Here is a 1,153,433-nt window from a genome sequence, read left to right on the forward strand (position 1 = left end):
GAAGCCCCACAAGGGTCACCAGACCATATTCAAGACGTGAGATCAAAAGGGATTGTACTGCAAGTTGTAAGTCTTCGGTCTGTAGGAAAGGTTTGATTTTCTTGAGGGTGTTGAGATGAAAGTTGGCACCCCTAATAATGGCACTGATGTGCACTTGCATGTTAAGTAGTTTGTCTAAGATAATGCCTAATGATTTAGTGGAATTAACCACGAGAGGGGTGCAGTTAAGGGCTGTGAGTTGTTTTAGCCAGTCCAGGGTAGGTGTAGAGTGCTTGTGGGGGGCAATAAGCAGGAATTCAGTTTTGAGTGTGTTCAACAACAGATTTTATTTATTTATAAAGTTTTATATAGCGCAAACAAGATCCCGAAGGATATCGGAGCGCTTTACAATAGGATGGAGGGGAGGACAAAATGCAATATCGAAACATCAAATGGGAAAAGGAAAGAAATACAATAAACAGATGTAAGCAGGTAATGAAGGGGGGTAATAATAAGCAGTAAAACAGTGCCGTATCAAATGGAGTTTCTATGAAAGCAGGAGCAATGATACCGAGCAAGTGTGCCGATCTCTCTTAAGGTAAGAATTTGCTCCTTAGGAATCTTTTAGCTTCCAATTTGAACGCCGTCGTCAAGGAGAGACTGCGTACATCCGGTGGAAGGGAGTTCCATATCTTTGGAGCAGCACCAGAGAAGGCTCGGTGACAAGATCTCTTTTTGCAGTGGATAAGTGGTTTCTGGAGGAAAGTAGTGGCACTTCTTGATGCTCTCTCCCCACAAGATAGTTCAAGTTTTTGCGCCAGGTACCTGGGAGTATTGAAATGAAGGGCTTTGTGCATCAGAATGGCAATCTTTAACTGAATTTGTGCTTCGTAAGGTAGCCATTTGAGAGATTTTAGGACTGGGGATATGTGCTTGTTTCGTTTGGTGCCTGTAACCAGTTTAGCTGTGGTGTTCAGTGAGTCCCTTAGTGGAGCCAGGGCGTATTTGGGAAGGCCACAGAGGGTAGCACTGCCATAATCTAGCCTCGGCAAGACAGGCGCTTGGACCACCTGCTTGAAATCATTTTGTGGCAGTAAGGTTTTAATATTTCTGAGTGGTTTGCTCCCTTACATACGTTGCTGATATTATTTTTCATATTCAAGTGCTTGTCCATGGTGACGCCGAGAGATTTGGCTGAGTCTATGATGTTCGGAGTGCAGTTGAAAGCAGTGAGGTGTGTCAACCAGAGGTCTAACTTAGGGATGTGTGGTGGGGGGGGAGATGAGCAGGAATTCCGTTTTGGAGGTGTTGAGCAGGAGATGGTTCTCAGTTAACCAGTTTTGAGTAGACGTTAGGATATTGTTGAGTGAGATGATGTTTTCCGGGAATGAGATTTTCAAATAGTTGTGTGTCGTCAGCATACATGTGGAAGATAATGTTCGTGGAGTTCAGTGAGTTAGCTAGAGGTTCCAAGAAGAGGTTGGAGAAAGGGCAGACCCTTGGGGGATCCCCATGAGTACTGGTGAGGGCTGGGAGAGAGAATGGTTTGCCATGACTATTTGTGATCTGTGGTGAAGGAAGGATGAGAACCATTGTAGCACTTGACCAGAAAAACCCATTGTGTTTTGCAGGATGGATAGGAGGTTGTCATGAATAATCGTGTCGAATGCTGAGGAAAGGTCAAGGAGGATCAGGAGGCAGGATTCATTTTGGTAAACCATTTTTAAAATGTCATCCATAACGTGTGTGAAGGCCGATTCCGTGCTGTGCCCCTTCCGAAAACCGGAATGATGCTGGTCTAGGAGTTGGTACTTCTCAATGTGCGCTCAAAGTTGGTATTGTACACATTTATCTTTATTTTATGAGTTTCGCTAGTGTGGGGATGTTGGAGATGGGGCGGAAGTTGTTGAGATCAGATTTGTCAACGTTGGTTTTTTTTTTGTATAGGTGAAACCTGAGCTGCTTTTAGGCAGTCGGGGATCATGCCTTGAGATAGGGAAGCGTTTACAATCCTTGTCCAAGTGGGGATGAGTGCATTCTTGATTTCTTTGAAGATGACTAGAGGCAACGGGTCACCAAAGTGGTTGGAAGGGTTGATATTCTGAAGAATCTTGTGGCTGTCTATTTCACTAAGTGAGGTAAGGGTGCCCCATGACGCATTCTTCTTGGTGTTCGTGATGGTCGAGTTGCGCTTATCAAAGATGTCCAGGGGTGAAGCGGCACAAGAGGAAGGCAATAGTGCCTTCCTATAGGCGAGGTCGGTAGAGATGAGTCTTGATTTCTCGGTGAAGAAAGCATCACATTTTTCGCAGGAAGGTGTGTTGCCACCAGGGTCAGGGAGGTTTGGACCTATAACTGATTGCTGTTTGACCAATTCGAAAAGCTTCTTGGGGCGGTTTGCTGCTTGGTCTAGTTGGAGTCTGAAATAGTCAGCCTTAGCGATCTTTATCTGTTTGTTGTAGAGGCTCCTGACATCTCTAAGGAGTTTTAGTTGGTTGGAGAAGGGATTGGATCGCCATGAGCCTTCAGCTGCCCTAAGGTCTTCCGTATTTAAGTTGTCATTATACCATGGTTTGGATATTTTTGTTGAGAAATTTTTACGTTGGAGTGGAGTAATGTCATCCATGATGTTGGCGATGGTCAAATTGTAGGCGTCAGTGAGTGATTGCACCTCGACCAAGTTGGCTTGGGAGGAGAGGGCAGATTTACAGTGGGCAGCGAGATTGACAGGGTTATTGATCTGAGGTCCCTTTTCCATATCTTTGTTTTCGAAGGTTGAGCCTTCCTCATAACCACCTACCTGTTAATATAAAAAAGGATGCTTTGGAGGTCAGACCAGTCACACAGGGTTATGGAGTCTAAGGTGATGCCCTTTCGAGATGATGAGGTCTAGAGTTTCTCCTTTAATATGAGTTGGTTGGTCACAGTGCTGAGACAAATCTTGATCAATTAGAAATGATTTAAGGCAAGATACCGCGGGGTCATTGGGGTTAGACCAATGCAGGTTGAAATCACCTAGGAAGATTTGGGACACGGCTGAGTCGACATTGCTAGTGACGATTTCCATTGGTTGCTCAATGAAGGGGAGATTGTCTCCCGGGGGGTGGGTAAAAGGTGTGTAGTTTGCAAATCAGTAGGTTCTTACTTGAGATGCTGAGGCAAAGGTATTCACAGGAGGAAGGGGAAGAGGACTCCAAGTGAGAGATCAATAGTGTGTTCCTGTGAAACAGGCTAGACCCCCCAACTTCAGAGCTCTGTCTAGTCTGATTATATCATGAGTGGGAGGTACTAGGAGGTCTAAGATAGGAGTGGAAGCAGGATTTAGCCATGTTTCGGTAAGGATGATGATGTCTAAATCATTGTGTTGGATGAGGTTGAAGATATCTGAGGCGTGTTTACTGGCTGATCTGCAGTTTAGTGGAACACATTTGAGACATAGTGGGTTGGGGGGAAGGAGCCTGGGTGACGTTCACCCTGGTGAGATTGTCAGTATTGCTACTTCTCAGATTGCGGGGAGGTTCTCTGTTCGGATTGGAAAAGAATGGATTGTATTTGCCTCGGCGGGGTCAAGTTAGGTTCAGACCAGGTGGAGCAGGAGTTGTGATGGTCAAAGGGGTCAGTGGACACTGGGAGGGTCTCACTTCTTCTAGGGTTGAGGGGGGAGTTTGGACAGGCAATAGGTTTTGAAATGAGGGATGCTGACGACTGACCCATATGCTCACTTTCCCAAGGGGAGGCCCTGGGCCATTTTGCAGAGGTGAGGAAAGAGCAGATGACGGGGAAAAGATCATTTGAGAGGGCTTTCAGGTCATGTAACTCAGAAGTGAGAAGGTACAGCTGTAGAGATATAACATCTAGGCGCGCATCCAGTGTTGGGCAATGGGTAGAGGGTGTGGCTGAGAGGCTAGCGGCGACGGGGGGCCTCAGTGTAAGCCTGTGGCATTCGCATTGGTAATGGGCAATTCCTGGGTGGGGAGTTGGACATTTGGTACAAGAGGACCATTTAAAAGTGAAGTTGGGGCCTTAGCAAGGGGGTTGAGTTGAAAGAGATGAGGGTTGGGTGTATTCAAAACCGAGCTACAAGTGATTGAGCGTTCCTGCTCAGAGGAGGACAGATTTTTATTTGAAAATAGCGAACCATTTGATAATGCGGTGGTTAGGTGGATGTGGGTGTCATTGGGATTCAGGGAAACCACGCTTTTGTGTAGCGGGAGGATGGTGGATATCATAGGACGATCAGGGGCCAGGGAGGATTGTCGTATTAGACTGGCGCTCGGCGAGGAGATTAAGCCCAACTATCCGTCAACCAGCTGAGAGGGTGTTCTAGAGGGTTGGCATAAATCGACCGGTGACAAGGCGGCTCTGGGATCACCTATCTGAGTGTGGTTTTGGGGGAGTGGGGAGCTCCCAACTGTTAAGGGGGAATATTAGTTAAACCCAGTGAAGATGAAGTGGTTGAGTGTGAGTCAGTGGAATTGCCATATACGGCTTTTCTGAGAGTGGGGTAAATATTGGCCATCTTAGCTAGGTTGTCATTAGAGGCTTGTATTAGGATGGTACTATTATTGTAGAGGGTGATAGTGGTGGTGGCTTTGAGGGAGGGCGTGTGAGACGTTGATAGTTTACGACCATGTGGGGTTTTCTTAGATACTGTTAGTCACAGCATGGAGTAGAAAACAGTTTGCCAGCATGCCCATTTTCTGGTATAGAAGATGAGGTCATTAACCAGTGTACCTTTGTTTGTGCAGAAGTAGGGGTCTGAGATTAGAGTTTCTGGTCTAGCTTTGAGTATGCGATGTTTATGGTTTTTTGCCACATTTTTGGAGAGGTTAGCTGGGTAATTGATTATGAAGGCATTGAGACCATTGGGGTCTGGACTTATCTCCATTGTGAACTGGGATCCTAAAGAGGAGGGGTGCTCCGAGAGGAGAGAGGACACACTATCAATCCAAGGTCTCTTAGTGGAAAGATGAAGGGGCATAATGGCAATGCGTTTGGAGGCGCAGAGATCTTGCTGAGTAGTGCCGGTAACAGGGGCCACTGATTCAGATGTCCATTAACAGGCTCCACTTATTTAAGACATTATAGTGTTGGAATGCTCCTCAAGAAACACAGGCAACAGCAACAAGACCAGTGATTAAACCAAAACATAAGGCGAAAGAACCCGGAAGGAACTAATATTCAAGGTCCGGCAGTCGGTTTAGGGGCTTCAGCAACCATTTCGGCCATGACATGGTAAACCAATAATGAGGGAATCCGTTGTGTAATGTAGCGAATCCACATGAGCCAACACTGATATTTACAGGCCTGGATTTGAATACTCGAGAGAAAAAAAAGAAAAAAAAACTAGAGAGGAGAAGGAGAATCATGATGTCTTTAAAACGCCATTTTAAAGTCAGGCACTGCCAGGAGATCACAATGTCTTCGTACCACCTCCATTTTAGGGTTAGGCAGTGATCAGCATGCGAGTCAGATGGCAACTGAAGATGTCCCAGGTTATATAGCTCATTCTCAAGGCTGAAGATAAACACTGACTCCCAAAAATCCTTGCATATCGCCTGGTTTGATGTATGCTGCACTGTAAGAGCAGGAGAGAACACTGTGCCCCGCATTACTTAAGGCGCTGCCATTTTGGGTCCAGGCCAACCTTCAGCCCACGCTCATATCAAAGATAATTGTCTAAATGCGGAAAAGAGAAAGAAAACAAAAGGAAAATGCCTGGCGCGCATAGAAATTTCATAGGCGGAGGTGCAGGACTCTTCGTTCCGCGCACTTATAACCTAGCCGTGAGTCGTGGGATCCCAGGCAACGCTGATCAGACGGGAGTCACCGCCGAGCAACGCTGGTCTCATGGGAGGTCGCTGTGAGCGGTGCTGGTATACGGGGGTCACCAACTGGCCCCCACAAGGTCTCGCTCCAACAGATTCAGGCCTTCTCGTGGGCATCCAAGACGGAGGAGATCTTCACTGACTCATGTGGGCATCGGGAGAAGCACAGCAAAATGGCGCCAGCCTCGGGGGTCACACCCGGCACCAGGAAATCCAGAAATTGTGAACCACCAGGTTGCAGGTGAACGGAGGAGCCAGCTGTGGCAGAAACCAAGGGCTTGTATCAGTGTAAATCGGCAGCGGACTGACCCAAGACTGTCCCTAGAGTAGAAGGTACGTCGGTCAGCAATGGAGACCGTGCAGTGATCTGCCTCGGCAGACAATCCAGCAGGTAAATGTATCTTCTACTGTGCTTCGGTAGGGGATGGTTCTGGGCTAACCATTGTTGAGTTTGCGAAAGAGCTTCATTTAGAATTTTAATGTCAACTAGAGAGGAGATCTTCAAGTAATGTGGTAAAGAATGTTCGACTGGTTCAGAATGACCGTGAGAGGTTCCATAAATAGGTTGAAGAGTGTTGGCGAGAGTGCGAATCCTTGCGGCACTCCAATCCTGACCTGGGTACTGGAAGCAAGGGACTGGTTGATTTTAATCCTTTGCGTGCGGTTGTTTTTTGAGAAGGAGGTAAACCACTTTAGGACCGGTTCCGCTAGACCCATCCTCTGTTATAGAAGATTCATCAAGGTTTTGTGTTTTATGGTGTCGATAGCAGAAGATAGGTCTAGAAGGATCAGAAGACTAGGGACATTCTGATCAAGGGATTTCAGTGCATCATCCACAATTTGCGTTAGTGCCGTTTCTGTAATATGTAATGCTGTGAAACCGGATTGATATAGATCAAACTGTTGAAATTTCTCAATATGGTTGCAGAGCTGATTGTGGACACATTTCTCGAAGTTTGGCTAACGTCATGATGTTAGTTATAGGTCTGAAGTTGTTGGGATCAGATAAATCAGAGTTGGGCTTCTTGGGGATGGGAGTGACTTGTCCAATTTTGAGGCAATCCGGGATGCTCCCCTGCAGAAGGGATTCATGAATAATCCTCGACCAAAGAGGTAGAATGGTCAAGTGGAGATCTTTAAAGAGTATAGCAGGAAGTGGATCGTTGAAGTGGTTGGCCGGTTTTAGAGTTGCCATCTTGTGGAGTAAATCTGTGTGATCTGGCAGGATAAAGGAATTCCAGGAGGCTCCTTTTTTTTGGGAGAACATCGACTTTTCCAGTATGTGGAAGGCAATTTGGTGATGATCCGACCAGTCGCATGGTTGAATGTCCTTCAGTTGAATGAGATTGTCTCTAGCAATAATGAGGTCAAAGGTGGCACCTTTGATGTGGGTGGGTCATTTACATATCTGAGAGAAGTTGAGATCAGAGAGGAAAGTCTTAAAGGAGCTGACTGAAAGATCATTGGTGTCATTCCAGTGGATGTTAAAGTCTCCAAGGAAGATATGGTATGGTTGATGATGGTTCCCTGTCAGGGTCAGGAGAAATGGCGGGGATTTTACTGACGTAGTTAGAGGAGGCGACAGACCTCGAACTACTATATGAGACTACAAGAGCGTGGATGTCTTCCTACAACAGCTGAGGATGAAACCTGCAAGGTCTGTAGTGATGTTTGGGAAGCGGCCTAGAGATCCATCTGTCACTAATTGGGGATCGGGAAAAGGATTCTTCTTCCCCAGCCCCGTATAGTCCAGTTGTGTTGCAATGTACATTCGCAAGCAGTGGGTGTAGCTTCTCCATCTTCATGGAAAACTGTAGAACGGACGGCATGATCTCTTTAAAGCTTAGAAGATCCTGCTTGAGGTCTGCGAATTTCTCCTCTATGTACGGCCTTTTAAGTACTCCTCTGCCGCCTCAGTAGAAGACGAAGGGTGGTGATCTGGAGTTTATAGGGAACTGGACGGTGGAGTAGGGCCCTTACCACATTTACAATGGGGGCTAGAGATCAGCTCAAGCGAGGATTTGTCAGCAACCAGGGATAGACTGTCCGCCAGCGATGATGCCAGAGGGAGCTGTGCTAAACCAGGGTAGGGCTTTGTATCCAGCATTTTGGTTTCAGGATATGCCATGGGGGAAGCACCGGGGACCGACAGAGGTGTCAAAGGGTCACTTGGAGATGGACCAGCATCTAAGTCCAACACCCTGTAGGTGGGAGTTTCTGTATCAAGGGGAAAAGAGATAGAGTTATCAAGGTTGGACGTGTAGGGGGCAGGCTGCGCAACCTTTATCATGTTGGAGCTAACGGGTCACCCAGAGTGTTGAAGGACTGGGTTATTCTAAGACCCAGCGGTGCCAGGGGACAACACCTGAAACCTTCGTGGGTTACCTGTTCTGGCGTACGAAACACAGAGACACGGGACACTTCCAGCGACGTCAAAGATCAGCGTTTATTACTGCAGGGATACAGAAATCACAAGAAGTACACAACGTGTAGGTTCTCGGAGACTGCTTCGAATTGCAAAAGTGAATCGTTCCTTTTATACACATTTTGGTCATTGCACAATATGACAAACAAAGGTTACAACTCAGTTCCCACAATAAACCTCAAAAGAGTCGCGTTCATGTTTCAGGAGGCCGGAACATAATTACAGCAGCATTGCCGGTTGCCAACTGTAAAAGCACATTAAGCACATTCCATTCTGACCATAACGAATTAGAGGAGGGGACAGAAACAGATGCAAAGGAAAAGACAAGAATGTATAACAGTTTAGAAAACAGTGTAGAGGGTGATACCGGGAACTTGATTGCAGGATCAAAGACCTCGTGCCCAATGCATGCACGACGGAAACAATAGACCAGCGCGGTAAGATGAGCCTCGAGCGGGGCCATCTGCCTTCGCCGTGTCATTCCCCTATCATAAAAGTCACCCTCAAAGAAACACGTGTCCTTCGTGTAAGCTTGGGAATCCCAGGGTCACAGAGCGGACAAGGTCCGTTCGCTGGCTACTTGAGGGCAAGAAACAAAATGGATGCCGTATCTAAAATGGAACCCGAGGGTTCGGATGGACATACCTAAAAATGAGACGAACCATACGTGGTTGCGTAGCGAAAACGCGTACACCCACTAGACTCGTCATTTGCGGTTCGTAGACACCAAACTCATCCATATTTGACAACACCCAAAAAGTGTTGTTCTGTCTCGCACGGAACCTCAGACGCTCCTTTTGCCCTCATGTAGGCAAGCATTAGTCAATGTCAGAATCGATTTCGATATTCATCAGATCGTTCAGCTGTTGCTGGAACATCATTCTATCCATCAATGTCTCCTTGGTAACAGATGGCCATCTTATACACGTTGTAGCACAGAGGCCACATAAGGCAGGACCACACTGTACACAAAGACAACATGTGAACAGAAACGTCACAACAACCCCTACAACCATCAGAATTTTCCAACCCCAAGTGGATATCAAGCCCCAAAACCATCCTAAAAGTGTCTAATTACCTTCGTCCACGTGTATGGACTCGGAAATCTTGTGCAACTTCGAGATGGCTTGGTAGACAGTTGGAGCGTTGTCAGGGATGAAAATGCAACAACTCGAATGGATAACTTTGCACACTCCACCTCTATCTGCAAGAACAACGTCTAGAACCATACGGTTCTGCAACGTCATGAGTCTATCCGCCTGAAGTTCAGCTGTTAAATTACCAAGAGCACTCGCAGTTATGTTAGCAGTCAATTCTACCACACGGGTCAACTGTCTCAGGTTTCTACTATTGACCATAGGTCCCCAAAACGGTAAGAAACCCTTAAAGAAGTCTCCCGCTTCTTGACCCGCAGTGTCCTCTTTGCTAATAAAGCCTCTCACAATTCTAGTCTTGTGATAGTCTGAGGCAACTGTAAAAGTCGGTGGTAAAAGATTCGCAATATAACAGGTACCCGAAAAATCACGGGGTAACCATGTATATGCGCGTTCATAACATATGAAATAAGTGCCCTTAGCAGTCAGAAAAACAGGGGAAGAGAGCATCGGTAGAACATACGTGTCAGTACAAGCACTGTTCCCAAGTTGTGCTCTCGGATTTCGACCCAACCCTTTCAAGCAGAAATTACCAAGGTGTGGTACAATCCATATTGGGGACGAACTCTTGAGCTGTCTATCACCCACTGACGTACTATACTCAGCCTCACTCAGATCCTTATAGGCTTGCACCTCTTCATCTGGAATAAGCGCTGCATCAAAAACATCCCTATCTAAATCCGCAATCGCTATCGCCAAAGGCTTGTGGTACGGACCAGGACCAAAGTTTACAGAGCGTGGCTCTCGACCGGGGTAGGAATCTAGTGCACTACGAAACATAGTTTGGAATGCTCGAGCTGACCCTTGGGAGCTATAGGGAAGAACCAGATACGGTATACCTCTATCCATGGTAATGTGGCATTAACCCACACACCCAACAGTTGGTAGTATTCATCACCAACTGATGTTGATGTAGGAGTTGAACGAAGGAGTTATTCATAAATTCCGCACGTCTAACCTGTTCGTGTTGAGGCAGGGGATGAAAAGAATGTGGGGAAACAGTGGTGACGGAGCTTAGTTTAGGAGAAAGAGTAGGTGAAACAGGAGGCAATAACGACTGTATTCCAAAATACTCTCCGCCCACCAATAACATAGACACAGTCAGAAACAGTAGGAATACCTGAAACAGAAAACATTTTGTGCGCACAATCTTACGCAACTTTGATCTTTGCGTCGACATCCTTTCTACTTCCAACAGCTTAGAGAATGCCATCCTCTACAAACCGTCCGTACGTTCTTGACGCACTTCGTTCTGAGTAGCGATTATCAATTCCCAGGAGTTCCCAGGAATCGACAAAAGTAACCGACCTAGTGTCAGAAACTTGCTAAACAGAAAGGAGTACCCGCACGGCCCTACGGTAACCCGGATGATAGGTTTTCTCAAAACGTTCAGTTTTAATACAAATCTCTCAGCAGTGAAAAGCACATAAAAAACTAAAAAAAAAAGGATGTAATTGTCCATAATGTTCATAGCACCAGTAAAGAAAAAATATAAAACTAAATTTTATTAGTCCTTGCTACGTGGACGAAGAAAGTATCGATTTCTTCCAGGTCGAGTCTGCTCTACAAACAATTGTTCAGCCGGTGTATCAGTGTTCGGTGGAGTGGATGATGATTCGGACCTTGAGTTCTCTACGACTGATGACTCCACAAGTGTGTCTGGCAGCGACAAATTGTCTCCTACAGGTTGAGCATCACTAAACGGCACAAAGCTTAAAGGGGTCTCAGTTTCCGTTGCCGCAATCCCAGTTCTCACCCAACCATCCGTTGGTGAGGGGATCGGTACTTTTTTCGTGTGGCCGGCGTGAACCCAGTTCTTCCTGCCTTCCAATCGAACTGCAGTCCTCGTTGTTAATAAGACTTGAAAGGGTCCCACGAATCTTGGCTCCAAGTTACGTTTTCGACCAAATATTCGGGTAACGACCCAATCGCCTGGCCGGAGCTGATGTCCAGGACCCTCTGTCTGCGCCGGTAGAGCTTCAAAGACCTGTTGGTGAATTAACCTTAGTTTAGTGGTCAAATCATGAAGATAATCAATTAGCATTGGATACTCAAGACTATCAAAGGCCTTAGGTCTCTGTACTCCCCAAATGTTCGCAGGGCGGCCGAACACAATCTCATATGGGCTGAGCCCTACTCGAGAGTGTACAGTCGCTCTGGTTGATAGGAGAGCCAGAGGCAAGGCATCAGGCCATGATAGGCCAGTCGTAGCTTGTATCTTTGCAAGTTTCAGCTTCAGGGTACCATTGTACCCTTCAACTAAACCCGCTGCCTGAGGATGATTAGCACTATGGAATTTCTGCCGAATTCCAAGGCCCTTACATACACTCTGCATCACACTTCCCACAAACTCACTTCCATTATCTGACCACACAATCCGTGGCATTCCATACCGAGGAAAGTATTCCTTCAGTAGGATTTTCGCTGTGGACAGAGCAGTGTTATCCTTAAGAGGATAGGCCTCTATACATCTGGAGAACGCACAAACCACAACTAAAACATACTTCAGATTATTGCATCTCTCCATATGGATAAAGTCCAATTGGATAACCTCAAAGGGACAAACAGGGGGAGCAAAATGACCAGGTGGAGTGGGGGTGCCCTTGCCAGGATTATGCATCAAACACACCATGCAATTTTTAACCACTCTCTCAGCACATTTAGTAATACCATCATTTTTCCATACGGGGGACAAGAACTTGCATATCCCTTTCGCACTAATATGTGACAACCCATGCGCCATCGTCACGACAGCTAATACATACGCATCCGGTAACATCCACCTCTGACGTTCCGTCAAATCAACCCAACATCCATGCATATCCAACTTTCCCGTGCTTTCTTTCCATTTGGTCTTTTCAGCTTCAGTGGCCATGTTCTGAATTGCTTTCACACTCTCGACGGTGTCCTCACACATGCCAGTTTCCGTCGACCATCTCGTTGAACTTGTCACATACATTCGAGTTGCAAGATTCTTAGCCGTTTCCTTAGCAATCTCATCCGCAAATGCATTACCACGACCAACATCATCCGTCACTTTCCGATGTGCACTACATTTAACAATAGCCACCTGTTTAGGCAATGTAAGTGCATCCAAAAGATCATTCACGAGCTGTCCGTGCTGGATCTTCTTACCATGCGATGTCATAAATCCTTTTTCTCTCCACAATCGTCCAAAACTGTGCACAACACCGAATGCATACTGACTGTCGGTAAACACATTCACTCGCTTTCCCTTAGACAAAACACATGCTCTTGTCAATGCAATCAACTCTGCCGCTTGCGCCGAATTCTGATTCAATCTCGCAGTTTCCACAACCGTGCTCAACGTCACTACAGCATACGCAGTCGTCACATCGCCATTCGGCAATTTGAAGCAAGAACCATCAACATACAAAGTGCCATCGGGATCTGTCAATGGGGTGTTTTTCAGGTCCACACGACCCTTTGTTTCTTCCTCAGTTCGTAAATAACAATCATGTGGTGGTGCATCATCTGATTCCATATTAGTCGGCAACAATGTCGCCGGATTCAGTACATTACAACGCTTGATCTGTATATGACTTGCCAAAAGGGTCAGCTCATACCCAGACAATCTTGCACTCGTCAGATGTTGAGTCTTTGTCCGATTCAGGAGAGTGTCAACTGCATGCGGAACCATCACTATGAGCATATTATCCATGACCAAACCTGCGGATTGTCGAATAGACGCCGCAGCTGCCGCCGTCGCCCTCAAGCAACTCGGCAACGCTCTAGCTACCGGGTCTAAGGTCGAGGAAAAATATGCACATGGACGCTGCTTACCACCAAATTGTTGCGTCAAAACACTCAACGCACAACCTTCCCTCTCATGGACGTATAGTGTAAATGGCTTACTGTAATCAGGAGTACCTAACACAGGAGCCGAACACAACGCATCACGAAGTTCAGAAAAACTTTTCTGACATTCTTCCGTCCATGGCAAGGGAGTCGAAACGTCCTTGCATGTGAGAGCTATCAATGGCTTCGCTAACAGTGAAAAGTTCGGGATCCACTGTCTGCAGTATGACGTGATACCTAGAAAGGCACGCACGTCTCTCTGAGTTGTTGGCACAGTCATTCGAGCAATTGCTGCCATTCTTTCAGGGGTCAACCTTCTTCCCGCCTTTGACAATAAGTGACCGAGATAGGTTACTTCTTGACAACAATATTGCAGTTTAGAAGGTGACACTTTGTGATGTAAGTCACAACGATGTTGTAACAGTGACACTGTAGCAGTCTTGCAAGTCTGTTCAGTGTCTGCAGCTACCAACAGATCGTCAACGTACTGAATCAAGGCCGCACCAGTTGGCAGCACGAACGCATCGAGTTGACTCTTAAGAGCTTGGCTGTAAATTGATGGACTCTCACAGTAGCCCTAAGGTGCGCGTTTGAACCGGAAGCTACGACCACCTAATGAAAAACCGAACAAATCTCTGCTTTCCTCAGCAATCAGAATGCTAAAGAACGCATTCTTCAGATCGATTACCGAGAACCATGATGCAGAGGCTGGAATCAGAGTCAGTAAAGCTGTAATGTCTGGTACCACGGGAAACTGTGGGACAACAATTTTATTTACCTCCCTTAAGTCAATAACGAGACGATACACAGGAGGTTTAGAGGGATCGGTTCGCTTCAAAATAGGCAACACAGGACTATTACACACGTTACCTCGTGTTTCCTCAATGACATCTTTAGCAATCAAATCATAAACGATCGCTAATGGTGCTCGTTCACCATCAAGGGAGATACGATACTGAGGAATGCGCGGTAATCGCGCGTTGAATTTCAATTGAACAACATAAGGTGGTATATCCAGCAAGCCCACATCATTGGGACCTGTCGCCCACAAAGAAGCCGGAAGAGAACTCAATTCCGGTGGGAGCTTATCGATCGACAAATACATAGGAGAGATCACTCGCTGACCCAAAGTAAGCTCCACTCCCGCAGGAGAGCAATACAAAGTCGCATGTAACCGTTTCAACAAATCCAGGCCCAAAAGATTCTCACCACAACCAGTAGTCAAAATCAAAGGAGCTTCTAGCTCATGAGACCCAATTGTAAGGGGCAAAGGGCTAGAAACTGGATTGCTGACGGGGGGGCCAGAGAATCCAACGGAAACATTCGTTAAGCCAGACAAAGGCGCGCCAGGGAGTTTCGAATGCATGATGGAACTTTTCGCTGCACCAGTGTCCAACAGAAAAGGCTCAACTACGCCCAATGTGGCAACTGCGACATAAGGCCCTCTCTGATCAACCGGAACTGATACTTCTCCCTTCCTCTGTCTACGGCTGTCCTAGTAGATACCGTCCGCATCAACATCACGCTCGACATAATAGTCATCCACATGATACTGTGCAGATCTACCAGACGAGAGATTGCGTCGATCGAAACAATTCTGCGAGTCTGACGAAGTAGCAAAACGCTCGGCCTGATTCTGAGTAACACCGGGACCTCTACCACGTGAAGCCTGTTGAGGACCACCACGACCTCCTCGAGCCGAAACACCATTATTCCTGTCACGTAAAACTGGACAATTAAACTTCAAATGGCCCTCTCCTCGACAATATGCGCATTGATTATACCCCAACACAAAGCGAGGTGCAGAAGATTCATTACGCACCTGTGATCTAGAAAACTGCGACTGTGATCGATTTGGCTGTTGTGAGTCATTTTGATTCGAGCGCGGAGGATACGCTTGCTGCAATAAGACCTTAGTTTTAAGATCCTTCGTTTTCTTATCCGCGCGTTCGCTTTCTTCTTTCTCTCTGTTTTCGTAGTATTGGGCCGTGGCTAAGAACTGAGCAGAGGTAGAAACAGCCCACGAACTCTCAGAATTCTTCAGCTTGTTGCTGAGTTCAGGCAACAAGTTCGATACGAATTTATCAACAAACAACCGCTGACCTCCTTCAGAGCTCATGTCCTGACCGCTATGATCAATAAATGCCTCCTCAAATCTCGTAAAGAAATCGGAGACACTCTCATCCTTCTTTTGTTTACACGCAGACAACTTGTCCCAATTAACGCGTATTGCTGGCATAAGTGTTTTCATAAGGAGAATTATCCTCTGGGGCAAATTCGCGATAAGCTGTTCGGGTTTAGCCCCACCAACTTGCTGGGCGTCTGCCGCCACAAGAGCAGCCCAGTCACCGCCTAACTCAGCCGCGTGATTCTCATGACGGATTTTCGCCCAAATCGGCTGAGGCACTACATTACCAAACAACATGTCAACATCGGCAAGGTTCATAACGGTAGCATCCACTAGTTGGGACAACTCCTTATAATAACCTGCAGGATTTTTACGGGGATCGGGCAAAGTTTGCTTCACCTGCAAAACTTCCGATCGCTTCCAAGGGAGATGTATCCAAACTCTCTGAAAACGTCCTGGAACAGCAGGATTAGCATTAGGATCACCTGGCATCCATACTGGGGGAACTTCCCGCATAGGATACTGACCAGGGTTTGACATCCACTCTGCAGTCTCATCCTTAAATAATGCTCGAGGTTGCACTGTACATCGAAAAGATAACAGATGCTCTAGAGCACATCGAACATTATCACCTACAATCACACCAGTCGTAAATTGATTCTGGAGCTCAGAGACCTCGGGCGGTACATTATCAACCGCATAATTATCCCACTCTTCTCTCAAAGATTTACACATTTCTTCGAACACGAATCTTTGTGTGGGCGCATTAAACTGAGAAAATGTCTCAAACACTATACGCGAGGTGTACTTTACAGGATGGCGAATCCATCTACGCGCCAGTTTTACCAACGACTCACGTTCCCTACCATCAGGAATCTGACTGCGCCTCTGAGCAACATCAGAAAGAGTCGATTCGAGTATTGGCCCAAAAAGCGGAGAATAAAGAGTAGCAACAGCATTAAGGAGACGGCTACAAACAGAAGGAGAAGAAGAAGGAGGTACAGGAGCAACAACAGTAGGAGTAGAGACAGTAGAAGTGGACGGGGTAGCAGGAGTAGCGGGAACGACAGGCTGGGGAGGGACTGGCAGAGGAGCAGTAGGAAGAAAAGCCGGTAAAGGAGGATGAACAATTTGCGGCACAAGAGGATTCGGGAGAGCAGGAGGAATGACGGGCTGACCTGCAGCCGCCAGAACAGCAGGTTGAGAAATAGGAGGAATCATAGGACCCACGGTATCTGGAGCATAGGGAGGTGGTGATTTCAATAGATAGGACAATAACGAATCTTCTATCACTTCCTCTCCCGTCTTATCAGAATTAGACGGTAACACCGGATAACATTTGTCCACCGCCATATGTTGAAGCCTAGCACTGACTTCCTGCTCCTTCTCATCTTTGTCTCGCTGATACTGTTCTGCATTTCGCATCACCGTAATAACACCTTCTCTCTTATTTTTCTTAGTCTGTTTGATTTCTTTCTGCTTGGCCTCTTTGCGCCTTAACCGGAAGGAATCAAACATGGCTGGCCTAGCCTTCTTTTTAAACAGTTTAGCTTCAAGATTATCTAAGACGGCAGTTTCGAAACTACCGTGTGATGGCCAACTAAGGACGCCATCATTTTTAGTGTAACGAACCCAATATTCATTATATACGATAGGACCTACGCCGTGGCGACTATAGAGCTCATAAATTGGAGTTCCAACCGGAGGTATCGGGCATGAATCCTCCAGCCGGGAATCCGTTCTGCAACATTTAAGGAAACCAAACAAAGTACTACGGCCAGGCATCGTGCACACTAACCGAGTTTACAAACTTCAAGGGCTATCGAATTATGATGTCCTCGCACAAAAATGCAAGACCCTCGGTTTTTGGCAATTGCAATCGTCAAATAAAACCCAACAACTAAGAACCAACAACTAAGAACCACAAATGCAATGGAACCATGCAAACCACAAAGGACCTCTGGGAGCGACCCACAAATACTTAACTGAAAGATCAATGGCGTCACCAGGAAGGCCCGTCTATCGTCTCGCCGTACAAAGGACTACGCCAGGCGCCAAAACAGGTCGACAGTCAGGGCATCAGTCCGTCGCAGCCGTCAGGAGGCGGGAATCTTCGCGGGAAAAGTCTTTGGGCCACTTATTTCGACAACTGGATCGATGAAGCGGGGTGCACCTTCCCTCGGAGATTTCACACGAAGTTCCTCACGATCGTCGGGCTTTGGACCGGTACCGCTGATGTCGCCCCACGTTGGGCGCCAACTGAAGGACTGGGTTATTCTAAGACCCAGCGGTGTCAGGGGACAACACCTGAAACCTTCGTGGGTTACCTGTTCTGGCGTACGAAACACAGAGACACGGGACACTTCCAGCGACGTCAAAGATCAGCGTTTATTACTGCAGGGATACAGAAATCACAAGAAGTACACAACGTGTAGGTTCTCGGAGACTGCTTCGAATTGCAAAAGTGAATCGCTCCTTTTATACACATTTTGGTCATTGCACAATATGACAAACAAAGGTTACAACTCAGTTCCCACAATAAACCTCAAAAGAGTCGCGTTCATGTTTCAGGAGGCCGGAACATAATTACAGCAGCATTGCCGGTTCCCAACTGTAAAAGCACATTAAGCACATTCCATTCTGACCATAACGAATTAGAGGAGGGGACAGAAACAGATGCAAAGGAAAAGACAAGAATGTATAACAGTTTAGAAAACAGTGTAGAGGGTGATACCGGGAACTTGATTGCAGGATCAAAGACCTCGTGCCCAATGCATGCACGACGGAAACAATAGACCAGCGCGGTAAGATGAGCCTCGAGCGGGGCCATCTGCCTTCGCCGTGTCATTCCCCTATCATAAAAGTCACCCTCAAAGAAACACGTGTCCTTCGTGTAAGCTTGGGAATCCCAGGGTCACAGAGCGGGCAAGGTCCGTTCGCTGGCTACTTGAGGGCAAGAAACAAAATGGATGCCGTATCTAAAATGGAACCCGAGGGTTCGGATGGACATACCTAAAAATGAGACGAACCATACGTGGTTGCGTAGCGAAAACGCGTACACCCACTAGACTCGTCATTTGCGGTTCGTAGACACCAAACTCATCCATATTCGACAACACCCAAAAAGTGTCGTTCTGTCTCGCACGGAACCTCAGTGTAGGGCCTGTGATGCCAATAATCGGCGTGTCAGTGCTAGTGCAGTGCGTACTATGTGTTGTTATTGGAGGTATACAAAGCAGAAAGTGAAGGTATAGCGGTGCGGTTATTGTGCTGCATAGAGGTAGCAGTCAAGTTGTTAGGAGTGTTTTTAATCCTTATGAAGATAATGTTAAGGCATTTGAGATTTCTGTCCGTGGCTTGAATAAGGATGTTCCCATCATTATTATATAATGAGATGGTTAACTCAACCTTAAGGGCAGGGGAGGGTGCCGTGGTTAGATGGAAACCGTGCAGAGTTTTGGCCTGTAGCTTAGTTTCCAGCATAGAAGTTAGAGCCTTTCTCCACTGGGCTCTTCTCTTAGGGTAGAAAATAAGATCAGTCACCACAGTGCCCTTAGAAGTAGTAAAAGTGTCTGATATAAGAGTTTCCGGCCAGCGTTTGCGTAGATAATGTTTGTAGGTCTTTTTTTAACTTCAATGATAAGTTGGGGGGTTGATGATCTTACAAGCATTCAAGCGAAGCTGAGACCGCAGGTCAGAGGCGATAGCGGTGTGTTGCGACTTGCTGAGATTAGGTCATAGATAGTGTAGTGGAGATGGTACAAGTAGAAGTGTGCACTCTACATCGAAGGGGTAAAGTAGTAGTATACCGGAAATAAGTAACCGGCATTAGGTACCCTGAAAAACCATAAAAGTCAGGAGTAAGATTGACTACTTCCCGCATAGAGAGGGGCTTTACGAGGGGCACTCCTTAGCTTTAACAGCGTTGCACGATGTCCCTCCCTATAGTCATGGTAGTGTTAGAAGGCCTAGAGACATTCCTATTTTAGTTTCAAAGACAGGATAGCTCTCTTTGAAAAATAGCTTAATTTAGTTCAAATAAGCAGATGCCATGCACGTGAGTCATCAAGACTCCATTTTAGTATCTTCTGCTCATGCGCCAGAATTTCCTTCCAAGCATTCGTTCGTCATCCTACGTAGATGTAGTTGACACATGTGCACAACAGTTTCCCTGTTGAAACCGGTATTAGTTCTTCTTCATTGTTATCTGCGTTAGTACACACATACGCAAGCTTCACTAACCCACGTGTTCATGTAGCGCTTATTAGTTTTCACAAAACTGATTAATAACTTTGTTAGTGAGTTAAACAAGTGGATTGCTTCCGAGCAAGTCTCCTTTTCTACGAGAACTTGCTCCATCAATACCCCTCTCTGATAGCATTTTTGAGCCATCACAAAATTACCCATCCCTTCCCAGATGCCAACTTTAGCAATCTTCAGTTTTCTCCTTATTTCATCAGTTACTTCTTTTCCTTCTAAATCTGTCATCTTTTTGTATAGCTTGCCTTTCATCCCTTCTAACTGAATTTCTTTATATTCCCTCTTTCGTTTCTTTCCTTTCTCTTCCCCCTTCTGCATGTATCCTTCTTTTTCCTTTGCTTCTGCAACACTTGCTTGTGATCATTACTATCAATACTATTGTCATTATCACAACTACTGACAATATTATTTGTCCTAAGAAACTCTTTCCAAAATTAGTAAACCATTTCCCTGTTGATGTGATGCTTCTTGTTAGTCTTTCCCATACACCGTCAACCTCCAGATGGGCCAAATCTTTATGAATTCTTGTAATATTTTCAATATACCCTTTAATTTCCTGATTTTTGTCAGGAATGTAAGTGCAGCAATGTTGGATTTTCAACATACCACAGACTCCACCCTCTTTTGCCAACAAAATGTCAAGCGCAAGACGATTTTGTAAAACCATAGACCTTATTGCAACCATTTCTGTATTAATCATTAAGAATCCTCCAGTAGTATCAGTTGAAAGATGATCAACTACTGTTGACAATTTGCAAATTTTCTGTGAATTGAGAATGACTCCTACTGAGGGTATCAATGCACCAAATATATCTCCCACTATTTCTAAAAAACTAGTTCTTCTTCGTGTTAGTCCATTAATAATTTCATTGATTCCATTGATTCTGTCCACATGGTACATTTTCGGAAACACTATTCCAAAATACCAGCTCCCGTACCACTGTGCAGGCAACCTAAAATAGGCATTATTCCTGCATACATAGTATACTCCTGGAAATACTGGATCGTTTCCCCCTTTTAGTCCCCATCCCCCTAGAATTAGGAAGTTGTGTTCACATTCACTGGAACCAATGAAAATGTTATTATAATCAGTCTTCAACCTATGGAGGCAGAATTTTCCCTTCTTCACAAAGTCTAGGGACATTGCGGCATGACGCTCGCCCTTTTCATAACTTCCCTCTTTCTCGGCCCTTGGAGGTACATGGGATTTCTGTTCAGCAGCTTTCTTTGTTAAATCCAGTCTCCTTTCCGCTACTAAATCTAAAAATGTTTTCTTCTTCACGCAATATACATGTTAAATTATCTCTATGTGCCTGTACTATATCAATTGGGCTTATTGCTAAGTAAAATCTGCCCATAAACTGTGCATCTTTACTACTAAGTACTGGATTCATATTCTTTCAAGTAGGTAGTTCTGAAAGCACTCCATCTAAGTTTGAATAAAAATACTAAAGTTTCCCGGTTACATAAAATAAACTACATGATACACCATATGTTAAAGGTATATGGTGATAAGTTACCCCTTCTGACACTAATAAGGGTAATTTCATACAGACATAACAATCACTAATCTCTATTATATTAACGTACTGAAATAACAATTTGGAAAACACAATTAAAGACAAATCATTATCTGATTCATTATGATTTTAGATTGTCTTATCTACTTTCCATAATTCTGTCTTAGTTCCTTTCACTGCATCTACTCTCTCATTAGTAACTGTATTATTCTTATTACTTGTTACCATTAATAAAGGCACCACCATTGTTAGAAATAACCATACTAATTTTAATAATAAAATACTACATAAACAAACTCTGAGACATCTTTGTCTTAGATTTCGTTTTGGTTGTTTAGTCACTTTTAACTTCTGCCATTTTCAATCTGAGAACATTTCTTTTCTTTTCTCTTTTTCTTTCTTTGTCTAAATTTTCTTAAAAATTGTCTTTTTGTTTTAAGGTGGTCCTAATTTGTTTTCATCAATCTGTGCAACGTGAACTCTCTCTGATTCTTCACGTAAATCTAAGTTTTCACATTCTTTTATTATAACATAGGTCCACTCAGGGGCCTTGTATTTTCTGTTCAGAATTCTCAATCTCAGGCTTTTTCGTGTGAGTTTTACTAAGGTTTGTTTAGATTGCGTCTGACTCGTAACTTCATATACTTGCTCTGGTTTCTTTTCTGACTTTCTTAAGTAATATCTTAGTCTCTTCACTCCACTTGGCCGACTATCTCCTTTTCTAACTCTTTTGACCTGAACTGCACTTTCACCTTCTCCGTCTTCTTCTAAGGTTCTTTTATTTTCACTTTGTATTGGCACAAGCTGTTCTTGTTCTTTTCCACTCTCCAATTGTCTTTGCTCTGTATTTTTTTTATTTTACCTGTACCTATTCAGGTCTTATTATTGTTATATCTTCTTCCGCCTGAACCGGTTCTTCTTCTTTCTGGTCCTGTTCAGGTCTTATTACAATTTGTCCTTTTTCTGCCTAAACCTGTTCTTCTACCTCTATATGATCCTGTTCAGGTCTTATTACGATTTTTTCTTCTTCTGCCTGGACTTGTTCTTCTTCTCCTACCTGGCCCTGCTCAGGTTTCTGAATGGCTTGGTTCACTTCTACCTGAGTGTGTTCTTCTTTCCCCGTCTACCTTCCTGTTCCCCTAATTTGATTCTTCTTCTTATTTTACTAACCACTTCAGGTATTTCAACCACTGGTATCCACTCCTCTTGACTTGTACTTGGATGTTCGTCATATAGTTGTCTTTCAGAATCTATCCCTCTAGACTCTTCGACTTTACAACTTTCAATTTCTGACGTTTCAGCTTGTTCAGTCAGTGGCTCCTCTGGTGGTTCAGATGGGTTCGGAACTCTTCTGGTATGGCTAGCGTGAATCCAATTGGGTAAACCCACACACTTCACTGCTGTGGTAGTGACTAGTATGACATGAAGTGGTTTATCCCACCTGGGTGCTAGACACGATTTCCTCAGGTGTTCCTTCCCAAACACCCAGTCTCCAGGATTCAAATCATGTGCCTGGTTTGGCTGCCTTGGCACTGTGTCTTCTCCAACCTGATGAGAGACAGAACGCACCAGATTAGCCAATCCTTTGCAATAGTTCAATACCGGATCATCAGTTATATTCATCAATTTATTTCCAGGAATATATGCTTGTCTCATTGCCCTTCCTATGAGAATCTCATGAGGACTCAATCCTGTTTTTCTGTCAGGAATGCTTCTGAGACCCATCAGTAACAGAGGCAACGCATCTGGCCATTTTAGCATTGTGGATGCACACACCTTCCTTAACCTTGAATTGGTTGTGCCATTAAGCTGTCCAACTACTCCAGAAGCCTCTAAACGATAAGTACAGTGCAGTTTTTGTTCAATGTTAAATGCAGCACAGATTAATCAAATTATCTCATTATTAAAATGAGGTCCTCTATCCGACTCCAAAGTGACTGGAAAACTGAATCGAGGTATCGGCTCTCTCAACAGTAATTTAGCAACTGTGGGACTGTCATTTCTTCTAGTGGGGTATGCCTCCACCCATCTCAAATTCAAAATCACTGGATTCAAGCAAGCCTGGCTGAAGACGGCTGAAATGCCAGAAACCGGTCCTAGGAAGCTTGTTTCCGGTCCAGGGAAGGCATGGCTTGGCAGTTCGGGCTGGACTGTTCCCATGAGGCACAGGGTCAGACTGATTTGCATATGGCCATGTCTGAACTGGGGTGGCAGAGTGGGCTAAAGAATGGTGATGGATCAAACCCAGATCTGTTGACTGGGTGTGAGTGTTTGATTGGTTCTGATGCTCCGTCCATCACCACCCCCTTTTGTACCACTTTGTTCGCCATAAGTTGGCAGGGTATGCTCAGACGTGAGTCCCTTGCTCACTTTGCCACTGGATTCAAGCAAGCCTGGCTGAAGACGGCTGAAATGCCAGAAACCGGTCCTAGGAAGCTTGTTTCCGGTCCAGGGAAGGCATGGCTTGGAAGTTCGGGCTGGACTGTTCCCATGAGGCACAGGGTCAGACTGATTTGCATATGGCCATGTCTGAACTGGGGTGGCAGAGTGGGCTAAAGAATGGTGATGGACACACCCACGGACCCTTCGCCTGCAGATCCTGCAAATTCTCCTGCCTCCGCACCGGCACCGCACCCACCAAGACGGACAACAGCAACCACCTGAAGTGCATCCTGCTCAACACCCGCTCCGTCCACAGACACGCCGTGGAACTCTGGGACCTCCTCGACACCGCATCTCCTGACGTTGCCTTCCTCACAGAAACCTGGATGAACGCCTCCTCAGCCCCCGACATCGCCATCGCCATCCCTGACGGCTACAAGATCATCAGGAAAGATCGCGTCAACCAGACCGGAGGAGGCATCGCCATCGTCCACAAAAGCACCATTCGCATCTCGACTGACTCCACCGACACTCTCAACGCCGCCGAACACCTGCATTTCCAGATCCACCTCAACCCCAAGACCACCCTCAGAGGCACCCTCATCTACAGACCCCCGGGACCACGCACACAATTCAGCGAAGACATCGCCGACTTCATCAGCCCGCACGCCCTCCCCTCCGCCGACTACATCCTCCTCGGGGACCTCAACTTCCACCTGGAGAACAACAACGACCGCAACACCACCACCCTGATGGACAACCTGGCCAACCTCGGGCTGAAGCAACTGGTCAACACCCCCACCCACTACGCCGGCCACACGCTCGACCCCGTCTTCTCATCCAGCAAGCACGTCACCTTCAGCCACTCCACCGGACTTCACTGGACTGACCACAGCTGCGTCCACTTCAGCTTCAAAAAGAACACGGTCCACCACCACCCGAAGCGGGTTCCCCACAGGAACTGGAGCAAGATCACCGTCGACCAGCTCGCCACCTCCCTCAGTCAGAACCCACCTGTCAGGACATCGGACCCTAACACAGCAGCCCTCAACCTCACTCAGTGGCTGCCCTCCTGCGCCGACGACCTCGCCCCACTGAAGAACCCACTCACCAGGCACAGAAGCAAGAAGGCCCCCTGGTTCACCGACGAACTCAAGAACTCCAAGGAGGCCTGCCGCACCCTCGAGAAGGCCTGGCTCCTCGACAAGACCGCCGACAACATGACCGCCCTCAAACTCGCTACCCGCAGACACCACCAGCTCATCCGCACCACAAAGAAGAAATCTCTGAAGGAACGACTGGACAAGAATGCCCATGATAGCAAGGAGCTCTTCAACATCGTCAAGGAGTTCTCTAACCCCAGCACCGGCAACAACGACATCACTCCCTCACAGGAGCTCTGTGACTCCCTCGCCTCGTACTTCCACTGCAAGATCGCCAACATCCACAACAGCTTCGGCGTTTCACCCCCGCACCCATCGGTCGAACCTACGCTCCCCGCCGCCATCCTCCAGACATGGACCAAGGTGACCCCCGAAGACACAACACGCATAATGAACACCATCCACTCCGGATCGCCGACAGACCCGTGCCCCCACCATGTCTTCAACAAGGCCGCCTTTACCATCGCACCCCACCTCCGAGACATCATCAACACCTTCTTCGACACAGCCACCTTCCCGGAAAGCTGGAAGCACGCCGAGCTCAGCGCTCTGCTGAAGAAACCAACAGCGGACCCGACCGACCTCAAGAACTTCCGCCCCATCTCGCTCCTTCCCTTCCCCGCCAAAGTCATCGAGAAGGTCGTCAACAAGCAACTGGCCGCCTTCCTCGAGTCGAACGGATCCCTCGACCCATCACAGTCCGGATTCAGAGCCAACCACAGCACCGAGACCGCCCTCATCGCAGCCACCGACGACATCCGAGCCCTGCTTGACAACGGTGAAACAGCGGCACTCATCCTCCTAGACCTCTCCGCAGCATTTGACACTGTCTGCCACGGCACCCTAGTCCAACGCCTCAACGACACCGGCATCCAAGGGACGGCCCTGGAATGGATCACCTCATACCTCTCCGGCAGAACACAGAGAGTACGCCTCCCTCCTTTCCTCTCTGAGGCCACCGGAGTCATCTGCGGCGTCCCGCAAGGATCATCGCTCAGCCCCACTCTCTTCAACATCTACATGAAACCCCTCGCTGCCATCGCACGCCAACACAACCTCAACATCATCTCCTACGCCGATGACACCCAGCTGATTCTCTCCCTCACCAGAGACCCCGACACCGCCAAAACCAGCCTACACGAAGGGATGAAAGACGTCGCCAAATGGATGGACATCAGCCGCCTGAAACTGAACACGGACAAGACAGAAGTCCTCATCCTGGGACCATCGCCCTCCGCATGGGACGACTCCTGGTGGCCCCCGGCCCTAGGCACCGCACCCAAGCCTACGGACCACGCACGCAACTTGGGCGTCATCCTGGACTCCTCCCTATCTATGACCAGACAAGTCAACGCCGTATCCTCAGCCTGCTTCCACAACCTTCGCATGCTCCGTAAGATCTTCCGCTGGATCCCGACCGAGACCAGGAAGACGGTCACCCAGGCCCTCGTCACCAGCAGACTAGACTACGGAAACACCCTCTACGCCGGTACAACAGCCAAGCTTCAGAAAAGATTTCAACGTATCCAGAACGCCTCCGCCCGACTCATCCTGGACGTCCCCCGACGCAGCCACATCTCGAGCCATCTGAGGGACCTGCACTGGCTCCCCGTCAACAAGAGGATCACGTTCAGACTCCTCACCCACGCACACAAATCCCTCCACGACCTTGGCCCAAGATACCTCAACGACCGCCTGACCTTCTACACACCCACCCACCAGCTACGATCCGCAAACCTCGCCCTCGCCGTCGTCCCTCGCATCCAGAGAACCACCGCCGGAGGAAGATCCTTCTCCTACCTGGCGGCTAAGACATGGAACTCCCTGCCCGTCCACCTGCGACTGACCCCGGACCACCTCGCCTTCAGGAGACAGCTCAAGACCTGGCTGTTCGAGCAGTAGCAGACCCCCTCCCTCATGCGCCTTGAGACCCTTCCGGGTGAGTAGTGCGCAATACAAATTTCTTGATTGATTGATTGAGATCTGTTGACTGGGTGTGAGTGTTTGATTGGTTCTGATGCTACGTCCATCACCACCCCCTTTTGTACCGCTTTGTTCGCCATAAGTTGGCAGGGTATGCTCAGACGTGAGTCCCTTGCTCCCTTTGCCACTGGATTCAAGCAAGCCTGGCTGAAGACGGCTGAAATGCCAGAAAACCAGTCCTAGGAAGCTTGTTTCCGGTCCAGGGAAGGCATGGCTTGGCAGTTCGGGCTGGACTGTTCCCATGAGGCACAGGGTCAGACTGATTTGCATATGGCCATGTCTGATCTGGGGTGGCAGAGTGGGCTAAAGAATGGTGATGGATCAAACCCAGATCTGTTGACTGGGTGTGAGTGTTTGATAGGTTCTGATGCTCCGTCCATCACCACCCCCTTTTGTACCGCTTTGTTCGCCATAAGTTGGCAGGGTATGCTCAGACGTGAGTCCCTTGCTCACTTTGCCACTGGATTCCAGGGAAGGCATGGCTTGGCAGTTCGGGCTGGACTGTTCCCATGAGGCACAGGGTCAGACTGATTTGCATATGGCCATGTCTGAACTGGGGTGGCAGAGTGGGCTAAAGAATGGTGATGGATCAAACCCAGATCTGTTGACTGGGTGTGAGTGTTTGATTGGTTCTGATGCTCCGTCCATCACCACCCCCTTTTGCTCCACCCATCTCAAGCACAAGCCCACTATAACAAGAACATATTTCAATCCATTGCACGGAGGCAACTCAATGAAGTCTAACTGCAGCCTGGTGAATGGTCCTTCTGCCTTTCCAATTTTCCCCCAACTGACCACTGTCTACCTGCCTGGATTTTGCTGCTGACAGATTAAGCATTGTTGGCAAAGGGTTTATGCAACTACCCTAAACTTTGGGTTGTACCAATTTTGTCTGAATAGTCTAATCATTGCATCCTTGCCAATATGGGTTGTCCGATGATATACTCTTGCCATTTGAGAAAGCAAACAGTCTGGCATGACGGTCTGCCATCTGAGTATTCCCACACTTCGTCTTCTGTCCTCTTTGTGCAACCTGACCTTATCCAGAGTTCCTTTTCCTTCTCCTCAACTTCTTCCTGCAACTGTCTGACCTTATCCCATTTTTCAAGAGCTGAGAAAAACATAAGTTGGCAGCTGGTTTCACCTGTTTCCAATTTTCTGTTTAATGCAATTGTATTTCTTGCACAGTATTGAGCAATTTGGTCTGCATACCTAGTACCCGCCGTCACAGTCATTTCCTGACCTATGTGCAGCACATTTTACCACAGCTATTTCTTTTGGCAATTGTAATGCTTCCAACAAATCCTTTACATTTTTGCAGTTTCTGATCGGAGATCCTGAAGAAGTCAAAAATACCCTTTGCATCCAGAGCTGGCCAAAGTCGTGCACAACCCCGAAACCATATTGACTATCCGTAAATATGGTTACTCTCCAATTCTTTCCAATTTTGCATGCCTTTGTTAAGGCCACCAATTCAGCTACTTGTGCAGACTTGACTTTCGGTAAACAGGATGCTTCAATGACTCCTGATATTTTACATACAGCAGATGCAGCACTTAGCCCTCCTTCTTCCGTGCTCAGACATGACCCATCTACGAATAATAAATGATCTGATTCCGTCAAGAGTACTTCCTTTATGTCTGAGCGGGGCTTAGTACACAATTCAGTCACATCCAAACAATCATGATCAACTTCTTTTTTCACTTCTTTACAACATGGGTCTAGTAACAATGTGGCAGGATTCATTATGGTACACCTTATTACTATCACATTTTCTGCTCCCAAGATCCCTCTTTCATACTTAGTCATCCGACTAGGAGTGAGGTACTGCGTTTGAGTCCTTGTTAAAAGAATCTCGACTGAGTGTGGCACATAAACCTTTACAGAATGTCCCATCACAATTGATTCACTTTGCTCCAGACTCATACAAGTAGCAGCTACTGCTTTTAAGCAGCCAGATAAAGCTGAAGCCACTGGATCCAAAGTAGCAGAAAAATATGCCAATGGACTTCAGCTTAATCTAAGTCTCTGAGTTATAACTGAGAGTGCACAACCTTCTCTTTCACAGCAAAATAGTGCAAATTCTTTTGAATAATCAGGCATGCCCAAGGCAGGGGCCTCACACAGACAGTTTTGCAGTTTTACAAAGGCTTCCAAACATTAATCATTCCAATCAATTGGATCTTTCGCTCTTTTCCGGGTCAATTGTATCAATGGTTTTGGCAGCAGGGCGAAACTATTTATCCACTACCTACAATACCCAACCACTCCCAGAAACATTCTCATCTCCTTCTGTGTCTGAGGTAGTTGCATTTGTTTGATTATTTTTATTCTTTCTGGGGTCACTTTTCTAACTCCTCTTTCTATTTTATGCCCTAAATATTTAACTTCTTGTTGACAAAACTGCAATTTCTCTGGAGACACTTTGTGTCCTCCTTCGGCCAAATGGTTCAGTAATGCAATTGTGTCAGTGACACAATCTTCTTGCGTCTTTGATGCCACCAAGAGGTCATCAATGTAATGAACTAAAACTGATTTTCCAGGCATAATCAATGACTCTAAACACTTTTGCAGAATTTGATTGAAAATTGAGGGACTCTCTGTGTACCCTTGAGGAACTCGGCACCATGCCAAAACACGATCTTCAAACCGGAAGATGAAAATGTACTGGCTATCTGAGTGTAAGGGTGTGAAAAAGAATGCTTGGCACAAATCCATTGCTGTATACCAACTTGCATTCCAGGGTATTTGATAAAGGATCACTGCTGGATTTGGCACCACTGGGCAACAAGGGACTACAATTTTATTAATCTTTCGCAAATCCTGCACTACCCTGTACATACGACTAGGCTTTTTGAGTCCCATAATTGGCGAATTACAAGGACTACCCATTATTTCTTTCAGAATGCCTTGCTCAATCATTTGGTTGATTACTGGTGCAACACCTGCTTTCACTTCTGGACTCATTTTATACCGCCATGTGTTTCGATAAACTGCACCTTCTTTTACCACTATTTTCATGGGGTCTACATTCGACATTAGCCCTATATCTTTTCCTGAAAAGTCCCACACCTCTGGATTTACTGTGGTTCTTAACCCCTTCGACGCTCATGACGGAACGGTTCCGTCATGAGCGTCGGTTGAGCTGTGCTCATGACGGAACCGTTCCGTCATGACCACGCCCGCGCAAGCAACGGTCAGCACCGCGGGGGAATCCGCCCCGCATGGAAGGGGTTAATTCTTCTGGTAAACTTTCAGTTCATAATGAAAACATTTCATCCACTTCTGTACCTTGCTTAGCTAACATCATCTTATAAACAACATCCTCATCAGGTGTTTGAAAAGCAACACCATCAGGTGTACAATAGATTGTGCAATTCATTTTACACAATAGGTCTCTCCCTAACAGATTTACTGGGCTTGAATCACAAACCACAAACCGATGCATATCTTTAAAGGTTCCAATATGCACATCCATTGGTATTGTAACTGGGGTTCTAATCTGTTTGTTTGACACTCCTACAACTTGGATAGTTTCTCCCTAGAGTGGTAGGTTTGGGATGTCTGTTGTTCTCACAGTAGACCAGGTAGCACCAGTGTCCAATAGAAAAGTGAAGTCACTACCTTCCACTTTCCCATCCATAAATGGACCTGTCTGATCTACCGACAAGGATGTGCCAAGCATGCACTCCTCTTCCTCCCCCCTCATGCACCGTCAGTGCATAAAGTCCGAATCATCTTCATCATTCTGTAAAACATATTGTGAAACCACAGAGGTATTCTTACCACTTTCACAGTGAAATCCTGTGTTTGCACTGTATTTTTGAATCTTCACATTGTTTGGCATAGGAGCTTGTAGCAACTGATACTGCTGGACCTGCTGATGCTGATTCACAACCACTTCATTCTGCATCTGTGGATTTAAATTTTGATTTGGTCCATTATTATTCTGAACATTTTTACACTCGTTCTCCCAATGTCTAAGCTTTCCGCACGCATGACAATGAGATTTCTTCCTTGCTTCCTCTCTACTCATTCGTCCTCTCCCTTTATCACCACTCGACACTTGTTCACCCTGAGTCTGTCCTTTTGTCTGATTATCAGTTTGTAAATGAAATTTCCTTCCCGCTGCTCTGCCTATTTTACCTGTGCTCACATCATTTTCTCTTTTAGCTTTCTATGTTTTGCCTCAATGTCGTCGCTACAATACTTTACATATTTCAATATTTTGTCTATTGTCTTGCTCTGCCAGCACAACATGTGCTGTTGAATCATCTGACTAATCTCCGGTTTCAGACCATACACAAACCCATACACAAAGTGTTCCATATCTTTATCACCAATGTTCTCAAATCCACTATACTGCTTGAACACCTACAACAATCTCTCATAATACGCATGTACAGACTCCTTTGGCTCCTGATCTATCTTTACCCAGTCTGTTTCTTTAGGAGGGATTTTCCCCTTTCAGGAAAGTAATCACCTGGTGATATTTCTAAATCACCTCTTCTGATGGCGCTCCTGTTTTAGTCTCTTGGATATTCCTCACTTGGCCAATCAACTGTGATTTTACACTCTGTCCACAAATCAGTAGGTTGAGAACAACAAAAGAGTGAGGGAAGAAAACAAGTAGCTGGCCACTCTCAATCCCCCAGGTAAATGCAATCAAATCAACGAAAGAGTGTGCCTTCAATCTATCAAAAGAGCACTACTGTAGAATCCAAATAGGTTTCTTTAGAAAGCCCTCACTCATCAACCTGGTTGGTGACATGCTTCATCATCGGGCCCCACCGGGAGAGGCCAAATGCCACCCCGGTGTGCTTCGATGCCAGAATTACTGCGGAGCTGGTGATGTGAGTGTGGTGAGTGGTGAGAGTGATAGTTAAAAATGTCTTGTTTGTGTCAAAAAAATAAACTTTAATGGGAGCCAAACAGACATATATAAAAATAAGGTGTAGGACGTATGGACTGAATAAATTGTTCAGCCAAGTCACTTACAGTGTGGTCAACATGTTTCAGCCTATGTGTTATGTTTTAACAGGCATTCGTCAGGACCTTAAATAGACGTGAAACCCCGGCGGTATGGGCGCGCTAAGGCCCACCCTAACCAGAGGTTAGAAGTGTGATAAAATTAGATCTAAAAATTGGGGACTCCCGCATTTTAGAGGAACCGAGTTTATTCTGGGTAAAGGACAAACAAACATAGACAAACGAAAAGGAAAGACAAACATGTAGAGATTAGACATGGTCTTGTAGGTTTGTCAATGGTGGACGTACAGTAGCAGGTGCTCTGCGTGGTGCACTTAATCGGTAACGCTGAACATCTGTGCTACTATGAGGTCAGAAAGTGCATACACGCTGTAGAAAGAAGATTACTTAGACATGAGGAGATAACCGTCTAACATTAATGAATATGAAGGGCCCAGGACACTCAATAGCATTAAGACAAAGTCATTGTGGTAGGCCACTATGCGCAAAGCAGTAAACACACAGTGTGGTTGGGCACTGAATACACAGAAATTAAATGGTATCTCACTTGGGGTGTAGAGAATTTCTACACCATGGGTCTCGGGAGGGGGGTGGAAGCTACAATGGCACACCCTAGGGAGAGAGAAAAGAAAGGGAAAGAGGGACGAGGGTAAATAAACCTTACAAAAAAGGGAGACGCCCATTACTTAGCTGAGATCCTTTGTCGATGAAACTCACGCCCGCTATGCTTGGCACCCGCTTGGCATCTAAGCAAACCCTCTGAAACCGGACCCCGGTGGTGTCTGAAGGCGGGGGTCGGTGTGCTTATAAGGAAGGGGTACGATCCTCGTGCTCGAGAGGTGAGGCAGGGAGGCGTGGCCACGGCAGGGGGCGGGTATGTGGAGGGCGTAATGACATGGTGGGGCAACATCCAATAGGGTTACAGAGGACAAGACTATCTCGTCGGTAACCAATCGTTGGTGCGGGTACTGTACGAGTCTTTGCTGTCAAGGAGACAGGAGACTCGGGGGGAGGGCCCGTGTAAGGAGTTCCTTCAGCCTGTGTTAATCGCTGTGTTGCACTGAAAACAACACGCGAACGAAGGAGACGGAGAAATGCCGCTCAAAGCAATAAAAGGTTACAAGATGGTTTTAAGGCATAACAGTAAAAATTAATGGGACCCAGAAGCAAAATAAAGACAAAGGGGGGGGGGGGTGAGCTATGTGCAAAGATCAAACTCAGTTGCGGTGCGAGGTATGCAAATGGGCATTGAGGGAAGGAGGGGGAACTGTAGAATATACGGTGCAGGATGAGAAGTGGGGGGGTGAAAATGTTGGGGGGAGAAGGATTGGAGGAAAAGAAAATGGGAGCCTAGAGGGAGTAGAGGATAAGGATAGACATTACATATCTGAAAGCTGGTCAGTAGGTTATATGTGCCTCCAGTGCCAAAAGGCACCAAAGTACGGTCATGGGAGGCACAGAGTCTCGAAAGGGAGAGCTCCCTATCATAAGTAAAGGCTAGCACTAGATTGATCAAAACTAGTGGTGCAGCACAGTTGACCAGCTGGTACACCCACCTTTGTTCCTTCTCAAAAAGGATTTTCTGGATGTTACGTTCTGAGTGTACTTGCTCGATTATGGTCCACTTGAGGTCGTTAGCGGTGTGATTGTGTTGTATGAAGTGGTCGCTTAGTTTGGTTGTAATTCTGCCACAACGGATATTACTCCGGTGCTCGCCTATGCGTAGCTTGACTTTGCGTGTCGTCATGCCCACATAGCGTAGTCCACACGGGCAGGTGATCAAATAAACTACATTAGTAGAATTACAATTGGTGTGGGCACGCTGAGTCCTGGTCTTTCCTTGTTCGAGATTAAGAGTTTTTGTCTGACTGGTGAGATGACAGATACTGCAGGAGGCGCAGGGATAATGACCCGTGTCCTTAGGCAGGCCCCAGGCTTCGGTGATAGTAATATCCCTCGCCTGGTTGTTTCTTGGGCATGTGTGGACTAAGGTGTCTTTGATACTACGTCCTTTTTTGAAGGAGAAGAGAGGTTTATCCCACTGACGGTTGTTGCTTGTAAGTATACTCCAGTGTTTTTTGACCACTTTCTTGACAGCGTTGGAAGCACTACTGTAAGTTGTTATGCATGTCAGGGGTAGTTCCTTTTTGTCTTTAGGGTTGTCTTCCAGTAGTGCCTCCCTGGGTTGGTTACATGCTCTTTTGTAACCTTTGTTAAGAATATTGTCTGGATAGCCCCTATGTATGAGTTTGGTGGTCAGATCCGATGCCTGTTGGCGGAAATCGTCAAGATTGCTGCAGTTTCTTCTCACCCGGAGGTATTGGCCATAGGGTAAATTTTCCCTTGGAAGCTTGAGAAATCTAGGAGGTTGTTCCTGGCCGTGGGTTTGTAGTGGGTCTTGATCCATTCCAGGAAAGCCAGGAGATCGCTCTCAGTGCCTTGCCAGATTAGGAGAACAGCCTATATATCTCTTCCAAAAACGTATAAAAGAGGAGAAAGGGTTGCCAATACTCAGAATGTGTCTACGCTCAAAATCATGAACGTAGAGGTCCGCCACACTAGGGGCAAAGGTGCTGCCCATCGAAGTGCCCGTTACTTATAGGAAGATGTCCCCTTTGTATTCGAAAAAATTTCGTTTCAATGCTAGGGTGGCACAGTCCAGAATGAATGATTTGGGAGTTTGATGGTCCCAAGTGGTGTAATCCAAAGCTTCACCCAGGACTCTGATAGTATCGTCCTGGGATATGCTGGTGTACAAGCTCTCGATATCGAGAGACACCAGTATAGTTGATTCTGTGTCTAGAGGTAATTCACGTAATAGACCTAGAAGGTCTTTTGTATCCTTAAGATAAGCGAGGTGGGGCCCGATGATGAAGCATGTCACCAACCAGGTTGGTGAGTGAGGGCTTTCTAAAGAAACCTATTTGGATTCTACAGTAGTGCTCTTTTGATAGATTGAAGGCACACTCTTTTGTTGATTTGATTGCATAAATCAGTAGGTACTACAATATCAAATAAACCATCCAGATCCTTCAACAAGATCTTTCCACCTGTTTATACCATTCCACAGGTTTTTCTGTCAACCTAGGAAAATCATTCGTAAATGACAAAATATCCTGTCTGTTCCAAGGAACATGTACATATCCACCACCAGTAACTTCTCTCATTGGACATATTCTCTCCTTTCATCTCTGATTCCCTCACCGGAAATGCAGACAACGCTTCCCTCACTTGTACTTCCTCTTTCTTTCTTGTCCACTTAATTCTCCTCTTGTCAATGTTTCTCCACTTTCGCAAAATGTTCAACAACTCTTTTATCTGTAGTCTTTTAACAGATGTATTGACATTTTCTAAATCTTTTTCAGTAAACTCCACTCGATATGGTTTCTGCAATAATTTTGATCTCCCTATATCTATTCCAATCTCTGATGCAACCTCTGTTAACTTCTCATGAAATACTTTCGCTCTTCTGGTTATGCTCTTGCATAAAAATAACAATTCCTCATCATAGATATTCAATCTTTCTGTGCTCACATTTCCAGCTATCATTTCTTCCAAATCTACTTTCAATCTGCTAATATCTAGAACCTTTGGTTGTAAAGTTTGTTTTTCTATTCCCAGTGCCCATCTCTCTAAGTCCTCGGGAGTAACCGTTGTTGAAATTTCAGTTCCTATAGGGACCATAGACCATTTTTCTTTAAATATTTCGGGTGAAACTCTCTTTGGAGTTTCGGCTAACTGTTCCGTTATTGGGAGATCCATTAATGAAATGACTGAATCACTCTTACTGACCTGATCATCGGACATCATTACTTCTTTTCTAGGATTACTTAACGGAATTGTCACAGCTTGAGGTTTCGGACAAACCTTTTTATCTCCATATAATGGGATAACAGGGCCAATATTAACTGGAACTGTCAAAGCTTCAGCATTTAAATTTAATTTACTTACTTTCTGAACTAATTCTAACCTAGTTTTATTTAAGGCTTCTCTCTCATTATCTTACAACACCCTATTAACTGACACATCATGTAAAATTTGTGGGGTTAAAGGCGTTCCTATCACTGGTGCACTTGAAGTGACTCTACTAGGTTCTTCTTGGTATGGAGGAGGGTTTTAAATTAAAATCTCTTCCAATAATTCATCATCTGATTCACCATATCCTGACGTATTAGTATTTTTCATTTTCTCCTTATACTTTCTTCCTGTCTGTTCTTCAGCCATTAATACTGGATATAAACCCTCTGTCACTACAGCTCTTCTCCAACGCTTCATTTGATCTCCATGTGATTCATACAGATATCTAGGCAAAAATCCTCTAAATCTTCGACCACTTCTAAATTTTTCTCGTTCAAATGCCTCAACCGCCCATTCTTCTAATGCTTAATACTGTGTCAATCTAGGATTTGGTTCTAACATAGTCATCCGATTTCTCAAACTCTGCAGTATCTTTACATTAAAAGTACCATGATCTGGAAAAGCCAAAACACCATCACCTTTTGTATACTCTTCCCAATTTTCCAACCATACACAAGTATGATCTCCTCTTTCCATCATCATAAATGAAGCAGGCGTTTTAGGTGGTGGAGTAGGAATTTCCTCTCTAGTTATCACAGGCTTGTCTTTCTTAAAGAAATGTTTCATTTTCTTTATTAACGTCATTTTCTTTCGTTCTCCAAACATTTCAGACCGATGATATAGAAAAGAGTCTTCCGTATACCTTCGAACTATATTACCTACGTCCCGTCCTATGTCAGCACGGCTCACTCCCGCAGTCAAATCAGGACTCAACATACAATTCCTTTTCGACCAACCTTAGCGCGCCTTCTATCTATCAACCAATCAGACTCAGACTCACGCTTGTGGTCTGACCAATGCCAGCGTGGCCTTTTGTGACGTCTGTATTGCTCCTCACTACTGACCCTCCCTTTACAACTTGCTTCTTTCTCACACCCGCTGTTTCAACCAATCCCAGCGCGGCTCTTTGTGACGTCAGTATAACTCCTGCGACTGACCCTCCCTACACAAGGTAATACAAAAACGTATTTCTTTAACTTTTCTCGAAAATTTTTTTTTGTTAGTAACAACATAAAAACAACGCTACTCTGTCTGTTCCACTAAACCATGATAGATTACAACTTATTCCAGAATTCTTTTCACTTCGAGTAAAACCCCTGTTTACCCTTCATTCAAGCTCAGGAGAACCTGTTACTTCTTCAGTGTCACCCCTTTTGGGAAATAAGACCAAAGTTTCACCAGCGAACTCTTCTGCTATCTTTCGCACTCTAATTTTACATGATATAGTCCCTAATATAACACTGCCAGCCCTCCGTAGCTTCTCTGTGTTATGACAACAGACGAGTAACCTTCTGCCGTATGGCTTCTATCATCACCCGCTATTCAAATTTCATTCCCGGGATGCCCAGGCAACATCTGTACATGTGCTTCTAGACAACATAAAACAAGACACTAATTCTTTTGTTAAACATAAATCAATAACATTATTTATCACCAAACTAGTCATTAATAACCATAGCTCTGCTACCAGAAAACTGATCCAGCGGTCCACCAACAACAGATACTCCATTACCATATACTCACGTGGGCCCATAAACTCACGGTGGTTAAAACCGCTGGTCGGTTAAGGGGGTTTTCTGTATAAATTTCACAACCTGTTTAGGATTACTTTATTCAATACCTTTTGTTCATCTCTAACTAACCCTTCAAAGATCAACAAGTTCTTTCCTGTGGTCGATAGACCATTAGTTGAACTAGTTGATGGTGATAATTAACATAACTTAACTTTATTTATTTGAAGTGAATAACCACAGCCTCAGGAAAGTTTAAATCTTTATCTAAATTAAATGCATGTGAACAACTCAATACAGTGCAGTAACCTTCATTCATAGGAGAGAAAATTCAATTCATAAACACTATACGTATGCCTCGGACTCATGCAATAATCAATATCCAGAGAGAGAGAACAGAGAGAAAAAACATTTAGCAGCTACGGGAAATTATAGTTACCAAGGATGGTCTGGAAGACCAACCCCCTGGCCAAAGGGTCCCCTGGGATAGGTCAGGAGGCAAAGACTTCAGGACAGGAATCAGTACAGGATAGTTGACCTCTCTAGAATACCGATGGTTACGCCACACCCCTCTCTGACACTCTCTTCCTCTCAAGATTCTTCCGCAATCTTCAGATCTAACCCAATTAAATGAGAATAGAAAGTTCTGCTTCAGGTTCTGCAGTCAGCTCTTCATCAGCAACTCCAGCATCTCTCCCAGCAACTCTCAGCATCTCCAGCAGCAACAACGACTCCCTAACTAACTAAAGCTATCTTAATTGTACCTTTCATTTCTCCATGTTCCACCCACTAATGTTTAATATCGTAAAATACGAAATTTGCTGGTCAGGCAAGGGGGGGGGGGGTTCTTCATCACACCGTGCTTACATGTCACTTAAATCAGTTTAACTATTGTTCGCAAACCCATCCCCTCATTCTTTATTCATAAATTGTATTCCCCTACACTAAGTGTATCCACATAGAACCATTTTAAAACAGTCATGAATATGTCTCTTCATTGTTGAATTCTTCACCATCCTGTTCCCAGGATGTAGCATTTGTCCTTTGGCTCCCAATTAACTGCACAGTCATTGTTCATGGTTCACTAAAGTAGGAATGCGCAGACTTCGCGTCACTCCATTCAATCTGACTATGCAAGAGAGGCCCAAATACGTACTAATGATAAAAGTCAGAAGACAAATGTTACTTTCTAAAATAAAGTGTTTGCACTGTATACCACCCACCTCTACTCTATCCCAGTTTATTTATTAATATATTTTCCCCGCATTAGCATTAGTAAAATAGCTCGATTCAGTTCAAATAAGCAGATGCCATGCATGCAAGTCTTCAAGACTCCATTTTAGTATCTTCTGCTCATACGCCAGAATTTCCCTCCAAGCATTAGTTTGTCATCCTACGTAGATGTAGTTGACACATGCACACAACCGTTTCCCCCGTTTAAAGCGGTATTAGTCATTCTTCATAGTTATCTGCATTAGTACACACATACGCAAGCTTCACTAACCCGCGTTTTCATGTAGTGCGTATTAATAACTTTGTTAGTGAGTTAAATGAGTGGATTGCTTCCGAGCAAGTCTCCTTTTCTACTAGACCTAATAATGCAGACATGTAATTGCAGAATGATGTTCCAGTAACTGAGTGGCCAGTGGAATTACATTCAAGGAGACTCGGTTAACCAGGTTGGATCAAGTGACAAGCAGCAATGTGCAGTGACAACATAACATACGTATAAAATGATAATTAATGCCATTCTGCCTATTTACAAACTGAGAAGGAAAACATATGTGCAGTGACTGGGTGCGTGGGTCTGATGAAGCCTCATGTGACCCAACCATTGCTCAGTGTAGCAGCCTGTCTAGCTATCTCCTCATATTCGTTCAACCCCCTCAGTGCAGTATCAAGTGTATGAATCCATTTACACTCCCTGTAATTAAGGGTGTGCGAGAAATTACCACCCCTTAGATTCTTGTGGACTTTTTTGACCACCCACCATTTCAGGCTCTCAGCTGAGTACCCAAAAGTGGTAAAATGTTCCACCAATGGGGCACCTTCTACCCCACAGCGTATTCTACTACAATGTTGTAGAACGCGGGTTTTTACTTTTTGCGTAGTCTGTCCAATGTATAGGAAATCACATGGACACGTAATGGCATAAATAACCCCTGTAGAATTACAATTGGTGTGGTTCCTGATGGTGTGTGTAAAGTTCTTGATCTCTTTGGTCATCCAGGTCCTCCACCATGAGTATGGCTCACCGATCCAGTTGGTATGCTGGTGGGCGGGCCCAGCACTCCGCACGCCCCCCACCGTTTCCGGCGGCCACAAGCACAACTCCCCTGCTCCACCGCCGGTAATCAGGCATCCACAACAAAACACCAGGACATGGCCTCAGGGGGAAGCCAGCTCTCCAGCCAGTGCGTAAGGAATCGTTCCACGTTGCCCTCTACGCAGCCCTCCGGAAACCCAACAAAACGGAGGTTGTTGCATCTAGCCCTCCTTCCGCATCTTCAACTCAAAGCGAAAGGCCCTTTTGGACAGTCTCCATCTTAGCAACCTTCTGCTTTAACACGATGACATCGTCCTCCACCCCTGAAATCCGGGACTCAGCCTCCATGATACGGGACACCGCGGTGCACAAATCCTGCCGCAACAGCATGACGTCCGCACCAACTGCCCCAATTTTTCCGTCCAACATGTCCCTGGATTGGGTGATAGCAGCCAGGAGGGCTGCATTGTCTGGTATAGCTCCCGACGGGCCCCCAGAGGCCCCAGCCGCCATCCCCGGACCAGTGAACTTGTCGATGGGGCCCTGCTTGTTCGATCCGCCACCTCCTTTGTCCCTTGTCATGTCCGCCCCTGAAGACCCCACACAATCCCAGGAAGAGCCGGGCAGGGCGCAGGCGCGGGTACCGCCAAGTCCCACGGTCCGAGCAGACCGCCGAATGGGCACCAACCAGAAGACGCTGCAAATCCACCGGGCCAACAAGACTTTTCCGGGGCCCCACCGCACAAGGTGCTCCCGGGCCCGTATATGCGATCAAATCAACTGCTGGGATGAGGTCTCTGTAGTTGAATCAGTGAGACTCGCATTCACCCCTGCTGTGCAGTCCCACAAGGTGTAGTAACAGCTACTAGTCCCAGGGGCCCAATGCAAGCCCACGCGGCCCGACCGACCACCGGTGTTGGCACCCCAACGATCCTGATTCAACTCTAGGGGGGGAAGAGCTGTAGGAAGCCGGACAGCCGATTTCACAGCCCCCCCTCGCGGCTCGACTTCGCTACTGGTCCCCCACTACTGCATCACACGCAGGGGGAAGATACTCCTGGGGATGCGAGTTAGTCGTCCACAGTCCAGGCTGGCTCCCCTGACGGCCCGGTACGGGGGAGGGACAGAGGGCGATCCCAAATCACCGGGATTCTGCCCCCACGGCCCGATTCCACCGCCTATCCCCCACCGAGCCACCGGATAGATGAGGGAGCCCCCCAGGCAGCAGGCCAACCCCACGCGGCCCGCCCGACCACCGATGTGGGAGTCTCACAGGCCCCTGCAGAGCTCAGAGGGGGGAAAGAAAAGAATAGATGGCAGATCCCCCAGTCACCTCCCCCGCGGGCCGGTTGCACCGCCGGTCCCCCACACAATGCCAATAGAACCAATAGGGGGGGCCGCACCGCAGATCGCAAGCCTGCGATCCTTTTCAGCGACCTCCAGTGCCACCGGCCACCCTCACCGCCAGGGGGGCCCAATCACGGATCGCAGCTCCCGCCTCACCTGCGCGGCCCGATCCGGCCGCCGAGTCTCCTCTGCAAATTGTTGGCCGGGCCAGGCTGCAAGACAGCGGAGCAGCGCTCAGCACCCCCGCCGGTCATCCAGGTCCTCCACCATGAGTATGGCTCACCGATCCAGTTGGTATGCTGGTGGGCGGGCCCAGCACGCTGCACGCCCCCCACCGTTTCCAGCGGCCCCAAGCACAACTCCCCTGCTCCACCGCCGGTAATCAGGTATCACTCCAGGCGTAGTCCGATCACGCCGCCAAGAATCACCGTAGGCTCCCAAAAACCACTCCGGGCGAGGATCGGGGCAGTGTAGTGCTGATGAACCGTCGTGATGGCACCTCAAGAGTTAGGATAAATGACGGATATTCCCTGGGCTGGACGGAGCTCACTTAGCACTCGTCCGCCATGTTGGCTTGCCAAGCCACGCCACCCGGTCTGTGTTTTTAAATCAATCACGCGGGCAATTTGAAATTCAGAGAGCTTTCCCGTGATCAAGGCTCTGGCGAGCAGAAACGTTGGGAGCATGAGCCTCATTGATTCTGTGATGTTCCATGAATTAAATGATTTTAAAAGCGACACAACCAGCGCTGGTGCACTTCTTTTGATGTGAAAGGAGGATTCGTTGGTATATATATATATATATGTGACAGAGATAAAGGTTTGCTGGAAATTGAGAATATGGAGGCGGAAATCGATAGAGAGGTATAAGAATAAAATTGAGGAACTTCAGAAGCAGATGAAAAAACGACTTGTGAAATATGAGGCAAAAATAAAACAAAGAAAGCAAGAGAAATTTGAACGAGACGAGCGCGATTCTGCCCAGGGGAGAGTGCTCACGTTTGCGAAGAAGTTTGAAGGACTACGTAAAGAACTTAACGCAAAAGAAAACGTGCTTGAGACAGTTAGAATTGAGACCTTAGAGTCTGAAATCACTGGTGGCGAATCCTCGGATGATGGGGCGAGTAGTTCAGTATTGAGGAAGACCCCTTTTCAGGAGGAATTTTGCATTATGAGAAAAACGTGGCTCAGAGAAGGCAAGAGCAGACCACCCGAGGCAGAAAAAGGAAAACAAGGAGGGGCGGTTGGAGCAGAAGAATCAAAGCGCCAACAAGAGTTACTCGCAGCAGGAAGGTAAAGAAATGGAATTAGACAATCTAACCATTATAAATTTAACACCTAAAATTCTCATGACTACAGAACAGGAAGTCTTGAGACTGGGACTTACCTTCTGTCCATCGAATAAACTGGAGTATGCTCAAACACGCATTGACCTGTTCAAATTGACTCGTAAACTCCAGCTCCATAAGTACTTCAAAACCAAACCCAACTTTTTGAAACAGAGGACACAACCGAATATGACTAGGGTGACTGATGCCTTGACAGGAGAAGACTTAGCAGCCCTGGAAGTGATGGAATGACTTAGATTGGATAACCAGGAAGAGAATAGTCAAACGATGGATCAAATGCAAAGATCAGTAAAATTGGGATTTGATCAAGTAAAAGAAGAGAGTCCGTTCAAACCGACCTCCCAGTTTCTACCTCAGTTACCTCCTGATGCAATCAACGTATTCTCTAAGACAGTTAATAAAGATCTTCTAACGTTAAGAAGAAAGCAATCGGGACACAAGAAAATCCAAAATATAACGAAGGAACAACGAGAGGCCATGCATAGTTTGCGCAATGACTGTATGATCATCTGTAAACCTTCTGATAAAGGAGGCAATATAGTTCTTCAGACCAAGGAGGAATATAGTGCTGAAGCACTAAGACAACTATCTGATACCAATAGTTACCAGAGGATCTCAAAGGATGTCTATTTGGATAGTGTGCAAAGATATCATGAACTAATTAAGTTGTGGTTTGACACATCTATGCTTGATATGGATGAATATCTATTCCTCCGTTGTTTGAATCCTGTGGTGCCTACATTCTACCCTATCCCGAAGATACATAAGAACAGTGAAAACTGCTGGGGAGACCTATTGTCTCCTCGCAAGGGGGACTCACGGAGCATCTGCCTATTTTTGTTGATTTCTTTCTTTTTCCCTTTGAAAAGCAGTGTTGTTCAATGTGTGTGGCTCGCCCCCCAGGGGGGGCGCGCCACCATCCCAGGGGGGGCGCGCACTCCACCTGAGAATCTTACCTTTTTTGTCTTGCTTTACTTCCTTCCAACGTCGCAAGTTATCAGTCATTTCGAATTGGGATTTTTCATTGGCCTGCTGCTCCCGCTTTCTCCAATCATCACGCAGGAACGTCACCAGTGACGTTCCACCAATGAGGGGGGCAGCAGCTGAGATTGCAGGAAGTGCAGCGAAATTTGCGGCCATAAAGCCCCTGCATGCCACTTTTGCTGCCTTTTCTTCCTGGTTTCATCTGAAGGCTTTCTCGTCGCCGCGCTGTGAAGGACTGCTGAAATCTGCGTTTTCCCGTCGTCATGAAGGACTGCTGAAATCTGCGTTTTCCCATCGTCGTGAAGGACTGCTGAAATCTATGTTTGCCCGTCGCCTCTCTGTAAAGGACTAGTGAAATCTGCACAGGTAAGAGGGCTTTCTCGAAGTCGGGGGTGGGGGGGGTGTTGGGCTGATGTTCGGCCGTATTGGAGGGTTTGATCACAGTGCGCACCTAAAAGCACGGCAGAATTCATGTTTGATTGTGGGATTGCGTGTGACACATTCACGGTACTTCATATCACAGCATTTGTCCGTTTTTCATGTGATTTAGTGTCTGTTTGTTTCTTAAACAGAATATGTTTTTGGCTAATCTACCAGTATTAAGGACATCCGCTTTTGCGAGCGGTAATTAAGATTTATTTAATACAGAACATATTTAGGATCAGTATCCTAGTAACTCACCTGAGTATGAGTTCACAAGTGACACCTTCTTTATTTCTAAATTATTTTTGGGAAGGTTGGTTACTCAGCCAAACGTTTTATCATTGTGGTTCCATTCTAATCATGAAGAAATTGGGGGGTAGCAGTTCAACTCCTAGGTAGTTGGTATGTTCTTGTAACCAAAGTTCTGGAATGGAATTAAGTCAGTCATTGAAGAAATTATGTCCAAGTGTGATGGCTTTTGTTAAAGTTGTATACAGTTGCGGTAAAGTAAAGTCATACTTTGGAAGAACGAGTGCTAAATCAATGTCCAAATATGATGATTTTTTTGTAATGTCGAGAACAATCCTAATTTCAAAAGGAAAAATGAGGTTTAACAGATGTGGGGCGTCTGAGCACTTCAGTGTATCAATAACATCCAAATTACAGATGATGAGGGTCTTGAATACACTAATAATCTTTGATCAGATGCCGGATTAGAATGTCTGTTTCCAAGTAATAATGTGTATAGTCAGCATCTTTAGTCTCCATGAGGGTGATCCATTAATTCTTCCTTTTCTGTAATCATGGCTGTCCTGACTACATTTGTCAACAGTAGTGGGATGACATAGAAAAGTGACACTTCTGTTCAGATCTAGTAAAATGGCTAGTCTTGTCTGCTAGGTCCACGGGTGTTCCATTGGTTATTTGTATGCACATAACTTTTTCTGCATAATTATGCATTTTCAGCATTTCTAGTGTGACAAGAGTGCCAGCATGTTTTCAAGCACTTTTACCCGTGTATCTGTCGCAAAATTGGAATGTTTTGCACTCATTCTTCTTTCTTTGAGTACTCTGTCCTGACATTGAGTTTGGACCTGTCTTTTCCCCACCAGCCAATGAGCATTCATGCAGCCGCACAGGGTCTTTGGGTTGACTCAATTAAAACTTTGGTTTATTACTCTCTCTTTTTTTGCACAGCCTCACAGCCGGTTTAAACGCCTGTTACACATGTTTCACTGCTTTTTACACTGGGTTTCAACCCTGATTGTTCAAGATTTTGGTTCTTCATTAGGCCAGGTACCCAAACGGGTCTATGGGAAAAATAACGTACTTTTTGCAGCATATGCTTCACAAAGGAGCTTGTAAACATATATGTGAAACTCATTAAGTGCAGGCTGTTCAAAAATAAAACAAAAAATTGAAGTGTTTTTTGTTTTTATTTGGTAAGATTTTAGGACCACATCTAAGTCTAAATGAAACATGTACCAAGTGCTTTACCTAGTCATGAAATATTGAGTCCTGTCACACACTTTAGGTCAGTGACTTCTTAAGAGTTTCTCATTGCTCAACTGGGTGTGATTTCTGATATTTATGTTTCCCTCACCTTCTTTGCTTGATTTTGCTTGCGAGAAAGTGTTGCTCATATAATCATTGAATTGTCACTCATAAGACACTAACATTATGAAAATGTCATACATAGCAATCTGAAACCTTGGCGGCTCTGCACTTCTCAGGAGACCCGTTGACTTTAAGAGTCCCACACATGGAAATCCCAAAAGATTTGGGGGCAATGGTGTGACGTTTACAATGTGGAATGAGGTGTTAGGGTACACTTAAGTCAGAGTTCTTCAATCAAGGTGGGGGGGGGCACCATCCCAGGGTCATGCCTTCAGAGGAGGTACCTTTAGGGCAGCAGCCCCTGTGTCTGCACAGAGAAGCTAAATTACACCATTTCAAACCTGTTTGTAAATATTTGGGGAATGTTTAACTTTCTCTAAAATATTCCCGTCCTGGAGTTCAACAATTACATAGGCCTCCCAGGCAATTGTGTGAATGTTGCACTTGGGCTGCATTTAGAAGAGCACAGCAGCCAAGCTGGAAACACATAGTTTCTTTTAGAATTATACAGGCAGGCAGCCACACCCACAGGACTAGAAGGGCTTCAAGTTGCCAAAGGAAAAATGACAGCCATGTGTTGTATAAGCACCTTGAAAATTGCTTGTCTTGGAACTAAATACGGGTTATAATTAAAGAAGTATGTATTCATTTGTAATGTGACTTTTCTGTCTTTGTTCCCTTTCAGTCATGGATCTTTCAGGCAGCCCTAGAACACAATTTAACGTGCTTTCTATTTATATTTGCTGTTTGAAGTATGCACAGATGAGTGCTGAGAATACAGCTTTAGGTGACTGCTTATTTTTGTACCCCATGGGACATTAAGATAAGGAGCTGGCAACCCTAATCATAAAACTGGAAGTTTGTTGCAGGATCAGCACATTATTTATTTCCTCCAACCTCGATCCCTGGTTAATTCCATAATAGCAATAGGTTACCTTATATGTGAAATCCTACGCCGCCGGCAATAACATGCTGACATACTTCAAGTGTCTGGGAATGCACCCTACACTCAGACAACAAACTCCTCATTTTTGCCCTTCACTTTTACGCTCACCCTGCACTCACAGCGATCACAATGCCCTCACACTATTCACCATGCACTCACACCATTCACCCGCGCACCCTGGATGTCTGTAAAATCGAAGTGGAGAGAATGTGGTTTTATACTCAGAGCTGCTGACGTTGTAATTGGGGAGTCTGGTTTGAATCCTGGCCTTGGCGCTACATCCTGTGATCTAAGAAAAAATAATGTAATTTATCCGTGCGTAATGTAATAAATCTGACCCTGTGTAATATAACTGGTGCTCATTTAAAGTGTTCCAGTGCCCGGGAACGGAGTTTGCACAATGTAAAACTGTGAAAAGATATTATTTATAAAGAAATTGGCACAAATGTTTCCCAATATATCAAGGTGGTGTCTTAACTAATGGAGTCATAGCTTTGGCATAGAAAAGCTTTATATTTTTAATACAAGAAAATGTAGCTGTGTCCCACAATCCACACTGTAAGCATCTTGTAAGGAGGTCTTGATGCACTCAGATGGTCTCTGAAAATGAAATGGCAGTTTGTAAAGTAAGATGTTTCTAAAATGGTGGCTAACATGCAATTTTTAAAAAAGACAAGAAATTATTGGTTGTTCAACAACCTTCTACACTGAAAGATAGGGTGCAGGTTTCTGTTTTTTAAACGCATGATTCTTATTGGTTAACAAAAAGTGCATGAAAGGAACATTATATATGATAAGCTGATATGTTGAGAAGTCAAGCACACTTGCTGTTTTGATTAGCAACATTGTGTGTGCTGAACTTGTGACCTGTGTGCTCAGTACAGTGTTCCATGACCTGCTCTATGGTAACGGGCAGAAGGCAGATTGGGGGAAGGGTTGAAGTTTATGTCATTTGGAAAGGGTTGAAATGTTTAACCAATAGAAATGTGTGTTTGCTTTTGAATTTATGTGGGAAGGAATGTGATTTGATGTTTACATGTATATGTGTGGAAATGAGAGGGAAACCTTGCCATTCTTTGGTTCTGCTGACAGGTGCACAGTGCAGAGATTCTGTATAGGAAAATCTGGTGTGTGACTGATATACTTCTTAATCTACAAAACATCTTGAAAGGTGAGGTATTTAATTGTGAGGGGATGTATGTAGACTATTTTTATTTTAATCAGACTAATGTATTTCTTCTGCTAAAGTGTAGGGAGTACTTTTTTTTCTCTACAATCTTATTGACCGTGTGTGTGCATTTAGAAACCATTTTGTGATAAGGATTTGTTTTTTTCATGTGTTTGTAGACAGATAACTATGCAATTTTTATATTTTGGTAGAATTAGAAACCAGTCATTGTTTATGAATTTGTGAAATGAGTTATGTTTCTGCAGTAAAATGTAGTTCTCTTTGTAGATGAAGAAATGTGTTTTGGTATAGTGCAAGGGATAGTGTTGTTTGTCTAGAATCACACAGAGAGCCTGTGTGCATTTGGGAACCACTGTGAGAGAAGCATTTAGTAATATCTTGTATTTGCTGACAGATAACTCTTTTAAAACCTGTTATGTTGTCAAGTTTTAGTAGCATGAGAAGCCAGTGTTTGCTTATGCGTTGATTAAATGAGTCAGGCAATGATACAAAAGTGCACTTTTGAAATATGCATATTGTGTGCAGTTCTCTTACCACTTCCATAGTAGTAAAAAGGTTTGGTAAACTCGTAGGGATAATGGTTGTTGACTAGAATCACAATGTGAGTCTGTGTGCATTTGGGAACCAATGTGAGAGAAGTGTTTGGTAACATTGTGTATTTGCTGACAGATAACTGTTTTAAAATCTGTCATGTTGTCAAGTTTTAGTAGCATTAGAAGCCAGTCTTTGCTTATGCCTTGATTAAAAGAGTCAGGCATTGACACTAAAGTGCAGTCGTTAAATATGTAGATTGTGTGCAGTTCCCTTACCTCTTCCACTGTAGTGAATGAGTTTTGGTAAACTCCTAGGGATAGTGGTGCTTGTCTAGAATCACACTGTGAGTCTGTGTACATTTGGGAACCACTGTGAGAGAAGCGTTTGGTAACATCGTGTATTTGCTGATAGATAACTGTTTTAAAGCATGTCATGTTGTGAAGTTTTTGTAGCATTAGAAGACAGTTATGGCTTATGTGCTTTCATTAAATGAGTAAGATATTGACAGTAAAGTGTAGTCGTGAAATATGTAGATTGTCTGCAGTTCCCTTATCACTTCCAGTGTAGTGAATGAGTTTTGGTAAACTCCTAGGGATAGTGGTGCTTGTATAGAATCACACTGTGAGTCTGTGTGCATTTGGGAACCACTCTGAGAGAAGCGTTTGGTATCATTGTGTATTTGCTGACAGATAACTGTTTTAAAACCTGTTATGTTGTCAAGTTTTAGTAGCATGAGAAGCCAGTGTTTGCTTATGCGTTGATTAAATGAGTCAGGCAATGATACAAAAGTGCACTTTTGAAATATGCATATTGTGTGCAGTTCTCTTACCACTTCCATAGTAGTAAAAAGGTTTGGTAAACTCGTAGGGATAATGGTTGTTGACTAGAATCCCAATGTGAGTCTGTGTGCATTTGGGAACCAATGTGAGAGAAGTGTTTGGTAGCATTGTGTATTTGCTGACAGATAACTGTTTTAAAATCTGTCATGTTGTCAAGTTTTAGTAGCATTAGAAGCCAGTCTTTGCTTATGCCTTGATTAAAAGAGTCAGGCATTGACACTAAAGTGCAGTCGTTAAATATGTAGATTGTGTGCAGTTCCCTTACCTCTTCCACTGTAGTGAATGAGTTTTGGTAAACTCCTAGGGATAGTGGTGCTTGTCTAGAATCACACTGTGAGTCTGTGTACATTTGGGAACCACTGTGAGAGAAGCGTTTGGTAACATCGTGTATTTGCTGATAGATAACTGTTTTAAAGCATGTCATGTTGTGAAGTTTTTGTAGCATTAGAAGACAGTTATGGCTTATGTGCTTTCATTAAATGAGTAAGATATTGACAGTAAAGTGTAGTCGTGAAATATGTAGATTGTGTGCAGTTCCCTTATCACTTCCAGTGTAGTGAATGAGTTTTGGTAAACTCCTAGGGATAGTGGTGCTTGTCTAGAATCACACTGTGAGTCTGTGTGCATTTGGGAACCACTGTGAGAGAAGCGTTTGGTATCATTGTGTATTTGCTGACAGATAACTGTTTTAAAACATGTCATGTTGTCAAGTTTTAGTAGCATTAGAAGCCAGTCTTTGCTTATGCGTTGATTAAATTAGTCAGGCATTGACATTAAAGTGCAGTCGTGAAATATGTAGATTGTGTGCAGTTCCTTTACCACTTCCACTGTAGTGAATGAGTTTTGGTAAAGTCCTAGGGATAGTGGTGCTTGTCTAGAATCACACTGTGAGTCTGTTTGCATTTGGGAACCACTGTGAGAGAAGCGTTTGGTAACATCGTTTATTTGCTGACAGATAACTGTTTTAAAACCTGTCATGTTGTCAAATTTTAGTAGCATTAGAAGCCAGTCTTTGCTTATGTGTTGATTAAATGAGTCAGGCATTGACACTAAAGTGCAGTCGTGAAATATGTAGATTGTGTGCAGTTCCATTACCTCTTCCACTGTAGTGAATGAGTTTTGGTAAACTCCTAGGGATAGTGGTGCTTGTCTAGAATCACACTGTGAGTCTGTGTGCATTTGGGAACCACTGTGAGAGAAGCGTTTGGTAACATCGTGTATTTGCTGACAGATAACTGTTTTAAAACATGTCATGTTCTCAAGTTTTAGTAGCATTAGAAGACAGTTATGGCTTATGCTTCCATTAAATGAGTTAGGTATTGACAGTAAAGTGTAGTCGTGAAATATGTAGATTGTGTGCAGTTCCCTTACCACTTCTTGTGTAGTGAATGAGTTTTGGTAAACTCCTAGGGATAGTGGTGCTTGTCTAGAATCACACTGTGAGTCTGTGTACATTTGGGAACCACTGTGAGAGAAGCGTTTGGTAACATCGTGTATTTGCTGACAGATAACTGTTTTAAAACATGTCATGCTCTCAAGTTTTAGTAGCATTAGAAGCCAGTCTTTGCTTATGTGTTGATTAAATGAGTCAGGCATTGACACTAAAGTGCAGTCGTGAAATATGTAGATTGTGTGCAGTACCCTTATCTCTTCCACTGTAGTGAATGAGTTTTGGTAAACTCCTAGGGATAGTGGTGCTTGTCTAGAATCACACTGTGAGTCTGTGTGCATTTGGGAACCACTGTGAGAGAAGCGTTTGGTCACATCGTGTATTTGCTGATAGATAACTGTTTTAAAACATGTCATGTTGTGAAGTTTTAGTAGCATCAGAAGACAGTTATGGCTTATGCTTTCATTAAATGAGTTAGGTATTGACAGTAAAGTGTAGTCGTGAAATATGTAGATTGTGTGCAGTTCCCTTACCACTTCCAGTGTAGTGAATGAGTTTTGGTAAACTCCTAGGGATAGTGCTGCTTGTCTAGAATCACACTGTGAGTCTGTGTGCATTTGGGAACCACTGTGAGAGAAGCGTTTGGTAACATTGTGTATTTGCTGACAGATAACTGTTATAAAACCTGTCATGTTGTCAAGTTTTAGTAGCATTAGAAGCCAGTGTTTGCTTATGCATTGATAACATGAGTCATGATTTGACACTAAAGTGCAGTACCATGTAGTATTGTCTTCACTGCACCAGAGCTGAAAATTTAAAAATGTTACCCAGGCACTGGCCTAGAAGTAGTCTGATGATTTAGTCAGTTTCTAAGTACTTATGTTGTGAACCATTCATTACCAAATAGACTGCTTCAAATGTCTATGCAGGATGCATGTAGTTCTCTAACCACCTACACAGTTGTTTTCACACCTTCAATTCCCTAGTCAGTATCCATACACTTCTAGGAAACACCCTGTCAGTCCCTTTGCAGTCTTCTAGTGACCAATTCAGCACCATGTAGTAATCCATTCACTGTGCCAAAACCCAAACAGTTATAAATTCACTAAGACACTCTATTTACAGTACTCTAATGATTCAGTCACTGTCTAAGTATTCATGCACTGAGCCAGGCCTTAGCACATGGACTGCTTCAAACCCCTATGCACTATGAATGCAGTTTTCTAACCACCTACAGACTTGTCTTTTATACTTTCAATTCCCTAGTCAGTATCCATATAGTCCAGCAAACATCCTGTCACTCCCTTTGCACTCTTCTAGTGACCCATTCAGTACCAAGTACTAATCCATGCCCTGTACGAAAAGCCCACCACTTATAAATTCATCCAGGCAGTCTCCTTGCTGTAGTCTAATCATTCAGTCAGTACCCAAGAACTCATGCAGTGAGCCGGGCCGTAGCACATGGACTGCTTTAAATGCCTATCCAGTATGCATTCAGTTCTCTAACCATCTACACACTTTTCTTTCGCACCTTCAATTCCCCAGTTAGTATTCATATACTTCTAGCAAACACCCTGGTACTCACCCAGTGTGTCTCCTTTTAGTAGTGTAATCATTCAGTCACTTAGCATGTAGTCTTTTAGTGAGGTAGGCTTTAGGGCATGAACTGCTTCAAAGTAGTATGCACTATGTATGTAGTGTTTTAATCATCGTCACACTTGTGGTTCAGGGCTATAGTTTCTTAGTCTGTTTTTATATAAAATGTGTTTGTACCGTAATGGAATACTGTAAATTTGAAAGTTATTGATATACATTTCTTTGTGATTCTTTTTTTCAGATACGGTTTTTCAACGTTAAAATTGAGAAATTATGCCAGAAAAAAAAAAGGAAAAGAACAGAGACAGGAGCATTATTTGAAGAAACATCAACCACAAGTGTTGAATGAACAAGATAATGTGGCTAAAAGTAAAAGAAATTATGGTAAGATCACGAAGCAATTTATTAAAAATGTTTGTAGGAGCAAACAGAATGTAGAGAATGCTGCAACTTCAGAAACATTTTTAAGTAAGAAAAAAATCAAAATAAGAGGAAAAGTAAAAAAGCAAATGTTCAGTCAAAGGAGATAAAGTATGGTAAAAGAAGACAAAATCAGTCTAAGGAATTACGCAAAAAAATATTTTACAAGAGAGTAGTGCATATTTGCTGAAAGATGTGAAGAATTATAAAAAGCGAGCTTTATTTTATAAAAAGAAGAAGCATATTGAAAACATTGTGGAAAAGGCTTTTGAAGTGAAAAGGAAACTGTTTATTTTACTGTTAAACAGAATTTGATCACTATATAAACCAATATATGTAATGAAGGCCAAAAGTAGGAGGGAAAGAGTTATTAATAAAAAAAAATGTGATTTTTTTGGGAGAATGGAAACACAGTTCTAGTTCAGAGCCTTTTTTTAATGAAGAGAGTTATTCACTAAGTGAAAAATTATTGTATGCAGTTGACACCAGTGGTAGAGGTTATGAGGTTAGTGATGGTTGTCCAATGGAGAAAGAGAAAATGGTTGAAAGAAATGCAGAAGAAGTGATAGCTGATGAAGTTTTAGGGAGACGTGCTAAAAACCTGTGTACACTTGGGATTGCAGTAGTGTTTGTAGTGTACGACAGGAATCTATTGAAAAATTATGTAGTTTTTTACGAGTCTATACTAAAAAAAGTGTAAAACAAAAGATTAAGCTGTTGCAAGGACTAGACCCTTGCAGAGTGAGAAAACATACTGGTTTGCAAGGTCATTCTCTGGCTTGTCTTTCTAGGAAAGTTTGTGAAAGTGTTTTACACCATTTCAGAATGCTGGCAGTACATCATACTCAAATGCGGAAGTTAGTGAGAAGGTTGCATTATGCAAAAAGTCCAGCATTAAAGTTAAGTGAGTTGAACAGTGCTCTTTTACGTGGGTCAGTTTCCGATGTGAAGCAGGTCTGTGAGGATATTGAGTTTTGTTACTTTGGGCCTCAGCAAGAGAGTGAAGAAACTGACACATTAGTAGAACAAAATGTTGAAGACAATATAGAACTTGTAATTACAATAAAAATTTGAGGATGAAATCACAAAGTTTAAGGTAATTTCAGGTGAAAGACCAAATGTTTCTTTTATTTGTTGTCGGCGAAATCACTATAAAAATCAGACTAGGGGTGTCAATCTGTATTTAAAAAGTGAAATAGAAGATAATGATAAGTGGATGGAATTTGCAACTTATTTGTTGGTAGAGGATTGTTTTGATTTGGGATGTGAGCAGCGTATTTGCAAATGTTGTTATAATAAATTAGATGAGAATAAAATGCCTGCTAGAGCTGTTCATAATAATCTAGAATTGGTTGCTATTCCTCCAGAGCTGATTGATTTAAATACGTATGAGTCTACTCTGATACAATGTGTTCACCCGTTTCAGGCTATTGTTCGTATGGAGCCCAAAACAAGTAAATTACCTCCATCAGAGTTGCAAAGAGGATTGAAAGGAAGAGTTGTGTATTTACCATTAGATTTAAGGAAAATTTTTGAAACTATTGGTGTAGATCATGCAGAAAATGAGCCACTAGTCATTCTAGTTAATGGTGTTCCTACTAAGAATAAGAAAATCTGGCAAGAGTTAGTGGATGTTAGAAAAGTGCAAAAGGCATCATTGTATCTGTTAAAAAATAATGAGTACTATAGAAATGTGTTTGTTGGAGAAGAAGAAATAGATTTAGCAGAAGATAGTGAAACATTAAGTGGACAAATTGAAAAAGTGGACATGTCCAGATGTAAAGAGATCTATGAACATTACAGTGTACATCCACTTCATTCCAAAGAGGTGATGGGGAATACAATTGAGTTGTTTCAAATGAAAAAAGCAACAGGAAGTCCCATGAGTGTATGGGAAGAGAGCTTCGAAGCTCGTTGTTTCCCGCAGTTGTTTCCAACAGGAAAAGGTGGACGATATGATGAACGTCCTGTGCAGATTCCTGCATCTGAAAATCAGACAACAAAGATTATATGCAGAAGATCCAAGATTTCGACAATGTATCCCTTATATGTTTCATCTTCTGTTTGAAAGTGACTTGTATGGACTTTCATATGCAGTAAATCACATTTTAAAAACTGGAATGCATCTTCAAAATGTAACTGCAAAGGATTTTATGGATAAAGTGCATCAGAGAGATGATCATTTAGAATCTCAGTTGATTAATCTGATGGCATGTCAGCGTGGGACTAATGAATATTGGTACCGTCGACATGGAGAACTGAAATGCATGCTACGGAACTTGGGAACTCCTACATGGTTTGTTGCACTAAGCTGTGCTGAGTATGCTTGGGATGATTTACTTGAATTTCTTCGAGAGGCAAATTCCAATATAAAAAATATTGAATACAAGACACGTAGAGAATTGTGCTCTTTGGATCCTGTCAATGTATGCAGATATTTCAATCATAGATTTGAAGCTATGATGTCTTTCATCTTTAATAAAAAGAATCCTCCTCTTGGAGAAGTTGTGGATTTCTTTTGGAGAAAGGAGTATCAAGCAAGAAGTGCTCCTCACATACATATGTTGTTATGGGTCAAGGACGCCCCTAAATTTGGAACAGATTCAGATGAAACTGTTTTGTCTTTCATTGAAGATTATGCTACATGTGCTCTTCCAAATAGCAGAGAAAAGAAAAAACTAAAACAACAAGTCTTAGGATTTCAAAGCCATAGGTGTGGAAAATACTGTCGACGAAAGTACAAGTCAAAGGCTATACCAAATGTCTTTTTGGATTTCCAAGCCCTGTATTAGCCAAAGGAAGAGTGAACAGTTTTATGTCAGCTGTATGACATACCATCACAAGAAAGTCTCCGAAAAACACCTACAACTTAAGAAGAAGCGAAGAATCAAAATACATAAATGCCTACAATCCAGTTATTTTATCATTGTGGAACGCTAACATGGATATTCAGTATGTTGCGGACAATTCCATTGCTGTTGCTCGATATGTAACGTCTTACATTACTAAATCAGAAAAGACTGAATTGAAAGAAATGTGGGAAGAGATTTCTCACGAGAAGAGTCTAAGTAAGAAATTATACAGTTTCAGTTTGAAGATGTTATCGCATTGTGAAATTGGAGCATATGAATGTTCAGATCGGTTATCATCTGCAAGTCTATATTCCAAAAGTAGAAGAATCATTTGGGTGAGTCTAGGTCTTGCAGGAATGCGAAATCGGGTACTGAAATCTGTTCAAGAAATTGAATATTTAGCAGAAAATGACCCTGAAAGTACAGATATTTTGAAAACCAATATGTTGGACACATACTATCCAAAGAGAAGTCATCATCTTGAGAACATGTGTCTCTATGAGGTGCTGAAAAACTACACTTTTAAACGGAATATTACAGAGAACATCAACGATGGAAAATATGGAGTGATTTATTCTGAAGGATGTCTGGTGAAACAAAGGAAAGGAAATTTAATTAATCACAGAAAACTGAGTTGCGACACTGCTACTACTATTTAGCCCTTTTGCAAATGTTCAAACCATGGTGCTCTGAACTGGAATTACTTTGAGATTTTCCCAGCTATGAAGATTCATTTAATGCTTGTAAAGATAGCATACAATGCAGTGCTTTCGCAAATTATGTGAAAATGTTGAATGATGAAATTGATCAAGAAGCTACAATTGCAGCTGAGATTACTAGAGACAGTTCTCAAGACAGTCAAAGTTCTGCTGCACTGAGTCAAGATCCACTAGGACAACCAATTGTTGAAAATGAAGCAGCGATTGCAATGAATGAGGTGGAAACAGCAATGTATCAAGCACAAGAAGATGCAATACAGTTAGGAAGCTTGGAAGAGCAACTAAATGTTGAACAGAAACAAATATATCAGCAAGTGAAAGAGCAGATTGACCATGGATTACTTCATGAAAAGAGAGTGTGCTCATGTACATCATTTCAACCTATCCGAATGTATGTGAGTGGTCAAGCTGGAACAGGAAACAGTTTCTTAATTAAAGTAATTACAAGTTATCTGCAAAAAACAACTGAGTCGCATTTGTCTTGTGTTGTCACTGCTCCAACTGGGTTGGCAGCACATAACATTAAAGGAATTACTTTACATTGTTTACTAATGCTGCCAGTAGAGCATGAGAACAAATAGGAATACCACAAGCTATCTGGAGAAGCTTGTTGTGAAGTTTCAAGAGTGCTGAAGAAAATGAAACTTTTCATTATTGAGGAGGTGAGCATGGTTTCAAACTTGATGCTTGCCTTTGTGCATTTAAGAATGCAGCAAATTCTTAAAGTATGACGTGTTATTTGGAGGGAAACAAGTCATAGTTTTTGGAGATCTACTGCAACTGACACCGGTAAAAGGACAACCGGAATTTAAAACACTTGCCCATGAAGATACCAGAAAGTCTCTTGGCAGTGTTGGTAATGTGAACATTTGGAGTAATTTTGAATACAAAGAACTGACAACAAATATGCGACAGGCAAATGATGCTGAATATGGAAGTATTCTTCAAGATATAAGAATTGGAATTCTTTCAAAAAAAGGGAAAGAAGCTTTGGAGAGTCGATTACTTTGCAATGTCTTTCCAAATGAAAATGCAGTTGCTGCAAAAGTGTACGTGGAAATTGCTAAAAATAAGTCAGTGATTTGCTTAATGCCGACACTGCGTGAGTGTTCAATATTCAACGAAGAATTATTAAAATTGAAAAATGAAGAAATTGTTAAAATGGAAGCCATCGATAAAGTACTACATGAAGGAATCACTATTATTTTGACGGGTAAGTTGAGATCAAAACTAGATTGTTTAGAAAAAAAAATATCTAAAACTGCTGGTTTGGAAAAGACACGGTATGTGTGTGTAAACTGTCGGGTAATTTTAAGGCGTAATTTGGATGTAGAGAAAGGTTTAGTTAATGGTGCAATGGGTAAAGTGGTGGATTTTGTGAATTATCAGAAAAAAGAAGGAATTGAATTTTTAAAAATTAAATTTGATCAGATTGATGAAGTTAAAGAAATTGGTCGTTGTTGAGTTCGTTTTTTGCTTGTTAAAGATTTATATGTCCGTAGGAAACCATTTCCATTTTCTCTGGCATATGCAGTGACTATTCATAAATCTCAAGGATTAAGTGTAGACAGTGCATTGGTGAACATTGGATCTACTGTATTTAAAGAGGGTATGGCATATGTTGCTTTGTCGCGAGTCAGAACATTATCTGGTTTGTTTTTGAGTGATTTTGATGAGACAAAGGTTACTGCAGATGCAAACTGTGTAAAAGAGTATAATAGGTTAAGAAGGGTGTATGCTCCAAATTTAGGTCAATATCCTGTATTTGAAAAGCGTGTGGTTGGTTGAAAAAGAAGGTTAGATAATATCTGTACTGAAGATGTCAAGAAGGGAAAAGAACAAGATAATGTTGCGATTGCAGGTAAAAAGAAATTGGACACTGTTGAAGAGATTTTTGGTTATCAGTTTGAAAATAGTTCTGGTGTCAACTGCTATGCCAATGTAGTGGTCAATGTTGTTTTATATCTGGAAGGTTTGCAAGCACAAATTATGCAGAATCGGGAAAAAAGATTTTGTTCTCTGTTGCATTCTGTTTATGAAATTTGATAACAGATAGAAGTAAAATACAATCTGTTTCAGATGTTCGTAATCTTTTGGATGTGTGTTCTGGTTCTACACAATTTACACAAAATATCCAGCAAGATGCTCAGGAATTTTTAATGTATATGCTTACAATGTTTGAAAATGAAGGTGTAGAAATAGAAAATATTTTTGGCCTTTCTTACAAATGGGAACATTATTGTGAAAATTGCATGTATACATGTAGCACCAATGTAGACACTGAGAGATTTCTGTATTTAACATTACCAGACTGTAAATCAGAGTCTTTCAATAAATTAGTGAAAGGTGCAATTCAAAACATGGAGTGTAGCCAATGTAAATCAGAAATGTTATCCACATTATTCTTATCAAAATATGGAAAATACATAATTTTAATGATGCAACGCTGTACAGCTGATGGAAGAAAAATGGATACTTTAATAAAGCAGTTTGTAGCAACACAAGTATCAATATCAGGAAGGACTTTTGTAGCAATTGCAATCATTTTCCATGATGGTCCTTCCACCACATCTGGACATTACACTGCCTATCTAAAATGTGACAAAGGCTGGACACTTTGTAATGATGCCCAGTTGGTTTTCAAACAACGTTTGCCTAGGGAATTACAAAATTCCTACCTAATATTTTTAAAGCCAAAGTTTTAGGAAGATAATTCACTCTCTGAGGAATTTATTATTATAATTTAATAGGACTACCATTGGATAATTTACATAAAGAAGAAGTGCAAAAATACTATTTGGCTTCAAGGAAAGGTATATTTTTGAATTATGGACTTTTTGGTGGTCATTTATTCGGTGATTATTTTAATGCGGCAACATTTACAGTTTTTATAAGTTAAAGTTATAAAATGTTGTAATCTGTAAGCCTTTCATATATGTATGATTTGTATTTTCTAGTATTTTACTGAGAATAGTATGTTGGTTTTTTTTGTTAACAATCTTTCTGATTGTTTTTTTTTTGCCCGCTGTTAAGTGATGAGTACCATTGAAATCACTATTTCTAGTAAAATTCAATATATTCTGAGAACAGCAAAAAAGCAAACAAATTACTTTGTGGAAATTATGTTGTGTTGTAAAAAATGTATTATTATATGTTATAATTTTTTTTTCTTTCACAGATCCAAATTTTCAAATAAACAATTTTTAACAATTTATATTTGAATGAAAAACAGCAAAAAGTGAATACCATTTTTTATTCTTATTACTGTGAATGTAAGTTTAACTAAGTCTCAATATGCAGAATGAAGAGGCCTGCAAGAAGCTACAAAGTTGAAACATGTTTCTAAAAACACTCTGTTTATGTAGTTTTGAAATCTGACCATAATCAGACATCATGTGACCTGCAAAAAAAGAGATTTGAGGGGTTCATAATATTTCACGTTTTTAGCTGTTGAAGGACCGCAATCATTTCAATCATTCTTCTTTGAACATCTTTGCAGACAACACTCTGTGCTTACTTTTATCATTCGCAAGGAAATTTAAAAACGGAAATATGTCACTTTTTGTAACATAGTTATTGTACAAGATACTCTTTTCTATTTACAAAGAGAGGAAAAGGCACTCTGTGCACTTTTTATACTCCATGTAAATACAACCTCATTATTTAGACCACTTTGTGTTGAAAGGGTGTTCTATAAGTGTTGTTGTGCATGATTGCACTTAATACTCATAGAACAAGACACATGTCTAGATTTATCAGAAATCATAAATCTCGATATGTGTGAATGGTGCACAATTCTACAATTAGTGTAGGAAAGCACAACAAAGAGAATTGTTTTAATTTCTCCACATTTTTATATCTTCAATGCATGCTGAAATGTTCAGCATACATTGAAGGAGAAAAATGCATTTTCTCATTGTTTTTCTGCAGGAAGGTGTGTCTTCCTGTAGAAACCCAAACAGCACATGACACAGATATCCTTGCACTATGGTGCAAGGGTGCCTGTGTCACCACATGGCTGCAGTTTAAGCAGCCGTGCAGACAGAAGCATAGATTTGCAACATATTTATGTACATATGTTGCATCCCTGTGCTTCGGAAGTACTACAGCACACTGCAGTTAAAGAGGTTACTGTGTGATGCTGCAGCACTTCCTTGTAGTTCTGCACTTATACATTCACCATATGTTACTAATGCATTCATTCAGTCAATTACGTACTACACATACATTCATCTAAACTTTCACACACTAACAAAGAAATTTAGCTCTTTTTTTAAACCAGGAAAGTTAGTTCTTACAAGAACTTTTTTTTTCTTCTTTCTTCTTTTTTTTTTTTTTTTTTTTGGTTTTTCTAACAATTTTGTTATTTTTTTGGTTTTTCTGAAAAAAAAAAGAAAAACAAAACAGGAGAAACCAGAGGATGAACTTCAGGGAACAATATTTTTTTTTTTTTTAAAACTAGGAAATATGACTTTCTTGGCGGCGGCAGATCGGATCGATCGACTGCTCGCCATAGCACAAAGTCTTATTGCACTTAGTGCAGAGCACCTTTAAAAATTGAAATTGAGGACGGATGTCCAAGGTTTGGTCTGATGGATGCACTTTGATGTGCTCGGCTGCGATGAGGTGGATGGCGCAGGAGCAGGAGCGTTTCTCATCCGTCGGCACACTTCTTTTGCAAGATTGTTTGGATGAAGGGTCCTCATGTGCTTCATCATACTTGCCGTGCCGCAAGAGTATTTCTTGTTAGGATCCACTCTCGATAGGACTCTTTTGCAAATCTTGCATGTGACCAAGGTGGCATTGGTTTTATTCTACCCCTCGGGAAAGTAAAAAATTTCCATACCACTGAAGAGAAACGTTTTTTGCGTGGTAACTCCGGCAAAAATTCATCCTCAGAAGTATGAGGTGATGCAGGTGATGCCTGCTACCCTGAAGCCATTTTTGGTTGAAAAAAGTTAGAGCTAAGTGTAAACTTAGTCTAAAAAATCTTCTTCTCTCCAAAGAGGTGGTTCTCCAAAGAAGCTCAAAGAAGAATGATTGAAATGGGTGGGGTCTTTCAGTAGTTAGAACAGGAAGTGTAATGAACCAATCAAATCTCTTTTTTTACAGGTCACATGGGATCCGCGCACCGTGCGCTTACGCAGCACGCACCCAGCGCGCATCCGCGAAATTGAATTAAAAAGAAATATAGGATTAGATGTCAAAATATATTAGTTTTAAGACTAGTTTAGAGCTTGTCTTCAATTAATATTCACATAAAATACATAAATATGTTTTTTTAAATGTTAAATACTTTGCGGGATCCGCGCACCCACCGCGTCATAGACGCAGATGACGCATCGCGGAAGCGCGTAAACGTTGCGTTACGTACGTCGAACGTGTAGCGTATAGGCTGGGAGTCGCGTACCGGTCGCTTTGAAATCACGCACTAACCACGTACCCGACGCATGCTATGCGCGGATGCTATCGCGTAGGGATCGAGAACGGTGCGCTTAGGGTGTGCGGATCCAAAAACATGGAAAAAAAATATATAAAATAAAGTTTTGCATATATAGTTAAAAAAATATTTTGAAAAATATAAAAAAATATGTTTGAAAAACCCATTAAGTTCAAATAATATTTTTTAATTTTTAAAAGAATTAATTGAAAAAATACATTTAAAAATGGTGATAAAGTATTTTAAAAAAATTTAATCAATGAAATGACACACTGAATTTGAAAAATATAGAAATCCAATCAAAATCATTAAACATGATATCTTCAGAGATAAGTTATAGATTGGAATTAGCATTTAAAAAACCTTTGGAATTCACTGAAAAAAACATAGGTTTCAGGCACGTTATAGTTAGGAATTGGCATTTAAAAAACCTTAGAAATTCACTGAAAAAACCATAGGTTTCAGGGGTGTTATAGTTAGCTGGACATTTCCCTCGTACAAAACCCTAGAAATTCCCCTGTTATAGTTAGTTCAGCTAACTATAACTCGCGCCCCTGCAATGCACTGCTGATGACGTCACATATTACATCACTCATGACATGGTCAGTGACATCACTGATGACATCACTGATGACATCTCAAATGACATCACTGATGACATCACTGATGACGTCATCCATGTGATAAATTAGTGCATCTTCTCACACCCTAATATAACCTTTGATACACCGACTAAAAATTTCAGGCGGCCATTTTGACAACCATAGATACTCCAATACCGATAGCTACTCACCCACTCATTGACTCTTAGGTCTACATACATCTCCACTCACTCACCTGTACAGTCACTAATACTTACAGTCACTCTGTGCATTTATACACCTATATAGACACTCACACACCGCCAATCATCCATTGAGGTACTGACACATCTAGTCAGTCATGCAAATAATTAATCACAGTAAAAGTTACTCACCTATACAGTTCAAAACACTCAAGTTCACTTACTCATAAAAATACTAACAAATTCTGTGTCTTCCTGCAGAAAAACAAACAGCACATGACACAGATATCCTTGCACTATGGCACATACAGCCACTCCCAAAATCACACACTCTCACATATAGATAGTTATATACTCTTACACACATATACACTGTGTTTCACATATGTAGTTACTGACACATGTACAACTGAGATATACATTCAATCACTAACACACCCATACATACACTCACCCAACCATACAGTCCTTCACAGATGCGCTCTTAAAACCATGCACCCACTCAATCACCCACTCACACATCTAGTCACAGAGTAACACACACCCTACCCACACAAACACTCAGGCACTCATACAGATACTCAGACAACCAATCAATAACCCATATAGACACTCATATAGCTATTCACAAAACCATGAAGCTACTTATACACCAACACACAGACACATACAGACATTCACACAGTTTAGTCACTAGTCTGCAGTAAGATACATTTAATGACTCACTTATAGACTCCGTTACGCACCTAGAAAATCATCCATTCACACACTTGTACACCCACTTACTTTTCAAAAGGCCTTTCCCTATATATATTAAACATATTAAAACTGTTCAGAAACACATACTCAATGGATGATGTAATCAGTGATGTCATCAGTGATGTCATTTGAGATGTCATCAGTGATGTCATCAGTGATGTCACTGACCATGTCATGAGTGATGTAATATGTGACGTCATCAGCAGTGCATTGTGGGGGCGCGAGTTATAGTTAGCTGAACTAACTATAACAGGGGAATTTCTAGGGTTTTGTACGAGGTAAATGTCCAGCTAACTATAACACCCCTGAAACCACTTGCTCTACCACAGTAGTAAGTGTGCTTTCAAATTGCAAATCAAATTTTGTTTTCTGCCTAGAATCACACCATGAGTCTGTGCGCACACAGGAATTGTTGTCAGAGATTCAATTTGTGTTACTCTGGTACTTTTAGAATTGCATTCGTAGGAAAGGGGCAGCTTGTTTTCTTGAACTGTGATGGCCCAACTTAATATTTCACAAATGAGAGGGAAATGCTAACACATTTGAAATCAAGATGGTAGATTTTCCTTCCACTCCTGACAGTAGACAGTCTCCAGAAGCACACTCTTAGCAGAGAGCAAGCTGTTTCTCATGTACAGTCATGCTTACTAGTCAGCGCTGTGTGGTGTTTCAGATAGCAGTGAGTAACGGTAATACATTGAACATCACCAAGGCTCATTTCCTTTGCTAGAGTGTAGTACGTCATTCAGGTTGCACATGTTCATGGTCTCAAAAAGCTGTTTGGGCATGTGCTCTTTTCTATTTCTGAAAAATATAATGAAAATGTGTCACTGTTAGAGTAATTATCACTTGCTCTACCACAGTAGTAAGTGTGCTTTCAAATTGCAAATCAAATTTCGTTTTCTGCCTAGAATCACACCATGAGTCTGTGCGCACACAGGAATTGTTGTCAGAGATTCAATTCGTGTTACTCTGCTTCTTTTAGAATTGCATTCGTAGGAAAGGGGCAGCTTGTTTTCTTGAACTGTGATGGCTAGCATTCAGCCCAAATTAATATGTCACAAATGAGAGGGCAATGCTAACACATTTGAAATCAACATGGTAGATTTTCCTTCCACTCCTGCAATGGGTCATGTAGTTTGTACATGTTCAAAAGTCCTATTAACCCTTACCACACATGTAGTGTTACATACATGTCTCCAGTGTTTATGCAGTTGCGCAAGCATCCATGCAGATCTCTTTTGCACCTGACAGTAGACAGTCTCCAGAAGCACACTCTTAGCAGAGAGCAAGCTGTTTCTCATTTACAGTCATGCTTACTATTCAGCGCTGTGTGGTGTTTCAGATAGCAGTGAGTAACGCTAATACATTGAACATCACCAAGGCTCATTTCCTTTGCTAGAGTGTAGTACGTCATTCAGGTTGCACATGTTCATGGTCTCAAAAAGCTGTTTGGGCATGTGCTCTTTTCTATTTCTGAAAAATATAATGAAAATGTGTCAGACTGTTAGAGTAATTATCACTTGCTCTACCACAGTAGTAAGTGTGCTTTCAAATTGCAAATCAAATGTCGTTTTCTGCCTAGAATCACACCATGAGTCTGTGCGCACACAGGAATTGTTGTCAGAGATTTAATTCGTGTTACTCTGGTTCTTTTAGAATTGCATTCGTAGGAAAGGGTAAGCTTTAATTTGTGTTGGTTTTATTGTGTTTTTCACTTGTAGGAAAGGGGTAGATAGTATTATAAGATTTGAAAAGCACAAAAAAATAGAGTAATAAATTTAAATTACATAAAGGTATTTTTTTTTTAGTTTCTTTCAGGTATTGCTGACCAACAGTGAAATAAGTTAAAGATGCCTATAAAATCAAGAAATAGAAAAGAACAGAAAAAACATTTAGATTTGAAGACAACTGGAGGACCCAAATTAGTTGAAGATCCTCATGTTGGAAAAAAGAAAAAGTCTTCTGGTAAGCAAACTAAGGATTTTTAAAAAAATATCTTCAAAAAAAGAACAAATTTGAAAAATGTCCCTACTGCAAATAGTGTTTCAAGTAGAAAACAACAGGACAAAAGTGAGAAATTACAAAATGCTAATGTACAATCAGAAGCAATAAAGATTGACTTAAAAAGAAAAACAGCATTTAAAGACATTCGTAGAAAAATGTTTCAGAGAAGAGTGATGTCCAATTTGCTAAAGGATGTGAAAAAATATAAGAAGAAAGCGAAATTTTATAAGCGAAAGAAAGATACTGAATCAATGGTAGCTAAGGCTTTAGATTTGAAAAGAAAACTATTCATTTTAATTTTGAACAGGATCCGTACATTAGATAAAATGGTCAATGTAATGAAGTCACAAAGCAAAACGAAAAGAGTAGTGAAAAGAAATAACTTTTGTAAAGTGTTTTTAGGAGAATGGATGCATAGTTCAAGTACTGAACCATTTTTTAATGAAGAGAGTTATCTTCAAAGTAATAGTTTGCTGCATGCAGTTGACACCAGAGGTCGTGCTTATGAAGTGAAAGATGGTTGTGTAATGGAAAAGGAGAAAATGGTTCCAAGAAATGAGGAAGAAGTGATAGCTGATGAGGTTATGGGGAGACGTCCTAAAGCCCCAGTGTACACTTGGAATTGTAGTAGTATTTGTACTGTACGACAAGAATCTATTGATAAATTACGTAAGTTTTTAAGAGAATATAGTAAAAAAAGTGTTAAACAGAAGATTAAGGCGCTTCAAAGACTAGATCCATGTAGAGTGAGAGAGAATACTGGTTTGCAAGGACATTCTCTGGCTTGTCTTTCTAGGAAAGTTTGCCAAAGTGTTTTTCACCATTTTAGGATGCTGGCAGTTCATCATACTGAAATGAGAAAGTTTGTGAGAAGATTGTATTTTGCTAAAAGTCCAGCACAAAAGTTAAATTAGTTGAATAGGGCTCTGTTCCGTGGATCTGTATCAGATGTACAGAAGGTTACTGATGAAATTCAGTTTTGTTACTTTGGTCCGGAACAAGAAAGTGCAGGTAATGACACAGTTATTGAAGAAAATGAAGAAGAGAATGTAGAACCCACTGTTAGTAAAAATTTTGAAGATCAAATGACAAAATTTACTATCATCTCTAATGAAAGACCAAATATTACTTGCATTTATTGCCGGAGAAGCCATTACGAAATTCAAACAAGAAATGTTGATCTGTATAAAAAAAGTGAAAATGAAGATAATTATAAGTGGAAGGATTTTGCAACATATATATTTCTGGAAAATAGTTTTGATTTGGGTGATGATCAGCGTATTTGTAAATACTGTTATAACAAGTTAGAAGAAAATAGAATGCCAGCCAGAGCTGTACATAATAATTTAGAATTGGTTGATATTCCTGCAGAACTTTCTGATTTAAATACGTATGAGTCTATACTCATTCAATGTGTCCATCCGTTTCAGACCATAGTGCGTATGGAGCCAAAAACAGGTAAATTACCCCCTTCGGATTTACAAAGAGGTTTAAAAGGTAGAGTTGTCTATTTGCCATTGGATTTGAAAAAAATATTGAAACAATTGATGCAGATAGATTGGAAACTGAACCATTAGTTATTCTGGTTAATGGAGTACCAACAAAGAATAAGAAAATTTGGCAGGAGCTGGTAGATGTACGAAAAGTACAAAGAGCAAATTTATATTTGAAAAGAAATAATAAATGGTATGAAACAATTTATATGGATGAAGATGAAGAAGTTTTACGACCAGACTCAGGAATACCAGCTGGGCAAATTGAAAAAGTGGATAAGTCAAAAGAAGAAGAAATTTATGAACATTTCAGCATACATCCTCTTCATTAAAAAGAAGTTATGGCAAACACTATTGATCTGTTTCAGATGAAAAAAGCAAAAGGAACTCCCGTTAGTGTATGGGAGGAGAGCTTGGAAGCTCGAGGTTTTCCCCAGCTGTTTCCTACAGGAAAAGGTGGACGATATGATGAACGCCCAGTACAGATTCCTGCTTCTGAGTATCGGACTACAAGGTTATATGCAGAAGATCCAAGATTTCGTCAAAGTATTCCTTATTTGTTCCATCTTTTATTTGAAAGTGACTTGTCAGCACTATCTTATGCAGTAAATCACATTTTGAAAACTGGAGTACATCTACATAATGTGTCTGCACAGGTTTTTATGAACAAAGTGCAGCACCGAGATGATCATTTGGAATCTCAATTGATTAATCTAATGGCTTGTCAGCGTGGGACAAATGAATATTGGTACCGACGCCATGGAGAATTAAAATGTATGTTATGGAATTTAGGAACTCCTACATGGTTTCTCACCCTAAGCTGTGCTGAGTACGCTTGGGATGATCTTCTGGATTTTCTTCGAGAGGCAAATTCAAATATTGAAAACATCCAATACAAGACAGCAGGAGAATTGTGCTCATTGGATCCGGTTAATGTTTGCAGATATTTCAATCATAGATTTGAGGCTATGATGTCCTTCATCTGCAATAAAAAAAATCCACCTCTTGGAGAAGTTGTGGATTTCTTTTGGAGAAAAGAGTACCAAGCAAGAGGTGCTCCTCATATTCATATGCTGTTGTGGATCAAGGATGCCCCAAAATTTGGAACAGATTCTGATGATGCAGTTTTAAGTTTCATCGAAGAATATGCAACATGTGCTATACCTAAAAGCACAGAAGAGAAAAACTTAAAAGAGCAAGTTTTACGTTTCCAAAGTCATCGGTGTGGAAAATACTGTCGACGCAAGTATAAGAGTAAAGAAAAATTCTACACAAAATGTCGATTTGGATTTCCACGACCTGTTCTTTCAAAAGGAAGAGTCAACAGTTTTATGTCAGCTGTGCGACATACTATTACAAGAAAATCTCCCAAAAATACATACAGCCTAAGAAGAAAAGAAGAGTCAAAATATATAAATGACTACAACCCAGTCATTTTATCCATGTGGAATGCTAACATGGATATACAGTATGTTGCTGACAATTCTATTGCTCGGTATGTCACATCTTACATCACTAAATCTGAGAAAACGGAATTGAAGGAAATGTGGGAAGAGATTTCTCACGAGAAGACTGTCGGTAAGAAGCTATACAGTTTCAGTTTAAGGATGTTATCGCATCTAGAAATTGGATCCTATGAATGCTCAGATAGGTTATCATCTGCAAGTCTTTACTCCAAATCCAGAAGAATAATTTGGGTAAGTTTAGGCCTTGCAGGAATGCGAAATCGGGTACTGAAATCTGTTGGAGAAATTGAATATTTGGCAGAGAATGACCCGGAAAGTACAGATATATTGAAATCAAACATGTTGGACACATATTACCCAAAAAGAAGTCGTCATCTTGAGAACATGTGTCTCTATGAAGTGCTGCAGAACTACATTTTTACACGGAAAGCCACAGAAGACATCAACAATGAAAAATATAAAGTCATTGGTGAGGAAGGATGTTTGGTGAAGCAAACAAAAGGAAGTTTGATTAATCACAGGAAGCTGAGTTGCGACACTCCTGACAAAAAGGAATTTTACTACTTAGCACTTTTACAGCTGTTTAAACCATGGCGTTCAGAGGATGAATTACTTGGAGATTTTCACAGCTATGAAGATTCCTTTAATGCATGTAAAGATACGATTGAATGCAGTACTTTCACAAATTATGTACAAATGTTAAATGAAGAAATTGAACAGGAAGCTACAATGGCAGCTGAAGTAGCTAGAGACAGTTCTGCAATAGCAATGACTGAAGTGGAAACAGCTATGAATCAAGCTCAGGAAGATTTAATAGACTTACCAAATTTGGAACAGCAACTGAATGAAGAACAAAAACAAATTTATGAAGAAGTTACAAAAAAAATTGATCATGGATTACTACATGAAAAGAAAGAGTGCTCATGCACATCATTTGAACCAATCAGGATGTATGTGAGTGGACAAGCTGGAACTGGAAAAAGTTTCTTAATTAAAGTCATCCGAAGCTACCTACAGCAAAAAACAGATTCAACTTTGTCTTGTGTTGTTACTGCTCCAACTGGGTTAGCAGCATATAACATAAACGGAATTACCTTACATCACTTGCTAATATTACCAGTGAAGCATGGGAACAAAATAGAATATCACAAGCTAACAGGAGAAGCATGCTTCGAAGTTTCAAGAGTGTTGAAGAAGATGCAAGTTCTCATTATTGATGAGGTAAGCATGGTATCAAACTTAATGCTTGCCTTTGTGCATTTAAGAATGCAGCAAATTCTAAAGAGAGACTATGACGTGCTATTTGGAGGAAAACATGTTATAGTTTTTGGGGATCTTCTGCAGCTCACTCCAGTTAAAGGACAACCAGTGTTTAATACTGTGACACATGAAGACACGAAGAAGTCATTAGGAAGTATTGGTAATGCGAATATTTGGTCATCCTTTGAGTACAAAGAACTCACTACCAATATGAGGCAAGCAAACGATGAAGATTATGCAAGTATTCTGAAAGATATCAGAATTGGACTACTCACAGAAGTTGGCAGAGAAGCATTACAGAGTCGGTTGCTACATAATTTATTTCCAAGTGAAGAAATAGTTGCAGAGAAAATATACCAGAACATTGCAGAAAAAAATACTGTAATCTGCTTAATGCCAACACTACGTGAATGCTCGATATTCAATGAGGAACTTTTGAAATTGGAAAAGGAAGAGATTAAGAAAATGGAAGCAGTGGACAAAATTCAGCATGAAGGAATTACTATTACATTAACAGGCAAATTGAAAAATAAATTGGATTCTCTAGAGAAGAACATTTTGAAAACAGCTGGATTAGAAAAAAATGTTTATGTTTGTATGAACTGTCGAGTATTTTTAAGAAGAAATTTGGATGTAGAAAAAGGTTTAGTGAATGGAGCTATGCGTAAAGTTGTGGGTTTTGTGAAATACCAGAAAAAAGATGGGATTTAATTTTTAAAAATAAAATTTGATCAGATTGAAGAGGTTAAAGACATTAGTCGTTGTTCAGTCCGTTTTTTGCTTGTAAAAGACGTATATGTACGTAGGAAGCAGTTTCCGTTTTCTCTAGCATATGCTGTAACTATTCACAAATCTCAAGGATTAACTGTAGATAGTGCTTTTGTAAACATTGGTTCTACTGTGTTCAAAGAAGGTATGGCATATGTTGCTTTGTCACGAGTGAAAACATTATCTGGTTTATTCATGATATACTTTGATGACTCAAAAGTTAGTGCTGATGCAAATTGTGTAAAGGAGTATAATAGATTAAGAAGAACCTATGCTCCTCATTTAGGTCAGTATCCTGTGTTTGAAAAACGTGTTGTTTCTCGGAAAAGGAGAATTGAGAATATCTGTAATGAGGATGTACAGAAGAGAAAACAAAAGGAGAGTGATGTGATTGCAAGCAAAAAGAAAAAGGACAGTGTTCAAGAGGTTGTTGGTTTTCATTTTGAAAATAGCTCTGGTGTCAACTGCTATGCTAATTTAGTGCTGAATGTTGTATTTTATCTTGAAAGTTTGCAAGAGCAGATAATAATTAATCATGTAAAAAGATTTTGTTCTCTGCTGAGTTTTCTTTTTGAGAAGCTGAGTATTGATAAAACTAAAATAGAAAGTGCTTCTGATGTTAGAAAACTTTTAGATGTATGTTCAGGATGTACACAGTTTACTCAAAATGTCCAGCAAGATGCACAGGAATTCTTGATATATATCCTTATGGTACTGGAAGAAGAAGGGGTAGAAATAGAAAATATGTTTGGTCTCTCTTATTATTGGGAACATAGTTGTGAAAACTGTTTGAACACATGCAGCTCTAATGTTGATTCTGAAAGGTTCATATATTTAACATTACCAGAGAGTAAATCAGTGACTTTTAGTAAATTAGTTAAAGATGCCAATCACAACATGGAATGTTCTCAATGTAAATCAGACATGTTTTCAATGTTATTTTTAAAGAAATATGGACAGTATGTAATTTTAATGATGTAACGATGTAGAGCTGATGGTTCAAAATTGGACACTTTAATAAAGAAGTTTACAGGACATGAATTATCAATATCTGGAAAAACTTTTGTTGCAGTTGCAATAATTTTTCATGATGTACATTCTATAACTTCTGGTCATTACACAGTTTATCTTAAATGTGAAAAAGGCTGGACACTGTGTAATGATTCCCAATTGATGTTCAAGCAACGTTTGCCTGCAGAATTACCAAATTCCTATTTAATCTTTCTAAAACCAAAATTTTAGATACAAATTGCAACATCTGAACAAATCATTTTTGCGACTTTATTGGATTACCATTGGATATTTCATCAAAAAAGAATTTAAAAATTACCATTTGGCCTCATGGGAAGGTACAAATTTCTCTTGTGGACTTCTTTGACAGATGTTATTTTGGTGTATATGCTTAAACAACAAGATTTACAGACGATATTTATTGCAAATATTTATTGTTTTTAGATAATGTTTTTATTAAATATGTTACATTTCTATAAAGGTATGTTTTACTGAGAAGAGATTCAGGGCTTTTTTTAAACAATCTTTCAGATTGTTAATTTTTTTGCCCGCTGTTAAGTGATGAATGCAATTGGTTTCACGATTTACAGTGAAAGTCAATATATTCTGGAAACAGCAAAAAAAGGGCAAAAATTGTTTTTTTAAATAAGAAAATATGTGTACTGTATTCTAAAATGTATTGTTAAATATTAATACTTTTTTTCTTTTTTTACAGATTGAGAAAGAAAATTTAGGAAAATTAATACTTTTTTCTAGCAATTAAAAAAATACCATTTATTGATAATTAAGTTATTTTGTTGGTCAGGTAAGTTTGAAATATCTGTATTTATCACACATTTACTTTCATACTCCCTTTTTTCACTTCTCCTCACTCTGCTTTTCTCATTTCCCTTGTGGTCCCTCAAGTACATTGAAGGGTGAAATAAATATATAGTTTTAAAAAAATGGGTGCGCACGGTAAAATGTTTCTTTGAAAAAAGTGAATAAATTTTTTTAAAAAAATTGTGAAGTAGGGTGGCTCTTAAAAGAGCCGTTGTGTTAATACAGGGACAGAGGAAGGAAAGAATGCCAATATTATAAGGCACCGCATTTGTGCTGCTCAATCTTATTGTCTATTAGAGGAATACTAGACTCCCCAAAAGCAATAAGAAAGTAACAAGTATTGCACCTTATATGTACTCTCTGAAACCGAGGGTAAATGTCCAGAGGAGCAGAAGAGGGTGACGCTCCCACCGCAGAGGAAGTGCTCGGCTGAGCTGCCGAAGATGTATTCGGCTGAGCAGCTGCGGATGTGCTCGGCTGAGCTGCTGAAGGGGTTGCTGCAGTAGCTCGAGCAAAAGTCTTGGGATGTACATCTCTAATGTGTCTAAACATAGTGAAAATTCCAAAAGAATACTTCTTCTTTGGATTTCCTCTAGACAAGACACGCCCACAAAGTCTATAGATGACTAATGGAGCATTGACTTTTTTCTGCCCCTCTGGAAATGTAAAATATTGCCAGACAAAAGAATCCTTCTGTTTCCTCTTTCTCTGTCTGATAATGGTGTCCTGCTCACTCCCAGAAGAGGACTGCTGCTCTGCCATTGTATCCCAAAGACACTTCAGCTCCTTCTCCTAGGGAATCACAAGCAGTAATGAGGGGAATGGGTGTGGTGTTGGAAGTTTCTGGAAATGAAAGTAGTTTAAACCAATGAAAAGTGTTGTTTCTGGATCACATGACCTACCGTGCGCGCTCAGTACGCTTACCGTACGAGCACGGTAAAAGTACGCATGCGCGTACGTAAGACGCGCGCGCGCATGCGCATTATAGGCACGCCCGCACGCGCGTAGAGCGGTTCCACGTAAGGTGCACGCGCGCATGCGCGTAGGAAGCAAGCGTATAAGCGTCGCATACGGAGTACGGATGCGTACGTAAATCGCGTACGCATGCGCACACGGAGCATAGATATTACGTACGCGCACCGTACTTATAGCGTACCGTGCGCGTACTGTAAGCTTACCGTACGCGCACGGTAAAAAAGCCTAAAAAAAAAGTATAAAGGTTTGTAGAAGATATTAACTATGTTTTTCAACTATATCTAAACATTTATTTAAAAAAGGTGAACCATTCCATATTGCAGGATACAGTAAATCAATGATTATATACATAGGTAGCATATTGTTTAAAAAAATAATTTCAAAAGAAAAAAAAAATGGATTTCAAAAACCTTGTAAATTCACTTAAAAAAACATAGGTTTCACACACGTTATAGTTAGGAATTAGCATTTAAAAAACCTTGCAAATTCACTGAAAAAACCATAGGTTTCACACACGTTATAGTTAGGAATTAGCATTTAAAAAACCTTGCAAATTCACTGAAAAAACCATAGGTTTCACACACGTTATAGTTAGGAATTAGCATTTAAAAAACCTTGCAAATTCACTGATAAAACCAGAGGTTTCACACATGTTATAGTTAGCTGGACATTTCACTCGTACAAAACCATTGAAATTCCCCCGTTATAGTTAGTTCAGCTAACTATAACTCGCGTGCCCGCAATCCACTGCTGATGACGTCACATATTACATCACTCATGACATGATCAGTGACATCACTCATGACATCATTGATGACATATCAAATGACATCACTGATGACATCACTGATGACGTCATCCTTGTGATAAATTACCACATCTTCTCACACCCTAATATAACCTTTGATACACCGACTCAAAATTTAAGAGTTCCATTCTCAAAACCATACATACTGCAATACCAATAACTACATACCCACTTATTAACTCTTAGGTCTACATACACCTCCACTCACTCACCTGTACAGTCACTCATACTTACAGTCACTCCATACAAAACTATCATATGCATTTATACACTTATATAGATACTCACACACTAACAAGCATCCATAGAGCTACTCTCACACCTACTCAGTCATGCAAATAATCACACTCCCATTTACTCACCTATGCGGTTATACACACTCAAGTTCACTTACTCATAAAAATAGTATCACATTCTTACACTCTTATAGAATCATTGATACAAGCACACACTCATCCATACAGTCACTCTCACAATCACACTCTATCACATTTACCCACTTATATAGTCTTACACGCATATATACTGCCTTTCACATATGTAGTTAGTCACAAATGTACCACTGTGATATGCATTCAATCCCTAACACACCCATACATACACTCACTCAACCATACAGTCCATCACAGATGCACTCTTAAAACCATGCACCCATAGAATCACCCACTCACACATCTATGCATAGAGTCACACACACCCTACCCACACAAACACTCAGCAACCCATACAGATACTGAGACAAACAATCAATAACTCATATACACACTTATATAGGTATTTACAAAACCATGCCGCCACTTATACACCAACATACAGGCACATACAAACATTTACACAGTTTAGTCACTAGTGTGCAGTAAGATACATTTAATAACTTACTTATAGAGTCAGTTATGCACCACAGAAAATCATCCATTTACACACTTGTACACCCACTCATTCTTCCACTGGCCTTTCACTATAAATATTAAACATATTAAAATTGTTCAGAAACACCTACTCGATGGATGATGTCATCAGTGATGTCATCAGTGATGTCATTTGAGATGTCATCAGTGATGTCATGAGTGATGTCACTGACCATGTCATGAGTGATGTAATATGTGACGTCATCAGCAGTGGATTGCGGGCGCGCGAGTTATAGTTAGCTGAACTAACTATAACGGGGGAATTTCATTGGTTTTTTATGAGTGAAATGTCCACCTAACTATAACATGTGTGAAACCTATGGTTTTTAAGTGAATTTGCAAGGTTTTTTAAATGCTAATTCCTAACTATAACGTGCGTGAAACCTATGTTTTTTTAAGTGAATATATATATATGTGTCTATATACTCATATGTGTATATATACACATATATACATATATTATCTACAGAGAGAAAGAGTCTCTCTCTCTCTCTCTCTCTCTCTCTATATATATATATATATATATATATATATATATATATATATATCTTTATCTATTTTTCTTTTTATAGCTATGGCTTCCCTGTGGGCCGATTGTGGCCACCACGGAAAGCACATGGTATAAAAAAAGAAATTGCCCCCACAGGGGGTCAACCACTGAGCAGAAGGACTGACCCCCTGTCAATTTTGGTGCCATTTAAAAAAAAAAAGGGATACGTTTTAATACAATTTGGGGGGGGCGATTGCGCCCCCCAAGGAAAGTGAACAGTGTTAAATAAATATGCCCCCGGGGGGGCCGACCCATCACCATGAGGGCTGACCCCCCAAAAAGACATCCCTGGTGTCTACTGAGGGTTCCTGGCCATGGATCGCAGCACTGCTGAGTTCCACGGCCAGGAAACCCTTACAGGAAGGCCTTGTTTGAAAGGGGAGACTCTCCCCTTTCAAACGAGGCCTCCCAGAAAAGCTGGGAAAGGCTGTTTTCGGCCTGATTTCCCCATCGATGCGAGTGCTACCTTACCTGTGGCTGTCCTCAGCTCCGGTGGGGAAATCAGTGACATCAGAGCGCCTCGTGGCCTTAGACTGGACACAATGCCAGTGCAGACAGACATAGTGTGTGTGCATGTGTATACAGGTAATACACAGCTTCTAAAAGCGGACTCTGGGACAGCACAGCAGCTAAGCCGTGCCCTCACCATTTCTCCATCCCACGCGAGCCTTAATCAGGACCTCGTGCCAGATAGATAGATAGATAGATAGATAGCAGATATAGATAGAAAGTAGATAGTGCTCCCAACACGGTTCCACAGTTTCGTGCTCGACCGCTCCGGCCGTTAGGCCACATCCTCTCCCCATACTGATTGATAGTGAATGTTCTACTTCTGCATAGCTTTTTACTTTAAAAGCATGGCGAGGTTGCCTGCGCATTTGGAATGGGGTGTGGCTGAGACACTGGGGGCATATTGTGAAGATCTGCACTCGCCCAGCGCACAGGCTGTACCATTTCAAATGTCTCTTTCTGACTCTCCCGTGTCTCTCTGCACTCTGTTTTAATTTAATTCCCTCTGCCCTCCTGTTCGTTTCTTTCTGACTCATTCTCATATATATTTGTCGTCCCGCATCTCCTATTCCTTCCTCTTTTTATCTCCTTTCTTCCGTGCCTGCCCGTTTTCCTATTCCTTTATCTCAATCACGGCTTTCCTCTTTTTTTCCCTCCCTTCAATGTCCACCCACTCTCTCACCTCCCTCTCTCATCCAATCTCTGACCCTGGCTTTCCTCCCCTCTCCCTCTCCAACAGCCTCTCCATCCTTTTATATTTTTCCCCCTACTCACTTCTTCTCGCCATCTGCTTTTTCTTTGTTTCACTCTCTCTCATCCCTTTGCTTCTCCCTCCCTCCCCCCAACTCTTATGCTGCCCTCTTCTTCCCCCATCACACTTTCCTGGTTTCCTTTTTCATATCCCTTTATGTTAAATTGCATCTCCTACCAAACTTCCAAACACCTCTGGCAAAACACTTACAAGGTCCCAGAGGCAAGACCTATTGGCTATGTCATCTTTTCTGCCCTCCCGCCCCTGTCATGGCCCGAGCTGGGACATTCCAGGCTCTCACTGCCATTGTGCTTTGCACGCCATGCACTGTGTAAAAGTGAACTTTGTTGCAGTGTTAGCTGCACAACACCGTCTCCATCTCTCTCTGCAGCCTGCATGTTCATACAGCCTGTAGGCGCCCAACTCAGTAATTTACCTTTATGCCCCCTCATTACTTAATTAAATACTAATAGTTTTGTGTTTTTCCCCACATTGCAGCACATAATAATAAACATCTGGCTACAATGTAAAAGCATAGCATTATAAAGAGATAGCCCCAAGTGGTTGATTTTGTGACACAGAGATTCTCATTATTATATCATAAACTACTTCGGGTGCGGTGGGACCGGCTGACTCAGTCCAGTCGAGACAGCCACATTCCCGGACAGCTGGAAGCAGGCCGAAATCAACGCCCTCCTCAAGAAGCCCAAGGCGGACCCCAAGGACCTCAAGAACTTCCGACTCATCTCCCTCCTCCTGTTCCCGACGAAGGTCATCGAGAAAATCGTCAACACGCAACTAACCCGCCACCTCGAGGACAACAACATCCTGGACCCGTCCCAGTCCGGGTTCAGACGAAACCACAGCACGGAAACAGCCCTCATCGCTGCCACAGATGACATCAGGCGACAACTCGACAACGACAAAACTTCAGCCCTCATCCTCCTGGACCTTTCGGCCGCCTTCGACATGGTCTGCCATCGCACCCTAAAAACAAGCCTTCAAGAAGCCGGGATCCATGAGAAAGCCCTCAGCTGGCCCACATCCTTCCTCTCCAACAGAACCCAGAGAGTCTGACTCCCACCCTTCCTATCCGAAGCCACCAACATCATCTGCGGCGTACCCCAGGGATTATCACTCAGCCCGACGCTGTTTAACATCTACATGGCCCCCCTCGCACAAGTAACCCGCCAGCACAACCTCCACATCATCTCCTACGCCGACGACACCCAGCTCATCCTCTCCCTCACCAAGGACCCGCACACCGCCAAAACGAACCTCCACGAGGGAATGAAGGCCGTCGCCGAATGGATGCAGAGCAGCCGTCTGAAACTAAACTCAGACAAGACGGAGGGCCTCATCCTCGGTTCCACCCCCTCGGCCTGGGACCACTCGTGGTGGCCTACAATGCTGGGAACGGCACCCACACCTACCGACCACGCACGCAACCTCGGATTCGTCCTCAACTCCTCCCTCTCCATGTCGAAGCAGATCAACGCCGTCTCCTCCTCCTGCTACAACACCCTCCGCATGCTCCGCAGGATCTACAAGTGGATCCCGCCCGAAACAAGGAGAACTGTTACACAGGCCCTCGTCAGCAGCAGGCTGGACTATGGCAACACACTCTACACAGGAATCCCAGCCAAACACCTGCATCGACTACAACGCATCCAAAATGGCTCTGCATTTCTGATCCTCGACGTACCCTGACGCAGCCACATCACCCCCCCCTGAAAGACCTGCACTGGCTCCCCGTCGACAAGAGGATCACCTTCAAACTCCTCACCCATGCACACAAAGCACTCCACAACACCGGACCAGCCTACCTGAACGACAGACTCAACTTCTACACCCCCACCCGCCAGCTCCGCTCAGCAAACCTCGCCCTCGCTGCTGTCCTCCGCATCCAACGAAAGACCACCGGTGGCAGATAATTCTCCTACCTCGCCGCCAAGACATGTAACACCCTCCCATCCACCTACGGCAGACCCAGGATCTGCTAACCTTCAGAAGACATCTCTAGACCTGGCTCTTCGAGCAGTAGCGGTTCCCCCCTCCCTTCAGCGCCTTGAGACCCTCGCGGGTAAGTAGTGCGCTGTACAAATTCCCTGATTGATTAATTGATAAATTGATTGCTGTCTCTGAAAACGAGCGTCCAGACACCCTGTGCATAGAAAAGCCTCTATTTGCTTTCACTACACCCTGTCACCTGCTAGCTTTATCTCTGTCCCCCCAACTCCCTCTATGTCCCTTTAGTCATTATCACATTCCTTCAACTCGCTCTTAGCGCCTCCACGTTCCAAAAGGATGGTGGGGCGCTTACATAGACACAAAAGGCATATAATATTTATAGTTTATACCTACAAAGTTACTAATAATACAGTATGCATAAAATATACAGTTAAGTGCTCGCCCGTGTGTGCCCTAGGTCTCATGAAGTGGTGTAATTGCAGCGCCAGAGGGGCACTTTACATGTGCACAAATTCCGTATTTCCTCTTTCTTTTAAAGCACTACTCGTACCAAACCTGATTTTCACTTTTTCCTCTCCATCTCATCCCCTTTCCTTTCTATCTCTTTAGATAGATCAAATGATTACTCCACTGCAAACAAAAAACATTACTAAAGAGCAGTGTCATTTGCAACGCCAATAGCTCTAACTTTCACTAATGCGAGACTGATTGCATAGCAAATGCTTGTTTTGTATGCAAAAGGAACAAGCATTGACAAAGATAACAGGTCTGAGCTTTTTGACTTTGTCAATGCTTGCATTATTTTGTCGTGATATTTGCAAAATTTTATGTTGGGGATTCTGCCCACCTCTCATCAACAAAAAAAACATTGGCTAAAATCAAAAGTATTCTTGGGTCTCAAAAAGCATAACATTTCCATAGTAGTCCTTGTCACATAACTGCACTACTTTGTGTGTGTGTGTATGGTTTATTTTTGTCGGGGAGTTTTAAATAGCGCGAACTCGACCGGAAGGTATCTGAGTGCTTTACATGAGCACCAGTTGCGTTACAGATGGACACATTCATTTTGTTAGGCACAGGGATATTAAGTGATTTGCCCAGAATCACAGGATGTTGAGCGTCCCTGCCAAGACTCAAGCCTGGTTCCCAAGCTTTAAGGTGGACCGCTCGAGTAGTTAGGCCACATCCCTATGAAGGAAAGATTGCTGTCACTCACAGCAAAGTTAACCAATGCATTAAGATGACACATTGCCCCATGCTGTATGCTGTATTGGGCAGAGGAAAAATGTGAATGACTTAATAACAGACCAGTGGATGGCTGAAGAGAGCTGGCTGAAAACCCATATAAGTAAATATTATAAACATGATTTTTGTATAATCAAAAGGTCTTTGCCAATGCCAAACCTAAAAATATGACTGATTTCTTCATTGTGATGTAGCAGAAACCACATTTGAATTCTAGGGATGCATTATAACCACACGTGTAGAGCGCACCCGCATATAATACTTTGTCATATTAACTGAAGAGGTAGAATCTTGAAATGAAATAACGTGAAATGTGATGCATTTAGGCCATTGAACAATAAGATTGGGGTTCTTCAAGTAATTGGTGCACAATTCAAGATAAATGTATTTTAATACATTTGGGACAGTATACCTAGCAGAATGTGATATATGTTTCTAGTTTGATAGAAACGACAAAGGATGCATTGTAAAACACGCTTGAGTCAGTTGCACGTTGTGTCTCTTCCGAATAGGTCTTCAAGATACTTTTGCAAGATATTTCAGCATCCTCCCCTTTTCATTCCCCTGGTTTTTTTTTGGGTAAATTGCAGCAAATTGTGCAGTTTAAGCACATTTCTCTAGCTATTTTTCTACTGAGTGAGATCAATAAAAATAATTTACAAATTTTATAGAACGCTCTATTACCCTGCGTTCCTGGTGCTAAGGGCAGCTGCGGTCCGTGCAACTAACGACTGTGGGGCCGTGTAAGGGGGGATTTCAAGGGATGATGCCAGGGAACATTATTTATTTAATTTCTCCTTGGCATCGTCACTCGAAATCCCCCCTTACACGGCTCCACTGCCCCACCGCTGTTACCTGCACGGACCGCGGCTGGCTAAGGGATAACCAAAGAAGAGGTGCACAGGTTTTTCCAGAAATACATTAGATGGGAGTAACAATGACCTTAGGAGGGGGAAAGTAACATGAAGAATTAATGTAGAAAGTGAATGTAACTAGCAGAAAACATTAAGGTGAATAATTCGTGTGGTGCAACTGACAATCATTTATTTATTAAATGTGTTTATTCATTTGTGATTTTACGTGTAGGGAGAAATATAAACTGAATGTGCCTTAGTTCTTATGCAATTTCAGAAAGCTCACATGCCAATTCCTTATGTTAGCTGAATTTTGTAGGCCTGAAATTAATTTTTCGCTGGTAGCTCTTGCTTTAGAACTAGTAGCTGAATTTCATGTGTACTGTGGAATGCGTTCTTTTTCACGTTTTGCGTTGCAGGTGAAAGAACCACTTATGTCTTTGCTTTACTAGTCAGGCAAGGAGAGAAAAAGTTACATTGTTAGATCTGAATCGATAGGAGAAGGCCATTGTCCTTTGCACAGGAGAAGGCTTGGGAACCAAGGACAGATATGGTGACAAGAAAAACATCGCAGTCCCATGGAAAATTACCTTTAGGATGATATTCGGAGCGGATGGCGTGACCCGCAAGGACTCTTGGGAAGGATACCTGTAATAAAGGGACGTTGAAAGTAGGGAAAGTGCTCACTTCTCTTTCTGCCTTCGGAGAGACAGCATCTTAGAACAAGCTCTGTCTTGATACCTTTATGCTATTGGACCCATGTTAGAAATGGGGTTCTCTAGTTGGCAAGGGTTTGCACCTTTGTCCAAGTAGGGACCCTACCTTCTAGTCCGGATAAGGGAGTTACACTTCTAAAATAACCCCTGCTCACCCCCTTGGTAGCTTGGCACAAGCAGTCAGGCTTATCTTAGAGGCAGTGTGTAAAGCATTTGCACATAACCAACAGTAACACAGTGAAACCACTACAAAAGGACACCACACCAGTTTAGAAAAATATCCAATATTTTTATATTCTCAAAACAAGACCAAAAACGATAAAGAATCGACAATACAGTACTTGAAAAATAGATATTTTGCAAGATGTCTTCTAAACTGAAAAAATACCTCAAAAACACAGTTCGTACGAGTCAGTAGCTCCATCCAGGGCGACCGCGATGCTGAAAACAGTCTAACAGTTCCAGCCGACCACATCGATACGGGCCAGCAAAAGCGTGAACAGGCTCGGTAACAGTACCTTTCTTGTTGTGGCCTACACGGAGGTGCGGGCTCGGTCGTGGCAACCGTCGCGTTTGTGTTGCAAAGTGGAGGCAGTGCAGGGCACGGCGTCCTCTTGATGTGGTGCAGGCAGCCGCTCGGTGATAATCGTCCAGACGGCATCGGTGAGACCAAGGCTTAGGGTGCAGGGGGAGACGGTGCTCAAAGCGGTGCTGGCAGGTTGCAGTGCATGCAACAGAGCCGCTTTGCGGGATCTGGCGTCGGTCGGCACAGATGGCTGTGTGGGATGAGGCGGTGCATCGTGAAACTTTATGAGCGGTGTCCCCAACCACAATGCGGTCACGGGTGCTGAGTCGGCAGCAGCGACCGCGTCAGTGAGACCAGGATGGCGAAGTGAAGAAAGTCGATGCGTACTGCGGTGCCTACAGGTCACGGTGCAAGCAGCGGCTCGGTGGCAGAGGTGGCGGTCGTCGTCATTGGTGAGACCGGGGTTGCGGTGCGAGATGCAGACTGTGCGATCTGCGGTGCCCTCAGGACACAGAGCCTGCGACGGAGTCAGTTGCGGTTCCCTTCTCTGTGGCAACTGAAACAGCGGTTCCAGAAGCGGTACCCAGAGGCTGATGACGTCTTTGCTGTCCCTGAGACTTCAGAACAGGAGGCCAGCTCGATTTCAGGCCCTTGGAGATACTCAGCACAAGTAAAGAAAGTTCATTCTAGTCTTTTCACTGCCCAAGGCAGAGGCAGCAACTGCAGGCCAACCCAACCAAGCAAAAGCACAGTAAAGGGGCAGTACTCCTCCTGGCACCTCTTCCAGCTCTTCTTCTTGGCAGGTTCCTTGATTACAGCGAGTTCTAAAAGGCCCTCTTTTTATACCCAGTTCTCTGAAGGCAGAGTGTGTCTGTATCCAGCCAAAACCAGTTCTATTGGGCACTTTGCAAGTGTACAACAACCTCCATTGTCAGTTTGAGCCCTGGCTCCAGACACACCACAGCGGGGCAGAGCCATCATTGTGGAAGGCAGACACAGCCCTAGTCAGGTGCAGGTGCTTCTCCTCCCGCCACTCCAAATGCATACCAGGCCTATTCAGCCCATCCCTGACTCATCAGACTCTCTGGAGCCACTGCCCCCTCCAGCCCCTGTCATCCAAAGCCAGACATGCAATACACAAACCTAGCAGAGGCATACTGGGCTAAGCAATAAATACCTACTTTCTAATAGTGATATTTTCAAACACAGAATGTAAAACTCACCCTCACTAACAGATACATTGTAACATTCTGAGTTCAGGCATATCAAACTTTATTTTCCTACCTTGTTCCCAGGGGTAGTTATGTTTATAAGATGTTATAAACAAACTCCTCATTCTTTCCTTTGGGAGCAGATAGCCTTGCAATAGTGAAAAATGAAATTGGCAGTATTTCACTATCAGGACATACCACACACATCAGGACATGTCCTACCTTTCACATACAATGGACCCTGCCCACAGGGGTACCTTGGACCTACCATAGGGGTGACTAACATGTAAGAAAAGGGAAGGTTAGGGACTGGCCAGTGTGTGCGCTTTCCAAGTCGACATGGCAGTCCCAGACCATACACAGGCTCTGCAATGGCGGGCCAGAGTCACATTTACAGGATGCTTGTGTGGGTGGCACAATCCAGTGCTGCAGCCCACTAGCAGGATTTGACTTACAGGCCCTGGCACACTCAGTGGACTTTACTAGGGACTCACAAGTAAATCAAATATCCAAATCATGGAAACACCAATCCATAACACAATTTACAACAGGAGCACTTGCACTTTCACACTGATCAGCAGTGAGAAACTGCGCAGAGACACTAAGCCAGCAAAAACAGTCAAACCAGGAGGTTAGAAAGCAAAAAGTCAGAGGAAACACGTCAAAAGATGCCAAGTCTAACAACCCATCAATGGTGGAGAGACTTCTTAGGAAGACTCCACATGCTGATACCTTTTATCTTTTGTCCCTGAAGATGCTTAAGTAGGGATGTCATTTTAGTGCTAAAGTAGGGATAGATTGATGCTTTATTTTCATCAGGGGAATTTGGACTCATGCTTTTTGATCCGCTGCATCCTATTTCTTGAATTAATTGTTTTGTGTATGCTACATCACTTACACTGGATCCGTCGATTTCGCTTTATGCTGATTTCAATGTATTTTTACACTCTTGTTTTGAGGTGTCTGTATGTCCTGTTAATTTTGTATTTGTAATAAATTAAATACCCATACATAGTTGTCTGTGGTTACTATGTGTCCAGAGATGTTGCTGTGGAATTGATTGCCATTAATAACGACTTTCTCCCCTCTACGCTTACATGCTGCTAAAAAGAACCATCGGTTTATGATTCTAGAATAGTTCCAAAACCTATGGGCCCAGCCCTTTCAGTTGACAGCAGAGTAGAATGGTTAGCACATGAAGTGAGAATCTAAAAATCTAGAAAAGCGGAACCTAGAACCCCAGCGCCTGAAAATAGAGCCCAATGACTGAGAACAGAGAGCAACAGAGTTCAGTGGAGACTGACGGAGTCTGATGTGCGGTGATATCAGCAGCGAATGAGTGAGCATCAATAGGGTGTATGGTATGTGATAGATTGCGGGAATTCATTAATTGCGTGATGTCTGGTGGAGTTGTTGTGAGAGTCGAGTAAATGTGGTTTGAGCCAGACCTGGTCCTAGGATTGAGATTTGAGTTTCAGTTCCCAAAGTAACCTAAGATCCTGGTATATATTAAATGGTGTAGAAGACACCAAGATTTATTGTGATTGTCTGACCGAAGAACTAAGGAGTTATCGTGAGACGTCATTGGCAGTTCCACCTAAGACGGGGAACTTTGTGTGAATGGGACGCATGGGAATCGTTTAGTGGACCAGCGCAGGTTGAGAGTCACTGGGTGTATGTTCTTGGATGATTCAATTCTACTGATCTTTATAAATGACAGACAAATACAGAATCTAAGACGATTATGTGAGTGAATATGTACAGATGTTTTTTTTACAGAGTGTTATATAGCGCGAACTTGACCGAATCAGGTATCAGAGCACTTTACATAGCACCAGTTGCATTACATGAGGACACATTCATTTTTTTTTTGTTAGGCACGGGGAGATTAAGTGATTTGCCCAGAATCAAAGGATGTTCAGCGTCATTGTCAAGACACAAACCCAGCACCCCAGATTCGAGGTCGAATGCCCTAGTCGTTAGGCCAACTCCTCTCCCCATAAATTGTAAAGGAGGGTGAGCCGCTGTGAGTAGTGAAGTTGACGTTGGAGTGTGCCGTGCTGCAATAGGTCAGTTGGTATGACGCTGTGCTGGGATTGGTTGGTAGTGATCGGGAGGTTGTGGTTGGAAAATATTGTTTTGTCGTCAAAATTTGAACAACTTGCAATTCAATCATGCTTTGTTTTAGGGTGTTGTGGGATCTTTTCAGGGGTGATCAAGGGGTTGTTACTCGAGTGGCGCCGCCCAAGGATTCTCCAGCTCATTACATGGTGACAAAAGTTGGACTTTTCACTATAATTTAAAATTGGCATAAAATCACTGAAAAAGATGGTTAGTTGTCATTTCCACGTTTTGGTTCATTTCGTTTGGATGTGCTGCACCGGCTGAGAGGAGTAATATTTGTGCTGCAAACTTTGCCTAGACCAACACAGTTTTAAGCTTTAGATGCATTGACACGTGCTGCACATTGCAAATAAAAGGGAGATATACCAAGGGAAGATAAGGAAAGCTTTAAGGGAATGTCAAGAAGTGCAATGGGACGCACAGCTCAAGAGATGGAGAATGGATACTATTGAGGGAGAAAGGTTCTACCCAATGCTGGTAGGAGAGGGAGATTCTCATAACAGGAATAGAAAGGAAAATGGAAATGACAGGAGTGATACTGACGACAGCTTGTTGCATGGATTGTTATCTGAGTGTCTACCACCTTATAATTCCCAATCAGAGGAGGGAAGGAGAGATTTGGCGAATGCAGTGAACATGGAAAGTGTATCAGCACCTCAACCAGGTCCTAGTACGGGAGTCGTGGGAAGGATATCAGCAGGATTAGGGGGGGCACGAGTGTCAGCCTTGAGAGGTATGGAACTGAAAGGAGTTATTGCTGCTACACGGTTACCGTAAGCTTTTACAGTACCAGTCACCGTTGGCTCTGTTGTACCTGTGTATGTCCCGAGCACAGTAGGAAACCTTAGGCAGCTACAGTCTGTTCAAGTGGAAGGAACCGGATTGAGAATGGTCCGTCTCTAATGCCTGTAGATTCTAGTACACCTTTACAAGTTACTGCCGATCCTTTGGGAGTATGCTTTTGTTCCAGTACTACCCGATCTATACCTATGGCAAGCAATAGCTCAGACCTTATAATGTGGGAAACTTCAGTGAGAGGACCTATGGGTGCAGCTTTAGAAGCAGGTACAAGTCAGGGAGTCATGGGGAATCAACATATTTTAGATGATGCAAACTTAGAGACTTGGTTGAGAGATCACAATAACCCCAAGGAAGGTCAAGGCTGCAGTGAAGGCAAAACTATTGGATGTGGTGAGGTTGAAGGCTGAGGTAGATGAGATCGTCAGTGGGAACTTATCTTTGGAGAGAATAGAGACCTATGAGCCAGATGACCTGTTGTTTGTAGCAAAGGATGTCACCCACAAAGCGAGATGAGCGCTTGAGAAGTTGTCAAAACTAGCTCAGAAGTAGGAAGTAGGACTGTCTCGAACAAAAATGTTACAGGGAAATTATAGGCTTGACTACAGTGACCAGGAGCTGGAGGAAAAGAGAGTGACTAGATTAAAAACACACATCCGAGAATTGGTTATTGGATTAAAGACTTGGAGTATGCTGGATAAGTGGGAGGAAAGGTAGTCCAAGAAGAAAAGTACAAGAAGGGGGAAACATCACTTACAGGAGGGACGTCAGAAGTTGAGGCATATCCATTATGAGAGGTGCCTCGCGTAGGATATGTGCATGTTCCATGGAGTAGAGATGATCTTGCTGCATTCACAAATGATTTTCCCAGGTTGAGAGAGAAACCTGCTGAATGGTACAAGCAAGTTGATTACTTTGTTAACATTTCGAACGTGTTGTGGATTGATTTAAATACTCTGTTTAAAATTGTGGTTCCTAGTGATCTATTATCAGGAAGGCCAGACCGAAGTCTTCACGGAGGCAGAATGAAGCTAAATTCCCAACGCCCACCTCCCGGAGCTAGCTGCGTAGATTCAGCTGCTCCAGGCAGGGGGAAAGGGGAAGTGGACAGAAAAGAGACACTCGTGCTGAACTGGCTCCCTCTTCGTCTTTTCAGTTATTGCCCGGGAAGACCTAATGCACAGAAGAAGATAAAATTCCATTCAACATTCTTACTAAAAATATGTAACAATTTTCTTACTCCCTTGACCTTTTCCCTACCAGTTCTTCTGCAGGAGCAATGCCTCTCTTTATTTTCCAGTTTGATTGTGCACTGGTCTAAGTTCTATTTGGAAGACCTAATACACACAAAGACAACTAGTTAAGACTTTTTCTTTTCCTCTAATTATTCTTTACGATTCTTCTTTACCTTTGCGCCCTCTTACCGTTTCTCCTTGCCTTCCTAGTTGTTAAATTAAGTCTGCAGCGGAAGTTCATGGATTCTACTTCTTTTGTAACTTGCAAGTTTTTGGCTGCTTGAATAAGGTGAGTGCTCTCAGTGTTCTCCTTGCTCTAATAGGTTACGCGCAAAAGGGGACTGGGTAAGGGAAGACAGGAGGAAGGAATGAGGAGGAAAGTCGCAAGGAAGGAAGGGTAGAAGCAAGAGCAGGCGAAGCAGAAGTTCCGCTGACTGAGGATAAGGCGCACCAAAATTCCTCCGTGAGCTGCTTACTTGTCATGGAGTATCACTCTCGTCTCACCATTAATTCTGCAGCCGGTCTCCTTCACTCAACGGTAAGCCTACCGGAGTAAGGAGACCCTGTGGTTACCTCAAGAACCTTCTGAAACACTGGTGTGGAGTTGCTCCGTTTCTTCTCCAACGCTAAGTACAACTTTAACCTTCGACGAGAAATATTATTTTGACTCTGACTAAATCAAGACTCGACTCTCTCTCTCAAGAATGCCTCCTAGCGCGGTCGGTAGACCGGCAGAGACCAACGAAATGGCAAAGCTGAGGAAACTGGTCTAGTCGTGGAGCATGAACTTAAGCTTCCTCACTCGACTGTGACTAAATTGAAGTGCGCGGCAAGACGCGCCTCGTGAGCACACAAAGTCTCGTCTCCTGTGAGACTTCCTACCCATAATTGGTAGTCAGGGAAATTCGGCGGCCATCTTAGAAGGGAGTCCATAGCCTTTAAATGCTAGTCCAGCAATTGCAGAGGGAGGGTTTTACCAACACCCGATGCCGTCCCACTGATTTGTGCTGCGTGATAATGACATTCAGATCCTTCCTGACAGTACCCCCTCTCAAAGACCGAGCCCTCGGTCTTGGTTTCAAAGGATGCTGTGCATGAAATCGTTTTATCAGTCTAGGGGCATGTACATTATCTGCTGGTTCCCACGATCTCTCCTCGGGTCCAAACCCCTTCCAATCAACTAGATAGAATAGGTTTCCTTTTATCTTCTTTGAATCTAAAACCCCTTTCACTTCATACTCTAAATGTTTGTCTATCATCAAAGGAGGGGGTGGTTTGTCTAATCTGAGATTTGGAGCTGTCTTCTTTAGGAGTGATACATGAAACACTGGATGGATACCTAACTGAGTAGGTAATTTTAACTTGACAGTGACCGGACCCAGAATTTGTTCAATGGCAAAGGGGCCTATGTAACGAGGCTGAAACTTCCTATTACCCTTTAACCTAAGATGCCGTGAAGACAACCATACAGAATCCCCCACCTGATACTGTTGTGCCTTCCTCTTTTGTTTGTCTGCCTGTTCCTTGTAGCCTGCCTTAGCCTTGTGTAGATTGGACTCTGCAGATTTGCGAGCCTGACTTAAGTTAGTTAACAAATTGCTAACTGTTGGAACCCCAAAATCACCCTGATTACTGAAAGGATTGGGGTACAGCCCAAAGTTTAAAAAGAATGGAGAATAGGCCGTGGAGACACTCTTGGCGTTATTGTGTGCAAATTCGGCCATCCAAAGCAAATCCGACCAGTCACCTCCCTGATCTAAAAGAAACAGACGTAAATACTGTTCTAGCTCTTGATTTACCCTCTCGGTCTGACCATCTGTCTCTGGGTGATAACTGGTGGAATGCCTGACCTCCACTCCCATTCCCTTCATGAATGCCTTCCAAAAGTGTGACACAAATTGGGGGCCTCGGTCTGAAATCACAATCTTGGGTACCCCATGGACCTTTACAATGTTCTCTCTGAATAGCCTGGCTAACTCTGGAGCTGAAGGGATCCCCTTGACTGGAATAAAATGGCTCATCTTTGTGAAGGTGTCTACAATTACTAATATGGTGTTATAACCCTTACTCAGTGGAAGATCAACAATCAAATCTAATGTGACTGTATGCCAAGGATGTTGTGGGGTGGGAAAGGCTGTAAAAACCCCTGTGGAGCTTGCCTACTAGATTTTCCTCGGGCACAAAGCTCACAAGACTCCACATATTTCTTAATCTGAGTAGTCATATTGGGCCACCAAAAGTACCGCCGAACAAGATCGATGGTTTTCAAGGTACCTTTGTGGCCAGCTAAAGGCTGATCATGACAGTTTTTTAGAACTTGCTCTTGAATTTCCTTGGTAGGTAGGTAAAGAGCTCCATCTTGATATGGCATGGAATTCACTACTTCTCGACCTTCCTCTTGGCGAGCCCACTCAGCCATTTCAGCTACTGACATAATTTTCCTGATTTCTTCTTTATAGTTGGCTTCAGACATTGCACACACAATCTTTGATTCGGGAATAATTGGTTGCGGAGCCACAGAATGTTCAGTGCCTTCGGTTTGGATCCGGGACAAGGCATCTGCCTTACCATTCTTATTTCCTGGGCGATAAGTAATCACAAAATCAAAATCCGCAAAATAAAGAGACCATCGCAGTTGACGCGGAGTTAAGGTTCTTGCTGATTTAAGGAATTGAAGATTTTTATGATCTGTGAACACAGTAACTGTGTGCCGGGCCCCAAGCAAATGATGCCTCCATTCAACAAAGGCGTCCTTGACCGCCAGCAGCTCCTTTTCGGCGATGGTGTAGTTTACTTCTGCTGCATTCAATTTCCGTGAATGGTAAGCCACAGGATGTAATTGCCCGGTTGACTTATGCCGTTGAGACAGAATTCCTCCAATCGCTTGGTCTGAAGCATCAGCTTCTAAAAAGAAGGGCTCCGTAGGGTCTGCATGAAGCAAGATGGGTGCCGATGTGAAACTCGTCTTGAGAAACTCAAATGATTGCTCTGCCTCCACCGACCAATGGAACTTAACTCCCTTCTTGAGCAGTCTAGTAATTGGGATGATCTTCTGCGAGAATCCCTGGATAAATCGCCAATAGAAATTAGCGAATTCTAAGAATCTCTGAATCTCTTTTACATCCTTTGGTGACGGCCAATCTACTACCGCTTGTACCTTTTTTGCCTCCATTGTGATCCCTCCTGGAGATAACATGAATCCCAGGAATTCCACTGTATGCAAACTGAAGGCACATTTCTCTAGCTTTATGTAAAGTTGATGTTTGCGTAACCTTTCCAAAACTGACTTAACATGATCTGAGTGGTCTCTTGGATCTGTGGAATAAATCAAGATGTCATCCAAATAAATCACTGCTATCCGATCCACCAAATCTCCCATAATGTCATTGATGAAATGCTGGAAGGCTGCCGGAGCATTACACAGGCCAAAGGGCATGACCTGATATTCAAATAGCCCGTATTTTGTTCTAAAAGCAGTCTTCCACTCGTGACCTTCCTTCATGCGAATGAGATGATACGCCCCTCGGAGGTCCAATTTTTTAAATATTTGAGCGTCCTTAATCTGATCTAAAAGGACCGAAATCAGAGGCAGGGGGTATTGGTTCTTTACCGTCACCCGGTTAATAGCACGATAGTCAATGCAAGTCCTCAGAGACCCCTCCTTCTTCGGAATGAAAAAAAGCGGCGAAGAAACTGGGGACTGAGACGGTCTGATAAATCCGTTAGCCAAGTAACGATCGAGGTATTCCTTCTAGTAACTGTTCTCCGCTTCCGTTAGAGCGTAAACCCTACTGCAAGGTAGAGCTGCCCCAGGTTCGAGATCGATGGTACAATCGTAGGAACGATGTGGAGGGAGTTACTCGGACTCTTGTTCACTAAAGACGTCTTGAAATTCTTGATACTCTGTAGGAATTTCTAAAGTGTTTATGACCCCAATTGATTCTCCACTAAATGACAACAAGGTGGCCACAGATGGTTCAGGGGTGTCATTAACCAAAGAGAAACAATGTTCCGCACAAAATGAGGAGTCCATATTGATGGTTCGATCCTCCCAATTGATGGTAGGATTATGCTGGGTTAGCCAAGGAAGCCCCAAAATTATTTGAAATTGAGGAGCATCAATCAAGTTGAACTGAATGACCTCATGATGCCCATTAGACTGAATTAATTCCACCATTTCTGTATGATGTGTGATCGGACCCGAAGAGAGGTTAGTACCAACTACAGCCCGGACTGATTCCTTCTGCTTCTTACGCATAGCCTGTATTCCCATCTTCTTGGCAAACTTAATATCGCAAAAATTGCCAGTGGCACCTGAATCGATCATTATTGCCACTCCAACAATCTCTTGCTTTCGAAATTTCAATTTCATTTGTAAGGTTAAGTGTGGCGTCCGAGTCTGAAGGGTATTCAATATTTGATGAACCCTCGGAGTCTGGTCTTCCACCTTCACCATCTAAGCGACTCCGCCTACAGATGGTTTTGGGAGTTTCCCGAACTTGAAATCTTCGACTTCTTCAGACACTCTCTCACAAAATGTCCCGATCCCCCACAGTACATACATAACTTCTTCAGCCTCCTCTGCTCCTTCTCCTCCTTACTTAGGGGACCCCGAACAGATCCAATCTGCATTGGTTCACTTTCAACTGTTCCACCCGAAGACTTGCCTGCTTTTGTCTTTATTCGATCAAAACGTGGAATATTCCAGCGGAGATCCTTCGCCTTCCTTTCACCTCTTCTTTCTGAGCTTCGGAAATCGATTTCCAGAACCAAATTCACCAACTCAGAAAATTCCATAGGTCGTTTTGGAATCTGCGCTAAGGTATCTTTGATGTCATCACGTAGTCCTCGATCAAATAAGGCAGATCTCTTCTCTTCTGGCCAATTTGTTTCTACCAGCAGTTTATTGAACTGAGTCAAGTAGGAGATAAGATCCCTGTTACCTTGGCGCAATTCTAAGAGCTCATTATCTGTAGCCTGAGAAACTCTGCGTCTGTCAAAAATCCTGAGGAATTCTGTCTTGAACTGTTCCAAATTATATAAAAAGGGTTCATTACGGGAAACTAAAGGCATGGCCCAATTGGCAGCGTCCCCCCCCCCCCCCAAGTAAGACAAAATGAAGGCCACCCGTGATTGAGCATCTGGGAATAAATTTGCTCGACACATAAAATGCAAAGAACATTGGGTGAGAAAGACCTGAGCTTTTTGTGGATCACCACAATATCTTTCGGGGGGGGCTAGCGGAATGATGGGGGACACTGAGTGTGCAACCTGAGCTACTGTGCGTGTGTCTTGTTTAGCCTGTGTTCGACTTGGAAAGGTTTGAGCGGGTGTAGCCCCTGAGGAGATCTCATTAACTCTCTGAGATAATAATATTGTCTCTTGTCTAGAAGCCATTACCTCTTGCCTTAAACTCTTATTTTCTTCGCTTAAGGTTCCTATTTCTCTCTGAATACCCTCCAACATTTCTCCTAAAGCCTTTAAGCTGAAACCCTCCGCCATTCTGCCCAGGTGAAGGTAACCTCGTGGGCACTTCAATCTATCAGGAAGGCCAGACGGAAGTCTTCACGGAGGCAGAATGAAGCTAAATTCCCAACGCCCACCTCCCGGAGCTAGCTGCGTAGATTCAGCTGCTCCAGGCAGGGGGAAAGGGGAAGTGGACAGAAAAGAGACACTCGTGCTGAACTGGCTCCCTCTTCGTCTTTTCAGTTATTGCCCGGGAAGACCTAATGCACAGAAGGAGATAAAATTCCATTCAACATTCTTACTAAAAATATGTAACAATTTTCTTACTCCCTTGACCTTTTCCCTACCAGTTCTTCTGCAGGAGCAATGCCTCTCTTTATTTTCCAGTTTGATTGTGCACTGGTCTAAGTTCTATTTGGAAGACCTAATACACACAAAGACAACTAGTTAAGACTTTTTCTTTTCCTCTAATTATTCTTTACGATTCTTCTTTACCTTTGCGCCCTCTTACCGTTTCTCCTTGCCTTCCTAGTTGTTAAATTAAGTCTGCAGCGGAAGTTCATGGATTCTACCTCTTTTGTAACTTGCAAGTCTTTGGCTGCTTGAATAAGGTGAGTGCTCTCAGTGTTCTCTTTGCTCTAATAGGTTACGCGCAAAAAGGGACAGGGTAAGGGAAGACAGGAGGAAGGAATGAGGAGGAAAGTCGCAAGTAAGGAAGGGTAGAAGCAAGAGCAGGCACAGCAGAAGTTCCGCTGACTGAGGATAAGGCGCACCAAAATTCCTCCGTGAGCTGCTTACTTATCATGGAGTATCACTCTCGTCTCACCATTAATTCTGCAGCCGGTCTCCTTCACTCGACGGTAAGCCTACCGGAGTAAGGAGTCCCTGTGGTTACCTCAAGAACCTTCTGAAACACTGGTGTCGAGTTGCTCCGTTTCTTCTCCAACGCTAAGTACAACTTTAACCTTCGACGAGAAATATTATTTTGACTCTGACTAAATCAAGACTCGACTCTCTCTCTCAAGAATGCCTCCTAGCGCGGTCGGTAGACTGGCAGAGACCAACGAAATGGCAAAGCTGAGGAAACTGGTCTAGTCGCGGAGCATGAACTTAAGCTTCCTCACTCGACTGTGACTAAATTGAAGTGCGCGGCAAACGCGCCTCGTGAGCACACAAAGTCTCGTCTCCCGCGAGACTTCCTACCCATAATTGGTAGTCAGGGAAATTCGGCGGCCATCTTGGAAGGGAGTCCATAGCCTTTAAATGCTAGTCCAGCAATTGCAGAGGGAGGTTTTTACCAACACCCGATGCAGTCCCACTGATTTGTGCTGCATGATAATGACATTCAGATCCTTCCTGACATCTATGGTCTGCATGTAAAAGAGCTATTGAGTTACCTACTGCTGAGCCCGAGAGGGATCCTGTAACTCATGGTCATGAAAAAGTATGAGCAGGTGTTCACATGGTTGCAGTCCAAAATAGCCCCTCAAGTCATTAAATGGGTTAAAATAGATCGAACAACACAGGAACCTAAAGAGTCAGTACATGCCAATGATGAAAGGCTCTTGCAAGCCATTACGCAGTGCAGTGGGTTGGACACACTCGACCCTAAAGACATGGGGCAATTCATCTCAAAATTTGTGACAGAACTGAGCCCGGAAATCAGCCTCATGATCCAGCAACATCTGATCTGCTGGCAAAACAAATTTATGGACGAAATTCTACGGTATGCCAGGTATTGCAGTGATGAGGTGGATTCCAAACATATGATAAAGGAAAAGTTAATGTCGGTTCAAATGCGAAATGCGCAGAAGGGAGAACCGGTATAGGCAACGGGACGAACAGTAGTTCATAATCAAGGGAATGTCTCAGGAGGTGTTTAGGTTACATCAGTTGCAGGTCTGGTGAGACAGGGAAGAGGAAGAGGTGTTCCAATAGATCCTAAAACTGGGATGGATGTTCCTATGCTGAAAAAGACAACTGCCTGTCGTTTTTGTCACAAGATCGGGCATTGGAAGAGCGAGTGCTGCTTATATCCGGCGAATCGGGTGCAGGTGGGAGAACGCGTGCAAGTGACCGATGTGATGAATAAGTTACAGACGGTGACAAGGCCAAGATCACTAAATGCGGGAGGGATTGTGAACCAATCAGTGCAAGTGCCCTAACCTGCGAGAATCGCGCAGGGCAATAACACCCTACCATCGAATGCCCATAATAGAAGCGCTGGACGAATTTGATCAAGACCCGTACTTATGACTGTGCTTGATTGGAGAGGAAGACTGTACACTTGGCACAGTCTTAGATATAGACCAGAGTGAACTATATGTAGAAGCTGACATAGATGGTCATCCCATTGCATTTTCTTTTCTTTTTTTATAAATTAAGACTTTCAATGCTTGGTACAATGTCAACAGTGAAATCTTGAACATAGATCAGTTTAGCATCACTGATTTCAATCCCTCCGGAGGTATGCTAGTTCCATAGTTCATTGATTTCTAGTTGTCTGCAATTCTAATCAAACGTTTATTTTTGCATAGAGGCAGAGTCGAGTATAATACTTAACCCTCTGATTTACTGGCCTTCAGAAGAGAAACAATATTACCTCTTTTAGCAATATCAAACAAGCTGTAGAGCAGGATGTGTTTTGCCTTTAATACTATTCTAACAAGGAAGAAGAAAAAATGTGTGGTGAGATGTGGAATGCTTGAGTTAATAATGAAGCACTGTATGATCTCTGGGCCACTCTGCAGTCATCGACATATAGTGAATCATACAATACAATCAAAATTGCTGTAGGCAAAACGGACCAGTACATGCATCATCTACAATACACATCATTGGGATAAATCACGGGGAAGGTAAGTCATCCAGGTCACAATTTTGAGGGGGAGGGCAGATATCACCACGATGAGTGTTCCACGCACTCCAAATTCGTGACGACTTTTTAGGGCAGCCGCGGGCCACATAGACTGTCTTTTCTCGGATCATGCACCAGTCCCGGTTTATTTCCCAAGTTCTCAATGTAGGTGGTGCTACTGCTCCCCAGGCCTGCGCAATCTGTTTTTGCTATCGTCAACCCCAGAGTAACCCATTGTTTCTGATGTGCATTTAAATCAGTAGGCTCCCAAATGTTCAGGAGACATCTGCTTGCCTCCGAGTGGATAACCATTTCAAGCACAGCGCTAATAACCCTGTGTATTTCCCTCCAATATGCCTGAATGTGCTCACAATCCCATATAATGTGCATATAGGTACCCGGGAGTCCACGCCCTCTCAGGAAATCCCCCCGCCTGCTTTGCCCATCTTTACTAAGCGGGTTCCAATAATATACGTCCTGTGCAGGATTTTGAGCTGCACTAGCCTGAGCCGCGCTGGGATCTCTACAACCCTGGGGGAAGACACTGCTTCTTGCCACTCCTCATCGTCCATCTCTAGACCCTCCGCCAACCACCTATTCCGGAGGCCTACGAGGGGGTCTTCCATATTGTAAACTAATTTTTTATATATGAGAGAGATGGTTTTCTCAGGGAGGTGGCTGTCTAGGAGTCTATCCTCTAGCGGGGAGGACACCGGTGGGGAGGAACCTTTTGGGAGAAGAGAGTGCAGTGCATGGTAAACCTGGGTATATCGAAAATACTCAGTAGCAGCCAGCTCGTGTTGACTCTGGAGAGCCTCGAATGTTTTGACATCTCCCTTTTCCCACAGATCTGCAATCCGTGTAATTCCAATCAGGTCCCATTTACTAAATCCCTTTGACTTCCACAGGTTACCCAGACGTTCAGAGTCCCACAGGGGGGTTGCCAGCGTCAGCTTAGTCCCCCAGCATAGGGATTTGTTGGCTGTATGCCACACATTTACGGAATGGCCAGTGGGACACCTAAGACGAAATCTACACAGTTTCAAATAAAGTGCCCTATTATAATTACCCCCTGGGAGAAGCCACCTATCCATACAAAATCCAGGGTCATCCGGGTTACCGTATGTTTCATGATTAATAGCCGCCAAGTGAGCGGCCCAGTAATATTTCTTTATATCAGGTAGACTGATGCCACCGCCATGCCAATTTCTTTAAAGTATTTTGTTGGGACTGGGTTGAGCGTGTTTTTCAAGACATAGAGGATACGGGGAAGGGACATCATTTTAAAAAGGGCCGCTTTACCCAGTATAGAGAGGGGAAGTGTTTTCCAGCTGGCTACATCTTGTTTGAGTCTCAACAGCGGGGTAGCAGGTTGTTGTATTGAAGCATTGGATCTAAAGAGAGGAATATACCCAAGTATTTGATTCCCATAGCACTGATTTGAATCTGACAATTTTGAGGTAAAGTAGGTTTCTCTCCCTGGAGGACATATAGATGAGACTTCGTCCAGTTAATCGTGAATCCAGAGTATCTTCCGGATATAGCTAGGATATCTAGGACTGCGATTAGGGATTGTTGAGGGGAGGCCAGGTAAAGTAAAACGTCGTCAGCATAAAGTGAAATGCGGTCCTCCCAGTCGGGGGCCCAACGCCAACCCCGTTTAACAGGGTCTCCGAATCCACACTGCAAGCGGCTCTAGTGCAAGGGCAAAAAGGAGAAGGGAGAGAGGGCATCCCTGACGGGTTCCACGACTAAAGTCAACAGTGTCAGACATTTTATTGTTAACCACCACCTGAGCTAATGGCATCGTGTACAGGAGGCGCACCCATTGAATATAATTTGGACCAAATTTCCCTTTCTGGAGCACAGCCATCAGATACGACCATTCAATAGTATTGAATGCCATAGTAGCGCCCAGGGACACCAGAACAGCTGGCTCCATTATCGTTGACGCTCTGCCCAACACACCGTGAACTCTACGTAGGTTCAATGCCGTGTTACGGTGAGGTATAAAACCGGATTGATCCGGATGTACAAGGTTAGATATGATTTTAATTAGTTGATTGCCCAACACTTTAGCGAGGATCTTGGGTTCAGCGTTGAGGAGTGAAATCGGTCTATAGGAGGAGCAGTCCATTCTGCATTTACCTTCCTTATGGATGCTTACGATAGTAAAAACAACAATTGATGGACAGAATGCAGAACAATGTCATACATTCACCCCAGTACAGAGATATGGGCCTAAATCCATCGTTTTTTAGCTCACCATGCCATTCCAGTTTGAACCCAGCCATATGCAAATCAGTCTTGACCCTGTGCCTCATGGCAAGAGCCCAGCCCGAACTGCCAAGCCAGGTCCTCCCTGGACTGGAAACAAGCATCCTAGGACCGGTTTCGTGGTTTCACCCCTCTTCAGCCAGGATAGCTTGATTCCAGTGGCATGGAGAGCACGGGACTCACGTCTGAGCATACCCGTCCCACTCGGGGTGACAAATGCAAAAACAACAGTTGATGGACAGAATGCAGAACAATGTTATACATTCACCCCAGTTCAGAGATCTGGACCTAAATCCATCGTTTTTTTGCACACCATGCCATTCCAGCTTGTTTCCGGTCCAGGGAAGACATGGCTAGACAGGTCGGGCTGGACTGTTCCCATGAGGCACAGGGTCAGACTGATTTGCATATGGCCATGTCTGAACTGGGGTGGTGGAGTGACCTAAAGAATGATGGATTAAACCCAGATCAGTTGACTGGGGGTGAGTGTTTGATTAGCTCAAACGCTCCGTCCATCATCCCCTTTGGTATCACTTGGTTATGATAGTAGCCACCCGTTGGTCGACTGGAAGTATCCCCCGCTTCATGCTTTCTTCAAACATGGCTTTCAAATAGGTGGCAAGTTTGTCCGGCTTGAGTTTATACAATTCAATCGGGATACCGTTGGGGCCTAGGGCTTTCCCTGAGTTCAGCGACCGGATTGCTTGCGCTATTTCATCCACTGTTAAAACGCTGTCTAGGAGTTGCTGATCTACGGAGGAGACGGCGGGAAGCGCTTTATCACTTAGCATTTCAGAGGAGTCTTCCTCTGTGTAGGGCGCTACCGCAGTGTACACTTCAGCAAAGTGTTGTGCAAAGCGATCTTCAATCTCCTGAGGGTCAGTGATACACTCGCTATCGTCGTCCCTTAACATCGGGGCCAATCTATTTGCCATTTCTTTTTTATCGAGCCAAGCTATTAATTTACCCGCCTTACCTCTCAGGTCGTACAATTTGCCAAGTTTCTCCTTCCCCAGGGACTTAGCTCCTTCGGTCACCAGCGCTCTATATTCATCTTGTTTGAGCTGCAGCAAATGTAGCGTGTCCTGGTTAGCCATATTTTCCAGTTCCCTTTCCAGGCGATAGATCTCGTTCTCAACATCCGAGACCTCCTGTTGGTGGGCTTTCTTTTGTCCTGATATTAATGATAAAGCCTCCCCCCTAATTATCGACTTAAAGGCCTCCCAAAGTGTCTGTGAGGAGTTGACTGTGCCCTCATTTTTAGCAAAATAGTCGTCTATGGCTTTGGTGAGGGCTTTCCGGATTTTGGGATTACGAAGATGCCAGGGGTTAAATGGGACTATCCTATCCACCCTTGTCGATCCAGGCAGATGTGGACCCACAGCGGCGAGTGATCGGAGATGCCCCTAGCTAGGTGTTTGATTTCGCGGATTTGTGGAATTTGCATACAGGGTACTAAAATATAGTCTAACCTCGACAGACTGTGGTGGGCACCAGAGTGAAAGGAATACTGTAGTGTGTCAGGGTGATAGGTACGCCAGGCATCCACCAATCTCAAGGCCTCAAAGAAGTCTGGCAGCTGTCTCATGGAGGGCCCTATGTGTCGCGGGGGATATCGATCAAGGATACCCGAGACCACCGAATTGAAGTCTCCCCCCAGTAGCAATAAATCATCCGGCACTGACAACAAAACAGTGCGAAGGTCTTGGAATGTAGCAGATTGGAGACCAGGGGTTACATAAATAGAAAACAAGGTTACAATACGTCCCTCCCACATTCCTGTAACACCCACATAGCGTTCCCTATCGTCGGTCCAATTGGAATTCACACTAAAGGGAAACGTATTCCTTACTATAATACCCACCCCTCTCGAGCCCGTGGTAAACCCGGCATGTGCTATTAATTTGTATCCCCACCTGCACAAAGCTTTGCATGAGTGTCCTATCAGATGTGTCTCCTGGAGGAGGACCACGTCAGGGACCTGTTTCTTAATATATTGAAGCACTAAACTACGTTTAATTTAATCGCCAAGTCCGTTGACGTTCCAACTCAAAATTCTGGCACTCTTATCCCACTGTGTATGCATTAAAACTAAGGAAAAGCTCCATGGTCCTAGTCACGCTACCTGCATTGATTGTCGATGAAGAAACTACTACAAAAAACAACAAAAGCAACTCCCTGATCCAACAACCCCCTTCCCTGCTTCCCTGCCCACCGGGCCTTAAACTGCCCATGAGTAACTAGCAGAGTGCCTGTCGCCCTAACTGTTACTAAAAGAACATCATTAGGTGGTAGCCTGCCCCGCCTCCCCAACCCCGATTGGCCGCAGCAATACAGTCCCCCACACAGCGACTCGCCCCATAATGCATATTTAAAAGCAGGCCGCATGTTCCCTCCAGATACTTGCAGTAGGAGTGGTCAAGACAGCGGTCGTAACTTTACCAAAGCCATCCGGGTGCATTTAAGCTGTTAGAATAGTCACGTCCCAATCCGAGGGGAAGAGTCTCCGCCACTGTCCCGGTTGTCAACATGGTGGCCCATCCAGCCCTCCAGCCAGTCCGACGCCATTTCAGGTTGTTCGAAGAACCAGGCCCTTCCCTCCACTTCCACTCGAAGCTTTGCCGGAAACAGCATGGCGTATTTGTATCCGCCTTCTCGCAGTTTCCTTTTGACTTCCAGAAATATCCGTCTCTGCCTCTGTACTCCTTGTGTGAAATCTGGAAAAAAGGGTATTTCAGCGTTGTCGTATCGAAGTGGAGGGCCTCTTCGTGCGTTCTGGAGGATCACGTCTCTATCCCGAAAGTTAAGGACTCTCGTCCACATCGGTCGCGGGGGGCCCCTGGCTTCGGGCGGCCACCCAGTACTCGATGTGCCCACTCCACTACAAAGAATTTAGTAAGACCTCTAGGCTGTAGGTGTTTCAATATGATATCCTCCACAAAAAGGTCAGGAGTCATCCCCTCCGCTTTCTCCGGCACTCCAAGGATGCGGAAGTTGTTATGTCGAAGACGCCATTCATAATCATCCAGCTTTTGTTCCAGAGTTTTACGGGAGGAGTGTAGTTCACCCATGTCACGTTGCAATTGAGTAACATCACCCAGGAGACTTGAGGTAACGATTTCCACCTGCTTGACCTTCTCATTGATCTTGGCAAGATCCACACAGATGAGATTCATATCAATGGAGAGAGAATCCATTTTGTGCTCCATCGTTGTTTTGATACCTGATATGGAGGCCATGACGTCTTTTAAGGTCAGCCCTGGATTCTCCTCGTCAGGATCAGTCCTGGTTGTTGAGTGAAGGTCCTGCATGGACCGGAGAGATCCTATTCGATTGGATTGTCTTGGACCCCCTAGCCCCCGCGGATTTGGGTTTATCCATAATGACTCTGGGTAGCTGCTGGTCGTCGCAACTGAGTTCAGATGTGTGTTATTCAGCGGGCTGCTGCACTGCACCCTCACGGGGCCGAAGAGAGACAGTCCAAAAGATTGACACCGGCCAGGGTCACCCACTCTTCAATCACAGCAGATGCTGTCCAGCATGAGAGGAGCAGCAGGGCAGTACTCACAGCGTCCCTTAAGTGCCTAGGCAGCCAGGTCCCCAGCACGCACAATCGCAGTACAAGGATAAAGTTCAGCACTCCATGCAGGGCCAGGTCACCATCTCCGCTCTTATTGTCAGTCTGCCATTGAGTGCAGCGCTGTCATGATAGGCCTAAGCTGCACATGAGCAAAGTTTCCTCGCCAGGGTGTCGCCCCTTCGTGAGAACGGCGGCTGAGAACGGCGGCTGGAGCAGTCCTGGAAGCAGTCCTGGAAGCCCGACTGTGGGCTCATTCAAGGGTGATATTAATTGGTGCCGCACCACAAGGTTCACTGCCCCCTGATTGCAGACGCACCGTCTCGGCCTCCAATTATCTCCACACTTCAACGCCGCCTGCAGCATCGCCGGTGCACAGCCGCCTCCCGTCCTCACTTGGCTGCGCACTCAGCACCGCTGTCGTGTGCAAGGATGTCTGCAGCGCCCCGGCAGGCAAGGCACAGGATGTGGGCTGGCCGCGGCTGTATCTCTCAGGCATCTCCGCGGGTCGGGCCGCCACTCTAGTCCCCGGCTGCAAGGCAGTAGTGGGCCGCGAGCGAACGGAGCTTATAACTCCCGTTTTGCGTGGTCCGGAGCTTCAAGGATCACCGGAGCAGGCACCGCTTTCGGTCTTGAGCCTAGTCCATTGTTAGGGGCAGGATCTATGTAGCGGATAGACGACGTTAGGGGAAGGATTCGGCGGAGCTGCGGAGTCCAGCAGACATCTCGCTCTGCAGCTTAGCCACTCCCCGATCCCATTGCATTCTTGATTGATACTGGTGTTACCCATTCTACTGTGAGATCTGCAGTAGTCCAAACCTATCCCTCTCTAGAAAGTCAACCCATGTTGTAGGAGTAGCTAACAAAAGAGACCAGTTTGTTTGTTAGGGTGTGATCTCTTCTGTAAATTGAACTGTAGCATTTATTGCACGCCTAAGGGAATTGAATTGCAAACTAATGATGAAGATATTGCCTCAAAACTGGCAAATCGGAATCATTGCACATCTATGTTTGCTTTACTGACAGTGGCAGCCATGCCACTGGACTTGCGAGACACCGTCTCTCCGGTGGTATGGGAATTCACAGGAGAGAAAATTGGTCTGATTTGAGGAGTCGAGCCAGTTTGTATACAGATCAAGCCTAATGTAGAATTCCCGAGAACTCCGCAGTACAACCTGACCCCGGAAACTGTGGCAGGGATTACACCTGGAGTTGAGTCCATGCTCGCTCAGGGCATACTGAAAGAGATCATAGGAAGGCCGTGCAATTCGTCCAGCATGGGATTGCAGAAACTGAGTGAAAAGTACAGCATGCTTCAGGACCTTAGAAAGATAAATAACATTGTGATTCCATGTTGTCCTGTGGTACTGAATCCATCTGTGATCCTATTTCAATTCCTTGTAAAGCTGTCTGGTTCACAGTGATTGACCTCTGTCAAGCATTTATCTCCATTCTATTGCACAAGGAAGGCCAATTTTTATTTGCTTTCAGTCTAGAAAATGTTGTCTTAACATATGGTTGTATCCCTCAAGGGTATCCTGAAAGTCCATCTATCTTCAATCAGGTTTTCAATTAGAACCTTGAAAGCGTGGTTATGTGGTGAAACTCAGTGCTAGTTCAGTACATTGATGACCTTCTCATTGCATCTGAAACACAGGAAGCTTGTAGGGACGATACTATCCCTCAACTGAACCATCTGGCTGACAATGTGCATAAAGTGTCCTCGAGCAAACATCAGTACTGGTTGACTGAAATTCATTATTTGGGTCTTCGAAATGAGAGAGTTAAGAGGAAGGTGTCACCAGAACGAATGGAGGCGATCATGAAAATGAATCCGCCAACTACCCAGAAAGAGGTCAGGATGTTTTTGGGAATAGTTGGCTACTGCCGACAATGGATTCCGAATTTCTCCTTGATGGTAAAACCTTTGCAGATGCTGACCCACAAGGATGTGAGTGATCTGGTACTTTGGGATAACAACTGTTTACTTGCCTTAGTGGAGCTGAGAGAGTGCCTGTGTTGCGCTACAGCTTTAGGAATGCCTGATTTTCTGTCATGAAAGGGAGGGTTGTGCTCTTTCTGTACTCACCCAGACACAAGGAGGTGCCAAAAGATCCGTGGCCTATTTTTCAGCTGCATTAGGTCCTGCAGCTTCAGCGTTGCTCGAATGTCTCAAATCTGTTGCTGCAACAGGTGTCAGTATTGAACGATGTGAAAGCATTGTGATGGGTCATCCACTTACTGTATATGTACTGCACTCAATTGAACTTCTCATGACGACGATCAAAACACAGCATTTGACTAATAACAGGCTGACAAGATACGAACAAGTGCTGCTTGCAGCAGAAAATTTAACTGGAACGCGCTGTGCTCTGTTAAATCCTGCTACCTTGTTACCAGTTCCAAATGCTGATGGAGAAGATTGTGAAGACCATGACTGTCTGGACGTTACTCAGCTTTGTACCAAGTCGAGACCTGACATTGTTGATGAACCATTGTCTGAGACCTTTTTGTTGATGTTTCATGTCTAAGAGACCATGAAGGTGATCAGAGAGCAGCATTTGCTGTTTGCACCACCTCTGGAGTTGTGGAAGCTGCTTGTTTACAAGGAGTCCACTCTGCATAAGTGGCCAAAATTGTTGCCTTGACCCACGCATGCCTTGTCTCTGAACAGATGCGAGTCACCATCTATACTGATAGCCAGTACAGTTTCGGTGTGGTTAATGACTTCGGACAGCTATGTTCGCAGTGTAAGTTCCTAACATCTATCAGGAAAGGGAAATATGTGAGACAACTGTTGGAAGCGCTGCACATGGGAGTGGAGATGATTGTCACCACGGGAAACCACTATGCGGAAGAAGTTGCTCGTTTTTGTGCTACACATGCTTGCATTTTTAATGGGTAATATGTTGGTGAGAGTCCAGAGATGATCAAACTCAGCATGATGCTAACTGTTGCAGACACATGGGATGAAGTTAGGCCTTTTCAAGTGGAAGCAACAGATCCGGAACATGTGGGTTGGATCATAGCATGTTGTGAGACGAGGGAAAGTGACATATGGGTTTCAACTGATGGTAGAGCGGTGTTGCCAGATTGTCTGTTAAACCCAATGGCAAGGAAGATTCATGGAGCAGCTCATATAGGAAGGGATGCAGTGGTAAAATTGTTCAGGCAGACTTAGTTCAGTCCAAGGTTTTGTGCGACTGCTGAAGCAGTGTGTCATTGGTGTGTTACATACCAACAGCTGAATGATGGAAAGAAAACTGTTGTTGATTTGTGCCACAATGACAGATCAGGAGGTCCTTTTAATAGGATTCAATTGGATTTTGTTGAGATGCTTGTGTGTAATGGACTGAGGTACATTTTGGTTGTTGTGTGCATCTTTTCTCGGTGGGTGGAAGCTAATCTAACAAGGTGTGACAGTCTCACAGTAGCAAAGTTATTTCTGAGGGAGCTTATACCTCGTTTTGGATTTCCAACTACAATGGAGTCGGATAGAGGAATGCACTTCTACAGCAAGATCATGAATCTGTTGTGTACTGCCTTGAGAGTGGATCAGAAACTGCATTGTAGTTACAGGCCAAAGGCATTAGGCATTGTGCAGCAGATCAATGGGACTTTAAACGCTGGCTAAAACCTGTGCTTCAACATCTTTGAAATGGCCTGATGTATTGCCCTTGGTTCTAATGAGCTTGCGCAGTATTTCTAATAGAAGAACTGGGTTGCCGCCCCATGAGATCCTGATGGGAAAGGGATGTGCTTAGCCACAGTGCCAGTGAATGTTTTAATCAGGGTCACAGATGACTTGATCCTTGGCTACTGTAAAGGATTGGCTGATGTGGGTTGTTCTGTCACTCATCAGGTTGAAGCAGCGACTGCGCCAATTTTGAAAGACCTTTGCCACGATCTGAGCCCAGGAGATTGGGTGCTCACCTGAAAGGATGTAAGGAAGAACTGTCTTGACTATTGGTGGCACGGACCATATCAGGTGATATTGGTGATGAATGCTGCTTTGAAGTGTGGAGTAGTGCCGAACTGGATTCATGCTTCCCATATCAGACAAGTCACCAGTCCCTCTGATTAAACAGCTCCTATCCCAGAAGTAGTCAAATTTAGGGAGGGAATGAGTGAGGCCCACTGTAGGAAACTGGAATCTGACTAATGGTTGCCCCCAACGTTTTGCCTGATATTTGAGTGGTTTTTGACTAGTCTGGCTGGGATCCTGCTATCCAGGACCCCAGACTATCTGCTTTCTCCCTAAAACTGATGTGAGTACTCTAGGTACAAACCTAATTGGATGCTGTGCATGCCCTACCAGTCCCTTGTAGATGGTACCCTAGGTACCCAGGGCATGGGTCCCTCAGTAGGCCTACCAGGGCTGCAGCACTTATTGTGCCACCCTGGGACAGCCATACAAACTGACACCACCAGACCACTACTGTAGTCTGGGTAAGGTGGTGCTAGCACCCCTTACAGGGATATAGGTACCCTATATCCCACCCCATTACAACACATATACTCTCATAGGTCACCCCTATAGCAGGCCTTGATAATCCTACAAGGCAGGGTGCTGAGGTATGTGTGAGGGGGGACCCCTACATGAGTAGGGCCTCTCTGCAACCTTTGTAAAATCGTTACTGGGTTGTTTGTAGTGTAGCCATACCATATACTCTTAACCGTATTATAAGTCTATTGCGATATCGCGATAACTTGAGAATGGCTACACAGAACCATATCGTGTTTGGTGTCAAACATGTAGGAATCATACCCCCAGTCCAGCCATGGGCATGAGGGTACGATTCCCCCTTGCTAGAAGGGCGATATGGGAAATGCGGTAGAATTTAAACACCAATTTAAAAGTGCACAAGTTTCACAAAATGGCTACTGCCCGCCACCTACACGACCCTGGCTGGCTGTTGCTGGGGAAAACCCCAGCCTCACCAGCTGGACAATAGGGCTCCTGTGGCAGGGAGGTGCTAGCATCTCCCCAGACAGGATAATGTGGATTGGAACAGGGTGGGTGCACCAAATGTCCTTTCAGAGTTGCACGTAGGCAGCTACAGAGACCTAATTCTGCATACACCACTTGGAACCGGTTCAGGGGCATCCTGCCCCTTGCCCAGGTGGGAAACACACAATGTGGAGAGGGTGTAGCCACCCTTTCCCGCCTCACCACTCATTGGTGGACACTACTCTGGACACTCCCCTAATCTTGGGGATAAAGGTGAATAACGTGGCCCCAGAGACTCAGATTAATCTTGAACTTTACAGTTGTGACCTTCGACTTGCTGCTGCCCAGCTGACAGAAGAAATCTCCCTTGGGATAAAGGAGTTATCCCCCTGCTTGGCAGGCACCTGAAACACTGCAAGTGACCCAGTTGGAACTTCGCTGCTCTCACGAACTTTGACGACTTCCAGAAACCTTGAGGTGGGTTTCCAGCGCATACCAGAGGCCAGTGAGTGTGCTCAACAAGTTTGGGCACCGTGGACCACGTAGGTGCCGAGATCCCCAATACCCCGAGACCCCGGCCACCTCTTGCATAGCACACGACCCTGACCAGTGGGGAAGTTGTGCTTTGGCCCGTTTACGAGCCAACCACTCTACAGCAATTGTGTCAAAGATTAGCACCCTAGTCCCCTCCGGTGGCCCGTGGGTGCCCTTTTAAGCACGCCAAATTGCCGCCTCCCGCGGTCCCTTGTATCTCAACTTGTGGGCCCTAGCGGAGGTCTATCTTTGAAAACAAGAGTTCCCCTGGTTGCTCCAGGCCTGCTCTACAGTCTCCTCAAAGGAGACCTCTCCCAAACCTCGTGGGTCTGCACTGTAGCAGATTTGTTAATTCTTTGTGGGTTGCGGTTGCCAAGGCTTAGTGGATCCATTCCAGACACTAACACCGCAGCGACCCTCATCCGACGTGGCACAGTTGCCGTCCTGAAGCTGGCCTTCCTTGAAGCCTCCCGGAGCCCGTGGCTGCAGATCCAAGCTACAACACTTTCCACCTGAAGCACCCGACATCGAAGGGCTCCTTGCTTTGAGCCTCCTGGTCACTTTGCCGTGACCCAGACTCTGTCCCCTCTGCTTTCAGGTTCTTCTCTACATTCTTCACATCTTTGATCTTCACGGCATCATCGACGCTTTTGGCTAGCAGAACTTTTGACTATTTTCCCATTGAAAATCAGCCAGCGACCCGACAGCAGAAACGACCTATGCACCCGGCTTCCCTGGGGCAGATAACAGTGGTACCTCAGTACTCTCGTGGATGTGGGCATCTCAAAAGCTTAAGTCTAAAGTTTTAACTTTGTACTCCTGCTAGAAGTATTTTTAAACTGTTTATTTCCAACCGCGACATTCTCCATAGGCAGTAATGGAGATCCCGATAGCAGCTACTTGCACTGCACACGCCTCCCGTGGGTCCCCTTCCTCATAACCTGGGGTGGATTCTTAAGGGGCCAGCGATCCTGAATGCCCTAGGCATTGCCTGTAGAATTGTCGTGGTTCTTATACCACTTTTTTAGTATATGGTTTGGTCCCCCCCCTGGGGCCCAATGTTAATAGTGCTATTTATTGTGTCTATCAATGCTTGTTTGATATTGTAACGTTGCCACAGCTTCATAAAGAGTCTGTGGGATTCTGTCTAGAATAAATACATATATTTTATATATATACCTGTGTGGGCTACTCTTTCATTTGGTTATTCAAGAGGTTATTATGGTAAAACAATAAGCTTAACACTCCTTCAAGACTTAGCCTGAAGGCTGCTCTCCACAGCTACCACTAGGATAGCTTTCTTTAAAGGTTGTCTTAAACCTATCATCAATAAGAGTCGAATTGGACTGGTGCAAGGTGTCCCTATAACTAGGAACAGCATATGCCAGGCCAACTTCTCACATTGGTGTGCAGCGGTTGGATTCAAGCTTGCCATTGTTTTACCAGATAACAAATTGAATTTCTAAAGTGAAAGCCACTAGGTACCAAAGGTACATATAAATTCAAGCTTAGAATACAATAAGTTCTACTGAACTTAGGAGTTGTATGTAGAGGGTTTAGCACACCTTGACTACAACTCAAGAAAGGGTTCAGTAGGCCACACTTAGTGTAGGTAGATACACCACTATCACTACACTAGAAATGTCTTTAGGTTCAGGTGCCCATAAGGCTCTGGAAGGACCCCAAAGGGTCCCAGTCGACAAGTATGATCATCTCTCCTTTGCTGATCTCAGGGAGATGTGCACCCTTAGGAAACTTAAGACAAACAAAGGTGCCAATACCCAACGTCTCAGGGAAATCCTGCTCATAGCCGACTTTATGCAGACTTTAGGGTCTGGTGGGGTAGACAGGTTGGGTGGGCATCCATCAGAAGAGGACCCTCCAAGAGAGGACTCTGATGAGGACCAGGAAGAGGATGAAGATCCTGATCTGGAAGAAACAAACCACTCACAACATGGAGGTGATGGCCCAGGAGGCACTCCCTCCATCCCTAAAGGGAGAGTGGTGAATCCAAGAAGGAACAGATCCCCCTCAGTGGGATCCAACCATTCTGGGAGATCCAAAGGGACCTCTGCCTCTTCTCAGAGAAGAGAATCCTACCCTGAGAGGAAATCCAGACTGATCAAATTTGAGCATTCTAAGCTACAGCTTAAGAGAGAACAGTTAGCATTGGACAGGGAAGCCCTGGAGCTTCAGAAAGCTTCAAGAAAGTGGGGTCTAGAGACCCCTGGTGGCAGTAATGAAACCCCTAGAGTTAGAGAGAAAGTCCCTGACAATAGGAACCTCCACAAGATTGTGCCCCCCTATAAGACAGGGGATGATAGCCACAAATTGTGGTACTTTAAATTTTGGGACCACGTAGGAGGCATGGCCCTACCCTGCCTATTTCGGTATCAGCGAACCGCGAATAGCCAATGCGGTATGTACAAGTGTTTTGCATAACGTTTCATCGATAAATTCACTTTGTATACGATATTACACATTGACTTCGTGGGTTCCATTTTAGAGCGGTAGCCATCTTATGGTTGCCCTCACATAGGCTGCACATTAAGGACATGCACAGGCCTTCAGAACACATGTACCTTCTATTGACTTCTCTGTGACCTGTGCGAACTGGCTCCACTGCCCGAGGTCAGTCCGGTCTCACGAGCTCCCCTTCCTACGGCCACCTGTGATTAGCATCAGGGTTTGACACACCATAAAGCCTTTCATCCCACACAAGCCCCCGACTAATCTCTTTCACACCTGACTCTGCTTCCTGCTTTATGGCCTGTTTTACGAGGAGGAGGTGCCCGTGTTTATTGGGGTCTGCTGATATCTGATGAGGGATCTGAGCCTTGCTGGGTAAATAATTGTGGGCTGGCTGAACTGAAATGTGGGATGGTCATCATGACTCTGCCTTTTCGTTTGTAATGAATACATATGAATGACCATGTTGTAAAACGAGGAATGTGTGCCTGAAGCATGATATTTTGTATATAAGGAGAAGACTGGCTTTGTAACTTCGAGCAGTCTCCTTAGAACATACCCGTGTGTACTTCTAGGATTGCTGTTACTGGCTGCAGTCAATAATAAAACGATCTTTGACGCCACCACAAGACTCTGTGTTTCTGTGGTCCAAGACAGGAAGAACTCGAAGTCATAGGGTGCTACCCCTGGCACCGCTGGGGTCCTAAATACCCCAGTACTTCAGTTGGCGCCCAACTCGGGGCGATTTCAGCGGTACTGGTCCAAGCCAGAGGTTCGTGAGGAGCTTCGTGTGGAAATTCTGGAGGAAGGCCGCCACTTCATCGACCCCTGCATGTCGACGTGGTCCGAAAGTCTTTGCTGCGAGGTTCCCCGCTTGCTGACGGCTACGAAGGACTGCTGCCCTGACTATCGCCCTGTTTTGGACCCTTGATAATTTGGTAGAGCGAAACGATTAACCAAGTCTTCTGGTGACGTCATCGATACCTCAGTTAAGTATAAGTGGAGCGTCTCCCAATTCTTAGTTTGGTTCTTAGTTTTGGTATCCCTTCGGGATCGCTTTGATTTGGAGCTTGCAAGCGCCAAAGCCGAAGGACTCGTGTATTCACGAGACTATCGCGTTTTGATAATCCTTTGAAGTTTGAAACTAGACTAGTGAGCAAAGATGCCTGGTTCTAGTATATTTGGAAACTTGTTTTGTTTGGGTTGTAAAAGGGATTCCCAATTAGAGGATTCGTGTCGGGTTCCTCCAATTGGAACTCCAACTTATGAGCTTTATGTAAAACATGGCGTGGGCCCCATTGCATATAATGAAGTATGGATCCGATACACCAGAAAGGACGGTGTTTTAAAATGGCCCCAAAATGGTAGTTTCGATACAGATGTCTTAGACAATTTGGAAGTTAAATTATTTAAAAAGAAAGCCCGGCCGGCGATGTTTGATTCTTTCCGCCTATGGCGAAAGGAAGCCAAACAGAAAGAAATTAAATTAGTAAAAAGAAATAAGAGAGAAAAAGGTATGTCGATAATGCAAGCAGCTGTACAATTTAAAGATAATGAGGAGGAACAAATGAATGAGCAGTTACATAGACAGCGTAAACTGGGGATCGATAAATGTTACCCAGTTTTACCGCACCTTCAACAAAATGTGTTAAAAGAAAAGGAGAAAGATCCCCTAATGTCACATTTGCTGAGTTCGCCACCTCCGTATGCGCAGAGTGCTACAGCACCTCCGCAACCCTTGAATGCACAGCCTCCAGTTAATGTGCCGCAAGCTTTCCTGCAGCCGCCAGCTCCTCCTCAGCCGGTGCCTGCTCTTGTGGTGCAGCCCCCTCAAGGGCCGCCGACTTTGCTGCCTGCATCCCCTTCGCCTTCTGCGACTTTGCCTGCCCCACCAACTGCCTCCCTTGGCGCTCTTCCCGATACTGTCCTTGCATCTGCATCTACACCTACTGTGCTTCCCTCTGTTTTCTCCCCTGTTCTTATGTCAGATTCTCCTTCTGCACGACAACGCATAACTAGTGCGGTTACTAGTTTTGTGTCGCCTCTCCTTGGGTTATCTAGTGTGATCCCTGGCTCACAACGAAAGCAGTTGCGTAGTCAGTTGCCTGGTTCTGAAGAGAGAGAAGTATTAGACAGCATGGCACGTAGATGGATTGTTTATCCTTCTAGATATGATGTAGAATCTGTTGTTAATGTTTTTCATCAGTGGAAAGCGCCACAACAGCGGTACGTTTTTGAGAAAATTTGTGAAATCCTATGTGAAGAATTGGAAGAGAATGATTTAGACTCCAGTCCGCAGGAGTTGTGTCAAGTGCGATTTGAATTTGGAAAAGGTACGATTGTGGGTTCTGATGTTGAGAAAGCAGTTGCGACACTGCTGTCTTTCAGGAATGGGGATTGTCAGCAATCATTGTTTGGACAGGAATTCCCTGAAGGGAAACAGGTAAAAGTGCGACAATATCCAATGCGTGAGGTTCCACCAGTTTGGAGACCTGGTGATGCGAATGCTGTTCCACCTGTTCTACCACATTTTCAGCGTGTTTGGGTGCATGTCCCTTGGAAACGATCTGAAGTAATAGCGCTTAAACAGACATTGCCTGACCCCCGTAAGAACCCTGCAGGATATTATAAGGAGTTATCGCAGACTGCAGAATTGTGTGTCATGAACCTGGCAGACATAGATATGTTGTTCGGAAATGTTGTTCCACAGCCTTTGTGGGGATTGATTCGTAATGCAGATCATGCTGCAGAATTAGGTGACACATGGGCTAATATCCTTAATGCGGACAATAGACAGGTCGGTGGTGCCAAGCCTGAGCCCGTGGTAGCAGAACTCCCTGGTAGAATAATTAATTATATGAAAACTTTAATGCCCGCAATACGTGTAAATTGGGATAAATTATCCGTGTGCAAACAGAAGAAAGATGAAACAGTGTCTGATTTCTTCACCAAGTTTGAGGAAACGTTTATTGACCACAGTGGTCAAGATATGAGTACGGAAGGTGGTCAATGATTATTTGTTGATAAATTTGTGCATAATTTGCTTCCCGAGCTGTGTAAGAAGTTAAAAGATTCAGAGAGTTCTTGGGCTGTTTCCTCATCAGCGCAAATACTGGCTACTGCACAGTATTACGAAAATAGAGATAAGGATGAGAAAGATAAAGCAGACAAGAAAACGAAAGAATTAAAAACGAAGGTTCTTTTACAGCAAGCTTACCCGCCACGTGGTGGCCAGAGTAATTATCAGCAACAGCCACAGTTTCAGAGAAACGTGCAAAGGTACGAGTATTCTCAACCACGTGTTCCTGTAGGCCCTAATCAATGTTCATATTGCAAGGAAGAGGGTCATTTCAAGTATAGTTGTCCTATTCTGTTACAGCGCGCTAATGGCGCTTTTAGCACCAGAGGTAGAGGTGGTCAACAAGCTCCTAGAGGTAGGGGACGCGGGAATGTTCCCCAGAACGCGCGTCCTCTTCCATCTCAAAATACGATTAATAGTTTTGATCAGCAAGGCAATGCAACTGGTAGGACAGCTCAGTACTATAACAATGACTATTATGCAGAGGATGAAAATGTAGAAAGTAATGATCACTAGGATAGCCGTAGACAAAGAGAGGGAGTTGTTTCAGTACCAGTGGATCAGAGTGGACCGTATGTCAAGGTGACTACAGCGGGTGTGTCAGAACCTTTTCTGTTGGCTACTGGTGCTGCAAAAAGTTCAATTATGCATTCAAAACTCCCTGGCGCACCTTTGTCTGGCGACATGAATGTTTCAGTAGGTTTTTCTGGCGCCCCGGTTAGGAACCCGATCTCTAGTCCTATGCCCCTTTCTGTTGGACCTTGTGAGCTGAAAGCACCCCTTATCCTAACGACAGGTTGTGGTGAAAACCTGTTAGGATTAGATTTGTTGAAGAGATTACATGCGACATTATATTGTTCCCCCTCGGGAGTACAACTTACACTTGGTAGGGAAGTGATTTCTCCAATGTATTTGTCAAGGAATGAACTGCCAGCTGAATTGCTGTCTCTTCCGGATGCTCTTTGGGCTTCTGGTCTTAATGATGTGGGCCTTTTGGAAATACCGCCATACGTGGTAACTTTGAAAGCCAATGTTAAATTGCCACGCATTCCCCAGTACAAGATCTCTAATGAAGGTGAAAAAGCGTTGCTAGCGATTATCTATGATCTGATTGAAAAGGATGTAATTGAAGAGACAAGAGGTAACGTTTGCAATAGCCCTGTCTTGCCTGTTTTAAAACGTACTGACCCTTCACAGCCACCTGTTTACAGATTTGTGATCGATCTTAGAGAGGTAAATAAGATTGTTGTGCCACAGTTTCCAGTTGTCCCTGATATAACTGCTTTGTTAATTATGATTCCAGCTTCCGCTGCTTGGTTCTCAGTGATTGATTTAAAGAATGCTTTCTTTAGCATCCCGATTGCAGAGGAAAGTAGGGATATTTTTGGTTTTAGCCTAGGAGGTCGTAGCTTCCATTTTAAACACGCTCCTCAAGGCTACTGTGAAAGCCCATCAATATACAGCCAAGCTTTAAAAGCACAGCTTGATGCAATTGTTTTACCTAGTGGTGCCACCCTTATCCAGTATGTTGACGATGTACTAATCGCCGCAGATACTGAGGAGATTTGTAAAGAAGCTACGGTGTCATTGTTGCGTCATTTGTCTGCCTTCCATCACAAAGTGTCTCTCTCAAAACTGCAATATTGTCGACAAGAAGTGACCTACTTAGGTCATCTCTTTTCGAAGGAGGGAAGGAAACTGACCCCAGAAAGAATTCAGGCCATTGCAAAATTGAGCGTGCCAAGAACACAGAGAGAAGTGCGTGCTTTCTTGGGTATTACTTCCTACTGAAGGCAGTGGATCCCGAGTTTTTCTTTGCTGGCAAAACCTTTAATAGCATTGACATGTAAAGATACACCGAATCTCGTCCCATGGTCTGAAGAGTGTCAGAAAAGTTTTTCTGAATTGCGTGAGGCATTATGTTCAGCTCCTGTGTTGGGCACTCCCGACTACAGCAAGCCTTTTACATTGTATGTTCACGAGAAAGAAGGTTGTGCATTGTCAGTGTTGACACAGTCTTTTGGAGACAAACAGCGCCCATGTGCGTATTTTTCATCGACCTTGGATCCGGTAGCTAAGGCCTTGCCAAGTTGTTTGAGAGCCACAGCGGCAGCAGCTGTCTCCATTCGACAGTCTGCTGGGTTAGTAATGAATAACACGTTAATTGTGATGGTTCCGCACGCAGTGGACACGTTGTTGAACAGGACCAAGACACAGCACTTAACTAGTGCTCGATTGTCAGGCTATGAGTTGACACTATTAGCGAGTCATGAACACATAAAAAGATGCAACACATTGAATCCAGCTACCTTATTGCCAATTGCAGCAGACACAGATGAGATTGAACAGCATGATTGTCTGTTTAAAACAGAAGAAGAAACAAAAGGGAGAATGGATCTTAAAGATACTGCCTTGACTGAGTGTGATGGTACCTTATGGGTGGATGGTTCATGTTTCAAGCTACCGAATGGTGATACGACTGCTGCATATGCTGTCACGACTTTGCACACGGTTGTTGAAACCACACGTATACCACATAACTCGGCTCAAGCAGCAGAGCTAATTGCACTTACGAGAGCATGTGTGTTGTCGAAAGGTATGAAGGTGAACATATACACCGATAGTCAGTATGCGTTTGGCGTGGCCCATAGTTTTGGGCGCTTGTGGAAAGAACGTGGATTCCTCACTTCGCATGGAGCCAAAATTCAGAATGGTCAGTTGGTGAATGATCTCCTTGAGTCACGGACCTTGCCGCTACAAGTTGCGATTGTAAAATGCAGTGCACACAAGAAAGTTACAGATGATGTCGGTCGTGGTAATGCATTTGCTGTTAAAGTTGCGAAAGAAACAGCAAAGAATGTAAATAATCGAATGTATGTTGCAGGCCCTGCAAGATGGGTTGGTGATGTTGGAATTTGTGAAGACACGATAGAGAGCGTGAAGTCCCTTCAAGCTAAAGCCACAGAGAAAGAATTGAGCAAGTGGAGAGAAAGTACGGGTAGATTGGATGAAAAAGGTTGTTGGGTCGATTTGTCAGAACATCAGCGTTGGTTGTTACCCGATGCGTATGTGCTTGCAGTGGTGGCGATGGCTCATGGAATGGCCCATATTAGTGTAAAAGGGATTTGCAAGTTGTTGGCTCCAGTATGGCAAAATGCTGGAATTCCCAAATGTGCAGAGAACGTGGTCAAGAATTGCATGGTGTGTCTGAAATACAATCCTGGTATGGGAACCCCAACTCCAGCTGGTCATTTTGCACCTCCAACGTATCCGTTCGAGGTTTTGCAGCTCGATTTCATCCACATGGAAAGGTGCAACAATTTAAAATATGTACTCGTTGTTGTCTGTGCCTTCTCAAAGTGGATAGAAGCATACCCCTTAAAAGACAACACTGCCTTATCCATAGCTAAAGCCCTTGTCAAAGAATGTTTCCCTAGATTTGGAATGCCAAGAATGGTCTGGAGTGATAATGGGAGTGAATTTGTGGGTCGAGTGATGAAAGAAGTATGTGAGGGGCTAGGGAGTCAGCAGAAATTTCACGCTGCAAATCACCCCCAATCAGCTGGATTAGTAGAGTGCTATAATGGCACCTTAAAACTTAAATTGGCCAATATTCAAGCAAGCTCTGGTCTTAAATGGCCTGACGCGCTGCCTTTAGCACTCCTGTCAACAAGAATGACTGTGCACTCACGAGTGGGACTTAGTCCGTTTGAGATAGTGTTTGGCCGCCCGGCCAATATATGGGGAGTGCCAAGGCCTACAAAATTCAGTGAAATCGAACATCCAATACTGCTTGACTATCTGTATGAATTGATGGCTAAATTGCGTGTTTTACACCAACAGGTGCACGATACTCTGCCTCAGGCCTCTGAAGCTCCAGGACATCCCATCAATCCTGGAACGTGGGTGCTGGTGAAGAATTTTCAACGGGCAAAGAATGATGAGCCCCGTTGGACTGGCCCCCATCTCGTCCTTCTTTCTACAAGATCGGCTGTTCGAGTGAAAGGAAAGAAGAACTGGATCCATGGCGTCCACTGTAAAAGGGTCCCTTTGCCTTTGCCATATGACCGGTGGGTCCAGGAGGGGATCCCTGATTCTGAAACTGAGACCGTGCCTCGTTTTCTGCCTTTTAGCGATGCGCGTGTGAAAGGAACAAGCTCTGAGCAAGAAAGTGACAATATTCTGCAAGAAGCTGTGCCACCGTCAATCCGATTGGATACTACAGAGCCTGAACTTTTGTTTCAAGATCAGACAATACCCGGACGAGAACGCTATAACTTGAGGCCTAGAACTATGGACAAATAAAAAAAAAACTCTTTTGATATTTTTGACAGTACAGCTCTCCCTCATCTGAGAAACTTTCTTATTTTTGGTTTTTCTTTTTCGAACCACCATCCGGGTTCAGCTGTAGGGTCGCGGTGCCAAGACTTTGGGGTACAAGCCGGAGACGTTGGGTCAACTGTTCTGGTTAGTCTCGGGCGTTCCCTGGACTGACAGGTGTACTCCTAAGCAGAAGAAACTCACCCGCCGCGAACAGCATGATTAGAGGATGGAGTTTTTCAAGATGGAGAGACCCGCTGAGAATATGAACTTTAAGAAAAAAATATGTAAAATAATGAAAAGCAAACGTTTTGTGTTATTATGTCTGTTTGCACTAGTTAGTATGATGATGTTTACTGTGGGATATGTATTATTGTCCTCTCAAGCGCCATTTGCACCCACTGTACAGCCTATACCTCCTCCTACTGTCTCCTTACACTCTTTCCACCCTCTGCCTGAACACGAACAAGCTAGACGGTCTGAGTTCGTAAACAACTCATTTATTCAACTCCTGCACCAGCACCAACTAGTTATGAATACAACCAATTGCTGGGTGTGTGGTTTAATACCACATACCATTAATAAGGGTATCCCATATCTAGTGCTGCTGTTTAGCTATAATGGATCGTCATGGGCATTTCAGACCATGTTTCTTTTTGCATTAGATGCCTATTCCCCGCGACAACTGCGTTCCATCAGACCTAGCACGAACAATAAGGCCTTAATGAAAGGAGTTGCTGATATGAGCAGAGATATCGACGCATACTCATCTATTCCTAAGGATGAATTACGAGCTTATGTAGGTTGGAACGCGACGGGGTATAGCATTAGTCTGGGTGAAAAGCAGCGAAAAATTTCATCCCCAATTTGGGTCGTACCCCACATAGGTCGGTTCTGTTTAGAAGGTAATGGTCAGAATCCAAGAGCTCAACTGGGGAAAAGTGACTGTACTGAAACGTACACTTTTCCATCACAGTTTTCCCCTGCGTTTTTGGCTGCCAAGGGTACATATTTTGTTTGCAATGACCGAGCATATACATGGTTGCCCCCTGATTTCTCGGGCACATGTTATATTGCAAATTTGCTACCGCCAACATTTACTGCTGCCTCTGATTATCACAAGACCAGAGTTGTAAGAGGCTTTGTTAGTCAGGAAGATACTGCCGGTCAGGAAGCGGGAGACTTCTTTTTGGGTTTCCTGCCGTTTTGGGGACCGATGGTCAATAGTAGGAACCTGAGACAACTGACTCGTGTGGTTGAATCCACTGTTAATGTAACGGCTGGTGCCCTTGGTAATTTGACAGTTGAGCTCCAAGCGGATCGCCTCATGACTTTGCAGAACCGTATGGTTCTAGACGTCATACTTGCAGACCGTGGTGGGGTATGTAAGGTCATCCAATCTAGCTGTTGCATTTTCATACCAGATAACGCTCCGACAGTTTATCAAGCCATCTCCAAACTGCATAAAATATCTGAATCTATTCACGTGGATAAAGGAGATTGGTCACTGATGGGGTGGTTCTGGGAACTGATATCTGCCTGGGGCTGGAAGATTCTGATGGTCATTGGAATGATCTTAGCCATTCTTTTCCTGTTCTGACTGTGTGTACAGTGTGCTCCTACAGTATGTGGCCTCTGTGCTACATCATGTATAAGGAAACCTGTATCGAGGGACGAGCTAAGCAATAGGATGATGCTACAGCAACATCTCCGTGACCTCATGAATATAGACCTAGACTCGGATTAATATGAGTATAGTTATTGCCTATGTAAGGGCAAAAGGAGGGTCTGTGGTACTTTAAATTTTGGGACCACGTAGGAGGCATGGCCCTACCCTGCCTATTTCGGTATCAGCGAACCGCGAATAGCCAATGCGGTATGTACAGGTGTTTTGCATAACGTTTCATCGATAAATTCACTTTGTATACGATATTACACATTGACTTTGTGGGTTCCATTTTAGATCGGTAGCCATCTTATGGTTGCCCTCACATAGGCTGCACATTAAGGACATGCACAGGCCTTCAGAACACATGTACCTCCCCTTCCTACGGCCACCTGTGATTAGCATCAGGGTTTGACACACCATAAAGCCTTTCATCCCACACAAGCCCCCGACTAATCTCTTTCACACCTGACTCTGCTTCCTGCTTTATGGCCTGTTTTACGAGGAGGAGGTGCCCGTGTTTATTGGGGTCTGCTGATATCTGATGAGGGATCTGAGCCTCGCTGGGTAAATAATTGTGGGCTGGCTGAACTGAAATGTGGGATGGTCATCATGGCTCTGCCTTTTCGTTTGTAATGACTACATATGAATGACCACGTCGTAAAACGAGGAATGTGTGCCTGAAGCATGATATTTTGCATAGAAGGAGAAGACTGGTTTTGTAACTTCGAGCAGTCTCCTTAGAACATACCCGTGTGTACTTCTAGGATTGCTGTTACTGGCTGCAGTCAATAATAAAACGATCTTTGACGCCACCACAAGACTCTGTGTTTCTGTGGTCCAAGACAGGAAGAACTCGAAGTCATAGGGTGCTACCCCTGGCACCGCTGGGGTCCTAAATACCCCAGTACTTCAAAATGGATCTCTGCTCTTGAGAGGGCCTGTAAAGTACAAAGGGTCCCAGTAGAGCAGTGGGCAGCAATCCTGTGGCTCTCCTTTGCAGACAAAGGTAGAGACAAGCTCCTCTCTGTAAGAGAAGAGGATGCTGATGATTACTATATCTTGAGAGATGCTTTAATAGATGGGTTTGGCTTAACCACTGATCAATACAGACTTAAGTTCAGAGATACCCAAAAAGCACAGGATCAAGATTGGGTAGACTTTGTTGATTGTGCTACCAAGGCATTGGAAGGTTGGTTAAATGGCAGTAAAGTTAATGATTATAAAGGATTGGACAATCTCATAATGAGGGAGCAGATTCTTAATAATTGTCATAACCAACTCTTACACCAGCACCTGGTGGACTCTGATCTGACCTCTCCCCAAGAATTGGGAAAGAAGGCAGACAAATGGGTCAGAACCAGGATCAGGCCCAAGAACCAAGGTGGTGACCAGAAGAAAGATTCTACCAAACCCAAAGAGAAAGGTGGGGATAATAAAACAGAAAAGTCCCCTGAAGAGCCACAAAAACCCAGTGCTGGGGGTGGGTCCCACAATCCTTCCTCTTCAAAAAAGAAACCATATTGCCATGTGTGTCAGAAGCCTGGCCACTGGAAAACTGACTCCAGTTGTCCAAAGAATGGCAATAAAGAAAATGTTCCTCCAGTTGCAGCTCCAACACATCCTGTTGCTACTAGTAGTAATCCCCCAGGTGGTGGGAGTGCACCCAAAAACTTAGTTGGGTTTTCTTGGGGAACTCAGGTGGACTCTGGCCTAACCAGGTCCCCTGCACAAGCAACTCTAGTCTGTGATGGTGGCAAGGGGTTTGCCAACTTTACCATGAGCCCCAGTATCCTGGGCAGGTACAGACAAGAGCCCATGATCAATGGTCAGAAGGCTGTGGCCTATAAGGACACAGGGGCCAGTGTCACCATGGTGACCAAGAGGCTAGTGCCCCTAGAACAGCTTTTACCTGGGTTTAGCTACCAGGTGACCAATATAGATGGAATTAGGACAGACCATCCCATGGCAGTGGTAAATCTCAGCTGGGGAGAGGTCACTGGCCCAAAGAGAGTGGCAGTGTCCCCAAACGTACCTGTATATTGTCTACTGGGGAATGATCTGGAAATCTCAGCCTGGGCTGAGATTGACCACAAGGCCCATCTAAAAATGGTAGGAATCCCTGAGAGAGTGGATGAGACCCTGAGGGCCTCACCTCCACCCCAGGAGAAAGTAAAAAGAGTGAAGCCTGAAACTATGGATCACTCTACCCAAACAGAGAGCATAGGGGAAGAGGAACAGTCCTCCCCCCACCAGACTAAAGGTAAGGGTCAAGTTTCTCAGGGAACTGATCCTGCCCCTTGTGAAGTAACTGCCCCAGAAGTGGACAGGCCTGGCCTGGCCACCTCTCGGATGGCAGGGGACCCTTCCAAGGTGGTACCCATTCTGGAGCAGGTATCCTGCCCCTCTCTACCCTGCCTCAGTCAGCCCAGGGCTGCAGAGGTCAGGGAGGTCAGTGGACCCTTAATGGGCCCCTGTCCAGAGGAACCCCCTCATCAGCAGATTAGGGACACCCAGCAGAGTAGTTTCAGCCAGGTGAATATTCCTCTGCAACCTGAGGGATCCCCCTTACCCCTAGGTATAGGTACCCCTCAGATGGATGATGTTGAGCACAGGGAAACCTGGGGCATAGTTGCCCCAAACCTTCCAGTGCCCTCCACTATTCCAACCAAAGGGATCCAACCCCCATCTGTAGGCAGCCAGAGGTTGACCCTTAGGGCCAGATATGACACAGTCATGGGCAGAAAGACTTCCATAGTGTCCAGTGATCTGAGGAGGTTGAGACCAACCCAAATAGGGCCTCACTTCCAGACTCAGACACCCCACCAGCCCACCTCTGACCCAAAAACCAATACAGGTAGTTTCCCTAGACTTTGGAGAACATCTAGAACCCCTTGGGGTAGAATTTCCCCAGTGGACGATGAGACAGGGAGCAATCATGCTAGTGCAGGTTCTTCCTTATATGGCCACTCAGGAAATAAAGGCTTATCTGGACAAGGGTAGCCTTATCTCCTTTCGTTTGGGGGGGGGGGTTATGTAGGAGAGTGGAATCTGACTAATGGTTGCCCCCAACTTTTTGCCTGGTATTTGAGTGGTTTTTTACTTGTCTGGCTGGGATCCTGCTATCCAGGACCCCAGCCTATCTGCTTTCTCCCTAAAACTGATGTGAGTACTCTGGGTACAAACCTAATTGGATGCTGGGCATGCCCTACCAGTCCCTTGTAGATGGTACCCTAGGTAACCAGGGCATGGGTCCCTCAGTAGGCCTACCAGGGCTGCAGCACTTATTGTGCCACCCTGGGACAGCCATACAAACTGACACCACCAGACCACTACTGTAGTCTGGGTAAGGTGGTGCTAGCACCCCTTACAGGGATATAGGTACCCTATATCCCACCCCATTACAACACATATACTCTCATAGGTCACCCCTATAGCAGGCCTTGGTAATCCTACAAGGCAGGGTGCTGAGGTATGTGTGAGGGGGGACCCCTACATGAGTAGGGCCTCTCTGCAACCTTCGTAAAATCGTTACTGGGTTGTTTGTAGTGTAGCCATACCATATACTCTTAACCGCATTATAAGTCTATTGCGATATCGCGATAACTTGAGAATGGCTACACAGAACCATATCGTGTTTGGTGTCAAACATGTAGGAATCATACCCCCAGTCCAGCCATGGGCATGAGGGTATGATTCCCCCTTGCTAGAAGGGCGATATGGGAAAAGCGGTAGAATTTAGACACCAATTTAAAAGTGCACAAGTTTCACAAAATGGCTACTGCCCGCCACCTACATGACCCTGGCTGGCTGTTGCTGGGGAAAAACCCCAGCCTCGCCAGCTGGACAATAGGGCTCCTGTGGCAGGGAGGTGCTACCATCTCCCCAGACAGGATAATGTGGATTGGAACAGGGTGGGTGCACCAAATGTCCTTTCAGAGTTGCACGTAGGCAGCTACAGAGACCTAATTCTGCATACACCGCTTGGAACCGGTTCAGGGGCATCCTGCCCCTCGCCCAGGTGGGAAACACACAAAGGGGAGAGGGTGTAGCCATCCTTTCCCGCCTCACCACTCATTGGTGGACACTACTCCGGACACTCCCCTAATCTTGGGGATAAAGGTGAATAACGTGGCCCCAGAGCCTCAGATTAATCTTAAACTTTACAGTCTTGACCTTCGACTTGCTGCTGCCCAGCTGACAGAAGAAATCTCCCTTGGGATAAAGGAGTTATCCCCCTGCTTGGCAGGCACCTTAAACACTGCAAGTGACCCAGTTGGAACTTCGCTGCTCTCACGAACTTCGACGACTTCCAGAAACCTTGAGGTGGGTTTCCAGCGCATCTCAGAGGCCAGTGAGTGTGCTCAACGAGTTTGGGCACCGTGGACCGCATGGGTGCCGAGATCCCCAATACCCCAAGACCCCGGCTACCTCTTGTATAGCACATGACCCTGACCAGTGGGGAAGTTGTGCTTTGGCCCGTTTACGAGCCAATCACTCTACAGCAATTGTGCCAAAGATCAGCGCCCTAGTCCCCTCCGGTGGCCCGTGGGTGCCCTTTTACGCATGCCAAATTTCCGCCTCCCACGGTCCCTTGTCTCTCGACTTGTGGGCCCTAGCGGAGATCTATCTTTGAAAACAAGAGTTCCCCTGGTTGCTCAAGGCCTGCTCTACAGTCTCCTTGAAGGAGACCTCTCCCAGACCTCGTGGGTCTGCACTGTAGCAGATTTGTTTATTCTTCGTGGGTTGCGGTTGCCAAGGCTTAGTGGATCCATTCCGGACACTAACACCGCAGCGACCCTCATCCAACGTGGGACAGTTGCCCTCCTGAAGCTGGCCTTCCTTGAAGCCTCCCGGAGCCCGTAGCTGCAGATCCAAGCTACACCACTTTCCACCTGAAGCACCCGACATCGAAGGGCTCCTTGCTTTGAGCCTCCTGGTCACTTTGCCGTGACCCAGACTCTGTCCCGTCTGCTTTCAGGTTCTTCTCTACATTCTTCACATCTTTGATCTTCACGGCATCATCGACGCTTTTGGCTAGCAGAACTTTTGACTATTTTCCCATTGAAAATCAGCCCGCGACCCGACAGCAGAAACGACCTATGCACCCGGCTTCCCTGGGGCAGGTAACAGTGGTACCTCAGTACTCTCGTGGTTGTGGGCATCTCAAAAGCTTAAGTCTAAAGTTTTAACTTTGTACTCCTGCTAGAAGTATTTTTATTTATTTCCAACCGCGACATTCTCCATAGGCTGTAATAGAGATCCCGATAGCAGCTACTTGCACTGCACGCGCCTCCCGTGGGTCCCCTTCCTCATAACCTGGGGTGGATTCTTAAGGGGCCAGCGATCCTGAATGCCCTAGGCATTGCCTGTAGAATTGTTGTGGTTCTTATACCACTTTTTTAGTATATGGTTTGGTCCCCCCCTGGGGCCCAATGTTAATAGTGCTATTTATTGTGTCTATCAATGCTTGTTTGATATTGTAACTTTGCCACAGCTTCATAAAGAGACTGTGGGATTCTGTCTAGAATAAATACATATATTTTATATATATACCTGTGTGGGCTACTCTTTCATTTGGTTATTCAAGAGGTTATTATGATAAAACAATAAGCTTAACACTCCTTCAAGACTTAGCCTGAAGGCTGCTCTCCACAGCTACCACTAGGATAGCTTTCTTTAAAGGTTGTCTTAAACCTATCATCAATAAGAGTCGAATTGGACTGGTGCAAGGTGTCCCTATAACTAGGAACAGCATATGTCAGGCCAACTTCTCACACCCACTGTAATCTTTTCCATCCCCAGCAATTCCTATATCTTATATAGCCAATCGAGTGAGAATTTCCGCCGTGCCCCATCTATCCTGAAGTGCCTGTTTGGCCATCCCCAACACCAATGTAATTGCTCTACCCCGGATAGATCTAAGAGGGTACATCAGGGCATTCGCGAGTCCCAAAAGTATATATGAGGGGAATTTAGGTAAATCAGTGTGATATATATCCTCTATATCACGGAGAATCACCTCCCAGTAGCTCTGAATCTTTGGGCAAGACCACAAGATATGAGTAAGCGCACCCTACAGACCGCACTGGCTCCAGCATTGTCCATTCCCACCCGGTTTCCACTTGAGAATTCTCGCTGGTGTGTAATGCCAATAATGTGCAATTTTCAAAAACATCTCCTTGCCTGCCGTGCTGCATGAGGTAGCCCTGGCCCTATGTATGATCTCATGCCATTAATTGGGGGAGAACTCTCGTTCCAGTTCAGATTCCCACCTGCGCTGCACCGGGGATTTATTAGTCTGTGTGTTTGAGACAGCATAAATGACGGACAGCAACCGTTTATCTGACGTTCTAGTAACATGCCACTTCTCAAATTTTGTTAAAAAGTGGCCTGCATAGGGTCTTATCTGTGGTTGGGTGACCCAGTGGCGAAGAGCCAGATATTGCCAATATGCCTTTCAAGGATCCCAAAACCTTCAATGAGGCCTGTGAAGTCTATTACCCCGTGCTCGTGAAAGAGGTCCCCAATGCGTTTACAGTTGGCATCTTGCCAATGGAGATACCCCTCCACTGTGTGGGCCGGTGGGAAGTTGGGGTTGCCTATACATGGGGTCAGAGGGGACACAGGGGGGTAGAGGCCATATGGTACCTGTACCCAATCCCACACACCCAAGGTGGCCCTTAAGACCGGTGACACATATACCCCACTGGGCTGGTGTTTCCTGGGAAGCCATGGGGCCTTCCAAATGTGCATGCCCCCTATTGAGCGGTCTATAAAACACCAGGGCTTCTCTGACTCTAACTTATACCACTCTAGCATGTATCTGAGTTGCGCTGCCTGAAAGTAACATTCCAAATATGGAACATCCAAACCCCTGTTCTCCTGCTTCAGATATGTCAAGTTGCGGGCTAGCCTCGCTTTCTTACCTCCCGAAATGAAATTATTGATAAGGCTTTGCATCTGTGAATATTGGGCGGTGGTCTGAGCGGCAACGTCTGCATCACATAGAGGATCCGCGGGAGAGTAGTCATTTTAACTGCCACCAGTCTCCCCAGCCAGGACAGGAGGTGTCTCTTCCAATTGGAGAGCTCATTCCTAACACCAGCCAGGAGAGTGGCATAGTTTACTTTGACCGTCTTGACCAGGGTAGGCAGTAGTTGCAAACCCAGGTACTGGAAGCCGTCTGTAGCTCACTTAAATGGGAACTGTGCCCTTAGGGCCTGTTGTTCTACTTGTTAGAGGGTCAGGCTCATAGCTTGAGTTTTATGGATGTTAACCTTAAAGCCCCATGCTCACCTGAAAAGATCCAGTGTCTCCATTAAAGGGGGTATTGAGGTTGCTGGTTGGGTCAAAAATAATATTACATCGTCTGCATACAATGAAATTTTATGGTCCCTATCTCCTATTCGGATCCCAGATATTCTCGTGTTCTGTCAAATTTTCTCTGCAAACTGCTCCATATACAAAGCAAAGAGCTGGGGCGACAGAGGGCAACCCTATTGCATACCCGTCCGAATTCCAAACGGCTAAGATGTTACCCCGTTAACCCTAAAACGTGCCTGAGGGTCCCTATAGATGCAGTCCACCCATTGCATGAAGCGGTCTTGAGGAACTTCGATTTTCGATCACGATCGAATCAACCCGCCATTTTGTGACTCGCCGCCATTTTGTGTTGCCATCACTCCGGCAGCACGGCGAACAAAGTCTATTCTGCTTTTTCTGTAGCCTGGTGTCAAAAATACGCTCTCGGCCTCTATTTGCGAAGCTGGTGTTAGAACTAGCCGAATACACTAATCCCTGTCTGGCTTTCCTAATCCCTGTTTCAACTATCAGTTGGCTCACACTATTCTTTCCTGACTTTATCTTATCGACTGGCCTTCACTGTCTCCTGCTAGCATTCTCTTGTTTCACGACTGTCCTCCAATACACACAAACGTATCCCTCCACCTGCAAGTTAGTTATGAATCTGTTAATCTATCAGCTTGAGGGTGGGGTGACAAACACCGTTGTTTAATGTACAACCCGGGAAAGGGAACCCCAACTCCAGCAGGTCACTTTGCTCCTCCGACATATCCATTTGAGGTGTTGCAAATTGATTATATTCATATGGAGCGATGCAACAACCTCAAATATGTTCTGGTGGTAGTATGCACTTTTTCAAGATGGATAGAAGCATATCCTTTAAAGGATAACACCGCTTTATCCATGGCTAAAATCCTTCTAAAAGAGTTCTTCCCCAGGTTTGGTTTACCCCGCATTGTCTGGAGTGACAATGGGAGCGAATTTATTGGCCAAGTCATGCAGAAAGTATGTGCAGGTCTTGGCATCAAGCAAAAGTTTCACGTGGCAAATCACCCACAGTCAGCGGGTTTAGTAGAGTGTTACAATGGAACCTTGAAGTTAAAATTAGCAAAGGTTCAAGCAAGTACAGGACTCAACTGGCCTGATGCTTTGCTGTTAGCTCTGCTATCCACTAGAACTGCAGTACACTCTTGTTTGGGACTTAGCCCTTATGAAGTGGTATTTGGCCGTCCGGCCAATGTATGGGGAATACCTCGTCCTAAGAAATTCTCAGATTTGCCATATCCAATATTGATTGATTATCTACATGACCTTACGACTAAATTGCGTGTTCTTCATCAACAGGTTCAGAGTGCTCTGCCGGAGGCCTCCGCAGACCCAGGTCATTCCATCCGACCAGGTGACTGGGTCTGCGTGAAGAACTTTCAGAGGTCCAATAATCTGCAGCCCAGGTGGCGGGAGCCTCGAATGGTTTTGTTGACTACAAGGACAGCAGTTAAAGTCGAAGGAAAGAAAAATTGGATTCACGGTGTGCATTGTAAGAAAGTGCCTTTGCCTTTTGATCAGTGGGTTCGCAGAGGTGTTGGTGACTGCGAAATCGAAAAGACTCCACGATTCGTGCCTTTTAGCGATGCACACCTGAATGGGACATTGTCTGAGAAAGAGGACGACGACATTTTACAGGGAGCAATTCCATCGCATCGTCGCTTGGATACGACTGAACCACAAACATTGTTTCAAAATCAGAGTGTTCCGGGGAAAGAACATTACAATCTCAGGCCCAAACCCAAGAACATTTAAGACTTTCTTCTCCCTTGTGTAGTATTCTGTTTCGGTTGCAGGGTCACGGTAGGAGTCTAGGTCACGACCTGAGTAGTGACAATAGGTTTGCAGGATCTTCAGTGTCATAGGACGGTAGAGCATCGTGACTTCAGTGATTGAGGAAGATTGCCGTGAGCATCCACTAGTAAGATGGAAACTACACTAAGTAATAAAGAAAGAAGAGATGAAATGAAGAAAGCATCCTGTAAAATAATGTACAGTCGTTTTATTATAACTTTATGTGTTCCTATATATTATGTATTGCTTTGGCGATTATTGGTTGGATAATTTATGCTTTGCAGCCAAAAGATGCCTCCCCTTCTTCTTCTTCTTCTTTGTCTTCTTCTACTATCTCTCCACACCTCTTCCATACTCTTCCTTCACATGAACTCGTTAGAAGAACTGAATATTATAACAATTCCTTTATCCAACTATTACATCAACACCAATTAGTGGTTAATACAACTGATTGTTGGGTGTGTGGTCTTATGCCACACACCACAGAGAAAGGAATGCCCTACCTAGTTCTTCCTTTCTCTTACGAAGGCTCTGCTTGGGCTTACTTCGTCATCTTCTCCAACGCTTATCAAAGCAAATTCAGACGATCAGTTAATACACAAATTAATTATCCGGATTTTAGCCATAGTTCTTTGATTAAGGGTATGGTAGTTATGGCTAAAATCATGGAAAACAGCAAAATCTCCATTGACGAAAGAAAGGCATACACTAATTGGAACGTCACACAATACATGTCTAGTCTCAGTACGAAGGTTGGAAAGGGGCAGTCTTCACCAATTTGGACTATACCACATCAGGGCAACTTCTGCTTACAGATAAACGATCGCACTTCTGACACTACACAAAAGAATAACTGCTCCTACACGTACGTTTATTCCTCTCAGAACTCGCCTCCTTTAGTGCCTTCTCAAGGCACCTATTTCATCTGATACAACAGAGCTTATACTTGGTTACCAACGGGTTTCTCTGGCACTTGTTATATAGCCTTCCTTCTTCCCCCTACTTACACTGCTTCCGCAAATCATCACCGAACCCGATACGGCAGAGGGATTATTGATTCAAAGGACACAGCAGGACAAGAGGGAGGAGATTTCCTTAAAGGTTTTCTTCCCTTCTGGGGTCCAATGGCTAACAGCAGAAATATAAGGCAATTGGTCCGTGTCGTAGAGACTACAATAGACATCACTGTAGGAGCCTTAAGTAACATAACGGCAGAACTACAGGCTGATCGTCTTATGACCTTGTTAAATCGAATTGCCTTAGACTTTGTTCTTGCCGATCGTGGTGGAGTATGTAAATTGATCGGGTCAAGTTGCTGTATTTTCATTCCTAATGACGCTCCAACAGTATACCAAGCTATCTCCAAGTTGCACATAATCTCCGAGTCTATTCATCAAGACGAAGGAGATTGGTCTTTAATGGAATGGTTTTGGGGACTACTGTCCAAATGGGGTTGGAAAGCATTGACGTTCCTTGGTATAATCCTGACCATTATATTGTCCTGTTGCCTTTGCATGCACTGTGGTCCTGCTATCTGTGATCTTTGTGCCACCATATGCATCCCAAAACCCAAGCCGCAAGTAACAGAAAATATAAGAATGATGTTACAGCAACAGCTCGATGAACTCATGGCTATTGATGTGGACTCAGATTAACGTGAGTCTATCTTGCCTGAGTTCTGGCAAAAGGAGGGTCTGAGGAACTTCGATTTTCGATCACGATCGAATCGAACCGCCATTTTGTGACTCGCCGCCATTTTGTGTTGCCATCACTCAGGCAGCACGGCGAACAAAGTCTATTCTGCTTTTTCTGTAGCCTGGTGTCAAAAATACGCCCTCGGCCTCTATTTGCGAAGCTGGTGTTAGAACTAGCCGAATACACTAATCACTGTCTGGCTTTCGTAATCCCTGTTTCAACTATCTGTTGGCTCACACTATTCTTTCCTGACTTTATCTTATCGACTGACCTTCACTGTCTCCTGCTAGCATTTTCTTGTTTCATTACTGTCCTCCAATACACACAAACAAATCTCTCCACCTGCAAGTTAGTTATGAATCTGTTAATCTATCAGCTTGAGGGTGGGGTGACAAACACCGTTGGAGGAGAGGTCTCTTCGAGTCATCTGATATTTCTGTTTTCGAACCTTTCCTATTGGTTCCGCTTTGTTTTCCAACTTTCCTTATTGGCTCTTTCTTATATGCTTTGGGAGTGTATCTCGTTAATAATTGTGTATTGTATAGTATTTAATCTGATGCGCCACAGAGTGAAGTGGCAGTCTCCTGAGAACCTACTTTGTGTACTTCTAGGATAACTGTACTAGCTGCAGCTAAATAAATCTGATCTTCTAACGCCGACAGAGTGTCCCGTGTCTCTGTGTAGCGAAGCAGTTGAACTCCGAACACATAGGGCGTACCCTGCGCCGCCAGGTCCAAAGGTTCTGGTTCTTCAGTCTCCCGCATCGAATTTACGGAGTGTCTGTTGCATATACGGCCAGTGAACCCGATCGAATGCCTTCTTGGCATCGATCGAAAGAAGCACCGTGGGCGTCTGGGTACATTGGGTCTTATCCAGCAATTGGCACATTCGATGGGTTCCGTCACTACAGCTGCGTTCGGGATGAATCCCGACTGGTCGGGGTCAATCAACCCCTGCATATGAGGCGCTAAACAGGCAGCCAGGATGCTTGTAAAAATCTTGAGGTCTACATTCAGTAGTGAAATGGGACGATAGGAGGCACAATCCCTCAGATCCTTACCGGGCTTAGGGATCACTGCTACTTCAGCCATGGTCATGGTTGGGGTCACTCTACCAGAGTCGCTAAAGGAGTTAAATAAACGAACCAGGACGGGGGCCAAGTCGTGGGCAAGGGATTTGTAAAAATTGGTCGAGAACCATCCTCCCCTGGGGCCTTCACTGTGGTAAGTCCCTCTATGGCTTTGAGAACCTTCTCCGTCCGAATATCTGCATCTAGATTTGTTGCCGCCAGGTGAGGAAGGGGCGTCACCGGGACTTCTTTCAACATATTATTTGGCCGCTTCCAAATCTAGATTGTCCGCCCTGTATAATTCTGTATAAATAGTCAAACCTGGCTGCTATGTCCCTGTCTGAACATAAGATCTCTCCCTGAGTACTTCTAATCTCCTCAATGCATCTAGCAGTTATCTGAGCTCGAAAAAGAGATGCCAGGAGTTTCCCTGCCTTGTTGCCACCAGCACAGTAACACTGCTTGGTTAGCAGGAGAGAATATTTTGCCAGGTCATAGTCAAGGGCCTTCAGCTGCTGTCTAGCTGCATAAAATTGCTGCCGAATCTGAACGGTGCCCGTCCTCTGATGAACCCCCTCCAATTTCTTTACTTGCGATTCAAGGTGCTCACTCTTTTCTTTCCTATCCCTATTGAATCCTGCTGTTATTGCTATGCAGCACCCTCGGATGACCGCTTTTAGGGCGTCCCATAGAATGGCGAGTGAGGTCCCTCCCACATCGTTAATTTCAAGTTATGACTTAATGGTGTCCCTTATTTCTTTAATGTTGGTGTCGTATTCGAGCAGTTTATGATTAAGCCTCCACTGTTTGTGACCCTCGGGGTCCCCTTGGAGACTCAATTCAAGCCTAATTGGGGAATGGTCTGATATTGCCACAGTCCCTATCGCGGCCACCCTCGTGGCTCTAGTGATTCTCGGGAATGTGAAGAACCAGTCAATGCAGGAATGAGTCTGATGTGCCGCTGCGAAGCATGTGTATTCCGTACCAGTAGGGTTTCTTGCCCTCCACACGTCAGAGTCCCAATTGTAAAAATTTCAGTTTCATGGAGTCTGAAAGTGCTCCCGAAGAGAAGTATTGTCTGTCAAACCATCGGGAGCGGAGGCACTTCCAGTCTGATCGCGGTAAGTGAGTCTCCTGTATAAGGCAAATGTCACTACCGGATTCTCGCATAAGTGCAAGTAGTGCCTTCCTCTTCACTGGGGAATTGAGGCCGCTGACATTGAGGCTCAGAATGCCTACTTTAAGCATCGACATAGGATCTAAAGGGGCGAGCCTAGGCCCAGTCTGCTTTTGGGAGCCCATCTCAACCATCAGCTCTCCCCATGCCTCCCCAACCTCAACGGCCCACCTCTCCCCCCCCTCTGACCCCTGTTATAACCCTCTACCCCACACACAGGCCATTCTGTGCAGACGTGCTGTTCCGTGATCGACTCACCTTTAACCCCATTAGGAAAAACTGCAAAGAAGCCAGAAAGAGACCAGAAAGAAAGAAAGGATATAGCAAGATAGTGAACAAACAAGGCAGGAGTGCAAGTAGTACTCGCTAACAGAATTGAAGATCTTCAACGTGCAAGGGTTCATTCTGCCGGCAGTCAGTTCTCATAGTAAGGGTGTTGGAATCCCGGCCGTGGACGAATATCGTGAGGATGAGGCCCTCTCGGAGGCATACCTAGCCATTGACGTGAGGCCTACTGTAGAGTCCTCCACAGGCAGGTTGGCTCCCAGTATCTCCTTAACGTCTCCCATTCATCATACCATTCGTAGTTCGTTCTCCCATGTGAAGGACAAGCTGAATGGGAGGCTTCACCTGTATCTTATTCCTTTGCCCCTCAGGAGAGAGGTGAGTGGCTTCAGCTCTCTTCAGCATTGGAGGGTGAGGGGTGAGATGTCCTGGTACACTCCTACCTGGAAACCCTCAAAGGTAATGGTGGCCTTATGTTTGGTTGCTTTCATAATAAGGTCCTTTCGCCTATATGAGTGGAGGCAGTTGAGGATGTCCTGGAGCTGGCCTGGGTTCTAGGCTGGTCGCCCAGCGCGGTGTGTGCGGTGGAGGACGATTTCTCCTTCTCCAAGGTCTGGGTCTACATGCCTGAAGAAGCTCAGCACTCATTCTTCCAGTTTACCCCAAACGGCCTGCAGAGGTACACCCTTAAGGCGTATGTTTGATCTCTGGGAGCGGTTCTCCAGATCCTCCAGGCGTAAAGGCAATTCCTAGTTATTGTCTCTGAGCTCCAGAAGTTCCCTGGTCTGTTCCGTGGTCTCCTCATCCCTACAATCTCTTGCTCGCTCAAGAGAGTCGACCCGATCTCATGAATGTCTGCCTTCAGCTGCTTGACATCGGAGGCCATCTCCTGAAGTAGTGCTGCGAAATCATCCCTAAGGGCACCAAAAAGTTGTTCCATGAAGCCCTTGTAATGGGTTCAATCGTTCGATCCTGTGCAGGTTCCATTTCTTTCTCCGCCGTCATCCTGTCTGCCACGTGCGAGTTGGCCTTTTTTGAGCTAGACTTTTGCAGATCTTTAATGGTTGAGTCTTTCTTGGAACGGTGAGATGACATTTCGGAGACCAAGTCAAGCAGGGGGCGAAATGTGAAGTCGGGGGATACACCATCCCCTCCTCAAAGTAGATGCCGACAGCGTCCCGGACCACCTGATTCTTCTGCTCCCTTTCCCAACTAGCCCTTATCCCTGGGACACCCTACCGGTCCAGTGGGGAATGCCTTCTAGGGTGCTTGTGGACTTAGAGGTGCAGGCACGACAGATCCAATAAGACCCCGGATCCCAGGCCTGGAAAGCCTTCTACAACTGGGCCCTAGGCCGAACTTCACCACCAACAAGCAGTCTCTCTGCCGCCCCGGGGATACGTACTGGCCTCAAGTCTCTGTCTGCCTCAGGGTGGCCTCTCCACTGCTCCTCCTGGATCACCGCGTAGTAGGCCTGCCTTCCTGGCACAGGTGCGCTGATCCACGCACAGGGCCCGCGCCAAACGATCCCGGCTGGGCCCACACCTGGGCGTCTCCGCAGGTCTCCCAGCACCAGTCCAACCCCTCGATCCACAGGGGGAAGCCCCAACAAGACAGGCGTCCTCTCCAGGTAATACGCGCTGTTGTCTGCGTCTGTGTGCTCAACTCCTGCAGGAATTTGCAGAGGCTGCTCCTCTGCAGATGTCGACTCGGGACCCCTTGGGCCAGGCGCCCGCTCAGCTGCGCATTCCCGGTCCAGGTTCGGGGAGGCTCAGTCACCTCCTCTACTTCTAGGAGTCAGCCGGTCCGGCGGTATTGCAGCGACGGCGAAGTCTCACATGAGCGTCGCCTCACTGGCTCTGTCACGGCCACGCCTGCTGCAGCCCCTCAAATCATCAGCCCCGCCGTTGCTAAGTCTCAGGAGGCTGCACCTCGATTGTGCTTTTCTCCGCTTGGCCGATTCAGGTCACAGCATTGCTTGCAGCCCCCCTTTGCCTCCGACGGTCTCTGTGAAGGGCCCAGTCCTCTCAGGCCTCAACACTGATGCGTCGATGTTGCGGCTGCCGTTGGCCGCCGAAGCTCCTGACGTGAGCAGGATGAGCACTGGGGTCACTGTGCTGGAGCATGACGATGGTTTTATTGTCTTGGTTTGGTGATTATTGCTTGTAAATAGCTTATTGATTATTGGTTATTGATACTGGTTATGTACTAACACTCTATGTTGAGTTGCGTCGAGTTTTATGTTGTTAGCACGACTTCTGGGATGTAGGAAGTCGGAAGTTTGTAACAGTTCCGTAGTAGAGCAGAGGTAAGCGCTGCTCTCGGAAAAGACGGAATTATTGTTATCCTGTAGGTACACAGGAGAAAACGTGTGACGATTGAAGTTGCACGACGCATTGTCTGGGTTCGATTCGGTGACATCGCCGTGTGTTGCCATTAGAGACATTTCTGTTTGGGAGAAGTGTGTATGATAGCGAAGGTCACCTGTGAAATTCTGGTCTTAGGTACCAGGGATCCAACTGGCATTCCGATAACGCTTATCACTGGAAAGGTAATAGGTACTCTCTGAGCCTGTTAGAAGGACAAAGGAGAGGTAAGTGCTGATTTGTTAACATATGTTATAATTCTGTAGTAGAACAGACTGTTCGCTGTTCTCGGGAAAGACAGGATTCTGTGTGAATGTACTACATTTTCTAGTGTGAAAGTGCGTGAACGAAATAGAATTTGGGTTAATTGCGAAACTCTGGGTTTATTTCTCAGGAGCATTGGGTCTCCAACTATATGTTTTAAATACTAGAGAAACAGTTAGCTAATGCTTGTTAGAAGGGTGAAGTAGAGGGATGTGCTACTTTATCAACTGAAATAACGATTCCGTAGTAGGGCAGAGGTAAGCGCTGCTCTCGAGAAAGACGGAATTCTCGTGGGAAAGGTCTATTGCTATTCTTTGGTTAGCGAAGCGGACAATGGAGACGTTTTCATGTTGTTACTAACAGAATTGTAAAAATTTAAAACATAACTTACTGAGCAGATTTGTAAAGGAGGGGTAGACGTCAGAACGACCGCGCTGGGATTGGACAGTCGGTCAGAAACGTAAAACGCTCTGGTTGGGTGCGTTAAGTGTGCACCGTGCTGCGATTGGAAAAATACAGGGTGACGTAGACGCTCCATATTGGTGCGTTAATGTGAGTCGCGCTGGGATTGGAGGATTGTGACAGTGACATGGACGTTCCGGATTGGTGCGTTAGTGTGAGCCGTGCTGTGATTGGATAGAATAGCGGTACAGTTGCAAGGAGAAACTAGTGAGATACGAAAAGAAGGGAAAATGTATTACGATCCACCAGAAAAAGAGAAAAAGTCATGGTTCGGGAAAATTAAGAAGTGGTTTAAGAAAGACAAACAGGTCAAAACTAGGGAAGGACAGTTACTTCCTCCGCCGAAAACCCCTGCATCTTTAATGATTGCGAAATATGGATATCACGCCTGTATTTGGTTAGACAACTGGGTCAAGTATACAAAAGAGGACGGAGTGTTAGCTTTTCCAGAACATGGTTCATTTAATTTGGCCGTTTTGAGAAATTTGAGAGAGAAAATGATGAATTTAGAACCGAGACCTAGACAGACTCACTTTGAAGCTTTGACGGAATGGGAAGACGAAATGCATGACGAGAAAGACAGAGAAACGGTAGAGGATATAGGTATTTGTTTGGCAGATCGTACGGACATGAGACACATGAGGATCGAATGAGAAGGTGGCGGAATGCAAGTATGACTGAGGGTTTGTTTCCCGTAAGAACTGCAGGAGAGCATGAAGGACTAAAGTGTGTCGAAAAGAGGCATAATGTGGAATCGAGAGGGTATGGAGTGAGTACCTATTACCTTTCAGAGAGTACCTATTACCTTTCCAGTGATAAGCGTTATCGGAATGCCAGTTGGATCCCTGGTACCTAAGACCAGAATTTCACTGGTGACCTTCGCTATCATACACACTTCTCCCAAACAGAAATGTCTCTAATGGCAACACACGGCGATGTCACCGAATCGAACCCAGACAATGCGTTGTGCAACTTCAATCGTCACACGTTTTCTCCTGTGTACCTACAGGATAACAACAATTCCGTCTTTCCCGAGAGCAGCGCTTACCTCTGCTCTACTACGGAACCGTTACAAACTTCCGACTTCCTACATCCCAGAAGTCGTGCTAACAACATAAAACTCGACGCAACTCAACATAGAGTGTTAGTACATAACCAGTATCAATAACCAATAATCAATAAGCTATTTACAAGCAATAATCACCAAACCAAGACAATAAAACTATCCTCTGCTACCAGAAAACTGATCCAGGGCAGAACGTCAAATTCCCCCTTCGGCACAGACCAACTACCTCGGCATTCAATTCACTCACATACATTCATTGGTGGGGCCCATAACACCAATATACTTACACTCGGTTGACCTGTTTTTCTCGGGGAAAATACGTTTCACAATGCTGACATGAGAGGAATACCTTCGCTATACCCTAAATACACTGACAAGATATCCCTCCCATAAGGGGATGAATCATTTAGTTGTTTTACTTGATTTTAATGATTAATGCTCGTCTATCTATACATTACTTCCTTACCACATTTCTTTTATTCAAATAAACTGACACAACACATTTGTCAATTAATCAAATACTCTTTATCTAAATTATTTTGCAAGGAAAATATAAATCATCATCATCAGCATTTCAGAGCATTATATTTACCTATTCTTGCTAAAGTCGTCCTCTAAGTCAATCAGTCAAAGAAGTATTTATTCAAAGTTTAGGCCGCAATTCAGTCTCTCATAGATTCTGGATAACAGCTGTCCAGCAGTGTCACCATGCTCTCCGTCAGCATAACGTCAGGAAATCGAGTTCGTCAAAGAAGAGCGAGCCGGTCGTAGCGAAGCGTAGCGTAACTACCCTAATTCCCTACCTACTTTTATAATGAAAATACTAACAAATATGTATCTAGATTGGATTTAGAGAGTTCTCATTGGTCAATTTCGACTGGAGATGAGCGTTTCCCAGGGTGTCGAAGCCGAAGTCATCGAACTTGCTTGTTCCGGTTTTTAAATTGGGCATAGTCTCTTAGTCTTGGATGAGTTCCCGGAATGACCTTGGAGGGTACATGTTCACCCGGGGTCAGGTCCAGGCCACTGTTGCTGGCGGTATCGCATGCGCACTTAACCAGAACCTCGTGTTGTCAAGGCAGTCACATTTACCGTCCTGTTCAGCCATCTTGTATAGGCCGAAATGGTCAAAAGAAACACAAAAACGTAATTAAAAGATGGAAATGACTAATAAAATATTATCCCCTTACTAATCCCATATGTGTGTGTATTTATCTAGCAGAAGCAACACTCAGAGCGGTTTATACTCACTGAATAAAGCACAAATCACAAATACATCACTTAAAGCAACATATAACATATAGGTGCCGATTCCGATCCGGTAAGAATATTTCCTGTACGACTCGTATCCGTATTTTTTTACGTACGAGTCGTACAAGTCCCGTACAAACGGACAAGTACGATTCGTACTGTCATGTTACATACGAATTGCCTCGGGGAAATTCTACGAGACGTCCCCGGACAGATTTACGTATGAGTCGTAAAACAGAAGTCCGAGCGCACAAGTCCGATCCGTACCGGCATTCCGAATCCCCAAGCGTATGGACAACGTCCCGTACGGAGCGAACTTTGTATGACCACTACCCGGTACACTTGGGCACGGGGTACGAGTCGTACGGACCCCCCACCCCACCCGCGCATGTATGCACCGAACCCCAGCACCCGTGTATGTACGTGCCGGACCCCGACCTCCGCACACGCGCCTGTACATGCCGTACCCCAGCACCCGCGTATGTACGGGTCGTACCCCCCATCCTAGCACCCGCATATGTACGCGCCGTACCCCCCCACCCCAGCACCCGCGCATGTACGTGCCGTACCCCAGCACCTGCGTATGGTCGCGCCGTACCGCCCCACCCCAGCACACGCGTATGTAAGCGCCATACCCCCCACCCCAGTCCCGTACTCGGCCGCACCGTACCCCAACACCGTACCCCAGCATCCCCCCATGTACGCGCCGTACCCCAGGACACGCGTATGTAAGCGCCGTACCCCCCACCCCAGCCCCGTACTCGGACGCACCGTACCCCAACACCGTAACCTAGCATCCCCCATGTATGCGCCGTACCCCAGCACACGTGTATGTAAGCGCCGTACCCCCCACCACAGCACCTGCGTATGTACACCCCGTACACCCCACCCCAGCCCCGTACTTGGACGCACCATACTCCAACACCGTACCCCAGCATCGCGTATGTAGGAGTCATACAACACCATTGCACATGTGAACACTGAACAACAACATAGCCATGGACGCACCTTACCTACGCGAAAAAGACTCGTACTGAACCAGGACACTGTAAAACAGCACAAGGACCGTCAATTCGACTCGCACAACACCACAAAACACGTCTACAGGACAAAAAACAACTAAAAGACTGACCTGGCACATCCAAACAGTCAAACAGAGGCCCAAAATCACAACCACCTCTTATAACACACCCACCAAAATTTCAAACATAGCCACACCCACAAATGGACCAATAAAAAGGGCCCACAAACACAAACCATGAGCCTTTGCAACAGACTCACTGCTGACAGACATCACATATAAACAACTGCACCCATACACCTTAACTCGCATACCTTCACACAACCTCCTTCACACAGACCCCATCTACACATACACACACACCTACACATTCACACCCACAACCATCCACACCCACACCCCACACCAGGCCCACAGACAAGAATCCAAAGTTCACAACGGAGGAGCTGGACATCCTTGTCAACGAAATCATCAGAATCGAGCCACAGCTGTTTGGAACATTGGTCAGACAGACCAGCATATCCCAAAAAACTAGCCTGTGGCAGAGGATCGTGGATCGGGTGAATGTTGTTGCGCCCATCAGAAGGACCATGAATGAATGTCAAGCCAGGTGGTACGACCTGCGCAGGGCAGTCAAGCGCAAAATGAACGAGGAATACGCCCAGAGTAACATCACAGGAGGTGGGCTGCCCCGCAGACCGGTACATTACCATCCCTGGGAGGAGAAGGTGATGGCCCTGCTTCCGCCGGTGGGAGTACACAGAGTCGAAGGAGTCCGAGAGCCTGGTGAGTACACAAACAACTCACGTAACATGGGGGGAATGGCATCCACACCCCAACTACAACAAATGCACTCACCTACCCCCAAGCTCTCACCTGACACAACCACACTCTAAACAACACTCAGGCCACTAACATGAGTATGCCCCATTTACAAAGCAAGGCCATGCCATGTCCCAGCCTACACAAAGCCAAGACAGGATGTCCGGGATGCTGGGAGGGTGGGGATCACTAAACATATAGTACAACTCAGAAACAGACACCAATGCCCTCAGCCCATATGGCCCAGGTACATACTCATGCACCATGCGCAATGCACAGGGACTGCCAAAGTACTGACAAGGTAGCTGACACTTGGCCCTGCTGTAGGCAGCACAAGGCCCTCCTGTGACACCTGCAAAATCTAACACAAACACAACCAGCTCAGATAACTAGGAAAGGAACTCACACTCACTGACATGGCAGCATGCGCCATGGGGGGACAGATACATCATCTGGGAGACCAACAGCAAAATCACACTACACCCACCAGCAGGCACCGTCAATCAATCAACAATCGATCTGGGTACTTGTAAGGCGCGCTACTTACCTGTGAGGGTCTCAATGTGCTGAGGGGGGGTTACAATACTGCTCGAAGAGACAGGTCTTGAGGAGACATCAGAAGGCAAGTAGGTCTTGGGTCAGTCGTAGGTGGGTTGGGAGGGTGTTCAAGCTCCTGGCGGCGAGGTAGGAGAAGGATCTGCTGCAGGCGGGTGTACGTTGGATGCGGGGGACAGCTGCGAGGGCGAGGATGCCGGAGCGGAGCTTGCGGTTGGGGGTGTAGAAGCTGAGTCTGATGTGCAGGTAGGCATGTCCATGGGTGTGGAGTGCCTTGTGTGCGTGGCTGAGGAGCCTACAGGTGATCCTCTTGTCAATGTGGACCCAGTGCAGGTTTCTCAGGAGGGGGGTGATGTGGCTGTGGTGGGGGGCGTTGACGATCACTTGTGCCGAGGCGTTACAGAAGCGTAGTAGCCACCAGTAGATCCGGCGGAGCGTGCGTAGGGTGTCGTAGCAGGAGGAGGAGACGCCGTTGACCTGCTTGGACATGGAGAGGGAGGATACGAGGGTCAATCCTAGGTTGCGTGCGTGTTTGGTGGGTGTCGGTGATGTCCCCAGAGCGATTGGCCATCAGGAGTCGTCCCAGGCTGAGTGTGTGGTTCCCAGGATGAGGACCTCCGTCTTGTCCGAGTTCAGTGTCAGATGGCCACTCCGCATCCAGTCGTCTATGGCCCTCAGACCCTCGTGGATGTGTGTCTTGGCAGTGTGAGGGTCCTTGTTGAGGGAGAGGATGCGCTGGGTGTCGTCAGCGTAGGAGATGTCTTAGAGGTTGTGCTGGCGGGCCACTTGTGTGAGGGGGGCCATGTGGATGTTGAACTGCGTCGGGCTGAGTGATGATCACTCACCCCTCACACAAGCACACACCCCCGGGGCAGCCAATGGAGTCACACACTCTCACAATGGACATGTGACACAACAAGATCAAGCCTCAGCCAAAAAAGCATCCAAGGCCAAATGCGACATGTCAAAGACCCTGGATAACCTTTCAATCTGTCCCCTGCAACATACCCATCCACAAGTGAACATTGATGTGAATGCTAGGCACATACAACTACCTGGAGGAACTGTGCCAACCTGAACATGTATGAAACATGGATGTCGCATGAAAATGCATTAACATTGTCTCCCTCTCACACACAGGGCAACGTCATGGATCTCCCCCCAACACTGGGGGGGGAACAATCACAGGCCCAGGCTCGGCAGGAAGATGATCCCACTGGCAGCGACGACTCTCAGCACTCTGTGGATGACCCCAATCAACCTGGACCCTCTGGTGCCCCAGCCCCTGTAGCACCTGCGTCAGTTACATCTGTGCCAACCACCACCCCCATTCTTGCCACATCCCAGGAGACACCCAGGAGCCCTGCCCGCACAGAACAACTGAGCCAGTCTGACCTGGAGGGACAATGTTCTCCGGCCACCCAGGAGGAGGCAGACAACCCTGCAAATGCCATCCCTCAGGGGTCCGGTAGACCTGATGTGCCCACAACGGCAGGCCAGGCTCATGTGGGCAGGCGTGGTGGGAGTGGAGGCAGGTGGAGGCGCGAACCTGACCAGCCAGCTGAGGGAACCGGTATGTCACACATATGCCACATCTTGGAGACATACCGGCGTGACACCAGGGGCATCAGCCAGGTAGTGGGGACCCTCAACGAGATTAAGAACCAGCAGGCCGAGCAACACACCAGTCAACAACAGCACCAAGGGCGTAACTCCTGAGGCTTGAGCCGGGAGTCTATCGCTTTTGCGCTAGCTGAATAACTTGAGCATTGGAGGGGGTGTAAAGTGTTTGTTACTGTATTTTATGTGTTCTTAACTATTTTTATCATTGTGTTGTGCGATCTCATTGTGCTCCTTAGAAATACCTGTTCTGATCGCTCACCAAGCGGCTACATTGCTCTGAGCTTACTTGCATTTCTCAGTGGCTGGCTCTTCCCCCGCTCCCGCTCCCCGGTGCCTTCTCCTTCCACCCGACCGCCATCTTGGGGGTAGCGCAGGGAGCAGTCTAGTGTCTGCTTCCCTGACGCTACTAAAGTGGGGCATGGTGCGAACGCGCGCAGCGGGCGCGCCGGCGGCGCGCCGAAGGCGCGCCAAAGGCAAGCCCGTCTGCGCCCGTCCGCGCCCTGACGGGACCCAGGGCCACCCCTCTTTCCTCTGGTTCTTTGACCCCTAAACTCACGTACTCACGTTCTGCTTTGTATAGCCTTCAAGTGCCTCTAGGGCCTCATTGCTCTCGTTTTTGCTGTAACGATGTCCCTCTGGTCTGCTCCGCCTGCACCCTAGCTCTCACATCCCTCCCCTCGGAGTGGTGCATCGCTTCTGCCTCCTTTCAGAAAGCTACTCCCTCCGATCCTGCTTCCGATCTTAGTTTTCTTAACTTAAATTGTAGATCCTTGCCCAAACACAAAAGGGACATATTTGATCTTCTTACATTATCCAGTCCGTCAGCTCTGTTTTTAACTGAGACCTGGCTTAATGACAGCTCCGGCCCTGATATCGCTACTGCTCTCCCCGATGAATACACGTTTGTGGGACGTAATCGAACATCTGGGGTAGGTGGCGGCATCGCTATCATTTACAAGAGGTGCTATTCCTGTAAATGGGAAGATCTGGACATCCCCAATTGTGAAGCTGGCAGTTTTAAACTGTCACTATCCCCTAATTTCACTCTGTCTGGCGTCCTCGTGTATCGTCCACCTGGTGCGGCCGCCACTTGGGCAGCTTCCCTTCCTGAGCTTATTGCTCCCTTTCTGTTGGAAGCTACCAATTTCATGTTGTTAGGTGACCTTAATATCCATCTTAATGATACCCTATGTTCTATTAGCACACACCTGATACAGAACCTTGCGGCTATTAACTTAAGTCTGCTTAACACTGGCCCAACTCACAAAGGTGGTAATCTCCTTGATCCAATTTTCACTAACTTGGACACTGTAAACTGTTTACCCTCGAGGCCTATTATTTGGTCTGAACATTTTATTGTAGAGTTCTGTATTAAAATAGCAGGTGCTACTTTCCTTCCCAACAATACTCATCCTTCTAGAATCCGTAGGAATTGGCAAAAACTTAATTTGGAGCACCTTAATAACTCCCTTCTAAAGACCATGCCTCAACTTCTTAACATCCCCTCAGATGATGTTATGACAATTAACACCTGGCTTACGTCTGCGCTCGACCTCTGCCTCCCAGCACGCAAATGTAAGCAAAATTTTTTGCGACCCCCCGCCCCCTGGTTTAACGACCAATTAAAAATGGAAAAGTCCCGCTGCAAAAGACTGGAGCGCATTTGGAGATCTAACTACTCTCCTGCAGATAAAGAAACTTATAAAACTGCACTCCACAAATATCACGCCCTTTGTAAATCTACTAGGGCCGATCATGTCAACAACACTATATTGAAAGCCCAGAATCGCCCCAAAGCTCTTTTTAAGGCAGTCCAGGAACTATCAGGTATGGCCTGTGCTCCTAAAGCTCCCTGTTTGGATAGCACTCAATGCAATTCCTTGGCCGATTTTTTTATGCAGAAAATTGATAACATCTACGCGGGTTTTGGAGCCCCACGATCTGCCCCACCTGCATCCAGCCAACCCTCACAGAATTATGACCAACCTCTTCTTCTGGATGATCTGGTTCAGTCATCAATCCCCCTCCTAGATAAGTGGGACCCCATTTCTATGCCCGTTTTCCAGAATTTGTTGGCGGAGATCAAATCTGGTTCTCCTCTAGATCCCATGCCCCCACAGATCTTCTGTTCTCTAGCCTCTGCTTCACTTGACTGCATTTTGTCTCTTCTGAATGCTTCTCTCACCGAAGCTATTGTTCCTAACGTCTGGAAACATGCGATGGTCGCTCCACTTTTGAAAAAAGCTAACGCAGACCCTAATAATCCTACCAACTTCCGACCGATCTCCTTACTTCCCGGCCTCTCGAAGGTGTTAGAGAAGCACTTTAATCGTCAGCTAACTACCCATATTGAGTCGGCGAACGTTCTCCACTTCTCCCAATCTGGTTTTCGGACGGGCTTTTCCACTGAGTCCACCCTTCTGGGAGTTACGGAAACAATCAGACGTCAGGTGGATGGAGGAGAGACGGTGGCACTCATCCTCTTGGATTTGAGTGCCGCTTTTGACACCGTCTCTCATACCATCCTCCTTTCTGCCCTGAGGTCTGTTGGAATTTCTGGGTCCGCACTTGCGTGGATCTCCAATTTTCTCTCGGACCGCACTTTTCAGGTTTTTTCTCCTTCCTCGGTGTCCTCTGTTCATAATATTCCGCACGGTGTCCCCCAGGGCTCTATTCTTAGTCCTCTGTTTTTCAATCTTTACATTAGACCTCTTGCTTTTCTTGCTGTACAGTCTGGATTATCTATTTTTTCTTATGCAAACTGAAGTACTGGGTATTTTAGACCCAGCGGTGCAGGGGCACACACCCTATGACTTCGGGGTTTCACCCTGTTCCGGACCTACAGAAACACAGAGTCTTCTGGGTGAAGTCAAAGAATCGTTTATTGGCTGCAGACCAATGACAGGTATCCTAGAAGTACAACAGCGTGTATGTTCTCAGGAGACTGCTGAAAATCATAGAAACGGACTTCACTTTAAATAGGCCTTTTTCGGCCTCAAGCATACATTCCTAGGTTTTATGAAACGGCAATATAACAGTGTACATTACAAAGAAAAGGCAGAGTCATGATGACCATCCCACATTCCAGTTCGGCCAGCTCACAATGATTTACACAATAAGGTTGCGATCCCACGTTAGATGTCAGTGGACCCCCCAATAAACATGAGCATCTCCTGTTTTGGGAAACAAGTCATAAAGCAGGAACAAGCAGGTGTGGAAGAGATTAGCCGGGGGTTTGTGTAGGATGAGAAGGGTTTTATGATGGGTCGAGCCCTGATGCTAATCACAGGTGGACGGAGGAAGGGGAGCTCGTGAGACCAGTTTGACCCGGGGCAGCAGAGCCAGCTGCCCAGGTCACAGAGAAGTCACGGGAAAGCACATGTACTGAGAGGCCCGTATTTGCTCCATTATAGCCTATGTGAGGGCAATGACAAGATGGCCACTGCTTCCAAAATGGAACCCGCGTAGTACAGCAGAATAACGTGTACGCAGTGCATTCAGGGCTAGAACGACGAGTAAAGCACTCGTACATGCCGCATTTACCATTTGCGGTTCGCCAATACCAAGATAGACAGGGGTAGGGCCTTGTCCCCTACGCGGTCCCGAAGAGCAAAGTACGACAAGATGATACTCAAATCATCTTCTCTCTCTCTGCTAATCAACACTCCCCTTGTTCCTCTCTTAGTTCAGGGCTCACGAACATTGCCAATTGGATGACGACCAACAAATTAAAGCTGAATGGAGATAAAACAGAGCTGCTCCTGTTTGGGCCTGACTCCGCTCTCTGGGGCCCTCAACATTGGCCTCAGCAAATGGGTCCTTTGCCAGTCCCGGCAACCACAGCTCGCAACCTCGGGGTCCTCTTTGATAATCAGCTATCCATGAGACAACATGTGATTAAAGTCGCAGCCACCTGTACTACTATTATCAGGTGGCTGAGGAAGATCACGTGGATGCTTCCTCAAGACACCCAGAAGCTTGTGGTCCAGGCCTTAGTTACATCTCGGCTGGACTACGGTAATGTCTTACTTCTGGGTGCCTGCAAAGAGGTCTCCCGGAAACTCCAATTGGTACAAAACATGGCTGCCCGACTACTGTGCAATTTACCCAGATCTGCATCTGTTTCCTCTGCTCTGCGCAGCCTGCATTGGCTACGCATAGAATCTAGATCTAAATTTAAAGCTCTATGCTTTATGCATCGCATTAAAGCAGGTAAATCTCCTCATTACCTATCCACTTTAGTTCACCAATACTGTCCCTCGCGTACTCTCAGATCTTCCTCTCAGTGCAGATTCGCTGTTCCTCGTTTTAAACGCACCAGAATTGGTGGGCGCTCTTTTTCGTATCTGGCGCCCTCACTCTGGAATTCGCTTCCTATTCCTTTGCGTTCTGAAATGTGCTATCTTAAGTTCCGCAAAGGAGTGAAAACTTGGTTGTTCTCCTTATAACTCTCTCTTTGTACCCTTGCCTGCTCTTCATTGCTATGCTCCAGCGCCGGGAAACCTACGGGTAGCTGTGCGCTTAATAAATCTATATATAATAATAATAATAATGGAGGCAAGACTGGCTGAGCTCCTGGCGGTGCAAACAGACATAAGCTGTGCACTCTGTCGGATTGCCGACAACATGGGCAACTCTCCCTGTGCCACCAGGCGAAGACCAGCACCAGCCACAGGGAGGGAGGAGGAGGAGGAGGATTTGTCCGACGGAGCGTCCCAAGCATCGTCAAGGCCTGCATCTGAGGGTCCTCCGGAGAAGGTGGGTCATCCACGGAAAAGACCGTGAGAGGCAGTGGACCATCCACATCTCCCAGGTCACCTGGCCTGGCACCTGGCCCTCTGGTGCAACAGCAGCACCTCATCCAATGACATTCTCTGCCACATGGACTTGCTGGTCACAGCCTGACCAATGATGACCAACACTGTGGTCTGGACTCTGATGACTCCAACTTGCAAGGATGCCATCTCCCCCTGTGAACTTTGGATTCCATGCACACTGTATAGCACCTATTTGTCCACACTAAACAGGCCCCCCACCGAGAATAAATCTCTTTTCCTACAATTACATGTTGCATTCATTTTGCATGAGTACACAACCTACGTGTGGGGAAATGTCAAACTAGGCATGAGTGTTGAACTAACTCCAGCCATCCATACCCTGGAATCTGAGTCTGGGACAGGACACACATGGGTCACAATGTATCATACTATACAGACATGGTGCACAATACTCACCCGTGATGGCCTCAAGCTGCTGAGGGGGCCATGCATTACTGTGCGGACAGACCAATTTGGAAGAGTATCCTGAAGGCGTAGAGGTCATGGCTCATGTGGATGTTGCCGGGGAGGGAGTAGCAGGTATGTCTTGCCAGGTGGGAGAACTATGTCCAGCATGCTGGAGTACGGTGGATGTGATGAATGGTGGCCAGGGCAAGGTTGGATGCACGGAGTTGGCAGAACGGGGTCTCGGATGACAGACGTCCAAAGTTGGTGTGGGGTCTGTGGTTGAGTCCTGCCTCCTGAGTGTGGGTGAGGAGTCTGAAGGTCATCCTGCAGCACACTGTGATACATTGCAGCTATCTCTGGTGGACGGTGATGTGGCTGGGGCGCATGATGTTGAAGCTGAGGTGTGCACATGCAGCCTGGATGTGGACTGGTTTCCCGGGTGTTAGGATGTACTTGCTCCGTAGAGGGCGGGGCAGTAGTTGACACGGCTGGTGTTGTGCTCCTGGGGCATGGTCTGTCTTTCCCTGGAGTGGATCTATCTGTGGATCATGTGCATCATGCAGAGGGTGTTGCACCCTGAGGTACAGATGCTGGTGATTAGCATGGTAAATGTCAGTGACAATTCCATGATGCACACCATCTTGTGTGCGTGGCCACTGGGTGCATGTGCAGGGCTCTTGTGGGTGGGACACAAGCAGTTGAGCCACCTGTAAGGGGACAATCCTCAGATGATTACCTCAGGCCTGTACAAGTTCAGCCTCAGGTGGCTGATGTTCAGCCATCCATCACTGGATCTCATGCCTTCTTTAATGTTGGAACTGCCAATGGCTGCGTCTTTGGTGAGGGTGAGGAGCACCTGGTTGTCAATGGCATACGAGCTGATGAAGAGGTGCTGTGTGCATGTGATGCCGGTGAGGGGGACCTGGACACATTGAGGATTGACACGCTGAGAGATGATACCTGGGCCATGTGCCAGATTATGCCACTATACTACATGCTGAAGGCATGAGTCCCACTCCCATGGCCTTGCTGGTGTACGGAGCCGGTGGGGAGTAGGAGGGACATTACCTGGTTGCTGTGACAGGGCCTGGAAGGCGGGGCAGCGCTGTGTAGGCAGTTGGAGTTGCACAACTATCATGCAAAGGTGTCGTGTGTGCGTCTAGGATATGGCTGAGAGCAGGAGGTAGCTCCTTGGAAGGACAATGCTTGGAGGGTGGCTGCAACATCAGACTGTAGTGTGATGTGGGTCATGTAAGGACATGAGGTTCGTGCAATGTGCACGTTGCATGTGCTGACGGTCCAGCCTTTGGCACCACGTGGGCGCAACAGTGGCACAGACAAGCTGATGCCAGACAAATGAATGTGTGGAGGGAGGCAGGGAGGAGCATCTTTGAGGTGTGTGTGTTGCCGAATCTGTAAACTCTCTGTGCCCTCGCTGCAGGGGCTGCAGTAGCAGGCGGCATGACATGGAAAGTATGCCACTAGTTGCACACAAAGACAAGGATGTCAGAAAGGACTACTGCAACAGGCGTATGTAAAGGAGGAGGGTCCGGTTTCCCATGGAACACCCAGAGACAATGGATGCACAATACCCAAAGATGACTGACACCGGATCATTAAACTGAAGGATGAGCTGCGCACATGATACACATCCTCAGCAGGTGTTGACGGTCTGTTGTGGCAACCAACATGCCCAAATACATACACAACCATGGACATCATGCACAATGGATATTCTAATCCCTGAAGAACTGCATGCATTTTACTAAACTACACATAGACTCATATGCCCAATCTTTGACAACTATGCCAGAGATGCCGCATGCAAAGTTGCAAGAGACCAGCATTGACAGAGATGAGGCACCTTGGAGGGTGAGGTACACTTTTATTACTCAGGTTCACACCTAGGGAAATGCATCAATAGGAACAGACTCACAGGTCATTTGGCAGAACATTTGGGACCTACACTGGACACCCCCTTCACAACACAGATGCTGTAAATCCATTGAACTGGCACACAAGTGAAGTGTGTGAGCCAAACACCCCCTGCTGCACACGGAGGAGCTTCAATTCCCCATTTATCCTCTAATGGGGATGTCCCACACTATGTCCACCCGTAGCATCCTGTATGTTTCAGAGGGAAGTTGTACACACATTGATGCTGTGAGAAGTTGGCCTGACATATGATGTCACTAATTCTAGTGTACACCTTGTATCAGTCCAAACAACCCTTATGGTAATTGGTTGTAAAATCAACCTTATAGACCAGCTATCCTAGTGGTAGCATGGACAAGAGCAGTCTTAGGCTAAACTCTGTATGGCATGTGAAGCCAGCTGTTATACCATTTGTAATCCCTTGAATACCAAATGAAAGGACACCACAACAGATGTATATAAAAAATAGAATATATTTATTCTAGTCAAAATACCCTCAGCACTCTTTATGAGATTCGAGGTAAGTACAACACAGTCTTATTTAAGCATACATTAAGTCACACAGGTAAGTAATACAGTTAGGTCCTAGGGGCCACGCAAACCATATACTAAGTAAGTGGTATAAGAACCACTGTCACGAACACAGTATAGGCCTAGGCCTAGGGAATCGCTGGGGCTACACTATTGCCGTACTTTAAAACTTGGGACCGCGTAGGAGGCAGGGCCCTACCCCTGTCTATCCCGGTATTAGCGAACCGCAAATGGTCAATGCGGTATGTACAATGCTTTGTGTAAGGTTTTAGCTATGAATGCACTATGTATACGTTATTATACATTGACTCCGTGGGTTCCATCTTAGAGTGGTGGCCATCTTATGGTTGCCCTCACATAGGCTACATATCATGAAGCAAATACGGGCCTTTTAGAGCACATGTGCCTTCCTTTGACTTCTCTGTGACCTGGGCAGCTTGGCTCCGCTGCCCCAGGTCAGTCCGGTCCCACGAGTTCCCCGTCCTACGGCCACCTGTGATTAGCATCAGGGTTTGACACACCATAAAGCCTTTTCATCCCACACGAGCCTCCAGTTAATCTCTTTCACACCTGACTGTTCCTGCTTTATGGCTTGTTTCCCAAACAGGAGATGCTCGTGTTTATTGGGGCCTGTTGATATCTGATGTGGGATCTGAGCCTTGCTGGGTAAATAATTGTGGGCTGGTTTAACTGGAATGTGGGATGGTCATCATGACTCTGCCTTTTCGTTTGTAATGTATACATTTATATGGCCATATCATAAAACAAGGAATGTATGCCTGAAGCAAGATATTTTGTATTTAAGAAGAAGCCCGTTTCTGTAACTTTTAGCAGTCTCCTGAGAACATACATGCTGTTGTACTTCTCGGATACCTGTAATTGGTCTGCAGCCAATAAACTGATCTTTGACTTCACCCAGAAGACTCTGTGTTTCTGTAGGTCTGAAACAGGAAGAACCCGAAGTCATAGGGTGTGTTCCCCTGCACCGATGGGCTTAAAATTCCCAGTACTTCAGTTGGCGCCCAACTCGGGACGATTTCAGCGGTACCGGTCCAAGCCAGAGGTTCGTGAGGAGTTTCGTGTGGAAATTCTGGAGGAAGGCCGCCACTTCATCGACCCCTGCATGTCGACGTGGTCCAAAAGTCTTTTCTGCGAGGTTCTCCGCGTCCCGACGGCTACGAAGGACTGCTGCCCTGATTAATCGCCCTGTTTTGGACCATTGACGATTTTGGGAGAGCGAAACAATCGAGAGAGTCTTCTGGTGACGCCATTGATCATCGATATTCAGTTAAGTATAAGTGGAGCGTCTCCCAGTTTGTTTGGTATCCTTCGGGATAATTTTGGTTTATTTGGAGTTTGCAAACCCCAAAGCCAGAGGACTTGTGTATTCACGAGACTATCGTAATCGATAATCCTTTGAAGTTTGGAACTAGACTAGTGAGCGAAGATGCCTGGTGCTAGTGTATTTGGAAGATTATTTTGTTTGGGTTGTGGAAGGGATTTCCAGTTAGAGGATTCATGTCCGGTTCCTCCAATTGGAACTCCAACTTATGAGCTTTATGTAAAACATGGCTTGGGCCCCATTGCATATAATGAAGTATGGATCCGATACACCAGAAAGGACGGTGTTTTATAATGGCCCCAAAATGGTGGTTTCGATGCCGATATCTTAGATAATTTGGAAGTGAAATTGTTTAAAAAGAAAGCCCGGCCGGCGATGTTTCATTCTTTCCGCCTAGGGCGAAAGGAAGCCAAACAGAAGGAAATTAGACAGCGCAAACTAGGGATCGATAAATGTTACCCTGTTTTGTCACCCCTTGTGCAAGATGAGACAAAAGAGAAAGAGAAAGATTCCCTAATGTCCCATTTGCTAAGTTCGCCACCCCCATATGCGCAAAATGCCACAGCACCTCCACAGCTTGTAAATGTGCAGCCTCCAGTAAATATGCCGCAAGCCTTCCCGCAGCCGCCAGCTCCTCTTCAGCTGGCTCCTATCCCTGCAGTGCAGCCCTCTCCTGCGACTTTGCCTAGCACGCCAGCGGCTTCCCCTGGCGCTCCTTCTTACACTACCCAGGTACCTGTATCTGAATCCGTTTTTCTTCCCTCTGTCTATCCCCCTGTTTTCGCCTCAACTTCTCCTTCAGCACGACAACGACTAGCTAATGTAGTTACTAGTTTAATGTCGCCTCTCTTTGGGTCATCTAGTGCGACTCCTGGCTTACAGCGTAAGCAATTGTGCAGTCAGCTGCCTGGTCCCGACGAGAAAGAGGTGTTAGATCATCTGGCGCGTAGGTGGATTGGTTTCCCTTCACTCTATGATGTGGAATCAGTTGTTAACGTTTTTCACCAATGGGATGCCCCAAAACAGAGGTATGTCTTTGATAAGATGTGTGAATTCCTCTGTGAGGAATTGGAGGATAATGGTGCAAACCCAAACCCACAGGAATTGTGTCGAGTGCGATTTGATTTTGAAACAGGTATAATTGTGGGCCCCAATGTAGATAAAGCAGTTGCGACTTTACTGTCCCTCAGAAATGGGGATTGTCAGCAATCATTGTTCGAACAGGAACTCCCTGTGGGGAAAAAGGTAAAAGCGCGCCAATATCCGCTGCGTGAGGTTCCCCCAGTTTGGAGACCTGCTGATCCAAATGCTAATCCACCTGTCCTAGCACATTTTCAGCGTGTTTGGGTGCATGTCCTATGGAAGCGATCTGAGCTGTTAGCACTTAAGCAGACATTGCCTGACCCCCGTAAAAACCCTACAGGATATTATAAGGAGTTATCCCAAACTGCAGAATTGTGTGTCATGAATCTGGCTGACATAGATATGTTATTCGGGAATGTTGTTCCACAGCCTTTATGGGGATCCATCTGTAATACGGATCATGCTGCAGAGCTAGGGGGTACATGGGCTAATATCGTTGCTGCAGACGCTAGACAAGTTGGTGGCGCAAAGCCTGACCCTTTGGTAGCAGAACTCCCTGGTAGAATTATCACATACATGAAGACTATAATGCCTGCGATGCGCGTAAACTGGGATAAACTATCCGCATGTAAGCAGAAGAAAGATGAGACAGTGTCCGATTTTTTTACCAGGTTTGAAGAAACGTTTATCGACCACAGTGGTCAAGACATGAGCACTGAAGGTGGCCAACGGTTATTTGTTGATAAATTTGTGCAGAATCTACTTCCCGAGTTGTGTAAAAAATTAAAAGACTCAGAAAGTTCCTGGGCTGTTTCCTCTTCAGCGCAAATACTGGCTACTGCACAGTATTATGAAAATAGAGATAAAGATGAGAAGGATAGAACAGATAAGAAAACGAAAGAACTGAAAACAAAGGTCCTCTTGCAGCAGGCTTATCCACCACGTGGAGGACAGAATAATTATAGGCAAACACAAGGTATCTATCAGCAGCCCCAACAATTTCAGAATAATCAGCAAATGAATGGGTATTATCAACCACGAATCCCTGTAGGTCCCAACCAATGTTCATATTGCAAAGAGGAAGGTCATTTTAAATATAGTTGCCCTAAATTAATGCAGCGTAACAGTAATGCGTATGGCGCAAGAGGTAGAGGTGGTCAGCAAGCTCCTAGAGGCAGAGGGCGTGGAAATGCTCCCCAGAACGTGCGTCCTCTTCCGCCTCAAAATACCATAAATAGCTTTGATCAGCAAGCCAACGCGACTGGTAATACAGCTCAGTACTACAATAATGATTATTATGCAGAAGACGACAATGTGGAAGGTAATGATTACTAGGACAGCCGTAGACAGAGAGAGGGAGTTGTTTCAGTGCCAGTGGATCAGAACGGACCTTATGTTAAAGTAACTACAGCAAATGTAACGGAGCCCTTTCTGCTGGATACTGGTGCTGCAAAGAGTTCAATCATGCATTCAAAACTCCCTGGCGCGCCTTTGTCTGGCGAAATGAATGTTTCAGTAGGTTTTTCTGGCGCCCCAGTTAGGAACCCGATTTCTAGTCCTATGTCACTTTCTGTTGGACCTTGCGAGTTAAAAGCACCCCTCATCCTAACGACAGGTTGTGGTGAAAATTTGCTAGGCTTAGATTTGCTAAAAAGATTGCATGCAACACTATATTGTTCTCCCTCAGGAGTACAACTTACATTAGGTAAGAAAGTGATTTCCCCAATGGATTTGTCTAAAAATGCAATGCCACCTGAATTATCATCCCTTCCGGATGTCCTTTGGGCTACTGGTCCCAATGATGTGGGTCTTTTGGAAATACCGCCATACGTGGTCACTTTAAAAGACAATGTCAGATTGCCACGTATTCCCCAGTACAAGATCTCCAATGAAGGTCAGAAAGCATTGTTAGCAATTGTCAGTGATTTGATTAAAAAGGGTGTAATTGAAGAGACAAGAGGCAACGTTTGCAATAGTCCTGTTTTACCTGTCTTAAAACGAACGGACCCTTCACAGCCACCTGTTTACAGATTTGTGATTGATCTTAGAGAGGTTAATAAGATTGTTGTGCCACAGTTTCCAGTTGTTCCTGATATAACTGCTTTGTTAACTATGATTCCAGCCTCCGCTGCATGGTTCTCAGTGATCGATCTAAAGAATGCTTTCTTTAGCATCCCAATTGCAGAGGAGATTAGAGACATTTTTGGCTTTAGTTTAGGAGGGCGCAGCTTCCGCTTTAAACGCGCTCCACAGGGCTACTGTGAAAGTCCATCAATATACAGTCAGGCTTTAAAAGCGCAGCTTGATGCACTTGTTTTACCAAGTGGCGCTATCCTTATTCAGTACGTTGACGATTTACTAATCGCCGCGGATACTGAAAAGATTTGCAAAAACGCTACCTTGTCATTGTTGCGTCATTTGTCTGCCTTTCATCACAAAGTGTCTCTCTCAAAGATGCAATATTGTCGACAAGAAGTGACCTACTTAGGTCATCTCTTATCGAAGGAGGGAAGGAAACTGACCCCAGAAAGAATTCAAGCCATTGCACAATTGAGTGTGCCTAGAACACAGAGAGAAGTGCGTGCTTTCTTGGGCATTACTTCATACTGTAGGCACTGGATACCAAATTTCTCCTTGCTGGCAAAACCTTTGTTAGCATTAACATGTAAAGACACACCGAATCCTATCCCATGGTCTGAAGAGTGTCAGAAAAGTTTTTTGGAATTGCGTAATGCATTATGTTCAGCTCCTGTGTTGGGTACCCCTGACTACAGCAAGCCTTTTACATTGTATGTTCATGAGAAAGATGGTTGCGCATTATCAGTGTTAACACAGCCTTTTGGCGACAGACCGCGTCCATGCGCATATTTTTCGTCAACCTTGGACCCGGTAGCGAGGGCATTGCCAAGTTGTTTGAGAGCTACAGCCGCCGCAGCTGTGTTTATTCGACAGTCTGCTGGCCTAGTAATGGATAATACATTGATTGTTATGGTTCCACATGCTGTGGACACATTGTTAAACAGGACCAAGACACAACACTTAACTAGTGCGCGATTATCTGGATATGAGCTGACACTGTGAGCAAATCATATACACATAAAGAGATGCAACACGTTGAATCCAGCTACACTATTACCAATTCCAGCAGACCTAGATGAGATTGAGCAACATGATTGTCTGTTCAGAACAGAAGAAGAGACGAAGGGAAGAGTAGATCTTAAAGATACTCCCCTGACTGAGTGTGATGGTACCTTATGTGTGGATGGTTCGTGTTTCAAGCTTCTGAATGGTGATACGACTGCTGCATATGCTATCACGACTTTGCACACGATTGTTGAAACTGCACGTGTGCCACAAAATTCGGCTCAAGCAGCAGAATTGATTGCCCTTACGAGAGCATGCGTGTTGTCTGAAGGAATGAAAGTGAACATATATACGGATAGCCAGTACGCCTTTGGCGTGGCTCATAGTTCTGGGCGATTGTGGAAAGAACGTGGGTTCCTGATTTCGCATGGAGCTAAGATTCAGAATGGCAAGTTGGTGAAGATCTCCTTGAGTCGCTGACCCTACCGTGACAAGTTGCGATTATGAAATGCAGTGCGCACAAGAAAATCACTGATGATGTTGGTCGTGGTAATGCGTTTGCTGATGAAGTCGCGAAAGAAACAGCAAAAGATGTAAAGACTCGAATGTATGTTGCAGGCCCTGCCAGATGGGTTGGTGATGTTGAAATGTGTGAAAACACAATAGAAAGTGTAAAGTCCCTTCAAGCTGAAGCCACAGAGAAAGAGTTGAGCAAGTGGAGAGAAAGTATGGGTAAATTGGATGAGAATGGTTGTTGGATTGATCTGTCAGAACATAGGCGATGGTTGTTACCTGATGCATATGTGCTTCCAGTGGTTACTATGGCACATGGAATGGCACATATCAGTATGAAAGGAATCTGTAAGTTGTTGGCTCCAGTATGGCAGAATGCTGGAATTCCCAAGTGTGCAGAGAATGTGGTCAAGAATTGTATGGTATGCTTGAAATACAACCCTGGTAGGGGAACCCCAACTCCAGCTGGTCATTTTGCGCCTCCATCATATCCATTTGAAGTTTTGCAGCTAGATTTTATCCACATGGAAAGGTGCAACAACCTGAAATATGTATTGGTGGTTGCGCTTTTTCAAAATGGATAGAGGCCTATCCCCTAAAAGACAACACTGCTGTATCCACAGCCAAAGCCCTTGTGAAGGAATTTTTCCCTAGGTTTGGAATGCCAAGAATGGTGTGGAGTGATAATGGGAGTGAATTTGTTGGTCAAGTGATGAAGAATGTGTGTGAGGGATTAGGGATTAAGCAGAAGTTCCACGCTGCAACTCACCCCCAATCAGCTGGATTAGTAGAGCGCTACAATGGCGCTCTAAAACTCAAGCTGGCCAAAATCCAGGCGAGCTCCGGTCTTAAATGGCCTGACGCTCTGCCTCTAGCACTCCTTTCCACCAGAATGACCGTACACTCACGAGTGGGACTTAGCCCATACGAGGTTATTTTTGGCCGCCCGGCCAATGTATGGGGTGTGCCAAGACCGACGAAATTCAGCGAAATCGAACATCCAGTACTGCTTGATTATTTGTACGAATTGACGGCTAAATTGCGTATTTTACACCAACAGGTGCACGATACTCTTCCCCAGGCCTCTTAAGCTCCAGGACACCCTATCGACCCTGGCACATGGGTGCTCGTCAAGAATTTCCAGCGCAAAAGCAACGATGAGCCCCGTTGGATTGGCCCTCATCTCGTACTTCTGTCTACAAGATCAGCTGTTCGAGTAAAGGGGAAAAAGAACTGGATCCACGGCGCCCACATCAAAAGCATCCCTTTGCCTCTGCCGTATGACCAGTGGGTCCAGGAGGGTATCGCTGACTCTGAAACAGACACTGTACCTCGTTTCGTTACGTTCAGTGATGCACGCGTAAGAGGCACAGCTTCAGCACAGGAAAGTGACGATATTTTGCAAGAAGCTGTGCCACCGTCAATTCGATTGGACACTACAGAGCCTGAACTCTTGTTTCAAGATCAGACAGTACCTGCCCGTTTTCACTATAACTTAAGACCAAGGCCTATGGACAAATAAATATTCTTTCCCTTACCTTTTTGTTTTTTGATATCATAGCTCTCCCATCTGAAGGACTTTCTTGATTTTTGTTTTTCGAACCACCATCCGGGTTCAGCCGCAGGGTCGCGGTGCCAAGACTTTGGGGTACGGGCCGAAGACGTTAGGTCAACGGTTCTGGTTGGTCTAGGGCGTTCCCTGGACTGACAGGCGTACTCCTTAGCAGAAGATAGTCACCCGCCGCGAGCGGCACGATTAGAGGATGGAGTTTTTCAAGATGGAGAGACCCGCTGAAGAAATGAACTTTAAAGCAAGAATATGTAAAATAATGAAGAGCAAACGTTTTGTATTATTATGTCTGTTTATATTATGTAGTATGGTAGTGTTTACTGTAGGATTTGTATTCTTCTCTTCTCAAGAGCCCATTGCACCCACTGTACAGCCTATACCTCCTCCTACTGTCTCCTCACACTCTTTCCACCCTCTGCCTGAACACGAACAAGCTAGACGGTCTGAGTTTGTAAACAACTCGTTTATTCAGCTCCTGCACCAGCACCAACTAGTCATGAATACAACCAATTGCTGGGTGTGTGGTTTAATGCCACATACCATTAATAAGGGTATTCCTTATCTAGTGCTGCCGTTTAGTTACAATGGATCATCATGGGCATTCCAGACCATGTTTCTCTTTGCATTAGACGCCTACTCCCCGCGACAACCGCGTTCCATCAGACCTAGCACAAATAATAAAGCTTTAATGAAAGGAGTTGCCGATATGAGCAGAGATATCGTCGCATACTCATCTATTCCTAAGGAGGAATTGCGAGCTTATGTAGGGTGGAACGCGACGGGGTATAGTATTAGTCTGGGTGAAAGGCAGCGAAAAATCTCATCCCCAATTTGGGTCGTACCCCACATGGGTCGGTTCTGTTTACAGGGTAATGGTCAGAATCCAAGAGCTCAACTGGGAAGAAGTAACTGTACTGAAATGTACACTTTTCCGTCACAGTTTTCCCCTGCGTTTTTGGCTGCCAAGGGTACATATTTTGTCTGCAATGACCGAGCATATACATGGTTGCCCCCTGATTTCTCGGGCACATGTTATATTGCAAACCTGCTACCGCCAACATTTACTGCCGCCTCCGACTATCACAAGACCAGAGTTGTGAGAGGCGTGATTAGTAAGGAGGATACTGCCGGTCAGGAAGCGGGAGACTTCTTTTTGGGTTTCCTGCCGTTTTGGGGACCTATGGTCAATAGTTGGAACCTGAGACAGCTGACTCGTGTGGTTGAATCCACTGTTAATGTTACGGCTGGTGCCCTTGGTAATTTGACAGCTGAGCTCCAAGCGGATCGCCTCATGACTTTGCAGAACCGCATGGTTCTAGACGTCATACTTGCAGACCGCGGTGGGGTATGTAAGGTTATCCAATCTAGCTGTTGCATTTTCATACCAGATAACGCTCCAACAGTTTATCAAGCCATCTCCAAACTGCATAAAATATCTGATTCCATACACGTGGATAAAGGAGATTGGTCATTGGTGGGATGGTTCTGGGAACTGATATCTGCCTGGAGTTGGAAGATTCTGATGGTCATTGGAATGATCTTAGCCATCCTTTTCCTGTTCTGTCTGTGCATCCAGTGTGCTCCTGCGATATGTGGCCTCTGTGCTACATTATGTGTAAGGAAACCTGTATCGAGGGACGAGGTAAGTAATAGGATGATGCTACAGCAACATCTCCATGACTTCGTGAATATTGACCTAGACTCGGATTGAAATGAGTATAGTTATTGTCTATGTAAGGGCAAAAGGAGGGTCTGTCGTACTTTAAAATTTGGGACCGCGTAGGAGGCAGGGCCCTACCCCTGTCTATCCCGGTATTAGCGAAACGCGAATGGTCAATGCGGTATGTACAAGTGCTTTGTGTAACGTTTTAGCTATGAATGCACTATGTATACGTTATTATACATTGACTCCGTGGGTTCCATCTTAGAGTGGTGGCCATCTTATGGTTGCCCTCACATAGGCTACATATCATGAAGCAAATACGGGCCTTTCAGAGCACATGTGCCTTCCTTTGACTTCTCTGTGACCTGGGCAGCTTGGCTCCGCTGCCCCAGGTCAGTCCGGTCCCACGAGCTCCCCGTCCTACGGCCACCTGTGATTAGCATCAGGGTATGACACACCATAAAGCCTTTTCATCCCACACGAGCCTCCAGCTAATCTTTTTCACACCTGACTGTTCCTGATTTATGGCTTGTTTCCCAAACAGGAGATGCTCGTGTTTATTGGGGCCTGTTGATATCTGATGTGGGATCTGAGCCTTGCTGGGTAAATAATTGTGGGCTGGTTTAACTGGAATGTGGGATGGTCATCATGACTCTGCCTTTTCGTTTGTAATGTATACATTTATATGGCCATATCATAAAACAAGGAATGTACGCCTGAAGCAGGATATTTTGTATTTAAGAAGAAGCCCGTTTCTGTAACTTTTAGCAGTCTCCTGAGAACATACATGCTGTTGTACTTCTCGGATACCTGTAATTGGTCTGCAGCCAATAAACTGATCTTTGACTTCACCCAGAAGACTCTGTGTTTCTGTAGGTCTGAAACAGGAAGAACCCGAAGTCATAGGGTGTGTTCCCCTGCACCGCTGGGCTTAAAATTCCCAGTACTTCACTATACTACCAAAGGTTAGGAAGTGGGAGCGGAGGCCCACGGGATTCAGGTGCAGAGTGGAAACACTCACGCGTAATGCGTAAAAGTCGATAGAAATAGTAGTTATTAGAAATTAAGAGTTTTAGGACACTTCTGGAGTAACTAGGAAGTCGAGACTCTGAAACTAGACCCTAGGATAGTCAATACCCTTGTGAGCACTGGAGTACTCAAGTTACCCAGCCCACGGGCTGCGGGTGCATAGGTGTGAACTTGCGTCTGGTTTCGTCGTTGACTCCTATGGATGCCTGAGGAAAGTTGCTGACAGGCAGTCAGTGAAGAGTGTCCGGTGGATCCCAAGGATGGAATCAAGAGGGAAGGATACCTGCAAGCAGAAGGGACAGAGTCTAGGTCACCAGCCAGGAGCCAGGAAGGAACCAGGAAGGAACCAGGCGATGTCGTGAAGATGCAGGTGAAGAGGTGAAGCTTGTCGCAGCAGCCACGGGTACCAGGAGGCGTCGAGGATGACCAGGACCAGGAGATGAGCTGTCCCACAAAGGCTCTTCCTGTCGGCGGCGGCGATGTCGAGCTAGGACCCAACAAGCCTTGGCAAGCGGAACCCATGCAGAATGGAGGACTTGCTTCTGGTGCAGACCAGGAAGGTCTGGGGTGCTTCTCTTTCACAGAGAAGCGAGTGCCAGTCTGGAGGAGCCGGACCAGCAAGATAAAATCAAAGGTTCGTCGTCGCAGAGGTCACTAGCCAACGGGCCAGCAACCGGACAACACGTCGAACAACTCAAGTGCAGCAGGGCCCCACGCACAACACGTGAAGTGTGGGGAGCTGATCTTCTTTGCAGATGGTGCTCGGGATTGGGGCTTCTCAACTCCCCAAGCACAGCCTCGAGGAAGCCTCAGATTTGCGCTAGTCAGTTACTAGCCACTTTTCCCAAGTTGCCGGTCCCACGTCCCTCGTCGCCTCCACGGGTCTCAGCTTTGCTGTCGATGTGGATCTGGTTCAGAGGTGTCTGGAAGTCTCGCCGCTGGTCAGTCTCTGCAGTCGTCCCTCGTAGGATCAGTCGCAAAGCAAGCAGCGGTCGCTGGATGGTGCCTTGTTGCCCAGGGTGGTCACTCCTTGGCCACAAGGGAGATTCTTCAGTCTTCTTCCTGAGGTCGAATGTCGAAGGTCCAGAGTTTCTGTTCAAGTTGCAGATTCAGGATAATCTAAACCTGCAGGGCTCAGCTACCTACTGATATACTGGGCTAGTGGGCTGGGCTACCTGCAAGGTCCCTCCTGTGGGTGGGACCAGGAAGGGGAGTGGCTACACCCCCTTTCCTTTGTCCAGTTTCGCGCCAGAGCTGGGGCTGGAGTGCCCCAGCGCAGGTTTGAACTGGACTATGCATGGGACACCTTGTGTGCCCCAAGTCATTTGGGTGTCCATGTTAGTTGGCACTGATGCTGAGTCTCAACATAGGAGTGTGAGTTTTCAAATGAACAGACTTGCAGCATGCATTAACAATATTGTTGCCTCAGACATGATGTGCATGAGTGGGAGATATGCATAGTGCAGGAACGGTAGCTCAGGTTACAGTCAGATAATTCCAGGACAATGGAGCAGTGTTCCCACTACAGTCCCCTAAGACACCCTTGCCTCGGAATCATGTGTGTCATCCAACACTGTGCCCATTCTCTGTGTGTTCAGCATAGTTTGGCCTCTGTGGCATAGTTCCCTGCCCTCATTTGTATTTATCTGAAGTGTGCTACATGTGCCCATTGTACAGGCTGACCCTATTTAGCGTGTGCATCCTCACACTGGGCAGTGCCTGTGTGTCTATGTACAACTATCTGTTGATGGTTGTTGGTCACAAATATGTGTTGGCAAGCCCCACGAGGTGATGTGGAGTACATTTAGGAATTCTTGATGCACATTGGAGTAAACCCAGATTAAGAGGTGTCACTTCTTGATCTGTCTCAATCACATTGTCTCCGGTATGGGGTGTTTGTGCGGGCAAGGCCTACATGTCCAAACCTTATGTCTCCTTGCTGGGTCTGACCTGTGTGTGATAATTGTCTGGACAGACACTCAACATGCAGTGACCCAGTCATGTTGTGCAGGGTTTAATGTTTGTGCTTTGCAGCATGTGTCAAAAATGGAAATACATGGCTCATGCTCATCCATTTTTGCCACCAGTGTGTGGGCGAGATGCTACGTAGTTTGGTCTGTGTGTGCTGACATCTGTGTGGACATTCTTTCTTGCCATGAGGGTGTCTCCTCAGTGCAAGTGCTCCTTATCCCGACACATTGCAGGCCCATTAGCTAATGCATTGTCCTGTGTTTGGACATGTGTGCCACTCCACATGACAGGCAGTGGGTCAGATGTGTTGGCAACTGTGTCATTATGGTACGGATGGCCATGTGACAGGTGGCATGATTCAAGTTTTCAGTCAATAAGTATTGTACCTTGGCACTCACTACACTTGTCAACATGTCTTCATTTTTCCTATGCTTCTTTTTGCTAGTTGGTTGTGAAGGACAATAATGTGCCTGAATGACAGATGTCTCCCAGGGAAGTGCAAAAGAAAGTACTTTTACACTTTCCGTGGACACGCAGGCACATTTCACTGGAAGGCACAGTTTGATTACCACTTGTTTTCTGAATATACATATCCATGTTCACACAGTGTGTTTGCATGTGTGTAAGTCTTTGGTTGTTGCTGATACGAACTTACGAGTGTCAAGTCATCCAGACCACCGTGGTGCCATGTATATGTACTTACTGATACCCCATTTCTTATTTACAGTGGCTTTTTAGAATTCGGCTGCCAGCTCATACAATGACTTTATACTTTCTTTTTATACTTGTTTTATGGACAGGCTTGGGCTAAAATTGAACGCAAAAAAAAGCTTTGTTATGGCTTGCGGTGGGAAGATAAATAACCCCAGAAGCTATCAGGCGGGTGGTAGGCGGGTGGAAACTACCAATCTGGTTAGCTATCTGGGTGTTCTTTTTAATAGAACCAGTTCATGGACTGCGGCAGTTAAGGCTAGGAACCTACTTTTTATGAAGTCCATTGCGGCCCTCATAAACTTTTTAAAAAAACTGGGGAAAAGGCCGCCCGAAATGCTATTAAAAATCTACCAAGCAAAATGTGTAAGTACAGCTACTTACGGGGCAGCCATCTGGGGTTTTCATGAGTGTACGTCCATTCAAAGTACTGAAAATGGCTTTTTAAGGTTTATCTTGGGCGTCCCAGCTAGTGCCCCAGTTTTTAATTGCCACGGCGAGCTAGGCATAGCCTATATTTCTGATTTAATAAAGACTCAACCGATTTTGCTGTGGCATAAAATTTGGACTTCGGACAGCACTGGCCTCAACAGAGAAATAATAATGGATGCCATGAGGTTGGACAATGTGGGAAAAATATCTTGGCTTAGATATGTAAAAAAATTCCTACATGATATTGGATGCCCAGAGTTTTTTACCCTACCGGAAAATATGACTTCCATCAATCGAAAGGATCTTAAAATGATCTGTATGACACATCTAGAAGAGATCAGACTAGGCCTTGAATTGAACAAAATTATGGTGGTTAACCACCAAATAATCACCGTTACCAGCAAAATTCAACCATACCTATTATGTGTCGCAGGGGGTTTTGATAGATACCTGCTCACAAGATTCAGATTTGGGACTTTTCATCGTCTTATTACTCACCCTGACATCAACGACTGGTCAAGGGAACTTTGCTGCTGTCCGTGTGATAACATTTCATCACAAACCACAATACATGCAATTCTATTTTGTAAGTTTTACAATAATGAAAGGTGCAGATGGATAATTCCTGTATTAAAAGAAGGAAGATGGAGGCAATGCCGTCCTGCCCTGGTATACCTCCAGATGTTGGAAAATTTTTACTGCATTGGTTCAGTGGTAGGCTTTTTAAAGAGTGTGTTGCGGGTTAGTTAATGTCTAACCACTTAATTCACAAAATGAGTAAATAGTTGAAATCAATTTTAGTATTATGGCCTGTCCAAGACATCTTAGATGGTTGATATGTATGTCATGATTCGTCTTTTGTCATTTAAAAACACATTTTTCATTTTTCTATATTACTGATGTAGTATATTTGTTATTTGTGCTGGAACTTTTATTGCTCTTTTTAATATGTTTGCTTTTATGATTTTTAATTTTAAATCGAATAAAGCCTGTATTGAATTGAATTGAATTGACTGTGTAAAAGTATTTTTGTGTGCACATCATTGTGTGACTTCTGTCATACAGGCAGATGTGTCTTCTGTTCACAAAGTGGCATATTCACACATTCTAAACATGTACATTGTGTAAAGTGTTGTGAGTCCCAAGGGATTGCAATGTTTTTGGCTATGGTTTCCTCAGTACTCACAGGTCTCAGAGTGTGGGGACACCTTCAGTATTGAGGTGTGTTATTTGGCCTTGGGTGCACCAATACTGTTTCGTTCACAGTGAACAAGAGGTGGCATGGATTCATATTCTTGCTGTGCTCAACTGTCCCCAGACACTAGCTTCTCAGTATAATTCGATATCAAGTTATTTGCTGTTGTGTCATGATCTCCATTGTTTCCAAGTGTCATGGTGGGTCAACCAACTGGGGAGTGTAGGGTTACATATGTGCGGACTATTCTAGATGTTACTCATGATGCATTTCCTGATATGCACTGTGACTTTTTATTGGGACTCATGTGTCTGTTGTATACAGGTGACTGACAGAAGTCCTCATCCTGGGACCATCACCCTCCGCATGGGATGACTCCTGGTGGCCCCCGGCACTAGGCACCGCACCTGAACCGACGGACCACGCACGCAACTTGGGCGTCATACTGGACTCCTCCCTATCGATGACCAGACAAGTCAATGCCGTCTCCTCAGCTTGCTTCCACAACCTCCGCATGCTCCGAAAGATCTTCCGATGGATCCCGACCGAGACCAGGAAGACGGTCACCCACGCTCTCGTCACCAGCAGACTAGACTACGGAAACACCCTCTACGCCGGTACTACAGCCAAGCTTCAGAAAAGACTTCAGCGTATCCAGAACGCCTCCGCCCGACTCATCCTGGACGTCCCCCGACGCAGCCACATCTCGTGCCACCTGAGAGACCTGCACTGGCTCCCTGTCAACAAGAGGATCACGTTCAGACTCCTCACCCACGCACACAAGTCCCTCCACGACCTAGGCCCAGGGTACCTCAACAGCCGCCTCACCTTCTACACGCCCACCCACCGGCTACGTTCCGCTAACCTCGCCGTCGTCCCTCGCATCCAGAGAGCCACCGCTGGAGGAAGGTCATTCTCCTACCTGGCAGCTAAGACTTGGAACCCCCTACCCGTCCACCTGCGGATGACCCAGGACCACCTGGCCTTCAGGAAACAGCTCAAGACCTGGCTGTTCGAGCAGTAGCAGACCCCCTTCCCCAAGTGCCTTGAGACCCTTACGGGTGAGTAGTGCGCGATATAAGTTCCATGATTGATTGATTGATTGATTGATTATTTTCTGTCTCTTCACCTTGCCCACAGCATCATTGGAGGACACCGAGGGAGACACCTGCACGGACGTGGAGGAGGGATCCAGCACCGCTGCCACCACTGTGCGGAGTCTGCGGGAGCAAGTGGCACGGAGGGCGAGGGGAGTCAGGCGGAGGACCTGTCTAGTGACAACACTGACTACGACGCAGACGGGTCCGATGCTGAACTCCAGTGGGCGGAGGCTGCTACGACACCTGGCAGCAGCACTACATCTGTCACCGCCCCCTCCATTCCCATCACCGCCCTCCCAGTTGCTCCGGTCCCTTCTGTCCGAGCTAGGCAACACCGTGTCTCCTTCGTGCCAGGCACCGCACCCCCTGCCCCTGTCCCCCCTGCTGCCCTCACTGCAGAGTCTGTGGACATTCTGCGTCAGTTGCAGGTTGGACAGACAACGCTGCTGAATGTCCTCCATGGCCAGACCCGAATGATGACACAGATGGTGTTTTACATGGAGGGCATGTCATCAGCGATGTCTGACCAACGGATGTTGCTGAGGTCCATGGACTCTTCACTGACGGCAGCAGTGAGTCTCCTGCAGCGCTTCGTCCCCCCCCTACCCCTGCACCATCCACACTTCCCACTCCCATACCTGTCCCAAGCACACACAGACATTCACAAGCACGCACCCCACCAGACACAGGCAGCACACCACCACGTAAGGGCAAGTGCACTCCTCCTGGCACGCACACTCTGGGGGATGAGGGCACACCCACTGGGTCTGGGGCACACAGGCATATACGCAGCCACAAATACTAAATAGGTCGCACATGGCTCGTCATACCGGCAAATAGCCCCATAGAACTCTGGATAATGTAGTGGCAGCGGTGAGTACGCCTATGCCATAGGCGTACTCACCGCTGCCACTACATTATCCAGAGTTCTATGGGGCTATTTGCCGGTATGACGAGCAGTGTGCGACCTATTTCGTATTTGCATTTAAGCTCTCTCGAGCGACTTGGGCTGACGAGCCTTGGTTCCGCACCTGCGCGCCGTGAGAGGTACTATACCTTTGATATTTTGGCAGTCTATTCGGCACCCCACATACTTACCTGCTCCCTGCTGACGAGAGGCAATTACCTCGAAACACGTGTCCAGGGATGGCATAATAGTGACATACTCGTGGCATAGGCGTACTCACCGCTGCCACTACATTATCCAGAGTTCTATGGGGCTATTTGCCGGTATGTTGAGCAGTGTGCGACCTATTTCGTATTTGCATTTAAGCTCTCTCGAGCGACTTGGGCTGACGAGCCTTGGTTCCGCACCTGCGCGCCGTGAGAGGTACTATACCTTTGATATTTTGGCAGTCTATTCGGCACCCCACATACTTACCTGCTCCCTGCTGGCGAGAGGCAATTACCTCGAAACACGTGTCCAGGGATGGCATAATAGTGACATACTCGTGGCATAGGCGTACTCACCGCTGCCACTACATTATCCAGAGTTCTATGGGGCTATTTGCCGGTATGACGAGCAGTGTGCGACCTATTTCGTATTTGCATTTAAGCTCTCTCGAGCGACTTGGGCTGACGAGCCTTGGTTCCGCACCTGCGCGCCGTGAGAGGTACTATACCTTTGATATTTTGGCAGTCTATTCGGCACCCCACATACTTACCTGCTCCCTGCTGGCGAGAGGCAATTACCTCGAAACACGTGTCCAGGGATGGCATAATAGTGACATACTCGTGGCATAGGCGTACTCACCGCTGCCACTACATTATCCAGAGTTCTATGGGGCTATTTGCCGGTATGACGAGCAGTGTGCGACCTATTTCGTATTTGCATTTAAGCTCTCTCGAGCGACTTGGGCTGACGAGCCTTGGTTCCGCACCTGCGCGCCGTGAGAGGTACTATACCTTTGATATTTTGGCAGTCTATTCGGCACCCCACATACTTACCTGCTCCCTGCTGGCGAGAGGCAATTACCTCGAAACACGTGTCCAGGGATGGCATAATAGTGACATACTCGTGGCATAGGCGTACTCACCGCTGCCACTACATTATCCAGAGTTCTATGGGGCTATTTGCCGGTATGACGAGCAGTGTGCGACCTATTTCGTATTTGCATTTAAGCTCTCTCTAGCGACTTGGGCTGACGAGCCTTGGTTCCGCACCTGCGTGCCGTGAGAGGTACTATACCTTTGATATTTTGGCAGTCTATTCGGCACCCCACATACTTACCTGCTCCCTGCTGACGAGAGGCAATTACCTCGAAACACGTGTCCAGGGATGGCATAATAGTGACATACTCGTGGCATAGGCGTACTCACCGCTGCCACTACATTATCCAGAGTTCTATGGGGCTATTTGCCGGTATGACGAGCAGTGTGCGACCTATTTCGTATATACGCAGCCACAGTCCAAGCCTCATGGCGCACTAACCAGTCCCTCCAAAGGCACTCCCCTGGGCTCCCCTACCACACATCCAGAGAAAGAGGCCTACTTGGCTGTGCTGGGCCTCAGCCCCTCTGTCTCTCCAGCCCGCAAACGGGAACGGCACTCCACGGGTAGGGGAGTTGAGCCCCCACCTGTCCCCCCCCCCCAGTAGCGCTGCACCCCATCACTCCGAACCCCCCCTCCTTTGAGGCTGTGTTGTCTTCGGGTGAAGGGGAGACGCTTGACGACCTGGCAGCAGTGTGCAGCGCCGAGCTGACCTCCACCTTTGGCGCTGCCCCACCCCCTGTGGTGGAGGCGTCCGTCCCTGCACCCACCACACCTACCCTTCCACCTCCTGTCCCTGCGGTGCCTGGTCCTTCCCCACATGATGCCCCCCCCAGTCGAGGAACCCGAGGGTTCTAATGTGCAGGCAAGCTAGGGGAGACGTGTGGCCATGTGTCCCCCCCCCCAAGGACTTCAGATCTGGACTGGCCATGTGCCTTTGTTAATAGTGTTGTTAACTACTTTTTCATTTAATGCTGAATAAAGCATTTTCTTTTCAGTTTGAACACATTTGCATTTCTGGTATTGATGTGGGTGCTGATGGTCCCGGAGTTGGGTTGGTGGTAATGTGTTATGTGTCAGGAAAAAGTTGTCGTCTGATGCTAATGGGGTGGACCATGGTAGTCACTGTACTTGTGTATTGAGTATGTTGTCATGCCTTAATGGTGACAATCAGCATTTTCCACACTATGCATGTGTGTTATCCCAGCCTAGCACACATTTGGTACTTGTTCTGCAGGGTATTTGGGCACCTGACTGACAATTGTGGGCATTGTATCTGTGGGAAGTCCACCCTATTCCTTCCATGAGAGGCAACATCTTGGTGGCTGTCCCGGCACCTGTACATTCCTATCAGTCCTGGGATGTGCGTGACAGTGTGTGTTCCCTTTGGCTCTCTTAGTGTAGTGGCCATTGGCATGAGTATACAGTCTTGTGGCATGATCTCTGTGTGTGTATTGTGCTGCATCCGCCAGGGGTGGGTATGCATGTGTCATTTGTCCTCACACCCACATGTGTTGTGTCATGCAGTGGGGGAAGGACATCCATCCTCATGGGAGTGCTGTCAGTGATGTGTTGTTATGCCACTATCAACATAGTCGAACATTAGGGTGCGTAAATACACCCATGGAGTTGTGCTCATCTGATCATGATGTACACACACCCATGACTCTGTCCACTGCTGGGATTCCTCTGCACCCACCCCTCACATGTCTCTGTCCACTGCTGGTAGTGATGGGCACCCACCCCTCACATGTCTGTCCACTGCTGGGAGTCCTCTGCACCCACCCCTCACATGTCTCTGTCCACTGCTGGGAGTGATAGGCACCCACTCCTCACATGTCTCTGTCTACTTCTGGTATTCCTCTGCACCCACAACTCACATGTCTCTGTCCAGGGGAACAACCTTTACAACGCAACTGTTACAACGCACTACACTTACAACGCATTTTTTACAACGCATAATCCATTACAACGCACTACACTTACAACGCATGACACTACAACGCATTTTTAAAAACTACCTTTACAACGCATTCCATTACAACGCCTACCATTACAACGCATAATATTACACTACACCATCCAACACTTACCCTACTGTTGCACCCCCTGGAGTTAGAATAGTAATTTTTACCCCTATACTATCCAACACTTACCCTACTGTTGCACCCCCTGGAGTTAGAATAGTAATTTTTACCCCTATACTATCCAACACTTACCCTACTGTTGCACCCCCTGGAGTTAGAATAGTAATTTTTACCCCTATACTATCCAACACTTACCCTACTGTTGCACCCCCTGGAGTTAGAATAGTAATTTGTACCCCTATACTATCCAACACTTACCCTACTGTTGCACCCCCTGGAGTTAGAATAGTAATTTTTACCCCTATACTATCCAACACTTACCCTACTGTTGCACCCCCTGGAGTTAGAATAGTAATTTTTACCCCTATACTATCCAACACTTACCCTACTGTTGCACCCCCTGGAGTTGGAATAGTAATTTTTACCCCTATACTATCCAACACTTACCCTACTGTTGCACCCCCTGGAGTTAGAATAGTAATTTTTACCCCTATACTATCCAACACTTACCCTACTGTTGCACCCCCTGGAGTTAGAATAGTAATTTTTACCCCTATACTATCCAACACTTACTCTACTGTTGCACCCCCTGGAGTTAGAATAGTAATTTTTACCCCTATACTATCCAACACTTACCCTACTTTTGCACCCCCTGGAGTTAGAATAGTAATTTTTACCCCTATACTATCCAACATTTACCCTACTGTTGCACCCCCTGGAGTTAGAAAAGTAATGTTTACCCCTATACTATCTAATACTTACCTGAAATGCAATGTAATATTATGCGTTGTAATGGTATGCGTTGTAAAGGTAGTTTTTAAAAATGCGTTGTAGTGTCATGCGTTGTAAGTGTAGTGCGTTGTAATGGATTATGCGTTGTAAAAAATGCGTTGTAAATGCATGCGTTGTAAAAGTGTGCGTTGTAACGTCATACATCCCTCTGTCCACTGCTGGGAGTCCTCTGCACCCACCCCCATGTCTCTATCCACTGCTGGGAGTGATAGGCACCCACCCCTCATATTGCAGGCCACTGCTGGGAGGCCTCTGCACCCACCCCTCACATGTCTGTCCACTGCTGTGAGTCCTCTGCACCCACCACTCACATGTCTCGGTCCACTGCTGGGATTCCTCTGCACCCACCCCTCACATGTCTCTGTCCACTGCTGGTAGTGATGGGCACCCACCCTTCACATGTCTCTGTCCACTGATAGGAGTACTCTGCATCCACCCCCATATCTCTGTCCACTGCTGGGAGTCCTCTGCACCCACCCCCATGTCTCTGTCCACTGCTGGGAGTCCTCTGCATCCACCCCCATGTCTCTGTCCACTGCTGGTATTCCTCTGCACCCACCCCTCACATGTTTCTGTCCACTGCTGGTATTCCTCTGCTCCCACACCTCACATGTCTTTGTCCACTGCTGGGAATCCTGGGCAGCCACCCTCCCACCCATCCGCACCCTTGGTGCAGTACACTGCTGCCCTGGCCATACACCCCCCCCCAATGTACTGGCTATATGCTGCACCAGGCCCTAAACAAACATTCGTGGCGTGTGTACGCCTTGTCTCACAAATGTACTGGTGCCCTAGGGGTACGGGTGATGCGATCCGTACTCCTGCATTCATCGGTTGGGTACGGTCCGTACCACGCGTACCCCTCCATCACTACTGCAATGGTGGTACGAATCGTACCCACGCTCTGAGGGCGTGGGTATGGTCCATACCACGCGTACCCCTACATCACCACTACATTGGTGGTATGGACCGTACCCATGCTCTGTGGGTGGGTACGGTCCGTACCACCATTGTAGTGGTGATGTAGGGGTACCCGTGGTACAGATCGTACCCACGTTCTGAGGCCGTGGGTACGGTCCGTACCACCATTGTAGAGGTGATGTAGGGTTACGCGTGGTACAGACCGTACCCACGCTATGAGGGTGGGTACAGCCCGTACCACCATTGGAGTGGTGATGTAGGGGTACGCGCCGTACTCACGCCCTCAGAGCGTGGGTACGGCCCGTACCACTCGTACCCCTACATCACCACTCCAATGGTGCTACGGGCCATACCCACACTCGGAGGGCGTGGTTACGGCGCGTACCCCTACATCACCACTCCAATGGTGGTACGGGCCGTACCCACGCCCTCAGAGCGTGGGTACGGCTCATACCACGCGTACTCCTACATCACCACTCCAATGGCGGTACGGGCCGTACCCACGCCCTCAGAGCGTGGGTACGGCCTGTATCACCATTGGAGTGGTGATGTAGGGGTACGCGTGGTATGGGCCGTACCCACGCTCTGAGGGCATGGTTACGGCCAGTACCACCATTGTAGTGGTGACGGGTACGCTTACGCGGGGATTGGTGGACACGCCCCCCGAAGTGACCAGACCCTGGAGATAATCTAAGGACAGTATATGGTATTTTACAAAATTGGTGGTGGTTATGTTTCCTGCCCCTCGCCCCCCCTTTGCCCCTGGGTGTTGTGCTGACCTTCTGCGGCGTGCGCGGCGGTTTCGGTGCACCAGGTCGTAGGCTAGGAGGGCCGGGATGACACGTAGGATGGGGTCCATGGCTGTCCGTCGCGTCCCGCAGCTCCTTCTTCGCTTCGTCCTCAATTTCCCGGGAGTTTTTGGCTGCCGTAAAAAATGCTCCGTGCGGAGTGACGTAGGCACGAATCGTACTTGCTGGTCCGTAGAACGCTGCCTGATTCCATCCGGACGTCACGTACGCGATGTCCCGGGTTGGAATTGTGGGTATTTTTTCGTCGCACGTAGTTTTTTACGATTCGTACGGAAATAGTATTTCTGTACGAATCGTACTTTCTGGTTTGTAAGGTGCATTTCCCGGGGACGAGTCATACGGAGAATACGCTCCGTACGACCATTCGTACCCGGGTTTTACAGGATCGGAATCGGCACCATAATGTTCTAATTTTCTACTATTAATATGCGTACACAAGTTAATTTGCAATTAATATTGCCATGCAAAGTGCAATTCCCACGTATATTTCTCTTGTTAATATAGTTGGTGAGTTAATCACTTCAAACAGATTAATAATATTACAATTAATTGATTATTCGGATTAATATAAACATGCGGAATGGGGTATACAAAATGTTGTACTACCCGCTCCAGCAATTGCACCTTGCTGACAGCCTCCGGGGGTCTCATTGCGATATATGATGCATTTCTTCAACCATGGCAAGCGGAGCTCCCCAAGCTCGATGTTGCTCCACCGATATCTTGGCCATGCCCCTCCACTGTTGCTTTTAGATGTAGAGAAATGGTTTTGATAAGTGTGATGGTGATGCAGAACCGTCTTGCTTTAGATGTGTTATTAGCAAAATAATGCGGAGTCTGTCGGATACTGAAGGTCTAACAGTGTTGCACCTGGATTCCTGACAAAAGTCTGAGGAGATAGATAAGTAACATCACGGAGATACATCATGAGATACATGATTTGGCAACTTAGGGAGTTTGGGATAAAATTGGAAAAGGATTTGGGGCAGTTGGAATGTGGTTTGCTAACCTAGGAAATGGAATTCTTAGATATATCTTGAAGCCAATAATAATTGTTGTGGTCTGTGTTATCATCTTGCTAGGTATGATAAGAGCATACAAATGGCACAAGGCAAGGCAATTGGAGGATTCCTTAACGAGAATCTGAAGCGATTGGATGAGTTCAGACAGAGAAGACTAGCTACGACATCTGTTTAGATCGGTCTTCTCTACAGGGATTTAAGGTGTTTTGTGATGACTTAATGTCATTAGAGGGGGAGATTGAAGTGGAAACTGCATTTTAATTGTAGGAGTGCATTATAACCACACATGTAGCATACACCCGCATATAATCCTTTTTCTGATGAATACAGTATCTGCTTGTATATTCCTCACCTTATGAATTACCCCCATTTGCAGCATTGCATGGAAACTTCTCTTCTCAGCTCTCCCACGAGGACGTCACAATGGAACAGCTCCTCACCTGACTCCCCGTGACGTCATCGGAGCCATAAGAAGACGTCGTGAGCATGCTGATATTAGTTCCATTTTTCTGTGCCGTCGGCGCTTAACGTTTTGTTTTCCAGGGCATTTCTGGCAATTTCTTTGGATTTTTGTAGCAGCGACCATGGCTACGCAGAGGAAATCCGGATTCAAGTCATGCAGAGAATGTGGGCGTCAGATGTCTATTGCTGACCCTCATGATGACTGTTTGTGGTGTCTCTCATCGGACCACAACATCCGGGAGTGTTCATCATGCAGGCGCATGAACCCTAAGGCTTTAAACAAGAGGGAGGCCAAATTGTTCATGAACAAAGCCAAAAAGCAAAAAAGGGGTCGGAGAAGGTAGAGGCCCCAATCCAAGTCACCGTCTCCGCATACCTCGAAGTTATCAAGGAAGCATAAGAAGAACCGGAGCCATGCGTCCCAGCGTTAAAAGAAGCGTTCGGTGAAAGATGAGACACCAAAGTTGGTGTCTCTGGCTCCCTGGAGTGATCGGAAGGATGAAGTCTCTCTGTCTCCTTCTCCTGAGGTGTCTACGGCCCATCTCTGGCTCCAAGAGCGGTGACTCCACCAATGCCATGAGTAGAAACCCCTCCACTGTTGCCGCTCACTCCACCTCTGACTCCAGGGTCTCCGGCGCCACAACCGAAGCCAAATGTGCCACCTCCTCGAGTGGTCTCAGAGCCTGCTCTACCAGATCCAGGGTACCCTGCCTTCCCGACTTCGGATATGGATCAGTCTAGTTTCCTGAATGTGATGTTCAGTTTGTTCGCCAGAGCGGCAAACCTTACTGGTGCACCGGAAGCTAGTTGCCCGTATACATCCCCTGAATGGGACTTCTTGTCTCCAAGAGGTCTTCAATTCAAGAAGTGACTTCTTATCACTCTGTAATCAGGAAGACAGCGGATCTGCTGGAGTTGAAGTCTAATATTTTGCCAGAAGTGCTCCATTCCCCTTCTTCTGTCTCGGAGCCTTTGCTCCATTTCAACAAGGCTTTGACTGAGCCCACCCTTGATGTGTGGCAGAAGCCGATGACTGCTCCTGTGGTGTCCAGGTCTGCGGAAAGGAAGTATAAGGTGGCTCCGGGGGATCCTGCTTTCCTGTCCACTCATCCTTCTCCGGAAAGTTTAGTAGTCCAGGCTTTGTGCTCCTCGAAGCAGTTGGCAGGGTCATTCAGTTCTACTCCGGCAGACAGAGAATTCAAATGCATGGAGCAATTAGCGAAGAAGGTGCTCTTTTCTGGCAGTATGGCTATCAAGTCACCTAAAGCTACTTTCCTTCCGGGTCGCTATATCCATGCACTTATGGACTTGGTCGCTATATCCATGCACTTATGGACAGGCTTCTGAAACTACCGGAGGATGTTCCGGGCAATTTTTTGAAAGTTCTTTAGGATGCTTGTGAGACCGGCCTCACGGCGTTGCCCTCTCCATCATCCAGCCAACCTGCAACCACCCTCAAGACCCGACATCTCCGACTCCGGCCGCCCCAGCCACCCAGATCCGAGGGCCGGCCAGAGGCCTGACAGACTCGATACCCTACCACGCATGTCCAACCGAGGGAGCGGGAACCCTCGAGCCAGACCCAGAGGCGCCAGCCCAGTTACACCTCGGGTCGCCTTCCCCGGGAGGACTCGATCGGCCACCAGGCCCCTGGGGAGCAGGCGCCTCCCCTGCCGAGCGTCTGGGGTCCCTCCCAGACCCACCTGAAAAGACCAAAGAAGTGAGCGGCAGGAAATCCCGCCGAACCCCCTCCGTCACCCCAGTCCCCCCTCTGCGAGGACTCCGGACTTCAAAGAGCCAGCGGAGTATAACAAGGGGTGCCGGAGAAACGAGTGCAGAGAAAACCTGGAACCATCTGAGCCTGCTGACGCTGTCGCGGCTCCTGAACGCTGAAGTCACCTGGGCCTGCTGAGTGACTCGCGGCCTCTCGCTATTGAACCATCTGAGCCCTGCGGACGAGGTCGCGGCTCCTGAACACTGAACCACCTAGGCCTGCTGAGTGACTCGCGGCCCCCAGCTATTGAACCATCTGAGCCCTGCTGACGGAATCGCGGCTCCCGAACCCCGACCACCTGTGCCTGCTGAGAGACTCGCGGCGCTCCCCTTGAGGACGACTCGGTAAGAGATCGCCCAGAGACACGACACCCTCCAGCTCGAGGATTGTGAGCTATCCGCAGGGTATTTCGCAGAGACACTATCTTGAAAGACTGTCCCGCTACCCCCATTCCCCACGACCGATTTGTGGTACGTTGTGCCACGGCTGTACTGCTTGCATCTTGGATCATAAAGATCCCTTGAAATCATCGATAAAAGAACCTATCGTCCTACGAAGAATACGTGTGGTGTCCCTCTGTTCGTAGTGTATCTCAGGGTGTGCGCGCCTGGTTCGGCCTACGTGGGAGAGGTGGGTCAAAGGGGTGGGCAAGACGGGCATCGAACCCCCCTCCAGCGAACGCCTTTCCAACAATGCTCAAGCTGCGGTATTCCCGGTCAATCTGGACACGCATGCTTATGGGTGTCGGGGTTCTCACTGGATGTCCAAGCTACCCTGTTTGACCTCCCTTTCGACGGATCTTGTCTATTTGGGGCCAAAGTGGACTCAGCGTTGCAGCGCTTTAAAGACGGAAGAGCAACTGCAAGATCTTTGGGTCTCCAGTGTCAGTCCATGGGCTTTGGATATCTCCGGTTTTGTGGTTTCAGCAGGACCCTATGCTTTCATGCTTGACAGCAGCCGCAACAGCGGGCAAATCCCCTGTACAGATTTTACAGGGTAAAGGGCACTGGTCGTCTAGAGCAGTGATACTCAAAGTACGGCCAGGGGCCGCATGCAGCTCTCGTGATCTTTACCTGCAGCCCCTTGATCAACAGCAGCACTGGGCTGCTGTTCAATCGATTCAGAACTAACATTAAAAAGATGCTAAATATTCAGGCAATCCTTTATTTAAAGGTTAATTGAAGTTAAAGAAAGGAAATTACTGTTTTCCAGCACCACTTAACTTTAAGAACACTATTACTTCCACAGCCATCTTGCACCATACCCCGCACCCTACCCCCAATTGTCACCCTGCTGGCACCGTTGCGGCCCTCGGTCACTTAACAGACCAAACTTTGTGGCCTGTGGGCAAATGTTTGCGAGTACCCATGGCCTAGAGGGTGCAGCAGGGCAACAAGTCTCCTCCTCCTCCTCTTCAGCCCCTCCAACTGATACGGCAGGGAAGCAGCTCTAGCTCCTCCATCCTGGAGTATGCTTGTCCAGTGGGAGAATGGATGTCCCATTTTTTACAATATTGGAGGTCTGTTACTACATATCTCTGGGTGTTGAACATCGTAGAGAATGGGTACGACTTACCCTTCCGGGAGTTTCCCTCTCCCTGCCCTCCCCGTCAGGGTTTATGCTCGGAAGAACATCTTCTGTTTCTACAACAGGAGGTTCTGTCTTCATTGCAAAAAGGTGCTATGTGGTGGTTTCAGGACAGGAAATGGGTCAGGGATGCTATTCCAGTTACTTCCTGATCTCCCAAAAAAATGGTTGCTTGAGGCCAATCCTAGACCTCAGGATCTTGAATTTTTACCTCAAACAGGAGAAATTCATGATTTTGACCTTGGCTCAGGTTCTTCTTGAGCTACAGAAGGAAGACTAGATGATGTTGATTGATTTTCAGGATGTGTATTCCACATCCCATCCTGAAGTTGCATCAGAAGTATCTTCATTTCACGGTGGGGGTCTCAACACTACTAGTTTGCAGTCCTTCCGTTCGGTCTTACTTCCGCACCTTGGGTCTTCACAAAGCTGAGGCGGTGGTAGCAGCACATCACAGAAGATCGGGGTCCCTGTTTTTCCATATCTGGACAAATAGCTGCTCAAAGCGAAGTCGCTAGAGATCGTGTTGCATCATTTACAAATAAGAAAACAACTGTTGTTCAACTTGGGTTTTTTGATAAATGTACCCAAATCTCGCCTAGTGCCCACTCAGCACAACCTGTTCATAGGGGCAGTACTGGTCACTACTGTGAGTTGAGCCTTACCGCCTCCACAGAGGATTTAAGACATCCAGGCTATGATTCCACTTTTTCAGAATGTAGCGGATGTTCCAGTACTGAACGTCTTGCGCCTGCTTGGTCTGTTCGCTTCTTACATATTGTTGGTCAACCATGCATGCTGGCATACGAGGGCTCTCCAGTGGTGCCTCTTCAGGCAGTGATTTCAACACAACGGAAATCTCAAAGAGGTAGTCAGGATCTCCAGAGACACTGCAGCACATCTATTGTGGTGGAGTGCTCCAGGCAACCTGTCTCAACGGAAGCCATTTCAGCCTCCTTCTCCAGTGGCTACAGTGATAAGGGATGCCTCCACTCTAAGGTGGAGAGGTCATCTAGGGGATCTGGAGGTCAAAGGTCTTTGAAAGCTTGATGTGAAATAATCTTCTGAAATTGCGGGTGATACGTTTGGCTCTCAAGGCCTTCCTTCCCTTCCTTCATGGTCAGTCGGTTCAGGTCCTGACGGACAACGCTACCCGATGTGGTACATCAACAAACAGGGAGGAGTAGGGTTGTATCTTTGCAGAGAAGCACTGCGACTCTAGGCTCCAGATCATTAGGTTTTTGTGATCGCCAATCATCTGGCCAGGGAACTGAATGTGCGTGCGAACAGTCTCAGTCGGCAGTCTTTGGCCAATCACGAGTGGCATCTCCATCCAGAGGTAGTCCTTCATATATATTTAGGGCATAGGGGTTTCCGCGGTTCCACGGTTGGACCTGTTTCCACTCACGAGAAGGCGCACAGAAGGTCGTTCTGCAATCTCCAGTATCAGATGCGGGGAGCATTGGGGGACGCGTTCCAGTTAGATTGGGGCTCACAGCTTCTGTACGAGTTCCCACCCATACCCTTGATTCCTCGAGTTCTGAGGAAGATTCGCCAAGATCGGACCCAAGTCATATTGATCGCCCCGAATTGGCCGTAAAGGGTGTGGTGAACAGATCTCCTTTACCTCTCATCGCACCCTCCGCTCCGTCTCCCTCTCAGGGTAGACCTCCTCTTGCAGTCACAGGGACAGGTTCTTCACCTTCACATCCAGAGCCTGCACCTTCATGCCTGGAGATTTAACGGGGCAACCTAAGTTCTTTCGCTCTCCCACCGGTTGTGGTGGATGCTATTTTATCATCCAGGAGACACCCCACCAAGTCTGTCTATTCTGGTAGATGGGTTTAGTTTGTTAAATGGTGTGGAGCGAGATCAATTGATCCTTTGCAGGCCCAGTTGTCCAATATTCTGAGTTACTCTTGTTCCCTAGCACAGCAGGGTTGTACATTAGCTACTGTTCAGGGCTACTTGTCTGCCTTGTCGGCTTTTCTCTGTTTGCCTAATCAACACGTGTTGTTTAAATCTCCCATAGTAATGAGCTTCATTAAGGATCTCACCAATAAGTTTCCTCCCACTCCCTTTATCACGCCTCAGTGGGATTTGAATTTGGTTCTCACTTTCTATATGGGTTCTCCCATTGAGCCTTCACATAGCTGTCCCTTAAGGTTCCTAGCATTTGACAATTGTTCTGGTTGTGATCACTTCCACTAGGAGGGTGAGTGAGTTGCAAGCTCTTAGCTACAAACCTCCATTCATACCATTCCATTCAGATAAGGTGGTTCTTAGGACCAGAGCTACTCCTGCCTAAGGTGGTCACTCCTTTCCACCTGGGGCAATCCTTTTCTTTATCAACTTTCTACCCTCCCTTCATCATTCTAAGGAGGAGGAGAGACTTATTCGCCTGGACCCTAAAAGGGCAGTCAGCTTCTACCTGGACAGAACCAAGGACTTCAGGTTGGACGACCAACTCTTCATTGGATATGTGGGCAAGATGAAGGGCAAGGCTGTCCACAAGAGAACACTGTCCAGGTGGATCATCCTCTGTATCAAGATCTGCTGTGCCTTGGCAAAGAAGGAGCCGCCTGAAGGTATTCAAGCCCATTCTTCCAGAGCTAAGTCTTTTTCGGCTTCAGCTAGAGGTGTCCCTATCGTAGACATCTGCAAGGCGGCAACTTGGGCCTCCCTCCACACTTTTGCTAAGTACTATTGCTTTGATTCGGAGGTGAGGAGGCACCATTTTGCACGTTTTGCGCTACAGGATTATTTGGTAGAGGTAGGCAGGCACCCTCTGCCAGAAGCAGGACTGCTTGGATATTCAATTCAAAAGGTAAGGAATCCACAGGCAGATACTGTATCCACCAGAAAAAGAGTTACCGAGGGTAAGTAACTTGTTCATTGTGTTAACATGAAGTGTTAGAATCTTGAAATGAAATAACGTGAAATGTGATGTATTTAGGCCATTGAATAGTATAATGAAGAATTAAAGTAGAAAGGGAATGTAACTAGCGGAAAACATTAACGTGAAGAATTTGTGTGGTGCAGTCCGCTCCCATCACTGGGGTTAGTTTTACTTCTGTCTTACTCTTTTAAGGCTCATAATTGTCAATTTTTCTTCTCTATTAGTGCCCTGCTGGGTCCCATGAGAGTAATTTTCCTTTTTCTCATATACACTCCCCTGTGGTGTGCACTCCACGCTGGGACAGTTCCATTACTTTTGCTCAGGTATGACCAGCGGATGTATGTCGTTACAACGCACACTTTTACAACGCATGCACTTACAACGCATTTTTTACAACGCAACATCCACTACAACGCATTCCATTACATAGCATGACACTACAACGCATTTTTAAAAACTACCTTTACAACGCATTCCATTACATCGCATACTACCTTTACAACGCATACCATTACAACGCATAATATTAAATTGCATTTAAGGTAAGTATTATATAGTATAAGGGTAAAAATTACTATTCTAACTCCAGGGGGTGCAACAGTAGGGTAAGTGTTGGATAGTATAGGGGTAAAAATTACTATTCTAACTCCAGGGGGTGCAACAGTAGGGTAAGTGTTGGATAGTATAGGGGTAAAAATTACTATTCTAACTCCAGGGGGTGCAACAGTAGGGTAAGTGTTGGATAGTATAGGGGTAAAAATTGCTATTCTAACTCCAGGGGGTGCAACAGTAGGGTAAGTGTTGGATAGTATAGGGGTAAAAATTACTATTCTAACTCCAGGGGGTGCAACAGTAGGGAAAGTGTTGGATAGTATAGGGGTAAAAATTACTATTCTAACTCCAGTGGGTGCAACAGTAGGGTAAGTGTTGGATAGTATAGGGGTAAAAATTACTATTCTAACTCCAGGGGGTGCAACAGTAGGGAAAGTGTTGGATAGTATAGGGGTAAAAATTACTATTCTAACTCCAGGGGGTGCAACAGTAGGGTAAGTGTTGGATAGTATAGGGGTAAAAATTACTATTCTAACTCCAGGGGGTGCAACAGTAGGGTAAGTGTTGGATAGTATAGGGGTAAAAATTACTATTCTAACTCCAGGGGGTGCAACAGTAGGGTAAGTGTTGGATAGTGTAGTGTAATATTATGCATTGTAATGGTATGCGTTGTAAAGGTAGTATGCGATGTAATGGAATGCGTTGTAAAGGTAGTTTCTAAAAATGCGTTGTAGTGTCATGCTATGTAATGGAATGCGTTGTAGTGGATGTTGCGTTGTAAAAAATGCGTTGTAAGTGTAGTGCGTTGTAAAAGTTGCGTTGTAAAGGTTGTTCCCCATGACCAGCAGTCGGTTGACCATTGCTCTTGCCTATGTTTACTTCTTAAGGGATTTCTCATTTTCGGGCCAATTTATTGACTCCCTGGTTATCATTTTTTCAGGTGTCCCTCATTGTTAGGTCCTGAAGAGAGCCCTTACTGATGGTGGGGTCGAAACGCTGTCGACAAAACTGTGAAAATTAACCATTCACTAGCCCCTACAAATGTACTAGAAGGCTGTGAATAACCATTGTACATCTGTTATGGTAATTTTCTGTATTCTAGAAACCTAATTCTATGTCACTAAATTGATATGTAGCTTCTATGTTCACTTGGGACGTCATGTACTTTTATGATTAATTTGACTAAATATCCATATAAACAGCTAAGATTCATGAATCGTCTTGTTGAATATGGTTTCTTTTCTCTCTCACATCTCTATGCCCTTGTTAAATGCCATAGATCTTATTATTATACTTTATTTTTGCAGAGTTTTATATAGCGCAAACTTGACCCGAATCCAATCAGGTATCAGAGCACTTTGCATAGCACCAGTTACGTTACATGAGGACACACATTCATTTTTAGTTAGGCACGGGGAGATGAAGTGATTTGCCCAGAATCACAGGATGTTTAGAGTCATTACCAGACTCGAACTCAGTTCCCGCAGGTCTGAGGTCGAGCGCTCTAACCGTTAGGCCAACTCCTCTCCCCATCTTTACATACATTGTCCACAAGAACTATTGTTCGTGGTTATATAACTGATACCCTGGTTCCATGTGAGTAGAGTACCTCTTGTCCTTCTAAACACAACACAAGGTTTGCGGACACTATCCTTTTTGCATCCACAGAAATGCTGCACACATGTGTAAAGACAATCTGACAGTTATGACTACGTGGTCAGAATACTGTTGGTCACTAGCTAATATGACTCCCCTCTAACCACTGTGAAGCACATCCACATACAGTAACAACAAACCACTTCCAGAATCCAAGAACTAAACAATAATTTGCAAAGTAAATCGGTCTGTCAATGTCTGCCAGACTTTTGGCTTTGTCAATTGTTGTTTTGTCATGTTTTTTTGCTTCTTTTCATGTTGGGGATTCTACTGGGCTCTCATTTATCTAAAAAACATTTTTTTGTCTCAAAAAAGCCTATATTGTCATAGCACTCCCTCGCCCTTAAATCAACTACTCTTTGTGGATGTGCTCCTTGTCACAAAGCAGAATGCCATCATCATCACTCACAGTGATAGTATCTCATGGCTGACGTGGGCTGACCAATTGCCCTATGATCTATGCTGTAGGGGGCAGACAAATTGTGAATGACACAATAACACACCAAAGAATTAAGAGGGCTGCCTAAAAGCAATTATACGTCTAGTATGCACATAATTGTAGTAAATGTAAAACCTCTTGCTTAACACCAGACCTACCAGTAACAAGAACTGGATATGCCAATGGGCCTGGTGTTGGCTACCAGGCCTTTGGCTTTGCCAGTGCATGTTTTATTTCATCATTGCTTTTGTAACATGTTATTGTTGGGGGAGCCACTAGATACCTGCCAATATAAAAACAAAAGCCTAAAAACACAAATATTTGTTTGGTTTCAAAAACCACACATTGAAATAGTAGCGTTTGGCATTAAGGGAACTACTTTGTGTGTGATGTGCCCCTTGTGAATGGGTGGAATGCCTTTGCTCACAGTAGAAGTTGGTCAAGGGCTGAAGTGGGCTGACCAACTGCCTCATGCTGTATGCTTTAGTGAGTGGAAGAAAAATGCGAATGACTCAACAACAGATCCATGGGTGAAGAGGACTGTCTGAAAACTTCGCCAAGCATTTATATATATAATTTTAGTCAAATCAAAAGGTCTTGGCTAATGCCAGATGTAGAAAACTGCTAAATAGAGAATTCCTGCATACCCAGAATGGGTTAACAAAAACGTTATTTCAATTGAACAGACTGGACATCGACCCAGTTCTTTAGTGATAATGCTCATGCTTTACAAGCATGAATACAGCTTTTTTTGAAGGCAGGAAGCACAAGTTCCTGCTTTCATAGATTTCTCCATGGCTTTTGCTATATTCAAGGGCACCTGGGTGCAGGTTCTGAGATCCGGAGCTGATGATGGGTTGAAACGATTTTAGGACTCTACCTGCCACTCTTTTGGAAATTATGTTGAGCAGGTTTACATGGTCTAATGTGTCAAATGCTGTTGGGAAATAGAACATCGCTCGAAGGCAGGTTTCTTCTACCTCCACAGCTATTGTTCCAGATGAGAAATGGAAGTTGAATAGTGGCTGATTTTTTTAGTAGTCTTTCAAGGTGGGAGAGTGGACAGATTGGCCTCAGATTTTGGACTCTTTGTTGTTCATGTTTGGCTTTTTCATGTGTGATCTGACCAAAGTTGAGAGGTGGGGAATGTATGCCTGACGGTGTGATTGATATTGAGGATTGGTGGCAATGTTTTGAGCACAGTTTTTTTATCAGGTTTGCTGTGATGATTCATCTACATATTTGGAGGGTTTTGCGGAGGATAACATTTGTAGACTATTCTCCAGTCAAGTTGTTCGAATGTTGAGCATTATGGAGTGTTTCTTTCAGGAATGTAGGAGAAAGCCAGTGTCAGGGGGTCTTTTTTGAGATCACTGGGAATTTTTAATATCATTTCTGAAATGTCAGTGATGGTATTTGTAGCTGTTATTGAGCTCGGTATTTATTCTTATTTTGTACGGTGTATGCAGTGGTTGACAGTTTGTAAGAGTTCTTGTGAAGTTCAAGTCCGTATTTAACTGATTTGGATTTTCTGTAAAGGACTCCTTTGTTCTGGGTTTTTGAACTCATGGGGCTATTTACAATAAAATGTCAGAGCGCAGTGTTATGCCAAAATTGGTAACGCCATGCTCTGACATTTTTTTATATGCGGGTATACGCCTTATTTACAAAAATACACTGCACCCCTATGTTTCCCCAGTGCTACAAAAGCTGCCCAGCACCAGCGCAGGCACCCTTTTGCCATCTTGCAAGGCTGCCTGTGCTGCAGGGGCGATTCTTAATGTGCAGTAAGGGACACCTTCCTGCACATAAACTATCTTTAAAGGTGATTTGCTGTTTCTAAATGAATAATTTCTCCTCGTATCGCCATCCTAAAACCAGGTTTTACCTGGCCTTAGTTTTTGGCGCTACCTCATCCATGTAAATATGGGGTGGCATCAAAATGCAATGGGTATTGCAGCGGAACGGCCACTGCAACACTTATTGCACTCCCCTTTGACGCTAAGTGAAACGTGGAAAGGGGCCTTATTTACAAGGCTGCATTTAGCATTAAAAGTGACGTTTTGCTGGCGATATGAGCTTGTAAATATACTCCTCAGTTTTTAAGCACTTGAAGATCATCAGTAGCAAAATGTTTTCCCGATTTTTTCCTGTTTTGCTGTAATCTTCTTAAATGTAGTTCATATTTTTGTGGAACCAAGACATGGAGGGTTTTTTCCTGATGGACCTTTTTCTTGTGGACACGAGTTTATTGCTAGTGTTTAGAGTGGCTTTTGTGCTGTAATATTTAAGTTCTTTCGTAAAAGCTGAGTAGCTAAGTACGATTTCATTTTGATTTCTTCAGAGAGAGTTGGTGGGGAAAATGGTTTTTAATCGTCATTCTATGATTTTTGCTGGTTTAAATTGCCCTGTGTTGGGAAGCCATGTTTTAGTAATGTGGAACAGGTGTATATATATTAGTAAAAACCAACCACGTTTAAGTGGACGTTCCAACTTGATGGCATTCGGGGGAGAAGAATCATAATGCCTAGTGTGTTCCCTTTATTGTGGGTCGGTATTGACAGCCATTTGTGAGAGATCTTGGAGCAAGCACATTTCTTTTATTTACGACATAATGGCTTTTTGTGTTAATACTTAGAGGAAAGTTGGGGTCACAGAGAATAACATTATTGAGGAGTAATGTACTAGCATGTAGGTGATAAGGCCACTGAAGTGCTCGGGAAAAGTGGCATTAGAAAGGGGTTAATGGGAGTGAAAGCAAATAGATTTGGTTTGAAGGGGACTGATAGAGTTTGACAGAGGTTAAAAGGATGTACAAGTCTAGTATGGTGCGGGACATGATGTTTTTGTGATTAATGGCTATGCCACCTCAGTTTGTATGAGGTCTACCTTCATGGACGATGATACTGCCCTCTGGATTTAGGAAATATAATAATGTTGAACTTGTAGATGGGAACCATATTTGGTGATTAACAGAAGGTCTATGCAATAAAACTAAATAAGGTCTTCAGCCTCACATGTGTTAGACTGGATCTGTCACTGATTAGCATAAATTTAGGGAGGTAATTAGTTGTGAGGACAGTAAGGGTTTCTGATTTGCATAAGGTTTTCATGATGTAGGACCTGGTTTGGATTTAATAAAAAGCATGAATGTTTCCTTTGAGCGGCGGGGATGAGACATTCTATGTGTTTTGAAATGCACATCGTGAAGAGGAATGAGAAGGGAATTAAATGAGGGTGGCTGTGAATGGGCAATTTCTCTTTGTATTTATTCAAATAATTCAATTCAAGCATTAGATGTGAAGGTGGTCATCAAAAACCGCATTCTTACTTCTTCTGGAATAGCTTTCAGTAAAGAATTTGTTGCAGCGCAGACCAGTATTTATTGGTGCGATTAACATTGAGGGTGGGTGCCTGTGGGTTCTGGATAATAGCAGCTGTTGGGTGTCTGTCATATAAGATTGGGTGACCATATTTTCTCGCTGGCTAATGAGGCTGCTCAATTTAGGGCTCAGTATGCGACTGCTATCTAGTACGTCATAGAGGGTATGTAACTAACTTCTAGATGGCAGCTGAATGAAAACATGTTCAAAACCCAAGGTACATTGCGAGAGAGTTGATCTTTGCACGTCAGCGCCAACTTGTTAAGAATGTCATGATATCTCACCATCACTTATTTAATAGAAACTTCTACCTTTTTTTAATTGCCTTTCATGGGACGAGATTAAACTAAAAAACAAAAAAGTTTCTACTACCCCCAATATAGCCATTACTTAGTTTTGGTACTGTGTGTACATAGCAGGCGAGTGATGAGAGGACTAGTGGTGGAGAACTATTTCAAAGCCGTTTCAGGGCATTTTAAGTAATACACAGGTTGCATTAGTAAGTAGATTCAATACGATGACGTGTGCAACCCCTCAATATGACCACAAGTTGGCTTTGTATGAGGTACTGTGTGAGAGTGGCAGGTAATAGCAGAGGTGTCTGTTGAAAGCAGGCGCAAGCAGATCGACCTCAAAGGAGATTAGACAGTGCTGCTTAAGGTTACCCCAATATGGCACCACTCAGTTTTGCAGAGTCTTTTGTGTGTGAATGGCAGGTGATTCGTAAGCGGTCTAGCGGTGGTGCATTACATTGAGGCCATTACAGAAGATTTTCAAATAATGCAGAGGCTCTTGGCTCATCCAAATTACAGGAAGCTTCAAAGAGGGTTCATATAGATCTTCAATATCGGAATCAAGAGGAGAATGATTCCAGACTGCATACTGCGGGGGATGTTCCACATCTTCAGCCTCTAGGAACTTCTTATACCAGATCGAAACTTCCTGCTTTTAAAATGTACTTCTTGCAAAGTTTGCTCCGTCTCCCACTTTCCTCGTATGTCCCCCTTTTCCGCTATAAACCAGGAGGCTAGTTGCAAGTATTTAAACCTGGAAAGACTACTTCCAACTTTCGCTCTTAAGCCATCCCAGAGGTGGACTCCTTCTGAGGATAGAAGTTCTGACCAAATAGTAATACCCGCCCTTTTTATTGGGATCGCAAGGCTATCCTTCAGACATAGCGGGGTCCCCGGGGAGTCCCAAATCGGGGCAACATCCGAATAGTACCCAATCCCCCATCTACATCTGACCTTATACCATAGACTAAGGGCGGCCCTAAGAACTTTCAGACGCATCTTTTTAAAGAACCTTGGTGCCCCAAATTTATATAGAAAGCCTCCTCCTCCACCCTCCACCTTAGTCATTTCACCCAATAGCTTCCCCCAGGATGTCTCTTCTGGTTTTACAAGTAACATCCGGATGTTTTTAAATTGGAAAGCAACAGAGTACCAGCCAATATCTGGGGGAGCTAGTCCCCCTTTGGTTCTCCCAGTGCATAGCTACCTTGCGCTTAGCGAGTAGCAACTACATGGCATGCAGTTTCTGAGTCTCTGCAGCCGTGTCTTTTACATATCCCAGTAAACCGATAATCGGCTCGGGGACAGTTGGTGTGCCTATTATGTGATGTATCTTGCTGAAGATGTCGGTCCAGTAGGTGGCCAAGGGGGGGAAGTTCCATGCCATGTGCATGAAGGTAGCTGGTGTGTAGCCGCATCTCCAGCAGCTGTCGTCTGCTCTGATCCCCATACGGTGGAGTTGGACGGGGGTTCTATAAAAGCGATGAATGTATTTAAAATGGATTAACCTCAATTTGTAATTGGGAGATAGCACCTTAAGTTGGTTACAGCAGAAGGCCCACTGGTCCTCCGTTATCTCACTGTGCGGCTCCGAGTTCCAACCCTAAAGGGCCTTCGGCCTGATTAGAGGGACAGTGTTGTGCATATTGCTATATAAGCGTGTTATGAGCCTATGAGAGGAAGTTGTCTGAATAATATTTTCGAGTGCCATTAGAGTTGGTGGGGGGGCAGGGAAAGTAGTGTGTATCTGCCTGCATGTTTCCCGAAGTTTATAATATATAAAGAGGGCTGAGAATGTCCCGGCCACCCTATCAGGCGTTTCGGGTGTAGGTCTAAAATTGTCCTCGGGGTAAAGATCCGCAAATGTGCTTAATCCCAGAGTCCTAGCTGCTGACCTGCTTGCTCCCTCTGCCATCGCGTGAATCATGGGATTGTGTGCTAGAGGGACTGAAGGGGCGTTTAATAGTTTTAGATGGGCTCTGTTGCTGAGTCTGTCACATGCCCAGCGCAGGGTCTCGACCGTATCCATACCATTTCGCGGCCGCCGATAGGGCTAATAGATTGCTACCTGAAGGGGGACCGACGCCGCCACATCCAGCTGGACCGCTGTGTGTGGCTGAAATGGGTATGGTGCACCCAGTAGTGCAGGAACTGTGCCTGTGCACAGTAGGCGTAAAGCGGCATGTCTGGGGCTCCCAGCCTGCCCTGAGTCAATGGAAGTGTCAGAGGTTCCCATGAGATCCGCGCCAGTCGCCCCGCCCACATCATGGATATTAAGAAAGTGCGCATTATTTTGAAGAACGCCTGGGTGAGGAGGATTGAGACGTTTACAAATAAGTATAGGAAATTGGGCAAGACCACCATCTTGGCAATCACAATCCTCCCAGCCAGGGAGAGAGGCAACTTATCCCAAGCGTTCACTTTTCCCTCCAACCATGCAATGGCCCGCCCAAATTTCTTGTTCCAGATCTCTTGCTCGTCCCTGCTAAACCAAATCCCCAGATATTTCAACGGGCCATCTGATAATTGGAGGGGGTACTCTACCTGGAATGGAGTTGTTGTGGCCGTGAGTGGGAAGAGAGTGGATTTGGCCCAATTTATGGATATGCCGGATAAGCCTCCAAATGTGAACAGTTCTCGGAGGATAGGGGCAGTGTTCACGGCCGGATCGATGATGTAAAGTGTAATATCGTCCGCATATAGAGAGATCAGGAGACTTCTGGTGCTAAAACCCAGCCCCCAGGCAGCATAATGCTGTCTCAACCTTGCCCCCAGTGGTTCTATCGTGATGGCGAAGAGGAGGGAAAATAGATGATACCCCTGCCTCATTCCTCGCGTGATGCGAAATGGCTGCAAAATCATGCCATTCATACGAATCCTTGCGGACGGCTCTGTGTATAGCAGTCATCTGAGACCCAGAAACAGGACTAAACCCATTGTCTCCAGCATGGCAAATAAATATGTCCACTCCAGCATGATAAAACGCTTTTGTGGCGTCAAGGAGTGCCACGACCGCCTGTGAGTGAGGATGTAAATAGTGTAGTACTGCAAAAAAAGGTGTGGAGATTGTGGGAGATCGATCACCCAGGGATGAATCATGACTGATCTGGCCGGGCTATCAGTGGAAGTAATAGCTGCAGTCTGCTCGCGAGCAGTTTTGCTAAGATTTTAACATCTACATTGATTAATGATAGTGGTCTGTAAAAAGTCTACTTCATTGCTGGGTTTCCTGGGCTTCAGCAGCGTTATTATCATGGCATCATGCATTGAAGGCGGTAGAATGCCGGAGATCTACGCCTCTTCATAAATTGCTTTCAAGTGTGGGGCCAGTTCTGATGCATAGGTCTTGTAAAACAGGGTGGTTAGCCCATTAGAATCCTGGACCTTATCTAGGGGTAGGCTACGTATGACTTGGACTATATCTTCAGTGGAGAATGGTTCATCAAGGTACTCCCTGTGCCCCCTCCCCAGCCAAAGTAGCTCTAAGGATTCCATAAATGGCTGCAGGCCCTCAGGGACTGTTTGATGCGTGGACGTGTATAACTTAGCGTAAAACTGTGTGAAGCGATCTGTAATGCCTTGCGGGCCTCTGATCAGAGTCTGGTCTTCTCCCTAGGATCTCAGTGACGTAAGTAGGCCTGGGCAGTGAACTTCGCTCCGTTTGCAGAGTTTTCTGCACTCCGCACTCTGCGGAGCTCGCGGAGAGCAGAAAACTCCTCTTCGCGATGTGCAGCAGAGATTTTTCCCCGCTCACGATCGCGAAGGGTAAGTTTGCAATCGCGATCGATAAGTTTGCGAGCTCGAGTTGTCGCTCGGGTAGAATTTCTACCCGAGCAGCAGGAATACAAGCACAGACTGCAGTTTTCACTGCACTCCGCCACTTGTGGAACTTCACAGAGTTTTCTTTTGTAACTTCGCAGAGTTCCGTGTTGCAAAACTCCGCAAACTACATCCAGGCCTGGACGTAAGCATCAGAGCGTGGTGTCCTAAGCATGTTCATAAGCGTTATGCCTGGCCTATTTCCCTCGCCATACCTTTCAGCTTGTGTTTATTTGTCCATGAATTTTACCTTGCGCTGTGCTTCCTCCTCAAATTTTGTGAGTTTCTCTTTTAGTGAAGCTAGGAGAGCAGGATCACCCTTGGTGTAATATTGTGACTCGAGCTCCCTTATGCGTGCCTCAAGGGAGCCCAGCGCACCTCAAATTGCCTTCAGTACCACAGCCTGGCGCGCTATGCGTTTCCCTTTGATGACAACTTTGAAGGCTTCCCATAGGGATGCTTGAGATATAACTGAGCCAGTGTTGAGAGTGAAGAATTCTCAATGTCCCCCCGTATTTCCTCCTTGAAAGCCTCGTCAAGCAGGGTGTTTGGGGGATGTCTCCAACTAAACATTATGTTTGGCGTATTGGGCAAGAGCAACCGTAGGAGGCTGGGAGCATGATCTGAGAGCGTTCTGAAAAGGTGAGCAACTTCTAGTGCCCACATCTCGCGACACTAACCAAAAGTCTAACCTCGACCAAGCACTATGATGTACTGAAATACAGGTGCCTTCTGTCGTGTTTGGGTTGCGTCGTCTCCAGATGTCAGCTAGATTGCTATCCGAGATTATTGCATTTAAATTGGTGCTGGAGTTGGGATGCAGTGTGCGAGCAATCCCCTTTCTGTCAATAGCATCGTTTAGCACAGTGTTTAAATCACCCCCCCATATTATAGTGTCACACCCCGTGGATTTAATATTTGCCCACGTTGTTTGGAAGAAATCTGGGCTATCTATATTAGGCCCATATATCCCTGCTAGCTTAACCTTCACCCCGACAAGCGCCCCAAACAATATCACATATCGCCCCTCTGGGTCAGCATGAGACTCAAACATCTTCTAATCTAGCCCGTGCCGTACCAATATAGCCACCCCCACACATAGTTCGAGTATATGAAGGAGTAGATGTGCCTCCAGTGTTTGTGCTGTAGCTTGGATAGGGAAGTGCTGTTTAAGTGTGTCTCTTTTAAGAAACATATATCTAAATGGTGTCCAAGTAGACATGAATGGACCAGTCTGGTTTTTCTATAGTCGTTCAGGCCTCAAATGTTCAAGGTTAATAGGTTCAAAGGTGTCATAATAGGCCTGGTTGTGTCTGAGTAGATGCCATGTAGTGAGTGCCTAGAATCTCGCCGCCCACAGCCCTCTTCACTGTATATTCAGTGGTGCTTCCAGCCCTCCGAGGAACCTGCGTGTAAACCTTGTGTATTCCATAACGTCGCCTCACATGTCTGTAGCTATGCAATGCTGCTCTGACTAAAACTACAACATTAAACATTCCCACCCCCCCTCCCACACCAATCCCCCAATCAGATTGTGTACTATTACCCTCCCCAGGAATCAAACTCAACATTTTGCTCCTGATGTGGAGCAGAAGCTTAATCTGGGCGCTCTCCCTGGGGGTGTGGGGTCACCGGCATACTACCCTGCCTTAGGGCAGGGTGGCCGAGCAATTACAGGAGAGCCATTAATTAGTGATCTCGAATTAAAAGTCATCTGTGAACTGATTGCATATAGTGCATGCGGTATCTGTTCCCCATTAATTGCCAGTGGATATCATCTCACAGCCTAAGTGCAGTGGTGGACATAGCAAAAACAAACCAACAGATCAACCTGCCCCTCAAGAGGTCATTCATTGTCACTCAGCCCAGCCTCTGAGTTACGTCCATTTGCAGGTTTTCCGTTATTCTTCTTCCCTACCACATGCTTCATGAACTTCATGGTGGACTTGACGTCTGTAAAGTGGTGCACTGTGCTATCATAGGTCACTTTCAACTTGGTCGGATATAATAGACATATGGGATCCTGAAGTAGGATACGTTTTGTGGGTAGAAACTCTCTGCGGGCTGCCTGCACCGCCGGGGTGAAGTCACGATAGAACGATATAGTGTTCCCTTTGTGATTGATGGTTCCCCGCTCTCTGGCAAGTCTCAGTATGACATCCTGTTCCTGATAATTCAATATCCAAGCTAGTATAGGCCTGGGTGTGGCTCCTATCGGTGGCTTGGGGCCCAACGTACGGTGGGTTCTTTCGACCGCATAGACCGCAGATAGATCAGGGCCAAACAGTTCACGCAGCAACTCGTCTATATAGGTCTCCATTTTGAAAATGGAGGTCGTCTCAGGAATTCCCGTAATCCCAAGGTTATTGCGACGAAATCTCGCCTCTAAATCTTTATTCTTGACCCTGATTAGGCTGAGCACCTTGTCAGTTTGAAACAGCTGTTCTTTAGTCTCGACCTGGAATTAGTCATTGTCAGTGTTGCGATTTTCTAACTGACCAAGTTGTATCTCATGCGTATCAACCTGTTTTTCCTCTTGATCAAGTTGTGAGCTAAGTATGTCTAGTTTGGTGTCTATAGTTTTCAGGCTTGATCTCATTTCCAACAGTAATGAACGGAGGTTCTTGCCTTGCTCATCTGATTGCTCTCCCACGGCCGGTCTGCTCCCCCTTCCAGTTCAGACTCCATCAATCTGGTCAGTCTTTTGTTTTCGAAGGTTAGTTTTGGCTGTTTCGTGTCGTGTTTTTGCCCATGTTGGCGTTCAAAATGTATGAGCCTCTTTTGGGGTAATGCCGGGAAGAGCAGGTATGAGCGGTGTATCCCCGCAGCGTTGTGTGAAGGTGCTTGAAAACAGGGCCTAACTCCGTACAGGCCCACTCCTCTCACTCCAGAGACCGGTAACCATTCTTTCACACTGCAAGTGTTTTTAACCCTAACACTAAGAGTGAGCTAATAAAGTTTTTTTCATTCTCAGTAGTTATTTTTAGCATCACGTTACTCACACTTTGAGATCCCTTTCTCTGCACTGCGCCCCTTTACCAAACGCTTTTGTTTCACATCTTGAGGATTTTAAGATATCCTTCACTGAGTAGGAACCTTTTAAAAAACATCCCTAAGCTCCTCCTTCACAGTGACGGGGTTGTAGCCCTTGGCGGGGCTAGGAGACTCCACCAAGAGGAAAATCCCAGATGATGAAGCATGCCACCTTGGTGGGTGATGGGATTTCGTCCTATTTAAAGGACTCCCCCTCTAGCAACAAGATCTCTCTTTTGCAGTCTCTTTTTGGTGTTTCACTGGCACTCCAGACCCTAGGATTTATTGTGTTTTGCAGGGGAATTGAACACCGGTCTTTAAAATCTCCCTTGGAACCAACCCCTTCTTTTTCTCCCTTATTGTTCCTGCCACTCTATGTGAGGCCTAGTGGTCGTCTTGCCGAACCCAGCCGAACCGCCCGAAGTGAGTAGATGCCCTTCAGGCACAAGCGTCTACATGTGGCTCCTTACCCCTCACTCACGTGCTGTAGCACCCATGGCAGGCCCTGAGCTCAACTCAGGATCTCACGCGGTAGGACAACGGCCCCACCGGCATGCATCCCACAAGAATCGGGTGCTCGTCGGCCCCGCACGTGGGTGCCCCGTTCGCAACTGTCCCAGAGTGCACCAGATACCCACAGTGCCAGGATATCCTCCGCTCACCCCACAGTCCCGTGAGGCAAGGGGCCGCCGCAGCCTCTCTGCAGGCCCAGACGGGGCCTCGCTAATGGAGATATCCTCACCCAAGATGGCAGAGCATCCCTCTCACTTCTGAGGGGCTGACCGAGCATTGCGGGATTTGACAGGTCTCCATCAGGGCAGGTCCACTGCCCGATGCCGCTTCTCCCCCATTTCGGATGCTGGGACACCGCAGCGAGTCCTCCGTCCGGTCTCCAACAGTGGGCCCCGCTTGCGCCGCCACCCAGGACCGGGGCCCACAGCATGGCAGGTAGGCGATCTCCTTCAGGGGCTCCTCTACGATTTCAGCTCAAATTCAGCAGCGGGCAACAGCGCATCCGCTGCACATTCCCGCAGTCAATGCCCAGGAGTAGCTTTTCGGTTTGCTGTGGCTCTCCTATATCATGGATTTTGAAAGGATTGTGGCTCGGCTGGCAGAGTTTGCTTAGCAAGCGGCCATCTTGCAGCGCGGTTAGACCACGCCCCTCGTAGTGGCCCCAGTTAATTAGCAAAGCCTAAAAGTGCTGACTCACTATTGCTGGTATGAAACTTATTCTGTTACCGTGATGTGTTTGTACATCCCTCCTTCGTGCTGTTGAGACTCTTAGCTGGTACTAACTCTGTGTGCCCTCCTCCCTTCAGGGTCTTTGTACTTCGAATATAGTTGTTTCAGTTGACGGCATTCTCCTGGTCAGAGGCGTCTCTTACTCTGATCGCTTTAGTCGGGTTGATACCAAGTCACCCATGAAACCTACAACTTGACCCACAGTTCGTGACTTTCACTTTAATTTTGTGTAGCAGCCAGTCTCATGGTTAATTTTTCTGTGTCGATAGGGTTAGCAGGACAGCTCAACGTTCATATCTATTAGGGATTTTGTGGACTTACAGGTTCTGTAAGGTACAGGTAGTGGTACTGGGTGAGGATACCTAGTTTACCCCCTAATTATGTTTCCAATGTTAGTGCTGATTTGTGGGACTGAAGTTAAGCGTGTTATGGTAGTACATTTAAGAATGATTTTAACACTAATGTTAGATTTGGGTTGCAGTTTTCATATGGGTTGAGCTACAAAAGACAGGCTTGGCAATAGAGTTTAGGCCATATTTTGAACTGAATTTACGTTAGGTTGATCTTATATATAAAATGCTGTAACCAGAAACCAGTACCTGGACCTGGATTTGGTTTGTGAGGTTTGGCCAGTGATAAGGAACTACAATTTGATTTGGGCTGCTGCAACGAGGTTTGTCGTGTGGTACAGACTTAACTTCGTAGGATGTGATAACAAGGATAGAACTGAGTTGTGGTACTGTATTTACGTTCAAGTTCTGTTTTTTAGATTGGTCCTGTGCTGCAGACTCTACTTTGGGTCTGGGCTTTGAGTTGGCCTTGGATGTTTTAATATTCAGGCCTTGTGGTTACTGTAGAAAGCTGGCACTGTATATACTTCATGTAAGTAAAACTTTGTAGGTTTTAGAAAAAAACTGAAGGTGAAGGGCTGGTGGTGACTACCCTAAACCAAGAAAGGAAGGGAGTTCAAAATACCGAAAGATATTGGCATTTGGACCGCAGCTTATTTTGTCACTTACTGGTGATACCTTCATAGACCCAGTCTATTGTGTATGATTATTGATTGAGAGGAGGGCGACTTGTGGTCTTTTTCCCTCTGCAGCTCCTTGTTGTTGGTATATTTAGGACGGCGGAACAGCCGTGAGAGCTTTTTTTAAAAAAACAATTGTAACTACATTGGTTTTTGAGACACACACACGTTTTCAAGTTTTTTCTAAATACCTGTTGGGGGTGAATACATATCAGATTCTTACCCATAGACAAATGGATAGAAACTGTCTAGCCTTTTCAGACGAGCAGATAGCAGTGATTTTGTCGGGCCCTTCGCTGTTCCCTGACTCCCCTCTATTGAATGTGACATCAGCAAGGGAAGAGTGGGAAAGACTCAGTACGACTAAGAAAAAACAAGTGAGGATAGCTCTCCATGGGGCGTTAATGACCGAATATTTAAGAGCGGGAGCACCCCCGGCAAGTCTTCTGGTGAGGATAGAACCCAAGATCTTCCTAGAAGACAAAACTTTTAGATTGGATTGGAGCTATATAGCCAACAAATGCACACGTGATTGGCAAATCCTTATAATTAATACTGCTAAACGATTAAGTGAAGAATTACTAAAGGAGCTTTTGGATTTAGAAGAAAGCATTAGGCGAGATACTACTCTTGTTGACACCAAGGCGCAGCTTTTAAGAATCCAAGAGGATCTGAGTGATTATAAGAACTATATGATCAACCCAAAAATTAAAGGTTTGAAACGGAATCTTGATCGTTTTTCCCATGAGTGGGCGTTCCCCTAAGTAGATGACAAACATTACAATTCAGTACCTGAGCAATCATATATGGGGGGAAGAGGAAGAGGCGGGAGACAACAAAATAAGCGTACACCTAACAACTGGACTTTCGATAACACTTCCAGTGAAGAGGAAGAGTCAGGCCCACAGACTAATCCTGCTAGAGTGCGATTTAACCAACAGGAGAAGAGTAACAAATATTTAGGCGCCCTCCTAAGGTCTTTTTTAGGACAGAACCAGAGGGGCAACAGAGGGGGAGGTCTGGGGGGCAGAGGCCGCGGGAGGGGCAATCAAAGCCAGCAATGGCAAACTCACTCCCCGAGGATAACACGAAGACGTGGACGGAATCAGATATGAAGGAAAATAATATCGTGGTGAACCTATCAGATCATGTACCCACCACGAATGAGGAAAGGGTTTTAAACAAAGGGCTAGGGTTTGTTCCCACTCCTACGCATGACCCTTTTAAATGTAGGGTCGAGTTCCATGAAACTGCGAAGAGTGAAATTGAAGAAATTCTTTACTAACAACCCACAAGACCCAGTACTAACGTTTAACACGACCTTAAGGAAACCTTCAAACTTTTGTCCACTTAACACGATGGTTGGGCCAGAAGTTATGGTGTTTGAAAATAAGGTCCTACAAGACATTTTGTTGTTTGAACAAGAAGGCGCAGTGCATAAATATAACAACTTGAGCCGTGATGATTGGGAAGCAGTAAAAAGTCTGCAGAACAATCCGCTTCTCACTATTAAAAATGCTGATAAGGGTGGAGCGGTTGTTGTTATGAACACTACCGATTACGACACTGAAGTGATGAGACTGCTAGGCGTTCGTAACAACTACCGTCCACTCAAACAGGACCCCCTAAATGAACTTCAAGAGACCATCAAGAAGATGGTAGGTTGTGCGAAAGAAAGAAAATGGATCATGACCAAGGAGGCGGAGTTCTTGGTTAATGAAAAACCAAGAACTCCGGCCTTCTACATTTTACCTAAGATCCACAAGCCACAACGTCCCCCGCCGGGTTGACCGATTGTGTCGGGGATCCAATCGGTGTTGGAGCCCCTTTCACAGTTCGCCGACTTTTTTCTGAGGGAGTCAGTTATCAACCAACAATCCTTTGTAAAGGATACAACTGAGATTCTTAACATCTTAGAGGACTTTCACTTTGACCCAGGTTGTGAGTTGTTGGTCACAATTGATACAGAGTCACTCTATACGTGTATACCTCAGGATGCTGCGCTAGTGGCAGCAGCGCATGCTCTTAATGGACAAGAGTGGTTCTACGATGCTCCATAATCTTTTGTGTTACAGTGCATAGAACTTGCTCTTACACGGAATTATTTCAGCTATAAAAACAATATGTACTTACAAACAACAGGTACTTCAATGGGCGCTACGATGGCGCCCAGTCTGTCCTGTATTTATGTGGGCCAGTTTGAGGAACACGTCATATACCATCAGTCTAACCCCTTCCAGAGGAACATCCGCCTCTGGAAGAGGTATATAGACGACGTGTTCTGCATCTGGTCGGGGCAAGAAGATACATTACTGGAGTTTCTTAACTGGCTTAACCATCAGGATGCTAGTTTGAGATTCACATGGAATTACAGCAGTCAGATGGCGGTATATCTAGATTTAGACATACATGCTGAAGGGAATACACTATGTTCCCGAATCCATCAAAAACCTACGGATAAAAATTAACTTCTGTCCTACAACTCTTACCATCCCAGAGCCCTGAAAGATAACTTGCCGGTGGGGCAATTCCTCCGGTACCGAAGGAACTGTTCCTCCACCGCAACATTCCTTGAACAATCAGAAGGATAATGTACTAAACTTGAGATGAGGCAATATCCTCGCAAGATTGTCAGACAAGCGAGAAAAAGAGCGATTAACACTCTGCGGAGTGTGTTGCTCCAAAAAATTGAAAGGACTAAAGACGAATGTTTGCCCATGGTTATGACGTTTGATCCTTTAGCAACACGGATCCGTCAGTCTATACGTAAGCACTGGTCATTACTGTCAACTAAAGATTTTACTATGCCTCCCCCTAGATTTGCCTTTAAAAGATCTAGTAACTTAAGGGATAAACTTGTGCACACACGGGTGGAAGTTTTGCAGAAGCCGACAGAGTCAACGGTCCCCTCAGGGCATTATCCATGTGGATCATGCTCTGTATGTGGACTCACCAAGAAGACATTGAGTATTGTTTTGAATTCAGGAAAGACCTGGCACTTGAGGCGTTTCAGTAATTGTAACACCGCGAATGTGGTATATAGACTGACTTGCCAATGTGACCTTCAATATGTAGGTCTGACGACGAGGAAGGTGAAAATTAGAATGCAGGAACACCTGAGCACGATCAGAGTGGGAAAGCTAACCACTAAACTGGAGCAACATTGTCATGAAACTAAACACACCTTCACGTGGGTTGTACTTGAGAGAATAGTAGGGAATCCTCAAAATGTTGAGGACCTTCTTGCCTCAAACGAAGCACGATGGATTTTCCAGGAGAAATGTGACCAAGTTGGGTTAAACGACCAAATCGAATGGAACAAGGCTAAACATTGAGCCTAGTTGAACGAAACCCCCTCTTTTGGTAAGGCGCTGCTGGTGTACGCGAGAGACAGTATGAGCCATTTCTACTTTGTATAAGGAAGACAACACTGGTATTACACTAGAGAACATCTGGATGTTACTTATATGCCCGAGGGTAACAATCAAGTAGCCTCTAAAAATATTAGATATCAATATATAGTGCCCAACAAAACATAGAAACAAAAAAGAAAACGGGAGACGGGGTACCTTGTTTGAGTGGTAGAGTATTGAGCATATACATGAGAGCACAGTAATAACATCAGTATGGTGATTTACTCCCAGAGCAACAATGGAATGTTGTTATAGGGACAGGCCCACAATATAATGTAAAAAACTAGTGTCGAATAAAAACATCTTCCTAGCATGAAGGGTCCCATTTGTAAAATAAATAGAGCCCCCTGATACAACAAGGCGAAAAATGATATTGAGAATATGAAGTGGATTAAGAGGAGAAAAACACTGGCCCCTTTAGAACGGGTTGATTCAAGTATTGGTATCAGAAAATGAGTTGTTTTTAGCATCCCGTTCCAAGATGGCGCCCGCAGTTACAATATCGTGACGCTGCCATCTTCCCGCGAGAGTTTAAAAACAGAGGCGGATGCCGGACAAGCTCAAGCGGTGGAGACAAGGAGCTCCGTGAGGCCTGGGGTGGTAAGGAGGAATGACTATTAAGAATGATTGTAAAGGAGGTTGTTGCGTGTCAACATCGTCAGGATTGCCTATGAGCCCGTTTTTGAGTATGGTCATTATGTGAGCAAAGTCCGTCATGGGTGAAGGGGAAGCGAGCTCTTTCCTTTACGCGGTGATTACGACCCTGATACATAGTGTGGTGAGTGGAAGGAAGTGTGTTTTAGCTCCCCGATACTGAATATCTAAGATCTAGGATATTGAGCGATGCATGGAGGACTATGTGTTTGCATTAGAAAAAAATACATCGGGTCATGGAGAATGCCTGGGAGAAGCTCCTATAAGAAAGGAGGGGAACATATATAAGCATGTGAATAAATGGCAGAGAGCAATGGTCAATTCACGCTAAATAATCAAGGCTGTGTGCCAAGTTCACAGTTAGCTCAGTCAGAACTTTGTTCGGTGAGCACTAGATGGAAGATTGATGTGGGGTGCAGGGTCTAATGAGATACTCCGTTATTTCTAGATTTGCATTACAGCTGAATGTGAAGCCACTGCGAGGACTCACATATGGAGCCCGTGTTGTGACCTGTAGAAACGAGCTGGTACGAGGAATTATGGCTCAATAAGGGTAAAGAATATATCTAAGTTAGAGATTCAGAGAGAATGCCCATTTGTCTTAAATTGGTCATTTAGTAAGAATTGTGTGTGTTGTGTCTTTTACTTTTGGCAGTCCCCGAATTAAAGGTTAAGAGGTGTCCCCGACTGGTGCCAAGCGACTGTGTTTGCCCTGATGAAATCGCCAAGAAACTTTTAATGGCGATGAAACATGTCGGCATAATACAATGGTATGCATATTAAGCAACCTTTTTAAACTTTGAATCAGGTGCACATATAAGGAGGAATAAAATTGGTTCTATAAAAAGTGCATCTTTTTCATTTTTACTTTCGCATTTCAGTTGCATCTTGGTATGTGATTATTTCACCACTCATTCTCACAATTTGGGTTTAATTACGTGGACACTTTATTTATATTTTCAAAGCAAGATGACAACCGATGATGATAAAAGTGGGCACAGCTGGTGAGTATCAATCAGCAAGCTGAATTGGTGTTGCGCACGTGAGGTGTCATCTTGTCTTTTCACATTTTTTTCAAAACCACTTTTTTCAAAATATTTTGTTTCAAGAATCCAAGAACACTTGGTGTAATTGATTTGGGACTTGATATTCTCTTTTTGCATCTTTACTGAGAGAATTATTAGTGGGGATTGCCATAAGTAAAACTTCTTGTAAGTAAAACTCTTTGTAGGTTTTAGAAAAAAACTGAAGGTGAAGGGCTGGTGGTGACTACCCTAAACCAAGAAAGGAAGGGAGTTCAAAATACCGAAAGATATAGGCATTTGGACCGCAGCTTATTTTGTCACTTAGTGGTGATACCTTCATAGACCCAGTCTATTGTGTATGATTATTGATTGAGAGGAGGGCGACTTGTAGTCTTTTTCCCTCTGCAGCTCCTTGTTGTTGGTATACTGTATATACTATACCAAAGTGAGGTATAGTGTGCACAGAGTCCAGTGGAACTGCAAAGGTAGGCAGAGGTAAAAGTAGATAGCCCCTTACTCTCTATTTGTGGTAGTGTGGTCAAACAGTAAGGCTGTATCAGAGGGTAGTGCTAAGCATTTGCTGTACACACTCAATTAGCAAATTATATCACACATTCAAAGACTGAACTTCAGACTAAATGGTTGTGTATAAAAATATTATTTTAGCTATTTTATTTTCTAGAACCAAGCAAGCCTGGCACAGGTAAGCAATAAATACTTTACAGTAGTAATGCAGTTTGAATTGCAATTGTATATGCACTTTGATTTAATTACAGTAGAGCTACTAGTATTGCAATGCTTTTGATGTACTGTACATATCCTTGTATTGGCTTTTTAGTAGAATGTCAAGTAGATTACTCTACAGATTACTTTTCTTACACAGTGCAAGTATACCTGGATACTGCACTGGGACATTTCCTGTAAACAAGTAAGTAAAAGCGTTTTTGTTATTTCGTTACAGTTTTAAATGGTTTCTGAGATATTCCAACTCCACACTTAGAAACTTTTCACAGAAAAACAGTCAATGTTATCCTATGGAGGCAAATTGGGTTATCGGTTCAAAGGTAAGTGTTCAGTTGTGGGAGTTGGTATTCTGGGTCAATGGTGCACCCTTGTTACACCCTGAGCCGCTCTAGGGTGGCCCGTGCAGAGTGCTGAGGCCCAATGTTATCCAATGGGGGATAGGGGGCCTCTGGTTGGTGGCTGCTGACTAGCAGGCCACTGGGTTGTGGGAGCAAAGCTCCTGGACTTAAGCTCAGGGCAAATGGGGGTTCAAGCCAGTAAAAAAGGTGCACCCTCAGCGGCACTGGGGTGGCCAGGTAGAGAGTGCTGTTTTGGTGTTGGGCGCCCTGTAGCTTTCAATGGGGAGTCTCCGGTTTGCAAACACACTGCAGGCTCGGGGACGTAGGTCTTCTGGGTGCGACCACCACTTGGAGAGGTATGTTAGGATGCTGGGGGTTGGTTAGGCACTGTCAGTTGGGCCACCCAAAGCCAGGGGGCGTTGGGTGCCTTTTAGGGTCGGATCTTCTTACCAGCTCCGGGTCGCGGTTAGGGGGATCTTCTGGTTTGAGGCTGCAGGTGTCGGCTGGAGGCTTGAGGCGGGTCAGGGGTCACTGGATCTTGGGTCACGATCGCCAGGGAGACCTCCTCCTGGTGTTGGGCCACTCAAATTCTGGTCGTGGGAATTGGGTGTAGAGTGGTGCAGTCTTGCGGACTTTGCCGGACCTGGAGTCTGTTGGTGCACAAATCCGGTGTTCACGGGAGACAGAGCTTTTTTTTTAAGGCAGGGCAGATCCTCGGGGTTCTTGGGGCTGCCGTATGCAGGACACACTGGAGTTTTGCCTCTGTAGGTTCAAGGTTGGGACAGGCCGGTAGGGCTGGGGCCAAGTTAGTGGGCGTCCTCTTGTTCGCTTCGACACGGCTGTTCGGTCCTTCTTCTTTTCTTCTGGTTTCTTCTCTAAGGAAGCAAGGTTCAGGGGTGCCCCTAAATACTAGATTTAGGGTTGTTACAGGTAGGGAAAAGGTTGGGAACAATGGGTCCCTTCCATGGGGTGGGTACACCCCCTATTATGCCACTCTCCAGTGGGAGGGAGGCATATGCCTCACCCTGGTTGGCTGGGTCGCCCCATCTGCAAGATGGCAGGGACTGAGAGTTGTGCTTCACCTCGCCTCCCCCACCTGAGGGGTGGAGTTGGCAGAGGTGGGCATACCTCCCTTCCTCACTTGGTTTTCACGCCAGTTCTCCTGCCCAAAGCGAGGGTCAGAACCTGTGGGGACCAGTTGCTAAAGGCAGCAAAAGGACTGGGGAAGCTCACAAAGGTGGAAAACCTTTGAAGCTTCCCCTTCGTGGACCCTGCCCATCCTGGGGGAGGAGGCTTGGCACATCAACCCAGGATGTGCATTGTTTCAGGCTGGTGAAGGGTGTTCGGGGGCTCCCGGCCCCCGAACACCCTTCGCCACCACCATCACTGACTTCATTGCACCCCACGCCATCGCCTCAACAAACTACATACTCATTGGAGACCAGAACTTTCACCTCGACAACCCCAGCGACCCCCAACTCCACTATCCTTCGTGACAACATCGCCAGCATCGGACTTGAACAACTCGTCAACACACCGACCCACAGAGCAGGCCCCCCCCTGCGACCCCATCTTCGCAGCAGGAAACAGCGTCCAATTCAGCCACACAACGCAGCCGCCATGGACCGACCACCACTGCGTACACTTCGCCATCAACAAACCCAAGGCACCCAAACTAGCCCCATACCCACCACGAAGGAACTGGAGCAAGGTTACCGTCGAGCAACTTAACTCCACCCTCACTCGAGACAAACCCACCTGGGCACCCGACGCAAATGACACAGCCAGAGAACTCCACACCTGGATCTCCAACTGCGCAGACGAGCTCGCCCCGCTACGCAACCCGGACAGACAACGCCCCAGGAAAGCCGCCTGGTTCACTACCACTCTCCAAGAAGCCAGATGAACCTGCAGATGCCTGGAAAAGAACTGGAGAAACACCAAGACAACCAAAACCACACCACCTACAAGGACTCCATGACGGACTACCACAACCAGATCAGAGCCACCAAGAGGAACTTCATCCACAACAAAATCCTGGCCAACTCCACCAACTCCAAGTAACTTTTCAGTGTCATTCAAGAATTCACCAACCCACGCAGCGAAGCCACAGACTTCACCCCATCCCAAGACCTCTGCAACAAGCTTGGAACCTATTTCCACCTCAAGATCAAAAACCTCTACGACAACTTCATTGACCATCCACCAGGCACCACAGATGGCCCCCCGCCCTTCAGAAACACCAGCCAGCCCACCATCTCCAACTGGACACCAATCACAGCCGAAGACACCGCCTCGACCATGAAAAGCATCCACTCGGGGGCCCCCACCGACCCCTGCCCTCCTCACATCTATCACAGAGCCGCAGCAGCCATTGCACCCAAACTACAATGCACCATCAATACCACCTTCAAATCAGGCACCTTCCCAGACGACTGGAAGCGTGCAGAAGTCAGACCCCTGCTCAAGAAGCCCACAGCTGGACCGTCTGACCTCAAGAACTATTGGCCCATCTCACTCCTCCCCTTCGCAGCCAAAGTTGCAGAGAAAACAGTCAACGGGAAACTAACACGATTCATTGAAGAGAACGCCGTCCTCAACCCGTCCCAATCTGGAGACCGCCCTACTTGCCGCCACAGACAACATCCACACCCTCCTGGACCAAGGCCACTCCGCAACACTCATCCTACCCGACCTATCAGCTGCCTTCGACATCGTCTCCCAACGCACACTAGTCGCCAGACTACATGACACAGGCATACAAGGAACAGCCCTGTACTGGATACGATCATTCCTCATCCGAAGAAGCCAAAGGATCAGACTCCCAACCTTCCACTCCGACCCCACAAAATCACCTGCGGAGTCCCACAGGGTTCATCACTGAGCCCCACCCTCTTTAACATCTATATGGCCCCCCTCTCAGCCATTGTCCGACAACACAGCCTCAACATCGTATCCTACACCGACGACACCCATCTCATCTTCTTCCTCACCAAAGACCCCACCACTGCCAAACTCAACTTCCAGAAAGGAATGCAAGACGCTGCAGTCTGGATGACCAACAGCTGCCTGAAGCTCAATGCCGAGAAGACAGAAGTCCTCGGTACCACCCCTTCTGCATGGGACAGCACCTGGTGGCTGACCGCCCTCGGAAGCCCACCTGCCCCCTCAGACCATGCCAAGAACCTTGGCATCATACTCTACTCATTACTCACCATGAACCGACAGGTAAACGCCGTCACCTCCAGCTGCTTCAACACCCTCCGCATCTGCTGCAAGACCTTCAAGTGGATCCCCCTGAGTCAAGGAAGACAGTCACCCACGCACTCATCACCAGCAAACTGGACTATGGAAACGCACTCTACACCGGCATCAACAAGTCCCTACTCCGCAAACTCCAGACAATACAGAACACCACCGCCAGATTCGTCCTTGGAATCCCCTGACACGAACACATCAGCCAACACCTACAAAGTCTCCACTGGCTCCCTGTGGAGAAAAGACTCACTTTCAAAATCCTCACTCATGCTTACAAATGCCTACACAACAACGGACCCAAATACCTCAACGACAGAATCAACTTCCACGTACCCAAAAGAAACCTCCGATCTTCCAACCTCGCACTGGCCAAAACCCCACGCATCCACAGAGCCAGAGCAGGTGGAAGATCCTTCTCTCACATTGCAGCCAAGACCTGGAACGAGCAACCGGCAGACATCAGACGCGCCCCCTCCCTGAACACCTTCAGGAAGACCCTCAAGACCTGGCTCTTTGACCCCCCCCTCCCCCTCAGTGCCTTAAGACCCTCATGGGTGAGTAGCACGCTTGCAATTCCCTGATTGATTAATTGATTGATTCAGGCCCCCAAGAACAGCAAGCTCACGACCCAGGGGTCTAGAAACATATCTGGCGGCTGGTGGTGGCAGCTGAAAGCAGCCACTCAGCCTGGACACTAGTGGTAGGTCATTTTTCAGGGGGCATCTATAAGATGCCCTCTGTGTGCATTTTTCACTTAATCCCACACTGGCATCAGTGTGGGTTTAATGTGTTGAGAAGTTTGATACCAAATTTCTCAGTTTTCAGTGCAGCCATTATGGTGCTGTGGATTTTGTAATGACAAACTCCCAGCATCATATACTCTTAATGCCAGCACTGCACTTTAATGTCTAAGAATGGACTTACACTGTAGGGGTACAGGGTGCATGCACCTGTACCCCCACCACTGGTATAGTGCACCCAGCTAGAGGGGTGGCTGATCTACGCCAGGGCAGTGGCTTGTAGGCATGGCACACTGGGTTGTGTGCCATGTCGACTCTTCACTTTGTTCTGCAAGACACGCAGCCTGCAAAGGCAGTGTGTGAGTGTAAAGGTACAGGACCTCTAAAGGTGGCACAATGAGTGCTGCAGCCCTTAGAGGTCTTCCCTGGTCACAGTGCCCTGGGTACATGTGGTACAATTTACTAGGGGCTGACCTGTGGCCAGAGATGCCAATTGGGTTTTGTTTTCAATGCAGTTTTAGGGAAGGACCATAGGCCCTTGGTACCTGATTGGCAGGAGCCCAAGGCACACCAGCACTTCAGCAAAATGTGGGGCAACCATGCAGAAAGAGGGCACTTTCCTGTAGGGAGATGGGCCACCTCAACAGTTCAGGATTTTCACCTTTCATCTGCATTAGCAACTTCAGAGGTCTGTGATCAGTTTGAACTAGGAAGTGAGTACCAAACAAGTATGGTCTCAGCTTCTTCAGGGACCAAACCACAGTAAAGGCCTCCCTCTCAATGGGACTCCAACGCTGCTCCCTGGGGAGAAGCCTTCTACTTATAAAAGCAACAGGTTGGTCTTGGCCTTCATCATTGGTCTGGGATAGGACCGCTCCCATCCCTAACTCTGAGGCATCAGTCTGCACAATGAACTGCTTGGCATAGTCTGGAGCTTTGAGAATTGGTGCTGAGTCCATTGCCTCTTTCAGGGTGTCTAAAGCCTTTTGACAGCTAACTGTCTAGTTTGCCTTTTTGGGCATCTTCTTGGAGGTGAGTTATGTGAGGGGAGTCACAATGGACCCATATCCCTTCACAAACCTCCTGTAGTACCCAGTCAAGCCAAGGAATGACCTGACTTGGGTCTGGGTTGTTGGAGCTGCCCAGTCCAGGATGGCCTTGATCTTGGGCTGTGAGGGTTGCACTTGGCCTCCACCAACAACGTGGCCCAAGTATACCACAGTTTCCTGTACTATCTGGCATTTGGATTCCTTGATAGTTAGGCCTTCAGTTTGCAGGGCATTAAAAACTTTCCCAAGGTGGATCAGGTTATCCTGCCAGGTAGAACTAAAGACAGTAATATCATCCAGATAAGCTACACTAAAGGATTCCAATCCAGCAAGGACTTGATTCACCAATCTTTGGAAGGTGGCAGAGGCATTCTTCAAACCAAAGGGCATGACAGTGAACTGATAATGCCCATCAGGTATGGAGAATGCTGTCTTTTCTTTTGCTCTTGGTGCCATGCCAATCTGCCAGTACGCTGCAGTTAAGTCAAAGGTACTTAGGAATTTGGCTGCACCCAATTTGTCTATCAACTCATCTGCTCTTGGGAAAGGGTGAGCATCAGTCTTGGTGACATAGTTGAGCCGTCTATAGTCCACACAGAACCTCATTTCTCTCTGTCCACCCTGGGGATGAGGTTTGGGGGCCAGAACCACTGGGCTGGCCCAGGGGCTCTCAGAGGGTTCGATAACCCCTAACTCCAGCAACTTGCTGACTTAAGCTCTGATGATTTCCTTGACTTGATCAGACTGTTGATAGATTTTATTTTTGACAGGTGAACTGTCACCAGTGTCTACATCATGGGTACACCAGGGTGTCTGACAAGGGGTCAAGGAAAAGAGCTTTGCATACTGCTGCAAGACTTGCTTGCAATCAGTCTGCTGTTTGGCATTGAGGGTGTCTGAAAAGACAACTCCTTCCACTGACCCATATTTAGGGCTGCATGAGAGGAGGTCAGGGAGAGATTCAGTCTCTGTCTCCTGATCCTCATCAGTAACCATCAGCATGGTGATGTCAGCCCTATCATGGAAAAGCTTGAGGCGGTTTACATGGATCACCCTTTTGGGTGTCCTGCTTGTGCCCAGGTCAACCAAGTAGGTGACCTCACTTTTCTTCTCTAAGATGGGGTAAGGGCGACTCCATCTGCCTAGGAGCCCTTGGTGCCACTGGCTCCAAAACCTAAACCTTTTGCTCTTGTTGAAATTCTACCAGTGCATCTTTTTGGTCATAGCAGTGCTTCTGAAGCTCCTGGCTTGCCTCAAGATTCATGGATGCCTTTTCCATGTACTCAGCCATTCTGGACCTTAGGCCTAGTACATAGTCCACAATGTCTTGTTTTGGTTCTTGGAGAGGCTTCTCCCAACCCTCTTTTTCAAGACAGAGTGGTCCCCTCACATGATGGCCAAACAGAAGTTCAAAGGGGGAAGTCCCTACTCCCTTCTGAGGCACCTCTCTGTAAGTGAAAAGCAAGCAAGTTAAGAGGACATCCCATACATCTTCTCTTGAGTTTTTCAGGGAGCCCCATAATCATGCCTTTCAATGTCTTGTTGAACCTCGCAACAAGACCATTGGTTTGTGGGTGATAGGGTGTAGTAAACTTGTACTGCAGTCCACACTCTTTCCACATGTGTTTTAGGTAAGCAGACATGAAATTGGAGCCTCTGTCTGAAAATCTCCTTAGGAAACCCTACCCTGGTGAAGACACCAATGAGGGCCTTGGCTACTGCAGGAGCTGTAGTAGTCCTAAGGGGAACGTCTCAGGATACCTAGTGGCATGATCCACTACCACTAGAATGAATTTGTTTTCTTATGCTGTGGGAGGCTCAAGTGGACCCACTATGTCCACACCTACCCTTTCAAAGGGAACCCCAACCACTGGTTGTGGTTTCAAGGGGGCCTTTGGGTGTCCACTTGTCTTGCCACTGGCTTGACAGGTGACACAGGAGCTGGCAAACTCCTTTACTTTCTGAGACATCTGGGGCCAGTAAAAGTGGCTAATTAGCCTTTCCCAGGTTTTGGTTTAGCCCAGATGTCCAGCTAGGGGAATGTCATGAGCTGAAGTTCGGAGGAACTCCCTGTACTTCTGAGGCACTATCACTCACCCTCCTAGTGGCTCCAGGGTTGGGGCACTGGCCTCAGTGTACAGTAGTCCCTCTTCCCAATACACTTTGTGGGTACCACTGACATCTCCATTTTCCTATGCAGCAGCTTGCTGCCTCAGGCTTTCAAGAGTGGGACAGTCCTGCTGTCCAAGGCACAGCTCTACCCTAGAGGGTCCCCCCTGGGCCTAAGAGTTTAACCTGGTATGGGTCAAGCTCCATGGGCTTAGTTCCCTCTGGGGTGCCAAGTCCTTTCCCTGAGGAGAGGGGTCCTGGTCATCTTGCTGTACAGAAGCTGGTATCCCAGTCTTCGTACCTTTTCTCTTGGAAGGTTGGGCCATACTTTCAGGCTCCGACACTTCTTTATCACCCTGTTTTCTGCTCTGTGCTCTTGTTTTTACACACATCATCTCAGGGATATTCAGCATTGATGCATGGGTTTTCAATTCTACCTCATTCCATGCTGAGGTTTTTAGGTCATTGCCAAGCAGACATGCAGCTGGAAGCTTTGGAGAGACCAATACCTGGTTCAGGCCTGTAACCTCCCCCAGTCTAATGTCACCATAGCCATTGCATGGTAAGTGGTAACACTGTCACCATTGGTGACTGGGAAAGTTCTCCCAATCAAGTATTGCTCTGGGGAGGTATAACACCATTACTTCGCGGCCACTACTACGACTTACCATTACTACGCATTTTTTACTTAGCAGAATATTTTACTTCGCATGCTTTAAGTTTGCATGCTTCTACTTCGCATATACCATTACTTAGCATTATACTGTTACTTAGCAATGTCAATTACTTTGCTGACTATTCACATTGTTGTTTGGAAAAAGAGGCGCTTCCGTTTCCAAACAACGACGTGCAGCTCTGACGACGCCTGAAGCAGGAGAAGAGAGGAAGCACGGTGAAGCGAGGGACCACAAGGAGAGAGAGGTAAGTGGGGCAGTGTAGGGTCGTGCAGGGGGTTGTCTTTTAGGTTTTAGGGTTGTGTTTATGTAGTGTAGAGTAGTGTATTTGGGTTTAGGGTAGTGTTGTGGTGCAGGGGGTTGTCTTTTAGGTTTTAGGGTTGTGTTTATGTTGTGTAGAGTAGTGTATTTGGGTTTAGGGTAGTGGTCGTGCAGGGGGTTGTCTTTTAGGTTGTAGGGTTGTGGTTATGTAGTGTAGAGTAGTGTATTTGGGTTTAGGGTAGTGTTGTGGTACGGGGGTTGTCTTTTAGGTTTTGAGGTTCTGTTTATGTAGTGTAGAGTAGTGTATTTGGGTTTAGGGTAGTGGTTGTGCTGGGGTTGTCTTTTAGGTTGTAGGGTTGTGTTTATGTAGTGTATTTGGGTTAGGGTAGTGTTGTGGTGCAGGGGATTGTCTTTTAGGTTTTAGGGTTGTGTTTATGTAGTGTAAAGTAGTGTATTTTGGTTTAGGATAGTGTAGTGGTGTTTGGGTAGTGTAGGGTAATGTAGTGTATGAGGGTAAAGGTAAAAGAGTAAAAAATGCATAGAAGTTATATACTTAGTAATATACTGCGAAGGTAATGCATATTTAGTACTTTTAAATGTATTTGCGAACTAAAAGCATGCGCAGTTAAATCTTGCATAGTAATGGTATTTGCGATGTAAAACATAGTAGTAAAAACTTGCGAAGTAATGGTCTGCTAAGTAACATCATATATTCCTCTAGGGAAACCATTGTATCTCTCACCATAGTTACACTGGCACATGTATCCCTCAGGGCTTCTATCCTAGTCCCATTGATCCAAGGGTATTTGTAAGTATTTTTTTAAGTTGAGTGGCCACACAGTTAAAGTGGCACACTGAACTTCCCCTTCTGTGACTAGAACTGCTTCAGTGTGCAACCCAATTTGCTCTTGGCACACTGTTGAGCCTATCTGGAGACTGGCTATACCAGAAGTAGCTGTAGTAGGACTAGGGGGCTTTTTGTTGAGACAAGTTGCATCTCAAGTTAAGTGCCCCAACTTTCTACAGTTGTTACACCAGGTCTTTGCAGGTTCAAAGTTCTTACCCCTGTACTTAGTAGTAGATCGGGAAGAGTTTTGGGACCCACCCCCCTGTGCAGGTTTTTGGGGCCCTTTGGAAGACTCAGAATTTTTATCTTGGGGATTCTCACCACCTTTCCCCATGGGGAGGTTTTGTAACCCCTTTTCGTCTCGTTACCCCAGTGGTTGTTTTTGTCACCCTTATCTTGACTCAATGGTCTGCCGTCTTTCCCAATTCTTGGGGAAAAATTAGACCTAGGTCTACCAAATTGCGATGTAACTTTTCATTTGTGCAATTAGTTAAAATATGTTCTTTCATAAACAAATTGTAAAGTCCATTGAAATAATGCATATTGTGTCCAGTTAACCAACCATCTAGTGTTTTAACTGAGTAGTCAAAGAAGTCAATCCAGGATTGGTTTGGGGTTTTGTGAGCCCCCCTGAATCTACTTCTGTATTCCTTAGTTGCGAGTCCGAATCCCTCGATCAGAGTTCTCTTCATGAGGTCCTAAGACCCAGCATCTGCCCCCGAAAGGGTAAGGAGTCTGTCTCTGCAGTTAGCAGAGAACAGTTCCCAAAGGAGTGCCCCCATTGTGACTTCTTGACTTTTCTCATTTCACAGGCCCTCTTAAAGGCTGAAAACCATTTTGTGATATCATCACTATCTTCATATTTAGGGGCAAACCCATTGGAGATTTTAGGATCATAAGATTGCTCTTTATTCTTATTAATTAAATTGCTTCCACCATTGATTGGTGCTAGGCCCATCTCTGCTCTCTTTTTCTCTAGAGCCAGTAGTCTCGTCTCTAGGTCCAATCTTTTGGTCAACCTTGCTAGCAGGTTGTCCTCCTCCTTGAAGCTGTCCTCAATGTCCTCAATAGTACCTGATCCACCTGTGTGGGATCTAGGTACTGAGAGGTTGATTCTTGGAGTCAGGGCCACTGGGGCCCTTTACTCCCTAAGAAAGGGGGGGTCGATATACCTCCTCATCCCTTCCATCTTCTTCCTCATCTGAGAGGTTTTACCATTCTCAGAGAGATGGTCCTTAGCATACCCAGCCAACAGCTCCTGGAGCTTTTGTTTGGTGGGATGGGACCCCATGGTTGAGGGGCGTTGCTTGGCGCTGATGTAAGCAGTAGCGGACCTCGGAGCTCCTCCGTGGCTGCCCTCCGCCCATCCTGACAAGCTACAGAGGCCCCTGATACCGCAGACTGACGCAGAATACCGGTTGCCCTCCTGGACGAACTTTTAGAGCATAAGAGCGCTGGAAAAGAGAGAAAATTGGGATTTCCCTGCTTGTTGCAGCCCGTCAGATCGAGACACAAAATGGCGGCTGTGACCGGAGGAGGAGACGCCAGCCGATAGTCTGCAAGTGTCCCTGGAGCATCTACTGGCCGCCATATCCCAAACTGTTTGGAGGTCGGGACTCGCCTGGGAACCCTCTGACCGATGAGACTGAGGGGCGGAGGGGGCGGACTCGCCTCATTGGGCAGACCGACCAATGTTGCCTGACCCTAAGATGGAAGGAGGGACCCTGCCTGCGCCGCGGTGAAACCATTCGACTCAGGGCCGCCTATCCTTCACAAGACGAATACTGGAATAGTTTGGTGCCCTACCCTGCCTAGGTGGTAGGCTGAGACGACATCCAGCTGCACTGGCGCTGGGGCGGGCTGAGAGGTACCCGTAACCGGAGCTGCTGAGGTTCACGCTAATGGGGGTTATGCAGCCTGAAGAGGTGCACAGCGCGTGAAAGCTCAGGTGATTCCCACAACTGTCCTGGGCTCACGGAGGAATCGCGGTGAGATCAAGCGGGAGGAGGACGGGCAAAGGTGCGAGCGACCTGCGCTCAGAAGCACCCAGCGTGGCCAGATATTCCAGGGCTCGGCGATTCACGCACACGGACTACCCCCGGTGAGTGCTCGCGGACACCTTGCACGCACACGCTGAGTCGCACCTCGGCATAGAGACATACCAAGAGAGCGGAGCTGAGAGAGAGCGCGGGGGCTAGCTTGGACGAAAGCGCTGCTCAAAGCACGATTGCACTGACCTTGGAGGTACGTGAGACGGGCCTCCTTACTGTGGGGGATGTGAGGTTTAACATCCTTGGAAGTGCATGAACATTTCAACACCTGAGCCGATCATAGCGCGCACCATCGCAGCACTTAAGGAATACTGGGCCCGGACCCTGCTGAACTGGAGCGCCACAGTGATAACGCTACAGGTCTTCCTACTTCCTGAACCACTGCGGGGGCGAGTCTTTTGTTCCTGGATGGGCCATCCCCCACATTCCTGAGGCAGCTGGGGCAACTGTCAGGGGCTCCTACGGATTGGAATCACCTGGTCCGCATACTTCCAGGCAAGACACACAAGGGCTGAGGGGCTGGTGCCATTGCACCCACTGGAGGACGGCGGCACCACACTTGACCAGTGAAGGCGGGGCCCAAGGACCTTATTCACGCAGCGACTTACTTCTGACAATAGCTCGCAAAATGGGAAGAGTGTCCAGGAGCAAGAGATACGAGGTCCTGCGGACGGACGAACCGGAACAACACACAGACGGTGATGAGAGTACAGCCGGGAGGCGCGGAGTGGGGCAACCCGGAGACCCCACCTTGGGTGACATCAAGCAGGCCATTATATCCTCACGGGAGGCGTTGGAGGCGAGGATGGACACCATTGGGTTGGATCTCACCCTCTTGAAAGATGACCACCGAAAACTTAGAGAGGGTAGTGACCAATGAGACTACCATGAAGGACATACCGGATGCGGTCGCCATCCTACAAAGCTCACTGAAAGAAGTGGTGAACAGGGTCAAGGTGCTAGAGATGAGGGCTGAGGACAGCGCCAGCTCCGACTTCCCTACGCAATGCTGTTCTCGGCCCGCCTTAGGGTAACTTCAGGGGCGGAGACGCACTTCTTTCTCACCCCGCAGGCCGCTTGGGACTGGTTGGAAACCCGAGGCGGCAATGGATCACGCTTGCCACATCCGAATCCACCCCGACAGTGGTTGTCCCCCATTTCGCCCCCAAGGAGGTCCATCTCTCCTGCTGGTCGCTGACGGGAACAAGATAGAGCGGTCCTGGCAGTAGCAGCCCTTAGCCATGGGGATGTCGGTCCGACTAGCAACGACACGGACCACGAGAGGGACAGAACTGAGAGCTCAAGATCGAGTAGTGCCCAGGGGCTCTCCGATGCTGAACTTCCGGACGTCACTCCGCAGACGGCAGATGAGGTGTTTGGATGATCGGTCTGCCGGTTGTCTGGGAAGAAGACGGTGGGATGCCCACTGTGGCCCCTGGCCCTAAAGACCCAACTGATGCATGATGGATGGGCATGGATGTATCGTGGGGACCTGCTGGGAGAATTAGCTATAGCGGGGGGGCCGGGGGGAGTTCTGAGACCAACGGAAGCGAGACACGCACCTCCACCTTTTTATAGTTTTGTGTATGAATGCTTTAGTTTGGATGGGGACCTGTTCTTGTGTGCCTGTCCTGGGGTGTGGGAGTTGGGTAGAGTTTACAGTTTGGGGTAAGCAGGCTGGGGTCAGACATGTCGCTAAGGGAGATTGCTGTTGTCAGAGAATAGAGTCAGAATTATGGGTACCTCCGTAGGTATCAAAATTATGACCTGGAATGTTAGGGGGATGCTATGGGAAATATATACGCTACTAATGTTGATCAGCCGGCTTTCTTTGCACAGCTATCTCAGAAACTAGCGCCAGTCCTGACTGGACCTGTGCTTTTGGGGGGAGATTTTAATTGCATTACCGAAGTGGCCCTGGACCGTTCTCATCCACCCGTCCCTGACGCTCCCACGCATAGAATAGCAGAAGCCCGACGCGACTGGCAACGGCACTGGGGACTGACAGACACTTGAAGGGCCCATCACCCGGGGGAACGGGACTACTCTTATTTCTTGGCTTTACATGAGCTACATGTTAGACTGGACTCTATTCTTTGTTCCCCAGATGTGCATGGGGGGATCACACTCAGTGAGTACTTAGCCAGGACAATATCAGATCATAATCCCCTGTTAGTGTCCATGAATTGGCTGCGAGTTAGGTCCACTATTCCCAGTTGCATACACAATGAGTGGGATGCTTTCAAAGTAGTGATAAGAGGTCGCTGTAGAGGAGAAGTGGTTGGGGTGTGAAGAACCTTGCTGAATGAGGTACAGATGGCAGAAGAACAGCTCAGAGACGTGGAAAGAGATAGATCCAAACGTGAGGATAGACAGGAGGGTCTTATGACGGCCGGAGAAGAATTGGCGACCCAAGTGGAACTCCTGAGATGTTTTGATTATAGGGCATACGTGGCGCGGGCACACGCTGCGAGGGACAAATCTGGGGCGCTGCTGGCTTAGCTGGCAAATCCGGCACGAAGAGGGACACCAATCTTAGAACTGCGAGGTGGAGATGGAACAGCGTATTATGGGCAGCAAGCTATTAATGCGCAGTTTCTGGAACATTATACTACCCTGTATCAAAGTCAACTAGATCCCCGGGTATTGGAGGAGGATTTCCTGGATATAGAACTCCCTCAGGTTGAGGCGGAAGATGCAGAGATATTGGGTCAAGATGTGGAACTGGAGGAGATCAGGGGAGCAATAAAACATATGGCCAGGAATAAAACTCCTGGCACAGATGGGCTCCCAATAGAGTTTTATGCCACATATGTGGATCTGTTGGCTCCCCACCTGTTAGCCCTCTACAACAGGTACGGCGGGATGGCTGCTTACCTCACTCGACTAGAGAAGCAGTAATCGTACCACTCCTCAAGCCGGATAAACTGGCGTGGGATCGTGCCGCCTATCGCCCCCTCGCAATGCTTAATCTTGATTACAAGATATTGGGCAGCAGTCTAGCCGGCCGTTTACTGACCCATACGATAGCACTTGTGCATGTAGATCAGGCCGGGTTTATTCCTTCCCGGAATACGGCCATGAATGTACGCCGACTGTGTCAACTGCTTCACAATTCAGCGCATGTAGGGGAAGAGGAGTGCATCTTATCAATTGACATTGAGAAGACATTCAATAGTCTGGAGTGGCTGTTTTTGTTTAGAGTCCTACGAGCTTTCGGGCTGGGCGAGGGATTTGTGGCTTGGACGAGGATATTGTACAACCTCTCGACTGCCAGGGTCCGCATGGGGGGAGTGATTTCGGAGGCCTGCAGCATGGGCAGGGGGACGAGGCAGGGATGCCCGCTGTCTCCCCTCCTCTTTGCACTGGCAATAGAGCCGCTGGCGGTGCATGCAATATCGGGACGATATTACAGGGGTCTAGACGGGGTGGGTCAGTTCCACTACATTGCTCTGTACGCGGACGATCTCCTAATGTTCCTTGCCAATGCTGCTGAGGAGTTACGGGGGGCTCGGGAATTGCCAGCTAGATTGGGACGTGTGGCGGGTCTCAGAGTCAACTGGAATAAGACGTGCCTTTTCCCTGTTCAGGTGGCAGAGGTGTACCACCAGATTTGATGGACGTGAGGTGGGAAAGCAGCTGCCTGACTTATCTTGGAGCCCGGATCTATCACAAACCCTCTGACCTGCTAGAAGGTAATATCGGAAGGGCGTTACGAACCACCAGGAGCAATTTTGAATTCTGGGGGACCCTTCCACTTTCAGTAGCGGGGAGCGTGGCGTTGCTAAAGATGGTGACCTTGCCACGCCTACTATACTACTTTGGCCCACTTCCTCTATGGATACCGCGAAAATACTTCACCCAACTCAACACCATGACTACGGGGTTTTTATGGGGTTCTGGGAGACGCAGAGTGGCGCTCACTACCATGCTGCGACCTAGGAGGGAGGCAGGATTCGCAGTCCCTGATTTTGAGGCCTATTACCACGCAGCCCAATTTCAATGGTTCACACAGTGGATGGCCAGGGGATTACGTCTGGGGGAAGACCAAGGGGGCATGGGCCCGGACCTGCGCCAGCTTTCTCAGACACTCCTCCGACTCCCTTTAAGCCAACGAGAGATCCCGAGGGAGCTGTGGGTGGTGCGGCAGTTCTGGAATCAGGCCAACAGAAGAGCCAAGGTGGGACCCCCGTATGCCCCTGAGATCCCGCTGAGGGTCTGCGAGGTACTGCCACATGGGGAAGATTGGCAGCGATTGCGAGATTGGGAAGAAGTGGGGGTCTCCACTATTGGGGACCTCTATGAGGACGGCGTCCTCTTACCCTTCCCGGACCTTTTAGAAAGGTATGAACTGCCCCGTCATGACTTTCTCTTACCTGCTGCATTGACGGCAGCCATCTGTAAGCACTGGAAGAAGGGGATGGCAGAACCGCCGACCTCTCTCCCCTGTCAATATGTAGTATATGCGGCAGGGACGATCAAAGTGGTAACCTGCCTACATAGGCGAATTACTCAGGGGCTCAGTTCCCCTTTGGAGAGGCTACGCATTAAGTGGGAAGTGGACCTTGGGATCCCTATAGAGGAGAAGCCGCGGGAGGCGCTGATGGAACGGGCGTGGAAATGCTCTAGAAATGCGAGATTTCAGCTAATACAGTTTTATGTCTTTTACAGGGCGTATCTCACCCCACACAAAATCAACAAATTTTTCAAGTCCCGAACTCCCTGCCCGCGTTGTAAACTAGAGAATGCTACATTTTTACACATGTTCTGGGAGTGTCCATTGTTGAACGAGTTTTGGGGGAAGGTAACGACTAAACTAGGTGAAATAACGGATAGAGACATTGATCAGATCCCGGGATTTTGTCTAATACACTGGTTCCCCCACACTGCCTGTAACAAAGTTACCAGTAAATTCATAGACTTGGGGCTAGTCCTTTCTAACAGAGAAATTACCAGCCATTGGAAGGCGGTCACGGCACCTAACGCTACACGATGGCTGCGAGAGTTCATAAAGTGGGCTGACGGTGAGGGGATTTTTAGAATGCAAATGGCCCAGAGAGCCAATAATGACAAAATGTTGACCGCAGCTAGGGCATGGGTGGCGATGGTAGACTTACTCAAGAACCCGACAGACAACAATGATTGATTCCCTGTGCGAGGAGACTTACGCATACGAACTGCAGCATTGCCCTTCTGGAGCGGGTGGCTCGGTCGAAGGGCAGCGGGCACTACGTGGTGGCTCCCCCCTTTTTGTTCCCTGGCACTGAGATACCAGTTGTCCAACAAGTGTGACTCACTTTTAACACTGAGAGATGACGGATGGAGCGACATGTCTGACGGTGGGAGGGGGGTGGGTGAAGTTGGAGGGGAGAAGTGAGGGTAGGGGGGGGTTTGTTAACCCGTTAACTACTGAGATAGACCAGAGCGAGGCCTAGCAGAGATGCTCATGGAATTGATCCTCCAGGTAGGGATATAGATCATGACTATCCTAGAACTGCTATCCAAGTGGATGGTCGCAGGTACGTTGTGGGAGGTGGAGACATCAACAGTGAAGTTGCTCCCAAGAATATATAATACTACATGTAAAAGATACGAAGTCACTCATTGATGTATGGGCAATAATTCTGTCTAATGATAATACTGCTGGATGTATTATAAATTAATAAAATCTGTTTACAAAAAAAATGGGACCCCATGGTTGTTTTTAATTTTGCATAGGGACCTTATCGCCTTGAAAAACAAGTGAAGTTAAGGGGCGAGGTCAAGCTCCTCAACCTGGTCCTCTGTAGTTATTTTCACTAACAGCTGGGTTCTTGTTAAGAGACATAGTTAAAACAACTTTTAACCCCTCTTATCCCTAACTAAAGTGACTTTTTATTTTTCTAAAATGCTAAAAGGACTTTACCAAGGACCTAACAAGACTTTTAGTAATTTTGCAAACAAATTGTCAATTTGAAAAAAATCAGAATTCTAAAGACAATTTAAGAGTTCTGTCATGTGATCAGGTGGTAACCAAGTTAGTCCAACAAATGCAAAGTTGTATATACCACCGCTGATCCACCAATGTAGGAAGCTGGCTCTGTATATACTATACCAAAGTAAGGTACAGAGTGCACAGAGTCCAGTGGAACCTCAAAGGTAGGCAGATGTAAAAGTAGATGGCACCCTACTCTCTATTTGCGGTGGTGTGGTCAAGCAGTAAGGCTGTATCAAAGGGTAGTGTTAAGCATTTGTTGTACACACTCAAACAGCAAATGATATCACACACTCAAAGACTGAACTTCAGACCAATTGGTTTTGTATAAAAATATTCTTTTAGTTATTTTATTTTCTAGAACCGAGCAAGCCTGGCGCAGGTAAGCAATAAATACTTTACAGTAGTAATGCAGTTTGTAAACAGTTTTAATTGCAATTGTATATGCACTTTGATTTGATTACAGTAGAGCTACTAGTAATGAGGATGTGGTCCGTCGGCTGCGCTGCCGCCTCTGGTGCAGGATGAATGAAATTATATTTGTATAGCGCGTAGCTACCCGGAGGCCTCCTAGCGCTTGCGGACACGGGGAGCACCAAAAAGAAGGAGTATCACTGAAGTACTGAGAGGAACAGGTGGGTCTTGAGGAGTTTACGGAAGATCGATATGTTTGGTTCACTACGGAGCGTGTGCGGGAGGGTGTTCCAGAGGTTGGAGGCATTCAGAGTGAAGGAGCGTCCGCTCCACCTAGATCTTCGGACTTTCAGAGGCGTGGCAAGGAAAGCGGCACTGGAACGAAGAGTCCTGGTGGGTTGATAGGGCACAACTAAGGATTGAATAATGTGGGAGCCGTACTTCCATATGGCCTTGTGAGTTAGACACATGGCTTTAAACTGGATCCTGGCTCGGATGGGCAACCAGTGAAGATTTATTAAGGCAGGCTTAGCTGACTGTCTGCGGGGAATCTGTAACAGGTGACGCGCTGCGCAGTTTTGGATCACCTGAAGTCTATTTAGGGTGGACTGAGGGGCGCCCAGGTAGAGTGCGTTCCCGTAGTCCAGGCGGGATAGAATCATGGCTTGTGCCATGATTCTCCTGGCTTGAAAAGGGAGTAGGGGGAGGATTTTCCTGAGCATTCGCAACAGTCCAAAACAGGTGGCCGAGAGCTTAGTGGTCTGATGATTAAAAAAGAGGGAGCTATCAAGCCATACGCCTAGACTTTTGATCTGTTGCTTGGGAGTGGGCATAGGTCCAAGACAGGGTGGCCAGACAAAAGAGGAGGAGAGCGAGGGGTCTTCCCTAGGAACATAAGTTCGGTCTTCTCCCCATTTAATTTGAGGTGAGAATCTCTCATCCATTGGGCAACTGCCTCAAGACATAGGCCTAGGACGCCAGATGAACCCACAGGGTTGTTAAGTGCCACCACCAGTTGGGTGTCGTCTGCGTAGGTGATAATTTTGATGCCGAAAGGAAGCACTATCTCGGCTAGTGGGGCCATGTAGGCATTAAAAAGGGTGGGGCTCAACGAGGATCCCTGCGGGACCCCGCAGTTAAGAGGCCACTGATTGGACACAGATGTCCCCTCAAAGACTTGATAGAAGCGGTCCTTTAGGAAGGACGGAATCCAAGTGAGTGCCATCTTTCCTATCCCCATGTTAGTCAGCCGTTCAAGTAGAATGTTGTGGTTGACAGTGTCGAAGGTGGCACTGAGGTCAAGTAGCATGATAGCTGCCGAACCGCCCTGATCTAGAAGTCTTCTGGCTACTTCCGTAACAGCGAGCAGGGTCGTCTCAGTGCCTAACTGGGGACAGAAACCTGTTTGAGAGACGTGGAGCAAATTGTTGGATTCGAGGTGATTGACTAAAGTAGAGTTGATATGACTTTCAATCAATTTACTCAGCCATGGGAGGAGAGAGATGGGGTGATAGTTTGCCAAGTTGGAACAGTCCAGGTTAGGTTTTTTTTAAAGAGCTCTGACCTGGGCGCACTTCCAGGCCTGGGGTACACTGCCAGAGGTGATGGAGGAGTTGAGTATGTCAATGATGACTGGGCCTACAGTATGAAAGACCAGGGAAAGATGTTGAGGGGGCAGGGTCTGTAGGAGAGCCAGACGTTACCCTGGTGAGGAGATTATCCAGACCTTTTTCGTCTAGCAAGGGGAATTCTTCTAGAGAGTTTGTCGTATTGGTTCTAGAACTAGAGATGGAGGGATCAGGCGCGTAAGGAGAAAAAGACTGACATATTAGTTGAATTTTCTGGTGGAAGTATTCAGCTAACTCATTGCAGTGCTGAGAGGCATCCTCCATCTTGGGAGGTTCCTGGGGGAGGGAGGACAGGGATTTGTCTGTTCGAAATATTTCTTTAGGGGTAGAAGCGTCGGCAATGATCTTATCCTCATAGAAGTGTATTTGCACTGATTTAATCTCAGCTTTGTAGGACCTTAAAGCTTCTTTGTACTCAGATTTCCTACATTCCTCGTAGTTCAGTCTCCATCTTCTTTCTAGTTGTCTACAGGATTGTTTAATTTTCCTTAAATTAGGGGTATACCAAGGGGCCGATTTCTCTCTACATTTCTTGTGGGCCGGTACTTTAGGCAGGAGCGTGTCCAGTGAGTTACGGATCCAAGCGTTGAAGTTGTTATTTGCCAGTTCAGGATTAGGGTCATGGGGGGGGTCTGTTGGTGGCAAGAGTAGCAGACCAAATACTGGCAGAGAGGTTCGACCATTTTCTCTCCAGCGTGACTGAAGACTGCAGAGCGGGATTAGGGGAACGGATCTCCCAGGTCATGGGAACTAATAAGTGATCAGTCCAAGGGAGTGGGACAGGTTCAGTCACTGATAAGTCCTGTGAATTACTGAAAACTGGATCAAGTAAGTGGCCTTTGTCGTGAGTGGGAGAGAAGCACTTTTGTGTGATTTGGAGGGCAGAGAGGCAGGTAAACAGCTCCTTGGCGGATAGATTAGAGGGGTCATCTAAGTGGATGTTGAGGTCTCCGAGCATCGTGAAATTTGCTAGATTTACAGCTTGCTCGGCCACAAATAAAGGAAGGGAGTTGAGGAATTGGCCTATGGGTCCAGGAGGGCGATATATTAAAAGACCAGAGAAGGTGCAAGTGGGTGAGGTTTCCAAAGCGAACTGCATACTTTCACAGTCGTGGGGGCCCTCTGAAGATGAGCGGGCGCTAATAAACATTTTGTATATTATGGCTAGACCGCCGCCTCTAGAGGTCTTACGGTCAGCTCTATGTATGAGATAACCGGGGGGTAAAGTCTGGACAATATCTGGATCGGAGTTGTCATGTAGCCAGGTTTCTGTTAAAAATAGGACGTCAGCTGACGATCTTCTAGTAGGAGGCGGAGTTCAGCTGAGTGTCTGGGGAGGGAGCGACAGTTTAGTAGGAAGAACTTCAAGGGTGGGGCAGATGTGTTGGGGTCCTTGAGGCTTGGTAGTAGTTTAAAGTGACAAGAAGGGCAGCCAGAGAGCTCTGTAATGGGATTTACAGAGTGAGCGCAATGTGCGGCAATGGTACCACGTAGGGATTTAAGAGCATGGGCGCTGTAGCGGATAGAGGTACAGAAACCGCCCGGGGTCGTGGCCCTAGGTCCCGGCCGGACGCGGACGGGCGCAGACGGGCTTGCCTTCGGCGCGCCCGCTGCGCGCGTCCGCTGCACGATTGAAAGTGCATCTAATTATATACTGAGTCAGCGTGAGAAACTAGAGCGCTGACTAACCCGGAAATGCACTGCCCAGGAAGTGACTCCAACCAGCCCTCCGCTCAACGGCACTTGCCGAGTCGGAACGGGGCTTAAGGAGCACTCCAGAGGGAACGACAGGTAGGTGTGCAAACAAGCAATTTGATTTTTGAAAATAGCAGCGTGATGGGGGCAAAGTTAAAAACAGTAGCAGCACAAGTTGAGATTTTTTTTTAAAAAGATAAAAGATAAAATGGTATGAGCACTCTATCACCCAGCTAGCGGCAATACCTCTTGATTCAGGTTCTGCGCGCGTCCGCTGCGTGATTGAAAGTACATCTAATTATATACTGAGTCAGCGTGAGAAACTAGAGCGCTGACTGACCCGGAAATGCACTGCCCAGGAAGTGACTCCAACCAGCCCTCCGCTCAACGGCACTTGCCGAGTCGGACCGGGGCTTAAGGAGTATTCCAGAGGGAACGACAGGTAGGTGTGCAAACAAGCAATTTGATTTTTGAAAATAGCAGCGTGATGGGGGCAAAGTTAAAAACAGTAGCAGCACAAGTTGAGATTTTTTTTTAAAAAGATAAAATGGTATGAGCACTCTATCACCCAGCAAGCGGCAATACCTCTTGATTCAGGTTCTGCGCGCGTTGGAAACCAGGGTTCGAGCCTCGAGGTCGCGTCCACATCCTGTGATTCTGGGCAAATCACTTAATCTCCCTGTGCCTAAATGTGTAATATAAATACGGTGCTATGTAAAGTGCTCCAACACCTTCGGGTCGAGTTCGCGCTATATAAATATGCAAAAAAAAAAAAAATGCGATGCTTTTGATATACTGTACATATACTTTTAATTTGCTTTTTAGTAGAATGTCTGGTAGATTACTCTACAGATTATTTTTCTTACATGGTGCAGTATACCTGGATACTGTACTGGGACATTTCCTGTTAACAGGTAAGTAAAAGCATTTTTGATATTTCATTACAGTTATAAAGGTTTTTTTTAGATTTTCCAACTCCACACTTAGAAACTTTTCACAGAAAAACAGTCAATGTTATCCTATGGAGGAAAATAGGGTTATCGGTTCAAAGGTAAGTATTCGTTTGTGGGAGTTGGTGTTTTGCGGTAGATTCAGGGGTCCTCCAGGGTCAAGGATGCATTCTTCTTACACCCTCAGTTGCACTAGGGCAGTTGGGTGCAGAGTTCTGAGGCTCAATGTTATCGAACAGGGGATGGGGGCCTCTGGTTGATGGCTGCTGACTAGCAGGCCACCGGGTTATGGGAGCAAAGCTCCTGGACTTTAGCTCAGGGCAAATGGGGGTTCAATCCTGCACAAAAAGTGCACCCTCAGCGGCACTGGGGTGGCCAGGTTCAGAGTGCTGTTTTGGCGTTGGGCGTCCTGTAGCTTTCAATGGGGAGTCTCTGGTTTCCAAACACACTGCAGGCTCGGGGACAAAGAACTTCTGGGTGTGACCACCACTTGGAGAGGTAAGTTAGGATGCTGGGGGTTTGTTAGGCACCATCGTTGGGTCACCCAAGGCTGTGGGGCATCAGGTGTAGGGGTGCCTTTTAGGGTCGGATCGTCTTACTAGCTTTGGGTCGCGTTGGGGGGACCTTCCGATTTGGGGCTGCAAGCGTCGGCTGGAGGCAGGTCAGGGGTCACTGGATTTTGGATCAGGATCACTGGGGAGACCGCCTCCTGGTGTTGGGCTACTCGAACTCGGACTGTGGGCATCGGCTGCAGAGTGGTGCAGACTCGTGGACTTTGCCAGACCTGATGTTTGTTGATGAACAAATCCGGTGTTCACAGGAGACAGTATTTTCTTTTGAAGGCAGGGCAGGTCCTAAGGGTTCTTGAGGCTGCTGGCTGCAAGACACACTGGAGTTTCGCTTATGCAGGTTGGAGGTGGGGACAGGCCGGTAGGGTTAGGGCCAAGTCAGTGGGCGTCTTCCTCTTGTTAGCTTCGGCACAACTGTTCAGTCCTTCTTCTGCTTTCGTGTCTAGGGAAGCAAGGTTCAGTGGCACCCCTAAATACTAGATTTAGGGGCATTACAGGTAGGTAAAAGTTTGGGACCATTGGGTCCCTTCCCTGAGGTGGGTACACGCCCTATTATGCCACCCTCCAGGGGGAGGGAGGCATATGCCTCACCCTGGTTGGCTGGGTCCCCCCATCTGCAAGATGGTGGGGACTGAGAGTTGTGCTTAACCTTGCCTCCCCCACCTGAGGGGTGGAGTTGGCAGAGGTGGACACAACTCCCTTCCTCACTTGGTTTTCCTGCCAATTCTCCCACCTAAAGTGGGGGTCAGAACCGGTGGGGACCAGTTGCTGAAGCAGCAAAAGGCCTGGGGAAGCTCACAAAGGTGGCAAGCCTTTCAGGCTTCCCCTTTTTGGATCCTACCCATCCTGGGGGAGGTGGCTTGGCACCTCGTTTCAGGATGTGTATTGTTTCAGGCCCCCGAGAGCAGCAGGCTCTCGACCCAGGGGTCCATAAACATGTCTGGTGGTGGCAGCTGAAAGCAGCCACTCAGCCTGGACACTAGTGGTAGGTCGTTTTTAAGGGGGCATCTTTCTCTGTGTGGATTTTTTATTAAATCCCACACTGGCATCCGTAATGACAGCCCCATATACTCTTAACACCAGCACTGCACTTACAATGTCCAAGAATGGACTTAGACACAGGGCTCATGCACCTGTACCCTCCCCACTAGTATAGTGCACCCAGCTAGAAAGGTGGCTGATCTATGTCAGGGCAGTGGGTTGTAGGCATGTGTGCCTTGTCGACTCTTCACTTTGTTCTGCACCAAGACACGCAGTTTGCAAAGGCCTTGTGTGAGTGTAAAGGTACCGCGCCTCAAAAGGTGGCACAAAAAGTGCTGCTGCCCTTAGAGGTCTTTCCTTATCAAAGTGCCCTGGGTACCTTTGGTACCATTTACCAGGGGCTGCCCTGTGGCCAGAGATGCCAATTGGGTTTTGTATTCAATGCAGTTTTAGGGAAAGAACATAGGCCCTGGGTGCCTGATTGGCAGGAGCACAGGGCACACTCAGTCAAAGCACATCAGCAGTTCAGCAAAAAGTGGAGGCAACCATGCAGAAAGAGGGTACTTTCTCACAGTTACTGAGGAGAGTGCTCTGCTGTTTAGAGGTTACTTTAAGGATAAGTCTGGATTAAACTTTTGACACTGGGCCGGGGTTCTGGGTTAAGCTTTAAATATGGTTTTGCAATTAGACCTATGTTGGTGTTTGATTATACCTATGAGTTTTGGTTTTGGATTTATCTGCGTAATATGGTAATGAGGGTTGGGCTGATTTCTGATGCTGAGATAACCCTTCGAATGTGGTACTCAGTAAAGGCCTTGTGTATGGTTCTGAGGGTATTAGGAACTTAAGAGTGATTTTGTCCCCTTAGATGTAGAGAAGGTTTTCCTGTCTTCTTTCACTCTGCCCATGCTTTGGAGCTAATTTAACCTGCTGGTCTTAAATGTGAACCAGCACATCCAGTTCCCAGGCTCTCGGTACACGCGTGTCCTAGTATGTCACTCAAATTGGGCAAGCAATGAGGATAAACATCCCCAGCCAATAGAGTCAATATTCACATCCATCCAGACATCTGTTTGTACTATAGGCGTCTCTCGTGCTGCTTGAATGTTTGGAACGTCACTTGTGAAGTTCAGACTTCCTGCAGTTTGATTTTCTCACCACGTCGGTGTGGAATATGTATGTATGTATGCATGCATGTTGGCAGGGGTTTCTACCTTTTGTCTTTTCTCTACCCCTTGGCTACGGAAGGGTTAAGTAGACCTTGGCCAATTCGCGTGTTGCCATCTGGCTGGTTCCCTCATTTCTGAACTTGAAAAGTGCCTACACGGCCCCCTTTCCTCCGCCCCCAAATGATAGTGCTGTCCGCCAACACGAGTCACAAACACGACAGCAAGTTAATAAGTTGTGGATATTAACTTCTTTGGGTCACCAGCGGCCAGGCTCAGTATTCGGGTCTCTGCGTTTTTAAAGTCCACTTCGTCCTGCGTTGGAACAGGTGTCCTAGGGAAGAGAAAGGCCATTCGGGTGCATGCTTTCCCTTGCTTCTTTCCCTGCCCCACATTTTACTGCTTCTTTGCATCTTTTCCGTGTCATTTCCCAACTGTCTTTTTCAGTCGCGCAAAAGTAGAAAACTTTTCTAAGCCACTTTCTCTCACAAGGTGCAATTCCCTCTGTCAGTCCAACTCTTGCTTATGGTTCCTGCACCTGTCCAAGAACAGCTTCACTAATTCTCTTCACGCTTTGCACACGTACGCTGCCTTCCTATAAACTCTCACGTGTTGCTCCACACTTCACCTCTCACTCTGTCACTGCTCTACGGCTGGGCCTGGTCCGGCGGTACAGCCTTCTACTCTGGGTCTGTGTTGGTGACATTTTACACACGCTTGCTCTCAGCCTGCCTACACTGTCGGACCTGGCACTACTTTTCACACACCTCACCTAAATTCACTAACACCACTTGCAAATCTCATTACTGAACTAGGGCCCTGAGTGGTCACTTCTGCGGGAGCGAAGGGGGACAAGCGCAAACCTTAGTCGAGTTGTGTTTGACCTCTTCTTCTGTCATGCCGCTGTCGGGGTTTACTGCTGCGAGAGCATTTCTTCGCTTCTCTGCCCATGTGCGTGCACGCCTGTTCCTCAGAGCGGCCTCTTCCCAACATCCTGTGGACGCCGCATCTCCCACAGTACAGGACCCTGGACCGGTACCGCGACACATCTCGTTCGACGACGGGGAGGTGTTCAGGCTGAAGAGTTTCTGGGAGATCGCCAGAGGTCTCCTCATCTTCCGCTTGTGCTCCTTTCCCATCCTAGTGAACAACTGCCAGAAGGTGAGACTGACTACTGACCGATCTCCGATGGTGGAAGCTGCTTAATTGTAGCTTGTACTCACAGCTTTAAAAGGACGTCTACATTTTACAAATGAGCTCTGCGCTTGAGTAGAAATATACCACAAGTAGGAAAACGAACGTGAACTTCCAAGAAATCCTCATACTTCCCGTCAAAAAATGCTTTACTAAATCATTTGGTGGGTCTTCGTTTTATATTGTCTACACGAATTTCAGGGGTTACCATGACACAGCCTGCTTGCCTTTCATTCGAGGTATAACATCATTGAATCGATGATGCTTTTATTTATTTAATGTCCTGGCAAAGTCAGGGCCACCAGCAATATGCAATTCTGCGACTGCCGAGTTTTCTGTGTAATGATGAATTTAAAATTTTTGCTTCATTATTCAACGTGTGCTTGTAATTTGCAGATTATAACTAAAAAAATTGTTTCTAGCTCTAACAGTTCAAGACTTGCAGTGACGTGTTGCCGCACAGAGGAAGGCCCTCTTTAAAGCTTTATTGGTCACCTTTCTGTTGCTTATTGCTATATTTGAGTGGGAAACTGAAACTATTGAGGTGTAATCAATGCCCAGACAGTGTTAACCAGTGTGTAAATGACAAAATAATGACAATACTATTATAAAATGTGCTGCATTACGCCACATAATTTACCTATTCTTGCAGTATAATTTATGCAACCCTGCCCATAATTTGGCCCTCCTCTTCCGCATAATTTCAGTGGCCCTGCTTATTGCTGTATTTGGGTGCTATACTGGTAGTTAAGGGGTGAAACATTGCCCATGCAGTCTTTTTTTGTGTTGCAGTTGTTTGTTAAAGAAGGCATAAGGGTAGATAACATGGATAATCATCATCTGACATTCAGGTACGGCAATGTCATACAATGGTAATTAGGATGAACAAAAGTTACTTACCTGTAAACTGTGGTTCTCCAGTATTGGTGTCTTTCATAGATTCACATTCTTGATTCACATGCTTGAATATTCCCCGTCGTCGAAGTGGGTGTCCCACGGTACATAACATAGCAATGTAGTAATAACATAAGCCTAATAGGCATAAAAGAAAGTAAAACCATAGAGTTTTTATGGATAGACAACTTATCACATCTATAACATATTACTGTCATTATGTTTTAGTCCAAAAAACAGCCAATCAGGTGTCCGCACCCTCTAGAACCCTCTCCCCAGAGGCTCAGGCCCTCAGATTTTCGTAGCACAAGTGTGACATAAAAGCCAAATACATGATGGGAGCCTCTGAGGGGAGGTGGGTGGGTCGCATGTGAATCTATGAAAGACAATAAATGTAAACAACAAGAGGGAGAGGGTTGAGACACACTCTTAATCCCCCTATATAATGAGTTAAACAACAGAAGAGTGTGTATGAAGAAACAAGTATTCCAATACAAAAAGCTCTTAGTGTATTAATGTGCCCTAGAAAAATCAATCTGATATGTATATAGAAACCCTCACTCACCAACCTAGTTGGTGACATGCTTCATCATAGGGTTCCACCAGGGGTGCCTACTGCACCTCTGGTGTGCTTCGACGCTTCCTTAAAGCGGAGCGCAAATATCAGACCGAGAGGATTTTAATATGTGATGAGTGCACAAAATAATAGAGTTAATTAAAAAGTACACAGGATTCGTCCACAAACAATTTTAATGGCGATGAGCCTGGCACTGTCTAAAAACAAGTGTGAGAAAGGATAATTAACACTGACATAAATTGGTCAGGTATATCCTATTTAATGAATAATAGATTGGTCGACATGTTTCAGCTTCTAGACGTCATTACACAAAGCTTTCTTCAGGACCTATAAAAAATGGAAAAATCACCTTGGCGGTATAAGCTTGCTAAGGCTTACCCTCACCTCAGGTGCAGAAAAAAACCGAATAAACTCACGGTTTTTCAGAGGCCTTCGAAAACTTCACAAAAGCCTTAGGGTATCTGTAAAAAAGCATATATGTATAGTACATGTATATGTTAATTTCAGATCATTGCTTAGTATATTCACCTCAAAAAATGCAAGAGATGTCATAGGCACAAATTCAAGTTATAATGAAATTATTAAGCTGGCATAAACAGTGACATTATTCCATGTCTCACTGTCTTTAGACGAAATCAAAAAAGAAAAACAAAATTTGTATGCTGATCTTTTGAATCCGTCACTAGAGATGAGTAAATCACTCAATTCTACCGTTTATCAAATATCAAGTGACAAAAAAGATTACTAGAAACTGTATGCAATCATGCTTAAGTCTGGCAAACCAACTGTGTAGAGAAAGCGCCATCAACAAAGTGGCACGTACTACCACATAGGAGAACAACAAATATGGAATAAAAATAAGAACAAACAGGGCTTACGTGTTCTGAAAATGAACACGCTCCTTAGGCATACAGGTGGGTGGCGGGACTACAGAACAACTGTAATATGAAGAGAAACGGGGAAATTACACTAAGTTAGTAACCCCGCTACTTCATAACCAATAATGTACCGCTATAAAAAGATCAAAATATCGAGCGGTACTTACTTCGTCCAAGTCCCCTGCCAGGTAAATCAACCTACAAAATCCCACCGCGCCCGGAGTCAGTACGACCTGAAGCGTCCATGTTTAAATAAAGAGAGTCATCCAAATGGCGGGAACTCTCAATCGACCTCGGCAAGCAGCTCCACGGGTCATGTGACCGGCGTCGAGACGTCAAAACAGAGAAAGGACTTGCCTCCCAGTATCGGAAAGGGGCTAGAATGTCAACCTTTACTCTCTCTTCCGGCTGTATAACAAACTTTATTCAGAGCCTTGCGCACACATATACAGGTGGAAAAATATTTTCAGAACAAACGCAACCATGTGATGAATCCACATGGGAAATCCAAATAAACCGCTATCTGAAATAAACATGAACCATAAGCTAATAAGTATCTCAATAGCGTAATTACGGAGCAGGAAATCTCAGCAGCAGTCTTTTTTTACACTGCTGAGATTTCCTGCTCCGTAATTACGCTATTGTCGAGGCCATCGGGGGGCTATAAGAATAATGTGACAGGGTTCTTTCCTCATTTTCTGCAGAACCTTGGGGACTAGAGGTATTGGTGGAAAAGCGTAAGCATATATTTTTGACCAGTTCATCAAAAAGGCATTCCTGCATTACCTTGGTTGGGGAAGCCAACTTGCTTAGAACAGGCATTTGCGGTTCAGATATGTTGCGAACAGATCCAGATTTGGGGGACCCCATAGTTGAAAAATGTGATCCAGAATGGGTTGGTGTAATTCCCATTCGTGATTGGTCGTGGACGATCTGCTTAGGGAATCCGCAAGATTGTTCGACGCTCCCGGAACATGAACTGCTGTGAGGGCGATGTGATGTTGAATCGCCCAATTCCAAATTTGTTGAGCCTGAAGGGACAACAAGACGGACCTTGTGCCTCCCATTTTGTTGATGTAGTGCATGCACATTGTGTTGTCCGTACGGATCAACACCGTGCTTCCTTGAATGATGGTTCGGAAAGCTTTCAGAGCCAGAAAAATGGCCAGTAACTCTAAAAGGTTGATGTGTCTTGTCTTTTGTTGAACGGACCACTTGCCTTTCACAGTCAGTCCTTGTAAGTGGGCGCCCCAACCCTCGAGAGATGCATCGGTCGTGAGGGTGAATAGTGGAGTGTCTGCCACAAACGGACGTCCTGAGGAGATATTTTCTTCGTGAGTCCACCGTAAAAGAGCTCTTTTTAGTCGATGTGTGACTCTGACTAAGTCGTTGAAAGTTCCTGAGACTTGAGCCCATTGTTTGTCCAATTCCTTCTGGATAGGTCTCATTTTCAGGCGGTAGTGAAGGACTAGAGGAATGCACGAGGACAACATCCCTAGGAAAGATATCAACGGTCGGACAGAAACAAACTCTTTTATATGTATAGAAGTCGCTAGATTGCGAAGACGTTGACGTCTTTCGTGCGACACAAAAGCTTTCCCTTGCCTGGTATCTAGAATGGCTCCCAAGAACAGTCTGTTTTGAGCTGGGAGAAACTGAGATTTTCGCATGTTTAATGTGAGGCCCAGAGATTGGAAGAGGGACCTATATAAAAGAGTTTGTTTGGATGCCATTTCGAACGACTTTGCCTTCAGTAGGCAGTCGTCTAAGTATGGAAAGATTTGCACTCCTTCTAGACGAAGGTAAGCTGCCACCGGTGCAAGGACCTTTGTAAACACTCTGGGAGCGGAACGAAGGCCGAATGGCAGAAGCTTGAATTGGAAATCCTTTCTGGCCACTCTGAATCTGAGAAATTTTCTGTGTCTCAGCAGTATGGGAAGATGAAAATAAGCATCTTGAAGATCTAAAGTTGTCATAAACTCTCCTTGAGATAGAAAAGGGAGTACTTCTTGAAGGGACAACATGCGAAAAGTTTGTGTCTTGATGTATTTGTTCAGAGCACGTAGATCCAAAATGGGACGCCATTCTCTCGACTATTTCTGTATGAGGAAGAACCTTGAATAGAACCCCCTGCCCTTCTGTAGTTTTGGCACCACTTCGATCACGCCCTTTCTTAATAAAACTTTCAGCTGATTCAAGAGTTCTTTTAGGTGAGCAGGAGGGGGACCTCTTGGTGGAGTATTGGGAGGAATCTTTACGAATTCCAATGCATGTCCCCTGCGCACAATATCTAGAACCCATTGATCGGTCGTAATTTGTGACCATTTGGAGTAGAAGTGGGAGATTCGACCTCCAAGTTTTGAAAAAGCGGGAGGATTTTGCGACAGTGTGTGGTGAGAGCCATTGTTTCTTGGAGGAATCCTTTCCTCTATAAGAGGATTTTCCTCTGTATTGCCTGTAGGTGACAGTATGCTGTTGCCTATATGACTGTTGATTCTGAGAGGAGTAGCGGTCTTGACTTTGTCTGTACTGATTTGAATTTCCTCGAAAGGAAGAAGAGAAACCACGACCTCTTGCGCCTCGAAAAGGCTGCCTTTTGAATTGCAAAGACCCAAGAGCACAAGCAGTGTCAGTGTCCTTTTTAATTGTTTGAAGGGCATCGTCTATATGCTGGCCAAACAATGATTCACCGTCGTAAGGCATGTCCAGTATTTTTGTCTGAACCTCCTGACGGAAAGACGTGGCCCGTAATCAGCCCTGACGCCTGAGGACTGCTGCACCAGCCAAAAAATGGAAGCCAGTAGAGGATACATCAATAGCGCAATCGATAATTTCTGAGGAAATTCTTTCCCCCTCTTGGAGAATTTTTAATGCCTCTGGCCTAGATGCTTCAGGGATAAGGTCTATAAGAGATGAAATGTCTGATCACATTTGGTGGTCGTAACGGCCCAGGATCGCTAAAGAATTAGCTGCACGTACTGTAGTTGCAGCCATAGTGGAAAATGTCTTTCCTATACCATCCAGGCGTCGACTTTCTCGATCTGGTGGTGCAGACAAAGGAGACGATGGGTTTCTGGATCTATGCTGAGCTGCCTGAGTAATGATGGAATCAGGCTTTGTTTGCGAAATTAGACAAGCAGGAGAATTTGGAGGGGCTTTGTATTTTTTATCTCTCCTAGGAAGGATAGCTGGAATGGAGTTAGGAGTTTGCATCAGCTTGAGGCCTTCTTGCCAGATAAAATCGATAATTGGAATGCAACAGACCTGTTTTTGAGGTTGATCCTTAAAATCATATAGGAAACAATCCTCCTCCCTGGTGGTCATAGGAAGGTGGAATCTTTTAGCTGCTCTTTCCATGAGCAAATGACAACCACCAATGTCGACCGGTGGAGAATCCAAAGGAGCTGGATCAGCAGGAGATGGCGTTTGTATTTGATAGTTGTCCCATTCAGAAAGAAGGGAACCATCATCCAGCTCACCTTCTTCTTTGTTACCGTCATCATCCTGCTCGTCGACAACGTCTTCCTCTATTATTTGAGGAACTGCAAGATGTTGAACTCTTGTCGCCGACGTAGATGTGACCACTGTTTCCTTATTTGAAAAAGGTTACGGAGGTATCTGCGGCGTTGGAGAAGTCTGCACAGAACGTGGAAAACGGCGGTTGTAATCATCCAACATATATTGAAGGTTGGAAAAAAGACTTAACGGCAGTTGTTCCATAGGAAGTTCTGGAGCCGGGTGTGTGTCACAAGTAGAGAAATCGTCCTCTTGTAAGTCGTCATCATCATCATCAGATTCCTGACACTTTATTAGAAGTTCAGAGGGACTGCGAGCAGCCCGAAATCTATCATCCTCGGATTCCTCATCGTCAGATGAAAATAGTACCTCTGAAGGCTGAGAAGGAGCCTTAATTGGCATTAGGGTATCCAAAGAGGAATGTCGGCATTGAAGCAAAGAGCTTGAAGCCCTTAGTGGTATCAGATCTTGAGATGGAGTCGTAGCCGTTGTTGCTGACGATGAAAATCGTCGTTGAGCCACCGTCGACGACGAAGCCACCGTCGACGACGAAGCCACTGTCGTCGACGAGGCCACCGTCGTCAACGAGGCCACCATGGACGACGAGGCCACCGTGGACGACGAGGCCACCGTGGACGACGAGGCCACCGTGGACGACGAGGCCACCCTCGACGACGAGGCCACCCTCGACGACGAAGCTACCGGCGACGACGCATGCTTTTTTCTATGTTTGCTCGCTGTCGTCGACGAAGTTAAAGGCACTGTAGACTAAATGGGTCTCACCTTAACAGATACCAACGTCGACGGTGAAGACGCCGACGACAGGATCATAGCCAGCTTCATGGACATAGAGGTCGAAGACGTAGATGCGACGACGGCAGCTCTCGTCGACGGAGGAAGCGTTGATGAGCTCGTCGACGAGAGAGGCAGTTTCTGAGGTAAAAACTGCGCAGATGGAGTCTTTGACGCCTGAGAATCAGATCTCGGGGGCGTAAAGGATTCAGATAGACTCCTGGGGGGGGAAATCACCCCTTTTGAAGTTGAAGGTTGGGTAGTGGGGTTATCAACATGATGTTTCTTCACCACGTTAGGTCTTGGAGAAACCTTCTGAGAAGCACTTGTTCTCTTCAAGGAGGGAGCAGTTTTGATTGAAGACACACTCTCCACATCTGAAAGAGGATTTTCTGAAGTCTTCAACTTCTGTAGCCACAGAAGGAGACGCCCTTCTCTGTCCTTTAAAGTTTTCTGAGAAAAGATTCTACAAATTTTACAATCCTTTACCTGATGTTCAGGATATAAGCAATAAATACATTTCCTGTGAGGGTCTTCAGAATGAAGCCTCAGTTTACCAAAACTTCCACAAGGTCTGAAGAGGGATTTCTTGGATGTAGACATCATAGAGGTAATCTTCTGAGGAGATATGAGAAGAAAAACTGAGCAAGCTCAGGGAGACTCCCTTCACACGACGTGCGGTAGAAAATCTGAGGGCCTGAGCCTCTGGGGTTCTAGAGGGTGCGGACGCCTGATTGGCTGGTTTTTGGACTAAAACATAATGACAGTAATATGTTATAGATGTGACAAGTTGTTTATCCATAAAAACGCTATGGTTTTACTTTCTTTTATGACAATTAGGCTTATGTTATTACTACATTGCTATGTTATGTACCGTGAGACTCCCACTTCGACGACAGGGAATATTCAAGCATGTGAATCAAGCATGTGAATCTATGAAAGACACCGCAATACTGGAGAAGAGATGGTACATACTATATAACAGGGAGAGTAGAGAGGGAGGGAAGGTTGAGAGGATAATCATGGGGGGCACGGTAAGGAATAAAGGCTAGGGACCTCTGGGAAGTGCCCACGTAAAGTTCTAAAGAGTTTCAGGGATCGAGAAAGCTGGATGTTGACCTGTAGGTGATGGGGTAGTATGCGCCCATGTCATTGATGAGGAGCCGGTTCCCTTGTGAGCCCTATCTATGGTGTCTGCTGCGTCGTATGATAGCGTGTGGGGGATATGCGCACCCTGGATGAGAAAAAAACGTCATGGTAGGTAGCGATGGGGCTGATGAACAGGTAGGCCGACTGGGGCCGGGTGTCTTAGGGTATGAACAGGGCGCAGGATGCGGTTGGGTTGTGAAACAGGCAGAAAACAAGGGTTGGGGAGTTTTTTGCGATCCTGCTATCGGTGGTATTTCCATAGGTCATTGTATAAGCAAAAGGGATTGTGATGAAAAGCAAGGGAGGAGGGAAGTAATGACAGGACCAAGTTGATGGTGTGGGCGGTCTTAGCCGCTGTCCTCAGGGTGCAGGCAATGGGAGTCCATATTATTCGGTGTGTCTGCATGGCTGGGGGAGGGAAGGAGGGAATTGTGGGAGGTATTGGCGGGTTGTGGGATAAGGTGTGGGGAGGAGAGGGGGCTAGGATAAGGGGGTGCAGGAGGGGGGACAGAGAAGGATGGAGAAGGGGTCCATGGGAAGTGAGGGGGAGAGGATGGGAGCGTGAGAATGGGGAAGGGGGTATAGGCTTGAAGAGGGGGGATGGGAAGGGTGGGATGTAGTAAAGCAGAGCAGGGTAGAACAGTGGTTGAGAAGTGAGAAGGGGTATGAGAGGATGTTAGTACAGGTGTGGCAATGGAAAAATGAGGGGGGAGAAAGTGAAGAAACGCTCTGTGCTGTAGGGATGGGCAGTTGAACAGAGTAATGCAGCTTGGTTTAATCCATAACGTTGGAGGTGGGCTGGTGGGTGGGGGATCTTTTGCGCTTTTTGTAAGACGTCTCTCATCGTTCTCGTCTTGCAGAAAAGGTGCGCACGTTTTGGAGGAACAGATCAGACTGGTTTTGCAGGTTGTAGATAACGTACTTGTGCGAGGCTGCATGGACCATGGCCACCAACCAAGACCCCTGCGACTGCCCATGCAGTCTTAACATATAAATATGACAGAATAATGAAGTAATACTTTCAGAAAATGTGCTGAAAATGTTGTCAATCCTGCCGCATAATTTGGTCCTCCCCTGTAGCATAATTCCCATGCCCATGGGCAAGGTGTATAGTCACACTGCCTAAATCATAATTGAATAGCATTCTTTGAATTTGTTAAGTCACCGTGGGCAACACGTACGAAGCATTTTTGCGGTAAGAAAAAGCTGATTGGGCTATTTCTGACCGCAAAAATGCTTTTACTTATGTACAAACCACAAATTGCGACTCAGTAACACGTTACTGAATCGCAATTTGTGTTTGTGATTCAGTATTTGGAAGGGGCGTGTTTAGGGTGCAAAATATTCATATTTTACCAACTCCTTGAAGGAGGGGGTAACCCATTCGCAAATGGAAATGGGTCCACAGGAGACCCCATCCCCTTTGAGAACAGAAAACAAATACTTTTTAAGAGCAGACTTGTCCCACAGACCACTATCTACACTTAAAAAAGGAAACTGCAAATTTAATTTTTTTCTTTTTAAACGCATCCTGTTTCCCATTAAGGAAAATGGGCTGCATTTATAGAAAAACAATTGTTCTATTAAAAAACAGTTACAGACATGGTGGTCAGCTGACTTCAGCAGGCCACCATCCCTGTGATGGCTGTGATTCCTAATGGGCCACACATTGTGACCCATTAATATGTATGTGGTAGGTCTATTTGCGAACCACTAGGAATTGCTAATGAAACTCAAAAGAGTTTCATACATTAGAAATAATGATTTCCTGATTACGATTCAGAGAGAATCGTAATTAGGAAATCATTATTCCTAATGTTAGTACATCTGGCCCAGTGTTTCTATGCTGCCATGTGCTTTGGTTTATAGTAGGGTATAAAGTCATGACACATGTTTTTTTCACAGCCTGCTTAGCATTCTGCTTGCATACAGTAATGGCAAGGTCGCCATGGTTTGCATTGCAATTTGCTTAGCATTATAGCATGGTGGAAAGTCACTACCCTCAGACATCACAGTTTACAGAGCAGTCAATGAAAATCTAAACTCACAGTACCTGCTATTGTATTCTATTGTACCGTAGACTTTAATTAGCGCTTCATTCTCCTGATGAGGCTGCAGAGCACTACAAATTACCATTGGGTTGGTGAGGGACCCTATCGAAATGCATGATTAAAAGTGTGTAGCATTGTAGTGTGGCCTTCAAGAGAAGTACTGGTTAGAGGTGAGTATAATTCTGTGTAATGTAATGATGCGGAATTTCATTAGAATGCTGTGAGAAATTACACGAGAAGAGAAATTCAGTGCTTAGTGCTGTTTTTTTTTTTTTAAACAGATTTTATTGGTCAATTTGCATATAGGTCGCAGAGCTCTGCCCTCCAGAGATTCCCAGCAAATCAAACAGAAGACATACCTTACAGCAACCAACTTTTCCCCCCCTCCCCATAAACAACCCAGCACAACACAGTGACGTTTAACGACATTGCCCTACCCCCCACCACTCCCCCCCCCCCCCAAAGGTCGCACTAGTCCATTTCCCTTGGAATGCAACAGACCTGTTTTTGAGGTTGATCCTTAAAATCATATAGGAAACAATCCTCCTCCCTGGTGGTCATAGGAAGGTGGAATCTTTTAGCTGCTCTTTCCATGAGCAAATGACAACCACCAATGTCGACCGGTGGAGAATCCAAAGGAGCTGGATCAGCAGGAGATGGCGTTTGTATTTGATAGTTGTCCCATTCAGAAAGAAGGGAACCATCATCCAGGTCACCTTCTTCTTTGTTACCGTCATCATCCTGCTCGTCGACAACGTCTTCCTCTATGATTTGAGGAACTGCAAGATGTTGAACTCTTGTCGCCGACGTAGGTGTGACCACTGTTTCCTTATTTGAAAAAGGTTACGGAGGTATCTGCGGCGTTGGAGAAGTCTGCACAGAACGTGGAAAACGGCGGTTGTAATCATCCAACATATATTGAAGGTTGGAAAAAAGACTTAACGGCAGTTGTTCCATAGGAAGTTCTGGAGCCGGGTGTGTGTCACAAGTAGGGAAATCGTCCTCTTGTAAGTCGTCATCATCATCATCAGATTCCTGACACTTTATTAGAAGTTCAGAGGGACTGCGAGCAGCCCGAAATCTATCATCCTCGGATTCCTCATCGTCAGATGAAAATAGTACCTCTGAAGGCTGAGAAGGAGCCTTAATTGGCATTAGGGTATCCAAAGAGGAATGTCGGCATTGAAGCAAAGAGCTTGAAGCCCTTAGTGGTATCAGATCTGGAGATGGAGTCGTAGCCGTTGTTGCTGACGATGAAAATCGTCGTTGAGCCACCGTCGACGACGAAGCCACCGTCGACGACGAAGCCACTGTCGTCGACGAAGCCACCGTCGTCGACGAGGCCACCGTCGTCGACGAGGCCACCGTGGACGACGAGGCCACCGTGGACGACGAGGCCACCGTGGACGACGAGGCCACCGTCGACGACGAGGCCACCGTCGACGACGAAGCTACCGGCGACGACGCATGCTTTTTTCTATGTTTGCTCGCCGTCGTCGACGAAGTTAAAGGCACTGTAGACTAAATGGGTCTCACCTTAACAGATACCAACGTCGACGGTGAAGACGCCGACGACAGGATCATAGCCAGTTTCATGGACATAGAGGTCGAAGACGTAGATGCGACGACGGCAGCTCTCGTCGACGGAGGAAGCGTTGATGAGCTTGTCGACGAGAGAGGCAGTTTATGAGGTAAAAACTGCGCAGATGGAGTCTTTGACGCCTGAGAATCAGATCTCGGGGGCGTAAAGGATTCAGATAGACTCCTGGGGGGGGAAATCACCCCTTTTGAAGTTGAAGGTTGGGTAGTGGGGTTATCAACATGATGTTTCTTCACCACGTTAGGTCTTGGAGAAACCTTCTGAGAATCACTTGTTCTCTTCAAGGAGGGAGCAGTTTTGATTGAAGACACACTCTCCACATCTGAAAGAGGATTTTCTGAAGTCTTCTACTTCTGTAGCCACAGAAGGAGACGCCCTTCTCTGTCCTTTAAAGTTTTCTGAGAAAAGATTCTACAAATTTTAAAATCCTTTACCTGATGTTCAGGATATAAGCAATAAATACATTTCTTGTGAGGGTCTTCAGAATGAAGCCTCAGTTTACCAAAACTTCCACAAGGTCTGAAGAGGGATTTCTTGGATGTAGACATCATAGAGGTAATCTTCTGAGGAGATATGAGAAGAAAAACTGAGCAAGCTCAGGGAGACTCCCTTCACACGACGTGCGGTAGAAAATCTGAGGGCCTGAGCCTCTGGGGTTCTAGAGGGTGCGGACGCCTGATTGGCTGGTTTTTGGACTAAAACATAATGACAGTAATATGTTATAGATGTGACAAGTTGTTTATCCATAAAAACGCTATGGTTTTACTTTCTTTTATGCCAATTAGGCTTATGTTATTACTACATTGCTATGTTATGTACCGTGAGACTCCCACTTCGACGACAGGGAATATTCAAGCATGTGAATCAAGCATGTGAATCTATGAAAGACACCCCAATACTGGAGAAGAGATGGTACATACTATATAACAGGGAGAGTAGAGAGGGAGGGAAGGTTGAGAGGATAATCATGGGGGGCACGGTAAGGAATAAAGGCTAGGGACCTCTGGGAAGTGCCCACGTAAAGTTCTAAAGAGTTTCAGGGATCGAGAAAGCTGGATGTTGACCTGTAGGTGATGGGGTAGTATGCGCCCATGTCATTGATGAGGATCCGGTTCCCTTGTGAGCCCTATCTATGGTGTCTGCTGCGTCGTATGATAGCGTGTGGGGGATATGCGCACCCTGGATGAGAAAAAAACGTCATGGTAGGTAGCGATGGGGCTGATGAACAGGTAGGCCGACTGGGGCCGGGTGTCTTAGGGTATGAACAGGGCGCAGGATGCGGTTGGGTTGTGAAACAGGCAGAAAACAAGGGTTGGGGAGTTTTTTGCGATCCTGCTATCGGTGGTATTTCCATAGGTCATTGTATAAGCGGAAGGGATTGTGATGAAAAGCAAGGGAGGAGGGAAGTAATGACAGGACCAAGTTGATGGTGTGGGCGGTCTTAGCCGCTGTCCTCAGGGTGCAGGCAATGGGAGTCCATATTATTCGGTGTGTCTGCATGGCTGGGGGAGGGAAGGAGGGAATTGTGGGAGGTATTGGCGGGTTGTGGGATAAGGTGTGGGGAGGAGAGGGGGCTAGGATAAGGGGATGCAGGAGGGGGGACAGAGAAGGATGGAGAAGGGGTCCATGGGAAGTGAGGGGGAGAGGATGGGAGCATGAGAATGGGGGAGAGGGTAGGGGAAGGGGGTATAGGCTTGAAGAGGGGGGATGGGAAGGGTGGGATGTAGTAAAGCAGAGCAGGGTAGAACAGTGGTTGAGAAGTGAGAAGGGGTATGAGAGGATGTTAGTACAGGTGTGGCAATGGAAAAATGAGGGGGGAGAAAGTGAAGAAACGCTCTGTGCTGTAGGGATGGGCAGTTGAACAGAGTAATGCAGCTTGGTTTAATCCATAACGTTGGAGGTGGGCTGGTGGGTGGGGGATCTTTTGCGCTTTTTGTAAGACGTCTCTCATCGTTCTCGTCTTGCAGAAAAGGTGCGCACGTTTTGGAGGAACAGATCAGACTGGTTTTGCAGGTTGTAGATAACGTACTTGTGCGAGGCTGCATGGACCATGGCCACCAACCAAGACCCCTGCGACTGCCCATGCAGTCTTAACATATAAATATGACAGAATAATGAAGTAATACTTTCAGAAAATGTGCTGAAAATGTTGTCAATCCTGCCGCATAATTTGGTCCTCCCCTGTAGCATAATTCCCATGCCCATGGGCAAGGTGTATAGTCACACTGCCTAAATCATAATTGAATAGCATTCTTTGAATTTGTTAAGTCACCGTGGGCAACACGTACGAAGCATTTTTGCGGTAAGAAAAAGCTGATTGGGCTATTTCTGACCGCAAAAATGCTTTTACTTATGTACAAACCACAAATTGCGACTCAGTAACATGTTACTGAATCGCAATTTGTGTTTGTGATTCAGTATTTGGAAGGGGCGTGTTTAGGGTGCAAAATATTCATATTTTACCAACTCCTTGAAGGAGGGGGTAACCCAATCGCAAATGGAAATGGGTCCACAGGAGACCCCATCCCCTTTGAGAACAGAAAACAAATACTTTTTAAGAGCAGACTTGTCCCACAGACCACTATCTACACTTAAAAAAGGAAACTGCAAATTTAATTTTTTTCTTTTTAAACGCATCCTGTTTCCCATTAAGGAAAATGGGCTGCATTTATAGAAAAACAATTGTTCTATTAAAAAACAGTTACAGACATGGTGGTCAGCTGACTTCAGCAGGCCACCATCCCTGTGATGGCTGTGATTCCTAATGGGCCACACATTGTGACCCATTAATATGTATGTGGTAGGTCTATTTGCGAACCACTAGGAATTGCTAATGAAACTCAAAAGAGTTTCATACATTAGGAATAATGATTTCCTGATTACGATTCAGAGAGAATCGTAATTAGGAAATCATTATTCCTAATGTTAGTACATCTGGCCCAGTGTTTCTATGCTGCCATGTGCTTTGGTTTATAGTAGGGTATAAAGTCATGACACATGTTTTTTTCACAGCCTGCTTAGCATTCTGCTTGCATACAGTAATGGCAAGGTCGCCATGGTTTGCATTGCAATTTGCTTAGCATTATAGCATGGTGGAAAGTCACTACCCTCAGACATCACAGTTTACAGAGCAGTCAATGAAAATCTAAACTCACAGTACCTGCTATTGTATTCTATTGTACCGTAGACTTTAATTAGCGCTTCATTCTCCTGATGAGGCTGCAGAGCACTACAAATTACCATTGGGTTGGTGAGGGACCCTATCGAAATGCATGATTAAAAGTGTGTAGCTTTGTAGTGTGGCCTTCAAGAGAGGTACTGGTTAGAGGTGAGTATAATTCTGTGTAATGTAATGATGCGGAATTTCATTAGAATTCTGTGAGAAATTACACGAGAAGAGAAATTCAGTGCTTAGTGGTGTTTTTTTTTTTTAAACAGATTTTATTGGTCAATATGCATATAGGTCGCAGAGCTCTGCCCTCCAGAGATTCCCAGCAAATCAAACAGAAGACATACCTTACAGCAACCAACTTTTCCCCCCTCCCCATAAACAACCCAGCACAACACAGTGACGTTTAACGACATTGCCCTACCCCCCACCACTTCCCCCCCCCAAAGGTCGCACTAGTCCATTTCCCTCCCACTGCAGCACCAAAGGAGCACTCCGCTTGTCTCACCCCAAGCCCACCACCCCCCTTGCTCCTGCCCATTCCTCCCCATAGGCCAACCTCCGGTCTTAATTCAACTGCGTAGGCTCCTCCACCACCGGAGCATCTAGCCAGAGGCCCCTGTACTCCGCCCATCTCTTCCATATTCGATAGTGTTTACGTGGGCACCCCCTGGCCACGAAGATATGCTGTTCCAGTCCCATGCAGAAGTCTAGACCATTTTTCCAGGCCGCCACAGAGGGAGCCGTCGCCGCCTTCCATGCCCTAGCAATATCTCGTTTTGCCAAAGTTAGGAGCAGGAGATGACGCTTGTATATATTCTCCCCCACTCCCTCCATAACATGCAGCAGCGCCAGTTTCGGTGCCCGGATAAGTTCCCACCCCAGTACCTCTGAAAGACAGACAAATACTCCCGTCCAGAAGCGGTCCAATGCCGCGCATTGCCATACAGTGTGTATAAATGTGACTTCCGCCCGTCCACAACGAAGACAGTCCGGAGAGGCAATCATTCCTGCCCGCCACAACCATGTCCTAGTGTAGTACACTCTGTGTAGGTATTTGAACTGGGCAAGGCGTAAACGGATGGCTATCGCCGCCCCCCGCGGTGACGCCAGGGCCTCCGTCCAATCCTCCTCCTCCAGTCCATCAACATCCGCCTCCCAGTCCCCCCGTAGTTTCCGTAATGTAGGGGAGCAGTGTATATCCAGGGACCTATAGATGCGCGAAATCTTTTTGTCATGCAGGTCCCCCATAAAAACTTTCGCCTCAACCGGACTGAACTTGGGTATGGACTTCAAGCCCTGCAGGCTAGGAGACAGCGCATGACGCAGCTGTAGGTAAAGATAGAATTGCGCCTGTGGCATATGGAACTCCTCCTGAAGATCCCTAAAAGATTTCAGGGTCGTGCCCCTCAGGACATCGCCCAGGGTGGAGATGCCTATGCCGTCCCACCCCCGAAACCCCCAAAGGGCCGCCATCTGGGGCAACCGCCCATTATCCCACAGAGTAGTTTCCTGGGTCAGGACACTCCACCATCCCATGCGCCGCAGCGCCTGCCTCCAAACCGTGAACACCACTCGAGTGACTGGTGGCAGCTGACTCCGCAGCCTCACCGAGTATAATATTGTGTGCAGCGTGTGATTCCCCATGAGATAGCGTTCGAGGGCGTACGCTGGGTCCCCCCTTTCCCCATACCACCACTCGTTGAGGATCAACAGGTGCGAGGCCTGATAATACGAGAGCAAATCTGGAGACGCCAGACGACGCTATAAGTAGATAGGAAGTACGTACGTATGGCCACTCGCACCATCCCCCCTCCCCACAGAAACTGACCCAATACAGAATTCACCACCCGGAACCATTTGGGCGGGATCGGATAGGGATGGTTCTGTAACTGGTACAGGAGTCGGGGGAGTGCCACCATCTTAAAGATGGCCGATTGACCAAACAGCGTCAGTGGCATACGAGACCAGATCTGAATGTCCGCCCGAACACGATCCCATACCGGCGTCACATTATGCTCCCAGGCCACTGCCAGTACATCCGAGAGCACCACCCCCAAGTATTTCAAGCCGCCTGCCGCCGACTGGTCCTCGGTCGCCCACGAGCCCACCTTCGACTAACCTCCAAACACCCACAGCGTGGATTTGCGGGGATTCATATATAGACCCGACGATTCTCCAAAGATACGCATTATCTGCAGAAGTCGTGGCCCGTCCTGTCAATTGCCATCAGAAAAAAGAGAACATCGTCTGCGTATAACGCTATTCTATCCGAGAGACCCATGGCCCACTCAAATCCCCTCACCTGGGCGTCTACCCGCACCCAGGCAGCCAGAGGCTCCATGGCGAGAGCAAATAAATAGGGCAAAAGAGGGCACCCCTGCCACGTTCCCCTCTGTATAGCAAAGGTAGAGGAGGTGGCCCTCGCCACCCGCACCGTCGCCATCAACCCCGTATACAGAAGTTTCACATAGGAAAGAAAGTGTGGCCCCAAATTTAGTCTAGGAAGCAGAGCAAATAGATAGACCCAGCTCAGGGAATCAAACGCCCAGTCCATGTCTGCCAATAGTATTGCCGCCGGCTCCCCAGCCTCTGGATCGCCGCAATCGCCACCTGCGCCCTTCTAATAGTATGCCAGGTGGCCCACTTAGGCATGAATCCCACCTGATCCGGGTGCACGAGTGATGTGATATGAGGCAGTAGTCGATTGGCCAAGGCCTTCGCCAGAACTTTAGCCTCCACATTCAAGAGAGATATGGGACGGTATGAGGCGTGGTGCTCCGGGGGACGGCCAGGCTTGTGGAATACCACCACCTCTGCATGCCTCCAATCCGGAGGGAGGCGATCGCTATCCCGAGCCTCCTCCACCACCGCGCGGTAGTGTTGGACCAACTGCGCCTGGTACCGATGGAAAAATTAACTCGGGAACCCATTAGGGCCGGGAGCCTTCCCAGGGTTAAGCTCCCCCAGGGCAGCCCCCAATTCCTCCACTGTCAACGGGGCCTCCAACCCGTCTCGCAGCTCATCTGATAGCGCCCTGGGTGGCAGATCCACAATAAACTTCTCCACCATAGTCCGCCGACAGGCATTCCCTGGGAGCATAAAGATCCGCAAAGTATGTGGCAAAACTTTCAGCAATTAACGCAGGGTCAGTAATCGTGTTACCCTCCGCGTCTAGTACGCCCGGTAAGGGTTGCGCGTGAAAAGTGCCCTGACACAAGTGATGCAACATCTTACTGGATTTATCACCCCCTTGGTACACTCTATTGCGCGTCGCCAGCCACACCTGCCGTGCCTCATCAATCTGTAAGGCTGCTCAATCCTGTTGTGCCCCCAAAAGCCTACGCACCTCCAGGGCATCTCCCGACTCTCAGCTTTGTCGCTCGAGAATTTCTATGTTCGCCTCAGCCCGGATCAGCTTTTCCTTATGCTGCCTGCGAGCTGCTGCACACCACGAGATATCCACCCCTCTCAGCGTGGGCTTCATCGCCTCCCACAGAGAAGCTGCACTCGACACTGAGCCCACGTTTGCCAGCAAATACTGTGTGATGGCCTCTCCCATGTGCGCTGCATATTCCGCCTTCTGAAGATTCCACACTGCCAGACGCCAACGAAACGGCTGCCGTCCCCTGCCTACCTCCAAATGTACGAGCACTGGGGAGTGATCTGAGAGCCCCCGTGGCAGAATCACCGCCTCCACCACCCTCCCAGCCATGCCCCGGGGAACAAAGATGTAATCCAATCTAGAGAAGGAGTGGTGAACTGCCGACACATACGTATATTCCCGAACCGCGCCATGAGCCCGCCGCCAGGTGTCCACACAGTCCAGGCCTGTCACAAGAGAATGTAATTTGGTAGGGAATTCTCTCCCACGACCCTCCACCCCCCCTGACCTGTCCACCCTGGTGCTCATGACATCGTTCCAGTCCCCACCCACCACCGACATTACATCCGGCATATCGGCCCACAACAATTGTAGCAGCTCGATGAGATTCCACTGCAACGGGGGAGGGGCATACGCGCTACCTAGGATCATAGATTCCCCACCTACCCTACCCCGGAGAAATAAGTAACGACCCTGCCCATCAACCACTGCTGTTCGTGCGTGTATGGGACCCTGTGATGTATCAGGATAGCCACACCACAAGACCCTCTCACAAAGCCTGTGTGGAATACTTGTTGGTACCCATACCGCTGCAAACAGAGGGCCTTTGTGCCCTGGAGATGAGTCTCCTGCAGCAGTAGAATATCTGCCTTCACCCGCTTCGCATGGTAAAGTATGGCCCCCCGCTTTACCTTATCCAAGACCCCTCGCACATTCCAGCTCAGGATTCAGAGACCTCCCTGCATCATCATCCCTCCCAACAGACACGTCAGCCATGAGGGATTGTATCACTGTCCTTCGTTCCCATGAAGCCTCGGGGGCATGCATACAGCTTGCAGTGGACCTGTGGTGGACGTGCGACCTGACCCCAACAACAACAACCCTTCCCCAACAACCCCCCCACCCCATACCTCAAAAAAAACCTTTGAAGTATCTATCGCGGCGGGGCTGACCCCCACCCCCAACGGGGGGGTGCAGGCTTCCCCGACCAATGGATCCCCAAGTCCCAGCCCATAACCTCCAGACAGAACTCCCGCCAGTTCACATCTGACGGTAGATTAAGCCTAGTTCAAGACATCCTGGAAACCACCAATCGAAATGTCACTACGCAGCATCCGTGTTCTCCGTTAGGAATCCAATGACTGTCCCCCAGGGGCCGAGCCCCCGCCACCGACAGCTCCTCCGGACTTCGAGCACCGCCTGGACCTTGATCGCCTGTCCCCTTTCTGCCTCTGGCCACGAGGGCCCCCCCGCGCCGCCCACCCCCCGAAGACGAATCTGATTCTCCGCCCAGCGGCGTATGGGGCCGCACCCGCACCGTCTCATCCGTCCATCTGAAGACCTCCTCCGGGGTATCAAAGAAGTGCGTGCGGGACCGAAAGACCACTCGGAGTCGGGCCGGAAAGAGCAACGCATATGGGAGTTTAAGCTCTCTCAGCCGGGCCTTGGCGGCCATAAAAGACTGACGCTGCTGCTGCACCTGCCGCGTATAGTCTGGGAAGATCAGGATGCGTGAATTATTGAACAGGAGGCGTTCTTTGGCCCTGGCCTGCTTCAGGATGGCATCTCTGTCCAAATAATTCAAGAATTTGGTGATGACCGGCCGCGGGCGGGCCCCCACCTGGGGCTTCTGCAGGAGAGCCCGATGTGCCCGCTCCACCACAAAGCAACTGGCCATCGCGTCAGGGGGAAGCCAGCCCTCTAGCCTGAGGAAATATGAATTTTTATGATCAATTGTGTCCCCTATCTTAGACCCCAACGGCTCCATGTACATGCTACAAGTACATGTATGTTCCCTCCACTTCAAGCTATGAAGACGCAAATACAATTGTGTCCAACGTTAACATGTCCTCTTTCAGATCCACCATGAATGGGTCGGATATTCCGTTCCTAAGTATGCCTTGCCACCGTCTTTATATGGTGTACTTTTCACGTTTTTCAGCTCTGGCAAGTTAGGCCCTGAATTCTGCCATCGAGCTTTTCCTGCTTTCTGCCTCTGTATGCTCCAGCCTGGACCTGCATCTGTATCCATGACCTTTGTCTTACTTCCTGCGCGGCTAACGGTGCCTGGCCCGGCCTGTTGCCTGCCAAGACTGTATTCAGCCTTCAAGTTATCTGCTCCGCTCCTCGAGAAATGCATTCCTGTCTAGTAGTTTAGGTAAACATCCTTCCAGCTACAGAGCAAAGGGCCCGGCCTTACTGTCTCCGTGCAAGTAATTCATGGCTTCTGTTACCATGGTAGGCCCATGCCCCCTCGCATCTCATGTAGACACGTAGACGCTTATACACGCACTAGTAGTCAGTATAGGATAGCCTCTGCCTGAGAGACCTTTCCTTCCAGATAATACAGTTCCTTAAACACAAGATATTAGATACGATTTGGGATTAGGTTGTTCTGACATCCCAGACTTCTGTCTCCTCATGTAGGGCTAAATGTCAAGTCCCCTTCACCCTCCAGTTACACGTCAATCACACGTCATGCTGCCGTGCGCGCATCTCTGCCATGTATTTCTGCTGACTTTGCAGGATTCTCTTATGGATCCACCCACCTGTGTCATCCTCAGAATGACGTTTCTAGTACACGCCCTCATGCACGCCTATTGTAACGCCTTTTTTCATTACGTATGTGTATTCTTATCTCTCTTCTCAACTGTTACGCCTTCTGCATATGCCTTTACTGTAATGCATTGACTATATATATGACAACCTGTCAATAAAGTAGCGCTCTATCCCTTCCCGAACCTTCGTGGTGACGGAATCCGATTGCCTGGTTCGAACCAATTCCTTTGTAAGGAATAAACCCATTTTAAAACCTCAAATACCACGGATTCTGCCTCTTATTTTTACTGAGTTATTCTTATTGAATTTTACCGCATAAATTAAGTCTAGGTAATTAAAATTTACCACAAGCCAAGTGGTGAGAAAGCGCTCCATGTTTCCCTCCTCGCAGCCCTCCAGAAAGCCAATGAATCTGAGGTTGTTACCTCGGGCCCGTCCTTCCGCATCCTCTGCTCGGTGCATGAGGCCCCTTTGGACGGTCTCCCTCGCCGCCACCTTGCGTTTCAACTCTGCAACGTCGTCCTCCACCCCAGAGATACGTGTCTCGGCCTCCGTGATCCGACCCACCGCATTTCGTAAATCCTGCCGCAGCAAGGTAACTTCCGCACCAACTGCCCCTATCTTGGCATCCAACATGTCCCTGGACTGGGTGATTGCGTTCATCAGGGCCGCATTGTCCGGTACCGCTCCCGGTTGACCTCCGGTGGCCCCCGCCCCCGGACCGGTAAACTTGTTGATGGGCCCCTGCTTGGCCGCGCCACCGCCACCCTTGTCTCTGGTCATGCCAGTGCCGCGTGCACCCAGGGCCAGCCCGCCCCGCTCAAACAGTACACAGTCCCAGCGGAGACTGGTCCCACGGCCCAATCCGACCGCCGACCGTGCCCCGGGGCCGGGCGACTTGCACCCTCTCACGCCGGCTAGGATGGTATGCAGTCCGCGTCATCCCCAATAGTCCCTCCCGTGTGTCCGCAACTCAAACCCGCAGAACTCCTTAAGCAGGCCTCAATGGGGGCCACGGGGCACCAGCCAGCGACCCAATCCCCCGCATCCACACCTCAACTCAGACGTGCCACCAAGTCCCACTACTGAGTACCCTCCGGAGAGTATCGTCGCGAGGCTCGGGCCACCCTCAGGCTTCCACCCCGGCAACACCTGGCTCCTGCGTCTGTCTGCGAGCGCAATTCAGTGGGGCCCCGACACCCCAATGCGAACAAAGCGTCTCTCCTGTTGCCCAGCGTGACCCACCTTGCAGCAGAATTAAGGGTGCGCCACCACCACACAGGCAGACCCCCACGCAGGTCCTCCGCCGCGGCCCGATCCAGCCACCGATCACCATCCACTCCACAGGCGCTGAGGGAGGGGGAAAACCAGGGCCCATTCTCCGCTGCCCCCCCGGAACCAGAGGTGAGGCAGCCAACCAGATCCCCGCAACCCCCCGCGGTCCGACCACACCGCCAATGCCCCCGCCACTCCAACAGACCAGGATACTGCCACGCAGAGACCCACCGCCCCTGTCGCTGGTCACCTCCGCCCTCGTGTGCCTCCGGTGCTGCGCTGGTCCAGAATCAGCAGCCTCTCCCGCTTTGCACACTCCTCCTTACCACCGCGGCCCGATCCGGCTGCCGGATCCCTCCACCTCGCTGGTCTCCACTACACGAATGGAGGACAAGCCTCCCACCACAGGGCCGGCCGCTCACCGCCGCTGGGTACGATCTCTGGCCCAGCCAAGCTCCCTCGGCCGCTCCTCTCCCGCCGCGGGGACACGGCACGCAACCCCCGAGGCCTCCGGCGCACCACCAGGCCTCTCCCGTGTTGCTGCCGGATCGTGGCGCTGCCTCGGCCCCCGGCGCTCAATCCTCGCGGAGGAGGGGGGAGAACCGGGCACTGCACCTCCGCCACACCTTACGGCGCCACCAGAAGGTTCGGGATGCCAGGATATGAGTCGGATAATCATCAGGCTGGCTGAGCCGGCCTAAAACGCAGCCGCCATACTGGCTCTCCAAGCCATGCCCCCTTAGTGCTGATTTCTAGTGCAAAAATGCCCCCTTGCATCCACATTGGACCTGAGGATTAATTTTTGTAAGAAAAAAGGTCTCTTTGCTTATGCCTCCCACTTTTTTGCACCCATTTGGACTGCTAGGAGCTCGTTTTCGACTCTGACAGTGCACATGAGCCTGCTAACTGGCCATTAGACCCTCCGTGGGACTGCCCAAATCCAGGTGATCCAGTGCATTGTGGGAGTTGTAGTCTCCCCGGCCCCGGATTTCAGGCCTCTACGTCACTCCCCAGACCCAGTGAAGTTCCAGTACATTTTCGCTGTGCTTACTGCTGCCAAGGCTTGTTAGTTGCCAATCTTGTACTCGACCCCCACACTTGACGCTGCATCTACAGGGAGCACCGTGCAACCATCATCTGATGTCAGCAGCTGTGTATCTGTTGTGCTTTTTCATTCTATTTCTTGCAGCATTGGGTAAGCAGTAAAATCAGCACCAGTGCGGCTCCCATTGAGTACCAAGTACAGCCAGGACATTTCTGCACCCAGACTCCATGGTCTAGGGAAAATTGATCTGTATGTTGTGGCCTGGTCCTGGGGCCTGCTTGACCATAACGATATAAGGGTTCCACGTAACTCGACCTGCAAGTGACTAATTGTCACTAGTGTTTTTTTGTCATTGACTGCAATGTTATATTTTCCATGTTTTTTACTGCACTGATTTAATGTTGCTTAAAAAATCTATAACTTTTGTTATATGTATTCTCTTCCATTTGTTTTGGTGTCTAAATTAAGATAAAATGAAAACTATTTTTATAAATGGACATGACTCGAGAGAAATCCACCACCAATTACTTATCGTCCATGTTGGTACTCTGAAATGCTTAACACTTGTCTCTAGTAAAACCTGACTGCTCTTTACCACTCTACCAGGACTGAATTCAGGAGTTATTATTTTGAATCCAAGAATATCTTTGGCATATTGTGATAATATTACATGGTAAGCCTACCCAGCCATACTGCATAATATTTCTCTTTACAACAATTTTGTCCTAAGAAATAGAGCTCAATACAATAGAACGTGAATAGCGAGCACGAGCAGCTGCTCACGCTTGCTAAATGTGCTCCTACGTTAGTGTTTTCCCCCATGTACTACCCGCACTTAGCACTATTTTCTTGCATTTTGGGCTAAGAAACAGCACTAAATCAGAAGAACACGAATATCAATGTGAGCTGCCACTTACACTCGCTGAATGAGCTCTGGTGGTAGGTTTTCACCCCCAAATTATTCTTAATTACGCAAACAGGAGTAATCACAGAATTATCAGTAATTCCACACCAAAGATTAATCTGAGAAATTTTAGTAATTGCACATTACTCTAGAATAATTGATAATCTACCCAGGCCTAGTTTTGGTTTGGTGCAGGAAGTTTGTAGACATGCACCGATCCTGGTGTGGCCAACATTTAGCAATCATATGCAAGAGGTGTTGCTGAAAAGTGCAAGTATGTACATAGTAACACATGCAAGTACTTACCATTTTCTTAAGCTGTGGTAGTTATCATAAAATTGTTTGAGCCAAATAGCCAGGTTTTTAAAGATCTTCGATGTTTCAGTTGATAATCTATTATTCCTATTCTTGTAGGAATCAAGTTAGACAGCTTGGCCTTCTAAGTGGAAAAAGTGATTCCACTTGTCACTTTTTGAAGAATGAGTTATCTAAAGTGCATGCCTCAAATGTAGAGGTATAGTTTGGCAGTGGTGCAGACCTGATGTTGAAGAAAGAGTGATCAGTATTATGAGTGGCTCAATGTTTGAGGCACATTGCTTTGAATTAGGTAGGTCAAGCCTTAGGATGTGAGTGTAAAAAATGGATGGATATGGTTCTGAGTTGTATATTATTGGGTAACCTGGCAGCTGCATTCCGGATTCTTTGTAGCATGAGAAACAGTTATACTGGAGCTCCAATGTGTGGAGGTCATCTCAGTACAGCACAAACACAAACCTGAGGCTGAACCAAAGCTATGTTTTGTCCATACCCTTGTATGGATCAGAATGTTGGCAGATGACGAAAAGTGACATCACCAAACCATCACGTCACCTTCCACACGAGTAAACTGAGATAAATCTTGGACATTTTCTGGCCACGAACCATCTCCATCTAGGAAGTGCTCCCCGGATGAAAGCCAGAGAGCATGGACACCATGATTGTGAGAAAAAGATGGAGATGGATAGGACACACCATCAGAAGAGAACAATACTCCATCACAAGAATAGCTGTCCACTGGACCCCAGATGGCAAACGGAAGAGAGGCAGCCCAAAGAGCTCCTGTAGGTGAAGTTTAGAAACAGAAATGACGACCCTGAGCTACAGCTGGGGTACCATGCAGAATCTTGCCCAAGACAGACAGAATTGTAGGTCCTTTATTTCTGCCTTGCATGCCAGTTTGCATAACTGGCAGCAAATCCGTAATAAGTAAGCTCGAGAATGGGCCAAAAGGATCAGTTGGGTTGCAGCCTAGCCTTTTGGTTTGGTGTAGGTTTGGAGATAATTTGGAAATAATTCTGATACCTGAGAGTGATTGATGATAGGACTGGTTATGATGACAGCTGAGCTATTAAAGAGGAGATATTTGAACATAGGTGCTAGACAGAGGACAGATGGACCTCCTCTTCAGCCACATTCTTTAATGAGGTTGGTGCAATCATTGGAGGCAAGGAGGTTGAAGGAGAGTAACCTGGGTGTTGGTTGAGCTGAAAGGTCTTAACTAAGGTTGGTTTGATTGGTATATTCTCTTGGTTTTCATGTCAAGGTATTTTTCCAGTTCTTTGCCTTTTGAGATGAAGGTGCATGCTAGAGAGGTTTTTGGTTCTTGACAACGAGTGACTCTTCAGGTTTTCCTTCTGAGATTTGGTAGAATTAAAGGAGGATTTGTTGCCTTTTTGCTTGTGGCTTTGCAGCATGTCATAGGTTACTTTGTTGGACTTAGCCCTTTCTGTTGGGTTATCCATGGACTTTTTGCCATTCACTCCTCCATTTTTTGTTCAATTCATTTTTTTGGCCTTGGGAATCTGTGCACTTTACGACAACTAACCAGTGCTTGTACTCTCTTCTTAAAACATGGTAACATTGGCTTATAACCAATTGGCCTATTTGGTGTACTTATAAGTCCCTAGTCAGGTGGCATCACGTGCCCACTGCTTGTAAAATAAATGCTACCATTGGGTCTGCAGCACTAGTTGTTCCACCCACTTAAGTAGCACTCTAAACATGTCTCAGGCCTGCCATTGCAGCCTGTGTGTGAGGTTTTTAAACTGCCATTTCGACCTGGCAAAATAAACTTTTTGCCGGGCCCAGACCTTATTTTTTAATACATTTAAGGCACCCTATGGTAGGGCTTGAACAGGCCAGAGGGCAGGGTGCAATGTACTTAAAAAGCAGCCATGTCTTGGAATTGAAACTCTTAAATGTGTTTTCACCACCGCATGGCCTACCTATCCCGTAGGATAACATTGAAATTACCTTATTATATTTTATAAGTGTAATTTCTAAATAGAAATAGGTAAACCCTTCATGTTTTGTGTCTCTGGAATTTGAATATAAAATCCTAACATATGGTAAAGTCAAATTCTGATTAATACATCTGCCTGTGGATTTCTCACCTGTTGAATTACCCCAATGCGCAGCATTCCACGGAAACTTTTCACCTCAGTTCTCCCACGTCGACGTGTAAGTCACAATGGAACGGCTCTGCACACAACTCTGCGTGACGTCATTGGAGCCAAAGAAGTCCTTGTTGGTGTGCTGACCTCAGTTCCCTTTTTTCCATGCCGTCGACGTGAATGGAGGTTCTCGATTATTCAGCTTGCATGTCAGAACCATTGTTGCCCTTCAATGAGGCTTTGACAGAAGCCAATGTCATCTCCTGCAGTTTCCAGGACAGTGGCTAGAAGATACAAGGTAGCTCCTGAGGATCTGGCTTTTCTATCTTCCCATCCCTCACTGGAAAGCTTAGTTGTCTAAGGGGCATATGTATCAACATCACCATTTGCGATTCTCAAATAGCGATTTTTAAAGAATCGCTATTTGAGAATTGCAAAACGGGATGTATTAAAAAAATTGCAAACTTTTTGCGATTTCTTAAAATTCCTTAATTGCGATTAGCAAATTGCGAAATCACAATTAAGGAATACCTGCCCATTCATTTCTATGGGCCAGGAGACCCATAGGAATGAATGGGAAGTAATTCTCAAATAGCGAATCGCAATTTGCTAATCGCAATTTGAGAATAATTTCAAAGGTGCCATGATGACACCCTGATGCACCCCTGAAATGAGCATGTGTGTGCATATGGCGCACATACATGCCCTAAGGGCATGTATGAGCGCCACGTGGCACTTTGTAAAATTCAAAAAAGTGCTTTTTGAAAGGAAATCGTATATTACCACCAACTGGATGGGATGTGGCTCATACATCCCGATTACCGATTTTTTAATCGCAAACGCTGTTATTTTGCGAATCGCAGCGTTTGCGATTAAAAAATCGTTTGATACATATGCCCCTAAGCCTCTTGCTCTTCTAAGTTACCAGAAGGGTCTTTTCCAACCATGCCTGCTCATAGGGAATCAAAACGAATGGAGCAGTCGGCCAGAAAGTTTTTTTTGTCAGGGAGTATGGCCTTGAAATCTACAAATGCCATGTTTCTTTTGGGATGTTACATTCACACTCTCATGGATTCAACTAAGAAGGCCGTCCTAAATTGCCCACGGGGGTCCAAGGACATTTTTCTGAGCGGCTGATGAATGCTCAAGCTGCTGCCCGTCAAGTAATTCAATCTGGGCTGGACACAGCGGACTCTGTGGTCAGAGCAATTGGGTCTTCTGTGGCGAAGAGAAGGCATGCCGGGTTAAGGGGTTAAGGTTTGTTACCCGATGTTCAGGCTACATAGCTGGACTTGCCCTGTGATGGGTTCCGCTTGTTCGGAGCTAAGGCAGATTCTGCACTGCAATGATTTAAGTACAGCAAGGCAACAGCAAGGTCCTAAGGACATCAGGCCCAGCCCAGGGACTATAGACAGTTCTGCAGGTTTCGGGGCTTTGCTAAGAGCTTATCTGCTGCTGTGGTTGTTGTCTGCCACAAAATGACAAATGCTCTGTACACATCTTACAGGGGAAGGGGCAGAGGTCGCCTGCTGGGTTCTGCCCAGCAACAAGTCTCCTCCTCCTTCTCCTCCTCCTCCTCTTCTGCCTCTCCAACTGTTTTTTTCAGGGAAGCAGCTCTAGCTCCACCATCTTAGAGCATGCTTGTTCCTTGGGAGGATGGGTGGCCTACTTTCTACCTCATAGGAGGTCTCTCACTACAGATGTCTGGGTTTTAAACATCATAGAAAATGGGACAGCCCTACCCTTCCAGGAGTTTCACCCCTCCTTTCCTTCCCCGTCAAGGCCTTTGCTCGAAGAGCATCTTCTGCTTGTACAGCAGGAAGTGCTATCATTGCTTGAAAAGCGGGCAATCAAGATAATTCCAGAGCAGGAAAGGTGTCAGGGGTGCTACTACCAGTACTTCCTGATTCCGATTCTCCACCTCAGGATTTAGAATTTTTACTTCAAACAGGATCATTTCAAAATGTTGACCCAGGCACAGGTTATTCTCGTGCTGGAGAAGAAAGACTGAATGGTGTTGATCGATTTACAGGATGCATATCTTCCCATTCCCATTCTGAAGTCGCATCGGAAGTATCTCAGTCTTATGGTGGGGTCTCAACGTAACCAGTTTGCGGTCCTTCCATTTGGTCTTACTTCCTCGGGTCTTCACAAAGGTGATGGCAGCGCATCTCAGAAGGTCAGGGATTCTTTTGTTTCCCTATCTGGATGACTGGCTAATCAAAGCTAAGTGTTGCATCATTTGTAGGTTACATAACAGCTGATGTTCAGCTTGGAATTTTCAATAAATGTACCCAAATCTCACCTGTTGCCCTCTCAGCGCAACTTGTTCATAGGGGCAGTACTGGACACTACAGTGAGTCGTGCCTTCCCGCCTCCACAGAGGATTTAGGACATCCAAGCTATGATTCCACTGTTTCAGAATGGAGCGTCTGTTCCAGTCCTGAAGGTGGTGCGCCTGCTTGGTTTGTTTGCTTCCTGCATTCTGTTGGTCAACAATGCACGCTGGCATATGAGGGCCCTCCAGTGTTGCCTCCGCAGGCAGTGGTTTCAACTCAATGGAGATCTCAAGAAATTGATCAGAATCTCCAGAGAGACTGCAGCGGATCTGCAGTGGTCTTAAAGGAAGCAGTATCCCTCTCCTTGTCACAGTAATAACACATGCTTCCACTTTAGGGTGGGAAGCTCATCTGGGGGATCTGGAGGTCAAAGTTCTTTGGTCTCCAGAGGAAAGGTTGTTTCACATCAATCTTTTGGAGTTGCAGGTGATACGTTTGGCTCTCAAGGACTTCCTTCCTTCCCTTCACGGTCAGTCAGTTCAGGTCTTAATGGGCAACACTACCACAATGTGGTACATCAACAAACAGGGAGGAGTAGGGTTGTGTTTTCTCTGCAGAGAGGTTATGTGACTCTGGTACTGGGCTCAGGACCATCAGATTTGCGTATTCGCAAATCACCTGGCTGGAGTGCTGAATGTGCATTCAAAGAGTCTCAGTCAGCAGTATTCAGCGGATCACAAGTGGCCTCTCTATCGGCAGGTGGTACTTCACATTTATAAGATGTGGGCATTTCCTCAAGTGGACCTATTTGCCACTCATGGGAACCCGCACTGCCTGTCATTCTGCAGTCTCCAGTATCCGACGCAGGGAGCGTTGGGGACGCGTTTCAGTTAGATTAGGGCTCACAGCTTCTTTATACGTTTCTTCCTATGCCCTTGATACTTCGAGTTCTGAGGAAGATTCACCAAGACCGGGCCCAAGTCCTATTGATCGCCCCGGATTGGCCACGAAGGGTCTGGTACACAGACCTCCTTTTCCCTCTCATTGCACCCTCCACTCCATCTCCCTCTCATGGCATACCTCCTCTTACAATCACAGGGGCAGGTTCTACTCCCCCAGTGCTTAATTTATAAAAAGTTAAGTCCAGGTGCTCACATTTTTATAGGAGGCCACACCCACTTCCCCAAGCTCCCCCGCATCCTCCACTGGCTCCACCCACTTACTCCAGTGGTGAGATATGAAAGGAGGGTGGGTGGAAGAAGAGGAAGCAGAGTGTAGTGGATGCTGTAATTGTTTGCTTGGGGGAGTTCATAATTTAGTGTCGCTTAAGGGTGGGGGCATAGTTTGTCGAGAGTATTAGTGAGGAGGAGATTGTTTTTATTGTATTTCTGAAAGCTAGCTGCATGTCTCTCCTAATAAATCATTTGTTTACTCTCTAATGGTTCTTTCTGCACCATCTTGCTGTCAGAGTCGGTATTTGCATTATGTGGGCAGTATGGCTATGGTGATATTTTTAGTTTGACTCCACTATTTTCCACCACATCCCAGAACTAACAGTACGAAATTTTAAAGCATAATGCCGAGTATGATTGCTCAGCCTGCTCTGTGAAGAGAATCTGAGCTCTCTCTGCTGGGGCTAGCACTAAATGATTACTGTTTTTCCTCTCAGACGATAGTGGTTTGCCACAAAGGCATCACCACCACAACATGTGACATTCAGGCACAAAGCACAATGCATCTATGATGATGTGTGATATGAGAGTCTGCACAGTGCGGGCCTCTGGGGTCTTGGGACATCCAGCAAACAAACACAGACAAACGTGTCCAGCAGCAGGAAAGGTTAGCTAAATTCTGCCACCTGAATGGCCCTTCCTGATCTCATGGGCGTTCAGAGTGTTCACATTTCGGAATAACGTGCTCAAAAAAGAAGAGTGTGGCAGGGGTTAAAGCAATGGCTGCTCTGCATGTCCAGAAAGTATGCTTCCAATACATTCTCTGATCTTTGAGCAGAATACAGTGTGTCTACAGGAAGCCCAAGAAAGAGCAGCAAAAGTTATGCTGGTACAAGTGTATACTTTAATTAAATGTATCCGTGATTGTTTTTGCAGATCGTGTTCATAAACGTTAGTTAAGATAGCTCAGCCTTTCATCTGTCTGAACTACCCCTTACATTTTTTATGCGCTATGAAATAATTCTACATAGTCCGTTAATAGTTACATATATCACAGCAGTTGACAACTTACCAGAAATGGCACTTAAAATAAATTGATAGTACATGGGCCCCAACTTCTACTTAGACAATGGAATGACATAATGCGGCCTCCGTTGGGGGTTCACTTTAAACCATACCTTGTAAAACATAGGAGGCAGAAGTAGGAGCAGCAATGTTTGAGTGATCTGTATCATAGAGCTGAAGCAGGGCCGGCGTTAGCAGTGGTGGTGCCCAGTGCGACAATGTTTGTTGGCGCCCCCCCAATGACCACCGCTGCCACAGATTCCCTCACTACCACCATTTAACAGTGCCCCTTAAGTCTCCGTAACCAATCTCTCAGATTCATTTAGTTTTATAGCACCACTCATACCAGTATGAGGCGTCAGAGTGCTTTACATCATAGACACATTTAACAATCACATGTATAAATCAGTGTATAAGAAATGTTACAGAAGACAGAGGATTGATTACAAGATGTAGGAGTCACATGTCATCCATATTGGTAGGCAGTATAGTTTGATTCGTTGGTCTGGAAAAGTACACATTAAGATTTTAAAACATAACACTAATTGTCAGGGGTTTACGTTAATATTAATAATTAATTTCTACCCTAATGAACTCTTTTTGCAAGATTAGGTTAAGGAAAGACCGTGCAAAAAACATCTAGGTTTATATAATATACACCTTTCAGTTTGCATGCAGCTCTTTGATAACAGTTAATAGCTCATAGTTCTATATTATTATTATTATTATTAAATTTTATAGAGCGCGCAGTCACCCGTGAGTATCCCAGCGCTAAGATCAGTACACCTGGGGGTAGTGGGGGCAAGGGGGGGAGGTTAGGAGTTAAGGGAAGAGGTGGGTTTTCAGTCGCTTTCTGAAACGCAGATAGTTAGGTTCTGTTCTCAGGTCGCGGGGTAAGGCGTTCCAGAGGCATGCGGTATGAACCGAGAAGCGTCTTCCACCAGTGCGTGCCTTCTTGACTCTGGGAGTGATGATGAGGTGTTCCTGATCGGATCGAAGGGATCTTGGGGCTTTATAAGGATTGATAAATTTTCCTAGGATCGGGGGACCTTTGTTTTGCAACAGTCTGTGAGCCAGGCAGAGGGCTTTGAACTTCACTCGTTCTCTAACCGGGAGCCAATGGAGGAGCTTCAGAGCTGGTTTGGCCGAGGCTCTGGCAGGAGTGTTGGTGAGGATCCGGGCAGCCGCATTTTGGATCCTCTGTAGCCTGTTCAGGGTTGCCTCAGGAGCGCCCAGATAGATGGAATTACTGTAGTCGATCCTGGATAATATTAGGCCTTGGATCAGCAGTTTTTTTGCGGTAGGAGGAAGTAAGGGCAAGATCTTTCGGATTGATTTGAGGAGCCCGAAGCAAGTCCCGGCTACTTTTTTTGCCTGTGTTGCAATCGATAGATCTTTTTCGAGCCAAACGCCCAGGCTCTTAACCTCGGGTTTCGGGTCAGGAGGCAGGCCTAAACAGGGTGGCCAGATGTTCTGTGACAGGGAGAGTCCCTTCTGACCCAGGAGGAGAATGTCAGTCTTTGAACCGTTGAGTGTCAGATAGGACCGGTTCATCCATCCTTGTATCTGCGTAAGACAGTTGTAAAGGTCCGCAGGTTGTTGGCTTGGGTGAGATAGGGATACCACTAGTTGAGTATCGTCGGCGTAGCTGACGATACTCACTCCGAACGGGATGACAACCTCCTCCAATGGGGACATGTAGATATTAAACAATGTGGGACTCAGGGAGGAGCCCTGAGGTACACCACATTGGAGGGGAATTTCGGAGGAGCGGGTGTTGTTCTCCCAGATCTGAAAGGAACGATGACCCAGAAAGGACGATAGCCAGTGTAGTGCTTTTCCTTCTACACCGACACTCCTGAGTCGGTGGATAAGGAGTTGGTGATTGACGGTGTCGAAGGCCGCACTGAGGTCGAGGAGGATCACTGCCACTGATCCTCCAGCGTCAAGAAGTGCTCTGGCCTCCTCCACCGCCGCAAGGAGGGCGATGTCGGTGCCCAGCCCTGGGCGGAATCCCGTCTGCGAGCTTTTCAGCCGATCATTAGTTTCCAGAAATTGTGAAAGTTTTCTGTTCACCAGCTTTTCGGCAACCTTACTAGTTCCTGGGAGGAGGGAAATAGGTCTGTAATTGGCCAAATCCGCAGGGTCAAGGGAAGGTTTTTTCAATAACGCCTTGACAACTGCCGCCTTCCAGCTAGAGGGGACGACTCCCTGTTGCAGCGAAGCGTTGATAAGCTGGGTAAGGGGGGGGATGATCGTGGGTGCTACTCTCTTGAGGATACGTAACGGTGCGGGGTCCATGGGGGAACCGCTTTTGATGTTATTAAGCGTGCTTTCGACCTCCTCGGCAGTCACTTGTCCCCAAGAGGTGAGACAGGGTGAAATAGGAGTGTTGTTGATCTCTTTTTCCTCGCTCGAGTTAGTGGTTGGAATTGAGTCGAGGATTTTCTGGATCTTATCCTTGAAGAAGTTAGCTAGTTTATGGCATTTTTCCTCGTCTGCCTTGGGGTCTGGTGGATTTCTGGGTCCGGGGTCAGGGACTTTAAGGAGTTCTTTTAGAATAGTAAAAGATTCCTTGCTTGAGCATGCGGAATTTTCTATTCTTTCTTGGAAGAATAGACTTTTGGTCTTTCGAAGGGTAATTTTATAAGTTTGTAGTGCGGTGTGGTACGCGTCCTTTTTTTCCTTAGACTTATCCTTCCTCCAGGAACGTTCCGTTTTCTTACATTCCTGTCGTAGGGACTTAAGCTCCGTAGTATACCAGGGAGCGGGGGTCACCCGTTTGGTATGTTTAAGAGTAGTAGTTTTGGGGAGAAGTTGATCCAATGAAGATGTGACCCAGAAATTAAACTGTTCAACGGCAATGACAGGATCGGCGGAGAGAGTGGGTCTGGAATTTAAAAGGGTAGTGGCCCATTCCTCTGGAACAAGCTTGTGCCAGCGACGATCGGTGACCTGAGTTTTGGAGGGTTGGGAGGGGGCTATGAATAGATGACAGGAGATAGGGATTAGGAAATGATCTGTCCATGGAAGAGGAAGGGGGGAACCAGTAGTAATGTCCGCGATATTAGTCAGGACGGGGTCCAGGAGATGTCCCTTGTCGTGGGTGGGTCCATTATTGACCAGCCGAATGTTAAATGACCTCAGGTCATGCAAGAGGTCAAGTGCTATGGAATCTGTGGGGTCTGTGAGGTGGAGATTGAGGTCGCCCACTAAGAGGAAGTTAGAGGCGGAAGAAGCTAGTTGTGCCACCGTTTCGGTGAAGGCGTTAATGAATTTCCCTGGTTTACCCGGAGGTCGATAGATCAACAGTCCTGTTATGGAGTGTGCCGGGGAGGTTTGGAGAGCGAAATGGCAACTTTCGCAGTCTTCAATGTTAGCATTGCTGGTTCTGCAAACTAGGTGTTCTTTGTGGATTATTGCCAGTCCCCCTCCTCTCCCTTTAGGTCTATGCAGGGTTTGGATAAGATAACCTGGGGGAAGGGTATTGACAATATCAAAATCTGAGCTGGCAGAAAGCCAGGTTTCTGTGAGAAACAATACATCCAGTCCATGATCTTGTATCAGCAAGTTGGTTTCGTGCGCATGCTTGGGGAGGGAACGGCAGTTAAGAAGGCCCATCTGTAGTCCAGGCTTTACCGGAGTCTGGGCGACTGGGTTACAGCGTGCACAGTTGATATACGGTTTGCCTTCATCATGGATGTAGCGACATTCCTGCTTTTTTTCCAGGTGGAGAGCCCGAAGCATGTCACTTGTGTACACCAGACGCCCAGGCGCCAAATCCGGCAGAGTTCCTGGGCCTGGGTCCGGCTGGGCCCGGACGGGCCCAGACGGGCTTGCCTTAGGCGCGCCCGCTGCGCGTACGTGAGGTGCACATGTTTTTGTAGGCGGAGTGGGCGTGGCCACAGGACCGGCTCACTCGCTGCTGGTGACAATTACTTGGGCGTTTCCCGCTGCAGCGATTAGCTCTGCTGCTAGGCGGTGAGCGTGTGAAATGAAGCCCCCAGTCTACGTGCAATTGGGTGAAAAAGGTAGGTTTCCCAGTGAAAGTTTTACACACAAGATAAAATTACAGCGCTAGCTTTTTAAAAACAATGCTCCCGGCTGTGCCTCAGGAGTACAATCCAACCAGAGCTCTCAATCGGCTCGGTTTTGTAGGCGGAGTGAACGTGGCCTCGAGCGAGTGGGCGTGGCCACAGGACCGGCTCACTCGCTGCTGGCGACAATTACTTGGGCGTTTCCCGCTGCAGCGATTAGCTCTGCTGCTAGGCGGTGAGGGTGTGAAATGAAGCCCCCAGTCTACGTGCAATTGGGTGAAAAAGGTAGGTTTCCCAGTGAAAGTTTTTACACACAAGATAAAATTACAGCGCTAACTTTTTAAAAACAATGCTCCCGGCTGTGCCTCAGGAGTACATCAATATTCAATATTCAATATAATCAATATTAGGTTTATAACTTATAAACTGCAAGTAACAAAAAGATCTCTTTGACAAAAGCAGTAACCCATTGACCTATTAACATTATATGCACTTTGTGATCTGCATGACACACATTCTTAGCAGCAGGCATATTAACCCTCTGAGCTACCTTACCAGGAGTCAAACTTCCACTAGACAAAACTCCATCACTCTTCACCAGGAAGTACATTAATCACCAGAGTTATCTCGCCAGTTTTATTGATCTATAAAAGTTGCTGGAGGCAATGAACGTGGCAGCAGGTAGTTTTCCAGCCATAATATATTTGCAAACAGGGCGCCCCCACCCCAAGTCAACGCCCGTTCCCACCGCCCTAGACCCGGCCCTGAGCTGAAGGATCGTATTTGATAAACTTGAGCAAGGCGGCACCATTTTGGACTTGAGCTAAGGGAATGCCTCAGCACAGAACCACCTGCATGCACAACCACGAGGGATGATGACCTGGAATAGAAATGAACTTAAAACTGGGGCATTCCGACATACTGCACACCGGGAAGAAGTTGAACAAGTATTATAAATACCTAAATATATCCGGATTCCAAAAGAGATTATGAAAGTGAAACGCACGGAAAAACAGCACATTTTCATTTCGTGTGAATGATCAACGTTTTTAGAACAATAGGGGTTAAGTTAAGGGCAAGGCCCTGCTCTTCCAGTCACCTCCTGGCCCGGGTCATTGCACTTCCACTTGCACACGTTGCCTGACGCTGGAGGCATGATTGCTCGAGCCTCAATACACATTTCATTCATACCACGGACAAGAAAAAGCAGCGTTGGTTTAGCTACTTACTCGTAAGTGGTGGGCGGCACCGGCACTCACTGCCTTTATTCACATGCCTGCTGCCATCTTGACGTCATGCTATACTGCTGATCACGGAGGGTAACTTGTGAGGTGCGTGTGTGCTGGGGCATGGCGTTTTGGACAAAACCTACACACGCACGCTGCCGTAGCTTCTACCCCTGCAGAACCAAACCACACCCACCAGCAACACTAAGCTAAGGGCCGCCACCTAACGCAAATCCACATGGAGAATGGCTTGATTTATATTAGCTCTCAACACTTTACTGAGGACTCGGGAGGCGAACAATAGTGTCTGCGCCAGGTGCTCCTGCAGTCAATGAGGTGATTATATTTAGTTTGTCATAGACGTGCAGAAGTGTGGTGTAGACCCGGCCCTAATAAATATGTGCCGGTGCTAAGCACCGGAAAGCAACGGCACAAATTAAGCATTGTACATCCCCCACCTCCAGAGCTTACACCTTTATGCCTGGAGATTGAACGGGGCAACCTTCTCTCTCCCACCAGATGTGGTGGATGCTATTTCATCGCCCGGAAGACACGCCCCCAAATCTGTCTATGTTGTTAGGTGGGCTAAATTTGTGAAATGGTGTGGAGAGAAATCAATTAATGCAGTAAACGCACATTTATCTGGAGTTCTGAGTTTTCCTCTTTCCCTGGCGCAACAGGGTTGAGCAGTGGCAACTGTTAAAGGCTACTCATCTACCTTGCCTTTCCTTTGTTTGCCAGATCAACTCTCTTTGTTTAACCCCTTCAGTGCCCATGACGAGCTGGACTCGTCATGGGCTGCGGTGGCGCTGTGCCCATGACGAGTCCAGCTCGTCATGAACTCCGCCCGCTAATACAAAGCGCGGCACTGGGCGGGGAAAGGGGCGGGCATGCAAGGGGTTAAATCTCCTATTGTTATGTGATTCATTAAGGGTTTCACTAATAGGTTTTCTCCCACTCTTTTTATAATGCCTCAGTGGTAACTTGAATTTTGTACTCATGTTTTTCATGGTTTCGCCTGTTGAACCTTTGCATAGTTGCCCTTTAAGGTTCCTCACATTTAAAACTATATTTTTAGTGGCAATCATATCGTCTAGGAGGGTGAGTGAATTGCACGCTCTTAGTTCCAAGCCTCCTTTTACTTCTTTCCATGCTGATAAGATGGTTCCTAGAGCCAGAGCTGTTTTCCTGCTTAAGGTTGTCACTCCATTCCACTTGGGGCAGTCCATCAGTTTACCTTCTTTCTACCCTCCCCCTCATCCTTCTAAGGAGGAGGAGGGACTTAATCGCCTGGACCCCAAGAGGGAGGATGAGCTTCTACTCAAACAGAACCAAGAACTTCAGACTGGATGATCAACTTTTAATAGGATATGTGGGCAAGATAAAGGACAAGGCTGTCCGCAAAAGAATGCTGTCCAGGTGGATAATCTTTTGCATTAAGATCTGCTACGCCTTGGCCAAGAAGGAGCATCCTTAAGGTATTTGTGCTCATTCTACCAGAGCTAAGACTTCTTCTGCTTTGGCTAGAGGTGCCCCTGTGGTTGACATCTGCAAAGCGGCAACTTGGGTCTCCCTCCACACTTTTGCAAAGCACTATTGCTTGGATTCTGAAGTGAGGAGGGTCGGCTATTTTGCTCGTTCTGTGTTACAGGATTTTTGGGTATAGGCTGGTAGATAGGCCGGCACCCTCTTCTGAGAGTGGGACTTCTTGGGGATTCAATTCAAAAGGTGAGGAATCTACAGGCAGATGTATCCATCAGAATAACAAGTTGTGTACCTTCGGTAATGCTTGTTTTGGTGGATACAGTATCTGCTTGTGGATTCCTCACTGACCCACCTGGATCCCCGTCGCCGGTCTGCTTATACTGAAAATTAATTCACTGATGTTTTTTATGTGATTGATGGCTTGAATCATGAGGTTAATTGGATTTGGGAAATATCTATGATGTAGTATTTCCGTATATGGTTGTGCTTTGTATATAATGTATACTTTTGAGAAAGTTGTTAGTTCCACCCATTTTTTCTGTACCTTCGGGGCGAAACGGGTGAACCGACGTCAGCACACCGACGAGATCTTCTTATGGCTCCAATGACGTACCACGGAGTTGCGTGCCTAGCCTTTCCCTTGTGACATCCTCGTTGACATAGGAGAGCTGAGGAGGAAAGTTTTCTGTTGAATACTCTGCATTGGGATAATTCAAAAGGTGAGGAATCCACAGGCAGATATTGTATCCACCAGAAAAAGCTTTACCAAAGGTAAGTAACTTGTTCTTTTAAGTTACAAATTTGAAAATTGCACTTTTAGAATGTTGGTATTTTTCTTGCCTTAGCCATTTGGTGCCTACAGACTGTCTTTGGGTTACATGACTGGGTGTTGCTGACAACTGGGCTTTGTGTATGCTCCTAGCCTGCCACACACAATGGGGAGCTTAGGTGTGACAGCATGGGCCAGCACTAGCAGGATGAATGGGAGGAGCTGGGCCCGCCCCACTTACACTTGAATAGGCTGTGTCCTGTCTCCACACACAGGGCTGCATACCCCCTGTAGTTAGTCTGGAGCCAGTGGCAGGAAGGCAGGACAGCCTTCCTGCCTCTGAAGGAGACGCAGAAAGCGTCTCCCCACTTCAAAGGCACAACTGCTTATAAATAATGGACCTCAGGCACCAACCCTTCAGTAAATATCTGGACCGGTGGATACTCTGCCAGGAAGAAAGACTGTTGTGCTTCTACAAGGACTGCCACTCTACTGGACTTCTGTTCTAAAGGAACTGCCGGCCTGCTGTGCTGGCCTGCTGCCCTGTTGCATGGGGAATAATAATTGGACCAGCAACTTCCTCTTGAACACAGGACCCCAGAATGCCTCCAGGGGCTAGTCTTCAGGCCTCCTGATCTGAGCCTCTGGGATTTAAAAGACTCCAGAAGGAGTTCCTGGACCCAGCTGTAGTGAGTTCCTGGCCCCCAACTGGTGCCTCTCAGGTCCTGGACCCTTGTTGTGGCTCACAGGCTCTTTAATCTATCTTTAGGGCTCTTTGGGAATGGGCCCATTTGCAAGATTGCGCCGCTCGCATTGAAATCCAGCGAAAGCTGCCACCAGCCTGTCTCTTTGCACAGCTGCATTGACAGCCCACGGGGGACTGCAAATGGGAAGCGCCCGCCCACCTGCAATGCCCGGCCTTCTCTTCGCGCAACACTGACCACTGCCTGTGACACTCTCCATGCATCCCCACGACCCTCTTCAATGCTAACGGGACCCTTGGCACAAAACTTGCGAAGGCAAACCTTGAGTGGGACTGTAACCAACCCATGCTCGATCACGTTCAGCCTGAACATTTGACCTTGACCATGTCCAGCAGGAACAGATAGCCAAGGTTTGTGCTTTATGCATTGGGGTTGCTATTTTAAGGTTTATTCTTTAAAAATTCATAAATCCAGTTCTACTAATTGTATTTTTGTCCTTTTGCTCTTGTGTTATTTATTAGATTTTGCACTATCTTTTGTAGCTTGGTGTGGCATCTTTTAAATTTGTAAGGGTACTCTCCTGTTACATTACATTATAAATGGAAGTAAACGTAAGATGTAAATTCTAGTTGTACCTCAAATCAAATTGAATAACATCTTTATTCTGCTAAAGTAGCTATAAAAGTACAAACAAAAAATATACATTACATTGGGTTAAAAAAATGTACAGAATAAAATCCCTAGATAATCCTAAAAGTAATGCCTAATCAAAGTGCAGCGTTATGATACAGAAACACACCTTACCCAAGTAGAAGCCTACCATCTCCGCAAACGCTGGAGAGGAAAAGTATTCAGCACCAATTCCTCCTTTCAGGCGCGCGGAGAGTTGATCTAGATAAAGGCGGGGGTCCCCTTCGTAAAGGAGGAGGTAGACACAGACCCAGACGGCCGGTATGTACTAGTTAAAGGTAGGCTGAATAGACAAACAATTCTTATGGGCTCTATATATGCACCAAACAAAGATCTGACCCCTATCTGGGGTACTGGTTAGATGCAGCGGACTCCCTTGGTTCATAGGGAGGGATTTTAATTTTGTGCTTGACACGGAACTAGACAGATCATACCCACCACTCACGAACTACGGCGACATCCATTGTGCACATCAGAATGGCCGGCACACTGTTCACTCACAGACATATGGCGTGCCTTAAACCCAAACGCGCTAGTGTACTTGTTTTACTCCCCAGTACATGGTCTGCATGTTCGCCTAGACCGTATAGTTGGCTCACAGGTCCTATCCCCTCTCATCAAACACATTGAGTACCTAGGGCGCATTGAGTACCTAGGGTGCTATTTCACAGTTTATTCTTTAAAAAAACATAAATCCAGTTCTACTAATTGTATTTTTGTCCTTTTGCTCTTGTGTTATTTATTACATTTTGCACCATCTTTTGTAGCTTGGTGTGGCATCTTTTAAATTTGTAAGGGCACTCTCCTGTTACATTACTTTATAAATGGAAATAATATAAGATGTAAATTCTAGTTGTACCTCTAATCAAATCGAATAAAATCTTTATTCTGCTAAAGTAGCTATAATAGTACAAACAAAAAAATTACATTACATTGGGTTAAAAATATTTTAAACATCTTACAGCCAAGCACAGCACTGGCAAGAAGGAGGCAGTCGCCGAAACGCGTCCCAGGTGCAAGACTTATTGAATATATGCTTAATTATTGTGTTTTTATGGTGGAATTAAAGCCCTGGTTAATCACGATCCCAGCTGTGTCAGGCCTGTTTCTTGGTAAGGAAGCGGGAGTGGTGCCTGGGTTAAAAATGTGCAGAATAAAATTCCTAGACAATTCTAAAAGTAATGCCTAATTAATGTGCAGCATTACCATAAAAGTCAATGGCGAGTAACATTTAAGGCATATTTAAAATAACTATCACAATTGGGAAGTGATTGTGACACCATATCTTTTCCTAACTGCTAAGGCACACCTAATTTAATTGAGCACTGCAAAACAGATTTACGGAAAACTGAGCTGTTGTAAATAGGCTAATGCCTTCTAGTAATGTCCAACATTCACTTCTCATAGGATTGCCAGCAACAATCTAAAACATAAGACTTTGTATAATGGATAAAATGGACTGTACTTTGACAAGAAAAGTTGTTACAAGGGCATATGGGAAGAGACCTGAACCAAGTGCCCTGTACAGGAAATGCTACCAAACACTGCACAGTATTTAATCGTAAAATGTGAGGTATAGTATATCGTGTGGGCAGCGTATTAGTACAAGATAAGACTCCATTCCCAAGGTGGTATTTAGGTTTCATGTGCAGGGCTGTACCTTCATCACCTGTGCATTAAATTGATACTCATAAAACAAAGCTTTAACCAGTAATTAATAGGTTGCAGTAATCAGATCTGGGTTAGAAAAAAAATCAATAGCTCCTAGTTCTCTAAAGGTCTCCTTGACATGATTCAGCCTAGCAATCTCATCCATTTTCTACAGGGTTCAGCAGTGTTTAAGAACTAGCTTGAGAAACCTGCTTCAGGCATGCACCAGATCTTCAACCATAACATTTGTGGTGCGATGCAAACCGGATCATCTAAATAGGACAGACCCAGTTCAGCATGGCCAATAAATGAAATTACAAACTAGGGAATGGATAATAATGAATACATTTGTTTTCTATAACTTGGAGACATTCTATCTTGGAGAAGGCCCAAACGCCAGAACCATAAAGCCCCACCAGGATACTATTGCACATGTATATTTGGGTTAACTCCTTTACTGGCTTAGAGCTCAGCCTGAAGAGGAGCCAAAAACTGCTTCTTTGGCTCTCGGATTATTTGGGGCTACCCTTTGATTTTAGTTATAACTGAGGCCATTTACATAAAAATAGATACCAACAAATTCAAAGTGAGGAACTCCCATGAGTTGTGCATCACCGATGAGGTAACATTTGATTTTAGTATTTTTTTGGGCCATAATAGAATATTTAGAGTAATTAACTCTTAAATCTAAACTGTGTGCAAAATAAATAAATGCTTGTACCACTAATTACAGGCCATTAAGCATCCTAGCCATCATGACGGCATCGTCCGCATATAGGTGCCAGGGGATGAACATCTCACAATCTGCGACATGCCTTTCCCTTTGATTGACAAATATTTATCCAGTCTGTTAATAAAAATTAGAAACAAAAAGGGGGCCAAGATGCAATCCTGGCACACCCCTCTATTAGAACTGATTTGCAGTGTACACTCTCTTTTAGGGCTATAGTGTACCTTAACAGAAGTGTCACAATGAAATCGTCTGAGCAGTGCTATAAGACCTCCTTCCACCCCCATCAACTCCATCACTGACCATTGGATTGATTTACATTGTCAAATGCGGAAGTGTTGGACTTGGCCCTTTTTGCAGGGTCATCCCTAAACTTTTTGCCTTTCTCCTAGCCTTTTTTTCTGACATAGTGTTGGTGGTTTTAGGCCTCTGGGCACTTTAGCACTGCTGTACAGTGTAAAGTGTGTGTGCTCTCTGTGTTACGTTTGATATGATTGGTCTACACCTGTTTGGTATATTTAATTTACCTGTCAGCCCCTTGTAAGTGGTATCGAATATACCCAGGGCTGGTAAATTAAATGCTACTGGTGGGCTTGCAGCGCTGATTGCGCCACCCACCAAAGTAGCCTTGCAAACCTATCTCAGGCCTCTGCCATCGCAGGGCCTGTGCGCGCAGTGTCACTGCCACTGTGTCTTGCCACCTTAAGTGTGTGCCATGTCTATGACCACCCCTTTTCCTGAATGTCAGTCACCCCTAAGGTAGACCCTCGCTAGCCCTATGGGCAGGGTGCATTATAGGTAAAAGATAGGACATGTACCTTAAGTGTGTGACATGTCCTGGTAGTGACAAACAGCCATTTTGGTTTCTCACTACTGTGGCGCTGCTCTCCCATAGGAATGCATTGGGGATTCCCTGATAAGTGTTTCAGTGGTAATTCCTGATATGAGAGGAGCAGCGTGGTCAAGTATAGTATATTTGGAATGGTCATAATAAATGCTGCCCAATGGTGTGCGCAGATTTATTATAACTATTTTAGAAATGCCACTTTTAGAAGTTGGCATTTCTGTGTGCTATTTGTCTGCCTGCCTGATGTGAATGGCATGTCTGGCTTTTGAGTGACAGGGACTGGGAGGTGTGTGTGGCTCCAGGAGTGGCAGGTTGAGTCAGGACTAGGCTGAATGGGACTTCTGCATTGGGAGTAGTGGGAGGAGTAATCCCCTGACCCTGAATAGGTCTGTGCTTAGCCTGTACAATGCTGGCTCTGCACCCTATGGTGTGTCTGATCACCTAGCCCCCACCTGACAAAGGGGAAGAGGAGCCTCATAAACAAAGTGCTCCAATTCCCCACTGAACCAGTTGCATCTGGTTCCCCCAAGCCCTGCACTACAGACAAAGGAGAAACTGAGTATAAGTATAGGGGCTGTGACCCCATGTTTTGGTGCTTGTTCCTGAACTTGCTGGGGCGTGCTGCTGCTGGGGCCCATGAGGTACCGCCATGAGGGCTTGCCTCCCTGGGCCCAGCCTGGCCCCCTTAATCTCTAAGGACTCTTTTTGTTGCTTCTAGCGCCTTGTGAGCGCTATGCTTGATGTGCCCAGAAGAGGAGAGCCTGGGGTACGCAGAGCGGAGCTGCAGCCCTGTTGGAGGGAATTCCGACGTAGGTATTCCACTGCATTTGGTGCATTTTCGGCAGGAGCCCATCCGGCATTGTAGTGCCTAGCGGGAGCCTAGCCCGCTTTAAGGATATTCTAAACGGCAGGTGCCCACCCCGCCTTGTGATGCCTTTTTGCGAGTGCCCACCCCACTTATGATATTGACCGCGGGTGCCCACCCCGCTTTTCGTGGATGTTCGCGGGTGCCCACCCCGCCTTGATGAATGGTTTGGTGAAGTGGGTGCCCACCCTGCAATCGTCCTGGTTTAAAACGGGAGCCTACCCTGTATTGCCGCTGTGAGAAGTTGGCCTGGTATATGGTGTCCACTATTTATAGTGGGCACCCTTTACAAGTCCAAACAACCCCTTATGGATGACAGGTTAAAGACAACCTTTATTGAAAGCTATCCTAGTGGTAGCTATGGAGAGCAGCCTTCAGGCTAAGTCTTGAAGGAATGTAACGCAGCTTGTTTTACCAGTCTATAATCTCTTGAATGGCTAAATGAAAGACAATCACACCAGGTATATATATAAAATATATGTATTTATTTCTAAGCACACCCTCCTAGTCTCTTTATGAGGCTAGAGGTCAAAACACATAAGTTCCACTTCAAATATGACAGTAAAATAGCTCAAATACACGTCAGGCCCTAGGGGCGAGCCGAAACATATACTAAAATAGTGCTTTAAGAACCACGACTTAACTAGACACAAGTCCAAGAGCCTGTAGAATCGCTGGGAACCCAAGGAACCACCCAAGGTAGTGACACAGGGGACCCACGGGGGCTGTGTGCAGTGTGAGAACACAGCCGCAAGCTCCCATTAGCTTCTATGGGGAAAGTCGCGTTAGATTTTTAAAGATTAGGGACACTTAGAAAGGAGTAAGGACCAAACCCTTTGGGACTTAGGAAGTTCTAGAGTCAACACCCACGGGAGCACTGGAGTACTCATGCTACCTCACCCAGGGAAGCCGGGTGCATAGGTGTCAAATGGTGTCGGGTCGCGTAGTCTATTTCAATGGGAGCTGGCAAGGAAGTGCTGCTGCCGGGAAGATGCGAAGTGTCCGAAGAGATCCAAGCCTGAATCGAAGTTGAGAAGAACCTGAAAGCAGAGGGGACAGAGTCTGGGTCACTTGCCAGTGACCAGGAGGACGATAGGCGGATGCCCACCGTTGTCGGGTGATTTCAGGTGAGACCAGGAGGTGTCGATGACAACTAGGAGCTGGATTCAAACTGTCCCACAAATGATGTAGAATGCTGCAGCGTCGGTGCCCGGATTGGACACAACAAGCCTTGGCAACAGCAACCCATGCAGAAAGGAGAAAGATGCTTCAGTGCAGACCAGCAAGGTCGGGGGGGACTCACCACTTGGTTGGGAGTCAGGGCACGTCTGGAGCAACCAGGGAAGGCCAAGGAAAATCAAAGTTGCCTTCAAAGGGACCCACCAGTCGGTGGACCAGGGATCGCAAAGGAGCCTCAAGAGAAAACACAAAATGGTGGCCCACGGATCACTCGGCCAACAATCTTTGGTGGATTCTCTGCTCGAGGTGGGGGCTACAAGTAACCCCAAGCGTGACTTCAAGAGATGTCGAGAAGGCAATGCACTTGCAAAAGTGCACGGTGACCAGAAGTTTCGGTTCCATGCTACTCACGAGGGCTGCAGGTCTCAGCTTTGCTGGGGACTCAGGTCGGCCTGTGAGATGTCTGGAAATCCTCTTCCTGGGCTGCAAATAATTCAGAGTCCGACGGGATCTTCAGAGATGCAGACTGGCAAAATGCTTTGTTGGTGCCTGCCAATCAGGGGAGTCACTTCTTGACCCCAAGGGAGATTTCTTCAGTCCTCTGGTCTTTAGTAGAGCGTCGAAGTTCCAGGATTCAGCTTCAGAGTTTCGTCCAGGGATATCTAAAGTTCTGGTTACAGAGGTTCCTTACTTATACCTAAGGAAGGGGTTGGACTTACTCTAGGGACCCACCTATGGGAGGGTTTGGAAAGAGGGGTGGCTACACCCATTTCCTTTGTCCAGTTACCTGCCAGAGCAGGGGCTGGAAGCCCCTGAACTGGTTTGAGCTGGACTATGCACAGGGACACCAAATGTGCCCCCAGTGCAAGACTTCAAAGCACTCTGAGAGTGCTCCCACCCAGCCCCAATACACATAAGCCTGTCTGGGAGGTGGTTACACCTCACTGTGACAGGAAACCTATTGTCCAGGCCTCCCCTGCCAGAGTTTCGGTTAGCAGCAGGAGGCCAGACCCATGTCTGTGGCTGCAGCATCCATTTTGTGATGCCAGGGCTCTATTAGATTTCTACCAGGTATACCAGTACTGCCATGTCTCTCCCTGTAGAAGGGTGGGATCATATCCTCACATCAAGAACTGATGTGGGGTGTATGATTCCAAGGTGTTTGACACCAAACACGACATGTTTCCGTGCAGCCAGTCCAAAGTTAGCATTGACCGTATAAGATATAATGCACTTAAGAGTATATGGTCAGGCAGCACCACTGACAACCCCGGAGAAGAGATTCCACAGGCTGCAGAGGGGCTCAGTTCATGCCTGGCCACCCTCTCACATATAACCAAGCAACCTGCCTTCGGGATTGATTAGGCCTGCCATAGGGGTGACTGATAGGTTACTATATGCAGTGATAGGTGAGGTATAGTGAACCTATACCTCAGTAAGGGGTGCATGCACAACCTTACCCAGGCTGCAGTAGCAGACATGTGGTGTCATTTTGGAGGGCTTTCCAGGGGTGGCAAAATACATGCTTCAGCCCCTGGTAGGCCTCTGGGGTACCTATGCCCTGGGTACATAGTATACCATATACTAGGGACTCACAAGGGTACCCCGGAATCCAATATGGAGTGTACCTAAAGTACATGCAATCAATTTAGAGAGGAAGCAGCTAGCCTGGGCCCTGAAAAGCAGGGTCCCAGCCAGACTAAAGTCGAAAAACAGTGAAACACCCGCAAAAAGTGGGGGTAAACATGTGAAGCAGACCCTACTCTCCTACACCCCCCCCCCCCCACCAACGCAGGGACATTAAACTAACCTTGACCAGTTGAGTCTTCATGTTCTAAGTTGAAATATCTGGAGAGTCCATCGGCATTGGCATGGTTACTCCCAGGTCTATGTTCCACTGCATAGTCCATTCCCTGTAGGGAAATGGACCACCTGAGACGTTTGGGGTTTTCACCCTTCATCTGTTTTAGCCATAATAGGGGCTTATGGTCTGTCTGAACAATGAAGTGAGTACCAAACAAGTATGGCCTCAACTTTTTCAGAGCCCAAACCACAGCAAAGGCCTCCCTCTCAATGGCTGACCAACGTTTCTCTCTGGGGGTCAACCTTCTGCTTATGAAAGCTACTGGTTGATCCTGACCTTCATAATTCAACTGTGATAGCACAGCCCCTACCCCCAACTCAGATACATCTGTTTGAACAATGAACTTTTTGGAGTAGTCAGGACTTTGCAGAATGGGAGCAGTGCACATGGCTGGCTACAGGTCATCAAATGCCTTTTGACAGCTAACTGTCCACTGAACCTTTTTGGGCATTTTCTTAGAGGTTAAGTCATTCAGGGGTGTCACTATTGATCCATACCCCTTGAAAAATCTACTATAGTACCCAGTCAGGCCTAAGAAGGCTCTCACCTGAGTCTGGGTAGTTGGAGCAACCCAGTCCATTATGGTCTGGCTTTTGCTCTGCAATGGTTGAACCTGGCCTCTACCTACAAGGTGGCCCAGGTACACAACCTGACCCTGCCGTATCTGGCACTTAGTAGCCTTGATTGTTAGGCCTGCTTTTTGCAGAGCCTCCAAAACATTCCTTAGGTGGACCAGGTGATTCTCCCAGGTGGAGCTAAAGACAGCAATATCATCTAGATATGCTGCACTATAGTCTTCCAGGCCTGTAAGGACTTGATTCACCAACCTTTGGAAAGTGGCAAGTGCATTCTTCAAACCAAAGGGCATTACCACAACTTGATAGTGCCCACTAGGTGTAGAAAATGCTGTTTTTGGCTTTGCATCATCAGCTAGTCTGATCTGCCAGTAGCCAACTATCAAGTCAAATGTGCTTAGAAACTTGGCTGATGCCAAAGTATCTATTAGCTCATCTGCCCTTGGGATGGGATGGGCATCAGTCCTAGTTACTGCATTGAGACCCCTGTAGTCCACACAAAACCTCATCTCTCTCTTGCCATCTTTGGTGTGAGGTTTAGGTACCAGGACTACTGGATTAGCCCATGGGCTACCTGAGGGTCCAATGACTCCCAAATCCAACATATTTTGGACTTCTGTCCTTGTACAGTCCCTGACATGGTCAGGTTGGCTGTAGATCTTATTCTTCACAGGCAGACTGTCCCCAGTGTCCACTTCATGAGTGCACTAGGTGGTCTGACTTGGAGTCAGAGAAAACATATGTCTGTACAGGCTGAGGAGTTTTCTGCAGTTAGTTTGCCGCTGGACAGTGAGGCTGCCTGCCAAGGCTACACCATCTACTGATCCATCATCAGGGTTCTGAGAAAGCAGGTCAGGGAGTGGGTCACTCTCTTCCTCCTGTCCTTCATCAGTAGCCATGAGCAAGCCCATGTCTGCCCTGCCAACATATGGTTTAAGTCTGTTGACATGAAGTACCCTATGGAGACTCCTAGGGGTTCCAAGGTCTACCAAGTAGGTGACCTCCCCTTTCTGTTTAACAATTGTATGGGGGCCACTCCATTTGTCTTTGAGGGCTGCTGGGGCCACAGGCTCCAACACCCACACGTTCTGTCCTGGCTGGTAAACAGTCAGTACAGCCTTTTAGTCATGCCAGGCCTTTTGAAATTCCTGGCTAGCCTCAAGGTTTTTAGTTGCCTTTTTCATGTATTCAGCCATCCTGAAGCAGAGACCAAGTACATAGTCCACTATGTCCTGTTTAGGGGGTTTGAGAGGTAACTCTCATCCCTCCTCCACCAGACACAAAGGACCCCTAGCAGGATGGCCAAACAAAAGTTCAAAAGGGCTGTAACCAACCCCCTTTTGTGGCACCTCCCTGTAGGCAAACAAAAGGCAGGGCAAAAGGATGTCCCATCTCCTCCTAAGCTTCTCTGGGAGACCTTTGATCATGCCCTTTAAGGTTTTGTTGAATCTTTCAACTAAACCATTACATTGTGGGTGATAGGGTGTGGTGAACTTGTAGTTCACTCCACACTCCTTCCACATTGCAGTTACGTAACTTGACAAAGTTTGCATCCCTGTCAGATACTACCTCCTTAGGAAAGCCTACTCTTGAGAATACACCCAAGAGAGCTCTTGCCTCCACAGGTGCTGTAGTGGTCCTAAGTGGGATTGCCTCTGGGTACCTGGTGGCATGGTCCACCACCACCAGGATAAATCTGTGCCCAGATGCAGTTTGAGGATCCATGGGACCAACAATGTCAATCCCCACCCTCTCAAAGGGAACCCCCACCACAGGTAGTGATATCAAGGGGGCCTTGATGGTTCCACCTGCCATGCCACTGGCTTGGCAGGTCACACAGGAGCGACAAAACTCCTTAGTGTCTTCAGACATGTGGGGCCAGTGAAAGTGAGGGGCAATTCTGTTCCAAGTCTTGTTCTGGCCCAGGTGTCCTGCTAGGGGAATATCATGGGCTAGTGTCAATAGGAAGCCCATAAACTTCAGAGGGTATAACCAACCTCCTGGAAGCACCAGGTTGGAGTCTCTACTCTCTGAGTAAAGGAGCCCATCATCCCAATATATCTTATGGGTGCCACTAGCATTCCCAGCAGCCTCATCAGCAGCTTGCGTTCTGAGGGGTTCAAGAGAGGGGCAGGTTTTCTGCTCCTGGCTCAGATCTTCCCTGGAAGGGCCCCCTGTCCCCAAGAACTCAACCTGGTCAGGTTCAAGCTCCTCTGGGACAGTTCCTTCTTCAGGCTCAAGATCATCTCCTCAGGAGGCTGATCTGTATTCTGAGTCAGGTGGGAAGGCACTGCCTTAACCCTACTAGTCCTCCTCCTCTTGGGAGTCACCTGGTCCATTATTCCAGAGTCCAGGGCCTGTCCAGTGTTAGACATTTTGGCCTGTGACCTAGTCACAGCAAAGACATGATCAGGGATCCCTAACATTTCTGCATGTGTCCTGAGCTCCACTTCAGCCCAAGCAGAAGTCTCTAGATCATTGCCAAGCAAGCCTTCAACTGGTAGGTCTGCACTTACCACAACCTTCTTAAGGCCAGAGAATGGTCTGTTTTGACATTGCTAGCATTGGTCACTTGGTATATTTCCCCAAGTATAATCTGCCCAGGTTTCACAAGGTCTTTTGTCATCATTGTGACACTTGCTCCTGTGTCCCTGAATGCCAAAGCCTCTTTTCCACTTATCAAAGGCTGCTGTCTGTATTTGCCCAAATTACTGGGACTCACAAAGGAGGACATATCCATGCCTCCATCACAGATCAGGACAGACTGAGTTGGAACTCTGACTAGGCCAGAGTCCATCTCAGAACCCAGCGTCAACCCTACTAAACCCTTATTCTGAACATTACCACCACCAATTGTAGCTGTACTAGGGGGAACAGTTGCCTTAGGGGCAATGGTGGCTTGAGTTAAGTCTTTGGACTTGGTGCAATCACTTGTCCAGTGAGTCTTCTGTTTACAGATTTTGCACCATGGTTTCTTTTGGCCTTTTCCCTTGTTAGACTGTGAATCCCCACCTGAAGAAGGGTTTTGGGGACCTTGTGAAGACTTCTGGTCTTTACCTTTCTCCCCCCTCCTTGTCAGAGTTTTTAGGATCTTGCTTCTTGGGTTCACCACCTTAGTTCTGTACCTTCTGCCTCACCCTGGCTTTGACCCACTTGTCCGCCTTCTTTCCCAATTTTTGGTGAGAGGTCAGATCTGAGTCCACCAGGTACTGGTGCAACAGCTGATTTTGACAGTTATTAAGGATCTGCTCCCTCATAATCAAATTGTACAATCCTTGGAAGTCATGAACTTTGCTGCCAAGTAACCAGCCTTCCAGAGCCTTAGTAGCACAATCTACAAAGTCTACCCAGTCTTGATTATGTGCCTTTTGGGTATCCCTGAACATTAATCTGTATTATTCAGTGGTTAGGCCACACCCTTCAATCGATGCACTTTTCAGACTGCTATAATCATCTGCCTCCTCCTCTCTAACAGTGAGGAGCTTATCTCTACCTTTATCTGCAAAGGAGAGCCATAAGATTGCTGCCCACTGCTCCTGGGGGACCCTTAGAACTTTACAGGCCCTTTTCAGTGCACTTATCCACTTATGGATGTCATCCCCACTCTGGTAGGGAGGGACAATCTTATTCAGGTTTCTATGGTCATGTGACCTCTCCCTATCTCTAGTGATGTTGCTGCCACCATGGGACTCTAGTCCCAATTTTTTTCTAGCTCTGTTGAGCTCTAGGGCTTCCTTGTCTAGGGCTACCTGCTTTCTTCTGATTTCAAGCTGAGCTTCCTCATACTTCAGCAGTCTCTCCCTCCTCTCCTGTGAGGTTTCCCTCCTATGAGAAGAAATAGAGGTCCCTATAGATGAACCAGAATGGTTAGACTCCACTGAGGGAGATCTAGACCTTCTAGGCCCACCACCAACTGGAGGGACAAAGAGGGGGTCATTGTGGCAATGGGAGCTGGCAAGAAAGTGCTGCTGCCAGGAAGATGCGAAGTGTCCAAAGAGATCCAAGCCTGAATCAAAGTCGAGAAGAACCTGAAAGCAGAGGGGACAGAGTCTGGGTCACTTGCCAGTGATCAGGAGGACGATAGGCGGATGCCCACCAATGTCGAGTGATTTCAGGTGAAGAAGGTGACGCTTGACTCTTCAGCCACGAGGACCAGGAGGCATCGAGAACAACCATGAGCTGGATTCGAGCTGTCCCACAAAGGATGTCGAGTGTTGGTGCCCGGATTGGATACAACAAACCTTGGCAACAGCAACCCATGCAGAAAGGAGAAAGATGCTTCGGTGCAGACCATCAAGGTCTGGGGGACTCACCACTTAGTTGGGAGTCAGAGATCATCTGGAGCAACCAAGGAAGCCCAAAGAAAATCAAAGTTACCTTCACAGGGACCCACCAGTCGACAGACCAGGGATCGCGAAGGAGGTGAAGGCCCTCGGGGTGACTAGGCCAACAATCTTCAGTGAATTCTTTGCTCGAGGTGGGGGCTACAAGTAACCCCAAGCACGACTTCAAGAGACATCAAGAAGTCAATGCACTGTGACCAGGATTTCCGGTTCCACGCTACTCACGAGGGCTGCGGGTCTCAGCTTTGCTGGGGACTCGGGTCGGCCTGTGAGATGTCTGGAAATCCTCTTCCTGGGCTGCAAATACTTAGGAGTCCAATGCTTCGTTGCCAAGCAGGGGAGTCACTCCTTGACCCCAAGGTTGATTTCTTCAGTCCTCTGGTCTTTAGTAGAGCATCGAAGTTCCAGAATTCAGCTTCAGAGTTTTGTCCAGGGATATCTAAAGTTCTGGTTACAGAGGCTCCTTACTTATACCTAAGGAAGGGGTTGGACTTACTCTAGGGACCCACCTATGGGAGGGTTTGGAAAGAGGGGTGGCTACACCCATTTCCTTTGTCCAGTTTCACGCCAGAGTAGGGGCTGGAAGCCCCTGAACCGGTTTGAGCTGGACTATGCACATGGACACCAAATGTGCCCCCAGTGCAGGACTTCAAAGCACTCTGAGAGTGCTCCCACCCAGCCCCAATACACATAAGCCTGTCTGGGAGGTGGTTACACCTCCCTGTGACAGGAAACCTATTGTCCAGACCTCCCCTGCCAGAGTTTCGGTCAGCAGCAGGAGGCTGACCCGTGTCTATGGCTGCAGCGTCCATTTTGTGATGCCAGGGCTCTATTAGATTTTTACCGGGTACACCTGTACTGCCATGTCTCACCCTCTAGAAGGGTGGGATCATATCCTCACATCAAGAACTGATGTGGGGGTGTGATTCCAAGGTGTTTGACCACAAACACGACATGTTTCCATGCAGCCAGTCCAAAGTTAGCATTGACCGTTTAAGATATAATGCACTTAAGAGTATATGGTCAGGCTGCACCACTGACAACCCCGGAGAAGAGATTCTGAAGGCTGCAGAGGGGCTCAGGTCATGCCTGGGCACCCTCTCACATGTAACCAAGCACCCTGCCTTCAGGATTGATAAGGCCTGCCATAGGGGTGACTGATCGGTGCGACCCTTGACCTTGTAAGGTAGGTCACTCCCCCTCCGCACAGCACCACCTGTGCGTCCTGTTCCTGCCCCATCTGCCGCTGCTGAGGTAAGTTGAGGCCCCCCTGCGGCCAGTGGTAGGCCTTAGGTCTGTTCTATTGTTCATTGTACTGCCCGTATCGTTTTCTCTTTTGCTGTCTGTGACTGCTGTGGTCTGTCTTCCCCATTTGCCTGTATTCTCTCCTGTACCCTTCTTTCCTTCTGTTCCCATCATCACCCCCGTGATCTGTGCCCTCATCTTCCTTCTGTGACCCCGTGACCTGTGCCCTCGTTTTCCTTCCGTGACCCTGTGATCTGTGCCCTCTTTTTCCTTCTGTGATCTGTGCCCTCATTTTCCTTCTGTGCCCCCGTAATCTGTGCCCTCTTTTTCCTTCTGTGACACCGTGATCTGTGCTCTCTTTTTCTTCTGTGCCCCCGTAATCTGTGCCCTTGCCCTCCGTGCTGTCCACCGCTTCCATTCCCACCACTGCATCCCCTGTGGCCCCGCCCCTTTGACTGTCCCTTCGCTGACCCTACCTCTCGCCGACCAGCTGCTCCTCCCTCCCACCTCCCCATATATGGCAGCCGCTGTGCGGTGAGGTTGGCGACCCTTGCCCTTGTTAAATAGGTCTCTCCCCCTCCGCACAACACCGCCTGCGCATCCTGTTCCTGCCCCAGCTGCCGCTGCTAAGGTAAGTTGAGGCCCCCCTGCGGCCAGTGGTAGCCCTTAGGTCTGTTCTATTGTTCATTGTACTGCCCGTATCGTTTTCTCTTTTGCTGTCTGTGACTGCTGTTGTCTGTCTTCCCCCTGTGCCTGTATTCTCTCCTGTACCCTTCTTTCCTTCTGTTCCCGTGGTCACCCCTGTGACCTGTGCCCTCTTTTTCCTTCTGGGCCCCTGTGATCTGTGCCCTCGTTTTCCTTCTGTGCCCCGTGATCCGTGCCCTAGTTTTCCTTCTGTGCCCCCGTGATCTGTGCCCTCATCTTCCTTCTGTGACCCCGTGATCTGTGCCCTCGTTTTCCTTCTGTGACCCCGTGATCTGTGCCCTCGTTTTCCTTTCGTGACCCTGTGATCTGTGCCCTCGTTTTCCTTCTGTGATCTGTGCCCTCATTTTCCTTCTGTGCCCCCGTAATCTGTGCCCTCTTTTTCCTTCTGTGACACCGTAATCTGTGCCCTCTTTTTCCTTCTGTGACACCGTGATCTGTGCTCTCTTTTCCTTCTGTGCCCCCGTAATCTGTGCCCTTGCCCTCCATGCTGTCCACCGCTCCCGTTCCCGCCACTGAGTCCCCTGTGGCCCCGCCCCTTTGACTGTCCATTCGCTGACCCTACCTCCCGCCTCCCAGCTGCTCCTCCCTCCCACCTCCCCATATATGGCGGCCGCTGCGCGGTGAGGTGAGTGACCCTTGACCTTGTTAGGTAGGTCGCTCCCCCTCTGCACAGCACCGCCTGTGTGTCCTGTTTCTGCCCCAGCTGCCGCTGCTGAGGTAAGTTGAGGCCCCCCTACGGCCCGTGGTAGGCCTTATGTCTGTTCTATTGTTCATTGTACTGCCCGTATAGTTTTCTCTTTTTCTGTCTGTGACTGCTGTTGTCTGTCTTCTCCCTGTGCCTGTATTCTCTCCTGTACTCTTCTTTCCTTCTGTTCCCATTGTCACCCCCGTGATCTGTGCCCTAGTCTTCCTTCTGTGACCCCGTGATCTGTGCCCTCGTTTTCCTTCTGTAACCCCGTGATCTGTGCCCTCGTTTTCCTTCTGTGACCCCGTGATCTGTGTCCTCGTTTTCCTTCTGTGACCCTGTGATCTGTGCCCTCGTTTTCCTTCTGTGACCCCGTAATCTGTGCCCTCTTTTTCCTTCTGTGACCCCGTGATATGTGCCCTCTTTTCCTTCTGTGCCCCCGTAATCTGTGCCCTTGCCCTTCGTGCCGTCCACCGCCCCCGTTCCCGCCGCTGCATCCCATGTGGCCCCGCCCCCTTGACTGTCCATTCGCTGCCCCTACCTCCCGCCTCCCAGCTGCTCCTCCCTCCCACCTCCGCATATATGGCGGCTGCTGCACGGCCACGCCTAAGGCAAGCCCGTCTGCGCCCGTCCGCGCCTGGCCCACGCCCAGTGCCAGGACCCCTGGACCCCGCCAACGCCACGACGCCCGCCTCTGCGATGACTCCAGCACCCTCCATGCAATCAATGCCGGCCGATCATGCACCTGCTGCCTGGCCGCCCCGAAGAGCACCCAAGGACCCTTCTCCTGCTGGAACTGCAGCTTCACCAGCATCCGGCCCGCCAACCCACCTACCAAAGAACCCAACCACCTCAGATGCTTCCTTCTCAACACCCGCTCCGCACGCAAACACACCGTGGAACTCTGGGACCTACTGGACTCCAACACCCCAGACGTCGCCTTCCTGACGGAGACCTGGCTGAACCCCTCCTCAGCACCAGACATCACCATAGCCATCCCGGAAGGCTATAAGATCACCCGCAGGGACTGCACCAATGGAGTAGGAGGAGGAATCGCCATCATCCACAGGAACTCTCTCAAAGTCTGAACCAACACCGACGACACCCTCAGCACCGCCGAACACCTACACTTCCAGATCCACACCGATCCCAACACCACCCTCAGAGATACCTTCATCTACAGACCCCCCAGACCACGAGCACAGTTCAGCAACTCCATCACCGACCTCGTCAGCACACACGCCCTTGCCTCCATGGACTACATCTTCCTCGTGGACCTGAACCTCCACCTTGAGAACAACGACACCAACTCCTACACCCTAATCGACAACCTCGCCGACCTCGTACTCAGACAACTCGTCACTACACCCACACACTCCACCAGCCACACGCTTGACCCCATCTTCTCCGCAAGCTCCCACGTCTCCTTCAACCACACCACCGAGCTCCACTGGACCGATCACCGCTGCATCCACTTCACCTTCCGGAAATCCACCACGCACCACCGCACACAACAGATGCCGCTGCTGGAGCAAAGTCACCGAAGACCAGCTTCCCACCACCCTCGCCCGGAGCCCACTGGCAGATCCGACCGACCACGACACCGCTGCTCGCAACCTCAAACAGTGGATCAACGACTGCGCCAACACCCTAGCCCCCCTCAAGAAGCCCTCCAACACCCACACTAGCAAGAAGGCCAGCTGGTTCACCGAAGACCTCCAGGCCTCCAAGCGAACCTGCAGAAAACTCGAAAAAAACTGGATCCGTGAACAAACACAGGAAAGCTACACAGCCCACAAGAACGCCACCCTCAGAAACCACCACCTCATCAGATACACCAAAAGGACCTCCTTCAAAGACCGCCTAGACAACAACGCACACAATAGCAAAGAGCTCTTCAACATCATGAAGGAACTCTCCAACCCCAGCTCCAACACCAACGACATCCCACCTTCACAAGACCTGTGCGACTCGCTGGCCACCTTCTTCCATCGCAAGATCGCAGACATCCACGACAGCTTCAATGCCGTCACCACCCCGGCAACCACTGAGACCCCCGCTCCCACGACCACCACAAGCACCAACCGCCTGGACCAACATTAAAGACGATGACACCATCAAGATCATGAACACCGTCCACTCCGGTTCCCCAGAAGACCCCTGCCCACACCACATCTTCAACAAAGCCAGCAGCACGATCGCACCCCATCTCCGGAAAACCATCAACATCTCCTTCGAGACAGCGACCTTTCCGGAGAGCTGGAAGCACGCAGAGATCAACGCCTTACTCAAGAAACCCAAGGCGGACCCCAAGGACCTCAAGAACTTCCGACCCATCTCCCTGCTCCCGTTCCCGGCGAAGATCATCGAAAAGACCGTCAACAAACAACTGACCAGCTTCCTCAAGGAGAACAGCATCCTGGACCCATCCCAGTCCGGGTTCCGCAGCAACCACAGCACCGAAACTGCCCTCATCGCCGCCACCGATGACATCAGGACCCTGCTAGACAACGGAGAAACCGCGACCTTCATCCTCCTGGACCTGTCAGCCGCCTTTGACACGGTCTGCCACCGCACACTACGAACACGCCTCTACGATGCCGGAATCTAAGAGAAGGCCCTGGACTGGACCGCCTCCTTCCTCTCTGGCAGAACACAGAGCGTACGCCTCCCGCCACGTCTACATGGCACCACTTGCCCACATTGCACGACGGCACTACCTCAACATTATCTCCTATGCCGACAACCCCCCAGCTGATCCTCTCCCTCACCAAGGACCCCCACACCGCCAAAACCAACCTCCGCGAAGGAATGAAGGCCGTCGCCGATTGGATGAGGAACAGCCGACTGAAGCTGAACTCGGACAACACGGAGGTCCTCATCCTCGGATCCACCCCCTCGGCCTGGGATGACTCCTAGTGGCCAACTGCACTAGGAACACCCCCAACACCCACCGACCACGCACGCAACCTAGGGGTCATCGTTGACTCTACCCTCTCCATGACGAAGCAGGTCAACGCTGTCACCTCCTCCTGCTTCAACACCTTCTGCATGCTTCGCAGGATCTTCAAGTGGATCCCCATTGAAACAAGGACGGTCACCCAGGCCCTCGTCAGCAGTAGAAAGGACTACGGAAACGCACTCTACGCAGGAGCCCCGGCCAAACTCCTGAAATGGCTTCAACGCATCCAGAACGCCTCCGCACTCCTGATCCTCGACATCCCTCGCCGCAGCCACATCACACCCCACCTTAGAGACCTACACTGGCTCCCGGTCAACAAGAGGATAACCTTCAAACTCCTCACCCACACACACAAGGCACTTCACAACACTGGACCAACGTACCTCAACAGCCGACTCAGCCTCTACACCCCCACCCGCCAGTTCGCTCCGCAGACCGCGCCCTCACCACTGTCCCTGGCTCCGAAGAGCGACCGCCGGCAGCAGATCATCCTCCCACCAAGACATGGAACACCCTCCCCATCCGCCTGCGGCAGACCGAAGATCTTCAGAAGACTTCTCAAGACCTGGCTCCTCGAACAGTAGCAGCTTCCCCCCTTCCCCCGCAGCGCCTTGAGACCCTCGCCGGTATGTAGTGTGCTTTACAAATGCCATGATTGATTGATTGATTGATTGATAGGTTACTATGTGCAGTGATAGGTGAGGTATAGTGAACCTATACCTCAGTAAGGGGTGCATGAACCACCTTACCCAGGCTGCAGTAGCAGACCTGTGGTGTCATTTTGGAGGGCTTTTTAGGGGTGGCACAATACATGCTTCAGCCCCTGGTAGGCCTCTGGGGTACCTATGCCCTGGGTACATAGTATACCATATACTAGGGACTCACAAGGGTACCCCAGAATCCAATCTGAAGTGTACCTAAAGTACATGCAATCAATTTAGAGAGGAAGCAGCTAGGCTGGGGCCCTGAATAGCAGGGTCCCAGCCAGACTAAAGTCGAAAAACAGTGAAACACCAGCAAAACGTGGGGGTAAACATGTGAAGCAGATCCTACTCTCCTACAGCCTCCGCAGAGGAGAAGTGCTGCCGGCCGCTGCAGTGCAACCAGGCAGCCAGGTGAGTTGCCTGACTCTAGGCGGAGTGGAGGAAGTCCCGCCTGCCGAGGAAAGCCTTTCGGGGCCTGGTGGGCTCCACGCTTGAGTCCCGTGTCCCTGGAGAGGGACCGGGTGAAGGAGAGCGGTTCCGTGGACGGGGCCGGCCTGGGGTGAGTGCCGGCCCGCCTTCCGCTAACACCAGAAGAGAAGAGTACCGAGAGAGGAGACCTCACCCCAGCAGAGAGCCCAGGTGAGTGGGGCTCCATGATGGTCATGTGGGTGCCTATTGAGGCACATTGCCGGTGCTTACCTGTCCTGAGCGGACTCGCAGGAGAGCGGGCCACACCGACATGGGCTACATTGTTGCTAGGGCCCTCGTGGGGGTCCAAAGGGTCCAGGGGGGCCCATGCCGCTTCCATTTTTGCCATTCTTACAGCTGCCCCGCCTGCTAGAGGGCAGCTGCACGAAGAGGACAGTTGAGATTTAGAGAGCCCCAGTGGAGGCCCCGAGGGCACAGACGTGCCAGGGCCCCTTGTCTTTTGTTATTTGCCAGTTGCGCCACCGTAGCTGGCAACTGCAACGTTTGGCATTATTTCTTTTTGAGAGAAGTCCCTGAGTGGGACATGAGAGGCACAGCGCCGGCAGTTGCAACATCTTGCAACATTTGTGTTACAGAGTCCCAGTGGGGACCCACCCAGATGGCACAGTGAGTGCCCATGCCTGCAGTTCATTACAGCTGAACAGCAATTAGTGGCAGCTGCCCTGACATTTTGGACATAGGGCATTTGAGCCCTCTGCGAAGGCCAGTTGGCCAGGGGGACTGTGTTAGGTAAATAGGGCGCCAGGCCCTAATGTGATTTATGTGGTGCACAGGGAATGTGATTGATGCACCGTGATTTATGCCTCTTATGAGGTTTATGATTGAGGTTTTGCATACTATGTTTATGTTTGAGGTTATTCTCTACTGTGATTTATGCCTCTAATGTGGTTTATGTTATGAGGTTATTTGCATACTGTGGTTTATGCTTGTGAGGTTATTCTCTACTGTGATTTATGCCTCTAATGTGATTTATGATTAGGGGGTTATGGTCTAATATGTTTAGGCTTATGAGTTTGGCGCATAATGTATTCTACGCCTGATTGCATACTATGATTTATGTTGCAGGATATAATGCTGAGTACAGTGTTTTGCCAGTAGTTACTGGTTGTGTTCTATATCTACTATTTTCACTTTGTGATGGTTCTGACAGTGGCCCAATTGGCCCTGTCATGTGTCTATAATCCCCTGTTAATATTGCCTATTGCCACTTGGCACAGTGTATATTGTGTGATTACTATTCTAATGTGTTTATGATAATACAAAGGCTATTTTTATATATAACCTTGTGTGGTGTTCCTTTTGTGGTGTGCCTATTATGTTGCAGCTGTGTGTGTGTTCTGCAAACGCTTTACACATTGCCTCTGGGATAAGCCCTACCCAAACTACCAAGGGGTGAGCAGGGGTTATCTTCAGCATGTAACTCCCTTGCCCTGACTAGAATGGTGGTTTTTGCCTGGCTTTGGCGCAAGCCTTAGACCACCAGAAATCCCATTTCTAACAGCAAGAATGATACATAAATGGCAAATGTAACATCTCTCCTGTCTCTGACATACTTCCCAGTAAGGAGCAATACATTAAAACATTGATCGACAAAGCCAATACCAGCACGAAACCTAAATTGGAAAGGTGATAGAACATTGTTAGATTCTGCCAAGAAAATAGGACACTATGCAGAATCTTAGTAGAGGGGGCCAATCTGGAAATGAGTCGATAACAACTCAGTTGAGTCCTTTCCCCTTTCTTAAAAATCGGTACTATTATTGCTTCCTTCCAAGACCCTGTAATAGGACCAATTATTTCTGCTTGCAAAACATTGATAATTAAAGGCCTGCCTAGTGGAATGTTTTGATTGCCATTTTAAGTTTGTTAACATCTATTGTGAGGCTCAGGGTTAGGGCTGCTGCCAAATTGTTGGTGTATAATTTCCCTCTTCCCTAGGTTTCATATAAACTGTATCTGATTCAACTGATGACATTGACTGTTTGCAGCTGAAAGACATCACGCCACAGACGTCGGACGATATAATCTGAACAATCAGTAATGTATAGCCTGAGTTAAGTTTGATTAGGCGCTGCCCTGTTGCTTTGTCGAGATACTAATGCAAGCCCGCTTTGACGCCCCCACGCTAGCGTGCAGACATAGACTGACAAGTACAGGGTGGGAGTCAATAGATTAACGTGGAATGCCCCTCCGATTCAGATAATCCTAGGGCGCGGTGGCACCCTAAACCCAAAAGAAATGGGGTTATCTTTCACTTGGAAGCACCATCGAGGGAGGGTCCAAAGTGTGCAAATCTGAAAAAAAAAAACAGCAGCTAACCACACCTAGCAACCTAGTTGCCATTGTTGGGCACTGCGGTTTGGACAAACAACAACTTTGTGTTAACCCTCATAAAGTTATGAAGCACGCAGTTGTGCACCCATGTTCAGATTTTCAGTTTCCCCAAGCCCCGCGCTCCCTTGCGGCTCCTAGTGGCAGAATGACACACAACAACGCTCCAACTCCGCCCAGGACAGGAGGGCACACAACTAGGCCATGGCACAAACTAATATCCTTACCTGAAATGTGAGGGCGTGCACACACCTAACCGCAGATACGGTGTACTCATACGTACAACGCAGACAGGCCACTATAGCCCTCTTACAGGAAACACACCTTACCCAAGTAGAAGCCTGCCGTCTCCACAAATGCTGGAGAGGAAAGGTATTCAGCACCAATTACTCCTCCCAGGCACGCGGACCGTTGATCTGGATAAAGGTGGGGGTCCCCATTGTAGAGGAGGAGGTAGACCCAGACGGCCGGTATATACAGTTAAAGGCAGGCTGAATGGACAAACAATTCTTATGGGCTCCATATATGCACCAAACATAAATCAGACCGCGTTCCTTGCTAGACTGTCTGGGGTACTGGTTAGATGGAGCGGACTCCCTTGGCTCATAGGGGGGGGGATTTTTATTCTGTGCTTGACATGGAACTAGACAGATCATACCCACCACTCACGAACTACAACGGCATCCAATGCACACATCAGAACGGCTTGCACACTATTCACTCACAGACATATGGCGTGCCTTCAACCCAAACGCGCGAGTGTACTTGTTTTACTCCCCAGTACATGATCTGCATGTTTGCCTAGACAGTATAGTTGGCTCACAGGTACCATCCCGTCTTGTCAAACACATTGAGTACCTAGGGCGCACACATTTAGAGCACAATCCACAACTTCTAAGCCTCACCTGGGAAGCAGACCCACCCCCCATTCGCACATGGCACGTGCAGCCAGCAGCACTCGAGAACCAGGCGCACCGCTCCTCACTAGGGGTTGCGATCCTAGACTACTTTGAGTCCAATAACCAGTCAATGAGAGACACACTTAGAAAATGGGACACCTTCAAAGTGACCTTGAGAGGACATTACTTGGGAGCGAGTTGGAACATACGTAAGCAACTGGATGCAGCGTTGAGTAAAGTGGAGCGTCAACTCCTTGGGCAGGAAACAAGGGTAGCTGCGGGCAGCGCGGACATGAGGCATCTGGACAGAATGCGGACAGAGCATGCAGACCTGATAGAGAGGCTCCGCTGCCACAATTATGCAGCGCATTCGGCACGCATGCATGCCATCGCAGACCGGGCGGGCAAAACGTTGGCGTGGCTTCTGCTGCGGGAACAGGCCCATCAGCCCACAGCTGCCCTCGGGACAGACACTGGGCAAGTCATGTATACGCAGCGCGAAATACATGCAGCAATGGTGAGTCACTATGCTGTGGTATACAAGAGTACGGGCACCAAGAGGAAAGGCACATAAACAGGTTCTTAAACACCATAAGCCTCCTGGAAATAACACTGGAGCAGAGGGAATTGTTAAACCACCTGATAACACCAGAGGAGATCCGTGGTGCGGTGGTAGCGATGGCATCCGGGAAACACCCAGCCCTGATGGATTCCCAGCGAAATTCTATAAGACGTATGACACGACACTGGTCCCCCAGCTGCATGCATTGTACACAACGGCATTGAGGGAGCAGAGACTCCACCGATCCATGAGCGAGGCTAACCTTGTGTCACTTCTAAACCCGATAAAGACCCAATGGACCTGGGATCCTACAGACGGTAGGCTAGCTAGCTCTCCTCAATGCTGACTATAAGGTACTGGCAAAACTCCTGGCTGACAGGCTGGCGCAGGTGGTCCCAGTCTTGATACACGCAAACCAAAATGGCTTTGTTCCCGCCAGGAGCACCTCTCTGAACCTAAGGCGCTTCTTTAGGGTTGCAACGTACTCAGTACCCCACTAGCCAAATTCCGGTTGCCTAATATTAGACCTGGAAAAAGTATTCAACTCCCTGGAGTGGGGATACCTATTCGCAACACTGGCAAGATACAAACTGGGGGCGGAGTTTACTATATGCCACGCCATCAGTCCGAGTAAAAACAGGCCGGTATATTTCTGGCCCGATACAAGTAAAAAAGGGGACCAGACAGGGATGCTCGCTATCCCCATTACTCTTCTCGCTGGCCATAGAGCCCCTGGCAGTAGCGATCAGCAAGACGCTGGGTGAGGGCATCCCGCTGAGAGATGGAGTACACATGATATCACTGTACACGGATGACCTCCTTCTGTACATAAGGGACATCCACCAAATGCCCCAACAGCAGGCGCAGGTACTGGGCGACTTTGCTTTGGTCTCAGGGCTGCGGGTCAATGCATACAAGTCCTGCCTTTATCTCGGAATCAGAGTGTATAGGACCCAGGCGGATCTGCTGGAGGGCAACCTCGGAATGCTAGACACCGCTTGTCGATAACTAAGCTATATCTGCTGGTAGATCAGGGCGGCCTAGCAGCCCCAAACCTGGAGCAATACTACCTAGCCGCGCAGCTCCAATGGATAGCCAGATAGATGGCGGACCGTCACAGAGAGAACACTGCGTCTAACAGTGAGCCACTCCCTCTTTCGGAGCTGAAGGAGCTGTTCCATTCATGTGCATCAAGCAAAAGACCGGTTCAACTGCTGCTCAGCGCTTCATACAAATGCTACAGGAAATTGCTATATGTAACACGCAGGGTCACCCCATATGCACAGATGTAGCAGACACTCTGACCCAATGTACAGACTGTACACTCTAATCAGAGTGGCACATATATATGTTGCACCTATTTCGTAGAAACTGCAGGAAAACAGTGACCTCCAGGTTCTTGGACCTGGGAATAGCAGTAGCCAACAGCCTGATCATTAAGAGGTGGAAGTCTCCGGAACACCCCCACACAACAGCATGGAGACGCCCAATGTTAATGTGGGCAAAAGCAGAGAGTGTAGCGCTGCACCGAGAAGACACCCTAGGTATACGCAAGATCCTCCTCGCCGCCAGCTGGGACGTGGTGCTGGTAGAATTACAAAACAACCACAACACTAACATACCTCCTCTGAACCCAGCTCATGCCCCGCCCGAACAATAGAAATAGCATATGACTCAGTGGAGGCAAGAAGAGTAGGATGAAGTAAGTAACATGAATCACCTGCAAATCGCCCCTCACCATGCAACACATACACAAGCCAAGAGGATAGCCAACTGAGACATGTACACTAGAGACAACACAGGAGCACGCCGGGGGAGCACGGGGATCGATACACCAAACCACCTATTATGTTTTATGTTGTCCCAGTTCAGTTATTACTCGCACCCACAGTTAGCATATCGGGAAGGATGCACAGCGCGTGCAGACAACGCATAGCTGGCGCCGTGAAACCAAACAGACTACAAAGATGCTGGATTCAAGAATGGGCATTGTGAAATGTCAATACCGATGCACAAACTATAACCATTGTAACAAAACTGCAGTGCATTTTACTGTAATATGAATAATGCTCATAAGCTGCAATATGTAACAGTGATGTATATGGTTAAAAGAATTGTAGCTACGAGAATGCAAAAAACAAACAAATCTGTATCATTTACGTAAATGCAAAAACCCAATAAAGAAATGTTGTCAAAAAAATAAAAAACAGTATCTGATTCAACGGCTTTGGAAAAGTGGATTAGCCATGTCTCAACCGAATCTAATCAATCTATCTTGGGGACAGTATAATTGGTAAGAAAAGGGCATTTCATCACTTCCCAGAATATTCTAGAATCATTTAATCTACCAGCCACTTCTAAATCATCCCATGCATCCTGCCTGATTTGATTTTTCCTGAGATCAAGGGCTTGTTTAGATGCCCTTCTAGCAAGTTTAACGTGTTCCTTATCTCCAGCAGTGGCTTTACGTGCTGCTTTAAGGTGGTTGTGGGCAGCAGAACATCTACAAACTAGGACACCTTTCTTGGGATTTCTAGCTAGTAACATTTGAGGCATTTTAGAACATAAAGGCAGCACATCCATTCATGACTAATCTTTGGTCAGCTTCAGGTGATACACAGACCCTGAAAACATCCTCATTATTATTAATTAATTCTCACATGAATAGTCGGAGTTATTAGTAGTAATTTACTTTATTTGGTTATTACAACCACCAAAGTATTCAACAAAACAATCAAGATTTAAAAAATATCAATACACAGACATGAATCACATTGTTGCCACGTGCACCATTGTCATTCAGGGCTAAAACTGTAAGCACCTTCAACACAGGCAGAATATAAAACGTTTCAAGTGCCACTTCCAATACAAAGAGTACAATATTGTTAAAATCTAGGCAATAAGACTAAAACATAAATAAAACAAATAAATATACACAGTGATTACAACAACATATAGTATCCACCCTCATCTGGGACATACTAAACGATAAAATAGAGCATAAGGAAAAGAAATATATCTATGCAGTGATAGCAGTAATATATAATATCTACCCTCATCAAGACCATACCCAAGAATTTAAGTGCTGAATGCTTCAGAATCAGTATATAAAACTAGGCTCCAATAAAAATACCATAATGTCAATACCAAAGAAAAACGGTTCATTATTACAAATAAGTGATAACAAAGAGCTCATAATCATTACATTGGCTTAGTTTTAAAAATTGCATTTAGTTTGTACCACACTGCCTCTAGAAATTTACTAACAGCTATGACCGTTCGGGGAGAGAGATCAGTCTTTAAGATCTTTAGGGCTATTTGATAACGTGTAATCCCCAGTTCTCGACAAATTGGGATAATCCACCTACTGCGAGGGGAGGAATACTCTGGGCAGAAAAATAATACATGAGATTCATTTTCAACACACTGATTACACATTGGACAAGATAGTGTTGACTGTGCTATATTCCATTTGTGGGTAAATGATTTTACAGGGAGTGTCCCCAGACAAAACCGTATAAAAAGACTTTTAGGAAAAGCCGAGGGTATAAAATCCAGGTATTCCTCTAGTAATAGGATAGATTTAAAATCAAGAAATGTATTGGTCAAAGATGCTACAGAACATCTACTTAATATACCTTCGTTGATAAAATCCCAGTATGTTATTTTAAGTAGGTATATATCACTTTTCTTTAATTTGGTAGGATCAGCGCAAAATCTATGAAGACATAGCTTTCCCATTCACGAAAAAACATGCTTGATCCACGGGAGTGATCTAGCACCTGGCAGATTAAGAATTTCACTCACGGAATCCCTGTAGTCAGCAAGTTCTGGTGTACACCAGAGACAGACCCAGTAAACCAACACTTTCAAGGCCACCAAATCAGTTACTCTTTTAAGTCCCAGTTCTATAAACAGTGGTATAAGGGGTGTACTATGAGGAAGACATAATACTTTCCTAGCAAAGCTATTTTCTGACAGTGCCAAAGACTGAGCATCAACATAGCCCCAAACTTCAGCTCCATAAAGAGCAGCCTCTTGCGCCTTGGCATGGTAAATATTCAAAACTGGGGACACGACGCGAGACGCCGTTCTCTTTTGTATCCTCAGAATGGCATTTGACCTATGCTCAATTAGGAGTTTACTTTTCGTAATCTGGTCAAGCCACTTTAAACTGTCCATAAATAGTACACCTAAGTAATCAAAACTGTCAACCCTCTCGAGGACCTCATTGCCTACCCGAATAGTTGTTTTGCGTTTCTTGCCGCTCTTGCCCAATATCATAAATGTAGTTTTGTTAACGTTGAGCTCAAGTCCCCTCTAATTGCAAAATCCCAAAGATGTGTTTACCAGGGTCTGCAGACCCATGGGTGACTTTGAGATGAGTTTTGAGTCGTCGATGAATAATAAGATCGGTACCTTCTTATTATTGAGCATTGGGAAGTCATTAACACACTTTCCAGAACCTTGACCACATCATTTAGATCGAGAGAAAACAATGTAGGGGTGAGTACACAGCCCTGTCTAACTCCCCGCTCAATTGGAATGCGTTCGGTCAGTTCACCATTTGGTCCCCAGCATACCTGTGCATAATTATTCTCGTGTAACTTACTCAATAGATAAACAAGATCGCTGGGGGCACCTATGTTGAGTAAGACCTGCCTCAAGTTAGAACGGGAGATGAGGTCAAAGGCAGCTCTAAGATTTATAAATGCAACATACAACATACCTTGACGTAGGAGCACGGTTTTCTAGTGTAGTAGTGTAAATCTATAAATCTGGTCTACAGTACTAATTTTTGTTCTGAAACCGGCTTGGAAGAGAGAGAGACTTTGTTCTTCATCCATCCAGTCTTTAGTTTATTCAGGACTTGCCGACTGAAGATTTTTTGGGTGTTATCTAACAGGCTTATTGGCCTATAGTTGGCTGGATTATTAGCATCTCCCTTTTTAAATATAGTTATCTTGGCCCCCCTCCATAAATCAGGGACAGCTCCCCTGGCCGAGATAGCATTTGATAAAAGGTTGAAATTAATTGACCAGATAAGTGGCTCTGTCTTAAAAAGGTCACCCGGAATTCTATCAGGCCCAGGTGCCTTAGCTTGTTTAAGATAATGTATAGCACTATTAGTCTCTTTAAGGCTAAACAAAATGGGAATGTTGTACGATTGTTGCTCTGTGGGGGTTGTTGTAGTTGTGTCTGCAGCTAGATTAATCACACTGACTAATTCAACTGACTTTTTTAGCGAGTAGAGTGATGAAAAATGGGCCACCCAGTTTTCTGGTGATCTATTATAACTCGGGTACTTCGCACTTTCATGGTGGTTTTGCGCTACTAATTTCCAAAAGGATCTACTGTTCTTGGTTTTAGGTGCTACAAGTAGGTCATGCCAGTACTTATCTTCCCAATCTCTTTTAGCCTGCCTAAGTTGGGATGTATAAACTCCTCTCGCAGTACGAATTTTGGCTCTATTACCCTTGATGACTGCAGATTTTAATTAATCATTTGCTGTTTTATATACATAATCGAACCAAACATTATAGCTAGCATGTGACAAATTCGTAACCGTCACCTTTTTGTAAAAGATCTTTTGAAGTTCACCAAACAACTGGTTATGAAGTAATAAAATAGGTATTCCAGCTTGGTCTATCCCCTCATTTTGGTCAAAGGAGGCAACAAACTGTTTGTATAGTTCTGACAAGATTTCTGGATTAGCCATAACTTTGGGCCATTTAGTACCATGGTAGTTAGTTACTAAAGGTGCGGGGTTATCCATCTGCAGCTCAAGTGATTTATGATCACTATCAGACCTTATATTAATTTTCATATCAATTAGTAAGGGCCACATTCTCACATCAGTTAATACATAATCAATTACACTGTCACATTTACCTCTCTTAAATGTTGAAGCCAAAAGATTGGAACATAGAACAATATGGATGTGATCATAATGTGAAGATGGGGTTAGGCGCCTTTTTGAAATACAATGACAGATCTTATTACAGATAAACAGTTCCGCTCATGTCTTAACCAATAGATCACCTTGTTGATCAGTGCCTCAGTATCTTCCCTAGCACCTGTATTTAATTTGGGAACCCGTACCATATATATGTATAGACCTTTTGGTTTTCTATTTTTCTCTAGATGGTTGGGGAATAGACTTCGGAGGAAAGTTCCTTGTAAAAGGACAGGGAGCAGCACCAGTAGGCATGATATAGGGGAAGGGAACCCCATGGGAGGCACAATGATATGATGGTCTTCTGGTGGAAAGCTTACTCATTGTAATCTGGTTGGTGACCCACTTGGGCAGGAGTGTAGGGGGATTCGCAGATACAGGTTCAGAAATCGCACCTATGGGAAGTGGTTCCCTATGCCCATAATGTTTTACAGACATTAAGTAAGCGTTCTTATTAAGGGTGCTGGAACCAATAGGGCCCTCAGTGCAATATTTCTCCTTGTCTCTTGTGATAGAAACAGGAGCCAACTCTGTATCCCTGGCTACCCCAATCAGATGAGTCCCCCCAACATGCAACTTCCCAGAGCTCCTACAACTGCAACAAAAACTACACAAAAGCTTAGATTTAAGAGTCAGTGCATTTGCTGATAGTAACCCAAGTTGGGTGCAAAGCTCATTCGTTTTACTATACAACAGTTCATTGTGCACTTGATTACTTGCCGTAGCTGTATGTGCATTTTGCAGCCTTATTGACGAAGCAGCGGAGGAAATGTGCTGTGTAAGTTGGCTTCTGATGTTTCAGCTCCCACTGTTTCATCCGTAGGTTCAATAGGAGCAAATCGATTGGAACAGGGCACATTTTGAATCACTGTAATTGTTGGATATAGAGAGCATGTGGTCTTGTTGATGTAATCAACAGTGGCTGTATCACCAGGCTGGAGTACCGTGAAGGCTGTGTCTAAAACAGGAACAGGCCCAATTGCTTGATTATCTAATTGTGGAGCATGCAATGTACAAGGGCTCTCAACCAAGGTCCCCAAGCAGAACAGAAAAGTGCTAAGTGCAGGGAAGGGCTCCCGCGCTGTGGGAGCCCTCAGCAGCCTTTATGCGCATCCAGGCGAGAGTCCAGGGCGTAGGTGGGTCCTGCCACGAGGTCTAATGGGGATTAGAGTCCCCAAGCAGAGCGTAAAAGTGCTAAGTGCAGAAAAAGGGTTAATATTAATCCATTTAATTCTCAGACCTCCTTAGCTGAATCATTTAGATCCCCTAAATCATTGGATTTGTGGGTCTCCTGTACATTCATGTCGAGAACCAAGATAAGGGGATTATGCTCTCTCACGCAGTTAACATTAACTGAAAAATATGAACTCCAGACACAGAAGTCTTCTGAGATCAGAATAAAAACAATAGTGCTACCTTTACCATTTCCATTATAGGTTGGAAATAGTGAACTAAAAGGGAACCCCATGTCTCCTGCAGATGTATTTTAACGAAACCCTGTTAAAGGCTTCTCTGTAATGAGAGACGCTTTCCTCTTTCACATTCACTAGACCACAAACCGATTGTTCACTGAATTTACAAACATTAATATTAAAATCTCCAGCCCACAAAATTGTTACCTGCCGGCAGAATTTCAAAATAAAAGCCATAATAGAGTTATCAAAAACATTAATGACCTCATTGACACTGTGGTCGAAAATGTTATAATAATAATTAACAAGTTTACAGTCCGAAGAACCTGGCAGGGGTAAATGTAAGATTTGTAACCATGTACTGCAACAAATGTCTGTAACCTTCAGGGTTGTCAAATCTAATGACACCAAAACAGCCATCCCCCCTCATGGCTGTCCAGCTGATGAGGGACAAGCTAAGTTCCAGTAAGTTTGGAAGCCATCAATAAAGAGATAATCTGTCATCCAGGTTTCTTGTAAGCATATTAAATCATCATTGCTAATACATTCCAACCAATTTGAATGAGAGGGTTTAGAGTTCAGAACAGCTATATTCCAGGTGTGAAAACGGAGAACCCCGGCCCTTATAACAATGGGGACCTCTGATGGACTGGGGTTAGTAGTTAGACCAACTTTTTGTAAATGACCATCAATATCATGGGAGCCACCAAGTTTATTATATCGTACAGTAGGGTACCTTTCCTCGCTTGGACCTGCCACAGTAGTGACATAAGACTGAGAATTCTGCGTTTTTGGCCTGTAGATGTATCCCAAGGGGTCGACCTTAATGCTGCCATCTTGATTAATCAAGTGATAATGATAATGATGGTGGGTGGGAATTATATAGGGCGCAGCTACTCCGAGGAATGTCCTGGCGCTGAAGCATGGGTAGAGGTGATTAACTTTGAGAAAGAGCCAAGTTTTCAACTTCTTTTTGAACCGTAGTTAAGATTCAATTACATGAAGATCAGTGGGAAGTTTGTTCCAGGCTGAGGGGACCAAGTAGGAAAAGGATAGTCCGCCTGCTCTGGAACGTCAGATCCTAGGTTCTATAGCAAGAGCCCTGTTAGAAGAACACAACTTCCTATTTGGAAGATATGTATGTAGCCTGGATGAAAGGCAGTTGGAGCCGGTGAGGTGCAAAGCTCTGTGGGTAAGCACAAGAGATTTAAACAGGATGCGTTTTCTCACCAGTAGCCAAAGTAAGGATTGGAGATGCGAAGAAATCTGAGCTCTAAGAGTAAGCTTTAGAAGCACGCGAGCAGCTGCATTTTGTACCACGTGTAGCTTGTTTACTAGGTACTAGGGAGGGTCAAGATATAATGCATTTACATAGTCTGATCTGCACATGATGAGTGCTATAATAACTGTTTTCCTATCTGGAAGGGAGAGAGGTGCAAGAAATGTTTTGCAGTGTGTAGCAGGCCAAAGCAGGTCCCAGCCACAGCGTTAACTTGATGTTGAAATGAAAACTGGGAATCAAACTTCACTCCTAGGTTTTTGACCACCTGAGAGTGCATGTCTAGCAGAGAAGCACCATCCGGCCAGAGAATTTGACAGTCCACCTACGAATCGCAGCCGAAGCTAAGAACCTTTGTCTTATTTGCATTGCACTTAAATTGCTTAATGCGCATTCAGTGTATGACAGCAGCTAGATAAGGTTTTATTGAATCCAATGTAATAACTTCTCCTTTTTCAAAGGAGAAGAACAACTGCGTGTCGTCAATGTAAAAAATTATTTTGGCATCAAAGGACTCCAAAAGAGATGCCAACGGAGTAAGGTAGATGTTAACCCCTTCCATGCTGCGCAAATTCCGCCGCTGTGCTGACGGTTTCTTGCGCGGGCGTGGTCATGACGGAACGGTTCCGTCATGAGCACAGCTCAACCGTGGCTCATGACGGAACCGTTCCGTCATGAGCACCGAAGGGGTTAAACAGCATAGGACCCAGAGCTGAGCCCTGAGGGACCCAGACTGTAAGCTCTTTAGAGCCAGAAGAAAGGGGGGGGGGGGTCCACACCTCCTATCCTCCAAGAAAGAAAGACTACAGCCGTTCCAGTGCAAGACCATAAATTCCAATACTCTTAAGGTGGCAGAGGAGCCTAGCATGTTGAACCGTATCAATGGCTGCTGACAGAAATAATCATATCATCATAGCCTTACCCCCTGCATCTAGTGTGTCTCTAATAAGCTCCGTAACCTCACTCAGGGCAGTCTTAGTGCTAAAATTGGGCCAGAGGCTCGACTGGCTGGGATGTAGGAGGTTGTTAATCTTTGGATAGCATGAAAGTTATTGGTTGACAAATTTCTGCTTCACAAATTCCTAGGACCACAAGGGTCTAAGGCGGGTAGAGAGGTCCTCGACTACGAGGATAGAAAGGACATGTCCTCCCTCTTTTATACACTTTTACCAAACAAAATGTCCTTCCTGTGGTCTCTTATGTGTACCCTTCCCATAATGGGGTGCATCAGAAAGAGAAGACGACAATCAAACTGGGTGGGGGATTCCTATATGTATAATGGTGAATCTCTCAAGTGCAATGTTGCCGAGAGAATCAAGAAATTACGCCAACCTGCTAATGCGGGTGGTAAGGGAAAGAAACCCTTTTGTTTTAATTGCCCTCTCTCACTCTAATAGTGACATGCTTCTTTGGGCCATCCCGACTCCTACAGGTCAGGGTGGGCTCGACCGTTTTTCAGGGAGCACTTAGAGATATTTTGTAAGGTGGTGTACCATTAAAGAAAAAATTCCTCACCCACTCCTAAAGGAATCTTTAATAATGGAGTGGGAGGGAAGGTTAAAATATATACAAATGGGTGTTAAGGATATGATGGTCCCATGACCCTAAAAACAGAACCATCATGTTTCAGCCCTACTTAACTGGCCTCGCTAGGTCCTGGGCTTTCGTCAGGGTGGGACGTAATGTGGTTACTTCCCCTAGAGACGTGAGTGTGTGTGAGCTCTTTGCCAAGTGCACTACAAGTGTTAAACAATCTTTGGCATAGCCTATAGGTCTCGCTCTTGAGACCTTATAAGTATTTCGTTATGCATCACAATATCCTTGGTGTAACAACATCAACTGTTGCTTGGCTATACACTAATAATGTCCCAAAGGCGAGACCTATTGGCTATGGCAATGCTTGTTGGCTATACTGTGTTTTTGTCTGAGTTTTCAGTCAGTGATTATTGCCATTAATAGAGGTTTGACTGCATTTCCTCCTTGCAGTGGTTGGTATAGAAATATAGCTTTTATGGATTGATTTTGCTGTGATGGGATTGATCTAGGTGTTTATTGTACCGCTGCCTTTGTTAAATATTGTGTAGACATACTGAGTCAGACAGACGTTGACAGACAGACAGATGGACTCAGACAGACTTAGACAGATAGACAGAGTCAGACAGAGACAGAGTTAGTCAGACAGACAGAGACTGACAGTCAGATATAGTTAGACAGATAGGCAACTACACAAGCATGCATACACACACTCATGCACACATGCATGCAGCGACCAGCACAAACCGACACATGCACATAGATGTACACATAAGAAAGCATGCACATACATATACAGCACTACCAAGAGGATATACATTTACACACACATATATAAAAGCACACATATGCAGGCACTCCTACATACCCACACATGTGCACACTCAGACACACATGCATGGAGGCGTGCACCCGCACATATACACGCACACGCTCTTATCTCACCCCTGTGAGGCAACTTCAATTACATATTTATTTTCTGCCTTTGGAAAATGAACCCCTTTGAAGTGCTCTGACGGGGGCAGCGGGTGGGAATGGCCTCTGTGTGGGAGGACGCAGACTAAATGTGGGCAGTGGGCGGGTGGAAGCGTCTTCTGTCTGGAAGGCGGGTGCAAGTAAGGACAGGGGAGGAAGGGAGATTGATTGTTAGAACATGCATTCTTATGGATTTCGGCAAAAATAAAAAGGTACATTAGTTATGGACATTGCGCCATGTATTTTGTATGAGCACCAAACGCGCATAAGACAGTAGACGCTACACAATTGTGTGGTTATTGAAAGCCGGGTCAGGGGGAGGAGGGCGAAGATGGCGTCCAGGCTGAGGGGGGAGAACAGTGACCGGTATTTTTAGAAGGAGGCTGAGGATGTCACAAAGCAAATGCAAGCCTTTGAAGTGCTCTGACAGGGGCAGCGGGTGGGAATGGCCTCTGTGTGGGAGGACGCAAACTAAACGTGGGCAGTGGGCTGGTGGAAGAGCCTCTGTGTGGGAGGCGGGTGCAAGTAAGGACAGGGGAGGAAGGGAGATTGATTGTTAGAACATGCATTCTCATTGATTTCGGCAAAAATAAAAATTTACATTAGTTATGGACATTGCGCCATGTATTTTGTATGAGCACCAAACTCGCATAAGACAGTAGACGCTACACAATTGTGTGGTTATTGAAAGCTGGGTCAGGGGGAGGAGGGCGAAGATGGCGTCCAGGCTGAGGGGGGAGAGCAGTGACCAGTATTTTTAGGAGGAGGCTGAGGGTGTCACAAAGCCCTCTTTACACAAACTATGTCGAGGTGTTTCCTAAATCACAGCTATGATGGTTCGGAAGACCCTGCATTGACACATAAGGTTCCAGATGGAACTTCTGCCCTTAATTTGACTTGACATTATAAGTAATGTAATAAAAACTGGCACAGAGGGATCTTACCTAATAATCATTAAAAAAAAACGTTACTTGTGGATGAGGATAACTTTGTACACGAAAGTCAGCCTTGTCTCCAGCTTAGACATGGTTTCGTTTGTAGCCAAACATTACGAGCTTGTTATTTCAAAATATATAGAGCGCGTGCATTTTGAAATTTACCTTGCATATCGTAAACAAAATTGCCAAACGCACACGCTCTATATATTTTGAAACAAGCATAATAGATCCTGTCGAATTTTCAAACCACGTGGAATATAAATTTGCATGTATGCAATGGAACTGTGCAATGGAAGTGCGAAATTATGCCGGTTCGTAACATGAAAAACGATATGTGCAGGTTCTAGGTTGCATTACTTCAATATTGTTCGTTAGCTCACGTTCCAATGGAAATGTTTAAAGTTTGCATGTAGGAAGGGATAAATGTAATATTTGTAGCAGAATACCTAGAAAAGTAAAGATTTTCTTTATTAAAGCTATTGTAAAGTTTTAAAACTTGTGTTTCTTTCTATGTCTTTAGTTTTGTAGATGATGAAAGTTAAACTGCTGAAAGTGATCGCGCAGCATGCAGAGGCATGAAGCTGACGAGGAGGGAGTGGGAGAAGGGAGGGGGTAGGGGAGGGGAGGGGATTCACGTGCGTGCCGAAAGCAAGATGGCAGCTGTGCACGTCGCGCGCGCTTGTGTGCGTATTAGCAAGCTGGTGGCCGGCAAGGTAGCACTTTTAAAAGCAGCTACTAAATGTCTCGCCAGGGCAGCGCATGCGCTGGCTCAGGCGAGACCTAAAAATGGAACAAGCCTAATACTTGCCACCGGTATCGAGGAGGAATTACCTATGCAGAAAATGAAGAGAAAGACACATAAATTGCACGTGTTATTATGTTTAATGTTGTCAACTGTGGATCAACATCTATACACGGTTACCCCTGAATCCATAGTCGTGATGGTGTCGGGGTTCCACCCATACTGCAACAGTTCATATCAACAGCATGCTGCCGTGGTTACATTACACAGATTTCACATTTCTACCGCACCATATGCACTTCAGTGACTTTCACAAGTGCTATGGGTAGTGCATGCATGCATTATTTCATCCACGATATACTTGCACACTTCCCTTCAGTGTAACTCACCACATTCAACCACATCGTCAAAAAATGATTACATTGTTCTTAAATTCACCCTAACAACTCGGGGTTAGTGGTTCTCAAGGGAGCGCAGGAGGGAGGCCTTGTAGTCACACACTGTGGGTGACAAAGTAATGGAGGTAATGTTGGTTAGGGTGGTTTGGCTGGTAATATTGCATATTTGGAGGTATATTTTGTGGTATCGGAGGTCCTTGGTATGGTGGGAGGATGTAGCCTCCTGGCCAGTACATCATCTGGTGGTTCTGGAATGGGGGGTTTGCAAAATTTCCCCTTTGGAAACGTCTACGGCCTCTTCTGTTTTTGCTGGAGGCTGAATTATCGCTGGACCATTCATCAGTATCCGAATGTGTCGATCCACTGTCACTCTTCTCCGATAGGTCAGTATCCGACTCAGCTTTCTAATTATACCCATCGTTAGTGTATGGATATATGCGTTCATGGGAGAATTTCTTCAGATCTTTTTGTAACTTTGTTATTTTGCTCTGGAGTAAGAAGTCCTCGTGTTCTGCAATCTCTTTATTTACTTCCTCAAGTTTTTTCTTGAATATCGAGATCTTGATCTGAGTGTTGAGGTTATCTTCACTGACTTTTATTTTTACCAGCATTACCTCTGAGATGCGTTTCACAGTATTTATGATGAGTATTAACCAATCTCGTGTGCATCGCCACATGATTAGTGACCATTCCTTTCTAAACAAGGGATCCTGTAGAAAGATACATGGCTCATTGGTTACAATGTGACGTACAAGGTCGCATGGCACACAAGTGAGAACTATGCCTCCGCGTCATTTTGCTGACATTACATTGGAGAAATGGACATGCTGCGACCACTCCCTCCTGGTTACAATTTCGTAACCAAGGCAGGAAGGAGTCCATGGCAACTACCAATCAGCTTACAGCATGGGACACAGCGGGCGTGGCTAACCATACCACGTGTATTCGCGGGGCACACGCATCAGATTTTTTCTCCTGAGTCACAGCGCAGTTGCTCCGGGGCAGGCTGAGTCCATAGCAACAGCCAACCAACAATGCATATTGCGCAGAGTAGGCGTGCCAGACCGGAGAGTGAGAGATCACAGAAGCGCGAAACATAGAGCATTTAAACTCCGACATGACACAGAACAAACCACACAAGCAGGGGAGCACGAGTACACATAGGTTCCAGCAGGGAGGACATTTGAGGAAGTAAATGCCTGTGTTCTAATAAATTGAGCGTTTGCTTGAGTGGTGTGATAAGTCTAGATGCCAGAATGCATCTCGTTTTCACCTCCAGTTTTGCTGGTGTCTCACTAAACTTACTTTTTCTAACAGTATTACCACCATTACTTTGTCATCCACAGTTTGTGACTACCAGGCCTCCCTCCTGCTCTCCCTTGAGAATCACTAACCCCGAGTTGTTGGGGTGAGTCTAAGAATAATGTAATCATTTTTTGATGATGTGGTTGAATGTGGTGAGATACACTGAAGGGAAGTGTGGAAGTATATTGTTGATGAAATAATGCATGCATGCACTACCCATAGCACTTGTGAAAGTCACTGAAGTACATATGGTGTGGTAGAAATACAAAATCTTTGTGATGTAACCACGGCAGCATGCTGTTGATATGAACTGTTCATCCTTCTCGACCTATCGGCAGCCTTCGACACCGTCTCCCACTTCACACTAGTCACCAGACTACACGACGCCGGCATACAAGGAACAGCCCTGGACTGGATCAGTTTATTCTTCATCGTAAGAAGCCAAAGAATCAGACTACCACCCTTCCTCTCCGCTCCCACGAAAATCACCTGCAGACTCCCACAGGGGTCATCACTGAGCCCGACCCTCTTCAACATCTACATGGCCCCCCTCACAGCCATCGTCTGACAACACAGCCGCAACATTGTGTCCTACGCCGACGACACCCAGCTCATCCTCTCCCTCACTAAAGACCCCACCACCGCCTGTGAGAAAGTGCCATCTTTCTTGCATGGTATGCCCCCACTTTTTGCTGAATTGCTGAATGTACTTTGACTGAGTGTGCTCTGGACTCCTGCCAATCAGGTGCCCAGGGCCTATGTTCCTTCCCTAAAAACCTCAAACCCAAATTGGCAAACCATGGCCACATGTCAGCCCCTGGTAAATGGTACCCTAGGTACCCAGGGCCCTGTGACCAGGGAAGGCCTCTAAGGGCTGCAGCACTCATTGCGCCACCCTTAGAGGCCCTGTACCCTGAAACACACACACACTGCCCTTGCAGGCTGAGTGTCTGGGTACAAGACAAAACAAAGAGTCGACATGGCACACATCCCTGGGTGCCATGCCCACCACCTACACTGCCCTGGCATACATCAGCCACCACTCTAGCTGGGTGCCCTATGCCAGTGGTGTGGGCACAGGAGCATGAGCCCTGTGCCCCTACAGTACCCAGGTCCATTCCTGGGCACTGTAAGTGCAGTGCTGCCATTTAAGAGTACATGCTGCTGAGAGCCCGTCAAACACGAACTCTACAGCACCATAATGGCAACACTGAAGACTGAGAAGTTTGGTATCAAACTTCTCAGCACATTAAACCTGCACTGATGCCAGTGTGGGATTTAATGTACAAAGCACCACAGAGGGCATCTTAGAGATGCCCCCTGAAACCTAACCTACAATCCACGTCTAGTCTGGGAGGTTGCCTAGGCTGCCACACAGCAGACATGTTGCTGGACCCCTGGGTAGGAGAGCCCCCGCTCTCCTGGGCCTGCAACAATGCACATCCTGGGCGAGGTGCTAGGTCTCCTCCCCCAGGATGGACAGGGGGAAGCTTCAAAGGCATGCCGCCTCTGTGAGCTTCCCCAGGCCACTTGCTGCCCCCACTCTGGCGGGAAGCCTGGCCGGAAACCCCAAATAAGGACAGGGGATGTGCCAGCCTGCCAACCCCACCCCTCAGGTGGGGGAGGCGAGGTGAAGCACATCTCTGGGCGCTCGCCATCTTGAAGATGGGAGGCCCTGCCCAATCAGGACTAGGCTACTTCCCCCCTCCCACAGGAGAGTGGCAAGATAGGGGGTGGACCCACCCCAGGACAGGGAACCATTGGTCCCTGCCCTTTACCTACCTGTAACGCCCCTAAATCTGGTATTTAGGGGCACCCTGAACCTTCCTTCCTTAGATTCTGAAAAACAAAGAAGAGCAAGAAGAAAGAAGATCTGCCATGCAGCTGCTAAGAAGAGGAAGACACCAACTGCTTTGGCCCCAGCCCTACCGGCCTGTCGACCCTCGAAGCTGCTCCTGCTACATCCCGGCACCTCTTGTGGCCTGCAACCTCACAAACCCCAGAGGACCTGGCTACCTTTTGGCTCTAAGCACCTGGGACTCCCATGAGCAGAGGCTCGGCTCAAAACCAGCATCTAACCCCTGGCATCAGCCCAGAACCGCGAACCCTGCACACTCTGCACCCGCCAAGCCTGACCTGTGCCAGAGTGAACAAAGACCCCAAGGACGTCCCCCCGGTGACTGTGACCCCGAATTCGGCACCCAAGGACTCACCTCGACGCTCCTGACGACGCCTGCAGCCTCAGAACCAGGTACCCCCAACTGCGATCAACAGAGGGTAAGATTTCCCAACACCAAAAGGCACCCCTGCACCCAGCGCCCTGCGGCCCCCTGTGCCCAACTCCTGGGTACCTACCTATCCTCCAACTACCCAACTTACCTCTCGAAGTGGTGGTGGCACCTGAAGAATCTTCGTCCCTGAGCTTGCAGCCTTTGTTCAACCAGGAGCTTCCCCATTGAAATCCATTGAGCGCCCGAAGGCTCAAAAGCACCCTGCACCCAGCCGTCCGAGTGGCCCTGGCAGTGTAACCTCTACACCTATCTACTTCCCCATTTGCCCTGAGCAAGTGACCAGGAGCCCAGCTCCCACAGCCGCGTGGCCTGCTAGTCAGCAGCCACCAACCAAGGCCCCCCTGCCTCCCATAGGATAACATTGGGCCTAACTCATTCTGCAACCGGCTGCCCCTGTGCAGCTGAGGGTGTAACAAATGTACTTACCTGACCCTGGGAGACCCCTGAGTCTGTGCCCAGAACCATAACTCTGCCAGTCGAGTACTTACTCAAAAGCCAATAACCCAATTTTCCTCCCTAGGGTAACATTGACTGGTTTCTTCTGAAATTTCTTCTAAGTGTGGAGTTTCTAAAACTTAAAATATTCACCAAAAATCAACCGAGTAACGAAAAGGAAAATACTCATGTGCTATTAGGAGAGATCCCAGTGCTGGATCTTGGTGCCCAGCACTGACCCTGAAAAGTACTCACAACCGTACTTACCATTAAACCAATTTTCTTCCGTAGGAAATCATTGACTGTTTTTCTGTGAAATTTCTTCTGTGTCGATTTTTGCAAACTACAAATATTCTTTAAAAATCGTACCAACTCTGAAAATGTAATTGCTTACCTGTTTTAGATTGAGGTCCCAGTACTGAGCCTAGGAGCCCAGTACTGGATTACAAAAGTAACGAGAACATACCATACCCGTAACTTGAATTTTCTCCAATAGGGAATCATTGACTGTTTTTCTGTGAAGTCAACTTTTAAAATAGCAAAATATTGCCTAAAAATCACAACAGTAACTAAGTCGACTTTACTCACTTGTTTCCAAGAACTGTCCCAGGACTGAATCTAGGATCCAGTCCTGGAGTTAGAAAAGTAATCCTGAAAGTGATCTATTGCAAATATCTTAAAACTTCCATTGAGCTCAATGTATTATTGTGTTTGAAATTGTGTTGCCTATTGCAACAATCTGTAACTATCTACAAAAGTCAATTGCATATTGCAAAAGTATTCAACTAAAGCATCTCATTCTGATAAAGTATATTTTAATACCTATTGTTGGTTCTAAAATAAAACAAACATATATTTTTTATATAAACCATTTGCCTAGAGTTCAGTTATTGAGTGTGTGAGACCATTTGCTGACTGAGTGTGTACAACCAATGCTTTACACTGTCCTCTGATACTGCCTTACTGCTCGACCAAGCTACCACTTTAGAGAGTAAGGTTATATCTAACTTTAGCCTCTGCCAAACCTCTGGGGACTGTGGACTCTGTACACACTGTACCTATTTGGGAACAGTATATACAGAGCCACTTTCTCACACCGCCAAGCTCAACTTCCAGAAGGGAAGACAAGAAGTCGCGGTCTGGATGACCAACAGCTGCCTGAAGCTCAACGTCGAGAAGACAGAAGTCATCCTCTGAACCACCCCTTCAGCATGGGACAGCACCTGGTGGCCGACCGCCCTCGGAAGCCCACCTCTCCCTCAGACTATGCCAAAAACCTCTGCATCGTACTCGACTCATCACTCAACATGAACCAACAGGTCAACGCCGTCACATCCAGCTGTTTCAACACCCTCCACAAGACCTTCAAATAGATCCACCCGAAGTCAAGGAAGACAGTCACCCACTCACTCATCACCAGCAGATTGGACTATGGAAACGCACTCTAAGCCGGCATCAACAAGTCCCAACTCCGCAAACTCCAGACACTACAGAACACCGCCGCCAGACTCATCCTCGGCATCCCCCGGTACGATCACATCAGCCAACACCTACGTAGACTCCACTGGCTCCCCGTGGACAAAAGAGTCACTTTCATAATCCTCACTCGTGCCTACAAATGCCTACACAACAACGGACACAAATACCTCAACGACAGAATCAATTTCCACGTACCCAAAAGAAACCTTCGATCTTCCAACCTCGCACTGGCCGAAACCCTTGTATCCAAAGAGCCAGTAAAGGTGGAAGATCCTTCTCTCACATTGCAGCGAAGACATGGAACGAGCTACCGGCAGACATCAGATGCGCCCCCTCCCTGAACACTTTCAGGAAGACCCTCAAGACCTGGCTCTTTGGCTAAACAGCACTACGGACCCCCCCCCCCCCCCCATCAGCGCCTTGAGACCCTAATGGGTGAGTAGCGCGCTTACAATTCCCTGATTGTTTGATTGATTGAACTGTTGTAATATGGGTGGAACCCCAACACCATCACGACAATGGATTCAGTGGTGATCCAATGTTATATTATGTTACGGAAATGTATGGCTCGCATGGCTACTCATGGCTAAACAGCACTACAGACCCCCCCCCCATCAGCGCCTTGAGACCCTAATGGGTGAGTAGCGCGCTTACAATTCCCTGATTGTTTGATTGATTGAACTGTTGTAATATGGGTGGAACCCCAACACCATCACGACAATGGATTCAGTGGTGATCCAATGTTATATTATGTTACGGAAATGTATAGCTCGCATGGCTACTCATGAGTGTCCCGGTGTGGGAGCCAAATAGAAGACTGTGGGGAACTATGAGTCACTGCAAATTAGATAAACAATAGAGTTTTTAGTCTCTTCCTGAACTGACGAGGGTCATGACTGCTACACAACTCAAAAGGAAGGGAGTTCCAAGCTTCAGCCGCTTTAAAAGATAGAGCGCTCCCTCCAACTCTAACAAACCGAAAGCGAGGGATCGATGCCAGACACTGTGAGGCAGAACGCAGATGTCTTCGGGGGGAATAGAAACTAAAGCGTTTCCTCAGGTAGAGCAGCCCAGATCTATAAAGGGCTGAATGGGCCAAAGTGAGAGCCTTGAATTTTACTCTTTGAGCCACTGGAAGCCAGTGCAGATCATGCAGATGTTGTTTTATGCTAGACCTGCCCGGGGTGCCCATCAAAGCTCTGGCCGCAGCATTTGTAGTACTTGGAGTTTCTTGAGCTGGTATCCTGGTAGGTCAATATAAAGTGCGTTGGCATAGTCAAGGCGACTGAGAATCAGAGCACGAGTGACCATCTCCTTAGCAGTCCTGGGTAGTAAGGGCAGGAACTTCCTAAGGGATTTCAGTGTGCCAAAACACTGACCTGCCAGTTTCTTTATTTGCGTAGAGAACTGAAGATTCTCCTCAAACCAGACTCCCACGTTCTTGACTGCCTGTCCCGTAGAACTGGTTAGGGGGTAATTTGGCGGCCAGAGAGTTTCCCTGAACTGTGGAGGAAAGGATCCATATAAGAGAATCTCTGACTTATCCTTGTTACACTCTAACTGAGCTGATACAAGCCATTTAAATACGGCTGTTAGACAGTCAGATGTATCAGTATCCTTCCAAGTGAAGAGGAGCTGGGTATCATTCGTGTAAGTGATGATCTTAGCTCCCAGCTTCTCAGCAAGATAGATCAAGGGGGTGACATATAGGTTAAAAAGGAGGGGGCTCAGGGTGGAGCCCTGCGGTACTCCAGAAGTCACCTTTTGAGGGGCAGATGAGAAAGGGAGTAGCCACAATTGCTGCAATCTATCTTCCAGAAATTACTTAATCCAGTTCCACGCTAGGCCAGCACCTCCAATGTTTGCGAGGCGGGCTAGTAGCAGAGAGTGTGGCACTGTATCGAAGGCAGCAGAGAGGTCTAATAAAATCAGAGCCGCTCTCCTGCCCCCATCCAAACATTCTCTGATAGCTACAGATATTTCCACAAGTGCCATCTCTGTACTATATATAGCTCTGAACCCTGATTGAGGCAGGATGGAGTGATCCAGGAGTTTCTACAAAATTAGCAAGCTGATTAAAAAACGCTTTGTCACACACCTTAGCCACGGATGGAAGAAGGGAAATAGGGTGAAAGTTGGCAGGATTAGCGGGGTCTAGAGAAGGTTTTTTAAGCAGGGGGAGGAGTTTGGCTTGCTTCCACTCAAGTGAGACAGTGGTGGATAGGAGGGACATATTAATAAGGGAATTAACCTCTGGGTTACCCACTTCTGCAACAGCGGCCAACAGCCGAGCCAGACAGGGATCGGCTGGGGAGCCCGATTTCAATGATTTCAAAATAATCAATGTGTCTTGAAAAGCGACAGCAGAGAATTCAGTCAGGGAGAAGGATGAGCTGGGGGCCACTGGGCTAAAACTAGAAATGTTCTGTGGGAATACCTGTTCCTGGTCAGAATTAGGTGACCCAAAACTAGCTTGTATCAGCTCAATTTTATCGATGAATATAGCCGAAGAGGGTAGGGAAATATCCTCTGCGCAAGGGGTCACAAAACTTTGAACGATTGAGAAAATCTCCTTGGCATTATTTCTGGACTGGGCTACGTGCTCTGTATTGTGCCGACTTTTAGCTAAACTTATGGAGGTGTAGTATGCTTTCTGGGCCTTCCTAAGTGCTATTGTAGCAAGGGGGCAATAGGCCAATCTCCAGCTTTATTCCAATTTTTTTAAAGTATATTATTTTGCTCTTTGAGCTCACTTGAAAACCAAGGCATGGAGGGACAGATTCTAACCCGCTTCGAGGAGCTGAGCGGGGCTAGGTGTTCCACCGCCTGCGAAATCCAACTCTGGAAGTTCTCCCCTGCTCCTCCCAAATTGGTGGAAGATGGAGTACGAGAATCTAACAGAGCTAAGCTTAGGGCCGAAGGGTCAATTCTATGTGAGGGCCTCCCTTGCACATGCCTACTTGGTACATGGGGCGTCTGAATGGTCCATGAGAATTTGATCAGGAAATGATCTGACCAAGTTACTTGGAGGGGCTCTTTAACGCATAGGGGATAATTGCAACAAACCAGATCTAAGGTATGGCGTCCCTGATGTGTGGGGGAGTTAATCCATTGAGTTAATTGGGCAAGGGTCAGTAAGTCACATAGCTTCCTAGTGTCACTCGCCTCTACACAATCCATATGGATGTTAAAATCCCCAAGAAGTATAAATTTAGAAAATTGTAGCACCCGAGGGACAATAATTTTATCAAGGGCCTTCAAGAAAGCTACTGTGGGGCCTGGGGGCCTGTATACCACAGTGCCACCCAAAGTGAAATGAGGCGAGAAAATAATAGAGAAGTTGAGAGCCTCTCCTTCTCAAATTCCGGTGGTCTCGCTGCGGCGCAAGGTCCACTTGTCTCTTAACACCACTGCTATACCTCCACCTCTTCCCACTTTCCGATCAGCCCTGGAGATCTTATACCCCCTTGGAATGGAGAGTTTAATGGCAGGATTTGAGAACTCATTAAGCCACGTTTCTGTTATAAAAAAAAATCAAATTATTCATCAGAAAGAAGAGCGTAAATTTCCTGGGCATGTTTGACCAATAAACGGGCATTGATCAATGCAGCCTGAATGATGAGTCCCCTAGTGGTGCTAGGTGTTTGGCAGCCCGGTAGTGCAAAATGAATCCCTTTAGTACAAAGACTAGATCGCAATTCTCGCAGGTCATATTAGAATTATCTTCAATTGGCAACCCGCTGACACTTACCGCCTTTGTGGCGGAGCGCACACAGCTCAGCACGGCTATAGGAAAGACGAGGGCCATGCACATCCACAGAAAACAGGTAGCATGGCTGGCGCTGACCGCTTCCGGGTCGCAGATGGGCGCAGACTGGTGCAGACAGGCTTGCCTTAGGCGCGCCTTCAGTGCATCCACGCAGCACGCCTTTTTGTCAGCATGCCCCAGGAACAACTAGAGCGCTACCTGCCTAAGATGGTGGCCTATGTTGTCTACCCCAGGCCCACCCAGAAGAGCAGCAGAATACTGGCTCCTCTAAAGTGACAAGTGCTCGAAACAAATCAGTCACCTACTATTTTCAATTCGGTTTTTGTTTTAAAAAAAATGCAGGATCAAATGTCAGTTCAGTTTTTACATGTAGTTAAAAACAAATATTTAAAAATGCGCAAGATGAGGTAAACAACATGCACAGATGTTGTACGAGTGTTTAGACACGGTACACTCTTTCGTTCCAAACAGCTCCTAATGGCACTGGCGTCAATGTTGATAACGTTAAACATAATAACAAATGCAATTTGTTTCTTCTTCTTTTTCTGCATAGGTAATTCCTCATCCAGACTGGTGGCAAGTATTAGGCTTGTTCCATTTTTTAACACTTATAGTGCACTTGGCAAATAACACACACACACTGACGTCTCTGGGGGAAGTAACCTCATTACGTTCCACCCTGGACCTAGCGAGGCCAGTTAAGTAGGGCTGAAATGTGTTGGTGCTGTTTTTAGGGTCATAGGCCCATCACATCCTTAACACCCGTTTGTATATATTTTAACCATCCCTCCCACTTCATTATTAAAAATTCCTTTAGGAGTGGGTGAGGAATTTTATCTTTAATGGTACGCCCCCTTACAAAAAAAATTCTAAGTGCTCCCTGAAAAACGGTCGAGCCCACCCCGACCTGTAGGAGTTGGAATGGACCAATGATGAAGCATGTCGCTATTAGAGTGAGTGAGGGCAATTAAAAGAAAAGGGTTTCTTCCCCTTCCCACCCGCATTAGCGGGTTGCCTTCATTTCTTGATCCTTTCAGCAACATTGCACTTGAGAGATTCACCATTATACATATAGGAATCCCCTACCCAGTTTGATTGTCTTCTTCTCTTTATGATGCCCCCCATTACGGGAAGGGTACACAAAAGAGACCACGGGAAGGACATTTTGTTTGGTAAAAAGTTTAACAAATTTCTCCAGGAACTTAGACAGTGCGGACAGCAGAGAAATGGGTCTATAGTTAATCGGCAAGTTTGGATCTGCTGACGGCTTTTTTAATAAAGGGAGGATCTTTGTCTTCTTCCAGGCTGATGGAACAACCACTGTGGACTTAAACCTAGGGGGGAAGTTTGATAACCAGTGATCCAGCGCCAATGAGGGATCGATAATCAATAATAACACAACACAACACGGGTTCATACACTTTTACTCTACATAATCCACTGAAGTGACGCCAGGTTGAGTTTCAAGACTAAATGAACACTCTAAGTCAGTTATCCATTATACAGGCTCGTATCTAATACTCTAAATACCTAACTGAGCCTGCATATCAACTTCTTTCCTCAGGTCGATGGAACTAAAGTTGAGAAGTTGATGGTAATAATTCTATCTATCTATCTATCTATCTATCTATCTATCTATCCATCTATCCATCCATCCATCCATCCATCCATCCATCCATCCATCCATCCATCCATCCATCCATCCATCCATCCATCCATCCATCCATCCATCCATCCATCCATCCATCCATCCAAATAACCACAAACTCATTGTAAAGTTAATAATTTTTATCACCAAATAATGTAAAAATAAGAGCTTAAACATGTACAGTATCACATGGCAAACAATGCATTAATCACAGAGAGAGAACATATATCAATGCAAACGGTGTTAAACTCATTTCAAAATTAATAATGCACATTGAAGGAGTGGATAGGTGAAGAGACAAAAGTTTCAGAGACAAAATACATTTGCAAATTATTATGCAAAGTGCGGATCATTTAGCTAATACTAACCTATGGAAAATAGAGAAATACCACCCCCTGGCCACGTAGATAGTTGTGGGTTCCCTGAGACAGATTCAGGGAACAAAAATGATCAGGATACTGATAGCAGAACAGGAATAGGAAACAGGTAGGCCTCAGCAAACCGACGAACAGAGACGATCTTCCTCTAAGCTTTTTCGCAGTCGCGCCTCAGCTACCTAAACCACACTCCCTAGGGCACCCCAGTTATACCCAAAAATCTACATATCCAACCCACAGTAATTGAAACATTTACTGAAATTCAGTCTCTCATTGGCTGATTTGGGGGTTGTTCTATTACACCACCATAGTCATGATCATGTTTTCTTGGTGTTCTTTGTCTAATACACTTTCTCATTACACTATCCACTAATTTCCTCTAGAAGGCAACATGTTACAAATTTCTACATTTTTATTATTCAGCACTGCCACTTTCGACTGAATACGTTTGTATGCTTCCTTTCATTCTCATAGCCGTCTTTCCGTTACTTGGCAGACACGCAATGTTCTTTCGAAGGTCAACAGCCACTGCCTTCTCTCCACTCTGTCAGAGCTTGATTTTCAGCATATTATTTCATATTTGTTCGCTTAACTCTTAACATTAATGCAGAAATATAGGCCTGTACCTTTTCTCTAAAATGAAGGAAACACAGACATTATTATTTTCACGAAGTGTATTTCTCACTGTTTACCTCCCACCGTTGCACTAACCCAATGTTATGTTTTCTAGCAGGAGTATAAATGTGCACAGACAGCATTATTTTATTAAAGTTAGAAACAGAACGAGAATGCGGCCTTGTCTTTCATGCATTAATCTTAGCATTAGTGCACGCATACGCGAAGCATTTCCCAATGTGTTTGTGTTGGTGCATAGTATTTTCTCAGCACACTATTAGTAAATGTTACTGGGGAGTTAATCCAAGCAGGTTTCTATTTTCCCAAAACCCTGCTCCATCAATTCCCCCCTCTGATGCCATTTTTGAGCCATTACAAAATACCCATCATACCAATTGCCACCTTTATTTTATCTAAAGTTCTGTACTCTTTTCTCTCTTCATCATTCTTTCATCTAAATCTTTCATTGTTTGATGATATTTTCCTCTCATGTCTTCTAATTCTATCTAATCTCTTTCATTTTCTGGCTTTCCGTTTGATGTCTGATTCTATCATCTTCTTCTTTCCACATCTACACTTACAATATTTATATGCCATTATTATTAATAACATCACTGCAGCTATTGCAATAATTGGTGTTAGTATTTTCCCTAATAAGCTACTTCCAAATGTAGAAAAACATTTACCTATAGAGAAAAAGCTTTTACTAAGTTTCTCCCAGACACCATCAACCTCTAGTTGGGTCAAATCTTCATGAAATTTTGTAATATTTTTAATATGCCCCTCTAGACTCGTTTGTCAGGGATATAAGTACAGCAATGTTGGATTTTCAACGTGCCACAGACCCCACCCTCTTTTGCTAATAGAATATCAAGGGCAAGTGGATTTTGCAAAACCATTGATCTAATTGCAACCTATTCAGTAGCAATCATTAAGAACCCGCCAGCGGTATCTGTTGATAAACGATCAACCATTGTAGACAATTTTTGAATTTTATGCAAATTTAGAACAACCCCAGCTGAAGGTATCAGTGCAAAAAATATCACCTATTATCTCTGAAATACTTGCTCTCCTTTTGCGTATTAGTCCATGCTTTATTTAATTTTGTTTATTATTCCTATCTACGTGATAGACCTTGGGGGATACAATCCCAAAATAACTACCATACCAATGTGCAGACAACCTATAATAGGCACTCTTCCCACACACATAATAAACTCCTGAGAAAACAGGATCAGTTCCTCCCTTCAATCCCCATCCGCCAATTATGTTCACATTCACTAGTACCAATGAAATAGTTATTATAGTCAGTTTTTAGTCTAAGCAAGAAAAGTTTCCCTTTATGATACCAATCCAGATACATTGCAGCGTAATTCTCACATTTTTTGTAATTTCCCTCTCTAAAAGCCCACAGTGGTACTTGTGACTTCTGTTCAGCAGCTTTTCTTTGAAAATTCTGTCTCCTATCTTCTACCATATTAATAAAATCTTTTTCTACAGTCTACAAACTACAAGTAAGATTATGTCTATGAGCAGATACTATATCCAGAGTTTGAGTAATATGGAAACATTCTCCCATGTATTCTGCTTTTCTACCACTATACACCTTGTTCATATCTTGTCTAATAGGAATTTCTGAAAATACTAAATCCATGGTAGAATATTAGAACTGTAACCTCCCCGTCACATAGAACAGGCTAGTTAGTACACTACACGGCACACCATACGTTAAGGGTAAGTAATGGTAAGTAGCTCCCTCCGAGACAGACTAAGGTAATTGCATGCAGACGTAACAATCACTCACATCCATCGTGTCTACATATTGATAAAGTAGTTTTTTATGGTGTAAATCTTTTATTAATTTTCAAAATAAGAGACAGAAAGACCCCAGCTCCTGAGGACAGTGCAATGGGGACACCCAGTGTCTCAAGAGGTAACATTACAAAAGTAAGATGCAAGGAATGGGTCTATGGGGAACAACAATAAGTAGGGGTAGGGAAAAGAACAAACATTAGAACCTACTTCAACCTCACACCCCCGCCCCCCCTCGTCCACAAGCGGGTAAAAAGAGAAAAGGGAAAGAAAGATGAGTGCTCAGGCAATCAGCGTGTCTGCCTGGGTTTGCGCGAGGAGCTTGCTTGTGGAATTTGTGTGTCAGCGAGGCGAAGGAGTCTGAGGTATCAGGGGCAAGTCAGTTCTCGGAATTCAGCTGTGAGCAGTGTCAAGAAAGGTCGCCACAGCTCCGGGAATTCAGCTCCTCTGCCAGCCAATGTGAGGGTGAGCTTTTCCATACCCAGTACCTGCCAGAGCCGCTGTAGCCATCCAGAGTGTGTCGGTGGCTGGATAGAACGCCAGTGCGCAAGAATATTCTGGGTGGTTGCCCCCAGTGCGATAGCTATCAACTGACTCCACCTAGATTTTAGGGGATGTGTAAAAGGATTGGGTAGTCCCAGGAGGACGTATGCAGGGAATAGCAGTGGCTGTCTACCTCATCCAATATGTGAGACCAATATGATTGGATGCGTTCGCAGCTCCATAGAAGGTGCGTGAGGGTGCCTACTTCCCCACAACCTCTCCAGCACAAGGCACTCTGTTGTGCATCGAAGCAGTGGAGGCGTTCCGGTGTGTAGTACCAATAGGTGGCTACCTTAGTCAGTGTCTCTGTGAGCCCCATATGGTATGCTGAGTGCCGTGCCCTGTGGTAGATGCCATCCCACTCTTTATGGCTGAGAGTGCGTCCCAGTTCCCGCTCCGAACGCATGCGACCGGCGTTGTAGGTGAGAGTAGAAGTCAGTTACAACTGTTTGTATAGATCGGAAATACGTTTTTTATCAGAGGTGCGGGTGATTTTTCATAGGTGGTTAGTAGGCGTGGAGCACCTGGTTTGATATGCGTGTGAAGTGCCCAGTGCCGAAGTTGGAGGTAGGGAAGGTGTTCTGACTCAGGGATGCCATAATGTGTCTTCAGTTGTAGAAATGAAATAACCCCCTCTAAGTCAAAAAGATGACCGAGGGATCGACACTCGGTGGGGCGCCATGCTGTGAAGGCCTTCGGGTCAGTGCCAGGGTGAAATTCTGGATCTTTAAGGAGGGGTGTCAGGGGGGAGGGAAAGGAGGTCAGGTCATGGGCAACGCTAGTCCAATCCCAAGCCTCCATGATTGTGCCCGTGATATAGGACGCATAGAGGTTGGGTGGCCTATCTGGTTTGTGAATAAAGGGGATGCTCTGTAGAGGCATAGCAGCCACCGCCTGGTCTTGGAACAGCCAGTGTTTCTCCGACTCGAGGCGGTGTCATTCTACCAGGTAACGGAGTAGTGAAGCATGAAAGTAAAGTTGTAGGTCCGGGACCCCGACTCCCTTCTCCGGTGGGAGAACCACGACCGCGTGCTTGATCCGGGGTTTACAACCCTGCCAAGTGAAGTTCGCCATGTCAGCTTGTGTTTGTTGGATCCAGCCCAGGGGGGCCGGAGGGGGAGGGTCTGGAAGAGATACAGGATCTGAGGAAGGATGGTCATTTTAGTGGCTGCGATTCTGCCTAACCACGATAGTGTATGGTGCTTCCATTGCCCCAGCTCCTTGTGAATGTGCGTGCGGAGGTTAGAGTAGTTAATGGTGGTGGTAGGTGGTATGGTGGGGCCCAGCTGAATTCCCAGATAAGGGATCGAAGAGGTTGACCACTGGAGAGGGTGTTCCTCCTGCAAATGAGCTAACGTAGCAGTGGAGAAAGAGATGTCCAGATGTCCAGGGCGATGGATTTATCGATGTTGACCTTCAAGCCGGAGGCCTGCGCAAAGCAATACAGTTCTATGAAAAGAGCACGTATCGCGGGGATAGAGCTAGAGAGGGAGAGCAGAATATCATCCGCGTAGAGGCTAATGGTGTGGATGTCCCCTCCAAATGTAATGCCTGTGATGAGAAGGTGGCTGCGAACCCGTAGAGTGAGTGGCTCCATATAGAGCGCGAATAAGAGGGGTGAAAGAGGACACCCCTGCCTAGTGCCCCGGCCTATAGAGAAGCGCGAGGACGTCTGGCCATTCACCCGCACAATCGCTTTATGTGAGCGATAACAGTAAAGGCTCCGGGCGCGCAGTTTTTCACCAAAGCCAAACCGAAGCAGAACTTGCTCCAGATAGGGCCAGTGTACCCTATCGAAGGCTTTTTCAGTGTCGATCGCCAGCAATATGTACTCGCCCGTTGTGCGGGACGCCTTCTCTATTAGGTGGAGTATTCTCTTGGTATTATCGCTCGTCTGGCGTTGTGGGATAAAGCCTGCCTGATCAGGCTCTATCAGTTGGGTCATGTATGGCGCTAGACGAGTGGCTAGGATGCTAGTATAGAGTATGATATCTAGGTTCAAGAGGGAGATCGGCCTATACGCGCTGCATTGTGTTCTGTCCTTCCCGGGTTTCAGAATAACCACTAACGATGCTTCTAGCATCTCCTCTGGTATGGCCCCGACTTGTGCGAAGGTGTTGAAGAGGTCGCGCAGAATGGGAGCTACTTGGGTGCAGAAGGTTTTATAAAAGGCCGCTGTATAGCCGTCTGGCCCAGGTGATTTGCCCACCTTAAGGTGAGAAATCGCTGCGATAACCTCCTCCATGCCTATATCCCTGTCCAAGTGTTCGGCCTGTGCTTTGTTGAGAGCTGGTATTGCTGCCTTCTCTAAGTAGTCACTGCAGTGTTGTGCCTCTAAAGTGTCGCCGGCATACAGTGTCGCATAGAAGTCCCTGAAGGTTTCCACAACTGCCTTATCATCTGTGGTGAGGGCCCCCCGGGCAGTGTGGATAGCCTGCACTCCCTGACGTTGCCTGGTTTCACGTAGCTTGTGAGCTAAAAGACGACTGCACCTATCCCCCCCCCCGGTGTAGTAGGAATGACGAAGTCGGAGAGCCGCATATTCGGCCTGGTCCTGATCAAGTACCGCGAGCTGTTTCTGCTACATGCCAAAGTTGGCGCCAAGCCCTGGCTGCGCACGTGCGCTGGTGCATCTGCTCGAGCTCAGCTACCCGCTGAGTGAGCTCAGCTCGTTTGCGACTATGATCTAAGTTTTCAGCTGTGGATTTGGTATAAAATCCCCCCGCAAAACCGCCTTAAGGGCATTCCATTGTGTCCCCAAAGAAGTGTCTGGGGTGCTATTAAGGGCAAGGTAATTTGTGATAGCGGTCTTAACTTGGTCAACGGTGGAGGCCCGGTGCAGCAATGTGTTGCGAAGTCGCTGGTGTCGCAGCGGTTGTCGTGCAAGGGGGAACTGGAAGGAGGCAATGATTGGGGAGTGGTCTGAAAGAGATGCCGTCAGAATCTCGGAATGAGTTGCAAGTGCCTGTAGTGGGGCGGAACTAAGGAGATAGTCTAGCCTAGCGTACGTTTTATGTGCTCCCGAGTAGAAAGTGTAGGCTCGGCAATGGGGGTGGAAGTGGCGCCAGAGGTCAACAATACCCAATTCTTAGAGACGAGATGGCCCCGCCGGAGAAAGAGCGCCGACTTGGCTCGTTCGCTGGCACGAGCGGTCGTGAGTGTTATCAAATACCATATTCAGATCCCCCCCAGCAGTAGGCACCTCTCCGAGTTAGCCGTTGCCTCAGTGAGTGCATTGTGAAAAAATGTGTCCTGACCTTCATTAGGAGCATAGTAGGATCCCACTATGAAAGAAACTCCAGCTACCTGAAACTGATATGTGAGTAGGCGACCTCTAATCTCTGCCTCTTTCTGAAGCACTTTACCTTGGAAGGAGCGGGAGACAAAAATAGCTGTGTGGGAAAGGCACGTGATTTCATTCTGTGGTGGTCTTTGGGATAAGATGTGTCTCCTGTAGGAGGTATATGTCAGCTTTGGATTGCTCCAAATAGTGGAGGATTGCCCTGCGTTTAATGGGGTTGTTCAAACCGCGTACGTTCAGTGTCAAAATTCTAATAGGTGTATGTGGCATCGAGGTTAACTTGAAACGTAAGCTGAATAATATCCTGGGTAGTCGCGCAAGCTAAGGAATGGAGGGCTATGAAAGGACAGCCTATACCCTTTAACTGCCAATCCGCATAGCGCAGTGGGAAAAGGTGGACGAGGGCACCCAACCCAAAAAGAAACCCCCAAAACCCCTGAAAACAAGCCCCAAAGCAACATCCAATTGGGGACAGTTCGAACAGTTTTAGTCACGTAACATTGTCCGTCATCTCGAGACGACTGGTCAGAAAAAGGAGGGGGCTCCGTGTCGTGACCAAGGGGAAGAGTACCACTCCACCCGCCGCCCGCCTGGGCCTAAAGGGGGAATATGCAAAGGGTCCAAAAAAGCCCCCAGAGTGTCATTTAGTGCTGCCCCCCCGTGAGGGCCTCCGAAACTGCTGTGAGAACTGCCTGCTGGCTCTTGACTATTTCGGATTTGGGCCGTTTCCGGGAGCGTCTTCGCCTGCCCTGTCGCTGCCATCCCGACGGGATAATCTCAGACCCCGTCCCAGTTCTGTGGTCATCCTCTTCCTTACTCGGTGGGGTGAGGCCCAGCAGCCAGCATGAGTCTATTAATGAGCGAAGTTGATGGATTTTGCCATTGTAGCGGAAGATTAAACGGAAGGGATGTCCCTAGGAGTACGGGATCCCCTGCTGTCTCAGATGCTCTGTCACAGGGCGAAACTGTTGGCGACGTTGTAAAGTAATCAGGGCTAAGTCCTGGTATAACACCGGGGAGTGGCCATGGAAGGAGATAGGGTGCAAAGATCTCGCCTTAGCTAGATTGGCTTCCTTGATCCTGAAGTCCTACACACACACCAGGATGTCTGCTAGAGGGGCATTGGGTTCCCAGGGCGGCCCGACTAAGTGCGCTCTGTTGAGGATGATGTCTGAGTCATGGGAGTCGTCGAGTATATGTCGGAAGAGACTGGCAAATAGATCTTTGGTATCCTCTGCAGTTTTCACCCCCCGAATCCTGATGTTATGTCTGCGAGACCTGTTTTCCAAGTCCTCTAGGTGTGATTGAATGGAAAAGAAACCCCAAAAACCCCTGAAAACAAGCCCCAAAGCAACATCCAATTGGGGACAGTTCGAACAGTTTTAGTCACGTAACATTGTCCGTCATCTCGAGACGACTGGTCAGAAAAAGGAGGGGGCTCCGTGTCGTGACCAAGGGGAAGAGTACCACTCCACCCGCCGCCCGCCTGGGCCTAAAGGGGGAATATGCAAAGGGTCCAAAAAAGCCCCCAGAGTGTCATTTAGTGCTGCCCCCCCGTGAGGGCCTCCGAAACTGCTGTGAGAACTGCCTGCTGGCTCTTGACTATTTCGGATTTGGGCCGTTTCCGGGAGCGTCTTCGCCTGCCCTGTCGCTGCCATCCCGACGGGATAATCTCAGACCCCGTCCCAGTTCTGTGGTCATCCTCTTCCTTACTCGGTGGGGTGAGGCCCAGCAGCCAGCATGAGTCTATTAATGAGCGAAGTTGATGGATTTTGCCATTGTAGCGGAAGATTAAACGGAAGGGATGTCCCTAGGAGTACGGGATCCCCTGCTGTCTCAGATGCTCTGTCACAGGGCGAAACTGTTGGCGACGTTGTAAAGTAATCAGGGCTAAGTCCTGGTATAACACCGGGGAGTGGCCATGGAAGGAGATAGGGTGCAAAGATCTCGCCTTAGCTAGATTGGCTTCCTTGATCCTGAAGTCCTACACACACACCAGGATGTCTGCTAGAGGGGCATTGGGTTCCCAGGGCGGCCCGACTAAGTGCGCTCTGTTGAGGATGATGTCTGAGTCATGGGAGTCGTCGAGTATATGTCGGAAGAGACTGGCAAATAGATCTTTGGTATCCTCTGCAGTTTTCACCCCCCGAATCCTGATGTTATGTCTGCGAGACCTGTTTTCCAAGTCCTCTAGGTGTGATTGAATGTTTACGTGCTGATCCTGCACCCTGATGACTTCCTGCTGGAGCATCGCCAACTCGGTCACCACAGTGTCGTTCTTCTCCTCCAAAGCGGCCACTCGCTCCCCCACAGCATCCACATCCCTTCGTATCTCCTTGATCTCCGCCGCAAATTCAGTTTTGACTGACTGTATGTCCTCCTGGAGGGTGAGGAACAGCGACTCCAGAAAGGCTTTTGGTATTGGTTCGTCTCCAGCTGACGCAGAGGGTTTAGGTGCCTCCTTCCCAGGGTCAGCGGTCGCCATGGTCGGGTTAGACAGTGAGCGACCAAAGATATCCATTAGAGGTTTCCCCTTTCTTGTCCTAGAAGTGGACATGCCCTGCCGACGCCCCACAGCCCAGGGCAGAGAGAGGCGGAAGCTGGGGGAGCCCCAACGTGGTCAACAAAGCGTCCAGCTTTTTGGTGACCTTGTTCTATACTTTCAGAAACTTTTTCCTTTTCTTGCTCAACAGAAGTCTTTCGAGACCCAGTAGCTGGTGCCCACTTTACATGGCTAGTGCTTGGTTGTTCATCATTCACAGGCTCATCAGAATCTGCCAATCTAGATTCTTTGGCTTCACAACCCCTAGCTTCTGGTTTCTTCTTTGCTTTGACCAGTTGCTGTTCACTTTCTTCAAGTGGACTTGGGATTCTTCTTGTATGACTTGCATGATGAATCCAGTTTGGCAAGCCACCATACTTCACTGCTGTTGTCACCAAAATAATCTGATATAGTCCGTGCCACCTGGTTCGAAACACAACTTCCTCACGTGTTTCTTGATAAGAACCCACTCTCCTGGACTCAAATCATGTGCTTGATCCAGCTCTGTTATGTTTGTAATTTCTCCTACCTGATGAGACACAGAAAGCACCAAATTAGCTAATCCTTTGCAGTAATCTAGCACTAGATCATCAGAAATATTTATCAGTTTGTTTGCTAGTACAATCGCTTGTCTCATTGCTCTTCCCATTAGGACTTCATGAGGACTCAATCCAGTCTTTTTATCAGGGATACTTCTAGACTCATCAATTTCCCAATCTATCCAAATCCAATCCAAATCTATAGTGCCATTAATTTACTCCACTATTCCAGAAGCCTCTGGTCGATGGGTAGAAGGCAGCTTTTGCTCAATTTGTAATGCTGCACAAATCATCGGAATTATCGAATTATTGAAGTGGGGTCCAGCTTTTTGGTGACCTTGTTCTTTACTTTCAGAAACTTTTTCCTTTTCTTGCTCAACAGCAGTCTTTCGAGACCCAGTAGCTGGTGCCCACTTTACATGGCTTGTGCTTGGTTGTTCATCATTCACAGGCTCATCAGAATCTGCCAATCTAGATTCTTTGGCTTCACAACCGCTAGCTTCTGGTTTCTTCTTTACTTTGACCAGTTGCTGTTCACTTTCTTCAAGTGGACTTGGGATTCTTCTTGTATGACTTGCATGATGAATCCAGTTTGGCAAGCCACCATACTTCACTGCTGTTGTCACCAAAATAATCTGATATAGTCCGTGCCACTTGGTTCGAAACACAACTTCCTCACGTGTTTCTTGATAAGAACCCACTCTCCTGGACTCAAATCATGTGCTTGATCCAGCTCTGTTATGTTTGTAATTTCTCCTACCTGATGAGACACAGAAAGCACCAAATTAGCTAATCCTTTGCAGTAATCTAGCACTAGATCATCAGAAATATTTATCAGTTTGTTTGCTAGTACAATCGCTTGTCTCATTGCTCTTCCCATTAGGACTTCATGAGGACTCAATCCAGTCTTTTTGTCAGGGATACTTCTAGACTCATCAATTTCCCAATCTATCCAAATCCAATCCAAATCTATAGTGCCATTAATTTACTCCACTATTCCAGAAGCCTCTGGTCGATGGGCACAAGGCAGCTTTTGCTCAATTTGTAATGCTGCACAAATCATCGGAATTATCGAATTGTTGAAGTGGGATCCCCTATCTGTTTCTAAAGTGACTGGAAATCCACACCTAGGAATCAATTCTCTCAGGAGCAATTTAGCCTTATTTAGGTAAGGCTATCATTCCTTCTTGTGGGATAAGCCTCTAACCAACGAGAAAACAAACAGACAACAACCAACACATATTTTAGTCCGTTATGTGGGGGTAATTCTTTAAAATCCAATTGGAGCCTCGTAAATGGTCCTGCTGCTTTACCAATTAGTCCCCAGCTAACAACCGTCTTTCTACCTGGATTTTGCTGCTGACAGGTAAAACACCTCTGGCACAGACTCTCTGCAATGACTCTGAATTTAGGGTTATACCATGACTGCTTGAAGAGCCTAATCATTGCATATCTTCCGAAAATGTGCAATTCCATGATATACCCTTGCCATTTGGGAAAGTAAACAATCTGGCATGACTGGCCTCTTATCTGTGTACACCCATACCTCGTCTTCTGCTCTCCTTGTGCAACCTGATTTTATCCAAAGCTCTTTCTCTTTGTCACTTGCCTCATCCTGCAACTGCCTAATTTTATCCCAAGTTTCTAAAAATGAAAACATCAAGTGGCAATTGGTATTTTTCTTTTCCACCCGTCTGTTGATGGCAATTGAATTTTGTGCACAGAAATGTGCTACTTGATCATTTGGAGACAAGATGGCGTCTGAGTGACAACCCTTCCGCGAGGCTCCGCCCATCAGATCCCTGAAAATCATGTTTCTACTCCCCATTTATCCCTGACTTATAAACCAGACCGCATGCGAAGAGATCAGCTAATGAAGCCACCCCAGCATACACGAGACAGAACAAGCCGGACAAGCGTGGAATCGCCACTCATTTCGGACCAGCCTCGATGCAGCCTGCCCGGATTGGACGTCCTTGATGCTTCCTGCCCTGCGATTTCTCTGCCATGCTGTCACGATGCAGAATACCATTGGTGATCCACAGTGCCCTGCTGGCCTCGAGGGAAGCTTTCCTTGGACGTCAACTACACGGGCGGTATGCTGATTTACTGGCAGTCTGCTACATCATCGGGATACTTTGTAGCAGCAAGGGACTGTGCCACATACAAGTAAGGATGGCTGGTAGGGGGGCGAAAACATTGAAAGTAAAAAATATGCAGCCGCTCAGCTCTATAACGCAAGTAACACCGCAGCCCGTCTCCGCGATGGCCGAGAATCAGCAAAAACGCATTGACACCTGCGGGTCCAAAAGCAAGGTGGGTGAAAGGAGTGAGAAAGGGGAGAAAAATTAGGGTGCAAGCCATACAGAAAAAGCAGAAACCTCAGAAGAAGCACTGGATAAGGTGTACAAAGACCCCGCTAATTGCAAACTATTAATCACCAGCAGCTTCGGTCTAACAGGGGGACTGGGACTCAAGGCTCAGGGGGAAGCTCTGGATGTGGATGTGGCAAAAAAAGGAAATGACACTGATCAAACAAACTGACCACACTGCGCTAAATGAAAAACGGACTATCCAATCGTTCCCTCTTCTACGGCGCAGGAGGTCATAGTATGTTCGAGATGCATTCTACCCCACTATCCAGCCTGGAAACTGACCATGAACTCATCACCTGTCTAACCCCCAGTCAGGGGGCCTCTGATAATTTACAAAACCTCAGATGGGATTACTCAGCTTCACAATTTACAGTCATGTCAGACATAATTGACGCTTCAGAAGGCAATCGTACAATCACAGGCAACAATGGAGAAGGCGAACAAGGGGCGAAGAATGAGCCAGCACTGACAGTAGTGTTACAGACTATTAAGAGCTTCCAGGAGGAGGTCAAATCAGATAACCGCAGATCGCGCCTAGCCGCCAAAAAATTACAAGGGGCTGTCAGGAAGGTCGGCAGAACTTGTCTAATGGCCTCCGTAGAGGTATAAACGGAAAATCTGGAGAAAGACCTAGCCACTCTGAAGGCCCAAGGAGACGAACACGAGTGGATAGTCAAGGACCTCATATGGAAGATGGAGGAACAGGAGAATAGGCAGCGGCGCAACAACCTCCGCTTTTTAGGCATTCCGGAATGTCCCAGGAGCTTTATGATCAAGCTCCTCAAGGGGGCCTTCCCAGAATTACACACTTGGGACTGGGATAAAGATCCGGCAAGCACACAGATTCCCACTAACTCCCTCAAAACATTCCTCATCTACGCCTCAGCACCCTCGTGCTATGATTCTATACTTTGGGAACTTTCTCCTGCGCCATGCACTGTATGATATGGCCAGACCTACAAAGAAGAGGGATTTTAATGGAATCACTTTCTTCACCAGGCCTGACTTCACTCACGACACAGTCGAGTGCTGATGGAGGCTGAGACAGCTTTTTTCCCCCTTTCAACAACTTGCAGCCGATGTGTATCTGCTTGGCTAAAAATTGTATACAAGGGGACTACACGCAGCTTTGTGTCCGAAGTACATGCCAAAGCATACTTACAAGAGATTACTGATTGGATTGGGAATAAGCAGTAGCAGTCAAATGTCTTCAATCCAGGCAGCTTGAAAGCTGTGCTTTCATAATGCCATTTCTTCCCCCTCTGCTATTTACTTACTATTCTGTTTCTTCTGATATTTTTCCTTTCTCTTGCTCCTTATATCTTCCTCCCCTTATTTCCTTAATGTCGCTAAGTCGGTCTCCAGCATATAGAACAATAGGGGAAGGGGGTAAGAAAAAAATAGACATTACAGCATGGACTGATTAATTCTGGACTCTATAATTGGTGGACACAAGGTCTTGAGTTAAAATATGTTGAATCTCTTCACTGTTTCTTGTTTTATGCATGCTCCTTTATAGTCACTTAGGGTATCACAATGGTGAGGAGAAGATCGGGGAAGCGCGGGGATCTGATCTCTCAGATGCCATTTTCCTGGCCTTGGCAAAGCCAGGTAACCTCAGTTGTAGGTGGTGGGAAGGGGAGGGGGAAGGGCGGTGGGGGGCTATGGGGGGGGGGAGGGTTGGCCCAGCAAAAAAGATTTGTTCTCAATAAGGTACGATTATCCATTTATTATAGATGAGTAAGCTACGTATAGCTACAATTAATATCTGTGGTCTCAATGACCCCAAAAAAAAATCGAGCACGGCAGCAGGATTGCGGTTATTAAAGGCCAATGTAATTTGTATGCAAGAAACGCACATTGAAAATGCACAGAGACACCTATTAGGAACACTTAGGTATACATTGGTGGGGGCCACGATGCAAAATTCTCCTACACGCAGGGTCGCAATTCTGACGTCTAATCGCACTTTACAATTCAGTCGCACTTTAGTGGATCAGTTTGGGAGGTGGGCACTGAATGCCGCAGTAGTAATGGAGACCCAATTACTATATGCTCCATCTATTGGAGCAACTTAGACAATCCAACGGTGTTTCATCACATTAATAATGAACTAGCTACCTGGCCACTCCCGTTAGTAATCTGCGGGGACTTCATTATAAACCTGCCTGCTGATAAGAATTTAAGACCTGATCCAGGCTGGATATACAATGGTCGTAAACCAAAGGTGTTTCGTGCACAAGGGCACTTTGTCTGGAACGTGCGCTCACGGATCTCTGTAATTGGCAGAACCCCACAAACCCTGGCTTTTCCTATTTTTTGCACCCTCACAATAAACATGCAAGAATAGACTTTATCTTAGTGTCTCACTCCCTACTGCATGACTGCACAATCGGAAAAAAACCTCACATATTGGCGAACCATAATCCTTTAATAGTAGAGATTAAGGGGGGAGGGTTCAAAGGGGGTGCCGCTTTCACATGGAGTTTTGAGCAGGCCCTTTTATTCAATGAAGAATACTGTGATTTTATGAAGGGGTGGAGACCTCAATTTCTTACGGAGAACTTAGGAAACACCAGAATCGATGTCGTGTGGGATACCCTCAAAGCAAGAATACGGGGGGAAACACTTAGATTTTCACTCTCTCTGAATAAAAAAAAGTGTGCTGCGATGCATGACCGTCTAGGTAGATTAGCTGCCGCATAAGAAGAACTGATCACAGCAGTGCAAAATGGAAGCAACCACATTATAGCACAAGCGAAATTCATGTCTGCTAATTCGGCAATTATGGAGATAATAGCCACAGGCGCGACTGATAAACTCACCGCTTGGCGAGATGAAGCTTATGAGTGCAGCAAGCAAGTGGGTCATTATCTTGCCAACAGAGCCAGACAAAAAACAACCCGTAACTTAATTACAGAAATTAAAGACCCTGAGAAGGGACTGATTTCAGACCCAACTATAATTCGAACGGTGTTCTACTCTTATCATCAAGAGCTTTATTGTGAGGATTCACCAGGAAATTCGGTTGATGTGACAGCATATCTTAATCAGATTCCCATAGAGCAATTCCCACAGGAGGACCAGCTACAGATGGAGGAGCTACCTCAATGGCTATTCACACATGTATTTAGGGGTGGCAGACCACCAGGATCCTGATCACAGGACAAAATCATAGTTTTCCCTAAAAAAAAATAAAACACCGACAGATCCTGGGTCGTACCGTCCCATAACATTAATTAACACCGACAGTAAGATTTACTCAAAAATCCTAGCAACATGCTTGGCCTCTGTAATCCATATGGATATCTCTAAGCGACAGCATGGGTTTATACCTGGATAGGGGACGACAGATCATATCAGAAGGGCTATTACTCTTCTTGATGCAAAAAATACTAAGGACCCAATCGCACTAATATTGTTGGATGCAGAGAATGCCTTCGACAGGGTCTCCTGGCCTTTTTTATGGGAGGCTCTGTCAAGAGTGGGAATTGGAAAGGGATTTCTACAAGCTTTCAAAATGCTTTACTTTCACCCCACTGCCAGGCGCTTACAGACACTTTCAAAATAACAAGGGGTACCCGGCAAGGCTGCCCAAGCTCCCCGCTGCTACTTGCAATATACATTGAGCCGTTTCAACGCCAATTGGAACGCAACAGTGTTATTAGGCCCATTATAACCAACGGTTGGGAAACCAAAGTTCTGGCATACGCTGATGATATTGCTTTGGTGACCCCAGATCCTGATGTAGTTATAGGCAATATTGAAGTAGAGGCGACGAGAATTGATTCGCTCTCAGGGTACTCCCTCAATCGTAATAAAACACATTGTTTGTAATGAGAATGTTATGACTAATGATGATCAAGTAGTTAAAAATGATACATATCTGGGGTAGATATCACTGCAAACATTGATTGTATTGTTAAAGATAATGTTGAGCCACTAATTGCCAAAACAAAACCAGAATTGGTGAGATTGCATAACTTCCACTTATCCATTATCGGCAGATGCAACATCGTTAAAATTTTGTTTTTTCCAAAGTTTTTGTATCTGTTGCGTGCAATCCCTCTTGAATTTGATACCAAATGTCTTAAAGAAATTGATGACCTATTCTCCAGATTCATCTGGGGATATGCGAAGCCTAGAAGAGCATTTACATTTCTCTCTTTACCCAAGGAAAGGGGAGGTCTAGCCCTACCAAATATTAGACTCTACTACTGGGCCACTACAATACTTTATAATCTAGTACTTATTCAGGAAAAACTGAGAGATAACAGGACAGATGAAATACCGTCCCGCGCTCGAACTTGTTATGGGGACAGAAGCATGGGGGTGGGTCTGGCGTCACTTAAATGACAACCATTTCAAAAAAGTTTTTTTTTAAATGCTACAAGGCGGATGCAGAATTATTAAATCTATCCGGAAACGAATTGGTTTGGGCCGCTTGAATTTCTACACGCCACTCTGTAACAATCCCATCTTGCCTGAGATCTTTAAAGGCTCAATAATAGAAAGATGGAGCGAAGTGAGATTGACTAAGCTTGGAGCCTTTTTCTCCTCAACAGGGCTAGTATCATTCGAGAACCTTAGAGAATGGTATGTGCTCAATAAGAGAGATTTTTACAAGTTTCTACAAATCCGAGTTTTCTTTTTTTTTTTTTTTTTTTTTTTTTTGAAAAAGTTTTTATTGAACAGTAATTCGGTTACAAGTATGGGCCTACAACCACCCGGGCCGGCCGCTAGGTACATAAGGAAATATACACATATCAAGGCTACAGTCAGTTCCCAGGGCACTGCCCCGCAGTGGCTCAAGATAGTTCTCGAAGAACAGCAAGCGTCAGTCCAACAATAACAGAAACAAAATGAAAAACAATAAAAACAAAAGGCGAGTTATGAGGGATACCAGTGCGGCTCAGGCTCCCCCCGGGAAACTCCAGTCAGAACATTTGAGCAATCCGCTAAAGAGAGGAGTACCGGGAGGCCGGGGACGGAGGGGGGGGGGGGGAAGGGGGTCAAGGGAGATGAACGTCCATATGTAGTTGTTACAAAAAGTGCCAGGAGCCGCCAAGGGTCAGGGGGACATGGTGATATCAGTGTCTACCAGGGGGGGCGTACAGATGCCTCCGCGATACGCATTCCATTGACCCCAAATTCTACCCCATGCCCCCGGCTTGCCACGGGCCACATACACTGTCTTCTCCCGAAACATACACCAGTCCATATTCTCCTTCCATACTGACACGGTGGGCGGCCGTTGAGCGCCCCAAAGTTGCGCTATATCCCTCTTGGCAATCATGTTCCCTAGGGCCGCCCACCGAGTCTGAGCCGCATTGTAGTCATTGGGCTCCCACACATTCAGGACACAGCGACGCACCTCCGGCAGCAGCACAACCCCGGTGACCTGTCCCATAACCGTGTGGACCCGGCGCCAGTAGTCCGCCACCTCGCGGCACTCCCAAAGGATATGAAGAAAGGTGGCGCTGAGCCCACAGCCTCGCTTACAGAGCCCGTCGTCGGAAAATCCCATCGTGACCAAGCGCGGACCCGTCACATACACCCGGTGGAGAATCTTGAGCTGTACCAACCGGAGACGAGCCGGAATGGCAACCTCCTTGGGGGACGACAGTGCAGACTGCCAGTCTTCGTCGTCCAATTCGACCCCATCCCCAGTCCAAGCCTCCCGAAGGCGCACCAGGAGATCCGCCCGGTGATTAATCAATTTTTTATAAATTAAAGAAATAGTACTATCAGGGACATGTCCGTCAAGTATGCGGTCCTCGAGGGGCGAGGAGACAGGGATCTTGGTCCCCTCCCCGAAGACCGAGAGCAGGGCGTGTCGAACCTGGGCGTAGCGGAAGAACTCCCTGTCGGTCAGCTCGTATTCGGCCTGGAGCACCGCGAAAGTCTTGACCGCGCCCTTGTGCCACAGGTCTCCCACTTTGCTGATACCAATCGTGTCCCACTGGTCAAACCCCTTGGTGGTCCACAAGCTGCCCAGGCGGTCGGAGGCAAACAAGGGAGTAGCACATGTCATTCGCTCACTCCAGCCCATGGCCGCAGTGGCAGCCCTCCAGGTCCGCACAGCAATCTTAGTAGGACCCGTAAGGGTCCGGTCAGCCAGGTGGGAATAAAGTGCCCTGTTGTAGTTCCCGCCGGGAAGCAGGAACTTGTCCATCTCATACGCCGGATTCAAGCCGGGCGCATACGTGGCGTGGTTAATGGCAGATAGCTGCGAGGCCCAATAGTACCTGCGAATGTCAGGAAGCGCGATGCCCCCGTCATACCAGGGGAGAGTGAGCTTGGCAAGAGCAATACGCGCCCGGCCGTTCCACACCAGTCTCCTCTGCAGGCTCTCCACCTCCCGAAAGTAGGCCACTGGGATAACGTCGAAGGAGTTCTGGAGTGCATAGAGGAACCTGGGAAGGGACATCATTTTAAACAGCGCGGCCCGACCCAGCGGGGACAGGGGCAGCCTGCACCACCGGGCCGTGTCCTCACGCAGTCGCCGAAGTGGGCGCAGGAGATTCTGCTCATAGCGAGCCACCGGGTCCAGCGAAACGTATATCCCCAGGTACTTAAAGCCGCTCAGAGATATTTGAATCGGGAGCCGAGGCGGCAGGAGAGGAGGACCACCAGAGATGGGATAAACGCAGGATTTAGACCAATTGATCGTGAGACCCGAATTGTTCCCAAAGGAGGTCAGAACGTCAAAGAGGACGTTGAGTGACTGCCGCGGTGAGGTGAGATACAGGAGAATGTCGTCCGCATACAGCGAGACCCGATCTTCGAAGCCCGGGCCCCACCGGATCCCTCTAAGCGAGGGCTCCCAACGGAGCCAGGCAGCGAGTGGCTCCAGGGCGAGAGCAAAAAGCAACGGGGACAACGGGCACCCCTGCCTCGTGCCCCTGCCGAGGGCAAAGGGCCGAGAGACCCGCCCATTCACCACCACTTGAGCCATGGGTCCCGTGTAAAGGAGCCTTACCCAGCCAATAAATCCCTCTCCAAAGCCGAATTTATCCAAGACGGCCCAGAGGAATGGCCACTCAATAGTGTCAAATGCCATCGTGGCATCCAAAGAAACCAGCACGGCCGGTTCGGTGAGGGACTCCGCCCTGGCGAGGACCCCGTGCAGACGACGCAAGTTAAGAGCGGTGTTGCGGTGCGGGATAAAGCCGCATTGGTCCGGATGAATAAGGTCGCACACGACACTCAACAATCGATTGGCCAGGACTTTCGCCAGGATTTTAGGCTCCGCATTGAGCAGTGAAATAGGCCGGTAAGAGGTACAGCGGTCACGCGGCTTGCCCTCCTTGGGGATAACGACTATAGTGGCCAAGCGCTGGTCGGCCGGAAGGGAACCCGCCGCAAGAGAGTCGCGGAACATGCGGCTGAGGAAGGGCGCAAGCTTATCAGGACGCAATTTGTATAGTTCAATGGGCAGACCGTTAGGACCCATAGCCTTGCCCGAGCGAAGGGAACGAATCGCGGTCGCTATTTCATCCGACGATAAGGGGGCGTCCAGCCGCTCCCGGTCCTCAACGGACAGGCCGGGCAGAGCAATATCTCTCAGTAGGAGGCGAGAGTCATCCTCGTCCCTGTCAGTCACCGGGGAGTACACCGCCCGGAGGTGGTCAGCGAAGCATTCCACAATCTCATCCGGCTCAGTCACACACACACCATCCGCAGCACGCAACTCGGGGACCACACGATTCACTCTCTCCTTTTTGTCCAGCCACGCAATCAACTTTCCCGCTTTGTCCCCCGCGTCATACAATCGGCCCTGCTGCTCCCTATACATAGTTTTGGCCGCGTCAGTGACCAGGGACCTATATTCGAACTGTTTCAGGCTAAGGGCATGTAGCCCGTCCGGAGTAACATTCGCCTCCAAGGCCGACTCCAGCCCCGAGATGTCAGTCTCCAGCTTCACCACCGCCTCGCTCCTAACCTTCTTGGCCACCACTATCTGGGCGAGGGCGTGTCCGCGTATAACAGTTTTAAAGGCTTCCCAAAGGGACAGCGCAGACGACACCGACCCCTCGTTGTCACTGAAGTATTGGTCCATGGCCTTAACCAGGCTGTCACGAGTCACAGGGTCCCGCAGGTACCAGGGGTTAATGGGAGCTATCCGCCCTGCGGACCGCGACCCGGTGTCAAAGAGAAGCCACAGCGGAGAATGGTCGGAGATACCACGCGCCAGGTGTCTGACCTCTCGAATCCGACCAGTCTGCGCCGCGGGCATAAGGAAGTAGTCTAACCTGGAGAGACTCCCATGCGCCCCCGAATGAAAGGTGAACTGGCACTGGGTCGGATGCATCAGTCTCCAACTATCCACCAAGCCGAAGGTCTCCAACATCCCACCCAGCCATGACTGGGCAGCGGGGAGGGTCCTCGGTGGGTGACGATCCAGTTCACCCGAGACCACAGAATTAAAGTCCCCGCCCATGAGCAGGAGGCCGTCCGGGAGGTCAAGCAGCATTCGACCCAAATCAGTAAAGGTGGAGTTCTGGAGGCCCGGGGGGACGTAGACTGAAACCAGGGTAAGGGGCTGCCCCTCCCACCTCCCAATCAAACACACATAGCGCCCTCTGTCATCCGAGACTATCCTCGTGATCTCCACCGGAAGGGAGGTTCGCAGGAGAATGCCCACCCCCCTGGAGCCAGTTGTGAAACCAGAATGGGCTACGAGGCGGTATCCCCCCCTGTTCATCGCATGGCAGACATTGCCGACCAAATGCGTCTCCTGGAGAAACACCACATCAGGAGTCAAACGACGCAAATATTGCAGTACAACACCCCGCTTAATACGGTCCCCCAACCCATTGACGTTCCATGACATAAGCCTCAACCCGTCTCCCCCCATCCCCTCCAATAGATCAAGAGGCCCCCAGCCCGCAGCACCGCTCCCAAATATGGATAAAAATCAATACCTCGCCCTGTAAACAAAAAACACACAACTAAACAACCCCTCTTCCCCCCCAACCCCACCCCAAGTCCAACGCCCCCCACCCTGCACCCCTGCGGGCCGAAGACCCCCCCCAACTTGCAGTGTGCCTGTCGCCCCACTAACCCCATTCTACAAAAAGACCCCGGAGGAGGAAAGGGACCCGAACCCGCCCGCACCCCTCACGGGTCCTGGTAAAACACAGTATGCAAAAGAAGTAAGACCCAACTGTACAGTGCAAAACCGCAAAAGCAAGGACCAAAGGTCAGTCTAAGGGGACCCGTCACCTGCGGTGCCCCCAGAGGGCCCGGGCCGGCCACCCACGTCCGGCAACGAGTCCAGCCAGTCACTTGCGGCCACAGGAGAGTCAAAAAAGACTGTCCGCTCTCCATGCTCCACTCGAAGTTTCGCCGGGTAGATCATCGAATACTTCAGGCCTAGCTCGCGGAGACGGCGCTTCACTCCTTGGAATCCCATCCGCTGTTTCTGGACCAGTTGCGTGAAGTCCGGGTAAAAGTTGATGGTCGAGTTCTCGTAGCGGACCGGGCCACGGGTCCGTGAAGCCTGCAGAATAGCATCGCGGTCCCTGTAGTGGAACAGTTTAGCCACGATAGGCCTCGGGGGGGCCCCCGGCCGCGGCCGGCCGCCCGGAACTCGATGGGCCCGCTCCACAGCGAAGAATTTGCTTAGGCCAACCGGGGACAGCTGTTGCAGGATAAGTTCCTCGACCACGAGGTCCACCGGGCGGCTGTCGGAGGACTCCGGTACCCCAATGATGCGGATATTGTTGCGTCGGGCCCGTCCCTCGAAGTCCTCAAGCCGCCGGGCCATATGGTCGTTGACCAATCTAATGTCCCCAAGCGCGGCCCGCAGATCCGACACCTCCGCACCCAGGGTGGAGGTCCGTGTATCAAGGGCCTGGACCTTCTCGTTGGTTTTAGAGAGGTCGGCCCGGATCAGGGTGACGTCGATCGCGACAGTGTCGATCTTACGGGCCAGGGCCTCATATTGCGTCGCGATAGTTTCCCTGATGCCCTCGATGGCGCCCATAATGTCCTGTAGGGAAGGTTCCGCAGAGACGGTCGTGCCTCCCCCTGCAGCATCCGGGGAGAGGCCAGCAGCGCCAGGGGACCCCCTGCCCTGGGTATAGCGGTCCATGTTGTTGCTCTGGACCGCTCCCCCGCGCAGTGAAGCCTTGGTCTTGCGCCCCTCCGGACCCCCTTTGCCCGCCATGTGAGCGCAGTCTCTCAATGGGACCTCCGATCAAGGGGAAAGGACCACAAACTGTCGGTGTAGGAGGCGTTAGGCCCGCCAGTAGCAGATGGAAGCAAGCCTCGGGCAGAGGCCCAGGAGGCACCTCGCCACCTTGAGCACGCACGCCAGATGATCTCCTGAAGGCCAAAACCGAAACCGAAAGTGCTGAATCGGTAACTGGCACCGCGCTGAGGCCGCTGTTGTTCAATTGCAGCCCGGCCCCACGGGTCGCCTTCACCCCGGCCACCTCCGTCGGGTGGGTCCCAAAAGTTCCGACGACGACAACTCAGGATTCCCAGGTCCGATTAGAGTTTTGAAAAGAGATATATGATCAGCTGGTCTTCATCTCCCAGATTCCATACACCAAATCAGGATAGTCTCAGGATATATTCCGAGGAGCAGAAAGGGTCCGGGGAGCCCTGTGCTCACGCGACCATCTTGGATGCGCGCTAGGCTCCTCCCACCAATCCGAGTTTTCTTGATTAAGAAAGGGGGAGCCCGTTAGGGTTCACTAATAATGAAATTATAGATAAATTAAGAAAGAATAGAGATTTATCTATAGGGGTTGTCTATAATTTTTTTAACTCACTAATGCCAGATGACATGGAAAACCGAGCACTAAAATGGAAGGTAGAGATTGGAATCTCGGAAAGCCTATTTTTTCACTCAGCAAATTTAGTGCAGATTATTTTAGTTCCGGCCTGACTTCAGGCTCAATACTATAAATCATGCTTCTCGCTCTATTATAACCCCCATGCTGATCTTAGTCACATCTTTGCCTCCTGTGATGCTCTGAGCAAATTAAAACAAGAAATTACCTGTTTTTTTCAAGGAGGCTCTGGGGGTGGTCTGTTCCCTCTCTCTGACGCTAATTGGACTTGGGGTAGATCAGGATTTGCAGGGGAAGCCCGGAAAAGGACTAGTGTTCATTGGCATGGCGATCTTGCGCTTATGTTTAACATCTGCCTAGCTGGATCCTAATCCACCAGGGTTTCAGCAATGGCTCTCCCGGCTACTTGCAAATTATAATTTGGAAAAAGCTATTTATGCAAGGAGGGGACCACGCTCTCGAATTAAAGGTCGAGAAATCTGGGCGCCATTGACTAGATGGATTGAGAAGAATGGATGAATAAGTAAATGCAACTTGAAATTACACGCGAACCTAAGAAGCTATCAGAGGGCGGCCAACTCCTAGGGGGGGTCAGGAGGTTAGGGGTGGGGGGAAAATTATTAATGCATTACTTTATTGTTTTTATTCTTTTTTCGTCTGTCTTTATGGTCTCCTGGTCTTTTGTAAGATACTTTTCACGCATAACGTACTGTACTGTTGAATATATTGGTATCATTTCTGCATTCATAAAAAAAAATAATTTAAAAAAAGAAACGCGCTACTTGATCAACGTATCTGTTGCTGTTCGTTACCTAATCATTTCCTGACTTATGTGCAGAACATTTAACTACTGCAATCTTTTTGTGCAATTGTATAGCATCCAATAAATCTTTCACATTTTTGCCATTTCTAATCAGAGAACCTTAAGAAGTCAGAAATCACCTTTGCATCCATAGCTGCCCAAAATCATGACCCACCCCAACACCATATTGACTGTCCGTAAATATGGTTACTCTCAAATTTTTGTCAATTTTGCAAGCTCTAATCAGAGCAATTAGTTCAGCACTTTGTGCAGATTTTACCCCATTTAGACAGGATGCTTCTAGAACTGCAGCCACTGTACATACTGCATAGGCAGAACTCAATACACCACTTTCATTTCTTTGACATGATCCATCAACAAACATCACACTATCTGATTCTTCTAGTGGCGAATCCTTGATGTCCGGCCTTGGTTTCGTACACAACTCTGTCACATCCAAACAATCATGATCTGCTTCCTCTTTTACCTCCTCATAAACTGGACTAGGCAACAAAGTTGCCGGGTTTATTGTCGTTCATCTCACCACTGTCACATTTTCAGCACCCAAAATTACTCTCTCATACTTAGTCAGCTGACTATTAGTCATGTGCTGAGTTCGCGTACTTGTCAATCAATCAATCAGTCTTTATTCGATTTAAAAAACAATCATAAAAGACACAAACATAGTACATAAAAACATACATTTCAATAAATACATTAAAATACCATTTAAAAAAACATTAAACACTTCAATGGACTGACGTGTAGTAATAAAAGCATTTTGGAATTAAAATTGTCCCTGACACAGCTGTTGAAAGGGAAAACCCAAACACAAAATTCATTAAAGGCCATCAAGGGTACGCTTAATTGATTTTCTCCGCAATGCCCATGCCCAGCCCAAATATTTTGCCAATGCGACAGAAACTATTGTCAATGAGCTAGTGCGCAAAATGCGTAATGCTACAGCGCAGCTCCTTGTGCCGAGAGATTTACACATTGGGGAAAGCCAAACGCGCCTTGGAATGGTAAATGCCGGGCAGGCAAACAGAAAGTGGGGAACTGTTTCAATCGCAGCCCCGCATGCAGGGCACTGCAATTCCGAATTCCTGGCCCACCTTCCAGTCAAAAATCTAAGAGGCAAGGAGCCAGCTCTAAACTGGAAGTAGAGTTTCCTGTCGCCCACATTAGTCACCACATCCCAATATTGTTCAAGGCTGGGGGAGTCTTTAAACTCCAGAAAATTCCCGGACATCCCTGATGCTCTGCTCAATACCTGGGAATCAATTCTTTCCCAGTATGCTATTTTGAGAGAACTTTTTGATGGAAACTGGGCAGTAGCTGGGTCAGTCCACATCCCTTCCATACCCATGTCTTTTAAAGACGCATGTAAGCTCTTCAGCCACTCGATTTTATGAAAAACATCAGATTTTATAATGTCCATGAGGCCATTGGCATAATGGGAAAGTTCAGGAGTAGTCCAAAGCCTCCGCCAGTATAAAACCGGACGGAGCCTTGCGATATCCTTAATGGACCTCCTGCCCAGATCATACCTAAGTGGGATCAGAGGGGAGCTCTGAGGGAGACCAGTTATACTACGAAGGAATTTGTGCTCCACACTTGTCAACGTCGCTAGCTGGTCAAAACCCCAGAGCTCCGCCCCATAGAGGGCAGAATTTAGGGCCTTCGCTTCATAAACTTGCAAAACCGGGCTTATTGGTTTCGTGAATGACCTGCTAAATTCCCTGCTCAGGGCCCCAGTTAACTGTTTAAATCGCAGGGAGGCCATTTCAAGATGCCGGCGCCAATTGATACTACTTGAAATTTGCAATCCAAGATACGTAAAATTGGTTACTAATTCTAAAGGTTGCCCATTCATGAACACTCTTTTCCCTTGGAAACTGCTATGAGGGTTAAAGGCCATAAATTTCGTTTTTGCCACATTAACCTCTAAACCATGGTCAAGGCAAAACTCATCAAACAGGCGAAGGGCTTTTTGCAGACCATTAGATGTTCTGGATACGATAAGCGTATCATCTGCGAACAATAATATGGGGATGGAAACACCAGCCAACCTTGGAGCGTCGGTATTCACAGAGAGCATAAGATCAACTATCCCATTGATATAAAGAGAGAAGAGCGTGGGTGCCATAGTACAACCTTGTCGCACACCACGCTCAACCGGGAACTCAGATGTGTCCTCTCCCGCCCCACCCCACTGGATCCTAGCATAGTTAGACTCATGCAAACGCATCACCATTGTCAAAGTTTCTTTGGGGAGACCTAGCCTCTCAAGGACTGCCCACAACCGGTGGCGGGGAACAAGATCGAAGGCAGCTCTTAAGTCAACAAAAGCTACGTAAAGACTGCCCTTCCCCAGTGTCACCACCTTCCAAAGGAGCTGGACAAAGTAAAAGACTTGGTCCACTGTGCTGGTTAGTTTCCGAAAACCAGCTTGGAAGGGTGACAGAATGTTATTATCATCGATCCATTCTTGTATTTGGTTCAGGACCATCCTCCCGACCACCTTCTGGATGGAATCGATGAGGCTAATTGGCCTGTAGTTTCCCGGAAGCGTCCTATCGCCCTTCTTAAATACAGGTATGATAACTGCCCCCCTCCATGATTTTGGGACTGGCGCGCCTACAGCCACAGCATTAGCCAATAGGGTTATATACTTGCTCCAGTTATCCTTGTTGTGGAGAAAAACGTCCGAAGGAACCCTATCCTGGCCAGGGGCACGTCCACTAGTAACTGAACGTAGGGCCCTATTAGCATCTTGGATGCAAAAGGGACCTTGAGAGAAAAAAACATAATTTGGCACCCATGCAAAATTAAACGAGATATTGCAAGCATATTGAGGTTTGAAATATTGAACCCACTCTACCTGTGAGACATAATTAGAGGGACTATCAGGCCGCCCATCACTGCCCCACTTAAGAATGTTCCAAAATAACCGGGAATCTCGAGTATGACAAGCGCTTTTTAAATCAAGCCAACGTTGTTCGTCCCAGTTTTTTTTGGCCATTCTCACAGCTTTTTTTTTTTTTTTTTTTTGAAAACAACTTTTTGTTTTATTAAATGGAATGGAACACTCCGGCTTCAATACACAGCTTATTCGCCTACAACCACAGGGGCCGGCAGCAACCTTCTTCAAGCAACCAAGGGCGAAGGCCCGGGAGATCAAGATTACATGCCATGACTTGAGCACAAGCACACATGCAGTTCCATCATCTAAAGGGACCCCCGCTCCCGCAATTCAATACCCCACAGCAGTGGCAACCCTTACAGCGGGGATAGGTTCCTGCAGAGCGTTGGAATCTGGAAATCCCTCTAGGCTGCTAAGTTTCATATGTAATGGCATTGAATGCGCCGGGGCCCCGGCCTTGGAAGCCAAGTTGTGTCTAAACTGTCCAACCCCGGGTGAGTGCCCCACCATTCCCGCCTCGCATCGAGCAACCCATGCTCACACAGCCGGTATGCTAAGACCGGGGTGATGATCCCTGAATACCCAACATCGAACCCTAGGGACCGAAAAGGTACGGGGAAGCAGAGCCGCTATCAGGCCAGCCACGTCCACGTAAAGCCATCCCCCAGGCATTTCAGGTGCGGCAGTAATGAGGTGATCATGCACGGGGCCCCGGGGGCAGTCCCTGATGCCAGGAGTGTCCATAAGGCGGTCAACTAACTGAGGGGAAAGTGAGACAACAGTGGGAGGGTAGGGAGGGCACCGACCAGGCGGAGGGGGGGAGGGCGAGGGGGGACGGAAGGCGAAAAAGTCAGTAACGCTACCACTAGGCTAATCTGCCGAGGCCGCCAGATCCCGAGTTTGCAGGTTCGGGGCTCCCTCTCCATGGGGGCGGGGGGCGGCATCAGGCCCCCCCATTCCGTCCTCAGACAGCCCCCAAAGGCGTCCTGGATCCACCGGGCAGACAGCGTCCTCAAAAAGCCTCAAGGCTCGCAGCCGCGGCGGTTGCATCCGAGCATGCTCCAACCGCCCTAAATGATCTACCAGGGGCTTCCAGAGTTTCCCATATTGAGTCTCACGGGATTGAAGACGGGCTGTGAGCAGCTCCATTGCCACCACCTGCCACAAGCGGGTAAACCAAACGTTTACAGGGGGCGTCTCAGCCTTTTTCCAGTAGAGCGCCACCGTCTGTCTGGCGGCACCCAACATGTGGAGGCTAAGGTGCCGATCCCGCCCCGTCATAGCTCTCACAGCCACTGGCCTGAGGCCCAGAACAACCACCAGCGGATCCGCAGGCAGAGGGTACCCCAACACCCGTTTGATATGACTGAGTACCTCCTTCCAAAAGATCGCTAGGAGGGGACAGGTCCACCAAATGTGTATGAAATCTCCTGGCGCTTGCGTACATCGCCAGCAGAGAGGAGACGTCTTAGGGAACATCTTCTGGAGCCGAACCGGGGTATAATACCATTGAGTCATCACCTTATAGGCTGACTCCTGCTGAGGGATGCTGCGTAGAATTTTAGGGATGTCCCTCCACAGCCTGACCCATTGAGAGGGGGTGACACCCGATCCAGAGGCGGGCTGCCACTTCAACTGATATAGATGGGGAGCCGGCCGCTGCGCGTGTTGCAACACCTGGTAGATACGCGAGATCAGCCCCTTATACGTGCCGAAAGTCCGTGCTAGTTGTTCGAACGGTGTGTAGGATCGTGTAGCCGCCTGCGTCAGGGATGAGCCCTGGACCCAGTGTTGGAGCTGGATGTACTGGAACTTGTCGTTCTCCGACAGCCCAAATTCGTGCTGGCATTGCGCGAAAGACTTAAAGCCCCCCCCTGTGAAGAGGTCCCCAATCGTCCTACAGCCAGTCTCCGTCCAATTGGCAAAGAAGGGCGGACGACACGCAGGGGGGAACTGCGGGTTGTGCGCAATTGGGGTGTGCGGAGATGGGAAGGAGGTGAGACCCCTGCGAACCGCCACCTTGTCCCATATCTCCAGGACCGTTCGAGTGGGGACAGCCAAATAAGCGCTGCGATGGCGCACCTCCCGAGGCAGCCAGGCATGATCCCACAAAGGGCGGCATGTGACTGCCCGATCCATGTGGAACCACACCTTTTCGCTCTCCCACGCCCCCCATTCTAAGACGTAACGAAGATGCGATGCCCAATAGTATTCAAGAAGATTCGGACACGCGAGGCCACCCCTGTCACGGGGGAGCATCAGGAGCGTGTTAGAGAAACGCGGTTTCTTCCCACCCCATATAAACGCTACCAGCTCGCGTTGGAGCCCTTGAATCTGGTGTTCTGGGATCGGCGTCGGTAGTGTTTGGAAGAGGTACAAAATCTTTGGGAGGATGGACATCTTCACCGTATTGAGTCTACCCAGCCAAGATAGCGGCAGGGCTTTCCACGCACGCAGGTCCGTCTGGACCGAACATTTATACTCCTGCCAATTGGCCTGCGTCCAAGTGGCCAGGTCCGGGGTCAGATTCAGGCCAAGGTAGCGCACCGACTCGGTCGCCCATTGATAGGGAACACAGGACCGGAGTGCCACGAGGTCCCCATCTGGGATCGTTAAATTGAGGGCCCAAGATTTCGCATGGTTGATTTTGAGCCCGGACGCCCGTTCAAACTCTTGAAGCAGCAAGTGGACCGCCGGCAGGGAGTGCAGCGGGTCCGATAGGGTGAGAAGGAGGTCGTCTGCGAAGAGGGCAATCTTATGCTCCATCCCCCGAAGGGAGATACCATGGATGTCGGGGGACCGGTGTATCATGATGGCCAGGGGTTCCACCACCAGGGCGAACAGCAAGGGGGACAGGGGGCATCCCTGCCGGGTACCCCTACAGATGGGGAAGGCCTGCGTAAGCTGACCGTTCACTCGTACCCTAGCCACTGGCGAGATGTAGGGGGCCATAATGCGCGCCACCATCTTCGGGCCCAGACCCACTCGCCGCAGAACCTCCCGGAGGAACAGCCAGTCAACCCGATCGAACGCCTTCTCCGCGTCAAGCGAAAGAAGGCACGCCGGTATCCCCCAGTGTTTGGCTTTCCCTACGATGTGCGCCACGCGGCGCACATTGTCGGCCCCCTGGCGGTGTTGGATGAACCCCACCTGGTCCGGCTCGATGAGATTGGGCATGTGGACACTGAGCCGTTTTGCCAATAGTTTAGTGTACAACTTGAGGTCGGTGTTTAATAGCGCAATAGGCCGGTAGGAAGAGCAGAGAGCATGATCCTTCCCGGGTTTCGGGATAAGAGCGATTTCGGCCATAGCCATATCTGTCGACGGGCCCGTTGCCTCATCAAACGAGTTGAAAAGGCGAAGAAGATACGGTTGGAGTTGCGGCCAGTAGGCACGGTAGAAGGACACCGGCAACCCATCCGGGCCTGGCGCTTTACCCAGTGGAAGATCTCGCAAGGCTCCAGCCATTTCCTCCGACGTGATGGGAGCCTCGAGGAGGCCCGACTGATGCTCACTTAACGAGTCCCAGACACAGTCCCCCATGGCAGAGGCTATCAAATCCGGCGCTGGGGTGTCAGCGGTGTAGAGCGCCGCGTAGAAGTCGTGGAACATTTGGAGCTTGGCCGACTCCGTGGTGGCCCAGGAGCTGTCCACCCGTTGCAACTTAGCGATGTGAGCCTTGGCCGCCCGCGTACGCAGGCGTCGTGCCAGCACGGCTCCCACCTTGTCCCCGCCCGCATAGTAACGCTGCTTGAGCGCCAGTAAGGCGCGCTCCGCCTTGTTCGTCCTGTGTGCGCGAAGCTGGCCGCGCAGGATAGCCAGGCGGCGTTTGCGTGCCATCGTCGGACTTTCTTGATCCATCTTCTCCAACAGTTTGACCTCCCTCTCGAGCTTGTGCTCGTACAAGCGAGCCTCCCGTGTTCTCGCGGCCGCAATGGCGGTGAGGGTGCCCCTAATGGTGGCTTTAAAAGCATCCCACAAGAGGGGAAGGGGAGTCCCTGGTAGGTCGTTGTCTGCAAAGTACGCGAGGATAGCGGCCTGCACTTCCTCCCTGTCTACCGGATCCCGGAGTACGTGGTCTGGAAACCTCCACCGACTTGGTCGCGGGGGACCAGTGCAGCGCTCGCGGAGACTCAGTTCCACGTGGGCGTGGTCAGAGATAGAGATGCTAGAGTGTGTTGCCGTAATGGTGTCTTTAAGCAGGGAGTGCGAGACCAACAGCAGGTCTATACGAGAGTAGGAGCGGTGCGCATGCGAATAATACGTGTAGTCTCGCAAGCCTGGGGAATGGTAGCGCCAAACATCCACTAAATTGAGGGCGCTGAGGGAATTCTTCACTGCCGCGGACATGGCCCCCACCCCATGAAAGGCGCCCCCGCAGCGATCCAGCCCCGCATCCCACACCAAGTTGAAGTCCCCCCCAACTATGAGATCCGTGTCAATCTGCTCTAAATGATCCTTGATCAGCCTGCGTAGAAAAGAATCTTGGCCCTGATTGGGAGCATAGAGGTTACATAGGGTGAGAGTGCGATGTCCCCTCGTGACCTGGACCCTCAAGAATCTACCTTCGCTGTCCCGTAGTACCTTAGAACCCCCCGGGGTAATTCCCGCCCTGCAGAGGATGGCCACCCCCGCCGTCTTGGTAGTCGCCGAGGCCCAGAACTGTTGGGGGTATCGAGGGTGAGCCATACGGGCCACATCAGCCTTAAGAAGGTGGGTCTCCTGTAAGAAAATGAGGTCAGGGTTCTGGAGTAAGAGGTAACGCCACACTTGGCGACGCTTATTGGGCGAGTTAAGCCCCTTTACATTAAGGGAGAGGACCTTCCAGCACGGCTCAGTAGTCATAGTCCCAGAACCCCTCGGCATACCTCATCCCCCTCATACCCCCGTCCGCCCGTCCAACCCCCCCCGCCACAGGGGTACCAAGGAAGGAGAGAAAGAAGGGAAGGGGAAAACCAAAGAAAACCACATCCAGTCTTAACCGGCCAACCGGGCCAACATGTCCTAATCCAGTCTAAGGAGTAGCCAGGCCTCGCGGCACAAGCTGTCCCAGAGATGTCACTCTCCCATGGATAGGCGTGGGGGTTTGTCATCGCCCGGCCAACAGATCACAGAACCAAAAGCCCGCTCCGGGCCACCGCCTCTCTTGTAGAGTCGTCGTGTCGTGCCGAAGAGCAGGCAAAATCAGGAGTTGAGCACCCCAGGGAGACTCATTTGAGGGGCGATACCTGTGAGCCCATAAGCGGCGAGCCGCCTTCCAAGGATTTGATATGCTTGATAATGTCCTGCTTGTCCCTTGATGATCTGCTGCCAGCCGGAGATGAGGGGCGCCGGGATCGACGCACCGTGGACCACTGCGGTCCCCGGGGAGCCCCACGATCTGCAGCACTGCGCCACGCCGGACTGGCCGAAGGGGAGTCTGGGATCTGGAGCAGCTGGGCCGCCTCCCGGTAGGAGCGGAGCACTCGGCGCTTGGACTCCCACTGGAAGATGAGGGCGAAGGGGTGGCCCCACTGGTAGCGTATATTTAATTCTCGCAGCTTATCCGTAATGGGCCGAAAGTCCCTGCGACGTCTGAGGGTCGTAGAGGCCAGGTCCTGGAACAATTGAACCGGCACGCCTTTATAGCGAATTTCAGGCTTGTCCCTGGCTGCTTTGAGAATCGCTTCTTTCTCCACAAAGAAGTGGACCCTCGTCAGAATGTCAGGGATGAGTCCAGGTCTCCCAGGTGGTCCTGCTACCCTATGCGCTCGGTCTAGAGCTGGCGGCGATGCATCGTCGTCCCCGCGGATCTCCTGAAGCAAGTCCGCCACAAATGTCATTATATCCTCCCCTTCGGCCCCAATCGGAACACCCCTGATGCGAATGTTGTTTCGGCGCCCCCTATTTTCCAAATCTTCCTGCTTGATCTGGAGCTCAACATGTTGCTCCTCCAGGGTCGCCAAGCGTTGCCAAAGGTGTTCCTGATCCTCTGTGCGGGCGTCCAGAGTTTTTTCCATATCATCTACGCGGTCTCCCAGATCTCCTACCTCCTTCGGAAGGTCCTTGACGCAGGCCTGGACTTCCGTGCGAAGGGACCCAATTTCAGTCTTGAGTTCCTGCATGAATGTTGCCATGAAGGACTGCGTGACCGGTTCCGCCGGGGTTCCCCCTCCTGACGAGTTAGCGCCCGACTTCCCCCATAGGTCAGCGACTGAGGCGTCCTTGGTCGCCGGGGGTTCTTTCCCAGGCTTCGTGCGAGTCATGCTGGACACCGGCCTGCGTCAGACCGCGCCAGGCAGGTCAGTTCCCCCGGCCGGCAGGCCACCTCCAGGCAAGCACCGCCAAGCGCGCCGCAGCGGGCAGTAGGTCACAAACCCCGGATCGGCAACCTCTCGCTTCCAGGGGCCCCTCCACAGGCCCCGTCTACACACTTCCCAGGCGGTGGGGTCCCCGCAGTGAGCCGCGCGCAGGCAGTCCCCAAGCCCCGAGGTCAACACCAGTGTCTCTGCTCCCGTTTAAATCCAAGCAGGGGACCCACAGAAGCTTCCGGCCGTCCAGGCCCCTCCCCAGCGAGTGCGAAGTCCCCCCGCCGGACACCCCGGTACCGGCAAGGCGGGCAACAGTCCTGGGGCCAGCAGGTCACCCCCCTGGAACAACTCACTGTGCGTAGCCGTCGCTGCAGGGCTCCGTCGTCGGGCGTCCACAGGCTCCTGCCCCCTTCAAGCCAGCCACGAGGCCCAGCGCGGGAAGTGCAGCAGCTGCCGGTCACTCCTCAGGCCTCCAGCGCCGACCCAGGGCTCCGGCGGTAGCGCAGCAGGCCCCCAGCGATCACAGGGGCACAGGCAGGAGCTCCAGGACACTGCTCCCAGCCAGCTCGGGGCAGATGCAGGCTTCCAGCGAGATTCAAGGCCGCAGCTCACGCCCCCGAGGACTCTCCCAGGGCCCAGCTCCGGCGCATGCCTCAAGCCAGCAATCCAGTCGGGGAGGAAGGCCAGTCCGGAGAAAGATGGCGACCGCTACTCCGCGGTTCCGCCCCCGGAGGCCCCGAGACCTGTATTCCAGGCGGTCTGGAGCCCGCTGCACCACCAGGTAATTCCGAGGCTAGGATAGGGCAGCCCACAGCAGTTCGCCCGGATCGCCGGGTCTCCGACCTCTCCCCCTCCTCAGGTGTCGGGCGCCATAGGCCGTTGACTTTCGGCGGGCAAAATGGCGGGCAGGACAGCGATCTCCGGGCCTTCTCCACCTCTGAGTCCCGCGTCCTCCGGTGCCGCCAGCACCTCTGGGCCCCTCACTGGGTGCCCCTCGCCGTCGGCCCCCCCCGGGTGTCGATCAGAACTCCGGCGCTGCCGCGGAGCCGCTTTGAGAAGGCAGATTATCGCGGCGGCGGCCCGGAGACGAAGCGATGCACATCTCACTCCATTCCTGGCGAGACCACGCCCCCTCACAGCTTTTTTATATGCTAGTCTGGCGAAGCGGATACACTCCTGTCCTCCATTAGACAGAGCTTTCACCAGGTTGGTCCTAGATTCTCTGCAAGCCCCGTCATACCATCTATTTTTCTTAGTTGGAGCCTTATTCTTGTTCCTCGAGGGCTTCATAAAATAGGAACCTATTTCAGCAAACAACTTGTCATGACATGCAGCGACTTCAATATTGCCGGGGTCATGGATTAGCATACCCTCAAGCTCAACAATAGAATCAACTAATTTGTTATCTATATCGGCAATGGCCAGGATGTTATGCTCGAGCTCCCCCCACTTAAGTCTACGCATATTATTTGTTAAAGTTACCTCAGACAGGCACGGAACCATTTCACCAGCTATTAGGCGATTACTAGACCACCATCGGTGAGTTACACAGATGGGGTTATGGTCACTCTCAACTCTAACCTCAACAACCATATCTAGAACTGATTGCCATAATTGCAAGCTACATAAAACGTAATCAATCCTGCTAGAATGCCGACCATTGTCAAATGTCTTCGCCCCTTGTTTGTCACCTGGCGTCCTCCCATTCAAGGCCCTCAGACCATACTCAAAGCAGAGAGCATTAGCCTGGACAATGGTCTCAGTCCACCTTTTAATTGGACTGAGATCAAGCACAGGTACCCCCCACAATTGGTCTTCCACAGCTTCATCGCCCCACCCAGAGTCAGGGTCTAAGAGTGGTTCGAAGGTAATATTAAAATCCCCAGCTACAACTATTCGCCTCCCACCTGAGTGCTGGTCAATAAGGGAAACTAATTGAGCCAAAACCTGGGAGCCCGTCCTATTGGGGTCTCTCAGATACAAATTGTAAATATCCAGGTCACCCAGGATCCCAATTGACACCCTGACTAGTTGAATATCCTCGGACCCAGTAGGTATTGCACAAGCCTCAGGAAATACATCCTGTCGAACCCAGATTGCCAGGCCTCCCTTAGGGCGTCCCCTTAGACTCAGGATTGCGTGGATATAAAAATTCAAAAATCCCTGTAAGAACTGAGGCTCACAGGACCAGGTTTCCTGGAAGAGGCAGACATCAAAGTTGCCTATATAGGCTAACCATTCCGGGGAGTCCATTTTTGACTTTAAGCCTGCAATATTCCAAGAGACCATTGACCCCCCCTCCCTTCCTTGGCCTTGGACGTGAGCAGGGTCCGCACACGACTGCTCATGTCCACGTCGTGTTTCCGTAGATGGTTCAGGGGATATTACAACTACATCTGCTATCTCAGCCGCCCCGTTAACAGGGGAGTAACATAGAAATTCATTAAGCTTAGGCCCTCCGGCTGGGATACTTGGATTAAGAGATGTAATAAATAACTGCGGCCCAGATACCGGTCAGGCAAAAGCTACTGAGGAGCACAGGTCATTTGCTTCCCAATTTTCCAGAGCTGGGCTAAATCCTACAGGAATATTGGAATTAGAATTGTAAAAATACCCTAAGTCATGTACCCCAATTTTTGACTGGTCACAAGCCAGTGGGGAGTCACAAATATAGTGCACTGTACGACTATCTCCAAAGTTGACAATAATGGAGTCCCCAGGGACGTCTTTGGGTCTTGGACCTACCCAACTAACCCTTCTAGCAAAGAGGATCTTTCCATCCAAATGATTTGGAAGCGGTCTGTTCCTATTTAGCCAGAACGTGACTTTGTTTTTTAGTTGCTGATATGATTCCAAAACACCTTCCTTTAATTCCGGGACTCCTGTCAGTACAGCTACATAAGGAGTACAGGCGGGGGGCAAATGAATATGAGCCCTAGATGATATACTGTTTTTAGCCCCAGATTCCAAAGTCCTTCCTTTATTCACAGACTTTTTTCCAGCATTGGTACTGGACACACTCGGAAGGTTATCTCCCACATGGCCAACACATTGATTAATAGAATTGTTAGTAACCTGTGCCTTGGGGAGAGCAGCCTCAGGTGTAACCCCGGGCGCTACTTCATTAACAGAGGATACCAGCGGGAGAATAGGGAGGGTAGAGGACGCCCCTAGAAGATTATCCCTTTCCTTGGTAGCTAGTTTAATAAAATTTTTAAGTGAGCAAAAATTGTCCAAGACAGTTTGTTCTAATCGATCTACCTTCTCACTAACTAGCTTGACCCTTTCCAGCACAGGAAGTATCAGAGAACGGACCATTTTCTCTATCTCGAGAAACATATTACTCAATTGGGGCTGGTCTATATGTCTAGTAAGATTCCCACTAGGAGATAGGAGATCTTCGCCCTGAGTTGCCCCCATTGGAGATTTTCCCATAACATTGGGGTGTTTGGCCTTTCTCCCTCCCTGGGACGCCCCTACTCGTTTCCTCTTAGGATTGGGAGGATTTACAATTCTTTTACTAGCCCTTGTCTGCGGGTGGGTTAAAGCAATTTTAGTAGAAACGGGGGGGGCTGCGTGTTGTTATAGCTATGCCGCCAGAGTCACCAGGAAAATCACACACAACACTACAGGACTGCGATATAGAAGGACTGGCCCCAACATTCTCCCGTAAAACTAAATCACCCCCATCCTGACCCGCTAGCTTCAAAGGAGATTTGGCCAATGCCAAAATTCCCAAGGATGAGCGTCTGGCTTGCGCTAGTTCTACAGACAGGCGTCGCTCAGTTATAGCAAGTTCATGCTCTAGAACTGATACAGCTCTAGTAATGAAATGGTCAAGAGTACCGGTCACAGACCCACACCCACCGGTGCGTTTACCTTTGGATGCCATTTACACTAAGCACACAATACTAGAGCCAATATAGTCGATAACCTAGATGAGGTCAGTTAGAAGATAATATATTACTCCACCAGAACAAGATACTAGCGGTGTAAGATAATCGACTATAAAGCAAAGCAAGGAGATGCAACAAACACTTTCAAGTCCAAACAAAGTAAGTGCACCCTTCTACCTTGGGTATAGTGCCACAACAGCAGCGTTAGAGATGTGGCCCAGTCCAGTCAAGATCGGTCAAAGACGGGCAAGGACGGGCCCGCCCTTGGCCCGGGCTTCGCCCGGGCGCTGCCCGCGCGCGTCCCGCGCTGCGTGGAGCCTGGGGGGTTTATGAGCAGCCCGGGCGCTGCCTGATGACGTCAGCGGCAGGCGCCCGGAGCTGGGGATGCTGGGGCTTGTAGTCTCGAAGCCGTTTACCTCACGGCGGCGTCCCAGTTCGCATAGGATTGAAAGAGCGTCTCTCCCCTCAAGAAGCCGTTCCCCTCACGGCGAGCCTTCGTGAAGCAGGTACAATTTAGTTTTCAAAAGCGTGTCCCGCGCTGCGTGGAGCCTGGGGGGTTTATGAGCAGCCCGGGCGCTGCCTGATGACGTCAGCGGCAGGCGCCCGGAGCTGGGGATGCTGGGGCTTGTAGTCTCGAAGCCGTTTACCTCACGGCGGCGTCCCAGTTCGCATAGGATTGAAAGAGCGTCTCTCCCCTCAAGAAGCCGTTCCCCTCACGGCGAGCCTTCGTGAAGCAGGTACAATTTAGTTTTCAAAAGCGCGTCCCGCGCTGCGTGGAGCCTGGGGGGTTTATGAGCAGCCCGGGCGCTGCCTGATGACGTCAGCGGCAGGCGCCCGGAGCTGGGGATGCTGGGGCTTGTAGTCTCGAAGCCGTTTACCTCACGGCGGCGTCCCAGTTCGCATAGGATTGAAAGAGCGTCTCTCCCCTCAAGAAGCCGTTCCCCTCACGGCGAGCCTTCGTGAAGCAGGTACAATTTAGTTTTCAAAAGCGTGTCCCGCGCTGCGTGGAGCCTGGGGGGTTTATGAGCAGCCCGGGCGCTGCCTGATGACGTCAGCGGCAGGCGCCCGGAGCTGGGGATGCTGGGGCTTGTAGTCTCGAAGCCGTTTACCTCACGGCGGCGTCCCAGTTCGCATAGGATTGAAAGAGCGTCTCTCCCCTCAAGAAGCCGTTCCCCTCACGGCGAGCCTTCGTGAAGCAGGTACAATTTAGTTTTCAAAAGCGTGTCCCGCGCTGCGTGGAGCCTGGGGGGTTTATGAGCAGCCCGGGCGCTGCCTGATGACGTCAGCGGCAGGCGCCCGGAGCTGGGGATGCTGGGGCTTGTAGTCTCGAAGCCGTTTACCTCACGGCGGCGTCCCAGTTCGCATAGGATTGAAAGAGCGTCTCTCCCCTCAAGAAGCCGTTCCCCTCACGGCGAGCCTTCGTGAAGCAGGTACAATTTAGTTTTCAAAAGCGCGTCCCGCGCTGCGTGGAGCCTGGGGGGTTTATGAGCAGCCCGGGCGCTGCCTGATGACGTCAGCGGCAGGCGCCCGGAGCTGGGGATGCTGGGGCTTGTAGTCTCGAAGCCGTTTACCTCACGGCGGCGTCCCAGTTCGCATAGGATTGAAAGAGCGTCTCTCCCCTCAAGAAGCCGTTCCCCTCACGGCGAGCCTTCGTGAAGCAGGTACAATTTAGTTTTCAAAAGCGTGTCCCGCGCTGCGTGGAGCCTGGGGGGTTTATGAGCAGCCCGGGCGCTGCCTGATGACGTCAGCGGCAGGCGCCCGGAGCTGGGGATGCTGGGGCTTGTAGTCTCGAAGCCGTTTACCTCACGGCGGCGTCCCAGTTCGCATAGGATTGAAAGAGCGTCTCTCCCCTCAAGAAGCCGTTCCCCTCACGGCGAGCCTTCGTGAAGCAGGTACAATTTAGTTTTCAAAAGCGCGTCCCGCGCTGCGTGGAGCCTGGGGGGTTTATGAGCAGCCCGGGCGCTGCCTGATGACGTCAGCGGCAGGCGCCCGGAGCTGGGGATGCTGGGGCTAGTAGTCTCAAAGCCGTTTACCTCACAGCGGCGTCCCAGTTCGCATAGGATTGAAAGAGCGTCTCTCCCCTCAAAAAGCCGTTCCCCTCACGGCGAGCCTTCGTGAAGCAGGTACAATTTAGTTTTCAAAAGCGCGTCCCGCGCTGCGTGGAGCCTGGGGGGTTTATGAGCAGCCCGGGCGCTGCCTGATGACGTCAGCGGCAGGCGCCCGGAGCTGGGGATGCTGGGGCTTGTAGTCTCGAAGCCGTTTACCTCACGGCGGCGTCCCAGTTCGCATAGGATTGAAAGAGCGTCTCTCCCCTCAAGAAGCCGTTCCCCTCACGGCGAGCCTTCGTGAAGCAGGTACAATTTAGTTTTCAAAAGCGCGTCCCGCGCTGCGTGGAGCCTGGGGGGTTTATGAGCAGCCCGGGCGCTGCCTGATGACGTCAGCGGCAGGCGCCCGGAGCTGGGGATGCTGGGGCTAGTAGTCTCGAAGCCGTTTACCTCACGGCGGCGTCCCAGTTCGCATAGGATTGAAAGAGCGTCTCTCCCCTCAAAAAGCCGTTCCCCTCACGGCGAGCCTTCGTGAAGCAGGTACAATTTAGTTTGTCAAAAGAATCTCAACTGAGTGTGGCACATATACTTTAACTGGATGTCCCATCACAATCACTTCACTCTGTTCCAGACTCACACAAGTTGCAGCAACTGCTTTCAAACATCCTGGTAACGCTGCAGCCACTGAATCCAAAGTAGCAGAAAACTTTTGCCACTGGACGTCATGCCATTCCATGTCTTTGGGTCAAAACTGATAATGCACACCCATCTCTTTCACAACAGTATAATGCAAAATACTTTGCATAATCTGGCATTCCCAGTGCAGGTGCTCGACAAAGACTGTCTCGCAACTCAATAAAAGCTTTCATACTCTCATCATCCAACTCAATCGGATCAGTCACATCTTTGTGTGTCAACCTCTGTAGAGGTTTTGCAATCAGTGAAAAACAACTGATCTACTGTCCGCAGTATCCAACCATTCACAAAAACATTCGCACCTCCTTCTGAATCTTAGGAGGACTCATCTGTCGTATCACACTGATTCGTTCCGGTCTCACTTTTCTGACTCCTTTCTGTATTTTATGTCCCAAATATTGGACATCCTATTTACAAAATTGTAATTTTGCTGGTGATACTTTATGTCCACCTTCAGCCAAATGGTTCAGTAAGGCAATTGTATCTGTCACACATGCCTATCATGTTTTTGATACCACCAGTAGGTCATCAATGTACTTAACCAAAGCTGAATTTCCTGGCACGATCAAAGTATCCAAACACTTTTTCAAAATTTGATTAAAAATTGAAGGACTCTCGGCACCATGCCAAAACACGGACTCCGAACCGGAAAGCGAATAAATAGTGGCTATCCCGATGTAAAGGAATTGAGAAAAATGCTTGACACAGATCAATCACTGTTTGCCATTCTGCATCACAGGGAATTTGATACAGGATCACTGGATTTGGCACTATTGAACAACATGGTACCACAATTTTATCAATCTTTCGTAAATCCTGTACTATTCTATATTTTTCATTTGGCTTTTTAATTCCCATAATAGGCGAATTACAAAGATTGCTCAGTATTTCTCTCAGAATACCCTGCTCAATCATTTGGTCAATCACAGGAGAAACTTCTGCTATTATCTTGGGACTCATTTTATACTGTGGTGTGTTCACATATGTGCCACCAGGTTTCACTGTAACCTGAATAGGATCCACACCTTTCATCAGACCAATTTCTTTTCCTGTAAAGTCCCATACATCAGACCTTACTGAATCTCTCAGCTCTGCAGGTAAATCTTGTTCAGTGAGAAGTGAAAACAACTCATCCACTCTGTCCCTTGTTTTGCTAGCATCATCTTAAAAGCAACATCCTCATCTGGTGTTTGGAAAGCAATACCATCTGGTGTACAATAGATGGTGCAATTCATCTTGCAAAGCAAATCTCTCTCTGAAAGATTCACCAGACTCGTACCACAAACCGATGAATGTCTCAGAATCTTCCAATATGAACCTCTATTGGCTTTGTGATTGGAGTTTTAATATGCTTATTAGAAACTCCTACAACTTGGATAGTTTCTCTAGAGAGGGGTAGGTTAGGAATTTCTGCTGCTCTTACAGTAGAACAGGTAGCACCAGTATCCACTAGGAATCTAATATCATTACCTTCCACTTTTCCATCAATAAATGGACCTGACTGATCTACCTCTAGAGTTGCGCCAAGCACGCACTCTTCCTCCCCCCTCAGGCACCATCATTGAGATGAGTCTGAATCACTTTCATTGCATTGTAACAAGTATTGTGAAACCATTTGCACATTTTGTTTCTTACCAACTTGTTCACCTGCATGAACTCCAGTGTGTGCACTGTACCTTTGTACTTGAGAATTCACAATATTTGGCATAGGAGCTTGTGACACCTGAAATTGTGGAGTAACTACCTGCTGCTTCTGTTGCTGTTGGTGAGTCACAACCACCTCATTCTGCATCTGTGGATTTAAATTTTGATTTACCCTATTATTCTTCTGAACAAATCTACACTCGTATTTCCAATGTCCAAACTTTCTGCACGCATGACTAGGATGTTTCTTTTTCAAATCATCTTTATTCATTTTTCCTCTACCTCTGACACCACCAGATACTTGACCATTCTGGTTCTGCCCCTTCATCTGATAATCTGTTTGAGAACCACTGTTTGCTTCTTGTTGTTCTGCTACCTTCACTTGTGCCCACATTAGTTTCTCTTTTAACTTTGTATGTTAGTTAGGTTGCATTTGTAAAGCGCTAATCAAAAAAGGTCTCTAAGCGCGACAGGATGGATCAGACAGTACAAAGTTCTTCACGTAACTGAACTCAACATGGAGCAGCGTAAGCATGACCAAACGCCTCAGTGAACAGCATCGTCTTGAGTCTCCTCCAGAATGTAAGTAGTCCGGCTTCTTGATGCATGCCACCCGGTAGCTTGTTCCAGATCTGGGGGATGATAACTGAAAAATCCCGGCCTCCTAGAGTGGCTCTATTGAAACGTGGGCATACGAGGAGGCTAGCCTTTGACGAACGGAGGCGACGTCCAGGCTTATAGGGTTTCAAGCGGTTTTTAATGTATTTGGGTGCTTCACAGTACCTGGATTTATGTGCAATGCACAGACCCTTGAAGTTTACCCTTTGCTTAATGGGTAACCAGTGCAGCTGTTGCAGCAGGGGAGTAGCATGCACTCTTCGAGGCAATTTGTAAAATAGCCTTGCTGCATCATTCATGACCACTTGGAGTTTCCCCAGGAGTATACCAGGGAGGCCAATGCAGACTGCATTGCCGTAATCAAGGCGGGATAAGATTAATGCAGTCACCGCCGTCTGCATAGTTGCAGGTGACAACAAGATCAACTCAATATCATCACTACAATATTTAGCATAGCTCAGGATCTCATCAATCGTCTTACTCTGCCAACAAATCAAATGTTGCTAAATCATGTTACTAATCTCTCGTCTCAATCCAAAAACAAAACGATATACAAAATGTCCCATATCTTTATCTCCGATATTGTCAAAACCATTGTACTGTTTGAACAGCAGTAACAACCTTTCATGATATGCATGTACTGACTCTTTTGGTTCTTGTGTCGTCCTGTCTATTTTAACCCAATCCGTTTCCTTTGGGGAAATTTTACTCCTCAGGTAAGTATTACCTGATTGTACTTTTTCATCACCTCATCTGAAGGTGCACCTGTTTTTGGATCTCTTGGGTATTCTTCTTTAGGCCAATCAACAGTAATCAGCTGGAACAACAATCTCAAACAAACCATCTAGATCCTTCAACAAAACATTTGAAACTTACACAAACCTCTCTACCTGTTTGTACCATTCTACCAGTTTTCCCCTCAGTCTAGGAAAGTCATTTGTAAAGGACAATATATCCTGTCTATTCCAAGGAACATGAACATAACCACCACCTAGAACTTCTCTCAACAGAACCACCCTTTCAGATTGTCCTGTCTCCCTCAACGGAAACAAAAACGCATTTTTGTCAGTGTTCATTTCCTCTTTCTTTTTCGCCCATCTACCTTTCCAATGTTCTACATCTCCCCATTTCTTCAAGATGTTCATCAACTCTTTATTTGCAACCTTTTACCAGACGCATTCAAACTCTCTAAGTCCTTTTCAGTAAAATCCAATCTATACATTTTCTGTAACACCTTTGATTTCTCTGTATCTATTCCATATTCACAAGCAGCCTCTGTCAATTTCTCATGAAGATTTCCTGCTCTCCAAGTAATATTTTTACACAAAAATAAAAAAACTCTTCCTCTCGATAAGTACTTAATCTATCAGGACTTATTGTACCAATAATCATTTCTTCCAAATCCACTCTGTTTACTCACATCTATACTCTGTGGTTGAGGTTTTTGCTTTTCCATTCCCCTTATCCAGTCATCTAACTCATCTGGCGAAGGATCCATTGAACTTCCCGACGCTGGAGTGATATTCTGTACTATTCTCCTTGGCTCTATTTGTGCACCTCTCTTTGGAGTTTCTGTTATCAACTCACAAACCGGAAGATCAATCAATGAAGTATTTGTCTCAGCTTGATCAGCTACCGTCACTACCTCATTCCTAACAATATTCATTGGAACTGTTAGTGCATGTACTCTCGATATATTCTGTTTATCTCCATACAATGGAACTATAGGACCAATTGTTACCAGTACTGTCAATGCTTCCGAATTCAGACTCAATTGATTCATTTTCTGAGTGAACTTCTCTCTTGCTTTAGTCAACACATCTATTTCATTCTCTTGTAACTACCAGAACTTATGGAACCTGCGGAATTAGTGGGGTTCTCATTAATGGTGCATTCGGAACTGTCTCACTCGAGCCTTCTTGATATGGTGGAGGTCTTTTGGTAAAAAATAAATCCAACAATTCATCATTAGATTCATCAATATTTAATCCTGATGTCTCTACATTTTTCTTTTTCTCTTTACATTTGCCTCCAGTCGACTCCTCAGCAACTGAAACTAGATATAAACCCTCCGTTACTATAGCTCTCCTCCATCTTTTCATTCTTTCTACCCGACTTTTAAAAGGATATCTAGACATTATATTCCTGTATCTTCTCCCACCCCAATACTTCTCTTGCTCAAACGCCTCATATTCCCATTCCTCAAGCGCTTCATTTTGAGTAGGTCTAGGTTTTGGTTCTAAAGAATTCATTCGATCTCGCAGATTTTGTAGAATCCTTACATTGAATGTACCATGCTCTGGGAAAGCTAAAACACCATCATGTTCTGTATATTTCATCCAATTCTCCAACCAAGTACATGTATGATAACCACATTCTACCATCATAAAAGAAGCAGGTGTTCCTGGAGGTGGAATAAGAATTCCCTCTCTAGTCACTATTTGTTTGTCTTTTTTAAAGAAACCTTTTAACTTATTAATCAGTTTCATTTTTCTGACTCTCTACGCTAAACACAATTTAATAAACCAACAACAAACTCTTCTTACTTCTGCAATTTCTATTTTTTACCTATCGTCCAATACTAGCGCGATTCACACCAACCAACCAATCAGAGCACCACTACGTAAGCAATATACAAAGGCAGCTTATGACAGTCAACCAATCACTACCCTCTATCTGAGAAATGCCAGGACGGCTTTTTCTGATATCAGTATTACTCCTTCTACTGCCCTCCCTTTACAAAACAATACGGCAATGTATTTAATGACATAAAACAATGCTACCTTGTCTGTTCCACTAAATACAGAGATAGTCTTCACTTCAAAAAGAAATTCTTTTGCTTCGAGTAAAATAATGACCAGCGCTATTCTACACTCAAACAAGCTATAGAAGGACTTGGTACTTCTATAGGGATACTAGCCAAAGTTTCGGAAAAGGACTTTCATGTGGAAAGAGGTTTTGGTACTCCTTTGGGGATGTAAGGCCAGAGTTTCTGAAGTGGACCCTTCACTATTACACACAAAAATCTACTCTCAAACAAATAGTCCCTGTTAGAAATGGGGGTCTCCGGTTGGCAATAGCGGGCGCCAATGTCCAAGTAGGGACCCTTCTTCCTAAGTCAGGGCAAGTGTGCTACCCCCTTTGATAACCCCTGCTCAACCCTGTGGTAACATAGCACGAGCAGTTAGGCCTATCTCAGAGGCAGTGTGTGAAGCATTTATGACCATGTACAATAAGGCAGCAATGACACCACAAAAGGACACAACTCAGGTAGATATAGAAAAATAATATCTTTATTGAACAGTTGAACTCAAAATTCTCAAAGCGTTTCAACAACTACAATTCATGTCAACCCGTAGGGACTCCAAAAGGCAATTACGTATTCACCAGAACGTGACACTGACAAGTTCAAGGCCGGGGCCTACGCGACCCCTGGCACACCAGATACCTGTTGGTGAAAAGGGACACAGCACGCAGCTTCTCAAAGAAGCGGAGACGATGACAGGCAGACTCCCAACGACCACAAGTCTGGGCTGCAGAGGTCCGTAGCGTGCATGCATAATGATTTGGGCACTCGGGGACAGGCGGGCTCTCAGTGGCAGCAGCACGTGGCTGCGGCGGCCCGGGCTGGTGGTGGCGATGACTCTCGTCGTGCAGCTCCATGGTGGGCTCACAGCGGCAGCAGCTCTCTCTCAGCTGCGGCGGCCCACGAGACAATAGCAACAATCCTCGACAAGGATGAATAAGGTGCGGGCACACAGCGGCAGCAGCTCTCTCTTAGCTGCAGCGGCCCACAGGACAAATCCCAATGATGCAAAAGTTGGCAAGGGTTGGGGCACTCAGCGGCAGCAACTCTCTTAGCTGTGGCGGCCCACGGAATGAATCATGATGATGCAAAGTGGCAAAGGGTGCAGGCACTCAGCGGCAGCAGCTCTCTCTTAGCTACGGCGGCCCACAGAACGAATCACGATGATGCAAAGTGGCAAAGGGTGCGGGCACTCGGTGGCAGCAGCTCTCTCTTAGCTGCGGCGGCCCACAGAACGAATCACGATGATGCAAAGTGGCAAAGGGTGCGGGCACTAAGCGGCAGCAGCTCTCTCTTAGCTGCGGCGGCCCACATGGATCCAACAAAAGGTTCAAGGGTTCAGATTCAGGCGGGCTCTCAGCGGCGGCAGCTCTCTCTTAGCTGCAGCGGCCCACACGGATCCAGTGAAGGGTTTAAGGGTCCAGATTCAGGTGGGCTCTCAGCGGCATCAGCTCTCTCTTAGCTGCAGCGGCCCACAAGGATCCAGCGAAAGGTTCAAGGGTTCAGACTCAGGCGGGTTCTCAGCGGCGGCAGCTCTCTCTTAGCTGCAGCGGCCCACACGGATCCAGCGAAAGGTTCAAAGGTGCCCAGTCCACGGTCCTCACAGTAGAACTAGAGGCTCCGGATTACTCGACGGAGGCCTCACCTGCAAGCAGAATTCCTCGCACAGGAATTCCAACGGCTGACAGGATGAAGTCTAATGTCTCTGAGACTTCTGCAGGAGGCGCTCTCGATTCACGTCCTCGGGTAGTTTCTTCGGCAAGCTTGGTGAAAGTTTCAAAGTCCTTTCCTCTGTTCACTCGGACAGAGTTTCGTCTTGACATCCAGAAGGAACACACTCGGACAAAGTTCCAGTGCAGAATTTTGTACCCAAACTCTCTAAGGTCACAAATCACCGGCTCCAATCGGAAACCAGTTAGGTGGGGTTGGGGAGCACTTGGTTTACGAGGTGATATCCTGCCCTTTCAGAATGAGCGGGTCTGCTATCAGACGCCCAGTGGGAGATTGAGCCATCATTCAACTTCCCAGGCATGGCCCTGCTCGGATCAAAGAGTCACCCCTCCCCAGACTCTGAATACCAATCTTTCTCTCCAGCCAGGTGTGACCCAGCTGGCCCTGCTGCTCCAAAACCAGACGGCCAATACACATACTCTCAAAGCCTACAGTAAAGCTTAGGCAAGAAAATACCGCGTTTTCAGAAGAGGCATTGCTAACCATGGGATATATAAACTGTCCTTACTAAAAGGTGTCTCTCGATGTCCTGAGCACAAACATATCAAACTCGAAGTTCCTATCAGGTTCCTGGGGCCAGATAGTATGACAGAAAGTAATCCTCAACCGGCCCAGTCTGCCCTATGAGAACGGATCGTGTCCCAGTAGCGACAGTGAAATGGAGGGTAACTCACTATTGGACATGCTACACAGATCTAGGCATTATGGTTATTCTAAGTCACACAGTCATTTATATACAGGGAGCATTCGTGCTGTGGCACTGATTCAGCGGCGTCACTAGGGTTGGTGTCACCCAGTGCGGTAACTCATGGTGAAGTGCGGTCCGTACCCCCCTAGTGATGCCACTGGCTCTATGCTTATGTGTGCGGAGTTCTCCGCACCCAGTGACTTCGTATTCGGGGGGAGAACTCCGCCCACGTAAGTATAGGGAGTGTAGAATAGTTAAACACTGCACATAGTTTGAGAATACCACAAAGTAGTAAACTTACACAAAAGTGTAAGTTTACATTTGTGACTCGGGCCCTCATCTTTATAAACCATTAGTTGTCCTGACTCCATAATGCCGAATTTTACAGTGATGAAGCCACATGCCCATCTCAACCGCATAACTGTGGGATATCCCCACCTAATCCTAGAGCATGTAGAAACAATAGCTGGACTCCAGTGCTTCAGTCCAAAGTAATACGAGCCTCGCCACATGAAGGGGAAAGATGCGAGTCTGCGCTCTGTCCCAAGGAGTCTTTCATTCCTTCACAGGCCTTCGCTCGAGTTGGTGTGTTGTTCATAGGGTCTCTCTGCCCGTTTTCAGTGGTTACATTTCACCTTCCACTGGCAATGTTATTTTACAAAACCTGACTTGTAGTGTCACTCACAAATACCTTGTTAGTACATTAATTGTTTTTGAAAAGTGGTGTAACACTGATTTGGTACTGAGTTTTTACATTACTCCCCAGTCTTCAGCAGTGAGGTTACCATTTTATTTTACGTAAATCACACGCGTTTCAGAGCATGCTACAGAAGCAGTTTTCTGACCCCTCTTAATTGCCAGTGGCTGGGATTAATTCGACAATTCCACTAAACACGTTTTTGTTTTCCTCGCAGCGTTCCACATTGGCCTGAGTCTACAGGAGATGAAAGTCAATAGCACATGCTAACTCTTTGCATTAAACAAAGGCACACTTCTCTACTGAACATGAAATATGAAGGTGTAATAAATTGGCCATGGTCATTGCATAAAATTGTTTCTGGAACGGTTAACGGCATCAAACTTCAGAAATATGTCCAGAATGAAATGAAAACATTTGAGTTTTATTTGTGGTAGATTAGCTTTTTGCAATGGATCCAACGCAACCTGCGCGTGTTATTTTATTTGCAATTCCTGGCCAATATGACATTTCCACGTTTGCTGGATTAATCTTTCTGCCGCCCCTGCTCAGTTTGAAGTTTGAAACGCCCAAGGACAACCGTACAGTGTCCAAAATTCAAAAGTTGCTCCGTGCCCCGTACCTCCACATGGTGTCACCCCATGTGATGGTGTCACCCGGTGCGGTCCACACCCCCCACACCCCCCTAGTGACGCCACTGCACTGATTAGCAGTGGCACAGTGCCCAGAGCATCTAAATCCCGCCAACATAAAAAATAGGAAGAGGAGAGGGGAAGGGAGACCCACACCAATGAATCCAGGTCTAACAGTCCCTAATATAACACCTACAGCCTTTCGCTGTTCAGTATTAGGACAACAGACAAAGTACTTCTACAGTGTGATACGTTATCCACACTCTTCTTCTGCCTACTTCAGGCTAAAACATTATCATCCAGGGATCTCAGGTAACTCCTTACCCGCATTTCCAGACAACATAGAACAAAACGCTAACTCTTCTTGTTAGAAAACAAATAATAAATAATCAATAATTATTACCAAACTAATCAATAATAAACCGTCCTCTGCTACCAAAAACTGATCCAGCACCAATCAGGGATCGATAATCAAGAATAACACAACAAAACACGGGCCCATACACTTTTTCCTCACATAATCCACTGAAGTGACACCGGGTTGAGTTTCAAGACTAAATGAACACTCTAAATCAGTTGTTTATTATACAGGCTCGTATCTAATACTCTAAATACCTAACTGAGCCTGCATATCAACTTCTTTTCTCTGGTCGATGGACCGAATGTTGAGAACTTGCTGGTAATAATAGTACTATCTATCTAGCTCACTATGGGCCAGATGTAGGTAATCCTGAAATACCGAGTCCTTAATAGCGATTTTTACCGAATCGCTATTAAGAACTCGGTATTACAGATGTACGTAAAAAGTCGGTAAAAATTACCGAATTGGTAATAAGGGGTAAAAATAAGCGATTCGAAAAGAATGGTTAAAAATAAATACTGATTCCCCATTACCGAATCGTTATCACAGATTCGGTAATTAGCAATTCGGTAATTTAAAAAACGGTAATTGTTGAATCAACCAATCCTGTGCATCCTCATTACCTCCCAAATAGGAAGTGGCCACACCCATGCAGCTGCACTGATCCTGAAGCTGTTTGTGAGGCAGGGAGCACAGCAAACAAGCCAGGACCAACTCTACAAACTATTTGCTGACAACACTGAGTAACTATGGACAACCAGGAGCGGGAGAAGGATGCAGCTGAAAGAAAGAGGAAGCACAAATTCAGCGAGAGGGAGCTGGAGGTCCTTATTGAGGATGTCACTAAGGACCACGACAAACTTTTTGGGAAACAGTCTCTGCACATGCCTGAATCCCAGAAAAGGCAGAGTTGGCTGGTCATACAAGAAAAAATCAATGCCATTGGAGTAACCCAGCGCTCCATTGAGGAACTAAAAAAAACGCTGGTATGACCTGAGGAAGCGTGCTAAGGAGAGGCTGGCAGAGAGGAAGAAGCAAGCCAACCGTACAGTTGGAGGGAGAAACACAGCACCTACACCAACTGCCCTGGATCTCCTAGTCGAGTCCACCCTCCAGCTGGAGAGTGTGAGTGGGATTGGGGATGCAGACAGCTCAGCCAGAGCTGGCAACAAACAAGGTAAGATGCATGCACTGCTTGCTGTGCCCCCCACTCCCTAACCCCAATCTGGCATTGTGAATCCCACTCCAGTACATGTTTTACTAAAAACCAGCAATGCATTATGGGAGATGTAGTCAGAAGTAACATGTCAGAACATTCAGTCCACTGAAGCCAAAGGCATGTGACACACATCAGCAGTTAGCAAGCAGAGGACAGCCAGTTTGATTGGCAGGCATGAAATTTATTATTGCACAAATGCTGCCAGATAAGTGAGCAAATGTACATTCTGTCTTCACAGGCGAGCCATCGCGCCGGGCTGCAGAGGGGAGCAAAGGAAAGGCACCCAGGACAGAGAGGACACAAGAGGAGGCCTGCAGGGCACACCACCCCACCACCACCACCACCACCATCACCATCACCACCATCACCATCACCACCGCCACCATCAACGCCACCAGCACCAAGAGCCAGGAGGCATGCAGTGGCCAGCCTCCAGCAGATGGAGGTGTCCGAGGAGGACAGCATAGGAGGAAAACAGTCCACGGTGGCTGAGGATGCCAACGGTGCAGGCTCACAGTCCCCCACAGAGCGTGCCCACACACGTGCCAGGCGCCGGAGGGCAAGGGCAGCCAGTCCAGCTTCACAGTGCGATGATGAGAGTGTGTTCGCCGGCCTTGAGGGGAACATGCTAAAGGTGCAGCGCATGGAAGGCAAAGCCATAAGGTCAGTCCAGCGGCAGATGGTACAGATGAATGGGCACATGCGAAGACAGAAGGGCATCTGTTCCATGAACAATACTGTGGCTGAGGGCATGAGGGACAGCACATTAAATGAGGACCGTTTGGCAAGGCGCAGGGAGAGGCAGAAACTTGACAACTACACCAAGGCGGTGAACCGCCTCTCCACTGCCACCTCTCTGCTCTGCAGGCGCTCTGTGGCCATGCAGGAGGAGATGGCCCACTGCAGCCTTGATGTGGCAAGGGGGCTGGTCACAGTGACCAGTGCAATAGAAGTGCTACAGACCAACCAGGTAGCCACTACAAGTGATGGGGGGGATAGTGAAGAGGCTACTAGCCGCAGTAGCATCACGCCACCTATCACAGAGTTCAGGGGGCGCAGCGAACGGCACAGCGCTGCCACAGGACAGACTGGCAGTGAGGACAGTGTGCCCAAGGAACGCAGCAGTGCAGTGCGTGGGCGCAGGAAGTAATGCCAGCCATCACATGGTTTACTGAAATGGGTGGGGTAACCCGTTTCAGTTTTGGAAACTGCATTTATATTAGGCCTGGCATATGATGCCCTTCATGTTGTGGTGGTGTGCTATGATAATTAAACACCGTCACTCACTTACAGTAACTGGCTGTGTCTCCTTACTTACTAAGAAATAGTTGCGTGTTATCTCAGCCCGTCTGTGTCTCCCATCTGGTGCTACTGCCACACCTGCTGCACTGTGCTCTGGCTGTGGACAGTCCTCACCCTCGTCCTCAGAGTCAGTTAGTTCCACTGCTGTTCCTTTCTTTGTGGCAAGATTATGCAGCATGGCACATGTTGCTATTATTTTGTAGCAGATGATGGGGCGGTACTGACGTGCACCTCCACTTTTGTGGAGGCAACGGAACCTGCTTTTTAGAAGTCGAAAGGTGCGCTCTACAACGTTGCGCATGCTTTTATGTGCCACATTGTATCTTCTCTCACTTGGGGTGGAAGGGTTGAGGTATGGAGTTAGGATAAATGCCCGCACGCCATATGCGCTGTCACCTAAATTGGAAAGGAAGTGCCATTAATAAGAGTCACCAACACATTCATCCAAGGTATACATCAGGGTGTGTCACATTGATTTACCTAGCAGGTATCCTTCTCCATATTCACCCCCAGCCAGACGTGTGTAGATCCCACTCTTCCTGAATATGTAGGAGTCATGGGTAATCCCTGGAAATTTGGCCACGATGTCAGTGATGATGTTGTCCGCATCACATATCACCTGCACGTTGATGGAATGCGTAGATTTGCGGTTCCGGTATATGTATTCTGTAGCTGCAGGTGGGCAGATTAGTATGTGGGTCCCATCAATGCACCCTATTACATGTGGGAGCTGTGCCTTTTGGTAGAAATCAAGCTTTGTCTTCTGCAGTTCCGCCTGTATGCTGGGGAACAAATGTAGTGATGCATTCTCTGCATCATGGCATCCAAGAAGGAGTTGAAGAAACGGGAAAGGCAACTCTGTGACACACCACCTGCCACAGCTATCACCCCCTGGTAACTTCCTGATGCAAGTAGGTGCAGGTTACAGAGCACCTGGACATGTGTCGGTATGGCGTGCGCCCTTGGTGTCTGATGCTCCAGGAGTGGGTGCGTGTCCCGTATCAGGTCTAGGATGGTTTGGGGGTGTAGCCTGTACCTCTCATGTATTTCAGCCTCAGTCATTTGGAACAGTGTAACACGCAGTCTGTACACGCGCTCCTCCCGTCTCCAGATCCTCAGTCCTGCTGCTCGCAAACGTAGCCGACTTGCTATCACGTAGAGGGCCGCCATTGTGTTCACACTGTTGTATTTTGGGGCTGTTTATATGCAGTGCACCTGATTATCACCTGCTTTGAGTCAGTGGTAATTAGTGACTCTTAAATACCGAAAATTCGAAAATTCAGTATTACCGATTTTTGGTACATCGCATTTGCGATTATTTAAGGATTTCTTATTTACCGATTCGGTATTTAGGGGTTTCGGTGTCTGCTAATCACTAAATAAGGAATCGGTAACTGGTTTCCCTTATTTTTACCGATTCCTTATTTGCGATGGCGTTTGGTGTTCCCTACATCGCACATGGCTAAATACCGGTCGGTAACGCAGATATTTAACACATTTCTGTGTTACCGACCGGTATTTAGCCATCTACATCTGACCCTATATAACCACAAACTCAGTGTAAAGTTAATAATGTTTATCACCAAATAATGTAAAAATAAGAGCTCAAATATGTACACTATCACAATGCATTAATCACAGAGAGAGAGAGAACATGTATGAATGCAAACTGTGACAAACTCATATCAAAAGGAATGATGCACATTGAAGGAGTGGATAGGCGAAGACAAAATACATTGGCAAATTATTATGCAAGGTACGGATCATTTAGCTAAAACTAACCTAAGGAAAATAGAGAAATATCACCCTTTGGCCACAGAGATAGTAGGGGGTTCCCTGAGACAGATTCAGGGAATAAAGATTATCAGGATACTGATAGCAGGACAGGAAACAGGTAGGCTTCAGCAAACTGACAAACAGCGACGATCTCCCTCTAAGCTTCTTCCTAAACGCGCCTCGGCTACCTAAACCACACCCCCTAGTGCACCCCAGTTATACCCTAAAACCTACATGTCCAACCCACAGTAGTTGAAACATTTACTGAAATTCAGTCTCCTATTGGCTTATTCGCGTGGTCTTCTATCACACCACCATAGTCATGATCATGTTTTCTTAGTGTTCTTTGTCTAATACACTTTCTCATTACACTATCCACCCATTTCCTCGAGAAGGCAACATGTTACGAACTTCTACATTTTTATTATTCAGCACTGCCGCTTTCGACGGAAGAAGTTTGTACGCTTCCTTTCATTCTCATAGCCGTCTTTCCGTTATTTGGCAGACACGCAACGTTCTTTCGCAGGTCAACAGCCACTGCCTTCTCTCCACTCTCTGGCAGAGCTTGATTTTCAGCATATTATTTCATATTTGTTTGTTTAACTCTTAACATTCATGCAGAAATATAGGCCCGTACTTTTTCTCTAAAATGAATGAAACACATACATTATTATTTTCACGAAGTGTATTTCTCACTGTTTACCTCCCACCATTGCATTAACCCAATGTTATATTTTCTAGCAGGAGCATTAACCCCTTCCCCGCTCATGACGGAGCCGCTCCGCCATGAGCCACGGTTGCCGTGTGCTCATGACGGAACGGTTCCTTCATGTTACGGCCGTTGGCGGCCGCTCCGCCTACGCGGCGCTGTTTCCCCGCCTGTGCGGGGGGACAAAGCAAATGGGCGGAGTCATGACGGAACCGTTCCGTCATGAGCACAGCTCAACCGTGGCTCATGACGGAGCGGCTCCGTCATGAGCACAGCGCCACCGCGCTGCCCCCCCGCCCCCCCAGCACCGCGGCGCAATTCCCGCCGCGGCGAAAGGGTTAATGTGCAAAGACAGTATTATTATATTAAAGTTAGAAACAGAATGAGAACGTGGCCTTGTCTTTCATGCATTAATCTTAGCATTAGTGCACGGATGTGCAAAGCATTTCCCAATGTGTTTGTGTTGGTGCATATTATTTTCACAGCAGACTATTAGTAAATGTTACTGGGGAGTTAATCCGAGCAGGTTCCTATTTTCTCAAAACACTGCTCCATCACCAGTTGTCAGATTACCTAAACAATACAGCAAACTTCCCACTAACTTGGGATTTCTAAAGTATATTAAAACACTGTTGGACTTGGCCCTTTTTGCAGGGTCATCCCTGAACTTTTTTCCTTCCTCCTGTATTTTTCTGACATATTGTTGGTGGTTTTATGACTCTGGGCACTTTACCACTGCTGATCAGTGCTAAGGTGCATATGCTCTCTCTGTAAATTATTGTAATGGAATAGTGACTCCATGATTGGCTATTTGATTTACTTGTCATGCCCTAGTTCAGTGCACTATGTGTGCCCAGGGCCTGTAAATCAAATGCTGCTGGTGGGCTTGCAGCACTGATTGTGACACACACTGAAGCAACTTGTAAAGTGTGGCTCAGGCCTGCCATTGTAGAGCCTGTGTGCAGTCTGGGACTGCCATGTCGACTTGGCAAGTGTACCCACTTGCCAGTCCCTAAACCTTCCCTTTTCTACATGTTAGTTACCCCTAAGGAACGCCCAAGGTACTCCTGTGGGCAGGGTGCATTGTATGTAAAAGGTAGGACATGCCCTGATGTGTGTGGCATGTCCTGATAGTGAATTACAGCCAATTTCGTTTTTCACTATTGCAAGGCTATCTGTTCCCATAGGCCAGAATGGCCAGTTTGATTATAACATCTTATAATCATAACTGACCCAGGGAACAAGATAGGAAAATAAAGTTTATATGCCTGAACTCAGAATGTTAAAATACATCTTTTAGTGTGGGTGATTTTTACATTCTGTGTTTGAAAATACCACTTTTAGAAAGTAGGTATTTTCTTGCCTAACCATCCAGTATGCCTCTGCTAGGTTTGTGTATTCCATGTCTGGTTTGTGAGTGACAGGGGGCTGGAGAGGGCTCTGGCTCCAGCAGTCTGATGGGTCAGGGCTGGGTTGAATAGGACCTGCATTGAAAAAGAGTAGGGGAGGAGATTTCCTTTCACTTGCCTGAGCCTTCATAGAATAGAGAGTAGGAGGAGGAGGAGATTTCCTTTCAGCTACGTGGGCCAGGTCTGCTTTCAACAATGCTGTCTCCACCTCCTGCCAGGAAGCTGCACCAGGGAGGACTGAACTGGTTTTGGCTGGGCAAAGACACCCTCTGCCTTCAGAGGACAAAGGATTTTGCAGTATAAATATTGGGGCCCAGACACCAGAACTTTAGATCACTTCTGGGAATCAAGAGAAACCCTTTGCCAAGAAGAGAAACCAAGGAAGCTGAAGGAGGAGACTGCCCCTGTGCTGTTTGCTGTTTGGGATTGCCCTGCAGTGGTTATGTATTGCCAAGGAAAGGAGAAAAGGAACTTTTGTGTGTACTTTTACTATCTTGAGGAAGATCTCCAAGGGCTTAAAGCTGAGCCTGCCTCCTGTTCTGAAGTCTAAGGGGCACAAAGACTTCACCACCAGCTTCCCCTGAATTATCTTGCTGGGAATTCCACCTGCATTGAGGTGCCTGCTGTTGTTTTGGACCCTCTGGAGACTCTGTGTCGCTGGGAGATGGAAGCGCGACGCAACGAGGCAGAAGCACGTCGCCGCCGCAGCAGTTGCTGTCGCATCGCCGAAGAAGCGTGTCGCCGCCGCATCGCCAAGGAAGCGTGTTGCATCACCGGGGAAGCATGCCGCTACCGCAGAGGTTGCCACGCATCACCAAAGAAGTGTGTCGCACAGCCTGTTGCGGCTCCAAAGTTAATCGATTTTGCTGCACGGCCGTCGAGCGTGCACGCATCGCATCCACGTTGTCGCATCGCATCAAAGACGCCATTTTGTTGCATCGCACCGGATCATCGCATCGCTTCGAGGCGCCATCTTGTCCCATCGTAACCGGAACTCAGTTAGAAACCGACGCATCACCTCCTTTCCGCTAAAGAACCGATGCATCACCTCCCCTGCGCTGCAGTAAGGAACCAACGCATCACCTCCCTGAAGCAAGGAACCGACGCATCACCTTCCCTGCGACCCTACATGTCATACTTTTATTACTGAATTGTGGATTTTTGTCGTTTGGTCTTGTGTTAAGTCTAGATAAAGATTAATTATTTTTCTAAACTGGTGTGGTGTCAATTTGTAGTGTTTTTCACTGTATTACTGTATGTGTTCACCAATGCTTTACACACTGCCTCCGACATAAGCCTGCCTGCTCGTGCCAAGCTACCTAGGGGGTGAGCAGGGGTTATTTTAGGAGTGTAGCCCACTTTCCCTGACTAGAAGCAAGGTTCCCTACTTGGTCAAAGGTACCTACCTCTGCCAAGTAGAGACCCCCATTTCTAACATACACAATCACCATTCTCAGACTCCAGGTAATGTGCAACCCGTATAACTCTCCTGACTAAAATAATTTAATCAAACAAGTCATTGGGCCATCCTCCATTCTTTCTCTACCAGTAGACTACCTTTGCCTTCAGATCAAACTCCTGTTCTTTCTTGTTAACAGTCGAGAGGAACTTTAAAAAAAAAAACCAGAACATAAGGGGTGCAATCTGGTGGCAAAAGAAGATATACAGTGTTGCTTATGGCATTTTTACTTCTCCAATTCTGCTTGGAAAGAAGATGTTGGGATGTGGCACAAATGTTCCTTTTAGCAGATATAAGGGGGCGCCTGCTGCAGTTAGTCAACTTCGGGGGCTCAGCTGTTGGAAGTTGTATGTCCTTGGAGTTTCTAACATTAAAACTAATTTTGTCATTATTCGTTACAGGAATGTCTATGATAATAATGGGGTAATTGCCACAATGGCATCGCTTGTTCTGAATATGGTTTGCATTGTATCCTCTATTATATTAAAGTAATTTCTGTATTTCCAAGGGGAAACCCTGTAATATATCCTCCAGGCTCCTGAAAATGATGTATAGTGCTCTAATAAGTTATTTTGTAGCTCTGCTATGGCAGAATCTGTAGGAGCGCCAGCACTGCCAGTTTCTATAGATAGGGCACACTCATTAACTAGGTTAATGGATATAGCCTCTCCCCTTTTATTGGCCGCCTGAATTTCCCAGTAGTTTTAGAAGGCTCCTTCTTCTTTATCCTTTTAGGTGGTTGGGAGTTGGTGATGACTGTGTTGGACTCTATAATGTCCACCTTAGAATCATTTCTAGCATAGGGTTTTTTCAAAGAACTAGCTGCACACTGAGGTATCATGCTGTCAATTTTTATCAATAAAAGCAGTATCTTCATTATGTGAGGAAATAGACACTCTACAGGTCACATGAGACCCTGAAGCCGAGCACAAGTCCTTAGATTGACGCTGCATCAAATCAATCCTTTCCTTCACCAAACCAAGTTCAACGTTGATTGCCCCTCATTACTGACGAAAGGTAATTGATGATAGGAGGAGTAGCAAGAGTCTTTGAGCTACTTTCACCTATGGGGTAACTAGCTTTTCTCTTGTCGATTATGACTATAAAAGGAAAGACAAGCCTGCCTTCATTAAAAACCTCTTGTTATTCTTACCAATCTGCCTTGAGCCAAGCTGGGTGGCCCAGCCGAGTCTCATCTGGGCTCTGACTGGCAGAGACGGCAGCCTCCTTTTGGACTGTTTTCACCCATGCAGCAGAATAACTGTCGGTGCTAAATAGCACTCTGAGGCTGTGCCCCGCCTTCTCCCAGGTCACAGCTTCAGGGCAAAGACAGGAGAAAGTACTCAGAAAACAAGCATTAAAAATGCAATAGGTCTCACCTTTTATTAAGTTAAAGCCATTTGCTTTGCTATACAATACCATTAGCAAAGCAAATGGCTTTAACTTAATCAAAGGCGAGACCTATTGAATTTCCAATGCTTGTTGTTGCTTAGCTGACAACGCTGGGCGTGTGGAAGAGACATGTTTGTGATCATAAAAATGAAACTACAAGCCCCAGGGTGCTTTGTGCTGGTGGGTAAAAACCGAGATAGAAAGTCTAATCCGTCCCCTAACTTGAAAGTTCCCACCAATGCACAACTGCTACAGGTTACTATGAAATAATGCGCTAAAACAGCAGCAGAAGTATAAATAAAACCAATCCGCTGTACAACTTCAGCAAAGTCTGTGTTTTGTGTCACGTCACGACTCCAAGAGTGATGATTGCGCATGTGCACAACTGTTGAAGGTTTTTATGAAATAATGCACTAAAACAGCAGCAGAAGTATAAATAAAACCAATCCGCTGTACAACTTCAGTAAAGTCTGTGTTTTGTGTCACGTCATGACTCCAAGAGTGATGATCGCGCGCGTGCACAACTGTTAAAGGTTACTATGAAATAATGCGCTAAAACTGCAGCAGAAGTATAAATAAAACCAATCCGCTGTACAACTTCAGCAAAGTCTGTGTTTTGTGTCACGTCACGACTCCAAGTAATTCGAAGAGTAAACTGACGTGGCTGTGGCTGATGATCGCACGCGTGCACATCTCCTGTCCGTCCGTACACGTGCACGTGCTTCATCGCAGTACGAGAAGCAGAAACATAAAATTGTAATTACTTTGTTATTGACCATTTTATGTTTGGTTGCGGGCGTGTGGGTGGGCGTCACTGCTCTGCGAGCAGGGGAGGAGTGGTGTGCCCACTCCTGCCCTGAGTGCATAAAGACTGTTTGGTCGGACCTCTGGGGCCACTCAAACCAGTCATGTGCACTCTGCCCTTCTCTATGCAGGCTGCAATGCAGCCCATGGAGAACATGGCCTCCCCATAAGCGCCTGGCTGGGTATTGTCCCGACCAATCCTGACCAATCACATAATTTTTTTAATGTATTAAATTAACCCCCCGCGTGACCTCCCCAACGACAACCAACCCACCGCCCTCCACACCACCACCACCAGCAAGCAATGCCGGCCGCGACTGTGTAATATGGAGCAGGAATGAAACCATATATAGCGCTGCCTTTTTTTTCCAGTGTAGCCTTGAGCACCTAGGGCCCTATCTATGAGCTGGTTTGCGTCGCTCTTGCACCTCACAACGTGGTTCTAGAGCAACGCAAAGCTTAGATGTGATTTATGAAGCCACGCAAGGAAACTTTGCTTGGCCCTGAGTGGCTCTATAAATCTGGAGTAAGGCAAGGCAGTGCAAATCGCTGTGTTGTCTTACTCTGCCCTGAGAGGGTGTTCCATGGGCATTGCATGGATGTTCCCATGCAACTTTCATGTTTTTTTCGCATTCTCAGATTTAGCAGAACTTGTAGACGGGAGAATGTGCCAAAAAGAGACTCCTTCCAAGGTGAGGCGTAACAGGCAGAAATATGCATTTTGTTCTCCTCGTCATTTCCTCTTTCTATGTGTGCTGCATTCTGCAGGACTTAGAGGAATATGCCTCTCAGGGTTGTTTTTGTGCAGGAAAGTGTCTGTTCCTGCACACAAATAATCCTGCATACAAAGTGCAAGGGTGCCTGCATTGGTGCTAGGCTGCCAAAAGGGCGCCAGCACAGGGAAAAAGGCAGGAATGCGCCATATTGACTTAAATATGGCACATTCCTGCCCGCGCCATATTGACTTAAATATGGCACATTCCTGCCCTTTTTTATTCAGAGAGGGACAAGGAGCCTAGTTTTTGATTTAGGTCCTGCTCAGAAGGCACCAATGGAATATTGAGAACAGGAAGAGCAGTTCCTATGGGTAGCTAGTTAGGGAGGGGGAGGAAGTGGGGAAGCACAGGTCTTTCTTCGTAATGCCCTCACACACCCCAAGGGATGTCATGCTTCATCATTTGGGCATTTGCCCCTCGTCAGGCCGGCGCTGCAATGCCTGACGGGCTCCCGAAACCGGGGCTCTTTGTCGGGGATCTTTTGAAGAAGCCGTATGGGTGCGTGTGGGTGTGAGGGCAGGGTAGTGCACGAGGAGTGAGATGTTTTTAAAAAAGGTATAGGGCCGTCCTACTTATTTAAGTATTTTATTAATGAGGTAGCTCTAGCCTTGGTAAAAAGAGGTGTAGAAGCCCTAATTAGGAGTGATGGTCCGTAAGGGCTAGTCATGTGAGGGTGTGGTCAACATGTTTCGTGCCCCAGCTGCCCCAAAAAGGGTCAATGGCACTTCGTCACTTCACCAAAAATAGAACGTTTAAAGGTGAGTGCACTACCGTTTTAGCACTAGTTGCTTGGAACGGTAGGGGGTGATTAATAAGGAACTGGTACTGAGATGAGGATAGACCTGTGGTAGAAGGGAGAAACAACAAAAAAGGGGGGGGGGGGAAACAAGGTAACAATAACCAGCATTATCAACAATGCACAAAAACGAGCACGCAATACCAATAGGTCAACCCTTCTCGAATCACAGATAAAACCAGAATCAGACCTCATCACATGTGTGACCACTTTCACTTCAGAGTCTAACTTGTTAAAAAGTGTCATCAATAAACACTGGCGAATACTAGACTCGGGTGATCTGTCTCTAAGAAAACCGAGATTTGCATTCAAACGCACAGCCAACATCAAGGATGCCCAAATGATGAAGCATGACATCCCTTGGGGTGTGTGAGGGCATTACGAAGAAAGACCTGTGCTTCCCCACTTCCTCCCCCTCCCTAACTAGCTACCCATAGGAACTGCTCTTCCTGTTCTCAACATTCCTGCCCTTTCCCTGCCACACAGAGCAGCACAGCATGATAAATTGCTGCACTACACTGCACGACAAACTCCTAAATAGGCCCCCCAAGTCTTTTTTAATTTTCTGCAGCAGTCATTCACCTGTGTCGTCCCCTGCAACATTTTCCCACACATGCACAAGTAGATTACCCCTTTTTCATTGTTACTCTGCACTGAGAAAAATTGCTACCAAACCAATGGTCAGCCACTTCCTTAAAACTGCGCAACAGACCCCCACTCATCACTTGCCTGAGCTCCACCTGTTGGTTCTCTGTTGCCACCAAATCTTCACCACAGAAACCAGGATACAACACAACAGTGGGCAGGAGGGTATTTTTGTGTGTGATGGGTGCCACTTTTCTATGTTTCCAGGCCCATGATCACTTTATTTATTAGCCCACATCCCCAGCAATTTGCACTGAAAAATCCTTCCGATTATCTCTCTAATAACCTTCAGCACCACCTCCAAAGCATCTCCCCGACTCACTGTGGCTTTCTGCTATAACCACCCTCCTCAACCTCCTATCGATGATAAAAAAAAATAAGCAGAATGTCCAACTTCTCCAATTGCTGATCATTGCTACCTGCCCTAAGTTGACCAAAGTAATGCAAAGTTAAGCTAAGCGCTACTTTACTCTACTTTGTGTCAAGGGAGCATGCCATGCAACTACTTACATTTGTACACATGGATTTGTGCCAAAACCCTACACCTCCTCGAGGCAGGTGTAACTAGGAGAAATGTTTTTTATTTCTCCTTATTTTTCAACCCTTTGTACGTTTTGATAAATAAGGCACACGCAAAGTGGGGAAAGTCTTAGAGAATGCACTATGGTTCCAGGGTGTGTGTGCTGGCACATTGCAGGCAAAAGCACACCCGCGCAGAGGGAGAAAAAAAAATTGCCAATCAATGGCACATTTTGGGGCATATTTACAAGGAATTGGCGGAGCGCAGCACTGCAGCAAAGTTTGCTGCACCCCGGTCCGCCATTTCCAAAATACAGGGACGTGCCGTATTTACAACAATACGGCGCACCCCTGTGTTTTCCCTAGCACTGGCACTAAAAAAAGCTGCCTAGCACCAACACAGACACCTTTATGCCATAGTGTAAGGGTGTCTGCATTTCGGGAATGATTGTTTATGTGCAGGAAGGTGTTCCTTCCTGCACATAAACAATCAATAATGATGATTTGTTATTTCTACTTGTGCTGCATTCTGCACATACATAGAAATAGCAAAAATGAAGAGAAATAAAGGTATTTCTCATTGTTGCGCCATTCTGATGCGTTAGTTTTTGGCGCTGCCTCATATTTACAGATCCGTGTAAATATGGGGCAGCATCAAAAAGCAATGAGTGTTGCGTAGGAATGCCAACAGCAACACCCATTGCACGACACCTTCACGCAGATTCCTGCCTGAAAGGATACCATATTTCCAAAGCGGTGTTAAGCCACAAAAAGTGGCTGAACTGCACTTTTATAATGTGGTGCAGGGCATTGCGCCACCGGAACGTCGGTAAAAGTGATGTTCCGGTGGCGCAATCCCCTTGCAAACATGCCCCTGTGTCTCTCTTTTTCACATATGGCATCACAGCAACTTTGGTTACTGTGCTGATTTGTGTCATTTATTAGTAAATCCGGGCCCTAATGTTTGCACAATAATACCCTTGTGGCTGACATTATCATTCTCTTGTCTCAAAGCTTGCTGCCAATTTTAGTAGTAATGCCAAGGTTGGTAGAGGAAAGCTACCACAGTTTAGATCAAAGTGATAGGTTTTCTGAAAAATACTTGTGTTTAAGAAGATGATGATCATAATGCCTTTGGGAATAACTTAAAATTGTTTATTGTGGTGTATTCCACAATCTTGTGCCTTGCTCAGCTATTTACTATGAGTCATATGAGAAATTATCTTGGCTCACAGACAGAATACTCCTCCTCTCTAAATGTAAGGAACTGGATGTGAGCAGACTGAATTAATGAAGCCGAGGTTGGCTGTGACCAAAAATTGCAGAGCACAGACTGAGTGGGTGTTGAGCTGTCACCTGGATGACCATTGCCTCAATTCGGAGCTAACATTTCTCTTCTCTGTCTTGGCTGCAGTGTATGTCCTTTGGCCGCAGAGTACTGGGCCGGCGTCTATTTGAAATGGCTGTGCGGACCTCAATTTACCAACAGTTTGTCGCTGGAGAGTCATTGCCAGAGATCCAGGATTGTATGGACAAGCTGAGGGCACTGGGAATCCGGCCCATGCTAGCAGTTCCCATTGAAGAAGACATTGGAGCTGAAAACACTGGGTGAGATTCAGCTACCATCTGCTCTCGAAGTTCTGAGCCAAAGTGACTCCTCCTCATCTTTTTAACCTTCTATAACCTTTGCTCTGTTTACATTCTGTGAGGTTGTTTGAGGTTCCTTGTGTTCTGATTGCACCCCATGGTCTTTGGAATCCCATGATTTCCATGGTGTGTTTCAGGTATTTGGTACTGCCCACCATTGAATAACTTTTCAGGATATCACATCAGGTGTCGGTCCATCATGTTCGAGAGTTTGTATAGATATTAATCTTAGTTGTGTTAAAGGAAGGTTGGACTTGTGTTGAGTTGTCTGGTTTTGGTGATTGGGTATATCGGATTACATTGTTTAGGCATCCACGGAGTTTGCTTTGGAGTTGTCACTGAGGATAGTAGTTTTGGGGCAGGATTGAGGAAGCTCACTTTCTAAAATTTGCAGCTTTCCTGTTCCTGAAATCAAATGGTAATGTGACTCCTCAGAGAGGCATGTATGAGGACTCTCATGTTTATGCTCGGTTGTCTGTGGCACTTGGTTTGGGCGCCTGTTTGTGGTAGTATTTAGGGATTCTGGTTTAATCGTGGGTGTTTCATGAATTTGAGTTAGAGCTTACTTTTGTTTGTTTTGGGTTGTGTATAGTTTATTTTATGTTTGCCTCTGGGCTTTGTTTTGTAGAAGCCGCTCTGCTTTGTTTTAGCACTGGGTTTTGCAGATGCCTCTGGGGTTTGTTTTTGGGGGCCCGTGGTTCAGATGTGTCATTATGTCGTGGTCATAATAGGGGTTTACTGCGGTTTTTTGGGGGGAGTCTCAGTTTTGCCTGCTGCAGTCTGTGGATGGTCTGTTTTGCGGACATTAAGTTGGCATTGGGATCTCTCAGAAAGGAACTCATGTCTTGTTTCTCTTTCACAGGGAGGTGTGGTACACAAAGAACTTGGAGACAATGTTACGATGCGTGGAACTGTCTGCCATCGGGGGGTCACGCTCCATGATGCAACTAAAGATTACTGCTCTGATGAAAGCAGATTTGTGTGTGAGTTCATAATGCACATCGGGAGTCTTTGCATGAGACACAGTCACTGTAGAGTATGTAGTCATTAAAACATAGCAAATAAAATGAGCAGCCAAGATTTATGTTTTTGACATTTAAATGACAATCTATTCACCGTGTATCAACCACAGAAACGTGTTACACAAGTACCATGCTTTTTTATACGGCCATAATACATTCAGGAAATTGTCACCTTAGTGATATCATCACAAGGTCACGATTCATTAGCAAATATAATTTTACTTGCAGAAATGGTCTACACCAATTGATCAACGCAGAAATGGTCTACACCAATTGATCAACGTCCCAAAATGTAAGTTTCCTAATGGTTCAAATTAGGGCACACACATAGCATATGCAATAAGAACTCCTCTTTCTGGTGCACATTCATCATTTCCTTTTCTGCTTACTCAGTCTGACCTAGGATTCAATTAGGTCTAGTGCCAGCATTTGCAGGGTGGAAGCACTTAATCATATGCCATTTCTCAAAATCTGTGAGCTTACCAAGACAAAGTCACATCTTCCCCAACAAAGAATCCTAACCATTAACCATGACCACAGATATTTTTTTCAGTTGTAATTTTAATTTTTGTAGTGTGCAATTCTCGCAGTAGTTTCTTGGAAGTACTGATAAAGCAACACAACTCTACAAGCGTATAGATTGGGTGCAAATGTGAGCTGTCAGGGCCCATTTGTGAATGTGTAAAAGAATTACAAAGGGGGAGTACTCACATTCAAATGCTAGAGCTTCCCCAGTGAAAGTTAAAGGTTCAGATATCGATCCAAATCCTTATTGTATAGTACCACCAAGCCTCCTCTGGCTCTATCCAATATGTCCTGCTGTAGGGCTCTGTTGTACAACAAGCGGTTGAGGTTACCCTCTTCGCAAAGATATGTGATTTCATGGGAATGTTTCACTGCAGGTCTGACTACACGTGGTTTAATAAAATAGTACCTGTACCTGCTTCTTCCACATTTCTTTAATATGGGTTTTGAGACTCTTACTGCAGATAAGACATTTGAAACTTGGATACTCAGCTCATAATCACCACCATTCATCCATATCCTCCCTACTAAGTGCCATAGATACCTGAATTTCCTTTGCAACCAATTGTAATAGATACACTTTAGTGGCATGCTTGACGTCTCAGTATACCAGCCCACCCCTCACTGTCTAAATTCACGCCTAGCTCCCTTTTAGTGGTGACCATGGGTGTAGATTGTCTTAGGGTTAGAGGGCTTTTCTACAAAGCAATCTATGTTTCTTCAAGATTCTGTTAATCCAATGGCAACCTTATTGCAACTGTGTGGGTTAACGCTTGCATAATCTTGGCTAGATATGTCCTTGTTAAAGGGACTAGAGATAAATTGCATGTTATTCCTTGGTTTTCGTGCCAGGAATCAAAACTTCTAATCTTCCCCTTCAAAACAAGACCATGTTCTGTTCAGTCTATCAATTATTCCTATTCCCAACTTGGCATACAATCTAACCACCACTAATTGACTGCTTTCTGCTTACCGAATTACAGTAGCAAATAGCACAAAAGCATAAAATCGCAGCAAGTTTGCTTCCCCCAAAGCATTGCTTTATTACCACCAAAGGTACTGCACTATGCATTGTGGAAAGTCGCTGTTGAAAGTCAGTCGGGGTATTCGGTCTTCTCTTGATTCTGATAAATGGCCCAACACCCCTATGGAGAACTTTCAATATGGCACTAGGAAGTGCTGCCTGCCAGCCAATAATTGATTGGTTCATGTGAGAAGGGGGCTTGGTATATGCTGTACACTAGTTAAAATGGGCACCCTGTACCAATCCACATGACCCTTATGATGATTGAGATTGAAGATAACCTTTATAAAAGCTATCCTAGTGGTAGCTATGGAGAGCAGCCTTCAGGCTTAATCTTGAAGGAATGTAAAGCAGCTTGTTTCACCAGGATATCACCTCCTGAATGACTAAATGAAGGAGAACCACACAGTAGTTATATACAAAGATGTATTTATTAATATAACTCTCTACTATCCTCTACATGAGGTTAGAACACAAAGCACACAATACTGAATCAATAGAACAGTTGTAAGTAGCACAATACACAGTAGGCTCCAGGGGAGACTGAACCATATACTAAAATAGTGGTATCACAATCACGACTTGACTAGACACAGTGGGCCCGATTCACAGAACTAACTTAAGACAAAATCCTAAACTTACTACTTTTGGTATTCACAGAAGTTAGGATTTTGTCTTAAGTTTGTCTTAAGACAAACTTAAGACAGACTTAAGACAGTCTTAAGACAGACTTAAGACAGTCTTAAGACAGACTTAAGACAGTCTTAAGACAGACTTAAGACAGACTTAAGACAGACTTAAGTTAGGATTTTGTCTTAAGTTTGTCTTAAGTCTGTCTTAAGTCTGTCTTAAGTCTGTCTTAAGTCTGGCTTAAGTTTGTCTTAAGTCTGTCTTAAGACTGTCTTAAATCTGTCTTAAGTTTGTCTTAAGACAAACTTAAGACAAAATCCTAACTTCTGTGAATACCAAAAGTAGTAAGTTTAGGATTTTGTCTTAAGTTCGTTCTGTGAATCGGCCCCCAGTGCCTAGAGCACGTAAAATTGCTGGGACCCCAAGGAAGCACCCAAGGTGATGACACAGAAGACCCACGGAGGACGGGTGCAGTGAGGAATCACGACCGCGTGCTCCGTACAACTCTATGGGAAAGTTGCGATTACAAAGTTAAAGTTTAAGGACCCTTCTAGGAGGACTTCGAGCAAACCCTTCAGAACTTAAGAGTTGAAAGAGCCACTCCACCCGTTGATACCATAGTATAGGAGTTACCTAACCCACGGAAGCCGAGTGCATAAGTCTGAAGTGGCGTCAGAAACTCTCGTAGTTCTCTATGGAAGGAAATAAAGAAGTGCTGCTGCCGTGAAGGTGAAAAGGGTCCGGTGGAATCCAAGCCTGGATTCTGGATGGGAGGAGCCTGAAAGCAGAGGGGACAGAGTCTGGGTCACTTCAGAGTGACCAGGGGCTCGGTGGACAAATGCCCACTGATGTCGAGTGCTTCAGGTGCGAAGAAGGGATGCTTGACTCTGCAGCCATGAAGACCAGGAGATGTCGAGGATGACCAGGATCTGGAGGTGAGCTGCCCACGAAGGATGTTGAGTGCTGAGTCGTCAGTGTCTGGCGGGAGCACCAACAAGACTTGGCAACAGCAACCCATGCAGGAAGGACACACAGGTTATGGTGTGGACCAACAAGGTACAGGGGACTCTCAAAGCAATGCAGAGTCAGGGCACATCTGGAGCAATCAGGGAAGCCCAAGAATAATCAAGATGACCTTCCCACAGGCCAAAGGACCAGGAGTCACGAGGGGACCTCGAGCAAGATTGCAAAGCACCAGCCGACGTAGCACACGGTGTGAGGAGGCTGGAGTTCTTTGCTGCAAATAATGCTCAGGGTCAGTACCACACGGGGTCCAATGCACAAGCTCAGGAATCGCCAACAAGCATACGGACTTGCAAATGGACTTTGCACAGGGGTTTGGGTTACGCAGCCCCCACAAGACATACTGGCCTAAAACTTGGTGAGAGGGCAGATCGATCTCAAGGACCTTCAAGAACCCACCACCGGTGTGGCTGAAATCTTTGGAGTTCGCAGGAGCTCAGGCGCAGCTACCGGTCAGTTGCGCTTTAGGTGCCTGCGAAGCAGGGGAGAGACTCCTTCACTCCAAGGAAGATTCTTCTGTTGTCTTAAGTGCCCTCTGGTCCTGCATGGAGCCTGTATCAAGTCACAGCACAAACCAAGCTTCGGATGGAAAGGGTGACGAAGTCGAGCCCAGTCGAGGTCCAGCAAAGTCCAAGTGTCCAGACGGTCCAAGATCAGTGTTTTTTTTTTTGTAGAATCTTGTCCACGTAAAATCCAATGTCCTGACACCAGGTAACCCATTTTATACCGACAGGAAAGGGTTGGACAGATTCAGGGTACCCTCCTAGGGGAGGGGCAGGACAGAGGGGTGGGTACACCCATGTCCTTTGTCCAGTTTCACACCATAGCAGGAGCCAATGGCTCCCAGAACTGGTTTGAGTTGGACTATGCACAGGGGCACTAAATGTGTCCCAAGTGCAGACTTTCAGGCACTCTCAGAGTGCACCCACCCATCCCCAATACACAAAATCCTGTCTGGGAGGTGGTCACAAATCCCTGTGACAGGATGCCTTCCTCTGCTCGAGCTTGGCTCAGCAGCAGGAGGGCAGAAAAGAGTCTCTGGTCGACAGCATCCATTTTGTGCTGTCCGGGTCGAGAAGGCTGGCACCGGTAAGACCAGTGACCCCACGAATCTCGCTTCAGAAGGGTGAAATCATACCTCCCACACCAGTTACTGGAGTGGAGGTATGATTCCAAGTTGTTTGACACCAAACTGGATATGTTTCTATGCAGCTGTTTTCAAGATAGCATTTACCGCGAGGTTATAATGCACCTCTACCTATATGTCCGGCTGAGTCACAGACAACCTGGGAGAATGGTCTCCGAAGTCTGCAGAGAGGCTCAGCTCATGCAGGGGCACCCTCTCACCTAAAAACCAGCACCCTGTCTTCAGTATTGTTAAGGCCTGCTATAGGGGTGACATACGTTTTAAGTGTAGTGCCTATAGATATAGTGAACCTATATCTAATGTAAGTGGAGCAAGCACCATCTTACACAGGCTGCAGTAGCAGACCTAGAGTTCCATTTTGCATGGCCTCTTATGGGTGGCATAATACATGCTTCAGCGCATGGGAGGCCTCTGGGGTACCTTTGCCCTGGGTACATGATGTACCATATAGCAGGGACTGATAAGGGTACCCCAGTATCCAATCTGGAGTGTACTAAAGTACATGTATGTCAATTTAAGGGAGAAAGCAGATAGGCTGTGGTCCTGATTAGCAGGATCCTAGCCAGACTAGTCAAAAACCGTGAGACACCAAGCAAAAAAGTGGGGGTAACCATAAGAAGCAGATCCTACTTTCCTACACAACCCCCACCCCCCAATGAAAGGACATTAAACTAACCTTAACCAGTTGAGTCTTCATGTTCTAAGTGTAAATATCTGAAGAGTCCATCTGCATTGGCAAGGTTACTCCCAGGCCTATGTTCCACTGTATAGTCCATCCCCTGTAGGGAAATGGACCACCTCAAAAGTTTGGGGGTTTCGCCCTTCATCTGTTTAAGCCATAAGAGGGGCTTATGGTCTGTCTGAACATTGAAGTGGGTGCCAAACAAGTATGGCCTCAGCTTCTTCAGAGCCCAAACCACAGCAAAGGTTTCCCTCTCAATAGCTGACCAACGTTTCTCTTTGGGGGTCAGCCTTCTGCTTATGAAAGCAACTGGCTGATCCTGACCCTCTTCATTCAGTTGTGATAACACATCCCCTACCCCCAACTCAGATGCATCAGTTTGAACAATGAATTGTTTGGAATAGTCAGGACTTTGCAGAATGGGAGCAGTGCACATGGCCTGCTTCAGGTCATCAAATGCCTTTTGACAGCTAAGTGTCCACTGAACTCTCTGTGGCATTCTTTTGGAAGTTAAATCATTCAAAGGGGCCACTATGGATCCATATCCTTTGACAAACCTCCTGTAGTACCCAGTCAGGCCCAAGAAAGCTCTGACCTGAGTCTGGGTGGTGGAGCAACCCAGTCCATTATGGTCTGGATTTTGCTCTGCAATGGTTGAACCTGTCCTCCACCTACAAGTAACCTAGGTACACAACTTTACTCTGCCCTATCTGGCACTTAGTGGCCTTGATAGTGAGGCCTGCCTTTTGAAGGGCCTCCAAAACATTTCTCAGGTGTACAAGGTGATCCTCCCAGGTGGAGCGAAAGACAGCAATATCATCAAGACAAGCTGCACTATAGCCTTCCAGGCCTGTGAGAACTTTATTCACCAACCTTTGAAAAGTGGCAGGTGCATTCTTGAAACAAAAGGGCATCACAATAAATTGATAATGCCCACTAGGGGTTGAGAATCCTGTTTTGGGCTTAGCATCCCCGGCTAGTCTGATTTGCCAGTATCCAGCTGTGAGGTCACATTTATTCAGAAACGTGGCTGAGGCCAGAGTATCAATCAGTTCATCTGCCCTAGGAATAGGATTAGCATCAGTCCTAGTGACTGCATTAAGCCCCTTGTAGTCTACACAAAACCTCTTTTCTCTTTTACCACCCTGAGTGTGAGGTTTGGGTACTAGGACTACTGGACTAGCCCAAGGGCCAACTGAGGGTTCAATTACTCCCAATTCCAACATCTTCTGTACCTCTGTCCTGATGCAGTCCCTGACATGGTCAGGTTGTCTGTCAATTTTGTTCTTCACAGGTAAACACTCCCCTGTGCCCACTTCATAGGTACACCAAGTGGTCTAACTGGGAGTCAGTGAGAACATGTGTCTGTACTGATTGAGGACTTTCCAGCAATCAGTCTGTTGCTGTTCAGTAAGGCTGCCTGCCAAGACTACACCATCTACTGAACCATCATCAGGGTTCTGTGAGAGGAGGTCAGGGAGTGTTTCACTCTCTTCCTCCTGTTCCTCATCAGTAGCCATGAGCAAGCCCATGTCAGCCATGTCAACATATGGCTTGAGCCTGTTCACATGGAAAACCCTGTGGGGGCTCATGGGAGTTCCAAGGTCCACCAGGTAGGTAACCTCTCCCTTCTGCTCAAGTATGGCATGTGGTCCACTCCATTTGTCCTGGAGTGCTGCTGGGGCCACTGGCTCCAACACCCATACCTTCTGTCCTAGCTGGTACACAGTCAAAACAGCCTTTTTGTCATGCCAAGCTTTCTGTAATTCTTGGCTAGCCTCAAGGTCTTTGGATACCTTCTTCGTGTACTCAGCAATCCTGGAGCGGAGACCATGTATATAGTCCACTATGTCCTGTTTAGGTGGTTAGAGAGGTAACTCCCATCCCTCCTTCACTAGACACAAGGGATGTCCAAACAGAAGTTGAAAAGGGCTGTAACCAACCCCCTTCCGAGGAACCTCTCTGTGGGCAAATAGAAGGCAGAGCAACAGGACATCCCATCTTTGCCTAAGCTTTTCTGGGAGGCCCATGATCATGCCCTTCAGGATTTTGTTGAACCTTTCAACCAACCCATTGCATTGGGGGTGATAGGGTGTGGTGAATTTGTAATTCACTCCACACTCTTTCCACATAGCAGTTATGTAATTTGACATGAATTTGCACTAAGGGGAACAGTTGCCTTAGGAGCAGTGGTGTTGGTAGGAGGATCATTGGCTCTGGCACAATTGGCATCCCTAGGTCAATGTGTCTTTTCCTTACACAGGTAACACCAAGGCTTCTTTCTGCCTTTCCCATTGTTAGATAGTGAACCACCCTCAGATGCAGTTTTTTGGGGCCCTGAAGAAGACTTCTGGTCTTTACCATTCTTCCCCCCTTATCTGCTGGTTTAGAATCAGACTTCTTTTGGTCACCACCTTGGTTCTGAGTTTTCTACTTCACCCTGGTTCTGACCTATCTATCTGCCTTATTTCCCAGTTCTTGGGGAGAAGTCAGATCAGAGTCAACCAGGTATGGATGCAACAACTGATTTTGGCAATTATTAAGGATCTGCTCCCTCATAATTAAATTGTACAATTCCTTGAAATCATTCACTTTACTGCCAAGTAACCAGCCTTCCAGAGCCTTAGTAGCACAATCTACAAAGTCAACCCAGTCCTGCGTCTGTGCTTTCTGGGTGTCTCTGAACTTAATCCTGTATTGCTCAGTGGTTAAGCCAAACCCATCAATGAGAGCACTCTTCAGAACTGAATAATTAGCAGCATTCTCTTCTCTAACAGTGAGGAGCTTATCTCTACCTTTGTCAGCAAAGGAGACCCACAAGATAGCTGCCAACTGTTCTTGGGGGACCTTCTGTACTTTACAGGCCCTTTCCAAGGCAGTTATCTATTTGTGGATGTCATTCCCACTATGGTAGGGAGGGACTATCTTGCTCAGGTTCCTATGGTCATAAGTATTCTCCTTAACCCTAGGGACACTGTTGCTGCCACCATGGTATTCTAGTCCCAATCTCTTTGTAGCCCTCTGGAGCTCTAGGGATTCCTTGTCTAGGGCCAACTGCTCCTTCTTGAGCCTAAGCCTGATTTTCTCAAGCTCCAGAAGATGGCACTGTCTATCATAAGAGGATTCCCTCTTATTGGATATAAAAGTCCCTACAGAAGGTCCTGAGTGTCGAGATTCTACACAGGGAGATCCGGATCTCCTAGGTAAACTCTGTACTCTTCCTGGTGGTGTAAAGAGAGGTTCACTGGGGCCTTCTCCCCACCTAACGGAATATCTAAGTTGTCCAGGTTGGAATCATCTTGATCCCCCTGGTCAGGGTTTGAGTTCAGGTCAAAGAAGGTTTCACTTCCTGGCCTTTCCTCATTTCATGTCCCACCCATTTTTTTTTAACTCATCAGACCCTGGGGTCTTTCTAAGATCATCCAAGAGTAACAACTTAATGAGACGTTGGGTGTTTTCATTCCTCCCTGTCCTCAACTTCCTACACACACACATGGCTTTCAATTATTGGAATGAGAGGCCATTGTACCGAGTTGGTAGAGAGCCACTGGCTTCTCCTCTAGAAGACATAATAGTGTTATGTGGTGTAGGCACCTGCCTAACCTAGTAGAGACTAAACTCTCTTGAGTTGGAGAAAGTGTGTGCTAGACTCTTGACTTACCCAACTCCAAGTTCAGTAGAACTTACTTATTCAAATCTTGAAGTATTATATGTGCCTAATACTTTTAGTGGTTTTCAGTTAATCATTCAATGAGATTTATCTAGTAAAACAATAGCAAGATTGAGTCCCAACTGCTGCACACCAATGTGAGAAGGTGGCTTGGTATATGCTGTCCTCTAGTTAAAGTGGGCACCCTGTACCAATCCACACGACCCTTATGATGTAAGAGGTCAAAGATAACCTTTATGAAAGCTATCCTAGTGGTAGCTATGAAAAGCAGGCTTAATCTTGAAGGAATGTAAAGCAGCTTGTTTTACCAGGATATCACCTTCTGAATGACTAAATGAAGGAGAACCACACAGTAGTTATATAAAAAATATGTATTTATTAATATAACACTCTCTATTATCCTCTACACATGGTTAGAAAACAAAGCACACAATACTGGATCAATAGAGCAGTTGTAAGTAGCACAATACACAGCGGGCTCCAGGGGGAGACCAAACATATACTAAATGTGAGAAGGTGGCCTGATATATGCTGTCCACTAGTTCTAGTGGGCACCTTGTATCAGTCCAACCAACCCCTTATGGTGATAGGTTAAAGACAACCTTATGTGAAAGCTATCCTAGTGGTAGCTATGGAGAGCAGCTTTCAGGCTAAGTCTTGAAGGAATGTAAAGCAGCTTGTTTTACCAGTCTATAATCTCTTGAATGATCAAATGAAAAGACAACCACACCAGGTATATATTTAAAATATATGTATTTAAGATAATACACACCCCTCTAGTCTCTTTATGAGACTGGAGTTCGAAGTACTTCAGTTACAAGTGTTTAAGCATCAGTAAAAGCACAATTACACGTTTGGGCCCTAGGGGCGTACCAAACCATATATTAAAAAAGTGGTATAAGAACCACAACTGAAATAGGCAGTGTGCCTATTCGCTCTAGAATCGCTGGGACCACAAGGAACCACCCAAGGTAGTGACACAGGGGACCCACGGGAGCCGTATGCAGTGTGGAAACACAACTGTGGGTTCCTGTTACTTTCTATGGGGAATGCCGCGGTTGGAATTTTAAAGATTAGGGACACTTCAAATCGAACTAGTACCAAACCCTTTTAGACTTAGACAGTTCTAGGGCTTGCACCCTCGAGAATACCGGAGTACTCAAGTTACCTCACCCAGGAAAGCCGGGTGCATAGGTGTCTTTTGGTCGCGTCGTCTATTCCAATGGAAGCCTGCAAAGAATTGCTGCTGCAGTGAAGAGGAGAAGTGTCCAAGCCTGGATCTAGGATGTAAGAAACCTGAAAGCAGAGGGGACAGAGTCTGAGTCACTTGCCAGTGACCAAGGGCAGGATGGACCAATGCCCACAGATGTCGGGTGCTTCAGGTGAGTTGACGGGTGTCTTGACTCTTCAGCCACGAGGTCCAGGAGGCGTCGACGAAGTCCACGAGACGGATTCAAGCTGTCCCACGAAGTGTGTCGAGTGCTGCGGTGTCGGCGACCAGGAAGGACCCAACAAGCCTTGGCAATGGCAATTCTCAGGAAATCAGAGAAAGGACTGCGGTGCAGACCAGCATGGTCTGATGGACTCACCCAGTGAGGGTAAGTAAGAGCAAGACTGGAGCAACCAGAAAAGCCCAAACAAAAGTGGAGTTGCCTTCATGGGGACCTGCTAGCCAACGGGCTAGTGATCGCAAAGGAGCCTCGAGCGGTCGCACTTGGAGCTGGCCCACGGGTCACTCGTGGAGTGGAGGCCAACAATCTTCGGTGCAGGAGGTGCTCAAGACTGGGGCTACTCGGAGCCAAAAGCACAACTTTGAGGATGACCAGGAAGGTGTTGCTGCTGCAAAAGTCCACAGTGTCCAGGGGTCACGGTTCCACGTTACCCACGATAGCCACGGGCCTCAGCTTTGCTGTGGACTCAGGGTAGCCTTGAGGAAGTCTGGAAATCCACCTCTGGTGATGCAGAGACTTCGGTGTCCAGAGGGAGCTTCAGTAATGCAGACCGGTCAGTTGCTTCTTTGGTGCCTGCCAAGCAGGGGAGTCACTCCTTGACCCCAAGGGAGATTTCTTCTGTCTTCTAGTCGAGATAGAAAGTCGAAGGTTCAGGATATATGTTTCAGAGGTTCGTCCAGGGTAATCCAAAGTCCTAGGTACTGGGTTCCTATACTTATACTAAGTTTAGGGGATGGACTAACTCTAAGGCGCCACCTATTGGTGGGCCTGGGGTGGGGGTGGTTACACCCCTTCCCCTTTATCCAGTTTCACGCCAGAGCAGGGGCTGAGTGTCCCTGCAACCGGTTTGAACTGGGCTATGCACAGGGACACCTTGTGTGTCCCCAGTGCAGGACTTCAAAGCACCAGAGAGTGCTCCCACCCAGCCCCAATACACATCAGCCTGTCTGGACAGGAAACCAATTGTCCAGGCCTCCCTTGCTGGAGTTTCGGTCAGCAGCAGGAGGCCAGACCCGTGTCTGTGGCAGAAGCATCCATTTTATGATGCCAGGGCTCAGGAAAGTCCTACCGGGTTTAGCCAGTGTGAACATGTCTCTCCCTCTAGAAGGGTGGAATGCTACCCCCGCCACCAGAACTGGCGGGGGGTAGTATTCCAAAGCGTTTGACACCAGACACGACATGTTTTGATGCAGCCATTCCAAAGTTAGCATTTACCGCACAGGCATAAGGAAGTATTTCTGAATGCTGCAGAGGGGCTCAGCTCATGCTTGGGCACCCTTTCACATAAGACCAAGCACTCTGCCTTCAGGATTGTGAAGGCCTGCCATAGGAGTGGCTTATAGGTTTATATGTGTCTGTATAAGGTAGTGATATAGGTAGCCTATACCACAGTAAGGGGTGCAAGCACACTCTTACCCAGGTTGCAGTAGCAGACCTGTGGTGTCATTTTGGAGTGCTTCCCAGGGGTGGCATAATACCTGCTGCAGCCCCTAGTAGGCCTCTGAGGTACCTATGCCCTAGGTATATAGTATACCATATACTAGGGCTTATAAGGCACTCCAGAATCCAATTAGATATGTACCTAATGTACATGGAAACCATTTTACAGAGGAAGCAGCTAGGCTGTGGTCCTGATTAGCAGGGCCACAGCCAGACTAAGGTCGAAAAACAGTGAAACACCAGCAAAAAGTGGGGGTACCCATGTGAAGCAGATCCTACTCTCCTACACTAAAATAGTGGTATAAGAATCACAACTTGACTAGACACAGTGCCTAGAGCAGGTAGAATCGCTGGGATCCCAAGGAACCACCCAAGGTGATGACACAGGAGACCCACGGAGGACGGGTGCAGTGAGGAAACACGACTACGTGCTCCGTACAACTCTATGGGAAAGTCGCAGTTACAAAGTTAAAGTTTAAGGACCCTTCTAGGAGGACTTCGAGCAAACCCTTTGGAACTTAAGAGTTTAAAGAGCCACCCCACCCGTGGATACTGTAGTATCGGAGTTACCTAACCCAGGGAAGCCGGGTGCGTAGGTCTGAAGTGGCATCGGAAACTCTCGTTGTTCACTAAGGAAGTGAAGAAGTGCTGCTGCAGTGAAGGTGAAAAGGGTCCGGGGGAATCCAAGCCTGAATTCTGGATGAGAGGAACCTGAAAGCAGAGGGGACAGAGTCTGGGTCACATCAGGGGCTCGGTGGACGAATGCCCACCGATGTTGAGTGCGTCAGGTGCGAAGAAGGGATGCTTGACTCTGCAGCCACAAGGACCTGGAGATGTTGAGGATGACCAGGAGCTGGAGTTGAGCTGACCCACAAAGGATATCGAGTGCTGAGGGGTCAGTGTTCGGCGGGAGAACCAACAAGCCTTGGTAACAGCAACCCACACAGGAAAACAGGTTACGGTGTGGACCAGCAAGGTCCAGGGGACTACCCAAGCAATGGAGAGTCAGGGCATGTCTGGAGCACCAAGGAAAGCCCAAGAATAATCAAGATGACCCTCAGGGGGACCCACAGGCCAAAGGACCATGAGTCGCAAGGGGACCTCGAGCAAGATTGCAAAGCACCAGCTCACGGAGCACACTGTACAAGGAGGCTGGAGTTCTTTGGTGCAAATACTGCTCAGGATCTGGAAAACACAGGGTCCAATGCACAAGCTCAGGAATTGCCAACAAGCATATGCACTTGCAAATGGACGCGGTGCTCAGGGGTTCGGATTACGCAGCCCCCACAAGGAATACTCGCTTCTAACAAGGTGAGAGGGCAGATCAACTTCAGGGAACTTCAGGAACCCACCTCCTGTGTGGCTTAAATCTTCAGAGTCCGCAGGAGCTCAGGAACAGCTACTGGTCAGTTGCACTTTAGTTGCCTGTGATGCAGGGGAGTGACTCCTTCACTACAAGGGAGATTCTTCTGTTGTCTTAAGTGCCCCACAGGAGCCTCTATGGAGTTACGGCACAAACTAAGCTTCGGATGGAAAGGGGGACGAAGTAGAGGTCCAACGAAGTCCAGAGTGTCCAGACTGTCAAAGGTCAGTAGTTTCTTCTTTGTAGAATCTTGTCCATGTAAAATCCAATGTCCTGTAGCCAGATAACCCATTTTATACCCACGGGAGAGAGTTGAACAGATTCAGGGGACCCTCCTAGGGGAGGGGCAGGACAGAGGGGTGGCTACACCCATGTCCTTTCTCCAGTTTCGCGCCAGAGCAGGAGCCAATGCCTCCCAGAACTGGTTTTAGCTGGACTATGCACAGGGACACCAAATGTGGCCCAAGTGCAGACTTTCAGGCACTCTCAGGGTGCACCCACCCAGCCCCAATACGCTAAATCCTGTCTGGTACAGGATGCCTATTGTGCTTCCTTCCTCTGCTCGAGCTTGGCTCAGCAGCAGGAGGGCAGAAAAGTGTCTCTGGTCGGCAGCATCCATTTTGTGCTGTCCGGGTCGAGAAGGCTGGCACCAGTAAGACCAGTGACCCCACGAAGCTCGCTTCAGAAGGGTGGAATCATACTTCCCACACCAGTTACTGGTGTGGTATGATTCCAAGGTGTTTGACACCAAACTCGATATGTTTCTATGCACCTATTTTCGAGATAGCATTTACCGCAAGGTTATAATGCACCTCTACCTATATGTCCGGCTGAGTCACAGACAACCCGGGAGAATGGTCTCCGAAGGCTGCAGAGATGCTCGGCTCATGCAGGGGCACCCTCTCACCAAAAAACCCAGCATCCTGCTTTCAGGATAGTTAAGGCCTGCTATAGGGATGACTTATAAGTTTTAAGTGTAGTGACCTATAGATATAGTGAACCTATATCTACTGTAAGTGTTGCAAGCACCAGCTTACAGAGGTTGCAGTAGCAGACCTGTAGTTCCATTTTGCATGGTCTCTCATGGGTGGCATAATACATGCTGTAGCCCATTGGAGGCCTCTGGGGTACCTATGCCCCGGGTACATGGTATACCATATACTAGGGACTGATAAGGGTACCCCAGTATCCAATCAGGAGTGTACTAAAGTACATGTATGTCAATTTAATGGAGAAAGCAGATAGGCTAGGGTCCTGATTAGCAGGATCCCAGCCAGACTAGTCAAAAACAGAGAGACACCAAGCAAAAAAGCGGGGGTAACCATAAGAACCAGATCCTACTTTCCTACAGTTCATATCTACTGCCTTTATTTTGATCAGGTATTGGTATTGAATCAATGCAATTAACAGGCATGATCCCTGTTTACAACACGTAATAACGGAAGTAGAAGAGCTGAATACCATCACAAGTGCTTTTTCAGAGAGAAATTTAAATATGGCTTTGAGGCTTTCATGATTCCACCTTCTCCATCCCTGAGATATACTGCCATTCCAATATTCCCATTTCATATTTTCCCTACTCAAAAGAAAGAGACTCCTATATAATAGATGGTCTTCATACAAGCAGCCGTAATTTATTTGCTGATCTCCACTTGTACTGCCTGTCTGTTACCCTCAGTGATTTTTTAGACCAATATTAAGTAGGGAAAATCATATCAGTCTCAAATGGTGTTAAAATAATCTCACAATGTTTCTCTGGAAACATGTTTATGATTTTTTTCCACATATCTTTATTGGCATTTTACAAAACACATTTCAATATGTTCTTAGCACTTTACAATATTAGGTTAAACCAGTTTTGGCTCTGTTACAAGTATATGGAGCTACCCCTCGTGCACCACCAACAAATATGTAGAGGAGAAACTCTACATTTCCCCGAACCACTAGCGGCCTGTATATGGTGTCTAAATAAATATCCAGTACAAAATGGGTCTGAATATTCCCACTGATCACTATTCATGTCTGTCTGTCTTATGTAATCGGATGCCTTATTTTCTCTCGTTTATATCACTTGTATATGAATTACATCTGTGAGATTTTTTAGTGTACCAGGATACTGTGTAAGGCCATCCACCAATTTGCTGTGCTCCATAGTTGCCTGTAATGGGAACTATTGTAGTGACCCTTCAAAACATTAAACATGTGACAACAACTATACCCAATTGTCTTCGGGTGAGTCTTCATCACTCCGTAGTAGGGGCTCGTGCAGGGATGTTGTGCTCCCACAACCATCTTCCACCACAGGATGAGAGGGATGGCCAGGGCAGGGGGGCCTGAGTGGGGAGTGTAAGCGAGGTATTCTATCCCATTACGGTACACCACTCATGTCTTTTGGATGTGGGCTCCAGAACAGGGATGAATGTGGTGCAAACCATGTATGTTCAAGCGCGGAGACAAGGGATTGCAACTCAGAATATCCACAAGCGTATTGTCCCCGTGCTCGCCGTGTGCAGTAAATGGTTACCCCCCCAATCCCATCCCCCTCATCATCAATGGCACTCTGTCTCTTCAGTTGGTCTTTCCCAGTTCCCAAGTATCTCCAACCACAACTCTGCAATGGGGCGTCTACGCACTCCCTTGATATCCTCTCAAAGGAGGACTCTCTCCTCTGCCCTGGCCCAAGCCTCCAACTGTGGGCCCATTTCCGATTTGCATACTAGCGCTATGTGTCTTTTTGCCAGAGCAAGGGCCAAATCCAAACATCTGGAGGCTACTTTGTCCCTCGATGTGGGCCTCAGGAAGAGTCCCATTAGGCCTACACCTAAAGAAAATAGAAACTGAATGGCCCAGTGTACAGCAGCCTGGAACAGCTCCAAGTCATATGTTCAAAGTCTGCATCCAATTCTGCACATCTAGGGCACGGTCGTGGTCCTCCCCCGTATTTGGCCTGTAGTCTGTGATGTGTAAAATGGGTCATATGTAAAAAATTGAATTGGGAAAATTTCAGCTGCATATTCCTAGATATCCTCTTGCGATATACCAGAACCCTCGTCCACTCGCGATCTGGCAGGTCATCCCCCAACAAAGCTCCCTATCTGGCCCTCAGTGCCATAAGGGGCCTTATGGCCATTTCCAACATCACTCTATAGAGCCACTTCAGTAGGTGTCGTGCATCACCTATGGTTGATGCAAAAACAACAGTTGATGGACAGAATGCAGAACAATGTCATACATTCACCTCAGTACAGAGATCTGGGCATAAATCCATTGTTTATTTGCTCACCATGCCATTCCAGTTTGAACCCAGCCATATGCAAATCAGTCTAGACCCTGTGCCTCATGGGAACAGTCCAGCCCGAACTGCCAAGCCAGTTCCTCCCTGGACTGGAAACAAGCATCCTAGGACCGGTTTCGGGGTTTCACCCCTCTTCAGCCAGGATAGCTTGATTCCAGTGGCATGGAGAGCACGGGACCCACGTCTGGGCATACCCGTCCCACTCGGGGTGACAAATGCAAAAACAACAGTTGAGGGACAGAATGCAGAACAATGTCATAAATTCACCCCAGTACAGAGATCTGGGCCTAAATCCATCGGTTTTTTTATTTGACAAATGCAAAAACAACAGTTGATGAACAGAATGCAGAACAATGTCATACATTCACCCCAGTGCAGAGATCTGGGCCTAAATCCATCGTTTATTTGCTTCTTCACCCATGGTTGAAGCACCATATGGGTTTTGGGTTACTCTCTCTACCTGGACCATAGGTCACTGAAAGATCTCATTAGAGCCTCATAGGTCAAGAATTGGCCTGAGGAAAACTCCTAGTGCACCAGTAAATCTTCTAGTGGAGTTAATGTTCCCAACTGAAAACCATCGGTCACTGTAAGTAGTCCAGCATCTGACTACGCCGTCAGCAAATGGACTCTATAAAATGTGGTCAGGTCTCCATGTGGGAACCCCACCAATGGTAACGCCGGGTACATAGCAGACATTGTTTCCTGTCAAGAATTCCTGTCATGCGAGGGGAAGAAAACGGTAACCAGCGAACACGGACTACATCTCCCAGGATGCTTAGCGGTTGAGAGCTTAGCGGTTTTATGTAAACAGGAGAGCTGTTACATAACTCAAGGAAAACACGCCCTTATGTAAACAGGAGAGCTGTTACATAACTCAAGGAAAACACGCCCTTATGTAAACAGGAGAGCTGTTACATAACTCAAGGAAAACACACCCTTATGTAAACAGGAGAGCTGTTACATAACTCAAGGAAAACACGCCCTATAAAGGGAGGAACCGGGAGGTACAACGCTGTCGGATATTGTGTTTACACCGACGTACCTGCTTCGTGAAGAGCAGTGTTCCGGAGTGGTGCTCCAGTAAGGCAAGAACGGAGGTAGGTCGAGTCGTTACTCCCTGGGCCGTGTCTTGCCCCATCGTCACCTGTGAAGGACCCGGAAGCTCTACCGGTCAACCATTGAGCTTCGCTTTTTGACTCGGCTGAGTCAAAGCGCAGTGGCGCTTTTGCTGGTTGGAGTCGTAACTCCCAGCCCGACCAGAGATACAGGGACTGCCAGCTGTAACGCACACCAGGAGGTGTTTGCCGCGTTACAGACTCGGAAGTCCACAGGATCGATCGAGCGGCTGCTCTCGGTTCAGTCTTCTTGCTTTGGATTGGGGTATCGGTGACGCATCACCAGGAGGTGACTCCGCGTCCCGGTGCAGTCTGAGGAAGAGGTTGAGCGGCTGCTCCCTTCAGGTAGAGACCCCGGCTGGGTGTTTCCCTGACTCCTCGATTTCCCCCAACACTCTTCGTGCCCCTCACAGCCTACCGATTGGCATTGTCGGCCATTTCATTTCTGCCCTCTGTTGGCATACGCCGGGATCGGCGTATATGCAGAGGACGGTTAGGACCATCCGTGCGGTGGGCTGGTAACGTACTTAGCCTGGAGGATTCCAGTGACTATAACTTTTGCTTATTCTTTGTATTATTTTTGCCTTCATTAAAATAACTAACCCTTCACAAGTGGTTGCGTCCTCATTATCGTGTCTGTTAAACGATCCTGAGACGTTCAGGGCGTTACAAAATATCCGACCATAATAACACTAACTGTCTCCCGGTCGATAACAGACATGGCAACACTTGACGATGTGCTGGCTGCTTTAGCGACCGTGCAAGCTGAAGTGGCTGCCTCTAGGCAAGAAACAGCCGATGTAAAAGCCAGACTGGATGCTATCCAATTGGACCCGCTCTCGCCCAGCACCTCCCTCACGAACCAGACCCCTGCTGTAGTAGTGGAAATGCCGGTAGCCATCCCCTTGGCAACACCAGAGAGGTACAGTGGGGATCCTAACACAGTGCAGGTATTCCTCACACAAGTGGCGCTACATTTATCGTGCAAACCAAAGGCGTTCCCCACGAGTCAGGCTCGTGTGGCTTTCCTTATTTCCTATTTGGCTGGAAACGCGGCACAATGGGCCGTACCTCTGGTGAGCAGGGACGACCCCATCTTATGTGATTGGGGTGCTTTTCGCGAGGAATTCCTGAAGGTATTCGACAGAAGGGCTGACTTGTACACGGCGGACCGTGAAATGCTTGAGTTGAGACAGGGATCCAACGACCTGGTGCAGTATCTCAACGCTTTCCGACGGCTGGTTGCGGAAACCAAGTGGCCTGTTGCTAAACAGACGGCGCTCTTCCATCAAGGGCTGTGCGATGAGCTCAAGGACGCCGTGGCTCATATTGACCCTCAACCCAAGACATGTGAGGGCCTTATCAACCTGGTATTACGGCTGGAACATAGGCTAAGTGAAAGAAAGGGGGATCATGGGAGAAAAGGAAAATCCCTTCCATCCTATGTGACGGTGGGAAGTCCTGAAACTTCCACCGCATCCAAGGGAGAACCCATGGACATCGGCGCAATACGAGCGAGCCTCACAGCCACGGAGAAAGAGTCACGCCGTAAACAAGGATTGTGCCTATATTGTGGCAAAAAAGGCCACTACGTACGTGAATGCCCTGCCAAACCGAAGACGTCACGTTATCGGGCCAACCGGTCGGTAACAGCCGTGGTGGACATACCGGCGGAAAACTAGAGGACTCCCAGACCAAAGAAGGGGCATCTCGGAGTCACTCATCCATCCCTTCACTTTCCAACTCGGTCACTAAGGGACACCGACACCTGTTTCTCACGGTGCACGTGGGAGTGCATGACCAGTGGATACCCGTTGTGGCCATGGTGGATTCAGGGGCCACTGGCATGTTTATGGACCACAACGAGGCATGCAGGCTAGGGCTAGTGCTTCTTCCCAAAGCTGTACCCGAAGACGTCTATACTGTAGACGGAAGGCGATTGGTGACGGGGCCCATCGGGCAGCACACGGGGGTCCTTCCGATGAGATATGGGAGGAACCATTTGGAACAAATCGATTTTAACATCATCCGAGCGCCCCAATATGGCGTCATATTGGGATTGCCGTGGCTACAGAAACACAACCCCTCTGTGGATTGGCCAACACATCGCGTCGAAATGACGTCACCGTATTGCATCCTGCATTGTGGAAAAAGAACGGAATCCCTTGACGCAGATGAGAGCGGGAGTCAGACGGTGGCTACAGCGGCAGAAAAAGATGTGGCTCTCCCCCAGGCTTATCACAGTTTTGAGGATGTATTTGATGAGGTGAAGGCGGAAGTGCTACCACCACATAGACAGTTTGACTGCCAGATCGACCTGGTGCCAGGGGCCAGCGTTCCCAGCGGCAGGCTGTATGCCCTGACGGAGCCTGAAAACGTGCATCTCCGGGGGTACCTGGATAAACTCCTCAAGCTAGGATTCATCCGCCCGTCCAAGTCTCCGGCCGCCTCGCCACTCTTCTTCATCCCGAAAGCTAATGGGGAGCTGAGAGCCTGTGTGGACTTTAGGGCATTGAATGCGATAACCATAAAAAATCGGTACCCCTTGCCTCTCATCAGTGTACTTCTGGAACAGGTCAAGAAAGCTCGTATCTACACCAAGTTGGATTTGAAAGGGGCATACCATCTGGTGCGCATGAGGGACGGAGACGAGTGGAAGACCGCCTTCAAGACCAGGTTCGGCCTTTTTGAGTACCTCGTCATGCCGTTCGGTCTGTGCAACGCCCCGGCAGCCTTTCAGTACTTTTTGAATGAGGTATTCAGAGAGGAGTTGGATATCTACGTGGTCGTATATATCGACGACATCCTCATCTACTCGTCCAGTGGGGAGGAGCACGTACACCACGTCAAAGCTGTGCTCCAAAAGCTGAGGGAAAACATGCTGTTTTGTAAACTCAGCAAGTGTGACTTCCACGTCACGTCCGTGGAATTCCTCGGAGTGATGCTGAGTCCAGAGGGGCAGGAGATGGCAGAACGAAAGATCAAGGCGGTGAAAGAATGGCCGGTGCCCCAAAGCGTGAAGGACGTCCAAAGTTTCATTGGCTTCGCCAACTTTTACAGGCGGTTTATAGATGGATTTTCAGGAGTGGTGGCCCCAATCACACAGCTACTGAGGAAGTCCAAGGAGTTTGTCTGGTCCCCTGAAGCGAACACAGCCTTTGAGGCCCTGAAAAGCGCCTTTGGTAAGGCGCCGGTGTTGGCTCACCCCGATCCGGATCTCCCCTACGTGGTGGAAGCGGACGCTTCGGATGTGGCGCTGGGGGCTATCTTGTCCCAACGCAACCACGACACAGGGGTGCTTCATCCCGTTGCGTACATGTCCCGCAAACTCAATGACGCCGAACGCAACTACCATATTGCGGAGAAGGAGCTTCTCGCAATCAAGGACGCCTTCACCGAATGGAGGCATTGGTTGATGGGGGCAAGACATGTGGTATCGGTGTACACGGACCATCGGAATCTACAGTTCATGACGGCCACAAGACACCTTTCTCCCAGGCAGCTGCGGTGGATGATCTTCTTTGCGGGGTTCAACTTCCGCATCACATATCGGCCGGGGACGGAAAACCGGAAGGCGGACGCCCTGTCCCGTCAAACTGCAGTTAAGGAACCATTGCCTGCGACCGAGCGTTCCATCATTTCTCCGAGGATGGTATTGGGGGTTATCCAACCGGATACTTTCCTGAGGGGAATAAAGAGAGGGATCAGGTCGTTCGCATGGCGGAGGTGGCTCCTCAGTCACAGGGAATGGCAGCTGAAGGACGGGATACCCCTGAAGGGCAGGTGCCTACTGATACCCACGCCTAGGCTAAGGAAACAAGCATTCATCTGGTGCCATGACTCTCCATGCGCAGGTCATTTGGGCTTTGAAAAGACGGTGGCTAGCATGGGACGGCATTTCTGGTGGCCAACCATGAGAGTGGATGTCAGGAGGGGGGGGACAGGAGTGTCCTACGTGTGCTACCATGAAGGCCGACCATGGCCGAACCCAAGGGCTCTTACATCCACTTCCGACCCCAGATAGACCATGGGATAGCATATCACTGGACTTCGTGGTGGGCCTACCGGTAGACCAGGGGATGACGGCAATACTGGTGGTGGTGGATTACTTGACGAAAATGGGGCACTTCATCCCCTGCAAGAGAGTCCCTACGGCCGGGGAATTGGCGTCACTACTTCTAAAGAATGTGGTACGACTGCATGGATTACCTGGGGTGATCGTGTCGGACCGGGGGTCGCAGTTTACTGCGCAATTCTGGAAGACTTGGTGCACTGCGCTGCATGTTAAGACCGCCCTGTCCACCAGCTACCACCCTCAAACGGACGGCCAAACCGAGCGCCTGAACCAAACGCTCAAACAGTATCTGCAATGTTTTGTGGACCAGGGCAGGGAAGAATGGGTCGACTTGCTATGGGTTGCAGAGATAGCCTATAACAACGCCACTCACAGCTCCACACAGTCATCTCCGTTCTATAGCAACTATGGCCAACATCCCAGGTTCTTGCCGTTTCTACATCTGTTCAGAGAGGACAGGATTCCCGCCACAGCGGACAGGGTGGCACACATAAAAGACACGTTGATGCGCTCAAGGGCTGTCCTAATAGAGGCCAAGAGAAGATACAAGGCTGCGGCAGACAGGAAGAGAAGGCCCGGGCCACTGTACCGCACTGGAGACTACGTCTGGATATCCACAAGAAACATGAGGTTTCGAAAGAACAGTGTGTTCCATCCCAAGTACATGGGCCCCTATCGAATTACCAAGTGTATGGGTCCCGTGAACGTGAAGGTGTGCTTGCCCCAGTCATTGCGGATACACCCTGTCTTTCATGTATCATTGCTCAAACCTGCACCCTCCAAGCCGTCTGGGACACCTAGGCCGGTATGTGTGGAGTCGGAGGTGGAGTATGAAGTGTCGGGCATACGGGCGTCCACATGGCGCAGGGGGAAGCTGTGGTACCTGGTTGCGTGGAAAGGCTATGGCCCGGAGGAGCACTCATGGGAACCGGCTGAAGGGGTTCATGCTCCGTGCTTGGTCTCCTTGTTCCATCGGCGTTTTCCTGCCAGCGCTGGACCCGTGGGGAGCCGCTGAGAGGGAGGATGTACTGTCAAGAATTCCTGTCATGCGAGGGGAAGAAAACGGTAACCAGCGAACACGGACTACATCTCCCAGGATGCTTAGCGGTTGAGAGTTTATATAAACAGGAGAGCTGTTACATAACTCAAGGAAAACACGCCCTTATGTAAACAGGAGAGCTGTTACATAACTCAAGGAAAACACGCCCTTATGTAAACAGGAGAGCTGTTACATAACTCAAGGAAAACACGCCCTTATGTAAACAGGAGAGCTGTTACATAACTCAAGGAAAACACGCCCTATAAAGGGAGGAACCGGGAGGTACAACGCTGTCGGATATTGTGTTTACACCGACGTACCTGCTTCGTGAAGAGCAGTGTTCCGGAGTGGTGCTCCAGTAAGGCAAGAACGGAGGTAGGTCGAGTCGTTACTCCCTGGGCCGTGTCTTGCCCCATCGTCACCTGTGAAGGACCCGGAAGCTCTACCGGTCAACCATTGAGCTTCGCTTTTTGACTCGGCTGAGTCAAAGCGCAGTGGCGCTTTTGCTGGTTGGAGTCGTAACTCCCAGCCCGACCAGAGATACAGGGACTGCCAGCTGTAACGCACACCAGGAGGTGTTTGCCGCGTTACAGACTCGGAAGTCCACAGGATCGATCGAGCGGCTGCTCTCGGTTCAGTCTTCTTGCTTTGGATTGGGGTATCGGTGACGCATCACCAGGAGGTGACTCCGCGTCCCGGTGCAGTCTGAGGAAGAGGTTGAGTGGCTGCTCCCTTCAGGTAGAGACCCCGGCTGGGTGTTTCCCTGACTCCTCGATTTCCCCCAACACTCTTCGTGCCCCTCACAGCCTACCGATTGGCATTGTCGGCCATTTCATTTCTGCCCTCTGTTGGCATACGCCGGGATCGGCGTATATGCAGAGGACGGTTAGGACCATCCGTGCGGTGGGCTGGTAACGTACTTAGCCTGGAGGATTCCAGTGACTATAACTTTTGTTTATTCTTTGTATTATTTTTGCCTTCATTAAAATAACTAACCCTTCACAAGTGGTTGCGTCCTCATTATCGTGTCTGTTAAACGATCCTGAGACGTTCAGGGCGTTACATTTCCAACCCTCTGGTGCCACAGACAACAGAACCCCTGGCTATGGGAGGTGAACCTTCCGAACCATAAGCTTTGCTAGTAAAGCCTCCTGAGAGGGTAAGTCTTCCTGTCTGGCCCATCTCTTCATGGCCAGTACCAGCCAGCCATTGTGCCACACACTGCAGGGGGGCAGACAAATAATAAAGTCAGGGACTCCCAAACCACGGTCGCTAGGGGGTTGTCTAAGAGTCTCCAGTGACAGCCTGTGTCGGCCACCATCCCACACCAACTGTCTAAAGTGTTTAACTGTTTAAACCAGGACCCAGAGATTTTCACTGGGAGGTTGATGAAGAAATACAACAGTCTTGGTAACATAACTGTAGGAGAGTAGGGTCTGCTATCCTATGGTCACCCCAAATTTTTGCTTTTTGCTTCACTGGTTTTTGACATATTGAGGCTGTGGGCCTGCCAATCAGACCCCCAGCCTGCTGTTCTCTCTACTAAATTCACACTATGCACCCTAGGTGCATAACCAATTGGAAGTGGATCACCCTGTGAGCCCCTGTACCAGTGTACACTAGGTACCCAGGGCATTGGTGTATCTAAGGCCTACCAGGGGCTGAAGCATGTATTGTGCCACCCCTGGCCTGGCCTAACAAATTTGACACAACTGGCTGATCACTCAGCTGGGGTAAGTTGGTGTAACCACCTCTTACTTAGGTGTAGTATACCTATACCTAACCTTAAAGGGGACACATGTTAACCTATAAGTCACTCCTATGGCAGGCCTTAACAATCCTGAAGGCAGAGTGCTTGGTTCCATGTGAGATGGTGCTCTGGCATGAGCTGAGCCTGTCTGCAGTGGTCGGAACAACTTCCTTCTACTGTTTCCAGATATCGTCATACCATATACTCTTAAGTGCATTATGAACCTCGCGGTTAAATGCTAACTTTGGTTTGGCTTTATCAAAACATGTCGAGTAAGGTGTCATACGAATTGGAATACTAACCCCTCACCAATTCTGGCGACGGGGTTAGCATTCCACCCTTCTAGAGGGACACGACATGTACAGTACCTGAAACCCGGGTAAAATCAGACATAGCCTCAGCTCCACAAAATGGATGCTGCCACCACAGACACAAGTCTGCCCTCCTGCTGCTGGGAGTCCTTCCAGCTTGGGAGGTGTGGACAAAGGGTTTCCTGCCAGGGGAGGTGCATGCACCACCCCAGACAGGATTTTGTGTATTGGTCAGGTAGGGCTTGAAAGAAACCAGACATGCCTGAGGCTCACAAGGAACCTCGGTGCATATGCCAGTTCAATCCGGTCCGGGGGCACACCAGTCCCGGGCCTGGGGCGAGCTGGACAAAGGATTGGGGGTGTAACCACCCCCCTTCCTGCTCCCACCCTTAGGGAGGGACCTAGCAGGTAGTCCGGCCCCTAGAATCCGCTTAAAGGTAGGAACTGTGTCCTAAGACTTCAGACATCCTGGAATCAACTTGAAACTAAGAAGAAGACGGGAACTTCGACGCTCTGCCGCACAGAGGACTGAAGCCAATCTCCCCTGTGGTCAGGGAGTGACCACCTTGCTAAAGCAAGCACCATCCAGCGAATCAACGTCTGCTTTGCCGCCGCCTCCCGCCGGAGCCCGAGCCCAGAGACTGACAAGACCTGGACCTCCAGACCTCTCACCGCCCGATCCACAGTCCCTGAAAAGAGGAGACCCGTGGAGGCACCGAGACACGTGGAGCCAGCCATCTTGAAAAGACCACGACAAGCTGCAAGCGCAACAACCGAGGCTCCCTCCAAGTTGTGCTTTGGGATCTGAGAAGCCCAACACCCGAGCAGCATCTGCACCAAAGGTGAGCCCTCCAGCATCTCCACGATCTGCGTGGGGCCCTTCTGCATTTTGCCACTCGACGCGCCTAACCGGTTGCTGGCCCGCTGGTTAGTGGCCATCTTGGCGATGAACTTCAAAAACTACACCACTGGTCTGGTTGCTCCAGACTGGCCCTTGCTCCACTCCAAAGGAGCAGTCCCTCTGACCTTGCTGGTCAGAACCATCAGCTTATTTCGTTTTCCACAACAATTGCTTTTGCCAAGGCTTGTTTGCTTCGACCAAGTCGCCGACACAGCCGACAGCGAGAGCCTGCGCGGGACAGCTCGTGAATTGACTCCTGGACGTCGTCGACCTTCAGGGACCACGTGGCTGCAGAGACAAGCTACACCTTCCTTCCTGTTTGCACCCGACATCGCCTGGTACCCACCTGGTGCCACGCTGGTCACTGGCTAGTGACTGTGAGCACTGTCCCCTCTGCTTACAGGTCTTCTACAACTTCGATCCACTCTTGGATCCACCGCATCCCTTCCGGACCGACCGCCTGCAGCATCTTTGTCTTCAGGCTCCATTGAACAGATAGAAGAAACCCGACGCACTTCGACACCTACGCACCCGCTTCCTGTGGGTGAGGTAAAGCTGGCACTCCGGTGCCCAAGTGTAGAGTATCATCTCTAGTGTCTGTGTTTCCAATCTTGAGTTCATAGTCCATCCGGAAGATCCTTTTTGCAGTAACTTTGTACTTTTTACGCACCCATTGAAAACCTATGGGAGCACGCGTGTGACTATTTGCTCTGCACACGCAACCCGTGGGCCTCCTGGTCACTAACTGAAGTTAGCTCCTTGTAGGCCCAGCGATTCTAGAGACCCTAGGCCTTTTCCCTTTTCTGTTCGTGGTACTTATACCACTATTTTAGTATATGGTTTGAGCGGCCACCAGGGCCTATCCATATAAAGTGCAACTTCTGTGTATTCTACTGTAATCTTGTTTGACGATTTGTGCTCCTGTGCTCATAAAGAGACTAGGGGTTACTTTGAGAAATAAATACATATATATATTTTGAATATATATCTGTGTGGTGTCCTTTCATTGGTATAAAAGGGGGTTGCATTTGGTAAAACAGCTTGCTTAACACGTTTCACGAGTTTAGCCTCAAAGACTGCTTAGCCTATGCTACCACTAGGGCAGCTAGTCCGAAAAGGTTGACTTACAACCACACCATAAGGGTTGCTTGGCATGGTACAAGGTGGTCACTTTAACTAGTGAACATCATATACCTGGCCAACTTCTCACATTGGTGCGCAGCGGTTGGATTTGAGCTTGCTGTGTTTTACCATTGTAATCTCTTGGTTACCAATTGAAAGATCACATAGGTACCTGTAGGTACATATAAAACAAGATTAGATATACTTAAGTTCTACTGAACTTAGTTGTTGTAGAGCAAAGGGAGTAGCACACCCTGACTACAACTACTAGATAGGTTTAGTAGGTAAACCCAAGTGTAGGTAGATTGCAACACATCCACCCACACTTAAGAGCAATGGCTGGGGCAGAGGGGTCCACTGTACCCATCTCTGTTGAGAGTGACCCCCAGAGGGCACCATCCATCTTTGCTACCCTTAATCAAAATGAGCTCAGGCAGTTGGCAAATATCAGGGGCCTTAAACAGCCCAAGAATCCTACTTCTGCTGAACTCAGGGAGCTTTTACAGGCTGATGAAGATCAGAAAGCTCTCAGGAAAGCCTCCCAGTTAGCCCCCTTAGGGACAGGAACAGGAGGCCCCCCTTCTGAAGATGCTACTGAAGTACCCCTTTCCAATAGTCATCCCTTAGATGAGAATCATGCTACAGAGGAGGAAAGTGGTGGGGATACAGAAAGTAGTGAGGATGAAGGGAGAACTAGCCCAGTGCCAAGTGTTATACGTGGCCCAGCTAACTTAAGGCTATTGGGGACTGAGAATGGAATCCTCCCATTGGATCTCCCCAGTGGACTTAACACAGGGCTTGGGAGGCAAAGGAATCACTCAGGTAAATCTAATGCTTCTCATGGCTCTAGAGGCTCTCAAGGTCACTCCAGGAGAAGGATGACCACCCGGAGCATGAGGCCAGAATGCAAGAAGCCCAGCAGAGGATCAGGAAGCAGGAGCTAGAAGTAGCCCTGATGGAAGAGAAACTGAGCAAGGCTAGGCAGCATAAAGAGAGTGGGTCTATACCCACTGGTGGCAGCATTGTCCCTAAGGACAAAGATAGGGTCTTTGATAATAGGAACCTGTCTAAGGTTGTGCCCCCCTACAAAAGTGGGGATGACATCCACAAATGGATGACTGCTCTTGAGAGAGCCTGCAAAGTGCAGCAGGTTCCTGAAGACCAGTGGGCAGCAATCCTCTGGCTCTCCTTTGAAGGAAGAGGCAGAGACAGACTCCTCACTACTAGAGAAGAGGATGTCAGAAATTACAGAGTCCTGAAGAGTGTCCTAGTTGATGGGTTAGGCTTAACCACTGAACAGTACAGGTTAATGTTCAGGGACACCCAAAAGACACAGACTCAGGACTGGTCTGAATACATTGAATGTGCCACTAAGGCTTTGGAGGGTTGGTTGCTGGGAAGTAAGGTATCTGATTATACAGGATTGTACAATTTGATGATGAGAGAACAGATTTTAAATAACTGTCAAAACCAGCAACTGCATCAACACTTGGTTGACTCTGATCTGACCTCTCCCCAAGAATTGGGAAAGAAGGCAGACAAATGGGTCAGAACCAGGGTTAAGCAAAAGAACCAGAACCAGGGCCAAGGGGGTGATCAGAAGAAAACAGACCAAAAGGGTGGAGATCAGAAATCTAAAGACCAGAAGTCTTTGACAGGGCCCCAAACTCCTGCTAAGGAGGGTGGGTCCCAACAACAATCTAAGGGAAAGAAGAAAGAAGGTCAAAAGAAACCCTGGTGCAATCATTGCAAGAATACAACTCACTGGACTAGTGATTGTAAAAAGGGTGGAGCCCCCAACACTGTTGCCCCTAAGGCACCTGCTCCCAGTACTACTGTTAGCAGTGTTGGTCCCCAGACAAAGGGTGTAGTGGGAATCACTATGGGAACTGAAGGAGATTCTGACTTAGACAGAACCCTGACACAGGCAGTCTTGATCTGTGACGGGGACATTGATTTATCCCTGACTGTGAGCCCCAGTAACCTGGGCAAGTACAGACAGACTCCTTTAATTAATGAAAAAGTGGCTCAAGCCTACAGGGACACATGTGCCAGTGTCACTATGGTGACACCAGGCTTTGTGGATCCTGGACAGTACATACCAGGTGAGAATTACCTGGTGACCAATGCCAGCAATGCCACTACTTCACATAGTGTGGCAGTTGTTAACTTCTCATGGGGAGGGGTAACTGGCCTCAAAAGGGTTGTGGTTAGTGCAGACCTCCCAGTAGAATGTTTGTTGGGCAATGACCTAGAGAGTTCTCTATGGTCTGAAGTTGAGTACATGACACATGCAGAGATGTTAGGTATATCACCACATGTCCTTGCTGTGACCAGGTCACAGGCCAAAAAGTGCCTTACTGAACCTCAGGTCTTGGATCCTGGAACAATGGACCAAGCACCTACCAAGAAGAAGAACAGGAGGGTTAAGGCTGTGCCTTCCCCCCTGCCTCAGAGTGATGATCAACCTTCCCAGGAAGCTGATCTAGAGGACCCTGAAGGAACTGTCCCTGAAGAGCTTGAACCTGATCAGGTTGAGTTTCTGGGGACAGGGGGACCTTCAAGGGCTGACTTGAGGCAGGCTCAGTTATCCTGTCCCTCTCTTGAACCCCTCAGACAGCTGGCTGCTGCTGAGGCTGCTGGGAATGCTCAAGGTACCCATAAAGTGTATTGGGATGATGGGCTCCTTTATTCAGAGGCTAGAGACCCCAAGCCTGGTGCCACCAGGAGGTTGGTTATACCGCTGCAATTTAGGGGCTTCCTTCTTACCTTGGCCCATGATATTCCTTTAGCAGGACACTTAGGCCAGAACAAGACTTGGGACAGGCTTGTCCCTCACTTTCACTGGCCTCACATGAATGAAGATACCAAGGAGTTTTGTCGCTCCTGTGTAACCTGCCAAGCCAGTGGCAAATCAGGGGGCACAACAAAGGCCCCCCTAATACCACTACCTGTGGTGGGGGTCCGCTTTGAAAGAGTGGGAATAGATATAGTGGGTCCCATGGATCCTCCCACTGCATCTGGGCACAGATTTATACTGGTGGTAGTGGATCATGCCACCAGGTATCCAGAGGCAATTCCCCTTAGGACCACTACAGCACCTGTTGTGGCCAGGGCCCTGCTGGGAGTATTCTCCAGAGTGGGGTTTCCTAAGGAGGTAGTTTCTGACAGAGGTACCAACTTCATGTCAGGATACTTGACAGCTATGTGGAAGGAATGTGGTGTCAACTACAAGTTCACCACCCCTTATCACCCACAATGCAATGGGCTTGTTGAGAGATTCAACAAGACCCTAAAGGGTATGATCAAAGGATTACCTGAAAAGCTTAGGTGAAGATGGGACATCCTTCTACCCTGCCTTCTGTTTGCTTACAGAGAGGTCCCACAAAAGGGGGTTGGCTACAGCCCCTTTGAATTGTTGTTTGGGCACCCTGTGAGAGGCCCACTGTGTTTAGTGAAGGAAGGATGGGAGTTACCTCTCAAAAAGCCTAAACAAGACATAGTGGACTATGTACTTGGTCTCCGCTCCAGGATGGCTGAGTATATGGAGAAGGCATCCAAAAACCTTGAGGCAAGCCAGGCCTTACAGAAAGCTTGGCATGACCAAAAGGCTGTCTTGGTTGAGTTTCAGCCAGGACAGAAGGTATGGGTGTTGGAGCCAGTGGCCCCAGCAGCACTCCAAGACAAATGGTCTGGACCCCATACAATCCTGGAAAAAAAGGGAGAGGTCACCTACTTGGTGGACCTAGGAACTCCCAGGAGTCCCCACAGGGTACTCCATGTTAACAGGTTAAAGGCATATGTTGACAGGGCAGACATGGGCTTGCTCATGGCTACAGATGAGGGACAGGAGGAAGAGAGTGACCCTCTCCCAGACCTGTTGTCTCAGAACCCTGAAGATGGCTCAGTTGAAGGAGTGACCCTTGGAGGCAACCTCACTGCCCATCAGCAGACTGAATGTAGACAAGTTCTACAATCATTTCAACATCTGTTTTCCCTAATACCTAGCCAAACTGACTGGTGTACCCATGTGGTGGACACTGGTGACAGTCTGCCTGTAAAGAACAAGCTTTACAGACAACCTGACCACGTCAGGGACTGTATAAAGGCTGAGGTACACAAAATGCTGGAATTAGGTGTCATTGAACCCTCAGAGAGCCCCTGGGCTAGCCCAGTGGTTCTGGTCCCCAAACCTCACACCAAAGATGGCAAGAGAGAGATGAGGTTCTGTGTGGACTACAGGGGTCTCAATGCTGTCACCAGGACAGATGCACACCCTATTCCAAGGGCAGATGAGCTCATAGACAAACTAGCTTCTGCTAAGTTTTTGAGCACATTTGACTTGACAGCTGGCTATTGGCAAATCAGATTAGCTGAGGAGTCTAAGGCCAAAACAGCATTCTCAACCCCAGGTGGGCATTATCAATTTGTGGTGATGCCCTTTGGTCTGAAGAATGCACCTGCCACCTTCCAAAGGCTGGTGAACCAAGTCCTTACTGGGTTGGATGACTTTTGTGCAGCATATCTTGATGACATTGCTGTCTTTAGCTCCACCTGGGAGGATCACCTGATCCACCTGAAGAAGGCTTTTGAGGCTCTGCAAAGGGCAGGCCTCACTATCAAGGCTACTAAGTGCCAGATAGGGCAGAGTAAGGTTGTGTATTTGGGCCACCTTGTAGGTGGAGGCCAAGTTCAACCCCTGGAGAGTAAGATACAATCCATCAAGGACTGGTCTCCTCCAACCACCCAGACTCAAGTTCGAGCTTTCTTGGGCTTGACTGGGTACTACAGGAAGTTTGTTAAGAACTATGGGTCCATTGTGACTCCTCTTAATGATCTGACATCCAAGAAGATGCCCAAAAAGGTTCAGTGGACAGTAAGCTGTCAAAAGGCATTTGATGACCTGAAGGAGGCCATGTGCTCTGCACCTATCCTGAAAAGTCCTGACTACTCCAAAGAGTTTATTGTCCAAACAGATGCTTCTGAGTTGGGTGCGGGAGCTGTGATGTCATAACTTAATTTAGATGGTCAAGACCAACCCATTGCTTTTATTAGCAGAAGGTTGACCCCCAGAGAGAAGAATTGGTCAGCTATTGAGAGGGAGGCCTTTGCTGTGGTGTGGGCCCTGAAGAAGCTGAGGCCATACTTGTTTGGCATTCACTTCAAGATTCAGACCGACCATAAGCCCCTCTTGTGGCTAAATCAGATGAAGGGTGAAAACCCCAAACTGCTTAGGTGGTCCATTTCCCTACAGGGTATGGACTTTACAGTGGAGCACCGGCCAGGTACTGACCAAGGGAATGCAGATGGTCTCTCCAGGTACTTCCACTTAGGACATGAAGACGAGACTGGTCAAGGCTAGTTTAATGTCCCTGCGTTTGGGGGGGGTTGTGTAGGAGAGTAGGGTCTGCTATCCTATGGTCACCCCAAATTTTTGCTTTTTGCTTCACTGGTTTTTGACATATTGAGGCTGAGAGCTGACTGACAAGAACGCCGATCCTTGTTGCTGAAGGGTGCCGCCTACCTGTGTCCTCGGCGTTCCGTGGAGGGTCCTGCTTCTCTGCTGTGTCCCGCGCCTCTCTCCCACCGTCGCACACCATCGCGACCGCTGAGTGGGGAGGAGCGCCAGAGGGGACTACAATACCCAGGGTCCCCAGCGTGGCAAAACCGGAAACGGAGCTGTTTGCGCGCCCGGAGGCGCTATTTAATTGAACCTGCCCTCGGCAGGGCGGGGGCTGAGTGCTGACTGACAAGAACGCCGATCCTTGTTGCTGAAGGGTGCCGCCTACCTGTGTCCTCGGCGTTCCGTGGAGGGTGCTGCTTCTCTGCTGTGTCCCGCGCCTCTCTCCCGCCGTCACACACCATCGGGACCGCTGAGTGGGGAGGAGCGCCAGAGGGGACTACAATACCCAGGGTCCCCAGCGTGGCAAAACCGGAAACGGAGCTGTTTGTGCGCCCGGAGGCGCTATTTAATTGAACCTGCCCTCCACGTCCCGGGACCGCGCGCGGGCTAAGCCCGGGCAAAGGGCGGGCCGTCTGTGGCCGTCCGGGGCCGGAAGAGGCCGGGCTGGGCCACATTATTGACGTTTGTGCCTACGTGTTACCTTCCCTGGGATTGACTTACCAAAGGTATTGTTGTTGAAATCATCAGCTCTTTTGGGCTACTATTACCAGCTTGATTTCCAGCCAGCACCATTGTAAATGGAAATAATGTCTAAGCAAAGGAATCCCTCTACGATAAATACGATGGACAACTATCTGGTACAGATTGTTAGCAAAATCAACAATGATAGGAGGGCATCTTTGGGGCTAATATGTTCTCCTAATTCCCCTCCGTCAATTCCTTTGTCTGGTTTACCCTTGGACTCTCCTTCTCAGGCTAATAGTAGCAAGTCCACTGATTTAGTGATTTTAGACAGTGATATTTTTGACTCCTGTGCACCCCTAGCCCCCAATTCGCCATTAGATCTTGTCTTAGATATAGTGGAGGTTGGGGAAGGGGTTGACCCACAGTCTCCCGCTCTTCCTTTGAGAAGTAAGCTAGTTAGAGCGTGTAGAAAATCCCAGTTTAAAAGCAATGGGACTCGTCTAGGAAGGAAAAGGGCAACCACTGAGAAGAAAAGTGCTAATAAAGAAGATGTACAAGGGTCACTTTCTAACAAAATTCCTGAGGTTGAGCTCTCTGCGAAGATAGTAGCCATGATTGATACCAAAATAGAAAATCTCATAGCTCCATTGGTAGCCAAAATTGATCATTTAATGGCAGAGGTAGCCAGGCTGAACGCTATAATAAATAGACCAGTGGACGAAGCCACTAGACTAATTCCACTATCCCCAAATATACGCATTGTAAATGGGGCGACCCCAAATGGAGGAGAAAGCATCGCAGTAAATGAGAAAGCTAATGCCCCAATCCAGCAATCTGGAATTAATAAAACCCCCCAGAAGGCAAGTATAGATAACCACAAAGGTCGAACACTGGCAAGTGACCAATTCCAATGTATTACCGAGGCTGAACCCCTATCATTGGTTCTTGCCAATGTCCCTACTTTGACTGCTGATACAACAGAAACCACATCCTCTTTGATCAGCAAATCTTTACATTGGTTGGTGAACAACATGAGGATGTCCCCTTGTGGTGAGCAGAAACTAGCAGGGGAAATTATCATGGCTAGAAGGGTCCAATGGCTAGGGCACCACCCTAAGAAATTCAAAGGAGATTGTGTGGTCCTTAATTTTTCAAATTCCGAAGTCCTCCCAAATGTTTTGGCCAACATAAAACCCCCGCAGCAAAGACAAGGAGTTATCATCCCGCTAACTCTAAAGTACTTTTACCATAAGAGAAATAGAGATACACATAGAGTACCATTGAGGCCAGGGTGGACTCCGTCTTTGAATAAAGGGGGTAGGAGTGAATCTACTGGCAACTGGAATATCAGCCTAGAAAATAGGTTTGGGGTGCTATCTGATTTAAACGCATGCGATTGACTCGGAGATGGAATTATCTTGGCGAACACGAACATAGCATCGCCCAATACTGTGGCCACCTCTTCAACACTTACTAGTCCTAGAGACGTTGGGACAGAAGGGAACAAACGGGCAATCCAGGTTGACGCCATCGAACCATTGGGGTCGATATCGACTAGCAATCATGGAGGGGCGAGTCTAGCATTTGATCCATCAGTAAATGTTACACTAGGAACTCTAAGTTCTACCATTGACTACCTGGCTAGGACAAATGACGAGACATTAGGTCCATTGACTAACATCCTTCCTTGCCCTCCCGTAATTGATCCAGGACTGACTATCTTATCCTGGAATCTTGCTGGTATAAAAAACAAGCTCCATTATAATTTTATTTCAAGAATCGTGGTCTCTGGTCCCAGTCTTCCGTTCTGGGTTTCTTAGTTTTTACACACCTGCTATTAAAAAAACAAAAGGCCGACCATCGGGTGGTTTAATAATTTGGGTACGTCAATCATTACGATGCAAAATCACTCAACCCAACCTTCCATCCGATGATATTTTGTCTTTAAATTTCATTTGGCCCAATGACCAGGGCATGGCTATTTTTAATATTTACGCTCGAGGGATGGTTGGAGGAACTTTGTCTGAGGTGACAACTGTTTTGGACCACCAGCTCGCAGTGCTTCCTCCTGAAACGATAAAAATTGTAGGGGGGGACTTTAACACGACCTTTGAGCCTCTTGGCCCCGAGGACCAATTTCTCGCTGTCGAGGAGGATAATAGGTGGGGTATTCCCCAGCTGGATCTCCCACCAGTCAAGAGATGGTCCGCTGCAGCCATCCAACTAAAAGCTCTTTGTTTAGGAAGAGGCCTTAGAGCCGCCAATGGGCGTACTAAGTCAGATCGCCTGGGCGTAAGTACGTTTGACAATGGCAGGTTTGCTAGCCGTATTGATTATTTCTTGGTGGATGTCAGAGCCTGGAATAGACTGAATGACATGTCTATAATTCAACGTGATGAAAGCGATCATAATCCCCTGTGCTTAGAATTACAACTATTAAACACCCCAAGAGAAACGAAAACTGGGGGAGAGAAAACAACCCTGGACATCGTTGGTATCGAACAACATGCGACATGTCAAATGGGATAGATTTGTAGAGAAGATGGGAAATTTAGAGGACCTTAAGAAAGCGACCATAAGTGAGGTGGCTAAGCTAGGTCCCAAATCAACCAATATCAATTTCCATCTAACTATGCTTGAGGCCCATAATATCTTTTTCTCAAAACTCCAAGGGTTCTTTATGAAGCCCACTAGTACTGGAAAAGCTATTAAGGGATGTCCACCAGAGGAGGGATGGTTTAATAAAAATTGTAAAATAGCACGTCATAATTTGAGTGCTGCTCTGAGATCAAGAGACGCGGAAGATGTGAGACTAGCCAGGAAGCTATATAGACAAGCCCAGCTAGTCGCTAAGAAAGATTGGGATGAGAAACAGTGGCAGGATTTGAAACACGCATGCCAGGCTAAAGATCAAAAACGATTCTGGGCTACAGTAAAGTGGGGTAGAGGTGGGTCTGCACCTTCCCCTCAAAATAATGTGGCAAAAAACCAATGGGTAGACTTTTTCAAACCACAGTACGCTTCTGCTTCCTCTGTAGGAGAACATCCACTTCCTGCCACTATCTATTTTCAAGTGCAGGTGTTCTCAATCGAAGAAGTTAACTTAGCCCTGGACAGCATAACAGTGGGTCGAGCACCGGGAATGGATGGGATTCCCGCGGATGTGTTTTTAACAGACAGATTATCTTGGTGCCAATATTTCCAATGGCTAGCCAATTCAGTAGCCATGGGGGCTTCCATTCCTTCTTCATGGAAAGGGGCGGAAATAATCCCGGTCTTTAAAAAAGGGGACAAATCACTCCCAAGCAACTATAGACCTATTAGTCTCATAGATTCAGCACAAAAACTAATAGGTCGACTAGTACAAAACAAGTTACAATCTTGGGTTGAAGACAATAATATTTTATCTCCATATCAAGCTGGGTTGAGACCTTGTACCAGCTCTATTGACCAAGTTTTTATTTCTTAGCTCTTTACTGGAGGAATGTGAAGCTGACCAAAGGGACCCTTTACGCGGTCTTTATAGACCTGAGATCAGCCTTCGACCTGGTGCCCCGTTCTAAACTTTGGAGGGTCCTCGCCCAAGCAGGCATGGCCCCGGAACTACTAACTTTACTCGTCCGCTTACATGAGAACAATTACGCTCAAATTAGATGGGGAAGCCAGGGAGAGGTGACTGACCCATTCCCTGTCGAACGTGGCGTTCGACAGGGATGTGTCTTGGCGCCCACGTTGTTTTCCTTATACAATAATGGGATAGTTGACCACCTTGGATGTTCCCCCACGGATGCCCCTATATTGGCAGGCTCCAGAGCGCCTGTTCTCATGTTCGCGGACGACACGCTGTTGGTTTCGCGAACTCCAAGTGGACTACAGAAAGCGTTAAACATATTTGCTGATTTCTGCCAAGAACGGGGCCTTGAAATAAACACCTCTAAAACTAAATTTATGTGTTTAAACCAGCGACAAAACTTTAGAGGAGTGATTAAATTTAATGGCATCCCGCTGGAACAGGTTGAGGCTTTTACATATCTAGGAATATCCCTTCAGAATAATATGAAATGGTCAAACCATATTGACATGACTGTCATAAAGTTCCATCAGCTAGCAGGTGCAATCATTTCTAAGCATAAATCCTCATTGACCAAACCAATTGGGCCCGCCCTGGAAATTTACAATATGAAAGTTATTAGTGCGTCCCTGTATGGCTCGGAACTATGGGGTTTTGCTAACTTGAATTGTTTAAGGCTGGCTGAAAACAAGTTTTTACGTAGCTTAACAGGTGTTCCCCAAAGTACTCCGATGATTCAGTTAAAATATGATTTAGGGAGGAAAAAAGTTGAAGATCTGGCGCAACTACGTCCACTTTTGTATTGGCGGCGGATCATGGCAACGCCAGAACTTGCACACTATGCTAATGCCCTGAAAGATATTATTAGGGCTGACCGTTTTCATTCCATTTTATGGCTCAAAGAAATCAGGAATTTGCTTATAAAACTGGAGCTGGGGCATTTATGGAATGATCCAAACGGTTCAAGCATCCCAGCAAAGCCAATCCTCAAGAAATTGTACTGGGACATGACCTTGATATCTGCCTCTCGTGCTGGCCAAGACTCCAATCTGAGTGGTCGTTTTTTTTATTTTAAATTTTTACCATCTTATGAGGCATTTTGGGATATTATAGAGAGGCCCATGGATAGGAAACTGTATTTCCAGTTCAGAATTGGGTCTCTCCCTGTAAAAGCTTTTACCCATAAATGGTCATCTTCCCAGGATGACAAATGTCATTATTGTCTAGACTTGATCGAGGATGTTGGTAATTTGTTGTTTGTATGTCCGTTATACAGTGCCCCCCGCCTTAGGTGGTTAAAGCCAGTATGTTCAAATCTGGGTACACGTAGCTACAAGGAGGCCCTAAGAATTTTAGAATCTGATTCCACCCCCTGCTTGGCTATTGCTGTTGCTAAATTTCTGGGATGGGCATGGTTATTACGTCTTCGTGCCCTGAAATCCCTTGAAATTGATCAATGAATGTTTTACCACCAAGAAAAGTCTAATTAATTTTTATCCAGTGTTGATCTTTTAAGATTTTTATTGATTGATGTTGTTTTTATCTGATATTATTCGCCAGCATTATGATTTAATGTATTTTTAGTACATTTTAGCTTAGTATTTATGAAATTCTTAGGATGTATTTGCTTTTATGACATGCTGTCGAATAAAGCTTTGAAACTTGACTTGAATATTGAGGCTGTGGGCCTGCCAATCAGACCCCCAGCCTGCTGTTCTCTCTACTAAATTCACACTATGCACCCTAGGTGCATAACCAATTGGAAGTGGATCACCCTGTGAGCCCCTGTACCAGTGTACACTAGGTACCCAGGGCATTGGTGTATCTAAGGCCTACCAGGGGCTGAAGCATGTATTGTGCCACCCCTGGCCTGGCCTAACAAATTTGACACAACTGGCTGATCACTCAGCTGGGGTAAGTTGGTGTAACCACCTCTTACTTAGGTGTAGTATACCTATACCTAATCTTAAAGGGGACACATGTTAACCTATAAGTCACTCCTATGGCAGGCCTTAACAATCCTGAAGGCAGAGTGCTTGGTTCCATGTGAGATGGTGCTCTGGCATGAGCTGAGCCTGTCTGCAGTGGTCGGAACAACTTCCTTCTACTGTTTCCAGATATCGTCATACCATATACTCTTAAGTGCATTATGAACCTCGCGGTTAAATGCTAACTTTGGTTTGGCTTTATCAAAACATGTCGAGTAAGGTGTCATACGAATTGGAATACTAACCCCTCGCCAATTCTGGCGACGGGGTTAGCATTCCACCCTTCTAGAGGGACACGACATGTACAGTACCTGAAACCCGGGTAAAATCAGACATAGCCTCAGCTCCACAAAATGGATGCTGCCACCACAGACACAAGTCTGCCCTCCTGCTGCTGGGAGTCCTTCCAGCTTGGGAGGTGTGGACAAAGGGTTTCCTGCCAGGGGAGGTGCATGCACCACCCCAGACAGGATTTTGTGTATTGGTCAGGTAGGGCTTGAAAGAAACCAGACATGCCTGAGGCTCACAAGGAGCCTCGGTGCATATGCCAGTTCAATCCGGTCCTGGGGCACACCAGTCCCGGGCCTGGGGCGAGCTGGACAAATGATTGGGGGTGTAACCACCCCCCTTCCTGGTCCCACCCTTAGGGAGGGACCTAGCAGGTAGTCCGGCCCCTAGAATCCGCTTAAAGGTAGGAGCTGTGTCCTAAGACTTCAGACATCCTGGAATCAACTTGAAACTAAGAAGAAGACGGGAACTTCGACGCTCTGCCGCACAGAGGACTGAAGCCAATCTCCCCTGTGGTCAGGGAGTGACCACCTTGCTAACGCAAGCACCATCCAGCGAATCAACGTCTGCTTTGCCGCCGCCTCCCGCCGGAGCCCGAGCCCAGAGACTGACAAGACCTGGACCTCCAGACCTCTCACCGCCCGATCCACAGTCCCTGAAAAGAGGAGACCCGTGGAGGCACCAAGACATGTGGAGCCAGCCATCTTGAAAAGACAACGACAAGCTGCAAGCGCAACAACCGAGGATCCCTCTAAGTTGTGCTTTGGGATCTGAGAAGCCCAACACCCGAGAAGCATCTGCACCAAAGGTGAGCCCTCCAGCATCTCCACGATCTGCGTGGGGCCCTTCTGCATTTTGCCACTCGACGCGCCTAACCGGTTGCTGGCCCGCTGGCTAGTGGCCATCTTGGCGACGAACTTCAAAAACTACACCACTGGTCTGGTTGCTCCAGACTGGCCCTTGCTCCCCTCCAAAGGAGCAGTCCCTCTGACCTTGCTGGTCAGAACCATCAGCTTATTTCGTTTTCCACAACAATTGCTTTTGCCAAGGCTTGTTTGCTTCGACCAAGTTGCCGACACCGCCGACAGCGAGAGCCTGCGTGGGACAGCTCGTGAATCGACTCCTGGACGTCGTCGACCTTCAGGGACCACGTGGCTGCAGAGACAAGCTACACCTTCCTTCCTGTTTGCACCCGACATCGCCTGGTACCCACCTGGTGCCACGCTGGTCACTGGCTAGTGACTGTGAACACTGTCCCCTCTGCTTACAGGTCTTCTACAACTTCGATCCACTCTTGGATCCACCGCATCCCTTCCGGACCGACCGCCTGCAGCATCTTTGTCTTCAGGCTCCATTGAACAGATAGAAGAAACCCGACGCACTTCGACACCTACGCACCCGCTTCCTGTGGGTGAGGTAAAGCTGGCACTCCGGTGCCCAAGTGTAGAGTATCATCTCTAGTGTCTGTGTTTCCAATCTTGAGTTCATAGTCCATCCGGAAGATCCTTTTTGCAGTAACTTTGTACTTTTTACGCACCCATTGAAAACCTATGGGAGCACGCGTGTGACTATTTGCTCTGCACACGCAACCCGTGGACCTCCTGGTCACTAACTGAAGTTAGCTCCTTGTAGGCCCAGCGATTCCAGAGGCCCTAGGCATTTTCCCTTTTCTGTTCGTGGTACTTATACCACTATTTTAGTATATGGTTTGAGCGGCCACCAGGGCCTATCCATATAAAGTGCAACTTCTGTGTATTCTACTGTAATCTTGTTTGACGATTTGTGCTCCTGTGCTCATAAAGAGACTAGGGGTTACTTTGAGAAATAAATACATATATATTTTGAATATATATCTGTGTGGTGTCCTTTCATTGGTATAAAAGGGGGTTGCATTTGGTAAAACAGCTTGCTTAACACGTTTCACGAGTTTAGCCTCAAAGACTGCTTAGCCTACGCTACCACTAGGGCAGCTAGTCCGAAAAGGTTGATTTACAACCACACCATAAGGGTTGCTTGGCATGGTACAAGGTGGTCACTTTAACTAGTGAACATCATATACCAGGCCAACTTCTCACAATAACCATTTTGTATAAAGAGATTTGTGTCATAATGGGCAATTTCAGTGACCCCCAGAAAGGCATACAGGATTTAAGAGATCTAAGGGTGCCCCTCCAGGTTCCCTTCTCTCAAATCGTCCAACGAGTGAAACACTTGATTCCTAGATACTTGAATTTTGTTTGGGACCAGCTCCAACCATGCAGCATGGGATCTGGCCTTCAACTATCACCCACTACAGGGAACAAACAGGTATTAGCTATATTTACTCGGAGACCCAAATATAGTGCGAATTCCACCAATATGTTCATACTGCGATGTGACCCTGCCTGTTTTGTTTGTTTTAATTACATGTGATATAAAGTTTAAATGACAAAAGCAATAATAAATTTGGTTCAAAAATTATAAAGGACTTACAATTTGCTTACAGAGAATAACAGTATGATATGGTATGATATTTGGCAGGTATCTTTTGGCAATGTTGAATCTAGTTAGATCATTTAATTAAATATATAGGCCGGTACAGAGGTTTTTCTATTACAAAATAATATGTTCCCTACTATCCACCTCCATACCATTTCCTGTGCCCTCTCGTCTAAACAGCTCAGCCAATTGTTTTATGGTGAGAGCGACAAAAGGGATGACAGTGGGCATCCCTGTCTCGTGCCTCTATGAAAATTGTATTTTTCAGAGATGCTGTGGCCCATCTTAAGCCACGCAGTGGGAGACTCGTCCAACATTCTGATCCATTCCACCCATTCTTCTCCCAACTGCATTCGAAGAATTACTTTGTAAAGGTAATCCCATTGAATGGAATGCCTTCTCCAGGTCAATCGACATAATAGTAGCATGAAGGCGTGCCAACACTTCTGGGTGGTATAAAAATTGATATAGTCATTGCCCCACCCAGTTCTTCTCTAGCCATCGGGTGTAGCACCCGTAGGGGTACCCTGTCCAGAAAGGTCGCCAAGCCATCCATGTCTAATGGTTCCAGTCATCTGTATAAGGATTCATAATATTCCTGAAATGCCATGTTGATCTAACCAGGGGCATAAACCAGTGTAGCATCTCCCAAACAGACCTGGATGAGGGGCGTCCCTGGGGACTCAGGTCTAATAAGCCTTGCTAGTAACCTACCAGGTCTACCCTCCTCATCATGTGATCATGATATGTATTTCTTAAAGGCGTGGCAACATAGGCGCTCCATTGTTTTGTTATTGAGTTCCCTGGCCTCCCTAATTCAGGTCAGTGAATGGTCCCACTACAGTGTCTAGTTCATGCAGTTTGGCATCTAGACGGAGTAGAGTGTTGGTAAGCCCCTTCTGCACTCCCTCAGACTGCCCCATACAAAGTCCTCTCACTGCAACCTTGAACGCCTCCCATTCAACTAACGCCAAAGATGCAGAGCCCTGATTGTGATCAAAATAATTTGTAATAGTGGTAGCCAAAGTCTCCTTAAAGCATGTATCTTCTAGGGATTGGGGATTAAGCCTCCATGTGGGAATTACCAGGCAATCCCTAACTGGTCTAAACTTCATGAGAAGTGGGCTGTGATCGTATACCGTATGTCCCAAATATTCAGTGTGCGTTGCCTAGTGGGTCAATCTGGTGGACCAGATGAACATATCCAATCTATAATGTAAGTAATATATATGAGATTGGTATGAGTAATCCCTTTCCATCCCATGATGTACCCTCCAATTGTCGGCCACCTCCCAGTGTTGCATCCATTCCCTGGAGCCCTCTGAAGTTCTATGTGAGGGTGCCCCTGGTATGGGGGGGGTGGACCGGTCTAGTACAACGTCAGCCATGCAATTGAATTCTCCTGCCACTAGTAAGTCATGGTTGGCCATGGCGGGCGGAGCATGGCTCGCAACGAGCATGGCGGCTTGAGCCTTGAGCTCCGGCTAGCGGCGCCACTATCCGTCTATTATCCTGCCCTACACTGCTGAAGAATACAGCCAGACAGGGGATTCGTGCGTCGGAAAAGACGCGCTACAGAAGGCAGGCACTCCGGTCCCCGTGGACGATGTGACGGCTGCAACACGGCGGCGGAAGAAACCCAGCGCACTGGCCCACTGATCCCCGGCGCTTGCGTCACTCGCGAGTGGGTGTGCGTCCCTGTGCGTGCGGCCGGGGAAAGTGAAAGTGGCCGGCCCCCCGCATCGCCTCCAAGAAACTGCCTCAAGACACGGGAGCGAAGCGAGCAGGACGAGGTGAGAGGGGGCAGTGACCCTCTATAGCCGCCGGAGTGGCGCGAGGGGCGAGGTGGGGAGCAGGCCCCTACAGAGGATATGCTGATGCAGGCCTGGAGGCGGTGAAGGAGAGAGCGCCGAGACTGGGGCTGCAGTGGAGACTGGTGCGGACAGCGGTGTGAAGAAGGTGCGCCTCGTAAGGAGCAGCGCGGGGGGCGATTCGAGTAGCTTGCTGCTCCCTGGGGCTGACTGCAGTGATCTCTCCCCCGATACACGGATGGTTGCGCGCCAGACGCCCTGCTGGACTCCGTTCTATTAGACGACTCGGTGAGTGGCAGCAGCCCCCGTCGCCAAAGAACGCTGAGAACGGCGGTGGTCGATTTGAAGTTGACGTGAAGCGCACATACGCATGGGAAGTGCCTGCGGTTTGCCGAGAGCCGTCAGGGTGTGGCATGCAACGGGCGCAAGTTTGGGGAAGTGGCGACAGACTTTGGCGGCACACCCTGAGGCCGTACACTGTTAGGTGCTACGTGAGTGGAGTGGCCTGGGTTGGCACGGACCCGCAAGTTGAGACGAGGGGGTGCTTCGGCCTAGCTCCAGAGGCGTCCCGCAGCAGGAGTGGCATCAGAGGCGGCGCAGCGCCCATGCTTGGGGTCGTCTCGGCGGGGGCTTGTGTAACGGAAGGCGGCATGGTGTGCTGAGCGCTCTACACCCGCACGCGTGAGGGGGCGCCCCTAGTCAGTCTGACTCACGGGGAGCAACCCCGCTTCGAGACGGCAGACACGATGGGCAAGTCGGACAAGTCTCAACCCAAGCTGTCCTTTGACCAATAACGCTCGAAAGCCCAGACCCTGGAGGTGGACGACGTCCGCGGTGCCTCGGCTCCTCCTGCGGAGGAGCAGGACTTACGCGGATTGCTGCTTTCTATGGAGAAAGGTCTGCAGAATGGAATCACCTCCCTGGGGGCAAAGATCGATGCACTTTCTTATAGAATGGACAGGATGGGGGAACGAATTGATAAGCACGCGGAGAGACTGGATCAGTCGGAGCGCCGCATTGCGGAGGTCGAAGAAGCCCAGTCCACGTTGGACACCGGCCACAAGCAGTTTGGAAGGCTCCTACAGGCGCTGCAGGACAAGACGGAAGATCTGGAGGCACGCACCCGTCGCTGTAATCTGCGCATTACGGGCCTGCCGGAGACGACCTCAACGGGAAGAATGGAGTGCTTTGTTGAGACAATGTTAGTAGAGCTACTGGGCCGGGAGGTGTTCTCCGTGATGTTTGTGGTGGAAAGAGCACACAGGTCGCTGGGACCGAGGCCCCCTCCGGGAGCGCCGCCACGGCCGATTATTGTGAAGCTATTGAACTACCGCGATAGGGACACGGCCCTCCATACAGCGCGAGAAAAAAAAACACTTGTCTACGAGGGGTCGACCATATCTCTCTTTCCTGATTTCACGGCCAAGGTACAAGAGGCGAGACGGCAGTTTGCACCGGCGAAAAAACAGCTGCGCAAAATGGGACTTGACTACGCCATGCTGTACCCGGCCAAGCTCCGTGTTAACAGGCAGGGGAAATCGCATATTTTTCTGGACCCTAAGGCACTGAACAAGGCGCTGAAGGACTGGACTATAGAGCGGCGGGGCAGCCCGCAGAAGACTATGCAGCCTGAAGAGCCGGAGAGCACGCTGGAGCTGCAGGACTGACAATGGCTATTTGACTGGCATGGTACCTTATCACTTAGCGTCCAGGCAGGAATCGAGAGAATGTTGGGGGGCGTTGATCCGGGGAGAGCTCGAGGCGCAAAAGAGCTGTTCAGCTAAATGTCTGATTGCCGCTCCCATACGGTGGGCGCTACAGCTACCTGGTCATAGTATTTTCCGTGGCCAATGGAGTGCTGCTGGGCGATAGGCTCCTTCTTTTGGTGGCCAATATATATTGCAGATGGAGTAGATGTGATGCGCCTAAGGGGGGGGGGCCACCGCGCGTTGCAGGAGATATGTTGAGGAGTGCAGCGGGTACATTGGGATAGGGCGGTGGGGCAGTTATGAGGGTGTTGCGCTGGCAGGCTGAGCTCACATATACAGAGATCAGTTATTACTCACTAAGTACTGAGTGACCTCCGCCCGCGTGTGCATTTCACCTTTTACCTCTTGCTGGGGTCAAGTTGTTCGGGGTTGGGAGGGGGGGCGGTGTGAGTAGTTCCAAGATGGAACACGGCAAGGCCGAGTTGGGGGGGGGGGTCTGCTGTGGGAGGAGGGAGGGGACAGGGTTATTATTAAAGTTTTTTGTGTTTGAGGGGTGGAACTGTCAGGGTGCTTTGCTATAGTTCTCTCTATGCGACAGTTGTATCAGACTGGTGGAGACTGAGTACAATGGTTACGAATGGGCCTGTCATGGCTAGTACTGATGCAGCGAGCGGGTTGCAAGATTCCATTAGAGTGGTGACCTGGAATGTTAGAGGTCTAAATGACTATCGCAAGCTGCGCAGGATGTTGCATTACCTTAACCGACATAATGTGGATATAGCCTTCCTCCAGGAAACACACCTCCCCAGCCGTAGTCCGATGTTGCGCGCGAGAGGGTTGGTAGGCAACTCAGATGCGGCGGGCTTCACAACGCACGCCAGGGGTGTGCTAACTTGGTTTAATCCTAGGTCGGGTAGCAAGACACAACTGTTGTATGCGGATGGGGGCGGCAGGTTCGTCCTTTCACGGTGCCAGTGTAAAGGGCTGGATTTGTTATTGGTTAATGTGTACGGACCTAATTACGACAGCCCTGAGTTCTACGTTGACCTAGCTAACAGAGTCAAGGCTTTGGGGATTACATGCATGCTATGGGGGGGGGGATCTTAATACGGTGATGGACCCGGGTATGGATAGATCGGGAGGGCCGACCAGGTCGCAGTCAGCAGCAGCCAAGACGATTCAGAAAGAGATGCTATGTATGGCCCTTTCAGACGTTTGGAGAGTCCTCTACCCTTCAGAGGGGGGCTTTACGCATTATTCTGCTTATCATAACCTGCACACCCGCATAGATTATTGGTTGGCCTCGTCAACGCTTGTGCCTCAGGTTCGCGCATGTCAGGGGCTGCCGCGTACTCTTTCGGATCACTCCCCCTTGGTGCTTACGTTGGCCGCACCCCAGAAAACTATACCCCCATTTTTATGGCGGTTCCCCCCATATTCACTCCTTGATCCCTTGCTTAAAGAGGAACTGGCGGAGGCAATTACAACATTCTTCGATACTAACTTAGGGTCAGTAGACAGCTTCCAAACGGTGTGGGAAACATTTAAAGTTTATATTAGAGGGGTGGCGATTGCTAAGCATTCTGGGGTGCTGCTCTAGATTCGGAAGAGATTGGCTACATTGGAACGCAGAATAGGGGAAGCAGAGTCTAAGCAGCAGGCGGGCGCAACAGAAGACATTGCAGAAGAGCTAAAGGTTCTGCTGGCAGAATACCATAGGGAGGCAGATGCGGAAGCGCAACATCTAGGGAAGTATGCCACTGCCAGACAGTATGGGGAGGGCGAAAGGCCTGGCTCAGTCCTGGCCAATGTGCTAAAATCCCGTAGATGTAAAGTTGCGATAACTAAGGTTAGGTCTGACACTGGGGAAACGTTGACAGAAGAGGCGGATATTGCCGCACGCTTCAAATCTTATTACATCCACCTGTATGCCTCCCAACAGAATAACATGGAAGACAGCATACAGGAGTATTTGGACCATATCCAGCTCCCCTTCCTTTCTAATGAGCACAGGGAGTTTTTGGCTCTACCCATAGAGAGGGACGATATTCTAGAGGCGTTGGCAGGCATGAAAGCAAATAGCGCCCCTGGTGTGGACGGACTTACGGTTGCTTTCTACCGATCCTTTATAGACTTGCTTCTTCCACATTTATCAACGTTGTTTGATGATATATGTGTGACCGGGCATATGCCTCCATCTATGCGGGAAGCGATCCTGGTAGCTATCCCCAAACCGTGTAGAGACCCGGAGGAGTGTAGCTCATACCGGCCGCTGTCCTTGTTGAATGTCGACAATAAACTGTTGGCCAAGGTGTTGGCTACACACCTGGCGTTGCTCACGCCGGAGCTGATAGCTCCAGAGCAGGCAGGATTTGTGCCAGGCAGGAACCTTAAGTATAATCTTAGGACGGTATTTGGTGTATTGCAACATGTCAAACGTGACTCGAGGGCACTTGCGGTTTTCCTGGATATGGAGAAGGCCTTCGACTCGGTAGAATGGCCATATATGCGACAGGTCCTGACAAAGATGGGGCTGGGACCGGTCTTTATCCAAATGATTGGCGTGTTGTAAAGAGGCCCACCAGCTAGGATCCGTTTAGGCGACTTGGTCACGGACGCCATACCCATCTCTCGGGGGACTCGCCAGGGTTGCCCGTTATCCCCTATATTGTACGCCCTGGTGGCAGAGCCATTGGCGCGGGCCCTGCATGAATACCACGACATGAGAGGCGTGAGCTTCCCATCATATCGTATTGTGGTTTCCACATACGCAGATGACACCTTGCTGTATGTCAGAGAACCGGAGAGTAATTTGGCGCCGGTGTTGCGGAAGGTAGTGCAGTTTGGGGCACTATCTGGGCTAAAAGTTAATTGGAACAAGTCCATTGCATTCCCGCTGACGCCGTACACCACCCCGTTTGACATGGAGTACCCGCTGCAGTGGTCGGATGACTCGATCAGATATCTTGGGATACAACTGCACAGGGACTCTGACGTGGTGTTTACAGAGAATTATGCGAGAGCCATTGCTAAGCTGGAGGACGATGTGGAGACCTGGATCGGACTTCCTCTGTCCCTCATGGGCCGAATTTCCATTGCTAAGATGGTGGTACTTCCCCGATTTTTGTTCTTGTTTACCAATATCCCGATGGTGCTGCCGCGCACCTTTTTTGCTAGGCTGACCAGATCTCTATTGCGGCTGGCGTGGGCCGGGAAGCAGGCCCACGTGAGCTGGAATATTCTGACGCTGCCCTATCATATGGGGGGCTAGGTGCGCCCGACATGGAACTATACTACAGGATAGCGCAGGCAGCACAGGCGCATAACTGGGTGCACGGCGATCACACGATTCCATATCTAAAACTTGAGAGACTGTTTGCTGCACCTCTCCCATTGCCAGCGATTTTGTTCGAGCCCGCAGGTCGCAGGACGGGCTTCTTAGATTCATTAAATACTACTCGGCATGCGTGGAATTGGATACTGCAGCGGACTGCGGGGGCGCTGTTGTATTCCCCGGCCATGCTGCTAGAATGGGCGGTCTGGTTGGCACCATGCGGGGAACGCGGGGTTGTGCAGTCCCTACGTGGATTAGGCATACACCTGGTGGGAGACTTGTTTAAGGATGGTATTGCCAAAACGTGGGATGATGTAGCGTCGACAGCGGAGACCAGTACACAATTACAGCGGTTTCAATTTCACAGAGTTAGAGGAGATGATATGGTTGAACCTCCTGAGGTCCCGGAATTGTGGTACCTAATTAAGCACAAATGCCCTCGCAAAATGACATCCAAATTATATTCTATAGCTATGTCACAGAGATCCCAGAAATATACCAAGGCCTGTTTGGCCTGGCAGCGAGACCTGGGCACGGTCATAGATGATGCCATGTGGTCGTATTCCTGCGCGGGCACGCGTCGCATATCGTTGCATGGCAGGCATAGACTCATACATTTCAAATTCATAAACAGAGTCTATTATACGCCGGACAGGCTGCACAGATATGGCTTGCGTGAGGGGTCGGCGTGTGACAGGTGTGCACACCCGGAGGCAGATTTCATTAATTTGGCATGGTACGGCCCCGGCGTGGCTAAATTTTGGGAAGCTGTATTTCGGCTGATTGGAGAGATAGCTGACTTAGAACTGGTGCTGGATCCCGCGGTTGCGTTATTGGGACATTCGAGGGGGCTCCCAAAGGCAGCACGTAGGCTGGTAGATATGGGCATGTTAATAGCCAAACACAGAGTCGCTCTGTGCTGGATGAGAGGCCCAAGGCCCACAATGGAGCAATGGAAGCGAGACGTGCTATACTGCTGTACGCAGTCGGAGACGTTTAGTGAACTGCTCCCTCTGAGAAGCAGGCCAAAGAACTTTTGGGGATTGTATGCGGAATATCTCAGGAATGGGGCTATCTCCGTAGGCATAGTTAGAAATCAGCATTTAAAAAACCTTTGAAATTCACAGAAAAAAACATAGGTTCCAGGCACGTTATAGTTAGGAATTAGCAATTAAAAAACCTCAGAAATTCACTGAAAAAACCATAGGTTTCAGGAGTGTTATAGTTAGCTGGACTTTTCACTTGTACAAAACCATTGAAATTCCCCCGTTATAGTTAGTTCAGCTAACTATAACTCGCGCGCCCGCAATGCACTGCTGATGACGTCACATATTACATCACTCATGACATGGTCAGTGACATCACTCATGACATCACTGATGACATCTCAAATGACATCACTGATGACATCATCCTTGTGATAGAGTGGCAGACCTCCTCTCACCCTAATATAACCTTTGATACACACATTCAAAAATAGAGACTAAAATTTTCAAAACAATGGACATACCAATACCAGTTACAACAACCTCTTCAGTAATTCTAAGATCCACATCCACATCCACTCATTCAATCAATCAATCAAAATCAGCTTTATTCGGTAAGTTAATTTCAAACCATAAAAGCAAGTGCAGTTCAATATTTATACAATACAGGAACATATAAATTAAAAACGTTAATATAATTTTAAAATGGCTCATATAAACGATGTAATGGAAGTTTGTGCAAAATAGCAATCTTAAGGGCAATACAGGGTCAGATTATTATCATTTTTCTTTGCATATCCATAGATTTAGCTCTCACTATGAACAGTTCTACATTCAAGCATTTAGTTCTGTGCAATACAAATAGATTAAAAATTTATATATTTTTAAAAAAGGTCAAAAATGGGCTTTACGATAAAAATGTACATATGAAGCCACAGTCTTGAAATGAAGGATAATCAATTATTATCGTTATGTTTTGAATAATCATAAAGACGAAGAAAAGTGCAGGAAGAAGGATAACGTGCAGAAAGAACAAAAAGAAGAGCAGAAAGAAGCCTTGTTGCAAAATCATCCTGTACCCTCAACGTTTTCAGATGGATACTGGTGGTAACTGAGTCTGACTAACCAGTCCTAGAGCCAGTGCTATGTTAAAAGACACTTAGAATACAGTGAAAACACCTACATACATTATGCGTTGGGTCCCCCTGTGATTAGCATGACCTCCTCTGTAAGCCCCTAGTATATAATAGGGCAGGGGGATTAAAACTACCTCTTAAAACAGGCCATAGGGCGTTTTTGCACACGTTAATTCAGGCCCCGTCCCCTCCCTTCACCACTGTGTAAACACGCCCTGTGTCCGTTTTTAGTTGGGAGATTAAGTTCATTTGAATCCTGAGGGTCCCTAGGGTCCAACTAGCCCACTAGGTACCTCCAGTAAGTGCCACAGAGCTGCGTTGCAGAGAGGTGTAAAAAGTGGCACGGCCTGGACCACCTCTCTGCAATGCAGCTCAGTGGCGCTTACTGGAAGCACTTGGTGGGCTAGTTAGCCCCCAGGGGCCCTCAGTATTGAAGGGAAATTATATCCCCAATTTAAAACGTGCCATAGTGCGTGTTTGCACACGTCACCTCAGGCCCCGTCCCCTCCCTTCACCACTGTGTAAACGCGCCCTGTGGCTGTTCTAAGTTGAGAGATTAAGTCCCCTTGAATCCTAAGGGTCCCTAGGGTCAAACTAGACCACTAGGTATCTCCAGTAAGCGCCACAGAGCTGCGTTGCAGAGAGGTGTAAAAAGGGGCTAGGCCTCAGAACACCTGTCTGTCGCATACTGGAGATGCCTGTTGGGCTAGTTGGCCCTTAGGGACCCTCAGTATTGAAGAGGAATTAATTCCCCAACTTACAACTCGCCAGGGGGTGCGTTTGCAGAGTGCTGCAAGGAGGGGGCGTGGCCTCCGGCACGATGCCAGTCTTTTATTTATTTTAATTTTTTAAGAAGGGGGGCTGTGTGGTTCCCCTTCTTATTCTAATTTATTGGCCCTGATGACCCCATCCCCCAGGGCCTGTCTCCTAATTATATTTTTTTGACCCCAATCCCCAGGGCCGGCCACTGTTTTTTATTATTTTAAAAAAATATATATTTATAGACACACCTAGGACATGCTGGACAAACCGTACGTACCTATCACCATTACGATTTGCGTGATATTCATTAAAAGGCGACTATGCATACAATGAATCCACGTGGAAGGTATTTACACCACTAGTGAAGCTCTGACATGTCTGGTGCCCTACCGTGCCTAATCCCGATAGACACCCTTGTCGTTTATTTATACAAACATGGGTAGCTATTGACGGGCACATTTAATACACATGCACACCAAGCCATTCAAAGGGGATTCGACAAAAATTCGACCAAAACCATGCAAGAAACTCCCCTCACGTCATGGTTAATAAAACACACATCCACTGCCGGATGTGTAATACTTTTTATTTTACTCTCTGGAAAGGGGACGAACATCACTTGAGAGTCACAGCGCGCTCCTGGCAGAGCCCAATGCTGTGTTACACCTACCATTGCCTGCTGAGTGCCACACACCTCTGTGTTGTATTCCACTAGCTAGTGCATATGCTATGACACTCTCTAGCCCATGTGCACTGTAACATCACCCCGTGAATATGTCATGCCACACTTGTCTTCGCACGGGTTATATTGCCCCATCTAACGTGCCTTCCTCGATGCCTATGTTATAACGCACAGTGCTATCCCATACATATTACAATCTGGGATCCATATCTTTGTCACAGTGCATATGCAACGTTACACTCCCCAGCACATATTTTATATTACAACTTTAGAGACTAGTTAGGTTACACAACACTGCCCTGTGCATATTACACTCCAAGGCGCATATCGCATAGCACGCTCTAGTGCCTGTGCTATCTCGCGCTCTCCAATTAATCTGTCATTGCGCACAATGTATTGCATATTATATTTCACGCCCGGTTCATCTTATATCACACTTTTTGGTGCATAGTTTATACCATACACTATATCTAGTTTTCATTTTCAATCGTGCTCTCAGGACTATGTTCTATATAACACTGTGTTCATCTACCCTTTTCACGGGCATTACATTTTGCGATAGGGGGTGGAGGGTCAGGGGGTGTTTCTGCCTAGTGAGCCCGGATTCACAGTCACAAACGTCCTCTTCTTCCTGAATAAAAGTGAGATCATGCTGCATACTTGTTCATATTTTAAGTAGTTCGCACAGACACACGTTTTAAAAACAATAAAGTTCCTAATACCCGCCTTCTCTGAACAGTTAGCTTGCTGCCCCATCCCCCTCCTCCCTATCCTCTGTTGTGTGAATCCATGGACTAGCCTCCATGGACTAGCCTCCTCCCTCCTGCCATGCATGGTCTGATGTGCTGCCACTGCCCTCAATTTAGTATGATGTACCAGTCCACTCCTCCTGCCCTCCATTGCCCAATTCTATGCCCCATCATTGACCTCCTGCTTAAACTCTGTGCTTAGCTTGCTGCCCCTATTCTCCTTCCCCCTGCCCTCCGATGTCTTTGTGCATGCCCCTGCTCCATCCTTTTTGCCCACCATGTTCCATGGACCTGCCACTCCTATCTACTCTGAGTGTTCTGTTGAGCTGCTACTCCCCTCCCACCTGCCTAGCATTGTCAGATGACTGTAACCTGTTCCTGCCACCTCCACCCTGCCTGTCCACATGCCATGCCCCTATCCTCTTCCTCCTGTCCTACATGGTCCATTGTACTGCCACACCCTTCTGCCCTCCCTGGTCTGTTGTGCTGCAACTGCTCCTCCTGCCTGCCCTGCGCGGTCTGTTGTGAGGCCCCTTCCCCTGAACTTTCTTGTCTGTGCACCTTCTATCCTCCATCGTCCTTTGTGCATGCCCCTGCACCCTCCTTCTTGCCCATCATAGCCATTGTGCTGCCACTAACCCTCCCACTTGCCATTCATGGTCTTCTGTGCTGCCATGGCCCCTCCCACCTTCCCTGTGTGGTCAGTTAGCTGCCCCTGACCCCCTCCCACCTTCCCTCCATGGTCTGTGTGTATGCCATCACAGTCTCACTGTTGCTCTTCATGGTGTGTCTTGCTTCTAGTGCCCATCCTGCCTGACCTCCATGGCTATCTTGCTGCTCCTGCCCTGCCCCCTTGCCCCCAGCCCTCTGTTTACATGTGCAGACCCCTACTCCCTCCCTCCTGGCTTGTCTGTTCCATTGTAATGCCCCTGATCCGTCCCTCCTGCCCTTTATGGTCTGTTATGCTGCAGCTTTCTCTCCTGTCTGTCCATTATGGTCAGCTAGCTAACATTGCCTCTTGCCCCTCTGTTCTCTGTTGTCCATGTGCATGGTCCTGTCCCCTCCCTCTTGCTTGCTATGGATTGTTGTGCTGCACTCCCGTCCCGCATGCCCTGTGTGGTGTATTGTGCTGCTGCAAACCCTGATGCCTGCCCTGCAGGGTCAGTTTGGTGCACCTCTCCATGTCCCTCCTGTCCTCTGTTATCAAAGTCCATGTCCCTACCCCATTTCCTTCCATGATCCAATGTACCATACTTGCGAACATTTTCAACTTGGTAAGAGGGAGATTTTGAAAAAAAACTGGGGTATTGATTTTCCCTTTTGAGTTACATTGAAAAAGAGTAGATTGTAGACAGGAGACAGATCAAATAAAGCCCATTTGAGCTTAAAAACATTGGACGTTTCCTGGCTGAATCGGGTCTGTTGGCATGTATGGTTGTACTACCATTGCCTCTTCCTTTTGCCCACAATGGTCTATTACATTGCCACAGCCTCTCTTGCAAGTCCTGTATTGTTGGTTTGTTGCCCCTGCCCCCCTTTCCACTGCCCTCCATAGTCTGTTGTGCTGCTACTGCCCTTCCTGCCTGCTCAGTGTGGGTAAATTGTTGCCTTTGCACCCTCCTACCTGCCTTCAATTTTCAGAGTCCGTGCCCCTGGCCTCTGCCTCTCAACAGTATCCTAATGAACAACTAGATTGCTAACATTCTATATTTATTACAAAAGTGTGGAACGCCTGACGTCATCTTGATGTAATCAAAACTGTAATACCTAGAGCATTTCCTTTAGAAATTACATATATGAGAGGGTCTTATTGGCATCAAAATTATGGTTAGTGCTCTAGACTAAAATGAGGACATATTTTCTGAGTTTTCAAATAGCGACAAAGCACTTTTAAATTATTTGTTATCTTTATGTTTTTTATCCAGTTGACCACTTGATTAAATGTTGCACTTAGGGGAGAGGATGTGGTGTTACTTCCAGAACTGCAGACTTTGCAACCGGGGAACCAGGTTGGAGTTTCTGCTTCAGCTCGACATTCTGTGATTCTGGTCAAATCACTTAGTCTCCCCATGTCTACAACCAAAATGAATTTGTGATGTAACCAATGCTCATGTAAAGCACTCCAATACCTGACAAGTCTGCACTATATAACACTGCACAAACACAAAATAATAAGTGTTTTGCACACTTCTGTCATTGGGCTATATTTGGGCTACATCTGGGTGATTTTGGGCTACATTTGGGCTCTTTTGTCTCCGGTGGCCATCTTGGGAGATTTATTTGTTATGAAGTTTCCTAATTTCCTCATGTACTGCAGTCTCCTCAGTAGGAAATGCTTTCAGTTTTTTACTTTGATTCCATCATGAAGGTATTCAGATATGTCACACATTTGCCATAAATTCTGAATGTTAGCACTCTAGTTGCTCATTAGATCACTGTAGTAAAACTACTGTTCACCATGGAAGTCTGCTCCTGGTATTAAAAGTGCATGTTTCAGTCTGCATGTCAGATTTTTTTAATGAAATAGAAGAGGATTTGAGAAGTCACTCAAAATGTGCCCTCATTTTCTTTCTTCAGCATTAATCATAATTTATATGGCAAAATGAACCCCCTCATTGTGTTCCTTTTTAAATTAAATGTTTTAAGTGTTACCAGTTTATTCCAATCAAGATGGCTTCAGGTGTGCCATACTTTTGTCATAATGAAGACTGTTAGCGCTCTAGTTGTTCTATAGAACACTCTGGGACATTCTGTCATTGGGCTATACTTGGGCTACATCTGGGTGATATTTGTGCTACATGTGGGCTCTTTTGTCTCTGGTGGCCATCTTGGGAGACTTATTTGTTATGAAGTTTCCTAATTTCCTCATTTACTGCAGTCTCCTCAGTAGGAAATACTTTCAGTTTTTTACTTTGATTCCATCAAGAAGGCATTCAGATGTGTCACACATTTGCCATAAATTCAGAATGTTAGCACTCTTTTTGCTCATTAGATCACTGTAGTAAAGCTACTGCTCACCAGGGAAAACTGCTGCTGGTATTGAAAGTGCATGTTTCAGTCTGCATGTCAGAATGTTTTAATGAAATAGAAGAGGATTTGAGAAGTCACTCAAAATGTGCCCTAATTTTTCTTTCTGCAGCACTAACATACTTTTTATGGTAAAATGACCCCCTTCATTTTGTTCCTTTTTAAATTAAATGTTTTAACAGTTACCACTTTAATCCAAGCAAGATGGCTTCAGGTGTGCCATACGTTTATCATAAGTAGGACTGTTAGCGCTCTAGTTGTTCTTTGGAACACTCTGGGAAGCTGCAGTAGAACACAAAGGAATCAACTGACAATCTCTGCCCTTGTTGGATGTACATGTTTTACTGAGAATGTCAGACTTCATTCTCACATGACTGAGAAAGATAATGTGAATTTACAGAAAATAAGCTCTCAGTTTAGCTTATAGATCACCTTCCAAACCTCTGTGGGAAAAGCATGAGAAAATATTTTTCTCTCAATCATGATATCCCAGCAGAAGGCTTTTTCACATGGTGAAATCACCTTAGAACATACCACAATTCCTAAAATGAGTATGGTACCATCAACAAATGATTTATAATGTAACTAAAGTCTTAAAACCTTCTATTAACTGCAATGCTTTTTAATGAGGTGCTATCATGTATATTGGTCCCAAGATGGCTGCCAACACTTCTTGGATGAAGTGCTGACAGCCAATCAGATCTCAGGATGAGATGTGTGGTTAGGCTCCGCCCACATATATATATGATTTTACTTTTGATTTTCTCAGGAACTACTGAACAGATTGACACCAGACCTGCAAAAGGCACTTCCCTGACCTGAGGACTACCTCTCTGCCAAATTTCAAGTAATTCTGTTCCGCCGTTCGGGCTGTACCTTCGACTAAAGGTCCTATGGAAAAATGCATGGGGAAAACGCGTTTTGGGACCCCCCTTTTTTCTCGGCCCCCGCTTGACGAATCACCCCGAGACTTTCAGGGTAGGAGCGGAGCGGACCGCCCCACCTATTTTGAAAATTTTGCGAAGATTCGTCAACCGGCGCCAAAGTTATTCTAAATAGAATGTTGCGGATTTCCTATGGAAACACGGTCCTAACTATAACTATCTACTGGCGACCGCCAGTAGATAATATATATACATATATATATATTTTTAATTTTTTTATTTATTTATTTTCTGTAGCACTATAGCCATCGTGGGCGGGGTATGCAACGCCCCGTCGATGACCCTGATTTAACTCCACTTTCGGAACTCCAGGGAAGATTACTGCAGATTACAGAAAAGAGCCAACTTTCGCCTCTGGGTTGCCATTGTTGGGTGACATGAGCGTTTGCGATTTTCAAACTCAGCAGTTAGTACAGTTGTCGAGGTATGCTTTTGTTTTATGAGAAAAAAGTTTTTGGCTTCAATCCCTTTTTAAATGAATATCCGGTGCCCACTGCTGCAATTTGATTCCCTCCGTGGGGGAGTTAATCAATCAATCAATCAATCAGTGACACTTATAAAGCGCACTACATACCCGTAGGGTCTCAAGGCGCTGGGGGGGGGGTGCAGCTACTGCTCGAACAGCCAGGTCTTCAGCTTCTTCCTGAAGGAGAGGTGATCTTGGGTCAGGCGCAGGTCGGTCGGGAGGGAGTTATATTTAGAAGCAGACCGTAAGGATGCTGCAGCCCTCGCAGATGTTGATCCCAGCAGAGCCATCCTTGCAAATTGCAGCCAGAATTAGGAAGAGATTCCACTGACCGCTGCAAACACAATGGGAATTAAGACGTGGCAGCGGCCCGGTCAAACAGCACCAGAGGCGCAACTAGAGCCAAATTTCGGGGGGGGCTAAGAAAAAGTTTCGGGGGGGCTGAATCTTTTAAGCCATAGGCAAAGTGGAACTGCAGGGGCTCTTAGAAGGGGTGAAACAACAGCGAGGCCTCATTAACATGCAAATGGTCTTTTAAAGACCTGTGAAGTGCTCGGGTGCGGCTGTGTGTGCGCCGGGAAGCTGTCTCATCCCGGGCTGCCACACGCGACGGGGGGGGGGGGGGGGGGGGGCTGAAGCCCTTTGAGTCCAATGGGTGTTGCGCGCCGGAACAGCACTGTCTGTCGGTCTGCTTTTCTGTCTGTTTACCAGTCTGTCAAATTGTATATATTATTCTGCAGTCTGCTTGAATCATGTTTTACGTACTCGTGGCTATGCATATGTAATGAAACAAGTTACTCTGTAGTTTGCAACATGATTCATGGTTCTGCTCAAGTTTATTACATAGATGAGTTACTATTTTGAAGCCCGTGCTCGTTATGACATTTCATGAGACAAGATTGTCTGGCGGAAGTGCTTCTTTCAGACCTGCACATACTGACACAGACAAATTGTTTCATAGTTTATCTGTGCTGCATCCGCGGTGATTCTGAAAGAGTAAAACATATTCTGTAACCCGACTATAGAAATAATACGTATTCCTGCACATAATAAACAGAAGTACTTCGTATGTACAAATCAACAAGAAGAGAGAGAGGGTTTCTATGGAACTCGTCCTAGTCCCCTGGGAAATACTTAGATAAACAAACAAGCATTGGTATAGCTAATAGGTCTCGCTTTTGAGACCTTATAAGTATTTAGTTATGCAGCACAATATCCTTGGTCCAACAACATCAACTGTTGCATGGCTAAACATTTATAAGGTCTCAAAGGCAAGACCTATTGGCTATGCCAATGCTTGTTTTAGTATATGGTTCGGTCTCGCCCTGGTGCCCGATGTGTATTTCGCTATTTACGAATGTTCTATTGATTTAGTATTTTATGCTTTGTGCCCTAGTCTCGTGTAGAGACTAGTAGAGACTGTTAAATTAATAAATACATATTTTTATATAAATACGGTGTGGTTCTCGTTTCATTTAGTCATTTAGGAGGTGATATTCTGGTAAAACAAGCTGCTTTACATTCCTTCAACATTAAGCCTGAAGGCTGCTCTCCATAGCTACCACTAGGATAGCTTTCAATAAGGTTATCTTTGACCTCAGACATCATAAGGGTCGTGTGGCCTGGTACAAGGTGCCCACTTTAATTAGTGGACAGCATATACCAACCCACCTTCTCACAGTCTGTTGGACCTGTCAGCCCTAGGGTGGTCTCCCCATCTATTTTTGATCGTGTCTCATTTTTTCCACCCTCATTTTTATGTTGGACTTAGGTCTCCGGGCGCCTTTTCATTGCCCATCAGTGTTAAGGTGCAGGTGCTCCCTTCTCCCAAGATGGCTGCCACAGGCCCCTGCTACTGCAGAGTGGTCTTCATTAGTAGCACCCTAGCTGCCAGGAGCTGGCTGGGACCCCACAACAATGTTGCGACACCAGCCCGCCTTTTTTGTCTGTCCCATAGGTAGAATGGGGAAGCTCCTGGAATGTGCTGGAACCTTCTAGAAGGGAGGTGTGGTTTTTACTTTTGCCGCCTTGGATAGAGGTCACCTGACCTAGGGATACTTAACAGAGGGAGGGAACTTTTTCCAGTCGGTTGGCCAGTGGGGTAGAGCAGAGCTGGTGAATCCACGCAGGAGTTTTAGGCGGTAGGGCCTAGCCAGGGACTTTTGCCTCTGAGAGTGACAGGATTTAGGTGCTGCCTCTTAAGTGAGTGAGGGATCCTGTAAAGCCCACTGATCTTGCCCAGCAGTAGGAGGACCCAGGGACCCTCTGCCTACCTGACTAGGAAGGACCTAGTCTCCAACTCAATCCCTACCCCTCAGGAACAGAACCCCCCAAGGGCGCCGGAAATATCTGCGCCATCAGGACTTCAGGTCACCCCTGAATGCTGAAACTGAATGCTGAGACCTCGTGTCCCGACTGCATGCTGAACCTGAATGGTGACACTGAATGCTGAGACTTCATGTCACGACTGCATGCTAAACCTGAATGCTGAGACTTCATGTCAAACCTGAACACTGAAACTTTACGCTGAAGCTGATTGCGGAATGACCGGGAATCAACCAGGTACTAGCGCTGAGACCCCTGCGCTCCCTGACCTGGCCTGGGATCCCCGGCATCAACCCCCGTTGAGCGCGGAGCTCTCCCGCTTAATTTGACCCCCCCCCCCCTTGGTGTGCGGGGACCAGAGCGCGCTCACCGCTGTGGCCCGGACGCCTGAAGTGTGCCTCGTCACCCCAGCATGGCCTGCGGAGAAGCCCGGGGCCCCGTCGCTGCCGTGGCAGTGCCTGCAGAGGTGTGTAAGGTCGTGGCCTGCCCCCGTCGCGGAAGAACCTACTGCAGAGTACGGAGCTGAGTTGGACGCCTCCAGACGTCGAGATCAAGGTAAGCCGGGAGGCTTGTTGACGGACCCGGTGCGCCCCCTACAGACCGGGAGCGGCACCGCACCCCGACACCCGGATTCCCCCTCCGTGGGAGTTGCCCCCGTTCACCCCAGACTGTGACACCCCGCCGAGGGATTGCCCCTCTCCTCCGAGACTGTCGAGCAGCGTTGTGCCCCACGAACTGCACAGAAGCACGTGAAGCTTGATTCGTACGAGTAGCACTATGTTCGCAGGCTCCGCTCCAAAATGCTCTATGCTCCATTATTACGAGTAACGCTGTGTTGGTAGGCTTTGCTCTAAAGTGTTCAATGCTCCAGTATTACGAGTAACGCTGTGTTGGTAGGCTTTGCTCTAAAGTGTTCAATGCTCCATTATTACGAGTAACGCTGTGTTGGTAGGCTTTGCTCTAAAGTGTTCAATGCTCCATTATTACGAGTAACGCTGTGTTGGTAAGCTTTGCTCTAAAGTGTTCAATGCTCCATTATTACGAGTAACGCTGCGTTGGTAAGCTTTGCTCTAAAGTGTTTAATGCTCCATTATTACGAGTAACGCTGTGTTGGTAGGCTTTGCTCTAAAGCGGTCAAGGCTCCCGTATTACGAGTAACGCTGTGTTCGCAGGCTCTGCTCTGGAGTGTTCGAAGCTCAATTAGTACGAGTAATGCTGTGTCCACAGGCTCTGCTCACCAGGATTCACGGCGCAATTATCACGAGTATCGCTGGGTTCTAGAGCGCTGTTCCAGATTGTATCAGGTACTCCCAACAGCACTGTTATGGTTAATGGGTGCAACAAATGAACTGCATTGACATCTTATGAATTGCATTTACCGCTAATGAACTACATTGACATCTTATGAATTGCATTTACCGCTAATGACCTGCATTGACATCTTATGAATTGCATTTACCGCTAATGAACTGCATTGACATCTAATGAATTGCATTTACCGTTAATGAACTGCATTGACACATAATGAGTTGCATTTACGTATAATGAACTGTATTTACGTATAACTGCGTAGATAAACTTGAGTTGTTACATAAACCCTACAGTGTGGCGTCCCTTATTGTGTGCGTTCCCTGCTTCAGAGGAGGTGTGTGTCGTATGGTTGCTTTACACAAAAGCCTTTGGGTGCCCAGCCGCTCGAGTCACGTTACCCCCTTAGGGCTTGGTGACCCCAGGTCTTACACAGTCACTTTTCCCAAAGTTCGTATACATGCAGCGAGGATATTAGTCATTTTGTAATTTGGGTATCATGGCAAAACATTCTTTCATTCCATGATATTCACCAGTTGTAAGTTGTGTAAATTGTAGTCAATTAGGGAGAAGTCAACGCCTGACACTTTTTACGGACAGCCAAGACTACTGTGCACAGCTCTGTTATTTAATCACTTAGATAAAGCGCTTTATTCCTCGATTCATTATTTGAAAAATGTACTCTGGGATTTACTAACCCGGATCATAGCTTGCAACATCACCGTCATTACAAGACACCCCACTTCACTGATAGATCACCATGAATGATTTATTTGGAAGTCTATAGATTTCTATTTTGCAGCATTAGAATGAAGGCTTCCTGGCTGATTTTATTACTATAGATCACAGCTACCTACTAACATTATCTCAGGGGCCATAATGTACAGTCTGAGGTCTGGAAGCAAATATTATGGGGCATATTTACAAAACAATGTTGGAGCGCAGAGCTGCACCAAATTTGTCAGCGCCACACTCCGACATTTTGAAAGCACAGGAATGCCCTGTATGAATATGGTGTTTCCTCTAGTGCTGGAGCAAAAAAAGCTACCCAGCCCCAGTGCAGGCACTCTGCCACCATGCTGAAAGAGTGCCTGCGCTGCAGCAACGATTGTTTATAAACAATCAATAATGACAATTTGCTCTTTCTATGTGTGCTGCAGAATGCAGCACACATGGAAAGTGCAAAAAACGAGGAGAAATTAGTTATATCTCCTTGTATTGCCATTCTAATGCATGGCATTCCATGGTGTTCGTTTTCGGCACTGCCTCAGCCATGTAAATCTGTTGCAGCGTAAAAAAAGCAATGGGTGTTGCGGTGGAACGCCTACAAAAACACCCAACAACAATGGTAACCACTAAGGATTCAATCCATAAGCCAACCACTGCCCCAGACCAAAAGTAAAGGCCTCACAGCCTCCTTCTGCATTCACTAGAACGGCTTAAAAAAGGCTAAATTAAAGGCCTCATTTGATAACTTTTGGCGTTGGGCAGTGCAGCAAATCTTCTTGCAGCGCTACCCTACGTCAAAAGAAAAGGGCAGTAATGCGCCGTATTTATGAGATACAGCGCATTCCTGTTCTCTTCACCAGTGCACAATTGGCTGCCATGCGCCAAAGCATGCACCCTTGCACTATGTAAGTAAGTAAAGTAAAAAATGTATTGTTTCTGATTAATTAAAACCATTACAAGATCGCAGTAAGCACATATTTCATCAATTTTTGAATTTGAGAGCAGTCTTAAAAGGGAAATGGGTTAAAAAAAAAAAGTTTAGGAAATGTTCATAAATTCTTGTTTTTCTGTGCACCTTCATCTGTTTTTTGTTGTTTGAGCTTAACTAGTTTCAGATATTTTACCAACAGACCATTCAGATGTAAAAGTCTTGGGTCAAAGCATGCAATGACTGCTTGTCTCCGGGTGCGTATGTTAAGTTCGTTGAAGGTGGTTTTCAGGAGAGCTACTCTTTCCTCTTTTAGCTTTTTGCAGGAGCATATCAAGTGTTCCATATCTTCTTTCCCTGAGCCACACAGCCTACATGTGGGCCCACAACCTTTTCTCATCCAGGGTTGTAAGTGGGGTGTGGCTGGTAAGATTCCTAGCCTATGTTTTAAAAATGCTTCTTTTGATTTCCTGCAGTAACCCAGCCCGAAGTATGCCTGTAGCCCGGGTGATTTGTAAGAACTTAGTATCATCCATGCGTGGCGTCTGTGGGCAAAGGTAGCTTTGTCCTCTATAAAGGAGAGTCGCTTTATATTCTTATTTACAACACATTTAAATTGTGCGTTCGAAAGGGAAGTTTCCCATAGGTCTTCTAGACCTGTCTTTGCTAGTGACTCCTCTAGGTAGTTTTTTGCAAGTGCGGTGGAGCTGCCACGCAGGTTATCCCAGAGCTGGTGATTCAGTGTGTTTTCAGGCAAGTTCTTTATTTTGTACCAGCATTTGATGTATGATCCTCGCCTAGCGAGTAGTTGCTTGGTTAAACCAAATTCTAGCCGGATTTGAGCCTTTGAGGTGTATGATGGTAGGTTTAAGAGGACTCTGTAGGCTTTTGAGATGGTTGTGTCTAGCAGTTTTGCGTCTGTACCTCTTAAGGCTTCACTACCGTAGGTAATTGATGACTCGATTTTTGCTTGGGCAACACGCAGTAGTGGCAGAAGAGTTGGCCCAGACAGATTGGTTTTAAGTTGTCTGAGAGTTGTTGCAATCAGCATACCTTTCCTCTTGGTGGCCTCGAGATGTCTTGAAAACTGGCCGCCCCTGTCGACAATGACGCCAAGATATTTGTATTCAGAGCAGTTCTCAATTGCCCTTGTCCCAAAGGACCAGGTGAAGGATTTTTTTTTTCTTGGATATTGTCAGTGTTTTGGTTTTTTCAGTGTTGACTTCGAGCAGATTGTCCTCAGCATATCCATATAGTACGTTGATAAGGTGTTGCAGACCTACCTTAGTGTGACTGATCAAAACCACGTCGTCTGCGTAGGATATGCTGGGCAGGGATCGACCCCCTAAACGAGGGGCGTGTGCGTTGCAGGCCTCTAGAGCTGGTGGCAGATCAGCTGTATATAGGTTGAAGAGAGTTGGTGCTAAAACGCACCCCTGCTTGAGGCCTTTTGTTGTTATGCGCCTTGAAAGGTGGGTGCCTTTTCCAAGCTTCACTTGGACCCGTGTGTTGGAGTGCAGTTCTATCAGAAGATTTAAGAGTGGTGCTGGAATCCCCCATAAAGCTAGTTTCCTCCACAGATTTGCTCGATTGACGTTATCGAAGGCTGCTTTGAAGTCTATGAAACAGAAGTGGAAGGGTGTCTGCGTTGTGGGAATGATTGTTTTTGTGCAGGCACACCTTCCTGCACAAAAACGAGGAAATAACTAGGGGAAATAACATTATTTCTCCTCGTAGCGCCTCCCGTACGCCTCCCCTGGGGAGGTGTAGGCTTTTGACACATTGTTAGGTTTACAGAATGTTGCAAATCTGGAAATGTGACAAATGCCATGGGCGTTACATGGGAACACACACCGTATTGCCCATGGCATGCCTCTCTATCGCAGTGTGAGGCAACACAGCCACTTGCACTGCATTGCCGCACACCATTTAATTATTTATTTATAAAGCGCAACATTCATCCAAAGGATATCACGGCGCTAAAGGAGCAGGATCACATGATGGGGGGGATGTAGGGTGCTGCCAGTATCTCCAGCATTAGGTCTTAGGGAACAGGTGGGTTTTAAGTTTCCTTCTGAATGCCATGTAGTCCTCAGTAAGATGTAGATCTAGTGGTAATTCGTTCCAGTGAGTGGCAGCCAGGTAGGAAAAGGTGCTGCCTCCTTCCCTTGCTATCTCTATCCGTTTTGTCTTAGCTTTCGCCTGCGAGCATGACCTTAGGCATCAGGTCGGGGCATAGATTTTGTTCTGAAGAATTTTGGGGCCGCGTTGGTGTAGGGCCTTGTGTGCATGGCTCAGGAGTTTGAATATAGCTCTTTCACGTACGGGCAGCCAGTGGAGCTGCCTCATACATTCTGACGCTGAGCTATATCTACCTTATCACACACCAATTTGGCAGCTGCGTTTTGTAGCACCTGTAGGTGTGAGAAGAGGTAGTCTGCCATGCCGACTAACAGAGCGTTCCTATAATCTAGCTTACTAATGAGTAGGGCCTGTGTGATTGTTCTCCCGCATTCCAATGGAATCCAGGGAAAGAGCTTTTTAAGAGTTTTAGGGTGGCGAAGCTTCTTCCGCAAAGGGCTCGCATAAGGTCCTGCATGGTCAAATTGTTGTCAATGAGGATGCCCACATTTTTTGCCGTCTGTTTGTGTGCTGGGGCATCTCCCAGTGATTGGGGCCACCATGATGCATTCCAGATTAGGTTGGCTCCTCCAACGAGCAGGATTTCTGATTTTTCGGCATTCAGTTTCAGACAGTATTCAGACATTCAGGTTGCCATCTCAGAGAGGCAGTAGTTCAGGTTAGTCCTGGTGCCCTTATGCCTTTCTTCGAGGGCTATCATTAGTTGTGTGTCATCTGCATAGGAGCAAATGCTACAACCCCATTTCACACAAATTTTTGCCAAAGACGACGCATATGCATTAAACAGCTTGGGGCTCAGCAAGGCTCCCTGTGGGACACCATAGCTGAGAGTTTTTGGGCTTGAGGGGAATGCGCTCATTTGTACAGTTTGTGTTCTATTGCTCAAGAAGGAGCGGAGCCACTGAAGGGCTTTAGCGTGTATACCTTTTTCGTGAAGGGTTTTCAGCAGCAATTCATGTGAGACCGCGTCGAACGCCGCCGACAGGTCCAACAGGATCAGGGCTGTAGCCTTCCCCTGAGCAATTAAAGATCTTATGTTATCTAGGACTGCCAGGAGAGTTACCTCCGTGCTATTAGTGGCTCTAAACCCGGGTTGAGAAGGGTCTAGGAGTTAATTCTCTTCAAGATAGTTGGAAAGTTACCGATTAACTAACTTCTCCATAACTTTAGATAGATAAGGCAGTTGGGAGATTGGTCGGTAGTTGGCAGGGTTGTGAACATCCGTGCCTGCCTTTTTCAGCAGAGGTGTCACGACAGCCTGCTTCCAAGTTTCTGGGAAAACTGCAGTGTCTAGAAATTGGTTAAATAGTTGAGTGACATAGGGGCAGAGTGTCGTTGTAATCTGGCCGTAAATAAAGTGTGGGCATGGATCAAGTGGGGACCCTGATTTAACTTCCCCCATTGCCTTTGCAACCTCCTTCTCAGTGAAAAGGAAACATTTACCGGATGGGCTAGAGCATTGGGGTGGAGATCCGGATGTTTCCAATTGATGGTATCTAATGCAGGATTGGTACTAAATGATGAATATATTTTGCTGATTTTGTCAGAGAAGAATTTGCTAATCTTCTCACAGCTTTTTCTGCTGTAGCTAGGGTTTGGGACATACTGACTGGTTTGCAGAATTCTTTTACTATTCCATACATCTCTTTTGGCAAGTTGCTGTTCTAATTTATTCGTTTGGCGAAGTAGGTTTTCTTGGCCTTCTTAATTGCATTGTTGTAGTTTCTCAACTCTGCTTTATATGCCAGATAGTCCATGTCTTGTTTGGACAATCTCCATTTGTGTTCCATTCTTTTGCACTTTCTTTTCAGTGCCCTCAGTTCAGGCAAATACCACTTCTCAGATGGTGTTCTCTTTTTAGGTTTGAGTATTAATTTGGGTGCACACTGATCCAGTGTGTTTATGATCTCGGTTTCAAGGCTTGCTACTCCCATATTGACAGGGAGGGCCCCTAGAGCCTCTGGATCGAGGAGGGAGGAGTAGAGTTGGAATGAGTCAGGAGTAACCAGTCTGCAGGCTCTGTCTGCCACTGATTGGCACCTAGGAGAGTTTGTTTGAATATCTACAAGGCCACGAAAAGTCATGCAGGGTGGCTTTACATGGCCTTGTAGATATGGCACTGCACTGTGCACTTGCAAAAACAACAGTTGATGGACAGAATGCAGAACAATGTCATACATTCACCCCAGTACAGAGATCTGGGCCTAAATCCATCGTTTTTTTGCTCACTATGCCATTCCAGTTTGAACCCAGCCGTATGCAAATCAGTCTTGACCCTGTGCCTCATGGGTACACTCCAGCCCGAACTGCCAAGCCAGGTCCTCCCTGGATTGGAACCCAGCATTCTAGGACCGGTTTCGGGGTTTCACCCCTCTTCAGCCAGGATAGCTTGATTCCAGTGGCATGGAGAGCACGGGACTCACGCCTGAGCATACCCGTCCCACTCGGGTTGACAAATGCAAAACCAACAGTTGATGGACAGAATGCAGAACAATGTCATACTGCCAAAACATCTATAAAAATGACATCCCAACGGCTCACAGGGGCTTGTAAATAAGCCAGTAAGTTAGCAGATGCTATAAAAAATAATAGGCAGAACATTGATCGAACCGCCAACAATGCAGGCATATCACAGGGAGGCAACCACCACCGCCGGGTTACCCCAACTGCTAGATGCAGTCAAGAGTGTAGAACCATGGTACTAGAGAATTTAATATCTAATCTTACCTGTACAAATTTGCTTACAGTAAACACTATGAAAAAATGTGTTAGGGCCCTCAACACAGTGTCATTTACCTTAGGAGGGCAGTCACTGGAGAAACACCTTGATGCCTGTTGCAATGTTTATAGCAAGCAGAAAACTATATAACTAAAAGACATGGAGGCAGATTTATCATTCTGTCATGCAGCGCAACGTAGCAAGCTGCCTTGCAGTGCTGCTTGAAAGGGCAGGAATGCGCCGTATTTACCATTGTACCGCACATTCCTATCCTTTCCTTGGGCTGGCAAACATTTGTCTGCCTAGCGCCAATGCAGGCACCCTTGCGTTATGTTGCAAGTGTACCATCATTGTAGACAGGATTGCTTTTGCCAGGGAACGGACACCTTCCTGCACAAAAACAATCCTGACAAGCATGTCCCTCTTTCTGTGTGTGCTGCCGAATGCACCATACGTAGAAAAAGAAAAAACCAAGGAGAAATAAAGAGATTTTCTCCTTGTTACACCTCACCTTGGGAGGCATAGCATTTTGACACATTCCCAGCTCTACCACTAATGGTAAATCTGGAAATGCACCAAAATCCATGGGTGGATGTGTAGGAACACCCACGCTGCAACCACAGAACTCCTCACTGCAGCAGAGTAAGGCAAGGCAGCGATTTGCTCCGCCTTGCATTACTCTACATTTATCAACCCATGCAGGACCACACGTGGTGGCCTTGCCGGACTTGACAAAACTCACTTAGGGTTTGCGTCGCCCTTGCGCCATCTTGTGTGGTGCAAGGGCGAAGAAAAACCTTGATTGACCCCCCCCCACCATAGTTTTTAATCTCAGCTTCCCTTTGTGACCAAATTGTGTGCTGTTGGACAATCAAGTGTTAAACAAATTCCTCTGCTCTGCTTCTTTTAACAATAGGAAATATTTTGCACCATGCTAAGAATGGGTAGTACGGGGAGACTGGACTGGAATCCAGAACACATCTACGATATATGTCCCTGGTTGAGATAGCGCCCAGTCACATATTTTATTTCCTAAAATGTGTAAACTGACTCTGTATATACCATACCAAAATGAGGTATAGTGTGCACAGAGTCCAGTGGAACCCCAAAGGTAGGCAGAGGTAAAGTTATATAGAAATGTACTCTGTGGTAGTGTGGCCGACCAGTAAGACAGTATCAAAGGACAGTGTTAAGCATTTGTTGTACACACTCAGTCAACAAATGAATTCACACACTCAAAGACTGAACTTCAGATCAATTGTTTTTGTATAAAAATATTCTTTTAGTTATTTTATTTTCTAGAACCAAGCAAGCCTGGCACAGGTAAGCAATACATACTTTACAGTAGTAATGCAGTTTGTAAACTGTTCGGATTGCAATAGTAAATGTACTTTGATTTTACTTACAGTATTGTTTCAGAGAAATGCAAAGATTTGTAAATACAGTACATTGACTTGAATGGAATTTTCAGTAAAATACCAGGTAAATTACTTTTTAGATTACTTTTCTTACTCAGAGTAGTATGCCTGGATACTACTCTGGGACATTTCCTGCAAACAAGTATGTAAAATCATTTTTGTTAAACAGTGTAATTTTAAAGAATTTCTTTAAGTTTTCAAACTCCACACTTTTCCAAGAAAAACAGTCAATGTTATCCTATGGAGGAAAATAGTGTTTACAGGTAAGTTACTTTTGAGATTACTTTTCTTACGCAGTGTAGTATACCTGTATGTGTCTGTATAAGGTAGTGATATAGGTAGCCTATACCACAGTAAGGGGTGCAAGCACACCCTTACCCAGGCTGCAGTAGCAGACCTGTGGTGTCATTTTGGAGTGCTTCCCAGGGGTGGCATAAGATATGCTGCAGCCCCTGGTAGGCCTCTGAGGTACCTATGCCCTAGGTACATAGTATACCATGATGTGAACCGAATGTACATGCAAACCATTTTACAGAGAAAGCAGATAGACTGGGGCCCTGAATAGCAGGATCCCAGCCCAACTAAGTCATAAACCAGCAAAACACCAGGAAAAAAGTGGGGGCAACCATATAGTCAGATTCCACCTTCCTACAGCAGGCTGGTGTGTACCAGTCAGGTAACCCACCAGAGGCCTGTCGTGTTTCAGGAGCCTTTCTCCAGGATGCCCTCTGTGTGCATTTTTCATTAAATCTCACACTGGCATCAGTGTGGGTTTAATGTGTTGAGAAGTTTGATACCAAACTTCTCAGTTTTCAGTGTAGTCATTAAGGTGCTGTGGAGTTCGTAATGACAAACTCCCAGCACCATATACTCTTAATGGCAGCACTGCACTTACAATGTCTAAGAATGGACTTAGGCACTGTAGGGGTAGAAGGCTCATGCACCTATACCCTCACCACTGGCATAGGGCACCCAGCTAGAGGGGTGACTGATCTATGCCAGGTCAGTGGGTTGTAGGCATAGCACACAGGGATGTGTCAAAGACAAGGGTGACCGGGAGCTGTATTTAAACAGGTCCTGCACACAAGCTCCAAATAGAACTGTGTATCAAATGGGGGTGCAGTTCCTAACTGGAGGTGCAAGAAAAGGGAGGTCTTTCTTCGTGATGCTCACACACACCCCAAAGGGATGTCATGCTTCATCATTGAGCCAAGCTCATCGTCGGGCCGGCGCTGCAATGCCCGACGGGCACCCGTAAACGGGTCTCTTTGACGGAGATCTTTTGAAGAAGCCGTAAGGTGCATGCGGGTGTGAGGGCTGGGTAGTGAACAGGGTGGTGGGTTAAAATAAGTCTGGAGCAGCCCTACTCTTGTCTGTTTTTATTATTGTGGTAGCTCAAGCTTAATTAAAATATGTGGGTTCCCTAAGTACTGGCCCGGTGCAAGGGTAGGAATACCGATAGTCGGTTGCCACACTGTCTACAGAGCAACGACGTGCTCTGCCTCCCCCATCCACTGTATGCTCCAATACTAGGGGTCTTTCAAACCCCAGTATAAGTCTACTAGGGTACATCCTGCCGCGCCTGGTCATCAGAACTAATTTCGAGAACCAGCCCTATGGTAGTGCACCACTCACCTTTGTTTTTTTCTTGGTCCTGATGAAGTGCCACCTGACCCGTTAGGGGCTAAGTAGGCACGAAACATGTTGACCCATTACACTATGACAGCCCTATAGGAACATTATATCCACTTAGGGCACCCACATATTTTCATTAAGCTTGAGATACCACAATAATCAAAACAGACAAGAGTAGGACTGCTCCAGACTTATTTTAACCTTACGGCTTTTTCAAAAGATCGCCGCCAAAGAGCCCCGTTTACGGGAGCCCATCAAACATTGCCACGCCGGCCCGACGAGGAGCTTGGCCCAATGATAAAGCATGAAATCCCTCGGGGTGTGTGAGGGCATCAAAAAGAAAGACCACCCTTTCCCCGCACCTCCAGTTAGGAACTGCACACCCACTTGATACACACAGGGATGTGTGCCATGTCGCCTCTTCCTTTGTTCTGCACCAAAACACGCAGCCTGTAAAGGCAGGGTGTATTCGTAAAGGTACAGGGCCTCTAAGGATGGCACAATAAGTGCTGCAGCCCTTAGAGGTCTTCCCTGGTCACAGTGCCCTGGGTACCTGTGGTACCATTTACCAGGGGCTGACCTGTGGCCAAAGATGCCAATTGGGTTCGTTGTGGGGAAAGAACACAGGCCCTGGGAACCTGATTGGCAGAGACCCAGGGCACATCAAGTGAAAGTGCATCAGTAGTCTGGCAAAAAGTGGGGGGATTAGTGCAACAGAAACCCACTTTCCTACACCAGCTATTTACAGGCACTTATAAAAAAAATGGAGACCTTATCTGTCCCGTGGCATAAAGCGAGCAAGACTTTACAACTTTCCACCTTAATTGATAGTTCTTGTGCAAAATAGGATGAAGTGACTGTTTCCGGTGCTCCCACATTAGACTCACATACTACAGTATCACTGTCATTAGAGTGCCATTATCCTGTGTTGGTGTGTACTGGTAGAATCCAGAGTCTACATTTCAAGTACCTGGAGTGTCACATCTCTGGCGTGATTATGTCAATATAAAAGTTGATGCCTGTCCTGGCGAAGATTTTGTTGACTTGTAGTCAGACAAATGGGGTTTCCTAGGCTTATACCAGCTGTTTTCTCTTGTTTTAATCACTAGTAACAATGCTGTATTTTGCTGTTGTGAGCTCGTTCATGTTGATCAGAACATTCCAGAAGTTCTTCCAAATGATCTGCCTTAGTGTATTCCTTATGTGTGCTAGCTAACCTCTTCCATTTATTGGAATCTTTCATCCTCATAATAGCTTGAAAGGGATTTAGATGCTCCTGGAGACAGGGTTTCACAAGAAGCCTCACACAGAATTGAACTGTGAGTAGCTCAATTACATCTTCCATGCTATTCATGCCTAGATCTAATCTCAAGGCTATTAGAGGAGTGTCTGGCCAAGACGCAGCAGCTTTTGAACAATCAGTTCTCCTTTTGTTGTTGTTTGGGCATTTTGTGAGCATCCCATAGTTCTGCACCAAGTGTGGCAGTAGCAACTTCTTTCATCTGATAAATTTTCAGGTTTGCCTTTAACCGCTCACGACCAATGCTTGTCCTACAATTGACTCATAAGCCATACAATTCTTTCCATTTGGTGAATCCAAGAAAGCCTCTGATCAAATCTGATGCCAAGATTGTCATAACTGGTAACTATTTCTAGAGGGATATCCTGTTAAAAGAAAAGGCCTGCATCCCTTTGGTTCTTGGATTCATGATCATGAGCCTTTGGTTGTAGCAGTGTTGATAAAAACCTTTGAAGGCAGAGCCTCTCCACGGTTGTCTCCCCTCCCAGCTCTGAAGTATCTACATTCAGATTCAAAAGATAACTCCCAAAGTCTTTCCTAAACAAGTTGAATAACAGAGGAGCCAGAAGACTGCCCTTACAGACCCCAAAAGCCCATGGGAAATTTGTTGGTACATTCCCCTTCTTTACCCTATCTGACCTTAGGTGTAAACCTTCTTGGGCCTCAAGCCTATAGTCCAGTAAACCCTACGACTTCAATGTAAGTTAAAGAAGAGTTTTGATGACTAAGTCAAATGCTGTTTTAGGCCAACAAATGTCATGTTTAAGGCAATGTCTTCAGCTGTTCATGTTCTGTACAAATCAGAGGAGCCTCTTTGTCTGTTTGATAGTACCTAGACCTTTCATTATCCGCAACATGATATTGTCCCAAAAATATCAAACTAAGAAAAATCGGCCCAAAAAGGTCAGGAGAAAAAAAATGTTGTGAAAAACAGGTACATATAAAGGAATAGTGACATGCAAATATACATATATGTTAAAATAAAAGAATAAATACTGGAGTAAAGTAGTGCAAGGAAAGACTGTGCTCCCCATAAACATATATTAGTAAATACAAATAAATAATTAAAGTGAGGAAGTAAAGGGGGTGAAGCTTCCCTGCATTTAATACATAATACAAATTCAGTGAGGAAACCCTGCTATTTACTGATAAAAAAAACAAGCATATGCAATGCAATAGGTCTCGCATTTATGAGAGTTTGACCTATTGCCATTGTAAATGACAATGCTTTTTTAAAACAGATAAATAAAAGGCATTGTCATTTACAATGCCAATAGCTCAAACTCTCATAAATGCAAAACCTATTGCTTTACAAATATGTGCTATAATAATAATAATAATATACTTTATTCGAGTTCAAAATTCCTGAAGTCATAAAAGCAACAAGTTCATTACAAAGACAAAGGTAAACCACGAAGCAGTTATTATAAAAACATGCGAAGTATCCTAAAAATTAATTACATTTTTCCTTTTCCTTAAAATACTTTTTAAAAAGCCCAGCATAATTGATACACAGTATTCATCACTTAGAGAGACTAAAAACAATAAGGCAGGGCGACATTGTCTCCATGAACCATGTTTTTTTAAGAGTGGCTTGATCCATCTTGATCGTTCCAACGAATAAAATTTACAAAAACAAATTACATGCAGAGATGATTGGGAAGACAAGTTATCACACAGGCAGTTACAAAGATTTCTAGCCCAGTCATTTACTACGGGAAAAGTAACTAGACGGAAGAAGATGTCGAACCTAAGTCTAGTTAGTAAATAACGGTCAAAGCCCTCCTGACACCAGATTAGATAAGGCTGGATAGTATAAGAGACTAGGGTACATTGATGTTGCAGAACAAGGTTCTTATTTAATTCTATACCTAGTCTAAGAGATTCAACATGATACCAGCACAACTCCTTCAGGTCCTTTCTAGTAATCCTGCACATTGACTCAGGTTGGTGATAAAACTCAGGTCTTCCGAGATCCCTAGTAAAATTGCAAATGAACTTCAGCCAGGGTATCCTGAAGGCCCTATCCAGCCCCATACAATCCTTGATGATATTTCTGTTTAACATTAGGTCCGGCGATGTCCAAATTCTGTGCCAGAGCAAAACTGGTTGTATACTAATCAGGTCACTCACATAACGCACACCCAACTCTGCATGACAATTAAAAACAGGGGAGCTAACCGGGGTTGACAGAACAAATCTCAGAAATGCGTTCTCTACCTTTTGCATTGAGGAAGAGTTATGGATCCCCCAGATACCTGCCCCATATATAGCAGTACTGATACACTTTGCCTGATAGATTTTTAAGAGAATCGCAGGTGGTCTCTTCCTCAGTTTTTTTCGAAAAAGACATAAGTGCAGCAGTGGCTTTCTTAAATATCAAAGTCCTATTTCTAATGGCTGGCCCCCAGGACCCTGTTTCTTCAAGGACTACACCCAGGTATGAGAAAGTTTTAGTTGAAGCAAGTTTCTCCTTCCCAACAAACAAACGACACTCTTTTTTCTTGGATCTGCCACAGTTCTTTACAAATGATTTGGATACATTAAGTTTTAACCCCCTGTTATCCATAAAATTTAAGTAGGTGTCCAGAGCAGTTTGAAGACCTCTTTGAGTCCGAGACATGATCACTGCGTCGTCTACATATAAAAGGGACGCGATTTGATGCTGGTTAACCTGGGGAGAATCGCGTACCGCGGCAACTAGCTCTTTTTCTAGGTCATTAATGTACAAATTGAACAGAAATGGGGCGAGTACGCACCCTTGTCTCACTCCCCTCTTTACATGAAAAGGCTTGGTGCATTCACCTTTGGTGCCGTATCTGACTTTCGCCCTGGCCCCTACATACAGTTGTCTTAAAAAGGAGATAAGTACTTCGTCCACCTTCATGTCCCTCAGGATCTGCCATAAACGATTGTGAATGACACAATCGAAAGCAGCGCTTAGATCTACAAACACTACAAAAAGTTTGCCTTCTTTGGCCTGGGTATATTTTCCTGAGATTAAAGTAAAGTTAAGGACCTGTTCCAAGGTGCCACATCCCTCGCGAAAGCCATATTGTACCGGGGATAAAATGTTAGCCTCTATGGCCCATTGTTGTAGGCGGTTCAAAATAACACGCCCAGTGATTTTCATAAAAGAATCCAGTAGGGATATAGGGCGATAACAGGAGGGTTTTTCTCGGTCCCCTTTTTTGAATATAGGTATAATTATAGAGTCTGCCCAGGTATCAATAAAGCCCCGCACACAACTAGCTTCCAATACACGCATGAGTAGGGGTGACTGACCAGAGCTCAGGCTGATATTTGAAAAGATCTATGGGGACGCCGTCTGCGCCTGGCGCTTTGTTGCCCCTGCTCTGGGTGATGGCGTCAGAAATTTCATTTACAGTAACAGCTAAGTTGATCGGTGTGAAGTTACCCTCGTTTTGTCCCTGGGTAACAGTCTCCAACTCTACCAGTTTATCTTTCCCTCCTGGGATGTAGACCTCGGCGAAGAAATCTATCCATGAATCTTCTGTGATAGCCACTTCCATTCTAACAATTTCACCTGATGAAAAAAAAGGAGCCTTGACAGCTAACCATATGTGCTATAACATTTTTTAAAAGCTCTAGGAGAGAGCATGTCCTGCCTGCAACAGCAAGCATGACAACACTGTAATTAAAGCCTACAGAGTAACAACACACGTAACAGGGGGTGTCGCCATGGGAGGTTACAAAATGGGACAAGGTAGTACTAAGGAGGGACTACTAAGCCTTTTGACCAATGAACAGCCGCAGTTTACAGTGGACAATGACACAAGCCAATGAAAAATGTGGGCGGAGAGTGGGCGGAGCTACAAGTCCCTAACTCAATACAGTATGCCTCGCAGAGCAGCGCATGAACTGCCCAGGCTAGATCTAATGAAGGTGTTCCGAAATTTAAGTGCTGCACAACACTTTAGTTACTTCCTTTAACTTCAGTTAAGCTGTTAATATTTGTTTGCTACTTTATTTAACATATTTCTCAAAGTTATTGCTGAGTGGAGAAACAGCAGCCCAGTGCCTCTGTTGGCTAGGGGGCCTCATGTTAAGGCCAGGAGGGCCGCATGCGGCCCCCAGGCCGTACATTGAGCATGCGTCTACAAAAACATAAAGACACTTGTTTTCCATTTTATTTGCTGATCCATCTCTGATGGAGAGGTTAAACAAATAAGTGGGTGGGTGAAGCAAAAGAAGCAAGGGGGTGCAGAAGCAGTGCAGGGGGCCAGAGAAAAGGGGAGAGAGGGAAATGAACTTGAACCCTGGAGGGTGGTGGAAGACAAACTGACACTTGACCTCTGCCTCTGAAAGCAGAGCAAATGTGACAAGATAGCAAGATTTAAAGGCATCTGTATTGCTCACAAAGAGGATGAGCAATATAAATGCTTTAACATCTTAACTTGTCATATTTGCTCAGCTTTCAAAGTCAGAGTTCAAGTGCATTTCAGTTAAGTTGAGTAGATGTTTGACGTTACTGGACCTGTAGGTCTAGTGTAAAGTTTATGATTTTTCAAGCCCTTACTGGTATTGGTGGTGTTGGTGGCGGTGGTATGGTGGTATTGGTGGTGGTGGTATTGGTGGTGGTGGTATTGGTGGTGGTGGCTGTATTGGTGGTGGTGGTATTGGTGGTGGTATTTGTGGTGGTGGTATAGGTTTTGGTGGTGTTGGTGGTGGTGGGGGTATTGGTGGTATTGGTATTGGTGGTGGTGATATTGGTGGTGGTAGTATTGGGGGTGGTGATATTGGTAGGGGTATTGTGGGAGTATTGGTGGTGATATTGGTGGTATTGGTGCTGGTATTGATGATGGTATTGGTGGTATTGGTTTTGGAGGTGGTGGTGGTATTGGCAGTGGGGGTGGTGGTATTCGTAGTGGTGGTATTGGTATTAGTGGTGGTAGTATTAGTGGTGGTGGTATTGGTGTTGGTAGCATTGGTGGTATTGGTGGTAGTGGTGGTATTGGTAGTAGTTTTGGTGGTATTGTGGTGGTGGTATTAGTGGTGGTGGTGATGGTGGTGGTTTTGGGTGTAGTGGTATTGGTGGTGGTAGGTATTGGTATTGATGGTGGTGATATTGGTGGTGGTGGTATTGGTGATGCTGGCATTGGTGGTGGTGGTGCTGGCATTGGTGGTGGTTTTGGTAATGGTGGTATTGGTAGTGGTGGTATTGGTGGTGGTGTTGGTGGTATTCATATTGGTTTTGGTGGTGGTATTGGTGGTGGTGATGTTGGTGGTGGTGATGTTGGTAGTGGTGATGTTGGTAGTGGTGGTGGTATTGGTATTGGTGGTGGTAGTATTGGTAGTGGTAGTAATGGTGGTGGTATTGGTGGTGGTGGCATTGGTGCTGATGGTGGTGGTTTTGGTAGTATTGGTGGTGGTGGTTTTGGTGGTGGTATCATTAGTGGTATTGGAGGTGGTAGTATTGGTGGTATTGTGGCGGCAGTATTAGTGGTAGTGGTATTGGTGGGGGTATTGGTGGTGGTGGTATTGGTGGTGGTGGTATTAGTGGTGGTGGTGCTGACATTGGTGGTGGTATTGGTGGTGGTGGTATTGATATTTTTTATGGTATTGGTGGCATTTGTGATGGTAGCGTTATTGGTGGTGGTATTAGTGGTGGTGGTGGTATTGGTGGTGCTGCTTTTGATGGTGGTGGTGATGGTATTGGTGATGGTGATATTGGTGGTGGTAGTATTGGTAGGGGTATTGGTGGGAGTATTGGTGGTGATGGTGGTGGTATTGGTGGTGTTATTGGTGATGGTATTGGTATTGGTTTTGGTGGTGGTGGTATTGGTAGCGGTGGTGGTATCGGTAGTGGTGGTAGTATTGGTGGTGGTGGTATTGGTGGTGGTGGTATTGGTGGTGGTAGTATTGGTGGTATTGTGGTGGTATTAGTGCTGGTGGTATTGGTGGTGGTTTTGGTGGTAGTGGTATTGGTGGTAGTGGTATTGGTGATGGTGGTATTAGTGGTGGTATTGGTGGTGATGATATTGGTATCAGTGATGGTGGTATTGGTGGTGCTGGCATCGGTGATGGTGGTGCTGGCATTGGTGGTGGTTTTGGTAATGGTGGTATTGGTAGTGGTGGTATTGGTAATGGTGGTGGTGATATTGGTGGTGGTATTGGTGGTGATATTGGTGGTGATGGTGGTATTGGTGGTATTGGTCTTGGTGGTGGTGGTCTTGGTGGTGGTGATGTTGGTAGTGGTGGTATTGGTATTGGTGGTGGAAGCATTGGTGGTGGTAGTAACGGTGGTGGTATTGGTGGTGGTGGCAGTGGTGCTGATGGTGGTATTGGTGGTGGTAGTATTGGTGGTATTGTGGTGGTATTGTGGCAGCAGTATTGGTGGTGATTGTGGTGGTTTTGGTGGTGGTGGTATTAGTGGTGGGGTATTGGTGGTGGTGGTATTGGTATTGGCGGTGGGGGTATTGGTGGTGGTAGTATTGGTGGTGGTGATATTGGAATTGGTGGTGGTGGTGCTGACATTGGTGGTGGTATTTTTTATGGTATGTGGTGTTATTGGTGGTGGCATTGGTGGTGGTATTGGTGGTGGTGGTGCTTTTGGTGGTGGTGATGGTATTGGTGGTTGTATTGGTGGTATTGGTATTAGTGGTAGCGCTATTGATATTGGTGGTGGTGGTATTGGTGGTGGTGGTATTGGTGGTATTGGTATTGGTGGTGGTGGTATTGGTTTTGGTGGTAGTATTGGTGGCATTGGTATTGATGGTGGCATTGTTGGTGGTGGTGGTATTGGTAGCAGTATTGGTGGTAGTGGTACTGGTGTTGGGGATATTGGGGGTGGTATTGGTGGTGGTGGTATTGGTGGTGATTTTTGTGGTGCTATTGTTGGTGGTATTAGTGGTGGTATTGATGGTGATGGTATTGGTAGCATTGGTGTTGGTGGTGGTGGTATTGGTATTGGTGGTGGTGGTGGTATTGGTGGTGGTATTGGCATTGGTGGTATTGCTGGTGGTGGTATTGGTATTGACCAAGGAGGGACTAACAAGCCTATTAACGAATCCCAAGGCAGCATTTATGAAAGACAATGACACAAGCCAATTAAAAATATGGGCGGAGACTGGGCGCGGCTTCTCTCCAATACTCTATTGGTGGTGGTATTGGTATTGGCGGTGGTATTGGTATTGAGGGTGTTGGTATTGGTGGTACTGGTGGTGGTGGTATTGGTGGTGGTGGTATTGGTGGTGGTGGTGGTGGTATTGGCGGTAATGGTGGTGGTGTTGGTATTGGTGGTGGTGGTATTGGTGGTAATGGAAGTGGTGGCATTGATGGTGGTGGAATTGGTGTTGGTATTGGTGGTGGTGGTGTTTTTAATAAAACAGGCTTTTGAAAATAACCTGTAAGGTGGCTTTAGTACCGATGACATGTAACACATATGTGCTGTTGTCAGCTTCAGCCCATTTGCACAGGATTATGTGCTACCTAGAATTTACATGACTTAATTTGCTAATCATTTCTAAATCCATTTTACTTGGGGGGGGTTGAAACAGACATGAGATAATGCTGGGTTAAAGTGATTGAAAGCAGGCGCCCGTGTTACGGTGCTGGCCGTGCTGCTTAAAAAACACACAAGCAGTTTCAGCTAAAGCAGCACATGTCCGGCCTGCAGTAAGAGAAACTCAATAATGTAAATAGTGCTGACAGACTAAATAACAGGTCCTGTGTAACAACCAAAGTAAAGGGGCCAGTAACCATGGGAGGTTACAAATGAAGACAAGGCCATACTAAGGAGGGACTAACAAGCCTATTAACTAATCAGAAGGCAGCATTTACAAAAGACAATGATGCAAGGCAATGAAAAATATGGGCGGAGAGTGGGCACAGCTTCTCTCTCATACTCCATACAGCAGTCTCGCAAAGCTAGCAGTGCAAGCGCTCTGCCGCTAAGCTCGACCTAAAAAACATTTTTCAGGCAATATTTCTGCAAAAAACAAGGGAAACTATGCGATCCTGAAATTAATTTATTATTTTCAGGGACTTATTAATGGACTAATTAATTAATGCATCTAAAGTCATAACACAGACCTCTTGAAGCCTGGATTTTTGGTTGATGGCAGTAACATAATTTATAATGATTTTCATTCCTGGAGTCTGGGGGAGCTACACTTTTATCCTCAGATTGGGGTCTGGTGTTTCTTTAGTGAAATCTATCCCTACCGACATGTTGGTAAGGCCCTGTGAGACAACTGTCTTGTGGTTCACCAGTAGCTTCGTCTCTCTACAGAACATTTAAAATCTTAGCCATTCATTTAGCCTCTGAGAAGTTGGCCTGGTATATGCTGTAGGCCTGGGCTAAAATTCCGTTTCGCTCGCAGAAATTGCGATAATTTGACATTTTCGCGTTCCTGGGAGAGCGCGAAAATGTCAAAATTTACGCAATCCGCATTTTACCGGAAATATTTTGCTTGCTCGCGTTATAAAATAATACATTCTCGCGTGCGAGCGATCGCCATACTTGAATCCCCGCTTTCGCCGACAAGTTTTCCCGATCCGGTCGCATTCTCCACGAGATGTTGGATTGTTGGTAGCCATTTGCGCTGTCTCGTGACAGTTCGCGCCCGCAGTAACGTCATTCGTCACGCAATCACGTCTTTCTTCTCGCGATCATGCACCGCGAGACAAGTGAAAACAAGATGGCCGTGCCCGTGAGCAACCGCATGGGTAAGTTGGCGAGCCACGACCACGCAGAAAATACCGCGAACGGGCGGGAAAAAAATTTCTGCCTCTTCGCGATATTTCCGCGTAGATTTTTAACATTTTCGCGATAATTTGCGAAAGTGAATTTCGCAAATTCAGCCCACCCCTAATATGCTATCCACTAATTAAAGTGGGCGGCTTGCACCAGTCCAAATGACCCTTATGATGTATGAGGTCAAAGATAAGCTTTAGAAAGCTATCCTAGTGGTAGCTGTCGAGAGCAGCCTTCAGGCTTAATTTTGAAGGAATGTAAAGCAGCTTGTTTTACCAGAACATCACCTCCTATATTGACTAAATGAAAGGAGAACCACACAGTAGTTAGATAAAAATATGTATTTTATTAATATAACACTCTCTAGTGTCCTCTACACGAGGATAGAACACAAAGCACACAATACGAGATCAATAGAACAGTTGTAAGTAGCACAATACACAGTGGGCTCCAGGGGGAGACCAAACCATATACTAAATTAGTGGTATAATAACCATGACTCGGGTCAAGACAAGGTCTTGAGCATGTAGAACCGATCCCCAAGGAACCACCCAAGGTGAGTAGATAGGGACCCCATGGAGGACGTGTGCAGTGTGCTAACACGACCGCGGGCTCCGTACAATTCTATGGGGAAGTCTAGGTTTCAATTTTAAAGTTTAAGGACCCTTCTAGGAGGACTTCGAGCAAACCCTTTGGAACTTAAGAGGTACCCGAGTTACCTATCCCAGAGGAGCCGGGTGCATAGGTCTGGACTGATGTCGGAACCCGCTGTCGTTCTCAATGGAGGGCTGTGAAGAAGGTTCTGCTGCCTTGAAGGTGAAAAGGGTCCGATGGAATCCAAGACTGGATTCTGGAAGGAAGGAACCTGAAAGCAGAGGGGACAGAGTCTGGGTCACCTCAGAGTAACTAGGGGCTCGGTTGAGGAATGCCTGCCGATGTCGGATGCTTCAGGTGCAAAGGGATGCTTGACTCTGCAGCCACGAGGACCAGGAGGCGTCGATGATGACAAGGAGCCAGGTGCGAGCTGTCCCACGAAGGATGTCAAGTGCTGAGGGGTCGCGGCTGGAGCACCAACAAGCCTTGGCAAAAGCCATACACACAGGAAGGTCAAGCAGGTTACGGTGTGGACCAGCAAGGTCCAGCGGACTCAACAAGCAATTGGGGGTCAGGGCACATCTAGAGCAACCAGGAAAGCTCAACAGAAATCAAGATGACCATCAGGAGGACCCACAGGCCAAATGACCAGGAGTCGCGAGGGGACCTCAAGTAGGATTGCAAAGTACCAGTCCACATGGGCTGAAGTTCTTTGATGCAAATACTGCTGAGGGTCAGGACTACATGGAGTCCAATGCTTTGGGTTATGCAGTCTCAACGAGGGATACTGGCCTCAAACTTGCTGAAAGGGCAGATCGACCTCAGGGACTTTCAAAAACCTACCTCTGTGTTGCTGAGAGCTTTGGAGTTTGCAGGAGCTCGGAAGCAGCAGACCGGTCAGTTGCGCTGAGGTGCCTGCTAGTGCAGGGGAGTGACTCTTTCACTCCAAGGGAGATTCTTCAGTTGTCCTGAGTGCACCACAGATCTTGCACAAAGCCTGTATGGAGCAAGGGCACAGACGAAGCTTTGGATGGAGAGGGAAACATAGTTGGGCCCAGTCGAAGTCCAGCGAAGTCCAGAGTGTCCAGACGGTTGAAGGTCAGTGGCTTCTTCTTGTAGAATCGTTTCCACGTAAAATCTAAAGTCTTATAGCCAGGTAAGCCCTTTTGTACCCACTTGAGAGGGTTGGACAGATTCAGGGGACCCTCCTAGGGGAGGGTCAGGACAGAGTGGTATTTACACCCATGTCCTTTGTCCAGTTTTGCACCAGAGCAGGAGCCAACAGCTCCCAGAACTGATTTGAGCTGGACTATGCACACGGACACCAAATGTGCCCCAAGTGCAGACTTTCAGGCACTCTCAGAGTGCACCACCTAGCGCCAATACACTAAATCCTGTCTGGGAGGTGGTCACACCTCCCTGTGACAGGATTCCTATTGTGCTGCCTTCCTCTGCTCGAGCTTGGCTCACCAGCAGGAGAGCAGAAATGTGTCTCTGGTCGGCAGCATTCATTTTGTGCTGATCGGGTCTAGAAGGCTGGCACCGGATAGGCCAGTGACCCCACAAAGCTCACTTCAGAAGGGTGGAATCATACCTCCCACACCGGTTGCCAGTATGGAGGTATGATTCCAAGGTGTTTGATACCAAACACGATATGTTTCTATGCAGCCGTTTCCGAGATAGCATTTACCGCGAGGTTGTAATGCACCTCTACCTGGGTCACAGACAACCCGGGAGAATGGTCTCCGAAGGCTGCAGAGAGACTCTGCTCATGCAGGGGCACTCTCTCACTAAAAACCCATTACCCTGCCTTCAGGATTGATAAGGCCTGCTATAGGAGTGACTTATAAGTTTAAGTGTAGTGACCTATAGATATGGTGAACCTATATCTACCGTAAGTGGTGCAAGCACCAGCTTACACAGGTTGCAGTAGCAGACCTGTAGTTCCATTTTGCATGGCCTCTCATGGGTGGCATAATACATGCTAAGGCCCATGAGAGGCCTCTGGGGTACCTATGCCCTGGGTACATGGGTACCATATACTAGTGTTGCGGGTTCAGAGACACAGACGGGAGACAAGATGGGATCAAGGTGGCTTTTATTGGCCTGAGTACACCCTTGCATCGTGGGTCCAGTCTGTAATAGGGCAAAGGCGACTCTGCTGACTTCTCCCTGGATTCTCGATCCCTCGGAGAGGTCCGCCTTCTTCTTATCCACTCCATCGCGGGTCCGTCCGGACAGGGGGAACAGTGGATGGGAAAGAAAAAGAAAGGTACTAGGCGTAAATCTGGTGCACGGACAATCAAGGTTGGCAAGGGAGGGGGTTAGTGAGGGGTCACACGGTGCGCAGAATGTCTAGATAAGTGAGGACAGTGCTCAGGGCAGAATCACCGGGATATGGGGACCGTCACTCTAGGTTTTCGGGCTCTCCCTTTTTCCCACCCAGCCCACGAAACGTTTGTGTACCTGCGAAAACCATACTCCTCCTGGAGCGTGGCTGGGCGACACATGGGAACGTTGGCCTCCTGGCTCCTTCTCGTCTTGCGACCACTCCGCCTCCGCTCCTTCTCTGGATTCCGCCTGGTTCTCTCTGCTCACGCCTCGCTCGACTCCTCCGGTGATAGCACACACGGATATCCGCCTTCCACCCGTCTTTGAAGGCCCAGCCTGTCCGTCGTCATAGCTGGGGGCGTGGCTTTGTGACCAGTCCTCCCAGTTAAAGGAACAGTGTTCTTTTTCCTCATCCTCGCCGTACATCCGTACTTCCGGGCATGTCCACTCCTCCTGCTGCTGGGAAACAAGAGGGGAGATGATGGTGGTCACAGTCTCTGAGTCATCAGGTGGGTCCACCCCGTGCTTGGTCCGACCGCCCTTGTTACAACTAGGGACTTATAAAGGTACCCCAGTATCCAATCTGGAGTGTACCAAAGTACATGCACAACATATGTTTTATTTGTCATACAAGTTCCTCTAAAAAAGAATGTATGGTTTGGTTGAAAAATAGGAGGTATTAGAATTAGGTGGTAAACTAGACAATTGTTTTAAGATAACTTATGAGTTATATTCTCCTTCAATGTAGATTGTTTGTGTTTTAACTAAATGTGGCTTTATCTGATATATGTTTTATGTTTTTTATTTAGGCAAATACTGTTTATATGATTGGGAGGGATATGTTCTTGTTGTCCTGAAGAAGGTGGCTCTATGCTGTTTTATCCATCGAAACGTGTTGAGGCTGTGTTTGTTAAATTTGAGGAACAAAGTTTCACATGATGAGAAAAATTTCAGACAATGTATAACTTCAATTGATTCCTTTAACATCTGTGTATGACAAAAGTGTATGTCTTATGTGTTGTCTCTCCTGTTATTGTGTATTTCTGATATATTTGCACATAATTTTTATCACTATTGGGTTTCAGATTGATTTTATTGGATGAATCTTTGATATATATATATATATATATATGGCGGCGGTGGTGTTGGGCACCAAATAAATATTTGCACTATATTTTTGGGTTCGCTTTGTCTGTTTTCCTGCAATTGGTTACCTGAAGACGATTCAACTTTATATACATATATATATTTATATTACCTACTGGCGGTCGCCAGTAGGTAGTTATAGTTAGGACCGTGTTTCCATAGGAAATCTCAAAATTCTATTTTGAATAACTTTGGCGCCGGTTGACGAATCCTCGCAAAATTTTCAAAACTAATGGGGCGCTCCGCTCAGCTCCTACCCTGAAAGTTTCGGGGTGATTCGTCAAGCGGGGGCAGAGAAAAAGGGGGGGTCCCAAAACGCGTTTTCCCCATGGATTTTTCCATAGGGACTTTAGTCGCAGCTACAGTCCGAACGGCTGAACAGAATTATGTGAAATTTGGCAGAGAGGTAGCTATAAGGTCCATGAAGTGCCTTTTGCAGGTTTGGTGTAAATCTGTTCAGTATTTCCTGAGAAATTAGCATTTAAATCAATATATATATCTATATGCGCGCAGTGTGCGTGCACTGAGCAAGTCCTGTGCGCGCACCCGCCGTGCGCGAGCGCACTTCTGATTGGTTGTTAGATGTCAGTAAACATTCGAATCGGTGGAAATCAGGAAGCGGCGGCCGCCATTTTGTCTCTCGCATAAAGAGGGGGTGAAAAACAAAGGGGGAAAACGTGAAAAGGGGGCAGAGTGGGGAGATATTGACCCACTAGGCATTGTAAGGGGGTCACAGTAGGACCTTGTAGGGCAAAAAAAAAGATTTATATTTTTTTTAAAAATATCGCCGAGTGCGCGCACCCAGCGCGCACCCAGCGCGCACCCGAAAAAAAACTTAAAAAAAAAAAAGATTAAAAAATCGCATTTAAGTGTTTAGATATAAGGTGGCTCTAAAAAGAGCCCTTGTGTTTATTGTGTGTTTTTTGGTACCTACAAGTAAGTACCGATGCAGAGTCTAAAGTTCAAGAGGAAGACTCTGTTGCCTTCATCAGTGAAGTGTACACCATCTCCTCTATAAATGTCTTGCATGTTGTAACGCAAGTTGTTGTGGTATATAGAACCCATACCATAGTCTCTGAGGAAAGCAGAAATGGATTTGTTGACGTGCTTCCTTGCTTTGTCAATCTGTGGACAAAATTGGTTGGACCAGTTTCACTTTTGCCTTTGGCATATATTAGAATATACAAAGGCAGTTTGTGGAAAAAGCGACATCAATTGCACAAAGGTGTCCTTAATAAGCATTTTCAGACCTACCCCAGTTAAAGTGCCTAGGTCATTACCACCACAGTGCACAATAAAAACGTTAGGCTGTGGGAGATGTAGAAAGGTTTTCACCAAAGGCATTAATTGGTGCCACTTTAACCCTCTCTGACCAATCCATTTAATGTCTACATTTGGCAAAGCAAGGTCTCTCACCATACCTCTTTTTTCTGCAAACTTTTCACTCCAGAAGACATAGCTGTGACCTACAATCCATACTGTGAACATCTTTCAAGGAGATCTGGATGCACTCAGGAGGTGTCTTTCAGTAGAAAGGCAATATGAAATGAAAGACAGTTGAAATATGGAGGCACACATACTTTTTTTATATAAAGAACTCATTGGCAGATTCAAACCATTTTACAGTTAAAACTAGGCTGTATGTTTAAATTTTTAAAAGCATGTTTTGTATTGGTTCAGAAAAATGTGTTACCACAGAACATTACTATGGATTTGCTGTTAGGTTTGAAAAGTCAAGCACTCTTGCTCTTTGGATATGAAACATTGTCTGCTGAACTTCTGACCTCTCTCCTCACAGCAGTGTTCCATGAGCTGTTGCTATGGAAGCAGGCAGAAGTCAAGTTGGGGGAAGGGTACATTTGGAAAGGGGTTGAAGTTTTCAACCAATAGAAATGTGTGATTTCATTTGAAAAAAAGTGGGAAGCACTGAGATTTGAAATTAACATGTATATGTGTGAAAAAAGAGAGGGAAACATTGCCATTTACTGGTTCTGCAGAGAGGAGAGAGGTGTGGAGCTCTGATATTCTGACTCTGATAGTCTGCTGTTTGAGTGGCACATTTCTTTCTTAACTAACTATTTTTAAAGGTGAGTTATGAGTTTGAGAGGGGATGTATGTGGTGATTTTTGAGATAAATATTAGAATTGTGAATCTTCTTCAAAAGTTATGTTTTACATTTTGAGGTTTGGGAGATATTTAACTGTTTTGAACTTGTAAGATATTATGGAGTATGTTTTCACCATAAGTTAATGTGTACTGGTAACAATGAGGAATACTGTTTTGTGCCTACCATCAAACCATGAGTCTGTGTGCAGAGAAGAATTGTTGACAGAGATTTAATTTGTGTTGCTGTTGAAAAGTAAGACTTGCAGTTGAAAGGAAAGGACAGCTTCTTTTTAATTGTGATGGTTAGGATTTAGCAGAAATCACTTTGAAAGAAAAGAGAGGAAAATGGCAACACATTTGAAATTAGCATTAGTTCTGTCAGAATTGCAGACCCAGGAAAGGGGCAGCCTGTGTTTTGTGCCTACCAACACAGCATGAGTCTGTGTGCATATAGGAATTGTCGTCTGAGATTTAATTTGTGAAGTTGTTGTTCTGTAAGGATTGCAGACCCAGGAAAGGGGCAGCCTGTGTTTTGTGCCTACCAACACAGCATGAGTCTGTGTGCATATAGGAATTGTTGTCTGAGATGTAATTTAAGTTGCAGTTGTTCTGTAAAACATGCACTTGCAGGAAAGGGACAGCTTGTTTTCTTCAAATGTGGTGGTTAGCACTCAGCAGAAAACACTAAAACGCAAATGAGAGGTAAAAGCTAAAACATTTGAAACCAACAGGGTAGATTTCCCTTTCAAAATAGCAAAGGCACAGGTAGTTGCCATATGTTCTGGTAACAATGAGGAATACTGTTTTGTGCCTACCATTAAACCATGAGTCTGTGTGCAGAGAAGAATTGTTGACAGAGATGTTTCAAAGGTGTGCTGAAACTATGCACTGTTACATACATCCCAGCAGTCTTCATGCATTTCTCTTGCACCAGACAAAAAACAGTCTCTGTGTGCTGTTTCACGGTCCGCGGCAGCGCCAGCATGTCCCGGTGAAGGTGGTCGTTACACGGTCCGCGGCAGCGCCAGCAGGTCCCGATGAAGGTGGTAGTTACAACGGTCCGCGGCAGCGCCAGCAGGTCCCGACAATGGTGGTAGTTACAACGGACCGCGGCAGTGCCAGCAGGTCCCGACGAGGATGGAGGATGCAGAAGGCCGCGGCAGCGCCAGCAGGCAGGACGATAGTTCACAAGGCAGGGCTACGGCAGCGCCGGTAGTCCGTCAAGGATGAGTTCTTCTCGGTGTCTCTCGACTCCAGGATACAACTGCCTTCCTGCTCTGGAGCTGCCCTAGTTATAGGGCTGGCGCCCTTTGATGTCCGGACCCTCGCACTTGGAGGTCGGGAGGTCCGGGATGAGGGAGTCCAGACACCCAGCAGGGGGGTGGAGCCAGCGCCCGGAGGAGCTGGGGGGCGATCGGCACCTGGCGGGGGAGAGCCATCGACACTTCTTTCTCCCATCGACCTGCCAAGTGGTCCGTTCACCTCCTGGGTGGATGGTGGTGCCGGGATGTCGGGGCCTGGCCAGGCCCAGGGTTAGGGTCGAGCTGAGGCCACGCGGCCTCGTGGTGCAGTGTCCAAGATGGCGGCCGGTCCGGGCGAGGGAGCCGGTAGTGGTTCGGCCCCATGATACAGAGATGTCCGGGGGCAGGAGTCCCGTCTGGAGACGGGGTGCGGGTTGTTTCTGTGGGTAACACCTGGAGGGCCGGGGCTTGGGCCCTGTCATGCGGGGAGGGAGCAAGCCCTTCATGTGGCCTGTCCAACACTCACCCAGATTGCACATGCTCATGGTATGAAGTAGCTGTTAGGACATGTGCTCTTTTCTGCCTCTGTGATCTACAAGGAAAATGTGTCAGGCTGTAACAGTAATTATCACTTGCTCTACCACAGTAGTAAATGTGCTTTGAAATTGCAAATCAAATTCTGTTTTCTGCTTAGAAGCACACCATGAGGCTGTGTGCGCACAGGAATTGTGGCCAGAGATGTAATTTGTGTTGCAGTTGTTCTGTAAAACATGCACTTGCAGGAAAGGGACAGCTTGTTTTCTTCAAATGTGGTGGTTAGCACTCAGCAGAAATCACTTAATCTGAAATGAGAGGCAAAAGCTAAAACATTTGAAACCAACAGGGTACATTTTCCTTTCAAAATAGCAAAGGCACAGGTAGTTGCCATATGTTCAAAACTGAAAATAACCCTTAGCACACATGCACTGTTACATACATCCCAGCAGTCTTCATGCAGTTTTTGGAAGTCTCTTTGCTTATCTGTCTTGCACCAGACAATACACAGTCTCCAGAAACACACTCTTGGCACACACGCAGCAGCTTCTCCAACACTCCCATGTGTAGTACTCAGGTCTGTGTGGTGTTTCAGATAGCACTGTGTGACGCAAACACATTCAACGTCACCAAGGCTCATTTCCTTTGCTCTAGTGTAGTCACTCACCCAGATTGCACATGCTCATGGTATGAAGTAGCTGTTAGGACATGTGCTCTTTTCTGCCTCTGTGATCTACAAGGAAAATGTGTCAGGCTGTAACAGTAATTATCACTTGCTCTACCACAGTAGTAAATGTGCTTTGAAATTGCAAATCAAATTCTGTTTTCTGCTTAGAAGCACACCATGAGGCTGTGTGCGCACAGGAATTGTGGCCAGAGATGTAATTTGTGTTGCAGTTGTTCTGTAAAACATGCACTTGCGGGAAAGGGACAGCTTGTTTTCTTCAAATGTGGTGGTTAGCAGTCAGCAGAAATCACTAAATCGCAAATGAGAGGCAAAAGCTAAAACATTTGAAACCAACAGGGTAGATTTCCCTTTCAAAATAGCAAAGGCACAGGTAGTTGCCATAAGTTCAAAACTGAAAATAACCTTTAGCACACATGCACTGTTACATACATCCCAGCAGTCTTCATGCAGTTTTGGAAGTCTCTTTGCTCATCTGTCTTGCACCAGACAATACACAGTCTCCAGAAACACACTCTTGGCACACACGCAGCAGCTTCTCCAACACTCCCATGCGTAGTACTCAGCTCTGTGTGATGTTTCAGATAGCAGTGTGTAACGCAAACACATTCAACGTCACCAAGGCCTCATTTTCTTTGATCTAGTCTAATCACTCACCCTGTAACACATGGTCATGGTCTCAAGGAGCTGTTAGGACATGTGCTGTTTTCTGCCTCTGTAAATGATAAGGAAAATGTGTCAGGCTGTAACAGTAATTTGGTACTATCCAGGAACACTGTTTTGTGCCAAAAAACACAGCATGAGTCTGTGTGTATACAGGAATTGTGGGCAGAGATTTAATTTGTGAAGTTGTTGTTCTGAAAGAATTGCAGTCCCAGGAAAGGGGCAGCCTGTGTTATGTGCCTAAAATGACGATATGAGTCTGTGTGCGCACAGGAATTGTGGGCAGAGATTTAATTTATGAAGTTGTTGTTCAGTAAGAATTGCGGTCCCAGGAAAGGGGCAGCCTGTGTTATGTGCCTAAAATGATGGCATGGGTCTGTGTGCGCACAGGAATTGTGGGCAGAGATTTAATTTGTGAAGTTGTTGTTCAGTAAGAATTGCAGTCCCAGGAAAGGGGCAGCCTGTTTTCTTTACACAAATTATCCCTTAGCACACATGCACTGTTACATACATCCCTGCAGTCTTCATGCAGTTCTGGAAGTCTCCTTGCTCATCTCTCTTGCACCAGAGAATACACAGTCTCCAGAAACACACTCTTGGCACACACGCAGCAGCTTCTCCAACACTCCCATGCGTAGTACTCAGTTCTGTGTGATGTTTCAGATAGCAGTGTGTAATGCAAACACATAAAAACATCATCAAGGCCTCATTTTCTTTGCTCTAGTCTAATCACTCACCCAGGTTGCACATGCTCATGGTATGAAGTAGCTGTTAGGAAATGTGCTCTTTTCTGCCTCTCTAAATGATAAGGAAAATGTGTCAGGCTGTAACAGTAATTTGGTACTATCCAGGAACACTGTTTTGTGCCTAAAATCACAGCATGAGTCTGTGTGTATACAGGAATTGTGGGCAGAGATTTAATTTGTGAAGTTGTTGTTGTGAAAGAATTGCAGTCCCAGGAAAGGGGCAGCCTGTTTTCTAAACTCAAATTATCCCTTAGCACACATGCACTGTTACATACATCCCTGCAGTCTTCATGCAGTTTTGGAAGTCTCTTTGCTCATCTCTCTTGCACCAGACAATACACAGTCTCAAGAAACACACTCTTGGCACACATGCAGCAGCTTCTCCAACACTCCCACGCGTAGTACTTAGCTCTGTCTGATGTTTCAGATAGCAGTGTATAACGCAAACACATAAAAACATCATCAAGGCCTCATTTTCTTTGCTCTAGTCTAATCACTCACCTAGGTTGCAGATGCTCATGGTATGAAGTAGCTGTTAGGAAATGTGCTCTTTTCTGTCTCTGTAAACTATAAGGAAAATGTGTCAGGCTGTAACAGCAATTATCACTTGCTCTACCACAGTAGTAAATGTGCATTTAAATTGCCAATCAAATATTGTTTTCTGCCTAGAATCACACCATGAGGCTGTGTGCGCACAGGAATTGTGGGCAGAGATTTAAAGTGTGTTGCAGTTGTTCTGAAAGACTTGCACTTGCAGGAAAGGGGCAGCTTGTTTTTTTTCAACTGTGGTGGTTAGCACTCTGCACAAATTAGTAAATCACAAATGAGAGGCAAATGGTAAAACATTTGAAATTAATGAAAAGCTTAAAAATATTTCAATGAATTATAATTACAAAAAAGATTTTTTTTTTAAGTTTCTTGCAGGTATTGCTGAGCAATAGTGAAAAAATAAAAAAATGCCTTTAAGGACAAGAAAAGCAACAACAAGTATATCTGGACAAAACTGGGGAAAAAAATAGGAGGAGAAGCTTGTGATGGAAAAAAGAAAAACTCTACTTGTAAGAAAACTAAAGTTTTCTTTAAAAATATCTTTAAAAAAAAAGAAAATGGCAAAAATGAATGTAAAGCAAACAGTGTTTTATGTACAAAGCAACAACAGAGTCAACAGCAAAAAACAAAAGCTAATGTACAATCAGAAGTATGTAAAACTGATTTAACACGAAAATTAGATTTTAAAAACATTCGTCGAAAAATGTTTCAGAGAAGAGTGATGTTAAATTTGCTAGAGGATGTGAAAAAATATAAGAAAAAATCAAAATTTATAAAGAAAAAAAAAATTATAGAAAATATTGTAAGTAAGGCTTTGGAAATAAAAAGAAAACTTTTTATTCTAATTTTGAATAGGATGCGTAGATTAGATAAATTAGTCAATGCAATGAAGTCACAAAGCAAAAGGAAAAGAGAAGTGAAAAAAAGTAACTTTTGTAAAGTGTTCTTGGGAGAATGGAAGCACAGTTCAAGTACTGAACCATTTTTTAATGAAGAGAGTTATCTTCAAAGTAATAGTTTGTTGCATGCAGTTGACACCAATGGTAGAGCATATGAAGTTAAGGATGGTTGTGTGATGGAAAAAGAGAAAATGGTCCCAAGAAATGAGGAAGAAGTAATGGCTGCTGAGGCTATGGGGAGACGTCCAAAACCCCAGTGTACACTTGGAACTGTAGTAGTATTTGTACTGTGCGTCAGGAATCTATTGATAAATTACGTGACTTTCTAAGAGAATATAGTAAAAAGAGTGTAAAACAGAAGATGAAGGTGCTTCAAACACTAGATCCATGCAGAGTGAGAGAGAATACTGGTTTGCAAGGACATTATCTGGCTTGTCTATCTAGAAAAGTGTGTAAAAGTGTTTTTCATCATTTTAGGATGCTGGCTGTTCATCATACTGAAATGAGAAAGTTTGTGAGAACATTGTATTTTGCTAAAAGTCCAGCAGTAAAGTTAAATGAGTTAAATAATGCTCTGTTCCATGGATCTGTATTAGATGTAGTGAAGGTTACCGATGAGATTCAGTTTTGTTACTTCGGTCCAGAACAAGAAAGTGCAGAAAAGGACACAGTTAATGAGGAAAATGAGGAACAGAATGTAGAACTCATTATTACTAAAAATTTTGAGGATGAAATGACAAAATTTACTATCATCTCTAATGAAAGACCAAATATTACTTGTATTTGTTGCCGCAGAATTCAAACAAGGAATGTTGATCTGTATAAAAAAAGTGAAAATGAAGATAATTATAAGTGGAAGGATTTTGCAACATATATATTTCTGGAAAATTGTTTTGAATTGGGTGAAGATCAGCGTATTTGTAAATACTGTTATAATAAGTTAGAAGAAAATAGAATGCCGACCAGAGCTGTACATAATAATTTAGAATTGGATGCTATTCCTGTCGAACTTTCTGATTTAAATACATATGAGTCTATACTCATTCAATGTGTTCATCCGTTCCAGACCATAGTACGTATGGAGCCCAAAACTGGTAAATTACCTCCTGCAGATTTACTGAGAGGTTTAAAAGGAAGAGTGGTGTATTTGCCCTTGGATTTGAAAAAAAATATGGAAACTATTGATGCAGATACTTTGGAAACTGAACCATTAGTTATTCTGGTTAATGGTGTACCTACAAAGAATAAGAAGATTTGGCAGGAGCTGGTAGATGTACGGAAAGTACAAAGAGCAAATTTATATTTGAAAAGGAATAATAAATGGTATGAATCAATTTATATAGATGAAGAAGAAGAAGATTTACAAGAAGACACAGAAACACCAACTGGACAAATTGAAAAAGTGAACAAGTCAAAAGAAGAAGAAATTTATGAACATTTTAGCATACATCCTCTTCATTCAAAAGAAGTTATGGGAGACACTATTGATCTGTTTCAGATGAAGAAAGCAAAAGAAACTCCCGTGAGTGTATGGGAGAAGAGCTTGGAAGCTCGATGTTTTCCTCAGCTGTTTCCTACAGGAAAAGGTGGACGATACGATGAACGCCCAGAACAGATTCCAGCTTCTGAGTATCGGACTACAAGACTATATGCTGAAGATTCAAGATTTCATCAAAGTATTCCTTATTTGTTTCATCTTTTATTTGAAAGCGACTTGTCTGCATTATCTTATGCAGTAAATCACATTTTAAAAAGTGGAGTACATCTACATAATGTGTCTGCTAAGGATTTTATGGAGAAAGTGCAGCACCGAGATGATCATTTGGAAACACAACTGATCAATCTGATGGCTTGTCAGCGTGGGACAAATGAATATTGGTACCGACGCCATGGAGAATTAAAATCCATGTTACGGAATTTAGGAACTCCTACATGGTTTGTAACCCTAAGCTGTGCCGAGTACGCTTGGGATGATTTATTGGATTTCCTACGAGAGGCAAATTCAAACATTAAAAACATTGAATACAAGACAGCAGGAGAACTGTGCTCATTGGATCCGGTTAATGTTTGCAGATATTTCAATCATAGATTTGAGGCTATGATGTCCTTCATCTGCAATAAAAAAAATCCACCTCTTGGAGAAGAAGTGGATTTCTTTTGGAGAAAAAAGTACCAAGCAAGAGGTGCTCCTCATATTCATATGCTGTTGTGGATCAAGGATGCCCCAAAATTTGGAACAGATGCTGATGAAGCAGTGTTATCTTTCATTGAAGAATATGCAACATGTGCTATACCTAAAAGCACAGAAGAGAAAAAGTTAAAAGAACAAGTTTTACGTTTCCAAAGTCATCGGTGTGGAAAATACTGTCGACGGAAGTACAAGACCAAAGATAAATTCTACACAAAGTGTCGATTTGGATTTCCTAGACCTGTTCTTTCAAAAGGAAGAGTCAACAGTTTTATGTCAGCTGTGCGACATACTATAACCAGAAAATCTCCCAAAAATACATACAACCTAAGAAGAAAAGAAGAGTCAAAATTTATAAATGACTACAACCCAGTCATTTTAACCATGTGGAATGCTAACATGGATATTCAGTATGTGGCAGACAATTCTATTGCTGTTGCTCGGTATGTCACATCTTACATCACTAAATCTGAGAAAACAGAATTGAAGGAAATGTGGGAAGAGATTTCTCACGAGAAGACTGTCAGTAAGAAGCTGTACAGTTTCAGTTTAAAGATGTTATCGCATCAAGAAATTGGATCCTACGAATGCTCAGATATGTTATCATCTGCAAGTCTTTACTCGAAATCCAGAAGAATAATTTGGGTCAGTTTAGGCCTTGCAGGAATGCGAAATCGGGTACTGAAATCTGTTGGAGAAATTGAATATTTGGCCGAGAATGACCCAGAAAGTACAGATATTTTGAAAACAAACATGTTGGACACATATTACCCAAAAAGAAGTCATCATCTTGAGAACATGTGTCTCTATGAAGTGCTGCAGAACTACATTTTTTCACGGAAAGCCACAGAATACATCAACAATGGAAAATATAAAGTCATTGGTGAGGAAGGATGTTTGGTGAAGCAAACAAAAGGAAGTTTGATAAATCACAGGAAGCTGAGTTGCGACACTACTGACAAAAAGGAATTTTACTACTTGGCTCTTTTACAGCTGTTTAAACCATGGCGTTCAGAGGACGAACTACTGGGAGAATTTCAAAGCTATGAAGATTCTTTTAATGCTAGCAAAGACAGCATAGAATGCACTACTTTCACAACTTATGTCCAAATGTTAAATGAAGAAAATGAACAGGAAGCAAAAATTGCAGCTGAAGTAGCTAGAGACAGTTCTCAAGACAGCCAAAGTTCAGGAACAATTAATCAAGATCCCCTAGGACAACCAATCGTAGAACATCAAGCTGCAGTAGCCATGACTGAAGTAGAAACGGCTATGAATCAAGCACAGGAAGATTCAATAGACTTACTAAATCTGGAACAACAACTGAATGAATAACAAAAACAAATTTATGAAGAAGTCACCAAAAAAATTGATCATGGATTACTACATGAAAAAAAACAGTGCTCATGCACATCATTTGAACCAATCAGGATGTATGTGAGTGGACAAGCTGGAACTGGTAAAAGTTTCTTAATAAAAGTCATCAGAAGCTACCTACAGCAAAAAACAGCTTCAAATTTGTCTTGTGTGGTAACTGCTCCAACTGGGTTAGCAGCCTATAACATAAAAGGAATTACCTTACATCGCTTGCTAATGTTACCAGTGGAGCATGAGAACAAAATAGAATACCACAAGCTAACTGGAGAAGCATGCTTCGAAGTTTCAAGAGTGTTGAAGAAGATGCAAGTTCTCATTATTGATGAGGTGAGCATGGTTTCAAACTTAATGCTTGCCTTTGTGCATTTAAGAATGCAACAAATTCTTAAGAGAGACTATGACGTGTTATTTGGAGGTAAACACGTCATAGTTTTTGGAGATCTTTTACAGCTCACTCCAGTTAAAGGACAACCAGTGTTTAATACTGTGACACATGAAGACACGAAGGAGTCATTAGGAAGCATTGGTAATGCGAATATTTGGTCGTTCTTTTAGTACAAAGAACTCACTACCAATATGAGACAAGCAAACGATGAAGATTATGCAAGTATTCTGAAAGATATCAGAATTGGACTACTCACAGAAGTTGGCAAAAAAGCATTACAGAGTAGGATGCTACATAATTTATTTCCAAATGAAGAAATAGTTGCAGAGAAAATATACAAGAACATTGCTGAAAAAAATACTGTAATCTGCTTAATGCCAACACTACGTGAGTGCTCAATATTCAATGAGGAACTTTTGAAATTGGAAAAGGAAGAGATTAAGAAAATGGAAGCAGAGGACAAAATTCAGCATGAAAGAATTACTTTTACATTAACAGGCAAACTGAAAAATAAATTGGATTCACTAGAGAAGAACATTTCCAAAACAGCTGGATTAGAAAAAAATCTATATGTTTGTATGAATTGTCGAGTGATTTTAAGGAGAAATTTGGATGTAGAAAAAGGTTTAGTGAATGGAGCTATGGGAAGAGTTGTGGGTTTTATTAATTACCAGAAAAAAGATGGAATTGAATGTTTAAAAATAAAATTTGATCAGATAGAAGAAGTTAAAGACATTTGTCGTTGTTCAGTTCGTTTCATGCTTGTGAAAGACTTATATGTGCGTAGAAAGCAGTTTCCATTTTCTCAAGCATATGCTGTATCTATTCACAAGTCTCAAGGATTGGCTGTAGATAGTGCTTTTGTAAACATTGGTTCTACTGTGTTCAAAGAAGGTATGGCATATGTTGCTCTGTCACGAGTAAAAACATTATCTGGTTTATTTATGATAGACTTTGATGACTCAAAAGTTAGTGCTGATACAAACTGTGTAAAGGAGTATAATAGATTAAGAAGAACCTATGCTCCTCATTTAGGACAGTATCCTGTGATTGAAAAACATGTTGTTTCTCGGAAAAGGTGATTTGAAAATATCTGTAATGTGGATGAACAGAACAAAAAAAAAAAGGACAGTGATGTGATAGCAAGGAAAAAGAAAAAGGACAGTGTTGAAGAGGTTGTTGGTTGCCATTTTGAAAATAGCTCTGGTGTCAACTGCTATGCAAATGTAGTGCTGAATGTTGTATTTTATCTTGAAAAGTTGCAAGAACAGATATTAGTAAATCATGGAAAAAGATTGTGTTCTCTGCTGAGTCTCCTTTATGAGACGCTGAGTAATGATAAAACTAAAATAGAAAGTGCTTCTGATGTTAGAAATCTTTTAGATGTATGTTCTGGATCTACACAGTTTAAAAAAAATGTCCAGCAAGATGCACAGGAATTCTTAATATATATACTGAGCGTACTTGAAGATGAAGGAGTAGAAGTAGAAAACTTATTTGGTGTCTCTTACAAATGGGAACATTGCTGTGAAAACTGTATGAACACATGCAGTAGTAATGTTGATTTAGAAAGGTTCATATTTTTACCATTACAACAAAGTAAATCAGTGACTTTTAGTAAATTAGTTAAAGATGCCAATCACAACATGGAATGTTCTGAATGTAAATCTGACATGTTTTCCACGTTATTTTTACAGAAATATGGTCAGTATGTAATTTTAATGATGCAACGTTGTAGAGCTGATGGTTCAAAATTGGATACTTTAATAAAGAAGTTTATAGGACAACAATTATCAATTTCTGGAAAAACTTTTGTTACAGTTGCAATAATTTTTCATGAAGGACCTACTGTAACTTCTGGACATTACACAGTTTATCTTAAATGTGAAAAAGGCTGGACACTGTAATGATTCCCAATTGATTTTCAAGCAACGTTTGCCTTATGATTTACCCAATTCTTACTTAATTTTTCTGAAACCTAAATTTTGAAAACTAAAAACTGCATCTGAAGAAAGCATTTTTTGTAATTTTAACGGATTATAATTGAAGATATCACTTAAAAAGGATTTTGAAATTACTATTTGGCCTAAAGGAAAAGTAATAAAAACAATTGTGAACTCCTTTGACAGAAATTATTTTGACATGTGTGCTTTTGCGACAAGGTTTAAAGACGGTTTATCTAGAAAATTTATATTCATCTAGAAAAGTACTTGTAATATATATGTAATATTTCTAACAAGGTATATTTTAGTGAGGATAGTTTTGGGGCTTTTTTTAAACAATCTTTCAGATTGTTTTTTTTTTGCCCGCTGTTAAATGATGAATACAATTGTTTTCACTATTTTAAGTGAAAATTAAAAAATTCTGAAAACAGCAAGAAAAGGGCAAAAAATTGCTTTGTAAAATATGTAAAAACATGTAATGCTTTTTGAAATGTATGATTGAATATTAATACTTTTTTTCTTTTTTTGCAGAACTAGAAAGAAAAATTAAAAAACGAAATTCTGTTCCCTTGCAAAATACTAAAAATTTATTTTTTCCAAATAAGTTATTTTTTAAAAAAAATAAGTGAAAAATATTTGTATTTCTCAATCCTCCCTTTTCATGCTTTCATTTCTTCACCTCTCTTTGTACATTAAATTAAAAAAAAACAAAAAAACCTTTTTTAAAAAACATCCTAGGGTGCGCGCAGGGTGCGCGCACCCCAAAAAAATAAATAAATAAATAAATCCCCCAAAATTTTTTGGGGGTTTAGTTTTTAAGTGGCTCTTAAAAGAGCCCTTGAGTTAATGTAGGGAAACAGGAAGAGAAAAACGAAAAAAATGAAAAAACATCTATGGCCTACTGCACTCATGCGCATCAAATTTTCTCTGGATGAGATCAAGACTGGTCTCACCCACAGAAATAAGTCGACCACAATCAGTGCAGCGTGTGGACAACCTCGCCAAACAAGGTGGTCCAAAAAGAGGTGTGGAAGAAGGCAAAGGCACCACTGCAGAAGAAGTGCTCGCCTGAGCTGCCGAAGATGTGCTCGGCTGAGCTGCTGCAGATGTCGTCGGTTGAGCAGGTGGAGGGTTTGCTCCAGAAGCTCGACGAAAAGATACTGGATGCATTGCCTCAACATGCCTCGTCATTGTGTGTATGCTAAAAGAATATTTCTTGTTAGCATTCCCACGTGATAAGACTTTTTGACACAATGTACAAGTAACTTTCGGTGCATTTACCTTTTTTTGTCCCTCTGGGAAAGTAAAAAACTGCCATATAAAGCTGTATTTCTGCTTCCTGTTCCTCTGCCTCTCAAGAGTGTCCTGCTCAGTGTCTGAAGATGGTTGCTGTTCAGCCATTGTCTCTCAACAACAGAATAGCTCCTTCTCCAAAGGAATCAGAACTAATAATGAGGGGAGTAGGTGTGGTTTGGGAAGAATCTGGAACTGAAAGTACTTCAAACCAATCAAAAGTGATGATTCTTGATCACATGACTTGCCATGAGGGGATTGGGTGTGGTGTTGAAACAATCAGAAACTGAAAGTAATGTTAATCAATTAGAAGTGTTGTTTTATTATGCATATAACCCGAGGTGCGCGCACTGAGCAAGCTCCGAGCGCGCACCTTGTGTTTACGCATGCGCGAACGCGTAGGAGCACATGTGCATACGTCATATGCGCGTACGTAACGCGCATACGTTGCACACGCATATACGCGAACGTTAACGCGCATAATTTAAGCGTATGCGGAAGTGAACAGCGTGGAGAGCGTACGACGCACGCACGCATGCGTACGTACGCATACGTACGTACGCATGGTACTGGGTGCGCGCTCCCAGCGCGCACTATAACATATGTATGCGTACGTAAATAACGTATGACGGTATTCATAAAAAACTTACGAAAACGTACTAGGTGCGCGCTCTGAGCGCGCACCCCAAGAATTTATATAAAAAAAAGTGGAGAAAAATTAATTGCAAAAATTAAATAAACTGTTCAACTTTATCCTAATTGGAAGTTAAAAAAAAAGAGCAAAAACAAATAAAAGGATACAGATAATATATAAATGAATACATAGGAAATTTTTTTTTATAAAAGAAAAAAATATATAATTTAATAATTCAAAAATTAGCATTTAAAAAACCGTACAAATTCACTGAAAAAACCATAGGTTTCACACATGTTATAGTTAGGAATTAGCATTTAAAAAACCTTGCAAATTCACTGAAAAAACCATAGGTTTCACACACGTTATAGTTAGCTGGACATTTCTCTCATAAAAAACCAATGAAATTCCCCCGTTATAGTTAGTACAGCTAACTATAACTTGCGCGACCGCAATCCACTGCTGATGACGTCACATATTACATCACTCATGACATGGTCAGTGACATCACTCATGACATCACTGATGACATCTCAAATGACATCACTGACGATGTCACTGTTGAAGACATCAATGTGATAAATTGCCACATCTTCTCACACCCTTATAAAACCATTGATATACCAACTGAAAATTACACAGTTCCATTCTCAAATCCATAAATAATGCAATACTAATAACTGCATACCCAAAAAAAACTTTTAGACCTTCATTCACCTCCACACACTCACCTGTACAGTCACTCATAGTTACATTCAGTCCATAAAAAAGTATCATATGAATTTATACATATATCTATATAGACACTCACACACTAACAATCATCCATAGAGGTACTCTCACACCTAGTCATTCATACAAATAATCACACTGCCATTTACTCATTAATGCAGTTATACACACTCAAGTTCACTCACTCACAAAAATAGTATCATATTCTTATGCTCAATTAGAATCATTGACACAAGCACACATTCATCCATACAGTCACTGTCACAATCACACACTCTCACATCTAACCACTTATATACTCTTACACACATATATTATGCCTTTTACATATTTAGTTAGTCACAAATGTACCACTGAGATATACATTCAAACCATAACACAGCCATACATACACTCACTCAACCATACAGTCCTTCAGAGATGCACTTTTAATAACATCCAGTCATAGAATCACACACTCACTCATCTATGCACACTCACACACACTTTACCCACACAAACACGTAGGAACTCATACAGATACTGAGACAAGCAATCAATAACCCATATAGACACTTATATAGCTATTCACAAAACCATGCCACGACTTATACACCAACACACAGACACATACAAAACATTTATACAGTTTATGCACTAGTCTGAAGTAATATGTAGTTAAAGGACTCACTTGTCGAGTCAGTTACACAATACCGAAAATCATCCATTTACACACTTGTACACCCACTCATTCTTTAACAGGCCTTTCTCTATATTTATAAAAAATTTGGCAAATTAAACATTCACTGGATGACATCATCAGTGACATCGACAGTGATGTCATTTGAGATGTCATCAGTGATGTCATGAGTGATGTCACTGACCATGTCATGAGTGATGTAATATGTGACGTCATCAGCAGTGGATTGCGGTCGCGCAAGTTATAGTTAGCTGTACTAACTATAACGGGGGAATTCCATTGGTTTTTTATGAGAGAAGTGTCCAGCTAACTATAACGTGTGTGAAACCTATGGTTTTTTCAGTGAATTTGCAAGGTTTTTTAAATGCTAATTCCTAACTATAACGTGTGTGAAACCTATGGTTTTTTCACTGAATATATATATATATATATATATATATGCCTTTTACATTCAATTTGACAAATAAGGATTGTTTCTTTTGGTTCCTTTAAAGACTGGTGTGTATGTGTGTATGATATTGAAAGAGGTTACGAACAACAGTGGTGATTGAATTTAGATCTCCAAGAGAATTTATTTGTGACGATTAAGTCTTTCATGGTACCCTGTCTCTTGGAGTAGTGGGGCCTCTCTCTTTCAAATTTCCGAATGCCAAGAATCCATATTGATCAAGACTTACTAAGCCTGGTTCTTTCTTTGGACCCTGCCATGAAGGTATCATGAGATGGTGTATGAGACTTAGGTCAACCATTCAGGGTATGCAGTCTACCATTTTGTCCATCAAAGCAGTAAGATAGTTGCCTTTGTTACTCAAACAATCAACCAGTCTGTATTTGTAGAGCGCGGCTAATCACCCATGAGGGTATCCAGGCGTTGGGTTGCTGGGCTTAGTTGAAGAGCCAGGTCTTGAATCTCCTCCTGAAGCCCGTCAGTGAGGATTATGTTCAGAGTTCCAGGACTTGGCAGTGAGGTGGGAGAACGAGTTTCCTCCACTGTGGCTACGGCTGATGCGTGGTGCCAGGGCGAGGGAGGCAGAGCGAAGGTTTCTGGATGGTTGGTGGAAATTCAGGAGATGGTTCATCTGTGCTCTGCCTTGGTCGTGGAGCACTTTGTAGGCATGTGTCAGTAGTTTGAATTGGCATCTTTTCTAGATGGGGAGAGTGAGAAAGTGGCTCTGTATATACTGTTCCCAAATAGGTACAGTGTGTACAGAGTCCACAGTCCCCAGAGGTTTGGCAGAGGTTAAAGTTAGATATAACCTTACTCTCTAAAGTGGTAGCTTGGTCGAGCAGTATGGCAGTATCAGAGGACAGTGTAAAGCATTTGTTGTACACACTCAGTCAGCAAATGGTCTCACACACTCAAAAACTGAACTCTAGGCCAATGGTTTATATAAAAAAATATATGGTTGTTTTATTTTAGAACCAACAATAGGTATCAAAATATACTTTCTCAGAATGAGATGCTTTAGTTAAATACTTTGCAATAGGCAATTGAGTTTTGCAGATAATAGTTACGGTTTTGTTGCAATAGGCAAAACAATTTCAAACACTCAATGGGAATTTTAAGTTATTTGCAATTGATTACTTTCAGGATTTCTTTTCTAACTCCAGGACTGGATCCTAGATTCAGTCCTGGGACAGTTCTTGGAAACAAGTGAGTAACTTCGTTTTAGTTACTGTTGTGATTTTTAAGCAATATTTTGCTTTTTTTAAAGTTGACACTTAGAAACTTTTGCTAATCAAATTACCAAAGTTATCCTATGGAAGGAAATTCACTTAGCAGGTAAGTGGGGTTATGGTTACTTTTTCTAGGTCAGTGTTGGATCCTAGATCCAGCATTAGTGTACCACCTGTAAGCAGTTGAGAAACTGTGTTAAAGTTACACAGGCGATTTTTAAGGAATATTTATAAGTTTGCAAAATCGACACTTAGAAGAAATTTCATAGAAAAACAGTCAATGGTTTCCTATGGGAGAAAATTCGAGTTACGGGTAAAGTATGTTCTCGTTACTTTTGTAATCCAGTGCTGCGCTCCTAGACTCAGTACTAGGGCATCCATCTAAAACAGGTAAGTAATTGCGTTTTCACAGTTAGTATGATTTTTAAAGAATATTTGTAGTTTGCAAAAATCGACACAAGAAATTTCACAGAGAAACAGACAATGGTTTCCTTTGGGAGAAAATTGAGTTAGTGGTAAGTACGGTTGTAAGTATTTTTCAGGGTCAGTGCTGGGCACCAAGATCCAGCACTGGGATCTCTCCTAATAGCAGATGAGTTTTTCCGTTTTTGTTACTCGGTTGATTTATGGTGAATATTTCAAAGTTGAGAAACTCCACACTTAGAAGAAATTTCAGAAGAAGCCAGTCAATGTTACCCTATGGAAGAAAAGTGAGTTATCGGCTCGACTGGCAGAGTTAAGGTCCTGGGCACAGACTCAGGGGTCTCCCAGGGTTAGGTAAGTACAGTTGTTACACCCTCAGCGGCACAGGGGCAGCCGGGTGCACAGTGAGTTAGGCCCAATGTTATACTATAGTAGGCAGGTGGGGCCTTGGTTGGTGGCTGCTGACTAGCAGGCCACACGGCTGTGGGAGCTGGGCTCCTGGTCACTTGCTCAGGGCAAATGGGGAAGTAGGTAGGAGTAGAATTTACACTGCCAGGGCCACTCGTGCGGCTGGGTGCAGGGTGCTTTTGAGCCTTCGGGCGCTCAATGGATTTCAATGGGAAAGCTCAAGGACGAACAAAGGCTGCAAGCTCGGTGACCAAGATTCTTCAGGTGCCACCACCACTTCGAGAGGTAAGTTGGGTAGTTGGAGGATAGGTAGGTACCCAGGAGTCAGGCACAGGGGGCCGCAGGGCACTGGGTGCAGGGGTGCCTTTTGATGTCGGGAATTCTTACCCTCTGTTGATCGCGGTTGGGGGGATCCCTGGTTCTGAGGCTGCAGGCGTCGTGAGCGTCGAGGTGGGTCCTTGGGTGCTGGATTCGGGGTCACAGTCGCCGGGGGAACGTCCTCGGGGTCTTTGTCCACTCCGGCACAGGCCAGGCTTGGCGGGTGCAGAGTGTGAAGGGTTCGCGGTTCCAGGCTGATGCCAGGGTTTAGAAACTTGCTTTGAGCAGAGCCATGCCTCGTGGGAGTCCCAGGTTCTCAGAGTCACAAGGTAGCCAGGTCCTCCGGGGTTTGTGAGGTTGCTGGCTGCAGGAGGTGCCGGGATTTAGCAGGAGCATGTACGAGGTTCGACAGGCTGGTAGGGCTGGGGCCAAAGCAGTTGGTCTCTTCCTCTTCTTAGCAGCTGCACGGCAGGTCTTCTTTCTTCTTGTTCTTCTTTGCTAGTTTAGAATCTGGAATCTAAGGAAGAAAGGTTCAGGGTGCCCCTAAATACTAAATTTAGGAGCGTTACAGGTAGGTAAAGGGCAGGGACCACTGCGTCCCTCACCTGGGGTGGATACACCCCCTATCCTGCCACTCTCCTGTGGGAGGGGGGCAGTGGCCTAGTCCTGATTGGGCAGGGCCTCCCATCTTCAAGATGGCGAGCGCCCGGAGATGTGCTTTACCTCGCCTCCCCCACCTGAGGGGTGGGGTTGGCAGGCTGGCACATCCCCTGTCCTTATTTGGGGTTTCCGGCCAGGCTTCCAGCCAGAGTGGGGGCAGCAAGTGGCCTGGGGAAGCTCACAGAGGCGGCAGGCCTTTGAAGCTTCCCCCTGTCCATCCTGGGGGAGGAGACCTAGCACCTTGCCCAGATGTGCATTGTTGCAGGCCCAGGAGAGTGGGGGCTCTCCTACCCAGGGGTCCAGCAACATGTCTGCTGTGTGGCAGCCTCCGAGACCAGACGTGAATTGTAGGTTAGGTTTCAGGGGGCATCTCTAAGATGCCCTCTGGGGTGCTTGGTACATTAAACCTCACACTGGCATTAGTGTGGGTTTAATGTACTGAGAAGTTTGATACCAAACTTCTCAGTCTTCAGTGTTGCCATTATGGTGCTGTGGAGTTCGTGTTTGACGAGCTCTCAGCACCATGTACTCTTAAATGGCAGCACTGCACTTACAGTGCCCAGGAATGGACCTGGGTACTGTAGGGGCACAGGGCTCATGCTCCTGTGCCCACACCACTGGCATAGGGCACCCAGCTAGATGGGTGGCTTATGTATGCCAGGGCAGTGTAGGTGGTGGGCATGGCACACAGGGATGTGTGCCATATCGACTCTTTGTTTTGTCTTGTACCCAGACACTCAGCCTGTCAGGGCAGTGTGTGTGTTAGGGTACAGGCCCTCTAAGGGTGGCACAATGAGTGCTGCAGCCTTTAAAGGCCTTCCCTGGTCACAAGGCCCTGGGTACCTAGGGTTCCATTTACCAGGGGCTGACATGTGGCCAGGGTTGCCAATTTGGGTTTGAGGTTTTTAGGGAAGGAACATAGGCCTTGGGCACCTGATTGGCAGGAGTCCAGGGCACACTCAGTCAAAGTACATTCAGCAATTCAGCAAAAAGTGGGGGCATACCATGCAAGAAAGATGGCACTTTCTCACAAGAGTGCATTTCCTTAGTCCAGACGGCTGACAATTAGGGCTTGCATGACTGTTTTTCTGGTGCTTGTGGGGAGCCATTTGACGATTATTCAGAGCTGGTTGAGGGTGTGGAAGCGGGCTGAGGAGACTGTGTTGATCTGTCATTTCATAGTAAGTTTGTTGTCCAGGATGATGCCGAGGTTGCAGGAGTGGTCTTTTGCTGTGGGGGTGAGTCCGAGTTTGGTACGTCACCCAGTGTCATTCCAGAGGGAGGTATGGTTGCCAAAGATCAGCACTTTGGTGTTATCTGTGTTGAGTTTCAGACAGTGTTCTTTCATCCAGGCTGCAACGTTCTTCATGCAGTTGTTGAAGTTGGTCTTCGTTGTGGTGGGGTCAGCAGAGAGAGGGAGGATTAGCTGGGTGTCATTGGTGTAGGATATGATGTTGATATCGTGGGTTATGACGATGTTCACTAGAGGTGTCATGTAGCTGTTTAAGAGGGTGGGCCTGTGGGATGAACCTTGGGGGATGCTGCAGATGGTGCTCTTGGGTTCAGAGGTGAAGGGGGAGACAGATTCTCTATGTGCGTCCTGTGAGGAATGGTGCAATCCATCTGAGTGCGTCACCTTTGATTCCGATCTGGTGCAGTCTCTTGATGAGTGTGTGGTGGGAAATGGTGTCGAAGGCTGCGGAGAGGTAAAAAATGATCAGGGAAACCGATTCTCCTCTGTCGGGTAGATTGCAGATGTTATCCCTGGCGGCGATCAGGGCAGTCTTGGTCCTGTGGTTGGCTCGGAAACCGGATTGAGAGAGGTCTAGCGGGTTGTTTCTCTCCAGGTGTTCGATGAGCTGATGGTTGATGGCCTTCTCCATGACTTTTGCGGGAAATGGGCGCAGTGAGATGGAGCGGTAGTTCTGAAGATCACTGGGCTCTGCGGAGTATTTCTTGAGGAGAGGTCTGACCTCTGCGTGTTTCCATGCATCAGAAAAGATGGCTGTGGTGATGGATGCATTGAGGATGGTGCTGAGTTGGTGGCTGATCTCGTTGCTTCCTAAGTTGAAGAAACGGTGGGCACACTAGACTTCAGCAACGCATGGTAGCCTCCAGTGAACACCATACATTATTCCTCCTCTGCTGGTTCCTTGTTGGCCATACCTTGATCAGGTTTGGTATTGATAATGCCATAAATGGTATGGATACGGCTGATAGAATGTGTTCCTGCATTGACAAAGGGCAGACTGTAGAGCTGCCTAAGTGCATACTTCTCCTTTAAGATTCTAGGGAGGATGAAGCACATCATAGACATCTATCACTACCCCTCTATGCTCCAGCCAGATGAGTTGTAAATTGCAACAAAGTCTGGTATTGCGTCAACATTTGCCATCAGTGCGGTTGAAACAGAGGTTACTAGGCCTCCCTTTGGCCTGCCTTACTTGCACGTAATTGCTGGTATGCAATCTGATGCAAAATCATCCATGATAGTCTCCTCAGTGGCCTCACATTTCTTAAAAGCAACATATATCATTTTGCTCTCAAGCTTCTAAGTCAGGCCAGCTATGTTCCAGATTAGAACAATATGATGATATAAACTGTACATAGCTGGCCTGGGGCTTCCTTCGGGAAGGAAGGACTGGGTCAAGGGCATATTTGCCCATATTTGCCATTTCGTATCAAGAGCCTGATTCACTTACCCATAATTTATTTGCAAATGTGTTAAGTGGGCCTATCAGGGAAGATGCTAAAGAGTTCCATTCATATTAGTGCCTCGACTTTTCTAAGGCTGTGTTGGAAAATACACTTCAGGGCTGCAGCTCTTTGACCCTAATAAATACAAACACCGTTCTACAGCTCCTGTTCATAGTGTGCAGAGCCGCATGAAGTGCTTCCCCAAGGGCTGGTCGAAGCTTCATAGTCCATCCCTCAGATCATCATGATTGTCACCAACCAGCCCAGTGAACAGAAGCTGAGTGCTACAGTTTACTAAGGGGGCTACATGGAAAGGCCGCATAAAATGAGTACCTTGAGGTCATAAAGTGCCTTCTTAGAGTAATAATGGCACATACAAAATATTCATGAATACATTCAGCCATGGTCTAGGGGGCGTTTATGAATGAAGAATGTATGGCAACTGGGTGAGTTGTTTATGAATTCATGAGACTGGGCACTGTCTCCCCTAGGGTAATTTTCAATGTGTAGCATGGAACAATCTAGTTTTTGGATCAAACAAAGACTCCCATTCTTTGGCCTCCTTCCAAGAACTTCCAATCTATGGTGAAAACAGGAACAGAAGAATATGTTAAACCATTACTGACGATCACACAGGTTGCTTGCATTGGGGACTGAGCTTAAAAACATGTCTCCATATTCCAAAATTTCCAACTGGCCAGTACATTACAACTGTGACGTGGGTTCTCCTAAATACAAAGCCTATGGCCTAAAGCCTCTCCGACAAATGCCACTGTGTCGAGGCCCCCTGCCCATATTTTTAATGCAGTGTTTATTAGAGGCTTCCTTGGTTAAACGGTGAAGCTAGTAATAGAGGTCAAGTCTTGCAGGTCTATGGCTGATATTTACCTCACCTTCACCCTTGCTCTCACATCTGGACCTGGGGGTGGTTGAGTAACACACCTTGTTGGGGGTCCCTTTAAACATTTCTATACCATGCAATACCCGAATTGAGTCAGACTCCAAGCACTTGCGGTGTTTGTCGATAATGGAATATAAACAAAGAAATTGTGTGGTATTTCCTCTAGGTACTGAGATAGTAAGTGGTTAACGTACTAGGTAATATCCTTTGTTGATACCATTGTGTACCAGCGATGTCACAGGGTCTAAGCGGCTGTGTAATTCCAATTGTAACACCAAGTTACTCCTTCGGTATAGCTGCCTCTCCACAAGTGGAGACAGTGAGAAGTCAAGGCTAACTTCAACCGGTGGAAGAGGGATTGCGCCACAGATCCAGTGATTGGAGTGCCGTTATCACACTGGATAAACCCGACGTCTGGACACACCGATATCTTTCAAAGAGACGAGGGACCTGTTTTAGAGGAAGGTTGCTATAGAATAATTTCCCAGAAATATAGTTAACAACTCGTTGGTGTCGTCTGGTGGCACAGCATGACCATAGTATCTCTGCCACACAAAGTGTTCCTCAAAGTGATAATGGAAAGTTGGCCAGTCTCTGTTGGTTGGTCTCAGTGTGCCACCGTTAGCACTGATTGTAAAGAGTTCTACATGCCAGAACAGCTCTTTGTTATTTAAACATTGGAAAAACACATTAACAGCATCATAGTGTTCGGGAGGGCGTGGCCAAGCCGGCTACCATGGCGGCTGCAGCTTGCTAGGGCTCCGAGACCGGTCCAGAAGATTAACCGATTCCAGGAGTTGCTCCTGCATATAAACGCAACCCTGGGCGCCGGAACGGTTCTGGCATCCGCTGCTGCGTTGACACGGGGCATGAAGGGGGAGAAGTGCAACGGCGGCAAGATGAAGTGCCGGGTGGAGACCCGGAGTCACAAGATGGCGGCGGGCGATTCTAGAGGCCCGCGATAGTGCACCCGGAGGACGGCTAAGACACTACTATAGCCGGCGAGCCCCCCCGTGACATACGCTTGAAGCGGCAGCAGGATAAGATTGGCGCTGGTGGGTGGCCGAGAGAGTGCACGACATCGTACCTGAACTGGCGCGAAGAAGATGAGCAGCCATGTCACTAGCGCCGCGCGCCCAGCGCAGTGACTAGCTCCACGGGGGAAGTAACGTGGCAGTGCTGGCGAGGGACGACGCAGGGCGCTTAACGGCTGCAGCGTCTGCGGTGAGTGCAGAGCAGGAGGGGAGCCCTGGTGTGTCTCGGTGCATGGTCGGGGAGCCTGACCCTAAGATGGCGCCCGACGGGACACCGCAGTAGCAGAACCTGGAGCCCGAAACGGAGGGAAGGGGCAGCCGGCACCAGCGGGGAACGACCTGCGCTCTCCCCCTCTTAGACCTGGGACACCTCGCCTCACAGAGAGACGCACGTGTGGACGACGCCCGGCATCAGTATTAATAAATCGTCCCCCGAGTCGACGGACGGCAGCCCCCTGGCGATCTACTGGTGAGCGACATGCGGCGGAGTGTCCACTGGACCTGAAGCGGCCCGCTTCACAATGAGACACGAGGTTGGACGGTAACTATCATACGCTCTGATAACTAATCCCTGGAGTCGACGGACGGTAGCCTCCTTGCGGCCCACGGGACCTGAGGTGGCCTGCAGAAGAGTACAGAAGCACCCAGAGGGGACGTGGATCACTGGTGGGGGCAGGACCGACAACAGAGTGACCCCATTCTCTCCTTGGGGGAAGAGGGACCCCGCGTACTCGGCAGATGGGCTCGACTCGCTGAAGTACCCCAACCGCAGCAATGGGGAAGCCTCGGGGGACCCAACAGATGGCGGTTCCCGAGACGGCCCCGGAGAAGATGCCCAAAGCCGGGACATGGGCGGGCGCGGTGGAGACACAGCCCGACCCCTCGGTCTCCGTCAAGTTGGACCAGGTTCTAGCCGCTGTTGAGCATTCCAGAGTCTCGATGGAGGAGCGGCTCGGGACGCTAGCGACGGACATCAGCCTTATCCGTGACGACCATCGGAAACTGGCGGACAGAGTGAAAGACGGAGAGAAGAAGATGGAGGACATACAGCCAACGATCGGTAAGCACCAGCAGACTCTACAGGAGGTACTGCACCGCCTCACAATTATGGAGGAACGTGCGGACGATTTAGAAGGACGCTCAAGACGCTGCAACATTCGCGTACTGGGGTTACCCGAAGGAGTTGAAGGCACGAACCCCCTGCAATTCTTGGAGACATGGGTGAAATCCTTCACTCCGGAAAAGGACCGCTCAGCATTCTTTTCTATGGAGAGAGCCCACAGGGTCCCGGCCCGCAGACCACCCCCAGGGGCGCCCCCAAGGCCGATGGTAGCAAAGTTCCTCCACTTCGAGACAGGGATGCGGTGCTACGCGCGGCACGCGTGGCGGGCACCCTACAGGTCGACAATCAGCGTGTCATGGTGTTCCCGGTCTATGCAAGAGCAGTGCAACAACAACGGGCCTCCTTTCTGAATGTAAAACGTCGGCTGCGTGAGAACAATATCCAATACTCCCTGCTATTCCCTGCTCGCCTCAGGGTGGTCCACACCGATTCCACTGTATTTTTCGCTAATGCCACGGAAGCACAGGATTGGGCAGACCTACATTGCACGCGGCAGTCTAGGGCGGAGATCACAAGAGACCCACACCCTAAGTCTTCACGATCTGGAAGGCGATCACAGCGGCGCCCACGAGGTGGAGTGGGTGGCAGAGCCCGTGCACGCACCCAGGACTCTCCTGATTTAGAGCAAATTGTGAAAGAACGGAGGGAGGCCCTACAAGCAGTGATCGATCTGCAAGCGTCTCCCTTGCCGGATGACATAGACCGACCGCCACATGTCTTTACCTCGGAAGGAGAAAATGAAAGTGATGGAACAGTGTCGGGGGACGACTCTGTGACGCCTCCCATGGTCACTCCTCAGACGGCGGACCTCATTCTTGACGAACAATCTGGATCTCGAGCGAAATGAGATGGGACTTCTGAAACTGGCATAGAGCTAAGTACACTTTCTCCCCACCCACAGAGTATGGACATCAGTCCCACCACCTGCTAGAGCAGGAGCAACGCCCCATTTTTCCTACTAATGGCCCGATTCGTATCTGGCCTAGTACGCAGGCACCGCCGCCCCCTTCTTATATTGTTGTATCCCCCTTAATTGGGTAAACAGGTTTGGACGCATCGTTTTAGGCGATGGGCCCTAGGCATTGGGAATGTTTCCCGACCCCGATTGTTCAGTTGCTTGCCCCAGTTCAACACTTCCCCAACCCCCTGCATGGAATGACACAGATCCAGACATCCACTACCCATGGCCACACAGCGTCGGGGGATAAAGGCACCCTTAGTCAGCTTGTTCGACCGAGCTTTACGCACCTCAATAGGCGCAGCCCCCGCGCATGGCGAGCAGACACAAAGACATGGCACCTACTACGACACACACGGATGTTACCATCCTTACCCTAAATGTTAGGGGGCTTCACACTCCGCGCAAACGATATGCGGTGTACTCCTATGCAAAGCGTCACAATACCCCAATCGTTTTTCTACAACAGACACATCTCATTGCGAAAGAGGTCGGGAAACTACAGTCAAAATGGCGGGGTCTCCTGTGCGCCACAACTTATTCTGCGTATGCACGAGGGGCGCTGATCTGGGTGCGACCGGGAACCCCCTTTCAGGAGCTTCGGAGGGTGGTAGACAAAGAAGGTAGATATACACTACTGGAGGGCCTTTTGGATGGGCAGGTTGTACTTCTCGGTAGCATTTACGCCGCCAATGTAGAACAAGACAAGTTTTGGGACCATCTCACAGGGGTCCTTGCCCCATTTGCTTACATATCCTGGGTCCTGGGAGGAGACTATAACTGCACGCTCGACCTGAACCTTGACCGCTCACACCCCCCTCCGACGCACTCCCCGGCACATAGGCAAACTGAAAGATTCCGGGCTTGGATTACACACTGGACGCTCACCGATGCTTGGCGAATGCGCCACCCCCTGACCCGATTGTACTCCTTCCACTCCATCCCACACAATTTACACGTCCGTCTTGACCGATTTTTATGCTCGGCGGCTATATTGCCCAGGATTGCCCACACGGACTACTTGGGCAGGATCATCTCCGATCACGATGCTCACATTCTCCAGCTAAACTGGTGGCCCCCACACCCGCCGGTCCCCACCTGGCGCTTGCCGCGGGACTGTCTGTCGGACCAGATCTTCCGCACGAGCAGGAGAGAAGCATCCAAGACTATTTCATACGCAATTCGGGTACAGCATCATCCACGTTAGTGGAATGGGATGCATTCAAGGTGGTAGCTTGGGTAGAGTGCTTGAAGCAAATATCGGGGGTAAAGCGCATACTAGAACAGGCTCTCACCAGTGCGGAGCAACGCTTGGCTGTTCTCACTAAACGGGATTCCACATCCGAGGGGGAGACGCGGCGTATAGCCGAAGCAAAAACTGCCTATCAAGCTGCCTCTACGGAGTTACGAAGGTACAACTTTCGATCGTACGCTACACGGATGCATAAAGAGAGGGACATAACAGGCACTCTCTTGGCGTGGCTGGCCAGGCAGGACACGGACGTCAAGCCCATCACCGAGATATTGGACCCCGGGGGGGTGCTGGTGCGTTCCCAGGCAGGGATTCTTGGAGATTTTTGTGACTACTATGCGGAGATCTATAGCGACCCGGCCTCTACCCCACAAACCGTAGTGGATCACTTTCTCTATCCCCTGACTATCCCAACAATTACGAGGACAGAGAGGGAGGCTCTAGACGCAGTAATAACCGCGGCAGATGTGACACGGGCCCTGCGTGCCCTAGCCCAAAATAAAGCTCCGGGATTAGATGGGTTCCCCTTAGAATACTACACGACATTCTCAGTGCACCTAGTCCCTCGATTGGTAGAGATGTTTGCGGCGGCACTGAAGAAGGGAGAGTTACTGAAATCCATGCGAGAGTCCGTAATCGTGACGTTCTTGAAGCCACATCGGGACCCGCAGCAAATGGCCTCCTATCGTCCCATATCGCTGTTGTCCGCCTGTCACGATGCGAGCCCGGTAAACACTGACGGCATCCCGGAGACGGCGCTACCAGGAAGTGTAGCACTCTTTTGAATGAACTACAGTTCCCTGCATGCGTAGCGTCACCACGTTCCACGTGATCAACGCTACGCACAAACCCGGATATAGGAGTTCCTCGCTGATGCAGCGGGGCCGTTGATTCGAGGTCCGGATGGTGTTTGGATCCTGCTGACTCTGGAGATCCTTCCGTGGGTGAAGTCCTTCCCTGCGCTGAGCGGTACCGTGAGTACACGCTGCTGTGGTCTAGTCTTCAGGAGGAGAGCAGGCTTTTTCCGAGGGTTCCTCTGTTGGAGAGACCGCAGCCCCGCGTCTAATGCAGAGGAACTATAACGAGCCTTATCCTCTTTCGTTGATTCCCGTGTTCTGTTAAGCCTGTGTTGTTGCTTCCGGTTTCTCCGTTGGTGAGATTGCTGTTGGGCATCTTGTGCGGAGAAACAAATACCTGTAAAGCGTGTCTTTGCTAGAGTGGCAAGTCCGCTCTATATTTTTCTTTGCTGATATCGCCCCTCTGTTGGTGAGATTGCCGGCTGGCGTCTCGTGCAGAGGAGCGTGTTGAATCGTGACCTCGCATGCTTGCGAGTACTTTCTCTGTTGGTGAGCCAGTACTTTAAAGGCTCTGGCAGGGAAAGACTAATTACCTAAGAGAGACATATATTCCCTTAACTATAGAGTTTAAGCTCCCATGGTCCTAGGATGGGAACCTCCAGCTAACCTCGGATGTTTCACAAACGGCAAGGGTGTCAAAACCTTGCACTGATTGCCTCACGAGCTGACTCAATCATTAGCCCCATATTATTGGGGAGTATCAGTATGCCAATGAAGATAATGCTGTCTGGTAAACAGACCCTGTTTTAAGTTGTGCGTTGTGTTAATTTCTTTCACTAGGAGAGAGAGTCATAGGAGGGTATGGCCGATCGTCTGCACATCTCTACTAGCCGTCCTTACTCAGGGGTATGTGTCATGAGAAGGGAGCTATGGCAATTCATAGTATGACCTAACCTGTATACAAGAGTTGTATTTACTGTATGTCTTCTCTTCTGTTTCATAGCAGTGGGTCGGACGTGTGCATTCACCCTCACCTCTCTTCCAGTCTCAGCCTTCCGCCTTTTCTTTCAGGTAGGGAGAAGGGTCCCCAAAAGAATGAGCTAGAGTTAGATGAGAAAGGCGGGTGTGGTGGCTGGGCTGTTGGGATTAATTATTGTTCTTGTGTTTCCTCAGGTCTCCCTCCCTGCAGTTCCCATCCTTTCCTTCCCCCACTTAACTATCCCACCAGTTCGAGGTTATTGCTCTTCGGACTTGGGGCAGTTTAGAGGTGGACCCTTGAGCATCGGCACAATCCCGAGGACTTCGTCTGGCAGAACCTGACACCGCCGATTGCAAACTCCTTGGGAAGACACTTGCGGATAGATATGTACAAATCATTTGTTCCTTGGTCCACCTGGATCAGTGCGGATTTATACCCGGCAGACGCACGTCCCAGAACATACGCCGGGTTTTCCACATCCAGGATCAGGTGAGGGGGATATACCCCCGGGCGGCCTGTCTCATCCTAGATCTTGAGAAGGCCTTTGATTGCCTCACATGGCAGTTTCTGTTTGCGGTGCTGCAGCGAGCGGACATTGGGCCCACCCTCCTAGCTTATACGCGCCTACTGTATACCGGGCTGACCTCACGGATACGCCTGGGCCGGTACATATATCGACGGAGTTTGCAGTTCAGAGGGGCACGCGACAGGGTTGCCCGTTGTCCCCCCTACTTTTTGCTCTGGCGGTCGAGCCTCTAGCTATACGACTACGGCGGGAGGCGGAGAGCTGGGGCATCCCGGTAGCAGGCACAGTACATAGTGTTTCCTTATACGCTGATGACTACATCTATGTGCGGGACATCGCGGACGACTTGACTCCCCTCTGGGAGACTTTGACGGAATTTACAGCGGCCTCTGGACTACGGGTAAATTGGGATAAGTCCACGATATACCCGCTGCATCCGGATCTGCCTCCACAGGAGGTTAGACTGGGTGCTCAGCGTGTACCCTGGAGCGCGGAGGCCCCTCGATACCTCGGGATCCGTCTCAATCACTCCTCCACAGATATGTTCGAGGGTAATCATAACAGGGCATTGGCGAGTATTAGGGCTGCGGTCGGATTTTGGAGGAGCCTTCCGCTGGCTCCAATTGGGAGAGTGGCATTGGCCAAAATGATCATGGTCCCAAGATTGTTGTACTTCTGTACCAATCTGCCAGTAATCCCACCCAGAGCCTTTTTTCGGGACCTGGACTCTCTTCTCAGCGCACTAATTTGGGGGTCGGCCAGACACAGAATAGCCCTAAAAAAATTGCAGTTGCCCACCACACAGGGAGGCTTGGGAGCCCCCTCATTCGATGCCTACTTTTTGGCGGCACAGCTGCAGTGGCTGTCTCACTGGACGGCAGACAGGTATACTGTAGAAACTCACACCATCGCAGGACGGATATCGGTTCCGGAGATCCGTCGCCTACTCCTTCCAGGCACTAAACCAAAACGCACATACCCTCTACAGGTGTCGGTGGCACGTAGGTGCAAGCTGAGGATTCACCGCATGTCCCCGGGGACTCCATTATACTCCCCTCTACTCACCTTGGTGGGATGGCCCAAACAGGAACACTACTACACAAACAGCGCCCTTCGCACGTGGACATCTTGTGGCATAACAGAGATGGAGTCCCAGTCTCGTGGAAGTGTACGATCTTCCCCCGGGACAATTCCTGCTTACCCGCCAACTCCTAGATAGCTACCGCCCATATCAGAACCTAATCAAGGGGGAACCACACACAAATCCAGTCCTCCACACGATTCTACACATGGGAGTGGGGCGCCATCTAACTACATGGCTTTATAAAGCCATCGGGAACTGACCAATAAACCACTAGAGATCCTACGAGCCATCTGGGAGGCTGAACTTGGGCGCGTACTTCATGAGAGGGAGTGGGCTTTGGAGTACCCTAAGAAGGTATCTAGAAACGCGCGCTTTGAGAACATTCAATATTACATTCTGCACAGGGCCTATTTAACACCTGCACGCCTCCAACGATTCTACCCCGACACTCAGTTCCTATGCCCCAGATGCCATGAACGGAATGCGGATTTCCAACATATGTTTTGGAATTGCTCCATCATCAAAATTTTCTGGCACCACATTCACACTGCCCTGGGTACCCTCACAGGGCTAACCTGCATGACCACATGGGAGGCCAGTGCCATAGGCATCTTTCGCGCAAGTAAGCAGCACAGGGTGCGGACCCGTTTCCTCTCCCTTGCGGTGCTCTTAGCCAAACGCAGCATCGCCATGCACTGGCGTTCCCCCACCGACCCACCGTTGGCGGCTTGGGTGGGAGCTACACACAAATGGACGGCGGCGGAGGAGGAGACATTGCGGGAGGAAGGAGTAAGAGGGGTCCGCAAACACCCCATATCTATGGAATGGGCCATGCTATTATATCAGTTCAAGCAGCTAACCCCGGGAGCAGATCCAACAGACGGCCCACCCACATTGTCAGCCCTGCACAGACCCTGCCTAATCAATCTCTCGAAATCCCGACCACATGATCTCATAACAGGCCCCAGCATCGGGTAAGCTATCGCAGTTTTAGGTCGAACCTAAGAGGATAGGCAATTATGAGTCATAGAGGTGCCTTTCCCATACGACGTTTCATGCACTCGCTAGCGTAAGCTGGATATGATTGCCCATCCCCTAGTTTATACCTGCGTTACACTCCAGTTCATGTGCCATATCAGGTATCTGAGACAACAGGGTATACACATTACGATATATCTATACGTTGTCTATGCTCCCCGGTGACGTATCACCAGTGTATACAGATGATATGTAACACCATTGGCTGTACGATCTGACATAACTATTCGAAAGCGTTGTATGATGTACAATGTGTGAAATATGAAAATGGCAATAAAAATATGTTAAAAAAAAAAACAGCATCATAATGTTCTTTCATTCCAGTAGTTGCCCAGTTTGAGTTTCAGTCGGTGGATAAATAGTAAATATACAGAAGGAATATAATGTAGTCTGTTATAGTCCTATCACCTCACCATTCTAAATGTATTATCTTCTTTAGAAAAAACTGACCCTGTGCCTCGAGAACCCTTCGCTGGCTGATGAACTGAGCATTGAGAAACTACTCACTGTCATGGACGGAGAGGTTTGCAAGTATTCATGTTCGTTAAAATTAAGGGTGGGAGAATTTGTACTGTCAGAAACAGTAACTTGTTTAAATGGAGAAAAGGTAAGTATCACAAAAAGGTGTGTGCTCGAAATGTTTCCGTTGTTTCCTAGATGAGCTATTTTGTGAATGTTTAACACTTAACAATGAAAGATGCTTTTTCAAAGTCTTTGAACTGTTAAAAAGATGCCTTTTTTGAAATCCCTCGTATTGTCACACAAAAGGAAGCCATCTTTTAAAAGCCTTTCACTCAGGAGGGTAGCTATCAAATAGTGCAGCGGGTGCGGTGGCACCAGCGTTCATGGATGTAAGGGTGATGCAGCATAGAATACAAAATCCCTCCCTCCGTCACAGACCAAAGATTTCACAAACGCACTCAATCACTACATTTGCTGGTTGGGCCCATAACACCAACTTTCACTCATCATCGGTCTGCTTTTCTAGGGAGATGGTTGTTCCATATGCTGATATGAAAGGAAATAACCCTTGACCCCAAAGAGCAATAATTCTGCATAACCCTCTATTACTCATTAGGCACCAATTTCCTCCTTTGGTATTCCTCTCATCCGTTGGTGATGGATCAGCTAGTTGCTGGTTTAGGTTCACTTTCTAATTCTCTAATCACTTTGCATTCATACATTTTCCATACATAAACAACCCAACTCGTTTCTGTAATGAATCAAATCAATCTTTATCTAATTAATGCAAGTTAAGTCATTGGTTATTCGGGCAGTCAATCATCATAATTACCTATTCTGGCTAATTGTCGTCCTCTAAGTCAAATTCAGTCGTTCTGTCACTCTATGCCCATTTAATTCAAGAGTTCAGTTCAGCAGGAAATTGGGCATCAGATCAGTCCATCAAAGATTCAGGGAAACAGCTGTCCTGCAGTGTCACCGTCCTCTCCATCAGCATAACGTCAGGAAAACGAAAAGCCACCCTCAACCTCCCTATTCTACCATAATTTATAGTAAAATCAATGTTGAAAGTAACAAATATTGGTTTCCGCCACTCCTGATTGGACAGTCCAAAATCGTATGACAGGGTTTTCACAAAATAATGTCTCTTAGGTCATTGGTCCTGCTTGTTCCGGATTTAAGAGGAGTCTTATTGTTCTTTGGAAAACTGGCTTGTTTCCCAGGGCGACCTTGGTGGGTACAGTCTGGTTAGGGTCAAGACGAGGCCACTGTTGCTGGCGTTAGCGCAGGCGCACTTCACCCAGAACCTCATGGAATGTTGTCAGTCAAGTCGGGTACAGGAAGCGGCCATTTTACAATAGGCCCAAATGGTCAATTTAAACAATAGAAACACAAAACATATATATTTTTTTTTGTTGTTGTTTTTTTTTTGTTTAAAGTTTTATTGAAATTAGACAAATCAAATAATACAGAGTTTGCGGCTGTGCGATCAACAAATAACAAATCAGTAGCAGCATTGTGACATTTCCGGTCCTTAGATAAACAATACCACATCATGAATGCAACCGACAACAAGACCCCATCTACCAATCCATCATCAACACTTGCCCGAACCTGAACCAGGGGGATCCCTGACCCGTGAGCTGTCTCTAGGGTACTAAAGACGTCCCCCTCCCCCGCCCTCATCTCTAACATGGGAAAACGCCATGCGGTGTACAGTACCTGACCCCAGGAGCTGAATATCCCTGCGTCGACACCCCAGCAGGACCCTTACATCTGCGTAACATTGGGTTGGTACGACCTACCCCACTCCAGTGGGAGCTATTCCGGGACTCGGGGATGGCGGGGTCGAGCCAGGAAAGCCTGCAATGTATGTTTTATAAGGGCCCCAGATGTCCCTAGGACGCGCTATCGTTGGGAGGAGACTAGAGTAGATCTCGCTATTCGTGCTGCAGAAAGCCATGGCCGTAAGCCATGTCTTGGACGTGGGAGCTGTCTTCCTCCCCCAGTGCCTTGCTATCTCCCGCTTGGCTAGAAGAAGCCCCAGAGAGGCCAGTTTACGGACATTCTTTGGGAAATTGACAGTATAACCCAACAGTGCGACCTCCGGAGTGGGAATGAGTGTAAGCCCTAGCATCTCTTCTAGGATCTTGTGAACCTGAGCCCAGAATGTCTGCAGTCTCGGACACGTCCAGGCCATGTGTGCAAAATCGGCATGTGGTGCAGCGCATTTCCAGCAGGCGTGCGGCCGCGCGGGATCAATGGCGTGGAGTCTAACCGGGGTCATATACCAACGGCGTAGGAATTTATAATGTAGGAGTTTGTGACGGCTGTTCAGTGACACTGTGTCGGTGACCTTGCAACATGCCGTCCATTGTTCGTCCGTGATAGGCCTACCCAGGTCTGTTCCCCATTCCTCCCGCGCACGATCATCCGCACAGGGGACCCGCGCCGCGCACGCCTTGTACAGCTTGGAAACAATATGTGCCCCCGTATCGGCGTCAATCAGGATGGTGAGGGGTTCAAGGGAGGCCGGCTCGAGGGGGAATCCCTGAATCTCCGCCCGGGCGGCGCAATAGAGCCGGCGAAGAACGAACCGGTCCATGAATGTAGCGTCACTTAATCGCGCGTCCTCTGACACTGAGAAAATGTGCCCACCCGGGTACAAGTCCCCGATCCTGGTGAGGTCAAATTTCGTCAACGTTCGTCGCACTAGTGCTTCATCCGTGCCCGGTAACAGCCCAGGGTTGGGTATCGGGAGGGAAGACGAATACAGCAGAGGCTGAGCCAAATAGCGCGAGAGCCTGCTCCATGCCCAGCTGGTGGTAGATACCGTTTGAATGTCCTTTGGGTCCCTGGGGACACCTCTGGGCAGCACCGTCGACAGGCGACCCGGGAGGACAAAGTCCGCCTCTGGGCGAAGGAATGGGATCCGAGCATCAGGGTGGTACCAGGCATAGGCATGTGCACACTGATCGACTAGATAGTATAAATATAAATCAGGCACTCCAAGGCCGCCACGATCTTGTGGGAGTATGAGGGTCGCCCAGCGGATCCGGGGGTGTTTCCCGCCCCAGACCAGTCTAATCATGAGGGACCGCAGGGTGGAGAAGAAGGCCCGGGTCAGAGGGATAGGGATGTTATTGAAAAGATACAAGAATTTGGGGAGCACTATCATTTTAAGAATAGCTATCCTGGCGGACATAGAGAGCGGGAGCCGCAGCCACCCATCCACCTGAGTCTCCAGTCGCGCAATCGCGCGGCCATAGTTGAGGCGGATGATTTCGTCCGTGTTCAAATGTATTTGTATGCCCAAGTACCGCACCGAGTCTGAGCACCAATCCAGAGGGAACTCACATTGCCATGGGGAGGTGCCGATAGTCAGTGGGAAGATGATGGACTTATGCCAATTTATGCCCAGGCCCGAATGGCTACCGAAACGAAGGATCTCATGTATCAAGGGGGCAAGGTTGGCCTGCGGCTCCCTGACATACAGGATTGTGTCATCGGCATAGAGAGAGGCCAGCAATGGGCCCGTCCGAAACTGGAGACCCCTGTGGAGGTGCCGCTCTTGGAAATGCCGAATCAGGGGGTCCATAGCCAAAATGAACAAGAGCGGTGAAAGCGGGCAACCCTGCCGCGTACCGCGCGTGAGCGAGAATGGGCGAGATAGCGTGCCGTTGAGACGCAAATGGGCCGTAGGGCGACTATAAAGGAGTCTGACAGTCGCCAGGAAGTTCGCGGGCATGCCCATGCGCTCCATGACGGAAAGAAAGAAAGGCCATTCCAAGGAATCGAACGCTTTTTCGGTGTCTAGGAGGATCGCTGCAGCCGGAGTGGTCGGGTTAATTCTGTGCAGAACCGTGAAGAGCGTACGCAAATTCAGCGACGTCGAGCGGCGGGGGACAAAGCCGGACTGTGCGGGCGATATAATGAATTCCATCAGCTGGGAAAGCCTGTTGGGCACTATTTTGGCCAAGATGTTATAGTCAGTGTTTAAGAGGGAGAGGGGCCTGTACGACCCACACAATGTCGGGTCCTTATTCGACTTCGGGAGCAGCACAATGACCGCCTCACTAAGAGTTGACGGGAGGGAGCCACGCTCCAAGGCCTCCGCATACACCTCTATTAGCTTGGGCGCCAGCAGATCCGAAAAGGCCTTGTAGAAGTCAGCGGAGAAGCCATCAAGGCCCGGGGCAGAAGAGCCCCGAAGCACTTTGATCGCCCCCCGCACCTCCGCCACCGTTATAGGTTCCGCCATGAACTCCTGCATGCCCCTATCCAGGAACACAAGAGCGATTTCCGATAAATAGGCCGCACGCGCGGCCGCGGAGTCACCCAACTTGGTGGTGTATAGATCTGTGTAGTAGGCCAGGAATTCGTCCCGGATCTCAGCGGGCGTTGTGCGGAGCTCCCCGTCCGTGCCCCGCACCTCGGCGATCAGGGACTTGCTGTATGGTGGTCGCAAGGCCTGCGCTAGCGTGCGCCCTGGTCTGTCCCCCTCTCCATACCTACGCGCGACCTGGTATTTCCCCAGATAAAGGATCTCCCTGTCCGCGGCCTCCCGGAAGTCAGACAACAGTCGTAAGCGCCTGGTAAATACCTCGTCCGCGGGTGCCTGCTGCGCCTCAGTGTCTAGCGCGTCTAGCTGTGTCTCCAGTTGTGCTATTGTGGCGCGCAATACTTTCCGGACCCCCGCGTGCTTAGCTATGCAGACCCCTCTGATGTATGCCTTAAACCCATCCCAGAGCACTGCCCACGAGTCCACCGAGCCAGTATTGATGGTGAAGTAGTCCTCTATGGCCTCGGAAACCTCGTGCACAAAAAGGTCATCCAGCAGCGCCCTCCCAGGGAAGCGCCACTGCCGCTCAAACCCCTCAGGTCGAGGAACGTCTAAGCCAAGCAGGACTGGAGAGTGGTCCGAGTACGTTCTCGGGAACGTCCTCAACGCGCGGAACCAAGGGGACAGGCCCGGGGAGAGGAGCCAGTAGTCAATTCTGGTCCAAGTGTTGTGCTGCCCTGAAAAGTGTGTGTAGTCAGTAGTGTTCGGGTGTGGCGTGCGCCATATATCCGTCAACGAGAATCGACGGCAAAGGTCCTGGAATGCGCGCCTTGCCCTAGGCTTAGAGTCTGTGGCCCCAGAGGTGCTATCCAGCCCCACATCCAGCAACATGTTTAGGTCGCCGCCCAGCAAGACGCCAGCCGGCGCTAGGGTTACCAGTTGGGCCGCAAGCGCATTGAAAAAATCCGGGGAATCAGTGTTGGGGGCATACACACAGACAAGAGTGACAACATGGCCCATCAAGACCCCCTGTACAATACAGTAGCGCCCCTCCCTGTCCCCCAGAAACGTCTGGCACTGAAACGGGACTCTCTTATGGATCAGCACCGCAGTGCCTCTGGGGTAATTACTGTAATTGGCAAAGTATCGGTGAGCGCCCCAGGAAGCCGCAAAGCGGGAGGGCATTGGGCCATGCAGATGAGTCTCTTGAAGAAAAGCAATGTCCACCCGATGCCGATTTAAGTAATGCAGTACTTGTTTGCATTTACTCCGGTTGTTCAGGCCCCGGACATTCCAAGTCATTAACGATAGATTTAGAGGAGCTTCATTCAAACCTATGTGGGCCATTGATGGCAGTCAGCAAGTGATGGGAGCAGCAAAATCGGAATGTCACTGTGTATCAATAAAGTTCGTTCACACATAGCCGTATTAGAAGAATCAAAATTGCTTACCCCTACCCCCCTCCCCCCACCCAGCCAAACCACGCAAACGTGAGGCAATCCAAATTCTGGAAAAAAAGAACATAGCTCTAGGCAGTAATACCCAGTGTAACCAAACAGCAAAAAGTAGAGCATCGCAACAAAAAACGATCCCAGCGGTTTCAACCAAAGGGGGGTGACAACGATCCACAATCAACCCAGCGCTGCAGCACAAATATACTCCAAATGTTAATACGTCCTCAAATAACCAAAGTCAAAACAGTGCAAAGTTCGGTAACGGGCGCAGTCTCAGCCGACACCGGAGGATAAGAACAGGTCCTGGCTGCCCGCAGCCCCACTACCAGGGGGAGACCGTCCACCCTCATCCCCCCCGGCGGGCCTCTGCGCGGCTTGTAGGTACGGCAAAACTCCTGCACCGCAGCGGGATTGTCAAATAGCCGAGCTCGGCCATCAACATCGACCCGGAGCCGGGCCGGATAGAGCATGCCATATTTAAGGCCTAGGTTCCGGAGCGCCGCCTTCACCCCCGCATACTTACGCCTGGCCTCCTGGACCATGGCGGTGAAGTCTGGGTAGAATGAAAGTCTTGAACCTTGCCAAGTAATCTCGCCCTTCTCTCTGGCAAGCCGCAAGGCCGTGTCACGGTCTCGGAAGTTCATAATGCGGGCAATCAGGGGGCGAGGCGGGAGCCCCGGGTTAGGTCTCGGCCCCAGGGAGCGGTGGGCACGCTCCACCACGAAGCCAGGAGTGAAGGAGTCTCTCCCAAAGATATCAGCCAACAGTTGTTCCACAAAAACATCCAGCCTGCCCGTGGCCGTGGACTCCGGAACCCCAATAATCCGTACATTGTTGCGCCGACTGCGCGATTCCAAATCTTCGTTTTTGCTGGCCACTTCCTTCAATATGCGCTCCAATCTGTCCACCCTTTTGATCTCCTGCACCGATTTATCCTCCAATGCCGAGATCCGGGCCTCAGCCTCTCCCAAACGCTTGTCGTGGGCCTGGATTTTGGCCCCCATAGTTTCCAGCGTCTTATCTAGGGCGTCAAAGCGACCATCCAGGGCCCTGAAGCCGGCACGCATCTCCTGTAGCCAGTCCGGGGCCGGGGCATGGGCCGTCGAGCCGCCGGTCGCCCCACCAGCCGGGTCTGGCATGTCAGGGGGGTTATCCGCGGGCTGCTCAGACAGTTTCTCGAACTGCAGCGTTTTCTGTTTGGGGTCCTTGCGACCCATTCCCACAACCGCCAGACGGCCACCCGCCAGTCGTGTGTAGAGCAAGGGAGGCGATGGTGCGATGGAGCGTCCGGCTAATCCTTAGCCAATCTGGTCTGGAGCACTGATGATGGCGGGCCCCCCGGGCACCGGACAGATCACGACCTCACTGTGCAGCAGGCAAGAGCCACGACTCCGTGTAGCCAGCAGGGCCCCAATGGAACATCAAGTGCGCCATCGCGATGTATTCAGCAGCCACGACTCGGCGCCGCCGGGAGGGGCAAGGGAGGAACGCACCAACCGGCCGCGGAGCACATGGCAAACCCCGAGAGGGCCCAAGTAATGAGGCAGAGACAACCCGGGTGTCGGGCCCAGCGCAGGGCCCCAACCGCCCCCCCCCACCGCTAGCAGGCCGTCTCGCCACCCCTCCCAGGCTCCCCGACCGGATTAGCCCGGGGCCCCAGGGAGGAGATAACGAGCGAGGCCGCGGCCGGAGCGCAGGGCCAGAGCCGTGCGCCCGGTCGTCCTCCGGTCCGCAACGGCGAAGGGAGAAAGAAGCGGGTCCCCGCCAGCCAGCACCACGGTGCTCAATGCCCCCCCCTCCGAGCCCCCCGGGTGCCTGTCTCTCGGCCGGCCGCCCTCCTCGCACTCGAGTCCCCCATTCCCGGATCAGCCCGCCATCTTAGGCCTCAGGATGGTGTGGTCGTCACCGGGCGCCCCCGTGGCCCGGGAGGTCCGTTCTGCATCCCAGCGCACTCCGGGGTCGTAGTAGGGTCAGCGGCAGCGTCTGGCGTCCCGCGCCCGCATCAGGAGGGCGAGGAAAGCAGGGTTTGCGCCGGGTCGATGGCGGAGCTTCAACGCCGTGCGGCCATCTTAGCCTGCGGCTTGGCCACGCCCCCAACACAAAACATAATTAATACATAGAAATGACTAATAAAATGTTATTCCCTCGCTAATACCCATATGTGTGTGTATGTATCTAGCAAAAAGCAACACTTATGCGGTTTATACTCACTTTGTAAAGCACGAATCACAAATACACCACAAAAGCAACATGTATCATGCAATATTCTAATTGTCTATCATTAGTATGCGTACTTATTTTAATTTACGTATTAATTAGGCCATGCAAATCCCACGTGTAATTCACATATTAGTAAGGTTGATAATTAACCACTGCAAATCAATCAATAAGATTACTATTAGTTAATTAATCAAGTTAATATGAACATGCAAAATGAAGAGGGTATACAAAAAGTTTTATATTACCCGCTCCAGCAATCCCCCCTTTGGTGATTTTATCACCACACCCACAACATTTTAGTTTTTTCCTTTTACGGAAATTTTCAAAATGCGTTCTTGCTCTTATTCATAATTTAGTTTCTCCCAATTCTTCTCTTTTTGCTGTTTTATACATACCCTCCTTCCACTCTTCTAATTCTATCTCTTCCAATTCTCTTTCCTGATCCTTGTCTTTTCTTTTTTCTTTTTCTCTTTTTATTCTTTTCTTATTTTTCTTGTTTTTACAACACATACAACCTAATCTTAACACTAATATTGCAAAGATCACACATGTTAGTGGAAATAATATTTTACCTATAAAGGTACTACCTATCTTAACTAAGAAATTTTTAATAGCTGATATCTTCTTTCCAATTCTTTCCCAAACACTTTCAACCTCCAGTGGTACAATTTCATCATGCAGTTCGGTAATATTTCTAATATAAACCTTCAGACCTTTACTTTCATCTGGAATGTAAGTGCAACAATGTTGAACTTTCAGCATTCCACAGACTCCACCCTCTTTTGCTAAAAGTATATCAAGGGCAAGTCGATTTTGCATCACCATAGCACGCATGGCAACCATTTCAGTATTTACCAATAAAAACCCTCCAGCGGTGCTTGTTGACAAGCGATCCACTACTGTTGATAATTTTCTAATTTTGTTTGCATTCAGAGATATTCCCACTGCTGGTATCAATGCTCCAAAAATGTCTCCTACAATTTCTGTCCAAGATTCTCTCTTACTACGTATTATATGATTACTTAAAATACGTACACCATCTTCTCCTCTATCCATATGGAAGATTTTTGGAAATACCAGGCCTACATAACATATGCCATACCAGTGGTCTGGCAAACGATAATATACCTTGTTCCCACAAATAAAGTATAATCCAGGGAAAACTGGATCTCTTCCACCTTTAAATCCCCATCCACCCATGATTCGGTATGTATCATGGCACTCACTGTTTCCCAAAAAGTAATTATCGTATACAGTTTGATTCCTTCTTATGCAAAATTTCCCTTTCTGCAGCCAATCTACAGCTATTGTTGAAGTAGATTCTCCCTTCATCAAATGTTTTTCCATTTCTACATCCCATGCAGTTTTCTCCACCCTTCCTTCTGATGCCTTTCTTTGCATTTTATGTCTTTTTTCCTCAACCATATCCAAAAATATCTTTTCCTCTTTCTGTAAACTGCAAGTCAAATTATTTTTAAATATAGCTTCTAATGTTAATTCTTTAGTCTCTAAGAACAATTCACCTAATACTTTAGCAGGTTTCACCTTATTTAATTTATTATTAACAGGTACTTGTGCAAAAATGTTGTCTATATCTGAAAAATAATTTTCTAATCTTCCTGTCTGATAAAACAAACTAGCTATTACACTACAGGTTATTCCATATGTTGCTAGAAGGTGATGATAAGTCACTCCCTCTGCAACAAAGGCAGGTAACTGCATGCAAACGTAGCAGTCCCTTACATCCATCGTTTTTACATCTTCATACAATAATTTTGAAAACACATTATTAGAAAAATCTGTTATAGACCTATCTTTGTGTAAATAATTTTTATCTATTACTGTCGGTACTACCTTTGGAATTTTCCCTACGTTCGTTTTATTCTCACTATGTCCTTCTAATGTATCTATAGTAACTTTAAAAGAGATCACAAGAGCAAGTATGCTCCATAAAAGCATTAATAATCCTGTACAACAACAACACATTTTACACCATCTTTTCATGAATGTACATCTACCTTTACGACTTTCTATGTTAGCCATCTCTGCTAAAATGGACCGTGTCTTTTGACTTAGCCTCTTCTATTTCACAACTAATTTTCTAACCCAAGGCTCTAAGCCTCTACTTGGTTCTACCAGTTTCTATCTTTTGACTTATTTTTATTATTTCTTCATAAGTGGCTTTCTGAATTTATTCAGTTTGGCATCTCATCATCTTTTGCCTTCTTCTCGTAGTCCGGATACAGAATTTCCTGAATTTCCGCTTCTTCTTCTCCAATGTCAGACAAGAGAACTCTCAGGATTTCTGATTCTTCCTCTTCTTTAACCACTTTCAGTACAGCCTCCTCTGGATTTCCTTGACTATCTGCCTCTTGTTTTTCTTCAGGCAGGGCCACGTACGTCCATTCCGGTGACTTATACTTCTGGTTAGGTTTCCTTGTTCTTCTGCTTTCTCTAGTTACATTTGTCTCTTCTTCCTTTGATTTATCTTGACTTGTCACTTCATTCACCTGTTCAGCTCTTGGTGAATTTACTCGTGTCAGCCGATATCTCAATTTCTTTATTTTATTTGGCCAAACTTCGTCTATTGCAGCTCTTTTCAACTTACTTCCTTTGTCATTCTTTTCATTTCTCCAAGCTCTTTTCCTTAGAACTCGACCTTCAGGTATTTCATTTTCGCTCTCTTCAGATTCTGTCTCAACTTGCTTTTTCTTTCCAACAATCTCCTTTTCCACCACTTGTTTTGATTTACCTACTTCTGTCCCTCCTCGAGTCTCCGACACGCAATCTTCCTGCTGACTACTTGTCCCTTCACCTAACTGGATGTTGTTGTTCCCTACACCTCCTCGGGGGTCTTCAACAGAAATCTGTCCCTCACTCTCTGTACCTGTCCCTTGTTCACTTAAATCTGTTATTTCAGGTGGAATTTCTCTCAGTCTTTCATCTGGAACTTATTTTTCCCGAATTTCTTTCACTGCTTCTTCATTATCTTTTCCTTTCTTCTTTCCATGTTCTTTTCTGGGGCCTTGTATCCCTTGTTCGTTTTCAGAATCTGAACTGGTATCAGAAATCTGCAACCTTCTTCTCAGAGAGCTACTTCTGGGGACCAATGCTAGACTTGGTCCTGTTTCCCCCCTTTCAGCGTTTTCTCTTGTTTTTGACTCTTCGTCATCTGACTCAGTACTTGACTCTGATTCATCAAAATATTCCTTTTCTGTGCTGTCCACTGGATTTGGAATTCTCAGAGTATGACTTGCATGGATCCAGTTTTTCAATCCAGCACACTTTACAGCTGTGGTCGTGGTCAGAATGACTTGTCTCAGTTTTCCCCACCTTGGGACCAAACAGTTTCTTCTTCTGTGGACTTTTATCCTTACCCAGTCCCCTGGGCTTAGATCATGGGCTGGCTTCTTTTCAAGGGTTGGTGGCTCCAACCTGATGAAACACAGAATGAACTGTGTCAGCCAGGCCTTTACAGTATTCCAACACCATGTCATCAGTTATAGTCATCAGCTTGTTGACTGGTATGAACACATGTCTCATGACGCGTCCCATGATGATTTCATGGGGGCTTAACCCTGTGGTTCTATCTGGAATTGATCTAATAGTCATGAGTACTAGAGGCAAGACATCAGGCCATTTCATACCTGTGGCCAAACACATTTTCCCTATTCTATTTTTGATAGTACCATTCATTTGTTCAACTACGCCAGAAGCTTCTGGTCGATAGGCACAATGTAGTTTCTGTTGTACATTCAATGCTTCACAAATCAATTTTATGATTTCATTATGAAAGTGTCCTCCTCGGTCTGATTCAATTGTCACTGGGTACCCGAACCTTGGGATGAATTCTCTCAAAAGTAGCTTTGCCACTGTCATCCCATCATTTCTTCTTGTTGGAAATGCTTCCACCCACCTGGAGAACAGGCAGACCATAACCAACACATACCTCAGTCTGTTACAGGGAGGCATCTCAATGAAATCCACTTGCATTCTGGTAAAAGGCCCTCCTTCTCGATCTATGGTTCCTAGACTCACTACCTCTTTCTCCCAGGATTGTATTCCTGACATATTAGACATCTCTGACATAGACTTTCTGCTACAAGTCTAAACTTTGGATTGTACCAGGTCTGCTTAAATGACCTGATCATGGCATCTCTCCCTAAGTGTCCATGGCCATGATACATCCGTGCCATGGTAGACATCATGCTATCAGGCATAACTGGTCTTCCATCTCGATAGACCCACACATGATCTTTTTCTCTTGGTGCACATCCTGCTTTTAGCCACTGTTTCATTTCCTCATCTCCTGCTTCTTCCTGTAATTGTCTCACCTCTTCCCAAGTTCCCACAATGTTAGTAAACATTAAGGAGCAAGAAAACATTTCCCTTTCCTTAGCCCGATTGATAGAATTTTGATTGCATGCGCAATATTGTGCCATGTCATTGGCGTATCGGTTTCCGGTAGTGATGTAATCACCACATGGACTATGGGCAGCACATTTCACCACAGACATTTGTCTAGGCAGCTGTATCGCCTTAAGCAACTTTCCAACCACTTCAGCATTCTTAATAGGAGTTCCACTTGAGGTCAGGAAACCTCTTTGTAGCCATAGTTGGCCGAAATCATGGACAACCCCGAAGCCATACTGGCTGTCAGTTATCACAGTCACTCTTACACTTTTCCCGATCTTACATGCTCTAGTTAGGGCCACTAGTTCTGCCACTTGGGCTGATTTTACTCCTTTCAGATAGGATGCTTCCATTACTGCTGCGACTGTGCATACTGCATATGCGGCACTCAGCACTCCTTCATCTGTTCTTAAACATGACCCATTAACAAACATCACAAAATCACTTTCTAGCAAAGGTACATCTTTTATATCTGGCTGTGGTTTTGTGCAGAAGTCAAGTACATCCAAACAATCATGATCTGCTTCATCTCTGAATTCCACATTTTCAGCGTCAGGCAACAATGTTGCAGGGTTCACATTTAAACATCTCACAAGGCTTACATTGGTCGCTCCTAATATGACCTTTTCATACTTAGTCAGCCGACTATGTGTCATATACTGAGTACGACTCCTCGTTAAAAGGATCGCCACATCATGAGGTACAAACACTTTCAATGGATATCCCATCACAATTCCTTCACTCTGCTCCAAACTTCGACATGTTGCAGCTACTGCTTTCAGACACCCAGGTAAAGCTACAGCTACTGGGTCGAGCATTGATGAAAAATATGCAATTGGTCTCCTCATTTTTCCATGCTTCTGTAACAACACAGAGAGTGCACATCCATTTCTCTCACTGCAATACAACTCAAACTCTTTCTCATAGTCAGGCATGCCTAATGCAGGTGCTTCACACAAACCATCTCTTAATCGTTTAAATGCCGCCAATTCTTCGTTGTTCAACTCAATGGGATCTTTCACATCACTTCTTGTCAGTCGTACTAAAGGTTTTGCAATCAAAGAAAAATTGCCAATCCACTGACGACAGTATCCTACCATCCCCAGAAACATTCTCACCTCTCTTTGGGTCATGGGGGCTCTCATTCCTTTTATGATTCTGATTCTGTCTATTGTTATTTTCCTCAGTCCTTTCTTAATGTTATGTCCTAAATACTGTACTTCCTTTTTACAAAACTGTAGTTTTGATGGTGACACCTTTAATCCTCCGTCTGCCAAATGATTTAACAATGCTATAGTGTCAACCTCACAGGCTTCACGTGTTTTTGATGCTACCAGAAGGTCATCAATGTATTGAACTAACACTGAATTTTTGGGCATTTCTAGACTTTCCAAAGACTTCTTCAATAGCTGATTAAATATTGAGGGGCTGTCTGTGGGATTCGGCACCATGCCAAGATACGCTCACCAAAACTAAATGCAAAAATTTGCTGACTGTCATGATGCAATGGGATAGAAAAGAAAGCATGGCATAGATCAATCACTGTATACCATTCTGCATCATGGGGAATCGGATATAAAATCACTGATGGATTTGGTACAATGGGACAACATGACACAACAATTTTATTCACTTTTCTCAGGTCTTGCACTATTCTGAATTTCCCATTGGGCTTTTTCAGTCCCATTATTGGCGAATTACATGGACTGCTCATTATTTCTCTCAAAATTCCTTGCTTGATCATCTTTTCTATTATTGGAGTTACTCCTTCAATTATCTCAGGTGTCAATTTATATTGAGGGACATTTGGATAGCTTACTCCTTCCTTTACAGTTATTTTTATTGGATCTACATTTCTCATCAGTCCTACATCTTCTCCAGTGAAATCCCATACTTCTGCTTTTATGGACTGCTTCAATTCTTTAGGTAGTTCATCAGGATTGAATACAGCATAGGTTTCAGTAACCTCATTCTCTCAATTAGCTATTGTCATTTTATACAGTACATCATCATCTGGTGTTTCAAACGCTATTCCATCTGGAGTACAAAATATGGTGCAATTCATTTTGCACAACAGGTACCTACCTAGTAAATTCACAGGACTAGTATCGCACACAACAAAGCGGTGCATTTCTGAAAATTTCCCTATACTAACTTTCACTGGTTCTGTTTGATAAGTTTTAATCTGTCTGTTGGACACACCAACTACTTGGATTGTTTCATCCGAGAGAGGAAGATTCTTAACGTCAGCTGATCTAACAGTTGATCGAGTAGCGCCAGTATCCACTAGGAAAGTAATATTTTCATCATTAACAAATGGTCCTGTCTGGTCTACTTCTAGAGTCGCGCCAAGTACGCACTCTTCTTCCTCCCTTCGGCACCGTCAATAGCTTTCTTCTGAGTCACTTTCATCTCGTTGCAGCCAATACTGCGAAACAGCGCGAGCGCGTGGCAGCTTATTTACTTGTTCTTCATTGTAGAATCCCGATTCACTACTATACTTCTGAGAGTTTCTGCTCTGCGGAAAAGGCGGTTTTGGCACCTGATTTTGTAGGGTAACAACCTGCTGCTGTTGCTGCAGTTGACCACTCACCTCATTCTGCACCTGTGGATTCAATGATGGATTTTCATTATGAGTACTCTGAGGAAATTTACACTTGGATTTCCAATGCCCTAACCTACCGCAATTATGGCATGGGAACTTCTTCTTGGCTTCTTCTATGTTACCTTTCCCAGGACCAAATCTCAGTCTTGTTCCTGTGTTATTTGCTTGTTCTACTAATTGAGCTTCCTGCCTTTCCGCTACTTTTACCTGTGCCCACATAGCTTTCTCTTTCAATTTTTGCTGTTTTGCCTCAATCTCATCGCTGAAATATTTAGCATGTCTCAATACTTCATCTATTTTCTTGTTTTGCCAATCGACAGTATGTTGTTTTATCATTTCACCAATTTCTGGATGTAAGCCATATACAAATCTGTATACGAAATGACTCAAATCCTTCTCACTCAGGTTCTCGTCTCCACTGAACTGTTTAAAAGCTAGAATCAGCCTCTCATAGTATGCATGTACTGACTCCTTACTTTCTTGATGTGTTCTGTTAATTTTTACCCAGTCTGTCTCTTTAGGGGGCACCTTATTTTTCAAAAATGCCATAACCTCTTCATATTTCTTCATTACCTCAGGGTCGGGAGCTCCTGTTTTAGGATCCCTAGGGTATTCTTGAGTTGGCCAATTTATCATCAGTTTGCACTCTGTCCATAAATCTGCTGGTACTATTATGTCAAATAGGCTATTCAGATCTATCCATAGTACTTTAGACAATTTTACAAATCTGTCTACTTTCCGGTACCACTCGACGGGCTTTTCGCGTAGTCGAGGGAAATCATTCGTAAAAGACAAAATGTCCTGTCTTGTCCATGGGACGTGTACGTACCCTCCTCCTGGAATCTCCCTCATGGGGTATTCTGTCACTACCTTTTCTTTTTCTCTAACAGGGAAAGCTGAAAATGCCTTTTCTGAGGCATCTTCACGCTTTCTATACCACCTGCGTCTCCATTTATCCACATCTCCCCATTTTCTCAATAAAATGATTATGTCCTTAACCTCTTCAATGCCCATGAAGAGCTGGTCTCGTCATGGGCCGTGGTTGCGCTGTGCCCATGACGAGACCAGCTCGTCATAAACCCCGCCCGCTAATACAACGGCCGGCACAGGGCGGGGAAAGGGGCGGGCACTGAAGGGGTTAATCTGACCTATCCGTCCTGTGGTGTTCAAATTTTTAATATCCTTTTCAGTGAAATCAATTCGATAGGGCTTTTGCAAAGCTTTTACCTTTTCAATGTCTATTCCCATTTCATTTGCTACTTTTTCTAATCTTTCATGTAGGTTTTTCGCTCTCCATGTCACACTTTTACACAAAAACAATAATTCCTCATCCTGATAAGTTTTCAATTTCTCAGTAGGGATAGTTCCTACTATTAACTCTTCTAATACCATTCGTAATTTGGCCACATCTATTGACTGGGATTCTTTGTCTTTTCTCTGTAAACCTCTTAGCCATTCACTTAATTCTTCTGCGGATGGTCCTACTGGGTTTTCTATGCTACCTTGTTCTGGATTCCTTTGTGGTTCTAATAATGTTTCTACTGTCATTCTACTCTTTTCAGTATAATTCTGACTTATAAATGGATTATTTGAAACACTCGGTTCAATCATACTTATGGTCTGTCTCCATGGATTCTCATTTTGACTCCGTTCTGGACTCTCAGCCAATTTATGGCTCCTATAAGGAACTGTTAAGCAATGTTCACTATCTTTTTGTTTCTCGAATATGGGCATCACTGGACCTATGGTCACTGGAACTGTTACAGCTTCTAGATTTTTGGTCAACTCTCTTATTTTCTCTGTTAATTCTAGAGTAGTTTTGGCCAATTCTGCTGAATTTTTACCATTTACACTATTTTCTGACTTCTTTTCTACCTCTCTAATGGAGTTACTTTTCCCCAAATCTGGTGACATAGTCAAACACATAAAATATTTAACTAGAAAATTTGCTGAAAAATAACACATTTTTTGAAAGGAGGACAATTTAATTTTTAAAGCATGTCTTGCACCTAGGGGTAATTGACAATCGTTCAGTCACCAACGGGTCATAGGTAGCAGCCAAAACAGGCAACAAGCGTACGCACTTACACCCTTGCTCACATAACATGTCTCATGTGATTTCCATGGCCAGGCACCGACTGCATACATGTGCAGGAACACGTAGTAACGCATTATAACCCTGTTTTTCTCTGGTTAGCAAAGTCAAGGAGTGGTGTGTTGTACAGAAAATGGAGCTGCTGTCCCCCCTCAGGAGGGTATTTTATTTTCCAGAGGAGTCCCGGCTTCCCCATCTGTCGCCTGCACCGAACATGGGCACTAACGCACAGCCCTTAAGTTCCGCCTGTGTGCACTGCACGGGCTTTGGAGACAGGCACCCGTCTCGTGTCGGTGGTACACTTCGAAACGTTCCTGCTGTGCAGCCCATGGCTCCCAGGAAGACCATCTGTGAGGAGAGATTCTGGTGGGAAAACTGCTGAGGGGAGACTCGCCCCCTTGGGAAACACGCCTCCAGGTGTGGTGCACATATATGTAGTGCCATTGACTGCCCAGACTCTGTTGTAGTAAAAATGAAATTCAAACGGATTAGTAAGAGTAGCAGACTGTGTGCCTTCTGTGTCTGAACTATGCTCGCTTCATTGCACTATGCCCAGTGATATGTGCACCGTATGCTATAGACGCTGCACTGTGCTCTAGACACTTCACTGGTCTTGTGCTCAGTACACTGTGCACTATGCTCTGTTAATTGCACTATCTTCATTACAATCTGTGAACTTTTGATCTGTGCTCTGCACGCCACGTGGTGAGCACACTGTGAACACCAGCTTTAGACAGTGAGGGCATCGTGCACAGTGACAAAATGTGTCCGTCAGACCGTCCTATACTTTGAACACTGTATGAGGCCTTCTGATCTGTTCATTGTAAACTGCGGGGGTGACACTAATAGATGCGTGGCTGCTTAGATGGACAGATCTTAGGGCGGATCCGGCATGTACAGCATCACTGGGAGGGAGGAGAGAGGGAGGCAGAAAGAGAGAGGCAGGGAGACAGCCCTAATAGAGAGGACGGGGGAGAAAAGTGTGCATCAAGTTTAAAGTAAAAACCCTACAAATCCCTTACTATTCCTACACTATCTTAAAATGGAAATCCTAATCTAGGGTAAGTTTAGCAAAAAATAGGAAGAAAGGTGTCAGACGTTAGAGCCTTCCTAAGAAGTAAACTGCAACCAGGGACAGGCAGCATGAAGCCACAACGGCAAGGTCTGTACCTCAAGGCATCCTAAAGCAGAGTGCCTGATGTCCCTAACTACTTTTCACATAAGCAACCATTAAATTAAGGCACCTCCCATTGTGCCACTGGTAATTTTCGGTCTCCACCAGCCTCTGACATCTTTTCTCCACCTTCATGTTCTCACGCCGAAGTATTTTTATATGTCCTTGGTGCCATCTCCTACCACGAGAACGCGTCCTCCATCCATTATCACTTTCTCCTTCTCAGGCCTCTCTATCTACTAAGAACAATAATTCTGTCTCTAAACTAATGAAGCCTTGTTCACTTGCAGTTGGAACACAAGAAGCATGCAACATTCCACAATGCAAGCAAAATACATATTCAAATGTTAGCTGAAAATGACATTAGAGATGCATTTATGGCCTAGTTAGGCTAAATTAACAACACACAGATTACATTACGTGCACATTTTCTATGAACAACAAAGAAATACCTTCAGCACGTAAAAAAAATTATGAATGGCAAGTCTTAATACGCTAAAGGTTATGAATGAAATATTAAGAATTCAATAAACACATATTCTTTGTTATCCATTCACACAGTATAAATTCACCTAGTCAGTACATTTCTAAAATACATATGAAAGTCTGATTAATCATGAGGATATGTAATCCTCTTTCTTCTCTTCATATATTAATCACACAGAGTATATGTGAGTGCAAACTAACCATTAATATAACACACTTGTTATGTTACTTCAAAAAGGCTCAAAATACTCTCCTCCACAGCCACTCTGAACCCTTAAAGTCCACGACGCAGCAGATGATCCTACACAAAGTATATTTAAATCAGAGTTCCTGTCAAGCACCCCCACAATCATCCTATCTGTATCAAGCTATGCGTTAATCCATGATATTTATATAGGGAAGCCATTTTCTAAAGCGGTGCCTTGTACATACTACTTTCTGTTTCACCTTGCGCCACAAGAATGGGATGCCCAGCTATGTGCGCCGCTTAGTCGGGTGAGGATTTTGAGTTTGGGAGAGACAGAAAGGTGCACAGAGTTTAGGGTTTTTATTGATGGTGTGGAAAATGTCCTAAATGTCTTTTTTGTGTATTATTAGGATCTTTCATTTTGCTGTCTAACTGACGAGGAGAGCCAGCATTTTCACAACTCACTGCGGCGTCTGGCCCAAGTTGCCAAGGTGAGTGGCGGAGACAAGTTGCATCCTAACCGCTTCTTAGTCACCTTTAGTCTCTATACTGGGACCTCAAGGTACTGTAAATAGTGGATATTACCATTATCTTGTTCAGTAGCATTCGCTCTCAGCTCCTAAAGTGAGAGACTAGGGGGCATATTTACTAACATTTGTACACAACACAAGGCAGTAGGCAAAGTTGCTGCATTGCTGCGCTGCATTGCATGAAGGGCAGACAATAGAAATGTGCCATATCTTCTAAGATATGGCGCCTATCTGCAGTCTCCTAGCACTGGGGCTCTGTGTGCTGCCTAGTGCCAACACAGGCACACTTGCACACCTCAGTCAATCTGGGGTGGTGTCAACACCCATGGAACGCTGTCCGGTGTAAAGTAAGGCAAGATTACTTTGTGTTTATTAAACCACGCAAAGTGGCTTTATGTAGCTTAGTAAATGCCAAAAAGGATTTTGTGTGGTGGCTGTGCCATAAAAAAGATGCAACACAAAACCTTAATAAATCTGGGCAAAGGTCTCTGGATGGAAAACAGACTCTGAGTCTGATTGGTCGGCTTGAGCAGTTGAGTAGATTACATTTCATTTATTTAGGAGCATAACGTTTCAAACATAAATATTTTTCAATGGAAGAGATACCACACCTGCATCTTGAGTTGATCTGTGCATAATAGAAATACAGATTTATAGTACTTGTGAAATGGGGTACCAATCTCCATGCTTTCGTCCTCTAAGAGCTTCCTCAGCCCTCGGTGTTCAGCATACGTGTCCACTTACTGTTTCAGATTTGGGACTAGTTAAGCTTCTTCGGTCTGCAGCACATAATCATTCACTCTTCAGAAGCAACAACTAAGAATGGTTTGGCACATAATGCCTGTGACTGGGAAGTGCCAAAAACATAGGGATTAAGGGTATAGCACCGCAAATTCTAAGCGCTACATTTAAAATAAAATACGTTTTTAGCTGATTTTGCATTGGATAGCCACACAAGTAAGGTATAATTTTACTCGGCAGACAAAGGGGAAGGATGGGTGGTAGGACATTTGTGCCAGCCCATCATCCCACACAAAAATGTGTAGAAAAAGTGATTTTTCAGCTACATTTGAGGTTTGCAGGGGATTCTGAGTAGGAAAACGTTGGGGGATCCACACAAGCCATACCTCACTGAACTCCCCAGGGTGTCTAGTTTTCAGAAATGTGTGGGTTTGGTAGGTTTCCATAGATGTCCGCCAAACGCGGAACCAAAAACGTAGATGCCCGCCTGGCAAAACCAGGACGTTTTCTGATAGATAGAGGGCATCTTCATTTTTGGTCCCAGGGTCGGCAGCCATATAGGGAAACCTACCAAACCCACACATTTCTGAAAACTAGAGCCCAGGAGGGAGTCCAGGGAGGTATGGCTTGCGTGTACCCCCTCAACGTTTCCCTGCCCAGAATCCCCTGCAAACCTCAAATTTTGCTGAAAAAAAATCAAATTTTTCTCAAATTTCAGTGTGGAAAAGTTGTGGGATCACTGGGCAACACAAATTACCTTCCACCGAGCATTCCCCCAAGTCTCCCAATAAAAATGCTACCTCACTTGTGTGGGCGGGCCAAGTACCTGAGACAGACAAGGACCCAAAATGTATTGTGTAGACATCAAAATTATCTATCACAAAACGATCTGGTTTTGCAACGGGGGTTACATGAGTTTTTTTGTCCCAGGCTTAGCGGCTACCTAGGGAAACCTACCAAACCCACACATTTCTGAAAACTAGAGACCCGGCGGGAGTCCAGGGAAGTATAGCTTGCAAGGATCCCCCACCGTTTTCTTAGCTAGAATCCCCTGCAAAACTCAAATATTGCTGAAAAAATCACCTTTTCCTCACATTTGTCTGTGGGATCACCATTCCAGCACAAATTTCCTACCACCCAGCATTCTTCCAGGTCTCCCGATAAAAATGGTACCTCACTTGTGTGGGTGGGTCACTTACCCGTGACAGGCAAGGGTCCTAAATGTATTTTAGAGACTTCAAAATTACTTTTCAAAAAATGACCTGTTTTGCAAGGGGGGGTGGGCACCTGGGGTTTTGGCCCGGGGCTCAGCGGCCATCTAGGGAAACCTACCAAACCCACACATTTCTGAAAACTAGACACCCTGGAGAGTCCAGTGAGGTATAGCTTGCGTGGAACCTCCAACGCTTCCCTACCCAGAATCCCCTGCAAACTTCAAATTTAGCTGAAAAAAATACTTTTTCCTTACATTTGTCTGTGGGATCACCATGGCACAAATGTCCTACCACCCAGTGTTCCCCTTGTGGTCCCCAGTAAAATGATACCTCACTTGTGTGGGTGGGCCAAAGTCCTGTGACTGGGAAGGACCAAAAACATAGGGATTAAGGGTATAGAACCGCAAATTTTAAGCGCTACATTTAAAAAAAAATACCTTTTTAGCTGATTCTACATTGGACAGCCACAAAAGTGAGGTATCATTTTACTCGGGAGACCAAGGGGAACACTGGGTGGTATGACATTTGTGCTGGCACAGTGATCCCACACAAAAATGGATTCTGGGTAGGAAAACATTGGGAGATCGACACAGCCATACCTCACTAGACTCCCCAGGGTGTATAGTTTTCAGAAATGTGTGGGTTTGGTAGGTTTCCCTAGATGGCCGAAAGCCCCAGGCCAAAACACCTGGTCCCCCCCGCAAAAACAATTGTTGTATGATAGGTAATTTTGAAGTCACCACAGTACGATTTGGTCCATTTCCTGTTGCAGCCATTATGCCTACCAATACAAGTGAGGTACCGTTTTTAATGGTAGACCTGGGGAAATGCTAGGTGGTTGGAAATTTGTGTCAGCCCGGTGATCCCACAACTTTCCCACACAGAAAAATGAGGAAAATGTGAAATTTGTTCAGCTAAAGTTGAGGTTTGCAGGGGATTCTGGGTGGGGAAACATAAGTAGATTCACGCAAGCCATACCTCACTGGACTCCCCAGGGTGTCTAGTTTTCAGAAATGTGTGGGTTTGGTACATTTCCCTAGATGGCCGCTGAGCCCCGGGCCAAAAATTCAGGTGCCCGCCCTTGCAAAACCAGGTTGTTTTGTGATAGGTAATTTTGATGTCTCCACAATATGTTTTGGGCACTTGCCTGTCGCGGATACTTGACCCACCCACACGAGTGAGGTACCATTTTTATCGGGAGACTTTGGAGAATGCGGTGTGGGTGGAAGTTTGTGGACCAACGCAGATCTCAGGTTTTTTTACAAAGTTTGAGGTTTGCAAGGGATTCTGGGTAACAGAACCTGGTGAGAGCCTCACAAGTCACCCCATCCTGGATTTTCCTGGGTGTCTAGTTTTCAAAAATATATAGGTTTCCCTAGGTGTCGGCAGAGCTAGGGTTCAAAATCTAAAGCTAGTCACTTTGCAAAAAAGGGTCAGTTTTCACTGTAAAAATGTGGTGTGCCCATGTTGCATTTTGGGCCATTTCCTGTTGCAGGAACTAGGCCTGCCCACACAAGTGAGGTACCATTTTTATCCAAATACTTGCAGATTCCAGAACTTTCCATCACAGCACAGAAATGTGAGGAAAATGTGTGTTTTGACAAAGTTTGAGGTTTGCAAAGAATTCTGGGTAACAGAACCTGGTGGGAGACAAACAAGTCACCCCATCCTGGATTTCCCTGAGTGTCTAGTTTTTGAAAATGTATAGGTTTGCTAGGTATCCCTAGGTTCTGGCAGAGCTAGCGTTCAAAATCCACAGCTAGGCTCTTTGCAAAAAAGAGTTTGTTTTCACTGTAAAAATGTGGTGTGTCCATGTTGTGTTTTGAGCCGTTTCCTGTCGCCGGCACTAGGCCTACCCACACAAGTGAGGTACCATTTTTATCGAAAGACATTGGTAAATGTGGGGTGGGGTGGGTAGAATTTTGTGGATCAACACAGATTCCAGAACTTTCCATCGCAGAAATGTGAGAAAAATATGTTTTTTTGACAAAGTTTGAGATTTACAAGGAATTCTGGGTAAAGGAACCCGGTGAGAGCCACACAAGTTACCCAATCCTGGATTCCCCGGAGTGTCTATTTTTTGAAAATGTATAGGTTTGCTAGGTTTCCCTAGGTGCCGGCAGAGCTAAGGTTCAAAATCCAGAGCTAGGCACTTTTAAAAAAAGGGTCAGTTTTTACTGTACAAATGTGGTGTGTCCACGTTGCGTTTTGGGCCGTTTCCTGTCACGGGCACTAGGCCTATTCACACAAGTGAGGTATCATTTTTTTTTGTGAAGATTTTTGGAAGTGCGGGGTGGGTGAAATTTTGTGGCTCCACGCTGATTCCAGAACTTCCCATCACAGAAATGTGAGGAAAATGATTTTTTGCCAAAGTTTGAGGTCTGCAAGAATTCTGGGTAACAGAACCCGGAGAGAGCCACTCAAGTCACCACCCCCTAGACTCCTCTGGGTGTCTAGTTTTCAAAAAATTATTGGTTTGCTAGGTTTCCCTAGGTGCTGGCTGAGCTAGGGTTCAAAATCCAGAGCTAGACACTTTGCAAAAAAAGGGTCTGTTTTCACAGTAAAAATGTGGAGTGTCCACGTTGCGTTTTGGTCCGTTTCCTGTCGCGGTCACTTGGCCTACCCAAATAAGTGAGGTACCATTTTTATTGGGAGACTTAGGGGAACACAGAATTGTAGAGCAACTGGTATTACCTATTGACGCATTTCTGCCTTCTAAATGTAAGACAATGTGTAAAAAAGAAGTCACTTTGAAAAATGTCCTATCATTCACATGCTAGTATGGGTACCCACAATTTCTGAGATGTGCAAATAGCTACTGTTTCTAAACTCTATATTTTGTTCCCATTTTGGAAATACATGGGTGTCTATCATACCGATTTTTCACTGTTTTTATTTTCCCAAATGAATTGCTATATACCCGGTACACAATTAAAAAAAAAACATTGCTAGACTTTTCTCAGTTATTGGCTCTGGGTTCCTTGGGTTCTTGGTGAACCCACAAGTCCTATTTAGCCCCACAACCAGCAGAGTCCAGCGGATGTAACGGTATATTGCTTTCAAATATCTGTCATACTTGGTAGAAATTACAGGTGAAAACGTTGGCACAAATAGCTGTTTTTTTCAACTAATTTTCAATTTTTCCTATTTCCAGCTGTTAGTTTCTATTAAAAAAAACATTGTAGGATCTATACAAATGACCCCTTTCCGAATTCAGTATTTTGTCTCCTTTTCTGAAATGTATAATTTTCCAGAATCCATTATTGATTTCATGCCAATTTCTACCATTAACTGGAAGGAGGTCGACAGCACAAAAAGTAGCAAAAATAGCCTATGTAAAAGATTTTTGTTTTCTGACAAAGGTCTGTCAGTCTCTGAAACCTGGGAAGATGGTGATTTCAGCCCCCCAAACCTTTTCTTGCATTGCCCTAATCAAAAATATACACAAAGCAATTTAAGTGGAGAAATAACAATAACATACGTGCTCATAAATGAGTAAAACATTGTAAAGTTTCCCAAAACGCATACAATAGCTTTGAATACAATATGAACATTAAGGGGATTTAAAAAACCCGTTTCTAATGGGTTATGATAAAGTGAGGACTTAGCATGACAATCCATAACATTTGTGATGGGACTCCAAAAAATAGAACGTTTAATGGCAAGTGAAATAGGGTGAATATAAGCCGTATCAAGTCTGAGATTGTAACAGACCACTTACCACCAGGGCTGAAAAGACAGCATGGAGATTTCCTTCCAATTTTTAGTACTTTTCTGAAATGCAACTGCTAAAAGGAGGTCAATCATTTTTATGTATGGTGAAACATGCTCCCAATCGGCCGATAGACTACCTAAGAAAATGTTAATAAATGATAAGAACACAGAAGTGTCAAAAATAGTATTGATCTGATTTCAGACTTGTGTCCAGAAAGGGTGAACAAGCATACAATCAAAATATGTTTGAGGGGTGTGAGGGCGCATTTACCGCTGCTGCTTGCCACAGGACCAAAGGCCACAGAACCACAGGTCCCAGAAGTCTTTGCTCCCTGGAGGGAGGACCACCGACGCGCTACAAAAGCACCTTCTGTTTCCCGCGGCGTGGGATGTATTCACCGGTGCTGCTTGCCACAAGACCACAGGACCCAGAGGTCTTTGCTCCCTTGAGGGAGGGAGGACCTCCGATGCGTTACAAAAGCGCCTTCTGTTTTCCGTGGCGCAGGGCGGATTTACTGCTGCAGCTTGCCACCGGACCACAGGCCCCAGAAGTCTTTGCTCCCTGGAGGGGGGGAGGACCACCAAAACGCTACAAAAGCACCTCCTGTTCCCCTCGGCGCGTGACGCATTTACCGCTGCTGCTTGCCACAGGACCACAGGACCCAGAGGTCTTTGCTCCCTTGAGGGAGGGAGGACCCCCGACACGTTACAAAAGTGCCTCCTGTTTTCCGTGGCGCAGGACAGATTTACTGCTGCAGCTTGCCACAGGACCACAGGTCGCAGAAGTCTTTGCTCCCTGGAGGGAGGGAGGACTACCGACACACTACAAAAGCACCTCCTGTTCCCCTCTGCACGGGACGCATTTACCGCTGCAGCTTGCCACAGGACCACAGGCCACAGGACCACAGGCCCCAGAGGTCTTTGCTCCTTGGAGGGAGGACCACCGACACGCTACAAAAGGGCCTTCTGTTTCCCGCAGCGCGGGACGCATTAAGTGCTGCTGCTTGCCACAGGACCACAGGCCCCAGAAGTCTTTGCTCCCTGGAGGGAGGCAGGACCACCAACACGCTACAAAAGTGCCTACTGTTTCCTGTGGCGTGGGATGCATTTACCTCTTCTGCTTGCCACAGGATCACAGGCCATAGGACCACAGGCCCCAAAAGTCTTGCTCCCTGAAGGGACGGAGGACCACCGACACGCTACAAAAGCACCTTCTGTTTCCCGTGGCGCAGTACGCATTTACCGCCGCTGCTTGCCACAGGACCACAGGCTACAGAGGTCTTTGTTCCCTGGAGAGAGGGAGGGAGGACCACTGACACGCTACAAAAACGCATTCTGTCTCCCGTGGCGCGGGACACATTTACCACTGCTGCCTGCCACAGGACCACAGGCCCCAGAAGTCTTTGCTCCTTGGAGGGCGAGAAGACCACCAACGTGCTACAAAAGTGCCTTTTGTTTCCCCCAGCGTGGGACGCATTTACCGTTGCTGCTTGCCACAGTACCACGGGCCCCAGAAGTCTTTGCTCCCTGGAGGGCGGGAGGACAACCGACGCGCCATAAAAGCGCTTTCTGTTTCCCGTGGCACGGGACGCACGCGGGTCGCGCCTGGGCAAAGTCCGGGCCAAGGCCGGACCAGTCCTTGCCCATCATTGCGAGGAAGAGGCAGGGCAGGGCCACCCCCTTTGGCCTGGCTGCCTGCAACTCGCAGTTGGCTGACACCTGAAACCTGACATCTGAGGCACTGCGCCCTTGTTTGTCTCCCCCTTTCACTCCCTGGCTCTGGACAAGGTCTGAACTTGTTTTCCTTTACTTCAAGTAAATTGGGACTGTCTGCTGCCTAGTTTTTACATTATTGCTACGAACTATTGGTGCTCAGTGCTCACTGCTCAATATTATGTGCTGGCATTTCTCTTTTTCTCTCTTCTTACCCTTAGGAGTGCGCTCCCACTCTTGACAAGTTAGTCTTTCCTTTGTGGTAGCCTTCTTCCTCTGCTCTAAAAGAAGTAGGAGCTAGGGGGAGCAAAGTTATCCAGGTACCGCCCGCTTTGCTCTGCTCTGAGTCACCTGGAGAGTGAATCTCCTTGTTTTATTTTAAACATGTCATCAGCTAGCTACAGAGTACTGATTGAGCAATTGTGTAGGGGAAGAGAAAAACGATGGAGGGCACTGGCGGTGGGCAATCAGAGAAAGGGAAAAAGGTTAAAAAATCACTGAAGCACCTACTAGGCAGTAACTGCAGATTACACCGTGTCGATTGTTAGATTAGTGAGTGTGAAGGCATTTTAGTAACTGAATTAGCCACCCCTTCAGGCTCCCCACCTGCTCAATCCTCCCCCAGAAATATCAGCCCCAGAAATTCACCTGTTATCCCTGCAATGTTTAGGAAAACACTCTCAAAGGGGACTCCCTCCTACAATTTGGAGGTACCACCTCACACTGTGAGGATTCATTCCCTCCCAACCAAATCCCATGATATTACTAGCAACACCATACCACAGTCAGACCCTATTATTTCATATGCAAACAGGTTCACTCCACTACTGGACCTGACTGATGACCCGAGGAAGACACTCTCCAGCAGCACCTCAAGACTTTCAATGTGACCCCTCCAGCACCAAACGCTGATTCTCATAACACCCATCAACTTATTAATATACTCGGGCCGAAATAGGGGCCTTGAGGTCTATGGTTGAGGGCCTTACCACCCTGGTCAAATCATTAGTGCAGAATGGCTCACCTTCCCAAAAGCTTGCCAAGTCTGCATTAGGAGCTTGCATGCAACCCATCTGTACCCATCATATGCCCCAGCAGACAGGCACCCGTGGAAGGGACACTGCCTCACTCAGGTCCATTCAGCATCATCCTACCATACTTCTCACACTCAAGTATTATCCGAACCCACCCCCAGTCGAGTCAATCTTTCTACCCATTCAGCGGCAATGCATGACCTCAAAAACCACTCTGAGTTTAGTAACCTTTCTCACCCTCCGGGACGATCATTGCCATGCAAAGGCCGGAATCAATTGATCCAACCGGCTATCCCACAGCTGCCATCTGATCAGAAAATCTACATGGTTAATGTCCCAAAACTTGACAAAAGGAAGGGGTTTCAGGGGGAAGATTCTTTGACTAATAAAGCGATACACTGGATCCCTCATGTCAGGGGCTGTCGCTCAGTAATTCGAGATGACATTATTAGGGCTGTATCAAACTTATACTAAAATGGACAGATTTGGCTGAAAACCTCCTTGCCCTGGAATATAGAACCTGTTCCCCTGACTTTCCTTCAACCCAGTTTCAGCGTATCATACCCCATGACCAGACCAAGCTATCTGCACCTCATTATCTTGGCTGGTTAGCTTGTGGTTCCAATGTGGAAGCTAATGATTGACTCCCAAAGGAGGATTGTCAGCATCCTGGGTCTCTCCCCGTCCCCGATAACCATGTAGATAGCCTCCCAAACATCGAGGCCCAACAGAAGGTGTTTCACCAAGGGGAAGTTAGATCTCTGGTAGACGTAGGTATTAGTTACACCCCTACCGACCCTAGCGAGCTGGAGTGTGTGCATACCTGTTCAAACAGTAGCCCCCAAGTTGTTCTCAGTCCAGAATCCTACCAACAACTAAAGGTAATATCATGGAATGTGGCTGGGTTAAATAACAAACTGTCACTCCCACACTGCAACAATCTAATTGAGGGGTATGATAGCTGCATCTTTCAGGAGACTTGGAGTTTGGTTACCCTATTTAAATCAGGCTTTATGAGTTTTTGCTCACCAGCAATGACAATAGGGAGAGGGCGCCCAGCAGGGGGACTGATTATTTGAGTGAGCATAGCCTTGGGCTGCCAGATCACCCACTATTCAAGCCTTAGTTGGGATATCCTATGGGTTAGCATTAGGGGCCCTAAGGGAGGAAACTCCACCAACATGTTCAACGTCTATGTGAGTTGGACTAAAGGGGGCAGATCTTCACCTACCATCACCCTATTACAAGACAGCTTAGCTAGTTGCTCACCGCATTCTAGAGTAATAGTAGCAGGCGACTTTAATAGTACCTTTGAGCCACTTGACAAGGAAGATCTGCTAGGTACTGATGATGACGATACCAAGTGGGCTGTTCCACCACTAAATCTACCCCCTGTCAAAAGATGGATGCAGTTGGCGCTTCAACTTAACGCCCTTAACGTTGAGTTTGGCCTGAGGGCCGCAAATGGTAGAATTCTCTCCGATAGGCAGGGTGCGAAAAAGTACAACAGAGTCACTTGTCTGTCTCACATCGATTATGTTCTCCTCGACATGAGGCTTTGGGGAAATCTGATTGACATGAGCATGGGTACCACCAACAGAGAGTGATCACAACCCTCTCTGCTTAAGCATGAATCCTCTGTGGGAAGCCCCCAATCACCCCAAAAGCAACTCACCTTTGATCCACACTAGGGAGGTTGTCCCTCGAATAACAACAGATTCCTAAAATGGCGAAAGGTGGCCCTGCAAGAAAATAAGATCTTAGGCATACAGCGAAACCTGGCAGCAGGTACTCTTGAGCTCCAGTCACTAGCGAAAATGGGCTGGCAAATGTCGCCCTGGTTCATACCCGCATTTTTTTACCAGCTTCATGCTTACGTACTAACCCCTAGGCCAGGCAGCAATACTAGTAAGTCGTCAAGGGGAGCTAATTTGTGGTACACCAAAGATTATAGGCACAAACTATCCCTTTTAGCTGCAGGCATTAAAGATAAGAACTGTCCCTTGATCAAAACTGCTAGGAAGTGCTATAAGGCTGCCCTGCGCACAGCAAAGTTAGCATGGGATGAATCTCGCTGGCTGCAACTCAAGTAAGCTAGTGTAGCGAAGGATGTCAAGTCCTTCTGGGCCCTAGTCACTTGGGCTAGTAAAACAGGAGCATATTCCCCCCATAATTACATTACTGGCCAGGAATGGTACGACCACTTCTGGAAGCTCTACTCAATTCCTGAGAACACGCCCCCAGTGGAGATGGCCGAGCCTCAGGGGCATCCCCTGGATGATGAACTTTTTGCCCTGGGAGAAATAGAGGCCGCAATTGGCAGAATTGTGCAATCTAAAGAAGCAGGAGCAGACGGCATTACAGGGGATTTAATTATAGCCGATACCCCTAGCTGGGCCCGCTACATTCTTCTCTTGGCAAACGCAATAGCCAACTGTGTCCTAGTCCCTGGATCCTGGAAAGATGTAGAGGTGGTTCCGATTTACAAGCTAGAAATGATCCCTCAAACTACAGGCCCATAAGCCTGATCGATGCCCTGCAGAAGATTTTCAGTAGAGTCCTTCTACAGAGGATTCAGTCAAGGGCAGACGACAATGCCATACTATCACAGTATCAGGCTGGTTTTAGGGCAAGGACAGGAAACATCGACAAGGCATTTCAGTTCCTACTTATTTACTGTAAGGTGGTGGTGATTGGCAAGGGCAGTCTTTACCTACCTTTCATTGACTTGCACTCAAAGTGATGGGCATCCTCCCACTTATTCTCAACCTGGTAGTTCGGCTACTTGAAGAGAACTACACAAAGATTAGGTGGAGGGCACAAGGGCAACTGACCGATCGTATCCCTTTCAGTAGGGGAGTTTGACAGGGCTGTGTCCTGGCTCCCACTCTATTTTCCCTTTAGATGAATGGAGTGGTTAGCTTCCTGCAAGAGGATCCAGCAGATGCACCAATCCTGGAGGGGGAGAAGGTACCGACCCTTTTGTTTGCAGATGACACCCTGCTGATGTCAAAGATGCCAGCGGGGTTGCAGCGATTGCTCAATAGATTTCAACTTTTCTGCGATAATAAGGGGTTGTGTATTAACACTTTAAAAACTAAATTTATGGCCTTTAACCCCCACAAGTCCTATAGAGGCAGCCCACGGTTGGATGGGACTCCCCTGGAAGGAGTTGACACTCTTGGTGTCCGGCTCTCAGATAAGATGTCTTGGAAACCCCACCTAACCAAGATGCTGATGGGTCACAAGCGAGTTGCAGGATCACTTGGGAAAGAACATAGCTCCTCATTTAGCAGACTGATAGCTCCAGCCATTCAGGTCTACGATGCAAAAGTAGTAAGCACGGCACTGTATGGAGCAGAGCTGTTGGGATTTGACAAGGCCCACAACCTCTGCTGGTCTGAACATAAGTTTCTAAGAGACCTGATAATGCTACCACAAAGCATCCCCCTTACTCCCCTGATTCTAGACATGAGCAGGCGATCCATTGGCGATATAGCAAGGCTACATCCCTTGCTCTTCTGGGCTTGCATTAGGCGGACCCCAGAGCTCTTACCCTATGGTGAAGCCCTGTCTGAGGTCATCCTGATGGACAAATGCAACAAAGTAGGCTGGATCTTCAACATAAGGAAGTTGGTGTCTGTACTAGGGCTCTAAGCATATTGGGATAAGCAGGACCCACCTAGGAAAGAAGAGATTAAACGCATCTACTGGAATGGGTGGATCAACAAGAATCCTGCAAACCAAATCCGGGGACACTAACTGCGGCATTTTATTTACATAAACAGTCCAGATATTTAGAGCCCTTTTTAGACATAATTCAGGTCCCTCAGGCCAGGATGTTATACATCCAGTGTAGGTTTGGCACACTCCCCGTCTGTGAGACAACAGCTAAATGTCATCCAAGCAATTCAATACCGAAAGATTGTCCATGCTGCAGGGCCCCGGTAGAAAGTGTTGCCCATGTTATATTTGCCTGCCAGGCGTATACCACGCCGAGATTTAAATGGCTAAAACCGATCTGCCAGCAGCTGGGCACACGGGACTACCGGGTTGCCCTGCGCATTCTTAGATTGGATCCCAGACCACTCTTTGCATGCAGCATAGCCACATTTTTAAGCCATGGGTGGCCTATTACATGAAAGATCCAGTCAGGCACGCTGCAGCACCTTGTGGTATGAAGTCGACATGTAGCTGCTGTAGGGCTAATAAGCTGGTTCTTCAAGGCTTTTATATATAGGTTATGCACGTGCACTTTTTAGCTTTTAGTTTTGCCACAGTGCTGCCATGAGGAGGGTTGGAAAGGTCAATTAAGGCTTGCTGGAGATTGTAAAATGGGTCTATATTAAGCAGCACCAGATAAGGAAGCACTGTTCTGTTTTTTCCTCCTCATCTTAACCTGTTTTTTAGCATGTTTTTATCCTTAAGTTGTATTTATAGCTTTATTGCCTATTTGTTGACTTGCATACTGTATCTTGGCTATTGTCAGACACTGGAGGGATCATCCACACATATTTAATTGTATAATGTGCTGTCAGATGTATTGCTCGTTTCATTTGTTTTATTCAATATGGTGTTTTTATAGCTTCTATGACATGAGCTGTTGAAATAAAGCCTATGCAACAACAGCTTGTTGTGAGTGACATGACCAACAAGTATTCGGTGATCTACATAAATACGATGTAAAGAGACTGGAGAAAAAGAGAAGCCTACTGCAAATGTAGAATGGTGTTTGAGTGGTGTTGGCAGCTCGTGAGGAAGATCCTTTTTTCTCCCACATTCATGTAAAAAATGAAATGGTCCAAATCATTCTCCCACGTCAGCTCAATGTCTGATTTAGGTATATCAGTGAGAGTTTGACATAAGGCACAATATATAACAGAAGCTTTACGGTTATTATGTAAAAGATTCCCTAACGTCAGGAAGGTTGTACTGAGAAGGAAGTAAACTGGGCAAGAGTCTCTGACATGATTTTTTGTAAGAGGAAACATTTGTTCTGAAAAGATGAGGGAAAATGAAAAATATATTAGGCCGGAGGAAAAGTAAGAAAACAATCATTAATGAAGAGTTGTTTGACCCAAACAAAGCCATGTTTCCTCCAGGCTTTCCAGTGAATGGTATGATTTTTGTGCAATACAGAGGTATTGTACTAAATTGGAGAGTTTAGGAAAGAGGGAACATCAGTATGGTCAAACAGCTCCACAGGTTTAATGAAAAACAAAGATGTTTAAAAATGGGAGGATAAAGATTTTGAATTGATTTTTTAGAAGGCCAAATATTCCCGAAAAGAAAAAGGGGACAGGGAAGATTCCTCAAATTGTACCCATGAAGAAGAGTTTCTATTGGAGTCCTGGATCCAGTGAGTAGATTGTCTTAATAAGAAGGCCAAATGATATTTTTGAAAATTAACACCCCCATCTGATTTAAGGTGCTTTAGTTTTGTTAGAGAGAGAGAGACGTGACTTCTTCCCATTCCATAAGAAAGATGAACTAATTTGTAATTAATTTGTGTAAATTTGTTTACTGGAATACAAAGGGAGGATATTAAAAAGGGTATAGAGAACAATGGGTATGATCATCATTTTAATGGCGTCTAAACGACCCACCAGAAAAGATTCAAAGGATGCCAATGATTGATCATATTATTTTTTTAACTTTACACTCCTCTAGACTCAGAGAAACCAAAGTTTTCAGTGAAGATGAGAACCATAACCCTAAATATTTGAGTTTGGAAGCATTTCACAGGAAATTAGTGTGGGAACAATGATGTCTGAATGTGTATTTATTTAAGGGTAACTTCAGCGTTCGATTTGTCAACCGTTCACGTCTATGGGAGATCCTTTTAAATTATGGGCTGGATGATGCACTCGTACACTTTTTAGCTTATTTGCACAGAAATTTGAAAGCACGAGTGAGGATCAACAATGAAGGGGAGGTCTCCAGGGATATTTTAATTGGCAGAGGGGTCAGACAAGGGTGTGTCTTGGCCCCTCTGCTTTTTATCCTTTATATTAATGAATTGAATAAATCCCTGACTGAATTAACTAGTGACGTACCAAAAATTAACGGCCAACTGTACCCTGCACTTTTATATGCAGACGATGCAGTCCTTATGGGTCGCACACCTAAAACATTACGCATTTTAATCTCCGGTTTTGTATCTTTTATGGAAGAGTTGGGATTACGTACCAATGTTAACAAATCGTTTATAATGTCATGTGGACCTAAAAAATATCGCACAAAGAATATAAGGATCGGAACCGATCTCTTAAAAAGCACAAGCACTTTTCCTTATCTTGGCCTAGTCTTATCTGACACGGGCTCATGGAAATCGCATGTAGCCAGAGGCAGAAACAAACTAGGCATGGCCATCAATTCTATAATCAGCCTGCGACAACCTAAAAAGGCAGACGTAGTAACCCCACTACTGCAGATCTACAGATCTCAGTGTCTGCCGACTGCGACTTATGGCTATGAAGTTTGGGGGTTTGTGGACTCCAGTGGGATACAATCTGAAGAAAACAGATTTTGTAGAAGGTTACTTGGGGCACAAATCTCATCACCCACCTTCTTATGCCACAAAGAATTGAATCTACACTATGTAGAAGATTTTATTAAATCTCGTCCTGCATTATTTTGGCTGAAGATATGGCGCAATCCTGCTGCCTTCTTAACCCAACAAATTATAACAGATTGCCTGAGATGCGATAGGGGCAAATATATACCCTGGCTTAACGCTGTTTATAAAAGTTTAGCCAGTATACATCTAGCACATAGCTTTTCTTTTCCCTCTGCCGCTGAAAATATAATCCTAAAATCAGCAAGGGATGCATTATATGATTTATATCGTACTGATAGAGCAAAGGCTGAGTTTAGTAAGCCATCCATTACTAGATATATGTCCATCCTGAGGACAGTAGGCACCAACTATTCAAAACCACAGGAGTATCTGAGAAAAAACATTGGGAGATGGAATAGGTGTTTGCTCTTTCGCCTTAGGGACAATAGTGTAAAATATCTGCTATGTTTCCCTATTGGCTTTAATAAAAATCTGGAGGAGACATGTGGTGGTGGTTGCAAACAAACCCTACCACATTTTTTGTTCTCCTGCAGATTTTATGTAAGGTACACTAAACAATATCTCATCCCTTATTTTAAGGCAAATGGGACGATTAATCGTAACTCCGCGTATGAAGAAATATTGCAACTGGGCAGTGAGGATATGATCTATCGCGTTAGCTCCTTTTTACTAGCAGCTGTTAAATCCTCAGCCTCTATGCTCACCTTTTGAAAAATGTTATTAATATGTAAAACTCTTTTTGATCATGGCTAACTAAGACATGTTTATTTTGATCAAAGCTGGTTGCTACAAATTGTTTATCTGCACTACAAATATGTTTACGTGTCTGCTATTTCTGCATAGCAACGTTGAGGACACTCTTACAGTTTACCCAAGATATATTACTGTCCATTTGCAATTTATTAATATCAGCATATGCAGGGCTTGTATAGTACCCAACGCCTAATTTGTTATTTACACAGTCGGATGTTTACAAATTGCCTATTTTGCACAGTGCTCTAAAGTTTACATTTTGGGTCTTTGTACAGGAATATTGTTGGTTATCGTATGAACCATGGTTAAACCCACTCCCATTTTTAAATTGTATTTTTTTAGCCATGCATAGGTTTTATGGTATCTATTTTATAAAATTTTTCACATGTTCTTATTTTTAACCATTTTTTGCTTGAGTGAAGATTGTATGTTATATGTATATCAATAGTGTTGTTGTACTTTTATGGATCATCATTGTATCCGAATAAAGATAAATTGATTGATTGATTGATTTAAGGGTAACATTTTGCATTTGTCATGATTATGTTTGTAATCAGAGATCAGAGAATAAGCGGAGACTTCTTGAAGGAATGCAGGAAGTGAAGTAAGAGGGTGAGATATAAATAGAAGAATATAATCAGCATAGACTGCTGTCTTAATTTATTGGGTGTTCCACGAGAAACCCTGTATTATAGAATTATTTCTAATTCGAGAGAGGAAAGGTTCAAGAGTAATAATAACAAGGAAAGGAGAAAGGGGGCACCTTTTTACGAACACCCCTATCCAGAGGGAAATAGGAGGAATAAAGAAGGGAAATCAGTGAGATAATTTTAGGTCCAAAACCAACCCATTTTAGTGTATGGAAAATGAAGGACCAGTTACCACGATCAAATGCCTTTTCTGTTTCAAGAGTGATTGCTGCAAATGGTTGATGTGATTGCTGAGATTTAGAAAGTACGTAAAAAAATAAACTAGTGTTGGCAGTTATATAAAGTCCCTTGACAAATCCAGATTTTTCGTTCCCCGGCAAATTAGTTAAACGGGATTCCACATGAAGAGGTAAAGTTTTAGAAAATATTTTATAATCAATATTGGCAAGAGCAATTGGCCGGTAATTTTTACATTGATGGGAAATCTTTCCCTTACTTTGAATAAGACATATGAGGATATCCGAGAAAGATCGAGACGATTTGTCTGATTGAAGGAAGGTTTTGATGAAAAGAGTTAATTTAGTAAGGAGTCATTTTGAAAATGTGAGAAAAATTCAGCAGTAAAACCATCAGGCCCTGGCGCTGCGTCTGATTTAAGAGAAAATAAAGCAGTATGAAGTTTGAATAAGTTAATATCCTTTTCTAATTGAGAAAAATTCTGTAGTTTTAACAAAATCCTTCTGTGGGTAGGATAAATATTAAGTAACGTCAGAGTCTTTGGGGGGCATGTTTTGGGGTGTACATTTATTTGTCGAATTAGACAAATTGCTTCAAGATCTCTTCATCCATATATATATATATATATATTGAAACCAATCCTCCCTACGGAAGAAGTAGGTCGCACACCAACAGCTTTCCAATTTCTTTTCTTTATTTCAAAATTCCGTAATTTTAGCAAAACCAATAAGTTGACCAACGCGTTTCGGTAGACTCCGCAACCTTGCTCACGGTCGTCGTTTTTACTAATGTTAAAACAAACTTTTTAAATAAAGATATTTGAAGGAAGTCCATTTGACACCAATTTCCTGTTCCCACCCATATGATGTCCCACAGGTTTGTGGGTCTTGTAGTTCATATTGGAACAATCAAAAAAATGCATGATAACATTTCAATTTGTTAGTTATTGTCCATCTATTTACTTTGCCAGTTAAGAGGTGTTACTCGTTATTGTAACAAATTCATTCTGGCCCGAGAATGGGCATTGCAACAATTCTTTTACAAGTCTTCAGTACGCAGCTTTGTTAACGAAGCCCTCCAGTGGGCCTTCCTATATAATGTGTTGTCTGTGCACACATGTTACATTGTTGCAACCAATTTAATATGGTACTTTTGAGGAGCCTAACGTTGCTTTTACGTGTTTTCCAGACTCCTAACTTTTTTGTGTCCCAATATGCAATTGTTCTCATTATAGCCCTCCAGTGGGCGGTTATCCTGTGATGCTTTTCCTGTCGTGGGAAGATGACTTTCATAAATGAATGTACAATTCCTCTGATTGATTTAATCCATATGGGGTCATGGACCGCAAATTCAGAATATGACACGATTCTTTTTGGCGTAGTGTTTTCTCCCTATTTCCGCCACGAGAGCTCATCGGTACTGCTTCAATGCCGTAAAATCTTAATAGTTTCCAGTTAGCATTATGGTGTGTTTCCATGTGTTTGGCTATGGCATTGTTCCTGTCTTTGTTTTTGGTCGCTCGTACATGTTCCAATATACGTTTTTTAAATTCACAAATGGTAGATCCAACGTATCTTAAAGGGCAAGGACATTCCACCACATAGACTATGTATTGGCTCTTGCAAGTTATCAAAGTTGTGATTTGCCAATTTTTGTTATTCGCCATCCTCACATCCTTAGTCGGCTTTGCAATTTCGCAGACTTTGCAGTTGTAACACTTTGTGAAGCCTGTTGTTTGTAACCAGGATTCTTTTGAGTGTTTGGCGATGAAGTGGCTATGTGTTAAGCGGTCCTTCAGACTTTTTGCCCTTCTGAATGTTATCACTGGGTGGCCACCCATTTTTTCTCCCATCATGCTGTCCATTGTTAGAATCTTCCAATTCTTCTTCAAGATATAAGTAATATCTTTGGCTTCTTGACTATAATCTGTGATCAGTCTTATGGGCTCATCCATGTTATCTGATTTTTGCTGTTTTGGAATTAAGCATTCTGCCCTTGTTTTTAGATTGGCTCTGTTCCAGCTTGTGATTAGGCTTTTTTTAGGATTTTTTCTCTGTATGAATCTTTGTATTGTGTTGCCACTGTGCTTCAGCCAATCTACATCTTCACTGCAGATTCTTCGCAATCGAAGAAATTCTCCATAGGGTATGCTGGAGATTGTTGATGGTTGGTGGAAACTGGTTGCTTCAAGAGTAGTATTTGTCGCAGTACTTTTGCGATGTAACGTCGTTGCCAGACGATTATCTTTTACAAAGATTTCCATGTCTAAAAAGACCACTCGTTCTTTGCTGAGATTATGTGTGAATCTCAAATTGGGTGTGCTGTTGTTTAAGATTGTGTAGTACTCTTGAAACTTCTCCTCCTTGCCATTCCATACAATTAGAAGGTCATCTATAAACCGAACCCATGTGACAATGTGTTTGGTATATCGATGGTGTTTCTGATTCCAGGCAATTTCTTGTTCCCACCACCCCATTACCAGGCAGGCATAACTGGGGCTAAAGGAAAAGCCCATTGCTGCTCCGTTGCGTTGGCGGTATAGATTATCACCAAACGTGAAGACATTATTTTGCAGGCAACATTCCATCATATCCAATAACATTCTGTTGTGTTCTTTGTAATGAATGTTTCTGTTTTTTAAAAACCAATCACAAGCGTTCAGACCTTGAGTATTATCAATCGTGGTGTATAAAGCTACCACATCCATGGTAATGAGACAATAGGAATTACACCATGTTATATCCTGTAAGATTCTCAGACAATCTGAAGTGTCTTTGATATATGATTTTAAATTTTTGACATATGGCATGATGAAGTAATCAATGAAATTGGCCACTGGTTCCATGAGCGAACCTTTTGCCGACAAGATGGGTCTCCCTGGTGGTTTCTTGGGATCCTTATGTATTTTGGGAAGAAAATACATGGTTGCAATTACAGGAAAATCTACCGTGAGGTACTTGTATTCATCTTCATCTAGCAAATTCTTTGCTACCCATGATCTGAGTTTATTGTCTAAATCCCTTTTGATGATTAAAGTTGGGTTAGTCTGTAGTTTTTCATAGAAGTCTCGGTTGTTCAATTGTGAAAGGGCCTCCTCAGTGTACAATTTAGTGTCCCACAAAACAATATTACCTCCTTTGTCTGCCATTTTTATAACACATTCTTCTGACTTAGATAGATTGGTTAAAGCATCCCTTTCTGTTTTGCTGAGATTATCTTTCAGTTTTTTGTGTTGTAATTTATACAGATCTTGAATGACAGACTCATGAAAAAGATCAATTTTGTTCCCTGGAGGTAATTGGGGGTAAAATTTAGATCTTGGTTTTTTATCACTGAGGCCTGCACCTAGTTGTGGACATGCTGTTTCAAGCGAAATTTCTTTGCCTACTTCTGCATTTAAATTCAATAGGGTTAAAAAATCTTCAGAATCTTTAACCAGAAGACTTGACGTTGGAGTTCCTGATTGTTTAGTGTATTTGGCTTTATCTTGATTTTCCATAAAATATTTAGCCAATTTTATTTTCCTGATATACAAGTATAAATCAATCCGTGTCTTTGCCAGGTTCATTCTTTGCGTGGGGCAGTAGTTGAGGCCCCGTTTCAATAGAGAGATTTCTTCTTGAGATAAAACCTTTGTCGATAAATTTATGACCTGAAGCTCGTCTTTCATTGCTCCTTCCTCATTCTCATGCTCCGTGTTTTTATCCCACTCTCTTCGGTTGTAGAACTTGCTCCTTCATCCCCTTCTTTTTGTTCGTCGTGTTTTCTTTGTCGCCAGGGTTTTCCCCTTCCTCTTCCTCTTGGTTGACGTTGTGTTTGTTGGTTTCGTTCCCACAGACGTTGTTGGAGGACCAAGCGCATGTCTCCTAAAAAAGCCCTGCTTGAGCTTTCTGGGGTTGCCCCATTCTCCCCATCACTTGGGTCAGTAGAGGCCAGCGAAGAAAAACTGCTAGAGGTAGTTGAGTGATGAGTAGAGCCCATTTGTTGTTTAAAAGGATCATATTTTCGTGCAAACGTGAAGATCCTCCCTTCCGCATAATCAACAGTATCTCGCACAAATTTGCTGTGTTTGCGTTGCCTGACAATGTCTTCATGCTTGTCTATTTGTTTCTCTAGGTCGTCCTTGAATTTGGACATTTCTTGATTTAATTTCAGAGACTCCAATTCTTTTTCGCACTCTTGCAGTTGTTCTTTGATTTTATTCAATGAAATTTCAATATGTTTGACCAATATTTTAATCAAGCCTAATGACGAATTTAAGGTATATTCTCCCCATTCCTGTAATAGATCATTAGATGCATCTTGTTGGCTCGGCATCAGCATGATTCGAAGCCCACGAGGGACTCTTTGAACTTCCAAATACTTCTGCAGAGCAATTAGCTCCCAAGATTTATTTATTTCCTTTTTACTCAGTTTCTCCCAGTGTCTTATTTTGTTTTTGATGTCCATTTTCCCACTTGGATAATCTTTATCCGGTTCTTTTGATGTAGGGCCTTTGTCAAACATTGATGTCAGTTGGTCCCTTCTTTTAGCCTCTCGTTTTTCCATTCTGGAATTAAATGTGCTTTTAGGTTTTGCTGTTTGAAATATTTTACACAATGTTGCGCTGATTTAGCTGTCGGGGTTTTAAATTTGCAACAAGCCGTTGATTAATCCTGCCTTCTACAGTGCCGTGTCTCCGCTGAGAAAGTCATGCACTTGATAAAACTGTTAGGCATATGCTGGTGTGAATTTGTTCACCCCGTTCTTATCCAAGCCGAGGATTGACAATATTGCTTAAATCCGTTAGACCGGACTGATGAAAGCTGAACGCTCTTACCTTAAGAGACGTTTCTCCGCCTTCAATACGTCCTTTTAGTCGATTCCCTCGGCGAGCGCCGTGCAAAGCTTGAAATATCCTCCCAGGTGGTTCCGTTGTGCTTCGCTCCGGGCGCTACTCGGCGGGTGCGTTGCCTCGCGGTTGAACCAAACCGCCAATATTGAAACCAATCCTCCCTCCGGAAGAAGTAGGTCGCACACCAACAGCTTTCCAATTTCTTTTCTTTATTTCAAAATTCCGTAATTTTAGCAAAACCAATAAGTTGACCAACGCGTTTCGGTAGACTCCGCTACCTTGCTCACGGTCGTCGTTTTTACTAATGTTAAAACAAACTTTTTAAATAAAGATATTTGAAGGAAGTCCATTTGACACCAATTTCCTGTTCCCACCCATATGATGTCCCACAGGTTTGTGGGTCTTGTAGTTCATATTGGACAGCTAAATCAGCGTTAACAAAGCTGCGTACTGAAGACTTGTAAAAGAATTGTTGCAATGCCCATTCTCGGGCCAGAATGAATTCGTTACAATAACGAGTAACACCTCTTAACTGGCAAAGTAAATAGATGGACAATAACTAACAAATTGAAATGTTATCATGCATTTTCACCTCTAGACTCTTGAAGTGACAAGCATTTATTTTATAATTAAATAGGTCTATACTCCTTCAACACACGTAGAAGGTAGGGGTTTTCAAGAAAACCAGCCGCATGCGTACTTTTAGATGGACTTGTTTTTCCACATCAACCTCACACGACGGGAATTAGATTGATCCCTTGGTCTATACTCGGTACAAATTACTTAATCTCCGGCGTCACTTTAGACACGTATTAATCACTTTAAACCGCACTCCGAGCTCAATTTGGTCTCAGACTTCGTCTGAATGCATGCAGACTCTCACAACTCTGCCTGGTGTTTGTCAGGTTGTCCTTTTGTTCTCTTAAATCTATACGAAATTCGCGCACATATGTGAACTAAAGGTTTGTTCTTTTGTACTATGTTGATATCACTGTTCTCTGTTTCATAGTACTTATCGTTCACTTTTACAGTAGAGCCAATGCAGCATCCTAGCTTTTGATGCAACTACTGTTTGGATGTGGTGTTTTTCTCCCACCAGAATCACATTTGAGTCACTATAAATGACATGTCTGTAACTTGATTATAGTATCGTGTCAGTGATACGTACCTCATGTATGCTTTTTCTCCAGCCCTGAAGAAGTCTGGGGTTTATACCCTCTGACGAAACACGTGTTGGCTGGTTGGATCCACAGAATTTCATATAAAACTACATAACGAAAGACAAACCTGCTTTTCTTGTCATCCATTGCCTATACAGTTGTTTTGTTTTGAATACTTCATGCTATATATGCAATTTTACTTTTAACGTGTGCACAATTGGTATTTTGCTGATATCAGTGGACCTTCGTCCACCATTGGAGGGTTTTAGGGGTATTTTCCCTCCTCTGTAGCACCGTTACAGATATTCTGTTTCATCTACTTACGTGACTCCCAGTGCGCCCATCAGAGGCCTGACACATCAAATAACACCCCCTGTGTGTTCAAACTGAATATACTGCCCCTTTAGATGGTTTTTGTCGTTGTTTTTGCTGCCCCCCTCAGAGTGCGAGAGAGAAAATGGCGGCCGCCGCTTCCTGGTTTCGGCCGATTCGAATGTTTACTTAGATCGAACAGCCAATCAGAATCGCGCACGTCACCGTACGCGTACGGTAAGCGCACCGTAAGCGCACCGTAAGCTGGCTCAGATATATATATTGATTTAAAGGCTATTTTCTCAGAATCTACTGAACAGATTTACACCAAACCTACAAAAGGCACTTCCTTGACCTGTAGACTACCTCTCTGCCAAATTTCAAGAGCCTATATGGAAGATTTGTTCATAAACTCCCGATGGATGGATTAATGCCAGTGCAATGCGTGTCTCATGCCGTTGGCCGTCATGTTCGAGCAGTCCCTGTTGGCCCTTCAGCATGGGCGGTAAGTTGTTCATGCACCAGGTACACCCCTCGCCAGCCGCTGGATGTCACCCGAAACGTAGCTACAGGCGTCGATCAGATGGGTCGGCGTCCCTGGGCTTGAATAGCCCACGACCTCACTTGGTCAGCAGGGTAGTCAGGGCAGCGGCGGTTCAAGCGGTTAAATTAATTCAGCTCCATTGTCTCACCAAAATCGCTGAACTCCAAGGGCGGGTGCTACCGTTGTGCGAGGGTGAGCTCGCAAGTAATATCAAAGCTCCAAAGGTACGAAGCACTCACAGGGTTTCACGCAAATATTTGTTAAAAACAGTTCTCCAGATGCATTTTGGCGTGATGCCTTCTTCAGTGTTTGAACTGCTGAAATATGGTACTTGGTATCCCATTGGTTTATATTCAATGTCCCAAGTTCTAATTGGTTGGTTCTCAGCCAATGGAAGGGCAGCATCGCTTTGATGGATATTCCACGGCTACAGCGTGTTGCCGCATTGGTGCTGGCACTACAATCAATTAAGTCTCTCATCAAGCCTATATGGCAGATTAGTTCATAAACTTCTGATGGATGGATTAATGCCAGCGCAATGCGTGTCTCACGCCGTTGGCCATCACGTTCGAGCAGTCCCTGTTGGCCCTTCAGCATGGGCGGTAAGTTGTTCATGCACCAGGTACACCCCTCGCCAGCCGCTGGATGTCATCCGAGACGTAGCTACAGGCATCGATCAGATGGATCAGCGTCCTTGGGCTTAAATAGCCCACGACCTCACTTGGTCAGCAGGGTAGTCAGGGCATTGGCGGTTCAAGTGGTTAAATTAATTCAGCTCCATTGTCTCACCAAAACCGCTGAACTCCAAGGGCGGGTGCTACCGTTGTGCGAGGGCGAGCTCGCATGTAATATCAAAGCTCCAAAGGTACGAAGCACTCGCAGGGTTTCACGCAAATATTTGTTAAAAGCAGTTCTCCAGATGCATTTCAGCGTGATGCCTTCTTCAGTGTTTGAACTGCTGAAATATGGTACCTGGTGTCCTATTGGCATATATTCAATGTCCCAAGTTCTAATTGGTTGGTTCTCAGCCAGGAATGGCAGCATCGCTTTGATGGATATTCCACGGCTACAGCGTGACGCCGCACTGGCGCTGGCACTACAATCAATTAAGTCTCTCATCAAGCCTATATGGCAGATTAGTTCATAAACCCCCGATGGATGGATTAATGCCAGCGCAATGCGTGTCTCACGCCGTTGGCCGTCACGTTCAAGCAGTCCCTGTTGGCCCTTCAGCATGGGCGGTAAGTTGTTCATGCACCAGGTTCACCCCTCGCCAGCCATATTTAAACAGATCTATTTTGATGACATCATCCACGTGACAATCAGATACACCTCATCATACACTAGTATAACCTTTCATCACTCACTGTAAAATACAGAGTGCCAGATTTAAAACCATTGACACACCAATACAAGTTTCTAAACACCCACTCAGTGATTCCTAGATCTATACACACATCTAACCACTTACCTATAGATTCACTCATACATGCTGTCAATGATCAATAGAACACTATCAAATATACTTATACACCTATATCGACATTACACACCAGCACACATCCTAATCACTTATGAAGTCATCCTACTCACTTATGCAAACAATGGATCATACTTAGCTATACACTTATAAAAACACCACTTCATCTATTCATATAGATAATAGCTCATACTTAGTGTGTTATAAAATCACTATTACAACTATACAGTTATCGATACAGTCACTCATACAATCACTGAGTCTTATGTATACTTATTTATATACAACAACTGACACATACACTGGCTTTTATTTTTCTAGTTTGTTGGACATGTACCATTGAGACATATATTTGCTCATCTCCACACCCATAAAGATATTCACTCACCCAAACAACTGTTATAACATGTAGTTTTAACTTCATATACCTACTGAATCAACTATTCACACATCTTTGGCCAGTCACACACCCCCCACCGAACCACACACACATTCACTCTCCCATACAAATATTCAGTTAACTAATCAATAAATAATATAGACTTTCATGTAGCTAGTAACCAACTGGTGCAGCAGTTTACACAACAACTGACAAAGTGATACAGATATTCACACAGTTTAGTCACTATCCAATATATTTAATGAGACACTATAAATTAGTCAAGTAAACAGTCAATCACACTGCTACTAAATCCTCCATTCAGATATTTATATTTATATATCCACTCATTCTTCAATGCAAATTGCTATATATATATAATACATATTTAAATAACAAACCAAACCACATTCACTGGATGATGTCATCAGTGATGTCATTTGAGATGTCATCAGTGATGTCACTGACCATGTCATGAATGATGTAATATGTGACATCATCAGAAGTGGATTGCGGGCGCGCGAGATGTAGTTAGTACAACTAACTATGTCGGAGGAATTTCAATGGTTTTGTTCGAGTGAAATGTCCAGCTAACTATAACACCCCTAAAACTTATTGTTTTTTCAGTGAATTTCTAAGGTTTTTTGAATGCTAATTCCTAACTATATCAGGCCTGAAACCTATGGTTTTTTCAGTGAATTTCAAAGGTTTTTTAAATGCTAATTCCTAACTATATCAGGCCTGAAACCTATGTTTTTTTCAGTGACTTTCAAAGGTTTTTTAAATGCTAATTCCTAACTATATCATGCCTGAAACCTATGTTTTTTTAAGTGAATTTCAAAGGTTTTGTAAATGACAATTTTTAATGTAATAATTGTTATACATATTTTTTTGATACTGATTTACTAAATTATTTTAACTGTTTATTTTTAGATATTTTATTTTTTTAATTACATTAAACATTACAATACAAAATATACTTTCTCAGAATGAATTACTTTAGTTTAAATACTTTGCAAACAGGTAATAGACTTTTAAGTACAGTAGATACAATTAGTTACTTTATGGATTACTTTTCTAACCACAGGACTGGATCTTAGATTCAGTCCTTGGACATCTCCTGTAAACAGTTGAGTAAGAGCGTTTTGGTTACAGTTGTGATTTTTAAAGATTATTATTGTATTTTAAAAGTTGACACTTAGAACTTTTTTCACATATATTCACCAATGTTATCCTATGGCAGAATATTCACTTAGCAGGTAAGTGCTATCGTTACTTTTTCTTACTCAGTGGTGGATCCTGGATCCAGCACAGGTGAATCTCCTGTAAACAGTTGAAAGAATATGTTTAAGTCATACAGATGATTTTGTAGGAATATTTTTAGTTTGTGAAAATAGACACTTAAAAACTTCTCTGCTTAAAAGCACACAATGGATTCCTATGGAAGGAAATACAAGTAACTGGTAAGTATGCTTAGAATTACTTTTCAGGGTCAGTGCTGGGCTAAAAGATGCGTTACAACAAACAAATGATGGACGGAATGCTGACAATGCATACATTCTCCCCCAGTCAAGAGATCTGGGTTAAATCCATCGTTCTTTTGCCCACTACACCACCCCAGTTTAGACATGGCCATATGCAAATCAGTCTTGACCCTGTGCCTCATGGGAACAGTCCAGCCCGAACTGCCAAGCCATGTCTTCCCTGGACCGGAATCAAGCATCCTAGGACCGGTTTCTGGCTATCAGCCGTCATCAGCCAGGATAGCTTGACTCCAGTGGCGTAGTGAGCATGGGTCCCACGTCTGGGAATACCCATCCCACTTGGTTTTTTCAGTGAATTTCAAAGGTTTTTTAAATGCTAATTCCTAACTATATCAGGCCTGAAACCGATGTTTTTTTCAGTGACTTTCAAAAGTTTTTTGAATGCTAATTCCTAACTATATCAGGCCTGAAACCTATGTTTTTTTAAGTGAATTTCAAAGGTTTTGTAAATGACAATTTTTAATGTATTAATTGTTATACATATTTTTTTGATACTGATTTACTAAATTATTTTAACTGTTTATTTTTAGATATTTTATTTTTTTTAATTACATTAAACATTACAATACAAAATATACTTTCTCAGAATGAATTACTTTAGTTTAAATACTTTGCAAATAGGTAATAGACTTTTAAGTACAGTAGATACAATTAGTTACTTTATGGATTACTTTTCTAACCACAGGACTGGATCTTAGATTCAGTCCTTGGACATCTCCTGTAAACAGTTGAGTAAGAGCGTTTTGGTTACAGTTGTGGTTTTTAAAGATTATTATTGTATTTTAAAAGTTGACACTTAGAACATTTTTCACATAGATTCACCAATGTTATACTTGGCAGAATATTCACTTAGCAGGTAAGTGCTATCGTTACTTTTTCTTACTCAGTGGTGGATCCTGGATCCAGCACAGGTGAATCTCCTGTAAACAGTTGAAAGAATATGTTTAAGTCATACAGACGATTTTGTAGGAATATTTTTAGTTTGTGAAAATAGACACTTAGAAACTTCTCTGCTTAAAAGCACACAATGGATTCCTATGGAAGGAAATACAAGTTACTGGTAAGTACGCTTAGAATTACTTTTCAGGGTCAGTGCTGGGCTAAAAGATGCGTTACAACAAACAAATGATGGACGGAATGCTGACAATGCATACATTCTCCCCCAGTCAAGAGATCTGGGTTAAATCCATCGTTCTTTTGCCCACTACACCACCCCAGTTTAGACATGGCCATATGCAAATCAGTCTTGACCCTGTGCCTCATGGGAACAGTACAGCCCGAACTGCCAAGCCATGTCTTCCCTGGACCGGAATCAAGCATCCTAGGACCGGTTTCTGGCTATCAGCCGTCATCAGCCAGGATAGCTTGACTCCAGTGGCGTAGTGAGCACGGGTCCCACGTCTGGGAATACCCATCCCACTTAGGGCAAAAAGCGTTACAACAAACAAATGATGGACGGAATGCTGACAATGCATACATTCTCCCCCAGTCAAGAGATCTGGGTTAAATCCATCGTTCTTTTGCCCACTACACCACCCCAGTTTAGACATGGCCATATGCAAATCAGTCTTGACCCTGTGCCTCATGGGAACAGTCCAGCCCGAACTGCCAAGCCATGTCTTCCCTGGACCGGAATCAAGCATCCTAGGACCGGTTTCTGGCTATCAGCCGTCATCAGCCAGGATAGCTTGACTCCAGTGGCGTAGTGAGCACGGGTCCCACGTCTGGGAATACCCATCCCACTTAGGGCGAAAATCGTTACAACAAACAAATGATGGACGGAATGCTGACAATGCATACATTTTCCCCCAGTCAAGAGATCTGGGTTAAATCCATCGTTCTTTTGCCCACTACACCACCCCAGTTTAGACATGGCCATATGCAAATCAGTCTTGACCCTGTGCCTCATGGGAACAGTCCAGCCCGAACTGCCAAGCCATGTCTTCCCTGGACCGGAATCAAGCATCCTAGGACCGGTTTCTGGCTATCAGCCGTCATCAGCCAGGATAGCTTGACTCCAGTGGCGTAGTGAGCACGGGTCCCACGTCTGGGAATACCCATCCCACTTAGGGCGAAAAGCGTTACAACAAAAAAATGATGGACGAAATGCTGACAATGCATACATTCTCCCCCAGTCAAGAGATCTGGGTTAAATCCATCGTTCTTTTGCCCACTACACCACCCCCTTTTGTACCGCTTTGTTCGCCATAAGTTGGCAGGGTATGCTCAGACGTGAGTCCCTTGCTCACTTTGCCACTGGATTCAAGCAAGCCTGGCTGAAGACGGCTGAAATGCCAGAAACCGGTCCTAGGATGCTTGTTTGCGGTCAAGGGAAGGCATAGCTTGGCAGTTCGGGCTGGACTGTTCCCATGAGGCACAGGGTCAGACTGATTTGCATATGGCCATGTCCGAACTGGGGTGGCAGAGTGGGCTAAAGAATGGTGATGGATCAAGCCCAGATCTGTTGACTGGGTGTGAGTGTTTGATTGGTTCTGATGCTCCGTCCATCACCACCCCCTTTTGTACCGCTTTGTTCGCCATAAGTTGGCAGGGTATGCTCAGACGTGAGTCCTTTGCTCACTTTGCCACTGGATTCAAGCAAGCCTGGCTGAAGACGGCTGAAATGCCAGAAACCGGTCCTAGGAAGCTTGTTTCCGGTCCAGGGAAGGCATAGCTTGGCAGTTCGGGCTGGACTGTTCCCATGAGGCACAGGGTCAGACTGATTTGCATATGGCCATGTCTGAACTGGGGTGGCAGAGTGGGCTAAAGAACGGTGATGGATCAAGCCCAGATCTGTTGACTGGGTGTGAGTGTTTGATTGGTTCTGATGCTCCGTCCATCACCACCCCCTTTTGTACCGCTTTGTTCGCCATAAGTTGCCATGGTATGCTCAGACGTGAGTCCCTTGCTCACTTTGCCACTGGATTCAAGCAAGCCTGGCTGAAGACGCCTGAAATGCCAGACACCGGTCCTAGGAAGCTTGTTTCCGGTCCAGGGAAGGCATAGCTTGGCAGTTCGGGCTGGACTGTTCCCATGAGGCACAGGGTCAGACTGATTTGCATATGACCATGTCTGAACTGGGGTGGCAGAGTGGGCTAAAGAATGGTGATGGATCAAGCCCAGATCTGTTGACTGGGTGTGAGTGTTTGATTGGTTCTGATGCTCCGTCCATCACCACCCCCTTTTGTAGGGCTAAAAGATGCAGCACTGGGTTCTCTCCTGATAACAGGTGAGTAAATCGGAATTCGTAGTTCGACTGATTTTAGAGGAATATTTGTAAGTTTAAAAAATGGACACTTAGAAACTTTTCTGCTGAAAACCACACAATGGATTCCTATGGAAGGACAAACAAGTTACTGGTAAGTACGCTTAGAATTACTTTTCAGGGTCAGTGCTGGACTAACAGATGCAGCCCTGGGTTCTATCCTGATAACAGGTGAGTAAATCGGAATTCGTAGTTCGGCTGATTTTAGAGGAATATTTGTAAGTTTCAAAAATGGACACTTAGAAACTTTTCTGCTGAAAACCACACAATGGATTCCTATGGAAGGAAATACAAGTGACTGGTAAGTATGCTCAGAATTACTTTTCAGGGTCAGTGCTGGGCTTAAAGATGCAGCTCCGGGTTCTCTCCTGATAACAGGTGAGTAAATCGGAATTCGTAGTTCGAGTGCTGGGCTAAAAGATGCGTTACAACAAACAAATGATGGACGGAATGCTGACAATGCATACATTCTCCCCCAGTCAAGAGATCTGGGTTAAATCCATCGTTCTTTTGCCCACTACACCACCCCAGTTTAGACATGGCCATATGCAAATCAGCCTTGACCCTGTGCCTCATGGGAACAGTCCAGCCCGAACTGCCAAGCCATGTCTTCCCTGGACCGGAATCAAGCATCCTAGGACCGGTTTCTGGCTATCAGCCGTCATCAGCCAGGATAGCTTGACTCCAGTGGCGTAGTGAGCACGGGTCCCACGTCTGGGAATACCCATCCCACTTAGGGCGAAAAGCGTTACAACAAACAAATGATGGACGGAATGCTGACAATGCATACATTTTCCCCCAGTCAAGAGATCTGGGTTAAATCCATCGTTCTTTTGCCCACTACACCACCCCAGTTTAGACATGGCCATATGCAAATCAGTCTTGACCCTGTGCCTCATGGGAACAGTCCAGCCCGAACTGCCAAGCCATGTCTTCCCTGGACCGGAATCAAGCATCCTAGGACCGGTTTCTGGCTATCAGCCGTCATCAGCCAGGATAGCTTGACTCCAGTGGCGTAGTGAGCACGGGTCCCACGTCTGGGAATACCCATCCCACTTGGGGCTAAAAGCGTTACAACAAAAAAATGATGGACGAAATGCTGACAATGCATACATTCTCCCCCAGTCAAGAGATCTGGGTTAAATCCATTGTTCTTTTGCCCACTACACCACCCCCTTTTGTACCGCTTTGTTCGGGGGTATGCTCAGACGTGAGTCCCTTGCTCACTTTGCCACTGGATTCAAGCAAGCCTGGCTGAAGACGGCTGAAATGCCAGAAACCGGTCCTAGGAAGCTTGTTTGCGGTCAAGGGAAGGCATAGCTTGGCAGTTCGGGCTGGACTGTTCCCATGAGGCACAGGGTCAGACTGATTTGCATATGGCCATGTCCGAACTGGGGTGGCAGAGTGGGCTAAAGAATGGTGATGGATCAAGCCCAGATCTGTTGACTGGGTGTGAGTGTTTGATTGGTTCTGATGCTCCGTCCATCACCACCCCCTTTTGTACCGCTTTGTTCGCCATAAGTTGGCAGGGTATGCTCAGACGTGAGTCCCTTGCTCACTTTGCCACTGGATTCAAGCAAGCCTGGCTGAAGACGGCTGAAATGCCAGAAACCGGTCCTAGGAAGCTTGTTTCCGGTCCAGGGAAGGCATAGCTTGGCAGTTCGGGCTGGACTGTTCCCATGAGGCACAGGGTCAGACTGATTTGCATATGGCCATGTCTGAACTGGGGTGGCAGAGTGGGCTAAAGAATGGTGATGGATCAAGCCCAGATCTGTTGACTGGGTGTGAGTGTTTGATTGGTTCTGATGCTCCGTCCATCACCACCCCCTTTTGTACCGCTTTGTTCGCCATAAGTTGGCAGGGTATGCTCAGACGTGGGTCCCTTGCTCATTTTGCCACTGGATTCAAGCAAGCCTGGCTGAAGACGGCTGAAATGCCAGAAACCGGTCCTAGGAAGCTTGCTTCCGGTCCAGGGAAGGCATAGCTTGGCAGTTCGGGCTGGACTGTTCCCATGAGGCACAGGGTCAGACTGATTTGCATATGGCCATGTCTGAACTGGGGTGGCAGAGTGGGCTAAAGAATGGTGAAGGATTAAGCCCAGATCTGTTGACTGGGTGTGAGTGTTTGATTGGTTCTGATGCTCCGTCCATCACCACCCCCTTTTGTACCGCTTTGTTCGCCATAAGTTGGCAGGGTATGCTCAGACGTGAGTCCCTTGCTCACTTTGCCACTGGATCCAAGCAAGCCTGGCTGAAGACGGCTGAAATGCCAGAAACTGGTCCTAGGAAGCTTGTTTCCGGTCCAGGGAAGGCATAGCTTGGCAGTTCGGGCTGGACTGTTCCCATGAGGCACAGGGTCAGACTGATTTGCATATGGCCATGTCTGAACTGGGGTGGCAGAGTGGGCTAAAGAACGGTGATGGATCAAGCCCAGATCTGTTGACTGGGTGTGAGTGTTTGATTGGTTCTGATGCTCCGTCCATCACCACCCCCTTTTGTACCGCTTTGTTCGCCATAAGTTGCCACGGTATGCTCAGACGTGAGTCCCTTGCTCACTTTGCCACTGGATTCAAGCAAGCCTGGCTGAAGACGCCTGAAATGCCAGAAACCGGTCCTAGGAAGCTTGTTTCCGGTCCAGGGAAGGCATAGCTTGGCAGTTCGGGCTGGACTGTTCCCATGAGGCACAGGGTCAGACTGATTTGCATATGACCATGTCTGAACTGGGGTGGCAGAGTGGGCTAAAGAATGGTGATGGATCAAGCCCAGATCTGTTGACTGGGTGTGAGTGTTTGATTGGTTCTGATGCTCCGTCCATCACCACCCCCTTTTGTAGGGCTAAAAGATGCAGCACTGGGTTCTCTCCTGATAACAGGTGAGTAAATCGGAATTCGTAGTTCGACTGATTTTAGAGGAATATTTGTAAGTTTCAAAAATGGACACTTAGAAACTTTTCTGCTGAAAACCACACAATGGATTCCTATGGAAGGAAATACAAGTTACTGGTAAGTATGCTCAGAATTACTTTTCAGGGTCAGTTCTGGGCTTAAAGATGCAGCTCCGGGTTCTCTCCTGATAACAGGTGAGTAAATCGGAATTCGTAGTTCGAGTGCTGGGCTAAAAGATGCGTTACAACAAACAAATGATGGACGGAATGCTGACAATGCATACATTCTCCCCCAGTCAAGAGATCTGGGTTAATTCCATCGTTCTTTTGCCCACTACACCACCCCAGTTTAGACATGGCCATATGCAAATCAGTCTTGACCCTGTGCCTCATGGGAACAGTCCAGCCCGAACTGCCAAGCCATGTCTTCCCTGGACCGGAATCAAGCATCCTAGGACCGGTTTCTGGCTATCAGCCGTCATCAGCCAGGATAGCTTGACTCCAGTGGCGTAGTGAGCACGGGTCCCACGTCTGGGAATACCCATCCCACTTAGGGCGAAAAGCGTTACAACAAACAAATGATGGATGGAATGCTGACAATGCATACATTCTCCCCCAGTCAAGAGATCTGGGTTAAATCCATCGTTCTTTTGCCCACTACACCACCCCAGTTTAGACATGGCCATATGCAAATCAGTCTTGACCCTGTGCCTCATGGGAACAGTCCAGCCCGAACTGCCAAGCCATGTCTTCCCTGGACCGGAATCAAGCATCCTAGGACCGGTTTCTGGCTATCAGCCGTCATCAGCCAGGATAGCTTGACTCCAGTGGCGTAGTGAGCACGGGTCCCACGTCTGGGAATACCCATCCCACTTAGGGCGAAAAGCGTTACAACAAACAAATGATGGACGGAATGCTGACAATTCATACATTCTCCCCCAGTCAAGAGATCTGGGTTAAATCCATCGTTCTTTTGCCCACTACACCACCCCAGTTTAGACATGGCCATATGCAAATCAGTCTTGACCCTGTGCTTCAAGGGAACAGTCCAGCCCGAACTGCCAAGCAATGTCTTCCCTGGACCGGAATCAAGCATTCTAGGACCGGTTTCTGGCTATCAGCCGTCATCAGCCAGGATAGCTTGACTCCAGTGGCGTAGTGAGCACGGGTCCCACGTCTGGGAATACCCATCCCACTTAGGGCGAGAAGCGTTACAACAAACAAATGATGGACGGAATGCTGACAATGCATACATTCTCCCCCAGTCAAGAGATCTGGGTTAAATCCATCGTTCTTTTGCCCACTACACCACCCCAGTTTAGACATGGCCATATGCAAATCAGTCTTGACCCTGTGCCTCATGGGAACAGTCCAGCCCGAACTGCCAAGCCATGTCTTCCCTGGACCGGAATCAAGCATCCTAGGACCGGTTTCTGGCTATCAGCTGTCATCCGCCAGGATAGCTTGACTCCAGTGGCGTAGTGAGCACAGGTCCCACGTCTGGGAATACCCATCCCACTTAGGGCGAAAAGCGTTACAACAAACAAAGGTTGGACGGAATGCTGACAATGCATACATTCTCCCCCAGTCAAGAGATCTGGGTTAAATTCATCATTCTTTTGCCCACTACACCACCCCAGTTTAGACATGGCCATATGCAAATCAGTCTTGACCCTGTGCCTCATGGGAACAGTCCAGCCCGAACTGCCAAGCCATGTCTTCCCTGGACCGGAATCAAGCATCCTAGGACCGGTTTCTGGCTATCAGCCGTCATCAGCCAGGATAGCTTGACTCCAGTGGCGTAGTGAGCACGGGTCCCACGTCTGGGAATACCCATCCCACTTAGGGCGAAAAGCGTTACAACAAACAAATGATGGACGGAATGCTGACAATGCATACATTCTCCCCCAGTCAAGAGATCTGGGTTAAATCCATCGTTCTTTTGCCCACTACACCACCCCAGTTTAGACATGGCCATATGCAAATCAGCCTTGACCCTGTGCCTCATGGGAACAGTCCAGCCCGAACTGCCAAGCCATGTCTTCCCTGGACTGGAATCAAGCATCCTAGGACCGGTTTCTGGCTATCAGCCGTCATCAGCCAGGATAGCTTGACTCCAGTGGCGTAGTGAGCACGGGTCCCACGTCTGGGAATACCCATCCCACTTAGGGCGAAAAGCGTTACAACAAACAAATGATAGACGGAATGCTGACAATGCATACATTCTCCCCCAGTCAAGAGATCTGGGTTAAATCCATCGTTCTTTTGCCCACTACACCACCCCAGTTTAGACATGGCCATATGCAAATCAGTCTTGACCCTGTGCCTCATGGGAACAGTCCAGCCCGAACTGCCAAGCCATGTCTTCCCTGGACCGGAATCAAGCATCCTAGGACCGGTTTCTGGCTATCAGCCGTCATCAGCCAGGATAGCTTGACTCCAGTGGCGTAGTGAGCACGGGTCCCACGTCTGGGAATACCCATCCCACTGAGGGCGAAAAGCGTTACAACAAACAAATGATGGACGGAATGCTGACAATGCATACATTCTCCCCCAGTCAAGAGATCTGGGTTAAATCCATCATTCTTTTGCCCACTACACCACCCCAGTTTAGACATGGCCATATGCAAATCAGTCTTGACCCTGTGCCTCATGGGAACAGTCCAGCCCGAACTGCCAAGCCATGTCTTCCCTGGACCGGAATCAAGCATCCTAGGACCGGTTTCTGGCTATCAGCCGTCATCAGCCAGGATAGCTTAACTCCAGTGGCGTAGTGAGCACGGGTCCCAAGTCTGGGAATACCCATCCCACTTAGGGCGAAAAGCGTTACAACAAACAAATGATGGACGGAATGCTGACAATGCATACATTCTCCCCCAGTCAAGAGATCTGGGTTAAATTCATCGTTCTTTTGCCCACTACACCACCCCAGTTTAGACATGGCCATATGCAAATCAGTCCTGACCCTGTGCCTCATGGGAACAGTCCAGCCCGAACTGCCAAGCCATGTCTTCCCTGGACCGGAATCAAGCATCCTAGGACCGGTTTCTGGCTATCAGCCGTCATCAGCCAGGATAGCTTGACTCCAGTGGCGTAGTGAGCATGGGTCCCACGTCTGGGAATACCCATCCCACTTAGGGCGAAAAGCGTTACAACAAACAAATGATGGACGGAATGCTGACAATGCATACATTCTCCCCCAGTCAAGAGATCTGGGTTAAATCCATCGTTCTTTTGCCCACTACACCACCCCAGTTTAGACATGGCCATATGCAAATCAGTCTTGACCCTGTGCCTCATGGGAACAGTCCAGCCCGAACTGCCAAGCCATGTCTTCCCTGGACCGGAATCAAGCATCCTAGGACCGGTTTCTGGCTATCAGCCGTCATCAGCCAGGATAGCTTGACTCCAGTGGCGTAGTGAGCACGGGTCCCACGTCTGGGAATACCCATCCCACTTAGGGCGAAAAGCGTTACAACAAACAAATGATGGACGGAATGCTGACAATGCATACATTCTCCCCAAGTCAAGAGATCTGGGTTAAATCCATCGTTCTTTTGCCCACTACACCACCCCAGTTTAGACATGGCCATATGCAAATCAGCCTTGACCCTGTGCCTCATGGGAACAGTCCAGCCCGAACTGCCAAGCCATGTCTTCCCTGGACCGGAATCAAGCATCCTTGGACCGGTTTCTGGCTATCAGCCGTCATCAGCCAGGATAGCTTGACTCCAGTGGGGTAGTGAGCACGGGTCCCACGTCTGGGAATACCCATCCCACTTAGGGCGAAAAGCGTTACAACAAAAAAATGATGGACGGAATGCTGACAATGCATACATTCTCCCCCAGTCAAGAGATCTGGGTTAAATCCATCGTTCTTTTGCCCACTACGCCACCCCAGTTTAGACATGGCCATATGCAAATCAGTCTTGACCCTGTGCCTCATGGGAACAGTCCAGCCCGAACTGCCAAGCCATGTCTTCCCTGGACCGGAATCAAGCATCCTAGGACCGGTTTCTGGCTATCAGCCGTCATCAGCCAGGATAGCTTGACTCCAGTGGCGTAGTGAGCACGGGTCCCACGTCTGGGAATACCCATCCCACTTAGGGCGAAAAGCGTTACAACAAACAAATGATGGATGGAATGCTGACAATGCATACATTCTCCCCCAGTCAAGAGATCTGGGTTAAATCCATTGTTCTTTAGCCCACTACACCACCCCAGTTTAGACATGGCCATATGCAAATCAGTCTTGACCCTGTGCCCCATGGGAACAGTCCAGCCCGAACTGCCAAGCCATGTCTTCCCTGGACCGGAATCAAGCATCCTAGGACCGGTTTCTGGCTATCAGCCGTCATCAGCCAGGATAGCTTGACTCCAGTGGCGTAGTGAGCACGGGTCCCACGTCTGGGAATACCCATCCCACTTAGGGCGAAAAGCGTTACAACAAACAAATGATGGATGGAATGCTGACAATGCATACATTCTCCCCCAGTCAAGAGATCTGGGTTAAATCCATTGTTCTTTAGCCCACTACACCACCCCAGTTTAGACATGGCCATATGCAAATCAGTCTTGACCCTGTGCCCCATGGGAACAGTCCAGCCCGAACTGCCAAGCCATGTCTTCCCTGGACCGGAATCAAGCATCCTAGGACCGGTTTCTGGCTATCAGCCGTCATCAGCCAGGATAGCTTGACTCCAGTGGCGTAGTGAGCACGGGTCCCACGTCTGGGAATACCCATCCCACTTAGGGCGAAAAGCGTTACAACAAACAAATGATGGACGGAATGCTGACAATGCATACATTCTCCCCCAGTCAAGAGATCTGGGTTAAATCCATCGTTCTTTTGCCCACTACACCACCCCAGTTTAGACATGGCCATATGCAAATCAGCCTTGACCCTGTGCCTCATGGGAACAGTCCAGCCCGAACTGCCAAGCCATGTCTTCCCTGGACCGGAATCAAGCATCCTAGGACCGGTTTCTGGCTATCAGCCGTCATCAGTCAGGATAGCTTGACTCCAGTGGCGTAGTGAGCACGGGTCCCACGTCTGGGAATACCCATCCCACTTAGGGCGAAAAGCGTTACAACAAACAAATGATGGACGGAATGCTGACAATGCATACATTCTCCCCCAGTCAGGAGATCTGGGTTAAATCCATCGTTCTTTTGCCCACTACACCACCCCAGTTTAGACATGGCCATATGCAAATCAGTCTTGACCCTGTGCCTCATGGGAACAGTCCAGCCCGAACTGCCAAGCCATGTCTTCCCTGGACCGGAATCAAGCATCCTAGGACCGGTTTCTGGCTATCAGCCGTCATCAGCCAGGATAGCTGGACTCCAGTGGCGTAGTGAGCACGGGTCCCACGTCTGGGAATACCCATCCCACTTAGGGCGAAAAGCGTTACAACAAACAAATGATGGACGTAATGCTGACAATGCATACATTCTCCCCCAGTCAAGAGATCTGGGTTAAACCCATCGTTCTTTTGCCCACTACACCACCCCAGTTTAGACATGGCCATATGCAAATCAGTCTTGACCCTGTGCCTCATGGGAACAGTCCAGCCCGAACTGCCAAGCCATGTCTTCCCTGGACCGGAATCAAGCATCCTAGGACCGGTTTCTGGCTATCAGCCGTCATCAGCCAGGATAGCTTGACTCCAGTGGCGTAGTGAGCACGGGTCCCACGTCTGGGAATACCCATCCCACTTAGGGCGAAAAGCGTTACAACAAACAAATGATGGACGGAATGCTGACAATGCATACATTCTCCCCCAGTCAAGAGATCTGGGTTAAATCCATCGTTCTTTTGCCCACTACACCACCCCAGTTTAGACATGGCCATATGCAAATCAGTCTTGACCCTGTGCCTCATGGGAACAGTCCAGCCCGAACTGCCAAGCCATGTCTTCCCTGGACCGGAATCAAGCATCCTAGGACCGGTTTCCTGCTATCAGCCGTCATCAGCCAGGACAGCTTGACTCCAGTGGCGTAGTGAGCACGGGTCCCACGTCTGGGAATACACATCCCACTTAGGGCGAAAAGCGTTACAACAAACAAATGATGGACGGAATGCTGACAATGCATACATTCTCCCCCAGTTAAGAGATCTGGGTTAAATCCATCGTTCTTTTGCCCACTACACCACCCCAGTTTAGACATGGCCATATGCAAATCAGTCTTGACCCTGTGCTTCAAGGGAACAGTCCAGCCTGAACTGCCAAGCCATGTCTTCCCTGGACCGGAATCAAGCATCCTAGGACCGGTTTCTGGCTATCAGCCATCATCAGCCAGGATAGCTTGACTCCAGTGGCGTAGTGAGCACGGGTCCCACGTCTGGGAATACCCATCCCACTTAGGGCGAAAAGCGTTACAACAAACAAATGATGGACGGAATGCTGACAATGCATACATTCTCCCCCAGTCAAGAGATCTGGGTTAAATCCATCGTTCTTTTGCCCACTACACCACCCCAGTTTAGACATGGCCATATGCAAATCAGTCTTGACCCTGTGCCTCATGGGAACAGTCCAGCCCGAACTGCCAAGCCATGTCTTCCCTGGACCGGAATCAAGCATCCTAGGACCGGTTTCTGGCTATCAGCTGTCATCCGCCAGGATAGCTTGACTCCAGTGGCGTAGTGAGCACGGGTCCCACGTCTGGGAATACCCATCCCACTTAGGGCGAAAAGCGTTACAACAAACAAATGATGGACGCAATGCTGACAATGCATACATTCTCCCCCAGTCAAGAGATCTGGGTTAAATTCATCGTTCTTTTGCCTACTACACCACCCCAGTTTAGACATGGCCATATGCAAATCAGTCTTGACCCTGTGCTTCATGGGAACAGTCCAGCCCGAACTGCCAAGCCATGTCTTCCCTGGACCGGAATCAAGCATCCTAGGACCGGTTTCTGGCTATCAGCCGTCATCAGCCAGGATAGCTTGACTCCAGTGGCGTAGTGAGCACGGGTCCCACGTCTGGGAATACCCATCCCACTTAGGGCGAAAAGCGTTACAACAAACAAATGATGGACGGAATGCTGACAATGCATACATTCTCCCCCAGTCAAGAGATCTGGGTTAAATCCATCGTTCTTTTGCCCACTACACCACCCCAGTTTAGACATGGCCATATGCAAATCAGTCTTGACCCTGTGCCTCATGGGAACAGTCCAGGCCGAACTGCCAAGCCATGTCTTCCCTGGACCGGAATCAAGCATCCTAGGACCGGTTTCTGGCTATCAGCCGTCATCAGCCAGGATAGCTTGACTCCAGTGGCGTAGTGAGCACGGGTCCCACGTCTGGGAATACCCATCCCACTTAGGGCGAAAAGCGTTACAACAAACAAATGATGGACGGAATGCTGACAATGCATACATTCTCCCCAAGTCAAGAGATCTGGGTTAAATCCATCGTTCTTTTGCCCACTACACCACCCCAGTTTAGACATGGCCATATGCAAATCAGCCTTGACCCTGTGCCTCATGGGAACAGTCCAGCCCGAACTGCCAAGCCATGTCTTCCCTGGACCTGAATCAAGCATCCTTGGACCGGTTTCTGGCTATCAGCCGTCATCAGCCAGGATAGCTTGACTCCAGTGGCGTAGTGAGCACGGGTCCCACGTCTGGGAATACCCATCCCACTTAGGGCGAAAAGCGTTACAACAAAAAAATTATGGACGGAATGCTGACAATGCATACATTCTCCCCCAGTCAAGAGATCTGGGTTAAATCCATCGTTCTTTTGCCCACTACACCACCCCAGTTTAGACATGGCCATATGCAAATCAGTCTTGACCCTGTGCCTCATGGGAACAGTCCAGCCCGAACTGCCAAGCCATGTCTTCCCTGGACCGGAATCAAGCATCCTAGGACCGGTTTCTGGCTATCAGCCGTCATCAGCCAGGATAGCTTGACTCCAGTGGCGTAGTGAGCACGGGTCCCACGTCTGGGAATACCCATCCCACTTAGGGTGAAAAGCGTTACAACAAACAAATGATGGACGGAATGCTGACAATGCATACATTCTCCCCCAGTCAAGAGATCTGGGTTAAATCCATCATTCGTTTGCCCACTACACCACCCCAGTTTAGACATGGCCATATGCAAATCAGTCTTGACCCTGTGCCTCATGGGAACAGTCCAGCCCGAACTGCCAAGCCATGTCTTCCCTGGACCGGAATCAAGCATCCTAGGACCGGTTTCTGGCTATCAGCCGTCATCAGCCAGGATAGCTTGACTCCAGTGGCGTAGTGAGCACGGGTCCCAAGTCTGGGAATACCCATCCCACTTAGGGCGAAAAGCGTTACAACAAACAAATGATGGACGGAATGCTGACAATGCATACATTCTCCCCCAGTCAAGAGATCTGGGTTAAATTCATCGTTCTTTTGCCCACTACACCACCCCAGTTTAGACATGGCCATATGCAAATCAGTCCTGACCCTGTGCCTCATGGGAACAGTCCAGCCCGAACTGCCAAGCCATGTCTTCCCTGGACCGGAATCAAGCATCCTAGGACCGGTTTCTGGCTATCAGCCGTCATCAGCCAGGATAGCTTGACTCCAGTGGCGTAGTGAGCACGGGTCCCACGTCTGGGAATACCCATCCCACTAAGGGCGAAAAGCGTTACAACAAACAAATGATGGACGGAATGCTGACAATGCATACATTCTCCCCCAGTCAAGAGATCTGGGTTAAATCCATCGTTCTTTTGCCCACTACACCACCCCAGTTTAGACATGGCCATATGCAAATCAGTCTTGACCCTGTGCCTCATGGGAACAGTCCAGCCCGAACTGCCAAGCTATGTCTTCCCTGGACTGGAATCAAGCATCCTAGGACTGGTTTCTGGCTATCAGCCGTCATCAGCCAGGATAGCTTGACTCCAGTGGCGTAGTGAGCACGGGTCCCACGTCTGGGAATACCCATCCCACTTAGGGCAAAAAGCGTTACAACAAACAAATGATGGACGGAATGCTGACAATGCATACATTCTCCCCCAGTCAAGAGATCTGGGTTAAATCCATCGTTCTTTTGCCCACTACACCACCCCAGTTTAGACATGGCCATATGCAAATCAGCCTTGACCCTGTGCCTCATGGGAACAGTCCAGCCCGAACTGCCAAGCCATGTCTTCCCTGGACCGGAATCAAGCATCCTAGGACCGGTTTCTGACTATCAGCCGTCATCAGCCAGGATAGCTTGACTCCAGTGGAGTAGTGAGCACGGGTCCCACGTCTGGGAATACCCATCCCACTTAGGGCGAAAAGCGTTACAACAAACAAATGATGGACGGAATGCTGACAATGCATACATTCTCCCCCAGTCAAGAGATCTGGGTTAAATCCATCGTTCTTTTGCCCACTACACCACCCCAGTTTAGACATGGCCATATGCAAATCAGTCTTGACCCTGTGCCTCATGGGAACAGTCCAGCCCGAACTGCCAAGCCATGTCTTCCCTGGACCGGAATCAAGCATCCTAGGACCGGTTTCTGGCTATCAGCCGTCATCAGCCAGGATAGCTTGACTCCAGTGGCGTAGTGAGCACGGGTCCCACGTCTGGGAATACCCATCCCACTTAGGGCAAAAAGCATTACAACAAACAAATGATGGACGGAATGCTGACAATGCATACATTCTCCCCCAGTCAAGAGATCTGGGTTAAATCCATCATTCTTTTGCCCACTACACCACCCCAGTTTAGACATGGCCATATGCAAATCAGGCTTGACCCTGTGCCTCTTGGGAACAGTCCAGCCCGAACTGCCAAGCCATGTCTTCCCTGGACCGGAATCAAGCATCCTAGGACCGGTTTCTGGCTATCAGCCGTCATCAGCCAGGATAGCTTGACTCCAGTGGCGTAGTGAGCACGGGTCCCACGTCTGGGAATACCCATCCCACTTAGGGCGAAAAGCGTTACAACAAACAAATGATGGACGGAATGCTGACAATGCATACATTCTCCCCCAGTCAAGAGATCTGGGTTAAATCCATCGTTCTTTTGCCCACTACACCACCCCAGTTTAGACATGGCCATATGCAAATCAGCCTTGACCCTGTGCCTCATGGGAACAGTCCAGCCCGAACTGCCAAGCCATGTCTTCCCTGGACCGGAATCAAGCATCCTAGGACCGGTTTCTGGCTATCAGCCGTCATCAGCCAGGATAGCTTGACTCCAGTGGCGTAGTGAGCACGGGTCCCACGTCTGGGAATACCCATCCCACTAAGGGCGAAAAGCGTTACAACAAACAAATGATGGACGGAATGCTGACAATGCATACATTCTCCCCCAGTCAAGAGATCTGGGTTAAATCCATCGTTCTTTTGCCCACTACACCACCCCAGTTTAGACATGGCCATATGCAAATCAGTCTTGACCCTGTGCCTCATGGGAACAGTCCAGGCCGAACTGCCAAGCTATGTCTTCCCTGGACTGGAATCAAGCATCCTAGGACCGGTTTCTGGCTATCAGCCGTCATCAGCCAGGATAGCTTGACTCCAGTGGCGTAGTGAGCACGGGTCCCACGTCTGGGAATACCCATCCCACTTAGGGCAAAAAGCGTTACAACAAACAAATGATGGACGGAATGCTGACAATGCATACATTCTCCCCCAGTCAAGAGATCTGGGTTAAATCCATCGTTCTTTTGCCCACTACACCACCCCAGTTTAGACATGGCCATATGCAAATCAGCCTTGACCCTGTGCCTCATGGGAACAGTCCAGCCCGAACTGCCAAGCCATGTCTTCCCTGGACCGGAATCAAGCATCCTAGGACCGGTTTCTGGCTATCAGCCGTCATCAGCCAGGATAGCTTGACTCCAGTGGAGTAGTGAGCACGGGTCCCACGTCTGGGAATACCCATCCCACTTAGGGCGAAAAGCGTTACAACAAACAAATGATGGACGGAATGCTGACAATGCATACATTCTCCCCCAGTCAAGAGATCTGGGTTAAATCCATCGTTCTTTTGCCCACTACACCACCCCAGTTTAGACATGGCCATATGCAAATCAGTCTTGACCCTGTGCCTCATGGGAACAGTCCAGCCCGAACTGCCAAGCCATGTCTTCCCTGGACCGGAATCAAGCATCCTAGGACCGGTTTCTGGCTATCAGCCGTCATCAGCCAGGATAGCTTGACTCCAGTGGCGTAGTGAGCACGGGTCCCACGTCTGGGAATACCCATCCCACTTAGGGCGAAAAGCATTACAACAAACAAATGATGGACGGAATGCTGACAATGCATACATTCTCCCCCAGTCAAGAGATCTGGGTTAAATCCATCGTTCTTTTGCCCACTACACCACCCCAGTTTAGACATGGCCATATGCAAATCAGTCTTGACCCTGTGCCTCATGGGAACAGTCCAGCCCGAACTGCCAAGCCATGTCTTCCCTGGACCGGAATCAAGCATCCTAGGACCGGTTTCTGGCTATCAGCCGTCATCAGCCAGGATAGCTTGACTCCAGTGGCGTAGTGAGCACGGGTCCCACGTCTGGGAATACCCATCCCACTTAGGGCGAAAAGCGTTACAACAAACAAATGATGGACGGAATGCTGACAATGCATACATTCTCCCCCAGTCAAGAGATCTGGGTTAAATCCATCGTTCTTTTGCCCACTACACCACCCCAGTTTAGACATGGCCATATGCAAATCAGTCTTGACCCTCTGCCTCATGGGAACAGTCCAGCCCGAACTGCCAAGCCATGTCTTCCCTGGACCGGAATCAAGCATCCTAGGACCGGTTTATGGCTATCAGCCGTCATCAGCCAGGATAGCTTGACTCCAGTGGCGTAGTGAGCACGGGTCCCACGTCTGGGAATACCCATCCCACTTAGGGCGAAAAGCGTTACAACAAACAAATGATGGACGGAATGCTGACAATGCATACATTCTCCCCCAGTCAAGAGATCTGGGTTAAATCCATCGTTCTTTTGCCCACTACACCACCCCAGTTTAGACATGGCCATATGCAAATCAGTCTTGACCCTGTGCCTCTTGGGAACAGTCCAGCCCGAACTGCCAAGCCATGTCTTCCCTGGACCGGAATCAAGCATCCTAGGACCGGTTTCTGGCTATCAGCCGTCATCAGCCAGGATAGCTTGACTCCAGTGGCGTAGTGAGCACGGGTCCCACGTCTGGGAATACCCATCCCACTTAGGGCGAAAAGCGTTACAACAAACAAATGATGGACGGAATGCTGACAATGCATACATTCTCCCCCAGTCAAGAGATCTGGGTTAAATCCATCGTTCTTTTGCCCACTACACCACCCCAGGTTAGACATGGCCATATGCAAATCAGTCTTGACCCTGTGCCTCATGGGAACAGTCTAGCCCGAACTGCCAAGCCATGTCTTCCCTGGACCGGAATCAAGCATCCTAGGACCGGTTTCGGGGTTTCACCCCTCTTCAGCAAGGATAGCTTGACTCCAGTGGCGTAGTGAGCACGGGACCCACGTCTGGGCATACCCTTCCCACATAGGGCAAACAGCAAATACAAAATCAGACGATTTCTCTTGGCCAATCATCTCTTTTCTCCGCCCAAAAATGTTTCATGTTATCCCGAAATTTATTATAAAATGATTAGTAGAATAGGGAGGAGCTAGCTTCCCACCCCACTGCTATGCTTTTTTAATTACATTATAATTGCATTCTACATTACAATACAAAATATACTTTCTCAGAATGAATTACTTTAGTTTAAGTACTTTGCAAATAGGCAATAGAATTTTAAGTACAGTAGTTACAGTTGTTGCAATGGGCAACACAATGCAACATTGTGAATTTCTAGTCAAATGCAGTTAGTTACTTTTATGGATTACTTTTCTAACCACAGGACTGGATCCTAGATTCAGTCCTTGGACATCTACTGTAAACAGTTGAGTAAAAGCGTTTTGGTTACTGTAGTGATTTTTAAGGAATATTATTGTATTTTAAAAATTGACACTTAGAAATTTTTTCACATAGAATCTCCAATGTTATCCTATGGCAGATAATTCACTTAGCAGGTAATTGGTGTTATCGTTAGTTTTTCTTACTCAGTGGTGGATCCTGGATCCAGCCCTGGTGCATCTCCTGTAAACAGTTGAAAGAATGTGTTTAAGTCATACAGACGATTTTTAAGGAATATTTTTAGTTTGTGAAAATGGACACAAAACGTTTTCTGCTGAAAATCACACAATGGATTCCTATGGAAGGTAATACAAGTTACTGGTAAGTACGCTTAGAATTACTTTTCAGGATCAGTACTGGCCTTAAAGATGCAGCCCTGGGTTCTCTCCTGATAACAGGTGAGTAAATCGGAATTCGTAGTTCGACTGATTTTAGAGGAATATTTGTACGTTTCAAAAATGGACACTTAGAAACTTTTCTGCTGAAAACCACACAATGGATTCCTATGGAAGGAAATACAAGTTACTGGTAAGTATGCTTAGAATTACTTTTCAGGGTCAGTGCTGGGCTAAAAGATGCAGCCCTGGGTTCTATCCTGATAACAGGTGAGTAAATCGGAATTCGTAGTTCGACTGATTTTAGAGGAATATTTTTACAATGGTGAAGGAAGGGGGCGGGCCTGAGGTGACGTGTGCAAACACGCCCTGTGGCGCGTTTTAAGTTGGGGAATTAATTCCTCTTCAATCCTGCGGTCCCCTGGGGGCCAAATAGCCCAACAGGTATCTCCCGTATGCACCAGGGAGCTGCGTTGCAGACAGGTGTTCAGAGGCCACACCCCTTTTTACACCTCATTGCAACGCAGCTCTGTGGCGCTTATTGGAGGTACCTAGTGGGCTAGTTTGACCCTAGGGACCCTCACGATTCAAGGTGACTTAATCTCCCAACTTAGAACGGCCACAGGGCGCGTTTACACAGTGGTGAAGGGAGGGGACGGGGCTTGAGGTGACATGTGCAAACACGCCCTGTGGCGCGTTTTAAGTTAGGGAAAAATTCCCCTTCAATCCTAAGGGACCCTGGGGGCCAACTAGTCCACCAGGTGCTTCCAGTAGGCGCCACTGCGCTGCGTTGCAGAGAGGTGGTGCAGGCCGTGCCCCTTTTTACACCTCTCTGCAACGCAGCTCTGTGGCGCTTACTGGAGGTACCTAGTGGGCTAGTTGGACCCTAGGGACCCTTAGGATTCAAATGAACTTAATCTCCCAAATTAAAACTGCCACAGGGCGTTTTTACCCAGTGGGGAAGGGAGGGGATGGGGCCTGAGGTGACGTGTGCAAACATGCCCTATGGCGCGTTTTAAGTTGGGGATATCATTCCCCTTCAATCATGAGGGCTCCGGGGGGCCAACTAGCCAGTAGGCGCCACTGCGCTGCGTTGCAAAGAGGTGGTCTAGGCCATGCCCCTTTTTACATCTCTCTGCTACGCAGCTCTGTGGCGTTTACTGGCGGTACCTAGTGGGCTAGTTGGACCCTAGGGACCCTCAGGATTGAAGGGGAATTATTTCCCCAACTAATAACGCGCCACAGGGCGTGTTTGCACAGTGGTGAAGGGAGGGGATGGTGTAGGAAAGTGGCTCTATATGTACTGGACCAAAGTAAAATCAGCCGAAGTACGAATTCGGATTTACTCACCTGTTATCAGGAGAGACCTCAGTGCTGCATCTTTGAGCCCAGTACTGATCCTGAAAAGTAATTCTAACCGTACTTACCAGTAACTTGAATTACCTTTCATAGGATATCATTGCCTGCTTTTTGCTGAAAAAGTTTGTGTTGATTTTTAAAACTTACAAATATTCCTCTAAAATCAGCCAAACTACGAATTCTGATTTACTCATCTGTTATCAGGAGAGACCTCGGTGCTGCATCTTTGAGCCCAGTACTGATCCTGTAAAGTAATTCTAACTGTACTTACTAGTAACTTGAATTTCCTTCGATAGGATATCATTGCCTGCTTTTTGCTGAAAAAGTTTCTTAGTGTCCATTTCTGAAACTTACAAATATTCTCTAAAACTCGTGTCAACGATAAAAACGTAATTACTTGCCTGTTTTAGATAGATGTCCCAGTGCTGAACCTAGGAGTCCAGCACTGGATTAAAAAAGTAACGTGAACATACTTTACCTGCAAATTGAATTTCCTTCCATAGGATAACATTGGTAATTCCAACTGAAAACGTTTCTAAGTGTCAACTTTTAAAATACAATAATATTCCTTAAAAATCACTACTGTAACCAAAACGCTTGTACTTAACTGTTTACAGCTCATGTCCTGGGACTGAATCTAGGATCCAGTGCTGTGGTTAGAAAAGTAATCTACAAAGTAACTAATTGCATTTAACCAGAAATTCCCATTGAGCTCAATGTTGCATCGTGTTTGAAATTGTGTTGCCTATTGCAACAAACTGTAACTATTGCATTCAAAAAGTCTATTGCCTATTTGAAAAGTATTTAACTAAAGTAACTCATCCTGGGAAAGTATATTTTGATACCTTGTTGGTTCTAAAATAAAACAACTATATCTTTTGATACAAAACAATTGGCCTAGAGTTCAGTTCTTGAGTGTGTGAGACCATTTGCTGACTGAGTGTGTACAACAAATGCTTTACACTGTCCTCTGATACTGCCTTACTGCTCGACCAAGCTACCACTTTAGAGAGTAAGGTTATATCTAACTTTAACCTCTGCCAAACCTCTGGGGACTGGGGACTCTAAACACACTGTACCTTACTTTGGTCCAGTATATATAGAGCCACTTTCCTACACCATCCCCTCCCTTCACCACTGTGTAAACGCACCCTGTGTCCGTTTTAATTTGGGAGATTAAGTCCCCTTGAATCCTGAGTGACCCTAGGGTCCAAGTACCCCACTAGGTACCTCCAGTAAGCGCCACAGAGCTGCGTTGCAGAGAGGTGTAAAAAGGGGCACGGCCTGGGCCACCTGTCTGAAACACAGCACAGTGGCGCTTACTGGAAGCACCTGGTGGGCTATTTAGCCCCCTGTGGCTCTCAGGATTGAAGGGAAATTATTTCCCCAACTTAAAACGCGCCACAGGACGTGTTTTCAAACGTCACCTCAGGCCCCATCCCCTCCCTTCACCACTGCATAAGTATTCATGCAGTGAGCCAGGCCTTAGCACATGGACTGCTTCAAACGCCTATCCACTATGCATGTAGTCTCTAACTACCTACACACTTGTTTTTCACACCTTCAATTCCCCAGTCAGTATTCATACACTTCCAGCAAACACCCTGTCACTCCCCTTGCACTCCTCTAGTGACCCATTCAGCCTCATGTACTAATCCATTCACTGCACCAAAACCCAAACACTTATAAATTCACCCAGGCACTCTCCTTGCAGTACTCTAGTCATTCAGTCAGTACCCAAGTATTCATGCAGTGAGCCAGGCCTTAGCACATGGACTGCTTCAAACCTCTATCCACTATGCATGCAGTCCCCTAACTAACCAACACACTTATAGTTCTGCACCTACACATTCAACAAAAAAACAATATTTCAGTTTCAATATTTTAAAAAACATTTTTATTTCCATTTATATTAAAAATATATAATGTCATTTAAAAAATAAAATATGTAAAAAACAGTTTAAAACAACTGTAGAAAATCAGTATCAAAAAATACATATAACTATTATTACATTTAAAAATTATCATTTAAAAAACCTTCGAAATTCACTGAAAAAACCATAGGTTTCAGACATGTTATAGTTAGGAATTAGCATTTAAAAAACCTTAGAAATTCACTGAAAAAAACATAGGTTTCAGGGCTGGTATAGTTAGCTGGACATTTCACTCGTACAAAACCATTGAAATTCCTCCGTTATAGTTAGTTCTGCTAACTATAACTTGCGCGCCCGCAATCCACTGCTGATGATGTCACATATTACATCATTCATGACATGGTCAGTGACATCACTGATGACATCACTGATGGCATCATCCACGTGACAATCAGATATACCTCATCATACACTAGTATAACCTTTCATCACTCACTGTAAAATACAGAGTACCCTATTTGAATCCATTGACACACCAATACAAGTTTCTAAAAACCCACTCAGTGATTCCTAGATCTACACACACATCTAATCACTTACCTATAAATCCACTCATACATATACACTTATATCGACATTACACACCAGCACACATCCTATTCACTTATGCAGTCATCCTACTCACTTATGCAAACAATGGATCATACTTACATTTATTCAGCTACACACTTATATAAACACCACTTCATTTATTCATATAGATAGTAACTCATACTTAGTGTGTTATAAAATCACTATTACAAGTATACAGTTATCCACACAGTCACTCATACAATCACTGAGTCTTGTGTATACTTATTTATATACAACTGTCACATACACTGCCCTTTATTTTTCTAGTTTGTTGGACATGTAACATGTAGTCTTAACCTCATATACCTACTGAATCAACTATTCACACATCTTTGGGCAGTCACACACCCCCCACTGAACCACACACACATTCACTCTCCCATACAAATACTCAGTTAACTAATCAATAACTAATATAGACTTTCACATAGCTCGTAACCAACTGGTGCAGCAGTTTACACAACAACTGACAAAGTGATACAGATATTCACACAGTTTAGTCACTATCCAATATATTTAGTGAGACACTATAAATTAGTCAAGTAAACAGTCAATCACACTGCTACTAAATCCTTCATCCAGATATTTATATTTATATTTATAAATCCACTCATTCTTCAATGCAGATTGCTATATATATATAATACATATTTAAATAACGAACCAAACCACATTCACTGGATGATGTCATCAGTGATGTCATTTGAGATGTCATCAGTGATGTCATCAGTGATGTCATCAGTGATGTCACTGACCATGTCATGCATGATGTAATATGTGACATCATCAGCAGTGGATTGCGGGCGCGCGAGTTATAGTTAGCAGAACTAACTATAACGGAGGAATTTCAATGGTTTTGTACGAGTGAAATGTCCAGCTAACTATAACAGCCCTGAAACCTATGTTTTTTTCAGTGAATTTCTGAGGTTTTTTAGCTGCTAATTCCTAACTATAACATGTCTGAAACCTATGTTTTTTTCAGTGAATATATATATATATATATATATATATATATATATATATATATATATATATATATATATATATATATATATATATATATATATATATATATATATATATATATATATATATATATATATATATATATATATATATATATATATATATATTGAAGTTTAGCATTATGAGATCTTGAAGGCACTCCTTAGACCTAATGGAATAAGAGTGTTCTAATAGTTTGATAAGTTGAAGTATTCAGTATTTTTTTTAAAGAGAAGATTTCTTCTTTTTGGTATTATACCTAATAACAAAATCATGGGTAGAGGCTTTAAATGCATCTCAGATGTAGTGAGAGTCAAGTTTGTCGGTATCATTCAATTCAACAAAGTCAAGAAAGAAAGAGGAGAAAGCAGAAGTGGAAGAAGAGCACTGTTAAATCTCCATTGATTTGATCTATCAGTGTTGGGTAGAATGTCTAAAAGTATGGATCCTGAAGCTTAATCAGAAATTTGGTTAGAGCCTATATCAGCTGAATGTATGTTTTGTGATAAAGAATGGGAAATAAAATGGGCTTCATACTTATCAGTGTAGAGACAGACAATGATATAATTCATTTGAACAGTATTAAAAGATGGCAATTCTGAGCAAAGTTATATTAGTAAACATTGAAAAGGTTTAAAAACAGCAAATATCTTACAGGTCGTGGTTTTCACTGCAGGTTCCAACCAACAAAGAAAAATTAATGTGCAAATTTAGCAAAGTCCCGTATCTAAAGTGCAAATGCATTAGATAATAAATTGCGTTCTCAAGCAACAGACAGTTAGATTGTAAATCAAATTTTTTAAAACACCAATCATCGCAGTAAAAACAGTTACGAAGGCAATTTGAGTTAGCTTGTGAACAGAAGTAAAAAAGGGCCGTTTGCATATTAGAGTTGATAACCATCATCGCAAATGTGCTTGATAAGGCAGGTGGTCATATCAGCAACTTTCAGGAGTAGGCTGGGAGGCTGTCAGCGCCCTCCTTCTGATTGCCGATGAATGGGCCAAAATCTTAGCAATTGCACACACGAGTAGAGGTCTTTCATCAGATTTCAGTATGCGCAGGGCCACTCTATAGTCTTGGGTACCAAGTTGCCTACAAACAGGGGACAGCCATTTGCTCATGGGTTTTGCATACGCTGTACAGGCAAAATGGAAATGACCAATGGATTCTTGCAAACAGAGGCAACAGGGGCAACCCTTTGGCTGTGCTCCATTGGCCGACCATAAGTTTGTGAATGCATTGATTGGCAGGCTACCATAACGAAATTGGATATATAACTTCCTGTGAGCCGGCACTTTGATTATGTCGAGGTAGCTTGCTATAGTGCGGCTGATCTTACAGTAAGGGGATTTGATCTGTCTTCTAGTGTAGGATGTTGGGCAGACAATTTTGTGACCTACGATGCCTATGCTAGACATAAGGCTTTTGACAAGTTTGATCCAGCCTATTTTGTTCATGGTAACTAGGGCACAGACCTCCTAAAAGGCGGAGGCGGAGGACGATAGTTCCGGAGTGGAAACCATCCGCTGCCAAAGCAGCAAGGGGCAGAGCTTCACTAGGTCGCTAATGGGTTTAATGCCCATGTCGAGCATTAGTGGGCAAAGAGCAGTGCTCTGCGGCAAGGAAGCCAGGTTTTTGAGGAACTTGTTCTCTAGGGTTGTCTGGTCACTTACTCTTGCCATGCCCCACAACTCAGCCCCGTAAAGTGCACTGCTCACGGCCTTTCAACTGTATGATTTCAGTGCTGGTGCAATTGTCTTAGTGTAGGAGAGACAGTGTTCCTTGTGCAGAACCCTGGTTACCTGGGAGAAGTTGAGGAAGGCCTTGCTGAGATGGTGCTTCCAGGCCATATCCTCCGACATTTCGATTCCCAGGTAATCAAAGGAGCTTGATCTCTCCAGAAGGATGTTGTCCAAGAGCAGATTTTCTTTGAAGGACTTGTGGGAACTCAACAGCATAAGCTCAGTTTTAGATGTGTTTATTTCAAGCCCCCTTCTAAAGCAAAAGAGCTTGAATTGATTTAATAATTTTTGCCGGTCCATTGGAGTCTTCGAGACAAGAAGAGTATTGTCTGCGAATAGGAGGCTGGTGATTCTTTGCTTTGCTAGGGAGGTGGCGTCTGCTGGAATGGCAGATAGGAGCTCAGTGACGTGATTGATATAAAGTGAAAATAAGGTTGGAGCCAAGACACATCCTTGACGGACCACCAGCTGTACTTTAATGGGATCGGTGATCTGTGCCTGGCTACCCCAACTAACCCTGGCAAATTTCTCTTCATGGGCCTGATTAGAAGTGCAAGGATGCCCGGTGGCATACCCATCTCACTAAGCTCCCGCCATAGGTTATCCCTGGGAACGAGATTGAATACAGATTTTAGATCTATGAATGCAATATATAAGCTCCATTTGCCCAGCATGACCACCTTTCAGTACTACATGAGAAGATGTAAAACCTGGTCGGTTTTGCCAGTTTCCCGTCAAAAACCCGCTTGGAGGGAAGAGAGAATATCATTCTCTTCCATCCAATCTGAGATTTTAGCTGGAAGCAAGGGGCAGAAAACGTTCTGGACACAGTCGAAGGAATGGACCTATCGCCCTTTTTGAAGATGGGAATCACTTCAGCCCCTTTCCATGATTCTGGGATCCTCCCTCCTCCTGCGATGTCGTTAGCGAGGGTCAATATATAGGTTGACAAGTTTTCCCTGTAGATCGAAAAAGATCCCCTGGGATACCATCGGGCCAGGAGCTTTGGCGGGTACGATTGCATCCAGAGAGGCCAATATTTCCTCTCGGGTAAATGAGAGATCGTATGGTGGTTGGAGTGGGTCAGGGACTGATGATTCCATATCTTAACTGGTTATGGTCGAATACAGGGCTTCAAAATGATTTTGCCACACATTGGCCGAGTTGCTATTAGCAAAAGGTGGAGACCTTTCAAAATTAACCTTGCCATGACTACCCAAAACACCCTAGCATCTGGATTCAAGAGGGACTCCCTGAGTTCTTCCCACCTTCTTTCACCCCATTCCCTCTTGGCCTTTAATTGGGCCAGTTTGTATTGCCTCCTCAATTTCTGAATTGATGGGATGTCCCTTTGCTTAAGGGCTAGGGACAGGCGTCTTTTTAGCGATCTGCACTCTTTTGAGAACCATGAGGTCCTTTCAGTTGGTTTCTGCTGGTTAGGCCTAGACTTGTGCAAATGAACAATGAAGTTTCTTGCCAAATGGTTAAAAAACATATACTGTAGATCACGTCAACTTACTTGTGTAATCGGGTCATTTGATCAGGATAGCAACACCCCCAGGTGGTTCTCAAGATTGCGTTTTAGGATGCTAAGCTTGAATTAATCCGTAAAATTGTGGGCCATTTGAGCCGGCGATTATCATTTGAGGGAGTCACCTCCTTTGTGATGAGGAGAACAGGAGCTGTCCTTACCTTTTCGCCCCACGGATGCTTGAGTGTTAGGCTAAGAAGGTTGTGATCGCTTTCGCAGGTCTGGATTATGGATATATCTTCTACAAGTGGCCATAGGGTAAGGTCCACAAGTATATAGTCAATCCGGCTGGACCCATTGGGCCCAACAAAGGTCCTTCCCCCGTTTTTGTCAGAAGTGGTCCTTCCATTGGCAGCCCGTAGCCTATGTGCTAGGGTTAGAGAATTTAACTGCAGGGCTGCTTGGGACTATTTCTTTATTGGTGGCAGCGCCGATGGTGGGACTAACCACATGTTATCCTCCTCGTTGGCCTCTAAAAGATCTTCCCAATCGAGAAGCTCTAAAGTTACATTGAAGTTTGTCAGCCACAATTAAGGGGTGGACGGCCTGCTTTGCATCCAATACCTTAACTAGGGCCTGCAGGGTTGGTGACCTACCAGCTCTTGAACTCCTTGCATAGACATTAATAATGTCAATGCACTTGCCCAGTGGGCCTTTGAGTCTAACCCAAAGAATATCACAGTTGTTGGTGGAAAGCTCCTCTATAACACAATTTAGTGCAATTTTGATCAGAATGTGAAGCCCTCCAGAGGGACGGCTATGTTTGGAGGGAATTGCCTGTTTGTGAAATGTTACAAACCCTGTTATCTGCACCGAGTTTGGTAGGAATGTCTCCATGCGTCTGTCAATGCGTGCTGTGTAAAGGCGTGAAGGAATAATTTCTGGCGCTTTTTTGGCTCATACGCAGAGGAGGAAACTTTATCAATAAAAAGGTCAACAATCTGATTACAGTCTCCTGCATAAATAAAATGATCATCAGGGCATTTTAAAAGTTTCTGAGTGACATCAGACCAAAATTGACTGTCAGGCCTGGTAGGGCCATAAACATTATAAATAGAAACCGGAACACTATTAATCAAAAGACAAGTGAGCAACTATCTATCTTCAGAGTCAAGTTCTTGTGAAATTGATTGAACATTAAGTTATCCACGACATGAAGCAGAAACACAATTTTTTCTACCGTTACCTAGTGAACAGAAGACAGTACCCATCCACCCTCTCTTAAGTTTTATAGATTCAGCTTCAGTAAGGTGCGTTTCTTAAATAAGGGTAATGTCAGCATTCAAGTGAACTAGATGAGACAAGACCCTTTGATGCTTTCCAAGATACTATTTTTAATGTCATGGAATACAAAAGTGAAAAAGGTTATTTAAGCATGAACATAGAACATATATGGTGAATAAAATTTGAAGCAACAAAGAAAAAAGAGAAGGATTAGGAAGAAGACAAAACATCTCAGAAAAAGGAATAGAACTAAGTGGAAAGCGAGTAAGGTGACAACAAAGTTTGGAATCACAGAAGAGCAGAAGAGGATAGAATAGGAAAAAAGGATAAGAGTGAGAAAGAACATACCTATAAATAACATCAAAGAAGACAGGAGTTGAGACCACACAGAAGGATGACACTTACGAGCTCCGGGGCATTGACCTATGAGGGAAGATTGATGATATAGGAGGCGTACTGGGATAATCACAAGATATTGTTGAGGAATTGAAACCTGTAAAATGAAAATCAAGGTGAGTATAATTAAACAATAGAAATAATTAATATCAAACAGAGTGAGAAGATTAACGTAGTATCATGTGAAAGATTAACACAAAAAGATGCTTCAAATAGGAAGAAACAAGCCAGAACAATATTAGAACAAAGCATACATCAAGTCTTGTTAGGTTTGAAGATGTCCACTAACTCCACTTTGTGTTCCTGAAGAAAAGCTTGAAAACGTTCAGGATCCTTGTGGGTGTTGGTTTTATTGTATTATGTTACTTTGAACAGACATGGATGGAGCAGACCAAAACGGGCACCAAGGGATCAAAGTGCAGGTCTCAAGGATAGAAAATCTTTGCATCTGCCTGCTATATTCTTGGCATTGGCCTGGGAGAAGTACAAGTACTTTGAACAGACATGGATGGAACAGACAAAAACGGGCTCCAAGGGATCTAAGTGCAGGTCTCAAGGATAGAAAATCTTTGTGTCCATCTGCTATATTATTGGCATAGGCCTGGGAGAAGTACAAGTTGTTACTGTTCCATAAAATGTGTTTCTTAGATTGATCAGCCGTTAAAACCTTAAGCAAATCTGTGTATTCAAGAAAATACATTATAACACCTCATAGTCTTGTGGAGGTAGATGTTGCATGAGGCACATGGCTAAGTCTGTGAGCATGTTGAATGTTTAGAGAAGAGGACATTGACATCTGTAGTATTTTAAGAAGAAAGGTTTGAAAAAACAGACTGGGTCAGAACCCTCTGTTCCTTCCGGCAAAACGTAAACGCATAAATTGCTCCTGTGGTTCCTGTTTTCCAAATTTTGAACCTGTCTTTGAAGAAAAGAGATCTGGGATTGAAAAAGTGGGACTGCATAAACTGAGTTGGTGAGGTCTGAAATGCACTGCTCGGCCGCCACCATTCTCAGTTCCAATCTGGATTACTTATCGTCAGGATTTAGGATTCGTCTCCTCTGTGCATGAGCTCAATGCCCTTATCTTCTCCAAAAGAAGATCCATGGAAACTGAAGAGGCAGATTTTGTAGTAGAAGGAAGATCTTTTTTCAGCCGTTTGTTTGAACCTTTCCCAATTGCATGCAGCAGAGCACCATTTCTGGAGGATGTAAAGGAGGAAGAGTTTCGAAGGGTCAAGGCATTTGCATCGTCCATCTCAAATTGTGATGAGCAAATGGACGATGTAGTAACTTGTGAAGTAAAAGAGCCAGGCAATGTTCTAGAGTGATGCAGAACTTATTTTGGTCTGTTCAAACAGGTGTGTGTGTGTGAATATTTAATATGCTCAGTTGTAGAAGAGAGCAATTTCAAAAAGCTCCAACTAGTCCTTAATAAACACCACAATATAGGTATAAAAAGAGCAGAAAAGAAGTATAATTCTATATGATAAAGTGTAAGTCTTTCATACTATAGTGAGAAAAGGCCAAAGAGGAGACAGTGATAAAAAGCATTATATTGATGCAGATTGAAACATCCTTGAAACAAGCATTGGCATAGCCAAGAGGTCTTGCCTTTGGGACCTTTTAAGTGTTTAGCCATGCAACACTTGATGTTGTTGCACCAAGGATATTGTGCTGGATAACTAAACACTTATAAGGTCCCAAAGGCGACCTATTGGCTATGCCAATGCTTGTTAAACTTTATTTACAAAGTATTCTTCATCTCCTGCAGGTTATCCCGGCCTGTTATATCGTTTGCAAAGTCCTGCTAGTTACACTTTTGCTTTTACATTTGTAACTCTGAATGCAAAAAAAAAGTATTCAATGAAGCTGCAGATGTAAAATTGGTTTTATATGCAAAACAAATACAGCAACTGGCCAACTCATTTCTGGCCTATCCAAGTTTCAAAATCTGATCAGCATACAGGATAATAAATATTAAAAGTATCGGGATAGGCTGATCAACCAATGGCGTAACACTACACGACGGCGGCCCCTGAGACTTGTACATGTCACAAACATTGAACTGCGAACATGATTTGTATTTATAGGAATAGCCTGATTTGCCTAAGCACAGAAGGACGTATTGGATTGTGTAAAAAACACAAAGGAAAAGGGAGGGTTGCAAATAATCGAACCACCGGCAATTGCCAGGCTTAGCTTTCTAATCCATCATCTTTTTGCCTACCATGCCAGCTCTGATTTGCCCCAGACATATGCACATATGTCTTCTTGTTTAATGTAATGTCCCAAATGACCACTTGTATGCCCAGAAATGGGTCTCGTGCTCTCTGTGCCACTAGACTCGAGCTGCACCTGGCCGAAGAGGCCCAGCTAGGCTGAAACTGGTCTAGGCTGCTGCCGTTTCAGTACAGAGAAGGCATGGCAGCTCCACATAGGAGAAGGACTAGACTCATTTGAGGAGTTTAATCTGAGATTTCATGGTGGGCAAAAAACGATGGGTGGGAGCGATTGCTAGTGGATAGACTGTTTGCAAGCATTCCTTCATTTCGAGCGTTTGTTTGGAACGGTAGCCTGTTGTTTATGGAAATTCCATGCAGAAACTGAGGCTGCTTATCGTAGCTTTTATTATCCTCACGAAAATATGTTACCTGCTCATCATATCCAGTGGCTTGCAACAGCTCCCTTTTGGCTATTAATTTGAGCGCACGTAAGCGTGTGTGCGCGCCCTCGCGTGTGTATTTTTGTGCGCGCCCCCGTGTGTGGGGGGTGGGTGGTGGTAGGGTTCATAGAAGGGGGAAGTTGAATTTTTTTTGTTGATGTTAATCACTGGTTGAACGCTGGCCAGTTGCTGCCAGATGCAGGCAGCGCTGAAGGCTGCTTGTTGCCATGGCCACTGAGAAGTCTCTTTTAACACCTAATGCGCGTACGTGTACACTCCGAAAATACAGTACTGCATGTACGCTCAGCTCCTGTGCTGGGAGTGATGCGGCCTTGGAGCGCTCTCCCACCCGAGCCACCGCGTCGCTGCTGCGTGACGCCGCTGCGACAGAGCCCACGCGCTGGGGTCAGGGAATGGATTCCGCCCGCTAAATTGCTACTAAAGTGTGTAGTGCACGCACTTTAGTAACAATTTAGCGATTGTCGCAATGGCGAAAAGACAGCACTTGAATAAGGCAGGCGCACGGGGCTGTTAATGACCCTGCTACCTGCCTTCCTTTTTGAGGACTAAACCGTATTTTCCATCAAAATGTGACTCGGAGAGAGGGCAAGAGGACGGCAGAAAAGCTAGGAAGCAGGAGGAAGAGAAAGATAGGACAATAGTGAATAGAGCAGTGATGACAAACAACATGCAGAAGTGAGAGAAAGAGACAAAGGAGGGGTCGGCGGTGGAAGAGGGAGGCGCGCAGTGCACCCAGCGTGCCTTTGTATCCGCGCTCTGTGGTGAAAGAGGTCTTTGTAATGAAATGGACAGCCCGCTCCGCATTTCTTACGCTTGCTATTATCAGCGGTTCAAGGGTTGAAGTACATAACAAGACAAGCCCTGCGGAGCGTGGCGCGCGCGCTTGGCGGGGGCTGGGGAGCGCATTCCAGGCGGGGGAGCGGACCCTTTGAAGTAGGATGCCAAACGGATTGCATGGCGGCACGATGCACGTGATTGTGCGCGTGCTCGCCATGCAATCCGCTTTTGGGAGCACTTTTGGGAGCCCCTTTACTAGAGTCTCGCTGAGCGATAACTTACGCGATAGCCAGCGAGACCTAAAAATTGATGAAAGGCCCAAATCATTCCCCTACAAACATTTATCTGCGATGAAATGCAGCTTAATTACATATTGCATGTTGTTGAAGTTCAAAATGCTTTACAAATAAGCGAAAGAAGATGTGAGGAGAGAACTTACTGGTGAGTTATTGAAAGCATCAATTGAGAGGCTTTGCTTAATGTATCTGTAAAGCAGGCGCTGAGCCCTCATGAAAGTTCCTTTGCTGCCTGTCATTTTCCATGAAGTGCATTGCAGCTGAGGAGAGAGCGCTAAGTCTAAAAATAGACAAACATGACTGACAAAGGTCACGAAAGTCATCCCAGGAATGCCAGCAGCCTTCGAAACGTCTCCGCTTCAAGAAAAGGCCGGAGGCATGAAAGGAAACCGTCTCCGCAATGTGGAGGGCTCCTGTCTACAAGGAGAGCTAGCGGGATGCCGCCATCTTCGTTGGGTGCAAGCCATGCCACCTGGTTTTGGACATCTCTACACTCGTGGCAGCGATCTCCGTCCTTGTAAATCAATTTATGTCCTGCAGTAGTCCTTTCGTGAATTCTTAAAAATATATGTTCTTTTGTAAACATATACTGACAAACTAATTTACATTTGTGACATGCCTCTCTGTTTTTAATCAGTAGAGTTATAGGGCCATATGTAGGTAACTGTATTTTACCGATTCATAAATACCGATTTTTACCGATTCGGTATTTATGAATCGGTAAGTTATATGTAGGTAAACATTCGGTAATAATTACCGAATCGGTAACAATCGGTATTCAAGAATCGGAATTTACCGAATCGGTAGATACCGAAGTGTTATATACCGAATCAGTAAATACCGAAGTGGTATTTACCGATTCGGTAAATACTGAATCGGTAGTTACCGAATCGGAAATTCAAAAACACATGACTGGATGATTCAGCCAATCCTGTGCAACCAAACCCCACCCAACCAGGAAGTGGCCACACCCAGGCAGGTGCACACAATCATCAGACTCTGGAGAGGCTGGGAGTGCAGAGGAGAGGCAGGGAGTGCAGAGGAGAGGCAGGGAGCCAGTGCCTGATTGTGCAGCTCAAACTCACAATGTCCAGCCAGGAGACACAGAGAGAAGGAGGGGAAAGGAGGAGAAAGCAGAAATTTAGCCCTAAGGAACTGCAGGTACTAGTGGAGGAGGTGGTCAAGCAGCACCGCAAGCTGTTTGGGAAGCAGTCCCTGCAAGTGCCTGAGTCGGAGAAGCGTAACATATGGCTGGGAGTCCAGGCGCAGGTCAATGCTATTGGAGTGACCCCCAGGGACATTGAGGTGCTGAAAAAGCGCTGGTACGACCTAAGGATCGTCACGAAGAGGAAGATGGGGGAACTCCAGAAGGAGGCCAGCCAGACAGGAGGTGGAAGGAACAGGGCACCTGCCCTTACCGAACTGGAGGAGCTGGTGGAGTCCATAATAGAGGCCGAGAGTGTCGTGGGGATTGGGGATGCCGACAGCTCTGCCAGAGCCACCACCCAACAAGGTAAGACGTATGCACAGCAATGTTGCCCCCCCTACCCCTATCCCACATCCCCAATTGTGAAATGAGTATCCCACTCCAGTCCATGTGTTAGTGCATACTGGCAATGCATTATGGGAGATGTAGTCTGGGAAACCCCAACCATGAACTGAATAGCACAGAACAACAAGGCATGGTACACACATTAGTGAAAAGCAGGCAGAGGACAATGAGAGAGTGTTACAGAAATGTATTGTGATGCTTGCAATGCAGGGCTTCAGGTACACTGAGCTGATGTTGCATTTCTGTCCACAGATGATACATTGCGCAGGACTGAACATGCAACGGGAGAGAGGGCACACCGGCAAGACAGTTCAGGGAAGGCCAGCACAAGTTCTGCCCAGAGATCAGTACCACATGCAGCCTCACCACCACAGCCAGCATCACCACCACAGCCAGAATCACCACCACAGCCAGCATCACCACTCATGCTGGAGTCACCGGCATCATCACCGCCTGCATTGGTGAGGTCGAGGAGGCGTGCAGCTTCCAGGTTGCGAGTGTTAGAGTCCTCATCTGACGACTGCAGGGGGACGGAGCCAACCACTGTGCCCCAGGATGGGAGCCATGCCACTGTGCCCTCCACCTCAGAGGGAGCACACACAGGTGCCAGACGTCGCCGCAGGTCTCGGGTGCAGAGTCCACCAGCACACGATGAGAGCCATGGGGTGTTCTCGGGGCTCGAGGGCACCATGTTAAAGATACAGCGCCTACAAACAAAGGCAATGATGTCAGTTCAGCGCCAAATGCGGTGACTGAAGGCTACATTTGAAAACATGGACAGGGGCATCAGCGCTATGTCGGTGGGGATGAGTGAGATGGCTGCGAGCATGCGGGACATGTCCCAGTCCGTCATGCTGTTGTGCAGCAAGTATGATGCGGACAGAGCTGCACGGCGCAGGGAACGGCAGAGGAGAGACACTCATACGAGGGCACTCAACCGGCTGGCAACTGCCACGTCGCTGCTCTGCAGGCGCTCTGTGACTATGCAGGAGGGCCTGACGCACTGCAGCACTGACGTTTCAAGGGGGATGGTGCAGGTCACCAGTGCACTGGAAGTGCTACTGACAAGCCAGGCGGCCACAACTGGTGCTGGGGATGCTGTGGAAAGCATAGAAACCAGCAGCAGGAGCAGCATTACCCCCCCTGTCCCAGATACACGGAGGAGCAGCAGGCGGCATGGGGCTGCCACTAGTGAGGATGCACAATCCGTGGCATCCCACACTGTAGCGTGTGGCCGCAAACAGTAATGCTGCACAGTATAGCCTAAGACAATTGGGTGTAGTAACCCTGGACTTCCAAGTAGTCATTGCACAATGTTGACAGAACGGCTTTTTCTTGTTGTTGTGGCGTAGTGCCGCATTATTAAACTACGTCATGACATCCAACAACTGGCTGTGTCCCCTTACTTACTCAGAAATAGTTGCATGTGATCTCTGCCCGTCTCTCTCTCCCATCTGTTGCTGTTGGCACTCCAACTGCGTTGGCCTCTGGCTGTCCTGACTCATCATCATTGTCCTCAAAATCAGTTAGTTCCACCTCTGTACCTCTCTTCGTGGCAAGGTTGTGCAGCATTGCACAAGTGGCAATGATCTTGCAGCAGATGATGGGTGTGTACTGGCGTGCGCCTCCGCTTTTGTGGAGGCAGCGGAACCTGCTTTTCAATAGTCCAAACGTGCACTCCACCACGTTGCGTGTAGATTTGTGTGCCACATTATATCGTCTCTCACTCTGGGTTGATGGGTGTAGGTAGGGAGTGAGGATGAATGACCGCACGGCATATGCACTGTCGCCTAGGTGAGTATGAGAGAACCATCAGTCACATGCCTCAATACACAATGATTTGCACTAAGTAGAATGGAGCGTCACTGTTACTTACCTAGCAGGTATCCTTCTCCAAATTCTCCCGCAAGCAGTCGTGTGTAGATCCCACTGTTCTGGAAGATGAAGGAGTCGTGGGTGCTCCCAGGAAACTTAGCTACGATATCTGTGATGATGTTCCCTGCATCGCAGATTACCTGCACATTTATGGAGTGGGTGGACTTTCTGTTCCTGTAGATGTGCTCAGTGGCAGCTGGTGGGCAGATTGGAATGTGTGTGCCATCAATACAGCCTATGACATGGGGGAACTGTGCCATGTGATAAAAGTCTGTTTTGGTTTTTTGCAGTTCAGCCTGTGTGTTTGGGAAGCTGATGTAGTGGTGCATTCTCTGCATCATGGCATCCAGGAACTTCCTGAAGAAACGGGACAGGCAACTCTGGGATACACCGCCCACCGCAGCTATCACCCCCTGGTAACTGCCAGATGCGAGTAGATGTAGGCTGCAGAGCACCTGCACATGTGGTGGTATGGCATGCGCCCTTCTTGTTGGCTGGTCCAGGAGTGGGTGCAGGTCCCTTATCAGGTCCATGATGGTTTGTGGGTGTAGCCTGTACCTTTCATGTATCTCTGCCTCAGTCTGTTGAAAGAGTGTGATACGCTGTCTGTAAATGCGTTCCTCCCGTCTCCAAATCCTCAGACCTGCTGCCTGTAGACGTAGGCGCCTTGCAATGACATACTGAGCGGCCATGTTGTCCACGCTGTTGCATTTTGGGATTGCTTATATGCACTGTTGATGCTTACCACCTGCTTTCAATCTGTGTTAATTACCGACTCTTAATTACCGAATTTCATGGATTTCTTAAATACCGAATTTACCTACATATCTTTTCTCGTTTTACCACTTCATATTTACCGAATCGGAAAATATGTATTCGGTAAATATGAATCGGTATTTTAGAATTCGGTAATTATGAATCCGTATTTACCGATTCATATTTACCGAAAACGGGTTTTTGGCCTCCTACATCTCACTTGACTAAATACCGGTCGGTAACGGGATATTTACCGAATTTCGGCCGTTACCGACCGGTATTTAGCTACCTACATATGGCCCATAGTGCGGTATCATGAAGGTCTTTATTTGCAACTTGAAGTCAGCTAGATGAGTGACATTTTGTTCCATAATTATTTTATTTATTTATTTTATTTATTTATAAAGTTTTATATAGCGCGAACTTGATCCCAAGGGATATCCGAGCGCTTTACAATTTGAGGGAAAGGAAGGTAACAGTTTAGTACATGAGTCAAATGGAAATATAAAACAAACAGTGAATCAATTAGGGCTCACATAAAAAGGCCAGTTACACATCCTGGAGGTCAGCAAAGAATGGGCTAGTATTACTGATACATAGCGACATAGGAGGGGAGCAAATGAATCAACAAGAGAGGAAGAAGACAAAAAAAAAAAAAAACCAAAAAATACACGATTAGCATCCAGCTCTGGGCTTAAAGGAGTATGACCAATGCATTAGAGCAGACAATCGCGCATCCTATTAAGGTAAGAACTTATTCATGGAGAATCTTTTTACTTCCAATTTGAAAGCAACCTTGGAGGAGAGAGTTAGCACTCCTTGATGGTCCGGATAGTTCTAGCTTTTGCGCTAGATAGTTTGGGGGTTTTGAAGTGAAGGGCTTTGTGATAGGCAGGCAATCTTTAGCTGTATTCTTGCTTCGTAGGGCAACCAGTTTAGGGATTTTAAGACTGGGGAGATGTGTGCATGTCGCTTGGTGCCCATAATCAATCTGGCTGCCGCATTCAATGATGCCCTTAGTGGAGCCAAGGTATATTTGGGGAGGCCACAGAGCGTAGCACTGCCATAGTCAAGCCTCGGCAAAACAAGCGCTTGGACCACTTGCTTGAAGTCAGCTTGTGGTAGGAAAGGTTTGAGATTCCAGAGTATCCTCAGAAGGTAGTTAGCTCCTTTGCACACATAGCTGATATGAGTCTTCATGTTCATGTGCTGGTCCAGGGTGATTCCTAGAGATTTAGCTGAGTCATTAATGCAGGGGGAGCAGTTGAAGGCGGTGAGTTGGTTCATCCAGAGGTCGATTTTAGGAGTGTGTTTTGGGGGAGAAATGAGGAGGAATTCTGTTTTGGAGGTGTTTAGCATGAGGTAGTTCTCAGTTAACCAGATTTTCAGATAGAGTTGGGTGTCATCTGCATACATATGGAAGAGAATGTCCATGGATTTTAGTTCATTAGCTAATGGTTCCAGGAACAGGTTGAAGAGTATGGGAGATAGTGTGGACCCTTGGGGAACCCCCATGGAAACTGGTGATGGCCAGTGTCAAACGCAGAGGAAAGGTCAAGGAGGATAAGGAGGTAAGATTAATTTCGGTCAAGCATTATTAAAAAGTCACCCATCACGTGAGTGAGAGCAGATTCAGTGCTGTGCCCACTACGAAAGCCAGATTGATGTTGGTCCAGGAGATGGAAATTTTCAATGTGTGCACAGAGTTGCGACTGGACGCATTTTTCTAGGAGTTTGGCTAGTGTGGGGATGCTAGAGATAGGGCGGAAGTTGTTAAGATCAGCGCTGTCTGCGGTAGTTTTTTTTAATATAGGTGTTACCTGTGCAGCTTTTAGGTATTCTGGGACCGTGCTACTGTGACAAAGATGCATTGACGATCTTTGTGCAGATGGGAGGGACGGCATCCTTAATTTCTTTAAAGATGGAAGGTGGTAACAGGTCGCTGAAGTGGTTAGATGGGTTGATATTCCGAAGAACCTTTTTGATGTCACTTTCATTGAGGGGGGTAAAGGTGTCCCAGGATGCATTGTTCTTGATACCCCGGCTACTCGGTTCGAACTTGTCTAGTAAGGCCGGGGGGGCGCAGACCCATTGGGTAGCGGTAGAGCCCGCCTGGTTTCCAGATCCATGTTGGTGAGTCTTGATTTCTCTGTAAAGAGAGCAGCCAGATCATCACATTAGGGAGGGCTGACTTCATAGTCAGATCGGTTAGAGACTTCCACTGATTGTTTTTTAACCAGTTCAAAAAGTTTCTTGGGGAGATTTGCAGCTTGGTTAAGTTGGGATCTGAAATAGTCCACCTTAGCTCTCTTGATTTGTTTGTTATAAGAGCTTCTTGCTGAGCTAAGGATTTTTAGCTGGTCCGTGGATGGAGTGGATCTCCAGGAACGTTCGATTGCCCTTAGGTTGCGACGTTCCGAGTTTAGGTTGCCGTTGAACCATGGTTTGGATATTTTTGTAGATGCATTTTTTAGTTGGAGTGGAGCCATGGAATCCATAATGTTAGTGATAGTAGAGTTGAAAAAGTCTGTGAGTGCATGGACCTCGTCCATATCCACTTGGGAAGAGAGGGCAAATTTACAGCGGGTTGCTAGATCAGCTGTGTTGATATCTCTGAGATCCCTTTTCCAAATCTTTGGTTTCATTGGTTGAGCCTTCCTCAGAGACACCTCCATGTTGATATGGAAGAAAACGCTGTGATGATTGGACCAATCGCAGGGGATGATGGAATCCATTGTGATGGTGTGTCCTTTGGTGATGATGAGGTCCGGAGTTTCCCCTTTAATATGGGTTGGCTGGTCACAATGTTGAATCAACTCGTGATTACTCAAGAAAGAATTAAGGCATGTTACTGCTTGGTCATTAGGGTTCGACTAGTGAAGGTTGAAATCCCCAAGGTAGATGTGGGACAGCGCGGAATCCACATTGCCAGAGATAATTTCCATTGATTGTTCGATGAAGGGGAGGTTGTCCCCAGGGGGGTGATAGAATGTGTGTAGTTTGCACACCGGGTGAATGTTACTAGAGATGTTGTGACAAAGGTATTTGCATGATGATAGCGTAGAGGACTCTGAGAGGGAGACCGCGAGTGTGCTCCTATCTATGCAAGCTAGGCCACCTCCCAGCTTCTTAGCTCTGTCTAAACAAATTATGTCATGGGAAATGGGAACCATATCGTCTAGGATAGGAGTGGACGAGGGATTGAGCCAAGCTTCCGTGAGGATGATGATGTCTATCTCATTGTGTTGGATGAGGTCGAAGATATCGGAGGCGGGTTTGTTGGCAGACCTGCAGTTGAGTAGTACGCATTTAAGTTGTGCCGGTGTATGGGGGAGTCTGAATGATATTCCCTCTCGTGAGGTTGTAATTGTTTATGACTCTGAGGTTGTGAAGGGGTTCTCTGTTCGGGTTAGGGTGAATGGCTTGAATTAGACCCTTCGGAATCTTGTTGGTGTCTGTGCTGGACGAGTAAGACTTGAGAAATTCATCGATTTTGTTGGGTGCAAGATAGGTCATCAAACTTCTGGGGCGAGAGGGTGCGTTAGATAGGGGTACGGTTTTAGAGTTAGTGGGGGAGAGAGTTGGTCAAGGTGAGCTCTAACACTGGCGCTAGCAGGGGCTCTGGGCAGATTTGGACGAGAGAGGAGGGAGCTTATCAAGGGGAGATATTCAAGTGAGAGGGCTGTCAAATCGTAGAGTTTGAGGCTGAGAAGGTGCAGTTGAGTATGAGCCATATATTGGCCGCATATTGGTACATATTAATGTGCAGGTTTTTTGTCTGATAACATGGGACTGCTAATAAATGTTGAGAAATAGGGGTAGAGTATTGACCTTTGGAGAAGCCAAGGGGCATAGACAATGTCTGAACTCTGGACTCTTATTATTAGCAACTATGTATCGCCCTGCTGAAAGAAACTGAACCCACTTATTGGTGCAATGTTTTCTGCCACAAACTGTTTGTGCCTTTGCATGTATAAACTACAATTATTTATAAGGGACAACGTTTTGCTAAAGTTAACAGTTGACTACTGAGGTCCTTAAATTTGCATGGGTTATCCCATATTCTCTTTACCTCTTCAGAACACAGCCACCAAAGCCCATTCACATCTTAATAATTATGAAGAGTAGTGTCTGGTCCATGTGCCAAACACCCCCAAAAGTTGATGGGAAATCAGTAAAGAAGCCATACCATTATCTAGAATGCACTGACCATTAGGAAATGGAGAAGGGCTGTTTTGATCACCTTCTTGTCTAATGTCTGATTGTTAATGAGTGAGCAAACAATTTTTTAAAGGTACATTTTTCAGTTGGAAAATTAGATAGTTTTACCCACTAAAGTAAGGCCCATTAAAGGCAGAAAGTTGTTGAAATCAATTGTCTCCTTTTTGATTTTCTTAGACATTTTGATACTAGCTTTTTAATGTAACCAAGTATTAGAGATGTGTTGCAAGAATACAAACCCCAGGTGCATCAATGACCTTAATCCTAAACCTTCTGTCAGCTAACTGGATGCCCTTCATTGAAAAGGGAACAGTCACTGACAGAAAGAATGTGATATAAATCCCACCTGAAGGAAAGAAAGAAACAGCCTGTAAATAAGGAACCCAATTGAGGTGGAGTTTTGGTGACTCAATGACTGAGATACAGCTATGTGGTGATTGTGAGTAGATTTGATATAATTAGGTATCTGATAGAGACTTCTAGCTACAGATTCCTTACCTTTGACCTTCCCAGGCATCAGGTTGGATCAAGAAACTTTTGCTCAAGCAATACCCTTGCGAGCACCGCCAGGTGGCTCCATTCGGCTCCGCGTGACATCGGTTGTGTCGTTCGTGTTGGTTATGAGGTTGCGGTCACCTATATAGGCACCACCTAGGTACGTGGACGTCAGTTCTTTACTTTCCGCGCTAGTTAAGTGCTGATCCGGGTAGAGTTACCTCTCTGTTGCTTTTTGACATGTGATTTTTTTTCTTTGGCATTCTTTTCCATTGTGTGTGAGAATGTCTTTGGGGAAGACAGGGTGTAAACCGTGCGGTGCTTGTCACTGCATCATGTCGGTTACCGACCCCGAACTCATCAGTCTCTGGTGTCTCAAGCGTGACCACAACGCGAATTCATGCTCGGACTGTCAGGCTATAGCTCAGAAGGCCTTGAGGGAGTGGTCAATAAATCTCCTTGCAGCCCGGCAGTTGACATCATCCAGCTAGACTCCACGGACGTCCTGGTCCTAATCAAAGTAGAGGAGGCCCCTGGACCTCTTCATCCCACTCAAGGTTAGCCGGACACTCGGGGAAGAGGCACTAGAAGAAGTAGTCCAGGCAGACTTCATCTTTGCCTCGGGTATCGGCTGTCAACAAACGAGGTAAGCAGCACCGACGCTCTAGGCTCGGTTCTGCAGAGCCAGGGTCGACTTCACACTTCCCTCCCTTTACAGGAGCCGGAGCAACCCTCGCTCAAATTAAAGGGTTTTACGAGGCCATGCACCATGTATTTGAGCGGGCCGTCCCTCTGCTGAGCCCTCTGGCTCGAGTGGTCCCCATTGGATTAAACACCGTCAGCTCCGGCCACAGTGCCGGTCGTGCCAGTGCGACCGTCCCCAGCATCGGACCCAAAGTCGGTGCCTTTGATGCAGCTGGCACCCCATCGGCGGTGCCAGCCCCATCCTTATCTGCAACTAAACTGAGCCAGAAAGGTGTCGCTCGATGCTGATTCGGACGCTGATTGAACCCAGGGGTTCTATGTTGTTGCCTGAACATTTTGATGATGTTTTGGCCTCGGGATAGGGTTGGGAGGGGTATATGGACCCTTTAGAACACCAGGAAGATTCTGCGGAGCAGATGGGCTGGTATGGGGAACTTGGGGAGGCCAGTAGACTGGACACTTCCCCAGATACTGGCATGCTCTTTCTGCCAACTGTGGCTAAGGAGGAAGTGGCATCTTATGCCATGGTGGTCAAGAGGGCAGCCGAGGTCCATGGACTAGAGTTGCCCTCTGTGCAGGTCAGGACTAATTTCCTGACCGAAGTGCTTCAACCTAAGGCTTCCACATCTGAACCCCTTTTGCCCTTCAATGAAGCACTTACTGATGTCCCTCTAGGCATATGGTCCAAGCCTAGCACAGGGGCTCCTGTGAATAGGACAATTGCATGCTGCCACTGTCCGGCCAAAGTTCCTCAGCCAACAACTCACCCCTGAAAGCTTGGTGGTGCAGGCTTCTACCTCCCAGGGCGGGTTCCCTTCCACACCTCCGGACAGGGAATCCAAGAAGCTGCAATCACTTGGAAAGAAGATGTTTTCTTACTTCAGCCTGGTTTTGCAGTTGATGAATACCGCATACTTATTGGGCTGTTTTCCTACTCCCTTTGGGAGACGGTTTCGAAAGTGCTGCTACAAGTCCCGGAGGAGGCCTGGGCTGTGCTCTCTCAGGCAGTTAAGGACAGGAGAGATGCAGCAAAATTCACCATAAGGTGTGGCCTTGACATGACAGTGGCCTTGCAACGTCACACCTGGCTTAGAACAACTGGCTTCCTAGTGATGCCCAGGCAGACTTGATGGACATGCCGTTTGATGGATCTCGTCTTTTTGGGGAGAAGGCAAAATCGGCCCTAGTGCAGTTCAAGGACTCTCGAGCTGTGGCAAGATCCTTGGGCCTCTCTTCTACCTCTCTGGCCAGTCTAACTTTCTCACCTTGCATGGCAACGGAAGGGGTTTCCAGCTGCGTCAGCCCTATCCCAGCCACCGCCCTGTGCAGACTTCCCAGGTTGTGCGGGGACGTGGCTCATTCCAACCAAGAAATGGAAGCTAGAAGTCATCAGCCACCCTGTCCTCGGCAGCAGCAGCCTCCAGCACTCCTAGTCCAACTCTTCAAAACCACGTGACTCCAGTTGGCAGGAGAATCCATCATCATCTCCCCCACTGGAGGTCCAGAACATTGGACAATTGGGTCTTTCAGATCATTCAGGAGGGCTTTTCTCTGCCTTTCCTTTCTTTTCCTCCTTCCATTCTGCCAAGTAAAGAATGGCTCTTGGAGGATCCTTTAAAATTTCTCCAAGAGCAAGTTACAGCTCTCCTGGCCAAGGGAGCTAGAATGAGGGTCCCAGATTCAGAAGTAGACAGTGGCTATTATTCTCGCTACTTTCTGATTCAGCAAAAGAACAAAGGGTTGCAGCCCATTTTAGCTCTTCAGACCGTCAATCTCTTCCTCAAGAATGAGAAGGTCAATATTCTTACTTTAGCTCAGGTCTTGTCTGCCCTAGACCAAGAAGACTGGATGGTAGCGTTTGACCTGCAGAATGCATATTTTGAACATCCCCGTTACCTGCTGTTTAAGGTGGGCCAAAAGCACTTTCAGTTAACTGTGCTCCCCTTCGGCCTTACCAGCGCCCCTCTGGTGTTTACCAAGCTGATGGCAGTGGTCGCAGCTCATCTGCACAGGTAAGGGGTGTCAGTCTTCCCCTACCTCAATGACTGGCTGTTAAAGGCATCCTCGCTCCAGGCTGTCGTCTCCCACCTTCAGACCACGATGAACCTCCTACATTTGCTGGGGGTCTCTATAAACGTGCCATAGTCACACCTGACTCCTTCTCAGACGCCCCCTTTCATCGGGCCTGTTCTGGACACTGCAATTTCTGGCCTGGCCTCCAAAGCAGTGAGTCCAGGATATTCAGGTTATGTTTCCGATGTTTCAACCTCTTTCCTGGATTTCATTGAGGCTGACTCTGAGGCTGTTGGGCCTTATGCCCTCCTGCATCCTGTTGGTAAAGCATGCCTGGTGGCATATGCGGACTCTGCAGTGGGACCTGAAGTTCCAGTGGGCACAGCATCGGGGAAACCTCACAGACGTGGTCCAAATCTCTGAAAGAACTGTGAGAGGTCTGTAGTGGTGGTTGACAACCTTCGATTGGGCCAACGGCAGACCCCTCTCCCTTCCCCATCCCGATCTCACAGTTGTGACAGATGCGTCACTTCTGAGATGGGGCTGCCATCTAGGAGAGGTGGAGATCAGAGGACACTGGTCTCCGGCAGAGTCGGGTCTCCACATCAGTTTGTTGGAGCTTTGGGCAATTCGGTTGGCATTGAAGGCATTTCTTCCCTCTGTCAAGGGGAAGTTAGTGCACGTGTTTATGGACAACACAACCGTCATGTTGTACTGCAACAAGCAGGGCAGGGTGGGGTCATGGGCCCTTTGTTGAGAGTATCTTCATCTCTGGGCATGGCTGGAACAACAGGGTTCAACCCTGGTGGTTCAACACCTGGCAGGTTCTCTGAACGCTAGGTTGGACAAACTCAACCGTCGATGTGTAGTGGACCACAAGTGGCGTCTTCAGTCAGAGGTGGTGTAGGGTCTCTTTCAGCAGTAAGTAGAACCTTGGTTAGATCTGTTCGCCTCCAAATAGAATGTGCAGTGTCAGCAATACTGCACGATGAAGTTTCCAAGGCGGCTATTGCTCGGTGATGCCTTTCATCACGAGTAGAGCTCAGGCCTGCTGTATGCCTTTCCGCCCAGACCACTCTTGCCCAGGGTTCTGCAGAAAATCAGGATCAACCTGGCCCAAGTCATTCTTGAGGCTCCGGACTGAGCAAAGAGTCTGGTATCCAGAGCTTCTGAAGATGAGCATCGATCTTCCAATCAGGCTGCTCCTTCTGGAGGATCTTCTGTTGCAGCAGCAAGGGTGGGTCCTGTACCCGAACATGTTAACTCTTCGCCTCCATGTGTGAAGATTGAGCAGCAACAGTTGATGGCTTTTGACCTTCATACCGAAGTATGCAACATTATTTTAGCAGCCAGACGGCCCTCTACTAAGATGGAATACGCATGCTGTTGGCAGAAATGTGTATTATACTGTGCAGAAAGGTCTATTGTCCCTCTTTCTGCTTCTATTTCTACTGTTCTTCTTTTTATTGTTACCCTTGTCCAGCATGGCTCTGCGTTGGGTACTCTCATGGGTTCTCTCTCTGCTCTATCCGCTTTCTTGCGGCTGCCAAACCAACCCTCTCTCTTTAGGTCTCCAATTGTAAATAGGTTTTTGAAGGGGCTGGAGCACTTGTTTCCACCCACGCCCTTTGTTTTGCCACAGTGGGACCAGATTCATATAATGAGGAATATACAAGATGACAACATGTGTATTGAGCCCTGAAGAAGTCCCTGGTGGACGAAACGCGTTGGCTACTGCACCTTTGCTGTGTTTTTAAGAAAAAGATGACGAATAAAGATTTTTTGGAAGAAGAAACCACTCTCTCATTTGTTTATTCAGATGACAACGATTTATCATTTCAAATCGTGTACCATGTATTGAAGATGTATATATAATGGAACTTGAAATTGGGTGCTGAACCACTGCTGTATATGTTCATTTTAGGAAGTAATTCCCTTTTAGAGGTGTAGATGGGTCGCACCTCTGGTTCGTTGCACCACTTCAGGCTTTTACTCCACTTTTCTATTCTGTGCTGACGGTTGCAAGATTTGTGTGCCTTGATCCTTCTCTTGTGTTAATTATGATGTACTAGACTGCTGACACATTTGTCCATCTTCAGCAGAATGGTGCACAACACCCTGTCTCTCATGACCGACTGTACCACGAAGGATACTGTGAACAGCTCTAGGCAGTTGACATGCAGCTCTCACTCCTTATCTGACCACGGACTCATGTAGTGACCACTTTACATTGAGCCTTCAGCCCAAGAGGCTGGCATCCGATTCGTTTATCATGTCCAGGACCAAACCAATATTGGCCCTGCCTCTCCAGGCCATCATGTGGTGGAGTCACTTTTGCATCTCTGTCTTGGCCTCTTTTGATAACTTGGATAGAGTAGAGTAGAGCAACCCTTTCTGAAGATGAGCCGCCTTCGCGGTTTGCAGGGCCCAATAGTGCAGTGTGCCTCGGAAAAGTGCCTGGCCAGAAGATGCTAGGAGGCCCACTATCCGTGTGTCACGACAGGAGGCGTTGTACCCTTTGATCCTCAGGAGCGAAGCTAGGTCTCACCTTCCCCGAGAACACTGCAAGTCTCCCGATAGTTATAACAGGAACCCTGCAAGTATTCCCAGGGAGCGATGAGCAGACTCGGAAACTTCCACGACGTATGTGTAATGCAGGAGGGATCGTGGCACCAAGGAGAAGATACTGTGAACAAAAAAGGACAATCAATGTTAGAGATCTAAGCGTAAGAGAAACTAAATGTGAGGCTAACATGGAATTGTGTGAGATCTCACTTACCAAATATAAGCAACAAGAACCAATGGACTCTCAAAAGAATGATGTCATTTTCCGGAACAATCTTTGTGAGGTTGGAGCAATTCACTAGAGCGGAGAAACAAGTGGGTAATGTCCGGTCGTGGAAGTGCCAGAAATGAAAAGTTTATATGTAATTCCGTTTCCGAAAGGCAAGGTTGCAAACAAGAATTGTATAGCTCCGTGAGTCCACTGCATCAAAGTTGCCTTGCTTGAAAAATTGTATCACTCCTTGATTTGAGAGTTGGTTGTATTTGAAATGAACAGTCTCTAACACCAAGATGTACTTCCGGGGAATGGTGTGCAGGCAAAACGCCAAGAACGGCACGTAAGCAGGCGCCTTGGCAGGTAGGCAGGAGAAACCGGGCTTGAAGTACTGATACAACACCGTGAAAGGCACACGGAGAAGCACCGAGTCAAGTAGACAGGAGAACGCCGGGAGCGGCTTGGAAATACACGGGTGCACAGACGAATGCCGAGTCAGGTAAGCAGGAGGATGCCGGGATCGGCGGGTAAACACACGGGTGCACAGACGAATGCCGAGTCAGGTAAGCAGGAGGACGCCGAGGTCAGCGTGCATACCCAACTCTCAAGCTGGAATACAGGAAACAGAGCCACAGCGGGCAAACTTCGAGACTCGATAGTTCCAACGAACTGCAGAGGAGTTCCGAACAGGCAGGGATGTCCAAACAGATTGGAGAAGCCGAGCAATGAGTGAAGGGGGCGTTTCTCAATTCAAAGGCTGCTTGTAATCTGATTGGTTGTTCAACATCACATGACCAAAAGACAGGAGCATTTTGATTCGTTGCCAGGTACTCAGAGACCACACACAATTACCCTAACCCTCCCAATGCATTATGGTACTAGTAGTGTTGAAATAGGTGGTGGTATTATGGTTGGGAGGTTTTGCGGGTAACAGTTCTCCCCCTCAAAGGTGGTCTAACCGGGCGCGGTTTATCAGGGTGGAGAGCATGAAATCTGCGTATTAGCGTGGGAGCATGCACATGTTCAGCTACTTCCCAGGTTCTCTCATCTGCATTGTAACCCACCCAATCTACCAGGTATTGAAGTTTCCCTTGATGTATTCGGGAATCAATGATTTTCTCAACCTCATACTCTAGTTCTCCTTCTATAGTTATGGGTGGAGGTGGGGGTTCTGGACAAGAAGGCTGAAGGTACGGTTTTAATAAAGAGATGTGAAATACTGGGTGTATTTGCATTTCCGGGGGTAATGCAAGCTTCATCACTACAGGAGAGATCACCTCAACAATTTGGTAGGGTCCTATGTATCGGGGTTGCAATTTTCTGGGTCCCGCTAGTCGGAGGTTCTTGGTTGCTAACCATACTTGATCCCCTATGTCATATTTAGGACCTTCTTGTCTATGTTTGTCCGCCTGTTTTTTCATCTGTTGTTTTGTTGTTTGTAACTCATTCTTTGCCTGAATCCATATGGTCTGTAAATTTGCATGATGCTCTAGAACAGCAGGGATAGCTACCAGTGGTGGTGGGAAATCTAGCGGTAAGGACTTGGGGTGATACCCATGAGAGAAAAAGAAAGGTGACATCTTGGTGGCTGAGTGCATGGAATTGTTGTATGCAAATTCAGCGAGAGCTAAGGCAAAAACCCAATCACTAGAGAAAGTACTAAGTAGACACCTAAGATATTGCTCCAGTGTTTGGTTAGTTCTTTCAGTCTGCCCATCTGTTTGAGGATGACATGCTGTGGACAGACGATGGTCTATATGTAATGCCTGACATAACCCTTGCCAGAATCTGGACACAAATTGGGGACCTCTGTCTGACACAATGATAGAAGGTAATCCGTGTAACCGGACGATTTGTTCAATAAAAATATTTGCTAGTTCTCGGGCTGTGGGTATCTGAGGCAAGGGAATAAAATGGGACATTTTAGAGAGCATGTCTACCACAACGAGAATTGTGGTATACCCTCGGGATTCAGGCATGTCCGTGATAAAATCAAGACTGATTGAGTGCCAAGGGGCTGGTGGAATAGGTAATGGTTGGAGAAGGCCAACAGGAACACTGTGTACTGCTTTTTGTCGAGCGCATGTGGGACATGCCCCCACAAAGGAAGAGACGTCTTGATTCATACCCTTCCACCAAAACCATCTTTTGCATAGTTGAAGGGTCTTTTCTTTACCGGGGTGTCCTACTAAGGGTAGAGCATGACACCATTGAAGGAGGGTCTTACGGAGTTCTTCAGTAGGTACATAGATGCAATTGTCATGAAAATAGATGCCCTCTTTGATTGTATTGAGAGGATCGTTTAACCACTCCTCAGGCAATAGAGTGGAATATGCAAGGGATAGTTTCGTTAACAATGAATCAGGAACTTTTGGTTTCTTGTCCCCTATGGCTGCTATTTTACTGTCAGGAATGAGGGGGACCGGTTTGTCAAGATAATGTTTAGACTCAATTCCCATGCGAGATAAGGCATCAGCCTTGCCATGTTTGTTTCCAGGACGGAACGAGATGATAAAATTGTATTCACTAAAGAAAGACACCCATCTCATTTGTCTTGGTGTAAGGGCTCTGGCTGACTTAAAGAATTGTAAATTTCGGTGGTCTGAGTAGATTGTAATCACATGGGGTGAGCCAAGGAGATAATGGCGCCATTCTTGAAAGGCGAGTTTGATTGCTAAGAGCTCGCGTTCGCCAATGGTGTAATTTTGTTCGGCGGGTAGTAAAGTTTTGGAGAAATAAGCAATGGGGTGCATCGTTCCTGTCTTGGTGTCTCTTTGAGAGAGTATTCCCCCTACGGCATATTGTGAAGCGTCAGCCTCGATGAAATACGGTTGATTCTCATCAGCATGACGCATTATGGGGGCGGAGGTAAATCTGTTCTTTAGCTCCTGAAAGGATCTTTCGGCTGTCTCATCCCATAAGAAGGGTATTCCTTTCTTAAGGAGTCTTGTGATTGGACGTACGAGATCAGAGAAATGGTCTATAAACCTCCTATAGAAGTTTGCAAAACCAAGGAAGGATTGTACTTCTTTCACATTCTTTGGACTATTCCACTGGAGGATGGCAGTTATTTTAGCGGGATCCATTTGTAATCCTTCCTCCGATATCACAAACCCCAAAAAATCCACTTTATTTGCATGAAAAAGGCATTTGTCTAACTTAGCAAATAGATGATTATCTTGGAGACATTGAAGGACTTTCTTAACATGAATAATATGCTCTTGTTCATTCTGAGAGTAAATAAGAATATCATCGATGTATACTATCACGAATACATCGAGATATTCTCTCAATACTTCATTTATGAAGAATTGAAATGCAGCAGGGGCATTGCATAACCCGAATGGCATCACACAGTATTCATATAGGCCGAATTTGGTGCGGAAAGCCGTCTTCCACTCATCTCCTTCTCTTACGCGTATCAAATGATAGGCGCCACGGAGGTCCAGCTTGGTAAAAATCTTGGCCTTGCGTACCTGATCCAGGAGTGTGGAGATGAGTGGAAGAGGGTATCTGTCTTTTATCGTCACCTTATTTAAGGCGCGATAATCCAGGCAAGCTCTCAACCCACCCTCTTGTTTGGGTATGAAAAAGATGGGCGAGGACACTGGAGAGGTCGAGTGTCGGATGAATCCCTTTTTAAGCATATCGTTGAGATATTCCTGTAAGTATTTTGTTTCAGGTTCAGTTAGGGCATAGATTCTGCTAAGGGGTAATTCAGCCCCAGGGACCAGATCTATTCTACAATCATAGGATCTGTGAGGGGGTAGTTCAACAGCCTTAATTTCGTCAAATACAGTGACAAAGTCTTGGTATTCCGCTGGAAGAGTAGAGGGATAAGTAGAACCTGCACAATATAAAGGGGCATGCATATGGATCATATCGTTGTAACAATGTTCTACACAATAAGTTGAATTCAGTGTGACTGTTCGGTTTTCCCAATTTATGTTGGGGTTATGTTGTTGTAACCAGGGGATTCCCACAATTGCTCCAAAAGGAGGAGTATCGATTAAATCAAAAACTATCTTCTCCGTATGACCGTTGTCACAGGTCATAAGTAACTCGGGTGTGTGATAAGTTACCAATCCTGAGGATAAATCGGATCCATCAACAGCTCTTACTTTCTCGGGCTGAGACTTTCTGATAAACTCGATTCCACACGTTTTAGCTAAGGCGATATCAAGGAAATTACCTGTGGCTCCAGAGTCTACCATAACAGGTAAGGATTTTCTAAGTTGGGGGGATAACAGTAGTACCACTGATATGGTCAGATGTCTGGGTATCAGGGATGAGGTTTTTGCCAAAAAAGGTGAGACCTGTAGACCTGCTGGACTTGGAAGAACGGTCTCGTTACCTTCCAAGTCTAGGCGTTTTCCGAGTGCACCACGGAGATTGCCTTGTTCAAGGGAGGCTTTTTACTTGACCGGGGTTTAACTGGACAATCTTGGGCATAATGCCCTTCCTTCCCACAGTAGAGACATAAATTCATCTTTCGCCTCTTATCCTTTTCTTCGTGCGTTAAAGGTCCTCTAACCCCTCCGATTTGCATCGGCTCACTAGAATCTTTCACTTCCTTTTTGTCATGTTTTGAATTCAGGAATCGTGGATAATCTAATTTCCCCTTTTCCCCTTTTCTTTCGTGTAATCTGTGGTCTAGTTTCACTACTAGGTCTATGAAAGAGGCACAATCTTCAGGGGGGTCGACAATTTGGGACAGGATATCCTTTAATTCGTCTCTTAAACCCCTGTAAAATAATGAGGTTCTTTTAGCCTCAGGCCATTGCGTCTCCGTAACGAGGCGGTTAAATGTTGTAATATATGTTAATAGATCCTTGGATCCTTGTTTTAAACCAAGTAACTCGTTATCGCTGGCCTGCATATAAGAATGTCTGGCAAAGAGATTTCTCATGCTCTCCTTGAACTGAGGTAAATTATATAAGATAGGGTCGTCATTTTCAACTAAGGTAACGGCCCACAGAGCCGCATTCCCTGATAAATATGATATGATAAATGCAACCTTAGCCGCATCGTCAGGAAAGGCTGCTGCCTTACTGAGAAATTGTAAGTGACATTGGTTCATAAAGACGGCGAATTTGTTACTATCACCCGTGAATCTCTCTGGCATGGCTAATGGTGTTTGTGGGGCTGTGACTACAGTGACATTCACCGGGTTGGATGTAGTATTGTCCAGAGATGATGTGCTTGGAAAGGATGGAACCTGAAAGCGTGCGGGTTGTATGTAGGGTTTTTTTATATGGGGTACCACTATCCAAACCCATGGATCTTTGACTTCTCAACATATCAACCTCTAAGACTAGTCGCTGATTTTCTGCTTTAACCTCTCGTAATTCTGTTTGTAAAGTGACTAGCGCATTGGCGAGATCCGCCATGGTTAGTTCGGAGGCAGCTGCCCCAGTTGCCAGAGTCTCTTTATCCATACTTCGCTCGGGGGATCAATATAAACGTGGGCTCGGCTTTCTGTCACGACAGGAGGCGTTGTACCCTTTGATCCTCAGGAGCGAAGCTAGGTCTCACCTTCCCCGAGAACACTGCAAGTCTCCCGATAGTTATAACAGGAACCCTGCAAGTATTCCCAGGGAGCGATGAGCAGACTCGGAAACTTCCACGACGTATGTGTAATGCAGGAGGGATCGTGGCACCAAGGAGAAAATACTGTCAACAAAAAAGGACAATCAATGTTAGAGATCTAAGCGTAAGAGAAACTAAATGTGAGGCTAACATGGAATTGTGTGAGATCTCACTTACCAAATATAAGCAACAAGAACCAATGGACTCTCAAAAGAATGATGTCATTTTCCGGAACAATCTTTGTGAGGTTGGAGCAATTCACTAGAGCGGAGAAACAAGTGGGTAATGTCCGGTCGTGGAAGTGCCAGAAATGAAAAGTTTATATGTAATTCCGGTTGCAAGGTTGCAAGCAAGAATTGTATAGCTCCGTGAGTCCACTGCATCAAAGTTGCCTTGCTTGAAAAATTGTATCACTCCTTGATTTGAGAGTTGGTTGTATTTGAAATGAACAGTCTCTAACACCAAGATGTACTTCCGGGGAATGGTGTGCAGGCAAAACGCCAAGAACGGCACGTAAGCAGGCGCCTTGGCAGGTAGGCAGGAGAAACCGGGCTTGAAGTACTGATACAACACCGTGAAAGGCACACGGAGAAGCACCGAGTCAAGTAGACAGGAGAACGCCGGGAGCGGCTTGGAAATACACGGGTGCACAGACGAATGCCGAGTCAGGTAAGCAGGAGGACGCCGGGATCGGCGGGTAAACACACGGGTGCACAGACGAATGCCGAGTCAGGTAAGCAGGAGGACGCCGAGGTCAGCGTGCATACCCAACTCTCAAGCTGGAATACAGGAAACAGAGCCACAGCGGGCAAACTTCGAGACTCGATAGTTCCAACGAACTGCAGAGGAGTTCCGAACAGGCAGGGATGTCCAAACAGATTGGAGAAGCCGAGCAATGAGTGAAGGGGGCGTTTCTCAATTCAAAGGCTGCTTGTAATCTGATTGGTTGTTCAACATCACATGACCAAAAGACAGGAGCATTTTGATTCGTTGCCAGGTACTCAGAGACCACACACAATTACCCTAACCCTCCCAATGCATTATGGTACTAGTAGTGTTGAAATAGGTGGTGGTATTATGGTTGGGAGGTTTTGCGGGTAACACCGTGCCAGGTAGTGAAGGGAGATAAACTCTTTCGCCAAGGTGTGCCTCAGCTCCGTACTTATGAGCATCAGTTTCTTGTGCGGAAATTTTAAGACTTGCCTACCCGAATCTATGACAAAACCCAGGAAACAGGGATTGATCTCTGATTTTTCCATCTCCATTCCTCCAGATGGCAGAGAAGGATCGTCCAAACCTAATGTAAGATAAATGATCAGTCTGATGCTTCTGGACCATAGTTGTTTGACCATAGGGCACATGACCTTGGTGAAGTACCAGGGAGTCTTTCTTTGTTTCTATCTTAACTTTATTCAATCTAAATAAATTAGACCATAAAAGTTCATAATAAATATATAAAATACAATTTAAATCACACCTAGTTAGAAAATACATTTTTAAAATAATATCATATGATCGCTAGGCACTGATAGTATATACTTATAACATCCATAGAATACTTTTACATAATGATTTACACACAAAGAAAAAATGGAGGAAAAGAAATACAAAAACCTCAAGTAAGGGTCCGCTATAAATGGCTACCTGCCTATTTCACATGATTCTCCATTTTATATTTCTAAAATTCATAATTTATCATATATTTCCATACAATAAGTGTACATTCCTATGAGTAAGACTTTATCAAATTATCCTATTCTATTTCATAAACAAAACAGGGAGTCAATGAGATTCACAAACTCAGAAACCTGGTTGTCCCAGACAAACTACAGGAACTGGGTTTGGATTAAAAATCGGGCTAGTGAAATAGGTTTCTTGAGGTCCATCCTCAAAATCCAACCCTCTGGCAAAAGATTGTCTTGCAAAAGGTGGAGGTCCTCTTTCTTGAAATGGCAATAGACTAGTCATTGGTTGAATTCTCGTACCGATTTAGCACTGGTCACATACTCTTGTCTTCCTTTTCAGCCAAGAATAAGTTGCACAGGAAATCTCCTGGATTCTGCACAGTGGGAACAATCGCCCCCTTGTCCAAGAAGGACCTGACCTCTTATGTAACCAGGTGACTTCAGCGAAATGAATGATGGGGCGAGGTGTTGTGGCTTGAACTGGGATCTCATAGATTTCTATGTGGAAACTTGAGACAGCTTGCAAGACCCCTGTCACCTCACTCCAGGTGTGAAGGAAGAGTCCCAAACAACCTCCCACCTTTGGTTGCAAAAAGTGGTACTCCTTACTTGATGTGCCACCATTGGTGTTGGCTGCTCCTGGCCGCAGAAGCCTCCCCTACCTCCAGGACCCCTGCAACGGGTCAGAAGAAAGCCTTCCGAATGCTTCCGGTCCTGATACTGGCACTGCTGCTGTTGGCGGCCATCTGAGAATCTCTGGGAGGCTTGGAAGAAGAGTCGGCCAAAAGAGTGCCCCCTGCCTCTAACGGGCCCCTGAAAAATACGCTTGTCAAAATTAATACCTACTTCATAGACTGCTGGGTTTAATTAGTGAGGAAAAGGTTGCAAAAAAAATGTCTATGCTTGTTTATAAATGGGTCCCCAAACATGCCCCCGTCGGCCACCAATCCAGCTTGTGAGCTAGTCAACTCCCCCAACTTTGGATAGATCTTTATGAGGAGGGAGCGTCTTCTTTCAGATGAGAGAGCAAAATTCACATTTCCCAGGAAGCACGTGGCCCTCTGTGCCCAGACAGACAGGATCACCTGAGAAATAAGGTCACCAGTATCTTTGGCCTCCCTTGCCATATCCAATATTTTTGTTAAAGGACCCAGGATATCTAACAGTATATCCTGGCAGAATTTCCAGGGACAATCAGTCTCCTTCTTGGGGTCCTTAGCGAATTTGTTAAAGAAGATGGCCATTTTGCATTCAATCTATGGTGTTAAAGTGACCTTTTCGGTTAGGCATGGACGAGAACACTCCGCATGCAGCTGTCCTCTGAACAAAGGGACTGGCTGACCACAGTGATGCCCTAGTGAGCAGAAGAGGATTGCATGGGCCTACCAGCCTGTCAGTGCAACACTGGAGTGAGACTGACCTGGCCCGACCTACCTTCTAGGGGAGGGCAATGCAGGGGTTCCTGGTTGAAAGACATGTGGCCTGCTGCAACGCTGCCCATAGACTGAGGGGGTGGAAGCCCAGACTAGCTTCTGCGGCCCTGTGACAGTGGGGCTTTAATTGGCCTGACCCGGGCCCATGGTGGTGAATCTTTGCTGAATAGCTCAGCCCTGGTGAGAAGTATGCTGATGTGTGTGTGTGTCTGTGTGGCCACCATTGCTGCTGGTCAGGCCTCTGCTTGAGCACGCTGAAGCTATGATTTGCTCCCATGCACCCCCCTGGTAGAGGGACGCTCGCGCACCACCGTTTGAGCGATCCTTGATCTACTGGCCCCCCACTCATCGCTGTGTCTCTTCTGCCTTCCTGGGCCCTTTCCACGGCCCCGCTGGACCTGCACAGCTTTGGCATTGCATCCGCAAAGCTTTTCAAACTCTCCGAGGCCTCCTGGGGCCGGTGCTGCTCACAGTGCAGGGGTCTCTTTACTTCTGGCAGTTTACAAGCCCTGTGACACTCCCTCTGGGGCTCTCTGGGAAGGTGGAGTGCTGCCTATTAGGGCCTCCCTGGATTTAAAGTCTTATCTGGGAAACAACGGGACCATCCATTGCATTAGTGACAGTGGCCATCCAACTGCCTGTTTCATCTCCAGGCTTTAGGGGCCCGCCTGCACCTCTGTCCTTAACCCATCTGTGTGCGTGCCACCATCTGCCTGCATCGCTGACCCCTGCCACTTAGGGGCCCATCCCCCTCTAGATCAGCTGGCGCTGTCCGGCCTGCTCGTGACCCCTGGCTCTAATCTTTTTTCCGTGGTGTGGCGTTGTTGCAATGTAGATTACTGCTATTAGGGTGAAGTCCGTTTCCGTGGAGCCTGCTTATTGTGGGGTCGTCTGAGGGGCGCCTAGGCCTATATTGCGTAGGCAAACAGCCAGGATGAATTAACCCGACTACTACCCAGTGTAACAGTTGGTTGGCGAGTGGCCTCGTGCGACCATGCCCCCATTCATTAGCAGGGCCGTAAAACGCCTGGTCCGAGCACGTGGGAGCGACACATCTGACCCACGCCAGGGCCAAACACTGCAAGGCTAACTCATTACATCCCATCTTACCTCAGTCTCTTTTTCTTTTGCTTCATAGCCGGCTCACTTGGCAGGCAAAGTCTTTTAGCCGGGAGCTCGGGACAGGATTGTCTCTCAGTCTGTACCTTGGGTGAGAGCCCCGACCCTGGGGCTGAGCTGCTGGTGTCACCGGCGCTCCCCTCTGGTCTCCTGGGTCTGGGGAAGCCACAGTGGTTTCCTGATGGGCTACTCTCGGTCCCCCTGTGTTGTTGCTTGGCAGGGTGCCCAGGTCTTCCTATCTTCATCTTCTGCTCCTCCTGCAGCAGATTCCTCTTCTTAGCCTGTGGTTCCGTCTACTTTCTTGAACCACAAGACATTTCTGGTTATTTCCTCTCCATTCTTCCCCACGGTGATCATGGTCCCCTTGACACTAGTCACAGTCCAGTATCCTTGTTCATACGTGGTTTTGGAACTTTCCCCCTGGTCTTTGATCTCGCACTATTACTCGATCTCCCAACGCTAACTCACATGGCCTGGCCCTCCTTTGGTGACTAGCCCTTTGGTTCAGATGTTCTCTTCTCCCTAGGGCTTCGTCCTGGTTGTACGGAGGTGGGGTCCACCCGGGGCAGGTAGGGATAGTATTGCGGCATGGGCCATTGAACATCAGCGCCCACGGGGCATGACACGTGATGTTGTGTGGTGTGCTTCTATACTCCCAGAGAAATAACTGTAGGTGGCACTCAGGGTATGTGTTTTCAGCCACGGCGATGCGCAGGGTCTTGTTGGGAGTCCTCATGAACCTCTCAATTTCTCTGTTATCTTGTGGCCATTGAGGGGTGATTATTTTAGAAAAACAATTGGTCCTTCAAAAAGTTAAAGTGAACAATAAATATAGACCAGAATTGGCTCTATATTAATACAGATGTCCAGCCGTGGACTCGGAACAACCTGTGTTCATGGCGGCAAGTGTCTAATATGCTATGTGATGAACGTGCTTACAAAGGCTAAAATTACAATAGGGGAGCTAAAAGTGATAGTGCCCGTGACGATAAGGACCATTGTATTGAATGATACTAACCTCGCTGGGCGAGGAAAACCACCGGAGTCCAAGGTGGGGACTTAATCCGGAAGGCGGTTCCGCAATGAATTAATTAAACCAAATCCACGTGAGGGCAGGCTTAAAGAGCTCACGCCAAGGATAATAGGCGTATTATAGATTCCTAAGAAAAAAACAATAAAGATATCAGCTAAGGAATTAGCCGAATTGAAAATAGGGGAAGTGAGAACCAAAAACTCACCAATAATAGTGGAGTTAACCAGGCTTCTTTCGATGGAAAAGGCAGAGGACGGCGCCGGAAGAGATACAGGCGTCCGTACAAGGGGGCAACTTGCCGATCCAAAATTTATGCCTAGGGAAATTAAGGGGATCAAACTGATGCCGGGGAATGTGCCTGCTTATAACATGACAAAGCAGAACCACACGGGGACTCACCTCTGTGGCGGTATCTAGCACGATCTCTAGTACAGCGGAAACCTCGGGAGCCTGGTTACGGAATAAGTGTTGAGACACTTGAAGGAACTCGGTTATGACGTATGCGGTACGCGTGATGCGAGGGATTGTTAGTGTGAGGTGGGATTAAGTTGTGGCCATATTGGGTGTATAAGGAGCAAGGTAACGCCAAATAATTAAAGGGAATTGTATAATGAGAGCTATTCAAGGGCTAAAAGGGTCAGTGACCGTACGCCATTCCGTAAGCAGTTATTAGGATTGAGGACATGCCGTATACAAGCCGTACGGTGACATATAAATTCGATACAACAATGCTTATGTACTAACCAGTAGTCAAACAGTATACAGTCAGAGTTAAGTACTGGGCTAGAAGGCTGGATAACAAGACATTAATGCTGAGGGCACAGAATTGGATACAGTAGTTCATGTTGCAGGGGCATTGAATCAAATAGATTACGTTGCAGGTATTACAATTGGAAAATCCATTGGAATTAATAACAACGTTGTCAAAAGAAAAGGTTTTACCTTCCATTGTACATTCACACATATTACAATTTCCGCATTTAGCGTGACCAACAAGAGGTGAAAGATCCCAATGTTCATTGAGTGTGCGTGGAGGTGCTGGTTTGGGAATGGCTGCTCTCACTAGATGGTCTTTCAAGTTACGTTTTTTTCGGAAAGCAAACAGTGGACGTTCAAGGTCAAGTGTACCGACGTTCAATGTGGGCCAGTGTTTAAGAATAGATTTGCAAATGGAATTGGAAACTACAGAAAAGGTGGTTACGCAAACTATTCTATTGAAGTCTCTTTTGGGTTTGGGTGATAACAAAACTTCTCTAGGGCAATACCATGCGCGTTTCAGGGAATTCCGAATTAAGCGCTTGGGGTAGCCACGAGTTTTTAATTTTTCTGAGAGAACAGACGCCTCTATGAAGTAGTCGTCTTTAGAAAAACAATTGCGTCTGATTCGCAAAAATTGAGAATAAGGTAAAGAATCCCTCAGGGCCCTGGGGTGGTTACTTTCATATCTCAAAAGTGTGTTGCGTTCAGTGGGCTTCCTGTACAGTTTGGTGAGAAGTTTGCCATTGGAATGATATATGACCAGGTCAAGAAAAGGAATGGCAGAGGTATCAGTGGCAAGTGTAAATTGAAGGCCTAAGCAATTGTTATTGAGCCAATGCAGACATTTTTTTAGTGTGTCCTCATTATCATGCCAAATTAGAAAAATATCGTCGATGTAGCGACGCCATAATTGAACCCCAGGGTAGAAGGGGTTGTTGGGTGTCAAAATGATGGTGCTTTCCAAAAAATCCATACAGAGGATGGCTAAATTTGGGGCAAAAATAGCGCCCATCGAAGTTCCTTTCACCTGTTGGAAGAAACTGTCGTTGAAGCTAAAGAAGTTCCTGGTCAGACACAATTCAAGTAATTTCAAAAGGAATATTGTGGGGACTGCGTGTGGCCTGGGTCTTAAGTCAAGGGTCTCCTGAACCACTTTAAGTGCAAAGAATTGAGGAATATTTGTATAAAGTGATTCCACATCCAAGGTACAGAGCAGTTCATCATTCGTGTTAAATGGATGATGTTCAACCATATTAATCATATCCATGCTATCCCTGATATAGCACTGGGTGTTTGGTACAAAATCCTTAATGAAAAAGTTGACATATTGGCCTAATGGTTCTAGTATGGAGCCGCAACCAGAAACTATTGGGCGGCCAGGAGGGGTTGTCTGATGTTTATGGATTTTAGGTAATGTATAGATAACCGGCAATCTAGGTGACTTTACATTGAGGAACTGAAATTCCTTTTGGCTGAGATAGCCAGCATCTTTGGCTTCAGTAGTGACATGAAGTATAAGGCCCTGTAATTCCTTGGTGGGATCCCTAGGAAGCCTGTAGTAATGGTCTGTATTTTGAAGTTGACGGTTTATCTCCATTTTGTAGGAATCTAACTCTTGTAGAACAATACCGCCACCCTTGTCTGCTGCTTTAATGATTATAGAGTTGTTTTTCTTCAAGGTTTCAATGGCCTTCTTTTCTTGGAAAGTTATGTTATATGGTATGAATTGTTTTTCATCTTTAAGTGCATTAAGGTCTTTCAGGACCATTTTCTCAAAAGTGATGATTTCCCCTGGTAACATATTTGCCGTGGGGGAAAAAGTAGAGGGAGGGCGAAAGGGTGTGTTAGGGTTAGAATTGAGAGTAGGGTTATTCACAAAATAGGCATGAAGACGAAGGCGTCTGAAAAATCTGAGTAATTCAGCGTGTAATTCCAGAAAATTTGGATGAGTAGTAGGGACGAAGGAGAGCCCTTTACTGAGTAAAGATAATTCAGAATCGGCTAAGTTATGTGATGATAAATTGAAGATGGGAATGGTGCTTAGTTTAAGAGTGGTACTCGTGACAGAGTCTACCACTGGTAAAATTTCTGTCTGGTTTGGCGTTCCCCTGGCGGTGTTGTACCCCATGTTGTTGCATGAATTCGTGAAATTCTCCTCCTTGGAACGGGGGCCCGTTGTCACTTTTGGTCTCGTTCGGACGTCCAAACATCGCAAATGTCTTTTCCGGTATCGGGGCAATCCCGGAGAACCCTGTAGAGCTGATGACTTCGACTACTGGATATTTAGAGTTGCTGTCAACCATGACCAGGGTTGCCCGGTCATCAGGAAAACTCCCACAATTGATGCTCACTTTCTCCCACGGTGCTTTCCCGTGCTCCTCCATCTGGACAGGCGCGGTTCACTCTGGCGCACTGGTGAACTGGCACGCTGGGCATTTGCTCACCATCTCTTCCACCCGGCCTTCGAGCACTGGAAACCAGACCTTCTCCCACTTCCTGGCCTTCATCTTTTCCATCCCCTGATGTCCCCTATGGGCTAGTTGGGTTGCTTCGTTCTGTAGTGCTGCGGGGATGACTATGCGGGACCCTCGCAGCAGGATCCCCTCCTGAGTCACGGTCAGCTCATGTCAGATCCTCCACATTTTTGTTAAGTACTCTCTGTCGGGCCCTGACCAGTCATTGGCTGTCTGCAGGAACCGATTCCAGTTACCTTCTTGGACCGCACAGCGTACTCTGGGAAGGACTAGGTCAAGTTCAACAGCCACTATGATTTCTGCCAGGATTAATGCGTTGGGACATGTGATTATCGAGATCATGTTTAGATGTGCTTCTAGTGCTTTGACTTCCTTCGCCTCCTCTGGGCCTCCTCTTGGGTTTGGGTGTCGAGAGAGGAAATCAGGTGGGATTTTGGCTCCGGGCCAGTACACGACCTCCATCTTGTACTGCTGGAGTCCGATGGCCCACCGTTCGATCCTCGGGGGTAGGTGAGGCACCAATCCCTTGAACAGGGGTACCAACGGCTGGTGGTCCGTGATGACGTTGAACGGTTGGCCGCAGACATACAGGTGGAAATGCCGGCACGCCCATCTGTGCATAGCACATTTTCGTGGCATAGGCATAGGCTAACCCGGCACATCTTCCTGGCTCTTGCTCTTAGGTGAGCAATGCTCCAAGGTCTACTGGGCTAGCATCGACAAGCAGCTCTGTGCGCTTGTCAGGGTCAAAGTATACTAACGTGGTGTGGTTGAGGAGGGCACTGTTGACCTTCTGGAACGCCACCTTTTCTTTTTTTTGTTTTTTAAATAGTTTTTATTCACATTTGACATTTTAATACAATACATTACATACCCCCCTCCCCCCTAGGAGACCAAGGTCAAGAAGCACCTTCGGTTAAAACACCTTTAGTATATACATTGAAGAAGTAGACTCTCGCAGCGTGCAGATTTGATAGCCCAGAAAGACAAAGAGGAAAAGAAAATAAGGAACAAAGAAAAAGAGATTCACACATCCACTTTCTCCTTAGGATTATTCCTTTAAATATATTACCCTTAGCTGTGATCTTCTATCCAGAGTAACAATGGTTCCCAAATCATCATTCCTCTTTGTTTTTTCTTAAATCCCTTGTTTTTATATATGGCCACCTCCACGCTACATATGGCAAGTAATCTAGCCTTCCATTGTGTGGAGGATGGCGGTTGAGGATCAAGCCATGTGGTGGCTATACACAATCTAAGAGCCGCCATTGCTACAAAAATCAGCCCCTGTTGGTGTATTGGGCACTCGATTGCAGCCACTCCTAAGATCATTTCTTCACTAGAGATAGTAATTTCTACGTGAAATAAATCCGAAATTAAATTAGATATTTCTATCCTAAGGTTAGTAAGTGATGGGCACGTGGCGAACATGTGAATATCATTAGCTGCCGCCAATGAACAGCGTGGACAAGCGGTTCCCGAGCCGCTGGCCCATTTGCCCATTTTATACGGTGTGTAGTAAAGGGCAAAAAATGTTTTATAGAATTGTGCTTGTAACTTTATTGACATTAGCAATGTTTGTGCAAGCTCTAGCGCTCGCTCCGGTATTACTCGCTGTACGAATAGGTTAGTCTGCCATCTAGTAAAATGTTTATCAAGATCATCCGGGAAAATACTAGTAAGGTCCTTATATATTTCCCCGATTCTAGGGGTAGTTTCCGAACATAATTTATCTATTACTATGATATTTTGAAAATTACAGCGCCCCCCCATTTTCTTTGACAAGAAATCCCTAACCTGTAAGTACTTAAAAAAATCCCTATTGCTAACATTATAATCATTACGAAGTTCTAAAAAACTTTTCAATCGGTTTTCGATATAGAAGCAACCTAGTTGGGTAATCCCTACCCTGACCCACCTAGACATATAACCATCATGAAATATCTCAGAGAGATCAGAGTTGCCACTAATTGGAGTATAACTTGAGAAGCGTCCCAACCCTAGGAGTTTACGGATATTGCTCCAAACTTTCCAAATTCCCAAAATAGTCTTGAGTTTAGTTTTCTTAAAAAACACCCTTTACTTCTATCTCCTAAAATCATTTCCTGTGGGGTCGGGATCACACAATTACTCGCCTCGATATCTATCAGGTTTGTACAGTATTTGGCCACTGTTGCCCAATAATAGATCCTGCAGTTAGGCAACGCTAACCCTCCTCTTTCTTTTGGTAACATAATCCATTTTAGTGCCCTTCGTGGTTTCTTAAATCCCCAAATAAATCTAGAAAACAGAGATTCTATGTTTTTAAAGTAATACGGGGAAAACTCAAGACAAATTGTTCTGAAGAAGTATAAAAATTTAGGTAGGATAAGCATTTTAATCAAATTGCATCTGCCACCAATAGTTAAGTGTAGATTATCCAATCTAATTAAGTCTTTTCTGGTGCGCCCTATTAGTGGGTCAAGATTTATCTGTACAATTTTATCTACCTTGGCGCTTATATTGACACCTAGATAAGTAGCGTGTTCCACAACTCTATCGTCTTCCATCTCCACTTTGTCATTTATGATTATTTGAGTTTTCCCCGTATTCAGTTTATAACCGGAAGTTTTGCCGAATCGTGTTGCTTCCTCCTCAACCATCTTGATTGCCTCCTTGGGGTTAGTGGTAACTAAAGCTATATTGTCTGCGTAAGCTAGGACTTTGGTTTCATAATTGTTGATCATAATAGATGGCACGTAAGGATGGTTATCAAGTTTGCTTATAAATTGATCAATATATATCGCGAATAAGAGGGGCGAGCAGGGACACCCTGTCTAGTTCCCCTCGTAATCATGAAGTTCTCAGACATATTCCCGTTTATCACGACATTAGCCCTTGGATTGACATATAGTCCTTGGATAGCTTTGATAAATCCCTTTGTTAATCCCCGATCTGACATTGCTGCTCATAAAAACTTCCAGGAGACCCTATCGAATGCCTTTTCTGCATCCAGAAGAATAAGGGCCATAGGGTCTCCTGTAGTTTCTGCATAGTCAAACAAAGAGATAGCTCTCTGTATATGATCGCTTGTTGATCTGCCTGGGATAAATCCGTGTTGTCGAACTGATACCATTTTATGAATTATAGGTGCTAGTCGCCCTGCAAGGAGTTTGGAGTAAATTTTTGAGTCTCCATTAATCAGGGTTATTGGGCGATAAGAGCTCATTTCCAGCGGATTTTTCTTTTTCTTCAGGAAGATCATAATTTTTGCTAAAGACCAAGACGGTGGTGGATTTCCTCCCTGAAATATGGACTTAAAAAGTTGTAGCATGATAGTTTTCATTTGTGCTGCAAATTCAAGGAAAAACTCTGTAGGGATTCCATCTACACCTGCTGCTTTGCCAGCGGTCAGTGATTTCATGGATGATAGAATTACCTCCCAACTAATGGGAAAGTCCAGTATATCCTTATCTTCTTGTCCGAGGGGCTCAACCTGCTGTTTATCCAGATTGTCTCTAGCATCCTCTTGCCCTCCTATCGGTTCCTCATACAATTCTTGATAAAACCTTTGAAAAGCAGTTCTAATATCGAGTTCTTCTAGTCTCAATTCACCATTCCTATCATTTATAGCTTTTATCATATTTCCCGTCATCTCCTCCCTTGTACGAACAGCCAGCTGGTGCCCTACTTTCTCGCTGAATTCATAAGTTTTTTCCTTGTATATCATAGCTTTGGTGATCGCTTTTTCCGTAAATATCTCAGATATCTTATTTCTAGCGATTGCAACTTGCGCTAGTCCTTCGGAACCCAGACCTGTTTGCAGAGCTATAATCAGATCTACTTCAGCTTTATTCAGATTCTGATATAAAGAGGCTAGTTGTTCTTTACCTTTCCTGTTAGTGCGTACTGAGAATTGCAATGTCTCCCCTCTGATGCCAGCTTTCATTGCATCCCAAACTACCTCAATAGGAGCACTGCCCATATTTATTTCTAAGAAAGAAGGTAGCCACTCTCTCATAAGAGTACAGTACTCCTCATTTCTTAAGAAGGCTCTTTCAAATGTCCAAGGGTTTCTAGTACGGATAGTACTACTACATGCAATATGCAGTTTTAGAGGGTTATGATCGGATAAAACCCTTGGAAGCTTCCTTATAGTGCAGCCATCCCTGATGGAATTCGACAGAAGAATATAATCTAGACGGGCATGACGAGAATGGGGATGGGAAAAGAAAGTATATCCTTGGTCTCCAGGATGACCCAATTGCCATCCATCCAGCAGGCCATGTCGTTCGCACAAGTCTTTAAACGCTCTAAAGACTTTAGGTTTTCTCCCTTGTTAGTTAAATAAAGGCCCAGCGGTCCAATCTCCGGGTAGGTGAAGGTTTAGGTCACCACACACAATAAGAGGCAAGGGCCAATGTACTAATTCATTAGAAATGCTTAGAAGGGTATCAGGGTCATCCCCCAGATTCCCATAAGCTGTACATAGGGTCACCGTATTCTGACCACTATTGTATCGACACTCAGTAATAGCCCATCTCCCAAGCTTGTCTGCAAGTGATCGACTAAATTGTAAGCCCCCTCCTTTAGCAAGAATGGCCACTCCCTTCGTACGAGTTCCCTGGGTGGATGCAGCTATAAGTTGAAACCCCAAGGATTTCAGCAGATGTTGTTGGCCTCTCTCTTTATGGGTCTCTTGTAAGCAAACTATATTTGCTTCCATGGCTTGGAGACCTTCTGCTACGGTTTGTCTCTTTTTTAGGTCATTGAGCCCGCAAATATTTAGGGATACAATTCGTAGTCTAGCCATCTATATTATAAATCTTACGTGGTGTAAAAGCGATAATTGTTATTTTTAACCGCCATACTCTTCCTCCCTGGCCCTTGATCAGTTCTTTAAATGTAAATGTAAATGTAAATGTGGGTGTACTTGTAAAGCGCACTGTGACTCCATGGAGTATCCTGGCGCTAAAGACCGCTGGGGAACCCGTCCTGGTTTTCCCTGTGAGATGGTCCCTTTCTGGGTATCTCCAAGGTGAAACCAGGCATCCCCAGCGTCTGTGGGGGGCCGTTGTAGAGATGAGGCAAGCTTAATGCCCAGAGTTGCCGAGTGTGTTCCTGGTTAGAGTAGGTACCGAGGCGAGAATTATCCTATTAACAAATGTATTTCTTTTGAAATACTAAAGGTACTCTCTTCACTGATTGTCTTCCCTTGGTCTTCCTCCCATCCCAACCCTTCCCTCCCTTCCACCTGCTTGCCCACCCCCGCACCCCCCCTTACCACCCTATGAGGCGTCCTGGGTCCTGAAGTACCCAGGTGTGGGCGTCGGTATGATCAGTGCGCCTACGCTTGCCCCGTTGCCTAATTATATATACCCTAGACATATCGACTAGAAAGCGGTATATGGTCATTAATCCGTTCAGCCATTTCATTGCATACTAAAGAACAATCCCAAATATACCAAATATTAATATCATATTTGATTCCCAAGTTGTTCGTTTCCCATCCTCAACCCCTTTCCACGGTGTGACCCCAAGCATTAACAAGATCTGCGTGCTAAACCCTTTACACATTTTTTTTTTCTCCCTTATTTGTCATTATTTTGTTTTACTTTCTCCGATATTTCCCTCAGGTACGCCTCCGCCTGGATTTCACTTGAAAAACTTTGCGTTGTTCCCCTGAAGTTAATTTTTAAGCGTGCCGGATTTTGCAAATATACTGAAGCTCCGATTTGTTCAAAGGGGGTAAAAAGTTGTCTCATTCGCCATCTGCGTTCGACAGTTGCATGTGCAAAATCTGGTCTGACAAAAAACATAAAACCCTTGTGTTCTTTTTTACTAGTAGGCCTAGCCAGATCATATATAGCTTCACGCAATGTAAAATTGCCAAAATTAACTAGCATAGCCCTCGGATATTGAGGCGGATTGTCAGAGCGTTTTGGTAAAGTAAGAGGAAATCTATGGGCCTGTTGAATTTCTCTGTCCATATCCCATGAGCTGAGTTCCGGAAATACAGATTTAAGAAGATTGACCACGAAGCCCCTTGAATCACTTCCTTCTGCGCCCTCAGGAATCCCTAAACAATGTAAAATATTTCTCCTTGCTCGGTTTTCTTGATCTTCAACCTTGGCCATTAAGTCTTTTAATATGTCATCTTGCTCCTTTGCCTGGAATTTGAGCTTGCCCACATCAACTTCTAAATTATCTGTACGTGCTTCAGCACAGCTCATTCTATCAGAGATCTCCAAGCAGGTATTTCCCACTTTATTGATAGCCCCCTCAAGTTTTTGAATAGCCAGATGATTCCAATGGCTATCTTTTTTAGCATCTTTATGAAAGATTTTGATTGAGTTGAGGACTTCCCTCAACGAGGGCTCTGTTGGTGGTCGCGATCCACTGCCATATTTCTTTCGCATTTGCCCCCCTTCTTCTTCAGGTTCGTTCATGATGTTCTGCCTCCGTTCAGGTTCGGCTTTTGATGTTGGATGGGGGCTCTTGCGAGTCGATTTAGCTCTGCTTGAGGTTTGCTCCGTATTACTTCCCGGATCTGTTGTTTCCTCGTAGATTAATTTAGATGGCCTCTTGTTTCTAGTTCTTTTCTTTTCAATCTTTTTTCTAGGTGTTATGTCTTGTCCTGATTCATTCATATTTTTAGATCCATGAAGTCCAATGCCTCCGGAATTGGACCTTCAGATTTAGGATCTTCGCTAGCTTCACTCTCCTCGCTTGGCTCGCTGGAAATGGAAACACCTGTTTCGTACAAATCCGAGTCTGATTCTTCGGAGCTTGCATCATTAGCTAGTTGGGTATTTTCCCCGAGGGGTGTATTTGCATCTCTGAAGGAGCATGGGCGTGGTTCTCCCTACCTGCCTTGCATTTAAGGCAACTCTCGTTTTGATCCAGTTTACTTGTGACAGCTCCATATCCTTCAGCATCGGGGCATGGGTCCATATTTAAATTTTGACTGGGACCCATAGTGAATTTGTCCCCTGCAGCTCCCGATTCCAGGAACGCCCACTTTTCTTGATGTTACCACTTTCATGTGGCGACAGCGCGAGTGAGGTTCCGGACGGGTTCTGCTATGGTGGCTAAATCCACGATGAATCGGCCACAGAACGTGGCCATTCCAGGAAGCTTTTGACCTCCGACTCTGTTGAGGGGGGATGGTGCATCCTTTATGGCTTGGGACTTTCGTGGGCCTACCTGTATTCCCTCCTGATTAAAGAGGTAGCCGAAGAATTCTATCTCTCTCAGGAAAAAGAGACACTTTCCTCTGTGTAGGGTGACGCCATGCTCCTGTAGCTGTGTCAACGTGGCCCTTAGGTGCTGGTAGTGCTCATCTGCGGTGGCGGAGTGGATGAGGATATCGTCAATTACGTTCAGCACCCCAGGTAGACCTGTCAGTATCTCCCGCACTGCATTCTGGAACACTTCCGCTGCTGAGGATATTCCGAAATTAAGGCGCTTGTATCATCGCAGCCCCTGCATTCAGGTACAACTTTGAAAACCACCGCGACCCATTAACATCGGCCCCTATGTCGTCCATTGTTGGTGTGATGTGGCGTTCTCTACGGATTGCCTTGTTGGGAGGCATATGTCGATACATAATCGAATCTTTCCTGGCTGCTGTGGCTTCTCTGCTATGACCATGGGTGACACCCACGGCGTCAATCCTGATACCTTCTCGATGACCCCTTGGTCTTCAAGATTTTAAAGCTCCTGCTCAACAAGCGTTCGTAGATGGAAAAGGATCCGTCTGTGGCGTAGAGCCATTGGGGCGACTGCCTGGTCGATGTGGAGCTTCACTGGGGCCTTATTGAAGAGGTCGGTGAACTGGCCCAGCAGCCCTTCGGTCTGGTTCGCTTGTACTTTTCTTGTGAACATCACCAGCCCTAGGTCCTCGGCTGCGTGGATCCTGATCAGTGTGTCAGCCTCCTGGTCAATGATATGGACGACTGTGATGATTTCATTGTCTTTTGACCGGATTGGCATGGTCATCTTCATTTTCCCACGCAGCGGCAGGGGTGAGTCACTCCCATATGCAAAGAGGTACACCTCTTCTCCTACGCAGTGGAGCAAAAGCAAACGTTTTATCACTCCGTCTGTCTCCCTTGTCGCTACAAATTATTTCTCTAATTGTCCTAGCCATGTCTTCCATCGTGGAGATGCAGATTCACTGAACGGGGGTAGCACCCCTCGTGGGGCGTGTTGCGTGATCACACAGGCAGGTAGCTGTTTGGCATTGGGATAGGGGTCCACCATATTATTCTCCTGGAATGCCGCTCTTGTGTGGTGGTGGTCTAATAGACCGTGTGGGTTTTGGCCAGTGGCTCAAGCACGATCCTTAGCTTCAGGCTTGCCAATGCAGCGAAACGTGAGGGGCCGGGGTCCTGTGTGGGACAGCGTCCCTTATGTTTTCCCCCTAAATTTGTTGTGCTGTTGGCTGCACCCAGTTGGGGTGTATCGTGTCGCCCTGGTGCCCCCAGACACAGAGCTTGTGTGTCCTTCTTTCTCCTGGGGGTGTGGTGCCCAATGCCAGTCTCTCACTTGTGGGGGGCGTCGAACTGCTCCTTTGGGCGTGGCCATGCATCTTGCGCATGCAGGGGCAATCCTCCAGCAACAGTGGGGGTCGCGCTCTTACCGGCAGCAGCCGATTGCCAAGGCGCATCACCAGGAGCACGGGCACCTCCTCCTTGGATCCCAAAGTCAGTGTAGACCGGCAAATGCAGGCAGCAACTCTCGCCCTTCCTCGATGCGCAGGCCGTGTGCGCGATGTCGAAGTGTGACGCCAGCTCCACGGTGATCGTGCAGGAGCGCGGGTCTGGCTCTGCACTCGTCGCCAGTGTTGTGGGGTTGTCTGCGGGGTGCCTAGGCCTATATTGCATAGGCAAACAGTCAGGATGAATTAACCACACTTCTACCCAGTGTAACAGTTGGTTGGCAAGTGGCCTCATGCGACCACACCCCCATTTATTAGCATGCCCGGAACACGCCTGGTCCAAGTGCGTGGGTGCATCTCTCTATATTTTTCTGGCCCTTTATTGCAATTAGACACAACTAATAACAAGCCGTTGGGGTACAACTCTACAACAGTACCATCTGATGCTGCCCCAATTAATTCTAATGCTGAGTAAACTGTGACTCTGGATATCGTATGTGCCAATAGATTTGACCCCCCTTGCAAACTATCAAATCGAAGACACTGTCAGTGGGCGAAATAGCGACAATGCAATCACTCATTCAACTTCTAAGGAGGAGGCTAAGAAGGGGAATGGATACCGAATACACAGTGAGCTCAAATTAACTGTTAAGCAATTCGTTTCAGAGGTGCTTTCACTGAGAATGACTGTAGGTATCCTCACAGATCAATTAAGTAGAACCACCCGGGCACAAGCAGAGGAAATGTAGTGGGCAATAATCCTCAGTATCATAGTAACGGGAGGACGATGGGCGTGGAACCAGCAGTCCACGGATCAACACACATTCTAGAAACTCTTTTAATGGCCCATTAAACTTGCCGTGACCCCACGCAGTGCTGTAAAAGCAAAGAGTCCTTCTGCTCTAAAATTGGGGAGGTTTGCTTCAAAGGGTACAACACGGGAGGCGATTGTGGTACCTTTGCTGAAAACCGGGGGAGATGCTAGTGCTCGCGCGGCATACCGCCCGCTCTCCATGTTGACGGTGGACTACAAAATCCTGAGTAAAATATTAGCATCGCTTCTGTTGACCCACATGACTGCCCTGATTCATCCGGACCAGGCGGGCTTTATTCCCCGGCGTAACACGGCCACCTCCGTTCGGCGTTTACTGCGGGTGATGGAGGTGGATCGGGACGAATATCCAGAGGCCCTAACGCTTTCGGTCGACATAGAAAAGGCCTTTGACAGTGTAGAGTGGCATATCTATATCGAGTGTTGCAAGCATTTGGCCTGGGGGATGGCTTTGTACGCTGGACCACCTTGCTCTATAATGATGCCACGGCCCGCGTGAAGACGGGGGCGACCATCTCAGCCCCCTACCGGGTACGGCGTGGGACGAGGCAGGGCTGCTCGCTGTCCCCATTGTTGTTCGCCCTGGCAATTGAACCGTTGGCGGCGCATGCCCGACTGGGGCGCTCCTACGCTGGAGTACAGCTGAGGGGGGAGGCCCACTATATCTCCCTTTACGCGGATGATCTGCTGATCTTTTTGGCAGATGCAGATGGCGCATTACGTGGGGCGACCAACTTATTGGGGGTCTTTGGTCGTTTGTCGGGGCTCAAAGTCAACTGGGGCAAGACATGCTTGTTCCCGTTGTTACCCGAGGGACAGGCCCCCCACTCGCTGGGAGCGATACAATGGGAGGGTCAATGTCTGCGCTATTTGGGGGTTAATATTTACCACACCCAGCCTGATCTGCTGGAAGGGAATATCGGCAGAGCCATTCGGGGCTTGCGTGGCAGCATAGGTTTTTGGAGTACGCTCCCACTTTCGTGTGCGGGGAGGGTGGCGCTGTTGAAGATGGTGGCGCTACCGCACCTCCTATACTTTTTTCGCACCTTGCCCATCTGGATACCGGCATCGTTTTTTGAGCGGCTTCGTGCACTGTCGACGGGCTTCATATGGGGCTCGGGACGGCGGCGGGTGGCTTTGACCACATTGCGGCAGCCGAGAGCGGAGGGGGGCCTGGCAGCTCCGGATTTTGAATGGTACTATCTGGCGGCGCAGCTCCAATGGCTCACACAGGCGGTGGCTAGGGAGTATAGAGGCCCAGAGGGCCCGCAGGGCAGGTTGATTCCTCATCATGTGATCGCTTTCATAGTACTCCAGCAGTGGATGGACCTTGCTCATCTCACTCTGGAGGAGCGCACCCTCAGGCAGTGCTGGAATCGATGTCAGAAGAGGGCCGCCATAGTTCACCCATATGCCCCAGAGATCCCCTTGGGTATGTGTACGGCGCTCCCCCATGGGGGCGATTGGTCGGGACTAGCTGTTTGGGAGGAGCTGGGCATACAAGTAGTGAGGGATTTGTTTAAGGAGGGGGTGCTGTTGCCCTTTCAGGACTTGCAGGACTCTTATGGGCTCCCGCGGGGAGACTATTTACTTCATGCAGCCCTCGTAGCGGGCCTTCAGAGGCATTTGAGTATGGGGCTCTCGGAGCCGCCGGTCGCCGCGGGCTGCCAATACGTAGTTATGGCGGCAGGGACATCCAAGGCTATTACCTGCCTCTATCGCAGGCTGTCGACAGCATGCCTGCGGCCCTTAGACGCGTTGAGGGATAGGTGGGAGGTGGACCTCGGGAAGCCCATCCCCGAGTCGACATGGTCCACGCTGGTGCGGCGGGCCTGGAAGGGAACGCGTAATGCCCGGTTTCAGCTGGTTCAGTTTTTTACACTACACAGGGCCTATCTGACGCCAGTTAAGATATTGCAATACTTTGGGGGCGCGCATTCTCAGTGCCCAAGTTGTGGGGGAGAGGGGGCTGATTTTCAACGTATGTTTTGGTCCTGCGCGAAGTTGGGTGACTATTGGGATGATGTTATAGACTGCCTGAATCAGGTGACAGACCGCGATATTGCCCCGGAAATGGGGGCCTGCCTGTTGCTCTGGTTTCCCCATACCCGCCGAACGAAGATTACCAGTAAGTTTTACGACTTGGGGTTGATTATGGCCAAGAGGGAACTAACCATGCATTGGAAATCACGGGGGGGTCTAGCTTTCTGGGGTGGAGGACGGCATTTGCGAGATGGGCAGGAGCAGAGGGCACACTCCGGTTGCAGCTAGCACTTAGGAGGGATGACGATAAGGCATTGGCGACGGCCCGTGCATGGGAGGCGTTGGTGGTGGAACTTCAGGGGCTGATGTCTGACACGGGAGGAGATGGGAACACATCCGATCGAGGGGAGGAAGCGGCAAGTGGGGAGTAGGAGGGAAGCCATGGGGAGAGGTGGACACACGAGCCGTGGCTAGACATGGGGGGACAACCCGAGCTTCCAGGGAACGGTCTAGGTAGCTGTACATGATTCATAGGAAGGTGGGGTCTCAACAGGAGGAGGACAGGCAGAAGGGGGCACACTGACATGGGCTGAGGGAGGGAGAGGGTGGGGGGAGCCCACGCGGGAAGGGTGTTTTTTCTTATGTTCAAATGCCTGAAATATCAAGGGTGACACTCTCCGGTGGAGGACTGAGGCTGTTGGGGGGTTGCATTGCGATGTTGGACAGAAAATAATAAAAAAATATTAAAAAAAAAAAAAAAAGGGTACAACATCTGCCAATTCGAATTCTGGCCCCGGGCCCATGGCAGTTTTCTTGATCAGTGTATGATGAATAGGAAAGCAAAGTTGGTACTTCCTCCTAAGACAGCTTCAAAAGGGGTGTCTCTTCTAAACCCACAGGTTGATAGACAATGCGAAGATGAGATTACCAGGCCCTGGTATGGGGATAGACGCTCTAGCCCTTTGAAATTGTCCAGAGGGAGCAGAAATCAGGTTTTTATGACAAACGTGCCTAAACTGGCATGTGCATCAGGAGAATCAAGTGAAGCTTGGATCAATAAAGTAATCCACTGGATAAGACAGGTTATGCAATGCCGTTCAATTATATGATCAGAAATAATAACTGCAAACCACTGCTCCATAAGTAAGGAACACGATTACATTATATTGGAATTGGTTAATAGGGATATAGTGGATGGTCTGGTCAACTTGGACCTGCGCACTTTACCACCCAATGGATCTATGATCCAGTTTAAACATTCTCCAAGTAAGGTGCTGGTATCTGATCCAAAAAGTGGGAGTCCAATGGTTTGTCAATTGAGTAATACCCATAATAAAACACAAAAGTGGCAGACAGATATTGTGGCAGGTCACATTTGACATGCGCAGGCATTGCTATCCCGCTGTGCCCCGACCAGTTTGATGGAGGAAGGCCCTTACTTTCGTACACTTATTGATTTAGTACAAACTATCGGGTCAGTGTGACTAATGATGTGGGAGGGCAGTCCCTTGTACCAGTGGACTGTACCACTCATTATGACTAATTTGATCAGGGACGAGGAAAGGCAATCTTCCGTACTCTCAGAGCCTGCTAAGAAACTGAGGCTTTTGTCTTAGAACTTAGCAGGCCTCAGGCCCAAGGTTGTATACGAGGAGTGGGGGACGTTTGTCGACAGTTATGATAAATTCCTCTTTCATGAGACATGGGCCACTGATAAAATGTATAGAGTGGGCTTTAGCAATTATAGTGTCAAAGCAGTACGTCACCCAAGGGTCGTCCTGCTGGGATCCTTATTATTTGGACTAAAACTTATTTGTGTGTTAACATTAAAAAGTATGATATACATTCTAGTAATCTACTAGCCCTGAACATCAAAGGTACTTCTAGTAATAGATCAGTGCCCTTCGTTAACATCTATAATAGATTTCTCTCCCGTCATCAGGACGCCCCTACTATACCGGTCCTTCATGAGTTCCTGGAAAGAGAAGGGGACTCTCACAATATAGTTCTTGCAGGGGATCTGAATGTAATTTTTGAAATCCTCGAGGCAATCATGAATGTCACAGATGAAGGGAATGCTGAATTGGGCATCCCACACCTGAGACAAGCAGGGCCTGTCCAGAATGTGAAGGCAGCATTTCAAGTTGCTTCTCTCACTCTGAAATATGGGTTGAAGGCAGGTAACGGACGCTCTAACTCGGACCAAGATACATGTCACACGTATAAAAGAGCCACTTGTAAAACGATGATTGACTTATATCCTGCTCAATGTACTCCTCTGGTGCAAGCTATTTGATATGTGGGCTACTGAGAGACCAGACCGCGATCATAACTCCCTAACACTAGAACTGTTTGATGTGTTTATTCCCCGCCATCCGCTCCCTGAAGGGAGCTTGCTAAACCAAACCATTCTTAGAAGGAGGGTTAAGTGGTCCGCGATTGAAGGGAGCACTGACACTGGCTTAAATCTACATTATATGAGCTCATTCACTAGTGGATCTAAATACCTGTAGATCGGAGGTGCAAGCCATGTCGGATATATTCATGCGTTTATTTGGCCAGATAAAAAAGATTTTATACGAAAGGTAAGGGCAAGGTAACGGGTAATAGCAAGAATGAGTGGTATGATGAGAGTTGCAAGATAGCATGACTAGAAGTGATGGGGGCTATTAAAACTGGTTTGAGGACTATGGTACCCACAAAAAGGAAATTTTATAAAGCTTTCCAAATTGAGGCAAAAAGGAAGTGGCATGAAGGATTTTGGAGAGACCTACTTGCTTGAGGGCACGCCAAAAATAGTAAACAGTTTTGACATTTGATAGCCAAAGGATCCAAAAATGTAACTGCAGAGGAAGACTTTCACATACAGCCACGGACTTGGGTTAATCATTTTCGTTTGTTACACCCGGGGCCGATGGATATTAGACCAGTGACCAATGAGACGCCTCTTAGTCTCTCCACTGACACAGAACTGGAAACAGATCTAATTATTTTTTCCATAGAAGTAAGTCAGGGGGCTATTGCCACACTACGGTGGGGTAAAGCAGCAGGTCTCTACAGAATTCTGGGTGATCTTTATCTCTCGAAACCTGAGATCTGGGGAGTGATTCTCAATCACAGCTTCAGTGCCATCCTAAAGAGAGCAGACATACCAGATTCTTGGTTAGGTTCAGAGGTAGTTCCTATATTTAAAAATGTGGGACAAAAGTAACTCAGCGAATTACAGGCCTATCGGCCTGATTGATATTGCACAGAAATTATTCTGGAGGCATCTCCTGGAGAGGCTTTTAGACCGGATGAGAGAAGGGAATATATTGTCACCCCTGCAGGCAGGTTTTAGAGAAAATTCGAATACCATAGACCAACTGTCCCATCTTTTAATGATTCTCTGGAAATATGTGACAATCAAAAGGGAACACGTATATGTTGTGTTTGTGGACCTGCGTGCCGCATTCGATCTAGTCCCCGTGAGAAACTTTGGGCAGCCATGAATAAGAAGGGGGTCCTGAGTTATTTACTGCAAATAAACATAAGACTTCACAAGGATAACTCTGCTCAAGTTAGAAGGGGGAGGGAGGGCAGGTTGACTGATTGGATCTGGGTGAACAAAGGCATGTGTCAAGGATGTGTACCTGCACCCACTCTGTTCACCCTTTACACTAATGCACTGATAGAATCACTAACCGACTGCAGAGGTGATCCCCCTAAGCTTGCTGGTCAAGTAGAAGCATCATTGCTTTTTGCCGATGATACCCTACTTATTTCCAGGACCCCGATGGGGCTTCAAAATCTAGTGGATCGGTTTGCGGCAGCATGTGGGGAAATCAGACTGGAAATCACTGCCATGAAAACTAAATTCATGGTATTTAACCCACATAAGTTCTTTAGGGCGTGTGAGAAAGTGCCATCTTTCTTGCATGGTATGCCCCCACTTTTTGCTGAATTGCTGAATGTACTTTGACTGAGTGTGCCCAGGACTCCTGCCATTCAGGTGCCCAGGGCCTATGTTCCTTCCCTAAAACCCAAATTAGCAAACCCTGGCCACATGTCAGCCCCTGGTAAATGGTACCCTAGGTACCCAGGGCCTTGTGACCAGGGAAGGCCTCTAAGGGCTGCAGCGCTTATTGTGCCACCCTTAGAAGCCCTGTACCCTAACACAAACACACTGCCATTGCAGGCTGAGTGTCTGGGTACAAGACAAAACAAAGAGTCGACATGGCACACATCTCTGTGTGCCATGCCCATTACCTACACTGCCATGGCATATATCAGCCACCCCTCTGGCTGGGTGCCTTATGCCCATGGTGTGGGCACAGGAGCCCTGTGCCCCTACAGTACCCAGGTCCATTCCTGGGCACTGTAAGTGCAGTGCTGCCATTTAAGAGTACATGGTGCTGAGAGCTCGTCAAACACGAGCCCCACAGCACCATAATGGCAACACTAAAGACTGGGAAGTTTGGTATCAAACTTCTCAGCACATTAAACCCACCCTGATGCCAGTGTGGGATTTAATGTATCAAGCACCCCAGAGGGCATCTTAGAGATGCCCCCTTACAACTAACCTACAATCCATGTCTGCTCTGAGGCTGCCCAGGCTGCCACACAGCAGACACGTTGCTGGACCCCTGGGTGGGGGAGCCCCTGCTCTCCCGGGCCTGCAACAATGCACATCCTGGGTGAGGTGATAAATCTCCTCCCCCAGGATGAGCAAAGGGAAGCTTCAAAGGCATGCCGTCTCTTGGAGTTTCCCCAGGCCACTGCAACCCCCCACTCTGGCGGGAAGCTTGGCCGGAAACCCCATACAAGGACAGGGGATGTGCCAGCCTGCCCACCCCACCCCTCAGGTGGGGGAGGCGAGGTGAAGCACATCTCCGTGCTCTCGCAATCTTGAAGATGGGAAGCCCTACCCAATCAGGACTAGGCTACTGCCCCCCTCCCACAGGAGAGAGGCAGGATAGGGGATAATGGCAACACTGAAGACTGAGAAGTTTGGTATCAAACTTCTCAGCACATTAAACCCGCACTGATGCCAGTGTGAGATTTAATGTAAAAAGCACTACAGAGGGCATCTTAGAGATGCCCCCTGAAACCTAACCTACAATCCATGTCTTGTCTGAGAGGCTGCCTAGGCTGCCACACAGCAGAAATGTTGCTGGGCCCCTGGGTGGAGAGCCCCCTACTCTTCTGGGCCTGCAACAATGCACATCCTGGGCCAGGTGCTAGGTCTCCTCCCCCAGGATGGGCAGGGGGAAGCTTCAAAGGCATGCCACCTTTGTGAGCTTCTCCAGGCCACTTGCTGTACTCAGCAACTGGCCCCCACCGGTTCTGACCCCCACTCTGGCGGGAAGACTGGCCGGAAACTCCAAGTATGGACAGGGAATGTGCCAGCCCTGCCAACCCCACCCCTCAGGTGGGGGAGGCGAGGTGAAGCACATCTCTGGGCCCTCGCCATCTTGAAGATGGGGAGCCCTACCCAATCTGGACTAGGCCACTGCCCCCCTCCCACAGGAGAGTGGCAGGATAGGGGGTGTACCCACCCCAAGACAGGGACCCAGTGGTCCCTGCCCTTTACCTACCTGTAACACCCCTAAATTTAGTATTTAGGGGCACCCTGAACCTTCCTTCCTCAGATTCCAGATTCTAAAATAGCAAAGAAGAACAAGAAGAAAGAAGACTTGCCGTGCAGCTGCTAAGAAGAGGAAGACACCAATTGCTTTGGCCACAGCCCTACCGGCCTGTCGACCCTCGAACCTGCTCCTGCTGAATCCCGGCACTTCCTGTGGCCAGCAACCTCACAAACCCCGGAGGACCTGGCTACCTTGTGACTCTGAGCACCTGGGACTCCCACGAGCAGTGGCTCTGCTGAAAGCAAGTTTCTAACCCCTGTCATCACCCCGAAACCGCGAACCCTGCACGCTCTGCACCCGCCAAGCCTGGGCTGTGCCGGAGTGGACAAAGACCCCGAGGACGTCCCCCCGGCAACTGTGACCCCGAATCCGGCACCCAAGGACCTACCTTGACGCTCCTGATGACGCCTGCAGCCTCAGAACCAGGGACCCCCTCAACCGCGATCAACAGAGGGTAAGATTTCCTGACATCAAATGGCACCCCTGCACCCAGCGCCCTGCGGTCCCCTGTGCCCGACTCCTGGGTACCTACCTATCCTCCAACTACCCAACTTACTTCTCGAAGTGGTGGTGGCACCTGAAGAATCTTCGTCCCCGAGCTTGCAGCCTTTGTTCGTCCTTGAGCTTTCCCATTGAAATCCATTGAGCGCCCGAAGGCTCAAAAGCACCCTGCACCCAGCCGCCCAAGTGGCCCTGACATTGCAACTTCTACTCCTACCTATTTCCCTATTTGCCCTGAGCAAGTGACCAGGAGCCCAGTTCCCACAGCTGTGTGGCCTTCTAGTCAGCAGCCACCAACCAAGGCCCCCCTGCCTCCCGTAGGATAACATTGGGCCTAACTCACTCTGCACCCGGCTGCCCCTGTGCCGCTGAGGGTGTAACAACTGTACTTACCTGACACTGGGAGACCCCTGAGTCTATGCCCAGAACCTTAACTCTGCCAGTCGAGTACTTACCCAAAAGCCGATAACACCCTTTAGTTCCATAGGGTAACATTGACTGGCTTCAACTGAAATTTCTTCTAAGTGTGGAGTTTCTAAACTTTAAAATATTCACGTAAAATCAACCGAGTAACGAAAACGGAAATACTCACCTGCTATTAGGAGAGATCCCAGTGCTGGATCTTGGTGCCCAGCACTGCCCCTGAAAAGTACTTACAACCGTACTTACCATTAACTCAATTTTCTCCCATAGGAAACCATTGACTGTTTTTCTGTGAAATTTCTTGTGTCGATTTTTGCAAACTACAAATATTCTTTAAAAATCGTAGCAACTGTGAAAACGCAATTACTTACCTGTTTTAGATAGATGTCCCAGTACTGAGCCGAGGAGCCCAGCACTGGACTACAAAAGTAATGAGAACATACTGTACTCGTAACTTGAAGTTTCCTCCATAGGAAACCATTGACTGTTTTTCTGTGAAATTTCTTCTAAGTGTCGATTTTGTAAACGTATAAATAATCCTTAACAATTGCCTGTGTAACTTAAACGCAGTTTCTCACCTGCTTACAGGTGGTACACTAGTGGTGCATCTAGGATCCAACACTGACCTAGATTAAGTAACCATAACCCCACTTACCTGCTAAGTGAATATCCTTCCATAGGATAACATTGGTAATTTGATTCAAAAAAGTTTCTAAGTGTCAACTTTTAAAATATCAAAATATTGCTTAAAAATCACAACAGTAACTAAAACACATTTACTCACTTGTTTCCAAGAACTGTCCCAGGACTGAATCTAGGACCCAGTCCTCGAGTTAGAAAAGTAATCCTGAAAGTAATCAATCGTACATAACTTAAAATTCCCATTGAACTCAATGTATTTTTGTGTTTGAAATTGTGTTGCCTATTGCAACAAATCTGTAACTATTATCTGCAAAGTAGTTAACTAAAGCATCTAATTCTGAGAAAGTATATTTTGATACCTATTGTTGGTTCTAAAATATAACAACCATATATTTTTTATATAAACTATTGGCCTAGAGTTCAGTTCTTGAGTGTGTGAGACCCTTTGCTGACTGAGTGTGTACAACAAATGCTTTACACTGTCCTCTGATAGTGACTTACTGCTCGACCAAGCTACCACTTTAGAGAGTAAGGTTATATCTAACTTTAACCTCTGCCAAACCTCTGGGGACTGTGGACTCTGTACACACTGTACCTATTTGGGAACAGTATATACAGAGCCACTTTCTCACAGAGTGTGATAAAGCTGGGTTCCACTTTACTAGAGCAGGTGAAGTAATTCGACTATCTGGGGGTTTAACCAGACAAATTCATTATCATGCGCCTCACAAATCGCAAAAAGCAAACTCTCACTCCAACATGTAAGCTCTAGTTTAGTTAAAAAATTGAGAAATTAAATTTATTGACCAGTTGCCCCAGTAATCCAAGTGTATCAAACGAAGGGCATTGGATCCGCATTGTATGGTGTGGAGTCATGGGGCCAGAATAATGTAGGGTCTATTGAAAGAGACGAAAATTATTTTATGAGATCGGTCCTGGAACCCCCTCGAAATGCCCCCCTGACCCCTATGCGCTTGCACCTGGGCCTAAAAAATTTAGCAAGCGTGATCGCTTTCAGGCCCCTTGCACATTAGATTTGCGTCTGTTCAAATCAATCACCACTCCCCAGGAGAGAATTACTACTTGATGTGTTGACACCAGATACTAGAGAGAGCATACCGTGACTGAATTTATAAGGAGTTGGTTGTATAAATTGGGTATGAGTGAGCTTTGGACTAATCCCAGTGGTATACAAAAAAAACCTTGCCCATCCTTGAAAAGAGATATTGGCTCTATGGTAACGGGATATGGATAACAAAGGAACTACAGAGGAGTTAGGAAGTAGGTTTCTGGATTTTAAAGACAACATGCACTTAGAGAAATATTTGAACTGTATAGAACCTCCATTAGCAAAATCTTTATATCTGTAGCTTAGGTACAGCATTCTGCCAGTCAATGTATTCTGTAGAAAATGGAAGGGTGTTAACATTTTGTCCGTCTGAACCTCATGCATGGGCGAACATGAAACCAAAAAACATTTATTGTTCTTCTATCCAAAGTACACAGATTAGAAACATTTGGTTTATTCTGATATGCCGAATTCTAGCTGAAAACTGCTTAAAAGATATTATTAAGATTTTAAAAAGTGACTCCACTGAGTGGTGAATTTTTTTACTATGTCCAGATATCTCCTAAGTGGTTGGAGACCAAGAACCAGGATGTTGAAATTATCCAATAGCCATTGAAATGAGTATTAATTCACTGAAATGAATCTGATTCTATATGTTGCTTATCATTGTGGAATAGTTTTAATAGATTGCAACAGATTTAAATGATAGGAAGCTTTTATGAAGTTTTAATTATTGGATGAATTAACCTAGCCTTGCAATGTTTTTAGTAATGGGCTTGAGGAAATCGTTGCACATGACACTTTACTTAGTATTTTCTTTAGTTTAAATGATACAATGTTGACATCAGCTGTGACAAATCTCGGGCAAGCTGCCTTGCATTGTGCACTTTTCTTAGAGGATAGGGACATTCCCATTCAAAATATATGTGGAACAATTTATGTACATGAGCACTATCAATATTACTTTCAGAACGGGTGACTTGATACTATTGTTCATGCCTGTATAATTTGATGAGCTTTTATGGTTTTAAAAAAATCAAATAAAGATATTTCTACTACTACTAATAAGGTTGCCAGTATCTTTGGCCTTCCCTGCCATATCCAATATTTTTGTTAAAGGACCCAGGATATCTAACAATTTATTCTGGCAGATTTTCTAGTTACAGTCAGTCTCCTTCTTTGGGTCCTAGGCAAATTTGTCAATAATCAATTTCTAGTGTTAAAGTGACCTTTCCACCTAGGCATGGACGAGGCCAATCAGCCCGCAGGCATCCTCTGACCTCTTTGTCCAAGAGCTTTTTGTTTCAATTGACAAAGTGCTGGGCTACTCTAGGTCCCGGGACCCAGTAAGCAGAACATGGATGATAAATATCATCCGGATTTAGCATGCCCTCCATCACATTGACCCCAAAAGCTCCTTCATTAGTGAGGCTATCCAACCTGGGATGCTTGAGACCACCTTTCAATCTGCAAGGTCTACTAGGCTCTGGCTCATTGTCCGAGTCCTCATCCTGGCACGGGTTACCTAAATCTTCCCCATCATCCCCATCCCTTCCGAGGGTTACGCCTTGTTCGTCGATGGGGGTAAGCCCAGGTTGGCAAGAATCCTAGATTGTACCGGGCTAAGGGCTCAGCATTTCAGGAATGCTTGTCAGTGCCGTTCAAAGGCATCTGTGGAAGGGGAACATGGGGTTTTGACCCCCACTACATCTTTAGACCTGCCCTTATAACCTGTCATGGATGTCTCCTATGGTCTCAAAGGATCCACAATGTCCCCCATTGAGAGGTTCATGCTGCCCTGAGCAGCCACTTATAGTATCTGCCTGCTCACAAGCTTAAGAACAATGGACATAGTCCTCTGTAATCTGGCATCCACTGTATCCGCAAAGTCATCATCCATTGCAAAGAGGCACTGTTCTGCACCAATCCCGGAGAGGTCCCCGCCCTGGGACCTGCCATTGCTGATCAGGGCATGTAAAATATCTTTAAACTGGCAAGGAAAGGCCTGTGGGTAGCAGGAATCTATCAATGAAACACCTCATGTGTATCAATGGGCTTCAAGACTAAATAGCAAAGCCCTGTGGTGACCCATCGACTAGCGCATAGTCCCGCCAACCAAGTACAGTTAGTGAAAAACCTGAAAGGAGATCCCGATATGGGGCCCTGGGGCAGGCTTTAAGTGCAACACTACTCATCTTGACCATCAGGAGAGAGAAAAACGAGATGCAAAAGAAGCTGGAGCGCCCACCAAGCCTATAGCTCCCTCTTGTGGTGCTCCGCTATTACAGCGTAGGCGGGCTCGCAAAGGTGACAGTCTCGCCCAATATAGGAGGAAGAGCTGAAACCAAGCGAAGAGTGCCCTACCTGCGCGCACACCTGTTCGAGCACCGTCAACAAAGTGAACAAGCATTTGCAATGCAATAGGTCTTGCATTTGCGAGAGTTTGAGCTATTGGCATTGTAAATGGCAATGCCTTCTATTTATGTGTTCTGAAAACCTGCAAGCGGTGCGTGAACGCCTCTTGCAGGTTTTAAAAACATAAATAAAAGGCACCGCTTTTTACAATACTTAGTGTGCTTATCCATGATTTTATTGCATGGATCAAGTATTGCCTTAGAAAAAGAGGAAATATGATATCAGGGTATAGTTAAAACTATTAAACAGAAAGTGGGACATATAGGACTGGGACAAACTGAACCACCGTGAATCATAGAATCAAAAATGTGAACTACCCTGGGTTATGCTGACGGAGGGAGAGGTTAAAAGGGAAGCCGCAAAGAGTAGGAGCACAAAGTTTATCGAATCCAGAGCAGATGGTGTCACCTTTGGATATCTCTGTTCCACTTGATCTTTTTAATTGAGACTCCAGGCAACAGCGCAGTATAACAGACAGACGAACATTCGCCATAATAAACGTTCCGTCATGTTCAGAGCAGCTCCATGTTATTTTCTGCTTTTCTCTTGAATGCAGTTTTTCATATTTGTCACAGCATAAGCCTTGGTTAGTGTGGTAATTGGGGACCCCTAGACATATGCGCATAGGTACAAGAACAAAAACAATCAATTGCTAAGCAATGGGTGTAGGAAAGTGGATTTCTGTTGCAGTAAACCCCCCATTTTTTACCAGACTACTGATGCACTTTGACTTGATGTGCCCTGGGTCCCAGCCAATCAGGCTCCCAGGGCCTGTGTTCTTTCCCCAAACCTAACCCAATTGGCATCTCTGGCCACAGGTCAGCCCCTGGTAAATGGTACCACAGGTACCCAGGGCACTGATACCAGGAAAGACCTCTAAAGACTGCAGCACTTACTGTGCCACCCTTAGAAGCCCTGTACCTTTACACACACACACACACACACACACACACACACACACTGCCTTTACAGGATGCGTGTTTTGTGCAGAACAAAGTGAAGAGTCGACATGGCACACATCCCTGTGTGCCATGCCTACAACCCACTGCCCTGGCATAGATCAGTCACCCCTCTAGCTGGGTGCCCTATACCAGTAGTGAGGGTACAGGTGCATGAGCCCTGTACCCCTACAATGTCTCCATTCTTAGACATTGTAAGTGCAGTGCTGCCATTAAGACTATATGTTGCTGGTAGCTTGTCATTACGAACTCCACAGCACCACAATGGCTACACTGAAAACTTAGAAGTTTGGTATCAAACTTCTCAGCACATTAAACCCACACTGATGCCAGTGAGGAATTTAATGAAAAATGGACACAGAGGGTATCTTAGAGATGCCCCCTGAAAAATGATCAGCCTCTGGTGGGTTTCCTGACTCGTAAACACCAGCCTGCCACCACAAGACATGTTTCTTGACCCCTAGGGTGGTAGCCTTCGCTCCCTGAACCCAGAAACAAAGCCTTTCTTGGGCGGAGGTGTTCACATCTCCCCAGGCCAGGAAGAGCCATCTGTGACAGGGGAGCTTCAAAGGCCTGGCAGCCTTTGTAATGCGAGCCCCAGCCTCTCCTGCTAGCAGGAGCAGGACCCCATCCTGTCTCTCCTCCTTTTCAGTGGGAAGACAGGCGGGAAAAACTAGCCAGCCCAGAAGGTGTGCCCACCTCTGCCAACTCCACCCCTCAGGTGGAGGAGGCGAGGTGAAGCCCTCTCTTCAGTGATCACCATCTTGCAGATGGCAGGCACTCCCCAATCAGGTTTAGGGATTGTGCTCACTGCCCCACGTGGGGTGAGCACAACAATGGTGTAGTCACCCTAAAGTCAGTAGTCCATTGGCTACTGACCTTAAGACCCCTAAAACGCCCCCTAAATACAGTATTTAGGGGGAAGCCCTGAACCAAGAAAGCAGATTCCCGCAACCTAAGAAGAAAAGGAACGAAAGAAGACGCCCAGCAGAGGAGACTGCAGAAAACAACTGACTTGGCCCTAGCCCTACCGGCTCATCTGCAGTTTCCAGAGATCCTGCGCCAAAAATCATCTTGTCCTGCAGCCAGCAAACTCCAGAACCTCTGGGAGGACTGACTGCCTTCAACAAAGACCGGATCTCCTGTGAACAGCAGCCCTGTTCAAAAGAAACAGAGAAAACAGACTCTGAGCCTGCTGAGGACAAAGAAACCCGACTCCTGGAACTAGCACTGCACCCGTCACCTACGGCCTGAGTTTGAGTGGCCCACCAGTCCCAGCAAGGTCCCCCACCGTGCCAGAGTCCGAGTTCACCGTGGGTTGACCCCTCCAGGACTCCCCACGTAGCCTGCAGCCTCTGCATGGCGACCCCCCAACTGCGAGTGGCCCGGTAAGGTGAAATCCAACCTAAGAAGACACCTCTGCATCCAGCCGCCCTGCGCCCTGAAGAAAAGAACCTGAGGTGCACCTACATCCCCGAGCGCTCCAACTTACCTGCCCAGCTCTTGGTTCCTCCCGGAAGTCTTTCTGGACCGAGCCTGCAGCTGAAAACCAAAACCGAAAATCCCCATTAAAAATGACGTGGCACTCAACGCCAAAACAGCACTGTGCACCCGGCAGCCCCAGCGCCGCTGAGGGTGCACTTTTTATGCTGGCATGTTTCCCCATTTGTGCTGACCTTAAGTCCAGGAGTTTTGCTCCCACAGCCAAGTGGCCTACTAGTCAGCAGCCACCAACCGGAGGCCCCCTATCCCACATTGGATAACATTGGCCCTCAGCAATCTGCACCCAGCCACCCTAGTGCCGCTGACGGTGTAACAAGAGTGAATCCTTGACCCTGGGATAACCATACTTTCCTCCATAGGATAACATTGACTGTTTTTCTTGGAAAAGTTTCTAAGTGTAGAGTTTGAAACCCTAAAGAAATTCTTTAAAATTGTACCGATTAACAAAAATGATTTTACTTAATTGTTTGCAGGAGATGTCCTAGTGTTGTATCCTGGTATACTACACTGTGTAAGAAAAGTAATCTCAAAAGTAACTTACCTGTAAACACTATTTTCCTCCATAGGATAACATTGACTGTTTTTCTTGGAAATGTTTATGTGTAGAGTGTGAAAACCTAAAGAAATTCTTTAAAATGACACTGTTTAACAAAAACGATTTTCTTACCTGTTTGCAGGAAATGTCCCAGAGTAGTATCCAGGCATACTACTCTGAGTAAAAAAAAGTAACTTACCTGGTATTTTACTGAAAATCCCATTCAAGTCTATGTACTGTAATTACAAATCATTGCATTTCTCTGAAACAATACTGTAAGTCAAATCAAAGTACATTTACTATTGCAATTCAAACTGTTTACAAACTGCATTACTACTGTAAAGTATTTATTGCTTACCTGTCCAAGGCTTGTTTAGTTCTAGAAAATAAAATAACTAAAAGAATATTTTTATACAAAAACAATTGGTCTGAAGTTCAGTCTTTGAGTGTGTGAATTCATTTGTTGACTGAGTGTGTACAACAAATGCTTAACACTGCCCTCTGTTACTGCCTTACTGCTCGACCACACTACCACAAATAGAGAGTAAGGTTCTATCTAACTTTGCCTCTACCTACCTTTGGAGTTCCACTGGACTCTGTGCACACTATACCTCACTTTGGTGTAGTATATACAGAGCCAGCTTCGTACAATGGGGAAGATGAAAAGCTACAGACTTTTTATGCTTTGGTGGAGTGCTACCTACGAGGTCCCCCAAACGTCTGATTGCTCTCAGCCATTGCCTATCACTGGAATAGGAAGTAATACTTTCAAGGAACAAGTCTCCATGACTCGTACCTCATTTGAAAGTTTGGCTGCTCAGTTCAGTGAGAGAAGAAACATCTCTAGGAAAAAAACATATTGCTGTTTTCACAGCATTACAGACGTTTTAATGAACCAGTACTGATATGCAACTCATGCATTCTCCAAGGTGTCTGCAAAACACACCCCGCTCACCCCCTGAAGAATAGCAGTAGCAAAAGGAGGCACTGGAAAACATTCACTAAAAAGGTAAACAAACTTAGTAGACTGAGATAGGAGCTGCCGGAATTTTAACGTACTCAGACAGCCTGAAATGCCTCATGGCGATGCCACTTCAAAGGGGAAAGAAAATGGCCAGCCGTGCCAACAACAATCATAAAACACGAGCCAAAGCGAATGAAAACCAGTGGAGCTAAACTGCGTGTATGCAAATGTGAGCATTTGAACTTAATTTAACTTAATTTGGTAAAGTTTAAACGTTTCTTCCTTGCAGTCATCAGAGCACTGGACCACCCCCACTCTGAAGAATCGGGTTGTGTAATGAAAGGGTCTATGTGCAAAGCAGCGAGCATTGCCTCCGGGTACTTGCTTCAAAACCAAAGAGTGGTGCTGGGGCTCGCTGGACAATAAGTAGTAATAGAGCTCATCTTGCTGAATACTCACATTTAGTCACCATTACTGCCTGTTCCTTCTCACTATGTTGTACTGTACTGTTCAAGCTTCTGCGCTTCGAGGGCACTCAAAATGTTTCGGCTTGACAAATTAGGTTTACACTGCGAGGCTTCGCAACCCACCGCTGAAATTCAGAATGAAACTCGACTGCATAAATGAAAGCAATCTGTCAAACTCTTGACGAAAGATTGCTTACAAGGAAGTAATAAACTATCCAAGTAGGAGTGACTGTTGTGAAAGCCCACCCTCCGGAGCCTACCGTGGTTTTGTTTTCACTCGCTGTCTGGTGAATAATAAATAGTCACTCAGCCTGCAAGTCCAAATGATATAGAAACTTTAATTCAAGTAAAATTGTAATTTAGACTGTAAAAAAACAACCTGGTATTTCACTGCTTGCTCTACGGCCAGGCTGCAGCTCACCTGTCCCAGAGACCCCGGGGCCTTGGTGTCGGTCTTCCGTGTGGGGCAGGGCTAGCTGCTACATGAAGACAGCATTCAAGGAACGACTAGACAACAACGCACACAACAGCAAGGAACTCTTCAGCATCGTCAAAGAGCTCTCCAACCCCAGTGCCGGAAACAACGACATCACTCCCTCACAAGACCTCTGCGACTCCCTCGCCTCGTTCTTCCACAGCAAGATCGCCGACATACACAACAGCTTCGGCGCACAGACCACGCACGTAACCACCGAGCCCATGCCCCCCACCACCACCCTCCGCGCCTGGACCCCGGTCAGCACCGAAGACACCATCCACACGATGAACACCATCCACTCCAGATCACCAACCGACCCATGTCCTCACCACGTCTTCAACAAGGCCGACTCCGTCATCGCACCCCAACTCCGGGACATCATCAACTGCTCCTTCTACACCGCCACCTTCCCGGAGAGCTGGAAGCATGCCGAACTCAGCGCCCTCCTGAAGAAACCATCAGCAGACCCCACCGACCTCAAGAACTACCGCCCCATCTCGCTTCTCCTTTTTCCTGCCAAAGTCATCGAGAAGACCGTCAACAGGCAGCTTGCCGCCTTCCTCGAGACAAACGGATCCCTCGACCACTCGCAGTCCGGCTTCCGAGCCAACCACAGCACCGAGACCGCCCTCATCGCGGCCACTGACGACATCCGAGCCTTGCTCGACAACGGGGAAACAGCGGCCCTCATCCTCCTGGACCTCTCTGCAGCGTTCGACACTGTCTGCCACCGCACCCTAGTGCAGCGCCTCAGCAACATCGGAATCCAAGAGAAGGCACTAGAGTGGATCAGCTCGTTCCTCGCCAGAAGAACCCAGAGAGTCCGCCTCCCCCATTCAGATCCGAGGCCACCGAAGTCATCTGCGGCGTACCACAAGGATCATCACTCAGCCCCACCCTCTTCAACGTCTACATGAGCCCCCTCGCAGCCATCGCACACCAACACAACCTCAACATCATCTCATACGCCAACGACACCCAGCTGATCCTCTCCCTCACCGCCAGAACCAACCTACACGAAGGGATGAAAGACGTAGCCGAGTGGATGATGAACAGCCGCCTGAAACTGAACTCAGACAAGACGGAAGTCCTCATCCTTGGATCATCACCCTCCGCCTGGGACGACTCCTGGTGGCCCCCTGCCCTGGGAAGCGCACCCAAACCAACGGACCACGCACACAACCTGGGCTTCATCCTGGACTCCTCCCTCTCGATGACCAGACAAGTCAACGCCGTCTCATCATCATGTTTCAACATCCTACGCATGCTCCGTAAGATCTTCCGATGGATCCCCACCTGTCAGGTGGCGAGAACCGGTAGCGCGCCGCTCGCATCACCGCAACGCCTTCCCCGCCGAACGAACTCCGGGGGAACTACATATCCCAGAACGCCCGGCGGAACACGCCCCACGTGTCCTGCGTCGAGCGCGACAGTGGTTAAAGCCGCAGACGAACAACGAGCGGTGCCGATGATTCCTGCCTGTTCAGTTTGCACTCTTGGTCCGGAAGCAACGTTCCTGTCCTGTGTCCTCGGCCTCACCCTCGTCCTTCGAATCCAGACTTCCCTGCTCCAGCGGTGCAACCTCGCCGCCACCTCCGACGCAAGGGAGACTGCGGGGAGCTCCCAAGCCTCAGCGTCCCAGACTCCCGGAAGTCACCATCGGCGCTCCTCTGCCCACGGATCACCGGATACAGAGTAGTAGCGCGAAGGTGAAAACCTCGCCGGTGAGCCCCGACGCTGGTACGCGTCTGAAAGCCCTCAACGTTCCAGTTTTGTTCCGGAAGACTACTCACGCGCTCCTCTGCCCACGGAGTTCCGGGTTCAGAGTGGCAGCGCGAACTGGTGCGCTCCTCTGCCCACGGAGTGCCGGGTCCAGAGTAGAAGCGTGAACAAGGGCGCTCCTCTGCCCATGGAGTTCCGGGTTCAGAGTAGCAGCGCCCGCTCCGTTTTCAGTGCTACACAACTGTGAGTACTGTTCTTTCCTTTGGCCTTCAGGGAGGCGATTTTCCTTGTTCTTTTGGGAGTGACCCTGATCCGGGACGTGCTCTGGGGGCATCAAGCACTGCCGTCTAAGTGCTGGTCTTTGCTCCCAGTAAGGCTGCGCCCCATTGCCCTACCGAACCCGTCCCAAGGGTCCGCCCTGGCACTGCGGCTGTAAGCCAGTGCTTGCATTCAACTGAGCTTCACGCCGCCCAGGCCGGAGAACCCTCCGTCACACGGGTGGGAAGGTAGCAGGTGAGAACTCACTACAGCGAGTGGAGGGGAGGCAACGGGAGGGTCACTACTGACGGGTGTCTTATGGTGTGCTTGTTTCATTCCAGGTCCCTCTCCCAGCTGCTCCTTCCCTTCCTTCCCTCGCGCACCTGTCTCAATAGTCCATGTGTGTTACACGTTCTCCGGACTGGGGACGGATGGGAGGTGGACCCCATTTAAGCATCAGCATCATCCTGAGGAGAGAATTCCCCGGCCACCGTGACACCACCGAAACCAGGAAGACGGTCACCCAGGCACTCGTCACCAGCCAACTGGACTACGGAAACACCCTCTACACCGGAACCACAGACAAACTACAGAAAAGACTCCAACGCATCCAGAACGCCTCCGCACGACTCATCCTGGGCATCTCCTGACACAGCCACATCTCCGGACACCTGAGAGACCTGCACTGGCTCCCCGTCAGCAAGAGAATCACGTTCCGACTCCTCACCCACGCACACAAGGCACTCCACGACCTGGGCCCCAGGTACCTCAACAACCGCCTGACCTTCTACACTCCCACCCGCCAGCTACGATCGACCAGACACGCCCTCGCTGCCGTCCCACGCATACAAAGAGCCACCATGGGAGGAAGATCCTTCTCCTACCTGGCAGCCAAGACGTGGAACTCCCTCCCCATCCTCCTCCGTCTGACCCATGACCACCTCTCCTTCAGGAAGCAACTCAAGACCTGGCTGTTCGAGCAGTAGCGGACCCCCCTCCCCCAAGCGCCTTGAGACCCTCCGGGTGAGTAGCGCGCTATACAAATATCTTGATTGATTGATTGATTACATGTGTGCTTTGAGAAATATAGACTCCTCGCCCCGATGCACAGAAGAGAAAACATGTTGTGTGCGCCCTCTTTTATCTACTTATGCTGCGTTTGAAATACATGTAATGAAGCAGCCATGGGGGCATATTAATAACAGGCAAGTACCGACCTAGGAGGGGTGGTGGGGGTGGGTTGTGGAGACACGTGAAAGTGCTGTGCTGGGACGCAGAGCGGCAGGAGCGCGATGCGAACCGAAGGCAGTAACCAGACAGCACTCACTTTTCAGTTCCTACCTGTTCCTACATAAGTACTGCTTGTGCGCCACTGCTCACTCCTATGCAATACTCCTAGGGAGTTAACTTTTGAAAAAAGCTTTGCAATGCAAGAAAATATGCTACAGCCAATAAACTGGAGGAAATGTAAGTGGCCTGCAAAGGAACCAATGAAAAGACAACAAAGAGAGGGGGCGGGATGTAAACACTTTGCAGGCCACACCTAAAAAAAAGCCCAATCCCCCTGAAAAGGAAGCCCAAACCAAGCAAATATACTAGAAAAAGCCCAACTGATGGTGGAGATCGAAAATTCAAAATGCCTAATAAATAAATTACAAGAAACAGAGCAGGAGCCATGGTAGGGAAGGCAGCAGTAACATAACTGTGGTATTAAGAGGAGGTGGGAGGAAGAATGCTATAGTTGAATGTAAGCCCGTAGGGTGCTGAAGCTAACACAGACAAACAGTAACAGTGCTGGAAACTAAGAAAAAAAGAGTCCCCCTAGGAACATAAAAAGAACTATAGCGGAATGAGACAGTACTAAGTCCCTGCTCTGTGGGAAGAACAGAAGAGTGAAAGGAGGGGCAAAGAGGCAGGACTGACCACTAGCAATCAAGGATGTTTAAAGGACACTGACATAGACAAATGAAAAGCATCGCCAAGAAAGGGGATGGACTTGATGCACACAGACTGATTACAGCAGGTCTCGAAGAGACAGCGCTTGCGCTGTCTAGCTCGACCTAAAAAGGAGAGGCCAGACTGCAGTGTTGTTGAGCACACTCGAGAAACCTGAAGCTAAAATAAGGAAGCAGAAACCTGGTGCAGGCTTAAGCCTGCAAATGGAAACAGTAAAGCATGCAGCACAATGTTTTTCTATAAAGCAGTATCGGCAATCATAACCATAGAGATTCACAACGAAACCATTGTCAAGGAAAGCACTTATCTAGTTGCTGAGCAGCAAAGAAAGAGGAAGTGCTTTTCTTTGAGAATGTTTTTGTTGGATGCCTTAATTACCTGACTGGTGGATGCCTCGAAGAGCTTCTAAGATCAATTTTTGATACTTTTATCTGGATATTCAGATAAGAGACTTTAGCACAACTTAAGTGGCCCCTGAACTATTTTTTGCAGATCATAGGGTGCATACCATGGCTTGGGTAGGGATTAGATGCCATTTTCTGTCCGAGTTCTGAAACCCTTTTCTTTGTACATTTGATCTCATCATATCCCAACACACACTAATCGAAAGACTTCACCACATCGACATCCAAGGGGATGCACTCCGATGTATCACCTCCTTCCTAACCAGAAGAACCCAGAGGATCCACCTCCCATCTTTCACCTCTGAAACCCAAGCAGATCATCTGCGGTGTCCCCCAGGACTCCACAAGCCCCACGCTGTTCAACACAAATATGACCCCGCTGGCCAACATTGTCAGATCCTAAGGTCTCCACTTAATTTCCTACGCAGAACACACCCAACTCATCCTCTCACTCACCGACACCATCATCACCATAACCAACTTCCACTGATGCATGACAAACGTCGCCGACTGGATAAAAAACAACTGCCTGCAGTTAAACACAGAGAAGATGGATGTACTGATCTTTGTCAACAGCAGCAACACATGGACCTACTCCTAGTGGCCATCAGACGTAGGACCCACTCCCTCCAACCATGCCAGAAGACCTCAGAATCATCATTGATAACAAGCTCACCATGAAATCACGGTTCAGCGCCGTGTCCTTTGTCTGCTTCTTCACTTTGCACATTCTATGTAAGATCCCAGAGTGGCTACTCCTAAACAAAAGACGCACTGTGACACAAGCCCTCATCACCAGCCGACTAGACTACGGCAATACCCTCTATGTAGGAAGCGCTGCACACCTTCTACGTAGCCTTCAGACCATACATAACACCGCAGCCAGACTCATCCTCTGCCTTCCCCGACAAAGCTACATCCCACCCCACCTCAGGTAACTCCACTGCCTCCCTGTACAAAAGAAATGCTAATTCAAGCTGCTGACCCACGCACACAAGGCTCTACACAACTAAGGACCCACCTACATAAACCACCGCATGTACTTCCACCAACCATCGAGAAGCCTACGCTCAGCCTCCCTTTCACTTGCCCCATACTCCCTGCATTTACCGAAGAAGAAGTGGAGGATGCTCCCTCTCCCACATAGCAACAAAGACCTGAATCAGCCTCCCCACACATCTCCAGACCATCACCTCACTTCCGGAATTCTGAATGGCCCTCAAGACCTAGTTTCAGTCCCAGATTTTGTGCAAGGGTTCGGCTCGTGTACACAAACTCTCTGACCAGGGTGCGAGTGAACGGGATGGTTTCCAGACAGGTGGCACAGTACAAAGGTACAAGACAGGGGTGCCCATTTTCCCCTATTCTTTTCGCTGTCACTCCAGAGCCCCTGGTGACGTGGGTTAGGAGAGACCCACAAAAAAGAGGAAGTTCTGTGGGAGAGAAATGGGAGGAGAAAATATCGCTGTATGCAGATGACATACTGCTAAATGCCACAAGCCCGATACTCGATAAATCACATACTCAATATATTACAATTGTTCTGCAGTTACTCTGGCTATCAGATAAATTGGGACAAGTCTCTTGTATTTGTATTGGCCAGAGACACTCCAACTCTGCCAGCCTGTGGGAGGGCCCTTGAGGTCAAACGCAAGTTTAAATACCTAGGCATCATGATCTCTCGGTCCACTGTAGAATTTGTAAGAGATAATTTATACCCCCAGCTATATAGGCTACGTAGATACGTCGCGCACTGGAGGACGTTACCGCTCTCACTGATGGGGAGGACAGCCCTCTTTAAAATGATGCCACTACTGCACCTTCTATACATCCTCCAAAATATTCCATGCAAGATACCGCTAGATTTTTTTTTTTTGAAAGATCAATGCTGAAGTAAGGCAGCTCTTATGGGATAGGGGATGCTCCAGGATAGCACTCCGCAAGCTGCAGTTGGGAGTGTTCAAAGGGGTTCTGGCAATACCCGATGTCCGGAGATATTACTGGGCATCGCAGTTGGTTACACTTAACGATTGGGTGTTTGATGGGAGAGAGGAGCCTGCCTATTGGATCGACCACTATTCAATGGGCCGGAGGGGGTACCCTGAGGCACTATACCGTAAGAAGATGGAAAGTAGACTACCAATGCACACACAAACAACGGTAGGGTATGGAGGGAAGCAACTAAGTTCTTTGGCTGGTAGGGCAGACTGTCCGAGCTGACCTCCATGTGGGATAGCGATCTTCTGCAAGAGGTGGGCAAACTGCAAGGCTTCCGTCCGTGGGAGCTGCTGGGTATTGACCACTTAGGGAATGTCTGGAGAGGACAAGCGATGGTGGACTTTGCAGACCTGCAGACCAAATACCAAGTGCCAGACTTGGAATGGTTCCAGTCCCTGCAACTGAAACACGCACTAACGACCCATATTCTGATGGGTGATCAGGTACCTGAATATGCGCTGCTTGAAGACAGGGTGCTGATGGACCTGATTCCCAAAAAAGCCACGTCCCTCATCTAAAAAATATAATGAATAACACCCCTGACCCTTTGGGGCCCTCTGGGGCCATCGGGAGGAATGGGACACAGAGGTAGGGGACCTGGAGGATGACGATTGGGCGGAGGCATTGCAGAGCCCCAGGAAGTGGCCATGAGGGCTCTGTTTCACCTCATACACCTCCAAATCTTACACAGATCTTATATCACTAGGAAGATACTTGAACGTATGGGTCAGAGCTACACTGATAGCTGCATGAGGGGCTGTGGTGGGGTGGGCCTTTTTTTTCATGTGCTAAGGGACTCCCCACCTGCTGCGGCAATACTGGAGTGAGATTGTTTGGGTGATGTCCGAGGTGTTGGGTCAGGAAGTCCTGCTAGATGTATGATGGCACATATTATGTGTGACGGGGGCCACCCAATGGCGGAAATACACTAAAATATGGTTAATGATAGCCGGTATAGTGGCTAAACCGAATATTGCAAGGGGGTGGCGGTGCAACCTCCAAAGGTCACAGATTGGAAGGCGGACCTCAATGGGTGCTGCGCAGCTGGAAAAGTGGTTTACGAACGCCGGGGGTGCCTGAGGAAAGGGGTCAAAGTGTGAGGTAAGTGGGCACAGTTTAGAGGAATTTGAAGCATTATAATAATGTGCGGAGACATGGGAAGAGGAAACATAAACACTCTCCCTAACTGTAATAATATGTTTTTAGGCTCGGAATCTTTGAAACTCTGTTGCATTGAGAGGACTGACTCGACCAACAGCGACAAACCTACCAGCCTTGCTGACCATAACCTAATGTTTCTGTGTACCTATGATGTGTAGCTAAGAAACTGTTTACTAAAAATAATTATTTTCAAAAAATGTGTATAAGTATATTTTGGTGACTCTAATTGAGTCTATGGATTGGAGTTGTAAGCTTAAGACTCAGGATTTTATTCAAGAAATTGATTTCTAAAAACAATAGTATGGGTTTTTCGGTCAAAAGACATTGGTTATACTCTGTGTGTGGAGTAATTGAGGCCTTGAAATTGTCAGAAGCTGATAAATGGGGAACGTCTGGGTGATCAGAGAGCAGAAAGAGAAAGGCTGAACATGGCATGAGGCAGAGGCATCCCCTCAATGCACCTTAAGTTTGGGAACCAGAGTAAAGGTTCTTTGGTACAGGACTATGTGCAAAAGGAGGATGGGTGCAAGGTAATTGTCTTGTGCTTGGCTGTGCTGGAGTGGGAGGGCTAAGGCCTTCTTATAACAAATGGATCTCTACAGATAGACATAGGCTGTCATTTGAGGTAATCAGGTGTCTTTTTCCTGTTTTTGAGATGAACTTTGTTCTCCATCTAAGTGTATTTGGAGCATTGAAGGTCACAGGGAAAGTAATGAGATTGTGGGTAGACTGGGTGTGGGGGGTCACTGAAGAAAGCTGCTTAAGTGTAGACTCCTCTGGATTAGAGATGGTTATATGATGTTGAATTTGAAAGCTGTCATTATAGCAGAGTTTCATGGGAAGTTAGATGCCCCTAAGAACCTTTCAAAGTAAGAAATCATAATTCAGAAATATACAATCTGTTATTCCCTGAATACAAGAGGTTGGCAAAGGGTTGCTGACTTAATGGGGCAAGGGATAGGCATGGGAAAACAGAGCCTCTGACCTTTACAGATGAATGTCTCAGAGACTGATGCTTGGGTATTATGGAACTGTTTTCTTTAGGTCAAATTGGGCTAGAAGCGCTGGTTATAGGCATATTCATAAATAGTTTGGACTCTCCTGAGCTGGAAGGCTCTGCAGATATTAAGGAACACATGCTCTCTCCGATCTGGATTGGTGACTGGACTGTTACCTATATCTTAGTATTTTTCGAGAATGACTTAGTGATACATAGCCTGTGATCTCTAAAACTGGTTTGCTGCTGTGATTGCCCCTGTGATGCATTTTCTCCTACCTCTTCAGTATGGGAAGAACCAGAGGGTCCGGATCCTAGTGGATGCTGAGTACACATACCTGAACCCTGCACTGACTCTCGTAACCATGGCAATGATGAAGCTCTGCAACCAATCAGAGCCCTGGATCTGGAACACCTACCAGTGCTACTTAAAGGTAAGCATCAAGTCTTTGGCGTAGATGCATGAGAAAGAGAATAATTAATAATAAAAGCATGTGATGTGTGTGCAGAAAGTTAGATAAAGTAACCCAGTCATATGACTCGGAATATGGTAGGTCACTAAGGAGTTTCTTGAGGCTCCAGCTCAAGTGCTGTATAAAATAATGTAACTCCAATGTGAATTGCAGACTCCTCATTACGTATGATTGAGAGCGGTCTATTACTCATATTACACCCTCCACCCCAGCGTGTATTGTCATGGCTTATCTGTTACTCTGTAACCTCCAGTGATATTGTAAGTCTGATATGTTTAGTGTGGTGATGTCAAAATAGTTAAAGGGCACACTGCTATTTTCAACTCAACTCCAGAATCAAGGCATTGACAGATGTTACAGGCACATAGCTCTCAACCTGTCAAAATTGTGGTTTTGTGACAACTAAATGCTACATTTTAAATCAGAATTCCGTGGACTAGATATTGGACAGTTCACAGTGGAACCTTTGGGTTGAAAGTATATGTAGAATGAATTTTAGGAAAATGCTAATTTTAAAGAGCTATGTGGATATGAACACTTTACTGAAACCTACTCTTTTGAACTCCCCGAATAAAAAATGCTCTCCGCCTTACCTACAAGGCAGCCAATAGGCGACAGCTGTGTGTCTCATGATCCCTATTACAGCGCTGACAACAGTTTTGTGTCAGCAGTTAGCCACCAACGCCCAATGAAATGAAATGAAATGACCATTTATTAAGCGCGATAGCTATCCTCAGGCGTCCTAGCGCTACAGACAACGCTTGCAGGCGAACAGTTAAAGACTATTCAGATTTATTGAAGAGCAGAGTTTTTAGAAGCTTACGAAAGGGGAGTAGATTGGGTTCTGTTCGCAGATGGAGGGAGAGGGAGTTCCAAAGTTTGGCTGAGTTTTAGGAGAAGGAGCGGCCACCACATCTGGCTCTTTTTATCCTGGGTACTATGGCGAGGAAGGAAGATGCTGATCTGAGCTGTCTATTCGGGTGGTAGGGGGTAATCAATGATTGATTAATGACAGAGCCCGACTTCCAAAAGGTTCGGTGGGCAATGCACAGGGCCTTGAATTCAATTATTTCCCTAACTGGAAGCCAGTGGAGGTTCTTCAGTCCAGGTTTAATTGAAAGTTGTCAGGCAATCTGGAGGAGTGTTCGGGCTGCGCAGTTTTGGATGACCTGGAGCTTGCGCAAGGTGGACTGAGGGGCCCCTAAATAGAGAGCATTCCCAAATTCCAGGCGTGATAGGATGAGACCTTGGACCATAGTCTGTTTTGCCTGGAATGGCAGTAGGGGGAGAATTTTTCGGAGAAGTCTAAGTAGACCGTAGCAGGTGGCTGCAAGTTTAGCTGCTTGATAGTTAAAGTTAAGGGAGTTATCCCGGGCTGTGTTTCTTTCCACACCGTGACTCCCAAGACCAGGAGCCTTTGCAGCCACAGCTCTCTTTAAAGTGCCCGCAGCACCTCGGTCGGTGTAGCCGCCAATGCCCGATCTCCAGCTGTGTTTCTTCCCACACTAGGACTCCCAAGACCAGGAGCCTTCGCAACCACAGCGCACTTCAAAAGCGAGAAGGGGTTGGAGCCCAAGTCTGGCATGTGACATATGCCATGACATATGCCACAACGTGTCACATTTTTTGGATATGTTGTTTCAGGAATAACTGTGTTAGAACCCCCCATCAGTGGTAGTGGGTTATTTTAAAGACGTATCTTTCATCTGGGTTGACTTAAGAAAAAAATATTTTAAAACTACAAAAACATATATTAAATATTATTTGGAGGGTCTTTAACCCTTGCCATAACACATGATTATGTTTTTTACTTACCACTACACCACTTAGTACCTTAATTATAACCTGTGGCTAAACATTTTATGAGACTGTGATAACACAGAAGTCCGTCTTCTATTTCCATGCTGTTTTGCTTTTACATGCCACAAATCTACACTTGATTTTTGTGATTTATAAACAATTAGCCCTTCTTTTCTTTCACTCTGGGACTTGCCCCATGCATTTAGTTTTCTTACACAACCATTCCCAAAGTCTCATTCCACAAATTAAGGGATTTCTTTCATAGCAAGCCTTGCCCCCCCTTCCACATGCCGCAGCATGTCACAAATGTCTGACATGCACTGGCTTGACTAAAAAGGCCACAAATCTCCCAGACACTGCTAAGGGGTGATTTACAAAAGGGCATCTTTCATTTAGGTAAAGTAGCAAAAAAATAGAAAAGAATATAAAAATCGAATTTCCCCAGCTGGGGTTTGAACCCTTGTCAAAAAGCACCCCAAGCCCCTGTGAACTACCACTGTAGGATGTGTTCTGCTTTGATGAGTTTTGTCCAAAGCCTTTTTGTCATGAAAAAAGGTGCTGTCCTTCTTCTATTTCCATGTTGTTTTCCTTTTACATGCCACAAATCTACACTTGATTTTCGTGAATTATAAACAAATAGCCCTTCTTTTCGTTCACTCTGGGACTTGCCCCATGCATTTCTTTTTCTTACACAACTGATCCAGTGGTGTACCAACAACAGATACTCCAATACCATATATTCACCTGGGCCCATAAACACACGCACACACAGTTGGGTAAAACCGCTGAAGTCAAAGTTTATGTTTACTGAAATTCCAAGAGTAGTTACCTCTTATTCCTAACTAACCTTACACGGATCAAAAAGTTATTTCCTCTGGTCGATGGACCATTAGTTGAACTCGTTGATGGTGAAATGACATAAAATAATCTTCTCACATTAAATGAAATGACCACTGACTCGGGAAAATGTTAAATCTTTATCTAAATTAATTTCATATGAAACACTTTTCAAAGTACAGTACAGCCGTCGTCAGTCATAGGAGAGAAGTTTCAATTAATCAATCATCAGACACATACTTTGTAGTTTTGCAATGACTTATGCTCAAAAAGGAGAGGACAGAGAGAAAAGGACATCAGCATATTCACGGAAATAATAATTACCTAGGATGGTGGGAAAACCAACCCCCTGGTCAAAGGGCTGGTAAGGGTCCCCTCGGAAAGATCAGGCGACAAAGATTTCAGGACAGGATTCAGGACAGGATAGATGACCTCTCTAACACCGACGCTTGCGTAGCACCCCTCTCTGACACTCTCTTCCTCCTCGAGATTCTTCAGCGATCTTCTTCTAAATTAATTAATTTAAAATAGATGGTTCTGCATTCGATTCTTCATCAGCATCTCTTGTTACTCCAACAGCATACCGAGCTCTGCAGCATTCAGCAAATCTCCGTCTGACTAACTAACTAAACTACCTCAATTATACCCTTCGATATTCATGTACCACCCATTAAAGTTTCAATATCGTAAAAATACTACCTCTGATTGGACGGGCAAGGCGGGAAGATCATCACACCATGCTTAAATGTCATCTCAGTCTATCAACCCCTTAATTTTTATTCCAAATTTTTATTCCCACCTGTATTCACATCTTATTAGAAACAATTGTATTTATTTGTTGTGAAAATCTATTCATCCAGAGGTCTTCAGTGCTTGTTGCCAGGATATGTAACTTTTGTGTCCTTGGATCGCATTCAAGAGTATCGTCACTCTTCCAGCTCTTTCAACAGGCATGCGTGGAGGTCACATGTATAACAAACTCTGGACACACTCGAGAGGCCCAAATGCGCACTAATAAGAAAGTCAGAAAGACAAATGATATTTTAAAAAATAAATGGTTTCACTGTATACCACCCATCTCTACTCTAACCCCCTTTATTTATTAATGCTTTCCCCGCATTAGTAAAATAGCTTGGTTTAGTTTCAGCGAAGCAGATGCCAAGCATGTGAGCTTTCAAGCCGCCATATTAGTAGCTTCTGCTCATGTGCATGAATTTCCCTCCAAGCGACAGCTCGTCATACTGCGTAGATGCAGCTGACGCATGCACAATAAAGATTTCCCGTTTGCAGCCATTTTAGAACTTCGCTCGAGTTACTTACATTAGTAAACACATAAGCAAGCTTCTCTGACCCTTATTTTTATGTGGTGCGTATTAGTTTTACACAATACATATTAATACAATGTTAGGAGTTAAATTAGAAGATTGCTTCTGAGCAACTCTCTTTTCTACGAGTCCTTGCTCCATCAATCCCCTCTCTGATGGCATTTTGAGCCATCACAAAATTACCCATCCCAATCAGATGCCAACTTTAGCATATCTCAATTTCTTTTCCTCCCTCTTCGTTCTTGTTCTCATCTTTGTTTTTCAAATCTTTCCTTCTTTTGTATAACTTTCCTTTCATTTTTTCAAGGTGAATCTCTTCATATTTTCTTTTCTTTCCCTTTCCATTTACTTCATACTTTCTTCCCTTCCCTTTGTTTCTGCAACATTTACACCATAACATTATTGTTAAAACTATTTTTGTTATACCAACTAATGGAAAGACTACTTGACCTAAAATACCTTTCCCAAGATTAGTAAACCAAGTTCCGATAGAAGAAATACTCTTTGTTAGTCTTTCCCATACACTGTCAACCTCCAGTGGTTTCAATTCTTCTTGAAGTTTTGTAATATTCTTAATATATCCTCTGATTTCTTTGCTTTTATCCGGTATGTAAGTGCAACAATGTTGCACTTTCAACACTTTACAGACTCCGCCCTCCTTTGCCAATAATATATCAAGCGCAAGTCGATTTTGTAAAACCATAGACCTAATTGCAACCATTTCTGTATTAATCGTAAAGAAACCCCCAGCAGTATCAGTCGAAAGACGATCAACTACTGTTGACAATTGACAGATTCTATGTGAATTTAGAATGACTCCCACTGAAGGTATCAATACACCAAATATGTTAACAATTATTTCTGAAAAAACTAGCTCTCTTTCTTCGTGTTAGTTCATTAGTGTTTTCATTGCTTCCAGCGATTCTTTTTACGTAATACATTTTAGGAAATACGATCCCAAAGTAGCAACTACCGTACCACCGTGCAGGTAATCTATAATATGCATTATTCCCACACACGTTTACACCCCAGGAAATACTGTATCAGTTCCCCCTTTTAGTCCCCAACCTCCCAGAATCAGGAAGTTATGTTCACATTCACTGGAACCAATAAATACGTTATTATAAACTGTCTTTAATCAAAGTCAAATCAAATCAAATATAGCTTTATTCGATTTCATATCGTAAAATCATAAAAGCACAATATAAAAACAGATTAATCACAGTAATACAAAATACAGAAAATATAAAAAAAACTGAATGCATAATAAATTCCATAAATATACACAAAGAGTTATAGGAGCACCAGGTAATCACTATTGTTTTTTTCTCTTTTCACATGGTGTTCCGAAACCTTAATATGATGTTTAAAAAGGAAGAAATAGCAGCAATAATAAATTCATTTTCTAGCATCTGAAGTCTTAGGAAGGCTATTCTACAATGTTTTAGCTTCCAGCTTCTAAGTATGGGCAATAGATATATTTTCCTTGGTGCAACATAATATTTACAAAATAAAGTGCAGTGCATTGTAGTCAAGATGGAAGTGTCATCACAGGGGCATATGGGATGATGTTTAGACCAATCGTTAATATCAGGAAAGGTGAAACGGTCCAGGAGCATGTGAGAGAAGCTACTCTGTACCACTAATAGGTAGGGTTGTAGGCCTATGCAGGTGCACATCAAATGATTAACCATGACCAATTTCTTGTTTCTCTCCAAGAGCCAACCCTTATTCTCTAGATATTTCATGGCGTGTGTCTTGAGGGATTTCCTAGGGACAGATTCCAGGCTACTAGGATTATAGAAATATTCGGGGTGGCCTATAGCCTGTGTCATGTTCTTTATGTAGCTGATCCACGGTAAGTTTGCCACCCCATCCAGCATAAGACAATCCATTATCACATCCCTGTTAAAACCCGTCTCCACCGTTGCCCATATCTTGTGCCATAAGAGAAGAGGGGTAATCTTTATAATATCGGTAATGTATGTTAGGCCGAGTTCCCTATGGCACGAGTAAGTGGCTGTTGAACTAGGAACCGCCAATAGATAACGCAGGAAAGAATTTTTGCAGCGTTGTATATGGTCCACATTTTCAATGCCCCATATGCCTGCCCCATATGTGCCTATTGAAATGCATTTAGATTTATAAATGACCATCAACTCTGGGACAGGTCTCCTGCCTAGTTTTTTAGCAAAATTACTGACGGCTCCAATGGCTCTCATCATGGCCAGCTTTCTGTTTTTCGTAGCTGCTACCCAGGAGCCCCTCCTCTCCACGGTTAGGCCTAAATATGAGAATGTATCTGTGCTTAGAAGTTTTTTACCATCAATGAAGACATCACATGTCTTACTCGATTTTGTCCCGCAGCTCATAGTGAATGTCTTGGTGATATTAACTTTTAAACTCCGCTTGGCCATGTAAGTTACAAAGTTTGAGACTGATTTTTGCAAGCCCAACTGAGTCTGTGACAAAATAACCGCATCATCTGCGTATAATAGGATGGGGACAGGAGCACTCTTAATAGTTGGATGATCGTGCTGGGACTCGCTCAAATGCTGACCCAGATTGTTTATATACAGGGAGAAGAGTAGGGGGGCAAGAATGCACCCCTGTCTTACCCCTCTTTTTATGGGAAACCTATTTGAACATTCTCCCTGGTTCCCAAAACGCACCCTTGCGCCTGCCCCCCCTATATAATTCCCTTATGAACGCCAGCAAGGAGGGGTCTAACTCTAGGTCTTTAAGAGTCTCCCACAACATAGTATGTTTAACGCAATCAAAGGCGGAGCTTAAGTCCACAAAGGTGAGGAAAAGATTACCCTTCTTAGCTTTGGTGTATTTGTCGATTATCAGGGACAAATTTAGTCCTTGTTCGATGGTCCCAACACCTGGACGAAAGCCATATTGAAATACTGATAAAACACCTGACTCTTGGGCCCAAAACTCCAGCTTATTTAAAATGACCCTGCCTGCTATCTTCATAAAGGCATCCAATAGGGATATCGGGCAGTAACACTTCGGCTCATTTCTGTTTCCTTTCTTGAATATGGGTATCACAATGGCGTCTACCCATGTAGGAATTAGCCCATGGCGGGTGCAGCTAATTAATACATTTGTTAAAAGTGGGGCCCACAAACCTATGTTAGATTTGTAGGCATCTACCGGGATACCATCCGGTCCTGGTGCTTTCCTCAGGGCACTATCAGTTATGGCCTTAATGACTTCCTCCAGTGTAATATTGATCTTTAAAGGGAATGGCCAGAGGTCAGCATTTTCATCCACTCTTGGTGGGGTTGTGTCTATCATATTATCCACTGTAAGCTCATCCCTGTATAGCCCTGAGAAGAAGTCTACCCACGTGTCACCACTGATTGCCATATCTATAATGTCCGTTTCTCTATTATTAAAAAACGGGGCATTAACCGCTCTCCAAAAGCCAATGTTATCTTTATTTATACAGGCTTCATGTAGGGCTTCCCATGCTTCCTTTTTTAAAGTCGCCCTATGCTTTTTTTGCGTCAGCTGATATAAGGATCTTGCCTGCCTTATTTCGTCCCTGCATCTCGGTGTTTTATGTAAGGCATTTTTTAAATGGGTATGAGCCTTTGTGCATTGTTTATCAAACCAGCCCTGAGGGGTTGGCTGACCACGTCGTTTTTTCCTTGTTAGCAGCTTCCTGGCCTCATCTGTAATTGTAAGGAAGGCATTGATTATTTCTTTATCCTCCCTGTCCTGTGACAAGCATATCGCTATGTCCCCGCTACTGTTATTAATCAGCCCTTGGAGAAATGCCTCAGGATCCACTTTTGTCCAGTTTAAAGTATATCCATTCGTACTGGAAAGATATATTTCTCTGTTATATTGTGGATTCCTATCATTTGTTTTCGCCTGCGCATTTAATACAAGGTCTAGGCAGATGGGATAGTGGTCACTCATGAGGAGGTCAAGGGTTGTACAGGAGAGTGCATTACAGGAATACCGATTAGATATTAGAACAAAATCGATGATCGAGTTGCATCCCCTACCATTATAGGTTGGTTGAAACTGAGTAGGAGACAAACATGATTCATTTGCGTATCCCAGATCGAATTGGAAAGCAATGTCATTCAACAGGTCTCCCAGGAAAGTGTGAGAAAAGTGTGAGGGTGTATCTTTGTTGTCATAACCCAGCCCACAGATACCCTGTTCACTGAACTGACACAACAAACAGTTAAAATCACCCAACCAAATGGTGTACATGTCTCCCTTTAGGTTTTCTTCAAGGTTTTTTAGGGATGCAGTTAAATTCATAAAGACATTCGTCTGTTGCACTTTAGGAATATTATTATATAGATTTATTAGTACTACATCCCTTTGCCCACATAGGTTTAACGACAGGATCCGATAATGCGCGCTAGCTTCTCTAATTTTTACCTGAGAAATACCAGCCGAGTTGGAGACATACGTGCATAATCCTCCTTTGTTACGGCCATGATTACTTGTGCACGCTGGTGTATTAAAAGTTTGGTAACCAGTGATATGCATCTCCTCTATCGCCCATGTCTCCTGTAGGGAGACAATGGCATAATCATTAATGTGGGTTAGCCATTGAGGGTCTTTCACTTTAATTGCTAGGCCCGCGATGTTCCAAGATAATATTTTACAAGTTTTTCCAGATTTTTGGCTACGCACTTCTTTTCCCTTTAACCTTTGAGTAGGAATAGTAGTGAAATCAATTTGGCCAGTTATGCTTGGATTTTTAGGGGAGCTAAACCTCTATCCTCTACATTAATTGTGTCATTAATCTGAAGATGATCCATTATATTCATACAATTGGTTATTGGATCCTTATTAGTTGCGCATCTCCCCCATTCGCGGTCTTGGCCATTGTCCCTTGAATCTCCTCCCTCTCCAACATGACAAGAGGTCAATCTAGCTCCTCCATTCCTGTTAGGGGTTCGAAACGATTATAGAGAGAGATGCCCGCACCTCCCATATGTCCCTTATGGGGGTCCCCTATGAATCTTCTGCGGCCCATGTCTGAATGTTTTCCAATTAAGCTATGTGGACCCGGAAGTGGTGGATAAAAGGCTCCCAGTGGGTACGCCTTAATAGCACTAATAGTTGAGGGGACATTTTCTAGCCTATTTAGTATTGCATGTACTAGTCTCGGGTCACCAAACATCAAAACAACACAATCGCCTTGTAGGTCTTTTCTTTCTTCGCCCACCCAGGCTACCCGTCTTGCCATTTTAAAGTTCTTAAATAGCACATCCGTAAAGCCAGTATGTCTTCCTAGCCAATGGAGGGATTTATTGCGGAGTTCTAGCCAAGATTCTTGTTCCAGTGATCTTAATACTGGGGCATTGGCCAGAATAGCCACATACGGTGTTGCTTCAGGTGGCAAATCAAGGAAATTATGTGCTTGGGGTTCCTGCGTGGGTCTCAAATCCCTGACTCTGGTCCCTAGTCTGTTTTTGTATCTTTTCTCCTCTCCTTCCGGATTCGTTAGTTCAGGAGATGCATTTTGTGCGCCTATAACGGCGTGTATTTCAGAAGTGAGGGAACCTATGGTGCTACCCCTAGGCGCTATATTAGAAATAGCCAAGTTGGTCGTACTTGGGTCGCCCAGATTGAGTCGTGTATTCCTGAGCATGTATTAGTTTCCCCTGGAGGTTTGTAGGGTACTTGCCCGTTAAAATCCCCTCCAGGTTTGCCACTCTCTTACTTAATTTCCCCAAAGCATTCTCCATACACTTATGTAAGTCGTCTATGCTTTTTACTATTTTTTCTAGTGCCAAGGATTGGCTCGTTAACTGTGCATGCGTAGCGGGATTCCTTGAACCCCCTCTATTGTTACCGATGAGTGATGTATGAGGAGCTGCTTTAATTTGAGATGTCTTTTTCTCGCCTTGCAAGCTCTTTTTGCACCTCCCTGCACCTTGCCCTTTTAATTTTTGAGTGGTTGTAGTCTCTGGGCTACCCGGATTTTTGCAACGTTTAAGAGGTGGTTGAATGTCGTCTTCCACCTCGCTCGAGTCGCTCTAGATTGAGATGTTCTGTGATGGGGCATTTTGATGACCCAGAGTGGGGTCATTTTCACATTGTCTTTAATCTATGGAGACAGGTCTTCCCTGTTTTTAAAAAGTCTAGGGACATCGCAGCATGAGCTTTGCCAGCTGTAATAATTCCCTCTTTCTCAGCCCAGGGTGGTATATGGGTTTTCTGTTCAGCATCTTTTCTTTGGAAATCCTGTCTCCTTTCTTCAACTAAATTCAAAAACACTTTCTGTTCTTCGTGTAATGTGCACGTTAGGTTATTCTTATGTGCCTTTACTATATCTATAGACTTCATTGTTAGGAAAAATTCACCCATAAACTTTGCGTCTGGACTACTAAGCACTGGATTCATATTCTTTGAATAGGAATTTCTGAAAATACTACATCTAAGTTTGAATAATAATATTGAAGTTTTTGTGTTCTATAGAATAAACTTGTCAGTATACTACATGAAATACCATATGTTAAAGGTAAATGATGGTATGTGACTCCTTCTGCTACTGAAGCTGGTAATTTCATACAAACATAACAATCACTAATCTCCATTGTATCTACATACTGAAACAACAACTTTGTGAATACATTTAAAGACGTGTCATTATCTGATACTGTGTGATGTAAATCCATCTCATCTGCTGTTTCTAATTCTATTCTATCTCCTTTCATGTTAGCTGTCTTTTCATTAGTATCTGTATTGTTCTTCTTGTCTGTTATCATGAGATATGGAACTGTTATTGTTAGGAATAACCACACTGTGACCACTAATAAAATGCTACACCCTACAGCATTTTTTAGTTTAACTTCGTTTTGTTCTTTCGGCAACCTTGTTTTTAGCCATTTTCATCTAAGAAGATTCCTCTTCTTTTCTTTACTTGTGAATTCAAATCTTTGGTACTTCAATGAGGCCTCACTTCCCCTTCATCAATCTGTTCAGCATTTACTTCATCTTCGTCTGTCTCTTCATTCAAGTCCAAATTTTCAAATTCTTCTAACATCACGTAGGTCCATTCAGGACCCTTGAACTTATTGTTCAAGATTCTCAGTCTTGGACTTCTTCAAGTGTTTTTCACAATTGGCGACGTTGACTGAGTTTGTCTAGTAACCTCATTCCCTTGTTCAGGTCTTTCACTTGTTCTTCTCAAATGGTATTTTAATCTTTTGACTTCACCTGGCCATTTATCACTTTTCGGACCCTTTTAACTTGCACTGCACTTTCACCTTCTTTGTCTCTCTCAAGAGTTCTTTTATTTTCGTTATATTGTGGCACAATCCGAATTCCCTCTTCTTCAGAGTCACTCTCTATCTGTTCTTGTTCAGGTCTCGTTATTGTGGCCTCATCTGCCTGAACTTGTTCTTCTTCCTCTATCTATTCCTGTTCGGGTCTTATTTCAAATTGAGCTTCTTCCGCCCGAACTTTTTCTTCTTCTACTAACTGGTCCAGTTCAGGTCTTACTACAATTTGTTTTTCTGCTGCCTGAACGTGTTCTTCAATACCTGTCTGTCCCTGCTCAGGTCTTCTGGTTTATTCGCTTGCCTGAGTATGTTCCTCTTTCCCCGTGTGGTCCTGCTCAGGGTCTTGAGTAACTCTGTTCACTTCTTCCTGAGCGTGTTCTTCTACACCTATCTGGTCCTCACTAGTTTCTTGTCTTTCTTATCTGGTTCTGCATCTCGTTTGAATGACAACTTCAGCTATGTCAATAACGGGTATCCAGCCATCCTGACTTGTGCTTGGCTGTTCCTTGTCAGTCACTCCAGAATCTGTCACTCTAGATTCTTCGACTTCACAACCTTCAGCAGTCTCCACTGTTTCAGTCAGCTGCGGTCTTTCCACAGTGGGGGCTGGGACCCTTTTTGTGTGACTTGCATGGATCCAATTGGGTCAACCTGCACACTTCACTGCTGTAGTAGTGACCAGTATGACTTGACGTGGATCATCCCACCTGGGTGCTAGGTTTGAGAAGTTGGCCTGGTATATGCTGTCCACTAGTTTTAGTGGGCACCCTGTACCAGTCCAAACAACCTCTTATTGGTTATAGGTTAAAGACAACCTTTATTGAAAGCTATCCTAGTGGTAGCTATGGAGAGCAACCTTCAGGCTAAGTCTTGAAGGAATGTAAAGCAGCTTGTTTTACCAGTCTATAATCTCTTGAGTGGCTAAATGAAAGACATCCACACCAGGTATATATATAAAATATATGTATTTAATACTTAACACACCCTCCTTGTCTCTTTATGAGACTAGTGGTCAAAGCACATAAGTTACACTTCAAATATTACAGTAAAATAGCACAAATACACGTCAGGCCCTAGGGACGAGCCAAACCATATACTAAAATAGTGGTATAAGAACCACGACTTAACTAGACACAAGGCCTAGAGCCTGTAGAATCACTGGGACCCCAAGGAACCACCCAAGGTAGTGACATAGGGGACCCACGGGGGCCGTGTGCAGTGTGAACACAGCCGCGAGCTCCCGTTAGCTTCTATGGGTAAAGTCGCAGTTAGATTTTTAGAGATTAGGGACACTTAGAAGTGAGTCAGGACCAAACCCTTTGGGACTTAGGAAATTCTAGGGCCAACACCCATGGGAGCACTGCAGTACTCGTGTTACCTCAGCCAGGGAAGCCGGGTGCATAGGTGTCAAATGGTGTCAGGTCGCGTTGTTGATTTCAATGGGAGCTGGCAAAGAAGTGCTGCTGCCGGGAAGATGTGAAGTGTCCGAAGAGATCCAAGCCTTGATCATAGATGAGAAAAACCTGAAAGCAGAGGGTACAGAGTCTGGGTCACTAGCCAGTGACCAGGAAGGCGATAGGAAGATGCCCACCGATGTTGGGTGATTTCAGGTGAAGAAGGTGAAGCTTGACTCTTCAGCCACAAGGACCAGGAGGCGCTGAGGACAACCAGGAGCTGGATTCAAGCTGTCCCACAAAGGATGTCGAGTGCTGCAGTATCGGTGCCCGGATTGGACATAACAAGCCTTGGTAACAGCAACCCACGCAGAAACAAGAAAGATGCTTCGGTGCAGACCAGCAAGGTTCTGTGGGACTCACCACTTGGTAGGGAGTTGGGGCACATCTGGAGCAACCAGGGAAGCCCAAGGAAATTCAAAGTTACCCCCTCAGGGACCCACCAGTCAACGGACCAGGGATCGCGAAGGGACCTCAAGATGAAACACAAAATGGTGGCCCACGGGTCACTCGGGGTGACTAGGCCAACAATCTTTGGCAGATTCTGTGCTTGAGGTGGGAGCTACAAGTCAGCCCAAGCACGACTTCAGGAGATGTCGAGAAGTCAATGCACTTGCAAAAGTGCATGGTGACCAGTAGTTCCAGTTCCATGCTACTCACGAGGGCTGCGGGTCTCAGTTTTGCTGGGGACTTGGGTCGGCCTCTGAGATGTCTGGAAATCCTCTTCTTGGGCTGCAACTTCTTCGGAGTCCGGCGGGAGCTTCGGAAATGCAGACTGGCAAATTGCTTTGTTGGTGCCTGCCAAGCAGGGGAGTCACTCCTTGACCCCAAGGAAGATTTCTTCAGCCTCTAGTCTTGAGTAGAGCGTTGAAGTTCCAGGATTCAGCTTCAGAGCTTCGTCCAGGGATATCTAAAGTTCTGGTTACAGAGGTTCCTTACTTATACCTAAGGAAGCGGTTGGACTAGCTCTGGGGACCTACCTATAGGAGGGTTTGGAAAGAGGGGTGGCTACACCCATTTCCTTTGTCCAGTTTCATGCCAGAGCAGGGGCTGGAAGCCCCTGAGCCGGTTTGAGCTGGACTATGCACAAGGACACCAAATGTGCCCCCAGTGCAGGACTTCAAAGCACTCAGAGAGTGCTCCCACCCAGCCCCAATACACATAAGCCTATCTCCCTGTGACAGAAAACCTATTGTCCAGGCCTCCCCTGCCGGAGTTTCGGTTAGCAGCAGGAGGCCAGACCCGTGTCTGTGGCTGCAGCATCCATTTTGTGATCCCTGGGCGGGTCTATTAAATTTCTACCGGGTATACCAGTACTGCCATGTCTCTCCCTCTAGAAGGGTGGGATCATATCCTCACATCAAGAACTGATGTGGGGGTATGATTCCAAGGTGTTTGACACCAAACACGACATGTTTCCGTGCAGCCAGTCCAAAGTTAGTATTAACCGTTTAAGATATAATGCACTTAAGAGTATATGGTCAGGCTGCACCACTGACAACCACGGAGAAGAGTTTCCGAAGGCTGCAGAGAGTCTCAGCTCATGCCTGGGCACCCTCTCACATATAACCAAGCACCCTGCCTTCAGGATTGATAAGGCTCGCCTTAGGGGTGACTGATAGTTTACTATGTGCAGTGATAGATGAGGTATAGGGAACCTATACCTCAGTAAGGGGTGCATGCACCACCTTACCCAGGCTGCAGTAGCAGGCCTGTGGTGTCATTTTGCATGGCTTTCCAGGGGTGGCCCAATACATGCGTCAGCCCCTGGTAGGCCTCTGGGGTACCTATGCCCTGGGTACATAGTATACCATATACTAGGGACTCACAAGGGTACCCCAGAATCCACTCTGGAGTGTACGTAAAGCACTTGCAATCAATTTAGAGAGGAAGCAGCTAGGTTGGGGCCCTGAATAGCAAGGTCCCAGCCAGACTAAAGTCGAAAAACAGTGAAACACCAGCAAATAGTGGGGGTAAACATGTGAAGCAGATCCTACTCTCCTACACTAGGCACAACTTTCTGGTGTGCTACTTCACTACCACCCAGCCTCCAGGATTCATATCATGTGCCTGTGCTGGCTGCCTGGCAACTGCGTCTTCTCCATCCTGGTGAGAGACAGAACGTACTAGGTCAGCCAATCCTTTGCAATATTCCAATACCAGATCATCAGTTATATTCAGCAATTTATGTCCAGGAATAAATGCCTGTCTCATTGCCCTTCTCATGAGTATCTCATGGGGACTCAATCCTGTTTTTCTGTCAGAAATACTTCGGAGTCCCATCAAGACAAGAGGCAGTGAGTCTGGCCAACTCAGTGATGTGGATGCACACACCTTTGCCAATCTTGACTTAATTGTGCCATTCAATTGCTCCACCACTCCAGAAGCCTCTGGGCGGTATGCACAGTGCAGGTTTTGTTCTGTTTTAAATGCTTCACAGATTAATCGAATTATTTCATTATTAAAATGAGGTTCTCTATCTGATTCCAAAGTTACTGGAAAACCAAAACGAGGAATCAACTCCCTCAGTAACAATTTAGCAACTGTCAGACTGTCATTTCTCCTAATGGGGTATGCCTCCACCCATCATGAAAACAAACACACAATGACAAGGATGTACTTCATTCTGTTGCTTGATGGTGACTCTATAAAATCAAGCTGTAATTTTGTGAATGGTCCTTCTGCCTATCCAAATTTCCCTAACTGACTACTGTCTTCCTGCCTGGATTTATTTGTTCACAAATTAAGCATCTCTGGCTAAGACTCTCTGCGACTACCCTGAACTTTGCATTATACCAATCCTGTCTAAATAGTCTGATCATAGCATCCCTGCCTACATGAGTGTCTCCATGATACATTCTTGCCATTTGAGAGAGCAAGCAGTCTGGCGTGACTGGTCTGCCATCAGGGTACACTCATATGTCATCTTCTGCCCTCTTTTTACAACCTGATTTTATCCAATTTTCCTTTTCGCTTACCTCCACTTCATACTGCAACTGTCTCACCTCATCCCATGTTTCTAAAGCTGAGAACAACATAAGTTGCCAGCTGATTCCACTTGTTTCAATTTTCTTCTTTAATGCCACATTATTTCTCGCACAGTATTGAGCAATCTGGTCAGCGTATCGATTACCGGCCGCTACATAGTCATTTCCTGACTGGTGAGCAGCACACTTGACCACTGCTATTTCTTTTGGTAATTGTATTGCTTCTAACAATTCTTTCATAAATTTCCCATTTCGTATGGGGGATCCTGAAGAAGTCAGAAATCCCCTCTGCATCCAGAGCTGGCCAAAGTCATGCACAACCCCGTAACCATATTGACTGCCTGTAAATATGGTTATTTTCCAATTTTTCAAAATTTTGCATGCCTTTATTAAGGCCACCAATTCAGCTACTTGTGCAGACTTGACTCCCGGTAAACAGGCTGCTTCGTTGACCCCAGATATTTTACAGACAGCATAAGCTGCACTTAGTCCTCCTCCTTCAATCCTAGACAAGAGCCTTCGACAAATAGTTAATGGTCTGGCTCTTTCAGGGGCTCTTCCTGTATATCAGGGCGGGGCTTAGTACACATCTCAGTCACGTCTAAGCAATCATGATCTACTTCATCTTTCACTTCTTCACAACGTGGATCTGGCAATAATGTAGCAGGGTTTACCATTGTGCATCTAATCACTGTCACATTTTCTGCTCCCAGAATTACTCTTTCATACTTAGTCATCCAACTAGGGGTAAGATGCTGTGTTCGAGTTCTGGTTAAAAGAATCTCGACTGACTGTGGAACATAAACCTTAACTGGATGTCCCATTACAATTGACTCACTTTGCTCCAGACTCATACAGGTAGCAGCTACTGCTTGTAAGCAGCCAGGTAAAGCTGAAGCCACAGGGTCCAAAGTAGCAGAAAAATATGCTACTGGACGTCGGCTTAATCCATGCCTCTGGGTCAAGACTGAAAGCGCACAACCCTCTCTTTCACAACAGAACAGTGCAAATTTTTTCGTATAGTCAGGCATACCTAGCGCAGGGGCCTCGCATAGACAATTTCGCAATTTTACAAATGCTTCCACACTTTCATCATCCCAAACTATTGGATCCATCACTCTCTTTTGTGTCATCTAAATCAATGGTTTTGCTAGTAAAGAAAAACCTACAATCCACTGTCGACAGTGCCAACCACTCCGAGGAACATTCTTATCTCTCTTTGCGTCTGCGGTAACTGCATTTGCTTGATTATTTTAATTCTCTCAAGGCTCACTTTCCTCACTCCCCTTTCTATTTTGTGACCCAAGTATTTAACTCCTGTTCGGCAAAATTGCAATTTCTCTGGAGACACTTTGTGTCCTCCATCAGCCAAATGGTTGAGCAATGCAATTGAATCAGTAACACAGTCTTCTCGAGATTTTGATGCCAGAAGTAATTCATCGATATATTGTACCAGGACTGAATTTCTGGGCATAACTAATTTCTCTAGACACTTTTTCAATATTTGATAAAAAATTGAGGGACTTTCCGTATACCCTTGAGGAACTCGGCACCATGCCAAGATACGATCTTCAAATTTAAAAGAAAAAAGGTACTGGCTGTTTGGATGCACAGGAAGAGAGAAAAAGGCTTGGGACAAATAAATTACTGTAAACCAGCCTGCATTCTAGGGTATCTGATAAAGAATCACTGCTGGATTTGGCACTACAGGGCAACAAGGCACTACAATTTTATTAATCTTTCTCAAATCCTGCTCTATCCTGTACTTTCCGCTAGGCTTCTTAAGTCCTATTATAGGCGAATTACAAGGACTACTCATTATTTCCTTCAAAATGCCCTGTCTAATCATTCGATCAATTTCTGAAGCCACTCCTGCTTTCATTTCTGGACTCATTTTGTATTGTCTGGTGTTGGGATAAACTGCACCATCTTTCACTGTCACCTTCACTGGGTCTACATTTGCCATTAGCCCTATTTCTTTTCCAGTGAAATCCCATACTTCTGGATTCACTGTTGTTTTCAGTTCTTCTGGTAAGTCATCTATTGTCATTAATGAATACATTTCATCTACCTCTGTGCCTTGTTTAGCTAGCATTATCTTATATACAATATCTTCATCAGGGGTTTGAAAAGCAACACCACCCGGTGTGCAATAAAGTGTGCAATTCATTTTACACAACAGCTCTCTTCCTAATAGATTTACTGAACTAGAATCACAAACTACGAATCTATGCATGCCTTTAAAATTTCCGATGTGCACTTCCATTGGTTCTGTGATTGGGGTTCTTATCTGTTGATTTGAGACTCCGACAACTTGGATCGCTTCTCCCGCGAGGGGTAGGTTTGGGATGTCTGCTGTTCTCACAGTAGAATGGGTAGCGCCAGTATCCCACAGAAAAGTGATATCATTGCCTTCCACTTTCCCATCAATAAATGGACCTGACTGATCTACCGACAAGAATGCCCCAAGTACGCACTCCTCTTCCTCCCCCCTCAGGCGTCATTGCAGGTGACTAACTTCATTATCATTACTCTGTAAAAGGTATTGTGAAATCACAGAATTTTTCTTACCACTTCCTCCTTGAAATCCAGTGTCCACAATGTACTTTTGCTGGTTCACAAAATTTGGCATAGGGGCAGGTGGCACCTGACACTGCTGATTAACTACCTGCTGCGGCTGATTCATAAGCACCTCATTCTGCGTCTGTGGATTAAAAATTTCCTTTGGCCCATTATTATTCTGAATATTCTTACACTCGTTCTTCCAATGTCCAAGCTTTCCGCACCCATGACAAGGAAACTTCTTCTTTGCATCCTCTCTATTCATTCGTCCTCTTGATTTACCACCATTCGCCGCATGATCACTCTGATTCTGTTCTTTCATCTGACCATCAGTCTGACTATTCAATTTAAGTTCCTGTTGTTCTGCCAATTTCACTTGTGCACACATCATTTTCTCTTTTAGCTTTCTATGCCTCGCCTCAATATCATCCCCACAATACTTTGCGTACTTCAGAATGTCATCTATGGATTTTCCTTGCCGACACAACATGTGTTGTTGAATCATCTGACTAATCTCTGGTTTCAGACTGTACACAAACCGATACACAAAATGTCTCATATCTTTATCTCCAATGTTCTCAATGCCACTATACTGTTTAAACACTTTTAGCAGTCGTTCATAATACCCATGAACAGATTCATTCAGCTCTTGGGTTGTTCTATCTATCTTTACACAATCTGTTTCTTTACGAGTGATTTTCCCTTTCAGAAAAGTAATTACTTGGTGATATTTCTTCATCACATCATCTGATGGTGCTCCTGTTTTCGAATCTCTTGGATACTCTTCACTTGGCCAATCAACTGTAATCTTACAATCTGTCCATAAATCAGCAGGTACCACTATATCAAACAGACCATCACGGTCTTTCAACAGAACCTTCAAAACTTTCACAAACCTATCAACCTGTTTGTACCATTCAACTGGTTTCTCTCTTAAACTAGGGAAATCGCTTGTAAATGACAGAATATCTTGTCGGCTCCATGGGACATGAACATATCCACCACCAGGTACCTCTCTCATGGGACACAATCTTTCTACCTTTCCTGATTCTTTTAAGAAAGATGCATTGGACGCTTCTTTGGCCTGTGCTTCCTCCTTCTTCCTGTCCACCTTGAACTCCACTTGTCAATGTCTCCCCACTTTTGCAAAATATTCAGCAACTCCTTTACCTGCAGCTTCTTACCGGACACATTCATATTTTCTAAATATTTGTCAGTAAACTCCACTTGATATGGTTTCTGTAGCACTTTTGATCTCCCTATATCTATTCCCATCTCTGAAGCAAGTTCTGTCAATTTTTCATTTCTGGTTATACTCCTACATGTAAACAACAACTCTTCCTCATTGTAAGTGTTCAATATTTATATTCCCACATTCCCAGCTATCATCTCTTCCAATTCTACTTTCAGTTTGTAAATATCCAAAATCTTTGGGGGTGAGCTTTATTTTTCTATTCCCTGTGCCCATCTCTCCAGATCTTCTGTAGTTACTACTGTTGAACATCTGGTTCCTGAGGATACCACAGACCTTCCTTCTTTTGAACTACTGGATGTAACTCTTTTTGGGGTTTCACTTACTGATTCTCTTATCGGCAGATCAATTAATGAAATTACTGAATCGATCTCACTGGCTTGATCATCAGTTATTACAATTTCTTTTCTGGGATTACTCAAGGGAGTTGTTACAGCTTGTGGTTTTGGGCAATTTATTTTGTCTCCATACAATGGAACAACAGGACCTACAGTTACTGGTATTGTCAATGCTTTAGGGTTCAAATTTAATTGGCCTATTTTCTGTATTAATTCCTCTCTATTTTTATTTAATGCTTCTTTTTCCTTATCTTGAAGTACCCTATTAACTGATGTATCATGTAAAATTTGTGGAATTAAGGGTGTTCCCGTTACTGGTGCACTCGAGGTGACTCTACTTGGTCCTTCTTGATACGGTGGAGGGTTTTTACTTAAAATGTCCTCTAATAATTAATCCTCTGACTCGCCATATACTTTCAGGTGTTTTGTTTTCTCCTTACACTTGCCCCCTGACTGTTCTTCAGCCATTAACACTGGATATAACGGTTCTGATACAATCGCTCTTCTCCATTGCTTCATCTGACCCTCACATGACTCACGTAAATATCGAGGGAAATGACCCATATATCTTCCACTCCTGTTTTTCTCTCGTTCATATGACTCAGTCTCCCATTCTTCTAATGCCTCATACTGCGTTAGCCTAGGTCTTGGATCTAAATCATTCATCCGCATCCTCAAATTCTGAAGAATTATCCCATTAAACATACCATGTTCAGGGAAAGTTAAAACAGCATCACTCTTTGTGTATTCCATCTAATTCTCCATCCATACACATGTATGATATCCTCTCTCCATCATCATAAATGAAGCATGAAGTACTCCAATTTTTGAGACCCCAGAGGTGCTAGGGGTAGCACCCTATGACTTCGAGTACTTCCTGATGTGGTATTATAAAATTCTGCATATCTTGATAATATAACAAAGAACTTGGCGAGGAGCCTAGCGCGCAACCAAGATGGCCGCGTAGGTGCGAAGCTCCCGAGGACCTCCGCGACCTCCTGAATTAATCCTGATTATATCCTGTCTTTGATGAGGGGACTGTGTCTGTGTACCCGAGCTGAGGCGGCACCCGTTTTCCGTTTTCGAATCGGACCCCGGACACCGGTGGGAGCACCGATCGAAGATTGCGGCCTTCTCCGCGCCGGCCCCCCGGATTGGAGTTGTGGGGCGATCCGGGGACAAAGCGAACAACAGCGGCGGGCAGGGCTGGGCGACTCGCGTACCCCGCGCTTCCACTTTCGCTTTTGCGCCCTCCTTGCCCTCAAGCGAGGTAGGGTTGCGGAGCGGGGTGCGGTGGTGTGGCCTTGTCCCGGTGCCCGGCTGACCCGCCGGCTGTGAGTTGTCCTGCGGTCCAGTGGTCACCCCCCCCCAGTACCCGTGCACTGGTTTATCGGCCCTTTCGAGGAGATTGGCACGACTTTGGGAGTGCGACATGTCCACAAAGCAAGATGGCGACCGGGCAAAGGTGAAATCGACCCGCCGTGGCCCGGCACTTCAGTCTAACAGCATGGACCGCTACACCCTCCAGAAGGGTTCTCCAGAGGCACCGCGTACATCCCCCGCGGGCCCGACTGAGGCGTCTGCTCAGCCCGCGGATCTGACCCTCCGGGACGTCATGGGCGCCATTGCCGAGATGAAGGCCTCGGTGGACCAGCGCTTTGATACTCTGGCGCAGAAGATAGACTCGGCCCTGGTGGATGTGGGCCTGGTGAGAGCCGACTTGTCTAAAACAAATGACCGGGTCGATTCCCTGGCCCACACTACCTCGAGTCTCACTACAGACGTGGCGGCCCTTCAAAAGGAGGTGCACCGGCTTGGCCAGGCGAGCGCCCTGATGGACCGTCGATTGGAGGACTCCGAGGGTCGGGCCCGGAGGAACAACGTTCGTATTGTCGGGGTGCCGGAGGGACGGGAGGAGGAGGCGGCAGATTTGTTTGTGGAAGACCTGATCCTCACCCGTCTCCAGCCCCGGGGGCTGAGTAAACTTTTTGCGGTGGAACGTGCTCACAGGGTCCCCGGAGGAAGACCTAAGGCCGGAGCCCCGCCGCGGCCTCTCATTGCCCGGATTTTTAACTTTCGGGACAGAGACGCTATCCTGCAGACTTCCAGGCTACAGGGACCGGTCAAGCTCGATAATATGGACGTGAATTTCTACCCTGACTTTACTCCGACGGTCCAAAAGCAGAGACTGAGTTTTCTCGGAGTTAAACGTCGCCTACGGGACCTGAACCTTAAGTACTCAATGCTTTTTCCAGCTAAGCTGAGGGTGGAGGTGGATGGTCGCACGCACTTTTTTGACCGTCCCGAGGCGGTTGGGGACTGGTTGGATACTCTGCCTGGGGATCGGGGCCGGGGGGGTGGGGGGGTGCGGTTGGCGGGGAGGGCTCGCCGGATCAGAACTGAGGGGTGAATAGTAGGCCTTGCTCTGGACAACATTCTGGTTACCATTCATTGATCGTGTATGTTCCCCTCCTATGGAGGTCGTACGGGGTCCATTGGGGGCTTTCCCTCCTCCTCTGGGGGACTAGTTAGTTTTTCGTCTATGGGGCGACAGGCACACTGCACTTTGGGGGGGCTGTCTGGGCTCATGCAGGGGTGCAGGGAGGGGGGAGTTCTGTTGGGATGGGTGGGCGGGGGTGGAGTGTTGTTTGTTTGCACCGCAAGGCGAACCCTTTACTGTATTGTTGTTTTCGAGATGCTCTTTGGGGGACGACTGATGGCTTCCATGTATGATGGGGGTAGGGATTTGACTGTGTTATCATGGAACGTTAACGGACTGGGGGATAGGATTAAGCGTGGTGTGGTCCTGCAGTATCTGAAACGAATTTCACCAGATGTGGTCTTCCTGCAGGAGACACACCTTATAGGTAATTCCTTTCATGCCATGAATCGGCGAGGCTATCGCTTGGTGGCCCATTCGGGCTTCACTTCGGGCTCGCGGGGGGTGGGCATCATGATTAAGAACTCGCTCCCATTGGAGATTGATGAGGTGCGCCATGATGAGAGGGGACGTTACACTGTCTTGGTGGGTAGAATGGAGGGCAGAGTGGTCGTTTTTGTATCAGTGTACGTTCCGCCGGGGTTGCAATCTACCACGTTTGCGGACCTGGGGCGCCTCCTCCTTGACCTCCCGGGTGGGCTTCTGGTAGTTGGGGGGGACTTCAATGCGGTGGCTTCTGGGTCTATGGATCGTCATCCCCCCAGGGACCTCCCCCGGGCACAGGCGTGGCTGTCCGGCCTTTTAGATACACTAGGATTGGTGGATTGCTGGCGACTAAAGCATCCCGCGCAGCTGCAATACACCTTCCACTCGGGTGCCCATGGTAGCCTCTCGCGGCTTGATTATGTCCTTGTCCCTGCGGCCTATGCTGGGAGAGTGGGAGAGGTGCGCCATTTGGCGCGGGGTATTTCAGATCACTCCCCACTATTGTTGCACTTTGATGTCTTCCCGAGGGGGGAGGGCAGGGTAGCCCCAATCAATGCCTGGTACCTGCGCGACCCCACTATTCGAGCCGAATTGATCAAATCCTTGCAGCGGTACTTTGAGGAGAATGTGGGGTCTGTCCCTTCGGCTATCTCCCTGTGGGAGGCTTTTAAGGTAGTTCTCAGAGGGGAGGCCCTCTCCTTTATCTCCCATGCCCGGAGGCGCGAGCGGGAGGAGGTAACCCGGGTGGAGGCCGAAATTACTGAACTAGAGGGTGACCTGGGGAGCGGGGTGACGGATGCCACATTGCATGTTCTACACCTCAAGCAGGCGGCCTATAGGGCCCTCGTCACGGAGGCGGCCAGGGGCCTCAGTAGAGAGCAACAGGGGCGACTGTATGATGTGGGTGATAAGGCTGGTAAATTGATTGCGTGGTTGGACAAAAAGGAGAGAGCTAGTCGTGTGGTTCCGTTGATCGAGAGGATGGATGGTGTGTGTGTCACCGAGCCGGACGCCATTGTCTCCTGCTTCGCGGATTATTTCCGCGAGGTGTATTCCCCGGTTTCTCCCTGCTCGGAGGAGGATTCCCATGCCCTGCTTCGGGACATCGCGCTGCCCTCCCTTTCGGTGGAGGACAGGGATTCGCTGGACGCTCCTCCCACCTCGGACGAAATTGCCCTTGCTATCCGCTCGGTCGCATCTGGCAAGGCCATGGGCCCCAATGGCATCCCTATCGAGCTGTATAAGCTGCGACCGGATGTACTGGCGCCCCACCTGCGCGCGATGTTCCTGGCGGCCCGCTCGCGGGGTTCCCTTCCGCCGGACCAGCGTCTGGCCACGATCGTGGTGATCCACAAGGAGGGGAGACCCCGTGAGCGGGTCACATCCTATAGGCCTATCTCGCTCTTGAACGCGGAGCCCAAAATCCTCGCCAAGGTGCTGGCCAACCGGCTGGTCGGCGTGGTGGGCGATTTGGTCCACCAAGACCAGTCCGGCTTCATACCCCATCGCAACACGGCCCTTAATCTGCGACGCTTGCACGGGGTGCTAGCGCGTGTCCCGTTCGTGCGGGAACCGGCCATCTTGGCGTCCTTGGACGCCACCATGGCGTTTGATACGCTCGAGTGGCCATACATTTGGGCGATGCTGGCGAATTTTGGCTTCGGACCGGGCTTCATCAGCTGGGTCAAGTTGTTGTATTCCGGCCCATTGGCGCAGGTGGTGGTGAATGGACGAGTTTCGGCCCCATTCGCACTGGGACGGGGCACGCGACAGGGTTGCCCCCTGTCGCCTCTCCTGTTTGCACTGGCCCTGGAGCCCCTGGCGGAGTGGCTGCGGTGGCACCCTTCCATCCGTGGTCTCCGCTGGACCCCCGAGCATGAGGACCGTGTGTCCCTCTACGCTGATGATATCCTTCTATATCTCGCCTCCCCGCGTAAATCACTGATCGTCCTAGTTGATGTTTTGCGCTCATTCGGTCGCAACTCAGGCCTCGTCATCAACTGGGCGAAATCCTGTGTATATGTGCTTGCCGGGGAGGCTCCGGTCCTACCACGGGACTGTCCGATCCAGATTGCCTCCCAGGGGTTTCGGTACCTGGGTATATATATTACTCTGGACCCGGAGGCCCGCTACGAGCGGAATTTGCTGCCCCCCCTCCAGCGCTTGAAGGAGGACGTGGTGCGTTGGCGGCGTCTGCCGCTTTCGCCGCTTGGCCGAGCGGCCTTGTTTAAGATGATGTCGTTGCCGCGCTTTCTGTACGCTCTCCAGAACACTATGGACTTGGTCCCGGCGCGCTACTTCCGTGAGGTGGAGAGTTTGCAGCGTCGCCTGTTCTGGGACGGGAGGCCACGTATTGCCTTGGCTAAATTGACGCTCCCGTGGTACGATGGGGGGGTTGCCCTCCCGGATATTAAACGGTATTACTGGGCCTCCCAGCTAGCTGCGATTAATCATGGCCTTTACGGGCCCGCCCTGAACCCGGCATTTGAAATGGACAAGATGCTCCTGCCCGGTGGCGACTACAATCGAGCGCTCTACTCTGGCGCGCCGGACCCTCGCCTGACGGGACCGACGCGTGTCATGGTGCGTGTATGGCACGCGGCTAACGCAGCTATGGGGTGGAAGGACCGTTTGACCCGGGCCTCACCGCTATATGCGTCTGCAAGGTTGGGCTCCCTGTGGACCTCGAAGGGCTTCGAGAAGTGGGACACGATCGGCATCAGCACAGTGGAAGATCTCTGGACGAGGGGGGGATTCAAAACTTTCGAGACGCTGCAGACGCAGTTTCAGTTGCAAGGCAGTGAGTACTTTCGGTACTTACAAGTCCGCCACGCGCTGGGCTCCGTCTTCCCGGATGTCGCGTCCATTCCGGAGTCTTCCCCCCTGGAGGACAGAGTGCTGGATGGCCATGTCCCAGACAGCACGATCTCCCTTATATATAAAAAACTGATCAACGACCGCTCGGGCCTGCTGACTGGCCTCCGCGAGGCCTGGGTTGCCGATGGGCTGGAGTTGGACGACGAGGACTGGATTTCCGCGGTGGCCTCTCCGAAGGAGGTGGCCATCCCGGCTCGCCTTCGCTTCGTCCAGGTTAAGATCCTCCACCGGGTTTACGTGACGGGGCCAAGGCTTCTACGTATGGGCTTTGCTGAGGATGGACTGTGTAAGCGTGGCTGTGGTGCTTTGGCAACTTTCTTGCATATTCTGTGGGAATGCCCAAAGGTGGAGCGATTCTGGCGTGGTGTGCACGAGGTCCTGCGAGTGGTTACGCGTGTCGCGCTGTTGCCTGAAGCGAGGAGATGCTTGCTGAATGTGTGGGAGCCAACTGACTACTCTGTACCGCAGACGCGGTGGGTGACTGTGGGATACATGATAGTTAAGCGTGACATTGCTCAATTGTGGGGATCCCAGAGGCCCCCGGCGGTGTCGGCCTGGAAAGAACACATGGATTGGTGTATGTTTCGTGAAAAGGTGGTGTATGTTGCGAGGGGTAAGCCTGGGGCGTGGGTGAAAATCTGGGGCCCCTGGAACGCCTATCGCGGGGGTATTTGCGAGCCGCCACTGCTGCCGGCTGCCTCACCAGCTCCGTCCCCCTAGCCGACCCCCTCCCCCAGCCACGGGCACGTGGTTCCCCAGTCCCTGATCTGTTCTCATTCCCCTCTTCAGAGTTTGGCGATTGGTTGGGGTCCCCCACTTAAGGAGCGCGTGCTGTCACTTGGGATTGCGGGTTGCCTTGCGGGTGTGGTTTTTGTGTTGTTGTGTTTTGACAAAAGGAAACCGTATTGTGGGTTTGGAGTTATGTGGCCTGCACTACTGATATCTCCTGATTTACCTTTTTGCACCGCCAAGAGATTTTTCTGTATATATGTCACATGCTTCTGCCACTCTAGCGGCCGGCCAGACGGTTGTAGGCCCATACCTGTAACTATTTGAGATTGCAATAAACGGTTTCAAAAAAAAAAAAAAAACAAAGAACTTGGCAACAGAAGCTGAAATATGAAAAGACATCTTTATTAAACTCAAATGAGTGAGACTACGTCGCACAGAAGCCTTAGCAACTGAATGAGGCAGTCTGCAGAACAGAAACCAGTCTCCTCTTTTATGGAGAATGTTACGTTCTGGGCAACACCGCCCTTCTCTTGCAGTTGGTCATTCACATGTATACATTGCAAACGAAAAGGCAGAGTCATGATGACCATCCCACATTCCAGTTAAGCCAGCCCGTAATTATTTACCCAGCAAGGCTCAGATCCCACATCAGATATCGATAGGCCCCAATAAACATGAGCATCTCCTGTTTTGGGAAACAAGCCATAAAGCAGGAACAGTCAGGTGTGAAAGAGATTAGCCGGATGCTTGTGTAGGATGAAAAGACTTTATGGTGTGTCAAGCCCTGATGCTAATCACAGGTGGCCAGAGGACGGGGAACTCGTGAGACCAGTTTGACCTGGGGTGGCGGAGCCCAGCTGCCCAGGTCACAGAAAAGTCAAAGAAAGGCACATGTGCTCTAAAAGGCCCGTTTTCGCTTCATGCTATATAGCCTATGTGAGGGCAACCATAAGATGGCCACCGCTACAAAATGGAACCCACGGAGTCAATGTATAATAACGTATACATAGTGCATTCATAGCTAAAACGTTACACAAAGCACTTGTACAGACAGCATTGACCATTCGCGGTTCGCTAATATCGGGATAGACAGGGGTAGGGCCCTGCCTCCTACGCGGTCCCAAATTTTAAAGTACGACAGACCCTCCTTTTGCCCTTACATAGGCAATAACTATACTCTCATCAATCCGAGTCCAGGTCTACAGACATGAAGTCATGGAGATGTTGCTGTAGCATCATCCTATTACTTAGCGACTCTCACGGGACACGTCTCCTTACACATGTAGTAGCACAAAGGCCACATATGGCAGGACAAAATAAGGAATACCTCTATCTAGGTGGCATAAGATCACACCCCCAACAATTAGTGATGTTTACTACTAACTAGTGTCGATGCAGAAGCTGTACAAAAGAATTGCTTACGAATTCTGATCTTTTAACCTGCTCATGTTCAGGAAAAGGGTGAAAAAAGTGCAAAGAAACAGTGGTAGGGAAAGACATAGGTTGGGAAGAGGGTGCAGAAGTCAATTGAGTAGAGAAAATCAATCCCACCCATAAATGACAACGTCATGTTTAAAAAAACACTAGAAAACACGTTATTAAGAATATATAGACAACGGGAGAAAGTAGCGACCACTATTACAAATGAAATAATAATTGTCTACAACCCTGAGCAAAAGGCAAATCCTAAAATTATTTAGTAACATTTTAGGGCTCCTATACATTTTGTATGTTCAGGTGAAACAGTGGTGACCCTCATCAATGCTCTGAGGTGAAAAGGGGGTACTCTTCCACAGAAAATGGATTTTATTCTGCTTATACTAGACAATGCCAGCAAAACAAACAGTCTTCTAACACCTAGTCTATACAATCACACGGAAACCTCTTGTGAAACCACCTATGCCCAGAGTCCGTTCAAAAAGCCTCTCTGGCAGGCTTCTATTGTCCATCAAATCTTCTTCTGTTGTTTTCTTTTGCCTGGGCGTCTTCATTCAAGCCTTTCATGAGAAAAGTACTGCTTAGTTGGAGTGCCCTCCTGGCAAACACCCACAGCTCACTCGAAAAAAAAGTCTCAATGTCTCAAGGCAGTGCGCCAGTATTTTTCCTTTGCGGCAGGCACTACAGGTAGTGTGCTCTCCATTGATCAAGGGCACAGGTCATCTCGTGCAGATTCGGGACCATTCTCAGACTCCAACACTCGTCATTCAGTGTCAGAGGACGCTCAGGCTGCTCTTCCATGGGCACTGGAATGTAGTGCCTTCTGTCAATCTTGGATCCGCCGGTGCACTGCACTTCCATTGCAGCAAAGGAAAAGAGGGGGGTGTGTGGCCAAAAACTCAGGCCAAGGGGCTCAGGGGACTGCACACTGTCAGAGGTTACCAGCACATGACAGGCGCTCTTTTGCCCTGGAATTCTGGTTCTGTGGCAAAACCAGCTCCTCCTTCTTTTCTGATGTTGAACGCCTTCTGATGAAGCAAGTGTGATGCTTTAAACAGTTCGTTGTATAACGAGGGGACTGTAAACAGGTGGCCTGTGATTTTCAAAGGAGTGGCCACACGCCATGGGACAATTTTCGTCTAGAATACACTGTCTTTCTCAGGAAGCAATACAAATATAAAGGCAGTAGGAAAAACAGTGCCTCCAAGCTTTTCAATTGGGTTTCCGTGTGAGAGCCTCCATCATCTAAGGGTAGATAACTACACGAGAATTCTATCTAAATGGATGTCTTCACATATGGTGGCATTGTCTAATAGGGCAAACACATATTCTTTTTTTAATGATTACACATAAGTGTTTCTAAATTCCTTACCTAGGACATCTCAATAGAGAAATCACATGGTACAGATTATCATAGGCATGTAGAAACCTTTCACATCAGGTGCACTAGGCAATACACAGGCTAATAGTCAGATATGAAAACAAAAGACAAGAACTAGAGGGTCCTGATATTTGCATGATTAGAAACTTCTGATCCCACCGAAAATTAAAGCAGCAGGAACAAAAAGGGTTAAAACCACTTTAAAAAATAGACATTGCATGTTCAAAAAAGGTAAACGTAAGTTATCTCCTATCGGGATGGAAAACTTGTCTTACTATAATATAATATACTTGACAGTCAGGCTGGAAAACATTGAAGCAGGCCTAGGGACAATTCTTGAAAACCAGTCTGGTCATACAAGAGGGGATTATACATAATATGGAGGTTCCTGGTGCATCACTGCAGTCTGGAAGTGTGTACCTGAACAATACACCTACAATAATAAATGGGCTGACTGGTGAAAGGAATACGGAAAAGGGAATTGGAACTAGGACACAACTAAAATCCCCAATAACTAAGCATGATGCGACATCGGTCAGGGAAGAAGCAACAAAAGCAATAAAAAATAAAAATCTATAGGAAGGACAAGAATTTACTTGGGTGATAGTCAGGCATGTGACACTACACCAAGAGTACGGGTGATACACAAAAGGCCAAAGTTACATACATTTTAACTCTACCGCTGGTGACTACACCATATACGGTAATCTTAGGTAATGTTCCAGTTCCTTCTTCAGGGAAAAATGAAAACCTAGTTTTCTTTTAAGGAACAAAAGCCATAGGCTACTTAGGAAGCAAAACATCATTAACTAATGTAATATAGAAATTAGGCCACCTTGAGTCACAGATCTATAATTTCATCCTTAGGTCCAATCAAGGATACATAAATGTAAGGCTGCCTGTTCCATTAAGGGAAAGGGCAGTAAGTGACTAACTGCAGGTGACACACTTTGATCCTGTAGATCTCTTTTAGTTTTCTGTAATACCATTATAGCCAATTTAGACATGCACTGGTGAAGTGTTGTCTCTCATGTTCACAGCATGAAATATCATTAGCTGTGGAATTTAGTAACCAGAACAAGTTCAACCAACTGTTGCGTAGCGATGGGCATCGTCATGACCATCCCCTCACAACACAGGTAAACTTGTAATAGTATCAAAAAGCAGCAACAAAAACAACGAAAACATGCAAAAAATAATAAAAACGCACAAAACGTCAAGCCATCAGATATACTTGCTGTATATCAAGCACAAAAAAAGCATAGACAAAACAATAGCATATGTAAAATAAGCGGTGACACACAACACCATGTCATGTACTTTTATGCACTGTAAACCTGCAGCCCAAAACCCAATATTTGGGCCTGTTTAATTTGTCAGGTTTAAAATCCTTACCCTCCTTTTTGACAGTAGATCACCAGGCAATGGAAATCTGCTGTCAAATATAACGTTACTGTCTCTCTTATCAGTTCTGCAAAGTATTTAACACGATGTTTGGGCTTTTAAAGAAACCCATTTTTCTATATTTTCCCTTTGGAATTAAGTTCTTTAGTTTTATTGATGTTCTTGTGGAGAAACCAGAAACCCCACCTTCAGAGGCCCGTGTAGCAAGGTCATTCTGCATTCCACAGAGGCAAGGCCCTAATTTAAACAGTCATAAATGTCAACGTGGCAGCCTACTGGAAAGATAGCATCTCAGCAGCGTAACTTGAGCCAGCCTCTGCAGCTCTCCTCTCTCTGCCACTCTGAATTTGTCAAAGCCAGAAGGCCTTCCTAATTACTCCTAACTTGCAATAATTCACTCTATTTTGAAAAATAATTTCTCCTTTTTAGGCGCTAAAAAAAAATTATCTCTATTCCCAGATTATTAAACTACATTTACTGTGAATAATTCACGAAACTTAATAACACACATACCACTTTTTAGAATAAATCCTTGTTACAATGCTATGTAATGGTACACATTTCAACAACCTTAAATGAATGAACGTCTCAGTAGGCCCAGCTAAAGTTAGACTGAACTCCAGCAATTGGGACCGCTTTCTGCCCCAGTCCACTGGCACTGCGAATTGCATTTGCAATGAGTTTTGATGTTTTCTTAATCATTTAGTCACTTGCCTTTATTCAAGCTCTGTTCGTCGCTTTCATATTAGCATATGAAACTCAGTGCCTCCCGTTAGGTAATTACAATATTTTCACCCCTACTGCTAGAACCTGCAATCTCATCTTTCCCCTCCTACTTACTCAAACCGATACCACATTCCTTTTTATTCCCTTTGTCAATACAACCTTCCTCACGCTACTCTTCATGTCTTTATTACTCCCCTTCATCATCTCTCTTCCCTCCACGGCATTCTATTTTCCCAATTGTTCTTCTCCTTCCTACGTATTACCTAGTTCCTATAACCGCAATTCTACATTTTCCACCCCTCTATCATTACTGACTTCATCACGTACCTGCTCACAAACATCCTCTTTTTCCTTCATCAAAAAAGAATTCTGCATTTCTCTTTCTCTATGTGGGTGCTAACTCCATTAAGGCCGTTTTTTATTAACATCAAATAGTTGCGGGTTGCGACACCATATTTTATTTAATTTCTCCAAGTTTTTAAAAAGGTCCTGTTTTTCATAGCGTGTTCAGTAGTATCGTGACAGACACAGCTAAAGTTAGAACCTTCAACCCTGATATTAAAACAAGCCTTTGTACTGGCACATTGACTCATTGAATCATAAGAAGGCACAACCTGTAAATATATATCAAACCTAAACGTATGCATTTACTGAAGTCTGAGACACTTTAAAAAGTACTCTGAATGGAAGAAAATGCAGTTCAAACAGTGTTTTCTACCCAAATTCGACTTTCATTCTTTTGGCATTAGAAAATGAATATCCTACAATTTTTTTTCATAATATGCATTACCAGAATGTTTATTACATAACCCATGAGTCAGGCATTGGAAATAATAACTTATACTTTATAGAAATGAGCTTGTTTGCGCCTGCGCCAGGGGAAAATTGTACACGCGAATGCTTGTCATTTTAGTGATGCAACACAACTTAAATCAAATTTTAATGCTAGGAGGTCAAAGTATGAGTATTAAGCTTTACAAATATCAAAAAACGATTTTGAAAAGCACTTATTTTTTTAAAATAATTTTTCCATGATTAATAATTTTCTTTTTTTTTAAAAAATCCCAATTATTCGTTTTTGTGATAAATCCATGTATAAAAAACAAGCTGCATCCCTTGCCTATCATTTTGGACACATTAACTCACACGCCTAAGCACATAAGCCCAACTTGAAACGCGTCACATTTTTGCGCCACTTTAAATTTAAAAGGACGGTTCTGCAAAATTCCACCCGTGTTCAACTGGGAAGGTGCTGGCTGAATGAACATTTCTATCAAATATACTGCAGCTGAAAAGTTTGCCTGTGAACATCTAATACAATGCATCTAAGGAAAATGCTGTAAATTTATTTACTTTTGCAAAAATAGATAATTTCGTTTTTGGGGCCTGATTTATATCTATTGAATGTGTTTCTAATTTTATCCTTTAAGCATTTAACGGCAGTTTTGTATATGTGCACAATTGCTCATTCTATAAATTAAAGAGCACCATATAGCTATTTTAGCACGTCACATGGTTCGCTTCTGGATTTGTTTTTTAAGTTTCTACTTGATATTAATTAACCAACAATTTACTTAACAGACTGGAAACATCAGAAGACCCACAAACACATATTGAGCTCATTTCAGACATAAACAGAAAGGGGTTAAACAGACAATACAGCGCGCTTTAGCCATTTTTCATAAATAGCGCCGTCGCAATTTACTTACAGAAGTTGCACTAATGAAAAAAAAAAACACAGACATTTAAACACACAGTTGACTTACAAATCAATACGCATGACAGAAAGAAAGAACAGCTCACAGACTATACTTGAAACAAACCATTTGCAAATACTAGTTGTAGGTCATATTTACAAGCAACGCTTTTCAATAGTGTTCCAAAAAGCTGCATAAACAGCCCCACAGACAGATGCATGTCCAAGAAGTAGTGAATGCGCTCAATTCACTAGCTTTGCCTAGCAGAACACCACACAAAATCGTTCTGCATATCTTCATTCATGAAACTGCGCAGAACGAAGGATCCTTGTTTTGTATTATGTCATATTTTAATTCCCTGGGGATACAAAATCACCAAGGAAGAAATATGTTTTTAAATGTAACCTATTTAGATATTTCCCACACTATGGTACCTTTCAAAACAAAAAGCAACACATTTTTCCATGTGAGCTTACAAACAGGCATGCCAAAAATACTGCGGAAAACGCAAGTATTATAATCAAAACCAAATGGAGAAATATCTCCTCATTACCTGCCTACACAAATTGCAATTCGCATATCCAAACCTATACAAACCAAAAGCTACATTTCCAAATTTGCTAAGATCAGGTATCTTATAGCTCACTAATCTAGCTTCAAACTTCAAGGGGTTATCTCTACCAATACACTCGCAAATATGCGAGACCCTCGGTTTTGGTAATTGCAATGACCAAATCAGAAACCAAGAAACCAACCCCTCGGCTTTGGTAATTGCGATAACCAAAGTAAAGACCCAAAGAACCAAAGGACTGGGAGCGACCCACTTATACTTAATTCTTATTCTTAATAATCAAAAGGTTATCCAAATTCTAATTGTCAAGTTCTACATGACCAAACGTCTTCTATAATACTCACGCCAAAAGGGTTCTTTTTCTCACCTTTTGAGTGACATCATGTGGAGGATCAAAATCAGGAAGAGCAGAAATATACCGGGCTACATAATCAAAGAATCTCCAGAATCCCTGTGCACAGAGTACCTTCTTGGTAGAATCCCGTTCTGCCCTCCTCAGTAGATTTCAGTCTCCTGACAAGATCACTCCCACAGAAAGTAACTTCTCTGATGAGGCCCAACGTTGGGCGCCAACTGAAGTACTCCAATTTTTGAGACCCCAGAGGGGCTAGGGGTAGCACCCTATGACTTCGAGTACTTCCTGATGTGGTATTATAAAATTCTGCATATCTTGATAATATAACAAAGAACTTGGCAACAGAAGCTGAAATATGAAAAGACATCTTTATTAAACTCAAATGAGTGAGACTACGTCGCACAGAAGCCTTAGCAACTGAATGAGGCAGTCTGCAGAACAGGAACCAGTCTCCTCTTTTATGGAGAATGTTACGTTCTGGGCAACACCGCCCTTCTCTTGCAGTTGGTCATTCACATGTATACATTGCAAACGAAAAGGCAGAGTCATGATGACCATTCCACATTCCAGTTAAGCCAGCCCGTAATTATTTACCCAGCAAGGCTCAGATCCCACATCAGATATCGATAGGCCCCAATAAACATGAGCATCTCCTGTTTTGGGAAACAAGCCATAAAGCAGGAACAGTCAGGTGTGAAAGAGATTAGCCGGAACACGTTATTAAGAATATATAGACAACGGGAGAAAGTAGCGACCACTATTACAAATGAAATAATAATTGTCTACAACCCTGAGCAAAAGGCAAATCCTAAAATTATTTAGTAACATTTTAGGGCTCCTATACATTTTGTATGTTCAGGTGAAACAGTGGTGACCCTCATCAATGCTCTGAGGTGAAAAGGGGGTACTCTTCCACAGAAAATGGATTTTATTCTGCTTATACTAGACAATGCCAGCAAAACAAACAGTCTTCTAACACCTAGTCTATACAATCACACGGAAACCTCTTGTGAAACCACCTATGCCCAGAGTCCGTTCAAAAAGCCTCTCTGGCAGGCTTCTATTGTCCATCAAATCTTCTTCTGTTGTTTTCTTTTGCCTGGGCGTCTTCATTCAAGCCTTTCATGAGAAAAGTACTGCTTAGTTGGAGTGCCCTCCTGGCAAACACCCACAGCTCACTCGAAAAAAAAGTCTCAATGTCTCAAGGCAGTGCGCCAGTATTTTTCCTTTGCGGCAGGCACTACAGGTAGTGTGCTCTCCATTGATCAAGGGCACAGGTCATCTCGTGCAGATTCGGGACCATTCTCAGACTCCAACACTCGTCATTCAGTGTCAGAGGACGCTCAGGCTGCTCTTCCATGGGCACTGGAATGTAGTGCCTTCTGTCAATCTTGGATCCGCCGGTGCACTGCACTTCCATTGCAGCAAAGGAAAAGAGGGGGGGTGTGTGGCCAAAAACTCAGGCCAAGGGGCTCAGGGGACTGCACACTGTCAGAGGTTACCAGCACATGACAGGCGCTCTTTTGCCCTGGAATTCTGGTTCTGTGGCAAAACCAGCTCCTCCTTCTTTTCTGATGTTGAACGCCTTCTGATGAAGCAAGTGTGATGCTTTAAACAGTTTGTTGTATAACGAGGGGACTGTAAACAGGTGGCCTGTGATTTCCAAACGAGTGGGCACACGCCATGGGACAATTTTCGTCTAGAATACACTGTCTTGTGTAGGATGAAAAGACTTTATGGTGTGTCAAGCCCTGATGCTAATCACAGGTGGCCAGAGGACGGGGAACTCGTGAGACCAGTTTGACCTGGGGTGGCGGAGCCAAGCTGCCCAGGTCACAGAAAAGTCAAAGAAAGGCACATGTGCTCTAAAAGGCCCGTTTTCGCTTCATGCTATATAGCCTATGTGAGGGCAACCATAAGATGGCCACCGCTACAAAATGGAACCCACGGAGTCAATGTATAATAACGTATACATAGTGCATTCATAGCTAAAACGTTACACAAAGCACTACGCGGTCCCAAATTTTAAAGTACGACAAGCAGGCGTTTTTGGTGGCAGAATAGGAATTCCCTCTCTAGTCATACAGGCTTATCTTTCTTATCATTGTAGTGTTCTGCTGAACACAGAACTTAACTACCGTTCCTTAGCGGCTTTATTGACACCCATCCATGATATGCATCACCCAGGTAGGTGACACTGCTAATAACAGGGGCTGGGTGCACAAGTCTGGGGCAAGTTTCATAATGTAACTTGTGTCAATTTATTTGCTAGCATATGGGCCGAGGGTCGACAACATCATAGCCATGACACTAAAGGGCCCATTATGATACGGCTCGGATGGCGAGCCACATCGTAATAGGCCGGTTGGATTCCTTTCCAACTGCCTCATTTTGATGGAGGCGGTCGGAATGGAATCATACCGGTCATTCAGGCTGGCTTCTGACTGGCTTGGAGAGCCCATCTGCCAGTCAGAATGCGGCCTGCAATCTCATGGTTGGCTCTTTTCGCCCTTGAGATTATGATCATGGTTTCCATGCCGGTTTGTCGGAGATGGAAACCATGTTGTAAAGTGTGTTGGGGGCCCCAGCAGGGCCCCCTTTGGTGCACGGCCTCCCATTTGAGGCCAAGAGGGCCCCTTGAGGTGCCTACCACGGGGTGCAGGGATGAACTACACCTCCCATTTTACTATGGGACCATGCATTACGGCTGGTTTACGGCCGGAATGCATGCTCCCATAGTAAAATATAGGAATGAGACAGAACAGTGTTTGGTCGCATCCTAATGGGGCGGTCAAGCAGACAACCGGGTGTCGGTCGGTCCCATGACTGAGTCAGTGTCGGGCGGAAGTGATAACGCCCATCATTCTCATGAGCCCCTATATCTTTTTGGAGTTTGGTGGGTGGCTGTCAAAAACGATGTCCGCTGTTCACAATGCTTTTTGTACCTTCATAGGACCCATTGTGACAGCTGTTCCTCTGAAGGTACAGAGAAGAGATCATTGCTGGGTTGGAGGTTAACTCTTAATCTGGTGTGCTGTAGTTCATCATAGTGGCGTAGGTAATTTCTTCCACCACCCTGACTGACAGACTATCGTCTATACATTGGGCCCTTAAAGCTCAAAGATCTTTCACTAGTCCTGTTCTGACTTTATGCAACATTTTAGTTACATTTGTTCTGTAATGAAAGACACAGGCACCAAATGCATGCAATAGAACCTTTTTAGACTGGATACAACCAATATTCTCTCTGCTCACGGACTAATACTTCATTCTAGGTGTAAACCCTGAACTTTGAAGAGCTTGTAATGTGCTCTTGCTTTAAGTATTGGAGCTTCTCTCTTCCTTGTTGTTTTGCAGAAGAGTGCAAAGTTGCTATGGGCTGGTGTGTGTAGGCAGTATTTAGGACAGCCTATATAAAACTTTCACAAACTCTAAGATTGTTGGCAACTCTGACAATCCAACAGTTGCAAAGCAGGGTGAGAAAATGTAGTGTAGATAAGAACCACATAGAGTATCTGTTAGAAAATGAATTATTACTTTTGAGTGGGTAATGGGTCAGCAAAGTAATAAAGTCACAAACATTTTTGGTCCAAACTAAGGTTTCACTAATTTAAACCTAAACGAATCCCCTGGTAGATATAGCACAATGCAAACACTGTCAAATTAGACAAAATGGGTAAAGCATTCAAAAGTACCAAAACACTTAAAAGTTTAAAACACAACACAAAAGTAATCCAACTCCAATCTACAAAAATAGATTAAAATTGAATAAACAGATGGACTTCAAAACAATGAAAAACCAGTAAGAGGAACCTGAGGTATTATTTTTTCACAAGAAAGTGTGTCAAGAATATTTCACTGTTCATGGGGGACCTGGAGCTAGGTGCCATTTGAGGTAAACCAAGATGGAATGCAGTCAGATACACCAAACAGGTTAATTCAGGTTGAAGATTTTACCTTAGGACTTAGAAATGAAAGTCGAGATCCTTGAGCGCGGCAATGTTGCAGGCTGTAACAGAAGAAGTTTTCTGGAAGCCAGATAGTTTTTAGGCAAAGGTCTTGCTGAAGCTGTTGGTTTTGGAGGGGAAAGGAAAAGGTGGTAGATGTCTGAATTTTGTGTCAAGTAAGTACTTTTGTTAGGCGAGTCAAGATTTATATGTTTGGACTTAGGGCCTGGTTATGAGTTTGGTGGTGGGAGAGCGGGCCGCCAAACCATGCCACTGCCCCTCCCAAACTGCCATACCACACTGCTGGCCTAACACCAGATTAAGAGTTATCTTGTAGTCTGGCAGGCGGTCCTTTGGCGTTACCACGGTGGTGCCTATTAAAAAGGCCTCGCAATGAGAACTCCAAAGCCCGTTCCTGGGCGGCAAAGTCCATGCCATGCAGGAAATGAGGTGCATGCAGAAAGTGCCCCCCTGCATGCATCCCATGGCCCTGGGGGAACAGAGAGCCCTGTAACGCCCCCCCCCCCAAGTTGCCTCACCGCCACCCTTTATATGGGGGGCTCACCGCCATGAAAACGTTGGATGTGAGGAAACTAGTAATATGCTTGTCGGTGCTGTAGAGGTACTGCCAGCTTATTGTGGTCCTCAGGACACCGATCCACCGCCAGGGATTGCGGATCTCTGGTGGTTGTGGCGGTCCTATGGCGGTCTCACTGCCATCCTTGTAATACAACAGTCCAACCACTGGTGTGGCGGTTACTGCACTGCCACCATGAATCTTTAATTTAGACAGCGAAGATCTTTCTCTAATGCTAGCAAAGGGTCCAAAATCTAGAAGGCACCTCTTGAGGATCAGGACTTTCTCCAGCAGATGCCAGCATCAGGTCTCAGGCAGGTCCAGTTCGAGTTGGTCAGCTAGGCAGGTGCAGGGAGGTCTCTGGAAGCTTTTTGTGTCCCTGTATATCACATTAACGGTCAGCTAACTAACCCTTGGAGTCATTCTGGGTAGTCTGGGTTCAAGGCAAGCAGGATAAACTTCCCTGCTAAGTCAGCAGGGCAGTACTTCTTCCTCAGATAGCAGGGCAGTCCTTCTGCTGACTCTCCAAACAGGTCCATGAAGGTTCTGATGAGATGTTATGAAGGTCCTCTTTTAATATCTAGTTTGCCCTTGTGTTGGGCAATTCCCTGACCTACCCTCAGAACTGGTTCTAGTCTGTTCTTCCCCTTACCCTGAGTTTGATTCCAAACTGTCTAGGTGGCCAAAAACAGGTTAGGCTTGGTGTCAGGTTCCTTTGTGTGTGCTGCAGGCTGAGCCCTTTCCAATCCATGCAGGGCAGGATACAACCATCCTGTCATGAAGACACACTCATCACACATTGGCCTACTTTGTTCTCATGTCTGGAATAAATACATAAACCACAACAGCAGAGCCATTCACAGTCATGTGACCCAGAACACTGGTGAAAAGGCACCATTCATTTTGTCAAGAAAATGCCACCCTTCTATCAGTGACATTTTCAAAATTGTAACTTAAAAAGAGGTTTATAAATTACAATTAATTTGAGTGGAAACCGTATATTAATCTGTCCCATTCTGAAGTAAGCACTTATAATTATTTAATCCAGTGGTAGTCTATGGAAGTAATAGGCCTTTCAGCAGTGAAATACAACATTAGGAGTTTTTAACTGTCAGGACATGTAAACCTCGAACACACATGCCCTACGTTTTAAATAAAATTTCACCTACAACCTTAGAGGTGAATATATAAGTATTAAAAAGGAAGGTTTAGGCCTGGCAAAAGTTGATTTTGCTAGGGTGAAAGGGAACTTCAACATTGCTGTACAGGCTGCAGTGACAAGCCTGAGACATGTTTAAAAAAGGCTACTTTATTGGGTGGCACTGTGGAAATGTGGATTTTCCTGGTCAGTTATGTCCCCTATCTTGGACCCCAACGGTTCTATGTGCATGTCACAAGTACATGTATGTTCCCTCCAGTTCCAGTTATGAAGACGCAAATACATGTGCGTCCACCGTCAACATGTCCTCTGTCAGATCCGCCATGAATAGGCCGGATATTCTATCCCTAAATATAAAAGGCCACCGGCTTTATATGGTTCACTTATGCCATTTTACAGTCCAGGCAAGTAGGCCCTGATTCTGTCATCAAAACTCCTCTTGCTTTCTGCCTCTGAAAGCTCCAGTCTGAGCCTGCATCTGTGACCATGAACTTTGTCTCATTCTCTGCGCGGCTCACGAAGCCTGACATCAGACTATTCTCTGCCAAGAACTGTATTTCACCTTCGAATTATCTGCTTCCCCCTCAACCGATGCATTCCTGCCTAGTAGCTTAAGTAAACATTCTTCCAGATACCAAGCAAAAGGCCCGGCTTCTCTGTCCTCATGCAAGTAATTCATAGCCCTGTTACCATGGAATAATTCCTACCCCCTCGCATTCAGTGTAGACACTTAGACGCTTGTACACGCACGCACAGTCAGTATAGAATAGATTCTGTCCGAGAGTCCTTCTTTTGTGGATAACATAGTTCTTTAAACATAGGATGTTAGATATGATTTGGGATTAGGTTGACTTGACCCCCCAGACTTTTCGTCTCCACATGTAGAGCTAATGTCAAGCCCCCTTCACCCCCTAGTTACACGTCAATTACACGTCATGCTGCCGCGCGCGCATCTATGCCAAGTATTATCTTATAGATCCACCTATGTATGACATCATAACCAATCATGTTCCTTTTTTATTCCTTATTACACCCATTTTTTGGTTACGCAGGTGAAACGTCATTTTCCTTATCAATTGTTACGCCTACTGCATTCGCTTCATTGTAATGTATGTATTATAAAAGTTACTTCTTGTCAATAAAGTATGTACTTCACTTCCTGAACCCCCGTGGTGATGGAACTTGGAGCATCCGATTATAATCGATCATTGGAATAAAGCCCATTCCGAAACTCTAATATCACGGATTCTGCCTCTCATTTTACTGAGCTATTTTATTATGATTCCGTATCAAATTCAGTCCCGGTAAAGGAATTTTATTTACCACATGATGGCGCCCGAACAGGGACACTTTCTCATCTCACGCGCCGGCGGTGAGTTGCAGGCCCGGTCTCCTGCCACAGCTGGACGGACAATTACGCGTACCAGCAGGATTTCCTGTATCTCCCTCCGGTCAAGCGGGGGCGACTGAGACTGCGATCAACACCCAGACGAGGCGGTGAGAAGTGCGAAGTATCCCGACCAGAGCCGAGCTGAGAGAGCGAGATCCGAGGTATACAGAGACCCACCAGTTCGAAGTCAAGCCCAGTTTCCGACGAGTCGAGTCCAGTCCGGTTCAAGTTCAAGTTACTGAGGCCTTCCGTTTCCGAAGCTACCCGGTGAGTACCATTACTGGGGAGGCATTTCTGACGTGCACATAGGTTGTGCCGGTCAAGACGGGTTTGGGTACACAAATCCGGTCTGCACTGTTTTAGCAGTGTATCTGTACTGTTTAGCAGTATATCAAGTATTCCGAAGTATCTAGTTATTGTCAAGAATTATGCTTGGTGATCAGTTATGCAGACGATCATCATTGTTGTTTATGTTAAAGGTTAAAAATGCTTAATGTTCAATGTTTAATGTGTTAAACGTCCTGCATATTGTGGTATGAATGGTTGTTCATTAGTGTGCTTTTGTATTAAGTGTGTTCAAGATTAAGTATCAGATCAGTTGTCAATATGCCGCTCTTCTCGAAATTAAGACAGATCACTACTAGAAAAGGGGTACTTGAAGAAGCAGTCCCTATTCCTCCTAGGGATACTCCAGGGCACTTCATGTATCACAAACATGGCTTAGACGCTATATTATTTCTTGATTTATGGGTAGACTACACCAAGGGATTACCAGAAAGTCAGAGGTGGCCCGCAGCGGGGACCTGGGATGCAGAGTGCATCATGAAAGTCGAGGAAGAGTTATGGAAAAGGAAAGTCAGACAGTCACAGAAAGACGCCGTTGAGTTATGGCGTAAAGAATCTCATAGACGTACGGAAAAAGCACGTAGACAGGAAGAGAAGAGTAAAGAAAGTTCAAATAAAGTTCGAGACAATATATTAATTGAGGAAGGTATCCGAGTGAAATCAGAACAAGTAGATAGACAAAGAAATGCCCTCATGAATGGTATGTATCCCCTTCTAGCCGAAGGATTACCTAAGGCTACCCCAGAGATACCAGAGATACCGAAAGACTTGCCACCCCCATTATTCCCAATTAAGGTACATCCTAAGGGGCATCCTAGAACCGCAGAAGATGTTTTTCTTTCCTCATATTTAGATGACGCAGCTCCCGAGTATGCTAATTCCGCCCCACATAGACCGCATACCAGGGAGGTCCAACGCCAAGATCCAGCACCCGTATCCCTACAGCAACAAATCGAGTCACAAGTTCCGGCAAGCACATCTGTTTCTGCATCTGTTCCTACAGGTACTTCTATAGCTGTGTCCACACCTATAGTTGCTGTGTCACGTTCGACGAATCCTTTCACACCCGACGCCCCAGATGGGGCCACGGGAGGTGCTACCAATGATTTTTCTACGCCACCTAGAATAAATAAACTTATTTTTCAAGAGTCAGCGCATTCACGTACACCCAAATTCGTAAGTGATCGTACGCTTAAGGAACTTCTTATAGATTGTAGATATGACCCGGTGCTCGGTAAAGAGGACGAAATGATCCTGGCATCATTACGTATCAGACGAGCCGCAGGGTATTTAGCGAAGCTACCAGGAATGACTGCGCATCTAGATAAAATATATCATTTTGTCCAAACAGGGCGAGATCCAGAATGTATTAACAGAGCTATGGAATACCAGAAAGTAGAGATACAGGGGGAACTGTTACGTTTTCTCATAAACTGTGTGATCAGAAATCAAGACCGACCGGGGGTAGACCCGGATGCAATGAAAATTCTTACAAGATGGAGCCAGAATATATCAGAAGGGAGACACGATAAGCAAAATTGTATAATAGCCATGTGCCGAAAGATCCGTAAAGAAATAGAACGCCTACACGAAGAGAGATTAGAGACAGACGAGTTCGAACAAAGCGAGGAAGAAGGGTCAGGACCGCCCGCGGAACAGCCAGACACCATAGCCTATGTAGGTAGAGGAAGATCTTGTAATAGGGATCAGACTAGATGTCATACTGATTCAATACGTCCAATATGTCTAGATAATAACAGGAATTTCCAGATACCTATAATTAATATAAGGTCTAACGAGCATTCGTTCCAAAACGCCGACAAACTACTCCGAGAACGAAGGGGTTATCATTTTCTCGACTCTATGGATGAACAAGATTTAGCCAGGGCAGCTGTCCACTGGGTGGACAGTCCCGGAAAATATAGTGATGCTACAGTAGTACGCGCATTTTTGAATCTCACCCCAGATGAACAGAGGTTAGCTGGGATTTATATGATTCAACAACTCATTATACTATATCAGAGTCAGCATTCGGACCCTGGTCCCTTACCTGACATATTGACTGAATTGCTTATGAATAAATGGAGAGGTCCAGGTACCAAATTAATTAAAGAAATTCTAGTATCAAGAAAGCAGTATATTCTTTTTGTATGCTCAGAGCATGTCTCATTGCCCGGCAAGGAAAGAACCACGTATCACATGGATAGACAGAATCCCTTACGAGAAGTACACCCAATAAAAGGCGAGGACAACGAGTTTAGGCGCGTATTTGTATATACGCCCATATCAAAAATAGAACTGTTACAAATGAAGAAAGTGGTACCCAGTCATGACAAAGATCCAGCGGGTTTTCACCGAGAAATTAAAGACATGTTACTCATGGGAGAGTATACCTATCCCGACATTATGACAATATTAAAGGTATTGATGCCTGCTGGCATTTATGAGAAACTCAAGGAAAAAGAGTGGGAGGTAGGAGACGAAAAGATAGAATGGTCAGTGTTAGAAGCGGAAGAAAAGGCCCGAACTGCAGGAGCAGGACTTGGGGATAAAACTAAAGCACTACCAGGTCTACTAGTACAGGTACTGCCACGTTTATTAACTACGAAAAAGGAAGATTGGGGTACTATTTCAGCCTGTAAACAGAAGCAAGATGAAGACACTAGTGATTACTATGCCCGATTCGAGAAATGTTTTGGTATAAATAGTGGCATAAAAGCAAGTAGCGAATCATACCCGCATCTGTTTGTAACAAAATTAGTAGAAAATGCCCTGCCCCCAGTAAAGAATAGAGTATTAAAATTCGAGAGTACCTGGCAAGGTAACACCCCATCACAAATGTTACAAATGTTACAGTATCATCACAATAGAATTAGAGAGGAACAAGAACATGAACACAGACGCATGAAAGACACAAAAATGAAAATGCTAGTTTCCCAGACAGTTCCAGCTGAAGGACATAAAAAGGGTATGACACATTCCGATTCAGCAGGACCTGTAAAAGGGACATGCAATTATTGTAAAAAGCCAGGTCATTACGTACACGATTGTCCAGTTTTAAAACATAATATCGCCATAGGTAAAACACAAGAAAGATCACGGCCACTCAGACAAGATCAGAATGAACAAGGAGCTATGCAGCATGCCCAGGCCATGCCAGCCGCACAACAGCCAATACAGTTTGTGCCAGCTGCACCACCGTTGCCTGCTGCTGCCACACAGACCACAACACGACAAATGTATCAGACTGCACAGTATGAATATCCTGAGTATCAACGTTACGCATGAACTAGCCTAGAGAGGGAAGTTGACTTACCCCTTATCGAGATTCCGGTAGATCAAGAAGGACCTTATGTACATAGTGAATTATTAGGTCAAGATAGAAAATTTTTACTCGATACAGGGGCAAGTCGAACAACTATAAAACGTAGTGAAGTTCCAGGGGCACCCCTCTCAGGCTCTCAGAATATTTCCCTTGGTTTTTCAGGAAAACCTATTGTTAATGAAGTATCACAGCCTCTTCCACTTACGATAGGACCTCTGACCCGAACTACAGATTTATTGCTTACCAAATCATGTCCAGAAAACTTGCTAGGAATAAAAACGTTGAAAGCCCTAGGAGCCATAATATGTTGTTCTCCGGAAGGAGTAAGGTTGTTTTTACGTGATTTTAAAGGTCACTATGTATCTAGAGACATGGATCCCCGACTGCAGACTTTACCTACACATCTATGGGCACAAGGCCCTACTGATGTTGGTTGCATGAATATTACACCATATCGAGTCACACTAAAGGCAGGAGTGGTGCTACCACGAATGCGACAATACAAGTTACCACCAGATGCTGTAGTGGCTTTACTACAAATCATTGACGAGCTAATTGCCCAAGGAGTAGTTGTAGAAACAGACTCCAATGTATGTAATTCACCGATAATTCCAGTTCTTAAACGAACAGATCCTACAGCCCCGCCAGTATATCGATTGGTTATTGACCTGCGCGAGTTAAACAAATGCATTGTGCCACAATTTCCTGTGGTCCCAGATATCTCGTCATTACTGACAGCTATTGATTCCGAAGCAACATTCTTTACTGTAATAGATCTCAAGAATGCCTTTTTCAGCGTCCCAATAGATCCGGAAAGCCAATATTTGTTCGGATTTAGTTTAAATGGGCGTAGCTTTAAATTCTCACGCGCACCTCAAGGATTTACAGAAAGCCCCAGCATCTATAGCCAAGCATTAAAACGAGAACTTGACAGTATCCACATGCCAGTTAACACTGCTCTGCTTCAATATGTCGATGATCTGCTGATCACCGCGAGAAGCGAACCGGAATGTGAAAAAGCATCACTGACAGTTTTACAATTTCTAGCCGAAAAGGGGCACAAGGTGTCCCCTTCTAAGCTGCAATTCTGTGTCCAGCGAGTTGTTTATCTTGGACACTCGCTGTCCAAGGAGGGAAGGCAGCTTACACCCGACCGCATTCAGTTGATAGCTAACATGCCAATACCCAAGACACAAAAGGAAGTACGAGCCTTCATAGGCCTCACGTCATATTGCAGACAGTGGATCCCTCAGTACGCATTTCTAGCAAAACCACTCATTCAGTTAACCACACAGGAGGCAGCCACATCGACTGTTCTCCCTTGGACTCAGGAACACACACAAGCTTTTGAAAGCCTAAAGAAAGCTTTATGTCAAGCACCCGTTTTAGCAACACCATGTTACAGAAAACAGTTTACACTCTTTGTTACAGAACGCGAAGGTACTGCCTTGTCAGTACTCACACAGGAACAAGCAGGAGCACACAAACCATGTGCTTATTTTTCTAGTACATTAGATCCCGTAGCTCAGGCTTTGCCTGCGTGCCTGAAATCAGTAGCAGCGACAGCTTTAGCAATCAGACAAAGCGATGCCATAGTGTTAGGACATCCATTGACAGTTCAAGTACCACATGCAGTAGAGGTTCTTGTGAATAGAACGCAAACACAACACTTGACTATAGCACGACTTACAGGGTATGAACTTACATTGTTTCAGCCACATATAGAAATCAGACGCTGTAACACATTGAATCCTGCCACACTTTTACCTGTAATCGGAACAGACCCACTAGCTCATGACTGTATTGAAGTTATTACCATAACAACAAAACCCAGACAAGACTTAACCGATGTCCCATTGTCAGATCCAGACCTGACATTGTATGTAGATGGTTCATGCATGAGAACAAGTACAGGAGAGTTAGTGGCCGCTTACGCAGTCACAACAGATACTGAAGTCATTGAAACTAATCGTATAAATACCTTGTCAGCTCAAGCCGCAGAACTCATCGCTCTGACACAAGCCTGTATTCAAGCCACGAATAAAAAAGTCAACATATACACTGACTCACGTTATGCATTTGGAGTTGTACATGACTTCGGCGTGTTGTGGCGAGAGAGAGGTTATTTAACTTCTCACGGTGCCCACATTCAGCACGGACCCCTCATTCATGCCTTATTAGATGCAATACATCTACCCACTGCAATATCAATTATGAAATGTAAGGCTCATACGAAGGTTACTGATATCGTTTCCCAAGGCAATGATCTAGCCGACAGAACAGCTAAACAGACTGCTCAAACTCAAACCCCCGACATGACAAAGACAATAGTCCCGACACCGACACATTGTATGACAGTTAAAGATCCTACTCTTGACGTAATTGACATACAGACACATGCTACACCAGACGAAATAAAGAAATGGACTGAATTAGGAGGGATCCAAACGGACCAAGGATGGATGATGAAGGAAAAGTCTGTATGGTTCCTTCCTGATTCAATGGTCCAAGTTATAATTAACACTATACATAGTCCAGCACATCTAGGAGAAAAAGCTATGCTAGACAGCATTCAACACATTTGGTTCAATAAACATTTACGAGCAGCAGCCAAACAAAAGGTCCGTACCTGTATGATCTGTTGTCAGTTCAACCCAGGAAAAAGCGTTCCCGTAGAACAGGGTGGATTCCATACTCCTAATCATCCTTTTGAAGTACTCCAGATGGACTATATCCAGATGGAACGATGTCGAGGATTCAAATATGTTCTCGTAGTTGTCTGCGCTCTGTCCCGTTGGACAGAGGCATACCCGGTTTCAGATTACACTGCCCCGACTACTGCCAAACAGTTGGTTCGAGAATTCTTCCCACGATACGGTTTACCACGTGCTGTTCACTCAGATAACGGCCAGCCGTTCTCATCCGAATTAATGAAACACGTTTCACTTCTGTTAGGATATCAGTGGAAATTCCACTGTGTCCGACACCCCGAGGCAGCAGGTCTCGTAGAAAGACATAACCAAATACTGAAAATCAGAATGTCCAAAATATGCAGAGAGAAAGGTGTCGACTGGGTAGTAGCGTTACCCGTTGCACTCTTTTACATGAGAATGGTAGCGCACTCTCGAACAGGGCTATCCCCGTATGAGGTGATCTTCGGCAGACCACCGAATATGTGGGGGACGCCTATACCTCGCAAAATAACTGATATTGACTGTAATATGCTGACAGATTACTTGGCTTCCTTGATGTCTGCACTACAATCTTGTCGTTCACAGGTAGCTGCAGCCTTTCCCGACAACACTGAGGTGAAACCCCATGACGTTGTTCCGGGTGATCTTGTCGTTGTGAGGAATTTCGACCTAAAGACTCAGCTGGAGCCCAGGTGGAAAGCACCCAAGTTGGTCCTGTTGACCACAAGGACAGCCGTGAAGATCGAGGGCCGCAAGGGCTGGATTCATTCAAGTCATATCAAGAAATTTCATGGACTATCCTCGGATATAGACATTGTGCCCTGCACTCCCTCACAGACTGATTCAAAACTTCCCTTTGTTGAACCGAATGACTCTGAGAACTACAAACTAAAGCTTAGGCCCATCAAGTCGAGCAATTTGATTGTTTAAGTCCTCTCCAAGGTGAAGCGGTCGAATTGTCTCTGACATGTATCCCTTGGACCTGAGTAGAGAAAATACCCGGAAAATGTTGAAACGACAGGCGTATTGTAAATCACTGCGTAGCCACTGTATAGGGACATTATTAATTTTGTTTTTATTGAGTCTTTTAATAATTATTACAAGTATGTTGTTGCACATATATTACCCTATTTCTAGACATGTTTATAATGTTGCTGCTGAACATTCTTTTAGTGACTTACCTCCGCATGAATTGTCTTATAGACTTGCGCTGCGCAATAACACTTTCATTAGTATGTTACATCATTCCCATCAGACTAGTAATGCCACCAATTGTTGGGTGTGTGGCCGACTCCCTCCCTATCAGAATTATGAAGGAGTCCTGCCTTTCTTTCCACATCCATTTACACATAATGGGTCCTGTGGAGCATGGTTTAGTTTAATCAATTCCATAGACTCAGACACCGCAGTTTACCAAGATCATTGGATATGGGGAAACCTGAACCTAGTTTTACTCAAGGTCTGCTACCCTGACAAGGAGGGTCGCCCCAAAAGAACAGGAACTGATCTAGAAAATGAAGTATATGGATTAGGTAATTTTACACCTAATCTCATGATTCTAAATGTCGTATCCGAAATTGAACTAGTCTTACCCACCATGTCAGTATTCCCAGCGAAGGGTGAATTGTGTGTAAGAAAGGTTGGTTCCATACATATGGGCCATAGTAAATGCACTACTATAGTAGAATTCAGTGATCAAGGAAAATCTTAATTTAAAGCTTCTCGCCACTCCTACTTTATATGTGGTCAGACGGCATATATGCGTCTACCTCTAGATTGGGATGGTACCTGCTACATTGCATTCCTTTTGCCACCTGTTTTCCTAGCTCCTCCTGATTATTACAGAAATATTCATTTAGTACACAACAGAGAGCGGAGAGATCTCCCCATTGTCGATTACACTGAGACGGCATGGGACAAGTATGTAGATTTTAATAAAGGCATCTTTCCCTATATAGGTACTGTTACTAATAGTAAGCTGATACGTAGATTAACTAGAACCCTTGAAGCAGTAGTGAATGAGACTATTTCCGCCTTAGGCAATTTAACGGAAGAGCAGTCTGCTATGCGGATTGTTGTGCTTCAAAATCGTCTTGTCCTTGACGTCATCCTGGCTGATAGGGGCGGAGCTTGTAGGGTCATCGGATCAAGCTGCTGCGTATTCATACCAGAAAATTCGCCATCTGTATATAAAGCCATCACTCGCCTTCATAAGATTGTAAACCAGATACACCAGAACCCAGGCACTTGGACTTGGTCCAGTTGGTTTTGGAGTGTGATATCAGCTTGGGGATGGAGAGTTTTATCCTTCCTAGGTATTGGCCTTCTCATATTATTCAGTTGCTGTCTATGTCTACAATGTGGACCAGCGATTTGTGGTCTGTGTGCCACATCGTGTATTCCACCACCAAGATTTCATTCAAGATCACGGAAGAAGAAAGAAGAACAAATGATGCTACATGAACAGATCAATGGATTGATGAAGATTGATATCTCTTGAAGGGCAAGTAGGGGACAAGGAGGGAATGTGGAAATGTGGATTTTCCTGGTCAGTTATGTCCCCTATCTTGGACCCCAACGGTTCTATGTGCATGTCACAAGTACATGTATGTTCCCTCCAGTTCCAGTTATGAAGACGCAAATACATGTGCGTCCACCGTCAACATGTCCTCTGTCAGATCCGCCATGAATAGGCCGGATATTCTATCCCTAAATATAAAAGGCCACCGGCTTTATATGGTTCACTTATGCCATTTTACAGTCCAGGCAAGTAGGCCCTGATTCTGTCATCAAAACTCCTCTTGCTTTCTGCCTCTGAAAGCTCCAGTCTGAGCCTGCATCTGTGACCATGAACTTTGTCTCATTCTCTGCGCGGCTCACGAAGCCTGACATCAGACTATTCTCTGCCAAGAACTGTATTTCACCTTCGAATTATCTGCTTCCCCCTCAACCGATGCATTCCTGCCTAGTAGCTTAAGTAAACATTCTTCCAGATACCAAGCAAAAGGCCCGGCTTCTCTGTCCTCATGCAAGTAATTCATAGCCCTGTTACCATGGAATAATTCCTACCCCCTCGCATTCAGTGTAGACACTTAGACGCTTGTACACGCACGCACAGTCAGTATAGAATAGATTCTGTCCGAGAGTCCTTCTTTTGTGGATAACATAGTTCTTTAAACATAGGATGTTAGATATGATTTGGGATTAGGTTGACTTGACCCCCCAGACTTTTCGTCTCCACATGTAGAGCTAATGTCAAGCCCCCTTCACCCCCTAGTTACACGTCAATTACACGTCATGCTGCCGCGCGCGCATCTATGCCAAGTATTATCTTATAGATCCACCTATGTATGACATCATAACCAATCATGTTCCTTTTTTATTCCTTATTACACCCATTTTTTGGTTACGCAGGTGAAACGTCATTTTCCTTATCAATTGTTACGCCTACTGCATTCGCTTCATTGTAATGTATGTATTATAAAAGTTACTTCTTGTCAATAAAGTATGTACTTCACTTCCTGAACCCCCGTGGTGATGGAACTTGGAGCATCCGATTATAATCGATCATTGGAATAAAGCCCATTCCGAAACTCTAATATCACGGATTCTGCCTCTCATTTTACTGAGCTATTTTATTATGATTCCGTATCAAATTCAGTCCCGGTAAAGGAATTTTATTTACCACAGCACAAAGAGTGCTGCAACCGACCAGTAGCATTAAATTTAGAGGCCCAGGTATATAAAGTCCCATATACTTGGGACAGCTTTACAATGTTGTAAGGAGAGAGCACAAACACTTTTCCACTGTTTAGAAAGAAAAACTGCACAGAGTCCTAAAAGCCAGCAAAGAAATGATCAGCAAAGGAAGGCAGTGGAAAGCAAAAATCGGAGATGACCCTGAAAAAAGGACCCTGCAGAAAGGACCCCGATCCAACATTGTTTTATTTTATTCTGTGCATGGGGACTCTGCTAAGCAGGCACCTGTGAATATGCTATGACCTCTAAAACATATTGATTTGGTGTACTCATAATTAGAATATATAACATACATATAAGTCACTAGTATATGGTACAATGTGTACCAGGGCCTTTAAGGTAAATGTCACTAGTGGACTGAAGCACACATTGTTCAACCCAACTACAGTAGCAGTGTAAACAATACTGCAGGCCTGGCACTCTGGCCTGCCTGGACAGTTCTAAAACTCAAGATTGAAAATAACCCAGTCTGACAGGCCTAACCCTGCCTTTTAAATATAAATGTCACCACTAGCTAGACTGTCATGTCCATAAGGCAGTGTGAATTAATTTGAATCAGGACATGTAAAAGTTACATTTTAAACATGCCCTTATGGTACAAAGGCTTCAGAAACAATACAGGTGTGAGAAAGGCACTCTCTTAAATTATGCGGCTTCATATGTTTTATCCAGGGGTGCTTCCGAGAAAGGCTAGCTGTCTGGGCAGGCCCGTGAGTTTAATGAGAAATCATGCAAGTAGAAAGAATCTTGCTTCGGAGCAACCTACCCTTAGGGCTAATGCTAACAATTCTATGAAATAATCGCAATAGATAATCAATTTACCATATTATAATTCTCTATTGAAAAACGATATTTGATAAACATCTCAAATATGAAATGACATTTTAATCATTGTGTAAATCACAATTATGCCATATTCATTGACAATAATACATAGATCTGTTGTTGATCAGATTCATGCTAGCCCAATGCATTTCGGGCCTTTCTGCGGCCCTTCTTCAGGGGAAATGATCTAGAAACAAATATAGATAATACAAACATTTTAACATGTCAGTGCAGGAAACTTCTATTATCAACAACATCATATCCATTTGAAAAAAGACATTGGTTTTAGTAGATGAACTTGTTGTTTTTTAATAAAAATCCAAATGCTTCATCGGAGGAAAGCTTGGCAACTGACATGGACACCAATACTAACAGACCACCGCCGAACACAGAAAAATCCAGTGATAAAACTCAGGCAACACCTACAGCAGGAATTGACACACATCCCTCAACATCAAGGTCTTTTTTAGCTCAGGCCACGGACAGCAACTTTCCACCTGGAAAAATAGGAGGAAAACAAGGAGAAGCAAAAGAAAAATCAAGACAAAATCTGAGGAGCCAGAAAACAACCTAGTAGTCAACATTTCCTCTAAAGAATTATCCAGCCACCAAATCAGGATTTTAAACAAAGGATTGGGGTTTGTCCCTACATACCAAACCAATGCATTAGAAAACGAGATAATGCTTTTCAGGTTTATGCGGGTTTTACGATTGAAATACTTTTTTTCTACACTCTCCACCACCGAGTTTAATTATCCTGAAAGTGAATTTGAAGAGTTCAAACGCAAATCTACGTTTCAAGCACCAGTATCACACAAGATTCTAGAAGCTTTCGAAAATCAAGTAAAAAAAGATCTTTCCAAGACCAATGTCAAACGACAGACCATGACCAATCTCACCGGACAAGAACGATTTACTCTGAGAACCATTGCAAATGACGCGGACATCAACATTAAAAAAGCAGACAAGGGAGGAGCCATCGTAATTATGGATCAGTCTTTCTACAATAGAAAGGTATTAGAACATATTTCCGATTCTATTACGTATCTTCTACTTGATGGAGATCCCACAGATCAACTGTCAGTTACTTTGAACACCATTCTTACTAAAGCCATGGATATGGGATGGATTACGAACAACACCCGTTTGTTTTTAACCAAAGAAAATCCGAGCAAACCTGGATTATATATGCTACCGAAGATCCATAAAGATCTTCTAGATCCACCATTCAGACCTATAGTCACAGGTTGCGGGACCATTTTTGAACCAATCGGACAATACATTGACCATTTTCTACAACCTTTTGTCCAAGAATGGACATCCTATATTAAGGATACCACCCATTTTCTTCAAAAATTGCAAAAGGTAAAGATCACCAAAGATACTTTACTCTGCACGTTGGACGTAAAATCTTTATACACCTCCATCCCCCATTCAGGAGGGATGGAAGCAGTAGAATGGGCATTATTAAAACAAACTACTCTAAGGGCGGACAAGGTTTTTTTGTTAGAAGTGTTGCATTTTTGTTTACACCACAGCTATTTTGAGTGGAACAACCGGTTTTATTTACAACTAAAAGGCACATCCATGGGTTTTGCGGGGGCACCTGCGTACGCAAATACCTACATGGCCCATTTTGAAGATCAGCATATTTATCGGGACAATGAATGGATGGAGAATCTTTTGATGTATGTGAGATACATTGACGACATTTTTATAATGTGGAAAAACAGTTTTGAATTTTTGGAGAGAAAGATATCTCAACTCAATCAGAAGGATGAACATATCCAACTTACAAGAACTATTGACAAGAATTCATTGCCATTTTTGGATGTATTAGTTAAAATAACTGATGGCACCATTCACACAGACATTTACCATAAACCCACAGACAAGAACAATGCGTTATTATTCACAAGTTTTCACCCACAGAATCTGCTGCACAATCTTCCATTTTCTCAATTCTTACGTGCCAAAAGAATTTGTTCCACAGAACAAACGTTTCAAGAAAATATCAATAGTATGAAGAACAGGTATTCATCTAAAGGGTACCCGGAAAATATTCTCAGAGAAGCCATTCAAAGAACTGAACAAAGAAACAGGGAAAATTTATTGCAAATTCAACCCAAGAAGAAACCGACCAGACAGGTTTTTGTGTCCACATAGTCGACATGTTCCAGGCAAATCAAAAGATCGTTACGAATCGGTGGGAAATGTTACAAAACGAAGAAGAATTTAAAGATTTATTCAACGAAAAACCTTTGTTTGCTTACAAAAGGTCGAGAAACATGAAAGAAATTCTCTCTATTACTTCCAAGAATGATCACACTGAATTCAAAGGCACGCAACGCTGTTTAAATTGCGTACATTGTAATAATGTAATCTGTGGTAATGAAGTACATCACCCCTCAACGGGGAAAACCATCAAATTACGAAATAATTCTACTTGTGATTCAATAAACCTGATTTATGCCATAAAATGCCCGTGTGGATTTCTCTACATAGGCAAAACTGAGAGGAAGATAAAAACCTGAATCTCAGAACATTTGAGTACGATTCGAAATGCCAATATGAAAAGCAGTCTAGCGGTTCATTGGACTACATTTAAACATTCTATATCTCAACTAAAATTTCAGGTTATTGAGAAAATGGCCCGACCCCTGGCAGAAACTTAACCAAAACACTTTTACAGAGGGAGATCTTCTGGATTAGGAGGTTAAACACTCAAGATCCCTACGGGATCAATGATAAAGTAGACTTAGGATGTTTTCTATAGTCTGATATACAGCGCATTGTTGAAGGCATGTCGACCTATCACATGAGAAATGTTCACTGTATCATGAATAAATTAGAGTGCCTTTCACTTTCTTCTTTACACTTTCTTAAACTTTCACTATCCTCAACACTTTTTTCAGTATCTCTTTACACATTCATAACAGCGCGGTATTTTATTTATCTTTTTCCATTTAGTATTCGGCTTTCTTTAGTTTTTTTATAGCAAGGACTTCCCGAGATATCGTTTTCTTCCACAGCTATTTAGATTTCTTGTTGATGTTCGTTGTGTTTCCCCTTTCCAATATGGCGGATGTGCAGTTACGTGGATCACGTGATTCAGTCCGTTTTTTATTTTGTTGGCGCAGCTCCCTTATATGGTAGACGCGGAAGAGGTTTCTATACCGATACAGGAGGACCTGTCGGGTTCAGTGTCATTACTAATCGTTTAAGCTGAAGGGTTCGGCGAAAGGTGAGCGTGTGACTATTTTGTAATCCATCGGTTTTAAGAGTATTTTGTTTAGTGACGGGGACGGTAACTCGTTTCTCTTATTTTTGTCCTTTTTTACAGTAATCAAGATTTTGACCGTGATCCCACCAGACAGTATCAGTATATGTGTATCGGCTTTAGATGGAAGGTTAGTCCTTTGGCTATACTCATATTGACATTCAGTTACGTTACGGTTTTCATAGTACTTTAAAGTCACGGATGTGCATTTTTCTATTTTTTCACAGAGAGTTCAAGTACATAGCATTCAGGTATCGCCTTCGTTTTGCGTTTTTTTATGACTTTTCCATATACGTTAAGCGCATAATATCAGCACACAGGGTGATTGGTTTCTACAGGGTTTCATTTCAATAAATCATCATGTCATGGTATTCTATGATTCACATTATTGAGCATTTCGTTCATCTACTAAAACCAATGTCTTTTTTCAAATGGATATGATGTTGTTGATAATAGAAGTTTCCTGCACTGACATGTTAAAATGTTTGTATTATCTATATTTGTTTCTAGATCATTTCCCCTGAAGAAGGGCCGCAGAAAGGCCCGAAATGCATTGGGCAAGCATGAATCTGATCAACAACAGATCTATGTATTATTGTCAATGAATATGGCATAATTGTGATTTAAACAATGATTAAAATGTCATTTCATATTTGAGATGTTTATCAAATATCGTTTTTCAATAGAGAATTATAATATGGTAAATTGATGATCTATTGCAATTATTTCATAGAAATGTTAGCATTAGCCCTAAGGGTAGGTTGCTCCGAAACAAAGGCTTCAGAAGCCATATTTTACATTAGCAGGGATAGCTGCTCCATGGGGAAGCATTGGAATGCAATATTACATTTAATACTGCTATCTGGCAGAAGAAACAGCTGCAAAGTTTATTTTTGGACTTTCAAAAATATTTATCTCAATGTCAGTTCACTGGGAAAGTAAAATTTGTGATAATGATTTTGGGAAAGGTACTTTTAGAAATGTACCTCATCCCTACCAAAAAGCCTCTAGAAGCTCATTTGAGTGCGCTTTGATCCAGGAGCTGAATAGCCCCTTGATGAAGTGTGAACTTTCTCCCAAAGCGGAAGCAAATGCCTTGGGTTTTAGGAAGGTGTTCTGTGCCTTTAACAGGATGATCATCTGGGTTGTGCCTATGATCTTAATTATCTTCAAGGAGGTGTACCATGTCACAGGCAGAGGTAGCTAACCCTAAGCCTGCCCCCTCTTTTGTACATCTTGTCAGCCAAACACTAATCCCAGTGGGAGAGAAGTAGCCTCTACAGCTAGTTTTAAGTGACCTTCTGCAAAATTTGGGTAGTGATACTCCTGGGACCTTTTGGCCCTGTTGCCTAGGTAGGGGCCAGGAGTCACTTAATTGGCATGTTTTATTGACATATAATTCCCTAGTAAAGTTGTTTACCATATACCTAAGGCAAGTGAATTAAATGCTACTAGGGGATGTTAATAATGAAAATATGATGTACATGTATGCATTGATATATTTACGTATAACAACAAACTCGCATCACTGTTGTCAAATCTATCCAATATGACCTCCCCATCAACCCCAGTCAGAAATATATGGTCAGGCAGGCCCTGTGACAAAGGTCTGAAGCAACTGATTGACAGATCACAGCAGGTGTGACACATAGCCCATAGACAAATGCATGAACTGGGAAAACCGAGATCAATCCATCAATCATATAACTTTATTTGCATTTAGTAAAAGCATAAGAGTACAAATAATTATCATAATACAAATTGATCGAGAGATATTTTAAAACAGTGAAAATCTTTCATTTTGTATATTTACCTATTAAAAATACCATAATTTAAGTACATCTGCATGTTGGTTAGTGAATGTACAGATGCTGGGTAGCCTGCCATGAGGGGAAAAAAGTTTAACCTCATCCTTGTTAATAGATATCGGTGGGTTTTGTGGTCACGAAAGAGAGATATGAATCGTGACCCGAGCATACTCTAGGCAACGTGTGTTAATGTATAACCGTGATTTTGCTTTGATTCCGTTACCGGCTTTCAGCCTCGCATTTATTAAAAAAGGCCTCTTTTAGTTTGTTCTTAGGAAAGAGCGTACACTCACTGGGTAGTGTGTACAAGATGGCTAAACCCAGATCTATAAAAGACTTCCTAACATAGAAGGAATACCAGGGAATACTATTGGCTTGGTCAAGGTTGATAATATCAACCCAACCGAGTCCTTTTTCCATATGCGCAACCATAAAAGGAGCGGGGCCAGTTTAACTATCTCAATGATGAAGGGGAGGCCCAGTTTGTTGTGTGTGATCAAATTTGAACAGCCTGGGTTAACTGAAAGCTGTTTTTTTACATACTTAACCTCCAATTTCTGCAAAGCACCCACTTCAGCTGCACCCCAAATTCCTGCGCCGTAGTTAGCTATGGCAACATATTTTGCCGGGTATATTTCAACCATTCCCTGATTGATTTTTTGCCTAATTTAGAGGCAAATTTCCACAGGATGACTATGCTTTTTTGTAACATATTTATTCTCTTTGTAATCATGGCGGACCAGTTCAATTTAGAGTAAAAAAAAGATGCCTAAAAACATAAAGGGCTCTACTCATTCCAGAGTGCCCCCATCTAAGTTAAATAAAATAGACCTTTTCCTTCCAATTTCTGCTGTTAATATAAAGGTTTTTGATTTGTTCACCAACAAATCCAATTCGGGCATAAAAGATGAAAAGGAGTTAATCAGGCGCGGTAGGTGTCCTGGCCATCAAGACCGCATCATCTGCATAAAATGGGCGATATGCCGCCTGCTGATGGAACGTCCAAGCACTGTACGGTCAAGACTTCGTTGTATTTGTTGGTATAGAAGGAGAACAGAAAGGGGGCGAGAATGGAACCCTGTTGCATCCCCTTTTCGATTTTAAATGTCTCTATGCTTTCCCCCTGTTTTCCGAATCTAACTACAGCTCCAGCCTCTCTATAAAGTTCCTTGATAAAAAAAATAATGGATTCCAGGAGGACCCATAATTTTGAGTGGTCCACGCAGGCGAAGGCCATGGACAGATCCACAAAAGCCCTATAAAACTGGACCTTCTTCGCACAGACATACTTTGCTGCTAGTAGGGCCACATTTAGCCCTTGGTCAATAGTTCCCCTCCCTTTTCTGAACCCGTATTGACTTTCTGCTAAAATGTTGTTGGAGGATGCCCATTCCTCCAGCCTATTTCGGAGCAATCGGCCCATTAATTTGGCAGTGCTGTCTAGCAAAGAAATTGGGTGATAATTTGCAGGATTCATGGGGTCACCTTTCTTGTATATTGGAATGATCACCGATTGTTTGCAGGTTACTGGATGTTCCATTTTAGAAACTGCATTAAAAACTTGTGTTAAAAACGAGATCCATAATCTTTATGTGTAAGTAAAATATCCAGAGGGACCCCATCTGGCCCTGCAGCCTTTAAGGCTGGCGTTTGGGAGATTACAAGATCAATTTCCTCTGGGGAGAACTCCATCCCCCGGTAGATGATCATCAAGTCATCCAGACTATTTGTAGCTCTGTCCTTCACTACATTAAAAATACTCTTGAAGTGAGAGAGCCAGGAGGATTTATCTATGTGGGTGTCAAGAGAGGGCCCTCCCTCTTCCTGTTGGAAGGGGGCATTTACTACCCGCCAGAATGCCTTACTGTCCTTAATTTTCGATGCCTCTCCCAATTTTTCTCAAGCTTCATCCCGTAGCTCCTTTTTCCTCACCATTCTAGCTCTCTTATAATCAGCACGCAATGACCTTATTAGGTCTTTATTTCTAGGATTCGATTTTAGAGCTGTGTGAAGAGCTCTAGAAGCCGTCGAACAGTTTAACTCGAACCACTTTTTCGTAGATGGAGTGTTTCGCATAAATGGGCATATAAGATTAGATTTTATAGATGTTGTTGAATGATATTATTACCTAGTGATTGTCAGGGTTAGGTTCTAGACAAGTTTCAGTCTCGGGTAAGACCTCTTTGATAACCTTTGGGAGGAAATGAGTTGTATCGATTTTCTCCCATATTAGGGTAAATCCATTTTTCTTGTTCAGTATCGGTTTAGCATCAAAATACCAAGCAAGATTAAAGGCAAGGAAAGCATGGTCACTAAACTCTGTCCACTCTACCTCAAAAGACTTAATACTGCGCATATTGTTGGATTGAGTGATAATAAAATCAATTGTCGGTGTGACTCCATTGCGTTGGAAAGTGGTGAGGAGTTGGCCTGTTATTTGGTCACATGGATTTATTATTTTTAAATCCCAGGTTAATAGGAAACTGTTTAAAATATTACCATAATTATGATGCAGAAAGTGGGTAAGCAGCAAATCATTTGAATCAGTAACACCCCAAATACGTTGATCCGTTTTAAGACAACAATGTATATTAAAATCTTCCGCCCATATTAAAAAGAGAGTTCGTGGATGAAATGTTAAAAGAGCATCCAGTATTTCCTCTAACTTGTCTATCACATGTGTAGGATTCTTAAAATGATTGTTATAAAAATTAATTAATAACAGATCGACTTTCCCAGGGGCTTCAGACAAAATTATGTGAAAATGAGGGGAATTATTAATAACCTTCATCTTACATATGGTGATCGAGTTTGAGGTAAGGGTAAGTAAACCTCCCTTAGATCTGCCACCAGTTGACGGGACTGTTGGGGTAACATAGGAACGATAATCATCTACAAACAAAGGCTGCTCTGACCAAGTTTCCTGGAAGCAGATGATATAAGAAAGTTAGGAAGACTTTATGCCAGTTTGAGTTATCTTTTTTGGTTCCGTATCATGATAGGAGCTTTACGTCTCTGCTGGAATCTTGTGAATGGTGCATTGTCGGTGCCAGGGAGGAGATGGAATATCATTAGTTCGTATTGAGGGGATGCTATTTATTAAATCAGAACTGGCCAAGCAAGCCCATTCTACAGATACCAGACCAGAAGCGGTTTGTTCAGAGGACAGTCAATCACAAGCCTCCATATCTTCTAACGTTGAGTACCTGTTAGATAAGGGAAGCGGGTGGGAGCCACCTTTGCATGCTTAGGGCCAGGTCTCCCGGGATAGTATCCCTGATTGGCGCATGCTGTTGTGGGCCTATAAAAGAAGCCAAGAGGAACTGCATAAATCTGGGAATCAAGAACAGGGGCAGCTGACAGACTTCCTAATAAAACTCTAACCAAACGTTCATTATCAAAATACAAAATTACACAGTCATTATTAATTGATTTTATATCAGTCCCTATCTACTGTGTTCTTCTAGCCATTATCAAGTGATTTTGAATCAGGTGTCCTTTTTCTGAGTTTTAAAGGTACATTTACCAAAACTACAACAAAAGGGCATGCAGCAGGAAGAAGATTCATAGGTTGTTGGTTTAGGCTATTTTGTACCGGCCTAGATGGTCGGATTGCCTTACCCTGTGTACTTGATATATACTGTGATTGTCCTTTATTCCTTAGTCTTTTGTAGACACCTGCGGTGGGTAGCACCTGGGGTCGAGACTTGCATGGTTAGCCTTGCTAGATGCCAACTCATTGACTACACCAAAGTAACCCATAGATATAGCTTGCGCACAGTCTTGGGTAGTATTATTACCATTATTACATTTGAAACTCACATTATTGATTTCAAAGTTAGTATTGTTGGAGGTTGTACGAGCATCAGAGGTAGCCAAGAGATTGGGGAGGGAACTAGAAGTGGCTGTAATAACCCCTGGATCTAACCCCGCTTGATGAGCTAATTGAGACTGAGATAAACCTTGTAAAATGCACTCTATGGAATCTAAACGTGCATAGATAGGTTGCAAGAGTTGTTTAAAGTTGTCCAAGAGTGTAGCTCAGTTCGGAGGAGAGGCGAAGTCTGTGGGTTGCTGGCCATTGGGACAGGATGAGTTCACAGGCGTGGCAACCTTTCTGATCTTTTTCGCTCTGCATTTAGTGGGTAGTGTCACGTTGCCTCTTTTTCGTTTCCCATTAATAGAGGTAGGGGCTGTCAGTTTCCCGCTATGTGTGGTAACAAACTCTGGGTGTTCTGTAGGTGATCTAGTAGGTAATCCAATAACCACATGAGGTTCAACAGGGGCATCCCCAGCTGTGAGGGTTGCATTGCCCTGCGTAGGTTGAGCAGGTATGGTTAATAAATGGCCCGCCCCTAAACCCAACAAGAGGCTCCTTTCTGTAAGGGCAATTTATTTCTCTAAGACAGAAGCTGCTCTGGCCAAAAAAGGTACCTAGAATAGTCACAGTTACCTCCCCAGTTGCTGAAGGCTTTTTCTACCCCATTGTGGTTCAGCTGCAATGGTGTGTTGATGTTAGTGGGGAGCCCAGCTCTACCTTCTCCGTGGTCTGCTGCGATTGAGTGCCTCTTGATGCAAACAGAGATCGTAGGCGCTTCCTCTCCCAATTCCTGGTGGGGGACCTTCAAACAGGTGCATTGTACTGGCAACAGCAATGGGGTCCTGATCTTGTGAAGGAGCCAAGGCAGGTGGCCCAGCCCAGCCGCAGATTGGCCCGCCCTGCATTCGTCCCGCGCCGTGTGAGCACTGAGCAGGTTAAGAAGCACCTCCTGGCGTGTGAATGCATGTAGGCGACTCCAGCCGCAGGGTATGCCGGGGTATGGAGTCTCCGTGAGGCTCTAGGTGGCTGGCAGGAGATGTTAGCAGTAATGGGCTCTGGGTAGCCAAAGCTGATACCTGTGGACGTCAGCTTGCAGGCCAGTCTCTGCTTCTTGGACTGGCTTGGAGAAGGAAAACCAGCGACCAATCACAGAGTGTGTGGTGCAGGAAGCTGCGAGCAGACACAGCTGCAATCAGAGTGGTGTAATTGGCGCCCCCGGTTCTCTGAGGCGCTCCCACTAGGAACAGGAGTTGCAGCGATTCAGCTAAGGGGACCGAGCAGCAGGACAAAAGCAGCCCGAACACTCCTTAATCCTCCTCAACGCTCCGGAGGTTTGCGGAAGGGGCTCTCATCACCAGGCTGGGAGGCGCAGGTCCCCGGGCTCAGTCGCAATGCAGTGGGACAGGAGGGCACTCTCAAGCGGACCGCACCGCAACAGCAGCTCCGCCCGCCGGCAGAAACTGCGAAGGCACTCTCACTCCTCAAAGGTGAAAGCCGCAAGTCCGAATCTTGCACCCTGCACCCGTGCGGCTTTATCCGCAACGGGAGGGGGCGCTTATGCGGAGGCAAATTCTCCTACGTCTGCCACGCCCGTAACAGCTCCCCGCCCACGGCTCGAATAAAGGCGGCCCCACAATCTCGCAGCCGGCAACAAGCTCCTGCCAGCTCGGTAGGCAGCAGCGAGTCCAGTCGCCTCGGTAATCTCCACCTCAGCCCCTCACTGTTGTCCAATGACTGAAAGGTGAAAGAGATCTGGAAGGTAGCGGCAAGATCAGTCTGCCAGATAGGCAGCCATACCACAATTGTCTAAGAAGATTGGCCCCAATACAACACGTTTGGCCAGAGGGATGCTCATTCCCAACACACCATAAAGTTAGATGCCACATGTAGTTAGGAACACTCAGCCAATCAGAACACCACACGCACACTGCACACAGTAATCTTGTGCTTCCCATGCCATCTGGACACATTACCCACTGGACCACATTGTGTCCACACAAGGTCGAGACCCACCTGCACTCCTCATCAGGTGAACAAATATACATCCCCTTAACTAGTCCCAGGATTACCGTTCTAAAAGAACGTGCAAATTGCTTTATGACATATTGTGAAATGTATAAATAACGGCCTACACTAATGTACTTTGATACAATCTTCAGACCCCTACTCTGTTGCTGCTCTCTCGCCTTCTGCATTTAATTAAATCAACTGTTCCTGTTTTGCCAAACGCCTCTTGTCTTTTATTTGTTATGGTAAATCCACATTCAAGCAAAAAGGACCTGCAGCTCTTAGTGTGCCAGCTCTTAATGTGCCACTCAGTTAAGAAGCCCCTTAAAACATTCCCCAGGCCTTTCATTGCAGCTTGACGTCAGTTTTATAACCACTGGCTACCCTTAAACTCCTCTTTTATTGCATATAAGTCACCCCTAAATTAGGCCCTAGGTAGCCCATAGGGCAGGGTTCATTATAATTGCATGGTTGGGCATTTACTTTTACGTTTTACATGTCCTGGTAGTGAAAAACTCATAAATTCATTTTTCACTACTGTGAGGCATACCTCTTCTAAAGAATAACATTGGGGTGCCTTATCACATTTAATAAATGCTAACTTTTGATTGGGAACAGTTAGACTTTTCATGTTTTGTGTCTGTGAAATTTGTTATACCTGTCAACCTTTAGGTGGTCTCCCCCTAAGTTTTGCCCTCATGCCTCCCACTTTAGACTATACCTTTTTGTTGGACTTAGGACTCTGGGCACCTTACCACTGCTAATCAGTGCTAAGGTGCAGGTAGTCTCCCCTAAAACATGGTGACATTGGCAAACCTGCTTCAGGCCTCTGCCATTGTAGTGAGGCCTACCTCTCCGTAGGCCAGCATTATGAATTCCCTTATATCCCTTTAAGTGATAATTCCTGCATAGGAAGGAGTAGATATATTATGTTTGGTATGGTTAGAATGGTCATGAGAAATCCCCCCTGTTGGTGTATTGGGTTTTTCCCTTACTGTTGCAGAAATGCCACCTTTTGAAAGTGGACATGTCTCTGTCCTTCCCTATGTCATGTCCCTTAGGTTAGTTCCATCATGTATATACCTATTGCATACATTGTTTCCCATCCACTTGACATAACAGTCTTACATTGGTGACCTTTTACCAAGTAGCTTCCTTCTGTCTCTCCGACAACAGGCTCTTGGTACCATATCTTAATCCCTGTACCTGCGGTACACAAAACATGTCCCCAGGCATGGTAGATTTATTCTGTACATGGGACAGCACTTTTCTTTTCATTCATGGCCAACATCCAGCTGCATATGCTCATGTTTGTTTACAAAAGGATTAGCAGGGGATTAGTGAATGTTTTCAAAACATGTCTATTCTAGAAAATCCCCGGATTGACCACTTTAGTATAAAAGACTCTCACTCCTCCTTACCAAGACAGAGGAGAAATTCCTTCCAGACTGGACCGAGACTCTGCAGGCTGAGCCGTCGACAAGCAGAGATTCGACATCCCTTGCGGTGTGCCATCCTCGATGCAGAGATGGGGTCCTTCATTCAGAACCATCAGGTGAGGGGTTAGCACTTCCCCGGGGAATTCTTTGCTCCATTAGGCTCCATTAGGTTCCATTAGAACATATCCTAGCACTTTTACATACATGCTTCACCTACACCTCTAGGCTAGGCGCGGATAGGTAGGCTATGAAATGTAGGAGTACGCCAACGCTATTGTTTTATGTAATATGCTTTTATTCATCTTATTAGCACTATGGTAGAAATTCATCTACTTTTTACAATATTGGTACTAGCCATTACATTTGTCTGCTCCTGTCTTTTGATTGTTGCAGCTAATATGTTTCATACTAGACTGACGCTTGACCAATAAATAATTATTTAAACCATACCAAACGTCATTCTATGTATTCTGAGAAAAGCAAGCATGAGTGACTAAGCGAAAGATACTGTATTGTTTCACGATATCTGAGGAATCAGGGTTGTCATGTTCTGTGATTGCCAGAAACTACCTACCACACTGTATAGTACAGGGGGGTGGTAGTGGCACTGTAGAGCTAGCAGGTCTAATGACTGACTCATTCTGTGGGGGTATCCAGAGTCTGTTTTCACGTCAAGCCCTCGGTTTAGGTCATCCAAAATGTGCAGGTCCTGGGGAGTCCTAGGAACTATACAACACCTAAACTGTGTGTACCTCCTGCCTGCCCCAATCCACGTATGGCCCGGGGTAGCAGCCCCACACTTGCATACTCCCTAGACTGCCCCAAACATAGGAAGGGCTGCCACATCTACATACTGATGGCCTTCTTGGGCTGAGAGGATGGAGTAGTGATTCGCACTTACATCTGAATAAGCTGATCCGGCCACCCCACAATCAGCTTAACTGCTCTGCTTTGTCAGTGCAGACAGCCATAAACCAGGTCAGGTGAGACAGGAAACCCCCAAAATCTCAAAGACCTCTCTAGAAGTTTCTTCCCCCTTCTAGTAACTGAGCATCAGGGTATAAAATAGGGCCCTGGCCCCACATCTGTGTGACACTAGTGATCCTACATGAAGCTGGAGTAAAGGGTGCTGCATGGGAAGGATTGCCTCTATGCTGTGCCTGAGTGGTCCCGGGAACTGCTGTCCTGCTTTGTTGAGCCACCCTCCTGCCTGCTGACCTCTGCCCTGAAAGCAAGGCACCAAGAACTGCCTCCAGAGTGACGCTTGGGGGCTGGTCAACTGCCCCGTTCACCCTACCGGGCTTCAAAGCCCCACCAGCCTCACAGGTCCTGACTACAATGTCAGCTTTCATGCTGTCCAGGTGCCAGGGGCCTAGTACGCTGTGGGTCACCTAAAGACTGTGCCCTTGCCCTGTGACAGCATCAACTGCCAACCGTGAACGTGGTGCCTCCCTTCTTGCGGTTGTCAGGATTACACTGCAACGGAGTTCTTGGGCCATGGACGTCCCGGCCAACACCGATGGGGCCCAGAGGACTTGGGCTCGTAACCAACACCAATTTGCTAGCTGATCGCCTCTCCTCCCTCTGCCTGTGTGCGAGGACGGCCATGGTAACACCAGTCCCATGATTGTCTATCTCAGAAGTTCTCCAGATTCCCTAACCGCCGGGCTGACTTCCACGGACCATCAGCTGCGGTGGTGTGATTCTTTGCCATCTTGGACATGACCGGTCTCCCACGTTGTGGTGTGTTGCGTCTCACTGCCTGAAGGCGTCCCCCACCTAGTTACAGCTACAATATTGCCCCAGCAGACTCAGTCTCACTTGCGAAAAGTACAGAGGATTCTAAAATCACTGTCTGCCTATAACCTCGTAAATGAACTCATGTCCTGATTCTTATTAAGAAGAGCTTTATTGTATTGCCTTATTTTACGTGCATATTAATCGCCCATATTTTTCTACCACTCTGTGGAGTCTATTTGTTGTGGTGTGTCCTTTGCGACTTGCTCTGTGGGTGTACACAAATACCTTACCAATGGCCTCTTGAAGTTAAGCCTGTCTGCTCTGCGCCAAAATACCAGAGGGTTTGTACAGGATTCCCTACGGGGATTGAGAACTTACCCTGAATAGAGTGGTGGTCCCTGATTGGACAAGGGTGCATACCTCTTCCAATCAGAGACCTAATTTCTAACAAAATTATATAATTAAAAATCCTCTTTAATGGTAAAGTCAGATTTTAAGTTACAATTTTGAAAATGCCACTCTTAGAAACATGGCATGTTTTTTGCTGTATGTGATGCCTCCAGCCTGCTCCAAGGCCGGGTGACTGGGTGTAGTTGGCAGCTGGACTTTGTTTATTCCTTCCAGCTAGCAACCCAATAGAGGGATTAGGTGTGCCTGGATGGGCCACAAATTGGCAGGATGGGGACGGACCTGGGCACAGACTCACTTGCAACTGAACAGACTGTGCCTGACCTTCACACAAATTACTTGTCAGTACTGCATTGTTCATGCAGCCAGTTTGGAGCCAGGACAGGAGAGGCAGAGAATTCAAGGACTTTAAAAGGGAATTCTCTAGAACCTTTTCCTACTTCAAAGTGGGTATCAGATATAAATATCGAACCCTCAGACCCAACTCTTCAGTACACCTCTGGACCTGTGGAAAGCTCAAAAGGACTGTGGTGCTGCTCTGCAAGAAGGACTGCTACTTTGTTGCCTGGCTGCCTGAGAGAATGTCTGGATCTGCATCTTGAATGCAGGAACACTATTGTGACTGCAAGGGCTAGTTGGCTGACCTCCTAATCGTAGCCTCAGGGACAGAAATCACCTTGAAACCGGACCTAGACTCTGCTTGCTGTGAATTTTGCCCACCAAGTGGTGGCACCCCTGTCCTGGTCCCTTGGGAGTGGACCTGAAGGTATTCTAACCGCCCAGCTGTGGTCCCCATCAGAACCAACACAAAGCATCACGAAGCCCGACAAATCCTCATCATACACCTGCCAGCCTCATTGGAATCAGTGCAGAGTGACACAAAGCCTTGCAAAGCATCGCTGCCCGGCTTCATCGGAAACGACTTCTGATAATGTGAAGCCTCGCAAAACAAAGCCATGCAGAATGCACACCAGGATTTAAAGTATGATGTTCAGTGTGGCTAATGGGGTCCCTTCAACCGGCCCACGCCCCATCATGGTCAACCAGTAACCACATTTTTAACACTGTCTATTCCTGAATCCACATATATCAAGAAATGATTCACACCTTTTGAGGATTTGTTCATGTTTCTTTTCATGAATAAATGCATGTTTGTAAATTAATTCAATATCCATAGTCAGTGTTTGGGACCTGCCCCATTTGCAGGGTGATCCCCCAACCTTTTGCCTTACTCCGGTGTTTTTCTGACTTTGTTTTTGCTGGGTTTAGGACTGCTGACCAGTGCTAATGCTCCAAGTGCCCCCTGTGTAAAATTGTATCTGTAATTGGTTATCCGTGATTGGCATGTTTGATTACTGGTAAGTCCCTATTAAAGTGCACTGTTTTCAATGCTGCCAGTGTGCCTACCACACTGATTGTGCCACCAACATGAGTAGGCTTGCAGCCTTGTCTCATATCTGCTACTGCAGTGTCTGTGTGTGCCATTTAGAACTGCCATGTCAACCTGGCAAGTGTACCCACTTACCAGAACTCAAACCGTCCCTTTTACTACATGTAAGACACCCCTAAGGTAGGCCCGAGGTAGCGCAATGAGCAGGGTGCAGTGTAGATGAAAGGTAGGACATGGACTGGAGTGTTTTACATGTCCTGAAAGTGAAATACCGCTAATTCCTTTTTTCCCTTTTGCAAGGACTATCTCCCACATAGATTACCATTGGAGCTGGGTTCTAACCTCTTACAAGTGTAACTTCCCATTGGGAATAGATCAAGATTTGGAGTTTGGGGTCACTGAACTAACAAGTTCAAAATACATCTTTTAGTGAAATTGGTTTTTAAATTGCGTGTTTGAAAATGCCACTTTTAAAAAGGGGGCATTTTCTTGCTTTACCATTCTGTGACTCTTCCTGTCTGTGGAATCCACGTCTGAGGAAGGGTGAAAGTTGGGCTGTTTGTGCATTCACTTGAGACAGTCACACAAAGGGAGTTGAGATGTGCCCTGCATATGCTGATGGCCCATCACCAGGCTGATAGATCTTCCTGAGCTAGAGTGATGGAAGGAGTTGTCACTGACAAGTGAATAGGGCTGTGCCTGTCCTCACACAAAGAAGTCGCCGCCCCCTGTAGTGTGGTTGGAGCCAGGTCAGAGTAAGGCAGGTCCTGTGAACTACAAAGACCATCCTTTAAAGTTTGCTACTTCAAAGGTAGAAACTGGTATAAGTACTGGAGCTGTGACACTATAACTTCAGAAAACTTCTGGACTAAGAGGACATTCTTCCAGGAAGAAGAGCTGGATGCCGTAGGAAGAACTGACATTCTGTTGGCTGCTTTTGTCCTGGGAGTGAAAGGACTGAACTTTGTTTTTTTACTTCCTGCTTTCCAAAGTTCTCCAAAGGCTTATGCTTACTTGCCTTCTGTTAAGAAGTCTCAGGGCCATCAAAGACTTCATTTGCAGCCCCTAAAATCCTCTGCTGGGAGTTCTGATTTGACAAGGGATGCCAATTCAGGTTTTGGGCAATGTGGAGGTGGTTTGGCTGCTAAGAACCCCGAAAATCCATGTATTGATTCTCAACAGCTGTTTTTCCAATGCAGCACCACCAAGCGGTTAGAAATCCAGTGCATCATCGATGTGGGGCCAAAGAATCGATGCAGTGTCTACTTGCGGCTGAAGGATTGCTGCAACCCGAGTCCCGAGCACCGTGTAATCGACTTCCATGGTGCACGCTTTGACTCCGGCTAAGGCCCTGCTGTGTGGCTGAAGAAATCAGTGCATCACCTGCTTCGGCGCTGTTATATCAATGCACTGCCTGCTCCTCCACATCAACACAACGTGTCTGGATTTTCAATGCATCGTACCTATGAGCCAAGTTCTTCATCGATGTGGCCCAGCAGTAAGCAACCAAGGCCGTGTATCCGGAGTTCGACACATCCCCTCCCCTGACAGTAAGGAACCAACGCATCACCTCTTCTGACAGTAGGGAACCACTGCATCACCTCCCCTGTGCTGCAGTTAGAAACTGATGCATCACCTCCCCTGTGCTGCAGTTAGAAACTGATGCATCACCTCCCCTGGTTGTAAGGAACTGACGCATCACCTCCCTGGTAGTAATGAAGCAATGCAACACTTTCCTTTTACGGCACTTCACCTCCCCTGCACCTGTTTTCGGCTTTGATTTGAGCCCATCCCAGGTACTTTGCGCTAAGAGTGACTCATCCATAGTTTCCTATGGACTGAACTATTTTGAACCTTTTAAATGTGATCTCTTTACTTGCATATGCAGGATTTTTGGTGTTTTATTCCGATAAATATTGGTTATTTTTCTAAACTGGTGTGGTGTCCTATCATAGTGTCTTCACTGTTACCGTGTTTGTATGTACAAATGCTTTGACTGCTCAAGCCAAACTACCAAGGGGGTGAGCAGGGGTTATCTGAGCTGTATAATCACCCTACCTACCCTGACTAGAGTGAGGGTCTCTACTTGGACAGGGTGCAAACCACTGTCTACCGCTGTGTTTCTTAACACCCCAGTCCCCAGTGGATTTCGGCTCAAGCTCGAGGCCTCTTTTGCACTGTTAGTATTTCAACTTTAACCAAAGAAGACCACAAGCTGTGAAACTTATTTATGTTCCATATATTACAAAAGAGTTGATGTTCAGAAATTGTATTTCCAAATAAGGCAGGATTTGTGTGAATCTTTATGCCCTGCTTTAGTATTACAAAGAAACAGAAAAACCACTAGGTATTATTATAATATATTTATTTAGTTCCTTTAAATGACTAAATAAATATATTGTAATAATACCTAGTGGTTTTTCTGCACATTAATTATTTTCACGATTTACAGACGTTTGTGAGCTGATTAATATAAGCTCAAATAAGTTGATAATTATGCTAATCCAACTCTTCCTTGAATAACTGGTCCAGGACCATTGTTTCTTTCTAATAACCGATACCCAGGTCCAGGGACCATTTGGGAATACCCCATTGTTTATAATGGCTTTAGTATTGCATGTTCCAACATGAATGTACCATGTAAACAATCACATAAATATATTGACAAGAATCATAACTCATGGTATAAATAATTGGCCAAGCTAGATTTAATAAGTCAAATAGGAGGTAAAATCCAGGTGCTACAAAATACCAATTTGTGCAATCATTCCTATATTGTGTGTTAATCGCGCAATTTATCTTGAATGTGAATGATTAACAAATCCATGCCCATGAACTACAAAGTGTGTCATCATGAGATACTAAACGTGCCTAATTGCTGTTGTGTGTCATAACACTATAAGATACCATAAGGTTCTATGTACGGGCTGTATACTACAGAACGCTTGCTTTTTGAGAGCTGCTTTTGCTCAATCGTTCATTGCCCCATGATAGTTGTTTAATACCCAAAGTTAGATTATCCTTCTATCAGTCAGTGCTTAAATTGAGCTAGTGGTTGTCGGTGTGGGGCAGTAACACTTATTTTTGGGGACCAGCACTTTTTTTTCCGCATCTGTTGTTTCAAGATGGCAAAAGAGGGAAAAAAGGGGAAAGATAGAGAAAGAGAAAAATGATAACAACATCATAAAGGGAGAAAGCAGGATAGGCAAGAGTGAAATAAATGGGCAGGTATATGTGTGTCAGTGGAGTTAAGGTGCATCATGAGTTTTGAGACAACCAGCCTTGGTATTTCACGCTCCAACTTTTAATTGCACGGCCCACGGGCTTCTCATAAAAGTTGCGGGTACCAGCACTCAGTATTTTACAAATTACGCGCTGCTACTAGTGCTCTCCTTAGGCTTTTCTGTGCCTCACCATGTAACATCATCATGCAGCTGAAGTAAACGTCAATTGTGTTCGGTAGTCATACTTTATTACGCTGACTAAGCACCCATGTCTTATCATCTGTGTATGTTTATGTAAGTATACTTGCTAAGCATTTAGAAAACCAAAGCTTTTCTTCATCCTATAGTGATTTTACTGACTGTAAGTCATGTCTGTTTCATCTACCAACATACACTTCATGCTTCTTTATCTTTCTCCTGCGGGTTCCATTCCATTTCTGCTTTCCCTCTTTCTCACTATTTCCTGTCTTTCTCCTCCTTTCTTGGGTTTCTCCCTTTCTCTCTGGGCCAAAGCACAATGACAAATATTTTCCCTTTCACCAAAGAGAGAGTCGCTTTATGCCCTACCTCGTGCCACAGACTTAAAATAAGCACCAATGAGCACATTTCAGTGTTCGTTTGACAAAGTGTCTTTGATAGGATCACGTTTAGGACATTGACATATTACACAGAAACTACATGGTGATTTGGAAGGTTTTGGACAGTGATCTCTAGGACCCCACAGACCTTGATCCAGGCCCATGCTTCTGCTTACCTTGTCTTAATGGCAAAATGTGGAGTGGCTATGTCAGAATCCTGTTTCTGTCAGCAATTCTCCAGGATGAGTGACACAACCTGCATATGAAAGGTGGCACTTTTCACTGCTTAAGCAGGTAGAAGTAGTAGTTGATGAGTTAGATTATTCCACTGTATGGCAATATATTGGAAAAAAACCTTACAAAATAACTGGAGCTCAACAGGGGTGTCACATGGCATAGAGGAAGGCCGATCAATGAATTACCCTAATACTTGAAATAGAAAAGGGACTGACGTTTTTTTAATTTAAAGATTTATAAAGTGCGCAGTTACCCAACAGGGTTTCCCGGCGCTGACAGCGGAACAAGCAAGATAGAAGCTCAGGTGGCATTAGGCCTGGCTAAAAAGAAAAGTCTTGAGCTTTTTACGAAAGGCAAAGAGGGATTGAAAATTCCTGAGTTCTAGCGGAAGAGAGTTCAAATATTTTGGTCCCAGGAAGGAAAACAAACGGCCACCCATACGGGCCAGCCATACTCTAGGGACTGAGAAAAGGAAAAGATTAGCAGATCTTAGATTGCAAGAAGGTTGATAGGGCTTGACAAGATTGAGTATGTATGCGGGGGCCAGGCCGTGCTGAGCTCTAAACATGTAGCAGAGAGCCTTAAATTTGAAACGCTTGTCAACCCTGAGCCAGTGGAGTTGATAGAGCAAAGGGAAGACAGAGGCGTGGCGAGGCAACCTATAAAATAGGCGGGCAGCTGCATTCTGAATGAGCTGGAGACGGTGTTCAGAGGTCTTGTCCGCACTCAGATACAATACATTACCATAATCAAGCCCGAAGAGCACCAAAGACTGCAGGACAGTCCTCTGAGCATTAGGGGGAATTAGCCAGAGAATTTTCTTTAACCTCTTGAGGACCACAAAGCAGGCCGAGGTGACTCCAGAGACTTGAGCAGCAAGAGAGAGCTTTCTATTGATGGAAAATCCCATGTTCTTAACCTTAGGAACTGGGGTGGGTAAAGGTCCCAGAGATACAGGCCAGTGGTTGCCTCCCCAAAGCTCAGGATTGTTCCCCAGGGTGAGCACCTCCGTTGTAGAACCATTCAGCCTTAAAGCATTGCTGGACATCCACTAGGAGATGTTACGCAGACCATGTTTGAGTGAAGAAGGATCTTGATGTTAAGCAGATGATAAAGAAAACATAATCTTCGTACAGTCAGCGTATGAAAAGATGGCCAACCCAGATTTTTCCGCAATGTCTGCCAAAGGGCGAACGAAAAGATTTAAAAGCAGAGGACTCAGGATCGAACCCTGCGGAACTCCAGTTGTCAAGGCAACAGGGTTAGATTTTGCGGTGTGAGAAAAGACTTGAAAGGAGCAATACTCCAAAAAAGAAATCAGCCACTGCAAGGCTACACCTACAATACCAGAGCTTACAAGGCGCTCCACCAGAATGGAATGGGAGACTGTTGGACTTGGCCCTTTTTGAAGGGTCATCCCTGAACGTTTTGCCTTCCTCCTGTATTGTTTCTGACCTGTTTTTGTTGGCTTTAGGACTCTGGGCACTTTACTACGGCTGATCAGTGTAAAAGTGCATATGCTGTCTGTGTAAATTGTTTTGGTAATTGGTTGTCCATAATTGGTATGTTTGTCTTACTAGTAAAGTCCCTAGTAAAGTGCACTATGCGTGCACTATGCGTGCAGGAGAAGTACCAGGGCCGCCCCTTTCAGTTTATGACCATTGTCTCTGTTGTTGGGGCCTAGTGGTGCCCGAGCTGACCGCTCAGATTGACTTATAGCATTATTCCTTGCACTAAGAACTGCATTATTCTTGCGTTATGAACCACATTAGGACTTCCATTAAGGACTGTCTTATTTCTACATTGCGAACTGCATTACGAACTGCATAGCATTGCATTAGGACTGCATTAGATCATCGTGAACTGCTCATTAATACCGCAAGATAGTTGAAACTATCCACAATTTACTGGCAGCTAGTTTGCCGCCGCCCAGTAGTGAGTCTTTTCCCACTTTTCATGGTGAGATCCTTTCTCCCAAGGTAGTGATCTCCGACTGGCCTCTACTAGATCGAGAGTCTTTTTGCCTTTGCCTTTCTAAGGTGAAATCTGGCTCCCCTCGAGATCCTATGCCTACTACTATTCTTGGCCAGCTCGCACCTGCTCCCCTCTTTGTGGTCCAAGAATTGCTTAACGCCTCTCTTCGGGAGTCCATAGTGCCCGTAGAATGGAAGAGGGCTATGGTGATCCCTCTCTTGAAAAAACCTGGGGCGGATCCTAAAATGTTTGCAAACTTTCGGCCTATTTCCTTGCTACCCATGTTCTCAAAAATCTTGGAGAAACATGTCAATACTCATCTGACTGCCCATGTGGAGGCAACAGGCTATCTCCATTCTTCCCAGTCTGGTTTCCGCACTCACTTCTCTACGGAAACTGCCCTATTGGGGGTTACAAAGACTCTGCGTGCTCGTTTGGATCAAGGCGAAACCATGGCGCTGATCCTGCTTGATTTGAGCGCCGCTTTCGATACGGTGTCCCATCCCATTCTTCTCACCGCACTAAAAAGTGCAGGGGTGGCTGGGTCTGCTCTGACCTGGCTAGCCTCATTCTTGTGTCAGCGCTCTTTTCAGGTCTGCTCATCAAGTTGCTCCTCCTCTATTCGCGTATCCGCTTATGGGGTTCCCCAGGGGTCCACGTTAAGCCCTATGCTTTTTAACATCTACGTGCGACCCCTGGCCTCGATTGTGGAGGATGCGGGACTATCTCTCTATTCTTATGCGGACGACACGCAGATTATCTTTTCTCTATCCTCAAACAAGTAGTGTTCCTTGTCAACGTTACAGGTGGGACTTGGCCGCGTGGCTGAATGGATGCAGGTGAATCTATTAAAACTCAACGGCGATAAAACCGAGGTAGTCATACTGGGCAAGGATAAACATCTCTGGAGCCCGAACCACTGGCCTTTGGTCATGGGCCCGTTAACCCAACCGGTTACGCATGTACGCAATCTGGGCTTCCTGCTGTACGATTCTCTATCTATGCGTCAACAAGCGGTCAGCATTTCAGCCACCTGCTTTACTATCTTAAGGTGGCTTCGAAAAATCCTCTGGCTGCTTCCTGTTTCAACCAGACGTACTGTGGTCCAAGCACTTGTCACCTCCCGTCTTGACTATGGTAATGTACTTTATCTGGGCTGTAGTCAGGAGGTACGAAAGAAGCTCCAGCTGGTGTAAAATTCCGCCGCCCGGCTCCTTTGCAAGGTCCCTAGAAGATCTTCCATCTCTCCCTGTCTGCGGGACGTACATTGGTTGCGTATAGAGAGCCGTATTAAATTCAAGGCTCTCTGCTTTATGTTTAAAATAAAACAAGGCCTGGCACCTCTGTACCTGCGCTCACTTGTGTATCCTTATGCCCCTTCCCGGCACCTTAGATCAGCTTCTCAGGGTAACTACGTGATCCCTAGATTTAGACTGGTTAGAATGGGCGGTCGCTCCTTCTCTTACCTTGCCCCTAAGCTCTGGTACTCTCTCCCTGTTTCTTTAAAATTGCAACCCACTTTTACACAATTCCGTAGGGGCCTGAAAACTTGGCTCTTCTCTCAATAAACAGCTATCTCAGTCTGACCTTTTCCATCTTTGGCGCCGGGAGACCCCATTGTGGGTAGCTGTGCGCCCTATAAATTTATTTACAATACAATACAATACAAGAACCTACAAGTGATTGTTGGCCTAATAACCGGCAAAGTGAAATATTACGAATACACATATGTTGGATTTCTATCGTTTGGTCTCATCCTTTTTCTTTTGATTAGATATCGCTATTTTTATAAAATCAGTAGGGTATCCATTTGTGGTGTTATCACTGTGTTACTGGGAGTGTGGTTGCAAATACTTTACACATTGCCTTGGAGATAAGCCTGGCTGCTCGTGCCAAGCTACCGGAGGGTGAGCAGGGGTTATTTAAGAGTGTGTCCCTCCTTTCCTGACTAGAAGCAAGGGTCCCTATTTGGACTGAGGTACCTACCTCAGCCAACTAGAGACCCCCAGTTCTAACAAAGACCGTATCAAAAGCAGCGCTCAAATCTAAATGGATGAGCGCTGCTGTGCCCCCACAATCAAGCTGCTGCATAAGGTCCTCCATGACCCCCAACAGAGCTAATTTGGTACTCTGACCAGGACGAAAGCCAGACTGAGACGGATGAAATAGCTTATGTTTCGTCACATGTGCAGAGAGTTGAGAGTTAATGTGTTTTTCCAATATTTTGGAAAAGATGGCGAGAAGAGATATAGGCCTGTAGTTAGACCAGCAGAGGGGATCTAAACCAGTCATTTTCAAAGGTGGAAGCACCAGAGTGTGCTTCCAACTGCGGGGCAACTAGCCCAGATTTCGGGAGGTATTATAAAGCTGAGCAATCACCTCCAGGGAAGGCTCATCCACGCATCTGAGCTTGGAAGGAGGGAGAGGATCAAGTGGGGAGCCAGACTTGATGTTTCCAAGTAGATTTCTCAAAGGAATTAAATCAATTGGGAGCCAAGCATTAACTTGACAAGATTCATCAGATGCAAAATCAGGGGGTACAGTCACAACATGGTCAGAAAGTTGAGTAGTGGGAAAGATGAAGTTGTCATGAGAAGAGGAATCCAACTCAAGCTCATGATGAATAGACACAACTTTATTATGAAAAAACTGTGCAAGTGCATTGCAATGGTGTAATTGAAGGGAGGCGGATGGCAAGAACATATTGGATGCAGAAAGTTCCGACACATCTTTAAATAGGGTTTTCTGACAATTTTGGGGGATATAATTTTATCTGTATAGAAGGAGGCACGAGCAGATCTGCATAGAGCATGATATTTTTTTTGTGCCTCCAGATAAGTGGCGCGTAATGGTTTCTCCACAGTCTCTCCAAAACGTTACATTGTTTTGTTCAAGCTCTAAGGGAGTCAGTAAACCACGGAGCGGGGGGAAGCACTCCAGATTGGGATTTAGTAGAAAGGGGATGAATGGAATCGATAGCCTCAGACAACCAGTCATCGACAAGTAGGTGGTTCGAGTCCAGTTGAGATAAAATGGAAGGAACAGTCTGCCAAAGCCGCTCATTAAGTGCCTTCATATCAAGTTGCGACCAGTCCCGAGTTTTCTTTGGCAAGGCGGGAGGGCGAGGCTTATGAGCCAAAGAGAAATCAATAAAGAAAGGAATGGACTAGCTGAATGGGAGGAGCAGTGGACACAGTAGGAAGATTCGAAAAAATAGGGTCCAAAAGATGACCTGCTACATGGGAAGGTGAGGAATTGATCAGTGAAAGATTCAGGATCAATAGATTGTCCAGAAGAGTTCGAGCAGATTTATTACTAGGATCATCAAAATGAAAATTCAAGTCCCCAAGCACAGAAAAATTTGCCGCACGAAGAACAAGAGGGGCAAGTGATTCGGTAAACAGGGAACCCCAGTTTTTAGATGGGCCAGGGGGACGGTAAACGAGGGCACCAGAAAAGGTAAGATTAGGGGAGAATGGGATAGAGAAAAGTAGGGCTTCACAGTTGGGAATCATGAGTGCCTCAATTTTACAATTATATTTTTAAAATAGTGCCGATTCCTCCAACAGTTTTCAGAGCTCTATTTATACCTAATAGAGCAAAATTCTGTGGTAGTGCCGCAATCACATCTGGTATGGACCCGTCGTAGAGCCAGGTCTCGGTTAAACACATCTGGATCCATGTCAACTAGGAAGTGAAATGGGTGCAACAGGTGTTTGGGAAGGGAGCGACAATTGAGACTAAAACAGCGGAAAACCTTAGAATAATGTGAACCAGAATTGTCAACTCTTGAAAGGTGGGAAGTCTCTCCTCCGAAAGAAGGGTGGGGGCCAGGCCGGAAATAAGTGGGGAAGATATTATCAAATAAACAATGAGAGCAGAACCTGATGCTGGCATCAGGGGCAAGAACCTAACAAACATCCTTAGGGATGGGTTTAAAACTCCTAAGATCTTGAGAGGAGTAAGTGAGTCCAGGCTGCAAGCAAGAATGAGCAGGGGTTCTGGCCCCGGCCGGACGCGGACGGGTGCAGACAGGCTTGACTTAGGCGTGCCCGCTGCGCGCGCGCCATGGCATGGGTTTAAATAGGAAAAACCGAGAAATGCCGTGAGACGCGACCCTGGCTGGTTCGGGAACGCCCTTCGCCAAATCGGCACACAGCCGCAGCGGAACAGGTCGGAACCAGGAAGGAAGAGAAATTCCTCCACGTGTGGAGGTGAGAGCCCCTCAAGTACAAATACAAAAGTAAACAGTAATTAGCCACCAGTTAAAAAGTTAAAAAGCGAACGTCATAAAATCAAACAATGGGATAGCGTACAGCAACAGCGCAACTGACCTCACTCATGTTATTGGATGCAAAATCCTTTAAGCAAAATACAGGAACTAAGAAGCTGCTTGGTTGTTATCCAGGTTTCTAGACTGACCAGTAGAATGTTTCAAATGCACATTTCTTACATAATTAAAAATATTTAGCAATCCTATTATATGGAACACAAAGAGAAAAATGAATAGCTATTTTGTGGCTAACAGTCTTGAAAAGTAAAAGTGTTTTTGAGAATGCAAAATACATATGAAATTGTGGCAGAAGTAATACAGAAAGAGTTTGTGAGAAACATATGTATGGGACTGGTCTCAGAAAGAGAGGGAGGGTTATCTATTTATAAAGCACGAAAAGCAAGTGTGGATGAAACTTTTCTAGCCGACGCATCAAGAATTCTATTAAGGACACGGAGGCGAGGAATATGCTTCTTATTTCTTTACCACAAACTACATTATCCATGTTTCCCTGTACCTCCCATGTCACATGCTACAATCATATATGAGCAACCCATGTAACTGTAGAAATCCCCATTTTGTGTCCTCTTTCTTTGTCAGATAAGTCCATAAGAACAGAATATTCCAAAGGGAAACAGGGTAAAAGTCACTTAAGATCCATACAGCCCAACATGGACTTAAAACTTCCAGTTGATCCAACAGGGATGTACATCACCAACCCCAGCCCGTGACTGAACTCTGCAATGGGATTAAAATTGTAGCGAGTCAACACACCATATATAACTCCTCTCAAGGGAAAGAATTCCAAAGCAGAGCACACCTCACAGCTGTTCTGGTCGTTTCCTGAAATAGAGAGAGATCCCCAAAGTAAAATCATAAATATAAAGCATTGACTATTGCCAAATATCATCAGGTGGGAGAAATAAGACAGAAACAACTCAATTTTTTATCAACATTAGTTATAACAATACACTTTTAACAAATGAATTATAGTTAAAAGACAATTGGATCTAAAGGGTGAGCCTTGCCTCCTTGTACTTAATAGAATTGAGAATTCTTGATGCGTCAGCTAGACATATTTTCATTCTATGTCAGGACCGGAGGCTCTGATTATGCTAGTTTAAAATCGTGTTACCACCACAGATGCCATATCTACAATAGGTTTATAATAGTATTTCTTATATGTAGACTCAGAGATCCAGTCTGCCGCTCTTATGACATCTTTTACACAAGAGCCGAGAGCATATGATTTGGATGCCATGGCTCCTCTGGCGGAATGCACCACAAAGACAGAAATGTTGATGCCAGCTTCTTTCATCCACCTGGCTAAGGTAGCTGCAGACACTGGTTTTTAGGGTTTTTGTAAGGCAATGAGTAGTTGTCCTCCAGCCTCCTATCTCATATCACAAGTAGTGATTTCATAATCCTTTAAGCATTGCACCACACATAATTTACTACTGTTTGGGAAACTTGGATAGGTTACAAACATGGAAATAGATTTGGGGCGATGTGTGATAGTACAGGAAATGCCTTCTGGAGAGAATACTCTACCTGATAGATCCAATACTCGTAAGTCCAATACCCTCCTACAGGAAATCAGACATAGTAACATTGTGAGCTTGGCCCGAAAGCTGTTTGCACGACAAGTATTTATTTGCAGGCCATTGCTCCAAGAATTTGAGAACATTCACGTCCCAAATGGGTGTATACTTGGGTCTTGGAGGGTTGACCATACAGATACCTTTCATCCATTTGCAGACTAGAGGGTGTTTATCCAATAGTTTACCCCCTCCTGGGAGGTGTCCTGCAGAGATTGCCGATCTGAAGTTATGAACTGTTCGGTATGCTAAACCGGAAGATACTAATTCTGATAGAAAGTTTATTACTATACAATGTTGTGCCCCCACGGGATCAACACTCCATGTGTTGCACCAAGCACACCATCCCCTCCGAGCTAAAGAATATCTTTTATGGGTGTTATCTGGCCAGGCCTCCCTGATGAAGGATGCAGCTTGTTGCGAAATGCCTTGGGTATGCCATCTTTGTCTGAAACCATCCAAGCCATCAGGTTGAGTTGACCTGATAGATTCAATGGGTGAGGAATACCTTCCGGGTCTAGGAGGAGATCCGGCTGAACTGGGAGTAGAACTGGAGGCGCACTCGCTAGAGTTAGAGCTACTGGGATCCAAGGTTGCCCTCTCCAGTAAGGTGTCACCAGAATGATTTCTGCTCCTTGTCAACTGATCTGTGACAGGACACGGAGAATCATCAGGAATGGGGGCAAGGCATAGCCTCGGAACTGATCCTAGTCCTGGATAAATGCATCTGTCGCCTGGGCATCCAGATCTGGGCGCAAGCTCAAAAAATTTGTTAGTTGCTGATTGAGTCATGATGCAAACAGATCTATTTCGCACAGGCCCCACAATCTGTTCAGAGCTTGGAAAACTGAGTGATTCAGTTTCCAGTCGCTGAAATCTCGGAAGTGTCTGGAGTTCCAGTCGGCTATGGTGTTCCTTTTGCATGGTAGATGCTCAACTATGAGGGAGATGCAATGATCGAGGCAGAAATGACAGAAGTCCTTGGCAATCTCTGCTAGTAGACGGGACTTCGTCCCCCCGAGCTTGTTGACGTAGCGGACTGCTGAGATGTTGTCCATTCTCAGTAAGATATAATAGTCCGTCGGGGAGAGACTCCTGATAGCGAAAGAGCCTGCCAGGAGTTCCAGGCAATTTATGTGGAGCCTGAGCTCCGCCTCTGACCACCGACCCCCTGTCGACATCGTCCCGCACCTCACTCCCCAACCCAATCGTCTGGCATCCAATTTGATCGCTATTTCTGGCGAGGTGCCAAAAATGGCTCGACCATTCCAGGATTTCATGTGGTCCAACCACCATGTTATCTCTGACCTGGCTTTGCCCATCAGTGAGACTTGTACTGTGTACGAGACCCTTCCATAAGTGTTGGATTTTTAATCTCTGAAGGGCTCTGTAATGGAGGGGGCCGGGAAATATAGCTTGTATCGATGAGGCCAGGAGTCTCACGATTCTGGCAATTTACCTCAACGATACAGTCTGTTTGTACAACGCAGACCTCAATTCCCTCTTGATATTGCCAATCTTTTGGGTTGGAAGGAGCAATTGTGCTCGGACTGATTCTATCTGGAAACCCAGAAATGCCATTTGCTGGACTGGCAACTGAACTGACTTCTGGGAGCTGATCAGGAATCACGGACTCTGAAGAAGTTGTATATTCCATGATAGATGAGTTCTAAGTGTCTAAAGGTCCTGGGCCATTAACAGGAGGTTGTCTAGCCAATTAGACATACTCCTCAAGCCCACAGTGCTTCTACGACTGGTCTCATCAATTTAGTGAAACACAACGTGGCCAATGAGAGACCGAATGGAAGGGATTTGAATTCCATGCACTGTCCTTGTCATATGAACTGTAGAAACCATCTGTGAGGTGGGAATATGGGGATAGAGAGGTAGGCATCCTCCAGGACCAGACGGACCATCCAGTCGCCTTCCTGTAGATATCTCTTAGCAAGAGAATTTCTTCCATTTTGAAATGTCTGTACATTATCCAGACATTTAAATCTTTGAGGTTTAGGACTAGTAGTGACCTCTGCCCTTCTTTTCGAACAGAAAGATGGGTCTCATGAACCCTTTGGGGTGAGGAATTGTCAGGCATATTGCCCCTGTGGCTAGGAGAGTTTGAATATAAAAACTTGTTGTATTTGGAAAAAATACATTTGTCTTGGGGGGCTAGACTGAGTTGGAGATTCGTAAAATTCCAGTTTGAAGCTCTGAATGGTCTCCAGTAAACATGGTTCCATGGATATGCATTTACAATTGTTGTGAATAGCGACACTCTTCCTCCCAATATCACTTCCGAGAAGGGAATAACTCATACCAGTATATCCTGTGTCCTGGATTGCATTCTATTGTCCGTGTCTGGATATGCGGCAGAATCTGGGGCGGCCACCTCTGGGTTGAGTGAGATAGAAGGTGGGATCTGGTTGGTCTCCATACCAACCATCGTTGCCACAGGCATAGTCGCCTTGTTGAGAGCTTTTGTGGGTACCACAGCCTGGTGCACCCTCCATGGCACCCAGACCTGACAAAAAGGCCTCTCCAGAATATTCTTTTTAGCAACATTTGGGCCTTGAATATAGTAGAGTAGGTGGCAAAAAATCGGGAAAGCCCCCGAATAATAGGCTGTCAGCCATTGGGCTGGCTTCCAAATTGGATAGATCATTGAGTTTAGGATCTAATCTTATCAGGATAGATCTCCGGCGCTTTGTAGAGATGGTGCAGTTGGTGTTCCCTAACATGCAGACTGCTCGCTGAGCCCAGCCAAAAAGATCGTCAGTATTTACTGGGGAGTTGAATTCTTTGGCTTCGTATGCTAAGTCTAAGATCTTAGTCAAGGTTCCTGTCAGGTCAAGTAGTTTTTCTTTTTCGGGTCCCTTGCATATTTTTTCATAAAAGTGACCATGACGGGATCTACCTCTGGCATGAATGCAACCTTACCCACCAGGTTTGGGTGAAGGGCACTCCATGCGGAGGCGTGCACGTACCTCTTTATCAAAGCTCAGCCATAGATGGGTTTGAAGGTGTCCCGTAACCTCTGGAGAGGGAACCCAATTGGAATCCCTGGGGTGAATTATTTTGGTGGGCTCAAATTGGAGCACCCGAAGGGTATGGACTGGAGCCCCCGTTTCTTCTTACTGGGTCTTGCCTTTTCACCCTCATCACTGTCCTCAGTGCGGTAAAAGCAGTCTGAGTCTAGGGCCTCTGCAATCTGTGAGACTGAGAGGACTCTCCCTGTGGGTTGGCACTATAATCGTGTTCAGTCTCTCTCTTGCGCCGCAGCTTTGCAAAAGTGTGAGACCGGCCTCACGGCGTATGCCCTCCCAATCATCCAGCCAGCCTGCAACCACCCCCAAGACACGGCATCTCCGACTCCGGCCGCCCCAGCCACACAGACCCGAGGGCCGGCCAGAGCCCCCGACAGACTCGACACCCTACCACGCATGTCCGACCGAGGGAGCGGGAACCCCCGAGCCAGACCAAGAGGCGCCCGCCAGCCACACCTCGGGTCGCCTTCCCCCGGGAGGACTTGATCGGCCACCAGGCCCCTGGGGAGCAGGCGCCTCGCCTGCCGAGCGTCTGGGGTCCCTCCCAGACCCACCTGAAAAGACCAAAGAAACGAGCGGCAGGAAATCCCACCGAACCCCCTCAGTCACCCCAGGCCCCTCTCTGCGAGGACTCCGGACTTCAAAGGGCAGGGGGAGTATAAGGGGTGCCGGAGGAACGACGGGCAGAGAAGACCTGGAACCAGCGAAGCCCGCTGACGCTGTCGCGGCTCCCGAATACCGAACCACCTGGGCCTGCTGAGTGACTCGCAGCCCCCAGCCATTGAACCATCTGAGCCCTGCTGACGAGATCGCGGCTCCCGAACTCCGAACCATCTGGGCCTGCTGAGTGACTCGCGGCCCTCGACCCTCGAACTACCTGTGCCTGCTGAGTGACTCGCGGCTCTCCCCTCGAGGACGAATTGGCAAGAAATCGCCCAGAGAAATAACACCCTCCAGCTCGAGGATTGTGAGCTATCCGCAGGGTACTTTGCAGAGACACTACCTTCAAAGACTGTCCCGCTACCCCCATTCCCCTACCACCGATTTGCAGTCTCTCGTGCCACTGATATACTCCTTACACTTTGGATCATAAAGATCCCTTGAAACCTTCGATAAAAGAACCTATCGTCCTACAAAGAATACGTGTGGTGTCACTCTGTTCGTAGTGTAAGCTCAGGGTGTGCGCGCCTGGTTCGGCCTACTTGGGAGAGGTGGGTCACAGGGGTGGGCAAGACGGGTGTCGAACCCCCCTCCGGCGAACGCCTTTCCAACATTTGGTGGCAGACGACGGTATCCGAGCCGACACCGAAAGAGAGCGTGCAGTGAACGACTGACGCACTACCAAACAGAGATGGAAGGAGAAACCTCCCTGGGTGCCGCAGGTACCGAAATGAGCTCGACGTTCCGAGAGGATCAATTGGACTATTATACGCATAGAGAATTGAAACAATTTTGCAAAGACCTTGGAATCGCTACCACTGGACTAAGCACAAAGGAAGACTTCCAGAAAGTATTGAAGACCTGGGTCGAGACGGGGGCGCCCCCGACCCAAACGGAAGGAGACTCCGCCCATGAACCACAAAGCCTCCCGGTGAGAAACAGCGGGCCAGAGAGGAACCTGTCCCCCGAGGAACTAGCAGACAGAGAGAGAGGCCGCAACCACGAACTTGAACTGGCCAAGCTGAAAATCGAGGGAGAGATAAAACTGGCCGAGAAAAAGTTAGCCGTCGAACAGTTACGGCTACAAGGGGAACTCGAGGAAAAGAGACGCCAAAGAGAGCACAACGAAAAGAAACTCCAGCTGGAACATGAACGCAGCCTGAAAGAGATCGAGTTGAGGGCTAAAAGCGAAGAGTCACGACCTTCCGGAAATCTACCATCCGGTCCCCCCGTGGAAGCCAAAGTCCACATCCCCAAGGATGTGGTAAAGGAGTATTACAAAAACGACGATATCCAGCAGTGGTTTAAGGCCTACGAAGTCGCCATGACCTCTCACCGAGTCCCGCAGAAGGATTGGGGGGCTGGGCTATGGGGCCGGTTCTTAAGCGAAGGAAGAGATACCCTGCTGGATCTGCCCTCCACGGTCATGAACTCCTACAGCCACATGAAAGAAGCCCTTGTGGGCCGGTATGGACTCACCCCCGAGATGTACCGGCAACGGTTCCGAGATTGCAAAAAGATACCGGGCACCACATGGGTAGAATACGTGAACTTTTACAGCCGGGCCTTGGACGGGTGGATCAAGGGCAGCAAGGTCTCCACCTTCGAAGAGCTGTTTGATCTGATCGCCTGGGAACATTTAGCGGCCAATTGCTTTGTAGAACTGCGCCAACATCTTCTGGACAGCAAACTCACCGACCCTCGAAAGCTGGCCGCCGAGGCTGACCGTTGGGTGAACACCCGGGCCACCCGAGGCCCCGTGGGAGACTACGGTCGCCACAGTCAAGGACCCCCCTGCCAGAGGGGCGGAGGAAACCACGGCCAACCGAGAGACTTCCCAGGGGGGCCCCCGCACAGCCCTCCCAGCAGCCCACCAGCGGCAGGTCCAGCCACGTCCCCAGCCAGCACCGGAGCCCCGGGGCGGCTAGGGCCACGAACCAGGATCACCTGCTTCCACTGCCAACAGCCCGGACACTACGCCAATGACCCCCAGTGTCCCCAGTATCAACGAACCGCAACGACCAACCCCCCGGCCCGGCAGATGGCCTCCGTGGCCCTAGGGGAAGAGATAGAGGACTCCGAAGAGTGGGAACCAGCTGCCATGGCCCTGGTCTCCCTTGGTGATCGAGAAATGGTCCCCGGGACACCCTTGCCCACCAACACGAAGAAGTACTGACAGCAGGTGACCATCAACGGCCACCGAGTCGAGGGCCTCCGCGATACCGGGGCAAGTGTCACCGCGGTCCACCGCAACCTAATCTCTGAGGACCAGATCCTACCCGGTGCCCTCTGTCCGGTCATATCCTCCGACAATTCCGAGAGCCTCTGCCAGATGGCTCTGGTGCCTTTCGAGTGGGGAGGAGTCTCCGGAGAATTGAAGGTCGCCGTCCGAACATCACAGCCCGTAGACTGCCTCCTGGGCAACGACCTTGAGAGTTCCCCGTGGGGGCAAGTGGAACGAAGGGCCCATCTCGAGATGATGGGCCTACCCGAATGGGTCTGCGCCACCACGCGCTCCATGACCGCGCGATTGCCCCTCTCCGAGGGCGGTGAGGCCCTCCCACCGAACACTGTCCCCGAGAACCGGGACACCCTACCAGAAACGGACAACCCTCCTTCGGAAGGAGAAGAAGACACTAACCCGGGAGAAAGGCCGGAACCTTCCGCCCCTGAGGCACTGACTGAGCTCGGAGAACTGCCCGAGATGGCCCAATGGCGCTGTGAGGGGGGTCCCACCCGTGAAGAGTTCTGCCAGGAACAGGCCACCTGCCCTTCCCTCGTGGGACTCCGACAACAAGCACAGACCGCCGGTGACCGGACCGGAACCCACTGGGTCTATTGGGACAATGGCCTCCTCTACAGCGAACAAAAGTCAGCCGAGCTAGGCGCAGCCCGAGTACTAGTAGTACCCCTGCGCTTCCGAAGCCTCCTCCTGGGCCTGGCCCACGATGTGCCCTTGGCAGGACACTTAGGCCAAGACAAAACCTATCAGCGATTGGTTACCCACTTCTATTGGCCCAAGATGCGAGCGAATGTAGAAGTCCACTGTAAATCCTGCCTCACGTGCCAGGGCAGTGGGAAAAGTGGCGGCAAGCGCAAGGCTCCATTACAACCCTTTCCCGTTGTGAGTACCCCGTTTGAGCGGGTCGGCATCGACATCGTGGGACCCCTGGATCCGAAGACCGCCCAGGGCCACAGATTCATCCTTGTCCTGGTGGACCATGCCACCCGCTACCCCGAGGCCATTCCCCTCCGCACCGTGACGGCTCCCGTGGTGGGCCGGGCTCTCATGGGGATCTTCTCCCGTGTCGGATTCCCTCGCGAGGTCGTGAGTGATCGCGGCACTAACTTCATATCCCGCTACATGAAGTCCCTGTGGCAGCAGTGCGGAGTAACATATAAGTTCACGACCCCCTACCACCCCCAGGGCAACGGCCTGGTGGAACGCTTCAACCGAACCCTGAAGGGGATGATCCTGGGCCTCGAGGAGCCCCTGCGCCGAAGATGGGACGTCCTCCTCCCTTGCCTCCTGTTCGCGTACCGGGAAGTTCCCCAAAAGTCCCTGGGGTTCAGCCCATTCGAATTACTATACGGACACCCCGTCTGGGGGCCCCTGAGCCTGGTCAAAGAGGGCTGGGAGACAAGCCCCCGGGGGACCCCTCCTGATGTGTTTCGCTACATCCTGGCACTCCGCAACCAGACCCGGAAGTTCAGAGAACTCGCAGAAGCTAACCTCGAGGCCAGCCAAGAAGAAATGAAGCGCTGGTATGACCAGAACGCAACTCTGGTCGAGTTCCAGCCGGGCCAGCAGGTTTGGGTCATGGCCCCGGTGAAACCCTGCGCCCTACAGGACAAATGGACTGGCCCCTTCAAGGTGATCGAGCGGAAGTCAGGTCACGTACCTGATCGATGTACAGTCCCCACGGAACCCCCTCCGGGTTCTCCACGTGAACCATCTCAAGCCCCACTTTGTGAGAACGGAGCTGAGTTTGCTACTGGCCACCGATGATGGGGCAGAAGAAGACACTGAACCCCTGCCCGACCCCCTGTGCGCTAAAGAACTGGATGGTTCCGTGGAGGGACTGAAACTGTCGACCACCCTCACTTCCCAACAGTCCGACGACTGTCGCCAGCTGCTCAGACAATTCGCAGACCTCTTCTCCCTCATCCCAAGAGTCACCGACTGGTGTGTCCACGACGTGGACACCGGCGACAGCCCACCTGTGACACACCGAGCCTACCGGGTGCCTGACCGGGTCCGCACCTGCATCAAGACCGAAGTACAGAAGATGTTAACCCTTGGAGTGATCGAACCCTCCGATAGCCCCTGGGCCAGCCCGGTAGTCCTGGTCCCGAAAGCAGCTGCCCCTGGGGTCGCACCTGAACTAAGATTCTGTGTGGACTACCGGGGGCTCAATGCGGTCACCCGAGCGGACGCTCATCCTATCCCCCGCGCCGACGAACTCATCGACCGCCTTGGGGCCGCTCGTTTACTCAGCACCTTCGACCTGACCTGCGGTTACTGGCAGATTGCGCTCACGGAGGGAGCAAAAGAACGCTCCGCCTTCTCCACACCCGATGGACACTACCGCTTCAGGGTCATGCCGTTCGGGATGAAAAATGCCCCGGCCACCTTCCAGCGGTTGGTAAACAAGGTCCTGGCCGGACTCGAGGAGTTCAGCGCAGCGTACCTTGACGACATAGCCGTATTCAGCTCTCAATGGCACGAGCATCTCCAGCACCTCCGGCAAGTACTGCTGGCCCTGCGCCAAGCCGGCCTCACAGTGAAGGCCAGCAAATGCCAGCTCGGGCAAGGCTCCGTGGTCTATCTGGGGCATCAGGTGGGCAGCGGGCAGGTCGCCCCCCTCCAACCAAAGATCGACACCATCAAGTCCTGGGGGACCCCCACCACTCAGACGGAAGTCCGGGCCTTCCTGGGCCTCACAGGATACTACCGGAGGTTCATTAAAAACTATGGTAGCCTCGCAGGGCCCCTCACGGAGTTGACCTCCAAAAGACTCCCGAAGAAGGTGCAGTGGACCCCCCAGTGCCAGCAGGCGTTCAACGCCTTGAAAACCGCCATGTGCACCGCCCCAATACTCAAGGCCCCCGACCACTCCCAGGAGTTTGTGGTCCAGACCGACGCATCCGAACACGGCATCGGAGCCGTCCTCTCGCAGTTCGACGACAAGGGCATAGATCAGCCCATAGCCTTCATCAGCCGGAGGCTGCTGCCTCGAGAACAGTGTTGGAGTACCATAGAACGAGAGACCTTCGCCGTAGTCTGGGCCCTCAAGAAACTACGGCCCTACTTGTTCGGAACCCACTTCCGAGTGCAGACGGACCACCGGCCCTTGCGGTGGCTGATGCAGATGAGGGGAGAGAACCCCAAGCTATTACGATGGTCAATCTCCCTCCAAGGGATGGACTTCACCGTCGAGCATCGCCCCGGGACGGACCATGCCAACGCCGACGGCCTGTCTCGGTACTTCCGCTTCGGCGAGGAGAACCCCCCAGTGGATGGGTAGTTCTCCACGCCTTTCAGCTGGGGGGGACGCGTGTGAGACCGGCCTCACGGCGTATGCCCTCCGGATCATCCAGCCAGCCTGCAACCACCCCCAAGACACGGCATCTCCGACTCCGGCCGCACCAGCCACACAGACCCGAGGGCCGGCCAGAGCCCCCGACAGACTCGACACCCTACCACGCATGTCCGACCGAGGGAGCGGGAACCCCCGAGCCAGACCAAGAGGCGCCCGCCAGCCACACCTCGGGTCGCCTTCCCCCGGGAGGACTCGATCGGCCACCAGGCCCCTGGGGAGCAGGCGCCTCGCCTGCCGAGCGTCTGGGGTCCCTCCCAGACCCACCTGAAAAGACCAAAGAAACGAGCGGCAGGAATTCCCACCGAACCCCCTCAGTCACCCCAGGCCCCTCTCTGCGAGGACTCCGGACTTCAAAGGGCAGGGGGAGTATAATAAGGGGTGCCGGAGGAACGACGGGCAGAGAAGACCTGGAACCAGCGAAGCCCGCTGACGCTGTCGCGGCTCCCGAATACCGAACCACCTGGGCCTGCTGAGTGACTTTCGGCCCCCAGCCATTGAACCATCTGAGCCCTGCTGACGAGATCGCGGCTCCCGAACTCCGAACCATCTGGGCCTGCTGAGTGACTCGCGGCCCTCGACCCTCGAACTACCTGTGCCTGCTGAGTGACTCGCGGCTCTCCCCTCGAGGACCAATTGGCAAGAAATCGCCCAGAGAAATAACACCCTCCAGCTCAAGGATTGTGAGCTATCCGCAGGGTACTTTGCAGAGACACTACCTTCAAAGACTGTCCCGCTACCCCCATTCCCCAACCACCGATTTGCAGTCTCTTGTGCCGCTGATATACTCCTTACACTTTGGATCATAAAGATCCCTTGAAACCTTCGATAAAAGAACCTATCGTCCTACAAAGAATACGTGTGGTGTCACTCTGTTCGTAGTGTAAGCTCAGGGTGTGCGCGCCTGGTTCGGCCTACTTGGGAGAGGTGGGTCACAGGGGTGGGCAAGACGGGTGTCGAACCCCCCTCCGGCGAACGCCTTTCCAACAAAAAGCCTCTCCATGTAGCTCTGGCTGTGATTTACTCTTGACTTTGCCCTTTTTTGATGGGCCCACCTCATGGTTGGCAGGAGGAATTTGGGGTTGCCAGCCTTGTTGGCATGCAAACTCACCCAGCTGCTCCGTGAAGGGACCTTGCGCCCGTACCAGGGCCTTATTCACAGATTTCTGTACTCTGCAGTCCGGTGCATCCACCAAATCCCGCTCTAGCTGGTCATCACCTTCTTCATGGTAGTAGTCTGCCTCCACCTTATAGGGCTCCCATTGTGCCATTCTCTCTGCATGCACACTCAATTTACGAGGAGTTGAGAGAGTAGGGGGGAGTGGAACTAACCCTGCAAGGGATTATGCCTTAATTTAATTGTGAAGAGAGATGCCTGGATCAAAAAACCCACTCGAGGCAAAGCCTATGCAAATGTATACAACCCTGCACACACTTGTGAGACAGGGCGTAGGGGGAGCATTCACCCCTGCCACCACATACAGAGCCAAGTCACGTTATGTGCAGAAAAAGCCAGCAAACGCTCTGATCAATATCTCTGAGCGTTGCGTTCACTTTCTGCACATGGGCGTTGTGTGGCCCTTGTTTGCAAGCAAAAGAGGACTGCGCACATCAGCGAAATGTGCGCTGTCCGCTGTCCGCTCCCCGCTCCACTGAGGCAGCAAGCAGCGTCGGAGTCCGACCGCTGTAAGTTTTCAGAAAATGAAGGCAGAATCCCAGAGCTGTAGCGCATGCAGTAGGTGATCGATGAACTTACCACTCCTACCCTCATAGAACCGCAATCCGTAGAAAGCATGACATTCACAGCAAATAGAGGTAGGAAATACCTATAATTAAGGCATTACAAGCATATAGAAAAGAAACGTTCTAAGCAATAGAGATATGAGATATCTATAATTACGTCAGTACAGCATAAAGAATTAAACTGCACTTATCTGGCTATGATGCAGCAAAGAAAGAGGAAACAAAATGGTGACTTCTAGAGCTATATGGGTAGCTAATGCTTAATTGGAGCATGTGACATGGGAGGTACAGGAAAACATGGGTAATGTAGTAAAGAAATGAGAAGCATAAACAGAGCCTCCGGTCATGACATAGAATTTGTGGCATGTAAAAACAAAATGGCATAGAAAGAAAAGAGAGGTGGGCACACTTCTTCCCTGATAAAATTGCTTTGGGCCATGTACTACTAACAATCCAATAGATAGTACAGTGGTAGCTTATAATGAGTAGAAGTGCTTTCTGACAAGGGCTCAAACACCAGCTGGGTAATTTGATTTTTATATTCTTTTCCATTTTTTTCTATTTTACCCAAATGAAAGATGTCCCTATGTAAATCCCCCCTAGCAGTGTCTGGGAGATTTGTGGCTTCTTTAGTCAAGTCAGTGCATGTCAGATGTATGTGGCATGCTGTGGCACGTGGAAGGGGGGCAAGGTTTGCATTAACAGAAATACCTTAATTTGTGGAACAAGACTTTGGGGATGGTTGTGTAAGAAAAAGAAATGCATGGGGCAAGTGCCAGAGTGAAAGAAAGGAAGGGCTCTTTGTTTTTAAATCACGAAAATCAAGTGTAGATTTGTGGCATGTAAAAAGAAAACGACATGGAAACAGAAAAAGGACGCACCTTTTTTCCATGACACAAAGGCTTTGGACAAAACTCATTAAAGCAGAACAAATGGTCCAGTGGAAGTACACAGATGCTTGGAGTTCTTTTTGACAAGGGTTCAAACCCCAGCAGGGGAAATTTGATTTTTATATTCTTTTCAATTTATTTTCTATTATACCCAAATGAAAGATGACCTTTTGTAAATCACCCCTTAGCAGTGTCTGGGAGATTTGAGGCCTTTATAGTCAAGCCAGTGCATATCAGACATTTGTGACATGCTGTGGCACGTGAAGGGGGCAAGGTTTGCTATGAAAGAAATCCCTTAATTTGTGGAATGAGACTTTGGGAATGGTTGTGTAAGAAAAAAAATTCATGGGGCAAGTCCCAGAGTGAAAGAAAAGAAGGACTATTTATTTATAAAGCATGAAAATTAACTGTGAATTCATAGAATGTAAATGCAAAACTGAATGGAAACAGAAGAAGGACCAGCACTCTCTGTCTATGACAAAAAGGCTTTACACCCAGTAATGTAAGAATGGTACAGGGGTTAGTATCAGGGACTTGATTGCATCTTGACAAGGATTCAGACCCCACCTGGGAAAATTCCTCTTTACATTGTTTTTCTTTCTTTATTTATTTTAGCTGAGTGAAAGATAGTCCTTTGGAAATCAACAACTGGCATTATCTGCAGTTCATCATGAAAGAGCATGTCAGAAATCTATGACATGCTGTGGCACATGGTACATGAGCTGTGGCATATGCCACATGAGAGAGTGACATGTGTCACATGCTATGCATGGGTTCCAACCCTTACTGTCAAAAGCACCTGCAGCACCGCGGCCGGTGTAGCCGGCAATGCCTGATCCCGGGCCGTGTTTCTTTCAGCACCGGGACTCCCAAGACCAGGAGCCTTTGCAGCCACAGCATGCTTCAAAAGCACCCGCAGCACAGTGGCACGGGACGCGCCCGGGCAAAGCCCAGGCCAAGGGCAGGACCCCACGCCTGTTGGAGCCCAGAGGAGGCTGGGCTGGGCCCCCCTCTAACGTGGTTTCCTTGCATTTTCTACCAGGGGCTCAACTTTGATCACAGTGAAGCGAAAAGGCTAAAATGTGCAATCAACGAACTGAGGTGGTCAACACTTTGGACTCCTTCCTTTCAGGAGCAGCAGACATGCTATTGAAGGAGATAGAGAGGGCAGAGGGAAGGCTGTCTGGAGAAGAGGTGAGCTTACTATCTCTACAAGTACTTTGCATAAATGATGATTTGTTGACCAGAGCTGCTGCTAGTACATCTGCCCCAATCGCGGTTATGACAATGGGCACCAAACTTCCACCTTGTGGCACGGGTACCCAAGAGACCCTTGACTCTCCTGAGGGACCACCGGTCAAAAAGAAGAGGGGCGGTTGGCCCTTAAGACTGACCAAATTGACCACTGGAACTGGGGTGGGTAAGGGATCTCCTTTAATGACGACACACAAGTCTGTGAGAACCAACCTAAAAGCTGGATTGGATGGTTTCCCGCCTTTTGCAACCTGTTATGGAGAGTCTTGAACGTATTGAGGCTAACGTAGCTGCGATTAGCGCGAGAGTGGCAGTATACTTGAATGCATTACTAGGCCTGCTGAAGTTTCGCAAATGAAAAATTGTAAATGTAAAGATCCCCCTCCTGCCAACACTCAGCACGCAGCTAGGGCTGAGTGCTCACAGGCCACACCCTATATACAGGGTAATGGGGAGGTAGCCCCGGGGGGTGGGGAGGGGGACCAAGCACAGCTAATGTGCCCTGACTGCCTGAATCTATAGCTATGAGTACTAAAACTAATCAGACACTACCTAGCTCTGATAATACATATAGTGACCTTCAAAATATCATGTCATCTAAAAACAGGCAACCTTTACAACTGTTTAACTCCTCAGACCCAACAGGTTACACAGGTACACAGCACTACAGATATCTCTAGGCCAAGACAGGATATTTTAGGGGAGGGTCGAGGAGCCCACTTATAACAGCACAAGTTGAACTTGAATCTCCCTCCAGCTGCATGTCCATATGTGGTGGTTTTAGCAAACACCCCGCTATTGCAACATCCTCAGTAAGAGTTCACACAACAGCTGATGAACAAATCATTACAGTGGATGTCTAATTTTATAGATCCCCATGAATGTTCCAATATTGCGAATCACATAATCATGGCTAGAAGAGTTCAGTGGTTGGGCTATTCCCCAAAATCAATCGGGGGATTGCATAGTAATTAACTTGATTTAACAACCAACAGCTTGTGAAACATCTTCTAGATATGCGTCCCCATTTCCTCATTGCGTCAATACAAATTTCTGCCTTACCATTGGGGTTCTTTTATAGACCCCAGGGCGCTAAACTTTCAGATAGAAATCTGATTAATAATCGTGGCCCTCCTCCCCCTCCCGCTCCTTTAGTCGTCCCTGAAAAATGGAATCACATAGTAGCAATATCACTGGCCAATAAATTTGCGTCACTGGAGGGATTAGAAACCTGTGATTGACATGAGGATAGGAGTGCGAACCGGCATATACAGGGCCAACATGAGGGAGATTTGCTAATAGCTAACCATCCCATGGATCTGAGAAAAGGCACAGTCAATGCATTAACTTGGAATATAGCGGGCTTTAGATCTAAGCGGAACAGTGAAGATTGGATTAGGATCATAAAATGATATGATCTAGTTTGCCTCCAACAAACATGGGAAGTTGATGTTGTTTCTATTGATGGATTTCATGTAATACAAAGTCCTGTAATTCCCTCACGGTCAGGTAGAGCAAGAGGAGGATTATTGACCTTGATTAGAAACACTCTATGTGTAAAAATATATATATATATATATATATATAAATATATATTTATTTTTATAACAATTTTATTAAATTGAAAGTACCGAGCCATCCTGGCGATAACGTTACGCAGCAAACATGGTAAACTACAGTACGCTGGTAATCATATGATACATAATCCCGACACATAGAAGATTAGAGTTCAATCCGTTTGTGCATCGCCATATTTTCCGAAGGTGTTCCCCTCCCGTCCATTTTTTGTCCCACTTCTTGGGGCAGCCCCGCATTTTATAAACCTCCTTCTCTGTTATCATACAGCGATCCTTCTCCGCTACCCACCCCATCGTCGAAGGTCGTTTATCAGATACCCATAGCATAGCTATAGCCCCCTTCACTAATAAATACCCCAAGGCCACCCATTGTTGCTCGATATCTGTTATATCAGTGGGGTCCCAAATATTCAATATTCCTAACTTTGGCGACAGTTGAAGCTGTTTACTCAGGGTATCCTTCATTTTCCGGGTCGAGTTATCCCATATAGGGCGGACTTCGGGGCATTCCCACAAAATGTGATAAAAGGTGCCATCTTGTCCACATCGCCTAAGGCAGATTGGATCCGCCCGACTTCCTATCCTAGCCAGAAGCACCCCCGAAAGATAGGCCCTGTGTAGAATTTTTAATTGGATAAGACGAAAGCGGTGATTTATCGCTGTTTCCGTGGGGGATATTAATGCAGTCTGCCAGTCGTCTTGGTCCAGCAGCCCCACATCTCTTTGCCACTGTTCCCAGATGGTCTAGAAGGAGACGGGCATGTTGTTACAGAGCTTTCGATATGTGTAGGAAACTGCCTTTGTCTGGAGAGGTTCTAGGAGTATGCGGTCTTCCAAAGGGGAAGAGTCAGGCAAGGAGGATAGGATAGGTAATATTGGCATGTCTAATTTGTAAATATCTAAAAACTTCGCCCGGTGTGTGTTTGGCTTGGATTTCTTTAAAGGTGAGAAGTTTGCCTTTGTGTACTAAATCCCCAACGTTAGTGATACAGATAGAATCCCATTTATCGAACCCTTTGTGATGGCAGAGCAGACCCAATCTTTGAGTGGACCAAAGTGGAGTGGCTTTTGTAAGTTTGTCCGCCCATCCCAGGCGTTTGGTGGCCTGGTGCCAGGTGTTTACTGTTTGCGACATAGGTCCCAGGTATCGGCCTTTTTGGGTTTTACTGTAGAGTGCACCTAGGTATCCCTCCCGCACAGTTTGATAGTGTTCTAAGTGAAATGCTGGGTTAGATGGGGAGCCATGAATCCAGTGGTTCATGGCTACCAGTTGCGCAGCCCAACAGTATAGGCGCAAATCCGGGAGGGCAATTCCCCCATCATACAACCCTTTTGTTAGTTTTCGGAGGGCAATACGGGGTTCTCCCCCATCCCACAACAAAGTACGGATCTCACCTTCGATGGCAGTAAAGTAGGTATTGGCAATGGGGGATGGACAATTCTGGAGCACATGTAAAAATCGAGGGAGTGCAAGCATTTTAAACAGGGCAGACCCACCCAGGAGCGATAAGGGCTGTGACCGCCAGTGCGTAACATCATCTTGTAGCCTCAGGAGGGGGCCCAGGAGGTTTCGATCGTAAAATACCTTGTGGTCAGTTGTAATATATATCCCTAAATATTTGAAACCCCCGAAGGCAATCTCAATTGTATATCCCCGGGACAGGATAGGCGGTTGGCCATGTAAGACGTAAAGTATTGACTTAGACCAGTTGATAGTGTATCCCGAGTATTTACCAAAATTAGTAATGATGTGGAGTAGACTGTTTAGTGATGACCGGGGGGATGAAAAATAGATCAAGATATCGTCGGCATATAGCGAGATTTTATCTTCCACCTCTGCACTCCATTGCATGCCTCGTATTAAGGCAGCACGTCGTACCCAATATGCTAGTGGCTCAAGCGTTAGCGCAAATAGTAGGGGGGACAGGGGACATCCCTGTCTAGTCCCCCTCCGCAGGGCGAAAGTACATGAGGTATGATTATTTACCCTGACCTGTCCCAGTAATTCGGTGTACAGCAGTGATACCCATTTTCGAAAACAGGGTCCAAAACCAAATCGCGCTAAAACCTCAAATAGGTAGGGCCATTCTATTGAATCAAAGGCCATGGCGGCATCAAGCGACAAGATGACTGCGTCTTCTAGTAAGTACGGTTGCCTGCCAAGCACGTTGTAAACTCGACGGATATTTAGGGCGGTATTACGGCCTGGTATAAACCCGGATTGATTCTCGTGAACCAGTGAGGAGAGGACAGTGATCGAGCGGGACGCAGGGAGTTTGGCCAACACCTTGGCCTCTGAGCTAATTAAGGATATGGATCGATAAGAGCCACAGTTTGTCGCCGGTTTGTCGGGCTTACGTATGACAACGATGGAAGCCAATCTTTGATCTAAGGGGAGTATACCCTGTGCCAGACTCTCCTCGTACATATTTTTAAGGTGTGGAGCCAATTTAAGGGCCATTCCCTTGAGAAAACTCAATTGGGACCCCGTTGGGTCCCATTGCCTTCCCCGACTTAGTAGCAAATATGGCTTTACAGATTTCCTCTGCGGTTATGTCGGCATCTAGGGCCTCCCTATCACTGTCCAATAGTATGGTCCGATTGATTTTTCTGAGGAGTTGACGTGAGTCTTCAGAGGAGGCAACCAATCTGGAGGTATATACCGCTTCTAGGTGGTCGGCGAAGGCGTTAGCCACCTCCTGAGGGTCTGTTGTCTGTCTCCCATCGTCCAGCAGGAGTTCAGGGACCCACCTAGCTGCCTGATCTCGGCGTTCGAGCCAGGCCAGCATTTTCCCAGCTCTCTCGCCAAGCTCATATACTCTGTGTCGGGTGTGGAGGAGTCGTGCCTGAGTTTTCTCACGTGCAAGGGCGTTGTATTATAGTTGTTTGTTCTTAAGGGTGCGGGCTGTAATGTCTGAGGGAGATGTGTTGTGTTCCGTTTCCAGTTGGAGCAAATCACTCTCTAGTTGTGTCAGTTGTATGTTTTAGTTTAGAAGGTAGCCGCATTTCAATGCTAGTGCGTGTCCCTTGATCACAGCCTTATAAGCTTCCCAGATAGTGTTTGCTGAGTCAACTGATCCGAGGTTTTCATTAAAATAGTGGTCTGTGTGTTCCGCTAGGTCCTCTCTGATGTCTGGGATCTTAAGGAGCCAAGGGTTAATAACGATAGGGCCTCGGGTGCTGTGTCTAGGAAAGGTAATGTTTACTGTGAGAGGGGAAGGGTCTGAGATACCCCTCGGAAGTCCCTGCGGGTGCTGAAAATGGCCTATGTCTGCAAGGGAGGTTTGGAGATAGTCATTACGGGACATGCTTTTGTGCGCATTAGAGTAGTGTGTGAAATAGGCAGCTGTAGGATTTAGAGTGCGCCAGATGTCCTTGAGACCCATTGCTTGGGTGAAATCGGCCATATGCGTGGTACGCCAGGGATTCTGTGTCTGAGGGTGTCTGTCGAGTCTGTCATCCATTATCAAGTTAAAGTCCCCTCCCAGCAACCGCGTACCCGGGGGAAGATCAATAAGAATTTTGCCCAGGTCCTGCAGTGCTGACCTCCCTAGTGAGGGCGGGAGATATACCGATATAATATTTAGCGATTTGCCCTCCCACAATGCTTCTAAAACCGCAAATCTACCCTGTGGGTCAGTCCAGACCCGGGTGGGCATAATCGTGAGATTGTTGCGTGCGAGGATCTCCATTCCCCTGGAGCCTGAGGTGAACCCCGCAAGGGCTAAGAGTGTGTATCCCCATCTGTTGAGAACCTTGCAACTGTTTCCCACCAGGTGTGTTTCCTGTAATAATATCAGATCGGGTGAATTGAAGTACTGGGTATTTTAGACCCAGCGGTGCAGGGGCACACACCCTATGACTTCTGGGTTCACCCTGTTCCGGACCTACAGAAACACAGAGTCTTCTGGGTGAAGTCAAAGATTCGTTTATTGGCTGCAGACCAATGACAGGTATCCTAGAAGTACAACAGCGTGTATGTTCTCAGGAGACTGCTGCAAATCATAGGAACGGACTTCTCCTTAAGTACAAAATATCATGCTCCAGGCACACATTCCTTGGTTTACGATATGGTCATATAAAGGCATACATTACAAACGAAAAAGCAGAGTCATGATGACCATCCCACATTCCAGTTCGGCCAGCCCACAATGATTTACACAGTAAGGTTCAGATCCCACGTTTGAAGTAAATAGACCCCCCAATAAACATGAGCATCTCCTGTTTTGGGAAACAAGTCATAAAGCAGGAACAAGCAGGTGTGGAAGAGATTAGCCGGGGGATTGTGTAGAATGAAAGGATTTTATGACGGGTCAAACCCTGATGCTAATCACAGGTGGAAGGAGGAAGGGGAGCTCGTGAGACCGGTTTGACCCGGGGCAGCAGAGCCAGCTGCCCAGGTCACAGAGAAGTCAGAGGAAAAGCCCATGTACTGTGAGGCCCGTATTAACTCCATCATAGCCTATGTGAGGGCAATGACAAGATGGCCACTGCTTCCAAAATGGAACCCGCGTAGTGAAGCAGAATAACGTGTACACAGTGCATTCATAGCTAGAACGATATATAAAGCACTCGTACATGCCGCATTTACCATTTGCGGTTCGCTTATACCAACATAGACAGGGGTAGGGCCCTGTCCCCTACGCGGTCCCGAATATTAAAGTACGACAGACCCTCCTTTTGCCCTTACATAGGCAATCACTATACTCATCTTAATCCGAGTCTAGGTCAATGTTCACGAAGTCATGGAGATGTTGCTGTAGCATCATCCTATTACTTAGCTCGTCCCTCGATACAGGTTTCCTTACACATAAGGTAGCACAGAGACCACATATCGCGGGAGCACACTGTATACACAGACAGAACAGGAAAAGAATGGCTAAGATCATTCCAATGACCATCAGAACTTTCCAACCCCAGGCAGATATCAATTCCCAGAACCACCCCACCAATGACCAATCTCCCTTATCCACGTGTATAGCTTCAGATATTGTATGGAGTTTGGAGATGGCTTGATACACTGTTGGAGCATTATCTGGTATGAAAATGCAGCAACTGGATTGGATGACCTTGCATACCCCACCGCGGTCTGCAAGAATAACGTCTAGAACCATGCGGTTCTGCAGAGTCATAAGGCGATCCGCTTGGAGCTCAGCTGTCAGATTACTAAGGGCACCAGCCGTTACATTGACAGTGGATTCAACCACACGAGTCAGCTGTCTCAGGTTCCTACTATTGACCATAGGTCCCCAAAACGGCAGGAAACCCAAGAAGAAGTCTCCTGCTTCCTGACCGGCAGTATCCTCCTTACTAATCACACCTCTCACAACTCTGGTCTTGTGATAGTCAGAGGCAGCAGTAAATGTAGGCGGTAGCAAGTTCGCAATATAACATGTGCCCGAGAAATCAGGGGGCAGCCATGTATATGCTCGGTCATGACAGATGAAATATGTGCCCTTGGCAGCCAAAAACGCAGGGGAAAACTGTGACGGGAAAGTGTACGTTTCAGTACAGTCACTTCTTCCCAGTTGAGCTCTAGGATTCTGACCATTACCCTGTAAGCAGAACCGACCCATGTGGGGTACGACCCAGATTGGAGATGAGATTTTCCGCTGTCTTTCACCCAGACTAATACTATACCCCGTCGCGTTCCATCCTACATAAGGTCTCAACTCTTCTTTGGGAATGGATGAGTATGCATTGATATCCCTACTCATATCGGCAACTCCTTTCATCAAAGCCTTATTATTGGTGATAGGTCTGATGGAACGCGGTTGGCGAGGGGAGTACGTATCTAGAGCATAGAGAAACATGGTTTGGAATGCCCATGACGATCCATTGTAACTGTACGGCAGCACCAGGTAGGGAATACCCTTGTTAATGGTATGTGGCATTAACCCACACACCCAGCAATTGGTCGTATTCATTACTAGTTGGTGCTGGTGCAAGAGCTGGATAAACGAGTTATTTACGAACTCTGATCGTCTGGTCTGTTCGTGCTCAGGCAAAGGGTGAAAAGAGTGAGAGGAGGCAGTAGAAAGGAATATAGGCTGTTGAGTGGGTTCAATGGGCTTTTGAGCGGAGAAGAACACAAATCCTACAATAAACATCATTATGCTACACAGTGTAAAAAGGCACAAAAAGACAAAACATTTACTTTTTACAATTCTACACATCCTTGCGTTAAAGTTCATTTCCTCAATTGGTCTCTCCATCTTAAAAAACTCCATCCTCTACTCGGGCCGCTCGCGGTGGATGAGTTTCTTCTGCTAAGGAGCACGCCTGTCAGTCCAGGGAAACGCCCTAGACTAACCAGAACCGTTGACCTAGCGTCTTCGGCCTGTACCCCAAAGTCTTGGCACCGCGACCCTGCGGCAGAACCCGGATGGTGGTTCGCAAAACAAAAATCAAGAAAGTCCTTCAGATGGGAGAGCAAAAATGTCAAAAGGGAAATAGTGAGGAAATCTTTATTTGTCCATGGGCCTAGGTCTCAAATTATAGCGGAGACGGCCAGGTGCTGTTTGGTCTCGGAACAAAAGTTCAGGCTCAGTGGTGTCCAGTCGACTTGATGGTGGCACAGCTTCCTGCAGAATATTGTCACTCTCTTGGTCTGAAACTGTGTCTCTTAAGCGTGCGTCACTGAATGGTACAAAGCGAGGTACAATGTCTGTCTCTGAGTCGGCGATACCCTCCTTGACCCACTGGTCATATGGCAGAGGCAAGGGGACTATTTTGCAGTGAGTACCATGGATCCAGTGCTTCTTCCCTTTCACTCGCACTGCTGATCTTGTTGAAAGCAGGACAAGATGAGGGCCGATCCAGCGAGGCTCGTCGTTGCTCTTGCGCTGGAAGTTTCGGACTAGCACCCACGTACCAGGGTTGATGGGGTGTCCGGGAGGTTCAGAGGCTTGGGGAAGAGTATCATGTACCTGTTGGTGCAAAACACGCAGTTTAACAGTCAAATCATACAGGTAATCGAGCAGTACTGGATGCTCTATTTCGCTAAATTTTGCCGGTCTTGGCACGCCCCATACATTAGCCGGGCGGCCAAAGACGACCTCATAAGGGCTAAGTCCCACTCGTGAGTGTATGGTCATTTTGGTGGACAGGAGTGCTAGGGGCAGAGCGTCAGGCCATTTAAGACCAGTGCTCGCCTGGATTTTAGCCAGCTTGAGCTTTAAGGCTCCATTGTAGCGTTCTACTAATCCAGCTGATTGGGGGTGATTTGCAGCGTGGAACTTCTGCTTTATCCCTAGCCCTTCACATACATTCTTCATCACTTTACCCACAAACTCACTTCCGTTATCACACCACACCATTCTTGGCATCCCAAACCTAGGGAAAAACTCCTTCACAAGGGCTTTGGCTGTGGATAGGGCAGTGTTATCTTTCAGAGGATAAGCCTCAATCCATTTTGAGAAAGCACAAACAACCACCAGTACATATTTCAGGTCGTTGCATCTTTCCATGTGAATAAAGTCCAGCTGCAAAACTTCAAATGGACATGATGGGGGTGCAAAGTGACCAGCCGGAGTTGGGGTTCCCCTACCAGGGTTGTACTTCAAGCATACTATGCAATTCTTGACCACGTTCTCTGCACACTTGGGAATCCCAGCATTCTGCCATACTGGAGCCAACAACTTGCATATACCTTTCGTACTAATATGTGCCATTCCATGTGCCATAGTAACCACTGGAAGCACATATGCATCAGGCAACAACCATCGCCTATGTTCTGTCAGATCAATCCAACAACCATTCTCATCCAACTTACCCATACTTTCTCTCCACTTGCTTAACTCTTCCTCTGTGGCTTCAGCTTGAAGCAACTTCACACTCTCTATTGTGTTCTCACACATTCCCACATCATTAACCCATCTTGCGGGACCTGCAACATACATTCTGGTCTTCACATTCTGTGCCGTTTCTCTCGCGGTCTCATCAGCAAACGCATTCCCACGTCCAACATCATCTGTGACTTTCCTGTGCGCACTACATTTCATGATCGCAACTTGCAACGGTAGGGTCAGTGACTCAAGGAGATCATTCACCAACTTGCCATTCTGAATTTTAGCTCCATGCGACGTCAGGAACCCACGCTCCTTCCACAAACGCCCAAAATTATGAGCCACGCCAAAGGCGTACTGGCTATCTGTGTATATGTTCACTCTCATTCCTTCAGACAACACACATGCTCTCGTGAGGGCGATTAATTCTGCTGCTTGGGCCGAATTATGTGGCACTCGTGCAGTTTCCACGACCGTGTGTAAAGTCGTGATAGCATATGCAGCAGTCGTGTCACCATTAGGGAGCTTGAAACAGGACCCATCTACCCATAAAGTGCCATCACACTCAGTCAGGGGAGTATCTTCGTTTCTTCTTCTGTTCTGAACAGACAGTCATGCTGTTCAATCTCATCTGAGTCTGCTGGAATAGGCAACAATGTAGCTGGATTCAGCGTATTACATCTTTTTATGTGTATGTGATTAGCTAACAGTGTAAGTTCGTAGCCCGATAATCGTGCACTAGTCAAGTGTTGTGTCTTAGTTCTATTTAATAACGTGTCTACTGCGTGTGGAACCATAACAATCAATGTGTTGTCCATTACCAAACCAGCCGATTGTCGGATAGACATCGCTGCAGCAGCTGTCGCTCTCAGACAGCTTGGCAATGCCCTCGCTACAGGGTCCAAGGTGGATGAAAAATATGCGCATGGGCGCGGTCTGTCGCCAAAAGGCTGTGTTAACACTGACAACGCACATCCATCTTTCTCGTGAACATACAATGTAAAAGGCTTACTGTAGTCGGGAGTACCCAACACAGGTGCTGAACATAATGCATTACGCAATTCCACAAAACTTTTCTGGCACTCTTCAGACCATGGGATAGGATTCGGTGTGTCTTTGCATGTTAGGGCTAACAAAGGTTTTGCCAATAAGGAAAAACTAGGGATCCAATGCCTACAGTATGAAGTGATGCCCAAGAAAGCACGCACTTCTCTCTGTGTTTTCGGCACACTCAACTGTGCAATAGCTTGAATTCTTTCTGGGGTCAATTTCCTTCCCTCCTTCGATAAGAGATGACCTAAGTAGGTCACTTCTTGTCGACAATATTGCAGCTTAGAGAGAGACACTTTGTGATGGAAAGTGGATAAATGGCGCAACAGTGACAATGTGGCTTCTTTGCAGATCTTTTCAGTATCCGCGGCGATTAGTAAATCGTCCACGTACTGAATCAGGATAGCGCCACTAGGTAAAACAAGTGCATCAAGCTGCGCTTTCAGAGCCTGACTGTATATGGATGGACTCTCACAGTAGCCCTGGGGAGCGCGTTTGAAGCGGAAGCTTCGGCCTCCCAGACTAAAACCAAAAATATCTCTGCTCTCTTCTGCAATTGGGATGCTAAAGAAAGCATTCTTTAAATCGATCACTGAAAACCATGCAGCAGAGGCTGGAATCATCGTTAACAAGGCAGTTATATCAGGGACAACCGGAAACTGTGGCACAACAATCTTATTAACCTCTCTAAGATCAATCACAAATCTGTAAACAGGTGGCTGTGAGGGATCCGTTCGTTTTAAGACAGGTAAAATCGGACTATTGCAAACGTTGCCTCTTGTCTCTTCAATCACACCCTTATTAATCAGGTCGCCGACAATGTCTAACAATGCTTTCTGTCCTTCATTAGAGATCTTGTACTGGGGAATACGTGGCAGTCTGACATTAGCCTTTAAAGTCACCACATATGGCGGTATTTCCAAGAGGCCCACATCATTGGGACCAGTAGCCCAAAGGGCATCCGGAAGGGACGACAATTCAGGTGGCATCGTGTTTTTAGACAAATACATTGGGGAAACCACTTTCTTGCCTAATGTAAGTTGTACTCCCGAAGGAGAACAATACAGTGTAGCGTGCAATCTTTTCAACAAATCTAATCCCAGTAAATTCTCACCACAACCTGTTGTCAGGATCAGGGGTGCTTTCAGCTCACAAGGTCCAACAGAAAGTGACATGGGACTGGAAATCGGGTTCCTAACTGGGGCGCCAGAAAAACCTACTGAAACATTTATATCGCCAGACAAAGGTGCGCCAGGGAGTTTTGAATGCATGATTTAACTCTTTGCAGCACCAGTGTCTAGCAGAAAAGGCTCCTTTACATTTGCTGTAGTCACCTCAACATACGGTCCACTCTGATCCACTGGCACTGAAACAACTCCCTCTCTCTGTCTATGGCTGTCCTAGTAATCATTATTCTCTGCATCACCGTCCTCTGCATAATAATCATTATTATAATACTGTGCCGTATTACTAGTCGCGTTAGCTTGCTGATCAAAGCTATTGATGGTACTTTGAGGCGGCAGAGGACGCGCGTTCTGGGGAACACTTCCACGCCCTCGGCCTCTAGGAGCTTGCTGACCACCCCTACCTCTTGCGCCATACATATTACCGTTCCGCTGCATTAATTTAGGGCAACTGTATTTAAAATGACCTTCCTCTTTGCAGTATGAACATTGGTTGGGACCTACAGGGACACGTGGTTGGTAATACCCGTTCATTTGCTGATTTGTCTGAAACTGTTGGGGTTGGTGATAGACACCTTGGGGTTGCCTATAATTATTACCACCTCCACGTGGCGGATAGGCCTGCTGTAAAAGGACCCTTGTCTTCAGTTCCTTCGTTTTCTTCTCCGTTCTATCTTTCTCGTCTTTATCTCTATTTTCATAATACTGTGCAGTAGCCAGTATTTGCGCTGAAGAAGAAACAGCCCAAGAACTTTCTGAATCTTTTAACTTTTTACACAGGTCAGGAAGTAAATTCTGCACAAACTTATCCACAAACAGCCGTTGGCCACCCTCAGCACTCATATCCTGCCCACTGTGGTCAATAAACGTTTCTTCAAACCTAGTAAAGAAGTCTGACACTGTCTCATCTTTCTTCTGCTTGCATGCAGATAACTTATCCCAATTTACGCGCATCGCAGGCATTATTGTCTTCATATACGTGATGATTCTACCAGGCAATTCAGCTACCAAAGGTTCTGGTTTCGCACCACCAGTTTGTCTCGCATCAGCAGCAACAATGTTAGTCCATGTATCCCCTAGTTCTGCATTGTGATCTACATTACGAATTGATCCCCATAGAGGCTGTGGAACAACATTACCAAACAACATGTCTATATCGGCCAGATTCATAATGCATGACCCTGCCGTCTGTGACAACTCTTTATAATAACCTGCTGGGTTTTTACGGGGATCAGGCAAGGACTGCTAAGTGCTAACACCTCAGAGCGCTTCCATGGAACATGCACCCAAACACGCTGGAAATGCGCTGCCACAGCGGGGTTACCACCGGCAGCTGCAACCGCTTCCTTCCATACCGGGGGAACTTCTCTCATAGGGTATTGTCGCGCTTTTGCCTTTTTCCCCACAAGGACCTCTTGTTCAAACAATGACTGTTGGCAATCGTCATTCCTTAAGGACAATACAACCGCAACTGCTTTATCTACTTCGCGGTCCACAATGATACCAGTTCCAAAATCGAACCTCACTCTACACAATTCCTGCGGGTTCGGATTTCTACCACTATCCTCCAATTCTTCACAGAGAATTTCGCACATTTTCTCAAACACATATCTCTGTTTAGGGGCATCCCATTGATGGAAAGTGTTAACAACTGATTCCACATCATACAGTGAAGGGAAAACGATCCATCTACGCGCAATGTGATCTATTACCTTTTTCTCATCGGGGTTAGGCAATTGGCTGCGCAACTGCTTACGCTGTACACCAGGAGTTGCACCAGATGACCCAAAGAGAGGAGACATTAATGTAGTAACCACATTAGCTAGGCGCTGTCGCGCTGAAGGAGAAGCTGAGGCGAGAACAGGGGGAAAAACAGAGGGAAGAAAAGAGGATGTAGAGACAGGTACTGGAGTGGTGGAAGGAAGAGTGTTAGGGGAGGCAGTTACTGGATTAGGCAAAGTCGCAGGAAGTGCGGGGGCAGTTGGAAGCACAACTGGCAGCACTTGAGAGGGCTGCGCTACAGGAATAGGAACTGGCTGCAAAGCAACTGGCGGTAGCGGCAAGGCTTGCAGTACATGCACTGGAGGCGGCATATTTACAAGCTGAGGAGGCGCCGTGGCAGTTTGAGCATACGGGGGTGGCGAACTCAACAAATGTGACATCAAAGGATCTTTCTCCTTTTCTTCTGACTCATCCTGCTTAGAATGTGGCAAAGCTGGGTAACATTTGTGAATCCCTAACTTACGCTGCCTGTGCAATTGCTCATTCATTTGCTCCTCTTCATTGTCTTTAAATTGTACAGCTGCTTGCATTACTGACATACCTCTCTCTCTCTTATTCTTTTTCGCTAACTTAATTTCCTTCTGTTTGGCTTCCTTTCGCCATAAGCGGAAAGAGTCAAACATCGCCGGCCGGGCTTTCTTCTTAAACAATTTAATTTCCAGATCATCTAAAATATCGGTATCAAAACTACCATTTTGGGGCCATTTTAAAACACCATCTTTCCTGGTGTAGTGGATCCACACTTCGTTATATGCAATGGGGCCTACGCCATGTTTTACATAGAGCTCATAAGTTGGAGTTCCAACCGGAGGAACCGGACATGATTCCTCTAGCTGGAAATCTTTTCCACAACCCAAACAGAATAATCTACCAAATAGTCCAGAACCAGGCATCTTCGCTCACTAGTCTAGATCCAAACGTCAAAGGATTAGCGATTACGATATTCTCGTGAATACACGAGTCCTCTGGTTTTGGCGTTTGCAAACTCCAAAGTACCAAGTCAAATGATCCCGAAGGATACCAAAACAAATGGGAGACGCTCCACTTATACTTAACTGAATATTGCTGATCGATGGCGTCACCAGAAGACTCTCTCGATTGTTCCGCTCTCTCAAACTCGTCAAGGGTCCAAAACAGGTCGATTAATCAGGGCAGCAGTCCTTCGTAGCCGTCGGGACGCGGAGAACCTCGCAGAAAAGACTTTCGGACCACGTCGACATGCAGGGGTCGATGAAGTGGCGGCCTTCCTCCGGAATTTCCACACGAAGCTCCTCACGAACCTCTGGCTTGGACTGGTACCGCTGAAATCGTCCCGAGTTGGGCGCCAAACTGAAGTACTGGGTATTTTAGACCCAGCGGTGCAGGGGCACACACCCTATGACTTCTGGGTTCACCCTGTTCCGGACCTACAGAAACACAGAGTCTTCTGGGTGAAGTCAAAGATTTGTTTATTGGCTGCAGACCAATGACAGGTATCCTAGAAGTACAACAGCGTGTATGTTCTCAGGAGACTGCTGCAAATCATAGGAACGGACTTCTCCTTAAGTACAAAATATCATGCTCCAGGCACACATTCCTTGGTTTACGATATGGTCATATAAAGGCATACATTACAAACGAAAAAGCAGAGTCATGATGACCATCCCACATTCCAGTTCGGCCAGCCCACAATGATTTTCACAGTAAGGTTCAGATCCCACGTTTGAAGTAAATAGACCCCCCAATAAACATGAGCATCTCCTGTTTTGGGAAACAAGTCATAAAGCAGGAACAAGCAGGTGTGGAAGAGATTAGCCGGGGGATTGTGTAGAATGAAAGGATTTTATGACGGGTCAAACCCTGATGCTAATCACAGGTGGAAGGAGGAAGGGAGCTCGTGAGACCGGTTTGACCCGGGGCAGCAGAGCCAGCTGCCCAGGTCACAGAGAAGTCAGAGGAAAAGCCCATGTACTGTGAGGCCCGTATTAACTCCATCATAGCCTATGTGAGGGCAATGACAAGATGGCCACTGCTTCCAAAATGGAACCCGCGTAGTGAAGCAGAATAACGTGTACACAGTGCATTCATAGCTAGAACGATATATTAAGCACTCGTACATGCCGCATTTACCATTTGCGGTTCGCTTATACCAACATAGACAGGGGTAGGGCCCTGTCCCCTACGCGGTCCCGAATATTAAAGTACGACAGAATGTCTCTTAAAGTATTGTAAAACCACCCCTCTTTTAATCTTATTCCCTAAACCATTTACATTCCACGTCATTGCTGACAGCCTATTACTCCTCGTATCTGTCATGACAGGTAATAGTGTAAATCAAAGGGGAACTGTAACGCAGGTAGGAATCTTGCACAGGTCATCTCCAATGTGGAAGACCAAAATATAGTAACTGTATTGGTGAGACTTGTCCCACCTCCTCTCTCCACGCGTATGGACAATGCTTGCCGTTTAGCGCTGGAGCCTGGTAGAATTGAGTGTGTATGGACGCTCTGTGTGACTACAACAATAACATTAAAAAAACAACTATCCGTCCACCCTCTCCCCTTACTTCCCTCCCTACTCCCCTGCCAGTGGAATTCCAACTTTCCACACCCCAACAAGGCAGAGTGCCTGTCGCCCACCCCAGCATAGGTAGGGTGCCTGGTTAGCCACCTCTACCCCTCGCCCATGCAACATTGAATATTCATGGTATATTGAAGCTTGCATTATTAGTCCGATCCTTTAAAGTGTGAGCATTCAGGACAGTATCTAGTATCTGAGGCTTAAGTGTCTTGTGAGATGTGTTTCCACCAAGATGTGTTAGGTTTTTCCCCAGAGAGCCGGCTTACACATGCCGCTGAGACAGTGCTGGCCTGGTAGCGGGCTTTTGGAGACAAGTTGAGTCCAACTAAATATTATTTAGCGCTTTCCATCTGAGTCTTCTGCTGAGCCGTGGTCCTGGGAAACCGAGGGGTTCCGTAGGTTGGCGCCTGGTCCTTTATTGTTTGAATGTCAAGCTGTTTGCCTACTCGCCGCCAGCCCTCCAGCCATTCCCAGGTTTCCTCTGGGGACTGAAAAAAACAGGTTTTCCCCTCGGACCTCACTCGCAGTTGGGCAGGGAACATCATGGAGTATTTGATTTCTTTGTCTCGTAGGGCTTTCTTGACTGCTGTAAAGCTGAGTCTCTGCGCTTGGACCTTAACCGTAAAGTCAGGGAAGAAAGTGATATTTGCGTTATCTATCTGCACCGGTGGTCCAGCCCTCGACGTCTGTAGTATAATGTCCCTGTCTCTAAAATTGAAGACTCTAGCTATTATAGGTCTGGGGGGGGGGCCAGGCCTCGGGCACACCCCAGGGACTCTGTGGGCCTTCTCAATGGAAAGGTAACTGGAGAGGCGCTTGGGTTGAAGTTTGTTAAGTACCAGGTCTTCTACAAAGAGGTCCATGGCTTGATCCTCTGACTTTTCAGGAACTCCCATGATTTGAACGTTGTTCCGCCGTGCCCTCCCTTCATAATCGTCCAAGAACTCCTCCATTTGTTTCTGGTTATCTTGCAACAGGGTCACCTGTTGTTGTAAAGTAGAGGTGTCAGACACAAGGGCTTTCGTTGTGGTTTCTGACCCTGGAGTCCATTTTCTTCAGATCGGCCTTTAGAAGAGTCACCTCTTTGTTCACCAAGTCTATTTGAGTCTCCAGGGAGGTTCGTACACCCGCTATTGCTTCCATGACGTCTTCTAGGGTAAGGGTTTTTGCTGAAGGGCGAGGCTGCGACGACTTTTCCTCGACTGGCACTGCTTCTGGGTCTTCTCCTTGCTTGGACCAGGCGAACTTCGCCAGCTGTTTCTGTGTTTGAGATTTAAGACCCTTATTAGTGGCCATCTTGAACGTGTAGAAGGTTGGGGATGGGGTATGAGGATGTGAAGGGGCTCACCCATAGTGGCCGACGCCTGCGCAGAGGAGGAGATTCGTCCTCTGCTGGCCTGTCGGTTTTCCAGGTGAGCCTGCTAAAGTTGGAAAGAGTTCACGGAGTCCTTGGTAGCAGGATGGTATAGTTCCCAGCCTTGGACACTTTGACGGTGACCGGCAAGTTTATGATAGATGGCGATCCGTGCTGCAGGCAAAGAGCAGGGCCAATTATCATTCAGTCATGCAGAGAGGGGCCCTGTAGTACTTCGTGGGGTATGTGGCTTTCTAATGCAAAGACTTACATCATCACATAGTCTTAATCTCAGCGTGTTTAGTATCTCTGTAGACAGTGAGGATCCTGGGGGTCTCCTATGGGGCCAGAAAGCCGCTCCTGATCTGATTGGTTAATGCAACTGGGGTCCAAGGTCATAGAGGGGGAGGAGAGGTTGACCCCCCCGTTGCGGAGTGTGTCCCCCCTATCGGTACAGGCTTGGGAACAAGCCGGTGTGTCCGTGTATAGGCCACGAAGCCGGGGCCTCAATTTTGGGGATCGTCAGCAGTCAGCGCATCTTCTCTGCCTGCATCTCGCTGAAGGTTAGTCCCCAGGCAGGGCAGAGGTTCCAATGTCGCAGCGCCCACGTGCCAGCTGACCTCGTGGTTCACACAGCAGAGGGTGGGACCGGATCACTGCCACCCCCCGGAAGGCCTCAAAGCCCGGATCTCTATTTCTGCCTGGCCGTGCAGCTCTCCCCAGGTCTTAGTGAGACACTGATGAGGCCACTGGGCGAGATTATCTCCCCCCCGGAACAACAGCCATTCTCCTCACCTGCAGCATTGTCCATTGCACTCGGGGCAGTTTATCTCTCAGGAGAATTCAGTGGCAGCGTGGGGAGGCCTCGGCCCTGGGAGGCTCCACCTCGTATGGCAGCCGACTCCCTCTCAGCAACGCAGAGGTCTTTAATGCGGGTGGTTCGTTTCCCCGCTCAGCCGCCCACAGACTTTATGCCACCTCAAAGGGCACCCGGGGGCTCTCGCTGATGCCGCGGACCAGTTCAGCAGCTTCCGCTCTCTCCCAGGTCTCTCCATGGAGATTACTGCCGCTGTTCGTATGGGTGTCCCCTCAGGCCGCTATCTTGTGGATCCCGGGCATCCCAGATCAGCTCCGCGCTGTAGCTTCTATGACGGCGCTTGCTCAGAATATAAGCCGCTCACGTATGTAGGATCGGGTTATGAGGAGATTCGCGACGACGGAAGGGAATCTACTTCGTAGCATGTCATGGCAGTAACGGATTTTTGGGCGTAGGTTGCGGAGCTGCCTCAGAGAGCGACCATTCCCGGCGGCAGCTAGCCACACCCCCGTGTAAAAATATTTTGGACCGAGATGCAGTCCTCATACTACCATCTCATAGTGTGTCGTTGCCCTGGAGTAGAGGACATACTCCTAATTAATTTTTATAATAATAACTTTGAGGGCAATATATCCCAGGTAACTGACTCATTAGAATGTGCAATTGATAGGGCAATAACTACTCACCATAATCCCTTGTATATAGTTTGGTTGGGAGATTTCAAGGCTCATAGCTGCTCCAGGACAGCAACACCGCTATGTGGGCTGGTAGATGAAGAAGGTGTTGTTCCGTTCAATTTTTCACACACACCCTATGGGGACGAATTGAACAGGCTTTTGGTCACGAGAAATTTGGTAATACCTAATCCAACTGATAATCATACTGGTACCGTGTTAAAAACGTTCGGGGACAACACACATGGTACGACGATAGATTATCTACTGGTGGTGCTACCTTTTAAAATGTTTTTTGACCAGATAGGAACCTATGCCATAGTTTTTAGTGATCATGCTGCATACTGGAATGGTTGTTTCAGTGTGTCGGATAGGAGGATCCAAGCGTCAACAATAGCAAGAAGGCATGGAATAGTCCCTAAATGGGCGAAGAAAAAGAGGTATAAACTACCAACTATAATTGGGTGCACCCAGGAGGAAATATTAACCTGCCTAGATCAGCTTAGTGATCCGTTGATCATAGTGCAGGCTTTTGTTTAATTGCTGAGTGTGGTGGAAAGCAATCTACAATCCCTGAAGAGGAATCACCCAACCAAGACCCTGCGCTGGTTTGATACTGCCTGCACAAAGGCCAAGAGATAAAGCTCTGGTCACCTCCCTCCGCTCCCAATATAAGGAATGTCGACAGGGCAGACTTAAAACCTTAAAGGAGGAATGCCTGGGACAAACTACAATCAATCAATCAGGAAACTGTAAGCACGCTACTCACCCGTGAGGGTCTCAAGGCACTGGGGCGGTCTGTAGATCTGTTTAACCGAAGAGCCAGGTCTTGAGGGTCTTCCTGAAGGTGTTCAGGGACGGTCTGATGTCTGCTGGTAGCTCGTTCCTGGTCTTGGCTACAATGTGAGAGAAGGATCTTCTGCCTGCTCTGGCTCTGTGGATGCGCGGGGTTTCGGCCAGTGCGAGGTTGGAAGATCAGAGGTTTCTTTTGGGTACGTGGAAGTTGATTCTGTAGTTGAGGTATTTGGGTCCGTTGTTGTGTAGACATTTGTAGGCGTGAGTGAGGATTTTGAAAGTGACTCTTTTCTCCACGGGGAGCCAGTGGAGACTTTGTAGGTGTTGACTGATGCGTTCGTGTTGGGGGGTGCCGAGGATGAGTCTGACGGCGGTGTTCTGTATTGTCTGGAGTTTGCGGAGTAGGGACTTGTTGATGCCAGCATAGAGTGCGTTTCCATAGTCCAGTCTGCTGGTGATGAGTGCGTGGGTGACTGTCTTCCTTGACTCAGGGGGGATCCACTTGAAGGTCTTGCGGAGGATGCGGAGGGTGTTGAAGCAGCTGGAGGTGACGGCGTTGACCTGTCGGTTCATGGTGAGTGATGAGTCGAGTACGATGCCGAGGTTCTTGGCGTGGTCCGAAGGGGTAGATGGGCTTCCAAGGGCGGTCGGCCACCAGATGCTGTCCCATGCAGAAGGGGTGGTACCGAGGATGAGGACTTCTGTCTTCTCGACGTTGAGCTTCAGGCAGCTGTTGGTCATCCAGACTGCGACGTCTTGCATTCCTTTCTGGAAGTTGAGTTTGGCAGTGGTGGGGTCTTTGGTGAGGGAGAGGATGAGCTGGGTGTCGTCGGCATAGGATATGATGTTGAGGCCGTGTTGTCGGACGATGGCTGCGAGGGGGGCCATGTAGATGTTGAAGAGGGTGGGGCTCAGGGATGAACCCTGTGGTACTCCGCAGGTGATTTTCGTGGGGTTGGAGAGGAAGGGTGGGAGTCTGATCCTTTGGCTTCTTCCGGTGAGGAATGATCGGATCCAGTCCTTGTATGCCTGCGTCGTGTAGTCTGGCAACTAGTGTGCGGTGGGAGACGGTGTCGAAGGCCACTGATAGGTCGAGTAGGCTGAGGGCTGTGGAGTGACCTTGGTCTAGGAGGGTGCGGATGTCATCTGTGGCGGCAAGTAGGGTGGTCTATGTGCTGTGGTTGCTTCGGAATCTGGATTGGGACGGGTCGAGGACGGCGTTCTCTTCAATGAATCGTATCAGTTTCCTGTTTGACTGTTTTCTCTGCAGCTTTGGCTGCAAAGGGGAGGAGTGAGATGAGCCGATAGTTCTTGAGGTCGGTGGGGTCAGCTGTGGGCTTCTTGAGCAGAGGTCTGACTTCTGCGCTCTTCCAGTCATCTGGGAAGGTGCCTGTTTTGAAGGTGGTGTTGATGGTGCGTTGTGGTTCGGGTGCGATGGCAGCCGCTGCTCTGTGGTAGATGTGAGGCGGCAGGGGTCGGTGGAGGCCCCCGAGTGGATGCTTTTCATGGTCGAGGCGGTGTCTTCGACCGTGATCGGTGTCCAGTTGGAGGTGGTGGGCTGGCTGGTGTTTTTGGGGGGCGGGGAGCCGTCTGTGGTGCGTGGTGGATGGTCGATGATGTTGTGGTAGAGGTTTTTTATCTTGAGGTTGAATTAGGTTCCAAGCTTGTCGCAGAGGTCTTGGGATAGGGTGATGTCTGTGGCTTCGCTGTGCGGGTTGGTGAATTCTTAAATGACACTGAAAAGTTCCTTGGAGTTGGTGGAGTTGGCCAGGATTTTGTTGTGGATGAAGTTCCTCTTGTTGTGGTAGTCCGTCATGGGGTCCTTGTAGGTGGTGTGGTTTTCGGTTGTCTTGGTGTTTCTCCAGTCCTTCTCCAGGTGTCTGCAGGTGCGTCTGGTTTCTTGGAGAGCTCTGGTGAACCATGCAGCTTTCCTGGGGCGTTGTCTGTAGGGGTTGCATAGCGGGCGAGCTCGTCTGGCAGTCGGAGATCCAGGTGTGGGGTTCTCTGACTGTGTCGTTTGTGTCGGTGCCCAGGTGTGGTTGTCTCGGGTGAGGGTGAAGTTAAGTTGCTCGTCGGTAACCTTGCTCTAGTCCCTTCGTGGTGGGTGCGGGGCTGGTTTAGGTGCCTTGGGTTTGTTGATGGCGAAGTGTACGCAGGGGTGGTCGGTCCATGGTGGCTGCGTTGTGTGGCTGAATTGGATGCTGTTTCCTGCCATGAAGATGGGGTCGAGGGTGTGTCCTGCTCTGTGGGTCGGTGTGTTGATGAGTTGTTTAAGTCCGATGCTGGCGAGGTTGTCACAAAGGATAGTGGAGTTGGGGGTCGCTGGGGTTGTCAAGGTGAAAGTTCAGGTCTCCAATGAGTATGTAGTTTGTTAAGGCGCTGGCGTGGGGTGAGATGAAGTCGGTGATGGTGGTGGCGAAGGGTGGTCTGCATCTGGAAGTGCAGGTGTTCGGCGGAGGGGAAGGTTTCGCTGGAGGCGATGAGGTGGAGGGTGCTCTTGTGGGCGATGGCGAGGCCCCCTCATGGGTGGTTGTGGCGGTCTTTCCTCTGGATCTTGTATCCGTCTGGGATGGCGGTGCTGATGTCGGGGGCGGAGGATGTGTTAGTCCAGGTCTCTGTGAAGAAGGCAATGTGGGGTGATAAAGAGTCGAATAGGTTCCAGATTTCCATGGTGTGTTTGTGTACAGATCGTACGTTGAGGAAGATGCATTTTAGGGTGTCGCCGGTGCTGGCGTTGGCGGTGTTGGAGGCCGGGGTGGCGGTGAGGGTCTGGTGGCAGTGGAGGCAGGAGAACTGGCCGTGGGTGGTGTTCGGCGAGGCCTGTTGGCATTCTCTAAGAATTCCAGGGTTGAGTGCAAGGAGGGTGGTGGTGTCGTAGCAATGGGTTGTGGGTGGTCCAGGGTTCCTGGCGCTGGCTACGGTTGGGTCACGGACGGGTGCAGACGGGCTTGCCTTCGGCACGCCAGCAGCGCGCCTGCTTCGCTCATCCGCTGGCGACCGCGCATCGCCCGCCATTAAGTAGGGGAGGTGGGAGGGAGGAGAGGCTGGGAGGCGGAAGCGAGGGAATTCCAGGGGGCGGGTGGCCGCAGGGGCAGAGCAAGACACAGATGGGCACAATAACAGTGGCACAACTGGGAAAAATTAAGAAAAAACGGTTGAGAAAGGTTACGGTGGTTGCAGGCAGTCTGGTCCCAGTTGGAGTGGGCATCAGGCGCCGGAGGGGACAGCAGCCTCAAACCTCCAAAGGAGGAGGTCGGGGTCTGAAGGCAAAAGACGGCACAACAGAGCTGCTGGGAGAGAGTCGACCCAGACCGAGGGTCGGAGGACTTACAATTAGCTGCGGCTTTAAAAAGCTCTAAAGAATTTTGGGCTAGGATGCTTGGGTGGACCATTCAACAGACATATTTGGGTCAGCAGCAGATAGGGAAAATGTAACTGATGTAACTCGTATGCAGCTGATACACAAATTGTTGTGTCTCTGCTTCCAGGACAGGAATTGGGAATAGGCAAATGGTTCCATGACTGTATGGAAGCGGTCGGGAGGTGGCTGTCACAAAATTGCCTGAAGCTCAATTCGGGCAAAACCGAGGTCATCCTATTTGGAAAAGATGCCAACTTCTGGACCCCAAACTGGTGGCCAGATACAATGGGCATTCTTCCTACACCCACCAGGAAAATGAAAAACTCAGGAGTTATAGTGGATGATAAGCTTAACTTTGGTGACCAAGTTAATGTAGTGGAATCTGCCACCTCGTACGTTCTCAGAACGATTAAGAAAGTACTGCCTTTTTTGCCGGCTGACAGTCGGTGAACAGTGGTTACAGCAATTATCCTGTCAAGGCTGGACTACTTTACCTGAATATTCAAGATCGTTTTCTGCACAAACTTCAACTGTTGCACAATGCAGTCGCTAGACTGCTTACCGGCACTTCCAAATTTGCATCAATTTCCAGGGAAATCAAAAGACTACACTGGTTACCCATTAGGAACCAGGTGCGCTTTAAATCCCTCTGCACTGTGTACAAGGCCCTACAAGGAACAGGACCTGACCATCTGAAGTGACAGTTTCAGTGGTATATGCCCAAAATAAATCTTTGCTCTCTTGGAGCCAAATTGGTGACAGTACCACCCACAAAAAATGCAAGGTGGGGAGGGAGAAGCTTTGTTTCCTAAGCTGCAGAGGCCTGGAAAGACCATTTTTACCATCTGAGGAATGCCACCAACCTCCTGGCTTTCAGGAAGGGACTAAAAGCCTGGCTCTTTGACACGTAAAACTGTCTACAACACTCATTGCTCAGAGGACAGTAGCTAGCGCCAGGAAACCCTCGGGTAACCGCTTAGCTTTAGAAATGTCTGTAACATAACATAACATAAGAAAGGAGATAAATCATCCCCCAAAAACGATAGGCCTATTTCACTTTTGGATGGAACACTTAAATGAATTGGTCACCTGTTATTGAACAGACTTGAGGAATGAGATAAAGACAAAAATATATTAATACCGGTGCAATATGGTTTTAAAAAAGGGATGGGGACGTTGGATCAGTGTTTAAATTTGAACTTAATTACAGCCAAATACAGTCATATTACAGAAGGAAATGTCTTTATAGCGTTTATGGATCCCTCCGCAGGCTTACAACCCTAGAGGAATGCCTCAAGAAGGAGCTGGATGCCATAAAATCTGGGATCTGTTTGCTTGAGGTAAGTCTCAAGGAAATATTGGACCACCTACAATTACACACTGGAAAGCCGACCATAAGAGAAGCCACACAAGGAAACAACGTGGTTCCATATCGATACCTGCAGCTACAGAAAAGACCTATCTCAACAACCTCATAATACCAATCCCCTAACAACTTTACATCTTCTGCTGAAATCAACACCATTTGTAATTATACTAAGAAATGTACCCACTTTAAGGCCCAAGGTAAAGGAACACTGGCATGACCTAATGAATAAGGTGATATACTGGCTGGCCAAAAAATCTTGAAGCACAAATTACCTGGCTAAAGAAATTATAATGGTAAGAAGAGTCGGATGAATAGGACCCTCAAGGAAAACTGGTAAAGACGATTGTATTGTGGTGAACTTCCGTGCCCCCTTTGTGGTAAGAACTCTCCTCTCTGATCTTGCAAACAAACCTGATGATAGCAATACTACTAGGAATATTAGAGCTGAACCTCTGGGGTATTTTTATAGGCTTGAAATGTTTATAGACAAAACTAACAACTTCACACAAATTGTATCCAAAAAAGCATCCAAAAAACTATTCTGGGACGCACAGAATGATTATCGATATGATCCGTTACCTACATACAAACCCCAGCCCGTAATTCCATACCTCAGAGGTACACCTGCAAGAATATGCCCTAAGGAATTCAGAACTGGACCTATCGCCCTGCCCAACCAATGGACCACCACATTTGCCTGTTGTTGTACTGGATAAAGTAAGAAACTTACAGAGTAAGATCCCGAGTCCTTCAAACTGCCACAACACGAAAACCATTAAAACCATATTGAAGACCTGGAATGTTGCCGGAATAAGAAATAATTTATTGAATCCAGAGTGGCTAGAGATTATCAACCAAGCTCAACTAGCTTGTCTTCAAGACACATGGTCACTAGATGAATTGTTTGTGGAGGGCTTCATGTCTTTTCTAACTCCAGCAACACCTTCAGAGGGGAGACGGGCTAAGGGAGGCTTGGCTGTTTTAATATAAATAACCTTCTCATTGAAAGTTTTTCAGGACCTAGTTGTCCTCCCCCTAATTTCAGTTTATCCATTTAATTACAGAAGAAAGGGTCAATCTGGTTATTATTAACTTTTATAATAACATTTTTGATACAACTAAAGTGACAGTTATTTTGGATTTAAGTAAAGAAGTTGATCTCTTTTAGCCAAAATTAAGGATGATTATGTTTTATTATGGGTAGGAGATTTTAATATCAGTAAATGTTATAGACAAGGACCTGAAAGTTGTGGATACATTAAAACTAATGGCGAGGGCATGTCACATTTTCTGCATAACCCCATATGGAAAAGTTTTAAATGAAATGATTTATGAGCATAGTTTGATTCTTCTGCCACAATGCATTGGGGAAGGTGTAATGGAAGTACCTATATATTATGGGAATGGTAGAAACTCTGTTATTGATCATGTACTGGTGACAGAAAATGGTGAACGCCAAATAAATCCACTTATTGCTATCTCAAATGCCTCTAGCAACTATGCTGCCCTGACATTAGCTCTTAATATAAAAATCACAAGGCCAAATAGTCTACAATGCCCGAAGCAAATTGGAATATAGGGTAAAAATTGCTTTACCACACAATGGGCAAATATAGATGGTATAGCAAAAACCCAGGAAATTATACAGACTCTCTTAATGATTTTTATACCAGCACAGACTTTATATCTACTCCGATGCTTATTATGGAAGCTTTCTGCAAAATGATGGCTCGAATTGCAGAGAAACTTAAGCGCCCACCCAAAGGGAAAAATAATAGAAACAGGGGGTGGTTTGACACAGAATGCTCACTAATAAACAGAAATTAAGGAAAGCCTTACGGGATTCACCAAGAGATAGAGAAAAAAATAGCACATTGAAAATGATGTACAAAAATGTTCTCGACAAAAGGAAAAGTTAGCTGAAAGAAAAAATATGGGTAGATCTGGTCCAGGCGGCTGATTTAAATGATACCACACTTTTTTGCAAAATAATAAATCAGCCTTTCCTAAAAGAAAAAGAAGACCCAAAGATTGAGACATTTGTTCAACAGGGGGACTCGATATAACATTTTAACACAATGTTTAACCCTTAGGGTAGCATGTTTAACCCTTAGGGTAGCATTTTTAATTTGTCTTTTACACACTTTTATCAAATTGAACCAGCGAACATACTCAATATATCTTTAGAAGAGGTCATTAACGCCCTAAAAACAAAGTAGCTGGTTTAAAGGCCTCTGGCCCAGATGGGGTCCCAATAGATAATTTTAAAGCACAAGTCACTTTTTGGGCACCGATGCTGACTCAAGAATGTAATTCTTCCGTAAAGGGTTTCCTCCCAACCTCATGGACAGAAAGCACAATAGTCCCTATTTTAAAAAAAGGAAATCGAGCCAACCCGAAATGTTACCGCCCAATATCTCTCCTGGACGCCAGTGCCAAACTAATGGGTAGAATCCTCCTGGGCTGGCTAGAACAATGGGCGGAGCAAAAATCATATACTTTCTGATGCACAATATGGATTCAGACCCGATATTGCAACAATAGAACAATGTATCAATTTACACTTGTTAATTAATAAATATATGGTAGCCAGGACACACAATTGCACCTATGTTTTGCCAATCTGAGCAGTGCGTTTGATCTAAACCATAACAAACTTTGGGAAACACTTGTGGATCTGGAAGCACCACGGGGCATTATTAACTACCTAGCCCAATGGTATTCCCACCTTACAGCACAGGTACGATACGGCCCAAATGGGGAACGCACAGACAGCTTTAAGGTCACCGATGGTATTAGACAGGCATGTGTCCTCGCCCCCCTGCTGTTCTCACTTTATATAAACGGGGTGGACGCATGCCTACAAGAAACTTAAGCTGATGTCCCCATGGTTTGCACCCGCCCTGTCCCCATCTTACTATATGCAGATGATGCAGTACTGCTCTCAAGAACAGCAAATGGGCTGCAGCTGCTGATAGATACATTTGTAAAATGTATGGACGACAAAGATATGAAAGTTAATTTAAAGAAAACTGTCACCATGGTAGCTGGAAATGGCAGAGCAAAAAAAAGAGGATACATCATATCAAGGGGGAGAGGCTAGAGGAAACACAAACCTTCACATACCTGGGTATTCAGTTCACTGCATCGGTCTCCTGGGAAAGTCAACTAGACATATCAAAAATGAAATTTTTTAGGGTGGTAGGATCGATTTTTAGGCTTTCTAGAAAATTAGGCCAAAACCCGATTAGAGAAATGTTGCTGCTGTACAAAACTAAATCTTTACCAAGTGCTGGTTATGGTGCTCACTTATGGGGCTATATAAATTGCGCAAAACTGCAGACATTGGAAAATCTGTTCTTGACACGCTTATTGGCAATACCAAAATCTAGCCCATCGTACATATCACAACTGGCTGTACCCTTTTTAGAAGATGACTTATATGTCAGGTCCACTATCCTGTGGCATAATATATGGAGTAAAACAGGGACACAGTTTACTAAGGAGATAATTCTAGACTGTCTCACATTAGATGCCTGGAAGAAAATTAAATGGCTGTACTGTCTGGATGTATGTTTAAGAAAAATGGATTCTGACATACAACCAAAATTCTTACCTAGTCCAAAAAAGAGGTCAGGACTATACTTATGGGACAACGAGAAAAAGAGACAGAGCTAATTGAGACCCAAAAAGACTATGGTAGCTAGTTATTTGCAACGTTATGTGCACGAGGGCCTGCCAAACTATCTGACAATAGTTAAAAACAGCCAACATACACTTTATGTACAGTTTGTTTTCCCGAAAAGTTCGGCCTGGCCAAAAAAAAAACCAAATTGCCCATGCAAATGCAAATCACGACAAAGCACACGCACTTTATCCTATTTTGCAGCTTTTATAAAGACCTCAGGAAACGCTTTTTGGCCCCCCTTTTTAAAAGTAGCAAATTTGTCTTTTATCAGGGTGCTTTTAATTATTTATGTGCCCTGGAAAAAAGTGATATCTGTTTGTCTGTTATAACTTTTATTACAATGGCCATAGGAAGAAGGGAAAAATTAGCATACCTCGAGGCCATAACATATGAGCAACTCGCTACTTCCTAATTTCTTTTTTGGAAAACAAATTTTATTGTCAAATTGCACAGAAGACGCAGGGCTCTGTACCCCAGAGGCCACTTCTGTATCAATTTATACATTTGCAAGACAGCAACTGACCATTTTGTAAAACAACGCAACCAAAATATTTGACATTGAGCATCTGTTAGGATATCAGACCCTCCATCCCCAACTTACCCCACCCCGCACCCCGCACCCCCCCCGAGTTGCGCAACGACCCCTGAGACCAGTCCACCAGTTGATAACATAGGACTAAAGGAAATAATAGATGAGAAACCAGAACAGAAGTAGAAAAGTGCCAGTCTTAGCACACACACACCCCAGGCTACCCCCCACCCCCCTATGCCAGGCCCAACCTCCCCATCCCTACCCTCATCTTCTACGATCAGAGGCTCCAGCCACAAGCCCCTATAGTCCGCCCACCGCTTCCATATTTTGTAGTACTTACGCGGACATCCCCCGGCCACAAAAATTGGCTGTTCCAGCCCCATGCAGAAGGCCATTTTTCCAGGCAGCCACAGAGGGGGCCTGTGCATCCTTCCACCTCCTGGCTATATCACGTTTCGCCAATGTGAGACCCGCTGCATAAGATGCCATTTATAAACATTCCCCCCGATCCCTTCCATCACATGCAGCAGGGCGAACTGTGGTGTGCGTGGGAGTGTCCACCCTAAAACCTCCGATAGGCAGAAGAATACCCCCCTCCAGAAACGATCCAGTGATGAACAGTGCCAAACCGTGTGCAGGAATGTGCCCTCCGCTCCGCCACACCGGAGGCACTCCGGGGAGGCAATCAAACCAGCCCGCCACAGTCGAACCCTCGTAAAATATACCCGGTGGAGGTACTTAAATTGAATGAGGCAGAGACGCATCGCTATGGCTGCTCCCGAGGGGTGGCTAGGGCCTCCCTCCAGTCTTCTTCCTCCAGCGTACCCACATCCTCCTCCCACACCCCCCGTAACTTCTCAAGCGTAGGAGCACTGTGAGTGACCAGGGACTGATATATCCGCAAGATCATCTTGGTCTCCAGATCCCCCATGAAAACCTTTGCCTCCAACGGGCTAAACTCGGGTAGAGAGTCAAGGCCCTCCAGGCAGGGGGAAAGCGCATGGCGGAGCTGGAGGTACTGATAGAACTGAGACCTGGGCATGCAAAATTCCTATGGCATCCCATCCCCGGAAGCCCTGCAAGGCCGCTAGGTCAGGCAGGCGTCCATTGTGCCACAGAGGAGTTTCTCTAGTAAGGGTATTCCACCACCCCATTCGTCGTAGTGACTGCCGCCAAATTTGGAATACTACCATTGTCACGGTGGAAGTGAACCACGCAGCGTCGCAGAGTAGAGAATCGTGTGAAGAGTGTTAGGCCCCATAAGTTGTCGCTCCAATGCATAGGCCGGGTCCCCCCTGTCCCCACACCACCACTCGTTAAGAACTAACAGATGCGAGGCCTGGTAGTACGATAGAATATCGGAGGTCGCCAGACCTCCCCAGTAAGTGGAGAGAAAGCACTACGCAACGCTACACGCACCGCCCGCCCCCCCCCCCAAAGGAACTGACCCAGCACTGAGTTCACCTGCCGGAACCATCTAGGCGCGATCGGGTACGGGTGATTCTGTAACTGGTATTACAGGCAGGGGAGCGCAACCATTTTGAAGATTGCCGACCTGCCATAAATTGTTAAGGGCATGCGTGACCAGGTCTTAATGTCTGTACGGATGCGCTCCCAGACCGGTGTCAAGTTCTGCTCCCAAGATATGGCCGGCACATCCGACAGGAAGACTCCCAGGTATTTGAGACCTCCCACCGCCACCTGTAGCACGGACGCCCATGTACCCACTCTCACCAGAGCTCCCAAGACCCACAACGTGGACTTACGGGGGTTCATATACAGCCCGGTCGTATTCCAGAAAATTTGCATGATCTCCAGGATTCGGGGCCTGACCTATCCAACGCAGTTAGAAAAAGGAGAACATCATCCACATACAATGCGATCCTGTTGGAGAGGCCCGGAGCCCACTCAAATCCCGTAAGCTGTGCGTCGATACGCACCCAGGCCGCCAATGGCTCCATGGCTAGGGCGAATAAATATGGCGACAAGGGGCACCCCTGTCTGGTGCCACACCGGATAGGGAAGCTGGACGAGACCACTCCTGCCACAAGCACCGACGCTGTCAGATCGGTATACAGGAGCATAAGATACAACAAAAAACGGGGGCCTAAATTAAGTCTACGTAGGAGGACGAACAGGTATACCCAGCTCATGGAATCAAATGCCCTATCCATGTCCGCCAGTAGGAGTGCAGCCGGCTCCCCAGTCCATCGGACCGCTGCCAGCGCTACATGTGCCCGCCTTATGTTGTGCCGCGTCGCCCTCCAGGTGTACCAAGGCCGAAATTTGGGGCAAGAGGCGGTTAGCCAGTGCTTTAGCCAAAACTTTGGCCTCCACATTAAGAAGAGAGATGGGGCGGTAAGAGGAGTGCTGCTCCATGGGCTGACCAGGCTTATGAAACACCACCACCTCTGCATGCCTCCAGTCCGGGGGGAGCCGACCTGCCTCCCTAGCATCCTCCACCGCCACCCGGTAATAAGATGCCAACTGTAAATTGTACCGGCGAAAGAACTCACTGGGGAACCCATTGGGTCCAGGGGCCTTCCCCGAATTGAGCTCTCCCAGGACCTTACCCAGCTCCTCCTCTGACAGGGGGAGTTCCAGTTGCTGACGTGTCCCATCGGACACCGCTTTGGGCGGGAGGTCCGCAATGAACTTGTCGACCGTAGGCTCCAGCAAGCACTCCCGAGGGGCGTATAGATCTGCATAGTAGGTGACGAAGCTCTCCGCTATAGCCTTAGGGTCTATTATTGGCGCCCCACCCTCATCCAGCACACCCGGAAGGGCCTGGGGATGGAAAGCGCCCTGGCAGAGCCGATGTAACTTCTTACTCGACTTGTCACCCCATTTACAGATTCTGCTACGCGTTTCCAGCCAGACTTGATGAGCCTCGTCTATTAAGAGAGAGGCATAGGACTGCTGTGCCAGGAGTAGCTGTCGCACCACCGGCCCATCACCCGCCTACCAGCTCCGACGCACAAACGCTTCTACCTCCGCCTCAGCCCGGACCAACTCCTCCCACCGCTTCCTACGGGCTGCCACGCACCATGCTATGTCCACCCCACGTAGAGTGGGTTTCAGTGCTTCCCAAAGTGTCACGGCACTGGAGACCGACCCCACATAGGCGATAAAGTAGTTCGCGATCACCTCCCTCATGTGCCTCTCGTATTCAGCATTCTGCAAGTTCCATACTGAAAGGCGCCAACGGAAGGGTTGCCTACCCCTGCCCAGCTGGAGCTCAACGAACACTGGAGAGTGGTCCGATAACCCCCGAGGAAGGATCCCACTACACTCGATGCCGTCGCCCGGGGGACAAAAACATAGTCTATCCTAGAGAATGACTTCTGGACCGCAGAGAGGTACGAAAACTCCCTCCTGTCACCATGAGTGTGTCGCTAAGTGTCTACCCAATCAAGGCTTGTAACCAGAGAGTGCAATTTCGTGGGATGATTGCCACCCAGGCCCCCACCCGCCCTGCTTCTGTCCCTGCCCATATCCACCACATCATTCTAATCTCCACTCATCACAGAAATCATGTCTGGCATGTCTGCCCACAGGGAGAGTAGCCGCTCCACCAAAGACCACTGCAGAGGGGGAGACGTACACACAGCCCAACACAATAGGGTCCTCCCCAATCGTGCCCCGGAGAAATAGGTACCGCCCCTGCGTATCCAACCATTGTTGCACATGCAAGTATGGGACCCTGCGGTGTATTAGAATCGCTACTGCCCTGGAACCCTGCATGCACCCAGCGTGAAAAACCTGTTGGAAGCCATAGCGCTGCAGGCACAGGACCTTGGAGCCCAGCAAATGGGTTTCCTGCAAGAAGTGAATGTCAGCTCCGACCCTCTTAGCCTGATGCAGAACAGCTCCTTGCTTAATTTTATCCAGGACCCCACGCACATTCCAGCTAACAATGCGGATGGTGCCCCGGGACACCCGAGCATCGACTACCCCACTAGCCATCGGGTAATAAGCAGTAGTGTAACACGGATAGTAGGTCCCGACGATGTGTGTGCGTGTCGTGGTGAACCCAGTGCGAAAGCACAACTCATACCCCTAACCAAACCCCTTCCCCTCAACAAACCCCCCACCCCATACCTCAAAAACGCTGAAGTACCTGTTGCAGCGGGGTTGGTGCCAAGCCCCCAACAGGGGGGCACGGGCCGCCCCCGCCAATGGATCCCCAACTTACCACCCATGTCGCCCAGGCCCACCCCCCCACAAGCACTAGACAGGTGGGGATTCAGCCCTCCTAAGGGCTCCCTTGATACAGCATAAATCAAACAGTCACACAGTCCAATTAGAGGAACATCTCGGCACAATCTTGTTCGCAAAGATTAGGGATCCAGTGTCTGATGTTGGGAAGGAGGGTCTCCCCGGGAGGAAGCTCCACAAGACAGAGAGCGCCACTGGGACCGATATCTTCTGTGCCCCCTCCGACGCTGTCCTCGGGAATTTTGGGACGGCCCCTCACTCAAAGATGAATGCTGCCCAGGCGGCGTATGCACCCACACCCACACAGTTTCATCTGTCCACTTGAACACCTCCTCCGGGGAGTCAAAGAAGTGGGTGAGGGATTGGTACACCACCCACAGACGAGCCGGGAATAGTAAGGCGTACGGGAGCTTGAGGTCCCTCAGTCTGGCTTTCACCGCCATAAACGACTGACGTTGCTGCTGGACGAGTCGTGTATAGTCTGGGAATACTAGGATACAATGGTTATCATAGAGCAAAGGTTCTTTGGCCCAAGCCTGCTTCAGCACGGTGTCACGGTCAAGGTAGTTCAAGAGTCTCGCAATCACCGGTCGTGGACGCGCCCCCACCGGTAGTTTCTGAATGAGTGCTCTGTGGGCCCGTTCAAAACACCGGGACATGACCTCTGGAGGGAGCCAGCTTTCCAGCCATTGTGTGAGGAAACGTTCCATATCCCCTTTCTCACACCCCTCCGGGAATCCAACGAAGCGCAGGTTGTTCCTCCGGGCCCGCCCCTCCGCATCCTCAACCCGGAGCGCCAGGCCCTTCTGGATGGTTTCCATACTTGCCACCTTCTGCTTGAGGACCGACACATCATCATCTTCCACCCCGGAGATGCGGCTCTCAGCCTCCGTGATGCTGGACACTGCATTCCGTAGATCCTGGCGTAGTAACGTAACATCCGCGCCCACCGCACCAATTTTGGCATCCAGCATGTCCCTGGATTGGGTGATTGCCGCCATCAGAGCTGCATTGTCTGGTATGACCTCCTGGGGCCTCCCCGTAGTACCGCCCGTCGCTCCCGGGCCGGTGAACTTGTCAATAGGCCCATGTTTTGTGTACCCACCGCCGCCCTTATCGCTTGTCGTGATGGCGTTCGACGGACCCCCTGCGGATGCTGGCCAAGTTGGACGAAGTGCTGGCACAAAGACCCCCTCAGCGCAGGCAGGCCACGAGCCTATCCATCTCCCGGTCCGATCACAAAGGGAGGGAGGAAGGGAGGCACCCCCGATCCGGGGCCCGCAATCCACCCGTGAGGGCCATGACCGGCGAGTGGTCCCCCTGCCAATCGTACAGACGTGGGCCAGCCAACTGCCAAATCCCAACTCCCGTTGATGCGTGGGGGGAGGGGGGAAACGCTGTCTGTGCTCCGGTGCTGTAGAGCACCCAAGCCGCGTGACTCAACCGGTGACACTGTCCCCCAGGCCCCTCGCTGCCCGCTCAACTGCCGGTACTGACCCCCATGGGATGGAAAGGCAGGTCCGGAACCGTCCCCTCGCGCTCCCCTCCGCGGCCCGATCTAGCCGCCGACCTCGGACCCTGCCTCCGCGGTCAGGGCAGGAAGTAGCCACCAGCTCCGACCCACCAGCGATCGCCCTCACCTCGGCCCTCACCGTGATCTTCAGGGGCCCCTGGTTACTTCACCCGGCTGCAGCGCTGCCACTCCAGGCCCCCCGCCTACCACAGATCCGCCACGGGGTGCCCATCCAGACCACGAAGCAGGCTGGACCTATCTCTGCCAATAGCGGTGAAGTCCCGCAAAGGTAGGCCCGCACTGCCCTGCTCACCGCTTTCAATGTAGGGGGGGAGGGAAGTCCACCGAGAAACCGGCAAAGGCTTGCATGGAGAGCGCTGGAGTCTCTGAAGCCTCCCACCGTGGCTCGATCTAGCTGCCAATTCCCAGGCGGGAGCTCAGGCCCGGAGGAGGGGGAGGTATTGCCACAGTTCCTGGCCCCCGAAGCCCCCATCCAGACTACCGCGACCAAATTCACGGGGGCGGCACTCCCGAGCCCGGGGCCCCAGACACGGGCCTCCTCCTCAACTGTAGTGCCGTAGTCCGCTGCCTCCCGACCCCGCGGGCCAGTGCACCCCCCTCTCCCGGCTCCTCACCAGTGTCCCACCGGGTCTCCGGGGCCGATCCGCCTCCCCGAATGCTGCCTCCGATGCTGAGCACACAGGATGGTGCACCGCGCTCATCAGCGCCGGCAGACGGCCACTCCGCTCACACTGCACCTAGGGCCCGCCAAACTCCACTCCCCGGCTCCGCTGTCCGTCGCAGGGCCTCGCCTCGTGGCCACGCCGGCTCCGGCCCCCCGGAGCTCCAGGCGCTGCGACTGCTCATCGGACCGCCACCTCAGGTCAGTAACGCCGAAATGCCCCCTCTAGGACTGCTTGAAGGTCCGAGGGAGCCAGGATAAATGCAGGATGTCTGTCGGGCTGGACGGAGCTATCTAGCACATGTCCGCCATGATGGCCATCCAAGCCACGCCCCCCTACTTCCTAATTTCTGACTTAAAAATATGACTTCAGGGTCTGAAGCCATCTGAGTACAGACACTCCTTAGACCCCTAGTGAAGACTTCTGCCGAAGAGTCGAATTTAAGACGCTAAATTATAACTGTTAGGGCAAACTACAATGGGGAACGTATTCTAGTGTGCGAATATGTATATGGACTGTTTTTAATCTATTTTGTGATCATGATGTATTATTGTATACTTTTAAGGTTTTATGTCTGGAAACAGAATAAAGTTATTTGACTTGACTTAACTTGATCTCACCACAGCTTTTGATTCTGTCTCACATAACAAATTATGGAATATCCTGAAAGACATGGGTGTGGATGATAACATAATATTTTTCATTCACCAATTAGACTCTCAGTCTTCTGCATGCATTAGATATGGTAGCCAGGGTGAACGCACTAGATCTTTCCCTATTCTCAGGAGCGTCATGCAGGGGTGCGTATTAGCCCCCTTTGTGTTTTCACTCTATACCAACGGCATAGAATCTGCAGTGGATCACGATGTAATTGATGTCCCCATGGTAAATAAAAAATGGATTCCCAATTTGTTGTACGCTGATGACACCGTATTGGTAACCAGGACTGGTCAAGCCTTGCAAAAATTAATTAATAATTGTGTCCTATATGGCTGCACTAGATCTCCAGGTTAATGAATCAAAAACCTATGTTTGAATTGTGGGGAAACAACCCAAAAGATTACCATTGTTTCTTATTGCTTCATGGAGAATTGAAATTACTAAGACCTTTTCATATTTGGGTGTAGTTTTTAATAGTTCGGGAACATGGTCAAACATGGTAGCGAATAGATGTAATGCATTAGAAAAAAGCGTTATGGCTATATTTTCCTTCATGAAAAAGTTGGGATCAAAACCACTGGAGCCAATTAAAAAGATCTACTCTGCTAAAGCTATTGCATCAGCTACATATGGAGCAAGGATATGGGTTAAATTTAAAGTTGATGTATTATAACGGAAAGAAGATGCCTTTAAAAAAAAATTATTATCCCTCCCGAAAGACTGCTCTAATTACACTATGCATTAAGAGTTGAACGTCCCATTTATTTCAGATTTAATATTTATTGCCCCGGTGCTACTCTGGCACTCAATCCGGAGGAGAGACACAGTGGGACTGACTCAAAATATTATCAGGGGCTGTTTAACCCTCGAGCAGGCGCACAAGGTACCATGGCTCCAATATGTAAAGGATACCTTATTGTGAGAAGTTGGCCTGGTATATGCTGTCCACTAATTAAAGTGGGCTCCTTGCACTAGTCCAAACAACCCTTATGATGATTTAAGAGGTCAAAGATAACCTTAGAAAGCTACCCAAGTGCTAGCTGTGGAGAGCAGCCTTCTGGCTTAGTCTTGAAGGAATGTTAAGCAGCTTATTTTACTAGAATACAACCTTATAGTATTGGTTAAATGAAAGGAGAACCACACAGTAGTTATAAAAATATGTATTTATTAATATAACACTATCTAGTATGACACAGTATCTTCTACATGGAGATAATCACAAAGCACACAATACGTAAGCAAAGAAATTAAAGTAAATAGCACTAGTACACAGTGGGCCCCAGGGGGGGAACCAAACCATATACTAAAATAGTGGTATAAGAACCACGACTCGAGTAAAGACAGTGTTGAGAGGTTGAAGAATCACTGGGATCCCAGGGAACCACCCAAGATGGGTAAGTAGGGACCCCAAGGAGGACGGGTGCAGTGTGGGAACACGACCGTGTGTTCCGTACAATTCTATGGGAAAGTCACGGTTGAAGTTTTAGAGTTTAAAGTCCCTTCCCAGTGAACTTCGAAGAAACCCTGTGGAAGATAGGAGGTTGGAAAGCCACCCCACCCGTGGATACCGAGGCACCCAAGTTACCTATCCCAGGGAAACCGGGTGTATCTGAAGTGGCGTCAGAAACCGCAGTTGAACCCCATGGAGGACTTCGAAGATGGAAAGGAGAACAGTGTCAGTTGGAATCCATAGGTGGATTCTTGTCAAAGAGTACCTGAAAGCAGAGGGGACAGATTCTGGGTCACTCAGGAGTAACCAGGGGCTCAGTAGACGAATGCCCACTGATGTCGGGTGCTTCAGGTGCGTTGATAGAGTTCTTGACTCTGCAGCTATGGGAACCAGGAGGCATTGAGGATGGCCAGGAGCCAGATACAAGCTTTTTCACAAAGGATGTTGAGTACTGAGGAGTCGGTGTCCGGTTGGAGCACCAACAAGCCTTGGCAACAGCAACCCACACAGAAGGTCAAGAATGTGTACGGTTTTGACCAGCAAGGTCCAGGAGATTCACCACAACAAGGGGAGTCAGGGCAGGCCAGGAGCAATCAGGGGAGCCCATGAAAAGCAAAATTGACCCTCAAATGGACTCACAGGCCGGAGGCACAGGAGTCGCGAGAGGACCTTGAGCGATTCCACAAAAAGCAGCACACGGAGCACTCGATGCAAGGAGACCAGAGTTCCTTGTAGGAAATGGTGCCAGAGGTTGGTATATGTACTTGCAATGTATGCGGTGCACAGGGGTTCAGGTATTGCAGCCCCCACGAGGGTTTCGACCTCAAACTTGGTGAGAGGACAGCTCAGACCTTGAGGGACGTAGAAACCCACCTCTTGTGTTGCTGAAGTCTTCTGAGTCCAGAGGGGCTCAGGGTCAGCAGAGCGCACAGCAGTGTTGCGGTGCCTGCGAATGCAGGGGAATGACCCCTTCACTCTTCGGTTGTCCTTGATGCTCCACAGGTCCTGCACAGATCCTGTATGGTGCAAGGGCACAGACGATGCTTCAGACTAAGAGGGAGATGAAGTCAGGCCCAAACGAAGTCCAGCGAAGTCCAGAGTGTCCAGACGGTCGAAGTTCAGTGGTTTATGGTTTAGAATCTTGTCCACGTCGAATCTAAGGTCCTACAGCCAGGTAAGCCCTTTTGTACCCACGGGAGAGGGTTAGACAGATTCAGGGGACCCTCCCAGGGGAAGGTCTGGACAGTGGGGAGGTTACTCCCATGTCCTTTGTCCAGTTTCGCACCAGAATGGGAGCCAACGGTTCCCAGGACTGGTTTGAACTGGAATATGCACAGGGACACCAAATCTTCCCCTCATGCAGACTTTCGGTCACTTGCAAGCGAACTCACCCAGCCCAAATACACTAAATCCTGTCTGGGAGGTGGTCACACCTCCCTGTGATAGGATGCCTGCTGTTCTGCCTTCCCCTGCTTGAGCTTGGCTCAGCAGCAGGAGGGCAGAAATGTGTCTCTGGTCAACAGCAACCATTTTGTGCTGTCCGGGACTAGAAGGCTGGTACCGGGAACACCAGGGACCCCACAAAGCTCGCTTCTGAGGGGGGAATCATACCTCCCACACCAGTTACCAGTGTGGGGGGTATGATCCCAACATGTTTGATACCAAACACAATAGGGTTTATCTCAGCCGTTTTAGAGTTGTCATCACGCGGTTGCGTAATGCCACTCTATGTGTCATAAATAGCTGCCAAACTGACAACCCGGGAGAATGGAAACCGTAGGCTGCAGGGTTGTCCTTCTCATGCAGTGGCACCCTCTCACTTAGAGACAAGCACCCTGTCCTCAGGATTGTAAAGGCATGTTAGAGGGGTGACTTGTAGGTTTTAAGTGCAGTGACCCTTAGATATAGTAAACCTATATCTTTAGTAAGTGGATCATGCACCAACTTACACAGGCTGCAATGACCGGCCTGTAGTTCCATTTTGCATGGCCTCTCATGGGTGGCATATACATGCTTCAGCCCATGGGAGGCCTGTGGGGTACCTATGTCCTGGGTACATGGGTACCATATACAAGGGACTGACAAGGGTACCTCAGTATCCAATCTAGAGTGTACCTAAGGACATGGCATAACAGTTTAAGGAGAAAGCAGATAGACTGGGGTCCTGATTAGCAGGATCCCAGTCAGACTAGTCAAAAACAGTATTACATTCAGCAAAAAGTGAGAGTAACCATAAGAAGCAGATTCCACTTTCCTACACTTGTCAACACTGGGCTTTGAATCTATTTAATGATCCACTTAACTGTTTGAATACCCCAAAAGCTGAAATGAAATCCTGCTCTAAAGTGCATAGGGCACATTACTGTAAACAAACCATTGTAGCGTTATATCTGGGCCTTTCCCCTACCCTTGGAGAAGCTAACTCGTACCTGGTCTCTGTGACAAATATCTGTCACCGATATGTATTGGTGTGATTCAGATTAAATCTCATCCCTTGCCTGCTGGGCTTTCCTGCTGTGACTTATTCAATTAATGAATTGCCAGCCTGTCCCTGTGATGGCACTTCCCCTCAATCTAATCTTCATTTGATATTTTTCTGTAAATTCTATTTCTATGAACGGAAAAAGTATATCCGATCCTTGTTCCTGAAATATAAGTTTGTACAATGTCGCCCAGCCATGTTTTTTCTCCAAACGCTCCCTGATCCTAATGTAAATTTTTCTCTTGCATCCTATTTATGTATGGTTTTATCACATAGGAGATTGATCAGATTATAATTTGCACTTTAAATGATTGTGGTACTGTCTTGCACTTTATATCATATACTGGATAAATTAAGCTTGTTTTTAATGGAGTATTTCTTTTTAGCCTCAGCTTTCTAGATGGTTTTATCTGCATTCATCTGGTTATAGCAAATAGTAGATTGATTGGCTTATTATCTGCACTTCAACTTGCTTTGGTACTGTTTTGCACATTGTATTATATATTGGATGAATACAGAATATTTTAATATAGTGTTTTAGCCAAAAACTTAAAGATGGTTTCTATCTGTGTTTGTCTATTCAAATCTGTTGGAATGTAACAAATCACTGAATATGTATTTTATGATCTATTGTACTTGTATGATCTTGTTGTCTAAGGTTGAAAAAAGTTAATTAAAGTAAAGTAAAGTAAAAGTGTCAGCAGTGCCCTCTGATTCTACTGACCCTGGTACTCTGAATCCCCCCTATTCTGAATCCGATGCTGCATTTTTCAGAGTGGGAATGCCTCTTTTCTTTTTTCCCAGCTCTTGAAATTGAAAATAGCAGTGTAGGTACCCAATACCAGAGTACTGTTTGCCCCTGAGAAATCCCGGTACCCTCCACTTAAAAGTATCGCACCTCTGCTGAGAAGGGGCGGTACTCAATCTCTCAAAATAAAGAAGTGCAGGCACTCACTACCTGACAGTACCGTCTCAATTAAAGCACTGTTTTTTCCCACTGATATGTTTGTGTACCTTCCACTTGCAGTTGTGCTGGGTTGGGGGCTGGCAGCTTTTTTGCCTGTGAAACACCGAGGATTGCAGGGGCTCCAGCGGACGTTCTTCATCCGCCCGCGGCGGGCACAGCTGTTGTCTGCTTTAGGCTCCTATTAACTTTGTGTGGCTTGGTGCAGCTGGGCTAATATTACAAGGCTTGATGCCTGTAAAAAACTGTTTACAGGTGACTTAGTGAAGGTGTTTTCTTTTTATACCCGAATTCTGTCAAAACATGTTTGTGATAAGGAAAGTAAGACACCGCTTAAGATGTGGGTTTGTTGTTTTTCATGCCATACTACCCCTACTATTACCCCATTTCCATTTGTGGTTTCTTCCCTATGACACAGGACTCTTTCAATTTGTTGACTAATGACCTGGGACTGGCCCAGTGCCTTGGCATCTGTTTTGGGGTGAAGCTGGTCCGAGGTGCGTACATGGACAAAGAACGAAAGTTGGCCAAGGAGAGGAGTTGTCCAGACCCCATCAATCCAGACTGGGAGGCCACTAACAGCAGGTAAGGAGAGAGCTAAAGTGACATAATTCCGCACTGAGAAATGTGATAGTCCTGCGTGTGTGTCAGTGAGTGACATGCACGGTTCGTGAAATACAGGATGCAAACTGATTGTCCTCTTCCTGAATAGACACCAGGCAAGTTTCACTAGTTCTACTCCATATCCAAAATGCACACGTTTATTGTTCACTGTTGAGACAATAATGTCGCCTAGATGGTATACAGGTATCTACCTTTCTCAAGATCTTTTTCTGTGTCAGAAAGAAATGTCGACTACTGCTGCAGGTAAGTGTGGTGGGACCAGGTGAGGGGGTTTTCGAGCGACGTCTACGAGGGAAAATTAATTATTTATTTATTTTTCCCTCATCGTAGTCTCTCGAAATCCCCCCTCACCTGGCCCCACATCTCTTACCTGCAGCGGCCACAGCTGAGTATGGCGCTAGTTGGAGGATGGATACAGCTTTCCCAATACTGTGAAAGTGTATTGCTTGCATTCCTGAAGCCAGAGGATGTAGATACAGACATTGAGATGAGGGAGGATGGAAACAGGGTTACCCTTTGAAATTGTGAATAACTTTTAGTGATGGATTGTTCATTTAGCATATTCTTTTGTTAAAGTTGGGGAAGTTTCTAAGCAGGGTCTGCCCTGAAGACTGAAAACAACCAGGTGCATGGGTACCATACTTCATTGTGCACACGTTTTGGATAGTCCTACATGGAACCACCATTGTCACTAACGGCTGTGAGAGCCATCACCTTCTAAAAAAGCTGAGTCTGCACTACAGCCAGGAAAATACATTTCAAAGGAACTACCTCAAACAAGTTCGAGAACAGTAAACAGTGTCTGAAAAATAGGTATATAACTGGACCCAAATCACCCACTTTGTTCCTGTTCAAAGTTCTTCTGGACCAAAGAAGTTAGTGCTCCACGTTTGCTTGAAGACCAGTGCTGCTGTCTGGATGACATCCAGTTTTGGAGAGGTGAGAGGAGATCAACTGGAGTCTGCACAACTTGCTTGAGAATCTGTGGGTCTTCCTAGTACACAGATGTCTGCCTACTCAGAAAGTAAAGGAGAGTACCTGGCTCTGCAGAACTAGAGACTGTCCTGGTGTAGAAGCCCAGATGTGTGGAACAACAAAAAGATGCTGACTGTAGGTGGGAGCATCGATGGGACAAACCTGTGTCATAAGGGCTCCTCTAGACTCTCAGATTGTGGACAGCATAGTGAAACTTGCATCCTTGCCTTATGTTGCCTAAACCCTACTTGAGGGGAGGTGACCATAGACATTGGTTGACACTGTTGAATGGGCAGAAGTGAACCATAGAGGGGGTAGTGCTTCATTTAGAACCCTGTCAGTGAGATTGTTTAATCTTGTAGTCTTACTTCTATCTAATTGTGTAGAAGTCCATACTGCTGTAATAGTAGACACACTTTCTTTTATTAAAAAGACAAGCACTGGGCTGAGCAATGATTTACTGTGTCAGTTGTTTTACTATTGAGTTCGGAGTCTCTCTTCCCCACACAATCTCCTGAGAAGCTTTTGACAGCTTGCCCTTGCTACCCTGAAAGTTAAATGTGGAAAGAATCTACTTGGGCCACTTCGCAGAGCCATACTAGAATGAGACACAGTACACCACTGCAAACAAACCCGTCATACGATTGTCTGTGGCCCAGTAGGCCCTGTTTGCCCTGTGGCTCCCCCACATGGAGTCTGCTGACATTCATTGTTACTCATGGGACAATTTCTTGAGTTCTCTCACAATTCTGAGCTTTATTCAGCACAATACAACTGGATTAAGTCTGGTGAACTAAGAAACTAGGGGACAGATTTATCAAAATGTCACGCAATGTAGCAAAGAACAGCACCTTGCTGTGCTACATGGCAGGGAGAGGGCAAGAATGTGCCATATCTAACATTCTATTCAACATTCCTGTCTTCTTCTTGTGCACTATGTGCTGCCTAGCTCCAACGCAGGTGCCGTGCAAGGGTGCCCGCATTGCAGGTAAGATTGTTTTTGTGCATGAAGGGACCTGTTCCTGCACTAAAACATTCCTTGGAGGCTTTCCCCTATCCCTATGTGTGCTGAAGAGTGCAGCATACATTGAAAGAGGAAATAACTAGGAAAATAAACACATTTCTCCTCATTACGCCATGTAGCATTTTCACGCATCAACCAGTCTACCACTTATTGTAAATATAGGAATGCGTCACAATCCATGGGTGGATGCGTGGGAACACCCATGCTCCACCCATGAAACACCTCCTTGAGGCATAGTAATGCAGGCAGCAACATGCGGTATCTTGCATTGCTCCAGATTTACCAAGTCACAAAGGGCCATGCAATGTGGCCATGCGTGGCTTCGTAAATATTGTTCTAGGCTTAGCGTCGGCCTGCGTCCTCTTGCCTGATATATATATATATATATATATATATATATATATATATATATATATATATATGACCAAGGCGGCTTCCGCCGAAATGCGTTGGGTTTGTGTTGGCTTGATGCTTTAAATAAATTCCTTTAAGCTCTTTGAAACCATGCATATTCATTGGAAGGAGTGCATCCGTACTTGGATGTGCGGTGAGCAGTTATAGGAGAACAGGGTGTCCTCGGACCCTGAGGTGCACCGCCGCTATATATTCACAGAAAAAAACATAGTTTTCTGGGGTGTTATAGTTAGCTGGCTATTTCACTTGTACAAAACCATAGAAATTCCTCTGTTATAGTTAGTCCTGCTAACTATAACTCGCGCGCCCGCAATGCACTGCTGATGATGTCACATATTGCATCATTCATGACATGGTCAGTGACATCACTGATGACATCCTCCAGTGAATGTGGTTTAGTTTGAAATGTAAACATGTATTATATATATACCAATCTGTATTGAAGATTGAGTGGATATATAACTGTCTGGATGGAGGATTTAGTAGCTGTCTTACTGTCTGTTTAAGTGAGTAATTAAAAGTGTCTCACTTAATACATGGATTAGTAACTAAACTATGTGAATGTGTGCATCACTGTCTCGGTTGTTGTATAACATGCTGCATCAGTTGGTCACTAACTACATGAGTGTGTATATTAGTTATGATTAGTTGGGTGAGTATTTGTATGGGACACTGAGTTTGTGTGTGGTTGGATGGGGTGTGTGTAACTCTATGTATAGATGTGTGAATGGTTGATTGACTAGGTGTATAGGTTTAAGAGTGCATGTGGAAACAGTTGTTTGGGTGACTGAGTGTATTTATTTGTGTGTTGGTGAGCGAATATATGTTTTAGATGCACATCTTCAACAAAGTAAAAAAATAAAAGGCATTGTATGTGAGAGTTGGTGTATATAAATAAGTATGTGTAAGAGTAACTATATGAATGAGTGTATAATTGTAATGGTGATTTTTCAACATATTAACTGTGAGTTACTATGTGTTTGAATAAATTAGGTGTTGTTGGATAATTGTGTAAGTGAGTAAATGTAAGTGTGATTAATTTTTTTCATGAGTGAGTAGGATGACTGCATAACCGACTAAGATGACTGCTGTTGTGTCAATGTCTATATATGTGTATAAGTGCATTTGATAGTGTTCTATTAATTAGTGACTGGATATATAAATGATTCTTTTGTTGAATGGGGAGTTGTGTGTGTAGACTTAGGAATCAGTGAGTGGGTATCTAGTAACTGGTATTGGTGTGTCAATGGTTTCAAATATGGTACTCAGTATTTTACAGTGAGTGAGGAAAGGTTATACTAGTGTATAATGAGGTGTATCAGATTTTCACGTGAATGATGTCATCAGTGATGTCATTTGAGATGTCATCTGAGATGTCATCAGTGATGTCCCTGACCATGTCATGAACGATGCAATATGTGACATCATCAGCAGTGCATTGCGGGCGCGCGAGTTATAGTTAGCAGAACTAACAATAAGGGAGAAATTTCTATGGTTTTGTACGAGTGAAATGGCCAGCTAACTATAACACCCCTGAAACCTATGGTTTTTTCTGTGAATTTCTTAGGTTTTTTAAATGCTCATTTCTAACTATAACGTCTCTGAAACCTATGGTTTTTTTCAGTGAATTTCAAAGGTTTTTTTAAATGCTAATTTTTAAGTGTGATAGTAGTTATACCTATTTTTTTGTACTGATTTTCTACAGTTTTGTAACTGTTTATTTATCAATATTTTATTCATTAAATAACATTATATATTTTTCTGAAAAATGCTCAAAATTTATTTATTTTTAAATTCAAACTGAAATATTGATTAATTTTTTTTGTTTTCATTTTTTATTTTAATATATTTATATTATTTTCTTTTTAAAAAAATTCCAATTTTTTTTCGGAGTCGCACACTCAAAGCGTACACAACACGGTGGGTGCACGGATTCTACCCACCATTTTAGAAAAGTCGTGAAGGATCCGCGTACGGTGTGCGACGGCTGCGTGTTTTTCAGTTACATCATATACATTTAATATTATGTGATGTGCGCGATTGGTATGCGACCAGTCCGCGACTCCTGCTCCCGTGCATTTGCGACACATGCGCATTACGGTACGAGATGCTTGTGCGGTGGCGGGTCCCGCGTGCCGTCATAACCGTGCTGGGGCGCGCTGGGTGCGCGACTCCCGCAAAAAAATGGTATGTTCCAAAATGATATGTATGTGTCTTTAATATACATATTAGGGCAAGAGATTATCTAAGATATTCATAAAAATAATATATTTGTACTTATAATAAACTTATATTATGTTTAAATATATTTTTGCGAAGTCGGGTGCGTGCATCGTGAGCGCAGAGAACCAGGTCAGCAGAGCTGCTGTAGAGCCAGAGAAACCAGGTCTGTAGAGCCAGAGAACCAGGTCAGCAGAGCTGCTCTAGAGCCTAAGAAGCAGGTCAGCAGAGCTGCTCTAGAGCCAGAGGCCCAGGTCAGCAGAGCTGCTCTAGAGCCAGAGACCCAGGTCAGCAGAGCTGCTCTAGAGGCCGAGAACCACGTCAGCAGAGCTGCTGTAGAGCCACAGAAACCAGGTCAGCAGAGCTGCTTTAGAGGGAGAGAACCAGGTCAGCAGCTGCTTTAGAGCCATAGAAGCAAAGCTAAAAAGCCACCTAATTACAAACAGAATTGCTTTAACTTAAATGAGGGCGAGACCTATTGCATTTTCAATGCTTGTTTACTTTGGTTCCATCAAGAAGGCATTCAGATGTGTCACACATTTGCCATAAATTCTGAATGTTAGCACTCTAGTGCTCATTAGATCACTGTAGTAAAGCTACTTCCCACCAGGGAAGTCTGCTGCTGGTATTCAAAGTTCATGTTTCAGTCTGCATGTCAGAATTTTTTAATGAGGATTTAAGAAGTCAAAATGTGCCCTAATTTTTCTTTCTGCAGCACTAATCATAATTTCTATGGCAAATTAAATGTTTAAAGTGTTACCACTCTATTCCAATCAAGATGGCTTCAGGTGTGCCATACTTTTGTCATAAGTAAGACTGTTAGCGCTCTAGTTGTTCTATAGAACACTCTGGGACATTATGTCATTGGGCTATACGTGGGCTACATCTGGGTGATATTTGTGCTACATTTGGGCTCTTTTGTCTCTGTTGGCCATCTTGGGAGACTTATTTGTTATGAAGTTTCCTAATTTCCTCATTTACTACAGTCTCCTCAGTAGGAAATACTTTCAGTTTTTTACTTTGATTCCATCAAGAAGGCATTCAGATGTGTCACACATTTGCCATAAATTCAGAATGTTAGCACTCTAGTTAGTCATTATATCACTGTAGTAAAGCTACTGCTCACCGGGGAAGTCTGCTGCTGGTATTGAAAGTGCATGTTTCAGTCTGCATGTCTGAATTTTTTAATGAAATAGAAGAGGATTTGAGAAGTCACTCAAAATGTACCCTAATTTTTCTTTCTGCAGCACTAATCATACTTTCTATGGCAAGATGAACCCCCTCATTTTGTTGCTTTTTAAATTAAATGTTTTAGGAGTTACTACTTTATTCTAATCAAGATGGGTTCAGGTGTGCCATACGTTTGTCAGAAGTAGGACTGTTAGCGCTCTAGTTGTTCTTTAGAACACTCTGGGAAGCTGCAGTAGAACACAAAGGAATCAACTGACAGTCTCTGCCCTTGTTGGATGTACATGTTTTACTGAGAATGTCAGACTTCATTCTCACATGATTGAGAAAGATAATGTGAATTTACTGAAAATATGCTCTTAGTTTAGCTTATAGATCCCCTTCCAAACCTCTGTGGGAAAAGCATGAGAAAATAGTTTTCTCTGAAACATGATTCATGATATCCCAGCAGAAGGCTTTTTCACATGATAAAATCACCTTAGAACACACCACAATTCCTAAAATGAGTATGGTACCATCAACAAATGATTTATAATGTAACTAAAGTCTTAAAACCTTCTATTAACTGCAATGCTTTTTAATGAGGTGCTATCATGTAAATTGGTCCCAAGATGGCTGCCAACACTTCTTGGATTAAGTGCTGACAGACAATCAGATCTCACGATGAGATGTGTGGTTAGGCTCCGCCCAGATATATCTATGATTTTACTGTTGATTTTCTCAGCAACTACTGAATGGATTTACACCATTTATCCAAAAGGCATGAGTGTGAACCAAGGGCTACATCTTTGCCACATTTCGTGTAATTCCGTTTAGCAGTTCGGGCTGCAGCTGCGATTAACGATTCCTATGGAAAATTGCATGGGACCCCCTTTTTTCTCGGCCCCCGCTTGACGAATCACCCTGAGACGTTCAGGCTAGGAGCGGATCGGGGTGCCCCAACAGTTTTGAAAATTTCACGAAGATTCGTCAACCGGCGCCAAAGTTATTCCAAATAGAATGTTGCTGATTTCCTATGGATAATAGGTCCTAACTATAACTACCTACTGGCGACTGCCAGTAGGTAAAATATATATATATATATATATATATATATATATATATATATATATATATATATATTTATATATATATATATATATATATACATATATATATATATATTTATTATCTACTGGCGGTCGCCAGTAGATAGTTATAGTTAGGATCGTGTTTCCATAGGAAATCTGAAAATTCTATTATGAATAACTTTTGCGCCGGTTGACGAATCCTCGCGAAAGTTTCAAAACTAATGGGGCGCTCCGTTCAGCTCCTACCCTGAAAGTCTCGGGGTGATTCGTCAAGTAGGGGCCGAGAAAAAAGGGGGGTCCCAAAACGCGTTTTCCCCATGCATTTTCCCATAGGAGCTTTTGACACAGCTACAGCCCGAACGGCTGAACAGAATTACTTGAAATTTGGCAGAGAGGTAGCCATAAGGTCAAGGAAGTGCCTTTTGCAGGTCTGGTGTAAATCTGTTCAGTATTTCCTGAGAAAATAGCATTTAAAAGCATATCAATATCTATAAGCGCGCAGGGTGCGCGCACCGTGCGCGCACCGTGCGAGCACCCTAACGTGCGCGAGCGTAATTCTGATTGGTGGTTACATGTTAGTCAACGTTCGAATCGGTCGAAATCAGAAAGTGTCGGCCGCCATTTTGTTTGTTTTCAGTGCGAGAGTGAAAAAGGAAGGTGGCGAACGTGAAAAGGGGGCAGGGTAGAGAGTTCCTGACCCCCTAGCCTTTGTCAGGGGGTCCCTGAAGGACACGTTATAGTTAGGAATTAGCATTTAAAAAACCTTGCAAATTGACTTAAAAAACCATAGGTTTCACACATGTTATAGTTAGGTGGATATTTCACTCGTAAAAAACCAATGAAATTCCCCTGTTATAGTTAGTTCAGATAACTATAACTCGCGCGGCCACCCCAAGTCCCGGGGATCGCCACCCCCCAGGGCTTTAATTAGATATGCAGGGTAGGCCTGGCGGGCTCCCCGAAGCCCCGGGGCCCACCTCCGGGGCTTTGAAAATAGAGGGAGCGCTTGATGGCCCTGGGGACCGCCACCCCCCAGGGACGGCTCCTCCAATGTCCCCGGGGTGTGCGTCCCCGGGACATTGCCATTTGCTATGACAGGGCGGGATCATGGTTTGCTTCGTTGAAGCCAGAGGAGGAAAACCTCCTCTTGCTTCCATAAAGGAAAGGAGAATTGCTTTTGGGCAAGGGAAGCTGCATGTTAGCAAAAGCAATGCCGGTTTCCGCAGGAGTCTGGGAGCCGTCACGACACCCCCCACAAACAAATGTGATAGCAACCTTCCGAAATCTGGAATGTAACAAATCGGCTGATGTCGCACAATTATAAGAATCAAGAAGCATGTGAGGTTGGACAAAAGAGAATGACGGTCATCTATGGATTTACATATAAAACATTTTTTATTTACACAAAGCAACAAAATAAAAGTAGGTAGAGCCATGGCGTGTCATCCCTTGACAATCTGAATCACAGCCTGCAAGACAAAAAGTAAGATAAGATTGTGTGTTATGCGCCCATCAAAGGAGAGAGAGAGAGAAAGAGAAAGAGAGAAGAGAGAAAAAGTGAGAAAGAGAGAGAAAGAGTAGAGAGAGCGAAAGAGAGAAAGAGTGTGAGAGAGAAAAAGAGAGAAAGAGTGAGAGAGACAGGAAGAGAGAGAGAAAGAGTGTGAGAGAGAGAAAGGAAGAGATGGAGAGGCTGAGTGAGTTCCGACACTGCAGACAAAACCCTCACAGCTCACCTTTCCGCCACCGGTGTGTCTCCAACCACGTGCTGGGACATACTGCAGCCCTCAAGCTCACTCATCTGAAACATAGTATAGAATCAGTAATGGCAGAGTACATACGATTGCACACGCCTTCATCGCTGTCCCACCCCTGTGCACCCAGGCTGCTGCACACCATCCACTCCCGCCGCGCAGAGGTGCCTGCCCGCCCCTGCGCACCCAGGCTGCTAAACCCTATCCACTCCTGCCGCCCAGAGGTGCCTGCCTGCCCCTACGCACCAAGGCTCCTGCACACCATCCACTCCCACCGCCCAGAGGTGTCTGCCCGCCCCTGAGCACCCAGGCTGCTGCACACCATCCACTTCCACTGCCCAGAGGTGACTGCCCGCCCCTGCGCACGCAGACATCAATGCTCACCTTTCCACCACCGGTGTGTCTCCAACCACGTGCCGGGACATATTGCAGCCCTCAAGCTCACTCATCTGAAACATAGTATAGAATCAGTAATGGCAGAGTACATACAACTGCACACGCCTTTATCGCTGTCCCACCCCTGCACACACAGGCTGCTGCACACCATCCACTCCCACCGCCCAAAGGTGTCTGCCCGTCCCTGCTCACCCATGCCTCACTGCTCACCTACCGCCACTTGCGTGTGGAAAAGAGGGCCCACCACGTGCCGCTGCAAGCCCCAAGTCCGCGGCCCCCGGACAGGGCACCCTCCACATCATGCAGCCCCGCTCCGCAGGCCACCAGGCATCACATTTGGTGCTGCATCTTGATTTTGCCATGGCAGAGGATATACCAGTGCACCTGTCATCATCGCAGGTTGCACATCCGCTCAGCCCTTGCGGTGCCACTAACTCTGTGACCAGCAAGACCACGCCACGTGGCGGTAGGCCCCCGCTGTCTGATGGCTCAGGCCTACACTGAAGTCCAGCCGGGCACACAAAAGCTGAGCTGTCCAGACTGCCGGGACGGGGCATCATCGCAGGCTACACACCCGCTCAGCACTTATGGTGCTCCTACCTTAGTGCACCAAAAGTCTCTGTCCCGTGGCAGTGTGCCTGTGCTGGCCGCAGTGCATCCGGTGCCACCAAGTCTGAAATGGAAATGGTGTGGAGCACGTGCGCCCGGTCCTTTTTATTGTCAGGGTCACGTGTCCTGCAACGCCTGTGCTTGATAGGTGCGGTGTGAGTGTAAACCAGTCGTGAGGGAGTGGCTGTGGCATACTGATAACTAGACCTGTGATCAGCAGATCACTACAATGAAAACGTGGGCCATGTAGCGTTGTCGTCCCTCCCTGTAAGCGTAAGTGGAGTGGTCTGGCCTGGCTTATGCCAGTCCTGCGTGAAGCTGTAAATAATGACTCCAGAGCTCTGGGCGTGGTTCCGTCCTGGGCTCTATGAGGGATCAACTGATGCTGGTGTCCCTGTTGTAGTGCTGCCGCCACCCGGGCCGCAAGCGCAAATGTGTCACCCTGTGACCCAAGTCCCATAAAATGGCCAACATGGAAGGTAGGGGGAATCACTGACCCTACATTCATCCATACTTCCACACATAAAAGACCGTGGACATGACACATCTGTGTGGATATAAATGTTTATTGCACATTCAGTGCAGTGTTGCAGCTGTAGCAATACAGTGCCATGCAAAGCCCAAATTTCAGTTTTTGGCACATGGAGGGCAGCCAAGTAGAGGCAAGCTCGTGCTCGGGGGTTAGGCTCCACCAACATATGTACTTATCCAATCACTCTGCAAATTCCCAAGCAATTATAAATTCACTATACACTCTCCTTGCAGTACTCTAATGATCCAATCTATACACATGTACTTATACAATGACCCAGACAAAGTTACATAACCGAAGTCTTCCCCACTGCCAGAGGTAACATGGTTGCATGCGCTGTCCACAGCACAATGTAATGTGGTAGGGTCCAGGGGCATCATGCATACATAATGAACATACAGACACTGTTAGATAGATAGTGGAACTGGGTACAGGCACGCTCGCCCCCTTTTTATTACCATGGTCACATGTCCAGTGATGTCTGTGCTGGATGTGTGTGGGGTGAGTGTAAGCCAGCCCTCAGGGAATGGTTGGTGCTGGCAACAAGTACAATAGTAATCATCGGATCACACACAGAGATTCAATCATAAAGGGTCCATGACTTGTGCTGCGCTAAGGTTGGGGCACTAGATGTGAAATAACACACAAAATATTCTATCGTAAAGGTTCCATGACTTTTGGTGCACTGAGGTAGGGGCACCGGATCTGAAATCCTACACAAAGGATTCTATCATAAAGGGTCCATGAGTTGTGGTGCACTGAGGTAGGGGCATCAGAAGCATTCAGCGTGTGCGCAGCCTGCAATGATGCGTAGTGCGGGCGGGCCGCACTGGGAGCAATGTCTCTTGACTACTGGACTGCATCATCTGCAATCGTGACTCGGTCTGAATTGTGAGCCCTGCTGTCCGCAGTGCAGATGGAAGGCAGTAGTCAGCGGAAACAACGAGGAATGTTTTTTGTCACTTCCTCTTGACAAAATCTGAGGACATAGAGTACAATTCTCTCTGCAATTAATAATCAACACTGAATTCGAATTGTGAGCTCTGCTGACCGCAGTGTAGGTGTATGGAACAAAAAATTAAATATGTATGGAATACATTGTCGAAATGTGTAGGTTTCGGGAACGTTATAGTTAATTGCCTACAGGACTCTGAAATTAATGAATCAAGACTGAATTTGAGTTGTAAGCGCCGCTCACCAGAGTGTAGGCCGGAGGCAGCGGTCAGCAAGGGCCCACAGGCACATGGCATAGAGTTGGGCTGTACAGTTAGCGGCACAGGAAGAATTCAGCCTGCGATGATGCGTGGTCCGGGCAGGCCGCACTGGTAGCAATGTCTTTTGTCTAATGAATTCTGCCTTAATAAGGCTACGTGGCGATGACTTATGGAGCACAGAGTCAGTGGTACCTGAAGCACTGAGCGTGTGCGCAGCCTGCGATGATGCGTGGTCTGGGCGGGCCGCAGTGGGAGCAATGTCTCTTGCCTACTGGACTGCATCATCTGCAATCGCGAATCGATCTGAATTGTGAGCCCTGCTGTCCGCAGGGTACATCAAAGGCAGTAGTCTGTACAGACATAACTCTGTGGTGCTGTTCTGCTGGGTTTGCAGGGGGCCTGTGTCGAGGAGGCCCTTGGTCACGGTGGCGGCCTCGTGGCAGGGTGAGGGCCGCCGCTCTGGCAGATGCGTTGGCCTTCACAGAAGTGAACCACGCCCAGAGCCCCGGCCTATTTATTCACACTTCTGCGCTGGAGTGGCGTACATTGGACCAGCCCACTCCACTTCTGGTTCCGCTTACAGGGGGGGACGACACAGCTACATGACCGAGAGCTTCCCCACAGCGTGAGGTAACATGGTTGCGTGCGCTCTCCACAACACTACAAGCACCAGCAGTATATGTACACATGGAGAGGTCTGTGCTCTGCATGTGCATAGTGAGGTCTGTCCAGCACATTACAGCTACATTTGGCATTGTGTGCATTGTTATTGATGGGTGACTTGCATCCTTCACACATACTTCGTTCCCATGTCTACCAACATTCAGCTATTGTGTGTCTAAGGGGCCATGTCGTTTTGTGAAGGTTCGCTGTTCTCTGCCTCGGTGATAGCAGGGGGGAGGTCCGAGTGGGAGGTCCTGGGGGTGGTGGCGGTGGGTGTTGTGGACTTCTTCGGTGTCGAGGCTGCATGATCAGTAGCTCTATGACATGTGTTGGTCTTCAGATGTGGTTCTGGGCTGGGCTCCCTTTTACACTGTAGGTAGTCGTCCTGCTTTACACCAGTAAAAAGCAGATGTCAAATTCCTACTGCTAATGCGGCTTATCGCCTGTTTTTGGATCGTGTTACAGATTTCACTGGTCGTTGACAATATCAGGAAGTGGTGTTTTTGTGTTTTTTTTGCCTATTCTGTATATCTTTAGCGTTTGTTGTCGCTCTCATTGGTGGCAATGTCTTTTTGCGCAATCTATCGCTGGAAAACTGGCGATACTCGCAGTTTTCACTAGTTTGAGAATGGGATGATAATTTGTTTGCTGCGGTAAAGTGCTGATAACTCAGTGATAAGTTCTTGAGAATACACCCTATCGTTTTTTATATTTTTTCGTCCGGATTCGTGCACCCAGCCGCTTTTAAAAAAAACACCAAAAAAAACGTTTTGGGTCCTGGGGCTTTTTGTGGGATCCCCTGAGCAGGCCTAGGGGGTGAGGGTGTTTGTACCCTGCCCTCTTTTCTTGTTTTTTCATTTTTTTCTTGTGATTCGCATGTAGCTACAACAAAGTCCTAATAAACACAAGGGCTCATTTTAGAGTCACCCTATAACCCAACAGTTATCAGCAGTTTAGCGCAGCAAAAGTGACAAAAGAATTATCACCCATTCTCAAGTTGGTGCACACTGCCACATTGCCCACAGGCTGACGGTACCAACACAGCGGACAATCAACATCGTTACGCAGATAAAGCTGCTGGCTGTGCTGCACCTGTTGGCCTCTGGTATCTTTTAACTAACAACTGCGAGAGTCGGAGGAGTTTTACAGGCAGCTCTATTAAACTTCCTCACACGTCTTGGATGCATGTCTACAAAAGCAACGTAGGGCCCCTGCATCCGCATCACTCGCTCGTCCCAATTCGTTGTATTCCTGCACAAACAAAACCAACCTCAGCCGTTGTTTGACGCCTCTGTGCTCCCGATCCAAGATTGTAGTCACTGAAATGGGGGTGTGCCTGGTCATGAAGTCTAGTAGTCAACAGTAGTGGAAAAACAGTACTTTATTAGAAAAACATAAATTAACAATACAAAAACATCAAACAACGAGTGACATTGCCAAAGGGGAACATCAACTGGTGGATCAAATAACTTTAGATCGTCCTTGAAATCCCAAAACTCCATATTCAGAAACCTGTTGGATAAATAAAGACAATGGTCAAGCGTTGGTATGGTCACAAACGTAATATGGTACAATGTATTGTACTTGGACAAACTGGAATGCTTACAGGTATGATCAATCCTGCACAAAATTACTGTAACAGAAGCTTGTGCGGTCGTAACCTTTGTACGAAAGAAAAGGAACGTTACAACTACACGAACTTCTGTTAACAGTCATATTATGCAGGATTTATCACACCTGTAAGCATCAGGGTTAATTTCAGCTTGAGACACAAGCATGTTCACTTTAACTACACTGCGCAGAAATAGCTGGAGACCAAGCAAGGGAATCATGCCATAGCAGCCTTCCTGCACGTGTTGGGAGCAACTGACTGCACACATGTACTACTTGTGCCCCCTGCCAACACTGCACAAAATCACCGCAACAGAAACCACACACATTCCAACATTGTGCAGGCAAAACTGGACCACTAGGGCCTCTACACTAATGTCGTCACAAACTTATCAGGCAGTGTGCATGATTCCTACATCTTTCGCAAGCATCCCAGCCCTGGTCCCCAGGCCTGACCCTGCACACCCAGACCTCAATGCTCACCTGCAGCCCCTGGCGTGTCTCCAAGAGGGCCCACTATGTGCCGGAGCAACCTCCTCAGCCATCGCTGGATTCCGCAGCACAGGCCCCCAGCGCATCCTGCTGCACCGCGCCGAGGAGTCATGCCTGTACAGCCAGCTGCCTTTGGCGTATACGCGGTCCAGCCGAGCTCACAATTCAAATCGGGTCTTGATTGCCAGGATAGCGTATCAAGGCCACGCATCATCGCAGGCTGTACACCTGCTCAGCTCTGGTGGCACTAACTCAGTGCAGCTCAAGTCATCGCCACGTGGTGGGAGGCCTGTGTCGGCCAAAATGCCTGGGCTGCCACCTCAAGTTATCGTCACATGGCAGGAGGCCAGTGTCCAGCATAGTGCTTCAGCTGCCACCAACTCTGTGCACCTCAAGTCATCACGACGTCGCGGGAGGTCCATGTCGGTCAAACTGCCTCGGCTGCCACCAACATAATAAGCACACGGATACACCCAGAAAGAGAGTGGAAATGGTGTCAAGCATGTGCGCCTGGCCCTTTTTATTGGTAGGATCACATGTCCTGTGATGCCTCTGCTGCATGGGTGTGGTGTGGGTGTAAAGCAGCCGTGAGGGAGTGGCTGTGGCATGCTGACAACTAGACCTGTGATCAGGAGATCACTGCAGGGAAGACCTGGTACATGTAGTGTTGTAGTTCCCTCCCTGTAAGCGTAAGCGGAGTGGGCTGGCTGAAACACTCATCGTTCACACCTTTACCAATATGGCGGTTTGAATCCGCACACCCACCGAGATAGCTACATGATGGGTAAGCGACTCCACTTTTTTCTCCCAAAAAAAAAATATAGATTAATATTTAAGAAAACAGAAGACATTATAACATTTTATTAACAAACAAAAAAAATCACCAAAACTATTTTTTAGATATTAAAGTTACAAAATATCACAAAAAAAATCAAAATTACTGAAAAAAACATAGGTTTAATGAACATAATTCGAAATTAGCATTTAAAAAACCTTTGAAATTCACGGAAAAAAACATAGGTTTCACGCACGTTATAGTTAGATGGACATTTCACTCGTACAAAACCATAGAAATTCCGGTGTTATAGTTAGTTCAGCTAACTATAACTCGCGCCCCCGCAATGCACTGCTGATGACGTCACATATTACATCATTCATGACATGGTCAGTGACATCACTGATGACATCACTGATGACATCTCAAATGACATCACTGATGACATCATCCACGTGAAAATCTGATGCACCTCCTCACACTCTAATATAACCTTTGATACACCCACTGTAAAATACAGACTAACATTTTCGAAACAATCGACACACCAATACTAGTTACTACTTATGCACTCACTGATTCCTAGGTTTCCAAACATATCCACTCATTCACCCATACAATCATTCATATATGCAGTGACTGTGAGAAGTTGGCTTGGCATATGCTGTCCTCTAGTTATAGGGGACACCTTGTACCAGTCCAATTTGACTCTTATGGTGATAGGTTAAATACAACCTTTAAAGAAAGCTATCCTAGTGGTAGCTGTGGAGAGAAGCCTTCAGGCTAAGTCTTGAAGGAGTGTTAAGCTTATTGTTTTACCATAGATAACCTCTTGAGTGACCAAATGAAAGAGTAGTCCACACAGGTATATATATAAAATATATGTATTTATTCTAAACAGAATCCCACAAGTCTCTTTATGAGGCTAGAGGCAAAGTTACAATTCAAACAAGCATTGATAGATACAATAAATAGCACTGGAATCACAGGGCCCCGGGGGGGGACCAAACCATATATTAAAAAAGTGGTATAAGAACCACAGCAATTCTACAGACAATGCCTAGGGCATTTAGGATCGCTGGCCCCTTAAGAATCCACCCCAGGTTATGAGGAAGGGGACCCACGGGAGACGCGTGCAGTGCAAATAGCTGCTATCGGTATCTCTATTAAAGCCTATGGAGAATGTCGCGGTTTGATTTTAAAAGATTAAAGACACTTCTAGCAGGAGTTCAAAGTTAAGGGCTTAGAGTTAAACTTTTGAGGAGCCCACTACCACGAGAGTACCGAGGTACCACTGTTACCTGCCCCAGGGAAGCCGGGTGCATAGGTCGTTTTCGAAGTCGGGTCGCGGGCTGATTTTCAATGGGAAAATGTACAAAACTGCTGCTAGCCAAAAGCGTCGATGATGTCGTGAAGAATGAAGTTGTAGATCTTGTAGAGGAGAACCTGAAAGCAGAGGGGACAGAGTCTGGGTCACGGCACAGTGACCAGGGAGCTCAAAGGAAAGAGCCCTTCAATGTCGGGTGCTTCAAGTAGAAAGAGGTGTAGCTTGGATCTGCAGCCACGGGCTCCGGGAGGCTTCAAGGAAGGCCAGCTTCTGGAGGGCGACTGTCCCACAAAGGATGAGGGTCGCTGCGGTGTTAGTGTCCGGATTGGATCCACTAAACCTTGGCAACCGCAACCCACGCAAGATGAACAAATCAGCTACTGGTGCAGACCCATGAGGTCTTCAAGGAGACTGTAGAGCAGGCCTGGAGCAACCACGGGAACTCTTAAAAGTCGAGATTGACCTCTGCTAGGGCCCACCAGTCGAAAGACAAGGGACCGCAGGAGGCAGCAATTTTGAGTGCGTAAAAGGGAGCCCACGGGCCACCGGAGGGGGCTAGGGCGTTGATCTTTGGCACAGTTGCTGCTGAGAGATTGGCTCAATATTGGGCCAAAGCACAACTTCCCCACTGGTCAGGGTTGTGTGCTATGCAAGAGGTGGCCGGTGTCCTGGGGTATTGGGGATCTCGGCACCCACGCTGTCCACGGTGCTCAGACTTGCTGTTCACACTCACTGGCCTCTGTAATGCTTAGGAAACCCACCTCAAGGTTGCTGGGAGTCGACGAAGTCCATAGGAGCAGCAAAGTTCCAACCGGGTCACTTGCAGTGTTTCAGGTGCCTGCCAAGCAGGGGGGTAACTCCTTTACCCCAAGGGAGATTTCTTCAGTCAGCTGGGCAGTAGCTCGTCGAAGGTCAAGTCTGTAAAGTCCAAGATTAATCTGAGGCTCTGGGGACACAGTATTCACCTTTATCCAAGAGATTAGGGGAGGGTCCAGATCAGAGCCCACCAATGAGAGTTGAGGCGGGAAAGGGTGGCTACACCCTCTCCCCTTTGTGTGTTTCCCACCTGGGCGAGGGGCAGGATGCCCCATAACCGGTTCCAGGCGGCGTATGCAGAATGTAGGCGCTGTAGCAGCCTACGTGCAACCAGGACCGGCTTTAGGGCAATGCGACCGGTGCCACCGCACCGGGTGCTGGCTTCCTGGGGGCGCCGTGTTTGCAAGTTTATTCTGTTTTTGAAGCACCTGCTGCAGCATTTCTTTTCCCCCGGCAATTACCAGGCCTCACAAAAATGTCAAGATAACTCGTGTGATTAATTATCTTCCTGGAGAGAGATCAGCGTTTTGTATAGTTGAGGTTTTGACCTCTGTGAAGTTAGTCCAGAGGGTTAATGTGCCTGCTGCAAAGAACGTGTACCAAGTTGATTACAGAGTGCATATAATGTGAACAGATCAGCAGGTTACTGCTTTTAAAAGAGACATCCTTTTATTACTTGCAATTTATAACTTGAAGTCCTAATATTCAACAGTGAGCAATTAACTTTCATCATAGAACTGCATACACACTGCAAAGTATATAATAGAAAATTAATTAATGTTGCATAAAGGGTTAATTTGACTAGAAATCGATTCTTATTATTAAAGAAAACTCCCAACTATGCTGTTTCTTTTTCGAGTGTGTGCTTCTCCACACCAAGCACTCTTAAACTATACTGCCTACCAGTATGGATGACATGTGACTCCTACACTTTTTAGTCCTTTGGCTTATGTAAAATTTTCTATACACTGATTTAAAACACGTATGATTGCATCACACACACATTACACAGAGACAAAGTGCTCTGACACCCTACACTGGTATAAGTGGCACTATATAACTAATTCAATGTATCTGATAGAGTGTGGTTATGGAGACTGTTAAAGGGTGCTAGTGAGAGAATCCGCGGTGGAGGTGGTCATTGGGGCGCCAACAAACATTGTCGCACAGGGCGCCACCAGCCGGCCCTGCGTGCAACTCTGAAAGGCATCCTATGGTGCACCCACCCAGTTCCAATCCACAAAGCCTGTCTGGGGAGGGGGTAGCACCTCCCTGCAACAGGATCCCTATTGTCCAGCTGCCGAGGCTGGGGTTTTGCCCAGCAACAGGCAGCCAGAGTCGTGTGGGTGGCTGGTAGCATCCATTTTGTACTACGTGTGCACTTTTAAATTGGTGTCTAAATTCTGCCGCTTTTCCCATATCGCCCTTCTAGCAGGGGGGAATCGTGCCCTCATGCCCATGGCTGGACTGGGGGTATGATTCCTACATGTTTGACATCAAACACAATATGGTTCTGTGTAGCCATTCTCAAGTTATCACGCTATCGCGATATACTTACAATGCGGTTAAGAGTATATGGTATGGCTACACTACAAACAACCCAGCAATGATTTTACGAAGGTTGCAGAGGGGCCCTACTCAGGTAGGGGTCCCCCCTCACACATACCTCAGCACCCTGCCTTGTAGGATTACCAAGGCCTGCTATAGGGGTGACCTATGAGAGTATATGTGTTGTAATTAGGTGGGATACAGGGTACCTATATCCCTGTAAGGGGTGCACGCACCACCTTACCCAGACTACAGTAGTGGTCTGGTGGTGTCAGTTTGTATGGCTATCCCAGGGTGGCACAATAAGTGCTGCAGCCCTGGTAGGCCTCTGAGGGACCCATGCCCTGGGTACCTAGGGTACCATCTACAAGGGCCTGATAGGGTATCCTCAGTATCCAATTGGGTTGTACCTAGGGTACTCACATCAGTTTAGAGAAGAAGCAGATAGGCTGGGGTCAAGGATAGCAGGGCCACAGCCTGGCTAGGGTCATAAAACAGTCAAAACATCAGCAAAACGTTGGGGGCAACTCTGCAGTCGATGCCACTCTCCTACAGTGACTCATCAATACAACACTATCATAAGCACTCATACACCTATACAGACACTCACACACCACCACTCATCCAGTTACCCACACACCTAGTCAATCATGCAAATAATCAATCACACTTCCATTTACTGACCTATACAGTTATACACACACCACATCACTTATTCAAACAGAAACTAATGCATACTTACTCACTGATACAAGTACACACTCATCCATACAGCCACTCTCACAATCACTGACTCTCACATATAGTCATTTATATACTTCAACTTTCACATACACTGCCTTTTACATATATAGTTACTTGGACATGTACCATTGAGACATCCATTCACTCACCAACACACCCATACACACACTTACCTACCCATACAGCTGTTTCCACATGCACTCTTGAACCCATACACACAGTGAATCAACAACTCGCACATCTATGCACAAACTCACACAGCCCCCACCCAACCACGCAAACACTCAGGCACCCATACAGATACTCATGCAACCAATAAATAACCCATAAAGACACTCATGTAGCTACTCACCAACCCATGCAGCAGCTTGCACAACAACAGACAGACTGATACAGACATTCACACAGTTTAGTCACTAACCCATGCATTCAATAAGACACAATTAATCACTCACTTATACAGTCAGTCACACACCTATTGAATCCTCCACCCAGACACTTATAGACCCACTCATTCTTCAATACACCTTGGCATATATATAATACATATTTAAACTTTAAAGAAAACCGCAGTCACTGGATGATGTCATCAGTGATGTCATCAGTGATGTCATTTGAGATATCATCAGTGATGTCACTGACCATGTCATGAATGATGTAATATGTGACATCATCAGCAGTGTATTGCAGGGGTGCGAGTTATAGTTAGCTGAACTTACTATAACAGGGGAATTTCTCTGGTTTTGTACAAGTGAAATGTCCAATTAACCATTACGCTTCCTGAAACCTATGTTTTTTTCAGTGAATTTCTAAGGTTTTTTAAATGCTAATTTCTAACTATAACGTGCCTGAAACCTATGGTTTTTTCAGTGTGTATTATATATATATATATATATATATATATATATATATATATATATATATATATATATATATTGGAAGAAAGAGTTCGCCCCTAGGTGGACTTGCACTCACAAGAAGGCATCCGCTCACCATGCAGGCAGTTTCCCAAGACACAGCCCTCACTCTTCTCTGCCGCTCAACGCGTTTCGGGCTTGCGCCCTTCCTCATGAGCAGCCTGTATTTCAATGACGGCCAACGCAACATTACCAGTACATCCCCTCTTTTATTTCCATCAAACAGCAGTTCATAGCAAAACAAGGCATTATGGGACTGGTAGTGTAAATTACAACCCACGTGGGCCGCCGTCGTCAATGAAACATGAAAAGTTCTCCAAGGGGAAACAAAGTGTCCCGTATCGCCACCTGCATCATATTCAAAGCACCTCCTGCGCCGTTCGTACTGTCAAAAGGCAGCACCAGCCCCGCTAAGGTTCCGCGGTGGTGCTAGTCCATGACCGGGCAGGCCACATTAAATTGGAAGAAAGAGTTCGCCCCTAGGTGGACTTGCACTCACAAGAAGGCATCCGCTCACCATGCAGGCAGTTTCCCAAGACACAGCCCTCACTCTTCTCTGCCGCTCGACGCGTTTCGGGCTTGCGTCCTTCCTCATGAGCAGCCTGTATTTCAATGACGGCCAACGCAACATTACCAGTACATCCCCTCTTTTATTTCCATCAAACAGCAGTTCATAGCAAAACAAGGCATTATGGGACTGGTAGTGTAAATTACAACCCACGTGGGCCGCCGTCGTCAATGAAACATGAAAAGTTCTCCAAGGGGAAACAAAGTGTCCCGTATCGCCGCCTGCATCATATTCAAAGCACCTCCTGCGCCGTTCGTACTGTCAAAAGGCAGCACCAGCCCCGCTAAGGTTCCGCGGTGGTGCTAGTCTGTGACCGGGCAGGCCACATTAAATTGCAAGAAAGAGTTCGCCCCTAGGTGGACTTGCACTCACAAGAAGGCATCCGCTCACCATGCAGGCAGTTTCCCAAGACACAGCCCTCACTCTTCTCTGCCGCTCGACGCGTTTCGGGCTTGCGCCCTTCCTCATGAGCAGCCTGTATTTCAATGACGGCCAACGCAACATTACCAGTACATCCCCTCTTTTATTTCCATCAAACAGCAGTTCATAGCAAAACAAGGCATTATGGGACTGGTAGTGTAAATTACAACCCACGTGGGCCGCCGTCGTCAATGAAACATGAAAAGTTCTCCAAGGGGACACAAAGTGTCCCGTATCGCCGCCTGCATCATATTCAAAGCACCTCCTGCGCCGTTCGTACTGTCAAAAGGCAGCACCAGCCCGCTAAGGTTCCGCGGTGGTGCTAGTCCGTGACCGGGCAGGCCACATTAAATTGGAAGAAAGAGTTCGCCCCTAGGTGGACTTGCACTCACAAGAAGGCATCCGCTCACCATGCAGGCAGTTTCCCAAGACACAGCCCTCACTCTTCTCTGCCGCTCGACGCGTTTCGGGCTTGCGCCCTTCCTCATGAGCAGCCTGTATTTCAATGACGGCCAACGCAACATTACCAGTACATCCCCTCTTTTATTTCCATCAAACAGCAGTTCATAGCAAAACAAGGCATTATGGGACTGGTAGTGTAAATTACAACCCACGTGGGCCGCCGTCGTCAATGAAACATGAAAAGTTCTCCAAGGGGAAACAAAGTGTCCCGTATCGCCGCCTGCATCATATTCAAAGCACCTCCTGCGCCGTTCGTACTGTCAAAAGGCAGCACCAGCCCGCTAAGGTTCCGCGGTGGTGCTAGTCCGTGACCGGGCAGGCCACATTAAATTGGAAGAAAGAGTTCGCCCCTAGGTGGACTTGCACTCACAAGAAGGCATCCGCTCACCATGCAGGCAGTTTCCCAAGACACAGCCCTCACTCTTCTCTGCCGCTCGACGCATTTCGGGCTTGCGCCCATCCTCATGAGCAGCCTGTATTTCAATGACGGCCAACGCAACATTACCAGAACCATAACCATTAACCATTATATATATATATATATATATATATATATATATATATATATATACATACATACATACATACATACATACATATATATATATATATATATATATATATATATATATATATATATATATACTTTAAAACTACATTTACTCTTGGTCTTGGTTTAGGCTTAAATGATTTGTTTTATGCTGCTATCGAGATTGTAAATTGCACAGCACTATTTTGCACTTTTTTGTCATATTTTGCACTATTTCACTGTATTCCAGGCTGGATATTGCACCTTCATCTAATAGACATATGGCTAAAAGGCGTCAGTTTGGGACTATATTATTTGTTCTCAAAAGTAATTACTTCAATTTACTAGTAGCTGGACTTTATACATTCTGTTGCACTTACATTGAACATTCATTTTTTACTGTGCATTTTTAGTCTACAAGGTATATTGGACGTCAGGATTCATTTACATACTCTGTCCGCGTAACAAGAGGGAAAGGACTTTGAAACTTTCATCCATCTACTGAAGCAACTACCCAAGGGCCTGATTTGAGCTTGTCTCCTGCCGAAGTCTCAGGGACATTAGACTTCATTCATCAACAGCTTGGATTCCTCTTGAAGGGAATCCTACTTGCAGGTGAGGCCTCTGTCGAGAAATCCAGTGTCTCTAGTTCTACTGTGGGGAACGCCGCATTTGACTTGCTACGGAAACTATTGCTATTGCCATTGTGGGCCGCTGCAGCTGAGGAGCTGTGCCGCTGAGTGCCTGCATTTGACTTGCTACAGAAACTATTGCTATCGCCATTGTGGGCCGCTGCCGCTGAGGAGTTGTGCCGCTGAGTGCCCGCATCAGTCTTGCTATGGAAACCATTGCTATCGCCATTGTGGGCCGCTGCAGCTGAGGAGCTGTGCCTCTGAGTGCCCGCATCTGTCTTGCTACGGAAACCATTGCTATCGCCATCGTGGGCCGCTACAGCAGAAGAGCTGTGCCGCTGAGTGCCCACCTTTGCCTTGCTACGGAATCCATTGTCGCCGTTGTGGGCCGCTCCAGCTGAGGAGCTGTGCCGCTGAGTGCCCGCCTTGGCCTTGCTACGAAAACTATTGCTAACGCTAGTGTGGGCCGCTGCCACTGAAGAGCTGTGCCGCCGAGTGCCTGCATTGGTCCTACCATGAGGATACTACGAGAATCAGTGCTATTGCTATTGTGGGCCGCTGTAGGCCCGCACTGGCTTTGCTGCGAAGAGTCGTCACCACCGCTATTTTGGGCCGCCGCTGCTGAGGAGCTGTGCCGCTGAGTGCCCACCCTTGTTTTGCTACAGAAACCATCGCTATTGCTATCGCGGGCCGCTGCAGCTGAAGAGCTGTGCCGCTGAGTGCCCACGCTAGCCCCTATGTCACAAACCTTGCCATCTTCTGTGTGTGCCGCTGAGCGCTGCCTTCTAACCCCATCCTAGGATTAGCGTGAGTGCATGCCGCGGACTGCTGCAGCTGAGGTGCTGTGGCCGCTGTGAGTCCGCCTGTCATCCCGCACCTTCCCCATGGAGCTGTGCGCTGCGCCCCCTTTATATCCCAGGTACATTGTGCATCACCGTGCCGCCTAGGCCCTGATCTCGAATCAAGCTCGTTCCACCCGCATGCACGAGTGCCTCCATCGCCCCTAAATAAATCTGTAATTATTTGCATTGTGGTTCTTTGAGCATTTCTCCGTTTCGTGCTTAACCTATATAAAGATAACTATTTTTCTATACTTGCTGGTGGTGTCCGTTTTGTAGCGTCTTTCCAGCGTTATTGTGTATGGTCATGAATGTTTCGCACACTGCCTCTGAGATAAGCCTGTCTGCTCGTGCTATGTTACCACAGGGTTGAGCAGAGGATATCAAAGGGTATAGCCCACTTACTCTGACTTTGAAAGAATGGTCACTATTTGACACCGGCGCCAGCCGCTGCCAACTGGAGGCCCCCATTTCTAACAGTATGTGTGTATATATATATATATATTCACTGAAAAAACCATAGGTTTCACACAAGTTATAGTTAGCTGTACATTTCACTCGTAAAAAACCAATGAAATTCCACGTTATAGTTAGTGCAGGCAACTATAACTCACGCGACCGCAATCCTCTGCTAATGACATATGTGTCTTTATGAAAAAAAAAAATTTGTAATATATGTATAGCTAAAATTTAATGGAAGAAGACATGGGCAAATAAGTGTCTAAATACAGTATTAGCATCAGCAGAGGATTGCGGTCGCGTGAGTTATAGTTGCCTGCACTAACTATAATGTGGAATTTCATTGGTTTTTTACGAGTGAAATGTACAGCTAACTATAACTTGTGTGAAACCTATGGTTTTTTCAGTGAATTTGCAAGGTTTTTTAAATGCTAATTCCTAACTATAACGTGTGTGAAACCTATGGTTTTTTCAGTGAATATATATATATATATATATATATATATATATATATATATATATATATATATATATATATATATATATATATCAATGAAAAAACCATAGGTTTCACACATGTTATAGTTAGCTGGAAATTTTACTGATAAATAACCAATGAAATTCCCCCGTTATAGTTACTGTAGGCAACTATAACTCACGCGACCGCAATCCTCTGCTGATGCTAATACTGTGTTTAGACACTTATTTGCCCAGGTCTTCTTCCATTAAATTTTAGCTATACATATATTACAAATATTTTTTTTTCATAAAGACACATATGTCATCAGCAGAGGATTGCGGTCGCGTGAGTTATAGTTGCCTACAGTAACTATAACGGGGGAATTTCATTGGTTTTTTATCAGTAAAATTTCCAGCTAACTATAATGTGTGAAACCTATGGTTTTTTCATTGAATTAGCAAGGTTTTTTAAATGCTAATTCCTAACTATAACGTGTGTGAAACCTATGGTTTTTTCAGTGAATTTGTACGGTTTTTTAAATGCTAAGTTACTTTACGCCATTCGTGGCGTGCACGCCCACTTAACGCAGTTCGTTCCGTGCGTGCACGGTGCGCTTCGCGCACCGTGCGCGCACAGTGAGCACGCGGTGCGCTTCGCGCACCGCGCGCCCACTTTACGCAGTTAGTGCTGTACACGCAAGGTGGGCACGCAGTGCGCTACGCGCACCGCGTGCCCACGTTACGCACCGTGCGCACATGGAGGACATATTATGCGCTTCCTTGTGATAGGTAATCTGTTAAATTTAATTTGTAAGTGATGATAATAATATGCCATGCACAGAGAGTGTTTTTTTTTTTATTAAAATTTTTCGCGTAAGCGCACCGTACGCGTACGGTAAGCGTAATCGGCGAAACTTTCAAAAAATAAAAATTTACCGTTTTTGGCCTTGGGGGATCTTTGAGGACTCAACTAACATGGCTATGTGCATGGGCGCTGTCTAAACAGCCCCTTTATATGTTTTTTGCCTTTGTTTACAGCCCCCCCCTCAGAGTGCGAGAGAGAAAATGGCGGCCGCCGCTTCCTGGTTTCGACCGATTCGAATGTTTACTTAGATGTAACAGCCAATCAGAATCGCGCTCGCGCACGCCACCGTACGCGTACGGTAAGCTTACGGTAAGCGTACCGTAAGCTGGCTCAGATATATATATTGATTTAAAGGCTATTTTCTCAGAATCTACTGAACAGATTTACACCAAACCTACAAAAGGCACTTCCTTGACCTGAGGACTACCTCTCTGCCAAATTTCTAGTAATTCTGTTCAGCCGTTCGGGCTGTAGCCCTGTCTAAAGGTCCTATGGAAAAATGCATGGGAAAAACGCGTTTTGGGACCCCCCTTTTATCTCAGCCCCCGCTTGACGAATCCCCCCGAGACTTTCAGGGTAGGAGCGGAGCGGAGCGCCCCACCTATTTTGAGAAATTCGCGAGGATTCGTCGACCGGCGCCAAAGTTATTCAAAATAGAATGTTGCGGATTTCCTATGGAAACAGGGTCCTAACTATAACTACCTACTGGCGACCGCCAGTAGGTAATGTGAGAAGTTGGCCTGGCATATGCTGGTCACTAGTTATAGTGGCCACCTTGCACCAGTCCAATTCGACTCTTATGGTAGATAGGTTTAAGACAACCTTTTTAAAGAAAGCTATCCTAGTGGTAGCTGTGGAGAGCAGCCTTCAAGCAAAGTCTCTGAGGAATGTAAAGCAGCTTGTTTTACCTTATAATCTCTTGAATTACCAAATGAAAGGACACCACACAGGTATATATATCAAATATATATTTATTTATTACTAGACACACTCTACTAATCTCTTTATGAGATTAGAAGCCAGGTACACATTCAAATGTCAACGTTTCACAATAAATTAAGCACAAATATGGCTGGAGCCCTAGGGGCGTACCAGACCATATACTAAAAAAATGGTATAACAATATCGACTTGCAAAATGACAAGGCCCAGGGCCTGGGGAATCGCTGGGGCTTCACTACTGCAGTGTTAGCAGGTAGGTAACAAGCCCACGGGAGACGCGCGCAGTGTGTGAACACAGCCACGGGTTCCCTATTGGTTTCAATGGAGCAAGTCGCGGTTTGATTTTTAAAGTTCTAGGGTACTTCGAGGAAGTCAACAGGCAAGCCACTTACAAGGTAAGTACTTCGAGGGCCAACACACACTAGGGCACCGGAGTGCACGCGTTACCTCACCCAGGGAAGCCGGGTGCATAGGTGTCTTTTGGTGTCGGGTCGAGTCGCTGTTTTCAATGGAGACCAGAGAAGACTTGCTGCTTGCGACGACTGAAGAAGTGTCCGGTGTAATCTGAAGATGGATTGAAGATGTAGAAGACATGAAAATTGAAGGGACGGTGTTCAAGGTCACTAGCCAGTGACCGGTGGCCAGCAAGATGGATGACCACAGATGTCGCGTCGATTCAGGTCATCGATGGTGTTTTGACTCTTAACTCACGAGGTCCAGAAAAGATCGACAATGACCAGCAGCTGGATTCGGAGTGTCCCACGACATCTGCAGCTGATGACGGAGTCGGCAACCGGATTGGAGCCAACAAGCCTTGGCAACTGCAAGTCTTGTGTAGACTGAAGAAAGACGATGATGCAGACCAGCAAGGTCTGATGGACTCACCCAGCGAGGGTGAGTGAGGGCAGGCCTGGAGCAACTAGGAGAGCCCATTTAGTTGATAAGAAAGTCTTCGGGGGACCCACTAGCCAACGGGCAAGTGATCGCAAAGACGCCGCCTCAGGAAATGCTTCACAGGAGCCCACGTTCACTCGGGACGGGGTAGGCTGCTGATTTTTGGTGCAAGACCTGCTGGAGGCTTGGGCCACAAACGGTCTAATGCACAAGTTCGTAGAACATTGTTTAGGGTTTGCACTCGACAATAGTGCATGGTATTGCTGTTCCTCGTCACTCATGGGGTTCACTCGCCACAGCTTCGCTGGGGACTCACAATGGCCATTGAGAAGTCAGGAAATCTACTTCTGGGGCAGCAGGGACTTCGAACTCCGCCGGGAGCGGGAAAGTTTGCAACCATTGATTAAGGTTTTTGGTGCCTGCCAAGCAGGGGAGTCACTCCTTGACTCCAAGGGAGATTCTTCTGTCTTCCAAAGGTAGTGGAACATCGAAGGGCCAGGATTCTTCTTTGTAGAGCGTCGTCCAGGGTTATCTGCTATGCAGTGGCAATGCTTGCTATCTTATAGTGAAGATAGGGGAGGGACTAGCTCTATGACCACTCCTCTAGGAGGGTCAGGGTAGGGGGTGGTTACACCCACTTCCCTTTGTCCAGTTTCGCGCCAGAGCAGGGGCAGGTAGCCCCTGAACCGGTTTGAGCTGGCATATGCACAGAGGAGCCTACTGCTCCCCCAGTGCAGGACTTCAAAGCACTCTAAGAGTGCACCCACCCAGCTCCAATACACTAAATCCTGTCTGGAAGGTGGTGACACCTCCCTGTGACATGATGCCTTTTGTTGGGCTTCCTCCACTGCGAGTTTCAGTCAGCAGCAAGAGAGCAGCCCAGTGTCTGTGCTGCTGGCATCCATTTTGTGATGCCAGGGCTCTTTCAGATTTCTGTGGTTTAAGTACAGTGGGTACATGTCATCCCCTCTAGAAGGGTGGGATCATACTCCCACACCAGTTACTGGTGTGGGGGTATGATTCCAAGTTGTTTGACACCAAACACAACATGTTTTGATGCAGTAATTCCAAAGTTAGTATTTACCGCAAGGTTATAATGCACTTAAGAGTATATGGTTTAACCGCATCCACAAACAGCAACAGAGAATAGACTCTGCCAGCTGCAGAGGGGTCCTGCTCATGCAGAAGCACCCCCTCACATAGTAAACCAAGCACCCTGCCCTCAGGATTGATAGGGCCTGCTATAGGGGTGGCTGATAGGTTTATATGTGTGTGTATGGTGAGATATAGGAACCTATACCTCAGTGAGGAGTACTAACACTACCTCACACAGGCTGCAGTAGCAGGCCTGTGGTGTCAGATTGAGAATGCTTCCCAGGGGTGGCATAATATATGCTGCAGCCCCTGGTAGGCCTGTGAAGTACCAATGCCCTAGGTACCTAAGGTACCATATACTAGGGGCTCATAAGGTACCACAGTATCCAATCACTAGTGCATCTAATATGCACACCAAGTTGTTTTGAGAGAACAGAGAGACTGGGGCCCTGATTAGCAGGGACCCAGCCAGACTATAGCCAGAAACCAGTGTATACATCAGAAAAAAAGTGGGGGCAACATAAGTGCAGATCCTACTCTCCTACACAACCCACCCCCCCCCAAACGCAGGGACATTAAACTAACCTTGACCAGTTGAGTCTTCATGTTCTAAGTGGAAATACCTTGAGAGTCCATCTGCATTGGCATGTTGGGTCCCAGGTCTATGTTCCACTGTATAGTCCATCCCCTCTCTCCTGCTACATCTCCGCCTCTGTCGCTGCTTTGTGTGTGGGGAGACGCATCGTCAGAAACGCCAGAGGACCTTGTAAATTACCTGTTTGCCGGTTTGGTGGAGAGCGAGGACTACAGGCCCCAGAACTCTGCGGGGCACAAGCACCAGCTGCGGCCACTACCCGCAATCACCAGGGGCTACTTCTACTGCTCGCGCCTCCCGCTTCGCGGGAGACGCATCGTCAGAAACACCAGAGGACCTTGTAAATTACCTGTTTGCCGGGTTGGTGGAGAGCGAGGACCACAGGCCCCAGAACTCTGCGGGGCACAAGCACCAGCTGCGGCCACTACCCGCAATCACCAGGGGTACTTCTACTGCCCGCGCCTCCCGCTTCGCGGGAGACGCATCGTCAGAAACACCAGAGGACCTTGTAAATTACCTGTTTGCCGGGTTGGTGGAGAGCGAGGACCACAGGCCCCAGAACTCTGCGGGGCACAAGCACCAGCTGCGGCCACTACCCGCAATCACCGGGGGTACTTCTACTGCCCTCGCCTCCCGCTTCGCGGGAGACGCATCGTCAGAAACGCCAGAGGACCTTTTAAATTACCTGTTTGCCTGGTTGGTGGAGAGCGAGGTCTACAGGCCCCAGAACTCTGCGGGGCACAAGCACCAGCTGCGGCCACTACCCGCAATCACCGGGGGCTACTTCTACTGCTCGCGCCTCCCGCTTCGCGGGAGACGCATCGTCAGAAACGCCAGAGGACCTTGTAAATTACCTGTTTGCTGGTTTGGTGGAGAGCTAGGACTAGAGACCCCAGAACTCTGTGGGGCACAAGCACCAGCTGCGGCCACTACCCGCAATCACCGGGGGCTACTTCTACTGCTCGCGCCTCCCGCTTCGCGGGAGACGCATCGTCAGAAACGCCAGAGGACCTTGTAAATTACCTGTTTGCCGGGTTGGTGGAGAGCGAGGACTACAGGCCCCAGAACTCTGCGGGGCGCAAGCACCAGCTGCGGCCACTACCCGCAATCACCGGGGGCTATTTCTACTGCTCGCGCATCGTCAGAAACGCCAGAGGACCTTATAAATTACCTGTTTGCCGGTTTGGTGGAGAGCGAGGACTACAGGCCCCAGAACTCTGCGGGGCACAAGCACCAGCTGCGGCCACTACCCGCAATCACCGGGGGCTACTTCTACTGCTCGCGCCTCCCGCTTCGCGGGAGACGCATCGTCAGAAACGCCAGAGGACCTTGTAAATTACCTGTTTGACGGTTTGGTGGAGAGCTAGGACTACAGGCCCCAGAACTCTGCGGGGCACAAGCACCAGCTGCAGCCACTACCCGCAATCACCGGGGGCTACTTCTACTGCTCGCGCCTCCCGCTTCGCGGGAGACGCATCGTCAGAAACGCCAGAGGACCTTGTAAATTACCTGTTTGCCGGGTTGGTGGAGAGCGAGGACTACAGGCCCCAGAACTCTGCGGGGCACAAGCACCAGCTGCGGCCACTACCCACAATCACGAGGATTATAATTAGGAGACCGGAAGCCCGCATCGCGGGACGCGCGCGGGCGGTGCGGGGCGAAGCCCGGGCAAAGGGCGGGCCCTCTGTGGCCCTCAGAGGCCAGAGGAGGCTGGGCTGGGCCACGGACCTTGGCTCCGTCTCAAAGATTTCATAAACGATGTGAGTCTCTCATATTTGTCACTAGAGTAAAGTGCCTGTGTTTACCTAATTTGGTTATTCGTGTTGTATTGTGACATATAGGCAAGTCGGACCATGTCTAAGTCTAAGACCGACAAAACTGTATCCGGGCTAGGAACCATGGACAACTACCTGGTCAAAAAGGTGAACCAAATTAATAATGATCGTAGGGCCTCACTAGGTCGAGGAGATTACCCTGCTTCACACGAAGAGGTGCCTTTCCCACCGATGGTCCAGGCTGTAACTGATATCCTGGAGGGGGGTAATAGGGGCACCATCACGACTGAAGCACAGGTTCATGCCGATTTAAATGATGTCCTACCTGAAATAATTAACGAATTAGCTGAAGAAGAGCTACTACCCTCCCCTAGGCCAGTGAGACTATGCAGAAAGGCACAAATTAAACGTGGGGGGAAGAACAGCAAAAAAGAGCAGAAAAAAGCCATTCTGTCTTGAATAGCGCTGGGGCTATAACTGATTGTCAGGAAGGTATAAATGTGGTTGGCACAAATCTAAACATAAATATGGAGCAACTTGCCCTTTTAACTCAATCTATAGAAGCAAAGATAGAGGCAAAAATCATAGAGCTGATGAAACCCTTGATATCCAAAATAGATACAGTGGCACTAGAAGTCGAGAGATTGGGTGGGCTGCTAGCAACACACCTGGCCTCAGCAGCGGCAGGAAGATATAAGGTGGTGGACAAGAGATCAGTTGCTGAGGGGCAGGGAGCTGGTAGACCAAACTTACAGCAAACTATCCAACCAACATCTGTAATTGAGCCAGCCCCACTTGAGTCTATCCCTTCAACCACTCAGAATAAAAAGGCCATAGTAGCTCCTGAGGGAACGCCAGCTCTTACGTATGCAAAGAAAAATTGCCATGCTAACCTCCCTCCTGATTGCTCACCTTATGTGGTTGTTCTTAGAAATGTTCCCCCCATTGAGTGTCACCCTCATCAGGCCTATGAGGAATCCCATGACTCACTAAAAAATAGAACAGTATCATGGTTGAATAAAAACTGTGGGTTTCCTGTCACATTTGCTGACCAAATACTGTCAACAAGGAGGGTGAACTGGATTGGAACATCCAGGAAATCAACAAATGGAGACTGTATTATTGTTAATTTTAAGCATCCCCAACATGTTGCCACAGTTTTATTAAGAGCGGCATCTTTAGTCTATAATGTGAATAGTATATGTGTACGCCCGCTTGGTTACTTTTATACCCATTTGATTAAAGTTCCACCGAATTCTGGGTCATTTCGACCATTCACTCCTATTCAGCCACCGACCCCTAACGGAGCATACTTGTACAATGTTGGTAATCAGTGTGGGAAAGGGCTCAATATTGTAACGCAGAATAGATTTGATACTCTCTCAGGTCTAGAGTCATGTAATCTCACGGAATATTGCGGGTTTGGGCACTAAAATGGAGGATTGCAACTGGATTAGGTACATTAAGCAGTACCAAATCATCTGCTTGCAGGAGACTTGGTCCACTGACTGTAACCACTTTCTCGAAGGGTACTAGGCTTATTATGTCCCTGCAATAGCGACCATTAGGGGCAGGCCCAAAGGGGGAATGGTTACATTCATCTCGGTTGCATTATCCTGTAAAGTACGTAGAGTCTCAACAAGCAGTACTGGAATTATTGGTCTAGTTTTAACGGGGGAAAACTGTATGGCCGGTGTGGTTAATTTTTATAATGCTATTAATTTTTGCTCAGCTCCTAGTCAGATAGCAGCATTGAATGTTTTCATTAGTAGTTCCATGAAGGACTGTGCCCATAATCTTCTGGTTATGGGGGATTTTAATGTCCATCCCTGTGGGGACCCTCTCTTTAAAAGTATCACAGATCTGAACTGTCCACGATCCGCGGATTTTCATTTTGAACATATAACTGAGGGGGAACACTTAAATGATATGCTTAATGATCTGGACTTAACGGCGACAATGGCATTGACTGACCCTACTATGCGTTTTGAGATACCGACCTTTAAGGGTCACGGGAGGGGAACCTTCATTGATTATGTATTATTAACATCATCAATGCAGTTCTTTGTGGGTTCCTTTACTATTGAAGCCAGTGAGTTCAGTGATCACAACCCACTCACTGTACACATGAAGGGCCCGTGGTTAGTTAAAGAAAGAATGAATTTCTCTTCAGGTAGGGCGAGCATGACAGATGGGAGACGTCGTTTAAGATGGTCTAAGATCACCCCAGATTTGCTGTACAAAGAGATTAAAGTCGCCTGTGCAGATGAGATTACGGTTTGTACGCAAGAAGGTGCACAGCCACACAATGTCCTTAATGCTTTCCAAAGTTTAGCGGATAAGGTTTCAAAGCTGCTATCAGCTCCAGCAAAGAAGTTGGAGATCAAGGGACCTAAATGGTTTAATTATGAATGCTCAAAAGCCGCTAGAAATTTAAGAATAGTACTGGCAGCCAAACCAAGGATAAAGGCAGAAGTTCAGCTATGTCGCAAGATATATAAAACTTCTATCGCCCGACACAAGGAATTCCTTAGGGAAGAGGCATGGAGTGAGATTCTTGATCCCTCTACTCTGCAGTGTAGCACTAGATTCTGGGCAGTGATGAGGAAAGCTTTTTTGGTCCAGGAGCCGGGTGACGGCTTAGAATGTCATATTCCTAAGGAGGACTGGGAAGCACACTATAAGAAATTGTACTGTTGCTCGATGGATGAGTCTCTTAGCTCTGCCTTTTTTGTCAGTGGTGAAACAATTAGCTTCAATAGAGGTGAAGGTATTGAGGGCATTGTGGGTCTAACAGCTGGTAAAGCACCAGGGCCTGATGGGATCCCTCCGGACTTGTACAAGTCCGAGCCTAACTTTTGGGCACCCATATTAGAATCTGTTTTTAATGCTGCTGTGAAAGATGGGTGCCCGCAATCATGGGGTGTCTCTACAATTGTCCCGGTTTTTAAGAAGGGGGACAAAGGTAGTCCACATTGTTATAGACCCATTTCACTGATAGATTCTATGGTTAAAATTGTAGGAAGAATTCTATTGGAGCGACTCTCTGACTGGGCAGAGGAAAAAAACATCATGTCCATTTCTCAGTATGGATTTTGTAGAGGTCGCTCTACAATAACTCAGTGCCTTAACCTCTTTTTAATATTAAGTAAGTATACCGTAGCACAAAGTGGCACCATCCATCTCGCCTTCATGGATCTGTCCTCAGCTTTCGACTGTGTAAACAGGGAAAAGCTGTGACGGTCCATGAGGGAGAAGGGGGTAGACAGTGGTGTGGTTGATTTTCTGGCTGATCTACATAACAACACCAGAGCTAACGTGAGATACTCTCAAGATCTGAGTGTAACGAATAATTTTAGTATTAGAAAGGGGGTTCGCCAGGGATGTATCTTGGCCCCCTTTCTTTTTAATTTTTATATCAATGAGCTAGATAGCGTGCTACAGAATGTCCCGGCTGACTGTCCTAGAGTCGGTAGGCGGAGAATTCCTATACTTCTGTACGCAGATGATGCGGTTTTAATTTCGAGAACTGAGAAGGGACTTCAATCTCTCCTAGATGCTTTTAAATTGTTCATGACAGATAGAGATCTTTTGGTTAACAATTCCAAATCATTTGTCATGCAAGTAGGTCAGCAACCAAGGAGGACTTTCACATTTAAAATCGATGAAGCTATAATCCCCTTAACAAAAACGTTCTCTTATCTTGGGGTTCTCTTTGATACCAAACTTAATTGGGCCCCTCATCTTGCAAAAAAGAAAGGAGAATTCGTGAGGGTTAATGCTTCTATCTTTAATTTTGCTGCCAAATTGGGGAAAAAACCCATTTGTGCCATGTTAAAACTGTATAATGCAAAGTCAGTGGCAACTGCAATTTATGGCAGTGAAATCTGGGGGTATGTTGGTGGTGAGCAACTGCAGATTGCTGATAACTCTTTTTTGAAGCGTCTTCTATGTGTCCCTGCAGGCACGTCTAACCTTGTCGTACATGAAGAGCCAGGGACGCAATATTTAAGTGACATGTTCTCTTTACGTCCCTTGACCTGCTGGCTTAAATTATGGTTAAATCAGGATATACCACTAACGCATTTGATTGTGAGGGATTTTCTGGGTCAGGATAAGGTAACGTGTACTCCTTGGATAAAATATCTGAAATCCAACTTTGCTAGGCTTGGCCGTCCAGAACTGTTTGAATACCCGAGTAAAATTGTAAAAGGGGATTTGGAGCTCATTAAACGGGCCTTCCTTACGGATAGGAGGACCCGGAGGGAAGGTGTGGAGCTCCAGAAACAAAGCATGAGGAAATTTGCCATGCTGAAAACTTGTGTAACTATAGAACCGTACCTGACTGGCTCACTGACCTCCCATGAAAAATTTCTGTTGACGAGGTTCAGGTTAAATATTTTCCATCATCTGTTGATCAGACCAAAAACAGACATTTTTAATAAATCGGCAGCACCCTGCGGCTGCGACGGAAAGTCTCCGCAGGACATGCTGCATTTTATATTTTTATGTAAGTTTTATGAATTCCCACGCAAGCGCTATTTGGTAACTCTTTTAAAAAAACTTGATTTTACACAAATCAGACCGGCACTAATGTACTTACAACTTTTGCATAGTGACAGTATCCTCCAAATGAAGGAATTTTTAAAATTAACTGTTAAATTGAGAAACTGTCTGGACCAGTAATGATTCACTGTGTATTTTGCACTATTTATGTCTTCATCTTTAGTAATGACTTTATTTTGTGGATGAATGTATAGTTATTCACTTTTGGCACTTTACCTGAAATGTGTTTTATATTGTATATGTACTTTTATGGTTTGTAAAAGAACCGAAATAAAGTATTAATTGATTGATAGTCCATCCCCTGTAGGTAAATGGACCACCTGAGCAATTTAGGATTTTCACCTTTCATCTGTTTGAGCCATAGGAGGGGCTTGTGGTCAGTCTGAACTATGAAGTGAGTGCCAAACAAGTATGGCCTCAGCTTCTTCAGGGCCCACACCACAGCAAAGGCCTCCCTCTCTATATCTGACCAACGTTTCTCTCTAGGGGTCAGCCTTCTGCTTATGAAAGCTACTGGCTGGTCTTGACCTTCATCATTAAGTTGAGACAGTACAGCTCCCACACCCAGCTCTGAAGCATCTGTTTGAACAATGAACTTCTTTTTGTAATCTGGACTCTGTAAGATGGGGGCAGTGCACATTGCCTGCTTGAGGTCATCAAATGCCTTTTGACAGCTAGCTGTCCAATGAACCTTCTTTGGCATTTTCTTGAAGGTCAGATCATTTAAGGGGGTCACTATAGATCCATATCCCTTAACAAACCTCCTATAGTACCCAGTCAGGCCTAAAAAGGCTCTAACCTGTGACTGCGTTGTTGGAGCTACCCATTCCATTATGGTCTGGATTTTTCTCTGTAAAGGTTGAACCTGGCCTCCACCTACAAGGTGGCCCAGGTACACAACCTGACTCTGCCCTATCTGGCACTTAGTGGCCTTGATAGTGAGGCCTGCTTTTTGCAGGGCCTCCAAAACATTTCTGAGGTGGACCAGGTGATCCTGCCAGGTGGAACTAAAGACAGCAATATCATCAAGATAAGCTGAGCAATAAGTTTCCATACCAGTCAGAACTTTATTCACCAACCTCTGAAAAGTGGCAGGTGCATTTTTCAAACCAAAGGGCATCACCACAAAGTGATAGTGCCCACCAGGGGTTGAAAATGCTGTTTTGGCCGTGGCATCATCAGCTAACTTGATTTGCCAATAGCCAGCTGTAAGGTCAAATGTACTGAGATACTTGGCTGAGGCCAAAGTGTCTATTAGTTCATCTGCCCTTGGTATTGGGTAGGCATCAGTCCTGGTGACTGCATTGAGGCCTCTGTAGTCAACACAAAACCTCATTTCTTTCTTACCACCCTGGGTATGAGGTGTTGGCACAAGGACTAGTGGGCTAGCCCAAGGGCTATCTGAAGGCTCAATAACACCTAGTTCCAACATTTTCTGGACTTCAGTCCTGATACAATCCCTGACATGGTCAGGTTGCCTGTACATTTTACTCTTTACAGGCAGACTGTCTCCAGTGTCCACCTCATGGGTGCACCAGGAAGCCTGACTTGGGGTCAGGCTAAACATATGTCTAAACTGTTGTAGCACTTGTCTACATTCAGTTTGCTGATGCTCAGTGAGGCTGCTTGCCAAAGCAACACCATCAACTGATCCATCATCAGGGTTCTGTGAGAGCAGGTCAGGGAGAGGGTCACTCTCCTCCTCCTGGTCCTCATCAGTTGCCATGAGCAAGCCCATGTCAGCCCTGTCCACATATGGCTTAAATCTGTTGACATGGAGCACCCTAAGGGGGCTCCTGGGAGTTCCAAGATCTACCAAGTAGGTGACCTCTCCCTTTTTCTCAACAATTGTATGTGGGCCACTCCATTTGTCATGGAGAGCTGCTGGGGCCACAGGCTCCAACACCCACACTTTCTGGCCTGGCTGATAAACAGTCAGGACAGCCTTTTGGTCATGCCAAGCTTTTTGTAATTCTTGGCTTGCCTCAAGGTTTTTAGTTGCCTTCTTCATATACTCTGCCATCCGGGAGCGGAGACCAAGTACATAGTCCATCACATCCTGTTTGGGAGGTTTGAGAGGTAACTCCCATCCCTCCTTCACCAAACATAATGGTCCTCTAACAGGGTGCCCAAACAGAAGTTCAAAAGGGCTGTAGCCAACCCCCTTCTGTGGAACCTCCCTGATTGCAAACAGAAGGCAGGGAAGTAAAAGGTCCCATTTTCGCCTCAGCTTTTCTTGGAGGCCCATAATCATTCTCTTTAGGGTTTTGTTGAATCTCTCAACTAGCCCATTGCATCGTGGGTGATAGGAAGTAGTGAATTTGTAATTGACACCACACTCCTCACATTGCTGTTAGATATTGTAGGAAGGTGGAATCTGACTAATGGTTGCCCCCAACTTTATGCCTGGTATTTGAGTGTTTTTTGACTAATCTGTCTGGGATCCTGCTATCCAGGACCCCAGCCTATCTGCTTTCTCCTTAAAACTGATGTGAGTACCCTAGGTACAAACCCAATTGGATGCTGAGGATGCCCTGACAGTCCCTTGTAGATGGTACCCTAGGTACCCAGGGCATGGGCCCCTCAGTAGGCCTACCAGGGCTGCAGCACTTATTGTGCCATCCTGGGACAGCCATACAAACTGACACCACCAGACCACTACTGTAGTCTGGGTAAGGTGGTACTAGCACCCCTTACAGGGATATAGGTACCCTATATCCCACCCCATTACAACACATATACTCTCATAGGTCACCCCTACAGCAGGCCTTGCTAATCCTACAAGGCAGGGTGCTGAGGTATGTGGGAGGGGGGACCCCTACATGAGTAGGGCCTCTCTGCAACCTTCGTAAAATCATTGCTGGGTTGTTTGTAGTGTAGCCATACCATATACTCTTAACCGCATTATAAGTCTATCGCGATAGCATGATAATTTGAGAATGGCTACACAGAACCATATCGTGTTTGGTGTCAAACATGTAGGAACCCTACCCCCAGTCAAGCCATGGGCATGAGGGCACGATTCCCCCCTGCTAGAGGGGCGATATGGGAAAAGCGGCAGAATTCGGACACCAATTTAAAAGTGCACACGAGGTACAAAATGGCTACTACCCGCCACCCACATGACTCTGGCTGGCTGTTGCTGGGGAAAATCCCAGCCTCGCCAGCTGGACAATAGGGCTCCTGTGGCAGGGAGATGCTAGCATCTCCCCAGACAGGATATGTGGATTGGAACAGGGTGGGTGCACCATATGTTGACTTTCAGAGTTGCACGTAGGCAGCTACAGCGCCTACATTCTGCATACACCGCCTGGAACCGGTTCAGGGGCATCCTGCCCATCGCCCAGGCGGGAAACACACAAAGGGGAGAGGGTGTAGCCACCCTTTCCCGCCTCACCTCTCATTGGTGGACACTACTCTGGACACTCCCCTAATCTTGGGGATAAAGGTGAATAATGTGGCCCCAGAGCCTCGGATTAATCTTGGACTTCACAGACTTGACCTTCAACAAGCTGCTGCCCAGCTGACTGAAGAAATCTCCCTTGGGGTAAAGGAGTTACCCCCCTGCTTGGCAGGCACCTGAAACACTGCAAGTGACCCGGTTGGAACTTTGCTGCTCTCACGAACTTCGTCGACTTCCAGCACACTCAAGGTGGGTTTCCTAAGCATTCCAGAGGCCAGTGAGTGTGCACAGCAAACCTGAGCACCGTGGACCGCGTGGGTGCCGAGATTCCCAATACCCCAGGACACCGGCCACCTCTTGCATAGCACACGACCCTGACCAGTGGGGAAGTTGTGCTTTGGCCCATTATTGAGCCAACCACCAAGCAGCATTTGTGCTAAAGATCAGCGCCCTAGCCCCCTCCAGTGGCCCGTGGGCTCCCTTTTACGCACTCCATTTTGCTGCCTTCTGCGGTCCCTTGTCTCTCGACTTGTGGGCCAGAGCGGAGGACAATCTCAACATTTAAGAGTTCCCCTGATTGCTCCAGGCTTGCTCTGCATCCTCTTCTCTTACAGAGAGGAGCTTGTCTCTACCTTTGTCTGAAAAGGAGAGCCACAGGATTGCTGCCCACTGCTCTAATGGGACCCTTTGTACTTTACAGGCCCTCTCAAGGGCAGAGATCCATTTGTGGATGTCATCCCCTGTATGATAGGGGGGCACAATCTTGTGGAGGTTCCTATTGTCAGGGACTTTCTCTCTAACTCTAGGGGTTTCATTACTGCCACCAGGGGTCTCTAGACCCCACTTTCTGGAAGCTTTCTGAAGCTCCAGGGACTCCCTGTCTAATAGTAACTGTTCTCTCCTGAGGTGAAGTGTTGCCTGCTCAAACTGGATCAGTCTGCATTTCCTCTCTTGGGAGGATTCTCTCCTCTGAGGAGAGGCAGAGGTCCTTTTGGATCTCCTAGAATGGTTGGACCCCTCTGAGGGGGATCTGTTCCTTCTACTTGGACCCACCACTCTCACATTAGGGATGGAGGGAGTGCCTCTTGGTCCATCACCTCCATATTGTGAGTGGTCTGGTTCTTCCAGGTCAGGATCATTATCCTCTTCCTGGTCCTCATCAGAGTCCACTCTAGGAGTGTCCTCTTCTGAAGGATGTCCACCCGACCTGCCTACCCCATCAGACACTAGAGTCTGCTTAAAGTCTGCTATGAGCAGGATTTCCCTGAGGCGTTGGGTGTTGGCACCTTTGGTTGTCTTTAGTTTCCTAGTGGTGCACATCACCCTAAGCTCAGCAAAGGAGAGATCATCATATTTGTCAACTGGGATCTTTGAAGATCCTTCCAGAGCCTTATGGGCACCTCCATTTAAAGACATTTTCTAGTGTAGTGGTACTGGTGTATCTACCTACACTAGGTGTGGCCTACTGAACCCTGTCTTGAGTTGTAGTCAAGGTGTGCTAAACCCTCTACACACAACTCCTAAGTTCAGTAGAACTTATTATATTCTAAGCTTGAATTTATATGTACCCTTGGTACCAAAAGGCTTTCACTTTAGAAATTCAATTTGTTTTCTGGTAAAACAATGGCAAGCTTGAATCCAACCGCTGCACACCAATGTGAGAAGTTGGCCTGGCATATGCTGTCTCCTAGTTATAGGGGACACCTTGCACCAGTCCAATTCGACTCTTAATGATGATAGGTTTAAGACAACCTTTAAAGAAAGCTATCCTAGTGGTAGCTGTGGAGAGCAGCCTTCAGGCTAAGTCTTGAAGGAGTGTTAAGCTTATTGTTTTACCATAGATAACCTCTTGAATGACCAAATGAAAGAGTAGCCCACACAGGTATATATATAAAATATATGTATTTATTCTAAACAGAATCCCCCAACTCTCTTTATGAGGCTTAGGCAAAGTTACAATTCAAACAAGCATTGGTTGGAACTTCGCTGCTCTCACGAACTTCGTCGACTTCCAGCACCCTCAAGGTGGGTTTCCTAATCATCCCAGAGGCCAGTGAGTGTGCACAGCAAACCTGAGCACTGTGGACTGCGTGGGTGCCGAGATTTCCAATACCCAAGTACACCGGCCACCTATTGCATAGCACACGACCCTGACCAGTGGGGAAGTTGTGCTTTGGCCCATTATTGAGCCAACCACGAAGCAGCATTTGTGCCAAAGATCAACGCCCTAGCCCCCTCCGGTGGCCCGTGGGCTCCCTTTTACGCACTCCATTTTGCTGCCTTCCACTGTCCCTTGTCTCTCGACTTGTGGGCCCGAGCAGAGGACAATCTCGACATTTAAGAGTTCCCCTGGTTGCTCCAGGACTGCTCTACAGTCTCTCCAAAGGAGACCTCTCACCGACCCCGTGGGTCTGCACCAGTAGCTGATTTGTTCATCTTGCGTGGGTTGCGGTTGCCAAGGCTTAGTGGATCCAATCCGGACACTAATACCGCAGCGACCCTCATCTGACGTGGGAGAGTCGCCCTCCCAAAGCTGGCCTTCCTTGAAGCCTTCCGGAGCCCGTGGCTGCAGATCCAAGCTACACCTCTTTCCACTTGAAGCACCCGACATTGAAGGGCTCTTTCCTTTGAGCTCCCTGGTCACTGTGCCGTGACCCAGACTCTGTCCCCTCTGCTTTCAGGTTCCTCTCTACAAGATCTACAACTTCAATCTTCACGGCATCATCGACGCTTTTGGCTAGCAGCAGTTTTGTACATTTTCCCATTGAAAATCAGCCCGCGACCCAACATCGAAAACGACCTATGCACCCGGCTTCCCTGGGGCAGGTAACAGTGGTACTCCGGTACTCTCGTGGTAGAGGGCTCTTCAAAAGCTTAACTCTAAAGTTTTAACTTTGAACTCCTGCTAGAAATGTCTTTAATCTGTTTAAATCAAACCGCGACATTCTCCATAGGCTTTAATAGAGATCCCGATAGCAGGTATTTCCACTGCACGCGCCTCCCGTGTGTCCCCTTCCTCATAACCGGGGGTGGATTCTTAAGGGGCCAGCGATCCTAAATGCCCTAGGCATTGTCTGTAGAATTGTTGTGGTTCTTATACCACTTTTTAAATATATGGTTTGGTCCCTCCCTGGGGCCCTATGATTCCAGTGCTATTTATTGTATCTATCAATGCTTGTTTGAATTGTAACTTTGCCTCAGCCTCATAAAGAGACTTGGGGGATTCTGTTTAGAATAAATACATATATTTTATATATATACCTGTGTGGGCTACTCTTTCATTTGGTCATTCAAGAGGTTATCTATGGTAAAACAATAAGCTTAACACTCCTTCAAGACTTAGCCTGAAGGCTGCTCTCCACAGCTACCACTAGGATAGCTTTCTTTAAAGGTTGTCTTAAACCTATCATCAATAAGAGTAGAATTGGACTGGTGCAAGGTGTCCCCTATAACTAGGAGACAGCATATGCCAGGCCAACTTCTCACAGATATCCTGACATGAAGTTGGCACCTCTGTCAAAGATGACCTCCTTAGGGAAACCCACTCTGGAGAAGATTCCAATGAGGGCTCTTGCTACCACAGGAGCTGTGGTAGTCCTTAGGGGTATAGCTTCTGGATTCCTGGTGGCATGATCCACTACCACCAGTATAAATCTGTGCCCAGATGCAGTTGGTGGGTCAAGGGGACCAACAATGTCAATCCCTACCCTTTCAAAGGGAACCCCCACCAGAGGTAGTGGTATCAGGGGGGCCTTTGTTGTGCCACCTGACATGCCACTGGCTTGGCAAGTGACACAGGAGCGACAAAACTCCTTGGTGTCCTCAGACATGTGTGGCCAATGAAAATGTGGTACAAGCCTGTCCCAGGTCTTGTTTTGTCCCAAGTGTCCTGCCAATGGGATATCATGTGCTAGGGTCAGGAGGAACCCCCTAAACTTCTGAGGTATTACCAACCTCTTGGTGGCTCCAGGGGTAGGATCTCTAGACTCAGAATATAGGAGCCCCTCATCCCAATAACCTTTATGAGACCCACTAGCACTCCCAGCAGCCTCAGCAGCAGCCTGCTGTCGGAGGGGTTCAAGAGAGGGGCAGCACTGTTGCTCCTTACTCAGATCTTCCCTGGAAGGTCCCCCTGCCCCCAAGAACTAAACCTGATCAGACTCAAGTCCCTCTGGGGCAGTTCCTTCTTCCGGATCTGCTTCTCCTCCCTCAGGAGGGGAATCTGAGATCTGAGACAGAGGGGAAGGCCCAGCCTTTACCCTACTGCTTCTCCTCTTGGGTAGCATCTGGTCCATAGTTTCAGGATCTAGAGCTGGTTCAGCTTTATGCATTTTGGCTTGTGACCTGGTCACAGCAAATACCTCTGCAGGTATGCCCAACATCTCAGCATGAGTCCATAATTCTACTTCAGACCAGGCTGAAGTCTCCAGATCATTGCCCAACAAACATTCGACAGGGAGGTCTGCACTGACTACTACCTTTTTGAGGCCAGTTACCCCTCCCCGGGAGAAATTCACAACTGCCAGACTATGGTTGGTCCTGACATTGCTTACATTGGTTACCTGGTACATTTCACCCAGGATGATCTGTGCAGGGTCCACTAGATCCTCTGCCACCATGGTGACACTAGCACCTGTGTCCCTGAATGCCAAAGCCTGTTTGCCATTTATGATAGGCTGCTGTTTGTATTTGCCCAGATTACTGGGGCTCACTAGGAAGGACATATCAAGATCTCCCTCACAAACTAGCAATGCCTGTGTTGGTACTCTGACTAGGCCAGAGTCCACATCAGAACCCAGGGTCAACCCTACTACACCCTTATTCTGAGTATTACCTCCATCAATGACTGCACTAGGGGGAACAGTTGCCTTAGGGGCAGGAGTGGTGGTGGTTTGGTCTTTGGACTTGGTACAGTCAGAAGTCCAGTGCCCTTTCTGTTTACAGAATTTGCACCAGGGCTTCTTTTGGCCTTTTCCCTTTGCAGATTGTGAATCCCCACCAGGTGCAGATTTTTGGGGCCCTTGTGAAGACTTCTGGTCTTTTGACTTATCCCCACCTTTATCTGAGCCTTTAGGATCTTGCTTCTTAGTGTCACCCCCTTGGTTCTGGGTTTTCTGCCTCACCCTGGTTCTGACCCATTTGTCTGCCTTCTTTCGCAATTCTTGGGGAGAGGTCAGATCAGAGTCCACCAGGTACTGATGCAACAACTGGTTTTGGCAATTATTAAGTATCTGTTCTCTCATTATAAGATTATACAATCCCTTAAAATCTGTTATTCTACTACCAACCAGCCAACCTTCTGTTGAAAACTAAAACAGCGATATGATTAAGCATTCACTAAAGACATGAATTCTCTCTAGTTAAAACATGTTTCTTGTCTTATGTTGACTAATGTCCGGACTCCATTTTGTATTGTCGTGTCTCCACGTGCTCAGCATGAGAAGAGTCCTACCTTTTCGCTAGTTGCTCTTGTAATCTGCCTAGTAACAGTCTATAAATAGCTCCTTTGTCCGTCTGGCGCATGCCCAGACTTGACCACATCTGTTATCAGTTAGTCCTTGCTTGACCATGTTTTCGCGGGCTTAAGGAGTGTGTTAACTCCGCCCACATATTGGTTCTGTATCGAAAATGACCATAAAAGGTAATGAATTTTGCTTCATGTTGTATCCACCCACTTATGAGCCCCTCTGTTGTGTATAAAAGGGGACCGTGTACGCAAGTTCTTTGTGCTACTCTATGCAATACTGAAGAGTGTTGTATAGGTTGTAGGACCACCCTTAAGGGTTAATAAACTCTGTCTTTGTATTTTGCAGTTTCCGTGCCAACTTCCTTCTAGTTTTTATTACAGGAGAGCGAACCCTTGTACTCTGCGGGCCTAGCTGGGGCCTGTATTCATCAATTGGCGCCCGTCACGTGGGGCTCATCGGCGACTCGGATGCTCGAAGGACTGGTCGTGACGAAGGTGAGGAATTTTGCCGGGGATGTGATCACTGCCAGTGGCGTTTTAGTCCTGGCATCCCGAGGTTTTCTTCCTTCCCTTCCGAACTGACCTTCTGGGTGGCGCCGGTCCTCGACTGAGACCTCTTCTGTCGGTTTTGCCGTGACAGCCGTTTGGGCGAATTTTGGAATTTGGCAGTTGGAATCTGGACACTCTTGATTGGTAAGAACCGTTGTACGGTACTTGCTCCGAGTTTTGACGCCTGGGTTGGCTATTTGAGTTTGATTTGTGATGACCGGTCATATTTTGTATTGATTACTGTGAGAATATATGCGTTGCAACACATATAGGCAGGTAATGTGGAGATATTTCTCCGGAGCTGTGTAATTTTGAACGGCGCAAAGTTTAAGTGCCATTTTTGGTAATACTGCATATTTTGCATTATTTTTGAGCATGCCTGCTTTTAGCGCACTCCGTAAGTGGTGCTGCTGCTTTGGAAACCGGTTGAACCTCGAGGAATCTGCTCCAGCCCCCCCAGAGGGGACTCCTAATAGGGATATGTATGTGAAGCATGGTCTTTCTTCTATAATGTACAGCACAGTATGGAGGAAATATACCAAAAAGGATCCTGAGTTGCGCTGGCCTTTGTATGGATCATTTGATATGCGTAAGATTGAGTATGTGGAACAGTGTATGTGTAAACGGCGTGCTCGGCAAGACATGTTTGAATGTGTACGGTTATGGGTGAAGGAAGTGCGTGAGCGAGAGAAACGTGAGAAAGCGCTGTTTGATAAAGAGCAACGGAAAAATGATCATGTGCGAGCACAGGAAGCGAAGCGTCGGGAGGAAAGAGAACTGGCGGAGAGACAAGAGAAAGAGCGTAGGTTGCAAGTCTCGGGTCAATATGCTGTCCGCCAGCCACTTTATCCTGTCCTTACTAATCTTGAAGATGATTTTTATTTATTAGATCGTTCTCCGCCCCCTTATGTTGGCGCGTCCGCCCCGAGATCACAGGAGTCTGGATTGGTTTCGGATAAGGTAGACACGCGGTCTATGTTGTCAGTCGAGCGTATGAGTGAGCTTCGGAAAATTTCTCTTCGTGCACTTAAGGGCAAGTTATCCCTTGCTGAATTGTTAGACTCTTTGGAAAAGTGGCGGGATAGAGAGAAGTTGTATTTTCTTGAAACCTTTTCTGATGAAGTGATTACTGCCTTTCGGAAATATTCAGAAGTTTTTGAGCCTGATGATGTAGTATTAGATGCTAAAGCATTGCGTAACGGTGTTTTTTCTCCCTCTAAGGCATCTGATGCGGTCCGGCGACTGTTTGCATTGCGGGACGCGGCAAGTGACCTTAAAGAGAGAGCGCGCCTAAAGGCAGGGGAGGAGGAGCAGTCGGATCCACGTATCAGCGATGACCAACCATCTACCTCCCACTCAGATAAGAGCGAACTAGTGCATGCTAAACCGATGCGAGAGGCGGCACCTTTGTATGTTCCTCCTAAAGGAGCGGGAACTAGTTCAGATATTACTTCCGCCGATGCTAAGGGATATTTTGTGTATAATTGGGTCTATACTCCCTGGCATAGGGCTGATGTTATGGCATTAAAGAATGCATTGCCTGACCCCCGCAAGAATCCAGCGGCCTTTTATGAAGAGGTCGAGGGGGTCTTGAATTCTTGTACTATGACTTTAGCAGATATAGACTTGTTTTTTGGGCTCATATTACCACCGGATATGTGGAGATCTGTGCGGAAGGTGGATGATGTTCCCGCTTTTAAGGCTAGGTGGTCCGAGATTGAGGATGAGGATAAGGAGAGAAAACCCGCGCAAAAACCACCGCGGATTATTTTAGATCTTACTGCTGCTATTTTGACTAAGCTGAAAACGATTATTCCCCCTAAAAAGATTGACTGGAATATGTTAGCATCGTGTAAACAGAAGGTTGATGAATCAGTCTCAGATTTCTTTACGCGCTTTGAGGAGACATTTCATGATTTCAGTGGTCAGTCACTTACGGATGATACGGGTCGCCATCTTTTTGTGGATAAATATGTGGCGAACTTATTACCGGGAATAGCAGCTCGTTTAAAAGCGAGTGAAAGTTCTTGGTCCACTTCGTCTCCGGCATCCCTCCTGACTATGGCTCAGTATTATGAGCGTCAGGAGCAAGAAGCGAAGGGGCAGGAGGAGAAGAAATCGAAAGATTTGAAAACAAAGGTGATGTTAGCGCAAGTGTATGGTCCGCCTCGTCGGGGTGTCGATAGAGGTAGGGGAGGATTCTATGGTCCCCCTTCGGGTCGGTCAGATGTAAATAGAAATCAATGTGCGTATTGTAAACAGTCGGGTCATTGGGCCAGAGATTGTCCGGTGTTGTATGCATCACGTCCGGGACGTGGTCAGGGACCACCGAGAGGTAGAGGGGGCTTTTCGAATTATAGAGGGAACTCTAATGATCGTACTCGATTTGAACCTAGCGTACAGCAACGGGATAGGCCTAATGTGTTTGATAGGCAACACCAGTATCAAATGTCTGGGAACGACCGTTCTGGGTATCATGACTCACAGCATGCATAGGCTTGCGTTGGATGGGGGTTAGAATCAGTTGAAGTGCCGGTTGATCAGAAGGGTCCTTATGTTTCAGCAAATGTTTTGGGTTCTACTGATCGGTTCCTAGTTGATACAGGAGCTACCCGCAGTGCGCTGTCCAAACAATTGGTTCTGAGGGCTCCCCCATCTGGCTTAATGGTTACATCGGTAGGGTTTGATGGTACACTCTCTCGAAGCCCTCTTTCCCGACCCCTTGCATTCCATGTTGATCCCTTTTCTGCACCCTGTCCGTTTCTGCTTGCCCCGAACACGCCTGACAACATTATGGGTCTTGATATGCTTAAGCACTTCAGAGCTACGATCCGCTGCTCCCCCGATGGAGTACGTGTGATTTTAAACGATAATCACCCGATGACAGACCGGATGTGTGTGGTTGCGGAGGATACTGCATTAGCTTCCCTCCCTCGTTCTTTGTGGGCCACTTCGGATACTGATGTGGGACAGATGGTGATTCCGCCTGTCCACATTAGTGTCAAGGAGGGTGCGGTGTTACCACGCCTCCCTCAGTATCGTATTTCCCAGGAGGGGGAGAAGGCACTCATACAGATTGTGCAGGATTTGATTAAGGTGGGGGTAGTGGATGAAGTTCCCTATAATGTTTGCAACAGTCCTATCTTACCCATCTTGAAGAAAGATACGGATACCAGGGTTTATCGGTTTATCATTGATTTAAGGGAAGTGAACAAGATTGTGATACCTCAGTATCCAGTGGTTTCTGACATCACGACGTTACTCACTTTGGTCCCGCCAACGGCGACCACGTTTTCAGTTATTGATTTGAAAAATGCCTTCTTTTCGATCCCTATTCATCCTGATAGCCGTTACCTTTTTGGTTTTACTTTGAATAATAGGTCTTATAGATTTTGTAGAGTCCCTCAGGGCTACACAGAAAGCCCTAGCATTTACAGTCAAGCATTGAAAAGGCAATTGGATTCCTTTGTTCTGCCTGAGGGTGTCGCCCTTATACAATATGTCGATGACATCTTGTTGGCGGCTGACACTCCTGAGCTGTGTGAGAAGAGTACGTTATCCTTGCTTTCTTTTTTGGCATCTCACAATCACAAAGTGTCGAAGAAGAAATTGCAATTCTGTAGACCAAAGGTGACTTATTTGGGTCACCTTTTGTCTAAGGAGGGGCGTGCACTCACACCAGATCATATTCAAGCAATTTTGGACACACCAGTGCCTTCCACACAGAAGGACGTGCGCGCATTTTTGGGTCTTGCCTCTTTTTGTAGGCAATGGATATTGGGGTTTTCACACGTAGCTAAGCCATTGTTAGCACTTTTGACAAAAGACACACCGATTCCTCTTCCCTGGTCAAATGAGTGTGAAATTGCCTTTCAGCAATTACGACAAGCCCTTTGTTCAGCACCAGTGTTAGGTACCCCTGATTATACGAAGCCCTTTTCACTGTACGTGCATGAGAAATATGGATGTGCATTATCAGTTTTAGTGCAGATGCACGGCGACAAGCAGCGCCCTTGTGCATATTTTTCGGCTGTACTTGATCCTGTTGCCCGAGCGTTGCCTGGTTGTTTTCGCTCGGTTGCGGCGACAGCTGTGTCAATACGCCAAAGCGAGGGAATTGTGCTATCTCATAAGCTGTTGGTATTAGTTCCCCATGCTGTTGATGCCCTGCTCAATCAGACAAAGACGCAACATTTGACCAGTGCCCGTTTAACGGGATATGAGTTGACGCTTTTGGCTCCTCATATTACGTTAAAGAGGTGTGCAACGTTAAATCCAGCCACATTGTTGCCGTTCCCGGAAACTCAGTCTGAATCACGAAAAGCACATGATTGTATTCTCGTGACGTGGAGAACTGTGGGTGGACGGATCATGCCTGAAGCTACCAGATGGTACCACTTCAGCAGCGTATGCAATTACCACACTGCAAACAATAGTGGAGACAGCACACATACCGCAGAAATCAGCTCAAGCAGCGGAACTGATAGCATTAACACGAGCATGTGAGCTCAGTGCAGGATTGTGTGTGAATGTCTATACAGATAGCCGCTATGCCTTCGGAGTAGCGCACGATTTCGGCCTACTTTGGAAGGAGAGAGGGTTTCTAACGTCACATGGAGCGCAGATAATGTATGGGGAGTTAGTTCACAACCTTTTGACTGTATTAACATATCCAAAGAAGATTGCTATAATTAAATGTAGTGCCCATAAGAAAGTGGTTGATAAAGTTGGAGAAGGGAATGCTCTGGCAGACCGGGTGGCACGAGAGACTGCGATGCAGCCTGGTGCTACTGCAATGTATGTTGTGAAGTCACAGGCAGAAAAATGGCACGATGCTAGGAGAGAAGTGCTGGAAATACAGAGGACCGCTTCTGATAAAGAACGGGAGCAATGGTCCAATGATGGAAAATTGGATGACGAAGGGTGTTGGAGAAATAGGCAAATGGATAAATGGAAGTTACCCACAGCCTTCGTACAACCTATGGTTCAGATGGCACATGGACTAGCGCATGTCGGAGCTTCCGCAATTGTTAAATTACTCACACAAGTTTGGGAGCATCCGGAGATCGCTAGTACGGCAAAGAGGGTAGTGCAGACTTGCATGATTTGCCTGAGGTATAACCCAGGAAAGGGTACACGAACTCCAGCAGGAGGATTTGCAACACCTACTGCACCCTTTGAGGTTTTGCAGATGGATTACATTCAGCTTGAGCGCTGTAACAATCTGAAGTATGTTCTAGTAGTGGTTTGTGCCTTCAGCAAATGGGTTGAGGCATACCCTACGAAAGACAATACTGCAATGACTACAGCCAAGATGCTATTGAAGGAGTTCTTCCCTCGATACGGTGTTTGCAGATTGTTATGGAGTGATAACAGACCTCATTTTATAGCAGACGTTATAAAGTATATCCTGAAGGGTCTAGGCATTACCCAGAAGTTCCATGCAGTATTTCACCCTCAGTCTGCGGGATTGGTAGAGAAGTATAATGGTATTCTGAAGCTTAAGATCGCTAAGATCCAAGCTTCGACTTCTTTGACTTGGCCAGACGCTTTACCGCTGGCATTATTGTCAATTAGATCGATACCGCATTCTCGGACCGGTCTCACACCTTATGAGATCGTCTTTGGACTCCCAATGAATATTTGGGGTCCACCAAAACCTAAGTCACTGCATGATGTACCTTGTGTAATGATGAATGATTATCTGGCACAGTTAACGGATAATTTGGTTTCTATTCATCAACAGGTTCGAGAAGCGCTCCCTGATCGGTCCACAGGTGAAGGTCATTGTTAGACGGACCGGGAGGGTCGGCCGAGGACAAGGGGAGAGGTCTCCGGGGAGAGCCTTCTCCAGCGATCGTACAGACGAATAACTTCCCCCCCACAGAGGTACACCACACAATGATAAGGTTTAACGTTCTTTATAAGCAATCTTTAGGTACGATAGAATGGTACAAGGAGGTCAGGACTCAGGGGTCCCCTCGATTCTAGTCTCTTGGTTGGGAAAGGGGGTAGCGGGACAGTCTTGTTACCAATCAGGTAGATGCGATGGTATGATGGATAGATCACAATCCTCGAGCTCGGCGTTCGAGATGGATGGACCGCGGCAGCGCCAGCAGGTCCCGGTGAAGGTGGTAGTTACAACGGTCCGCGGCAGCGCCAGCAGGTCCCGGCGAGGATGGTAGTTACAACGGTCCGCGGCAGCGCCAGCAGGTCCCGACGAGGATGGTAGTTACAACGGTCCGCGGCAGCGCCAGCAGGTCCCGACGAGGATGGTAGTTACAACGGTCCGCGGCAGCGCCAGCAGGTCCCGGCGAGGATGGTAGTTACAACGGTCCGCGGCAGCGCCAGCAGGTCCCGACGAGGATGGTAGTTACAACGGTCCGCGGCAGCGCCAGCAGGTCCCGACGAGGATGGTAGTTACAACGGTCCGCGGCAGCGCCAGCAGGTCCCGACGAGGATGAAGGATGCAGAAGGTTGCGGCAGCGCCAGCAGGCAGGATGACAGTTCACAAGGTAGGACTACGGCAGCGGCAGTAGTCCGTCAAGGATGAGTTCTTCACGGTGTCTCTCGACTCCAGGATACAACTGCCTTCCTGCTCTGGAGCTGCCCCAGTTATAGGTCTGGCGCCCTTTGATGTCCGGACCCTCGCATTTGGAGGTCGGGAGGTCCGGGATGAGGGAGTCCAGACACCCAGCAGGGGGGTGGAGCCAGCGCCCGGGGGAGCTGGGGGCGATCGGCACCTGGCGGGGGAGAGCCATCGACACTTCTTTCTCCCATTGACCTGCCAAGTGGTCCGTTCACCTCCTGGGTGGATGGTGGTGCCGGGATGTCGGGGCCTGGCCAGGCCCAGGGTTAGGGTCGAGCTGAGGCCATGCGGCCTCGTGGTGCAGTGTCCAAGATGGCGGCCGGGCCGTGCGAAGGAGCCGGTAGTGGTTCGGCCCCATGATACAGAGATGTCCGGGGGCAGGAATCCCGTCTTGGGACGGGGTGCGGGTTGCTTCTGTGGGTAACACCTGGGGGGCCGGGGCTCGGGCCCTGTCATGCGGGGAGGGAGCAAGCCCTTCATGTGGCCTGTCCAACATGCGTCCCCCCCAGCTGAAGGCGGGGAGAGTCACCCATCCTCTTGGGGACTCTCCTCGTCGAGGCGGAAAAAGCGTGACAGGCCATCCGCGTTGGCGTGGTCTTGGCCCGGTCGGTGTTCCACAGTGAAGTCCATCCCCTGCAGGGAGATGGACCAACGCAATAGTTTGGGGTTTTCCCCCCGCATCTGCATTAGCCACTGCAGGGGCCGATGATCTGTTTGCACCCGGAAGTGGGTACCGAAGAGATAGGGCCGGAGCTTTTTGAGGGCCCACACCACTGCGAAGGCCTCCCTCTCGATGGTGCTCCAGCGCTGTTCTCGGGCCAGGAGGCGTCTGCTGATGAAGGCCACTGGTTGGTCAAGTCCCTCGGAGTTCAACTGGGAGAGGACCGCCCCGATGCCATGGTCGGAGGCATCTGTTTGTATGATGAATTCCCGACTGTAGTCGGGGGCCTGGAGCACAGGGGCAGTGCACATGGCGGCTTTCAGCTTCTCGAAGGCCGCTTGACAGTCTGGGGTCCAGTTGACCTTCTTCGGGTGGTTTTTGGATGTGAGTCCCATGAGGGGCCCCACAATGCTGCCATAGTCCCTCACGAACCGCCGGTAGTAGCCGTGAGCCCCAAGAAGGCTCGGACCTCGGTCTGCGTGACTGGAGGCTGCCAGGACTGGATGGCAGCGATCTTGAGTTGTAGAGGGGCCACCAGACCGCTTCCCACCTGGTGTCCGAGATAGGTCACTGACCCCTGACCAATTTGGCACTTGCCGGCCTTGATTGTAAGACCGGCTCGTTGGAGGGCCTGCAGGACCTCTCGGAGGTGGTGGAGGTGGTCGGACCAGTGGCGGCTGTACACAGCGATATCGTCCAGGTAGGCGGCGCTGAACTCCTCGAGTCCCGCCAAGACCTGGTTCACTAGTCGCTGAAAAGTAGCTGGGGCATTCTTCATGCCGAATGGCATGACTTTGAAGTGGTAGTGGCCATCGGGGGTAGAAAAGGCGGATCGTTCTTGGGCCCGGGGTGTGAGACCGATCTGCCAGTAGCCCGCTGTCAGGTCGAAGATGCTGAGGTAGCGGGCAGCCCCCATGCGGTCGATCAGTTCATCCGCTCGGGGGATGGGATGAGCGTCGGTTCTGGTGACAGCATTCAAGCCCCGATAGTCGACGCAGAATCGGAGCTCAGGAGTGGTGCCGGGGGCAGCAGCTTTGGGGACCAGCACGACCGGGCTGGCCCAGGGGCTGTCCGAGGGCTCGATGACCCCGAGCGTGAGCATCTTTGAGACCTCCTCTTGGATGCAGGCCCGTACCCGATCTGGTACGCGGTACGCCCGGTGTCTGATAGGGGGACTGTCCCCAGTGTCCACGTCGTGCAAGCACCAGGGGGTGACCCCTGGGGTGAGGGAAAACAAGGTCGCAAACTGCAGCAGGAGGTCCCGGCAGCCTTTGCGCTGTTCCGGGGTGAGGGCATCTGAGAGTCGGACCCCGTCAACGGAACCATCTTTCTCACGAGTCTTCAGGAGATCAGGGAGAGGCTCGGAGTCTTCTTCCGCTCCATTGTCTGTAGCCATCAGGAGGCTGAGCTCCGAGCGCACAAAGTGGGGTTTGAGTCTGTTGGTGTGGAGGACCCGGAGGGGGTTCCGTGGAGATTCCACATCGATGAGATAGGTGACGGGGCTCTTGCGCTCGACCACTTTGAAGGGCCCCGTCCACTTGTCCTGCAAGGCACATGGCTCGGTGGGGGACATCACCCACACTTGTTGGCCAGGTTCGAATTCGATGGAGGAGGCATTTTGATCATACCATTTTTTCATGTCCTCCTGACTGGCCTCAAGGTTCGCTTTCGCCTTTTCTCTGAATCGCCTGGTCTGATTGCGTAGGGTCAGGAGGTACTTGAAGACGTCTGGAGGGGTCTTTAGGGGGGCCATCTCCCAACCTTCTTTGACTAGGCTGAGGGGCCCTCGCACAGGGTGCCCGTACAAGAGTTCGAAAGGGCTAAAGCCGAGGGACTTCTGGGGGACTTCTCGATATGCGAAGAGGAGGCACGGAAGTAGCACATCCCACTGGCGACGGAGGGGCTCTTCCAACCCCCCAATCATTCCCTTGAGCGTGCGGTTGAACCGCTCGACTAGTCCATTTCCTTGAGGGTGATAGGGGGTCGTGAATCGGTAGGTGACCCCGCACTGTTGCCAGAGGGACTTCATATATTTCGAAATAAAGTTTGTGCCTCTGTCGCTGACGACTTCTCGGGGGAAGCCCACCCGGGAGAAGATCCCCATTACGGCCCGGCCGACCACCGGGGCTGTTGCAGTTCGCAGGGGCACAGCCTCTGGGTAGCGGGTGGCGTGGTCCACCAGTACCAGGATGAACCGATGTCCTTGTGCGGTACGGGGGTCCAGGGGCCCCACAATGTCTATTCCCACCCTCTCGAATGGGGTGGTGACAACTGGGAAGGGTTGCAGAGGTGCTTTGAGTTTGCGGCCGCTCTTCCCGCTGGCCTGGCACGTGGGGCAGGACCGGCAGTGGTTGAGGACGTCGTTTCTCATCTTTGGCCAGAAAAAGTGGGTCACCAGGCGACTGTAGGTTTTGTCCTGGCCCAGGTGTCCAGCCAGAGGGACATCGTGGGCCAAATTTAACAGGAAGTCTCTAAAACGGAGGGGCACCACCAGCACTCGACTGGCCCCTAACTCTGCGATTCTCTGTTCACTGTACAATAGGTCGTTGTCCCAATAGATCCAATGGGCTCCGGTGGTGTCCCCTGCGCTCTGGGCGAGGGCTTGCTGGCGGAGTCCCTCGAGGGAGGGACAGGTCTTCTGTTCTTGACGGAACTGTTCCTGGGTGGGCCCCCCTTCTTGACGCCACTGAGCCAGGTCGGGAAGGTCCTGAGGCTGAGCGAGCCCTTCGGGGGTTTGCTCTGGGGGGTCGGTATGGTCGGTGTCCTCTACTGGAGCGATCGGGGGAGGAGGTGCTGGCCATTCTGGTTCTTCTGATCGGGGGATGGCCCGGGCGGCCATGGACCGGGTGGTTACGCACGCCCAATCCGGGAGGCCCAACATCCCCAGGTGCTCTCTTCTTTCTACGGCGGCCCACGGGGAACTCTCAAGATCATTCCCCAGGAGACAGTCCACGGGGGCATCATCTCGGACCGTCACCTTCAACATGCCGGAGACTCCTCCCCATTCGAAGGGGACGCAGGCCATCCGACATAGACTCTCCGAGTTGTCGGCTGAACGGACGGGGCAGAGAATGTTCGTCAGGATCTGCTCTGGTTTTACCAGGTGACAGCGGACGGCCGTCACACTGGCCCCCGTGTCACGTAGTGCTTCGGCCCGGCGTCCATTAATGTTCACCCACTGACTATATTTTCTGGTGTTGGCGGGTAGGGGAGCCCGCGGGACCATGTCTCTTCCCCCTAGACACGCTAGAACCATGGCGGCCGGTTCCCACTCTTGTCGTTCCTGTTCGCATTCTTCCTGTTCTTCGGAGATTTGTTCTCCCCCCAGGGCGGCGGCAGCTACCTGGCGGGGTCTCGGAGTTTGGTTCTGTGGACAGTTCGGGTCATTGGCGTAGTGGCCGACTCGCTGGCATCGGTGACATGTGACATTGGCTCGGAACCCCGGGCGCATCGGGGGGTTGCCCCGGCTGGCCGGGGGCGGGGTGCTGGCAGCGGGAGCGGCCGGGACGGTGTGTCTTCCTCGTCCCTGACCTCCTCCTCCTCCTCGGGGACGGTGCTGACCTTGATTGTTCCGGTTCTGTTCGTGCGGCCCTCTCCGGCCTACTCGGGTGCTTTCCCACCGGTCAGCTTCGGCGGCGAATTGCCGTGGGTCAGTCAATTTACTGTCGAGGAGGTGCTGCCTGAGCTCAATGAAGCAGTTGTTAGAGAGGTGCTCCCACACCATGAGATTAAAAAGTTGCTCGTAGGTCGTTACGTGGCTTCCCTTGAACCAAACCTCGAAGGCTCGGCTGAAATAGTTGACGTATTCCACCCAAGTTGTACCCGGGATCCGGGTGCAGTCTCGGAACCTCTGGCGGTACATTTCGGGTGTGAGCCCATATCGGGTGAGGAGGGCAGCCTTCATGTGATCATAGGATGACATCAGATGGTCTGGGAGCTGTAACAGGGCATCGCGGCCTTCATTGACGAACCTCCCCCATAGACCGGCTCCCCAGTCACTTCGATCGATCCGGTGGGAGGTCATGGCGATCTCGTAGGCCTTGAACCACTGTTGTATGTCGTCCTCTCGGACATACTCTCGAACGACATCCTTGGGGATGTGGACTTTCTTTTCTGTCGCTCCTGGGGAGCGCGGTTGCTCGGGCACCTCCAGTTCTTTGTTCTGCTTCCGTAGGTCTATTTCTGCCAGTTTGCGCTCGTGCTCGTACGCTAATCTCTTTTCTTCGAGCTCTCTCTGCCTCTGTTTTTCTTCCCGTTCTTCTCGGAGCCACAGATGTTCTAGGTTCAGTTTTTGTTCGGCTAATTTTAGTTCACCGTCCATTTTGAGCCGTGCCATTTCTAACTCATGTAGTCTGTTTTTCTCTCTCTCTTGGATCTCTTCCTGCGAGAGGCCCGTTCTTCGCTCCTCGGGAGCCGTGGTGTTCCTCTCTGATGCTGCAATGTTTTGGTCCGGGGGTCTGGCGGCCCCGGTTTCTGCCCACGACTCAATGGCGTGCTTGAAATCGTCTTTAGTACTCAGACCGGTGGTAGCAATGCCTAGTTCAATGCAGAATTGTTTCAACTCACGATGGCTGTACTCTTCCAATTTCTCCATTTGGAATTTCTCGGTGGATCCGCTCTCTTTGGTTGTCATTGTGGTTTCGTCGTGGGGTGAGTTACTCTCTGTACGATTATGCGTTGATTCGGATCGCGCTGCTGGCCACCAATGTTAGACGGACCGGGAGGGTCGGCCGAGGACAAGGGGAGAGGTCTCCGGGGAGAGCCGTCTCCAGCGATCGTACAGACGAATAACTTCCCCCCCACAGAGGTACACCACACAATGATAAGGTTTAACGTTCTTTATAAGCAATCTTTAGGTACGATAGAATGGTACAAGGAGGTCAGGACTCAGGGGTCCCCTCGATTCTAGTCTCTTGGTTGGGAAAGGGGGTAGCGGGACAGTCTTGTTACCAATCAGGTAGATGCAATGGTATGATGGATAGCTCACAATCCTCGAGCTCGGCGTTCGAGATGGACGGACCGCGGCAGCGCCAGCAGGTCCCGGTGAAGGTGGTAGTTACAACGGTCCGCGGCAGCGCCAGCAGGTCCCGGCGAGGATGGTAGTTACAACGGTCCGCGGCAGCGCCAGCAGGTCCCGACGAGGATGGTAGTTACAACGGTCCGCGGCAGCGCCAGCAGGTCCCGACGAGGATAGTAGTTACAACGGTCCGCGGCAGCGCCAGCAGGTCCCGGCGAGGATGGTAGTTACAACGGTCCGCGGCAGCGCCAGCAGGTCCCGACGAGGATGGTAGTTACAACGGTCCGCGGCAGCGCCAGCAGGTCCCGACGAGGATGGTAGTTACAACGGTCCGCGGCAGCGCCAGCAGGTCCCGACGAGGATGAAGGATGCAGAAGGTTGCGGCAGCGCCAGCAGGCAGGATGACAGTTCACAAGGTAGGACTACGGCAGCGGCAGTAGTCCGTCAAGGATGAGTTCTTCACGGTGTCTCTCGATTCCAGGATACAACTGCCTTCCTGCTCTGGAGCTGCCCCAGTTATAGGTCTGGCGCCCTTTGATGTCCGGACCCTCGCACTTGGAGGTCGGGAGGTCCGGGATGAGGGAGTCCAGACACCCAGCAGGGGGGTGGAGCCAGCGCCCGGGGGAGCTGGGGGCGATCGGCACCTGGCGGGGGAGAGCCATCAACACTTCTTTCTCCCATTGACCTGCCAAGTGGTCCGTTCACCTCCTGGGTGGATGGTGGTGCCGGGATGTCGGGGCCTGGCCAGGCCCAGGGTTAGGGTCGAGCTGAGGCCATGCGGCCTCGTGGTGCAGTGTCCAAGATGGCGGCCGGGCCGGGCCGGGCGAGGGAGCCGGTAGTGGTTCGGCCCCATGATACAGAGATGTCCGGGGGCAGGAATCCCGTCTTGGGACGGGGTGCGGGTTGCTTCTGTGGGTAACACCTGGGGGGCCGGGGCTCGGGCCCTGTCATGCGGGGAGGGAGCAAGCCCTTCATGTGGCCTGTCCAACAGTCATAATCTCCGACCTGGGGACCAGGTGATGCTGAAGGTTTTCGAAAGGACGAACAGTCTGGAGCCGAGATGGGTTGGTCCTGAGCAAGTCTTGCTCGCAACGAGGACAGCTGTGCGGGTTTCTAATCGGAAGAACTGGATCCACTCCTTGCACTGTCGTAAAGTGCCGCCTGGATTGGTGGAGCCTGCTGTGTTGACTGACCATCGAGAAATCCTGACTGCGGAGAAAGGCCGTGCTGTGGAACCGAACGACACTGAACCAAACGATTCCTGGAGGAGGAAGATATCACCTCCGACCAAGAAAGTGATTGTTGTATCCAAAGTTGTCAGAACGGCCCTTAGGTTAGTGAAACGGAGAGCCAATGTGGCAAGGGGGGGGAATCAGCCCTGCATTAGTGTAGTGACACCCGTCTTGGCCCGCTGGTGAAGAAATCAACGGCTGCCTAAGGGGAAGAGTTCTGACAACCTTTTTAGTTTCAGGAAGATATTGACTTCTTACTACAAGATGGAGAAGAAGAAGATTCTTTGTGCGACAAGCTTTATTATCATTGTGGCTATTGTTGGTATAACCACATGGTTTGTTGAGGATGTGACTCCTGCCCGTGAGTTGCTTGCTTTGACCACCCCAGTGCCTGAGGAGCACTACTTTTATACCCTTTCGTATCAAGAATTGAAGCATCGTCAGTCTTATTTGAATAACACTTTCATCCAGATGTTGCATCACACCCATGTTGCTACTAATGCTACAAACTGTTGGATATGTGGTATGATGCCAGCTCATCAGAAGAAAGGAGGAATGCCATTCATACCTCTTCCCTTTTCTCATAATGGCTCTTGTAGAGCATGGTACACTTTGCTTTTTGCCACACGGAAGCCTACAGTGGGACGATTACTCTTTAGACTTAATAGGGAATGTCATCAAGATAAAGATGGTTATCCACAAGCGAATGGGACAATATGGGAATGGGAGGAATATCGACCAGACAATGAATCGATTCTCTACATTTTCACGAAACGAACACTAGAGAGACTGTAGGGAGAGAACGGTTTGTGATTCAAGTGGCACAAGCTCAAGCGGACCTGTGTGTCCAGAGTGTGGGTTATATTCCTGTTGGTGTTAGTGACTGTATCATTATCCTGAACATTGACGGGTTGAATAACAGTACTTTCTTAGCTTCCCATAACACATACTTCGTATGTGGGAATAAGGGTTATTATCGTTTGCCAGCCGGTTGGTCCGGAGTATGCTATGTAGCATTCCTATTACCTCCTGTATTTTTGGCACCTGCATCTTATCATAAAGATTTGAAGTTGTTGAACAATGTGACTGTAAATAGGTATAAACGTACTCTATCTATTGACGATGTTGACCAAACTGATACTAGTTTGCAGCAGTATATTGATTTTAATTTAGGATTGTTTTTCTTTGTTGGAGCTGCCCTAAATAGTAGGAAAGTTCGAAGATTAACAAGAGTTGTAGAGGCTGTGACAAATCAAACCACTGCTGCTCTTGGGAATCTTACAGAAGAATTACAAATTACCAGAATTGTTGCATTACAGAATCGTATGGTATTAGATGTTACGTTAGCTGACCGAGGTGGAGCATGTAAAATTATCGGAAGTAGTTGTTGTGTGTTTATTCCTGACCATACGCCATCAGTTTATAATGCTATCAATAAATTACATAAAATTGCAGCTGAAATCCATACAGAAAATGGCACTTGGACCTTGTCTGGATGGTTTTGGGCAATGATCACCACATGGGGGTGGAAGGTTTTGACTGGTCTTTGTATTATTGTAGCAATTCTGTTTTCTTGTTGCATTTGTGTCCAATGTGGTCCTTTACTTTGTTCCCTATGTGTGTCATTCTGTATTCCTGATAAGAAAGCTATTGCCAATGTCGCCTATCAGAAACATTTAACTAAAGTGTTAGAAGAGATGATGAAAATTGACATCTATGATGATTATCCTAATAAACCGAATGTCTTCAGTAAATGCTGAAAGGGTCGTCTGTTGAAAACTAAAACAGCGATATGATTAAGCATTCACTAAAGACATGAATTCTCTCTAGTTAAAACATGTTTCTTGTCTTATGTTGACTAATGTCCGGACTCCATTTTGTATTGTCGTGTCTCCACGTGCTCAGCACGAGAAGAGTCCTACCTTTTCGCTAGTTGCTCTTGTAATCTGCCTAGTAACAGTCTATAAATAGCTCCTTTGTCCGTCTGGCGCATGCCCAGACTTGACCACATCTGTTATCAGTTAGTCCTTGCTTGACCATGTTTTCGCGGGCTTAAGGAGTGTGTTAACTCCGCCCACATATTGGTTCTGTATCGAAAATGACCATAAAAGGTAATGAATTTTGCTTCATGTTGTATCCACCCACTTATGAGCCCCTCTGTTGTGTATAAAAGGGGACCGTGTACGCAAGTTCTTTGTGCTACTCTATGCAATACTGAAGAGTGTTGTATAGGTTGTAGGACCACCCTTAAGGGTTAATAAACTCTGTCTTTGTATTTTGCAGTTTCCGTGCCAACTTCCTTCTAGTTTTTGTTACAGGAGAGCGAACCCTTGTACTCTGCGGGCCTAGCTGGGGCCTGTATTCATCACTTCCAGAGCCTTGGTTGCACAATCAACAAAGTCAGCCCAATCCTGAGTCTGTGCTTTCTGGGTATCTCTGAACTTTAACCTGTACTGTTCAGTGGTTAAGCCAAACCCATCTATCAAAGCACTCTTCAGGGCTTCATAATCATTAGCATCCTCCTCTCTAACAGTGAGGAGCTTGTCTCTACCTTTATCTGAAAAGGAGAGCCACAAGATTGCTATCCACTGTTTCTGGGGGACCTGTTGAACTTTACAGGTCCTCTCCATAGCAGTTATCCATTTGTGGATATCATCCCCACTCTGGTAGGGAGGAACAACCTTGGACAGGTTCCTATGGTCTGGAATGTAATCTCTGCCTCTAGGGACACTGTTGCTGCCACCAGGGGTATCTAACCCATCTTTCTTAGAAGCTCTTTGGAGCTCCAAGGCTTCTCTATCTAAGGCCAATTGCTTGGTTCTGAGGGCAAGCCTAGCTTCCTCATACTGGAGCATCTTGTACCTTCTGTCAGAGGAGGTCTCTCTGGGATAATATGAGTTCCTCTGCTGAACAGATTCTCTTCCAGAGTGATATGAATGGTCAGAGTCCCTTGAGGGTGACCTAGGCCTTTCTTCCACTCTGTCAGCTCTCTTAGGGAGAATTCCTCTGTTCTGTTCAGACCTTCCTGGGTCTGGCCCTTCAATCACAGACTCCGGGTCATCTTGATTTTCATCATCAGACCCAGAGACTATGGTTGACCCACCTCCTGATCCAGATCCACTAACTCCTATAGCTAGTCTAAGATCATATGCTACTAACAGATCTATCAGGTGTTGTGAGGAGGGACTCCTTCCTACCCTCAGCTGTCTTTCAACACACATGGCCTTCAAGTCAGTGTAGGCCATGTCCTTGTACTGAGGTTGGGTGAACCCACTGGCTCCACCCTGGTAGGACATACTAGTGTTGTGCAGTGTTGTACTACCTACACTAGTTTGTGGCCTACTGAACCTAGCTTGAGCTGTAGCAAGGGTGTGCTTAGCCCTTCACAAACAGCTCTAAGTTCAGTAGAACTTATTGATACTAAGCTTGACTTTATATGTACCTTGAGTACCTTTAGTGATTTTCAGGTAGTAATTCAAATAGAGATTTTCTGGTAAAACAATGGCAAGCTGGAATCCCACACGCTGCCCACCAATGTGAGAAGTTGGCCTGGTATATGCTGGTCTCTAGTTATAGTGGCCACCTTGCACCAGTCCAATTCGACTCTTATGGTAGATAGGTTTAAGACAACCTTTTTAAAGAAAGCTATCCTAGTGGTAGCTGTGGAGAGCAGCCTTCAGGCTAAGTCTCTGAGGAATGTAAAGCAGCTTGTTTTACCTTATAATCTCTTGAATTACCAAATGAAAGGACACCACACAGGTATATATATCAAATATATATGTATTTATTACTAGACACACTCTACTAATCTCTTTATGAGATTAGAAGCCAGGTACACATTCAAATGTCAACGTTTCACAATAAATTAAGCACAAATATGGCTGGAGCCCTAGGGGCGTACCAGACCTTATACTAAAAAAATTGTATAACAATGTTGAATTGCAAAATGACAAGGCCTAGGGCCTGGGGAATCGCTGGGGCTTCACTACTGCAGTGTTAGTAGGTAAGTAACAAGCCCACGGGAGACGCGTGCAGTGTGTGAACACAGCCGCGGGTTCCCTATTGGTTTCAATGGAGCAAATCGCTGTTTGATTTTTGAAGTTCTAGGGTACTTCGAGGAAGTCAACAAGCAAGCCACTTACAAGGTAAGTACTTCGAGGGCCAACACACACTAGGGCACCGGAGTGCATGAGTTACCTCACCCAGGAAAGCCGGGTGCATAGGTGTCTTTTGGTGTTGGGTCGAGTCGCTGTTTTCAATGGAGACCAGAGAAGAATTGCTGCTTGCGACGACTGAAGAAGTGTCCGGTGGAATCCGAAGATGAATTGAAGATGTAGAAGACCTGAAAATTGAAGGGACAGTGTTCAAGGTCACTTGCCAGTGACCGGTGGCCAGCAAGATGGATGACCACAGATGTTGCGTCAATTCAGGTCGTCAATGGTGTTTTGACTCTTCGCTCACGAGGTCCAGGAAGGATTGACGATGACCAGCAGCTGGATTCAGAGTGTCCCACAACGTCTGCAGCTGATGACGGTGTCGGCAACCGGATTAGAGCCAACAAGCCTTGGCAGCTGCAAGTCTCATGTAGACTGAAGAAAGTTGATGATGCAGACCAGCAAGGTCTGATGGACTCACCCAGCAAGGGTGAGTGAGGGCAGGCCTGGAGCAACCAGGAGAGCCCATTTAGTTGATGAGAAAGTCTTTGGGAGACCCACTAGCCAACAAGCAATTGATCGCAAAGACGCCGCCTCAGGAAATGCTTCACAGGAGCCCACGGTCACTCGGGACGGGGTAGGCCACTGATTTTTGGTGCAAAACCTGCTGGAGGCTTGGGCCACAAATGGTCCAATGCACAAGTTCATAGAACATTGTTTAGCGTTTGCACTCGACAATAGTGCATGGTCCCTGGGTATTGCTGTTCCTCGTCACTCGTGGGGTGCACTCCCCACAGCTTCGCTGGGGACTCACAATGGCCATTGAGAAGTCAGGAAATCTACTTCCGAGGCAGCAGGGACTTCGAACTTTACCGGGAGCGGGAACGTTTGCAACTGTTGATTAAGGTTTTTGGTGCCTGCCAAGCAGGGGAGTCACTCCTTGACTCCAAGGGAGATTCTTCTGTCTTACAAAGGTAGTAGAACATTGAAGGGACAGGATTCTTCTTTGTAGAGCGTCGTCCAGGGTTATCTGCTTTGCAGTGGCAATGCTTGCTATCTGATAGTGAAGATAGGGGAGGGACTAGCTCTATGACCACTCCTCTAGGGGGGTCAGGGTAGGGGGTGGTTACACCCACTTCCCTTTGTCCAGTTTCGCACCAGAGCAGGGGCAGATAGCCCCTGAACCTGTTTGAGCTGGCATATGCACAGAGGAGCCTACTGCTCCCCCAGTGCAGGACTTCAAAGCACTCTAAGAGTGCACCCACCCAGCTCCAATACACTAAATCCTGTCTGGGAGGTGGTGACACCTCCCTGTGACAGGATGCCTTTTGTTGGGCTTCCTCCACTGCGAGTTTGTCAGCAGCAGGAGGGCAGCCCAGTGTCTGTGCTGGTGACATCCATTTTGTGATGCCAGGGCTCTTTCAGATTTCTGTCGTTTAAGTACAGTGGGTACATGTCATCCCCTCTAGAAGGGTGTGATCATACTCCCACACCAGTTACTGGTGTGGGGGTATGATTCCAAGTTGTTTGACACCAAACACGACATGTTTTGATGCAGTCATTCCAAAGTTAGCATTTACAGCGAGGTTATAATGCACTTAAGAGTATATGGTTTAACCGCATCCACAAACAGCAACAGAGAATAGACTCTGCCAGCTGCAGAGGGGTCCTGCTCATGCAGAAGCACCCCCTCACATAGTAAACCAAGCACCCTGCCCTCAGGATTGATAGGACCTGCTATAGGGGTGGCTGATAGGTTTATAAGTGTGTGTATTGTGAGATATAGGAACCTATACCTCAGTGAGGAGTGCTAACACTACCTCACACAGGCTGCAGTAGCAGGCCTGTGGTGTCAAATTGAGAATGCTTCCCAGGGGTGGCATAATATATGCTGCAGCCCCTGGTAGACCTGTGAAGTACCAATGCCCTAGGTACCTAAGGTACCATATACTAGGGGCTCATAAGGTACCACAGTATCCAATCACTAGTGCATCTAATATGCACACCAAGTTGTTTAGAGAGAACAGAGAGACTGGGGCCCTGATTAGCAGGGACCCAGCCAGACTATAGCCAGAAACCAGTGTATACATCAGAAAAAAAATGGGGGCAACATAAGTGCAGATCCTACTCTCCTACAATATATATTCACTGAAAAAACCATAGGTTTCAGGCACGTTATAGTTAGGAATTAGCATTTAAATAACCTTAGAAATTACAGAAAAAACCATAGGTTTCAGGGGTGTTATAGTTAGCTGGACATTTCACTCGTACAAAACCATTGAAATTTCACCGTTATAGTTAGTTCAGCTAACTATAACTCACGCGCCCGCAATGCACTGCTGATGACGTCACATATTACATCACTCATAACATGGTCAGTAACATCACTCATGACATCACTGATGACATCTCAAATGACATCACTGATGACATCACTCATCCCCCAGGACCCCATCCCCAGGGCCATCATTGGCTCCAGGGGGGCCGCCCTCCCACCAATTTCCAAAGCCCCGGGGGGTGGTGGTCCCCGGGGCTGGGGGGTCAGTCACGTGAGCCTCCCCGCAAATATTTTCACAAAGCCCCGGGGGTGACGGGCCCCTGGTCTTGGGGGGGCCTTTGCGCCCCCCCACCCATTCATTTTTGAAGCCCCGGTGGGTGGCGGTCCCCGGGGCTGGGCCGCTCCTATCTTGAAAGTCTCGGGGTGATTTATCAAGCAGGAGCCGAGAAAAAAGGGGGGTCCCAAAACATGTTTTCCCCATGCAATTTTCCATAGGAACCGTTAATCGTAGCTGCAGCCCGAACTGCTGAACGGAATTACCCGAAATTTGGCAAGGTGGTAGCCCTTGGTTCACACTCGTGCCTTTTGGTTAAATGGTGTAAATCTGTTCAGTAGTTGCTGAGAAAATCAAAAGTAAAATCATAGATATATCTGGGCGGAGCCTAACCACACATCTCATCGTGAGATCTGTGTTGGCTGTCAGCACTTAATCCAAGAAGTGTTGGCAGCCATCTTGGGACCAATATACATGATAGCACCTCATTAAAAAGCATTGCAGTTGATCCAGCGCAAAAACCCTAGCAACGGGGAAACAACCCGTACCGGTATCCTCCCTGCGTCACAGACCCAACGTCACACTAACTCATTCACACATGCAGTTATTGGTGGGACCCATAACACCAACACTCACACGTTACTTCCACACACAGGAGGGATGAATGATTCAAGCGCCGGACATGTGAGGGGAACACCTTATAACCTATAGGGAAGGAAAAATAATTTACAAAATATACATTAACGCCCTTTCGCCTACAGATCTTTAATCCTAAAACGTCAAGGCACTCCTCCCACTTCAGTCAATGGACCAAATTAGTTGGATTGGTTGATGGTGATTTAGAACCAGCTAAAACACATTTTAAGACTTCAGAATCTATCTCTTAATGAAACTCACAACTCATAATTTCTCGTTGATCAATAATTGTTTATCTAAAATTTCATAACGATTTGAATTTGCATTTATCTCGTCAAAATTTAGAAAGTTTCATATCAAATTTTTAGTAGATCGCAGAACATCATATTTACCTAATCTGGCTATTTGGAGTCCTCTAATTCATTGGCTTTGCATAATTTTGTCGTAAATTGTCAGAAAGCAAGCCAAAGCTCAAAGTTCTTTGCTCAGCACGCTACAGTCCCAAAGATCAGCAAAGGACCAGAGACGTGCAAGCATCTATCATTGCCCGTGGATTTAAGAAAGTTTGTAGTCATCAGATAATCGGGCAGCATCCGGACCCTCTAAGATTCAGGAAAAAGCAGCCGTTGGTCGGTCCCTCTCTATTCTACTACGCATTTTTATAATAAAATGAAGCAAAGAAGATACAATTTGATATTTTAGGACAGTTGTGATTGGCTGGTTGAGATCGTCCGATGTAGGTTTTTAAGTTTTCAGTTCGGTTCGAGGGGTGAGGTCATTTGTAAAACCAAAAGTCGGCTTGTTCCGGTTTATTGTAAGGTTGATTGTTCTCGTGTCTTGGCTGATGTCCCACTCTGTCCTTGTTTGGGTAGATGGTGAACAAAGGTCGTGACGAGGTTTAGGAGAATTCTCGCGCAAGCGCAGCTCACTCCACGCCTCATGGGACAGTGGCCACTTCGTCGTGTGGAATTAGCGGCCATCTTTGATTTAGGCCCAAACGCCAACTTATGCAAAACAAACACAAAAGAGTAATTAATAAAATAGAGAAAATGAATCTAATTTTAACCCCTTACTAATCCCTCTATGTGCTTGTATTTATCTAGCGTATAGCAACATTTTAAGCCATTATATTCACCTTTTCGGTCCTCCTCTTGGGCAACATTACAAAAGCAACATATATCATGCAGTATTCTATTTACCACATATACTACTGTTAGTATGCGTACGGATTTTAGTCATAAAGGTTATTTAGCCATGCAAAATGCAAATCCCACGTGTAATTCAAATATTAATAATGTTGGTTAATAAACATGCAAACTCATTTAATAATATTATAGTTAATAGATTATTTAATTAGTATTTTCATGCATAATAGGGGAGGTATACAAAATGTTGTACTACCCGCTCCATCACAGTTAATAGAAGGTTTTAAGACTTTAGTTACATTATAAATAGGGCTCCCTGTTTTCTGTTTTTACAGATTTTTACAGATAAATACAGACAGATAACAATGTGCTTTCTGTCTGTATTTATTTTTTAAAGTGGATAAATACAGAAAATTGTGCTTCTTTTAAGTGACTCTACATGCTGTCTTTCATGAATTATAGGCCAACAGCTGAGCAGATGAATATCATGGTTAATTAAAAACAGGATGACATTTCTTTAAATAAGAAATGTATAGTATAATGCTAGTATTTACCAATAGATGTTTTTGGCAGCTTAAATAGCTAAAACATGGCAGACATCAAAGTAAGAGGTGCGCGTCTATCCGTTAAATAGATATGGAAATGTACAGTTTTACAACTTCATTTATACGCAAAACACAAAATAAATATGGATAAATACAGATAAAATAGCCAAAACATAAATATGGATAAATACAGACGGAAATGGCCAAAAAATAAATACCATAAAACCGGGAGCCCTAATTATAAATCATTTGTTGATGGTACCATACTCATTTTAGGAATTGTGGTGTGTTCTAAGGTGATTTTACCATGTGAAAAAGCCTTCTGCTGGGATATCATGAATCATGTTTGAGAGAAAACTATTTTCTTATGCTTTTCCCACAGAGGTTTGGAAGGTGATCTATAAGCTAAACTGAGAGCATATTTTCTGTAAATTCACATTATCTTTCGCAGTCATGTGAGAATGAAGTCTGACATTCTCAGTAAAACATGTACATCCAACAAGGGCAGAGACTGTCAATTGATTCCTTTGTGTTCTACTGCAGCTTCCCAGAGTGTTCTAAAGAACAACTAGAGCGCTAACAGTCATGACAAACGTATGGCACACCTGAAGCCATCTTGATTGGAAAAAAGTGGTAACTCCTAAAACATTTAATTTAAAAAGCAACAAAATGAGGGGGTTCATGTTGCCATAGAAAGTATGATTAGTGCTGCAGAAAGAAAAATTAGGGCACATTTTGAGTGACTTCTCAAATCCTCTTCTATTTCATAAAAACATTCTGACATGCAGACTGAAACATGCACTTTCAATACCAGCAGCAGACTTCCCTGGTGAGCAGTAGCTCTACTACAGTGATCTAATGAGCAACTAGAGTGCTAACATTCTGAATTTATGGCAAATGTGTGACACATCTGAATGCCTTCTTGATGGAATAAAAGTAAAAAACTGAAAGTATTTCCTACTGAGGAGTAGAGAGGGGGTAGTAGAGAGACAGTAGTAGAGAGTAGTAGAGAGTGAGTAGTAGAGAGTGAGTAGTAGAGAGTAGTAGAGAGTGAGTAGTAGAGAGTAGTAGTAGAGAGTAGTAGAGAGTGAGTAGTTTAATTTAAAAGGAACACAATGAGGAGGTTCATTTTGCCATAGATATTATGATTAGTGCTGAAAAAAGAAAAAGTAGGGCACATTTTGAGTGATTTCTCAAATCCTCTTCTATTTCATTAAAAAATTCTGACATGCAGACTGAAACATGCTCTTTCAATACCAGCAGCAGACTTCCCTGGTGAGCAGTAGCTTTACTACAGTGATCTAATAAGCAACTAGAGTGCTAACATTGCAAATTTATGGCAAATGTGTGACACATCTGAATGCCTTCTTGATGGAATCAAAGTAAAAAACTGAAAGTATTTCCTACTGAGGAGACTGTAGTAAATGAGGAAATTAGGAAACTTCATAACAGATACGTCTCCCAAGATGGCCACCAGAGACAAAAGAGCCCAAATGTAGCACAAATATCACCCAGATGTAGCCCAAGTATAGCCCAATGACAGAATGTCCCAGAGTGTTCTAAAGAACAACTAGAGCGCTAACAGTCTTACTTATGACAAAAGTATGGCACACCAGATGTCATCTTGATTGGAATAAAGTGGTAACACTTAAAACATTTAATTTGCAAAGGAACAAAATGAGGGGGTTCATTTCGCCATAGAAATTATGATTAGTGCTGCAGAAAGAAAAATTAGGGCACATTTTGACCTCTCAAATCCTCTTCTATTTCATTAAAAAATTCTGACATGCAGATTGAAACATGCACTTTGAATACCAGCAGCAGACTTCCCTGGTGAGCGCAGTAGCTTTACTACGGTGATCTAATGAGCAACTAGAGTGCTAACATTCAGAATTTATGGCAAAAAGTGTGACACATCTGAATGCCTTCTTTATGGAACCAAAGTAAACAAGCATTGAAAATGTAATAGGTCTCGCCCTCGTTTAAGTTAAAGCAATTCTGTTTGTAATTAGGTGGCTTTTTAGCGTTGCTTATATTTGTGTTTTTCAAACTTTCATGTAAAAAATGATTTTATATATTTTCAATATTTTCATTTAATAAAGTAGTGAAACAATCCACTTAACATTTCATGAATGGCAACATAACACTACTGTCTCATTTAGAATCACATAAGCAGTAGTCAGTGACACTTTTTACAAACAAATACGAGCCATCTACATTTGGTCATATGTTGAAATCAATCAATACAAACAGATTTAATTTCTAACTGCATACAATGCCTATTAGTTGTGTAAAAGAAGTGTCGTAGCGTCGACGTTTCGGTCTCACTATTGAAGGATCAATCACAGAGACCATCCTCAGGACAAAGGTTGCACCATGAATTTCATCGTGAAGTCGACAATTTCAGCCTGTTATATAATTTAACAGCGTTCTTCAGTTAGGAAAGCAAGAAAAGGCGGCAACACTCGTCTACCCCTCTTTGATTTCTTTTATTCTTAATATTACTCTGGCAGCTTGACTTTCCCGTGCCTCACTCGCCAAGTCGATCGAGTAGAATCCGCGCACCCACCGTGATGTGTACGCTTTGAGTGTGTGACTCCGAAAAAAAATTGGAAAATTTCTTTTTTTTAAAGAAAATAATATAAATATATTAAAATAAAAAATGAAAACAAAAAAATTAATCAATATTTCAGTTTGAATTAAAAAAAATAATTCTGAAAAATGTATAATGTTAGTTAATGAATAAAATATTTATAAATAAACAGTTAAAAAACTGTAGAAAATCAGTTAAAAAAATAGGTATAACTACTATCATACTTAACAATTAGCGTTTAAAAAAACCTTTGAAATTCACTGAAAAAAAACATAGGTGTTAGAAATGAGGGGGCTCTGGTTGACGCAGGTGTGAGCCCACAACAAGCAGGGACCCTTTACTTCTTGTCAGGGCGAAGGATGACTCCCCAGAATAACCCCTGCTCACCCTCTAGGTGCGTGGCGCGAGCAGTCTAGGCTAAGTCTCAGGCGTACACGGTTAGGCAAATGCAATTACACATACAGTAAACCCCTTGCATGCACCACAAACGGACACCAATCAGGAGGTATATAAAAATAAGCTTTTATGTAGTTTCAGCAGATTCAAATACAAGGCCCAGTAACGTTGAACTGATGGGGCCACAATTCTGGGAAATACGGTCAAGTTCTCTTGGTTTTACGGAAAGTTCTTTAGGCGGGCACAAGGTAACTGTAGGCCTCAGCGCACTTCGTGCTGAGGCAGCGCCCGGGGAGCACACAGCAGATGACAGGGAAATAAGAACGTTGCGGACCCTGGATCCGATGCGAGCTCGCGGTCGAGTTCGTAAGTACAGTACCTTGTTTCTTCACGCAAAGGCGGGTGCGGGATTTCAGCGGCTCTTCGACAGAAGAGCGAGGCGGCGTCCGGGGCTCCCACACTTCACGAGGGTGTCTGATCTGCAGGCTCACGACAAGAGCGGGGTGTTGTAGGTGGCGGGTGAACAAAGCGGGGCAGCCGGGCACGCCGATGCGTCCGGGCCGTCCGAGGCTTGGAGATGCTCACAAACGCCGATTCCGGCGGGAGGGTGAAGGTGCACAGCGAGCCTCCAACGAGCAAGGTGACGGGGCAGCCCAGCACAGCGTAGGGGGAGCGGCTCTGATCGAGCGAGGCTCTTCCCAAGGCGGGGGCGGCTAAGCAGTCCTGGTCACGGCTCAGGGAGGGACTGGGCACGAGGGTCACAGCTCCGGCGAGGGAAAGGACACCACAGTCCAGCAGCAGGCGAGTGAAGATCAGGTAGAGCCCAATGGTCCTGGGGCTCAGTTCAGGGGGCAAGCTCAGTTCCAAGCCCTTGGAGATCGTTTTGGAAAAGCACAAGTCTTGAAAGTAAAAGTAAAGTAAAAGTCTTTAGCAACAGTTTCTCTTCTCTCCTTTGGCAGCAAGGTCACCACTGCAGGCCAATCCCCCAGGATAGGGACAGTCTTCCTCCTACAGCTTTCCCGGTGCCTCCTCCTCAGGCAGAGATTCTTCTTGGTCAAAAGCGGATCTAGTTTCTTAGGAGCAGGGCTCCTCCATTTATACCACAAATCTTTTGTTCTCCCAGGCCAGGGGGGCCCTTGCCTAGTTCAGTCCGGTTTCTGAGCACTTTGTTTACGTGATGCCGGCTTCTCCTTTCAGAGTGCAGGGCAGAGTCATCAGACGCTCCACAGGGGGTGGAGCCGGCATCGAGGTAGCGGAGCACTGTCCTATTCAGAACCGAGGAGCACTCCTCCCACCCATCTACCTGTCGATCGTCCTATTCATACCAGGCTACCTAGCCCTGCCCATCTGGGTTCCCCCAGCCCTGTCACTCACACCAGCCAGACATCAGATACACAACACGCAGAGGCGGCTGAAAGGTTTAGGCAAGCAAAGGCCAACTTTCTAAAAGCGGCATTTGCAAACCCGGAATATTAAAATAAACCTTGCGAAAAGATGTACCTTATTATTCCGAGTTCAGGCATACTAAACTCGATCTTCTACCATGTTCCCTGGGTCGGTTAGGATCATAGGGTGTAATGATCCAGGCCGCCCATACTGGCCTATGAGAACAGGGTAGCCTTGCAGTAGTGAACAACAAGATGGCGGTAATTCACTACTAGGACATGCCACGCATCTAGGCTTGTCCTACCTCAGGCTCACAACGCACCCTGCCCGTGGGCCTACCAGAGGGGTGACTAATATGCAGCTAAGGGAAGGTTTCAGGGACCGGCAAGTGTGGGCACTTGTCGGTCGGCGTGTCAGTACCAGACTGCACGCAGGTTCTGCGATGGCAGACCTTAGACGTATTTTACCGGCCGCTTCTGTGGGTGGCACAACCTGTGCTGCAAGCCCACCAGCGGTGTTTGCATTTACATGCCCTGGCGCCCCTGGCGCACTTTACTGGGGTCTGATAGTAAATCAAACAATCCAATCATGGAATCCAACCAACATATACAATTTACATAGGGAGCACTCGCACCGTGACACTGGTTGGCAGTGGCACAGCGCGCTGAGCGGCCAACACCATAAAAACACATGAGGCACAGCGACAAAAAGAGGAAGGGAGACTCACGCCAAGGTGCCAGGTCTAACAATAGGTTTCAGAGACGTTATAGTTAGAAATTAGCATTTAAAAAAGCTTTGAAATTCACTGAAAAAACCATAGGTTTCAGAAACGTTATAGTTAGAAATTAGCATTTGAAAAACCTTAGAAATTCACAGAAAAAAAGATAGGTTTCAGGGGTGTTATAGTTTGCTGGCCATTTCACTCGTACAAAACCATAGAAATTCCACCGTTATAGTTAGTTCTGCTAACTATAACTCACGCGCCCGCAATGCACTGCTGATGATCTCACATATTGCATCATTCATGACATGGTCAGTGACATCACTGATGACATCACTGATGTGGTGAACCAGGGAGTTGATGGAACAACTAGTATGAGAGGAATCAAAGCTTTGCAGTGGTGGCTGAAAGGGACCTTTTGCTTTTGAGGTACGAACCTTTGCATGGAATCTGTCAGGTGACGACCAGAGACCCTAAGTGAAAAATAAAATCCCACAAGCGGGATCCCTGGCCAAAAGAACATACCGTTCCAGTTACTGCCTAGTAAAAACAAAAAGGTGGGATTCATGAATGGTTGCCCTCTTTCTGTGAGACATGCCTTCCACATTGCTACAGCAGACAGGAGTAAGTCTTCTGTTACCCCAGACAGGAGATAGAGGAGAATGTACGTTGGTGCCTACCATTGGGGGCTCCCACACTCAAATGGAGTCAGAAACCATCCTTAAAATGATGACTAAACTACATATACTTATTTATTAAACATTCTTTTACAGCATACTTGGAGAGAGCGTTAGTAAGCTCTTTCCAGTAATCTCAGTTTTACCTATATTATTAGGCCTTATCAGATTAAAGTTACCCTGAGGGTTGAGTACACAGAAGTAATCAAATAACCAAAACATTGATCAGTTCTGGAAAAAACAGTATCACTTCAGGACATGTAGTTCTGGTACAGTGAATTTCATATGTTGATAACACAAATGTTAGTGATTGCGGAAACAGAGGGGGATATGTACAAGGAAGTGGAGGAGAGAGGTGTTAGCCTTCCTGGCTTAACCCCTCTCTCCTCCACTTCTAGAACACAAGGATGCAACATATTTACAAGAATGTGGTGCTGCCTTGCATTTTACCCTGTGACGGCGCTAAGTTTAGCAACTTAGCACCAATGCAGGCACCCTTGCACCAGAGTGCAAGGGGGTCTGCTTGCAGGGGAGGATTTTTTATGTGGTGTCCCTTTCTGCACATAAACAATCCTAGAAATGCCATTCTATCACTTTCATGTGTGCTACTTCATGCAGCACACATGAAAGTATCATAATGGCATTTTTTTATTTTTAAAGTTTCGTCATGTACAGGAAGGGACACCTTCCTGTACATAAACAAACCATGGCATTTTGCTTTTCCATGTGTGCTGCACAAGGCAGCACACATGGAAAAAACAAAAACGAGGAGAGATAATGCATTGCTCCTCATTTCGCCAATTTAAGACCAGTTTTTACCTGGTCTTAATTTTGGCGCTGCCTCCTATGTACGCCACCCTTTTCCATAGGGGGCAGCGTAAGTGTCTTAACGCTTCCTTGTGCATAAGGCGCAGCCCCTCTCGCCACCACAAAGCCAATATAGGTGACGTTGTGGTGGCGATAGGGGCTTGTACGTATGCTCCAGAGTTCTTTGATGCCTTAGCTCAGATATTGTAGAACCTGGAGGAGGACTGCAAATCTGTGCCTTGGACTAACAGAGAGTTGCTCCTGAAAGAGACAATGCGAATCATGAGACTTGGAACATGTAGACAATAGCTCCACGAAACCTGGTAGGGATAGTGACCATATACACAAAGTGAACTCTCAGAAATAAGAGCTACATTAGAGGACCGTGAGCATGACAGTGCAAAAGTGCTACTCCAAAGTGGATAAGCCGAGTGACTGGGGTAAGAGTGTGAAGACCGTTCATTGACGGAGCAGTTATGAGATGGCTAGATGAGACAGAGGGTCTGAGGAGTCTCACCCTGGACACAGCATACATCAGAGTGGGGAGTTTCTTGGGTAAGAGAGCAAGCTTCAACTTAGTTTTTCATTGTTTATCTGTTATGAGTTTGAATTAAATGTTGTGATGGATTTAGTTGATTTTATTTCCCCTTCCTTCATCTTTCTCGGTTGCTCTCGTCTAGTGCAAAATGTTGTTGACTTTGGAATTTAGAGACCTGTTTGCTTCAGAATTTGAATAAACAGTTGTGAATCTGGGCAAATCATGCAATCTTACTGTACATTTACCATGTGACTTCTAATTGTGTAATGTAAAACTGTGTAACACACATTTGCAAATACACACCCCTCTTGATATACACCATCATGAATCATCTAACAGACCCTTATTGTTGTGGAGCTCAGTTATGCTGAAGGAACATTCCTGCTATACAAATACCAACAGCTATTTATACAAATGGCATCCGAAGTTTAGCGTTTATGAGGGAAATTTAGGTTAGATGTATTATTTAAAAAAAAGAAAATTACTTGAAGGTCTTTTTTGAGAAAATATTCCCTTTTCTTGGACGTCAATGGAATCTCCCAATATTTGAATGTTCATTGAATACATTTGTTGCTGCATTAATGGAAAGATTAAAACTTAACAGCACTCCCTTAGTCCACTCCTATGACAAATAACTCTGGGGTTAAACTCCTCACCCTCAATGTGTGAGAACTCAATGTGCCAAACAAGAGAAAACAGATATGGGGATATCTTCTTTAGCAGAATGCTGATGTTTTTTTTGTCCAAGAGATTCACCTCCTTCAACACGACACTCCCCGCATGGCACACCCTATGCACCCCGTCCACTATTGGGCATATGCCTCCACCAAGACAGCTAAAGTTGTGATTTTGTAAGGCTACCTTCAGTTCTGGGATCTTGCAGGTGATTCAGGATGGAGAAGGTCACTTTTTTAAACAAACGGTACAACTTGACTTACGCACCCTCACTCTTTTAAACATGCACACACCTAATCAGGACCAAAAGACCCATTTCAGGGCTTGCTCAAAGATCATTTATATTGGGATGGGGGATGTTTCTATCGGGTGAGACTTCAACCTCGTCTGGGACCCTGACCTCGACCGTAGCGCTGCCTCCTTCCACGGAACGGGTGCTATGTCCCCTAATGTGACATCGCTGACATGGGCTTAGTTGATGTGTGGTGATACCGCCACCCAGACACCCATGATTTCTCATTTTTTTCTCATGTCCATCAGTCATATGCACGTATTGATTACCTCTTTCTCACACACTCACTCCCTGCCATGCAACCTGGATACTGTCCTCATATCAGACATTTCAATATCTGATCATGCAAACCTAGAGCTCTTGGTCTTGAATAGGGGGGAATGCTCAGCCGTGTCCGCGATGGTGCCTTCCTCTGCTGCTACTGTGCTGTCCAGTAGATGTTGAGGATGTCCAACAAGCAATAGCAAACTTCTTTTGAGCTGAACACACACCCCAACATCTCAGCACACACACTTTGGGGCGGGTTCAAGGCCACCATTGGAGGAGCCATTACTACTATGTCCATTGCCGAGACACGAGAGGCCAGGCTGGTTGAGACAGGCATTGTAGCTGACATTAAAGAGCAGGAACGCCTCAATCATTCTACCCCATCCAGATGCAGTAAACAGCATCTGGCTTTGCTGAAAGGATAGTTACGGGCGTATTGTACTTAGAAAGTGGAACGCTCATTGCTTGCACTCAAAAAAAATAATACGAGGGGGAAACAAGGGGGGAACCCTCTTGTCGCAAAAGCTCCAGCATTAATGACCCTGCACACATTTTCCTGGGATTCAGCCTACAGATGGTACCTGGGCAACCTCAGAAGTGGCCAAACAGCAGGCATTCCATAACCTCTATTAAAATCTTTACAATGGTGACGATGCCTCTTAGGCCATTGCAGGTATCTTGCGGGTTGTAAGTGTTAAATTCTGGATCAAATGCACTCTGAGGAGCTTGATGCTCCTATTTCTGCAGAGGAGCTCCAACTTGCCCTGAAGGGCCTCCCACTGGGCAAGACCCTTGGCTCTATGGCCTCCCAGTTGTCTTTTATTGTAAATTTCTACCCCAACTACAGGAGCATTTACTTGCACTGTTTAACACCTTCACAGCCACTTTCGGGCCTTACTCTCACCATGTCGGAGGCAGAGTTTACGTTGAGTCCAAAACCAGGCAAGGAGCCCTCCCGTTGCACCTTTTAACATCCCATTGCGCTTTTAAATACTGATGCCAAGCTCTGTACAAAACTCTTAGCAAATAAACTGGAACCATATCTTCCGGGTCTTAAAGGCCCAGACCAGGTCGACTTTATTCGTAATAGGGGGTGGATAATATTCGCCGATTGGCCCACCTAGTCGAGAAATCACATCATCCAATCCCGGCTTGCCTCCTCTTGCTTGATGCAGAGAAGGCATTCAACAGGGTTAGGTGGTCCTTTTTAAAGCCGGTCCTTTGCAAGATAGGACTACGCCCCTCGATGATCACAAGAATAATGGTTTCCTTTACCTCTCCCAGTGCTAGGATCCGTGTAAACAAAGGTTTGTCCCAAACAATCCATCTATGGAGAGGCACAAGAGAGTCTGGGTATTATCCTCTTCTGCTTCCCAAGTTTCCTTTGTCATTTCCAGCAACGTACGCGGTTGCCTGCCGTAGAGGAGTTCGAACGAGGAACACCCTAGGCTATTTTGTACCTGCCCTCTAATGACAAAGAGCGCCAGAGGCAGTAGGCGTGCCCAAGACTTCCCTTCGCTCTCCAGCATCTTTTTGAGGGTCAACTTTAGATTGCCATTGTACCTCTCAACCAATCCGTCCGTTTGTGGATGGTACACGGAGGTTTTCAAGTGTTTTATGTTCATGAGTTTGCATACCTGGGCCATGAGGGAGGACACAAAGGGGGTACCCTGATCGGTAAGGATTTGTAAGGGAAACCCCACCCGGGAGAAATATTCCATAAGCTTATCTGCTATGGCTGTGGAGGTAGTACTCCGGAGGGGAAAGGCTTCGGGGAACCGCGTGCAATAGTCCACCAAGACCAATACATGTCGATATCCCTGTGACGTGCGGGGTAATGGTTCTATGATATCCATACCTACCCTTTCAAAGGGTTGTCCCACGATTGGTAAAGGCTGAAGGGGTGCTCGTGGGGGCTGGTATGGATTCTTGAACTGACAGACTGGACAACTCTGGCAATAGGATTTAATTTCCGCATATATACCGGGCCAATAAAAGTGTCGTAGTATGTCGGCTGTGGTTTTCTGGGCTCCCATGTGGCCGGCCAACAGGTGACTATGCGCAAAAAACAGGACCTGTTCTCTGAAAGGCTTGGGGACCAAGAGTTGTGAGGGACCCTGTGCTTGAGGGATGCGGTATAAGAGTCCCTTTTTGAGGGAAAAGCAGGGGTATACTCCCAGCCACTGTGCAGGGGGCTTTTTGGCCTCCTGCCAGGCGTGAAGGAGTGTAGGATCGTTAACTTGGGCCAAATGGAAATTCCGGTCAATAGCCCAGGGCTCTTGGGCCAAGAGACCGGGAATCGCATTGACCGGGGTTTCTGTGGCCTTCCGGAAGAAGGACAAAAAGTCTGGGTTATCCGTACCAAGGATGAGATCCTCAGGAAGAGTGTCTAATAACCCTACGGTGACATAGTTGGAACCTGTTGTCCCGGGACAAGAAAGGGGTACCCTGGCTGTGGGATAAAATCGTACGTCCCCGTGAATACACCTAATAGCCACCTGACCACCCAGGACCCTTTGGTTTGGGGAGACAAAACAGCTTTTAATCATGGACTGTCTACACCCCGAATCTAACAAGGCAGCCACGGTGAATGTATTTACCCGGAGACTTACATAATAGGCCGCTCCCATCTCGGTGGAGTATAGCATGTTGCGGGGTCCGTAGCTATCATCCATCGGTTCTTCCACTTTCCTTCGTGGACAAACGTGGGCGATATGCCCCCAGTCGCCACATTCGAAACACTGTGGTTGTCGAGGGACCAGGGGTTCTGGTCGAAGTGCCCTGACCTTTTCTGGTTCCTTGATAATGCGGAGAGGTCGGCGGGGTAAAGTTGAGGGACGTATCCCTTTTTCGGGTTCCCATGTTATAGGACGAGGCCGTGCTCTGACATACGATGTGGCCATTTCCACGGCCCTGTCTATGGTGAGTCCGGCATGTTGACGTAGCCAACGCTGGGTGGCAAAGGGCAATGCTTCCACAAACTGCTCCAATATGACGGCGTTAATGAATTCGGTTTTTGAGTACTCGATCGGACGTAGCCATTTCTCGGCGGCCATCTTCAGCTTTAGATACAGGGTTTTCGGGGTGTCACCGGAAGCGCCCTTTTCGCGCCGGATTCGTAGTCTATACGCTTCGGCGTCCATTCCTAAGTGTTCCAGTATCACGGCCTTAATGTCGTCATACAGGACGTCGCCCCCCTCGTTGGCCAACTGGTAAGCGGCTTGGGCTTCCCCGGACAGCAGGGGTGCCAGGAAGAAAGGCCACTTCTCTTTGGGCCATCCCGCCGCTTTAGCCGCACGTTCGAAGTTAACCAGGAAGGCATCGGGATCCTCGCCGGGGACATACTTTTGTAATGAAACTGTAGGAAAGGCACCGGAGGGCCGGATAGCGGCCTGTCCAACTGGACCAGAGGGCAACTCTTCAACGACTCGGGACAGCGCATCCAGTTGCGCCTTCATCTGGTCCTTAAACGTGTCTCGGTCAGCCTGTGCACTGGTCAACTGTCGTTCTACAGCCCATTCTAATTTACGCTGCCCCTCTACCAAATGCTGAATGAGCGCCTCCATCAGGTGTCTTAGTCCTGCGCTCTTATGCCCGCATTCTCCACCAATTTGTGGGGTTCACCCTCCCCGGGCAGCGTAAATGAGGACGTGAGACTAGTCTTAGTTTGAGAGGTTTTAATGTTAAGGCTGGACAAGACTTTATAACGGTTCTTTTCAGTCCTTCAGGGGGCGCTGGGTCACTAGGCTCCTGGACTTCTCTCCGGTCTCGTCGGTCGTCTAGTTTATCTCCCGCTTTTCCTGGTTACGTCACCGCTGAGGTAGGGGAGGTTCCGCACATAAAACAAAAGAAAAGAGAGTCCTCTCAGATTCAGGGAACGTTGTATCAGTCTTGGGGCAGGGTTAGTGAGGGACACCGCAATTTATGAAGAAGTGTGCTTGCGAAACAAAAAGAAAAGAGCCGATCACCAAACAGAGCTGCAGAAGGGTGATACCCGTAGATGAACCGTCCACGGTCTACCACGAGGTGTCCCCCTCTCTACTCCACACCCGCTTCCCAGGACCCAGGATACGGCTCCGTACCTGTCGTAGCCAGGAACCTCCGGGTCCCTGGCAGGGCGCAGCACGGTCCTCGCTTCCTGGCTCAGTCACAGCTTCTTCTCCGGCTTCCGGGTCTCGTCTCTCGGTCTCGTTTCCTCGATCTCCGTCTTCCTGCTCCGTCGCTTCTCCTTGCTTCTCCGGGCTCCTACCGCATCCGCGTCTGCGTCCTTTCTCTGGACGGCCAGCCAATCCGGTGAGTCGACGTCACAGGGGGTGTGTCCCTTCTCCTCCGGGGAAGCCCATTCCTGAAAGGGGCAGCGCTCTACCTTGTCTTCCGGTGATGGCAGTGTGGTTCCGATCCGGCTCTCTGGGGACTGTGGGGCACAAGAGGGAGGTGACACAGGTAAGTCCGAGGTCGGCCGATTCAAGAAAGGGGGCACCTCCCGACAGTATCAGAGCACTTTACATATAATACAGGGTCGTTCCATAGAAGTACATAGAAGTATACAGATTAAACATAGAGGTGCAGCCACATAAACATATCTAGGAGATCCTTAAGCAGTCATGGTAGGTACAGAACATTGTAACAGAACAAGATTAAGGCGTGTGTGACAAGGAGGAAGCTTAAACAATCAAATCAAATGCCCGCCTAAGGTTCTAATTCAGTTGTGTGACTAATTTTGAGCATCATTTAGTTTGTTTGAGTATTAAAGTATTTGTTGATCTGAAGGTATTTAAGGTCCCGTTTGAAGCATGTCAAGGATGGGTTTCATTGGAGATTTTGGATCTTTTAAAACTTTTGACCGACGTTGGCAAGAGTTTAGTCTTCCTGCATCTACTAAGCTACAGTACATTCTACTTCACCACTGGGCCCTCTTCTCTGCTCTCAGCTTTCGAGACCCTAGTCCGGTCTTTAGACAGTACTCAGTGGCTAATCTCTCGCACGTACCAGGTTCTCTAACACTCCACCCCACCTAACCTACATCCTTACTGTTGGCCTTGGCCCTTCTGGCAAGTTCTCCCCTAGAACTTTTTGCAGTATCCTATCCTTTTTCCTGTGTTGTACTAGTGGTTTTAGGCCTCTAGGCGCTTTCACACTGTGTCCCAGTGGAAAGCGCGTGCGCTCTGTGTATGGTTTAGTGAGACTGACCTGCCCTCCCATAGGAATGCATGGGGGATCTGAGTGACCGTGTTAAGTCCTGATGTGAGAGGAGTGCAGGGTCGAGTTTGGTATGTGCGAACTCGTGAGATTAAATGCTGCGCGATGATGTGTGCGGCGTTACTGTGGCTAGTGTAGAAGTGCCACTTCTAGATGCTGGCATAAATGTGCAGTGACTGTCTGGCTTGTGATTGGCTGGTGTGTCTGTCTCTAGGAGTCAGGATGGGTCTGCCCCGGTGGTGGGTGGAGGGATCTGCATGTTGATGGCAGGGAGGAGTACACCTGGGACATGAATAAGGCTGGGCTTTCCCCACACAATGCTGGCTCCACCCCCTGTGGTGCGTCTGATGTCCCTGGCCTGTCCTGTGAATAGGGAGAGGGGCTGAGCAAAACAAAGTGCTCAGGAACCAGTTGCATCTGGTCCGCCCCTTCCCTGCACCTTTGGAAACAATGGATTTGGTGTATAAAAGAGGGGCTGTGACCCCATGAAAATGTTCTTGTTCTGACTTGAATCTACCAGGGGCGTGCTGCTGCTGGGGCTCAGGGGAAGGCTTGCCTCCCTGGGCCCTGCCCAGCCCCTGGATGCCTGATGGACTTCAAGGACTTTACTTCTAGCGCCTGGTGAGCGCTTTATTGTTGTTCTCTTTTGGATTCTGACAGAGGGAGGCTTGCTGCTGGTGGGGCCCAGGAGGGACCGCCATGGGGGCTGCCTCCCTGCTGGAGGGCCCTTTGTGCTGGCCCCTGGGCCCTACCTTGCCCCCCTGATGCCTCCAGCACTTCTTGGACCCTTTTGCTTGTTCTTGGACTTTGCCAAGGCTTGGGAGCGCTTTGTCTGGAGCATTTTCCTAGGAGAGGGAGAGCCGGGGGCCGAGCAGCGCTGCGCTGCAGCCCTGGCTGAGGGAATCCCCTCGTAGGGATTCCCCCCTCCTTGTGAGCTTTTGCGGGTGCCCACCCCGCTTATATCGCTATTTTAAATGGCGGGTGCCCACCCCGCATTTTACCTGTCCGGTGCGGGAGCCTTCCCCGCGTTATGCATCTTTTAAAAAGAGCGGGTGCCCACCCCGCGATTTGCCATGTTCGGCGGGTGACCACCCCGCCTTATATCTTGAATTTAGAGGGAGCCTACCCCTCTTACGAAGAAAAATCACAGCCGCGGCCGGGCCGCAATGAAACCTCTTCCGGGCCGCTGCCCAGCGCGAGCCGGAAGAGGCAAGACTGTTCCCGTGGGCGGGGCTTCCTCGCAGGAGGAGGGAAACCCCTCCAGTGAGAGGAGAGGAAGTCCCATGCACGCCGCCACCTTGGAAGCCGCCCGGGTGAATGGAGGCAGCCGGTGCAGGCAGCGCCTGTTCCTGGTCCCTTCCGGGGCTCCCGTAGTGAAGAGGGAGCCCCAGGGCTGCGAGGGAAGCAGAGACCGGAGGAAAGGAAACTCCCCCCCCCCCCCCAGAACCGGTGAGTGAGGGCTCAAGGGGGCGGGGAGGTGCCGGTCGAGGCACAGATTCCGAGCGGTCCCGCCCGGAGAGCGGGCCGCTCCATCGTTGTTGGGATACAGAGGGGCCCGTGCTGAGTAAAGCAACAGTGCCTCTTCATGAGCGGACCCGACGTTGCGGGCCGCTCCAATGTGTTGCCTAATTATTTACTGGGCCAGAGGGGCTCTTGTCCTTTCTCCGTGTTGGGCCCCCCCCCTCGAGGGGATGAGCGATGGGCAGGTGTAATTCCAGAGCCAGAGGGCTTCAACCCCCCGCAGTATGTGTTTTAGAGCCTCGGTGGCTCCAATGCTCTGCATATGTGTTCATTAAGGGACATCATGATTGTTCTAGAGCCTAGAGGGCTCCAATAACTGGCGCAGTTGTTCTAGGGGGCTAGTGAGAGCCCCTGCCACAGTTGCCTTCACAACTGCCCAGCAAGTAGTGGGCAGCTGCACCGTTTAGGGTATTCTTTCTCTGGGGGAACATGTGTGCTAAGTTAGGAGTGAGACGCACTCCTCCGCCCCCATCTTTTCCTGCACAGCTGCGCAGCACTTAGTGCCAGCTGCTACGTTTAGGTTCTGGCGCAACCTGGACCCTAATGTGATTGATGTGTTATTGTGATTCATATATTAATGCTTATGGTGTTAGGAAATGTACTGTGTATAGTATGTTTTGCGCACCCTGTATTTTATACCTCTAGATAGGATTTCTGCATAGGAGGTTGTTTTACCTGTTTAGGTTGATGTTAGGGAGATTATACTTCCCTGTGTGATGTACGCCCCTAGTGTAGTTATACTTAGGAGGTTAGGTCTATTGCGTTAGACTTATGAGAAATTGCATAATGTGTTTATGCCCCTGTGATGGATGCAGGATAGGTTTTATACCTGATTCTCTTGTGATAATGCTGAAGTCATTATTGCGCCAGTAGTTACTGGTTGTGCTACAGTGATAATGTGTTTTACAGTTGGTATATGTTCTACATGTATAATTGGTGATTTGTGCTGATTCTGACAGTGGTCCATGTGGCCCTGTCCCGTGTAAATAGTCCCTTGTAAAATTCTGCCCAGTGCCAGTTGGCACAGTGTAAATTATGTGATTATCATCTAATGTGTATATTATAATACAAAGGCTATTTTTTATATATAACCTTGTGTGGAGTTTCTTTTGTGGCGGGCCTAGGGTGTTGTTGCTGGGTGCGCGCGCAAACACTTTACACATTGCCTCCGGGATAAGCCTGACTGCTCGTGCCAAGCTACCAAGGGGGTGAGCAGGGGTTATCTTTGGGGTGTAACTCCCCAGCCCTGACTAGAGTGGTGGTTTCTGTCTGGCTTTGGCGCAAGCCCTAGCCAACCAGAAATCCCATTTCTAACACTTACCAAGCACAATGGCATGTAGATGTTGGTGAAGAGATAAACACGAAGCAATGGGAACAACTTTGATGATATATCCCTCAAACACACAAATGTATAACACAACGCGAATCGACATACAAGGTAATGGCACGCTGGTATCTCACACTCTAGCGTCTACATGATATTTTCCCTACCTCCTTACCACTCGGCTAGCGTTAAATGACAGCTCTGGGAGATTTCATACTCAAACTAAAACGTCTGGTAGGCAGGATAAGCCATTGCTTGGCACCCAAGTATGCATTATTCATGGGTAATATAGACAGATGTATGTACATTGTCTAGATTGTGCCTGAAAGACCAGTGGGACTACGAAAATGAATAATAATTTCAGGGATAGTTTTAATATTATTTTCTCATTTTGGACAGCTTTTTATGGCACAGTCTACATCCCAAAGGACATCAGTGCACTCAAAATGCAGTAAAAAAGCCATCCATTATCTGCCACGATTATACACAGTGAAACAAGCATTTGTTAATTCAAAAAATAGTTGCATGACAGAGGATACACGTAGCGTCGTAACTAGAAAGGAACACTTTACTATATAGAATCAGCGCAGCTTAGTGGGGGATGGAATTCTCATCCTATAAATTCATTTTCCTGTGGATGCCTTTTAGATTGTGTTTGAAAGCTAGAAACAAGCCTGATTTTTGTTGGCATGTCATTCTAGATTTTTGGAGCATTTGTGAGGGAATAGATTGTTTCCTGAGTTTCCATTTGAAGATTTGATTTGCAGATCTTTCTGTCTTCTGAGAAGTGTGTAGAAGCGATTTTAATAAGAAGTAAATAATGCTTAATAAAACAAACCTCAAACAAGTTCCCATCTCACATATGCATATGACCTCCTCCAAAACGTCCCTGAAATGCGCACTTCTTAACTGCCTTTCAGCTGTTAAAAAGGCTGCTGACATATGTCCTCTTATACTTAACCAAGACCTGGATATCCTCATTCTCACGGAAACTTGGATGAAAGAATCTTCAGCCCCAGCCCTTGACTTATTAGTTCCCCCCATCATGTCATCATCAAACTTGACAGCTCAGGTAAGTCAAGGGATGGCCTAGCCTGTATATATAGGTCCACACTTTCGATTAAAAAAAAAAAACATTGTCACTCCCCTAACGCGATTACCTCAGGGTCAACATCACCACCAATAACAACTCAAATTGCTCCCTTCACACGTTCTACCACCCGCTCAAAGATAACCTCCAAAATGTGTTCAATGGACGTGTGGTTATCTCCTCCAACAATGAAGATCTTAATAACCAGATTGTTGACTTCAACATTCACTAAAACAATTCTAATGACCCTCTGATGAACAGTTTTAAATCCGTCTTCCAGGACCTCAACCATATCCAAGCTTGCAACAGCCTGACCCACAACAAAGGAGCCACTTTAGTCTTACTCATTGCCAAAGAGAATAAAGTACAAATCAAATCGATCATATCTTGCGATTGGACTGACCACCATCTCCTCACCTTTCTTCTCTCAGAAAAAACAACTATATCTAGGCTTTCCTGTTTTCAGTTTCTATTTTTGGCAAACAGTGGTTATCAGTGGTTACATATTTCCACGCCATTAAAAACTACAGAAACAGTGTTTTTCTGGTTTTTATGGAACTTTTTGCTTTTGATATTGCTTGCTTTCTGCACTGATAGAGCATTGTATATAGACAGTGTATGTACAGTGTATATGAGGTCCAATTAAATTTTTACAAATCAAACTTATCGTAGTACACCATACAATACTTCTTCAATGTGTCTTTAGTCATGCACGCTCGCTCTTTCCTTCCCATGTAAACTTTTATCTGGGAAAAGGCCCTCTCAACATTGGCACTTGAGATGGGCAACGCCAAAATAGCCAGTACACAATTTTCTAATTATGGCCACTGACATAGCCTTCCATGCCAATACTGGTGCACCTGAAGATTGTGATTCTCTGCGACAGGTTCTGCAACATATACGTTGAACTGGGATCATATGCCCTCGAAGTTTTGAAGCAGTCAAAAATGAAGCAGCACTTTTGAAACTCCAGAGAAAATGTCCCTTTACGGAACGGATCTGTAAATTGCGCAGAGTACCACATTGAGGCTTCAATGACGGTAGAGCAGAGTTTAAATCTTTCTATTTTAGTGGGAAAATACTCTAGGGCGAAGAAGGGTAAGTTTTTTATAGCGTTTGTGGACCTCACAGCAGCCTTCGACTGCGTGATCCATAGTAAACTTTGGTCAACATTAGAAGATATGGGGGTTTATGTACAGAATATTTACTTCTTGAAGTGTTTTTATACTGATGCAAAGGCTCGTGTACGTTGTAGCTTACAGAGCAAGCGCTCAGCCCCGTTTTCAATAAGAAGAGGGGTCAGGCAAGGATGTGTCCTGGCCCCCTTTCTCTTTAACCTCTATATTAATGGTCTGGGCGAGGCACTCCTGCAAGGAAATCAAGATTTTCCCCAAATAGCTGGACGTCCAATACTAGCACTCTTATATGCAGACGATGCGGTATTGATGTCCCGTACACAAGTAGGCCTTCAGAGGATTTTGGAGACTTTTTCTACCTTTATGGGAGATCTAGGATTAAGAGTGAACACCTCGAAGACCTTCATTATGCGGTGTGGCCCATGACAGCAAGAAGTGCAAAAATATGTTTGTGGCAGGACAGAAGATTGGGGTCACTAAGAAATTTTCATATCTCAGAATTCTCTTTGACCAAAACGATACTTGGGTACAAGCAGTCTCAGCAAAAAAACTTGTATCATTAAGATCAACAATGGCCCTGACTCAGTTTGCTAAAAAAAGAGGTAGGAGACCACCAGTTCAACTGATCAAGATTTATAAAGTAAAGTGTGTCTCATCAGCGGTTTACGGGGCAGGGGTCTGGGGATGTGCTGACTTGCTTCCAATTCAAAGGGCAGAAAATTATTTTTTAAGATATATTTTATCTGTCCCGAACAGTACATCATCAACTATTTGTCATGCAACTTGGGTCTTCCGTATATTTCTGATCTAATAAAACTACAGCCAGTTCTCCTATGGCATAGGCTCTGGACCAGAGAAGAAACAAAGTTAAACCAAGATATCCTGATAGACACTTTAAACCTAGAAGGGGCCCTGAAGATACCATGGCTGAGATACGTCAGGAACTTCTAACAAGATTTAGGTCACTTAAAATATTTCACTAATCCAAGAACTATGGACATAACGAGGAAGGACCTAAAAAAGGAGGCTCTGAGGTTTCTGGATACTATCAGAATATCCTCAGAGATTATAAAGCGGACCGTTATGCACAATCAGTTGATTTTAACTACTTTTAATATTCAACCCTATTCAACTTTTGTACCAGGTGTTTACGGTAAAATTTTATTGACTTGAGTTAGGCTGGGGGGTTTTCACAAACTCGTCACAATCCCCAAAAATGAATGATTGGGCAGAAGATCTTTATTTGTGTACCTGTGACAACCACTCAGTACAGTCCACGATAAAGGTCGTACTTTTTTGTAGATTTTATTTTGATGCGCGGAAAGTTTGTTTATTGCCGATCATGAAATCACTGGGGCTTCGGCAATGCCGACAGTCTTTTCTTGCATTATAACTTCTGGATAATGTGCACAACGTTTTTAGGATTTTAACTTTTTTTAAACGAGTTTTGAGTCAAAGGAAATGTATGTCTATTTAATCTCTTTTTATCTGTAATTTGAAATATGATCGATCTCATTATGTACAATATTCGCTATCATTTATGGCTGAGATTTTTAACTTGTGTGATATTTTAACTCATGAACTTAATTGTGGTTTTCTTATGTGCTTTTATGATTGTTTCATATGGCAATCGAATAAAGCTTTCTTTGACTTTGACTTCAAATGCCATGGTTGGTGAAGGGCTATTTCTCATACATTGTAAAATAAAAGTTCCTGAATTGCTCCTCAACATTCTTTTGCTTACCAAGTGGCAAGCACTTTAACATGGAACATGTTGCAGTTCCAAAGTCACCAAAAGTGTCGCCCAGCCTACTCTCAAGGAGATGTTTCACATCTACACCAATTATGCTGAACACTTGGTAGATACAGGTGTTTTCAAACTCTAGTTGTTTTATTATGTCCACAACAGCAGTCATGCTTTCCTGTAAAAATCTAAGAATGCAGTAGAATTTACTTGTTTTCCAAATCACTATCATATTGATAGAAATGTTGACCTATTGACCAAAGATCCTCACATTTCTTGCCTTTGGCATCATCACTCAGCATAAATTCTGTAAACGGTTGCCACATGGATAATATAGCATTCATGACCTCTAGGACTGAGAACCCCCAGCCAAGGGGCACAGTTGGGATGACTCTTTCTTTGATGCCACACAAAGCACAAAATGAGAAATATTTGTGTTTTAGTTTCTGTGCATAACAAAACAGTCCACCAGAATAGACTAAAAAATCAATAGCATTCCTCATTAGCTCTGAAGATTGTAAAGATGCTTTCAGCATACCATCTAACAAGTGGCAAGGATCTCTTGCAGGGCAGCACTTCAGCTCAGTTATCGCTTTTGACAGGTCATCACACAACTTTTTCATATACATAGCTGAATTACTGCAAATATAAACAATATCACTCCAATTTTTATTGAACTTTGTAAGAACTTTTTGCAGCAGCATTCCAAGTGACACAATGTTCCATGTATTCCAAAAGTCTGGTGTCATGTTTTCACCAGTACCACAGATGCTTGTTGGCTGCACTCTTTATACATATACCTGTCCCTATACCTTGCATTGAATGTTTAAAGCCTGGGATGTTTTGCAATTCACCTACTATCCATACTGACTCACTAGGAAAAGGGGCGCATGTATCAAGGGTTTTTACTCATTCTCTGTGGGAAATGTGATGGTAAATATTGGTAAAGATTCTTATGAAACCTACATTTTTCCTATCAGCGAAAGACTCTAACGTAGTCAAAAGATCAAATATGAGTTTGATATTTCCTGATTCTCTACAGTTTATAAAATAATTAAACAACACCTAAAACATGCTTCTAACCCCTGTATCTTTAGACCAAAGACCACAAAACTGAAAAAAGCAAAAGGAAGAAGAAACAATATTTTAGTGATATCCCAACAAAAATAAAGCAGAATAATGTTAGCCCAGTCTTACTTACTGCTACCTTATATAACAAAATTACATTGTATTGGCCCCTTCTGGAAGAAATAAAAATGTTTCTTTCACTCTTTTCTTTGAATGGCACTTCGTTTTTTTTCAGTGTTTATATGTTTACACTGGTGAGGGCTATTTCCCTTCCGGTGGGGTTTTATCAGTTATTATAGGTTTAAACCTAAAACCGGACAGCCTAACTATATCTAAGGGCCAACCCCAAAGCTCTACTCTCTGCCCAACATTGTTCAACCCATACATGGAGCCCCTAACGGAAATCCTCAAACGTACCCACATCTCCTACCACATGTATGCAGACGACACTCAACTCTACATAAAAATCACTTCGCCTGATGACATTAATATCCTCGATCTCACCTTGACAAAAATGAAACATTGGCTGACTTTAAATCACCTCATACTCAATGCCCTTAAAACTGAATTCTTATTTATCCTGGCACCCTCCATTGCTCTTATATTAAAGACTGGCTTCCACATCTTACTGCCTTTAAATGTACCAAACACCTCATTGACTGTGCTAAATCCCCAGGTATAACGTTGGACAAATCCCTCTCCATGCAAAAACACATCAGTGCCGCCACCAGGTGTGCTAACCATCAGTTGCATATTCTTAGGAAACTCAAACCTTTCCGACCCCCGGCAGAACTCAAACAGCAGTTCAAGCTCTTGTACTACCGCAACTAGACTACAGTATCTCTAACCTTGCGGACCTCCCAAAAATATTACTTGCACCACTGAAGGCCACACTTAATGCAGCAGTTAGGCTCATCACGGGATAAAACAAAAGGGTTAACACCACCCCGTACCTCCAGTCACTGAAATGGCTACCCTACGAGGCTAGGATCCAGCTCAAAATTGCATGTATGACCCATAAAGCTTTTCACCACAATACCCCCTCCAACCTGGCACAGGAATGGACCCTTTCAGGTGGAAACAGACCTTCAGAAGTGCAAGCACCTCACTCCTCGAGCGGCAAAAATTCAAGAAAAAGAAAACATACATCCTTCTCCAGAATTGCCCCCAGAATCTGGAACTATCGACCTCCTGAGATTAGATGCAATCCATCGCCATCCATCTTCAAGAAAGAAAGAAAAATTCTATTATCCAACAAATTCATCAACCACAACCGCTCCCCTCCACCTGCTCCCTGAGTCTTGCATGATTCTCCCCCCTGCTTTGCTTTTTTTTCATTTTCAGACCAGGAATTATGTTGGACTATGTCTTCTTACCACTCTTCTTCCCATCTGTGCATGTAAATACTATTCTCAATGATATATATACCATGTCATGTATACTAACTCAGTCTGTTAATATTTGTCTGCTTTTGCTTGTCCTATAAAGCGCTCTGTCACCCGAAAGGGTCTTGTTCGCACTATATAATACTCGAAACAAATAGACCTTAACTAGCTTCCATTGACAACATTCATGTTTGCAGAAGGAAAGTGCACTGGTATTTTGTGTGAACGAGCATTCTCTGTGTGCAAATGTTTCTCTATGTGTATTTTCATATCAAGAAATAAGCAACATAAAAGCCTTTTTCGTGGTGATGTTTGTTTTCTAAAATATGACTATTAATTTATGTTCTGCAATATGCAGGATATTCCTAACATTCAAGGTCCTTTGCTCTAGTTTTTTCTGGGGGGCATTTAATAATTGAGCTGCCTACTGTATTTCTGAATTGTACAAATGTCATGTAATTTCCTTCATTTCCTAGTCACACTTCATTCATTAATATGCAGCAAGGTAGTTGTTTACTAGATGTATCGTATTTGCTGTATCTTGAATATTTGAAAAGTGATTGGATTACGTGACTGCATCTTTGTGTTTCCAGCCCTATTATGTCCTGTCAGACCATACTGAGTGTGTCGTTTCTTTACCTAAAATCCTATAAAAGATGATGTTTTTTCTGGGAGATGTGCCAGAGCTTTGTGCACTAGTTTAGAGAGCAGACAATATGTTTGTCTGTCTTTTGATTTATACTTAGACTTTTCTTTCTTTCTTAACAATGCAGACTCTTTGCCAGTTTGTCATTTGATTAAGACTTAGCCCTAGCCCAATGCATTTGCACAAAACATTATGTCAGTCCTTTAACCAAACTACATGTTGGTTCTGGCTGACTTCTTGCTTTAGAGGTTTTCCTTATGTGAAATCTTTTGCATTATTTGATTTTGACTCATTGTGATTGCTGATTACCCATGATATAACAATCAACGTTTTGCCTACTGTGATGAGCCCAATCTTGAAAAAACCCTTTTGGTGTTGACTTGAATTCTTGTCTTGTGGAAGTTTAATTTATTGGCACTGGACTTAATCTTATGAAGGCTCACAGTCCTGATCCCTCATCTCAACCCACTTTACAGTTTTAAATAGAGCATCGAAAACACGGGGATCCAGTTAGATCCCTTATCAAGCAGCACAGCCTTGATAAGGGATCTCCTGTTTGTAATTATTCTTGGAATACATTTGGGAATGGATAAAATAAATCAATTAAAAATGAAAAAAGAAGAAAAGGAATAGTGTCAAAGAGTACAAAAATTGAAGTACATACATTGATAAACTTGATTTATTGGATTCATTGGAGCAACGGGCAAGGCTGTGCTGCTTGAAAAGGGATCTAACTGGGTCCCCATGTTTTCATTTCTAATTCGTAAGCGCAATTGGACGGAGCGCGTATCCTGCATTGCATGCCACAATAGGTCTGAAGCAGCTAAACAGAATTAAAAAAGATTGATAAAGCAAGAGTACAAAGGAGTGCATCTCATCAATGCATATGTACATTAATTAGAGCAGTAGTGCAGTTTTGATCAATAAGTAAAGCATGAGCCTCAGAGCTTTTTATTCATCCATTTCAAGAGAAGAGAACTGTATTAAAGATGTGCACATGGTTTTCTCAGCCAGTCATCTACTTTGGTGTTATATTTCAACTGGCTCCGTTGCACTGTGTTTTGCTTTTCACCTCCCACAGCTACCAGCGCTCCCTGGACACCCTGCTGGAGCTGATCGCCATCCACGGGGACCGTTATAATCTCATAGTCGCCAGCCACAATGAGGAATCGGTGAAGCATGCTGTGCGCAGGTAAGCAGGGGTTTGTCAAGAAGACTCAACATTTGAAGGAGAATGGGACATCTTTTAACAGAATGAGCCAGTGTGCTTCTTTTCCTCCTTTATTTATATCTTTTCTCCTTCCCTTCCACAGCACTAGTTTTCACTCCTCCCTTGTACATGTCTCTATAGTTCTTTCCCACCATTTCCTGGTCTAACTCTCTTTCTAACATCTCCTCCCTTCATGCTATCCCCGCTAATCTTTCTCTTCTTCTTTGTCTCAATATTCACTCACCCTATCTTTCGAACTTTCTCTTATATTGCTTTATTCCTACTCCCCGCTCTCTGCCTACACGTCTACTTCCGTGTCACTCTTTTCTCCCCCTATTTGGTTTTATTGGTTTGTCCCTTCTCCCTTCCCTGCTTCTGTTCTTCTCTAACGGCGTATTTTATCTCGGTTCTCCCCAGTTACCTTCCACTCTTTGGCAATGTGGGTTGTGTCATTAAAATACTTGCTTAGAGCTGTCTTTTTCAGCAGGTTTTGTACCCCGCTCTCCTTTTCACTTGTTTCTCTCTAGGAAGAATGCCTGTGCATGCTCTTTCAATACTGTTTTCCTTCTACAGAATATCGCCCTATGCCCTCCGTCTTTCCTCCGGGCATCAGTAACATGTTATGTTCTTGCAATGAATCTTTCTTCAATGCAGCTACCTCTATCATTAGGGTATTGTGTTTGAACTCCATTGCTTTTACATTAGAACTATGTAAATGTTTCTTATTAAATTTCATGAAATCCACTGAAAAGTTGACAAAGTTACACTTTCGGAGTGAAATGTGTTTTGCGGGTAACTAGTGTACCTTTTAAAGGAGAGCGTACTTTTAGTTTAAAAAAAGAGTCTAGTAAGAAACCGACCGAATATTAGATCGAGCAGAAAATGCTTCTCTACGAGACATTATCTTGCTAAACAGTCTACTGCTGAAATCTTGTGAGCCTTTTTGTGCGAGCCACAAGTTCGTTTTAAAAAAAGTAGTTACCCATAATTGCACAATGTGAAATTTCAATGAATGTTTCCATTTTTTGGGGGTAAAACGAAAGTCTATAATGTTGCAAATTTTGCAGGCTATTGCAAACGTTTACAAATAAGATGATGGATGGAGTGCTGACATTTTTCAAACACTCACTCAATGTGAAGAGATCTGGGTAAAAATCCATTGTTTCTATGCTTACCATCCCACCCCGGTTTGGACCCATCCATGTGCAAATCAGTCTTGAACCTGCTCCCCATTGGAACAGTCCAGCCCAAACTGCCTGGCCAGGTCCTTCCTGGACCGAAAGCTAGCATCCTGGGACCTGTTTCGGGGTATCACCCCTCATCAACCAGACTAGCTTGAACTCAGAGGCACAGCAAGCAAGAGACCCACGTCTGGGCATACCCTTGGCTACTTAGGTTGACCATAGCAAACACAACAATAGTGAGAGATTTAACCCAGATCTCTTGACTGGGGGTGAGTGCTTGTAAAGTTTCAGCACTTTTCCATCTTGTTGTGCTTGCTATGTTCGCCCTAAGTGGCCAAAGGTGTGCCCAGACAGGGTTTTCTTGCTGATTTGCATATGGCTGGGTCCAAACAGGGGTGGCATGGTGAGCAAAAGAACGATGGGTTTAACCCAGATTTCTAGTGCTTGAAAAGTGTCAGCACTCCTTCCATCATCTTGTTGTGTTTGCTATGCAATAAACTTTCACCTAGGCACACTTAATCTGAAAACTGTTATTTCTATTGGTGATATCTTTCATTTAGCTCCAGGAAAAAGTAATTTTTAGCAAAGAAAGTTTATAATTGGTCAGAGTTGGAAATGGAAAAAGTTAACTTAAGAAACCAATCAATTGGGGGTTGGTGGCATGAGAGCAACGTCAGCAAGAGCATGTGGGATGGAGTCAGTGAGAGGTAGCCTTTGGCCTATCAGTAAATATGTATTAAATGTCAAAAGTCTGCCTGAAGAAAATCGGCAACAATAAAGAAACCTGATTGTAAAGCTTCTCTGGCTTTCTTTATTAGTCACAAATAGAAGCAACAATACCACCCCTGCTGCAATTTTTCATTTCAATTAACACAATTGTCCAAATCTGTTAAACACAATTAGTCATGCTTTTATCATAACACTTAATATATTAAACAGAATAGCTCCATCTGCTCCAAAGAAATATTTTTCAATAACCTCATTTTTTGTGTCTCCGCCCAATGCTGCGATTAGAACCCAAATCAGCACCTTTCAAGGTTAGAATGAGTGCATTCGAAATGTGGCCATAAGAGCAGTTTCGATAATTGGAAGGTTCCGGTAGAATGCATTCTACCTGACTGACAGTGTTTATAATACTCCTACAAACCTGGTGCATCATTTATGGCATTTTGGCGTAGGGCCGCTCAGCAAGGCAGCTTGCTGCGCTACCCTACACCAAAGTGAAAGGACCGGAATGGGCCGGATTTAAGTAATACAGCACATTCCTGTCCTTTCTACCTGCCAAAGTGCTGTTTCGGCATGGTGCACCATACTGCAAGGGTGCCTCCGTTGCAGGCCAGATCGTTTTTGTGCAGTAAGCGGAAGCTTCCTGCAAAAAAACAGTTCTTAAAGGTGTTGTCCTTTTATGTGTGTTCTGCAGAATGCAGCACACCTGGAAAGTGGAAAAAACAAGGACAAATGAAGTTATTTCTCCTCGTTACACCTCCCCTCAGGAAGTGTAAAGATTTGGCAATTCCCCAGGTTTATATGTTTTTGTAAATCTAGGGCAGAGTCAAATTCTATGGGTGTTGCGTGGGAAAACCCACCGCAACCCCAAAATGCCTCCTGGTCGCAGAGTAAGACGATGCAGCGATTTGCACTGCGTTGCCTTAACTCATGACTTATGAGGCCACTCAAAGAATGAAGGGTGACTTTGCATGGCTTCATAAATCTTTACGTGGTGCAAATGTGATGTTGGGCTCTCATAAATAAGCCCCCTGGTCTATTGCCCAAGCCTTAAAATGTTCTAGCCAAACAGACTTGCTTCAACGTTTGCCTGAATGAAGACTGTGCCCTATAGCCTGATGTAATGCTTTGCAGGATACAAGGGGTTTGACCCGAGAAAAAGTAACTGACTACCTTTGATGGGATGATTACATTTCGCTTTATATTTGCTCTCCAGATTCCGAAGTGGCGAGCAGGGACAAATTTTTATTAGGCAGATAGACTTGTCCCAGTTGATGCAGGAAGTTGATGCAGGGGACCTAGAAACTGATTCTGTTAGTAATCGGTAGCCAAGGGAAGGGCTCTCTGTACAAATGAATAATGATCTTTCATACACAGGGTGGTGCTAACTCTTACAGCATCGTTCTGGGCTATTTGTTGCTATGAGAGCTGGAATTTTGAGAGGCCACAATCAAGGAAGTAAATTATTCAAGATTGGCATTCATTACCTCATCTGCAACCAGTGAACGATTTTTCTTATTGAGTAAAGGAATGTTAGTAAAAACAGTATTTAACAACTGAATGTACCTGGGCGTTTCCATAAGGATACTGTAGTATCTTTGTTACGTTAATAGTGTTTCCCTTTACCTTGTAACTAGCTGCTCAGCCAGTGTATGTGTTCTGTGTGGAATGTTGACATGAGTGGAATGCCTGGGTGCCTGGTGTGAGTGAGACAGTTGGGAAGATGGGCTGAGCAGCTAGCAGGCTGCTCCTGGTGGGGCTGCTATCTCTGATGTTAAGAACTAAATAAATTACTTGAAAGACACTACCTGATTTTGTCTGCTGTGTCACCTCTACTCATGGAACCAGCTTACTTCAGATACCCAAGCTAGATAGTTTAGGCAATTAAAGAACTGAAGTAAACAATGTGCCTTTGGACCATGAACGTCAATTCACTAAAATGCCAGGGGTATCGGATGTAACATAATACGCCCGAAGACCCTCAATTTAATTCACACACACACATGCTTACACATACTCACACTTACACATCCTCTCTTACGTAAACTCACACTCACACGCAAGCTCGCACACAGCATACATTTCAAAAGCATTTTTTAGGTTGAGCTTTCAAGACCTGTTGTATCTTCTTTTGGAGGTAAAATCCACCAACTACTTCTCATTTGTTTGTTTCAGTGTCCTTTAAAAATCCTCTGTTGCTAGTGGTCAGTCATTCTTCTTGTCCCTCCCTTTTGTCATTCGTTTCCTCCCACACAGCACTGCCTAACTACTGTATCTTTATCCCTTGCTGCTTCCTCTGTGTTTTGTGGGACTATTTTTATCTTCCTTCCCTGCCCGTTTTTGCTGTTGCCTGTTTTTTTGGTCGCTCTGTTTATTATCTTGTCGCAGTTGCTTTTAATGGACAGACTGCCCCTTTAACAACCCTCATGCATTCATCATGCTCTATTAATTTACTTCGGCCATAGCAGAAATGACCATCTGTTGTGCTCCGATCGGAGCTGCTGCGGTGGTGCTCTCACACAATGCTATGGTAGATCTTCCTGATTTCCTATTTATGTTCAATATCTTTTTTTACCCCTTAGACACAGCTTCACTAAACTTGCCTAACTACTCACTTCATCATATTGGAAGAAAAATATGTGTGGATTAACGCGTTTTGTTTTGGAATTAAACGTATTCCAAAATGGCTGTCTCATCGTCATCCGTTCAGTTAGACCAAGCCCAAGACATGCTGCAGCGACAGCTTCCGGTGTCACACATCTGGATCTTGCCTGGTCTCTTTCGAGTCAGCCCTTTGAAGGCTCGAGACAAACATGCAGACTCTCTCCTCGGTGTGCGGGGCGCAGAACCCTCTGCATTCCCCGACGTTCCTTCTACCTGCCTTGCAAACGCACTGCCTGGTAACATTTAGAATGTACTTTTCGCAGGGGCATAAATAAAGCTTCTCAGGGCCTCTCCGTAGAGCTAGGTTTCTCCTCATGCTGCAAGAAAATGAGGAAACTAATTAAATAAGCTTGTGTCCTGCAGCCAATCAGCACACTCTTGTAATCAGCCTGTATCCATGTGAGCAGCTGATTCTTTTTTAGACGGGGAACAAATAATTAAGAGAATCGCTCTTCAATGTCCAACTGGAGAGCTCACTGATATTCTGTCACAGCTTTTTGAGAGATTGCCCTACCTCTAATTACTTTTCAAGTTTGTCTAAATTAAAAGAGAAAAGGTAGGAAATAAATATTTAAAAGAGAAGACGGAGGGAATGTTACAAAAGATTTGCACATTTTAATTTTGAAACACGGCTTTGAAAGGCTTAGGGGACGTGTGCCCTGTTTGTATGCCCACCCATTGCACAATGGTATCTCTCTCACCCTAAACATAATCCCTACCTCCCTAGGCGTGACAACATTTCTATCAACTAGGGCATTTACCCGACTTCATAGGATCACCCACCTCCCTGGACGCAGCGGCATCTCTATGACCTAGAGCAGTCTTCTGATTTCACTGAGCACAAGAAAATTTCTTCAACTCTGACTCAAACCTCCTCTTTTCTGGCAAGGACTGCATCGCTACCAGCTAGAGCCCTCCCTCACATCACTGGAACCAATAGCACCTCTACCAATCTAGTTATGGAAGCCAAGTTCTTTAAATATCACATGCTTCACATGGCAGTGAGGGAAATTTCAAGCGTGCAATTAATGACAGCTGTGCTAGAGTTAGCGTTCAACGTAAATTCCTTTCTCATTTCCAAAATGTGCCCCACTCAGATTTTTATTATAAACCCAACTAAATAGAACTCTTCTATTGAAAGATGCCTGCATCGTGCATGTTCCAGGACGCCCCCCCCCCCTCTTTCTGGCCTTCCTCTGTTGAAGGAGAATGACTTGCCCCCAGTCCTGCATACATACCTCACATGCTCCCTGACAAAGTGGTTTCATGATTGCTCAGGTTGTCGACTGCTTTTGTTGTATATGTTGTATAGTGACTCTAGCACATTTACTTCGGTGTATCGTGCCAGTGTTACAGAGGACAGTAGTGTTTCAGGTACTGACGAGAGAAAGCACTAATATGCAGCTCAGGTATGCACAATTGCGGTTGTAGCAAAATCTGAAATGACTAGGGGGCATATGTATGAACAAGCCCTTTTGCGATTCCTTAATAGCGATGTTTAAGGAATCGCAAAGAGCAATGTACGTGGGATTTGCAAATAATTTCGCAAATCCCACATATTTCTTATTTGCGAATCACAAATTGAGATTCGCAAATAAGTAATACCTTCCCATTCATTCCTATGGCCTAGGAGGCCCATAGGAATGAATGGGAAGACATTCTCAATTTGCGATTCTCAAATAGAGAATCGCAAATTGAGAATGCAATTTCAAGGGTGCCAGGGAGTCAAAAGGACACCCTGTTGCACCCCTAAAATGTGCATGTGTGCACATGTGGCACACATACATGCCCTGAGGCCATGTATGTGCGCCACATGGCAATTTCAAAAATGTTAAAATGTGCATTTTTAAGTGAAATTGCAATTTACCACCAACTTGAAGTTGGTGGTAAATTGCGATTCCTTAAGGCCAAATCGCACTGTCTTATGTGCTTTTTACATTGCATTTAAGGAATCGCAATTTGCGATTCCTTAAATGCAATCGCAAACTAAGGAATCGCTAAATTTGCGATTCCTTATTTTGCGAGAAGGGTTTTGTGTGCTACATAGCACACTGCTGATTTGAGATCGCAAACACTGAAATTCTGCAAATTTCGGCGTTTGCAATCGCATAAGTCCCTTCATACATATGGCCCTAGGTGTCTGAAAAGCAGGAAAATGTAGATTTACTGAGATTTTTTAACACTAATTCTGTTTTTTAATGAACTGCAATGAACCTATTGCTGGCTCATTCAGAAGCCGGTTGAAAATAAACTCTGCTGGCGAAAACTGTTCTCTAAATTGCCTCTGCATAACTCTGTGATTGTGTAGTCTACTCGTGGCTGCATTGTTTTTCAGTAGTCTTTAGACAACGCTTCTCTGTGGGCTTAACTCTCTTTCATCAAGTCCCAAGTTGTATGTTTGAGTGCACATGTGTGCAGTGGTGGGCATAATCTTTTGTTTCTGGCATTCTCATTGACTAAAGTTACAGTGTGCTGTTGAGATTAGGTTTGGTTGCGTTTTGTACTGGTATTGGTAAATTTTAGTGGACAGTGGATGGCAAGATTAGGATAGATTCATGTATTTTTTCCTTATGAATTATACTGAAAGTGTACAGCTTGAGACTGTTGTGGCCCTGTGTGGAGCATTATATGAATTTATGCATTTGCAGAATAACATTACCTTTTGTTTCGTACTGCTTTGGTGAACAGTGGTCCATTGATTAGCTCAAGTGTTTATGGTTAAAGTGTGGGTTTGTTTGTGTGTGTCTGGGTTTGTGCAAGTGTGCAATATTTTAAAGATAACTTCTTCGGAATAGTTAATTTTTGTAGAACATTGACGGGATGTTGATGTGTCCCTAAAATTTGAATGATGTTCCACTGAGGTGTCAAATGCTTTGTTGGTTAAATACTTTGATGCCAGATTGTATGCATAATGCAGCCATAACCACAACACAACACATTATTCCAAAAAGCATATTTTTGCTTACACCACACAGTTCTAAGCCACACAATTCAACTCCACACATTTCTAATACACACCACATAATTCTACACCAAACTACATATTTCAAATACAGAACAGAATTCCACAAAACACCACATACCTGCAGTACACACCACACATTATGCCACAACATTTAACAGCACACCACATAAATCAACTCTACAACAAGCCACTCCACAAGACACAATAACATTCCAGATAATTAACTCCATAACACACACTCACCCTCTACATAATTCCAGTACACTTAATACCATTGATTACTATCCACATAATTCCAATTCAATTCAAAAGTGCTTTATTCGAGAATTACTCATAAAAGCAGACATACAAACATATAATAAAAAACAATTAAATCTGAGATGTCATATTGACAAACGCACAGTTCATAAAAGATACAGATTATTTTCAAAAATAAAATTAATCACAATAATAAAATTCATTATTGTAGAAGATGCAATTATGTACAATTTATACAGTCTTTGTGCTAATGAGAGAACCATTTAGACATACATATCACAGGTGTAAAGTTCATTAGTGTAATTAGTACAATTAAATATAATTTTATAAAATCTTTCTTCTAAAAAAGAGTCATTTATAATTATCTTTCCAGATGACACGATAAATTACGCTAAACAGAGAATAGACAATACTCTAGCAGTCTCTGTTCATCTAGGCAGAGAGTAATCTCCGGACTAGCAATCTCTGCCTGATTGTCCATGCCCACCCCAAATACTTGGCGGTGGCGATTATAATCCAAGTTAAAGTAGTCGATCTTACTATGCGCAAAGCCACCATACTACTCTTGGTACCCAGATTCCTACACATAGGTGCCAACCATACACGCCTTGGAGTAGAGTATGGTTTACAGGAAAACAAGAAGTGACCAAGCGTTTCATTACCTTCCCCACAAGCTGGGCATATAGCAGGGTCTCCTTCCCTCCATTTAGATGTTAGGTAACGAAGAGGGAGAGAGCCCGCCCTTAATTGAAAAAGCAATTTCCTGTCCAAAGGTTTGGATATATAATCCCAATACAGTTCATACATGGGGTACAATTTAACCTCGAGAAAACTAGCAGTCATGGCCCCACAATTGATGCTGACGAGACTTTTGTTAGCAACATTATCCCAAAAGATATTTTTTAAGGTTGCCTTATTCGGGAATGATGCCCCAGCTGGGTCGAACCATAGTGCGTTCAGGCCTAGTTCAAATAGTACTAGTTTTAATAATTTGAACCATCTGATTTTGTTAAAGCAATCTGCTCTAACAACATCAGTAAACCCGGATGCATAATGAGTGAGCTCAGGTGTGGTCCATAACCTACGCCAGTATAGAATTGGTCGGAGTTTGGCCATTTCCGTGATTTTTTTTCTTCCAAGCTCGTATCTCAGAGGCAGTAACGGACTACTCTGAGGAGTACCCGTTAGTTTCCTAAGAAATTTATTCTCTGAGGTTTGCAACTCCTGTAGGTTATCATGCCCCCATAACTCGGCCCCGTATAATGCCGACCCAATTGCTTTTGCCTCGTATATGATAAGGGGTGGTTTAATTGGTTTTGTTAATGATTTCCTGTGCTCCTTTATAATGGTTCCAGCTAGTTGCTTGTGCCTCAAAGTTGCAATATTTAAATGCTGGTTCCACCTATTATCGTTAGAAATAAGGATACCCAGGTATGTGAAAGATGATACGACCTCAAGAGTGCGTCCACTCATGGTAATATTAGATTTAAAATTACGATACGGATTAAAAGCCATGAGTTTTGTTTTAGACGCATTCACCTCCAGACCGTGATCCCCGCAGAACTTATCGAAAATATCCAATGCTTTTTGCAATCCACTTGGAGTTTTAGATAAAATTAACGTGTCATCGGCAAACATTAAAATCGGAACTTTTACACCTGCAAGAGAAGGAGCATCAACTGCCTGTGATTGAATACAGGGGACTATGCCATTAATAAACAGGGTGAACAAGGTAGGTGCCATTGAGCACCCCTGGCGAACCCCACGCTCAACAGGAAATTCGGCAGTGTCTTTACCGTATCCACCCCATTGAATTTTAGCATAGGTGCCTTCATGTAATCTCATGATCATAGTCAACAGGAGTCCTGGAACCCCCAAGGCCGCAAGTACTTCCCACAGTTTCGCCCTTGGTACCAGGTCGAAGGCAGCCCTCAAGTCGACAAAAGCCGCGTAAAGACTGCCCCCGCCTAGCACCACAGTCCTCCACTGGATCAGCTGGAACCGAAAAACTTGGTCCACAGTACTAGTGGCCTTTCGAAACCCAGCCTGAAATGGAGATAGGATATTGAATTCTTCCGCCCAATCGAGCAATCGATTAACAATCACTCGCCCAACGATTTTTTGCACTGTATCGATTAGGCTAATCGGGCGGTAGTTACAAGGCTGGGAACGGTCACCTTTTTTGTACACAGGGATGATAACAGCACCCCGCCATGATGCCGGGATAGCTGCTCCCCTCGCTATGTGGTTTATTAATAAGTGAATATATTTACACCACCTATCAGTGTCGTTTAAGAAAACGTCCGCTGGGACTCCATCAATGCCAGGAGCACGTCCACTGTGTACAGTTTTGAGGGCCGACAGAATTTCGCCCGTCGTAAAGACATTGTCCTCAGAAGATATATAGATAGGGCTGATATTATTTTCAATCTGGACCCTGTTAGCATATTGATCACTAAAAAAGTTTACCCAGGCTTCCTGCGGGACATAATTATTGCAAGCCTCTTCAGGCCTTTCTTGCCCCCATTTGACAATATGCCAAAATAATCTAGAGTCTTTTCGATCACTAGCACACTTCAACTTTTCCCAGTGAGCTTCATCCCAATCTTTTTTTGCTTTAGCAATGCAAGTTTTATATAACTTTCTTGCAGAGCGGATAGCCCCCAGGTTTTTTCTCTTAATTGCAGCTCCCAAAGAAGTTCGTGCCAGCTTACAAGCATGATTATACCATTTGGCTACTCTGTCAACCCGGGTCGCCCTAGGGTTTACTGGCTTCAAGAAGTAGCTTTTGATTTCTTGGAAAAGGGACTCATGTACTTCAGGAATATTAACTTGGTTTATATTAATCCCTGCTTCGCCGTCGAGGGCCATAATGGCCTTGTCGGTCGCAGCTCCTATATTATCTATAGCTTGCTGGTCTGTCCTAACACTTGTCCATCTTAGCCTACGCATATCGTTTGTTGGAACAATGAGCGGGGGTAGGCAGTCATCCAGAGAAGTAGAAGCGTTGGATTCAGACAGCCACCATTTATGGGTGACACATAACGGATTATGGTCACTCTCTGGCATTTCTGTTACAACCATGTCTTTAACAGTAGGCCAAAGGGAAAAGCTACAAATAATATAGTCAATACGACTTTTGCTTCTCCCATTATCAAAGGTCATAGCTGGTACTCTGTCTGACTTTGTCCTTCCATTCAAAGCTCTTAATCCTTGTTCAAGGCACATTGCGTTCAAACCCAAAATGTCCTCTGACCAACGAGTTACTGGGATGCTATCTAATGGGGGGATGTCCCATTGTTTGTCTTCCTCTGCACCTAGAAAGGCTTCACCTGTATCAAGAGGTTCAAACGTACGGTTTAAATCCCCAGCAATTATTATGTTATTGCCACCTGAATGTGTCTCGAGGAGATTATACAGAGCAAGAAGAACCGCAGATTTTCCTACATTTCCACCTCTGGCATAGATGTTATAAATATCGATGGACAAGGATAGATTACTCATAAGTCTAATGAGCTGAATATCTTTCTGACCAGTCTCTACGTTTTTTACAACGGTCTTTAAAGATTGTTTGACCCATATAGTAAGGCCCCCCATCGGACGCCCTTTAGGGCCCTTGGAAGCTGGCACATAGAAGTTTAAGTACCCCAAAGCAAAAACGGGGTCACACGCCCATGTTTCCTGGAAGATACAAACGTCAAAATTACTAACAAAATTAAACCAATCACCGCAACCCTGCTTTGAGCCTAGCCCGGCCACATTCCAAGATAATAAGTTTCCAGAATCATATGCCATTACAGGTTTAGGGCTAAGAGTAAGTACACTCATCGTATTATCATTTAAACCATTATGTATTAGATTTAAACCATTATGTATTAGATTTTCAGATATTAAACCAGCTATGGCCTCCGAGTTAACAGTCTCAGGACGGGAACCTTCTCGTTGGCCCAGCTCATCAGTACAGGGTGATTCAGATAAACGGAGGGATGGTTGTCACTCGCAAGCATTCAGGTTTGACAGGGCAGAAAACCTATTTTCCACACATAGACCCCATTCACGAAATCCAACATCGTTACTATTCCTACTGGTCACAACATTCCATTTAGTTCTTAGAATATTAGGGTTCGTGCCTCTACCTTTCCGAGAATAGAAAAAGTCCAGGGTCAGTGGTACAATTGAAGTTGACCTACGCTGTGGAGGCAAGATGTTAGGTAAGATATTTAATAAAACCTCAGGGTCAGTGAAGGTTAAAATAACACAATCCCCTCTGAACCTCTTGACGCTGTTACCAATCCACTCAACCCTTCTGGCATTAGCAAGTTCAACAGCTAATTGTTGCTTCCCCCAAGGTGTTATTATCATGTTGTTAGTAAGCCATGATAAAGATTTGTTTAATAGAGAAGGTGCAGATTCAACCTCCCCAGAAACCAGAGGGGGAACATTTGCAAGAACAAGAACCAATGGAGAGGCTTCAACTACAAGCTCGGAAGACCCTTTCCCCATATTAGAATTATTAATGGGAGCGACCGGGGGTGGATCAACAGAGGCACCAGTAGATACATTAGGCAAAGATACATGATTGGAGACAGATCCCCTATTCTCAGCAAGTGTTGTTTTGCTCAGTACTGGCTCTACAACAACATCAGTAATATTTCCTTCCTTCACCAAGGTTTTCTCTAATAGACCACCTAGTCTGTTGACCTCGGCGGTTAATTTATCAATTTTACTAACCAGGGGTTTGACTATACCTTTGATTTTTGTATCCATCATACTCCATAGTTTAGTAAATTGAGCGTTAGAAAGGGTAACATGGGCTTCACTAAGCAGATCAACCTCCTCCTCCTCTTCCTCTGATGTTTTTCTTGAAGGGGTTGCAATTTTGTTTCTGCCTGATCTTAGACCCCCTCTTTTTTGGATAACCTTACTTTTACCCCGAGTAACCCTCGGAGCTGGTACAGGGATAATAGAAGGAGGGGACTCGATGTTGGTTAATATCACTGACACCACTTCACTATCGCTATTGGGTTCATTAAGAGCGACTACACCACTAGGCAGGATGGGGTCTGTATCAAATAGAGGGACATGAGCCACACAGGATGCACTACTATTGTGTAAAGCCAAAGAATCCCCATACTCTTTATCGGCCATATGGGATTGGTTGGATGAATCCAATCCCAATGAGGATCTCCTGTCACTATTGATTTTAGCCACAACTTGGATCAGATAATTATCTAAAGTATTATTTGCTGGGGTTTGTTTTTTCCCAGGCATGAGTAAGACCAATGAAGTGACTACGATAATCAATACACTTAGAGCACAATATACAGATAGGAGTAATAATTACCCTGTGTAGATCGCACTGCTCATGGGTACGTAAATGGTAGAAAAGAAATTTCAGGCAAAGTCCCTGGCCCAACCCAACCTAGTCCGACCTCGGACGGCCTCAGACGGCCCGCCCTTTGCCCGGGCTTAGCCCGGCGTCGCCCGCGCGCGTCCCGCGTCGCGGGGGAAGTCCGTGAAGATATACGCCCCAGGCGTTGACGGTGGTAGCGTTGGCGGGCTTCCGCCGCAAAGGAGCTTGGGGAGTGTAGTTTGGTCCCCCTAGCACACTGCGGCCGCTGAAAGGATTAACGGATGCGGCGGCGGCAGGGAGGAGTCACGTACCCCCGGTTCCCCTCTGAGGCTGAGCTGATCAGGTAGGGCTCCCAGGAAACGCTGTAAGGCTGCTACGAACACCCGCTCTGCCGGGGAAGTCCGTGAAGATATACGCCCCCAGGCGTTGACGGTGGTAGCGTTGGCGGGCTTCCGCCGCAAAGGAGCTTGGGGAGTGTAGTTTGGTCCCCCTAGCACACTGCGGCCGCTGAAAGGATTAACGGATGCGGCGGTGGCAGGGAGGAGTCACGTACCCCCGGTTCCCCTCTGAGGCTGAGCTGATCAGGTAGGGCTCCCAGGAAACGCTGTAAGGCTGCTACGAACACCCGCTCTGCCGGGGAAGTCCGTGAAGATATACGCCCCCAGGCGTTGACGGTGGTAGCGTTGGCGGGCTTCCGCCGCAAAGGAGCTTGGGGAGTGTAGTTTGGTCCCCCTAGCACACTGAGGCCGCTGAAAGGATTAACGGATGCGGCGGCGGCAGGGAGGAGTCACGTACCCCCGGTTCCCCTCTGAGGCTGAGCTGATCAGGTAGGGCTCCCAGGAAACGCTGTAAGGCTGCTACGAACACCCGCTCTGCCGGGGAAGTCCGTGAAGATATACGCCCCCAGGCGTTGACGGTGGTAGCGTTGGCGGGCTTCTGCCGCAAAGGAGCTTGGGGAGTGTAGTTTGGTCCCCCTAGCACACTGCGGCCGCTGAAAGGATTAACGGATGCGGCGGCGGCAGGGAGGAGTCACGTACCCCCGGTTCCCCTCTGAGGCTGAGCTGATCAGGTAGGGCTCCCAGGAAACGCTGTAAGGCTGCTACGAACCACATAATTCCACAGCACACTGCCACATATTTCCACTACACAAGGTCACACCACACAATTCCACGCAACACAATTCCACAACAAAGATTTCTAATCCAGCACATTGCTCCCTTGCACTTGTACCAACCCTGTCAACTCTTCCCTATACACCCACTGCCACTCATCTATCCCTCACACTGCTACTACTCACTCTCACCTCTAAATACCACTACCCCCTCTCATCCCTCCCTCCCTCACACTCCATCTCCTCTCTGTGCTGCCTGTTCACGCAGACTACCTTCCTGTACCTCCTCACCCTGTGCAGTGGTCCACATCTTGCCTCTCCCTCCCAACACCCCGGGTGCCCTTTCCACATGTGCCTCTATCTCTCTCTCTTATACTCTTTCTCAACCCTCTCCCTCACTCTCTCACGCACTCTTCCTGCCTCTCTCATGTGGTTCACTTCAGGTCTTCAAGCACATTTTCTATCCTGTGCCTTTTCAAAGTTTTGGGCTCTCAAACCCAGTCTCTCCTTCTCTTCAGGGTGTCTCTGTGGCATACACAGGTCCACCCTCTTTATGTGTCTGTGGACTGCTCTCCCCTTCTTTCTCTCATTCTAACACATTCTTTCTGCTCCTTTATCTAGAGTTCATTCACCACTTCCTCTACAATCTACCTATCCCTTTCTATCTTCCTTTCTATTCTATGCAGCTTCTACCCCATCTAGTCACATACCACTTAATTCCACCCCACACAGTTCCACAACTAACAATTCCAATACAACCCACATAATTCCATTCTACACCATATACATCCAATACCCTCCAAACCAAAACACATAAGTAAAAAACATTGCCATTTTCAATGCCAATAGCTCTAACTCGCAGAAATGCGAGACCTATTGCATTGAAAATGCTTTTTTTTACTTACCTCAAGTGCCAGGGAATATCATACTCCAGCTAATTGTACTTCATTTGTTATTACACTAATAGTGAATAATGTATCATTATTCACTATTACTGTAATAAACAATTGAGAGAAAATAAAACAACCGAGATCTATAATGACTGAGTTGCCCCTGTGCTCCTGGCACTGATTTTGCGCCCTCTGAGGTTGCAAATGCAGAGCCAGGGGTCGCAAGGGGCATGTTGGGGTCGCAGCTGCAACCCCTGGGGACCCCTAAATGACGTGCATGCTTTGATCCCAGATATGATAACCTATATCTTAGCACCATATAGAGCACTATTAAGCTATAATCAGTGGCTCATCATCACGGAAAGAATTTTATTTAGCACCTTTTAAAGGTCATTCACTGGCGTGGAGTCTACTGAGAATGTAATATCTACCTGGGTATCTTATCGCATCGAGACACGCTCTCTCTGTACCAGGGTTCTAAGCCAGCACTGGGTGCAACGGACTTCACCTCCCAGGCTCCCCCATTCTTGCCACACCGCTGACAGATCATTACGCGCCCAGAAGCACATAAAGCAAACAGAGAGCTCCCGCTGTGTGGGACACGCTCTCTCTATAACGGGGTTGTGAGCCAGCACTGGGGGCAACGGACTTCACCTCCCACGCTCCCCCGCTCCTGCCACACCGTTGACAGATCATCACATACCCAGAGGCGCAAAAAACGAACAGAGAGCGCCCGCTACGCGGGACGAGCTCTCTCTGTACCGGGGTTGTGAGCCAGCACTGGGGGGCAACGGACTTCACCTCCCAGGCTCCCCTGCTCCTGCCACACTGCTGACAGATCATCACCCGTCTGGAGGAGCATAAAGCGAACAGAGAACTCCAGCTGCGCGGGAATCTCTCTCTCTGTTCCGGGGTTGTGAGCCAGCACTGGGGGCAACAGACTTCACCTCCCAGGCTCCCCCTCTCCTGCCACACTCCGGCCAGGTGTGCAGGTGGGACCAATCGTCATTATGGGCAACAGGAAAGCTGGTGACCTAATTAGACTAGAAACTAATGCAAAGCAACCCCGTAAACCAGGCCATAAAAAGCAAATGGTTGATCTGACATGCTGGCAGATATTGACTTATTAATTGAAGAAGTTGAGTCCCTATTAAACCCAATAGACTCTGACAAAGGGAAGGGTGATGCTTCAAGGATCCCGGATATGTATAACATTTAAAATCCCAAAAATTGCAGAAACTAGTCACTGGACGACAAACCAGTCCTGCTGCCTTAGACCATCAGTGTGAGACAGCTGAATCCGCTGAGGATGTAATTCCCTTATTATCTAAAGCAACCGAGATCTATAATGACGTGTTGCTCCTGGCACTGATTTTGCACCCTCTGAGGTCGCAAAGGCAGAGCCAGGGGTTGCAAGGGGCATGTTGGGGTCGCAGCTGCAACCCCTGGGGACCCCTAAATAACGTCCATGCTTTGGACCCAGATATGATAACCAACATCTTAGCACCATATAGAACACTATTAAGCTGTAAGCAGTGGCTCATCAGCACGGATAGAATTTTATTTAGCACCTTTTAAAAATCATTCACTGGCCTGGAGTCTGTTGAGAATGTAATATCTACCTGGGTATCTAATCGCATCTCTCTGTACCTGAGTCCCTATTAAACCCAATAGACTCTGACAAAGAGAAGGGTGATGCTTCAAGGATCCCGAATGTGTTTAAAAATGTTAAATCCTAAAAATAGCAGAAACTAGTCACTGGACGACAAACAAGTCCTGCTGCCTTAGACCATCAGTGTGAGACATCTGAATCCGCTAAGGATGTAATTCCCTTATTATCTAAAGCTAAGGCTAAGGAGGCAGAATCCATGATATTGTCTACCAAAACCCCTTGCCCACTATTTCCCGAAATTATTATTGCCCCTAGTGTTCCCTGCTAATCGGTTTGCACCTTTACAAACTCCTGAGGATGTTGAATGGCCACATTTATTACAGTAACAATCTGAAAACTACCATACTGATCAAATGGGAAATGGGTGCCAACAGTGACTCTACTGATATTAAAACTAAAATTGGACCGCCTTAGTAGCTTGATTGCTTCCTCAGTGGATCAAGTCTCCTCGCTACAGCTAAATGTTTGCAGTGCTGTTGCAATAAAGAACAGCTGGAACAGCTTTAAACCTCCAAGTTGACCGGATTCATCCAAAAGCGCCAGCAGACTCAAATAGACCAGAGCAGACACAAAATCTTGCTGCCGCCTCAAGTGCTACAAAGATATCAGAAATCCCTCGATTTTTATTTATTTATTTAGTGCATTTTTATAAAGCGCGGACAAGTGCCTCTTCTGCAAACTACCCAGCTTGATCTGTAAGGTATCCAAATCAAACAGACCCCAACAGTTCGGCTGTAAGAGCAGCTGATGGCGATTTGTATAAAAGAGTAATGGCTGGTGCTAATGTAAATTTTTCTTCTCACCCGGGTAACTCATATGGATTTACTCCTCATTTCCAAGAGATTTTCTTTAATAACTTCAACTAACTGTACCCGAAGAAAAACAAATCGAGACTCTAATAACTCAATTTATATGACGCGAGTGCCCAAACTTAACTTTGGAGCCTATGAAGATACTGATGCGTTAATTAACAAAATAATCTTCTGGTTAAGGGTAAAACACAAGTGTCTGTCTGTAATTAGATTTGACATTTTGAGTGCGTGAGAAGTTGGCCTGGTATATGCTGTCCACTAATTAAAATGGGCACCTTGTACCAATCCAAACAACCCTTATGGTGATTAGGTCAAAGATAACCTTTATTGAAAGCTATCCTAGTGGTACCTATGGAGAGCAGCCTTCAGGCTAAGAATTGAAGGAATGTTAAGCAGTGTGTTTTACCAGAATGCAACCTTATAGTATTGGTTAAATGAAAATGAAACCACACAGTAGTTATAAAAATATGTATTTATTATATATAACACTCTCTAGTATCCTCTACACGAGGATTGAACACAAATCAAATAATACAGTTGCAGAGAATCAAGCGTAAGTAGCACAATACACAGTGGGCTCCCAGGGGAGGCCAAACCATATACTAAATAAGTGGTATAAGAACCACGACTTGGGACTAGACCTAGTCTAGAAGGTGTAGAATCACTGGGACCCCAAGTAACCACCCAAGGTGAGTGAGTAGGGACCCCACGGAGGACGGGTGCAGAGTGAGAACACGACTGCGTGCTCCGTACGATTCAATGGGAAAGTCGCGGTTGGAAAATTTGAGATTAAGGACCCTTCCCAGCAGATTACGAAGACAACCCTTGGAATTTAAGAGTTTGGAGAGCCACCCCACCCGTGGATACCTTTGTACCAGAGTTGCCTATCCCAGAGGAGCCGGGTGCATAGGCACGCAGTGGCATCGGAAACCCTCATCGTTCTCTATAGATGTCGACAAAGAAATGCTGCTGCTGGAAGAAAGAAAAGTGTCCAGTGGAATCCAAACATAGATTCTAGATGAGAAGAACCTGAAAGATGAGGGGACAGAGTCTGGGTCACTTTGGAGTGACCAGGGGCTCGGTAGACGAATGCCCACCGATGTCGGGTGCTTCAGGTGTGTTGGCGGTGATCTTGACTCTTCAGCTGTGCGTACCAGGAGATGTCTAGGACAACCAGGAGCCGGATACAAGCTGTCCCATAAAGGATGTCTTGTGCTGAGGGGTTGGTGTCTGGCGGGAGCACCAACAAACCTTGGCAGCGGCAAACAACGTAGATGCTCAAATTCGGTGTTGATCTGGCCTAGCAAGGACCCGGAGACCCACCACAGCAAGGGGAGTCAGGGCAGGCCTGGAGCAACCAGGGGAACCCAAATAAAGCAAAGTTGACCCTCAAGTGGACCCACAGGCCAGACGCACAGGAGTCGCAAGGGGACCTCAGGCGGTTTCACAGGATACCAGCTAGCAAGGCACAAAGTGCAAGTATGCCAGAGTCCTTCTCAGAAAGGATGCGCTGGGGTCAGGGCTGCAAATGGCCCAATGCACGGAATTGTCGCACGACAACAAGCATGTGCAGTTGCAAATGGACACAGTGCACAGGGGTACTGGTTATACTGTCCCCACGAGGGATATCTGCCTCAAACTCGGTAAGAGGGCAGCTCAACATCGGAGACCTTCAGAAACCCACCTCCTGTGTTGCTGGAGCCTTCGGAGTCCGCAGGAGCTTGGGGTCAGCAAACCAGTCAGATGCGCTATGGTGCCTGCGTTTGCAAGGGAGTGACTTCTTCACTCCAAGGGAGATTCTTCTGTTGTCTTGGAGGTCCACAGTGTAAGAAACTGGCTCTATATAGAGGAAATTCACTTAGCAGGTAAGTTAGGTTATCGTTACTTTTTCTTACCCAGTGCTGGATCCTAGATTCAACACTGGGACATTTCCTGAAAACAGTTGAGAAAATGCGTTTTGGTTAATCGGCTGATTTTTAAGGAATATTTGCAGTTTTCAAAATTCGACACAGAAACTTTTTGAGAGAAAAAGTGTCAATGTTATCCTAAGAGGAAAAATTAGTTATCGGTTTCAAGGTAAGTAATCAGTCTTTTGAGTTAGGGTTCTGGGGTTAGACTCAGGGGTCTCCCAGGGTCAGTGATGCACTGTTGTTGCACCTTCAGCGGTACTCGGGCGGCCGGGTGCAGTGTGTTGAGGCCCAATGTTATCCTATGGGGGATAGGGGTACTCTGATTGGTGGCTGCTGGCAAGCAGGCCACATGGTTGTGGGAGCCAAGCTCCTAGGGTTAAGCTCAGGGCACGTTGGGGACCAAGTTAGCACCAAAGGGACACCCTCAGCGGCGCTAGGTCAGCAGGGTGCAGTTTTGAGGTTGGATGCACTGTTGAATTCAATGGAGATTCTCCGGGACAAAGAAACACTGCAGGCTCGGGGACGAAGATCTTCCAGGAGTGACCACCACTTCGAGGGGTAAGTTGGGATGTAGAGGGATGGTTAGGCACCACTGGGTTGGGCACACAAGGCCGAGGCGCGTCGGGTGCAGGGGTGCCTTTAGACGTCGGATTTTCTTACCCGCTCTGGTCGCGGTGGGGGGGTCACCTGGATTGAGGCTGCAGGCGTCGTCTGGAGGCTTGAGGCAGGTCAGGATCACCAGGGGGACCTCCTCGTGGTGTTTGTTCTCTCAAACACAGGCTGGGCTCGGCAGGTGCAGAGTGTGCTGGATTCGCAGTTTCTGGCTGGCACCAGAAGCTGCAGTTCAAACACGTCCGGTGTTCATGGGAGAAACAGCTTGGAGAGTGAATGCAGGCAGGTCCTCCGGGATTTTTGAGGTTGCTGACCGCTGGACACGCTGGGGTTTTCCAGGAGCGGGTTCGAGGGGAGACAGGCCTGTAGGGCTGGGGCCAAGTCAGTGGACTTCGTCCTCTTGTTAGCTCTACACGGCTTCTCGTCCTTCTTCTTCTTTTCTTGTGGTTGCTGGATCTGAGAAAGGAAGGTTCAGGTTGCCCCTAAATACTAAATGTAGGGGCGTTAAAGGTAGGTAAAGGTCAGGGACCAATGGGTCCCTCCCCTGGGGTGGGTACACCCCCTATTCTGCCACTCTCCAGTGGGAGGGGGCAGGAGCCTGTTCCCGGTTGGCTGGGTCCCCCATCCTCAAGATGGCGGGAACTCAAGGTTGTGCTTCACCTCGCCTCCCCCACCTTAGGGGTGGAGTTGTCAGAGGTGGGCACACCTCTCTTCCTCACTTTGGTTTTTCAGCCGGGTCTCCCGCCCAAAGTGGGGGGTAGAACCAGTGGGGTCCAGTTGCTGAGTACACCAAGTGGTCTGGAGAAGTTCACAAAGGCGGCAGGCCTTTGAAGCTTCTCCTTCGTGAACCCTGCCCATCCTGGGGGAGGAGGCTTGGCACCTCGTCCCAGGATGTGCATTGTTTCAGGCCCCTGAGAGCAGCAAGCTCTCGACCCAGGGGTCCAGAAACATGTCTGGTGGTGGCAGCCTGCACAGCCACTCAGTCAGGTCACTGGGAGTTGGTTGAGTTTCAGGGAGCATCTCTAAGATGCCCTCTGTCGTACATTTTACATTAAATCCCACACTGGCATCAGTGTGGGTTTAATGTGCTGAGAAGTTTTATACCAAACTTCCCAGTCTTCAGTGTAGCCATTATGGTGCTGTGGAGTTCGTAATGACAACCTCCGAGCACCTTATCCTCTTAATGGCAGCACTGCCCTTACAGGGCCCAGGAATGGAGCTGGGCACTGTAGGGGTACAGGGCTCACGCACCTGTATCCTCGCCACTGGCATAGGGCACCCAGCTAGAGGGGTGACTGATATATGCCAGGGCAGTGGTTTGTGGGCATCGCACACAGGGATGTGTGCCATGTCGTCTCTTTGTTTTGTTCTGTGCCCAGACACTCAGCCTGCAAAGGCAGTGTGTGTGTGTGTGTGTCAGGGTACAGGGCCTCTAAGGGTGACACAATAAGTGCTGCAGTCCTTAGTGGCCTTCTGTGGTCACAGTGCCCTGGGTACATATGGTACCATTTACCAGGGGCTGACATGTGGCCAGAGATGCCAATTGGGTTTAGGCTTCAATGCAGTTTTAGGGAAGGAACACAGGCCCTGGGTACCTTTTTGGCAGGAGCCCAGGGCACACTCAGTAAAAGTACATCAGCAATTCAGCAAAAAGTGGGGGCATACCATGCAAGAAAGAGGGCACTTTCTCACACACAGTGTCCTGCATGGAGCCTTTATGGATCACGGACACTGGCGAGACTGGGGACGGCAAAGGAAGATGAAGTTGAGCCCAAGGGAGGTCCAGCGAAGTCCAGCGGGTCCAGACAGTCGAAGTGTAGTGGTATCTTCTTGCAGAATCTTGTCCATGTAAAATCTAATGTCCTGTAGCCAGGTAACCCATTTTATACCCATGGGAGAGGGTTGGACAGATTCTAGGGAGCCTCCTAGGCGAGTGTCAGGACAGAGGGGTGGCTGTACCCATGTCCTTTGTCCAGTTTCGCACCAGAGCAGGAGCAAATTGGTCCTAGAACTAGTTTGAACTGGACTATGCACAGGGACACCAAGTGTGCCCCTCGTGCAGACTTTCTGGCACTGTAACAGTGCACCCACCCAGCTCCAATACACTAAATCCTGTCTGGGAGATGGTCACACTTCCCTGTGACAGGATGCCTATTGTGCTGCCTTCCCCTGCTCGAGCTTGGCTCAGCAACAGGAGGGCAGACTCGTGTCTGTGGCTGGCAGCATCCATTTTGTGATGTAAGGCTCGAGAAAGTTGGTACCTGTAGACTTAGGTACCCCCAGAACCTCGGTTCTGAGGGGAGGAAACATTCCTCCCACACCAGTTACTGATGTGAAGGTATGATTCCAAGGTTTTTGACACCAAACACGACATACTTCGTTGCAGTCGTTTTCGAGATAGCATTTACCGCGAGGTTATAATGCACCTCTACCTATATGTCTGGTAGTATCACGTACAGCCCGGGAGAATGGTCCCCGAAGACTGTAGAGGGGCCCAGCTCATGCAGGAGCACCCTCTCACGTAAAACCCAGGACCCTGTATTCAGGATTGTTAAGGCCTGCTATAGGGGTGACTTATAAAGTTTTAAGTGTAGTGATATATATAGATATAGTGAACCTATATCTCTCGTAACGGGTCTTACACAGGCTACAGTAGAAGACCTAGGATTCCATTTTGCATGGCCTCTCAGGGGTGGCATAATACATGCTTCAGCCCAGGAGAGGCCTTTAGGGTACCTATGCCCTGGGTACATACGTACCATATACTAGGGACTGATAAGGGTATCCCAGTATCCAATCTGGAGTTGTACCAAGGTACATACATATCAGTTTAAGGGAAAAAGCAGATAGGCTGGGGTCCTGATTAGCAGGATCCCAGCCAGACTTGTCAAAACAATGGGTGCAAAAAGTGGGGGTAACCATAAGAAGCAGATCCTACTTTCCTACAGAGTGCTAGACGGTGTCCCTCAGACATTCCAGCCTTCAATTGCATCCAGGTTACCTTATGTGATAGCCAGTTAGCTGAGAATCTCAATAATTTTGAACTTCGGACCTGTCATCTCTTGAGGAAGATGTGCTGGGAATTAGATTGAAACTATCTACTCCAACCAACAGAATTTTGGAAAGTTCCTCAGTGCAATCTAACGAAACTATCCTCACAGGCTAGCCACTCAGCAATTACTTCAAACCTGAATGCAGTCAATTGACTGAGTGTAACGCTCACACAGATTAATTGTATCTTATCTGGTATAGATTCGGCATGTACGATAGCTGATTCTACTAATGAGGCCACTGACTCCGCTAATAATAGGAGAGACACAGGGGTGATGGAAATGATAATTTGTGTCATCTCAAATAGAAATAGAGGGGTAACACCACCTGATGCTTCCATTTACCCAAGTAGGTTGAATGGAATCCTTGACAGTTATAATACTGAGGGTGGGAGAAGGGCAGGTGCCACTACTATTACATCTGTGGCTGCCAGCCCATGTCCTCTGCATACAGAGGATTTCGCAAGTATCCAGACACAAGCTGGCATTAACCTAATATCCTGGAACCTGGCAGGTATTGCTTCTAAGTTGGATGACCCTGATAGGTTATTGTACATTGTAGAGCATGATATCTGCACATTTCAAGATTTACGGGTGCAAGACGTTGGCCTGATATATGCTGTCCACTAGTTATAGTGGGCACCCTGTATCAGTCCAAACAACCCCTTATTGGTTATAGGTTAAAGACAACCTTTATTGAAAGCTAATCTAGTGGTAGCTATGGAGAGCAGCCTTCAGGCTAAGTCTTGAAGGAATGTAAAGCAGCTTGTATTACCAGTCTATAATCTCTTGAGTCAGTAAATGAAAGATATCCACACCAGGTATATATAAAATATATGTATTTATTACTAAACACACCCTCCTAGTCTCTTTATGATACTAGAGGTCAAAACACATAAGTTACACTTCAATAATCACAGTAAAATAGCACAAATACACATCAGGCCCTAGGGGCGAGCCAAACCATATACTAAAATAGTGGTATAAGAACCACGATTTAACTAGACACAAGGTCTACAGCCTGTAGATTCGCTGGGACCCCAAGGAACCACCAAAGGTAGTGACACAAGGGACCCACGGGGCCGTGTGCAGTATATGACCACAGCCGCGAGCTCCCGTTAGCTTCTAAGGGGAAAGTCGCGGTTAGATTTTTAAAGATTTGGGACACTTAGAAATGAGTCAGGACCAAACCCTTTTGGACTTAGGAAGTTCTAGGGCTAGCACCCACGGGAGCACCAGATTACTCGTGTTACCTCACCCAGGGAAGCCGGGTGCATAGGTGTCTTTTTGTGTCGGGTCGCGTCGTCGATTTCAATGGGAGCTGGCGAAGAAGTGATGCTGCCGTGAAGATGCGAAGTGTCCGAAGAGATCCATGCTTGGATCGAAGATAAGAAGAACCTGAAAGCAGAGGGAACAGAGTCTGGGTCACTAGCCAGTGACCAGGAAGGCAATGAGCGGATGCCCACCGATGTCGGGTGATTTCAGGTGAAAGAGGTGAAGCTTGACTCTTCAGCCACGAGGACCAGGAGGTGTCGAGGACGACCAGGAGCTGGATTCGATCTGTTCCATAAAGGATGTCGAGTGCTGCAGCGTCGGTGCCCGGATTGGACACAACAAGCCTTGGCAACAGCAACCCACGCTGAAACGAGAAAGATACTTCGGTGCAGACCAGCAAGGTCAGTGGGACTCACCACTTGGTAGGGAGTTGGGGCACGTCTGGAGTAACCAGGAAAGCCCAAGGAAATTCAAAGTTACCCCCTCAGGGACCCACCAGTCAACGGACCAGGGATCGCAAAGGAACCTTGAGACGAAACACAAAATGGCGGCCCACGGGTCACTCGGAATGACCAGGCCGACAATCCTTGGTGGATTCAGTGCTCAAGGTGGGGGCTACAAGTCAGCCCAAGCACGACTTCAAGAGACGTCGAGGTCAATGCACTTGCAGAAATGTACGATGACCAGGAGTTCCGGTTCCACGCTACTCACGAGGGCTGCGGGTCTCAGCTTTGCTGGGGACTCGGGTCGGCCTCTGAGATGTCTGGAAATCCTCTTCCTGGGCTGCAAATACTTCGGAGTCCGGCGGGAGCTTCGTTAATGCAGACTGGCAAATTGCTTCGTTGGTGCCTGCCAAGAAGGGGAGTCACTCCTTGACCCCAAGGGAGATTTCTTCAGTCCTCTGGTCTTTAGCAGAGCATCGAAGGTCCAAGATTTGGCTTCAGAGTTTCATCCAGGGATATCTAAAGTTCTGGTTACAGAGGTTCCTTACTTATACCTAAGGAAGGGGTTGGACTAGCTCTGGGGACCCACCTATGGGAGGGTTTGGAAAGAGGGGTGGCTACACCCATTTCCTTTGTCCAGTTTCATGCCAGAGCAGGGGCTGGAAGCCCCTGAACCGGTCTGAGCTGGACTATGCACAGGGACACCAAATGTGCCCCCAATGCAGGACTTCAAAGCACTCAGAGAGTGCTCGCACCCAGCCCCAATACACATAATCCTGTCTGGGAGGTGGTTACACCTCCCTGTGACAGGAAACCTATTGTCCAGGCCTTCCCTGCCGGAGTTTCGGTTAGCAGTAGGAGGCCAGACTTGTGTCTGTGGCTGCAGCACCCATTTTGTGATGCCAGGGCTCTATTAAGTTTCTACCGGGTATACCAGTGCTGCCATGTCTCTCCCTCTAGAAGGGTGGGATCATACTCCCACAACAGTTACTGGTGTGGGGGTATGATTCCAAGGTGTTTGACACCAAACACAACATGTTTCCGTGCAGCCAGTCCAAAGTTAGCATTTACCGTTTGGTTATAATGCACTTAAGAGTTTATGGTCAGGATGCACTACTGACAACCCCGGAGAAGAGATTCCGAAGGCTGCAGAGGGGCTCATGCCTGGGCACCCCCTCACATATAACCAAGCACCCTGCCTTCAGGATTGATAAGGCCTGCCATAGGGGTGACTGATAGGTTTGTATGTGCAGTATATGGTGAGATATAGTGAACCTATATCTCAGTAAGGGGTGCATGCACCACCTTACCCAGGCTGCAGTAGCAGACCTGTGGTGTCATTTTGCGTGGCTTTCCAGGGGTGGCATAATACATGATTCAGCCCCTGGTAGGCCTCTGGGGTACCTATGCCCTGGGTACATATTATACCATATACTAGGGACTTATAAGGGCACCTCAGATCCAATCTGAACTGTACCTAAAGTACATAGAATCATTTTAGATAGGAAGAAGCTAGACTGGGGCCCTGAATAGCAGGGTCCCAGCCAGACTAAAGTCGAAAAACAGTGAAACACCAGCAAAAAGTGGGGTAAACATGTGAAGCAGATCCTACTCTCCTACACTGGGGAACTGAAAAAATGTTGATGGGTTTACTAGTTACAGTGTAGAAGCCAAACCCCCCAATCATTATGAGAGGGCAATCGGAGGTCTCCTGAATCTTGTTAAGAACAATTTATTCAAGTCATGTACGCTGTTGCAGATAAAATGCTTAGACCTAATGGGCATTACTGCCTTGTTGCCATCAAGACTTGCTTTGGTCCTTATAAACATATATGTAAGATCTACTGCGGCTTGTATTGAATCCCTTACACTATCTATCCTTGAAAAAGCTTTAGATTCTCTCCACCCAAACACAAAGTAATACTAGCCGGTGATTTTAATACATCTTATGAACCACCCTCCTATATTAGTGAGGTTACAGAGAAGGAAGATGAACAGTGGGGTATTAGGGCATTAACTGGGAAACCCTGAGTAAATGTTATGGCAACTGGTCGTAAACTAGGCTCCTTAGTAGTGGGCAGAGGGTTGTGGGCATGTAACGGCCATACCACTTCTGACCTTGACCAAGCCCCCACCTTCAGAAGAGGCAATCATGTGAATGTCATTGATTTTGTTATCTTGGCCAGAGACTCTGGCCATTTTTGACTGATATGAAAGTAGATGGGTGAACTGACAGTGATCATGATTCCCTGGTTGTTTCATTAGTTGGAGCTCCCTTGGCAAGAGCATCGAATACATATCACAAAGTGGTGCTCGATCCTGTACTATCCAACTGTAGGCGTTATGTCTCCTGGCCTAAAATTATGATGAATCCAACACTGTTGTCACAGATATTTGGGCTTTATGTCAATTCTCTTGCAAATTATGAAGGGGTGAACGAAGAAGAACTCCCAAGTTTGAGTATACACAATTCACTCTTCAAAGAGCTTCAACAGATATTTTATAAAGATATGGCCAGCAAGAAACCAGCTCTGGGGAAAAATACTTCTTGGTTTTATCCTCCTTGTATGCAAGCTAAATATTTTTAAGCTCTGCTGTCTTAGAAGACGATGGGGTCCAAATAGCTCAAGCAAGGGGTGCCTATGAATCTTCTATAAAAGTGGCAAAAAAGCGATGGGATGATGCAATCTGTAAGGACATGCTACGTGCTGTAAAAACAAATGATAACTGTCTCTTTGGCGTACAGTGTCTCAAACTAGAGTGGAGAACGCTAAGAGCCACCAACATTTCATATCAGCTGACAGGTGGGTTTCCCATTTTTCCGACTTCCACGAGCCTAAGGAAGATATCTTACTGGGTTCTTATAGTATGATAATGCCCTCTAGGAGCTTGTCTTGTTATGACACTTTACAATTTGATGGCCCAGCTGTCACCTTTAGGTTAGAGGTTACTTGAAAACCATCTCTGCGCTAAAAAGAGCTAAGGCACCAGGACCTGATAAAATCCCAAGGGACCTCTATAAATCGGAACCCCAGATTTGGTCACTTTTTTTTTTTTATTTGCTTTCTAATGCTATAGCGAGAGGGAGGGAGATACCCGATTCCTGGAGAAGGGCAGAGATTGTTACCATATATAAGAAGGGTGATGCATGTGCACCCTCGAATTACAGGCCAATCTGCCCAATCGACAATGCCCAGAAGATCTTTGCTAAACAAATCCTTGACAAATTACACCATTGGAAAGACACAAATAACATCGTGTCAGATCTCCAAGCAGGGTTTTGCTCTAAGATGAGCACTATAGACCAAATGTTCACATTTACCACACTACACTGAACATATACTCTATTACAACAGCAGAATCTTTATGTGGCATTTGTTGATCTTAGGGCCACCTTTGATCTCAATCCCCGTACAAATCTGTGGTCTGTTTTAAATATGATGGGGGTCCCAGGGAACTTACTCCATCTCATGTCCCAGCTATATAGCAACAACTTTGCCCAGGTACGGTGTGGGCATGCGGGAGAGTTAACTAAATGTGTCCCTATTCAGCAGGGTGTATGTCAAGGGTGTGTCCTTGCTCCTACGCTCTTTATCCTCTACATAAATGAAGTGCCCGATATCTTGAAGAACTGTAGAAATGACTCCCCTTCACAAAATGGTAAGAAAGTACTGATTCTATTATTTGCGGACAATTTCCCTTCTCATTTCTAAGACCCTAATGGGTCTCCAGTTCCTTGTTAATAAATGTACAGATATTTGTGTGTCATGGGGCTTGGAGCTCAATACTAATAAAACCAAGTATATGGTATTTGGAAAGGGAGTGGTCAAAAATTCAATCATACGGAATGGGGAGAAGCACTAGAGAGGGTGAAAAGCTTTGATTACCTAGGAGTTAAGGTAAAGGAGAGCCTGAAGTGGAATGATCAGCTAAGCAAAAGTACATTACTACTAGAGCACAGAGCAAATACTATTAGTAGGCTGAATAGGCAAACAAGTTCCTGTGCAGTTTCGCCATCCCTGGAAGTTTACTGTGGCAAAGCGCAAGGGGCAGCACTATATGGAGCCGAGACTTGGGGATGTACTGACGTCTCACAACTTACTGCTATAGAAAATAGATTTTCCAGAAGGCTGGTCTCTGTCGCCAGTAGTACACCACTAATCCCCTTGTTCTATGACTTAGGACTCAAAAGAATTGCAGATGTGGCCGCCCTTAGACTACTAATTTACTGGGTTTGATTATGGGCCACTCTGGAGTTAAAGGAATTTATCAATCAATCAGTCAATCAATCAGGGGTTTATATAGTGCGCTACTCATCCGTAAGGGTCTCAAGGCGCTGAGGAGGAGGGGGGCAACTCCGGATCAGTCGAAGAGCCATGTCTTGAGGTCCTTCCTGAACGTGTGCAGGGTCGGGGTGCGTCTGATGTTCACCGGGAGTTCGTTCCAGGTTTTGGCTGCGATGTGGGAAAAAGCTCTTCCTGCCTGTTCTGTTCCTGCGGATGCGGGGGACCTCTGCCAGGGCGAGGTCAGTTGAGTGGAGATTCCTCTTTGGTACGTGGAAGGATACTCTCTCGTTGAGGTACATGGGTCCAATGTTGTGGAGGGATTTGTAGGCGTGGGTGAGGAGTTTGAAGGTGACCCTCTTCTCTACGGGGAACCAGTGGAGGCCTTGAATTGTTATGCATTAGGGGTGCCAAATCAATACCTTGGGTGAAATTTATTACTGACTGGTTTAATAAGATGGGATTAACAAGGCTATGGTTTACCCCAGAACGAATGTGTAAGACTGATTTTAATATTATGAAATATAGTTATTGGACTTACATTCAAGATACTCATTTAAATAGCCATTCAATTGGTACATTAACAAATAGATTTTTAGATTGCAAACGTTTTCCCGTTATGAGGAATTTCTAGATTTTGTTTCTTCCCCTCTAGCCAAAAGTCTCTTTATCCGTTTTCGACTTGGCACTTTACCCATGAGATCAATAACTAGTCAACGGCATAAGGCCCTCGGCAATAGCACTTGTTCGGCGTGTGGCCTGGCAGATGAAGATGAGGCACACATATTATTCTTCTGCCCTAGTTACCACGGCCCGCGCCGGAAATGGATTATTTCCATATGTCAAAATCTGAAATTAACAAAATATTTAGTGGCCTTTAGAATTTTAAAGAGTGACACCACCCCAGTAATAGTCATTGCTATGAGCAAATTCTTGCAGGCATTATGGCAGAAACGTGGCAGACTACTGATTGTGCCTTCAAGCGATTAGGTCAAATTTTGTAATTACTGTTTTATTCTAACAACATTCATTTTATTACATAAAGTTGAAAGATAATTTTAATGTGTTTTTATGTACTCATAGCTCAATTTGCACATAGCTCTGCATGACCTTTGCTCTCATTTTGCACACAAGTAATGGCTAAAGAAAATGAATTCTGAATAGTATTGTTTTTTAATGAATTGTGTTGTAACATGTCTTAAATTGGTTTTTTGATATATTTCTTGCAATGTTTTGTACATGCTCACTTTAATGGTACTTGGCTACCGAATAAAGTATATACTACTACTACTACTACCTGGGTATCTTCAGGATCCCATGAAAAAGATAAAATGACGGGTGGAAATATATATTAAATAAGCAAGGAGGTGCCATTTACCCCTAAGCAACTCCAGTCATTAGGGCTAGTTTTAAAGATATTGGTGACTAGTTTCACTTGTTGAGTACAAACTTAAAGAAACGATTAGCACCATTTTAGTGTATGGTCTGACACCCCTAACATGGTTGCAAATGTTCCAGTAAGATGCAATGATCCACTCTGTTGCAGACTGCGGAGAGGTCGAAAAGAACAAGTAAGGATGATGTCACTTATCAGCAAATAAGGTGTCATTCCTGAAGACCAAAAACTATTTCTGTGCCTGAACCCAGCTGGTACTGATAGTAGGATATTATGGTAAATAAGGAAATTTTGCAGTTGCTGCACCATAGCCGTCTCAAGTAATTTGCCAGCTACCAGTTTAGATGTGATGGGCCTGTAGTTACATAGCTCAGAGGTGGAGAGGTTAGTTTTCTTGAGAAGGTAACTTTAACCAGACCTTCTTTCAGGCTCTTGGATGAAAATGGTAATAATGTGACTGATGTGATGACACGTGAACAAACCTGGCATTGTTGCTTCAGCAGCCAAGTCAGTGTGGCATCTCTGGCGGAATTAGTGGGTTTTAGGTTAGGCAAAAGTAGAAAAGTATCATCAGTAGATATCAGTTTGAAATGAAACTTGGTAGACATCAAACAGGTAGATGCAGGCCTGTCAGTGGTTAAGTATGAATGATGAAAGACCATTAGTTGCTTATCTTTCTTATCCAAGGTCTGGTGGATCTGAGCAATTTTGTTGAAACAAGTCATTTAGCTTATCAGAGAACTGTAGGAGGAGGTGTAGGAATTTGGAATATTAGTTGAGGTGGGAACTTACCCCCCACCCCCCAAGTAATAATCACAACGCTTGTCGGGGTGAACCCCAAAAATCACTAAATTAATCTGGGCTCTACCCCCTGGGGACTTTGGCACAGAGAGGACATGCTGTACTTAGAAACAATGTCTAAAGTCTATCAGGCACATGCATCAGGTAGGATTTTGCAAGTCCTTAATTATGATTATTGAGGAATCGCAATTAAGGACTTGCAAAAGCCTATTGCATGTAGAAATCGCTATAAAAATAGAGATTCCTATACATTCCTTAATTGCGAGTCGCAAATTGCGAGTCGCAATTAAGGAATGGCTTCCCATTCATTCTTATGAGCCTACAGGCCCATAGGAATTAATGGGAAATTGCATGGGCAATTTGCGAGTATCAATAGGTACTCGCAAATTGCGCATGCAATTTCAAGGGTGCAAAGGTGTCAAAATGACACCCTGTTGCACCCCTGAAATTGTGATGTGCACCCATGTTGCGCATACACATGGGTGCAATCTAAAAACCTTGAAAAATGCACTTTAGTGCATTTTTCAAGGTTTTTTCAAAATACAGACCAGGGTAATTTCTCTGTATTTTGCGGCCCCAAATAGCGAATTCGCTCTTTCTAAGTGCTTCTAGCATTGCATTTAAGCAATCGCAAATTGCGATTCCTTAAATACAATTGCAATTTAAGAAATCACAATAAATTGCGATTTCTTAAATTGCGAGTGCCTAATACTTTAATGCATCGCAAAAGGCCGTTTTGCGGGCGCAAACGGCCGATTTTTGCGAAATGCACCGTTTGCGCTCGCAAAAACCTTTGATGCATGTGCCCCAAAGACAAAATGCAGAACATCAAAAACACCAAGTGGAATTAGAAAAATAAAGTCAAATTTAGTTAATAAAATGACAAAAATCCTATAGGGGGAACTGAAGCTATGAATTTTTACACTTTTCGGTGGGAATGGTGCCGAATAGGTGATGTTACAACGCATGCCATTACATCACATGTTGTTGCAACGCAAACTTTTACTCCGACTTTCGGTCAAGGGGGCGCTGGAAGTTGGAATAGATTAATTTTCTATTCCAACTCCTGTGTCTGCAACAGTAGGGATGGTGTAGGAGTTAAATCCAACACCATCTACACACTGCTGCACACCTTTTGTGTTGCAACGACATGCGATGTAATGGCATGCGTTGTAATAGTTTTGTTGTAAAGGCTGTCTCCCAATGGTGCCATGAAGCACAACGTGCAAATGATAGTAAATGGCCACTGTAGACCGGGACCTAGACACAGTTTAACACTGACTGAGATGGAGGCTGGGTTGGATACACCAAGCAGGTTCCTCCTGGTAAAATATTTACCTTCTGCCTTTAGTCCTAATCTACCACAGAAGTACACTTCTAAAGCTCCTGAGAACCTCAGTGGAGGCACCTAGAGACTCACAGGGTGTCAGACAAAGGCCAACAGCAGGGTGCAGTCCAGGTCCAGTTGCCACTGGTCAGCTGGGCAGTTGCAGGAAAGGCCTCTTTTAGCTTATTGTGTAGCTTGAACAGGAGGATAGCTTATGACCCTTGGAGTCCATTTATGTGTCCTGGGTACAAGAGGGGGCAAGTTCAGTCCTTCAGTGCTCCACTATGGTCACAGACAGCAGCTCCAGTCCTCTTCTGTTCATCCTCAGGTCCAGGAGTGTTCTTTGCATGTTCTGCAGGTCCAAGAAGTGTTCTAAAGTAGGTGATTGGAGGTGCCACATATATGCCTAACATGAGCTAGTGGGTGGGAATAACACCTGGACACGCCATAACCAATGGAGTAAAGGTTTGTAGGGGCAACCCTACCCACTTTGGACATTTTCAAGATGGCAAATGTCTTTAGCCACACCAAACCCGGGATCTGAGGGCTGGAACTGTATGTATTATGGCAATCATAGGGCCCTTCCACATCTAACACCAGAATCCAGTTTGAAGCAGCCACTGTCCCCCAATAAATCTAGAGACAGAAGCCATGTAGAGCAAAGCACGGTTAACCATCAACCAGAGAGTCAATACACTAGAACTGTTTTGGCATCCTGTTTCCCTTCCTTTCAAGTGTGCCCCCAGTGTTTTATGTAAAAACCCAGAGACAGAAGTCTGGTTGACCAAAGTAGGTCCTTCAGCAACCAGACAGTGGAGACACAATAATTATCTTGGCATCCTGTTCTGTGCCTTTCAAGTGCATCCCAAAGTGTTATATGTAAACCCAGCAGACCTGTCAAGCAGGCTTTGACAATTAAGTTGGATTTGACACTATAATGTCAAAAAGGATGCTCACAACCCCTACCCTCAATACTCTGGGAGGTTTAAAGGAGTTATCCTTGCCCATTCAGGTCAACCTATTGTCTGCTTCTGGGAAACATTTCACAACTTCTTCACACCTATTCAAATGCTAATCCCTGGCTGGGAGACGTTTGAGAGCAAATTAGCCTTCGGGAACTTCAGGCAGGAAAAAGGTAACTTTCTAAAAGTTTATTTACTAACAATTCGACTTTTACCGGTGAGCGCAAGGGAAGTGTTTTTTCGTTTTAACAATTTAAGTGCACCTCATTGTTGACTGTCCCCACCCCCTCGCCCCACCGCTCTTACCTGCACAGGCCACGCCTGGATGCAAGCCTGCTACAACTGCAGTGTAGTAGATCATTTCAACGTATTACTGTTTGAAATAAATGGCTAATGAGCATAGGTTATAAAATAAAACGGTCTGTATACCTGCACAAAATTTCCACCACACAAAGGTTCTTTCATATTAATCTAGACTTATAAAAATACAAACAGACAAATCAGAACGTATTGCTGGGGTGCTTACTCCTTCCATAACAATTACGTGCTGTTGCAAGTTCCTTATTTTTAGTTTTGGGCATGAGCAATCCCCTCATTATGTTATCTCTGTTTTATGTATAATATAAGGCTTTAATTAGAACAGCCCTCTGCTGCGAATACTTGCACTTCTGTGGGGAAATAAAACTTTAGAAACCTAAATAACATAAGAATAAGATTGTCACAGTAAACGGTGAGAGAGAGGGGTGGTGATCTGAAAATGTGTTTTAGGATGTTCAGAAATGCACTAGATGGAACTAGGTCAAAATATTGCGTCTATATCGACCTCCACATATATAGTGTCAATGATCTTGACTACCAGTGTATCGTTAAGATAAATATAGATAGGGCACTATGGATTTGTAATTTTTAACTCCATATCTACTTACCTGGATGATATGCTGGGAGGCAGTATCATGGATGCAGTATATGTGCAGGTCAATATATTTCACTACCGCTCCAGATTTACTAAGGATTCATTTGATGGGATGACCAAGAAAAAGCGCAACATCCATAGTTAACCCATTTCTCACCTGTTGCCTCAACACGAGGCACTTTTTAGATTTCAGTATTGCCCTTCTCTAGGTGCTCGCTTATAACTTATTTTTCTTTTGCAGCTTCCTCACTTTACCCTCTCCAATCTGATACATCCATTGGTTTTTCACCTTTTGCCATCTCTATTTTACCACTCACCCGCTGAAGACAGTGGGGGCCCCACCAAGTTGAATTCTGTACCCTATGCCCTATGTTGAAATTTTATGAAGTCCACAGTGCCATGTACATTGAGAGGGAAGTTGTGGATCCTACAGTTCTCCTTTTGTCACCTAATCCATCGTCAAATCAAGGCAGCAAATTAAATTAATCAAGGAAACTGACCCAATGCAACCTCCGAGCTCCGTGAACAAACCAATAAACATGATAAAAGGCCCATGTCTGACATTACAGTTGCATACAATACAAAAACCAGCACATGACTTTCAAACAGTGCAGCTGGTACAGGTAAACTCGGTGGAGTGGTCGGGGTAGTGGAATATGACATACGATGGGATAGTGAAAAGTAAATAAACTAAACCACTTACCTTGCGCTCACCGCTTCACCGATGCGTCGAGCGCAAAGTAAGTGGTTTCATTTTTTTACTTTTCACATTCCCATCGCATGTCGAATTCCACTATCGATACCCCCACCCCCACCCCGCCCCGCCTCACCACCCCCCAATATTTACCTATGCGAGCCGCCATTTCTTCCAAAATGGTAAACTTAAAAAACTGAGATTGTTCAAAGCAGCTAATAAACTTAATTCCAGTGAACGAAATATTTACAAACCATTGGCTGCAAGTCTCCATGTCAGAGTGCACCTGCTTGTATCTTGACCCTTGATGTTTTTAAACACAGCTAAAGTAAAACAACTCTATGAATCATAGCTCTTTTAATCTTGAATTGACATACAAATAGAAAATTCACCATCGCTGACATGAAACTTGAGTAAACAGGAGAGACCTCAGCACAGCGCGATAACAGGCGTATGCATTCCACAGGCTCTTCCTCCAACACTTCATATAGAGGGAGTGAAATTACGCCAGAGCTTAATTTGTGAATAAATAAGTGCAGGTGCCCAACGTTTTTCAAGCAGGCCATCACCCACTTCCATCACCAACACTACTCACTGCCTGCACAGAGAATGCCAAACTAGACTCAGATTTTTTTCTCCACTTTGAGTGCAATGACACTTAAGGTTATCCATGTGAGTGATGCAGTCTGCGCTAATGGCCCTCAAAGAAAAGAGCTTTAATATCTTCCCATTTTCCTCAGCGCATCCTCTGGGAAAGAAGTCTCTGTCCATTTGTAAATGAAATAATTAACCCCCATTTAGAACTCCTTCCTCTGGGCCATTTCTGTACTGCTATCCAGGGATAGCCCTGCTTTCCTCTCTCCCCTGGGCCATCGCAATAAAGCCTCAGGGGTCTAGATGATCAGAGAGCTCTGCTTCTGAACATGACACTGCTGGCCTCCCCGTCACCTCCTTAACTTCCATAAAAGGACATCTGCATGTAAACAAAGGTCTCAGTGGGCGGGATCTATGGGGATGGACATGCCCATTGTTAGAGCTGTCAGCCTTAGGATGGTCTTCCTTCAAACTTTTTGCCGACCTCCTCCATTTTTGCTGATCTTGTTTTTGCTGGCCTTAGAACTCTGCACATTTTACCACTGCTGACCAGTGCTAAACTGCATGTGCCCACTCATTAAAACATGTCAACATTGGCTTATGCCCAATTGGTATATTTAAGTTGTTTATAAGTTCCTAGTGAAGTGGTACTACCTGTATGCAGGACCTGTAAATTAAATGCTACTAGTGGGCATGTGAAGGATCTGGCTCTTTATATAGTATAGCAAAAAGAGGTATACTATGCAAAGTCCAGGTATCCTTTACTAGTGGAGAGAGGCTTCCTCTGGCAATCCCAAGGTGCTCTTCCTGGGTGGTAGTGTGGTCGAGCACCTTAGGCTTATCAAAGAGGAGTGTTTGACCTCTGCAATACACACACAGTCAATAAATGATACTCACGACTCAATATGGAGATCCACACCAATTTATAAAAATAACACATATCTTTATATACATTTAGGTACCAGAATCAATGCGATCAGGTAAGTACATTTCTAAATAGAAATGCTTTTAATTTTCAGATGACGAGAGTGCAATTTTCAGAGGCGGCAATATTATCCTATGGAGGAAAAACAAATACTACATACAAGCTCTTCACAGCAACTTACGACACCAACCTCCTGAATTCAAGGTGAGATAGGGCAAGGTGAAAGGCAGCACCAACAGGTCATCTCCGGCGGCACTGGGGCAGCTGGGTGCAACACAGCATCGTGGCCCAATGTTAGTAAAAGGGGATCGGTCTGGTCATAAAGAGACTGCAAGCTTGGACTGGGGGACCAGTCCGGCTAAACCAACAGGGGAGCTCAGGTCTTGCGATGCTCAGGGACGTGGGAACACCTTTGGTCCTGTTCTCCACGGGCCAGGGCGGTCGAGTGCAGAGGTGATCCAAAGTGTCGGGTTTTCAGAACAGGAGACAATCATGGTAGATGGGCCCTACTCAAAGAGGCTGCAGGCGGCGTCAGGAAGTCCACAGATGGAAAACGTAAAGTGGGCTTCGAGTCTGGAGGGTCTGGCGACCATACAGGCACCGCTGGCCTACTTCAACATAGGCTAGGAGGCACGGTTGCATTGGTGCTATCCGATGTTGGGTTTTTGGTGGTCCGGAGTCCTTGCAGCTCTTCTAGGGTGCCTACAGAATGCAGGTAAGTAACACCGCTACTCCACGGGAGTTCCTGGATCTTAGTTGAAGGCTGGACCTCCTCCCAGGCTCCAGAGGCAGCTGCAGGACAAGTCGTCTTTGGTGCAATTGTCGAGGACAGCAGGGCGGCCAGCAGGGATGGCGCCAGATCAGTTGTTGGTCTTCTGTTCTTGCTTTTTGTGACTCTTCAGTGTCCATCTTCTTCTTTCAGGTCAGCAGGATCTGATTTCTTCGTGCCAGGGTGTTAGTGGAGTGTAGGGTAATAGCCAATTGGCTACTTACTCTTGGGGTTACTACGCCCCCTATATGACCACTTTTTGCGGTAAGTGGGCATAACCCTGTACCAGAGTTCCTAATTCTGCCATCACAAAGATGGCAAACTCTGAAATTTCGTATCCACATCAGGTAACCAACCTTAGGGGTGGAACTAGCCTGAAGGTGAACACACCTCTCTGACTGCTAATGTTACCGCCTGCCCAGGCGCCAAATGGGCCCTGGTGAGTGGTGGTGGCATCCCTTTGAGGGAAGCCGGGTTTGCAAACCAAAGGTGGTGAGGTCTGCTGCCGGAAGGGGGTGTAAAATGCTTACAACCTGATTCACACACCCTGCCGCTAAATGCGTGTCTCACTTTAAAAAAAACCTATTTTCGCAGCAATTTGCACATTATTTTAATTGTATTTCACTGCTTTTACTGCCTGCTGATTGAATTTGAATCTGTTCCTTTTTAATCAGTACCAGAAGGTGGGGGTTTTCGGGAGTTCCGGTTTCCTCCTCACTCTTAGCCCGCAGAGCGACGTCACTTCATATTGGACGCGCTCTAGTCTTTATGGCTAGAAGCAGGGGCGCTGCGCGGATGCAATTGGCCTTGGCTTACAGCCTGATTCACACGCCCTGCCGCTACATGCATGTCTCACTATTTAAAAAAACAAAAAACCTTTCACCGCAATTTGTACATTATTTTAATTGTATTTCACTGCTTTTACTGTCTGTTGATTGAATTTGACTCTTTACCTTTTTAATCAGTACCGGGACGTGGGGGTTTCGGGAGTTCCGGTTTCTTCCTCACTCTTATCCTGCTGAGCGACGCCACTTACTATTGGACACGCTCTAGTCTTTATGGCTGTAGGCAGGGGCACTGAGCGGACGTAGTTGGCCTTGGATTACAACCTGATTCACATGACCTGCCGCTACATGCGTGTCACTTAAAAAACAAAAAAACTACTTTCGTCGCAATTTGCACGTTATTTTAATTGTATTTCACTTCTTTGACTGCCTGCTGATTGAATTTGAGTCTGTACCTTTTTAATCAGTACTGGGAGGTGGGGGTTTCGAGAGTTCTGGTTTCCTCCTCACTCTAAGCCCGCTGAGCAATGCCACCTCCTATTGGACGCGCTCTAGTCTTTATGGCTATAAGCAGGGGCGCTTCACAGACTCAACTGGCCTTGGCTTACAACCTGATTCACACGCCCTGCCGCTACATGCGTGTCTCACTATTTTTCAAAAAACTATTTTCGCCGCAATTTACACAGTCTTTTAATTGTATTTCACTGCTCTTACTGTCTGCTGATTGAATTTGACTGTACCTTTTTAATCAGTACCGAGAGGTGGGGGTTTCAGGAGTTACGGTTTCCTCCTCACTCTTGGCCCGCTGAGCGACGCCACCTCCTATTGGACACACTCTAGTCTTTATGGCTATAAGCAGGGGCGCTGCGTGGACGCAGTTGGCCTTGGCTTACAACCTGATTCACATGCCCTACCGCTACATGCGTGTCTCACTTAAAAAAAAAAAAAAACATTTTCCCCGCAATTTCCACATTCTTTTAATTGTATTTCACTGCTTTTACTGTCTGCTGGTTTAATTTTTACTGCACCTTTTTAATCGGTACCGGGAGGTGGGGGTTTCGGAGTTACGGTTTCCTCCTCACTCTTGGCCTGCTGAGTGACGCCACTTCCTATTGGACGTGCTCTAGTCTTTATGGCTATAAGCAGTGGTGCTGCGTGTACGCGTAGCGGACGTCTGCAGTAGGTGCGCCGCTGGCGCACCTAAGGCAAGCCTGTCTGAGCCCATTAGTGTCCCGGAGGCGTCCGGCGCTGGTCATGCTATCGAATTAACCAGGGATGTAGCACAGCGCACCCAGTATGACAGCGCTACTCTGCTCAGTCTCGGGGCAACTGAGAAATGTCCAGATAACCTCATTGACTTGGGGGTAGAAATCACTTTTTGTGCTCACTGCAATTGGCGTCCTACTCATGGCGATTTGCTACCTACCATGAAAACAGCCCATTGTGCGGGGGCGGTGCCAAGAGTGGCCCGGGGGATGGCTTTAAAGCCCTGTTGCTGAACACTCGTTGCCTACAGAAACACGCACTTTAGATTTTTGATCTACTTCAGGAATGTCTACCTGATTTACTGTTCCTTACGGAAACTTGGCTCACGCAATCCTCTAACCCCACCCTTGCAGTAGCAATTGCCCACGGCTATAAGGTCCTGAGGTTGGACCGCCGGGTCAGTAAAGGAGGGGGAGTAGCTAATATTTACAAAGAAAATTATGTATGTAATACAATTCCTTTGGGTGAAGTGGAGGGTGCTGAATGCCTTGGCTTCCATTGCTCCCTATCAGCACAACAATCGCTCGCAAGTGCACTGATCTACAGGCCCCCTGGCCCCGCCAGCTCTTTTCAGAATTCCATCAATGAGGTTATATCACCCCTTGCCCTCCACTATAGCCAGTATATGAATTTGGGTGACCTCAAGTTTCACATGGACATATCCCCTGGACCCGGAAGCCACTTCCCTTACTGAATCGCTTTCTTTCCTTGTCTCTCACTGTTGGACCCGGCCTCGTAGCATGGCCCTACTTGCCCCCCGCACCACCTAACCTGGTGCCCGCAGCCCCAAGCACCCGGCCTAGCTGATCCTTCCCACCAGAACACCCGCACCCGACCCGGACATCCTCGTTCATGGCCTCTCTCCTTTCGGCCACCCCGAGCCCGCGTGCCCACTTCATGCACCAAGATGGCCGCCCGGCCCCAGCGCGACCCGGGCCTAGCGGCGCCACTCCGGCTGGAGGACATCCCGCCTGCCAGGGGATGAGAGAGGGAGGAGCAGTTTCTATCGCACCTCTGAACCTCCCTGGGATGATGGGTTTCGATCGGCCCTCCGGCCTCCCTGAGGGCTGGCTCCATGCCTGCTGGGTGTCTGGGGCTCCTCCCGACCCGGCCCTGAAAGGATCAAAAGATACTGGCAGGAAACCCGACAAGCGACCCCCAGGTGACAAGACCCCTGCCTGCTCAGACTCCGGACATCAAAGAGGGGTCGACCTATAACAAGGGGTGCTCTGGGACGGTCCGGCAGATTCGACACTGGAACAACGAGAGCCTGCCGACGTGGTCGCGGCTCCTGGAACTTAGACCCCTCCTGAGCCCTGCTGAGCGACTCGCGGCTCCCTGAAGATCGTAAGACCTCCAAACTTGTACCTGAGCCTGCTGAGTGACTCGCGGCTCCCTGAAGATCGTAAGACCTCCGAACTTGTACCTGAGCCTGCTGAGTGACTCGCGGCTCCCTGAAGATCGTAAGACCTCCGAACTTGTACCTGAGCCTGCTGAGTGACTCGCGGCTCCCTGAAGATCGTAAGACCTCCGAACTTGTACCTGAGCCCGCTGAGTGACTCGCGGCTCCCACAGACTCCCACGGTCCCGCCGGACCCCAACTACAACAAGCGTATCCCCCAGCTCGAGGATTGTGAGCTGTGCGCCGGGTACGTCCCTGCCTTGAACCTTTGCCAGAGACTGTCCCGCTACCCCCTATCCCTTCCGAGACTCATTGAGCCCGCGCTCTCCTTGTACATATTTGCAGTGCTAACCTAATTGATAAAGATTGATTTCTAAGAACACACGGTGTGGTGACTCTGTGTCGTGTGGTGCCAGAAGTACGATCCTAGATACGAGATTCCTCCCCCTGGGGAGTCTCCCGCCAGTGCCCGGCTACGATACTTCGAGGGTGGGTCTCAGGGTAGTCAGGACCCCCTTCCGGGCTCCTCTGAGGTCGCCGTCTAACATTGGTGGCAAGCGACGGGATTCGGGCCCATCACCTAGAGATCGTACCGTGAACGACGGACGCACTACCGACAAAGATGGCGTAAGGAAGCGCCATGAGCCCCGCAGAAACCAACGCCAACAGGGTGTTCCAGGTGGAACAACTAGAAGAATACACACACAAAGAGCTAAAGCAATTCTGCAAAGAACTTAAAATCGCTACCACCGGTCTCAACACCAAAGAAGATTTGCAGAAAGCACTGAAAGCTTGGGTGGATGCCGGGGCCTACCGCCCAGAAGGCACGGGGGAGCGCCCCGACGAAGCCGAACCCCCCCAAAGCGAAAGCAGCAGCAATCAGGTGCGAGGCATCGTACCAGACGGGGGCCTATCCCCGGAAGAACTCGCGGATAGAGAGAGAAGTCGCAATCATGAACTCGAGTTAGCCAAACTCAAAATCGAAGGCGAATTGAAGTTAGCGGAAAAAAAGCTAGCAGTAGAGCAAATGCGTGTACAAGGCGAACTGGAAGAAAAGAAGCTCCAACGGGAGCACGAAGGAAGGAAGCTCCAACTAGAGCACGAACGCAGCTTGAAGGAAATCGAGCTCAAGGCCAGAAACGAGGAAGGGAGGCCCCCGGGAAACCGAGAGACGGCCTCCCCAGCGGAACAGAAGGTCCACATCCCCAAGGACGTGGTCAAAGAATATTATAAAAACGATGACATTCAACAATGGTTCAGGGCCTACGAGGTCGCCATGACCTCCCATCGGGTCCCGCAGAAGGACTGGGGGGCTGGGTTGTGGGGGCGGTTTCTGAGCGAAGGAAGAGACACCCTGCTCGACCTACCCCTCTCCCTGCAGACCTCCTACAGCCACATGAAAGAGGCTCTACTCACAAGATACGGCCTCACCCCAGAGATGTACCGTCAGCGATTCCGGGACTGCAGGAAGATCCCGGGCACCACCTGGGTGGAGTATGTAAACTTTTTCAGTCGGGCCTTCGATGGGTGGATCAAGGGCAGCAAAGTCACCACCCTTGCCAAACTCACCGACCTCATGTTGTGGGAACACCTGGCTGCGAACTGCTTTGTAGAACTACGTCAGCATCTGCTTGACAGCAAGCTCACAGATCCCAGGAAGCTGGCTGTGGAAGCCGACCGCTGGACCAACACCCGGGTCTCCCGGGGCATGGTAGGAGAATACCCCCAAGCCAGTCAGGGACCACCCCGCCAGAGAGGGGGAGGGAACCAGGGAGGGCAGAGAGAGTCCCAGCCTAGCCCCCCGAAAACACAACCTCCACCTTTCCCAGCGCCCCCCCCACCAGTAACCGGGCCCCCCGGGAGACGGGGACACCGGGTAACCGTCACTTGTTTCCGTTGCCAGAAATCCGGGCACTACGCCAATGACCCGGAGTGCCCCATGGCCACCCAAGTCCCCCCTGCAACCCCTGCGAGACAGATAGCCAACGTAGCCCTGGGGGAGGAGGTTGAGGAAACCGGGGAGTGGGAACCCGCAGCTATGGCCCTAGTATCCCTGGGAGATAGGGAGATGGTCCCTGGTAGCCTCCTGCCCTCCAACACGAAGAAATACGGGCAGCTCGTCAAGATCAATGGCCACCAAATAGAGGCCCTGCGGGACACCGGGGCCAGTATCACCGGTGTCCTCCGGCACTTAGTCCCCGAGGAGCAGATCCTCCCCAACGTCTTTTGCCCAGTAATTTCCGCAGACAATAGAGAGAGTATGTGTCAGGTAGCCCTGGTGCCGTTTGAGTGGGGAGGGGTGATAGGTAAACTAAGGGTTGCCGTAAGAACCTCCCAGCCGGTCGACTGCCTCTTAGGGAACGACCTGGAGAGTTCTCCCTGGAAGCACGTCGAGCGCAAGGCCCACCTAGGAATGATGGGACTCCCCGAGTGGGTGTGCGCCACCACCCGATCTATGTCAGCCCGACTCACCCCCCCGGGAGAAGTCGAAGACACCCCGATCGAAGAAATCAGAAGAGTCCCCGCCGAGGGTCCTCCCGTCCCCCCATCAGAAGGGTCCGTCGCCAGCGACGAACCCGCACCGTCCGACCCCGCCCCGGTCCCCGAGTTAGGAGATCTACCCGAATTGGCCCAATGGCGCCACGAGGGCGGGCCCACCCGGGAAGAATTTTGCCGGGAGCAAGCCACTTGTCCTTCCTTGGTCGGGCTGCGGCACCAGGCCGAGGGCCAAGCCGCAGGTGACCAAACCGGAACGCACCGAATCTATTGGGAGAATAACATTTTGTACAGTGAGCAGAAGTCGGTGGAGCTGGGATCCGGACGGGTACTGGTGGTACCCCTACGCTTCCGAGACTTCCTCCTGGGCTTAGCCCACGACGTCCCCCTCGCCGGCCACCTGGGTCAGGACAAGACCTACAGCCGTCTCGTGACCCACTTTTACTGGCCTAGAATGAGAGCAGCTGTAGAAGCCCACTGCAAGTCCTGCCCCACGTGCCAGGCTAGTGGGAAGAGTGGAGGGAAGCGCAAGGCTCCCCTCCAACCCTTCCAGGTCGTCAGTACCCCCTTCGAACGAGTCGGAATCGACATCGTGGGGCCACTGGACCCCCCCACCTCCCAAGGTCACCGCTTCATCCTGGTCCTAGTGGATCACGCCACCCGCTATCCTGAGGCTATCCCCCTACGCACCATCACGGCCCCCGTGGTGGGCCGGGCCCTGATGGGGATCTTTTCCCGGGTGGGTTTTCCCCGCGAGGTCGTGAGCGATCGCGGCACTAATTTTATCTCGAAATACATGACGTCCCTGTGGCAACAATGTGGGGTGTCCTATAAGTTCACCACCCCGTACCATCCCCAAGGGAACGGCCTAGTAGAAAGGTTTAACAGGACTTTGAAAGGGATGATCGCTGGCCTAGAAGAGCCCCTCCGGCGTAAGTGGGACGTCCTGCTCCCCTGCCTCTTGTTCGCTTACCGGGAAGTCCCCCAGAAGTCCTTAGGGTTCAGCCCGTTTGAATTACTCTATGGACACCCCGTCCGAGGTCCCCTCAGTTTGGTTAAGGAAGGGTGGGAGGCAGCACCCCAGACCACCCCCCGAGATGTGTTCCAATACGTCCTGGCCCTCCGGAACCAGACCAGGAAGTTCCGAGAACTGGCCGAGGCCAACCTGGAGGCCAGCCAAGAAGAGATGAAGCGCTGGTACGACCAGAATGCTACTCTGGTCGAGTTCCAGCCGGGCCAGCAGGTGTGGGTCATGGCCCCCGTGAAGCCTGGCGCCCTCCAGGACAGGTGGACTGGGCCCTACAAAGTGGTGGAGCGGAAGAGTCAAGTCACATACTTGGTGGACGTCCAGTCGCCTCGGGATCCCCTTCGGGTCCTTCACGTGAACCGCCTCAAGCCTCACTTCGTGCGGACAGAACTGAGCCTCCTGCTGGCCACCGATGACGGGGCCGAAGATGAGTCTGATCCCCTCCCGGACCTCCTGTGTGTCAAGGAGCAGGATGGCTCCGTGGAAGGAGTAAACCTCTCCCCAGCCCTCACTGCCCAGCAACAAGAGGACTGCCGCCAGCTCCTAAGACAATTTTCCGATCTCTTCTCCCTGATCCCCCGAGTCACCGACTGGTGTGTTCATGACGTGGACACCGGGGACAGCCCGCCGGTGAGACACCGAGCATACCGAGTCCCTGATCGGGTCCGGTCCTGCATTCAAGCTGAAGTCTCGAAGATGTTGACCCTGGGGGTGATCGAGCCATCTGACAGTCCCTGGGCCAGCCCCGTGGTCCTGGTCCCGAAGGCAGCGGCCCCCGGTGTCGCCCCCGAGCTCCGATTCTGCGTGGACTACCGGGGGCTCAATGACGTCACCCGAGCCGATGCCCACCCCATTCCACGGGCCGACGAGCTCATTGACCGACTAGGGGCAGCCCGGTTCCTCAGCACATTCGACCTCACCTGCGGATACTGGCAGATTGCGCTCACCGAGGGAGCCAAAGAGCGGTCCGCCTTCTCGACCCCAGATGGGCACTACTGCTTCCGCGTAATGCCCTTCGGAATGAAAAATGCCCCGGCCACCTTCCAGCGACTGGTGAATAGAGTCCTGGCCGGGTTGGAACAGTTCAGCGCGGCCTATCTAGACGACATAGCCGTTTTCAGTTCCGAATGGGGTGAACACCTTCAGCACCTCCGGAGGGTGCTGATCGCCCTGCGCCAGGCAGGCCTCACAGTGAAAGCCAGCAAGTGCCAGATTGGACAAGGTTCAGTAGTCTACCTGGGGCACCAGGTCGGAAGCGGCCAGGTCGCCCCACTACAGCCAAAGATCGACGCCATCTTAGCCTGGGAACCACCCACCACCCAAACGGAGGTCCGAGCCTTTCTGGGCCTCACTGGCTACTACCGAAGATTCATCCGGGGGTATGGCAGCCTGGTCGGCCCCCTCACAGAACTCACGTCAAAAAAACAGCCAAAGAAGGTGCAGTGGACGACTGCCTGCCAGGAGGCGTTCGATGCCCTAAAGAAGGCCATGTGTACTGCCCCCGTCCTCCAGGCTCCCGACTACTCCAAGGAGTTTGTAGTCCAAACCGATGCCTCCGAGCATGGCATTGGGGCCGTCCTGTCCCAAGTGAATGACCAAGGCCTAGACCAGCCCATCGCCTTCCTCAGCCGGCGTCTGTTACCCAGAGAACAGAGATGGAGCACCATTGAGCGCGAAGCCTTTGCCGTGGTCTGGGCACTCAAGAAGCTACGCCCCTACCTATTCGGCACCCATTTCAGAGTCCAAACCGACCATCGGCCCTTGCGATGGCTTATGCAGATGCGAGGAGAGAACCCCAAGCTACTGCGGTGGTCAATCTCCCTCCAGGGGATGGATTTCACCGTAGAACATCGCCCTGGTACGGACCACGCCAACGCTGACGGCCTCTCCCGGTTCTTCCGCCTCAGCGAAGAGAACCCCCCAAGATGATGGGCGGTTCTCTCCGGCTTTCAGCTGGGGGGGACGCGTGTTGGACCCGGCCTCGTAGCATGGCCCTACTTGCCCCCCGCACCACCTAACCTGGTGCCCGCAGCCCCAAGCACCCGGCCTAGCCGATCCTTCCCACCAGAACACCCGCACCCGACCCGGACATCCTCGTTCATGGCCTCTCTCCTTTCGGCCACCCCGGGCCCGCGTGCCCACTTCATGCACCAAGATGGCCGCCCGGCCCCAGCGCGACCCGGGCCTAGCGGCGCCACTCCGGCTGGAGGACATCCCGCCTGCCAGGGGATGAGAGAGGGAGGAGCAGTTTCTATCGCACCTCTGAACCTCCCTGGGACGATGGGTTTCGATCGGCCCTCCGGCCTCCCTGAGGGCTGGCTCCATGCCTGCTGGGTGTCTGGGGCTCCTCCCGACCCGGCCCTGAAAGGATCAAAAGATACTGGCCGGAAACCCGACAAGCGACCCCCAGGTGACAAGACCCCTGCCTGCTCAGACTCCGGACATCAAAGAGGGGTCGACCTATAACAAGGGGTGCTCTGGGACGGTCCGGCAGATTCGACGCTGGAACAACGAGAGCCTGCCGACGTGGTCGCGGCTCCTGGAACTTAGACCCCTCCTGAGCCCTGCTGAGCGACTCGCGGCTCCCTGAAGATCGTAAGACCTCCGAACTTGTACCTGAGCCTGCTGAGTGACTCGCGGCTCCCTGAAGATCGTAAGACCTCCGAACTTGTACCTGAGCCTGCTGAGTGACTCGCGGCTCCCTGAAGATCGTAAGACCTCCGAACTTGTACCTGAGCCTGCTGAGTGACTCGCGGCTCCCTGAAGATCGTAAGACCTCCGAACTTGTACCTGAGCCCGCTGAGTGACTCGCGGCTCCCTGAAGATCGTAAGACCTCCGAACTTGTACCTGAGCCCGCTGAGTGACTCGCGGCTCCCACAGACTCCCACGGTCCCGCCGGATCCCAACTACAACAAGCGTGGATTGTGAGCTGTGCGCCGGGTACGTCCCTGCCTTGAACCTTTGCCAGAGACTGTCCCGCTACCCCTATCCCTTCCGAGACTCATTGAGCCCGCGCTCTCCTTGTACATATTTGCAGTGCTAACCTAATTGATAAAGATTGATTTCTAAGAACACACGGTGTGGTGACTCTGTGTCGTGTGGTGCCAGAAGTACGATCCTAGATACGAGATTCCTCCCCCTGGGGAGTCTCCCGCCAGTGCCCGGCTACGATACTTCGAGGGTGGGTCTCAGGGTAGTCAGGACCCCCTTCCGGGCTCCTCTGAGGTCGCCGTCTAACACTCACCCCACGCACAATAGAGGTCACACCCTCGATCAGATTTTTGCTAACATAACACTTGAGGTGGATGTGCCCCTTCCCTTGATAGGGTCTGACCATTATCTTATTAGTTTAAGGCTACTCAAGTTGGGAGGAGGTCATCAGTCTCCTGCAATTAAGAAAGAAAATAGGTTCAGAGCCTTCCACCGAGTCACTCCCTCTGCACTTGGGGTAGCGTTGGAATCCTCCATTCCCCTTCTCTCCGGTAATCCAGAGAATGACGCTCTTTTACTTGAATCTTGGGTGCACCATAGCGCTCCCAAATTAGCCCCATTGCAGATATGTACCCCTAGGAAAACCAAATCTTCGACCCCCTGGTTCAACCAGGCACTAAGAAATAGTAAAAGCGTCTGTAAACGTTTTGAAAGGAAATGGAGGAAAACTTTTGATCCGGTCGCTAAATGCAAATATAAACAAGCACTTAAAGCCCATTATAACAAGGTCTATGAGGCTGAAAAAACTATGTGACAGACAAAATTGAGTCTTCCAGCAACAAAAACTATGAGCTGTTTAAGACTGTTAAAGCCTTTACTACTCTACATGCGTATCTCATTTAAAAAAAAAACTATTTGTGCCGCAATTTGCACATTATTTTAATTGTATTTCACTGCTTTTACTGTCTGCTGATTGAATTTGACTGTACCTTTTTAATCAGTACTGGGAAGTGGGGGTTTCGGGAGTTCCGCATTCCTCCTCACTCTTGGCCCGCTGAGTGACGCCACCTCCTATTGGACACTCTCTAGTCTTTATGGCTAAATGCAGGGGCGCTGCGTGGAGGCGCAGCGGATGCACGCAAGGCCCTTCCGCTTTCTTCCGAATGAGCTCTACAATTAGCAACCTTCTTACATGAGAAAATTGTGACTATACAAGATTCTTTTATCAGGGGGTTCCCCCGGATGATGAAGCATTGTTAGCTCCTCCCTTAGAACCTATATCTGGTGCTGCCCCCGCTCTTCTGCAGTTCCCCAGTTGCTACCGGACCGATCATCAAGGAGCTCAAGTCAGGCTCCCCCACCGACCCATACCCATCAAAATTGCTAGCTAACATGGCCACGAGTGTAAATACGATGGTACTCCTCCTTAGTGCCAATATCGGCAAAAGTTGTCCCAAAACACATAAGTACATAAATAAAACACACAACACTTATTTGTAAGTGGAGAAATATTGCTGCAGGTTTATTAGCATAACCAATATGCAAACATGGTGGGTTATCTTACGGGCGATCCCAGGGCAGGCCAGCCCCTATGCCGCCTGCCCGTCTGATAAGCCTAGAGTCACCATGGCAACGCCAAATGGTGGGTACCAAATATTGGGAGGGGCTGCCCCTCCCATCCGTGGACCACCAGTCCACTTGCTTTACACGCCCCCCCGTGATGGGTGGGCGGAGCATACATGGCAGCCCCCGGTTGCTCAGACCCACAACCGCCTGTCGGCTAACGGGGCACCGTCGTTCTCCCAGGGGACCCGCTAAAACATCCCTAAGTATCCTGGCTTAGCACCCCGCGGTGCTGCTGCATGATGTACCCCTTGGTATGTGCAGACCCTGGATCGCCCTGTAACTCCTCCTGCAACACAAAGTAACATTTGTTAGAAGACCTAGCCCCCCCCTTTGTCCCTCTGGACGCCGGGTAAGCGGAGGGGCGGGCAAGGCGAACGAGCGGACAAGAGGGCGAGGAGGGGGCGGAGACAGAATAAGTACCCCTGTCTCCTCCCCGCCCCCGCCGGAAGCAGCCATCTGTTGGGGTCTCCCCTGGAGTAGCCCAGGGACTCGACCTCCCACCCCTGTGCCTTCCTGTGGCACTAAGGCGGCCGCCCTCTAAGGGGGGCGGGCCGCGACGCAACCCCCCCCCCCCGGACAGCCTTACATAGTGCCAATATCGGCAACAGTTGTCCCAAAACACATAAGTACATAAATTAAACACACGACACTTATTTGTAAGTGGAGAAATATTGCTGCAGGTTTATTAGCATAACCAATATGCAAACATGGTGGGTTATCTTACGGGCGATCCCAGGGCAGGCCAGCCCCTATGCCGCCTGCCCGTCTGATAAGCCTAGAGTCACCATGGCAACGCCAAATGGTGGGTACCAAATATTGGGATGGGCCGCCCCTCCCATCCGTGGACCACCAGTCCACTTGCTTTACACGCCCCCCCGTGATGGGTGGGCGGAGCATACATGGCAGCCCCCGGTTGCTCAGACCCACAACCGCCTGTCGGCTAACGGGCGCCGTCGTTCTTCCAGGGGACCCGCTAAAACATCCCTGGGTATCCTGGCTTAGCACCCCGCGGTGCTGCTGCATGATGTACCCCTTGGTATGTGCAGACCCTGGATCGCCCTGTAACTCCTCCACAGCCTTGGGAGTGGCCACCGTCACTACCAGGGCCCCCCACCAAGGTACCCCTACTATTTGCAACCCGCAGCTGCCAATGCTTCCCCAAGATCCAGTAAAAATAAATCCATGCCTAAATTGGAGAGGTGAACCCCATCGCCCTTCAGACATCCCGTTGATTTGGCGTGCAGAAGGCCATGCCTGATGAAGCCAAAGCCTCTTTGCTCAGTGAACTTGCGCATGGCGCTGTTAACTTTTCTTCTTGACACCTCGACGGCGTCTCCTGAGCGGGCTCCTTGCCAAATGGCGCGTGGTGTCATCTCAGACCACCACAGTTCGCACGGCCCCATCAACACGCTCAACTGGCAGAAAGTGTCCCTCATGTCTTGGAGCAAAGCTCTCCTTCCTAGTGATGTTAAATCATTTCCCCCCAGGTGAACCACCAAGAGGTTGGGTGGGAGCCACCCTCCCCGGAGTCTCTGTTTCACTTTCCGTAACAGTTCACACCAGCGCAAGCCCGGGAATCCCAACCACGTGATGTCTGTGGCGACAAAGCCATTCTGCCACTCTCTTGCATCCGCCCATTGTGCCAGTCTCGCAATAATCGAGTGACCAATTACCCACACCTTCGTTCCTAATAAAGAGAGAAATAGTTTTGAATATATGTTTATTTAAACGGAGAAAACAGCACAACATCTACATGCAAGATCTACGTCAAACAGGAGCAAAAGAAGGGGGGGATGCCTGACAGACTCTAGGTACCGTTGAAGCAGTCAACAAAATTGATCCCAGAGCCCCGCGGCCACTCCTAGGGCCGAATGTATCGCTTGAAGCACTGCGACTCCCAACGCCCCACCTTCATGATACCTTCTGGGGACAGGCCTGCTAAGAAAGCTGTGGTAGCCGCCCCTATGCGGAACGAGTGGCTGCTGAATGTTTTGTTCTTGACATCTTGGCCTGACAGCCGTAGGCAGGCCTGTAAGATGTGGTCCACTTGGAATCTAGTGACCGGGAGGCCATCCGGATGCACCAGTAGGTAACCCGCCCCCCGCGGGCGGAGCGGCAGGTAAGTACTGACCCATGCTACCGGGCAATATCTCTCATCACCCAGGCCGTGTAGCACAATCAACCTCCCTCGCCCTAGCTGGTCAGTTTTAGACTGCCTAATGACTATTTTCAGACAACCCGGCTCCAGTTACACGTCACTCACGTTCAGGGCCACCCCCGAGGAGTCAGTTTTTGAGCGAGCCACTAGTTCCCCGATCCTGAAGGCCCCAAAGAAAGCTAGGGAAAAACAGGCCGAGAACAGTGTGGCTTCGTACCCTGAGTGAGTGACCCTATCCATACAATCCAACATCCCTTGTAGTAGTGAGTACCCGATGGGGGACCTGGGATCAGGGGATCGCGGAAACATCTTGGCCCACCCTCGCAAGGCTGCTTTGATGACAAAAGCCTTGGTGGGATCGGACTGTCCCCTCAGCTTGGCGTGGTGGCTGATGGCAGAAAGGTGACCCGCTATCCAGGAATGTGTTTTATCCTCATCTCTGGCCCACAGGAGGAATTGTTGGACTCTAAGCTCCAAGGCCACCTGCTCCTCCTCCCAGGCCCCTGTAATCGCACAGAAAAGAGTCACACAGCTCCTGTAGCGCTTGGCAGTCCTAGGGGCTAAGGACCGTTCCCCCAGTTCCCTCATCCGTGGTCCCACTTCAGCAGCCGCCACAAGTGTGGCGGGAAAGGAGTCCCCTCTTGACGTGCGCTCGGCCAGGCCTCCCGGAAGCGGTGCCACTGAAATCGAGACAAAGAGTCAGCGGCTACATTAGAAATCCCTTGAATGTGCCTGGCTCTGCACTCTACGTTGTTTAATAGGCAGGCCCTAACAAGCTCTCGCAGCAGGCACAAGACCAGGGGGCAGCTGGCAAAATTGCTAGCTAACATGGCCACGAGTGTAAATACGATGGTACTCCTCCTTAGCCACTGGTCACATGGCTTCTATATGGAATCAGGCAAAAATTCTGCCTCTGCTTAAAAAGCCTTTCACTGACCCGAAAGATTCAGCAAATTATAGGTCCATTTCCCTGCTGCCAGCTTTTTCCAAGATCCTGGAGAAATATGTAAATATGGTCATCAAGAACTACGTGGAAACAAATAACCTTTTATTTATCAGCCATTCTGGATTTAGAGGCAATTATAATACTGAGTCTTCATTGCTAGAGTTCTCTGAACACATTAAAGAGAGCCTTGCTGTGGGAGGAAAAGCCATCCTGATCCTATTAGATCTGTCAGCAGGCTTTGATACTGTTCCCCATAAAATGCGCTTGGACAGGATACAGACCCTCGGTATCGGCAGCTCTGTTCTAAAATGCCTCTCTTCTTTCTTGGAAATTAGTGGCCAGGTGGTCTGGACTCCTCCCTTTACAGCTGGAATCCCTAATATGAATGTCGGGGTCCGCAAGGTTCTATTTTTAGCCCCATGCTATTCAATCTATACATGCCCCCTCGGGCATCAATGGCCGAAGCGTACGGAGCAAAAGTCATTTCATTCGCCGATGACATGCAGCTCCTGTTTACCTGTGACAAAGGAAAAGGTTTTGAGGGATTAGAAATGAAAATCTGCCTCTCAAATGTGTTTGCATGGTTAAGTACCAACCAGCTGAAATGTAATCCAGAGAAGTCAGAAATCATTTTTTTGGCTCCCCTCCTACAGATGAATGGAGACTTTGGTGGCCGAAAGATATGTCACCTCCACTCTCCGCACAACAAATGGTAAAAAACGTGGGCATTGATAGATAACTCGCTATCCATGAGAGCACAAGTTCAATCAGTAGTGGGAACGTGCTTTGGCCTCCTACGGATGCTGAAGAAATTCCTCCCGCTCCTGCCCTTGGACTGTAGGAATACCGTGGTCCAGGCATTGATTACTTCCAGATTGGGCTATGTCAATGTCCTCTACCGGGGCCTCCCAGAATACCTGCTTAGTCGTTTGCAGGTGGCCCAAAACACACCGGCTAGAGCTATTCTCATGCTGGAACTTAGGACTCTTATGTCCACTCATCTCAAGACTCTTCACTGGCTTCCAGTGAAAAAGAGGATCAGGTTCAAGGCCCTGGTGATGTTCTTTAAGGCCTTTCACTGGAGTGGCGCGGGGTACCTCAGCAGGATAGTTACCCTGAGATCCTCCTCCATGTACCTAGCTTCGGTCCCGAGAATATTACATGCCCGGTTGGGCGGCATCTCTTTCAAGTTTCTAGGAGCACAGGCCTGGAATGCACTCCCTATGTCACTGAGATCGGTGACTGATTTAGCCACATTTAGGAAACTCCTTAAAACCTGGCAATCCTGTCAATGAATGACCATCTCTTAGCGGCATCCCTTAGCAGCATCTTGTTACGTTCGTATCGGGGGAAGACATTGCCCAGACAGCCTTCTTAAAGCGCCGGGACACTCTCATTGAGTAGCTGTGCACTATATAAATGTCTTCATTAATTTATTCATAAAACACCCTCTGCTGGAGCAGGATTTGTTCTGACCTCCTGAGAGCGTTGGTTCTCACCCCTGAGGGTCAGAAACTTGTCTGTGATGGCAAGCTGGTCAGGATCATTCAGCCGGCAAACTAGTAGTTGGTAGGTTTTCAGGGGGCACCTCCAAGGTGCCCTCTGGATGCATGTATTAATAAATCCAGCACAAAAATCAGTGTGGGTTCATTAATGCAAAATGTTTGATACCGAATATCTTTGGTTTCAGTGAAGCCATCAGGAAACTCGTTTTCAGCAGTGTCCAACACATGCACTTTAAATGGCTTCCCTGTTCGCTTGTACTGGCAGTAATTAAACTGGCCAGCACAGGGGCATATGTGCTCATGCAGATATGTTTACACATGCATTATAGTGCACCCTGCCTTAAGGCTGCAGGCCTACTGTAAGGGTGACTTGCATAAACTGCATGCAGTGTCTGTGGGCATGGCACTCCGTCACCCTTCTCTCTTTTTCAAGATTACAGTGTGCCCTTCAGACGAGTAGCACCCATTTGATTACAAAAAAGAATTCAACAAATATTCGATAAATATGACGTTGTCACATGAGAGACAATTGAAAAGAACATTTTCCTCAAAAGTTAATCTTATGAACCACTTTTTAGGCATGGTGGTGGGTTCTGTTAATTCATGTTTAATTCATGTCTTATTCATGTTTATAGCAAGCGCGCCAGTATGCGCATTATTAACTTGTACCAATAATTGTGAAAATCAGTTTACGTTAGAAACATGAAATGCGGGACATCGTGTAATTGACATTGTAAATGACATCTGCGGGTGGGCTGGGAACTTAAGTTTGATGCCAAGGAAGGTTCTAAGAATAGTGTTCAGGTCAGTGAATAATAATAATAATAAGGTTTGGTAAACATGACACCGAGACATGCAATGACGGTAAACGCAGTGCGGTATGGGATTTGGAGTTCTCGTTAATCAGACCCTCCAGGATATTCCGGCATGGAATAGGAAATTTAGCGGCATAAATATGGAAATTTAGCGGCATAAATATGGAAATTTAGCGGCACAAATATGGAAATTTAGCGGCATTTTTGCGGCACTTTATTTTACTTATAATTTTGTTTTAGCAGAGTATTCCACTTTGAAATAGGCATGTTTAAAGTGTCTGCAGCTCTACGGAAGCACAGCTTATGTTTTACAGTCTACACTATGCAGTTTCTGGGCCACAGGTCAAAGAAATTAGCATTCTGAAGATCGTACGGGTGTAAATTTACTCATCTCCGGAATTCACCCAAAAAATAATTTCCAACTACAGTGGGACACCAGACTTAGCTTTGCAAGCATTACCCGTGAAAACATTTGTCAATTCCATTTTCTCGTGCAAAAATGTACACACTTTTCTCATGAGAGAACCTGCAGAAGCAGTGAAAGGCACTTGCTAATCATGGAAAACTGCTCTCCCTCCAATGCACCCAACTAATCTTCTTCCCTATTCCATTTTTTTTGTTGCAATTTTATATAGCGTGAGCGCGACTCGAAGACTTTTGAGTGCTCTACATGGGTATCAGTTACATTACAGAAGGTGATATATATAAATAATTTGCCCAGAATCACATGACGTTGTGCCGACGCCGAGACTTGAACTTGGTTCCCAGTTCCAAAATCGGCAGCTTTCGCCCTAATGCCACGTCCACTCCCCCACTATGAAAAGGGAACTCCTTTCCCATTGACTTAAGCAAATCACCGATGAGGAGTGGGTTTACCAAAATGGAAATTTCAGGGAGAGTATAGAAAACCAGTATTCTTTCAAAATACATATGAGCATTTGCATGTGTAAGTCTGTCCTACGCGCACATGTGGTTCTCAGATAAATGACCTATGTTTTCACGGGCTACGTTAGGCTGCCCACAACAACTTCTAGGGGTAAGTAAAATTTATTCTGCTAAGTAATCTCCCATTACAGTCCAAGTGGAACAATTCTCTCTTCAAGGCGCTAGACTTGTTGGCTTTCCAGTAAGCATGCCGCCGCGCCTGTTCACTGACTTTGTCTTGTTATGATGTTATTCTGGTCGGAAGCAGGTCCAATGATTCACTGAAGGCTGTTCTTTTATCAGTCTTGTGTATTGCTGCCGTGTAATTGTGTTCTGACACTGTGTCCAGACTGCAGTCACCCGGAAGAGTTGCTCTCCGTTTACATCGGCTCACTGGCAATTTGTGAACCGCACAGCGCAGAGTAGGAGTTTTCATTAGAGAGCTGAAAGCAAGAGAACGGCACACTCTGCGCGCCCCCCCCCCCCCCCTCCTTCAGGTACATGTCTTTCTTTAACTTACTTATCTACTATCGTAAACATGCTGAAAATGAAACAAACCGGTCGTGTTTCATATTACAAAATGACATTTTAGAAAGCTGCGTACTGAGCCGAAGTGCGCTGAGCACCCATCTGGCAGGAAGTTCAATTCACTTATTCGACGTTTTAGGCTCAACAGAATCCAAATAATGGGCACGTGCACACATTCACTACTGGCACAGTACTAAGCACACCTCCCAGGATCACATTTTCGAAATTTCGCTGGCAGTTTTGTAAAAATCGCGGCATTTTTACAAAACTGCCGATTTCGCGATTTTTTTGTAAATCGCGAAATCCTGGAGGGTCTGGTTAATGGGCGATTTGGAGGGCTGGAGTCTCACTGAATGAAATGTGGCCAGCGAGTGAAAAATGGAAGGATAAATAAAGGGGGTTAAGATGCATACATTTCAAAGGTTTATGGTCACGGTAGCAGAGGTGAAATCCAGGGTAGATTAAGAGCTAGGGTGTTAATGTAAAGAATATGATTTAGAAAAATAGCACAACGCAGGCAATGTGATCGTAGATACAGCGCGTAATGGAATTTAAAGAGTAGAGGGCAGTTAACTGGGAAAGGGTCACATGGATAGGCGAGGAACGGGCTTAAGGCGTTTAAAAAGTAGGGCGCGGAAAGAACGCAGCATTTGGACGATTATGACCATGGTGGGAAGGCAATTACCATAACTGATTTGGAAGGTATTGGCTTGCCCAAATAATGTTTTGCTGTTGGGTAACAACTAGACTAGATGAACATGTTTAAGTGGTTTAAATACACAGTTTAATTATAATGTTTTGAATTTGTAGAGTACCCCTGACGAAGGGCCAGGAAAGGCCCGAAATGCATTGTGTTATAAAGATCAACTAATGAGGAATACTTCTGTACACTCCGTGCTTCAGAATAAGGCCTGGATTGGCATTTCCATTGCATTTAGGACATAGTGAAAACGTAAGCCGCTCCTCATTTGACGAGGAAAAGCAATGAAAAATGAAAAGCTTTGGATGAAATTGGAATAAAAATTGGTGAAATTGGAATAAATTGTGGCATCTGTGTTATGCAAGTAGAAATAAGCTGTGCGTCCGGCATTGGGGTGTGACTTCGCCCCAACTTCTGAAGCGTTCACACAGGGATGAGTGCCATGTTGTGTTTTCACTTTTGTCTGCACCAAGACAACCCACCTGCAATGACAGTCTGCATGAGTTAGGTGAGGGGTCCTTTAGGGTGGCACAATACATGCTGCAGCCCTGAGAAAACCTCTTTGGTAACCATGCCCTAGGTACCCGGGGTACCATTTACTAGGGACTTACAGGGGTGCCAAAGGTATTGCCAAGAAGGGGAACAATTGTATAGTTTTGGGAAAGAGATCTGTCACTGTGGTCCTGTATAGAAAGACCACAGTGCAGTTCCAGTCAAAACTGCATCAAATATCAGGTAAAAAGTGTTGATGACTGTTAGAAATGGGGTCTCTAGTTGGCACTGGTTTGCATCCCTCAATCTAGTACTCACCCCCTTGGTAGTTTGGCACAAGCAGTCAGGCTTATCTCACAGGCAATGTGTAAAGCATTTGTACATACACGCACAGTAACACAATGAAAACACTACAAAATGAGTCCACACCAGTTTAGAAAAATAGGCTATATTTTTCCTGAATAAAACAAGACCAAGAAGACAAAATTCCAAAATACACAAGTAAAGATTGCACTTTTCAAAGGTTAAATCTATGGATGCGTTTCTTTTAGCACAAAGTACTTTCGATGTGTCAAAATTTAAAGACAATACAGACATATTGAAAGTGAGGTGCCTGAAAAGCAAAGCAATGCGTCTGTTCCTTACTACCACAGGAGGTTATGTGTTGGTTCCTTGCTGCCAGGGAAGGTGATGCGTCTATTCCTTTCTATCAGGGTAGGTGATGCGTCGGTTCCTTACTGGAAGGCAAGGTGATGCGTCGATCTCCAGACATGCGGCCTCGGTTTTTTACTACTGGGCAACATTGATGAAGAGACGGTGTCGAGGGACACTGTCGAAAATCCAGACGTGTTGTTTCAATGCGGCAGCAGCGAAGCAGGCGCTGTGTCAATTTCACTGCCGCGAAGTTGGTGATGCATGGATTCCTCAGCTGTGAAGCATTGGCTGCATCTGTGTCTGGGACTGGGTGGGTGCCACAGACGTTGGTGACACAGTGCTCAGGACTTGGGCTGCAGTGATTCTTCAGCCACAAAGCATGCGCTGCGTCAATTCTTCAGCCACACTGCGGTGCTGCCTTGATTCTTCAGCCACATGGCGGTGTTGCATCAAGAAAACGGGCACTGAGGGTAGATTCGTGGATTTTTTCTTCAGATCACCAGATTCTATTTCCAATAGGCCGGGAACTGGAGTTGGCACCACTTGGCAAGTCAGGGTTCTCAGCAGAAGAGCCCAGGTACTGGTAGGTGAAGTTGTTGCTAGCCCTGAGACTTCTTGACAGGAGGCAAGCACACACAAACCCTTGGAGAACCTTGGAAGCAGGATACAGAAAGTAAAGTCCAGTCCTTTCACTTCCAGGACAAAAGCAGCAAGCAGCAGGCCATCACAACAAAGCAACAGGCAGTGGCAGGCAGTGACGATTGGTGGCAAATCACATCGAGGGGCGCAAAACATAAACACATAATAAATCCACATAATAATATACACAATACACAATAATATAACTATACACATAAAAAAATAACTTACCTTACACTGCCGCTCAATGTCTTGCAGCACGTCCTTGTTGTTCTGCAGCATGTCCTTGGAGCGCAAAGCCCACAGCCATCTCTCATCCAATCAAGATGCTGTTCTCACGCTTTTAAGCAGCATGAGTGAAGCGTCTTGATTGGCTGGAGCGAGCATGCTCGACGCTCCTAAAGGCACCATCAGCCTGTGCCTGCTCTCCAACCCAGCTGTCAAAGACAGCCAGGTTGGAGAGGTTTGAATTGCACGTCGGTTTGGCCCTAGCAAGGTAGCCACCCAAACTAACATGCTCAATTCAAGCTTAAGTGGCAATTCCTCACTGCTGCTAATCATTAGCAGCAGTGATGCACTGACCCCACCCTGCCCTTGCAGTCTGTTTGCTGCCAGAGAGCAAAAAATAAAATAATAATATCATTTTATTACCATTTTATTTTTCGTACTTTCTGCGCAGCAGTGTGGGGGGGGGGGCAGTCCTACTTACACTTTAATAGGCATTGGAGGCAGGAAACCTGTGCACTTCAAGGGAAACCTCTAGAAGCTTCCCCCATTTCAAAGGAGGCACCTGGTATAAATATTGGACCTCAGACACCAACTCTTCAGTAAACTTCTCGATCTGTGTAGACTCTACCAGGAAGGACTGTTGTGCTGCTGAAAAGGACTTTCACTCTACTGGACCGCTGCCCTGCTGGTCCACTCATATCCAGCTGGAGAACGATCCTGGCCCCCATGTGTTACCCCTCAGGTCCTGGACCCTTAATGTGGGCTCAGTGAGCTGATTTGAAGTTTCTGGGCTTTTTGTGACCGTGAATGGGCCAGTTGGCACCAAAACCTTATCGCTCTCACTGCCTGACACCGCGAAGTTTCATCAACCCAACATTTTGCACTACAGCATCGCCCTCTCGTGGGGAACAGCACCTCAAAGCACCGAACTCACCATGTGTGGCGACAACAGGATCTTTGTGCTACAGCGACACCTATCCACGATGCCAGGCCTGCTCTTCAACTTCATCAACTACCACTTGCAATGCTTCCCTGCTCCTCGCGGCCCCCTCCATCACAGACAGGACTCTTTGCGCTGGACTGAAAAGGTAACTTTTCAGTGGGACTAACCTGGTCCCTGTATCTGACCCGTGCTCCATCACGCCAGAACTTGTGACTTTCTATCGATCTTGCACCACCAGATAGCCGCGAATGTCTCTTTGGGCTTTTTGATGCTATTTTTGCTTAAATCTATCAAATTCCATATCTCCGGTTCTACTGATTGGATTTTTGTTGTTTTGGTCTTGGTTTATTTATTAAAGTTTTCTCAATTAGTTTGGGATTTTTCTTGTGTGTTTTTTTTACTTTATTACTGTTTGGAAGGCTGCATAAATACTTTACACATTGCTTTTAATTAAGCCTGACTGCTGTGTGCCAAGCTACCAGAGGGTTGAGCACAGGTAATATGGGGTTTACTTGTGACTCCACCCTCACAGGAATTGTGGTTGCTGCTTGAGAAGGGTTTCACTCCCCTCAACCAGTAACCCAATTTCTTAGACATATACTTTTATAAATTGTACAAAAGCAGTTCCCATACCCCTTGCTAATGTGGCACTTAAGCTGTGGCTGCCTGCATGAAAGTGAAGGGAGAGCAATATGGGTTGGGGGGGGGGGGCTTTCCTGTGCTTTGAAGCCCAGGGAGGGACAGAGAGCTAAAGAAGAAACATGATTTTGATACAGCACTCTTTGGGCCACTTTCTTACCAATGCTTCTCTGATGGACCTTTTTGCCCTACTGAGAGGAGATGGGAGTTAACATTACATCAATCAATTTCAATTAACAGTGCAACCCCTTTGGCTATACAATAAGGATCAAGAATCAATAGTTATTGTTAAGAAGATTTATTACAAATTAATAATCAAATTATGATACATGACTCTTAGCACCATATTATAGAGATACAGAATAGCAACAGGGAAACCCAAACTTCTGAAGAAATTTGTGCAAACCAGTATCAGGCAAACAAGGAGTATAGTCACAGCAATATAAAAGATTAACTAAAGTATGTGACACTCAGAGAAGAGTTTCAGATGTTCCCATTTATACATGGGTAAACCTAAATAACCTCAAATAAAGTCCAGGTTAAGAGGATAGTTCTAGAACCTAAAGGATCAAAAAAATCAGGAAATTCCATAAAGGAAAACAAAACTGGGCAGGACATTAATTATGAAGGTGTCAGCATTGCAGAAGCTTGGTCAAGAGTCTTCTTATGTCAGGGAAGTAAGTATTAGCCTAAGCCACACTTGGAAAAGAATCAAAGGAAGCAGAGAGGTCTAAACCGCTCAAAGTCCAAAGGAAAGTGTGGTAACCTCAGACAGGTCAGACTCCAGTTATTCACACTAAAATCATTTAGGTAACACCACTCTGTTCACATCATCAGGGGTCTCATGTTTAATTCTCAAGTTGCAGACTGCAACATTCGCAAAGTATCCCACACGGGACATGGGAACGACATTGTCTTGTCACACTCAGGTTAGGTGGCGACATTGCTAAATAGACCTATCAGTTAATGCTCTGGCTCTCCATGTTCTTTCATCAAGGTCATCTCAGGCTCTCTCTCTCTTTCTCTCTCACTAGTACAGTAATGTAGCCATTCAGCATGAAGAATTGTAGACCTAAAATGTCAACTTAACATGTTAAAACAAGTGTGTACATTTATTACGTGTGTGCACATTTAAAAACACAAATAAATATAAACTGTCAGTACAATAGATTAATATTACATGTGACATCCAGTAAAATCTTAAAGGTATATGTGTAAGTGTGTCTAGGAACTACAATTTTAGGTAATGTACAAAACATTAGGGCACACATTACATAAACGTTTGTTGTTTCTAGGGTAATCCAATTCTACATAAGTGAGGATGGTTTCTAGTCAATCATCTAAACACTTAGTGTCATTTAATGCATTAAGAAATGCATTATGTAAATCTAACTTGTTTTTATAGTGAGTACATATCTGTTAAGTAAGGATGGTTTATTAATATGATATTTGAGTCAGGTAAAGCACTTAGTTTGAGTAACTTCACTAATCCTACAATGAATGGACTTTGGTAGTAATATCAAGTGCAACACTTATTTTAATATTGTTAGCCAAATGAGAAATATGTGCCAAATGCATGTTTATGTTATGAGATTTTGACATGTAAAGGTGTAGCCAAAATTGTGCTGCACCAAATCCACCCTCTTATGGAAAATCAAGCATTCACATCAATGTTTATCAGATGAACAAATCACATTCTGGTTGTTTTCATCATCTTTCTCCTGGAAAATATGCCATGACCCAAGCAACTACCGGGATTCTTAGGCTGAGGTGGAGTTTTATTTCTAACTTGTTTCTCCTGCGTACTTGTATTGCTATCTAGTTGCGCCCTTTTATTTTGTTTCTCTGGGATTTTCTTCTTTATTATACTCCTGATGGGGTTGAGTGCCTTTTCCCCCGCCCTTTATCTTTTCACTATCTTGTTACTTCCCTTGTTACTATCCTTTTTTAATTGTTTCCTTCCTACTCGCCCTACTCTGTTTGCTGGCATAAATCTAGAGACCTCGCCTCTTTTTATTACTCTCATTGGCCATTTTGAAATATAGACCTCCGATTTTTCTTTAGGTAAGTCGGCTGGTTCGAGGTGTTCCTCTACCATGGGCTGAGGATCAGTATCTGGGACAGGTCTTACCATAGAAGGCATTTGGGATCTAATCCCCTGTAGCTCACTCTCTATCTTAGCTAGGTACTTTTTCTGTACTTTTAGAATATCATTGTTTGTCAACGTGACTTCTAGAAGGCCTTGTAGAGTTCTCTGTAGTATTAACATGAGGTCCCGCATCGACGAGGCAGGTGTAGCAGAAAGTTCCAAATTTAGTTCAGAGTTTAGATTTAATTCCACGCTTTGTTCTGTCGCTGTTCTTTTCGAGTTCTCAAGCGGGTTCTGCTTTTCTTTCCTCATTTGATTTAACTCTCTACCTGGTACCTCCTCTTCCTCTATCATTGAGTCCGCCTCTGAAATTAGGGTATCCTGGTGTCCTGTCTCTTGTTCATAAATAAGAAGACCTCGTGGTGAAGAGGACAGCCGTGGTGACGACAATATAAATTGTAGGGACTGATTGGCCATAGTTACTGCTTCAATTGTGTGATTCTCAAGCGGTAGGGAAATGTTCACAATCCCGTTCCCACTTTTACTCACCCTCTCATTTAGCGGCGCAGCCTCTATTGTTTCTGGTGGTGAGAAATCTTTTTTAAAATGTTTCCCCACAAATTCTTTTAGAGAACTTGAGGCATTACCACCCAGTGTTTTGCTTACGGCCACACATCTTTTTGCTCTTTTCTTTGCTTTTTTTCCTGGGCTCGTCTCCAGGCTCTCTCCACTTCCTTCTGAGGCACACGGGCTAACTAGGGTCACTCTTGGTCTCAATTTAAGTTCCAGGTTCTTTTTAAGTTTCTTGGGGGCCATCCCTAATGCTTGGTTAGGTTATGTTAAGTTATGTTAAAATTTCACAGTCTCGGGCAGCACACCAGAGGTTCCTGGTTCCCAGTTCTTAGAGCCCCTGTAATTCTGCTGCTGCTCTGCAGCTGTTGGTTCCACCCCCAGTAGTGCCCCAGTAGTGCTCCCTGAGGCTCGCTGAGGCTCACCTGGGACCTTGCCGGAGTCTCCCGGATTCAGCAGCCTCCCTCGGCTCCAACGCGGCTTAGCTCACGATTCAGTTCTTGGTTCCCGGTTCGCGGCTCTCAGAACCCCGCGATTCTCGGTTCCGCTTGGATGCTACCGCTGCCTGTTACTGCTGCTCTCCTGCTCTCCCGCTCTCACAGCGGGTCTCACGGTCTCACGGAAGACCAGGACTGGATTGAGTCTGCGAGTGGAACGACAGTCATGCGATGTGGGAGTTTGTACTGCTTGTTCGAGAGTCACTTGCGGCTGCAGTCGCATTTGCCACGTTCGCGATTCACTCGCGACTCCTGCTGCTTTCGAGGCTCACCCGCATCTCCTGCCAGTTCGAGGCTCGCTCGCGGCTCCTGCCACGTTCGGGAGTCCCTTGCGGCTCCTGCCGCGTTTGAGGTTCACTCGCGGCCACTCGCGGAATCCTGCAGCAGTCGTAGCTCTTCCGTCTCAGCTCGTAGCGTCACTCCACTAACACAAAATCACCTCCTCTGTCTGTGGTGGCAGGAGAGTGTATGTGGAGTCCGTCTCGAAGAGTGACAAAACTTAAATACCCCTGAGTCTTTCTATGAGTTCAGTAAGAGCTGAAGAGCCTGACAGTTGAGCCCACTCTTGATCTAACAATCCTGCTCTCTGTGAATCAGCTAAACAATTGTGCACTCAGCTCAGGAGCGTATCAATGAGAGAGAGCTATGTATTGTTCTATACCATCTCTTGGGTAACCTGTAAAACACATTTTCTTCCACAAATGTAATAAACTCCACGAAAAAATGGATCTGCTCCATCTAAGTATAATCCAAAGTTTCCTCAAACTTCAAAGATATGATCATATTCACTAACCCCTATGAAATTTGTCAGGTGTGATTTTTTTTAATGAAAACGCATAATTTCCCTTTCTGTTGCCATTTAAAAGCTAATGCTGCCATATTTCCAACTAACGTATGTTCACTTTCATCTTTGGCCCATTGGGGTACTTTTGAACGATTTGTTGCTTTAGCCAATATGTCTCTTCATCTGTCTTCTACTGAATCTATACATTTCTTTTCTACACGTGATAAGAGCAGTTGGCCTAACGGCTAGGGTGGTCGACCTCGAATCTGCGGAACCAGGTTCGAGTCTCGGCAATGACGCTGAACATTCTATGATTCTGGGCAAATCACTTAATCTTCCCGTGTCTAACAAAAAAAATGAATGTGTCCTTATGTAGACCTCCAGGCCTCCAAGCAAACCTGCCGAAAGCTAGAGAAGAAGTGGCTCCGTGAACGAACACCAGACAGCCACACAGCCCACAAGAACACCACCCGCAGACACCATCACCTCATCAGATCCGCCAAAAGGGCCTTCTTCAAAGACCGCCTAAACAACAACGCACACAACAGCAAAGAGCTCTTCAACATCGTGAAGGAACTCTCCAACCCCAGCTCCAACACCAAGGACATCCCACCTTCGCAAGACCTGTGCGACTCGCTGGCCACCTTCTTCCATCGCAAGATTGCAGACATTCACGACAGCTTCAACGCCACGACCGCCCCAACAACCACTGAGACCTCCGCCCCCACGACCACCATCTGCACCAACCTCCTGCTCTCCTGGACCAACACAAACGACGACGACACCATCAAGATCATGAACACCATCCTCTCCGGATCTCCGTCAGACCCATGCCCACACCACATCTTCAACAAAGCCAGCACCGCCATCGCACCCCATCTCCGGAAAGCCATCAACATCTCCTTTGAGACAGCAACCTTCCTGGAGAGCTGGAAGCACGCCGAGATCAACGCCTTACTCAAGAAACTCAAGGCGGACCTCAAGAACTTCCGGCCCATCTCCCTGCTCCCGTTCCCGGCAAAGGTCATCCAGAAGACCGTCAACAAACAACTGACCCACTACCTCGAGGAGAACAGCATCCTGGACCCATCCCAGTCCGGGTTCTGCAGCAACCACAGTACCAAAACTCCCCTCATCGCCGCCACCGATGACATCAAGGCCCTGCTAGACAACGGAGAAACCGCAGCCCTCATCCTCCTGGACCTGTCAGCTACCTTCGACACGGTCTGCCACCACACACTACGCACACGCCTCCACGACGCCGGGATCCAAGAGAAGGCCCTGGACTGGACCACCTCCTTCCTCTCCGGCAGAACACAGAGTGTCCGCCTCCCCCTTCCGCTCCGAAGCCACCGAGATCATCTGCGGCGTACCCCAGGGCTCATCCCTCAGCCCAACGCTGTTTAACATCTACATGGCACCGCTCGCCCATGTCGCCCGACTACACGACCTCAACATCATCTCTTACGCCGATGACACCCAGCTGATCCTCTCCCTAAACCAAGGACACCCACACCGCCAAAACCAACCTCCACGGAGGAATGAAGGGTGTCGCCGAATGGATGAGGAACAGCCGACTGAAGCTGAACTTGGACTAGATGGAGGTCCTCATCCTCGGATCCACACCTTCGGCCTGGGACGACTCCTGGTGGCCGACCGCACTGGGAACAGCTCCAACACCCACCGACCACGCACGCAACCTAGGGGTCATCCTCGACTCCACCCTCTCCATGACTAAGCAGGTCAACGCCGTCTCTTCCTCCTGCTTCAACACCCTCCGCATGCTCTGCAAGATCTACAAGTGGATCTCCACCGAAATGAGAAGAACGGTCACCCAGGCCATCGTCAGCAGCTGGCTGGACCACGGAAACGCCCTCTACGCAGGAGCCTCGGCCAAACTCCTGAAACAGCTTCAACGCATCCAGAACGCCTCTGCACGCCTGATCCTCGACATCCTCGCTACAGCCACATCGCACCCCACCTGAGAGACCTGCACTGGCTCCCCGTCAACAAGAGGATAACCTTCAAGCTCCTCACCCACGCACACAGGGCACTCCACAACACCGGACCAGCGTACCTCAACAGACGACTCAGCTTCTACACCCCCACCCGCCAGCTCCGCTCCGCCGACCTCGCCACAGTCCCCCGCATCCGAAGAGCGACCTCCGGCGGCAGATCGTTCTCCCACCTCGCCGCCAAGACCTGGAACACCCTCCCCATCCACCTACGGCAGACCCAAGACCTGCTGACCTTCAGAAGACTCCTCAAGACCTGGCTCTTCGAGCAGTAGCAGCATTCCCCAGCGCCTTGAGACCCTCACGGGTAAGTAGTGCGCTTTACAAATGTTATGATTGATTGATTGATTGTAATGCAACTGGTGCTAAGTAAAGTGCTCTGATACCCGATTCGGGTCAAGTTCGCTCTATATAAAACTCTTTAAAAAAAAAAAAAAAGGAACAAGTTAAATTGTGTCTATGTGCGTAAGCAGTGTCAAATGTCATGGTGGGTCTAAAGAAATGTTCCAATATCTCAGTGTTTTTAGTATCAGGCTGACAATTCAAGTGTTTCAGCACAGGAACTTCTGAAAAAGCCAGGTCACGATTCGAGTGATAGTATTGTAGTTGACCCTTTCCATAGCATAGGCACAGCAATAAGCTAAAGATATTTCCATATGTCAAAGGGAGATGATGATATGTTATCCCCTCAGCAATTGAAGAAGGCAATTGCATGTAAACATAACAATCTCTAGTATCCATAGTATCAACATATTAACCCCTTCAGTGCCCGCCCCTTTCCCCGCCCTGTGCCGGCCGTTGCATTAGCGGGCGGGGTTTATGACGAGCTGGTCTCATCATGGGCACAGCGCAACCGCGGCCCATGACGAGACCAGCTCGTCATGGGCATTGAAGAGGTTAATAAAGCAATTTTGAATAAACATTCAATGAATAATCTCTTCTAGATGCATCTACATGTAATTCTTTCTCGTCTATTGCAGGTAAATTATTATCAGTAGAAAGTGTTTTTTGAGGAGCACTTGTAGAGATCCAGGCTCTTCTACTGGTGAAGGATGAGCTAAACTCAATATTACAAGTAAAGTTGTTATTACTGATGTCACAACGACAAATACTCCTCCACCTAGGCATCTACGTTTTCTAGTGTTTGGGTTAGGCTCCGTGAATTCTTCTGATGTCAAACCGTTTATGTAGAAGATTTCAGCACAGTCATTTTAGTTAGTTTCCACTTGTGCAAATAGCAAAGCAAAGTTCAGATGCCTTCACCAGTAAAATATGTACAATGATCTTCGTGAGACTTCCTTCGCCCTACTCCATGTTCTTCTAAGGGACAACCTTACGCTCCTTCAGCAGATCCAGTCCTTCGTACTCTTCTTTGTAGTTTGGGCAAATCTATTAAGTTCTTTCTCTAATAAATGGTTAGTTAAAACTCACTAATGATCACTTCCAGGATGAATGGACTCAGTCTGTTTAGTGGCAATGCAATTTCAAAACTCAGTTCAGCCACAAAGGTCAGTTCAAGGAGGCTCAATTGGATGTGAATTGTTATAGCAAAAGATGCAAAATGCTCTCGCCCAGTCATTGATAGCTTAGTATGTCCATTCAGGTGAGGCGTACTTGCAATAGAGTACTCTAGCTCTCTTTGATCTCCTTATTGCTGGCCCTTCTTCCTCCCTGTCACTTAGGCCAGATCCTTCAGCATCTTCTGAGATGGTATATTGCTCATGCACTTCAGAAAAAACTGCGTCTCCCTCTCTCCTTGGCCACCGGTCTCCAGGTACAACTTGTGTTACTTCTGCACTAGGCCCTTCACCAGGGTCTGAATCTGGTGCAGTCAACATCACCGGATGGGACCCTTCTGTACCAACTTCAACTTTTCAATCTCTCAGACCCCCCACAGGCGAAACAAGTGCTGTCCCAGCTTCTTGCTGAGCCCCAACAACTTAACTAACCTACTCCCTCTGTCTTACTGTAACCACTGGTACATCAGGGGCAATTGCTTTTATATCATCAAGGGGCAAGAGACTTTGCAAATATGAGCAGCGTGTACCAAGTTAGGGAGACCCCCACACTTCACAGCTTTTATAGTGACCAGAATCACTTGATATTGGCCATGCCACTGAGGTCAAAGTATGACTTGCAGGTGTGCTTCTTCACCATAAACCAGTCGCCGGGACGTAGATCAGGGCACTGCTCCTGTTGAGGCGGGGCTGTAGCCTCTCCAATCTGGTGAGACACAGAATGCACTACATCACCCAGCACATCTGTAATGCTCACAAGCACATTTCCAGGCACCGCTGGCAGTCTCATGGCCCTCCCCATGATGAACTCATGGGGTAATAATCCTGTTCTCCTATCGGAAGTACTGCGTAGACTCATCAACACAAGAGGCAATGCATCAGGCCATTTCAAAGATGTTGAAGCACACACTTTAGCCAATCTGGATTTCAAAGTGCCATTGATCTGCTCCACAATTCCAAAGCTTCTGGTCTGTAACTGCAGTTGAGACTCTGTTTGACTTGCAATGCTGCACATAACATCTTCAGGATCTCATTATTAAAATGAGTTCCTCAGTCTGACTCTAGAGAAGTTGGGATACCGAACCTTGGTATTAACTCCCTCAACAACAACTTAGCCACTGTGAGGCTATTATTTCTCCTGTTCGGGTAATCTTCAACGCAACGCAAGAGGATGCAAACGATCACTAGGACATACCTCAACCCATTGCACACAGGCATCTCAATAAAGTCCAGTTGCATCCTGTTGAAGGGACCTTCTGATCTCACTATATGACTGTGTACTGCTGATCTTCTGCCTACATTTTCCTGTTGGCACACAACACATGTGACTCAGTCCTTCAGCCATCATTCTGAACATTGGGTTAAACCATGTTTGCCTGAATAAGCGCACCATGGCATCTCTCCCTACATGTGCAGGTCCATAATAATGTCTCGCCAATGGAGGTAACAAGCTATCTGTTAACACATTGATCTTCTATCTCCTGAACCCCATATGTCATCCTCATACCTTTTGGCACAACCTGCTCTAATCCAGCCTTACTGTTCAACTTTTGACACTTCTTCCTGTAACCTGTTAACTTCCTCCCAACTATCAACTGCAGCTAACAACAAGTTGCAATTTGTGGCATCTGATTTTTCATTGTGGCTCTCCCCATTAAAGGGGCAAACATTCAGAGCACAGTATCCCACGGTCTCATCGGCATACCTATTGCACACTGACTCATAATCAGTGCTGTTTCGAAATGTAGCACATTTCACTACTGAAATTTAGCCAGGTAACTGTAAAGCCTTCAGAAAGTTATAGACACTGTCACCATTATGTACGGGGGGCCCTGAAGAGGTCATGAATCCCCATTGTGACCATAACTGTCCAAAGACATGAACGACACCAAAGCCATAGTGACTATCAGTAAAAATGGTCACTCTCAGCTGGTCTGAAACGCATCATTCCCTAGTAAGAGCAATCCATTTGGTCACTTGTGCTGAAAATACTCCTTGAAGCCAGGAGGCTTTGACTACACCTGAGACAGTACAGTGTGCATAGGCGGCTCTCAGGTTTCCATCACGGTCTCTTAAGCAGGAACCATCAACAAACATCACCTAATCTGATTCAGGTAGTGGCACATCTTGTATGTCAGGTCTTGGCTTGGTTCATAGTTTAGTAACATCAAGACAGCCATGCTCAACTTTACCAGATTCATTTCCAAGTATGATAACAGAGTTGCAGGATTATAAGTACAGTACATCTCCTTAATGTGACGTTCTCAGCATCAAGTATGACTTGCTGAGATGACTAGTGGTTAAATACTGAGTTCTGGTACACCAGTTGAGGCTACGACTTTAAGACAGCCGGACAAAGCACAAACTCACTCAAGCAGAATACTATCAAATAAAAATTTCAGAGGCAGAGAATTCCACCAGAGAGATCTTCAAGGTTTTTCAATCATTGGTTGCTACTCCTAGGCCCATCAATCTGCCACCCGATTTGCATAAACATTGTGAGGCGTTAGCTAACTTCTTCGCGACAAAAGTGTCTAACATCTACACTAGTTTTCCAGCAATCCCGCCTACGCCTGATAAATTGGACAATGTTACCGAAAGCTCTGAGTTGGTTGCTCCTAAGTCAGGCGATGATCTCATGGCCTTCCCGCTATTAGATCTTGTTACGGTGGAACGTCTTCTTACCAACTTGAAATCGGGCTCGCCTCAGGACATCGCTCCTCCGGCTGTACTCAAACTTGTCTCTAAAACAGTCTGCCCTATTATAATGCAGGTCATTAATTCATCTTTGACCTCAGGAGTGGTTCCCCCGAATTGGAAGAGAGCAAAGGTACGTGCTTTACTAAAAAAACCTAAGCTGGACCCAGAAGATCTGACGAATTATAGACCTATTTCATTGTTACCCAGTCTCAGCAAAATAGCTGAAAAGCACGTCAACCATGTCCTCTCTTCTTTTGTTGAATCCTCGGGCGCCCTTCATTCTTCTCAGACTGGTTTTAGACCTAAGCAAGGTACCGAAACTGCGCTGGTGGCGGTAGTCGAGGCTACCAGGAGGATTGTGGATGCTGGAGGCTGCGCTGCGGTGGTCCTATTGGACCTCAGCGCAGCTTTCGATACGGTAAACCACTCTCTCCTGCTACACCGGCTGCGCCTTGCTGGGATATCAGGATTGGCTCTCAAATGGTTGCACTCCTTTTTATCCGACAGGTATTTCTCTGTCTTTGAGGACGAGGTGTCATCAAACCAGTTGCATCTGAGCCACGGCGTTCCCCAGGGATCATCACTCAGCCCTACACTCTTTAACATTTATATGAGACCGTTGGCTGATGTGGTGCTTCCTTGGGGAATTCAGCTTGTCACATACGCCGATGACACGCAGCTGGTGGTTTCTTTGGCAAGGGACAATAATCTACATCATGGGCTCAACAACCTCACCCCTTGTCTCTCCAGTGTCCTGGAATGGATGACTTCCGCTTGTCTAAAATTAAATGGGGCCAAAACAGATATCATGTTGTTGGGCTTCAAAGCTCCGATAAACCTTGATCCCTGGTGGCCCAGCTGCCTCGGAACCCCCCCCAAACCTAAGACCAAAATAAAAAGTTTAGGGGTTTGGATGGATGACACTCTAAACTTCCAACATCAGGCCAACAAGGTAGCGGCAACCTGCTATGGTCTCATGAGATCGTTAAAAAAAGTCCTTGACCTTCTTCCCTTTGAAGCAAGACGCATTCTGGTCCAGTCATTAATTCTCTCAAGACTGGACTATGCTAATGCTATATATCTGGGGACATCAGCAGCCACTTTAAAAACTTTGCAAGGTGTTCAGAACTGTGCAGCACGTCTGCTCATGAAGATCCCCAAACGCTGCTCAGCAAAATCTTCAATACGTACTCTTCATTGGCTCCCAATTCAGGAGAGGATTACATTTAAGGCTCTGTGTTTGGCTCATAAGTCCATTCATAATATGGGCCCCTCTATTCTGAACCCTTGGTTTCAGCGCCATAAATCAATAAGATCCCTCAGATCCAATCACCGTAATCTTCTAGTGGTGCCCAGGGTGAGGCTCGCCCGGATGGGCGGCCGGCTTCTCTCTGTACAAGCGGCTAACCTCTGGAATAAGCTCCCCGATAACATCAGGCATGAATCAAACATTACCATCTTCAGGAAGCAACTAAAGACTTTCTTGTTTAAGTAGGTCTACTTTCATCCTCTAGGTCTTACAGCGCTGGGATGCCCATGGGTAGCCATGCGCTATATAAGAAAGTATTCATTCATTCATTCAAGCAGCAACGATTGGATGAAGTGTAGCAGAAAAGAATGCAATGGGTCTGTGAGCATTCCCGTGCATCAAGGTTAGCACTGAGAGAGTGTAGCCTTCCCGCTCACTGCAAAACAAAGCAAAACATTTATTATAATCAGGCATTCTCAGCATTGGGGCACAGCAGAGACATTCTCTCAGCTCTGAGAAGGCATGCATGCAGCTGTCATCACATACTACCGGATATGACACGTCTGTGTGTCAGCCTCTGTAAAGGCTTGGCCATTAGGGAAAAGTTGGGAATCCACTGTCGATAGTAGCCCACCATTCCCAAGAATACCCTGACTTCTTTCTGTGTAGTTGGAGGATTCATTGAGATTCTCTTGTGACACCTTCCTCACTCCTTTCTCTATGTGATGTCTAGGTACATGACTTCCTCCTGTCAATACTGCAATTTAGTCGGAGACACTTTGTCAATTCTCAGCCGACTCGTTCAAAATTTGCAATTGTGTCTCATTTGCAAGCCTCCTGAGTATAGTTGTCGCCACCAGTAGGTCATCAATGTACTGGACTAGGACTGAGTGATAGGGCATCACCAGGGACTCCTGATTCTTTTTGAGTGTCTGATTGAAAATTGATGTACTCTCCATATACTCTAGTGGGACTCGGCACCATGACAAAACACAGCTGTTGAACCGAACTGCAAAGAGGAATTGGCTATCCTCATGCATGGTGTAGGAGAGTGGCATCGACTGCATAGTTGCCCCCAACTTTTTGCTGATGTTTTGACTGTTTTGTGACCCTAGTCAGGCTGTGGCCCTGCTATCCAGGACCCCAGCCTCTCTGCTTCCTCTATTAAACGATGTGAGTACCCTAGGTACAAACCTAATTGGATGCTGGGCATGCCCTACCAGTCCCTTGTAGATGGTACTCTAGGTACCCAGGGCATGGGTCCCCCAGTAGGCCTACCAGGGCTGCAGCACTTATTGTGCCACCCTGGGACAGCCACCCAAACTGACACCACCAGACCACTACTGTAGTCTGGGTAAGGTGGTGCTAGCACCCCTTACAGGGATGTAGGTACCCTATATATACTCGCATAGGTCACCCCTATGGCAGGCCCTGGTAATCCTACAGGGCTGGGTGCTGAAGTATGGGTGAGGGGGGACCCCTACATGAGTAGGGCCTCTCTGCAACCTTCGTAAAAACATTACTGGGTTGTTTGTAGTGTAGCCATACCATATACTCTTAACCGCATTATAAGTCTATCGCGATAAGGCGATAACTTGAGAATGGCTACACAGAACCATATCGTGTTTGGTGTCAAACATGTAGGAATCATACCCCCAGTCCAGCCATGGGCATGAGGGCACGATTCCCCCCTGCTAGAGGGGCGATATGGGAAAAGCGGCAGAATTTAGACACCAATTTAAAAGTGCACATGTACCACAAAATGGCTACTGTCCGCCACCTACACGACTCTGGCTGGCTGTTGCTGGGGAAAACCCCAGCCTCGCCATCTGGACAATAGGGTTCCTGTGGCAGGGAGGTGCCAGCACCTCCCCAGACAGGAAATGTGGATTGGAACAGGGTGGGTGCACCAAATGTCCTTTCAGAGTTGCACGTAGGCAGCTGCAGAGCCTAATTCTGCATACACCGCCTGGCACCGGTTCAGGGCATCCTGCCCCTTGCCCAGGCGGGAAACACACAAAGGGGAGTGGGTGTAGCCACCCTCTTCCGCCTCTACTCTGATTGGTAGGCTCTGATCTGGACCATCCCCTAATCTTGGGGATAAATGTGAATACTGTGTCCCCAGAGCCTCAGATTAATCCAGAACTTCAAAGAACTGACCTTCAACGAGCTGCTGCCCAGCTGACTGAAGAAATCTCCCTTGGGATAAAGGAGTTATCCCCCTGCTTGGCAGGCACCTGAAACACTGCAAGTGACCCGGTTGGAACTTCACTGCTCTAACGAACTTTGATGACTTCCAGCAACCTTGAGGTGGGTTTCCTGAGCATCCCAGAGGCCAGTGAGTGTGCACAGCAAGTCTGAGCACCGTGGACCGCGTGGGTGCCGAGATTCCCGCATACCCAAGGACACCAGCCACCTCTTGCCTAGCACACGACCCTGACCAGTGGGGAAGTTGTGCTTTGGCCCATTATTGAGCCAACCACCAAGCAGCATCCGTGCCAAAGATCAGCGCCCTAGCCCCTTCCGGTGGCCCGTGGGCTCTCTTTTACACACTCCATTTTGCTGCCTTCAGCGGTCCCTTGTCTCTCGACTTGTGGGCCCTGGCGGAGGACAATCTCAACAACTAAGAGTTCCTCTGGTTGCTCCAGGCCTGCTCTACGCTCTCTCCAAAGGAGAGCACCCTCAGATCTCGTGGGTCTGCACCAGCAGCTGCTTTGTTCATCTTGCGTGGGTTGCGGTGGCCAAGGCTTAGTGGATCCAATCCGGACACTAACACCGCTGCGACCCTCATCCAACGTGGGACAGTCGCCTTCCAGAAGCTGGCCTTCCTTGAAGCCTCCCGGAGCCCGTGACTGCAGAGCCAAGCTGCACTCTTCTCCACCTGAAGCACCCGACACTGCAGAGCTCCTTCCTGTGAGCTCCCTGGTCACTGTGCCGTGACCCAGACTCTGTCCCCTCTGCTTTCAGGTTCTTCTCTTCAACTTCTACAACTTAGATCTTCACGACATCATCAACGCTTTTGGCTAGCAGCAGATTTGCCTTATTTTCCATTGAAAATCAGCCCGCGACCCGACACCAGAATCGACCTATGCACCCGGCTTCCCTGGGGCAGGTAACAGTGGTACTTCGGTACTCCCGTGGTGGTGGGCTCTCCAAAGGCCTAAGTCTAAAGTCTTAACTTTGTACTCCTGCTAGAAGTGCCTTTTATCTTTAAAAGTTCAACCGCAACATTTTCCATAGACTAACATTGGGATCCCGATAGCAGCTCTTTGCACCGCACGCGTCTCCCGTGGGTCCCCTTCCTCATAACTGTGGGTGGATTCTAAAGGGGCAAGCGATCCTAAATGCCCTAGGCATTGTCTGTAGAACTGTCGTGGTTCTTATACCACTTTTTAAATATATGGTTTGGTCCCCCCCTGGGGCCCATTGATTCCATTGCTAACTATTGCATCTATCAATGCTTGTTTGAAATGTACTTTTGCCTCTAGCCTCATAAAGAGACTTGTGGGATTCTGTCTAGAATAAATACATATATTTTATATATATACCTGTGTGGACTACTCTTTCATTTGGTTATTCAAGAGGTTATCTATGGTAAAACAATAAGCTTAACACTCCTTCAAGACTTAGCCTGAAGGCTGCCCTCCACAGCTACCACTAGGATAGCTTTCTAAAAGGTTGTCTTTACCTATCATCAATAAGAGTCGAATTGGACTGGTGCAAGGTGGCCACTATAACTAGTGACCAGCATATGCCAGGCCAACTTCTCACACACAGTATAGAAAAGAAAACAATGAGAGAACCACTCTGCCTCACATGGAATCGGAAACAAAATCACAGTTGGATTCGGTACAAGTAGCATCTATGGAGTTAACCTTTCTCAAATCCTGTACAATACAGTACTTTCTATTGGGTTTCTGCAAACCCATGATGGGTGAGTTACGTGGACTCCCCATAATCTCTTTCAGAATATTTTGCTCAGTCATTGAGTCAATCACAAGAGTAATCCCAGACATAATTTCAGGGGTCAGATCATATGGTGAGATTCTTGGGTACTCAGCATTGGACTTCACTGTTATGTGGACTGGTTCAACTCCTTTGTTGAGACTAATGTTTTTCCCTGAACAGTCCAGGACTTCAGGTAACATTGTATCTCACAACTCTGGGAGCAAATCATCTTTTGTCCGCATGGGGTACATTCTGATTTCTAATCTCTGTTCGACAAGTATAAAGGAAATGTCTTCATTGAAAGTTTGAAACTGAATTCTTTTTGGGTACAGTAAATGGAACTATTCCTCTTGCACAAGTAATCCTGTCCAAGCAGATCTACAGGACTCAAATCACACGCCACAAATTGGCGATTCTCCTGAAAGGGTCCTATTTTAACAGGTACCGCTTCAGAAACTGGACAAGTCATTTGTTTATTGGCAACTTCTACAACTTGGATTTTTTGTCCCAAGAGGGGTAGGGTGGAAACAACTGCTGTTCTCACAGTGTCAATGAGGAACAATACAGGTTTTCCATTTATTTCCCCATCCCTGAATGGACCTCTTTGGTCTACCTCTAAGGCTGCGACAAGTACGCAATCCTCCTCTCAGGCCCCTTCATTGAGACAGGTCTGAGCTGAAATCATCGTCTGCTTGTATCATTGAGTACTGTTGAGATGTACCCTCATTCACAAAAGGATTGGTTTTCACATTGGCAACATGATTCACGTTATATCTCTAGCCATTTGCATTTTGTTGTGGCATTGGGGCTTGTGGAACCTGCATTACCTGAGCTTGGTACACTGGGACTGCGAACCCTCTGTCTCTGTACTTGCTGTGTCTGAACCATATTATTACCTTGTGTTTACACAAATACACCATTCTGAACCTGATTCCCCCTTAGCCATGTTACCAACATTAAATTAACATTCGCGCTTACTACTGCTGACATGACACAGATTTGATTTCTTTTAAGCCGCCACATCAATCCCCGTATTTGGGTTAATTGGGACACTGTGGCCTCTACCTTGCAGTTGAAATCCATTTCCACCTTACACGATCGGAACTCCCTGCTGATACACTCCCTGAATGGGACCAGTATTCCAAACAAACTGCTGATTCTGGCCTCGCTATGCAGCTTTCTTTTGTGCTACCATTCATGTTTCCTCAATTTTCTGCGTTTTATTTCCAGCTCATCACTGCAATACTTGGCATCTCTCAATATCCCATCAATGGACATGCTCTGCCAACAAATCAAATGCTGCTGAATCATGGAACTAACTCAGGCTTAAATCCATACACAAATATGTAAACAAAATGTCCCATGTCTTTTGCCTCTGTTCTCTGTCCCACTGAATTTTTGATGTTCTAACCTGACCTTCCTTGGTTCCTTTTTCTTTGCCCATCTACCTTCCCATTTATCTAGCTTGTTCCACTTTTGTACATCGGCAATTAATTCCCTGATCTGTATGTCATTTCTGCCAGTCGCATGTTTGCGAGATCTCTATCACTACAGTGTAAATGATAGCTTTTTTGCAAAGCATTGTATTTCTGCAACTCAATTCGATATCTGTGAGCCAATTAAGATAATTCATGAACATGTCCTGCACGTCTAATAATGTCTTTACACAAGAACAATAGTTAATCCTCCTCATAAGCATTTAATTGAGACAGGTTCAAGAGTCCCAATTATCATTTCTTCTAATTCTACATTCAATGTAGCCATATCCATTGTTCTTTCTCTCTCTGGGACCTAAGCATTTCTCTCAATTGTTCCAGGGTTTCCACTACCAGTCAGAGTGTCTTTACCCCTGAGACAAACATAAAGTTCTCAACCAGTAAGTAACCTGGTTGTTCTGCTGAGGTATTAAGATATCTCTATGCTATAGGTACCACTATTTGCATTAGGTGGTGAGTTTAAAAGAGACATGTCAGAAATTGGCGTTCCCATAGGCATCTCTGTCCTGGGAGTACTGTAGTACACATTCGGAAGCTCATTCCTTCTAGGCATGAAAAACGGTGGTGATCTCTGAGGAAATCTCCTAGTTGAACCATACCCTGTCTGATTGAATGTAGGGTCGGCACTCACGGCACATGGGATATTCCCTTGTGTCAGAACCACAGAAGTCTCAGGAATTGGTCTCATCATCGAGCCCACTGAGTTGCTAGCTGTAGTGTTCCTTCCAGTCAGAACAGCCAAAGTACCTGTAGTATTTCCTGCTAATCAAGGTTTACACAAAGGAACTACCGGGCCCATTGTGACGGGAACGGTCAAAGCATCTGGAGCATTTAGAGGTTTTGAATTTGAAGGGGCTGTCTTTCTTGAATTCTCTCCTATCGATCGAATTAGGATTCATATCTACTGGTGCCATAAGCACATCAAAAGTCTCACCAATAGGTATATTACTCACTCCTCTGGTTTGGGTTACATTATATGGAGGTGGACGGTTCAACAAAATTCAGTTATAAAATCCCCATTTGAATCCCTATCACTGTCCTCAGCTATATTCTTTGTGTCTTTTGTCTCTTTCTTCTTTTTCTTATCCTTGCACTTACTCTTCCCTTTTTCCTCACACGTTAGTGCAGGAAATAGTCTTGCTCCCTTGATCTTATCAGTTCTCCAAGGTTTCTGTTCTGCATCCCATCTAGCATCCGCACAAGTGTGTATGGCTTTCTTGACCCTTCCTTGAAATCTCTCTCTCTCTCTGCCTAAGATGAGCTGTATGTTCCCAAGCATTAAGTACCTCATATTGTGTAGGTCTAAGAGGCGTTTTTATGTCATACAGCATCCTCTTTAAATTTTCAATAATTCTTAAATTAAATGTGCTATCTCGAGGAAATATCAATGCACCATCTTTTTCAGTGATCTAATGCCATTGTACAAGCCAAACACAGGTGTAAAGACCCACGTCTATCGCCATAAGTTGATCTGGCATACCTTTGGGCTGTGCCTCTTTCCCCTCTTTAAACAGGCATGGTCACATCTCCCTTCACTAGACTTTCTAATACTAAGTATTTCATTTTGGATCAATAATATGCAGTAGTCACAAATTACTGTTCATTGAAAACACAACCACAATTCTGTTTGGCGATGACAACCAATACCAGTGCGACTCTTTATGATGTAGCCAACTAATACCAGCGTGGCTCTACACCAACTGATTTATGCAGACATGGCACACTATGACGTCAATCTCACTGCTTGCAGCAGCTCACCCTCCAGGGTATGCTCAGAGGTGAGTCCCTTGCTCACTTTGCCACTGGATTCAAGCAAGCCTGGCTGAAGACGGCTGAAATGCCAGAAACCGGTCCCAGGAAGCTTGTTTCCGGTCCAGGGAAGACATGGCTTGGCAGTTCGGGCTGGACTGTTCCCATGAGGCACAGGGTCAGACTGATTTGCATATGGCCATGTCTGAACTGGGGTGGCAGAGTGGGCTAAAGAACGGTGATGGATTAAACCCAGATCAGTTGACTGGGGATGAGTGCTTGCAATGTTCAACACTCCGTCCATCATTTCCTTTGGTTTTTGCTTTGTTCGCCATAAGTTGGCAGGGTATGCTCAGACGTGAGTCCCTTGCTCACTTTGCCACTGGTTTCAAGCAAGCCTGGCTGAAGACGGCTGAAATGCCAGAAACCGGTCCCAGGAAGCTTGTTTCCGGTCCAGGGAAGACATGGCTTGGCAGTTCGGGCTGGACTGTTCCCATGAGGCACAGGGTCAGACTGATTTGCATATGGCCATGTCTGAACTCGGGTGGCAGAGTGGGCTAAAGAACGGTGATGGATAAAACCCAGATCAGTTGACTGGGGGTGAGTGCTTGCAATGTTCAACACTCCGTCCATCATTTCCTTTGGTTTTTGCTTTGTTCGCCATAAGTTGGCAGGGTATGCTCAGAGGTGAGTCCCTTGCTCACTTTGCCACTGGATTCAAGCAAGCCTGGCTGAAGACGGCTGAAATGCCAGACACCGGTCCCAGGAAGCTTGTTTCCGGTCCAGGGAAGACATGGCTTGGCAGTTCGGGCTGGACTGTTCCCATGAGGCACAGGGTCAGACTGATTTGCATATGGCCATGTCTGAACTGGGGTGGCAGAGTGGGCTAAAGAACGGTGATGGATAAAACCCAGATCAGTTGACTGGGGGTGAGTGCTTGCAATGTTCAACACTCCGTCCATCATTTCCTTTGGTTTTTGCTTTGTTCGCCATAAGTTGGCAGGGTATGCTCAGACGTGAGTCCCTTGCTCACTTTGCCACTGGATTCAAGCAAGCCTGGCTGAAGACGGCTGAAATGCCAGACACCGGTCCCAGGAAGCTTGTTTCCGGTCCAGGGAAGACATGGCTTGGCAGTTCGGGCTGGACTGTTCCCATGAGGCACAGGGTCAGACTGATTTGCATATGGCCATGTCTGAACTGGGGTGGCAGAGTGGGCTAAAGAACGGTGATGGATTAAACCCAGATCAGTTGACTGGGGGTGAGTGCTTGCAATGTTCAACACTCCGTCCATCATTTCCTTTGGTTTTTGCTTTGTTCGCCATAAGTTGGCAGGGTATGCTCAGAGGTGAGTCCCTTGCTCACTTTGCCACTGGATTCAAGCAAGCCTGGCTGAAGACGGCTGAAATGCCAGAAACCGGTCCCAGGAAGCTTGTTTCCGGTCCAGGGAAAACATGGCTTGGCAGTTCGGGCTGGACTGTTCCCATGAGGCACAGGGTCAGACTGATTTGCATATGGCCATGTCTGAACTGGGGTGGCAGAGTGGGCTAAAGAACGGTGATGGATTAAACCCAGATCAGTTGACTGGGGATGAGTGCTTGCAATGTTCAACACTCCGTCCATCATTTCCTTTGGTTTTTGCTTTGTTCGCCATAAGTTGGCAGGGTATGCTCAGACGTGAGTCCCTTGCTCACTTTGCCACTGGATTCAAGCAAGCCTGGCTGAAGACGGCTGAAATGCCAGAAACCGGTCCCAGGAAGCTTGTTTCCGGTCCAGGGAAGACATGGCTTGGCAGTTCGGGCTGGACTGTTCCCATGAGGCACAGGGTCAGACTGATTTGCATATGGCCATGTCTGAACTGGGGTGGCAGAGTGGGCTAAAGAACGGTGATGGATTAAACCCAGATCAGTTGACTGGGGGTGAGTGCTTGCAATGTTCAACACTCCGTCCATCATTTCCTTTGGTTTTTGCTTTGTTCGCCATAAGTTGGCAGGGTATGCTCAGACGTGAGTCCCTTGCTCACTTTGCCACTGGATTCAAGCAAGCCTGGCTGAAGACGGCTGAAATGCCAGAAACCGGTCCCAGGAAGCTTGTTTCCGGTCCAGGGAAGACATGGCTTGGCAGTTCGGGCTGGACTGTTCCCATGAGGCACAGGGTCAGACTGATTTGCATATGGCCATGTCTGAACTGGGGTGGCAGAGTGGGCTAAAGAACGGTGATGGATTAAACCCAGATCAGTTGACTGGGGGTGAGTGCTTGCAATGTTCAACACTCCGTCCATCATTTCCTTTGGTTTTTGCTTAGTTCGCCATAAGTTGGCAGGGTATGCTCAGACGTGAGTCCCTTGCTCACTTTGCCACTGGATTCAAGCAAGCCTGGCTGAAGACGGCTGAAATGCCAGACACCGGTCCCAGGAAGCTTGTTTCCGGTCCAGGGAAGACATGGCTTGGCAGTTCGGGCTGGACTGTTCCCATGAGGCACAGGGTCAGACTGATTTGCATATGGCCATGTCTGAACTGGGGTGGCAGAGTGGGCTAAAGAACGGTGATGGATTAAACCCAGATCAGTTGACTGGGGGTGAGTGCTTGCAATGTTCAACACTCCGTCCATCATTTCCTTTGGTTTTTGCTTTGTTCGCCATAAGTTGGCAGGGTATGCTCAGACGTGAGTCCCTTGCTCACTTTGCCACTGGATTCAAGCAAGCCTGGCTGAAGACGGCTGAAATGCCAGACACCGGTCCCAGGAAGCTTGTTTCCGGTCCAGGGAAGACATGGCTTGGCAGTTCGGGCTGGACTGTTCTCATGAGGCACAGGGTCAGACTGATTTGCATATGGCCTTGTCTGAACTGGGGTGGCAGAGTGGGCTAAAGAACGGTGATGGATTAAACCCAGATCAGTTGACTGGGAGTGAGTGCTTGCAATGTTCAACACTCCGTCCATCATTTCCTTTGGTTTTTGCTTTGTTCGCCATAAGTTGGCAGGGTATGCTCAGACGTGAGTCCCTTGCTCACTTTGCCACTGGATTCAAGCAAGCCTGGCTGAAGACGGCTGAAATGCCAGGAACCGGTCCCAGGAAGCTTGTTTCCGGTCCAGGGAAGACATGGCTTGGCAGTTCGGGCTGGACTGTTCCCATGAGGCACAGGGTCAGACTGATTTGCATATGGCCATGTCTGAGCTGGGGTGGCAGAGTGGGCTAAAGAACGGTGATGGATTAAACCCAGATCAGTTGACTGGGGATGAGTGCTTGCAATGTTCAACACTCCGTCCATCATTTCCTTTGGTTTTTGCTTTGTTCGCCATAAGTTGGCAGGGTATGCTCAGACGTGAGTCCCTTGCTCACTTTGCCACTGGTTTCAAGCAAGCCTGGCTGAAGACGGCTGAAATGCCAGACACCGGTCCCAGGAAGCTTGTTTCCGGTCCAGGGAAGACATGGCTTGGCAGTTCGGGCTGGACTGTTCCCATGAGGCACAGGGTCAGACTGATTTGCATATGGCCATGTCTGAACTGGGGTGGCAGAGTGGGCTAAAGAACGGTGATGGATAAAACCCAGATCAGTTGACTGGGGGTGAGTGCTTGCAATGTTCAACACTCCGTCCATCATTTCCTTTGGTTTTTGCTTTGTTCGCCATAAGTTGGCAGGGTATGCTCAGAGGTGAGTCCCTTGCTCACTTTGCCACTGGATTCAAGCAAGCCTGGCTGAAGACGGCTGAAATGCCAGAAACCGGTCCCAGGAAGCTTGTTTCCGGTCCAGGGAAGACATGGCTTGGCAGTTCGGGCTGGACTGTTCCCATGAGGCACAGGGTCAGACTGATTTGCATATGGCCATGTCTGAACTGGAGTGGCAGAGTGGGCTAAAGAACGGTGATGGATAAAACCCAGATCAGTTGACTGGGGATGAGTGCTTGCAATGTTCAACACTCCGTCCATCATTTCCTTTGGTTTTTGCTTTGTTCGCCATAAGTTGGCAGGGTATGCTCAGACGTGAGTCCCTTGCTCACTTTGCCACTGGATTCAAGCAAGCCTGGCTGAAGACGGCTGAAATGCCAGAAACCGGTCCCAGGAAGCTTGTTTCCGGTCCAGGGAAGACATGGCTTGGCAGTTCGGGCTGGACTGTTCCCATGAGGCACAGGGTCAGACTGATTTGCATATGGCCATGTCTGAACTGGGGTGGCAGAGTGGGCTAAAGAACGGTGATGGATTAAACCCAGATCAGTTGACTGGGGGTGCGTGCTTGCAATGTTCAACACTCCGTCCATCATTTCCTTTGGTTTTTGCTATAATTTTGCATCACATAATATGGACACGTTTTTGGAATGCGGTGTGAAGACTCACATATACATTTATTCGGCTACTCAGTATATTCCAGTACACCATACTCGTGGTTGCAGCATGCATATGTGGACATGTTGTGTCTATTACACCAATTCAGGTTGCAGGCACTGGTTCACTAGATCGTCAAAGGTGATGGGACATTAGTGATAAGTTGACACTACAGATGATTTTAGATCTGTAACATACAGTATATATAGACTGTGTCTGTATATACTATATATATTATATAATACATTTCTTCCAGAACTTGGCACAGACTGCGTGAAGCATGCCTTACAATTTAGTGGTGAAATTGTCTCCATCACTTACAAATAATGACTTTTGGAAAGATCAGGCTAGAGAGCCAGACACATCCCTATATTGAACTACATCCTTACCAGAGGATGGACATTTCCTGGTAAGTTGGGATGATGCGACATAGAGAATTGGAACATTTAGTGATTCTAGACTGACAGACTATTTTTGGTTTCTATTTTCCCCTTTCTTGATTATTCTGCAGGTAATAAGTAAGACGTCTTTTGTCCTAAGGAGACCCCCTGATTCCATAGGGGTCGGAACGTCGACATTTGCTTTCACTTGGTTACCTTGAGCATTGATTGCCTCACATGTTGTAATGGGGTATACACATGTAGCTGCTGTGTAAATACATAACCAGTGAACTTGTATATTTTGTTTGTGTATAGTTTGAGATATTTTTGTCACACGAGCACCGCATCGTCTGCACTTGTATTATTTATTTGAACATTATCAGCATATTAAAAGTTTTGGAAATAATAGAGATTATTTCTACAAAAACCTTGTGTCAGTCTGTTTATACATGTTTTTGAATGGTTGTTTATACATATATCTGCAGAAGAGATTACCAAAGTGTGTAGACACCACCTGGGTTTTGAAATAATACATTGGATAATGTGCTTCCCTGAATTGATGTAAGAGGGTTGCGCGGCTTTGTCTGAAAAGAGTCCCACGGTGGACATTGTTTTGTATATAAACTCCCAGCAATTTATGCACAAAACAAATGCAAGCAACTTCAACAACTAACTGTCTGCTCTTCTAAAGAAATTAAAGGTTTTCATACACACAAGAACTATGTCGGAACAACACTTTCCGACCTATCCTGAAATTCACTTCAAGTGAAACCTCGATCAGCGGGATCTCACTCGGATTGATACAGTTCTTCCCTGTGCACTGAGATCAACCATACCAACCATACCTCACGATCACACAAAGATAAAGTCCCTATCTCAATAATGCTATCAACGACATCTCATAACCAGCACCACAACACAGTAGACAACTACACCCAGTATCTTCTACACTGATAACTTGACTTTTAGTCTTTCTATCCCGGGATCTTAGCCCACGACGGACCCAGTAACCACTTCAACTTCTCTGCATTAAGCACCACATTCACACAACAGCTTAAATCATCTCCACAGAACACCACATACCCACTGCAAAATACTGCAATCTAAGCAAAAGCAATTGAAATGTAAAACCTTATTAATATCACACTCCTCCACTGCTACAATTAGTTTCCAAACCACTGGATCTCCATCAATCTTCCGACTGATCCATGGGCTTTTGGGGTTTGATCTGGACTTGGGCAATTTCTAAATAGGACACCCTAACTCCCTCACATCAGTGGAGAACCATCCTCTGCTACCAAATTGATACAGCGCTTTCTGGGCCCACTTTCTTACCAGTGGTCGTTTGAGGGACCTATTTCCCCAACTGAGAGGTGATGGGAGTTAGCATTACATCAATCAATTTCAATTAACAGTGTAACCCATTTGGCTACACAATAAGGACCAGGAATCAGTAGTTATGGTTAAAAAGATATATTACAAATTAATAATCAAATTAGGGGACACAACTCTTAGCACAATACTATAAAGATATAGAATAACAACTGGGAAGCCCAACCTCCTGAAGGAGTTTAGGCGGACCAGTATCAATCAAACAAGGAGTTCAGTCTCAGCAATACAAAAGATTAACAAAAATTGAAATTTGATGTTCAGAGAAGAGTCTCAGATTTTCTTGTCTATACATGGGTAAACCTTAATCACCTCAAGTAAATTCCAAGTTAAGAGGATAGTTTTAGAACCTAAAGGATTTAAAAAATCAGGAAATTCCATAAAGGAAAACAAAATGGGACAGGACAGAAAGCAGGAAGGTGTAGCATTGCAGAAGCTCAAGCAAGAGTCGTCTTGAGTCAAGGAAGTAAGTGTTAGCCTAAGCTGCTCTTAGGAAAGAATCAAAGGAAGAAGAGGTCTAAACCTCTCAAAATCCAAATGAAAGTGTGGTAACCTCAGACAGTGTAGACTCAAGCTATTCACACTAAAATCGTTCATGTAACACCACTCTGTTCACATCATCAGGGGTCCTGTAGTCCACTTCCATTCTTATGTTGCTGACTGCAACATTCACAAAGTATTCCACACTGGACATGGGAACGACATTGTCTTCTCACAGTCAGGTTAGATGGAATCATTGCTTAATAGACCTTTCAGTCTACGCTCTGGTTCTTCATGATCTTTTGTCAAGGTCTTCTTTACAGGCTCTATGTCTATATCACTAGTACAGTAATTGATTTATTCTCAAACTAACAATGCGTATGAATACCTGTAAGAATAGCCATGTTTGCAGAAAATGAAAAACAATATTTTATGCTGCATTTCGAATTGTAGGCCTAAAATGTCAACTTAACGTGTTAAAACAAGAGTGAACATGTAACATGTGTGTGCACCTTTAAACACAAGTAAATGTAAAATATCAGTACATTAGATTCATATTACATGTGGCATAGAGTAAGACTTAAAGGTATATATGTAAGTGTGTCTAGGAACTACAATTTAAGTCAATATATGAAACATTAGTGCACACATTAAATAAATGTTTGTCGTGTCTAGGGTAATCACATTCTACATAAGTGAGGATGGTTTTTATTCGATCATCTAAACAGGTAGTCATTTAATGCATCACAGGGGCGCAACACAGGTCCCCGCAGCCCCAGCAGTGCCGGGGGCCTCCAAGCTCCAGGGGGCCCCCTCAGCACAGCAGTATGGCTGGGGAGCTCCTGATAGAGGCCGGAGGGGGGCCCTCCTTGTACCTTGCAGGGGGGCCCCCTCAGTTTTCCTTACACCTCTGATGCATCAAGGCACACATTATGTAAATCGAACTTGCTTTTATAGTGAGTACATATCTACTAAGTAAGTAAGTAAGTAAGTAAGTTATTTGATTCAGTTAAAGCACGTTTGAGAAACTTAACTAATCCTACAATAAATGCACTTTAGTAATAATGTCAAATGCAACACTTATTTTAATATTGTTAGACCACATGACAAAAGTGCTAAATGCGCATTTATGTTATGAAATTGTGACAAGTAAAGTTGTAGCCAAAATTGCAGTGCACCACCTTCTCCCGGGTGCCTGCTACCTGAAAGAACTGTAAATATGGTTATCACCTAATGCAAAGGTTGCTTGCCAGCTAGTAAAGGCTTTAATTGATGGAGTCTCTTGAAGCTTCATGGTGACAGTCTTTCTTTTTGATTGGTAATGTGAGGGTATTATAAGCTGAGCTTTGGAAAGTGCAATTTTAGTGGACAGTTACAAAAATGTTTGAACTCGGTACAATATACCTATTACTAAAATATATACTTTGAAAGCACTTGGTTTTTTGTAAATGCTAAATCATTTTGAAGTACCTACCTTATACTGCTTATACTGTGTATAATGCAATTTTAAAGTATTGGCTTGTGTATTTGCAGTGCTTTCTGTTCCAGGCTTGGACCTTGTAGCACTATAAATAGAAAAGTCACTAATCCCCACATTTTCAGTGATCGCATTAACCAACTGAAATTCCATAACATAAAAGCGTGCATTAACAACCAATTAGGTTAAATTGCATTTATTTTTCCGTTAAGGTTTCTACACTATTTTTGAGCAGGTAACTTAAAGTGAATAGTCAAGACACTTGCAAAATATTTTGTTCTTCTCAGTAACGTACTCTGGATCACAGTTCCCATATTTTTATCTAAGCTCTTCAAGGGCATTGTGTAAATAAAGAGAGCCTGGAAAAGCATCAAATATACAAAGTCACGCTTACAGACCATCTTCATTTACTTGTACCTGGTGAGGCATTTGCACCTCCTGGAAATTCAGCCACGGACCCCCGGGGGGAGCGCACCCCATAGTTTGAAGATCTCTGCAGAGACAAGGGGTGGGATTTAGGGCTGAGAGTTCCCACCCTTAAATCCCAAAAAGCCACTTTTTTTTAGCTGCTGAAGGATGGGACAAGGGGTGGGATCTACAGAATGTAAAGCTGGCTCTATCAGAGCACTGTTTGCTTTCCTTCTAGATACTCCCTAGCATCCTCTGAGCTAGGGGTCACAAGGATAGTCCCAGGAGTCGCAAACAGCAAGCCAGGGGTAGCAACTATGAACCCTAGGGACCCAAACTGATGTCCATGCAGGGCTTGAAAATTTACAACTACAGTTAAGTGAACTTTTTCCCCCCTACTACCGCTGTCTCTACTCTCTGCCTGAGCGCGTCAGTGTTTATTATTTTTATATCATGTTTAATAAATAACCATTTTCTCTTCTCAGGATGGATGAGCTGGGGATTCACAGGGAAGCGGGCACAGTGTGCTTTGGGCAGCTGCTAGGGATGTGTGACCAGGTGTCACTCACTCTTGGTAAGTCACATACGCACCCACCATAAAGTATTTGGGGAAGAAGGGGACTTCTTGTAATATAAGACTTAGCACGTCTCTCCAGCACCAAAACAAAGAGGCCAGGAGCTTTTTATGGTACCACACTAACAACACCAATGCCATGTGACTAAATACCTCAAGTTTGCAAACTTCCGTGTCACTACCAAACCATCCAGCCAGGAGGCACCTACTGAAGAGAGCATGTGAGAGTGTGTGTACAAGCGTGTGCATGTGTATCTAGATCAGAGGTCTTAAAATTTTTGTAGGTTGAGCCCCCCAGCTAAATTTTTTCAGTTGATTACCATACCCCCCCCCCCCCCCGACCTGACCGAAATTTCTGGAATCTGGTACACTACATAATCGACCGCTACGTGCAGATCACGGGCCACATCCGTCAAATAATGATCTACACAATAAGAGTATTTAGCAAACTGCAGGTTTGTGAGTGGGTGTGGTGAAATGACAGAGGCTTATTACAAAGCTCAAAACACAATTTTCCAAGATAAAATGTTCACAAATTGTTTTTGCTAGGATGCTTTGTTTTACACATGACATAGATTAATAATAACGCCACCAACATAAATGTGACGGGTGTGCCTGTTTTTCACCACAGACACGGTCAATCTGTGGATGGATTTTTGCTACTGCCATCCTCAGGTTGTGTTCCACATCCAGTCTTGAACGGTACTTAGTCTTTAATATCGCAAGTGCTGAGAACCCAATCTCGCATAAATAGGACGAGCTGAAACGCAAGAGTTTTGATAGCAGTTTCTCTCACAGCTGAATATTCTGCAGACATTTTCAGCCAAAACAGTGACTGTAAGGGAGACAGTGTTATCAGATTTTTCAAGCACTCCCTAGCTCAGAGTTGGTACATGAGAAACAGTTCTTCTGTAGAAATCATTAACAAACCTTTTAGGCAGCATTATAATGGGATGCCCACCAACCAGTTATGGATCCGAAGACAAAGGTGAAAGTCCACAGAGAGGGAGCTGAACAAACACCTAATTGAGAATTCCTTAGTGGTACGATAAGTTGCTTGCCTGAAGCAGTGGGGGTTTAGGACACGTTGGGCTTATGTTTAAAAAAATATAGAACTGATAATAAATTAATGATGTTGCCTATTTTACTTCAGAGCAATGTTGTCTGACAGACTTTGTGTTGGCAGGGACTTGTTAAAGATTTTGGGTGCCCTGGGCCAAAACTATTTTGGGGGCCGCTATTCAGAATAGCTTTGAGTTGAAATGATTCACTTTCAGCTCTGCCATACCCTCTTTAGAAAGGCTACTAACGGTGCACAGGCACTATGGTCGAAATTCTAAAAGTGTTTACATCTAATATTCAGAGATAGTGATGTGTGTTTTCACTGTTGTAACAAAGCAGCAGTCCACTATTTGTACCGCGAATAATATCTGTAATATCCACCAATTTCTCATATGTGAGGACCCATGTTGATCTAAAATAAACATTTTTTATGGTTGTTGCATGAAACAAACACATTTCTCTGCAAATAGTAATAGACTCTCTCACATCAATCACATTAAAAAGAAATGAAACAAAATGATATTTACAAGAATCTGTTTAGGTATTATGTCAGGCCATCAGGGCAAAAACAGAGCTGCCTCTATCAAGGGGCCCCCTGAAAGGTTGGATTGCAGTGCATGTAAATGTGTCCTTTTGTAATTTAGGACGAAAACCTTAATGGGGCACGACATGCTCATACTTGTGTACTAGGGCTAGCCCTAGCACTGGTTGTACACAGTGCAACAGTCTGTTTTGGTACCCACTCCCCCAGTTCCATGAATTTCCTCACTACCACTCACCAACAATTCACCTCATCTCTCGATAGCACCTTTCTGGCAAACATTTCATTTTATTATAGCACTACTCATTGTTTACACACACTCAGTTTTTTTATCTGCATGGTACACATTCTTTGTAGCAGGCATATTAAACCTCTGCGCTGTGTGGGTGGCAGGAGTACCCATTTGAGTGCACGGTGAGCCATGCAGCAGTGAGAGTCGGGTAAGAGGAGTGACTGCAGGGTAAGTGAGGTGACCATATGAATTTGAGTGTGGATGTAAGTGCAGAGTAGGACGAATGAATGTATGGTTAGTGATGGGCTTATTTGAGTGAGATTGAAGATTGAGCAGTGAGGGGGACAGATGAGTGAAGTGTCACATGAGTGCAGGTTGAGTAGTGTGCTCGTGTGACTGCAGGGTGAGGTACAGGGTGAACAGCGCAAGTGCACTCTGAGTGCAGAGTGATCACTGTGAGTGCAGGGTGAGCGGGTGAATAGTGTGAGTGCATCGGGATCAGTGTGAGGGTATTGTGAACCCTGTGTGTGCAGGGCGAGCGTGAAAGTAAAGGGCGAAAATGAGGAGCGAGTTGTCTGAATGCAAGGTGCATTCCCAGACACTTAAAGTAACTCTGCAGGTTATTGATGGCGGCGTGGGGTTTCAGCTATAAGTTAAACTATTGCTATTATGGCATTAACCAGGGATCAGGGAGGAGGGAATAAATGTGCTGATCTTGCAACAAACTTCCAGTTTTATGATTAGGGTTGCCAGCTCCTTATTTTGATGTCCCAGGCGGTACAAAAATAAGCAGTCACCTAAAACTGTATTGTCAGCACTTGTCTGTGCCTACTTTGAACACCAAATATAAATAGAAAGCACTTTTGCTTGTGTTCTAGGGCTGCCTGCATGAGCCATGACTGATAATAAAAGGGAACAAAGACAGAAAATTCACATTACAAATGAATACATACTTCTTTATTTATAACCATATTTAATGTCAAGACAAGCAATTTGCTGGCTGTTTAAACAACACATGGCTGGCCGGCATTTTTCTTTTGGCAACTTGTAGCCCTTTTAGTCCTGTGGGCGTTGCGCGCCTGCCTGTGTAATTTTAAAAGCAACGTGGTCTCCTTTCTTCTAAGAGCTAACCCTTCCAGAATGGGGTTAAATTGGTAGAGCTGAAATGCTTCAGCTGCAGTGGGAGGCAGGATGGCTCCTCTGCTAAAACTGAAAGAAAGGAACTGACCAGGGGCGTAACACAGGCCCCCGCAGACCCGCAGTGCGTGGGGGCCCCCACGCTCCAGGGGCCCCCTCACTCAGCGGCGCCAGCAACCAAGCCTCTTCAAGTCTTCATGAATTAAATGGTGCGCGCACGCCACGGCCTCTTTATTTATTAGATGGTTGATGCGCACGCCCGGGCCGGCCGGGCCTCTGAGGCTTCCGCTTTCATAATTAGATGGCGCGCAGTTGTCTCCGCCGGTGTAGGTCTGTGAAAAAAAGTGTGGCATCTGATGGCCCCTGCCTGCATGCAGCGATGTGCACGGCCTCTGCCAGCCCCGCAGGTCATTACTGGATGAGACTCAGATTTGTTCAGAGGCCAGCCCTACGCTTGCTTGGTCTGGGGGTGGGGGGCTTTGGAGATGGGCCGCAGAACAAACTATGGTCTTCAAGGCACTGGCAGCTCAAACCCTCTGCACGCGCCTCCTTGGCAGTTCACTTGAGTGTGGCCCAGATTAGGGTTTGATGGCAGCCACCGAGAAGGGAGGGGCTGGGCTGGCCTGTCCTATTCCCCCAGTTATTAAAGCTAGGGGACTCATTTAGCCACAGGCAGTGTCCAAAGTGGGCCCCTTGATGCTTGATACTCCATTCAGTACAACCTCGTAGGGCCAGTGTAGCCCAGAGGCGTTCAGTGTATGCAAACTGCGTGCACGCATGGCAAGGACTGAGGCGCTTTACTGAAGTGGGAGAGGATATTTAAGGGAAAGACAGAAGGTTTAAGGAAGGAAGGCAGTTTAAGTGAAAGAGACATTTCACGGATGAAATCAAAAGGTGGGGGCGCTTTGAATAAGAGAGGCGCTACAGGAAAGGGGTATTTAATAGAAATTCGGTTTAAAGACGAGTGGCACTTAAAAAAGAGGTGATGTAAGATAGGTCTCTGCTTGGAAGAGAGGATGTGATATAACGGAAAGATGCTGGGCGAATGGAATAATGAGGTGTTTCAAATAAGGCATGTGCCTTAAAGTAGAACGATGGCGCTATGCTGGACAGAGAGGCTTTTCATGAGAGGCAACTTGAGGATGGGCGAGGTCATGAACACTAGATTCAGAACACCATACACTCTGGTCGGAGCCCTCCCACATAATAAGGCCTTGAGGGGATCCAGGCCTGGGTAGGAGTAGATTACAACAAACACAAGCAAGGAACGCATCCAACAAGCAAAAAAAAAAAATTAAAATAGAGTCAAGAAACATGGCTAGGAACAAAAAACGTCTGGTTTTGCTAAAACTCCAATTTTAATTTTAAGGCATTTGTATGAAATTAGATCCTTTGTAATCGCTGTTCTAGATGCTTTATTGTCTGTACCCAGGCCCGAAAGTCTGTTGTACAAGCATCAACAATCTGCTGCAGGACAAAGCCCTCCCTTGGAGAAGGAGGTGCCTTTTCCTTGATGGAACTGGCCTTTTTAAGGCTCAATGCTCTTTGATTGCATTGAGACAAGTGTTGAACACTATGTGAATGGGGTGGTCCATTGATAAATGAATCTCCTCCCTCCTATTCGACCATAGGGAAGTGCTGTAGACATAGGGATTGCATTGGGTAATCTGTCCCAGCACAAATATTGTTCCCTTTATTGATCCTTCAGACATGCGCTTTCTCAGGATGTGTAGAGCTGTCATATAAATGTAAGTTGAAACTTCATGGCTGTTGTCCATCTCACAAAGGCGAGTATTATTATTTATTATTATTATTTATTTCTTGATATAGCGCATGGCTACCCGTAGGCATCCCAGCGCTCATAGTCGCCACTGATGTTATCCAATCTTACTACAAGTGCTGAAAGAACCAAGTTTTCAGTTTCTTACTAAATTCGAGGTGATTAGTCACTTCCCGTATTTTGGTGGGAAGCGAGTTCCATAGAGTGGATGCGTTGAAAGAGAACAGGCGGCCGCCATTCTGGTCCTCCTAATCTTGGGGACTTTAGCTTGGAGTTTATTTGAAGATCTCAATGTCCGAGAGGGACACTAGAACGATATCAGGTTTTTTAGTATTTTGGGACCAGTGCCCCACAGAGATTTATGTGCTATACATAGCAATTTGAATTTTATTTGTTCTGTAATGGGTCGCCAATGCAGTTTCATCAGCGCCGGTTTGGCTGATACATTTCTAGGAGCATTGTGTAGGAGCCTTGAGGCACAGTTCTGAACCACCTGCAGCTTGCTGACGGTAGACTTGGGGGGCCCCAGATATAGGAAGTTACAGTAGTCTAAGCGTGTCAGCACCAGGGATTGAACCAATATTCTGCGTGCTGTGTCTGGGAGCAGGGGCAGTATTTTCCGAAGTTGTCTGAGAATGCCGTAGCATGAGGCTGCCAAAGGTACATGTAGTTTGCATATGTGGTGTTTACTAGAGTTTCTGCAATACCTACTGTGTGTCACTTTTACTTTATCTCACCACACTGAGTTTAAAGCTGGACTTTCTACTTCAAGGCACCCAGCTGACCCCTCTGCAGACCCCTTACATCTGTAGCACTACATCAGTCACCTGTCACCTGTATGATGCTTCTTCTACAACACAATCAATAACCCATTTGTCATCTCTAATGCAGACAAAGAAACCCAACAGAAAAATACTCTTATTATATGTAAGTGGAGGTCCCATCCAAATGCTGATCCTATTTTCTTCCTTTAAATGGAACAAGCGACCTCATTCTCCCATAATGTGACTGGAAAGGTACTGCAAAGGAGATCAAAGTTAAGGGATAATCAATTATGTGAAGTGTTTTAGGTCTTAGTAAATGAAAGACATCTGAGGAATCTGTCAAACTTGCCATTGTTTACTTTCAGCAGACCTTGGATAGTGGTTTGTTCAGAAAGGTGGGTGCTTGACACCAATCAGGCTGAAGCACCACCCACAAATAGTTGGAACCACTTTAGCTCCACTCTGAGTCCCGGAATGGGTATATAGCTGCTCTTGGAGTAATCCTAGGGTGTCATCTTTGTCCACAAAAGTTAATTGCAGAGATTGACCATGATTGGAAAGAAGTATTTCCCAATCATCAGATAATTCACTATATCGAATCCATCTCCTGTCCAGTGACTGGTCTATATCTCTGGTGATATCGAATATGACATATTCAGCTTTTATATCACATTGAAGGAAGGAAATCAGAGAAAGTTCAGAATCCGTAGGAAAATCCACAATTAGCAAACAACACTCTGGCACCAGAGACAACCCCAATATGGGCAAAACCAGTCCTGGATTGCTTGTATTCCAGATCAGGTAGGACCGAGCCTGGCAGTTCAGGCTGGACTGTTACCACTGGAGTAGGGTCAAGACTGATTCGCATATGGCCTGGTTCAAACTGAGGTGGCATGGTGTACAAAAAAATGATGGACGATGGACTGAGATACAACCCCAAGCAATTAGCAGTGGCAGAGATTAATTCAACCATTCTATTTATCAGTGTTTTTGTATGCTTCCATGTGATGCCATATGTAGGACAGGTATGCTCAGACAATGGTCCAGTGAAAAATATGCTACTAGAACTAGCTAAAATTAGTCCTTATAAGGATGAAAATGGTCTTGGGATTCGGCCTCAAGTAATTACCATTGGCTGAGATTAATTCAAGCATTCCACTCATCATTTTTTGTATACATCAGACACAACTGTACCATCGAGAGGCAGTGTAAATGGAAAACACACTGTGCTGTAAAGTAATGCAGTTTCGTGTAGCATGAAATAATCAATCAACAATTAGCCTCACTAAACCGTAAGCTCTTATTAGTTTAAATATACACCACACGTATGCTGGGTTTTGCTTCCTCCCTCACCCCCTCTTCAGCCAATTACCCATAGTCCTTTCTTTTACTAGGGGCCAAGAAGGAAAGATGCTAGCATTTTAATATGCTCACTGCATAGGGCTGTGAGTATTCATAATAGGACTTCCCAGTAAGGTGTATGAGTGCAGGAATGCACTGAATAGGCCAGTATCAGGCCAGTCCATCTAGCCATTGATTAGAAACCTCTGCTATGTTTAACAGACAAGTGGATGATGGTAGGTTCATTCAGAGCAGTCCCTCACTTATACTGCAAACCTGGAAACCATAGAAAATGTACCTGATTCAATATTTCTATAGTGCTGCATCCCTCTGAAATAAGGACAGGCTCTACTGTTGCCACAGGTACTGAAAGATTTCCAGCTTCAGAATATAACTATCCACCAACTCAGTCAAATAAAGTTTATATTGCAAATTCTTCCACAGAATGGAACTGCGTAACCTAATATTTTCTCTCAAAGCTGAATCATTTTTAATTTTAAGATTTCAGTAGCAAAGAGCCAGCAGAATGGAGGTTTCGGTGTGAATAGTACCGGGGAACAGTTTTCCATAAGCATCCAGATGAAAGGCCCCAGGGAAAATGTGGGATCTGGATAATTCCATTTTCTTTACATTTTCTAATTGGTGAAAAATCCAACTCAAAATACAAAGTACAGCATTTTGTTACACCCGGAGACCAAAGGCCATCTCTAGTAATGTAGACAGCTGAAATTAATGTACCTGCCACCCTACGTGCGACGACAGGGGCCATGGCATATAAAATGGCCAATGGACCCAGTGAGCACCAGGCGTTCTTCCGGTGTGTCTGGTGTAGACCAGGAAAATTCACCACATAACAAAAACAAACGTTGGCAAAGCCAATAGCTTTCGCCTATGCAAGAGCTATTGGCTTTGCCAGTGTTTTTAGCCATCTTCTACAGCAGTATGAAGTAGAGTGGAGTGGAGTGGCGTAGAGAGGTGCAGAGTGGCATAGAGTGGATTGGCATAAAGTGGAGTGGAATAGATTGGCTTGGAGTGGCATGGAGTGGCTTGGAGTGACGTAGAGGGAAATTGAGTAGAGTGGAGTGGTGTAGAGCAGAGTGCAGTGGCATAGAGTGCAGTGGCATAGAGTGGAGTGGTGTAGAGTGGAGTGCCATAGAGTAAAGTGGAATGGAGTGGACAGGAGTAGAGTGGCATACAGTAGAGTGTCACACAGTGGAGTGGGTAGACTAGAGTGTCGTAGAGTGGAGGAGTGCAGAGTAGAGTGCAGTGGTGTAGAGTGCAGTGGTATGGAGTGGTGCAGAGTACAGTAGAGTGACATAGAGGTCAGAGGCATAGAATAGAGTGGTGAACAGAGCAGTGGTGTAGAGTGTAGTGGCACTGAGTAGACTGCAGTGGCATAGAGAGCAGTTGTTTAGGGTGTAGCGGCGTAGATTTAGTGGCATAGAGTAGAGTGGTGCAGAGAAGAGTGGCGTAGAGTGCAGTAGAATGAAGTACAGTGGTGCAGAGTAGAGTCGCAGAATGCAGTGGTATAAAGTGCAGTGGTGTAGAGTGCAGTGGCATAGAGCATTGAAGAGTAGAGTGCTGTGGCATAGAGTGCATAGCGTAGAGTTTAGTGATGTAGAGTACAGTGGCATAAAGTGAAGTGGCAGAGTGGTGCAGAGTAGAGTGGCATGGGATGTCAAGTGCAGTGGCGTAGAGTAGAATGGTGCGGAGAAGAGCAAAGTGGCATAGAGTGCAGTGGAGTAAAGTACTTGGTAGGGGGTAGGAGGGAAAAGAAGCAACATGGAAGGGGAACTGGTGGCAGGGAATAAAAGCTACATGGATGGTGATATAGGAAACGGACTGAAAACACAAGCACTCATACGGAGTGCCTGAGCACAAATAAAAAAGTAGCCCCATAAACGTAAGTAGTGGATGGACACAAATACTTGGACTGTGCTCCAGGGGAGGGCCAAACACAAGAAGAAGACATAATGCCTGCATGATGTGACACACATGTACAAAGGAAATGAGAGCGACGCTGAGGCTAACAAATGGTAAGCTATGGGGGGGGGGGGCACGCTGTAAGCCTACAGTGCATGTCCTTTCTAGGTAAAGCCTAAAAAGTGCTCTCTCAGTGCAGGTACAAACTCTGCTCTTGCAGACCAGACTGCCTGATTCCATCTCTGACTCTAGTAAAATGCCTGAGGAGTTCCTGGGACCACCGTTTCCCTTTCATAGGATGTCAGGGGGTGTAAATTTGGAGTGCGCCTTTTCATTTGTGGCACATAATCAATGTGGCTACCAGTTTCCTTTTTCTGCTGCACCCACATCTATAATATGACAATGGTGAAAAGCAGTGGCATAACAAAGGCCCCTGCAGCCCCTGCGGTGTGGGAGGACCCCGAGCTCCGTGGCCTGAGAGCTTCCGACTTGACGGTGCCGCCGAGCACTTTGCCAGGGCCGATTTTCGGCCGATTTTGTTACAGGGCCGATGTTGCAGCTATGCTGCAATAATGGCCCTGTAACAAAAACGGCCCCCATGGACCAAAAACCGGCCCCCACCCGTGCGGCGCACCGGGGGATTGCCCGGTGCCCGCGACGGCCAGTCCGGCCCTGGCGGGGGACAGTGGAAGGCAACAAAGGTAAGATTTTAGGGTGGAGTGCGTCCCCCCACCAAGATGGAGTCGCGCTCCCCTGGGGGGGCGCACCCCACATTTTGAAGAACTCTGGTCTAGATAGATAGATAGATAGATTGATTGATTGAAACATGTATCTCAGAAACCGAGTGCTTGGATCTCGTAATCATAACTTTCGGTGCTGTTCTGTTCCCCTCCAGGCGAGGCTGGATACGCCATCTACAAGTCTATACCCTATGGCTCCGTCAATGAGGTGATTCCGTATCTCGTCCGTCGGGCACAGGAGAACCAAAGTGTTCTACACGGCATCCGGAAGGAGCGGGACCTGCTGCAGAAAGAGCTGAAGAGGCGTCTCTGCCAACAGGCCTAATGGTGGAATGGCCAGCAGGGGACAGTGACGCAGCTGTTGACATGATGGGATTCATATTCTCTGGGCTTAATCCGCCATTGCCCGAAGTTCCAGTGAATGTAAACTTATGGACCGAAAGGAGAAGAATTTGAAAACACAGAAGAATTAGCCATGCTTGCTTGTGAATTCTGCTTTTTTTCAATTTCACTTCTTGTGTATTTTAATATTCTGAAAAAGGATTCAATAAACAACTTAAAGTACTCTCTTCTATCTCAACGAGAGTTCGCTCAGAACAGAGGTCCCACCACGCTACATGTGCAGGAACAGGTGCAGGGTAGGTTTGGGCCAATCTCTGCTATCCTGAAATGTGAGTAACCCGAGAATAATTGCTCCTGCCCTGGTGCACTGTGAGAGTCGGAGTGTTGGAACTCTCTTCTCATATTGAAGAAGCAGGTTTCCACTTTCCATCTTTTAAGGATGGATTCACAGCAACATATTGTGATTAATGGTATTTATTCTAATTATTATTCTTTACATTGCACCAGCAAATCCCAAAGTCACCTCTGAAGGGGATGTAATCATTTTGTAATGCTCTTTACACAATAAATTTCGTAATAATTCACTTTATTGAGTGATACCTTCAGGAGTGACGCTGACTAACTGTCTGATCTGGTGACGAGTTTACATATTTTGGACTCATCTTGACTTCAAATGTTACTAATCTTATGTTAAATTCATCTCAGCGCAATTTGCACGTCACTCACAACACAATTTTGAAGGAGTACAGGAGTATAATTCCAATTAAATAATTATTTATTTAGCCAGATTTGATACAATGATCCATCGATAAAACATTATAAAGAATTAATAACAGATTAAAAGTTTAAAACCACATATTATACAACTATAAAATCAAATGCAAGTTAATCACCTTCTCCCTTCACATGCACAATGAGCGGCTATACCTTTTCACCTTTGCATGTCTTATCCTCTTGCCACTACCTTGTTCCTAGCACACCAAGCAGCATATAGAAAATTTCAAACTGCAAATACTGCAACCAAAGTAGTGTTTGTCCTACACACACTTAATGCAATTTAATATTGGCATATGCCTAATAGCTAACACAATCGTTACCCTTTCGACCTGGGTTTGATGTAAGATTTACAAAAGATTAAGTGATGGTCCTCTGTCTCCTCGAATAACATGCAGATTGAACACACATTATTACCTTCACCCAAAGCTGGCCACTTAGATGTAAAGAAGGCGGTTGGCAAAGTCCCCAATCTAAACTTTACGTAAAGCGACCGCTCTGTGGGGGTTGTATCGGGTCTAAATCATCTTCAAATGTATAATTCCATTTAGACAAGAGAAATGTGTCTGCCCGCCTACCTAGGGAGCATGCAGTGCATTTCTTAGCCATAAAAAAATGGCAAATTCTGTATGCGGACGATGTCCTCCTTTACCTCTCAGACCCAGCTACCTTATTGTGCGTCGGATTCTTCACCGGTTCGGCCGAGCGTCGGGTCTTCGTCTCAACCCCAGGAAATCGGTCTTGGTCCCGCTGCACCCGGCTAGAGACTGCTTCGATTGGCAGTCCGATATTCCCCTCCGGAGGCTTTCTTTTAAGTATCTGGGAATCTGGGTCACCCTTCTACCGGAGCTCTGCTGGGCTCTCAACGTGGCTCCCGTGGTCAATAAAGCCAGATCAGACCTGGCGAGGTGGCAATCGCTCCCATTGAATCCACTGGGGATGTAGAAGTGGACCTCAGCTAGGCCTACCAGTGCAAGGGGTTCGCCCTTCTCTGCACAGAGTCCTCAGACCAATAGGAAGAAGTTGGCACAGAAACTGGAATAGAAAATACAAAGTTTAATAAACCTCATGAGGTGAAACTACATTCAAACATGGTCCTTTTATACCCACACAGGGGCAGAAAAAAGGCGGTACAAGTATACATGAGAAGAGTTATGCACATAGATGGTCATACAGAAATGCACAGTCAACAGTAAAGGAGGAGCTAGCAGTTGCTGACTCTGGTAGAAACAACCTGACAGCTACAGACTAAAAACAGATGCATGGACAGTTAGACTCTTCTGCGCATGTGCAGAGTAGCAGAGTCTAAGTATAGCCAGTCCTTTAAACAGAGCACAAGGGAAAACAACAGTGAAGAAGGAAACAGCTCTTGGTGAGCACATGGCAGGCAAAATGGCTGCCAGAAATACAAATGGATTCCACAAAATGGACAAGATAGCCTCTAAATACGAGATGGATTGCGCTAATGCTAATCCAATTGCAGCCAATTTACAACAGATGACCCTTTTAGCATTAGCTGAAGACATCTGTTCCTCTGGGGTAATCTAAATATGCATCCCGTACATCTATTAGCATTATTTCGGCCACTTCTTTATTCAACATTTGTTGGGCCTTTGTCTCTGCAATATTCCTTTTGACAGGTATACAGACAGAAATGCAAATAGAGCAAAGCATTGGACCACATTGGATACATACACAGCATGTAAAAAGTATCGAAATAATTATACACAGGATAGTTAGTAACTTCCAGCCCCAAGCAGAAACGAGAGTCCAAAACCATCCAGCCAGAGTCCAAGTACCAGTCTCTGGATGAATTTCTGCAGCAATCTTATGCAGCTTTGATATTGCGTCATATACTGAAGGCGAGTGATCCGGTATGAATACACAACAGCTGCTACCGATGATGCGACATGCACCACCTCGATCAGCCAGAACCACATCTAGGACCATTCCGTTCTGGAGAGCTACAATCCTTGCAATTTGCAGCTCCTCCGTAATGTTCCCGAGTGCCATAGCTGTCTGATTGGTAACAGCTTCCACAACTCTAGTTAATCGTCTTACTTTCCTACTGTTTAATGCAGCACCCACAAAGGAGAACAAACCTAAATTAAAATTGACATATTGTTGCAGAGTGGTATCAGTTTGGTCTACTTCGTCAACACTTATTGTCCTTTTGTATCTATTCCTAGAGATATCGTCGAATAATTTAAGGTCCCGGTGGTAGGATGCAGGTGCCAGAAACACAGGGGGCAATAGAAAGGACACATAGCACACGCCTGACCACCCAGCAGGTAGTTGATAATATCCGTGGCTACCACAGACAAAATAAGTATTGTGTGAGGCTATGAAAGTGCTATTGTTTATACCTTCAATAGACAGAATTACAGTACATTCACTTTTCCCCACTGGAATTCTTCCAATACTGCTTACACATAAATCTGCTTTAGCTCTAGTAACAGAAATCACAAATTGTTTATTACTGGTAAAAGTTCTCATATTTGTGAAGATATATGGCGTTGAAATATTGTCCGGCTGATACTCTTCCCATTCCCATTTGGTCCCTTTGGCTTGAGGATAACCATCTTTATCTTGATAGCATACTTTATTGAGGCGAAAAAGAAGCCCGCCTACTGTGTGTCTTCCAGAGGCAAACAAAAGCGCATACCAAGCTTGACAAGAACCATTATGAGAAAAGGGAAGAGGAATAAAAGGTGTTCCTCCTTTCTTTTGATGTGCAGGTATCATCCCACACACCCAACAGTTGGTAATATTTGTGGCATTATGAGTATGATGCAACATCTGGATAAAGGTATTATTTAAGTAGGATTGTCGATGCTTCTGCTCATGGTAGGGAAGCGTAAAGTAGTGGTGTTCAACTGATACTGGAGTAATAGCGATCAAAAGTTCTCGAGCAGGAGCCACTTTCTCAACGAACCAGGTTATTACTGCTACAGCCACCATAGCAACAACAAACCCTATAGCACAAATGATCTTTCTCTTAGCAACAGTTGATCTCATTGTGGACATGATCAGCTTAATGTTGAAAACAATCGTTGGAGCTCTTATCCCTGGGCAGCCGTTGATTTCTTCACCGAGGGTCAAGACGGGTGTCGCTACACTATACAGAACTGATCCTGCCCCCTTGCCACATCGGCATTCCGTTTCACTAACCCAGGGAGGTCGCTCAACCAGTCTATTTCAGCAATGCAGGCTCTTTCCGTTGTCTCAGTTGGTATCGGGATACTCCAGGAATTGTGTGGTCCGGGAAGACTTCCTCAGGTTCGTCAGGTGATATGGCTTGGCCTTTCTCTGTATCCAGGATGTCCCGATGGTCGATCAAAGCAACAGGATCCACCAAGGTAGACGGCACTTTCTTGGAGTGGGTGGAGTGCACCCAGTTCCTCCTGTTCGTCACTCGAACCGCAGTTCTCGTTGAAAGGAGCACCTGCTCCGGGCCGCGCCACCTCGGTTCCAAGCTGCTCGACCTCTGGAACGATCGGATCATCACCTGGTCTCCAGGCCGAAGTCCATGGCCTTCACCTGCAGACCTATCAGGAAGAGCTTCTCGAACCTGTTGATGAATAGAGACCAAACTGTCAGTCAATTGTGATAGGTAGTCACTCATCAATACACATGGCACATCATGTATGGGACGTGGTTTAGGAATTCCCCAAATGTTCATAGGCCTCCCAAATACCACCTCATAAGGTGTAAGACCAGACCGCGAATGTGGCACTGATCTAATGGACAACAGTGCCAAAGGTAATGCGTCTGGCCAATTCAAGGATGTGGAGGCTAGTATTTTCGCCAGTTTTACTTTAAGTGTGGCATTATACCTCTCCACTAACCCTGCTGATTGTGGATGAAAAGCAGCGTGAAACTTCTGCTTTATCCCTAACCCCTTCAGGACATATTCGACAACTTGCCCAACAAAATGGGGTCCGTTATCACTCCATAAAAGTTTACAAACACCAAATCTAGGGAAAAATTCCTTAAAAAGCACCTTTGCTGTAGTGAGAGCTGTACTGTCCTTCGTAGGGTATGCCTCTATCCATTTACTAAAGGCACATACCACTACCAAAACATACTTTAAGTTATTACAGCGCTCAAGCTGGATGTAATCCATTTGCAAAACTTCAAAAGGTGCGGTTGGCGTAGCAAACCCTCCTGTAGGAGTTCGTGTCCCTTTACCAGGATTATGCTGAAGACAAATCAGACAAGACTGCACCATCTTTTTAGCTGTACCGGCAATTTCTGGATGCTCCCAAACTTGCGTGAGCAATTTCGTTATCGAGGAGGCTCCAACGTGTGCCGGCCCATGTGCCATATGAATCATAGGTTGTAAATAAGCTGTCGGCAATCTCCACTTGCTCATCTCTTTATTCCTCCAACAGCCCTCATCATCCAATGTTCCCTCCTTAGACCATTGCTCAATTTCTTCTGCAGAAGCAGATCTCTGCATATCTAGCACTTCCTGTCTGGTATCATGCCAGCGTTCGGCCTGTGACTTCACTACGTACATAGACGTGGTGCTTCGCTGCATGGCAGTTCCACGGGCTGTTTGGTCTGCAAAAGCATTGCCTTGTCCTATCTTATCAATTATTTTCTTATGTGCGCTACATTTAACAATTGCTATCCTCTTCGGGTATGTTAAAGCAGTCAAGAGATTATGTACTAATTCTCCATGCATTTTTTGCACCCCGTGGGATGTAAGAAAGCCCCTCTCCTTCCAGAGTAGCCCAAAATCATGAGCCACTCCGAAAGCATAGCGGCTGTCTGTATAAATGTTCACAGATAAGTCAGTACTAAGTTCACACGCTCGTGTCAACGCTATTAGCTCAGCTGCCTGAGCTGACTTCTGTGGAATACGAGCTGTCTCAACTACCGTCTGAAGTGTTGTAATTGCATATGCAGCTGACGTTGTACCATCTGGTAACTTCAAACAGGACCCATCAACCCAAAGTTCCCCATCAACACTTGAAAGGGGCGTGTCTTGCAAATCGACACGACCCTTTGTCTGTTCCTCAGTAAGGAATATACAATCATGAGACTCCTGTGACTGAGACTGAGTCGCCGGGTATGGCCACAAAGTGGCTGGGTTTAGTATCGCACATCTCTTTAGTGTAATGTGAGGGGCCAACAATGTCAATTCGTATCCTGTCAGACGAGCACTAGTTAAATGCTGCGTCTTCGTCTGATTTAAAAGGGCATCAACCGCATGGGGTACTAGCACCAACAGCTTATGTGACAAAACTATCCCTTCACTCTGACGTATTGACACAGCTGTTGATGCAACTGAACGGAAGCATCCAGGTAACGCACGAGCAACAGGATCAAGTACTGCTGAAAAATATGCACAGGGACGCTGTTTGTCACAGTGTGTCTGTACTAAAACTGACAATGCACATCCATCTTTCTCGTGTACATATAATGTAAAAGGCTTCGTATAATCTGGAGTACCTAACACTGGTGCTGAACAAAGAGCTTGTCGTAACTGTCGGAAAGCAGTCTCACATTCATCTGTCCATGGGAGGGGCATTAGAGTATCTTTGGTCAAAAGTGCTAGCAAGGGTTTAACAATGTGTGAAAATCCTAATATCCATTGCCTACAAAAAGAAGTAAGACCAATGAATGCACGGACATCTTTCTGAGTACGGGGCACTGGTGTGTCTAAAATGGCTTGAATGCGATCTAGTGTGAGTGCACGGCCCTCCTTAGACAGAAGGTGACCTAAGTAGGTCACCTTCGGTCTACAATATTGCAATTTCTTTCGTGATACTTTGTGATGATGGGAAGCAAGAAAAGACAGCAAGGACAAAGTACATTTTTCACACTGCTCAGGGGTGTCGGCTGCCAACAAGATGTAATCGACATATTGTATGAGAGCCACTCCTTCAGGCAAAATGAAAGAATCAAGTTGTCTTTTTAATGCTTGACTGTAAATACTAGGACTCTCAGTATAGCCTTGAGGAACTCTACAGAATCTATACGATCGATTATTCAAAGTGAACCCGAACAAATATCGGCTATCAGGATGAATAGGGATCGAAAAGAAAGCATTCTTCAAGTCTATCACAGAAAATGTAGTCGCTGTCGGGGGAACCAAAGTAAGAAGTGTCGTTATGTCAGAAACCACGGGGTATTGTGGTACTACAATCTTATTAACTTCTCGCAAATCAATAATAAATCTGTAAACCCTAGTGTCAGTATCTTTTTTCAGAATAGGAAGAATCGGACTATTACAAACATTGTAAGGAACTTCCTCAACAACCCCCACTTCAATGAGATCATGGACAATACGTATGAGTGCTTCTTCACCTTCCTGTGAAATTTTTTATTGAGGCAAACGTGGCAGCACAGCGCCCTCCTTGACACTAATGTGTACTGGTGGAATAACCATTTGCCCTACATCAGTGTCTGAAGTAGCCCACAAAGTACTAGGGAGTGAAGCTAATGCAATATCCTCTTTAACAAGACAAGCTCTCTCCATCACAGGATGGTTGTCATTCAAGATAACACGTACACCTTCTGGAGAACATCGTATCGTAGCCCTGAAATACTTAAGCATATCAAGACCTACAATATTGTCTGGTGTATTTGGGAAAAGCAAAAATGGACATGGAGCAGTAAATTTATCCACATGGAATGCAAGTGGTTGCGACAATGGGCTAAGGGAAGGGGTTCCATCGAAGCCTATCGATGTAATGGTTAAGCCAGACAGGGAAGCCCTTGGAACCAATTGTTTAGACAAGGCGCTACGAGTAGCTCCTGTATCAACCAGAAACTGATCAGTGGAGCCCAAAACATTTGCTGTAACATAGGGACCCCTCTGATCTACTGGAACTTCAACTGATTCCTTACCCCATCCTAGGCAATCCTATGCATAAGTAGAATCTTGAGAATCAGATGGCACATAGTCAGACATTTGATATTGGTTCCTTCTATCAAAAGTGTTGAACCCATCCTGCCCACGTATATTAACATCAAACCTAGCACGATCACCTGTGCTTCCTCTAGGCCCCGAATATCCTGGACGATTTCTCATTTGTCCCCTACCACGTGTACACTGCTGAGCACGCCGTGCTGGACAATCGGAAACCCAGTGCCCGAATTTCTTACAGTACGCGCACTGGTCAGCAGACAAATTCGAACGAGTATAAGAAGGGAAAGACGAACCATAAGATCCACGTCCACCTCTATCACTACCTCTAAAAGGCGGACCATAAGCCTGAGCCAACATAACCTTCGTTTTTAATTCTTTAGTCTTCTTATCCTCATTACCCTTTGCTTCTAATTCCTGGCGTTCATAATACTGAGCCATAGTCAAGAGAGAAACCTGGGAAGAGGTAGTCCAAGAACTCTCACTGGCCTTTAGGCGACTAGCTATTCCTGGCAACAGGTTTGCGACATATTTATCGACAAACAGATATCTGCCTGTGTCATCTGTCAATGACGGATGTATGTTGTTACAATGCACACTTTTACAACGCATGCACTTACAACGCATTTTTTACAACGCAAAATCCATTACAACGCACTACACTTACAACGCATGACATTACAACGTATAATATTAAATTGCATTTAAGGTAAGTATTAGATAGTATAGGGGTAAAAACTACTTTTCTAACTCCAGGGGGTGCAACAGTAGGGTAAGTGTTGGATAGTATAGGGGTAAAAATTACTATTCTAACTCCAGGGGGTGCAACAGTAGGGTAAGTGTTGGATAGTATAGGGGTAAAAATTACTATTCTAACTCCAGGGGGTGCAACAGTAGGGTAAGTGTTGGATAGTATAGGGGTAAAAATTGCTATTCTAACTCCAGGGGGTGCAACAGTAGGGTAAGTGTTGGCTAGTATAGGGGTAAAAATTACTATTCTAACTCCAGGGGGTGCAACAGTAGGGTAAGTGTTGGATAGTATAGGGGTAAAAACTTACTATTCTAACTCCAGGGGGTGCAACAGTAGGGTAAGTGTTGGATAGTATAGGGGTAAAAATTACTATTCTAACTCCAGGGGGTGCAACAGTAGGGTAAGTGTTGGATAGTATAGGGGTAAAAATTACTATTCTAACTCCAGGGGGTGCAACAGTAGGGTAAGTGTTGGATAGTATAGGGGTAAAAATTACTATTCTAACTCCAGGGGGTGCAACAGTAGGGTAAGTGTTGGATAGTATAGGGGTAAAAATTACTATTCTAACTCCAGGGGGTGCAACAGTAGGGTAAGTGTTGGATAGTATAGGGGTAAAAATTACTATTCTAACTCCAGGGGGTGCAACAGTAGGGTAAGTGTTGGATAGTGTAGTGTAATATTATGCGTTGTAATGGTAGGCGTTGTAATGGAATGCGTTGTAAAGGTAGTTTTTAAAAATGCGTTGTAGTGTCATGCGTTGTAAGTGTAGTGCGTTGTAATGGATTTTGCGTTGTAAAAAATGCGTTGTAAGTGTAGTGCGTTGTAAAAGTTGCGTTGTAAAGGTTGTTCCCCGTCAATGACCGGCCACTAAAATCGTGGAATGCTTCTTCAAAGCATGTAAAGAAATCCGAGACCGATTCATCTGCCTTTTGCTTACAAGATGCTAAAACAGTCCAATCTATCTTTTTAGGGGGAATAATCGTTTTTAACTTAACTAATATAGCTGCGGGAAGATCTAAAATTAACTGACATGGCTTCTTTGCGGGTTCCCTTTCTACATCCATTTGTTCTAAGTCTCTCCATAACGCCCCAAAGGCTGCACGATCATCAATTTTACGAACAGTACTCCACATATCAGGTGGTAATATCAATCCGAAAAATAAATCAATATCAGGCAAAGTCATAGTGCAAGAGCTAATAGCACCCTCAACTTCCTCATAAAAAGCGGCTGGATTTTTCCGCGGATCAGGCAATGCAGTTTTAAGTGCCATAACATCCGTCCTATTCCAAGGAGTGTAAACCCAATTATAAATAAAATAACCCTTCGCATCAATAGAGGCCTTATCATCACTTGTACCCTGTCCTTTAGGAGGAACATACAAAGGCGTGGCCTCCCGCATAGGTTTCGCATGAACTATCATAGACTTATCTGTTCCGGAGGTAAAAGCTTGTGCCATGCCGGTCTGAGATGTCTGTGCAGCAACGTCTGCAGCCTTTTTCTCCTCTCGCAAACGGACTGCATCAACACGCAGTTTAACCAAACGCCTGATTGTATCAGCCACCTGGGAGAAAACAAAAAGACCATCACGCATTTGTTTATAATTATCTGCTATATCGTCAGGCTCTAAATCCTCAGAATATTTCCTAAACAGCTCAAGGACCTCTGCGGCAAACACCTCAGTAAAATACAGCTGTTCCCTTTCATACCACCCTCTCATACTATCTAGAAGTTCAGAGGCGGGGGCAGTGCTATGAACTGCTTTACGAGCAGCAGATCGGAGCTGGGACGAACGCGCAGCAGTCAACATAGAACAAGTTTCTCGTGCCTTATCTTCCTCCGAACTAGAGTCCTCATCTGACTCATGAGGGGCAGACGGAACAGTATACGGAGGTGGAGGGCGATCTAATAATAAGGAATCATCTTGTGGTTTATTAAGTATAGGATAAAGGGGCCGCCGAACAGCGTATTGGCCAGTTACCTGTAAATTGAGCTCCCTATCTTCTCTCTCTTTTAACTCTTTTAATTCTTTGTTATCCAGCTCTAATGCTTTCACATAAATGTTCTTTCGCTGTTCTTTTTCAATCAAAGCTTGCTCATGCTTCATTCGTTCACGCACTTCTTTCTCCCACATTCGTACACAATCAAACATATCTTGCCTAGTCTTTTGCTTACACAGACATTGTTCCACATACTCAATCTTTCGTAAATCAAATGACCCATACATAGGCCAACGCAACTCAGGATCCTTACGAGTGTATTTATTCCATAATGTGCTGTACATTATAGAGGAAAGACCATGCTTAATATACATATCCCTATTAGGCGTCCCCTCCGGGGGGGCCGGTTGTGCTCCATCGAGTCTCTAATTGGTATCACTACAAAAGCAACACATCCTACGAAGTGTGCTAAAAACAGGCATGCCAAAAATAGTGCAGAATATGCAGTATTATAATCAAAGTAGCACTTAAGGTACCTTTAGTACGATGTGCCGTTCAAATCAATTCAGATAGAGAACATTCTCCTCATTACCTGCCTATATAGGTTGCAACTTATATATATATATATATATCATAACAAACCAAGTTGGCCAACACAAAATGCGCAATCCAAAAGCCACAGTAAGTGTTACTAAACTACCTTACCAATCCCAGGCGTCAAAACCAACAGCAAGCGCCGCAAAAGGACACTTACCAATCACTTGGTGTCCAGGTTCCAACTGCCAAGTTCTAAAATCGACCAAATGGTCACTGCACGGCGGGTCAACAGAAGAGATCTCAGTCGAGGACCGGCACCACCTGGATGGTCAGATCAGAAAGAAAGGAAAAACGCCGTGGTTGCCAAGACTCTGGTCTCATCGGGCAGCGATCGCGTCCAGAGCGAGATTCCAATTCTTCGTCGCAACCAATCCTTTGGGCATCCGAGTCGCCGATGAGCCCCACTGGTTGGGCGCCAATTTGTAGAAGTGGACCTCAGCTAGGCCTACCAGTGCAAGGGGTTCGCCCTTCTCTGCACAGAGTCCTCAGACCAATAGGAAGAAGTTGGCACAGAAACTGGAATAGAAAATACAAAGTTTAATAAACCTCATGAGGTGGAACTACATTCAAACAGCACCCTTCGGTATTGAGTGAAGTAGCACACTGAACAGAAAGAGCATGGTCCTTTTATACCCACACAGGGGCAGAAAAAAGGCGGTACAAGTATACATGAGAAGAGTTATGCACATAGATGGTCATACAGAAATGCACAGTCAACAGTAAAGGAGGAGATAGCAGTTGCTGACTCTGGTAGAAACAACCTGACAGCTACAGACTAAAAACAGATGCATGAACAGTTAGACTCTTCTGCGCATGTGCAGAGTAGCAGAGTCTAAGTATAGCCAGTCCTTTAAACAGAGCACAAGGGAAAACAACAGTGAAGAAGGAAACAGCTCTTGGTGAGCACATGGCAGGCAAAATGGCTGCCAGAAATACAAATGGATTCCACAAAATGGACAAGATAGCCTCTAAATACGAGATGGATTCCGCTAATGCTAATCCAATTGCAGCCAATTTACAACAGGGAGGGTTGCTCTCTACAAGATGATGATCCTTCCCAAGTTCCTGTACATGCTGCAAAACACGCCCTGCTCTTTCTCTCGTCCTTGGTTCCGGGACTTGGATAGTATGGCGACCAAGTTTCTCTGGGGTGGCGGTAGAGCCCGTCTGGCCCTGGGCCGGTGCCGGATTCCATCATACGATGGAGGTCTGAGCATGACCAACCTCTACTTATATTACCTTGCGACTTGGCTCCTGGTGGTCCATGACTGGTTCTCGGGCGGGTGGGACGATCCGGCCTACAGGCTGGAGGTTCAGCTGATGGGGTTCCCCTCTATTCAAAGTATGCTCTACGGGGCGACGGTTCCTCGGTCGCTTTCGGGCGTTGTACGGGCCCCCTTCTTGGCTTGGCGTGCCGCTCTACGGCATACCCGGTGGTCGGGGAAACTGACCCGTGTTACACCGCTCTGGCATGGCACTTGGCTGCGGGAGGTCACGGGCTTGCAAGGGTTTCGAGCGTGGGATCTCCTTGGGATCTCTTGTTTAGGCGATCTGTGGCGAGGGAGTCACATGTGCTCCTTCCGGGAGCTCCAGGCTCGCTTCTCGTTGTGCCCCTCACAGTTTTACAAATATCTCCAGCTGCGCCACGCGATTCGGTCTCATGTCCCTCTAGATTCACGGATCCCTGACCATAGCCCACCAGAAGCGCAGGTGATGATGGGGTTTCTGGGGAGGGGGGGTATCTCCCGTATTTACCGGACCCTGGTCAATAACACCCCGATGGACTGGGAGGACACGAAATTGCGCTGGGAAGCCTGGGTGGGACCACTGGGTGAAGCCGATTGGAGGGACGCCCTTATGGCACCCAGGACGATCACCTCATCGGCCAGGCTGCGGCTCATCCAGCTTTATTACTTGCATACCGCCTATCTGACCCCGGAGCGCCTCCACCGTGCGGGTCTCTCTCCAGATGCTTCATGTGCACGATGTGGGGCGGACCCGGCGGATTTTTTCCACATGGTGTGGACCTGCCCGCGTCTGGGAGCCTACTGGGACGAGATTGAGACGGAGCTAACTGAGACACTGGGGTGGGAGGTTCCCCATTATCCCAGACTGGCCCTGCTAGGGATAACGGACGGTCTGGACGGTTCCCGTCATGAGAAATTCTTCCTAACTACTGCTTTGGTAGTAGCCAAAAGAGATATTGCTGCCGCATGGAAGCGGTCTGCCCCACCCAAATGTGCTACGTGGAGGAGGGGGGTGGACTGGTGCGCAACACAGGAGCGCATGATGTATTCGGTGCGGGGTTGTCCTAAGAAGTTTAACAGAATATGGGGGAAGTGGCTAGGGGGCATAATCTAGGGGTGTTGATGCGGGTGGTGGGAGTGAGGTGGTCTGGGAGGGGGTGGAAGGTCTTGCTATTGCATGTCGATGAACATAGGAGATACCTTTTTTTGATGCCAGTTCGCTTGGACGGTTGTCCATGTACCTTTTTTTTTTGTATGTTTATTTGCAAAAATAAAAAAATTTGCTTATCAAAAAAAAAATGGCAAAATCTTTTTTAAATGACATATTGTGCTCCAACTGTAAAAGAGTCCACACCCGACCAATAATTTGGCAAGTCAAACTCAACATTTGTTTTTTTAAATGAGACAGCCACGGTACTTTACTTTTTTGCCTTCCATCCACTTAACGCAAACCCTCCCTGCCTATACCTCCGTTTGTCCACACCTCAACCCAATATAAAAAGGGCCTCAACTTCACATGGGCAGCTATAGATTCCATTGCTAAATCAAGACTTAAGGGAAGCATAGGGGTATCCCGGTGCATAGACAGCACTGACCTTATAAAAGCATTTATAGCTTTCTCTAAGCAAGACGCATTGCAGTGCCCTCATAGTTTGGAACCATAAAGAACTCCACTGACTGCTTGTGCTCGACAAATATCGAGAGCTGGCGATATAGGTTGGTACACGGATTGCCTCAAGAATTTAAATATGAGAAGTCCTCTGTGTTTTAGGATAGCCGTGCTTTTTAATAATTGAACAGACAAATATGGTGCCAGTGGTATAAAGATATTCTTCCAATCCAAAGAGACCGGGTATGTAAACATACAAAGTAACATGTGCTCAATGGGCCGTAAACACTATGCCACCAAACTAGTGTGTGGTCTGCTGATTAAGCAGGTCCAATTTTATTGCTGAAGGATTCCAAGGTCCAGCAGTGGTTGCATTATTTGTACATAAGAAGACAGCAGACACGTGTTCGTACTAGACAACTTTTTCATGGCTGTAAGTTCAATAAATATATACATCAGTATATTATTTTTCAATAAAAAAGGTGCACAAAGTGCTACCCCATGCTTGCATGCCGTAAAGGTTATATCACTTCACCAATCCGGATCAGTATAGCCAAGAAGAGACCAAAGCTACAATTGATAAGATCATAGTAAAGCCCAACATAAAGTACATTAATCACCCACATTTTTTTTCAAGAATACAGAGGAATCTATTAAAAGTAGAAGAACTGTGGTATGCCAATAGTGAATCTAAGAGAAAAGTCAAGAGATTAGAATGGAAAGGGAAGAAACTAGTCAAATCACCACTCGTGATACATCTCCAAAGAAGTAAGGCTCACAGTCTATGTCTTATATAGAGCATGACGGACCGGTATTACAAAATACCTGATAAATGCAGCTAGCTGGAATGTTCCCGTTGAACCACAAGTGACCAAGCGGAAAACCAGAACCCTAGAAAAATGTAGACCAGTTTTTTTATAGCACGTTATAAAGTCGTATCATCACGTTTTAACATCTAACCCGTCATGAGTTTACTAAAAGCTATACACCTGATGCCAAATGAGTTAATGAAAGTAGTATCACTGTGTGCTGGGCTAAAGTCAGCCAGTAAATCTTGACCGCATAGTACTAGACGACTGGGGCAAATGTCCATGTACATTCCACATGGCCAAATATTGCAAAAGTGAAAAGGTGCATAGCGGGTACCTTGTTGAGATATACCCCCAAGCACAAGTGTCACTGACATGATAAGTGCTGCTGGGGTCACAGTTTCATATTGAAACAGTAGCTATGAGGCCATGAAGGCCCGTATATTCTTGACGGTACATGTTACAGTAGAAAATAGAATACTGTGACAAACTGCACTGAATACGGGTGATTTTTATGTAAAAAAATGACTCGATGTATCAACTACTTAATTAGTTAGCTGTCTTGACAATTCCATAGCCGTAACAACATTAATAAATATAAGTGACATTGTAACCGGCCACATACCTGGAAAATTTAGAGCATCTGAACTCACAATACGGTAAACGGATAGTTATATTAGGGCCGTGATAAGCCTGTGATTCTCATTAGTGCAGTGCTATATGGGGGAAGGAGATAGGTCACAAACCACAAATTACGGCCGATACGTAGTATTAAGAAAAAGAACAAGTGAGTCCCGTAAAGTAGTTATTATCAATAGTAACTTACTAGACTTGTCCATTCGGTAAACAGACATAGGTGCCGATCACGATCCGGTAAAAACCGGGTACGAACCGTCGGACGGAGCATTTTCTCCGTCCGACGCGTACCCGGTCGTCAAAATATACAAACATGGAATTACGATTCGCACGGAAACACCATTTCCGTACGAATCGTACAAAACCCCGACCGACGAAAATAAACATACAAATGTGATCCGGGAAAGCGCCGACGTGACGTCGGGACGCACGCAGCCTGCCATTCACGAACCAGGAATCACGATTCGCACCGACGTCATCCCGCACGGTGAATATTTTCCGGCTGCCAAAAACTGCCGGGAAATCAGGACGACGCGAACAAGGAGTACCTGTACGCGACGGACAGACATGGACCCGAACCTACGTGTCATCCCGGCCCTCATAGCAGTCGACCTCCTCTACAGGTTCGGACGCAGACGCCGCAGAAGGTCAGAACAACAAAGGGAGGGGGGAAAGGGGGGGGCAGGACCAGGGGCAGGCCACAAAACCCCCACCAAAGTCACACAGCACACATGCCCTGGACATACCTGACCCCCAGGCCCTGGTCACTACGAGGGGGTGGGGGCGTGTCCAGCAAAGCCAGCGACCGCCACAACGGAAGTGCTTGACAACGCGAACCGGCAACACAACAATACAGGTACGTCCTGTACCCACACCTTAAGAGCGTGGGTACGAGTCGTACCCCGCCCACACCTACGTCATCCCAACAATGGCGGGACGGCTGTACCCACGTGGCAAAGGCCTGGGTACGGCCCGCACAAGCATCACATAGCGTGGGGACGCATATGTACGGACCGTACCCCCACCCCCGTATGCATGGAGCGTACCCCCACCCCAACCGTGTATGTACGACACGTACCCCCACCCGCGTATGCATGGAGCGTACCCCCACCCCAACAGTGTAAGTACGACCCGTACCCTCACCCGCGTACGTATGGAGCGTACCCCCCACCCCAACAGTCTAAGTACGACCCGTACCCTCACCTGCGTACGTATGGAGCGTACCCCCCACCCCAACAGTGTATGTACGACCCGTACCATCACCCGTGGACGTATGGAGCGTACCCCCACCCCAACGGTGTAAGTACGACCCGTACCTTCACCCGCAGACGTATGGAGCGTACCCCCACCCCAACAGTGTAAGTACGACCCGTACCCTCACCCGCGGACATATGGAGCGTACCCCTACCCCAACAGTGTAAGTACGACCCGTACCCTCACCCGCGGACGTATGGAGCGTACCCCCACCCCAACAGTGTAAGTACGACCCGTACCCTCACCCGCGGACGTATGGAGCGTACCCCCACCCCAACAGTGTAAGTACGACCCGTACCCTCACCCGCGGACATATGGAGCGTACCCCCACCCCAACAGTGTAAGTACGACCCATACCCTCACCCGCGGACGTATGGAGCGTACCCCCACCCCAACCGTGTATGTACGACACGTACCCCCACCTCGTATGCATGGAGCGAACCCACACCCGTGTATGTTCTAAGCGTACATATCGTGAAATAGGAGGGGTGTGTGCAGAGTCCTCCCAGCAGTGCCCAGAGACAGGAGGGGTGGGTGCAGAGTCCTCCCAGCAGTGCCCAGAGACAGGAGGGGTGTGTGCAGAGTCCTCCCAGCAGTGCCCAGAGACAGGAGGGGTGGGTGCAGAGTCCTCCCAGCAGTGCCCAGACACAGGAGGGGTGGGTGCCTATCACTCCCAGCAGTGCCCAGAGACAGGAGGGGTGTATGCAGAGTCCTCCCAGCAGTGCCCAGACACAGGAGGGGTGGGTGCCTATCACTCCCAGCAGTGCCCAGAGACAGGAGGGGTGGGTGCAGAGTCCTCCCAGCAGTGCCCAGACACAGGAGGGGGGTGTGCAGAGTCCTCCCAGCAGTGCCCAGAGACAGGAGGGGTGTGTGCAGAGTCCTCCCAGCAGTGCCCAGAGACAGGAGGGGTGGGTGCAGAGTCCTCCCAGAAGTGCCCAGACACAGGAGGGGTGTGTGCAGAGTCCTCCCAGCAGTGCCCAGTGACAGGAGGGGTGTGTGCAGAGTCCTCCCAGCAGTGCCCAGAGACAGGAGGGGTGGGTGCAGAGTCCTCCCAGCAGTGCCCAGACACAGGAGGGGTGTGTGCCTATCACTCCCAGCAGTGCCCAGAGACAGGAGGGGTGGGTGCAGAGGCCCCCAGCATTGCCCATGGAAAAAAATAAGGGTGGAGTACCCACAGATCAAATTGCCACAATTGTCAGTCAGGTGCACAAAGACCCTGCAGTACATGTAACACATGTGTGCGAGGCTGGGAGTACACACATGCATACAGCCTAAAAGGGAACATGTCCACATGAAGTCATGTCAACAGACTACATACACAAGTACAGTGATCACCAAGGATGCCACGAATGATGCAGGTGGAGACATCGCTCTGCATGCATGGCCAAAGTTGAAGGGGTCCGTCACACACCCAGCTAATGTACACACAGCTCAGCGCTAAATATTGGGAACACCCTGCAGGGAAGATGTCAGGGTACACAGAGGAAGGAATACACCTTGGGACAATTTCACCATGCAGTAACTGCTGACATGAACAGAGAAGCCTAGCTAACACCTTGTGATGGCACACAGATACCAGGGTCCCCCCTATGACCAGCACACTACTACATTTCCCACACACCCAACACATGATCACCACCCAAAATCATGTAGCAGCCCCACCAACAGCAACACCACAAAAGCAGTAGTGTTCTAAGGAAAAATAAAAGGCTTTAGTCAGCATTTCCAAATAATGTGTGTGTGGATCAAGTTCAATATTTACAAAGCCCATAGGGCAGTCCATGAGTCACAGCTGGATGGGGGACCCAGTGGGACGCGTGTCCCCTAGCTTGCCTGCACAGTCAGACTCCTTCGTCTTCCACAGCGGGGAGGGCATCATGTGGGGGGTCAAGGACCAGGCACCGCAGGGACATGAGGGCGAAGGGTAGGCGTCGTGGGTGCAGGGATGGAGGACTCCACCACAGGGGGTGGGGCAGGGCCAAAAGCGGAGGCCAGGATGTCGCTGCACACCTTAGCAAGGTCCTCCAGCGTCTCCTCTGCACCCAAAGGAACCACAGGCCCCAAGGAGGGGGGGGGCGGAGGGATGGGTCGCAGCGCCACTGGGGGAGGGTGTGGACAGGGGGGGGACTCAACCACCCTGACCGGGGACTCCCTTGACCGCTTGCGGGGTGGTGTCACAGTGGGGCTCAGGGACAGAGCGGCCATGAAGGAGTCCTTGCCGGATATGTGGCCAGGAGAGCTGAGGGGAGGGGATTTGGAGGGAGTGGATTGGGTGGAATGCGGACTCCCACTCTGGCTGCATGACTTACGTTTGCCCCCCGACCCAGTGGGTGTGCCTACTTCACCCTGTGTGTGCGTGCCAGGAGGTGTACGTATGACCTTCCCTGCTGGTGTGGTGCCTGTGTCTGTTGTGGTGGGTGCATGCTGACGTCTGGGTGTACGTGGGACAGGCATGGGAGTGGGAAGTGTGGATGGGGCAGGGGTAGGGGGTGGGACGTAGCGCTGCAGGAGACCCACTGCTGCAGTCAGTGTCGAGTCTATGGACCTCAGCAACTGGCGTTGGTCAGCCTGCGATGAAAAAATGCCCTCCAAGTATGCCTCCATGTTGTGCAGCACTTGGCTGTGGCCATGGAGGACATTAAGGATCGCAGCCTGACCAACCTGCAACTGCCGCTGGATGTCCACAGACTCGGCATTGGCGGCAGCAGTGGAGACAGGGGCAGGGGGTGCGGTGCCTGGCAGGAAGGAGACATGTGGTGACCGGGCACGCTGGGAAGGGACACGAGCAAGTGGGAGGCGGCTGATGGCAATGGAGGGGGCGGGGTGCGATGTTGTGCCGCTGTCAGCTGCTGGTGCAGCCTCTGCCCACTCGGAGAGATCATCCTCGGACCCGTCAGCTTCATATTCTGTCGTGCCAGTGGACAGGTCCTCGGCCTCACTCTCCTCCGCCTCAGTATCACTCAATGTGCCAGCCACGATGTCAACGCTGGCACTGGTGCTCGGTCCCTCCGCTCCGTCTGTGCTCATGTCTCCCTCCGTGTCCCCCGACGATGCTGTGGGCAAGGTGAAGAGACAGCAATTAATCACACACCTGTATACATATGTCACATGAGTCCAATCTACATAGGTTACAGTGCATAGCCTGCAAAGAAAGATCAGTAACATCTACAAAACAAGGTACAGATGTAGGGCATGCCACACACAGTTGGTTGACCCACCATGCCAATGAAAATCCATGGAGAGCATGACACAATAGCAAATGACATGAAATGGAGTTTGACATAGGAGCCAGGCCCTGGGGACAATCCAGCACTGCATCTGCACCACACAGCGTTGCCGAAAATAGGGATGAGGAGGGACCATATCCATGAACTTGAGGCACATGCTGCATAGGTAATATTGAAAACATGCCCACCATGACTGGCTCACTGCACCTTGAGTGTATGTCCAGACAAACATCACACACTGGCCAGACCTAGCAAGGAGAATTCTGATTTTGACATGTAGTCTTGGCCCGCACCAACCACCCCCTACATGAGACAATTTGTTGAGACACAGGTGGCACTTGCATCTCTTAGTCTGGGTGAAATACACAGGGGCTGCATAAATGCAAGATTGGACGCCAAATACCCAAGGTGCGCCAGTCCAAATAATCATGTACAAATGGCCATCATCAGATGATTGTAACAAGACACACAGGCGCTGGCCACTGTGACTATGAACAAGGAAAATCAGGTTGGGCTGTACAGTGGACACTTGTACTACATTTCACGTCAATATACATGGTGCCAGGGGACAATGGCACAGAGCACAACCTATGCTGTAGACACTGAGAGTGTCCACGTTTTGTGATGACACACATGACACCTATGAAAATATGCCCCAGGGGACAGTAGTGGCCACACAACTCCATGGTCCTGAATGGGAATGACTGCAACACACGCCACCATCCCTGCACTATGCGTATCGCACACTCATGCACATCATGTCACAGGCCACAACATAGGACATGCGCACTGTAAGGCATGACACTTGAGAGACTAACTCCCATGTCTGGACTCAGCATCAGTGCCAACTGACATGAAACCCACATGTACTGAACTGGACAGGGCACAGGCAAGGTCCCCAAACCTGTTACACACCACCCCCACACATGATGCTACAGGCATAGTTCACGTGGAGAAAGCGCCAGCCTACATTACCTTGTGAAGGAGTGACTACACACAGACCAGGGAACACATTGCAAGGAGGGGAAGGGAGGCAGGAGAGCACAGCTATACTGTGGGTAACTGGATCTGCACAGCACCTTTAAACCATGGCAGTGTATCCATGCAACTGTGCACTTACAAATGCTGGTGACACACAACAAACGTATAATCAAAGGGGGGACATCAGAGCTGGTTATTTATCGAGGTCCTGTTTCCATGCTCCAAGGCAAGTATATTAATATCAAAAAGGGGAAACAGTTCCTCTCTATGGGCCTAGGTAGAGAGTTACAATGACTTACTACACTATTAAAGATGGTATCTGGGGGGATCTGCAAATCCAGATCGTAATGCCCTCACACACCTGTTAGGGTGTCATGCTTCATCATTGGGCGCTCCTCGTCGGACCGGCGCTGCAATGTCCGACGGGCCTGGTGGCATCTTTATCGGAGATCTTTTGATCTGGGAACGCCGTATGGTGAGTGAGGTGTGTGGGGCTATAGGAGAAACATTGTTTGGGGAAGGTGTAGATTGTGATTATTAAAAAAGGCCCCTAACCTTTTTGGTTCACTTTATTAAATGTTCAAGGATGGGACTTTGTTAAAAACAGTGAGGCTACGTGTGATAATTAAAGGTATTCAAGTAGCCATTGGTGGACTAAGTCAGGTCAACATGTTTCGTGTCAGGTGCTCCAAAGTAAAGCGACACTTCTTCAGGACCAGAATGATATGACCGCTTAGTTAACAGTCACGGGAGGTGAGCTCCCTTTCTGAGAGATAGAATCCTCAATTTGGGGTTCTCATTAAGGCATTCTTCCTCCTCAAGGTAGGATGTAGAGCCTCAGAGATGAGGGAAGACGACCCGACCAATTGAGCGGGTGTACCTGAAAAAGACGTGGGCTCGTCTTAGAACCTACTCGTCTCCATCTCACCTTGGACACACAACAAACACACATGTACCTACCCCCTTCCTGCTGCTGCTTCTCCTGTAAGCGCCTCTCCAAGTCTGGAAATACCACCGCCAGCACACGCTTGTGGATGTGGGTCAGACGGCGGCGCCCGGGGTTCTTATGGGTCTCAGGTGAGTCCCCCAGCAGGACCTGTGCGATCCTCCGCGTCCAGCACCGGATATCCTGACAGCGTTTCCTCACCTGGGCCAGGCGCCGCTTGCGACCATCCGCACTCCTCACGGCACTGACGGCGGTCAGCCATATCTGCTTCTTGGCAGAGGCGCCTACCTGTGAGGATGAACAAGTGACACTACATCAATACACCAGGCACATGTCACAGAGAGACATATTAGAACAAATTTGCTGTTTACAACAAGGCATAGTATGCATCCAACGCATTGCACCTTTGTCATAGGGACATGATCCTCTGGGGAAGGGCAAAAGCAGTACGTGCCATTGAAAGTACACAGGTGGAATGAAGGCAACTACACAATCAATGATACAGGCTCACACTGTGCATCACAAGCTACACCAGGATAATGTGCAGCACCTCTAGGCAGTCACATGCCACAGGCCACTGACGCTACCGCAGCAGAGTACACGGACACACACAGGCACAGGACATTCACCTGCCATTGCCAAATGCAGCGACAAACCTCACTCTGCACATGTGCCACTAGACGAGGGGGGGCTCACAGGTGTGGGGCTGGCTCTGCACGTCAGACACACAGCACTGCTCCCTGCTCACATCAGATGGGCAGGGTATATCCATCCCTAATGCAGCCCAGGTGCTACACTCCACATATGCACCCACCCACATGACAGGGGACTTACACACACACCGATGTCCAGGGTACGAACACATCATGTGGACACTCTCAGCACAGGTACACAGAACTAACACACATCTGTGGGTACAGTCACCTGTCACACTGGGCTGACCACATAATCACACGAGGACTGTAGAGGCTACATTCCCAGGAGAACAAGACAGGCAGAATGTGGCATGCACCATGCAGTGATTGTCACAGTAAACACAATGCTAGTGAGGACGGCAGACATGCACCACAGCATGCTCTGGCTGGGAGACATCAGGCATTCCCCCCCCTGGGACCCCCCCTACAGTACATAGCATGTGTGTCACACCTGGACACAATGCCAGAAGTCACACTCACAAAAAAGGGACACAGTCTGTGCTAGTGGACTCTGCACTCACCTGATACCCTGGTCGCCCATACAGCAGGGGGTACTGTGGGAGGATCACATCCAGCAAAGCCAGGTTCTCCTCCAGGGTGAAAGGCTGTGACCTCTCCACAGACCTTGACATGGTTCCAGGGAATCAGTAGCAGCAGCTGGGTCGTCGAATACAAAGATGTGCAGGCAAGTGCTCCCTCATGGGACCTGGCTGCCTTATATCTGCCTTGCTGGCCTGTTTCATGCACAGGAGTACAGAGTGATTGGTCACTCACATTTGCATCCTATGTTTCCTCCAATCCCTTCAAACCTAGCACAGTCAGTGGGTTCTTATTGTGTTTTTTTCTTCAGCATGATGTCAACTCCAGAAGCACATTGCAACAAAGTAGATTCATTCAAACTGACTACTGCTGTGCACCTGCTTAAAAAAATTCAAACTTTAAACTGGGTCTCCATGACAACCAGCATGCATGTAGGCCTTTATACTTGTCCCTCATGTGTCCCCTATGTAATTTGGAGCTTCACACACAGGTACGGTGCGTCCCGGGGCCCTAGGGCACCCCAAATGCATATCAACGGCCCGTACAGGCATGTGTACGGTCTGTCTCACTATGGGTGTTCTCGCATATGCGTACTCATAGTGATAGTGAGCGTACAGGCGTGTGTACGGTCCGTACCACTATGAGTACGCATACGCGAGAACACCCATAGTGATAGTGAGCGTACAGGCGCGTATGCGTACTCATAGTGGTACGGACCGTACACACGCCTGTACGCTCACTATCACTATGAGTACGCATACGCGAGAACACCCATAGTGAGACGGACCGTACACACGCCTGTACGCTCACTATCACTATGGGTGTTCTCGCGTATGCGTACTCATAGTGGTACGGACCGTACACACGCCTGTACGCTCACTATCACTATGAGTACGCATACGCGAGAACACCCATAGTGAGACGGACCGTACACACGCCTGTACGCTCACTATCACTATGGGTGTTCTCGCGTATGCGTACTCATAGTGGTACGGACCGTACACACGCCTGTACGCTCACTATCACTATGAGTGTTCTCGCGTATGCATACTCATAGTGGTACGGACCGTACACATGCCTGTACGCTCACTATCACTATGAGTACGCATACGTGAGAACACCCATAGTGAGACGGACCGTACACACGCCTGTACGCTCACTATCACTATGGGTACACATACGGCAGCACTCCCATAGTGATAAGGAACATACACAGGCCCTCTTAGCGAAAGTACGGTGCCTTTCACACATCACAGTGGTGACAGGCAGCACACAGGAAGGAATAGGGCTGACATACTTGTCCATGGATGGACATCAAGGCATTGTCTGGGCAGTACTACATGTGTGGGGCACAGGTGTGAAAGGCTGTGATGTGGCACATTACTCCTGAGTGGAGAAGGCACCAGATGTATGATGAGATGTGTACAGATGTTATGTGTGACGGTGCAATGTGTGCCAGGCATGCCCTTAACTCCTTTGACATGTGTGCATGTCGTACTGCACACTTGGGATGAGCGTCACTGGCATGGCACGGTCAACAACACACGCAAGTGTCCCCTGATGCCCGCTACAGGGGTTACCACACCAGACATGTCACTACCCACGGTGCACGATGTGACTATGTCATGTATGTGTGGGGGGTTCCCATTAGGTTGATGTTGGAGCTCCCTCAAAAGCATCAGCTGTTGCAGCAACCAACATGTGTCTGTGTGTAGATGGACATGGCACACTGTTCCGCACACCAGGCCACATGTGGTATCGGATGTGAGGTGCGTATGTATGCATGGGACACGGAGTAGCGTAACAAGGACATGTCTGCATCCTCTCTATGAATGTGTGGTGAGTCATCACATGTACACCTTCATGGCAAGGTGTGTGGGCTGTCCTAGTGTAATGTCATGTGACCTGTGGCTCTAGTGTTCCGCTACCAGTCTCTGCAATCGACATCCTACTTCTGCTGATGTGTGGATGTATGTCACTCCTGTGTTGCGTCTGGCTGTTCACTTACACTGGGACACAGCTAATCCCATGCCATGGCATGTGGAGGTTCACAATCTCCGTGTGTAGCTGGGTCTTGGTGGGAGTGTCACCTGCCAGCCATACGTGTCCAGGGCATGTGGCACATACCTGACTCCGTATGTCGCATATGTGTATTGACAGATTAACATGTGCTCAGCACCAGAAAATTGTTGTTGTAGTGCACTCACTCTTCCTTGTCACTTCCAAATTACTGCAGAGCGCTGCCTCTTCCCCGAGCAATTCCGGACTTGGCTGACATGCGGGAGAATGACTGTATCCGGTGCCACCGCTTCCCCCAACCGTTGATTCTGGAGTTGACGGCGAGGCTGGCACCACACCTGCAACCGCTGCACAGGTATCCTACGGCACTGACACCCAAGCTGAAGGTAATGGCAGCCCTACATTTTCTTGCCACGGGTACCTTTCAAAATACCATAGCTCATGTTGGTGGCATGTCCCAGAGCATGTTCTGCCGTGTGCTGCATGATTTCTTAGAGGCCATGTTGCTTCACCTGGATGAGTTCATCCATTTCCCAACCCCTGAAATGTTGACTGGTGTCAAGCGTGGATTCTATGCCCTGGGAGGGATGCCCCATGTCATTGGGTCCATAGATGGGACACATGTGGCTTTGGTACCACCACAGGCACAGGAGGTAGCGTACAGGAATCGCAAGCACTACCACTCCATCAATGCCCTTGTGGTGTGTCTGTCCAACATGGTGATTTCACATGTCTGTGTTCGTTTTCCAGGATCAGCACACGATGCCTACATCATGAGGCGTAGCAGGGTGCCTGAAATGATGACGCAGCTGCGCAACGAACGAGCATGTGTTGTTGGTGGGTACACTCTGTCTGTCCTGTATTTTGCGTAGACTTCCAGCACGACCGCTTCTCCTGTCCTACTTATGTCCATGTGCTTTCCATGTAGGGGACGCTGGCTATCCCAACATGCCATGGCTGATCACACCTCTCCGCAACCCCATCACGCCGGCCCAGCTCCGCTACAACACCGCCCATGGCCGGACAAGGCGAGTGATAGAGAGGACATTTGGCCTCCTGAAGAGCCGATTCCGAAGCCTCCACAAGACCGGCGGCGCCCTCCCATATGCCCCGGCAAAGGTCTGCAAAATCTTCATGGTCTGCTGCATGCTGCACAACATGGCAGTTGAGAAAGCTGTGCCACTCATCCTGGATCAAGAAGATCAGGACCATCCACCCGTGGAGGACGAAGGTCTTGGCAATGGGGCTAGTGATTGGAGGATGTGGTTCCGCAAGAGGACATCCGGACGCGGCTCATACGCGACTTCTTTGCTTAGTGGTGAGTACCAGTGTCTGTGTGTGCACGCATTGGTCCCCGTGTGGCATGTGTTGCGATGTGTGTGTCCATCTGCATGTATGCCACGTGAGTCAGAGGTGTGTGTGGATGTGTCACTGGAGTGATGGTGCCAGTGATGAGTGTATTTCCCCAGTCATAATTGTGACCTGGCATGTTGTCATCCTTACATGTGTGGAGTACATGCACATGCAAGTGGCTGTGCTTTTTGTGGCTGACTTCTTGTGTGTCTCTCATCCCCAGGTACTTGCGCATGCCGTCTGCTGGTTGCATTGTTGTGGCACTGCTATTCCTCATGGACACGTCATCGTGTGCTGACTCAGCGTTACACGCACGGACAAGTTTGGAAGTCTCCTTAGGGTAAGGGATGCATCAGGGGTGTATTGGGTGTGGCAGTTGTTTACGATGTATGCACACTGCCCCTGTCGATGTTTGGTTCCTCTGCAGACATGTCGCATCACCATGGTACACATGACATGCAGCTGGGTACACCTGAATAGATGGTCAGACTTGTTGACAGTCATCAGTGATGGGATTGTGGAATGTGATGATGGCATCAATGTGTGTTACACTGCCCTCGGACACATACGGTTTGCATTGGCTTGACATGGTGTGGGACTTCCACATCAGCGGATCAATGGTGTATGGCAGTCTCTCCGTGAGCAGCAGGGGGTGTTTAGCTGTTAGCCGACACTTGTGTGCCAATTCCATGGCTATCACGCATTTGTGCTGCAGAAGGGGGGTGCCAGTGTTGGACCCACATGTTACTCCACATGACCCGTTCATGTGTACTCCGAGTTGCCTCTGCAATCCCGAATACATGACTAATAAAGGTGTCCCTATGCCTCCAAGGTGCCTCTTCTCAGTCAATGCTGGTGTGTTGCCACGGTGCATCCGGCATGTCTGGCATGGTTTTCCGTGATAGTGGCTATGTGTCTATGTGTCGAGTAGCAAGATGCAAGCTGTTTGTGTGGGATTAGACTGTGTATTGTGCATGATGTCCATGACTGTGTGGGTATTGTGCGCATGGCTGTCGCTGTACTCAATATGTCTGTCGGCACGGTTGTGCGGCCACCCCCTCAGCTGGTTGGGCCCATCACGGGTGTGTATGGTGCTCCATGTCTGTCTTGCCTAATACAATGTGACCCATGTGTGTCCGGTGCCAGACTCAGGCCCCAGGGTGTGGATGGTTGAAGTCAAATGAGAACTCTGGCATGGTTAGACTTTACAAGACACATGTAAGGTAATAATGCAATCAGTAGGCCTCTTCTCTTTATGGTGTGACTTTTTATTTTGGTTGGGGTAGGGGGGGTGGGTTTGACATGAGGGGCTTTCCGGGTGTGTGGAATCCAAAGTTCACTAGGGGAGTTGGTGTCCTTGCCATTTGAAATCCTCAGAGTCCATGCCACAGTCTTTGTCAACATTGGTCAGACAGTGACCAGCAAGTCCATGTGGCAGAGAATGTCTTTTGCTGCTGTGCTGCTGTTGCTCCAGTGGGCCAGGTGCCAGGCCAGGTGTCCTGGGAGATGGTGCTGTTGCGCCGACCCTCGCGGTCTTTTCCGTGGACGACCCGCCCTCCTGCGGGGACCCTCAGAAGCAGGCCGTGACGATGTGTGGGATGCTCCATCGGATGTCTCCTCCTCCTCCTCCTGATCCCTCCCTGTGGGTGGTGATGTTCTACGCCTGATGGCACAGGGAGGGTTGCCCATGTTGTCGGCCATCCGACGGAGTGTACTGTGAATTCCCGTGAACACCGTCACGAGCTCAGCCTGTCTGTCCTCCATCCGCCGTTGGTGTCGCAGTAGACAGGCATGTTGCTCCGCATGTTGCTGGGCCTGCTGGGTCTTGATCTCATCGAGGGTCCCCTTCATCTCATTGAGGGTGGACACAACCTGGGCCATGCCCGTGGTGTCCTGCCGGTATGTGTCCAGGATGTTTCGGACAGGGGAATATACCGGTTCCCCAGCCAACCGGTCAGGCTCGCGCCTCCCCGTCCTCCACTCCCACCACCCCTGCCCACTTGCACCTGGCCTGCCCTTGTGGGCACATCGGGTCTCCGGGACCCCTGAGGGGTGGCATTGGCGTTGTCGCCTGCCTCATCCTGGGTGCCCGGGACACCGTGTCCCTCCTGGCCAGTCTGGCTGCATTGTGGTGGTGGGGCAGGGATCCTGGGTGTCTCCTGGGATGTGGCAGGAGTGGGGGTGGTGGTTGGCCCAGTTGTACCTGACGCAGGTGCTGCAGGTCGTTGGACACCAGAGGGGCCAGGTTGGTCGGGGTCGGGTTCGTCCACAGAGTGGTGAGAGTCGTCGCTGCCGGTGGCTCCGTCATCCCGCCGTGCCGGGTCCTGTGAGTCTTCCCCCCCAGTGTTGGGGGGTGATCCACGACGTTGACCTGTGTGTGAGAGAGACAATGTTAATTTTGTTCCATGCAACATCCATGTTTCATTGGTTTCAAAGTTGGCACATTTCCTCTGGGAATTTGGATATGTCTTGCCTTCCACTCACAGTGCACTTGTGCATGGGTATGTCCTTTGGGCACAGCTTTTGCGACTTTACCTATGTGTGGCACAGTCTTACTTGCTGCGTCAATTGTGACTGCAGTCAGCAGTGGAGTGGGCAGCTGTGGCGAGCCATGCATTGGCGCCTTCCGTGTAGCACTGTACGTGGGCACATGGAGTTGTTCCACACACTTATATGATGCAGGTAGCTGTCGTTGTGCTCGTGCACAGGTTGTGACATGGCCCTGTGTTTTGCCATGGAGAAGAGGGGGGGTTCTGGCACTGGCCACCCTTGTCTACATGCACGCAGTCCACCTGCTGACGAGCAGACATTCCCACACACCACAAGGCTGATTTGCTCTCCCTGTGTGTCCCTTTCTCGCTCCCTCTCTGTCCCCCTCTCCCTCCCTCTGTGTGTCAGCCTCCTCCCTCTGTCCGTCTCCCTGTGTCTCCCTCCCTCTCTGTCCCCCTCTCCCTCCCTCTGTGTGTCAGCCTCCTCCCTCTGTCCGTCTCCCTGTGTCTCCCTCCCTCTCTGTCCCCCTCTCCCTCCCTCTGTGTGTCCGCCTCCTCCCTCTGTCCGTCTCCCTGTGTCTCCCTCCCTCTCTGTCCCCCTCTCCCTCCCTCTGTGTGTCACCCTCTGTCACCTCAGCCCAGCTTCCTGGGCACATACTGTTAGCAGATCTTTGAATGGCCCTTGGATTGTTGATGTGAGTTTGTTTCTGATCTCCAGGCACCCATTAGGTGTAGTGTCTGTGTCTGCACTGCTGCTGTGGTGGTGTGTGCTGCCACTCTTTCACAGTGTTGGCTGTTCATTAGCTGCTGTCATGTGCAAGAACGTGCCGTCACCCCCATGTGTTGATGCAAGGCGTCCGCCATTTGCTGGCAAGTCATTCCTGTGTTGGGACACACTGTTTGTCTGGCTGTGACCTAGGCCATATGGGCAGGGGGCATTGTTGTCTGCTTCTGATTTGCACTATGTGATTTTTGGGGCCCACCCTCCCGCCATCCGGCTTACCGTGTCATGTGTTGGTGTTTTCTGTGGCCTGTGACTTGACATTGTCCAGCTGGGTGCATGGGGCATGGTGGCGCCAGTGGCATGTGCGTGTTCATGGAGTGTGGTTGAGTCATGCGATAGCTTGGGGTGGTTGCGTGCCTGTTTGTGAGTTTGGTTGTGGATGATGTTCCCCCCATGTGAGGTGAGTTGTTTGTGTACTCACCCGGGTCTCGGAGTCCTTCTAATCCGTCCACTGCCACCACCGGCAGTATGGCCATCACCCTCTCCTCCCAGGGATGGTATTGTACGGGTCTGCGGGGCGGCCCTCCTCCAATGACGTTGGCCTGGTTGTGGTCGTCGGTCATTTTGGCTCGGACCCTCCTCCGCAGATCGTACCACATGGCTTGGCATTCATGCCTGGTCCTTCTGGTGTCCGCAACAGCATTCACAGCATCGACGATCGTCTGCCACATGGCTGTTTTTTCGGAAATGGTGGTCTGTCTGCCCAATGTTCCAAAGAGGTGTGGCTCAACTCTGAGGATTTCATCGACAAGGACCTCCAACTCTCGGCTAGTGAACTTTGGATTCTTGTTAGTGGGCATGGTGAGGGGTGTGGGTGTGGATGGTGGGGGGGTGTGTGGATGGTTGTGGGTGTGTGGGTGTGGTTGTGCAGGTGTGTGTGTGAATGTGATGAGGGGGTGTTTGTGAAGGTGTGTGTGTGAAGGTGTGCAAGTGTAAGGTGTAGTAAAGGTTCTAGTATGGTGCTGTAGGTTGTCTGTGGGGTCTGGCAGCAGTGAGTCTGTTGCAAAGGCTCATGGTTTGTGTGTGTGGGCCCTTTTTATTGGTCCATTGGTGGGTGTGGCTGTGTTTGAACTTTGGGTGGGTGTGTTATAAGGAGTGGTTGTGTTTTGGGCCTCTGTTTTGGATTTTGGCAGTTGCAGGTCAGTGAATGTGTTGTTTTTGTGGTTGTTGGACATGTTTTGTGGCTTTGTGCCATTCGAATGGTGTATTCTTGTGTTGTTTTGCTTTGTCCTGGTTGTGTACGTGCGTTTTTCGCGTGTGTACGGTGTGTACATGGGCCATTTTGTTGTACAGTGCTGTCCTTGTGTCTGGCTTGGTACGACTCGTACATGCGCGATGTTGTGTGAAGGTGGTGATGTTGGGGCCTGGGGTGCGCTCCGTACTTAGGTTGTTGGGGTGGGGGTACGCTCCATGCATACGCGGGTGGGGGTACGCGTCGTACATACAAGGTTGGGGTGGGGGTACGGTCCGTACATACACGGTTGGGGTGGGGGTACGCTCCATACATACGCGGGTGAGGGTACGGGTCGTACATACACTGTTGGGGTGGGGGGTACGCTCCATACGTACGCGGGTGAGGGTACGGGTCATACTGACACTGTTGGGGTGGGGGTACGCTCCATACATACGCGGGTGAGGGTACGGGTCGTACATACACTGTTGGGGTGGGGGGTACGCTCCATACGTACGCGGGTGAGGGTACGGGTCGTACATACACGGGTGGGGGTACGACTCGAACGTTCACGGGTGTACATACACGGGGGGTATGACACGTACACGGGTGGGGGTACGACTCGAACGTACATGGGTGTACATACACGGGTGGGGGTGTACATACACGGGGGTTCGACTCATACGTACACGGGTGTACATACACGGGTGGGGGTGTACATACACGGGGGGTTCGACTCGTACGTACACGGGTGTACATACACGGGTGGGGGTGTACATACAAGGGGGGTTCGACTCGTACGTACACGGGTATACATACACGGGTGGGGGTGTAAATACACGGGGGGTTCGATTCGTACGTACACGGGTGTACATACATGGCGGGGTACGACACGTACATGGGTGTACATACACGGGTGGGGGTACGACTCGAACGTACACGGGTGTACATACATGGGTGGGGGTATGACTCGAACGTACACGGGTGTACGTACACGGGTGGGGGTATGACTCGAACGTACACGGGTGTACATACACGGGTGGGGGTACGACTCGAAGGAACACGGGTGTACATACACGGGGGTACGACACGTACATGGGTGTACATACACGGGTGGGGGTACGACTCGAACGTACACGGGTGTACATACCCGGGGGGGTACGACACGTACACGGGTGTACATACACGGGTGGGGGTATGACTCGAACGTACACGGGTGTACATACACGGGTGGGGGTGTACATACACGGGGGGTTCGACTCGTACGTACACGGGTGTACATACACAGGTGGGGGTGTACATACACGGGGGGTACGACTCGAACGTACAGGGGCTGGGGGGGTCGGCGCGTATGCGGGCACATGTCTCCATGGTTGCTATGGGTGTTCGGTGCGGACGGTGTTTTTTCCATATGGTTGTAACATCGGACGCACGGGATGGATCGTGATTCCGCGGTCGGACTTCACTTTTCACATTTGTACGGTAAATCGTCCTGGGACGTGTCGGACACATTTTCCGACCCGAGGACGTGTGGGGAATTATTCCCAATGCGATTCGTATGGTCTTTTTCCCATGCGAATCGTAATTGGCAGTTTGTACGGCACTTGTACGATTCGTACAGTAAAAAGACCGCATACGAGTCGTACGGGGAATTTTTTTACCGGATCGTAATCGGCACCTGTATATCGAAAAAAAAATATCGAGTGGACAGAATATCGAGTTATTAATATAGAATGGACAGAATATCGAATTGCCAAAATATAGTGGTGAAGAATATCGAAAATCAGGTAAGAAATATCGATTTACATAATATCGAAGTAAGTAATATCGACAGTCATAATATAGTTGTTAAAAATATCGATTTTTTTTATAGTGTTTTAAGTGTTAGTATATGTGTTAAAAGTATGTATTAATTTTGGAATGTATGTTTGAATATTTTTAAAGTAATGAATTTTATGTTATTTAATTTTTTTGTAATTTGATTCCGTAGCGGGTTGTGGGTTTATAGGGGATTAGGGTGGGAAGTAATTTAATTATAGTACAATAAATAATAATTTTTAGGAATTATTAATTATTTGTAATTTAATTTTGCATTTTACTTCTGTAGCGGGTTGTGGGTTTATAGGGGAATAGGGTGGGAAGTAATTTAATTGTTATTAAGTAATTATTAATTGGTAGTAACTAATTTATTGTAATTAATTATTCATTGGTAATTAATTTGTAATAATTGGTAATTATTTTATATTAATTGGTAATTAATTTGTATTAATTGGTTAATTGATAATTATGTTAATTGTACTAATTTATTATTTGGAGCGGGTTGTGGGTTTATAGGGTAATAGGGTGGGAAGTAATTTAATTATAATTAAGTAATTATTGAAAATATTTTTGTGTATTGATAATTAATTTACTGTTAATTATTACTTGGTATTTTTTATTATTTATAAATTTTTGGTATTGAAAATTAATTGGTTGTTGATTAATTATTAATTGGTAATTAATGTGTATGAATTGGTAATTAATTTATATTAATTGTTTAATTGATAATTATGTTAATTGTATTAATTTACTATTTGTAGCGGGTTGTGGGTTTATAGGGGAATATGGTGGGAAGTAATTTAATTGTAAATTAAGTTTTGAAATTATTTTTGTATATTGATAATTAATTTATTATTAATTAATTTTTAATTTGTATTTGTATTTATCAATTTTTTTGTATTGAAAATGAATTGGTTGTTAAATAATTATTAATAGGTAATTAATTAAAAAAAATATTTATTGGTATTAATAAATAATTAATTATTAAAGGTTGTGTGATTGGCAAATAATTTTAATACTTTTTTTATTACTATTAATGATGAATTTATTTTAATAAAATATTAAATTATTATTGTTCCTACTATTGCACTCACTGGAGTGGGAATAGTAATTGTTACCCCTACGCTATCCAACGCTTTCCCTACTATTGCACTCACTGGAGTGGGAATAGTAATTGTTACCCCTACGCTATCCAACGCTTTCCCTACTATTGCACTCACTGGAGTGGGAATAGTAATTTTTACCCCTATGCTATCCAATGCTTTCCCTACTGTTGCACTCACTGGAGTGGGAATAGTAAATTTTACCCTCCCGCTATCCAATGCTTTCCCTACTGTTGCACTCTCGGTAGTGGGAATAGTAATTTTTACCCCTACGATGTCCAACGCTTTCCCTACTGTGGCACTCTTTGGGGTGGGAATAGTAATTTTTACCCCTACGCCATCTGATGTATTCCCTACTTTTGCACTCACTGGAGTGGGAATAGTAAATTTTACCCTCCCGCTATCCAATGCTTTCCCTACTGTTGCACTCTCTGGAGTGGGAATAGTAATTTTTACCCCTACTCTATCCAACGCTTTCCCTACTGTTGCACTCTTTGGAGTGGGAATAGTAATTTGTACCCCTATTCTATCCAATGCTTTCCCTACTGTTGCACTCACTAGAGTGGGAATAGTAAATTTTACCCTCCCACTATCCAATGCTTTCCCTACTGTTGCACTCTCTGGAGTGGGAATAGTAATTTTTACCCCTACGCTATCCAACGCTTTCCCTACTGTTGCACTCACTGGAGTGGGAATAGTAAATTTTACCCTCCCACTATCCAACGCTTTCCCTTCTGTTGCACTCTCTGGAGTGGGAATAGTAATTTTTACCCATACGCTATCCAACGCTTTCCCTACTGTTGCACTCTCTGGATTGGGAATAGTAATTTTTACCCTCCCGCTATCCAGCGCTTTCCCTACTGTTGCACTCTCTGGAGTGGGAATAGTAATTTTTACCATCCCGCTATCCAATGCTTTCCCTACTGTTGGACTTACTGGAGTGGTAATAGTAAATTTGACCCGTCCGCTATCCTACGCTAAAAATATAGAATAATTTTTATTAATATTACGTTAATATATATAGGTATTAATTTTTTTTTATTAAACTTACATTAATTATTTATTAATTGTAAAGTTATTTAAGTATTTGTAAGTATGATTTAGTTAATTATATTTATTATTTCATTAATTTTACATTACTTTTAAGACATTTAAAAAATTCGATATGTTGACCAACTATATTTTTTACAACGATATTTTGGAATCGATATTTTTGTACTTACCTGTTTGTAGATAGGGATTCAATATTTTGGCATTCTATATTTTTTCCTCGATATTTTTGTAGGTCGATATTCTTCTCCTCAATATTCTGTCAGTGATCCGTCCATTCGCCATCATGTTCATCCTGATGCGTGGGTGCACGTCTAAGCTCGGCGTCTATTTAAACCTGAGAGTACTAGCAACAAAGGAGGGCCCAGCTCCACAGAAGTTCTGGCTAAATGCAAGCGCCATTATGGAGAACCTCTCCATAGTGTGACAGGTCAACTCTTTTCTTGGCTATTTGATCCAGATTAGTGATTTGATATAACCTTTACAGCATGCAAGCATGGGTGTAGCACTTTGTGCTGAAAAATAATATAATGATACATGTTTTTATTGAACTTACAGCCTTTAAAAAGTCGTCTAAGATGAAACACGTGTTGGCTGTCTTTTTAAAAATTGCCCTGGCCACACGTGTCAATCAGATATTCTTATCCCCATGTAATCAATATCCCTCACTCTTTCTAAGAATCTTCCTCCTAATGATACGTTTCCCCTGAATTTCTTGTGCAACTTAAACACCCTTAGCCTGGCCTTGCAGGCATTTATGTCCAACCCTTGGGTAGAACAAAATAGGGCAAATCTACATATTAGAATCTTCCACATTAACAGGGTATCATCTGCAAAAAACAATGCTGACATTTTTATCTGGCCAACTTGGGGGCATCGTTGGTGCAACTAAATAAAAAATCTAAACAACTATTGATGAAGAGGATGAACTGAGTGGGGGCTAGAACATAGCCCTGGCAAAAGCCCTCCTGTATCATGATTTTCCTAGTCAATTCTCCACTGTGCCCCCACCTAACCTGCACAAAATTATCTGAATGTAGCCTCTTTATCAGCATGATTTTTTCCTTTCGAATTCTCAAATCACAAAGTACCAACGATTGTTGATCCCTGGGCACCATATCAAATGCGGCATGGAGATCACCGAAGGCTACGTAGACGCTTCCGCTCTCAAAATCCACCACCTTGCATTTTATCAATAAAAAACAGAAGATTTGATCCACTATGCTAGTGCCTGCCCTGGACCCCGACTGAAGATGGTGGAGTATATCATTATCTGCAAACCAAGCAGTTATCCTATCTAAAATATGCCTGCAGAAAATGTTATGTATACTATGTTTGAAACTAATTGGACAATAGTTGCTTGGGTCGCTACGTGAGCCTTTTTGTGTATCAGCACCATCTCCGCTCTTTTCCATGTGACCATGTGTCCGGTATTACAGCATTGGTAGTTGCATTTATGTGATGAACCCAAATAGCCATGTCAGATGAAAAAAGATCAGCTGGAATTTTATTCAAGCCTGGAGTCTTGCCAAGCTTTTGAGCCTGTATCATTTTTTCAGGGTCCAATAATAAAACGTTTAATACAGTATCCAGACTTGATGTGGCACTTTCAAGGGTACTATCAATTTCCCGCACATAACAGGGATTTTCTACTGGATCACTATATAGAGATTTAAAATAATCAACCCATTCGCTGCTCCTGGATGTGTACTTCCAGCGTTGTAGAGTTTGTGCATCTCCTATGTGCGACTAAAAGCTCTTGGCATCATTTGCTTTTGCTGCCTGAAGCAGACATTCTAATTACTTCTTTTCCCAATCCAGACAAATTGCGTTAATAGTCTTTTTATATGCACCCCTTGTTTCTTTTATTCAATCCCTGTTGCCATTCTTAATTGGGCTTGGAGATCCATCTTCCTGGTTGTACCATTCTTTTCCCCCTTAACCAGCCTTCCTTTAGTTTGTCGTAAAGAATTTCCGTATCTCACTAAAAAAATACCAGTATAAACATGCAGCAGCAAAGTGGGATTACCTATGTTAAAAATAATTGATTTCAATGCACTAGCAATTACGTAATAAATGGATTTAATAGTGATTGCGTTGCTAGTAACATTCGTCCATCAAAGGTTTCTGTGGTGATTGGATGTAACCCAGGAAAGGGGGGGGGGGGCTTTTTGGACCTGCTTTCCTTACATCACAGCTTTCCAAACTTTTCATGTTGGTGATACACCTGTTTGTGAAACAAATTTCAGGGACACAGTAACGCGAGCGAGCCCAAACCACCTAACTGAGAAATTTTAGAAAAAGTAGTGGGCAAATGGTGCATTTCCAAGCAAATTTGAGAAAGCAGGAAGGTTAATAAAGCCATTGTTAATCTGGTCTAACAAAGCCAGTGACTGGCAAAACTGAGTGTAAGCAAGGTTAGGTTTGTGCATGAAACAAGAATATAATCATGCACACATTGACACATGCCCCAGTGATTTACGGCACAAAAAGGGCAGGTGCACAACCTGCCAACCCTTTCAACCACGCACAAAGTCCACCTGCTGCCTTGCTGAATATGACTTATACAAAAACCCGTACACACAAACCACACACAACCCCACACCCAACCTCACACCCACCCACACACACACACCCACACGCACCCCCACCCACACACAACCCCACTAAAGGTACATATAAATTCAAGCTTAGAATACAATAAGTTCTACTGAACTTAGGAGTTGTGTGTAGAGGGTTTAGCACACCTTGACTACAACTCAAGAAAGGGTTCAGTAGGCCACACCTAGTGTAGGTAGATACACCAGTACCACTACACTAGAAATGTCTTTAAGTTCAGGTGCCCATAAGGCTCTGGAAGGATCCCAAAGGGTTCCAGTCAACAAGTATGATACTCTCTCCTTTGCTGAGCTTAGGGAGTTGTGCACCACTAGGCAACTTAAGACAAACAAGAGTGCCAACACTCAACGTCTCAGGGAAATCCTGCTCATAGCAGACTTCAAGCAGACTTTAGTGTCTGAAGGGGTAGACAGGTTGGGTGGGCATCCCTCAGAAGAGGACACTCCCAGAGTGGACTCTGATGAGGACCAGGAAGAGGACAATGACCCTGACCTGGAAGAACCAGACCACTCACAACATGGAGGTGATGGCCCAAGAGGCACTCCCTCCATCCATAAAGGGAGAGTGGTGGATCCAAACAAAAGGAACAGATCTCCCTCAGAGGGGTCCAACGATTCTGAGAGATCCAAGAAGACCTCTGCCTCTTCTCAGAGAAGAAAATCCTCCCAAGAGAGGAAATGCAGACTGATTCAATATGAGCAGGCTAAACTTCAGCTCAGGAGAGAACAGTTAGCATTAGACAGGGAGTCCCTGGAGCTTCAGAAAGCTTCAAGAAAGTGGGGTCTAGAGACCCCTGGTGGCAGTAATGAAACCCCTAGAGTTAGAGAGAAAGCTCCTGACAATATGAACCTGCATAAGATTGTGCCCCCCTATCATACAGGGGATGACATCCATAAATGGATCACTGCACTTGAGAGGGCCTGTAAAGTACAAAGGGTCCCAGTAGAGCAGTGGGCAGCAATCTTATGGCTCTCCTTTGCAGACAAAGGAAGAGACAAGCTTCTCTCTGTTAGGGAAGAAGATGCAGATGATTATTATATCTTGAGAGATGCTTTAATAGATGGGTTTGGTCTAACCACTGATCAACACAGGTTAAAGTTCAGAGATACCCAGAAAGCACATGATCAAGATTGGGTAGACTTTGTGGATTGTGCTACCAAGGCTCTGGAAGGTTGGTTAACTGGCAGTAAAGTAAATGATTACCAAGGATTATACAATCTCATCATGAGGGAGCAGATCCTTAATAATTGTCAGAACCAACTCTTACACCAGCACCTGGTGGACTCTGATCTGACCTTTCCCCAAGAATTGGTAACGAAGGCAGACAAATGGGTCAGAACCAGGATTAGGCCCAAGAACCAAGGTGGTGACCAGAAGAAAGATTCCACTAAGCCCAAAGAGAAAGGTGGGGATAATAAAACAGAAAAGTCCTCTGAAGGGCCCCAAAAACCCAGTTCTGGGGGTGGGTCCCAAAATCCTTCCTCTTCCAATAAGAAACCATATTGCCATGTGTGCAAGCAACCTGGCCACTGGAAAACTGACTCCAGCTGTCCAAAGAATGGCAATAAAGAAAATGTTCCTCTCATTGCAGCTCCAACACCTCCTGTTACTACCAGTAGTAATCCCCCAGGTGGTGGGAGTGCACCCAAAAACTTAGTTGGGCTTTCTTGGGGAACTCAGGTGGACTCTGGCCTAACCAGGTCCCCTACACAAGCAACTCTAGTTTGTGATGGTGGCATGGGGTTTGCCAACTTTACCGTGAGTCCCAATATTTTGGGCAGGTACAGACAAGAGCCCATGATCAATGGTCAGAAGGCTGTGGCCTACAGGGACACAGGGGCTAGTGTCACCATGGTGACCAGGAGACTAGTGCCCCTAGAACCGCTTTTACCTGATTTTAGATACCAGGTGACCAATATTGATGGAATTAGGACAGACCATCCCATGGCAGTGGTAAATCTCAGCTGGGGAGGGGTCACTGGCCCAAAGAGAGTGGCAGTGTCCCCAACCTTGCCTGTAGATTGTCTACTGGGGAATGATCTGGAAATCTCAGCCTGGGCTGAGGTAGACCACAATGCCCATTTAAAAATGTTAGGCATTCCTGAGAGAGTGGAGGAGACCTTGAAGGCCTCCCCTCCACCCCAGGAGAAAGTAAAAGGAGTGAAGCCTGAAACTATGGATCACTCCACCCAAACAGGGAGCATAGGGGGTGAGGAACAGTCCTCCCCCCACCAGACTAAAGGTAAGGGTCAAGTTTCTCAGGGAACTGATCCTGCCCCTTGTGGAGTAACTGCCCCAGAAGTGGACAGGCCTGCCTTGGCCACCTCTCTGATGGCAGGGGATCCTTCCAATGTGGCATCCAGTCTGGAGCAGGTATCCTGCTCCTCTCTACCCTGCCTCAGTCAGCCCAGGGCTGCAGAGGTCAGGGAGGTCAGTGGACCCTTAATGGGCCCCTGTCCAGAGGAACCCCCTCATCAGCAGATTAGGGACACCCAGCAGAATAGTTCTAGCCAGGTGGATATTCCTCTACAAACTGAGGGATCCCCCTTACCCCTAGGTACAGGTACCCCCCAGATGGACTTTGGTGGGCACAGGGAAACCTGGGGCATAGTTGCCCCAAACATTCCAATGCCCTCCACTATACCAACAAGAGGGACCCAACCCCCAGCTGTAGGCAGCCAGAGGTTGACCCTTAGGGCCAGATATGACACAGTCATGGACAGAAAGGCTTCCAAGGTGACCAGTGTTCTGAGGAGGTTGAGATCACCCCAAATAGGGCCTCACTTCCAGACTCAGACATATCACCAGCCTGCTTCTGTACCAAAAACCAATACAGATAATTCCCCTAGACTTTGGAGACACTCTAAAACCCCTTGGGGTAGGATTTCCCAAGTTGACCATGAGACAGGGAGCAACCATGCTAGTGCAGGTTCTTCCTTATATGGCCACTCAGGAAATAAAGGCGTATCTGGACAAGGTTAGCCTTATCTCCTTTTGTTGGGGGGGGGGGTTATGTAGGAAGGTGGAATCTGACTAGATGGTTGCCCCCAACTTTTTGCCTGGTATTTGAATGGTTTTTGACTAGTCTGGCTGGGATCCTGCTATCCAGGACCCCAGCCTATCTGCTTTCTCCCTAAACTGATGTGAGTACCTTAGGTACAAACCAATTGGATACTGAGGATACCCAGTCAGCCCCTTGTAGATGGTACTCTAGGTACCCAGGGCATGGGTCCCTCAGAGGCCTACCAGGGCTGCAGCACTTATTGTGCCACCCTGGGACAGCCATACAAACTGACACCACCAGACCACTACTGTAGTCTGGGCAAGGTGGTGCTTGCACCCCTTACAGGGATACAGGTACCCTGTATCCCACCTAATTACAACACATATACTCTCATAGGTCACCCATATAGCAGGCCTTGGTAATCCTACAAGGCAGGGTGCTGAGGTATGTGTGAGGGGGGACCCCTACCTGAGTAGGGCCCCTCTGCAACCTTCATTAAAACTAGTGCGAGGTTGTTTGTAGTGCAGCCATACCATATACTCTTAACTGCATTATAAGTAATCGCAATAGCGTGATAACTTAAGAGTGGCTGCACAGAACCATGTCGTGTTTGGTGTCAAACATGTAGAAATCATACCCCCAGTCCAGCCATGGGCATGAGGGCACGATTCCCCCCTGCTAGAGGGGCGATATCGGAAAAGCGGCAGAATTTAGACACCAATTTAAAAGTGCACACGTATTACAAAATGGATGCTACCCGCCACCCACACGACTCTGGCTGCCTGTTGCTGGGCAAAACCCCAGCCTCGGCAGCTGGACAATAGGGATCCTGTTGCAGGGAGGTGCTCCCACCTCCCCAGACAGACTATGTGGATTGGAACTGGGTGGGTGCACCATAGGATGCCTTTCAAAGTTGCACGTAGGCTGCTACAGCGCCTACCTTCTGATTTAGCCACCCCCCTCTACCTCTGGATAAAGGTGGGTGCAGGGTCCCCAGAGCCTCAGATTAATCTTGGACTTCACAGACTTGACCTTCAACGAGCTGCTGCCCAGCTGACTGTAGAAATCTCCCTTGGGGTAAAGGAGTTACCCCCCCTGCTTGGCAGGCACCTGAAACTCTGCAAGTGACCCAGTTGGAACTTCGCTGCTCCTTCGGACATCGACGACTCCTCTCTACCTTGAGGTGGGTTTCCTAGCATCCCAGAGGCCAGTGAGTGTGCACAGCAAGTCTGAGCACCGTGGACTGCGTGGGTGCCGAGATCCCCAATACCCCAGGACACCAGCCACCTCTTGCACAGCACACGACCCCGACAAGTGGGGAAGTTGTGCTTTGGCCCATTATTGAGCCAACCTCTCAGCAACATCTGTGCCAAAGATCAGTGCCCTAGCCCACTCCAGTGGCCCGTGGGACACTTTTACGCACGCCAAATTGCTGCCTCCTGCGGTCCCTTGTCTCTCAACTGCCGGGCCCTAGCGGAGGTCAATCTCTACTTTAAAGAGTTTCCCTGGTTGCTCCAGGCCTGCTCTACAGTTTCCTTGCTGGAGACCTCTCTCAGACCTCGTGGGTCTGCACCAGCAGCTGATTAGTGAATCTTGCGTGGGTTGCGGTTGCCAAGGCTTAGTGGATTCAATCCAGACACTAACACCGCAGCGACCCTCATCCTTTGTGGGACAGTTGCCCTCCAGAAGCTGGTCTTCCTTGAAGCCTCCTGGAGCCCGTGGCTGCTGATCCAAGCTGCACCTTTTCCACTTGAAGCACCCGACATTGAAGGGCTCTTTTCCTTGAGCTCCCTGGTCACTGTGTCGTGACCCAGACTCTGTCCCCACTGCTTTCAGGTCCTTCTCTTCAAGATCTACATCTTCAATCTTCACGGCATCATCGACGCTTTTGGCTAGCAGCAGTTTTGTACATTTTCCCATTGAAAATCAGCCCGCGACCCGACATCGAAAACGACCTATGCACCCGGCTTCCCTGGGGCAGGTAACAGTGGTACCTCGGTACTCTCGTGGGTGTGGGCCCTTCAAAAGCTTAACTCTAAGCTCCTGAACTTAAACTCCTGCTAGAAGTGTTTTTAATCTTGTAAAGTTCAACCGCGACATTCTCCATAGGCTTTAATAGAGATCCCGATAGCAGCTATTACCACTGCACGCGTCTCCCGTGGGTCCCCTTCCTCACTACCTTGGGTGGTTACTTAAGGGGCCAGCGATCCTAAATGCCCTAGGCATTGTCTGTAGAATTGTCGTGGTTCTTATACCACTTTTTTAATATATGGTTTGGTCCCCCCCTGGGTCCCTGTGATTCCAGTGCTATTTATTGTACTTATCAATGCTTGTTTGAATTGTAACTTTACCTCTAGCCTCATAAAGAGTGGGATTCTGTTTAGAATAAATACATATATTTTATATATATACCTGTGTGGACTACTCTTTCATTTGGTCATTCAAGAGGTTATCTATGGTAAAACAATAAGCTTAACACTCCTTCAAGACTTAGCCTGAAGGCTGCTCTCCACAGCTACCACTAGGATAGCTTTTTTTAAAGGTTGTCTTTAACCTATCACCATAAGAGTCGAATTGGACTGGTACAAGGTGTCCCCTATAACTAGAGGACAGCATATGCCAGGCCAACTTTTCACACCGACACACACCCCCCCACACACACACACCCCCCCCCCACACACACACTCCCACATTCAGGGGAAAAAATCAATATAACTGAGAGACACTCAACAGCAGTCCATAAAACCTTTGGGACTGCCCACCTCGATAAGGAACACGGCCTGTTGTGCACAGTTTGACCATCCTCAAGGTTAACAGCTGCTTACAAGGAAAGACAGAACCCTACTTTTAGCATTCAAACCTTCAGCCATCCAAACATGGGCTGGTGATGGCAAAACGCGCATCTTTGCTCATTACCAGTGCTACAGGATTGTTGGGACTGTTTGGAATTGGATTAAAACACCTGGGGGCAAATCGTTTGCTCCACATTTGTGAATCAGGACACAATAGGTCTGCTGTTTATGAAATGAAATGAAATGAAAGAGTATTTATAGAGCGCATGGTTACCCGGAGGCATCCCCGCGCTAGCAGACACTCGGCAGAAAAGTAAAAGAATCACTGAAAAAGAAAAGTTTTCACCAGTTTTCTGAACATAAGATGGTCTGGTTCAGAGCGTAGATGCAGAGGAATACTGTTCCATAATTTGGCCCCATTGTATGACAACCTTCGGCCACCAGTGCGAGCACGTTTGATCTTCGGTATAACAATTAGGCCTTTACTCCCTGACCTCAGACTACGATTAGGGGCATATCACTGATTCCAGGCGCGGATCAGGGGGGGGCCCTTTCCTGCCAAGGATTTGTGGATAGTACAGAGTGCCTTGAATTGTACTCTTTGCTGGAGAGGAAGCCAGTGAAGAGAATCAAGTGCCGGCTTAGCCGAGGACCGTTTCGGGATATTCAACAGCATCAGGGCTGCACAATTCTGTACAATTTGGAGTCTTTTTATTGCCGCCAAAGGAGCTCCAAGGTAAATCGCGTTAGAATAATCCAGCCGGGATAATACAATAGCTTGTACAAGCAGACGTTTTGCCGGAAAAGGCAGCAGTGGCAATACCTTTCTGAATCTCCTAAGCAGTCCGTAGCAATTCGCTGCTACTTTACGCAATTGTAGCTTGAAGTCCAAGTTATTATCCATCCAAACCCCCAAGCTCTTAACGCAGTCCTTTGGGACTGGGGGGGAGCCCAGGCAGCTAGGCCAGAGATGAGAAATCTCAGCGGGAGCCGTTTTCCCGAAGAGCATTAGCTCAGTTTTAGAGCCATTCAGCTTCAGGAAGGAGCTGCTCATCCAATCAAAAACAACCTGAAGACAGGCTGCAAGATTGGGGTCTGGGCTACTTAGCTGATTAAGGGAAACGATCAGTTGAGTATCGTCGGCATAAGAGACCACTTGTATCCCAAAAGGGAGGATGGCCTCCGCCAGCGAACTCATATAGACGTTGAACATAGTGGGGCTCATGGAAGACCCCTGAGGCACCCCACAGGTCACCGGAATAGCCTTTGATGAGCAGTCTCCTTCAAATACAGACAAAACTCTGTCTTGCAGAAATGACTGAAGCCACTTAAGCGCCAACCCTGTCACTCCTGCAGCCCTCAATCTATGACCCATAAGAAGATGGTTGACAGTATCGAAGGCTGCGCTAAGGTCCAAAAGGATAAGCGCCGCGCAGCCTCCACTGTCAAGAGTTTTCCTAATCTCCTCAGTCGCTGCCAGTATGGCCGTTTCTGTTCCCTGTTTAGGCCTATAACCCATCTGGGTAACATGCAGCCGATTGTTATTTTATTTCTCCGCTAATTTACTAACCCCTGGCAACAGGGAAATAGGGCGGTAATTTCCCAAGTTCCCTCGATCAAGATTAGTTTTTTTTAGGAGGGCCTTGACTCTCGCAGATTTCCATTGGGCAGGCACCATCCCAGTCGAAAGCGAGGAATTTATACAGTCCAATAGGACCAGAGACACTACTTCAGCTACTTTTTGAAGAATCCTAGGAGGAGCAGCATCCCAGGGAGAACCTGATTTAAGCTCCTTCAACAGTTTTTGCATAGTCTGGAGGTCCAATAAGGGAAATTCCTCCAGTAGCGGAACAGGGGGCAAGAACTCAGCTCTACTACCTCCTCCCTCAACTTGTATGCTATCAACCGATGGAAAGGAGTCATAAATACTCTGGATTTTTTCTGAGAAAAAGTCCGCAATTTGATCGCATCGCTGTTGCACATTGTCAGTATTAATAACAACAGAGGGCGGCGTGAGCAGATTATTTGCGATTTTAAATATCTCCCGAGAGGAATTGGCCGAGAGAATCTTTCCCTGAAAATAGAGTGTTTGGGCAGTTTTAATTTCCTTTCTGTATATTTTGATAGCTTCGCGATATTTGAGTTTACTTATTGCTGAGAAGTCTTTCCTCCATAGTCTCTCTTGTTTTTTGCAGATTTGCTTAAGCTGACGCAGTTTTTGAGAGTACCATAGATTTTGTTTGACTCCCACTTTTTCTGACATTTTAACTTTCGGAAGAACAGCATTAAGTGCCCGTTCTATCCATTTGTTGAAATTTTCATTTGCCAGAGTGGGATTAGAATGAGGCAGGGGAATTGTGTCAATTAGTTTACTAATAGAGTTATCTAATGGGAGTTTTCTCCATTGTCGTATAGTTTTTGTCGTTCGCACAGTTCGTGTGTCTACCATAGCTAGCCTAAAACTAAAAGGAAGTAGGAAATGGTCCGACCACGGAATAGGGACCACGTCCTCTACCCACATCTGGTCTATGTTGGTGAATATAGGGTCAAGCATATGACCTTAAATATGAGTTGGACCATTTCCTTTCAATAGAAGTTGAAACATTGCTAATTCTTCAACTAAATCTTGGGTGCAGGCTGAGGACTGATCTTCAAAATGTGCATTAAAATCGCCCAAAATTGTGAATTTACAGGATGAAGCGGCCAGGTTTGCTGCTATTTCTGGTAAGCTTTGCTTAAAGCCTCCAAACGGGCCAGGCGGCCGGTACACAAGAAGCCCTGAGAACGTAAAAGTGGGCGCTAAATCAATCATAAAAGAAAGGCTTTCGCAGTCAGGGAGAGGGTGGGCTATAACTCTACAAACCAGGTCAGATTTATATATTATGGCCAAGCCTCCACCTCGTCCTAAACGGCGGTCAAGCCTCTGAATGGCATAATTTGAGGGAAGGGCTTGGGCAATATCAAAATCCGAATCATCATTTAGCCAAGTTTCAGTCAAAAATAAAGCATCCGGACTCCTCTCTTCGAGGAGTAAATGGATTTCTGTCGAATGTTTGGGCAAGGAGCAGCAATTAAGTAACAGCATATCAATCATTTTATCCCTATGTGTATCCCGTAGAATGGGAGGAATATTTTGCAAATAATATTTACACTGGGGGCATTGATAGCTAACATCAGGTCATAGAACATGAGCACATTTGTTGGATACCTCGTTTCTCATGGCATGCAACTGTGCTGCCTCGAAGATGATTCTTTGTTTGTCAGCTTCTGGAGGGTTTCCTGCCCCTGGACCCTGCCGGACGCGGACGGGCGCAGACGGGCTTGCCTTAGGCGCGCCTTCGGCACGCCCGCGGTGCGCCCGCTGCGCGCGGCCGCATCACAGGCCAATTTAACGTGGCCGAGTGACGTGAGCTAGCGTCAACAGCTAGACCGCTAACCCTTCGAATTCGTGCCCCCAACTCCCCCTGAGCGCTCTCACCGCTCACCGGAAAGAATACCCAGTGTTCCCCAACTGAAAACACAGTACACAATGTAAAAGCAGATTCAATATCGTTTTCGTTCCGTTATATTTTTAAAAAATTCATCAGGCAGTATACAGGCATCAGGATCGCATATGCTAATTCAATGATTTTAGTTCAAAGCCGGCGTCCGCTGCGCGGCCGCATCACGGCCCAATTTAACGTGGCCGAGTGACGTGAGCTAGCGTCAACAGCTAGACCGCTAACCCTTCGAATTCGTGCCCCCAACTCCCCCTGAGCGCTCTCACCAGTCACCGTAAAGAATACCCAGTGTTCCCCAACTAAAAACACAGTACATAATGTATAAGCAGATTCAATATCGTTTTCGTTCCGTTATATTTTTTTCAAAATTCGTCAGGCAGCATACAGGCATCAGGATCGCATATGCCTATTCAATGATTTTAGTTCAAAGCCGGCGTATCAGTTTCACTTGCCTTTTTTGGCCACTCCTAAATTCCAAGTGCAAATATGCTGATTGCCTGTTCGCCTCCCCCGTTCACTAAACTCGATCAGCTTTCGTCCAGTTTGCACACATGTAGATGTGAAAAGTGTAAGTTTGGAAAAGTGCACATTTTGGTCATGCCCGATTTGGGCATTTTTTATTATTTCAAATCCATTAGGGAACAAGCTAGAACTAGCTGTTGGTGTGATCTTGGGCGAACCATTTAGGTCTCAGTGCCTCCGTCGTCCTATTAGCCGAAGTTATCAGCGCTTAGAAACAAGCTAAGAATAGGCGCTATGTAAAACACAGGTCGTTACTTTTACATGCAACTCTTGGCCTTCAGGTGCCAAGGCAGCCCCACACACCCACTTTGTTTCCTGGCTGTAATATACTGAAATGAGAGCCAGGTGTCACGTCGAAGGTACCCACTGGGGCTGTCTCTGCGAGGGGCAAGGCTTTCCTACATCCTCTGCTTCCAAGCTCCGTCTAAGGTACACAATGTTGACCCCCCTCCGGGAGTACTACGGCGCTACTCACGGCCCTGAGCACGCTGCCTTGCTGGGACACAGTGATATCGGAGCCGCCTCTACCCCACCATCCCAGGCACTCGGTTGGTAAGTAGTGAGGCTTAGACCATTTTGGGGAACTTTTAAACCGCTAAATCTCTGTATTTTAAACTCCCTCCGCTGAGTTTAAGCTGTATTTGCTATACAAACAGTATAGATTTCCAGCTCTGCTCTTGCCTCCCGATGAAACTCATGTGATACAAATCGTTCCCACCCATCATCCCCACTGGGGCCTACACCTGAATATATAATAAATATGGAACATTGTGTACCTTAGACGGAGCTTGGAAGCAGAGGATGTAGGAAAGCCTTGCCCCTCGCAGAGACAGCCCCAGTGGGTACCTTCGACTTGACACCTGGCTCTCATTTCAGTATATTACAGCCAGGAAACAAAGTGGGTGTGTGGGGCCGCCTTGGCACCTGAAGGCCAAGAGTTGCATGTAAAAGTAACGACCTGTGTTTTACGTAGCGCCTATTCTTAGCTTGTTTCTAAGCGCTGATAACTTTGGCTAATAGGACGACGGAGGCACTGAGACCTAAATGGTTCGCCCAAGATCACACCAACAGCTAGTTCTAGCTTGTTCCCTAATGGATTTGAAATAATAAAAAATGCCCAAATCGGGCATGACCAAAATGTGCACTTTTCCAAACTTACACTTTTCACATCTACATGTGTGCAAATTGGACGAAAGCTGATCGAGTTTAGTGAACGGGGAGGCGAACAGGCAATCAGCATATTTGCACTTGGAATTTAGGAGTGGCCAAAAAAGGCAAGTGAAACTGATAAACAGCAGACCTATTGTGTCCTGATTCAAAAATGTGGAGCAAACGATTTGCCCCCAGGTTTTTTAATCCAATTTCAAACAGTCCCAACAATCCTGTAGCACTGGTAATGAGTAAAGATGCGCGTTTTGCCATCACCAGCCCATGTTTGGATGGCTGAAGGTTTGAATGCTAAAAGTAGGTTTCTGTCTTTCCTTGTAAGCAGCTGTTAACCTTGAGGATGGTCAAACTGTGCACAACAGGACTTGTTCCTTGTCGAGGTGGGCAGTCCCAAAGGTTTTGTGGACTGCTGTTGAGTGTCTCTCAGTTATATTGATTTTTTCCCCTGAATGTGGGAGTGTGTGTGGGGGGGTGTGGGGTGTGTGTGGGTGGGTGGGTGGGTGTGTGGGTGTGTGGGGTTGTGTATGTGTGTGGGGTGTTGTGGGTGGGGGTGTGTGTGGGGTTGTGTGTGGGTTTGTGTGGGGTTGGGTGTGGGGTTGTGTGTGGGTCGTGTGTGTGTGTGTGTGTGTGTGTGAATGGATTTTTGTATATAATTCATATTCAGCAAGGCAGCAGGTGGACTTTGTGCGTGGTTGAAAGGGTTGGCAGGTTGTGCACCTGCCCTTTTTGTGCCGTAAATCACTGGGGCATGTGTCAATGTGTGCATGATTATATTCTTGTTTCATGCACAAACCTAACCCTGCTTACACTCAGTTTTGCCAGTCACTGGCTTTGTTAGACCAGATTAACAATTGCTTTATTAACCTTCCTGCTTTCTCAAATTTGCTTGGAAATGCACCATTTGCCCACTACTTTTTCAAAAATTTCTTGGGGAGGTGGTTCGGGCTCACTCATTGCGCTCGCTCGCGTTATCATGTCCCTGAAATTTTTTTCAGAAAAAGGTGTGTCACCAACATGAAAAGTTTGGAAAGCTGTGATCCAGGGTGACCAGACGTCACGGATTTGGAGAAGTGTCCTGGTGTCCCAACACTTTTCTCCAAATTGTACAAATGTCCCGGTTTTTGGGTAGTGCCTGGGTTATGTCCCAGTTTTTAAGGGCGGGTCGGGTGAACCAGCACGTTAATCACAGTGTTGTGCAGGCTCACATTTCGACCGGCTCTCTTAGAAACGGGGACAGAGGTCAATTTTTTAAACTCTTCTGCTATGCTGCTTCGCCTCATTTAAGCAGCACAGCAGGATTTAATGAGGTGTGGATCGGGGCTGCAGAGGCCATAGGGCAAGGCCAGGCCCACCAGCAGCAGGACCCTGGAGCTCTTCCCAGAACAGGCGGTAATGAAGTAAAGTGAAAATATTTTTTTTTTAAAGAACACAAATATATATATATATATATATATATTACCTACTGGCGGTCGCCAGTAGGTAGTTATAGTTAGGACCCCTTATCCATAGGAAATCCGCAACATTCTATTTTGAATAACTTTGGCGCCGGTCGATGAATCCTCGCGAATTTCTCAAAATAGGTGGGGCGCTACGCTCCGCTCCTACCCTGAAAGTCTCGGGGGGATTCGTCAAGCGGGGGCTGAGATAAAAGGGGGGTCCCAAAACGCATTTTTCCCATGCATTTTTCCATAGGACCTTTAGAACGAGCTACAGCCCGAACGGCTGAACAGAATTACCAGAAATTTGGCAGAGAGGTAGTCCCTAGGTCAAGGAAGTGCCTTTTGTAGGTTTGGTGTAAATCTGTTCAGTAGATTCTGAGAAAATAGCCTTTAAATCAATATATATATCTGAGCCCGCTTACGGTACGCTTACCGTACGCTTACCGTAAGTGTACGGTGGCGTGCGCGAGCGCGATTCTGATTGGCTCTTAGATCTTAGTAAACATTCGAATCGGCCGAAACCAGGAAGCGGCGTCCGCCATTTTGTCTCTCGCACTGAGTGTTATTTATCAAACATGATGGCCAAAAACATGTTACGGGGCTGTTTTGACAACTCCCTCCCACATAGTGATGTTGAGGGAGTCCCCAAACATCCCCCAAGAGCAAAAACGGTTTTATTTTTTTTTCGTCAATTTCGCCGAGTACGCTTACCGTACGCTTACCGTAAGCGTACGGTAAATAAATAAAAAAAAAAAAACACTATCCACACTTACCCCACCCCCAGTGCTTTTGGTGGCCGCAGGCCACCAAATGAGCAGTGCATATTAATACTGAAAAAAAACGAAATTTTGGCAACATGAAATTATAAAATCGAAATAAAAAAAACACTATCCACATTGACCCCACCCCCTGTGCTTTTGGTGGCCGAAGGCCACCAAATGTACAGGGCTTATTAAAGTTAATAAAAACCGTGCACGGAACGAACTGCGTTAAGTGGGCGCGCACGCCTCGAATGGCGTAAAGTAACTTAGCATTTAAAAAACCGTACAAATTCACTGAAAAAACCATAGGTTTCACACACGTTATAGTTAGGAATTAGCATTTAAAAAACCTTGCAAATTCACTGAAAAAACCATAGGTTTCACACATGTTATAGTTAGCAGAAATTTTACTGATAAAAAACCAATGAAATTGCCCCGTTATAGTTAGTGCTGGCAACTATAACTCACGCGACCGCAATCTTCTGCTGATGACATATGTGTCTTTATAAAAAAAAATATTTGTAATATATGTATAGCTAAAAATGTATGGAAGAAGACATGGGCAAATAAGTGTCTAAATACAGTATTAGCATCAGCAGAGGATTGCGGTCGCGTGAGTTATAGTTGCCAGCACTAACTATAACGGGGCAATTTCATTGGTTTTTTATCAGTAAAATTTCCGCTAACTATAACATGTGTGAAACCTATGGTTTTTTCAGTGAATTTGCAAGGTTTTTTAAATGCTAATTCCTAACTATAACGTGTGTGAAACCTATGGTTTTTTCAGTGAATATATATATATATATATATATATATATACATATACATATACATACATACATACACACACACACAAACACACATATATATTTGTATATAAGAAGCCCTGAGACCTAATAGGACATTTTTTCCTATTTCTTTTTCCATGCCTATAAAGATCGCATCAGAGGATTGTGATCACTCTCGTATCTTTCAATCAACATTTGTCGCATTTTGCTCCACAGGCCGACATCAAGCAGTATGTAATCCATATTGCAATCAATATTGCTACAATATACTCTCGTCTGAAAGTCGGGTAGCCATACTATCCGAGGGAGAAGGCACATTACTTGCACAGACACCATAGGACAATGACATAGCAAGTAGATGTAATGCTGCTTTGGAAGGGTTGTTTAATGGCTGCTACGCTAGGTCAGGGAAGCCCCAGTGTAATTGGTGCAGATCAGAGCTTTCGAATCCCCTCTACTTCCGCGGACAGAAGGATTTCTCAGTCACACGCACACTCACACATCACACGCTGGTGGGGCCCATAACACCAACATTCAATTGTACCACTCTATCCGTCTATCTATGAGGAGAAACACCTTTACCATATAACCTATCCAATCTGCATGCACCCTAAGGTCAATGGCATCTGTTTGTTGCTATGGATCTGGTAGAACATTTTCTGATATTCACACATAAATTCAATAAGCATGACAATAAAATAACCACCCGACACAGTAATTCAAACAAAATATTTGTTTATCTAAAATTGTCAGAAAAGCCAATAAATTGCATGATCATTTCTTTCATATTTACCTATTCTGGCTAAAAGTCGTTTTCTAAGTCAGAACCGGTCCTCTCAGCAAAAAAAAATAGCAAAGTTTTCAGGCCGTCATGTAGAGTCACCGTCCTCTCCGTTAGCGTCGGGACCTCTGATCATGGATTCGGGAAGAAGTGGCGCTAGACCTCTCTAGTCTACTAATATTTATACGAAATTTACATTCCAAACTGTTGCAAATCCATTTGTCAGCACGGATGAATAGCGGAAATAATGTCATTTTGGGACTTGGGCTACATTGGGAAAATTTCACATTCGTCTAGTTGTCCTCATATAATGAATAGAAATATAGAGTTCCTAACTGATTTGAAACTTTAACGGATGTCTTTTAGGATAAAAGTATCTTTCTGTGGGACTACGAAAAAGTTCATCAACTTGGATTTGATTTGCAACAATTTCTTCACGAGAAGGGGCTTTTTGGCATCGTTTCTTATTTCGTCATCGCGATCATGGCTTTTCAGTTCGACAGGAGGGCAAGGTCATAGTCAGCGCGAAGCCTCCTGGTAGAGCTTCATCTACTCAAATGCAGGCTGCGGGTGGTAGCCATTTTCTAGTAGGCCACAATGGTTAACTTAAGCAGAAAAGAGAATAAAACATAATTACTGCATGGAAATGATTATACAGTGTTATTCCCCTGCTAATACCCTTATGTGTATGTATTTATCTAGCTATTTGCGACATCAAAAGCCATTAATGCATAATAATTATAAGCGCAAAACACAATAACACCACATAAGCACCATCTATTTAGTTTATTTGCTTCACCAACTTAGTTCACTTATTATTTAAGCCATGCAATAGCATTCCCACGTGTAATTCTTTTGTTAATAAGGTTGGTTAGACCAGATTTCAACAACGTTAATAGTTAATAATTAATTCTTTAGTATTTTTAATAATAATACACGAAAATGAACTAAATATTTGGGTTTATATTCAAAAACCCTGCTCCAGCAATCCCCCCTTTGGTGATATTTATCACCAAACAAGATCAAAACCCAAAATCAATTTTGTTCCCCTTTTGAAAGAAATTTGAAATGTATTTTTGTTCATGTTTTAAACTCTTGTTTCTTTCTCATCATCTCTTTTTGATTCTATATACATACTTTCCCTCAATTCTTCTAATTCTATTTCTTGTTGATCTCTTTCTGGTTTCTTTTGTCTCTTTTTAATATGTTCTCTTGTAATTTTCTTTTTATTGCTTCTGTATCTACAACACATACACCCTAATCTAAGAACTAATAATGCAACAATCACACATGTTAAAGGAAACAAAATCTTACCAAATATGGTACTACCTATCTTTGCAACAAAGTTCTTGATAGCAATCATTTTATTAGCCATTTTAGTCCAGATACTTTCATCTTCCAGTGGTACTAATTCTTCATGCAAATCAGTAATATTTTTAATATAGCCTTTTAGATCTTGACTTTCGTCAGGAATGTAAGTGCAACAATGTTGAACTTTCAGCATTCCGCAGACTCCACCCTCTTTTGCCAAAAGAATGTCAAGGGCAAGTTGATTTTGCATTGCCATAGCGCGTAAAGCAACCATTTCAGTATTTACCACGAGGAAACCTCCAGCGGTGCTTGTCGATAAGCGATCCACCACTGTTGACAGCTTTCGAATGCCAAATGCATTCAATGAGATTCCCACTGCTGGAATCAAAGCTCCGAAAATATCTCCTACAATTTCTGTCCATGTTTCTCTTCTATAACGGGTTAATGGGTTAATTTGTTCTGTATTTTCTACTCTATCCATGTGGAAAATCTTTGGAAAGACCAGGCCAACATAACATGTACCAAACCAATGGTCAGGCAAACGGTAATAAGCCTTATTCCCACAAATATAATACACTCCCGGAAAAACTGGATCTTCTCCTCCTCTAAATCCCCATCCGGTTGCAATAAAGTATGTATCATGGCACTCACTTGTCCCTTTGAAATAATAATCATACTGGGATCTCTTCCTGGTAATGCATAATTTGCCTTTCTGTGGTGCATCTATAGCCATAGTTGGACTGGCTCCATTTTTCAATTCTTTTTCTTTCTCAATATCCCACAGTGTTTCACTCATTTTATGTCCTTCTGCTTTCTTGTGCATGTTCAACCTTCTTTTCTCAACCATGTCTAGAAAAGCTTTCTCTTCTCCTTTTAAACTGCAAGTTAAATTATTTTTAAAAACATATTCTAAGGTTAATTCTCTGGTTTCTAAAAAAATCTCACCTAAAGTGTTAGCTTCTTTTGCAGGATTCAATTCTTTATTCATAGGCAGTTGCCCCAGAATATTATCTATATTAGACATATTGTAATCTAATTTCCCTAATTGATAAAATATACTAATCAACACACTACATGAAATTCCATACGTAGCCGGAAGATGATGATAAGTTACTCCTTCCGAAACAGAGGCAGGTAATTGCATGCAAACGTAGCAATCCCTTACGTCCATTGTCTTTACGTATTCATACAATAATTTTGAAAAAACATTGCTAGAAAAATCATTAATTGATCTGTCCTTATGTACATGTATATTGCTAGTTCTAGTTGGAACTACTCTTAGTGGACTCTTTCCTATATTAGTTCTGTTCTTCGTCTGTCCTTCTAAAGTGTCTATAGTTACTCTAAAAGAAATCAGTAGAGCAAGCACGCTCCAGAGCAGCATTAATAATCCTGTACAGCAGCAGCACATTTTACACCATCTTTTCATGAAGGTACATCTACTTTGATTTTTATCAGTGTTAGCCATCTTGTTAATTTGACCGTGTCTTTTGACTTAGCCTCTTTTACTCCTCTACAGAACTTTAGGGCAGTAAGTACCCAACAGATTATTAAAATCTATTATTTAGATTTCACTACTATTTCTTTTCTAGTATCTTCTAGGGTTTTATTCAATTTGGATTTTCATCACTTTTCACTGTTTCTTCATCATCATCAAACTGTATTAGGTCCTGAACATCCGCTTCTTCTCCGATGTCGGACAAGATAACTCTCAGGATTCCCACAGCTTCTTCTTCATTAACCACTTTCAGTAAAGCCTCCTCTGGACTTCCTTGACTGTCTGCCTCTTCTCCTTGTTCAGGCAGTGCCACGTACGTCCATTCTGGTGACTAATACCTCTGGTTTGGTTTTCTTATTCTTTTAGGTCTTTCGGTTATTTTTGTTTCTTCTGCTTCAGTTGGATTCTGACTTGACACTTTGTTCACTTGTTCAGCTTTCGAAGAGTTAACTCGTGTCAGTCTATATCTCAATCTCTTTATCTTGTTTGGCCAAAGATCTCCTTTAGCATGTCTCTTTTGTTTTCCTTCTTTATTGCTTCTTTCTCCAATCCAAGTTCTCTTTCTCAGAACTCGTTCTCCTGGTATCTCATTTTCGCTTTCATCAGATTCTGTCTCAGTTGCTTCTTGTTCATTAACAGTTTTCTCTTTTCCAACAACTTCTTTTTCTCCACCAGTCTCTTTTTCCACCAATTGAGATTTCCCTACTTCTGTCCCTCCTCGGGTCTCCGACACGCAATCTTCTTGCTGTCTACTTGTCCCTTCACCTAGCTTGTTGTCGATGTTCCCTACACCTCCTCGGGGTTTTTCCGCAATCTGTCTCTCTCTGTCTTCTTCTGTCCCTTTTTCTCCAGTAACTATCTCAGGTGGAATTTGTCCAGTTTCTTCATTTGATTCTGGTGTTACTTCTGTTGGAAGGTTCTTTTCTTTTCTTCCTTTCTTTTTGTGTTGATTACTGCTAGTTGGAACTCCGACCACTTCCTCAGAATCTGAACTCGCTTCTTCTATTTGCAATGCTCCTTTCAGAACTTCTTCTGGTGGGAGGAACATTTTTCTCGACTCACTCTCCCTCTCTTGACTGGGCAGTTGTTCCCCCCTTTCAGGGTTTTCTTTTCTTTTCACTGTCCCATTGTCTTCATCATCACTGGAATCTGATGCTTCAAAGTATTCTTTTCCAGTGCCGTCTTTTGAATTTGGAACTCTCAGTGTGTGACTTGCATGTACCCAATTTTTCACTCCAGCACACTTCACAGCTGTTGTCGTGGTCAGAATGACCTGCCTTGGTCTTCCCCACCTTGGAACCAGGCAATTCCTTCTTCTGTGGACCTTTATCCTTACCCAGTCCCCTGGGCTCAGATCATGTGCTTGTTTCTTTTCAAGTGTGTTGGCGTCTTCTCCAACCTGGTGAAACACAGAATGAACTGCGTCAGCCAGGCCTTTACAGTAATCCAAAATCATGTCATCAGTTATAGTTATCAGCTTGTTCACTGGTACATATGCATGTCTCATAGCCCGTCCCATGATAATTTCATGTGGACTCAAACCTGTTGTTCTGTCTGGAGTAGACCTTATTGTTATCAGGACTAGAGGCAAGACATCAGGCCATTTCATTCCTGTGGCTAGGCACATTTTGCCAATTCTGTTTATGATGGTACCATTCATCTGTTCAACTACTCCAGAAGCCTCTGGTTGGTATGTACAATGTAGCTGCTGCTGTACACTCAATGCTTCACAGATCAGACCCATGATTTCATTATAAAAATGTCCTCCTCTGTCTGATTCAATGGTCACTGGGAACCCATACCTTGGGATGAATTCTCTTAACAGTAGCTTGGCCACTGTTATCCCATCATTTCGTCTTGTTGGATATGCCTCCACCCACCTGGAGAACAAACAGACCACTACTAGAACATACCTCAATCTATTGACTTGGGGCATTTCAATAAAGTCTATCTGCATTCTCGTGAAGGGTCCTCCCTCTCTGCCTATTGTTCCTAGGCTCACCACTGTTTTCTTTCCAGTATTGATTTGCTGACATATCAGACATCTCTGACAGAGACTTTCTGCTATCAGCCTGAATTTTGGACTATACCAGGTCTGCTTAAAGGCTCTTATCATAGCGTCCCTCCCTAGGTGTCCTTGGCCATGATACATTCTCGCCATTGTTGATAGCATGCTGTTTGGCATGACTGGTCTTCCATCCCTGTAGACCCACACATGGTCTTTTTCCCTTGGTGCACAACCTGCTTTCACCCAATCTCTCATTTCCTCATCTCCTGCTTCATCCTGTACCTGCTTCACTTCATCCCATGTTCCTACCGCATTAGTAAACATTAAGGAACAACAATACATTTCCTTTTCTTTACTTCTGTTAATTGAATGATTATTTCTTGCACAGTATTGGGCTATGTCGTTGGCAAATTTATTGCCAATGGTGACAAAATCATCCCCTTGACCATGAGCTGCACATTTTACAACTGCTAGTTCTTTAGGCAGCTGTATCGCCTCTAGCAGTTTTCCAACCACCTCAGCATTCTTTATAGGAGTTCCACTCGAGGTCAGGAAACCTCTTTGTAGCCAAAGCTGGCCAAAATCGTGGACAATTCCGAAGCCATACTGGCTGTCAGTCATTACTGTCACTCTCACATTTCTTCCAATTTTGCAGGCTTTTGTTAGTGCCACCAATTCGGCCACCTGAGCGGATTTAACTCCTTTCAGAGGTGATGCTTCCACTACTCCTGAAACCGTACACACAGCATATGCAGCACTCAATGTGCCTTCCTCAGTTCTCAAGCATGATCCATCCACAAACAACACATGATCACTCTCAGGTAGTGGCAGATCTTGGTTTTGTACAAAAATCAAGCACATCCAGACAGTCATGATCAACTTTATCTCTCACTCCCACACATTCAGCATCAGGCAACAGGGTTGCTGGGTTCACATTCACACATCTCTCAAGGCTCACATTTGTTGCACCAAGAATGACTTTCTCATATTTAGTCAGCCGACTATGAGACATGAATTGTGTCCGGCTCCTTGTTAAAAGGATTGCCACATTGTGAGGTACGAATACCCTTACAGGATATCCCATTATGATTCCCTCACTTTGCTCCAGACTTTTGCATGTAGCAGCCACTGCTTTTAGGCAACCTGGTAAACCCACAGCTACTGGGTCAAGTGTTGAAGAGAAGTACGCTATTGGTCTCCTCAGTCGTCCATGTTTCTGGATTAACACTGAAAGTGCACATCCATTTCTCTCACTGCAGTACAGCTCGAACTCTTTTTCATAATCCGGCATTCCTAGGGCAGGGGCTTCACATAGCCTGTTCTTTAACTCCTTAAATGCTGCCATCTCTTCTGGGTTCAATTCGAATGGATCTTTCACCTCACTTTTTGTCAGTTTAATCAATGGTTTGGCAATCAGGGAAAAATTACTTATCCACTGACGACAGTAGCCAACCATTCCCAGAAACATTCTTACTTCTCTTTGAGTCATTGGGACTCTCATTCCTCTGATGATTTTGATTCTGTCATTGGTCACTTTCCTCAGACCTTTCTCAATATTATGTCCTAGATACTGGACTTCTTTCTTGCAGAATTGCAATTTAGCTGGGGATACCTTTAATCCTCCATCTGCCAAGTGATTCAGTAAAGTAATGGTGTCTACTTCACAGGCTTCACGTGTTTTTGATGCCACAAGCAGGTCATCAATATACTGTACCAGAACTGAATTTTCGGGCATTGTCAGACTTTCCAGAGATTTCTTCAGCAATTGATTAAATATTGAAGGGCTCTCTGTATACCCCTGTGGAATTCGGCACCATGCCAAAATTCGCTCTCCAGATCTAAATGAAAAAATTGGCTGGCTGTCATGATGCAACGGGATTGAAAAGAAAGCATGGGACAAATCAATTACTGTATACCATTCTGCATCATGAGGAATCTGATACAAAATTACTGATGGATTTGGCACAATAGGACAGCATGACACAACAATTTTGTTAATTTTTCTCAAATCCTGTACTATTCTAAAATTTCCGTTAGGTTTCTTTAGCCCCATAATTGGCGAATTACATGGGCTGCTCAATATTTCCCTTAACACCCCCTGCTGTATCATTTTCTCAATTATGGGTGTTATTCCTTCAATTATTTCGGGTGTCAGTCTGTATTGTGGGATGTTTGGGTAAACCACTCCGTCTTTTACGGTAATTTTCACTGGATCTACATTTCTCATCAGTCCAACATCTTCTTCAGTAAAATCCCAGACTACTGATTTCACTGTTTGTTTCAATTCTGGGGGTAATGCATCTGGATTAAACACAGCATATGCTCCCACTGCTTTACTGTCTCTGTTATCTAAGGTCATTCTGTATAGGACATCCTCATCTGGTGTTTCAAAGGCTATTCCATCTGGAGTACAGAATATAGTGCAATTCATTTTGCACAGCAGATCCCTGCCTAGCAAGTTCACAGGACTCGTGTCACACACCACAAATCGGTGCATGTCTGAAAATTTCCCTATTCTTACCCTTACTGGTTCAGTAAGGTAGGTTTTAATCTGTGTTTGCCACACCAACTACTTGGATTGCTTCATCCGAGAGAGGAAGATTCTTTATATCGGCTGACCTGACGGTTGATCTCGTAGCTCCTGTGTCAACTAGGAAAGTAACACCCTCACCATTGATTTTCCCATCTACAAAAGGTCCTGCCTGATCTATTTCTAGAGTTGCGCCAAGTACGCACTCCTCCTCCTCTCTTTGGCACCGTCATAAGTCTATCTCAGAATCACTTCCCTCATTCTTCAGCCAATACTGTGATACAGCGTTTGAGCGTTTCACCTTGTTTACCTGCTCTTCGTCGTAGAATCCTGATTCTTGGCTGTACTTCTGAGATCCTCTTCTTTGTCGCAAGGGCGGTTTTGGCACCTGATTCTGCGGCTTAACAGCCTTCTGCTGTTGCTGATGCTGACCACACCCCTCACTCTGCACCTGTGAATGTAATGATGGATTGTCATCATTAGTAGATGGCGGATTCTTACACTCGGATTTCCAGTGCCCTAATTTTCCGCAGTTGTGACAGGGATATTTTTTCTTCGCTTCCTCAATATTGCCTTTCCCTTTTCCTGGGCCATGCCTTGGTTTATTCCCTGGGTTATTTGCTTGTTCAACCAATTGCGCTTCCTGTCTCTCTGCAACTTTCACCTGAGCCCACATCGCCTTTTCTTTCAGCTTTCTTTCTTTGGCTTCAATCTCATCACTGAAGTATTTTGCATGTCTCAGGATTTCATCAATCTTTTTGCTCTACCAGTCTACTGTATGCTGCCTGATCATGTCACTGATTTCAGGTCGCAAGCCATACACAAATCTATATACGAATTGGCTCAGATCCTTGTCACCCAGGTGTTCATCCCCACTGAACTGTTTGAAAGCCAGAATTAATCTTTCATAGTATGCATGGACGGACTCCTTCACTTCTTGATGTGTCCTGTTTATTTTAACCCAATCTGTTTCCTTGGGGGGTACCTTATTTTTCAGGAAAGCCATGACCTGTTCGTACTTCTTCATGACCTCCGGGTCCGGAGCTCCTGTCTTTTGATCTCTTGGGTATTCTTTAGTGGGCCAATCTATGACAATTTTACATTCAGCCCACAAGTCTGCTGGTACAATTATATCAAACAGACTATTCAGGTCAATCCACAGTACTTTTGACAATTTCACAAATCTGTCGACCTGTCTATACCACTCGACTGGCTTCTCTCTTAGTCGAGGGAAATCATTTGTAAAGGACAAAATATCCTGTCTGGTCCATGGGACATGTACATACCCTCCTCCAGGGATCTCTCTCATAGGATAAGTTTTCACTGCTTTCTCCTTTTCTTTCATGGGGAATGCTGTATAAGTCTTGTCTGCTGTATCCTCTCGTTTTTTATACCATCTATCTCTCCATCTCTCTACATCTCCCCATTTTCTCAGCAAACCAATCATTTCTTTACTCTGCCCTGTTCGGCCTGTATTGTTCAAGTTCTCAATGTCCTTATCAGAAAAATCCACCCGGTAAGGTTTTTGCAAAGCTTTTACCTTGTCCATTTCAATCCCCATTTCACTGGCTATCCCTTTCAACCTGTCATGTATGTTCTTTGCCTTCCAAGTGATACTCTTACAGAGAAATAGTATCTCCCCTTCCTGGTAATTTTTCAGCGTGTCTGTAGGGATGGTTCCTACAATCAGCTCCTCCATTTCCATACGTAGCTTAGCTACATCAATTCCCTGTGATTCCTTCTCTTTCTTCTGCAAAGCTTTCAGCCAATCATTCAACTCATCAGCAGTTATTCCCAGGGATTTTTATGCACACCCGGTTTCTGACACTCTTTGTGGTTCTAGGATTGATCCTCTGTTCCCTTCCATACATCCAGAGTTCAAACTTGAGTTAGTCTGCACACTCAACTCTCCCCCACATATGGTATGTCTCCACTGATTTTCTCCTGTTCTCATTTCTGCCTTCTCTGGAGGAATAAGCAATCTATTGCCTACATACGGAACTGTCAAACCACTTTCCCCAGTCCTCTGCTTTTCGAAAATTGGCATAACTGGACCTATGGTCACAGGCACTGTAACTGCCTCAAGATTTTTAGTCAGTTCTCTGATTTTCTCTGTCAGTTCAAATGTTGTTCTTGCTAATTCCCTGGTCTTTTCATCCTCGACTTCATTCTCCCTTTCTCTCTCTCTTTCTGCTCGAGAATAACTGCTTTTTAACTCAGGGGTTGTGACCTCTGTTTTAATACTCCGCAGGGTACTTCTCATTGGGGTATCTGCTGGTCCTGCCACTGGTTCTCGTCTATATGGGGGTGGTCTTTTGTAGAGCATGTCCTCTAGGATATCATCATCAGACTCATTCGCCCCATATCTCCTTGTTTCTACATTATGTTCTTTTTCTGTACACTTTTTCCCTCCGATTTCCTCGGTAGTTATTACAGGATGTAATCCATCAGTCATACTGGCATCTCGCCATCGTCTAATTCGGTCGTAATGGGTTTCACGATCATATTTTCGCCCAAATATTGACCTATAACTCCCTCCACCCCTCTGCTTTTCTCGCTCATGCATTTCATCCTCCCATTCGGTCAATGCCTCAAATTGCGTCGGCCTAGGCCGAGGCTGTAACTCCATCATTCTTTCACGCAAATTTCTTAATGTAGCCAAATTAAATGAGCCATGCTCCGGGAAAGCAAGAACTCCATCCTCTCTGGTATATTTTACCCAATTGTCTAACCAAATACAGGTATGATACCCATATTTTGCAACCATAAAGGATGCGGGGGTTCTGGCTGGAGGAATTAAGTGTCCTTCTCTAGTTACAATCTCCTTATCCTTATCGAACCAGGTCTTAACCTTATTAAACAAGGATTTCTTTTTCTTTTCCTCTGCGTGGTAATACATTTTCTTGTTTTCCGCAACCCTTTAGTCCTTTCTACAACTGTACGATCTTTTGTCCAATTGCAGCGCGACTCACACTAACGCACCAATCCGGAGCGTTTACGTCACTGACTCAGTCCACGAATCCCAGCGCGACTCACACTAACGCACCAATCCTGGAGCGCCTACGTCACCCTGTATATCTCCCAATCCTTGCGCGGCGTACACCCGCACACCAATCACAGTGCTTCCACTGGTCTAACCTGCTGTCCAATCACAGCGCGGCCTCCTGACGTCAGCAGTCGCTGCAGCAGCTCCTGCTCCTGTCTCCTGTCACTCTTCTACCCCTCCTTTACAAGACTACACGGTAGACTTTGTTTCAACTTCTATGAGTCTGTTAGTTACAACGTACAAACATCTCCATTGTCTGCTTCGCTAGTCACAGAACAGCAAAAGACCTTTCCCACGAGAATTCTGTCTTTCCCAAGAGCAGTGCTTACCTCTGCCCTACTACAGAATCGTTACTTCCGTTGATAGAGTAGCACATCCCTTTACTCTACCCTTCTATCAAGCACCAATTAACTGTTTTCTCCGGAATGCTCCTAAGAGTTTCACAATTAACCCGAATGCCTTCTCATTCACACACTTTTATACCAGGAAAAATGCAGTACACTCATACAGAATCCTGTCTTTCCCGAGAACAGCGAACAGTCTGTTCTTCTACAGAATTATAACACACGTTAACAAAACAGCGCTTACCTCTGTTCTGTCCTTCTACCAAGCTCAGAGAGTACCTATTACCTTTCTAGTGATAAGCGTTATCGGAAAGCCATAAGGATCCCTGATACCTAAAACCAGAACTTCACAGACATCCTTTGCTATCATATACACTTCTCTTATACAGAAAATACGTTTCTAATGGCAACACTCGGCGATGCTACCTCCTCGAACACAGACAATGCGACGCGCAACTTCAATCGTCACACGTTTTCCCCTGTCTACCTACAGGGCAAACAATCCCGCTTCTTCCGAGAGCAGCGCTTTCCTCTGCCCTACTACGGAACTGTCACCGACTTCCTACGTCCCAGAAGCCGTATACACTCACATACAACTTTAACATACAATGTTAGTCCATATATCAATATCAATCAATAATCAATAAGCCTATATACACGCAAAATCTGCCAGATCAAGACAATAACAAACCATCATACTGCTACCAAGAAACTGGTGCAGATCAGAGCTTTCGAATCCCCTCTACTTCCGCGGACAGAATGATTTCTCAGTCACACGCACACTCACACATCACACGCTGGTGGGGCCCATAACACCAACATTCAATTGTACCACTCTATCCGTCTATCTATAAGGAGAAACACCTTTACCATATAACCTATCCAATCTGCATGCACCCTAAGGTCAATGGCATCTGTTTGTTGCTATGGATCTGGTAGAACATTTTCTGATATTCACACATAAATTCAATGAGCATGACAATAAAATAACCACCCGACACAGTAATTCAAACAGAATATTTGTTTATCTAAAATTGTCAGAAAAGCCAATAAATTGCATGATCATTTCTTTCATATTTACCTATTCTGGCTAAAAGTCGTTTTCTAAGTCAGAACCGGTCCTCTCAGCAAAAAAAAATAGCAAAGTTTTCTAGCCGTCATGTAGAGTCACCGTCCTCTCCGTCAGCGTCGGGACCTCTGATCATGGATTCGGGAAGAAGTGGCGCTAGACCTCTCTAGTCTACTAATATTTATACGAAATTTACATTCCAAACTGTTGCAAATCCATTTGTCAGCACGGATGAATAGCGGAAATAATGTCATTTTGGGGCTTGGGCTACATTGGGAAAATTTCACATTCGTCTAGTTGTCCTCATATAATGAATAGAAATATAGAGTTCCTAACTGATTTGAAACTTTAACGGATGTCTTTTAGGATAAAAGTATCTTTCTGTGGGACTACGAAAAACTTCATCAACTTGGATTTGATTTGCAACAATTTCTTCACGAGAAGGGGCTTTTTGGCATCGTTTCTTATTTCGTCATCGCGATCATGGCTTTTCAGTTCGACAGGAGGGCAAGGTCATAGTCAGCGCGAAGCCTCCTGGTAGAGCTTCATCTACTCAAATGCAGGCTGCGGGTGGTAGGCGTTTTCTAGTAGGCCACAATGGTTAACTTAAGCAGAAAAGATAATAAAACATAATTACTGCATGGAAATGATTATACAGTGTTATTCCCCTGCTAATACCCTTATGTGTATGTATTTATCTAGCTATTTGCGACATCAAAAGCCATTAATGCATATTAATTATAAGCGCAAAACACAATAACACCACATAAGCACCATCTATTTAGTTTATTTGCTTCACCAACTTAGTTCACTTATTATTTAAGCCATGCAATAGCATTCCCACGTGTAATTCTTTTGTTAATAAGGTTGGTTAGACCAGATTTCAACAACGTTAATAGTTAATAATTAATTCTTTAGTATTTTTAATAATAATACACGAAAATGAACTAAATATTTGGGTTTATATAGAAAACCCTGCTCCAGCATAATCATTCTTCACCTTCGCTACATCACTTATTAAGTTAGACTCTACAGCGACCTTGTATATTGAGGATTCTGTGGCAGATTTTCTGGCTTTTTCTAAATCAAAATAAACTTCTCACATTGCCATTTTCTGTCATTAATTTGCAGTGGCTACAATCTCCTATTTCTACTCTAGACAAATCTGTCTTGTCTGACATTTTTCCCACGTAGCAGTGAAACAAATACATGTACACCAACAAAGCCTTTCTGTGACAGGTTTGTTTCTATATTATTTCTCTTCCTATTTTTAAGTCTGGTTACAACCAGCTTAGGTTCTTGGATGACCTCATGTCATCAATTCTTCAGGTTGTTGGACGACCCCATGTCCTCAAATCTTCAATAAAGACTAACTAGTCGGAAGCAGACAAAGAGTGGGTTTTAGTCAGCCCCATTCAGCCACTGTGGCTTTGACATGTTTTTCATGATTTGCGATGCTTTGGTGGTGGCACCCATATCTACAGACCCCCAGGACCCCGCACACAATTCAGCGAAGACATCGCAGACTTCATCAGCCCACACGCCCTCCCCTCCGCTGACTACATCCTCCTAGGGGACCTCAACTTCCACCTGGAGAACAACAGAGACAACACCACCACCACCCTGCTGGACAACCTCGCCAACCTCGGACTCAAGCAACTGGTGAACACCCCCACCCACTACGCCGGACACACGCTTGACCCAGTCTTCTCCTCCAGCGAGCACATATCCTTCAGCCACTCCACCGGACTCCACTGGACAGACCACAGCTGCGTCCACTTCAGCTTCAGAAGAACCACAACTCACCACCACCAGCAACAGGTTCCCCGCAGGAGCTGGAACAAGATCACCACCGACCAGCTCTCCACAGCACTGAGCCAGAACCCTCCCGCCAGCTCAACGGACCCCAACCAAGCAGCCAACAACCTCACACAGTGGATCACCAACTGCGCTAACGACCTCGCACCTCTGAAAAACCATCCCAACAGGCTCAAAGGCAAGACAGCCCCCTGGTTCAACAATGACCTCAAGAACGCCAAGAAGAACTGCCGCACCCTCGAGAAAGCCTGGCGAAAAAACCCGACTACAGACAACATGAACGTCCTCAAGCACGCCTCCCGCAAACACCACCAGCTCATCCACACCACCAAGAGGACAGCATTCAAGGAACGACTAGACAACAACGCACACAACAGCAAGGAACTCTTCAGCATCGTCAAAGAGCTCTCCAACCCCAGCGCCGGAAACAACGACATCACTCCCTCACAAGACCTCTGCGACTCACTCGCCTCGTTCTTTCACCGCAAGATCGCCGACATACACAACAGCTTCGGCGCACAGACCACGCACCCAACCACCGAACCGATGCCCCCCACCACCACCCTCCGCGCCTGGACCCCGGTCAGCACCGCAGACACCATCCACACGATGAACACCATCCACTCCGGATCACTAACCGACCCATGCCCCCACCACGTCTTCAACAAGGCCGACTCCGTCATCGCACCCCAACTCCGAGACATCATCAACTGCTCCTTCAACACCGCCACCTTCCCGGAGAGCTGGAAGCATGCCGAACTCAGTGCCCTCCTGAAGAAACCATCAGCAGACCCCACCGACCTCAAGAACTACCGCCCCATGTCGCTCCTCCCGTTTCCTGCCAAAGTCATCGAGAAAACCGTCAACAGACAGCTCGCCGCCTTCCTCGAGACGAACGGAGCCCTCGACCACTCGCAGTCCGGCTTCCGAGCCAACCACAGCACCGAGACCGCCCTCATCGCATCCACTGACGACATCCGAGCCCTGCTCGACAACGGGGAAACAGCGGCCCTCATCCTCCTAGACCTCTCCGCAGCGTTCGACACTGTCTGCCACCGCACCCTAGTGCAGCACCTCAGCAACATCGGAATCCAAGAGAAGGCTCTAGAGTGGATCATCTAATTCCTCGCCGGAAGAACCCAGAGAGTCCGCCTCCCCCCGTTCAAATCCGAGGCCACCGAAGTCATCTGCGGCGTACCACAAGGATCATCACTCAGCCCCACCCTCTTCAACGTCTACATGAGCCCCCTCGCAGCTATCGCATGCCAACACAACCTCAATATCATCTTCTACGCCGACGACACCCAGCTGATCCTCTCCCTCACCAACGACCCAGCCACCGCCAGAACCAACCTACACGAAGGGATGAAAGACGTAGCCGAGTGGATGATGAACAGCCGCCTGAAACTGAACTCAGACAAGATGGAAGTCCTCATCCTTGGACCATCACCCTCTGCCTGGGACGACTCCTGGTGGCCCCCTGCCCTGGGCAGCGCACCCAAACCAACGGACCACGCACGCAACCTGGGCTTCATCCTGGACTCCTCCCTCTCGATGACCAGACAAGTCAACGCCGTCTCATCATCATGCTTCAACATCCTTCGCATGCTCCGAAAGATCTTCCGATGGATCCCCACCGGAACCAGGAAGACGGTCACCCAGGCACTCGTCACCAGCCGCTTGGACTACGGTAACGCCCTCTACACCGGAACCACAGCCAAACTACAGAAAAGACTCCAACGCATCCAGAACGCCTCCGCACGACTCATCCTGGACATCCCCCGTCACAGCCACATCTCCGGACACCTGAAAGACCTGCACTGGCTCCCCGTCAGCAAGAGAATCACGTTCCGACTCCTCACCCACGCACACAAAGCCCTCCACGACCTGGGCCCCAGGTACCTCAACAACCGCCTGACCTTCTACACTCCCACCCGCCAGCTACGATCGTCCAGCCACGCCCTCGCCGCCGTTCCATGCATTCGAAGAGCCACCATGGGAGGAAGATCCTTCTCCTACCTGGCAGCCAAGACATGGAACTCCCTCCCCATCCACCTCCGTCTTACCCAAGACCACCTCTCCTTCAGGAAGCATCTCAAGACCTGGCTGTTCGAGCAGTAGCGGACCCCCCTTCCCCTAGCGCCTTGAAACCCTCCGGGTGAGTAGCGCGCTTTACAAATATCTTGATTGATTGATTGATTGATTGTCCTCCCATCCTTCGCCGGAAAGCTTGGTGGTTCAGGCTTCGTGCTCTTCAAGGCTGTCAACATCTATCAACCATCTACGCCATATACACTTGCTGATAGGGAGTCAAAGCACATGAAGCAGTCGGCGAAGAACGTTTTCTTGTCAGGAAGTATGGCCCTTACGTCCACAAATGCCACATGTTGTTTGGGTCGTTACATCCATGCCCTCATGGACTCAGCCAAGGAGGTTGTTCAGAAGTTGCCTGAGGTGGTACAAGGGCATTTTCCAGAGGTGTTTTCAGATGCCCAGGCTGCTGCCCGCCAAGTGATCTAATCTGGACTGGACACAGCCGACTCTGTAGCCTGAGCAATGGGATTATCTGTGGCAACAAGGAGGCACGCCTGGTTCAGGATTCTTTCCTGATGTCCAGGCTACATTACTGGATTTGTCCTTTGACGGGTCTCGCCTGTTCGGGGCTAAATCAGATTCGACGCTGCAGTTCTGTAAGGACAGCAAGGCTACAGCGAGTTCTTTGGGACTTCAGAACCAACCCAGGAGCTGTGGGCAGTTCTGCACGTTTCGTGGCTTTCCAAGAATCTTGTCCTTTCATGCTAGGCAACAACCGCAGCAGCAGGCAAATCCCTTGTACAGGTCCTACAGGGGAAAGGGCAGATGTCATCTGAGTATGGTGCTGCGTGATAGCAAGTCTCCTCCTCCTCCTCTTCTGCCTCTCCAGCCCTTTTTGCAGAGAAGCAGCTCTAGCTCAGCCATCCTAGAGCATGTTTGTCCAGTGGGAGGACCTGTGTCCCATTTTCTACAACATTGGAGGTCTGTTACTACAGACCTCTGTGTTTTGAACATTGTAGAGAATGGGTATGCCCAACCCTTCTGGAAGTTTCCCCCTCCTTCCCCTCCTCGTCAGGGCTTTTGCTCGGAAGAGCATCTTCTGCTTCTCCAGCAGGAGGTTCTGTCATTGCAGAAAAAAGGGTGCAATCGAGGTGGTTCCAGAGCAGGAGATGGGTCAGAGGTGTTACTCTCAGTACTTCCTGATACCTAAAAAGGACGGTTGTTTACGTGTGATCCTCGACCTCAGCGTTTAAAATGTTTACCTCTAACAGGAGAAGTTCAAAATGTTGACCCTGGCACAGGTTCTTCTTGCACTGGAAAAGGAAGACTGTATGGTGTCAATCGATTTACAGGATGCGTGTTATCACATTCCCATCCTGAAGTAGCATCGGAAGTATCTCTGTTTTACGGTGGGGTCCCAACAGTACCAGTTTGCGGTCCTGCTGTTCTGCCTTTCTTCCGCACCTTGGGTCTTCACAAAGGTGTTGGCGGTAGTAGCAGCACATCTCAGAAGGTCGGGGATTCTTGTTTTTCCCTATCTGGATGACTGGCTGCTCAAAGCAAAGTCACCAGAGATGGTGCTGTAACAACGCAGCTGTTGTTCAGGTTAGGTTTTTTGATAAATGTACCCAAATTTCACCTGGGGCCCTCTCAGCACAACCTATTTATAGAGGCAGTAATGGACACTACTGTGAGTCGTGCCTTTCCGCCTTCACAGAGGATTTAAGACATCCAGGCTATGATTCCACTTTTTCAGAATGGAGCGGCTGTTCCAGTCCTGAAGGTCTTGCGCCTGCTCGGTCTGTTTCCATCCTGCAAAGTGTTGGTCAACCCTACACACTGGCATATGAGGGCCCTCTACTGGTGCCTCCACAGGCAGTGGTTTCAACATATTGGAGATCGCAAGGAGGTGGTCAGAATCTCCATAGACACTGTAGCGGATCTGCAATGGTGGAGTGTTCCAGGCAACCTGTCTCAAAGGAAGCCGTTTCCCCCTCCTCTGGTGGCCTCAGTAATAACGGATACCTCCACTCTAGGGTGGGAAGCTCATTTGGGGGATCTGGAAGTCAAAGGTCTTTGGTCTCCAGAGGAAAGATTGTTTCACATCAATCTTCTAGAATTGCGGGTGATACGTTTAGTTCTCAAGGTCGGTTCAGGTCTTAAAGGACAACACTACGGCGATATGGTACATCAACAAACAGGGAGGAGCAGGGTTGTATCTTCTCTGCAGAGAGGCTCTCAGACTCTGGTGCTGGGCTCAGGGCCATCAGATTTGCGTGATCACAAATCATCCGGATGGATTGATGAATGTGCGTGCTGACAGTCTCTCTCAGCAGTGTTCGGCAGATCACGAATGACGTCTCCATCCAGAGGAGGTTCTTCACATTTTCACATTTTCATTGTGTGAGGGTTTCCTCAGTTGGACCTGTTTGCCTCTCACGAGGACGCGCACTGCCCATCGTTCTGCAGTCTCCATTATCTGAGGAAGATTCGCCAAGACCGGGCCGAAGTCATAATAATCACCCGGATTGGCCGCAAAGAGTGTGGTATACAGACTTCCTTTACCTCTCATTGCACCCTCCGCTCAGTCTCCCTCTCAGGGCAGACAACCTATCGCAGTCGCAGGGGCAGGTTCTACACCCCCACCTCCTGAGCCTGCACCTTCATGCCTGGAGATTAAATAGGGCAACCTGAGTTCTTTCTCTCTCCCACCGGATGTGGTGGATGTTATTTTATCTGCCAGAAGGCACTTTTCAAATCTGTCTATTCTGTTAAATGGTGTGGCGAGAGATCAATTGATCCCTCACAGGCCGATTTATCTGATGTTCTGAGTTTCTCTCTTTCACTGACGCAACAGGGTTGGGCAGTACTGTTAAGGGCTACTTATCTGCCTTGTCGGCTTTTCTTTGTTTACCAGATCAACCCTGTTAGACCTGGCACCTTGGCGTGAGTCTCCCTTCCACTTTTTGTCGCTGTGCCTCATGTGTTTTGCTGGTGTTAGCTGCTTAGAGCACTGTGCCACTGCCAACCAGTGCCACAGTGCAAGTGCTCCCTATTTAAAATGTGTATGTTGGTTGGATTCCATGATTGGCTTATTTGGTTTACTGTCAGACCCCAGTAAAGTGCACCAGGAGTGCCCAGGGCTTGTAAATACAAATGCTGCTGGTGGGCTTGGAGCACTGGTTGTGCCACCCACAGAAGCGGCCTGGTAAAATGTACCTAAGGTCTGCCATTGCAGAACCTGCGTGCAGTCTGGTATGTCATGCTGACTGGGCAAGTGCACTCACTTGCCAGTCCCTAAACCTTCCCTTAACTTCATATTAGTCACCCCTGTGGTAGGCCCAAGGGCAGGGTGCATTGTAAGCATAAGGTAGGAAAAGCCCTGATGTGTGTGGCATGTCCTAATAGTGAATTACAGCCATTTTCGTTTTTCACTATTGTAAGGCTACCTGTTCTCCATAGGCCAGAATGGGCTGTTAGAATTTTACATTCTATCATCCTAACAGACCCAGGGAACATGGTAGAAATTCGAGTTTAGTATGCCTGAACTCAGAATAATAAAATACATCTTTTAGTAAAGTTTATTTTAATATTCTGTGTTTGCAAATACCACTTTTATAAAGTTGGTATTTGCTTGCCTAACCATTTCAGCCCGCCTCTGCTATGATGTGTATCTGCCTGTCTGGTTTGTGTGAGTGACAGGGCTGGGGAAACCCAGAGGGGCAGGGCTAGGTAGCCTGGTGGTGAATAGAGAGATTGACATCCAGATGGGTGGGAGGAGTACACCTGGACTCTGAATAGGGCTGTGCTCTGCCACCACAAAGCTGGCTCCACCTCCTGTGGAGCGACTGATGTCTCTGCCCTGCACCCTGAATAGTCAGAGTCATGTCAGCAGAGTGCTCAAGAACTGGTTTGGACTGGGCAAAGGCCCCTCTACCCCAGAGGAACAAAGGAATTAGGGGTATAAGTATTGGGACCCTGCTCCCAAGAAATTAGATCCTGCTTGACAAGAAGAGCCTCTGCCGGAGGAGAAGGAACTGGAAAAGCTGTAAGGAGGAGTACTGTCCCTGACCTGGGGGATTGGCCTGCAGTGGTTGCCTTGCTGCTGAAGGAGAGGAGAAAGACTACAAAAGACTTTATTTCAACTTGTGCTCAAAAGATCTCCAAGGGCTTGTGCTGAGCTTGCCCCGAACGAAGTCCCAGGACCAGTGGACTTCACCCACCAGCTCCCCAGAGTTCTTTGGAAGTGCCTGCTGCTGTTGTTGGGCCTTCTGAGGGACTGCGTGTCGCAAGGAGCTGGAAGCGCGACTCAAGGAGGAGAAGCGTGCCGCCGTCGGAGCTGCTGTCGTCGCATCTCGCAGAATGTGTCGCCGCTGCAAAATCGCATCGAGCGGAAGCGTCTCGCATCATTCCGGAAGTGTCTCGCAACGCCGAAGAAGCGTGTCGCCATCGCAGCCATCGCAGTTGACGCATTGCACCACATCAAGAGAAGAGTCTCGCATCGAGGAAGAAGCGTGTCGCCATCGCAGCCATTGTAGCTGTCGCATTGCACCGCATCGAGAAAAGCGCCTCGCATCCACGGAGAAGCGTGCCGCCGTCGGAGCCGCTGTCGTCGCATCGCATAAAGGGGTGTCGCCGCAGCAGCATCGCATCGAGCGGAAGCGTCTCGCAAACATCGGAGAAGAGTGCCGCTGCCAAGGCCGCTGTCGTCTCATCTCGTAAAGGGTGACGCCGCTGTAGCTGACGCATCGAGTCGAGTCTTCTCGCAACATCGGAGAAGCGTAACGCATCTGGAAGATCTTCACGTCTTTATTTCTTTGCACCAAAAACTTCAACGCATCTACATCGTTGCAACACTTTCGTTGCCCTGCGTGTCGCATCTAAAAGGTACATTGACTTAAAGTGTCGCATTTAAGAACTTAAGAGAACTAAGCAAAATTCTACCATCTAAGTAACAGTATTGTGTATTTTTGTCGTTTAATGGTCTTGTGATAACTCTATATAAAGAATCCTTATTTTTGATATAAAACCTGTGTGGTGTCCATTTGTAGTGTTGTCACTTTGTTACTGTATGTGTTCACAAATGCTTTACCTATAACGCACTGAGATAAGCCTTGTCTGCTCGCGCCAAGCGACGTAGAGGGTGAGCAGGGGTTATTTTAGGAGTGTACCCCCTTTCCTTGATGAGAGGAAAGGTTCCCTGCTTGTCACAAGTACCTACCTGTGCCAACCAGAGAACCCGGATTCTAACATTGGTGGTCAGCGGTGAGGATTCTGGGCTTGCATTTGTGACTCATGTACAGTGATTGGTGAACACTACTTAGTGAGCGCAGACCTTAACGCAGCCGATACTTGTTGGTAGATTTCTTTTTGGGACTGTCTATTTTTCAGCACTGCCAAGCTTAACCATGGAGGAGAAAGCAGCATCCATAGTCTCTGTTAATACCGAATTTGAATGGGAAGAAGAGAAAATGGACAGTTAGACTGCAAAGCAGCTAAAGTTCTTCTGCAAGAAATTCAAGGTTTCTACCACTGGATGTAAAGCCAAGCCAGAGTTCTACAAGGCGCTGAGGGCCTGGGTAGAAGCAAGGAATGCCACTGATGATGATAATGCAGAGGAGCAGCTGGATGGGCCAGTGGGTCCAAGAGGAAGGCGAACCCCTTCCCCTGCCGGTAGCAGTGTTTCTAGTAAAAGTATATCTCCAGAGGAGCTGGCAGATAGAAGAGAGGGTAGGATGCACGAAATGGAGATGGCAAAGCTCAAATTAAACGGGCAACTGGAGCTAGAAAGCAAAAAGCTGGCTCTGGAAGAGAGAAGAATTCAAATGGAGCATGAAATGAAGTTGAGGGAATTAGATCTGAAAGCTAAAAGTTTAGACTCTACTCCCTCTGGTGACAGCACACCGTCAGTGCAGGCAGAATCAAGGGTGTACATACCCAAGGATGTGGTTAAGGAACTTTTTAAGAATGATGACATAGGGCAGTGGTTCAAGGCCTATGAAGTAGCCATGTCTTCCCACCGGGTCCCTGAGAAAGATTGGGGAGCGGGGTTGTGGGGACGGTTCCTTAGTGAGGGGTGGGACACACTGCTAGACTTACCTTCAGATGTTTACAATTCTTATCCCCATATCAAGGCAGCATTGATGACTAGGTATGGGTTGACCCCTTGAGTTGTATAGACAAAGGTTCAGGGGTTGCACAAAGATTCCTAACAGTACGTACGTGGAGTATGTAACTTTTTTTGCAGAGCACTGGATGGTTGGGTGAAGGGAAGCAAGGTTGATGATTTTCAAGGGGTTCTTGATTTAATGGCATGGGAGCACTTGTTCAGTAATGGTTTTCCTGAGCTACGCCAACACCTGATTGATAGTAGGCTGACTAACCCTAGGAAGCTTGCTGAGGAGGCGGACCGCTGGGTCAGTACCAGGGTCCACAAGGGTCACGTGGGAGATTCCGCCAAAGGTGGGCAGGGTCCCCAGCAGAAGAGTGGGGGGGACAAGGGTAAACAGAGGGAGTTCCCAACAAGGCCCCAAAGTAATCCCCAAGGGAACCAAGGGAAAGGTTCTCAGCCTCCCCCACCCCAAAAACCGACCGGGGCCCCGACAGGTCCTCCTGTTCAGAAGGGGCCCATCAAATGTTACAAGTTTGGTAACATGGGGCATTTTGCCTCTGATGTTAAGTGTCCTTTGTTTGGTAAACCAGCACCCACTGGTGCTCCACACCGGCATGTGACTAGTGTAGCCTTGGGGGAGGAGATGGGTGTCCAAGGTGGGTGGGGTCCCACAGAGATGTCCCTTGTCTCATTAGGAGACTATGAAGTGGTCCCCCAAACCCAACTGCCTGAGAACACTAAGAAATACAGGCAGTGGGTGACCATAAATGGCCGTAGAGTGGAAGCTCTGAGAGATACAGGAGCCAGTGTGACAGCTGTCAAGTGTCACCTGGTGTCTCAAGAGCAGGTTGTCCCAGGAGCATTCTATCCAGTTGTTGCCGCTGACAACACAGAGAGTCACTGCAAGGTGGCTCAGGTTCCCTTTGAGTGGGGGGGGGTCTCTAGTACTCTTCAGGTAGCTGTGAGGCCCGCCATGCCTGTAAACTGTCTGTTAGGGAACGACTTGGAGAGCTCACCTTGGGCTAAGGTGGAGCGGAGTGCTCACCTGGAGATGTTGGGTATGCCGGATTGGGCGTGTGTCACCACACGGTCCATGGCAGCAAGTAGAGGTGCTCAAGAGGTCCTGGAGCCTGAGAGGGGGGCCCAGGGACCGGCCTTAGAGAGAAGGAGCAGGGGGCGCGGGAAACCGCCTCCTGAAGTTCCCACGGCCCAGGAGGAAGCAGACCTTGAGGGGGATGCCCTGGAGCCTACCGGGGAACAGATAGCTGAACTGGGAGACCTGCCTGAGCTGACCCATTGGCAGCAGGAAGGAGGTCCCACCAGGGAGGACTTTTGTAAGACGCAGAAAGAATGCCCTTCTCTCGTGGGTGTGCGGCAGCAGGCTGCAGACCAGGCCGCAGGTGATCAGTCTGGGTCACATTTCATTTACTGGGAGAACGACCTCCTGTATACAGAGCCTAAGGATGCTGAGCCTGGGTCAGCCCGTGCGCTGGTGGTACCCCAGGACTTCAGAGCCTTCCTACTGGGGCTGGCTCACGACGTGCCATTGGCAGGGCATTTGGGGCAGGACAAGACCTTTGAAAGGCTTGTCACCCACTTTTATTGGCCTCAAATGTGCAGGAGTTCAGACACTCACTGCAGGACATGCCAGACTTGCCAGGCAAGTGGAAAGAGTGGGAGGAAGCAGAAGGCTCCACTCCAGCCATTCCCTGTGGTCGGTACCCCATTCCAGCGAGTGGGGATTGACATTGTAGGGCCACTGGACCCCAGGACAGCTATGGGCAATAGGTTCATCCTGGTCCTGGTGGACCATGCCACCCGGTACCCGGAAGCCATCCCTCTGAGGACAGTGACGGCCCCCGTGGTGGGACGTGCACTGATGGGAATTTTCTCCAGAGTGGGATTCCCTCTAGAGGTGGTGTCTGACCGGGGTACCAATTTCATGTCCAAATACATGAAATCCCTTTGGCAAGAGTGTGGTGTAACCTACAAGTTTTTTCACCCTTCGTGTGCGCTAACTTACACCTCATTGATCAGTAACCTACAAGTTCACCACACCTTACCACCCCCAAGGAAACGGGTTGGTTGAGAGATTCAACCGTACCCTCAAGGGCATGATAATGGGCCTAGAAGGACCCATGAGGCGTAAGTGGGACGTCCTCTTACCATGCCTTCTCTTTGCTTACCGTGAGGTGCCACAGAAGTCTCTAGGGTTCAGCCCCTTTGAGCTCCTGTACAGCCACCCAGTGAGAGGACCTCTAAGTCTGGTCAAGGAAGGCTGGGAGCAATCTCCCAGGAAACCTCCCCAGAATGTATATAGTTACATGCTGGCCTTCAGGAATCAGACTAGGCGATTCAGGCAACTTGCTGAGGCAAATCTGGAAGCCAGCCAGGAGGAGATGAAGCGGTGGTATGACCAGAATGCCACTCTGGTAGAGCTTCAGCCTGGACAGAAGGTATGGGTCTTGGCCCCCGTGGAGCCGTGTGCGCTCCAGGATAAGTGGACCGGTCCCTTTGAGGTTGTGGAGCGCAAGAGTACTGTTACCTACGTGGTGGACCTGAAGTCTCCTAGGAACCCCTTAAGGGTCCTACATGTCAACCGCCTCAAGCCCCACTTGGAGAGGTCCCAAGTGGGCATGCTCTTGGCAACAGATGCTGGGATGGAAGAGGAGACCGAGCCTCTTCCTGACCTCCTGTCAGTCCAGGAGCAAGATGGGTCAGTGGATGGTGTCATCCTCTCTTCCGCCCTGACCACTGAGCAACAGAATGATTGTCGCCAATTGCTGGGGCAATTTTCTGATCTGTTTTCCCTGGTTCCCGGTGTCACTGATTGGTGCGTCCATGATGTGGACACTGGGGATAGTACACCTGTGAGGCACAAGGCCTACAGGGTGACTGACAGGGTGAGGGCCTGCATCAAGGAGGAGGTCTCCAAGATGTCCTTGGGCCAGCCCAGTGGTCTTGGTCCCAAAGGCTGCAGCGCCGGGAGCCACACCCGAACTCCGGTTCTGTGTGGACTACAGAGGACTCAATTCAGTCACCAGGACTGATGCACACCCCATCCCCAGAGCTGATGAACTCATAGATCGGCTAGGGGCTGCCAACTACCTCAGCACGTTTGATTCAACGTCTGGGTACTGGCAGATCGTCTTGACCGATGGGGCCAAAAAGAGGTCAGCATTTTCCACCCCAGACGGGCACTACCAGTTCCGGGTTATGCCCTTTGGGATGAAGAATGCCCCTGCCACCTTCCAGAGGTTGGTCAACCAGGTGTTGGTTGGGCTGAATTCGTTCAGTGCTGCCTACCTGGATGACATCGCAGTGTTCAGCTCCACTTGGGAAGAACACCTGCGCCACCTCTGGGAAGTGTTGATGGCGCTGCGCAAGGCAGGCCTCACGATCAAGGCGAGTAAGTGCCAGATCGGGCAGGGTTCCGTGGTGTACTTGGGGCACCAGGTTGGGAGCGGCCAGGTGGCGCCCCTTCAACCCAAGATAGAAACCATCCTGAATTGGGAGTCGCCCAAAACCCAGACAGAGGTGATAGCCTTCCTAGGTCTCACCGGGTACTACAGGAGGTTTCTCAAGGGGTATGGCAACATCGTTGCCCCCTTGACAGCGCTGACTTCTAGGAAGCAGCCCAGGAAAGTGATTTGGACTGACACCTGTCAGAAAGCTTTTGAGGCCCTGAAAACTGCTATGTGCACGGCGCCCGTGCTCTTGGCTCCCAACTTCTCCAAAGAGTTTATTGTTCAGACAGACGCTTCAGAGCATGGTGTGGGGGCTGTTCTTTCACAGATTAATGAGGAGGGCCTAGATCAACCCGTAGCCTTTCTTAGCAGGAGGTTACTTCCACGGGAACAGAGATGGAGTGCTATTGAGCGTGAGGCATTTGCTGTGGTCTGGGCACTGAAGAAGCTAAGACCATACCTGTTTGGGTCTCACTTCCGCGTTCAGACAGACCCCAGGCCCCTCAGATGGTTGATGCATATGAGGGGTGAGAATCCAAAGCTGTTGAGGTGGTCCATTTCCCTACAGGGTATGGATTTCACGGTGGAACATCGCCCTGGTACAGATCACGCCAATGCGGACGGTCTGTCCAGATTTTTCCGCCTTAGTGATGAGGAACTCCCTGGGGTAGGGTAGTTCTCCCCACTTTTCAGCTGGAGGGGACACGTGTTAGACCTGGCACCTTGGCGTGAGTCTCCCTTCCACTTTTTGTCGCTGTGCCTCATGTGTTTTGCTGGTGTTAGCCGCTCAGAGCACCGTGCCACTGCCAACCAGTGCCACAGTGCAAGTGCTCCCTATTTAAAATGTGTATGTTGGTTGGATTCCATGATTGGCTTATTTGGTTTACTGTCAGACCCCAGTAAAGTGCACCAGGAGTGCCCAGGGCTTGTAAATACGAATGCTGCTGGTGGGCTTGCAGCACTGGCTGTGCCACCCACAGAAGCGGCCTGGTAAAATGTACCTAAGGTCTGCCATTGCAGAACCTGCGTGCAGTCTGGTACTGTCATGCTGACTGGGCAAGTGCACTCACTTGCCAGTCCCTAAACCTTCCCTTAACTTCATATTAGTCACCCCTATGGTAGGCCCAAGGGCAGGGTGCATTGTAAGCATAAGGTAGGACAAGCCCTGATGTGTGTGGCATGTCCTAATAGTGAATTACAGCCATTTTCGTTTTTCACTATTGTAAGGCTACCTGTTCTCCATAGGCCAGAATGGGCTGTTAGAATTGTTACTTTCTATGATCTAACAGACCCAGGGAACATGGTAGAAATTCGAGATTAGTATGCCTGAACTCAGAATAATAAAATACATCTTTTAGTAACGTTTATTTTAATATTCTGTGTTTGCAAATACCACTTTTAGAAAGTTGCATATTTGCTTGCCTAACCATTTCAGCGCACCTCTGCTATGATGTGTATCTGCCTGTCTGGTTTGTGTGAGTGACAGGGCTGGGGAAACCCAGACGGGCAGGGCTAGGTAGCCTGGTGGTGAATAGAGAGATTGACATCCAGATGGGTGGGAGGAGTACACCTGGACTCTGAATAGGGCTGTGCTCTGCCACCACAAAGCTGGCTCCACCTCCTGTGGAGCGACTGATGTCTCTGCCCTGCACCCTGAATAGTCAGAGTCATGTCAGCAGAGTGCTCAAGAACTGGTTTGGACTGGGCAAAGGCCCCTCTACCCCAGAGGAACAAAGGAATTAGGGGTATAAGTATTGGGACCCTGCTCCCAAGAAATTAGATCCTGCTTGACAAGAAGAACCTCTGCCGGAGGAGAAGGAACTGGAAAAGCTGTAAGGAGGAGTACTGTCCCTGACCTGGGGGATTGGCCTGCAGTGGTTGCCTTGCTGCTGAAGGAGAGGAGAAAGACTACAAAAAACTTTATTTCAACTTATGCTCAAAAGATCTCGAAGGGCTTGTGCTGAGTTTGCCCCTGAACGAAGTCCAGGGAACAGTGGACTTCACCCCCCAGCTCCCCAGAGTTCTTTGGAAGTGCCTGCTGCTGTTGTTGGGCCTTCTGAGGGACTGCGTGTCGCAAGGAGCTGGAAGCGTGACTCAAGGAGGAGAAGCGTGCCGCCGTCGGAGCTGCTGTCGTCGCATCTCGCAGAGAGTGTCACCGCTGCAGCATCGCATCGAGCGGAAGCGTCTCTCATCATTCCGGAAGTGTCTCGCAACGCCGAAGAAGCGTGTTGCCATCGCAGCCATCGTAGCTGACGCATTGCACCGCATCAAGAGAAGAGTCTCGCATCGAGGAAGAAGCGTGTCGCCATCGCAGCCATCGTAGCTGTCGCATTGCACCGCATCGAGAAAAGCGCCTCGCATCCATGAAGCGTGCCGCCGTCGGAGCCGCTGTCGTCGCATCGCGTAAAGGGGTGTCGCTGCTGCAGCATCGCATCGAGCGGAAGCATCTCGCAAACGTCGGAGAAGAGTGTCGCTGCCAAGGCCGCTGTCGTCGCATCTCGTAAAGGGTAACGCCGCTGTAGCTGACGCATCGAGTCGAATCTTCTCGCAACATCGGAAAAGCGTAACGCATCTGGAAGATCTTCACGTCTTTATTTCTTTGCACCAAAAACTTCAACGCATCTACATCGTTGCAACACTTTCGTTGCCCTGCGTGTCGCATCTAAAAGGTACATTGACTTAAAGTGTCGCATTTAAGAACTGAAGAGAACCAAGCAAAATTCTACCATCTAAGTAACAGTATTGTGTATTTTTGTCGTTTAATGGTCTTGTGATAACTCTATATAAAGAATCCTTATTTTTGATATAAAACCTGTGTGGTGTCCATTTGTAGTGTTGTTACTTGGTTACTGTATGTGTTCACAAATGCTTAACCTATAACGCACTGAGATAAGCCTTGTCTGCTCGCGCCAAGCTACCTAGAGGGTGAGCAGGGGTTATTTGAGGAGTGTACCCCCTTATCCTGACTAGAGGAAAGGTTCCCTGCTTGTCACAAGTACCTACCTGTGCCAACCAGAGAACACGGATTCTAACAAACCTTCATACTTTAAATCTTCCATAGTTATGAGATTCATTAATGGTCTCACAAATAAGTTTCCTCCCACTCCTATCATGCCTCAGTGGGATTTGAATTTGTTTCTCCCATTTTTTTTTACAGATTATATTGAGATTTTGGCAGGACAGCACAGCCTGAAAGACCCATGCACAAACATCAAGGTATAGAACATTTCCAAACAGTACCCATGTTTCAGAACGTCAACAAAGAAGTAAATAAAACAAAGAAAAACCTGGCCACAAACCAGGTACCACCCCCATCCCCGCGAGGAGTGTCTATCTCCAGCACTGAAATAAGGGGATCTACAAAGTAAGAGTATGTCTATGACCATATGAACGTATTTCCTGCTCAATGAGGGATTCTGGGGGACGTATGGAAGGCAGGTCTATGCCCCTGTAGTCAGCCCATCTCTTCCAAATTTTATTATGTTTCTGTGGGCAGCCTGCGCCTGGAATACAGCTACTTCATTCCTTTGCATTTGTCCATGGCATGTTTCCACCCTCCTACCGAGGGTGGAGAGGTCCCCTTTCAGTGCTGGGCTATGTCTTTCTTAGTCAATGTGAGCCTGTGAGGAGGAGTTATGCCGGACCTGCAGTACGGAAGGTGCCGGCTCGCTGCATAGACCGGCAGAAGTACGCGGTCTAGCATCGGCAGGGATGAACCCGGAACACCACCTGATGTCAGCAACAGAGGACGGAGGAAGAGACGCCGCAACGGAGGTGGGGTCATCGAGAGCTGACCCGGAGAAGGCGAGCGGAGAACCGAGAGAGAGGGCAGGCGATCGAGAGGACAAGGAGGAGAATGTTGGAAAGAGAGAAGTCCGAGGAGAGAACCGCATATATCGCGACCCAGCCCGGCGGCTCAACAAGGAGAGAAGGCGCCCCGGTCCCTTTACCACGGTCCTGGATTCGGACCGTGGTTTAAGGCGAGTACCGTTAGGAGGGGCTTTCTGGTGGGGGTGGGGGTGGTGGGGAGGTACGGAGAAGTAAGCCACGTGTGTGTCATCACTATTTTTAGGTCTCGCCTGAGACAGCGCTTTAGCGCTGCTCTGGCGAGACTTATAGTAAGCGAGTTTTGGAAGTGCAAACAGTGGCTTTTCAGGCCTCCAAATACAGTGCATGTGCGCCGTCCGGGCGCGCGCACCATTTGGAGGCCTCAAAGCACTCGTTTGCTTTCACTTTCGCGGGCCACACGGTCGCTTTGAAGTGTGATCGCGATCGCTATCACTTACATTTCGCGGGCGCTTTGAATACATTTGAATACAGGGCCGCTTTGATGTTTGATCGCGATCACTTTCGCGCTTGTTGTTTTAGGTGACTTGTCCCTTCTTTCTTCATGCATGTGCTGTGATCAGACCCTCACCAGGGTTTATGGTTGGCTGACCCCACTCTGAGGAGGCTACATTTGTCCATGGTGCATTGACCTGGAGGTGACACTTCACCACGCTCCGGGAGATGCCGCAGGGTTAGATGGTCCCATGTTTAGACCATAGCAAGCACTCCATTGCAGGAGCGTGTTTTCATTGACATCGCTGGAAAACACGGGCTCCACTGTGTGTTTGAGATTAAATAGCTCTGTCTTCTGCCAAGCGAGCGCGGCGCCTAATTGCAGGCCCTCACTCACTGTACACTTTGTACATAACTAAAGCTAAGCATCTTACAAAGAGGCGCTACCTCGTCATGCTAAATTCCTGTATAATGTAATATTTGTTAAAAATATATACATAACTGCATAGTTTGGGCCGGTCATGGACAACTTAAACAAATGCTTTGGATCTTGCCATGAAACACGCAAGGAGCATCAACATAATAATGCCCGTTAATGTTATTTAAAAAAATAAATAATGATTTCCTCAAAACCCCGCAACAAAAATAAAAACACCCTTTCCTAAAGAATTACCAAGCGCCAACAATTAAATAACATATTTTTATTACACAAAAAAGTGTGTGCATTTTAAAACTAACTCCTTCGTTACAAAGAGAAAATAAAGTAATCTTTTAAATATAAGAATGCGCAAACCTCATACCCGCAAAACGGCATAACCCTTTTTTAGTACCAGAGATATGGAAAGTATAATGAAAACGAATGACCTCTCGAGCAAAAAATAAATAAATAAATACACACATTTTATCTGACTTGGACCTTATTGAAGAAAAACGATGACTGCGCCTTGAGCCTGCGTAGGTGGAGAACACGAGTTAGCCGCCCGGCAAAGACATTTCAGCCTTTCATGCTTTTTGGGGCAATATCTGAGTAATATTGTATCTTTACATATCTTTACAATAAATGTAAAGTACTTCGAGGAAAAAGTGATGGTTGGCGCTCTAAAACGATTTATTATTTATGTAAAAATTGGTAATTTATGTGAGTAAGTTTGATGAGAGGAACAGTCCCTGCTGTCTGCACCCAGAATGAATGCCTCTTTGCCTCACTCCATCTTTTTCCATGATTTGGCCTGTACCTGCCTCAATGGCCCATAATTTCAGGCGGGTGCGTGCTCTAACTCACATGTGTTTGAGTTAATTTAACCACAGATTATCTACAGTCAAAACCTCAGTATGCTTTTAATCGCTTTTAATTGCACCCGGTGAAATTTGTTTTTCACGATTAACAGATTAACATAAACCTCACATAACGTGCAGGTGAAATCTCCGTTGCATGCACGCGCTGGAGGCGGGCAGCGGAAGCACTGCACCGGCAGGCGCGAGCCCTGTGTGCACCCGAGCCCCACTGTGGCACCCCGACTCACTTTGTGGCGCATTCTGTTTGTTGGGTGGGATTTTTGGTCTTTTAAGGGCTAGAAAAGAACGCTCCTGGTACAGAAATAAATACGATACACAACTCCTGAGCACGCAGCCACGAGTGACAGATGAGAGATGCATCATTCCTCCACAGCCGGGTTCACCCTCATGGATAATTGGCTTAAATATTTATGCTCAAGGTTTGCTTAATATTGGACAATAGTTGGTGATCGTATACATTATGACGACGACTTTAAAACGCTCCCCATAATTGGACGAGACCTGTATATTCAGTAACATATTCGCATTTATATATGTGCCTGTGCCAAAAATACTACTTTAATTGTGGTATAAACCAACGAACATTCTCTGCACACCGTAGGATTGCAGTGTAGTGATATTCATGTAGCGCTGCCTACCTCTGCCGAGGTTCTGAGGCGCTAATTTAAAAAAAAGCATTTGCAATGCAATAGGTCTCGCATTTATACGAGTTTGAGCTATTGGCATTGTAAATGACAATGCCTTTTATTTATGTTTTAAAAACCCACACATAAATAAAAGGCATTGCCATTTACAGTGCCAATAGCTCAAACTCTTAACAACTGCGAGACCTATTGCATTGCAAATGCTTGTTTTGTTTCTGTGTGAGCCTGCACCACGTCAATTATTTCTCCTCACACCCTTCCCTCACCGCTTATTGACTTTCCCTATTTTTTTGGTGACGGTAGCACAGGAAAAGAAAGAGACCGCAACGTAATCGGTAACCTCCTGGTTTGTTCATTTCTTTTTCCCTTTCTGCTGACTGACCAATCCGGACCTGTGGAAGAGGCCAAGTGCAACCGGAAGTTCCGTGGTCTAAGAGCCCGAGTAGGACGACCTGGAGAGACTGTGGACATAATCTGTACCCTTAGTAACGTTTTCCCTTTGTTGTATACCCTTGGTCGCCAAGCACCTGTCCGAAATTCCCCCATTAAGAAAGAGACAAAGTGGCAATAAACACCCTTTTCGAACCTACCAGGCGTGCCTCATGATACCTCTGTCCTACCTCCTCCTTCCTTTTCATTCCCCCCCCCACAGTTTTGGTGTCAGAAGTGGGATCTCTGCCTAGAGTGTCGAAACATGACACAACCCGTGCCAGTAGAGGGCATAATAGCCCAACTATCCGAGGGACAACGACATCTGCAGTTAGCGCTAGAACAGCAGGCACAGACAGACCAAAGAGACCAGGAAGCCTTGCAGGAGGCATTAAAGGAGCAAGCCACACTCCTTACAAATAATCAGCAGGTCCAAGATACGGCGATTCTGTGGCTTACTGACGCCATAGTAAGTACACGAGTAAGACCAAATGTCCCGGGGTCCGTACTTCAGAAATATCAGGATGGGAACGATCCGGACTATTTTTTCATCAACTTCGAAAGGGTGGCAACGACTGCGGCTTGGCCTCAAGAGAGGTGGGGCCAGTATATAGCCCCCTCTTATCGGGAGAACTACAGGCTGCGTATCAGGCGGCCAACCCAGCTGGTACTGCAGCATACGAAGATGTAAAAAAAAGCTATCTTAGAACGCCTGGGCTGCGACCAAGAATACTATAGAACAAGGTTTAGGAAAGAACGCTGGACCCCAGGGCACAATCCACGTGCCCTCTATTATAGGATACGGGATATGGGCAATAGGTGGTTGACACCCCATGTATCCAGCATGGAGGAACTCACTGGAAAAAGTGTACCTGGAGCAGTTCCTAGACGCTTTACCTCCTAACTCCAGGGCCTGGGTTAAACAACACCCCAATCTTACCTCCACCACCGCGGTTGAACTTGCTTGTGCTTTTCATAGGTCCCCGGACTTTAGGGCTAACGTATCCAAACCCCCTCTGCCTCCCACACGTAGCATGAATCGACCCAAACCCAAACCCCAAGTAAATCCCCGACCGTCCCCTAAACTCATCATGCCTACCCCCACACCCAGCGGACAAGGCCCCCAATGCTATAATTGCGCCAAATGGGGACACATTGCTCGGCAGTGTCCCCATCGGGCCTCTTCTAGTGAACCGATGGAAATAGGATATTCAAGAGGCCGAATATATGTGACAGGAAAAGGGCACCAACAGTTTAGGAAGGAGATCCTCCTAAATGGGAGAAAACAAGAATCTCTCCTAGACACCGGGTGTCATGTTACTATAGTAGACAGTTCACTAATACCCCATCCACAAATGAGAGAAAGAGAACACGTGTGTGCACAGGGATACGAAGACATACCCAGTAGCTGAGGTTCTATTAGACATCGACAACGATCCCCACCTACGCAAAGTGGGTGTTATCCCATCTCTCCCCGAAGCAGTCATTATTGGAACAGATCATCCGAAGTTCAGACACTATTTGGACGGTACTAAAGAGACTCCTACCACTTGGTTACAAGACGCCCCCTTTAGTAACAGTGACATAGATGTCTCACTGGTCAGAGGAAAGAAAAGTAGACAAGAGAGATGGAGGGAAAAGCATAACTACACCCACTCAAGTTATTTCTTTCCTGCATTTCCCCTTTCACTTACAGATGCGGATGAGGTGACCCCACTTAGCTTTCGTACGGCACAGCAAGAGGACAACACGCTTTCTCATGCCTGGGAGCAAGTTCAGGACCAGGAGCCAGAGCAGGTAGGTCCCTATTTCGTGATAAAGAGGGGACTGCTATATAGGGTTGTAAAGGGGGATAGCCACACCACTACACAACTGCTCGTCCCTGTACCCTTTCATGAGCATGTTTTACACCTAGCACACAACCAAGCAGGGGGAGGTCATTATGGCAAGGAGAGCACCCTAAAGTACCTAGTGGAAATGTTTTACTGGCCAGGAGTTTATCGAGATGTGGCAAGGCATTGTGCTGCGTGTGTGAGGTGTCAGTATGTGAACCCAGGGGGCGTAAAGAAGGCTCAGTTATACCCTCTGCCCATAATCTCTGCCAATAATCGATATCCCGTTTAAAAGGGTGGGCATGGACTTGGTGGGACCCTTGGCCCCCTCGGCAAGGGGACATAGATGTATCCTGGTTATAGTGGACTACGCAAGCCGGTATCCCGAGGCATTCCCCCTGAAAAGCATGACCACTTCCGCTATAGCCCAAGCCATGATATCCCTTTTTTCTAGGGTGGGGTTCCCGTCCGAAATCCTGACTGATCAGGGAACCCCGTTTGTCTCGCCTTATGACACAGATATGTATGGTACTGGGAGGTGATAAAATCCGCACATCAGTATACCACCCTCAAACAGATGGCTTGGTGGAGCGGAATAACAAAACTATTAAGACCATGCTCCGCAAAGTCATCTCCAAGTCAGGAAGGGACTGGGACCACAAACTACCCCTGGTTCTCTTTGCTATAAGGTCACATGAACAGAGATGCACCGGCTTTTTGCCCTTTGAGTTACTTTTTGGGCGAAAACCCCGATCCTTGCTTGATATGGCTGCAGAGCAATGGGAAGGGGAAGACAAAGAGGGAAAGCCATTACTAAAGTATGCTGCTGATCTTAAGGATACATTAACCAAGAAATGGGGACTGGTACACACACATATGGAGGAAGCACAACAAAAACAAAAGACATACTACGACAGGAATAGCAGTTTAAGGAAGTTCAGCCCTGGGGACAAGGTATTGCTCTTATTACCCTTCACCGAGAACAGGTTGCTGACCCAGTGGCAGGGACCCTTTGTTATCGAAAAAAGGGTCACCCCAGTGACGTATAGTTTCCTGTTGCCCCTACGGGCTGGGGGCAAACAAATATACCACTTCAATCTCCTAAAAAAATGGCAGGAACCCCAATGAGACAGGTGTAACAGGGACACCCGTGCGCCTAGTGAGCGTCAACAAGCCCATAGAAATCCCACCCTTAACCACTCAGAAAACCAGAACAGAAATAGTACCCACTGGAGAGAGCCTGTCCCCCACACACAAAACCCAAGTGCAAGTAGTAATAGCCTCCTTCCCAGGTCTTTTTTCCTCCGTCCCCAGTTTGACCACACTAGTCCAACATGACATAGTATCACTCGACAAGAAGATAATAAGACAGAAACCCTATTGAATCCCAGCTGCACGAAGAGAGGCAGTCGAGAATGAGGTAACAGCCATGTTGCAAGCACACATTATCGAACCATCCCAGAGCAACTGGTGTTCCCCTGTAGTCATCGTGCCGAAACCTGACGGTAGCATTCGTTTTTGTATAGATTATTGTATAGACAGGTTAACGTGATAACCAAGTTCGACACCTACCCCATGCCCCGCATAGATGAACTAATTGAACGGCTAGGGAAGGCCCGATATATGTCAACCCTTGACCTAACCAAGGGTTACTGGCAGATACCCTTAACCCCTCAAGCCAGAGAAAAGACCGCCTTCTCAACTCTCTCTGGCCTCTATCAATTCAAAGTGCTTCCTTTTGGTTTGCATGGAGCACCCGCCACTTTCCAACGCCTAATGGACAAAATCCTGAAACCCCACAGCAAATACGCCGCTGCGTACCTCGACGACATCGTCGTTTTTAGCCCAACCTGGGAAGATCATTTGCAACACCTTAGCTCTGTTTTCACCACCATTCAATCTGCGGGTCTTACTATAAATCCAAAGTAATCCCTACTCGGCACAAACACCATCCAATATCTAGGGTACACCATACAGGATGGCCTTATAAAACCCCAGATTGACAAGATTGAGGCGATCAAGGCAATCCCTGTCCCTAAGACCAAACGGGAGGTCCGTTCCTTTCTGGGTTTCATCGGGTACTATCGAAGGTTTCTCCCGAATTTTTCCTCCATAGTCAGCCCTCTCATGGATCTCCTAACAAAAAAATACCCCTCTCACATACCCACCTGGACCCCTGACCATGATAACAGTTTCCATGCCTTAAAAGACGCCATCAGCACTGCTCCTGTATTGCACTGTCCAGACTTCCACAAAACGTTCGTTCTACAGACCGATGCCTCAGGGGTGGGCCTGAGCGCTGTCTTATCCCAACCAGATGTGAACAATGATCTCAAGCCTCTCCTCTTCATCAGTAGGAAACTCTTTGCACAGGAGACACGCTATTCAACCGTAGAAAAGGAGTGCCTGGCAATTAAATGGGCCATAGAAGCCCTACAGTATTACTTATTGGGACGCACCTTTCTTGTTCTCACTGACCACGCCCCTCTCACCAGGTTAGCTAACAACAAAGATACCAATACCCGTATCCTCCGCTGGTTCGTAGCCCTCCAACCGTTCTCATTCCAGACCATACACCTGTCAGGAGCGAAGCAAACATGTGCTGACTACCTGTCACGACACCCTCTCGCTGAATGGCCCCAACGTCCATTCCTAAGGCGGAGGTGTGTGAGGAGGAGGTATGCCGGACCTGCAGTACAGAAGGTGCCGGCTCGCTGCATAGACCGGAAGAAGTACGCGGTCTAGCGTCGGCAGGGAGGAACCCAGAACACCACCTGACGTCAGCAACAGAGGACGGAAGAAAAGATGCCGCAACAGATGCGGGGTCGTCGAAAGCTGACCCGGAGAAGGTGAGCGGAGAACTGAGAGAGAGGGCAGGTGATCGAGAGGAGGAGAATGTTGGAAAGAGAGAGACGTCCGAGGAGAGAACCGCATATATCGTGACCCAGCCCGGCGGCTCAACAAGGAGAGAAGGCGCCCTGGGTCCCTTTACCACGGTCCTGGACTCGGACCGGGGTTTAAGGCGAGTACCGTTAGGAGGGGCTTTCTGGTGGGGGTGGTGGGGAGGTACGGGGAAGTAAGCCATGTGTGTGTCATCACTATTTTTTTGTTTCTGTGTGAGCCTGCACCACGTCAATTATTTCTCCTCACACGCTTCCCTCACCGCCTATTGACTTTCCTTTTTTTTTTGGTGACAGTAGCACAGGAAAAGAAAGAGACAGCAACGTAATCGGTAACCTCCTGGTTTGTTCATTTCTTTTTCCCTTCATGCTGACTGACCAATGCAGACCTGTGGAAGAGGCCAAGTGCAACCGGAAGTTCCGTGGTCTAAGAGCCCGAGTAGGAGGACCTGGAGAGACTGTGGACATAATCTGTACCCTTAGTAACATTTTCCCTTTGTTGTATACCCTTGGTCGCAAAGCACCTGTCCGAAATTCCCCCATTAAGAAAGAGACAAAGTGGCAATAAACACCCTTTTCGAACCTACCAGGCGTGCCTTGTGATACCTCTGTCCTACCTCCTCCTTCCTTTTCTCCCCCCCCCCCACAGAGCCCCAAGAACAAGAAGTTTTGTTTGTATCTGTTTCCCCCAATCCCATTTGTGCTGTGCAAGAAGAATAGCTTGGGTTCAAAGGGGAGCCGCCAGGACAGTATTTGTTTTAGACAAGAGATTACCATGCGCCAGAAGGGCTGGAGTGCCCTACAGCTCCATACTGTATGGAGGAAGGTCCCTTCCTCAGCGTTGAATCTGAGACATGTAAGGAACGCTATCACGCCCATGCGCCAGAGGCGAGACCTCATGTAATATGCCCGGTGAAGGTATTTAAATTAGATTAAGCCAAACCGTGTTGCAATGGTAGCACCACAGGGGCTCGCCAGGGCCTCCGTCCAATCATCGTCTGTGATATCCACAATATCACCTTCCCACGCCACCTGCAGCGCGCCCAATGTGGTTCAGCCATGTGTGACTAGCGTTTGGTAAATTTGCCTGATCTTGTGGTTATTCAGGTACGGTGACACACAGGAAGATGGGATGGGAGGGACGGCTGACAAAATATTGCAGATCCTCATTTCACAGTGCTCCTAGCACAAAAGTTGATTTTGGGAAGCACTTTACTACAATGTGGGAAGTGAAATGTGCAATTTCACTAACCCCAGGGCATTTAAAAACCTTTTTATAAGGATTCTCCTTATAAGTCCCTGACCTCTCACCCCTGGAACACCTAGGGGAGACCCTGGGGGTACCTACCTTGCCCAAACATTGTAGTTTATTCATTTTTAAGTACCACAAACACAAATGTCGAGTTTGGGCCCAATTTGCATTTTCAAAGCAGTCCAGCAACACAGGGTTGATTTTAAACCGACCTCAGGCTCCAGCAGTGCACATATGCAAGTGCCGAAAAGGCTGCTGGCCTCTAAACTGCCATGCGCTATTCAATACTAGGGGCTTAAAGGTAGTTTCAATCCACCGGCCCTATGTGTACTAGGGCCTTATAGGGGAGGCCATACCAATCACAGGGGTACCCTAACCCACAGTGTACCCTAGTGTTTTCACTGTATTCTACGTGTGTCCTCAGCATAGCACTGGCCCTGGGCCTGGTTAGGCAGAGCCCAGGGTCAGTCAAAGTCAGTTACCACCAGTACCAGTCAGCAAAAGTTGGGAGGGTGCCCAGGGCACAGGTTGACTTTACAACACTGTTGGATGAGGAGAAGATGACGTTTGGCCCGGACGCCCACACCTTCTCTTAATTCAGCCTCAAGGGCACATTGATGGGTCTCAAAATCCACAACTTGTGTAAGGCGGCGGCGTTTCTCCTAGGCACAGTATCTTATGTCGACCCCACGCAAAGTGGGCTTCAGGGCTTCCTATAATATTGTGCCCGATGGGGCAGTATCAACATTAAGTGCTACGTATCCCGTGACGGCCTGATGAAGTGTGGTCTGGTAGGCTGGATTTTTCAGTAGCCAAGGCGACATACGCCACCGAAATGGAGACCCTCGGGGACCTATCTGTAGACTCATCGTCATTTGGGGAGTGATTCAACAGTCCCCCGGGCAGGATGGAAACCGCTGTGACCCTATGAATCTGGTAGAGCGGGATGAATAGGTGATCCAACCTAAAGAGGGACCCATGAACCACCGAGAAGAAGGTATATCCAGGTTCCGCTGGGTGGTAGGCTTGTCAGGCGTCCAACCACCCCAAGGCGGATACCAGGAAATGTGATTTAGATTCTCCTGTGGGGTAGCCAGGGCCCTCTGTGTGCCACCTGTCAGCAGGTGCGATTATGTTGTTCCAGTCACCCCCCCCCACCATCACCGACAAGCCATCTGGAAGTTCCTCCCAAAGCCACAAGACATTGTCTGCAAAGGTTTGCCCCAGGGAAGAAGGGTGCGTAAAAGCCACCCAGCGTCAGCGGTTCTCCGTGTAGTGTACCCACCGTAAGGATGTACCTCCCACCCGGGTCTGTCTATACTTTGGAGGATCTATTAGGGACCCTACGATGGATCAAGTTTGCTGTGCCCAGTGACCCGCGGGTAAACCCTGAGTGAAAGACCTGATCAAACCCATAACATGCTGGGAATGGTGCCTTGGTTCCCACCATGTGGGGTTCTTGCATTAAGAGTATGTCTACTTAGAGCCTTTTGGCTTGCTTTAAGATCGCCCACGCTTGATTTTGTCGAGGACCCCCCAAACGTACCATGTCATGATATGAATCCCCCCGAGTCGGTCACTAGATACATCTTTGGCCATCTATATTCAGGAGGATTTCCATGTGTGGATCAGGCATGAGAGGACTGTGGTGTCTCTGTGCCTGAACTGTAATGAACATTTAAAAACTGAAAGCAATGCCCCTCCCCACCCCAATACCTCAGCAAACATGAAGTATCTGTTGTTGTTGAGGTGCCCCCCAGACTCCAACGGGAGTCCGGAAGGGCCCCCCGCCAATGATTCCCTAACATCCCAATACCCTCAACCATAGTTCTTTAGGGCATGCAGTTGAAACTCGTTGGGATCCACCAAGCCTGGTGGACCTCCAAGGGCGGGTCAGGCGGAAAACATCCAAAAGTAATTATGCTAGAGTCCTGTGGCCAGTTCCGGGGCGGTTCTGCCTTGCTCATTATGAGTCTTCACCCTGCATCTAGGATCGCCTGTTGGAGCGAGATCTGTATCGCTGTTTGGAAGTGGATTTCTTTTGAACGGTTCCACCTGTTACCATGAAAGGAATTAGACTGCAGCGAAGGTGGCGTATGCGGCCAAAGGTGAGCGGTCTCATCAACCTAGGCGAAGATCGCCTCCGGGGTTTCAAAAAACAGGGAGCGTGACTGGTAAATAACTCTCATCCGTGCTGGACAGAGCAGTATAGATTGAATGTTGCGTTCCTGGAGACCGTGCTTGGCCATCAAAAATGATTGGCGCTATTGCTGAATGAGCCAGGTATAACCAGGGAAAATCATGATGGTTTGGGAATTGTAAATGAGCTTGTCTCTGTGGCCCCTGGCAAATTGGAGGATGGCGTCTCTGTCCATGTAGTTTAACAATTTGGCAAAGATGGGCCGGGGCCTTGACCCAGGAGGGGGTTTTCCTGTAAGGGCCCTATGGGCTCGTTCCACAACAAAACAAGGGTAGAGCGAGTCCTCCGGTAGGAGTGATCGCAGCTTCTATGTCAGGAACCCCTCTGTCGAGGCACCTTTGCATCCCTCCTGGAATTCCACGAGGTGCAGATTATTTCGCCTCGCGCAGCCTTCTGCGTCTTCCACCCATGCGGCTAGTTCCTGCATCACTACTGTAAGTTTGTTGACTTTTTGTTTGAGTGACGTTACTGTGTCCTACACAGATTATACCCTGGTCTCAGCCCCGCGATGCGGTCCACCGCCTTTCTAAGATCTTGTCTTAGGAATGAGACCTCCGAGCCGACCTCTCCGATTTTGCCATCTAGCATTCAGTGGGATTGCAGCCAGTAGGGTTGCATTGTCCGGGAGAATGCCCTCATCGTCGGCTCCACTCGCGGACCCAGTGATGGCAGTGGCGTACTGGTCCAGGGTGCTTTGCTTGGTGGGGGAGGATTTGTCTTTGGTCATCTTGATGCGAAGGGCCCCAACGGCTAGGTAGAGCTTCTGCCCAGTATCGCACTGTAAATGTGGCATTCTTTCTGTAGTTTCTGGCCTCTCCGCATGCCCCTCAGCGAGGGTCAGGGTGAGACACTGTGATCCGGGCCTCACAGAATCGGTCAGCCCTGGGCCGCAACCCGCCGCAACGGGTGTAGCTCGGCCGCCTCTGCCACCCAGGGAATAACCACAGAGCGGACCCCCTAAGGGGATCGCAGCTGCCGGACCCCCAGCCCACAGTGCCCTGCCTCAGTCACGGCCACACCGTCTCGCCACCCAGGCCCCACTCAGTGTATATATGGGGCCCGAGCTACCCAGGACTGTGGCACCTCTTCAACTCGGTCTAGGGTCTCGTGCCCAGGCTCCAACCCCATGCCGCAGGGGCTCCAATCAGTGTTCAAGGGGAGAGGCGATGAGGGGGCCCACCCACACCCCAAGCACCTCCATGCTCTGGTCACGCACGGGGAGCCTACCTCGCCTGGGCTCATCCGGTCACTCTCCTTGCAGGTGGGAGGCCTCGACTGGCGCTTCACTACACAGGACCACCCGTGGGTTGTCAGGGTCCGCCACCACACAGCAGCAGCCAGGCAGCGGGTGCCGGCGAGTCGGCAAGCTCTTTCAAGGCCCTCCTGGGCCCTTGTGGAATGAGCAGCCTCGCGGCAGCGCCACAGCTGCAGGCCGGATCGCCCAGGACCCACCCCCGCTGCAGCCCCGGAACATTCCTGTCACGGGGGGGTCCAAGATAATTGGAAAAGGAACGGGGGCCCCTGCCAACCGGATACTAAACCCAAGCAAGGAAATAACTTATTGGAAAAAGCGCCGGGCACAGTGTGTATGGCATCTCAACTCTAGATTCAACTGAAATGTCTATAATGGAAACAACAATACTGATACACAATACCAATTATATATCAGTTTCATTTTAATATTCTTATATTTTTTTGGGAGGTAAAATTCTTTTTTAATATATATATAAATAGAAAATGTACAAAATAAAAATAAATTTGCTTTCTTTATGATCTTTTGTAAACCACAAATATTCTCTTCTTTAGACACAAATTGCATATCAGATGATTCTATGATTTTACATTTCAAATAACATCATCATCATAATATCAATTCATTTGTACATCCAGAATTTTCTCTTTTTTCATTTATCAATTCGGTCAGAGGAGATCAATGATAAAAACCAATAGATCACAAAAAGTACAGAGACTGGCGGCTTATTAGAAGACAACGCGTTTCGGCTAGGCCTTCGTCAAGACTCCGTCAGTGGTTTAACTAAAAAGAAATATGTTTATGTATTCATGAATTTGATCTAGAGTTTACATGCCTCATTCAATAAAGAAATATTAAAATATCAGAACTAAAGATACCCAATTGATAAAAAGAGATGTAGTCCTAGGTTTCTGTTATCGAGTTAGGTTAAAACATAAATAACATATGACGACTACATGTAATTAGACAAAAAATATGCTGTATGAAACATAGTTCAATGTACATATTAACAGTGAAGAAATAAAGAACAGTCCCAAGAAACCAACAGCCCGAAAAATTATAAAAGTGTCAATAGCTGACATCATGCATATTTACAACCAAATATGCCAACTTCCACATGTCGGGCAGATGAGATAAGATCAAATTCTCCCAGTATTCTGCCCATGACCTGATATATTTATTACATGTATATAGATAGGTAGACTGTTATATTGCTCCCACCTACCTTACAGATAACTAGATGGCAATGGCTTGAAAACAACAGTGATGCACAGTGATTCTATCCGAGGTATGTATTGACTAAGCGGATAAAGCAAAACGAAAGAGGACAATACTATGACCTACCCTTATCCTTACAGGCTCTAGATACCGCTATAGGTTCTTACTAAGTCTACCTTGTTTATTGATAAGTACCTTGTATTAAAATTGATTGTGCCGGCCAGTATCTTGAATCGTTATTGAGGATTCCACTGTAAGGTAAATATGGGAGGAGCTTTACTACCTGGATTATAATGCAAATAATAAAATATATGTAAATAAATATTTATCCTGTTCTCAAAAGACAGAACTAGAAAAATGTACCTCAACCAATATTGCTAGTTAAAGATCAGTAAGCGCCTTGTTCAGCAAAAATGTATCTTTCCTCAGATATACTAGCTCTTCTTTTGAGATAGATGCTCTGAGTCCAAATGTTCTGGGAGACATCAAATGAGGATTATCTGGAGTGTCTGATAAATATATGAACAACCTATGAGAGCACGACTCACCTCCTCATGAAAGATTGTATACTATATCATGTAACCGAGGTTGTACACTAACCTTATGAAACTAGGTCTAATTGATCAATGTCACAATATTTTCATGGGTTAAGCTGGATTCTCGGGGAGGTCCAAGGCCAGCCACTGTGATGCAGCCCCCACTGACCCACATAGATCAGATTTGCCACCAGGGCCCTTGCCGCAGGCCAAGATGCGAGGTAGTCGGTGCGCCGGGGCTCCATAGGCCATGAAGCCCAGACCGAGACGACCTCTCTCCCGGGCCGGGCGCCCATCCGTCAGTCCACACCGCTCTTTCACTGCCGGGACTCCCTCTAGGTAAGCCTTTACCTGTGTGGGTATTGCCTGTCTCGCTCACATGAGGGAACAGCTGTATGATGACAGATTTAAAGGCTTGGTGAGTCGGAGCGCATTTAGGAAGCGTCTGCCATGATGGCTCACCAAGCCACGCTCCCTTGTTTCTCACATTTTTTATGGGTTCACCATTTGAACCTTTGCATAGTTGTCCTTTAAGGGTTCTTAAGTTTGAAACTATATTTTTAGTGGCAATCACTTTCGCCAGGAGTGTGAGTGAATGGCAGGCTCTTAGTTCTAAGCCTCCTTTTACATCATTCCATGCAGATAAGATGGTTCTTAGGACCAGAGCTGAATTCCTGCCTAAGGTGGTCACTCCTTTCCACTTAGGGCAGTACATCCCCTTACCCACTTTTTGTCCTCCACCTCACCCTTCTAGGGAGGAGGAGAGACTTCATCGCCTGGACCCCAAGAGGGCAGTCAGCTTTTACTTGAACATAACCAAGGACTTCAGATTGGACAATCAACTCTTCAATGTTTATGTGGGCAAGACAAAGGACAAAGCCGTGCACAAGAGAACGCTGTCCAGGTGGATTATCCTGTGCATCAAGATCTGCTATGCCTTGGCCAAGAAGGAGCCTCCTAAAGGTATCCATGCTCATTCTACCAAAGCTAAGTCTTCTTCTATGGCTAGAGGTGTCCCTGTGGTAGACATCTGCAAAGCGGCAACTTGGGCCTCCCTCCACACTTTAGCAAAGCACTATTGTTTGGATTCGGAAGTGAGGAGAGACGGCCATTTTGTTCATTCTGTGCTGCAGGATTTTTTTAGTATAGGCAGGCAGGCACCCTCCACCGGAAGCGGGACTGATTGGGGATTCAATTTAAAAGGTGAGTGTAGGAAGGTAGGATCTTTCTGCATAGTTACCCCCACTTTTTGCCTGGTACTGTGATGGTTTTTGACTAGTCTGACTAGGATCCTTCTAATCAGGACCCCATTCTTTGTGCTTTCTCCCTAAACTGTTACAACATGTACTTTGGTACACTCCAGATTGGATACTCGGGTACCCTTGTCAGTCCCTAATATATGGTACCCATGTACCCAGGGCATAGGTACCCCAGAGGCCTCCCATGGGCTGAAGCATGTATTATGCCACCCATGAGAGGCCATGCAAAATGGAACCTGCTGGCCTACATGCACCACTTACTTAAGATATAGGTTTACTATATCTAAATGGCACTGCACTTAAAACCTATAAGTCACCCCTACAGCAGGCCTTAACAATCCTGAAGGCAGGGTGCTTGGTTCTAAGTGAGAGGGTGCACCTGCATGAGCAGGACACACCTGCAGCCTACGGAGTCCATTCTCCCGGGTTGTCAGTGAGGCAGCCATTTACGACATAAAGAGTGGGATTATGCGACTGCGTAATGACCAACTCTAAAATGGCTGAAACTAACCCTATTGTGTTTGGTGTCAAACATTGTGGAATCAGTATGATTCCACCCCTCAGAAGAGAGCTTCATGAGGTCCCTGATATTCCTGGTACCAGCCTTCTAGTCCCGGACAGCACAAAATAGTTGCTGCCGACCAGAGACATACTTCTGCCCTCCTGCTGCTGAGCCAAGCTCGAGCAGGGGAAGGCAGAACAATAGGCATCCTGTCACAGGGAGGTATGACCACCTCCCAGACAGGATTTAGTGTATTAGGGCTGGGTGGCTGCACTTGCAAGCAAATGAAAGTCTGCATGAGGGGCACATTTGGTGTCCCTGTGCATAGTCCAGTTCAAACCAGTCCTAGGAGCTGTTGGCTCCCGCTCTGGCGCAAAACTGGACAAAGGAAATGGGAGTAACCTCCCCACTGTCCAAACCCTCATGGGTACTTAGGGCTTACCTGGCTGTAGGATCCGAAATTCGATGTGGACAAGATTCTGAACCAGAAACCACTGAACTTCGACTGTCTGGACACTCTAGACTTCGCTGGACTTTGTTTGGGCCTGACTTCATTTCCCTCTCAGTCTAAAGCATCGTCTGTGCACCATCAAGGACAACTGAAGATATCTCCCTTGGAGTGAAGAAGTCACTCCCCTGCATTCGCAGGCACCGCGACACAACTGTCTGGTCAGCTGATCCTGAGCTCCTACGGACTCTGAAGGCTCCAGCAATACAGGAGTTGGGTTTGTACGTCCCTCAAGGTCTGAGTTTGAGATCAGAATCTCTCATTGGGGCTGCAATACCCAAACCCCTGTGCACCACGTACATTTGCAAGTGCATGTGCTTGTTGGCGTTTCCCGAACAAATACACCGGGCTCCGAGTAGCCCCAACCTCTTGCACCATTTCCTACAAAGAAGTCTGGCCTCCTCACACCGAGTGCTCTGTGGGCTGCTGCTTTGCAAAACCGCTCGAGGTCCTCTCGAAACTCCTGTGCCTCCGGCCTGTGAGTCCACTTGAGGGGCAACTTTGCTTCTTGGGCTCCCCTGGTTGCTCCAGGGTTGCCCTGACTCCCCTTGCTGTGGTGAGTCTCCTGGACCTTGCTGGTCCAAACCGTAACCATCTTTGAACTTCTGCGTGGGTTGCCGTTGCCAAGGCTTGATGGTGCTCCCGCCGGACACCGACCTATCAGCCCTCGACATGCTTCATGGGACAGCTCATATCCGACTCCTGGTTGTCCTCGACATCTCCTGGTCCCCGTAGCTGCAGAGTCAAGAACTCCATCAACACTCCTGAAGCACCCAACATTGGTGGGCATCCGACTACCGAGTCTCTGGTCACTCCTAAGACTCTGTCCCCTCTGCTTTCAGGTACTCTTCGACAAGAATCCACCTTTGAATTCCAACGGACACCTTTCTTCCTTCCAGCAGTGACACTTTCTAGAAGTCCAAGTAATCAAAGAAGGGACAACAGGGCTTTCGGGAAGGTCCTGCATAAATGTCCAAACAGAAGCCTAGAAAAAAGATTAATGCTGTTCCTTTGAAGAGAGAGTCTGATAAACGGGAATATAAACCAACCTGACCAGAATGGTTCAAAGTTGGGAATCCATTTTGTTGGATTATAATGCCCTCACACACCTGGTAGGGTGTCATGCTTCATCATCGGGCTGCTCCTCGTCAGGTCGGCGGTGCAATACCCGACGGGCTCCCTATAGTAGGGGCACTTTAACGGAGATCTTTTACCAACAGCCGTAAGGTGATGTGGGGGTGAGGGATCTATTGTGTGTAGATGAATGTGTGTTTGTAGTGAATCTAAAATAGGGTTGGGAGTACCAGCGACGGTAACTTTAATCAAGAGGCCTCCTACCCTAAGTAAAAGAAGTGATATAAGGCGCTCAGCTGAGGATTATGTCTCTAGTTATGGCGCTCCTATAGGTGAAAGGTCAACATGTTTCTCGCCATATGACTAAAGTGCGGGCGATTCATCAGGACCAAAAAGCGGTTTTAAACTATCTACAACTATCTACAACTGTCACTCGAGTCGTGGTTCTTATACCACTATTTTAGTATGTGGTTTGGCCCCCCCCCTTGGGCCTACTGTGTATTTGTGCTATTTACTTTCATTCCTGTGCTACAGTATTGTGTGCTTTGTGATTATCTCTGTGTAGGAGATACTGGGTCGTACTAGATAGTGTTATATTAATAAATACATCTTTTTATAACTACTGTGTGGTTCTCCTTTCATTTAACCAATATTATAATGTTGCATTCTGGTAAAACAAGCTGGTTAACATTCCTTCAAGACTGAGCCTAAAGGCTGCTCTCCACAGCTACCACTTGGATAGATTTCTAAGGTTACCTTTGACCTCTTAGATCACCATAAGGGTTGTTTGGACTGGTGCAAGGTGCCCACTTTAATTAGTGGACAGTGCTAGATGTGGCATCTTTTGGCGTGTTTTAACTGAGTTTTTTGCTTTCTGACCTCACGGTCCTGACTCTGTTTGTGCTGGCTTAGTGTTTCTGCGCACTTTTCTCACTGCTAATCAGTGGTAAAGTGCAATTGCTCCTGTGGTAAAATTTATTATGGATAGGTGTTTCCATGATTGGCCTGTTTGATTTATGTGTCAGTCCCGAGTAAAGTGCACTGCGTGTGCCAGGGCCTGTGCATCAAATGCCGTTGGTGGGCTGCAGCACGGGATTGTGCCACCCACACGAAAGGCCTGTAAAAGGTAACTCAGACCCGCCATTGCGGAGTCTGCGCGCAGTTTGTAACTGCCATGTCGACTTGGCCAGTGCACACACTTGCCAGTTCCTCAACCCTTTTCTTACATGTCAGCCACCCCTAAGGTAGGCCCAAGGTATCCCTGTGAGCCGGGTGCAGTGTTTATGGGAAAGGCAGGACATGCCCTGGTGTGTGTGGCATGTCCTGATAGTGCACAACGGCCAATTTCGTTTTTCGCTATTGCAAGGCTACCTGTTCCCCATAGGATAGAATGGGGAGATTTTTTATAGCATCTTATAAACATAACTGGTCCGGGGAATTAGGTGGGAAAATAAAGTTTAGTATGCCTGAACTCAGAATCTAAAGCTGCATCTTTTAGTGATGGTGATTTTTACATTCTGTGTTTGAAAATACCATTTTTAGAAAGTAGGTATTTTCTTGCTCAGTCATCCTGTTTGCCTCTGCTGGAATGTGCATTGCTTGTCTGGGTTTTGGATGACAAAAGGCTAGGGAGCAGGAGTGGCTCCAGATAGTCTAGGTGAGTCAGGAAAGGGCAGAATAGACCTGGGCTGCAATTGGGGAAGGGGGAGGAGATTTCCTTGCACCTCAAAGGGCCTGGTCTGCCTCTGACCATGCCGTCTCCACTTCCTGCCAGGAAGTCCCACCAGAGAAGGCAGAACTGGTTCTGGCTGGGCACAGACACTCTGCCTAAGAGATCAAAGGATTTTGGGATATAAATATTGGGGCCCAGACCCCTGACTTTTAGAATTCTTTTGGATCAAGAAGACTGCCATGAAGAGCTGGAGAAGCTGTGAGGAGGAATTACCACTTTGCTGTGTGCTTTGCTGTGTTGGCCTGCATTGGCTGCTTCTGTCTTGGGCAGTGAAAGGACTGGTCTGAACTTTCTGCAATCTTCTTTTGTGAGTTTCTCCAAGGGCTTGAGATAGAGCTTCCCCCTGTTCAAGAAGTCTCAGCAACAGCAAAGACTTCAAGCTCTTCTGCCCTCAGCACTGGGGACTGTGTGTTTTGTGCTGCAATAGAGGAAAAAGCAATTAGCCTCCGTCTATGACGCCGAGGCAGACTTCGTCTCCTGAAGGCACCGCAGAGGGCACCGCCACAACGCTGCACCGCGACCCTGGTCACACCGACGACGCCTGCTGAAGCCGCCACCGAGCCCCTGCTCGCACCGCGACCTGTGGGCACAACACTCCGCACGGCCTTACTTCACGATGACGCCTTGGTATCCCCTGACGATGCCGCTCCATGCCGAAATCTACACCGCTGCTTGCACATTGGTTTGAGGGCACCGCTCATAAAGTTACATGACGCACCGCCCTCATCCCGCACCAAATCCTTGGCCTACCGACGTAGCACCATCGACTCCAGTTCGTCAGCAGACGACAGTGCTTCAGCCACAACGATGCCGCTGCTTGCACCGCGACCTGCCAGCACCGCGACGAGCACCTGTGAGAAAGTGCCATCTTTCTTGCATGGTATGCCCCCACTTTTTGCTAAATTGCTGAATGTACTTCGATTGAGTGTACCCTGGGTTCCTGCCAATCAGGTGCCCAGGGCCTATGTTCCTTCCTTAAACCACACAAACTCCAAATTGGCAAACCCTAGCCACATGTCAGCCCCTAGTAAATGGTACCCTAGGTACCCAGGGCCTTGTGACCAGGGAAGGCCTCTAAGGGCTGCAGCACTCATTGTGCCACCCTCAGAGGCCCTGTACCCTTACACACACACACTGCCCTTGCAGGCTGAGTGTCTGGGTGCAGGACAAAACAAAGAGTCGACATGGCACACATCACTGTGTACCATGCCCATCACCTACACTGCCAAGGCATATGTCAGCCACCCCTCTAGCTGGGTGCATTACGCCTATGGTGTGGGCACAGGAGCAGGAGCCCTGTGCCCCTACAGTACCCGGGTCCATTCCTGGGCACTGTAAGTGCAGTGCTGTCATTTAAGAATACATGGTGCTGAGAGCTTGTCAAACACGAGCTCCACAGCACCATATTGGCAACACTGAAGCCTGGGAAGTTTGGTATCAAACTTCTCAGCACATTGAACCCACACTGATGCCAGTGTAGGATTTAATGTACTAAGCACCCCAGAGGGCATCTTAGAAGATGCCCCCTTACAGCTAACTTGCAATCCACGTCTGCTCTGAGGCTGCCCAGGCTGCCACACAGCAGACACGTTGCTGGACCCCTGGGTGGGAGAGCCCCTGCTCTCCCGGGCCTGCAACAATGCACATCCTGGGTGAGGTGAGAAATCTCCTCCCCCAGGATGAGCAAAGGGAAGCTTCAAAGGCATGCCGCCAGTTGGAGTTTCCCCAGGCCACTGCAACCCCCCACTCTGGCGGGAAGCTTGGCCGGAAACCCCATACAAGGACAGGGGATGTGCCAGCCTGCCCACCCCACCCCTCAGGTGGGGGAGGCGAGGTGAAGCACATCTCCGGGCCCTCGCCATCTTGAAGATGGGGGGCCCTACCCAATCAGGATTAGGCTACTGCCCCCCTCCCACAGGAGAGAGGCAGGATAGGGGGTGTACCCACCCCAGGACAAGGACCCATTGGTCCCTGGCCTTCACCTACCTGTAACGCCCCTAAATCTAGTATTTAGGGGCCCCCTGAACCTTCCTTCCTCAGATTCCAGATAGAAAAACGACAAGAAGAGCAAGAAGAACAAAGACCTGCCCTGCAGCTGCTAAAAAGAGAAGAAGACACCAACTGCTTTGGCCCCAGCCCTACCGGCCTGTCGACTCTCGAACCTGCACCAGCGCGGCATCCCACGTGGCCAGCAACCTCACCAACCCCGGAGGACCTGGCTACCTTTTAGCTCTAAGCCCCTGGGACTCCCACGAGTAGAGGCTCTACTCAAGAAACCTACTTGCTATCCCTGGCACCAGCCCGGGACCGCGGACCCAACACACTCTGCACCAGCCAAGCCTGGCCAGTGCCGGAGTGGACAAAGACCCAGAGGACGACCCCACGGCGACTGTGACCCAGAGTCCGGCACCCAAGGACCCCCCTCGACATCCCGGAAGAAGCCTGCAGCCTCAGAACCAAGTGCCACCCCAGCCGCGATCAACCAGAGGGTAAGATTCCCGACGTCAAAAGGCACCCCTGCACCCGGCGCCCTGCGACCCCCTGTGCCCAATCCTGGGGTACCCACCTAACCTACAACTACCCAACTTACCTCTCGAAGTGGTGGTGGCACCTGAAACATCCTCGTCCCCGAGCCTGCAGCCTCTTTCCAAACCGGAACATTCCCATTGATTTCCATTGAGCGCCCTAAGGCTCAAAAGCACCCTGCACCCAGCCGCCCGAGTGGCCCTGGCAGTGCCCTCTCTACTCTAACCTACTTCCCCACTTGCCCTGAGTAAGTGACCAGGAGCCCAGCTCCCACAGCCGCGTGGCTTGCCAGACAGCAGCCACCAACCAAGGCCCCCCTATCCCTCATAGGATAACATTGGGCCCAACTCTCTCTGCACCCGGCCGTCCTGAAACCGCTGAGGGTGAATCAACTGTACCTACCTGACACTGGGGGACCCCTGAGTCCATGCCCGGAATTTCAACACTACCAGTCGAGTACTTACCCTTAAACCGCTAACTTCATTTTCCTCATAGGGTAACATTGACTGGCTTTTTCTTCAGAAATCTTCTAAGTGTGAACTTTTCAAAACTGCAAAAATTCACCAAAAATCAGCCAAGTGACAAAAACGAATTTACTCACCTGCTCCTAGGTGAGCTCCCAGTGCTGGATCTTGGTGCCCAGCCCTGACTCTGAAAAGTGTTCACAACTATACTTACTTCTAACTCATTTTTCTCCCATAGGAAACCATTGTCTGCTTTTCTGTGAAATTTCTTCTAAGTGTCTACTTTTGCAAATTTGAAATATTCTTTTAAAATCGTACCATTTCTGCAAACGAAATTACTTACCTGCTTTTGATAAGGACCCCAGTCCTGGGTCTAGGCACCCAGTCCTGGATTACTAAAGTAACGATAAAGTACTCTACCTGCAATTTGAATTTCTTGCCATAGAGATCCATTGAATGTTTTCTGTGAAATATTTTCTAAGTGCTAACTTTTGAAATAGCTAAATATTATCTAAAAATCATTACAGTTATTAAGTCGACCTTCATCACTTGATTCTGAATACTGACCCCAGGCTGGTTCTAGGATCCAGACCTGGAATTCCAAAAGTAATCTGAAAAGTAATTTATTACAAATAACCTGAATTTACCATTGAGCTCAATGCATTGTTATGTTTAGGAAATAGGATTGTTTATTGCAACCAACTGTGACTGTTTACACAAATTTATTGCTTGAAACAAAAGTATTTATATTCAACCTCTCATTCTGAGAAAGTATATTTTTACCCCCTTGTGGTTCTAAAAATAAAACAAGCATATATTTTATATATACAAATCATTGGCCTAGAGTTCAGTTATTGAGTGTGTGAAACCATTTGCTGACTGAGTGTGTACAATAAATGCTTTACACTGTCCTCTGGTACTGCCTTACTGCTCGACCAAGCTACCACTTTTGAGAGTAAGGTCATACCTAACTTTGACCTCTATCAGCCTCTGGGGGACTGTGGACTCTGTACACCCTGTACCTATTAGGGAACAGTATATACAGAGCCACTTTCTCACATTGGTGGATCAGCGGTGGGATACAAACTTGCATTTGTTGGACTACTTGGTTACCATCTGATCACACGACAGAACTCTTAAAAATTGCCTTTAGAATTCTGATTGGTTTTTCCAAAATTCCTAAAAGTCTTGCTAGGGCCTTGCTTAAGTCCCATTAGAATTTTAGAAAAATAAAAGTCACTATAGTCAGGGTAGAGGGTTAGAACTGTCAGGTTAGAATGTCTCAAACAAACCCAGCTATTAGTGATAATAATAACATGGACCTGGTGGAGGAGCTCGACCTCACACCTTACTTACACTTGTCTTTCAAGGAATTGAGGTCCTTATGTAAACTCAAAAATTTACAAATGGGTCAGCATCCATCCAAACAAGGGCTCCAGGAGCTCCTGGCTGAGTATGCTAAAGACCACCCATCTGAACATGGTGATGGCCAGTCAGATGAGGAAAGGGAAACAGGGGAGGAGGACAGCAACCTCCCCATACTATTCCCTAGGGAGGAGATGGCACCCATACCCTCCAACTCAAGACATAGCATCTGGGCACCTAGAGACCACACAGGTGGCTCTGGTCCCAGAGACAACACTGGGGGACCCCCCAGTGAAGAGGACAGCCTTGTGAGGCTGGCCAAAAGAATAGATCTAGAGTCCAGGCTGCTGGCTCTAGAAAAGGAAAGGAGAGAGATGGGTTTAGCACCCATCAATGGTGGCAGCAATAATAAAAACAAGGATAGGGAGGAAACTTCTGACCTTAAAATCCCCAAAGGGATTGTCCCTAAATTTGAGGAAGGTGATGATATCACCAAATGGTTCACAGCCTTTGAGAGGGCTTGTGATATCAGGAAAGTAAAGAAACCTCTCTGGGGGGCACTCCTGTGGGAACTGTTCTCTGGTAACTGCAGGGACAGGCTTCTGACTCTCTCTGGGCCAGAAGCAGGATCCTATGACCTCATGAAGAAAGCTCTGATTGAGGGATTTGGATTCACCACTGAGGAGTATAGAATTAGGTTCAGGGGGGCTCACAAAACCCAGACCCAGTCCTGGATTGATTTTGTAGATTTCTCAGTGAAGACACTGGATGGTTGGTTAGCTGGACATGGTGTGCAGGATTTTACTGGATTGTACAATTTATTCATGAAGGAACATATTTTGAGTAACTGCACAAATGAAAAGTTGCATCAGCATTTGGTAGACCTAGGTCTAATTTCTCCCCAAGAATTGGGAAAGAAGGCGGACCACTGGGTCAAGACTAGGGTGACCAAGACAACCACTGGGGGTGACCAAAAGAAGGTGGTCACAAAACCTCCCCAGGGGAAAGGTGGTGAGAATCCCCAAGATAAAAAGTCTGAGTCTTCCAAAGGGCCCCAAAAACCTGTTCAGGTGGGTGGGACCCAAACTACTCCCTATGTGCCCCAACCATATAGGGGGAAGAACTTTGATCCCTTAAAGGCCTTTTGTAATACCTGTAAGAAGCAGGGACACCTAACTGTATCTTGCCCCCAAAACAAAGCCCCTAAGGCACCCAGTACAGCCACTCCTGGGGCAGCAAGTATACAAATGGGATCAGAGGTGTACCCTGAGCAAATCTGGGAACACACTGAAGCAAGTTTAGTCTCCTTGGGAGAAGTGGAGTTTGCCACTGTGGCTGTGTGGCCCCCCAACTTGAAGAAATACTTACAGTACCCCTGGGTGAATGGAACTAGGGTAGAAGCTCTGAGGGATACAGGTGCCAGTGTCACTATGGTGAAAGACACACTGGTTTCCCCTAAGCAATACTTGATTGGGAAGTCTTACCCAGTCACCAACGCTGACAGTGTCACCACTAGTCATCCCATGGCCATGGTAACATTAGGCTGGGGGGGGGTTACTGGCCTGAAACAGGTAGTGGTCTCTCCAAAGTTGCCAGCTGCATGTCTGCTTGGAAATGATCTGGAAACCTCAGCCTGGGCTGAGGTTGAGTTAAAGGCCCATGCAGCCATGCTGGGCATCCCTGAATTGGTGTGTGTGCAAACCAGAGCACAGAGCAAGAGGAAGGGTGAAAAAGTAGGTTTGGAGCCTGGAATAATGGCCCAACCAACCAAGAGGAAGGGCAAGAAGACTGGGGGACCAGCTTCTGTACAGCCAAACACTCAGAACCCCTCTCCCCCTGGAGAGGATGTAGATACCTCTGAGGGAACTGAGTCCATGGAGCTTGACCCTTACCAGGTTGAACTCTTGGGCCCAGGGGGACCCTCTAGGGAAGAGCTGTGCCAGGGTCAGCGAGACTGTCCCACTCTTGAAAGCCTGAGACAACAAGCTGCTTCAGAAGCCAGGGGAGATGTCAGTGGTACCCACAGAGCTTATTGGGAAGAGGGATTACTGTATGCTGAGGCAAGAGACCCCACTCCTGGAGCCACCAGGAGGGTGGTAGTGCCACAGAAGTACAGGGAGTTCCTCCTAACTTTGGCTCATGACATCCCCCTAGCTGGACATCTGGGGCAATCCAAAACTTGGGAAAGGTTAGTGAGTCACTTTTACTGGCCCCAGATGCACCAAAAGGTGAAGGAGTTTGTCAGCTCCTGTGTTACCTGTCAGGCCAGTGGCAAGACAGGTGGCCACCCAAAGGCCCCCCTCATTCCACTACCAGTGGTGGGGGTCCCCTTTGAAAGGGTAGGTGTGGACATTGTGGGTCCACTCGAACCTCCCACAGCCTCAGGGAACAAATTCATTCTAGTAGTAGTGGATCATGCTACTAGGTACCCTGAAGCAATTCCACTTAGGACTACTACAGCTCCTGCAGTAGCCAAGGCCCTCCTGGGTGTCTTCACCAGGGTGGGTTTTCCTAAGGAGGTGGTTTCAGACAGAGGTTCCAACTTCATGTCTGCTTACCTAACACACATGTGGAAAGAGTGTGGAGTGCAGTACAAGTTTACTACACCCTACCACCCACAAACCAATGGCCTTGTTGAGAGGTTCAACAAGACATTGAAAGGTATGATCATGGGACTCCCTGAGAAACTCAAAAGGAGGTGGGATGTCCTATTACCATGCTTGCTTTTCGCCTACAGGGAAGTGCCACAGAAGGGAGTAGGTTTCTCACCCTTTGAACTTCTGTTTGGTCATCCTGTAAGGGGACCACTGTGTCTTGTAAAGGAGGGCTGGGAGAGGCCTCTTCAAGAACCCAAACAGGACATAGTGGACTATGTGCTTGGCCTAAGGTCCAGAATGGCTGAGTATATGGAAAAAGCATCCAAGAACCTTGAGGCCAGCCAGGAGCTCCAGAAGCACTGGTATGACCAAAAAGCTGCACTGGTTGAATTTCAACCAGGGCAACAGGTGTGGGTTTTGGAGCCAGTGGCACCAAGGGCTCTCCAAGACAAATGGAGTGGCCCTTACCCTATCCTAGAGAGAAAGAGTGAGGTCACCTATCTAGTTGACCTGGGCACTAGCAGGACACCCAAAAGGGTCATCCATGTGAACCGCCTTAAACTCTACAATGATAGGGCTGACATCACCATGCTGATGGTGACTGATGAAGAACAGGAAGCAGAGAGTGAGCCACTCCCTGACCTCCTATCCTACAGCCCAAAAGATGGGTCAGTAGATGGTGTGATTTTCTCAGACACCCTCTCTGCCCAACAGCAGACTGACTGCAAGCAAGTCTTGCAACAATATGCTAGCCTCTTTTCCCTGACCCCTGGTCTGACAAGCTGGTGTACCCATGATGTGGACACTGGTGACAGTGCACCTGTCAAGAACAAAATCTATCGACAGTCAGATCAAGTCAAGGAAAGCATCAAAGCTGAGGTCAGCAAGATGCTGGAGTTAGGGGTCATTGAGCCTTCAGAGAGCCCCTGGGCTAGCCCAGTGGTTCTGGTCCCCAAACCTCATCAACAGGGTGAAAAGAGAGAGATGAGGTTCTGTGTGGACTATAGAGGGCTCAACTCTGTCACCAAGACAGATGCTCACCCTATCCCAAGAGCAGATGAACTGATAGACAAATTGGGGGCTGCCAAATTTCTCAGTACCTTTGACTTAACTGCAGGGTACTGGCAGATTGGCATGGCCCCAGGAGCAAAAGAAAAGACAGCATTCTCCACCCCTGATGGGCATTATCAGTTTACTGTGATGCCCTTTGGGTTAAAGAATGCCCCTGCCACCTTCCAGAGGTTGGTGAACCATGTCCTGGCTGGGTTGGAGTCCTTTAGTGCAGCTTATCTTGATGATATTGCTGTCTTTAGCTCCACCTGGCAGGATCACCTGATCCACCTTGGGAAGGTTTTAGAGGCTCTGCAGAGTGCAGGTCTCACTATCAAAGCATCCAAATGCCAGATAGGGCAGGGCACTGTGGTGTACTTGGGCCACCTTGTAGGTGGAGGCCAGGTACAGCCCCTACAACCCAAAATCCAGGCCATCATGGACTGGATAGCTCCAACAACCCAGACCCAAGTCAGGGCATTCCTTGGCTTGACTGGGTACTACAGGAGGTTTGTGAAGGGGTATGGGTCCATTGTGACCCCCCTCACAGAACTCACCTCCAAGAAAATGCCCAAGAAAGTTAACTGGACAGTTAGTTGTCAAAAGGCTTTTGACACCCTAAAAGAAGCAATGTGCTCAGCACCAATTCTAAAAGCTCCAGATTATGCCAAGCAGTTCATAGTGCAGACTGATGCCTCTGAGCTAGGGATAGGAGCGGTCCTATCCCAGACCAATGATGAAGGCCAAGACCAACCTGTTGCTTTTATAAGCAGAAGACTACTCCCTAGAGAGCAGCGTTGGAGTGCCATTGAGAGAGAGGCCTTTGCTGTGGTTTGGTCCCTGAAGAAGCTGAGGCCATACTTGTTTGGCACTCACTTCCTAGTTCAAACTGACCACAGACCTCTCAGATGGCTAATGCAGATGAAAGGGGAAAATCCAAAACTACTGAGGTGGTCCATCTCCCTACAGGGAATGGACTTTGAAGTGGAACACAGACCAGGGACTGCCCATGCCAATGCAGATGGACTTTCCAGGTTCTTCCACTTAGACAATGAAGACTCCATAGGACAAGGTTAGTCTCATCACCTTTCGTTTGGGGGGGGGTTGTGTGAGAAAGTGCCATCTTTCTTGCATGGTATGCCCCCACTTTTTGCTAAATTGCTGAATGTACTTCGATTGAGTGTACCCTGGGTTCCTGCCAATCAGGTGCCCAGGGCCTATGTTCCTTCCTTAAACCACACAAACTCCAAATTGGCAAACCCTAGCCACATGTCAGCCCCTAGTAAATGGTACCCTAGGTACCCAGGGCCTTGTGACCAGGGAAGGCCTCTAAGGGCTGCAGCACTCATTGTGCCACCCTCAGAGGCCCTGTACCCTTACACACACACACTGCCCTTGCAGGCTGAGTGTCTGGGTGCAGGACAAAACAAAGAGTCGACATGGCACACATCACTGTGTACCATGCCCATCACCTACACTGCCAAGGCATATGTCAGCCACCCCTCTAGCTGGGTGCATTACGCCTATGGTGTGGGCACAGGAGCAGGAGCCCTGTGCCCCTACAGTACCCGGGTCCATTCCTGGGCACTGTAAGTGCAGTGCTGTCATTTAAGAATACATGGTGCTGAGAGCTTGTCAAACACGAGCTCCACAGCACCATATTGGCAACACTGAAGCCTGGGAAGTTTGGTATCAAACTTCTCAGCACATTGAACCCACACTGATGCCAGTGTAGGATTTAATGTACTAAGCACCCCAGAGGGCATCTTAGAAGATGCCCCCTTACAGCTAACTTGCAATCCACGTCTGCTCTGAGGCTGCCCAGGCTGCCACACAGCAGACACGTTGCTGGACCCCTGGGTGGGAGAGCCCCTGCTCTCCCGGGCCTGCAACAATGCACATCCTGGGTGAGGTGAGAAATCTCCTCCCCCAGGATGAGCAAAGGGAAGCTTCAAAGGCATGCCGCCAGTTGGAGTTTCCCCAGGCCACTGCAACCCCCCACTCTGGCGGGAAGCTTGGCCGGAAACCCCATACAAGGACAGGGGATGTGCCAGCCTGCCCACCCCACCCCTCAGGTGGGGGAGGCGAGGTGAAGCACATCTCCGGGCCCTCGCCATCTTGAAGATGGGGGGCCCTACCCAATCAGGATTAGGCTACTGCCCCCCTCCCACAGGAGAGAGGCAGGATAGGGGGTGTACCCACCCCAGGACAAGGACCCATTGGTCCCTGGCCTTCACCTACCTGTAACGCCCCTAAATCTAGTATTTAGGGGCCCCCTGAACCTTCCTTCCTCAGATTCCAGATAGAAAAACGACAAGAAGAGCAAGAAGAACAAAGACCTGCCCTGCAGCTGCTAAAAAGAGAAGAAGACACCAACTGCTTTGGCCCCAGCCCTACCGGCCTGTCGACTCTCGAACCTGCACCAGCGCGGCATCCCACGTGGCCAGCAACCTCACCAACCCCGGAGGACCTGGCTACCTTTTAGCTCTAAGCCCCTGGGACTCCCACGAGTAGAGGCTCTACTCAAGAAACCTACTTGCTATCCCTGGCACCAGCCCGGGACCGCGGACCCAACACACTCTGCACCAGCCAAGCCTGGCCAGTGCCGGAGTGGACAAAGACCCAGAGGACGACCCCACGGCGACTGTGACCCAGAGTCCGGCACCCAAGGACCCCCCTCGACATCCCGGAAGAAGCCTGCAGCCTCAGAACCAAGTGCCACCCCAGCCGCGATCAACCAGAGGGTAAGATTCCCGACGTCAAAAGGCACCCCTGCACCCGGCGCCCTGCGACCCCCTGTGCCCAATCCTGGGGTACCCACCTAACCTACAACTACCCAACTTACCTCTCGAAGTGGTGGTGGCACCTGAAACATCCTCGTCCCCGAGCCTGCAGCCTCTTTCCAAACCGGAACATTCCCATTGATTTCCATTGAGCGCCCTAAGGCTCAAAAGCACCCTGCACCCAGCCGCCCGAGTGGCCCTGGCAGTGCCCTCTCTACTCTAACCTACTTCCCCACTTGCCCTGAGTAAGTGACCAGGAGCCCAGCTCCCACAGCCGCGTGGCTTGCCAGACAGCAGCCACCAACCAAGGCCCCCCTATCCCTCATAGGATAACATTGGGCCCAACTCTCTCTGCACCCGGCCGTCCTGAAACCGCTGAGGGTGAATCAACTGTACCTACCTGACACTGGGGGACCCCTGAGTCCATGCCCGGAATTTCAACACTACCAGTCGAGTACTTACCCTTAAACCGCTAACTTCATTTTCCTCATAGGGTAACATTGACTGGCTTTTTCTTCAGAAATCTTCTAAGTGTGAACTTTTCAAAACTGCAAAAATTCACCAAAAATCAGCCAAGTGACAAAAACGAATTTACTCACCTGCTCCTAGGTGAGCTCCCAGTGCTGGATCTTGGTGCCCAGCCCTGACTCTGAAAAGTGTTCACAACTATACTTACTTCTAACTCATTTTTCTCCCATAGGAAACCATTGTCTGCTTTTCTGTGAAATTTCTTCTAAGTGTCTACTTTTGCAAATTTGAAATATTCTTTTAAAATCGTACCATTTCTGCAAACGAAATTACTTACCTGCTTTTGATAAGGACCCCAGTCCTGGGTCTAGGCACCCAGTCCTGGATTACTAAAGTAACGATAAAGTACTCTACCTGCAATTTGAATTTCTTGCCATAGAGATCCATTGAATGTTTTCTGTGAAATATTTTCTAAGTGCTAACTTTTGAAATAGCTAAATATTATCTAAAAATCATTACAGTTATTAAGTCGACCTTCATCACTTGATTCTGAATACTGACCCCAGGCTGGTTCTAGGATCCAGACCTGGAATTCCAAAAGTAATCTGAAAAGTAATTTATTACAAATAACCTGAATTTACCATTGAGCTCAATGCATTGTTATGTTTAGGAAATAGGATTGTTTATTGCAACCAACTGTGACTGTTTACACAAATTTATTGCTTGAAACAAAAGTATTTATATTCAACCTCTCATTCTGAGAAAGTATATTTTTACCCCCTTGTGGTTCTAAAAATAAAACAAGCATATATTTTATATATACAAATCATTGGCCTAGAGTTCAGTTATTGAGTGTGTGAAACCATTTGCTGACTGAGTGTGTACAATAAATGCTTTACACTGTCCTCTGGTACTGCCTTACTGCTCGACCAAGCTACCACTTTTGAGAGTAAGGTCATACCTAACTTTGACCTCTATCAGCCTCTGGGGGACTGTGGACTCTGTACACCCTGTACCTATTAGGGAACAGTATATACAGAGCCACTTTCTCACAGCACCGCATTCCCTTTGCCCCGTGATCCTGGTCTCACCGACTATGCCATCCGATGCCGCCACCGAGCCGCTGCTCGCACCGCGACCTGAGGGCACCGCACGCCGCACCGCTGCACTTCACACCACAGCACCCGACGCCTGCCGATGCCAGCGCTCCTGACTCCAACAAAGAGGTGATCGATCTGCAACGCATGTGACTTCGAGGACCCCGACGACTCCTGCACCGACCTCTGGAACTGACGCCTGCAGTCGCCATGCTTTCGGAAGCTCAACGAGAGGTCACCGACGCCCTGCATTTCTAAAAGGTACTGTTTGCTGGTCTTCCCAACACCGTAGCTGGCCCCCGACGCCGCAGTCAGCCAGAACTGTTTCGATTTGTTTGCTCACGATGCCGTCATAGCCCCGGATGGAGCTATCGACATCAAGGAACTATTTTTAAAAGCATATTTTGATAATTGAAGATTTTTAAGTACTGTATTGTGGATTTTTATCATTTTTGGTCTTGCCTTAAATATATAAAAATATTGGATAATTTTCTAAACTGGTATGGTGTCCTTTTGTAGTGCTTTCACTGTATTACTATGAGTTATGTGCAAATGCTTTACACACTGCTTCTAAGATAAGCCTGGCTGCTAGTGCCAAGCTACCAAGGGGGCGAGCAGAAGTTATTTTAGGGGTGTAACTCCCTTATCCTGACTAGAGTGGTGGTTCCTGTCCGACTTTGGCACATGCCCTAGCCGACCAGAAATCCCATTTCTAACATTGGTTGTCAGCGGTGAGGATAGGACTTATGTTTGCACTTGACTTGCAGTGATTGGTGTGCACTACTACCATATCGCAGACCATTACGTACCACATACTGGTTCTCTTTCTTTTTGGCCTATTTTTGATCTTGCCAGTTTGAACTTGCTACTTCATCATACCTGAATCAAGAGCATCATCTGTTGCATCCCTGGAAATTGCCTTTGAGGAGGATAGGTTGGAATGCTACAATGTTAGGGAATTGAAATCAATTTGCAAAAACCTAAAAGTCCAAGTCAGAGGCCTCACTAGGAAGGAGGAGCTACAAAAGGCACTGAGGGTCTGGGTAGCAGCCAGACATTCCAGCGAGCAGTCTGGTGATCTCAGTGGAGAGGCGGAGGACCCTACTCCTAGGGTAGATGTGCTTTTGGGAGGGGGGAACCAGGCAGCAGTGGCCTGTCCCCAGAGGAGCTGGAGGACAGGCGGGAAGCAATGAAGTTCATGTTGGAGAAACTCAGGATAGAAAGTGAAAGGGAAGAAAAAAGAATAGCCATGGAGGAAAGGAAGATGATCTTAGATCATGAGCGAAGTCTTAAGGAGCTGGAGCTAAGGAATAGAGCCAGCTCAGATGGTGGCAGCAACTCGTCAAGACAGGCAGACAGAATTGTGCACATCCCTAAGAATGTAGGCAAGGAATTCAAGAAGGGGGACCAATCAATCAATCAATCATTTGTAAAGCGCACTACATACCCGGGAGGGTCTCAAGGCGCTGGGGGGGGGGCGCTACTGATCGAACAGCCAGGTCTTGAGCATCCTCCTGAAGTTCAGCAGGCCCTGTCGTAGACTCAGTGGGAGGGTAATCCATGTCTTGGCGGCAAGGTGGGAGAAGGAGCTCCCGCCGGTGGTTGTTTTTCGGATGCGCAGGACGGTGGCTAGTGAGAGGTCGGCGGAGCGTAACTGGCGGTTGGGGATGTAGAAGGAGAGCCATCTGTTGAGGTAGGTGGGCCGGTCTTGTGGAGTGCCTTGTGTGCGTGGATGAGGAGTTTGAAGGATATCCTCTTGCTGACGGGGAGCCAGTGCAGGTCCCTCAGGTGGGGGGTGATGTGGCTGTGGCGTGGTACGTCGAGGATCAGTCGTGCCGAGGCATTTTGGATGCGCTTAGTCGTTTGATGAGCTTGGTCGGGGCTCCCGCGTAGAGAGCGTTTCCGTAGTTGAGTCTGCTGCTGACGAGGGCCTGGGTGACTGTCTTTCTTGTGTCTATCAGGATCCATCTGTAGATCTTGCGGAGCATGTGGTGGGTGTTGAAGCAGGAGGAGGAGACGGCGTTGACCTGCTTGGTCATTGAGAGCGTTGAGTCGAGGATGATTCCCAGGTTGCGTGCGTGGTCGGTGGGTGTCGGGGTTGCTCCCAGTGCCGTCGGCCACCAGGAGTCATCCCAGGCTGCAGGGTTGGTGCTGAGGATGAGCACCTCTGTCTTGTCCGAGTTCAGCTTCAGACGGCTGGTCTTCATCCAGTCTGTGACGGCCTTCATTCCTTCGTGGAGGTTGGCTTTGGCAGTGATGGGGTCCTTGGTGAGGGAGAGGATCAGTTGAGTGTCGTCAGCGTAGGAGATTATGTTGAGGTCGTGCTGTCGGGCGACATGTGTGAGCAGGGCCATATCAATGTTAAACAGTGTCGGGCTGAGGGAGGATCCTTGGGGTACGCCGCAGATGATCTCGGAGGCTTCAGATTGGAATGGGGGAGGCGAACGCTCTGGGTTCTGCCGGAGAGGAAGGAGGTGGTCCATTCCAGAGCCTTGTCTCGAGTCCCTGCGGCGTGGAGGCGTGCGCGTAGTGTGCGGTGGCAGACGGTGTCAAAGGCGGCAGAGAGGTCTAGGAGGATGAGTGCTGCGGTCTCGCCGTTGTCAAGCAGGGTCCTGATGTCGTCGGTGGCGGCGATGAGGGCAGTCTCAGTGCTGTGGTTGCTGCGGAACCCTGACTGGGAAGGGTCCAGGATTCTGTTTTCTTCGAGGTATCGGGTTAGCTGTCTGACGATTTTATCGATGCCCTTGGCCGGGAAGGGGAGCAGAGAGATGGGCTGGAAGTTCTTGAGGTCTCTTGGGTCTGCCTTGTTTTTTTTTAGTAGGGCGTTGATCTCGCCGTGTTTCCAGCTCTCTGGGAAGGTCGCGGTCTCGGGGGAGAGATTGATGACGTTGCGCAGGTCGGGTGCGATGGAGCTGCTTGCTTTGTTGAAGACGTGGTGCGGGAAGGGATCTGGCGGGAAGCCGGAGTGGATTGTGCTCATGGTCTTGATGGTGTCATCAATGCTCATGCTGGCCCAGGCTAGCAGGGGGTCGTGGTAGATGGTGTGTGGAGGGTCTGTTGTGTTGCTGTTTGTTGGGGCTGTCTGGGTGTTGAAGCTGTCGTGGATGTCTGCTATCTTGCGGTGGAAGAAGGTGGCGAGGGAGTCGCACAGGGCTTGCGACGGCGGAATGTCATTGGTGTTGGAGCTGGGGTTGGAGAGTTCCTTTACAATGTTGAAGAGCTCCTTGCTATTGTGTGCGTTGTTGTCGAGGCGGTCTTTGAACGAGGTTCTCTTGGCAGCCCTGATGAGGTGGTGGTGGTTGCGGATGGCGTCCTTGTGTGCTGCGCGGTTGTCCGGAGTTTGTTCGCTGTTCCATTTCTTCTCTAGTTTCCGGCAGGCTTGCTTGCTGGTGTCTCTGTGGGGGGGTTTCTTCAGCGGGGCGAGGGTGTTGGCGCAGTCCTCGATCCAGCGTTTGAGGCTGTGGGCAGCATCGTCGGTGTTGGAGGGTTGGAGGGTTCGGTGGGTGGGCTGAGAGCGAGGTTTGCATGTAGTTGGTCTTCGGTGATTTTGCTCCAGCAGCGGCGGGGTATCTGTTGGGTGCGGTGGTGTGTGGTGGGTTTCTGGAAGGTGAAATGGATGCAGCAGTGGTCGGTCCAGAGGAGTTCGGTGGTGTGGCTGGCGGAGACATGCGGGCTTGAGGAGAAGACGGGGTTGAGCGTGTGGCCGGCGGAGTGGGTGGGCGTTGTTATGGTGTTGCTTCAGTCCGAGGTTGGCGAGGTTATCGATTAGGGTTGTGGAGTTGTTGTCGTTGTTGTTCTCAAGGTGGAAGTTCAGGTCTCCGAGGAGGATGTAGTCGGTGGAGGTCAGGGCGTGCGTGCTGTTGAAGTCGGCAATGGAGTCGCTGAACTGGGGGCGGGGTCCGGGGGTTCGGTAGACGAGGGTGCCTCTGAGGGTGGAGTTGGGGTCTGTGTGGATCTGGAAGTGCATGTGTTCGGCGGTGCTGAGCGCGTCGTCGGTGCTAGTCGCGACCCTGATGCTGTTCTTGTGGACGATGGCAATTCCTCCTCCAACTCCGTTGGTGCGGTCTCTGCGGGTGATCTTGTAGCTGTTTGGGATGACTATGGCAATGTCGGGTGCGGAGTGGTCGTCCAACCAGTTCTCTGTCAGGAAGGCGACGTCCGGGGATGTTGTGTCGAGCAAGTCCCAGAGCTCGATGGCGTGTTTGCGTGCGGAGCGGGTGTTCAGTAGTATGCATCGCAGGTGGGTGCGGTCTTTCTTGGCGGGTGGTTTGTCGGCTCTGAGGCTGGTGTAGCTGCAGTTCCGGCAGTTCCGGCAGGTGAAGGGACCATGTGTGCGTTTCGGGGCGGCCTTGAAGCAGATGGGGGTCCGTTCAGGGTTGAGAGCGTGGAATGTGCTGGCATTGTAGCGGCGGCGGTCATCGTGGCGGGGGCCAGGGGTTCTGGCATTGGGCGCTGTCCAGGCGCGGACGGGCGCAGACGGACTTGCCTTAGGCGCGCCTTTAGCGCGCCAGGGGCGCGTCCGCGCAGCAGCCAGCATATATGGGGAGGTGGGAGGGAGGAGTAGCTGGGAGACGGGAGGCGGGGCAACGAATGGGCAGTCAGGGGGCGGGGCCACAGGGGACACAGCGGCAGGGGAGGAGAGGGATGACGAAGGGAACAGAGGGAAGGGCACAAGATCGCGTGGAAAAACGGGTGTTACAGAAGGCAAAGGGCACAGGAAACAAGGGGGAAGTGAGTGGCACAGAAGGCAAAAGGGCTAAAAAAAACGAGTGTTACAGAAGGCAAAGGGCACAGGAAACCAGGGGGAAGTGAGCGGCACAGAAGGCAAAAGGGCTAAAAAAAATGGGTGTTACAGAAGGCAAAAGGGCACAGAAATACAGGGGGAACGAGTGGTACAGAAGGCAAAAGGACTCAAAAAACTGGTGTGGCAGAAGGGCACAGAAGTACAGGGGGAACGAGTGGTACAGAAGGCAAAAGGACTCAAAAAACGGGTGTTACAGAAGGCAGATGGGCACAGAAGTACAGGGGGAACGAGTGGTACAGAGGCAAAAGGGCTCAAAAAACGAGGGGGACACAAGTGGAACAGAAGGCAAGAGAGCACAGAAATACAGGGGCAGCTAGGAGACAGAAGGCAAACAAGCATTTACAATGCAACGATCTCGGCATTGTTAAAGTTAGAGCTATTGGCATTGCTCGTGACATTATTTTTGTTTATGTTTTTAAAACATTTAAAGAAACGGCATTGTTATTTACAATGTCAATAGCTTAATCACTCTCAAAAGCGAGATTTATTATGCGAGCATTATTTGGGAAGTTTGGCAAATCCATAATTATGAGGAAAACGCTGCAGCATCGCAAAATGCCAGTGGCCCAGACTAATATGCATGATTAGTATGTGGATTCCATGCCCATTCCATCTTTGTCCTCTCTGCTGAAACTGCTGTCTGAAGTGTCAAATTTTATTAATACTAAACAAAAATCGCACTACCGTGCCAGGGCCAGACTTGCCGTTGATAATGATTGTTTGAAAAGGGAACTTTGAAAGGATACGAACTTGACCAATTCTGGTTTCAAAATATAAGAGAACACTGTAGAGGCATGCGTCTACCGACTGTTATATATAATTTGGGATATATTTCTTAATCTGTCGAGTTCAGCCACTGCATGATTATATTGTTGTCTCTTTTTGAAACTCATGAGCAGTAACATTGTCGTGGTGTCACTAGGGCTTCAAGTGGATGCTTTTTCAATATTATATACAAGCCACAGTTACTGCTAATTTATCTTATGCAACTAACAACGATTGACAAAGCCAATAGTCCTAACTTGTTGTAGGTATCATGTTACTTGTTGTATCATTATGCCTGGATGCAATGACAAAAGAGACAGCAAAATACAAGTCGTATAGACCCCGCGCAACACCGCCCCCCACCCCCACCCATTTGTTTGTATCCCACTTAAAGCCCTGGGTAGGATACTCAACAACAGGGCCGAACTGGAACCCCAAAGTAGGCCTGGCAATTATGTCGGACCAGCTGGAGGGTCATGGGGGAGGTTAACTGTGAAGCACTTTTGCTACAGGAAACGCCCGATGCCCGGGCAAGCCAGACCGGTCCTGCTCAACAACCCCGTTCTCTCCCGCATTTACCTGTGATCAGGCGCGCAACACCCATTGAACTCAAAGGGCTTCAGCCCCCCCCCCGTCGTGTGTGGCAGCCCGGGATGAGACTGCTTCCCGGGCAGACACAAAGCCGCGCCTGAGCAGTTCACAGGTCTTTAAAAAGACCATTTGCATGTTAATGAGGCCTCGCTGTTGCTTCACCCCTTCTAAGAACCCCCGCAGCTCCACTCTGCCTAGATTCAGCCCCCCCCACCCCCGAAATCAGCGCCACTCTGCCTACTGTTTAAAGATTCAGCGCCCCCCCAAATTTTCGCTTATCCCCCCCTCCGAACATTAACTAGCAAGTGATTTCGCTGGTCGCTTTTTCACAAGCTCTGAACTTTGGCAGTGATGTTTCCCCTTGATAGAGAAGTTTCAGTTTCTGTATTTGGATTCCATGCCCATTCCTTCTTTGTCCTCTCTGCTGAAACTGCTGTCTGAAGTGTCACATTTTATTAATACTAAACAAAAATCGCACTACTGTGCCAGGGCCAGACTTGGCGTTGATAATGATTGTTTGAAAAGGGAACTTTGAAAGGATACGAACTTGCGAGTGCTTGCGGCCTGAAACAACAAGCGAAGTACCAGCAGCAACCCCAGAGGACCGAAGTTGCTGCGGGACCTGGAGAGCAAATTACCCGAGTCACCTCGAGGTGCAGGCATTCAACGCTGACTCTACAGCCTCGAACGGCCGAATGTAAAGCTATCGGCTGGGCCTGACGATTCCGGACCCGGACTGCGGAGCTTGTCGGATCCGCACTGAAGTGCACTAGGGGACAGTGCGGGGACGTGCTGGTCCCGAGTCATGTAATAACCCGGACGGATTGGCCATTGCACTCGGAGGCTGTGGTGGAAGTACGCGGTTCGTCGCAAAATGGCGCCGAGTTGTAGCACCACAACATAAAAGGAAGTTAAGGAGGTCGAAGTACTGTTTGCCAGAGCGGAGACCATAGTCCAAGCACGGTTCATTGTGGCAGAGAAACCAGAGTTCTATAAAATAAATGTTCGTGAGGGAGGGGGTGGTTTTCGTAAAACGTGCCTGGCGCTCGGTAAAACAGCTTGAATTGTGTAACGATGACCCGCGAGCCGAGAGAGCGTGCACAAATGTTGATGTGAGAGACTGAAGACATTGAGAGTTAAAATCTGCAAGCGACAATTACTTTTATTTTCTTTGCTACATAAATGATCGAATTTAATGGAGGGCACCGAAAGACACCATCGCCTTTCTCCGAGGCACAGCAAAAATGCCTCGGAGAAAGGGAGCGTCCTTTTCGGATTTGGGGGCGTGATTTGCTGTTGTCTCCTCCCTGAGACTTCTCGCAAAAAACACGCCCCCCGATCCGAAAAGGACGGGGCATAATCGGAGTGACTGGACCTCTTCTCCAGTGGCTGGCCAGCATTTAAGAGGCCAGCCAATAGAGAACAGGAGAGAAGAGGGGCGGGTGCAAGCCCCTCTTCTCAAAGTCATTAAATCTCACGAGCGAGACTGCGCAAGCGCAGCCATCGCTAGCCGAGACCTAAAAAACGGGCAGAGAGGCACGGGGCAGCGAGGGGAACAGAGGGAAAAACGGCACAGATCAAGTACAGGCAGCGAGGAAAGATGGGGAACAGCAGTCACAGGCACAGTAATGAAGACAACGGCAATACAGAAAACACAGTGAAAACAATAAAAACAATACACTACAATACAATAACTAGCGGAAAAAAGGGGAGATGAACAAACCTACGGCCTACCACTGGCCACCAGAGATGAGGCGCAGGTGGTAGCCTGCGGGTGGAGGAGGGCCTCGAACTTCCTCAGCAGCTGCAGCTGGGGCAGGGACACACAGGCGGTGCTGTGCGGAGAGGGAGTGACCTACCTGGTAGGGTCAAGGGTCGACATACAAAGGTGGTTTCAGGATTACGAGACAGCGATACACATGAATGGAGTCCCGCAGGAGAATTGGGGAGCAGGATTGTGGCCTCTGTTTCCAGAAAAAGCAAAGGATTCTTTAGTAGCTTTGGGTAAGGGGTATAACCTCACCTATGCTAATATGAAGGAGGCTCTTCTCACTAGATATGGTCTCACTCCTGAAAAATACAGGGATCAGTTCAGATCCAGTAAGAAGCCTGATGCCAACACTTGGTTGGAATGTGTAGATATGTTTTGCAGGTCACTGGATGGCTGGGTGAAGGGCAGTAATGTGACAGATTTTCAGGGGTTCTACAATTTGATTGCATGGGAGCACGTGTCTAGTCTATGTTTTGCAGATCTGCGCCAGCACCTAGTCGATAGTAAGCTGACTGACCCCTGGAAGCTTAGAATTGGAGGCGGACCGCTGGGTGAGTACCCGGGTACACAAGAAAGCATTTGGGGGAGACTCAGCCAAAGGTTGGCAGGGTCCCCAGCAGAAAAGTGGAGAGGACAAGGGTAAAACACAAGAGTTATCTAAAGGGCCCCAAACTAACACCCATAGTAAAGGTTTCCATCACGCCGGGGATAAGAAGCAAGGGGTCTCTTCAGGAAAGCCTGCTGAGACCGCCCGCCGCAAGTGTTTTTCATGTGACCAGGTGGGCCACATGAAGGGGGACCCCAAGTGCCCTAAGGTGACACAGACACCCACCGGTGGGCAGTCCAAGGTTTTGGCTAATGTAACGCTTGGGGAGGAAGAGTACCCACAGGAGGGTGGGGATCCCGCAGAAATTACCTGCGTCTCACTAAGGGACAGTGAGATGGTCCCAGGAAACCAGGTGCCCCCTGACACAAAGAAATACAGCACCTGGGTGACCATCAATGGGAAAAGGGTAGAGGCTCTCGGAGCTACTGGAGCCAGTGTGACCTCAGTCCAGTGTCACCTGGTCTCTGAGAAGCAGGTAGTCCCAGAGCATTCCACCAAGTAATTGCTGTGGACAATTCAGAGCACCAGTGTCTGGAGGCGCAGGTTCCCTTTGAATGGGAGGGTCTCAGGTCCCTTGAGGGTGGTTATGAGCCCTTACATGCCTGTAGATTGTCTGCTAGGAAACGACCTGGTGCAGTCCTTATGGAAGGATGTTGAGCTCAGGTCTCACTTGGAGATGCTTGGGTTGCCATTGTGGGCATACGTGTCCACTCGGTCAATGGCGGCCAGAGAGGGTGATCAAGAGGACTTGGAGCCTGAAACAGTGGCCCAAGTCCCGGCCAAGAGAAAGGGCAAGGGGGCGAGGGAAACCGGCCCCTGATGTTCCCACGGACCGGGAGGAGGCGGACCTCAAGGGGGCGCCCCGGTGCCTACAGGGAAGCAGGTAGCTGAACTGGGGGACATCTTGAAGCTTACCCATTGACAGCAAGAAGGGAGTTCCACCAGGGAGGAATTCTGCAAGGAGCAGAAAGAGTGCCCTTCTCTGGAGGGTCTGCGGTGGCGGGCTGCAGACCAGGCAGCTGGTGATCAGTCCGGATCACATTGGATCTACTGGGAGAATGGTCTCCTGTATAGTGAGCCTAAGGTCGCTGAGCCTGGGTCAGACCGTGTGCTGGTGGTACCCCAGCGTTTCAGGACCTTCCTTCTGGGTCTGGCTCATGATGTGCCTTTGGCAGGACATTTGGGGCAGGCCAAGAACTTTGACAGGCTTGTCACCCACATCTTCTGGCCCCAAATGCTAAGGCAGTCAGATGGACATTGCAGGTCTTGCCAAACTTGCCAGGCAAGTGGTAAGAGCAGGAGGAAGGTCAAAGCTCCTCTCCAGCCTTTTCCAGTCATTGGAACACCCTTTGAAAGGGTAGGGATGGACATTGTGGGGCAACTGGATCCAAAGACAGCCATGGGCAACAGGTACATCCTGGTCTTGGTGGACCATGCCACCTGGTACCCGGAGGCAATCCCTCTCAGAACAACGACGGCACCAGTGGTGGGCCGCGCGTTAAGGGGGATATTTTTCCACGTGGGGTTCCCCAGAGAGGTGGTTTCTGACAGAGGGACCAATTTCATATCCAAGTATATGACATCCCTGTGGAAGGAGTGTTGTGTAACCTACAAGTTCACCACCCACAAGGTAACGGTCTGGTGGAGAGATTCAGCCAGACCTTGAAGGGCATGATTAAGGGTCTAACTGAACCCATGAGGCTTAAGTGGGACGTCCTCTTGCCATGCCTTCTTTTTGCCTACAGGGAGGTGCCACAGAAGTCTCTTGGGTTCAGTCCCTTTGAGCTTCTGTATGGGCACACTGTGAGAGGACCTCTGAGTTTGGTGAAGGAAGGTTGGGAGGCAGCTCCCAGGAAAACTCTCCAGGATGTGTTTAGTTACATGCTGGCCTTCAGAAACCAAACTGCCCGCTTCAGGAAACTCGCTCAGGCGAACCTAGAAGCCAGCGAGGAAGAAATGAAGAAGTGGTATGACCAGAATGCCACCATGGTCGAATTTCAACCTGGGCAGAAAGTGTGGATTATGGCCCCAGTGGAACCTTGTGTCTTGCAGGACAAGTGGACTAGGCTGTTTGAGGTGGTGTAGCGCAAAAGTGATGTCACCTACGTGGTGGATTTGCAGGTTCCAAGGAACCCTTTGAGGGTCCTCCATGTGAACCGCCTCAAGCCCCACTTCGAGAGGTCTGAAGTGAGCATGCTCTTGGCGACAGAAGGGTGGAAGAAGAGAGTGAACCTCTCCCTGACCTCCTGTCTGCCAAGGAGCACAATGGGTCCATGGAAGGTGTGATCCTCTCCCCTACCCTGACCCCCGAGCAGCAAAGCGACTGTCACCAAGTGTTGGGTCTGTTTGCCCCACTGTTCTCGCTGACCCCAGGTGTTACTCACTGGTGTAGCCATGACGTGGACACCAGTGACAGCCCTCCTGTGAAGCACAAGATTTGCAGGTTTACTGACCGGGTCAAGGCTAGCATCAAAGAGGAGGTCTCTAAGATGTTGGCGTTTGGGGTAATCGGGCCTTCCAGCAGTCCTTGGGCCAGCCCAGTGGTCTTGGTTCCAAAGGCTGCTGCACCCTGTGCCACTCCAGAACTGCGGTTTTGTGTGGGCTCAGTGCTGTCAACAGGACTGACGCACACCTCATCCCCAGAGCTGATGAGCTCATTGATCGGTTGGGAGCTGCCAAGTTCCTCAGCACATTCAATTTAACGTCTGGGTACTGGCAAATTGCCCTAACCGAGGGGGCCAAGGAGAGGTCAGCATTCTCAACCCCCAAAGGACATTACCAGTTCCGGGTGAAGAATGCCCCTGCCACCTTTCAGAGGTTGGTCAACCAGGTGTTGGCTAGACTGGAGGATTTCAGTGCCGCCTACCTGGATGACATCGCAGTGTTCAGTTCTAGCTGGGCAAAGCACTTGCAACACCTCAGTGAAGTGTTGAGAGCTCTGCACAGGGCAGGCCTCACGATCAAGACCAGCAAGTGCCAGATCGGGCAGGGTTCTGTGGTGTACTTGGACACCAGGTAGGAAGCGGCCAAGTGGCGCCCCTACAACCCAAGATCGACACCATCCTGGCTTGGGAGCTTCCCAAGACCCCGACAGTGGTAAGAGCCTTCTTAGCCCTCACCGGGTACTACAGAAGATTTGTTAAGGGCTGTGGCACTATTGTTGCCCCCTTGACAGAGCTGACTTCCAGGAAGCAGCCCAAGAAGGTGATCTGGACTGAGTACTGCCAGAAGGCTTTTGATGTCCTGAAGGCCGCCATGTGCACGGCACCCAGGCTCAAGGCACCCGACTTCTCCAAGGAATTTGTCGTGCAGACTGACGCTTCAGAGCATGGTGTGGGAGCGGTGCTCTCACAACTGAACGAAGAGGGCCTAGACCAGCCTGTAGACTTCCTTAGCAGGAGATTACTCCCCAGGGAACAGAGGTGGAGGGCCATCGAAAGGGCGGCTTTTGATGTGGTCTGGGCACTGAAGAAGCTGAGACCCTACTTCCGGGTTCAGACAGACCACAGGCCCTTCAGATGGTTAATGCAAATGAGGGGTGAGAATCCAAAACTACTGAGGTGGTCCATCTCCCTGCAAGGAATGGACTTTACGGTGGAACACCGTCCTGGCACAGAGAACGCCAATGCAGATGGTCTGTCCAGGTTATTCCGCCTTAGTGAAGAGAACTCCCAAGAGGGTGGGTAGTGCTCCCTACTTTCAGCTGGAGGGGACATGTGTTAGACTTGGCATCTTTTGGCGTGTTTCCCCTGAGTTTTTTGCTTTCTGACCTCCCGGTTCTGACTCTGTTTGTGCTGGCTTAGTGTTTCTGCGCACTTTTCTCACTGCTAATCAGTGGTAAAGTGCAAGTGCTCCTGTGGTAAAATGTGTTATGGATTAGTGTTTCCATGATTGACTTGTTTGATTTGTGTCAGTCCCTCGTAAAGTGTACTGTGTTTGCCAGGGTCTGTAAATCAAATGCCGTTGGTGGGCTGCAGCACAGGATTGTTCCACTCACACAAACGGCCCGTAAAAGGTAACTCAGACCCGCCATTGCGGAGTCTGCGCGCAGTTTGTAACTGCCATGTCGACTTGGCCAGTGCACACACTTGCCAGTCCCTCACCCCTTTTCTTACATGTCAGCCACCCCTAAGGTAGGCCCAAGGTATCCCTGTGAGCCGGGTGCAGTGTTTATGGGAAAGGCAGGACATGCACTGGTGTGTGTGGCATGTCCTGATAGTAAACTACGGCCAATTTTGTTTTTCGCTTTTGCAAGGCTACCTGTTCCCCATAGGACAGAATGGGGAGTTTGTTTATAACATCTTATAAACATAACTGGCCCGGGGAATTAGGTAGGAAAAAAGTTTAGTATGCCTGAACTCAGAATCTAAAGATGCATCTTTTAGTGAAGGTGATTTTTACATTCTGTGTTTGAAAATACCACTTTTAGAAAGAAGGTATTTTCTTGCTCAGTCATCCCGTGTGCCTCTGCTGGAATGTGGATTCCCTGTCTGGGTTTTGGATGACAGAAGGCTGGGAAGCAGGAGTGGCTCCAGATAGTCTAGGTGGGTCAGGAAATGGCTGAATAGACCTGGGCTGCAATTGGGGAAGGGGGAGGAGATTTCTTTGCACCTCAAAGGGCCTGGTCTGCCTCTGACCATGCCGTCTCCACCTCCTGCCAGGAAATCACACCAGAGAAGGCAGAACTGCTTCTGGCTGGGCACAGACACTCTCTGCCTAAGAGAGTAAAGGATTTTTAGAACTCTTTTGGATCAAGAAGACTGCCAAGAAGAAGAATGGAATGGAATGGAATGGAATGGAATGGAAAGACGTTTGTAGAGCACATGGCTCCCCGGAAGCGTCCCAGTGCTACGAACTGACACGGAGGAGACAGAAAGCTAAGGAAACAGCGCGGTCTTTAATTGCTTACGAAAAGCCAGATGGTTGGGGATTGTGTGAAGGTGTAAAGGCAGAGAGTTCCAGAGTTTGGAGGCATTATAAGAAAACAGCCGGCTGCCACTTCTAGACCTCTTGATCCTAAGGATCTCTGCTAGATACAGGTCATCTGACAGGAGATTCCTATTTGCTTTATAAGGACGTATCATGGTTGAGTTAATGGGCGGACCAATCCCCTGCATTGACTTATGTGGCAGACACAAGGCCTTGAATGTAATGCTGTCCTGCACTGGAAGCCAATGAAGGGAACGAAGAGCAGGTTTTGCAGATTGTCTATTGTTGGTTCCAGTCAGAAGTCTGGCGGCCCTGTTTTGAACCGATTGGAGTTTAGCGACTGCTGAAATGGGGGCGCCCAAATACAAAACATTGCCATAGTCCAATCTAGAGAGTATAAGTGATTGGACCAGTACTTTTTTTGCCTGGGAGGGGAGGAGGGGCAGAACTTTTCGGGCCAGTCTGAGTAGGCCATAGCAGAGGGCTGCCGTCTTCCTAGCCTGCGTCCTAAAGCTCAGGTCCTGGTCCAACCATATACCCAGGCTCTTAATTTCTGACTTCGGGACCGGGGCTGGACCCATGCTGGAAGGCCACATGGAACTGGACTTAAAACTAAGAGTGTAGCCCAGTAGCATGATCTCGGTTTTTCCTCCGTTAAGCTTGAGCTGGGACGCGTCCATCCAGTTTGAAATGTCCTCTAGGCAGGTATAGAGGGCATGAGTTTTTTGGTCTGCTTGGTTTAACCCCACCACCAATTGCGTGTCATCGGCATAGGTAATCATCCGGATTCCATAGGGGGCTACAATGGCTGCCAGAGGGGCCATATAAACATTAAAAAGCGTAGGGCTAAGTGACGAGCCCTGCGGTACACCACTCAGCAGGGAGGTGGGTTTAGATGCAATATTCTCTTCAAATACCTGAAAGGTTCTACCCTCCAGGAAAGAGGATAGCCATTGAAGCACCATGCCATCAATTCCTATACTTCTGAGACGCCGGATCAGAGTTAAATGATTCACGGTATCAAATGCGGCGCTCAGGTCTAGGAGTAGTATGGCTGCCGAACCTCCTGAGTCAAGAATTTTCCTGCTTTCCTCTACCACTGCCAGTAGTGCCGTTTCGGTACTCGGGCGCGGTCGGAACCCTGTTTGAGAGGAGTGGAGCAGGTTGTGGGTTTCAAGGAATCTGGAGAGGGTCTGATTAACGTATTTCTCAGCTACCTTGCTTATTGCAGGCAAAAGGGATATGGGGCGGTTGTTGCCCAGGTCTGCCAGGTCCAGATTGGGCTTCTTAATTAGGGCTTTTACCATAGCCCCTTTCCATTTAATAGGGAAAATTCCAGTGGACAGTGAGGCATTAAACAGATTTGTCATGTTGGGGGCTGTAATTGAGGTGACCTGTTTCTAAATATTAAGTGGAGCTGGATCATTAGGAGAACCGCTGTTTACCGTGGACAGCAGGGTGAGGACAGTTTCCTGGGACAGAGGGGGAAAGGCCTCAAGAATTTGTTCAGGGGGGCCAGAGTAGGAGTCAGTCTGTGTGTGCGAGGAGTTGCCTTCATCATCCTTACATGGGAGGGATTCCAAGATATGCTGAACCTTTGTGGTGAAATACTCGGCTAGTTTGTTGCACCGTTGATCAGAAAGGTCAGGGGCTATTCGTGGGGCGGGGGCTTTGAGTAGTTTTTTGATAATAGCAAAGTTTTCTTTGGGAAAGTTGGCAGCTGATAAAATCCTATCCTTCTTAGTTCTGCTTAATAGGCATGGATGGCTGCCCTGTAGTCTAGCTTTTTGGAGGGTAGAAAGTCTTTCCTCCACTGTCTTTCCTTAACCTTGCAGCGCTGCTTTAAGGTGCGCAGTTCAGGAGAAAACCATGGGGAGTTGGGTGGCCCAACAGTCTTTTTTTTATCCTGGTCTTTGGAAGGACAGCATTAAGTGACTCCTCTATCCAACTGAGAAAATCCCTGTTGGCTTTGACTGGGCACGGATTCACGATAGGTTTAGTCCTTTCCAGTTCCTGGGACCATTTCTCCAGGGGGAGTTTGTTCCAGGAGTGACCGAGGGCCCAGGTAGGTTGAGTCGTAGGTCTGGAAATCTGTGGTGCCCAAGATAGGGTTACCAAGAAGTGATCCGACCACGGAAGTGGGATGGGGTCAGTCCCTTTAAGGTCATCTAGACTGGAGAACACCGGGTCGAGGAGGTGTCCTTTGGCATGAGTAGCATGTCCGATTTTTTGGGACAATTGGAGAGACGTAAGGTCTCTGGCCAGCTCGACTGCATTTACAGCTCGTGGATCATCAAAATGGAGGTTAAAATCTCCAAGGATCGTGAAGTTAGCCGCCGAGCTGGCCAGGTTAACCGTTAACTCTAGTAGAGATTTATTGAAGGCTCCTATCGATCCAGGGGGCCAATAGACAAGAATGCCTGTGAATGATAGCTGGAGAAGCTGTGAGGAGGAACTACCACTTTGCTGTGTGCTTTGCTGTGTTGGCCTGCAGTGGCTACTTCTGTCTTGGGCAGTGAAAGGACTGGACTGAACTTTCTGCAATCTACTTTTGTGAGCTTCTCCAAGGGCTTGAGGTAGAGCTTGCCCCCTGTTCAAGAAGTCTCAGGAACAGCAAAGACTTCAAGCTCTTCTGTCTTCAGCACTGGGGACTGTGTGTTTTGTGCTGCAACAGAGGAAAATGCAACCCGACGCCGTCTACGACGTCGCTGCTGACTCCGTGTCCTGAAGGCACCGCAGAGGGCACCGCCGCAATGCCGCACCGCGATCCTGGTCTCACCGACGATGCCTGCTGACGCTGCCACCGAGCGGCTGCTCGCACCGTGACCTGTGGGCACCGCTCTCTGCACTGCCTCGCTTCACGATGACGCCTTGGTATCCCCGACGATGTCGCTCCACGCCAAAATCTACGCCGCTGCTTGCACCGTGGTTTGAGGGCACCGCTCATAAAGTTACATGACGGACCACCCTCATCCCGCACTGCAGTCTTGGCCTATCGATGCCGGCACCATTGACTCCAGTTCGTCAGCCGACGACAGCGCTTCAACCACGATGACGCCGCTGCTTGCACTGCGACCTGCCAGCACCGCGACGATCACGCATTCACTTCGCCCTGGTCTCACCGACGACGCCATCTGATGCCGCCACCAAGGCGCTGCTCGCACCGTGACCTGAGGGCACCGCACGCCTCACCGCTGCACTTCGCACCACGTGACGCCTGCCGACGCCAGCGCTCCTGACTCCAACAGAGAGGAGATCGATCTGCAACGCGTGTGACTTTGAGGGCCCAGACGACTCCTGCACCGACCTCCGGAACCGACGCCTGCTAACACCATGCTTTCAGAAGCTCAACGAGAGGTCGCCGACGCCCTGCATTTCAAAAAGGTACTGTTTGCGGTCTTCCCGACACCGTAGCTTACCGGCGACGCCGCGGTCAGCCAGAACTGTTTGGATTTGTTTGCTCACAACGCATTACTGTGAGTTATGTGCAAATGCTTTACACACCAAGATAAGCCTGGCTGCTTGTGCCAAGCTACCATGGGGGTGAGCAGGGGTTATATTAGGAGTGTAACTCCCTTATCCTGACTAGAGTGGTGGTTCCTGCCCGACTTTGGCACATGCCCTAGCCGACCAGAAATCACATTTGTAACAGACAGCATATACCAGGCCAATTTCTCACAGTGAGGAATCCACAGGCACATGTATCCATCAGAAGGACAAGTTACTTACCTTCTGTAACGCTTTTCTGGTAGATAGAGTATCTACCTGTGGTTTCCTCACTGAGCCACCCACCTCCCCTTTGCCTGTCTGCTAATACCGAAAAAATTATCAATGTGTATTTATGTGATTTATTGATGGAATCATGAGGTAGTTGGCACTGGGAAATATCTATGATGAAGATTTTCCAGGTTTGTTTGTGTTTGTATACTGTGTATACTTGTGAAAATGTTGTTGGTTCACCCGTTCGCCACGAAGGTACGGAAACAATGGGTGGAACTGACATCAGCCCGCCAATGAGGTCTTCTTATGGGTCTGATGACGTCATGAGGAGTCGCATGCGGAGCCGTTCCATTGTGACATCCTCATCGACGTGGGAGAGCTGAGGAGAAAAGTTTCCGTGGAATGCTGCGCAGTGGGATAATTTAGAAGGTGAGGAATCCACAGGTAGATACTGTATCCACTAGAAAAAGCCCTATTACGGTGCAAGTGTCAGCTCCTCCTTCCCATCAAGATCAGGAAGGTCCATCAGCTTGGTCCTGGTGATAGGCCATCAGTGTGTGAATAGCACACCTCAGTTACTTTTGTGTGTGACTTTCTAGAGGGAATGCACAAAGCTCGGCTGTCCTCCACTCCAGACGTGTATCCAGAGACAAGCAGAGGCACAGAATGCTTAAAGTGAGAAAATAACAACTTTCTAAAAGTGGCCTTTTCGGACTTACAATTTAAAATCCGACTTCACCATATGTTAGCATTTTAAATTGATAGTCTAGAGAGACCAAACTTGGCATTTCTATCTTGTCTTGTCCCAATTGGTAATTAAACTATTGATAGTCCTTGCAGTAGTGAAAAACTAATTTAAGAGTTTTTCACTGCATGAACATGTGAAATTTAAAAATCCATCTCAAACATTTTGGAGCTGCCCGGGGCCTACCTAAGGGGTTACATATGTGTGTTAAAAATGAAGATTTTGGCCTGGCAAGAGGGTTAACTTGCCAGGTCCACATGGCAGCTTCAAACTGCACCCACAGGCTCTGCAATGGCAGGCCTGTGACATGTTTTAAAGGGCTACTGCAGTGGGTGGCACAATCAGTGCTGCAGGCCCACTAGTAGCATCTACAGGCCCTGGGCACATGTAGTGCACTTTACTAGGGGCCTATAAGTAAATTAAATATGCCAATTGTGGATAAGCCAATGTTACTGTGAGAAGTTGGCCTGGTATATGATGTCCACTAATTAAAGTTAAAGCACCAGTCCAAACAACTCTTATGGTGATTTAAGAGGTCAAAGATAACCTTAGAAAGCTATCCAAGTGGTAGCTGTGGAGAGCAGCTTTCAGGCTTAGTGTTGAAGGAATGTTAAGCAGCTTGTTTTACCAGAATGCAACCTTATATTATTGGTTAGTTGAAAGGAGAACCAGACAGTAGTTATAAAAATATGTATTTATTATTATAACACACCTTAAATACCTCACAGTATCTGCTACATGCAGATAAACATAAAGCACATAATACTGTAGCACAGAAACACTTGTAAGTAGCACTAATACACAGTGGGCTCCAGAGGGAGACCAACCCCTATACTAAAATTGTGGTATAAGAACCACGACTCGAATCAAGACAGTATCTAGAGGTTGTAGAATCACTGGGACCCCAAGGAACCACCCAAGGTGAGTAAGTAGGGACCCCACGGGGGTCGGGTGCAGTGTGAGAAACTACCGCGTGCTACATACAATTCAATGGGAGACACAGTTGCAGTTTTACTGTTTAAGGACAGTTCCCAATGGATAACGAGGAACCCCTTTGGAATCTAGAAGGTTGGAGAGCCACCCCACCCATGGTTACTGAAGTACCAGAGTAACCTATCCCAGGGAAGCCGGGTGCATACGGGTTGTGGGTTGTGGAAGCTTCCCAGTCCAGGATGGCCTGGATCTTGGGTTGTAAGTGTTGTACCTGGCCTCCTCCAACAAGTTGGCCCAAGTACACCATAGTGCCCTGTCCTATCTGGCATTTGGATGCCTTGATAGTTAGGCCTGCAGTTTGCAGGGCCTTTAAAACCTTCCCAAGGTGGATCAGGCGATCCTGCCAGTTGGAGCTAAAGACAGCAATATCATCAAGATAAGCTGCACTAAAGGACTCCAACCCAGCTAGTACTTGGTTCACCAACCTCTGGAAGGTGGCAGGGGCATTCTTTAACCCAAAAGGCATCACAGTGAACTTATAGTGTCCATCAGGTGTGGAGAATGCTGTTTTCTCTTTTGCTCCTGGGGCCATGCCAATTTGCCAGTACCCTGCAGTTAAGTCAAAGGTACTGAGAAAATTGGCTGCCCCTAGTTTGTCTATCAACTCATCTGCTCTTGGAATGGGGTGAGCATCTGTCTTGGTGACAGAGTTGAGCCCTCTATAGTCCACACAGAACCCCATTTCTCTCTTTCCACCCTGTGGGGTTTGGGGACTAGAACCCCTGGGCTGGCCCAGGGGCTCTCAGAGGGTTCAATAACCCCTAACTCCAGCATCTTGCTGACTTCAGCTTTGATGCTTTCCTTGACTTGGTCTGACTGTCGATAGATCTTGTTCTTGACAGGTGCACTGTCACCAGTGTCCACATCATGGGTACACCAGTTTGTCAGACCAGGGGTCAGGGAAAAGAGGCTAGCATACTGCTGCAAGACTTGCTTGCAGTCAGCCTGCTGTTGGGCAGAGAGGGTGTCTGAAAAGACAACTCCATCTACTGACCCATCTTTTGGGCTGTAGGAGAGGAGATCAGGGAGAGGTTCACTCTCTGCTTCCTGTTCCTCATCGGTCACCATCAACATAGTGATGTCAGCCCTGTCATTGTAGAGCTTAAGGCGGTTCACATGGATAACCCTTTTGGGTGTCCTGCTAGTGCCCAGGTCAACTAAGTAGGTGACCTTACTCTTTTTTTCTAGGATAGGGTAAGGGCCACTCCATCTATCTTGGAGTGCCCTTGGTGCCACTTGCTCCAAAACCCACACCTGTTGCCCAGGTTGAAATTCAACCAGTGCAGCTTTTTGGTCATACCAGTGCTTCTGAAGCTCCTGGCTGGCCTCAAGATTCTTGGATGCCTTTTCCATGTACTCAGCCACTCTGGACCTTAGGCCAAGCACATAGTCCACAATGTCTTGCTTGGGTTCTTGGAGAGGCCTCTCCCAACCCTCTTTCACAAGACAGAGTGGTCCCCTCACAGGATGACCAAACAGAAGTTCAAAGGGGGAAAACCCTACTCCCTTCTGTGGCACTTCTCTGTACGCGAAAAGCAGGCATGGCAACAGGACATCCCATCTCCTTTTGTGTTTTTCAGGGAGTCCCATGATCATACCTTTCAATGTCTTATTGAACCTTTCAACAAGGCCATTGGTTTGTGGATGGTATGGTGTAGTAAACTTGTACTGCACTCCACACTCCTTCCACATGTGTTTCAGGTAAGCAGACATGAGGTTGGAACCTCTGTCTGAAACCACCTCCTTAGGAAACCCTACCCTGGTGAAGACAACCAGGAGGGCCTTGGCTACTGCAGGGGCTGTAGTAGTCCTAAGTGGAATTGCTTCAGGGTACCTAGTAGCATGATCCACTACTACTAGAACAAACGTGTTCCCTGAGGCTGTGGGAGGTTCAAGTGGACCCACAATGTCCACACCTACCCTTTCAAAGGACACCCCCACCACAGACAGTGGTATGAGGGGGGCATTTGGGTGGCCACCTGTCTTGCCACTGGCCTGACAGGTAACACAGGAGCTGACAAACTCCGTCACATTTTGATGCATCTGGGACCTGTAAAAGTGACTAACTAGCCTTTCCCACGTTTTGGTTTGCCCCAAATGTCCAGCTAGAGGGATGTCATGAGCCAAAGTTAGGAGGAACTCCCTGTACTTCTGTGGCACTACCACCCTCCTGGTGGCTCCAGGAGTGGGGTTTCTTGCCTCAGTGTACAGTAACCCTCTTCCCAGTAGACTCTGCGGGTACCACTGACATCTCCCTTTGCTTCTGAAACAGCTTGCTGCCTCAGGCTTTCAAGAGTGGGACAGTCTTGCTGACCCTGGCACAGCTCTTCCCTAGCGGGTCCCCCTGTGCCCAAGAGTTCAACCTGGTAAGGGTCAAGCTCCATAGGCTCACTTCCCTCTGGGGTGTCCAAGTCCTCTCCCTGTGGAGAGGGGTCCTGAGTTGTTTGCTGTACAGAAGCTGGTCCCCCAGTCTTCTTAACTTTTCTCTTGGTTGGTTGGGCCATATTTACAGGCTCCAAACCTACTTTTTCACTGTTCCTCTTGCTCTGTGCTCTAGTTTGCACACACACCAATTCAGGGATACCCAGCATGGCTGCATGGGTCTGTAGCTCAACCTCAGCCCAGGCTGAGGTTTCCAGGTCATTTCCTAGCAGACATGCATCTGGTAACTTTTGAGAGCCCACTACCTGTTTCAAGCCAGTAACCCCCCCCCCCCCAGCCTAATGTCACCATAGCCATTGGATGATTAGTGGTAACACTGTCAGCATTGGTGACTGGGTAGGTTTTCCCAATCAAGTATTGCTCAAGGGAAACCAGTGTGTCTCTCACCATAGCTTCTACCCTAGTTCCATTAACCCAGGGGTATTGTAAATACTTCTTTAAGTTGGGTGGCCACACAGCTACAGTGGAAACACTCAACTTCCCCTTCTGAAACTAGAACTGCTTCACTGTGCATCCTGATTTGCTCTGGGCACACTGTTGATCCCATCTGTAGACTTGCCACTCCAGGTATAGCTGTACTGGTTGCCTTAGAGCAAGATTTATCTACAGGTAAGTGTCCCAACTTCTTACAGTTGTTACACCAGGCCTTTGTGGGATCAAAGTTTTCCCCCCTATAAGGTTGAGGCACATAGTGAGTAGTTTGGGACCCACCCCCCCTGTACAGGTTTTTGGGGCCCTTTGGAAGACTCAGATTTATCTTGGGGATTCTCACCACCTTTCCCCTGGGGAGGTTTTGTAACCACCTTCTTCTGGTCACCCCTAGTGGTTGTCCTTGTCACCCTAGTCTTGACCCAGTGGTCTGCCTTCTTTCCCAATTCATGGGGAGAAATTAGACCTAGGTCTATCAAATGCTGATGCAACTTTTCATTTGTGCAATTACTTAGTATATGTTTCTTCATAAACAAATTCGTAAAGTCCAGTAAAATCATGCACATTATGTCCAGCTAACCAACCATCCAGTGTCTTTACTCAGTAGTCTACGAAGTCAATCCAGGACTGGGTCTGGGTTTTGTGAGCCCCTCTGAATCTAATTCTATACTCCTCAGTTGTGAGCCCAAACCGCTCAATCAGAGTCTTCCTCATGAGGTCATAGGGACCTGCATCTGGCCCAGAGAGGGTCAGAAGCCTGTCTCTGCAGTTACCAGAGAACAGTTCCCACAGGAGTGCCCCCCAGAGAGGTTTCTTTACTCTTCTCATTTCACAAGCCCTCTCAAAGGCTGTGAATCATTTGGTGCTGACATCACCTTCCTCAAATTTAGGGACAATCCCTTTGGGGATTTTAGGATCAGAAGTTTCCTCCCTATCCTTAGGTTTAGTATTGCTGCCACCATTGATGGGTGCTAAACCCATCTCCTTTCTTTCTTTCTCTAGAGCCAGGAGTCTGGACTCTAGATCCAATCTTTTGGCCAGCTTTGCTAAAAAGCTGTCTTCTTCACTGGGGGGTCCCCCAGTGAGTTCCCTGGTACCTGGTCCACCTATGTGGTCTCTAGGTTCCCAGAGGTTGATTCTTAGAGTCAAGGGTATGGGGGCCCTTTCCTCCCTAGGGATTATTGGAGGGGCCATTATCCCACCTCATCCTCCTCCCTTTCCTCCTCTGAATGGTCATCACCATGTTCAGAGGGGTGGTCCTGAGCATACTCAGCCAGGAGCTCCTCGAGCCCTCGTTTGCTTGGATGCTGGCCCATTTGTAAGTTTTGTAGTTTGCATAAGGACCTCAATTCCTTGAAAGACAAGTGTAAGTAAGGTGTGAGGTCGAGCTCCTCAACCAGGTCCTGCATGGTATTAGCTTCACTGGTAGCTGGGTTCTTTTGAGACATTCTAACCTGACAGTTCTAACCCTCTACCCTTGACTACAGTGACTTTTATTTCTCTAAAATTCTAAGGGGACTTAAGCAAGCCCCTGACAAGACTTTTAGTATTTTGGAAAGTCCAATTTAGGAAATCAGAATTCTAAAGGCAATTTTAAGAGTTCTGTCGTGTGATCAGATAGTAACCAAGTAGTCCAACAAATGCAAGTTTGTATCCCACCGCTGCCACCAATGTAAGAAAGTAGCTCTGTATATACTGAACCAAAGTAAGGTTCAGGGTGCACAGAGTCCACAGCCCCAGAGGTTTGGCAGATGCTAAAGTTAGATATAACCTTACTCTCTAAATTGGTAGCTTGGTCAAGCAGTAAGGCAGTATCAGAGGACAGTGTAAAGCATTTGTTGTACACACTCAGTCAGCAAATGGTCTCACACACTCAAGAACTGAATTCTAGGCCAATTGTTTTGTATATAAAAACATATAGTTGTTTTATTTTAGAACCAACAATAGGTATCAAAATACTTTCTCAGAATGAAATGCTGTAGTTGTATACTTTCAATATGCAATAGACTTTTAAATGCAATAGTTACAGTTGTTGCAATAGTCAACACAATTCTAACACAATTATAACATTGAGCTCAATGGAAGTTTTTAAGTAAATGCAATTTTAGTTACTTCCATATGATTTTCTTACTCAGGGTTGGATCCTGGATTCAACCCTGGTGCATTTCCTGTAAACAGTTGAAAGAAATAGTTTTTGTTACACAGGTGATTTTTAAGGAATATTTGTATGTTTCAAAAATCAACACTTAAAAGAATTTCTGGCAAAAACCAGGCAATGTTATCCTATGGAGGAAAATCAAGTTATCGGTAAGTACAGTTGTAATTACTTTTCAGGGTCAGTGCTGGGCACCAAGATCCAGCACCGGGATCTCTCCTGATAACAGGTGAGTAATTTCGTTCTCGTTGTTTGGCTGATTTTTAGTGAATATTTTAAAGTTTCAAAATTCGACACTTGGAAGAATTTCCAAGTGAAACCAGTCAATGTTACCCTATGGAGAAAAAGTGAGTTATCGGCTTTCAGGTAAGTACTCGACTGGCAGATTTAAGGTTCTGGGCATAGACACAGGGGTCTCCCATGTTCAGGTAGGTACAGTTGTTACACCCTCAGCGGCACAGGGCAGCCGGGTGCAGAGTGAGTTAGGCCCAATGTTAGCCTATGGCGGGCAGGGGGCCTTTGTTTGGTGGCTGCTAGCAGGCAGGCCACGCGGCTGTGGGAGCTAGGCTCCTGGTCACTTACACAGGGCAAGTGGGGAAGTAGAGTAGGATACATGTTGCACTTCCAGGGGCACTCGGACAGTTGGGTGCAGGGTGCTTTTGAGCCGTCGGGCGCTCAATGTATTGCAACGGAGAAGTTACCAGATGAACAAAGGCTGCAAGCTCGGTGACGGAGATTCTTCAGGTGCGACCACCTCTTCGAGAAGTAAGTTGGGAAGCTGTAGGTTAGGTAGGCACCCAGGAGCTGGGCACAGGGGGCCGCAGGGCGCCGGGTGCAGGGGTGTCTTTTCGCAATGGGAAATCTTACCCTCTGCTGGTCACGGTTGGAGGGGTCCCTGGTTCTGAGGCTGCAGGCATCGTCTGGAGCATCAAGGAGGGTCCTTGGGTGCTGGATCCTGGGTCACAGTTGTAGGAGAGTAGGATCTGCTTCACATGGGTACCCCCACTTTTAGCTGGTGTTTCACTGTTTTTCGACCTTAGTCTGGCTGTGGCCCTGCTAATCAGGACCACAGCCTAGCTGCTTCCTCTCTAAAATGGTTTGCATGTACATTAGGCACATATCTAATTGGATTCTGGAGTGCCTTATAAGCCCCTAGTATATGGTATACTATGTACCTTGGGCATAGGTACCTCAGAGGCCTACCAGGGGCTGCAGCATATATTATGCCACCCCTGGGAAGCACTCCAAAATGGCACCAAAGGTCTGCTACTGCAGCCTGGGTAAGGGTGTGCTTGCACCCCCTACAGTGGTATAGGCTACCTATATCCACACCTATATACAGACACATATAAACCTATAAGCCACTCCTATGGCAGGCCTTGACAATCCTGAAGGCAGAGTGCTTGGTTTTATGTGAGAGGGTGCCCAAGCATGAGCTGAGCCCCTCTGCAGCTTTCGGAAATACTTCCTTATGGCTGTTCTGTGATACAGCCATAACATATACTCTTAAGTGCATTATAACCTCGCGGTAAATGCTAACTTTGGAATGGCTGCATCAAGACATGGCATGTTTGGTGTCAAATGCTTTGGAATTGGGAAAGAAGGCAGACAAATGGTTCAGAACCAGGGTGAGGCAGAAGGTACAGAACCAAGGTGGTGACCTAAAGAAGCAAGATTCCAAAAACACTGACAAGGGTGGGGACAAGGGTAAAGACCAGAAGTCTTCTCAAGGGCCCCAAAAATCTTCTTCAGGTGGGGATTCACAGGCTAACAAAGGGAAAGGCCAAAAGAAACCTTGGTGCAAAATCTGTAAACAGACAATTCACTGGACTAGTGACTGCACCACGGCCAAAGAAAATACTCCAGCCTCCACCAATGCCCCTAAGGCACCTGCTCCCCCTAGTGCAGTTACAATTGGTGGTGTGAATGCACAGAATAAGGGTGTAGTAGGGTTGACCTGGATAGGTCCCCCTTTGTGAGTCCCAGTAACTTGGGCAAATACAGATAGCAGCCTTTAATGCATGGAGTAGAAGCTTTGGCATTCAGGAACACAGGAGCAAGTGTCACAATGGTGACAAAAGATCTTGTGGATCCTGGGCAGATTATACTTGGTGAAATGTACCAAGTGACCAATGCTAGCAATGTCAGGACAGACCATTCTCTGGCAGTTGTTAACTTCTCCTGGGGAGGGGTAACTGGCCTTAAGAAGGTTGTGGGAAGTGCAGACCTACCAGTACAGTGCTTGCCTGGCAATGATCTAGAGACTTCAGCTTGGGCTGAAGTGGAGCTCAGGACAAATGCAGAAATGTTAGGGATCCCTGCACATGTCTTTGCTGTGACAAGGTCACAGGCAAAAATGTCTAAAACTGGACAGGCCCTGGATTCTGGAATAATGGACCAGGTACCTCACAAGAGGAGGAGCAGTAGGGTTAAGGCAGAGCCTTCCCCATGACTCAGAAGGCTGATCAGTCTCCTCAGGGAGATGATCTTGAGCCTGAAGAAGGAACTGTCCCAGAGGAGCTTGAACCTGACCAGGTTGAGGTCTTGGGGACAGGGGGCCCTTCCAGGTCTGATCTGAGCCAGAAGCAGACAACCTGCCCCTCTCTTGAAACCCTCAGACAGCAAGCTGCTGATGAGGCTGCTGGGAATGCTAGTGGCACCCAAAACGTTTATTGGGATGATGGACTCCTATACTCAGAGAGTAGAGACCTCAAGGCTGGTGCATCCAGGAGGTTGGTTATACCTCTGAAGTTTAGGGGTCTCCTATTGACACTAGCCCATGATATTCCCCTAGCAGGACACCTAGGCCAGAACAAGACTTGGGACAGAATTGTTCCTCACTTTCACTGGCCCCACATGTCTGAAGACACAAAGGAGTTTTGTCGCTCCTGTGCACTACAAAGGCCCCCCTGATACCACTACCTGTAGTGGGGGTGCCCTTTGAAACGGTAGGGATTGATATTGTTGGTCCCATGGATCCCCAAACAGCATCTGGGCACAGATTTATACTCGTGGTAGTGGATCATGCCACCAGGTATCCAGAAGCAATTCCCCTAAGGACCACTACAGCACCTGTAGTGGCAAGAACTCTCTTGAGTGTGTTCTCAAGAGTAGGCTTTCCTACGGAGGTAGTATCTGACAGGGATGCAAACTTCATGTCTAGTTACTTGACTGCTATGTTGAAGGAGTGTGGAGTGAACTACAAGTTCACCACACCCTATCACCCACAATGCAATGGTTTAGTTGAGAGATTCAACAAAACCTTAAAGGACTTGATCAAAAGACTCCCAGAGAAGCTTAGGCGAAAATGGGACCTGCTCTTGCCCTGCCTTTTATTTGCATACAGGGAGGTGCCTCAGAATGGGGTTGGCTACAGCCCATTTGAACTTCTGTTTGGACACCTTGTCAGGGGTCCATTGTGTTTGGTGAAGGAAGGATGGGAGTTACCTCTCAAGCCCCCAAAGCAAGACATAGTGGACTATGTACTTGGTCTCTGCTCCAGGATGGCTGAGTACATGAAAAAGGCAAACAAAAACCTTGGGGCTAGCCAGGAACTGCAAAAAGCCTGGCATGACCAAAAGGCTGTACTGACTGTTTATCAGACAGGACAGAAAGTGTGGGTGTTGGAGCCTGTGGCCCCAGCAGCTCTCCAGGACAAGTGGAGTGGACCCCACACTATTGTTGAACAGAAGGGAGAGGTTACTTATTTGGTAGACCTAGGAACTCCTAGGAGTCCCCACAGGGTTCTCCATGTCAACAGGCTAAAGCCATATGTGGACAGGGCTGACATGGGCTTGCTCATGGCTACTGATGAGGGACAGGAGGAAGAGAGTGACGCACTCCCTGACCTCCTCTCACAGGACCCTGATGATGGGTCAGTTGATGGTGTAGCCTTGGCAGGCAGCCTCACTGCCCAGCAACAAACTGATTTCAGACAGGTGCTCAATCAGTTCAGACACATGTTCTCACTGACTCCAAGTCAGACTACCTGGTGCACTCATGAAGTGGACACTGGGGACAGTCTTCCTATTAAAAATAAGATTTATAGGCAACCTGACCATGTCAGGGACTGTATCAGGACAGAAGTCCAGAAAATGTTGGATTTGGGTGTTATTGAACCCTCAGATAGCCCCTGGGCTAGTCCAGTGGTCCTTGTGCCAAAACCTCACACCAGTGGTGGAAAAAGAGAGATGAGGTTTTGTGTGGACTACATGGGTCTCAATGCAGTCACTAGGACTGATGCCCATCCAATACCAAGGGCAGATTAGCTTATAGATACTTTGGCCTCAGTCAAGTACCTTAGCACATTTGACTTGACAGCTGGCTACTGGCAGATCGGACTAGCAGATGATGCAAAGACAGCATTTTCAAACCCTAGTGGGCACTATCAATTTGTGGTAATGCCCTTTGGTTTGAAAAATGTACCTGCCACTTTCCAAAGGTTGGTGAATACAGTTCTCACAGGTCTGGAGGCCTTTAGTGCAGCATATCTAGATAATATTGCTGTCTTTAGCTCCACCTGGGAGGATCACCTGGTCCATCTAAGGAATGTTTTGGAGGCCCTGCAAAGGGCAGGCCTCACTATCAATGCTACTAAGTGCCAGATAGGGCAGAGTCAGGTTGTGTACCTGGGCCACCTTGTAGGTGGAGGCCAGGTTCAACCATTGCAGAGCAAAATCCAGACCATAATGGACTGGGTTGCTCCAACTACCCAGACTCCGGTGAGAGCCTTCTTATTCCTTACTGGGTACTATAGGAGATTTGTCAAAGGGTACGGATCAATAGTGACACCCTTGAGTGACTTAACTTCTAAAAAGATGCCCAAAAAGGTTCAGTGGACAGCTAGCTGTCAAAAGGCATTTGATGACCTGAAGCAGGCCATGTGCACTGCTCCCATTCTGCAGAGTCCTGACTACTCCAAGAAGTTCATTGTTCAAACAGATGCATCTGAATTGGGGGTAGGGGCTGTACTGTCACAATTGAATGAAGGTCAGGATCAGCCAGTAGCGTTCATAAGCAGAAGGCTGACCTCTAGAGAGAAACGTTGGTCAGCCATTGAGAGGGAGGCCTTTGCTGTGCTTTGGGCTCTGAAGAAGTTGAGGCCATACTTGTTTGGTACTCACTTCCTTGTTCAGACAGACCATAAGCCCCTCTTATGGCTAAAACAAATGAAGGGTGAAAACCCCAAACTGCTTAGATGGTCCATTTCCCTACAGGGGATGGACTTTACAGTGGAACATAGACCTGGGAGTAACCATGCCAATGCAGATGGACTCTCTAGGTATTTCCACTTAGAACATGAAGACTCAACTGGTCAAGGTTAGTTTAATGTCCCTGTGTTGGGGGGGGGTTGTGTAGGAGAGTAGGATCTGCTTCACATGGGTGCCCCCACTTTTTGCTGGTGTTTCACTGTTTTTTTACCTTAGTCTGGCTGTGGCCCTGCTAATCAGGACCACAGTCTAGCTGCTTCCTCTCTAAAATGGTTTGCATGTACATTAGGTACATATCTAATTGGATTCTGGAGTGCCTTATAAGCCCCTAGTATATGGTATACTATGTACCTAGGGCATAGGTACCTCAGAGGCCTACCAGGGGCTGCAGCATATATTATGCCACCCCTGGGAAGCACTCCAAAATGGCACCACAGGTCTGCTACTGCAGCCTGGGTAAGTGTGTGCTTGCACCCTTTACAGTGGTATAGGCTACCTATATCCACTCCTATATGCAGACACATATAAACCTATAAGCCACTCCTATGGCAGGCCTAGACAATCCTGGAGGCAGAGTGCTTGGTTTTATGTGAGAGGCTGCCCAAGCATGAGCTGAGCCCCTCTGCAGCTTTCGGAAATACTTCCTTATGGCTGTTCTGTGATACAGCCATACCATATACTCTTATGTGCATAATAACCTCGCGGTAAATGCTAACTTTGGAATGGCTGCATCAAAACATGTTGTATTTGGTGTCAAACGCTTTGGAATACTACCCCCCCCCCCGCCAGTACTGGCGGCGGGGGTAGCATTCCACCCTTCTAGAGGGAAAGACATGTTCACACTGGTCAAACCCGGTAGGACTTTCCTGAGCCCTGGCATCACAAAATGGATGCCTCTGCCACAGACACGGGTCTGGCCTCCTGCTGCTGACCAAAACTCTGGCAGGGGAGGCCTGGACAATAGGTTTCTGTCGAAGGGAGGTGTGACCACCTCCCCAGACAGGCAGATGTGTATTGGGGCTGGGCGGGAGCACTCTCTGGTGCTTTGAAGTCCTGCACTGGGGGCACGTTTGCTGTCCCTGTGCATAGCCCAGTTCAAACCAGTTGCAGGGGCTACCTGCCCCTGCTCTGGCGCGAAACTGGACAAAGGAAATGGGTGTAACCACCCTTCTTTCCAGGCCCACCCATAGGTGGGCCCTTAGAGTTAGTCCATCCCCTAAACTTACTATAAGTATAGGAATCCAGTCCCTAGGACTTTTGATTACCCTGGACGAAACTCTGCTACATATATCCTGGACCTTCGACGTTCTATCCTGACTAGAAGACTGAAGAAATCTCCCTTGGGGTCAAGGAGTGACTCCCCTGCTTGGCAGGCACCAAAGAAGCAACTGACCGGTCTGCATCGCTGAAGTTCCCGCCGGACACCGAAGTCTTTGCATCACCAGAGGTGGATTTCCAGACTTCCCCGAGGCTACCCTGAGTCCACAGCAAAGCTGAGGCCCGTGGCTATCGTGGGTGACGCGGAATCGTGACCCCTGGACACCGTGAACTTTTGCAGCAACACTATCTTCCTGGTCCTCCTCGAAGTTGTGCTTTGGGCTCTGAGTAGCCCCAGCCTTTAGCACCTCCTGCACCATAGATCGATGGCCTCCACTCTACGAGTGACCCGCGGGCCAGCTCCAAGTGCGACTGCTCGAGGCTCCTTCACGATCACTCGCCCATTGTCTAGCAGGTCCCCACGAAGGCAACTCCTTTTCTACTTGGGCTTTCCTGGTTGCACCAGATGTGCCCTGACTTACCCTTGCTGAATTTAGGGGCGTTACAGGTAGGTAAAGGGCAGGGACCAATGGGTCCCTTCCCTGGGGTGGGTACAGCCCCTATCCTGCCACTCTCCTGTGGGAGGGGGGCAGTAGCCTAGTCCTGATCTTCAAGATGGCGAGAGCCCAGAGATGTGCTTCACCTCGCCTCCCCCACCTGAGGGGTGGGGTTGGCCGAGGCTGGCACACCCCCTTTCCTCACTTGGGCCTACCCGCCAGTCTTCCCGCCAAGTGGTCTGGGGAGGCTCACAAAGGCGGCATGCCTTTGAAGCTTCCCCCTTGCCATCCTGGGGGAGGAGACCTAGCACCTCGCCCAGGACGTGCATTGTTGCAGGCCCAGGAAAGCGGATAGCTCTCTACCCAGGGGTCCAGCAACATGTCTGCTGGGTGGCAGCCTAGGCAGCCTCTCAGACAGGATGTGGATTAGGTTCAAGGGGCAACTCTAAGTTGCCCTCTGTCGGGCATCGTACATTAAATCCCACACTGGCATCAGTGGAGGTTTAATGTGCTGAGAAGTTTGATACCAAACTTCTCAGTCTTCAGTGTTGCCATCATGGTGCTGTGGAGTTCGTGTTGAAGACCTCCCAGTGACGGAGCGGGTAGTACAAAATTTTGTAATAATATTAATCTGTTTGAAGTGATATCTAATCAATCTTACTAATGTATGAATTACACGTGGGATTTGCATCTTGCATGGCTAAAATAATTTGTAAACTAATATACGTACGCATACTAATACTAGAAAAATAGAATACTGCATGATATATGTTGCTTTTGTGATGTAATTGTAAGTTGCACCAGATGACATCACTGGGTGAATATAAACGCTTTAATTGTCGCTACTATGCTAGATAATTACATACACATAGGGGAATTAGTGAGGGTTAAACATTTTATTCGTTATTTCCATGTTTTAATTACTTTTTGTGTTTGTTTTGCTTAAGTTGACCGGTTGGGCCTTTCGACAATATGGCTGACTGACTTACTCGACGAGACAGCTACCATTCCACGAGGTTTCAGACCAAGTGCGCATGTCCAGGCTCCTGGGCAAGTGGCCTCAAGATGACCTACACAGCCCGTACCCAAGCAAGGTCGCAACTGGACTTTTGCCAAGAACTCTAACAATGGACAATTTTGACAAACCAGATGGATCATGTCTTGACAGTGTGACATCATGGACTTTGGGAAACCGAAACGGACGATCTTAACCAACCAATCAAGACTGCCTAAAACTGACTTTTGTTACATTTTGACATTAAATTCATTTTAAAAGATGGTAGAATAGTGAGATGTGGAGCTGATGGTTGTGGATTTTTCTTTCTCTGACGTGCTGATGGAGAGGACGGTGACACTGCTGGACAGCTGTTTTCCTGAATCTTTGACAGACTGAATTGCTGCCCAATTTCTTGATGAACCAAAAGACTTTCGAACTGATGGGCATTAACTGATACGTACAGGCTTATGGTCCAGACCCAATCTTTGGGACTGTAGCGTGCTGCATGACGACTTGATTGACTTAGAGGACGACTAATAGCCAGATTAGTTAAATATGATGTTCTGTAGTTTGATTAACTATTTGTTAAAATTTGCAATTAATTAGATAAACAAAATTGTTGATTAACAAACAAATGTGTTGGGCTATTTATTGAAAAAGAATAGATTAAGATGGAATGTAAATTAAAGGAATTGGGTCACCTTTATCCAATACAACTAATTTGATCTATCGACTAAATGGAAGGAATACCTCGAAGTTCAGGGTTTACTAAGGGTATTCAATGTGTGTTTATTTAAATATATTCTTTTAGGTATAAAGGTATTCCTTTCATGTCAGTGTTTGGAACACTCATCTCTCCCATAAGAGCAGATCAGAAATGTGTGAGTGTTGGTGTTATGGGCCCCACCAATGAATGTATTCAGTGAATGTGTTAGTATGATATTTGTTCTGTGACGAAGGGAGGATTTGAAATTCCACGCTGCATCAGTTTTTCTGGTAGCAGAGTTATGGTTTTTATTGTTTTGGTTTAGGTGATTATTGCTTGTATATTGCTTATTGATATTGATTATTGATTTATATTGGTTTATGTATTAACACTCTGTTGAGTCGCGTCGAGTTTTATGTTGTCTGCGCGGCTTCTGGGATGTAGGAAGTCGGAAGTTTGTAACAGTTCCGTAGTAGGGCAGAGGTAAGCGCTGCTCTCTGGAAAGACGGAATTGTGGTTGCCCTGTAGGTACACAGGGGAAACGTGTAACGAGTGAAGTTGCACGATGCATTGTCTGGGTTCGATTCGGTAGCATCGTCGTGTGTTGCCATTAGAGAAATTTTCTGTATGAGAAAAGTGTGTATGATAGCGAAGGTTACCTGTGAAATTCTGGTCTTAGGTATCAGGAGGCCAGAAGGTACTCTGATAACGCTTATCGCTGGAAAGGTAGCAGGTGTTCTCTAAGCTTGTTAGAAGGACAGAGTAGAGGGAAGTACAACTTTGTTAACGAGTGTTATAATTCTGTAGTAGAGCAGACTGTTCGCTGCCCTCGGGAAAGACAGAATTCTGTGTGAATGTACCACATTTTTCCCGTGTGAAGGTACGTGAATGAAAAGGCATTCTGGTTAATTGCGAAACTCTGGTTTTATTTCTCAGGAGCATTGGGTCTCCAACTAGGTGTCTTAATTCTGGAGAAACAGTTAGCTAATGCTTGTTAGAAGGGTAAGGTAGAGGGATGTGCTACTTTATCAACGGAAGTAACGATTCCGTAGTAGGGCAGAGGTAAGCGCTGCTCTCGGGAAAGACGGAATTCTTGTGAGAAAGGTCTTTTTTGCTATTCCTTGGTTAGCGAAGCGGACAATGGTGGTGTTTTTATGTTGTTACTAACAGATTTGTAAATTCGAAACAAAACTTAACGAGTGAATTTTGTAAAGGAGGGGTCAACAAGAGCAGGAGCTGCGGCAGCGACTGCTGACATCAGAAAGACCGCGCTGGGATTGGCCAGTCAGTTAGAAACGTAAACGCTCCCGATTGTAGACGCTACTGATTGGTGCGTTAGTGTAAGTCACGCTGGGATTGGAGAATTAAAAAGGTGACATAGACGCTCCGGATTTGTGTGTTAGTGTGAGTCGCGCTACGATTGGTCAGAATAACAGTACAGTCAGACTAGCGATATACGGAAAGACAGAAAAAATGTATTACGATCCACCAGAAAAGGAGAAAAAGTCCTGGTTTGGGAAAATTAAGAAGTGGTTTAAAAAGGACAAACCGATTGTGACTAGGGAAGGACAGTTACTTCCTCCACCAAAAACTCCTGCATCCTTTATGGAATGCGAAATATGGATATCACACTTGTATTTGGTTAGACAATTGGGTAAAGTACACTAAAGACGACGGAGTCTTGGCTTTTCCAGAGCATGGTTCATTTGATTTAGCAGTTTTGAGAAATTTAAGAGAGAAAATGATGAATCTAGAACCGAGACCTAGACCGACACAATTTGAAGCATTGACAGAATGGGAAGATGAGATGCATGACCGAGAGAGACAGAGAAGTGGCGGAAGATATAGGTACTTGTTTGGTAGGTCATATGGACATGAGAATCATGATGACCGAATGAGAAGGTGGCGGATTGCGAGTATGACTGAAGGTCTGTTTCCTGTAAGAACTGCAGAAGAAAATGGAGGTAGAAAATGCACAGAAAAAAAGACAATGTGGAATCGAGAGGGTATGGAGTGAATGAATCGGAGAATGATGTTCTTGATGACATGTTTTATAAAAAACCGCCTACGTATCGACCAGAACCAGAGATATTAACACCAAGTGCCCCAATGAAAGAAACTTTACGAATCATTAAGTCAGAACCAGTGTCCCAAGATTTAGAGAGAAATAATTCCATTAGAGAGGTAGAGAGGAAGTCAGAAAGTAAAGTAAATGGTGAAAATTCGGCAGAATTAGCGAAAACAACCTTAGAATTAACTGAGAAGATAAGAGAATTTACTAAAAATCTGGAAGCTGTGACAGTTCCAGTGACGATAGGCCCTGTGATGCCTATTTTTGATAAACAGAAAAATAGCAAACATTGTTTAACGGTTCCTTATAACAGCAAAAAACAGGTTGAGCAGCCAAAACAGAGCCAACATGAAAATCCATGGAGACAGACAATGAGTATGATCGAACCAAATGTTTCGAGTAACCCTTTTATAGGCCAAAATTTAGCAGAAAGACATACGACGACAGTGGAGTCAATATTAGAAACACAAAAGGATTCAGAACGAGGTAATATAGAGAAGCCAGTAGGTCCATCTACAGAAGAATTAAGTGAATGGTTGAGAAGCTTGCAGAGAAAAGACAAAGAATCCCAATCAATAGATGTGGCCAAATTACGAATGGTACTGGAAGAATTAATAGTAGGAACTATCCCCACAGAGAAATTAAAAACTTATCAAGATGAGGAATTACTATTTTTGTGCAAAAGTGTAACATGGAGAGCGAAAAATCTGCATGAACGACTAGAAGAAGTAGCAAATGAAATGGGTATAGATATTGAAAAAGTAAAGGCTTTACAAAAACCATATCGAATAGATTTCACTGAAAAAGATATTGAAAACTTGAACACTACAGGACGGAAAAGTCAGATTAAGTAAATAATTATCATGTTGAGAAAATGGGGAGATGTGGATAAATGGAGAAGCAGGTGGTTCCGGAAACGAGATGATGCCTCAGATAAAACATTTGCAGCATTCCCTGTAAGAGAAAAAGGTAGTAACAGAATGCCCTATGAGAGAAATTCCAGGAGGAGGATATGTGCATGTCCCATGGACAAGACAGGATATGTTGTCCTTTACAAATGACTTCCCTCGACTACGCAAAAAGCCTGTCGAGTGGTATAGACAAGTGGACAGATTTGTGAAGTTGTCTAAAGTATTATGGATTGATCTGAATAACCTATTTGACATAATAGTACCAGCAGATTTATGGACAGAGTGTAAACTTATGATTACTTGGCCTACACAAGAATACCCTAGGGATCCAAAAACAGGGGCTCCAGACCCCGAGGTAATGAAGAAATATGAACAGGTTAGAACAGGTGGAGAAGTGTAGCTCACTGGTTAGAGGAGGCATACCCTGAAGCAGAGGTCAGACCCGGGACCAGGGTTCAATTCCCGACGCGGCAGGGTCCGGAGCCCAATTGTCCACGGACTCGATAATTCTCGCTTCGGTGCCCACTCTAAGCACGAGTTCACACTATGCAGCTCTGGGCAACAAGCTTGCTTAATCTCCACAATGGCCCCCCCGCGGCGGGATGCCTGGCTTTCACCTTGGGGATGCCCAGTACGGGTTATCTCACAGGGAAAAACCAGGACGGGTTCCCAATGCAAGCGCCAAGATGCCCAAGGGTGAGTTGAGCGCTATATAAGAACACATAATAATAATAATAATAATTGCCTTTCTGAAAAACAAAGTACCTCCTAAAGAGACGGATTGGGTGAAAATTGACAGAACACATCAAGAAAGCAAAGAGTCAGTACATGCATATTACGAAAGGCTGATCTTAGCCTTTAAACAGTTCAGTGGTGATGAAAATTTGAGTGAAAAGGATTTAAGTCATTTCGTATACATATTTGTATATGGTCTACGTCCAGAGATTAGTGAAATGATAAAACAACATACCGTAGATTGGCAAAACAAGAAAAAAGACGAAGTATTGAGACATGCAAAATATTTCAGTGATGAGATTGAAGCAAAACAGCGAAAATTAAAAGAAAAGGCTATGTGGGCACAAGTAAAAGTAGCAGAGAGGCAGGAAGCTCAATTAGCGGAACAAGCCAACAATACAGGACTAAGACAAAAATTAATTCCTGGGAAAGGTAAGGGAAATTTTTATATAGAGGAAGCTAAAAAGAAATTCCCATGTCATAACTGTGGTAGAATAGGGCATTGGAAATCCGAGTGTAAATTTCCCCCAAGTACTAACAATGAAATTGCATCATTGAATCCACAGGTGCAGAATGAGGTGAGTGGTGAACCGCAGCGACAGCAGCAGGTTGTAACCCAACAGAATCAGGTGCCAAAACCACCTTTACCACAGAGCAAAAACTCCCAGAAATATAGTCATGAAACGGGATTCTACAACAAAGAACAGGTAAATAAGCTGCCACGCGCTAGCGCTGTTTCGCAGTATTTGCTACAACGCGATGAGAGTGATTCAGAAGAGGGTTATTGACGATGCCGAAGGGAGGAAGAAGAGTGCGTACTTGGCGCAACTCTTGAAGTAGACCAGACAGGCCCATTTGTAGATGGGAAGATAAATAATGAAAGTATTACTTTCCTAGTTGACACTGGTGCTACTCGATCAACTGTCAGATCAGCTGATGTTAAGAACCTTCCTCTCTCGGATGAAACGATCCAAGTAGTTGGTGTATCCAACAGACAGATTAAAACTTATCTTACAGAGCCAGTGAAAGTTAGCATAGGGAAATTTTCTGAAATGCACCGCTTTGTCGTGTGCGATACCAGTCCTGTGAATTTATTAGGTAGGGATTTGTTGTGTAAGATGAATTGCACTATATTTTGTACCCCGGATGGGATAGCATTTGAGACCCCGGATGAAGATGTACTGTATAAAATGACAATGGCAAACAGGGAAAATGAGGTTATTGAAACCTATGCTGTATTCAACCCTGATGAATTACCTAAAGAATTGAAACAGTCTGTAAAAGCAGAAGTTTGGGATTTCACAGGAGAAGAAGTGGGATTAATGAGAAATGTAGATCCAGTAAAAATAACAGTGAAGGAAGGAGTAAGCTATCAAAATGTCCCTCAATATAAATTGACACCTGAAATAATTGAAGGAGTTACTCCTGTGATTGAGAAAATGATAAAACAAGGCATTTTGAGAGAGATAATGAGTAGTCCATGTAATTCACCAATAATGGGACTGAAAAAGCCTAATGGGAAGTTCAGGATAGTACAAGATCTGAGAAAGATAAACAAAATTGTTGTATCATGCTGTTCAATTGTACCAAATCCATCTGTGATTTTATATCAGATTCCCCATGATGCAGAATGGTATACAGTGATTGATCTATGCCATGCTTTCTTTTCCATCCCGTAGCACCATGACAGCCAGCCAATTTTTGCATTTCGTTTCGGAAAGCGTATTTTGGCTTGGTGGCGAATTCCACAGGGGTATACAGAAAGCCCCTCGATATTTAATCAGCTATTGAAGAAGTCTTTGGAAAGCCTAGAAATGCCTGAAAATTCAGTGTTAGTTCAGTACATCGACGACCTTCTTGTGGCATCGAAAACTGGTTAAGCTTGTGAGCTAGACACTATAGCCTTGCTGAATCATCTGGCAGATGGAGGACTTAGTGTCACCATCAAAATTACAATTTTGCAAGAAAGAAGTACAATATTTAGGCCACAATATTGAAAAAGGACTGAGGAAGATAAAGATAGACAGAATCAGGATCATAAAAGGAATGAGAGCACCCATGACCCAAAGAGAGGTGAGAATGTTTCTGGGAATGGTTGGATATTTTCGTCAATGGATCAGTAACTTTTCGTTGATTGCAAAACCTTTGGTGCGACTGACGAGAAGTGATGTGAGAAGAATTGGCAGCTTTTAAACGATTGAGAGATGGGTTGTGTGAAGCACCTGCATTAGGTATGCCTGATTATGAGAAAGAATTTGAGTTGTACTGCAGTGAGAGGAATGGATGTGCACTCTCTGTTCTAATGCAGAAGCATGGAAAACTGAGGAGACCAATTGCATATTTCTCATCAATGCTGGACCCAGTAGCTGTAGCCCTACCCGGGTGTTTGAAAGCAGTAGCTGCTACATGCCGGAGTTTGGAACAGAGTGAAGGAATTGTAATGGGATATCCTGTGAAAGTGTTTGTACCTCATGATGTGGCAATCCTTTTAACAAGGAGTCGCACTCAGTATATGACACATAGTCGGCTGACTAAGTATGAGAAAGTTATATTAGGTGCAACAAATGTAAGTCTTGTGAGATGTTTGAATGTGAATCCTTCAACATTGCTGCCTGATGCTGAGAATGTGGAAGTCAGAGATGAAGCAGATCATGACTGCCTGGATGTTCTTGATTTCTGTACAAAACCACAACCTGACATAAAAGATGTACCTTTACCAGAAAGTGATTTCGTCATGCTTGTAGATGGGTCTTGTTTGAGAACAGATGATGGAGTGTTGAGTGCGACATATGCAGTATGCACAGTTGCAGCAGTGATTGAAGCATCCTACCTGAAAGGAGTAAAATCGGCCCAAGTAGCTGAACTTGTTGCTTTGACTAGAGCATGCAAGATTGGGAAAAGTGTGAGAGTGACTGTGATAACTGACAGCCAGTGTGGCTTTGGAGTCGTACATGACTTCGGTCAGATATGGCTGCAGAGTGGATTTTTGACATCAAGTGGAACTCCCATTAAGAATGCTGAAGTGGTTGGAAAATTGCTTGAGGCGATACAGCTGCCTAGGCAATTGGCTGTTGTGAAGTGTGCTGCCCATAGTCAAAGTGGTGATTACATCACCACTGGCAATAAATATGCTAATGACATGGCTCAATACTGTGCACGTAATCAGAATTCCATTAACCGGGCCAAGGAAAAATAAGTGATTTCTTGCTCTTTGATGTTTACTAACATTGTGGGAACATGGGAAGAAGTAAGACAATTGCAGGAAGAGGCAGGAGATGAGGAAATGAAGCAGTGGGTAAAAGCAGGATGTGCACCCAGAGAGAAGGATCTTGTGTGGGTCTATCGGGATGGAAGACCAGTTATGCCTGATAGCATGATGTCTGCCATGGCACGGATGTATCATGGTCAGGGACATATCGGGAGAGATGCCATGATCAGGTCATTTAAACAGACCTGGTACAATGCTTAATTAAGATTTGTAGCAGAAAGTCTTTGTCAGAGATTCCTATTATGTCAGCAATACAATCTTGGAAGAAAGACAGTAGTGAGTCTAGGAACAATAGGTCGAGAAGGAGGGCATTTTACCAGAATGCAAGTGGATTTCATTGAGATGCCTCCCTGTAACAGGTTGAGGTATGCTCTAGTTATGGTCTGTCTGTTTTCTAGATGGGTGGAGGCATTCCCAACAATCAGAAATGATGGGATGACAGTGGCAAAATTACTTTTGAGAGAATTTATCCCTAGATTCGGGTTCCCAGTGACAATTGAATCAGACCGAGGAGGACATTTCCATAATGAGATCATAAAATTGATTTGTGAAGCATTGCATGTACAGCAAAAACTACATTGTACCTATCGACCAGAAGCTTCTGGTGTGGTGGAACAGATGAATGGTACTATCAAAAACAGGATAGGGAAAATGTGTTCAGCCACAGGCAGTGGCGTAACGAAACTTGAGGGGGCCCCCCTGCAAAGTACATGGAGGGGGCCCCCCATTCTCCTCGCCAGTCAAGAGCCCTCAGGCCAGTGACCCGCCATACTGCAGGGGCTCACCCCAGCCATGAAAAAAGGATTCTGGTTCCTCTATTGGTCACATCCGCCCTCTCATCGAGCGATTTACATACATCAGTAAATGCTGCTGCGCCCTCCAGCAAAGTTACATAACACTGCCTCCAGCCGGCCCACCAAACACATCCTCCTACTTGATGAGCCACCTTCAAGCGAAGCCCTCTCAGTTAACCACCTCCAAACTCAGATCACTTCTGTCGTGCCTGCTACTAACTCATCCATTACACTCTACCCTCACCCCTATGAAACCCGCAATTATGCTTTTCTGCCCGCCTTTAAAACCACCCCTCGGATGTCACTGCAAACCTGTGACCGCCGCCTACTGCTCCCCGTCCATCACCCACAGAAAGACTGATGACCGGTCACCATCTAACCACTGCCTACCAGTAAAGACAGAGCCTTTCAGCTGCTGGCCTCCCCAATGCCACTATGGAAGTTTTAAAAATGTTGAACAATCTCTGCAACTGACCACCTCAAAACATTTCTTCCTGCTAGCCTATACGGCATCAAAGCCGTTCCTGCTACTTTTCATCCTCTGCATGAGGCACACAATAATATCAAATGTACAAAGGGTCAGATTTTTGTTTCCTCACGCCAACATTAATTTACACTATGTACCCCACTAAACCATACCTGCTGTCAAAGGCAAACCAGATCCCATATGTAGCACCAGTCAACAAGTACCCCAAGGACAAACACCAGAGAGAATGAGCGATTCATGAATTAAACCTACAATGACAACGTAGCATTTCCCCACCAACTGTCAGCCCAGCGAAGTCTGCAACAGCACAGTAGCCATCAATACCAGCAACGTCTAAAGCGCATTTCCACTTCCTTTCTTTGGCAGCTCCTGATACATATACGTATGCCTTCTGGGCGCCATCTACCACAGACCACAGCATTCTTTGTGTCCCTAAGACTAACCGAATGCTGTCGGTGAACACTTCTCTTCCCCCTTCCTTACTAATAACTAATGGAGGATAACGAAAAAAAAATATAGTATTTTCTTATGCAAATAGCGTATCAAGCACTTACTGCCCGCAGTCCTCGCCAGATCCACCCAAATCAATATTCTGCTATCGCACCATCCTGTCACCCCTATTATTATCTGAAGATATTTTTTTATCCCTTCCTTGAACTGGGAAAAGCAATACTTTGCACAAAAACAAGTCCCTTTAAAACCTTTGCTACTTACAGACTCGCAAAGCACTTCCTTGTTTTACTAACTGTTGTAAAGCAAACGGATAACTCATTCTAGGATTGGGATTATTGTTTAGAGGTGTGGAAGTTAATACTGAGACATAGGATGATTTTTTGCATACACTCGTTCTTCCCTGCATGCGCACACAAAGCAAGATTACAATTTAGCTAAACAAATTGTTCAGAAATGTACCGGAAGGTAAAGAAACAGCCCAAATAATTTTTACAAAGAAAAATAGACAATCGTCAACTTTATACCCCATGACATAAAAGCCTTAGTGTGCACAGCTTGCTCAAATCCACGCTACCTAATTCTACCAAACTCAGCACATTTGAACATCTCATAATTCCATGCCACACAATTCAACTATAAATAATTTAACCCTACATTCCATACCACATACTTACAATCCTAAAAATGAAAAAACATATATTTCTACTTCACTCCATACCACATAAGTCCACATCACATAATAACATTCCACACAACTTAATAGCACTCCAAACCACATAATTACACTCCACACAACAAAATTTAAGTGTACATAATTCCACTTCAACCTATATAATTATACGTCACACAACATATTTACACTCAACTTTAAAACACAGAATTACCCTCCACAAAATACAACTCTGCAACATGCTACATAATTCCACTCCGCACAATTATACACCACACCATGCCACATAATTCCACATGTCTCAATTCCACAATTCATCCCCACACAATTCATCACACATAATTACTCCACATAATACCACTCAGCACCACATAATTAACCTCCACATAATTATGCTCTAATCCATATTGCATAAATACACTCCACATAAATCTAGTCTATGCCACGTAGCAACATTCCACTTACACTCGTTCTTTCCTACATACGCACAAAAAGAAACATCACAATTTAGCTTAACAAATTGTTCAGAAATGTACCGGAAGGTAAAGAAACAGCCCAAATTATTTTTACAAAGAAAAATAGACAATCGTCAACTTTATACCCCATGACATAAAAGCCTTAGCGTGCACAGCTTGCTCAAATCCACGCTACCTAATTCTACCAAACTCAGCACATTTGAACATCTCATAATTCCATGCCACACTATTCAACTATAAATAATTTAACCCTACATTCCATACCACATAATTACAATCCTAAATATGAAAAAACATATATTTCTACTTCACTCCATACCTCATAATTCCACATCACATAATAACATTCCACACAACTTAATAGCACTCCAAACCACATAATTACACTCCACACTACACAATTCAAGTACACATAATTCCACTTCAACCTATATAATTATACGTCACACAACATATTTACACGCAACTCCAAAACACAGAATTACCCTCCACAAAATACAACTCTGCAAAATGCTACATAATTCCACTCCGCACAATTATACACCACACCATGCCACATAATTCCACACGTCACAATTCCACAATTCATCCCCACACAATTCATCACACATAATTACTCCACATAATACCACTCAGCACCACATAATTAACCTCCACATAATTATGCTCTCATCCATATTGCATAAATACACTCCACATAAATCCAGTCTGTCACGTAGCAACATTCCACATAACTACACTTCACACCATGCCTCATAATACCACTCAACATAATTTTCACCCAGCAGCAAACACTTCCACGTCACACATTTCAACTCTACACATTTCCATTCCTCACCACATAATTCAACAACAAACTACATAATTCAAACCAACAACAGAATTACATAACACACCACATACATCCAATCTACACCACAAAATTCCACATCATGCTATAATATTTAACAGCACACCACATAAGTAAACTCCACTACATACTACTCCACAACGCAAAATACCATTCCAGATAATCTCAGTCCAAGACACACAATCCCACTCCATGACACACAATCCCACTCCACATAATTCCAGTACACTCAATACCACACAATTACTATCCACATAATTACATTATTTCGCTACACAGATCCAATCCACACAATACAATTCCACAACTAACAATTCCAATCCAAACCACATATGTCCACTTGACACCACACACATTCACTCCACTCCAAGCAGAAAACACATAGGTAAAATACACTGTCCTTTACAATGTCAATAGCTCTAACTCTCACAAATGCGAGACCAATTGCATTGCAAATGCTTGTTTACCTTCCAATGCGACCGAGCAGATCCTGTTCATTTTTTTAATTTTTATTTATTTTATGGAGTTTTATATAGCTCGAACTTGACCCGTATCGGGTATCATAGCGCTTTACATGAGCACCAGTTGCGTTACATGAGGACACATTCATATTTGTTAGGCACAGGTAGATTAAGTGATTTGCCCAGAATCACAGGATGTTCAGCGTCATTGTTGAAACTCGAACCCAGTTCCCCAGATTCGAGGTCGACCGCCCTAGCCGTTAGGCCAACTCCTCTCCCAAGTATGAGTAAAAATAGGCATAAGAAGGGCTAAGCAGAAGAGCTGAAGTATTTAGATGTAAAAGTAGTGGAAGGTAGGTTCAAGTAGGAGTATGCAGGAGTAAGAGTGCAAGTAGGAGTAGGTAGGACTAAGTTAATGATAATAAGGGCATTGGTGAATACGGTAGCAAAAGTAAGAATAGCAGTTAGAAGACGTAATAGGAGTAAGAGGAGAAATGAGTAAGAGCAGGAGGAAATAGGCGTAATAAATTGTAAGTGGAAGCAAGAGTATGTTGGAATAATAAAACGTAAGAGTGGGAACAAATATGAGGTGTAAGAGAAAGGTAAAATTAAGAGGTTACGTAGCACAGTAAGAGGAAGTATGCAACATATGAGTAGAAACAAAAATCAGCAGTAGGCATAAGTAGGAAAAGTTAGTAAATTAAGTTCAAGATTAATGAAAGTAAGATTGAAAGAGACCAAGATGAGAAAAGAAAGACGAAGACAGCAAATCCTTCCATATTCTTCTACGACTCCAGTGCTAACAAAGCATGACATGCTTTTCATTTTATGTACACCTCAGATGAAGAGCAAGGACCTTCCATTAAGCGCTATTGTAACACGCTTCAGTTGGTAACTTGCGTGCAGCTGAAATAGGTACAATTTATGTGTTTTATAGCGCTCACAAACAGCATAAGCGTGTTTCTTGGCACTATTTCAACAAAAGTTAACACTATGCCACTGGCAGAGGTGCAATTTGTTTTATTAATGGGTTGCACACAGACCGGTCTCTGTGACGTGCTGTTCGACAAAAAAGTGCAAGAAAAGACTTCTTAATACCACGTGAGCAGCACTTCAGAACTGTTTGGATAAAGCTTAGCCGATGCCCGGGAGCCGAATAGTGATTTTTGTGTGTCTCTGGCGCCCAGTAGCAGTGCGTTTACCCCGAGGGCCACATTTGGCATGTTCTGATTTGAACTCACCATTATAGAGAGAATGTAATACTAGGTCATTTATTGTCACATGCAACAAGGGTTGTCAATCCCGGCCCCCTTTCTCTGTACTCCCCGGCACCTGTTTAGAGGTGGACAGGAAGGAGCCCTCTCTCCTTCCAGCACAGCAAGCAATACCACAGAACAGCGCCAAGACCAACACAAACGGCTCCCGGTAGCTCAGCTCATGTGCCCCGGTAGATGTGAGGCTGTGAGCTGATGAGTAAGAGGTTTAGGAGCAGGGTGAGGAGCTGGCAGCCTATACCAGGGTGGAGCAACAGCACCGAGGCATCTACAGCAACAGGGGACGGGTCTCCTCAGCTCCGAAGTGTGAGGCCAGCACGTGGGAGCCATGCAGCGGCAGCCAATGCTTGTGAAGCAAGTAATCAAGCATTGGCAAAGGTAAAATAAAACCAAGCTAGTGCCAACTAACACGAAGGGTGGGACGGGGAATGGTAAAATTGGGGGCAGGAGGCAGGCCCGGCTCCAGGAATTTTTATTTGGGTGGGCCAAGGGTACATTAGGGTGGGCCACTGCTGGCCCAATTTATCGCTTATATATCTAGCCAGGCCTGCTTCTGGGCCCTCCTTTATCTCTCCTTACTCTTACAAGGCACAGTAAAACGCACTCTTTTCAAAGTCTCTTTCTAAATGTTATCACTCTCAAAAAGTGCTTTTCTTCCATGCAATGTCCCTTTGATGGGAAGAGGAAGTTTCTAAGGTGGGAGTATCAAGCAAGTGACACTACCCGGGCTTCCTCTGTGCGAGCCTTCAGGGAGAAACCCTCTTCATTACTACCTCCACCTGACCTCTGACTCTGCAGCGCACTCTCTTACAGGCTTGATTATCCACTTTTCTACCACCCTTCTCCATCACACCTTATCTCACACCTGACCTTGGGCCCTAGCCCCATATCAGCCACCATTCAGTTCCACTTTCACTATTCCCAGTAAAAAACAATAGTAAAATCACCTTCAAACTTGAAACATTGAATATAGCAGTAAAAATAATTAGCATGCATGATAAAGTATGCTCCACAGTTGTCCTAATCACCTGACTGTTAATTAAATAAATGAAAACAGAAAGGCCATGACAGGGCCGGCTTTATTGCTGGTGCAAAGGTCTTTTTGACCTCTTTTTTGACCTCTTTCTCCGTAGATAGCTTAACTACCACCCTCCAATAGTACCCTTCATCTCGCCATAGCCACTCCCCCTCATGGCCTCCTCCTCAGACTCTCTAACTACCACCCTCCACCAGTGTCCCCGATCTTTCTGTAGCTCCCCCACACCCCATGACCTCCTCCTCAGATTCCCTCACTGCCACCCTCCACCAGCGCCCCTCATAGCTTCGTATTTCCCCCCACTCCATGACCTCCTCCTCGGATTCCCTGCCACCCTCCACCAGTGCCCCTCATCTCTCTGTAGTTCCCCCCCCATGACCCCCTCATCAGATTCCTTCACTGCCACCCTCCACTAGTGCCCCTCATCTCTCTATAGTTCCCCCACCCCATGACCTCCTCCTTGGCTTCCCTCACTGCCATCCTTCACTAGTGCCTCTCATTTCTCTGTAGCCCCACCACCCCATGACCTCCTCCTCAGATTCCCTCACTGCTCCCTCAACCAGCGCCCCTCATCTCTCTGTAATTCCCCCCGAGCCCCATGACCTCCTCCTCGGATTACCTCACTGCCACCCTCCACCAGTGCCCCTCATCTCTCTGTAGTTCCCCCCCACCCCTGACCTCCTTCTCAGATTCCCTCACTGCCACCCTCCACCAGTGCCCCTCATTTTTCCATAATTCCCCCCACCCCCATAACCTCCTCCTCAGACTCCTTCACTGCCACCCTCCACCAGCACCCCTCATCTCTCCGTAGATCCCCCCACCCGTGACCTCTTTGGATTCCCTCACTGCCACCCCCCACTAGTGCCCCTCAGCTCTCTGTAGTTCCCCCACCTCATGACCTCCTCCTCCGCTTCCCTCACTGCCAACCTCCACTAGTGCCCCTCATTTCTACATAGCCCCCCCACCCCATGACCTCCTCCTCAGATTCCCTCACTGCTCCCTCCACCAGTACCCCTCATCTCTCTGTAGTTCCCCTCCACCCTGTGACCTCCTCCTCGGATTCCCTCACTGCCACCCTCCACTAGTGCCCCTCATCTCTCTGCTGTTCCCCCCACCCCGTGACCACCTCCTCTGACTCCCTCACTGCCACCCTCCACCAGTGCTCCTCATCTCACTGTAGCTCCCCATTACCTCTTCCTCGTTTTCCCTCAATGCCACCCTCCACTAGTGCCCCTCATCTATCCGCAGCTCCACCTCCACTCCAGGAACTCCTCCTCGGCTTCCCTCACTGCCACCCTCCACTTGTGCCCCTCATCTCTCCATTGCCCCTCTCTCATATCCATTCAATTTGTTGTACAGCGCTACTCATATGAGTGTAGGGTGTCACAGTACTTTACATAACAGCACGCATTACACAGAGACAATAAATCAGTCTATGGGGAATGTCACATAAGCCAATGAGGATTACAAGGTGTAGAAATCACGTCATCCATACTGGTGGGCAATATATTTTACGGGGGTTTGGACTGGAGAAGCACAAACTCAGGATTTAAAGAGTACTCCAGTGGTTGGGGGTCAGCTTTACTGATTAAAATGTATAACTGCCCAAACAAACTCTTTTTGGCAACATTAGAATAATGAAGGAATGGAGAAGTTCTAACTATATCACAATACAAAAAAGCAAAGTTTGTATGCAGCTCTTTAAAGACAGTTCATAGGTCACACTGTCCTATGTTAGGATAGTAACTTCTGAACTGCAAGTAACACAAGGATATCTGTGACAGAGGTAGTAACCCACTGAGCTATTCCCATAAAATTCAGTTTATCAGCACTTAAAAACTACCAACAGACAAATGGTTACTCTGCAGCAGGATCGTAAATCACCAGTTATCTGCACAGTTTTTATTGTAGTTGTACATCGGTGGCAGATTCACTGGGAGGGCCATGGCTCATGTTTGGGTGGGCCAGGCTCATGTTTGGGTGGGCCTGGCCCACCCGGCCCTCCCCACCCTCTAGAACCGGGCCTGGCAGGAGGTAACATATCCTGCACTTGTTAGTGGTTTGAGACAAAGAAAAGGGTCAGCGACAGGAGGGTATTTACAGCTGGGACTAATTAAAGTCCCAGATAACCTATCTGTAGAAATGTAAATGCTGCATTTTAAAACATATCAGGCATTTGTTATCAACCCACAACATAGCATGTTTTTTGAAGGAGCTCACAATGAAAACTCACAATTAAAACTGCTAGACTTACCACAACGCTGCTCTTTACAAGTCTAACCTCTCTCCCTGAAAGCCCCGGTGTTTCTGAAGAGTGCAGGGCCCCATCCTTTTTCCGGCCGGGCTCTGACTGAAGAGAAACAATGTAACTTGTTACTTTGTTTCTCTTCAGTCCTGCCCTGGGTCAGCGAGGAGCTCAGAGCCGGCTGCAGACTGCACCTGCTTTCTAGAGCAAGCATTTCTCTCCCAGCTCTTTACCGAAGAGCTGAGGGGGCCCCCTTCACCTAACTGAAGACTGGGGGCCCCCCCGCACCGCGGGGGCTGCGGGGGCGTTTGTTACGCCCCTGGCCACAGGTATGAAATGGCCTGATGTCTTGCCTCTGGTACTCATGACTATTAGATCAATTCCAGACAGAACTACAGGGTTAAGCCCCCATGAAATTATCATGGGATGGGCGATGCAACATGTGTTCATACCAGTCAACAAGCTGATGACTATAACTGATGACATGGTGTTGGAATACTGTAAAAGCCTGGCTGACGCAGTTCATTCTGTTTCATCAGGTTGGAGCGGATGCCACCACCCTTGAAAAGAAGCAAGCCCATGATTTGAGCCCAGGGGACTGGGTAAGGATAAAAGTACACAGAAGAAGAAACTGTTTGGTTCCAAGGTGGGGAAAACCACGACAAGTCATCTTGACCACAACAACAGCTGTAAAGTGTGCTGGACTGAAAAACTGGATCCATGCAAGTCATACATTAAGAATTCCAAATCCAGTGGATAGCACCGAAAAGGAGTATTTTGATGAATCAGAATCCAGTACTGAATCGGATGATGGAGAGCCCAAAACAAAAGAAAACCCTGAAAGGGGGGAAACAGAGCCAAGTCTAACATTTGTCCCCAGAAGTATTTCCTTGAGAAGAAGGTTACAGATTTCTGATATCAGCTCAGACTCAGAGACTGAACAAGGAGCTCAATGTTCTAGGAAAAGACAAGGAAAGAACAAAGAAAAGGACCATGAAGAGACAATAAAAGAAATTACTGAAAGAGAAGTTCCAGATGAAAGATTGAGAGAAATTCCACCTGAAACAACACATTTAGATGGACAGGTGCCAGATACAGAGAGAGAGGGAAAGATTACTGCGGAAGACCCCGAGGAGGTGTAGGGAACTCCAACATCCAGTTAGAAGTAGGGACAAGTAGTCAGCAGGAAGATTGCGTGTCGGAGATTCGAGGAGGGACAGAAGTAGGGAAAACAAAAGAAGTGGTGGAAAAAGAAACTGTTGAGAGTAAAAAGCAAGTTGAAACAGAGTCAGAGGAGAGCGAAGATGAAGTACCTGAAGGTCGAGTTCTAAGAAAGAGAGCTTGGAGAATTGAAAAGAACGATAAAGGAAGTAAATTGAAAAGAGCAGCAAAGGACGCCGTTTGGCCGAATAAAATAAAAAGATTGAGATATCGACTGACCCGAGTAAACTCACCAAGGGCTGAACAGGTGAATGAAGTGACAAGTCAGGAGAAATCAAAAGTCGAAGAAACCATTGTAATTAAAGAAAGCAAAAGAACAAGAAAACCTAAAGTCACCAGAATGGACGTATGTGGCCCTGCCTGAAGTAAAAGAAGAGGCGGATAGCCAAGGAAATCCAGAGGTGGTTGTACCAGAAGTGGTTGAGGAGGACGAACAATCGGAGATCCTGAGAGTTATCTTGCCTGATATTGGAGAAGAAGCGGATGTTCAGGACATTCTGTATTCAGATCACGAAGGAAAAGTGAAAGATGATGAAATGCCAAACTGAATGAGACAAGAAAGCTGCTAAGGGAAAAACAATAAAATAGGAAAAAAGACAAAAACTGGTAGAACCATGTATGTGCTTAGAACCTTGGGTTAGAAAACTAGTTGTGAAGTAGAAGAGGCTAAACAAAAGACACTATCCATTTTAGCAAAATAGGCAAACACAGATAGTAGAAAAGGTAGATGTATATTCTTGAGAAGATGGTGTAAAATGTGTTGTTGTTGTACAGGATTACTAATGCTTCTGTGGAGCATACTTGATCTCCTGGTCTCATTTAAGGTTACTATAGATACAATAGAAGGACATAGTGAAAACAAAACTAATATAGAAAAGATTCAAAAGGTAGTTCCAACTAGAATAGATAAAAACTATTTACATAAAGACAGGTCTATAACAGATTTTTCTAATAATGTGTTTTTGAAATTGTTGTATGAATATGTAAAGACAATGGACGTAAGGGACTGCTACGTTTGTATGCAGTTACCTGCCTCTGTATCGGAGGGAGTGACTTATCATCACCTTCCAGTAACTTATGGAATAACATGTAGTGTAATACTAGTTTATTTTATCAAACAGGGAAATTAGAGTATTATTTTTCAGATGTAGATAACATATTTTCACAAGTACCATCAATTAACAAGCTAAACAAGGTAAAACCTGCAAAGGTGCATTTTTCTCAGAGACTAAAGAACTAACATTAGAATATATATTCAAAAACAATTAGACTTGCAGTTTAAAGAAAGAGGAAAAGACATTTTTAGATATGGTTGAAGAAAGGAGACTGAAAATGCAAAGAAAGGCATCTGAAGGAAAGGTGGAAAAGACAGTCTGGGATGTAGAAATGGAAAAACACTTGAAAAGTGAAGCTAGTCCAACTATGGCTTTAGATTGGCCTCAGAAAGGGAAATTATGTATTAGAAGGAATCAGACTGCATATGATAATGATTTTGTAGGTAATAGTGAGTGCCATGATACATACCGAATCATGGGTGGATGGGCATTTAAAGGTGGGAAAGATCCCGTTTTTCCTGGATTATATTTCATTTGCGGGAACAGGGCGTATTATCGTTTGCCAGACCATTGGTATGGCACCTGTTATGTAGGCCTGGTTTTCTCGAAGATTTTTCATATGGATAGAGGAGAAGATGGTGTACATAGTTTAGGTAGTTATTTAGCACGTAGTAAGAGAGAATCTTGGTCAGAAATTGTGGGTGACATTTTTGGAGCATTGATACCAGCAGTGGGAATATATCTGAATGCAAACAAAATTAGAAGGCTTTCAACAGTAGTGGATCGCTTATCAACAAGCACCGCTTGAGGATTTTTATTGGCAAACACTGAAATGGTTGCCATGCGTGCCATGGTAATGCAAAATCGACTTGCCCTTGATATATTATTGGCAAAAGAGAGTGGAGTCTGTGAAATGCTGAAAGTTCAACATTGTTGTACTTACATTCCTGACGAAAGTAAAGATTTGAAAATGTATATTCAAAATATTACTGAACTGCATGACGAAATTGCACCACTGGAGGTTGAAGGTGTTTGGGAAAAGATTGGAAAGAAAATATCAGCTATTAAAGATTTCTTAGTAAATATAGGTAGTACCTTTTTAGGTAAAATATTATTTCCATTAACATGTGTGATTTTCATAGTATTAATAATAAGATTAGGGTGTATCTGTCGTAAAAACAATAAAAGTCAGAAAAAGTTAAAAAGAGAAAATTTAAGGAGAAAAGATAAGAAACAAGAGAGAGAATTTGAAGAGATAGAATTAGAGGAAGTTAAGGAGAATATGTATGTCAGTGAAAAGAGAAGAGACAGGGGAAACTGAATTATAAATAAAAGCAAGAAATCACTTTGAAACTCCATAAAAGAGATACAAAATTTTGATGGTGTGGTGATATAATCACCAAAGGGGGGATTGATGGAGCGGGTAGTACACAATTTTGTATACCCTCCCATTTCTGCATGTTCATACTAATCCGAATAATCTATTAATTGTAATAATATTAATCTGTTTGAAGTGATACCTAATCAATCTTACTAATGTATGAATTACACGTGGGATTTGCATCTTGCATGGCTAAAATAATTTGTAAACTAATATACGTAAGCATACTGATACTAGAAAAATAGAATATTGCATGATATATGTTGCTTTTGTGACGTAATTGTAAGTTGCACCAGATGACATCATTGGGTGAATATAAACGCTTTAATTGTCGCTACTATGCTAGATAATTACATACACATAGGGGAATTAGTGAGGGTTAAACATTTTATTAGTTATTTCCGTGTTTTAATTACTTTTTGTGTTTGTTTTGCTTAAATTGACCGGTTGGGCCTTTCGGCAATATGGCTGACTGACTTACTCGACGAGACAGCTACCATTCCACAAGGTTTCAGACCAAGTGCGCATGTCCAGGCTCCTGAGCAAGTGGCCTCAAGATGACCTACACAGCCCGTACCCAAGCAAGGTCGCGACTGGACTTTTGCCAAGAACTCTAACAATGGACAATTTTGACAAACCGGATGGATCATGTCTGACAGTGTGACATCATGGACTTTGGGAAACCGAAACGGACGATCTTAACCAACCAATCAAGACTGCCTAAAACTGACTTTTGTTACATTCTGACATTAAATTCATTCTAAAAGATGGTAGAATAGTGAGATGTGGAGCTGATGGTTGCGTATTTTTCTTTCCCTGACGTTGTGCTGACGGAGAGGACGGTGACACTGCTGGACAGCTGTTTTCCTGAATCTTTGACAGACTGAATTGCTGATGAACTTAAAGACTTTCGAACTGATGGGCATTAACTGATACGTACACGCTTATGGTCTAGACCCAATCTTTGGGACTGTAGCGTGCTGCATGACGACTTGATTGACTTAGAGGACGACTAATAGCCAGATTAGTTAAATATGATGTTCTGTGGTTTGATTAACGATTTATTAAAATTTGCAATTAATTAGATAAACAAAATTATTTATTAACAAAAAAATGTGTTGGGCTATTTATTGAAAAAGAATAGATTAAGATGGAATGTAAATTAAAGGAATTGGGTCACCTGTATCCAATACAACTAAATTGATCTATCGACTAAATGGAAGGAATACCTCGAAGGTCAGGGTTTACTAAGGGTATTCAATGTGTGTTTATGTAAATATATTCTTTTAGGTCAAAAGGTATTCCTTTCATGTCAGCGTTTGGAACACTCATCTCTCCCGTAAGAGCAGATCAGAAATGTGTGAGTGTTGGTGTTATGGGCCCCACCAATGAATGTATTGAGTGAATGTGTTAGTATGATATTTGTTCTGTGACGAAGGGAGGATTTGAAATTCAACGCTGCATCACCAGCACCATATAATCTTAATTACAGCACTGCACTTACAGTGCCCAAGAATGGACCTGGGTATTGTAGGGGTACAGGACTCATGCACCTGTACCCTCACCACTGACATAGTGCACCCAGCTAGAGGGGTGACTGAGGTATGCCAGGGCAGTGTGTTTGTGAACATGGCACACAGAGATGTGTGCCATGTCGACTCTCTGTTTTGTTCTGCACCAAGACACTTAGCCTGCAAGGGCAGTGTGTGTGTCAGGGTACAGGGCCCCTAAGGGTGGCACAATAAGTGCTGTAGCCCTTAGGGGCCTTCTCTGGTCACAGGGCCCTGGGTACCTAGGGTACCATTTACCAGGGGCTGACATGTGGCCAGAGATGCCAATTGGGTGCCAATTGGCTTCAATGCAGTTGTAGGGAAGGAAAACAGGCCCTGTGCACCTGATTGGCAGGAGCCCAGGGCACACTCAGTCAAAGTACATTAGCAATTCAGCAAAAAGTGGGGGCATACCATGCAAGAAAGATGGCACTTTCTCACACAACCCCCCCAAACAAAAGGTGATGAGACTAACCTTGCCCTATGGAGTCTTCATTGTCTAAGTGGAAGAACCTAGAAAGTCCATCTGCATTGGCATGGACAGTCCCGGGTCTGTGTTCCACTTCAAAGTCCATTCCCTGTAGGGAGATGGACCACCTTAGTAGTTTTGGATTTTCCCTTTTCATTTGCATTAGCCATCTGAGAGGTCTGTGGTCAGTTTGAACCAGGAAGTGAGCACCAAACAAGTATGGTCTCAACTTCTTCAGGGACAAACTACAGCAAAGGCCTCCCTCTCAATGACATTCTAACGCTGCTCTCTGGGGAGAAGGCTTCTGCTTATGAAAGCAACAGGTTGGTCTTGGCCTTCATCATTGGTCTGGAATAGGACCGCTCCTATCCCTAGCTCAGAGGCATCAGTCTGCACTATGAACTGCTTGGCATAATCCGGAGCTTTTAGAATTGGTGCTGAGCACATTGCTTCTTTCAGGGTGTCAAAAGCCTTTTGGCAACTAACTGTCCAGTTGACCTTCTTGGGCATCTTCTTGGAGGTAAGTTCTGTGAGGGGAGTCACAATGGACCCATATCCCTTCACAAACCTCCTGTAGTACCCAGTCAAGCCAAGGAATGCCCGACTTGAGTCTGGGTTGTGGGAGCTTCCCAGTCCAGGATAGCCTGGTTCTTGGGTTGTAAGGGATGTACCTGGCCTCCTCCAACAAGGTGACCCAAGTACACCACAGTGCCCTATCTGGCATTTGGATGCCATGATAGTTAGGCCTGCAGTTTGCATGGCCTTTAAAACCTTCCCAGGTAGATCAGGTGATCCTGCCAGGTGGAGCTAAAGGCAGCAATATAATCAAGATAAGCTGCACTAAAGGACTCCAACCCAGCCAGGACTTGGTTCACCAACCTCTGGATGGTGGCAGGGGCATTCTTTAACCCAAAAGGTGAACTGATAGTGCCCATCAGGTGTGGAGAATGCTGTTTTCTCTTTTGCTCCTAGGGCCATGCCAATCTGCCAGTACCTGCTGTTAAGTCTGCAGTTAAGTACTGAGAAAATTGGCTGTCCCTAGTTTGTCTATCAACTCATCTGCTCTTGGAATGGGGTGAGCATCTGTCTTGGTGACAGAGTTGAGCCCTCTATAGTCCACACAGAACCTCATTTCTCTCTTTCCACCCCGTGGATGAGGTTTGGGGACTAGAACCACTGGGCTGGCCCAGGGGCTCTCAGAGGGTTCAATAACCCCGAACCCCAGCATCTTGCTGACTTCAGCTTTGATGCTTTCCTTGACTTGGTCTGACTGTTGATAGGTCTTGTTCTTGACAGGTGCACTGTCACCAGTGTCCACATCATGGGTACACCAGTTTGTCAGACCAGGGGTCAGGGAAAAGAGGCTAGCATACTGCTGGAAGACTTGCTTGCAGTCAGCCTGCTGTTGGGCAGAGAGAGTATCTAAAAAGACAACTCCATCTACTGACCCATCTTTTGGGCTGTAGGAGAGGAGATCAGGGAGAGGTTCACTCTCTGCTTCCTGTTCCTCATCAGTCACCATCAGCATGGTGTTGTCAGCCCTGTCATTGTAGAGCTTAAGGCGGTTCACATGGATAACCCTTTTGGGTGTCCTGCTAGTGCCCAGGTCAACTAAGTAGGTGACCTCACTCTTTTTTTCTAGGATAGGATAAGGGCCACTCCATCTATCTTGGAGTGCCCTTGGTGTCACTGACTCCAAAACCCACATCTATTGCCCAAGTTGAAATTCAACCAGTGCAGCTTTTTGGTCATACCAGTGCTTCTGAAGCTCCTGGCTGGCCTCAATATTCTTGGATGCCTTTTCCATGTACTCAGCCATTCTGGACCTTAGGCCAAGCACATAGTCCACATTGTCTTGCTTGGGTTCTTGGAAAGGCCTCTCCCAACCCTCTTTTACAAGACAGACTGGTCCCCTCACAGGATGACCAAACAGAAGTTCAAAGGGGGAAACCCTACTCCCTTCTGTGGCACTTCTCTGTAAGCGAAAAGCAGACATGGCAACAGGACATCCCATCTCCTTTTGAGCTTTTCAGGGAGTCCCATGATCATCCCTTTCAATGTCTTGTTGAACCTTTCAACAAGGCCATTGGTTTGTGGATGGTATGGTGTAGTAAACTTGTACTGCACTCCACACTCCTTCCACATGTGTTTCAAGTAAGCAGACATGAAGTTGGAACCTCTGTCTGAAACTACCTCCTAAGGAAACCCTACCCTGGTGAAGACACCCAGGAGGGCCTTGGCTACTGCAGAGGCTGTAGTAGTCCTAAGTTGAATTGCTTCAGGCTACCTAATAGCATGATCCACTACTACTAGAATAAACTTGTTCCCTGTGGCTGTGGGAGGTTCAAGTGGACCTACAATGTCCACACCTACCCTTTCAAAGGGCACCCCCACCTTAGGCAGTGGTATGAGGGGGACCTTTGGGTGGCTACCTGTCTTGCCACTGGCCTGACAGGTAACACAGGAGCTGACAAACTCCTTCACCTTTTGGTGCATCTGGGGCGAGTAAAAGTGACTAACTAGCCTTTCCCAAGTTTTGGTTTGCCCCAGGTGTCCAGCTAGGGGGATGTCATGAGCCAAAGTTAGGAGGAACTCCCTGTACTTCTGTGGCACTACCACCCTCCTGGTGGCTCCAGGAGTGGGGTTTCTTGCCTCAGTGTACAGTAATCCCTCTTCCCAATAGACTCTGTGGGTACCACTGACATCTCCCTTTGCTTCTGAAACAGCTTGCTGCCTCAGGCTTTCAAGAGTGGGACAGTCTTAGTCTTAGTCTAAGGAGTTTTCACCAATTGATTGACGCAGACAACGAGAAACCAGAGGAGGAACCCGATGCCGGCGCGGTTCTCCTACGTGAGACGAAAAAGCAAACTCACCTAGCAAAGAAACATTAAACACGTTGGTCAGCCGGTTAAGAAGGCAGCCTTCCCCTAATCCGCGCTTGGGGCAAGTCGGACCTATTTCAGACAGTTAAGACTCCGTTGTGGAGGCACCTTTCGAAGAAATTGGTTGGTCCTGAAGAGAACCTAAAAAGATAGGGGTTCGAAACGCGTCGACCAGTATGGTCCTTTTTTGCACCGTCCTGTGATTTTCTTATCAACTAACTCTGGAACTTTATTGTTTCAACAAAAAGACAGAACACTTTGTTGTACAAATTGCTTGGGAGTCAATCCACCAGAAAAGAAAAGGTGTCATTAGGACCTCGTTTTCAGTGTAGGTGTACATTTTTTTGTATGTAAGAGTATATTGGCCATGAATGTCTGAAGAGTGTATGTGGGTTTGTATTATTCATCTAGGGGATCAGGATTATTATGTTGTGTTGTGAAATGTAATGTATGATATTGTTTTGTACAAAAGATAAATGCGCAATTAAGTAATGTTACAGCGCACAATTGTATAGAAATGTGAAATAAATAATAATTTCTTTTTTTGATTAATAAGGAAATTTAAAAAACCCTCCTCTCATGTTTTATTTTTCATGTTAGGAGCTATAAAAGTGAAAGGTATAGTCAGTCTCAGCTTGGACTATTTGTTCTGTTTTTCCAGTCTTGCTGACCCTGGCACAACTCTTCCCTAGAGGGTCCCCCTGGGCCCAAGAGTTCAACCTGGTAAGGGTCAAGCTCCATAGGCTCAGTTCCCTCTGGGGTGTCCAAGTCATCTCCCTGTGGAGAGGGGTCCTGAGTTGTTTGCTGTACAGAAGCTGGTCCCCCAGTCTTCTTACCTTTTCACTTGGTTGGTTGGGCCGTATTTTCAGGCTCCAAACCTACTTTTTCACCCTTCCTATTGCTCTAGTTTGCACACACACCAATTCAGGGATACCCAGCATGGCTGCATGGGTCTTTAGCTCAACCTCAGCCCAGGCTGAGGTTTCCAGGTCATTTCCTAGCAGACATGCAACTGGTAACTTTTGAGAGACCACTACCTGTGTCAGTCCAGTAACCCCCCACCTAGCCTAATGTCACCATAGCCATTGGATGATTAGTGGTAACACTGTCAGCATTGGTGACTGGGTAGGTTTTCCCAATCAGGTATTGCTCAGGGGAAACCAGTGTGTCTCTCATCATAGTGACACTGGCACCTGTATCCCTCAGAGCTTCTATCCTAGTTCTATTAACCCAGGGGTATTGTAAATACTTCTTTAAGTTGGGTGGCCACACAGGTACAGTGGCAAACTCAACTTCCGCTTCTGAAACTAGAACTGCTTCAGTGTGCATCCTGATTTGCTCTGGGCACACTGTTGATCCCATCTGTAGACTTGCCACTCCAGGTGTAGCTGTACTGGTTGCCTTAGGGCAAGATTTATCTACAGTTAAGTGTCCCAACTTCTTACAGTTGTTACACCAGGCCTTTGTGGGATCAAAGTTCTTCCCCCTATAAGGTTGAGGCATATAGGGAGTAGTTTGGGACCCATCCCCCTGTACAGGTTTTTGGGGCCCTTTGGAAGACTCAGACTTATCTTGGGGATTCTAACCACCTTTCGCCTGGGGAGGTTTTGTAACCACCTTCTTCTGGTCACCTCCAGTGGTTGTCCTTGTCACCCTAGTCTTGACCCAGTGGTCTGCCTTCTTTCCCAATTCTTGGGGAGAAATTAGACCTAGGTCTACCAAATGAGGATGCAACTTTTCATTTGTGCAATTACTTAGTATATGTTTCTTCATAAACAAATTGTAAAGTCCAGTAAAATCATGCACATTATGTCCAGCTAACCAACCATCCAGTGTCTTTACTCAGTAGTCTACGAAGTCAATCCAGGACTGGGTCTGGGTTATGTGAGCCCCCCTGAATCTAATTCTATACTCCTCAGTAGTGAGCCCAAATCCCTCAATCAGAGTCTTCCTCATGAGGTCATAGGACCCTGCATCTAGCCCAGAGAGGATCAGAAGCCGGTCTCTGCAGTTACCAGAGAACTCCCCACAGGAGTGCCCCCCAGAGAGGTTTCTTTACTCTTCTCATTTCATAAGCCCTCTCAAAGGCTGTGAACCATTTGGTGATGTCATCACCTTTCTCAAATTTAGGGACAATCCCTTTGGGGATTTTAGGATCAGAAGTTTCCTCCCTAGCCTTAGTTTTAGTATTGTTGTCACCATTGATGGGTGCTAAACCCATCTCCTTTCATTCTTTCTCTAGAACCAGGAGTTTGGACTCTAGATCCAATCCTTTGGCCAGCTTTGCTACAAAGCTGGCTTCTTCACTGGGGGGTCCCCCAGTGAGTTCCCTGGTACCTGGTCCACCTATGTGGTCTCTAGGTTCCCAGAGGTTGATTCTTGGAGTCAAGAGTATGGGGCCCTTTCCTCCCTAGGGATTATTGGAGGGGGGCCATTATCCCCCTCATCCTCCTCTCTTTCCTCCTCTGAACGGTCATCACCATGTTCAGAGGGGTGGTCCTGAGCATACTCAGCCAGGAGCTCCCGGAGCCCTTGTTTGGTTGGATGCAGGCCCATTTGTAAGTTTTGTAGTTTGCATAAGGACCTCAATTCCTTGGAAGACAAGTGTAAGTAAGGTGTGAGGTCGAGCTCCTCAACCAGGTCCTGCATTGTATTAGCTTCACTAGTAGCTGGGTTCTTTTGAGACATTCTAACCTGACAGTTCTAACCCTCTACCCTTGACTACAGTAACTTTTATTTCTCTAAAATTCTAAGGGGACTTAAGCAAGGCCCTGACAAGACTTTTAGTATTTTGGAAAGTCCAATTTAGGAAATCAGAACTCTAAAGGCAATTTTAAGAGTTCTTTCGTGTGATCAGATAGTAACCAAGTAGTCCAACAAATGCAAGTTTGTATCCCACCGCTGCCACCAATGTAAGAAAGTGGCTCTGTATATACTAAACCAAAGTAAGGTTCAGGGTGCACAGAGTCCACAGTCCCCAGAGGTTTGGCAGAGGCTAAAGTTAAATATAACCTTACTCTCTAAAGTGGTAGCTTGGTCGAGCAGTAAGGCAGTATAAGAGGACAGTGGTAAGTATTTGTTGTACACACTCAGTTAGCAAATGGTCTCACACACTCAAGAACTGAACTCTAGCCAATTGTTTTGTATATAAAAATATATAGTTGTTTTATTTTAGAACCAACAATAGGTATCAAAATACTTTCTCAGAATGAAAGGCTGTAGTTGTATACTTTCAATAAGCAATAGACGTTTAAATGCAATAGTTACAGTTGTTGCAATAGGCAACACAATTCAAACACAATTATAACATTGAGCTCAATGCGAGTTTTTAAGTAAATGCAATTTTAGTTACTTTACGTATGATTTTCTTACTCAGGGTTGGATCCTGGATTCAACCCTGGTGCATTTCCTGTAACCAGTTGAAAGAAATAGTTTTTGTTACACAGGCGATTTTTAAGGAATATTTGTATGTTTCAAAAATCGACACAGAAGAATTTCTGGCAAAAACCAGGCAATGTTATCCTATGGACGAAAGTCAAGTTATCGGTAAGTACAGTTGTAATTACTTTTCAGGATCAGTGCTGGGCACCACGATCCAGCACTGGGATCTCTCCTGATAACAGGTGAGTAATTTCGTTTTCGTTGTTTGGCTGATTTTTAGTGAATATTTTAAAGTTTCAAAACTCAACACTTAGAAGAATTTCCAAGTGAAACCAGTCAATATTACCCTATGGAGAAAAAGTGAGTTATCGACTTTCAGGTAAGTACTCGACTGGCAGAGTTAAGGTTCTGGGCATAGACTCAGGGGTCTCCCAGTGTCAGGTAGGTACAGTTGTTACACCCTCCGCGGCACAGGGGCAGCCGGGTGCAGAGTGAGTTAGGCCCAATGTTAGCCTATGGCAGGCAGGGGGCCTTTGGTTGGTGGCTGCTAGCAGGCAGGCCACGCGGCTGTGGGAGCTGGGCTCCTGGTCACTTACACAGGGCAAGTGGGGAAGTAGAGTAGGATAGATGTTGCACTTCCAGGGGCACTCGGGCGGCTGGGTGCAGGGTGCTTTTGAGCCGTCGGGCGCTCAATGTAGTGCAATGGAGAAGTTACCAGATGAACAAAGGCTGCAAGCTCGGGGACGGAGATTCTTCAGGTGTGACCACCACTTCGAGAGGTAAGTTGGGAAGCTGTAGGTTAGGTAGGCATCCAGGAGCTGGGCACAAGGGGCCGCAGGGCATCGGGTGCAGGGGTGTCTTTTCGCGTCAGGAAATCTTACCCTCTGCTGGTCGCGGTTGGAGGGGTCCCTGGTTCTGAGGCTGCAGGCGTTGTCTGGAGCGTCGAGGAGGGTCCTTGGGTGCTGGATTCTGGGTCACAGTCACCGGGGGGACGTCCTCAGGGTCTTTGTTCACTCAGGCACAGGCCAGGCTTGGCGGGTGCAGAGTGTGCAGGAGTAGCGGTTCCTGGCTGGCCCCAGGGGTTTGTTGCTTGCTTTGAGCAGAACCACTGCTCGTGGGAGTCCCAGTCTTTTAGAGTCACAAGGCAGCCAGGTCCTACAGGGTTTTCGAGGTAGCTGACCACTGGAGACGACGGGTTTCAGCATGAGCAGGTCCGAGGGTCGACAGGCCTGTAGGGCTGGGGCCAAGTCAGTTGGTGTCTTCCTCTTGTTAGCAGCTGCACGCCAGGTCTTCTTTCTTCTTGTTCTTCTTGCTTGTTTCGGAGTTTGGATCTGAGGAAGGAAGGTTCAGGGTGCCCCTAAATACTAAATTTAGGGGCGTTACAGGTAGGTAAAGGGCAGGGGCCAATGGGTTCCTTCCCTGGGGTGGGTACACCCCCTATCCTGCCACTCTCCTGTGGGAGGGGGGCAGTAACCTAGTCCTGATTGGGCAGGGCTCCCCATCTTCAATATGGCGAGAGCCCAGAGATGTGCTTCATCTCGCCTCCCCCACCTGAGGGGTGGGGTTGGCAGAGGCTGGCACACCCCCTTTCCTCACTTGGGCTTTCCCGCCAGTCTTCCCGCCAGAGTGGGGGCTAGAACCTGTGGGGACCAGTTGCTGAGTACAGCAAAAGGTCTGGAGAGGCTCGCAAAGGCTGCATGCCTTTGAAACTTCCCCCAGCCCATCCTGGGGGAGGAGACCTAGCATCTCGCCCAGGACGTGCATTGTTGCAGGCCCAGGAGAGCGGATGGCTCTATACCCAGGGGTCCAGCAACATGTCTGCTGGGTGGCAGCCTAGGCAGCCTCTCAGACAGGACGTGGATTGTGGGTTGGGTGCAGGGGGCAACTCTAAGTTGCCCTCTGTCGTGCATCTTACATTAAATCCCACACTGGCATCAGTGGGGGTTTAATGTGCTGAGAAGTTTGATACCAAACTTCTCAGTCTTCAGTGTTGCCATCAAGGTGCTGTGGAGTTCGTGTTGACGACCTCCCAGCAGGAAATCTTACCCTCTGCTGGTCGCGGTTGGAGGGGTCCCTGGTTCTGAGGCTGCAGGCGTTGTCTGGAGCGTCGAGGCGGGTCCTTGGGTGCTGGATTCTGGGTCACAGTCGCCGGGGGGACGTCCTCAGGGTCTTTGTTCACTCAGGCACAGGCCAGGCTTGGCGGGTGCAGAGTGTGCAGGAGTAGCGGTTCCTGGCTGGCCCCAGGGGTTTGTTGCTTGCTTTGAGCAGAACCACTGCTCGTGGGAGTCCCAGTCTTTTAGAGTCACAAGGCAGCCAGGTCCTACAGGGTTTTCGAGGTAGCTGACCACTGGAGACGACGGGTTTCAGCAGGAGCAGGTCCGAGGGTCGACAGGCCTGTAGGGCTGGGGCCAAGTCAGTTGGTGTCTTCCTCTTGTTAGCAGCTGCACGCCAGGTCTTCTTTCTTCTTGTTCTTCTTGCTTGTTTCATAGTTTGGATCTGAGGAAGGAAGGTTCAGGGTGCCCCTAAATACTAAATTTAGGGGCGTTACAGGTAGGTAAAGGGCAGGGACCAATGGGTCCCTTCCCTGGGGTGGGTACACCCCCGATCCTGCCACTCTCCTGTGGGAGGGGGGCAGTAACCTAGTCCTGATTGGGCAGGGCTCCCCATCTTCAAGATGGCGAGAGCCCAGAGATGTGCTTCATCTCGCCTCCCCCACCTGAGTGGTGGGGTTGGCAGAGGCTGGCACACCCCCTTTCCTCACTTGGGCTTTCCCGCCAGTCTTCCCGCCAGAGTGGGGGCTGGAACCTGTGGGGACTAGTTGCTGAGTACAGCAAAAGGTCTGGAGAGGCTCCCAAAGGCTGCATGCCTTTGAAGCTTCCCCCAGCCCATCCTGGGGGAGGAGACCTAGCATCTCGCCCAGGACGTGCATTGTTGCAGGCCCAGGAGAGCGGATGGCTCTATACCCAGGGGTCCAGCAACATGTCTGCTGGGTGGCAGCCTAGGCAGCCTCTCAGACAGGACGTGGATTGTGGGTTGGGTGCAGGGGGCAACTCTAAGTTGCCCTCTGTCGTGCATCTTACATTAAATCCCACACTGGCATCAGTGGGGGTTTAATGTGCTGAGAAGTTTGATACCAAACTTCTCAGTCTTCAGTGTTGCCATCATGGTGCTGTGGAGTTCGTGTTGACGACCTCCCAGCACCATATACTCTTAATGGCATCACTGCACTTACAGTGCCCAGGAATGGACCTGGGTACTGTAGGGGTACAGGACTCATGCACCTGTACCCTCACCACTGGCATAGTTCACCCAGCTAGAGGGGTGACTGAGGTATGCCAGGACAGTGTGTTTGTGGGCATGGCACACAGGGATGTGTGCCATGTCGACTCTCTGTTTTGTTCTGCACCAAGACCCTTAGCCTACAAGGGCAGTGTGTGTGTGTCAGGGTACAGGGCCCCTAAGGGTGGCACAATAAGTGCTGCAACCCTTAGGGGCCTTCTCTGGTCACAGGGCCCTGGGTACCTAGGGTACCATTTACCAGGGGCTGACATGTGGCCAGAGATGCCAATTGGGTGCCAATTGGCTTCAATGCAGTTGTAGGGAAGGAAAACAGGCCCTGTGCACCTGATTGGCAGGAGCCCAGGGCACACTCAGTCAAAGTACATTAGCAATTCAGCAAAAAACTGGGGGCATACCATGCAAGAAAGATGGCACTTTCTCACACAACCCCCCCCCCCCAAACAAAAGGTGATGAGACTAACCTTGCCCTATGGAGTCTTCATTGTCTAAGTGGAAGAACCTGGAAAGTCCATCTGCATTGTCATGGACAGTCCCGGGTCTGTGTTCCACTTCAAAGTCCATTCCCTGTAGGGAGATGCACCACCTTAGTAGTTTTGGATTTTCCCTTTTCATTTGCATTAGCCATCTGAGAGGTCTGTGGTCAGTTTGAACCAGGAAGTGAGTACCAAACAAGTATGGTCTCAACTTCTTCAGGGACAAACCACAGCAAAGGCCTCACTCTCATTGACACTCTAATGCTGCTCTCTGGGGAGAAGGCTCCTGCTTATGAAAGCAACAGGTTGGTCTTGGCCTTCATCATTGGTCTGGGATAGGACTGCTCCTATCCCTAGCTCAGAGGCATCAGTCTGCACTATGAACTGCTTGGCATAATCTGGAGCTTTTAGAATTGGTGCTGAGCACATTGCTTCTTTCAGGGTGTCAAAAGCCTTTTGGCAACTAACTGTCCAGTTAACCTTCTTGGGTATCTTCTTGGAGGTAAGTTCTGTGAGGGGAGTCACAATGGACCCATATCCCTTCACAAACCTCCTGTAGTACCCAGTCAAGCCAAGGAATGCCCTGACTTGAGTCTGGGTTGTGGGAGCTTCCCAGTCCAGGATAGCCTGGTTCTTGGGTTGTAAGGGTTGTACCTGGCCTCCTCCAACAAGGTGGCACAAGTACACCACAGTGCCCTATCTGGCATTTGTATGCCATGATAGTTAGGCCTGCAGTTTGCATGGCCTTTAAAACCTTCCCAGGTAGATCAGGTGATCCTGCCAGGTGCAGCTAAAGGCAGCAATATCATCAAGATAAGCTGCACTAAAGGACTCCAGCCCAGCCAGGACTTGGTTCACCAACCTCTGGATGGTGGCAGGGGCATTCTTTAACCCAAAAGGCATCACAGTGAACTGATAGTGCCCATCAGGTGTGGAGAATGTTGTTTTCTCTTTTGCTCCTAGGGCCATGCCAATCTTCCAGTACCCTGCAGTTAAGTCTGCAGTTAAGTACTGAGAAATTTGGCTGCCCCTAGTTTGTCTATCAACTCATCTGCTCTTGGAATGGGGTGAGCACTGTCTTGGTGACAGAGTTGAGCCCTCTATAGTCCACACAGAACCTCATTTCTCTCTTTCCACCCCGTGGATGAGGTTTGGGGACTAGAACCACTGGGCTGGCCCAGGGGCTCTCAGAGGGTTCAACAACCCCTAACCCCAGCATCTTGCTGACTTCAGCTTTGAGGCTTTCCTTGACTTGGTCTGACTGTTGATAGGTCTTGTTCTTGACAGGTGCACTGTCACCAGTGTCCACATCATGGGTACACCAGTTTGTCAGACCAGGGGTCAGGGAAAAGAGGCTAGCATACTGCTGGAAGACTTGCTTGCAGTCAGCCTGCTGTTGGGCAGATGATGAATACAGGCCCCAGCTAGGCCCGCAGGACACAAGGGTTCGCTCTCCTGCAAATGGAATCCACAAGGAAGTTGGCACGGAAACTGTAAAGTACAAAGACAACGTTTATTAACCCTTAAGGGTGGTCCTACAATCCATACAACACTCTCCGTATTGCATAGAGTAGCACCCAGAACTTGCATACACGGTCCCCTTTTATACACAACAGAGGGGTTCATAAGTGGGTGGATACAACATGAGGCAAAGAATGTTACCTTTTATGGTCATTTTCGATACCGAATCAATATATGGGCGGAGCCAACACACTCCTTGAGCCCGCGAAAACATGGTCAAGCAAGGACTAACTGATAACATATGTGGTCAAGTCTGGGCATGCGCCAGACGGACAAAGGAGCTATTTATAGACTGTTACTAGGCAGATTACAAAAGCAACTAACATGAAGGTAGGACTCTTCTCGTGCTGCGCACGTGGAAGCATGACAATACAAAATGGAGTCCTAGCTTTAGTCAACATAGAGGAAGAAACTCGGTCCTTGAGGAGAATTCATGTCTTCAGTGAATGCTTACTCACATCGTTATTTCAATTTTCAACAGACGACCCTTTCAGCATTTACTGAAGACATCCGGTTTATTAGGATAATCATCATATATATCGATTTTCATCATTTCTTCTATTTCTTTAGTCAAATGTTTCTGGTAAGTGACATTGGCAATAGCTTTCTTATCAGGAATACAGAGTGACACACATAGGGAACAGAGTAGGGGACCACATTGGATACAAATACAACAAGAAAACAAAATCGCTACAATAATACAGAGACCAGTTAAAACCTTCCACCCCCATGTGGTAATCAATGCCCAAAACCATCCAGAATAGGTCCAAGTGCCGTTTTCTGTATGGATTTCTGCTGCAATTTTATGCAGTTTATTAATGGCATTATAAACTGATGGCGTGTGGTCAGGAATAAACACACAACAACTACTTCCGATAATTTTACAAGCTCCACCTCGGTCAGCTAACATAACATCTAACACCATACGATTCTGCAATGCAACAATTCTAGTAATTTGCAATTCTTCCGTAAGATTCCCAAGAGCAGCAGCGGTTTGATTTGTCACAGCCTCTACAACTCTTGTTAACCTTCGAACTTTCCTACTATTTAGAGCAGCTCCAACAAAGAAGAACAATCCTAAATTAAAATCAATATACTGCTGCAGACTGGTGTCAGTCTGATCCACGTCATCAATTGATAGAGTACGTTTATACCTATTTACAGTCACATTATTCAACAACTTCAAATCTTTATGATAAGATGCGGGTGCCAAAAATACAGGAGGTAATAGGAATGCTACATAACATACTCCAGACCAACCGGCTGGCAAGCGGTAATAACCTTTATTTCCACATACGAAGTATGTATTATGGGACGCTAAGAAGGTACTGTTATTCAACCCGTCGATATTTAAAATGGTAATGCAATCACTAACACCAACAGGAATATAACCCACACTCTGGACACACAGGTCCGCTTGAGCTTGTGCCACTTGAATCACAAATTGGTCTTTCCCCACAGTGTCTCTGGTGTTCGTGAAAATATAGGGAATCGATTCATTGTCCGGTCGATACTCTTCCCATTCCCAAATTGTCCCATTCGCTTGCGGATATCCATCTTTATCTTGATGACATTCCCTATTAAGTCTGAAAAGTAGCCGTCCCACTGTAGGTTTCCGGGTAGCAAAAAGCAAGGTGTACCATGCTCTACAAGAGCCGTTATGGGAGAAAGGAAGAGGTATGAACGGGGTTCCTCCTTTCTTTTGGTGAGCTGGCATCATGCCACATATCCAACAGTTCGTAGCATTGGTGGCAACATGCGTATGATGCAACATCTGGATAAAAGTGTTATTCAAATAAGACTGGCGATGCTTCAACTCCTGATACGGTAATGTATAAAAATAGTGCTCCTCGGGCACTGGAGTAGTCAAAACAAGCAACTCTCGAGCAGGAGTCACATCCTCCACAAACCATGTGGTTATCCCAACAATAGCTACTGTAAATATAAAACCTGTTGCACAAAGGATTTTCTTTTTCTCCATGTCAGAATGAAAAATCAATATCTTCCTGAGACTAAAATGTTGTCAGAACTCTTCCCCTTAGGCAGCGGTTGATTTCTTCACCAGCGGGCCAAGACGGGTGTCGCTACACTAATGCAGGGCTGATCCCCCCCCCCTTGCCTCATTGGCTCTCCATTTCACTAACCTAAGGGCCGTTCTGACAACGTGTCCTACTACTGAAGAATTCACTTCCTTGGTCTGAGATGATATCGCTTTCCCCCAGGAATCACGTGGTCCGGAAAGAGCTCCTCAGTGTCGTTCGGTTCCACAGCACGGCCTTTCTCCGCAGTCAGAACTTCTCGATGGTCGGTCAATACAGCAGGCTCCACCAATCCGGGCGGTACTTTACGACAGTGCAGGGAATGGATCCAATTCTTTCTGTTGGAAACCCGCACAGCCGTCCTCGTTGCAAGTAGGACTTGTTCAGGACCAACCCATCTCGGCTCCAAGCTGTTCGTCCTTTCAAACATTTTCACCATAACATAGTCTCCAGGTCGGAGACTGTGACCTTCGCCTGTGGACCGATCAGGGAGCGCCTCTCGGACCTGTTGATGAATAGAAACCAAGTTATCCGTTAGCTGTGCCAGATAATCATTCATCATTACACAAGGTACATCATACACAGCCTTAGGTCGTGGTGAACCCCAAATATTCATTGGGCGTCCAAAAACAATTTCGTACGGTGTAAGACCGGTTCGAGAGTGCGGTATCGATCTAATTGACAATAATGCCAGAGGCAAAGCATCGGGCCAAGTCAAAGAAGTCGAAGCTTGGATCTTAGCGATCTTGAGCTTCAGCGTACCATTATACTTCTCGACCAGTCCTGCAGACTGAGGGTGAAACACTGCGTGGAACTTCTGGGTGATGCCCAGACCCTTCAGGACATACTTTATAACATCCGCTATAAAGTGGGGTCCGTTATCACTCCACAGCAGTCTACAAACGCCATACCGAGGGAAGAATTCCTTCAATAGCATCTTGGCTGTAGTCATTGCAGTATTATCTTTCGTAGGGTATGCCTCCACCCATTTGCTGAAGGCACAAACCACTACTAGAACATACTTCAAATTGTTACAGCGCTCGAGCTGGATGTAATCCATTTGCAAAACCTCAAAGGGTGCAGTAGGCGTCGCAAATCCTCCTGCTGGAGTTTGAGTACCCTTTCCTGGGTTGTACCTCAGGCAAATCATGCAGGTCTGCACCACCCTCTTTGCCGTGCTAGCAATCTCTGGATGCTCCCAGACTTGCGTAAGCAATTTTACAATTGCGGAAGCTCCAACATGTGCTAGCCCATGTGCCATCTGAACCATAGGTTTTACAAACGCTGTGGGTAACTTCCATCTATCCATCTGCTTATTTCTCCAACAACCCTCATCATCCAATTCTCCATCATTGGACCATTGCTCCCGCTCTTTGTCAGAAGCGGTCCTCTGTATTTCCAGCACTTCTCTCTTTGCATCGTGCCATCTTTCTACCTGCGACTTCACTACGTACATGGCAGTAGCACCAGGCTGCATTGCAGTCTCCCGTGCCACCCGGTCTGCCAAAGCATTCCCTTCTCCAACTTTGTCAATCACTTTCTTATGGGCACTACATTTAACTATAGCAACCTTCTTTGGATATGTCAATGCAGTCAAAAGGTTGTGAACTAACTCTCCATGCATTATCTGTACTCCATGCGACGTTAGAAACCCTCTCTCCTTCCAGAGTAGGCCGAAATCGTGCGCTACTCCGAAGGCATAGCGGCTATCTGTATAGACATTCACACACAATCCTGTACTAAGCTCACATGCTTGTGTTAATGCTATCAGTTCCGCTGCTTGAGCTGATTTCTGTGGTATGCGTGCTGTCTCCACTATTGTTTGCAGTGTGGTAATTGCATACGCTGCTGAAGTCGTACCATCTGGTAGCTTCAGGCATGATCCGTCCACCCACAATTCTCCATCTACATCTGGAAAGGGCGTATCCTGGAGATGAATACGACCCTTTGTCTGTTCCTCAGTCACAAGAATACAATCATGTGCTTTTCGTGCTTCTGACTGAGTTTCCGGGAACGGCAACAATGTGGCCGGATTTAACGTTACGCACCTCTTTAACGTAATATGAGAAGCCAAAAGCGTCAACTCATATCCCGTTAAACGGGCACTGGTCAAATGCTGCGTCTTTGTTTGATTAAGCAGGGCATCAACGGCATGGGGGACTAATACCAACAGCTTATGGGATAACACAATTCCCTCACTTTGGCGTATTGACACAGCTGTCGCCGCAACCGAGCGAAAACAACCAGGCAACGCTCGGGCAACAGGATCAAGTACAGCCGAAAAATATGCACAAGGGCGCTGCTTGTCGCCGTGCATCTGCACTAAAACTGATAATGCGCATCCATCTCTCTCATGCACATACAGCGAAAAGGGTTTTGTATAGTCAGGGGTCCCTAACACTGGTGCTGAACAAAGGGCTTGTCGCAATTTCTGAAAGGCAATGTCACACTCACTTGACCAGGGAAGAGGGATAGGTGTGTCTTTTGTCAACAGGGCTAATAATGGCTTAGCTATGTGTGAAAACCCTAATATCCATTGACCCAAGACCCAAAAATGCACGCACGTCCTTCTGCGTGGAAGGCACTGGCGTGTCCAAAATAGCTTGAATACGATCTGGTGTGAGTGCACGCCCCTCCTTAGACAAAAGGTGACCCAAATAAGTCACCTTTGGTCTACAGAATTGCAATTTCTTTCTCGACACTTTGTGATTATGAGATGCCAGAAAGGAAAGCAAGGATAACGTACTTTTCTCACACAGTTCAGGAGTGTCAGCCGCCAACAAGATGTCATCGACATATTGTATGAGGGCGACACCCTCGGGCAAAACAAAGGAGTCCAATTGCCTTTTCAGGGCCTGACTGTAAATGCTAGGGCTTTCTGTGTAGCCTTGAGGAACTCTACAAAATCGATAAGACCTATTATTCAGTGTGAAACCAAAAAGGTATCGACTATCAGGATGAATAGGAATCGAAAAGAAGGCATTTTTCAAATCAATAACTGAAAACGTGGTTGCCGTTGGCGGTACCAAAGTAAGCAACGTCGTGATATCAGAAACCACTGGATACTGAGGTATCACGATCTTGTTTACCTCCCTCAAATCAATTATAAACCGATAAACTTTGGCATCCGTATCCTTTTTCAAGATGGGTAGAATTGGACTATTACAGACGTTGTAGGGAACTTCCTCCACTACCCCCACCTTAATCAAATCCTGCACAATCTGTATAAGAGCCTCCTCCCCCTCCTGGGAAATACGATACTGCGGGAGGCGTGGTAACACCGCCCCCTCCTGGACACTAATGTGAACAGGCGGAATCACCATCTGTCCCACATCGGTATCTGAAATGGCCCACAAAGTACGAGGGAGAGTCGCTAACACAGCATCCTCTGCAACCACACACATTCGTTCAGACAGAGGGTGATTATCATTCAATATCACACGCACTCCAGCAGGGGAGCAGCGGATCGTAGCTCTGAAGTGCTTGAGCATATCAAGACCCATAATGTTGTCAGGAGTGTTCGGGGCAAGCAAAAACGGACAGGGTGCAGAAAAGGAATCAACCTGAAATGTAAGGGGTCGAGAAAGAGGGCTTCGGGAGAGTGTACCGTCAAACCCTACCGATGTAACCATTAAGCCAGATGGGGGAGCCCTCGGAACCAATTGTTTGGACAGCGCGCTACGAGTCGCTCCTGTATCCACTAGGAACTGATCAGTAGAACCCAAAACCTTCGCTGATACATAAGGACCCTTCTGATCAACCGGCACCTCAACTGATTCTATCCCCCATCCAACGCATTCCTATGCATGCTGTGAATCATGGTACCCAGAGCGGTCAGTCCCTGACACTTGATACTGGTGCTGTCGATCAAAGACATTAGGTCTATCTCGTTGCTGCCCGTTAGGTTCAAAACGAGCATGATCATTAGAATTCCCTCTAAAATTCGACGGGCCCCCTCTACCTCTTAGTCCACCCGGATTATGCCCCTGACGCGATGCATACAACTCCGGGCAATCTCTGGCCCAGTGTCCCGATTGTTTACAATACACACATTGATTCCTATTTAAATCTGATCGACCCGAAGGAGGACCATAGAATCCTCCTCTACCTCTATTAACACCCCGACGGGGTGGACCATACACTTGCGCTAACATCACCTTCGTTTTTAAATCTTTCGACTTCTTCTCCTCCTGCCCCTTCGCTTCTTGTTCCTGACGCTCATAATACTGAGCTATAGTCAGGAGGGCTGTCGGGGACGCGGTGGACCAAGAACTTTCACTCGCTTTTAGACGAGCTGCTATTGCCGGTAATAAATTCGCCACATATTTATCGGCAAAGAGGTGTCGACCCGTATCATCCGTAAGTGACTGACCGCTAAAATCATGAAATGTCTCCTCGAAACGCGTAAAGAAATCTGCAACTGACTCATCAACTTTCTGTTTACACGAAGCTAACATGTTCCAGTCAATCTTTTTAGGGGGAATGATGGTTTTTAACTTGGCCAAAATAGCAGCGGGGAGATCTAAGATAATATGAGGCGGTTTCTGCGCGGGCTTTCTCTCCCTATCCGCATCCTCAAGCTCAGACCACCGGGCCTTAAAAGCGGCGTGATCATCCACCTTCCGTACAGATCGCCACATATCCGGTGGTAAGATAAGCCCAAAGAACAGATCTATGTCTGCTAAGGTCATAGTACAAGAATTCAAGGCCCCTTCGACTTCTTCGTAAAAGGCCGCTGGATTCTTGCGGGGATCAGGTAATGCATTCTTCAACGCCATAACATCAGCCCTATGCCAGGGAGTATAAACCCAATTGTACACAAAATATCCCTTAGCATCAGCGGAGGTAATATCTGAACTAGTTCCCGCTCCTTTAGGAGGAACATACAAAGGTGCCGCCTCTCGCATGGGTTTAGCATGCACTAGCTCGCTCTTATCTGACTGGGAGGAAGATGGCTGCTGGTCGTCCGCCTGCAAGGTCAAGCTCCCCTTCTCCTTGGTCCGACGCGCTTCGTCCCGCAGTCGAAGCATTTCATCCCGTAGCGCAAACAGACGTCGGACCGCATCAGGCACCTGAGAGGGAGAGAAAGTACCATTACGTAGTGCTCTAGACTCCGACGCTATCTCTTGTGGTTCAAAAGCATCAGAATGTTTGCGAAAGGCAGCAACCACTTCATCAGAAAAAATGGCAGCAAAATACAACTTCTCCCTATCCTGCCATCCTTCCAGATCCGGTAACAGTTCTGCAAAAGACAGCTTATTTGAAACTGCACGATAAGAAAGTTTCCGAAGCTCACCCGAACGCTCAAGAGATAACATGGAGCGCGTGTCTATCTTATCTTTACCCGATCCCGAATCCTGAACTGTCGGAGCAGACGCACCTACATAAGGTGGCGAGGAACGATCTAAGAGGAAAAAATCATCATCAAGATTAGTAAGGACAGGATAAAGAGGCTGCCGAACAGCATATTGACCCGACACTTGCAGCCTACGCTCTTTCTCTTGTCTCTCCGTCTGTTCTCTTTCCTCCCGACGCTTCGCTTCCTGCGCTCGCACATGATCATTCTTCCGTTGCTCTTTATCAAACAGCGCTTTTTCACGTTTTTCTCGCTCACGTACTTCCTTCACCCATAACCGCACACACTCAAACATATCTTGACGAGCACGCCGTTTGCACATACACTGTTCCACATACTCAATCTTACGCATATCAAACGATCCATACAAAGGCCATCGTAACTCAGGATCCTTCTTGGTGTATTTCCTCCATATTGTGCTGTACATTATGGAAGAAAGACCATGCTTCACATACATATCCCTATTAGGAGTCCCCTCTGGGGGAGCTGGAGCAGATTCCTCGAGGTTTAGCCGGTTTCCAAAGCAGCAGCACCACTTACGGAGTGCGCTAAAAGCAGGCATGCTCAAAAATAATGCAAAATATGCAGTATTATCAAAAATGGCACTTAAACGTTGCGCCGTTCAAATTTACACAGCTCCGGAGAAATATCTCCACATTACCTGCCTATATGTGTTGCAACGCATATATTCCCACAATAAGCAATACAAGATATGACCGGTCATCACAAATCAAACTCAAATAGCCAACCCAGGCTTCAAAAAAACTCGGAGCAAGTACCGTACAACGGTTCTTACCAATCAAGAGTGTCCAGATTCCAACTGCCAAGCTCCAAAATTCGCCCAAACGGCTGTCACGGCAGGACCGACAGAAGAGGTCTCAGTCGAGGACCGGCGCCACCCAGATGGTCAGCTCGGAAGGGAAGGAAGAAAACCTCGGGATGCCAGGACTAAAGTGCCTCTGGCAGTGATCACATCCCCGGCCAAATTCCTCTCCTTCGTCATGACCAGTCCTTCGAGCATCCGAGTCGCCGATGAGCCCCACGTGACGGGCGCCAATTGATGAATACAGGCCCCAGCTAGGCCCGCAGGACACAAGGGTTCGCTCTCCTGCAAATGGAATCCACAAGGAAGTTGGCACGGAAACTGTAAAGTACAAAGACAACGTTTATTAACCCTTAAGGGTGGTCCTACAATCCATACAACACTCTCCGTATTGCATAGAGTAGCACCCAGAACTTGCATACACGGTCCCCTTTTATACACAACAGAGGGGTTCATAAGTGGGTGGATACAACATGAGGCAAAGAATGTTACCTTTTATGGTCATTTTCGATACAGAATCAATATATGGGCGGAGCCAACACACTCCTTGAGCCCGGGAAAACATGGTCAAGCAAGGACTAACTGATAACATATGTGGTCAAGTCTGGGCATGCGCCAGACGGACAAAGGAGCTATTTATAGACTGTTACTAGGCAGATTACAAGAGCAACTAACACCAAGGTAGGACTCTTCTCGTGCTGCGCACGTGGAACCATGACAATACAAAATGGAGTCCTAGCTTTAGTCAACATAGAGGAAGAAACTCGGTCCTTGAGGAGAATTCATGTCTTCAGTGAATGCTTACTCACATCGTTATTTCAATTTTCAACACAGAGAGAGTATCTAAAAAGACAACTCCATCTACTGACCCATCTTTTGGGCTGTAGGAGAGGAGATCAGGGAGAGGTTCACTCTCTGCTTCCTGTTCCTCATCAGTCACCATCAGCATGGTGTTGTCAGCCCTGTCATTGTAGAGCTTAAGGCGGTTCACATGGATAACACTTTTGGGTGTCCTGCTAGTGCCCAGGTCAACTAAGTAGGTGACCTCACTCTTTTTTTCTAGGATAGGGTAAGGGCCACTCCATCTATCTTGGAGTGCCCTTGGTGCCACTGGCTCCAAAACCCACATCTGTTGCCCAAGTTGAAATTCAACCAGTGCAGCTTTTTGGTCATACCAGTGCTTCTGAAGCTCCTGGCTGGCCTCAAGATTCTTGGATGCCTTTTCCATGTACTCAGCCATTCTGGACCTTAGGCCATGCACATAGTCCACAATGTCTTGCTTGGGTTCTTGGAAAGGCCTCTCCCAACCCTCTTTTACAAGACAGACTGGTCCCCTCACAGGATGACCAAACAGAAGTTCAAAGGGGGAAACCCTACTCCCTTCTGTGGCACTTCTCTGTAAGCGAAAAGCAGACATGGCAACAGGACATCCCATCTCCTTTTGAGTTTTTCAGGGAGTCCCATGATCATCCCTTTCAATGTCTTGTTGAACCTTTCAACAAGGCTATTGGTTTGTGGATGGTATGGTGTAGTAAACTTGTACTGCACTCCACACTCCTTCCACATGTGTTTCAAGTAAGCAGACATGAAGTTGGAACCTCTGTCTGAAACTACCTCCTTAGGAAACCCTACCCTGGTGAAGACACCCAGGAGGGCCTTGGCTACTGCAGGGGCTGTAGTAGTCCTAAGTGGAATTGCTTCAGGCTACCTAGTAGCATGATCCACTACTACTAGAATAAACTTGTTCCCTGTGGCTGTGGGAGGTTCAAGTGGACCTACAATGTCCACACCTACCCTTTCAAAGGGCACCCCACCATAGGCAGTGGTATTAGGGGGGCCTTTGGGTGGCTACCTGTCTTGCCACTGGCCTGACAGGTAACACAGGAGCTGACAAACTCCTTCACCTTTTGGTGCATCTGGGGCGAGTAAAAGTGACTAACTAGCCTTTCCCAAGTTTTGGTTAGCCCCAGGTGTCCAGCAAGGGGGATGTCATGAGCCAAAGTTAGGAGGAACTCCCTGTACTTCTGTGGCACTACCACCCTCCTGGTGGCTCCAGGAGCGGGGTTTCTTGCCTCAGTGTACAGTGATCCCTCTTCCCAATAGACTCTGTGGGTACCACTGACATCTCCCTTTGCTTCTGAAACAGCTTGCTGCCTCAGGCTTTCAAGAGTGGGACAGTCTTGCTGACCCTGGCACAACTCTTCCCTAGAGGGTCCCCCTGGGCCCAAGAGTTCAACCTGGTAAGGGTCAAGCTCTATAGGCTCAGTTCCCTCTGGGGTGTCCAAGTCATCTCCCTGTGGAGAGGGGTCCTGAGTTGTTTGCTGTACAGAAGCTGGTCCCCCAGTCTTCTTACCTTTTCTCTTGGTTGGTTGGGCTGTATTTTCAGGCTCCAAACCTACTTTTTCACCCTTCCTATTGCTCTAGTTTGCACACACACCAATTGAGGGATACCCAGCATTGCTGCATGGGTCTTTAGCTCAACCTCAGCCCAGGCTGAGGTTTCCAGGTCATTTCCTAGCAGACATGCAGCTGGTAACTTATGAGAGACCACTACCTGTGTCAGGGCAGTAACCCCCCCCCCCCCCCCAGCCTAATGTCACCATAGCCATTGGATGATTAGTGGTAACACTGTCAGCATTGGTGACTGGGTAGGTTTTCCCAATCAAGTATTGCTCAGGGGAAACCAGTGTGTCTCTCACCATAGTGACACTGGCACCTGTATCCCTCAGAGCTTCTATCCTAGTTCTATTAACCTAGGGGTATTGTAAATACTTCTTTAAGTTGGGTGGCCACACAGGTACAGTGGCAAACTCAACTTCCGCTTCTGAAACTAGAACTGCTTCAGTGTGCATCCTGATTTGCTCTGGGCACACTGTTGATCCCATCTGTAGACTTGCCACTCCAGGTGTAGCTGTACTGGTTGCCTTAGGGCAAGATTTATCTACAGTTAAGTGTCCCAACTTCTTACAGTTGTTACACCAGGCCTTTGTGGGATCAAAGTTCTTCCCCCTATAAGGTTGAGGCACATAGGGAGTAGTTTGGGACCCACCCCACTGTACAGGTTTTTGGGGCCCTTTGGAAGACTCAGACTTATCTTGGGGATTCTCACCACCTTTCGCCTGGGGAGGTTTTGTAACCACCTTCTTCTGGTCACCCCCAGTGGTTGTCCTTGTCACCCTAGCCTTGACCCAGTGGTCTGCCTTCTTTCCCAATTCTTGGGGAGAAATTAGACCTAGGTCTACCAAATGCTGATGCAACTTTTCATTTGTGCAATTACTTAGTATATGTTTCTTCATAAACAAATTGTAAAGTCCAGTAAAATCATGCACATTATGTCCAGCTAACCAACCATCCAGTGTCTTTACTCGGTAGTCTACGAAGTCAATCCAGGACTGGGTCTGGGTTATGTGAGCCCCCCTGAATCTAATTCTATACTCCTCGGTAGTGAGCCCAAATCCCTCAATCAGAGTCTTCCTCATGAGGTCATAGGACCCTGCATCTAACCCAGAGAGGGTCAGAAGCCGGTCTCTGCAGTTACCAGAGAACTCCCCACAGGAGTGCCCCCCAGAGAGGTTTCTTTACTCTTCTCATTTCATAAGCCCTCTCAAAGGCTGTGAACCATTTGGTGATGTCATCACCTTCCTCAAATTTAGGGACAATCCCTTTGGGGATTTTAGGATCAGAAGTTTCCTCCCTAGCCTTAGTTTTAGTATTGTTGCCACCATTGATGGGTGCTAAACCCATCTCCTTTCATTCTTTCTCTAGAACCAGGAGTTTGGACTCTAGCTCCAATCCTTTGGCCAGCTTTGCTACAAAAAGCTGGCTTCTTCACTGGGGTGTCCCCCAGTAGGTTCCCTGGTACCTGGTCCACCTATGCGGTCTCTAGGTTCCCAGAGGTTGATTCTTGGAGTCAAGAGTATGGGGCCCTTTCCTCCCCAGGGATTATTTGAGGGGGGCATTATCCCCCTCATCCTCCTCTCTTTCCTCCTCTGAACGGTCATCACCATGTTCAGAGGGGTGGTCCTGAGCATACTCAGCCAGGAGCTCCTGGAGCCCTTGTTTGGTTGGATGCAGGCCCATTTGTAAGTTTTGTAGTTTGCATAAGGAACTCAATTCCTTGAAAGACAAGTGTAAGTAAGGTGTGAGGTCGAGCTCCTCAACCAGGTCCTGCATTGTATTAGCTTCACTAGTAGCTGGGTTCTTTTGAGACATTCTAACCTGACAGTTCTAACCCTCTACCCTTGACTACAGTGACTTTTATTTCTCTAAAATTCTAAGGGGACTTAAGCAAGGCCCTGACAAGACTTTTAGTATTTTGGAAAGTCCAATTTAGGAAATCAGAACTCTAAAGGCAATTTTAAGAGTTCTTTCGTGTGATCAGATAGTAACCAAGTAGTCCAACAAATGCAAGTTTGTATCCCACCGCTGCCACCAATGTAAGAAAGTGGCTCTGTATATACTAAACCAAAGTAAGGTTCAGGGTGCACAGAGTCCACAGTCCCCAGAGGTTTGGCAGAGGCTGAAGTTAAATATAACCTTACTCTCTAAAGTGGTAGCTTGGTCGAGCAGTAAGGCAGTATAAGAGGACAGTGTAAAGTATTTGTTGTGCACACTCAGTTAGCAAATGGTCTCACACACTCAAGAACTGAACTCTAGGCCAATTGTTTTGTATATAAAAATATATAGTTGTTTTATTTTAGAACCAACAATAGGTATCAAAATACTTTCTCAGAATGAAATGCTGTAGTTGTATACATTCAATAAGCAATAGACTTTTAAATGCAATAGTTACAGTTGTTGCAATAGGCAACACAATTCAAACACAATTATAACATTGAGCTCAATGTGAGTTTTTAAGTAAATGCAATTTTAGTTACTTTACGTATGATTTTCTTACTCAGGGTTGGATCCTGGATTCAACCCTGGTGCATTTCCTGTAACCAGTTGAAAGAAATAGTTTTTGTTACACAGGCGATTTTTAAGGAATATTTGTATGTTTCAAAAATCGACACAGAAGAATTTCTGGCAAAAACCAGGCAATGTTATCCTATGGACGAAAATCAAGTTATCGGTAAGTACAGTTGTAATTACTTTTCAGGATCAGTGCTGGGCACCACGATCCAGCACTGGGATCTCTCCTGATAACAGGTGAGTAATTTCGTTTTCGTTGTTTGGCTGATTTTTAGTGAATATTTTAAAGTTTCAAAACTCAACACTTAGAAGAATTTCCAAGTGAAACCAGTCAATATTACCCTATGGAGAAAAAGTGAGTTATCGACTTTCAGGTAAGTACTCGACTGGCAGAGTTAAGGTTCTGGGCATAGACTCAGGGGTCTCCCAGTGTCAGGTAGGTACAGTTGTTACACCCTCCGCGGCACAGGGGCAGCCGGGTGCAGAGTGAGTTAGGCCCAATGTTAGCCTATGGCAGGCAGGGGGCCTTTGGTTGGTGGCTGCTAGCAGGCAGGCCACGCGGCTGTGGGAGCTGGGCTCCTGGTCACTTACACAGGGCAAGTGGGGAAGTAGAGTAGGATAGATGTTGCACTTCCAGGGGCACTCGGGCGGCTGGGTGCAGGGTGCTTTTGAGCCGTCGGGCGCTCAATGTAGTGCAATGGAGAAGTTACCAGATGAACAAAGGCTGCAAGCTCGGGGACGGAGATTCTTCAGGTGTGACCACCACTTCGAGAGGTAAGTTGGGAAGCTGTAGGTTAGGTAGGCATCCAGGAGCTGGGCACAAGGGGCCGCAGGGCATCGGGTGCAGGGGTGTCTTTTCGCGTCAGGAAATCTTACCCTCTGCTGGTCGCGGTTGGAGGGGTCCCTGGTTCTGAGGCTGCATGCATTGTCTGGAGCGTCGAGGAGGGTCCTTGGGTGATGGATTCTGGGTCACAGTCGCTGGGGGGACGTCCTCAGGGTCTTTGTTCACTCAGGCACAGGCCAGGCTTGGCGGGTGCAGAGTGTGCAGGAGTAGCGGTTCCTGGCTGGCCCCAGGGGTTTGTTGCTTGCTTTGAGCAGAACCACTGCTCGAGGGAGTCCCAGTCTTTTAGAGTCACAAGGAGGCCAGGTCCTACGGGTTTTCGAGGTAGCTGACCACTGGAGAC

At 46.9% G+C, this 1,153,433-nt stretch overlaps 2 protein-coding genes across 3 annotated transcripts; one reads left to right on the forward strand and one right to left on the reverse strand.

Annotated features, from left to right (window-relative positions):
- Positions 1–8,402: 8,402 nt before the first annotated feature.
- LOC146811939 (endogenous retrovirus group 3 member 1 Env polyprotein-like) lies at positions 8,403–43,229 on the reverse strand. Its single transcript, XM_085618907.1, has 2 exons — positions 43,136–43,229; positions 8,403–11,373 (listed from the first exon to the last, which is right to left on the reverse strand). Exon 2 carries the CDS (start codon positions 10,233–10,235, stop codon positions 9,303–9,305), a length of 933 nt encoding a protein of 310 aa, XP_085475033.1. The 5' UTR covers positions 10,236–11,373; positions 43,136–43,229; the 3' UTR covers positions 8,403–9,302.
- Positions 43,230–43,248: 19 nt separating this feature from the next.
- PRODH2 (proline dehydrogenase 2) lies at positions 43,249–961,516 on the forward strand. 2 transcript variants are annotated; one of them, XM_085618909.1, is made up of 10 exons: positions 43,249–43,529; positions 375,213–375,406; positions 376,308–376,428; positions 493,315–493,398; positions 512,664–512,744; positions 636,904–637,050; positions 770,923–771,089; positions 863,010–863,120; positions 950,982–951,070; positions 960,746–961,516. In XM_085618909.1, exons 2-10 carry the CDS (start codon positions 375,216–375,218, stop codon positions 960,913–960,915), a joined length of 1,161 nt encoding a protein of 386 aa, XP_085475035.1. In that variant the 5' UTR covers positions 43,249–43,529; positions 375,213–375,215; the 3' UTR covers positions 960,916–961,516. The 2 variants fall into 2 exon arrangements, with proteins under 2 accessions (XP_085475035.1, XP_085475034.1); XM_085618908.1 differs by lacking the exon at positions 43,249–43,529 and adding an exon at positions 224,697–225,551.
- Positions 961,517–1,153,433: the final 191,917 nt, after the last annotated feature.

The sequence above is a fragment of the Triturus cristatus genome, chromosome 7 (genome assembly GCF_964204655.1).
Source record: "Triturus cristatus chromosome 7, aTriCri1.1, whole genome shotgun sequence".
In the NCBI taxonomy this organism is placed as follows: domain Eukaryota; kingdom Metazoa; phylum Chordata; class Amphibia; order Caudata; family Salamandridae; genus Triturus; species Triturus cristatus.

What these genes read in the sequence shown, in the direction of transcription:
- LOC146811939 (XM_085618907.1), bottom strand. Translation starts at nt 10,235, where the DNA reads ATGGATAGAGGTATACCGTATCTGGTTCTTCCCTATAGCTCCCAAGGG.
- PRODH2 (XM_085618908.1), top strand. Translation starts at nt 225,288, where the DNA reads ATGCCGCTGTCGGGGTTTACTGCTGCGAGAGCATTTCTTCGCTTCTCT. An exon ending in GTCTGGCCCAAGTTGCCAAG is followed by an intron (nt 512,745 to 636,903) that starts GTGAGTGGCGGA and finishes CTACCTCTTCAG; the next exon opens with TATGGGAAGAACCAGAGGGT. An exon ending in CCAGGTGTCACTCACTCTTG is followed by an intron (nt 951,071 to 960,745) that starts GTAAGTCACATA and finishes GTTCCCCTCCAG; the next exon opens with GCGAGGCTGGATACGCCATC.